This window comes from Prinia subflava, chromosome 9 (genome assembly GCF_021018805.1).
Source record: "Prinia subflava isolate CZ2003 ecotype Zambia chromosome 9, Cam_Psub_1.2, whole genome shotgun sequence".
NCBI classification, from domain to species: Eukaryota; Metazoa; Chordata; class Aves; order Passeriformes; family Cisticolidae; genus Prinia; species Prinia subflava.
Window position 1 is genome coordinate 24,662,220 of NC_086255.1, and position 1,153,433 is coordinate 25,815,652.

General features: G+C 39.1%; 10 protein-coding genes and 1 long non-coding RNA gene across 21 annotated transcripts; 7 read left to right on the forward strand and 4 right to left on the reverse strand.

Moving 5' to 3' along the window:
* The first annotated feature begins 6,684 nt into the window (after positions 1-6,684).
* LOC134555125 (pulmonary surfactant-associated protein A-like) lies at positions 6,685-10,558 on the forward strand. Its single transcript, XM_063406481.1, has 6 exons — positions 6,685-6,832; positions 7,344-7,420; positions 7,753-7,834; positions 8,424-8,618; positions 9,257-9,334; positions 10,019-10,558. Exons 4-6 carry the CDS (start codon positions 8,474-8,476, stop codon positions 10,393-10,395), a joined length of 600 nt encoding a protein of 199 aa, XP_063262551.1. The 5' UTR covers positions 6,685-6,832; positions 7,344-7,420; positions 7,753-7,834; positions 8,424-8,473; the 3' UTR covers positions 10,396-10,558.
* Positions 10,559-20,403: 9,845 nt separating this feature from the next.
* Positions 20,404-24,400, reverse strand: LOC134554888 (uncharacterized). The gene is made up of 6 exons (XM_063405978.1): positions 24,085-24,400; positions 23,690-23,769; positions 23,171-23,285; positions 22,447-22,553; positions 22,102-22,216; positions 20,404-21,253 (listed from the first exon to the last, which is right to left on the reverse strand). The coding sequence occupies exons 1-6, from the start codon at positions 24,146-24,148 to the stop codon at positions 21,066-21,068; spliced, it is 669 nt and encodes a 222-aa protein (XP_063262048.1). The 5' UTR covers positions 24,149-24,400; the 3' UTR covers positions 20,404-21,065.
* A 3,036-nt stretch (positions 24,401-27,436) lies between these two features.
* MAT1A (methionine adenosyltransferase 1A) lies at positions 27,437-52,222 on the reverse strand. 2 transcript variants are annotated; one of them, XM_063405980.1, is made up of 10 exons: positions 51,610-52,222; positions 44,190-44,299; positions 37,464-37,541; positions 36,875-36,997; positions 35,084-35,196; positions 33,396-33,539; positions 32,499-32,717; positions 29,316-29,498; positions 28,678-28,811; positions 27,437-28,225 (listed from the first exon to the last, which is right to left on the reverse strand). In XM_063405980.1, the coding sequence occupies exons 1-10, from the start codon at positions 51,633-51,635 to the stop codon at positions 28,123-28,125; spliced, it is 1,233 nt and encodes a 410-aa protein (XP_063262050.1). In that variant the 5' UTR covers positions 51,636-52,222; the 3' UTR covers positions 27,437-28,122. The 2 variants fall into 2 exon arrangements, with proteins under 2 accessions (XP_063262050.1, XP_063262049.1); XM_063405979.1 differs by lacking the exon at positions 51,610-52,222 and adding an exon at positions 48,940-49,178.
* A 4,798-nt stretch (positions 52,223-57,020) lies between these two features.
* On the reverse strand, positions 57,021-63,423 carry DYDC1 (DPY30 domain containing 1). Of its 5 annotated transcripts, none has more exons than XM_063405986.1 (6): positions 63,238-63,423; positions 62,128-62,283; positions 61,928-62,038; positions 60,484-60,564; positions 59,504-59,590; positions 57,021-58,492 (listed from the first exon to the last, which is right to left on the reverse strand). In XM_063405986.1, the coding sequence occupies exons 2-6, from the start codon at positions 62,272-62,274 to the stop codon at positions 58,463-58,465; spliced, it is 456 nt and encodes a 151-aa protein (XP_063262056.1). In that variant the 5' UTR covers positions 62,275-62,283; positions 63,238-63,423; the 3' UTR covers positions 57,021-58,462. The 5 variants fall into 5 exon arrangements, with proteins under 5 accessions (XP_063262056.1, XP_063262052.1, XP_063262053.1 ...); XM_063405982.1 differs by having other exon boundaries at positions 62,128-62,280; positions 63,199-63,423; XM_063405983.1 differs by having other exon boundaries at positions 63,199-63,423.
* A 1,246-nt stretch (positions 63,424-64,669) lies between these two features.
* EXOSC3 (exosome component 3) lies at positions 64,670-67,700 on the forward strand. Its single transcript, XM_063406482.1, has 4 exons — positions 64,670-65,008; positions 65,111-65,260; positions 65,829-65,980; positions 67,397-67,700. Exons 1-4 carry the CDS (start codon positions 64,742-64,744, stop codon positions 67,596-67,598), a joined length of 771 nt encoding a protein of 256 aa, XP_063262552.1. The 5' UTR covers positions 64,670-64,741; the 3' UTR covers positions 67,599-67,700.
* Positions 67,701-74,519: 6,819 nt separating this feature from the next.
* On the forward strand, positions 74,520-84,632 carry PRXL2A (peroxiredoxin like 2A). Of its 3 annotated transcripts, none has more exons than XM_063405987.1 (6): positions 74,520-74,716; positions 80,552-80,731; positions 81,102-81,193; positions 83,005-83,145; positions 83,856-84,020; positions 84,152-84,632. In XM_063405987.1, exons 2-6 carry the CDS (start codon positions 80,554-80,556, stop codon positions 84,248-84,250), a joined length of 675 nt encoding a protein of 224 aa, XP_063262057.1. In that variant the 5' UTR covers positions 74,520-74,716; positions 80,552-80,553; the 3' UTR covers positions 84,251-84,632. The 3 variants fall into 3 exon arrangements, with proteins under 3 accessions (XP_063262057.1, XP_063262059.1, XP_063262058.1); XM_063405989.1 differs by lacking the exon at positions 74,520-74,716 and adding an exon at positions 75,067-75,204; XM_063405988.1 differs by lacking the exon at positions 74,520-74,716 and adding an exon at positions 77,767-77,923.
* A 5,582-nt stretch (positions 84,633-90,214) lies between these two features.
* Positions 90,215-123,724, forward strand: TSPAN14 (tetraspanin 14). Its single transcript, XM_063405990.1, has 9 exons — positions 90,215-90,433; positions 103,880-103,977; positions 110,152-110,202; positions 114,696-114,842; positions 115,659-115,829; positions 116,401-116,526; positions 117,699-117,743; positions 118,226-118,345; positions 120,060-123,724. The coding sequence occupies exons 2-9, from the start codon at positions 103,897-103,899 to the stop codon at positions 120,129-120,131; spliced, it is 813 nt and encodes a 270-aa protein (XP_063262060.1). The 5' UTR covers positions 90,215-90,433; positions 103,880-103,896; the 3' UTR covers positions 120,132-123,724.
* A 1,322-nt stretch (positions 123,725-125,046) lies between these two features.
* On the reverse strand, positions 125,047-140,557 carry LOC134554893 (rap1 GTPase-GDP dissociation stimulator 1-like). The gene is made up of 10 exons (XM_063405991.1): positions 140,428-140,557; positions 138,794-138,918; positions 137,596-137,721; positions 136,731-136,874; positions 133,746-133,880; positions 132,019-132,144; positions 128,862-129,001; positions 127,890-128,016; positions 126,760-126,888; positions 125,047-125,549 (listed from the first exon to the last, which is right to left on the reverse strand). Exons 1-10 carry the CDS (start codon positions 140,550-140,552, stop codon positions 125,416-125,418), a joined length of 1,311 nt encoding a protein of 436 aa, XP_063262061.1. The 5' UTR covers positions 140,553-140,557; the 3' UTR covers positions 125,047-125,415.
* A 30,741-nt stretch (positions 140,558-171,298) lies between these two features.
* Positions 171,299-226,874, forward strand: SH2D4B (SH2 domain containing 4B). The gene is made up of 8 exons (XM_063405992.1): positions 171,299-172,472; positions 185,207-185,366; positions 186,427-186,574; positions 194,187-194,331; positions 202,096-202,303; positions 203,367-203,494; positions 223,195-223,415; positions 226,643-226,874. Exons 1-8 carry the CDS (start codon positions 172,289-172,291, stop codon positions 226,733-226,735), a joined length of 1,287 nt encoding a protein of 428 aa, XP_063262062.1. The 5' UTR covers positions 171,299-172,288; the 3' UTR covers positions 226,736-226,874.
* A 207,300-nt stretch (positions 226,875-434,174) lies between these two features.
* Positions 434,175-924,481, forward strand: NRG3 (neuregulin 3). Of its 4 annotated transcripts, XM_063405996.1 has the most exons (11): positions 434,175-434,247; positions 458,121-458,278; positions 537,444-537,566; positions 723,888-724,017; positions 824,276-824,349; positions 858,408-858,434; positions 896,936-897,038; positions 902,131-902,257; positions 909,414-909,541; positions 916,564-916,734; positions 920,820-924,481. In XM_063405996.1, exons 3-11 carry the CDS (start codon positions 537,458-537,460, stop codon positions 921,325-921,327), a joined length of 1,377 nt encoding a protein of 458 aa, XP_063262066.1. In that variant the 5' UTR covers positions 434,175-434,247; positions 458,121-458,278; positions 537,444-537,457; the 3' UTR covers positions 921,328-924,481. The 4 variants fall into 4 exon arrangements, 3 of the variants coding, with proteins under 3 accessions (XP_063262066.1, XP_063262064.1, XP_063262065.1); XR_010081338.1 differs by lacking the exons at positions 434,175-434,247; positions 458,121-458,278; positions 537,444-537,566 and adding exons at positions 584,647-585,372; positions 918,881-919,013 and having other exon boundaries at positions 920,820-920,945; XM_063405994.1 differs by lacking the exons at positions 434,175-434,247; positions 458,121-458,278; positions 537,444-537,566 and adding an exon at positions 584,647-585,372.
* On the forward strand, positions 864,539-866,351 carry LOC134554895 (uncharacterized). Its single transcript, XR_010081337.1, has 3 exons — positions 864,539-865,894; positions 866,019-866,066; positions 866,151-866,351. It is a non-coding gene; the product is annotated as an uncharacterized LOC134554895 (long non-coding RNA).
* Positions 924,482-1,153,433: the final 228,952 nt, after the last annotated feature.

A 1,153,433-nucleotide genomic window follows, 5' to 3' on the forward strand; every position in this document is an offset into this window, starting at 1 on the left:
TTCCCAAAACACTGAGCAAAGCAGGTATTTTGGGAAGGCATTTAAGAGTGGAAGTTCAGTCAGTTCCAACACAAACATCTCTGCTGATGTTATACCAAGCAACAACACAGAGAGACTTCAACTCAAATCTGCTAGGACCAAGAAGAAACTTTGCACAAAACATTTTCACTGCTACTCTGTTTGCTCAGCTGAGCAGAGTACCATGAGCAGCAAATTCTCCCATTCTTATCCTGCAGCGAGGAAGTCCTGGGCTCATCCATTGCCATTTACATTTTACCTGAGAGGGGGAAAAAAGGAAAGCACTAGCTTTAAAATTCACGCATTAAACACACTCTCCTCCCCCACATTTGGCCCTGTGCAGGAAGGCCCAGGGAAGCTGTACTTGACCTTGGGCAGTGATGTTCCCAAAGCCTCCCCTGAAGAAGAGAGATAGGATCTACTCCCATTCATTTCAAGCCCTGCCAAATTTTTGGCAAGGGCTGATTCATCTCCAAGTTGCATGCAGCACTCCAACAGATAAGAGAGCAGACCAGGATTCTGAAATGGAAAAAGTACTCACAGGACCAAGGTGGACAGATTTCAAAGAGTGAACCTGTTGTGCAGGTAGGTAAAAGAATTATAAAAAAAGGGCCTCATAAAATCAGGCCTGGTCTATCAAATTAATAGATAGCCTGTCATCTCTTTCAAGTGTAGTTAAGCAATTTGCAAGTTCCCGTGTGAAAACAATCTTGGTATGAAAGGTTCGTTAACACAAGCACCTGTTCTTGGGTTGAAAAACAAGTGCATCTGTGGAAACAATAAGATCTGTTTAATGAGGACCCATTAAGGAAAAATGGAAACAACCCGAATCTTAGCACATACACACAAATCACCTGCTGACCAAAAAGTGGAGTAGTAAGAAAACTACCAGCCAATAGGTGTTGCACACGAGGTCTGTGAAAACCGTATAGAATAAGTGATGTGAATAAAGAATTGGCTTTTCCCACATGCAGAAAACGAGTCTGGGCTGATCACAGACTCTGCTGAGCCGAGGCGATGGCGGAGACAAGAACCGAGCAGAGAGTGCACAGGAACGGAGACACACAGACACAAACAAACAAACACAGAAACAAACAAACGCAGTCACACAAAAAAAACCAAATAAACACAGACACAAACACAGGAACAAACACAAACAGAGCTCCCGGGAAGGCGCCGCCCGGGGGGTGAGCATGGACCGAAAATGCATCGCGGCGTAAAGTCCAGACTGCGGGCTCATAAAAAGAGGTAAAATACGGGAAATCCGGGATCACCATTTTCAGCTGACGAAAAAGCGATAATACGTGTGTGGGCACCTATATAGCGCAAACGGGATGAAACGGGGTAAAAGAAAATTGTGACCGTTATTACTGTGATGTAGAAAACAATGTGAGGGTAGATATAGAAAATGCCTTTTCTATCGAGTTGGGACAGTTTTTGTGGGCAGTAGCCATAGGGAAAGACACAGTAGCCACAAAAACGTTACTTAGATGGTATTTTATTAGAAATCCGTTAAAAAATGACAATCTGCTGAGGGAGCGCAGCTGCTGCGGCACCCGCCCCGCGGGCTCCAGGGACCTCTCGGTCGGTACCTCCTGTGTCTGCAGCTCCATTCTGTTCCCTGTACCCACGAACGATGGAAAGGCTACCTTTTAATTCCGCTTTTCATGTTGAAAAGACTATTAAAAATGTTCTAGCCTCTTTGAACCTGCCTCCAGTCTCTGCCGTGTGAACTCGCCGGCCGCACGGAAACCCGGCGGACGGAACCTGTGTGCGAGGCCTCTGTGCAAAGGCTCCGGCGGGGCACAGCCCCCGGGCCCGGGCGGCGCGGGGGGAACCGCTCCGCTCCCCGGGCAGCGCGGGGGAACCGCTCCGCTCCCCGGGCGGCCGCGGGGGAACCGCTCCGCTCCCCGGGCGGCCGCGGGGGGAACCGCTCCGCTCCCCGGGCGGCCGCGGGGGGAACCGCTCCGCTCCCCGGGCGGCCGCGGGGGGAACCGCTCCGCTCCCCGGGCGGCCGCGGGGGGAACCGCTCCGCTCCCCGGGCGGCCGCGGTGGCCCCGCTCGGGTGGGCTCTGCCCCGCAGAAAGCCCCGATCCCCGGCGGTTCGCAGCTCCCTGCGGAACGCGCGGGCCGTGCGGGCGGCAGGGCCGGAGCGCGTTCCCGCTGCCGGCTCCTCCCCAGCGCTGACGCTGCGGTGCCGCTCCCTCGGCCCCGCCCGGTCCCTGCGCGGGATTCCCGACACCCCCGGGCTCTGCCGCGGGCTGGAGGCCTTTGGAACCTGTTCTGTGCTTGTTTTCGGTGTTTTCCCCCTTTCGCGGCCGTTAGAGGTTTTCTCCTGTTGCTTTTCCCCCGCGGGTGTTGGGGGCAGGCGGGGATGCGGCAGCCCCGGGAGAGCCGCGCCGGGTCCGCCCGGCTCCGCCGCGGATGGACTGCTCCTGAGTCTCAACTATTTCGACTTTAAAACAATGGTCATTTATCTCAATTTCCCCTGGAGACATTGGACATCATTTTTCGCATGCTGTGAGACCCTGTGTCAGCGACATGATTGGATTGAATAAGTTTTGTTGATTGTAATCGGGTTTTTATGTATCTTGTCGCTTATTTAATAAATAACCGGTAATAGCCTTAATAAAATGCAAGTTTTTTAACATCAGAACATATGAGCTTTTTAAATTAATAAAAAAGGGGGAGGAGATGTGACAGGTAAAAGAATAATAAAGGCCTCATTAAACAGTCTTGGTATGAAAGGCTCATTAACACAACAATCTATTCTTGGGTTGAAAAACAAGTGCATCTCTGGAAACAATAAGATCTGTTCCATGATAACCCATAAAGGAAAAATGGAAACAACCTGAATCTTAGCAACTACACAGAAATCACCTGCTGACCAAAAAATGAACCGGTAAGAAAACTACCAGCCCATAGGCATTGCACATGAGGTCTACGAAAAACTGTATAGAATAAGTGGTGTGAATAAAGTATTGGCTTTTCACACATGAAGAAAACGGAGTCTTATTACAATATGAACCTGCTTTCCAAAACAGCTTGTTTTGAGACCTATGACCATGATACCATTTTAGTCAAAACTTTCAAATGGGAAGGGAACAGAGCCATGACAGCACTCTAACTCTATGGTTACACAGGGAAAAAAATACGGCTAAATTTATACCTTTTAATTTTGCTGGGTTTAGATCTGACAAGCCACACTAAATCTGCTAGAAAGTGTTGAAGGTTTCCTTAAAACTACCTCCTAAATATTAGTATTGTAGTAAGCAAACCTCATTAGCAATTTCTGAGTCTTAACCATGCAGTTTCTTTGTCAGAGCAAAGTGTTTCCCTGTTGCAAAATGTCACCAAAGCTTCCCCCAAAACATCCCTGCTAACATCATCCTTTAGTCTCTGAACTGGAAAAGCATATTCATTTACATGTATCTCCAACTAGTTTTGGGGTATCCTATTCCTTTAGTTAATGAAAATTTTATTTCTACCACAATGGTGTTTGCAAACTGATTGTAGAGATCTCTCGTTAAGACCTTAAGATCTCTTGTAAAATCTCTTACAAATGTTATAACATAATAGATATCAAACAGATTTAGACTTCAAGACGCCAGAGTGTTTTTCATCCAGTTAAGAAAACCAAGATTTTCATTTTCCTATCACAAGCTAGTTTTTATTACATCAATAAGCAAAGTATCTAGGCTAGGTCTAAAAGCCCAATTTCTTCTGCTTTAACTATTATTATTTTTAAAAAATAGAAAAAACCAAACACATACATGCTGCTGAAAATAAAAGCTCCTCAGATCCAGTCAGAGAACTGCTAGGCAGTACTTTCCCCTTTATGCTTCACACTTGATCTGTAATATTACTTGATTGTTCTTCACAGTTCCACAGAGAAAAAGTATCTAGAAACTTATTTTTTATTTTGGTATGTTCTTTTTTTGGTGTGTTGGTGTGTAACCCTATCAATTTATACCCTCAAATGCTGTTTGAAACACCAGCATTTCTGTCTATTTTTTGTGAAATATCTGAATTCTCCATTTATGCATTAATTTATTTTTAATTGCACAGAGAGGTATGGCACATGAAGAAACAAATTTTTTCTGTGTTTGCTATGGTAATATAAATAATTTTAATAAAATCTTTCCTTAAAAGTGCAATAATGAGCAACAACAATTCCTGATGGATAATGACCAGACCAGGAAAAATCCAGGCTAATCTTTTTTTTCTTCTATTTATGATAATTTGCTACAGAAGTGCAACATAAAGGTAAGATCTTTAAATAAGAAAATTAGTTACTCCTGAAATGCAATAGAAGCTGTTTCTTAAGAATTAAGATCCTAGAACAAGTTAAAAGATGGCAAAAATTCCAACCCTTTTGAGACAAGTGGATCCTGTCTCACATAAGAGAAATTGAATATAGTTATTACAGTATGTTTAACAATAAGACTTTGGCCATAAAAATTATGGATATTTATTTCAGAGAGAATTGTCTCTGGTCTCGAGTGATATCCTCTTTTATAATGGTGTAATTTAATCAGTTGTTTCAGCTTAGAAGTCCCTATTATCAATTTTGAGCACTCAAAATCCTCACACCAGCCCCCGCCAATCCCTACGACATGTGATGAGATTGACCATCAGTTCCAGTAAGCACAAATTTTTCTGTGGCTCCCTGATTTTTGTGGAAACTTGATTTAAAAACCCCATGGCCCATGGTTCTTGAGGAGACTGAGGTTCAAATTCAACCTTTTGTGAGCCTAACAGGCAGGATGTGACACAGGCTGGCAGGGCTGCCTTATCTTGTATAAACTGTGAGCTGTACCTCAGAGTATCAGGTTGCAAAAGTGATATCTCATTACTGGAAGTTGAGGCATACTGTTAATATCCTATTAGCCAACAGTTACACAAACAGAGCTGGTTTCAAAACACAATAGATACAGGATTCTTGGAAATTAGAGTAGCACCTGAAAAAATGGTAAGAGGACTTGGATTTTTTTAAAGTTCCTGTTAGGAAACCAGGGTTTGGCAGAATTTGCCTCAAGGGTTATAACCCAGGTGTGATGCCAAGTGAAACCTGGAATGAAGCTTTCACTCATCTCTGCCCTTGTGGCTCAGGAGCTGAACAACACTGCAGAGCAAGGGTCCCTTAACCCTTGAGGAAGCAGTGGCAATGGGAACTATTTAACTGGTAAAGAGATGGATATTTTCTTGTTTTCTATTTGCTATACAGCTTCTGTGGTTTTTCTCAGCTGAACTGCACCAAGCGACATATCAGAGACATCCAGAGACCTCCTCTTGGATCCTTTTCTTAAGTCCCTGGGCAAGATGGCAGTAGCATTCATGTGCACTGATCACAGGTGGAATGAAGACTTTCTGCTCTAAAATGCTGCTTATAATTTAATTTTAAAAAATGCCTGTTGAAGTCTGCTGTCCAAAGTGTCTACATCTTGCTGAATTGCTTTTAGTGCTCAGCAAAAAGAGCCTTAGCCCTCCTCTGAGAAATGAGACCTCATGTCTCCCCATGTTCTGGGCTCTTCCTGCTATTCCCAGGCTTGAGAGACTTGCTGGGGTCAGTCTCATAATTATTTGGAAGAGAAAAGGAAATGCAGAAAACATAGGACAAGGTGGAAACAAGGTAGGGTGGAAACAATAGCAGAACAGAACAAAATCAAACAGAAAATACTGGCGGGGTTGGGGACATTTAAATACAAACAGAAAATAAGAAAATAATTTCAGGAGACTAAGTATACCAAGGAAGGGCTAACAAATAGGCTTATGGAAGGAGCACACAGCCATTCAACTATTCAACTCTATATTGAATATATTTCTCAGAGCAGTTAAGAAAGCAGCAGTGTCTTCAGCAGATTTTGCCTTTGCCTACCTACACTGCACAACACAATCTACTCAGGGTATCCATCATTTGCTTCCCTGCCACTGAAACTATGAAAGCTCTTACTGATTGATGTGGCAACTGAAGAAAAGTTACCTCAATACTCAAAAATAATTTGTTCTTTATCAGATCTATGTCTTCGAGTATTGCTAGACCTCTGTGATATGCAGTTCAAGGAAAGATCAGAAAATAGTTTACAAGCTATGGTAGTTATAGAAAATATTCCATTACACAATCATAAACAACCATATTAGAAATGGAAGTGTATGTAAATATCTATTTAACTTGCACCATCTTGTTAATATGCTGATGAAAATCAAGACAAGAAAGGTTTATAGTTTATCAAATCTACATCAGTTTTTCCTCAGGAGTCTATCACAAGAAACCTTTTGTCCCCCCTCCTGGTTTCCCAGGCTCTGAGTGAGCATGAGAAAGTCACAACTGCAGGCCAAACCTCCTCCTCTTCTCGCACTTGCCTAACCTGTGGTTTCTTCCAGGTGCAGTTAAATGTTCAAGTTGTTCTCACCATGTGTGCAAAGGGCCAGGCTCTGCCAGTGACCTTTCCTAGGGCTCATCTAGAACCCAGGTACTGGCTTGTCTCATGCTGTCTGTTTGATTTTGGTGGGGATTTTTTCCCGAAAATAACAATTTAAAAAACCTCTGCCAGAAGAATGTTGAAAGCATTACGTCAAACACTCAGAAGCTAAGAAACTTGAAATTTGACAAGAAACTGGAAACAAAGGTTACTTATGCAAATTTAAAACAGCTCTCTTCTGTAAAGGTGCATACAACTGGGTACTGCCTATTTATTTTTCACAGGACTGGTGCTCTCAGGGGCACTCAATGAACAGTGCAGCAGGATTTAACCCAGCATCTGTGGGCGCACCACCAAGGACAAAGCTGTTGAGGCATACATCAGTGGTTGGGGTGAGTATGGAGTGCAGGGCACAGGTGCTCAGGGCCTGTGGAGGTGATCTAGCCTTGCTTTGACCCAGTGGCATGTTAGACTAACAGGGATGCTGCTGACCTTCCCCATCTAGCCTCAAAACACTTCATGCCTCAGCTGTCTTGGCTGTTGGCCTTGCTGCAACGTCAGGATGCTGGCCTGACACCACAAGCACGACGCAGCCACGCATCACTTGGTTGAACTGGAACACACTCAAACACCTTTCCTCCAAGTCTTCCCTGCCCAGAGCCAACTCTCAGCTGAGAACAGCTGTGAAATGCCTGGCAAGGCCATCTCCATGGCAGTGATACTCCTCCTCTTGGGCCTCTGTTCTTACAGGAACATAAAGCATAAAGCAGCTTTCTCCTTCACTGAGAGGTCATTGCTACGCTGGAGTAAACTGCTCTTTTTGACATATAAACTTTCCCTGGCGTATTCTGTAAGTTATTTCAGCATGTGTCTCTCTAGCTGTCTCTTCTACATGTGCTGCAGGTGCACCACTGTCATTTGGCTTTACTGCTACAATTGTGAGATCCTGTTTAGTCACAAGACTTTGGTCATTATCACCGGTAGGTCCTGAGTGTGTTACAAAAATGGTGTGGTGTTCCTGGTGCATATTTCAGGTGAACTTGTTATGGCTTATCTTCTGTGATATTTGCACAGCCACTCTGTGGAAACATTAGGTATTTCAAATATGAATTGAGAAATTTGTTCTGTTCCAGGGTGGGCATTTTAAAGTGTTTCTACAAGTTTAAAAAGTACCTTCAAATACTTTCCTCATGTTTTAAGTATGTTTACCTCTTGACGAAAACAATCCCCCTATCATTCAAGTTAAAGTTCATTAGGTTTCCATTTTTATGCAAATTCATATCATATGACATATTCTTTGTGCTTTCTGTAGGTAAGATGATGAATCTCAAGTTACATGCCCTATAAATTGGACCATTTAATGAGTCTTTCTTAATTCACACTGGAGCTGCTAGGTAAGTTGAACATCTTTAGATAGGTTGCTGCAAAACTATGTTAATCTATTAAACTGTATCACAAAACTATCCAACTTTGGTGTGTGTATCAACATTTTTATTCATAATTTCACCTCTTTTTATAGACCATGTCACCTGAGGTGAAGAGATGTTAAAAATGGATGCTGCAATAGAAGAATAAGTATTAGCAGTTGTTTTGCTCTTAAACTAGTTGACAAAGACAGCATGTCCCACTTTGTCTTACACATTCTCTTGCTAAAGCAGCCATGTGTCTATTGCTCTCCTGTAAAATGAAACTACAACTTTTTGCATGGGGAAAAATGGCATATAATGGTATCTTATGTACAGAAAAGAGCTTTGAAGGTATGCTTTGGGTTTTTGCTCTGTAGACTTAGCAGGCTGCCTTTTGGAAAAATATTTTAATTGTCTGAAATAAGATAACTTTGCAACTACATGAATGACATTCATGTCACTGCAGGCAAAGTGTAATTAATACATGTAAGACTTCACACACTGAAAAGTTCTAAAACATTCTTTTTTTTTTTTTTTTTTTTTTTTTTTTTTTTTTTTTTTTTTTTTTTTAATGCAGGACTCTACACTGGAGAGTAAACCAGTCTGGTTTACCTTTAGCTTTAAACGATGTTCTCTCCACAGCTGCACAAAATCTTAGTAGTATCTTTTTTCCTGCTCTCATTCTGTGCTCAAGGTAACCTTGCAGGATTTCTTCCAAAGTTCTCTTTCAAGCATTTTTTTGGAGTTAGTAACGATGGACGACAAACACCAGGTACGTGAAGTTATCTTCATTTTTATCTGTTTGTAAACTCAGTGCTGTCTACCATAATCTGATGTGTGATCTACTTGAAATAAAATAATCAGGATTTTACTAATTTCTTATATGCATAAGAACCATGCTTAAATCTCTGTTTAATGATGCAGTGATTCAATTATATTTTCTCTATGAGTACAGAGAAAAGTTTAGAATTTTTTTTTTTTTAGAATTTTCTGTAGCACAAGAAACTTTTTGCTGAGTCCTAGGTTGGAGATGTAAGCAAGTGCTTGAAAAGCTTAAGGATCCTGTCAAGGATTCAGTCCCTAGACACAGTTAAAAATCAACTAAACCTACTGCACTAATGTCAGTGTTTAGCCTGGACTGGCTCAATCAAAAGAAAACTAACTCAGTTTGCCAGTTCAGTTTTCCATAAACATCCCTGCTCTGCAGGTGACTTCCAGGAACTTATCCCCTCTCCTTACAAAGATTAATGTGTGAAGGTGTCACTTGTTTAAAACACAGCAGTAAACTAGAACTCTGTTTGACAAACATTTTAAAAGTTTGTATTAGTTTCATATGATAAGCTCTGCTTGATCTGAAGGCCAAGACTGAAACTGTGATGGAAAGTGCATAATAGCTGGTTTTGTTCACAGATCTCAAAAACCTGGCTCTTAGTGAAAATGGGGACGATATCCATCAGTTAGCATATCGGATTTCCAGACTGGAAGGAGGTATTTTATCTACCTTTACCTTCTGCTGCTAGTGGGTTAGTGGGGATAGACCAGGTGAGCAAAAATTTCTTAGGAAAAAGGCAGAATTTTCTGCAGTTTCATTGCATTCCTTTTATATCTTCTTCACTGGTATATAATTGAATGAAAACTTTCAAATGGGGAGGTGGGAATTAGAATTTCATAACTAGTGGGAGACACCTGGGTAACAGCTCTGAAGTATGAGTGCAAGCAAGGCAGGACTGTGCCAGATAAATTCCCTGCCTATGCAGAACTGCTCCGTGCACCTTGTGCCCCCAGCAGACAAACAAAACACTAAAAACATACTAAGACCAGTTCAAATCTAAGATTCCACTCACTCAAGAACGTTGGTGTACTGCAAACACCTGAGTCTTACACAGAGTCTCAAAGAAAATCATATACTTTTTAAAAATATAGATTTCCTCATTTCCTTTCTTCCTCCAATTTCTTATGTGATTCTCCTGTTTCATCATCTATGTATGTGTGTTTCTTCCCTTTCCCCCATCCTCATTTTCAAATTTCTTTGAAATCTTCGATTTCAAGTTCTCCTTTCCTTTGCTGAGTGTAATTTAAAGTTATGGAGCAAAATGGCAGGAGTTACAATTGACAGCAAAGGGAGCACAAAACAATGCACAGGTGTTTAACAGCTTTTTCCTCCTCTTGCAGTCCTTCTCTTGAACAAGATAATAACACAGTCTGGAGGAAAAATATTTGCTACCAATGCGAAAAGAGCTGATTTTGATGCTACAGTGGAAAAATGCAAAGAGGCTGGAGGCTCTATTGCCACTCCAAGGAGCCCTGGAGAGAATGATGCTATTCTGTACTTCGTGAAATATTTTAACACCTACGCCTACCTGGGGATAAAACAATCTCTTATTCCAGGCAAATTCCAGCTCCTGAACGGTGCTTGGCTGAACTACACTAACTGGTACCCAAAGGAACCTTCTGGCCGAGGGGAGGAGGAATGTGTGGAGATGTACACTGATGGCACTTGGAATGACAAAGCGTGCAACAGGAATCACCTTATTGTCTGTCAGTTTTAGTGCTTCCCTTCCCCTCTCTGGAATATGCTTCCCTATCACTTGTGTCTTCATTTGTAGCTAGTGAACTTAGATAATGCAGCATGAAAAAATAAAATTCACTCTTCCCAGTCTGATCTGCCTTTTAAACAAATGCCAACCATAAAGAGGAAACTGTATAATGAAAGCAGTGACCATTCTGTCTGTTTTGTTAATCACTGCCCACTGAGTGTCTTAATATTACTGCCTATGGGTTCCTACTGCTGTTAGCCTGCTGATTTATTACAAGACCAAAACTTAGAGTTCTTGGCCACATATCTCAAGTGACTTGCAGCCACAAGATCTTCCAGTGTTCCTTTATTCATGAACCCCTACACTGTGTGTGTTTTGATCCCTCTGTAGGTTTCCCTCCCCAAAACTCCCTGTGCAGACACTCTGCCGTTGCTCAGCCCCTGTTGCTTTGGCCCCCCTCACCCCCAACAGGTGCCCTGAAAGAAGACACGAGCAGTGCTGCTGGGGTGGCACAGAGCCATCCCCCTTACATTTCCCAGTGGAAAGCTTCAGAGTCAGCAGGTCTTCAGCCTTCATGCACCTCAAAAGGGGTGACTAGAAGCCACCTGTTTAGCAATTCCTAATCCCTTTCCCAACTCTAAGGTGCAGGAGCACAAGAAGACCAAGGTCCGCTGTCACATGGGATGCATGTGGAAGAAAACACACAGGAGCCAACAGGAGAATGATTGGGCCTATGTGGTTTAGAGAAAATCAGCAGAGCCACGACAAGGCAAATTTTTTAGGCTATGTAGTCATGAGATTCAGATATAACTAATTTTGGGCACCACAAAGGTGTTCGTCAGACCCTCATTGGAATTCCCAGGTTGGTGGGTCCCAAGTGACTCAGCACTCATTGCAGAAGCTGCTCAGGCTCCACTACCCAGCTTAAGCTAAAGGATTAAGAGAAACCTTTCTCAGCTTTCTTGCTTGAGTCTGTTCACCTCCTGGAGGTGAGAATTTGCCGGGTTTAGATTCACAGTTGTGCAGATGCACACTCAGAGATGTCCAATTTGGTTTTCTCCTTTCTCCAGGGCAGTTGACTTCAACATAGCTTAGGCAATGAAGGCTCTGCATCAGCTCCATGACGTGGTGCAAAGGCTGGCTGGGCATCTGGGGATGCCTCCATAAAGCCAAATGCCTGACTGTCAGTCACACTCATTCACATCGTGTTAGTCCCAGCTTGGCCAGGAAACCTGAGCAAGGACACGCCCAGCTCCAGAGCCAGATCAGCTCCCTTCAGCCTCTGCTGACAGGGAGACAACAGCCAAAGTATGGAAGGTAACAGGGCAGGGCAGGTGTGCTCACAGCTCCTGTGAACCTGGGGGCCAGCAAAAAGGCTGCTTGGAACCTGGCAGCTGTGCAAATCACTGTAATTCCAGAGCAGCAGCTTGCTATGCACAACATTCCTGCACTGGCAGAAATTCAATTACAGGATTATTTTGGGCACACGGTCTCACCACCTGCTCTGTGACAAGGAATGGGTGTTCCTGGCCTTCTTTCAGCCCTCTGCTTGATGTCAGCGCCCGTGAATCATTCTTGCTGTTATTCTCTGCAAACTAGGCTGCTTGTCTTTCAGGTATTAGGAAAATAAATGCAACGAGGTTGGTGTCAAACCAAGACACCTTTCTGCTTGAACAGCCTGGTGCCTGCGGGTGATCCACCTCCACAGGCAGACAATCAATCACTGCAGCAGTATTCAAATCCTCCCTCTCAATGCATACTAAGTAGGACCCTCTTTCCAAGAGCTGTAAAATTATCTCAACATATGCAAAGATAAAACTTGTGAGCAAAGTCTGTTTATCCATGCATCTGTTTGGCATGTAAGGAGATCTACAAACTGTTAATGAATGCCTTATTTCTGGACAGCACAGTCTAAATATAAATTACTGAATACCATATCACGTAAAGTCTAGATGCACCACTCTGTTAACCCATTGAAACAGGTATGTAGAGGGGAAATGAGGACTCAGGAATCCATAAAGCACTGTTTCACTTGCAAACTCTGTTCTTACAAATATTTTACAGCTCACAGAATCTGCCTGCACCCATCAGCTCACCTGCCCAGTCCTCAGCCTTGCGTGACCCCTGTTGTGAAATTAACTCTGCCACGAGCACAAGGAAACAGGATCACAAGCATCATCTCATACAGTAATTTTCCACTCTTCATATTCCAATAAATTTTAAGAAATAAACAGTGATTAACATCAGCCTGAGAATGAAATTGGACACACAGCCCACCAGCGCTCAACATTTAAAGCCATGGTAAGTTTTTTATTTTATCCTACTAATCTCCAGGGGTTCACAGAGCTGTATATCAAAATTGAAGCTATTTGCAGGTTTGTGAAAGAAAGCAGCTGCCTTCAGTGTTAGTCTAATGAATGTGTGTCACAGCAGAAAAATGTTCCACCACTGCCCCATGTTTGAGCTTTTCTCCTGTGGCTTCCCAGGGAAGAGAGTAAAGGACTTTGTTGCTCCAGAGCTGCAGGTGCCCTGTTGAGACACTGCAGCTACTCATGGTACTCGGATGGGGACACAAAACCTCAGAGCAAATGTTTGTCACTGTGCCTGAAGCTGCCACCTTCAACAACCCTGCTGACAGCAGGCAGGTCTGGAAACAGCAATCTTGGCCTCACAGGCAGATTGGTTCAGCATTTGGGCACCGAGTTCATTTCTTGAATCTGAATGAGAGGGCAGTACAGCATCCTCAGATTTGTAGAAAGACAGGATTTCCCAAGGCTAGCAAGCATGTACTCCCAAAAGCTGTTTTCTGAGACATTTGTGAACTTATTTTAAAAGTTTAATCCACTTATCCTAACTAGTTGTGCTTTTAAAAACTGCCACTTTTTAACGTGTATTTACTAGTACTTGTGGATATTCTGGACTACCCAGCATACTGACAAGACAAACTCTGATAGTCAATTTTCAGTCAATGGCGGCACTTCCCCACTTTCAGTTGTAGGATTTATAGTTCCAGCACTACGATTAAGTAAACTTATAATAATCTGAAAAGTTAGTAAAAGAACAGCATAAACAGGTTACTTGGAAAGTAACTTAGTGAGGAATTTGATTTTAACAAGATGAAATACTAGTGTCAAATATTAAGAGAGGTGGAATTCACTAGTCAAGTTCTGCAGGGGAAAGTGTTACTGCCTTGTATAGTGGAAAAATTATTACACCTCCCCAGCCTCCTGCCAAGAATTGTTCAGAAAATTGTTTTGAATCCTATAAAAATATCCATCATAAGAAAAAATATTCTTAACAGCTGTTATTTTCTGTGAAAATACCCTAGTTAATATTTTTTCTGCTTTGGAAGGAGCTGAAAAACCTGTGATGGTTGTGTGGCTTTGAGGTCTAAAGGGACATCCTTGCAATCTGAAGCTCTGTGCAGCCCTTTGGGTGTATCCATTGCAGCACAGAGGGTTCCACAGACCTCACTGTTCAGTTCTTAGGGCAGGTGCAGTTTGGCCTTCACACCTTCTCTTGCCAAGAGGCAAGAGCAGGATGCAGCAGTGTGTTCAGGCAGGAGGGCCACCTCTCAGGGGCTGTGTAGTGCCCCTTCTCAGCAGCAGGGAGAGGAGCCAGAGCGGGCTTAGCAAACCTCTGAAGAGGTTTTTACACGCGCTTTACAGAACAGATACTGCAGCAGCCTGAGCCTAGCTGAGATTTTCCAAATATTTAAATACAGCTAAGCTGTTAAGTAGCAAGTGGGTTGTTGAATAGACACAGGTGGAGGAGAGCTGGGTGTATGAATGCCTCGGATCTGCAATAAACTTCTGAAGGCTGCACATGCTGTTCATAATAATCAGCCAGAATGAGTTACTTAATCAGATGACTCGCTTGTGAGTAAATAAGATGATTTACAAGGAAAGCCCAAGTGGTTTTCTGGTGCAAAACGAGCCCTCATTTTTCTCTGCGGTGGCTGTCCCCCAGAGCAGGCTGTGCTCGTGTGAAGAGCCAGCCCTGCTCTGCTGCCCTGGCAAAGCGCGGCTCCCTCGGGCAGGCTTGTGCCGCTTTAAGAGCACCGAGGGGGAGGCGATAGAGGCACCGCCGTGCAAACAGTGCCGGAGCCCCGTGCTACGCTCACCTGAGCCTCGCACAGCCCTGCCCCTCCCGCCGCAGGTGGCCCTGTCGCTGTCCCTCCCGCCGCAGGTGGCCCTGTCGCTGTCCCTGTCCCGCGGGATGCGCGCCGGAGCCGCTGCGGCCCGCGGGCAGCACCGCACGGCCCCGAGCAGGTGAGTGCCCAGGAAAGATCCCAATGCTGGCAGGTGGGCTGAGAGAGATGGGAATATTCAACAAATTCAACTGCTTTCATGCCGTTCTGTAAAAATAAGGGGGATAACGAAATTGTTTCTAATTTGGGTAAAAGGTTGTCGGCAGGGAAGGTTTGAAAAAACGGAGTTGCTACTCATATAATTAATTTTAAGTGCAAAATAGTTGGCTAAATAGTTATAATGCTGTCTGTAAGTGGACTGCATAAGGCAATCTTTTATTCTCCTTTTACAGTTAGAACACCTCCAGCTTGTATAAGCTTATTCGAAAGTGTTTAAAATCTAAATATTTCAGAACAGGAAATGTTTGTGACTCAGACATAGGTATCTCCTCATTGCTACACATTCAAGAATCAGAAACCTAAGAGACGTATGCCACAATTTGTTCTCTATGAAAGAGAACTCTTTCACCGGTAAGAAGAGAGCATCTTTTTAGACAAATCTGAATTTATATGTCCAGAAAAGTGTGATTTAAGTAACAGCTGAGAAACTCTTCTTGAATTTTTAACTTTCATTGTAGTTACCTGATTACAATTACTTTTGGAAGTGAGGTGAAACTAAGGGCTTGATTGGCTTAATCACAGTTTCCTATGCTAGTTTTGTCTATGAAATAGTCTTCATCATAATTTTTGTTTTAAAAATCTTCCCCCATATTGCATACACTTAATTTCTGCACCCAAATTTAACATTAAGGTATTTTAAGCTATATTTGTATCCTGCAGTGACTTTACTCACTGAAAGATAAATACATAGAGATTTGACTTAAAAATAATCAAACCAAACTGCTTCATGCCTTATAAAGGCTGAAATCCTTTAAAAAATGAATACTGAAATATTTTAATTAATACTTCATTTGCTTGTTACTTGGAAATATAATATATAATATTAGAGAAGAAAATATTTATAATAAACAAATTCAGTGAAACTTCTGTTAATATTTTAATGATTCTGAGTGTTTTCATGCACTTTTGGTTTGAAAGGTTTGGACTTCTAGAGACCAAAGCAGCATTGTTACACCTTCCTAAGGTTCTACACTGTTGAAGTGCAGCCTTTTCTCTGAGGTACCAAACTCATTAATTTGATTTCTGGTTCTTACAGGAGTTTTAAGTGACTATTTTAATTTGCAGTGTAGTTATCTAGCAATCATCACCCTCTTTTCAAGTCCATCACTGTGCCAGACATCCAAGCCTGAGAACTTTTTCCTGTTCCTTCCATTTGCTACCTCTGTTTGTGACACGGTCAGGGAAGTGGCAGAGGAATGAGTTCACCCTCCTGCAGTTGCACAGGGTTACAAGGCACACTAAGGACGCTGCAGCAGCAGTGACCTCTTCAGAAAACCAGCCCTGGGTAATTATCTTGGCGTGTGAGCAGGAAGCTGGCAGCTAGGTTAGAGAACAAGTACTCAGTAGCACTTGTTTTCCCCACTTGAAGGGCAAATATTTATATCACTGACTGAGTGGAAAATGAAGCAGAACAAGTTCGTTGTTGCTGTTGTTGGTTAGCCCCTTTCAGCTTGTTCTTCCTTTAAAATGAGTGCCTGGGAGAAGAGTGGCCACGCTCCTGCAGCACGGGAAGGGTTTCACAGCTCCAGGTGTGCTGAAGCAGGTGGGAGCTCCTCTCTGTGTCTGACTGAGCAGCTCTCAGGTGTGGATCATAAAACCCCTCCCCACATAAACAGCTGTAAGCCCTGTTTGTAGAAGATATGGGAAATTCAATGTGGGTCATGTGGTTTTATATGATATACTTAAGAGCAGAATTTAATGGTATTGCTGACCTAATAAAATATCAGAAATTGTATAAAGATATCACTAATAATTAGTCTTTACTATTTCAGATATATTGGTTTGTATTTTATACAAATTTTGTATTGTTTTGTGCCCTTAATTGTGTTGTTTTATCCAATCTGACTGTATTCGTTTCCACCAAAGTAAGAGCTGAGCACTGTCACTTGATTTCACAAAGTCTTTGACATTAAGTGCTGTAGCTACTAATCAGAAAATCTTGCTAGGAAGAAAAGAAAATATAAATATTCACTGATCTAAAACAGCCTTTGAAGACATCAATGTCTTCTGCCATTTGACGGCTGCATTTACAAATTTACTGGGCTCCCAACTTGTTTTTCTGTTTCCAGAGTTTAGCCAGTAGTACTAGATCTGTGACTGTCCAAGCACAGAGTAAAAATTATTATATGATAGCAAATAATTCTGTGGTTTGGAGGCCAATAAATTATATTTTAAAATCCCTCTCCTACAGCCTCTCCAGCTTAAAAAGAGGCTCACACCTATCTTCACCCACCAGTCAGTGGGAAGAGGGGAATAACGCGGAAGGCTGCCACAGGAAAGGTCAGAACTCAGGCAGCCTGCTGGGCTCTGCAGCACAGCCCACAGCAGCAGAACTGCAGGTCAGAGCCCATGAACACGCACAAATCGAGGTGCTGCTTTGGCTGAAAACAGACCCAGAGCACAGCCACGGCAGGGATGAACCTGGTGGGCAGCATTCCAGCTCAGAGCACCCTCCTGCCACAGGTATGTGCTTCACTGGTGAGAGGAGAGCGGCTGAGAGAGCGCTCCAGGCCCTAGGGCAGCTCCAGCTGCATCCCTGTACTTTTGCTGTGAGTGTAAGATTTGAGATTAATCTAACTAGAAGGTGACACAGCAGCCAAGGAGAAGTCCACTAGGACTCTGCTAATGGACATCTAGGCTTCATTAAGGTCAGCGCAGCCTAAATCTTCCAGGGTTTGTTACCAGACATACAGAGGCTGTCCTCACAAACCACAGCAAAAATTAAACTGAGCTAATGGCAATTTTAACACAGTGATGTACACTGGAAATTATTCAAATTTTCCACTCTCCTCAGACAAACACATTCTATAAACCCTGTTTCCATCTTCACCTTTACATAAAGGTGAGGATTTAGTAACAAAAACCCATTAAAACACATGCTTGGGCAGACCTGAGACCTCCTCTGGTGAGTTGTAGCCCGAGTTCCCACAGCGTAGGCAGCACTGCACCCCTCAGGAAACCTCCTCACAACTGGTACTGGTAGAGGTTGTGGAGAAAAAAAAACCTTTTCAGTCCCTGGCACGTCCTTTTACTCCCCCACTGTTCAGCTCCCAGGTGTGTGGGGCCTGGAACAGGGCTTGCCACCGTGATGCATTTCAGGTGTGTGAGTCCTGTGGAAGGAATTGCATTGAACACTGCATTCCCTTTATAGGACACACCTATTAACACTTTACAAAATCAACGTGATTTAACTCACTCCTAAGCACCCTGCCCTGTCTAAAGTGTTATACATGAAAAAAGAGAAAATATGTATTTTGGTGGTAGTTCAATTTCCAGCTCTCCTTTCCATCATGTTCTTTTGTTTTCAGCCTTAGGTTTGATACATGTCAGTGTAGAAATAATTTTGTGTAATGATGCTCTAAGTGGGAGAGGATTGCCCTAAAAATCAAAACTTTAAAGAGAAAGGCCTACCCAAGGGTTAGGAGCAATTCTTCAGGGTGGACAGGGGGTCTTAACCAGAATCAGCAGCTGCACCTGAGCCCTGGGGGAAAGGCAGGCTGATGCTCTATGGAGCCTCCTCAGGTCACAGAGAGAGCAGGACCTTTTCTGGGGTCTGCAGCCTAGAAAATGGGTTTATTCTTCAGGCTGAGAAAGGAATAGACCAAAGAGGCTGACACACCCCTATGCTGGCTGAAACAAGCACATCTACTCAGATATAATTCCTATTTGCAAGTAAATAATGCAGCATGTTTTTCTGCTTTACAGCTTCAGACTCTTGGCATGGAGGAACTGACAGTGCAGACAGTGCTGGCCCCGTGGGAAATCCTGCTGGTCATTTTTGCTGCAGTGCTGGTGATGAGTGTGCTGATGCTGCTGCCACCTGCCGCGGTGGTGATCTGGAGGATGAGGCACAAGCCGCAGATCTCGCTGCACGGCTCGGTGTGAGTCAGCCCTGCACAGCACCCCTGCCCGGGAGCCTGGCTCCAGGACACCTCTCAGCATCACCCTCCCCACCCGTGACACACCCAAAAGCAGTGGGTCTGCCCCTCCTGCCACTGAGCTCCTGTGAAAAGAGGATGTGTGTGATTTTGTCGTCGTGAGCTGCAGTCCTCGGCACTTTGCCTTCCATTTTTTGGCTGGGTTGTAATTATTGCTGTTGGCTCAGTTCCTAGACTGAGTTCTTCTCTTGTGTTATAATGGACTGCAGGAGAAGCAAGGATAATGCAGCATTGTATTCCCTTAATTAATATCAGGAAAGCCTCCCTCTCTATAGTTATGCTGTAAATATTACTGAAGCCTTTAGCTGACTGACACTTATGCAGGTGGACTTATCAAAAGCATGCAGGATACTCTGGGGAGGCAGTGGCTTAGTCTGGTTGTATTGCAAAACCTAAAAAGATAATAAAATTTCAGAGAATGGTACAACAAATAAGCCTTCCCTGCTGCTGTTGGTCAATCTGAAGACTTGATGGTTTAAAATGTTCTCAAATTCTTTCATTTTTTATGGGATTTCCTCTCTCCTCAACCCCCTAGAGCCAGAACAAAGCCTAATCCATCCCAGGACTAGAGCAGGAGCACAAGGAACAGTCCAATGCTCAGACAGGCCAGGCCAGACACCTACAAGAAGTTAATGCAAACACACAGCAACCATTTACATTAATTAAATTATGCAAATGTACTCTGGGAAATAACACGATTAAATTTACTTTCGTTTTTAACTGTGTCATATGGGCTTATTGAGTCAACTCCCTGTCTCATATCTAAATAAGATCTCAGGTGGTGGGAATAGAACAAAACTTCTCGTCAAGTTTTTGAAAAACAACACAATCTCCAGCTTAATACTAGGTTCATAACAGATGATAATTAAAGCTTTCCAGCCTAATTCTCCCACACTGTGTGACACTCACTATGAGGATTTCTGACCCACAAATGAAACAGTTTCTGTTAGTTTACAGGCTTGATTTCCTCATGAAATAAAATATGAGTGACTCTTCTTTTTTGTTCATTGGTTTGGAAAGTCACTACAATAGATGAACAAAATTGACAGGAAAAATGGGGTTCAGGACCAGTAGAAAAATTATACTGCAAAGTACTCCAGATATTTTACCTGAGAATTGGTTGATAATGATTTGCCTGGAAAGATCTAAAAATATTACATTTTCATTTGAAAGAGATCATTTGTTTGCCAGAAATAAATAAATTAAAAAACAAACACACCACCCCCCTCAAAAAAAAAAACACCCCAGCAATTCAAAACTCATTGGGTTTTTTTAAGACTATAGAACTTTTGTCTCCAACACAATGACTTAATTTATTGCCACATGGTTTATAAGCAGCCAGAGCAGCCAACTTATCCCTTTTCTGGTATAATTGTCTGCTCCACTCATTGTCATATGACTGTCTGCTTCTGGGCCCTTAAGCAACAGGGGTCATTTATGGGTTTTTTTGCTCGTAATGACTAGATTCTGAGCCTGAAATATAATATGTAAATATAAATATTTGAATCATTTATCTGATTAATGAGGTAAAAGTCAATTTTACACCATGTACCACAAACTATGCGTCTGAAAGATCAACAGAAATAGGGAAAAGGTTAAAAAGATAAACACAAACAGATGAGCTGTCTGTCCTCAGATCTACAGCTTCACTGTTTGCTCAACAAAAGAGAATTAAAATATTACCCCAAGCACAGATTCCAGTGAAAACCAAGCGAGCAGTAACTAAAATTCTTGTTTATATTTCATAATAATTCACATGCACATTGTTTCGTAGCTGCAGCTCCACAAATAAGCTGGATCACCAGTGCTAAGTTGCCTTTGGTCTTCACTTTCACTTAGTGCCAGGTGGACAATGGACAGGTTTTCTGCTGCTGTTCTAAGCCCCAGCCAAGCAAGTGGATAAAGTATTATACTCCTACAGCCAGGAACTGTTGTCACTTACACAGCTTTAATGGTGACCAGAGCAGTAATAGTGACTAACAAAAGTGAGTAGAAGTAAGGCCCTTTCTCAGTGAAGGTGACCCCTGACACAGGACAATTGCTGATAACGATCAGGGTTATCACTATCTTCAGAGATCCTGAAGAAGTTAAGCCAATGGGAAGGCATCCATTAAAAAACTGTAGCTCTTATTTAATTCCAGCTAGACAAATTTGAGCCATAAAAGTGGCTTAAATTTGAAACTGTCTTTAAAAGTGACTTTCTTTTGAAACTCTTCTGCCGTGCACTGTGGGATTAGATTTAACCTGTATGTCCATACCCCAAAGCTGAGGTCGTGACTGTGATCTCCAGGGCTTTAACTAAATAAAAGCTGTGTGTTTGCACGTGTTAGCCATGATTTCAGTGCTCTGCTCTGCTGTGCCCGGGCTGTGTGGTGTTAGTACCCACAGATGACACAGTCGGCCCCCGCGTCCCGGCCGGAGCTGTCGATGCCGCGCTCTGCGAGCTCTCGCAGGAAGGTGTTCACCTGCCCTGCCTGCCCCTCAGGGGAGGCAAGGGTGTGCACACAGCTGCTGTTGCTGGGGAAATAGGCAGAGTTAGCTCCACTGATGGCCATCTCAGAGGCTGGAAAAGATCAAAGATGACAATGATTAAATAAATTAAATAAATTAAATAAATTAAATAAATTAAATAAGCAGCTGAATTACTTAGATTAGATTTTTCCTGATCTTTAAACCTGTGCCGGAATCCCCATTTTCTAGACTAAAGTTTCCAGCTTGGAATGAAAGTGCCTAAATGATTGCTTGCTCTTAGTAAGCCTTGGAAAACAGCTAGCAACTAGGCACTGTCAGCAGTGAAATATTTTCCCTTAAGCACGGAGGAGGTGGGGTGGCCTTTTGTGTGTCTGTATGCACATTTATTTTTAAATTAAGGCAATAACAACAGTCTCACAGCCTGCTTTGGGTCACAGATTGCTCAGTGGTTACAATGGGAGCATCTTACAGTCCTGGGGCTGCCATGAAGGTGGCAGCACTGCTGCTGGCTGGGGGCCAGCTGCTGGGCTTTATTGTGTGTGCATACTGGTGTTGGTCAATTTTGCTAAGACTCTTCAAGTATTGTTGAAAAATAAACAGTTTTATGTCTTATTGCTGTCTGTCCAGTAGGTCACAACCCTTGTGCAATGTGGGGTTTGTGTTAGAGTGATGCCAATTTATTGTTTTTTCACAAACCAGGTCCATCTTCCCACAAATATTAGCATAAATGTCATATTTGGTACCTCAAGATGAAACAGCAATGAGAGTATTAAAGCTGATGTGTTCTGTTGCTCATCAGCCTGCCAGCTTAGCACTGGCTCTCACAATGGCACAAATGGCAAGGTTGTCACAAAAAGAGAAACTTTTCTTTCCTTCATTTTTAACAAAAGAGAGGGAGCCTGGTGTCCTCATGCACAGATGTATCTGAGAAGCACTCACGGTTGCAGACAGCCAGTGCCTTTCCCCCGACAAGCTGCGTGGTCCAGGAAAAGCCAGTGGCATTGCCACACACTTCGTACAGCCTGCTGCTTCTGAGGAACTGGAAGTCAAAACCCTTGGGAAACAATGGTGGAGAGGAAAAAAAACAAACACTGTCTTAGGGCACGTCAGGGTAACTGCAAGGGGAGGAAACAGTCAGGGCAGCCAAACACGAACACTACAACCTCTCCCAGCCCTGAGGGATATGAAAAAAAGTATAGTGAGCAAAATTAGGCTTTACCAAAAGCAGCTGCAAATGAAGGAATAACTGCAGCAATGTAGCAGAGGTAAGGCAGGAATTTTTACCTCGTTGCACATGGGTTTGCAGTACTGAGCGTTGTCAATGGTCACACACACCAGCCCCCCGTTTTTGGGGGCCACTGGGCGTGGGCAGGAAAGTAGCTGCTTGCAAGCTTTTGGGTGGATAAAAAGAAAAAGAAAGACAGCAAGAAAACAATGTATCAGAGTGAAAGTGGGTATAAAAGCCTCTCCTTCCCAAGCAAATTCATTGATCTGTTTCCAATAGCTTTTTTTTTTTTTTTTCCCCACACCCACAGAATTTTCACCTCACTCGTCACTGTGACAACAGGGTCAGCCCTGGTTACACTTTAGAAACAGCTCACTGTGGCATTTGCATTCACAGCATTGATATTCAGTGCTATTGTGGCCAAAGCCAACCCAATATTTCTGAGAAAAATGTGGCTGATGCCACATTTCCACATTTCTGGGAAAAATGCCAGGCCCGAGACAGCCCAGGGGTGTTGGGCTGCCCTGCTGTGACCGTGCTGCTGCTCAGCACCAGTGCCTGGGCTGCAGGGACAGGAGGACCCCTGGTTGTGCCTCCCCAGTCAAAGTGCTCTCTATTACTGAGACCTCTTTTATACTTTGCCCTTCTTCCCCCAAAGAAATGCAGACACTTGGTTCGGTCTGTAGTAGAAAATATTCCCTTCATGCTCCTCCAGTGCCTCTTAGTTCAAGATCTTAGTTCAAGGCCCAGCAAAGGGGAGCCTTGGTTCAGGAGGGGCCTCACATTGCTCTTGAACGGGGCGCAGCAGATCAAGGGTTTCTTTCAGTGTCCACACCAGGGAATTGATTGAAGCTTTTTCACCATTGGCAATCATTCCAGGCAAGCATTCTGAATATTTCTGTGGAGTTAGAGGAGAAAAGGAAAGACTTTGGAGCCTTAGAATTAATCTGTCTGTGAACATACATCAATAAAGAAGCTCATGTATTTCTAGGTAGCTATCGTTACTTATCTTGCTATACTGCTTAAGTTCAAGCCCCTTCATATATCTGGAGCAGGGCAAAACTGGAAAATATATCAACAAGGACATTTTTGGACTAGCAGTAGCAGAACTAAAGCTATGGTAAGTCAGATGCCATGATGTTTATCTGCTCTTGTGTGTGGCTGCCCTCCCCAGCGTGTGCTTTGTACATTGCCAAAGCCATGCAGGAGCTGTGCTTGCCCAGCCATGCAGGCAGACACGGCAGGAGCCCACCCTCACAGGAGGTGGGCACAGAACAGACCCTGGCTCAGCCAACCTCTCACCTTGAGACTCTCATTCACATCATCTATGGTTGCACTTTTGCAGTCACTTAGACCAGCAAAAGGTCCGGCTTCAGTAAAATCTAAAAGACAAGCAGAAGCAGGTACTTAGCTAGTCACAGTCCCTCCTGACACACGAACAAACCCCAAATGCCACTTGCTCAGAGGAGCTGACCTTCTATCCTGCTTCTCCCCTATCCCACAGTCCCAGTACTAGCTTGTATCCCTGAGGTGATCAGGGCTCAAGTGGGAATAGCCTGTACAAATCCTGATCTGTTGGAAACAGCAATGTGAGCACCTGTTCGGGGCCCCTCAGGGCTGGGTTCCCAAGCAGGCCCTTCACTTCTCTTAGACAGCCCTTTTTAAATAACTGTTAGTCATATTCAAGAGTGTCTTACCTGCATGAAGCACTGCTAAACTCAGAACAAAGAGTGTTTTCAGAGGGAGGCAGGAGCTGAACATTTCTCTCCCAGGAGACCAGAAGTGGTTACTTGTTGCTTGCAGTGCTGAAGAGCCGAAGCAGCAGAGTCAGGCACAGAGCTGTGTGTCCCTGTGTCCCTGCTTGTTTACCCTGTGCCACTCCAGCAGTGCTGGCAGCAGGGATAAGGGGGGGGCACGCCTTGCCCCACTTGCTGGGAAGCCCAAGCAGAGCTGGCCAGAGCAGGCTGGGGGAGGGCAGGGGCACGCTCTCAGGGCACTGGGGCAGACTGGCGCTGCGGCTGCCAGCTCCACCAGGAAATTTTCAGATTAGCTGGTTTACTGTAAACATGTTTAGTGTATGCACATTCTTGTATGCTCTGGCTCTCTCACCACCTTGCCATCTGTCTGTGTTTGCCTCTCTCTCTCTCACACACACAAATATACTTTCATAAAGAAGACAAAATAATGCCTTAACTTGTATGTCATGCTCCAGGAGAAAGCTCAGAACATCAAATGATGACTGATTTGAACCAAGAGGGTGCTGTATGTGTCCTGTAGCATCCAGAGTTTTGCCAGTTTCTTCTCTCTCACCTTTTTTTTTTTTTTTTTCCCCCCCATGGACCCATGAACCTGGTGTAATTAAATCCATTTATGGGAAGAGCACAATAGGTAGCAAAATTGCCACAAAATGTCAACCTTTTCTACCCTACACATTCACTACCAGATGAATCCAATTTTCCTAGGGGTGTTCCTGACCCGTGTGTGTGTGTGAAATGCAGGGGTCAGGGTCACAGCCTGTCACCTGACAGCCTGTCACACATCTCCCCACACTGCCAGCCTGGGGCCAGCCTGGGGCCAGCCTGGGGCCAGCCTGGGGCCAGCCTGGGGCCAGCCTGGGGCCAGCCTGGGGCCAGCCTGGGGCCAGCCTGGGGCCAGCCTGGGGCCAGCCTGGGGCCAGCCTGGGGCCAGCCTGGGGCCAGCCTGGCCTGCCTGCCAGCCCCCTGGGCACACACACACACATCCCCTCCTCTCCAGCAAACCTTTAAGGGTTGTTATTGCCACCACCTGAGCAGAATTGTTCCTGTTGTCTGCAGGTGTTTCTTTTTGTTGAGACACAACTTTCTGCTTCCATGTTATGAAACACATTTATTTATTTCTTTATTCTTAATTATTTTTGTTTACTTTTTAATTTACTTTTTAATTAATTTGTTTTTATTAATTTGTCGTTCACTTGCTTCTGCTGGTTGTGGTGTGCTACATTATGACCTGGAGCTCCTGAAGAAGTTCAGCCAAAGGGAAGGCACCCAGGGCATTGACAAAGAAATGTCTTCTGGTGCTATCTCGGGGACATCTTGATAAACTGGGATGTGTAGGACTGTAACAGTTCTGTGACAGCATGAATGGTGACCTCCTTATTATTAGCAAAATGTCTTTGTATACATTACTGACAGGTAAAAGATCATTAGCAAAGCAATTCTTTAATAACAAAGGTCAAGGTTTTTGTTTCTAGGCAGACCAATAGCACCTGGCTCCAAACAGCTTACATTCCTCAGGCTGACATACACATATCCATATTCCTTGGAAGATAAGCAATGTGCAGCTAGGAAAACAGTCCCCAGGAAATCTTTGCCAACTCATTCTATAAGATGCAGGTGGTCTTTAAGATATTTTCCTGCCAAAATGTACCCAGGTGGGTACCCAAAGAGGCCCACTGATTAATGTGGTAAGTCCTTGGGAGATCAGAAGCTACACATAAACCTGTTTATCTCAACAGAACACAGAACACATTAGCATAATTAATAAAAGTGGAGAGACCTCTGGCTTGACTAGATAGAAATTGTGTTTACGACACACTTGAAAGGAATAAATGGCAGCTTTTTCTTCAATGTTCATGACAGGCACTTTCCACCACCACCTTTATTTGGGAGGCACAGTATGAAGACATTTATTCAGGAGATAAACACGGGGTGGCAGCACTTCTCCAGCGCAGATTTATCAGAATGCTGGCTAAAAGCATTGAGTCCCTCTTGGGGGCCATACCCAGGCGACCCTTGCGTTGGAGGATTAATTAAGCTGTTGCAAACAAACAAAACCGAGCACAGAAGATAAACGCGGTCTCACACCCTCCCAGTTTAAACAAACCTGTGCCTAAATCACATTTACAAGGAGTATTTTGGCACTGTCGAGGGCAATACAGCACACGGCACACAGTCCTTGTCCTCTGTCTTGGCCATGTCCCGCACACCCGCAGCAGCGACCCTGACCTGTGGGGAGGACAGGCGGGCGCTGGCTCCTGCAGGGACAACGGGACACCGGGGCCACCCTTGGCACACACCGGGGCTAACCCTGGCACACACCGGGACCATCCCCTGGCAGCCACCGGGGCCACCCTGGCAGCCACGGGGACCATCCCCTGGCACACACCGGGACCACCCCTGGCACACACCGGGACCATCCGCTGGCACACACGGGGATCATCCCCTGGCACACACCGGGGCCACCCTGGCACACACCGGGGCTAACCCTGGCACACATCGGGACCATCCCCTGGCAGCCACCGGGGCCACCCTGGCAGCCACGGGGACCATCCCCTGGCACACACCGGGACCATCCCCTGGCACACACGGAGACCATCCCCTGGCACACACCAGGACCATCCCCTGGCACACACCAGGACCATCCGCTGGCACACACGGGGACCATCCCCTGGCACGCACGGGGACCATCCCCTGGCAGCCACGGGGACCATCCCCTGGCACACACCGGAGCCACCCCTGGCACACACCGGGGCCACCCTGGCAGCCACCGGGACCATCCCCTGGCATACACCAGGACCATCCCCTGGCACACAGGGGGACCATCCCCTGGCACGCACCGGGACCATCCCCTGGCACACACCGGGGCCACCCTGGCAGCCGAGTGCCGGCACAGACCCGCTCCACAGCCAAGCACACGCCCAGAGCACTGGTCCTGGTGTAACCTCATGCTATGTGCATTTGGTGACATTTTGGAGTTATTTCTCTCAACTGTATTTTATTCCCAGCTTGTATCCAACATAGAAAGCCATGGGATAAACCTGGCGCTTGGGAGCAAAAATTGTGAAAAAATACCATGTAGCACAAACCTAAGAGTTACAAATAAAACTCTAATGCTTTATCACTGAATTTCCATTAATCATAACAACTGAAGAGTGATCATACACGTATCAGGGAAATTCATATAACAATTTCAAATCTAATCAAATTCAATTATGTTGGCAAACTAAATTCCTACAAGAGTAGAAGCAGCTGAATTGAGATGAATCATTTTACAGCAGCATTAAAAAAATACCCATAGAAAAAGATACACCTTTACATACATGGTAGGAAAAAGCTTTTTATTCTATGATTGTTGTTTCATAGGAGAGCACTTATGTTTCAAAAACGCAGGCAATTGAAACACGACAGTAACAGCACATATGCACTGAAGGTGATTTAAATATTACATACATGTTAACATCTTTTATAAAAGAGGCCAAGATACTGTTAGGTGATATTCAGCCTTCTCCCATCAAAGCAGCCCCCAGCCGTATGCATTGCTAACTCCAGTAAGGAAATTGGACCCCAGAATTTCCCATTGTCTAATTAGAAGCAACAGATCTGCTGATCCTTAGTCAGAGCTGGGAAAGTCGTCTTCACCTTTGCCCATCAAAGGTTTGAGGTTCAGCTTTTGGTTTGAGTACCTGAGTCACACTTTGTCTTTATCCAAAGAACCAACAGAGCAGCAGTTACAAGTAAACTGTATTTTGTTGTCTTATGCTGATTAAAAAAACAGACTCTGTCCATTATATCTTAGATAATGAAAGACACTGAAGGTTAAAAAAAAATCAATTTCCAAGAAAATAACCTTTCCTTTCTTTCCATTTAAAATCTAAAATTCCTTATGTTGAATATAAAGCTGTCAAATTTGATTTTCAGAAGCATCCTCATCATTCGTGGTCTTCCTTTCTGTTTTTAAAAGGTGACATGTCACTAATGTCAAAACACGAGTTTTTTAGGCACTTCCCATGAGAATTCCTGTCTTCCAAAGTGACCATAGCATGCAGTCTTCTGGTAAATGGGCTTTTTTAGATCCAGATCCCTGTGTGTATCATAAAAAGAAGGAAAAAAAAATCATATTAAGATACTGCACGATAACTGCTACTAAAATCCTGATGTTGATATCCATCCCTTAGACAAGCAGGCACATTCTGGGGATGCAAGCATACCACTGAACATGTTCAGTGAAGACAACTAAAATTACAACACTGCTTAAATGTCTTTAATGTACTTAGGGCCATAGGAAAAGGCCTTATTATTAAGAATTATTAATTGTAATGGAAAAGACAAAATAACCTTAAATTCCTTTGGTAAACCAAAAAATACCTTTTCATCAGAGCAAAGTAACTTAAAGTTCTTGGAATGCAAATGCTGTTTTATTTGACTTCCACATACTATAGAAGGCCAAACCTTCAGTAACAGCTGAAGATTTTTCAAGAAATCATTTTTTGGATGCGGCTACCGGGATCTTTTCTTTTCTGTGTGTTTCTTTACCTGACAATGACTCCAGGCCGAAGATCAAAGTTTTTGTGCACAATGTCTAGCAGCTCTTTCTCTGTTTTTTGGGAAGTTCCATAAGTGAACAGTGAAATAGACAGTGGATGAGCAACCCCAATGGCATAAGAAACCTGTGGGAAAAAAGGCATCTTAGCCAATAAACACAGCGCCTCGGGGCAACAGTGGGCAGCAGAAGAAAGCATTAATTCATGAATCATCTTATGAAAACTAAAGCCTCTCCTTCACTTCTTATATTTGCACAATCTGTATTTGTAGAAAAAAAGAAGAGAAAACTTTGAAAATGCTGAGGCCTCTGGATTACTTTCTCCCCCATTATCCAGGCACCCCATGCTCATTTCAATGACAGTGAGCTTCAGAGGGTTCAGGGCTCAACAAATATCCTGGAAAATGCCAATAAAATAGCCAAAAAGCTAATGAAGGGTTCCAGTTTCAGGAAGCCAACAGGCTATTAGTGACATTACAGTGGGTTTGAACCAAGCACATCGAGTCTTCTTCTCCTCACAAAACCATCACCGTGACCACTTCTACTACAGCGGCTCATACAGAGGGCGTTCATAGAAAATCTAAAAAGGGAAAATCATTCTGAGGAAAGCAAGATCCTTGGCAGAGCATACCTGCACCAGAACCCGGCGGCAGAGGCCGGCCTTCACCAGGGACTTGGCCACCCAGCGGGCTGCGTAGGCGGCCGACCTGTCCACCTTGGTGTAGTCCTTGCCAGAGAAGGCGCCGCCGCCGTGCGCTCCCCAGCCGCCGTAGGTGTCCACGATGATCTTCCTGCCGGTGACGCCAGCATCGCCCTGCGCCGGGGACAGACGTGGGCCATCAGGCACCCGTGCAGCCTCAGACACGGCTGTGCATGCCTTCAGCACACTGCAGCAGCGCCTAAGCTCATCACACAGCACTGCTGTGGGGTAGCTGAAGGAATGAGCTTGTCTCACCAGGGTACGACTGTGGCTGTCATTGCTCTTTAAAGCCAGATCCTCGAGACAAGCCATTCACAAATTTGTTTGGTTAATCAAGCAAACAGGTTCACACCCAGATAGTTACAGCATGCTCTGCCTGTTTTAATTGTAAATATGGAAACTTTGGTTTAGAAATGACCTACTAAGTATCCAAACCTATTACAGAATATTGCTATAACACTAGTTGCCATAAAGGCACTACTGAGAGATTTCACACTGTTTAAGATATGAAAAAAACCAATCCAGGCTTTTATATCTTTCAGTCAAAATCACAAATTGTGTGAATATTAAATAGATCCTTTTTTATTTACAGTCAAAGATATGTCAATGGTACCTTACAGATGGTTACATGGACGTTGGCACCCAGCACTTCCAGTGCAGTATCAGAGACTGTCATAAATGTACAAAAAACCACATTTCCAACCCCAAAATATTTATAGTCTAATTTCAACTATACACAACAGGTATGGAGTACAAGGCAGTTATAGGTAATTGAGAAAGGATTGCTTCTTTCTGAGAACAGATACCAATAGATGAATATTCTAAAATATTAAATAAGCAAGTACAGATAATATTTTAGTTGCCTACAGCTGTCCTGACCGCTTCTCATAAGTACTTCATATTTTCATTTGATCTGGATTAGCTGATCAGCACTGAACTAATTGTCTGACCCCTGCAATTTACTAAATCCTTAAGCTTTCTGGTGTGAAAGAAAAAGTTCAAATTTTAAATTCTGCTGCCACCTGTGCAGACAGATTTGAAATTCTTTGCCTCAGAACATCATGTCACTAAAATTCAGCTGCTGGAATGTTTGCATGGCAAACAAAAGTGGGGAGTCAAAGTTTTTCTTAGAAAAACTCTGCATATACACACAAGTAAACCTTTGGCACTGTTTGTTCCATTCTGCTAAGAAAGCACTGAGACATAAATCTGGATTTTAGATAGCTGAGCATGTATTAAAGGATCCTGTCCTGTGGTTTTTTGCTTGTCTCAAACTCTAATTTTTGATGGTGCAGACAGTTGCAATGAGAACACCTTGTGTGCCACCATGACTTGGTTGCCGAACTGAGTGAGAGGAAGAATAAATGGATACGTTAAAAACATGCAAAATAACCCACCCCTTGTTTCAAAGGTGCTGAATGAGTATAAATGCACTTGTAAAGTGTGTGGAAGTCATCGTTGCGATGAGCTGCAGTGTCTATCCTCATCGCACCAGCAGCTATTGCTGGTAGGAAAATGATGACAGCAGCAAACCAACTCATTTTGCCATGGCCAGAATTCAAGGTCCCACCACACTCAAAAACATAAGATGAAAATCCCAAGGGAAATATTTGTGTCTTCCTTAGATAAATTGAGCCGGAGGTAAGACAGCCTCCTGTAGCTAGCTTTGTTAAAAATAGAACTGAGTAACACTCTTCTGAAAAATAAGCAGAAAACTAAAGCTGTTAAAGTCAAGCGGAGAAATAGTTATTTTCTGGTTGCCACAAGGCCATTGTAAATTGCACAAGTGATGATAGCAGTGGTAAGGTCATGGACACCCAGGCAGATTGACCCATACTGAGCAAACTTAGCCCAGGTTTAAAAAGCTGTAAACACACGCTGTGACTCGCCTCGGTTTGTGTGTGCAAACATATGCAACAGAGCTCCAGCACGAGAGCAGCAAGGGTATTCCTGGCTGGTTCATCACTTGTCTCTATAGTACATTTTTAAATGGATGCAGTTCAGTACACATCTGAAAGATTTACGTTTTTAATGGGTGCAACTCACTGCACACATACAGATTTTCCTATGTGTAGCCTTCTTTCTGTACGTAGCTATGACTGCTGCCTTGGTTTATTGACTCTAAGGTACAGCTCAGGTTTGACTCTCCTTTTGTGCATAGTCTAGGATGTCAATGATACACAAAATTAAAGTGATATAACCCATTCAACTGCATAAAAATACATTTTTTTGTAGAATCAACAATTATAATGATAAATTACAACATCTTCCTACCTGTTACATAGCACTAATGTAAAAAAGACAGAGTGCCTTAGAAATAATTCTGGAAAATTCCTGTAAGTGAATGAATTTGTAAACCAAATGGAAAACACTGTCTACTTGGATCTGTTGTAGAATTGAACCTAATTTCAGGAAGGAGCTTTGAAATTTTGTTGTGATAGTTCTGAAGGCATCTGAAGACTAAAACATTCTGTAATGGTAGATTTGTTTTCAAGAAATAAATCTCAGAACTGATGAGTTCTGAGAGAGAGTGGGAGTTCTGCCTGACCTCTGTGAGTGCAAGATGAAATTATAAAGCCCAGCTCCTGAATTGCCAAAAAGTAAAAGGAACATTTATTTTCTCACCAGAAGAAGCCTTATTTGGGCTGATTTTCAGGACAGATGAGCACCTTCAGCTCTTACTGGTGTCAGGCAGAACAGTGAGAGCTATGCAGGTCTGAAAACTAGGTTCACTCCAAAAGAAGTAAGGCTTCTCTTGTCTACCTCTCTGTAAGAAGTGCTTTCCATGAGAAGGGACTGCAGGTCTCACTCAGTGCTGGTCCCCAGAGGGTTTGAGGAAGCCCAGGATTGGGCTCTGCACTCTACATGCAATGGAGTATTGGATGCAGACCTGCCTGCCTGGTCACAACACACGTAGAGTATCACCAGGCCCTCAAAGGTTACTTTGGGATAGGAAATGTGAAACCCTGGGCCCTTCTCCCACATCCAGCTGCGGGAAAAATCTTCCACTGGGCAGCTTGCTCCTTACCCTGAGACAGAGATGCCAAAATCTGAGCATGGAAGACACAGTGAAAGGCAAGCTCATAAAACCGCCAAAAATGATACAACACAAACCTGAGGCCCTCCAATAACAAATCGTCCGCTAGGCTGAAGGTGGTAAATAGTTTTGTCATCCAAGTATTTTGCAGGGACCACGACTTGGATGACGCGCTCCTTCAGGGTCCTGCGCATGTTCTCCAGAGAAATGGTCTCGTCGTGCTGCACAGAGATGACGATGGTGTGGACACGCACGGGGATCACCGCTCCGTTCTTCTGGGTGTACTGCACCGTCACCTGAGGGACACGGGGACAGCGGGGAGAGACAACAGCGCTGCTGAAACGTGCTGGTGCTGCTCATCAAACGCCACGTGTGCTACTCCAGAACCAAAACTGCAGCAAAGTGTCAGTGCCGACATTAGAGTAGTAATCGCTGCTCACAGTGATGCCAGGGTGGGAGAAATGAAGCCTATTTCCCCACTGCATATTTGCTATGCTAAAGAAAGAAAAACCAAGCAACCAAACAACCAACCAACCAAAAAACCCCCACCCCAACTCAATAAGGACAACTTCATTCTCTATGAATTCATCCAAAAGATGTCTTTCAGGTGGGATTTCCTTCAAAACTCTCAAGCCTGAGAAATTTATGTTCTTAGTGCATCTTGAAAACGTCAGCCTGAACCCCTAAATACAAATAAAGCCTTTGGATGTCACTTCTCCAACAAGTACAAGCCAGTTTAGTTCCGGAGGGTTTAATGTCCCCTCACTGGCAGGTGGTGAAGGGCTCTGAGACAAGGTAACCATTTTCCAACAGTCACGGACACAATGTCACAAACAGTGGAAAAGCTTTATCTGCTACTTTTGTTATCCTGACAGGCTGAAACACATCAACTGCTGTCTTCTAAAACATTGAGTATTTCTGGAGAGAAAAGGTGCTGATTTCCAACTTTCTGGAGAACCCCTTGCAGTATTTACCTGTGTCTTAGAGTCGGGCCTCAGCCAAGGGAGCTCTCCGCTGCGCCTCAGCTCTGCTAACCTGGCGTTCAGTTTATGAGCAAGAATAATTGTCAGAGGCATACATTCCTCTGTCTCGTCTGTTGCATAACCAAACATCAGACCCTACAGGAGGAGAGAGAACATGCTTCAATCACTGTTAAAGGCACCACAACCAAAGGCAATGAGATATCATCTGAAGCAGAGAGTCAGCAGCATCCTCAGGTTCACTTTCTACTATTTTACATCAAGCCAAAACTCAGATCAGGCTCCAACATGTTACAGTCTAATGAGAGGCAGACCATGTTCCTAGAATTTTTTCACTAGCCTGAAGGCTTATATGTTGAGCTAGAAACCTGGACAAAAATGAAGACAATTCTGTGGGGAAAAAAAAAAAAAAAAGGTTGTTTCACAGAAAAAAAAACCAATCTCCTGGAGAAAACATTTCAGGACTATTCCGTCATGGGAAAGATGTTTCCAGTACCCTGGAAATGTTCCAGAGGCTTTTATATATGAATACAGACACACACTTACTGCAGCTCACATCTGAAATTTCAGAGGAATGGGATGTGAGTACTCCATGGAGGACATACCCTTCAACAGTTTAAGGCACCTGCCTCAGATTTTTCAATGCCACATGCTTAGAGTCACAGCTTCTACTGTTATATATTACTTTTATAATTCTCTCATGTTTTTGGCATCAGATTGTCATTTTCTAAATCGAGTTAACAGCATTTCTTCCTCCTCATCCAGTGTATGTTGTGGGAGGGAAAAAAAGGGAAAAAAGACAGGAAGGCACTTCGATCAAATGGAAAGTGAGGCCATCAAAGTGTCAAAGAAAGTCAAATCTCTTTTCATCTTATGTAGTATTATGTCCCCATGACAGCAGAAACCATTTTAATTTAGTCCTCAAGAGATTTTTTTGGACAATATTAGCTTGGCTCCTGGACCCTGATAATTGCACTTAGAGTTCTCAACAGCACTGGTATAAACTAGATATTACCTGTAATGATAACTAGTGAATGTTAAATCAACTCATATAGCATCAGTCACATTATGCAGTGTTTTTGTTAGTATCTTTCTCTTGGGAACACACCATTAATGCCTACATGTGTTCTTTAGCTCAGAGAAATGCAGTTTGGACAGCCTTAATTACATGGAACACCTTTTACAAGAGCTGCCTCTGGGAATAAGTGAGAATTAAAAGTACTCTGGTATTTATTGTACTAATGCTGAAGACAGATGAAACATCACCTAATTTTTTGCTGCACAAAATCTCAACAGCTCTTTGTGCAAAGATCCCTTATTTACTCCATGTTACATGGCAAGTCTGGCTGCAAGATGAATGGTCTGATGAACCTAAAGCTACACAACAAAAACATGAAATACATAGCAAAAAACCTTTGCTGAGTTCTAAAGGGAACCTCCTCAGCCACTACAAACTGCCAGAGCTCTCCTGATTTGCCTGGAGTGCCAAAACAGCAGCAGACAAAAGTCTGCCCTCAAGGAATCTACAACTGTTTTAGTAAAATTATGGGCTTTATTCTGGGGTAAAGAGAAGTGTGGAAATACTTTGACATGGGTTTTGACATAAAAAATAGGGCCCTAAGATGGAGTAAACTTTTTCCATGAAAACAGCTTTGGTGGTTTAGATGTGATGCTATGCCTACCTGATCTCCAGCACCAACATCCTCTTCATTCCTGTGTAGATGAACACCTTGGGCAATATCGGGTGACTGCTGTTCCAGTGCCACTAAAACATTACAAGTCTTGTAGTCAAAGCCTATTTGGAATAAAGAATAGCAGTGAATTAGCTTTTTCTGTCACAATTAAGGAAAGTAATATGGAACCAGAGGACTACATTTTTATTCTGAAGGATACCACATTCAGAACTCAAAACCAAACTTCTGGGTTTTAGTAAAATTTTTGTGAACACCACACTTGAAACCTTTTTTAGGATGGGGTGGGATATATAGGGCTGCCGTTCTTGCTTGTTTCTGGTTATTTTTTCTTGCACTGACTCCCTGTGCCAAGTCAATTCAGATTATGAATTGTCAGCTGCAGAAAAGTAGTCAAAAAGGTAAATAATAAGCCTCTCCCAAATGAATACTAATAAAATCCTCTACATGAATTCCCAGAAGCTGAGTTTTTCAGTAACTGAAGACTCTGCTCTCTGCCATGTTATTCGTAATACATTCAAAGCTGTGTCCATACTTAAATCTCTCATGGGACTCTGCATGAACCACAAACAAACACAGATTCAGGTCTCACAAGAAATCTGGAAATGGGAATTTACATGACTTTCCAAGACCAAAAGTAAGGTTTTAAAGGGAAATTGAAAGACTTACCCAAGATTGTGGCAAAATTTCCCACCTGTTCCTAGGTATATTAATAGTAACTTACTTCTCTCCAAATCCAACCTTTCCTAGAACTGTAGCTACTGACAGCTGCTGACCAAACTCATGTTCAGTCAGTACAACATATATACACGTCCATATGCATATGATCCACTTGAATGCTCTTCACTCTCTTTTCAGTAGGCTACGTAGAGAAGAAAATCATATTTCTGTACATAATTGTTTGGTTTAGGGTTGTTGTTTTTTTTTTTACTTCTAGAAATTGTCTTTTACTGGGTCACTGAATCTCCCCTCATCCTTGTTGGCAGTTTGGATAAAAAGGAGATTTATGACCTCCCAGATTTGCTTGTGTTTTCTGTTGCACTGCTGTTGTGTGATGGTGGAGGCAATCTGCAGCTGAGCTGCTGTAATATGCTCCCACCACAAGCTCCTGCAAATTCGACTGCAATCAAAGTACTGCAGTAAACAACTTGTAAACCAAAAGCTCTTAAAAGACACACTTCACTGTAACAGAATACTTGGAATATTTCTACTGTACAAACAGACACATCCAAATCAGAAAGTGAAACATGTCTGGTGCACAGAGCATTTTGTCTTTTTTATCATTTGCACATCTCACAACCTAGGTCTGGACCACACACTGCTCCGTGTAAAAGGAGATATCCAGAGCTAACAAAGCACCCTGCAGTGACAACCACCTTTATACCTGGGAGATGTAAAAGCAGCACAAAAATACAAAGGTACAATGAAAGGAACCAGGTTTCTTCTCTCTCTTTTGCACCAAGATGCAACAATCAGTTTGCCAAATGAAAACCAGGAGTCAAGTTCTTGCAAGTTTGGAGGAGTGGCAGGTTCTATGGTTCAAGTTGCAGTTAACTTTTGTGGCCAAATACCACAGTTCAAAGTATAGTCTGCCTACTCCTAATTCAGTTTTAACTAATAAAATGTTTTTACTTACTGGGGTAAAGCCAAAAAGTGTATCATGTGGCACCATGTAAGCAGCTTCCACACAGCACATTCAGTTTGAATCAGGCTTGCTAAAGCCCCTGTTTTGCAGTTGCCTATTGCTTGCTCTTCCACAATTTCATGAGTTTTTCCACCAACCTTTAGCTGAATCATCATAGCCAATATGTCTGATTGCATCTCGGACAACTCGCTGATAATCCACAATGGCACGGGAAGTGATCTCCCCACAGAGCAACACCATTCCTGTCTTACATACTGTCTCTGAAAGGAGAGATGAAAACAGCATTACAGTAGCAGAATCAGCCAGCCACTCAGGCAAACAACTCTGTTTGTGAAGATGCCGATTTTGAGAGATCTACTGGATGTATACAGTATAAATCCTTTCTATCCATACTTTTAGCATTATAACTCCAACTATAAAAAATTATTTTTGTATTCATTATCTGTCTGAAAGCAAGAAAAAACTAGTATGTCCAATTTACGAATGGGAAAGTCAAAACACTGAGCATGATTCAGTGATATGCAAACCTGTTTCTTCCAGGACAATTCAGTCCACACAAAATCAATGGCTCTACTCTTCTACAGCCTGCTTTCTTCTCATCTCTCCTCTTGAAAACTGAAATTCTTACATCATTTTTTGAGAGTGAAATGAGCTAGGTCTTTGCAACCATCCTAAAAAAAGAATGTGACTGTGTGATGACTTAAAGCAAAGCAGCAAACAACTTACCACAAGCAACCTTGGCGTTCGGGTCCTGTTTGAGATGGGCGTCTAGTACTGCATCGCTGATTTGATCACAGATTTTATCTGCAAGACATCAAAGCTGTGATTCAAAACCACAGCACTCAATACAGAACATGGACTGCTTGCATCACTTTCAGTAGGATTCTTCAGAAAGGAATTCTTTTATTGCTTATTACTGGCATATTTAAGGTAACTAAACAGAAAGACTTAATAAACATCCTTCCAGCAAACTCAGCAGACACTGTGGGGAATCTACCTCCTGGTGCAAACTAACTAACTAGAACTTTGTCTGTAGTTTTCTGCAGTTAGATGTGAAACAAGTGTGTAATGCACAGAGCAACCTGAGAGGCTAAGAGCTTTCACTTGCAGCTTTCTCCTTCTCTAGCACCACCAGCTCTGCAAATTGTGGTGTTCTAAGGCAGCTGTGATGTTCCACCACCAACTCCCATTGCCCCAACAGAAAGTTTCAATGTACCTGACCAGCACTGGTGGTAAAGCCTGAGAAAGTGCTTAGATTAATAGAGATAATGCACAGCTCAGTTGGGTTTGGGTTGGATTTTGTTACTGCTTCCTACCACCTGACAATGTCACCTCCTAATAATCCCTGCAATCCCCCTAAGGCAGTGCAGGGAATACACACACAGAAACAAAGAAGGGGCTTCCAGCTGAATTTTGCCTGAGGTAAACCTCTAGTTACATGCCAAATACAAAGGTTTCAGCTCAACTTTGTCATCATAATATTTTTATCTTTTTTTTCTTTTCTAATCTTTGTAACACACATTGAATCTTAATCAAATAATCTAGCTAACCTAATGGACACAAAAGGGCAGCTCTCATAGCAATATCTTCCACATGAAAATGGTTAATTGTCTTATATAACTTATTTTATTGTTCTTTGAAAAAAGGTTGAGTACTGCTTTTAGATTTTGACATAACAAGCTGTGGGGCAAGATAAATTAATCTCCTGCCTTGCCATGTGCAACACAATCTGTTGGAAAGCAATGTTTTGTAATAGTCTGTCATTAGAGGCTTTTAATACACTTAAGCTCAAGTCAAAATAAATTCTCACTTATTTTCATTTAAAAGGTGTACATTTAGCTAAGAGAGACAAATCAGAATCAAATAATGTGATTCTGACACTCCTATCTCCCATATTCACTCCTGTCTCACCACTTCAACACAAAAAGGATGAACACAAAAGACAATTAGCAATTGTAGACTGCGTTGGAACTTTCAGCCTTGCAAGAACTGTACACGGATTACTAAATTTGGGACAATTATTACCAAACAGGAATCAGACACCAGTCTTGCAATTTTAATTAGATGTCCAACTGAACCTTGTTTAGCAAACCTGAGTACAAAGGTGGCAGGAGTGATTAAAATGTATCTTTGCTTGCTCTCTTCAAAGTTTTCAATTTTATAAGGAAATATATCCACATTTTCAAGCATAAAACCAAGAATATTGACAAAAATTGCAAATTATTACGTGGGTGAGACAACAGAGCAACTGAGGTTGGGATGGCTTTCTTAGTGCAGCAAACTCTAGTGACTGGGACTGCTTTGTAGGCTATTCTTCACCTCCCAGAGTTTCAAAGAACAACCTTTACTGCTCTCCTTGCTGCACACGAAGCATGAGATGCCACTGTCCCACATGTCTAAGTTCCCTGTATGGCACACATGGGGATAGTATTGGCACTCTTGCCAAAACCCTCAGGAGGGACGTTAAGAAGCTGTGGGAAGGCTGAGGACAGAATGAGAAGAATGCCCTAAACCAGAAAAGTCTACTTTAAAGGATGAAATCAATCAAACTCAATCTAGTTCTGAAAGGCTGAATGAAAGGCAGCCTACCAGAGAAACCATTATAGGCATTGAGATCCTGGTCCCTAAGAACCTGAAAATACTGTGCTGAGAGAAAAGGGTTTGGTTTTTTTTCTGATGGGAAATAATGTAACTACAGCTGATAAATGAAAGTTAAAAAGAGACAGATAAACATTCAAAAAGGAAAATCTGGGAAGAGCGAGAGCCATGGAAACCATCCATCTACAGGCATGCAGGATTCCTTGTCCTTCAAAGGTTTACATGAAAATTGGATATCTTTTTAAAAGGTATGAATGAAATTCAACTGCCATTTACTAGCTTGTTTGAAGAACTCTTGCATGAAGTATTATTATCTATGTATGAAGGTCAGATGAGATTATATTTTAGAGATCCCTTCTGATCTTTAACATCTATGTGAGACCCTAATAAATTAAAATAATAGATTAGAATAATTTCATCTACTATACTTGGAGCATACCTTTACATTAAAGTAGTCTGAGGTAAATCAGTTTGATAATACATGTTGTATCTGATTGTTGGTGCAACAATCAGCAGTTCTAGTGAAACTAGATCCAAATCCAGATACAGATATGTCTGTCAAGACTGGAAAGAGAAATCCAGCTGGATGATTGGCTGATTAATGCATTAAATTAAAGACATGTCTATTAATAAAGGTCTCTGGTGTAAAATAAAACCAGGCATTCTATTTTTAGCAAAGCTTAGCAGGCTTTGTGCACCCTTCATTATGTTATTTAAATTTCTCATCTCAACTGGCCCATTTCTCTTATTATCTGCCAAATGTGAGAAGTTAAGTTTGTCCATTTTTTTTCATTTTTTTTTCTTTTTTAGAAACAAAGAAAACATAACAGAACACCTCTGGTGAGACACTATAATCTTACAAAAGAATTTAATTAAAAATATAATAGAATTCAGTTCATGCATACCTTCATATCACAAATTTCTATGCAATAGAATGAATCCTGCAAAAGGGGTATCTAAAATGACTGAGCAGGAAAGTATTAGACAAGCATGACTCTCTTCATGAAATCCAGTCATCAGCCCTGTGGCAGAGATGCCATGAAACAGCTTTTACTAACCATAAAATGAGTCTAGGGAAGCTGATGCTAAACCCTACTCAAAATCCCAGTTATAATACTAGGAAGTAAAGGAGGTGTTCAACAACAAAGGTGATCTTTGATAATTAGAAGGAACTTCACATCTTTCCAGATGGTTAGACATAAGTTTGTTACATGAATTTAGAGTATGTAAGAGCCTAACAAGAGTTTGCAAAGCCTTCACAGGAATTCAGTTTCACAGAATCACCACACAGAGGAAAAAAACTATGAACAGAAGTAAAAACTGAAATTTTTATTCAAAAAAGCTCCACAAAGCACAACAAAGATGAACAGCCACACTTCTGGCTTTGATGGCATAGTAAATATATTAAGCATTGAACATTTGAAATGGCAAGGTTTGTTTTCTTCAAAACCTGTAATCATCAACATTAAATTCAGTATTTTTAATGATATGTTAGTTTTATCCACAGAAAAAAATTAAAGTAGAATGTGAATTTTTATATTCAAAATACAGCAAACTGAGTAATTCTCAGTTTTCTGGTAAAAAAAATAAACAGGGAAGACATGCAGATACTTATAATAAGCATTTCATCAAAAAATCAGCTTTCCAACAAAAGACTTTCACTAGAAAGGCTTCAAATACCTGCATTGTGCTGTACGTTTCCTATTTAAAAGAACCCTTGAGTGCTAGCTGATAACTACAATGGTGCTGCAATATTAGCAGTGTTCAAATGTCTTGTACATCTGTTCTCACTGTGCAATGCACAGTTTACTGAACTATCACGCATATCATTATGTATATATAATCTTAGATATGAGACATGCTGGACAGATCTGCATTTTCTGGGTTTTTTCCTTCCTATTTTTTTTTCCTGTGAATATCTACAAGATAAACATATGCTTTTAATATGGCTGAAAACCTGAGGGTGCTTTTAGAAGATGTTTTGTCTTATATTTTTAAAGAGATTGGTTGATACTTTCTGGAAAACTGAATGGCAGTCAGTTTGCAGCCAATTCCACCTGAAGCCACACCAGACAGGGGAAGGAATTAGTCCTTGGTGGTTTGACTTCTGTAGGACACTGTGGGGCACAGAAACACGTGAGGCTTTTCAAAGCACCCCAAAACCTGTGCAGCATGACAGACACTGCTGGACTACGGAAAATGGAGCAGTGACAAAATACAGCTACCAAAAAAAAGTTCTCTTTTTCATGCTTCTGTCTGTGTGCTTTTCTTATTATACTGAAAGGAAGAAGTCCTGTGTAAGTCTTCAGAGAGTTTGGAATTTACACCACTAAATGATGGCGTTAATGACTAGTAGTCATGACGGTAGTTTAAACTACTAAATGATTAAGGATCTGAAAGGAATTCCCAAATGCTCTGCCCAAGGGATTTTGAAGAATCTGGAGTGAGAAAATGGCATAAACAGTTTTCGATAATGTCTTTGGGGAGCACAGGTGATGCCTGCAGGTTAATTATTGACAGCTATTACTTGCTTCTATGGAATCTGGACTTCTCCATGACACCCAGCTCTAGGCATTGCACAGATGCAAGGCAGTGCTCTGTACACTCAAATAAATAAGCATGTAATTTCTCCTGCTTTGTGCATTAAGAAGGTCTCCATTAAACCATTTGATACTCAACTAATATAATCAAAACAATTCAAATTTCCACCAGACAAAGATCTGGTTCAGGATCTTTACTTCCCACAATGCCCTCTAGCAAAATTTTACTATCACATACGGAAGAGAAATAATCAAGAACACGCAAATTACCCATTTTGTATAAACAGAGGAAATCAAAACTCCCAATAAAATTCTATTGCTACAGATAACATCAGAAGCCCAACTACAGCCTCAGGCACTGGGCCTCATTTTAAGAAACAGCCAAGATTTTCCTGGGTGATAAAATCCTAACTGCATGTCTACACCTCTTGTGCAAAACCACAGAGGGGAAAAGAGGGGCTTGGCCGGGATGTAGAGGTGATCAATTTGCTGTCAGAAGCCAGAGCTATCACTGAGATGATGAAGATCCATTGCTGATGCTCAGGAAAAAGAATTTGGAGGACAACCCAGAGTTCCTTACTGCCAGCCTGTCCTCCTTTGATCTGGAGGATCAATCTCTATCCTCCCTTTGCCATTTGGGGTTTGCAGTACCCTGTGTGAAGATCTAGGCTAAGAAAGTATAAGCATCACAGCCTTGAAAACACCCAGGTAAAGTTCAGTTTTGCATTCTAAAATAAACCTTCCAGGTTGGTACTTTGTATCTCATAGTACCTAGAGACCCAGCCAGTTCTGCCAGGCAAGAGAAGCTGCCCAGATGTCAAAGTGGAAACTGTTTCTCGAGGACCTGCCTGGTGTTTCAGCACAGGAGAAAAATAATATTCATGGGGCTCAAAAGAAAGCTACTGAGGGCCAAGAGGGTTTGGAAATAAAGGAGGGAATGTGAATAAGAACAAAAAAATTGGCCAAATTCTAAAACAAGAAACAAGATAAAGAGAGGACTGGTGAAAGAAAACAAGAGGCAAAGCTATATTTGGGGACTCAGTTGAACCCTCTCTGCTCCGAAACTTCCCTATTATTGCCCCAAGATGATTAAAAAATAATGATTAGAGCAGCATAAATGATGACCAGTTTTGGATATCTTTGGAAATAACATCATCCATGTAAAAGTACCACACTGTATTATGTTATTTTTCCCATGAAACTACATAGCACTACAGACACTGGATGTAATTACATATAAATTCGACATGAGACATATGTTCCAAAGACAAAATGTGGCTGTCATTTTCTGACTGTGTTACATCAGAAAGAACTCCGACTGGTTTAACCTGATGTAGTTGCCCTCACTTTGATGGAGATGTACTCAATTGCATCAGCCATGGATTTGGTCTGCAGTAATAAGTTAACATAGAAGAGTATCAAAATATAGACAAAGTTCTCATTGCTGACTTTTTTATCCTCTGCTCTACAATCATTCCACCCATTTATGATTTACTGACATAGCATGAATACAGACCTGAAAAGCCTTATTACAGCAAAAAATACAGGCACCAAATTTGCTTCTAAAACAAATACACTTTTCAGGACATCAAACAGCCCATTGTCCCCTGGCCTCACTAGAGAGAACAGTTGCTGTTGACATAAGGTGTATGTTTATGGTGGATGAATATTTGTTTTCAATAAAATTGAACTAATCTCTGCTGACCATACATAAAGTTTAGCAAATAACTGTCCACTATTTGCTCAAGCAATTCCATATATTGCATCAGATGATGGAAAGGGGTGGGAGGCGGGGGACAAATTGGTGACTTTGCCATGTACAGCTGCTGGGGCCACTAAAAAAGGCTCCAGGATAGGCTACTTGGGGATATTCCTGTCGTGGGTGACAGTCTTAGAGCACTCCATATGTGCAGGACAGTTTCACAGGGCCCATAATGATGTGGAACTCGAGAAGCAAGCTATGCATTCTCATCCATATGTGAAACTTGAGCCTGTCAGAGATACAGGAGTGTCTCCACAGGAATACTGAAAGAAACTTAGATGAAAAGGAAGGAGCAGCAACCATAAACCTCACTGCCTTCCTCAGCTGAACACACTCTGCAAAATCACATAAACTCCTATTGGAAGCACTCCAGTTACAGCAGTTCTACAGTCTGTATGGACAAAGTCCGGTAGAAATAAAGTAGAAAAAGCACCCTGTTATGAATAAGTTCTCTAGTAAGGTTAACACCAGATGAACTCTTCTTTAGGCGTTTAAAACACCTCAAATGACAATATTACACTTCTTAGACTTTTAGCAGAGCTGGCTTCTTACCTGGATGTCCTTCTCCCACGGACTCCGATGTGAACATGAAAGCTCCTTCATCATCAAGCGTGTAATCACATAAACCATCCACTGGCCCATTCATGGCTGTGATGCTTCTCCTGATGGATTTTTATAAACAGTGGTTGAGAGCTCTACTGTCAGTGCCTCCTGTTTAAGGCTCTTTATCAGCAGGACTATTGCTGTCTTCACTTATTACCCTTGGGGCTAGCTTCAGGTTCAGTGTGTGAAAGCAGCATGTGCTTGCATCCGTGCCTGCATGCAAGGAGTGTGCATGTGCCTGAGCTCTGTATCCCTACCTAGCCTGATCTGTCAGTCCCGGAGCTGCTCCTATATATGGAAAAGTGTAAGTGCCCAGATAATCATGTGAGGAAAATGGAAGAGCCCATTTCTTGGCAGGGGAGTTAGTTAACTTTAGGATACTTCACTAATTAACTCAGTTCTTGGAAACACTCTGGATTCAACCTGTGCAGGACTGGTTATCTAAGCAGCTCCACTGAGCACGCAGTAATGCAGGAGTGCCAGTGACAGTTCAGGTCAGCTGCTGTTCTCTTTGGCTCTCCCCTCATTCTGGGATCTATGGTGTACTTCTAACTCTGTGTTGTGGTTTTGCAGGGATACATACAAATTGTGTAAACACATCTTTCCTAATGAAAGACTAGGAGAAGTTTGCTCTGCATCCTATAACTGTATTTTCCTTTTACTTTTTCATCTCTAGAAAACTAGAATTCCCTCGTGAATTGTTTTTTTCATTTTCATTCATATTTTGTGCACGTTTGAGAGACAAAACATCTGATAAGATCTAGCACCACGGCTGCTTCACAGTCTGCTACACAGAGCTCGCCCTTCAGCCTTTGCTTTTCTTTTCCTTTGTCCTTTCTTCTATTAATTCAGGTCCATTTTTATTACATTTTTGTATCATATTCCCATATTATATTCCATAATCCCTAGAAATACAATGACTACCACATCTCAGAACTCAGTGATCAGTTCTGCTGCAGAGAATTCTTCCAGTCAGGTGGCTCATGTCTGGAATATGCTGATGGTATGTCAGGTATGAAGGCAGAGGGCATTCAGTGGGTATTTGTGTCTTTAAGTAAGTATATAAAAACCAAGTAAACATACCCAGAGGACAGATTCACAAAATGCCCACCACTGCTGCACCATTATAAACAGGTGCAATTTTCCTTATTCCTTTACAGAAACCATTACAGTCTCAATCTGTGACCAAAGTACTAGTCTACAACAAGAATTCCTTATCACTTTTCAGTTTAAAAACTTTACTTCAAACCCTTAGCTCTTCTTCTTATTATTATTATTATTATCTTTATTATTATTATTATTCAAAAATCCCCAAGACAGTTCCTTGGATTCAAATTTCTGCACTGCTACATATTTATGTAAGAATTCATTAGATTTTTCACTTTCTGCCTACATTCCTGAAAACAATAACCAATGCCTGTGAATGTTCACCAGTAATCTGCTGCAGCACTGGCCTCTCTCTAATTATCATTGACATGGAATTGTTCATTTCAAATACTCCTTCTTGGTTTTCCATTGTACAGAATTCATGTCATGGAGTGAGGAGCACTGGGTGCACTTTAAAAATTCCACAAATTCACACATCAGATATACATTATGAGGCACAGATTTCTCTGGAGTAAACTGTGTTTACCCCACTGACATGAAGATAGTATCCCAGCATGAAGAAACTACACATTAACACCATCCAGAAAAATAGAATTTGTAAAAAACAAAAGAAAGACCAAAGAGTAACTAACCATATTAAGCCTAGTTAATCTGTAACATTCAAAAATTATATTAACTTTTAAAGTAAAATAACACGAGTGATAAGCGCTCATTCTTAAATGCAAATGTTTTCTTCTTCCTTATGGAGCCACCAAAAGACATGATGGGAATGGATGAAACAAAAACCACTTTCTGTACATATTAAGAGTTTTCTTTCTGATTCTACAAACAACTGTCCAACAGGACCTGATTATTTAACAAAATCAGACAAGACTGATTATCATCAGCCTGTGAGTTCCACTCTCTCTGGCTTCTGGCTTTGCTTTATCTTGGTTTTCAATGCCACTTAAGGAGAGAAGTTGTAGTTTGGGAATCAGCATTCATGGTTTTAAGGTAACACTTCAGGAGAATACAGACCTCTCATATAATCCTCTTATCATATATAACAATAAAAAACCACAAGCTCTCAAATGCTGAAGAGCACAAGTACATGACATACATGAGGAATGAGTCTACAGGCTCATTGTTTATTTTGCTTTCACAGTTCTTTTTGGACTTGCTTCTGTCTAGTTAAATGCCTTGGTCCCTGTGACCTTTGGAGGGCCACCCTTTATTAAAAAGCCTCTCTGGTACTCGTACTCCAGAAATGTTGCCCAGCTGCATTTCCCATTAACCTCCAACTGGAACTTCCAGCTGTGCTTTTACTATCAAGAGCAATCCATATGCTTTATGGCCATAAAGCACCTCAGCATGTTCTCTTCCAGGACATCTGTGACCAATGCTAAAGCATTGTAGGGTTATGTAATATTTAATTTGGCTTCTCTTCCCAGACAATTCGACTTTTTAAATATTTGTAAAAAGGTAAGATAGTGCTTTACCATCATGTCTTTTTGGCATAGCACTTCTGTTTATGAAAAAATAAAAGATGATACTAAGAGAATGATTGGTATCAGCATTTTTCCTTATTCCATTTTATTGATAAGGACTCATCGCTCTGTGTAACAGGATTCCAAATTTTCTGCTAACCTTATTGCCACATTCACTTGGACTTAGCCCTAATAAAGTTTCTCTTATATCTCATTATAATTCATGTATTGCCCATCATTGTATTATCTTTTGATCATATTCTATGATCTTTACTCAGAAGACACCTACTGACAAAATTCTCCAAATCAGTATGACTCTTTGATTTGAAATGAGGCTAAAGATAAGAAAAAACTTGATGTAAAAACAACACTGCCCCTCTGTATTTCTCTGTATTGTCAATAATGTCAACTGAAACCACTGTTTCAATTGGAATAGCAATGTGACTCTTTTGATTGATTATGTAAGAGTCTACATATTTGGCACTATCCTATAGTTTTGCTGCTTTTACTCACAGCAGTTCTGCAGGACCACCCCTCTTCTAGTTCATATAACAAAGCCTGACCAGAAGGCAGAAAAAGCCCAGGAAATCAGTGATAGAGACTTAACTGACAAAAACTTTTATGAATGATTGCTTTTGATGGTGCTGATTCTCTAGAAAGATGACGATAAATTGTCTTGACCCTAGACCTCTCATTCTCATCAGATTGTTTTACTTGCTCATTTTCTCAATTTCTATATTTATTTGCCTTTCTCCCCTTCCCTCATATAATTCCTTATATCCATTTAGTTAAAACACATTTCCCTTTCTTTTTTTTTTCCCTCCTTTTACTTTTGCATTGCCATCTCCCTTCACGTCACTGTTGATATCCCATTCAGGTTATAAACCACTGAACATGGAGCCTACATGGGTGAATGATATCTGTAAAAGTGAGAAAACAAGTCTGAGTGAATAAATTACAGACGAAACACTAGGACAGTAGAAGGGGAAAGAAGAAAGAGGGTGTCTCTAAGACTTGGGCATCCTCACTTCAGCTGCAGAAGAATCAGGTTTTCCTGGCAAGCAGTACAGGCTCCTTCACTTATAGGGTTTCACCACCAGGGTAACTTTTTGGTGACTTCTTTTGAGTGAGGTTTGTATCAAGAACTTGGAAAAACTTGTGCATTACTGGAATCAGTTACAGGAAGAACATTTCTTAAGCTGTGCAATTTCTCTCTCTTATCACAGCTTTCAAATGTTAAGGATAATGACTTGATATGTAGAGATCACTTTTACTACAGTAACCTAAAATTACAATTCCACTACATTAAAGAACCAAAACATGCTTAAGTGTGGCAATATACAGAAATACTTCATGGATACAAATAACATGTAGGAAAGTATTTTCCTGAATGTTTCTGTTTTGTTCTCTCACCTTTATCTTCAGATAAGATATGATTTTACCAAGTTAACTGTTTAACAGGCTAATAGTTTAAATTTCTTATTTGGCTATTTTATCCTCACTTCATGCAAGGAATTTACTTCTAATTAATGCCTCTGGAAACAATTTTTCAGGTGTTTACAAAAATAAATACTAGTTTCATTTTTGCTGTTTACTATTAGTAGTTTGTATGATACAAATAATGCGTTTTCAAGAACTTACTGCAGTCCATCTTTTTTTCCTGTTGGAAATGAGCAATAAATCATGTAAGCCTCATGGGAATATTCTCGAGGGCTTTTTGGTTTGTTGGTGAAAAGCCTTGACTTAGCCTGTACATTTTGGTTAGGGGGAGGTAGTTGTTTTGGTTTGTTTTTAGAGTTAACCTAAGGAAGATTTGTTAAGATGTGTTTATTTCCTTTGCATAAAGAATGACAAACCTGATTAAAGCAACAGAGTCTGAACATGGGGAATTCAAAACTTGCTTCCCACCTGCTTCAAAACTCTCACTTCTATCTAGTATTATCTGAAAACGAGAGCAGCTCAAGGCCTCTCAAATGTGCAGGTGTGGATTTCACTGGCCCATGAACACTTGGGGTAAAATATATACTGCAGAGCAGAAAGCAAAAGCTTGTGATTGTAGAAGGAAAGAGGGGAGTGTGTGCCCTGAGATGGGTGCTCATCACCCAGCATTTATTCTTTCACCTCACCTTTCACCTGCTCCGGACTGGACTCTGGGACCTGCTGCACATGACCATGAGCAATTCAGCTCGTTCATTCTGGAGGGCTTTTATGACTTTTTGAGTAAATACCAATTCCAGTCACAGCAATTTCTTGGTGTGCATTCTATGTAACTCATTCCACGGTAACTTCAGCTTCAGAGAGATCCTCTGCTGCATCTCCCATCTGCCATTTCCTATAAAGTTTCTCCAGGTTCTTCCATTACTAATATCAGAGAAAATAATTTTAATAAACTGTCCTTTTAGCATCTGTTTGACCTCAAATTCTCTATTCCAATGCCTCACTGAATCGCAGTGTTCGAACCTGGACAGTCTCTACTCAATTTTCTGCTCAAAGCAGGACCAACTTGAACAGGTTGTTCATGGCCATGTTATAAAGTAATACATGCCAGGCCTTTATACATGAAGTAGCAACATTCAGTTTCTTAGGAAAGAATTAAAGCTACACTGGGGCTAAATCGGGCTTCCATTATCTTGGTGTTAATTATTTCTTTAAAACTGGGAACATTAATTATTTAATGCTTTAATTCTGGGAGCATTATTTCTTTAAAACTAAGCAGAAATTAATATAAATTAATTTTCTATTTATTCACCTAATAAAAGTACTAGCAGTTCATGCCTCAACCCTGAGATAATGATAAGTTAAAAAGTCTTTTTTCTAATCATTCTTCATAAATAAGCCTTGCTGTACCACAAATGGTGCAAAAATAGCTAGATTAGTTACAGTTTAAAGTTTTCCATTTACTGATTGGTTACTATTGCTTCATTTAAACAGCATTAAGCCATACTGGTATATAATTAGTTCTGCCTTTAGTCTTTGGCAGTTTTCCTGTTTAAGTTATAAGCTCTGTAGAGCAACACACAAGCATTTGTCTATGTTGGATGTGAATGTGAAGGCCTATTACAACAGAATCAAAAGTTACAAAAGTTCTTTGTATCCTTCAGCAATGATGAGAGGGTAGAAGGGAAAGAATAGAGCCCTGTTCCATATTCACCTCACACAATTAAAAGTTTCAGTTTGCAAATGTAGCAGTGTACGACATACAGATTTAGCATTTTACTCATTTGCCCCTACAGTAAATTTAGTAAATTAACCCATTTATTGTTAAAATTATGCCTTAGACAGGTATGGAAAAGTCTTCAATTAGAAATGGTCTCCCTGTACCCTTACAAAAAGCCATCTATATATTTTACTGGATGTTTTTTCCAGCCGCTGTGGTCAGTTGTTTGGCTAGGGAAAGGTTGTCATCTGACATGTAACAAAGCACAACCCTTATCTTCGATTGCATGGGGTGTGACCACACTCAGGATCCACATGCAGCCACAGTTCCTTTCTCTGGGGGCACTTAGGGCTCTTTGCTGTGAATGACAGGTCTGATCACCTGCCCAGACTAAACCCCATTACAGACAGATCTGTATCTCAGTTTGGCTAGGGAACTTCAGCTGGCTTCCAGCAGCTTGGGCTCTGTATGATGATTTGCTTTCCCATGTCTTGTGACGTTATTATTATATATATGTAAACCATTAGGATTTCCTCAGTACCTTAGGAAAGAGACTGATGCATTTAAACAGCTATTACCCAAGAGTTTTTGCTGCAGTGTTTCATAGATGTTTACAGTACAGGTGGTCTTTGGACTTTGAAACAAATATTGACTTTAGTACATGAAGTCAGGTTTCAGAAACCTATCTGCAAGAACAGTTGTGGAATTTGTTAATTCTGGCTTCCTGACAAGGAACATTAGGTTAAATTCAGACGTATTTGACTTCTTCGAGATATAATGCCAGATGATACTTCTCCTTCATCTGGTATAAAACTGTAGTTACTTCTCTGGACCACAATCCTTTACAAGTCTTCGCTGTATGTGTAGTGTATGTGAAACAACAACCAATATTTGCAGATGTACCTCTTCTAGGCTTGCAGTGAAAATATTTACATACTTGAACTGCTTGATACAGGCAAACATCTACTCAAACACTCAGTACTAATCTAGTAAATAATGCATAGCATAATTTTACATGCATTTTGCACAACTGAAAATAACTACAAAATCCTGTGAACTCAAGAATTAGGCTTGTATGGCTATCAGGACAAAAAGACACTGCACACATCCAACATCCATTTTAGCCATGATTCCTATCAGTGGTTATTCACAGCCTTTTCAGATATTCTCCCACTGTCACTGATACAGGGCTCAAATGCTCTGCTGGTGCTGTGAAGTCTGCAGGAAACTCTTAGCTAAATCAACTGATTGGTGACATCTTTCAGAAATCCTCTAACCTGACCTTGTTACTACGGTTGATCCAGACTGGGAAGGTTGCCACTTAAGTAGCAATTTCACTTCGACTGGGCAAATATATCAGCATCCAGCAAAGATTATCATCTTTCATCCATGTCTGGAAGATTTTACTGCAGTTAGTCATTTAGCAGTTTCAGATAAGCAGGTCTGAACTAAAACACAGCCAAAAATATTCTTAGATATGTCTCTAAACAGGGGATATTAAGTGGATGAAGGGTATGTAGGATCAACTAATACAAGTATATAAACAGTACTCTACAAAAATTCATATAGTAATCACAACACATCAATATTTTCAGATTCCTGTTAACAGATAGAATATGGAATGGAAAATGGATCTCACCAAAAGATCTTTAGACTTATAGACATAGTAGCCTTCTCAAAGTTCCATTATGATTCTCTTCCTCTTTTTTCTACTTCCAAGTCCTTTACCCTGAAACAAACTAAAAAGCTCAAGACTTGTGATGTGTCACAATCTTGCTTTGACCCTTAGCAACAAAAACACTTTTAGCAATAAGAAACATCAGTACCTGGAATATTACATCTTACCTGTTGTACTAAACCATGAAAAATTATTCAAATTAACTAAAAAAGACCCCCACCCCAAACCTCCTGAATATGATCAGTGTTTGCAATGTGAATTAAGACTATAAACTTCAAAATTTTATTCTTTTTTTTGCAATGGGGAGTATTCAAGTTACGCACAAAGCTCAGTACTCCAGAAAATAAGCCAGCAACACTAGATCATCTCAAGGAAGACAGTTTCAGTCCATTCAGTGGAAACTGAAGCCTGCAGCTCCACTAGGCAGGAAAGAGAAGGACAAACCCATTCTCTTTACCATCTTAAGCCCTGTTCTACATAAGTAGTATATAGGCTCCCTACAGGTAACAGCTCATAGTTAAATATGTAGAAGAGTTGCTCTTAGGTATATCTATCTATATCTTTCTTCTCCTCCCATATTTTCTTACCCCTTGATTCCTCTTTTCCCACCCTCCCAGGTTCTCCTACTAATCAATTTAAGGAGCACCTAAATTTCCTACATTCATACCAATCACTGATTCAATTTCTATGCAGAGGATTCTTTCCTGGTTTTTGACAGGAGGTTGACAGCTCACAGGTTTACTGCTGCTGTTTCTTTTTTATGTCCACAATCTGTGTTGCTTGTAATTAAACACCAGTGTTGCCTTTGGCCTCAACAGTTTGATAAGTCAGTCAGAAAACAGAGCTCAGAGCAGACCTACCACAATCAAAACCTATCAACTACTCCTATTGACTCTGAGAAGAAAAAAACATTTGACTCACACATATTAGCAGGTTTAGCCAGTGAAGTGAAGCATCTCATTTTCTGCTTCTGAAAATTGACATTGAAATAAGCACCTAGCATAAGCCAACTCCTCTCAGGTATCCTCTTTTCTGTGTTTTTTGAAATCTTGGCTAATGAGAAAACTGTGGCAAGTTTATACTGCAGCTTATTGTTAAATTCTTCCCAATTGCTATCAAAGGCTTAGAATCCCAAGAGCAACAGTCACAGATTTTGGGTAATCAGTTCTAGTTGGTTCCTTCTCCACCTCTGTAGTACCATAAAACACGTCACTGGGATTCTGTAACTCTTTAGAGGCAAGGTCAGCAAGGTTATATCAATGTGTAATTATTTTAAAGACACATACAGATACTCCCACACAGTTGGCATGAGTGTTTTACTAGGACTCAAGTGGGATTCCTGCCAGCAAATTCAGTAAGCACAGACTTGATCTCCTTAGAAACCAAAATATGAAGTTCATTTCCAGATTTTGAGTTGACAAATATGTGAACCTATTGAAAGCTGTAGGCTTCATTTTTTATGGTGTTTATAACAATGAAATACTGTAAGCAATAAAATACTATTTTACTTAAAACTTGGAACTAGTTTTAAGTAAACTAGTATCCAAAACTATCCTACCAAACAAAGCAAAATGGAGAGAAGTCAATGGACCTTTTTCTAAACATTAGATGGTCCTTTTATTTAAAGAAGTATGGAGAAGAATACTGGTGTACTGCTGCCAGCTGCATGAGCTTAGGACACACAAAAGTGGTGACTTTCTTGTAGTCACATAATAATGAAAGAATTGTAGCTGCTGGAGAGACTTTTCAAGAAACTGCACCAAAATAAAGAAGTCTGCCTTTACTCTGTCAAGAGACAGGCCAAATGTATAGAAATAGAAATATATAGGTCTGGCTGTATTTCCTGATTTTTTGTGCCATGCAAACCTTGGACAAATTCACAGACAGGTTCACACACTGTAACTATGCTGAGTTTCTAAGTGATAGCTAAAAAGACAATCTAGAAAAGTCACATAAGGAGGGTAAGGAGAAAACATGTTACAGTTAACAGCAACCTACATGTGAGCAGTGGAAAACCATCTACTCTAAAGATACTAAGAGGCAGGTGCCTATAAACACAAACTTTTGAGATAAGAGCATAGTTAGTTTTAAAATACAAGCAAATACAATAACATTTAACCCAAGTTCAAGTGAGAAACAAAATACTGGTGCTTTTCTGTGATAGGCTCCACTTAGATACATGTGCCCACAGAAAAAATGTTGAAGAACAGCTGTCTCAGAACTGCATCACAGTCCCAGCCCCAGAAATTTTCAGCTGTCAGGGCCTAAGGGTAACTTTTCAGTGCAGCCTGGCTTACAATGAAACAAACAGAGCCTGTTTCCAGGGTTACAATTATCAGCTAAATAAATAGAATTTTTTAAACTTATCTACTAAACACATCAGTGGCAAAACCGCAATTGCTTAAGATAATGAACCAAATACAGGTGTGTCTGTGTGCAGCCAGTCATTTCTGCAAGAAAGTACATCCGAGAGGTGGAGCAGAAATTAAGCAGAATGATTGGAGAAGCCTAACACACTCCCAGGAATGTGACTTGAAACAGAGCAAAAGAGAGCTGCAGTGCCCCTCTGCTGAAACGGGAATGATTTATTATCTGAATGTTTCCCCTCCCCAACCCTCCCCACAATGAAGCTCTTTTTATTTCTGTGGTATCTGCCTTGCATACAGTTTGAAGCAATCAATTCTCTCCTGTTTGACTATTAAGTACATTAGAAGTTTAATAACTAGGAGATGGCTTCTCAGAGGTAGAACTCCACGTTAGTGGACAGCTCAATCCTCTCACAGTTTGAACCACAACTTCTTCAGCAACTTCACTGAGACCAAGACTGAGATCCTTGGAATGCATCTTCAGTGCACCAAAAAAGGGTTCGCCTCAACTTTTTTTTGAAACAAAACAACAACAATCATATCTATAATGGAGCTGAAAATATGACTCAGTTCATTAAGAAAAGCAGACTAACCAAAATACTGATCAAGTTCAAACATACATCATCCTCCTCCACTAGGAAAAGCCAATTTCTTTATCTGGCATCTGCTAGACAACATCTAAATTATGGAGGAACTACTGAATAAAATAATTTGCTGGAATCAAACACCAGTCTCTTCTTGCATCAAACTAAAGTCACATTTTTCACAAGTACTTTTCCAAGATTTTTGCAAGAAAAACCACAAATTTTTACGGCACCAACTTCTGTTGAGATCCATGAATGACTACATGAAGAAAATGGCAGAATTCTCTTGGGAATTAAATTCCTAAACCTTCTATATGCCCTTAGAGAAGCTAGGATTATTCAGATAACTTTAGTGTGATATGCCTAAATATAACTTTTTTTTTCTAAATCAAATTCATTGCAATTTTAAATTGTGACAGATGAAAGTAATGGGGGAAAATTTGGAATTTTTATTGAAGCATGTCTTTCTGTAGCAGTACAGAAACGTCAATACAGCCTTTGAAATAGATGACTCAAAAAAGATTAATCAACAAGAACCAAAAGGCAACCTTCTCTGCTCATTACATTACTTGACAGTATGAATGTGCATTTACTTTCAGGTAATAAAACAAACATGCCCAGTATTAATAATAAGATGGTTCGAATTTTTGGGCATTGATTTTGGATGACCTACAAGTAAAGAAAAAATGGAGCACTCAGTATCTCCAGACAGGCTCTAATGAATGTAATTTTTCATGATGTAGTATATTTTAGTTTCTTTAAAAATAAAGAAGTTAAATACTGATTTTGGTTAATGATAATGACTCTATGATGTACAAGTTAACAGGGAAGACCCACAGAATTGAAGTTGCATATACATCGGAGAACTTTCAAACTCTGGGAATGAATGAGTCTTCTGCTTAACTTCTTAAAAATCTACACTATGGCAGCTCAAAAAAAAAGGCTCCTTCCTCTACCCGTCCTTCCTTCCAATACTATTAGCCCAATACCTGTACAAATGCTTGTAATAGTGTAACTCCTTCCATTGTATGAATTATAACGCATACAAAAGTGTAAAACAAGATTGCATGAAGGTCTTATCAGCAAATAACAGGCTTAGACTCTCTTTTCTAGCTGTAGTCAATAGACAACACTGCTCTTATTAAATACAGGCAAATCTTCAAAGTAAAACAATTAATAGCTGACTTCAAATATGAGTAAGCTGTATTAACAAAGTTCAGAGGAATTCAATTTAACATTTAATCCAGACGAACTCATCTGGCTCCCATTAACATTAGCAAATTACTGTATAAAACTTTTGCTTACAAAATGTTAGTTCCTTTAGACTATGAAGGAAAGCTATTCATCATAAAGTGGACTGCAAACTTAATAAAACCTATTCTATTAAAAGCTAATTTGCTGCAACACATATTTCTCCATGCAAGAGAAAGTTCTCACAATGCAGAGCTGTGTTCACCTCTGTGAGCAGACTGATAGTTAATCTGAATCATTTTGTCCTATTCTGGGCTTCATATCTGTTTTCATCCTTGTGCTTCAGTATTGCTGGAATGAGAACAGCTGTGAATGGGCATGTTTCTATCAGCATGTTGTCTGAAGGATCTGGACATGGCCTGGTCACAGCCTAAACTAGGCTCCTCTCACTCTGAAGAAAGAAAAAGTGACAATTTCATAAATCCTCGGTGGTATTTAGCACATTATTTTCAGCTACAGTTTTCACCATCTGTCTATGAATTCAATCTTCTTCATTCCACAAAATTTATTCAAAGGGAGTGTAAGTTGCAGATGAAGTTACATTTTGTAGTTTCTTTTTTTCTGTCCAACATACAATTTTACATTTTATGCAGATGTTAAATTGTGTTAATGTTTCTGAAATCACATCATGTGCAGTAACTAAAATAGTCATCTCTCCTCCTCCAGGCTCTAGCTTGCTATACTCCAAAGAAGGTGAAAGAAAGAGAAGGCAAAAATTATTTTAAGCTCCCTTAATTTCCCTCCAGGTTTAGACACGCAAGGAGAAGTCATCTTTGTTGTGAACTACATTTTCAAGTAACCTACAGGCAGGTTTACACCTCAAGAAAGCACTGAGCCAAGAACTGTAAACCCTTGTTCCATCTTATCCAAGATAAGAACTCCTATAAAGCTGTAGTAGCGGAATAATGCACCAGGTCTGTACACATCAGATCCTGAAAAAAAAGGGAATTCCTATAAATAAGATTTTAACCACAAATGCTTTCTGTTCCTAACAATAAACAGGTAAATTGGAATCTACCACTTTATTTTGACCCTTGCTCAGTAATTTTCTGATAAAAGTTTCCACCCAAAACTTCCTACCTTGAAATAAAGTGAGGAGTATGGACTGCATCACAAAGAAAAGGTCATAGTTAAAAATACACTGAAACAAAATGACAAACAGAAGTTGCAGTTTTCATGTAGTTTTCATAGTTGTAGCTCATTGACAGAGCTCCCAGTGTGTTTATTTAGGATGCACTCTAGTGGACACACACAACAAAATCAAACAAAGATACAAGCAGTATGAACGGATAAGAAAATGAAAGCAACATGCCATTAGAATTAATTTTTAGCATGTTTTAAAATAGTGTCTTACCTTTTGAAGGCTGTATGATGGTTTACATTTTCATGGTCGACATGACTGGACATTAAGTGTAAATGGACATTTTGAGAGTGTTAATCTAAATATTAAGAATCAGTTATACATATTGGTTTAAAAGACAAATTCCAGCTGTTTATCCATTTACTCCATCCCTTAGAGATTTGCACAAAAAGCTGCTGTGCATGCAGTGTTAACAGGTGTATTTAGAACTGTGGTATCAAAGTGTGTCCTTAAATGATTCTATTGTAACAGCTACTAACAAATATAATGGTAAACTATGTCAAAATCTGTTCACTGGCACATCGGCCACAGGGGTGTATTCATGCCATAGGAAAGGTTTTGACTACCATAGAAATTGTAAACCAATCAGAATTATTGTAGATAACAAAACTTATTTTTATAGATAACTATGGATCAAGCTAAACATTCTAAATTTTTAGAAGTGAAGTTTTAAGAAATAATAACAGTATTTAGAAGACAACACAGATTTAATTTCATTTACAAATTCAAGAAAAATGCAGAAAAGTTTTAAAAACGTGACTAATCAAAACTAATATGCAGACACTTGCAGCTTACCGGGTAGCACACAATACCCAAAAAAGTTCAAATAATAAATCTAACAATAAATATATTTATCTAATAATAAAGCCTAGAGCAAACACCTCGTGCTACAAAGTCCACCTCACGACTTCTAGGAGACAAGATCTTCTGGCACATACTGAGTCTGAGCTAAATTTACCTCTTTCAAATATATTTGGGAAATCTGATTGGATTTTTGCACCAAGTTTAATGTCCAGGATACTCTCAGCATCTTTTAATCTGTAGAGCATTCCTGTTTTCTATCAGAAACCATTCAAATTCTCAGAAAATCATTTTCAAAAATATTTTATTCTTTTAATATTGATTCAAACTATCATATTGTAGCATCTATCCTCAAATTATATTGACACATTAGTTATATTTTGTATTTATTATGGTTACCTCAATATGCAAAAGTAAAAAATATATTTGCTCCTTTCATTTCAGCTGCAGTTTTCTTCCTGCAATTAAGCCATGTTAGCTACAATAGTTTAAAAACAAAAAGGAAGAATCAGTGTTGGAATTAACAGACTTCATACAAACACCTTAAAAACAGACACTGGAAAAACAGGTATGTAAATTTGTTCTATTTATAAAACACATAAATCAAGATACTACACTTCAGGGTCAGCAAGTAATGAGTAGAAAATCTATTTACTGCTCTCAGGTCAGCTCTAACTTTCTTCTTCTGATACTGTTTGACTCTGAAAAACAACAACAAAAAAATTCTATCACTTTACCAGCATTCACTGAATTTTGCAAAAATGAAAATAGTAAAAATCTGTCCATGACAGACAAGCTGGTACTTATCAGTATACTCATGTATTCTTCCATTCAATACCATGAATACAATGAATGTCATCACCAGACCTCTTTTATAAACTCCAGCAAATTTGGAAGAAGAATTGTGATTCTGAGGGCAGAATCAATAGTACAAGTCTACATCTCTTATTTTAGCAATCTGTTCTTAATTTGTAGTGAACATATCACCATAAAACCTAAAATAACATCCCTAAAAGCCAAACATAATCTAATGCCTTTAGGTATGAAAACTTGGCACATGAAGGAAGCAGCAAGTACTACTTACAACTCATTTTCACTTCTGCTTTTGCAATTTCCTTATTAAAGAACCCATAAAATTTGCCCAAAGCCTCAATAATATTTTTAAACATGTAATGATCAGAAAATCATAAAAATTTAAGCTATATGAGATCTTCCATAAACATCTGATTTATCTCAGTGGAAAAAACACCTTGAAAAGCTCACCCTAAAAACAATCATAAGTATTTTCATAAATCCATTGAGAGCACACTTCTGAAACATGCTGCTATTAAGGCAACCTTAAGTATAAATCATATTAATATAACAACATAAGTTCTGAGCTAGAATTACACTACTGATACTAGAAATGATTTAGTACACATTGTACATAAGTGTTAACACAGCACAGAAAGGCTGCCTCCTCTTTAAGTATATTCATCCTTCAGTCAGTAACATATCTGACTAAAAAGGGTGTTTTAAATCTTGAGGATTTAGTCAGCTAACACCACAGAGTCTTCCAGAATGGCTTCACTCCTGCCAGAATGCAGCTAGGGGCAGTTTGGAAGTTGTGGCCAAAATACCATCCCTTAAAAAGTTTTAACCTTTTGATAGGTCAACACAGAAAAGCAAATCTGTAAGAATCAATCATTTACAATCTCTTTCTAAATCCTTACCGGTTCACTCTCATTTGGCTCCTCAGCTTGGGATGAAGTAGGTGTTCCAGGTCTATCTGTATCTTCAGCTATTGTCTCTTCATTTTCCTGTGGTAATGAAAACCAGTTTTCTTTTAAAATGTCCCATGTCATGAAATCACATTTCAGGTGTGTTAAAATGACATTATGTATAAAGAGAATACTTTAGGTAAGTGCTATACAAACTTAGTAGTATGGGAGTATGGTCTTTGTATGCTTAACCCTACTTTCTATCTTTTTTTTCATTAACAGCAATTTGAAATTCTTATATATTCATTTTTTATCACTTTCATACTCTCATCTTCCCGCAGTTATGTTTTCTCAGCATTTTAACAGAGTTTTCCAAAAATGTAGGTATTTCTAAAATACTCTGTGCTCCAGAGTTTTAAAAGCTTTAGGGAGATACACACACCAATTATCCTTGTATGTTTTTACATGAAGCAGCATTAAAAGACCATAAACACACATATCTGTATACACAGATTCTGTTAGTACAAATTCCCATACACCACTAAGATATCAGAATCCAGACACATTGCAATTCCAAACCACACCTCTTTTTCCAGGTACAGTACATGGATTTTGTGCTAACACCCTGTAAAACATTACTGTCCTGATACTTAAATTAGACATGCTTATTTTATAAAACTTTAAAAATAGTTTTATAAACTTTATAAAACTTTATAAATACCATCAAGGAATGTGGAAGCATCAGCTAAGTTGACTTTATGCTGGATTTTTGCAATAAATTTATGTTTTCTTCTGACCAAAATTCAAGTATAAAACCCAAACTGCAGAAGCCACATGTTAGACATTTCCCCCATCTACACTCCAGTTTCTTTAGTTATGTGTTAGTTCAACACCCATGGGCTTCTGCCTTGTGTTTTGTAATTAATGTCTGCATCTGGAAAAAATGGCTGATAAATGGTATTTTCAAACCACCAACTAAGCATGGCTTAAACCTCTTGATCTTCCTGCTGCAACTGCATTTCAGCCTCTTTAATCTGTGCTTCCAACTCTGCACGTTCTTTCTCCAACTGAGCCTGCAATCAGTTTAAGAAAGAACAAATTAGAAAGAAAAAACCCCCACATTTATCTTTTTCACCATATTGTTTACAATGTATTTATTACTGAAATAATAAATAAAAAGTAAGCATAAAACATAACTGCTATGTTATGTTAATAACAAAGTCCTTTCAGCATCATGTGGTTTAACATTTTCAAAGGTTTGAGACTCCTATGGACAAAAAAAAAAGCTTTATTACCAGGAGGAAGAAAAACCAGTTAACTGAAGTTAGTGTACACCCTTCAGATAGTGTCACATTACACATGCTCTTTATCAGTATTTGTTACCTCCTATCCATTGGATTAAGCTCTTTGATACTCTGTGTAGTACCTAGCACTGATGGATGAATCAATATAGAATCAAATCTATAGAAAAATTTGGCAAGCATTGTCATTAACGTTAATCACGTCCATCAGCAACCTTTCATATTTACAACTGGAAATACCTAACAGCAAGTGTTTATTAACTGTGAACAAATGTCCTATTACATCAAAATTTCAGAAACTGCATAATTTAAGTATTGATATCCCACAACCCTAGAGAATGCTGTTTGCTCTTGCATTTTGTGAGCAGTTACAACTATGGTCATAGTTTTCTATTCTTTGGGTACATAAGAGCAAAACCTACCTCAGTATTTGACTACAGCCAAAACTGAGTTTGGTTAAAAAAAAATTCATCTAATGTGAGGATTGTTCAACATCTTTCCCAAAGCTTAAATGAAATGATTTATTTAATTCTCTGTGAATTATCTCTAGACACAATCTCTTTATTGTCATTTACTATTTTACATCACTCATTAAACCCTTCAGCACATTACTTTCGGTAAATTTCTAAACTCCAGTTTTAAAACTGGAAGTGAAATAAAATGAATGCCTCATACTAGAGCTGGGCTTAATATGATCAGCATAAATTTAAAATTAAGCTTTTGATTTTAACATTATGAAAGTCATCCACACCAAAAAATCCAGTCAGGTCACATCAACATCACCATGACAACACTGAGTTCACATGACTCCTTTATAAAGAATGACTAGAAACACAGATATTGTATTTATTTTTCATATTATAAGCCCAAAAGGTATTTTCAGTTACTACTCACGTAAGTCCTAAAGTGGCTGCTTTTTACCTTAACAGCCATCATTTTTAATTAACATTTTGGTAATAATAGGTAAGTTTTCCTACCCATGGGCTGACTAATAATCTCAGTTACTCAGAAAAGTGAGATTAAAGTACTTGCTTTATGTCACCTTCAAAATCATTATACAGCTCCTGGAAGTATACAAAGAGCTCCAAGATGCCACAGCACCACATGCTGCTTAGAATTATCTATTATTAATAACCTGACGTTGTTCCTCAAGTTTCCGCTGTTCTTCTTCCTGGATTTTTAATCTTTCAAGTTCTGCTCGGGCTGCCTCCCGTTCTTGTTCCAGCGCAGCTCTCTCCAGCACTCTCTATTTTGGAGGTAGCACAGAATCAATTAAAAAAGATATATTAAATAGCATCAACTATATTGCAGCAATCTTGCCTAAGTTGGATCTACCTTTTCTCCTTCATCTAAGCTTCTTCTGTAGTTGTAAATCCAGTGTGCAAGGTACTCTATTGGATCTGCTGGCCGACGCTCTACAACCTCTGCCAGCCCCTTCTTCAAGCAACTTCCCAGGCATTGCTTCAGATACTGAGACTCCATCCCAACCTACTGACAGTAAGCAGACAGATATTAGACATCAGTGTCAGAATTAAGTTCGGGGGCTTAAGGCCTCTTGCTTCAGGCACCCAACACCGACTATGACATTACTTTGTACTAAGCTTGCAATTTATACAGGAGAGTTACTTAATAGTCATTTAGTTCTTAAAAGCTCCAGTGACAGGTCAGTTGTATCAATCACAGCAGAAAAAAATGCTCAAACCCCACCTTACGGGTTGGACATGTGTAATTAACAAACTCCTTGGAAACATGCTGCTAATTCTAGGTCTGCATAATAACAAAAAAACCCAAACAACAACAACAACAACAACAACAACAAAAAAAAAAAAAAAAAAAAAAAAAGAAAAAAATCAAAAAAAACCACAAACAACTAACCAAACAACAACAACAACAAAACCCAAAGCAAAAAAAAACCAAAAAAACCAACCCAAAAACTTGAAAAGCACAACAGGACAATAGAAAACTTTTACACAGATACTCGAAGAACAGGTAAGTTATTCTGAGGACGATTGAGGGATAATATTGATTTGACCTGCCAAAGCTATCTTTAAGACACAAGGCGAGGGCCTGAAGCACTCACTCCGCAGTTACGAAAGGCACACATCTCTGTGCGCACACTTCACTAGCCCAGTTTCAGTAAACGCGAGCCTTCCTTTGCTGTCAAGGGGCTGAATCCGTGTGCGGCAGCCGTAGCCCAGCGGGGCACAGAGCCCGGGCACTTGGCACAGCAGTGAGTCCTGTCCCATCCTCCGCGTTCACAGCGGCTCCAGGTGACCTTAACAGTGCCCACCCTCTCAACCCGGAGCCGCCACCCACGGCCTCTTGCCCGGGCTCCATTTAAGCACGGGCTGTGCCTCTCCCCTTCCCCTGCGCTCCAGGCGGGGCGGGCCCGCTCCTCATCCTCACGCCTGGTGTTCGGAATCCTGGCACGGCCTGGCTCGTTACCCCGCCTCGGCCCAGGCTCCCGACAGTCACTGGCACCCGGCGCTGTCGCTGCCGTGCTCCTGGCGCCGCGGGGCTCCCCTCGGAGAGCAGCCCCGCTGCGGCTCCTCCCCGGCAGCAGCTCCCAGAGCCCCGGGCCGGCAGCGCCCGGCCCGCCCCGAACGCGCGGGGCTGCTCCGCAATAGCGCCGCGAGCGCAGCGGCTGGCGGAGGGCTGAGGGGCCTGCTGGAACCGCCACCCACGGCACAAGGAGCTCTGTGGCCCTTGAGAGAAACCTCGACAGGCTGGAGGGATGGGCGGAGAAGAGCCTGAAATTCAGCAATGGCCAATGGAGGGTCCTGCACCTAGGGAGAAGCTGGGCGCTCAGCTGCTGGAGAGCAGCTCTGTAGAGGAGCTGGGGGTCCTGATGGATCTAAGATCTCTGTGAGCCAGCAGTGCCCGTGTGGCTGAGGCCGCCGATGGCACCCTGGGGTGCACTGGGAGCAGCATTGCCAGCAGGTCACGGGAAGCGATCCTGCTCCTCTGCTCAGCCCTGCTGAGGCTCTGCCTGGGGTGCTGTGTCAGTGCTGGGCTCCCCAGAGAGAGACATGGAGATCCTGGAGCGGGTCCAGCAGAGGGCTATGAAGATGATTGAAGGACTAGGGCATCTCTCTTACAAGGAAAGGCTGAGAGGGCTGAGCCCTGAGGTGATTGATAGGGGACCTCATTAATATGTATAAATATCGATAGGGGCGGTGCCAACAACTAGGACACCAGGCAGTGGGCAGAAACTGATGCACAGGAAGTTCTGCCTAAACAGGAGGCAGAACTTGTTTACTTTGTGCAGGTAACCACACACTGGAACACATTGCTAAGGAAGATTGTGGAATCTCTCTATCTAGACACATTGAAAACTGTCTGGATGCAGTTCTGTGCAATGTGCTCTAGGAGGACCCTGCTTAAGCAGGGAGGATGGACCAGATGACCCACTGTGATCCTTTCTAGCTGTTTTAATGCCATCTCTCTGTGATCTGGCGTGATCTTTTCTCCTCCCTGCCAAACTCATGGGTTTACGTCCACCTCAGATCAGACCAGCTGTTTGTTTTACTGTCAACTTCTAATCGGGCACTAAAGAACCCTGCAAACAACTGCAGCTGGCAGAATTAACTCCGTGTGTTTATTAATTCCGACGCCTAAGTGCACTAACATTAATGCTTAGCCGCTCCCTGGCAGAAGCGGAAGCCGGGCTGCTGCCCTGAGGGGAAGGCGCCTGTGGGCGGGGGCTGTGGGCGGGGGCTGTGAGCGGTGCCTGTGGGCGGGGCCAGTGGGCGGGGGCTGTGGGCGGGGCCAGTGGGCGGGCCCGTGGGCGGGCCCAGTGGGCGGGGCCTGTGGGCCGGACCGTAGGCGGGCCTGTGGGCGGGCAGGCCCGTTGCGGCCGGGGGGCGGCGCTGGCGCCCCGCGGACGCTCGGCGCGGGCCGCAGGGCGCAGCCGCAGCCCCAGCCGGAGGGGCTCTGCGCCGGCGCGGTGATGGCGGCGGAGCACGGCACGGCGGCCGAGGCGCTGGTGGGGCAGGTGGTGCTGCCCGGGGACCTGCTGCTGCTCCCCGCGCACTACAACGAGGACGCGGAGGGCGAGCGGCTGCGGCTGAACGCGGGCGCGGCGCCGCAGGGGCGACTGCTGTGCGGGCCGGGGCTGAGGCGCAGCGGGGCCGGGCTGCTGGTGACCACGTGCGGGCTGCTGCGGCACCGGCCCGGCGGCGGCGGCGCCTACTGGGTGGACTCGCAGCAGAAGCGGGTACGGGCGCGGCGGGACGCGGGTGTCCGTGTGTACATGGGTGTGTGTTAGCCCCGTCCCGCCCGCGCTCCCCTGACCCTCTGTCCCCCTCCTCCGCTGCAGTACGTGCCGGTGAAGGGCGACCACGTCATAGGGATCGTGACGGCCAAAGCAGGGGACGTGTTCAGGCTGGACGTGGGCGGCAGCGAGCCCGCGTCCCTGTCGTACCTGGCCTTCGAAGGCGCCACGAAGAGGAACAGGCCAAACGTGCAGGTTAGCTGGCGGTAGCGCTTCGGCCGCATCCCACGGTGGCGCTCCTGTTGACGATTCAGTGGCTGTGCTTAGGGGAAGTGTTTCCATAAGCCCACATTAGAGGAGGTGTGCAGGTCTGCTTGTAGTGGTTTCGCCTTGCTCCTCCTCGGAGGGTTTTGCACTGTCAGGCCGCGGCCTTTCTGGGCTTTCTTAGCGGGACTGCAGCGTGGTTTGCTCTCGGCCGGCCGGCTGGGTGCTTCACTCGTGTTTTCGTTCGCTCATAGTGCTGCCAGGAGTACGTGCAGTTCATGGGTAAGGTGCATCCGAAAGGGCACTCCGATGTTGAGGGTTTAAAACATGCGATGCTGGTAGGAAATGTTAGTTGTGTGGGGGTTTTTAACAGCACTGTTATAAATAGTTGTGTTGCACATGCATGCCACAGTTCCTGCACTTGGATGAAATGCAATTGCCACAATGTAAAAGGAGGTGTAAAGAAAAACAAAATAGGCTGGTGTGATATTTTTTATTGTTGCCCCGCTAAATGATTATAAGAGATTATACTTCTGTTCTTTGACGCTGTTTTGTTTAGGTGGGAGATCTTATTTATGGTCAGTTCGTTGTAGCAAATAAAGACATGGAACCAGAGATGGTCTGTATAGACAGCAGTGGAAAATCGAGTGGAATGGGAATAATTGGACAAGACGGCTTCCTCTTTAAAGTTTCCTTAGGTCTAATAAGAAAGTAAGTACTAAAAAGTGTAAGTAGTCACTCTCACGTGTAAGAGTCCCACAGCTGTTTTGATGACCTCTGAGCAGTGCGGGCAGTTTGGTTAATCAGACTGCATAATTCTTGTAGTGCATTTGAACCAGATTTACTGAATAGAGAATGGATTGATCTCGAAGAAAAGTTTATTTTTCCTCTTAAGAGGCTTAGAAGCTGTTTTCTATGGTGTGCATGACCTGTTTTAAAAAAGTGATGTGGCTGCCAAGGCAGTGTGGAAAATAAAAGTTGTGACCTGGGGGAAGTCAAACATTCAGGATAGTGTTTCAGGTATCTACATATTACCTTGGAGTTTAGAACTTGGCAATGCTTATTGTCCTTTTTCTGTTTCATGGGGCAGTGGAGGGTGTATGTTTGGCTGACAGCTGTTAAAGGGATCTTTGCACATCAGTACACATTTTCTGACTTCCAGAAGAAAAATAAATAGTATTGAAACAGAAATACAGCTAAAAATGTAGGATTTTAGTTTAATACTGACACATTAATCAAAGAACTTTTTCATAAGCTTTTAAATGTATTGTGAACTTTAGAGTTGCTTATACTGATGTAAATACAGGATTTTTTTGTGACTGTCAAAGAATACCAGTTGACATGGATAAACAGTAGTCAAACTTTGTTGTTGCTTTTGAGGTGGAGTTTGTTGTTTGTTTTTATCATTCGTTGGATAAACAACTTGGCAGTGCAGAGCAGCTTTTTCATACCTGTAATTGTCTGATTTATATGTCCTATCAGAAATCTGTGAACTGATACAAAAACTTTTTACAGCCATTCTGTTTTCCAGATTTTGTCTGTATGCAAGTTAAAAAATGACATAGCATATTACAAGTGAACTGGTAAATCCTGATACGCTTTTAGTTTTTGTGAATACTTGTTCAAGCTTGTTTTAATCCTAGGCATGTTACAGTATTTGGTATGCTGTCATCTAATAAAAATGAAGTAGTCTGTTCATTGCTGTTAATACTGTTCCCTGAAGTACAAGGGAAGTGCTGTTTTGAAAGATGCCTCTGGGGTGTCAAATTTATAAATAGCTCTTCAAAAACGGCTTTTTGTCAGTGCACTTCTAGAATTTATTAGATCATAGTCTTGTAAAAGTATTAATCCACTTTAAACTTGTCAGGAATTGCTTCTGAATCTAGTGAAAAAAACCCAAAATTTAGAATGATTTTGTATTTTAGGTGCATGTATTTTATATGACAGAAGCCTTGAAAATCTGATACTGTATTGCTATTTTGGATGTATATGCAACTTAATCATCTTTCAGCGTTTCTTTAACAGCTCTCATAATAGCAATACTGCTGGAGTTGCTGGTCAATAATAATGTGGTGTCTGTAAGTGTGAGCACTTCTTCCTCTGACTTCTTTTTGGTCTTGTTCACAGGCTCTTGGCTCCCAAATGTGAAATAATTCAAGAGTTGTCACAATTGTACCCATTTGAGCTGGTGATAGGAATGAATGGAAGAATATGGGTAAAAGCAAAAACAGTTCAACAGACTTTAATTATAGTAAATATTTTGGAAGCCTGTGAGTATATGACTGCAGAACAGAGAAAACAGGCGCTTGCCAAACTGTCAGGGAACTGATAAGAGAAAACCTTGAAGACTTCACCTTGTTTGTGATGACTGTAGGGTGTTTTGGTTATTTTTGTATTCAGATTTATATTAAAAGCTTTTATTTAAATGAAATACTAGGCTTTGGTTTTTCTTCATTTCCCTTCTTTATCCCCTCAGCTTGTTTTTATGTTGTTTAAGGAGTTTGTTTTGACTCACCCTTGTGGTTATGAAGCCCTGTTTATGTTCATGAATTTTCTGACTAATGGGAAGATGCTCTGTAGAAGCTTTCATTAGCTCTGAATTTTGAAGCATAACTACTTAGGTCTTCTTTAAAAAACTGGTAATTTGTGAGCTGCATGTATTTGTTCTTATAGTTACTAAAATTTCAAACAACCCACATTTACTTGGGGTAGCAAATTGTATCCCATGGGTCATTAATTTTGGTCGGGTGCTGTATTTATACAGTGACATGAAGTAATTATTTAATATATTATGAAATTTGGGAATAGAAATGGAGGTAGAGACTACCAAAAAATAATTGCAGGGCGTAGCATAAAAGAATAACCACAGGGTGGTTAAGGCAAATGATCAGATAAGACCAAAAATACCTTCACAGGGACATCTAGCACTCTCCCCAAGAGATGACCTGCCTAGTAGTATTAAGGACAGTGATTAGGATGTCACAACAACAGCCAAACACAACAATGTGTTTCTTGATTCAAAACACTGAATTCCTTTAGTAATAGCATAAAGATGCCCTAGAGCTTTGCTGATATTTAACAAAATCAGCATTTCTGAACAGAGGTGATGGTGTCCTAGGAAGAGTAAGCTCTCAGTGAATTTTAGTATGTGAGTAATTTGCTACTGCTCTGAGAGAGAAGGAGAACCCTGGATTGATTGAAGAGTAGTTACTGGTGCCTTCTGTGGGATAAAAGCTTGATTGTAGGTACCTAATGAACTGCTTGGGGCTGTTAGGCAGTCATTTAGATCTGTGATGTTCTGTGGTTCTTAATAAGCTGGATGGTTTAATAGCAATAGTTAAAGGAAATTACTAAAAATGAACTAATTAGGGTAAGCCTAAATACCATTTTAATTAAAGTGGAAACATAATTTTTCCTGTTTATTCTGTATTTCATCCAAAGCTCAACCTATGGCATTTTGATGATAGGGTTGTCTTTGGCATCTCTGTGTAGAAATTGCTTCAGTTCAGAGCCAGCTCCTCTGAGTCATCTGTAATGTGCCTACCTTGGGCTTCCTCTGGTTCAACAGGAGCACAATTCTAATGGTTTCTGTGTGAGTCAAATGGCTACAATTCAGAATTCTTTGTGAATTTCACGGGTCTCCCTATTTAGCAACTAGGGCATTGCTCATCTGGCTTGGTAGGTCTTTAGTCATCTTTTTTCACCTGTCCTCCCCCAGGTGAAGTGACTTTCATTTATACCCCATCAACCTTTTGGGTCTGTAGTCTATCTCTTACTACACATGAGAAGCTGTAAACTAATCAGGTTTTCAATAACTGTTCTCTAGAGTTTTTTCAGTTTCAGCTAACCAGAGCCTCTGCAGGTTGTCTGTTATTGCAACAATAGCTGGCATAGGCAGAAAAGCATTTGCCAGATTATCTCAGGGTGCTAACTTTTTTTTTTTTTGTGGATTGTTCTTGGATCATAATAGTAAAACCACAGAAATGGGCAATGACATGGATCATTATCTGGATAGTTTTGGCTTGAAATTAGCCTTACCACTGCCCTTTACGTAAGCAAACTCCTTTCCCTTCCAAAAGCCTACATTCCAGGCTTAACCTGCAGGATACAAATGAGCAATCCCTGTTAAAATGCTGGCTTGGTAGTGCAGCACAGCAAATGGCAACCTTGAAAGTTCTCAATATAATCAGCACACTATTTCATACCACACATCATGCTGTCCCACTGTCACCCACTTTTCACTCAAATACAAATTTAGTTAAATCAAGAACAGGATACAAAATGCATTCCAATTACACTTGTTATTAATTTAGCAAAATTAAATAACCAAAAAGCTCTTGGGTTTACCCCCAAGCAATCATTTTAAGTATGTGCTAAGCTTAAGTTTGTTTGACAGTTTATACAGTGGAAAAAAATTACATGATGTGAACAAAATGGGTGTGGGGAAAAATGCTTGAAAGAAAGTACACTTAAACATATTACTAACACAAGACAATATTCACATTTTGTTGTGTTTTTTTAATTGGGCATAAAAAAGCTTATCATCTTTCTTCAAACCAATTACAGTTTGACAGACTTTATCTAACAAACCAAACATTCAGGCAAAATCTAAACAATATCTTTGCAAACTTTTAGTTCTATGTTGGTGACTAAGCCAGTCACAAGGAAGGGTTATGGAGCATAATTTGGTTCTAGGAAGAAAGGCTGATCATGATTTAGTTATGTATTCTGCTGGAAGTCTTCCACATTCCCATGAAAGGCACATAAGCCCATATATTTTTGGAAATAGGGCTTGCAGAAGGGATGGTGTGGACTTGAAATGTACCTTGCTAAGTAAGTAGAACATATTTTCTGTTGCATTTCTCCATGATGTTCACCCTTATCAGGTTGTCATTATTTAGAGTTGGTAATTTCAGATACTCTATGATCGTTCATTGGATACTTTGTTATATTGTTTTTCTTTCAAGCTGTTGTGATCAAGTTATGTAAATGTGGTGGATTAAAATTGTTCATATGTCCATGAGAGATGAGCATAACCTCTCAAAAAATAAAAAGTTCACCAAGAATTAAACAGAAACCATGCATTGAAATTATGAAATACATAGTTTGTGGCCCTTCCTAGGTTGGTATATAAAGACTAAGAACAAATAGTATTACAAAATACAGAAATGCAGTGATGAAATTCAGTTTGATAGTAACACCTCCGTGTTTTGCTCTAGCAGAAGAAAGTTACACAGACAAATAGCTCAGTGTAATAAGAGGATTAAGAGCTCAATTCTAAGGCTGTGGTTAGAGAGTGGCTGTAGCTCTGTTGGATTAGACATTTACTGTGTCTAGCTGCTCATTACAACCATGCCACCAGGAGTTGGAACTGAGGGTTGCTGCTATGGGTATTTGACTCCTAGCCAAGTTCTGTCAAAATGATCCACATTGGCATCAACACTTCTAATACCAGGGTTATTTTGGTTTTATCACATGGATGTTCTTTAGCAAAAGAGGTCATGGAACTTTTCTCCCAGATTTTAAATATTAAGAGCTGCTCATCTACTGGAGAAGATCAGATTTGTTGGAGAAAGCCCAGTTTTCTGCCTTAGGGCTTGGACAAATACTTGTGAGTAACATCCAAATCAACAGGTTCTTTTAAACCTTAAAAATTGATCACCTCCAATGCTTACATGAAAAGTACATCAGATTTTCTAGCTACATACAACCACCTTAGTGAGATAAAGTATTTGACTGAGTAGAGAAACTCCTCTTAAAGACAATGTAGGGCACTTCAGTTGTATTAATAACACAAGCAATCTTGTCCTTACTCATAACTTTTGTAGATTGTACAATGCATAGCTACATTTGAAGTCCATGAGAAAGTAAGAAACATGCTAGCTTTATCACAGCTTCTGAGAGAAATAGCCTAGAAATGTGTTGAGTGTCTGGATTTAAATAGGACTGATGCAGTTGTTGCAGGTGAATAACCAGGATCCCTGCAGAACGACTGTTTTCCTCTATGTCCTGATTTTACAAAAGTGTACTTACTGCCTTTTCAGTGCTTTGTGGGTAATTCAGGATTTTTAAGAGCCTGGTTTTGCTTGTAGAGCCTGAGGCTCGATCACTATTCTAGTGGCTTGAACAGTCATGAAAAATAACTTTTTTTTAACTAGTCTTCAGTGTCCTACCTAATATGAGAAGTAAAAAAAAAATCAGAGTAATTTTATTTGTAGCACTGCAGTAAACAGGAGACACAAATTATAGACTCCATATTCTGTTTTGCTTACACTTAGTAATTACAGTTACCTGGCACAGGAATATTTAAAGACTGAAGGACAGTGGGAGGACTAATGACCTCATCTGCACTTTCCAAGTGCCTTGGTTATCTTTTGTCCTGTAAATGGTAGGCTTTTCTGTGATTCAGTGTTTATTAGGCTATTGCAAAAGAGATTTGTTGTAAGAATCTGTATACCCGCTGAAAAGACTTACTAATTCTTTCTTCCTGTTCTTGTCCAGATGGAGGGTATTGCACCAATCTCTTGGTGTCCCACGGTGAACTGCTTATGTGAATGAACTCATTTCAAAAGACCTGTATTTCCTTTTGTTTCTTCTCTGACTACTGCACCCTGATCTTAGCTAAGATAAACCAAAGATGCTGTCTAGGCTTACTGGTGTGTTTATTTTCTGAGAATCAGGATGAGATGGATGACACCCCTACACGGGTACGTGTCACTGCACGGCCTCCAAACAATAGGCTTCTGCCTGGCCTGGTGGAGATCTGTGTCAGTCTGTGTCTGCGTGGCTTTGCTTGGAGTGGCATCTAGGTGAAAATTTCAAACTGTATTTTTTATAGATATATCTACATCTAATCTTGGCTTGGTATCGAAAGTCTCAATTATTCTGGAAGTCCTTTTAGAGACCTAGGCCCTAGATCCCACCACTGCCTTGTTGCCTTAGAGATCTCCTGTTTCCTCATGGAAAAGACAGTTTCTTTAATATAAGCCATTTGTCTAACAATGCCCTTGATTTAAGGCTGATCTATAGAAGCATGATCCAACAAGAAAAAGAAAAAAACTCCTGAAATAATGCACAGCTTTGTCATTCTGTACATTAATTGAAAGTTTCGTAATAGCAGATCATGTTTTAGCATAGCTACTGATACAGTGCATTCTGACTTACAGGCATGCCAAGGAAATTTAATTAACTGATGTACAAGCCATTTACTGACTGATTCTCCTCATTCACTGCTATAAAACTGAATTATGAAGGCAGGAAGAGAACGGCTGAATGTGTATTTTAAGAACGCTGTTCAAAACCTGGGAACTTGGAGATTAAATATAGATGTCTATTGCTTTGTGAAGTGTGTGTGTGTGTGTTAGAGAGTTTATTAGACTTTTTTTTAAGAGGGAAAATATATACCATATGAATAGGTGCATGAAAAAACTCAACTGTAATAGATCAATCTTAATATGATTTTATCACAAGGGAAAACCAGAAAACTAAAGAAGTCAAATTCCCATTTTCCTGCCAAAATTTCACTACTTTTCTCAAGCAATGAAGGCAAAGATATTCTAATAAAGACAAAGTAATTGTTGCTGCAATTCCACTTCATGCAATACAGTAGCTTTACAAGGAAAGCATACTTTTCTGGAGGTGTGGGTAGGGAAGGTTAGATTCCAGTATTTTCATGACGCTGTATTTCTTTGAATTCTGTGTCTTTACTTTGTAAAGTAGGAGGGTATTCCTGGATGGAATCCAGATGTGTGGGCTCAGATTTTGCTGCATTTTTTGCAACATTTTTACAATGGGGACAAATGAAATCAGAGTCACTTCTGAGATGAACTGCTTTTTAATCTCGCCTGGTGCCTTGTCATGGACTCCTGCCCAGGGCCAAGAATAGATACTTTCATTTTGTGATAGGTGGGGGTTTTTTCCTTCTCAGCAATATTGGCTACCTTGGAATTGTGACCAGCTGCCAGGCTGTTAGAGGCATAATGTGAAGAAGTATCATTAAGAAAAAAGTTCATTTTGTGTGCTTACCATGGAAACAAAAATAATGGAGCTGCCATTCTACCATTGCCAAATGTTGTCAAGTCAGTCCATGACCATGGTAAAATTCAGAAGAAAGGAATCTTGACAGCCGAGAGAAATTAGGGTTTTAATTATCCAGTGATGGCTGACAAAATTTGCCAATCAGGTTTTTTTCTCAAAATGTTTTTCTAAAGATTGCTGTGTCAGCATGGCAGATACATATATTCTAATGCTGACTGATTTTTTAAAGAATGACAAAATCACTTCAGCACGTTATGTTTAGTTTGACAGAGAATCGACCCACACTGATTAAGGAGAAAAAACAGAGGTATTGTTTCATGTACTTCCCAGGAAAAAAGCAGCCAAAAATTCTGAATCCTTCCAAATTTGCCATTTCTTTCAGATGGTCTGGTAATGCTGTTTCTGCCATGAGGTTTGCTTAGGTAATTTTTTTATTGCTGCTAAGACTTTAGTGCTTTTTAATAATCCATTTGATTTCTAAAAGAATGTGTGTAGATAAAAGTATAACTACCCCACTACCACAATTTTGGGCAAAATGACCCAAAATCTTTTCCTTGCAACTGCCTGAGCCCATGCCATTCTGATATGTGGATTGTAACGTGGTGCAATGGGCTCTGTGTTGCAGAACTGACTGTTCCATGTGACTGTGGCAGCACACGGCTGCTGCTGTGCTCTGCTGTGGGAGCAGTGATAACAAAAGGCCATTTTGTCTAGTTAAGTTTGGAACGTGGTGAAAAACAGTGGTTGATGGAACATAGACACGCCAGTACCATCTAAAGGGTTATTTGTGTTCATTCTCCTGAGCTGCTGTTGTGTTACAGACCAGACTGTTCTGTCATTGCTACTATTTTTTTTTTTCTCTTTTTGGGATTTTAGGTGCCAGGTTAACAGGAGACCTCAGGAAATAGTCCCAAGGCAGTGAAGACGAGTCCTCTGAGTTTGTGGTTGGAGTGGTGCCTAATGACCACAAGCATCTGAAGAGTGTGTTTGTTAAGCGATGTTGTGACATGTTATTGGCTGGCTTATCTGAGCAAGTATATTCTTGAATGCAATATATATGCAAACATTTTAAGTGCCCCATTAATCAGATTAGCTGAATGATAAGATCACTACATTCTTGGACTCAGGTCCTTATGGGTTGGGTGCTTTTTTTGCCTTGCATATTTAAGCACTGTATCCCATAATGTGTTTCTGTCTCTGCTTAGTCAGAAGCTGCAGTAGCAGACTATGGGTTCCGAGAGGGAGCAGGCGGCTTTCATCCGTTCCAGCCGCTAGCGGCGGGGCTGACCGCGCTGGCCGCACCGGCGCACAGCCGCGGGGCCGCAGCGCACCGAGCGCGGCCGCCCGCCGTGCCTGCGCCGAGAGCGCCGGGGGCGGTGCCGGCGGCGGCGGCCCGGGAGCGGCGGCGTCGTGAGTGCGGGGCTGCGGTGTGAGAGGGGCTGCGGGGCCGAGGGGCTGCGGTGCGAGTGTGGGGCACCGGTGCGAGTGCGGGGCCGAGGGGCCGCGGTGCGAGTGTGGGGCAGCGGTGCGAGTGCGGGCCGCGTGTGCGTGCGGCGCGTCGGGGGCGGGCGGGCCGGCGGCGCTGTGAGTGCGGGGCCGCGGCGGTGCGAGGGCCACGGGACCGCGCTGTGCCGCCCGGGCCGGGCTGTCCCTCCGTGGGCTGTCCCCCCGCCCCGCTGGTGCCGTCTCCCGCCCCGCTGGTCCTGTCGCAGCCGCAGCGGCGGCGGCGGCCATCGCCGGCTGCTGAGCGCCGAGGGGCGGCCGGGGATCCCCGCGGCTCTCGTCATCGGACCTCTGCTGCCCGTCCCGAGCTGCCGAGGTTTGAGATCCTGCTCATGCCTGCCCTCGTGGTTTAGCGTTTTGAGAGATCCCTTCTTCCAGGCAAACTTACCCCGTGTGTAAGTAGGCACAGCAGGATCCGTGAAGGACGAAGAGACTCCGTGCTTTGTTTCTCATTACGTTCGTGATGCGCTGGGTGCCATCGCTTAGCTCAGGAAATCCACCTTTGAGCTGCTCGAAGGAGCAGCTTGGAGCTCCCGCAGCCTTTTATAACCACAGGGGCAGTGTTCCGTCAGACCTGGTTCATAGCAGGCGATGAAAGGGGACACAAGGTTGTGGGGAGGTTCTCTGCACTGGGTGGGTGTATGGAGATGTGCTACAGGCTCCTTTATGCATAGAGCCCCTCTTTCCTGTGGGGTGGAGTTGAAATGTGTCCATTTTCTTCCGTCTTTGCTTTTATCAGCAATTTTGTTGTTATGAATTGTATAGTGTAAGAAATGAGAAAGTTAAAATATAAGCAAGGGCTAAGAACCCAAAAAGGTGGGAAAACATTAATATAAGCTTAAGTCTGGGACTTAGAATCCTTGGATCTGCTGGGTGGGAACAGGAGGGATCACTTGCTGCCTAGCACCTGCTGTGCTTTCAGTAAATGCTGGCTTGTATTATCAGTGGGTCTGTTGGTATTCCCTTTGCTCCGCACCTCAGCAGACTGACAGAGGATGCACCTTTCCTGCTCTGGACCACCAGCAGACCAAGCATTGAGTTCATCCTGTATTATCTTCAGATGGGTACTTTTTGCAGTTCTGTGCTCTATGAAATATCTCACACCTCCTTGGTATCCATTCACTGACTGATCAGAGATCTGAATTTTTCCATACACAGTGTCTAGCTGCCTGTTCCCTCTCAATATACCAAGAGAGCTGGAAGACCTCCAAAGTGGTGTGCCAGAGCTCTTTGCTCTCCCTTGCTCAAAAGAAAAGGCTTGTTGACATGTTGGATTTCTTTAGAACAGTCTGAGAATGGGGGTAACAGCTAACTTCCTTTCAAAGGAAGGAGTATGGTTTGTTTGCTTGACACAGCAACTTTTCCCACAGCTGCAGCCAAGAGCACAGAATTCAGTCGAGAACCATGCACGGATTGGGGAGAAACCTAAAAAGATGATTGTTATTCTTGACACAGTGTTTGGTTTGACAGGTCTTTACAATGGTGAAAAGAAAGGAATCTCTTGTGTTGTGAAAATTTATGCCACAAGAAATGCTAGGAGGCTTCTCTGTGCGTTGATTTTGGTGTTTACAGGCCAATTTAAGTTGGAAAAGTCCTCCTAGGTTTGTCCAGTCAGATCCTTGCTTAAAGCAGGGCTATGTTTGAAGGTCTGTCAAGATGCTGTATTTTGTAATCCTTAATGGTATTTAAACACTCATGAAATCGTGATGAGCGTGTTACCAGGTTATTGTGAATTGTAAATTTCCTTTATAGGACTTAGCTTACAAAAGTATTTGTAATCATGACTCATTTTTGGGGAGGGGGAATGTCTCATAAAACATCAGCTCAGCTTGTTTGGGATACGCAAGTTCTGACAAAGCTCTGAAACATTTTTAGTCTTGATATGGAATGTCTTGGGGAAGCTGGAGTGGGAGACAAAGGAAGAACAAGCAATGGTCAAAGCTTCTTCAGACTAGAGAATATTTGTTAGTGCAGTCCAACTTGCAAGACAGTTTTCTTTTTAGGAAAAGTATGTAAGGAAATCTGCTTGCTCCTCTGAGTCTTACTGGCATCTTGAAAACAGTGGCTTTCTTCTATTTTTTGGTTTCTTTTTTGGACATAGCTGCAATGGGTCCTGTTTACACTGATAAAATAAATGTTTAAGGATAGCTGTGCTCTGAATGACAATTTTTTTCTTTGGTTGTGGGTGGGAAGGAAATGAGACATCTAGAAAACAAAGTTTTAACTGGTCTCGACAAAAGCGAAGACCATCCACGGGCACTTAAAACAGGATTAAGATTAAGCTTGTTTAAATTCTGGTTAACTGAGTACTGACAGGCTATAAAATAATTCACTGATATTTTGTAGATCTCTTGTGGTCAGCACAAAAACATACACACACAAAAAGATGTTTTTCCTTTTTTTCTTTGGCCTGTACTGTTTAAAGAGGAGTTTTCATTCTTTTCGGGAAATTTTAACAGAGTTGAGAGATGGAAGATCTGATAGTCCCAGAGAAAATGATGCTTTATAGCAAATGAAAGTTGTCACTAAAGCAGGTAACTGATCATAGAAACACTGGGTTAATTCTCTAGTACAGCCTCTATACTAATATTTTTTTCCTAATATTGTGCATTTTTTAATTTTTCCAGGGCTGTTTGTATTGTTTTTGCATACGGTGTGCATGTGTGGATGTAGAATAGGCTGAAACGCAGCCTGAAAACGTTTCTTGTAAAGATGCCCAGTTCTGCAGAAGAGCATGGCTTAGCATGCAGATCTAAGAGTTTTGTGCTGTGTTCCCAGCTTCGGAAAAGCTTTCTGTAATTCCTGTTCCCTCTGCTCAACTCTCCCTCCCTCTCAGGGCTGGCGGAGCGCTGTCGGTGCGGGGCAGGGCAGCGCTGTCGGTGCGGGGCAGGGCTAGCGGGGCAGGGCAGGGCTGTCGGTGCGGGGCGGGGCAGAGCAGGGCTGGCGGTGCGGGGCAGGGCTGCCGGGTGGCTGGGGCAGGGCAGGCGGAGCTCTCTCGGTGCAGGGCACAGCCCCCGGGGCCGGTCTCCTCCTGGCCCTGCCCTCGCCCCGTGCAGCGCTGGGCTCCCGTGCGGAGCCGCTGCCGCCCCGCGCTCCGCAGCCCGCACGGCTCCGGTGAGTGCTGCTCCCCGCCAAAGCGATGCTCTCCTCTCTCTTCTCATGGCTTATGCTCTCTTGTGTCTTCTTATTGCTGCTCTGTGCTTGAAAACTTGATCGCAATGCAGTTGTGTTTGTGTTTTAAGGTGGGGGGGGGAGGGTTGTGAAGTCCTTTTGAGCTTTGGATTTCCTTAATAAACAGCAGCTAACCAGAAATGAAGCTGCTGGTTGCAAATGCTCAGCTGTTTTCCAGTCAGTCTCGCCACTGGGGGTTCAATGACAGGGCTCAGCCTGTCTCGTTAGCAAATGTTTTAATAATCCTGCCTGCTGCTTCCCATGCATATTTTTCAAAGTGGCTCATTATGGTGTTTGCTTAGCAGGGGAGGAATTTAAGTACCACGCTGCAGAGCTGCATTTTCCTTTTTCCTATTTATATGAATAGCTAAAAGTTCCCATATTTGAATAAGATTGGGATTTTTGTCACTGTGTGGAGACCAAAGAGTCCAAATAAACTGAAAGGGTGTGTTTACTACACTTAAGGATCTCCTGGATCAATAACTACTGATTGGAAGCTGACTTTTAGAGATGCTGTTTATGCTAATAAAAATGAAAAGCTATGTGAGAACTGCTCATTAATCACTTGCCACAAATTTTGTAACATTTTTGTACAGAAATGATGTGCACAAGGAATTAAGACTTGGGTCCCCCTCCAGTGCCCAGAACTATAAATTAATAAAACCCCAACCACTTCTTGACCTGATGGAATGAAATCCAAATAGTTGAGTAATCAGACTCTTGGAGGGAGCAGGGCTTTAGCCTTTGGGGTATGCCACTGAGATTTTAAGTCTTAACACAAGGATATTGCTGCATTACATACATTTGGAGTTACATTTGCACCATTCCAAAGGCTGGGGTCAGGATGGTCTCCGATAGGTGCCAGAGGCAGATATAAAAATTGTTATACAACATGACTTCATGTTTGAAAGAAGTATGTAAAGAAAGCAGATACGGTCAAGGAAGTTTTGCCTTGGTTAAGAGTAAGTGGTGAAATAGAGTAGGATCTGTTCTCTTATCTGCATGATGCTTGTGTAAACTGGCCTTGTTTCTTGCTCAGGACCATGGATTACTTACATTTTTAGATACCATGATACTGCCTCCCTTGAAACCAAGTATGCTGTTAAAAAGAACGTGCTTTTTTTGTTGTTTGTTCGTTTCCCAATGATGCATTTGTTTATCAGTAGTATTCTGGAGCAGGGTTTAAGGATAGAAAGAGGCTTTCTCACAGAAAATTCTGGGCACAAAAGTGAGAAGCTGCTCCTAATTGTTTGTGAATTCTGGCAATAGTTAGCTGTGGGGATAATGTGTATGTCTGGTTTATTGCCAGTCACAGTTCAAAAGAGTAATATTTTCTTATATTTATTGAGGTGGGAACCTCACCTATAAAAAAAGTATATACAGACAGCAATATTTACCAAAATATTCTATTAGGGAATAGGATTTTTGTGAAAAAAAAAAATACAGATTCTCCATAATATGTAATGCTACAGTTGTGTGAGTGCTCTTGTGATGTAAGTGTACAGTGACTTCTTACACTGCCAAAACTCCAGTGACTCTTGTGCCAGTTATTACTCAGAGCTGGATCTTGAACTTTGTCATGAGGCAGGGCTGTTGCGATTTCCAGCATACTCATGAACTGATACTGCCTCCCTGGAAGCTCTTTCCAGGCTTGTGAAACACTTGCAAGGGTCAGCATTTGGCTGTGGGGGTTTGTGGATGGAAGGTGGTTAAACAAAATTGCCTCCTGACTTGAGCCACCAGCTGAGCTGATGTAAAGTACGAGCAGGGTTTGTACTTTAACCCTGGGATATTTGTATGCAGTGGTTCCCATTGCAGTGCTGTCAGTCCCAGCTGGTGGGTGTGAGTTTAGGCTGTTTGTTCCTGCTGTCCTTTCTGCCCTTGCAAGAGTGGCAGTGAGTTAGTGTAGAGGAAGAAGGTGCTGTCCCGGGCATGTTTGTAATGTTGGATCGCTGGGTAATAAATAATAAAATGGTTGCAAGTCTACATTTTTCTGTCTGCAGGCACGAGCTCTAAGTTTGGCTTTGTGCCTGCTTTGGTTCTCAGTGGGGAACTGTGAGGAATGTGAAGGTTACCAGTTATGATGAACCAGATATAGAAGGTTTAGATTTTTTTTTCCAGTCTTCTATAGTATATTTCTAAAGTTCACTGTTCAATATAGATTAGTGTATGTAAAACATTTAATCTACAAATACTTATTTTTTTGAAAAACTGCTGTCTTACTGTAATAATTTAGGTTACAGGTCATATTGTTAGAGGTTCTTTATTACACACATATACTTTGATCATCTTTCTTCTCATTGCATCTGAGCACTTAATTATTAATGTTTTTGCTGGTGGCAGGGAAGAATAAGAACATCTTGTTAATATCTAGTTTTGATGTGGGTCAGACACAGAACTGGAATGTAATCTCTATCTTTTACAACCCATTTCAGTACATTAATAAATATGCAGATCATCTCCATGAAACCAAAAATACCTGCATGAGCTTTTAGTTGTTTTAATCCAATTCCCCCTCCTCTGCCATCACTGATATCCAGTGTCAGAGCTGTTCTTTCTTTCTCTTTCCAGAAATGTTCTTCCTGCCTGACTTGGGGACCTTCACCATGGGCATGTGGTCTGTTGGCCTTGGAGCCATTGGTGCGGCTGTGACAGGCATCGTCCTTGCTAACACTGACTTGTTTTTGTCCAAGCCAGAAAAGGCTACACTGGAGTTTTTAGAGGAGATAGAGCTAAAAACCTTGGGACCAGGTAAGATTCTGGATATTTCAGACCACATTCTTCAAGAATTGGACATTTATAAGAACCTTTCTAAGGCCAGGGTTGGAAGCAGTTTTCTTAGTCTTTCCTAATTATGACATGTAGTGGAGTGTCCTTGGTATCTACTACTTGTGGTGAAGGAAAAGCAACCAAAACTCTTATTTCTGGATGAAACAGGACACACTTCTAAAAATCAATAATGCAGTAATCTCCTCTTATAGAGACAGATTTTTTTTTTCTGTTAGAACTGTATTTGAATGTGGAATTCTCTGCAGTGCTTTGTGTTGGTCCATAAAGTATTAATCATCATAAACAAGAATGGCTGATATTATTGTTGATGTTGTTTCTCCTGTACAAACAGAACAAAGGACATTCAAAGCAGGTGAACTATGGAAGGAGAATGGTGCAGTGATCATGGCTGTACGAAGACCTGGATGATTTTTGTGCAGAGAGGTACTTGCTGGGCTTGGGGATTAATTAAGAAGGGTTGAGGTCTGCTTGCATAGATACTTTGTAAATAAAGGGAGGGAATGGATAGGACAGTCATCAAATACATCTGAAATATCTGAAAGGTTTTGTTTCATGGTTTAAACTGGTCACCAGCTACCAGCGTACTTATTTTCCTTTGCAGCTGGTTTGTATGGTCCAGGTCCTGAGCTTTTTCCTCCTGAAGGTGATGGTTACATGATTTTTACATCTGCCAGGAACCTAGCCCATGGTAATTAGAAAGGGAGATTTGCACAAGATTCAGTTGGTAATAAGTCTTATGAGCTATTTATATATTTTTAGTCCAAAATAAGTCTCTGTGAGCCACGTAGTCTCTGGTCAAATACAGCCCAAGAATGGATGGGCAAAAAGCCATCAGTTAAAGCTCATCTGCAAAAAAGGAATTGTGCATAGAGAGAGTACCTCTCTGTTCTGGGTGCTAAATGTGAGGCAGGAAGGTGCAGACTCTGAAGATAAGGAGTTTCTGTTCCATAACAAGCTGGGTTGGAAAACAAATTTTGATCCTTAGGCTGACATTAGGCTTCTTGGGTGGAGCTCCTAAAATACAATTTGAATGTACAGAGTGCCTGGGAACAGCCGTAGCTTGCACCCTGGACATTATGTTTCTCATATCTAAAGGGAAAAATAGTTATTATGTTGTTACTCACTCCTCTGTAACATGAAGTAATTGGTATTGTCACCTCTTCATTAAGGCATCTGCTCCCATCAGTAGTGACTGCTTAAATTTGTGTAGAATTTATGGAAGGTTAAAGTGCTTTGCTCTCTGAACAGGTGGAGCGTAGGCGGGAGGAGAATGCACTTACGTGCCTGACTGTGACTTTCATGCACAGTCAGGAATCCAAGAGTGCTTTCTTGGTAGTAGTAGTATTACTGAAAGTTTCAAATTTTCTTCTCTATTCATCCCTATCTGTTTGCTCCTTGGTACTCAGTGAATTCTAGATGTCCTGCAAGCCTTTCGTTTAGGTGACTGAGACTGATCATGTAACCCGTGTCCATGTTTTTAAAGTGTGGAATTGAGGGTTTTTGTGGGAATTCTGTCTGGTAAAAATGACCTTTCTGCAAGGGAGATGGGAAACATTTTCAGTGCACACTCTGATCTGTTCAAAACCTCAGGGATCTTTGTACAAGCTGTGGGAATAGGGATTCCTTTAGGAGAACAAAAAACCCAGCAGATAACTGGTGATACCTTGCACTCTTACACACCAGAAAAAGCTGTTTTGCTTCTGGGATACTGAAGGTCTATGAAGAAATTCCCTGATTTTTTTTTACTGGGGGATTTAGGAAGGAGAGGATATCTTAATTACTTACTTCAAACTTGTATAGCCTGCTCCTGCACAGAGCCCTTAAAATACATTGCAGAAGGACGGATAAGGATGGATGTCAGCTTGGAAAAACGGACTGAAAATTCTGAAAAAGTTAACTGATGTGCAGGCATTATATTTTTACCATTCTCAAATACTTCAAAAGATAATTGGAGCCCTATTACAGGCAAGGTATATCTACAGCTTTAAGTTAAAAGTATGTTTTATCCAGTAAATGCTCAGAAGACTCTGCTTCCTCCATGTTTAACAAAGAAAATGGTAGTAAATCTGATGAAGAGCTGCCTAGGAGTACAACAAGCTTAAGTGTTACAGGTCTGCTTCTGGTTTGTGCCTCAAGCTAGAATTTCTGTGTTTCTGATGGCCTTGAAATTCAAGGTGAAGCTTTCCAGCCTCGATTTATTGACTGAAATGTTTGGGTTTTCTTCCTTTGCTTAGGAGGCTTCTGAGCTCTCCTCTCTGAAACCCCAGCTGTCCAAGCTGGGTGTCCCTCTCTATGCAGTTGTGAAAGAGAAGATAGGGACTGAAGTGGAGGATTTTCAGCATTATTTCAAAGGAGAAATCTTTCTGGATGAAAAGGTATAGTGAAGTTGGTGTTCTCCTTTTGTTCAAAAACAAATCTATGAATGCTCTCTTTGAGGAGCTTGTATAAGTAGAATGTAGTGTGAATGAAAAGGGATTTAGTAGCACTGTAGTTTAAGAAGTTAATTGGCTTTGTTTTTCTATATTTATACATCCTGCTGAGCTTACAAATTGCAGCATAGCTACGCACGATAACGTGCTGTTGCAGGATTATTCCTCCCCTTTAACAGGTAAACAGTGTAGGCTGTTAATATTTATTCCTTTCTTTCACTGGCTGTGTGACTTGCTGATGTTTATGAAGTGTGAATCAAGGTTTGAAGGTGACACATATAATTAATTCATGATGTACAGGCCAGATTGCAGTGATACAGCTTGTCCCGGTACACTGGCACATGCTGGCTTTCTCCCTAAACCAGGAAACACACTGAAAAATCAGCTGGGTTCTGAAGAAAAAAGAATATGTAATACCCAAAATCTACTAGATGATCCTTTTATCTTCTCTCTCCCCCCTGCCTGTGTGAAAGAATCAGGCTGAATTTAAAAAAAACCCAACAACCAACCTACCAAAAATGTTTGTCACAAAGTACTGCTGTTGTCAGCAATAGGCATGTAGGTGTACATGGGGCTTAAATACTTGTGCATGAGCTTAAAATGAAGGAAAAGTCCTTTTCCCTTTGATTGCTGACATATTTTCTGTTCCCCTGCAGAAAGGCTTTTATGGTCCACGCAGACGAAAAATGATGTTGTCGGGCTTTTTCCGCTTGGGAGTTTGGCAAAATTTCTTCCGTGCATGGAGAAATGGATATAGTGGAAACCTGGAAGGAGAAGGATTCACGCTGGGAGGTGTATATGTGATTGGGGCAGGAAGACAGGTACTGCAGGCCATCTAGGAGGCTGTTATCTCTTTTATAAAATCAGAAGTTTGTTTCCTGGAATTGTTCAGTTGGCAGTGGATTTCTTGTAGGGAAAAGTGTCTGAATTTCTCTCTTGTGTCTTCAACTAGGGTGTTTTACTGGAGCATCGTGAGAAGGAATTTGGAGACAAAGTCAGCCTTCCATCTGTCCTTGAAGCTGCTGAGAAGATAAAACCACAAGCTTCATAAGTGGAAAAACAGTTGCACATGTTTCTGATTAGAGCTTGAAGTGTAGAATGTACCCATGTCTTGAATGTGTGGTGTAATTGCTTAACTGTTTAGGGACAATGCACAGAAAAAGTTCTCTAGTCAAACACAGAAACTGCTGAAAATCCTCTTGGATTGTTTTTGGTTCCTTTGCAGCCTTCCAGGTGGTCAGGGTTTCGACTGGTCCTTTGTATCTGACTGTATTAATGAAGGGCTGGGTCTAAAATCTGACCAAGCCTCGATGTTTTCAGTCAGAGACAGCTGTTTGAAAACCTGTCTACCTAGGGAAACAAAACTCTGCTAAGGCTGTGGTAATGGAGTACCAGCTGAGGGGAAAAGATAATAAAACTTTATGTGAATGAAATGGCTTTGGTTTTTGCTTTTTCATTAACATGTAAATACATCTGTGTTTCTAGAAGACTACACCCTGTCAGTCTAACTCTGAGATTTTGCATTCAAGACATGCCACTGTGTCTGCACAGTGAATTTCTTGTTAGTTCACTACTGGCTCTAGATCTTCTAAGTCCATGTGATTCCCTGCAAGGAAGATGATTGTGGCTCGAGAGCAGGTTCCTTTTTCTATTTAAGATTCTTAAAAAAAAAATTGCATCCTTATGGATAAAATGCTGACCTTTTTGTCTTAGTATTTATGTCCAGATAAAACTGATTTTAACAAAAAATATTTATATGCTCTTCAGAGTCTGTTCTTCACAGTTCCCAGAAACAACACTAGCAGGGAGGATTTAGAGTGATTCATATGTTTCATTTGGAAACTAAATAGAAATTGGACTCAAGTATGCTACTATCAGCTGAAATTTGTGTTTGACTGTTTTGGGGAATGGAGGAAGGAACAGGATTTGGAGAGTACAGAACAACTTGTCTCTGTGATACAGACTTCCTCTATAAAGGCTCTCCTCAGAGCCATGGACAGCTGCAGAGAACCATGAAATAAAGAATTGTGCCTGAGGGATTCTTTTCCTGGGTTTACCACTGAAAGGCAGTACTGGTATCGTGGGCTGACACAAGGCCCCTAAAAAGTTCAAAGCAGTGTGTAAGTGCCCACTTGTCTGCAGTCAGCATATGCATACTTGGGAGTGCAAGTGGCAGGAAAACCACAAGAGATGCTAAAAGCAATGGATGTGAGCTAGGTTTCCAACAGTTGCAAGAGGCTACGAATAACAAAGATCTTGCTGCAGGAGTATTCTGGATCATAACAAAGATCTTGCTGCTGGAGTATTCTGGATCATAACAAAGATCTTGCTGCAGTATTCTGGATCGTGGCTTCTGGAGCGTTCTGAGTTTTCTTTCTCATGGGGAATAGAAAGCTTTGCCATTTGCAGAGAACAGATCTTGCACAAAGACCAGCAAAGGAGGTACTGATCTTAGACCTTCATTTCAGCCTTGTCCCAAGGGCTTTGTGCATTTCACATAAACATGAAATGGGAAAGGCATAAACAGTCCTTGGAGAGTGGGATGGAAGCCAGATAAATTCCAAGAAATTGAAGGCAAAGTGGAGTGCCTGTAAAATCTGCTGGATCTGAAAAGCACCTCCTTACAATTTTCCCCCTGAATTCCACCCAGTGTCAGAGCTGGCTGCCCGCTCAGAGTGCAGGGAGCCTTGGGTGAGGGCAAGGGTGCTGTGGGGCTGCACCCTGCGCTCAGCCAACCCACAGGGAGTGGAAGCAGAAGCAGGAAGCGATGCTGTCCAGCATTTGGAATGTTCATGGGAAGTATAATGGCTGTCAAACATAAATCACTAACGCTGCAACATGCCGAAGTGTTCCTGTAGTGTTAAAACATTTTTAGAAAGACCCATGAAGTCAATTTTTAAGTTTACTGAAGTACTCATGGAAACTGAAAGTTCTCTGCTCTGGGAGGTTCCCCAGAGAAACCACATCAGACCAAGGTTTTTTCCTGCTCTAAGCATTATTTCCCATAAATAGTTAGTGCACTTCTTGATTTGAAGGTTATATAAGCTTACCTGCATTTCGAAGTTTTCTAACCCTGTCTTTCAGAAATAAAGTCAAAATTTGGAGCCCTAGAAAGTCAAAATGACATTTGAAATAGTTCTGAAAAATTGTTATAGAGAAATCTGATTATTATTTTTTCAAGCAAACCCTGGGATTATTTGGAGTTGACCCATCCTTTCTGATCCCCATACTGACAAAATAAAAATGGGAAGATGATAGGTGGTACATAGGAGCTAGGAATAGATAATTACCATTGGAAACAGGCTAACCTAAATAACTAAAATTAGAGCAAAATAGTAAAGTAGTAACAAATTAAATTCAAGTGAATTTCTAATACTGCAGGCTGAATTTAGAATGTTCACTGGAAAAAAAATATGAGTTGATTCTGTTGTGCTAACAGCTACCTCTGCTGGACCAGTTCCTTGTATGCATTTAATGTTTTGATTTTTTTTCTTTTAACACATGTACCCAAAAGCTAAATCACTTCTCAGCACATCAAATACCACATCCTACTTTAACACTCAGCTGGTTACTGGAGACTAATAATGAAAAGTTTGTTATTCTGAGATGTGCATTTTGTACCCATGCAGTGTGATATTCTATTTACTTTCACCTTTAAGGCTGAAGATGGATCAGGTCAGTAGGAAAGTGCACAAAGTGCAAGGGTTGGGCTTGAGAAACAAAACTCTGCTGTAGTAATTTCTTTTCAGTCAACTTTTCTTTGTTTGTCAGCCCATTTATCTTTTTTTCCAGCACGTAACCGGGGTTAATAAAAATATTTTAAGAATGAAAGTGCTGTGAAGTCATGACGTAGGTATAATATAGGAAAGTGTGTTTTATTTCAGCTTGAGGGATCACCCGTTGCCTTTTCTATTTGCAGTGTCCTTGTAGGGCCATTAGAAAGGCGGTCTGTCCCGGGGGGTGATTTTGGTTCTGCATTTTATTTTTCCCCATGCGGGTTATCTGTTCCCACGGCTGTCAAATTGTCTGTCTTTGGTGCCATTCGCGAACACCCACAACGAGGCGGGAATGCCAAGGGATCTCTGCCATTTTCTGATGCGTTTCCTGGGATGCACCGTGGTGGTAAAAAAAAAAAAAAAAAAAAAAAAAAAAAAAAAAAAAAAAAGCAAGTTTCTCTCCGCACCGCTGGATGTCACTGCTACCCAGCCAAAATGCACAAAGTGCAGGTGAGCGCTGAACCCGAGGGGTTTTCTGCAGTGGAAGATCTCAACAGGTTCCAGGAGCAGACCGCGACCGCTGTAGGGTCCGATTCGGCTGGAAGAAAGCTGCTGGAAAAGACATCCATTCCTGCGATCTTTTCACGTGTATAGACGTTTTCCTTTTACGAATGAGAAACCTGGAGGAAGGATATATACTGCATTGACTGACACAGTGTGTGGTACATAGATCTTTGTAAGTGGAGGGAACAAATTAACAGATTCACTGCAATACTTACAATATTTGACCTGTTCTGGCTGTCCCGGGCCGATGGAGGGGACAGCAGCAGAGCTGCGACAGCCGCTGGGAGCAGCAGGGGCAGGCAGGGGGACGCCCTGGGGCTGAGGATGAACTAAAACCACTGATTCAGCCTGACCCCCTCGAATGTGTTGGGAATCTGACCAGTTCCATACTGATTTACTATTCTTCTAATCGGTCTTGAACGTGTTATAAAGGCTTCCCCTAAAATATCTCTGCTTTCTCTTTTAAATCCAGCTACTGATTTCTTTGTATTTGACATTGCTGAAAGTCCCTCAGTAGCTTCTGTGGGCTTTGTTTCCTTGCACACCCCTCTCCCTTGCCCCATAATTATCAAAACCATATGACAATTCCAACTGTAACTCTGACTTCTGGATGCCTCTCTCCATAAATAGACTTTTTTTACACTGAAAAATGGTATTTGGTGATAATGTTGAACATATACAGTGGTGAACAGCTCTGGTCAGGCCATTTTCCAGCAGCTACTCCTCATGATGATTTCATTAATTTTACAAAATGGTTTGCAGTAGTCAGAGGAAAACAGCATTGACAATCCATACATGAAAATCAGCCAGTACAAGTTCACTTCAAAAAATCAGATTTCCTATTTTCATTCCTGCAGGATTATTACGCCTCTTACTGCTGAAGTGACTCTTTTAAAAGTGTTGCAATTTGCCCTAGCACTTAGTTAATGGTTTCTGTGATGGATGAGATTTTTACTCCAATTTTCTTGGCAACACAGTGAAGCACTGTGCAGAGATAATGTCAAAGGCAAATAAATGGGGCACAGAGAGGCTGTTGGAAGCAGCTCCATGCTAACAGTGAACACAGTCAATTCAACTATGCTGTGAACTGCTAACACTAACCATTTTACAAATGGTAAATTGCAAGAGAACCTTTTTTTATCGACAAATGCCCTCCCTAATTCCATAGTCCTTACATCCTAAAACTGCTGAATTTCTTTGAAATTTCCCATTTTCCCTGTTGAATCTTAGCAGTTACTATTGCACCATCTTCCTCTCTGTTACAGAATCAGCATACTAGAGCTTTCTGCCTTGGCCCTGGACTTTCTGAAGATGTGACTCAGTGCTCTGTGAGATTACTTCAGTACTTCTGAGATGGAGAAAGGATCTCTTCTAGTTCTTCTTACCATCTGATAATCCAGTGACCTTTCTGAGCTCCCCTTTCCCTCTTAGATTCCGCTCAAAATTCAGGTAGTTCTTCTAGCATCTTCTGTCAGCTTTAACACTCAGTTCAATTTTGGTTTCTAAGAAGTCTTGAACAAGCTTGGGGGAAGCGAGCAAATACTCCCCCTCCCTTTAAAAAAAATCAACAACACACAAAACCCCAACCCAAACCCAACTTCCCATTTATTTAAATAACTACATGTGGAAAATGAGAAGGAATCTTGATCGTGTGCCTGGCGAGTGGGTGACACACTGGTGTGTATCTGCTTTGTCAGACAGGAGGAGGGCATGGGTGAGGGGAACTGTGCATTTACTATTAATTCGAGCACTTTTGATTGTCAGCTTTGATGAGTGGAGAGTTAGCACACAGGAGAAGTGCTAAGATCACACCCTTTGATTGCCCAACAGCTCCTTTCACTTCAGTGCGATTTCTGCTGTCTTTGTGAGCGGGCTTGTTCCTGGATCCAGGGGGAATAAGGAATTCCTCAATGCCCAAGGGCTGCAGCAGGTGAAGGTGTAGACATGAACAGCCTGTAAGAACACGTGTGGAGCTGCACCACCTCCCTTGGCCTTGCCTTCCTGCACACAAATGTATTTTCATAGTTAGCGAGGCACCCAAGACATTAGTTTTGCTCTGTGTATGAGGAAGGGAGTGAAGGTGGCAGAAATGCTTCCCTGTGTCACGGGAGATCACAAGGTGTGGGAAGGGAACAGAGGGCTGGGGGCAGGCAGGGGAGCCTTTCCCACCTGCCTCAGGTGGGAGCTATCACTCGCTAACTACGCGGGTTTAAACACCTCAGCCCTCCCTTCGCCTCTCTTCTCAGGGTCTCTCTCGGGAGGTGTAAGAGCCCTGAACGCCTGAAGACTCAAAATACTCTTCGGGCTCGTTTTATTTTATGTCTTTCCTTCGCCTTCCGGCTCTCCAGGTAGGCTCTACCGCGCCTTCCCTGTCGCTCGGGATGTGCTGTCCCTGACATGCTGGTTCACGTTCCGAAGCCCTGCGGGGTAAGAGGCGCGGCTGAGGGCTGAGCCCCTTCCGCAGGGCCGGGGCCGCAGCTCCCCGGCCACGGCACGGGTCCAAGATAGCAAAGCCGCAGCCTCGGCGCGGGGCCGCGCTCCCAGCGCTGAGGGGAGGCACCGTGAGGGCGGGGGCCGCTGGCGCCGCAGCCTCCGCCCGGCCCGGCCCCGCTCGGGGAACGCCTCCCGGGGGTCACGGCGGGCGGGAGCCGCGGGGCCCCGAGGCAGGGCTGGGCTTCCTGCACGGCCCCTTTGTGCGAGCACGGCTGCGTGCGAGCGGGCGTGGCCGGGGCGCTCATTTCCGCGCTGCCTCGGCCCGGCGGGAGAGCGGCGGGCGGCCCCGCACTAGGGCACGCCTGGCGGGCACGCCTGCCGCACCGGCCCAGCAGACGCGGGGAGGAGGCTCCGGAGCGCCGCCGTGTCCATGGACTAGCCGAGGCAGCGGAGGGACCCCCGCCGACCGCCGCCTCGCCCTCCGCCAGCTCGGCGAAACTTAGCGAGCAGGCTGCTGCCCGGTGAGTCCCGGCCCGGGCGTCCGCCCGCCCTCTGCCCCGCGGGTCGCGCCGAGCAGGGTGCTCCTTTCTCTCCCCGTCTCGAAGCGCCGGCATTTCTGCCCCCTCTCCCCGGGGCAGTGTGCTCCCTGCAGCGTCCCCGGGGGTCTGGCGGCGAGCAGCCTTCCGCTGCCTGAGTTCGGCGAGAGCGCGGGGCCATGGCGAGCCCCTGCCATTGTCCTTGTCCATTAAAGGAAGCCGGAGAGGCCGGGTGAGGCTTCCTTTGGGAGTTCATGCTAGCGTGTCTCGTTGAGGTGCCACGAGGGAGGGAAAAAATGATAATATAAACAAATTTAAATAATAGAAAAAGGCCTTTCGGAGTGCTGCAGCCAGACTTTGCCCGCTCCGTTTTCCGCCGTCGCCCCGACTGCTGCCAGACACTGCCCTGAGCCCAGGCTGTTCAGAGGGCGCAGTGGGTGTAAGGATTGAGGCCCGTAACTTAATTTTTAAAATATTTTAGCTTTGATTACTTGTGGACTGTGGTAGTAAGCGACCTCTCTGACCCCCTTTCAGTGTCCTGCCGTAACAGGCCCGGCCGTGGAGTGCGGGGGTACCAGAGGTGATGCTCCGTGGTCACTTCTGTTTTGACTCATGCTTTACCTTCCGTACTCTGTGTTGACTTAGTGGTTTCATTTTGAGACATTCTGAATAAAAAAAGAAATAAATAAAACCCCACAAAGAAACCTAACCCATGCTGTAAAAGAAGCTACTTTTTTTGGGTGTTTTTTTCCTTTCTTTATGAGTCTTCCAAGGAGGTGGTGGTGCAGGCATGAAGGATATTTAAAAACAACTGGCAGGACAAAATTATTCCAGCACTGCCTTTTAGTTTGGTTTGGTGCTTGTTGGTTTGTTACAGTGGTGTAAGGCTTCTTGTGACCTAGAACTGTGGATAAAATGGAAGGCAAGCAGTTCCTAGAGAATGGAAGCGCAGGGTGTGTCTTGTTCGCAAGTGCTCTCTGGTGAGATGATCCATCTCTTTCCTGGCTGTCTCCAGCAGGGAGGAAGGCATCAGTGCTGAGACACTGTGTACTCACAATAAACGTCTGAAACTTGAAGTGCTTTGGTATGGAAGGTTGAGCTGCTAGCACTATCTGCTTGACAGAAGAATTGTGTGCAGAGGGTGGGTTTTTTAAGAGGAATTCACTTGTGTAGGTAGAATGGTGTTCTTTATCCTTTGGTTAATGACACTGGAAGAAAGTACTTTTAGGGTGTAATCTATATACTTTTAGCTATGTTCTTGGAGGATGGAATATAATGTTGTGTTCAAAAGCATAATGCCACTGAAACAGAACTTTTTAGAAATAGCTTTCCAAAAGTTTGGAAATGCATTAATACTGAAAAAAACCACTGCAAGTAAGTTACACAGCTGGCATTTTGTTTTGTGTTTGTTGATGTTGTTCTAGGTGGACTGCTGAAGGTGCAGTCGTGGTCTAAATCACAGTCATGGAAAGTGACTTTCTGGGTGGTGTGTGCTCTGTGTGATTTTTTTTTAAAGTGTAAGTTGATCCAGTTAGCTTCCTTTGTATTGTGGCATTATCTCCAGTCGCCAAATCAGGAGAAAACTGACTTAAGTCTTGTTTCTGGGCACAGTCTTTTCCTAACATTTAGTGTATTGTAGACAAACTAGTCTTACTGTTTCCTGTTTAAAGCCTCTTTCCTGTCCTTCCCGCCTCCTGTGGGGAGCGGGAGGTGGCAGAAAAGGGGGAAAAAGTGTGATCTTTTGCCAGGAGTAGTGTCCGTGCAGAACCTTCACATAGGTAACATACCTGACAGGACTGCAAGGGGGTGTGTTCTGGGCTGCCTTTTACTGCTGTTAGGCCTTGTAGTACTTAATGAAAGGACCATGAAAAGCCCTTGCTCTGAGCCCTAAGATGCTGTTTAATTGGGATGCTTTCCTTGCTATTGAAGGCATAACTTTTTGCTCTTGAGTGTAGCAAGAAAATTGTTGACATGGTGTCTTATGAATTTGGTTATAGCTGGATGATGAATGAGTTTATTGTATGCTTCTAATGAATAACTGAGGAATATTGGATTGCTTTGTTTTGAGGCTGACCTCTGATTTTCTTAGAGGATATTTTTATTTATTTTATGAAGCTTTAGTGGGTGGCTTCTAATGTGCCATTACCTGTAAATGGGTGTTTGGAAAAAAAGAGGAATTTTTCTGCTGACAAACTGCTACAATTGATTCTCATAGTCTATTAAAGTTTCTCATAGTGGGTTAGGTGTGGCACACTTTGAGCACGGGTAAGTGTGGATAAACTGAAGTCTTGTTTTGATTTCCCTGTGTTAGTTCAGAATTTTCATTGGCGTGTATGTGAGGGGAAGTAGAGGTCACAGAGCGATTGTCAAAACTATCCACAGATCCTCCCTTTATTTTTTTGCCTTTACTAAAAGTTTCACCTGGGTGGGGTATGGAAAAATCTGTGGATTTCAGACACTTTATTTGTGAGCTCTCTGTGCCATGTTGCTTTGCACTGTGGTTTCCTGTGCCCAAACTTCCTGTTTTTTGGTAGAGCAGACTTTCGTACTTGGCCACCTGTGGTGCGTTTCTAAGGCTAAGAGGGCTGCAGTTCACAAAATCCATGAACGTGCTGTGGTTCTTGTTTTGCTTCAAGCTGAAGCAGCTCAGATAAAGTAAATTAGACCCTCAAACAGTGAATGGTGAAGGCTGTTACTAGAGGGGTATTAATTAAGCAGAAGTTATTTCTAAATCCAAAGGATGGTTGTGTGTCTTCCTCTCTGGTATTGCCCAGTCCTAAAGTCTCAGGCTCTTCCAAAGCTCTGCTGCTGCTGGCTTGGGTGGAGCTACTGATGCTGCCTTCAGCCCCTGGCACAGTTTTGGCAGGAACAGGATCCTTCTCCTTGATCCTTTGGCTCATGCTCAGACAAAAGTATCTCGTAAAGGTTAAGAACTGTGTCAGAGATAGTCAGACTAAAGCTTAGCAAGGTTAGATATATGTAGGTTTTAAAAAGTAATAGTTTGGATCTTCCCAAGAATACAGGTGATGCCTTAAGGTTTAGCCTTCATGTTTTTCAGATTCTGTGCTGCCTAGGTGTCTATTTCTGAGCCTCATATTAAGTGCTAGTAAGCTCTCAGAGTAGGGAGACAAAACAAATCCTTTTCCTGCTGGAGACCAAGGACAGTGGTTGCAAGTTTTCAGGCCCAAAAGCACAAACAGTGATGGGCTGAAGAGAGAAAACAAGAAGGCTGGGACTTGATAATCTGAAGCTGTAATTAGACAATTATACACCAATAGGCAAATAGACCAGAACTTACAAAAGTGTAAGACCCTTGTGACTGTTCATCCATTTTGTGACCATTTTAAGTCCACCTTGGGTGTAGCCCTGGTCGGACTCTTGTCCTGCCCAAGGTGTACCCTTAAAGGCCTTCCAATAAATATCTGCTTTATTCTCCAGCTCTGTCCAGTCTCTGTTCCAGGTCAGCCTTCCCAAGGCATCACAGGAATCTGAATTTTGATTTAGCAATCTAAAAAGAAGAAGAGGGGCTGAAATGTCTAAGCTCTGATGACATAATTTTAAATGCACAATTTAACTACTTAACTATAGCTGAATGTCATGTTTGTGTAGTAAAACAGCTTTATTCTGCATAAAGCTTTATTCTACCTTCAGATGGTCAATCAGTTGAAAAATCATTGTTGGGCGAATTCTTCTGTTTTGGGAATGTCACAGGTGAGGATAATAGCAAAATGCAGGCATTGAGGATCACCTGCAAAAGTGATAATCATTAAAAATTGACTGTGTAAGATTGTGGTGTTAGCAGTTGAAACCACTGCCTTGAATGACCAGGCTTTTGCTAAACTTTTTGACTAATCTGACATAAGTCTTGAAATGAAGCCCTCAGAGAGAAGAACTGCTCTGCTTGATTATTCATATGTGAATTCTGTCATCACTTGTGCAGAAAACCTTTAACAAATGAAAATAAAATATGCTGGCCACAATAGGAACTATATCCAAACCCAAGGCTCTTAACTGGGTTTAAAAATAAGTTTATTTTCTTTTCTGATTCAAAGTGTGCCTCAGCCCATTTGGCGAGGGGGAAGGATCAGCACTTGTTTTGCTTCAGTGTTTCCTGTCTTTCTTCAACTCTTTGGGAGCTAAGCAACAGTGTTTTGTCCTTTTCATTGTAGCACAGCTTATGTATGATACATGTGAGTGGAAGGATTTCTGCTCTTATCTAGGCTTATCTGTGTTTTTTCTGAGAGCTCTTTCTGTGCCATTGTCTTTAGAAGCTGTGCAAAAACTGAAAATCTTAGGCCTGTCTTCATCCTTAATCTGAACCTGAGTGGGAAAGGCAAGGGTGTAATAAACACAGGACTCTGCTTCCCCTTGAACTTTGTAGTAAGCACTTAAATTTTTGTCTTGGTATTGTAAAAGCGCTTCTGTGGTATTCTCTCTGCTTTGTGCTCCTGAGCTAGAGACCAGGCATTTATACCCAGCTGATAGAGATCTTTCATGGGAAGACCTGTCCTGGAACTCCCTGGTGTAATTGAGGCTCTTTGGCTGCAGTTGGCTCAGGTACTGGATGAGCCTGTGTGTGCACACGTGAGCTTTTGGCTTTAGGGGTTGTTCTGTTTTGGCGTTCTTGTTTCAGGCAGGTTGCCAGTGTACAACCCCAAATAAGTTCATGTGGCCCAACATCTCTTTCTGAAATCTCTTTTCCTCTTTTAACAGTGCTTGTTTCCTTCTCAAAGACTAAATAATGGATAATTGAGTCTGTCTGGAAAGGAGCTTTCTCTAAATGATTGGTGGACTTGAAGGTAACAAAGTCAGGTGTTTTGAGTTCCTGCACTTGCAGCTAAAGGATGAAGCAGAGTGTTTGGAGGCAGCTGAATGCTGTGAAATTTAACATTTTAAAAAACCTAATTTGTTGAGCTTGGCAAGTTGTGTCCTTTTGCTTTAGGGTGTAAAATAGATGCTGAAATATATTCATTGACATCTAGAAACTTCTGGAATAGGAAACAAAGGGAATAGTCTCAAGTAACTTGGATCTGAAGGGAGACACCTGAGAGGTTGGACTTGATGTGACAGCAGCCTTCTGACTGCCAGGGTATGGAGCTGATTGTTTTGATGCATATTGCTTTTCCCTCAACATTTGGTAATTAGATAGTGCTCAGAGAAGCTTCATGGGGGGGAAATATGTCTGCAGTGGTGTAGCTGTATCTAATAAAGGGTAAAAGCAGCAAAGCTTTCTACCCTGCCCTGACTACTAAGTCACTTCAGTTCAGCTGCATGGCAAGCCTGTGGAGCGGAAGGTTCATTGAAAAAGTTGTCTGACTTGAAACTAATGGAAGGCAATTAGTGAGATGACTCTTGGAAAGCAATTGGTGAGATGACTCTTGGAAGACAACAAGGCAGCTTTCTTTGCTAAGTGTCCACTGTGCTGAGCTTGCAAAGGTTATTTTGACAGAGTGCTCATAGCAGTGGTCTGCTCCTGCAAAACAGGAGTGTTCAACTGAAAGAGCCTGTCCAGCTGGGAAGTGAGAGGGGAAGGTGCAGTTCAGCACTGTGTTGTTGTTTTATCTGACCTGTGCTGTCTGTGTAGCCAGTCACACTGTACTCTCAGCCCATTCAGATGGCAGTGTCTTGTGTTGTCACATTTTTTCCATCAGGAGGTATGTTCTCGTTTTACTGAAGGCACAGGTTAGGAAGTATTTGCGTCTAAGCACCTTCTAATTCTGCTGGCGTGTTTGTAATTAGAGACTGAGGTCTGTGTTGGAAGGAGCACTGACTGTGTCCCTTCACAGCCTTTGTTGATCTCTCAGTGGCACAGTGTTATTCTTGGCATCATCTTGAGAGGTGGAAAGCCTGTTTTTCCTCCTTCCCAGGGGTGGATACAGAGACTTTGGGCGAGACGGTCAAGGCTTTCTCACGACCTGCCAGGGCACTGGCTTTTGGGGGAAGGGCTGGAGCTGTTCAAGCATGGGCTTGTCCTGAAGCAGCATTGGTTTTTGTCTTTTTAATCTTTTCCCTGTGGTGTGGTGGCATGTGCAGGGTGCCCTGCCAGCCTACTTGCTATAACTCCTGAAGCATTAACTTGTTCCTGTGTATTTGGGCTGAGGCATTTATTCTGCTGAAGGGCTGGCTGTGGCTAAGATTGTGAGACATTGGTGAAGGCTGTTTTGTCACATCTTTTGTATTTTGCAGTGCTGCCTTAGAGGTTTATCATCTTGTTAGGGTTTTGCAAGTTTCAAGAGTGTGCTTCTTTACATAAAGAAATGAATTACATGGTGGCTGAGCTGTCTACGTGGCCAGAAAGAGCCATTTTCTCTTGTGGTTTGTGAGCTGGTGATTGTCGTCCTTGGCAAGTAAACTGAGGCTGTCCTGGTTGTGTTTACGAATGCAGTTGCTGGAGGTGGAGAGCAGAAAAAGAAAGCCTTGAGAGCATTGTCCCCACACCCTCCATGCCTTTCCCCAGAAAGTAGCATTCCTTGGTGCCTGGTTTAAAATGAGTGGTCCTCTGGTGTTGCAAGCCTAGGCCCTGGTGATTGGGGTGAGAGGGGAGAAAATAAAAAAAAAAAGGTTTTAGGGGTTGAACTTCACATCTTGTTTCCATGACATGGAGAAAAAGCAAACCACAAAACCCAAAGTAAATTACATTCTCATCGCTTCTTTGTTGTATACTGCTATGATCAGTGTCCTGTTTTTTTTTTTTTTTTTTTCCTTTTCCTTATGGAAAGAGAAAATGAAGGTATATTCTTTTAGACTGAAATACAGCTGGAGACAACAAGTGGCCTTCCTGGAAGTGGAGAAAAGTCACAATATGTACAAAAATTTAGGATGTTCTCCAGAGAAAGAGTGTATTTGCCAGCAAAGAAAGCTGGTGGCTTCCTGTGTTTTTTTAGGATATGAAGTGGTATAGCAAATGGAGGGGCCCATCCTGTGCTTGAGACCTTTTGGTCTGTGTGGAGGTATGGGAGGAAGCAGACAAAGTGTATAAAATAGGTTCTGTTGCTGTTGGATTACTAAAAAGAAGTAAAAATATTCCCCAAACTGGAAGTTCTGGCTCCTCAGATAAAATGTTTGCTTTGTAAGGTTTCCAAAACCCTCTCTTAGAAGAGGGGAAAAAATCAAATTACGTGCTTCTTTTAAATTAAGACTGAGTTTTGCCTTGCAACTGATGATGTTACAGAGAGTGAGTGTGTATCTGCTCTCATGAGAGGTAGTAAAAAGCAACTGAGAGGTTTGGGTCAGCTAAGATTATTCTGGTTACTTGTTCTGATGGGTTTTGCACCCTGGGGTGGATAAATTCCTGCTCAGAATGACTGACTGGCTTTGATGTGTTTCCCAAGACCTGAGCTTGCTGTGAAGTAAAAGGAAAGCAGGACTTGTTGAGTATAGTGAATAAATTGCAGCACAGGCAAGGTCCAATTCAGATGAAACTGGTCAATAGCTTCATTAAAGAGAGTTTTCATAGACACAAAATAGTTTTCTAAACTTTTCTAAGATGTTAATGAGGCATCTACTGAACTGTAGTGATAGTATCCAATGTTGTTTTCACTTACTTTGGTGTAATCCAACTGAACTTTAATTCCAGAGATTTATTCAATAGTGCTTTTGAGGATATGTTCAACGAAGGCCCTACATCCTGTGCTCTTACTCTTCCCTGTATTTCTTAAATATTAGTAAGGAGATGGATAATTTACAAAAGGATCGATCTCTCTTCTGCTGTGTTCTTGGAAGATTGCTGACTTTTAGATGAGGTTTACATGTAACATTTAATTTTCTCTGTTTCCTGTGCTGTGTCTTGCTTTAAGTCAGAATGTGGAGTATATGCTTCATTTGCAGTCAGCTACTTTGAGCAGATTTTCTTTGAACTAGATAAGAGATCCTTGCCTTTTAGTTGACACCTTTGTTGAGCACCTCTGTATATTGAAGCAAAATCTGTTGAGTTACTTCAATGAACCTGAGCTCAGTGGGACAGAACTAGCATAAATGTAACAAAATTGTGTGGATAATTGAATTGTGCCTCTCCTTAGTGTTAATAACTAAAAAATATTTGTAATTCGAATTTACTTTGTCAAGACTTCCATTGTACAGTGTCATTGACTGTATTGGCATTACTACCACTCAGAATACAATGTCACTGTAGTGACATTGGCATTCAGACTGGTTTGTATAAATGAAAATATGACATCTTTTGAATTTCTTTTGTTTTGCAGATTTTTTTTTTTAATATTAGTTGTTGGTTTGTTTTTTTTTTTGCTGAGTAGGAATAAATACTACTTCACATGGAAGCAAGGCCAGCCAACTGTATCTTTCATAGTTTCTGTATGAAGAACAGTGAAAAGTAATTGATAGAACTTCTGTTGTCCTCTGTTACAGCTTTTGAATTGCTGTGGGAGCAGTACTGAATTCTGCTTGCCTTTTTACAAGTCTTTAGTGTTGTGTTAGTTTAAGAAATCAGATGGGGCTGAAAATAGTCCATGAATCATAGCTTGAATTGCTCCTTGAATTACAGTTGTGCAGTGTAGAGCCTTTATGCCCAAGGATTGGTGATGTTAGTCAAGTGGGGAATTCAGAAGAGGGTCTTGGTGACCATGTAGCTTATTCCCAAAAATGTGGAGTGTCCACTTTGTGGATGTTACTCTGAGTTCTGAGCACTTGCTTTGGTGGTGCTTTGGGTGCAACTCATCCACAGAAGTAGCGGCTTGACCAAAGTGCAGCGTAATGAGTGTGAGGTATAGAGACCTGGAGTGGAGCTCTTTTAAGTTACTGCTGCCTTGTTTGGGGTTTGGGAACACTGGTGGATGTTGCTGAGAAGTTTTCCTAAGTTGTAGTTTGTGATGCAGTAATAGAATCAACCTTGGTCACTGAAACATGAAACCCTTCCCAATAGGCTGGGCATTTGTTCTTCTCTGAGGGATTGTTTTTTAGTGCTTACAGTGAAGCGACTTCTGCTTGAAATATTCTTTGAGTCTTCAGCACAGTACAAAATAAGAGTCCCAAAGATGATGTGTTAAGAATTCTGTGGCTTTGGGCATGTTTCCATTGAGTTCTGAGGTTTGTTACTTGACTTTATTTTTCTGATGAAAGAGGGATAACCTATTAAAAATATTTGTCTTTCATCATTAGTCTTTCAGATTAAAAAAATATCCTTTTATTGAGTAATCCTCAGGTTTCCTCTAAGAATGAGGAAACATTTCTCCACTCATCTGAACTGCAGCAGAACTAAATAAACTGTACTTGTATTCCTTAAGAGATTCCTGTTCTTTTTGAGGCCCTAGTCTGAGTTCTTTGGAGACAAAACTGCAAAATGACACATTTGCTTGGAGTTCCTGAGTCATCAGCAGGACTACTGTCTATTTCCAGGAGCAGATTAGCCTGTAAGAGCATCAGATAATCCTGTTCATCTTGCTTTTTTACTGTACCAGCTCAGCCCCTTCACGTGAAGCTTTGATGGCCGGCACCCAGATACTGTTCTGAACATTGGGACCCCTGTGGTGGTCAGCATCTCTCTAAGATGTGGAAAGAGCAGTCTGTATGTGCCTCTTAGGTGTTCCATTTTTAGAAGGTCCTAAGAATATCTCTGAATTTTACCTGGTCAGGGATTAGGCTGCCTTTTACATAGAAAACCCCCTAATGACTGAGCAACTTCAAAGAAGGACAGTTGTTTTGAATGGCACCGTGTCTTGAATGAACTGGTGCTTTTTGCTATAGATTTGATCTTGATGGAATGGAATCAAGTCATACCAAAACAGGTCATAGACCAAAGTACAGTATTTTAAAAATTGCTCCTCAGCATTTTCTTTGTCCATTTGCTTCACCAGCTTCATGTAGATCTAATATTTTGTACTGATGAGCAGTGGTGGAGAAGCCAGCAGCTTGGCAAATGACTTTTTTTTCCCTCTTGCCTCAGTTGTGCCCCTGTTCCCCCAGTCAGTGTATTGGCTTTGCGTGTGCTGCTGGTATAGGCTGGCACTAGAGGGGTGCTGTGTTTCCAGGGGCACACTCAAGCTACCACTGCTTTTACTGTCCTGTCCTTGTTCTCCTGCCACCTCCTGAGTGCCCCACACTGGTATTTGTTCATGCTCTGGAGAGGTAGATGGGAAGGCTTAAAACTGTTTACTTCTTGCTGTGTGGTACAAGATTACAGGATTGATCTGAAGATTTGCTGTGTGGCTGTTGGCTCCACTGAGTAGGTTGATTGATGGTTGTGGATTTTAGGAGGAGCAGGGAGGGGCTCAGGACTCTCTATATGGTGGCAGTATTGGCTGAACTTGGAACTTCAGTGTGACTTAAGTCTGCCTTGTAAAGTGAATGTCTCTGGAGGATTAAAAGGATTTTTGGATGTAAATCTGGAAACTTACTTTGTTTCAGTTGTTATAGACTTAACATCTCATTCGTGAGGATTTCTCTGCGTATCTACATTAGAATAGTTAATAGATCACATCATCTGTTTTATGAGAATTAGGAATATACATTAGGAATATCACTGCTGTAGCATTTTGAAGGTAAGAGTGGAATTGTGGATGTTGAAAAGCTTTGGAAATGGCAGTAGCCTCTGGATGAATGACTACATTTTCCCCTCTCACTAGAGCTGTAAACACAAAGACAAAATTATATTCTACCAAAGCAGCAGTGCTCTGTATTTAATTTTTAGAAATTCCTTTTGCTGTGAGTGGGTGATAACTGTCAGCTGACACAATGTGACTTGCTTTGTCTGAAACACAGTGGAGAACTTTATTAGTCTGTGCTGCCCACATACTGCTTTATTCTTCCAAGTGTTTTTAGCATTGCCCAACCATAGCTCTGCAGCCTGTGCTGTGAGCGAAGTGAATTACTGACATGGCAGATTTCTAGACTGGTAACAGATGCCTTCTGTGTTAGGAAACATGACTGCCTTTAGTATAAACACAGGGAAGCTGGCTATGTAGTCTTGAGTGCACTGCTTTGTTTGTTGTAGTGTTAGGGGGGAAAAAAATCACAAACCTGCACTTCATATTTGTTATGCTACTCCATACCAGCCATACAGTGTTCAGTGGTCTGTCAAGAGCCACCAGAATAATTCTGATGAAGGTAAACACATAACAAGTCAAATCAGCTCTTAAGATGGACAGGTGTTTTGGAAGGTAATGTCTGTCTGAGGAGCAGTGTGCTGTTACAGGACAGCTTCTTGCTAGTACTGGTAATACATCCCCCCATCACTTCTGTGCATGTTGGAAAAAGTATTTTGCTTTTTCATTCTGCTAAAGTACTGTGATTGGTATTGACAGGGGCATCTTAGCAGTTGTTTGAAGTGTGGAGAAATGTCTTGCAAGCTGATAGTCAAAACAGTGAGGCACGTGGGGGGTAGTGCTTATCAATAAGGATATTTTTAATGCTCTTATTCCTGTGAGTAGTTTCAGTGAAGATGGGGGTGAACAGCTGAATTTAAGTCCAATGCCGAGGAGGGTAACCTAACAAAAAGTAAGTCTTCATATGATGTTTGTACTTCAGGTCCTGGAATGATGTGCTTGCCTTTTTGCCTCAGGTTATATCTTAAGCCTGTTTGTCTAGCAGAACCTCATTTTTGTGAAATTTAGGGATGTGCTAGCTAAATGCAGCCTGCTGCTCTTTTGTAGATGTAGCAGCACCAGAAGCAGTGCTCCTTATGTGCATTTTGCAGTTGCTGCTCCTCTTTTTACCAGGTTCCTGATTTTCACAGGGAGGAGGCAGAACAGTGATGGAGGCCTCAGAACTGGAGAATATATTTGCACTGGCAGCCAGTGTATTACTGTAAAATGGGATTACACTCATACAGATGGAGTCTTGGACTCAGCTGAGATTAGTGGGATTCTGTTCTTGTACCCTCTCTTTCATCTCTTACCAGGCACATCAGACTAACTAACTTGGACAAGTGTATGCATGTTGATTGTTGAAATAATTTGCCATTTGGAGCTAGAAACCGAAATGAAGTTGGGAAAACCAAACTTTGTTCCTTCTCTTATATTCACTCAGTTGTGGATTTAGAGAAGCAAGAGAATGGTGCTTAAGCAAGAGTTCTTTGCTATGATTCATAGCAGTTGTAAAGGTTCCTAAATTTTGTCTGTAATATTTGATGGGTTGCAAAGGTAACTAAATTACAAAACTCACTTTATGTGGTACAACTGGGCCACATGTAGGAAGATCCTTTCCAGTCACTGGTTATACTGCATAAAGTACAATTCCCTTTGCTTTAACAAAAGTTAATTTTTATTGCTATAAATGGACTGTGCTCATTAGAATTTATAAGATGAAAGAAGAAAACTTATCTTCAGTGCTTGGTTAAAATTACATGAAAATCAACATCTGAACTCTAGAAATACCAAACTCAAGTATGAATTCACACTCTAGTCTGTATTGGATGAGATTCTCAAAGCTAAATTCTGTTTCTTCTGTAGGTGGAAGTGTTTTTCATACCAAGGTGCAGATTCTTTTCTGGGAAAAAAAAAACCAAAGACAAAAAACCCCAAAAAACCTAGTTTACCTTCTCATAGCTGTGGATATGGTGCATTTCACTTGTCCATTCCATGGTCTGGATTTCAGACTTAACAGGGTAGGCTTGATTTTTACGTGCTGTCTGTGAATAACCAGAGTGGCACAGTACATTTTCCTAGTTAGGAGGTGTTGGGAAATTCTGCATTCTTGTTTCCTTGCCTTTGCAAACTTTTCAGTGACATTTACCTCAAGGAAGTGGAGGACTGGAGTGCTGCTCATCTGTCTTAGGCAGGGCTGTGCAAGTGCTCACTGCTCTCTGAATTTACAGCTTGTTCTGGTTTTCCTCTGCATGGCATTTCTGCAGAAGTGGGAGTTATGGTTGAACCTTATCTGGCTGGTGTGTGTGTAATGAAGCAAACCAAACTCCACAGAGCAGATGGGCTTTAAATCGTGGGGCTTTGGTTCTTGACAATAAAACCTCTTACAGGAGATGATCTGGTAAAGGAGCATGCAAGTGTGGAAGAGCTGGATACAAGTACTTTCTGTATTTAGCAATCTATAGACACTGAGAGATTTCAGGTAACCACTCTGGATATCTTGCTAGCTGGATTGCTGGATGTGCAATCCACAGGGTTTGTGGATAAGTCCCAGAAGCCATCTGCAGAAGTAAAACAGTTTTGGAAGAGTGAGAAGGCAGATGAGTGTTAACTTGCTGATGTAGATCTTCCAAAGCTAACTGTATAATGATTTTCCTTTGTGGGTGTGCCAGCCCTGTTACAGCATTGGGGTGCTTAAAGGTAAGATTATAAAGCAACAGGTACTGAAGGAAGTGTAGGGTCAATGGAAGTTTGAGCTGACTTTGAAAATACCTCTGGATGGCATATGGTACAGATTACTGGACTCCCTTTCTCAACAGAGCAAGGGAGACTTGGGAAAAAACCTTTATTCATGAAATCTTTATCTAATTCTGTCATTTTTTTCTCTTCTGTGCAGACGCTGTGCTGTAGAAGATGCACTATTACCGATATTCTAATGCAGAAGTCAGCTGCTGGTACAAGTACTTGCTCTTCAGCTACAACATTGTCTTTTGGGTGAGTACAAAGTTTAGAGGCTGAAATAGTTTAGGCATAGCTAACTTTTATTGACTTCATTAATCTGTTCAAGAGAACAAGCTGAAATAGTTGCCTGAAGGCAGGAAACTGATGAATCATATGCTCCAGGTGTTTTGTAATTGAAGAAGCTTATCCCATAGGAGAAATTAATTATTATTGAAAATGTGAGGACTCAGTATCCATGTTATCCATATTACTGCTTCCTTGTTAAAAGAATCCTTCTATAATGCTTCCTTTCAGATCATCTTTGATCTTTGTTGGTGGCGTAGCTGTAAATACAGCAAAGAAGAAAGGAGCTTCTTCAGACATGTGTCAACAGCTGGCAGCACATGTCATGCTCTGTGGGCAGCTGAATTGTCTGATACAGTCTTGAAATACTTAGCTATGGACTAACCTGCCTATAATGTTTGTTTAGAATTGTGAGTGTGAGAAGGTACAATAATAGATGAGTGATTTTAGATTTGTATGATGGTTAATGAAGCACCTGCCTTGGAAAAGAAGGCCCTTTAAAGGTTAATGCATAGTGTTGCACTAGAAAGAATTAAGATGTCTGTGAGGGGAAGCAATTCAGATAAACTCAGTAATTCCTTTTGGAACTTTCGGGTCAAATGTTCAGTTTTTGTTCCTGAAGTCCTAGGAACTGCAGTCATGGGAGGGCATGAGTAGTCCTGGAAAAGTGCAGATACAGTGACTTGTCCAGTGCTAGCAGTAAAGTTGCTGAAAACCACAGAACTTTTTGCTGCTGTCACCACCTTTTGTTTACTAGTGCAATGCCCTAACATGATACTGTAGCATAAAGCCACAGGGGAGTTATCCTTGTGTGGTTATCAGGGCAGAACAGATGTGTAGAAACTTTTGTTCCTTCCATTAAGGGTTAATGTGCTACAATCCTGCGTAGTGCAAGTGTTCATTAGGGATGTTGTTTTCTGTGTTGCAACTGAAGATGCCTTCAACAGGTCGAAAATGCTGCTTACAAGCCATGAGCTCTGCAGTTCCTTTTCTTCTGCATTGTACAATTCCCACGTAGTGGAGTGTGGCAGTGTGAGAAGTGATACTTGCCAGACTGTTCTGGATTTCAGAGAAATCACTTCATAACTGTGTGGGTGCTTTTCAGCAGCTCATGGTGGGATAGGTGAGAAATCGACACTCTTGTTCATGAACGTATTAGGATTCATCTAGCCCTCTGCTTTTTTTCTAGTGTCTCATGAAGTGGGGTCTATGACTGACTGTTTCTGACAATCTTTTAAAAACTGAACTTTTTGTCTTCACCGTGAAGAGACTATGAAGAATTTGCTCATTTTTGTCACAGGAATCAATTTTGTATCTTTTTTCTTCTCTGCATTCATTACATTTTTTTCTACTTGTTTTTAAAAACTATATTCTCTTGAGATGAATGATGATCTAAAGATTTTACTGTTCTTTAAAGAAACTTCTAAAGAGATGCCAAAACATGGATGAGAATTCATAATATATGTGTATTTCAGCTGATCTGGGGGCTGGAGGAATTAGCTTTCTGAAGAGGTACTTGTAGTCTTGGAAGCTCCCTCAACAAAAGGGTCTGATGCTTCTGTTGATGTTATCAGGCCGACCTAGTAAATGATGTGCAGCTACAGCTCTTTTGATAAGATTTTTGGCACCTTTAGTTGTAGAACAAGCTATGTAAATGTTGAAGGTCTAGACACCCTTATAGGCAATCCATGAATCATTTAGCTGACAAAGAATTCGGGATCCTGTGAAATCCTGCTGGCTGGGACGACTGCAAATTCATCATTTGTTAAAGAGTAAATTTTCTGTGTGCCTTAAAAGAACTGAAGGACTACAGAACCAGAAGGGGAAATGTAATCATAACTCACAAGCAGCATTTGAGGAGGGAGTGTTAGTTTTGATTTACTTTCCTTGGTGTTTCTGGGAACTTGTTTGTGAGCGTTTGTTAGGTGGATGAGGGATGGATTTAGTTAGATGTCAGAGGACTTTTTGCCTGTATAAGCTGTTAGAGCTCTCCTGTGTTTCAGCCCAGGACAGTTTATTCACAAACCAGGTAATATGCATGTAAATAGTTGTGTTTGTTCTCCTGTCATACTTATTAAAGGTAAATGTTGACTTTCCCAGTGTAGCTCTAAAGGTATCATTGACTATATAAACTTTAAAGCATGTGGCGATGCAGTAATTCCCAGAATTTTTAAACTTTTCACTGAGTGGTTACTGCAGTTTGTGTCATGCTTCAAATACAGTTCACATAGATTGGGATGAAACAAAATATTAAACTCAAAGAGGGCAAATATGACTAATAATGGCAAGTTCAGTGTAATCACCCTTTAGAAATCTGTAAACTTCTATTCATTGGAAGTCTTTTTTTTCCAGGTGAATGACTTGAGAATAGAAAGTTCTGACCTGTAGTTGTGCACTGCTGGCTTGTACTATCACTTCCTGATTCTTTCAAGAAAGGGAATGGAGGCCACAGGAAGGCTCTACCTGGGCATGACTTTGTGTGATTGCTTTGTTTCCATCTTGCTTTTTAAGCATGCTCACAGGATTCAGCTCGTCCGAGTACACTGGTGTTAATGAGTGGTGATAAGGCAGTACAGCCATTAAGATAGCCCTGCAGAGAGCAAGATAAGGCTGGACCTTTTTGTGCTTGAAAGCTTTTGTGGTGCAGTTTAAAGACTGCAACAATGCCAAGTGAAGAGCTTGGTTTTGGCACCTGTCTGTTCTGAGTCATCCTGCATTTGAGCTCATCTGTGAAAGCTCTGGTGCTTGCTTGCTTTGCCTACAGTTGAAAGGGTTTTTTTTGGAGTAGACTGAGAATTGTACCTCAGCTGGGCCATGGCTGTTTCAGTGAAGGATGGCATGTGTGTTCTACCAAAGCCCTTTAGGTTGCCTATGAACTCTCTCACATGAATTGAGAGGGTAAAACAGCTCTTAGCCACTGTCACCTGGATTTATCTTCTAAAGATCTGTAGCTGTGTGTGACTATTAATAGTTACTGGAACAAAACCACAACTTGTCATTCATCTGATAGGAGATGTGGCTTTTTGCTCTGAACATGGTGATGAAGGGCAAAAATTCTCTTCACTTCTGGAAAAGAATTCTGAGTTCCTCTCTTTGAAAATAACAGAAAACCCAGGTTTAGCATAAGATATTCTTGGTTTTGCTACATATGTTGTTTTCCAGGAACTCCTGGAACAGTAGTGCTGTGCCAGGAAAAGGAGAGAATGCACCAGCAGGTGGTTTCCTGAGCCTGAGAGGAAGAGTCTCTGCAGAGACAAGGATGGGAAGGAAGGGCTGCAGGTGGCTGATTGCTCTAGCATGGGTGGAGCTGCAGTGTAAAATGGGATTATCCAGGAAGTGGGAAGTGTGTTCTCTGTAAGAGTATACAAAAACTGCTTGCAATTCCTATTACTGCTGATCAGACCTGGGGACACAATGACCCGCAGTCAGTTTGTGTGCAAGAGTTGTCTTGCAAGAGTCACTTAGCTGCTGCCTACATTTGCAAAACAAATTAGCCCTGTTTTTGCAGTCAATAGTGTGATTCTGATAGCACAGTCACAGGAATCATAAGAATTCAAAGTGTGATTGGGAATGGATAAATGGGTAATGCATAAAAGTGGTAATTTAGTCACAGTGTCAGTGAGTTGGCATCAGTATTGAACATCTGAGCAGAGCTCAGAGTTTGGTGAAATATATTAAAGTTGATTTATCGGTTCTAAAGCAGGAAATAAGCAAATGCTGGTAAATAGTGTTTCAGCTTCCTGTTTGAAGAGTCACAATTGAGCTGCTTGGAATATGTTTCCATCTAACCTTTCATGCAGTATACGGCTTAAAGGACTGTCCAGCACAGCAGTGAATTGGGAAGTCCAGTCTGTTCTTGTTGATGTGTCATTCAGATTCTGATGAAAGGCAAATTTCAAAATGCTGGGCTTTTTTGAAATAGCTGACTAGCATTCTCACCCTGGGAACACTTCTGGTTGTCCTTGCTTCTCCTTAGCTGCCTGTTGTCCCATTCACTCAGCCACTTAGTTCAGTGAGCTGAAGAAGGTTAAAACTTGCCCTTTCGTTTAGGCAGGATCAGTTCCTGGTCTGCCTCCTAGCCATCACTTGGGTGCCTCTGTGCAAGTGTGTGTGAGAGAGGGAATTTTCCTGGGCTAATTCTCTGTAGAGCTCTGGGCATGCTCAGTCACACCAACTTCTGAGCTGGTTTGATCACCACTGTGTGTTTTACAATAACTATTTTACTTTGTTGCAAATTGGTTGTTTTGGTTATTGTACCTGTCAGTGTAGTGGCTGATGACTTTACTGGATTTTTGTTAAAGAAACTTAATGTATCTGGTTTGGTTGCTTCTAGTGAAAATTATGAATTGCTTGTCTTAGCTGAATTAAGTTCTAGATTTATCCACATTAGTTTAATAAGAAGTTTTTTTTTCTTCTGATAAACTATTTTACTTGTAGATAGTTTGTATAGATGCTTACAGAAATAACTTTGCAAAAATAGTATAGTTTCTTGAAACTGAACATTTTATAAAACATGAGAGCAGAGTTCGTGTTCAAAGGTGAGAAAAATGCATGCTAGTGAAAAATCTACTTCAAAAATCCATTACAATTTAATTAAGAAAGTAATTATAATGAAAGGCAGAGAGTCTGATGAGGTCACCCTATTTACAAATTCAATAGCGCAATATTAGTATTCTAATACCCTTAATTTGAATACAGAGAATGGAATATGTCTTCCCAATTATTTTTTCCACCTTGTTTTCTGTAGAAAGTTTCCAAAGATTCAGCTGTCTGTAATTTACCTTGATTTACTGCAAATTATACCAACTGTCTTCATCTGTCTCCCAGCATTCCTGGAGCATTTCAAGTGAAAAGGATGAAGGATGCATCAATTACTTGTGTTTTTTTGATCTGAAAGTCATAGGGTTAATATCTGGGTCAATATCCTGTTTGTACTGATGTGGTTTTTAACAGTATTTTTCAAGTTATGTTTTGAAACTGATAATGATTTTAGATGTTCTTAGCTGATTCAGAATCTGAGGTGAGTAGTCATTGTGCTTATTAAGCACCATCTGGGAATTTATTTAGCACTGCTTTGTCCATGTATCAGTGGTGGTTTTGGTTGCTTAAAGACCGAGAATATGGCATATAATAATTCCTGCCTCAACAGAAGTGTAACAATCTGACTCATCTTTACAGAATAACATGGATGTTGCTTGCAGCCCTTTTTGGCTTTGCTTTCCCCCACTCTGCTCAGCAGGAAAACCCAGAACAACTTCACTTGGCCTGAGTGATCTTAGGGCAAGCAGCCATGAGCCCAGCAGTATTTTACACTCACACATCTGTTTTCCTGTGTGACTCAGAGAGGGTTCCAGTCTTGCTTCTTGCCCATGCTGTACAAAATTGCCTGCAATGCCCATTCAGTTCATGGGAGGTGCTGCATTTCCTAGAGAAAAGGATTCCTTTTTCAAAGTGTTTTTTCAGGTGTTGGGATTTACTCTTCAGTGTGTGTAAGGCTTGGCACTGGGAAGGCAAAGTCAGGCCTTTCTACAGGATTATCGAATCATTTAGGCTGGAAAAGATTTCTTAAGATTGAATTCAGCCATTGACAAAACTGCCAAGTAGTCCATGTATTTAAGTGCCATGTCTGTGCATCCTTTCAATATGTCTAGGAATGGTGATTAAGCCACTTGCTCCAGTGCTTGATAACCTATTCAGGAAATAAGTATTTCCTAATATGCAATTTAAACTTCTCCTAGTGCAAGTTGAGGCCATTTCCTCTTGTGCTATTACTTGTTATATGTGGGAGAAAAGCCTGATCTCCACCTCACTACAGCCTCCTTTCAGGTAGTTGTAGAGAGCCAAAAGGCCCCTTACAGGGTTGAATGCTTTTTAAGTAGTGAGGAAGAGCTGCCCTTGAGTAGTCATGGAGAGTCAAATTAAAATACTTTTTAAAATTGTAATTTATGAAATGGATAGGTGTTGTGGAAGAAATGCCCTTCAAATAATTTTTGTAAGAGGTGGACTTATGTGGAGGAAGGTCCCATTACTGTAGTCTCAAATTACAGGCAATATTTGTTGTATTTGAGCAATAGTGATACTAGCTAAGTTTTTTGAGAATGTGGTTGATTAGTACATCTAATTAATTTTTTTTTTAAATTTTAGCTAGCTGGAGTGGCCTTCCTTGCAGCTGGTCTGTGGGCATGGAGTGAAAAGGTAAGGATAGAAATGACTGGTCTTACTTCAAGTGGCTGCCCCCTCCTGCTCCAGCAAAACAACTTCCTCAGAAAGAAGCAAAAGTTAAATGCAGCATCTGAGCTCAGGAACATGTTCAGATAATCTAACCTGAGTTTAGTGGGAATTATCTTCTTGTCCCTGATCAGGAGCTAAGCTGTGACCCTGGATATTCAGAGCTTTTTTATGAACTTGTAAGAACACAGAGAATTTAGCCTTTATGAACAGGTTCTCTTTTAAAAGCATGTTTTCTAAAACCTCTATTTCTCTACCCACCTCCTTTTATTACAAGCAAATACTTGTGAGTCGTATGAGCTGCCTTTATATTTAAAAAAGCACCAGTAAATCTAAATGTGCATTTTTGGAGTACTTCAGAAAGATGCTCTTGATCTGTTGGCCTTCTGTTGTCCACTTCATTCCCCACGGAGGGCTTAAGTGGTTGTTTCCATGTAGAGGAACAAAACTGGAGAACATGATGTAGCTGAATAACTCTTATTTTTAGCAAAGGTTTCTTGTAGCTAAAAAACTTCCTCTGCTGAAGATATGTATGCACATGTACTCAGAGTTCTCCTGTTAAAGAGAACAGAATAATACAGGTATGGAAATGAACAGTTCCCCCATTGAATGGCTGCAAAGGTTTAATGAATTCAAGCAGTAGGATGAAGTGACCATGACAGATTGACTGATCTGCATCTCAATCAGGAGTGGGGGGCAGGTGCCCTTGCTGTTCAGTTTTGCCACTAAGTAGTAAGACTTCAATTACCATCATATGTTCGCTTTTCCTTAATTGAAATGGTTACACACAGCAGCTGTCCACATTCAGAGAGGTTCTGAGATTCCTCTGCTTTTTGGAAGTGAGTTTTATGGTGATTTTAATTCTGAGGTATTTATCTCCTCCTCCTTGCTCCGTGTGTGTTTGTGCACATTCTCATAACTGGATTAGTGCTGTCATGGCTATACAGTAAGCAACCTATTTTGACACACAAATGCATTTGCCTCCTATTTTGGTGTTACAAAAGAATTTTCTTTCCAACCCTTTAAGGAGGAATTCAACTTGCCTTGAATTCATGTTCTCTGATGTAGACAAGCACAAGAGCATCTGTGTGGTTGGAGCCATTTGCCATTGGCTTTATGGTACACTGAAGTTATTAAAAGGCAAAGGCAGCCTCTTTCTTTTTTTTCCCAGCTTTGACTGAACTCTTTCTGGTCTCTGTGCTATTTTGCTTCAAAGCCTTTCCTGTGGTTTTGAGCTTCTGAATAGCTCGTGGAACCCGTTCATTATTTTTTATGTCAGTTGTTCTGTGCTGTTTCATTCTTCCAGAGTAGTGCCAGTCTTCAGCCAATGGTGCCTGTATTGTACAGATAAACATCTTGGTGAACAATAGATGGGAAGTGAGAGAAAAACATTGCAGGAACTGTGCTGCAGTGGTAAACCCAGAGATAAAAAGGTGGTGGTGGAAGAGTTGTGAACATCCTGTCTCTTACCAGAACATGAAGTACATTAGCTCTATTTCATCTCTCTGATTTTGTCTCTGTGCATTAGGACTACACTTCAGACTAATTCCTCAGCAGTCCTTTTCTCTGGCTAGAAATCCTGCACTTCTCTTTTGGCTGGTAATATATTGAAAGGAGACTGCTGGTTTGTGAGAAGTCCTGAAAATACTACATGGAAAAATGGTACCATCCTGACTCCTGTTATTTGATTAACATCCAATCTCTCTAACTGGTGTATCTAATTGGCCTATCCTTATGATTTTGTAACTGGCTTTAGTTATTCTGAACAGTCATGTAAAAGTGAACTTGCATAAAACTTTAGGAGTCAATATTTGTCAAACAAAAGATACTGCAGAAGTCACCAAGAGTGAATTATTGTAAAGGGTTGTTAGAACCAAGGTGAATAACACTGAGCCCTCTTATCAGGAAAACAGATTTTGTTGTTTGAAAGGTTTCAAGGAGGACACAAAGGAAGATCTGGGAAACTAGAGGCTAGTCAGCCTGATTTCATTCCAGCAAGTTGATGGCTAGTAACAAATGGAGAGGGAACAGTCAGTTTTCAAATCAAGACTGTTGCTTAGAGGGACTTCAGGAGCATGGAGAAATAAGTCACTGTTCTGTGTGACTGAAAGAAAGACTTAGTGTGAGTTTTGTTACAGAATGTCTGACACTGACTGCAGGTATCAGGCTGCACTCCTATGCACCTGAGGAAATGTGTTGTGAAGGGCAGCCTGTTTGTACCAGGTGCAGATGGCACAGGCAGGAGTGTCTTTAGCAAAATGGGTGGGATGAGAGTTCTCTGAATTAATTCCCTTTGTTTCCTCCCTTCAGGATTTTTGATTTAACATCTTTTCTTAGGCAAAATCCCCTAACCTTCTTTTTAAAAGAGCACGTTGTAAGCATCAAGCGTGAACGTGAATAAAGTGTTGTGAACCAGTGACATCTGAGGTTGAATAATAAAGCCCAGTTCCTGCCAACTTCTATTTGTAACATGCTTTGATCAGAGGAAATTGTCTTCCAAAAAATGTTGCTTGTGCAAGTGAGATTGTCTGAAAACAAAAAGCTTGACTTTGGGTGTGGGAAGGAGAGGGCTGGCAATACTTCTGGATGTTTCAGCATCCTGGTCACACAGTGTTTGGTTTCACAGCATGTTGATTGTACAAGGATGCTGCATTGGCCCATCTGATCAAGATGTGTTTCTTGATTTTGGGGTCTGAGCCAAAGTTTGATTAGGTGAGACTCTCACAATTAAACAGGTAGACCAAGTTTGTTAGCTGTGAGGTGTAACAGTTTTTAAGAATGCAAATGTGTGACTAGTAACACATTATCAACAAACTAGGACCATTATCTAATAGCTTCTTTCAGCTGTTAGCTACCAGCTGTTGCAAGGCAATTCTGAGTTCTACAGTTCAATTATTTTTTTTCTTTTCATCCTGTCAACCAGTTTTGATAAAAACAGCTCTTTCTTGCTGTTGCCAAATTAACAGCTCTGACACAATCTGTTATGGAACATGCTATGAAGGAAGATGGAGTCCTGTGGATCACTGTAGTACTGTTAATGTCTTCAGCTGGTGGAGTTTCTCCAAGGGCATGTTTTCTTCTAATGCTGTATTTTGAAGATTTTATTTTTGTTAATTAAGCAGTTGAATAAGAAGTGATAGGGATTTTCCAAGCTCTTGTCCTTTGCACTTAACTGTAGAAACAGGTACCTGGGTAGACAGATGGGAATTTGCATTTTATTGAAAGAATTAGGCAGCTTATTACAAGTCTCTCTAATATTGTTCTTTTACACTGAACATGGTTAGCTTGAGAATATACTTTATAAGGAAAAAAGTAGTGAACATGTGATGATGGGATATTGTGCTATGTTGATTTTTGTAATTTCTTTGTTTCAAAAGTGAAAATATTTCCTTATTAAAATGTGCTGTGTATTGTTGATGGTTGTATGATGAACATTCAGACTACCGCAGGGCTGCCTGGGTGTCCCTAGAAGTCATTCTCGTGAAGTTTCCATTGTTTGTCCCTTGTGTCTTCTGCATGTTCCATCTTGTTCTTGCACATCGCATGAGAATCCTGTTATGTGTATTTGAGGGAATTGTAATGGTAGCTGGTGTAATCACTTTTTAAAACCCAATCTAGAAAGTGTAAGGGAGGTTTTCACTGTTAGCATTGCATTTACATAGATTTGGCAATCTAGGCAGACAGGCTTCATAGCAAAGATTATTGTCAAGGTTAGTGGTTTCCAGATAGTTAACAAGAAAATATTACTTCTGTGTTGGGCAAATTGCAAATATGGAGAATAGGTAACTCCTTTTGGTGTAAGAATTATCAGGTGTGAAAGGGGAGTGTTTAGACTACACTTTTATATTTCTGGAAGAGTTTGGAGGAGCACTACTAAGACTCTTTGGCACTAGAAGGGTTGTAACTAAATGAAAGGAAAAATCTGCTCCCTTGAAAACCAAACCAAAGTTGTTGCCCTCTTTAAAATGTCATCCATAAGGTGCTTTGTCCTTAGAATGTCTTTCCCTTTCCCTCACTTAAACATTAGGATTGGAAAAATTTTCTTAATTGTTTTTTAGACCATGATATTGGGGTGCCCTTCTGAGTGATGCATTTCAAGTTAATATAAAACATTGATTCTTTTGCCTTGAAACTAAATGAACATTCAGTGATAGAATTGAGCTTTTGGCACCATCTTGTGGAATTCTGTTTGGCAAATAGACCTAGGAGGATGTCATCTGAGAAACGGACTTATTAAAAGAATTGCTAGCTATAACTTCAATACTTCCTCTGCGGGGGTGAAGAAAACTGGTATTGTCATTGACCATTTTACAGCAGGACTTTTTTTGTTGGTGTCACTGTTGGCAAGTTCAAGGGTTTGCAATCAGTTCATTTGGAATCATGTGGAAATCATCCCGAAGGAATGCTGAATGAATAACATGCTTACAGTGGTCACATTCTGTTCTGGATTTGTCTTTCAGGGTGTATTGTCTGATCTGACAAAGGTGACTGGTCTTCACGGGCTGGACCCAGTGGTGCTTGTCTTAGTGGTGGGAATAGTGATGTTCACTTTGGGATTTGCTGGTTGTGTGGGAGCACTGAGAGAAAACATCTGCCTGCTCAAGTTCGTAAGTAACATCATTATATGAAGGAATTATTACATGTGTGAGAGCTGCAAATGATGAGGAACTGGGAGCAAACCCAGATAATTAATGATTGAATTTGGTTTGTGACAAATTATATGGTAAACTTGCTGCCTTGAGTAATGGTATTGAAAGCAGGGGTGCTTCCAGCTTATCTATTTTCCTCTTTGTGGAACACGTTCTTCCCTGCCTTTTTAAATTTGTTCTTCTCTGCAATGGTGTTAGAGTAGGTACATAGTAGAATCTAACATTGTGATGTTATGGAACATGCTTAGTCAGCCCAGAATTATTGAGAGAATATAGTAGAGTGGAACAAAATCACTTAAAAACTTAAAAGTTTCTTGTAGATGTTTGCAAAACTGTAGGACTTCAATGGCTGATGTAAAATTTCTTAAATGGTTGTTTTTATACTAAGGCTTCTTCTTTGCTTTGGATCTGAAAACAGCTAAGCTGGACAAAAAATTTTTAAAAAGTAATTATAAAATTAGAAGCAATCCAAGAGGATTGCTAAATATACAAGAGGATGTTGCTATCAAGACTTCTTTATCTCTGTGTTTTACAAATTCTCATTTACTGTTTTCACTGCTGTGCTTGATGACTGTGTCTGATGCTCTTTTTACTGTCAAGTTCAGGTGACAAAAACAAAAGGATAATTCTGTTCCTTTACCTTATATTTTCATTGTGCGCAGTGTCTGTACTGAACCAAAATTTGAACCCAGTTCTGTATCTGTTGCTGGTGGTATAGGGATGCATTCAAAATGAATTCATATTTTTTAATGTAAGACTTTTGTTTTTTTACAGTTCTGTGGAACAATTGTGTTTATATTCCTGTTGGAGCTGGCAGTAGCAGTTATGGCTTTCCTGTTCCAAGACTGGGTGAGGGACAGGGTGAAGGAATTCTTTGAGAATAACATTAAATCCTACCGAGATGACATTGACCTCCAGAACATCATTGATTCACTACAGAGAATTGTAAGTTTGTATCCTGTCACTTCTTTGATGGCTTCTAGAATATAGATTTAAAAGTTTTCATTTTTTTATAGAATTAAAATATTTTGTAGCTAATACTACTGTGTTACAGATGGGCTGGTTTTCTTCCTTCTGTTATTGAAAGCAGCAGGGAGGGAAGGTATCCTGAGAGCCAGACTTGTTCTGATGTCCATTGTGGAAGCTCTCTCTGGTATACATCTGCCTTTGACCTTTCTCATTTGCTCCCCTTTCCCTTACTCCCTAAGAAAAAGCTTTCTCTTAAAAAAAGTTTGCAATGGAACTGCTTGTATCTGCCAATTACATCTAAAGTGGTAATGTTTATGATTTTTCTTGACATGCTGACACCTGTTTCCAGGAGCAATATTCCAGATGTATTGCTTTGATTTCACAGAGCCCTCTTAGTGTCTACTCATTTTTTTGCTCTTTTGTTATCATTGATTCTGCACTGACTTAGGGATGGTGAAGAGTTATAAGCAAACACTTACTGTTTGGTGGTATTTTAGAGATAGTTTATCCACTGAACAAACTTCTGGAATGAATTTATCTGTTGCAGAACCATTGCTGTGGTGCCCAAGGTCCAGAAGACTGGGACTTTAACATATACTTTGACTGCAAGAGTGAAAGCAAAAGTCGTGAGAAGTGTGGGGTTCCTTTTTCCTGTTGTATACCTGATCCTGCTGTAAGTTGTTTCCTGGCTTTGTTTTTTGCTCTCAGGTTGGCAGGAAGTACTTCCTGAATAAGGTGTTGAAGGGCTCTGAGGTGTCCTAAATGACCAAAAATTACTCTTGTGCAGACAAGCTTTTTTCTGTGTTTGTTACATTCTTTTGGAGTCTAAAATGTGGCAGCCTGTCAGCTGAAAATGTATTGTCACCAGGAATTGGAGCTATTTTAGTATGGTTTGGATCTGAGGCACTGGTGGCTGGCATTTTTTTATTCCCTGTATGTTGTTTCCTTGGGTCTCTGGCCTTTGTTCCTGGCTGGTAAGGAGCAGAGAGCTTTGTCTAAGCAGTGTTTACCTCAGCTGGAATTAATGTTTCACCACCCCTCTGCCAGACGGGCAGGGGTAACTCCATTTGCTGCTTGTTTGTCAGTAAAGTACTCAGGTATGAAGTTTAAAGCTTCTGAGTCAGTCCTTGGTTTTGGCAAGGTTTAGGTGCTTATTGGTTAATTTGTTTGACTAAACTTTATGGAACACTGAGCCTTACAGCAGATGCCAAAATGTGGGGGTAGGAGCTAACATATAGTGCTTTATGGCATTAGTGGGAGTACTTACAGCTCAAAATTCATCCAGCAATCTTTGTGCTGAGAGAGAGCCGTTGGTAAGTTATATTTAATACCTGGTAGGCTTCTGATTGTATCAGAAATCAGCCAAGGAAAGCCTTTGTCAGGGACATATTCCATGTTCAAATTCCCCAGTAATTCCCCAGTTACTGTTTAACTGCACATTTTTCTGGTGCTGTATTCAAGGAGGCAGAAGGATGCGTAAATCTGTTTAATGAGAGATTGTGTTATTAATATTTCAGGTTAACTTACTATGCATTTTGTAAATGCAGATGTCTTCCTTGTGTGCTGCCAGTGCAGTTTTCATGTTAAAAAGTTGAATTCCAGGTGACAGAAGCAGCTGAGATTTCTGGTGCAGGATATCATCTTGCTAGTAGACGCTTTCCTTTTGTCATGAATTTTCTTGTATTCTGCTAGGACTTTGCTTGGTTTTGCTAAAAATGCTTTTTAGAATGGTTGGCTCTGACAATTCTGATATGTTTATGATATGAAAGATAGAAAAACTTGCTGTGAACAGAAGTGAGCAGAAGTCAATTGATTTGTTTATTTAAAATCTCTTTTGCTTTGCAGCAAAAAGTTGTGAATACACAGTGTGGCTATGATATCAGGAAGAAGGTAAGGTGCTGTCTGTCACGTTCTGTGCCTGCATAGACAAAACTGTAGAAGTGGTGGATTGCTGTGAGATGTCAGCTCAAATTCTAGGAACTAATGACTGTGCTACAGCACAGTACAGATAGAGCAAGGTAGACATTGTCCTTTGTTTGAAGTAAGCTTCTACTGTGGGAGGGTAGAGAAAACAGGTGGGAACAGGCGAGGGGAAAGGGGTGTTTCAAAAAGGGGTAGGACTTGCATTTCAAGTGTGCATTTCAGTTACCCATTGTAATAGTCTAACTCTGATCTATTATCTAATAACAGGATAACAGGAAGATCCAAATATCAATGTCTGATATTCCCCAATTCAGATGTGTATTTTTGAAGTGTGGTTGAAAACTTTACTGCAAAAGTGACAAAACATTAGCTTAGCTAGATCATGTGATTGATCTTATAATAAACTTAAGCAGAAAAGTAATATTCTTATTCTTCCTTTCTACATTCAGAGCAAAAGTCAATGGGATGATCAGATTTTTGTCAAAGGATGTATTCATGCACTTGAAGCTTGGTTACCCCGAAATATCTACATTGTTGCAGGTGTCTTCATAGCTATATCACTGCTCCAGGTTAGTTTTTATTGTTATGATTCTTTGAAAAAAATTTCATGTTTGCAGATAAAAAACCTGCTGATTGTAAAAGTAGTTATGGACAGAGGTAAAATAAAAATTTTGAATTTTTTTAGGTATGATAAGCGGATGGCAGAAACAGCAATTATGGTAAAGATGAGTTATGAAAATACCTGTTGCACAAAGCACTGAAAGTCATTCTAAAAATACAGTGCAGTAATAAGTGTGTCAAAATTGGGATATATATTGTAACATTAATTTAGTCATATATAATATATGATTGTTATATAAAATATTCCTTGTTTCAATGTCATTAAGGACAATCTGCTATCTGCTCCAGCAGATCTGAGCTCCAGCCTTGTATCACAAACCTGAAATGACTAAGATACAACCTTGTCCTTCATGCTAAGGTTACCTCAGCCAACTCTAAGTGGGTGTACCATGCTGCTCAAAAAGCTTGGGAATGTAAGAGCAGGGAAATAGGTGAACAGGCTGCAAATATGATGTTAGCAGAAGCAGATGAGAGTTGCTGTGATTTCTTTTACCTCATCAGTGCTTGGACCATCAAAGAGAGCTGAAATTCTCAACGATTGCTGCTTTCAGGGTGGATCCTGCTTTCATTGTGGCAGTTGTTTGCATTGTGTTGAATTCTATGCTATGAAATTCCTTTACTTCAGTGTGAAATAGTAAACTTGTAAATCTGCTACAGAAAGTATTTCCCATGTAATTGACAATAGTTGAGTATTGAGTGCTAGCAGAAGACCTTCTCCAGCCCTGGTAATGCTGCCCTTTATAGCTTAGGGTTTGATGTATTTTTATCACCATCTGGCTGATAGTATCAGAGGGAATAGTTTGATAAACTTCCATGGGTTTGAGAAACAGCACCTCTTGCTAGGAAGATGTACAACAAAGTTTCATCTTTTGGCAGTGTGTTGATTGACAGTAACTTGACAATGTTATTCTTTATTCATGTCCCAAGGCTCTGTGAAATCACTTCCAGTTATTTGTGTTTGCCAGTTGGATCTTTCTTGTGCATTAAGCTGTTTGACAGTGAGACTGAGAGTTAGACATAACCTGACTACATTTAAATGAAATCTTTTAGCTTTCCAAAACTTCACCCTAGTTCTATATTATTTCTAAGAACGTTGCAGGAAATTTGCTATATTACCAATTTATCCTCAATCTGTAAAGGAAGATTTCCCTGACAACTGTCGTGAATGTTAAAATTTCAAGTTTGAAATGTCTCTGAGTAATCTGGGACTACTCTTAACTACTCTGTTGTCTATGACAAGAATTTCATTTTAGTACAGGTAATTGTACATTCTGTCAGTGTTTAAAAAAATTGATCTGAAAACTGGGTTGTTATTCAAAGTTGTGGAATGAATGGAAGTGTCTGGTTTGCAGCTTTAGCAGTAGGTAAACATGAGTGTTTGACACTCAAACTTGGCTAAGTGGATTTCCTCTGACTCTTAAGGCATCTGGAAGCTTATTATTTTGAATGCTGCTGAAGTTTTACATGAAAGCATCTTTCTCGTGGATTTTATTACCTGCAGGATTCTGTTGTCTTTATTAGATTTTAGTAAAAGCTGTGCTTTGATGGATGATCTTGGCTCTGAAATGATATCTGAACCTGAATTATTTGCCAACAAACATCTTGCAGACTGGTACATTACAAGTGTTTTATCTCACAAATGGTCTTTTTTTATCTCTTTAGATTTTTGGGATTTTCCTAGCCAGGACATTGATTTCTGATATTGAAGCTGTAAAGGCAAGCAATGCCTTCTGAATATGAAAGCAGACACATGTTGCAAGACAATATATGTTGAAATTATTGATTGGACACCAAGGTGGGAGAAGTGCATGGACTGTGAAATACTCCCGTTGTTAAAAGCCTTATGTGGATTTTTTTTGCCCTGCTCATGCTTTTTCGTAGAAGCTGTTACAAAACAAAATCACGGAACACATGCTGTCTACCTTTTTTCTAACAAGACAACTCAGTGCACCAGCGTCGATCTCTGAGGAAGAAATGGGATTTCCCAAGACATCAGCAGAACATTTTTTAAAGACTGTAGCAGGGAGACATGAAACTGCTGTAAACCCTTTCCTTGAAGGATTGCTATGAAGATTGTTCTGTCTTCACTCCCGTCATCTCTTAAAATGCAATCTTTTCGAATGTCGCACGCTGATTTCTTCAGAACCTTGCAATCATATTAATCTCTACAGTAGACATATCCAGTCATTTTTGGCAACATATCCAGCAACCATAATTGGAAATTCAAAAGTAAAAATCGCAGACTGTATGGATCTTGAATTGATTTTGTTATGCAAAAAAACCAGGTTTTGCAAACCCCACGCTGTTTTGAAAAATGCAAGCCAGTTCCTAGAATGGGAAAAACCTGACTATCTGTAGCATTAAGTCTTACAAATCTCTATTTCAGGCAAGAGGGTGTAAAGCCCTGATGCTGTTTCCTGTCTGGGGAAAATGTAAATATTCTTTATTTATAGAAGAAAAACCTCTTTAAAAATGCTTATCCTTTCAATGATCAATAATATCTTTAAAAAGTACTGTCTGCATACACTTCAGAATTGAGCTTGTTTCAGTAGGTAGCAAGCATGCTGTGCTAGCTGTTGATGGCTTTTGTTATTCCTCTAGTTTCTCTCAACTGCTATGTTGATCTTCACAAGTCTTAGCAGCCACTACCAGGACTGATGAAAGGCTTACAAATTCAGTGTTAATATTTACTGAAGCGGGAAACATGTTTTTAAATAAGGAAGTACAGACTTAGCAAAAGATTGAACTTGCTGAATTTTTAAGTCTTGTATAAAGCTATTGAGCCATCAGTTCTACCTGGTTCATGGTTCAAATATGAATCAAAACACCGTGAATTATTTCTTCAGTCATTTTCTACATGAAGCTGAACTAGTCCTTCTTCTGTCAGAGTTATTTTAATCAAGAGAAAAGTAAACTCTTCTTCCAATCATCCCTTTGGGAGGATTAGTAGATGGATCTGTAGTTTGGTAGGAGTTCCAGTCTCTTCTGTAAGACTTTGGTGTTGTATCCTTCGCTTTAGGGTAAAAGTATGTGGCTGAAAAGTTCTTGGAAGTAGCTGTAGCTGTCAGTTTTACTGTGGGCCATATAACTAACATCCTTTACTGCTTCCAGTGACACCAGGTTTTTCAGGGAGAGCAGGTTCATTTACAGTGCCTAACACAGTGTAAATTTTAGAGAAGTATCTATTTTTATAATGATATTTTACTATATGTAGTGTGCCTGAAGAATTTAATACTTGTATTTCTAAAGTATACGGCTTTCTTTGGAAGCCAAACTTTTAAATATATTATGTCATTTTTTTCTATTATGCATGTATCAACAAACATTTCACTGGAAAAAGTTGATCAACAGTAAGAATCTTTGTGTCTGGTTGATTGCCAGACATCCTTCTAGCTTGTGCTTGTCACTTCAGACAGTGCTGATGTGTACTTCAGCTTTCACAGTTCTTTTTCTGGCCAGTGATTGAGACACAACAGGAAAAGGAAGCTTGTCTAAGGATGGCTGATTTCCTTACAGCAGCAGAGAATAGTCTGCTATTAACTCATCTGAAAACCTGAAAGGAAAATGGCTAGAGGTACACTGTGACTTTTTAAACTTTGGAATACAACAAGAAAACAATAGAGGTAGATCACTGAGGGGAGAGCAAGAGGCATTTCTTCTGTAAACCTGTGAATTTGAGGTCTGTATTACTTATTTCTTGAATCTGAACCACGAGAAGCAGCCAGAAATGTGTGATTGTACTACGACTTGGCAAGCAGCAGAGCAGTGGCCAACAAACTTTGCTTTAAATTCTGGTGCTTGAAACTTTGCAACACCTCATCAACCAACTTAGTTGGTTAGGTTGGTTAGGTTAAGGTTGTGTGAGATAATCTGATAGATGTAAAATTAGAGAAGGATGTTTCCTATTTGGAACTACTTAGTTGTAAAACATTGCATTGAAGGTACCAGCTAGGGGGAGTGTATTTCCTTTTGCCAGTTTTTGACATAGCTGGCTCCTAATGCTAGGAAGGAATTCCAGCAGTTTGGTAAAAATCATTCTGGTGACAAAGAGGGCTGTGGAATTCATGCACTGAAATTAACTGCTGACAAGAAGCCAGCATTACACAGCAGGATTCCAGGGTCTGCAAATCTTGCCAAGTTACCTGGAGATAAATGAATACTTTGTGGTTTTTTTTGAAGTACTGTTTGTACAAACCAGAATTCAACTGAAGTATTATCTTTCCACAGTTTGTTCTTAATGGCTTTGGCCATATTAACACCAGCCTTTGTATCAGTGTTTCAGTTATTTGGAACTGAATTTGAGAGAAGTTCAACTTATTTGAGGACCTTTAAATTCATGGAGTGATTTTTCTTTTTTTTTTTTCTGCTGTGGATAAACTTCTATACTAAACTGCCTATTCAGTATAGTTTTTAAAATCCTGGGGCTCTAGGTTGTTTTGCCCCTGTATGTTCTGAAGTATGCCCATACCTGGCTAGTGTAATTCCAGATTTTTAATGGGAATACTTTCTGCTTAGTTTTATTTAGCACCTTCTCTGTGGACCTGCAGTGATTTCATGGCTAAAGATTTAGGTTATGTTCTAAAAAAAGTCTTGTCAGCCAAAGCAGCTGGGTGTGAGCCTGCCTCTGAAGCCTCGAAGGAGAAGTAATTCAGTGGTCTCATGGAGAGGTTTGATACATTGTTGATGTCGAGATTTCAGCGATTGCATTTGGAACAACTTCGCAAACAGTGCAGTGGAACCAGGGTTTTTCATGAAGATGTCAAATGAGGTCAGACTTAAAGAACTGGACTGAGAGAAGCAAACTTCAATGTGATCTTTTATTTCTCACAAATGAGCACAATTTATTTCCGTTTAGCAATGTATGTATCAGTCTGTTTGACAGTGCAACTGCCTCTGTTTTTATTGCTGTAACTGCATTTGGACACAGTTTCCCTGTACACGAAGAGGAGAATGAGTATAAGCACAGAAAAAGTGCAGTGACCAAAGGACCTTGGGCTGCCTCGTGAAAACCTGAATGTTTCTTCCCAAGAGGTCTTTGGCTTTGGTGACCTCATGCAGTGCCATGTGGACAGACTTGTGCTTCCAGTCCATGGAGCTTGATGTGGCCATTGATTTATGTGTAGAACTGCCTTGGATTTTGTCTCCCCATTCCATCCTTCCCTCTTTCTTTCCCTGACTGCCTGTGTATTGTCATGCAGCTTGAACGTTGTTCAGCCACTGGAAGGGCAGCTCCTGTCCTCCTCTTCTGAGATGGCTTTTCTGAGTGACTTCCAGTATATTTTTTTCTCAAGCCTTAAATTTGATTAAATAAAATTTAATATTTTCTACTCCTGGAGTTTGATTCCTGAGATTTGTTGCTTCCAGTCACTAATATTTCAGTCTTGAAGGTTTAGACTGGCTATTGAGACTGCAGTTTGTGGATAACTTAGAAATGGTCAAGGTCCAGGGGTGCTTGTTTTTGTATTTTGCTGAAACTAATTCTTGATATTTTTTTCTTTTCAGTTTGGGCTTTTGAATAATAGGTAAGACTGATGCTTTTCTCTTTTTGTTAATGGAAAGCCATGAACAAGTAAAGAGCTGCAGAATGGTGAAACATCAAAAAAAGTTGAAGTGGTGGTTTTTTTCTCCTGTTATGTGGTCAAAACTTGTTGGTGTGGTACTCAACAAGTGACACTTCTCTGGTGTGGTTTTATAAAATTCTCATTCTCAAGACTACTCCTGAGAGTGATATTTGATGATGAGTGTTGTGGGCTAAGTAGTATTAATAGGTTTTGCAAGTGGGAAAGCTTTAGCAGAAAAAAGTTGTCGCGTTTGTTTGTTGGCAGACAAGCCAGTTGTTCTCAAAGGGAGAACATGAGGCCTTGTTGACTACTAAATGCAGTCTGCTTTAAAATAGGCTTCTGAAGATCAGATTTTTTTTTTCTCAATAGTTTTTCTGCTGGCTAAAAAAAAAGGTAATTGTTCCCAAGCTTTTCCATCTCCACCACTTCATGGTTTTGAATTTGATCTCCTAGGTCCGCACAACATGACGCTGCAAGTGCCTTCAACTGCTTCAAAAAGTTCCCATAAGAACAAGTTGTGGAATAGAATCTGTTACCTTCTCATCTTTTTCAATACAAAAGGATTCCACAGAAATGTTCAGAGACGTTTGTTTTACTACCTTTTTTTTTTCCATTATCTAAGTTAAACCTGGGTTCTCTTATGGGGTGGTAATGGAATGCTGGCTGCCTCCCCATCCTCACCCCTGCCCACTTGTAATTTCTGACTGGCTTTATTTCTGTGTCTTGTCCAAGCAGTGTGTGTTCACTGACTGCACTTTCTTGTAAACTTAAATTCTGCAGAGTAGGTTCTAGTAGGTGCAACTCTGAAATCAGGACAAGACTGTAGCCTCAAATATTTAGGAATATAACGTGACAGAAGAAGTTGTTTCAGAGACAAGCTTTAAAGATGGACATTGAAGGGGGAGTAAAGATAGTTTTGATTTTAACGTGTTCATCTAACAGTTGGGGTCACGGTGTGATTCACAATGTGCAGATGTTGAATTGGTGACAGCCCTTTGCATTGTTTAAGCTACAGCTTTAATCTAACTCATGTTTCAGGTTGCATGATAAAAGCTTAAGACTTTTATATAATTATATAAAAGAAGACTTTTATATAATTATATAAAAGTCACATCAATACAAGAAAAATTGCAAGTGTGTATCCTAATCTCACAAAACCAAGCAGCTGAAAAATGTACAATGAATGCCATCAGGTAGTTGCCTGATGTTTCTCATCACCACTTGCTTGACAGGATTCTTGCCTGCTGCTGTGTGTTAGTGGCTCAGTGAAGAGCAGCAGAGGTGCAGGTATCAGGGCAGAGATGTGCTAATGAGGCATTTTTATACACAGCTTGCAGGGCAGCACCTGCACCTGGACTTCAGCAGTGCTGGTTGTGCAGCAGCATGACAAATGCAGGGATGCAAAGCTGGTGTGTGCCTCAGCAGCAGGGCTGCCTTGCCCTGTGGGAGAAGGGAGGTTAGAGGGGCGTCTCTCCTCTCAAAACTTGTAATGTTGTCATGGCTTCCTTGACCACATTTGCATTGCTGTGACTGCAGAGTCGCTCAAGGGTGTCTTTGATCTTGTCCTCTTCTATTTCTTGTCTCAAGTCACCTGAATGGGAGATGAAATGATGACTTGTAGTTATCTGCCGTTGCGTAGTAGCTCCCAACAATTATTGTAAGATAAAAGTTTGGAGTACTTGCTATTTGTAATAAGCTACTTCAATGAAAACGTTTTTTTTTCAATAGATAACCTTTCAGCCATTGGACATATTGAACAGATTTTTTTTCCTTCTGCCTGACTTCCAAGAACTTAATGACAGAAAAAAAGCAAATTTTGAAATTCTAATACAGGACAATTTCTAGCACTTTTTTGCCTGTATTCTTTTTGCTACCGTTCCATATTAGTAAGACTCAACTCTTAGCCTTACAGCTAGTCTATAAAATGCTAAGCATCTACATCTCTGGAAAAAAAGTCTTACAGGTTATATCTGTTATGTCAATGCTTCATAGTAGCACTGAAAGCTGCAAGGTTTTTCTCCCTATTCAAATATCTGTGTGGCTACAGGGATAGAGTATACTGCAAAATCCAGCTTGACTATCAGTACAGGGTGGCTCCAGGATTTGAAAGGCAGCTCACCTTGTGATCTATCCTTGCCTAAATACAATCATTGTTTTCAATTTATGTAACTTTTGTGTTAAGATGCGACAAACTGCCACGAGATCTTTGGGCTCCTGGTTTCAAGGTTCTCCTTTTCATTTAATGCTGCACATCCAGGATAGTCCCATCCTGCTTTGAGGCATTTTAAGTCTTCCCTGACCATGGAGGAAACTGAAATTGTGCCCTTCACATGATTTACTGAAAGTCACTGTGTGAAGGCAGCATTGCTAAAATGGCTGCTCTGTCTCAGCTTCTGCTCTGCTCACAGCACAGGCAGAACAGATCTGTGCCTGCCTGTGAGCATGGTACAGATTGTTTGTTTGAGCACAGAAATGCTCTGCGACTGCCAGGTGTTTGTGCATGGTGAAGTTGGACAAAGATGCCCTTACTCCAAGACTCTTAATTTTGCTATTTTGGGACTTGGTTATGCCACTGACTCACTGGAATAAAGCCTTCCTCTCTATTTTATTTAATTGATGGTTTAGTCAGCTTTGCATAGAGAAGGAAACTACTTGACTGTGATTTTTGGTGATCAATACAGAATGAACCTCTAATATCCTTTACTCATTCACTGGAGCATTGCAGGCAGCATATTTTGGTAACAGAAACCACTTGTCTTCATCACAAATATTCATCTTCCTTCACAGACAACTTAAGTTACCTGAATTAAGAAGTCTGCACAAAAGGTCCATTGAATTGTATTTCACCTCAGGACTTGTATTATCATCTCGTAGAAGTTTGTGTAAGCTTTGAACTAGCTGTGATTCTTTAAAAGATTCTTCAAGAGTTTCTGAAAAATAAGCAAACAAGTAATCCTGAGCTCTTATCTAAAAAGAAATTACAAAGTGAATATGCTTGCTTTTAAAAACATAATTTTGGACTGGCTTCACTTCAAACTGGCTATACAGAGATGTCTTGAGCATCTCTCTTCTGCACCAAAGAATTTCTGTGCTCTTTTCTGTACAGAATTTCTTTACTGGCCTTATTCTTGAAGACAGGACCAGTCTACTGTTGACTTTATATAGTTAACCTCAGTAAATTAAAACCGTCAACATTCAGTGCTTGAAATGTTGATTCCTGTTAGTTGCCCAAATGAGTTTGGGAGTTTTAATGGTAGACAAGCAGAAAATGGACACTTCAGTCTTACCTGATGGTATGGGAAATTACAAATTTCAAGTTTATTTGTCTTTTCAATCTATGTTTTGATGTGTGCAAATTTCTGTGGTGTCTCTTTACATAATAAATTGAGATTTATTTTCACGCTATACAGGAAAGATCTGAAAAAATTGTACGTAACTGCAAATTAGCTCAGGAAAAGTAGTTTGAATCTTTAGCTTTCTCACTTGTTTTGTTTGCAGCTTCTATAATGCTTTTTTATTTGTGCTTCTGCTTTCTTTCCTCATATCTGTCAGCAGATTATTTCTGCTGCTTGTAGTCCTCAATGACCATTTGAGTATATAATTTGTCCTTCATTTAGCCTTCATCTTTATCTCTATCACCTTTACTTTCCCTCTTTTTTTGTGTAGGTTTCTAGCATCATATTATGCTACTCAAATAGTGCCTGTCCACACAGCATGATCTGACTCTATCCTAAATAAAAAAAATGTCAGGCCATTCCCAAAGCCTATTGATTTTATGATCTGAGTGGTGATGGCCTTTTATTCATGCTAAAGAGCTAAATCTAGACAAGAGACGTGCTTTTTTGTACATGTTACCTAGAATTAACAGCATGACAATGTTTCTTAGTCATTGAGGATCTGGTGCAGATAAATGCTTTTAGGAGGAAAATACCTAAATCAATGGCAGATGCTATTGCCAAGGCCTTCAGAGCCTCATTCTGCATGGCAGCATGGCCACTTGTTGTCATGGAAACCAGATGCTTCACTCCTTGTGCTGCCTGGATGGCTTTGACCACTTCCTGTGAAAGCAAAGGTAAAACAGATGGAGCTCTGATGCAGGAATACAGCAGAATGAAGAGGGAAATGAGATTGCACTCTGCAGCTTCTGAATGGAGGGAAATGATTTGTCTGCTGCAGTGCAGACCAACAATATTCAAAGATAAGAGATAACATGTTTTTTGGCACTGATCATACATGTCTGCTTGGGTCTGTCTAATATACCTGGAATATCAATACTTAGAATTAACATAGATGCATTATCTGTAAGGTAAATATACATTTCGTCTGGTTTCAATTTGTTATTATTCCGCTCTTTCATTTTAAGCCATCAAATTAGCGAGGATTAGTTTGGCTTTATCAAAGCCTGTACAGAGAGTATCACTTTAGTCACTACCTCACAGTAAAGCTTGGCTGGGATGACTGTATGTAATAGCATAATTAACACAAAACAGAAGCCTGTTCCAAAAATGCCAGCACTTAAAGATCATGCCAGATTCATCCATCATGGGTTAGTGGGCTCTTTGGAGCTTCCACAGGACTGGCATTTAGCACAGTTCTGGGTTATTTTTACCACTTTAATTTGAAATTTGAAGCATATTTATTGCCATAGAAAAGCTTTACCTGCTTACCATTTGTCAAGCCTTACTCAAGCAGGGTCAGTGTTGACAAGTGATAGTAAGTGACCATGGTGCTGGTTTCTGTGGGGTGTTTGTGCTTATGGAATGGACACGTTTCCCCTTACAGGTATTGAGAGAGGTTTCATTATAAAACTGTATGTACTGTTTAATGCCTAGCTCTGTCTACAGGCTTTAAAGATATTTGACAAGGGTGAAGTGGGAATGTCTCAGAGCAGCAGCAGTCGTACCTGGGATCTGTTGTGGTGCAGGATGGATGCCAGCAGCCGGTTTGCCTCTCCGCAGATGCCGCTGGGCTCGCTCACGCGGCACCACTGCACCAGCCTGTTGAGCAGCAGGGGGTCTTGGCCCAGGATTTCAGCTGCATCAGCTGAAGAGAAAAGCATCACCAGGAGGCACTCAAAATCAGACCCCTCAGTCTGTCTGCCACAGGGATGTGAAGTAACTGGAGCCATGGACCTGCGCTCAGCAACCTTCAAGAACTCAAATTGAAGCACTGAGCTTCTTTTAAAAGATCTTGGACATATTTACCAAAAGAAACTTTACCAAAGGACTAATGCAGGGGTGGGACAAAATAAGCTGCTTCAGTAGACCTAGTCTTTCTTTTAAAGGGGTTGCTGAAGTAGGCCTTAAATTAAGCAGCTTTCTGTCTTGGAAAACAAATACTCTGTTGCAATACTCCAGGAGGCCAGTCCCTTTCCCACTTTCCCATCTGCACTTTGAGCCCTGCACAAATGTGATTCTGGGCTCTTGGGAGCCTGTTTGTGCTCTTTCAGTGATAATTCATTACTGTTGGTGATGTGGGCAGCCAAGTCTTAGTACAGAGTGGTAGCATGTCAGTAATTGGGTGACCTGATTTTTAAGAATGTGTGTTGAACCATGGATAAGGCATTATCAGAAATTCCCCTTAGTGTGGAGGTGCCTTTTAATTTGCATTCCCCTGTGTTTCAGGAACCCTATCTTAAGACTTGCTAAAACTATTAGTGTCTACGGTTGCCATTTGAATAAATCTCACTAGATAACTTTTCCTAGGAAGTGATTGTGTGAACATCTCTAACAGAAAGGATAGGTTTGATAGAGGCATCACCCATCCTTTACCTGTCCCTTCTTCTGTGTATTGCATTTCTTTTGAGATGAGCTGGAAGAATCAGATGGAGCATACACCAGAAGATGGGTGCCAATAAACCACATGACCGCTCGGGATATTTTCCAGAAGCTGTAAGTCAGCTTATACTCTGTCTGTTTTGGGGGAGGGGGATGGGGAAGTACACACACTTGCTTTTTAATTTGTCCAGTATGCTAAGGAAAAATCCACAAGTGGAAATCCTGCAAGGAATCTGGGAGCTTATGGCCCAGCTGACATTCTCTGTTTTGAGATAAGAGTTAGTGGGCATTGCACAACTACCTGTGTGTTATCTCCTATTACACAAGAGTCTTGTTTCTAGATATTCCTCGTTAGCCTGCCGACATCACAGTAATCCAGTTTAATACAGAAAGTTGAACTAAGAGGCTGGAGGATGGAACCGTTTAAGAGATTTGTGGCAAAGGCAGGTTCTTTACTCAGTTTGACAGGCAGTAGAGCTCTTTCAGATAAAACCTAGTTAGTTCTTCTTGACAGGAAGACCTTTTAACTTACTATTATTCAAATCTCTAATTTTATAAGATTGAACTTTCAGTTGTACAGGAAGTCCTTTGGCTGCTGAAGTGCACAAATTATTCTGCTTTGAAACCAAATGGTGGAAGAACCAGGAGTTAACATCTCTTTAGAGTAATGAAGCTGACAGATCTGCCTGCAGTTTTCTGTGCTTAGGAAGAAACTTCTAGTCTGTAAGCCTCAGCTTGACTGCTGATAGTCAAAGTAATGAATTCATACTAGATAAGGCAATTAACTAATTTAGTGTGGACTTCTTAGTAGATGTGTGTTCATAAGAGTTTCAGGCTGAGTTAATGAAGGGCAATGTTAGCTCGTGGGTAAACAGAATAGAAAGTAATTAAAAGTGGGAGAATTTTTTGTTCATAGGTGGGAATGGATAAATGTGGAGTCTTCTACACATTTTATTCTACTTTGCATTTTGATAATTATGTTGCTTCAGATTCAGAAGTTGTACCTTGTGCCAAATTCCACCTTTTATTAGGGCTGGTAAATAGAAAAAGATAATTTAGTGTTTGATAACTTAGATCTATGTTACTGTGATGTCTCAATTTTAAATATTAAATGCCCTGTCACAATTGAGATACAACTTTGGAGAAATGACCTTACAATAACCTCTTCAAAGCCTCAGAACAAGAAGATGCTAGGTTTCTATGTATCTTGCAATGTTTATTTCCTATCACAGTGAAATGTAAGTGAAAGCAGTTTTTCACTGGACTGGAAGTAGTGTAAATTAATATAAGGACTAAATCTAAATTATCTACCATGCATGTTAATTTTATAAAATATGCAAATAGTTCTCATATTAAGTGATGTCTGCAATAGTGCAATGGAGTGCAGCAGGAAATGTAGCAGAGTGAGGTTTTATCCTCTTCCATATAACTAATGAAGTGATGTCTGTAATTGTCCTATGTCAGTTATCACTTCCCATCACAAAATGGTCACAACTATTCTGGTTTTAACTTAAGTTACTCCTGCATAACAAGGAATCACTGCTGATTAGTTCTCTGGAGCCGCTGCTCTGCAATGTGAAAGACAGTACCAAACCACACAAGGCTTGTTTTTGTGTCACGTTCTGGTAAGAGCTAAGTAAGCCCAAGGACAAATTAAGACATTGAGGTATATCTTAATATAATTCCAACATTGTGCATGTTTCTCAAAATGCAGTGATGTGCACAGAAAGATTATTGTTGCTTTTGTGTACCTCCCTCTGTGTTAAACTGAATGAAGTGCAAGTAGATAATCCAATACATTAACATGCAAAGTAAATTCAACATTTGAGCCACATGAACAAGATAAATATGGTGACATGTAAAGAAAGACAAGTAGAAATGAATTCTTCCTGCCTTACTCCACCCTAGCTCCCTTTATTCCTTTTCTGTTCTCTAGTTCTTTATTGATTTGCTGTCCTGTGATTTGATACTAAAACCTGTCTCTTTTTAATCATCCTCATGCCTTGCTGCTGTATCTCTGGTCAAAAACATTGTCTTTTTAGGCCTTTGCCCACTCTCACAGACTGCTGCAGATTTGTTCTGTGTGGTTTGTTTCTCAGCTACGTCTGAGGCTGAGTGGGGCAGGCTGCAAAGCGTGCAGCCTCTGGCAGTAATCTCTGCTGGAAGCTGTCCAGCAGAGTGGAATTGGGTTAGCAGGACAGGCAGCCCTGGCTCTTGCCTGGCGTGGTTTTGCAGGGGGAGGGGAGCGCGCGGCCGGTCTCGGTGGCGCTGGCAGGAGCCTACCTTGGCCATCTGCTAAGGTCCGTAGTGTCCCGAGGAGTTTGGACTGCACAGGAGGGCTCTGTGACCTCAGGAGCGCCTCGATGCGCTCTGCCACTCCTCCCTCCAGCAGAGGAACCTTGCTGACAACTAGGAAGGGGAAAAGAGATCCTCATGTGAGCCTCAGTAATGGCACAAGCATCTGAAAACGTACCTATGACCTAACTGTGTTAAGCTTCCGGTGAAAACTCCAACCTGTTAAAGAGCTCAGAAATTAAGTCAGGACTACCTGATTGTTTAGACTTTTTGGCTAAAACTTTCATAGGAACTGCTCTTGGGTAATTTTGGTTACTTCTGATCTCAGCCATGCCCAGAACAAAGTTAATGGAACACAGCATTGTTAATTCTCTTCCTTTTCTAGTTGTAATAGATTATCCGTCCACTTGCCCAGTCACTTGAGGAGGCCTGTTCTGTGCTAGCTCATCTTAACTGAACTAGGGAACAGAAGTGATTTACTCAGCCATATTTCTTGAAAATGGATTTTCTTTTTGTATTTGAGCTCACTGATCCCCTGTTGTTCATGCCTTTGTTTCTGTGCTTTCGTCTCCTCATTTTTGTGTCTGCTCCAGTGGTTGGTGCTGTAAATCCCTTGTAATAATCAGTAGCTTGTCTGGAAGGGCTCTTAATTCTGCTTAACTGTGCTATCAAAAGCTGCTTCCTCCAGAGCAATTTTTTTTTTCTTGTCTTCTGCATATATTTTTGGGGGAGTGGTGAGGAAGACTGGAGAATGAAATGAGGGCGACAATTTACACCCCTTCATCCTTTTATTGGGCAAATTGAGAAGCATACGCCCTTAAGTAACTTGCTCTTAATGTCCTTGTTTTTCAGTGGCACAGACTGACTTCTTTTACTAGATTAGAATGACTTTTTCAATTTTTTTCTAAGCATCTGTTCTCTTTTAAGATCAGTTCTTGAATGGAAGAGTTCTTCTGCGTCTCTTTCCAAGTTTTGACCCATATTTAGTTCATGGTTATGGATTTCCACTCAGTGTCTTTTATTTTTTTTTTCAGGTAGCAGATTATACTTTGTTGAAAGTGATAGAATTTGTGTTTCTAGAAGTGTTGTATTTCTATTAGAGAATAGCTAACAGATATTACAGATAAATTGCAGATATTTTTATGAATTGATGAGGAAAAGGATATTTAGGAATAGGGTTTTAAGTGCCCACACATTTGGAAATATCTAAAACGGTTTGTAATGGATTTGAACAGAACAGATAATGATAGTGCTCTCTATTGATATTTTATAATTGAGTTGAGCTTTTTAAAATGCAGCTTTAAATAACATTAAGATTTACTGGTTCTGTGTAATATGAATGAAATATAAGCTTTATGGAAGAGAAAGTTTGACATCCCTACCTGGTGTCTCCATCCCATACTCTGTATTTTAAGCTATGAACCCTGTTACGATTCTTTTGTCTTGAGCTGCTGTGTGCTATTAATATGAAACTTTCAGCAGCTGGTAATGAGATTACACTTTATTATATTTAAGCTCTTTATGTAGATGAGGAAGTCATGATGAATTATTCAAATATATGCTCCTGCAGGGGAGAGGCAAATGTCAAATGCCCCTCAAAACACAAGGGGCTGGTACTGGTGACTTGGATGGGGCTGCAGGGATGGCCCGTCTGGACAGAGGTGTACAGAGATGTACAGAACTCAGTGCACAGCTGTTCTGTGCTCAGCCTGTACCTGGGACAGCGAGGCTCTGCAGTGCACTGAGAGCAGCCTGCTGCACTGAGGTGTCCCCACTCCGCACGTGCTTCTCCAGGAGATCCAGGAGCTGGTGGACCACTCCCAGCTGGAACATGCGCAGGCAGTTGCCATCTGAAAGGAGAGGCAGAACAAGCAGGTGGGAGAGGTGAGAAATACAATGATGGAAATGAGTGATACACATTCAGAATTCAGGGGCTCTTTCTTTGACTATTTTCATGTCTTGCTAAGATGGAGACTATAGATTTTGCATTGTTTTTTGCAGCCTTCAGCTCTTTAGAGAGAAGTGAGCATCAGCTACCTGTAAACTGATGCTGAGACAGACTCCAATGCAGCTTAGCTCGAGAGAGCTTTCAAGGGACAATCACTGTCAAATTCAAAACCATAGGTTCTCCAGTTCCTTTTTTCCCCCCTCACTGCTGCTGTTTTTCCACTATACATGTAGTAGAATACTAGTGCCATTTTTCATTTCTCACCAGGATAGCTTTAAAACTCCTTTAATTTTGTTATTCTACTGATTAAAGACACTATTGGGAAACCAGAGATACTACCCACCAGTGGTAAAATCTGGTTACTAGTTCTACTGCAGTTATTCTTTGTTTTCTGTGACATAAATTGTCATTAACTACTCCCTGAAAGAATCAGAGCTAGGGTTTCCTTACCTCTTTTGAGAAATCTACTTTCTGAAATGAGAAGTCTATTTGTGTTGCACTCACAAAAATATGGGTTGACCTGGAGAGATCTGGTTTATTAAATTGCAGTGAAAGAGCAGATTTATACATTCTAAAAAACTACCACTTTGCCTAGCAATGATCTGCAGTATTGTATCAGTGCATGTCTGGATCTCTCCTCCTGTCTTTGAGAATTTGCTCTGTACCGGTGGCAGCTTTGTTTTCAGAAGCTGCTTAGCTCACCTTGTTAGGAAATGAGAAAGTTCTGCTAAAGAGCAAAAGGAAACCCTCTATACTATAGATGGCATCCTTTCTGAAGGAACTGTTTTGAAGATGCTATTTGGAAAAAAAAAATCTGTATTTTGTTTTATGCAGTTTATTATACCTCAAGAGAAGGATATGCCTTACACACATGAACATCTCCTTATTTCTGTGCTCTTACTTGTGAAAGCTGTTTGCTAAAAGTGGCAGAAGAGTGTGAACACTAAATAGAAAGACATATTCACCTGGAAGAAAGAGTTATCCATGGAACTATACACACCTAATGCAAATACATGGCCAAAAGTAACTTTAGTACTTCTCATGGTTCTAACAGAATTTACAGACTGAGGTGTACAGACTTCTAATTTTTGTATGTATAGCATGTGAAAAGGGCCTTTGAAATTTTAACCTTTCCTAGTTTGGATGTTATTTCCACCTCAAAGTCATAGACACTCCTGTTGTCTTTTGAACGTGTTGTCTGAACAAGTGCCTATTATTCTTTTCATCACTTAACATTTCACGTAGTATTCTGTTTTTCCCTTGTAGTATTACATATGTTAGATAAGAATTTGTCAAATACTTGTAAAATGTAATTGGATATTTTCATGAGAGAGCTGTCAGTCTGTGAAGTAGTTGGAATTCTACTTCACAAAAATCTTGTGATACCATAAAAAGGTACCATATACTTTTATGCATACATTCTCTAAAGCTGATGGCTTTGCTTGTCATTCTTCAAGTGTTCTCTTGCCAAGTCTGAATCTCTGGAGATCAGAGTCTATGAGGAAAATGTCCCAGTCCTCCTTAGGAACAGGTTCCATAGAAATAGGTCACCTCTTTTGTTCTAATAAAATTCTACAGGGAAAACATTTTGATCTTCATATAGACCAACCTTAATTGAACTTAATTTCTCTCCTCCCCCCACCTCTCAAACTGAAGTATGTCAGCATTTTTTTCCTCATGTAGTAAAGTGCAAATTGGCAGAGCCCATTAGTGGTTGCCTTGCTTTGATTGCCACAGAGCTCAAAACTGCTTTTCTTTCCTATGGAGTTTTTGCTTGGATAGCAGCAGAACATTCCATTTAATGGCTCATAGTTGAAGTCTGATAGGAACAGCCACTTTTCATAGCTACAAAAGCTGTCTGTCATCTTTTCACTGCCTAGAAGTCATTTGATGCTGAGAACAAATTTCCATAGGATTTTTTTTCTCTCAGATTAGAAGCTGTGCCTACATCAGGGGCACATACTGAGGCATGAGAGGGATTAGTCACTTCTTGCACATGAAACATCCAGTGCTGTTGTGGGGAAGATGTGGGGAGACCAGTGAGTGACAGAGCAAGCCATTCAGCTGAGTAAGTTGAAATAGCCAGTTAAAGGCGCCGGGGGCACTTCTGTGCCCTTTGTAGAGCCGTGATGACAATGGCTGACTCAGAACAAGGTGTAAGGCAAGGAAGGGAGTCGAGAAAGGTTGTGAGGTGGAGGTGAAGAGATGTGTGGGTGATAGCTTGCTTTAAAAAAAATACCAACCTAACATTCAGACAGATGAAGGAATATTTTCTAATAATTAAGCATCTATTAATGCAGAAAGTTGAGCAGTTTTGTTAATTGAGTTTGAAGCCAGCTCAGTAGCTATCAGTGAGAAAGGACAGGCAGTGTGGCAGGGATCTTTTGCTGACTGATTGAGTGCAGCATGCTTTCCAGGAGTCTGCTCATAAGAGTATAAAGGCTCATTGCTTTCTATAATAGGAATTGAAATATAAAATGGTTTATCTTGAGATTTCTTCCCCTCCCACCCCTATGTCTGAGTTACCCTCCCTTCCTAAAAGTGATTAAAAAACCTAAACCAGCACTAACTCTGTGGGATTTTTTGTTTGTGTTTTGTTTGTTTGGGGGGTTTTCTGTCTGTTTTTTGGGTTTTTTTGTTTGATGATAAAAGTTTGTGGATGAGTCCCTGTTAAGTAAAAGAAACAAACAGAGATGGCAACTTCTGGGTGTTCATTCTTTATATTCCTGGCCTGTAATATTCCCTTTTTTACCTCCAAGAAGCAGAGAGACGATGAGATCCGATGCAGCCTTCACAATGCACGCATCTTCAGCTTGTGAGCTGCCGTGGAGCCTCAGCAGGATCTCAGACAGCACCTCTGGCACACCTGCATCCACCAACTGCACTTTCAGAGCATCTGTAGCAATCACAGCAAAAGCACATTAAAAGCTTCCAGGCTCTTTGCAAAAGCGTTTCAAACTAGAAAGCTAAGTCCTTGAACTTCAGCCAGTCATTTTTCAGGTGCAGTCACTGTTTTGGTTTTGTTTGTAACAGCTTTCTGGAGCTACAATGACACCAAGGCAGAATGAGCAAAGCTTTCTGCACTGGTCTTTGACATTTCTTGTGTTGCCAGTCCTGAGCTTTCATGTCTTTAAAAGCTGTGTCAGATATCTAGATATTTTTAGTGGAGTAGTGTCAGTGCTTGTTGCACTGCTGCTTAGAGTATGCATCTTCACAGATTCACAGAATATTCTGAGCTGGAAGGGTTCCACAAGGAGCAATGAGTCCAATTCTTAAGTAAATGGCCCAAACAGGGATTGAACTGGTACCCTGTTTAATTTAAATCAAAAAAAAAAAAAAAATCTGTGTTGCTGCTTTCCTCTTACCCACCATGAATTTGAATCTGCTGTCTTTTGGATCTGACATGCAGTGGAATAGTACTCTCTCCGTCCTTTCTTTGTTGTCTCACCTGTTCAAGTGTTGTTTGGGCCAGGATCTTGCATGTTCTTGGGACTTATTTCTCCTGAAAGGGTTGCTGGTTCTGTCAGCAGGATCCCATGGCAGACTTAGAACCCAGAGCTTAAACCAGTTCAGTACCCAGTCTCCCCTTGTTCCACCCAGACCAAAAGGAGCCTTACCATTTTCTGCAAGTGCCTGCAGGACCTCAAAGACAATTTCTAACCTCTCATGGCTCTCTGCTCTCCTCAGTTGTTTCACCAGCTGTTCAGCAACTTTTGTCATGCTTAGAGCTTCCTTGGCTGAATCTGTGTATGTGATAAAGTCAGGATTTTCAATTTTTAAATTTTGATTAAATGTTTAAAGATACCTCCCTATGCTCTGAGGTGATCAGACACTGTTTTTGAAAGCTTTCCCTACAAGAACAAAGTCCTTGTAGACTGTTTCTTTGGGCAGCACTGAGACAGCAGTACTCTATCCCTTCTCCCACCAAGTTCTTTAACTGTTTGTCTATAATTTCTGTCCATCTGTAGTATGATTATTTAATATAACAATTGGGATGTGCCAATTTGCTGCAGGTAGTGTATTTTTTTGCCTTGATTAGGTACTTTGAGTCTTGCTGGGATCTTAAACATCTGCAAGATGTATGTTGGCAAATCTTGCCACTGTTGGACATAGAATACATTTCAATTGAAATAGCATTTAATAATATAAGAGATAAGGACAGACCTCTTAGAGAATAATGTGGCAGTGTGATATCATGTCCCCTTCCCTGCATCTCCCCCTAAATGCAGGAAGCAGTAGATCAAATTTTAGCCAGACCATATACAGAGAGTAGTAATAATTTTGTACTTGGTCTTTTTCTTCCATTACTACTCACAGCTTGTGTGAAGTATGGCAAATTTATTTTAAATTAGTGGAGATGCTTCTGCTTTGACAATTGTGCAAATGAAAATGGAAGCTGTTTTGGTAAGGTATAGAAACTTAATTATTAAATAGAAATTAATTTTTAATAAGCAAGCTTAAAATGTACCAAAAATGGAGTAGTTGAAACTGTCAATTTATCATGTGAAGTTATGCCATCTCTTCATTTGGAGTCAAAAGCTGACTGTTAAAACTTATTTGTTTTAATGTAGTGTAAATAATTGCTGGTACTCCATAAAAGACTATTTCTCCAATCCACATACTGTGACCAGTTCCTAAATAAGTATCAGTAGTGTTTGAAAAACAAAGCCCAAACACCACCCCGCCCCAAAAACAAAGGAGAAGACAAGCAAAGCCCACAAACCTATGGGAATGGAAATGCAGTGACAGTGTGGAGATGACATTTTGCTCTAAAATGCAAAAACCTTGAAAAATATGAAAAAAGACCTTACTTACCCAGGTCTGCCAGGTTGTACAAGGCCAATAGAGCGACGTGCACAAGTGGTTCACTCTCTGCATAGTCAGTTAATATTCGGACCAGTGATGGGATGACTCCGACCTTCACCAGCTCTTCCTGAAGGCTGCCTGGTCAGTAGAGCAGAGTTGTTAAAGGTGACTGGATCAGGAACTGATGACATCAATGGAAAGGGTCCAGCTTGCCCAGCAGCAAGGCAGTCTGGTTCTTTCTCACCGCTGGAATTTGTAAAGCTTTTGTGTGGTGGCTTTAGGCTAATACATGTGTAGAGGAAATGCAGGTTTGGAACAGATTTTTGCTAAACCAACTCGTTTGACTTTGACCTAAGGTATTAAGCCACTGTCTCCATCCAGGCGTGCTTGCTGAGGAAAACCCTGATAACTGTTTCCTTCCTTTTTGTAGTTTATTTTGTAATGAATGAAAGCTTATGGAATGATTTTGAGGATGCCAAGAACTATAAGATACAAAGCTGGACAGTGATGGCTGCTTAAGTGGCACTGCTTTTGCAGCAGTGTCTTGCTGAGAGCTGGGCTGCTGCTTGGGTGACAGTGCATGGAAGGCTCTGGTGCTATTGTAGCATAGGCAATTGGAATTCAGACAGGGAATTGGGGAAGTTAATTCTTCTCTTTGATGCATTTATTGCTGTGTTAGTGATATGATTTATTAAGGCATGTCACAGTCATCTCAGCAGATCTGTGCTGGGCCTGTGCTCTGCCATGAGGGAAGCAGATGTGCAGGATGGCCGTATGCAGCAGCAATGCTGTGTACAGGAATTGCATGGGTCAGGAATGCAATTGCAGGGAAAAGCTTTTTTAAACCATTGTGTCAGTCCCTGGTGAACACACAAAACTTCCAGGGAGCTAAGTGGAATCTATAGCAGGTATCTGTTGTGCTGGGATTTCGTAAGAACAGTGAAGGAGGCAAACCCACAACTTGGTAAGTAAAGTTGTGCAGAGCCACACTAGAAGGATTAGACAAGGTAGGTTGAAGGCTGAGGGTAATGGATAGGAGATACCTGGTGAAAATTTCCATACTACTTTCAGTATACAGTAAATATTTTGGTTAGTCTGGGAGTTAAAGATAAAAAAAACCCTTAAACTGTTTTGGGCAAGTAAATGAAAATTGTTTAAGTTGGGAGACCAGCAAGCAAGGTGGTGTCCAGGCAATTTGGAGCTCACAAATCTCCTGCATGCAAGCAGTGGTCCTCAGAGAAGACTGTTCCTTGCATAGATAAAAATCTCTTTTTTTTTAATATATTTTTTCTAACACACACTTTAAACAAGTGCATTGCTTTATAGATGTTCTTATTACTTTGGAAGAAGTCCAAGCCATTCAGGATTTGTCTGCAGGCAAGTCTGCAGAATTGGTTAAGATACGTGTGAGGCTCTGCTCTTGTAATTTCCAAGCAGTTCTGACAGAGATGTGCCACTCTGAAGTCACAAATGTAGGGAGGAGCCCAGAGTTCAGGCAGTGCTTGGGGTGCATTCAGCCAGCTCTGAGCTCTGTGAATTGCATACCTAACTGGTCTCATAAAGTTGTGATGAGGTACAGGTTACAATGCCTTTTAAAGTAATGCCTTAGGGCCAGGGAAAAGCAGGTTCTCTTCAGTGGATACTTACGATTATCGTAACAGATACGGCCAATGGCCCTCCCAGCATGAAGCAGCATTTCTTGGTCTGTGCTCTCCAGCAAGGGTATCAGTGTTGGAACTAAATCTGCTTCAATACACGGTTTCTTCATTTCCTCTGTGTGGATAAGAGAGAGGGAATGCTAGGAATAAAACAATTGCAATAGCAATAGCTGCTAGCTGTGAAACAAAATTCAAGAGTGAAAACATGAAGCTAATGTGTTGTAAAATGCCTTGTAGTAATATTTGAGCACAACTTACCACTTTTGGCTATCTCTGAAAGCACGTGGGCTGCTTTCACTGCACATCGTGGATTGCCCCTGAGGATTTTTGCCAAAGTTGGGAAGATCCCACTCGCTCTGAGCAGGCGGAAGGATCTCTGCTCTGCAATGATAAGAGTGTTAGCAATACCTGCAGTGGGTTTGCAGCTCTTTTATTCACAGGCTCCTTTGTTTCCTAGAGTTCTGAGTGGGCATCTGTGGGATCCAAGCTTCTGATAGAACAAGGTTCTTAAATGCTGTCAGTGTGAATATATGGGCACAATCATCTGCTTGAATTGCAGCAAGTGTGGTTCCAGCTGATTGCTCTGCTTTGTGCTGAATTGAAGCAGGGGAGGCAAAGCAAAGAGGAAAACAGTTCCATCTTCTCTGACTATAAAAGGATGCCTGCGTAAGGCATGGGAAGTCAGGGATTAAGATGCTATTCCTGAGGTATGGCCTGGCAATTAATTCTGTAGGTAGGGGCAGCATCTTTTATTAGACTAGCAATTAGAGCAGACAATTCCCTTTGCCTTTTTTTATCAAAAATATGGCCAGCTGTCCTGAAGGTAGTAAATCACCATCTGCCAGGAGACTCAAATAAATGCAGGTTTATGTGATTTTAGGAGAATGTGCAAAGGCTTTAGGGACTTCTGTATAAGTAGACTAGAAACTACTTATAAAATGCCTGACCTGCTAGGGTCACCCTAAATTAATCCTAGCATTTTGTAGTAAATAGAATATTGAACTTGGAATTTCTCTGGAGCTTTTGGTATTTTAGTGACCAGTTACTTTATCTGGTCACAGGTAATTTTGTGAGTTTTTTACAGAGAGAAAAGAAAGCAACACAGCCTGAGGACAGCTATAGTTCCAGCAGCAATCACTTCTTGAAATACAGATTATCACAGTAAACAAAACCTGCCATGAATTGTTTTGAATTGTGCAGATGGTTAATTGGTGATCCAGAGTGATACTTAACTATCTTCAGTAATTGCCAGGAGAATCCCATTCAAACTTTCAAGGATCTGCTCTTCAGCTTCTGTGTCATCTCCACAAAGCCCAAGGTATTCCAGGTGCTTACTCAGGGATTCTAAACAAAATGGGATAGAAAACTTTGGTGAGCTAGCATGGAAAATATTGAGTTCCTTGTGAGTTCTTTTCAGTGCTAATGTCTCTATTTTATAATAATTTCCTGAAGGGGCAAGATCTAAACATACTCATTTATTCCAAGAGCACAAGATCAAAGGCTTGATCACTTCTCAGACAGCACATAGCTCTTGTGCAGGTATAAACATGCAGGGATAAATTCTATCTGGAAACAGAAATTAACATATAATAACTGTGGCAGGGTTTGAGGTGGGGAGGAGAGAGGAATAATTACAGGACAGAGCAAGCCTGTCATTTCTAAATAGGTTTATCATAAAGAGAGTCCTTGCAGCTCAACTGGGTATCTAATGTGGCAGTGGCCAGTAGCAGGCCCTGAAAAATGTAAGAAACAGATGAGATAAAATACTTCTCCCTCTGTTTCTGGCAACTTTGCCCTTTAGAAACATACCTAGTATTACATCAGTATATATCTGTGTTGATCAACTTTTATTTGATTTTTTTTTTAACCTGTATAAGTTAATTCAAAATTTTTATCTCCACATCACACTGTGACATTAAGTTCCACATTTTTACTATTGTAAGAGGAAGATACTTCCCTTTGTTTTAAAGTATTTACCAAAAAGGTCAAAGTTGATGGCCTTTGACTTGCTGTAGGAAGAGAAAGGAATTATCCTTCATTATTTGCTCTTACATGTCTGTCATAATCAGATGGATTTTATTCTAGTCCTTCTTTGTAATTCATCTGCCAAATTGCTTAATATACAGAATAATTTTCCAGCTCACTTTTATTCTTTGTGAGGATCTAGAATTTGAAAATGTTCTCAAGATTCAGGTGGACTGGGACTCAGATTGTCATGTTTTGTATATTGTGCTCTGTAAATTGTTTGTCTATTTGGGAATGGCTTTTGTGCAGTTAATCAAAATGATCTCTTATCTTCCAGGCAGTGGGAGTTAACTCCCACCACCATTTATAATTTGGCCATCTTTTCCCTATGTAGGTTGTTTTGCATTTGCAGACACTGAGCTTGATGTGCCTCTTTATCCCAGTCACACAGAGTGATACAATTTTCCTGCAATTCTCTACAGTCAATTTTGGATACTCCAAATAATAAAGAACCTCCTTACCATTCTGCTATTTCTAGGTCATTTATGAATATATTGAATTACACAGGTTCCAGCAAAGGTAACCTCTAATAATTTCAGCTTTCTATTGTAAAAGCAGTCTTTATTTAGCTCTTCAGGCTTCATCAGATAATGATCTCTCATCTCCCCAGATAACTTAGATAAAGGTTATTGAAAGGTTTGTAGAAATTGGAATGCATTAACAGTATCTCCTTCATTGACCTTCTTACCAGCTCCTTAAAAATATGTTTAGAGACAGGTTGAGCATGACTTACCTACACAAAAGTCATTTTTCACCATACCTGTGTTTAGTATTTCTGTGCTTTACTATAATCCTGGCTTACCTGTACAGAGATCAGACTTCTGCACTTTAATTTCCCACATCCCTTGCAGCTGTTTTTGTAAACTCATTCCACTCTTACTGCTTCCAACTTCATTAATGCTGTTGTTGATCTCAGTGATGTTCTGGATGTCACAGTTAGTTTTGAATTAAATAATATTTTGAAATAAAAGAATCGTCTTTTAATCTCTTATAAACTCTTTAGTATAGCATCCAGTTCTGACAGTTGATTACCACTTATTTTATTGATTTGTTCAACATCTTCTGTCCTTTCAACGTGATGATTCCTCCATCTACTTTCTGAAAACAGAAAGACCTAAGATGGCTGCAATGAATGTAAGAAATACTGCTGGAAAACTGTCTGAAGTAGCTAATGTTTAGTAGGATATAGTGTAGGATGTTACCAAAACTTCAGTAAAATAGCATTTCTGCTTTATAAATGGTTTCATTGAAAATGCTGGTTCATGAGTTGTGCCTCAGAAATTATTTGATGAGGATTAATAAATGACCACTTATTTTTGTTTGGTGAACTGACTATATTCTCTGTCCCTAATGTATCAATTAATTAATATGAGGGGGTTTTTTTATGAAAACACATGAATTTAGTGCATAAAGGAATTTATCTCTGAGGAACAGAAGTGTCCTGAGCTGTTTTGAAAAGAGGATGAAGTAAAGGGAGTTGAAGTAGAACATAATTAAAAGCTGTTACTGCCTATTCAGAAGAAAAATCATTTGGCTTAAAAAATTTAAAGCAGTTATTTAAAAGCAGTTTTGCTTTTGTGCTTTAAAGAAGCTGCTGTCTCTAGAAAAATGGCTGGATTCGTCAGGTCCAGTTGTCCTGTCAAAATTTGCTGAATAAATCATTTTGTGTAAGTGAAGCACAGTAGAATGCTGCTTTTTTACACAGAAACCAGAAAATAAACAAACCACCTGAGCAACCTGACAGCTGAATCAGGTTTGATCTTAAACAAAGATCTAGTGGGAGTGGGCAGAAGGCTACACCTGCTGATTGAGCAACATGAAATAAATTAGGAGCCTGTGAGATAGAATTATCTGCTGAACTCTGCTTTCATCTTATCAAGACCCAAAATGTGTTGGCATTTGACTTCTAGTGCTGTGTTCTCTAATTAGAGCAATAGTGATGTTTGCAAATACATTTCTAATATATTTCTAATTAGGATCTATAAAGCTGAAAGACAGCTGCATTTCTTAAGCTGGAGGAGGTGGTTTTACAAATAACAGGGGACAGTCTGTGCTGGTCACTCGTTGGGTCAGTGCAGTGGTAACTAGAAATCCAGATGCTTTGGCATTTCTCCAGGGAGTAGATCAGTGGAATAATACCAGATGCATGATGACAAAGTCCTTGTAAAACACCTCTCTGGTTTCAGTCTGTAGTATTTTGAAATGAGTAGCACGAGCAGTAGCTGACTAAAGAGTTACTTATAAAAGCCTCACAGAAAGCAGCATTTAACTAATAACAGTGTTCAAATATGAACCCTTTTCTCAGGGACTCATAATTTTATCATGCTTGTTACTTTTAAAAACTTGATTAACTTAACCGGTTTGGGACTGATTCCTCAATACTCCTCGTGTTTAAGTCCATGCTTCTGCAGGACAGTGAAGCAGACACTGGTAAGACAGTTATTTATATGAAAAAGCAGTAGAACGTATACAGATTGTGACTAAAACTGAGCAGAAAAGGGCATTTATAAAGGGCTTTTATTTCACTTTTGTGGAAAAGCCTGGGGTGTTGTTTCATCCCGTGCTGGAGTAGATTGTTGACACTGGGGCACCAGAGGTAGAGCAGAACGATTTGTTCCAGGCTTTGTGCAGAGGTGGTTCTTTGCCAGCCAGGGGCTGCGGGAGCCGGGCTGGAAAGGGCCCAGCCGGGCCAGCCAGCTGCTCAGACAGCAGGGAGTGCCTGCCTGCCCTCTGAGGAGGCTTTTAGCAGAATAAACATGTTCCAAAGGAATACTGCTTGTTCTCTTGAATCAGCACTTCTGCTAGACTGTTGCTCATCAGCTTTAGTATTCACTGTAGAAGAGAGGGAAACGGGCACTCACTGCCTCTGCAGGGCCTGAGTTTAGAAATCTCTTGAGACTGGGGTACAAAAGGTTTTTTCCTGAGCTGAAGGCATAGATTATTAATTCACACATAAATCTGTACATAAAATACTGATTAAGAGGCAGAAGGACCAGACTTGGGAGTGGGAGTTGGTTTTTGATCATCCTAATGAGAGCAGAGACAATAGGGCAGAAAAAGTGCTGTGGCACAGCAATTTCATCTGGCTTCTGTGCTGGGGAACGAGCCATGAGGAGTGAGCTCTTTGGATCCCTTGAACACAGCTGTGTCAATTCTCAGTGCTAGTTTTGACCTATAAAGTCCTCAGGGAGTGAGAGAATCCCATATATTTCCCTCTTTCAGGAACTGATTTTGCCCCTTTGCAAACAGCAATGGCTTCTGATTTTTTTTCCCTTTTTATAACTGCTCATATGAGTAGAAATTTTCTCTTTTTTTCTAGAGGAAGTATAGACTGTATCCTTCAATATAAATGCAACTCTTGGCATTGCTTATTGTTGTTTGGGTCCTGAGCAGTATGAGGTCTGTATGAACCAATTTGAGGGCTTGAAATAACTTAATCCAGTCAAATGCCTTGTGTTTTGCTGCCTCTTCATTCAATAATTTCACACACTGAACTTATTCTTCTGTCACTTAACTTGAATATGCTTTAGAAGGTTCTTTCATGGGTTATTATCATCATCATTATTCAAAGCAGAAAAACAAGGTAATGTGTTTTACCAGAGTATAAAAATGTGGTAGTTATTCACAATAGAGGTCTGCTTAGCTTTGTCTAATGTCTCTGGTAATAGATGATTAAAGAACAATAAAAGAAGACACTGTATATCCTTTCCCAGGTATGCTTTCTTAACTCCTAGCAATCAACTGCACATGGATTTTCTTTGTTGGAACTTTCATCTTGTTTAATTGCACTTAAATTCATTCAAGTATTTATGTTGAATTTGTTTGTAATTTAGCTTGCAGAATGTGGACTAGAGATAAATGCCACAAAGTAACTTTGGATTGAGAGAGAAAACTCATTCTTGGTTTTTTTCTTGTTGAAGTTGTCATCTGGCCTTCTCTTGACTGTAGTTTTCTCTAAAAGTATTGTATCACCAGGGCAGGAAACACAAGTCTCTATTTTGATATATCCTGTGTAACAGCTGAGGGATGAGGGTTAGGGTTGAGAAACTCCTAGAGTTCTGCAGGACAGGAGTAGCTGAAAAGCATAAGATGTAGCCTGAAGAAACTAACATTTCAACTCATAATACTGCAAAATAGCTGCTGGGTCTGTCTAGCAATGTAACCAAAAACAAGGCAAAAAGAAAAGGTGACCTGCATTCATGTAAGTGTGTCAGCCTGCAAAATCATGTAGCTGTAAGTCTCCATGTTATCACAGTATTCTTTTAATGCTCTTCCCTAAAAGAGATAAAGTAATTCCTGTTTCGTTGGGGCATGTCCTAAATAAACCTATGGTAATAAATGTACCTGTATGCTGAGTTGATTACTGCATGGTAGTTGAAATAAAGCTCCAGGTCTTGTTGTCTGAGAACGCGATATTAAACTTGTTTCATATGAAACATAAAGGTGTAAATTGGAGATGGAGAAGTCCAGGAGGGCTGGCAAGTGTGTGTATGTTAAGAGCAAATAAAGCCTGTAAGGTCAAACACATTCCTGCTGGCTGTGAGTGGTGCAGCTACACAATTATAGCATTCTGCTGTAACCAAGGGTAGCAAAAGCTGCTGCTTTTGATTCTGTTACCAGGGAAGGGAGGAGAAAGGCGCTGTTCAGTTCAAGGAAAGGTTTTTTTTTTTAAAATTTCTCCAGTGGTGAATTATTGTATTTCATCTCTAGAAAGTCGTGCAACTGTTTTGGGACTGGGCTGACATATTCTTTCCAATAGAACTATCTTATCTTGGTGCATGAAGTAAAGTATTGGAGGAACAGATCCTCCATCTCTTCAGACTTTCAAACCCAGAGCAAGAAAATTGTCCCGTAAATCAGATAAGCTATTATCTGTGTCTCCATGGAAAGCCACTTAGGGCCATGTTAAAAGATACATTTTGTGTCTTTTTCACTGCACTCAAGGGTGATGAGATGTAGGAGAAAAATAATGAGATTAAAAAGGACCCAGGGAGAGAATTTAAAACTAATATCCTGAGGATGAAAGGGATCTAATTATGAACAACTCCTGCCCTGTCTAGTTTTTAACTCTTGTTCCTCTGCATTCTTCAGCAACTCTCTTCAAGGAGGAAAGGAGAAGGAATGTATGAGCACAGTTTTTCCTAGAAGGTTGGAGCCCTGTCATTATCTGGGAATTGAAATATCTCCTTCCACTCACTTTCAGAATCTGAAAAGGGCCATATTTTCTCCCATATTCTTTTTTCCTGGTCTACACTATGAGTAATTATTCTCAATGTTAATGACCAAATACATAAGTGTGCTCCAAAAATACCTCTTGCCTAGAACTGGAACACAGGAAAGCCCACTGTGTTGTCCCCACAATCTAGCCTTTGCTCATTGCTTTTGCAGACTTTTTGGGCTGTATTGGCCCATCCTGGCTCCTTAAAGTATTCAAAGCCTATGGTCCTGTGGGCTGGACCTTTGGACATTTTACTGTTCAAAGAACATGAGAAAGCAGCAGGTTTTAAAGAAGATTTTCACTGTTTAGCCTGAGCCACAGGTGGAAGGGCTGATGAAGACTGGGATTTAAGCCTGCCTGGCTGATACTGACATTGGTGTTATCTATTAATCACAAGGATTTAAAAAAACTTTCTATAATCCATATCTAAAATTCTCTTAATTGTCACAGATAGGACAGCTACAAATACTCTCTTTGATTTGCTGTCATGCATGGCATTATTTTTTTTGGGTTTTTTTTTTGAAAATGAGGTAAAGAAATCACTTAGTAGTAAAGTAGAAAAAGAAACTGAGATTGACAGAAATTTTCAGAAACGTATTAGAGAAATGTAGGCTCAGAAGAGGCCCTGGTGAAAGGAGGTACTGATATTCTTGTGGTGACCCAAATTGAAGCATTGTTATGGTGAGAAAAAAATGGCAATTTATAGTGAAATGGAAATTGTTTGGGAGGGGAAAAGCAGCTCTATGTTTTTATAACTTTTGGCTCTATTCTTGGGTAATTGAATCCACCAAGGAGAGAGTACAGGAAGAAGTGTGAGTGAGAAAGCAGATCTTGTTGGCTTGTGCCTGATCTTATGTCCTGTGGAGTCAATGAGAAAAATGGCTGCAGAACCCTGACTGAAAACAGATAAGAGGAAAAATATGATAACCTAAAACAGGTCAGTGAGATAAGTCAAAATAAAGCCAGCCAAGTGCCATCAGGGAGAACATATGTGCTGGAGAGCATGAAAAGCTGCTTAATTGTGTTCTGTTAAACTTACTCCTTTTTTTCAGGGATAGGGAATAGGGATAAAATTCACTTTAGTGTAAAGGTATTAAAATGTTGTAAATTTGTGTACCAGAAAGTGCCTTTTTACATGCCTGATAGTTTAACTGCCTTAGTGCTTAGGGAATGGGTCTGTTGGACATACACCAGCTTCAAAGGCTAATGCTGAACCTGAGCTCCCAGATACTCCAATTCATTATGCAAGGTCATGGAATTCTGGATCCAAAGGCTGGAAGTCAAGCTTGCAGAAATAGCCACAAATGTGCTGTGCTCAAAAGCAATGAGTAAAGCACCATCAGCACAATTTGTGTTTGGGTAGTATTTCCAGGTAGGTTTTTCTTTATAAACAAGGGGTCAGGAAACTTGATGGTTTAGATCAAAGTTCAACTTCTTTCACAGTTGTCTGGTTCCAGGAGGTGTTGATTTCATCATGCATTGTGAAAGAGGAGTTAATTTTCAGTGCAGCAAAGCTATATGTGAGCAGATAAACAATCAGACAAATTGTGGCAGCTGGGGATAAATTTGCTTTATTTATGGAAATGAATGAAATTTCTCACTCACTGGAGATCTAGTTTTCTGCATTTGTTCAGTGATATTGGTCTCTAAAGATACCTTTGATCATGCAGTTAATATACATCTTAAGTTCTGCAGCATAAAATGAATTAAAGGAAACCTTCCCTATGATTGTCTTGGGTGTATGGGAGGTAGGCCATAGTCTCAGCCAAATAGCATTCAGCCTAATTTTCCTGGCTCCCTAAATTTAGCTTGAAGAGCTGTCAGTGGAGAGAAAAACCACTTAGGCTCCATAGCAGAGAAAACACTGATTTCTTTGGCTGACAGCTCCTACAAGGGGTTTTTAGCCAAGCCCAAGAAGGGCTGTGAGAAGAAGCAGCCTGAACAATCTGTTGGGAGCGTGGGTGGATGCTGGGCACGGCTGGCACAGCGAGGAGGCCCCACCACGGAGCCCAGGGCCAGGAGAGCCACATGGAGAGATGACAAATAACAGAGCAAATGCAGTTATTGCCCTTGTGTGCCTTGACTCCACCTAAACAGGCACAGCACAAAGATCTCACTGTCCAGATTAAAATTCCTGAACTTCTAGTTTAATTAATGGTTGCTTCTATGCAAGTAAACTCAGAGGCCTGTGCATTTGTCTGTTCTGCTTGTGTGTGACAAATGTCTGAGGGCTATAGTACAAAGATACATTGTCAGCCTTGAAAGGGCTTTCATTTCTCTTTTGCTTCTCTGACACAATGCCAAAAAAGTATAGTTTTTGTATATATACAAGCATATATATATTTGTCCTCCACCTGTACTTGTCCTTCCTAATTGCTGGTCTGACTCCACTCAAGATCTGGAAAAAGCCATGGAGAGAGGATTTTGTTCCTGCACTGTTGAAGGTAAGGGTGCTGCATGACCTCTGCAGTGAGGTTGATGCTGTAAAGTTTAGCTTTCATGTTTTTTAGATTCTGCCTAGGTGTCTATTTCTGAGCCTCATATTAAGTGCTAGCAAGCTCTCAGAGCAGGGAGACAAAACAAATCTTTTTCCTGCTGAAGACCAAGGACAGTGGTTGCAAGTTTTCAGGCCCAAAAGCACAAACAAGAAGGTTGGGACTTGATAATCTGAAGCTGCAATTAGACAATTATACCCTGATAGGCAAATAGACCAGAACTTACAAAAGTGTGAGACCTTGTGACTGTTCATCCATTTTGTGACAATTTTAAGTCCACCTTGGGTGTAGCCCTGGTCGGACTCTTGTCCTGCCCAAGGTGTACCCTTAAAGGCCTTTTAATAAACATCCGCTTTATTCTCTAGCTCTGTCCAGTCTCTGTTCCAGGTCAGCCTTCCCAAGCCACCAAGGTACCTTATTAATTTCAGAGATCTCCAGAATAAAGTGGACAGTAGTGGGAATTTGCCTAAATCCTGTTAAATGTAAATTTTTCTGTGCCACTGTCAGAAATCTTGTAATGCTGAGTATTATGGTTTTGATCGTGACATGTGTGTTTGCCTGTTTTATAATGAGAGAGATGTGAAGAAGATCCTTGGAAGACAGTTTTGAAGTTGGTTGCATAATGGACATGCCAGAAATATTTTTTCTTGCTTAGTGGCTGTGTGTGTTTGGCTGTTTTTATGCAATATAAGAGACTTTGTACTGTAAAAATTCTCAATTCTAATACACATTTTAAAAGCTGTGGCCATATAAGCTCTGTCAATGCTTAATGCAAGTAACACGCTGCTCTGAGGTGTGACCTACAATTCACAGCTCTGCTCCAAACCTGAGTTGCTCAGCAGAATCTGCTCACTGGTGCAGCACTTTATCAATGTCCATGAAGTGTTACTTTTATGCTTGTTCCCAGCAGAACAAGAAGGATCACATTTTAAATGTATGCAGATGGACACAGGTGTCTGAACAATTTTGAAAATACAATAATTTTTTGCTGGGTAATTTCTTGTTTTAACTTAATTATGTTGGCCTGGTTACCTGTGCTGTGTGAACAGGTTTGAGCTCTGCTGCATGAGAGTGGATTGGTGTTGCCTGTGTACTGAAGGTTGCAATTAGATTTTCCTGGACAAATTTGTGTTTACATAATGCTTTGCAAGCTTTTTTGACATCACCTAGAACTATCAGGTTCAAAAATCCTGGCTGGTTTCTCTCACTTTTATTTGTCTGGAAGAAATGCTTGCAATTGTTAGAAATTATCTTAATTTTATTAATATCAAAATTATCGAAGTGTGTATGAAGAATTTTCAGAAAAAGAAACATTTAACAAAAGGAGGAAGGGACTGTCTCTGAGCAAGTCATAAGATTCTTTTGCTGTGCTGAGCTTGTCTTGGCTGAATTACTTTTTGACTAGATTTCTTCCCATTCTACTTTTTTGCACAAATAAGTTAAAGAATGATAAAATTGTTTGGATAAAATAGTTTTGGAATGCTAGATATTTCAACATCTGCATTGAACAGTTCTGATTCCAAATACTTCTGATATTTCTTATGGTCTGAAAATTTCTCTAATTTTAACATGGGCTAATTTCTTTTAAATGGGTATTTGTTTTTCCTGTCTGGGATTGGTGTTTTTGAGGGAGTTTCTACTGATCCTTCAGTAAAGCTAAGCTGTTTTTATTCCCAAATGTTTTTAGACTGGACAGGACATAGTTTTGTACTCTTAACTACAAAGGACCATAGCAAAGTCCCCATTCCTGTTGATAAATAACAATATACTATCACTGTCCGTCCCTGGACTGGGCCCTGGATGAAGTACTTTTTCTGTGTAGATTTAATTTAAATTGTGTCTCCATTAGAAAATGACTCCCCCTGGAAACTGGATTTTGATATTAGGATAGTGAAAAGATAATTTAGGTCTTTCCCAGCAGCACTGTATTTTATTAATTTAGATGTTTTAATGCATGTGGAGGGATCTCAAAGCACAAGAATTATAGATTTAGGCAAGTGGATATTAAAAGTTACTTGGATTGCAACAGAGCAAGAAGAGGGGGATTGTTTTATCCTTTTGGTTTCTTTTTCAGATTGTTGGTGACCCCATGATACAAACAAACAAGTCCTTAGAAACAAAGATGGAAACATGTACAGGGTATGAGCCTTCAGACACAAACTCATCCTTTCTCAACTGCAAGAGCTTTGTTTCACAAAGCACCTCAGAAATGAGGCTGAGAGCCTTTGAGGAGCTGGTTCAAAGTTGCTTTTGGGACCCTGCCTCCCCTCCTGCGCCTGTGCAGGTCAGGATGGATTTATTGACCTTGGTGCAGTCTATTTCTAGTTCTCCAGAATAAGAGTGGCTGAATTTTCATTAGGTTCTAGACAGCAATAAGCTTTGTTGACTCTGATTTATTTAAGTGCATCTGATACAGTGCTTTAAAATCTAGAAGGAAAAGCAACTTGAATTAAAAGCAGCAGCTGTGGGATTTCCCTATGGTGTTGATGGGTTTATAATGCTGTTGAAGCAAATGGCAAGGTGCTGGGGAATGCTGAAAACTGCACACACAGGGAATTTGTAATACTGTTCAGACTGGCTGTTGTATTTTTAGTTGTAAGGAAGGTAACTCAACCTACATCTAAATGTTGCCTGAATTGTTATATGATTTTACATGGATGAATGGTTTTGTTTTGTTGGGTTTTTTTTAAGAAAAGTTTGACAAGCCTGTAATTAGAAGTGTGTGGGTTTCTGTTTTCTGTTTCTTATTATCCTGCCCAGAGCTTTGTACTTGGGCAGCAGAAACAGTGCTGTGTGAGCAAATGCAGGCTGGAAAGAGCAGGAACAAAAGTGGGAATAAAAACTTTGAGCCACGGCCAGCAAATATATCAAAAGGATAAGCTTTGTGAGCAGAACATTCAGAAAGTAGGACAGGTACCCATAAATGATGCAGGAGTAGAAGAAACAATCCACCAAGTTCAGCTGCCTCCACCTGAATTGCAATAGAAAGTCAGTTCTAGAGAAATGACCTGTATAAATAGAGGTAGTTTAGCCAGAAGCAATACCTGTCTAATACTGGTTTAGTCCACTTATGTTTTGTGCCCATTTCTGACTGTTTAAAGTGCTTTTAAATTAAATTTTGACCTGCTTTTTTGTCAGTGTCCCCAAACTACTGAGATGTTTAACCTCACTTGAATAATCATTTAATTGACTAGGAAGGTAATTACTCTAAATGGCAGCTCAGTTGTCATACTGCTCTTAAAGGGAGATTATTTCACCCTTAAACATGTTGAGTATTGCTAAGATTAGTTCTGCTTATGTCACGAGGTCCAGCTGTGACGTGAGTCGCCATCATGTGAGTGAAGGTGGAAGGCTGAGCCCTTTGATCCAGTTAACCAAAACCTTGGAATGATCTGGAGACTAATGGAAATTAAAGTCTCAAAGGTGTATTTTAAATCCAGTGTGAAAGGCACTCCTTTCACCTGGAAAGGTCATAGCTAAGGGCTTGTACCCAGCCCTGCCTGTGCTGAGGGCTGGCATGTGGAAAGGCTGCACCACCTGAATGCAGCTGCAGCCCTCGCAGCAGTGCTGGGCAAAGTGCAGTGTGTGTGCAGAGGCACATGTGAGCATATCTGCTTTGATGGATGTTGGACTGTCAATAGAGAGGAACGAATTTCAGTTCTCTTCAAATACTTAAAATTCATAAGAACTCATCATTTTCCGGTGTTTTCAGTTCCCTTTCCACTGCCATTCTCATAATTTGCTAGTTTTCTTCAAACCAGCCTTAATTTTCATGTGACTGTAAGTGTTAAGTATTGTTTGAAATAGAAGACACAAGAATTTTAGGTCACCTACAGTATTGCATTTATCATAGAACTACACTTGCATATTTAAATGATCCTAAATTAGTTTTCCATTTCTGTCACATACATCTGCAAATTCTAGATGAGAGGAAATTAATCACAGACTAGAGATTGTATCTATCTATAGTTAACAAGAGTTTTACTTACCCATAAAAGCTGTAGCTCTCCAGAATGGGGACAATAAAGAACAGCTGATCTGTGCTGTGAGTCTGTGTCCTTTACAGCTACCACGCTGTGAATAAGGGGGAATATTTTATAGCTTTCAAGCTGATGAGCAGCCCACAGCATGCTCACTCTTTCCTCCTCCTGCCTTTTTCTGTGACCCTGCTCTTCAAATGCATCTAATACTCCATAATTACTTAATCCTCCACCACTACTTTTGTTTCCAGTTCTTAGATGTCATTAACAGAAATGGAAACATAGTAATTGTCACACTGGGAGAGAGCCTTTCAGATCTTCAAAACAGTTTTTAGTAAATTTCCCTCTGCTGTCATTCAGAGGAGTGATTATTGAATCTAATAAGGGACAGAGTTCCAAGAGTGACTAGATTACAATCGACATCTACTTACAGACAGATTTAAGAGTGCTCCTAGAAGCTGATTCTAAAGTTTAGCCAAATTTTATCCCTACCTGGACCTCACCTGGCAGGTGCTAAGTTCTTGAGGAATGGTCCAAGCCCTTCAAATTCATCTTTCAAGTCTGTGCCTAAAATATAGAAGAGGATAATTTTTCTTTCTGTAAAGGAAACTTTAGAGCCTGAAAGTGCCATCTCTGTCTTACTGTCTTTGATCAAGTAGAATGTTTTCTGAAATATTCTCAATTATTATTTTGTAATGGTTATAAAAAAGAGCATGAGTTTAAAAAAATGGCTATCAAAAATTTCTGGTTTTGAGGCAATAGGTTGAAAATAATGTACAGGGTTTTGTGTGGGTGTGGTTTTTTTTTTTTTCCTGTTGCCTTTCTAAGCCCACTTTATGTGAGAGTTGAATCTCTGATAAATAAGAGCCAGTTATAGGACAGCTTACGAAGCATGTGCTGTGTTCTATTCAGGATGCATTACAACCCCCTGGTGCTGCTGCAGCCTGAGCTAGAGGAAATGCTGTCTGCCAGTTAATACTATTTAAAGATTGTTCCAGTAAGCAGATTGAGCTTCCCAGTGTGGTGCTGCTTGGTGGGGGCTGTGTGTTGCAGTCTGTGGTTGTAACAGTGGCTCCAAGTCCGCAGCATCCTGAAACTTCACTGCACCATGGAATTATAATCACTGTGGTGATTATAACGCTGGAGGGAGTTTAATTTGCTGACTCTTAAAAAGCAATCTGATAATGAGTTTGGAGCCTGAGGATCCTGTAAAGGAGGTGGAGATGTTTTACTGACTCTCTTGCTCGATAATTAAAAAGCTGATCCCTTTGGCTGGGCTTATGGAGAGGGAGGATGAGCTGAATTCTTTCTGGCATTATTTGTTTTTTCCAGTAAATATGACATGTCCTGCAAAATTGCATATGAATTGGAAAATAGAAGTCCTAAGGTAAAGATTGCTACCTTACATCCTGTAATGGGGAATTCTTGTGTGTGCTGGATTATGTTTGCATTGTCACATCCAGAAAAAAAAACACTTTTTACAGATGATGGAGAAGTAGAGCACGTATGCTTGATTGCTCGAAAGAGACCAAGATCAGTCATGGATTAAGCTGTGTGTCACAAAATGATGAGACCTTCCTGCTGGTTCAGAGGCTGACAAGATGAGCTGGTTCTTTTGGCTTTTGGGTATCAAAGGTAGGGCTGTTTATTGAGGTCAGAGAGCAGACTGAGGCTTAGGCAGGATTGCCACACGCTCTCAGCGTGGCCAGAGGTTGGGATATTTCTGAAATGCAAGTGAGGGGGTAAATTGTATTGGCAGAGCTGGTAGAGTGTGAAGCCCCAAAAGAGACAAGAACCTGAGAGGACGAGTAGCTGGTGGTACTGCAGCATTGGGCATGCCAGGCACATCCACCCTCCACAGGGCCAGTTCCAGTGTGCTCTGAAGTCAACAGGAATTTCTTCAAAGAAGCTGGATCAGGCTCATGGATATGTAGGAAATGGTAATCATGAAAAGAAAATTAACAGTTTTCCTTGGTAAATGACTGAAGATAACAAAGGAAACAAAAAGTGGTGTATAGTAAATGGGTGAAGACAAGTAAGAAATCACATCAGATAAACACATCTTCAGTGCCATTCATCATCTTGCTGCAGTGAATACTAATGAGGGAACAGAGGTTCATAACACTGCACAAAGCACTGACAAGCAGCCAGGTATTGAAATCCTGTGCCAAATGAACTGTGGTTTTATATGCAAACTAATCCGTTTCAAAGATTATGACAAAATAAGATGGTTTGGGAATCCAAATTTATCGACAGCAGCACTGGCAAGCTAAAATGCTCATTCTGTTTGCACATGATCCTGCAAATCTGTTACAATAGACACTGCACAGGGTTCTCACCAGCATCAGGTGCTGATTCTGCTGGGTGCTGTATAAATGCACAGGGAGCAATTTTTGCACTGGACAAGTTTACACCAAACTGGAAAATCAAAAGATATCTCATGAGTAACCTGGTAGAGGGTCAGTGCAGAGGCAGTGAGAGGAGCCAGCAGCGTCCCTGCCCCTCGGGTGAGGAACAAGCTCAGCTCTGGTGCAGCATGAACTGGCCAGCACTGCTGAGAGGGACAATGTGCTGGGGTCTCAGGCAGGCCCTGTGCCTCTGCAGCTTCTGGGGTACAGCTGGGCCTCCACCTGGGAGACCTGAGCTGTGTTTATGCCCCCTCCTCTGGGCACATCCCAGGATGGCAGGGAGAAAGTATTTGCTCTGCAGATACCAATGAAAAAACTTCCCTCCAGCAAAAGAAATTATCTAGAATAAATGGATGAGTCTTTCTTCCTTTCGTAGTTGATGGATTGCTTTAAGTTAAGTTAATCTAATATTCTGCACTATGATGTATCTCTCATCTGAGGGTTAATTTGCTGCTTTAATTTTTTACAAGGTGGAAATGTGATTCATTTGATTGTGACTTCAAGTAAACTGTCTTCTTCCCAGGAGAAAAAAAAAGTAGACAGTATGTGTCTGTGTTGATCTGAGCAGTAAAATACCAGAAAAAGATTAATTAGAAAGGACTTTCTGCACTGGGGAACACACTCTGATTTCATATATAGCACTGTTTATCTCCTCTGCCTTTGAATACTAGTGAAAAAGGGTATTTTGGTCTGGTTCACAGGTCTGGTAGATGCAGTTATTTTGGGAAACATCAAAAGATTTTTAGAAAAGGAACTATCATTTCACTTGCTCAGCATGAAACTTGTGTAACTGTGATGAAAATAAACCTAACAGAACAGAAGGGAGCGTGGAGGAGTTGGAGCAGAGGGTGAGCATATCTGAGAGGAGAAGCAAGCTGGAGCCTGTGGTCGTGCTTCAGCAAACTGCTTTGGGGAGAGAATTGGGAATGGGCTGATCTACAGCAGCACGTTAGGATGCTGATGGCACAGGGAGTGCCATCCTTTTCCTGGGGACACACACAGGGAGCAGTGCCCAACACCACAGTGCTCTGAGAGACGTGGCTGCGCCTCCCTGCTGCAGGGCTGCTCCAGCTGTGTGCAGGGCATCAGAGGTTTATTCTCTCTGCAGTTCAGATTATTATTCTGGTACTTCGGTGGGGAATCCATTTTAGCAAATAGCATTACTGAGTTTAGAGGGACACTTCTGGTTTATTATGAAAATTGTTATATATTCTTATAGATAAAAACATATAATTACAGCTATCAGAGTTCTGCCCAAGATTTCCTGAAGAGGGGCACACACATCTATTGTGCTCTGGATTTTACTCTAAATGTTCTTGTGCGTGTTGGGTGTGATCTGAGCATGCTGTTAGTCCTGTATTTCTTGGTGTTTTATAATGTTCTTGTAACTCCAAGCTTGAGCAGGCTGCAGATATCACCCAATCCAGGACAAATGGCCCCTATGGATGTGGAGCACTCTGGTCCCTGTGTACTCGCTAGAGACAGAATTGGTGCATATCCAGGGACTATGTTTGGAGCTCTGGCAGTCTGGTCAGGATTTTTGTAATGGGATATACCTAATGGTCATATTCCCAAACTGAACTTTTCCTGATGGTGAAAAAGACTTGTTCCATAAGTGTAGGAGTTGCTACTGTCACCCTTCTTTCACTTTCAGACTGGCTTAGTTGGTGTTCCTGATTGATTAATAGCAGCAACACCTACAGTGACAGTCAGTAGTACTTCAGGTGTCCTATACCATACATCCATAAATAGTCTAGATCCTGCAAATCTATGTATTTTTCAATAGTTATGTCTGTCTCTGCTCTCCCCTACTACCATTTTTATGCTCCACTCCTTGCTTTCTGTTTTGTGTAATGCTATATACAGATATACACCCACAGATTTTTATGCTTTTTAGTACAGAATAAAAATACTAAATGGAAAGCATCAGATGCCTGTCAGCCTGAGGATCTTCAGCTGAGGAAAAAAACACCACCATATTCTGCCTTTCCTGTGGCTCACATTCCAAAGCAGCTTATCTGGAGATCCCTGTGATGGACAGAGACTTGGGGGAATTGAAGTCTGTGATTTTAGGAACCAGAAAGAAACTACCCTTTCTCAGAAAAGGTAAAGGTGCAAAATATTCAGTCATTTCAGTTCTTATTACTAAGAGATGCTTCTAGAAAGAAAAGAAATGACTGACAGGAATAGATGTGATAGTTTATGATCCTGGCAGAATTTAACTTCAGTCTGGAAGCTTGCATGTGAAGATGCAAGTTGTTGGTAGCACTGCAATGCTCTGGTTTCTACTTTGTGTGAGTCACTTTGATGAGTCTCACATGCTAATGTTTCTCAGGGTTTTCAAAACACTATTCTTACTCTTGTTTGGTGCTGGAACAGTGTCATGGAAGAAGTTCAGGTTGGCCCCAAGGCATAAACAGCGTTAATCTCAGGAGGATGACCAAACCACTTCATGCTGAGGAGCAAGAGCTCTGTGCACAATGCGTTTGGATTTACTGTCCTTCACTTCTGCAGCATCTTAAGGGGTGCTCTTGGGACAAATGGTTTCTGGGAGCTCAGCCCAGAAGGTCACTCACACTCTGGAGCTCACCTTCTACTTTGCCAGCCTTGCACTTCGGTCCTGGTGGCCAACACCCCCCTTTGTGGTGCAGGCTGCAGGTGCTCTGTGTCTGTGGCAGTCTGGCAGGTCTGTTCAGGTGCTGCTGCCCATGGCAGTCCTCAGGCTGCTCCCAAGGCCGTGGCACAGACTTGCACAGATGCAGCTGTGTCTGAACTGCTGTGTGGGAAGATTTATTTCTTTGCAGGTTTTCATCAAAGGGGTTAAAGCAGGGTTAATGCATCTCTTTCTCCCTGGAGTTCTGGGGCCTTAGTAATTAGGGAGTGAGTCCTTGGAGTGAATTAGAAATGTGTGAATGCATTAAGGCAGTAAAGCCTAAACAATCTCAGTGCATGTTCCTGAGCACTGCTCTGTGGGGCAGGAGCTGGGGATCTGTGTGACCAGAGGACAGTGTTCATTACAACCCAGTGCAACCCTCTTTTGCCTGGGAACCCTTTACTATCATGAATACAGGCCAGATTTCCATTCCTTGTTTCTCTTGCTGTAATATTTAGCATAATGGAAATGCTAGGCTGTCAGAGGTTAACTCTAAGTGTTTATTCATGTGAAAAAAGAAAGGGGAAACAAAGGAGAAGGGATAGTAACTTTTCTATGGGTTCTCTAGTTTTGTTGAGGCTGGGAGAGGTCATGTCCTTTCATGTAACTTACTTTCAAATCCTTTTTTTTCCCCTCAGGACCTCGGTAAGAAACTTTCTGAATGAAATTTAATGAACTTCTTTAGAGACTAAGCAATGGTTAAGGGAATATCAATGATGATCTGGAGGGCAACTGAGCAAATCCTCTATTTAGGAGAAGTGTTCTGCCACTATGCATTTGGAAAATATTTTAGATATTGTGTGTAGCAGGCAGATTTTAAATTAGCTATAGATTTTTCATTCTTCCTGTCTGGTTCAGTAAAAAGATAATTTGCTTCATAATGTGTCACAATAGAGGCTGGCTACACAACAGAAGTTTGGTTTCAGAAAAGTTTTTTGAGGTTTTGACGTTTCATTTTCTTCTACATTGGAAGATTTCAACTTCATTTTTATGCTTCCACAACCAGAGCTGTACTGGGGTGCCATCTCTGGAATTGAAACCTTGTTATTTCAATCGAAGGCTGCAGAGATACCTAGCTAGGCTCAAAAAGCTGGTTTGGGAATGGGCTACAATGCACAACACCTCTGTTCTGCCTACTGTTTGCTGAGAGCAGGTTTAGATGGGAATTCATTCAGGTACGTCCAAGATTTTAGGATTAGGGCCAGAGCAATGGGACTGTCTCAGTGGCATAGATAGACCTAGCCCCAGTCAGCCTTTTGTAATGAAATGTTTATTGATATGTCTCCAAAATACTCAGGCTTTCACTGAACTTTTTTGAGCCAAGCCCCTTCTGATAAATGCCAATTATTTCCATCTGTGTGTGACAACATGAAGAGTACAAAAGGAAAGCTAGCTCCTGCTTTCTGCAATTAGTACATTTATTGCTCAGGGAAAAGGCTTAGAAGCAGGTATTAGATTCGCTTATTTGTGCTTTATCTCTGTCAGGCTCAGAGAACTCATGTATTCGACTGCAGAATTCAAACAACATTGTAAGAACTAACATTAGTGAAAAATTTAGTATCTTCCATGCCACTTTTTTAATTGCCTATTGTTATATAAAACCTGCTGCTCTTTTTCAGTTTATAATGGAGATCAGAGGAACTTCTTCACTGCTGAGGATAATTCTTGGTGTCAATTTTTTCTAAGGCCCTCTGAGTGTTTGAGGGTTTGCTTCCAATAGTTTTCATTAATAGCTGGAGGGTTTTTTTGGGCTGGTTCTCCTGTAGTTGCACATGCTGAGGCTCAAGAGACAGATTCAAAGCCCAGTGAACGAATTCTGACTTGCAGTGCCCTATTTCCAGTGCTCTCCTGAGGCAGTGAAAATTGCAATATCAGGAGAGGAGCAGGTGGGTCCTACAGCTCAGCTGTATAAAAAATGAACCGGGGTCCTCGGTTAGGGGTATTAGAAGATCATTCCAGCTGACCTTTGAGGGGATTCTAGAAGAGACAGGGAACCCAACCATGCTTGCTCCTTGTGACAGATTCCTGAAATGAAATACTCTCCTCCATCACTTGAATGGAGAATTGCCTGTTCTGAAGAGCAGCAAAGCAATCCAGCACCTTCTTTGTTCAGAGAAAAGGGCTTGTGCATTTTTGCTTATGGGGTTATAAAATTGCTTGGAAGGTAAAAAAAATTGCCTTTTATTTATTTTTTTTTGTTTCCAAGAAAAACAGAAACTATTGAAACTACCTGAACTTCTGACTTTATAGGACATAGAATAGCCTGTAAAATCCACAAAAAAGACTTGTAGCTGATACACATGAACTTGAAAAAAGTAATGGCAAGGGAAGGATATGTGCAAGTATTTATGATGCTCAGAACTGAGTGTGTTGTTCTGAGGTTGTTGTGGATTTTCTTCATCTCATTTCACTTTGGTGATGACAGTACATAATTAGATATAAAAAATTACGAAATTAGGGTTGTTCTTTTGAGTGGAGTTGCATATATGATTTTTTACAATCCTTATGTGATAAAGGAGTGTATAAATACAGAAACATATCCTTGCATATGATTTTTTTGTTGTTGACTATTTAGAAAAAAATCATAAAATAACTTTGCTCACTAGATCATCACATATCATTAATGGTACAAACGATTCTGTTGATACATAAGAGCTGCAAGATACAGTAATATACCAGTAGCAGAGAACCACCTTTGTGTTCAGCCTACTGCTGAATTTAAAAAAAGGTATTTGTTCATAATGAAAAATAGATCATAGTAAGTCCAGAAGCTCATGAATTTCTGGGAGGCAAAGATCATGGAAATCTGGACTTGGTTGAAATTCCATAATTTCCACATGTCCAACATAGTTTCTGATTGAAGATCTAGCTTACAATGAAATATTAGTGGTAAAAATATGGGCTCTTGCTTTATTGAAACAGTATAGTCTGTTTATTTTTAGTTCATAACAGTTTTCCTTTCTCCTTTTTTCAAATTCAGCTCTGACCTTAAATTCAGCTGTGACCTTAAACTGACTTCCTGTATCAATCATCTGCATCCTCCTGCAGCTTGTTCTTTTTTTCTAGGCATTTATTCCCTGTCCTACATACTGAATGCCTGCAGTATCCCTCCTAAAGAATGCAAATATTGACCATCTTTCTCTACAATGGCTTTTATTTGACTAAAATATAAATAAGTTTTAATGCAGCATTTTTGTAATGGGACAACAACAACTAAAGAAATATGGTATTTCTGTAGAATCAGAGGAGGAGAGGCTAAATAGAAAGGGAGGAAATGCAGTAAAATACAAACTCCAGGACCAGAGTTCTGTTTAGCTCAGCCAAACTCATTGCCCAGCTTTGGGGTCTGTGGGAAGGGCCTGGAGTGGAGTTGGGGCAGTTCCAGCTCCTGTGCAGCCTTGAGAAGGCTCCAGGTTGTCACAGTGCTCTCCCTGCCTTTTCTTGGCCCAAAGGGACCTGCCTGGGTTCACATTTCTCCAAACAATCCCCCTGCTCTAGAGGGTCTTTGCAGATTTTTGGGCTTTCAGCTGAATGTTTGCTTGCTTTTGTGAGCTTTCCTGTGGCTTCCAAAGGGTTATTTCTGGCATAAGAATTCAGCCTGTATTACCCTGTTCCCACACATATCACATAATAGTCCCTGGTAGTTACTGTGCTTTTTCAGGGAAAATGCATTGCCTGATCCCATTTCTTCAGTGACCTACAAAGCTCTTTAATATTGCCCAGTCTAGCTAATCCCATTGATTTTACTGAAGTTGACTGTACAGCATAAAGTGAAATGCTTGCTTCAGTCTATATTTTCTTTAATAGCTGGGCCAACAAAGTAGGGTCTCTGCTGGTGATATATCTACAGACAATTCCAATAAAATTTAGAGAGGGATAGAAAACTGGCTTGTTTTCTTTTCCATAATAATTATGCTTCTAAGGATTATGACTTTAAAAGAATGAATTAAAGACTAAAAATAAAATTTTAGGTACAAGTCCAGCATGGCTCCAGTGCATTCTGGCATTTATACTTTTGAAGCACTGACTTCTTTGATCTGCTTGATGACAGCTCCATTAGGAGCAGTCTGTCTCACTCTTGTGTGAGTTTATAGATTCACAGTAAATAAGCCAGCAGGGACTATTGGATCATTCTGATCATCACAAGCCATTATCCCTTCACCCAGTTATCCCTGCAGCATTTGTTCTAAAGGCTGAACATAACAGATCTGTGACCTTTCTGGATTTCATGGGAGAAAATGGGGTGGCTTCATGGGGTTCACTGGAGCTCTCTAGGGCTCGGAATTGGTGGTTAATTTAGTTTGCAAAGAACTGTTTGTGGGGCCTGTAGTTAAAATTAAGAAGTTCTCACTGACTTGTTTCATGTCAGTGTATGATTCATCTCATTGGGAGACTGAGGATTATCAATATAATTTAGTCAAAGGAGCTGCTTGTATCCATAAGATGCAACCTACTGATTAGTGAGTGGAAACTCCGGAGAGTATTAATGTAAAAACTCCCACCTCTACTAAATAAATCACATTTTACCAATCAAATCAGAGGGACCAAGGGACCATTGCTCACACTTGGAATCACAGTCTATGGTGACTGAGACGAATTCCCTGAGCCTCACTTTTCCTTTCAGAAGCTGACCAGCTTGCTTGCTCTCATGAGGGATAAATGACCTTTTCCACCTGCAGGCGTAGCAGGGAGGTAGCAGCACACTCCGGGGCACCCTCAGCCCAGCTCCTCTGGAAGATCTGTGACCAGCACAGAGAGCTGGGCTGCACAGACAGGGGCCGTGGGATCGTGTGCCAGCCTGGCCTGGGCTTTGGGGGTGTGAGGAGGGGACTGAGGATGGAGAACACTGAGCTGCTCAGGAGTTTGGAGCAGAGCAGGACTGAAGGCTCCTGCAGTGTGTGCTGGTGTGAGTGGAGCAGAGCTCAGAGCTCAGAGCTGCCGGGTTGTGCAGCCAGGGTAAGTGCTCTGTGGAAGAGGAGACAGGGCCTGTCAGCAAGGCAGCTGCTGGTGTGAACTCTGCTAAGTAAATCCTGGTGTGAGGCATCAGAACTCTGAAAATACGACAGGAGCTGAATCAGTGAGGTGCTAACAAACCTCAGGGTTATTCCAGCTGTGATAGAAAGGGACCTATGGGCAGCTGCAGCCACTTGTGAGTGGCTTTTAGCTGGAGACTCTGACCATTACAGGTACACCTGTGCCTGTGGCCGGCCATGCTTTGGGGGCTGAATCTGAACCCTGCTCCAGATTCCTGAGGGCAGCTGACAGCAGTTTCTGCCTTCCAATGCTTTGCAGGGAATGGAGGAGATCCCCACTGTTTACAATCCCTGTGGTTGGCAGTGAGAGAGTAGAAAAACACAGAACAGTGGTGGCATCACCTGCCCCCAGGGCACCTCACTCATTCCACTGTGGTAAAATAAGGAGTGCTTGTATGAACACATGAAAATGGTGCTTGTTTGGCAATTAGAAATAATATTTTTTGAACTGAGGGCATGGAGGTGGCTTCAGATGACTTACTAAAAGGATAGAAGGACCTGGAGCAGGGGCCATAACCTGCTCCAAGTTGTCATTCAGGAGTGGCTGGAATGTTTGCCGAATTCATATCATGTCTCTGTATGAACCAGCCTGCATCCAGTGTCAGCTGCACCAAAACAAGAGTTTCTGTATGAAGAAATTCCTCAATCAGCTCTGAGTATTTAGTCATTTTGTGGTCATACTGTATAATATACTTAATATAATAGAGACTATTGCTTCTGCATATTTGGGTCGTGGGGATTGTAGAGTGGCTCACCTTCCTCTTGAGATGCCACAAAAACACTGCAGTCCTCTGTTGCAGTGAGAGGAGCAGGGATGAAATTGCTTGAGCAGGTCATCCTCAGGCAGGAGCTGCTGACAGTGGGCAGAGGCTTAGTGAGGGAAGCAACAGCAGAAATGTAAAAAGAGGAAACTTAGGAGAAAATCCAAGCCTGGAGAAGTGCAGTGTGTGGCACTGTTGGAAAAGAATGAGGAAGGGACTCTCATGACTGAGGATATGACAAGGGCAGAGAGAATGAAATAGAGCTGCTCTTACTTCATAAGTCTGCTGTGAGGGATTGATAGGGACACATCCTATTGTGAAACTTGGATCTGTCATAATTTTGCCAATAGCTTTGAAGAGGGTATTTTCTGTCAGGTGAATGGAGCACAGACACGAATGCCAAAGCTACTCAGGCTTGGATTGTGAAAATGAGCCAGTGGGCTTAATCCAGGTTTTGTGGTTTGAAACTGTGAAGATGATTAGAGTAGAAAAAACCAAAAAACACAAAAACAAGTAAGTTTCAGGAATGTCTTGAGCTGCTCTTTGTTCCATGGTATGTGACAGCAGTGGAAAAGGTCTTAATAACACTTCGAGTAAAAGAGAAGGATTTTCAAAATCCTTTAAGTTTTGCTTTTTAGAATTTGAGCAACACCTCAGTGTCAAGACATGGAAACCACTGAATATGATCTGCAGCAGCAAGTTAGGCTTTTTTTTGCACAGAGGTTTTGCTACCTTAGGAGGTAGGCAGCAAGTGAAGCTGAAAATGAAAGAACAATATGATACCAAAAGTTTGTGGATTTTTTCTGTCTGACCCTGAAAACAAAGAAAAGGCTGGCTTCTTATGGTGAGTGAAATATTAAAATTAAAAAAAAAAGGGAAAAACAGAACGAAAATAGACACACAAAAACTCCCACTAGAAACAAAACTGCTTTTGTCTAGCTGGATTCTGATTAGGCCTTGCAAACAGGGGTTTGATAGTCAAAAGAAATCCTTTATAGTCAATATTCAGTTTATGATCTGCCTTTTGGAAATCTGTAGGATTTTGCTGACAGCAAAGATAACAAGAATAAGAAGTGACTTAAGTGGGCAAAAATGCTATGGCCTGAAAGTAAGTCACTTGCATGGTGCCACTAAAGCAAGACATTTTGTACATAAAGCTGATGAGTCACTTAAATGATTAAAACTTTTCCTATCAGTGCCCTTCAATTACACAAGTAATCAATTCAGCTGCCATAATGCAGTGTCTGATATGATGTGAAGTTGATATGCTATGACTGCTGCATTATGAATGGTACCAGGGAGTATATTAAAGAAAATTAGCTCTTACATGATATGTTCTGATGCACTTATAGTGAGATGGAAAAAAGTGAACTTACTGAGCATTTTAATAAGTTAATCTATATCTGAGAGAAGAAATTTGTGCAATGTAGAGCATGAGATCTCTTGGGCAGCTTATTGTAATGAACTTTGCTGAAAACATACCAAATGCTGGAATAATTTCATGTAGCAATTAGGTCACAGAATTCATAGGTCTCTTTGGGCTTTGCTGATACACAAAGCAAGTAATTCATGTGAAGGAGAATACAGAATTCTTGCTTTGAGATAAGTGTCCTGTTGTTATGCAGACAGCTGGGTCTGGGAAGGTGTGTGCTGAGGGGCAGGGAAAGAGGAGCAGACCACAGCAATATTCTCCAGGCAGCTGTCTGCACTTGGAGCTTCCTCCTTTGCTAACAGATCATTATAAAGATCAGATAGAGGTAAATCAATAAAAAGAAAAGGTGTATAGACCCTTAAGAAAAGCCTATCTCTTCAGAGTTGAAAGGCAACCATTTCTGCTTTGAAGGGTCATGGATGGCCTCCTTCAGTCTCCACTGGACATTTCTGCTGAGGAACAGATGGGCTGATGCATTTTGTACTTACCCAGCACAAAGCTGGCCTGCAGTGCAAGCACAGGCTGTGTTCTGTACAGTGCAATGGGAGATCCTGATGGGAGCAGGGAAGTGTAAATAGGCGAGCAGGAGGCAGAGTATTCCGTGTGTCTTTTTGAACGAAGAAAGGCTTTGGAGGCTGTTACCAGTGTGCCTTTTAATCTGATAATGTTAGAGCCCTACAGACATTTAGTGAGCTGTAATTGCTTTCTCAGTAGAGCCTGCTGCCTGCCACCCCAGTACATCCCATTTATAGCTGAGGGCTCAGCCTGAAGTGCTTGATTATTGTTTTGCAAATGAGATATACACCAAGTGAATTAGCACCATGCCAGTGAGAGGCTGCTGAAGCACCAAGAACTCTGTTCTAGTTACCTGCGGTGTAGGGGAGTGTTCTGTCATCATCTTTTGCCCTTCCTCTGCAAAGTCTCTCTCTTCAGTGCCTGGCTTAGGGAACACCAGTTGTAGCCTTTTAACCATATTTTCTCAGATGAAGTCTGTCAAGGAACTTGGGCCTTTTTTTCTGTTTGGTTCACTTTACTCGCTTTCACTCTGAATTATTTTAAGAGTGGATTCTTTATTTGAAAAATTATCATGGGACTTGCCAGCTCTTTGTTGTGTCTTGCTATTTTTAGTGTGTTAGTAACAGTAAACATCAAGTATATCTTGTTCTACATACAGACCTTTGTAATGCAGAATTTGGAATGTGTATTATCAACCTGAAGAAAAATCTAAGGGCTGCCCTCTCCACTTAGCTCCCCAAATCTCTAATAAATTGTGCTGGGCCTTGAAGGCATCACAGGCTCCAGTGTAATTGTGTGTATGACAGCAGTGGCACGGAGCACAAAGGGAGAGCCCTGAAGTAATCTTGCTGGGTAGGATTGCCACAGTGCCAGGCAAAAATAATCACTGATGGGACTTCTTCTGAAGGGCAGGTGGTGTTGCAGAGTACAGAACTAACCTTGGGAGACTGGAGAAATGACAGATGGCTCTACTCTCTGCAGCCCTGGACTGCAAACACTGCTGGCTCTGGGTTAGTGCCCATCCCTTTGCTTTCCCTACTGTCAGGGCTCTCTGTATTTGTGATTGTCTGATTTCTGTGTGGGACTGAGGAATAAAAGATTTGAATTAAAATAAAACCAAGCAAAACCCATCTATCTGATGAGACTCCTGCCACTGTAAATCTTCATTGCGCCATTAAAATCCCCAGTTAGCCTCATTTCACTTGCATCTGTAAGACTGATGGTATAAGACATATTTTCTCATGGATTGGTTTGTAGCTCTCCTGCTGCATTTCATTTCATTAAGAGGAGGTTTTAATCTATCTATTTAATTCTTATTTTACTATACATATCTCCAATTTTTAAATTTTCCTTTTCATTATAGTTAACACAGTGCCTGGTAGAAATAGCAATCTTGAACGAGTGCAGAGAAGATGATGAGCATGCAAAGCCTGCCCGTGTTCCAAAACGTGCTGCAGTCTGATTTACTGATGCTAGAGCTCTATGGAACAGGAAGGTCTGGGAAAACACACCTTCATTTTTGCTTTATGTGGTGCTTTGTAATGGAATAGCAGCTTCAGGGAAACAATCACTCTGACCCAGCTGCAGATTGTGCTGCTGAGAAATCCATTTCAGCCCTTAGAGGGAGCCACAGGCTTGGCCATGGAAATGGAGTAAAACCAGGCAGGTTTTGTTGAACCGTGAAAGAGGAGGTGGGGAAGGGATGGCTCTCAATTGGTTTTGATTTTTTTCTAGCTTTTAATTAACAGTAACTTGCAAATCAGACATAAGGCTAGTTCATGGGGAGTGCCAAAGCACATTTGCTTTTGTAGTGACAGATTTGCAGGGTTTCAGAGACCTCAACCAAATGTTAATTTTACCTTTCCCTTTTTACGTGGTCAGCTCCCTCCTGCACCATTCAGTTCCAGGTTCTGCTGTTCTCCATTTGATGCTGACACAGCAGGACTTGAAAAATTAAGATACTGCATGCTGCTTTCTCTTAAAAAATGAAAAATATAGACACAAACTACAAGAAATTGATTAGGTCCGTGGAGTTCACTGTCTGGAAAACATGATTGCCACATTTTTTTACTGTGTTTTTTTCTTAATCCCTTTCTTGAAGGAGAGAGATGCATTACAGCCCTCTCTTCCCCTGTAATGTGTAGGTTATAGCACAAGATTTTTATGTAAATTGCATGGCTAAAGTAGATTTTATGGCTGTGTCATAAAATGCAAATGCTGTTCTCCTGGCTCAGCAATAATCAGCATTGCCAGTGAGATGTTCAGTTCAGGGAATGGAAGACGCACATGCTCAGAGGAAAATGGATGAAGAGATTTGCAGCCCTCAGCCAATAAAGGACTTCCCCTTTCTTAAAAAAATGGAAATTGTTTTTCTGTACCTGTTCTTCTCCTTCCTCCCCTTCCCCAGCAGATGGATTCCAGTGGCAGCGTTGAGGGTGCTTAGGCAGAAAGATGCTACACCAGAGGTGGGACAGGGTGTGTCCAGCCCCAGAGGATGCCATTTAAGATTAAAGGAAACACCAAGCTTAAATTTTAAACAACTCTGGGCTTCTTGCAGAGACTGCTACTAATCTGAGCATCAAGTTGTGTGGCAATTATTGTAAGGTAATGACTGCCAACAAAGAACTCCCTCTCTTCTCTGACTCTGTTGGTTGGAGCTGCAAAGCTCATCACTTTACAAAATACAAGCTGCTCCCAGAAATAGCAAGAGTTGTTAGAGTAGGTTTGGTGTTTCTTCAAGGTTGTTTTGGAACTCATAGATTTGCTTAATTTTCTGAGCAATCAGGAAAGATCATGATAATTCCTTTGTGATAATTCCATCTATGTATTTGGAATATTTGTGAAACATGAACTGCAATGACAATCCTTGTCTAATAGGTTAAAAATTAATGGCAAAATTTATGCTATTTGTTTCTACTTCTGTTGGATATTGGCTTACATGAGATGGGATGTTTGTTTATCTTCCTTACTTCTCTATTGCATTTCCAGTTTTTTTTTATTTTGGGATTGCTGCAACCCCAAAAAAGTCTATGACAAGGAAGTTGATCAGATTTTCTGCTGTGATTAGATGATAACACTTCCACATGTGAATTTTTATCTTGTTAAAGAAAAAGATATTTCTGACACAGATTCATTCCATTTAGTTACCGTCCTCAAATATTTTTGGTGAATAATCTTCAGGCAATGGGCTGTTTGTGAAGTGTCATTTCATCTTTTTGCTCTTGCTGCTTTTCTTGTGTGGTTGCTCATTGAACATCACAGCATTTTCCTGAATATTTGTTTGTGTTCTGTCTGGTGTCTTGTATCTCCATCCCGAGCTACTTCTGCAGCTGAATGCTGTTCAGAAATGGTGCTACTCATCATGCTCAAATCCACATCATCCATGATGAAGGGTTTGTTCTTTGCACTGTGGTAGCTTCTGATCAGGATTTAATTTCTGGTCTGTGAAGTCAGGCAAAATAACGTAAGAATGATGACATATGAGTAAAACAGTGAAACTGCCTGCCCCGAAGCCTTTGCAAAGGTGAGTCTTTTTCAATTAGTGCCAAAATGTGGAGCCACAGCTCTAATATAATTTAATAGAAGTGGAGAAACAAAAGCCAACCCCCTCAGGGTCTCCCCTTTCTACACCTGATTAAGTAAAATAGAGAAACATAACAAAATCTTACTTACTCTAGGTTTTTTCTTGCCAAATTCTATTTCTTCAAAACTAACAGTAATAATAAAGGCATTTTGTTTTAGGAGACAAAATCTGTACATGAGTGATCCTGAATTGCTGAGTAGCATATGGACTACACTCATAACAGATGATGGGTTCTGAAATCCTATTTCAGCTGAAGGCATCCTTCCAGCATCTTTGGCATCAGGTTTCCACGTGAGAATGTTTTCACTGGAATTTTGGTTTATATCAGTTTGATTTTCCACCTAAATTAGGGCAATAGCATTTTGTGTTCCTCAAAAGAAGGACATATGAATATGTGCATTAGCAGGATGTATTTCAATATGAGGCCATGGAAGTCATATAAGACTTTGATAGCTCCTTATCTATAAAGCAGGTTTCTCATGAGGAAACATAGGCCTGCTCTTTGTCTTCCTTCTTGTGTAAAAATCAAGCAGTGGGACGTGGCTCAGCCTGCAGATGTGATCTGTGTTTTGTTGTGCCTCTGAGTGGCCACACTTGGCTTTGTCTCACAAAGTGGCCCCGTCCCACAGTGTGCCCTCCTCAGAGGAGCTGAGCCCCTGCCCAGTGAAAACAGGGTCCCAAACCCAGAGGGTTTGCTTTTTGGTGTGTTGGGCTTTGGTTTGGGTTGGAATGTTACATAATTCAGTGGCTTTTGGCCCTAGTGCTGAAATATTATTTTTGCTGATTTTGATAAAACTGTTACATAGTAAAGAGCTACAATCTCCTGGAAGAGCAGCATTGTCACTTTCTCCAGTCATCAAATGGAAAATGAATTAACATCAGGGCTTGCATAGTCTGCATGAATTGCAGAGAACTTAGTCTTGTTTAATTCATATTAATTTAGTTATAAAGTGATAACAAGCTTCTTGTGGCTTTTGTAATATCCGCTTCTAATTTTAGAAGCATTTTAGTCAATTTGCTGCATGATAGTATTTGTCAACACCAGGTAACTATGACCCCTGACATGCCTTACTCTGTTGAGACTGGTTAGCAGGCTAGACTGAGAAATAATATGCAAACTCCTCTCTTATCAGGAGAGATCAGTTCCCAAAGTGACATGGATATTGTTGGTGTAGGTGATACCTTTAACCATGACATCACTTTAAACCCCTGGGCAACGCTCACGCCCTTGGGAGTGGATTGCTGCTGAAAGGAGCTGCTTGACCTGAAACTCTGAGCCTCTCTATGTTGAATTTGCTTCTGCTCAAGGGAGCAAAGCTGCTGGGTTCAGTCAAGAATCCCTTATTTTTACTGCCTTGCAGTCAGGAGCACTCAAGTGACTCTTACTTTTTTTCTCCCAGCCTTTTCATTTTATGGGGTTTTTTTTGTTTTGTGGTTTTTTTTCCCTAGCCTGTTCTGTTCATTTTTCTTACATTCACTTGACACCTGTCCCTACCTTTGCAGGATGAGATAAGCAAAGAACTCTGTCCCTGTCAAGACAAGGAGCAGAATATGCCTGCACAAAAAGGACCAGAGCAGGAATCAAACCTCTCCTGGGCAGGCAGGCGTGGGAGAGCTCCTTTGCTGCAGTTTGCTTTCTGAAGTGCCATCAGTGGGGTTTTGTCACTGTAGTGGGTATAACTGGAAGCAGGTTTCTCTCTCTCTCTTTTGTTTTTCCTTATTTTTATTTTTTTGGAGTCATCATGCTGCAGCAAATTTTGCGTGACATGTATATTGACCCTGAGCTCCTGGCAGAGCTGAACGAAGAGCAAAAGCAGATCCTGTTCTACAAGATGAGAGAAGAGCAGCTGAGGCGCTGGAGGGAGAGGGAAGAAAGGGCCCGGATGGAGGAGGCTGTGCTGAGAAGGACAGCAAGGCGCAACCAGAGTAAGATGTGTGACCTCCTTCTGTACTTCAGAGCTGGGATGGGGGCTGGCAACCGGCTGGGGTACAGCAGGCATCTGGAAGAGATTGCAGGGATGAGTGCCAGCTGTCCCCATGGGCAAAATGACCTCCTGGGACAACAAAAGCACCATGTCCCTGCTCCTTGTGTCTCCAGGCTGGTCCTTTCCTTTGGGAGTGTGTCAGTGGTGGAGTAGGGAATTGTTTTGAGGTGCCTGTTTCAGTCAGGAGTCACTGCTGATGTTTTCTCAGTGGTAACTGACCCATCATGACCAAGTTTCTCCTCTACCCCTAAGGCTTTTTTTTTTTCACCTGCCATCCTCATCCCTCAGTGTAGGACTGTAGGTCAGGCAAAAGCCTGTGCTGCTGCAGTTTCTTGACTTAGCAGTAATATTTCCATCTGGCTGGAGGAGGAAATATTTTGTGAATTTGAGCTTGTTATGAAAGGCTCTTTGTGAATAAATGTAATACCAAAACAGCCGTACCATACAAGACTAAATTTCCAACTGTGTTAGAAATAGTCTCCAAGAGATTATGTTTAGGCAATAGGATAATAGTGTGGCAAGCCAACAACCAAACCAAAGAGAAGAAACCAGAAATGTGTTTGCATGCAGTGTGTAGTTAAAATATGGAGCTCCTCCCAGAGGCTGCCATGAATGCTGAGTGTGTGTTGACTTGAAAAGTGAATAGGAGACTGATGGAAGAAACATCAGAAAATAACTTCTCCAAATGTCTTTTCCAAATGACTGGCCTTGGGTCCAAGTGGTTTCCAATAAACAGGAATACTTTATTCCTTGCTCTTTTCTCTGAGTAAGTGGCTTTCCAGCTCTTCCCCCCATTCATAGGCTGAAGCTGTAAGGCTGGTGTAAGATAGAAAACATTTTCATCTTGAAAAGTTTAACTACAGTGATTCCTCACTCAACAAGGAGATGTCACAGAGATGTGTCTAACACTCATTTCCCTGCCAAAGATCTTATCCTATCTTCAAATCTATTAAAGCTTGACTATTCAAAATCTCTAAAAACTTGGTAGCTGACTTTGAGAAAGCTCTTTAATGGTTTTGGGACTGCAATCAGCATTTCAAGTGTTGCTTATTTGAACCTATGGTAGGTACACCTCAATACAGGGACATTGTTGGATTCAGTTGTCAGAATTGAAATATCTAGAGCTTCTGAACCTTACAAAGTGCCCTTTAGACAGTTATCAATTCAAAGACTATTATTAGAAATGTGCTTCAAAGCAAAACTATTTTCCAAGACTCACTTCAAGCACAGACCTATATGAAGTGATTGGACTAAGTTACAATGGTAGCCTTAAAAGGAGGGGGGAATGTCCAGAACACCCTAGTCAGCCATAGCAGGAGTTTAAAATGTCCCCTCACAGATGGCAAAGTGGATGTTGGAAAACCTCATCCTGTTTATTTTTTTTTTATGTTAGTGCTCTCACTGTGAATGGCCCTCTGAGAGGGATGGCATCAGAACAGCTTCTCTCATACAGCACAAAAGCCTTGTTCATTTTGATTGATTTGTAGCTGAGAAAAAAATTAAAAATGCAGTTCAGCTCCACATACCAAAACATCATCATATCATTGAGATAAACTGTATCATGCTCATTCTTTGAGGAAGACAGATACAGAAAACTCTAACTGCAAAAATATTTATCTGATGAATTGTCACAGTGTTGACACCTGCATTTCCATATATAAATTATACATTAAACCTGTTCAGCTCCCTACTACAGGAGATCATTTTCTGGGTAATTAATTTTGATTTATAAGGAATAGGAGAAAGGAGAGCAGCAGAGTACCCTATAGATTATATTCACTCTGACAAAGGTAGTCACAAACACACATCGAGTTAAATTTCACAAAAAACCATTCCCATTTTGCCTTCTTAAATTGCCAATTAAAGGCATTGCTTAGGTTTGACTTTTGCCCACTGTTAAGAGATTTCTACTTTCTTCAGAACTGTAGTTAAGAACTATTGGAAACAGATTTGCAAGTCAGGTGTCTGGTTCTGCTGGAAATACTTTTTTACTTTCATGAACTGGTGTGCACCAGTTACAAAATATAACAGAAAATACAACTTCTTTCAGGTGTGCTGGTCATTAACTGTACAGACACTTGTAACTGATTTCTATTGCACAGTTCTACAATGTGATGATAAATGGTCTCAGTGAAGATGGTTTCTTGTTTAAAACAGAAAAGATAAAAGAGCCAACTGCAAATTGTGGGTATAAAATAGTAATTACTGTGCAATAGTCTTGCCTATAGACTCAAGGGGTCAGAGTAGACAACAATAATATTTTTCTATCTTAAAATATTTTTTTCCTAGAAGACAATTGACATCATCATTTTTTGTGATGCTTGATTTTGAAGCTGCTTAATTTTTAGTTGTCCTCTATATAAAAGTGAACTTCCAGATTTTCCTCCCCTGCTACACAATGTAGAAAAGAGAGTGGTTTTATTTCTGTTTTAAATTAGTGGCTACCAAGAAATGCAAAGCTACCACAATTACACATTCTTTATTCCCTTGAAACTGGGGGATTTGAGGTTTTTCATCTGTGGGTTTTGTTTTTGACTCTGCTGCATGACACTTTTTATGTTCATGCTGTTTTCTTTAGGCCAGGAGTTACTCTAAGTTTATGGAGATCTTTATAGCCTGAAAGAGTAGAATAGATGTGAGAGTTCAATATCTCTAATGCTGAGTTTCTGAAAGTTTGTAGTTGACAGGCAAACGTGGATGTTGTTTGTGAATGCAACATAGTGTTTTTATAAAATAATTTTATACTGCTTTAACTGGAATTATCTTTATAGCACTGTCTTTCCAGTTCTTCTCTTTTCCTCAAAGTTTGAGTAGCCACATATGAAACCTTTCTCCCCACCTCTTTGGTATGGGATACAGTGAGACCGAACAAAAGCTGTTAATGTCAATGGACACGTCTCTAAATAAAAGTGCTCTGAAAATGCCTCCTGCCTGCTCTGGAGTTCTGTGCCCCAGCTGCTGCAACTCCCCATGGATTCAAGAGCTTAGCTACGGTGAGGTGTGTGCACCCAGCAGCACAGCAAAAGGCTTGGAGGTTTCAAAACAAAGCAGGGATTGTGAGTGTTGGTTTCCTATGGTGACCTGAAGATGAAGTGTTCTTGTGTTTTAAGTGTGCTGTCCTATGGAAACCACAAGTGCAGAGCTGGGGGCAAAAAGATTGGCAGATGCAGGTCAGAAAGGCTTTGTGCCACAGTTAAAATTGTCAACAAGCTTAGGGAATGCTCATTAACATGATCATTGCTTAATTGTTTAGAAACTAACTACCAAAGGCCCCAAATCTGCACTGATTTTTAAAGCAGTGCCACTGAGTGCAGGTTGTCCATAAATGTCCTGTTCAGTACTACGAAATTTGCTGTTCAGAAAACAAACAAGTCCAAACCATGAAATAAGATATAAGTTGTTGAGAGTTTTCAGCAAGCCTAAGAGTGTACCCATCTGTCTAGTCTTCTTAATTTCTAAAGAAAATAATATTAGTCACCTGCAGGAAATGCTAAATGGTGCCTGCTTCTGTATTTGGATTGTTTGGTTCCATGTGTCTTGAGAAAAGGTTAAAATTGAAATTAGTATCAGAATGAGTCAATATTGAAGGAATTCTTTCACTTTGAGGGTGAATGAAATGTGTTCAGATTATTCAACAGTTTTAATTTCTTTGCCATTTAAAAACACAGATTGATGTCTAAAGGGAAGCAATGTATAATATCACTTCAGAATGAAGTATTTCTTTTAGGAGATACTGAATAAATTGACCTCAATTTTTTTGCTATTTGTACCTTGCCTAAAATTATTAGTAGAATTTGAACATCATGTGGGTCCTCCCAAAAAGACAGTGTTTAGGGAGCTTATTCAAGGTAAAGGAAATCTTTTGTAACTTTAATTAAATAACGACTGCTGGCCAGTGCTGGAATAGCATCACAGGTGAGCTGATTTCTTGGAGGTCTATCTTCAGTTCACTGACAAATTGCTCCTAGGCAGATGTTTCTGGAACATACCATCTTCATTGTAATAAAACAGTTTGTTTGTTCTTACTGTGCTAAAATCACTGAGAGAAGTATCCTCAAAATTTCAAGGTCCTTGTGGGATTTTCTGAGAATTGACTGACAGGCAGCTTTTCAATTTGCAAAGAAACATATTTGTGTGATTAGGCAGGAGCCCTTTAGCCACTGCAGCTGAGCTGGGAGGAAGCAGAAGACCCTGCCAATTTGGGTTTCGACACTGATGCAGTATCCAGAACTGTCAGCATTCCCAAAATGAGATCTCAAAAACTATTGAGCATTAGGTAGCTGAAGGACAGTCATGTGGGAGGGGAGATAATGCTGCTCTGCTGCTGTTACTTCAATAGCATTTCTGCTGTTATTTATATTTATTCATTGTGAACTGCAGCTCTCGGTGCTTAGACAGGAGCTATTTGTAAACTCTCTTATTTACCTGTCCTTAACAAGAGTAGCTGGGAGAAAATTGGGTAAGCTAATCACAGCATGGCTAGGAAATAATTTATCTATCTAAATGACATTTGTGTTAGAAAATCATTAGAGAATAGATGATGCTGTTTGGAAGCAAGTATTTCAAATATCCCAAGTGGATGGCTGGAGAATACATCAATGTCAGAGGAAGGCCAGTGAGTGGGCAGGTGTTCCAGTGGGTGGACATGCAGTGACATTTTTTCTGACTTTGAACTTGGAAATGTATTCCTTATTTATGCTCAGGCCTCTGCAGGCCCTGGTAATACTTAGCTAAGATTTTATCTCCTGTGGAGACAAGCTCCTGTCACTGTTCAGTGTCTCTTTGTCTGTATCACTGGATATGGGTCTAAGCAGAGACATCAGACCTCAGTATTCCTGAAATTTCTGGCATTACGTGGCGTTGAATCCTGTAGAGTCCTGTCCTTTGTTTCCAGTTCAGATACGGATGGAAAAGTGACAAGAGAGCATGAGCCAGAACATTAAAACAAGCTTTGTTAGGGGCCTGAGCCACCTAATTTGAAGTCATTGGCTAAGTTTTAATGTAACACACACCATGTGGAGAAGCTGGAGACATGCTGCAGCTTTGTTAGAGCTCTGTACCTTGGGCCAGAGCTGAGCTGCTCAGGGCCCGTGCCTGGAGTGTCTGAGTGCTGAGGCAGGGTCAGAGAGCAGCTTCTGAACTCAGTTCTCTGCACTTGGGGCTAAGAGACCTCCAGCTGCTGGGTGACCTAGGTATGCACCAGAGGGAACAAATCCAGAGGGGCTCCTCTCACTCCTGTGATCAGCCATAAGTCTGCTTTTTGATTTTACCTCTTGTCCTGCAGCTGACTCCTCTGCTTTGCAGAAAAGTGACAGCAGGACATTGCTGCCTACCTGGGCCCCTCTCCTGCACATGTGCAGCCCTCAGTGCTCCTGTCCCTGGTTCACCTGGCATCAGGCACTCTTTGAGAGGCTGCTGGGCCAGTGGAGCTGGGCACGGAGGGCACTGCTGTGCTCCTCTGCCTGTCTGCACACAGCAGTGCTGTGCCCTGGTGGTGGTGTGAGGCTGTGACTGTCTGCAGGCTCATGAATACTTGAGATGGAAAGAGGGCAGGACTGTGGCCAAGGAGAGAATGGATTTGCCCAAGCTAATCCAATATTTTCTTGCTGATTTTGCCATTTTTTAACATAAATGATTAAACCATTCAAGGACAAAGGAAGCAGGTTTTGAGAGCAGGATTTGGAAGGTACAGGAAAACTCAGTATGTTCAAGTCAGCGGTGGATTTAACCAGACTCTGATGGCAATTCAATAACCTTTAGTCCACTCCTTTGCTGTGGTGCTAAAAAGCCTCACTACAAGGTGTAATTCTCCCTGCTTGTGTGTGTGCCTGACAAAAGGAGTCAGTGCAAACCTGCCACACTGCATTAATCAGGAGAGCCTGGTGCACAAAATGAGCCACATTTCCCTGTTCATTCTGTCACCCAGAACCCTCAGCCTCCTGCTTTGGGTTTCCAGCAGACCCTGAAGCAGCCATGCAGACTTCGTTTTATTTTATTCTATTCTCAAAGGGAAAACCTGGAAGCTTTGTGGTAGGCCTGTGTGAGAAACCAAGCCCTATATATAGCTTTTTACACTTTGCAAGATTCAGTTTGGATAAGAATCAGAAAAGATGGTGCTATGTTCTTGATGTTTTTTAATGAAGAAAATATCTCAAATGAGTGATACTGATGGGAATGATTTTAAAACCTTCCATTTCCTCTGATGTTTACCTATGTTTTTATGCTGTTTACAGTGAAAGGGTCAGCCATTAAAGTGGACAGAGAAGAGGCTGCCTCTAGATTATACAAAGAGTTAGAATAATGTCTTTATGAATGAGTTTTGAAATGTTATCACCTGGTTGAAATTGGGCCAAATACTAAATTGTTACATGTAGCAGTGTGCCTTGGCCAGGGAGCCACAAAATTATTTGGCACATACTGGATAGATGCCACTTAAATAGCCATTTTATTTCTGTGTTTCTTTTTTCTTCTTCTTTTTGCTTTCTAACATGCAAACCTCTGTGTATACGTTGCATACATACATACCATGTCCTAATGCAAACCCACTTACCTTTGAGTGTTGTGTGCAGTTATCCCTGCTACATTTGTTAATTACCAGAGTCTTATCTGAGTAACTGCTTCCTCCCTTAATATTTGCTCTCTTCAGTCACTCTTCCTTTATTTGATCCTGCAGGGGTTTATTGCAGCATAATTATTTCCATGGAAACAGGCTGTAATTCCATAAACAGAAGATTGAGTTTGTTATATGATCAGGAAGCAGCTGGAGAGCCATAAAAGGCTGATTTTTCAGCAATGCTGAAATCCTGCAACCCTTATTGATATATTAATGCAATCAGCTGAATTTCTTTCTCCCTTTGCAAATCCTCCCCTAAACAGAAAGGCACATAACATAGTGTTGAAATTCTAAGGTGTGTAAATTGAAATGTTAGGGGCAGAATTTTTCCCATTCTTCTTAAGAATTGAAATGAAAGGGGTTTTTGAATGTGTTTTGGGAAAAAAGGGAATCTATGCTCTCATGACTATTAGCAGGGCAGAGTACAAATTAATTGCAGATCTTCAGTTTATTGTGGGATGATGTTATTTTCATTACTTTCCTCATTACCATCTAGTTATTCTCTGTGTATCTTAATGGATTTACAGCAGTTAATGTTTTGAGAAGTGCATTCTGTCCTTTCAATAGTCTCTCCAAAACATTTACAGTAATTTCCTAGGTTTTCTCCTTAGAAAGAAGTGAAAATCTGTGTGTTTGTAAAAAAAAAAAAAAAGATAATTCAATGCTTATATTGGCTAAGCTCAAGGAATTGAGAACAGCCTCAAGCTCACATCCTCATTTTCATCCTAATCAATGCGCTTCTAACACATGTCCTCTAGCTAATGAAACTCTGAATGGAACCTCATCTACCCTGCAGACTAACAAAGTTCAAGCCTCTACTTTAAAGAAGCCATAAAAATAATTTGCTTGGAAAGTCAAGAAATCTCAAGTAAAGGGCACTGTGTTTGGACCAGAGTACACCAGATACTTGAATTGCAGAAGAACAGAAAACCACAGTCCTACAAACACAGCAAACTCCACGAGCTATGGTTCAGTTCTCCATGGCAAAAGTAGATCAGGCTGATCGGCTTTTAATGCACATGCAGCCTACTTCAAATGCAGAATAAATTTCATGAGGATTTTTTTTTTCTAGCCCAGAGAGAGAAAAGAATAGAGATGTTTTCTGTAGAGAATCAAAAGATACTTGTGTGACTACACAGCTTCCCAGCGGGTGATGGAGGACAGTCAATTGCTGTTGTAGAGATCTGTGGCTTCCATGCAGGGGAATTATGGTGGGAAGCCCAGAGAAACAAGGCTGTTCATGGAAATAGCAGATTCTTTAGTACAACATTCAGCAGAATTTGAATGCTGTCCCGTGGTTCTGAGATTATAAATCAGAGATCATATAATTTTCTGAGTTTACAGCCTGTGGAATTCCCTACGATGGAAAGGCAGGAGCGTGCTTGGTGCTCTCTGTTATTTTGCTGGACTAAGGCAGACTGGGTGCTGGCACAGCTGGGAATCCTGACACCATCCCAGGCCTCTAGCTCCTTGGAATAGCTCCATGTAAACACTGGGGATGGATCACAAATGGGAATTGCTGGGGATGCTCTGCCTGTTGAAGCAATGGTGGCCAAGCTTTGAGAAAGGAAGCTGACTCAGCAGTATTCTGTTTGCTCTAATGCCCATTATTTCCAAAGCACTTTCATTTGTAGATGTAAAAAAGGAGCCCAAGAGCCCTAAACCCAGCGAGTGGCTCAGCCCCTGTGTTCCAGCTGGCAGAGGCAGTGTGAGGCCCAGCTCTCCTTGCCATGGCTGTGTTTGTTCCAAGCCTCAGACACAACGTGGAGGGCTGAGCTGATGGGGCTGGAAGGCAGTGCAGCCCGAGCTCTGCACACAGCTGGGTTCCTCCTGTCCCCAGCAGCTGTGGGGCTTCTCTCTGTCCCCAGGTATGCAGGCAGGGCTGGTGGCAGTGCTTGGCCATGGCAGGGATGAGGTGACAATGCCCTGGTGGCCCTGGGGCAGCACAGAGAGCAGCCTGTGGTGCCCCATGGCTCAGCTCCTGGTGGCACTGCAGCACTCTGTGATGGGATCACGAGTGCTGCTGGCACAGCCTCGTAATAATCCTTGTAGTGAGAGCTTGAGTCTCCTATTGCTCTCTAGGGCCTTGTTTTACACTTTTGTTGCTGTTATAGAATTGACTGTGCAAACAACAGACAAAAAGAAAACATGATTTGGTCTTATTTTTGATTGTGTGTGTTTATATGTATAAACTTGAGTTGCTGTTGGTTCTGGCTTTAGGTCTCCAAGAAAGTTTTCACTGTGATCCCTTTGTGCTGCGAATTTTAGAGACCTGATTTTGCATTTTGTGACCTGGCTTTTGTCTGCAGTAAGGAGCCAGAAGCCACTTTTCTGGTCTCCAAGCAGTATGGGTGTAGGTTGAGCTCCAGGTGAGATACTGATTCATGCACGACCTTCAGGTAAAAAGAACTTCAAAAGTTTGTTGTCTTCTTCTGGTGCTGCAAAGTTATTTTAGGTGAAAAATGGCAGAATATTAAAGCTGATATATCATTGATCTGAAGGGCAGGGATGGGGAAGACCTAGTAAATTATTCAGTAAGTTTTCCTGATAAAGCAGTGCTTGTTCCTAAAATATTTCCATTTCTACTCTCCAGTCCAGACTAACTCTGATGTCCACTGCTTCCTAAGGGTTATAATTTGCAGCCTGCCACAGTCTCTCCAAGAAGAAAAAAATACTTTTTTGTGGTCAAGGCACAAGACCAGGGCTCAAGGGATTTAATTTTTGTTTCCTGGCTCTGCATTAGGCTTTGTGACTGGGCTCAGAAGTCTGCTGCTGAGCAGGAAACATGAGGTTCTCTTGCCTCCCTCTCATCTATATTTCAAATTTGTTTAGTCAGGACCTGTCTTTTCCTTTTACAGTTAGTTGAATTTTTCTTTTTTTGTGTATTTCTCTTTCATTTGGAAATAAAGTGTATTAAAAAAACCTTATTTTGAAAGACTTATAATTTAAAAATTATAAATTATAAAAAAATGTAATACTTGAGAGGCACTTTAAAGCAGGAATTATTTTGTTATAATCACCCCTCAGTAGTGGTAATTCTCTGCTTGCAAAGCAGACAACACTAGTTTCCTACAAGTGTTAGGGAAAACAATTTTCTGGGCTTTTTTGATCTTGCCATAGGTTCTGTAGTTTAAAATATCGTTAGCCTAGAAGAACTGACCCTCTCACTGTGAATGTGGTTCTGAAGGCTGCAGATGCGTTTTGTATGGCAGAAATTGTTTTCACAGTGCCAGATTTTCTTCCTGAGGTGCTTTTTTTTTTCTGCACACTCCTTTTTGGTGTTATTTTGTGCTGAGAAACTACTGAGTTTTATGATCAGATTGTGAAGCCCAGCTGCAGCTTTGTGGGAGCAGAGGTTTAAGGGAAGGTTTGCATCGGAGTGATTTCTTGAAGTAAATTCAATGGTTTGATGTGAAAAAGCCTTCTTTTCTTGTAGAGAAAACAATCTGAATTAAGGCAGGTGTTCAAGTTGAATTGTTTTAAAATTGTTTATATGGGTGTCTATTTCTTTAATGCTGAAGGTTAAAATTGCCAGATTTTTTTAATACACAAATCTTTCAGCCTGAATTTTATTTGAATATATACTTTATGCATACACAGTAGAGTTCTGTACTGTGTGTAGTGCTGAACCAACAATATATTATACTGATGATTTCAAAGGAGTTTATACATCTACTGCCTAGAGCTTTATTAAAAAGATCCATTGTTTTAAAAGAAGAGAACAATTTCTCAAGACAGGTCTACAAGTCAGCTATTTGTTTTATCAGGCTGGGTTGCAATGGTAAGTTGTGCCTTTGAGAAACATATTAATAAACTTTTAGCACAGAAAACCTTGAGAAAAGCAAAGATAAAATTTGTCTGCTTACTTGAAAAGTTTTTTTTTTTTCCTGGTTCCCTCTGATAAGCTCATAAATGAACAGAAATAGGAAATTGTCTCAGAACTGGAGTAGTATTTTTTATCCACCAGTTCTGGTACAGGTCAATTAATACAAGGTGTGTTGTTTGCAATGTTTTCTTTGAAGTACTAAATAAAGGAGAGCAACTAGAATATTCAAATTCCTCACAAGAAAGAAGAACATGCTGTGCTTTTAAAACAAAAACTGCCTTTGGTCCTCCTGGGAAATTCCATACTTCTCAAGATACTTTACCATGAAATGCAGTAGGTGAAAACCTTGCAGGCAAGTAGTGAGATGGCCAGTTAGGTCTCAGCAGATGGGGATTCTAATGCTGCATCCAAAATACACAACATAAATGTTGTGTTGACAGGAACACAGAAATGTACAGAATAAGAACCACAATGAAACACATTCACATTTATAACCTGAGACATAATCTGATAGACTGTGAAAGAGCAAATGCTTTTGAGAGTTATTGAAGGAAAACACTATTAGCTTAAATTTCCACCTCTCTTTGATGTTAGTACCGTTAAGGCCAATGCTGGGGATTCGTATAAATTACATTTTCCAATTTGACACAGAATATTAGCTTTCATGGCGAGATCCGATCCCCTCGCTGCCTTCAGTCTGGATTGTCAACACTTGTGAGTGTGGGCTGGCACTGACACTGCTGCTGTCAACAGCCCCACTCCACTTCCTCCTGCAGATTTCTGCCTTCAGCCTGGCATGTCAGAAACACTTTATTGATTGTGCATTGGGAAACTTAATCCGGTTAAATGGATATGTCCTCACACAGAACAAGTGGTGGCTGAAGGTGAGAGTAGCTAAGCTGATGCTTGTAGAGAGAGATGGAGGAAAAGTGGAGGCAAAGCCTGCCTGTTCAAATAGGACAGGTTTATCTTAAATCTTATGGGAACACTGGAGAAAAACTACTTAGGAAAATGGGGCCCTGTCCATTTCTTTCTGTTTTCAAATGAGACAAGGATCTTTTTAGAAGATATGTTGTGATGCAGAATTTTCTCATATCAATGTTTGGGTGAGAGGATGCAATCTAGGGGACTGAAATATACAGGGGATGATGCAAACTGCTGACTCTTTCTGGTCTTGTAGTCAGAACTCTTTAAAATAGATCCACTGTCCATCTTGGCAGTCATCTTTGTGGCAGAATCTCCTTTTGTGGAGGACAGTTTCACCAAATTTGCAAGAAATAAAACATAAAAATTGATGCATAAGAGGTGTTTCTACAAATTCCTTATTATTATTCCTTATTATTCTAAACTGCTTACAGTATTTGACAGTTGTATCTATAAATGCAGAAGGAAGAGACCAAACCACACTAAGTCAGGTGGTGTAAATAACTATTAAAATGTGTTCAGGTAGGATCTAATCTAGTGCCCTTTGTAGTCCTGTAGCTGGTTCTTGTACTTGATGGTTCACCAAATGCAGTCTGTTTTGTCAAGAGCTCTCAGGCATTCTTTGGTGTTGTTAAAATCACTCTGTCAACACAGTAACCATAGATTTTTGTGTGGTTTGTGTCACGGAAACTGAACCAGAAATTTAATCCCTTTCAATTGCCTATGTGAACAGAATAGGCTCTGCAGCACTGAGTGGTGTGCTCTGAGTATGCAAAGTCCCTGAAACTCCTGCCTCACCAGTGGGAGCAGGAAATTCCTGGATTCTTTGAAGGTGTTCCCATGAAGTCTCTCTACCTGTTCAACACTCAACGTTCTCTGTGCACAGAGCATTTTTAGTCACGTAATGTACCAATGTGACACAATGTTAGTGGTTTTGCCCCATCTCTTCTTTCACTCTCTTCATTCATTCCTTGCTGAGTGAAGCAAGGAAATATAGCCATTAAAAAGGGATTATAATACTGGAATTCTGGGAAATGCATGCCTGAATTAATAGTTTTTATTTTTGTGGGACAGTGAGTCTTTAAAGATTGGGTAATCCGCAGGATAAAAACCTTTTTATTTTTTTTGCCCCAGCATTTGACCAGATTTGGTCAAATCTGAAGATTTCATCGGACCTCCCAGCAACGTTTTCTTCCGAGCAGTAAATTGCAAGCCTAACGTTTTCTAAGTTGAAGGTTTCCCATCCTTTCTCGTTGGTTTGTGCGGGGCTGGAGGCAGTGCTGAGGTTTTGGTCTGCTCTTGGCTGTTGCAGGTAACGGCAAGCGCGTGCAGTGGCTGCGGGGCCAGGACGGCGAGGTGTGGGTCTGGGTGATGGGAGAAGCCCCGGGGGACAAACCCTACGAGCAGATCTCAGAGGAGCTGATAGCAGAGCGGGCCAGGCTGCAGGCACAGAAGGAGGCAGAAGAGCTATGGTGAGGATTTAAGAGTTCAGGGTCCACTTGGCATAACGGCAGGCATGACCTTGTATAGGGGAGGCAGGTAATGGTGGGTAAAACTGGTGAGTATGCTCTGTGAACCTTTGCTTTCGCTTGTTTTGTCAGGTTCTCAGCGTGTTAAAAATGTAGTTTTGTTTTTATTGGATATTGAAAGCCAAAAACCCTTGTTTGCAAAAAAAGCGATGCCAACTTTTCTCTCTTGGGAATTTAGCTAAGCCGTTTACCGGCCTGTAAATAAAGAAAAATGAAGCAGTCTGGTTTTGAGATGATTAAATTAGATATGTTCGTTATATCGCAGTTCTGAGCCCACAATGGGGGTTTGGTATACAAAATGCTTTTTGAAATTGGTTTTATTTGCATTTTGCTTGTATTAATTCTTGTTCCAGCAGTTCAAAAACTCATTATACAAAGTGCCATGCAGGGTCCTTCCAGCTTTGGGGGAGATAGAAAAGTGTTTTGATGCTTGATACTGTTAGGAATTAGGTCACCTGCCTCACACACTTCCCTTTCTAGTGCAGCACTGAAAAGTGACTGCTTAAATATCAGGTTATTCTATGTTATCGTTTTCTATATGAGATTATTCTTGCTTTGAATGCTTGCATATTTAAGCAGAGATTGAAACCTTCAACCTGTGCTCTGAATTCCTTTTACATTGTCAGTGCTAATAAACACTCTAGCATAAGAATTTGAGATACATTTGTACTAGTATTTGAAAGGCAATAAATTCCCAACCATGCTTCTATAGACTAATAGAAAAATATAAGGTATGACTTAAAGACATCCAAGAAGTCCTTGTCTAACTTAGAAGTGCTATTTAAATTAGTAATTTCTCAAAATTTTTAAATTGTCTGCTTTCTGGATGGTTTCTTCAAATATGGTTTGTGGTAGGTCTCTTGTTAAATACATTTTAATTCTTTACTTGCATCTTTCCATGAAGTTTTATGCTAATTATTTATTGCAACCAGTGAGTAAGTATTGATCATCGATTGAATAAAATTAGTGCATTAAATTTTTATTCTCACATCCTTTTCTGAAGGAGACAAAAGGAAGCTGAAATAACAAAGAAATTCCGTGATGCTATGGCTCAAGAAAAAGCCAGAATAGTGGCAGAAAAATGGAAAATAGAAATGGAGGATCGGAAAGCAGCCAAACTGGAGGAAGAAAAAATTCAGGAGGAGCTGAAGGTTTGCATAGAGCAATTTAGGTTTTCTTAATTGTGTTTTGGTATTGATTCACAGTTCTTGTCACCTTCAGTGCATGCTTATTAATAAGCTTTAAAATCCAGAGTTGTAATTTTTCCTTCTGGAATATACAGATAGCTCCATGGTGTTCAGCAGAACAGCTGGGTGAGCGATGAGAAAAAATTACAGGTCTCATTCAGAAGTGCCAGAACAATCAAACTGGTTATTCAGCTCACACATTAACAGAATTGTTCAGTCAGCTGTGCTGGGTGAATCATCCTGGGGAAAATAATGTACAATTGGGGAAGATCTCATTTTAAGTTAGTTTGCTTGAATGTATTCTGTGTATTTTGGATGAGTTTGTTCACATAATGAACTTCAAAATTGTGTCACTACTTCCTTCAAAATAATAAGGGGTGGATCCTTCCCCTACTCAACATACGGAAAAAGTCCAGTTGGCTTTGCTGGGAGTTCATTTGCCTGATTTTTATTGACTTCATGATGAACTTTCTATGAGCTCAGTTGCAGTATTTTAATGCTTGTTGGAAATAATTTTTTTTCACATTTTCTAGTTGATAATAGCAATTTCAAAACTAAATAGGAAATGGCTCTGTTCACCCCTTTATATTACTTGATAAAAATAAAAACTTGTTTAAAAATGAGAAAGTAAAATACAATGGGTTCAGCGTACAGAGAAGTCATGAGAGCCCCCTGAGGCTGGGAGTGCACACGATTGCTGAGACTGAGTTTCCATGGAGAAAGCCTGTGGAAAATCTGACTCCGAGGATGCAGTCACTTCCATCCACACTCCTCTCCCCTGCTGACAGCTGGCTCTGTCCCTCCTTTTTTCCTGGTACTTAAGGTGATTTCCTGGTGATTTAAGGTGTGGAAAGCTGAGATAGACTTTTCCCATGTCCCTCTGTGATGGGAGGAATGCTGAAAACTCAGTGTTAAGTGTCTGTGGTTTGATTGCAAACAGCAAATTTCTTGTCACTCTGCAGACTGTGGGCCTGGGATTTGAGGTGGTTGGGGAGCACAAAGCCAGGGTGGTTCCTGCAGAGGAGGCTGCACAGAGTTGCTGATTTACCTCTGCACAATTAATTTGAATTCACAGGAGAAAATGGGGCCTTTGAAATTTGATGTCAATGAGTAATGAAAGTATACCTTTCAAGTGCTTTATTAATGTATGAATAATGAGCAGAGCAACTAATTAAACACTTTCCTCTGCTCTCTGGGAAGTAAAGCCCTCTTGAACAAAGGCTGACAGAGTGTTCACTTATACCTCTGTGGCTGATTTACAGGACACTTGATGGGAAAATGTCCACAAGCTCACTGTTACTGTTCTGTTTCAAAGAGAATTTTCAAAGTGCAGAGTGAGCAACTTCTGAGACTTTCCATGGCCAGTATTCATAGCTTTAAGGAAAGCTAGTTGTTCATACAATTAAAAGGAATGGCACCAGATTCTGCTCATTTCCAAGCTGATGGAAAGGTAATGTCACAGTGATCTCTGTTTCCAGTGTTTCCCAGGACAAGAGCAGGTGTCCTCCATCCAGCTGTGTGCCTGGTAGGAGCAAGGAACATTGCTGGAAGTGGGATGAGATTATGGTTCAGTTTCTGCTTTGAGTTTCAAATACTTAACTTCGGCCAGGATTTCTTTATCTCTCTTCCTAAAGTTGCCAACATATTTATTCTATGAAGCAAGTGGCAATCCTTTCTTTCTCCATGGTTTCTCTTAAATCAAGCATCTGAAGACAGAATTTGCAAAAATTTAGATAAATGGACCAAAGTTTTCAAAAGAAGGCCCAGCAGAAAAGAAATCTTTGATTCAAAGAATTAGTTTGGGAACATGATATGATGCAAGTGATTGTTTTTTAAAATGCCCTTTATCGAGTTCTCCCAACATTTCCTGTATTAATCCAACAACAGAGTCTAATTCCACTTCCAGCATTGGCTCTTCAATTAGGTCTATAATTTGAGATCTGTCTGGAGAGACTTGTACTGACAGGGTTCCACCAGCAGAGATCCAAATGCAGGATTCATTCCTGGTACTTGCACACCACTCCTTTGCTACTCAGAAAAGCAGCTTGTCTGTTACTTGCTCTTGAAAGATCAGATCTTGTACCTTGTGCATGGTATCTAGACAGGAAAAGAAAATTGTTTCTGGCATCCACATCCAATTGCAAGAAGGGAATACAGCTAAGGTACAGGGAAAAAGATGAATGAATGAATCTACTGATGTATCACAGGAGTAATAAAATGAAGAGTGTGGAATTTTGTGCAGATGTGTTCTAGGCAAGCTCACTTCAACAACTTTAAAATATTTAATGCACTGCTAATCGTCCTTCTGTGATGATGACCAGACCATGTTTAAAGAGGTCTCCAGACTGAGGTAGGGAAAGTTCAGGCTCTGCTGATGCTTCATCCTCTTGAAGCAGTTTGTCTTGGGAAATTGAAACTGTCTCCTTTCTGCTGGCATGTTTAATTTCTAACCATACGTGTCACTAACACTCCTTTTTAAGATGCTTTTATTCCTCTTGACCTATCACAGGACATTAGGGCTGTCTGCACTAGATAAATGATATCTTACATATCAAAGTGAGTGATGATCCCTATTTCCTTTTCCAACACTATTTGAAAAGTATTGCTTTCCTTGGTGTTTCTTAAGCAGAATTGTCTTTAATTTATGATGCTAGAATATAAATGTTGACTACTCTATTTTTGCAGTTTAAGGACAGCTATTCTTTTATGCACCTATTGCAAAGGACAAATAAGAAAGCTAATTACTATCATTAATCTTTTTGCTAATTCACAAAGGTTATGAGATCATAGGCATAATTTTCTATGGTTATCAGTAGCTGTCATTAAGATTCTGAGCAATGTGCAGAGCTAAGGCAAATTAAAGATACGAGTGTCATCCAGCCAGGGGTGGGTATCCTTCAACTACATTTAGAAATAAAAGAGATCTTCTCTCAATTCAGTCTTCATGTGGTCTACATAATGCAAGAGAATATTAATAGTAAAGTACTGTCCTTATGACAACATCAGATACCTGCCAAATTTAATAATATAAGCACAGTTGACAGCAGAGCTAAATTGCTTCTTAAAAATTCCCTGGGAGATGAAATGTGTCTCATCAAAGAAGACGGGTTGAGAATCAACCTTCAGAGAACAGAACAATTAGTGCTTCTGTTCAGGAAATATCTAATTAACCTTATGCTCAATAGAAAGAATACATTTTCTATTGAGCTTGGATGAGTTTTCAACACATGTCTGAATGCTTTACTGTGCCCCCAAGTGCTGTGGACCTGCTTCTTCAGAAAATTGCTGCCAGATGTAGAGTTTAGGAATACAGTGAACTGTCACCATTGCCATTTGGAGTACTGTGGGCTTCTTATGATAGAGCAGTGAGCATTCTGTCTAGATCTGAAAAAAATCTCTTGTCTCCAAGTAAACGTCAAGCACTTGAGTGGGACTGTTATCTCCAAGTGCAAATAAGCTGTAAGTTCAGCTCTGTGCTTTGCTGTGCCAAGAAAACATTGAACCCTTTCCCAAGGACAGCATATTTACAATCCAGGAATATGACAACGGCTTCTTGCTGGGGTTCAGCACCCAATTCATTCTGAAAGTGCCTTAGTTGGGTTATTTCAATAATTCAATAATACTTCATTTTGTTTCCTTTTGGGTGACCACAGATCAGTAATTCTTTTTTTTCCTATGCTGTTGTCTCTTGAACAATGTTGGAAATGAGGCAGCTGTTAGTTCTGGTTGAGACCTGGGTCTTCAGGTTTTCTCTATCCTACTTGTAACTGATATTAATTTGAATGAGAAATCTCTTCCTCAGTGACATCAGTAATGATTATGCTTCCAAAGCCACTGTCTTCAATCTGGATTGCTGGTAAAAACTAGCAAAGCTCAGGTGTTTTCCATGGGTAAATGGGAAAACCTGAGCTACTAATGAGGGTAGCTTACACCTTAGGAATTCAAGCTGTGAAGAATCTCTAAGGTCCAGAGACAAACTTTAAGTAGATGGTCACTGGATCTATGGCAAATGACTCGAGCAGAGCCTGTTCCAGCAGGTGCAGTAAAAGTCAGATCTCTCCCAGCCAGGAAGGGTCCTTGGCTTTGTTTTCCAGCTCATGGAACGCAGGGTTTTTGTGAATTGAAGTTGGTACCTCCTTGAATGAGATGTGTGAATAGCACGTCCTGGGACACATCCACGGCAGAAATCTTGTAGCTTCTGCATAAAGCATGAGTGTGTTTCTTACATTTGTCTCTGTGCAAATACATGCACAGTGAAGTGCTGCAAAGTCTGTGTTCCTTTGGAGACAGTGGAAGTAGAGAAGAAAATAATGCTTCTGCAAACACTTGCTTTTCTGATGCAAGTGAGAGAATTTTCTCAGAAAAAGGCTGAGGAGGAGTTGGACATATTTCTGCTGTTATTCAGAGCTCTGCTGGCACCTGTCAGGTGGGTCTGGAGAGAAGCCTGATCTCTGAACTGGGCTGGCTGTGTCAGCCTTGCTGAGAGCAGCCTGCCCTGCAGCCGGGGGCCCTGGGCTTTCCAGATTTCCCTCCTCAGAGCAGGGAGTCCCCGAGGGCTCAGCTGTGTTCTGGGTGCCCTGAGGGTCTGCCCTGGCCCAGGAGTTCACTGCAGCTGCAGTGCAGCTGGCTGGCTGCAGCTTTCAGGCTGCCAAGGACACCTCCTGCCAGCCTGAAGCACTGAGAGAATCCCGGCAGTATTTGCTTCAGAGAGGGCTGTTGGAACAAGTACACCTTGTGGGTTTTGTCCTGAGCAGGTGGTGGTCATTCAGCTGCCCTGCATCCCATAAGGCTCCCCAGAAAAGAACCCAAGAGCTGTGGCAGTCAGAAGGCCAGTTTTCCTCTGTAAAAAAACCTCACTGCTCTATTTTGCCTTTTCCTCGGTGTATTTTTTAACTCTTTCTACAGCAAAAACTAAATGATGACCTCATCTCCTTTTGTCTGCCTTGGACTGAAACATTAGAACTTAACTATGGCTAATATTAAATATTATTTAGAGCTAGTAAAGCTATCAAACACAATGAGACACATATAGACAGAAACAAGCTTGTGGTAAATTCGCAACTGCCAGAGGATAGATAATATCATTTATCAGGTTCAAATTCTCCAGAGGGGTAAAGGCTGGAGAGGATTACTGCTGCCTGTTGAATTACCAGTGAGATTTGTTTCAGCAGCTTGGTATTTCTCAAAAATTTGTCACTCTGTACTGAATTGTCACTTTGCTAATTATTTTGGCAGAGCTGAAAGGGTCAGGCACAGAGTACAATCTCTGTCAGCTGTCAGGCAGAAGATGGTGTTTGCAGGTATTACAGCTCTTCACTCCCAGCTCTGATGTGCAGGATTGGATTCCTGGGGAGAAGCAGAAATATTGTTTGCTGTATTCTTCCAGTGGAGTAAATGTAGAAAGTTCCATTGTTCATTTTAAATACAAACAAACACTGTTTAGCCATACTTGACAAAAGGATGACTGTTCTTTCCTGTGTCATACCAGCAAGGATTGTTTCTTCTCACACACACCTCAAAAGAGTTGGGCTACATACCTGCACATCTATGCACTAATTTAATAAATAGAAGTTAAATCTCCTCTTTCTGTAAAAAGGAAAATTATATGAAATTTTGGTGAATTCAGAATCATGTGCTTTGTTAAGTTTTTGTTGTTGTCTCTTAAATCTCCTTCTCAGTTTAAAAGGTGGGATTTTCTTAGTTGGCATTGTTGCCTTCCATTAAGAACTCAAACTCTACCTGAATTCTAGGGGTTTTTTTGGGGGGGGTGGGCTTCTTGTTTGTTTTTCTTAGACTCTTTCATCTTTTTACTAGAAATGTTTCAACAACAGTTACATTTAAAAACAAGCCCAAACTTAGATCAAAAGTCTTGTGTGATTCAGAAAACAGCAGGGAGATTGATTTTTTTTTTTATCCCCTTCTCTATTTTAGGTTTACCTTGTGGTTTAAGATGTTGAAGAGAAAAATATTCTGATAACCCAGGATTGCTTCTATGTCTGTCCATCTTCCTGAAGGATAGACTGGATGTATTGAATTTTTTTAGGTAGTGAAGCTAAGTGAATAAATATTCTCCTCTTAAGAATAAAGAACAGTTGATCTCATATTTTTTCAAGAAGAGAATAGAGCCATTTACTCACAGCTAAAATATGCAATCCCTAATTCTACAAAGATATTAAAAAAGACAATTTTTTTCCTGAGGAAGCTGCTTGGCTTTGAAATGAGCATTGTCTAAAAGAATTGACTTTTCAAAAATCATGAACTGTCCACCCAGCTCATGTTTTTAGGAGCCAGGAAATAACAGTGGTAGGAGATGTTAGAAATAATCCAAGAGAGCAGCATTAGAATTGACTGAAGAACACACTAGGCTTTTCTTTCTCAGAAATAATGAGAGCAGCCTAATGTATTGTTCATATATCATATAACATAGATATATAGATAGAATATCTATAACATATGTATCTATATATTATATGTATCATATAACATATAGATATAGATAGACTCATATAACATTAAGGACTGGACCCTTAACCTTCACCCTAGAAATTTGATAAGATTAACATTTTCCAACAACCTACTTTGGGTTTCCCTTATAGTTTATGTCAGGTAACTAAGACAGTAATTCAGAGTGATTCTACTCAGGGATTTACAAATAAATCTTGCCTGTAAGTTTGTTACCCATACGGGTATGGGTTTGGTTCCATTATAAAATTAAATAAAAACTGTTTTTATTTGTGATTCAAGTTATTTCAATAATATCAATAACACTTAATGAAGTTCACTTTTGAGGTTTTTGTGGGCTTCAATTAAATTATATGATTTAAATCTGCTTCTTTACCACCTAAGGGATTTGGGAAAATTGATTGGAAAACAGATGCAGATTCCTAGTTCTGCATTAATTGGGCTCCTGTGTTATCGGTAATATTTTTTCTGCCACGTGCAGAAGAAATCTTTCTCAGATTTCCATCTCTTTTAAGACTTTCTTGGAATGGAACTTTTTTGGCATGTTGCTCTTAGCTATATTTTGCAAAGTGACTGTTGTGTGCTGAAGGATCTGCCTTTTCCTCCAGAATGCAGTGATCTTAATTTTTGGAAAATATTATTCCCTGTGTTGGCTATGATGACACATTGGGACAGTTACTAAAGCAAGCACAGCAGTAAATCAGTTTCTGACTCCTAAGGCTCTGAGGATGATGTGTGTAGTGCTCGAAGGCAGCAGTATCTTCAATGGGGGTACATGGATTTAAAGCAAGCTTTGCTTATGGGCTGGAGGATGGCACAGGCTTTGATGCCCCCTGATGAAATGGTTTCTGTATAGTTTTCAGATCCTAGAGGCTTACATATTGCTCACTCCTGTGGTACCTGTGGTCCCAAAATGTACCCTCCTCAGGAATTCCTAGAGGTGGGAAAATTCAGTGATGCCTGTTGTGAGAGGTGAGAGGCCCAAAGTTAGGAGAGACTGTGATTTGTCCAAGGTAATGCAGCTTCCCTGTGATAGGAAGCCACCAAAGCAGTGTCTCAACTTTTGGCACACTATTCCTCTTTAGTCACTTCTGGCTCACTTCATTCTCTCTAGAAAAGAGAAGAAGAGGAAAGGCAGAAAGGTGAGGAGCTGATCAGGCAGCAGGAGGAGATCCGGGCCAAGGAGCTGTACCTGAGCCTGAAGCAAGCTCAGCAGCACAGTCAGCACAGCGACGACGACCAGGAGTGGGAGGAACAGTGTGAGTAAAGCACCTTCACTCAGTGCACTCGTGTGTTTCTGGAAGCAGATAAAGGGACACTTGCAGAATGGAGAAGGTGTGGCCAAAAAAATCTCTTCTACCTAGAGCAGTACAAGGGGCTGTATTATTTTGGTGGAAATTGCCAGTTTAAAATTACAAACAGAAGTTTCAGATTTCTTTCTGAATCTGTGTCAATGGCTTATATAAAATTTTTTTGTGTACAATGACTGAGATCATTAAATTCTGTCTAATGTACTTAATTAACAATTTTGGCTTAGTAATAGTAACTCAGGGCACAGTTATTTTGACAGCTTGTCCTCAGCTATCTCTGAAGAGAGAAAATCTGTCTTCATCAGTATTTTAATTGCTTCCATATGGTAGTGGGGTGAAGCTATGATACCAATGCTGAAACTCACTTCATTCCAAAAGATTACAGTAAATCATCCTTAGATTGTTGTTCTAAAAAAAAAAACACCTGATGATGATCTCACTCTGTGGAAGTACTGCTCCTTTTTAGATAGCCTGAAGTTCTTTATGAATATCATAATTGTGATTAATATATTTTTTTTTTTGTGATTTTTAAAAGCTTATAAGGAACAAAACAACTATATTATTGTATAGATGTATACATTAATACTGTAGATAAGTAAAGGTCCACATTATGAGTATATCACAAAATATACAATTAGTTTATTTTATGGCTTTAGTCATCGCTTCATTAATTCCTGAGGACTAATTACTGCATTGCTATTACCTGGAATTGATCTGATAATGAATGATTCTGTACAAGATGAATTAAATCTATATGATGCACTGGTGCCATTTTCCAAGCTCATAACAGGGTATGTTAGTTTTGATCAATAAAACCTCGGTATATGACATTGTCAATAAAGTATTTTCTGGAGAATTATCTAAATCCAGGTGTACATGCTTATATGGAAAGAAAAACTAAGTTTCTGTATTTTGGGTCTGTGAGGTTAAAGCGAATTGGGGAAAAGTAGCCCTTCAGTTCTGCAGAAAAGCAGCATCAGCTGGCAGCCCAGCATAGAGCATAATGTTATGTACTTTAGGATTTCTTTGACACTACATAGGGAAAGAAAACATATTTCAACCATGTTGGTAAAAGAACACAATGAACCCAAGTTACCTTTACACTGAAATAAAATAAAATACTACAAACACTACTAAAGCCGGATATCGTTTTTGTACTACTGCATTAATGAGGTAATGACTGCATTAATGATATTTTAAACTGTTGCCTCTGCTTACTTGAGGAATGCTGTTTATGCAGGGAAAGACATCAAAAATGCAATAGAAGGGAGGGAGAACAGAAATAAGCTATGAAAGGTATTGACCATGAGTTCTGCAGTGTCATTTTTGGTCTGTTAAAGCACTTGTGACTGCATCACATGCTGGTGGGGATAGTCTGCCACCAGCACTTTTTCTTGTGGAAGCTTTGGGGTATTCTGTATGCCCTGGAGGAATTCTGTCACCTCCAGTCTGTGTGCTCAGTACCTGCAGGCCTGTCCCCTCACCCAGAGGTGGCCTGGGGCTGCTGAGCAGCAGCAGCACTGCCGGGGCAGAGCAAAAGCTCAGCACCTCCTCTCTCGCTGCTGGGTTTGCAGCCTGCTGTAAATTCCATGCTGCCAGAGTTATGCTGTTAGCAGTAATTGATTTAGCATTAAGCTAACTGCAGACTAATGACTAGAGTGTACCATAGCCTTGTTTATCCTCTTACGCTTATCTCAGCGTGTCGATTCATCCCCGTTGCTTTGAGGGCTCAGAACCGTGCTCCATTAGCAAATGGGTGTGACAGCTGAAGATAGGGAGATGCAGTGTTTAGTGCCTTATCTGAGACCAGTGGCTGGCTGCTTTAGACTATGCTATCAAACTTTGCACTGCATTTCCTCAGGCATATTAACATTTTCCATTTCCTCAACTTTACTGCAGGAGGCAAAATGTGCAGCAGATAGTCAGTAACAAATATTTGGAAGTGGGAACATCTGAAATTGCTATGAAATTAATTAGTACCTCAGGTTCACCAAATTTTTCATTTTTTATTTCTGTTCCAGATATTTTTTTCTTTTTATGGTAATCCTTCCATTTTGTCTGCAAGTGTTTCTGTGGGGCACTGAGAGGAAATTTAGTGAAGTTAGGCAGAGCTGTCCACGAGTCAGCTTTTCTAGGTAATAAATAAATGCATGAGTGCATAAGAGCATTACAAGCAGATGTAATATTTACATTTGTGCCACTACAACCTGCAGTGGAGACCATACTGCCTATTAAGAAGGAGGGCAGGCTCCTTTGGGTGTTACCTCCTTGAAGTGAGCCCTGCCCTGTTCCACAGAGCTGGGGCTCAGTGCTGCAGGGGAACTGCAGTGCTGGAGCAGGAACTGGGGACAGAAATGCAGCAACGATAATGATGGCACTATTAATTTGTTTAGTAGATGGAATTCAGAATGTGATGGGATTCATCTCTCCTCATCACATTATCCCTCAGCTGTTTATTGCCAAGGCAATAAGCAAAGTGGTGCTAATATTAGTTTCTGTTGTTCAGTTCAGTTTGCTTCTGCTGTTTGCCAAAGAACAATAATGGCCCATAGAACTACAGTGTTAATTGAAATACATGATTTTAGGGCTTTTTAGTATACTAAATCACAAATGTAGAATAGCTTGAGAAATCGGTGCTAAAAAGGAAAAATGATGTTGTAAGAGCAATTACACACTTGGATTTCAAATAAAAGATATATACTGGGGTATTTTAGAGGGCAGTGTAAGTTAATAAGCTGAGCAGGGATGGTGGTTAGCAAGGGAAAAGATGAATGGTGGAAGACTTATTCAGAGAGTCTACTGTTCAAAACTCTTATTTTTGAAACTGAGAAGCTAAACTAAGCTTGCATAGCAGAGAGTACATATTCTCATTAGTTTTGGACATTTCTGTGTGCTGTCCCCATTATTTGGTTTCTAGTTTATTTAAGTGTGATCTCTCTTTGTGAAGGCAAAAAAAGAATCTGTGAAACATGATAGGAAAAGCTGTAGCATGAATATTTATCTGATTGAATATTGTAAAAAGCATTCTGTTAATAAACTTACAAAGCCCTGCAAACTGCATCAGACAGGAAAGTGCTCAGATACTCTCTGATCAGCTTTATTCATCTCCAGAAAAAAGTTGTTCCAGTAGAAAATGTAGACAGAGATGAGTGAGTCAATCTATTCTTTTGCCTTTCCCCAAGCACTTACTTTTGGTCTCTCTTGGAAGAAGGATACCAGGCTGACTCATTATAGCTTCTTTTATATTGTTATATATTTTTATGTTCTTCTACACATATGTCTATGAATTTATTTTTGCCTGAATTTTAAAGGAATTCATTGGGAATTTATATTCCCCAAAAACTCAAGTGAGTTTACTGGCAGAAGCATCGATAAAATGCAGAATTTTAAAGTGAGTAGTCTCCAGTTTAGCTGTGCATTAACTAAGCAAGTGCTCAACCTTACATATATGTGCCCTCTGACCTCCAGCAGTCTCACAGTGCATTGCTGAATAGGAATGGGATTATTCATGTGCCCTCAGATAACATTGCTGAACTGAAGCCATACTGCAGAGTATTTGGGGAACTTATATTTTCCACTTAGGAAAGGGAAAAGCACTGTGTGATTTGTATGTGCAGTCAGAAAATCTGAAGATTGAATTTTATCTATTAGTTAGTCATTTTGAATAGCTCATAAACAAGCTTCCAATTTTTAACGAGGGGAAAGCTAAAACAAAATATTTTTTAAATTCCAATGCATATTCAAAGCATATGTTTGGGTTTTTTCAGCTTTCACATATCTGACTGTAAATCAAAGCTCTTCAAAAGCACAAAATAGATTGTAGAAAATGGGGAGGTCTTAGTCTTGCACAAATTATTTGATCAATTTCAGCTGCAGCGCAGTGTGAATTAATCCTCATCTATATCAGAATATTTGGTATTAGAGCTTTGCCAGGACTGCTAATAGGGATTTCCCACTCCTAAGAAAATATAGAAGGCAAAAGGCACCTTAGGTTAGCATAGAGAAAGGATAGATTCTCATAAAGTGTTCATGGAAAACAAGTGAACCCCAGCCAACCCCTGTAGGAGCCAAGGAGCCCCTGCACACCCACATTTGTGGTTTGTGCTTTGTAGTTAAGAGGATGTTCACACTGCGTGTCACAGAGACACGTCTGAGCTGGCTTTAAACTGTTCACTTCTAGCAATGACAATCAGATATTGATGGCAGTACGGATGCCATCCATGCACATCCTGTCTTGGATGTATTTACCAGTTTTCCAGGAGGGTTTGCTCGCCCATTTTTGGCCTGCTGTGCTGAGGCTGCAGTCACAGTGGTACACACTTCTCTGAGCAGCCCACGCATTCCTACACAAGCTCCAGTTCCATGAGGGCAAAAATGTCTTCATTTTATGAGCACTGGAAGATGTACCTGTTGTTGGTATCACCACCACCAGAAGAGAAAACCAGTGTTGGAGCTGGTTTTATGGGCCCTGGCTGAGCTGTAGATCTCCCATGGGCTTGACAAATTCCTTATTTCTCCATCTTGTCAGTCCTTACACTATTCCATGAAATTAAAGAAAGATGTAAGAGTATGTAAATTATTATTTGTAGTAATTCTTTATGCTAGACATATGGATCTGTTATGGTGATTCAGAGCTTTTTAGGTTTTTTTTCCAGATATCTAATCTCCCCACTGAGAATATTGACTGACTACACTACTAGTGTTTTTCACAGGGGTCATGCCAGAAGTAAATTTACTGTAAAAGGACAGCCAACTAAGAAAAATAATCTGTTTCTACTGAAGTCAATACTAGAAGTCCTGACTACTTTTGCTTTCTTGTTACTGGAAAGGTTACGATGTGTCTTGAAATACAAGTAATGTAGAAATTTGGCTTCTTCTATCTTAAAATATTTGTGCTAGACTTGATCCAGACATAAAGTTCTCCCTCCTAGTGAGATGGTTCAAAGCCGTAGAGAGAAATATGAATAGTCATGAAAGTCTATTGTAAGAAAAACCTTCTACAAAAATACATCCAGATTTACCTTCAGACTCTGAGTGACTTTCTCAAGACAGACAAATTGTGGGAAGTGTCAGTATGGGAGGATGGTTCATGTGGTATATGTCATTTTGTCTGGGGTATAGTCAAAAACCTTTCTGTAGCCTCCTGACTGCAATGGCTTTATCCCCAGTACTATTTCCAGTCACCAAACATGGTTATTGATACCAGTGACTTTGATTATTTGCTCAAAAAACTATTTGACCAATCAGAGATTAAAAGAAACTTAGGATAACCTAGGAACCCAGGTCCACAGTTGAAGCTGTACTAGACAACTTCTAAAGGCAGAAGAAAGAGAAGGATGTTTTTGAGAGTAACTACAAGGAAAGGGATAGAGAGAAAATCACGAGTGCAATAATGAGAAAAAAATGGGTTAAGAGACCCTATGCATCCCTGTGGTCAATAATACAATCCAGATACCTCCACTGGAAAATTTCAGTAAAAATTCTTCATAATGTCAAAGAGCTGATTCTGTATATGAAATCTCACTATCTCTATGCAGCCTTCCCTGTCCTTATGTGTACACAGACACATATAGACACGTATGGGTGTGTACATAAATGTAAACACACATACATGTATGTGTATCTATACATACATACACGTCTATGTATGCACAGGGAGGGCTGAATGTCATACTTTCAAAAGGTTTTCTAAATATTGATATTTAACAGTTACAATCTGTGCTACCTCACCTCATAGTTTCGTGATAAGAAGTACTGAAGTTTGATAGCTTGGGACAATGTATTGTGGGTCACTGATTTCTGATGGTACAGATTTGTTGGAAAATAAAATAGGAAAATCTATTGAAAAGACATTCATATTATTGAGGAAAGTGGGGCATGAAGAAACCTTGCCATTCTCATTGCCAGGAAGCCTGTACATCAGTAGAAAAGAGTCCCAGAAAGCCCCAGGCAGTCTGCCCTCAATCTGAATATTGTGATGGTGACAAACAGTTGAGGCTTTCTAGACATCTCAAAATTGCATCACATTCATCTTCCTTGCAGTCTCTCCTTGTGCTGCAAGCACAAAGTTCATGTTTAAAGTGACCATTACTGAGTGGCTTTGTAAGGGATAAATCACAGAAATACTGGAGCCACTGAAGCAGTATATGTAAATGATATCTACTTTTAAAAACAACAATCTGTAAGATAAATGGTGAAGTCTGTTACTTGTGTTTCCTGTGCTGTGCATTTTTTGTTTCTGTGTTTAGCCAAAACTGCCGGGTATGTAGTGAAGTGAAGCTGAAATCCTGCCAGTTGCATACATATGAGGCATCTATGACTCGTTTATTATGCTATCTTGATGAGCTTTTAGTCCTGCATATCTTTCTGCTTATGATAATATTATATAAGTCTAAGCTGAAATTCCCTCATTTGCCCACAAGGTTTTATTTCGTTTCATTTGGCTTTGAGTGCTTTTATTTCTTGATTCCATTAAATCTTCCTGGAATTTGGAAGTTAAATCGAGTTACACTTTTGCTTGCTGTAAATGGGGAGTGTAAACCAGAGGGATGCAAGCAGGCCAGTGAAATGCAGCAGTCTGGTATTATATCATGCATTCCTAGTCACAGGTACAGCCACAGGGGAGTAGGAAATGGAGAGTTCACTTTATGAACTGGATATGATCTAAGCCAGGATAGTCATGGCAGGATTGATAATTGCTACTGGAGGCCATAGCTAGCTTCTTTAATGTTTGCTTCACTGCATGTTAAAGGTTTGTTTTGCACTGGAATAATTTTCCTGCCTGCAGTTATTTGTGACTGAAAAACATCATCCAAATGGGGCTTGAGGCACCAGAAAAGAGCCAATAGATGACGAATATTTGCAGTAGAATTCTCGGTGCATTTAAGTTAGACCATGTCAAAGACAGGATTGTTGGAACATTAATTTTAAAATGAAGAAGCTTTAGTGAAAGATGCCTGAGCTGCAGTAGCCAGAGCAGCAGTCTCATTTCAGGTTACAGAAATGGGTAACTCCCTGGTCAGTGCCATTGTTAGCTGTGTATTAAATCATCCAGTACAAATTCTGGTTCTCTGTATCCAATTTCAGAGACTGAAGTGTGAATCCCATCCATAGCATCAACATGCCCTTTCCAGTGGCTATTAATGTATCCATTGTCACTGAAACCATTTTCAGACTGCGAATTTCAGGTTGATGATGTCTGTGTCTCTAAGTACCACGACAAAGATAGTATATGCCTTTCAGAAAGCAAATGGCACTGACAAAGTGCAACCTACATGTCAGTTTTTATAATGATAAAATTTTGGGAGTTGACCCTTCAATTCTAGTTATGTTCATAGTGGCAAAGAACACTTTTAGACACAGACTTAATTTTTAGCAGTAATTAACATCCTTTCTTGAAACAGAGAACTTGGTGCACTTCCAGGGGAAAAGATGTCCGCAAGCAGAATTTCTTGTATTACAGCCAAAAGAAGTGTCAGATTTAATCCCAATATGTAGAGGCTCAGTTATTGCCAGTAGTGGTCAGATCATTGATAATTTGAGGCTTCTAGAGGTGGGCATCTTTCCTTTGATAATCCTCCTTCGGTAACGTGTTGCAATTTATACATTCTCAGAACCAGCTCCTGTAGGAGTAAAGGCACTAAGCTGCTCTGTGAGCAGGGGGGTCACGGCTGTTTGTGTTTCTGAACCTCTCGTCCCGTTCGTTCCGCCCAGTGCGCCGCTCCAAGGCCGCTGACGAGGAGAGGAGCCACAAGGCGCGGCGGGCGCGGGACGAGTACCGACGGCAGTCCCTGCGTGCCATCCAGAAGGGAAGAGTGGCCGGCCTCAGCCACTTGTTCCAGGGGACAAACCTCAGCAATGACCAGGAGACCAAACTGAACAACAACACTGCGAGCCCTTTGCTGTCTCCCGCAGCGTCCAGGTTGGTTTGTGCTGAGTGGTTTTGAAGCAGTTTTCTCTTGGCTTGCTCCAATTGCCACCATTTCAACACGCTAGTCTTGAGGTTTTGGGAGTCCTCAGTCTTGCTGCTTCCTGATGGTCAGAAAAACAATGTTTAAAGGAAAAGAAAAACAGATTTAATGCGAACTAAATGTCATTTACCTTCAGGCAGATTTCTTAGAACTCACGCAGAGATGACTCCTTGAAAAGACAGTATGAGATCAGTGTGAGAGACTGTAATATAGGGAAGTCAAATGGACAAATTCTTAGGCAAGTCTTGGGCCTCAAGCTGAAAACTGCCTGCTGCTTAACTTAGCTTTTGTTGGTTTGGTTGGTTGGTTGGTTTTTTTTGTTTTTGTTTTTCAGAGAGCAGTCCTAAGTTTCAGAGGCTTTTAGTTTTTTGTGGCTTTTTTTCAGGCAAAACCAAGTGTCTTTGGTATTTATTTATCTTTCATTTGACTATTTAGGGAGCACAGTTAATTTTAGTGGAGGAGAAGAATCCAAACTGGAGGATGATTCCTAATAGCTAAAACACATAGAAAGTAGCAGAAAGGGTAAGGCAGGCTGTCAAGTGGAGAATGCAAAGGAAACATAAAAGTTTAAACAGAACATTCCCTCTATTGTGCTTAGTGGTTTCTGTTTGGAGACACAGTGTATTATACCTGATACTGATTTAGAGGTTTTTGCCAGTAAAAAGGAATAGACTCAAAAAGAAAAAATTGCTTGTCAATATTTACATTGGAATAAAAATGAGGTGGAAAAGGAAAGCTGACTGAAATGTCCATTGTGGTAAATTGTTTTTTCAATTTAAGTTCTGTAAGAAAATGTTTAAGGTGCCATCGCAAATGTAAAAATCACACCACTGTGGTTTCCATAAATACACAAAGTAATTTTAGCAAATTTTGAAAAGTTGGATGTTCAGCGAGTTGTACTGAACAGAAGTTAAGCTGACCGTTTTGCAGCTGTATGTTTTACAAACAAAAGAAAATGAACGTTTGTGTTGTCCCTTGTTTTGCACGCTGCTGATGCTCCGTCTCCCTGCGCAGTAACCCCTGGGAGCGCCCCTCTCGGCCCTTCTCCCGAGACGTCATCATCCGCTGGTTCAAGGAGGAGCAGATCCCTCGGCGGGCTGGCTTTGAGAGGAGCACCAACAGGATTGCCCAGTGGTTCCATGGTAATTCCCTGATCCCTCATTTCTCTATAACAGAGCTCGGGAAATGACTCTTGCCAGCCTCCATCCCAAAGAACCAAACCCTACTGACATGGTGAATCCGAGCACCTGTTAAAACCTGACTTTTGCATCTTCCCTTCTATTAGCATGTGATTTTCCCATTTTATTTTTAGCAATTATTCAGACTAATTTGGGACTCGTCTCACAAAAGTTTTTTCAGGAATATTTTGTCCCAAATTTACTTGCTGTGCAATAGCAAGCCAAGCAAGAGTATGAGACCGAGATAGGGTGAGAAGTACTCCAAAAACTGGAAAATCCTACAATGACGTGGTATGTGGATGACTGATGTACAAGTTTTTGATTTACCTGACTTGCAAGAATGACTTGAACTCACATATTTTTAATCCTTGTTATACTTTATAAACTGGGGTAGCATTTTTTATTTCTTGCTTTCTTTTTCAAACAAGAACTATTAATTTTTTTTCCTCAAAAAAAATTGAGAGTGTATATTTTAGGCAGTTTTCCTGAAATGGGAAGTGTGTAGATCCAAAACTTGCTGTCTGATCTGCTGGAGTTGCTAGAATCTCTGAGACTTTTGCTTTGCAATGCAAACTGAATCTTTGATATCAAATTCACAGGTAAGACATCTTATTTTTGTAAGTATTAGCAATGATCTTTATATTCAGTGTTCTTAGACATAAAAAAAAAAAAGAGGAGAGTTCTGGCTTAAAAGCTGACATAATTGAGGGACTATAAAGGCTTTAAAGTTAAATTTCAATTTTTTTCCATTGCTGCTTTTGATGAGTCTATTGCTTTGTTCCAAGCACTAAGCTGACCCTCATCTGATTCATGAGTCTCTGAGCCTAAAATGAAGATGTGTGGGCGTTCTGAAGTGAACCAGTGATTCTGAATAAGTTTAATGTTTCATATATTTCAGATTTCTGTTTATGATACACAAATTCTTATGAGTTAAAAGACATCAACAAGCTGCTATTTTCATTGGCTTAATTAGTCAAAGACACTGAAGTCAGTCATGTATAGCTTGTAAATGCTAAATACTTTCATTTCTTATGAACAATGATGCAGACAGTGTTGTTTGTTTTCTTAGAGAAGACATTTGGTGTGGTTGCTTTCTGAGAGACAAACTGATTAAAACTTCATTTGTGGACATTTGCCAAAAGTGCTTCCAACCAGGAGATTTCTGTATGATCCAATGATAAATGTTTGCCCTGCATGTGGGAAGGTCACATCCATATAAATTGCTGTGAGGAGTTATGAACATAATTTATGCTTAAAGTTAAGGAGGTATCTAGGCTTGAGCCAATGCTTGTGCAATCGTTCTACTAATTTTGGTGGCTTTTGGATTAATCTGTTAATCACAGCAAGAATTGAGACATATATGATAATTCTCTAATTTCTCAGGTTCTCCTCTTCATAGCTTGAGAAGCTGAATGCAAAGACTTATAAAAGTGAGCAAAGTACCCAATTTTTCTTTCTCTCACTCAAAGAGCCTGACAAAGATAATCAAGATACACTCCCAGCCTAAAGCTCAGTGGTTTTCTTTGCAGGGACCTATGTGAGTGCTGCTTTGGTACCTCTTTCCTGCACGAGTTGTTTGGCTTCTGCAGCTTTGGTCAGATTAATTGTTACAAATGTAAATTGTGAACACTGCCTTGTACCTATTCTGCAGTGGTGGAATCTAAAGAGGTTATTATAGAGTTTGGTAGGGTTGTGTGGTGTCTCTGTTGCTGTTTGTGATGGACACAAACTGAGGAAAATCAAACAAACAAAATCACAGAGTATGAGGATTTCGAAGGGACCCACAGGGATTATCGAGTCCAACTCCTGGCCCTCCTGTTATTTTGTATTGCATTCAGGGATCCAGGACATTATGTATGATTTTTAATTATTTTTGTCTGCGAATAAGAATACAGCAGAATATATTTGATTTGTATAAGAAATTTGCAGTAAAATGAAAGTACATTCTGCAAAGCCCAGAACTGCAGCTGACAGCTTGAGCCACTGGGGCACCTCAAGCATCTTTCTCAGCAGGTATAATCAGGTCCTTCACATCCGTGAGCAACTTCTGTATTTTCTTATATCTCAGTTTTGGACACAAAATGGGAATTTAATATTCTGCCTCATGCCAAGGGCTTTTTGAATGCAAAGCACTAAGAGAGCTATTTCAGCACCACTGAAAAAGTAGATACCAGTTTATTACAGAATTACATGTTTATTCCAGGGCTAGTAGAGCTTGGCTTGCCTGCTTTGACTGTCAGGCTGTTCAGGTTTTTAACTGAAGTTCAGCATTAGCTGATTCACTGTCCTCAAATTGTACTGTGGGTACATAACTAATTCTAGTTAAACAGAAATGAAGCCTTGAAACAGATGTGTGTAGCTAAGTAGCAAAGTACAAATAATAATGCAAATGTCTTTATCATCATATATTTGGCTTATTTTCCACTTTAAGTCATCAAACCAATCTGGATCCCCTTTAAAAATACACATTGTCTGGGGCATTTTCATGGTACATGAAACAGGGTAACATATGGCATGCTTAATGTACCTGAAGTTTTCCTTTTGTCTTCATTTGAAGAATCACTCCAAAATGTTTCCTTTGAAGCAAGGCAGTAAAATCTGTAGTAACAAAAAGTCTTTCAAATCAGATCATTTCTTTCTTTATTCACAAAAAGTTATTTCTTAATTGAATATCATCTTCAACTTCATCCATCTCTGTTTGTCTCTTGAAATTATCATCAGTTACCTAAATTCAAGCAGATGTTTTTAGCTCATTTGAAATAGGCTTTATTGTTTTCTTAATTTAAAAAATGACATATTAAAGACACAAACCGTAATGTACAACCGAATTTTTGGTGTAAAAATAATTACTTTTTTGGTCTGCCAAAACCCAGTTCATTTGCCCTTCCACTCTAGAAAGATATTTAAGCTTAAGCAAAGGGAAAAAGATCTATTTTCACATGCTTTTTATGAATTAAACCTAACTTTAATCCTGTCCTAAATAAAATTATGATATGGTCTTTACTTCATTTGGGTTGTGCAGCAATGAACCTTTTTTTAAAGTAGCTTATGCCCACTTTGTAGCCACAGTGCAATTATGTTCCATTCTCAAACTGTTAAAGCAAAGAGGAATCAGAGCCAGTGATTAGGATGTCACCAGGACTATCTTGGAATTTAATGTAATCAGTGTCTATTTCTTTTGTATTGTCTACTAGTAGCCTTAGGTTTGAGTGAAAAGAAATATTGTTTAATGTTTTTGATGATGAAAACTAAGAAATTGGTCTAAATGTATTTAAAGGTAAATTCTGTACAGTGTAATAACCAGCAAGTTGATAATTGTATTGTGATTTCCTACCTGCTAAGTGATGAGTGCAAGCATATGAATCAAACTTATGTGGGCATCCTGATGCTGTGTCATGTATGGAAGGTTTTTGTTAATTTGAATTAAGAGCATTCTTTGCCAAGATCCCAGCTGCTGACATGCTTTGAAAGCAGGGAAGTAGATTGGTGTTTAGGATGGAAGAGCTGTCTCTCAAACAGGCTGGGAAGGGGGACACATTCCTTGTTTGCATAGCAAGTTTAATTTTGAGCTGGATTTCTCTCTTCAAACCCCTGTGGGACCCATGCTGAGTAAAGGGAAAGTTATCAGTCTTCCCCATAGGTTGAAGAGTTTTGTCCAACTATCTCAGACATTCGCAAACTGTAGTTTTCAGTTTATTGCAGGCATAAGACACTTGTGTAGAATTCCATATGGCAGCAAAACTAAAGACCTTTCCTCCCCTAAGTATTTAACAAAATGTTGCTGGTGGCTGAAATGTGTATTATTTCCACGTTTGCTCTGTCATTTGTCCTTTAACCTTTCTCTTGTGCTTGCAATCTGTTTCAGCACTTCTTTTTTCATTCTAATTTCTTTGTCAGCTGTTACTTTCGATGGTTTTGATATTTTTAACTTCAGTTGTTAGACTGTTCACCCTCACATACTTTGTTCTGCATTTGGTTATTTTCCATTCAGAATAGAGGAGAGCTCCTCCTTTGCAGAGGATGTTGATCTCGAAATATTTCCCCAGCTTTAGCTGAGAGCAATGCTTTCTGATTGCTGCTGTTTACACACACTAAAACAGGATCTCTCAGGTGTGTAGTGAGCACAATACAGAATTCATTCATTGCCTGTCTGTGGGTGGCTGTGTGCTTGTTTGCCAAGCAGCTGCTGCAGCACTATCAGATCTCCACTTGCCTCGGGTTGAAAGGAAAGTTCAGAGGCTGGTATCACAGGTCTGGAAACATGAGGTAGCTGCCCTAAAGGCTTTACCTTTACCATGTAATTGCAGCAGCGTGGTGCTATTGTGGAGACCCATTGCACCGGGGGAGTCAGAGTGGGGTGCAGTTAAGGGAGTGGGGAGCTGGGGATGGACTGAAAGAATGCTGACAGATGAATAATCACAAATAATACTCAGGAGCTGAATAATCTCTGAGGTCAGGGGAGCCAGAGAAGAAAACTTTCAATTTAACAGCAATGTGTTGCAAATGCTTACAGATCGAGGTTTAACCTCAGATGGCTAATGCTGCTTTCAGGAAGAAACTTGTTTTCAAGAGGAAAATCTGGCACACTGAAAGTGATAATGGTTCTGCAAATAAGATGTTCTCAGTAAAGGAGATATTTCTGAAAGTCTATTAATTATGAGTCCTTGAGCAGCAACAAGGGCACTGGGCATATTCATATAGCTGAACTGTGGGAAATATAACATATAGCTTGTATTGTAATATTTTTTAAAGGATACAGAAGTGGCAGTGGTCTGTTGGAAGAACATCTAACAGGGAATAAAGTTTGCTGCTTTGAGCACACAAACATGCTTTTTCTTCTGCTCTTGAAAAGGAACTTTCCAGTTTTTCAATAAATTCTTGTTAGGAAGATGTAAAGCAAGTGTTGTAAACCCAACTGAAGTACAGCCTTCTTGATATTAATGATCTATTTTCTAATTCACTGCTTTATCATTATCTAAGTTTTACATCTATTTGAGAAAGTGTACATGTAGATTATCTGCTTAAGTAAACTGAGCCCTAACGGTCTGGGTTTTGTTTTCTTCTAGAATTGTAGCTGATGATAAAAAGATACAAGGCTTGTTAAAAATTCTCCTGAATTCACTGAGAGCTTTTCACTGTCTTCAACAGGACATACAGGATGCAAAAAATAACTATGTGCAAGGCTTGGTATCTATAATGTTCTGTGGCTCTACTTCTGACTCAAATTAGAATTGTGAATATCAATGTACCTGCTGCACACCTTGTACCTGTTTGCAGGACAGGTCCAGCTCTCTAATTTATGCAAGTAATGAAGAAGGGGAAGTGAGAATAAAAAAAAGGGTTACAGAATATCAAAATTTATTTTGAATTGTTGTCTGGGAAAGATTAATAAAAGGATACTTTCAAGATGATAGATTTTGAAGAGATTATGTCTAACTTCCTTTATTTAAAAGGTAGAGTTCCCTGTTCTTTGCCAGTCAGTTCTCAGAGAGGATGGACACAGTTGCGATCAGCAGTTCAAACATCTGCAGCCTCTGTGGCTTGTGGCTGCTGCAGGGATACACCCGGGTCCACACAGGCTGCCAGGTATTGCCACCTGCTTGATTTTGTGCAAAACAATTAATGCCACAGCCAATTAGTATCAGCCACCACCCCCAGTCTGTGTGGTTTTCTCAGAAACTTTGGTAGGAATGGGCATTAGCTTTGTTGGGAATCTTGGCAGGAAGAGCAGCTATGAGGTAAATTTGCACACCATATTACACTCAGCACAAAAGCCTGCATTACAAAAACGGTGGGGAAGCACAGTCAGGCCTGAGTGGGAGGCAGCTGTCCCCATCCTGTGGTTACACAGCGCACAAGAGGTTCTGTTTAGTGCTGTGCTTTCCCTCACTGCTGAATTGAGGCACAGAATGCTGATATTCCTGTCCCTGTGGTGCTGCAGGAGGACTGAGATCCCTCTGGTGTGGTACACAGAGGGGTTGCTAAACCCTCCCTGAGGCTGCAGAGTCTGTCTTGCATTTGAATGGCTGAGGATAGGCTCACACTGGGTTTGTACCATTGCCTTTAAATAGTAACACCATTGTAATTTTACTTTAAAATTATTACAAAGCAGTAATTTTTATAACCTGCACATAGAGGTTTTAATGCAGCACCAAACATGAACCAGCTTGTCCTTGCAGTTTTATACATGTTCTTTATATGGGTGGACATGAGAATGAGAGCTCTTATTAGAGTCATGATAAGCTCTTCACTTCCTGGGAGATGGAACATTATTTTTCTGTATTTCCTGAATATATTCTTATCAAACATTTACTGGATGTTCTGATAGTATTTCTCGAAGATCACACAGTATTTGGAGTTAAGTATTGAGGTCCTGTGGTGGAATCTGGTAATTGATTATTTTTGTCTGAAGCCAGACCCTTAACATAACAGAACCCAAATGATTCCTCAGCTTCAATTCAGCTCTCAGCTTCTTTTTTAAGAAATGAGAGGTGTTTTGCTGTTTTCTGAGAAATAAGATGGTCCTTCACACACTAATTCATTCCACTTAGGTCATAATGATTGTTTCAGTCTGTCAGTTCTTTTGAAGGCTTTGGAATTGTTTTTCTTATGCCATTAGGGTTCCAAAGTGTCTACGCAGACAGGTTATTAGCAAACAAAATAAATGTTTTAGACTCACGGCTCCTCTTGGAAGGGAGCAAAGTATCAAAGTGAGGTAATGTGAGCTGTAACACGCTACAAGGTGAAAGGAAGCACAAAAGAACAGCAGGGAAATTGTAGAATGAGGCAGTTGAATAATTAATGTAAATAGGCTAATTGCTAATGTGAAATGAGCTTTCTTATTCTTTTACAATACATTGTCCTTCTTGACTGCTTTTTAACTGGAAGCTATATTCTAAAGATTTGGCACGTTCTGAAGATAGAAGGCAGCAATTTTTCTTAGCAGGTGTGGTAGAGATACCAAAATGAGAGATAATAAAGGATAGGTGAGCACAAAGGGGAAATAAGGGTGGTGTGTAAAGGATTTCATGGGCACAAACAGGTCAGGTACAGAGCCCAGACAGTGCATGGTTCGTTAAAAATAGTAATTTTTTTAAAAGAGGCTTTTCAAGTTTGTGTCAGACAGTTCTTTCCATGAGTGAAGACTATTCAGCAACTTTTTCAGAGAGTTTACTCCCAGGTGAATTTACTGAAAAAATATTGAAAATTCCTTTACTTTTTGAAGACCTCTTCCCCTTTCAGTTAAAACACTTTTAAGAGTTCCTTCTCCATCTGCTACTCTTAGAGCATGCCATTGTGAGCAATTATGATTTTGCTTAGTAAGCCATCATGGTAGCTTACACTATTTACCTGTAATTTTTCACTACAGTCCTGAATCCATTTTGAACTGCTTTGTGAGTACATTTCTCTGTTTCTGCAACTCCTTCAGGCTTTGTCACATTGCATAAGACAAAAAGGAGAGGTGTGACTGGACAGGAAGCTCTGCTGCTAGTGCTTACATATGAGGAATCATTTATAAAAAACATGTGATATAAGAGCAAGAATTATTTGGAAGAAATCATATGTACAAACATAAAAGTCACATTTTACACAAAATAAGGAGTGTTACACACATGTAAAAAGCTCAGACACCTACAAATGTTGCTTACAGTGAAACTGTAAGAAGTTATGGTGATCTGATGGTGACAAAAGCAAATGCAGAAGGCCTTATTCATCTGTCCAGCAGCCTGAATCTGAGCAGTGGCACCCTTTGACATGTACTGCAGTCTGGTCCTTACCTGCTGGACCATGCTTTCTCCTCCCACTGGCATTGTGGAAGTGTCAGCTGGAGTTTATCCATGCACAAGGCACTTTTAGGTATCAGCCACTACCACCATGAGACATTCAGCTCATACTGTGCACCTTTAAATGCTGTGTCTGTCTGTTTGCTGATCACTCCCTCAGGCAAACCACAGGTATCCTGTGCAGAACCTTGTTAGTCCTGGATGAATTGCTCATATCCTGCTTATTGTTGGTCTATATCTAAGTGTTTATCAGCCATGCCTGCAGCTCTTGTTCCTTTGCCTGCACACTTACAAGAATGTGCTTTCTCTTTCACAGGCTTCTGTATATATTTTCACCAGCTTACAATAGACTGAGTTATATTTATTATTTTATCTATTTAAAGCCCAGCAAACAGTTGCAGACCCAAGGTCAGTAAATTTCCCTGATCTCCCAGCAGCTGGACACCTTATTGGTCCTTCTTCTTGCTCTGCTAAGTATTGAATCTGCAGTCTTATTGATCCAGCCTCAAGGGAAAAGCTTACAAGTTATTAGTTTGACAGCTCCTCTGAAGTAATACTATTTTCCTGCTAAGCAAAGACAACTCTCTCAGACAGGGTACCAGCATGTATTGTGTGTAGTCATGCAGGGGGGTAAAGCGTGGGGCTGGGTGAAAATATGTTGCTGGTTTAGCTTAATTCCAGTTCACCCAGTTAGAATCAGATCATGACACTTCAACTGCTTTCCCCACAGGAGGTAAACAGTAGGAGATGGTAGAGAATCAAAGAGAAGAGATTTCTGTGACTGCAGGCAGCTAACCTGTGTGTGTCACTGCACCCTGTGCTGCTGGCATGGGGGCAGAATGGGGTGGAGTGAGGGAGACAGAAATTTGCCTTTCCCTTGCAAACATTAGGGGAATGACAGCTTCCTTCCCTTTCCAATTTCAGAAAGGTCAGTTCTTGTTTCTTCTCCTGGCCTTTCAGTGAATGGAATTGTCAAATCACAAACTCCTGACCCTTTTGAAGAGGTAAAGCTCTATGCAGGTTGGCACATTGATTGGCATTGGCTCTGAATGCTTCAAACCCTGAGTCTCTATCTGAGATTAACATCCATAATAAAATACACAAGAGTTCTTAATCCACAGGGGAGAGGACTGAGATCTAAATTATATGTAATTCCATGGACCATTCAGCCACTGCTGTTACCACAGCTTCTCACAATCAAACACAGCATGGACCTTCCATGAGTGCATGTGGCTATCGTAAATTCCTTCCAATATGCTTTATAAAAGAAATATTTTTGATCTGAAGTGTGCTAAAAACATTTATAGATATTCAATCCAAAGTGCAAGAAAGCAGCAGTTCATTAGTCATGGGACACAGCTCCCTCTTCTATTTTCTCTCTTATCCACACTACTCTTTACAGGGTGGGGACAGAAGCTTTAAGAACTAAGATGATGGTAGGAACAAATAATTCTGCATTATTGCTGTATGTGTTCAGTTCCTTGTATCATGTTTCATTCATGAAATTTAGCATAAATGAAAGACTCTTAATTCCAGACTTTGTTTTCAAAAATTAAGTAAAAATTTGTGCCTGCTTCTGTTTATAACTTTTTTGGAACTCGTGAGATGAAGTTGATTGGAGTAATTTCTGTTTCTGAGTAGTGGCTTCATTCAGATTACCCTGCTGTGAGTTGAGCCTAGCTGCCAGCTCACTCACCTTGGTTCCCCTGCTGGTAGGAAATGAGGCAATTTAGTGCCTGGTTTTGGGTGCCTTAACTGAGAACTGTGTCAGACCCCAGGGGATGCCCAGAACTGGGTCACTGGCAGAGCTGCACATGGTTCCTACACTGCCACTCGTGAGGTGTGAAGCTTTTACTACCCCAGTGTTGTTCTCATTTGACTTTGAACAGTGTCTGGTTCACTTTATGGAGTGATTAAAGGTAACTTTTTCCCCTGAGGAGCAGTACACGAAATCAATGTGCAAGAATGCTGCAAGCAGCTAGAACACACTGTAATTAACAAAGCTGGCCTGACGTTCCCAAATCTAGCCAAGTGTGTGAGAAGAAAAATTAGTTATCAATAGTATCCCTAGATTTACTTTTCTTTGCACTAGATAAAGAAGTACAGTTTCTTAATTAGATACGGAAAGTGCTTTGTAGAAATCTATCTGGAACTGCTGTTATAATTTGAATATGGGAAATCACTCCAGATAGATCATGATTTAAATGTTTACCCCTTTTAGCAATAAAAATTCTAATAATTAATCTATTAAAAATATAGAAAGAATTTCATATGAGCTCAGTGATGTCATCTGGAAGCTTCTCACAAATAAAAATAGATTTCAGATTGCTAAAGTGCCTAAAAAATAAATGCATTCTTAAACTTTACACAAAGGGAATGTATTCAAAGAAAACACATTTTCCTTCACCTGAGAGCAAAGCATGAAAAGCAAAGAACACAGTATATTTTTTGCCTAGTTATCTGTTGAAACATTCAGCTGTAAAATTTGAATTTTCCAGGGCTCCATATCAACTGTGGCTTTTGTTTTTCTCCTCCTTTTGAGTGAGCTCTGCTGACACTGTGATTTACTAGGACAGTTGTCATTTAGGTTTATGGAAAATGTGTTTTGACAGCTTCTTCAACACCCATGAGATCACAATGTTCTAGGTGAGCTGTAAGAAATATGTGCTTCTAATGACCATTGTGAGCATGTGTTTATACAGTCAGGTTTTTGTACTTTTTGGATCTGTTCATTAATTATGGAAAGGAGAAAGGTTCATCAGTAATTTTTGACTGTGGGCTGTATTTTTTGTTAAAAACTGAGGGTTTCCTTATTAGGTAAAAGCAAACTGAGAATGCATTCCACTGCTTTTCTTCTAATTCATGGCCAATAAGTCCATCAGTAAAGCCTCCTGGGGAGCTTCCTTGCCTTGTCCTCACACACTGCTGTGGTGATTGCAGAGCCAGCTGCACCCTGAGACTGCCTTTATCAGCTGGTATCTACTCAGGGTATTCATGAGAGGCTATAAACTGTGGGCCAAATCTGTGCCACTAGTCCAGGTTCTCCCTGAAATTAAGAGTTTCACTGGTGAGGATGCAGCAACCCTCAGCAGTGTCATAAAGCACATGGAAGCACAACTGGTGGGGAAAGGGCCCCAGGATCTAAAAGCCAAACCTTGCTGCTGGAAGTGCAACTGGAGGTTTAAAGAATCTTCTTGGATGCAATGAAGAATCAAAACCTAACTCCCATGTAGTGAGATAAAAAGCAAGATACAGCAGTGCAAATCAGTATCAATATGTAAAGGCCAGTGGAAAACATTAGCAACTCTAGCAAATTTGTAGCTTGTCAGAGGCTCTAGTGTAATATTCTGTTTACTACCATGTAACTCAATTATCTTCTAGACATTTCAGTGTCTGTTCATTGACAAATGCTTTTACAGTGAGACCACTAAATTAATGAAGTTTTATTCGTAATGCATTCCCCGTGTGCTGAATAACAAATCAATATTAGCATAAATAAAGCCATTTAAACTAGCAATGTAGCAGGAAGGATCTCAAAGAGGGCTCTGAACATTCATAACGCTCAAAACATGATCAGCCAGGCCATCACTTCTCTGTTGGTAACCAGCAGAACAAAAAAGCCTTTCTTACCCACATGTGTATTTTGTGTTACACTATTCAAGACATTTGTTCACAGCAATTTGACATTTGAATAAACCTTACTAAGCATGGGTGTCTGTGGAGAGCTCTGAGTTTCAGTTGACACACAAGCAGATTTTGAATATCTAAGAGTCATCACTCATGTCAACATTTTACTTCGTTTTTTCATTGAAATCATTGTGAAGCTTGTTTGTTTTAGGTATAACTGCAGATTAATTGCCTTTATGGAAAGTAATTTAAGTATTCATTCAGAGATGCATCATACAGAAAATTATTTGAATCCATCTGCTAGTCTAAAGCCAAGGCAGTTGTCTTCCTTTTTATAAACACTAACATGATGATTGTTTTTCGATGTTCTAAAATGTGCTTTTATTCAGTACATCTCATTTTTTTAAAAGATTTTTCTTAAATAGGACTAGGATATATTTCCTGTTTGCCAGAAGCTATAGTTTATATTTTGGTTATGTTATATCCAAGTAAAACATGTGAAACCTCTAATAAAGGCAGCGAGATCAGTTTCTAAGTCCAAATTTGAAGTGTTGGGATTTATCTTAATTCAACAAAATCATGAAAAACTGGAATATGTACTGAAAATATTCTTAAACAGTCTTTCTTTTATAATGAAAACATTCTGTTGCTTTTATACAAGACATATTGAAAAGCTTTATAACAATGTGAAGAAGGAAAGAATGCCTCAGAATCACCTTTTTCTAAATTTTTCTAGAGGTGATCATGAGAAAGTAGCACTCTTGTTTTTCTCTGAGTTTTAACCACTAAGAATTCCAGTTTTTTAAAAATTCGACTCATGAACTCATGATTGAATGCACTGTTTTTCCCTCCAGATTTTAGTTGTTTTTTCCTTTTGTGTATGTTTGGGTGGCTGGGTTTTTGTTTTATTTTGGTGGGTTTTTTTAATGTTTTGTGGAGATGATCTGATAAAGGCAAGGATACCCATAAAATATAGTGTTATAGACACATCTGCTTTGCTTTTGTTTGCCTTTTTATAGTTTGTGCCATGCAGCCACCATGGTTTCAGAATATTCTTGTCCGTTTTGCTGCTTTTCACTTGGCTTGATTAAATTTGCCATTCTTATTACCTAAGCAATTAATTCCTTTTCTGCATTCAGTAAATACAGTTACTCTCTTTTCCAGCCATTTACAGTTTATGGCAGTAGTGGCACAGGGAATTGCACTAGGGCTTAATGTTGCTGTCTTACTAATTTTGATAGAAAATCAGAGCATGTTACAATTCTAAATAATTTACTGCCGTTACTATTAGAAAGCTTTTTGGCAGCTGATTGTCTCAGTCCAGTCTGTGTGGACATGGGCCTGATTTTTTAATTCCTCTGTATTTTCTGTACTTAATTACATGATGGAAAAATGGGTATAATGGGTAAAAAACTGCCTCAGAATAAATGGCTGTGCAATATACAAGGCAAAATTTAATCATGCCCTGTTTTGCCAGAGTTTATGCTGATTTATTATATAATTTATTCAGTATAATATCAATCACATTGTAGGTATTATGAAATCCATGGGCACTGAATTAAATCCTGTTTTCCTCTACAAGTGGTACATTCATGATAGAGCATGCAAATGGTGGAGTGATGTCCTGATTTTTGCTGGGATGGAGTTCATTCTTTCTTAGCCCACAGCAGGTTTTTTAAATGAATGTTCATTATTTACTGTCTTCTCTATACATCCGTAAATGTCGCCATATTTTTAGAACAGGTTACACAAAAGGGCCAGTCTGCGTTGCAAACTTAAATATTTGTGTGCCTAAGCAGCCAGGTATTCACAAATCAGAAGCATCATAACTAATTTATGGATCAATGTTGAAAGACTGTGAGTGAAAATATATATACTTGGGTTTATATATCATATTCTTCTTATGTCAAAATTATTTGAAGACAAAAAGAAGCAACTTACTTATTAGGAAACATCAATACATTAAATGTGTAGTGCAGAAGCAGAACCTAGGGTTACAATAAGTAAATATATATGTATATATGTATATTACCATTTAATTTTTTAAATAGTGATTATGGATTTACATGTCCTGTAAAGTATTCCACACTTCAGTCTTTTAAAACAGCTACATATTTTACTGTCTCTGAATTAATGCTTATTTCAGAGAGAGTAAAATATGTAGCTGTTTAAAAGCCTGCACAGTTGAAGTTTTGTGCTCGACTTCAGATTAAACACCTATAGATTTGCAGGCACAAGAATTTCTTCTGACACTGTTTTTAAAAGAAAATCCTGGTGGTTAAATGTGCATTCTTCCTTCTCTCGAGAGAAGGAAGAAGCTGCATGTAAATAAAAATCTAAGGAGACTTGTTTTTTTCCAAAACAATCCTTGAGACTGACAGTAGCTTTAACACTTGCAGTTTTTCACCCTTGTCTTCCACTTGCAGGAAGTGGGAAATGGTAACATTTCCACTCACTGAGTGAGCAGTGAGTTCCAAACGCAGCTTGCACAGCAAGTCAGGGAACTGGCACTCAGTTCTGATTCTGATGCCTTCAGCGAGTGAAGTGTTCAGGGACTGCTGATTTTGAATTGGAAATAATTTCTGCTTTTATATATTTCTTTGAATTCTGTTTTAAAGGAGCCTTTGATTCCGGAAAGAATTAGCCCCAGCTTCACAAACTTTCCCCAATTTCTGTGTGTTCAGAGCACCCCTCCAGCAAGTGCCCATCAGCCAGTGATGGGCTCTGTGAGATCTCTGCAGGAAGGTCATCCCAGCCCAGGCTAATTAGCAGCAGAGCTATTCCATGCACTGTTCCTGCCTTTGGTCCATGTGCTCCCCCTGGAGTGTCACCTGGCACTGTTGCCTTGGAATGAGTTGTGCAAAGCCAGGGAGGTTCCACTAAGAGACTGCTTTTATTCTTCTACTTTGCCTTTTTGCAGACATCCAAAGTAAACAAGCATCTCACTGTGGGCTTTGTTTTCTTTTGTGCAATTGGTTTGATAAAAGCTCAGTCTTCCATGTTCATGCCTGTGTTTCCCTCAGAAGTATTTAGGAGAAGCAAGAGCCTAATGATGGCTGGAGTTATGAAAACATAAATAGATCCCAGGAGGGTTTTTCCTCTCTCCTCTTCTCCTTGCACATATCAGCTTTCTCATCTTTTTCCTTGATTTAGATCTAATTTGCATACTAGAAGGTTTTTCTCTCTCATTTTCAAATTCACTAAAATTTAAGAATTTAGATGAGTGGTAACAAGGTGAGTAAAGTAAACAAGTGAAATGCTTACCAAAGGTGCCCACAAACTAGAATTCGCCATTTCTTGCTTGCAAGACTAAGACTTAATGAGTGCAAACATTTTGTCTGTCTGGAGAAAGGGTGATGAATACTGCCCACTAACCTTTTAAAAAACCTGTCACACTTTTCAATTTGCACACAAAGCACAGTATCAGTGACTATTGTACCGGGACAGAGGGGTTTCAGTTTGCTGAGCCAGGATCAGAGCATACATCTGTTTCTTTGCTCTGTGTTTATTACTCCAGTGTACAATTTCTAGCCCTGTCAGGCTTTAGTGAGATATTTCTGTGTGCTTTACTGATTAAGCAAATTTTCATATTTCAGTAGGTACAACAAGGTCTTAATATCTGCTGCATGTGTCACATCACACACCCATCACAGAAGTTTATTGATGGCCTGTATAGCTTGATATCTTTTTCATACATAATAGAAATAAAAATTCAATCTCATCTGTATTGTAAGGAGGTGAATGCATCTGACAGGAAAAATATTTGTAACAAAATTCCCTACTTCTATTAGTGTACTGATATTTTCTCAAGTTTGAAGATATCCTCATGCATTTGTTTATTTTCCATGCTACTTGCAGGAAATGTCAGGTATCTATAACAGAGTCTAGGACGTTTCTATAGGCCTGGAAGTATTTACTGATTTAAAAATCCAACCAAATAAAAGTAAAACCAAAATTCCAAGCTTCCTGTTGTTGATCTTCCATTGAGTTCACTAGAACCATGTAGGCTTTTGACTTTGAAATACAACAGTGTACCAACAGTGAAAACAGTACAAAATTAAATATTCTTGACCCATAATTTCTGACAATTTACAGATCATAAATACTAAACTACACACAAGAATTTAGTTTGAGAAGCCACTGAAAATGGAATGGTTAACTGTTCCATCTTTTAGCATAAGCTTTTTTCAGAAGCTATTTAGACAAGAAGAGAAAACTCACAAAAAATTAGAGGGTAGTAGCAGAGATTTAATGCAGGGATTTTAGGTCAGAATAGCCTCTATTGAAAGAAAAAAATAATATATATATGAGATAAAAGGTTACAGATATTTTGTGCTATATTTTTCTTCTGATACATGACAATAATGTACAAAGAGAAGAGAGAGGTTAAATTGTTTTCATCCCATTCTATAGGCTGTTCTGAAAAGAAGGAAGAAAAGAAACCAACACTAGGCTTTGAGGAGACATTAACAGAAAAATTTACAGCTGTATTATACAGTGGTATATTCAGACAAGTAATGCCAACACCTATCTTTTATGTGCTGCACTGCTTGCTGGTGAATAAGGTGTAAATGTTTTGACAGTGGGTATAAAGTGTTTTTACAGTATTTGATAGTTGGATGTAGAATGAACTCTGAAGGAGACAATTAAGAGGTATATTTTCTGCAGAGTGCATAGGGAATTAACTGAGCTGCTCTGGCAACAATGGATGTAACACACCTGATTTTCTATAAATCTGAAGAAAAATAGCTGCTATTACTGCATTATTCATTTAGATGGGATTTTTTAAGATTCCCTCGGGAGTAAGGCACCCATTCCTTTCAGAATTCCAGTAGGTTTTTAATTGCTTTAGAGAATCTTATTCTTAGGGAATTAAGAAGTCTTCTGAGGACTGAGTTTTCTTTATTCTAAGAACTGTTGTACCCTGACAAAACAGAGAGCTGAATCCACATTAGGAAAAAAATCTTAAACCAAAACCAACCAATCGAACAAAAACCCTACAAAAAACCCCTTCAAAACCCCACCCAAACAAAGCGAGGCCTATATAGTTTATAGTTTTACCTGTGATAATTTTCCTTGAATTTTTCTTGTGTAGAGAGACTCAAGATAGTCCTATGCACCAAGTAAGTCTTCAAGGAGAGCTCATTTAGGGCATGGTGGATTATCAGTGTGCCTCATCCTTGCCAGAAGGGATCTCTTGCCATCAGAAGCACATTATTCCTCTGGGCCTTGCTTTCCTACGTGTGTCTGTGCATGGCCCAGGGCAGAGTTCTACCCTGAGCAAGACACACTGGGGAGGTGGTGAGGCTCACTGAGGTGTTGCTTCCCAGCTCTGCGTATGCCTGAAATGTGCCAGGATGGTTACAAGAGAGAGGAATGGTGAGGAATGGCTAATGGGCTGCTGCTCACCTTTCCCAGCACGGATTTATCTCCATCTGGGCTATGTTACTGCTCAAGTCCTGAAATTGTGCAGGAGGAGAGGTGAGCGTGGAGCATAGAAAACGTTCTCCAGAGGCTTCCTGAGCAGTCTCACTTTGCTTTGCCAGTGTAGCTCAGAGAAGGCTGGGCCCATACTGGCCCCTGAGTACTGACATAACTCATCTGTGAGTGTATTTCAAATGTGTGCTTTACCTGTTGATTTCTAAATACAACCCAGCTTTGCCTCCCAGTGCAGTTCTATGGAGGCAGGAAGGTTTTATTTACACATAGTTTAGGTTTTGCTTTATGTGACCTATTGCATATATTTTCTTTATTATCAGTATCCAAAAATATTACTAGTTACTAGGACTTAGATTACCAACCTGCAGCACAGCATGAAATACCTGCATTCTTACTACCTGTAAATAGCAAAAGCATTGCATAGGAATTCAGGACCCCTTGGCCCTTGGGCTCTTGCCATGACACTTCTGACCAGAGTTCGGAAAACAAACAAAACAACAAAAAAACACAACTCCCCCCAAACCCCACCAAACTTACCAGTCATTGTGCTGGTTTTTTGTTTGGGTTTTATTGAATTTTTGTTGTTTTGTTATTTGTTGTGGTTTTTCTCTAAGCCTGGCCATTTATTTCAATGTCTAAATGGAAACAGAACTCTTTTGAAGATCTAGTCCCACGTGAGTTTGTTCTGCCTTAACAGCAGATGGTGAATAGCTTTAACAGCTTTGTTTCTATTACCAGATGTCTTTGATTTACTCCCTTGCTTTGCTTTTTAGCCTTTATTGCTTCTATTCTGAAATAGCAGAGGCAGAGCTATTGTTACCTCTCAGCTGTAACTTTTCTCACACAATATATTGATCTCTTCTTTGTTTTGTGGCATTATTCAAAAAGGTATTGTGACTAAAAGGAAGGAGCGGGTGAAACCTCTTTAATAGCAGTGCACTACAAGATCCTGCAAATATTTGCATGTGTATTTAATTGTGCCTGCTATTCCTGCTGGAAACACCAGAGAAATGACAATGTATGACTTTCATTTATATATATTTATAATTAAGGGTTAAATTATCTTTTTATATAGACATGACTATTATTTGTGGTACTTTAGACCCTTGGTTATTTTTTGCCTATTTCAGTGGCAGCACAGTCCATAAACCACCATACTGATAACAGCGTTCTTTAAATTCTGTGTGACACTGGCAGTCTCAAGGATGACATAAAGTATTCAGTCTTGACATCACCCTGCTGTAGATTAATTATGTCCTTCCCAATGAACAACCAGAACTATATTCAGTCAGTTTGTGTCCACATATAGGCTTGCACCTGTGGGAGAAAACTGGAAAAGCTGACCTGAGAAAATTTGCTTTGAGTGATGCTTTTCCTTGAGAGTATAAACCATAGCTGCTCTGGTTGTTCCACTGCAGGGAAGCCATTACTTCATCTTCCCTGCTTTTATGCTTTTGGTCTTTCTGAGAGGAGCTGGGTTTCTCACCTTCTCCCAGGCCAGAGATGGTTGCTAGTGTTATGAATTTGAGTGTTTGTTTCAAGCCTTTACTATCCCACCTTACTGTGGGATCTCAAAAAAGTTAGATCTATTGTAAATTTTAGTTCCCCAGCTTCAGTTTTCATCTTAGCTTGTACTGGCTCCTCATAAGCATCTTCATCTTCTGTGGGCTCTGTCCCCCTCCATGAGGTTAATAGATATAAACTGATAATCCCTGAACTATGTTTATTATTACACTAAAACAGTGTGGCTTTTCATTACTTGGACTCCATGGAGCTCTCACTAGGACATGTGTAGGATTCTACGATGACAAGCCGTTCCATTAAATATTACATGTATTGTTTGGAGAAAGTTATTCCCACAGAGAGTAACTTTGGAACATGTACATACATTATTTACTGACGTATGTGCCATGTTCACATTCAGAATGTCCTAGTTCAACATCTGCTCCTGATGAGAGTGAGCATCTGGTGTTTCACAGATAATTGAGACATGAGCTGACTGTCCTCTAGGCCAACCAGACAGACTGGAGCCAGGCTCTCAGGGTGCACGGTAAGACCTGGGTCAGTGCCAGGTGCAATTCTGATCACACCTTTGTTGTGGGTTGGGATCAGAACAGGTTTTATCTGTTATAACCTCTATGCAAGCAGAACTACCAGCACCTTCAGTGTTGTGCCCCAGAATCAGAAGGAACAAGACATGAAGATTGTTCCAACACATAAAAAAAATAAAATGGGAAAGTTCTTGAAACTCTACTCCTGTTAAACCTTTTCCTCCAATTTACCTATATGCATCTGTGGATGTGTATGTGTTTGGGTGTACAAAAGCAGAGAAATGTTTTTTCTCCTGGAACTTAGTTTACTTTCCTTCTGTATGACTTATAAAGCAGTTATAAGGCCACAGAGTATAAGGCCACAGAGTCTGCAGAACTGCAATACAATTGCAAATATCAGCAAATTCAAACTGCAGTGCCAAGCCATGCTAGTCTGCTTAAATGGTGACTTGTCCAGAATTCGCTGGTTTGATTGGCCAGTTGCATTTATGCGCTTCCATTGAAAAAGAAGTAAGGGTGGGAAAAGGCAAGTCTTAATCATCAAATTAAAAAGTGTATCCCACCAGACTCCATCAAAGCTCTTACAGCTGTCCTTCAGAAGCAAACAGCATAAACATTATGTCCATCTCCTCCTGGTCTCCTCGAAACATTCCAGTCTTCAAAAATTATCCCACTGTGATTTCATTTCTGTTCAGTATTTGCTGCATTTGATTGCCTCTGACAGACCTGCTACCTGCATAACCACGGGGTTTTTTCTTGGCAGGCATCATCAGCCGCCAGGAAGCAGAGGAGCTGCTGATGAATAAATCCGAAGGCGCGTTCCTGGTGCGGGTCAGTGAGAAGATCTGGGGCTACGCGTTGTCCTATCGCCAGCAAAACGGCTTCAAGCACTTCCTGGTTGATGCCTCGGGGGATTTCTACAGCTTCCTGGGGGTAGATCCAAACCGACACCCAACGCTCACAGATCTGATTGATTTTCACAAGGTAACACTTGCTAGGGGGAGATCAATAGCTGAGTGGAATGGATTAATAATTTAATGAGGAGCCATGTAGTTTGAAACCGCACTGGAAAACAGGAATGATCATGGTGTGAAAGAATATTGCACGCTAAGCCCAGCTGTAACACTCATACTTGTGTTGTAGTGAATCAGAAGGCTTTTCCCCTTCTTTCAAATGCTCCAGTATGTGCTTGGGTCCCCTTATGCAGTGTGTACTCTCCTTGCTACAAATGGCCTAATAAGGGCTGACAGATGTAACGCTTTCTGCGCCTTTTTGCTGTGGAAATTGGATTGGAACTACCATAGAAAGGTCTTTCAATGAGATTTCAGCATTTTTCTACCTTTGATGTGAGGGCTGTTATGTTCAAAAGCAAGAGAATGTGGCCCTGCACTAAAGAAGGGAAAATGGAGGGGTTCTCTTTTAGGGATGTATGAAGGGTCATTCCTTATTACCCAAAACAATCTTGCAAGAGGACTTTACTATTCGACTTCAGATGGATTTGAATTACTTCACCTCTAGTTCTGTTTCTTGTCAGACTGTAACTAAACAGTAACACTGTTTCTGAAAGCATAAATTGTTTTTGTCTTGCATCTCTCCCTACCTTTATCAGTTTTATTTCTGCTTTTTTCTTAGCCACCCTTAGAATTCCTCTTCATCCTCTCTTTTCTAGTTCCCTTTCCTATTCTATCCTTTTCTCACTCTTGTCTCAGAGTAATTCTATAAATTTTTTGCTCTTCCTTTTCTTCACAGCCTTTAATTTTTTAAGTATTCAGTTTCAGGTTATTTTTCTTCTAAATTCTCTATCTTTTAAATCTTGCTTTTTCTTACTGTTTTCCAGCATCTGTTTAGTGTTGCCTTAGTGTCCTCTCAGAGATCATTATGACATTAAATGTCCACAAATTGTATTTCCACATGGGGAGATGGCAGGTGTCACATTTGACTAAAATATATGTTCTCCCCTAATTTAAATAAATCCTTTCTCAATGACCAGCCAGGAAGCTCAAATCCCTGACACCCTTCTTGTACAGAATGTCTTTTTGGCCAGTTTGGGTTAACCAACAGAGCTGTGTCCCCTCCTAGTTCCCCCTTATTCCCAGGCTACTCTGCCAGCAGGGCCTGAGTGGGAAAAGGAGAAAGCCTTCGTGCTGTGCAAGCACTGATCAGCAATAGCCAAAACAGTAGTGAGCTATCAGCACTGTTTTAGCCACAAATTCAAAACACAACATCACAGTGGAGCAAAGGCAGCTGTGAAGCTCCATCCCAGCAGCCCCAGTGTGCCTGGAGAGTCTAACCAGAGCCTTGTCAGGGAAAGAAAAGCAGACCTGGAACACCTCAAATACAGATTATCAGATGTTGGACGTAGAACCTCTGACTAATGTAGTTTCCCCTCTGCTCCTGGTGATGGTGACAACCAATTCCAGCCATCTCTGTTCCAGCAATGTTCCTGTGTTTTCATCACAGTTCATGTTGGGCAATCACTGTATTAGGAGCACATCTATTTATAGACAGCAGTGGAGCCCCTGTCAGAAAATAAGGAAAAAAGCTTGCTTGGGTGTCCCTTGATAAGAGTTAATAACTGCCCTTGTAGTAGGCCTGTCAGGGAAACTGGTTCAGCTTTAAAGCCAGCACACCATTCTATTTTCCCCATCTAGCTTATGGCTGTATTAAAACTGGTACCTTTGGCAATCATTTCAAGAGGCATTTTACCCTGTCTGCCACATGGTTTCCTTAGAGGCTGTTCTGCCTGCCCTCTCTCATGAAGTACACTGTCAATTGTCCCAAAGCCTGCTGGTAACCCCAAGCAATCTGTATGTGACTGGTTGCGCTGTGGGCACACCTTCCCTTGCAGCTATTGCTGTGTTTTTTGGACAAGGTGCTGATTTCCTCATGACTATTTTTGGCAAGAGTATACTTCCCCAACCCAAAGGTTGCATAGATTTTTTTTTTTTGAGGGCCTGAGGAGGCCTGGCATAACTAATTTTTTACTTGCTTATACCTATTGACTTCATTTTGTTTCATTTTGATTAAAAAACTGAGAGGTCACTCAAGCAACTCAGCTTGCAGACACAAGAGGGTGGTAACTAATGAAGAACAAACCTTACAGAATATGGTGTGAATGTGCATCTTCTTTTTTCGTTATCTGCATTTACTGTGTGGAAAGCATAAACGACATATCTGAGATCATTGCTAAATATTTGCATTTACTTCCTTACAACCCTCTTGCCTAATTGACAAGGTGGTGATTGGCCAAAGGTTGAACTCAATGATCTTAGACATCTCTTCCAACCTAAATGATTCTGTGATTCTTTGATTCTGAAAATCTTTTCTTTTGGGTAGGAACTTTCTGAAATGATTCTCAGTCTGGTGTAGTGATTGGGAAGTAACAACAACTAGGAGCCTGCATGTTCTGAGGAAATCAAGCACCCAATTTGCATTGAATTTCAATAGAAACTGGATAGGTTTTGAAAATATTAGGTCCATATATAGATCCGTATCTTGGATCTAAACTTTCAGATGAAAGATTGCTATTTTAGTCAACATAATTGTGGATTCCAGCTCATTTTGGTGCATCTATCAGCCTTAAACTTCTACAAAAACAAAAAAGAACTATCATTACTGTAGGAATAAGTCCAAAGACCAAGTTCTCCACTTTTCCAATCGATCTTTTGGTAGTCAGTCACTGGAAGGACATGCTTGGCACACCAATATTTAATTAATGAGAATAAGTGCTGTGGGTACAGACTGCCTTTACCTAGCATGAGCAATGTCTGTCACCTTCCTGTCACCAGTCAGAAAGCTGTTACTGGTGTGTTTGAGCACTCAACAATGAGCTCTTGCTCAGTTTGCCTGGGGTAGCAGCATGGTAAGACTGGCATCTCTTCAATTCACCCATTGGAACACCCTTTATAAGCATCTGTAGCTGCCTTCCTAAGTAGTGCAGCAACTCACAAGTAGTACAAATCAGAGACTGTTGTGTGCACTGATTTCACTCTTTGATAGTAGCACAGGTTGCTACCAGCATAAATAAGAGATAAACAACACGTGAAAAAAATGATTAATCAGTAAGATCCTTTTGCTAGTCCATAATTATTTTATCAAGAGTTTATTCATATTTGCTTGCCGGGTACAGTGGAGTGGTGGCCTTTATTGCTATTCTTAGAAGGTAGGTGTGGCTTAGATTTTTAATATTTTAATTGGTTTTATCATTCCAGGAAGAAATCATCACATCCTCAGGTGGGGAGCTACTCCTGGAGCCATGTGGACAGCAGAAGAATCCACCAGACTACAGCCCTTTATTTGAATAACCGATCCAGGACCAACAGGAATGCATTCTGGATAGCTGTAGTAATAGATAGTTACAAAAATAAACAATGGAAGTAGTTAACTCACTTTTAAAGCCACTGGTCTTGTGGCCAAAACGTATCCTCATTAGGAGGCCTAAAATATTTCTGGTTTGCATCTGAATTATCATCATCCTTATTGATATTGCTAGCACTTGAAAGGTGAATTGAAAATTCAGCAAATGGCAAAAGGAGACTACTTCCAAAATTTTTTCAAGGGGTTGTAGCCAATTGCACTGAGTGCTGAGTTTCTGTCTTAATTTTTTCATGTTTTATACTGCAAGAAGCATGGGCAGGGGCTATTCATAGAGTACTGTATGAAGAATCAGTGTTGGTGAACAGATTCTGTGTTCCAAAGCAAGGTTTGACAGTTTCTGTTGACAACTTCATTGCCCAGTGGTGCACTTTGATAACCAGAGAAGCAGTCTTCAAACATCCCTGAGAGGTTTGTGATGGCGTATATAATTAGGTGTAGCTTGAAACTTGCCACTTTTGAATTCAGGCCTACAAAGTTTTCTACAGCAGAGATAGAATAAGGTCATGCACATTTTATTTACATTTTCATCAAGCCCAACAGCCTTGGAAGGAACTTTACTCCTGTATAGTAAGTGGTGAGTTTATTCTAAAGAAAATTGTTTGATTTGCTGCAATTCTCTCACTGGCCTTGTCATGCTTTCCACTTTTAGATGTGCAAGAGACACAATGGATGTTGCTAGCTTTACTTTTCATAGGACTGGTTTATTTATGCATAGAAAAGATACAGCTAATTACATTATCATCATTCTGTTTTGTGTGCAAAAACAAGATGCACACAATGTGTTCCTGATCCATTTGCTATAAATTTTAACCCCATGAAAATAGACCAGAAGCCTAGATTTGTGGAGCAGTTGCTTAGTGTTTGGACTAGAAAAATAATAAAATCTCATCACAGTACTCATAGGAAAGGCACACTGAGCATATTCTATAAACTACTGCTTTGGGCAGGCTTTGAGCCCTGTGGGGTTCTCTTCCAAATCCTGGTGTAGACCCCTCCTGAACCTCCTGTAAATCCGTTTCTCCTCACACAGTCATTTGACTTTTGACTCACTGGTACCTTCTGTATTCTGACTGATCTAGTTGGCAAAATCAACCAGGAAAAGAGACTTGTCTTGTCCAAGCCAATAAAGCACACTGAACATTGAAGGTGCTACAATAATAAATACTTGTGGTAGTAATAACAACATTTTTTATAATTAATTTTATGGCTAGCTCATATTAAAGTACAGATTTTTACAGACTAGCTTTATTCTTGGTCAGGAACTTTTTCTTCTGTGAACATTGGGTTCTGTGTGATTTAATCCATCAATGTTTGTGACCCATGAAAAGCAAATTCTATTGAACTTCCCGCAGAGACAGCTGGGCAGTTTCTGTACTAATCACTTGGCACACTGGCTCAGGAGGTTTTAAATAGTTACTGGAAGCACCTGGGAAGAAAGCAAGTCAGGACACAGCAAATAAGCAAAAAGCAAGAAAGATCTGCTTTTTCTGGGAAACCAGCTCTGCACTTTCTGCCTCCTTCAGAGGCATCTCAAGAACCTCCTCAGCCTCAGGTTATTCACAGCTGCACAGTTTTTTCATTAAACAACTGGACCTCTACTTAAAGGAGAATGGAAAGGGACCTTTAAAATTATAAAAAAATGTAAGTATCCACAGATTTATCTTGAGGTCAGAAAGTGGTAGGTGACTGAATAGGATTAGACACCTAGGCATCTTTACAGGCCAGTTTTTGCCTTTATGCACTTAAGAAAACCCCCCAAAAAACCAAGAACAACAACAAAAGCCCCATGAAATGCTACCTTTTTTCTGGAAGAGGTGCTAGGCATGCTGGAAGACATGCAAACTCCAGTTTTTGGAAGATTACTCAACACAGTGCTGTGAATGTTTATAGACAGAATATTGAAGAACTTATTCCACATGCAATTCACATGCATGTGCTGATAAAAATACAGCTATTTATTTTTAGTGACATAGTTCCCAGCAACTGCTTGTTGTTTTGTTTAGCCATTAAGAAGGCGTGGAAATACTAGCTCTTTAGTTTATGTTGTCTCTTGTGATGTCATTAACATTACTTTCACTTCAGAGCACATTGCCTAATTCTAATTTTCTAATTTTTTGTCTGAATTCCATCCATTTCTAACTCTAAGTTTTACCTAGCTTTAAAATAAAACACTAGTTTCTCTGCAAATGATATTACTTTGAAAACTACAATTTCTGCTGGGAGTTTTACTATCCTAATTAATGCCAGAATTCTCAAGTAAAGGAATTGCTTGTTTTTTCTCCCCATGGCCCCACAGAAATAATGAAAAATAGCCAGCCAATTCACAGATTACCAAAAAAGAAATCCAAACAATATATAACCAGAAGCAGCAGCAATGAAATACAGTCTACTTGGCTGAAGATAAGTTCTAAAGGAAAGAAAAGGAGATCATAGCTAGCACAGACTAAAAACAGAAGCTTTCCTTGGTAGGGATGTGCAGCTGTTGCCAATACAGTTGAGTGAAGTACAAGCCTGGAGATATTTTCTAATTTAACAGGTGCTTCTTGTTGCCTAGGGGGAAACAAGACAGTAAGGGGACTATGAAAAGGTAGCCCAGTTAGAAGGAAGAATAGAAGATAAAGCTGTGAAGGAGTAAATATGGAAAATTAAGAAAATAAGAAAGGGTAAAATGTGTTCATCCTGTTGTCTTGAAAGGATTTTTGCTGCTTTGGGGGAAGACCTCTTTTCCTCTCTAGAAGATTTCAGCTTTGAGCTAAATCTACCTTGGAGGTAGATGTAAAATTCTTGAATCTGTTAAGAGCTGGGCTGTGCTGCAGCCTTGAATGCTTCCCTCCGTCTGCCTCTCCAAGCAGTGCTGGTCGTGGTGCTGCCATTTCCTTGGCTGCCAGGGTGGCTTTAGCTCATCCCCCTGGGACCTTCCAGTCCTGCTTCCTGACCTGTTTTTCTATGGGTAACTATTGGTGACGGGCGTGTTATGGAATTTCCTTATAAGATTCCCTGTCAATATTATTTGCTGATGAGACCACCAGGAATTCACTGAGAGGCCTGCTATGGTAACTGTGTTTCATGAAGAAAAATGCCACAACAGTAAGGTAAACTTTCAAACTTTAAAATTAATGGAACTTTTCTCATATGTTTCACACCTATAAAATATGGCACACAAGGTCTCCAGCTTGTTTGTAGGTATCTTTGAAAAAAGCATCTCGAGGATTTATTCTTGCTTTCTTTTCTGTGTTATTGTGGCTTTGCTTTAAGATTCCTTTTCCTCTTCCCAAGAGGATGGGGTAAGTGACCTCTGTGAAGTGTGTCCCTGGCCAGGCTATCAATTGCAGAATGAGGTGTTTGCACTTGACCAGATGCTTGCTTTGTGTTTCCTGAGATGAATCTCCTGGACACATGCTGTCAGATGATAATGATGCATAATTGATTTTTATAGCTAATTTCTTGCCAGGCAAGTGCTGTATGAAAGCTTCTCTTCAAATATTTGTTTACTGCTAGTGATTAAACCTATAACTTGTATATTTACATGATGGCCTGTAGCTAATGCAAATTTTCTACTAGGCTGGAGCCTTCAATGGGTTTGGTTTCTTCTCTATTGGAATTTCTTCCAGTAGTTTTAAATGAAGGTAACATTTTAGGGTATCTTTATACCCTAATAATTTATCTTTAGACTGGATGTTTAGTTTGGTCCTATTTGTGTCCTCATTAAGTATGTACAAGGAAAACACTTGGCATATTAATTTCTCCTTTAAAGTTCAGCTGCCATTTCTCCTCCATTCTCACTTTTAATGAGAACTTGGGTGGGAGGTCATAAGCTCACAAGCCATGGAGAGAAAAGAGAGGAGGCAGGACTGGTTTATTCCAGATAAATTTCCATATAACAGCAGTCAAAGCATGGATTAAGTACTTTTTGAGATGCATTGGTTTTTCTGCTTAGCATTCAAAGTAGTGTGGTCACTACTTTTCCCTCACACGACAGCAACAGGAAGAAATTCCTACTGGGTGAGAAAAAACCCAAAAGTTGTTCAGTAAGTAAAATTACAGTGCCTCAGGAATGATAGAGGAGTGTGGATCATGAATATAGTAAAGACATATTTTGCCTTTTGTGTGTGGGTGTGTAGACTGGGGTGATTGCAAATTCTTGTTTGGTAGGAGTTAATTTGTTTAATTGCATGATTGTTGTCATTAATGGTCAATGCATGTGAAGACTTGGCCAACTGTAATGCCTCTTCTATTCCACAAACTGGTAGGGCATGGATTGCCTGAAAGGAAAATCAGACATAGTTGTCTCAGACAAAAGTTACTAAGTATTCTTGTAGGTTATTTGGGGCAGAAAATTGTAAAATGTGAATGCATATCAGGATTTACAAATGTAGAAATTATGCACTGCTTATCACATAAAGTATGGTGAGTTTGTCCATGTAATTTCTACAGCACTTAAAAACTCAGTGAAGAATAAAGGTATCCCTGGTTATTCTGCTCTCCTATAGGAAATGTCAGCATTGTAAACAAGAAAATATCTTCTCATCCAGGAGCTTCATCTTAATAATGGACTACAGCAAGTCGTTTTTGAGAGCTGTACAGTGAACACTGCACTGCAATAATTAAAAGAGCCAGCCTGTTGCACTTATGTCTGTTCTTGATTCTCAAAGTTTTTTGCTAGTGATAGCCCGATGCTAATGTGAAATACATTTTTAGGAAGTCATTCAAATCCAGTGTAATGAAGAAGTGTTAAGGTATATGCTTCATTATCGTTTTTACTGTAGACATTTTCTCTCAAGGAATCCCAGAAAAAAATAAAATTCTAACAGCAATGCATAAGTTCTGGTCTGCCTTCTAGACAATATTTTGTTACATATCATGCTACTTCATTTATTTTGAATTTCAGTGGTCTATATGCTATATGGGAATCTGATTTTTTGAATAAGAAAAGAGCAGAGACAGACATGCAAGCTAACTGTTCTGTGGGACAAAAAATGTGCACTGAATTCAAGTGCTGAGCTCCCACATTTGCTGGAGCTCATGTGGCAGTCTTTAGTTGATAAATATGGAAATTTTTTATTAGGGCTGCTTGTTAAAATCACTTTTCACTTTCCCCAGAGCTACTCCAAAATCTTTCATTGACACTATTTAATGGAGAATGTTCTGTTTTCAAAATGCCAAGCTTCATGAAATTGTTTCAATTCCTTAGAGTAAAAAATAAGAAAGAATAAAATTATCTACAGACATTTTTAATTGCAGAAAATATAAAAGATGTGCTCAAATCTAACACATAAAAATATTTTTATTAATCGCTAAAAGAAAATGTGCTACATTATGCTCCAAATTCAATGCAGATATTCAATGTTTCTGACATTTCATTAGGTATCCATTCTCTCCCTTAATGCTAGTTTCCTTTTAAGGGAGAATGAAAATACCCAGGGAGCAGTTACTCAAAATGTCAAGTCCATTAAATATCTGATTTGATGACTGAAATAAATTTGTGAAGGTTTAAATAAGACCCTAGATAATTTTCTCCAGGAAAAGATCAAGCTAGGAAAGTGAGTTCAGAAAAAAAAAAGGGATACATCTTGTCCACAATTTTGAATATATTGTGTTACATGCTTGAAACCTTAGAGTATGACTTACATTTACACACTACAAGAAAGTCTAAGGATTAGAAAGTAATAGATTTAAATGGAATAATAAATAACATAAAGGAAATTGGACCTACTGTTCCATTTTCTCTGAAAAAGGCTAATTCTATAAATGGCTATGTAAAAGACCAAGCCTGTTCATGAACTGTGGTAGAAAAAAAAGGATCTAATTTTCCAAGTTGTCATTGTGATCAATCACAATAGAAATCACTTCCTGGATGAAGGTTTGTGATTAAGAAACACAGAGTTCAGACTACACATTCAAATACCAAATGGAAACATTTGCACTGTACCAGCTCCTTGCAAAGGTGAAACATGCCACAGAACAGCTGTTGTAGTGTGGCAAAAATGAGTAGCTTGGATTCCAGGTGTTCTCCTTGGGCTGGACTAGAAACAGGCACTTCAGAGTTCCAGGTCAGTGTTGTATCAGTTCCTCTGCCAAAGACCACTGATTATTTGAGGAGGCAGGATCAGCAGAGAGTGGGAAAACTTGTGAAACTTTGAAATATTACTACGAAAGGAAAAAAAACAACCCGCGTCCCCTTCCCCACCCTAGATAAGAATAGGTTTGTAATGGGGAAACAAGGAGGCATTGTGAAACTGGCAGACATTGTTTTCCTGTTGGTGAGGAGACACGAACACAATTTGTTGAAGTCAATGAGATGGAAATGGGGAATAAGGATTTCACAGCCGGATCATTTCTTATTCATTCTGCTCTACAGTGGTGCACATACAGTCATGAAGTGCTTGGAGTGCTAACCCATCTGTTCTCGGAGCAGCTCACATCCAGTGGGCTAAAAATACTTGGTCTGCCAAGGAGACACGCAAGGTACTTTGAAAAGGCTTGGATGCTTTTACTTTGGGCCACAGATAAAGGTGATAAATTAAGAGGCATTGGGGCTCTTTTTTTTTTTAATCTCTCTTCCTCCCCCAGACGTATTAATAATGAAGCAAACTCAAAACAACGAAGGAGAAAACTGCCTGCTGGCTAATGCTCTGTAATCTTGGGTCTGCACCTGCCCACAGTGCTAAAGTTCAATTCAAGTTACACTTCAGTAATTGATGATCACTTGCCATATGACTTTATAAAGCTTTTTAATCAATGTCTCTTGTGCTTCATTTTCTATCAGCAGCAAATCAATGAAATTTTAATGGAATAGAGCACCTACTTGAGGCTGAATTATGCTGCTTTACCTCTTTCAATATCAAGTAAAGTTCTCAAAGGCTTGACAGATAATAGTTTTTCAGATTTTTTTCTTTGATAACTTTGTTTCTGCAGAATGGTGACATCTTTTTAATCAGCTGCAATAAAGATTGAAGGCATTAATGAACTTGGTTTTACTGTGCTGTTAGAGACAATGGGAAAACGTGGGGTTTGAAGCTGATAGCTGGATCCTTATAAACACTGCAGCGGTGTAGTAGGGAATGCATTAACTCCTGGATCTGGTGTTTGAGGGAGAATCTAAAAGGATTTAAAAGTCTCCAGGGTAATGCAGTAATTAACTAGGCACAGGGAAGTACAAGGTCACGGACTGAGTTCCCTTTGAAGCTGGCAGTGGGAGCTGTATTGTTGCCGGAGCAGTGCCACCCATCACCTAAGGGCAGGGCTCCCCCAGCCGCGGCTGTGGGCAGGGATGGGCAGCGCCGGGGCCGCCCCTCAGAGAACAGTCAAGTCTCAGTCCCACGGCACATCTCGCTTTTCCTGGGGTACAATACACTGAAGGGATTTGAACCCGCTCGAACTGAGCCGGTTTCGTTGCCTGGCTTTGCTTTATGTCCCCGGCGAGCCTTGTGCCCGCTCTTGCCGGGCGCTGTGGGCACCCGCAGGGAGGAGCCGTGAGGGGCTGCGGAGCGTCCCTCAGGCGGGACGGTCTGGAACCTTCTGGATGCCCTCGTGCGCACCGCGCCCCTTCCCGCCCTGCCCGCGCGGGCTCTGAGGGCTCGGCTCTGTGGCCGTGCCGCAGTGCCTGTGCCGCGGGCAAGGAGGGTGCGGGACGGGCGGTCCCTCTGAGGGCTCCGCTCTGTGGCCGTGCCGCAGTGCCCGTGCCGCGGGCAAGGAGGGTGCGGGACGGGCGGTCCCACACAGCTCGCACTGCCGTGAGGGCTCGGTCCCGCAGTCTCGCACTTTTGCTAGAGAAAGCTTTCCGAGCAGTTTTCCTCAGCCCAAAGCCTCCTGTTTACCCAGCCGTACCCAAACCGGCTCCCGAAATACAGCCCTGATAAAATCGTGCCCCGTGGGTCGATTCAGGTTGAACAGAGCAGGTAATTTACAAAGGGACAGGATGAAACTGGCAGGACATGCCAAACTGTCCTGGTTTTTGTCCTGATTTAAAGACTCTTCACCTGCTGAAAAGGACTTAGTGCTCCTTGTGGCTGGACAACAGAAGAGGGAAGGCTTCAGGGAAGGAAGCTGTGCTTTTGTTCCCAAAGACAAGAGAAGGAACCCTCTTCTGCAGTAAAATTTACACAATGGAGGCAGACCAGTAAGCAAGATGCATTTTTTTTGTTCTATTTTGGCACAGCTTCACTGGATTGCCGGTGTACCAGCGGTGGAATGAAGGAAAGGTACGAGCTGATTGTTGAAACGGGGGAATCACCCACAGCAATTGCTAAGGGGGTCACATTCACTGCCCTGATTTGTTAACCAAGTCCAGTTTGAGTCTGATGTAGAATGAATCTAAAGGAAAAAATTTCCAATACGTTTGTATCTCCATGAGCTGCTGACCACAAATCACATATTAGTTAAGTATCAAGGATGTTTACAAAAATGTGAATGTTTTCCAGTTATTCCAATTGGTCTTGGGTCAAGCCTTGAATGCAAAGAAAATAAATCTGCCTTCTCCCCTTCACAGGCACAGCTGGGGCACACATTATCAGGGTAGTTTGTGTTTCCCTTAATGGAAAAGTTTCTATGTGATGAGGTAAAGCGTATCAGTGCCTGAAACTGTAAATTTAAATATTACCGCTACCACCTTGCTGCAGACAGCACTAAACACAATTTCAGATACAGAAGAGAGGAAAATGTCAAAAGGCTTAGAAATATCAAAACAAGAAATGCACAAAAGAGGATTGTGCTAGAGAGTAGAGTGACAAACAGCTATGTTCTGGTTGATTTGATGTGGTTTGATACAGTCTATAAACTTTCAAAAACTATTCAACACATACTGAAATACTGCTCAGAAATGTAATGCAATAAAAAGGAGTGTTTTGCATAAAAAGGAGTGCAAATGGCTATCAAGAATGCAGTTGTTGCCTGGTTTTCACAATGAAATTATTCTGTTTTGATTTCTTTGTCTAAAGTAATCTCTATGAATCCTTTTACTACAGAACAAGCTAGAGAACATCTACCCAATGTTAATGCTTTCTCAAATAGTTCAACTGAAATGTTTGTGCTTATTTAATACTTTGTGAGTATTTTTCGTGCTAGTTTAATTTTTAACAAGCCAAGGAGTCCAACAGAGAAAATAAAATGTGGACTTACGGCACAGTAATTGTGGTTGATGAGAAGCAGCAAATAAAAGGTGAAGACTCTCCTGTCCCCTTTCTACACAGCACAAAATTCAGGTAAAGAACTGCTTTGTGATGTGAATGAAAAGAAGATGCTATTGACTCAGCGTGGATGAATTCTAGAATCTTAGAATAATTTGGGGCTTTAAGGGGCCTTTGGAAGTCAAGTTTAAAATGTACTAAAAATTTTAAGATGGTGTCTCCTAGATCTGTGTGGAATTTACTCAATTTTCTTTAATCTTTCAGCATCCAAAATTTAATTTTTTTCCTTGTCACTGCACCCTCTGGAGGACCATAGCTGACCAATTTATTGGTCCAACTATCAGATCTGCCCTTTTATTTTTATGAATGTTTTTCAGGCTGTCATTTCTGGAGCTCATTGTTCAGTAGAGCTTTTATTGTACTTTTTTTGTTTTGTTTTGTTTTTTTTTAACTTCTACTTTTAAACTACAGTTTAGATGCCGGACTTTTTTGTGTGTGAATATGGGCAAAAGTTCTACTGAAAAGGCTGAAAAATATTTTACATAAACCAACTGGAAATTCTCGCCCCTGTTTTATTTTTTGCACTATCAAAATTCTTTATGTGTAGTCATAGAACACTAGGGGAGTTGTTGGTTTTGTTGTTTTGTAGAGTTTGTTATCATTGTTTTTGCTTTTGTTTTGTTTAAAAAACTATGTGATGAGACATGAGAGGATTTGTTGAAGGCTTCATGAAGTTTCTTCTTTAAGCTTGATATTTTAGATTGATTGTTGTTGCTGCATGTCTAATAAAATGCTGTTGCTCTGAGTTCTGTGACAGCTATGGGTATGACTGAGGTGTTGGGAGGTATATAAGAAAAAGAAAAAGCAGCCCATTTCTAACTAAAGAATGCAAGGAAACAATTTGTCACTACTGACAGCAGGAAAATGAATAAATATTGCAATAGATACATGTATAGTCAATGATTTTGTACCAGCATCTGAACAATGTCCTGTCAGGAAGGCAGGCAGACCAGGGTTATTAACTTCCTTTATGGAGAGCTCTCCTTCCAGGCAGGGAATTTGTGGTGGGAATCAACAACTTGGTTATTGGTTTTCCTGTATTCTTTCTCTTTCGAAAGTACTATGCACATTATTACACAATATTATGTTTAAGAAAAAACCCAAAACTCAAAACCAAAGGGCTTGGTTGCCTGTCCAGAGCTAGGCTCCAAAATTCACATTTTGGCACCACAATAGAAATGGACAAACTGAGAAGTCTCAAATATTCTACATAACTTTATATGTACGATGGATGTTTAACGTATTGGAAAAATTGAGATTCAATATAGATGTAAAAAAAAAATTTGAATCTGTGTTGAGGCACAGAAAGTTCTGTCAGCTCCTGTCAATGTATTTAGACACAGGTTATGAGTTCCTTATCAATATTAATCATAAGGCTGTAAGAGGTCATGTTTTCCAGGACAATAAACAGCTGACAATTGTAGCACAGCTCAGCCTGGGAGCTCCCTCACTATTTCTTCATTATTTTTACTTCATTTTTTCTTGTTGATCAGTTTTACAAGTCCAGGATCTTCTGCCACTGTGCTTGTTTCACATATTGACATCTTTCTCTTCTTGATTCCCACCTCCTGCCTTTTTTTTGCTCCTATTTTTTGTTTGTTTGTTTGTTACAATCTAGTGTTTGCCAGTAAGCTGTCACTTCAGTGCACCATTAAACTGTGCTTAACAGGTTCCTTTGGCACAGGTGCCAGAACAGAAACTTTTATTGTAGAAAAGTTATTGTGCAAATAGAAGAGAAGAAAACCTTGGATAAACAATTTAGTTAAAGAAAACAAAACTATTTCAGGCAAACAGAATTCATTCTGGTTTCATGGGTAACCATAACAGAACTCTCTTAAGTTTAAGAATAGTTCAGTGCCTCCACTTCCAGTGTCCCTTTAGGGCCTCATAGAATAGGTTCTTACCAGTTTTGATCTGAGTGCTAAAATGATGCTCTGTGAGTGCCTGCCTGATGGAAAAGTCCTAAAACTCCATGCAAGTTTGCCTTTATCTTCCTTTTACAACTCATTAAACGTCTGTTAGAAGAAGCTATATAAAGAATGGGAAGTCTCAAAAGACCACCTTGGTGGTCATTCCACGGAACACTTTCAGATGAGTGTCTGAGCTCCTGTGCTTCTTATTCAAACATCTGAACCTTTTGAGAAGGCTAATCTCTAATGATAAAAATGTCTTTCTGTATTTTTTAATCTATCCTGCTGTTTTGGATGGTAAATCCTTCAAAAACTCTTCAGAATACATCAAAATGTCACATTGTGCCGAACATCTACTTTTTTCCCTCTGGATCTTAGCTTAAAAATGAATGCTGTAGAATATGAGATCATTTTGGATTACAGAACAGCTTCTCAAAATGTCACTTGTAAATAGTCAGCAAATCCCTCATTATCAATAAAATGGCACTGATATGCAGTTAAAAAGTAATTTGTAATACTTCAAATCCATATCCTCACAAGCCTTTTCTCCTGTGGCAGTCCCACCAGCACCAAGCAAAATACAGTTTAATGCAAGAGGTATCTTTGGGGGTTTTGCATGCCTAATGAACTAGAAGAAAGTTTTAGAAACTCCTGCTGGACAAAGGACTTTGATTTTAATAGTGTTTTAAATGAAACCACTTAAAGTTGCTTTTAAGTCATCATCTTTCATCACTGTAATAGATATAAAATCCTCTAGTATGTGTTCAGATACCATTCATTTTCTGGATAAGAGTCACTATTGCATTGTTCACAGTACAAGCTTGGATATTCATCAATCTTTTTGAGGTTTTTAATCTCTGACTTGTGTTTAGTTACATTATCTATTCACTCATATTCCTTAAAAACTCTTCATCATGTGTGAAGTGAAAAAAAGCACCTCTCTAGGTGATGCTTGTGTGGAAATTGTAACTCAATAGGCCCAAAGCCAGTATTTCTTCAATGTAGGTCAACTGTAAAAATCCCATTGACTTAACTGGCAGAACACTTAGACCTGTATAAGAAGCAGAGAAAAAAAACAAGTCAATGGAAAAATAGTACGAAAATTTTATACCATCAGAGAAAATGTGGTGATGTTGAAGGCAAAGAGTGTGAACACAGTGGTAGATATTGGTGTTGGACTGCAGAGTGCAGGCTCATTTATCCACAGTGCTGGGCATTCAGCACCATGTTACTGCAAATTTGTCTTGTTTCTGTAGATTTTATGGCTGGAATTTTACTCTGTAGTTTTGACTTACCCGCTGAGGTTTTCTGACTGCTAATTAGGTGGCTGTTTACCCATTAATGTAACACAGCTCATCTTACATTAACATCGGTAAGTGAGCAGCCTGAACTGAGTTGTCCTTGAATAAATGACTCCCAAGGACAGTCCAGGTATCTGGTTGCAAGCTGCTGGCCAGTCAAACACGTGTGAAGTATTTAGGAAGCTTGTAAAATATAACTCATTAAGAAAAAAAATGTTTTCCAGTAGATAAATGGATCCCTAAAATTTTTGCTAAAAGAATAGCAGGGAAAATAATCTTGTAAAATGCATCTGTTACATGTGGTCGCTTACCAACAAATATGCTTTCAGTGATATGCAGTACAAGGTCTCCAAATATAGATATTTTTGAAAGGAAAAAAAAATCTTAACTATTTGAATAAAAACTGGCTAGATTTGACTTCCTGAAATAATCCAGTCTGAGTAAAGTAGTGCTACAAATGTGTGTGAGAAAAAGTTTTAATCATAATACCAAACCAATTTAGAATCAAATTCATGAAAGCTAAGTTTCAAACACATACATTTATTTTTAAAGCATATTACTCACATGCTCATTAGAAAAGTTTGTAGATCTCAGGTTGACTTCACTAAAGCCGAAACTGCCTGCACAGCTTTTCTTGTGGTTCCTGAAAGTATTTTATGATTTTTTCTCCAGTTTTTTTCTTCTCGTCTCTCAATGATGGTTCACAATTGAGCAGTCAGCAGTGCTGACTATGGATTGTACACCTTAATCTCAAAATGCTTTCTGCCAGGAGTCCAGACTAGATTATTGCAGTGGTGTCCCTCATCTAACACTTGAGCTGGAAACAACCAGGGCTGAACTTACTTGATTATCTCCATCCAAAAGGATGGAGCATGCAGACTCCAGAGGATAATCTAGACACTCTTCAAGATGCAGAAGGTAGAGATTTTAGATGTAAAAAGGGACTTTAAGGCTTAGTGATCATCAAAACAGGTCCTCTGAGGTAAAAGTATGTAAATGCAAGCCTCTTCCATAGTCTAGTCTATACCTTGGGTGTTTTGATTCTAAAGAATATAATCCTCAGCTTCAATTCATTCCCCACATGGGGTTTTAGGTGATTTAGGTTTTTCTCCCCATCACATTGTCTAGTCCTCTTGTCCTACCAGAGTAAATCCAGTCCCATTCAGAACACCAGCACACAGCCAGTGCACATCTGAAGTGCTGTTTTGAAGCTTCCACTCTGCTGTGTAGGGCTACTTGGTATCCAGGGAAAACTGTAGTGGTGTCTTGCCATGACACAGTGTTTCCACAACCTGTGCAGGGTGGTTGGATGTGGGCTGGAGACGTAATTGGAAAGATTGCTTGCTACATGATGGGCTGAATTCCAGTGACAGACCACCATAGCAATAAGGTAATGATGCAAGAACTTCAAGTCAAACACTAAGTATTTTAATGCAAAATGTTAGGTACCAAATGTTTGCTTGCTGGGAGGGTATATTTAATGCTACACAAACAGTTTGTGAAAAGGTATGTGCTGCCTAAGGAAGAAAAGTGCAATTAAAACCTCATTAAAACTGTTCTAAAGGGAAGAGCTTTGAAAAGCTGACTCTCTCAGAGGTTCAGAATAACGAATTTCTTTCCTTTTGAATCTAGAGTACAGAATCTGAGAACGAGAATATTGTCTAAATACTGTTATTCACACAGATGTGAGTGAAATCTTTTGCTTTGCATATGCCTGCTGCAAGCAGGCGTGGAAGTGTTCCTCTTGTGCTTGGAGATCTGAAGTCAGTGAGCACAGTGTTGAGGCAAGCTGCAAACCCTGAAGCAAGTGAGTGTATATTAACTCAGCTCTGACAGTTGTTAAGCCCAGCTCATAAGTTTGGGTGCTCCACTGGATGATCATCTGTAACTCCCAGTGCTGGAGTCAGGAAACTCCTGATGGGCCAAAGTTAAAGGAGGAAAGACAGATCAATTTCTTTCCTATTTATTATCTCTATCTCTATCTCTATCTCTATCTCTATCTCTATCTCTATCTCTATCTCTATCTCTATCTCTATCTCTATCTCTATCTCTATCTCTATCTCTATCTCTATCTCTATCTCTATCTCTATCTCTATCTCTATATCTCATCTCTATCTCTATCTCTATCTCTATCTCTATCTCTATCTCTATCTCTGTCTATGTCTATATCTATATCTATATCTATATCTATATCTATATCTATATCTATATCTATATCTATATCTATATCTATATCTATATCTATATCTATATCTATATCTATATCTATATCTATCTATATATCTATATCTATATATCTATATCTATATATCTATATCTATATCTATATCTATATCTATATCTATATCTATATCTATATCTATATCTATATCTATATCTATATCTATATCTATATCTATATCTATATCTATATCTATATCTATATGTATCCTAGGCTAGAACCTTTCTTCATATAAGATAGGGAACCTCCTGCTGCAATATTCTGCCAGGAACTGACAAGGGTTTGTAACTCATCTCATATGTATAATGAGGGTGGTTTTGACAGGCATGGAGTCAAGTAAGTTGCATTCCAGTTTTGTCTGGACATTCACCATTAAACCTTTCTCAGGGTTTGGCAGACACAGCCAATTTAAAACATTTCAGATCACAGTAAAATTGGAACAGACATAAATTCCTCCTTAACTAGTGTGTCCCTGTCACTGCAAAGGCCTGAGTTCTGAAACGTCAGTGAATTCACTTTCTCATCACTCTTCTGCTTAGGAGACAAGCAGACAGCACCTTCTGTAAAAATAAATATTTTAATAGCATTTGGTTCTTTGGCTTGCATGTGGAGCTATGGTTTGAAAATTAAAGCCAGAGAGCAAGACAAAAATTGACTTGTTTTGTAGAAACAGTAGCCATTTAAGGACCAGGATCACTGTCTGCTCTTCCAAGAAATACAGCAGGCAGGGTTGAGCATTTTGGCAGCACTCTGCAGTTCATATATTTGTATCTCAGTTTCAAGCACAATCTTGATTGGGAATATACTACAGCCCAACTTTTCAAACATGATGAATAATTTTGCATTGTCTTCTTGTGTTAGAGACATTTTATAAGGTTTTATATTTGTTAGTGCTCTGCAGAACAATTCCTTCCGAATGAACTTGGGCAAAAAATTGAGGCATCCAAAATCAGTCATTTTTGAACAATCTTTCTTTCAATGTTCTTTGATAAAATTCTTCTCAACAGTTCTTGATTAGAAAGAAAATTTCCTTCTAAGAAAATTAAGGCTCTGTAATATGGTTATCAACAAGAATGCTCAATTGGTGAATATTTTTTATGTGTTACATATAGTACACAGATCCAATGCTGTAACCCAGCCTAATTAAGAGAGTGTTTAATTCCTATCTGTCCCACCATCATCTTTTTGAGAAGATAAACACAAAATGCTGCTCCTGATCCAGGGATGTGTAGAGGAGTTTGTTTGGCAGGAGCAGAAATGCCTTTGATACTAAGAAATAGTTCAGCCCTTTTGGCTCAGTCTCAGGTGGATGTGGAGCAGCTGGAGGCCAGCAGCTGCCCTGGCACTCAGGTGAGAGTGGTGAGGAGTGAGGGCTCTTTCGCCCAACCAGTCCATTGGGATCTTTATTTTGGAGTCCACAAAACCTTAGGTCATCTCCTCATTCTCTTTTCACTTTTATGGGAATGCACGGGAAATCAGTGCAAGGTAAAAATCCCTCACAGACTGAAATGAAATGAAAGGAAAATCCATCCCTGCTAGCAAGTACCTGGACAGTAGTTCATCCAGGAGTCGGGCTGTCCCTTCCTCATGATTTGTTGCTGGTGCTTCTTCTCTTCTACATTATCATGTTCCAACTGTGTGAGCTCTCAAGATCTCCAGGTAAGTGCTATTAGGAAACTTACTGTGGTTTTTTTTAATGAATAACATGATGGACTAAAGCTGTGATTTTTGATATCTCAAATTAAATTTGGTATGTTAAAATTTTACTGAAAGTGTGAAAGAAGTTTACCCAGAGTTTCACAGCTGTGATGACTATTATCAATATTTAAATCCATGGACACCACTGAGAGCCAGTTTAAAACAAGAACTTGAATGTCAGTCTCTTGTCTCTGTTTCTCCCTTCCTTTTCTTTACTTTTGTACTCAGAGAAACTGAATTCATGTAACCAACTTATCTTCTTACTGTACCTTGCAGCCTCCTGGCTGTGCCACCAACACTGGATGAAGACATCAGGAATAGATTTGTTGTTTGAAGGGGAGGAGAGAATGTGTGTGGGGGGAAGTTTCTCAGGTCTTGGTGTGTTCTCCTGAGTTTTTTTCTCCCACAACTTGAGAAGAGGTTCCTAACTGAGACAAACTTTAGGTCATGAGGTTGATCCTGGTAGTAAGTGGAGGATAATGGGCAATGGAGGGTGATGGAAGTGACTCAGCAAGAAGTCAGGAGAAGGCAGGTGTATATGGCTGTGTATATGGCTGCCTATATGGCTGCCCGCTTCTTTGCACGGCCTAAGCAAATACTTGCAGAGACAGCAAGATTGTTAAGGAGTCCTAAATTTTGGGAATATGCTCGTAATGCACCACAGCACTGCCAAGGCTAAATTACAGACATAATGGCTTGAACACAGCATTATTAGTCGCATTTACTAATTAAAAAAATTATACTGTTCCCCCCAAATATCATTAGAGAGAAATTATACAGTATTGACATTTCCCTGAGAAATTAGTATTAAAAACAACGTTGTTGTCCTCATAATGCAAATAATTAAATAAGGGAAAAACCAGCACCAGCACATATTCCATGGGCTTCAGTCATGATAGCAATGGATGTTGTGAACTGAAATTTAAAAAAGAATGTGTCTACTCTGAATACTTCATGCCTCTTTTGCACAATTTATCTACAAAACACTAGGCAGGTTTAAAATATTTGCTTTGAATAGCTGAAAATAACTTGGCTGTTACTCAAACTCTTTCAATGACTTAAAATAAGCTTAAAAACTGAAGCTACTAATGGTAAAATTTTCTATTCAGGGATTGCATACACATAAACCTGGGAAAAGTTACTATTACCTATCATTCTTGCCGTAAAGCTGCATGAATGTGTACAGTGCTCACAGCTTGAATGTGCAAAAGAATGTACTATGCAGAAGAGGTGATGATCAATGCAATTTAAGCACTTCAGGGACCATCTGGGCTTTCAGTTATTTTAAGATGGAGAAAAAACAGCTTGACATGTTGACTGTGAAACTGCAAATACCAGCCATGTACAATATTTTTCAGTATTTTGTTTTGTGTCTTTTAGCAAAAGAATGCTTACAAATGTTAGAAGTATAGCACTAGAAAGGGACCTTTTTTTGCAGCTTGTCTCCTTTCAGTGAGATAGCATTAATGACAGATGTTTTGTCCCTTACTGTCTAAGCAGTGACACAACTTCCCTGGCCATTAATGATAGACAGAAACACTGTGAATTAGGAATTTATTTTCCAGACTCCATCTAAAATCTCTTCAGTAGCCAAAGTTTGTTTCTCTTTTTCCTCCTTCCCATGAGACTGGAGAACAATTTATTGTTATAGCGCTTTTACCATCTTTCATATAGAACTGTTGTCATGTTACCTGTAAGATCCCTCTTCTCTAGACTAACCCTGCTGAATTTGAGCAGCCTTTCCTTTTAGTTCATATTTTTAAACCTTTGACTCTTAATGTTCTCTTCAAGATTTGATAATTTGCTTTTGTCTGCCTTAGGCAGACAGGCCAAACTACAGTCAGGATTTTAGCTGGGCTCTCACCAGGATGGTGAAAAGCAGAGCAGTTTTCCCCAATTCAGATTTACAGTATTCCTGTTAATACAGTTCAGAATAAGCTGACGCTTTTTCAGGTCTTATTCAACCAGAATTTTCCCTGGTATAATCCGATGGTTTGTTTCCCTTCTTTGTATTTACACTCTTTATTTCTCTTTACTATGGGCAGTGCTTTGCTCTGGTCGTAATTGAATTTATCTTACTGTTTTTAAACCATTTTTTTGGCTTACCAGGGTTATTCTAAATCTTAGTGTTTTCCTTCCATATGCTTTTAAATTATCCCAGTACAATATGATGTGTGAATTTCCTGTATTATTTAATTACTCAAGTAATTTATGGGTATTATGGCTTGAATAGTTAAAAAGCCCCATAATCACAGGGCAAGCTTCTGAAAGATCTCACAGTGTCCTAGTCTGATAAGTCATAAGCTGCTAATTTTTGAGATTATTTCATTGGCCATCCCCAATTATTTCCAGTTTATTGTGATTTCGGTGTCAAATGCCTCACTAAATCTGAGGGTGGCCCATCTATTGCTTAACCTTCTTCACTAAGCCAGCTAGAAGGAAATTCACTTGCTCTAGTGAGATCTTTTATTTACATCATGGAGCAGATTATTTTATTTACTTATCACTATACTCAGAATGCTGCAAGTCTTTCAGAATCTTCCCAAATATCTCAGCTGGGTGATCTGTAATTCTCAGGTAGTTCTTACACTTTTAAAAATAGGTTTGCTTTTCTCCCTCTGCTTTTGCAATCTCAGTCATACTTTTCCTATCAGGACCAGTTTCTGGTCTCAAAGCACAAATATAGGTACTGTGTTTCTGGGGGAGCTCCTTCCAGCTGTGATTAGATTCATCTTGCAGGCTCACTGCATTTCATTGCTGTCACTCTCTGCATGCGTGCATGTATGCAGGCACTCCCAGAAATCTTTGTACGAAGTTCAGAAAAAGCAGGCTAGAGCCCACAGAACAATAGAGTTTTTTCAAAACCTATCTCACAATATCACTATTAGGATTAAAATATACATAAAGGAATGTTTGCGAAGATGGAAATTAACATGTACACTGTAACATGGGTGTGGTACTTGCCAAGGTTCAACATTGTACATAGATGTACTGAACATTGGGTAATTATTTTCTTTATTTCCACATCCTAAACTTATGAAGGAAATTAACAGAATTTTCTCAGAAGAATTTGAGTTATGGCTGTGAATACCAGATACGCAGTGTTCCTTCTCTGGAAAAAAATATTGAAAGCTGTTAGTGCAGGAAAACCATAGTCCCAGCCTGAATTATAGGGTTTTTTTACTATTAAGCAAAACTAAGCCAGTTTGTATAAATGAATTTGGAATGGCAAACATACCCCACAATACCCACAACAATTAAATAATTATCCAATTCCATAATGGAGGGGTAGGGAGAGGGCAAGGGCACAGGCGGGCCTGTATTTTTAGTAGTTATCCCACATTGTACATGCATGTACTTTGTTTGTAAGTTACAAGGCAGTGGGTAAATTAAGATATTTTTAGTGAAATATATGTTATGGGAAATCTCCAGTTGAATGAGATGGTGGAAAATGGTACAAAATAATAAAGTATGGATTATACAAGTTGCAAAAACTATCTTTGCTCCATAATTTTCAGTTTAACAATGGATCAACACTGTTTCATGGGTGGTTATTTACTTGAATTTATTTAAGATTTGAAACAATAGTGCCTGCACTGTTAGAGCCTGGATATTGTCACTGGATATGTGGAAGCAAATAAAGTGGAAGCAAAGGCATTAGAAAACCAATCAGTATATGATCACCTGCTGCAATTGTCTGGAGAACTTGATTAGAGCATAAGAAGTCCTCAGGGTTTGTCAGGGCAAAGCTGATAAGTGCATGGCACTGGTACATAAAGCACATCCTGAATTCCATGTAAGGACACTTCAGAATAGAGGTCCTGTGTAGGAACTCAGGGAAGCACTGCACTGGATGGAGATGGCAACCCTGGCTGAATAGTGGCCAAATGCTGTTCCTGAGGTTACATTAGAATGGTGAGAATGTGTACCCTTGATGAGCTCTGGTGATAACCCTGTGGCTTAAATTTTGCAGGTGAAACATGTTGGTTTATAAGGGAATGGAGCAGACCTTTGTCCATGTGGGGTTTTTTCTGAGGTACTTCTGGGAATTGCCTCATTTTCAGTGAGAATTGTTGTTTGAGGCTGAGACTGTTACGAGGTTAGGGAAAATACTGTTCAAGGAAGATTTATTTTGAGGTAAATCTAAATGACTAATTAGTCAGCGATTAACAGCTTAGAGGAAGGCAGCTAGAAGTAGTCGATACTCTCCTCTGAACTGGACTCTGTATCTCACAACAGAGCGGAGTTTTGCCAGTTCTCATAATCACATATCAAACCCTCAGTGCAGGTTGCCCAGCTTCCATAGGATCAGCTGAAGTGTAGCCATGTACACCAGCTGAGATTTTCACCCCTGGAGCTGTAACAATGGAAGCATCAAGATAAAATTGGCACGCCAGGTTTCCTTTTGGGAGCTACAGTTTATCTGGGAATTAAGTTCTTGCATTGTAGGGGAGAAAAAGACTTTCAAACATGAAAATAATTAATGAACATTAAGCAGCAGCTAAAGCAAACTTAAAAGTGGATAATCATGCCTTTCACTCGCAGTTCAGATACACTGTGTTGTTATTTTTCTTTCAGAACAAAGTCAAAAGGATTGAATTAGGGAAAGTAAGATAATTATTTTAATTGTAAATACTGATTTCTGCATCAAAGACTCCATTTCTGCTTTTAGTAGTGAGTTGAGAATGTTTTGGGGATTTATTATCTTTTTCCTAGGCCTGTTTTTTTTTCAACTCTAGCACCAAAACTGATTCCACTCGCTCAATATGTGGTCTTTCATCACATTATTAACTTTGAGAAAAGTCTTTCCAACATTTCAGAAATTCTTTAATAGAATAAATGCCTACAGTTGCAATAACTGTTTCTTCTGACCCATGGGGGTTTGTGTGTCTGATAGCTGAGGAGCAAACATCTTTTTATGAGTTGAAAGGGAAGTATCACACATTCCAGCTGTGATACATTTTATTGCCTGAGACTTCACCATGTGCATTAGGCCTTGAAATTAAAGTTTCTTGTTAACTGAATGTGCTCCTATTAAGATTTGCCTCAATAAAAGCAAGAGTTGTAGTGAAGACAAAAAGCCTTTGTTTGTTTGCTTTTTTGTAGTAACATTGAGAGTTACAAGTCACATATGTTTACTTTTTCAGTTAAGTCAAAAGCTGCTGTTTAATAAAACATTGACATGGCTTTAGTTATAGTAGATCAACATGATAATTAATTTCCCCATGTTCTCTAAAGAGCCTCCTTCACGTTGGAGATGTGGGATGGAAAACCTTGTATATACATCCTTTATGGCTTTTGCTGGCTTCTAAATTCCTGCTGGAACTTCGTGACTTGAACTTTACAGCAGGACTTGTTTCTTCCTTGTAAGAAGATGGAGAGTGAGAGACAAAAAGTTCTGGTGCTGGTGTTTTACAATATGTGTGTCTGAATCAGCCAAATTCTCAAGAGTCCTTTCATTAATTTCAATGACACCCTATCAGTGTGTCTTAAGGCCTGATTTGATGGCCTGGGACTACAAAAGGGCTTCAAAAATTCTTAATGATATCATTGTAAGTGCTGTTATTTTTATGAACATTTGAGTTATTCATTCATTTTTCGCGACTATGAATATATCTATACCTAAATGAGTATTAGTGCCACGTGTTCTCAGAGGTATTTGATGCATTCAACAAAAGCCTTGTGAGGTATACTTTTTTTAAATTAAAAATTGCTTTTGATTTTTATAAGTACCTGAGATGAAGAAGATAAAAAAGGAGAGAGAAATTTTAAAAAAGTGATATAAAATTTTCCATGTTGTAGCAAATTGTCTACAAATTTTCCACTAAAGCAAAGTAATTTTTTCCTCTTGCTGTAGTTTTGAGTTGCTTTAAACTGCAAGTAGTAGCTTAAAAAGGAATAACATTATGGCAGAGAGGATCATATTGAATACATTTAGCTAAATAAATAAACTATCCCTAGTGATTTGATGGAACACCAAGATTTCCTGTTACCACTCTTTCTTTTTTTATTGTTTCTAGACTTATGCACCCAGATGCTTGCACAACATGTAAGTAATATATATATATAATCATCAGTGACAACTGTGGCATGTGTTTGAGACACACATGTGGATTATTAATCATGTTTATTCTCAATCTGAAGTCTCTAATATTCTATAAGAGGAAAGTACATTATTTAAGTCTCAAAGGGAAACTAGTGTCTCTTAATCAAAAAATCAAATAGGGGTGAATGTCCAAAAAAGATGTTGGTAGCTAATACAGGAAGGAAATTGTTTATGTGCAACAGTCCTCATAGTAATAAAATAGAAGTTCCCTGCTTTAAATTAGTCTAACAAGACTGGATCATTTCCTTACTTAGACCTTGGTAAACATCTGTTCAGAATGAGACAAACAAGTAATCATTCAGAATGATACCTATAGACTAATAACATTCAAGAACTCTTGTTAATTTTTTGGTTGACAAATTGGGAAGTTGTAGAGATGTACCACAAAACTACTGAAAATAAATAAATTACACTGACTCAGTTGACATTAAAACCTGGAATGAAACTGTGCATGACTTAGAAAGATACCTTAAGGAATCACCCTATTTATTGTTAGATACTAAAGTCATTATGAGTTGTATCTTCCCAGGAAGTTCCTAGTGCCGTGCCACTGTTGATATCTGAAACAGTTGTTGTGAAACCTGGGTGTTTCCATTTCCCTGCTTTTGGAGCACAGGCTTACAAGTGACTATTACAAAGTTCATAGTACAGTGTCAAAATTGTCATGTAGAAGAGCTTCATGCTGCTTCTCCTGTGACTAGAGCTTGAGTGGAGCAATAAAGCTGTTTTTCTCTGTTTCATCTGGCTCTGATACCCTATGGTTAAGGGTCAAGACCCTTAATCAATTCTCTTTGAGTCCTGTGTATCTGATTTCACACTGCCCTGAGCCCTTCCACAGAGGATTCTTGCAATCTCTTGCCTACTTCTATTACCATCACAAATTTCTGTTGGCACCCTGCAAAACGAGGTCAGGAGAACTGAAAGCAAATCGGGTAAATTTTGGTGCATTTTAGGTAATCAGTGATGTTCTTCAGTAGACATTTTGTAGGCGCACAGAAAATCCAGTCTGAAGAGCAGTACGACAATGATGTTTATTTTAGCAACTCAACAGGAACAAAATTACCATCTTTAAAAAAGATATGGCAAAAATTAAAATATACCTATTACCCATACATGGGGGAAAAGCCTAAACCTTCATGATAGTTTGACTCCAAATTTAGAAAAAAAAATCTCTTCAAAGAAGTTTGGAAGACTGATGATTACACAGGTGGAATTCGTAGGAGTAGTGTTGATGGGGAATCAGATTATAGCAGAAGTGTTTGACTGGGAAGTGCTGTGGGGAATATTGTGTATCGAATGCATGTGAAATTCCTAGTGGGTGCATACTCCTGGTCAGGTTCTTTTAAGATCTTGGTCTAGAAAGACATGAACTTTATTACTGTTTGTCCCCTTGTGTAAATGCAGAACTGAAAGCACTGAGTCATTCTGGCTACATCATGGTGCTCTTATCCTGGCTCACTCATTCTCCACGTCTTTACTACCATTCATGCCAATTTCCTACACACAGTGTATAGGGTCCTATCCTTAATGTGCTCTTCTGAGAGCATTCTGGCTTTTTCCAATCAAATATTAATTACATTTATCCAACATGGTTTTAAAAGTTATTTTCTAGTCTAATATTATTCAGGAAATTTTCCTGTGACACAGTCTTACAACACTGATTGTGATGTAACAAACACAGCAGTAAGGCTAGTGCCTGAGGTCTTAGAGAAAAATTATTAAGGTTCATATAGAATTTTACAACAAGAATAAATGTTTCAGATAAAATCCCAAGGACAAGGCAAAGGGCATTTTAATAGAAAAACTAGTTTCTATTTAAGTTCTACAGGGAAACTTCACATTTGAAAGTTCTTATTACCAAACAAAATGGGTATTCTTACTATGCAGTCATATGTTACAGGTCTGCCTTTCTTTGCACAGGCATTGTGTGAGAACCGAAGTGATGAAATCTATCTGGAATCTAATTTAGCAAGGTCAGCCTTATCAAAGGTTGGGTACCTCTGTCAGATTACCTGGCTCCTGTGGCTTGGCTCTGTTTGTAGAGTGGGAATAACGCTAGCAGGTGGCAGCACTGAAAGGCTGAGGGAGCTGATTCAGAGTGTGCTGTGGATGCCCTCCCCTGCACACTCCTCCTGGCTGCTGCCGTGGCTGGGAGTGCTGTTCTGCATTAGAACATTATCAGCTTTTCATTGTAGCCTTGTTCTGTGAATAGCCCTGGCATCCCTTGACTGCTCACATGCCTCACCAAGACAGAGCACTGAAATTCCATAGAGAGAAGCTTTTCATTCCCTCTGCCAGCACCATCCAGAGGCAGAAAAAGTTATCTTGAAAAATGAGTGAGGCTTTTCTTTGCAAAATTTTGCATAAATTCCCCTCAGCAGAAACATCTTTCCAAAATCAAGAGATTTAAAACATTCACTCTGATATTGTTTTGGCAGTTAATGAGATCTGAAGTTTTAATGAATTTGAACTCAAACAAATTGATATTGTTCTCTTTAGAAGTATAAAGAAAAACAAGGTCATGAATAAAAGAGAATTATTAAGGAATTATTTTATATGATTATCTGTTTAAGGTTGTTCTGACTATCTTCATTGTTTTGGATATGAGTCCCTTTTCCCTCTCCTTCATTTCTGGCTAAATAATACTATGCAAGTCTGAAGGTATTATAAAGCGAATAAAAAGCCAAATTTAGCTAAATTGATGATGCCACAGTTCCACTGTCTCAGGTATACAGCTGCCTTACAGCCTGAAGAAAAAGAACACTGACTTGAAGTATAGGCTAGAATTTGAGGGGTTTTGTTTGTTTGTTTGGTGGTTTTGGTTTTTTTTAGGTAGGATGTGTGTCAGGAAACTTTAACACATTCCAGCCTGCTTATATGTATTAAATACCAAGGAAATGACTTCTACCTTTACCTTCCCACCACACAATTTATGCAGGATAGAATTCACTAGTTTGTTCTAGTTGCCTCTATGTGAAACTGAATAGATATATCAATTTATTATTTAAGATAACATCTTATAAAAATTCTCCACTGACACTAGTGGTTACCTGCCCAGCTGGTCACTTCAATACATATATTCCATATGTACTTGTACATTCACTTTTACACAAGCAAAATAAAGTCAGCTAACACTGTCATCCTGCTTATAACTATAAAAAATTTCCTCATCATTTGAAACTAAAGGGAAAATTATATTTTGACAGAATAATCATCAGGGTAGAATTAATGCAGATTGAAACACCTCTAGGAAAGTTAAGTAAATCCACCTGACAAATACATTCATCTTTCTCCAAAACAACATTGCATTTGTTAGTGTGTGGTGAAATAAATCAGGAAACCCATGGTAAAGCAGGACTTTTTTATCCTTTGGAAGAATTTGCTTGTAGAACAGGATGTCTTGTATGGCCTTCTAGAGACAATAAAATTCAAAATACTTATGAAAATAGTTCTGCATGTCTCATGTGCAAGCTTTCACATACCATGTGCTCCTGTGTGTACCCTGAAAGTTCATGTCACAGTTACACAAAGGAATAAAAATGGAAGGAAGACTGGGATAATACTGTGATGCTCAATGGTAGTTGGCCTGTGAGTTGGTATAAATAGTTTTCACACTGTTGTTATTTGCTATTCAGACTGTAATTCATTCTTCATCATAGCAAAAAAAGAGAACTCCTTCTCTTCCCCCCTTGGAATATTTTAAGAAATTAGGAGATGGCAAATTTTAGAGCATCCTCCAATGGCTAAGTCATGCAGGAACTTGTAATCCCATGAATCACCAATGGATATCACTGCCACTACAGAAATGAATATTTAAGTGAAAGAACTACTTTGAATGGGGGAATAAGCTGTGTCCATTTAAAAGTGCCATGGTGGGCAAGGGGACCAAGCACTTTTGGTGATATAATTTCTTGGAACACAGCATTTGAAAGAAAAAAAACACCATACCTACACAGAAATGCCTTTATGAGAAAGCTTGTTGGAGTGCTCAGTTTTCATTTACTCATAGATCATGAGGATTAGAAGAGAAAATTCAGATAAAATACAGTGGATCAAAACACTTAATTTTGTAGTTTTATGATTATTTAAAATTATTACAGATTTCTTTCATGGGATCCAATTAATACCCATTGTAATGAAATATGAGTGACAAGTCTGAATCATCAGAATTTTCTCTCTCTCTTCCTGCCCTTCATTTTTTTTTTCCCTCAAGTGCCTACAAAGACCTCAAGGAGAATTCTTAGATCTGATATACTGGCTTCAGTGCAGAGGAAACCAGGCGCTTTCTGTGGGTCTGGTTACAAGATAGATCTTGGCAGTTGACTGAGTTTACCAGTTTCACTTTAAAATGTGTGGGTCAAGATATCCTTCCTTGCTGTACCTCTGGAGGCTGTGCACTACAAACTCAGAGCTGCACTTGATTTTTCTCTTCAGAACACTCCCTGAATTAGACTTGCTAACAGGTTATTCATGTAGGCTTCATTTCAGCACTAGGGAACACAGTTTACAAACCATAGAACAGATCACTCTGCAGCCTTTTCCTTCTTGATGCTTCCAATGCTTTGGAAGATGATATGTGGTTTGTGGTTTTTCCCCGCATTTTACTCTGCCATGAGATGTTGCAGGGAAGAAAAAGCAAACTCACGTACTTCAGTTTCCTGAATTTTCCCCCTGTTTCAGGACTTGTACGTGAATGCATAGAGGGATAGCAGGCTATGCCTTACCATAGTCCAAGCCTCAGTTTCTGATGTGCAGTTTCTGTTGCTTGGACTCCTTTCAGGTGCTTGAGGCCATCCCATGCCCCCTCTCCTCCCCTGTTTCTGAGTGCCTATGCCACTATGGCGAAATAAATCCAGTCCCGAAGAGGATTTAGATCTTCATCTCAATATTTGCTCTTTGTCAGTACTTGACCCTGTTTGTAGGAGTTTTGTTTTGAGGTGTAATAGGAAGGTTGTGTTACCTGATGTAGAAGCTGAGCAGTGTTGATAAAGACTGAGATTTCTTGATGTGAAAATACAAGTGTTCACTTACAGAAGACCTGTAGTTTCTTCAGTTTTATGGGCTTTACAGTAGAAGCTATGTCTTGTCTTCTTCCTTTCCTTCCTTCATACACACTGTGGTGTTATCTCTGAAATAGCTTCTCTCAGCTGTAACAAAGGAGAAGAGCTCCCATTGCATAAACTACTAGCATTTATTAATACAGGATGGCAAAAGTCTGATTAAGCTAAGGAAAAAGACCATATTATGAATAAATATGGAAAGATTTAAAGGTGCACCCTTTAAAAACCCACTGTTGTAGTGTGAGGAAGAGACAGATGGGTACTATTCACCTAAATCCACAGTTCATTTGCACTTGGGCGGAGTCTGGTTTCTAGACAGCTGCCAGCCAGATGCCGTCCCTGGCTGTGTTTGTCCATCTGTAAAGGAGAATGAAACGCGGCCAGGGGAAGGGAGCCTTGCTGGGGAGTGTGGGACGAGCAGGCCCGTGGAAGGTTCCACCCTGAGCAGGTAAAGGAGCTGTTCTGTGCCAGAGAGCCACCGGCCGGACCTGGTTCTCAGCAGGTGGCACTCTTGAGCTGATCAGCTTGGCACAGCTGCTTCCGCACGGCATTTCTCCCTCCCCCTCGTTTTTTAATGAATTATATTCTTTTAATATCATGGTGATGTCTTCCGCATGTGTCTCAAACTGCAAGTCATGATAGGGTGGTGTTGTACCACTTTAAATGCAGAGAGCAGCAAAAACCGTGCTCAGGAAGAAGGTTTTGCACTTTGTTCCTGCTGAAAGTCCATTTGTTTCTGCAAACACGATAAAACCTGCTCTGATTATGAGTAGTGTCTACTTGTACCACGTTTTAAAAGACTAATTTTTTTCTTTAGTTGCAAGAAATTTCATGCATATTGACAAGATATATAATAGCACATCAAACAGCTATGGACAGAACTTAGGATGGTTCAGTCATCCCCGCATCCTGGCCTGTGCACCAGATGCAGGAAAATTAATCCTGTGGGGGAACCTTTATGAAAGCTGGCCCCAGCCTTGTAGGGAATTGCCTACCAAGTATCCTATTGCTAATACTGCCAGTGTCATCCTGCAGAAATATTAATGTGCGAAATACTTTTAAGAATAGGAATATTGTGGTTACTGTAGTTGTATTTTTTAACTTCCCTGCACCTGTCAAACCAGTTTCCAATGGCTGAATGCTCACATTTCACCCCTGCTGCTTCCCAAGGTATGAGATCTTAGGATTGTCATTGATATAAAACTGAACATTATGAAGGTCTAATCTGCTGAAGTTGATTTGTATTGCAGCAAGGTTTGGGTTTAAAGGAGATAACAATTCCTGCTTCATTCTTGTATAGCTGCTGTCTGAATTACATTCTTCCATTTAAATGTATGCTAATTCAGAGCTGTGTACTTTTTTTTTTTTTATTTCAAAAGAGCAGCTCCAATGACACAAGATGAATAAGAACAATCAGGAATAACAGCTAAGAATAAATACCCCTGCAAACCCTTCCTCTGTGTAGTTTGTAGGAGATATTCTACATTGACTCAAGAGGAAAAAGAAAGAAGACAGACTGTGACTTAAAAATGCTTACAATTGGAATGTTAGTATTTTTAGCAGGTAAATAATAGCATCCTTCTTACTTCCTCATTTATGTCACAGCTGACAAGTAAAAAATAGATTCAACAACACAACTAAATGTGTCTGTGTAACACACCAAGGGGTTATTTCAACTCTTTTTCTTCTGTTGATCACATCCAGTCTGGGATAAACTCTCCCATAACACAACACAGATGTGTTCAAGTTATTCCTGTGTATAATGCGTTCTTTGCCTCAGTCTTCAAGAGCACCAGCATTTTTTCTTTGGATACCCTGCCCCCTGAGCTGGAGGGCAGGAGTGGAGAGCAGGGTGAAGCCCATGATGCATGGGAAATAGTCGGTGTCCTGCTGAACCACTTTGACACACAACAAGTCTATGGGAGCAGGTGAGATCTATCCGAGAGTACCAAGAGAGCTGCTGGAAGTGCTCAATGAGACATTTTCTGCCTTTTAACAGCAGTCCTGGCTAACCAGGGGAGCCCCAATTGGCTGGAAGTCAGGAAATGTGATGCTCATCTACAAAAAGGGTTGGAAGGAGAATTGAGAGAATTACAGACCTGATCTCATCCTGACCACAGCCTGACCTCAGTGCCAAGAAATATGGTGGAGTAGATTCACTTGAGTGCCATCATGTGGCATGTGCAGGACACGCAGGGGACCACACCCAGCTAACTTGGTTTTAAGAAAGGCAGGTCCTGATTGACCAACCTTATCTGTGACAAGGTGACATGTTTAGTGAATGAGAGAATGGCTGTGGATGTTGTCTGCCTGGGCTTCAGTAAGGTTTTTGACACTGTTTCCCACAGCATTTTCCTGGACAAACTGGCTACTTGTGGCTTGGATGTATTCTAATAACCAATCTAAACCGTCTGTTGTGCAACTTGAGGTAATTTCCTCTCATCCTGTCACTTAGATTGTGCCAAAAGAGTGACCAAGTACTAGAACTGGCTGCCCAAGGAGTGATTGTGTCACCAACCCTTGAGGTATTTAAAAGTCATGTCGATGCAGTACTTAAGGACACGGTTTAGTGCCGGTGCTGCGTTAATGGTTGGACTCAGGAGCTTCAAGGTCTTTTTCAATGTAAACAATTCCATGGTTCTCTATATTGGGATGTCTTAGTCATTATTTTTAATACCTTAAAAAAAATCAGCTGTATTCCTATACACAATTATATAGAACAAGAATATATTGTATGCTATGTGTTCAGTTTTCTCAACTTTATAGAGGCAAGTAAGAAGTGAAAAGTGACTGAAGCATGATCCATATAATTCTGACTGTTGTCTGTCCTTAGCTGCTCAAAAACTTGGGTGTGGCCAAGTTAAAAATGTGTTATGGACAGCTAGACTAACTGGCTGCTTTCAGCAAGGATCTTGATATTTTCTTCAAAAACCATCTAGAAAGCGGTTTCTGTCCAGGTTTTACACTTCATGAAAAAGAGTGTGTTTCTTTACTCATCACTTCTGAAACCTAGCAGCTTTCCAGGCAGGTATTCCATCTAACTGGAGAGTTAAAAGGCATTTTAGAGCAGATGTTTCTGCAGCATCTGATATGACTCATCATGGGTGAGATGCTACTAGAGCACCAGAATTTATCCTCTCTTAAGACCAATAAGAAATAATCAAACTGCAGAGACAGTGCCCAGAGGTACGAAACATGAGATATTTCAGGGATGTGTCTCCAAACCTTTGTTGCTCAAAGGACATATGATGCCTCTAGACAAAATTGTTTCCCAGCACAGCATAGAACAACATCAGCACTCTCATAATGCACAGCTGTGTATCTTGTACCCTGTGGAGCTTAGTCTCTGCTCTGGAGAATTGCTTACATGACATTGCCATCTGGATGCATGCAAATTATTTTGTTCTTAGTTTTATAAAAACATTAGCCCTGCTGCTGAGGGGAGGTCATTCAGGGTGTCTTTATCTACGTGTACGTAAACACATCTTCCCTGCCCAGACAAGCTTACTGTGTATAGTTGCAAAGACACAAGAATTTTGTGCTGCTATAGGCATGCAAAGAAAATAGTGGTTTGCTTACTTCATTCTACTAGGGGAGATTATCATTACAGCAAGCCTCTTCTAGTTGTCTTTCATTTGTTGCAAACTACATCTGATCTGTGGCAAGCCCAGCTTGCTGGATGTGGGATGAAAATATCTCAAACTGTATATTTTGATCATCCTGTGCTCTTACTTGCCTCCTGCTGACCTTGCAATTGCTGGACATCCTCCTTGCAAGCATAGTGCTTGATTAATCTCAGTTCCCCTTCAGCCAGGCTTCCAGCAGAGTAGCTGCCCTGCTTACACTTCTTCAGGGCTCGAGGCTGTATTTGCTCTCTGGTTTTGAGGAGTCCTGAGCAGATAACATTGCTCAGGTCTCCTCAAAATTTTATTTTGGCTGCATGTGAATTAGCAAACGCACTGTAAAAAGTATAAATAAAGTGCAATTCAAACTAAATGGTATCAGTTTGTTTTGTTAGCTGCTTTCTTTTTTGAGAAAGGGTGACTTATTTAATCTTCTTTTAAAAAATGTCTTTAATAAAATAATATGCTAAGACACGTTTGTATGTGCGACGCTTCAGGAATTTGGCAGGTTGTGTGTGCATGCTGAGATGTTTGCCAGCCTCAGAAAAGGAATTGTGTTTTCTTAGAGCTGTTCCTAGAGTAAGTGCTCTTAGAAAAAGAGAGGATGAGGAAGAATATTTCTCAGGTTGCTGTCACGCTTCAGTCATTTTAACCTCTATATTTCACACATTGTGCATAAAGTCTATTCCCCTGCTGGTTCATGTAACCTAGCTAGTGAGTTCTGCTTAAACATGAAGTGATTTCACCCTGGACTCAAATTAAGGTTTAAATTCTTGAAACTCTGACACTAACATGTGACACGTTATGAAATGGAGTCAAGCTATCCTTCTTTATTTAAAAGACATTAAGTAAGAGAGGTGCTGGATGTTGGGCACCCATGTGACCTTTCAGAGGCTGGAACACTGAAACTTTCTTACTATTTTAGTTTTTAAAATACAGAACAAAAGAAATATGTACAAAAAGATAGCTATGTTGCTTTTTCATCTTGCATAATTTTCTGGATTATTTCAATAGACCAAGAAATGATGGTGTTAATATATGATAATTTTTCTCCTTATTCTGCAGGAAATAAATAAGCCATCCAAGTGGTTTGCTTCACCCATGTGAGTTCTCTTTAGTAGTACAACATTTCTTCTCAATACAACCCCGTTCTTACTTCTTTTTGTTGAAACCTACTAAGTTCTGTTTTGGCCAGAAACTATGACAAAGGAGATCACATAAGCAGAGGTTTAAGTAGGAAAGATTTCTTTGGCAGCCTAATGACAAAGCATTTCCTTCATTTCTCCCTGTCCCTGACATATTAACATGTTGACTTTTGTAAAACATGACTGCCAAGAGTATTTTATGATGCTGAGGAGAAATTATTGGAGATTATTTAGAGCTTTCAACTTCTGCCCTTTCTATCAGTAATCACCTAAATTACTGTCTCTGACCAGAACAATTATTTTTATCAGTTTATTAGGTGTGGATGGTTAGTATTAAAACTCCATGAGAGTCTTTGTATTTTCTCTAAAGTGGTGTGTTGTACAAGAAACACAGATGTCAGGGTGGATAAACAAAAATGAGCTTTCAAGAAAAAGCTGTGGGAAGAAGTTTAAGGGAGTCCTTGGCTGTTTACAGTTGGAGATGGGTGAGAAGGGAAGGACTTTCATCTCTCTTCACCACACGTAAGAGTGATACTGAAATTCTGTGTGAAGTTGCAGTACTCATGCTCTTCAAAAGAAGGTTGAAAATCTGACAGTACAAAAAAGAAAAAAATCACTGTGTAGATGAATTGGAGTCTATTATTTCTAGAGAGACAAAAGAGGTCAACCTGATTAGTTGACCACCAGGCAAGATGTTTCTATCAGTTAACTCTTTTTTTGTATAATTGAGAAAATTATATATTTCCATCTGACCCTAATGATCAGTGACTTTATATAGCCTACACTCATTTCAGCCTGCACTGTAATTCAGTCAAGTTAAAATATCAATGGGTTGAGATTTGGAGGGAATGATTGCTGCCTTCCTGGTTTGTTTGTGCATGGAAACTGAAGCAAGGTTTCTGTGTCTCAGTCAGAGGACAGCGACAGACACTGTTTATTAGTCTGAAGAAAATACAGGGTCATCAGACTCTGCCATGCCAGCAGATATGAAAATATGAAAAACAAGAATGCACACTTATTTAGCATTTTAACATGATTAAATATTTCTTTTTACATGACTGTCTTCTCCAGTGACTACCAACACTGAATAATAAATCACCTCAATTATATCTAGGGAGCCACGCTGTTCTATAACTGCTACAATAAAGGTGTTTTGTATGCTCTGATTGCTTTCCTCTATGCTCCTATCACTTGGAAGACACCAAACCTCTTCCACAAATTTCTATCTTGAAACCGTGTTTCATAGCCTGCAAAGTAGATAATACCTTTAAATGAGTGGGGTCAAAAGAGGGAAACTGAGTGAAAAAGTCAATATGGAGAAGCATCTAAATATTTTGTCTTACCAAGAGTAAAGCAGTTACAGTCTGAACAACAGCTGGGGCTTCTTATGATGATTTCTTTCCTTCCTTTCTTTGAATTCTAGACCAGCATGCAAGGTGAAAGCTTAACTACAGTGCTTTACTTCAGAGATGCTCATAGGCAGTGGAGCGTGCCAGACTTTGCTGGAATTTGAAACTGCAGTCAATGGCATTTTCTGCTGTTCTGATGCTCGTCCTATTCAAACAGTAAATTTACTGTCTAATCACAAGTTGCATTGTCAGTCTAAGCAGAGTAATGCAAGGCTTCGAGGCATAAGGTAATCCAACAAGAATGACAGCCAGTGGAATTACTCTTGTGTTTGCTTTTTCATTATGGAGGAAGCCTTTGAACTTTCAAAATTAGTGGCATTATAGTCTTTGGGGCTTCCCAGGTGTGTGAGTCCAGGTCACACAGGGTAATCGGACAGCTGCTCAATTACTGCTTTCTAAACCTAAATACTGCAATTGGATACTGATGGAAACAAAATGAAATATTGTGAGCACCCTGTAATTGCTTCATCAGAGGCAATAGAGCTTTCACTTTGGACACTTGCACGCAAAGACTCTGTAATTCACCCAGGAAAAGAGTTCATGATCCATGACCCAGAGAGTATTCCTTACTCGCTGATGCCCATTGTAACATTTTGTATCCTCTTGGCTCAAATTAAGGCTAGCATAGAAACTTAACAGCCCTGGAGAATCAGGCCGATGGTTGCTGGGAAATCATTACTGACCTTTCAATTTTGTGCATTATGCACCCTCAGGGACACCCTCAGGTTAATGGCATTTTAGAATAACATCAATATTTTGACATGACAGCCTTGCAAGGACTATCATACAGACCTGAGTCAGGTTTTACAAACAATTCATGTACAGCCAGATGCAGAAGGGGTATACTTAGTCTTGGAGCCCACATACCATTATGCATATTATTCCTTTTGCATCATTGGTCTCAAATTTAATGTTACTGAAGTAACTTATGAAGTGCAATTCTAATGATTCCTGCAAATATTTAGAGGGAACAGTAAACATGATAGGTAAGACCCAATTTTACTGGAAAATGTAACTTTGTACTTATCCATTCCTCCCTCATACCTGTGATCAGATATAATCTGATACTGTACTTCTTACCCTTTCCTCAGGGTAAGAAGTGCTTATCTAGATGTTGAGTAAGGTGATCTAACATACTAGACACCTGAAATTATAGTAATCTAGAAGTTTATTCACTTAACTGGAGTTAGGAATTTGACATTGTTTTCCTATTTCTGACACAGCCTTACCTGGTAACTTCACTTAAATCACTTAATCTTGTATGGTATCTTTGTATTAGAGATATAGTAATTTCAGCAGGAAGAAATGGACTAGAAATTATTTTTTTTCACGTCTTGATGGGGGTTTTTTATGTATACCCCAAAAATGCACGTTTTAGAGGATCAGTGGTCTCCCTTCCTGAGGGGACAGGTTTCCCTAGTAGAATGCCATGCAGAAGTAACTGTCTGAACCACTGCAAAAACAACCATGTCTGAGTATCCAACATTGTGCAAGAACAAGACACAATTGGTCCACTAATTAGACTTACAGGACTAAGCTTCTGCGTGGTTCCATTTCAAGCCCAACACATTCAGGGAGATTAGATTTCCACTGTTTATGTTGCACCTGCCCTGAAATGTCTGAAGAATTCTGCTTCTAGAGCAGTTCATCTGGCAGTTCTCACCCAGAAACAGAGTCCTGGAAACCAAAACCAGTGGTCCCACCATAAGGTTTGCCTGCCTCCAGTCCCCTGAGAAGTGGGCCTTGCTTCTGCTGCTGTTAAGCTGAACTAAATGAAGTTTTAGACTGATTACAACTGCTGCATGCTGCAGTCACCAGCAAGCTGGGCTCTTGAGAGGTTTTTCTGCTGCCACCTAGAGCTCAGAGAAACCCAGCCTTTTTTCTCCATTTCTTAGTCCCTCATCCATGGGGTAGCTTCATTCTGTGTCACCTTCAAGTTTCCTTGCAACCTTTTTTTTCTTAATCTGAACTCTTTGAAACAATGCAGAAAAAACTATAAATTATTGGAGAATATAATTATATCTACTTAAGTTGTTAATGCAATACAGACCTAGGGTTGTTTGGGCTCTTGCTGCCCTGAATTTTAGAAAATTTCATAGAAATCTAAAGCGATTTTTTAAAGAGTACATCAGCTTTTAATACAATGACAGGTTTATTTCTCTTATGTGAAATAAATCAAGGTTTTAACAAAGGCTGACACATCCTACAAGACTCATATTTGCATGACAAGGATCAGGAACAATGACAAAAATAAACATCACTGGAAAACTGATTTATGAGGCTTGTTTTTAATCTACCCAAACTGTAATAGTCGACCTTTTACTTAAAAGCTATTATCTCAGTGTTAGCCTAAAGAAAACTGGAGAGAAGGACAAATATTTTAGTACCAGGCTATAACCATTTATATTGATGTGCTTAAGTACAGGAACAAAGTTTTGATTTATTTGATAGAGAAATAAACTCTTTATCTAGAAAGAGGGGTCTAGTGGTTAAAACCAAAGATGTGTTTTTATCCTCTTCGTAATTAGTTAGGTGGCACTTCAAAGAAATAACCCATCCAGTAAATGATATGAAAGATCTAAATTTGAAGAAAAAACCCAAGCAATCTACATATTTGTCATGTAGAAGAATAACATCTAACAGTATAAATCACTTCATACTTTTTTTTTCTGAATTTCTCTTAATTTGAAAAATTAAATGAAATTTGAAATTATTGTCCTTTGTGCCATAAATGCTTAAATCCCCAAAATTTCAAGAAAAATAGGACTACGATTTATCTAGTTTACTGTTACAATGTTTTGAAAAACTTTTATTCAAGATTCTTGAAGAGTTTGTGCTGACAAAACCAATTTGTTTTCTATCCCTTGGGAGCAAAGTTCATCTAGATAATTTTTTTAAGTGAATTTTATTGATGATTAAAACTACAAAATGTAAGCTATTATGTAAATTATATAAATATATATAAAACTTTTAACCTTTTTTTCCACTGAAAATGTGAAAAAAATTGTTTTTAACATATTTTTTACAAGATGGTATAAAGTTTATTGTATGCAATATTATTGCATTGTAAGAACTGTATTTGGGAGAACAGACACCTTCCTAGAGTCTGCTGTTCTCCATGGCCCGTGTCTCTGGTAATCAACCTCAGCTTCTCCTTAGACTAAAGAGAAGGATATTTCACAAAAATCATAGATTCGTCTCAAGTTTGTGATTTCTTGACTTAACTTTTACATGTGACAAAATAGTAGCTTTATTTAAGCATCAATTGAAGTGGCGTTTTAAATGATTACCCAAAGATGCCCTAGTGCTAGTCATCTATCAGTACAGGTGTGAAAGGCAGAATTTGTTTTCATATCAGATAATGCTGAGTGACAGCTGAACTAACTTATGAGCTCCCTCATTAGAGCACTGTGACAGGAGCCAGACAGTAACTTTCCTTTTTGTTGTTGTTATTGCTGTTGTTGTGGTTTGTATTCATCTAATAATACCATCAATTACATGGGTAAAAAACTGCCTTGAGTGTGTGTGGGAAAAAAGTTGTCTCCTCAAAAGTTGCTGCTTTGGTGTCACTGATTCAGTTTTATGGGATGTCTGATACAGGAGAAGCAAAGAAAGCAGGCAGTTTTTCCTAGCCTAGAACAAGTGATGTTCAAGGCTGGCTTCTGCCTGTTAGGCACTGCTCAGGTTTGCTGTCACTGGGTCAGATTCCTACAGATTGATACAGCGAGATTCTCTTCCTATACTCCAGCGGCTTAAGGGTCAAAATAACTCCTTTGACTGGTCACAGAATATTCAACTTTCTCACTGTACTATCCTGCCCTAGGCCATTTAAGCAACCAAACCTCTAATGTGTGACAAACTGACCACCTGCCAGATTCTCTTTGCTCTGTAGTGGAGCACATAATGTTTAATATTGTCAGGTTTTAATGCCTCTCTCCAAATGCTTTTGCCCTTTTTACAGTACCAAGAAGGGACAGCTTTGAACGCTTATCCTTCTCTCAGTGTATTCTGTAGGAATGGAAGTTTAGCAATGCAGGCCTCTAAATAGGGTGATGACTCATGTTAATTATTTCTAGATTAATTGCATGGAAAAGAAGATGATATCACTGGTAAAAAGCTGTATTTCACAACCTCACATCCTATTCAGACTAAGTGGCAGTGACATCTGCAAAGTAGAGTCATTGGACTATATGGTATAACAGGTCTCTCTTCATAATTAGTACCTTTTACTTTTAGTCAAGGATGGAGAAAACTAAAGGAGTGACAGCTAGACTGCAATCAAAAGCTCAAGAAATGTAAGAATATGACAGCTGGGAAAATTTCAAGATTTAGGAATATGTTTTCACCTGTCCAGGTGCTCTCTGCTTCTCCTTCTCCTTACTGATGCAAATCAGCTTGAGATACTTAAGTAATAGAAGACCAGACCAAATGTTTTCTATGGAATCACTGTGATAATTTCAACACTGTCAAACTCTTCAGATATTCAAGTAAACACAATGCAGAATTCCACTGCAATTATGTGATAATCTATCAGAAATCATAGATGTCCACCTTTATATCATTCAAAAGTGTTATAAAGGGATTTTTTTATCTTCAAGTGTCACAAGATTCTTGCAGGACAGTAGCTCTAGAAGACTATTAACATTAGTATTTAACTTGTGTGGGATAAATTGAAGAAAATATTTATTTATTTATACTGCATAGCTACAAAATCATTTGAATATTTGCTGCTAACACCTGAACAATTATTGCTATCCTGTAGCATTAGTGAAAGCAATGTTTCTCAATAAGAAAAGAAAAACAGCCATGGAGGAACCTCTCACAGCTTTGTATTTTTCGGTTGCAAGACAAAAATGTACTATATTGACTTCCATGAAGCCATAGTGTGTAGTCTGTGTCATGTGTCTTTTTTAAGGGATTGAGGAGCAGTCACTCACCTCCTTATTTCTGTGTGATGGCTGGCAATATTTATGGTACATCTGCAGAGCTGCTGCTGTTCCCCTAGATAAATCATAGTAGGCACAAACACTTGAAATATTTTTAAACAAAAAAATAAATCCACATTTCTATTAATTTTGTTCATATTTTAAAATCCTTTAGTATTTTAGAGAGTTCTCCATCACCCTGCAACCTAATTTTATCTTTTTTAATTGACATTATCACATGCTTCAAAGATCAAGTACTTTCAAGGCAAACAAACCATTTCAGGGTCTAGATTAGAGTTTGACACAAAGCCACACAGGAATGCAGGAGGGACTGGACAAAACCAGGCACTCCTCTCTGACATCGAGCAAAGCAGGCACTAGGGAAAGTCATGTTGCATTAGGTGTGTACAGTATCACCCTTCAAGGGCAAGGAGGCAGGCCCTGACTGTCACTGCTCATTTCTCAGTTTCTTCTCAAAATGCTGAGTCCACGCAGAGGGTGTGCAGAAAATGAAGCAGCAGCTCAGTCTGTTCCATCATAACTTCAGAGAGTTATGAAAATAATCTTACCTGAAAAGTAACCATTTTGTCGAGGAAGGAGAGAAAGAGGTGGCACACTTGCTTGTGTGAGAAAAAACTACATTTTGGAGGACTCTCTTAAATTTCTCATTGAAGACTGAAAGATTTCCAGTGCTCTGTGGCACTGCTGTGCATGTTTGTCAGACAAGAAATGTCAGAAACTTACAGAACTGGCACAGATTTGATTATTTGCCTTTTTAATGTATGGGTGTTTATATGAGCACTTCTTTTGTTGGGAAGGAACTGCGGAAACTGCATGTTTCCTTTAACCTGTCAGTACTTGTTTTGAGAAAGGTGTTCTGAGCAACTATTTTTTCTCCCCAGGACTGACATGAAGCGGGTTTCTAGGGCTCAGATTCTGCTGGTTTTTTTCTGTCGCTGTTTCTTTGGAGATATGCTAATTTCTCTAGGCCAGGATATTTCCATGGGAAACCCTAGATTCAGGTTTTTCAAATTATCCAGGACTTAATTTTCTTTATATTATAGATAAAAAAAATATTATTGATCTGTTTTTTTTTTTTTCCCCAGTATTCTTTTTCCAGGTATTCAGATTTTAAGCTCACTGTCAGCCTCCTGAGAATAACTTTCTGAATTAATTCAGCGGAAAAAAAAAAAACCCAAACCAAATCACTTTTGCTTCTGTGGAGTGGCTTGCAGCAAGCTATGACATATTAATTTCAGGTTACTTGCCAGGATAGTCTTACTTGTGAGTGGATTCAATCTCCCGATAATTGTCTCCTCTGTGTACGTCTCCCAGAAGTTGGTTCTCTGAGTTGTTTATTTCTTCTGTTACTTCCCGCTGCATGTGAAGCATCTCAGTCTGGATCAGGCTTTCTCCCGGGGGTGTTTGGGCTGCCCTTCTGCAGAGCCCTGCAGAGGCCTTGGTTTGCCATGGAGGGGGCTGAAGTGGGTGAGAGTGCCCAGGACCCCTGAGAGCTGTGGATGTGGAGGTGGGAAGAATGCAGTCAGGGCCTTTGAATTGCTTTGAACCCCTTGCCTAACAACCTGCTCAATTTATGAGGTTGATAAGTGTGCTCCTACCTTCCATCAGACTCTTAGGAGTGAATAGAAACCATTTCAGTCCTGTGAGGGAGAGAGGTTTATATTGTCCTCAGTATATTTGGAGACCTTGTGCTGCTAACTTACGTTTATAGTGTAAATTTAAACACATACATTTATGAACTTATATAGTTGGATGTATAGAACTTCAATGTTTGCCCATAATAAATTAAATCCTTTTCTAAGAATACTGTGAAATATGGAGTCACATTAAAGGACTTCCTGCTTCTGAAGATGAAGCTACTGACAATATTCTAAACTAAATTCTCTAATTTCCCAAAGCATTCTAAATTACATTTTCTTAGCTCCCTTTCAGTTGGCACAGTTTTTCCCATGCTTAAAGGTAAGTACCTTAATGTTAGGACAGAAGGCTCATGCAGTATAGAATAATTGACCATGAGATAAAAATGAATCTTTTTTACATGAGATGAATAAATTTCCCAAGTCTGATTTGAGCTTTAGCATTGCTGACACACCTGCTGTTAAGCCCATGTCATAAAGCTCCATGTGTGGCTGTAACTTTAACTTACAAAACCACTGTGGAATGAGCATCTAACATATAATTAGACACTTTGTCTGCTAGTAATAGCAGCATAGAGAGGAGCAGGACATAAGAAGCATATATTGTAACAAAGGACTAAAGGTAACAAGTATAGCTTTCCTGTGATTTAAAGTACTGAGCACTTTGGAAATGAGTTTGTGAAATGTTCAAAGGGTGGACTTGACATACATAAACATGGAGAGACAAAGGAATTCCCATTGTGCCCTCAGCCTCAGCAGTTTCATCTCACACTTCAATCTTTCTTTCATAAATGAAAATTAAAAATTACTTTTATTTAACCAGACAAAATCTTGGACTAACATGATTTAACATATTTTTACTTGGAAAGGTGAAATCAATGATTGTGTCACATGCTGGGAGACTAGTGAGTAGTCTGCATTCTTCTGTGCCACAGTTTGCTTGGAGATACCTTTCCTATTTTGAAACCATTATTGTCACCGTAGAGAAATCAGATAATACCTTGTGGTGTCTTATCTCACCCCTCACTAGTGGGAAAATGCAGAGCAATACAAAAGTATTAGTATTCCTTTTTGTATTAATTTTTAAACATGAAGGCATGAGAGGAGGAAGAAGTGCTTCAAATCCTTAACTAGAATCAAGTCTTTCTTCACTTAGTTATGGATGATTAAGAGGGCCAAGATTTAATTTGTAATGATGATGTATTTACACTACTTTAGATAAAATCTTACTGCATTCAGGGAAATGTTTGATTGTTTGATGTCTCCTGAGAGTTGGTTGAAAGAGATATTAGTGGATTAGCTAAGAATTTATTTGCCTTCAACTCAATACTACCATTACTACAATGAGTTTAGTACATTTATGAAGTCCTGACTCAATGCTTAGGAGTCAAACAGGATGGAATGAATTTTAGAATTTTTCAGAAAATTCAATGAAGGAAACAGTGCACTTAATTATGCCTGCTTTTACACCCATGGGCCATTTATATTATCAACACTATATTCATCCATAGCTCAGAGTAGACAGAAAGATCTCTGCATAGACAAGCAAGAGGATATGAGAGAGGTCTATGAAGTCTCAATGGCTTCCTACTTTCAGAGAGTATCACCAGCAAGAGGACTGTCATGGGCAAAAGGACTGTAAACAAGAGGTTACTGTAGAAAAGGATTATCATCATTCAGAAGTAGCACAGAATTAACATTATTACTGTTTCATGGTAATAGTATTGCATCGTCAGTCATTGTTTTTTGTCATTGTCTGTTCTTATTGTACAACTAAGTTCATGTCTCACTTCTCATCTACTTTCAGGTACTTGGACACAGAGGAATGCCAATCAAAATTTTCCATGTGTTTGGGCCATAAAAGATACCACAAAACTTGAAATTTTATTACATTCTGTAATTTCATTACTTGTTCTTTTCTTACTGTACAAAATTCTAACATAACACTTGTGAAAAATTCGTAGAGGAGGCATTCGGTAAAATGATGTATTTGTTTTAAAAGAAAAATTCTTGTTTCTGACTTAATTCTTTGATATAGAAATTGGATTTCAGAGAATGAAAAACTGGTAAAAGCAGCTAATAACACACTCTACATATCTATGGGAAAAGCTACTCTTTTTTAACTCCATTTTTACATTAGATTCCATATTTTGCTCCCACCACTTCCTCATGTCAGGATCTTTTTATCCTTTCTTACATCTCAATTTTGAGGTTTTGGAAACATCAGAGAACCCAGAGCATTAAAAGATCCAAGATGCAGTCTGAAATGGGCTTCAGAAACACTGCATTGTGTTTGCATGTCTTCTACTTCACTCTTTTTTGCATCACTCAACCTCTGCTTATTTCCAAGCATCTTTCCCACTTTGAGTGTCCTAGCCTGTGCTGTAATCTATTTCACTCTTTGACGGTTGCCACACACTTTCATTTCACGTGGTACAAATGACTTTCCCTCAGATCCACAAAAATATGTTGAACTTCTTTTAGGTGGTGACATCATTGAATTTAACTCAAGGCTCAAGAGGGTAAAAGGTTTCCTAATTATTTACTGTGCCTCTTGCTGAAACACTGACTAGAAAATGTCTGCTTATCAATCTGTTAAATGCTGGGGAAATTGCATTTTTATGTGCTGTTAGTATGTAACCTTTTCACTGCTTGCCTGTGCCTTACATTCCTGATGACTATTTCAGATGTCTTTCTGAAAATGTCATAGATCAAACCTTTGAGTAAAGATGTAATACAGAACAAACCTGACTTGTTATGACCTTAAGACTTGATTTAGTTTGGCTGCATTATTTGTGTTTACAGAATATGGCTTCCTAATCGGCATATGGCAATATTTTTTGTTTTAGTTTTGTTTTTATTTTGCTTCCATGTGTTTGAACTTAGTATAAAAATGCTTCTGCCCAGTAGAAAGAGCACTTCTTGCATAAAAATCAGCATTCTTAAATAAGGAATGAATGGCAAGTATGGGCTCACCTTACGCTTTCAGGGAAATACATTCCTCTACTCCCTCTAGTTACATTTGCACTAAGAAAGCTTTACTAAGAAAGGAAGGAAAGAAGTTTGTAATTGTTTTGTGTTTTCATATTTAACCAACTACTCTGGCAGGCCACTGAAAATGCTTCCTCTTAGAATCCTGTTTTCAAATCAGCCAAATTGAATTTCAAACAAGCTCCCTTACCAACTGCATCAATAACAGATTGAGGAGAGCAGATTTTAGCAAACAGGATAGTTCCTGTCAGTGGTATGAACAGCACCGCTGTCACTTGTTTTGGATTGATACTCAAATACCACAGCCTTGACTGTAGATTCTAGGAGGAAAGCTTGGATACAGAGGGAAAGCTATGTTTGGACTGGGGCACTGCAGTTAATGTAGTTTAATTGGTTTCATTGATTTTTTCCTCTTTTTTACCATTGTAGCACAATAATTGCAAAGCACATTCTAGATATTGTCCTCAGTTGTCATAACTGTCACTTACCCAGAGAGAAGTGCCATTGTAAACATAAACATCCACATTGCAGAATGAAAAAATAAATACTGTGTGTTATACTGTGCAGTATGTGTGAGAGGCAATAATTGTTTTTACATTATTCATTTATTTAGAAAATGCAGCTGGCCTGCTTCTACTTCTAAATCCTCTAACGTGCCTTAAGAATGTCAGACTTATATTCCATTGTAAGAACCGTTATTGCAAAATTAATTCTTAATGCTTACCTATGCAGACACTTGCAAAGAAGGTGACAAAAATGTCTCTTACCAAGCACAAATTACAAGGGGAGACTTTGGAGTCCTTTTCCAGAACCCGTCTACCTAAAGTTTTTGTAATACTCTCTGGTGAGTAGAGGATGTATTTTGTAGAAGGAAGTAAAAGAAATTGTTTAATCACAAGGTTTTGCTTTGGAAAACTTGAAAGTACCATGGTGATTGTCTTCCAGCTGGAAGCCAGAGTGTACACCTTAATCTTCCTCCTGGTCATGGTTTCAGGAAAGGACTTGGTTTTGCTGATGGAAGTTTCTGACAATTAAAATGCCCCCTGTGAATTTGTGGTAGCCACTAATCCAGACTAATTCTTTCCTTAGAAACCAGGAAGATCTTTGCAACATGTGATATATGTGCAGAAGCAAAAGCAACCCATGGCTGCTCTCCAGCTCCCCTGTGACATTATCAGTTCAGGAGGGTGTTGTGGCACAATCTTGGGAGCGATCCCTGCCTCAGGAGAAAAGGAATTGGAGTCCCTAATGCTTCTCTCTGGCTGAAGCTGTGCCCTCAGGGCTTTCCCTGCCATCTGACCTTTATGTAGTTAGAGACAGGTGCCCACTGGACATTCATGGATCACATGCTACAGAGGTTTACTTTGAAATGTCCCTTAGCTCATGGTCTAGAGATTGCCAAATTTCCAGATTCACCTATCATATATAATTCAAAATTCTGATTAAGCCATGAAGAAATCTGTTTGTTCAATTCTTTGCATTGCAGTCTGCTTTTAAAAATCCCTTTCTCTGGGAGGGGTTATGCATTTTCTGTTTGAGACAGCTGAGGGAATATAAAGCATTTTTTTTTCCCTCAAGCAAATTCTACTCTACTAGTATTTGGGTGGAAGTAATTAATTTGGATTTAATCACAGTAAATTTTGCCTATACAGCTATAAGCATTGTGGCAGTCAATTACAAAATCACTCAAGTAGTTGTTACTGAAGGAACTTAGGATGGGGGAAAAGTATTAATCTAGTAACCCAAAATTAAATTAGCCAGCAAGAAGAAAAATAACCCAAAAACCCTCCTGAAAAAAAACTCTTTCATTTTTTCAAGAATTTATTCTTTTCACTCTTCCCCAAGTACCATCAAAAAGTTTTCTAGACAACTCTTTTTCTCCAGAAATGTAATTGAAAAGGGCATCTCATTTGCAGATGAGCTATGTCTCTGAATACATTAGTGAAAATATACAGCAGCCAAGTCACCAAAGGAGCATGTATAATGAAGAGATTGTCATCAGGTTCTAGAGTGATATCTGTTTGTAAATTCATGTGTTGCAAGCTTTCAACAATGAAAAAACCTCCATGTCAGTCAAGCCCGTGGTACCTGTTTGATTTCAGATGTATATTTGAGGTCCACTGAGACCATAAAAGAACTTCCCACGTTGGAATTAATTTCCCAGCCAGGTCAAAAAAGGCAGAGTTCACCAGGGTGACAAGGGATTGAATGTGTTGACATAACTTTTCATTCTACAAAATTTATAAATCAAAGGCCTTTACTTTTTTCAATAAATACCAATACCAGCCTTCATTTTATTCTTATCTGATCAGTGAAACTTGTAAGCAATAATAGAGTTTAGTTTTTATACTATTCTATGACACATCCACTTTTACATGGATACTGAAAATAGGAATTGATGTGTTTTAAGATGACAGATTGAGCTGTGTGTAACGATCAAGCTTAATGCAATTTTTGCCTATACAAATCTAGCAGTTTTGTGATTTATTTTTATTTTAGCAATTCTACAACTTTGTCATTTACATGGAGTAAAAACAACTCTTAAAAGGTTTCGTAGCTAAACATATTTCTGCTTTTTAGCAGAAAACAGTAAAAAGTATGCAACAAAAATAGAATATTCTTTCTTCTGGCTTTCCCATCCAAGTGGGGTTTTTTGACAGTGCACATGAGATATACCTCTTAGTTTTCCATGATCTGAGGATACAATTTAATTTCACTGCTGATTAGCAAAAATGCTTAATTAGAATAACAATGGACCTCCAACTTACTGCCTTTCTTGTCTGATACTAACCCTATTAAAAACACATCAGATGTCCTGTACTGCAGGGCCACAGCTTGCCCAGTTTGCAAGCTGAGGTACGACACAGACAGATTTTTGTCATACTTCTATACACCTCTTTTGAAATTCTCTTTCACAGGGCTGTTGTGAGAGAGGTGGGTGTCGGACTCTGCTGCTATATGTAGCCTTTCACTTAGCTATTTGTGATTTAGACTAGGTGGAATTCTGTAAGAACAAGCCCAAATGTTTTTAGTCCTTGTAATACTCTCTGGTGAGTAGAGGATGTATTGTGTAGAAGGAAGTAAAAGAAATTGTTTAATCACCTGTTGAAGCATTAATTCAATTGAGCTCTTGGGGAAGAGTTATATCAGATAAATGATAGCTCTTTGGCTTGAATCTGCCTAGAAATGTGGGCCTAGAATTACATTTATCCTTTTCCCTGCTTGTTGGTGTACATGTGAAATTCAGTCACATTACAAATTAAAGGTCTCAACCGCAGGATCCAAGAAGAAATGGAACTCCAGATGAGACAACACCTGGCATCAGAAAAGGGATTCCAGGAGAGCAGAAGGGACCTATGAAATGGCATGTTCTCCAAGTGAGTTTGTAAGAGGATTGGTTCTCCTGTGTAGCTGTTTCACTTTCAGGTGACAGCCCCGGGCCTCAGGGTGCTGGTGACAATTCAGCACCATCAGCAAAAGGCAATTCTATTAGCTGTATGCAACATATTGGTTTTCCTTCCTCAAGGGAATGTTTCCAACAGATCCTAAAACATGAGGGCAGACTTTATGGCATCTCTAAATTTTTAAGAATACCCACTGTACTTATTAGTGTCATCTTGGTTCAAATACAAAGCTAATTGAAATCGAGAACCACTTTGTTATTTGCCATTGATGGCCATGTTCAGTAGAAGCAGCTTGAGCCATGACTTAATTTGAGTATTTCATTAAAATAACTGCATTAATTGCACTGCTTTATTGAAATAACTGTATGAAATATTTTTAACTGGCCAGCATACTTCAATGATTCCTTGGAATGATCTGAGTTCTTTCTTCTATGAACATTTTGATTCAAATCTCTACTTGTTTTATGATGTGTTATGTCTGTCTTGGGTTACATTATGAGCAGATGGAAGTGTTTCTTTTAACAACATATTAAAATAATTTTTCAGAATCATATCTTATCAAAATGCACTCTTTCCTCTGGGTTTACATGTTAAAATATGTTATGTACATTATTTCATAGTCAAGGGGTCATTTGTCTCATCAGTGAGTCAATGACTCAAAAGACTCAATGCTCTTTTAAGAAGACTGGGAAGAGGCAGGAGAGGTTGTTTCTGTACCAACTTCTGAGCCTGCTCAGGGGAGAGGAGGACCAGACCTACATGTGAGAATGTGGAGTTACAGCAGGGAGCGGAAAGCCTGCAGCTCCAGCAGAGAGCGCCAGACTTAGTGAGAAGGAGAGGTGAGACAACCTGGCCCAGCTGGCAACAGAAGGTGCAGGGGACTTGGAAAGGGGAGATGGTGAGTTCACTATTTATTTCAGTAAGACTGCAACTTCATATCATGTTTTGTTCCCTCAGAGCATCCTAAAGTGTGGATGTGTGACTATACCAACCTTTCCTGGTCCTTCTAACTCTGATCTCTCAGATGCTTTTTTTTTGTCCAAAAGGAAATGGAAAATTGCACACTCAGAACTGCATGAAGAAACAGGGCATAGACACCAGTGAAAGGGTGAAATTAAGTTCATTTCCTTTTAAATAATCAGATTTCATTGCTGAGAAGGAGGAAAATAAACGTTGCTGGGATAAGTGTTAACTAAGAGAAGGTGGCAAGCGGCATAAACGGAAATGGTATTTTTCTTTGTGTCCATTTAAAAAGAAGCCACTGATTCTAATTTATCACACTGTTTAAGAAGGGACATTCATTAGTTCAAAGTTTGTAATTTTTTTATCCTAGAAAGGCAACGTGTGCCTACTTGTGGGGAAATAACTTCTGCTCCCTTCTCAAAGTTCAAGTGCTGACACAGGGCTCACTGCCACAGCTGCCCTGCCAAACTCCTTTGTGTCTGCAGCAGCAGCCAAGGCCAAGCACAGACAAAGCTCTGGTGCCTTCAGGTCAGTGTGGCTACACATTGTCACAGGCTACTGGGTACTCTCCTCTAACATGTTTCTGTCCAATCTGGAGATTAATAAAGAGCTTTGATCTTTGGGTTGGGAAGCCTCAAATGACAACAGTCAAGTTTCAGAGTGTGTGACACATCCTAAACTGTGCTTTGTGTACAAAATTCAAGGTTGAATAAGAATTTAGGTCTATCAGTGTATGTGTGGTCTAATAAGGAGGTGATTGCTTCCTTGTGTCAACTTAGTGCTTGCTTACCACATCTACAATGTGTGGTTTTCAGTGGTAAAGGTGTTGATATGAAAAGCCTTCTGTTTCAAATTAACTATGAATGATACATAGAAAAAAGGCAAAAGTGTCACACTTCTTAATACTGTACGAAGATTTAAGAAGTTTATTGTTTATTTTCCTAGACTAAACCAGATTATTTCTCAAATCAGATATTTATATATGCAACACAATTTGTGAGAAGGAAACATTTATGTAGAAGAGGAAAGCCATTAAAATAATTCCTGGCAGAATATTTGTAGCTGCAGCCAGACTGATGTACAGTGGAAATTCTCAGGGAGGTGTGATTTTGATTTACAGACCACAATGAACTTCTGGCGAGGTTTTAAAAAGTCTGTGGTGTTTGGCAATCCTTTCAGTGGTAATCCTATGGAAAAAATGTGGAAGCAAATACAGGGGTTTTACAAATGGAATTTATGTTCACAGAATCAATGTATTACCTATGTGTGAAAAAATCTTATTCCTTCCTTTCCTTTTACCTTGATGTGTATTGATAGAGCCCCAAGGCAGCAGAAGTATATTTCAAATTTGGGTAGCTGTGGCAGATAATGCAGTGAGCTGGTGCAAGGTGTCAGGATGATGAAGCAGCAATTCACAGTGCTTCATTTGCAGAGTAGGAAGAGAGGAGGAATGCTGGAATGAGCTATAAGTGGAGGCAAAGGTTCCCTGTAGTCATAGATCATCAGCAGAGTGCAATGTCATGGGATGAATACCACCCTCAGTCCTCAGCAGTATCACTTATGTGCTTATATCCATCCTTTGTGACCTGTGGGAACATTCCACTACCTTCAGTAACCTTGCAAAAATCCCATTTAAACAGAAATTTCAGAAGGGACCACCAGGACACTAAGTTAATATATATCTGAAAATCCATATGTTATAGTATCTATGATGCTATTGTCAGGTGGCAATCTTTGTATGGTTTAGGATGCTCCTTGAGAACATAATGCCTTCCACTGCCATAATTATTACATACAAAACAGGAAGGAAGAAAGGTTTAATTTTTATTTGCTTTCTCTGCCCATAAGGACAAGTACAGGTCTTAACAGATTAGGTGTAAATCAGTTATTGTCCATTTTCTGGTGAAGACACTGAGTGAGTCAGTAGTTGATAATTTGAAGTGATCAAGTAGCAACTATTTCTTCTCTGAGATATTGCTGAAGAGCTGAACACTGAATTGCAAATAGACTTACCTCTGTCTCTGTTGTTTTTGTTCTTTTTCAAAATCTGTTTTTATTGAGCAGCTTTGATATTATCTTTAGGAAAGAAATATGACGAGATATTAATTTCCTTCCTTCCAATTTTCCATTGCAGATTATTTTGCTTTGCAAAGCTAATCACACTCAGTACACTGTAAGAGCTTTTTAATTCAAACTTATTTTTTACATTACTTTATAATATTTTAACATAGTACATTTTTGTGCCTGGATCATGCTTTTCTTCGGTAAAGATGATAGGTTTTGAAAAAAGGTTGATTTTTCCAATGTGTAATGTGCATTGCTTTCACTTTTGATTTGAATGGTGAAGCAGCATCTGTAGATGAAACTTCTGGGATACATCACAAACTGCAAAACATAGAATGGATTACAACTAAGAGCAATGGTGTTTCAAATTTGGTGTGCCTACTTTTAACTATCATATAATTTAGACCTAAAATAATGCTCTGCCTGAATACTAAATACTCAGAGCAGTGGGATCTACAAAGTGTGGCTAAAATCCTCTAAAAAGTTTCAGTTGCTTCCTCTGCCAAAAAAAAAACCACAACAAAACAAACAAACCAAAAAACAAACCCACAAAAAAAACAACAAAAAAAGCCCAGAAACAAATAAACAACTCACTCAAACAATAAAAAACCAAACCAACCAAACAAACAAACCCAAACCCAACAAAAAACACTCCCCCTCCACCCCTCCCCACTCCTCCCCATTACTTTGAACTCTGCATTTTTTTCCAGAAGTGAGTAGTGTAAAATTCAGTTCCTAACAATACTATGCTTGCTCTCTCTACTGTAGTGTTGGTCAACTCAGTTTTAGGTCACAGAATTTAGACTGAAAATTGTATTGAAGATCACACTAGAATGTGGTAGATTCAAGAAAAAAAATTCTAGTCTTTATTTTCAAAACTTGTTTGGGTGAGTTTGACTGTGAATACTTCACGCTGTTTAAGCCTGTTGATACACATTAATGGTGCTCCCAGACTAAGGGAATCACCAGGCTTCCTTCCCACAGCACTGCATTGCAGAGCTGTGAGAGTAAATACTTGTGGATGGTGATTTGCAGGTGCTATTAAATAGATCTATTCTACACTACAGCTGCCATGCACTTCTAAACTACCTTGGATTCACAATACCTGTTCTATTAATTTTATATTCATCTTGGAAACACTGTCTTCTGGAAGCTCTCCTGTAAGGACGGGACCAGCATAGACAGGACTGTACTGATAGCTGAGACTGAGCAATTGCACACAGAGGCCCCTCCCTCTGCTATGTCTAAGGAAGATACATGGGAGACATCTGTGTGATCTGTCTTGGCCTTCACCCCTGACAATTGTGTGAAAATTTTGTCAGTGTGAGAGATAATTCATGAAGAGCACACTGGATTTATCAAACCTGGTATAATTAAGCTTGTCCTGTCTTCAGTGATGATTAAATGTGATATTTTGTGTTCTAATTGTCGGATTAAGAAGTAAGCAACTAAATATGTGGGAAAATTCTAGTAGTAAATCCCATTTTGATTTCATGAGAATTATGTGAAAAGATGTAGTGTGATTGTAACTGATAATTCCCCATAGATAGAACAATTTTCAGCTTTGAAAATGCACTTGTTTTAGTGGTTGTATTTATTAGTAGTCTATAACTGCAATTAAAATAATCATCTGACTTGGGAAATGCAAGATATGTAGTATAAAAACCAAAGGATCAGCATATGACAAATCTGGGGAGTGGTGAAAAAATAACCTGAAGTAAAGTAAAAATAAATTCTATTAATTTGAAATTAATTAATTAGTTTAAAAAAGTAGCTTAGTTATTTATTAATAACTAATAAAATAATTAGTTAAAATAATAATAATTAATTATTAATTAATTAATTAGTTAAAATATATTTGAATTTTTTATGTGCTTAAGTTGTTATTGCAATAACAGTTGCAAAAAGTGCGAGTCACATAATAGAAGATCGATGTAGCAGCTCCTACCCCTCTGTGGCAGAAGCAGAAGGCACTGAGCTGTTTGGGTATTTCTACAACAAGCAAAAGTTGAAATATCACAGTCTTAGAGCCCAGGGTATTGAGGTAAACCGAGACTACCCTCTGGGTTTCTGTAATACATCAGGCTGTAATTTGTGGTTATTCAGCAGCTGCCACAAAAATGGTTTCACTTTCCCTATAGTCAGCTGGAGCAGGACTGCAGGATTGCCACCTCAGTGCAAACTGTCCTTAGTCATGAATCAGAGCCCTGGATATTTCAAAAGCTGGGATTTAGCCAATTATCCCCATTCCTTTTCTCTCTTGACTAGTTTTAACAAGTTCTGTGAACTGAGTAATCTACTCAGTCATTAAATGAGGGAACCAGCAGACTCATGGTCTGTCCTGGATTGAAGAAGACAGCTGAAGGGTACTACCTTTGGAGCTGAAGGTAAACAAGTGTTATTCCATTTTCCTCAGTGTGGGAAAACTGAAATCATGGCAGTTAAAATAGTTCACAGAAGTCCCTAAAATTGAACTGGAATGGACTTTTCTTAGAAACATTACATAATGTACCTCCAGAACTAGTTCCCATTCAAGAACCTGGAATGTTCTTCACCTAAATGCTCTGAGTTGTCCATTGCAAATAGAGTTTCTGCCTTGAGGAATACATTAGGGGCAGGCAACTCAGGGTGCAGCTGCAATGGGAGCTACAGGTTGAGCTCTGGGTGGTGGGAGCCCGAGACAGGAGTCCATGAACTGCTGGTCCTTTGCATGACAAAGGATTGGGGACCTGGTGAGGGACATGGCAGGAGCTGAGGACCCCAGACTTTCGCACACTTAGGCTGTGGATAAAAGCTTAGGGGTTCCTTTTCCGGGGTCCCTCCTTGGAGACATCAGCTCGGGCTGTTGTTTTGTTATTTAGTTATTGAACCAAGTTTAAACCGTTTGAAAGTATCTGGATGTCTCAGACTCTGCTATGGGAAACCTGGAGTAAGGAAACCTGGTCTGACTGTGTGACCATGGAGGTGCAGCTGCACAGGAGCTTTGGTCCCAGCTCAGGTTGTGGGAGTGGGACTGCAAGAGTAGCTCCTGGATGGGAGAGGGAGAGTTTCCTTAACACTATTGATATTTAACTTTCCCTGGAAATGTTTTGAGCAATAGCTAAATATCTTTTATGGAATTTTAAAAAGTTGTAAAGTTAGTTATACGATTGTTAACACTTAAAAAATGCTAACAAATGCCCACAAATTTTGAAACACCCGTTGTAACTAATCCTACCCTCAGTTACGGGCTCAGACCCCCTTCCCCCACGAGCTTCCCACCCTCCCTGAATGATGTGTAGCCCCTCCAGGTTTGGCTGCCTGCTTGGTGCACCCCAAGGTCTCACTCTCCTGGTTGGACTGTGACTGTACACCAAGTCTGATGACAAAGATGCCCTCTGAGGCCTCGGCAGAGGCTGTGCTGCTGGTGAGACAACTTACAGCACCATCAAAACATGTTTTGGCCACCTCTGTGTCAACCTCCAGGTCTCTGCTCTCTTACAAATGTTCATGCTTCAATAGTTCTTTTCAGGCTGGCTTCTTTGTTTCAGAAGTCTCTGTAATTTCTCAGTTATTTAATCCAGCTGATGGTTCTCTTTCACTTTAACATAAACTATGTGGGGCAAATGTCCTGCCAGATAGCTTTGTGTTGAAATATGAGTCACTCATGTTGTTTACTCTTGCACTTCTGTCATTGCAAGTGTTATTCAGGACATTTGTCAAAGGTGGACCGTGGGAGCACTCACATATTATGCAGTTGAAAAGAGATATTTACAGTAAGTGTTTTGAGAGCTTTGGTTAGTTTTCAGCTGTGAGTGGATGGAAATACTGGTGTTGAAAATATCTATTCAGATGTTAAAAGACAAATATGAATGCTTTGGAAATTTCCACCCTGTCATAGTTTTCCATACACTTGCCCATGCTTGTCTGTCTGTTGGCACAGTTCATCTTTTTGCCCTTAATAGAACAGAACAATATTGAAAAACCAAGGATAGATCTAAGTGGTTTTGTGTGTCCTTAATAATAAATACATGTATATGACTCCCCTCATAATTATTGTGCTAACGCTTATGTAACATATATTAATTTATATTTTACAGTGTGTTAGGGCACTTCAAGCCTTGCATTATGCTCACATAGTAAGGTGTTGATAAAGGGAATTATGCTGCATTCTTTAGCTTATATGGATTAATGAACATTGTGTTTTCTGTTGGAAAGGACATTTGCTCTCTGTTCTATCTTTGCTGGGTCTGCTTTGTAGTGATATTATGTAAAAGCTTTAAAACTGAACCTTACCCAAGTGTTCAGACATATGTGTTATGGTGATGTCAAAGGGGTTTTTTTGTTTTACCTCTAAGCGGAATTCCTCTTTTATCACCTTTGGTTTAGCAAAAGCAGACAAGGGTATTTAAACGCTTGGTCAAGTTAACTTTCCACTTTTGTTTTACAAGTTTGTTTATATGTGAAAGTCACATGGTAAATAGGAAAGAGCAAGTAGAAATAATGAGAACATTGCTTTCTTCCTAGCTTACCTGCAGTGAACATTTTAAAGGATATATACAGATGAACAGAGATTCCATTTCTGTGGTTTTTTATCTCCAAGCCTTTACTGCACTACCTAGAGTAGAATTTAGGTGTTATTGGCAGTGTCAGTAGTCTGTAGGAGTGAACAAACTTCTCATGTTTAGCACAGGGCTAAGTACATTCAACACTCATGACAATGTTATAGCTGAAAGTATTACAGGACTTGATGAAAGTAATTTGCAGTGTTTTGGTTGAAGACTGAAAAATTGTACCTGCAAAGACATAGGCTCCAAATCTTGTGGAGAACAAACCATAGTAATTGCCTCTACAATCCAGGACAGCAATCCTTTCTTTTCTCTGCAGTCAAAGAAGCAGAAAATAAGAGGAATGTATTTGTGCTGCAAGAGTAATTGAAGTACCTTGGTATTAAAGAAAACTGCTCTCTCCAGTCCTGTCAGAAGAGGGAATAATGAACCTTGCTACAACAAGGTAAGTACTTTTCCCTTTTCCTTCATGGCTGACATTTTGCAGCAGTGTGTATATCCTTGACAGAGACTTGATTACGGTACCAAAGAAGATTCACACATTCTAGCAGGAATGATATCTTTCTGGCTTCTGGAGGCCAGTCACTATTACTGCTGTGTATTTCTTGTTTTACTTTAGTTAAAGCCACTGATATCTTTCTACCTTTTCTTACTCTGTAAAATGGATTTTACACTATGTCCTTTGTCTTTTTCTGTTATAAACTGGTACACATGTATATGTTGAGTGTTGGGTTTGGCTTCTGATCTTTATTTTAGTATAAATTACATTAAAAATCCAGGGAAAAGAACAATCTTTATTACTTTGATTTAGATTTTTTTTATGCAGCAAATCTGTGGGAACCAAAGGCTGTCTTCATCTACTTCCAGAAAATTTAGTGCAGTGGGTCTCTAGGCATCACTGCCCAGCACTGGGCTCATTATAAAGCCTTTTTTATACAAAGTAGCTTATCTTTAACAAGTAAATCCACTAGATTTCACAAAGTATATACATGATTGCAGCTGGAGTTACAGTAGGCATTAAAAAGCCGAGGTAGATAATACATCCAAACATGGGAATGCAAGAGACATAGCTCAAAACGCTATTGAAACCTTCATACTGCAATTGCAGTTAATATAGGAAAAACTTGCCCTTTGTCACAACAACAAATCCCAGAAAAGATATGATTGCCAAGTTTTTTTCTTTTATAAAAATGTGATCAATGACAGCTAACTATCACAGCTGCAAAAGTTTCCATGAGCTACATATCCTTGGATATTATGGAGAAGAGTAAATATAGCAAATAGTAGGACATAGATAACTGAGAAAAGCATCTTTGGAGAGTTGTGTGGGCCAAGGAGATGTTACTTAGTTTTCACTATTGTATGTACATCTGCAATCAAGTACTGCATTCTGTATATCCATAATCCTCGTTCAGAATCTCCATAATCATGGATTAATAGAATAGTTTGGGTTGGAAGGGACCTTTTGGGTTGGAAGGGACCTTTTGGGGTGATTAGCTTCTACCACACATATGGTAATTGATTGACTTACAGGTGTTCCATTTGCTAAAAGCCATGAAAAGAGAATAGCATGTGACAAAATAATTTCATTTAGTTTTAGAATAACACTTCTAGCCCTGCAGCCGAACTATGAGGTGAGTCTTGGTGAGTATTCCATCACCAATCCAAAAAAGACCTGAACTGAAACCCAAAGATGATTTTATTAAACTTCTGCTTGGGATGAATGCTTGAATGTTCAATCATCAAAATTCTCTATTTTAATGTTTTTAAATCTATTTTTATGTTCTTTATTTTTGGTATTAGATATTAACAATCCCTGTAAACATAGGGGTTTTTTATTGCTTCAAGAATTCTGAAGACTTCAGTCTTCACTTACAGTTTAAATGAATATGTATTTTCAAACCTCACTTTTTAAATGAAACTGCCATTTTCCCTCTGTACATTTCTAGTTATGCTCCTCTGGAGGCTATAAAGTGCAGAGTGATTCTTGATTATACTGTTTGAAACAGTGCTTAATTTGCATACAGAGATTTGTAAATGTAGCAGTTTCAGCCCCAGTAACTATATGGAACAACTCCTTTCTTCTTGTTAGTGAACCTCCTTTTCTTTGATCATTACTTTTTTCCATGACCATGTGTTAGTTTTCTCTGATCCATTTTTTGCTCCATGCTTTTTCTGTACTTCCTGATTGTACTATAACCATGGCATTTTAATACAGAGTAAACAGAACATGTACAAGCAATTTGTATTTTGTAGGCACTGAAATTCAAGGCCAGTCCAAAGACAATGTTAGATGTGAGCAATGTATTCAAGACAAAACCATGAATCATTGCAGCTGGAGGAATGGCCCATTTTCAGAGCTCACCACTCTTTTCTTCCCTGCTCTTATTGCTCTGGAGATGTGGGACATATTTTGGATGATGGTGTTTATTCAGAAGCCTCATCTCCCTGTTCAGGATGGAGTCTGAATTTTAATTCTGATACACTGCTGACACTAGAAACAGATGGCTGTGAAGCCACTGGAGCAAAATAGCTGCTGAGAGAGGTTAGCTGAGTTTGTGTCTTGTGTTTTGAAAACAGAAATGTCAAGAGCCAAGGAGATTTATATCTGTTTCCCAAAGTGAAAGGATCTGGTATCTTGCATTGCTTATTTTGATCACAATCTACATTTTAAACTCGTTTAGACAATTCCTTCTAGTGGTATTTCTCTAAGTAATAGTCTGGAAGAGGTGAAAAACTGATGCCTTGTGTCTTATGACAACAGATATATCCTCAGGCTTTTCAGAATGGTTTGAAGCTAGAAGCTCTGACTTAGATCTAATTTGTATCAGAAAAAGGAATGTGGTGTCATTACAATATAGATAGTGATAAACATTGGGAATTCAGCAATATAAATAATACAGCAACTAAACCAGAGATCAGGGACTCAAAAACCTTAATTTATATCATAAATCTTTGTAAACTCTTGCTGGGAAATTTTTCTGTCCTCAGTATTTATTTATTTAATCATTTGTTGTTAAAGGGAACAAGGATGCATTTGAAACACAGATTGCAAACTCATTTCCTGGGACTGAATGGTACTGGGAATTTATACCAGGGCAATAATTATTTTTCGGAACTATCTGTAGGTCTCACTATAAGGATCCCAGAACCTATGGAAAAAATATAATAAGAAGGAGCCTCTCCCTCAAGAAATGCATGTCCAACAGAAACACAGAGACCAGTTAGGATACTCCAATCTCAGCCTTGGTCTCCCACGGAATCAAAGCAGTTAACATCCCATAGGAGACCTTGCTAGATCAGAAGTTTGCAGCTAATGGTCTTGCCAGTCCGCACAATTTAATTAACAGAGTGGATTACCTAAAGAGAGAGGATTCTTTGTAAATGGATATGCTGTCTGGAGGTTTTCAATTACTCATGTTAATTATCATATTCAGCTTATCTGGCTGAATTTTGGTGAAGGAGTTAAATAATCTAGAGATATATAAATTCTGAAATTGCCCCATTTTGGCAGAGTTCTGTCACTCTGTTGTTGCCCAGTGTTTTCTCCTATAGCTATAGTTATAAGCTGCTTGTTTTCTGACCTGATCTTAATTGTAGCTCTGGTTATTTTTTCATGACACCACTATCAATAAAAAAGTTACACTGTACCTCAGTGGAAATTCGTTGAGGTTCTTCCTGTTTTGTTATTTGTCTCTGTTGAAATGATTATGAAAACTGGACTTAAATGAAGTTCCAAAAATGTCTTGGATGTGCTCCCAAGTACCTGCAGATCTCCATTGTTCACTGGTGTCCATTGGCCACAAAGCCCCAGTGAGCCCTTACAGCCAGAGTTCAAATAATACACCTTGGTTATTTCCTTCTTGCTGGCTTATTGAACTTATGTTGCCATATATTAAATAAAGCCCTCCAAAACAGTGAAATGGAAATAAAAATGGTTAAAACCAAAATGAACCATGGTTAAGTATAAAAGAATTCAGCAGCCACTGTATTAATTCCCAAGAAACATACTGGTTTTTACATGTCATAATTACAGTCAAATAGCGGTAAATGCATAACCTTGTTTTATACAGTCATGCTTTTAACAAGGTTATTCCTCTCCTTTATCTTTATTTAACAGAGCCTATTGTGTTCTCATGTATGGTTTGATGCAAAGCCAATGTACTCTTTAATAGTTTTTGAAAGAAATTTCTTTAACAGGTATCCACAGAAACACCTGTGGAATCAACATATTTGGATTTCAGTACAACTCTGTTTAAGTGGCTCAAAATGAGGTTCACTGTCCTACAACTTGTACCTCTGTAGAAAAGCTATTTTTAATTACTTCCTTGGGCAATTCTTTCTACTTTGCAGTGCATGAATGCTCCTACACTCTGACCCATGGTTGTGTATACATTATATTATTGATTTTATGAGGTAAGTGGACATTAGTGAGCAGCAGAGGATGACAAAAACAGTAGTGTATGGCTCTGAAAAGATTTTATTCTTTTTAAAGACAGTTTTGATTCAGAAAAGCTTAAAAGCTGTAATTTTCATAAAGGCATTAGAATGCTTTATTATTTCTTCTCACACATGTGCACACCACACACACATTGCACAGAGTAATATCAGTAGCAGCAGCTGCCTCACATCACTAGTACCTGCTTTAGTGTTGGCAGAAGGAGAAAAAACTGTGGGGCTTGTGGGAGAAAGGAATGATGATACCAGAATATCTTGTCAGCCTTAGGCAACTGCTTATTTCTCTTAGAATTAGACACAGCAAAAACCAGAAAATGCTGCAATGCTGCTTAATGGATATTTACCTCCTCCGATAATTTTTTAGATGGTAACATAACTTTGTCTACATTTGCTTTATTAGATAGGCAGGCAGTCTTCCCACCAGTGTTGAGTGGTTTGGGTTTTTGCTGAAGTTTTTTGGGAGAGTGTTTTTGGTTGTTGTTGTTGTTTGCTTGTTTTTTCAATCTATGTCTACTGTTGAGTTTAAAAATTCAGAAAATATTCCCTTTCCCTTCCAGATTTTTTTTAGTTGTGAAAGCACTACAAGTCTAGTATAAGAAATCATTGAAACATTGCTTTACTTTAGTCACACATGGGAACAACAATGGGGATTTGAAACCCTAATGGTAGAAACAATGAAATAATTCTTGCAGAAGTATAAATTACTCAAGATAGCTTTGTACTACATTTAGAAGCACTCCAACCTCTTAGGCCTTGTAGTAATGGAACATTTGATTCAAAGTTACTGAACTTCAACTTTTGTTTTATGGAAAGCTTATAGTCTAGGCATGGCTTAAATGATGAAAGGTAGATAAAGAGACACCTTTGTTCATGTGCTTACATAAAAAATACACCTAAAAAGGAATGTGAGCTGACAAATCAAAGCTAAAGAAAAAAATTAGCATCAGATTGGCATTGAATGGAAAGAAAAACACAAGCTATAAATTTAATGGGGTAGAGATACGTATGTGTTTGAGACTTGAACAACTGGTTGTAGCAGATTAAAGAAAAAGATCAAAAGGAATTAAGAGAAAAAGTAGGCAACTTGAACAGAATGTTGAGTGCTTCATCTATTTATAGTTTGCAGTGCTGTAGAGATCATTGCAATTGCCCAGTCTAACTACCTGTGTAACTTCTAGTTTGAAACCTTGTAAGAAGGAATGTTCCAGACCTGGCTAACTGTAAATTGCCCCTTCCTGGGACTCGCAGTGCTCTCATTCGCTTGCTGTTCCAGTGAACACCTCAGGGTGTACGGGGTGTACCCTCTCCATTCCAGTACATCAGCATTGCCCATATTCCCTGTTGTGACAGGCAGCTGAGTTCATGTTTGCTGGTTTCACGAACATTATTTAATCAAAAAAACTTTTACCAGATTTAAAAAGAGCTGTCCAGAGATACCAGAAACATTTGAAAGAGTTTCTTTTTGTTTATAACAGTCTTTGATTTACAGGCAAATATAAGTGTATGCATACACATGGACACAAATGAGAAGAATTAACTCAGCTGGTCAGAGCAGGGTACTAATAAAACCAATAATACTCTAAATAACTTTACTTTTGATCTCAGCCTGAAATTGTATGAATGCATGGTTTAACCCACTTCAAGTTTTATGGAATTTTAAAGGAAAAAACTTTTCCTTGGATATTTAAAAACAGTTTTCTCTTTTTAGCTCCTTCCTTACTATTTAATTTGCATAGCATCTAGGCATCCAAATGTACACCATTCCCCCTTTTCTTTCCTTGAGCTTCACACTTCTGATGATGTAGTCCAGATTTTCTAGCAGTTCTTACCCTGGGAAATCACATTATTTTATAGTCCCTTTGTTGATCATTCCTCTGTCTTGCTCTGAGCATACCTTTTCTCTCATTCTTACCACTAAAGGAGCGGACAAAGCAGAGCTTCACCCCGAGCTCCTAGCACATAAGAGATCAAATATCAGAATCACAGAAGAGAACAGTACCTGTTTTCTGTGGCAAAGGGTTTTCAGGCCAAAGTCCATGTGTTGTCCTTTTTTAATTTCAGAGTGTTTAGAAAGAATATCCAGCAGTTTGTGCCCGCAGGCCCTGCCCTTGTAGTTGGCCCTGCTACAAATAGCAAATGAGGGAGAGAAGTGTCTGTGGTCATCCTCTCTGAGCCTTGTTCTGCTTCACAGTTCATCCAGCACTGGGCAGCCTGTTTGGCTGGCTCTGGTGCAGGTATCATAACCTGGCACTCTTCAAAGGAGCAAGACCTTGCCATGCTGTGAAGGCAAGGAATTTTCTTCTCATGCCTCATTTATGCACCGCGTAACCGAGCCTATGGAGCAGAAGCCGATACTTAGAAAACGAAACAAAGTTAATGAGCAGAAGAACATTTATCTATTTATTTTGGATTCTCAGTACAAGGAAATACACAAGGAATTATGTTCACTTTTGCATAGTTTTTGAGCCTGTTCCTGAAGAGAACAGAAGCATAAAGGTCACAGGCTGTAATCTATGATGATGATGACTGAATTTCTCAAAATATGAAAAATCAAATTTTTCAAATCAGTGTATGATCAATGTGCACTTTAGGACTTGTCTAATGAAGTGTAGCTTGTATCACTGGGTTTCTTACTATATTCTTAGCTGAGCTGAAGATTGGCACTGCTACCATCACTGGGAATTCTGCTGATGGCCTTACTGGGAATAAGACTTTTCTTTCCCTCCTTGCATCTTGTGATGTGATGCAGACAGATCACATCCTGTGTGCAGACAGCAGGACATTTTTCCTGACTGCAGAGATTGCCTCTATTCTGCTCCAGGGCTACAACAATTTGCAAATTAAAATGCCCAAAATTGCACTTGTATCTTATCTAGTGATAGGAAGATTAGCATACCCAACCTAAAACCAGTAAAATTTTTGTGCTCTTTGGTGAATTATTGTGATATGTGGCACAACACAGACCAGAAGGTTTGTGATGTCCTACAGCCTCTAATTATGGCCCTATTTAAATGGCCACTTTCAGAAAACAATTGACTCAAGGTTTCCCTCCTAGAAAGTGCTCCCTAACCCCTACCCTGGCTTCATTAACTCTCCTGGTCTCCTTCATGCAGGCCTCATATTCTGTCTAGTAGAGAGAGAAATTTACTTTCAGAATAGGGTTCTACACTCTGATTCTGTGTTGGAAGAAGTGTCTTTCAGCCCCGATTTAGGCTTTATCTATGGCTTCACTGGAGAATTTGCAGCAAGTAAGAAAAAGGTCAAACTGGTTTATGATCATTATGTGTATAGATCTTTACCTTTCTGAGGCAAAGACCCATTCAGTTGTTCCTTTTTAAAACACGAGGCTGTGGTATGCTTTCCATGGAAGTGCAGTGTGCTTTGGTGATAATGCAGGAAGAAATCCCTTCTGAAATATCATACCTCTACCCATAATAAACTGCAAGTCTGCTGTTCAGTTTTAGCTGAGTAAACCAGTAGAAAAATTTACATATAGGAGGCAAGAGAAGGCAAGAAAAAACTGTTTAACTTTAAAAGTTTCCCCTTTAAATTAAGGTCTAGTTTTCTAAAAAAAAAAATAAAAATAAAAATACTGCACCGGGGATGTATTTTTAAAAGTCTTCTATCTGCAGTTATTGTAATCTGTATTTTCCTTCAGTAGTGTGTGTATGAGGGAAAATACAACTGAGTATCTTTCAGATACCCATTAGAAGCAGCAATCACTTTTTTAACCTTTGACAGTTAAAGCTCTGGGATTTCATCTCAGATGTAGGCTTTAGAACAATAAAAGTTAATAAAACCTTATTGTCAAGGCTGTATTATTTTCTGTGGTGAAATCATTGGAACTTGAAAATTGAGTTCTACAACAGAAAGAAAGTAAGGGAGGGAGAAAAACATTACATCCAGATGAAACAAAATTCAAAGGCAAGAGAAATTTATAAAGTCATACCCAGTTGAGCTGTCCTAGTCTATTTATTGATTAATTAAGCTGAATAGTTAACTGGGAAATGGTTATGGAAGATGTAATTTTTACAGATATTCTCAGTCATGGAAAAGAAATTTGCTATATTCATCTCTCAAAAGCCAAATCTGTAATACAGTACAAAGATTTTGAGGAAGAGGAATGTATTAGTATTTAATATATTTAGCACAGAGTTCAGAGCTTTTATACTTTGTGTGTGTATATGTAAATATACAAACCGATATTAACACTTTGTAATTTATACATGTAATTTATACAATTTATGTCTTGTGTAATACAAAACTTGTTTGGTCACAAAGTCACTAATTTTGGGTAAAGCTGAAAACCTAAGAGGTGAATGAGATGATATGAATGAGACACTTGTAATAGCTCAACCAATTGCTATGAGAAAGATGGCTCCACCCTTAAATCTGCAGTAAGATAACACAGTGTTCCTTGTGTATTAAGGTCAGAGCTGTGCTGTGACACTGATTCCTGTAAAACTCTACAGAGGCTAAGCAAACATGAAAGTCTGAACCATCAGATTAGACACGTGTCTATTTCCACAGAGAAATGAAATACATATATTTACACAAACTAGAGCTCTTGGGATGGTCTGTTACAAAATCATAATTCACTGCATGTATTTATGCTCTGTTCCATGTATCTGTATATGTCTTTTTGGTGATAGCCTGAGACTGCAATGCCAGGGGTTTGACTAATGAGATAACCTTTGCTGTCAGTAGCAGCAGTGATATCTTTTTACATAAATGCAGGATGGTATTTTTATAAATATATTTCCAAATACAGAACAAATGTATGCAGTTGTGGTCAAGGCCTTTGTGCAAGGAGTACTGCAATTTTACCTACCCTGTTTTCTTAACCATTCTTTGGAAGATTTTCTGTTTGCTTCTTTTACTCCCTGCATTCATTCAAGGACTGTTTTAATGTTTTGACCTTATTTCATGCCTGCTAATCATGAAGAATATTTAAATGAGACACAATTAATATTCAGGCACACTCTCTGAGCTAAATTAACCTATTTTGTTTGGAAGATGAAATTGATTATCTTTTAGCAATGGTTAAAATCAAGGTTAGGTAATTAAGAATTTCCTGTAGGCTCAGGAAATGATTTTAGCAAAACCCTCCTGGAAAAGTCCCCTGAGTGAAGAAAGCTGGATTTAAAAACAGAGACAACCTGAAGATGATTACTGCATTACTAATACTGCAGCTTGTTTTTCAAGTCTTCATTAAAATATTTACTGTGAGGGTTCAACTACACACCACAGTCAGCCATGCACTACAGCTGATATTTATTTCCTCATTTTAAGTCCATTTTAAAAGGTGGAAAGAGCTATACCTTGGTTAAAACAAACAATTGACAGTTGTAGCAAATCTGGTCTTTTTGACACTGTATAGCAATAATGAATAAAATGAGGTTACTGCTGATAGCTCATAATTGGAAATTGTTTCCTGCAAGAAGAGAATAATTGGCCTTCTATTTTTTCTTCCCTAAGAAAACCACTCTTTTTTAAAAAAGTAGTTTTGTCCCCTGCCTCATCCCCCTTTTCATAATTTTCTATTTTTCTTTATAGTTTTTTTTTTTTCTGAAAAACATGATCTATTTTCAGTATAGGGTTTATATCCCTTTTTATGGTGATAATCACAATTTTAACAAACATGTGATTCGTGTTTCTGAAATCAAGTGTCTTTGAAAGCATGAGAAAAGTCTTCATTCTCAGAAGCCTTCAGAAGATCCTAGTGCAGCTAGTTGGTGCACTTGAAAAATGGAAATTCCTTTCTAATAATGAAAGGCAATCCACCAGTTTTCCCAGAGTAAGATACTCAATTTTGGTTTTGTTAAAATGAAGGGTAAAAGAAGCATTCCATGACAATTTTTTGTATGTGTGATAGAGATTATACACTGTTTCTTTCTTAAAATAAATATCATGTCTTAAGATGGCAAAAATGTGGGCAGCTGCTGCAGGTAATACAGGTGAAAATAATGTTAAATTCTATACCTCCCAAGAGTGCTCAAGTGCCATGGGATCATTTAATATCACTTCCTATGAGTTAATTAGACCTCCAGTTAGAGAAATATTCTGCAGTTCTGTGTTCATTAGCCTGACAGTTGCAAATGAAGTGCTTACAGTTTATGCACTGTTTAATCCCAGAGCTATAGAAATGTAGGAGAAAATGGAGGATGGCCCTCCTGCCTTTATGTGTTTAGAACTTCGATAGAAAAGCAGTGTTGAAGGAATATTGATACAGCAGTAACAAAAGTTGCCAAATCTTCTTTTTCCTGCAGTGAATGAGGTTACTTGCTTTATGGACACTTAATGGAAATTTTATTTATTTAGTACAAGATAAATCTATACCAGGAAGATTGTGAATTCTCTCACTTCCAAACTATTTTCCTGATAAATGATGTAGCTTTTTTCCTTTCAGGAATGAACCTACAGTTTGGATCCTAACAGAGCAAAAATGTAAGTTTTGAAAAATTGGTCTGGGGAAGCGTCTTGGGATTTGAAGTGTCCAAATGCCCCTTCTGAATTCAGTCACACCTGATCACACATTGTAATCTTGGGAAAAGACATTTCAGTGTCCTGCAGTTGAAAATGTAGGAATATTTTAGTTTCAATACTTAGATGAGTCAAGCCATTATTTTTTCAGCTGAATTTCTCACTGACTAAATAAGGAATGCAATAGTTCCTGTCTCATGTACAGGGTGGTCAGTTCTGTAATGGTTATTGGATTCTATTAAGTCATCTTGTCCAAGATAAACTAAAGTTAGTTTGTACTGGAGCTGTGAAAAAAAGAGATATTGTTCAAGGGCATTGACACAATGAAGGTCAGCACATTGCAGGCTGTCAGACACACCAAGTGTAATATTTTGACAGAGCAGTTGACATTGACAGCATCTCTGAATGGGTTTTTGCCTGGGAGTTCATAAAAGATAATGGTGGTGAGCAGATGTCAGAAGCATATAGGCTTTTCTGAGAAAGGGAGAAGAAACACTAGGAGAAATGAGGAATACATGAGAACAGGTGATCACAAAATTAGAATGTCTGCAGGCTGACTGCCACAGGAACAGATGGGAACCTTGTTCAGACTGAAGCTGAAAGGAAATACAGAAAAAGCACAGATTGCCTTAGAGTATAGTGCACATATGATCTGCTGTACTATACATGTGTAGGTGTGAATGCAAAAATAAAAGGCAAACCCATGCCCTGTACATGCGAATAAACCTCTGAATTTAAATGTTGCACAGCTGTACAATGCTAAAGTAAATCGGCCCAATACATACCTGTTTCTCACTTTTCAAAGTGGAGCTAAAACATTACTATACTACTTCTGTCCATAAAAAAAAAAATACTTCTGAAAGGGCAAACAATAGAATAAAACATTAAATAGAATAAAACAATTAAAAATTCAACAAAATGTCAACATGAGTGAGATTTGCATAATTAGAATTTTGTTCAGTATCTAGCTCTATGAGGAAAGTTCTCCCAAGCTGAAGTTACATTTCAGGGATTTTAAATGATGTGACTAAGAAGAATAAGGAAGGGAGAGGTTCACCATCCACCTTATAGGAATGGTCCTGTGGCTGTGAAACACTGATGGAGCTGCTGTGTTAGTGGGACTCGGCTGTGGAAGAGAGCTGAAGGATGCAGGCTACTAGAAATGTTTCCCTGCCACAACATTGTGATTCTCCACAAGAAAGCCTCCCAGCCCATCTAACTTTGTGATATCAGTGAGCCAGGTGCTCAGCTGCCTCTGGATCAGCAGGATGAGAACAGCAGGCTCTTCTGGTATGGCAAAGGCACAGGGGGGTTATGCTCATTACAGCCTGCAAGGTGTGGGGGTAGTGGGAGATGGGAGTGCTTTTCTTACAAAAGCTGTTACCACCTGGAAGTTAAGAGAGAAAATCATGATTGTCTGATTTCTCAAGGCCTATTTGGGTGAGTTTCCAGTTAAAATACAAGTGCATACTATTGAAAACACCTTGTAATAATTAGTGAGAGGCCTCCCTGAAGACTCAAGAGAAAGGTAAGGATTCCTGGTTTTCACTTTAAAAAAGTCTATTTTTTTCCTCTGCTAGAATTTTTCTAACATAGAATCCTGTGAGCAAATTTACTTTCATTAATCCAATATGAAAATGTCTCTGTGTTAGCTGATTTTTTGTGTGTCTCCAAAACTGTCCCTCTCCATCATTCCCCTCTCCCCCTGAATCTTTGAGTCTCTGTTAGCACAATAGGAGTAATCCTATGTAGGTCAACGATGTTTCAGCCAGTTGTTCTCAGCACAAGCACATGGATATTTTATATTGTTACAGAAAATGGGCTTTGCTATCCCCTTCAACACAGGCACAGGAAAATGGGGAGGACACATCTTTGGATATGTCTGCAATATTCAGGTTAATAAGCTATTAATAAAAGCCATTCAGGCTGGTGTGGTGCCTCTGAGACAGCAGAGTGTGATATGCAATAGCAGTTACTCTTAGTGACAGATCTGATCAAATTGCAGGATGTTCTTTTGTTAGTGACTGCCTCCTTCACACAGCCCCTTTCCTGATCTACTGCATCTGCTCACTAAAAGCAGCTATTTACAACTTTGCATTTCAAGGTTAAAACAATTCACAAAGGTCCATGTATTTTCCACATAAAGCAAGACTGAAGACAGGTACATCATGAATATCCTTTTTTTCTTGTACTTAATATTACAGTGTAGTGTGACAAGTACACTATTGTGGCAAGAATGTTATGTGGATAGAGCTAACTACAAACATGGAGAATGAGAGAGGTTTTAAGTACCTTGGAAGGTAGCTATCTTTTGTGTTTTGTGATTTGTGTTTGTGAAGCAGTATTTCATTATATTGTTGTTACAAGGATCACCTGAAAGTTCAGGGAAACTTCTATGGTAACAGATATATCATGCTTATTTGAAATTACAGTTAAATGTATCCATTATTATTTTGTTGTCAGTTGAAAATGGAGGAGCGTTTTTTTACAATTATTCAGCACTTTCCTACCTAAAGAGCAGCAGTACCAGCTGCTTCTGTGAATGAAATGAGGGTTCACATCGTATCAGTTATAGCAAATACTTACAAAGAGAGGGAGTCAATAACTCTTTTTGTCTCTAATAAACTACATTGAATACATCATGTGAATTCATCAACTTCCTGCAGTTCCATGCTTTAGTGTGAGTGTGGTAAGAGGTAGAAGTTGCAGAGCCAGGCTGTTCAACATTGTAGTCCAAGATTACATTAAATACAGAGAGATATAATATATATCTAATGCCTTCCAGGATAACCTTGGCAAATGTAATTTTCACACCTAGGGAATGGTGAGTTCAGAAAACAACTTTTAAGGTATATAACAGAACATATATATTTTTGCTACTTGACAGTAGCACTGTTTTGCTGTATGAGTTCTCTTATATCATGAGTCCGTTGCAGTATTTTTCATTATTTCAGAATCTTATCAGATGAGGAAAGAGACACCTTATTTTAGCATGTGTCTTTTGGGGACAAGGGTAGTGACAGAACTAACTTCCTGCGCAGGGAGTAGAATAGCCTTCCTTGGCCTTCTTGGCCTTTCTCAGAATTTACAGTCCATTTTCTAAAGGTATCTTTAAAGTAGCTAGAGAATAAAAAGAAGGGTTTTTCAGGGACACTTTGAAGGGTGTACATGCTTATATTCTGTATTGTATAGTTCAGTGCTACTGCTCCAATTTCTAGTATCTGCAACTGAATTGACTTCTACCCAAACTCCTTTTCAACAAAAAGAATGCTTACAGTCATACCCACCAATATAAAATGCTGCTTGCTAATGGCCCAACCCACTAAAAACCCTTCTCCACCTGGTTGCTGATCATCCAGATCAGAAAAGCTCTACCTTCAGCTTTTCACAAGCTATGGTGTCAGCCTACTGTCCCTACCCCTACCTTTGTGTTTTCTCCCTGTATTTTTCTGATTGCTCTCCACCCTAGTTCTGTAAAATTGGTTGGTAAAAAAAGCTCTTAGATGCTAACTTTCCTTTTACTTGTTAAGTACAATCTCTATTAGACTATGGAATTGTATTAGGGAGAAATCAGGTGAGCAGAGGTGTGTGGGCAGCAGCCTTCAGGAGATGCAAAGGCTCCTACGATGAAGACATTGGTAACCAGATTAATCACACGTGAAATGAATTTCTTGGCTGTGTCATATCTGTTTGTAAGATTTAGCTACCCTCTGCAGTTTGTAGTGATTCCAGGCCCCCTCTGGCTGTTCTTGTGGCACATGCAGCTCTGCTGTCTGGATAGACAAGTAGCAGATGATGATTTGAATGGAAGGGAAAGGTAAAAAAAAGTGAGGGAATGAGCAGGAGGAGAGAGAATATTGGGAAAGGGAAGGTGTCCCAGTGGTTCAAGTGAAGATGCAGTGAGGGCTGATGAAAGAGGAGGAAACAGCAGGGAGAAAATCTTCCCAGAATGAGTCAGCCACTCCACACCATGGCAATTCCTGGAATGTCACTGCATTGCTGCGCCGGTCAGACACTCCTCTCCGGTACTCCGAGGGGATTGGGTGGGTGGGGCAGCCACGGCCCACAGTGATCCAAGAGTCAGGAGATTCCATGCAACTACATCTGTGTCATCTTACCTTAGACTAAATGCCTCTGAAGCTACTGGGGAAAACCACTGAAAGAAGTTACAATCAGTTTTGTTTTTTTTTTTTTTTTTAAAGACTAGAACAGGAATACATTTTAAAAACTAACTGTACCTGAGGAATAAACGTTTTAGCTGCCTAGCATGCTGTCATTTTATATGTTATTTTATATGCTGTCATACAGGCAGTTTAATTAGGCCTATATAATATGGTTTGGGGTTCCTGGCTGGGTAATAGGTACTGCATGAAAAATCACTGTTCTTTACATCCTGTTTAGGTGTCCCAACTCCAATTGCCATTGGAGTTCTTTATAAAAATAATGCAAATTAACCAGAAATAAAAAAGAAAATGTAATCTATGAAGGAATGGTTAACAATTGAAAGAAATAACCATTGGAAAATTTTTTCAGTATTCATTTGCTTATTTAGATTATCCAATTTCTTGAAAGTATTTTCCAAGATATTTTTCATAAAATAAGAGGGAAATGAGCAGATTAAAAGAATCCCTGCATATCAGTGAAGAGATGTGTAATATACCCTATGTAATGGCCATAATTGTCATGAACACAATAGCCTATGTAATAGGTATAGTTATATATAATAATATGTATATATAAATGCCATTCAATTTAAAATATTGAACAGCTGTTTTTGAGTCTGGGTGATGCAGGGAGGAAGTTTAGAGAGTTGTCCCAAGAAGGAAATGTGCCTCTTTTATGTGTTGAGATGGTTTAAAGGATGTGGTTTTTTACTAAAGCGACGTTGTCTACAGTGCTGTAGTACTCCTGAAAGTGCACAGACCTCTCCACACCAAAATTAATTCTACAGTTATAACAAAAAATGGGGTAGTAGCAAAGTTGCCAAATAATATTGAATTAGTCTGATAAAACATGGATATAGATTTTCAGGGACTAAAAAGTACCACTTTTAATAGAGTTGTATGTGTGGTTTCTGTTTTTTGTTTGTTTTGGTTTTTCCTCCTAATTGGTACTAGTAAAAGATCCACAGTATTGTTAAGAGGCAAGGCATGGATGATATGCTGAATTACCCTTGGTAAAGATCATGTAAAATGTATCTAATTTTTAATCAGCTTTATTCAGGGAAAGAGCTGTGCTAGCCTACAGAAATGACATAGAACATTGTCTAGATACTGATATCCTGTTTTCCAGTATCTCTGCACTCATTAAGAGCTAAAATGCAATAAAACCCCATATACAACCACCTTCACTGTAAATTCATAAAAAAAACTTTCAAGAAAACCTTTCCACTGCTGACAGTCTCACCCTGCAGCTTTTCCTGGAAAAAAAAAACCCTTAATTTTGAAGTGGTCTCATTCTTTCTGTGATACTTCTGGAATTTGTGTGGAATATGGTCCAGAAGATGGCTGGATAAATGATAGCAGTTGTGGTCTTTTGCTGATAATTGGTTGTCCACTGTTTTTCCTCAGTGGAAAATTGGGAAAAAATGGGAAAAGAAGGATCATTTCTATAACAAATACTACAAAATAATCAGTAATTTATCTTTTTTGGCCTGATTTTTGGAAAAAGACATTTTTGATGACTGGAAATAATAGAAGACTCACCCAAAACTTCCATGGGAATTTGAATACATTATAAGATCAAGTTCTCATCCCACATTTTCCTACGGATTTTCAAAGAAATGAAACTAATCTATATTCTGACAGTTACTTTAGAGATAAGCTAATTCTCTCAGGTTAGGAGCATTTGGGTTGTCTTTTCTTGTATTTACTGGGCCTGCCATGCAACTCACCTAATGTTTCAATCCACATTGAATACATATTTTGTTTGTCACTTACAAAATGCATTCTGTTGCCTAGTGAGAACTGAGTTAATACTGTTCTACAGTCCATAACCACTTTTTGAGAATAAAATATCTTGACTAGGTATAAACAAGGGTTATAGCCTGTTGGAGTGTTCTCAGTCACATTGTGAGTAAAATACTGGAATGCAATTCCTGTCTGTTCTAGGGATCGCTTTCACAAGGCAGTCTTGGCTTGTGTGGGAATGTGCATAGTTAAACAGTAGGGCAAAACACTAAAAAGTGGGTTTGTGGTCTTTAAGGTTTTTGGATTACCATCTCTCTCTGTTCTGAAATTTAAGGACACATTTCTGCAGCTGTTTAGTTTTGAAGGATGCAAATCCATCTCTTGTTGCATTCTCCAGAGCTTATTTGCATCTAACTGTGTTTGACTTCTCACTGAGCACTGAGGATGTTTTTGTTCTACTTACCAGTTCTGAAAACTATCAAGCATGCAGAGTTTAGATTAAATAGCCTGAATATTTTTCAGGGAGAGATATTAATTGAAATTTAGAGAAAATAATTAATGAAAAAATGAGCGCCTGTGCTGGAAAATATATGCAATATGAATTTCAGGGGTGTGAAGCATACACAGATTTGTTTGGTATCAGTGGTAGCTAAGGTTCCTAAGCATCTCTAAAAATGAAGCAAAAGAACAGTTACCATGGAAATGTTATTTTTGTAAGTGCTAACATAGGTGGAAGACAGGTCAAGATAAAATGTTTTGGGGAAAAAAAAAGCAAGGTAAGTTTTGCTTTATAGAATATTTTAAAGTCAATTTTGGCTCTAAATTAAACCCTTTGTGTGATTTGAGTTGAAAAAAACCCACTTTTGCATTAATCACAATAATTCTATGTGTTGTTCAAGTAGTTTTCGGACTGATCTGGAGGTACACCTATTTTAAAAGGAAATGGTACATAGTAGTTTCTTAATTAAAGAGAAGATATTACAAAATGAACTAGAAATGAAAAATGGAAGTAATTTTAATTTCAAATATATCTACCATAAAGGGTGACCTTGAGCTGTGTTTCTAATTATTTGTTTTTTATATATGCACATAGCAGATGTTAATATAAATCATGTAAAGCATTCTATTTACATGAACTTTAGTGAATGCTTTTTACAGATGTGTAAATTGCTTAAAGTGTAAATGGAGGAAAAACCCCCAGTAATTAATTAACAAAGAATACTTCTGTGACTCTTATTTTGTTGATTTGTATATATTTACACATTCTGTATTCTTTAGGGGGAAAAAAGTCAGAGTAACAATATAAAAGAATTATTTGGTAGGTACCTCCCTAAGGAATTGTCTTTATCAGCAAATAAAAACAGACTACAGAATTTAGGGAGAAATGCATAGGAGGCCCCTGGAATCTCATTTGCTTCCTTTAACTGGCTTGAGTGGGGAGCATCACATGAGCATTTCAGATTAATTTATTGCCAGCCAGTGTTAAATTACAGCCTGTGACAAGACTGGAGCTGCTTTGTCAGAGAGGCCTTGTAAATTACAAAGCTGCTGTCACTAACAGTGGGAACATTTCTAGGATGGCAAACCTAGTATAAAGTCCCATTTCTCTTTGTATATTTAGAAGTTCAGTTACCATTTTCATTTTTTGGGGAAACTGGAAAGCTTTATTTTGAGTAAGTTTATTATAGCATCACAAAGGATGTGCCTAGAGTTTCTCCAGTAACTGGCTTTGAGTTTAGAGGGCAAATACCTCAAGCTGGCTGAGTTGATGCTCTTGCTTGAGTGTGGCTTATGGCAGAGTTTGTGAGTGAGCCACACCTTCACTGCTGATGAATTTTAGTGAGAGTCAAACTGGGCAGCAGGAACCATTAGAGGTTTGGGGTTGAACAGAAAGCAACTCTCATGGTGAACATGAAACCATGAAGGTACCAACGTCACATCTGTCCTGCAGGAAGGGAGAACAGGCTGCAGTTTACCTTCTCCCCCATTTTGTGATCGATTTTTCTTCCTAAGGTTACTTGCTAGTTTGTGACAGCTTGCAAGGGAACCAGCACACTATGGATGGCAGGAGTGTGGAAAGTGATAGGAACTACAAAACTGTCAATAGAGATTAATATGCAAAACAACAGCGGGACCCAGGAGAATTGCGCAGTACAGAAGATTCATCACTTTCATGAATTCAGTTCTTTGCTCTTTGAGCAACCTGCTTCTGCTACCAGACAAGTTTCTAGAGCTTGGCAGCTCAGAGTGCATCAGACAGGCACTGGCTTCTCTCAGTACTTACTTATGCCAGGAGATAAATCCCACATGTTGCAAGGAGGAGGAAGACAAAGAAGCATCTTGTTCTATAGGCATTGTGGGGTGTTCTTCATCCACAATGAAGAGCTAAAATGTTATCCTCTATTTGCTTACACTATCGACTTGGCAATGCATGCACAGGTATAATCAGATGAAGAAAGAGTATGATTGCAACAAGAGAGCCTATCTGGGCAGACAGTCAGGAAACCACTGGAAACTTGTAGTCCCGTTAATGAAGTTCCCTTCCTCAAACATTCCTCCTGCAGACTTACACTTGTAAAAGGAATCCACACCTCCTCTCCAGCTGACCTACAAATCTGCTACTTCTTTTTTTTTCCTCTTCTCTTCTCTTTTCATTAGGCTTTTTTTTTTGTTTTTGTTTCACTGTTGCTTTGTCACACATAGAAAAAGACATTTGAATGATATTTTACAGTGCATCTATCCATCAACTCCCCTTTTGCTCATAAAGGGAAGTAAATATGACACAAAAGGGATTCTGGTTGCATTTTAAAGAGCTAAGGCTTTGTGGGATTCTGCTACTCAGATGCAGCCTACATAACGTGTTGGGGAGGTTGCAGAAATAAATGTTCTCTCTCATTAAACATGTAACTTGTTGGGGAGATTCTTTTCTTTTCCTAAGCAAAAGCCTCATATCCAAGAAATATATATAGAGAGAACTTTTCTGAAATCTTTTAACCTGGCAAATCAAATGAATTAGCTGTCATTATATAGCAACAAAAGAGGTTTCCCTGTAATAAAGACCATTTGCATGACAGGAAATATTTAAGAGATGCTTCAGTAAAGTAGGTGAGGATATCGTTCCAGACCTGAGTATTTTACTTGCTTTGAAAGACAGAGGAAATAAACTGGTAGAAAGCCCAGGGGTAGCAGCAGTTAGAAGGCAGGAGTGTGTGCTCCTGGCTAGTCCTGACACCCTGCTCTGGGGAGCAGTAATTCCTGGGCAGGCAGGTGCACACTTGCTCTGTGCTGCTGGAACTCAGGATCTGCTGCTGCTGTTCTGGCCACTCCACCCTTCCTAGATTCTTCCGTATAGATTTTAAATAAGGGTTTGGTGGAGAGCATAGTTAGAACAAGGCACTGCCTGGGATACAGGGGACAGCCTTATAGGAGCAGTCCATTTCAGGAGGAGTAGGAGAAGAGCTGATGAACCTGTTTAAGAAAAACAGGACTTTTATTTTGAGATGTAAATGTCTTAAATATAGATTTAGAAGGAAAGGATTCGTTTGGAGGAATGAATTATAAGATTTGGACAGCCTGAAGCAGAGGCAAAGGGGAGTTTAGAGAAATCAGTCTGTTGAAAAATAATTACATGCAAACTCACCAGGAAAATATTTTTTCTTTATCACATTTATCGTTTTCTATTTCAACTATACCTGTAAGATACATGCTATTTAAGGCTCCAAAGGTGCATGTATTCTCCCAAAACTGAAGCAGGAAGCTGCCTCTGGAATGTGACTGGTTCCTTGAAACAATGCTTCCTTTTCCACTGTTAGTCATTCTGTCATGTCTAAAATTAGTTCTGGCAGAGTCTCAGTTTGTATTCTGTTATGGAGATGAGGGCATGGTAAGCTCAGTCTCATGTACTGTTGAATAAATAAGAATACATCGAATGATAAACAACACAAAACAAGAATTCTAATATTATTTTACAGAGTATTCTGTTTAATTACAGCTGCAGGGAAAGACTGTTTCGCAGCCATAAATTTTAGGGGTCCCCGGGTTGTCCTGGTACTCCAAGATGTTAAAAAAATGTTCTTTTGGCTGTAAAAATATTGCCAGAGTATTTATGTGGGACTTCATACTGTAAATAGGGGTATTTAAAATCTAAACAGAGCAAAAAAAGAAATCAAAATTCATTTTAAAACGGCTTAAGTCGGGCTGCAGTTAGTTTTGCCATTTTTATTTCTAGTTAATTACAATATATATAGACTTCTGCAAATCACTGTGTAACACCTTCTCTTGAAATGTTTCCCTTTTTCAGGAAACTTAGCAGCTCCTGCCCTGAGTCTGTAAGTTTCCACCATTCTTGCATGTCATGGCCACTAAAAGCAAAGATTGTCAATTAATAGAGAATCCTTATTTAAATTATTTACTTTTTGTACAATACACTGAAACTTCCATGTAAATAATTTTAGAGGAGTTTTACCTACCTAATTCTTTAATATGTTAAATTATTTATTCAGTGATCATCTAAATAAAAACTATCACAACAAACCAAACCACGAACTTAAACACAAACTCAGCCACGTAGAAACAATGGAAGCAATATCTGCAAAAGCCTGGCACCACTCTGAAGGGTGTAATTTTTAGAAATCCCTACTGATTTCAGAAGCACAAATTTCCATGGAAGACTGAAGCAAATGCAAGGGTAATAGCTTTAAAATTAAAGTCTTTAAAAATAAAATTCAGTCTTACTGAAATATAACAAAAAGAACACTTTTGATATGAGACCTGTTGCATTCATGAGACTTTACATAATCTTTTGGAAACTTGACTTTCACTGTTTCTGTGTGATTTTCATGTAGGTCTGGAGTCAACAAGTTGTGAGAGGAAAATTAGATTCAGGGCACTATATCCTTCTTTCCTGTGTATCTCCTACAACCTCTTACATAAGTGCAAAGTATTCATAAAGTAAATCAGGATGGGAATGAGAAAACAATTTTATGCAGAGTCATTTACAATATTTCTGAGAAGACACCAACATCTAATACATAAAATAATATTTAATGTTGACTCAAGAGATAGACTCTAAGGTAGAAATTTACTCCACGTTCAGACTCTGGGATTCAAATTACATGAAAAATCAAATTTTGTAGATGGGGGAATCACCAGTAAGTCCAATAAAATAAAGGGTTTTCCTCTATGATTTCCAGTGTATTACTACAGTGTTTCAATATTTTTTATTACTTCATTATTTTTCAGAGGATTCCAAAAAGCTGCACTGCATTTTCCTTTGGAGTATTATGATGCAGCACTTCTGAAATAGCTAGAGATAGATTAAGCTTGGGATATTTAAGAAGGAAATTCTGTGACATTAGAAGAAATTACACAACTGTTTTTTCTCTGGCATCTAATTTTCCCAGTGTGTGGTACTTACTTGGCCTAGGAAATAGTAGGAACCATATAATTTAGGATATTCCTTCCAGTATATCAGTCACGGGCATATCAGGACCTTGAATGAGGAGGACCAAAAGCAATTTTCAAATGACTGCAGGATAAAATGCTGATACAGAGCAGCTACACCAGACATCCTGTTGCCTCAAGTGGAGATTTTTCTCATTGTGTTTTATTCCTGCAAGATCTGTAAAAATGGTGCTGGCAAATCTGCAAACAAAGAATTACTGTAATCCAATCTGAACACAACAAAAAGCCCCAATCTGACTGTAAGAAAGCATTTCCTAAATCCTCTGGGGTTGAGCAAGATGTAATCCTTGTTATTTTTGTCAGATGACAAGCTGTTTTAAAATGCAATTGCAATGAGATAGCGCTGGCAAGGTTGGAATGGGAATTTGTTTTTGAATCTTTGCATAACAGAGCAAGGCACTGCTTTTAGTCAATGATAACTACAAGCACTGAGAATCTTCAGGTTTCTCTGGATTGGCGTTTCCTTCCATGTCTTTTCCAGCAAAAGAGTACATGTATGCCTTGATTTGTGTGAAGTGCTTTTTTTCCGTGGAACTCCTCTCCTTTTACCAGCCCAAAATATAAAATAGAATTACCTGATATAAAAGCAAAACCACAATGTCTGGCTGTCATTGGCATCTGCAAAGATGGAGAAATTTATATATGAGTTATTATGAATGGGTTCAAGGGAAAGCATGTACATGTATAGAGAGGGGCATAAGCAATGAGGTTGGAGCCTTGTGGCATATTCTTGATTTGCAAAGGTGCTTTTAGCAAAGGTCATCAAAATTAAAATGATTCCATTCATACTCAGACTACAACAGCAAGTTCAGGTCCTTCAATATTCAGTAAGCAACCATTGCAAGGCAGTCTATTGTTATTACTTTCAGAGCTGGGATGATTAACACCCTTATCTAAAGTGACCAGGAAGGCACTTTCTGCAATAGGCTTGGTACCTGGTCTTGAATAGAGTACAAAGAGGAGACTGAACCTCATCTATTCATTTCTATATGAAAAATTCAAGCCCAGAACATTTGTGGAGGAAGTGCATAGCCTTAGTTTTCACATAATCACAATTTTTTTATGACTGTGAGTTTTTGTGTTTGGTTTTGATGTTGTTGGTTGGGGTATGGTTTTTTTGGTTGTTGAGTTTTGATATGGGTTTTTGGGAATTGGTTTTTGTTTGGGTCTTTGTTTGGTGGAGGGGAGTTTTGTGGATTTTTGTGGGTTTTTTGTTTATTAGCTGTTTTTTTATTGTTTGGAGTTTTAATTTAGAGAAGCAGTCTTGGAGGACTTTTTGCAAGTTTGTCTTTTCACAATTAGATTGTTTACAATGCCTTTTTGCTCTTCCACTCCAATCCCCTCATCTTCTGCCCTTCTCTTAAAATCTAAAAAGAATTTTAATTCCCATTTTAATTTTATAGATTTGTAATTCTCTACCCCTGCCACCATCCTTTTTTAATTTTTTCTCTTAGGGATAAAAAAAAATAAATCAAGACATATTGTTTGGAATGGGTACTGAGTGTAGTAGTTCTGAAGTTGTGACTGAAATACAGACAAGAAGTTATGTAGTGTGTTATCAGCAGCTTTGTCATCACTGCCTTATGGGTATTACAGCAAGCTAAGAAAGCCATTTATAGCTTCATGGAAGGAGACTGCAACACATTTGGTGTAAATGTGTATGGGTTAATGAAAGCTGAATTATAGTAAACGGAGAGAACATTTGCAGCCTTTGCTTGAGGAAATGAATTAGAAATGACCAGCTCAAGGAGGCTATAAAGAAAAGAATCAATAGTATTAAAGTGGAGAAAATGGCTAATTCTGATTCTTAAAAGAGCAAAAAAGGAAAAAGAGTTATGTTAGTGTTGGAAATTACATACTAGTCAGGTGATAAATTCTATTTTCAAATTTTGTAATGGACAGCAAGATCGAAGAGTCCTCATTTAGTTTCCAATCTTTGACCTAAAGGTTTCAGTTTAGCAGATGTACCAGTGACCCATAGTGATCTAATTTAAGTGTTATTAGAATTACAATACTGTAACGTGGGGTTATAAATAATACAAGAAAAAGAACAATTACAGTGACTAACCATGGCATGCACCACAAAGAAAAAAAAAAAAAAAACAAAAACAGCCTGCAGCAACTTAGAATTCTTTAAAGTAGCAGAGAAATTACTGAGTTCTCAAAACCTGGTAGTGTACTCCTACAGAGGAGAAGAAACCCTGATAGATTTCAATGAAAGAGATCAAAAAGAATCTTTTGTGACCAAAGAGAAAGAGGCATAAAAGAATTAAAGGAAGGCATTGGGCAAGAATAAAGTTAAAATGTGTGGAAAATATAAAAATATTATCTTAGACTCAAGTAATAACATGCAGATTCTGAATTGGAGATCTCTTGATGCAAAGATAAGACTGCATAAGCTAAATGTAATGCAAGATTGTGAATGAGTCTGACATTTCTGGTGACTTATGTTGCAGTGAAAGTAAATACAGTCTGAAAAGAACTCAACCCTATGAGAATAATAATTATACATGAAGGTAGAGAAGCTCCAGCCAAAGTTAGAAATCTCACAGACAACCTGCAGATTGGATTTGGTTTTGTTTCTTGCAAACTCTGTCACAAGAGTTTGTGTCTAGTAAACACCAGAAAGTTTACCACTTTCTAGTAAAGCAGATCTTAAGAACGGTCAGACTGATACCTGCTAATGATGAGGAAAGCTAAACAGAAAATAAAATTTCCTGCATCACTTTGTCTAGAGGCAAACCAGAATTAATTCAAGGGGTACAACCTCCTTCTTTTCTACGGAATCAGGAAACTTCCATATGGATGCCAGATATGATGACCATAAGGGTGTTTCAAAAGGTCTGTCAGGGAGCTCCTCAGTGGATGGTTCTTGTACCTGTTTTAATCAGGTCTTAATAACAGAATGATTAAAAAATTGCTTGTATGCTAGTTGAGGCTGTGTTGCACTTTTCCTCCTGCCCTTTTGATGCCACGCTACAATTTCACTGAGCCAGCATGGGAGAAGTAAGGTTTAGGGAACAGATCAGTGATAGGAGGCTGTGGAAATGAAAGTGTGCTCCAAAGTCATGTCAGGCATTCCAAACACAATGACTGGTCTGGGACCAGGGCAAGGACAAAATAAAAATTAATATGGTAATAAGTGGTTCCAGTGAATTCGCTATGTGTGCTGAATGCAGCTGGTTAATACCCTGTGGAAACACATTAAGTGGTACTTTAGACAGAAAGGAAACCACGATGCAGAATTTATATTATATAAGGAGGGTAGAGATGTACAGACAGATGCTCTCCTGTGTTAGGGATAAGTGGTGGTAAAGACAGGGAACCAGACCTGTGTGTGGCAGGAAGGGCAACGCAGGGAATACTCATTTGACAAGGCTGATGTGTTTTCATTGCTGTTATTCCATTCTTGTAATGCCAGTGCCCAAGGCTAACACACAATTTTTATACTCCCTGCGTGCAAAGTGGGATCTAATCCTTCCACAGGTGTCTGTTTCTCCAGGCCCTTCATTTCCTTACCATCCAAAAAATAAAAGACACACTTGGAGAAGTTTGTAAGTTTTAATGAAAGCAAGCGAGCTAGGCTTTAGTACATAGGAATATCTAAAAAATACAGAGCTGCTACCCAGAAACATTATTTCAGTGGAGTTACTGGAGTGTGCTAGAAGACCTATTTTTATTTAAGTGCTGTTATAGGTTGAGGTGTAAAACCAATAAGCTTTAATGCCTCTTCAAACAATGCTATTAAGGTCAGACTGCTCTAACTTACATAAGATTCTTTCCCTGATGGTTTTTGCTCTTGTTTCCTCTATTACATTTTTAGCATCTCATCTCCCTCTGGGCCTTTTCTTAATTTTTCCCTTACCGAGATCATTTGGGTTGACAGTTCTTTTATTATAAAACTCACAGTTATGGGCTGTTTTTCTTAACTCTTCAGGTCTCAGAGAAATGGGATGACTTGAAAACCTTACTTTCTCTTAAAAAAACACAAACAATTGAAATTTTAGCCTTGATGGTTTCAAAGTGAGGTTTTAAATTGTAAGGTAGAGACTCAATAACTGTACAAATAAATAAACCCACTTTAAAAGGTGTTAAAATTTTTATGCGACTAGTGTGATAATTTTGGGGTTTATGCATGTCAAGATAAGCAATGTTATTTTCTTTAAATGCTTTACATAGGGACGGCCCTCATGGAAAAAATCTGTTCATTTCCTTTGCAACAGGTGTTTGAGCAGGTATGGTCTGCATGGATCCTGTCTAATGTTTTGTGGATGCATCATATACTTGAATCTCTAAGAAATTGTAGATGCAGATTTGATTTTCAAGGGCAGGAGTATGCAAAGAGAAATGGTGCTGTTATTCATATTTGCTTTTATGAGAAGTTGTGTTCCAAATTTTGAATTTCTTTCAGGGTTGAAGTAGTAAAGAACATCTCTTGGCATCTGTTCCTTGCCAAGGAGCACTATTTCACATTTGTGGTACTAATTTTTGTTACAACCTTGTGTAGCGATACCATTCATTCAACACTGGCCTCTAGGTCCTGAAAGGAAAGACTCCTTCTGTCCATGTTGGTCAGAAAAATGTCAGTAACATGCTTATTGAGGGAGTGCATGCTCACATCAGACTTCATTGGATTTACTGACATTGTAGAGAGGTAAATCCCAGTTTGTTAGTGTCACACAAACTTGCCTTGCTGAATAATCAGACACAGTAACTCAGAAATAAAATGTTTCAGGGCTAAGGCTCATCTTGGCAGAAGCTCCAAAAGTGGCTCCCAACTCGTGTAGTTTCCTCTTGCTTGAAATCTGTAAGTCAGTAAAGTGGCATAATTTGGAAACTTTCAAATGATGTAGCAAACACAATTTCCACATTGTTTTCAGTAGCTGGTGTATCAAACTCGAAAAAGCATGTAATTTTTAGGTTACCATTCATAATGCAAATACCGTTGTTTATGATGACTCTGTAAAGTTCTTTTGCAGTTAAATTTAATTTCCCTGTCCTGGTTTGTGCTTTAGTTAATAACTAGTGAATGCTGCTAATAGCTCTGTTTGATCACACTGGGCTTGAAAACTTAAGGATCATTTCATCTTTGACTTTAATGAAATTTCCAATCAGCATCTCTTATGGTGTTTTATACAACACTGCTAAAGTTTTATATGAAATTTTACTCAGCATAACAGCCAATCTCTCTGAAGCTCACCTTTCAAAGTTTGTTGCAGCTTTTAAAGAGATTAGATGTTTTTTGAAGGAGCTCAGCCCAAATATTTGCCTGGTTTTAACTGTATTGATACTTCAACTGTGTGATACTTACATGACCTATTGATGCTCATAGATCACATGCTGTTAAAATAGACAAGGAGAGAAATCTCCTGTATGTCCCTGGGCTGCCTGAGAACACTGAAATAATAATAGGTACAGAACTGTCAACACAAAGTTCTGTGTATGTCAGTATAAATTCCTCTGGAGATGAAATAGTCTTGCTAAGTGCAATTCCACTCGAAAAGGATACCTTCTTTTAATTCCTGAAAAATACATACTGGCAGCTTGTATGCAGTGAACACAATGAGAAAAAATGCCATTCTAAAGAAAAGTTTTGAATTGTAACAAATTCTAAAAATCCTTGCATCTACCTCTTTTTAACGGTTGTTGAGTGATACTTTGTATTGTGATGCTGTTGAGGGTTTGTAGCCACCTGTTTGATTGTAAATTATATTCTCAAATATTCTTTAAAAATTTTAAATTGTTAGATGATTTACTGTTCTATGAAGTTTGTTGTAGCAGTTACAATAGATTTTATATTACTCAGGAGATTTCCTTTAGAGGGAAGATCATATTTCTTTGCTTTCCATTGGCACATATAAAAAATACAACAGAGGAAACTGCCTAGTCATAAAACACCAACTGTTCAAGACTGGCTCAGGGAAGAATCATAATAAATGTTAATTGATAGGGAAAAACCAGAGGAATTAGCAATCTGCAATATTGTCCTAGAGTACAATAAAAAACCAGCCTGTATAACTCAAACTTTGAATATCAGATACCTTAATCTATTAGGAAATGATAGACCACGAATTTATAATCTCTATTATTGCAGAAATTGTTCTGCAAATAACAGGTACTCTCAGAAAGACAAAATTCTGAACTCACAGGAAGAAGTGATTCAAAGGTGGAGGAGACATAGGATTGTCCATTCTAGCAGCCAGCGCTTTGCCTGGAATCGTGTGCCCCCTTTAGCCTGGTTCTGAGCTCACTTATGTCTCTTCTAATCTTGGTTTCGTGAGTTGCAGTTGGCTCCAAGCAGATCAACCTGTCCTGCACCCATGTGTGGAAATTCATATCAACTTTACCTGAGCTGGGCCTTCTCTTAAGAAGAGAACAAAGTATCAGTGGTGTTACAAAAAGCAATGTGTGCATCTGTGTAAATATTTTAAAATAAGCAAAAGGATAAGCATAAATATTTTATACATGGATGAACAGAAAATGCAGAATTTGATTCTGGAATGGGAAAACAAATTTTGGTAATTTAGGGACTAACGAGAGTCTTGAGAATGGTTGAGGCTAAATTATGATGGAACAACAATCTAATAGTTTTAATTTTGTGCCAGGTAGAATGAAAACTGTAAGACATTTTCTCTCTTGTGCTTTATCACTGAAGTGAATCACTAACACAAACTGGCATCACTTAAAGGAGAATGGTATGTGTGCTGCCAGGTGCTGCGAGGGGCTAAAGAGCTCAACAGCCTTGGTTTTGGCAGCAGGGTAAGGTGCTGTTTATTGACTCTTCAAGAATTATAAAGATAGGAGGGAACACTCATGAGATGCAGATTCAAACTGTGTTATGAGTACTCTCTATCCGTAATGCTTATTCCACTGGAGGACTAAATTAATTTTTCTGATGCTCTGTGGATTGCCAGTACCATATTCATACTTCAGTATGTTTCATGTTTTAGATACATTTCCTCATTGTTTCATTGTTTGGTCATGATATTGTTGCTTGTGGAGGTGATAACTGATCACAACAAAAGTAGAGTCTGCTGTATCTTCTTGTGACTGATGGTGTACAAGGAAAAGCAGACAGCACTGTCACTAATTGCAAAAGTAGGAATATAATTCCAAACAATTAACTGGCAACACACAGATAGAAAGCACCTAAGAGAATTGGGGAGTTGTGAAAGAAGGGTGGGTTTTTTTCCCCTCACCAGCAATGTGTGAAAAATACTGTTGTAGAGGTTTCTTTTCCCCAATCAGGAAAACTACTACTGACTTTTAAAATCTGTAGAATGAGCAATGCTAACTTCAGTTTAGTTCTAACTACATTCAAAGGCAATTTATTACAATTTCTAAAACTTTATCATCTTTATGCTTTCAAAGAGCACTTGATTAGATAACTCAAAGCCCCTGAATTACTGAATCAATGAATAATATGCTATTCCACTTAAAAGGGGAATGAAACACTAATTCAGTTCACTATAGGTAAAACAGAAACAGTGCTACAGTAATCTTCATAGCAATAAAGAGCACTTTAGCTGTTAAATTCTGATGGAATAATTATTAGATTTGGATGAATAATGGATTCCACAGCTTATTGGGTGAATTGGATGAAAATGAAGGCAAATCTTGAGTGAACTAGAATACTTTCTCCTTTTTTTAGTTCAGGTCAGTTTTAAAATGGAGCTTATTGTTTCAAATAGCAAAGTCCAAAGGTTTAATTTAAAAAGTGTCAAAATCAAATGTGTCAGTGTTGTACCAAAGAAAGTTTAATCAATCCTGGCTCAGCACTTATTTTTTAAGTCCATGAAAATTATTGGTTATTCACCCAAATTATTTTTCATGCAAACTTAGATTTTCTTACAAATTAAAAAAATCATTATCTCTTGGCTGTTCACTGTCTTTCAACTTCAGTTTCCACTACAATCACATGACACTGTGCAATGCTGCAGTGTGTGCACTTAAATTTGGACTCTGTAAGAACCTTATGTATAGGCTAATCTTTTACTTCTCTGCTGTTTAATTTTTTTCTACCACATTGCAGAAATAATCAAGAATGAACATAATTTTCCTCGCACTTTTCCTTTCTTTCTCAGCACACTCTGGAGCCCCATTTGTTGAAATACAATTAGCAGCTAGCTAATTTTGGCAGATGTTTTTCATTTTGAATTGTAAATGATGGAAACCCAGGATTCAGGGAGATGTTTTGCTTGCAAAACCCCTTAGCACAGGAGATTGTAGAGCAGAATTTTACTGGTGGTTTTTTTTAAGAATAAGGCCAACGGAATATCAAGTGTGTTGAAAGTAGGACTGCCTGAGAATTTTGAGTGCTAAGGATTTATGAATTTTTAACCAAGGGACTGCACGCAGAACAAGATATTCAGGAAATAAAAAGAAAAATTTTGTCCTTTCTCCTGTTCAAAGTTTTCTGTTGCAAGAGTACAACACAATATTCTCTGAGGGCATACTCTGAAGACATAACAAAGGAAGTGTCCCTTTAGGCTTCATTATACTGATACCCTCGTTATAGCTGGCTTCTCAGTTGTCTTCCAAAGTTCTGGTTGCTTCATGTAACAATTCCAGTACCGTATTCTAGGCAGGACTGCGTGCCCAGGGCAGAAGGCAGAGGGGAGATGACTGTCACCTTCCACCAGCTCCCCTGGTGCTTCTGCTGTGGCACCTTTGTGTCTGCCCTGCTACGACTGCAGGAGTGCAGAGGCTGCACTGAATGGTCACCAAACTGCCGAGTACTGCTTCTTTCACAGATCCTGCCACACCCATACAGGGCTCGTTCTGTATTCACAGCTCCATTTTGTCAACTTAACGCTTCATCTTTATACCACTGCAGTTACCTTTAATGTCTTGTATGTATTTGGTTTGATATTTTCTTCAGACTGGATGAATTTTTGAAGATTTTTCTTCAGTTATGCTTAGACTCAGATTGAAATTGGGAAGATTACAGAGTGACCAGAGTTTTAGGAATAGGTATCTACCTGACCTGGCTGTGCTGTGAGGTGCTAGTGAATAATAACAGTTTAATAGGTTTTTTATATTCTTTATGAAGTAATCAGCATGTGCACCCTTCTCTAGCTTTCTTGGTATTTATTGAAATATAATATTACGCTAAACTTTGGGTACAACATTCTCAAGGTACAACCCCATCAACATCCCACTCGTTTGACACTTTGACTGCTATGATGTGATGGAATTACATTTGAGCTCACCAGTGGAGAAAGGATTGCTGATGCTCCTTTGCAAGAGGTTGGTGAGCTGGAAAACAACCCTTAAGAGAAGTGGTTGCCCTTTGCCAGGAAACTGAACCAGTGATGTAAATAAGCTGGTAAAATCTGTGTATCATGTCTGCAAAATCTGGTATTATAAGAACTGCCCATTATGGCAACAAATGATTGCCATATAATAATAATATTCTTGTATGTACGGTAATGCTGTAAAACGTGCTCTGATATTGTTGTGTACTTAGTGTTTCATTACCACAGTAGTGTGGGAAAGCACTAGCAAGTGCAAAGTTAACACGGGCTTAATCTCTTCCATAAATTGCCATGGAGAAGAGACATCTTTTAGTGTAACTCTGAAAAATGTCCCTCTCTAGTGTGAAATGACATGTTTCAAGTGAAATATGGCATTCCAAAGTTCTGACATTCAGATGGCATTAAAAAAGCAGGATTTTGTGATTTGAAAGTAATCCTAGCCAATTCTAGTATGTGAATTCTAACTTGGAAGTTATTTGCATTAGCCATTGTTAGGAACAGTTCTGTATTTCTGGCCTGTCATATTTCTAGATTTGTAATTCTGTTTTGGGGTTTAGGTTGCTGTAGCTGCCGTAGATTTTGTGACAAAAAACATAAGCTATTTCACAGATGAGTAGAAAGAAATTTAATTGTGTGTAGCAGGAGTGTTTACTTATTTAAACAAACAATTGTCCAGGAAAAATAGATGCAAAGAACATTTTATTCACTTAAATGAAGTGCTACAGAAAGGAAGGAGAAAATGTAATTATCAAGATTATTTCCAAATCTCAAATATTTGTTCTTACTGACTGTTATGGTGTTCACCTGTGGCTCCTTTCTGTAGGAGGCATCTGTGCTGTACTAAAAATACAGTGTCAAAAGTATTGCCTACAGGGCAAAATACAGATTATGGACAACAGTATTAGTAAAATGGAAGGGAACAACTCTTGCAGTCACTTCTGGAAATACAGGCTATCCTTTTCCAATTAAATAATTCCCTTTGCTTTTAGTTTTCATTAGGTGTAGATTTTGGGAATGTGATCTAGAATCTTGCTGTACAACACCACAAGGGAACTTCCATCATTATTGATGCTCCCTATCTCTTCCGTGCCCTGTGCCAAATCAGACCTGTCTGGAAAGTGAAGCAAAGAGCAAAGCTGTGGAGAGCTGGGGCGTACCCCGTATTTTATACATAAGGGCTTAGCTGCAGCCTGCTCTGGGACTTCAGCTGTGACATGACCTGATACCCAGCATGGGACAGGAGTGCCTACAGAGGATCTGGTGGGGTAGCTTTCATCAGATTTCAACTGAATACTTTCCTTTACTTTCTATTCCTTTTTGGACCCATGAATTATTACACTAAAGATCTCCCCTTCTCTAGGACATCACTCAATGTTTCCATTCCCCTTTTTCTGTAGGTGAATGGTGGTAGTGCCCAGCTCTAGAAATGTAGACTTCTGCAGAATTTTCCTGCTTTCCACCTGCCATCTTTTCCAAGGAAAAGAGAAAGTGCTCTGAGAAACTGCAGATGCAGGCCTTATATGTCCCAAAGATTGGATTCACATGATGCAGCCCTGAAAACAGACATGAAAGATTGGTGATGTTGAGTACACATGCAAATAAATTCCAGCCCAGTTTTCTTTGTAACTTGGGAAATCTCAAAGAAATTATTACAGATAAGGCAATAAAATATGTGGCCACATAACTCAGACTGAACAGGTTTTATGACTGAAAGCGTCTGCCTCATTTTACCCTTGAGTTAGTCCTGGACTGTGTTGGCCATTGTATTGAGTTTGAACATGGCTGAGAGCTGCTGGGTTAGGTGCAATATTGCTCCACAAGTTAGCACAAAGATTCCTTAACATGTTGAAGCTTTTCTCCAATGTGGTGCTGAACACAGAAAATGAACCTTTATATAACTACAGCTGTAGTACAGCTGTATATGTGTACAGCTTGCTGTTGAGCTCTATGCCAATTCCCAAAAAACCCAGCGTGCAGATATAGCAACAATAGGGACCAGGCCTTCTGCAAATTAAATACTTCTTACCTTTGGGAGATGTTGTAAAATTTAATCATTTGACAATTATGAAGTGCTTTATGTTCTTCAGATGAAATGTGCTATGTAAGTGTGAATTAGTATTATTGATGAGCTTAAGCCACAAGATTGAATGCAAATGAGAACTTCTCAAGATAATAAATACCCATTATTCATCATGAAGGATGATGAAAAAATTAAATACCTTTCACAGGAGATAGCAAAAGTATGAAGTCTAGCTGTGAGCTAAATCAAGCACAGTGGTTGACTAAGCCAAAGATTATTGACACCAGGACATGGGTGTGGACCAAAAACCATAGAAAAATCTCCTGCACACTGAGAGAGAGAGCAGCATAGAAGCCCATGTCAAGGAGCATTCGTGCCTGTGTTGCTCTTTTGTTAGTGGTGGTCTCAGAGTCGAGCAGGAGTGTTGATGGAGAGATGTTAAAGTGGCAGCTTGTAGCAGTGGAACCCACTGCCTTAAGTGGAGGTGGGATTCATCTGAATAAGTATGAATGTATATCCCAAATATGATGTGTGCACATCTAAGAAAGTCACCCCAGGCAGCCCGTGTCATCAGTGGTGCAGTTCAGATGATCAGAAGTTAATGTCTGTTTTAAAATGAGTTAGAATTTAACCCTTGATACCTTTTTGTTGTTTAGATCCCAATCAGTAAAAAGGAGCCTAGGATGACCAGCTTAGATACAGATGTCCACAAAGCAGGCTCAGAAAATGAAATCCATGCACATGATCTGCTAGGAGCCTGCCTTTGGCTGCTCTTTATGAGAAGGCTGGTAGCTGTCTAAGATAATGTGACACAAAAGAACTATTCCCTTCCTCTACTGTCTCAGCATCTCCTCCTCACAACCAAGATAATTGAATATGCAGCAAATCATGGAGTACAATTCCAACTTTTTCTGCAGGAGCCTTATGCCTTTGTGCTGTGACGTTCTCTGGACTCTGGTCTAAGTCAGTGGGGAAATGAAACAAATGCATTATTTTAAATGTGTTAGCAGTAAGGCTACAGTCAGTCTAGTGCTGCTAAATTTGTGCAGTTTTAAACTAGAGCTCAGCATCTTTCTGGAGAGAGGGATAGATGCACTCCAGGCAGCTACTCTATACCTGATCCAAGTGTAGTACAGGAATGATGACCCACTTGCTCATTAATAATCTAACATAATAATCTATGTTTCTAAACATTTATCAGGAGCACTAAATCCCTATTTAAAGGAATAAAACTACTGCAAAAACATCAATATTCGCAAGCCTTGACATAGAAAGTCTGGCAGAATTCTTTCCTCTCATTTATTTAAAAAATAAAAGCCGCCCAATTCAAATACTGTACCTTGTTTTTACTAGAAAATTTCTGTAGTGTGGGTTCGTTGTGTCATGTAGTTACAGTGTTTACAGGAATTCATCTTCTGGCATGAGGCCTACGTTTTGACAGCCTCAGGAGTATTACAAGCAAAACTAAAATGAACCAGGGCTCCTAGAACACCATTTTAAACAGAAAGAAGTCCCTTTAATCTTATAAAATTCTATACAAGTAAGAAACATTTAAAATGGGACTACACTCTTGCTACTGAGTTGGACTCTGTATCGAGGGTTCCAAATAGCAAAAAGTAGTTTGGTGGTATTGCACATAAAAGAATAGAATCATTCTGAACTGAGAAATTTTCTCCCTCAAAGGAAAATAACAAATGCCAAATAAAAACCTCCTTATGAATGGGAACATTATGCTGCTATTCTTTAATAATTGTGTCTGTTAATGCAGGACTGTTTGAAGTGCATGAATCATACTCAAATCAGCTATGGCATCCAGGATGCTTTCCTGTTTGAACCATCTTCTTGAAACTGTGTTGTCTTTCAGCATGGAAATTTTATTCTTTTTCCAAATACTTCCACCCTAAACAAGCAGCTGTTCTAAGCAAATGGCTTTGTGAATTCAGATGGGTGTCTGTTTATGCAGCCCCAATACACAAGACAGATTTTGGCTCTCTATGAGAATGTTTCTAATCACCGGATTTGAGTGAATATACGAGATAATACTGTGGCTCTCAGTCCCAGGTGTTGAACCTGGGAAAAACCAGCACTTTCCTGAACAACCCTGATTTCTCACACTAGCAGTTAACATGTAGTCAATCCTAAACCAAGATGAAAGAAGGAGGACTCACAACATATTCACATATCTCAGTGAGAGGTTACAGTCAGGAACTTCCCATGTGCATTTAGGGGGTGTTTAAGTTACTTGCATGGTATGAAAGGATTTTACCTTTTGAAAAAAATGGCAATCTGTTCTGCTTCCTGCAACATAACAGGACATCTCTTGGCCTTGCTGGAGAAAAACAATCCCTTTTAATGCTTGCAAATCTTAAAAAAGTCTCCACTGAGAGAAAGTAAATGTTTTATCAATTTGTGCTGAAATTGCTCACTTATGTACACAAATTTAGTTGTGGTGAAAGTGAGGAGGGGGAAAAATATATGTTCACACCTAAAACCTTGTAGATTTATAAATTTTCCCAAGGTTTTTATATCTTATATTAATGGCCGTATAAATCACTTTGTGTAAAATCAAAAAGGGTAAGAAGTAAAGAAGTTAAGTAAGTTAAGAAGTAAGTAGTTAAGAAGCTAGCATTGAGAAGGTAGCATGTGAGGGTGATTGTTTTTATGGTTTTGAACTGATCACATGACAGAATTCATGTCATACTCTCCCCTTTGACCAGTAATAACTTTTTTTTCACATCTGAATGTTTATATTTGCTTCAGAAAACTGATCATTTGGAGTATTTTAGGATTATTTTTCATTATAACATTCTTGTTGATGACATTCATATGTCTTATTGCAAAAAGAAAAAGACAGGGATGGGAGAGGTCCACTCATTCTCTTGCTCATGTAGATTTTATTTTGAGGTTAGAACAGTATGGAAATGGTATAATGTGCAAAAAGATAATGTAAATTCTTTCTTTGCTGTTACAGAACTAGAGTTAATCTCTCGTACTTTCCCCATCTGTTTCACTGTTTCAGGCCACCAAATTTCCAAAACCAGGATTCCTCTGGCATAGAGGAGAGATGTTGAGTTTAATATCTTCTTTCATTGTTTAAGCAGCAGATTCTTCCCCAGTACACAGATTTTGAGGTCATGTGCATTTCTCTGTTCCAAGATAAGAAATTCTGTTTCGTACAATAATGATTGAAATGAGTTACTGTTACAACTTTTATAGGGATGTGTATCATACATGCATTTGTATGTGGAATCACAATAATGGGGATAGTTTTACCTGAAATTAATTTTAATTGTGTATATGCTGCAACGATCAGTTTGCTCCTGCATCCCAGATATTTTTTATTTTGTTTCTAACTTCACAGAATGGTGTTCTAATCTAGTTGATATTAATGGGACTCAAACATACTAAAACTTCAGATGAGGGATAAGACATAATCAGTCTCTCACAAAAACAATTTCACCTTATTGGAGTAAATTCTGAGTATTTTCCATATGAGGACTCTTAGCTAATGGTATTGCTAAGAATTTTCATTCCAGAATTTTTCTTTATTTGTCATCAGAAAATTCAACCATCGCTAGGTATATAGACTTCATCTGCTCCTTTCTTACTCTTACATACTACCTACTTTTTCCTTTCAAACAAGTTGGCATTCATCTGAAAAAAGCAATGCATGATGTTCTCCTGTACCCACAACCTTCTCCACTCTCTTTCACTGCTAAATTCATATTCAAGGTCAATTACCTTTAACTACTCTAGGCTTCTGGCTTTGTCCTTCACTCCTCTCTTTGGTCTCTGCAAATTGCAAATGCTTTCAGATACATTAGTGCTTAGTTGGGAAGAACAACTCTTTGTTGCTGCTGTTCTGTTTTTCCCCTTCGGCCTCCATATTACCTTTCATTTTTCCTCACAACCATTTTGTAAGCAGTGTAAATGTTAACAACAGTATTGGAGATGACCTAGCTATGACCCATTTTAGACCGGGGGAAACTGTATGTGTGGGAAATGGATGTGACCCAGCTGCCAAACCACGATGGAGGGATGCTGTGAGGGGGTGCTATCAGATAATAAGCAGCAAAGAGCTTAAGGTGTAATGCCAGAGCTGACAGAGTTGCTGCTTCATGAAAAACACTTCTGAAAGACTGAAGTGTGTTTCTAACATTTGCCCTTTGCCAAAAGGTAGTCCAGCTCTCTCTTAATTATTAAGCAAATGGCTTTATTTGGAAAAGTGCAAAATATTATTTTTTTGATAGACCCTTTACAGACCAGAATAACATCCCTAGATGAATTATGTCAGAACCTCAGTGCAGTAAGTTTGGCTTTTTTTGTCTGTGGTGTGTGACATTCTTGCCTCTTGTCTCTCTCCTAGTTCTTTGTTCCCCTCCTATTTTCTACGTCCATTTCACAAATAAAAGATGGAAAATGTGGTAAAGATTGAGATTTGATTGGAGCCTAATATGTGGCCAGCAGTTTCATTTGCAGGCCACTCAATTATAAATTCAGCAGGTATTCACCATTGCGGGACAAGTGCTAATGAGCTCATTTGGTATTCATGAGAATGTCAATATCTATCTATTGGTACAAGTTTCATTGAAATTCAGATGCATGCCTAAGAACATTCAAGAATTATATTAAATACTGCAAGCAGCCAACTCTTCATAAGTTAATTAATAGTATACTTTTTAAAGACAGGTTCTCATCTGTTGTAAATCATTAAAAGTCAATGAAGTTATATTGAGGAGCTGCCCTATTACTTGTGTTAAGGTCTTGGCACATGTTAGAAAAAAGAGCTTCCAGTACATATAGAATTAATTAGTACTAAAAGGGAAAAAGAACATAAGGTGAAAGGGGAATTGGTGTGGCTGTGGCTTCTGGAGGTTGAAGTTCATTAAGAAACTGAAGCAGAGCTTGAATTACCATTCCATGTCTTTTATTTGTGAGGACAAAGTCCATGGAAGCAGTAACAATGAGAACTTATTTGGTTCTTAGCTTTGCCGTTGCAACACATCATTGTGAGTACTCGAGGCACTGAAAGCAGCTCAGTACAGGCTGGAACTTTGGTTACATACATAAGACTCAATGAACTTTGTGTGAACTAGCAGGAATTTCTTAACATTAAAAATTTTGGGCTGCTGCATAACTTGTGGAAATTAAATTGACAAAGCGGCTTGGAATATTTTCTCAATTGCTTAAGTTATTTGTGTTTATTTTCTAATCATAGTACTCTTGCTTTCAGTTTCTACCTAGAAGTGGGATATTTGATATTATATTTTCACTCACTGTTGTGCTCTGGTTATGTTGTGCTCTGGCTCTCTCCAGCTATAGCCACAGCTATGACCATGTGTTGCCATACCTTCTCTCAGCTGGGTTTTCCAGAATAGTTTTAGCTTAAGAGACAGTACTGATTATCTTAAACGAGCTTTAAAAACAAGCATAGACACTGCTCTAGTTCATGGCAATAGTTTAATGAAAGATCAAAAAACTGTAATCTTTACTGTGATGTACTGACCTTGTGGCTGAACCAAGCCCAATGTCAATTTGGTTAAGCCATTTAAGCATTTTAATTATTCTTCACTTTTATTTACACTGACTTGGTGAGGGTAGATGTGAATTTTTCTGCAATTCTGGAAAGGTAAATTCCTCATAAAATCTTACCCTTTGCACATGGATATATGCCAGGCAAAAACTTAATGCATTTTCTAAACTCAGAAACTTGACAGTGCAGGCAAATATCTGCATAGTTGTCTGTCAGAATAATTCAGATTAAGCAGTGATTGTTGTTAGAATAAACTTGGTCTCTTGGGTCCTGTAGCTCCACTTCATGGATTCCTTCCCTTTAACAGCAGCAGGGTATGGTTTTTCCAAGAGAGAGATTTACTTTGTGATCCAATGTGGATTGTAATCTAGTTTGTCACAGTGTAACGTGGTACTCAGGCTTACATAAACTATGAGTGTGCAAATCTTCATGCAGATGCATTCAGGAACTCTTTCTAAAAGGTACAGAACAATTCCAGATAGAAGGGTCCTCAGAATGTCTCCAGTCTAAATTCTGTCTCCAAGAAAGGCTAGCTGTCAAACCAGACTAGATTGCTCTGGTAATTCAGGTTATTCTGGTCTTGAAATATGCAAATAAAAATAATTTTAACTTTAACTTTCTAAAACCTCATACCATATGTTTTTAGGCCAAGATTTTCAAAACTACTCAAGGAATTTGGATGTCTCAGTGTCCATCTGTGGATTCTCTAATTTTTTTTTATTGCACAATATCCAATTATTGAGTCCTAAGGTTTCTATAGCAACTAAATTAAAGGTGAATCAATCCTTAAAGTGAAAATTATTGGAGTGTTTTACAAATGTCTAGTTTTAAGATGAATGAAATTAGTAATTTATAAACATATATTTTGATTTCTTTTTTATTTTGAATTTTTTTTCAGTTTAAGAATGCAGTCTGGATTAATAAGCCAATAAGCATTCCTGAATGACCCTTTTGTGCATCTTAAAATAGTGTACAGTATGAAAATGTATTAAAAGGTGTAGCAGAAAAAGGACAGTAGGACAAAATGGGAACTGCAGATGCTGCTGGCTTTTTTAAAAGTTTTTGAATGTAACATTTCTAGAATTCTGTTTCCTATATCATATTGAATGCTAATGCATTGTTTAGACCATGAACCAGTTTTACTGTATGAGCTTAGAGATTTTGTACTCTTGAAACCATAACAGGAACACAATCTGTCTGTAAAGGGTACATGTGGAGCTGTGGACATCTGTACAGTGCTGATGAGGAGATGTCAGTTGGATGAACCCATTCTAAATTCATTTTATGGCTGGCTTTGCATCTTCACTTTGGTATATGTGTCACCTTTCTATGTGAGCTGTAAAAGTGAAAAGCCACTGGAGTCTTGGATTCAGCTGGTTGTGCTTTCAGCTCCTTGGAATTCTTCAAACCTGACTTTTCATGTGATCAAAACAGAAGCTTTGAAAGTGAACATAAAATATTGAAGTGTTGTAGATTTCACTATAAATCCTGCAAGTATGAAAATGTTTTCTTCTGGAGTGATGTTTCATTACTGGGGAATGTTGGTTCCCTTATGATGTGATATTTTTGTTACTGTTCCACTAGGAAAGCTGTTCTAAAAAAAAGCTTCAAATAACAAGATAGATAATTTGAAAGAAAAAAAAATAGCTTTTCTGAATTTTCTATATTTTCCACTAAACAAGGATAACACTGTCACACAGCGTTTTGTTAAGAGAATTGGTGAGGAGAAGATGACATTTGTTTAAAAGACACTTACAAAAGACATTCTTCTATATTGAATTCTGTCAAGTTTTGTTTGCTTTTGTTTGGGATATCCTACTTTTTTTCTTGTAATACACAATATAGTTAATGCTCTCAAAGTTTCCCTATATGGTTGAAATTGCTCCAGTTTAGATCTGCAGAGCAAGTAGCTTCCTGTTCTGCAAATGCTTCCAGCACACACATTCACTGCAGAATCCATTGCAGAGTTCAAATCTGCTGAAAGGAAAATCACTGGTGATGTATGGCCAAGTTTAATTTCATTTTCAGCCTTCTGCCCTACTGTAGTTTAATAGTTTACAGTCAGTGAGAGTTGCTGTATAATACCTTACCAGCTCTCATTCCATCAAGCGCACAGTAACTTTTCAGGGTGTTTTTTTCTTTGCATCAGTTGATAGTGCTAACCTGAGTCCATAAACCACTCACCTTTCCTTCCACTGTTTCCTTAATGAGTTGGAAAACCACACTTTGAGGGGGAACTACTGAAGCATGAAATTTAGCTTTTCAGAACTGACTTGCATGGCACTGATGCAATAAAACAAGCACGTATTTGCTTGGCAATTAATTTTCTATATGTAGCAAAGAATGGAGAATTATCCTCTTATCTGCTCTGTTTGAATAGGTCTATATACAGAGCTAGTGTATGCATTTATACAGATAAATTTTTAAATTAATTGTTCCAGACAGTACTTCTGAAGTACAGACAAAATATAACATAAACATTTTAGGGATCAGCGGTTTGCTTGAGAAATTGTCGGTGCTCCTATAAGGTTAATTTTTTAAAAAAATTTCAGATTTCTGAAGCATTTGAGAAATAGGTAGTTTGTGGCTTCTTGGAAATGACAATGGAATAGTCACTGTGACCTTGGGTACATCACCTTTTGCTGCTTTCTGAGAAAAGACCATGGCTCATGAACATGTTCTGCTGGCAAATAGCATTTTTTGCATGAAAGTTATGATTTTACCAAGAGAACATTTGCTTGATTTTGAATCTCACTTCATCTATATTGTAAAGTAAAACAGCAGCCTAAAATACAATTCCTAACATTCATATTTCCTGCAAATAGGTAGAATAAGGATTAGTACTGAAAAATGGGTGTATTCTTTTGACTTAAGAAGGAGGGAGATGAGGAGAGTTTGTCACTGACAAGTAGATTTTTTTATCTCCACAAACTCCTGTGTCTGAACCATGGCTCTGCCTGACCCCAATCTGTCTTTGTAAGAGAGATGCACTTTCCATCAGAGTCCAGGCATTTAAAACTTTGATTTTATGGTGCTAATGGGATAACAGACTATGCATATGCACACTGTCAGGGCAAAGCCTACAGTGAACCAGAAGGGACACAATTGACTGTGTTTAAGATGCAAAGAAGTCTTCTCCACAAATAAGTAGTTAGTCATAGTTATTATAATCACTGCCAGAGTCATTTGATTACACCATGTAATAATCAGAATAAATCCTCTTAAGCAGTTTTATCAACAAAATGTGATGTGTCATAGATTTGCAATTATTATTTCTTCAAAGAAGGACATGTAACCATGTCTGATCGTGGTGGTTAAGGAAAGCTAGCTAGCCTGATACTTTATTGCCTATAAGAACAGGTAATTTCAACACAACTGTTGAATCACTGTGATGTGTCATAAATAGACAAGATATGAAGAAGAATTTTGTTTCAGAGGAGAAAGAATTCTGTGTTTCAATTTCAAAATTTATTATTAAATTAATAATAAAGATATTATTATATCATAGTAATGCTTCACAGATCTTACAGTACCCTCACCAGAAATTTCAGTGTTCATATTATAAAAGTTATTTAAAATAGGTCTGAAACGTGATTGGTAAGTTAAACAGATTTAAACTTCACAATGGCTTCTAACCTTAGAACATTCTTTTTAGTACAGAGGATATGAAGGTGGAATTAAGTTTAATTTAGAGTGCTATTAAAAAGTCCATGATTCTAAGCCAGAGGTATTTCATAAGGAATGGAACACAGCCAGTAAAGTAAGATCAGGCAGATCTAAACAACCTGCAGAATATTTTTCTTATATTTTCAGCATTAAATCTTATATTGGTTCTTGGGTTTCATTGTCTGAATAAAAGATTAGATTTCACACATTCATTTGCCATGACAGATTTAAACCCGTTGCTCTTATACTCTATGAAGTGAGGTACCAATGGACTGCAGAGCTCTTCAGCATATAAAATAAATAAATAATTAAGCACCAGCCTTCAGATACTTACATAGTTAGAAATTGCCAGTGTCTATTCATTTAAATTCAAGTTTTGTTAACCTTTATGGGGCTTTTCTTTATCTTTTAGCTCTGCAAAAAGAGCTAGAGACATGCAGGGTATCATTTAAATTTAGCAGAGATGAATATTTACCAGAATGTTCAATGGGGGTATTTCACATGTATCCAGCTGAAATACTGAAAGAGTTTATTCCTAATGAGTTGACATCTCTTCGAGGGGTTCTGCCTGGGAAACATATACCTAATGACTTAATTGTTAGAAAAATCTGGAAAGCTCATGACATAAAGGAAAATGCCAAATATTTCTCTAGATGTAGGAACTTGCCCCAAAAGAAAATCAAGGCGTGCCATGTAGCTGCAGAGCTTAATGAGCATAGCCCAAATTTCAAATAGCAACTAACTGTCATGAATGAGAAACATAATCATGAATAATGCTGCTGAACAGTTTTGATTAATGTATATATAATAAAATTTGCTCTATTTAAGAATAGATCCTGAACATTAGGGAGGTAAAATTCTGTAATTTGTGATGTACATAGGCATTAATGATAATATAGAACAGTACAATATGTAGCATTAAGTAATTTTGTATTTTATTAAAAGAAGTGCAAATCAGCCAGAGAGTATTAATTTATGATGCAATGAGGCATCTGAAAATTTGTGATTATTATTCTAACTAGGAATGCCAAACTATTTTTGTTAACTATTTCACTGGCTGTATCTGTCTACGATCTCCTTTCCATGTCTTTTCATCTCAGTTGCAAATGTCTGATCTTTCATTGAAGTCCTCGCTAGGGAACGGAGCTGCAATGTGAGTGGAATATGAACCTTAACCAAAGAAAAAACAACCCCAAAACCCCCACCCCCCCAAACCCCCAAAATAAACAAATTATAATTTAAACTCTTTATAAATTGTGACCTTAAGGCCTGGCTGAAAAATTGGTTAACTCTTAAGATGCTAGCCATGAAAACCTTGTTCTCCAAATTATATCAGTAGATATAAGCAACTGCTTCTTCTTTGCTCTTTTCAGACCAACTTTTCCCTAAATCCATGAAGCATTTTAATTTACTGCAGTTGCCTTAGATACTGTAACTGATGTCAGTTCCTATCAGTTCCTACTGTTGTGCCTACAAGTTTGCTGTATTTTTTTTTTAATTCACAGGAGATTTTTTTTTCATTTTGAAGGTTTCATACCTATTGCGTTCAAGTGAAACTGTATCTTTAGGAGGCCAAACTCATGTATGACTCCCAGTTTTAACTACACCAGGGGTTAATGCTGATGCAGGTGGGGACCTCTGTTTCAAGTCAGGCTCTACCATTATGCCTGCCATGGTGTGTACCACAGAAAAACAGCAGCAATTCCTTATGGTAGCTAATTATCTTGGTTAAATTTTGTAACAGCTGGAGATTAGCTACCAGGAGATGTCAATATTTTTATATTCTGTTTTACTTGGATTTTTTAAAATATAACTATTACACATTTCATGTTTGGGTTTCTTTTTTTAATTTTTTTTTTTGTAATTTCATATAAATAACAAAATGTAAATTAAATTTCTCTAATAGTTTCCTGGTGTATGAAAATAGGGAAGAATATGCCTGTATATAATAGCACTTCCTCTCCATTTCCACTGTATGATCAAAAAGATTGTAATTCCACTTTGATTTCAACTAGTATCATGCAGGTTTGGGATTTTCTGTCACAGTTTTCCTTTTTCTGGTGAAAAGACATATGCCCAGGAGACTTGAACAGAGCAGTTTTTCTCGGTTAGAGAATATCACAGCAGAGAATTCTCACGGGATATACATCTGGGGCCTTGAAACTTGGGTTGTCTTGGGAGAGTGCTTGCATTGAAAGTCAAAATAATTTCAAAGTATCTATGGCATGACAAGCTGCAGAAGATAATTTCTGTGATTTTCTTTTGAGTGTCAGAGTGGTGGCTGGGTGCAGGAATACAAAATCTTTCTGAATTAGAATAGCTGAAAGCCTCTGTATCAAGAATACTTTTATCCATACAGAGCCAGGCTGAAGAAAACCAGGCTGAAAGGATCTGGGGCTTCATTGGTAACTAAGTGGTTTTGCAAATACCAATGTGTCTACATGTTTTTTAGACTTTATATGCTATGACAGATAAGTTGTGTGTGTATATAATGCATATTTTATTTACACATTTATTTATTTCATGTCTGTTTTAATAAGCATTCAGATGAATTGCATTTGTAAAGCACAGCATCTTTTTTTTGAGTCTCTTATCTGAGTATCCATCCTGTCTGGCTTCAAGGCAAACCTTACACATATGTGACATCTTTATCTGCAACTCTTTAAGTGTCTTGAAGCCTTTTATAGGACAGAAATCTCTTTAACAGTAATTGAGAAGTGGCAAGTCTGGGACTTTAATCTCTATCAAGGAAAATCTAAGGGAGTCTGAATAGGGGTGATAGACCAAAGAGTAGAGTAAATTCTCAATTTAGAAAGATCATGTAAATAAGAAAGGACCTGTATAATGAATATAAGCTTAACTGAATATTCAGTGGAACTAATATGCATAACTCTCCTCAGTCCTGCTGATTATTCAAGATGAAGAATTGAAATTATCAATTAATTCCATTAATTCTTGCTCTGTCATGCTAGCCTGGAAGAACAGCCACCTGAAGAGAAACAGAAATGATAAAAGACTTGGACTCTAAATTTAAAATAAAAATATTTCCTCTCACGGTTAACAGTGCTGTACAGAAACCACCAAACATAGCGAAGAAAGGATACTGAAACTGATCTGAGAACATTATCTGGGAGGATCATTTTGCAAATGCTGAGTCTTAGGGGAGTTGGTTTTAATTCCTCCAACTATTTTTCTTCTGTCACCTTAATTCTTCCTTTCTGCCACTTGCCTTTTATCAACTTACTTTCCTTCCCTCTGGCTCTTCTTTGCACTACTTTGTCCTTTTCCTTGTATCTCTGTTTTTTATCATCCTTGCCAGTTTCTTTCTCAAACCTGCTCTTCAATCTCCTCTTTATTTCTTTTATTTTTGTTCAGAAACTCTTTCTAACCATTATGTCTTAGTTTTACTTTAGTAATAACAACAGTATTCATTCCTAAATAAAGAGAAAAAGGGGGAAGTTTCAAAAGTAAAAAAAAAAAATAGATATATAATAGCATAAATAAAGATGGAAGCCAAGCAACTATTGTTTGGAAGGAGAGAAAAGTACCTAGTGCTTTTAGTATCTTTACATCCTGTTGCTCCAGAGGATTTGGATAGCTGCATATTCATGAGAATTGCAGCTGTCTGGGAACTAGGTGATCTGTGTGAGGAATCCACGTTCAGAGCTGCAAAGCTTTGTGTTGAGAGTGCACTTACCCCTGCTTGCTGCTCAGAATTCTGTAGCTGAAGAGAGCAGGAAACAGGCACAGCACCACACACGTGGGCCCCGAGACCCAGTGCTGCTCTGTGTGCTTTCAGGTGTTAAAATAGGCCAGGTATGACCCAGATAGCTGCAGGCACACGATGTGTTTTCTGTGGGAGCACCCCAGGACACTGTCAGAGAGCTCAGGCTGCCTGTGCTTTTACTGAGGGAAGACCAACTAACCCACATAGCATGAGAGTGCTGTTGACTAACAGAACTGGGCCTGACTCACCCACTGAGTGTCACAGTAGGCACAAAAATCTCTACAAGCTCTCAAAAATATGCCCTCAAAAGAATAGGGCTTTACAGCAGATGGGCACTTACTATTCTGTGACTGTATCATTCTCATTTTGGTGCTAGGATTCTGCAAGTCACTCTTGCTCTATTGTCAAACCATAGCTCAGATAAATCCCCAGCCAATAGAAGCAGTGATATATCATAAATGAGTCACTCATCAAAGAAATGCTAAAGCTATAACAGATTATGGGCAAATAAATGATTTCACTATGTTTACAGGTTAGTTGTCATGGTTGTCATTCTGCTCCCCCTTGTTTTGACATTCTGCCCACTTTGCTTTTATTCCCTGCAATTTTAGAATTTTGTTTGGAAGAACAACAACCAACCAAACACCATGATTACTTCAACCCCAAAAAGTTTTTTCTGAAAAAGTAAGTATAGCTAGGTAGGAACTGAAATCATCACTAAATGGCAGCTTCTGTTCCCCTGGGAATCTTAGAGCATTGCTTGTAAGAGAGCAGAGGAACTGGGATAATGAGATGAGACTTCTGTCTCTCCGACAGTAAGCATAGTGTCAAAAAGTTCTTCCAGAGCTGATCACTTTCCCTGCTGTTTGTCAATGCAGAAAAAAATCCATTTTGTAGGGTCTGCAAGAAATGCATTTGTCCTGTCATTAAACTGGCATTGAGAATTCCAGCTAAGACTAAATCTGAATATATCTGTGCCCCCATCTATACAAATATGGTCAGTAACCATCTAGGTTTTTCATCCAAGTAAAAATACCTATGCACACAGAGTATATTGGTGCTTTCTAGAATCAGTGATCCCTATGAGCATTGTTGGTTGGTATTTACAAAGTATTCCCAAGTATTCTTCACTAGAAGAGACTGGTAAGGCTTCCAGCCTCTTGCCAACATGGCTTTCCTAAAAATATTTTTTGGAGATAGTGGAATAGGTTTAATTATTTACAGTCATAAAATCCAAGATTTTAAGGCAACATCTCTTCACATAGAATGTACTATATTTTTGTTAGTTTGGAAATGTTGCACACTTACAATGAGGATTAATTGAATTTACTTGATTATCTCTTTTGTTGAAAAGAGGAAGAAAAGGAAAAATGTTCCATGAAAATCCTGCAGTTTCTGGGCTTGAAGAGAGTTATTCTGAAATTTTTTGGGTAATTAGTAAGCCTGATGGAGCAGTTGGCTGGGAATTAGTGAATTTTTGAATTAGGGGATTAGTTCAGGCTTTGCTGGCAACCGTGATCAAGGGTCTCAGGAAGGTTTAGTGTCAGCTCTGAATCAATTCCATGAATGTCTTCTTCAGAGGTGCTTCACTCCTGCTTTGAGCACCTGAGCATCTCAATGCAATGGGATGATCTGTGTTTGCCTAAAACCATCAGCATGATTCCTTAGAAGTGAGACAATTTCCTGATACTCAAACTACACAAAAGAAGCCTGAATATGTCTAAAAATGTATTTGTGTGTCATTTAATGTGAGGAAAACAGTAAAGATCACTTAATTCTACTGAAAATCAGATTCTGATGTCAGTCATATAGCCAGTGGATCATGGAACTTTCAACTTGTTCTTAACATTGTCTTCTGAATGCTGCTAAATTCCTTATTGAATTACTTATTTTTAGTGACTATGTGTCTAAAATGTTGTTAAAATGAGAATAATATTTTTAGTTCAGATCAGTAGAGAACAATTGTTGTTTTACAGCAAAACAATTGAAAGCATAATTCATATTTTCAGATCTCCCACTCAAGACAGAGGAGAAATCTAACATTAAATAAACTATTAATGCAATACAATGTAAATTAAGATCATGTTGAGAGAAAAATGTGAATAATATGCTAACTCCAAACTCCCTTCCATCCCTTTTTATTTAACAACCAGTTTCAAGTGCTGTAACTCAGAATATGCAATTTAGTTGTTCTTGACCAACAAAGAAATAGAAGAAGAAATTACTTTAACAATGAAGTCTTCAATTAATGTTCAAGTCCATTGAGACTCCTCATGAAAATTCTTAGTATGTGCATATTGCATCAATCAACCACCTCGTTGGTTTTGGGGCCCTTTTATACAATAACAAAGCTCTCCAGTCACAAAACTATTTTGCAGTCACAAAAACCACAACAGACATATCAATGAATGAGAAGGGAAGGTATTAAAAAAATCTTATAGCTAGCTGAAATGTTTTGTCACTATTCAGCACTTGGAAAAGAGCAAGAGACTCATACTGATGCTTCAGATAGGATGAGTGCAGGAAAAAAGTGGGATAAGTCAGTAAAATGCAATGTAGGAAATAGGTATTTCTAGAAATTGCTCCCAAAACCTCAGGAAAATGATGGTAAAATTTGGCAAAATATAGGATTCTATGAATAATAAATGGCCTTTTAAAAACACTTCTTAGAAATGTCTAATTGAGGAATTTAAAAAATAATTTTGGCAAAAAACCTGCATATATTTCAGACCCAAATTTACTTGAAAAGTACTGTCTACTGAAGTATTCTTCAACTAAGCAAGAATAGAAATTGCTGTTATGAAGCACCTGGTTGTATGGAAGGAAAAACTCAAAGAAGACACAGCCACAGTAGAGCACTTGTGACTTACTCACAAACTGGTACTCTGAGAGAATAATATCCCTCATTTCTTGTAATTTGTTTCCTTGGTTGAGATCCCAAAAAAATATCCATTAGAAGAGCTGTAGTATGCTTCAGTGTTAGTTTTTTAATGCCCTCTGTTCTAGTTACATACCTCACCAGATGGAAAATTCAAGAACCATTATGAGATTTACAAAATGCATCACTGTGACTCATTTCTGTTCCTTCAAACAGAGCCCTGTATATCAGATTAATGACATTTCTTGAAGGATGCTGAACACAGATTTTTCATTAACAAACTGGTTTAAGAAGAATATAGCCCACTGAACCCTGAAGACATGAAACTACTTTTCTCTCAAACAGTAAAGGTTTACTCTGGTTTTAAACCTTAAAGTACATTTGCCTTTTTGTGCTCTGATCACTTGTCAGTATAAGTCAGTGGAAAAAACACCTCTATTTCTTTCCTCTTTTACAGGAGCACGTCTTTAGCGTGAACAGCTGTTCATTATCTTATGGAAGTCTTTACTTTTGTCACGTCTTGAGACCATCATAGTTCCCAGTGGATTATGTAATCCTCTGCATTTTTTTCTGTCAATGAAAATCCAAATCAAACCATCTGTGATTTTTTTAAAGAAATTTGACAGAATCCATTTGAAAAGCACTTACAGGTGTTTTCCATCAATAAAGCAGTATAGGTTTTTAATTGGTATCAATATATATGAATGTGTGATCATGACACAGAAGCTTAAAGTTTTCAGGTTATAAATGACAGCACAAGATTAATTGGTTTGGAAAGCAACCTTTCACCTGAGTCCCAAATACAAAATAGGACCATTGATGTATAATAAAACAACCCTGACAATTAAGTGAATTTCTATAATACTAACATAATGTTTTATAATTTTGCCATTTTTCTAAAATTGCATAAATGACTTGCTCTAAACCATCTATCAGGTGATATTTGAAATTAAGCAGCTACTTCCTTCCGAGCTGTAATCTGTGAATGTCAGACTCAAGTTGGTGATGTACAGACAAAAACTAAATAATCATCTCTGCCCCAGAGAGTAAAAAAAAAAAAAAAAAAGAGATCAGAAGGACATATTCATGTTCAGGAAACATAGGAAAGTGCATGTAGTGATGTCATGAAGATCCGCTGATTTATTTCTCAAGCAGCCCATTTGTTGTCAACACTTGCAGAAGTATTGTAGAAAGAGAATTCTGAAGTTCAGTTTGAGTGAAAGCCATGAGCTAACTGTGTAATTAGTTATAAAGAGCTTTTTCCTAGCCAGAGGTGCAGCCTGGAAGTAACAGGAATACATTTATTTGAAAACTGAATGAACAGGTGGCGGGTACTGCCCTTACCAGGTTGTTGTGATAAGAGCTGAATCTCCTGACACAGAACTAGAATAGGATGAGGAATGAAGTTCTGAACGCAACGACATATAACTAAAAGCTCTGTATGATGGCAAAAACAATCTGGTAGAAGACTGCTAGCAGTTGTAATCAATTTACTAAGAAAAGGATATTTGCACCAAGATTCAAAATGTCAGCTGATCAAATAAAATAGACTGAGATGAAAGGCAGATACCTTGTAGGCAAAATTCCCACAAATCAACAGGGAGGATTCAAGAAAGCACATAAAAAATTCTTAGAAAGCAATAGGAAAAGACCTGGAAAGCTTTGGGAGAGATTCCTGGATGAAAGTACTGAGAAAATAATTTTAGAAAGTAGTGGGCATAAGAAAGCAATTGAAAAGTTCTTAAAAGGTACAGGAGGTATTTCTGAAAGCCTGTAGTAAAAAAATCCCAAAAAGCAGCAGCAGCATTGCTAGTAATCATTTGAAAAGTTCCTAGGAAGGAACAACATAATTTTCTGGAAAGCAGAGAGAGAATTGTTAGAAAACATAAGCATAAATGAAACTCTTTGAAGGATGTTTCAAAACATTTTTATTCAATATTAAGGCTAAAACCAACCTTTGGGGATGCCAGCTAAGGAAACAGGCACTGGCACTGTGTTTGGTGCTGCTGCAGCTTGTACGATGCCTTGAGTGTGCAAATTCCTACACTGAATGTTTTAAAAGAGGTGTTTGGTTTTCTTGATGTCTGAGTAGTTACTGTTGGCTGTTCCAGGAAAAAGAGATCGATGTTAGTGGGGAGTTCCTTTCAGGATTCAGGTCCAAGCTAATATAATATTTCTCCTCTAGCTGTAGAACATGCTGAGAAGAAAGAATTGCCTTACCTGAGAGTTTGAAGACTCCCTGGTGGTATCACATTAACTCTCAAATTATTGCTGCTTTTCATGAAGTTCAAAAACTGCAGTTCCCAGCAGATTGCCTTGACAGAGATCATTTTCTTTCACTATATCTCGAAGACATGCTCAAACTCCATGTGGGCATTAGTTCTCTGTTAGCAGCACTCACAAAAGCAGTAAACCTTAGTATGTGTGAGATACTGGAAGCGGATACAGTTTATCTGCAATTCTCGCACCAGACTCCTCAGAATAATGTCTAGGATTGGGTTCTGCTTTATGTATGACTTAGAAAGGGTTAAGACAAAAATATTTTTCAGTGGTCTGGAGTAACTTTGCATTGTTAAAATGTGATCTATAAAGGAAGCCTACAACCTCAGAAAATGAGTTCACGTGTGAGTGGTAAGAAATGGATGTTGAGAAAGTATAATAAAGGCTTTGTGCCCCTCTCACCTTAGATTATTCTTAGCTCATTCTAAAACCTCTTCCCGTGTTCTTTTGTACTCTGGTATTGTTAGGGCACTTTGTGTCTCTCATTGCCACAGATGGAGTTTCCACACCTTTTTTGGAGTGATCCTTTTGTCCCTCGTTCCCTGTGCGATTTTCAATGCCTCATTCATCATGAATCCACTGTTTGCCTCTCTTTGCCTGAGCTCACTCTGGCATGGCACATCCCTTCAGGTTTCCCATATGCTTTCTCTCTTTGTGGAGATCAGTGTCTTGCTCTGCCTCTGACTGAACTGAGCTGAAGCTGGAGATGTTGACCATGCCCATGTTTTAACAGGAAAACAAACTTCTATGGACTCATTAATGGTGTAATTTTGTGGATTGTTGCATGCCGTCTCTTACAAACATCCAGTGAAGGAGGGCCATAGGAGTGTACCCTGCTGGCCATTCAGAAATGGCCAAACTCCCAGCAGTGCAGAAACCATTTCAACTTAAACAAAATAAATAATAAAGAAAAGCAGAATGCTGTATTCACACAGAATCCTCACCAGGTTTTATCAGTATATGGAAACTATAGCTGCAAACTGTCAAACCAAATTGGACAAGATAATTGCAGGCAGAAAGATTAAAATGGTCATTCATTTGCTCTAGCATTGCACCTCTGCTGATGAATAGCAGCAGCTCCTTCAGAGATTGAAATTATGTGCTTATCTCTGTCCTCCAATGAGAAATATTTTTTTTTATATCTACCAGGTAGATAACCTTAATGCCTACCTCAATGTTAACAGGTTATATTTTTCAAAGCCTTCTAAAAATACTTCTGTATTTTCTGTATTGTATATTTGAAGAAGTGAAAAATATATGTCTGTAAATAGTCATGGTAATTCTGACTATTAATAACTCTTGTTATTTTTTATGCCTATACGAATATGTTCACTCTTTGACAAGTATAGAATTTCTCATTGGCTTTTTCCACCAAAGGCTTGGTTTTTCAATTTAAATACAAATGACATTGAGTGTAAGAAAACATAAACTGAAAAACTTTCCAAATATCTTTCAGAGAGAGCTGAGGTTTCTCTTTTCTTAACTACTTCTTGAGCTCTTATAAAACTTTGCTTTTGGGATTGTCCAGTGCCTGCATTTTTCTTCTGGATTCCTACTAGCATTGGTATAAATGTGTGGTCTATCAAAGTGGTGATGGCTAGGAAAGAAAATCAATGCAAGAAATAGAAGGATAATGCTGCATTTTTTCCTTCTTCTCCTTTATTGTGGGAGTTTCTGTTTACTTTAACAGTGAAGGTGTAATGGGAGATCTGAGTGGAATCCATTAATGTAATTCAGTCCAAATCAAAAGAATAACAGGATAGATCATGCAGGTATTTCTTAAAAAAATAATATCAGGGATCAGAAAATCCTAAGAAAAGCAGAATTTTCCTTGCACTTACATAGGCCAACAAAGGACCTGTAAAAGAAAAAGATGAAACAGAACTAATTAAGTATAAATAGTGTATTGCATCCAGTTTTCAAAATGCAGTAGCTTCCCATATAACATAACATTTTTTAAAGGATATGGTTCTGCTTTTGAAGGAGAGAGATTTGAGCTCCAGGGAATGGGCTTTTTTCACCCTTTCTTATTGCAGCCCGCCTTTCACTGTGTGTGTTGTTTGTAACCTTAGCTCTGAACTGAATCTCATTTAGTAACACTGGAACACAGGACAAATACAAATGATGGAAAGTTAGCTATATGAAAGTGCATTCCTAAAAGCATTAAAGAAAAAAATTGCATCAGAAAAATAACCTTGAAGCTAGACCAGTAGTTAAAGAACTCATTTCTTAAGCTAGATGTCAGTGCTCCCAGCATGAGTTGGTCTCCAAATTGTAGTGCTTAAATTGCCAAAACTCCTGCTGAAGTCATTCCTAAAACGGTGTGTGCATGAGCAAAAAAAAGTTGTCAGTATTGCGGTCTGTGGTGCTGTGATTGACAAAACCACAAAATGATGGATATAAATTATTCACAGAAAAGCGGCATATCCCTGATGAAAACACGATCTCAGTCTCATGCAGTTTTATTTCCAATGGAAGCAATGATGAAAATTAAAGAGATCAACATAACAAACTGTCAGGTGCCAGTAATTTTTGGTACTGAGTGGTTGAAGTGGAATAGTCTACCCATAAAATGGGTTTTAAACTGACCAACATCAGTTTCCTGCTTAGGCATGCAAAGAATTTCCCAGTTCATGACCCGTAACTAATGTATGGTTATCAATGGTTTTTGTAGTCTGTTTTAAGGGCCTTTTGGAAACACTTTCAAACACTGGAAAAGTTTGTTACATTTCCCTGATTAACTATCAAATGGGCAATTTAACGGTGGTTTTATCTTGTTTGGGTTGTTTGTTTTTAATTGCAAGGTGTCTTGAATCACAGGAAAGAATGAGATCTGAAAATTTGTTCTCTTTCCTTGGGTGTTCTAGCATCTGTTTCAACCTATCCCATTACCTGTTTGAATTTGGATAATTTGCTCTGCATTTCTGCATTTTGTGTTTTTCTCTCCTTTGTGGGCCATGTTCAGACCAGTGAGTTCATGGAAGCTGAGGCTGGCTCTGCAGCTTGGCTTTCTGGGCCAGAAAATTGACACTGCTGAAACATCAGAAAGCAGGCTGGGGGACAGGTCTGTTTTCCATAAAATTATTGGCAGAATTGATCGGATCTAATCAGGAAAGAAGGTCCCTGATACTACAAAAAGAATGCATGTGTACAAGGAAGTGGTATTATATTCCATCATGCTTTTGTAAAGGGTTTTCTTGTTGCTTGTCCACAGTGTTGTAAGGGCTTTTCAGTTGGTTGGTTTTTTTTTTTTTAAATCTTAAATATTTTTAATGAGTCTTTATCAAATATAACTTAGTTTAGACTACCTTTCAAACTATACAGTTTCACTGAAATCATGGATTCACGAGCTCTGGCTGGAGCTCTGGCTCTGTCTGTCAGTTCAGCATCTTTAGTGCTGCAAGAAGATTTCTAAAATATCATCCTTACCTGGGTTTTTTTTCTGGTTTTTTGGTGGGGTTTTTTTGGGGGGTTTTTTGTGGTTTGTTTTTTTGGTTTTGGTTTTTTTTTCTGGCACAGATATATACTGAACGAAAAAGAGCTCATAATCCCTAATGCTTCTATATCTGTTTCCAGAAGTCATCCATTACAGAGCTGACTGCTTCTGAATAGAATCTGAGGGTGTTAATTAATTAGTCTGCACACTGAGAGCCGTCTGTAATTGCAGTTTTCAGGAGCAAGGGTAAACATCAAGGTGGAAACACAGTCCAACTATGAAAAGAAATAGTGAAGAGAGTTTGTATCAATGTTGATCCAAATAAACCAGGATAGTTTAATATGATTTTTCTAAATAAAACCAAAAAAGCCAACAAAAATCCAACCGCAAAACACAAAATTTTGGAATGAAATAACGCTTCACTACTATGCTTTTCCAGGAGAATATTTTGTTGTCATTACCAAAGATGTGAATTAGTTTCAGTGTTGTGTTGCCATGCCAACAGAACACTCGTCAGCCTGTTTGCTCCTGCTGTCAGAATAATACATTTCTGAGTTTAGTCCTCCCAGTAAGCCAGCTGTAGCCTGAGTGAAACACTACAGGCTTCCTTAAGAATTAAAAACACTATCTTCAAACACATGCATGTGGAGTGATCAGAACATAAAGATTAGCACATAAGTAGAATAGGTAATGTTTTGGTTTTATTTAAGAAGTGTCTTCTTAATTATTAACAAAATATATGAATAATCAAATAACTTAAGGAAAATTTTGTTTTTGTTTAATTTGTTATCATAGTCATGGATATTAGTGGACAGATAGATTGGGAATTCTCTGAAGGCTTGGCAACTGGCACTAGACCAAGATGTGATTAATTACTTAATAAAAGTGTTAATAAAGCCAAAATCTGTAGAGTTTCAGAGGATATACAGCAGTTATCTGAGTAGACTGAATGCAGCATCCTTGGCACAGCCTAGCAGGTAATACCCAATGTAAGTTAGCCCATCCAGTGATACTCCCTGCTTCCCTGGTACAAAATTGTACAAGATAGAGACATTAATATTAATGTGGCTCTCGACATTGATATAATACCCCTGGAATCTAGACATCAGCTCTTTTCCAACATTTCTGATGGTAGCCACCAAGGTCTTTTTCTCATTTTTCTCACCATGAAAGACTGATTTTACTGAGTTTTCAGATGGCTCCATTCCACAATTTAGCTTACTCTCTTTACCTGATTAGGCTTTTACTCCTGCTTCCATCAGGGACATTTGAGATGCTGGTTTTGATTGAAAACCATCATATTTCAGTAACCCGTTTACCTAGACAAAAATGTTAGTATGTTTTGTAGCTGCATCCTGCGTATAAATGAAAATGGGATCAAAGGGTAGCTGATGCTGCCACACAAGGAAGGTGAAGGTGTAACAGTCCCTGGATTTTCAGAGGTATCTCTGTTGCAACAGGACAAGGAACAGAATCAGGTCTTGAGGCAACATGGTGAGGATGGTGTGATAAATACATGGCCCTTGCTCACATAAGAGGTAGCTGAAGTCCTTGGTGAATACTGAACCAGAACATTGCTGTGTTACTGCTACCTAGGGATGTAACTGAAGCTTAACCCAACAAGTGTCTACATTGTGAATTAAAGATGGCTAAATTAGGGTAATTACATCTAAATTGGTAATAATGAAAGCATTGCTTTGCTCTAGGTGTGTGTTCTTGCTCTCTCCCAGCCTTTTATGTGGCAAGTCTTGAGAGCACACCAGCTCTTTGCCCTGCATACGCATGATTTTGATTTTAGAGGAAGAAAACCTAGAGCAAGGATCTGAAAAGGAACTGTGGTGGGGCAGCAGAAGACTGGCAGCTTGATGTGCCTTGTGGCACAGACTGGCAGCTCACTGTGAAAGGAATTTGGAAGCCTTCATTGACTTTTGGACCCTAAAGGTCCAAAGGTTCAAAAAGGTCTGTGTTTCTGTGACTGCAGGGAACATTTAGAGTTTTCACAGAAGTGACAATATATCTTAGCGTTGGGCTAAAGCCGGTGTCTTTAGAGATCAGAGTAAATTCTATGTTTACATATTGTGGAGTTTTTTTAAGACTTAGTCCCTTGGTAATTTGCATCTATAGTTACTATGTGATACTACCATTTTCAGAGATGGAATAACATATCCTGATCCAATATGACAATGCCTATATTTCTGTTTAGTATTTGAATTGAGTAGGGATGCTATGATAAGAGCATCCAGAATTAGGCTCCTAATAAATATAAATGATGTATTTTATTTGTTGTATAATTTATTGTTCATTTTTGCGTTCCTCTTTGTATGAGTTAGCCTTTCATGCTAATTTCTCTGACAGCTGGATTCATCAAAAGGATAACCAGGAGATATTTTTCATTTTAACAAATATAAATGGCAACCTGGTTCTTCCTTATCTGTTTTATGAAGCACACAGAATATCTTTTGGAGTAATTAGTTGGTGTTAGTTTAAAAAAGAACAGAGGGGGGTTAAAAAAGAGAAAAGCAGCAATTTCAAAAATACTAGGTCAGAAAATTCAAATTTAGAGAAAGCTTATTAATTAATTGAATATATCTCCTGCACAAAATGGATTTTGAACAAATTGGGGTCCTGTTAAGTACAAAGTGATTATGTATCTGAAATTAGTTTGATAGTATTCAGTTTGAATACAGTATATGCTTAATTTTGCTCAGTAAAGTCACCTATAAAATTTTACGTGGTTGAATCCAAACTATTGCAAATCAAAATGTTAATGTGGTTTCTGTGTGTCATTAGCATTTTGAGGTGGGGGGAGGGTTGGTGTGTGTTAGCCCCTGGATATTGCATGGTAAAGATCAGAACTTACTAGCTTTTACGGTAAAACTGGTAATGGGAAAACTGATGTGTTCTGTTGCTTTTGTAATCAAGAAAGAATATCAATTTTAGCTGAGGTGGGAGAGGAAACTCATGCTAAAACTTCAGGGGAAACAATGCCCTATCTCTCTGAAAGAGAAGCAAGACATTCCCACATGTCTAAGTCCTTGAGAGAAATGGGAGTAAATCAGATGACAGAAAAATCTGACAAAAAAACCCCAACCATAGGGTTTTCCTCAGAAGAGTACATCAGGTTAAATAATCATAATGGTTTAATAATCATACCAGGACTTTATTTTGCATAGATTTTATTTGTCTACAGAAATTTTATCCAGCTCTTAGAAAAGTTCTGTTCTTTGTGATTCTTTGGCACTTCATGGCACATTTACATTTTTACGAGGGGCAAACGTTAGAGGGCCTGGCTCTAAGGCAGTAAACAGAGTTTATTGTTTGGTCAGTCAGCTGGACCTGAAGAAGCAAAAGCAGAGATGCAAAGTCTTCAGGTTCTAGTTATCCCTCCCAGCCATTCACTCAAGCCTTGGATCCAGGTGCTCCCCACTGTGCTTCAGCTACAGTGGCTTAAGGCAGACTTTCAGACTTTCCTTGTGTGCCAGCTGCAAGTGCAGTTTGAGGCTGGTGGAAGGGAAAATCCTGAGTAACACCCAGCCAAGTCCTCACTGGGGGCATGATGGGGCTCCTGTGCCGTGCCCAGCCAGCACCCACGTATTCAGGTACTGCAGAGCCAGGCTATGAGGTACAACACCAGCTCCAGAGGGCTCACACCATGTCTCTCACTGGCCACGTGTTGTTAGATTGCACTTCTCTGCCCCAAGGGTGAGAGCTCAGTGCCAAGAGCCCTCTGCACCAGGTCATGCAGACACGTCTGCCTAGGCTGTGCTTAGCTCAGGTGCCTGCCTGCATTTCTCAGTCCCAGCATCCAAGACTGCAGGGCTGATGGTCTAAGAAGGAAATTCCAGAGGCACAGCAGGTAAAGCTCCCTCCCATGCCCTCTCTGCATCCAAACTCAGTGAATGCCTGATAGGAATAAATATATCATTCACACAGAGAGAAACCACACATGAGAATTGTCCAGGGAATTCTGGGTTTAGCCTCAAAGATGAAGAAAGCTATTTTTAATAGGAGGGATGTATTTTTTGTTAGTAATTCTTTTCCAGTTTTATGCAACTGCTCATCTATATATATTGAACAAAATTTAATTCTATGCACTGAGTAAATTTTTTCTAGGAGTAGAGGAAACTACATGTATCTTTTAAGCTGTATTTAAGTTTGGTCTTGGAAGATCTTGTGCTGCATTTATGCTTTGACCTGTCTCTAGAATTTATGACTTTTATTCATGGAAGGAAAAAATCTACAGTTGGATGAAGAAACAAAAAAATCAAGGCACAAGCAAAGAGGTTAATTTCTGAATAAGTAAATAAATAGACAGGATGACTGTGCTATGTCTTAGTAGTATGAATATGCTAATTTCTTCAAGTTCCGGGGTACCTAGCTGAGCAAAAGTTAAGTACGATTATTTTAAAATTAATGCAATAAATGAATGGGTTGAAACCTTTAAGGAGATTGTATTTCCTGCTCTACATGTTTTAGTTTTAATTTGTTTCCTATTTAAAAATTAAACCCAAGGATTTAATGAATAAAATTGGTATTTGTTAATCAGGCTTAAATTCGGTATCTTAATTATTTCTGCAAGGAATTTAATGTATCAGGTTATTAGAAAACTGACAAAGCAAGCAAAAAATGAATTTTCACTTTTAACTTACTGTTTTAGTTTTCACAGTTGGAGCTTGTTAAAACTGATTATATTGTAAGAAAAAGAGTAGATTTCAAATGTTAAAAGTAGTGCAACTTCGACACCTGTTTCCTGTTTTGAAAGCTTCCCTCCTACATAATTCGTGCATCTCCACTCTACTCAGAATCTCTGATGGAGTGTAGGGGATATACGCACCATATGTGGGATAAGTGACAGGACTGTGCCTCGCAGAGTGTGCTGGCACAGCCAGAATCCTCCACTGCCTCAAGGGGCACAGCACGGGATCATTGGTGCCCAGGCATTCTGCTGGGCAGAGACACACCCTGCTGCAACTCCTCCTCTGAGTTCAGGGTGCCCGGGGAGGGCACTTCTGGAAATGGCCAAGAGTGGCAGTTTGCACCTCTGTCACTTTGGAAATTCATCTCTACGCTTTCGGAAATTTGACCTTTCTTAGACAACAGTCTAAGTGAACACTTTAAAATCCTACAGCGCATAACAAAGATTCAGCTTGTCTGGCCATGAAAAAAACTGATGTGAGTTTGAGAGTGAGGGGGAAGCAGTCAAAGACCTTCTGGGTGTTTTTATAAATACTGAATAAAACTTGTATGAAATCTCCTTATCTAGATACATTTTTGTATATGTGACTTGGAGGTTTCCCATGAATGCCTCACAACTTCAGGAATGAGAGTGTTAAAACCTCTAATCTGTCCCCAAAAACTCAGCCAGACTGAAACCATGAAGTGCCATCAACGGTTCATTATTGGTTTTTTAAATGTTATGCCAAGGTCACTGCTTTTCAGACAGGAGGAGGAAGCTATACATCTCTAAATACAGGTAGCTCTTTCATATGGGTTTCACTGTAACAATCAATCATATGCTTGGAAATTCAGGCTCATGGAATCCTTTCTTTCAAGAGACTGGCCTAAAGCTTTTAGTGCCAAAAAAGCAGCTGTTGAAGGCAGCTTTTTTCCTGAAAGCCTGTTTTGATTTTAGGATGACATATGGGAGAAATGGGAGCGAGATGGTGATCTTGTTTCCCAAGGAAGCAGCTGTGTGCACACTGCTGTACTGGAGGTGCCACTGTGATATATTTCCCCTCCATCAGAGGCTTTACTGGACAAATTGCGAGGGGTGTTGGAAGTGATAAAAGGAATGCATCACTGCGTATTTGCTTTACAAGCAAGATACATAAACAGAACTTTCTCAGCCACTATGCAGAAGTATCCCCAGTGCCTTTATAAAAATTGATCTGCCCTTTGAAGCCCTTTGCAGTCTGAAATGATGGGATTTCAGTCTCCAGAAAGGGGATTAAGGACCTGGCCTCCTGATAATGCAGACAGCCCTCTAACACCATTTTACTTGACTGTCAAAACAAGTACCAAGGCTTTAATGCTGTTGCTAAACAGAGATGTAATAGATTAAATTATCAACAAAGACACAGATTTAAAATGATTTAAAATGTGGATCTGTGTAGGTGTTTTAGAGCTGTATAATTCATAATTAGGTTTAATTTTCTATAGAGTGATAGAGAAAAATTAAGTCCATGGTGACTGATCACCTATTGCACCAGGAGGAAGGAACAAATCCTTTAATGAAGAGTGCCTTAGAGACACTGAACTAACACTGAAGTAGTACAAAGTCTCTGAAAAACTGAGTTACTTACCTAAAACTACACTGTAACTCTATACAGAGCACAGGTTTGCTCTCAGCACTGTCCTATAATCCTGCCCTTTCAAAAAGCTGTAGTCTGGAGCTGTAAATTGTGGGTGTGTTCAGTAGGATAAGACACCAAGCACTGAAAAACCACAATAATAATAAATGCTGGAATCTTTATTTTCTAGCCACTTCTCGTAGCTTCCAGCTTTCACTTAGAGGGTTTTTTTATCTGCTGGAATGAACCAAAAAAAGAGATACATTCATCAAAGATTCTTAGGCAATTTTCATGAAACAGAGTCCAAATATTCTTCCTGTTATTTTGGCAGATATTATTTTAACTTTGGTTAAAGGAAAAAGTAAATCCTACTTCAAAAACCTGCTGGATAAGGATACCTACAGTAAAAAAAGTGCAAATATGAAATATAAATTTCATTAAAATGTGTATTTAAGAAATATTTAAAAATATTCTTCTGAGTATCTTAGATTTAGTTTTTTAATTTGGAAGGAGTATTAGATAGTATTTTGTTACAATAACATCAAATACTGTTTAGTAAGCCTTTACTAAAAATGTGAGAAAAATATAAATACAACAACATTTTAGTAACAGATGGAAAGAACATGAAATAATATGTCAAGCAAACTTCCTGTGCTTTTCTTAAACTAGAATCTTTCAAACATTTAAAGATGCTACATTCCTAAACCCAAAAATTTTCCTCGAGTTAAGTCTAGTTTACTACATTTTGAAAAATCAAGTCCTCCTTTTCTTTGTCCACATCCTTTTTCTACTGTCTACAAAACATGGTGGAAAAATAATTACAGTAGAGATTTGACATATTCAGGTAACATGATTAAAATCTTAAGTAAAACTTGCTTGTTCTTTAGGAACAGAAAAATCAGTAGTAGGTAGATGTACATTTATACATGTGTTTCTTTTCAGAAGCATATTGAGTTCAGAAGAGAAGACATTTTCTTGCTCATAAGTACTGGAGTATTATTAATAAACATTCTGCTGAATAAGCCACAGGAGAAAAGATAGAGATTTTGTAGTTCTCAAATTTAAAAGCTGATCTTAATCAGAAATGTTCCCTGAACGATATTTTATCTCTGAAACTGCTTTATCACATTGGAGAGCAATGGCTCTCTTAGAATTTCTCAAGCAACTTTTTGAAGAGATCTGCAATCTCACTATTTTTCAGTGACAGAAAAAGTGTTAGTTGGAAAAGATAAAGACAAAAAATTGTCCAATTGGCTTTGCAGATGTCAAGTTCAGCATTAAGAAATACCAGGCAGCCCAGCCTACTGTTCTTGAAGAAAGATGGTCCTATTTTCAAGGGTCATCTGCTTTCCATTCTTTGAATAACTAGGTCATTGTGACTTTCTTTAGGAAGTTATCTCACAGTCACAGCAGATCCCATTATCAGCAAGTTTACTGGGTTATTTAACTTATTTCTTCAGCCTTATTTCATTTTTCCTAGTTTCTGTTATCTGTGACAGGATATGTAGGGCTTGCAGCAGACAACAATGCATTGAGAGATAAAATGATCTAAAGTATTGTGACTTTACCTTGTCAGCAAAGCTGCTGCTGTACTTCCTTTAGATTTTTTTTCTTGACAGTGAATGTAGTTTTATGTTTCTTCAGGATCCTGTAGTTTAAGTCCTGATGATGATGCTCAGGATATTAGCAGACTTAGTTCTTAGGATTTTAGCAGAGCTTCCTCCTTCACCTGCCCTTCAGAGTATAATCAGAAATATCAAACTTGTTCTATACTTCTATACTGACAGACATCAGTAAGTGATTAAAAGCACTTTTTTTCTACACACTCTTCTTCTGGATCTTCAGAGAGAAACACACAGAGAGACGGCCTTACAGTTTTGCTGCTTGGAATTCCCTCATTTGTTCACAGCTTTTGGCACAACATATTTTATTTACTGCAATGTATACAAGGTTGGGATCTGCAGGTAACCCCCAAACAGCTTTGCAGCTGACTTGTCAAAGTAAACCAATTGCAGTAATGTTGCAGTGAACGTGTAATCCAGAGTATCAAGCCAAATTAGAACCTAATTGATGACCTAATGACAAAAATACCACTTCTCATTGACTGTTCCCCAAGGCTGGTTGTGTTAGGTGACTGAATTTCCACTGCTGCTTCTGTAAAGGACAAAGAAAAGAGCAACCATTGCATCATAAGCTGAAACAATTGTATAATAAATTCCTACATTTACATTACTTTAGATTTATAAAGATAAGAATTTTGAAGTGAAAGTGAGATGTACTTGATAAGGTAAGTACAGGGGGAAATCTTATCTAGCCCTATGTATGTCACTAGGGAATAGGGGGCACGGAGAAATGGCAACTCTCAAGCTCAGTTCTTTTTTAATCTCTACTCAACCATAATGCTCACAGAAGTCAAGTCAAACCTATGCAAACACACCTATCTTGCGTTTATGTGACTTCGATAAAGAAAATGTATGTGGCGTTTTCCCTTGCTGTATTATAAAATATATGCAAAAATAGGAAGCTGAATATTAACTTTTTCCTATTATCCAGCTGTTTCTTATGGAAATTTACATCACACAAAAAAGAATTAAGTGAAATTTATGAGGAAGCCTTACCCACAAGGCCATCAACATTTTCTTATTTTTTGCCTGTAAAAATGAACACTTTCATTTCAAAAATGAACAATTATGACACACATGCCTGTTTTGACTGTAAGTACGGCCTTCATATCATTTAGTGTTTACTTGTGTTCTCTGTGGAGTCAAAACTTGGGGAAGATTTGGAACTCCTTCAGCACCCAGCTAAAGCAGATCTGTGGAATAGTAGCACAGAATGCTATCATATAGTGTTGAACTACAAATGTTTGTATCAGTTCTGTGAAACTCTGGCCATTAATTCCTTTAGTGACTCTGTTTTACACAACATGGTTTTCATGATTTTGCCAGTCTTATTGCACTTAAAATAATGCTACATGCATAATTACAGTAAATAGTTCATTATTTCAATCAAAAGGCTATTAAATTAGCCCTAAAGATAGATTACACATGTAGATCACACACGAGGATCTGTGCAGATCTTTTGAAGAATGTAAATTTATTCCCCTTTGAAAATGTGAGTAGCCTTCAAAGCTGCTAAGGAATTATGTGACATGGGAAGTTGCTTTGATTGTTTCCCACAGGAGAAGTGGGTGAGTCATTGAATTCAGTGAGGTTACTTGATATTATGCTTAATTTGATTAAGCATGACAGAGTCTCTAAACAAATTAGTTTTCAGCATGACAAAATTGGTGTTCTAGCTGAGACATGCACTAAGATGTCCAGATTATTGTGATAAATCGCTGAAATAGTATTGTGCATATATTTACAATTCTGGAAAAGATCCTAGTTGATAGAGCTGGAATCCTGGAGCAAAATGTTTGACATCAGTGCACATGCACTAAATTGCACTTGGTTCTCTGTGTGTAGGACTCCCACATGAATGTCCCAGAATTTCAGTGATGGTGAGTGGCTGTTTGCTTTGGGAAAGAGAACACTTTAATGAAAAGCACTAGAACAGTGAAAAGGAGCTCCTGGTAAAGATAAAGCTATCAGGAGAGTTATCCAATTGATTCAAGATGGAGCATAAGTTTAAAAATGGTTGGAATAGGGCAACTTGTGGTTTGCATTGAGATTTTATTACAGGTATGGGCACATGTCTCTCTTTAATACTGGTAAGATTTCTGAGGAAGTCAAAAAACTCTGAAATTACTTTGAGAACCCAAGCAGTGTTTAATGGTAAAGGAGGAAAAAAAATCTTCCCTAGAAATCATTTAAAATTCAAAACTATTTTGGTTTAGATGAAATGTGAAATGTATAGAAAGAACTCTCAAACCAAAATTACCACAGAGATTTTCAACCACCTGAAAACAATCATTTTATTCCTAAAATTGTACCTTTTATGAAATTTGGAGCAGGCATCTAGAAAAGAAAAATTGCGTTTAGTGTATAGACTATTTATCTAATAATATTTAATTAAGAAACTAATGAGCCTTACATTGTTTCATTGTAATTTACCTACAAAACTAGCAAGTGGTTCCACTCCTTGGAAGACCTCCATCCATCTATTTCTCATAAATTATTAGACAGATGACCCCATTTGATCCTGATGCAATGCCAGGTGGAGCAGCAGGAGAGCTCCCAGCTGTTCCAGGGTGACTCACATGGTGGGAGCTGGCAAGGAGCAGCATGAGGATTGATTTGCACGTTAAAGTGCGAGAGAAAGTGAATAAGTTATCTTCTGGCTGTGACAGGGTAATCCCTTTCTTTTATTCTTTGTTTCTGCTTGCTTTTGCAAAAGAAGAAAAACACCAATTTCTCACAGCACGTTGAGTTAAATGTATGCTGTGTGAACTTCCAGTGCTCTCTCCCCAGAGTCTGGACACTGTTACTACAGTGCAGGGTAAAAAGAAAGTTGACATTCAGTGATGCTGTGTGCTGTTTTCATTTTAGGATTACATTTTAATGTAAACTGGAGATTTGACAGCACAATGAAATTTTTTTTGCAATCCAGATTTTTGCAATTCATTTTATGTGAATATCTCATCATTTTATCATCTAACTGGTATTCATATGCTAATTTTTTATCAGGACACCGGTACGCTCTCTTAACATATAAGTTAGGGAATTTGTGCCATCTCTGACAGGTCTTTAAAGAGACACAGAGCTGAGTTTGTATGACAAAGCCAAATGCTACTCACACGTATTTGCATTAATATTAGAGAAACTCCTGCTTCTCTGAATTTTTTCCAGTAGGCAATACGAGGGAATAATGAAGAATATTGTCTGTATCCTCACATTTGGCAGCCACACCAAATTCATGCCCTGTGGGACTGGGTAGAACCTCCATGGGTTATACTGGAAGGGACAAGACTGGTGAATAACTAAGACACTCCTCGCCTCTATAAACAAGACCAAGAAAGGGAAGAGAAGAATGAAATTAGTTTAGTGGTATCTCATTGCAAAGGACTCTTCAGCATCCAGGGAAGGGAACTCCAGTGCAACTCTATCTCTCAGAAGTACCCTGAGGTTCCACACTCATATTGTTTTCAGAAAGAACTGGACTGAATGAGGAACAAATATCTTGATTTTTGGAATGCTAATTTGTTTTGTATGTAAGTAAATATGGAACATTGTGCATAACAAGAGCAAGATTCTTTTTTCCTTTTTTCCCCTTTCCATCCTCCAGCTTTGTAGCTGTTTTATTTAAACTTACTTTACCTGTAGGATTCCAGAGTTTGTGCTGGAGGAAGGAAATGGTTGCAGATAGATAACTTTCCAATGTTAGGTTTTTACAGAACTTGAGAGACCTTATTTGATGTTATGACTTTTCTATTTGTTAATACTCTGTCCTGAAAAACGTTTATGGACTGCTTTGTGCTCTGATGGTTTCACTATTGCCATACTTAGACTCTTGCTTTTCCTGTAGGAATTGGAGTGAATGTGTAAGACAGGATGGTGGGAGGTGAGAATTTCACACACATCCCACCCAATCCTCAGCCATGCCTGGGAACTGTGCCATCGCACAGCTCCGAACACCGCGTGTGTCATTCCCTCTTGGATGTGCATCGCATGATTCAGAAATATGTATTTATAGCCAGCTGCAGCCACTTCTAATTTTTGTCTCCAAATATTTACTATGTCCAACACCATTACACAACAGAGCTTCATAAAAGTTGTACATATATGGAAGCATTTCTGCCGTGGCACAATGCGTGAGTGATGTATCTGCTGGGGTGGCTCTGCAGGTCAGGCTTCACACAATTGGCTTTAATCAAAAGCTGTCTTATTCTCCACATGCATCAGAGAAGCAGTCAGAAAAATGAAAATCTGTGCAACCTCTGAAAACAGGAAAAAATGTACGAGAGATTCTGGTGGATCCAACTAGGAAAGGGGAAGCACACTGAATTGTAGGACTAAGAAGAAAGCACTTCTGTAAATTTTCAATGGCATCATAGTTTAGACTTGTGATCAGTGGTTAGTAGGATAAAATGTATATTTCTCTGTTGAGAAGGAGAGGAGAAAAGATATTTTAAACTGTTTATTCTGTTACAATATTTGCAATGATTTTTGAAGTCTTTATCTGCATTTGTTCTGTGGGCTTGCAAAGACAGTTATCATTCTCGAGTCTGGGACCAAGGACTAGTTGTGAGGGGTGATTTTCTTTCCCATGTGACTCTGCTCCAATTTAGAATGCTGGTGAGCTCACTCATTCAATATTACTGATGAGCTAAAGCAATTTATTTACGAAATTATTTTTTAAAAATAATTTTTCCGGCTTTTGTAGCCAGAGAATTGAATTTTAGTCAGTTTTCAGCTGGTAAATCCTTCCTATCAATTCTCAGCCATGCAGACTTGCCTAACCCATTTCTTGGTTATTAAGAGATTTATAGAATCATAACGCTGAGTACACATCTAGCTCAAAGACACACTTTTATGGTCTCTTGCAGATTAGGGAATTCCTTCAGATGATGTCTCACAGCACAGAGATACTGGAGTCCAATAAGGAGTGTGAACACTTGATGGTTTGGGGGAAGTTTTGAAATTATCTCAGGCATGTAGAATAGCAACACAGGACTCAAAGGCAGGAATATTCCTCCAAAAAATTACTGAGACTGTATTGTAGACCTAACCTCTAAATCACAGACTCTTGCTTCACGTAGAGAGACTGAAGTGGTGGAAAAATACTTAAAAAGGCAGGAGTGTGCTTTCATACACAAAGCAATTGCTGTATGGGCATGTATAATAAGCAAGGAAAATGTGGAAAAATACCTGAAAACATCCAAACTTCTTGTAGTATAAATCATAGAGTGCAGTGTTGATTTGCAGCCTTCTCATTCGTTACGGAGGAATATACATTTTAGAGATGTCAGAGTACACCAACGTTATTGCTTTTTAATGTAACAAATTCAAATCTAACTAAATTAACAGAAATTTTCATTAGTGATGGCTATTCCCCAGTGTATATAAAATAAGCCATTTGAGGCCAGTTGTCCACACAATGGTGTTGTCATTTTGCCATAATGCCACCAACTGGCAGCACTGCTGGCAATCACATTAATTAGAGAGGCATGGCAAGTGTACATCTTCTACTACCCGTGCTGTCTCTGTAGTTGTACTGAGTCACATCTGTGTGGGTGGTGTGGGGAATCTTACATTCATCTCTGGCAACGATAAAACTACTCTGTTATGTAAAATAATGGAGACTTCACATAGTAGTGTATGTTTATAAATGTAAAAATGCATTGCAAATAATGCATTTTTAACACCTTTTTTTAGGAAATGTTGAAATGACATTTAATAAGGATATTTACAAAATGTATTTTTGTTCTTCCTGAATACAACAAATTTCTGTAAAACATTCAAGAAAATAGGGAAGAGGGCAATGCAAAGAGTGTGTCAACAACTCAAAATCAGTAGATCCAGTTACTCAAGTATCTGTAAAACAAATCCAAAATTTTTATCAAAAGAAATAATCTAGGAAATCTAGGCAAACCTACAACACAATTTCATCTTGTTAGAAAAATTTACAGGTTAAGAATAGAGCTGGTCAGAAAAAAGGTTTCCCAGAAGATTTCAATATTTCATAAGATTCTGATAAGTCAGGTAAGACATGGAATGTATTTATCCTGTCTTTTGGAAGGATGATGACAAGGTCCTCCTTTAAAAAAATTGTTCATCTGTCCACTTATTTGACTTACAGTACGGTTCATCCATTATCTCTAAATTTATATTACCCTGGGTTTGCATCAGCTAATGTGAAATTGTCAGGAATTTTAAAATGGTCTACAAAATTTTCTTCTATTAAGGGATGTAAATTGGAAGGGAGATAGTAAATCCTTCTATGGGAGTCAGATGTATTTTATTATATTAATTATTTAGTTTATTGGAATGACATGGATTATATGAAATCCCCCTCTGTATTTTTCCTTATCTCATTTTTAGAGATAGTAGTCCATCATGAGGAATCGTGAGTTACTCTCAAGAATTAACTTAATTCTGTTTCCATTGTAACTAAGAAAATGTTAAAGGCCGAAGAATTGGCTGAGATAAAATTAATTCTTGAGAAAATTTTACAGTCAGAAATACTTTATTGCAAATTAGCATGGATTGCTTAGCACGAACCACCGCTAAGCAATTAACCTAATATGGTTTGTGAAATGTGTCCTAGCAGACACATCGAGTTGCTCCTTCCCGTGTTTAGAATGTTGGTGATAGTCTTGTGTTTGGGTTTTCTTTCTGTTGTCTTCCAATGGTGCGTTGTAGCTTGCCTTCCTTGGGGGCAATAATTGCCATAGTATGTTGTTTTATGACCTGTGGGGCCTGAATATACAGAGTGTAAATGTACTGTGAACTCTGCAGGAGCAGAGAGTGTGAATGTTTCATGATTGCTGGGACCTGATCCAGCTGTCAAAGCACTGCTCTCACTGAGCCATGTGTCCCCACAGCCCCTCCAGAGCTGTGCTATTCTGTACCCAGGACCACGTGGAGTGACTGAGCTGTGCACTAAATGCACAGGAAGAGGTGCTGGGCCATTAGGAGCTGCAGGCTTTAGGAAGTCTTTCTGCTACAAAAATGTTCCTTTTCTAACAGCATGGTCAGACTTACTCCCCTCTGCCTTCTGTTTGAGAAATGTTTCCATTTGACTGTTTCTTACTGATGCAATTCTTCCTTGCCCTGCTTTGTAAGGAAGGAGTCTTTTAGTCAGCAGTGTATTTGAATGCTGTATTGTTGGTAACAATTGCTTTTAAGCTCATGAGAGATTGCAGAGGCAATAAAGGTATGAGCCTGCTGTGCCAGAGGTTTCTAGCAGATCTATTAAAGAGAAATACAGCTAATCAGCAGTACTGAGGCAGTCCTTATAAGTAAAAATTTGTGTATTCACAAATGCATAGTTTTAATCCATACACTGAGATTTACTTTAATTTATAGATTTGTATTAATATATAAATAATTTATATTGATATATAAAATATATTTACTAAAAAAAGGTTTACAATTAGTTACTTCTTCCTTTTTTGGTTTATCCTTCCTGTATAGCTCTTAGTGTCTGATGAAATAAAAGGTTTACATTCTGGGAGTCACAGATTGCCATTAACAGTTTGATCCATCCTTTTCTACTTCATCTTATTACTTTACAGAGTAATGGAGAACTGGACTTTCAGAGGTATTTCAGAGGACTGCTGTGGTGGGTGGTCAGGACAGGTATTTCAGAGGATTGCTGTGGTGGGTGGTCAGTATGGTTATCTTAAGGGTGTTCTGAGATGGAAGCTCAAAAACCTGGGCCTGCTTACAGTGAAAGAGTTTATGGCTGGCTTGCTGTGTATTTCCTTTCATTAAATTCCTATTTAAGTACAACAGCTACTGGAAGCATGACAGGAGAAATAAAGGAACATTGGAGATTTAATTTATAATAAAGTACTCCAGGTGAAAATTTGAATAAAAAGACATGTATCAGTAAAACCCATCTGTATGGGTGGAATAGGGATTTAGACCTCTGTGCAGGTAGAACTCGTCAGCTATACTGTGCTGTGCGTTTCCACTAGAGTAATTTCAACATGTGACAACTTGGAAGAAGGACACAAGGCAAAAAAAGGGGTTAAAAAGTTTGGAATTCCATCACTGTTTGGAAGTACCATCTCTGTGAATATCCCTTCATCCTTTTTCTTGATTAAGCCTTACATGCTGTGCATAGCACCATATGATATGGAATATCTCTGAGTCAGCTGCTCCAGCTGTGTCCTCTCCCAATTCCTTGTGTCCCCTCAGCCTCCTCACTGGTGGGGTGAGAAGCAGAAAAGACATTGGCTCTGTGCAAGCCCTGCAATAACAGAAACATCTCTGTATCATCACCACTGTGTTCAGCACAGGTCCAAAGCACAGCCTATAGCTGTTACTGTTAGGAAAATGAACTCTACCCTAGACAAAATCAGCACACTCCAAATGGTGGAAAATACAGTGTAACTGCTTCTCAGCTCTGCATTGTGTTCTGATCAAGTATTCATTCTAAGAAGGAGTTCTAAAAAAATTACCCTGGAGTGCAACTGCAACTCATAGAAATCCCAATCCTTGTTGATTTGGGCATTGCCTGCAAATATTTACCAAAACAGACTACTATGGAAGCTCCATCTATAGTAATGCTTGGCTAATGGCTCCTGATGGAGAGCTGTCAAAGCCAGACAGCTGCGAAGATGCATCAAGAAGGCTTTTTTTGGAAATTTTAGGAGAAAAGAAGAGAAGCATTTTCTGAATTGAAACTAGGTGGGTCCTTTCAGAAGCACATGGGCAAAATTTAGATGCCTAAGGCTCACTTTGAAAGCCTAATTTATTTACTGGATTTAGGGGATGAAATCTCACCTTAAAACTGATAGAAATGGATAACTCTTTCAACTTTTCAGACAATGAGAATAAATTTCCAAATGTTTAGTAACTGAAAGACCTAAAGTTCTTTCTTCTCCCTCAGCAGAAAATGGGGTAATTTTTCTTTTTCACCAGTAAAGTGCAGCAGAGGCAGTTCAGTAACATTATATCCCATTGGGATATTAATGCAGGGAACCCAGCCATTAGGGAAATATAAAAGTGCTTGGCTTTTATACTGAACTACTGCACCCCACAGGATATAAAAAGAAGAAATGAACTGGGAGAGAAATAAAGTTGTCTAGGCTGTCTAAGGAATCAGTGATTCTTTAGGAAGTAGAGGTGTCTTTAGTGGAAATAGGTTCTTTTTATGATGTTTTAGCTTTTGTGGCACAGGTGCGTTATATGAAAGATACCTCTCATTCTCATCAAATTGCCTTGATCTTTGAAGACAGCCTTTATTTCATTTAATTTGAGGCTTTGAGATTCTCCTTTGCTTATTATCTATTAACTCGCTCAAAATCTAGTGCTAAGTTAAATGCCTATTAAAAATTAGGCATGTAACTCATATAGCAGTGTTAAATTCTGATAGCTCTTGTTGAACACAGATTAATTTAAAGTTAAAGGAGCTTGATTATATTTTAAATTAGGAAAAAAAAAGTCTCTCTCCTTATACCTGCAAACATTTAGTGGCATTTTGCTGTGCATTAAAAAATGGATAGTTTTCTTTTGTACAAGATACAGAAATCGTGTAGATAATGATTTTTTAATTGTTTTTAATTTCATTCTGGGAATTTAGCAGTGGTTGAAGATTAGACAGTACTGCAGCAGATGAAATATATTCGTTGAAGTCTCACAGCTCACACTGTGATGCTTTCCCATGTGTTTTTTCTACTCAAAGAATTATCAAATGCAAGGAGTCTTGATGTGCAAGAGGCACAGTTAAAGTGCAGGGCAGAGAGAGGAGACCCTGTGCTCTCATGAGATTGTGTCTTTCCACCAATGTTGGAAGAGATTCTTCAAAAACAGGTTCTTATTATTATTTTCTCCTTCACTCTATAAGAAAGAGTCAGCACCCATGATTTCCCCCTGTCAGGAGTTGTGTTTCTTTTAGAAACACAGCAAAATGCTTCCTCCAGCCCTCTTCCAGTGGGATGGATCAGAATGTCCAATCCCATCTTCTTATGCCTTTCATTAATACTTATGACAAACCTGGCACTGGTTATTCACGATCATTTCTAGTACTGTTTCTGGTATCCCTAACAAAGCATTATAATTTTCATGTAGAGATTAAGTAGCAAGAGCAAACACATTTTTAACTTCTTTTCTTTCACAATGATTTCCAGAAGAAGAGGAAAAAAAGGAGAATGAGCCCAAACCCACGATACCTCTGTTGAAAAAAAGGATATATCAATAGAATTATTTCTAGATGTATTTTCACGAATTTTCAAATGGTTTTTTAATCCCTAGAACTGTTTTCCGAATCAGTGGAACAAACAGGGAAGAAATTAATATTAACCATGAAGAAGTTCAAGTAATATCAGTTTTAAAGACTGGTCTGTACAGGAGTAGCAAATATGACATAAAAATGGAAAGAAACATCCATGACAAAAATGTTTATATTTTTCCCTTCACCAAATCTCTTCCTCCTCCTCAAATCCTTGCTTTTTGCAGCTATTATTTACTTAATGAAAAATGTCTCTCATTTGCATAAAATAAAAGAAACAACATGAATTTAAGGAAGAGATTGTTAAGGTACATAGTCTGAAGAGAGAAATTAATTAGGCCATTATAAAAAAGAGTGAGGTAGTCTAACTAAAGTCTAAATTTATGATGTAGTATTCAGCTCATTTGGAGGATGAAAACTGCAGACAAAGAGGAGGATTTTTTTTGCATAAATAAATATATATATATACACATATATATATATATATATATATATATACACAGCTATAGTTTCTATTTATTTACTAAAGAAGGGACTCTGACTTACAAAAATATTTAAGGCATGGGGATTTTAAAAATTTTCTGCTAGGAAATATTTATCACTGATGTAAATCTGAAGCTTTCAAAGGAGTTAAAGACATTTTGGTGAATTAGATCAAACATTATGAAGAAGCTTTGCAATTTAGAGAGGATAATACATGAATATCTAGCAAAATGGAAGGAAGAACGTATCTATATCTATACATAGTTATAGTAATTGATAATCAGCTGCAATTAAATTAGGTAATTAATTACATTTTAAAAAACATCTGGGATTAGGAATTAGGTTAAGGACCAATAAAAATTTTAAATTATGCCATCAATAGAGAAGTGAATTTTATAAGGAAGCACTGTGGGTAGTTGGTGGCATTGGGGGAAAGGCATGGTCCTCTAAACATCTTTTGTTTCAGCTAAAATGTAAAGCTTTCCTTGAAGCCAATGGCCACAATAACTGACTTTAGAAACCAGGTCTATTGCTGACCACTTTTAAGTTCCTCAGATAATTTTGTTCTGCATATGGAAGAGTAATCCCCACCGCAGCTTTAGGGACAGGCAGGAAGCTTCTAGTGCCTGCTAAGTGAATAACTTAGAGCTGTTTCTTGAAACCTCACGAGTGAGAAGGGTGAAGTTTGAGGTTTGCCCTCACTGTCTGTAAAGTCTTCCACTTCAGTAGGATAGGTACAAAGGTGGGTAAACTGTAGAAAAATTCTCAGTAAAAGCTAACTAAATATTGAAAATTAAAGTTTAATTCCCCATCTAAAAATTGCCATCAGCACGTCCGCTGTATTCATGAGTTTTAAATGAAAGTGGAAAAAAAAAGGCTGAACCCTTTTTGGGGACGGTGGAGTTGGATAAACAAACTTCTATATTACATGTACTTATGGTACATTATTATAATTTGCAATCTACCTGCAGGAAGTTCACTGTTATTGATTTAAACCCTATTCTGGGACTGCCAGTTTGAATTACTCTTAAGCTTTATGTATTGTTTTCCTCCTGAAGATAAAGTTTTATATTTAAAATAAGTGATCAACCCTGTTGCTTAGATTTACTCTCTTATTGATTAGTTATTGGTGTTTTTTAGTTAATTTAGCAAAAATGCCCCTAGCAGTGTATGCTGGATCTCACACCTGTTTTTGAGAAATGTAGCTCTGCTATGTTAAGGTAGAAAAATGCAAAAAGTTTTCATTATAAAAATAGAGCTATTTTTTAATTGTTTGTACATCTTGTGCTGATTTGTAAACATTTATATTAGACTAAGGTGCCAGAATTTGAAATCACTGAATATAAAAGCTCAGCTTTCAGAGGAAAAAGAATAAATATCTGATTATAACTCATAGAAAATTGTACAGTGTTTTACTGTCATAGTTTTTCCATTATCTTCTCTTATTTATTTTTGCTTTTACAATACAGTACTTATAATATTGATATTATGGTATACCAATACTATAATACCAATATTTTAGTGTTAATAGAATAATAACTAACACAAACAAAGGGGGTTTAATGCTCAGTACCTGCTGCAAATTGATGAACAGGCTTTCAGCAAAAGCTTTTGAAGTATTTGTGTGCATGAGTTTTTGCACCTGCTAAACTAAAAGCAGTAACTGAAGTTCATAGCTGTGTGGTAAAAGATACGTATTTTGTACTGAAGGTGCATATTTTTATATTTTTTATACTTTTGTACTTTATGCATATTTTAGTCTCATTCCTACTATAGAAACAAAATCTACAGATAATTTAATCAGATTATTCAAAAGCTAACATTATAATCAGAGTTTCATACTGGGAGATCGTAAAAGGGTGCATGACTCCACTCTGGCCAGTATGAGAGGGATGTGCAGATAGCAATGGGCTGGGCCCTCTTTGGCCCAGCCTTTGTTCCTGACAGATAATTTTTCAACCTTGTTCTCCCACTGGAGTTTTCAAGACCTGCAAATGAAACAAGCCTTCATTGTTAAAAACTTTCTTGCTTACCATCTATTTTGGATCTTCCTTCATGTGTTTTAAACCTAAAGCTTCTTGTCTAATCCTAAATGTAGAACAGGTACTTCCATTCCTCTCTGCATCCCTTTTAGGTTGTGTTTGGTTTTTTTGTTTTTTTTGTTTTGTGTTTTTTTTTTTTTTTTTTTTGTTTTGTTTTGTTTTGTTTTGTTTTGGTTTTGTTTTTGTTTTTGTTTTGTTTGTTTGTTTGTTTTTGGGGTTTTTTTTTGTTTTTGTTTTTGTTTTGTTTTGTTTTTTGTTTTTTTTTTTGGTGTGTGTGTGTGGGTTTTTTTTTTCTTTTTTTTTGGGGGGGGGTTGGTTTTTTTGGTTTTTTTGGTGGGTTTTTTTTGTCAGATATTTTGTCTCCTTTCTTTAGATAGATCAGCATTAATATGTTTGGTCATTCATCATTATCATGGCTTCCCAAGCTGGATGTGTCATTCCAGCTGAGATCTTACCAAAGCTAAATAAATTATGCTCTCACTGAATTGAAATGCAGAACATATTTCTGAATATGTTTCTTTCCTACCAACCATTTGCCCACACTCACTAGGAAGGCAACAGCCTTCGATGTGAGTAGAAATATGAAAGTTGATTTTCAGTGCAAAAAGAGTCTTAAAGCCTGTACTCCTAAAATAAAGAGCTGAGTGGTGCTTCTGTATCAGAACATACTCTGGTACCATGAAAAGGTTGTCTCCTTGGAAATCACAGACACTGAGCTCCGAGTTTAGTAAGCCTTGGGACACCAAACCTTTTATCATGATGTGGTAGGGACTTTTTTAAACTTGATACCCTGTGGTACACTCAGAGCAATTTCTCCCAGACAAAATTGGGATAAATGCAGCAGCAAAATCCATTTTGTAGAAATGTTTATGTTGTAAGAGAAGGAACCCAACAGAATGTATTCAAGCAAAAACTCCAAACTTCCTGCAGTTGAGTTTTTGCCTACCTTTGAAAAAATTCTCCTTTTCTTTCAGAAACCTACCCTGTATGTTGAACTCACACAATGCACCTATATTTAATATTGAGCTTAAAAGTAAAAATATATATATATAAAAACTGCTGAAATAAAATCTGGAAAGTGCTTGGCTTTTAAGATTGAAATAGAATAGGGATCTGGTTTTTAGTGCATAGAAGCTAATGAGGAGACAGGAAACAGAAGCGTGTAATCAGAAGCAGAATCTCAGGACCATTTTTCTATGAAGCAGTCCTTTGGCTGAGGCCCAAATAAGCAAACTTATAGTGGTCTGAGCGTCCCATTAGGGATGGATGAAAAATCTTTCACTACAAATATTTCCCTTGTCTCAAGTGGGATAATTTGTATGTGTTATAATGTTCATTTCCTCTGAATTGCATTTCAAGAAACAAAGCCAAGCAGGATATCTTCCTGGCAAGAAGGTCATCTGTGCCATAACCAAAATTAAGCCCAGGTGTCCTGATACACAGTCCCAAAATCTGTCCTCTAAACTATTCTTCCCACAGAAGGCCCTTGTTACAGACTGCACACATATTTCTTTCCACCCCTCAGCTTCGTCTGCTTTTCAGAAACATTGACTCCACTGAATTCTCACAGAACTGTCTGTCTTCTCCTAGGAAAAGCTGACATCTGTCTTACACTCTCTTGAGTTTTGGAGATCAGTTCCAGAATTAGCTGCATTTTACTTTGTAAAAAGCCTGAAGTATACTAAGTTGCCATGTTCTCAGCTCCATCAACAGCATCGCAGCTTTTTATAAAAAATTCTGTCATCTTAGGTGAATTCTGCAATCAGCTTGCCCAGGATGACATGAAGAAAAGATTTTGGAAAGGAGGATGTTCCCAGCACCCTCCAGCTGGCCCAAGGACTGCTCAATTTGTTACTGGACCATAGTTAAATTACATCTTTCCTCCTACTTCTCCCTGGTCTAATAGAAGCTGTTGCCTTCTTTAATTTTTTCATAGCCATTTGCCTCTAGCAGAAATTTCTATGTTGCCTTTCTGGTATTTGACGCAATGTGATCTAACTTCACAAAATAATTTTCTTTGGAAAACTGTGACCTATTGGTACAATGGATCCTGAATTGGAGAGTAAATTAAACATTATCATCAGTATCTCTGGCCTGCCTGAAGTTCTTGGTGGTACCCCTTTGCTTTCCTGTCTCTTGGTTCAAGCCTGCAGTGTACTGCCTGTTTTACAGCTTGCATTTTAGTTTTTTTGTCCAGAAATTCTGTTCTTAGATCTCTTAATTTACTAAAACATGAAGCCAATTTTATTGAAGCAGAATGTCCAGGATGTCATAGGGCTGTCACAGGGACTGGAGATTTGGAAAAATGTGATTTTAACACTTCAGTGCTTACACGTTTGCATTTTTAAGGTATAAAAACACCATAAAAATGCCAGTCAAAGCTGGTGTTATTTTTCCCTGACTCAATAGTTTATTTTTCAGGATATTGCAATGTTTTTCTTGTTCTGGAGAGGTTGTAACCTTTCATAATTCCATACTGTAACATCTGATTTAGGAGGGGCTGCTCTGTTCTGGCCTCAGTAGTGTGCCATAAGGTGGAATTAACCACGTACCTTACACATGTACAAGTATGAAAATCAGTATCTGCTTAGCTCAAGACATCAGCGTCTGTTAGCAAAATAGCAAAATGTCGTTCCCACCCCTCTCAGCCATGGGCACGTTTACTGAGGCACCATTCAGTGTTTCTCCCTGTGCAGCCCTGTCCCCTGTCTGTGGTTCCACCCAGCGCCCTCCTCTCCCTTCTGCCGCGCCCTTCGTGCCAGGCTCTGCCCGCGGTGCTCGGACCCGGCAGAGTTTGGATGGCGCTTTCCCAGCAGCCGTGGATGGGTCCTGGGCTCACACAGCCCCGACCCCGGGCCAGCAATAAAACTCTTTCATTTCATACGCTGTTATAGCCAGTGCATACGGTAGAGATGAAAAACTGTTACCAGCTGTTGTTGCAATTAGATCCAATACCTAAAGCAAGACTGAAGCTCAGAATTCCAATCTGGTAGAGAAAATGTGTAGTGAACGAGACAAAATGTTACAGTGTTTATTGTTTGCCCACTCGCTGCTTCTTTTCTGAATTCTCTCCTCACTTTCTGTCTTTCTCTAAACCATAAATTGTAATAGTTTAAAGAACTGGAAATCAGATCCTACTTTGTTCTAAATCATATGGGAAAACTACTGCTTTGTGTTTCTGTAGGATACATACTTCAATGGATTGAATGCTGTCACTCATAGTTAAGTTTTTGAGCTTAAAAGCTCTGGATGCACTCATTTTGCCAGAGTTGATCAGGAAAGTGAGTTTACTACGTAATATGCAGATGTGTATTCAGACAGCTTTCATAACTTTAACAAAATTTTGGCTCCCCCTAAATCCCAGATTATTCTGGGAACCTTTAAGAACATTTAGAAGGAGAACAGTGAGTGCCTTTGTTACTGTATGAACTAGTCCCAGTGACAGGTTGTGACCAAATGTAGCAATTTTCAGAAAAAAGATAATCAAAAATGTTAGATGGTGTCTTACATTTTGTGTCATAACAAATGGGCCAGTAATATTTCTGAAAAACAACCAACAGTCATTGTTTTGATGATGGGAAGTGGTGCCTTAGGAAATCTCAGGTTGTTGAAGCTGAAAGTTGGCTTCCTTTATACTTTTTGTAGTATATAGACTGTCAGTTCTATACAGTGGGGAGAGTGGGGAGCTTTGAAAGAGGTTGTTGGTTTTTTGTTGGTTTTTTTTTTTTTTTTTTTTTTTTTTTTTTTTTTTTTTTTTTTTAACAAGTTCCTTCACTATTTTCTTTTTAATGGGAGAGCTTTTGGAAAAGTTTATAAAAAAGATAAAACAACATTTGACCTTGATAACTACCTTAGAAAGTTGGATACTGTTTTTTTCTGATTATTTGGAGGACTAGAGGAGTTAGGTGTTAGAAAAAAAAACCCAACTAAATCAACTTTGTTTTTATCTCCCTGTAGAACATGAAGATACTTTATTATTTCCAAAATGGAAGCAGTATCATGTTCAGGTCAGATTGTTGCAATAGTTTTCAGTGAGCATTTAAACACCCACTCAGATATTTATGGCTCTTATCCATCCATGATTTATTTATGTATTCATCTTGCATTTCTATGACTAACACTATTACTTTGCATGATTTTATGTTCAAAAAATATTGTTATTGATACAGGCAAGGCCTGTCCTTGTGTAGATTTAGCTGTTCATAGCTAAAATTGGCTGCTCTTCCCTGATTCATGACATGGCATCTTCCTGGCTAGATGTGATTAAGTCTGTAGCAAAGATATTCTATGTACAGAGCTTGGTCTTCTTTCATTTGGGGTTCTGGTTTTGGGGTTTTTTTAATGTGGAAAAGTTAGAATATAGGTTTATCTAGAGAAGGTTTCTCCTTGTTAGGTTTTTGTTTGTTTGTTTGTTTGTTTGTTTATTCTCAAAGCTCAGTATCAGTCATATTTTGACTTTTCCAAAATTGCCAAAGCATGACACTTTACAGGCCTTATCAGAGTTTCAGAAAATCCACGTCCACATTTAGAGAAAAGAGAGTTTAGGCCAATGTTCTGACACAGTTTAAAATAGATAATGTGTATAGCTTGGGAATGTCACCCTTACTTTTGGAGTTTTCCAGTAAAGATGACAATATTTGAAAGTCACAAGAGATGATAGATATCTATGTTACAAACTTTCTATACCAAACAGAAGACATTTTCTCTCTTTTTTTCCCCATATTAATCTAAATACTTTATTCTACAAGGAATTTCTTAAACTTAAGAAGATCATAAACAGCATGAGCTTCAAAAAACCCCATTCTTACTAGCTAGATGGAGAATTTTGCTTTGTTTTCAACAGGGAAGCCAACTATGTGACTAAATGTCTCTGTCACATAATGAGACATAGAAAAACCTTAAACTGATTTTCTTCTTACTTGTAACCATGTTAATTTGTGAGTAACTGCACTGACTTCATGTTAATGTGGTTGGATGCAAGAGAGGAGTCAGGGATAGAGAGGGAATATCTCTGCTGGAATGGTTTTAGAATGCACCTGTTAACAAATATTCGTAGTTTTATCCTGAGAATATCCCAAATTGCCTAGTGCCCTTGCAATGAAGCAAAACTTCCTGCTTATCACCTGCTGCTACCAAAAGTCTTAATGCCTGAACATTTCTTCATAGAGATACAGCTGTCAAAAAGCTGATTGAAGGTATTCCTGTTGAGGAGCCCACATTTACAGACAGCTGTGTGTAACCACAGGGACATACATGCTTACGTAAATATTGGTTTCTCCAGTGCACATCATGTTTTATCCTCAGCAGTGCAAGCACAAAAAGACATACCCAAGAATCAGAGTCCTCCTGAGAGGGGAACTGGCGGCACTGAAGACATTTGTCACTTCTTTCTAGGTGGTTGGTGTATTCTGTAACAGCTGTACCTTCCTTGTACTGGGTATGCAACACACAAAGCAACAAGAAAAATGTCTTATGGGCCAGTATGTAGAACTGATAAGCTAAAATACGTAATCCAATTATGGGAAATTAGCTGTTTGTAAACACAGCCTCTAATGTAGCTGTCTTTTTCTCTAGAATTCCTTTTTAATATTTTTCTTTATTGTATGGGATAAGCACCAGTGCTGAACCCTGGGGTGTTCTGGGTTTCTTTTGACAAAAGTTTTTTCTTTCTATTTTAGTCTTTAAGTGACACCACAGCTTTTGGGGGCAATTAACCAAATGGAATAGACAGAACAATTTGGTCTAGTTTTGTGTATCATTGTTTTTTTCTCGCGCTTTAGGAAGGTTTATCAAACTGAGATATTCCAGTTAGAAAGAAGAAATCAATACATGGACACCTTGACTGGAAAATTTCCTGCTGGCAGTATTTCATAAGGTTATTAGTTTGTTATCATGGATTGCCAAACTGCTTCTCATATTCATAACTGAGCCATTTAATTCCAGCTGTAAAACAGTAGCCAGAAATTAAGAAGACTAAATGTTTTGCATGAATCCCGGAGTACATTTACTGCCTATCCTAGTCTTGTTTTCTGTAGGTGACATTTCTGTTCCTGCTGTCCTGGGAGACAACATTAGACCTGTGATAACCTTCAGTGTGGCTGGGAAGGAAAGCAAAATGAGGTTACTTGCCAGCTTTGGTGTTTTTCATTAGCCACTATCTGTGTTCCCCAACAAATCCTCTGTGTCATGAAGATATTTGTCCAGGATATGATTTTCTAAAAGAGTAACTAAGTCTTTGCTCTCTTCAGTAGCTTGTAATTTATCATTGTCAAAAATATGCAAGCGTTTCTTTTTGTTAGATGGATGAGAACAGAATATAAATGCAAGTGTGTGAGTGACACTTTGAGCACTGATGCCTGTGGTGGCAATCAATCACAAAGGGTTCAGCAAAGCAAGGTTACTGAAGTGGTGTTCTGCAAAACAAGCAATATTGCAGTATGTCTGGGTAGCTGGGGCTTGTATTGGTGGTATTGCTGGGATGCTCAATGTATTCCCTGCCTTACAAGCTCCATGATTGGAATGATTCTGGGAATCTGCCTTGTTTTTCACAGGCACATGTACAACACAGGAGCTGAAAGAGATTTATGCACTGATAGTACAAGTTCTGAAATTGATGGAAGTTAAGTAAAAGGAACTGGAAAACATTCCTTGACTGCTTTCAAGGATGACTTTAAGGGAATCACTTTTCCACTAGCCATAAAATGGGAAAAGACTAAGGAAGGATTTTTTTTCCCCTGAAGTATTTTAATTTTTCTTGTTCTGAATGTTTATATGTAAAGGCAAACACTCATCTTCTAAATACTACTGTGTCACTGCAGCTTCATGAAGGAATGTAATTGCAAGAGACAAAAGAGGTATATTTTTTAAGTTGGTCACAGCCTGTCACCTTTCGGTCCAAAATTGTCCTCTGTGTTTCATAACTAGGAGGGAGGTGAGCTGTGTTTTGATTGCAGGGTGGCTGCATTGCTCTAAAGGAATGGAGAGAACCAGCACATGCTTGTAGGAATGTCACTGGAACTAAACCAGTAAATTTCTGTGCAAACAGGAGGGGTTTATCTTTCTATTTATGGATGGTAGGAGATGTGCTGAGGAGTTCAGAGGAGCACAAACCAGGAACCTGAGTGCATAAGAGTCATGCTCTAAAAGGAGCAAAGGATTTGCACACCTTAAGCAGAAGGCTTGTGATGTACACAAAGGTGATAGGGTTGCCGTGCAGACTCTGAGGTGATTACCTACAGATCCCTGGTGTTTAGAGGTAGGTTTACTCTGCTGAAGTGGAAAACATCCTTAAACCTTCATACAAAAAAAGGTGAGGCTAAGTATATCCATACTACTTGTTTTGTGTTCTGAAAAGAATACATGATACGTGTTACACATCAACTAAAAACCCCTCAGAACTTAAAAAGAATGTATCAGCAAGTAAAATAACCTTCATTCCCATATAATGCTCCTAAACTGGAGCACTGCTGCAAGAAATGGCCCTAGTTGACAAGCAAACTGCAGGAAGCAAGAATTATGGTCTAGGAATATGATCTTTTCCAAACAACAGGAGATCTGAGTGTTTTTCACAATATTATGCAAAGGAAACTGAACTAACAGAGACCCCAACACCAACGTCCAGACTGTCCGCTTTAGTTCATAATTAGTTTTTTGCAGCATGCTATGAAATGCTGTTTCTCATTGCTTTTGAGACTGACAAATTCTGTGCATCATGTGATTTTGTTGTTTGATAGTCGCCCTGAGTTTCTTTTCAGCACGTTCTGTTTTCCAGTGAATCAGTTCCTCACTGCTTTTGCCCATGCTCTTCTGTACAGCACCATGGAACCAGAAGCCACACAAGGGTGGTTACCATGACACAGAGGGAGCTCAGACTTGATGCTTTTTCCACACATTCATGAGCTCTCTGGGCTTCTTACTTTTTCTTTACCCACTTCATGATTCAAGGATGAATATTTCTCCTTCAGTAGATGAAGCTCTTTGTATTATCTGCCTTTCTCTCCAGTTCAGGGAGGATAATATCAGGAGGAAAGGCTGCCTCTGAACAGTTCATTTTGTCCTTAATTCTGAAAATGGCTTTGGAATCCTTGCAGTGGTACATATTTGTTTAATATAAGATTATTATTATCATTGAATATGTTTTCAGCAAAGCTTATTCTCCACTTACAACAAAAAAATACCATTTGAGTTTCCAATACAGAGAACAGTTCATTAGACTTCTTATACTAGCCTAGTCTTTTCCTCTGACTATTTTTTTTACTGAATACTTTATTTTGAAAGAATTTTCACCTTCTCATCTGTAAAAGAAATATATCTTGAAACAGGCAGTGTAGAACATAGATGGGCTCATGGTATAGCATGAAACCAGAGCAAGAATGGCAAGGAACAGTAGTAATGTAGATAAATATGTATGTTTAATTGTCATTTGCTATTCACAAAATTTGCAATGCTATTTAATTTGCATGAGAGCTATGAATATCTAGAATTAGTGCATTTGAAATATTTCACTTTATAATGGCTGTCACTGTGATGAGCACTTAGCTTTCAAAGCTAATCTTTGCTTTTGCATAGAGGGCAAAAATATTGTTTATTTCTGTGAAGGACAGAGCAGGTCACTGCAATGAAAGAAGGCTCTGATGAGATCCTGCCTGCCATTCATGCCAAAAATACAGTAGACATAATTGTATTTCTCTGCATAGTAAATTGCAGATGTTATTGGAGGAAGAGGATAGCAGCATTTTTATCTAATGGATAATACAGTGGTCACCGTACATGCATTAAAATTCATGTACATGTGACTTTTCATAATTTTTTGAGAAATAAATGTGAAAATACATGTCTAAATATATATATATGATATAAATAATGTTGGAGTACAGATAAGTGTCAAGGATATAGGTTTTGTTTTCAGTCAAGTGGTATAAACCAAAGTCAGTGGTGAGTAAGGAAACACCTGAACTGTATTTATTTTCATCTTTACTAATTACTTGTAAACATGTTTTGAAAAAACCAATTCATTCACTCTTTTCAAAATATAATACTATAACATTACATTTTCCCTGAGGAGCACTCACCTGTGATTTACATTCACTATTGATGCAGTTCTCTATAAAGACTGTATTATGTTTATTCTGTCCTCTAATAAATAGCAAGTAGAAAAATGAAGGCTAATATTATGGGGGAACACCCACACTACAGCATTAGGAAAATTAACAGGGAGTTTCCCCAGAGCACACAAGTCAGCCATGTGGCAGCAGTGAAAGTAAAACAACAAGCAATGTATTATCTGGGAAAATCCACATTAGCCCATACATTTAATCAACCTTAGGATGGAATTAATGAAGGCGTGAAGCATAATAAAGTACAGAAACTGCCCATGTATCCTGAGCCAGTCTTTCTGTATTTGAGACTCTCCTCTCCAAATGCTGCCAGATGTAATGGAGTATAAATAATTGGTTTAGAGTGCTTGGCCAGGGAAGATGAAGACTGAGACAGCAGCATGTTTGTTAATAAATTTCATCCCTGCCACAGGCATCATGGAGTCTTTCTTGATTATGTTCCAGATATAGACACAGATCTGTGCTTCTTAAATTGTCTGTCCTGGCCAAGGCCTAACTCCTGACTCCTGCTCCGCTCAGTGGTGTGTGAGCACAGATAAAGGGGACAGAGAAGCAAATCAGCAGAAAAGGGAACCATCAAGGACCTGGTGTGTCAGGAGTTCTGGGGGAAGTGTACATTAATCTTTTGTAATTGGGCTGATGGATAGCTGAATTATTGCATTATGAAACTAGTAACAAAAATAATAAATGAGAGGAAATCCACCAGTAGCAACAGCAGCTTTTGGATTCTCTGGAATAGCTGCACCTCCCAGATGAACAGTCTCAGGCTTAGTTCCTGGGGGCAGTTCACAAAATCCCCACACTGATTATCCCTAACACTGGTATAAAACATTCTCTAGTCAGCCTAGGCTTAAGACAAACTCCTCATCTCTAGGAAGTATGATTCCATCTAGTCCTCAATTTTTGTGTAACATTATTGTCATTACCAAAATTAAAGGATACTTCTTTTACACTCTGGATGCTTTCGGATAGCGTATATTTTCTATTAGAGTGAATATCTATTAGCAAAAAACAAAATCAAAATATCAGTGAAAACACTGATATGTGTGTGTACTGTGTCATAGCACAAACATTTCTCACTCTATCCTCTTGTCTGAGTATAAACTGAGTATAGAGCCTGACACCTTATTTCTGCTTTATTTTATTTTCAATATATATTAACTTCTGAAGTTTTCAGAGAAAACCAAAACTGAAAAACACCAGCCCCATGCCTCAAAAAAGATGAAATTATATAAATTACTGATTCTCCAAGTAATGAGGATTTTGTGGCCATTTCTTTGAAGGAGCTGAGGACATGGGTGACTGTCAGTGATGGAAGAGCTCACAGAAACAAACCTTGGTCTCAGTTGAGTGCAATGGGTATAATGCTCCTCAGAATTTCAGCCATCGAACCTTGATAGTATAAAAGATTAGGTACTTACAAAAAAGAGACTACAAAAGGAAAAAAATACACAACAAATGCTAACGCAAAACCTGTTTCTGAATTTTGAGTCTGATCTAGAAAAGGGATTTTTTCCCCACCTGGGCAAGAATTACATCAGGTAAACTAAGGTTGGCTTGTATGATCCAGAATCCAGTGCTGAAATGGAAAATCCAGAGCTAGGGAGGATTTCTGCTCAGTTCACCAGACTCAAAGCAGTCTGAAGGTGAGTTAATTCTTGACCTGAGAGTACATAAGAAAAGAAATTAGCTCTATTAGTCAAAGCTTGCTCTCTAGATAAAAATTCAAATCAAATACAATGACTCAGTAAATGTTTCTGTGGAGTTAGACACTCAATTTACAAAACCTGCATTTTTACCTTAATGTGCAGTATTTTCATCTTTCCCTTTGTAACTCTCCTTTATGACTTATCTGTCTTTCTGGGGGTTTAGAGTTTTGTCTTTCTATTCAGCTTGTAGGTATTTTGCTGTTAAGAAAACTTGAATAGGTTGATTTTGTTCCTGCTTCTAGAGGACCTGTGAGAATATTGCAGTTGGTGATGTGAGGCAGATTTTTTTTTCTTTTTTTTTTTCCCTTTTTTTTTTTTTTACCTCAGAAAGGATTGTCTTCTTTCCAGCCACATTGCAAACACAGAGCTCAGTTCAATCATTCTTGGCAGAGCAGGTTGATCAGTCTGAGAACATTGCACCCTGCTAGATAAATCTCATGCAGAGTATTAATGTTCCCCTTGCTTGATACATCACACCTCTTCAATCTGCCATCTTCTGTTGGATATGGTGAAGAGGTAGAAACTGAAATTCTCAGAATTAGTTCCATTTGGGTTGCTCTGAGAGAGTTATCAGAATTCCCTGTGGGAAAGCTAAGTTCTGTCATCTTGAGAGCTAAAAACATTAGTAAACTCTCTGTCTCCTGAAAACAAGTAAAAAACGTGAGAGTATGGTTCCAAGTGCAAACCCACATGATTACCTAAATACAACAGTGATGTCTATCATGCTGTGCAAAGAAACTCCAGCAGTCCTGGACTTTGGATGTGTGTTCAGCAAATGTTAAGACTCAAAGCTCAGTGAAATATAAAACAAATAACAAATTTTCATAAAATACTCTCTAAGTAAAAATGTAAGGAAATGTTTAACTATCCCTTCTCACTTCAGAAGGCTTGCTGGCTTGTAGAGCAGTGGGAGATTGGCAGCAGTGGTCACATTTTTATAGGAATAATAGGAAGTCAAGGAGCAGTTGTAACCTGCAATCCAAATACCCTTGATGTGTGTGCACCTGTCGTACAGAGTGGAGATGTAGAAAAATGTTACTTAAATCAGTAGTGCCATGTAAGTCATGGAACACTGGGGCTGGATACTGCTGCTACCATCTTCTGACAAGAACAAAAATTAGATCAGTAAGTTGTGCCTTTTCTTATCTAAAGAACTTTATGTAAGTTTAGCCAAGCCATCATACCACAAGTTTAAATAATTAAAAAAAAAAAAAGAAAAAGAAAAAGAAAAAACAGTCTTGAAGTTCTTTTGCAGAAGTGAATTTCAGGATTGTTAAAAGGGTTTTGCTTAGGATTCTTCTAAAACCTAAGTCACTTAATTGAAGTCTCAGAAACTACTTTGTCAATATAGTGTGAATTGGGTAGTTTTGAGTAATTGGACAGACTTTCACTGTGAAAAACTATAAACCCTGATTTAAATTAATCACATATTGAAGTATGAGTCAATGGTGTTATTCTATGCTGTATGGCAATGATTCTGTGACTTGGTTCTGTGTCTGTTCTTATCTCAGTTGAATGAATGATATGCTCTACTTCATGGTGAATTTTGATTCTTTGTGGTATAAAAACAACACAAAAAACCAAAAATTGAGCACATAAAAGAGGTGTTTTACTTCAATCTTTGCTTAAGGAGGGGAAAAGAACAACCACCACCATATGATTGCTTAGATATAATAAGATTTCCCAACAAGGGAAGGGAAACAGTAGGGATACAAATTATAAGATTTTCCCAGTAGATGAACCAGTCAATCAAACCATGATTAGAACACAAAAGAGTCAACTCCTGATATATAAACCACAAAAATAAGGTGAGTTCTCTTCAGGGGGAAGCCTTTTTGGTGGGGGAGATGGAGTATTCATACTGAAGGATGCCAATTTAAGCCACAGGTACTGTTTGAAAAAGAGGATCATATATCACCTCTTCCAGTTTCAACTTCACAAGAAGCCAGTTTTATTTAATTACTGTGGTAATTAGGAGCTAAATTGGCAGGAACTCCAACCCATTCTGCCTCATATGTGGGCACGGCATGGGGGGCTGAGCTCAGGCAAATCTTCAGATTCCTTATGCTTCAGTTTTTCCTCCACAATATAAGTAAAGTGCAGTTTTCCATTTTGAGGAGGGGAGATAAAGCTATTAATCAGATCACTTACTGAGAGTAGATTGAAAATATTTCTTAGTCTGGATTAGACTGTGATGGGAATATTCTTGCCCAGGAGCCAGGCACAGTCACACTGCATATTCAGTAATCTCTGTGGAGAGTTGCTAATGAATTCTTACATGAAATGAAACAAACCAACCAGAATTCTACATGACTTTTATCAGTAGACAATGACTTTCTCTAATAAAAATTATAGGATATCAAATCAATGATATGATATCAATACAATGATATGTATCCTTGTACTTGAACTTGCCTCTATGTGGACACATACACGCGTGCCTATGTTTACACGTATATGTATACTCTGCTACAAAGAGGTATCAAGGTGAATATTTTCCCTCTGATTGTAAGAAATACTTAGGATCCTAATAAATATATAGGTAAGGATATTCTAGCTAATGTCAAAACAGCCTGAAACACCAGACAATACAACGAGTTCACGTGTGTAATTAATGTTGCACTTCAAATTGAATCAAAGTGATAATTTTCATTGGTATTTTGAAGAGCTACAGAACTTTACATTGTGGGAATCATACTCTGGATATCCCAGTAATAAAAATTTTGGCATAAATAAGAGAAAGAAATACCTGTCAACAATCTCCCTTGTCTCATGAGAAATACAGGAAGTTGCTTGTATTTGGAATGGTGATATTAAGAACAGATATTAATCTGTCCCCTGGCATCCTTCCAGGCAATTATCAGCAGAGTCAATGATGGAGAGATACATTAGGCTATGACTGACTGGGCTAAAATATGATAACAGTTTATAGCACTATACCAGGCAAGAAAAACGATGTGAAGCACGATACTCTCAAGTCTGCAGGGCACTGTGCAAGTAGTATGTTTGGATAGCTTGAGAATTTGTATCATTTTTAAAAAGCAGCTTTGTTGAAAGGCTCTAGTCTAGGCATTTCCATATTTGATTGACAGAACATACAGGACCATGTAAGAAATCTCTTTGATTTTTCACTCTGATTGTCACTCTCTCAATCCTGACCATGCAGTTGTGGTGTTTAGATTCCTGTGCCTGTGAGAGCCACAAGCCTGGGATGACAGGTTTTGTAAAGACCTAGAGCCTCATGTGTCATAAATCAGTGTTACCAAAGTGGGTGGGACACTGTGTTCACCTCTGCTGGTGACCTGAATTCCTGCATTCTGCTACAGAGACCTTTTATGTGGAGACTCACTTCATGTCTGCTTTTACCTTGTAGTAGGAAAGGCTGGATAGTGATAGGAGAGTCATTTGTGAGAGGTGTGGGGTGAAAATTTTCATAAATTAAGTGCCAGTCTCCACCAGTCCTGTACAGGCAAAGCCATTTTCTAACTTCCATTTTTCACTTGATGTCAATAAACTGATTTTAGGCTGCAGTATGAATAAGTGAATTTCTAAAGACTCTTTGTTTCAGCCATATGCCAACAGTGGCATAAAGCAATATTAAATGCTTCAAGTACAACAGAGCCTAGCAGACTGCAACCACCTTTGCTTCAGGTTAAAACACTGATGCAGTGGCTAACTCACAGACATCAAATAGATTTATTATGGTGGGCACTCAGAAGAGTAATCTTACAGCTTGAACTGCTAAATAGATGTCCATGCAATGTTGGTTGTCAGCCATGAGGAGCAGTGGCTCTATGTAGTAACTTGCATGACAGATTTTTATGCTTTTATGGAGTTAGTGTCAGAACTCCAGCCTCTTGCCTTCAAGAACAGCAGTTTCTATGTAAAATATTTTTTGTAAAGATAATTCAAACACAATAAGGAGGTACTGCTGCAGCTGCAGCATTTAAATGTAAGGCACAGAATATAGCACCAGAGAATGTCCAACCATTGTGCAAATACAAAGGAGAAGAGGGAGTCAGGGTTGCACAGCATCTTAGCACTGCCTTATGGCCACTTTGATTCTGAAAAATCCAGTTTGCTGGTACCTGCACTTCTCTGACTCCTTTTCCTCTGTACTAAAAGTGACATACTAAAAATTCATAATGTAATCAGCCACTATATAGCAGTATTCCCGTGAATGTCTTGGAGCACTTTACAGTCATTAAAATCAAATTAAAATACTATCACAATAAATGGAAGAATGTGCATAGTAATTCTCATCTGAATATTAACCCACTCTAAGTACTGGTTTCTTTCTGGAAAATTCCAATAAAGAAAACAACTGCTTACCAAAATACTTTCTGAACTATTCTGAATGAGCAGCATTCTCAGACTAGACTCTGCCCTCATAACTGCATAGGATTTTTGCAGTCCATAGAAATACTCATGTACTTTAAGTTATGTTTAAACTTAACCAGTGTCTCAGGTGGATTTTGCTGTTGCTAAGATGCTCTTGAAATAATGTGAGCAAAATCAAAATCACAGCTTTATTAATGGTTGCTTACTCTACATGCATATGCTGAGAAACCATCTCCATACATTCTTTTTCTTCTCTCAGTCCTAAGGCATTTGGTGTATTTGCTGCCTGGCAATATCTAATCACATCACAGCCATGAATCCCCTTACTTCCCTTGCTCTGATTTTCCCCCGTCACACAGAATGTGCAGTAGTACTCACTCTGGGGAACTCAGATGAATCCATCTGGTCTGGCTGGTTGTGGTCTGTGTGGTCATCTCTTTTTTTAGAGCAATATCTCATTCACTGGTATTTTTAACTATTGTTGGCTGTCAGTCTGCTTCTTATTTGTTGGTGACTGCATGTGGAAGCTAGAAAGCAACAGCTAATGGTTTCCAATTTTCATCAGTATAAACAGCAATCATTTTGCAAAATACTTTCTTCCATAGTTGCTCAGCTGTTGTGCAAGAAAGCAGGTGACATTTGACTGCACTTGGCTGCAAGTAGGAAGCCTTCATGTTCTCTGAGCTGTGCCTCTTTATTTACTATTTGCATTATGTATTAAATTATTGGCATGCAGTCATCCATGACCTCTGCTAGACTGACTGAGCTTTTTTCCCCTCCGTTTCTCTGCAACTTTATATTAAAACAGTTTTTGAGCAGAAATCAATCAAATGAGGAATGTGTTTTTTCAGTGGGTCTCTCTTGATACCTGTGAGTGAAAAAACTTGCCAAGAAGTGATTATGTCTGCTCACTTAAATTTTATTTTTTTAAATTCATTCACTAAAGAGAAGATTCACACCACCATTTTTTAAAAATATTTGGGGCTTTTGAGATTTACTATTTTTCGTAGGTTTTCCTTTAAACTCCAGACTCAGCTCCTTTTTTGCAATCTGCCCCCTAGTCACAGTTTTTCATTAAACAAAACGAAAACCAGCAGCTATGAATTAGTTAAAAAAAAAAAAAGAAGAAGAAAAAAAAGAAAGATATTAGAAAAAGCCAAAGTACCATCGGCTGAAATTAAAAAAAGCATTATGAATCCATTCAGCAAAGGAATGAAATTACAGATTCAGCATGAATCAATCATTTGAGTAGAAGCTGATAGCAACCTGAGGATAAATAACATGGCTCTATGGTTGATTGCTGTGTGTTTATTTTCTCTGCAAAACTTCTTGAGGTCTCCTTACAGAAACACCATCTGTGGTTTAACTGGGATTCTTTTCAGCCAGAAAGCAGCATTGGATGAGGTGAGATTCTGCAGCTTTACAATGTTTTGGCTTGGAAATTCCAAGCAGTGGAGGAGCAAAGAATGAACCATTCCTTTAGGGCCTATTAGCAGTGTACAACAATATTCTCACACTACAGGAGATTAGGGCTAATACTTCATAATTAATGAGACGTAATGTGGTTCTCTGGGGTCCTCCTAGCTGTAATTGATACATGGTGCCTGGACTGAGTTTTGTCCCTGTATACCATATTCAGGTTCCAGAAACACATTTGGTATTGAGATATAATCTCCTGTGTAATTCCCTCAGAGTCAACAGCCTGCATGTGCAGAAAAACATGCTCTGCTCCTAACAGACCAATTTTCACGAGTTTTGAATTTTTGTTTTTCTTTTGATTGTACCAGGGAATATTCTAAACTTAGAAAGAAGTGATATTTGGCAGCTTTCAGAACAATTTTTAGAATGCCTGCAATATTTTCAGGGCTCTAAATCAAAGCAGAACTTGAGTGTAAAGAAATTGCTAGTGACAATAGGTAACAATTTGTAATGATGATGAGGAAAGGGGAAATAATCATCTTGCGTCATTCCAGCTGTCTGCATCCGAGGTCAAGAACATACTGACCATCTTCTGAATGTAAATGAAGCCTGGGACTTTTGGTTATTCACACGAGCAAGAAGTGAATCCACCTCCTCTGAATTCTGCCTTAAGATTACAGATTAATGAAAGAGTCCTACCAGGAAATGCTTTATCCATTTTCTGGTAGAGGATCAAGAACTTTTAACACTTCTTGCTGTTGTGAGACAGTGAAAAACTTGTGACAATAATGTTTAAATCCAGAAGGAGTTTTACTTGCTGTAAATGAAATATCGCCATATGTATGTACAGAACTTGTGCAGATGACTCTGCACAAGCACAAACCAACGAAAATATAGGAATAATTTTGAAAACAATGTGTAGATTTTCAAGGAGACAGATGTTTAATAATAATTAAAACTGATTGTATTCCACTATAGAGAGAATCCTTAAATTTTTGGGGGGGATTGATATGAGAACCCTAATCTAGACTGCACATACGCTTAGCTTCAGAAGCAATGATTAATTAATGTGAAGGGAGCTATTTAGATGCTTTCACATACTGATGGATCCAGATTTGCTTTCTATTTCCATACAATATGAAAGAAAGCATGAGAATGAACATGTTCAAAAGAGCACAATGAATTTCTAGTTCACATGCTTAGAACATCAATTTCACTTGCTTTCACAGGGGCTGCAGCCCCCAAGTCACTTTCTAACACCATTAAGTAGAGCAAAACTTATCAAATTTTGTGTGTGTCAAATTCTCTGTATATTAGTATAGTTGAAAATTTCAGTTGATGGATAATTCACTTGAAAATGTTAAAATCAGTCTCTGAGATGTTTTTAAAATCCCATCTATGTCCTTTAAAGACAATGTTTGGTTATTTGAATCTTGATTTTATTTGGAGGTCTGTGGGTACTTGTGATATGATCTGTGACATTTCTCTGATCTTTGCTATGTGCTCTGTAAGCTTGCATCAAGACTGTATTAAAAATAAAATAAGCCTGAGTATTCTTCAGATATATAACAAAGATCCATAGTGAAAATGTTCCGACCAAAGTATCTGTTCTAAACTCCTAGAGAGCCAGAAGGCAAGAGATGTTAAACAATTTGTTAGATCTTATCCATGTGTAGGTAACTTTTTCTCCTAAGTTTATAGAGGCTTATGGTACTAATAATCCTAAATTTTTGTACCATAATTTTCTCAGTGTTGGAACACTTAGAAAACAGAATTAAGGGATACTGAAGGCTCCAATCCACATGCAAGATATTATATCCCAAGTTACTTCCATTTAAAACTTCTGGTATTCAAAAAGCAGGCAGTCCAACATGGAGTTTAACAATTACGCAAAATTTTGCATAGCAGTATCTTTTTTTAATAGATAAATATTCAACCCACTTTAAAAATTAATTCCTTTCTGCAGTGTGACACTAGTGTAAGATGTCTGTAGATCTGTCCTGGGGTTATACAGGTGGTTAGAATATGAAATACCTTGTGTTTACTTACTCTCTTTCTCCTTTCTGACCTAAATCTTATTTTCATAAAGAAGTTAGATTATTAAATGAAAAGTGCATGTTTCCACAGTAATTTATTTTAATATACTCAATAAGAAAACACCTTTCATATAGAGATGTAATAGAGGGTTATTTTGCAGGTGTTATCCAAACTGTTATTTGCCATTTCAGTGTGACAGTGTGAACAACTGAGCTGAAAGCCTGCACATCTTTAAGCCTCACTCATATTCCTTCTCAAGGCTTTATGTATTATAAATACTCTCTGTATTTTAGTAGTTAGATATCTGAGAGGTTTTTGAGCTTGTATTTGAAGTATTTGCTTTAACTGGCACAATTTTGATCTCCTATTTACAATATTGCAGAACTGTGCTATTTTTTAATGCAAACACCCACTGGGACAAAGAGAATGAGTCCTCTACTGTTTTATGTCTACTCACAATGGGTTTTGTTATGCCTGAGTGGCCTCACCTTGCTTAGAACACAGGAAAATCTTATCTGAATAAATTTAAAATTCCTTCCTGACATGATGCATGCCAAGTATAGCTGAGCTAACCAGTTTTTTAGAGTAGGATGCAGCCTTGTATATGAACTAAGTACAGATACTCAATAGAAATATATGCTGGAAAGTGTATCAGTTTATTTTTGCCCAGTTTCATGATGTTTGTGTTTTTTCCTCTTTTGCATTGCTTTCCTCCTGCCTCTGTTTTAGATTTTATTCTTCAGATATTAAAATAATTGAATTGCCAGCTCCTTTCTACCCAAATCAGCATCTTCTGACTGCTTGTTTCATCAGTTGAACTAAGAACGTCCACAACTGTTGGATTTTCTCTATTCCACTTGTCTTGAGACCAGCCCTTGAGACCAACCCTGGCTGCTTCTCAATAGAATGCTTCTTTCTGCTCTTATATCACAGCTTTTAAAATTCTGTTTCAAAGGAGACATCAGCCTTAGAATTCATAGTATCCCTTCCTCCTAAAATAAGCCATTGAGAAAATCAAAGGAGGACATTCATAATCCAGTGAAAAGATCAGAAGGAGAAAAAATGTTTTAACATTTTTTAACCATCTAATTCATTACTTTCTGCAGAGAGAGAGGTATGAAAAATCCCTCATGTTTCTGGCCTAAGTTAGTCTGTCTGCTTGATTCTTTCATGTTTTGGGTCACACTATCAATTAACATGCTGTAGAAGTGACACTAAAAAAAGTTTAAAAAGGAAAATATTCCTACTACCTTTTGAATCCTTTCTTTTAGGCTGGCCTACCAGGCCTTAGGACAAGACATTCGGAGTGCTGTCCCATTAATAGTGACCTGAAAGAAACCTGCAGCAATCCCCACTAGGGGGAAGGAACTGAACAGGACTGAAGGGCATCATTCTGCCCCCATGGACCTTTGAGGTAGTTTGCAATGCTGACACGAGGCTTTGAGAGTTGAACCACAGATCTAGGATAGGAGGGAAATGGTTGAAAGTGGCCTAGAATGATTTATTCCTTATCTCACATCTGTGAATATTAATGTTTTGCTTTTCACCTGTAGGCAATGAGAAGGGGACAATACACCTCTTGTCTCATGATTGCTGTTTCCCCTTTTTTCTTATAAACTTTAAAAGAAGTTGAGTCTCTATTAATGTTTAGAAAAGGAATAAACAAAATATCAATTGATAGTAGTAAAGATGCTTTCAAATCCTAGTTTTATATTTTTAAAAGATGTTGTAGACATTGCAGCTCCCTGCAGATATGCTGGAATAAAGCTGGTATATTTCCATATAATCAAAACCCTTAAGAGATCTAGAGGTAGCTCAAGTAACACAGATTTTAACAAGATTAATTATAGAAAAGCAATTTGGAAACTTTGGCTAATTTTACTTGTTCTTTAAATTTGTACCTCTTAAGGGAATATTAGAGGACAATATTCAGTGTTCTACTGCCATTTCCAAACACTCTCTATCAATGCACTCACTACTCTGAGCACAAGGCAGGTGTCTTGCAGGGAGGACAATAAAAACAATTATTTTTAAAAGAACAGAAACTGTTTGATACAGTTGGTTACTCATTTAGGGAACAGGGCAGGCAGGGGATAGCCATTCTTGAAAAGCACTGTGCATTTTATAAACTTGTGGTTATTACCTTGTGGCATCCATTGTAACTTGTCAGATGTCTCCTTAGATCACATCATTTTACAGTCCAAGGAGCTAGGACAGATGTTACCTGCTATGGCACTTAAAGGCAATGCCAAGCAAATGCATCTGCCCCAGGGTTGGACTTTTACAGTTTCTAGAAAAAAAAAACAACAAAGGAACTTAGAGGAATTCAAGACTTTGGAAAATGAAGTAGAAGCTGAGACTAAAAGAATAAAGAAAAAAACCCCACAAGGTGCTGCTGATTAGAATACAATATACACACTGAAAGATGAAAAGAGGGATAAGATTAGTCAGCAAGGTGCCAAGCATGTTCAGGAGCTCTAAATGAATGCCTGTAGTGCATGATCTCCCCATAACAGAGGAAATGGCAGAATAGCAGATCTTATTACTGTTGTGTCATGCTATAGACACAATTGGATTAGATGAGAGCAATTGTCAATGCAGTCAGGCATCCTGGGTTCCGGCAGTGGGAAATGCATCCCCCAGCAAAAAAAAAAAAAAAAAGAAAAAAAGAAAAGTGAAGCCTTTAGAAAGTCTTAAAGGTCTTGAAGGGGTTATTATATGATATTATATGAGATGAGTAACACTTCCTGACCTGAGGCAGAAGTCATGTCATGACCTAACCCCAGCAGTAAAGGGTTTAATAGTTCTGTGTTCTCTAGGAAATGCTTGACTGCAGAGTCTCAGCTTTCCTTTGACCTCTCCTAAATCATTTGTCTCAATGATATCTTGTGATAACAAGTTTCATAGCACTATTTTATTTTCTCCACCTTTAGTGTGTTTCCTGATCTGTCTACAATGTGTCACACTTGTTTGAAGTATTTTTATAATTACATTTATCATGTAATAGTCAGATTTTGCCTTTCACACCTTCTCCTCAAATTAGGCAATACTGCTCAGTGCAGTCACCACTGACTTTTTTTTTTTATTTATGATGTAGTTTCTCCTTTAGCTGTGCAGAAAACCACTTTTTAAATAATACTGTGGATTGGCTCTGTCCATTACAGATTAAAGTTTAGGACAAAGGCATTAGAGCCACCACTGTAGTTGCAGGCTCCCAGGAAAAATTTCCTTGCCCTGTTTTGGAGACACTTGGTCAAATGTGAGATTTTGAAATTCTCTATAAAATTTTCACAGAGAAAATATAAAAATCATTTAAATATTTGCCAAACTAGACAAAATAAATTATAGCACACCTTTTTCATAAGCAAACTAAGATGGATTAAAAATTGTCTTCAAATCCTTTGATTGTCAAATTGTCCATATACACTACTAGTATATATTTTTATAAATGTCAATGAGAGTTGTATCTCAATAATTTTAAGGTTATGCAGTGATGTTAATTTAAACATAATGACAAAGGAGATAAGAATCTTGTTGTTTACTTTGATTTTTTAGAAGTATTTGGCTTGTCCAGCAATCAGGACTTTTCCTATATAGAGGAGTGAGATGATGCTTTTTGTGGGTTATTAATCCCAGCTATTTTAAATGCCTTCCATAACAGGTGTGAAATCACACCCTGTAAGTACATAATTTATTTCTACAGAAGAAAAAAAGCATTGATTAGTTTTGCCAGATTCTGAAATTTTAGAAGCCAGTGATGAGGGGTGACTTGCACACTTCAATAACAGGAGTTTTGTTACAGACATGATTGTACATCTCTGTACATTTCCCTTTTTAAATAACCCAGACAGACTTTTCTAACAGGTAAAAAGAGCCAAAGTTCTGATGAAATGTTAAATTAATTCTATTGTGATTTGTTTGTCTTGTGACTAATTAGTTTATTGTCCAGAAGATACCTGACTAAATTTCCCCAATTAGGAGCAAGGTAGGCACATCAGGCGTTAAAAGTGAAATGGAAAATCATCCAAGCTACATTAGCACAGCATAATTGTGATAATAAATTTATACTAACCAATACATTCTGGAGATTGAAGAGCTGTTCTTTAAGGGTAATAAGATCAAAAATCTCTAAATAAAGCTTATGAAAGGTCACACATCATAGAACCTCTTATGACTGCAAGAATGCTTGTGCTGTGCAGCATTAAAGGGAAGACCCAGCAGACTGTAAAGTCGTGGTATTACAAATTTTTGGTGATAGCAAAAAACAAACAAACAAAAACAAACCACAAAAACCCACAAACCACCCCATAAAAAGAAGTGTTTTTGCCTTCAATCCATTCTCTCTCCCACACTTACACGACTCTCACCCATAGCCTTATGGCAGTGCAGGCAGTGCAGCTGATCTCCCTACACTCAGAAGGATTAGGTTGTTGCAGTGAGTAAAGATGCAAATTGTAAATTGAGGTTGAGGATTACAACTTTTTTTCCTATCTGTTGGGAAAAGGTGTAAATTCTTACTATTTACATATACATATATATTTATATGGATATATGAGAAATAGATATGTATGTGTAAGGAGAGAGGGAAGGAAAAATGAATCAAAAATTCTTATTCTTGTTATATTTCCAAGACTATATCCTCATGGTCATTTAAGGATTCAGGGCTCACATTTAAGCTGCTCCATACCCCTACCACGTGGTACAAGAAGTGGGTACTCTGCATTTTTAACGTCATTTTTAGATTTAATGGCTAAATTCTTTTCCACAAGTGCTTAATGTATTTCCCCTCCAATGAATGATTGCTAAATGGAATTTTAGAAAAAGTATCTGCCAATTTAGTGAAGTTACGCAAATATTAGGTTCATTCTAAGCACTTGCCATTATTTTTCTTTGACAAGGATTAGGGAAACAGTTTATATTTTCTGTGTTCAAAAGGGCTTTATTGTCAGCACATTTATGCTCTTCTGGATTTTGCAGTAAGATTAAGCTGTTTTCTTAGCTCATCTTGTGATGCTGTAGTAAGAATATGATTATAAAGCTAAAAGAAAGCTGCCTGTCCATAGTCAATAGTGTTAGCCTAAATTTGCCAAGTGCCATTTTGAGTCAGGTTTTTTTGTTTTACTTCAAAATTTAAGGAGCTCTAAGTTATTGTGATCTCATCTTGAATTAATAAAGAATTTAAAGTCAATAAACTTAAACTTTTAAAGGAAAAACACAGCAGAGTATTTTAAGTGTGTGTACTTGTGCACATATATATACACAGATTTTTTTTTTTTTTTTAACCTTCTCTCTCCCCTTACACCTCCCAACAGTTATTTTGGATGTAACCAGATACTTATTAAATTAGTTAACTCTGTTTCAACCAGTGTAAAACTGCAAGTATAGATAAAGAGCAGTATTACATAAAACTGGTTGATATTGTATCACCTGAGGCTGAGACATGAGAATATAGTGCTGTTACATGTGTCTTGATCTTGCCCACCTCTTTAACCATCTTTTTATTTAGAAAGCAGGCTTCAAATAACCCTAGATAAGAAATGTTAAATAGCTGATAATAAAGTACAGTTGGATTTTAAGGCTGCAACATGAGATAGCAAGGAATTATATAATATACACAGAAAGCAATGCTCGATCCTTGGAATCCCCTGAGCAGCATTCAAATGAGAGTTCTTAGTAACATTAACATTGCTGGTACTGCTGTAAAGACTCCCTACTTAGTTGAATCATATATATAACCAGATAAACTGAGAAATTTACATTTTGTTATGCATATAAAATAGCATTAACCTCTCATCTTCCTGAAAAAAATACATCTGTCTTGCCAGCATAGCCAGGCTACATTGAACGTGGTTCACCTACAAAAAAACCTGAAACTAATAACAGGATAAGTTGCCTCTGGAAATGCCCAATACCAGTTTATGCAACAAGATTTAGAGTAGGAACATATTTTGTCTACAGGGCCTTCTAAAAAGAATAGAGAAGTTCAGAACAGACTTTGGAGATGAGGAGATGGTGGTGCTCTTGCATTTTCCTTCAAAAGTTTTGAGAATCCCTTAGCACAAGCCAATTTAATCCTGAAGCAATTAATTTCCATCAGTTCAAATCTCAGTTAACAGTCACTAATGACCTGCATGCATTAATCCATTGACTGAGTCTCTTTGAAGCATTTTTAATCAATTTATGAGCAGATGTACAATATGAGATTCTTTAACTAGAGATGCTTTACACTGAAATGCACGAACTGAGTCACCATGTGGGGGAAGTTTAACCACACTGAGTCAAGTTAGTGGGCTAGTCAGCTACTGGAGGTGGCACCTGATCTGCAAAAATGGCATTTGTGTCTTCAGAGAGGGGAGACACCCTATAATTTAGTGGGAGAAATGTCAAAACTAACTCCTAAATAGCATAGGGTTAGACAAACTTCAGAAGAAGTTGAGTTTGAATGGATACCACGAATCACGCCTAGAAGTGAAATGTACTTCAGCAGGAAAGGCTTGTCTCTGATAAAGCAGCTACTGCTGATGTGTGTATATCTAGACAAAAGAGGATTTTCCTCAAAAAATGATAATACATCAATTAATGCGGTTAAAGCAGCTAACTGAGGAACCAAATAGCACTTTTAAATCCATCAGAAGTCTGAAGAATTTGAAGCCAGATCAGGCTCCATGTTTCTAAGGTAAATCAGCACTTAGAACTGCTAGAATTATTTATACCAAGCAGACCTGTATTGGGTAACAAGCACATTTTCTGCTCACATATATGGCTACAGAGTAGGCTAATTGCCGATATTCTGCACAGCTTTGGCAATATCACCTATGGTGACAAGTGCTATAAATTCTTATCCTCAGAATAAATCTCTTTAAGATTTGACAGAGTTTAACACAGCCATCATGTTCTGTGAGAAGGCTTTGTGTGCAATGCATCACAAGTTCAGAAGTCCTATCCTGCTGCCTCTAGATTTGTGAGCAAGGATGTTGGCTACCCATGAGCTTGACAGTCTTTTTTTCAGTTTCAGTGAATACAAGTTGGCTGGGAATAACTTGCAGCTGGTACAGCTCTATTTTTAAGTAAGAAATTAAAATTAGCCTTTCTGCTTCCCCTCAAAATTCCATCTGCTACAATTAATATTAACACGATTTCTAACTTGTCCTTTTAGCTAATTATATTTTTAGAAAGATTCCATAAAAGGTTAGTGTGAAGAACACACATTCTGCATTTTTTTGACAATCTGCTTGCAGAAAATGTGATCCTCCATAATAACATGTAGGTCAAAAGGAATTTTATTTAAAACTTTCCAGCTAATACACAGTACAGGAAGCACCCTCACGCATGTAGTTGTTTTTGAGATCTTTTTCAAGTCTTCATCCCCATCACACAGTGGATTCCATACTGGTGCTGTTAAGGAGGCTGAAATTCAAAAATAGCTGAAAACCTGAGCTCAGAAAAAATTGCCCACACTTCATCAATAATACATATCTTCATCATCTAGAAATATAAAACAATAATTGGAAGTACAGAGAAGCCTTTCAAAGATATTGTTGCTTTCTGTTCCTGATGCTCTAGTGGGTATTAAAGGTCCTTCCTAAATTAGGTCATGGCCTTTGGTAAATTTTCTTATTTGGAAAATGTTGGCCTTAATTCCATAAGGGATTTAATCTAGAGATTTCTAGTGAGTTGTAGTCGTATATTTGTAGATGAAATTGGCAACATTTTCACCCAGAAGTGATCCCAGGGAGCAGCTGACCATGGAATCGGCTGTATTTGGTCTGTTTTATGACAACTTTGTACAAATAGCTTATAAAATGCTCTTTAATGCAAAAATTACTTTGTATATACAATACTAATTTTAAGGACATGTATATGACTGTAGGATTTCAGTTACAGTGGATGCTGAATAAGCCAGGTTTTTGAAAAAATACCCCTCTATTTGAACAAACAACAAACTCTATTTGGAAACAGAATTCTTCAGATGAAAAATGTAGTGAAAATTGAGCTTAATCATGTAGTCCCACTTAAGTCTCATGGACACCAATTTTGCTGCTCATTTTTAGGAGAGGACTCCTAGGACAAATGCTATGGTTTTTATTCACCCTGTTGCTTAACACACAGATCTCAGTGCTACTGCAACACTAAAAACTCCACTGTGTGTTTTGTGCAGGTGCCTCTGCAGGGACACACATAGAGCAATATCCGTGTACACCCAGTCGCACAATTCTACACTTTGTGGGCCAGTTTCATAAAGACCACTGCTGGTGCTCAGTACACTATCAGCAGTAATATATCCACAATACCTAAAAAAGTGTTGAGTGTTACCTTTTCCATCTTTTTTATTTGAAAAATCTCCCCAAGACTATCACGACTGAGTCAGCAATCTTTTCCTTCTGTTGAATGATGACCTTATTGGTTAGTACCTGACCTCAAGAATGATAATAGAGGCTGGAGGAATTAGTACTCAAGCTGTGTGGATAGCTGGGTATTGCCACTGCTGCTTGGGCAGTAGACAAAGAACACAAACCCGGGTGAGAAGTGTTCACTGTCACAGAATGGCTGAGGACAGAGGTCCTGAGCAGTGTTGTATTTGCATCTGTAAACCAGAATAAATTGAAGAACCCACTGTTCATCTTTGAATTGTTTGGATGTAGTTAGCAAATTAAATTTGTAGGCTCTCCACTGTCCTCTTTGCTGCCATTCAACCCCATTCTGCTGTGTATTGAAGTAATTCCAGTAAGTATCTTAGCTATTGCTGAGTAAATAAGTGAGTAAACACAATTACTGCTATAATGAGTTGAGATCACAGTTTCTAGTTTGACAATATTTTAATAAAGGAGAAATTCATTAGCACTCACTTAATGACTGTTTTCCTTTGTCTATGTTGAAATTACCATTCTTTTTAGTTGATGGGAATTTCCTAAACAAAGGCACCAGTAAAGTTAACCTGCATAATATTATTTTGATGACATCTATTTAATGGTATTTTAAAATAACTTTTTTATTTAAATCATTAAAATTACCTTCTTTTTTGATTATTTATTGGTTTGTATATTTTATATGATTTGACTGGCACAAATGTTGGTCCCAGCTCTGGAATTTATTCATCTACTGCTTAACTTTAAATATACACTTAACTGAAAATTAAATCAATGTTAATTAACAGTAATGTGGGAATCTGAATTAAGTTGTTTTCCAAATAGAAGAATGTGCGGTGGAAAAGACAACTTGGAGGGTTAAAAAAAGAGTGCTGTCTACACTGAAATGAAGTCCAACAGTCTTTTCCAAACAGTGTGTGAATTGAGTTGACCCAGAGTGGTTCTGTCTCTGTTTTATATCAACAAGAGCTGCCAGTTTCCGTTAGAGAAGTAAATATAACCTATCTTTATGCAGGCGTGCAAGCCTTAATAAAGTTTAAAGTAAAAGCTGTCAAGGGCATAGTCTTGTTCTAGCATCACCAGATGACAGCAGAAGCACAAAGCAGTTACTGGGCTCAGAACATGAAGGGAATCCACTACTTGTGTACTGGGAAAATTTTACCAGATTCTAGTTTAATACAAGAGTCTTGGGTGCTGCCAAAGGACTGACTTAGATTTCTGTAAATTCCTGCAGCAACACAGACTTCATATCTCTCTAGAAAGCCCTGGGAATAAAGAAATTAGAGATGTCAGAGACTTTTGGGCAATGGTGATGGCCATCTTCCGTTTTGTCTGAGAGACAGCTTCTTTTAAAGTGGTTTTAGCATTTCAAAAAGTTTCCTTACTAATTAAAAAGAAACACTCTGCAAACCCCTCATTACTCTATCCCTCCTACACTTCTACACTCTGGAGATTTATATGTCTGATTCTTCCACAGTCCCTATTTATAAATCCACATTTCATGGAGCTAGAGTGACATTCTCTAATTTCTTTCTGATGGCCACCACTTTCCTGTGGATTTTTAAAAGAATAATTAAATTTGGTTACAGCAAAAAGTCCAATTATTCTTTATAGATTTGGGCAAGGCCAGTAGTGGTTTCTCCGGAGGTTTGATGACAAGTGCTCTCTGAAGAGGCCTGACAAAATAAATGTTTTAGAGTCCATTGTCTCTGCCTCATGGCACAATAGTAAAGGAAGCCTGGCTGCAGCCTTGCCTCTGTCATACCCAAATGCAGTTATATGGCATTCTTTTTATTATATATATATCCCAGAACACCAAAACTTAGCATAACACAGTACTTATAAAATTTCTAGAATCCCAACACTCTGGTGTCATGATAATCTCAGGAAGAAATAAACTCCTTTAAGGACATTGTTAAATGCCTTTATTTCTGTCAGGTGCTGAGTCCTTACAGCCAATAAATGCCATTGATGTAAACTTGCTTCCTGTAGCCAAGTAGTGTTCAAATATATTTTCATTCAGTGAAATCATACTTTATTGTACTTTGAAATTGTGTGAGAATTTGTTTAATCTAGGGTTTGTTTTCAGCTTTTTACTATGCCTATTATCTCCATTAAGAACTCCTTACTTATTAAGTACTCCTTACTTACTTATTATGTATCATTTGCTCATTTTGGTAATGTAGGATGTTCTGTAAGTCACTTTGAAGTCGGATGTGCAAATGGCATCCTGAAGCGCCCATTTCAGTCTCTCTGAATATCATCGTCCCTCTCGAGCATGCCTTATTTTTAATGTTGTCATTTGTGTAAGTCTTCAAAGTGCCACTGCTGTGTATGAGCATTAGTGTGATCAGTGTATTTCCCCTGGAGAAAAGATGGGGATAAGCACAGAAGGAATTCAAGGTCTCGGGAGGAAATGCTTTTCCCTTGAGCACACCGTGTCGGGGGAGGCAAAGGCACAGCTACAGCACAGTCAGGCCAAGGCACACGGAGCTCCACAGAACTCTCGTGCAGGGGGAGTGAGATGCTTTGCATTACCATAAGAAGGGGAAATAATTGATGTTCATAACTTTGCCTCTTACTGTATATTGTCAAATGTGGGCAAATGGCTGCGTATTGAGAGCTAGACAGTGTTCCTGTGTCTCATACCCACTATCCCAGGCTTCTGATTCCTGGTGACATAAATTTTCCCTATGTGTTTGAGAAACACAAGTATCAAGTTCACATTCATTTTGAAGCCATATTGAGGTTATTTACAAACAATCAAAACCATTAAATGTTATTTTAATGCAGAAGTAAATCACTCCAGGGATAAATTCTCTCCCCGTGAATAAATTAGTATCTGTAGAGCCAGCCCTGAGAGGCAGAACTCGTGCTACATCAGAAGTGTTCTGCCAGGCAGCAAAGCAGAGATGCCTGAAAATACAGATCATTGTGGACAAAAAAGGTCTTACTTCTTATTAAAAACAGCAAACCTCTCTTTGCTGTGTGAAAAGTCTGCTGGAGTTTGAAGTCATATTTCTGAATTTTGTGCTCTTTTGTTTAATCCCAAACTGCTGTTAGGGTAGCACCTTTCAGAGCTCAGTGGTACTGAATCCTGCTCTCTCATCCTGTTGAGAGACTTAACCTTACTCTTTTAATTTACATTATATTTTTACCAGGTTTTTTTTACAATCTTTATATTATTTTTACTCAGGTTATTGCTTGTTACAACAGATTTCTCATGAGCAGCTATGCAGGTGTCTCAGGAAATTACATAAGACTGTGATAGCCGGAAACTTAACTCACCCCAGCAATTTATAAAGCAGTTCTGGAGTTGATGGGAATTAGAAGTGATTTACAGAACACACTGTGCTATGTCATCCCTCTGTCTGCTGCAAGGAAGTCTGTAGTTACTTTGGTAACACATCCGAAGACAAAACAACCTCTTCAGTAAATATTATTTATATTCACAAGTGTGTTTGTTCACGTATCTCTCTTCAGCACAAAAACAAATACCTTTGTAAGAAACAGTCACTGGCATGCAAAACACACTGAGTTTTCTACTGTTTCACTAACCTTGAGAGAGTGAACTGTACACAGCAGCAGTTGGATTTTGGATGTCTAAACCATTTACATGTATCTTCTTGGCTTTACATGAATCACAAGGCTTTGGTCTCCATACAACCCATAATGAATAAATAATATTGATGAACTTAGTTAAAGTAATAGTACAAAGATGCTGAAGAACTGACTTGGAACTGCCTGGGTGTTATGTGTGTGGAAAATTGTTAAATTGCATACCAGCTTAAGGGAAAAATCTGATTCTCCCAAAACTGGAAGGAAAAACTTCCTGTAACGCCAGGGGAAGCAGGTTCATGTCCAAAATTAAAGAGGCCCATGCAAGCACATTATCAATTATGAGAGTGCTGCTGCTTGGGGAAGCCACACAGTGTATCTCACACCCCAGTACTCAGCCTGTACCACACTTTCCCTGAGTGCTCAGTCCCAAACCTCAGGGTCAGCAAGACAGAGCACCCATGTGCTCCTTTTGCAGAGTTCAGATTGTCTTTATCTGCTTCAGAGCTGGTCATGGGTCATTTCCTAAGATTGTCTTTGTGCTATCAATAAATCTCTTGTGTGCTGGTGTGTTAATTGTTCTTGTGTGCAAATACAACCTTATAACAAGCTGTAAAGCCTTGAACAAATGCTTGCACATCATCGGTTTTCATTGTTCACTGAATAAATAAAAGATCATTAAAACATGTTAATAATGTGTAGCAAATAATAATGTTTACTGAGGCAATCTAAAATAAATAATATTAATGAGCATTCTCATACTATGATAGTAGTACAAATATGATCATTAACTTACCCTTTCTATACTTTTTATCGTGTTGTTGTTAACCATCCAATAATGTGTTTTTAATGAACTCTTATTTACTGAGCAATGAAATAGCTTTGTTAATAAATTTAATTAGCCATACCAAAATGTAAATTAGAAAAAAAAAGCCCCACACAAAGAAAGATGACACCTGCCTGGAATAGTGCTGCTGCTGCAGCTCGCAGTCAGAGAGGTTGGCAGGAGCTGCCCATCTGCAGGGGTCACAGACACTCAGGGCAGTGCTGGAGCCCCTCTCTAGGCAGGGATTGGGAACGGGGCAGGGGCCAGAGCCCGAGGCCCAGCCTGGCCCTGAGGCTGCAGCGATTGCTGCTCCCCGCAGTCCTTGGGACAGCTCCACAAGCTGGATCAGACCAGCGCCTCACACACCGCTGCCGGCTTTGTCTTTGATGGAAAAATTCTCAAAGGCTGACCTCGACATCACCTATTTCCAAATTGGCATTGTTTCTGAAGACAATATTTTTTAAAAGTCTGTGAGATTTATTCCGCTGGATTGTCCAAACCTTTTGTGTAAATTACTAGAAGATAGAATTTCTAATGTATCTAAATTATTAGAAGACACAGTTTCTAATGGCATTCACTAGAAAACATAAATTATTCTTCTTTTAAATTAGGATAATTGGATCAGGCAGCTGGATGTGCGAGTGCAATACTAACCATATGTTAATGCATTTTTTCTGAGGCATTTTCTGACTAAAACACTCAATCATTGGATTTAGGAAGGAAAATCCAGTGCTATAGATGGTGGGAAACATTTCTTCTTGTTTGACAAATGCCAGTAGACTCCATGCAAATTTTTCTGCATTATCTGCATGCAGGTAAATGTGATTTGTTTGTTTGTTTGTTTGTTTGCTTGTGTTTGTTTTTTTGTCCTCAGAAATGGAAAATTGGAAAGAGTGATTCCTCCATGAGGAAATCACATAATGAAGTTTCTACTGGATGGATTGAAAGTTTATTAATATTAATTGAAAGATTTCAGGAGTTTAGGTCAGAATAAAGATAAGTCGGTCTGGTGAAATTCCAAAATAAAAAAAAGAAAGATCAATCAAATTATTTAAATAAATACATATCTTGATTATACTAAATTGTACACTCTGTGCAACAGTTTAGTAAATTTTGCAATGTGGAATCCACTTTTTTCACATGGATGAGATCCATGTTCTCATGTTCTTTCACCTCAGGTTATATTTACAATTTTGTCATGGTTTTTCCAGTCTCCACATAAGATATAAACATCTTAATTCAATTCATTGACTTCCAGATGGCAGCAGTGACTCACTTTTTAGAATGGTCCAGCTCAGAATAATCGTACTAGTGCTCAAAGAAATTTAATGTCATTCATATTTGTTACACAATACCTGAGAAATGGAATGTTGTAGTCTAAAAATTCCTATGAGAAAGTGAGTTTCTGTAAATTTTCTTTAGGTGGCTTCTTTGAAAAGCTTTCCTTCCAATTACAGTATCAAGAAGCAACGTGATGGGTTTTGGCTTTTTTAAAAGTGCTTTGATTTCTTATTTGAATTAAGTATGTCAAGTACAATATTTGATCCTGATTTTGCTTTTAATCCTGATTTCACTTTAAGGTTTTTTTGTTGGTGGTTTTTTGGGGGTTGTTGTTATTGGTGTTTTTTGAGGGTTTTTTGTTAAGTTGATCAGGGATGAATTTTTAGAGTTCTCTGCACATTTAATTTCTAAATGCTGATGTGTAGTATACTCCTGCATTTAACGTAATAGCTTGGCTACTAATGTTAATCACCAGCACACTTAGAAATGAGGATAATGTAAATGTACATACAAGTAAATTCACATTATGTGAGACTTGCATAACATTTGTAATTAGGATTCATTTTAAAAGTGCATGAAAACACCAGAAGGAAATTTAAAGTGACATGTATAACTATTATGCAAATCCAGCACTTACTAAACTCTTTATTCTCAGACTAAATTCTGCTATCTAAATAATTGCTTCCCAACTGGAAATTATCACCAGCAGCCAAATTCTCTCCTCCTTTCCAACCCTTCCCTTGATGGTGTTTGTGCAGTAACACAACATTTTTCAGCGGTGTTGATAAAGGCGCTTAGTGTTCATTTGGTTAAGCTCAGTAACACGAGCCTCTGGAATTAGCAATCAGTGGTTACAAGGATACAACACACACTGTAGGATGTTCAGCTGCTCTACCAGAACCTCAGCTGAAAGGGCATGGAGCATTTCAAAGCTCAGCTGACATTTGTTACTTTTTTTCTTGGCAATGTCTGTAGCTTTTGCATCTGCTCATAAATCATGTTTAGCCTAATGTGGTGTTGAGCCTTCTTGTTTTGCAATAATAGCCAGGGTGCTGCCCAGCAGAGGCACCACAAACAGATACCCAGAGCTAATTATTGGGACAGGTAATGGCAACTTCACTTCCTCAGCAAGGGAAACAAAGTCATCCAGATCTGATAATGGAAAAAGATTCATTTAAGAGGCAATTATAGATGGGGAAAGATAAGTAGAGAATAAACTTCCAAGACAAAGTTCAAAAATCTCAGACAAACTTCGAATAAGTAGGCCAAGCAAACTGTGCCTCACTGTAGCCAAAATCAGAGTGCTCCTGTTCTACCTATAGGAAGATTGATCCACTGGGTTATGTACACAACACATACCAGGGGCAGCTGCTGCACTGTGAAACCTCCTGTGGCAGTCACTGGAACTGAGCTACTGTGGCACTCCTGTGCCAGTGCCTGTGGGGTCTGTAGCTGTGAGGACAGAAATCCCATTAGAATATGACTGTGTTGGGGTGAAAAATTTGCATTGTTGCTGTAACTCTGGGGTTTGATATGAAATATGAGGAAAAAAAAAATGAAGAGCTGCTTTAATAGAAAGCACTATTGCTCAGAAAAGTAATATTGAAGACTTTAAGATATGCAATTTTTAATATTTATTTTTTTAACTTCCTTATACATGGGTCTATTAGAGGTTTCTGTAATGATGTCTTGAAGTTTACCATTTAATATTTTCTTCAAAAGTAATCAAGAGCTGAATTCATTTGATATGGAGTTTGGGTTCAATTTGCTTGACTCTCTTGCTGGCATTTTCACAGTTTTCATCTGAATGCATGCAAGATTGAACATTAACGAGATATTTTTATGAAGTACCAGTGGGCATTTCATTGGAACAAGTATTTGTGGCAAAGTAATTAAAGAGCAGATTTTACCACATGAACCCTCCCAACAGCTGCAGGTAAATATTCCCAAAAATGAACTCCCTGTATTATCTTAGCCAGATGAAGTGTCAACAGCAAGACTGATTTTGAGACATATTTACAAAACAAGGGATCATATTTCCAGATGGCTGGGCTGGTACTGATCCCACTGGTACCAATGTTGCTCTTGCCTCTCTGCTGTTCTGCCTCACACGTCTCCTGCTGTTTTGAGTTCACCACATCCACTTTTGTACCTGTATCACCAAAACCGAGAATGTTCTGATGGAACTATGGTTACATATGTGAAAAGGTGTAATTAATTGGGGGAAGCATGCCATCAAGCACAGGAGACTGGGATCCAACCTCAGCTACTGGTTTGGAAAATTTTCTTTCTAATAAAAGACAGAAATTTTTCTATCATTTAAACATTAAAAAAAAGAAGAAAGAAAACATGAATTATATTAAATAATTTAGCAGAGTTATTTAGTTTAATGCTATCACAGAGACAAACACTTTTTATTTAGATATAGTCTATACTCATAATTTCTGGTTATAGGTCTGATGCTGCAGTTGCTGTATCTGTGGAAGTTTAGCACATCTGCTGTATGAATCTGGAATGAAAAAATGTAGCTTTGCAATTCCCAGAAAATACCAGCACTTCTACCACCTCAGTGTGGAAAAATGCCATAGACCTGGATTAAACTCACTTAATGCCAGCTAAATGTAAGAAGACTGTGAAACCAGTCTGCATCAGACATTTATGTTTTGTCTATAGCTGTGGAGATAGGGAGAGAACTCATCCTATTACATCTTGGTGCTCAAGATTTTTTGGCTGCATTACCTGCCTAGGTACTCTTTTCCTTTTAATTGAAGTGGAACTCCAGCTCTCAGATGATGCACTTAAAATGCTGATGGCTACAGCTGGAGGGCCTGACCAAAGAGTGCCATGGATTTCACTTAGCTTTGGAAAGAGGAAGATGTCAATCCCTCTGTGTAAAATACGGCCCAACTTGTGTTTTAAACAGCAGACATGTTAGAGGGAAGATACTTTTCTTGCAGCAGTTTTGTCAAGCTTATTTTTAGATGGATAGCATGCAGCATACTTTGGTTACTAAATTCTTCCCCCTGGAAGCAGAAGACAATTTCATAATTGCTTAAAAAATTAAAAAACCTTTTTGCTGTTTGCTTATTATCTTGTTGAATGTTAGAACTCTACTGGGAGAAGGAACCTAAAGGAAGAGCCACAGCCTTCGTCACCCCTCCTGCTAAGGGTAGCAATAAATGCAAAGTGAAAAACATGACAAAAAGCATGGTCAAAGCTGTATGTTCAGTTCTGAAGAAAAGTACATGCCAATCAAAAGAAAAAAATTAACAAGCTGCAGCTCAGCATTTCTTCTGTTGCAACAAAATTTATCCTCCTTTCCAAACAGTATAAATAGTAAGGATTCACTGACAGAAGGGAATTTCAGAAGCTAACAACTTCAAGACAGTTGATTCCTTAATGGCACCAAATGGAGCTTCAGTACAAGTTGGTCTGCCAGTTCAGAAATGTCACATGATGCAAACCTCTCATTTTCTCACAAGAAATAAAGGATGAATCACTGACTTCTGTTAGGAATCAGATTTGAAAATATCAACACTGCATGTAACCTCTGTAGAAATTCAAATGCTTTTCTACATTTTGGCATTTAATTTCACTCTGCATGATTTACAATCAAATGTTTGTGCTGATGTAATTTAACTTTTAACCCAACTTCTTCCATAATTGCTTGTACTCTCTGTGTGTGTATGTGTGTGTATCCTCCTGTCATTCTTTTTTCCAATCATTTTTAAAGCTGCTATCCAATTGTAGCTCAATTAGACAGGAAGATACAAGTCTGAGATATATTTAGCTCCCACAAGGTATAGAGGAATATCTAGCTGGAAGAAAGTGGAGGCGAAAGGAGAAGAACAGGTCTTTGGGGACATTCACCAGGAGAACACAAAGCAGATGGGGTTTCTGCAGAACTGTGTGTAATCCTGAGCTGGTCAGAGTGGCAATAATAATATTTAACCAGAAAGTAAGACATACTAATAATTAATTATGAACCGGGTCCTTGGAAATGAGAAACAGGGCCTCTTTGTGTTGTAAGAGCATGAATACAATTCTGATTCATATTGGTGGATGTAAGACTCCCTTAAAATTTCCATGGTAAATAAACACAGCAGTCTATGGCATATTGTCATGGGTTAGCACTGGCCAGATGTTAGTGCACCCATGAATATATGTTTTTTTCCTCTAACAACTCCTGTGGGATGAGATCAGGAACAGAGCAGAGCACTAGAGGAATTCACCTCCCCCCCCCAACCACGACACATATGTAACATTTCTTATTTAAAAAGGAAATTGCCAGAAAGAAAATAAGCTCAGAAAATCATAATTGGGACTCTATATTAAAAATTATATTCTCGGTGTATTACTATTAATAGAACATTAATGTTGGAAAAGTTGGAAAGTTGTCTGGTTAGTTGAAGGAGAAAAAGAGTCATAAATATGGTATAGTGGCCTTTTTGAGCTGGAGATTAATTTTAAAGAAAGGACCTCATTGTTACCATCTTACAGAAGTCTGTCAGCAATTTGGCACTTGCAAATTAGAGGCACCCAAGACCCACATGACAGTTCTTAATGTGATGAACATAGGAGGCAGGTGCTTATAGAGATGTGTGCAGAAGGCAGAAGCCTTGCATTTCTAAAGGCATGAAGATTAAAGGTAGACTATTAGCAAGAAAATGGAGCAAATAAAGCTGTGAGGGACTATTCTTTAGCAGATAAATGAGTGTTTAGAAATATGGTAATAAGGTTTGAAAGAGAGTGGCAGTGTTTTGTAGCTGATAAGTGCACAGCATAACAGATCATTATTTCACAACTCAGTGCAATCCTAAGCATGATACTTGTCTAATGAATGTAAAATTATTTTTACTTAATTTTATACCAAATACAACTTGCCTAAACTATGTTATGTTTGCTAGGGGTTTATGCTACCCCAATTATTATGGTAAACTACTTCTTGTCTTTTAATGTATAAACAAATTATTCATATTATGAATCAATTTCAAAAAGTGTACAAAGTTACATAATTTGTATTTTCTTTCTTCACTGAAAACAACCATCAAAGACTATGAAAAATATCAGTTTTATGAACAAATTTATGAGTTCAGGACACAAAAGGAGTCAAATGTAGCTAGGACAATAACATTTCCTAATAGTTAATATATTAATGATTTTCACTTCACACTCAGAAAACCTTAAGGTCCACAGAATAATGACAGCTTATAAAATAGCGAGAAGGGAAGCAGTAGTTCGAGTGAGAGCTCTAATTATTCCCTGTAGCAAGTGGGTTCCCTTAGTTTTGTGAAAAGCTGATGAAGCTACAGTAGGACCTCTGTTTTATTTGAACTCAACAATGCTGAGTCTCTTTCAGACATTTCAGGAGTGAACATGGAAAAGAGGCCAAATCTGCAGTTCTAAACACGGCTGCTGATCTTGGCCAATGCAGTCACCCTACCTGAGGCATCCAAAGGCAGCTCTAAGGAGCTCCGAAGCATCTCTCAGCAATGTTGACAGCTAAAATTCAAGAAACGTAGAAAATTTGAATTGTGTGTTGGAAAATTGCCATGAACTTTAAATGATGCTTGTTTCTGAGCATCCTGCCTAGTCCTCGGGCAGTCTGGGAAAACAACGATCACAGGATCACAGAATCACTGGGTTGGAAGAGACCTTCAATATCATCAAGTCCAACCCAGCCCTAACACCTCAACTAAACCATGGCACTGAGTGCTATATCCAGTCTTTGTTTAAACACATCCAGGGATGGTGACGCCACCACCTCCCTGGGCAGAGCATTCCAGTACTTTATCACTCTTTCAGGAAAAAACTTTTTCCTAATAGCCAGCCTACATTTCTCTTGGCGCACCTTGACACTGTGTCCTGTCGTTCTGTCAGCTGCTGCCTGAAGAAAGAAATCAGCCCTCACCTGACCACAGCCACCTTTCAGGAAGTTGTAGAGGGTGATAAGGTCACCCCTGAGCCTTCTTTTCTCCAGGCTAAACATCCCCAGCTCCCTCAGCCGTTCCTCACAGGGTTTGTGTTCCCCTCTCCAGCCTTGCTGCATCCTCTGGACGTGCTCAAGCCTCTCAAAGTCCTTCTTAAACTGAGGGCCGAGAGCTGGACACAGCCCTCAATGTCCTTCCTAAACTGAGGGGACAGAGCTGGACACAGCACTCAATGTCCTTCCTAAACTGAGGGCCCAGAGCTGGACACAGCACTCAATGTCCTTCCTAAACTGAGGGGACAGAGCTGGACACAGCACTCAATGTCCTTCCTAAACTGAGGGGACACAGCTGGACACAGCACTCAATGTCCTTCCTAAACTGAAGGGACAGAGCTGAACACAGCACTCAATGTCCTTCCTAAACTGAAGGGACAGAGCTGGACACAGCCCTCAATGTCCTTCCTAAACTGAGGGGCCAGAGCTGAACACAGCACTCAAGGTATTTTTCAAGCACCCAAGTAATAAGTTTAGTAGAGTTTCAAATATGAGTTAACATCTTTATCAAATAAACAATTATTCCTGTGAGCTGGTGCTTCTATATCAGTTAAAAGTCTTCATAAATAGAATTTAAAATCAACAAAAATATTGAGAAATTATTGCAGACCGTGTTACTGCCTAAAGATGCAGTTTTATAAGTAGTTAGGAAGACATTTTATTTCTCAGAATCAAAAAGACATGTTTAATATAAATATATTCTTAAAATATATATAAAATTTTATTAACTTGTTGATCTGGAAAGGAATTGTCAAGAAATTATCCTTTACTGTCCCTGCAGCCATGTAAGAGTATAATGGCATAAGAGCTGGCTAAATTTGAGTTTGGTTGTATAACAACATCTCAGGGAAAAAAGATCTAATGGAATGATATTAGTGTATCTGTACATATATTGTGACAACTGTAGCCTCAAGGATGCATTTCTGCCACATTAACTCATTTCAGATTTCATTCACAATGTGGAGAGCCTGCAACTTGTGCTCTGAAAGGAATGTCCTAAAGCTAGAACCTATCAGTCTGGATAGCTCACCTTTTTCTTCTTGAGTTAAACAAGGATAAACAATGAAAATAAAGTGTCTGAAATATGGAAGGAACCTGTAAAACAAACCTGGTTTCTCTCTCTCTCTCTCTCTCTCTCTGGATCTCTTTCTCTCTCTCCCCTATTATTTTGCCTTAGAAAATTACAGAAGCATCATTTAACAATAATAAGTCTATTTAAATAATTGGATGTCAAATACTCGCCTGAAAAGATTCTTCTTCTAAGAAACTTTATATTATGTGCCAGGAAAGCAAAATCTCTATCCTCTAGCACTGTGTGATTACTGTTGTTACAGTTCTGCTGTTAAATTTGTGGTGTAATAGTATCTGGTTCAGAAAAATTAACAGAAAAAAGAAAAACAAGGAGCTGAATCCTGAGCAGTATGATTCAATGGCATCTGATGAAAACAGATTTAACATCATACATGATGTGACCCATAAAATATTTGGAAATCATTTATCCATCTTTGCTTTGGAAAGAAGCAGTATTACTGAGAATTGGCAATGAGGCCTTCTGACAAATATTGACATTTTCTAATAGTAATTACTGTAAACTCTGAAAGCATCTGCAACAAGGATCCAAACATGAAATGCTGCCAGGAGTTGATAATAAAGCTTGTCTTCAGTAGCTGAAAGTTACTGTGGCTGGTGTGGATCTGCATTAGTGGCTCTTGAGTTTAGAATGAGAGGCTGTGCAAAGAGCAGAGCAAAATAGCAAACTTTGAACACCGTAGAGTACCCAGACTGTGGTTTATTCCCACTGAAAAACAATTTCCTGTGACTAAAATTTGCAAATCCTGGCTTCTGTTTGTGCAAATATTTATAGTGACTAAAGAATTTATTTCATTTCCAATGAAGCACCAGGGGAGGTTTAGATCAGACTTTAGGAAAATGTTTTTCACTGAAAGTGGGATCAGGCGTTGGATCTGGCTACTCAGGGAAGGGGTGAGATCATCATCCCTGGATGTGTTGTAAGTTGTGTGAATGTGACTCTTGGGGATGTGGTTTAGTCCACAGTAGTGTGTGCTAACAGCTGGATTCATGATCTTAGATGGCTTTTCCAATGTTAATGACTATGAAGTACTGCAGAATGGCTTTACAGCTGGAAAAAAATCCCTAACAAAGATGCAGCTAACAAAGTGTAATTGATACCGCCAACTGTCTTTTATATGTGTACACAGAAATCACTTAAAATGTTGCTTAAAGCCCAAAACTGACTGAACAGTGGGCCTGGACTGCCCTGTTTCCTTCATAGAGTTGCAGTATCTTATCTGTATAAGCATTTTTCATGGAGCTGCTTCATTTGCAGTTTTTCATGTCTAGCTTCTGCAGCTAAATGCATCTGTGACGTGTGGCAACATACGCAGGTTTGGTACTTGAAAAACTACAAATACATCACAGCAAAAGAATGAGTAACCACTTGAGTACCTCTTTGGGTTTCTATAGCAGTTCAGGGGAAGGAGAGATATCCATATGGCAGTTCTGGTAGGGTTTGTAACAACTTATGTCATAAACTCGATCTTCTGGGGCTGACCAATAACCCCTAAAACTAGAGCAGGCTCAGGGCAGATGGGGCGGGGGCTTGTGCCTGATGCTCAGGGACCCCTGCAGGGGTGTGAGCAGCACTCGGGCTGCCTTTGTTTGAGGTGATGGGTACCAATGGCATCGATCCCTGCTGTCAGTGTCCCTCCTGGAGCCCGGCAAAAGAGTGGATGTGTCCCTGGGGCAGCCAGGCCAGGCGGGCAGCGCTGAGCAGCTGCCTGAGCCCAGTATAAACCCTAAACAACTGCCAAAAGCTTTTTGGAGAGAGCAAGGGCTTGAGCTGACTGTAACCTCCCTGCTCCTTCCCAGTGTAGTGACAGCATAACCCAGGGACTGGCACTGGAAACCGCCTTGGTATTGGTATGAACTATTTATTCCAAATTTTTTGCTAAATGGTGACATACCCTATAGTATATATAGTGACCTGCCAAGTCAGAAATCCTTTGTAATATAGGTTGTTTTTAAATAATTAGATTTTATATTAAATCTAAACCCCTCCAAGCATGGAATAGCCAAAATATTCTGGTCAGAGAGTATTGAACTCTGACACTTTCACATTAAAAAAAAATCAGTTTAGTAATAGCTGGCAGGGCTGGGGAACTGTGTGAATTGATTTGTACAGGATGTCAGTGAGGATAAAAGGTTCAATAGCATCTTTGTATTTCACTGTGCTTTTGAAGTAGCACAATTTTTCACAAAGTTTTAAGATAATATTCTTCTGAGTCACTGACCAAAAGTTCCATTATCTAAATGAGCTAATAAAACAAACCTGGCATCAAAGGTTGCAATTACTGTTTTGGCGAATGAAGAGGAAAGTGAAGTAGATTTAACATTTTAAAATGTACTTTATGGTTAAACACTACACTTTCCAAGTGTGAAATGGAGTAAATTCAGTATTAGGGCTCAAAAAAAATTATCAAATTATTCCTTCCATCTAAAGAGTCAAGTAAATCCAATTTTATTTTATTTCTGAACTATTTTAAGCTTTATATGGTTTTGGATGCATTGGGGTATTAGTTAGAAGGATGGCGCTATCATTCTGTTTCTTATGTAAATGATGACATTTTTATGGTGACCACTGTTGCAATAACATGGCTATTCTGAATTTATATTGAAATTCCTATATATGGACTCTGTGCAAAGACTATTAACTCCGAGTAAAGAAAGAGAAAGCTTTTGAGACAAATATTTTTAAGCTAGCATATTCAAAACCATTATTATGATAAAATTAGCTAGAAAATACAGGATACACTCATATCTAACTATTGAATACATAATGTAAATCACTGTTTACAACATAGTGTGGCAGTATTTTCTTAAGAGATGTAAACATTATGTGTTGCTGTTATTACTGCTTTTGTTTGTTTGAGCTGTTTTATTTTAACTGAAACTAATCACAGTATAACACTAAAATGTTGCCATTGTTGTTTTTTTCAAAGTCAAAAAATTACATGTCATTAGTACCAGGACAGTAGCTTAAAGCCTTCTTGCCAGTCCCTTGAGTTTTGCAGAATTGGCATCACTCTAAAAAGTCAGGTTTGATGACTTTGTGCAATAAGTTGCAGTCTAGAGCTGTGTGCATCTTAGGCTCCCCAAGGCTCAGAACTGTGTGCGCTTACTTCTAGACTCTGTCATCCAAATTTGTATTAATACAAAATCAGGAATTACATATATGTGCCACCATTTATTCACTGTGTTCTGTATTGGAGCTTTGCTTGTAAATACAAATGCACATACAGCACAGCTTACAATTCTGCTGCCCCAAAACAGCTGTACAATTCCTGGCCATTACTGGTGCCAGACTGTAAATACATCAACAGTGTCATTCTCAAATGTCCTGTCTCATGTCCTGGGAAATGGGACACTGCTGGTGTAAAAGCTTAACTGTTTACACTGCTCATATCTGAGTTATCTTTCTTCTGTACGTGGCTGTGTGCCTCTTAAAATGGACTTTACTTTTTTGAGACAAGTACTGTGTGCAAGGCAATGAGGTACCTGTGTCCCCTTACAGGCACTGCCTGTTTCTGCAGGGATAGGATGAATATTAGAACAGAGATTTAAATATTTGGCCATATGTTAATGTCTTTAGATCCTTTTTCAGTTAGGCGAGACTGCCCACAATAAAAAAACACTTTTAGTATATTTGGTCAAATGTTTTACAACAAACAATGTATATAGAATTATGTTTATTTATTTAGCAATATATTTAGCAATAACAATTTTTTTTGGCCTATACTTATCCTGGAGTGTTGATTTTTTTGATCACTCTTCATAAAAGGGCCAGGTTTTAATAAGTCTGTGACTAGGTGTAATTTTGAAACTTTCTTAAGAGTATTATTTCTCTAGTCTGAACTTGAACTGTGTGGTTGGTCCAAATCTGTTGATTTTCTCTGACTGCAAGACAAAGTCATGTTATGGAAGTTGGTATTTCCTGTGCCAGAATTATGTTCAGTTTTGTACTGTTTTTTATTTAATCTCTCTACCTGGCTAGAATTTGAGTCTCACAGGATGGGAGAGCATTGGAAGGGTTATTCACTGCTGGTTTTGGAGAAGCTTTCACAAAACACAATAGGCACGAGTCAGCTCTTACCAGTGTGCATGTGTTATTTAATTTCCTAACTCAACCTGTGCATAAATGTATAAATAAATGTATAGTTATACACTAAATAATCAGAAGTGATCTATTGTATAACTTAGACTTTGAGTATCTACTTTATAGTAGATTGGTGGTCCATCTTCTGGATGTCAGGCAGTTTGTATATTTAAAACCAGAAGCAGTGATCATAGAGGACACTTCCATCCCTTATTTTGTCTTTCTCTAAGTAGAATTGAAGGTCAAAGGGCATCCTGTCAAAAGAATGTCTCTATCTCTAAATGATTCTCTAAATAAATGTACAAAAAGACAGGAATAGGAAATAATTTACAACTTAAAACAAGTAGGAAAATAGCCATGCTCGGTGTTAAAACTTTAATATTTGTAATAGAATATGAACTTTGTACTTAAATTTAGCATTTTAGCATCTCTGCAACTTATAAATAATTTTTCAATGCAATATATTTCCTGCAGACCACTACAGTTAGTCTTTGCTTGATATTACCTTTTAAATTATTGAGGCAGTTTCATACAATGCATCACCTTTATTCATTATTAAGAAGGCAAGCCACAGAACTCCCATATTTTTGCTTGGGTGCTATTAATAACAAAAAGGGAGCTAACCAAGGCAGGACAGGAATAAGGATTGTATAGAGAGAAAACGTTTCAGCTGAATTTTCTTCTTCACTGGAGAAAAAAGGAAAAAATTTAAGTCAACATAACAAAAATACTGGAATGAATTATAATTTCAAATATACATAGGTTTTCTATATTCATTGTATTGTACACAATGTTTGTATAACTTTTATTTATTTATTCAAGATTTTTAATTTATATTATATTCCAAGGTAAATGACAGGAATACACAGAAGATAAATGTTTGCTTATCACCTTACCTTTTTATATACTTTAGCTCTTTTTTTGTGAGGCATTCAGAGTTCTCCAGTGACATTAAAAGTTTAAAACCTGTTTGCAAGGGTTGTTTTGGATTTTCCTAGAAATCTTTCTTTTTTTTTTTTTTCATCTTGTCTACATCCTCAATATTTTTTTACTTGCTTCATCATGAACATTCATGCAGTATTTAATTAATGCAACAGTAATCTTTCATGTGGACAAGAACAATTCCCATGTAGATAGTAGGATTCATTATTCACTTAAGGAGTGTTGCCTCCCTTTGAGTAAACATCACTTTACTCAACCAAGCAGCAGAAGTGCAGTGGAATTCAGATGTTTGAACACGAGAAAATGGAGCAATAAGTTGCTCAAAACATAATGAAAGCCAAATCTTGAAAAAAGCTAAGGCTGAACTATAGCTTAATATTTCATTTGTCATAATGAAGAAATTTATAAAAGTATAAATCTGAATGGGTAATGACTTCAGAGACAAAAGGGGAAATATTAATTAGATCATCTTTCCTATCAATCTCTGCTGAGAAAAACCAGAGAGTGATGGATTTATTTTCAAAATCATCTTATTTCCTACTTCAGGTATGGTGAAAACCAGTAATAATATGTAATATTTTATTAACCAATTCAGATGGTGCATTTTCTGTAAAAAGTCTTTAGGGGAGCTAATACAGGACTTGTTACTTGAGTGAAACTAGAGCATGACTTTGGCTGAAAGGTAAATTGAGCTTGTTGCATGATGGGGAGTCAGCATGAGCTGCCTAGTCTCAGATAAGCTTTCTCATGATTGCTTATGTAACGTGTTGACCTTGGAATAATTTCCTGCCAGCCACAGTGAGATTGTTGATTTGACAGTTTCTACACAGTAAAGTTTTGCATGAAATTATTGAGGTGCATCTGGACTCAGTTTCTTTAATTTTATATTGCTGATAAAATAATGAGCATTGTAGACAATTAATGTCTTTAGTAACTACATGTCTTCTTGGGAGAATTTGATATTAAGAAACTCTGCTTTTCAGCTTTCAGCTAAACTGAAACTGCCAACTCTGTAACTAAAGTGTATTGAAGTTATCAAGGTACAACAGAGACATTTCCTACACATTTTGCTTATGTTGCAAGGATTGGTACAAGAGATAAGAGCAAAATTATGGGATCCTTCTGTCCTGTGTGTCCTTCATGAGTTTTCCAAGTTACTAAGCATTTCTGTGCACATTTTTTGGAACAGAAGAGAAAGAAAGGGAAATCTTTCTTTGCTCCCTCCTCCATTAACTTTTAGATAGATCCTTTGAGAACAATATTTCAATCACTTTCATTTTTTTTCTTCAACTACCATTAAAATTTTACGGTGTTATTTAGTTATCATTTTGTATGTGCGTGTTTGGGTTTGTTGAAGTTTTTTTTTTATTACCCATTAATACATTTAATTGGGTCAGAATTTACATCACCCTCATTTGATTGGGTTTTAGGACTTGGTGCTAAACTGGAAAATCCCAAGATTAGAAGATTAAATACTTGGGAAAAACGAGTCTGCAAATCCTAGATGGATCTATTTGCAAACCGTCAGACAGAATTATTCTGAATTGCTTTGTCAGTTTTACTGACACTTTAGTGAAGGTTGTTTTTCCTGGTAAAGCCCTCAGTCAGATCAGGTGGGGTGAATGTAGAGCAGCAGCAGGATATCCATTTGTCAGGAGACTTGTGGTCACATGTTCCTGGGAATAAGTACAGACGGATTAGCAAGAAGAAAACTGAGTGCATTGCCAAATGATCCCCTGACACTGCTGCTGGGTCTGCTGGGGACTATCACTGCTGATCAGCACAGCAGGCCTCTAATATCTTATTTTCAAATAAAAAGCTGGATAAAATGGTGTTCGATACTAAAGCTGACTACAAAGCCAATGACAGCACAATACTGGAAAAATGTGAATTATCAAATAAGAACACAGCAATGATGATAAAGACTAAAGTACTCTTAGAATTGTTGTGTGTATTCTTTCATAAATGGAGGGAGTTCTGCTAAGTGTTTAAAACTCTTGGCTTCCTCCTCTCCATTAAAACATATAAGTAATAATTAAATAATCTGCACTTTATAATACCACAGAAGTACAGAACAAAAGCTGCTGAGTGAAATAAGAAAAATTTCTGGTGAGCATCAAAACTGAAAGAATATGGAATATGCAGAGACTATAGAGACTTATCATGTTCAATAATGCATGTCAGGAATCGATCAGTGTTTCCACCTAGATCCTTCCATCCTATTCACCATGTCCAAAGGTAAAAAATCTTCTGTTTTGGAGGGTGTTAGAAGATGGATAAATTGGCTGTTGGTGTTTTCACTCAGACTTCACTGCACTCTGGGTGTGGAAAGGATTGAATTGCCTGAGAAAACTTGTGACCTGGAGCAGTTCTTCTGGGGGAAACAATGGTAAATCATTTATTTTTGGGGAAACAAGCAAATAAAAAAACCCCCAAGCACAATACTTCATTTCTACAGAATGTGGTCTTATCTCTGGACTGATGTTTTGGGATCCAATGGATCTCTGATAGGGATGTAACTACGTATGGGTAATGGTGATACAACATCTATGTGTTCTGCTTGGATTATGTCTGCTGAGAAACTTGATTTTAACTATGATGGCCACTTTTATTTTTCTTCTTGATCTAAGACTCTTGAAAGGACAAGGAGAAAAGCAAGTTTTTAGACTTTAGATATCAACCACAGTTCTTAAACTGCAAGTTTAACTGAAGTTTAAGTTGTAACTGAAGGCCATCTGTGGAACATGGGTGGTGCTTTTGGGTTGGTTTGTGCTGTGTGTAGTGGTTTGCACAGATGGCAGTAACAAGAACCAACCTTCTGCTGCCTGTCTGGGAATTGTTTCCCTCTCTCTCTCTCAGCAGCAATGCCGTGCACCACAAAAGGGCTGAGAACAGGGATGCTCAGAAGGTCAGGCCTGCATCTGCACATCAGTATTTACATGGAGTTTCCAAGGGGGTACCAAAAGGGCAGCAAAGTCTGCATCTCTCCATGAGCTGTGCTGGACAGGAGTCCTTAAAAGCAAAATATAGTTTAATCTTAGTTGGTCATGAGACCAACATAACATAAAAATGAAAACCTGCCCTTTGCTTCCTCCTTCCTGGCATGGGGATCACCAGTTTTTTAAACACAGAATAAATGCTATTAAAAAACCAAACAAAATAAATAAGAAAAACTTAGGGTGGGGGGTGGTTGGGGAGGGTTCATCTTCAAGACAGTACATGTAACACAGAATAAGAGTTGTTTGCAGATCTGTTGAGGCAGAAAATGTCATTTACGTAGCCTTTATCAAAGTAAAACCATGGTGTCAGGAGTAGTAGAATTTAAAATTTCAAGTCCATGATTCATCCAGTCATTCTATTTTTCCAATCTGTTCTATGCTCTGCAAGCCTCTATTTCCTATGAAAAGTCCTTCACTTACACACCCATTTGGAACTGTTATTTTTTATTTGCCTGTCTTCCTTCATTGGCATTGAAGCACTTCATCCCCTGAGATCCCACTCAGGATGTGCTGTTAACACCCATTCCTTTAACCACCCGCTAGCACAGCACCCTCCACCTGCATTTCCCCTTCTTATAAGCAAATCTTCCTCTTATTCTTTCTTAGCTATTGTCTGCAACTTCCCTAACGTACCCATCCTCTATTCCCTTTTTCCTCCCACCCTTGGCAGTACCTTAGAACACTTTGTTACCCCGTGTTATACAGCAGTACTCGGTCTGTCTGGGGACCCTTTCACTTCCCAGTTTCAGTGTCAGTCCCTGGAGTGGGCACAGAGTTTGTGGTGGTTGGGGACGGGGCTGCAGCTGTGTGGGGCAGCCTGAGGTGATGGAAGGCGGGTGCTGGGCTGTGCTGCCCAACCACGGAGGGCGGGCAGGGCACACAGGTGTGGCAAATGTGAGGGCAAGGGTATAAAAGGTTGCACTGAGGAACAGTAAAATGCTTGGAGTGTCTCTGCTGTTGGTTGTGCCTCCTCTGTCAACCTGATTCAAATCTGGCCCATCCAAAGATAAGGGAAAACCTCCACCACCTTTCTTTTGTTTTGTTGTTAGCATCAGCCAACAGAGGCTGCTACAGGGCAGGGTATCTATTGAGGAGCCTTAGCTCTGTCTGGTGTGGAGCCTTCTTAGCATTTCATTTTGATTAGCAAGTTAAATCCAGGATGGCTTTTTTCCAACTGTGAGATGTGTAATTTGCTGCTGTAAAAAAAGAATTCCAGTGTGTGAAAATAGAACATAAAAGGGTTTTTTTTTACTGTTTCATTCAGTCAAAAACGTGATTGCCTGCTTAATAAGCTAGCACAGGTTTGAACCTGTTTGTTTTTCCCTTAGTTGAAGTAGATTTTGGAATGTGGCATTGAAAACTCTTAGTGACTTTTGTTATAACAGTCCAGTATATCCAAACCAGAGAACTCAGTATTGTAAAGAGTCAGGACTGAAACAAACCACAAATGCTATTAATAGAGACCTGCTGCCACTGAGAATACAGACTGAGATGCCTGTGGGAAACCCAGGCCTTAATCTAAGGAAACACTTTCTAGGGAGGCAGCCTGTCAAAACAACCTGGACTGCTGGAACACCACCCCGAGAAGATTAATGCCCAAGCACTCTGTTTAATTTAAGCTGAGCTTTCCAGACAAGCTCAAAGGACTCTGAAACATAGCGCCCAGTGAAAGTGAATCCCTGACTTCCCTAAGCCTTATGGAAAATCCTAGCATGAGGTCATTTAAAGCCTGGCTTCTGTCTGTCCTCAGTGTTTGTGCAGATGTTACATGTTCCTCCTCATTGCCTCCACACTGGGCTATGCACGAGAGGTGGCAATGACCAAACTCTGGTCATAGCTACCTTGGGGAAGAACACCTTAAATAAAGTTATAGTTTAATGGCAGTCTAAGGTCTGATTTTAAATTATTCATTTTGGAGAGGGATTTGGATACCACTGCACATGCATTTGCTTTATCTCAGTGGATTATTGTCATGAAGACTGTCGCACTGACTACTTTTGGATGTTTGTGTCCATCCCACGCTGCAGGGATGCCTTTTAAAGAAGAGCAGCTGTCAGAAACATTGTCAATAAGTGCCTATTGAGGGGATGGGGTTTGGTTATGACACCTGTTTAGGAGAAATTTCCTGAAGGGAATTCCCTTTAACAGCTGAAAGGTTGGACTGGTCCTTTCATGTTCTACAGGAGCCTGATTCAAGTCAATGGGGACCAGGGGAGGCCCCAGTGTGCTAATAGGCAATAGGCCTCTGTAATTGAACTGCGTTTTAGTCTTTTTTGGATTAAGCTCTGTTTTTATATTTTGTGCTAACACATACTGGTTCTGGTCTTAGAGCAGAATAAACCAGAAGTCCTTTAAGGCCTTGTGCTTTTATTATTATTAAGTCTGAGGACAGATGCATTATTTATATATGTTTCTAAGGGTCACAATGTTTGATATGTGTCTTTTTAGAGAGAGGTTACATAGCAGTTATTTTAGGGTCAGATAGCTTCCAAATTGAGGACTGATTATTCAAAGATCAGGACTTGTTGCTATAATAACTACAAAAATAGATGGGACTCCTTGTTTTAATGAGGCCAGAAATAACAAATGCACAACTAAGTCTTTTACAGAATGTTGTAGGAACATGTCTTTCTTCACACTATCTGAACAAAAAAAAAAAGAGAACTTTTTAAGAGTGCTTGACAGGCCTCTGATGGATGCCAGATTAGTTTAATGAAGCACAGTGCCACTAATACTAATCCCTTCTCTAAACTCCCATTCAGTCCCTTAAAGCCTCCACCTTTCCCAGTGTAAGAGTAAGAGTAAAAGAGTAAGAGATAAGGAAAAGGAGACAGTGAGGCACTCAAAAAGCTGCAGGAAGCTACTCAGTGCTCAGCTTTCAGGGGTCCAGAGTGCAGGCTTGCCATGGCTGCTCAGTGTCCTTACATGCACTGCGTGTATTTACAGCGTTCCAACTTGTAACTTGAGGAGAGTCTGTGCACTTTTGAAAAGTTTAGAGGTGCAAGTGGAGCTTCTGTCATAATTACACTACGATTCATGAGATGAAAAATTACTTCCTCAGAATTTTTGTATTATCTGGGGTTTTATAGTAATATGACAACTCCATAAATCTTCTCCCAGTTTGCACTCATTCTCTTATTGTTTGAAATCAAGAAAGCAATGAAGATACCGGAATGTTTAAAGCTGTCTGTGTCAAATCATCTCCAGGAAGCTCTGTGTCTTGCAGAATTTAACGCTCTTGTAGCACAAATCTCCTCTCTATAACTGTAGAGAAGTGCCCTGAGCTAATGGTCCATTTTTCATCCATATGTGTGTTCTGTCATGTGTATCTGCATGTTTGTTGTGTGAATTGATTTTTCTCTTTGTGAATATTCATGTTGATGATCTGGAGAAAAAATATAATATATTTTTTCCAAGTGCAGTTGAAAAGACGTTTGTTCAAATTCTGTGGTACTGAGTAAAATCAGTTTTATTCATTGAATGCTCCTGTACACGTTTACACCAAACGAAGATCTGAGAGTGTTAGATTTGAAGATTAAAGAAACAAGTGTATATAAGTTATTTAAAGAAGTGTCTAGCATGCAATGCATGTATATTAGTGTCTTTTTCTCAGTTAAGCTTGTATTGAAAAGGAACTTTATATGACAATGTAGTACACATTGTATGATTATTGACATAGTAATTAGTAGAGGTATTATAGGTGTTTATGCTATAGAGATATGTTCTCTTTTGGAAATGCATGATGAGAAAATGTAAGTTCAAGAGTTCAATGAACTGCATTGTGGGTGTGCTGGTTAGAAACCACTAAATGGTAAAGGCTTTGGTGACGTGTGCTGCTCATAAAGTGAAAAAAATAAGATATGGTATTTTTAGTGAGGTTAAGCGTGCAGCCTATGACTATTTTGGATGAGCAGTCAAGAACGTTACTGCAGTACCTACCGTAGTAAATATATCTAGTAAAATAATAACATTTTAATGAGCTGTGTTGTAAGTGAAATGAAAGTAATTAAAGTAGCTAATAAGAGTAACTCTGGAGTGTTAATCAAAACAGTTAAATTATACACTAGAAAATGTATATATAAAAAGAAAGTATTTGGACACTCTGTGATCTGTTTAATAATGAATACAACATTACTGAGGAGCCCTAGTTAGTACTTTGGCTGTATTTAACCATGCAGTCTACATATAGAATCACACTCCCTGGTGAGTATCATCCAGTTGAACACAAATGATGAGTACTTCACTTCTGTGCCAAGTTAAGTAGACACAATCTCGGTTTTTCACAGTGCTGTGATTTCTCTGAGGGTCTGTGCAGATGGCAGGGGAGATGCCTGGTGGGTCTGCAGCACAGGAGCCTGTCTGCAGCGTGCTGTGCCTCCCCTGCAGCCCTCAAGCCCAGAATAAACAAGGGGCTGATTTCAGGGAGTTTCCACTGTGGTTCCTGCAGTTCAGACACAGTTTAAATGTCTTCATTTGTTCCACTTTGGAAGCCTTTGCATTAGTGTAATCTTGCTTGCAGCTTTGTTCTTTCCCCTCAGCTCACAAGAGAGGAGTGTGTGAAGTGCTGTGGGGCACAAGAGCGTTGAAGCAAATCTAAGAGTAACCTGAAGCCAACACAGCAGGAGCACCTTAATGTCATTCATCTACTTACTACAATTTCCTGTTGAAAGCTTCCAACCAGGATCAAATGCATCTCAGCACATGCTCTTGCTGTCAGCACAGGGAATAGAGAGTTTTGTTTTGTTAGACTTGTTCATTATGATTCAGGCACTAAATTTTCTCAGGAAAAATGCATAAAATGTGTATTAACAATGTAAGGGCCTCTTTCTAGCCTACTGCCACTCATGTATTTTCAAGGCTAACGTGACACAGGCCATCAGCAGATCTCAATAATGTCTCTGTTCTTTAGATATCTAAAAGGTTAAATGAAGGGCAAGGTTTCCCATCCTCACCTCTCGTGTGAGCTGCCTTGTTCATACAGTTACCCACGCACCACTTCAGTGTTGGACTGAGTTCAGTCAGGTGAAGGATAGGCTTGCATTGCTCCTGCTTGAGAGGGTTTATTTATTTGTACTGAGAATTATAGCAGCTTTAATGAGGGAATGGTACGTGTCTGCTGCAGGAGCAGCTCCTTGTTGCTGCTGTTGTAGCAAGCAATTGCTGCAAGTCCAAAACATTCCCAGTCACGCAGTAGGGTATGCTGAACAGCATGGGAAATGAAAAGATACTGATCTAGCAAATGTTATGTGGTAGCAATCTATAAGTCATGGGAAGGAGGTCGATGCTACCTACTTATACATTATATATTTGCAGAGCCTGCCTTTTACTTAATTAAGTCCATATTACTTAATTAGTATTGAGACATGAAGGAGGAATAGATATGTATCTCCTCTGAGATCCAATTTTGCTAAAACAAAAGGAGCCAGAGGAAGTTGACAGTAATAGAAATTTATTAACAATTTTCCCGTTTGGCATCTACTAAGTAGGCAAAAAATTCTATTCACTGGAGTAAAAGCATCGGCCAAGGGCTCAGAACATACTTCATGGTGACAGGTATTTAAAATTTGGCAAGCAAGGCAGGCTTGGACTGAGCAGAGGGACTAGAAATATAAGGAGAAAGAGTTTCAATTTATTTACACTACATAAAAAGCTGTGATTTAGTACTTGCTTTTACAAAACCTGTTAGAAGCATAAAATCATGTATGTGGTCACTGTCCTCAAAATATCACTCTTCAGTTCCAGAGCCACTCAAGATGGATCTCTTATTTGTGGAAAGCAGAATTGTACTTTTCTTCCTTATTGAAAGAATCCCGTTATCTTTTTGGGTAAGAAGGCTTTACCACACAGATCAGAGCTTGTAACAGAAAAAAAAAGATAAACCAACTTATTTCTATTGTTCCTTTATACTTCCATGAATGTTAAAAAAGACCTGAGTCATTATGTGCTTGAAAGACACTTTTGCTAGGTGAGGCACAAGATCTTGCAGGCATGCTGAGAAGAAAATCTTTCAAAAGAGAAACCGTTTTGATATTGCAAGAAATTGAAGGGGTTTTAAAATAAAAACTGCAGTTCAGAATAGCTGCCTCTCTTCAGGCATTGTTTCTGACCTTGCTGCTGAGTCTCTGCACCCTGGTCAGTGTTTCCATCCCTCTGATTGGCTGTAGGTAAGCAGAACTAAATACTTTAGTGTGGTGCTTAGTCTGTTTCCAATTAGTATTCTGGTTTCACTCTTCTCAACATGTAGAACACTGTACTGATGCCTCCTGCATTGGCTATTTCCTGATCATCTTTACTGGTGTAAAGGGAAATGAGATGATGTTGCAATTCCCTGTCCTTTGCTCATGTAGCAGGCACACGCACTCAGACACCCACACATTTACACCAAGCTAAATTCCTTAGTTTTGTACTCAAATCTATTTAAACTGTTCCCAATGTGCAACAGGAGCTTCATGGTTGGGGGGGGAGAAAGAAGCATAAACCGAATGCGCACTTAATTAAATTTAGAGTAGCAGATTGGAACTCTTCTTTGAACAACTATTTGTAGCTAAATTTCAAGTAATTTTTACACTGATTATTTCTGGAAGTAGACAGCAGAGGCTGCATAATGACACCCTCATGATTAGCAAGTGAAGAGACTGCAAACTATATTTTACTGTTATAGGGTAAATGATTAGAAATTAACCAACATGCTGATGTGGGTTTCATTTCAGTAAGTAGTATTTCATCAAGCCACAGTAAGATTTTAATTAGAACTCATTGAGGGTACTGTTGCATTTGGAATACAAAAATGAAAATGTTAAACCATTCATCAAATAGTTTAATTCAGCCTTCTATCTCACAAATAATGTTTTTGTATTAGGCAAAGCTGTTTGGTTACTATCCTGACAGTGAAATTTAGGTGGTGACTTATTTTGGATTAAAAAATCACAAACCCAAACTCTAAACCAAAATTTATGTCCCCCACAGATAAGCTACTCTGTGTTTTTTCCTATTTAAAACTGTAATGACCCAATGAAGCTATTAAGTTTATCAAAATTTGTCCAAATACAGACAAAGCCAGTGATTTCCCAGCATTTTTTGTGCTTTCATTTCATACCAATCTGTTTGTAAAAGGGAAATACATGGTATCATTAAAAAAGAAATCTGTGATTTTCCAAAAAAAAAAAAAAAAAAAACCAGAATCAGAATTTCTTCTACTTGTACAAAAGGCAGAATAATATGAATAAAATAAACATAGTTATTGGTCATTTTACTGAAAAATACCTATGTAGATAATTCCCTCTTAAAGGAGTAATTTTTAAAACTCAAAGTTAATGCCTTATTTAATCATTAACTGTTGCTATCGGATATAAAACATGTAAGCATCTCATAATCTATAGGAATGTCTGCTCAAGGGGCTGTATCTCCAATGTCTGCATTGGGAACTCGGCTGCATCCTGCAGCCACCATTCCAAACACAAATAAAGGGACTATGAAGTGGGAAATTGTGGGGTTTGAGCTGTGAAACATCACACACCTTCCTCTCTGACTGATGTCTGTTCCACTCTCTGCCCCTTCCTGGGGCAGGCATGTAAGATGCTGGGTCTCTTTTTTACCTAACAACACTTTTCCAAAATCCTGAATGAAATTACAAAATGAGGGAACGACTGGGTGAGTGGTTTCTGAATGAAATAATGCTTTATTTAGGAAGGAGTGGTTCAGGGTCACAGGCAAGTCAAGGTGGTAATATCAATACCTACCATTAGTCATCGAAAAAACAGAGACAACCTTCTGTTTGCTCTAGTCCTTGTTGAAATCTAAAATAATTAGTGGCTTTACAGCTGAATAAGAACTGAGGATCTACTGATCTGTTTAACCTGGGAATTATTCCATAAATTATATGGAAGTCACAAAAATACCTCATCTCCTTCCCCCAGTTGATTTAATTGTTCAGCTCTGACTACAACAGAAAGCGTTAGCTGTGTCTGAGTTTAAAATAACTGTATGGGAATAAGTCTATAAATATGTAAATCATATTCTGTGCAAGGACATCCAATTTTTAAGCAGCCACAGTTCAAAGTACTTCAAGTGCCTTTGCCTTGTTAAGGAAACATCTTAGAAGTTGATCATGAGGCCAAGAAAAGAATGAAGGGAAGAGGCAGTAAAATTATAATATGCATAATAGAGGCTTAATTCTTTTCACAACACACAAATGTAATGTCCTCCCATTGTTACTAGAGAGAATCTTGTTCCATGGGTAGGTCTTCAAAAGTATTTTGATTTTCTTTCATCCTCTCTAAGAAAAAACTAGGATTAGCTTCCCCATCCCCTGCTGTGTCTCCTTCTGGAGTTGAGGACAGCATGGAGTTTCTGTAGCCCTGGCCCAGCAGCTCTGGGAGCCCTCTCCATGTGCAAAGCTGCAGACCTGCTGGTTTGGTGCCTTGCAGGAGCCTTCAGGTGTCACCCACACACTCCAAAGGGTTCATCAACTGCCTCAGCTGAGCATGCACTTTCCACAGTTCCTTGTTGTGGTTTTTCTTTTTTCCCAACCTTTGTTCATATGATTATATTTTCTCATGTTTAGTTCTGATTTTCCTTTCCTGACCATAGGTGTAAATCCTAGTGCTCTTCCCCTGCCTCTGTTATGATTTACGTTATGATGTCTTCCTTTAATCTTTTTGGGGTGACCTCTGGTTCATCCAAGAGCTCACCGTTTACCAGGTCCTTTGGGGTGTATGCTCTTTCCTGTTATTTTTGAGGTTTTTTCCTCAACACAACTTGGGGTTTTTTTGCATGTCCTTTTAGCATAAAACTCCAGTGAAAAAATATGAAAATAATCTTTCCAGTTCATCTCTTATGCAATATTGTATTTTAAGAAAATTTCATTGGAGATGTTGTAGATTGGTTGATTGTAATATTTCAATCAGAGATCACAGGCCACATTTTGAGGAGGGTAAAGTAAAATGGATATAAAACAAAACTTACTGGTGTGAAGGACAGTGTTTCCTTTGATTCAGGTAGGTAGATAACTGATAAATAATACCATTGAAGACATGGCTATTACAGGAACATTTTTTCATGCTTGCTTCTCCTGTTCTGAAAATAGAAGAGCCAATATCTTGTTTATGTTATTTATTTCTTATAAACTATGTATGTCTACCAGTTTCTGCTTAGAAAGGAGATGCTAACACCTATGTAGTCATTCAAGATATGCGTCCTGGAGAACTGTATGCTGTGTTGTCAGCATCTCTGAATTTATTAATGTGCAAGATTATTTTCTGTTATGCAGTGTCAGTTTGTAAAAAAGGCAGATTGTTGGGTTGGAGAAAATTGGTCTTTGATTTCTTAATTAATTTCTGCTTAATAGTTTTTCATAGTGATTTATGTTAAGTTCTTCTGGTTTGAGGGTAGACATACTTTCATATAGCACAACTCAAAGTGAGGAAGCTGAAGGAATAATGCTGACTGGGAATTACAGTGCAGGTTGATTTAAGAGTGAGGAAACTGGATCATGCATTAATATGTGATCCTATGAAATCACAGGTAATGGGGCCTGAGCTGAAGTCACTGCAATCAGCTGAAAAAAAAGTACAATAAACTTTAATGACCTACAGATCAAACACAGTAAATGAAAAGTTCAATGCTGAATAAAGCATACAGCTTCCCATAAATCCCTCTTTACGTCAGCACTGAAAACCTCTCTCTTTAAGGAACCAAATATGAGCACACTTAATTTCAAAATAGCTGAGATTAAGATAGAAATTTTGAAGGAACTTGTTTGGAGCAGATCTGAAGCCCTTTACTAGTAAGGGTTGACATTTGGATATGTGAACTCTCTCTAAAGCAAGGTACATGATATAAAAGCTGTTCAATAATAAAACTAAGTATTAGAGGAACCAATCAGTGTTTACCAAATATTTCTGTTGCTTTAGTACTTCTGAAAACATGCTCTTTTAAACTGTAGGTTTTCTTTAGTTTTTCTTACTTCAGGAGTATCCAATAACTTAAAGTTAATGTACACCTAGAGATTAGAAAATAACTGATTTAAGTCAAAGAAGCCTGGTAGAGAAGATCAGTTATTCCAGGAGAAACACACAGAATAGTAGATCAATCCAACACTAACTTGTATTTCTCTTTCCAATTTTCTTGTCAGTGATTTATCACCTTATGCTGCAATTTTACACTTTTTCTCCTGTCAATCACACTCACTGGTGTGAATCCAAACTAAGTCTACAGGCTTCAATGGCATCACTCTCTATTTGCCAGAGTATATCTGAGATCAAAATCCTGCACTATTTTCACATGCCTTCCTCCCAGTGAAGCCTTTCTTTTCTACCAATGAAGTTCCCAGAGTGCACTTTCTCCAGACTGATGCTTATGGTGTATAAATAATTTGGCAGGTGCATTGTATTAATATAAATGATCTGTCACAGCTCTGATTTCCTTGCAGCCCAAGTGAAGTGTGCAGGAACAGACAAAATGGGAAATGTGCCTGTTTAACTCTTCCTGCTAGAGCTGTTTTAAGTGGGACTAACCTTATTTGCAGCCTGTGGGTATTCTGATACTTTTCCCATGATTTTTGGATGCTTTTTTTTCCCTCTTATAAAATCAGTGACCCTTTTTACATACAGGCTCCTCAAGGATTTCAATCTTGTCTCACTTTGCTTGAAGAAACTTCACAGTTACAACAGATTAAAATAAAGGCTGAAATGCAAGAGGTTGCAACACTGATCATGCCCATTGGATCATGGTTCAGTGCTATCCTGCTTATCCAGACCTGAACAACAACTCCGTGGTGCAAGTCTCTCTCCAAACAGCTCTGTGCAGGTTTCTTAGGTGCCCCTGTTGCTGGAACTTTACTTGTATGAATCAGAAAATCTTCATCCTCACAGTTCTGTCAGTTCCTTCATTGCTGAATTTGGGAAGCAGGGCAAAAGCACAAAAAAAAAAAATATGTACAGCTTGCTCAAGGTCATAGAGAAACCTGTGGCAGAAAATAGAATTTAAATACTCTTCCAATTATGGTTGCTTAGATATAAGTAATTCAATTCTAGAGTATGTAAGAGTAAATATTGGAACTGGATAAATTATTCAGAGCAAGTGTGCTATTCTGAATGCTTAACTCCCATGCAGGTGATTTCCAGATTGTTATAAACATGTTTATTTTTCCAAAATGCTCAAGCAACAGTCTCATACATAATATTTGCTGAGATTACTTTCTGTATTCACCATTCAGCTGCTGTCTGCAACCTGAATTTTCCTGATGCTGTCACTGAATTGAGGTTTTTGAATCCTCTCAGTATTTCCAGTACTACTGTGGTATCTTTTTTTATTTAAGCACAAACATGACCACTTAAGTGGTACACAAGTACATAACCATGTACTTCATGACCATGTACTTCTGAGAATTGAGAACTTTTTATCATTTCATTGACCTTATTGAAAAAAGACACTTGAATATACTGTAATGAAAAAGGAAGATGCTCAATGGCATCATAACCAAATCATGAATTTTACTCAGTCACAACTGTTAAAATTTGCTGTCTGATATCCAGAATGCATCTATATTCTAATATTTTGCAACTCCCTGTGACAGAAATACAGTTAATTAGGTGTGCTGAAAGGAGAACTTTAGCTACTTCAATATGCATTGCTCCTGTCAGAGAATATTCAAACAGTGGTGGTGAATCAATTTGAAAACTTCAAGTAAGCTGGTTGATATAAATTAAATTAAAAGCTCAAGGCTGCTTGATATGCACTTTTTCAGGCATTGGCTGAAATCCTGCTTAAAAATACCCTGCCAGAGTCAGTCACGTTTGAAGAAACTATCATATCTCAACCTTCCTGAACATTTCTGTATTTGCTTTCCCATCACTGCTGATTGCTGAGATATGCATGTACAAACAGAAGCTCCCCCTTCTATTAGCATGCCCCTGACACTGACAAAACATTCTTGTGGTATAAGATCGTATTAGCTTTTGCAAGAATGGTAGAAACAAGAGAATAGTGAAACAAAATTCTCCAGTGTTGCTTCTGTTGGCTGGAATCCATCCTCTTATCCTGCTGTGCAGGGAGCAGGAGCTTTGGCCCTGGGTTTTGGCTGCCTGATGAGGGGGAAGTACAATGGCAACTTCTTTGCTACCTTTGAACTCTACTTCTGTAGGATCCCCTCAACAGAGAAGAGTTTCAAAATCAGAGGAGAGCATAATCAGGCAATTAAACCTTTCTGTAGAGCAGATGTTTGAAAAGTTTATGCATTTTTAAATGTGTTTTAAAAATATCCATATTTTGCCTGATCCTGGTGTCTTCACATGTAGGTTTAAATCTATTTCTGAAAGTCATAATTCAACTGCACCTCATTTCATGTGTCATCACAGCATGTGTATAATTTTCAGAACATCATTCAGCCTCTTATGAAAAAATAGACTGAGAGAACCTTAAGAGGTCCCTTTTACTCAGAATGGGCTTTAGAAGAACCTCAGGCATCCTTGACAGGAATGCATCAAATATTTTTTGTGTGTGGAGACTACAAATTTTACTAGAACCAGATCTTTGTCCTTACTAAGAATGATTTTGGATATCTCACCTGAACTTTTCCTTTTGCAGTTGTCCCATCCGCATGGATGTAGAAGACACATGTGTTCTTGTGCTCCTTTCCAAAGTGTCTCTTGCACACTTGGTGCATCCCAGTGCTGTAATCTATAATCCAAGTTTATCCATCTCTATCATGAGGATGACCTCTGGGACACACCAGATAAAAGTCACAAGGTCTGAATCATCTTCTCCATTCACAAAGTCTCTAGGCCAGTGAAGTTTTAAAGGAAATCAGGCTGGTCTGACAACTTATTCCTGACAGCTCCATTTTTGCTACTACTCATTGCCTTGCTATCCCCAGATGTGAAACCAACTGAGTGATAAGTTATCCAGTGTTCTGTTACTTGACATGTCTGTTGTGCACTATTATTTAAGAAAACTAATTATAAACTGAACTGGCCAAGGTTTTTTGGGTTTTTCAGATAATAAATACTTAAGAATTTTTAGTTGTGAAAAATGTTTCACTTTATTTTGAAGATTTGTAGCAAAACACAATTTTTACTTAAACTATTTACATTTCTTGGCTCATTCTCTATTTCCTCCCTTCCCTATCAGATAAAGAGGTAAGAAAAAAGAGAACCAAAATTATAAATATTAGAAAAACATGAAAACTAATCAAGTTTTGTATGTAATTTTGGGGAACTGTGCATATATTGGGGGTTGTAGGGCTGCTTTTTGCAGTAATATTGGAATAAACTATCCTCTGCCTAGCCCCAGCCCCAGCTCATGCTCTAACAACCTCTTTGACTCATTTATAAGAACAGTTAGAACATCTGCAGTAATTCTCTCACCTATATACTTAAGAAAATAATTTTATTATAGAAATGGTCCTCCCTTGTAATAGTAAACCATGCATAACAATTCACAGTGATGGATACACATCACAACAGAATTGTGACAATTATTCTCTACAATGCTCTTTGTTTCACTTTTCCATTATAAGAGTAATATTGTTTGTGTGAATAAACATTAAAACATTAGACTGTATCAGTGCAATCCTAATTGGACCCTTGTGAGTATGTTTTTCATTCTGTCTCAATCATATGATTGCATTTTTTTCTCCCTTGAAAACCCTGTCTCATTCTGTGCAGAATGAATTGTGTTCTTACATTTTCACAACCTGCTATTACTTGGATTGTTCCCCATCCAGTTCTTGAGTTGTCTTAACCCTCTTTTAAAAAACTCACCCTTGACCAAATGCCTTCCTGTGAACACGTGTTCTATCCATGAACCAAAGGACTTCTATGTCTCTTGCCCTTCTCCATTTGTTTGCAAAGTACTGCAGTTTAAATTTATATTTGTTTTATAATTAGATGGGGCAGGAGGGAAACTGCTTCTCTTGGTTGGGGTGGAAGAAAGGACTGAAAACTGCACATGGCTGAGTTTTCATGTTACCAGGCTGAGGCTGAGGCAGGCCTGAGCACCTGAGACTGCTGCACCTGGCTGTGGGCTGCAGGGACCTGGCAGAGTTGGGAGCAGGGCTGGTACAGCAGGGCTGGTACAGGTGATGTTGAACACAGTGCCCAGATGAGCTGGTTCTCCTTCTGGTTTTGTCATTCTGTCTGAGGAGTCAAGGTCTGGCCGTTCTGTTGAGGCTTTCAAAATTTCCCATGTTTGTATCAATGCCACTTCTGGTTCTGAAATGATTGTATGACTTTGGGAACTAGATAGTCAAGCATAAGTTGGCCTTTACCCAGATCTATTTGCATGTCTAAATAGTATTATTGTCTTGTATTTCTACAGTGCATATAGTCCCTCTCTCTATAGGATTGAAAATACTTTGTTTTCTAGTGTTACGTTGATGCATTTGAATTAACATATTTTCCACTGGTGATTTGAAACTTGTTGAAATACATGTCTGTAATGTATTTGCAGATAGATTAAAAAAAATCAGAAATTACTCTTTATTTCCCCTCTTTGTTGTTAAATAAAATGCTCCTCTATGTAGCCTCAAAGCACTGCCTTTTTTTGTATGAAGCTGCCTGTAAATGCTTATTTATAAGGGGAAGAAGTTCAACTTTTTGTGGATGGAAGGTGTATTTTTTCCCAATCATTCCAATGCAATCTTAAGCATATTAAAGTCAACCTATGCACCCTAATACTTGTTGCCATTCCTTGTGAAAACAGTTTTTAAAAACAGTAACGTAACAACTTAAACTCTTTTGCCAGAAAATATTAACTGATTCAAATCCCCATTTAGAAGCTTGAAAAAACTCTGTACTGGCAAAAAGGTGTCCAAACATGCAAATACTCTTTACTGTTCTGGAGGGAGCTCTTTAACTCTTTTTGTCAGTACTGACATCAACTTAATTTATTAGGCTCTAAAGGAGTCTTATTTATTGTGACAAATCAAAGTGCTGCCAGGGTGCTCATCTGCCAGGGAACTAATTTCTCATGTCATCTGTTGTAAGAACAGGAAATGGAAAAATCTTTATGAAGTTACAGATCTGATTTGTGTGTGGAAGAAACAGTATGGGCTGAGTTCTACAGGAAAAAATCACTTGCAGAGAGGTATAAAATTGTGCATATGCAAATATTTGTGACTGTTGAGTTTTCCACAGTTTATGCCAGAGCACTGGAGGCTGGCAGTGGAGGAGTTTCAAAGCTCTTCAAAGTCAGGTTTTATTATACAGATATACATATATACATATGTATTATATACACATATATATAATATATATAATATATGTTACATATGTATAATATATATTTTATATGTATACACACATATATATGTATATATCTGTATAGAGATATGTATAGAGATATATACATATCTTTCAGGGAAACCCCCCAAACAAATAGATTGGTCTTTAATTACATGTAAAGTAACATGCTTATGGTCTCTTTTCCTATTGGATGGAGTGACCTGTAAATTTTATTTTTTCTATGCAGAGAAGGCCTGGATTGAACCTGTTATGGTCTCTTTAGATATAATAAGATCTATACATTTATTTATCTGGTACTCTGACCAAGTTTAGTTATCTCAGAACATCAGAGTCTTCCTTTAGTTTCTCTATAGCTTCAGAATCTGCAAATTATTTTGGTCATTTCCCTCAATGGATGCTGAATTTTTTGGAGTATTCAAGTTTTGAATAACCCCTTTGATGTAGTGTCACTCACTGAGGTCCTCTTGAGGCTTCAGTTCTCCATTTGTTTGCAGAGCTCCCTGTGGCCCCCAGAGGCAGAATGCCACATCCCTGAAGGGGACATGGCACACGTCTCCTCACTGTGCAGGACAGAGCCAGCTCTGACACTCTGGAACAGAGCACACAACTGTGCCAGGACTGAACCTGCGTGGCAGGAAGGTGTGGAATGTAACATGAGGTATTGCAGTAGTGGACACGAACCTGGGGTAAGACACACTCTACTAAAGGTATTGCTCTTTGTGCTTTGTTATCCTACTTTTTCTTTAAAAAGAAAACTTCCAGGGGAGACTGAAATGTGGGAGACTGACCTCAAATTCTTCATTTCAGTCTTGCCATCACAGAAATTTGGGAAAAATCAGTATTGTCTTCAAGTTACCATTTCTTGCCCCCTGGAAATATAATTGAGGGATGTTCACCCTCATCCAGACATTTGTTCCGAAATGGAAAGATTGCACTTAAACCCTCAAGTTTGAAAAACTTTGGTAGTGAGCTTAGGAATCAAAAGAAGGATTAAGAAAAATATTGTCTAAAGAACTAAAGAACATGTAATGTTTGATAAGATGTCTTCTTTGGCATATCTTAGACTGAAACTGTTCTGTTTTGTACCCTTGAGGGACCGATCAAATTACAAAATTTGCTTTGTTGCTTTGTTTTTGGTGGTGGTGGCTGGTGTTTGAAGTATTTAATTTATGTAATGTACTACAGGAAATCTTTATTTGCCCCATGGATTTCTAGCTTTTATACAAGACAAATCATCATCTAGCATGTTCAGGTTTATTCCTTATTTTTCCTTTAGGAGGACACTATTGCAGTATAAAAGACACTTTGTTTCTATTGCTGTTTTTTGGGTTTGGTTGGGTTTTTTAGGTTTTTTTCGAGGAGCAGACCTAAGTGAATGTGTGGGGCAATAGCTCGGTTGCTCAGTGACAGGAGACAATATCTGCTATTAAATTTGAGCACATATTGGCCAACCTTTATGGGGCCTTAGGGAGGAATTTCAGCTGAGTGCTGAAATTTCAGCTGGTTTATAAGTCTAGTAAAGTCACAGAAGAGTCAGAAATGTGTAAAGGTTGAGACTTCTCTGGATGGTTCCTTCCCTACACTTTTCCCTCTCCTGGCTCAGTCCCTCTTGCTATAACAAATTCATTTACCCTAAAGGTGATGCACTGTTTTGGGCATTTTAAGAAGCACGTTGTTTAAGCAAAGTGCTTCTCTACTCAAAGATGCCCCAGTAGTTAATGATGATCATCTATGTGCACTCCTAAAGGGAAATTATAAATACTGAAAGAATGCTGTCCAAGAAAAGCATACGATGGATCTGTTGATTCAGTCACAACATATTGTAGTTCAGATAAAAAACACATAATAAAAGACAATATTAATAACGTAATCATAAAAATCCCTCAAATAAATAACAAAAAAAGAGATAAATATCATATTTCCACATGAGAAACTGTTCTTTTGTGTAAGTCAAACGTGAGACAAATCTGGGTACATATCTTTCAGCTTATACTTTATGATAATGCAGTGAGCTCAGTCTCAAATTTAAACACTATCATATCCATCAAATAAAATGCATTTGCTGATAATCTTCATGTTATGTATTAATGTCTATCAACTTTTCCTACTTTCTTTTTTCTTCTCTTTGCAGTCACGTTTTGTGGCAGGTATATAAATACTTTGATATCTGTGACTGAGAATTTAAGTGCTGTGTAAGCACCACCTCTCCCTGTTTTACAGCCTGCCAAAGACTGCAAAGGAGTAAATGTACTGTCACCAGAGTGGGGAAGGGACAGCATCTTGCAGAACTCTGTGGGCCCCTTTGTTCTCAAATTGTTGGGGTTAAGGTCATAATTCGAATGTAGGATTAAACATTGTCTCAAAGATTATACAGTTGTGCTCTCTAAACTGCTGTAGCACAATGTTAAACCTTTGCCCATGTGAATTTTTGAAGTTTAGAGTGAGTGGTCCCACCACACTGACAGAGGTGTTTCAGGATTGAAGCCATGTGTATTGAGTATAAAAGCATCACTTGCATTCACTGCTGCATTACAATCAGGCAAACCTGTTCTTTTACAGAAGCAAGACAGCAAATAATAATCAATGTAACTTCCAAATTAGACAATTAAAAAATTAACAGGTGCTCTGTGGGAGAGAAATGCCAAATTTACAGAAGTACTATAAAACCCCTATTATGTTCCTTAACAGTATAAATAAGTGCATCTGCTATCATGAATATAATAAACTTCTCACTATGTTTCTGTAGTTTACCTTATCAAGTGGCCTATAAAGGCTTTGGAACATTAATTTTCATGGAACCTAGGAGCAGTATTCCCTCACAGGAGCAGTCTTCCAGATGCATGATCAGTAAACTGTCTGCAGTGCTTTCAGGAGTGCTAGCAGCACATCTGAATATTTTGGATTTTCCCTTCACGTGGCTATTGGCTGTTGATCACAGGCTTTGCCATAAGAATGTCACTGCTTTTCCAAGATGAAATTAGTCTAAAAGGATCACCTTCAAAGTGATTCTAAAGTAGACAGAGATAGTTTAAATCTGCTGCAATGTCAGATTATTATTATTATTGATATATTGTGTCAGAAAAATCTTCTTACCATACTGAATACCTCAAACTAACAATCTTATGTTTGGAAGAAGGGTTTACTATGGAGATAATGAAGATCTGAAAGTAGGGAAAAAATAAAGTAGGCAAAGTTTAATTTCAGTTTTGAATCAAATATGTATTTCCTTTCTCCAGAGTTATGGAATCTGTAATATTAGTGTTAAAAGGTGTATGATATCAGAGCAGTGAGATGATACTTGTAATACAAGAAGATCAAGAAAAAAAATGCACCAATAATTTTCTTTGGTCCATGAGCTGTATTTTCATCTTGCATTTTTCAGTCTTTCTGTCCTTTTTTACATCAGTTCTCATAGATATTCCCATATTCTGCATGGATAGCAGACTCCTGAAGCAATGTGACCCTGGGGTCAAATAGAAACAATCTCTTTAAATATGAATTGAAGTCAATGAATAATTGTGTTGGTAAAGAATTCTGTTCCCAGAACTTGTGCAGAGGCTGCTGTGCTGTTCCCTGCTGTCATGCACTCCAAAATAAAATAGTCTGTGTTTTTTGTGCTCTGGTGTACAAGAAATCCCCTGTGCTAGCTGGGCCTGGTGTTGCTCTGACGTTTACAGATATATTAATGTGTCAGGCACAGGCAATTCAAGCACTGCTGATGGAAATAAGATCTGGTTGACCAGTACTAAGGAAAAAAAAAGATTTCCTTCAATTGTGAGAGATCATTTGAGTTGATGACACACAGAAGAGAGGCCTTGTTTGTCCAGAGCTGTGTCTGCTTTTTTCCATGCTGCCAGTTCCTGTAAGAAATGCCACCTGCAGCTCTGTCCTGTATTCTCCAATCCAGTGCTCCAGGCTTACAACTGTGCAGTGCACCAGCACAAGGGTACTTTAGAGCACACATGTCTATTTTAGAATTGGGCTCAAGGCCTGGGCTACTTTGCTTGTTCTAATGTTTAATTAATCCATGATAAATTTCAAGCCTCAGTGAAATAGGTAGGAGGCAAAATTGGAGCTCTCTGGAGCTTTCTCACCTCTGTTGTCTGAGTGCAATTTGCAACGGAAGGCGTGGAAATTATCTTTTTGTTAACAGGTTATTTTTTTTTTTTTTGCTTGAAGGAAGTGGTGATTTGTTATTGTTTAATGTTCTGAATTGCTTTCAGTATCCTAAGCATGGCATGCTGATGTTTTAAAGTGTTGAACAAGTAAATATTATGACAGTAGGTTGTTGAGTGGTTGTTTATTTTGGGAATACCACGAGTTCAACTCTCTTTGAGGAGAACCCTGCATTTAGTGACTAGGGTACCCTTTTGTGGATAACTGTGTGACATTTGAAGGTTGGATTTCATGTTTATAGATGGTGCTACAAATAATCATGAAAAGAGCAGTGTGGGTGAAATGTAGATGCACAACCACTCTAGAAATGGAGCTTGGCAGCAAGCAGGTAGAAAATAAACATTGATGCTGACAGCTGGAGGACAGTAAATAGCTGTAAATGAAATGAGGTGGCACATAACAAATCTGGCATCATACTGCAGATAATTGAAAGAAATTGGACACTCCTGTAGAACTTTGTTTCAGCCCAATATCAAGGTGCATTAAAAAGAACTAGAAACATTGGGCAGAATGCTGAGCAAATGGAAAATTAATGATAGTGGACTTGGAAATTCCACATTATAAATAAGCAAAATAATTTTTAAGACAAAAACATGGATATTGTTAGCTGTTGTCCTGCTGAAAATAATGCATTCTCCACCAGCATTTCTACTCTTCAGTTAAAACTTACATGTCAACGTCTGACATGGATGCTTCATGTTTCAGCAGCTGTAAAGAGTGCCCCCATCCTATCCCTCACACTCAGCAGTACATTAAATACACCATGTAATTATGGAAAAACAGTCTTCTGGGATATACTGCAGCATGAGAAGTCTGCAGAAATGTTCACTACTTGTTTCTGAAGACAACTGAGCATCAGAAGCTCTCTAAACACTTTTCTACTCTTTTCAGTCACTTTTTCTGTTCTCAGTAGAATGCTGCAGAGGAAGGGTTTCTATAGTTCCTTTCTTTGCATCCCTCCAGCTACTGGCAGTACAAACCAGATATCTGCAGATATCTTTGCCCAATATCACTGGTTCTACAGACTGGTTAAATGCTCCACAGAAAATCCCCCTTTGCTCTAAGTTCATTCTCCAATGATTTTTGAGGCATGGGCTTTCAGGACACTGAGTGATGTTGGATGCATTTCCAGCATTCATATGCAGCTCTCTGGTCAGCTATTGAATTTTTAATTTTAAAGTGTTATATCAATGTGTGCATTGAAGATGGAGATTCTGGCAAAAGAATCTTAATATCAGCCTAGTGTTCGTTTTCCTCCATACCAGGATGAACTGTGCAACTGCATGAGACCTGCTGAGTTGGACATACACCATCCAGTGAAGAAGCAGTAGCAAATGTAAAATTATTCCTAATTACCAGTAATGTGAAATTGTAATACACAATCATGTCATTTTGATCAGTCACGAGCTGTTCAATGTTTTTTACTGGATGTATGGAACACAACATGTCTGTATGTCACCCCCCAGCAGAGCACCTGAGCAACTTTCAGGGTATGTTATGTGTTATTTTATGGTTGTCATAACACTTCGATCCTTTCCTCTAAGAGGAAGCAGCAAATCAAGTGGAGTATCTTTGTTTTGAAGTTATGTCTTCTAGTAATTGATTTTTGTTCCTAAGACCTTTACTTTGACATATCTGCTGGGGAAATTGTGGTCAATGAATTTGCATTGCACCCAGGGCAGGTGATTCTTCATTTCCCAAGCAGGTCATTTCCCATACTTGGACTGGCCTCATGAGAAACTTTGTCCTTCCTTACAAAGTATTAAATTTTTAGAGGGTGAGGGACAACTTCTACTGGGCATTAGAGTAAAACTTGGTTCTATTTAAGAGCTCATAAAATTTCAAATACTTCCTTGGCTGAGTGCACATTGTAACAGCATTTGAATTAATTAAACATCCTTTATTTGTCCATTAAGACTTCATCATTCTCCCATGTCAGTTTCATGTAAAATCCATTATTTTTCTGGCTTGATTTTTGGATCTATAAATCTCTATGAAATGTCTGTTTTGTTTTTTTATACGTGTGATACTGAAATTTGGAATTACTGTGGATTTTAATTACCATATGTCTAAGGTGACTTGGCACAGCCCACTCCCATGATAGTCCTGGGTTTGCAGACTGATAACAATTTCCCATAAAGTTTTTTCCTGTGCTACTGAATGTGTGCTCCATTTTTGAGGTATTAATTGTATGGTTAGTCCATCAGAGTAGATAAAGGGCTCTGGATTTTATTCCTTCATTGTTTGTTTCCTGTACTCCAAATTAGGATGATTCTTTTTGTACATTTTCTCACATTTATAGATGCCAAATGAGGTAGGTGGTGCTGTACCAGGAATGATCTCAAACGTGAAATACTCAAAATATCAGGGGACAGTTGGTTTCTCCAGATTTAGTTTTTTCCTGATAAAGCCTGTAAACAAATGGCATCCATTCAACAGATCTTTCCTTCAGGGAAATTTCTCTCTTACAGAAATAAAGTCAGAATTTAGGTTCTACATGGATTTCATTTGGGGTGAAAGATGAAAAATGTCCTCCATATGTCTTCTGAGGAAAGGTGAAGTTCACATTTCACCTGCACGTGTTGAATTCAGTGTTGAATTTCCAACAGTTTCAGTCTTCCAGATGTGCTTAAAATTTCCATTACCAGTAAGATGAGCATATTTTATGTCAGGAGTAATGCAGAAGGAAGAGACCAGAACAGAAGACAACCTTAAATAAAATATGGCATGATGTTTGCCAGACAAATAGGTATTTTTATTCTTTTCACAGACTACTATGTTAGTTATAAGTTACTATTCATCTTTAAGATAAAATATTATTTTTCCATTCTTCTAAGTCTGTGCAAATGACATAGCATTTAAACAAACTGGACCTTTTTAGATGACTTCTTGTTAGGTATTTCTTTGTTCAAGAATGAATTGATCCTCCATGTGTATAGGCTTTGAAAAGAGATTTATTAGAGAAAGTGAAAGTATAGTATTGGATCTGTTAAAAAAATTTCAAAGGAATTCCATACTTGAAAAGCCATAAGATCTCTCAGCTTTGCTATAGCACTTGAGCATACTTAAAACTGTGGCTTGGCTGGAAAACAGAGATGCAAACCAAGATTTCCTTTTTTTTACAAGTTTTGGTGAAAAAAATATTGCTGAAGTGTTAACAACAAAGAAAGCTCATTTCTGACACATAAAACCATTGCTGGGATATTTAACTTATTTCACTATTGTTCAGTGAGTTATTGCTTGCCTTCCCACCGTGTTCAATCTGTAATGCAAATAGATTCAGTTCCAATTCATTTCATCTCCATGTTTTGCTTCTTTGTATCCCACAGAGCCATTCTTTTGAAGCCAGGTATCTGCTCATTCTTTTTGTTTTGTTTATTCATTGCCCTGCTGTACAACCTAGCAACACATTTTATCTGACACGAAGGTGCATTTGAATACATGGCTGTTTCTGCAGAACAATAATGGTCAGCTGCTAGTAAAACTTGTAACAGGATGGTCTATGTCGTGTAATCTGCATGATTTTATTGTAAGACACTCATTATTTCTGACCGTTTTATGTGGCTTTGCAAACCAGACACTCTTAAATTTTAAAAATGCCTATTTAAAAATCCCTTCAAGTTATCTACATTTATGCTGCAGATGGGTGTGTAGTATATATGTTTTTCACCATTTGTCATATAAAGGAAGCTTTTTTTTAGGAATTTCTTTCAAAGCTGTGAATGTAGACACAGACTAGGATTGCTTTCAGAATTAGCTAAAATGAGTGCCATTGTACTGAGTTATATGTAGTATTGATGAATTCTTTAACTGGCAAACAAGTAGGATCTGTTACAAGTGTCTGCAGAAATGTTCACTACTCATTTCTGAAGACAACTGAGCATCAGAAGCTCTCTAAACACTTTTCTACTCTTTTCAGTCACTTTTTCTGTTCTCAGTAGAATGCTGCAGAGGAAGGGTTTCTATAGTTCCTTTCTTTGCATCCCTCCAGCTACTGGCAGTACAAACCAGATATCTGCAGATATCTTTGCCCAATATCACTGGTGCTACAGACCTGTTAAATGCTCCACAGAAAATCCCCCTTTGCTCTAAGTTCATTCTCCAATGATTTTTGAGGCATGGGCTTTCAGGACACTGAGTGATGTTGGATGCATTTCCAGCATTCATATGCAGCTCTCTGGTCAGCTATTGAATTTTTAATTTTAAAGTGTTATATCAATGTGTGCATTGAAGATGGAGATTCTGGCAAAAGTGTCTTAATATCAGCCTAGTGTTCGTTTTCCTCCATACCAGGATTTTCCCTCAGACTTTAGCTCTCTATTGATCAGTATCTTCACTGAAGCCTCTTTATCTTACAGAGTATAGGATGTAGTTAAGTCTTTGTGGAATAGTATCTTGAATAAGAAATTACAAAGACTGTTTATTAGGGAAGTTTAGAATTCAACCCCAAGAAAAGAGGGACCATCTTATTCCGTGATATCAGTACTCACAAATTGAGTGATGATCGAATGAAAACCCCCAAACCCTTTTATTCTTCCTTTCAATGTTTATTTTCCAGGAACAAAAATATGTAGATGAATACTACTTTAAATTCGTAATTTACAAACTGGGGCTTTTAAGTTGCTTAGGAAAGGCTTTCTAAAACCTCTCTACAGGACCCAGTGCACGGGCAGCTGCATCAGCCAGCTCACAGCTGGAGCAAGCTCCTTGCAACCAAACCCAGACAAGTGGAAGTAATTATTTAGTCTGATGCTGATAAGAGAAAATTAAATGTAAACGTTGTACCTCTCTAGTGAGTGGTGCAGCAGCCTGAACCTCTAATCATGAGGTCTCAGAAAGAACTGTAGCCGTAGAGGAAAAAAAGAGGAAAAGCAGGAAGTTTAAATTTGTTCTGAGGTTTCTAAACCTTTCTCTTTTATCTGTCACTTGCTTCTTTTGTCCATGACCACCTGAAATATTGGAAACCTCAGTCGTTCCTCTAGATTTTTCTTCTGTTTCTAAGAATCACATCCAATTAGTATCTCCAGCTTAAAGGAGGAGCAGAAGTGAAATATCAAAATCAAAACGTACTGTGCACACTTGTTTCATGAATTAAAGATTAAAAAATGTTTCAACTTAAAAAACCAAATCAAATAAAATCTAATCTGCTTTTAGGCATGGTCACTGAGAAATGTGCTTTCCTTTGAAATTTCCTTTGGATATTAATATCTTATATTTAATAGATATATTTTTAATACTTCTATTCAATACATATATTTATTTTCATTATATAAATCTCTGGTTAGAGACATGGAAAATTGATGGGTCCTATTATTTTTTTTAACAGTGTGAAAAAAGTTGGATTTTTAGCAATACCTTGCAAAACCCAACCTTTACCTGGCAGAGATAAAGAATTTATTTCCCCATCAAAGTAATCAGCCTCTAAAATTTTTCCCTGAAATATTTGAAAAAGCCAATGATTTTCAAGGCAGTTCTTTAATAATGCACCGATAATATATTGAGGGTAGTGATTTATATGGGAATGGCTGGAGACACTGTTAAATGTCAGAACATTTTCTCTTGCACTGTGTTTGCTTCGAGCCATCTTTGTCTTTTTCTTAGTGTTTTCATGGAAATCAGTAAATGTGAGAGCAGATCCACAGAAGAGATCTCTGGTAATAGGAGGGAGCCTCTCCTGCCTCTTTGAATTCTGAAATACAGGACATACTGACCATTGGGAAGTGTCAGATAAATTAGAACAGCACAGCGTAACAGCAATCTGCAAAGCCATCCAAATTAACTAATTAATTTGTTAAAATTAAACTTGTCAGTTTATACAAGTCCCTGCATGAGGCCTGAAAGTCTCTGAAATAGATAAACTCATTCCTAGTGAGTCTCTCACTTCTCTGGCAGGATTAGACCCTGTAGAAGTTCAGCAATTATGCAATTAATATGTTAATCTGAAGGTTTAAGAAACAAACAAGAAGTTTATCTAGCTAAGAGGAATAAATTATTCTTGAAGCAGGAAGCAGATGGGCACTTGATTAGCCTTAACAAAATGTCTTATTTTCATGGGTTTCACAAACTGCAGCAAATTAGGCTTTGAGTAAATGAGGTGTCCAAAAGCCAGTAGAGAGAGTGTTATTGTTCATTCCTATTTTTAGAGGATGACATGGGAAAATGTCAGTAAAACAATAAAATATATAAAGCAATAAAAACTGTTTTTCTAACTGTGTGGAAAAAAACAAAAGCAGGCAGATGGGAGAGGAGAAGTACACCAATTAAAAAACAAAGCTCATATCCATGAATAATAATGCATTTACATGATGCTTGCATTAGCCATTGTCCATCTATAAAGCAGTAAATGCTCACTGCTAGAAGATACCCAGATATTAAGTGTTTTAGGAGAGAACTAAAACATTATGGGCTTAATTGATGGAAAATTCCAGGGAATAAATATTCAATGAACTAGCTGATTTTGTTAAAATGATACTTGGGCTTGTACAGTCAAATTTGAAATAAACATGCTTCTTTTTGTATTCATAATTGTAATAATTGAACTAAAGTTGATAAAGGCATGATTTAGTCTGAGAATTGGAAAGTGACTAGAAATTAAAAGATGGTGCAAAGATTTTAAAGGCAGTGCATGATTCTCAGTGTTCCTAATCATGCTTAACTTTCTATACATTGGAAAAAAATATTGATAGGATTAGCAATAAAAACAATGTTTCATCAGGTATTTGAAGGAATTTATAATAGCAATTAGAAGTTGCCTTTCAATTGCTGGCTGGCCAGGGATAGGTTTTCACTCCACGTGGCTCAAATATTATGAAGCAAATGGAGACTGACTGTAGTTTTCTTCTGAATCCTCCTGACACAATTTGCCCTTCAGGGACTGTGGGGAGAATGCAGCTTTGCTTTCCAAAAGTGCTCATTTATGCACACGCTTCTGACTCTGTAACCAAACAGCAAAAGACAGCCTGAATATGTAAAGTGACAATAAGAGCTGAATGATAGCTTCACCTTCTGGGTTGTGTCTCCAGCCATTGTAGATGGAAAGCAATCTTTTATTGAGAAGCTTCTACGGAGTCTAATAAAACCTGCATAAAATTTTAAGCTGTAACAATTCCAATTTCCTTTCTCTGGCAGATTGATGAAGATAATTTTTCATTCTTTTGTAGGTATCTTACTTCAATTCTTCCTGACTACCTGTCAAGATGCTCTAAAAAAAAAAATCAAACACTGTTATTTGCATAGACAAACTAGTAGAAAATACAGGTAAAACTGATTTCTCATGCACAATATCAAGTATTTAATTATTTAGTTAGTCAAGTCTAAGTGCTACCAAGTACTGGAGGTGAGAAGAGTGTTTGGCCAGAAATTTCAGTGAAATCTGAAAAACTGAGGTTTCAAGGATAAAAATGTAGTGCCTTGAAAATTTATTTTGAAGTTCTCAGATTTATCTTACTCTTCACCTCTTCTTCACCTTTCCCTGTCCCTCAAGAAAGTGCTTAAACTTCCCTTCCCACTTTCAGATATGAATTTTTTTCCCATCTGACTGAATGTGCTCATGAATAAGTACCTTAAATAGAGTGAATTGTATATTTTGTCTGTGTATAATATGGCTGTATGGAACCAGAGCTAAAATAGGAACTGGGGAGTAGGTCCTTTCATATGTTCTGTCTTTAGTGAGAGTTAGTATGGGGGTTTGAATGTGACAGTGACTTTTCCCAAAATTTGCAGTAAGAAATCTCAGGAAACAAGCCTTATTATTATTATTATTATTATTATTATTATTATTTCTAGAATTATTTGATTGTTATTTGATTTTTCTTTGATTTTTTCAGTGGTTTATTGCTGAAGGTTAGGAATAAAACACACCTCTCAAAATGGAAATGACGAGGTTTCTATTTAAGTGTTTTTAGACCACATTCCTAATATTCATCTTTATTATCACAATTCTTCCAGACATATAATGGACATTTGAATTTTCTATTAACATATAATTTGTAGCATTATTGAAAGATCTCTTAGAAGATCAATAGTAGGAAATTAATCTTGCTTGTATCATGCAGTGAAGTTCAAAAATTTCTTGCCTTTAGAGGATTCATAAAATTATTCTTTTGATTAAATCCTATTTTGAGAGTGAACTTGAAGAAATTGAAATGGGAGAACGCGTTTGCTGTAGGATTGATTTGTGATAAATATTTGTAGAAAGCAGAGCTGGTTAGGCTGGAGAGGACAATAAAGGCCTGGTGCCTGCTAGAGCAGTTCCTCCAGGCTGCTGACTGGGATGCTGGGGTTCATTCCAAACCCCCTCATGCAAGTGAGGCAGTGGTGGATGTAGGCTGTGAGCAGTAACCCCAGAGCCTGGGTTTGACTCACCGAGCCCTGCCAGGGCCAGGGCAGATCTCCCCAAAGAGCAAAGAGCTCTTGCTCCATTCCAGCGGGAGCTGCAGGAAGGGGGATCAGTGCTGAGCACCCCAGGCTCTGCAGCAAGCAGGGCTTTGGTGATCCAGTGCCAGCACTGCAAACTCAGGGTTGAAACCTGTTGCACAGCAAACAATCTTTGAAACTTTCTCTGATACCCTGTGGCCAGTGCTTCACTGTTCTGTCACTTTTCAAAATGCTCTTTAGTTTTCACAACTAAGAGTAAATGCCTTCTCTTCATATGGCTGTTAGTCTTTGTTATTTTTAAATTACTATATAATTTCTCCTCCAAACACAGTGCAAGCTGGATGGAAATTTCCATTTCTTTCAATGTTAAGAAACTATTTGCAAGATACAAATTGTTTTGTATTCCTTTCTCAGCTTTTATGGATTGAATTTATTCAACGTAAGTAGCAAAGTTCCAAGTGAAAGGAACTCAGGAAATTTTGCAATGTGGTAACACCTTCATTCCTCATGCAACCCTTCATGAACCTCTGAGAGCAGTGAATGAATCACCTCTAAATCAATGATCAGTAATTCACAGATTTTAAGATGTCATTAGGTGTTTTTTTAGCAAACCTTTTCTGATGACGAGTAGAAGAAAAGCTTGACAAAACAGAATTAATCCCTGGTCCTCACTTGCATTAGTCCAAAGTGGACTGGTTTACTTTCAATCAGTGCTAAAAGAAATCATTCCATCTTCCAAAGAAGTTATTCAGAGATTCATCATGCACTGAACACCCTAGACAGCTTCAGCAGAATAATGGCTTTTGGTTTGTGTCCCTATGGAAATAGGAGATGACTGATTTGTACAAGAGGGGTCCTCTGTGTTTCCTGTGCTGCTTTTCAGCACTCAAATGCATGTTGTAAAAGGTGATGTGTCTGGCACGAACTTAGTTTTCAAGATGAGCTTTAATCTCCCAGGGAAAGGAAGCATTTGAGACTTCCAAAGGCAATTGTTTCCATTAAAGTGAGATCTGGGAATGGCTCGGGGCTGTGAACTGTGTGTGGATCTCGAGGTCTTGTTTTCATTATAATACTGTATTGTGTTCTTTTGATTCTTAAATAAGCTATTGTCCTGCATTTTAAGACACGTTTGTCATAAACTAAAATGAACTTTTTGGGATAATCCTAACAATATATTTGGGTAAACCAAAATGAAGAGGTAGAAATGAAACCAGAGAAACCTTAGGCAGAGAGAGGAGGGAGAAGATGCAGGGATCCCATGGACATCAGACATGTCTGGTCCCTCTGAAATGGCTCTTTTCCCGATGATGATTGTGACAGATTTCCATGGTGCAAGGGAGCAGCTGGAAGCCATCAGTAATCTATAGGCAGCATTGACACAGGTAGTGTGGAGGAAGCTTTTTGTCACTGCTTAGGAGTGTTGATTTATGGGACAGGTTATGGTTTGTGGTATGGTGCTAGGACTGCCTTTCTCTGATTCCTGACCTGCAAATTGGGATGAAAACTGAAAGGGGAAAAAATTGTGTTTGCCATTGTGTGGATATTTTATGCTTGGATTAGTGTTAATTTTCACATTTCTGCTACGGATGCACTATTTGCTTTTTCTTGCCTGGTCTTTTTCTTCCTGAATAAAGGCTCCTCTAATGAGCTAGGTTTTGCAGTGTGTAAGGGCAGCGAGATAACATTCTTTACTAAATTAATGGACCTCTGGTTCAGGATTGGTGAAATTGCCAAGCTTTGCAGGCAGTTAATTCAAAGTTTTGAGATCTTTGATTAGAACAGAAAACTCTGAGCTTTCAGTTGTGGAAATTGAAATAATCTGACTCCAAAATGCATGTGTTTTGCAGGTGAAATGAGGAGCCAGACCACCTCACTGCTTATGCCACTTGCATTATCTAAAGGTCTTACCCATTTTCAGTGTAAGTAGGGTCCTTCATAATTTGAACAACAGCTTAATTTACTAGTGGATTTACAAAAATACATTTTTGAACAATTTAGCAAGGAATGATTTATAGAAGAGTTAACATTCTGTGAATCAGTTCAAAGGACAGAACTAAAAAAAAATTAGTGATGCAATTTTTTATATTTTATGCTTTGCATCTAGTTCTGGCTTACTGCTTCCTCAGAAAAGGTAGAGAAATATGTCCTTAAATTCTTATTAATTGTCTATTTCTTGAGAATTCTATATTTTTCTCTTTAATCCTTTAGCAATTAGCCTGCCCTACTGAATAAACTTCCATATAGTGAAGTAAGAGTTTTCAGCTACCTGAAAAAAAGAATCGTCCTGGGTTTATTTTGACCTTTCTCAAGTCTTACCTGCATGCATTTATTCCAGACTTCCACAACTGTATCTTTCAACTGTATCCACCACCTTGGAAAGATTTGATCCCTGGGTTTAATTCCAACAGATCTTAGTGTTTTCATGTAACTTTCCTTTGGAGATAAACATTTTTTGAAGTTTATTTTGGGAGATTGTTGCACCCACAAAGAAGCTACAGTGGAGGATGCTTAATTACTGCAGCACTAAACCTTTTCTCCACACCACTTTGAGCTAAGTCTGGAGCCTTATCAGAAACTGTTCTTCCTGTGACTCTATTTGGCTCTTCCTTGAACACATATAAAATGCAAGTCTAAAATTTCAATATCAGCATCTTCCTCTAATTCATTTAACCTAATTACCTGAATAATGGGATAACTGATATTTCATTATAAATATTTTCAGTCTCGGCAGGCTTTTTATTTCTCCTACTATGTTGTATTTGCTGGGGAAAGGTGCTATATGCTTCCAGACATATATTCTTTTCTCAAACTGGAACTTTAATCCATCAAAATTTGTGGTTATATATAGACATTTAGTTAATTTAATCTGAAGCATTCATATAATACTTTTCACCAGCAGGTCATCACCCTCTCTGTTCTATGCTGCTGTAGTCGTATGTGTTTGTTTCTCATGAGGTTTATTTCTAAAGGCGCCATCAAAATGAAATCTGCTTAGAAAACCAAACACACACAAACAAACAAAACAGGAAAAAAACACCTTGAATTACTGTTTTGGAAGGCATCTTCAAGATTTTTTTAGCTTTGATTAATTGATGTATCAGTGCTGTGGATTTAACTGAAGTGTTTATTAACCAGTTTGCAAACTGAGCATAATTTTACTCGCCCTTCTACAACCTGAGTCTAATCTGAATGTATCCCCTGGTTTCATCTGTGGGAATTAACACATGGGCAACTACAACTCTCATGGCTTTTCCCTTAAAAGTTTATTGGACTTGACACATCAAATAATCACAATTCTAAAGAAGAGAATTGTTTATATGATCGGGCTAGAAAAACAACAAAATATAACATTTTGGTTGTGGCAAGCTTGTGGAATCTGTTACCTGCTGTTGTAATTTATATGCAGCTATATTTGCAATTCTCTCTCTCTAACAGAAAGAGCAATCTCACAATGTTAATATGTATCTAGGAAACTAAGAATTTGTTCAAAATGAAGGTGCAAGAACTTGAGAAACTTACCTGCCAAGGAAAGCATCTTTGCTTTTAGAAACAAAACCATACCCCCATGTTCTGAGCTCAAATTGCTGGAAAGAACTGAAGCTAACAGAGAAAGCTGAGAGAAAAAGAAATGACATTTTAAATTTCACTTAAAAGATTTTTTTTCCCTTGACTAGTCCTAGTCTCAGATAAAAAAAATTACTTCTACTGGCAAATCCGTAGATAATAGCAGTGCTGAGACTTCTTTTCCAGCAAAAACAAGCTGTTAGTTTGTGTGTGCACTTGGCTGGAGGGAAGTTTCCCATTCAAGGTGGGCTCTCCAGAGTGCAGCTTGCTACTGTGTGGTTTCAAACTTATCAGGTCATTAATGTATTAAAACTGAGCTGAAAAATGAGCTTACAGCTTCTTTCTGCTCCCTGGGAGTGCACAAGAGCAGCTCTTGTTAGCCATGAGCTGCTGAGCCCAGTCAGGGGTAAACCAGGATGTGGGGACTGCTCCCAGGGACCTGTCCAGGAACAGACACGGCTCTGCAGCAGCCCTGCAGCAGCATTTGGAGCTGCCCTGAGCTCACCTGAGGGCCAGGAATGACAAATCTGTTGGAGGAATTTGAGCTGAGATTGGCACTGGGATATCTCACTTCAGGTGAGTTCATTTCAGAGCTGTGAGAGCTCCTCACCTGGAATGACAGCCAGGATGTTTTTAGCTCCACCTGTGTCCTTTAATTGTGCTGACACAAGTCTTCCAAAGTTTGGCAGTACTGTGGAAGTCAACAGACAGAAAGCTGTAAATGTTCCCTTATGTTTTCAAACAGTCTGAGATTCAACACAAAAATTATTTAATCCCATATTATTTATGAGAGAAGTGCTCTGAGGTGTAGTGAGATCTCTTGTTAGGTCAGAAATAATTTATAGTCTCTGGAAGGGGTCTTTTTTTCCAGTAAAAAGGCAAGAGGATTGGGTGGCTGAATGAATTTTTAGACAAAAGTGTTTTGGGGACCTAACCCTCTGTTAAGAAAGAATCAAAGGAGACAAGGGAACTAAACTAGTCACAGTTCATATGAATTTTTCATAACTAGATAATATTAAAGGTCAGCTTTCATTTGGAGTAAAATTGTTTAATTTAGGTTTTACATATTTGTTTTTCCCGGGATCTCTTTGGGATGTCTGCATCAATTCCTTCCTGTGCCTGTGCTTGGTCAGAGCTAGTTTAGGCAATCAGAGCAGGTAATCCAGCCCAACAGAAACTGAGGTCAGTGATAAAACTGCAGCAGTGATAAAAGCAGTTTTCATGTCCTTGATGTATTGGACTGTAAATTGCATCATAACCAGCAAAACCATCCTTTTAGGAGGGACTCAATAACTGTGTCAAGGTATCTCATTCCCTTTAATTAGTCAGACCAGCCAGTTTCTCAAGAGACCAAATGAAAAACAAAAAATAATTTTAGATTTGAAGAACTCAGGATGAGGATTGTATTTTGTTTATAGCCTTCCTTTAGTCTCTCGCTGGGCTTCATCTGAAATTTGTGACATAAACAAAAATTAAGTTTTAAGCCACTATAAAAATAGATACTAATGATCCTTGAACTGAAAGCTCATAACGTGTTCTGTATTTCTGTCATTATTATCAGGCTTCTTATTTAAAAAGGAGAGAAATAATTTTCTTTCTCGCTGCCTAAATATTTACTGTATTAACCAAGGAAACAGTCAGCACACATCTATGCAACACAAATTTTCTTTCCACAAAATCAGATGTTTCTATGTGTACCTGAGCACAGTATTTCTTTAAAATGTGTATTGTACACTTATGAAAATATTTGTTTTGATTCCTTTTTCATTTACAACTGAAAGCAAAGTAAACTGCAACATCAAATTTAGCTTGTTTCAGGAATGATAGTGTTCCTTTATTTTAAAAGTCATCCTGCAGTCTGGCCATGTTACTGATACTTAATTATATCTTTAAGTATTGAGTATTTTGAGTAATATTGTAAATTAAGATACAATTCACAATCTATTTCTCAGATCTCTATTGTGTGTGCTTACTGTAAACAGTTAAATCATGGTTACATGCCCTTATAAGAAACTGAGTCATACCAGGATATTTTCGATTTACTGAGAGCAATTTCTGCTGTTTTGCCTCTATAAATTACAGTATTTAGAGTGGATACAATTAATATTTCCAGAGTCTGGGACAAGATAGACCTGAAACACGCAACTAGTATAACCAAGGTGCAGATATGTATTTTATATTTGGTCTTATTTTCTTAAAGGAAACAAATTGGCACAAGACTAGTCCTGCTGTGTATAAATGGACTCTGTATTTCTTTAGGTATGTACAGCCATCTTTACAACTTCTAAATCTTTATAGTGGTATTCTAGAGATTTCCATAGCTTCTTTAGCATCCTGTTCTTTTCACACCTCAAGTACAAGGACACTTAACAATGTTCTAAGCTTTGTTGCTGGTGGATAATGGTACATCAGGCTAAGGCCATTGTTCAAAATGCTACAGACACTACAGCAAACAACTGGTGCTTAAAAGCAGAGATTTTCTTGGCTTTGACTTCATTTTTTTTAACAACAAAGACATCCATGTTATCAATTCAAAGTCCATTCACCATGGGAAATACCAGATACAGCCATATATGTAGTTTGTCTTCAGAAATAATTCACTATTGATCTCTTCTGTATCATCACGTATGGTATATTCAGTGGGATTTTTCAAAAGAAAACAAAAAAATTAGAAAATATTTATACAGATGCAGAAAAAATGTTCAAACTCTTAATTTAGAGTATGTACATAGCCTTGCTTTTTTCTTTGTCTTTTCTGTGGATTAAAAATTTTTCACTATTAGACCATTTTCAAATAAGTCTAAAGTAGAGACTTTTTGTTCCGCTTTATTAAAGTTCTCTACCACTTTTTATTCTCCTGATGGTGGTACTGTCCTGCTGGAGACATTTTGACCATATAGTGAAATTTTTTTCTCAAGACTTTACTGGAATTGATTCTTATAGTGAGCTTACAAAGCCTGGCTACACCATGGTACCCATGGACAAGATAACGACAAAGGGCCTTTTTGAGTTCAGCTGGGCAGAATTGTTTCTATGATGACACAAAAGATCATACACTAACATCTTTTGCTTTTAGCTGAAGCAGTTGGGATTTCCAGGTAGAACAATAAAATATTAAATGAAAAGTAGGCTGTAAGTGACAGGCTAGATGTACGGTGTATTGATTCAAGAAACTGCATAGCTATAAAACCAAAATCCTAGAGACTGCTATATTAAACCTGAAGAATAGTAAGGTCCAGCATTTTGATGTGAGCTGGTTTGGACAGCTATTCATTATTCATTGTTACCTACACTCCTAACTACAACTTGTGCCTCTAACTATAAGTATGGAGAAACTTCACGTAAACAAATAATTTTTAAAATTTTTTGTTCACAGCTCAAGTGAACTTGCACAATGCAAGTTCCACAGGCAGGGATGGAGAGTGGAGAGCTCAGCGAGCTGTCAGCCATCCTCATTCTCAATTCTGTGAAAGGAAGCAGCAGGGTGGAAAGGTCCAAGGTTAAGTGTGTGGTGGGCTAAATGATGAAAGAAAACAATGTTATGTTCTTTCTCTGGGATTTCTTAATTACATATCCTGTTCCTGCAATATTCATTTCAGTTGTATGTTCTTGAGCAAGTTCTGAATTCCTTGGGCTTTTTCTAAATCATGAATGATGTTTCCTTCCTGCTTCAAAATCGTACACAGACTATTTTGCAATATTTACTCAGTTGATTGTTCAACAGAGAAAGTATTCTTTTAGCAGAGAACAGTGCCATGCCATTTTCTAATTCTGTCATATCACTAAGTGCCATTTGCAAAGCTGATGGTGTCAAAATGCCCTGGTGTTGTTAACTGGATGTAACAAATGGGAATTGTTTCAGAGTGTTTTTCTCAAGCTGGGGAAGAAGGTATGAATTAGATATGTGGCAAAGTGACAGAATTCACAGTTAGTGCATCCTGAGACACTTTATGCCACTTGTATCTCTTCAATATTCAAAATGCTCTTCTCCATATGGGTTTCTATGACTTGCTGTCAGCATCTTTGTCTCTGTGATGTCCAGAAAGCTGTAGGGTTTTACACTTTCACCTGCTTTTCAACAGAAAGTGTAGGGGCTCTCAAACTTTAAGGCATTAGAGAGCAGCTGTTCCAATGGTATTGCATTTTATTACTTAGCACTCTCTTCAGGTGAGAAAATAAAAATAGGGACAGTGTTTGAGGTACGAAAGTATAAAAGATGCAGGGCGCTGAGGTCCTGGAGAAATTTCTAGAAGGGAATACAGGTGACCTTACCCTGATTAGTACCAGCTGTGTTAATTACCCAATGCAGCCTGGCCCTGATGAGCCACAGCTGTAGCCAATAAAGATAAGTGTGACAAAAGGGAGTGGGGGAGCTCCTGAGGGGAGAATCGTGGAGGAGAAAGAACCGTGAGGAAGAGGGAATGTGAGGATGATGAAGAAGGAGGATCCTGGGGAGAGAGGATCACTGCTGTGAGGTCAGTCTGGGTGTGCAGTCAGAGCTTGTTGTTGGAACCTGCGGTCACAGCCTGCACACTGATCCCTGCACACTGATCCCTGCAGTCACTGCACACTGATCCCTGCAGTCACAGCCTGCACACTGATCCCTGCAGTCAGAGGCTGCAAGGGAAACCTGCAGCAGGAGCTTGCTGCAGCCAGAGTCAGGGAATGGTTGGAGTCAGGATGGCTGAGCTGTAAAGAGGAATAAACGAGGGCCTTCTTCATGCTGTGATAAAGAAGAAGTCTGTCTTGGCTCATTCCTACCCTCTAATGAAAGCACTGATGCAACAGAAATTTACTCCATAGTCCAGGCTCTGTTGCTGAAGAAGCAAAGGCCTTCCTCCTGGGGTTTTGATGAATCTTTGGCATGTCCTGAGACAGAACACAGAGAACCTCATAAAGGAAAAAGTGAGCGTTTAACTGTAAATCAAGAGCTGAAAAAATAGGGAAAAAAGTTCTGTCTTTAATCTTGCATGTTACTTAGGAAATTAGCAAAAGTAATATAGTTTTTCATAACTTGGAACCTCCTTAATGCAAGTAATGCAAGTGCTTTTTTTATTGTTAGATTCTCCAAGGGTGATAAAGGTTTTGATTTTGGCTTATGGTCTGTCAGCCAGAAAGGGAAGGGAAAAAAGCATCATACTCAGGGCCAGTAGTGAGTGATTCAGGGGAAGAAATGAGCATAGATGTTTTCAGAAAATACTTCATTTGCACTTTGCAAAAGTAGTCATGTATTGAGTCTAAGGGAGTGAAGTTATTTCAGTGGCAAACTAAAGCAAAGAATATTTTAATTAAATACCCTGGAAGTGTATAAGAGCTTTGTTTTCATATTAGTTGCCTTTCCCAGTGCCCACATATATGTTAACATAATAGTGATATCATGTCTTTCTGCACACACAAGAATAATTCCTCTACTATTAATTATTTTACATCAGTCTCTTCATTCAGCTTAAAACAATGATGCATTTTATAGCAATCTAAAAAAGTCATATACACACATATATATGTAATCTTTCTTTTTAGGTGGCTCAACTCATAAGATTCAACCCAAAGCCTAATACTGTAAACGTGCCAGGGCTTAGACTCAGTAACAGCTTTACTGATTATGTCATCTCATCTTAATACACTTATCCCAAGGCTTGGAAGTTAAGTAGCTGTTCAGTGTTATGCTTCATCAATATTTTGTGTGTTGTATGAATTATCTCAGTGATTATGCAGCCTCAGAGATTAGGGTCATGCAGTCTTAATGAATAAATTATAAACTTATGTGAAAATGGCCACAGTTTACTATTGCTCAGTACCAGCAGAACATGAAAGGAATGTATTTCTTGTTTAAGGGCAATTGTCAACAGGTTGTGTGCATCATTAGACCAAGTTCCACACTCTCCCTGACTGAGTTGTCTGTTTTGGCAGAAAGCAGAAAAGTGTGAACCTGGCTTGGTTTTTGCACATTTCTGTCGTTTTTAATTAAATGGCTTAAAGCCCCTTGTGATGACAAGTGCTAACTTCCTTCAGATTTACACTGTGTTGTCATCTAGAGAAAACTGGAAACAATTTTGTCCAAGGGAAAACCACTGAGAAGTGACAAGTTGTACTGGCCTGCAGGAACTGATCATGTTAACTCCCTGGAGGGGAAACTAATGCGTGTCATTGTGTTACATGTAGTGAGTTCAGCCTAGAGGGAACAGGGCTTGTTTAATGTGTTTTAATTTGCCAAAACATAATTGCAGCATTCAATTTTGTCTATGACTGGTAAAGACCTTAAATTTATAAGTGACTGTTTTTTCAATTTGCAGTTTTAAACAAATTCAGTGCGAAGAAAGATCAAAGGATAAATCAGTAATATTTACTATAAACAAACAACAAAATAATGGAATCCATGCAACAGGGTACTGAAAAAATGCAAGGAATTAGCTGTTTTCATGTCCAATTTCATATGAAGGTTTGTGACCTAACATGTACTTTCTATATATCAAACAAGGTACTTCACGGTATTTAATGAAGTTATTAGCTGGAAACATTGCTTCTAAATAGAGATAGATCTGTAAAACCTTCTCCTTTGCAGAGCAGAGATAGTCCTGAGTGGATGAGATACTTAGATGAAACCAGAAAAGTTTCCTTTTCTGCCTCAATTTCTATGTTGCCCAACAATATCCAAAGATCCCAATTGGTGTAACTGTAAAATGGAAGCTTCTGTTCATATTTTCTTTGCCTTGCCTGCTTGGATTTTAGTAAACTTCATCATAATAGAAGCCCATCCTTCATCAGTGAGACCTACAAGTAATTGTGAACTCAGTTACTCAAAATATTTCTGCTGTGTAATAATCATAACCCAAGGTAATATCAGTATTTAAAATCTCTTCAGTGTCTGCTCCTTAACAGAGGACTCATGAGGTAGAAGTGCTTCACTGCCACACTTTTCTTTGTTCTTATAAGGAATTTTCTTGTCAGGATTTACTGAACATTCAGTGACACTCTCAGTGCTAATGTCTGTCTGTAAAAGATGGTACCACTCAAGCTTCCAAGGCATCACTGTGATTTTAACTAGTATGTAAATAATTCCAGATTGATTTAAGAACAGGGAAGTAAAAAATTATGAAATACACAGTTAGAATTGAGTGCATAGTTCTTAGATTAGAAAAGAATTTATGAAATTAATCTGGAAGGACAATTCTGACCCCCTTGGCCATTACCCTTCAGGTCACAGAGGAACTCCCCTCACCCATACGTGTTCTGTTTTGATGCACCACACAAAATGTAACTGAATACTCCCCTAGAAAGGCAAAAAGTTTACACATAAGCATCTTGCTGACCCTTGTGGGGACAAGTTCCTCAGTGTCTCCCAGGAAAGGAAATCAGATCTAGAAATATTGAAAAACTGAAAAAGCTACCCTGTAAATATTCAAGATTTCTTTATTTTAAACTTTTTGTGTTGGTAGTTTCTTACCACTGAGGGCACTTCTAAGGAATTTAACCTTAAGGATTTCAGTCCAGTAGATTTTGTTTTTTATTTCCTAAAGTTTCTAAAGTTTTCTAAAGTTCCTAAGTATCCAATTAAACACTATTTTTAATATATCAACTGGTAAGAACCAATGACATCAATGAGACTTGCATTTTTATGCATTTCATAGTAGCTCTATCATTCAAATGGATGGCTTTAATGCTGTATTTCCACACAGATTTCCTGATTTACATGTGGACTAGAAGTACTGTGATAATTTTTAAAAGACTTTCCGTGGAAAAATTTGTCTAATTTACAGCGTCAAAGGGAAGTACCAAATCCTTTAACTGTGTTTGATCACAAAGAAATAAGCTGCATCTGCAAAAAGAATGCTTTCAACATTTCTAATTAAGTAGCTTAGGAGAAAATATGCAGCCATTTTGTAAGTACCACACTTCTTACATAAATGGCACTTGAGATCAGCTGCACGCTTAGTCACACGAGTCTGTGAATAATTCATCAGAAGAGAGCGTCACCCTCCTCAGAAAGAAAAGTCTTGCAGTGTAAGTAATGTTATCAGTGGTTGTTTTCTTTCCAGAGCCTCAGGGAAGAGGTGAGCCACTGAAAAACTCCCATGTGCCACAAGGAAGGTTCTGGAATTTGCATGACAGAACATGGATTTGGTGTGCAAACAAGACAGTTATTGTCAATTGAGCATTTGTACCCCTGGAGATATCATGTCACTTATTTGCTTAATCAGGAGCTTTTGAAGATCTGTGTCTATTTTTTTCCAAACATTTATAACATATCTTTATCAACTATTTCCTCTGTATAAGGTCTGTATAATATCACAGGGAAATGCTGTTTGGCTCACAGTTTGTCAAATTGGCACTGAAGCTGTCTATTAATTCTGTTTTAATTGATATATCATTGGGAGTTTTTGAACTATACCTTCAAGATCTGTATTGATAATACAATAGATTAAAAAAATGTCTGGAAAAAAGTATATTGCATTTTGAGATGTGCCAGCAGTAATAACTGAGAAAAACTGTTGTGCTGATTGGGAGAAATTAAAATTACAGTGATCTTAAACAAGCATGAAAACTTGGCATCTATGCACTGTGCTCCAATACCACTCTAATTTCTTGATGGAATTTCTTGATGCTTTGAATATCACAGTCAAAAAGCCATACAAATTTTAAAAAATATTTAGACACGTTCTGAGATGAAAATGGAGTGTGACAGAAATGGCCTTGTGGTGTGCCTGTTCCTTACAGGTACTGTTGCTAAAATATTTGGTGTACTGGAGGACTAACAGGGCTAGTGCAGTCTGTATTTGCATGATTGCTGCCAAGAAAATATTTTGAAGGAGTGGGACAAATTTATCAAACTACAGAAGTGTGATAATAGTAAGAACAATCTCAATTTTTGAAGACAAGCATTACCTAGCATGTATGAAATGGCCAGGAGCAAACAAATGAAAACAAGCAGTTCCTGGCAGTGAGTATCCAGAGGCACAGCCTGGAGGGCAGCTGGGTGTGCCCTCTGGCAGGACATGGTGCACCAGGGAGGTATCTGAGTATTCCAGAGGGTACTGCAGACACACAGCGCTGGGCAGTGTGTGCAGAAGGCAATTCCGTGGAGCTCCTTTTGCCATCACTGGGCAGTGTGTGCAGAAGGGAATTCCATGGAGTTCCTTTTGCCATCACTGGGCAGTGTGTGCAGAAGTGAATTCCATGGAGTTCCTTTTGCCATCACTGGGCAGTGTGTGCAGAAGTGAATTCCATGGAGTTCCTTTTGCCATCACTGGGCAGTGTGTGCAGAAGGGAATTCCATGGAGTTCCTTTTGCCATCACTGGGCAGTGTGTGCAGAAGGGAATTCCATGGAGTTCCTTTTGCTGTCACTGGGCAGTGTGTGCAGAAGGGAATTCCATGGAGTTCCTTTTGCCATCACTGGGCAGTGTGTGCAGAAGGGAATTCCATGGAGTTCCTTTTGCCATCACTGGGCAGTGTGTGCAGAAGGGAATTCCATGGAGTTCCTTTTGCCATCATGGGGCAGTGTGTGCAGAAGGGAATTCCATGGAGCTCCTTTTGCCATCACGGGGCAGTGTGTGTCCGCAGGGCTTGGCAGATGTGTAATGGCAGAATGCAGTGTCCCAGTGCTGCACAGCCCTAACTGGGCAGTTGATCAAAAGTACTGCAAGTGTGGCAGAATTTTCTGTCTGGGGTTACTGCAAGGAAATGAGAATTTCTATCACTCCAGAAATGATCAATCGCTGTAGTTGCACAGTGAATTTGTGTACACCACCAGAAAAACCACTTGGTTCTTCATGCCTTCACAACAAGCTTTGCCTGCGTCCATCCCTGTGCATGAAAGGTGTTGTATATTTTTGCAGAAAACTCTTTTTTCTGACTATCTGGTGAAGTACCTTGCTCTTAGAATAAGAGCTCCTCCACAAAATTTGACCCATTTTTAACTTACAAACTTTTTTAATGTCACTTTACTTTTGGGCCTTTTATAATTAGGCGCTTATATGTCCTCTTAAATATTATTTACAAGTTATAGTGAGGTGGGATGACTTCCCATTGTATTTCTTATCTCTCTCCAGGTCACCATAAGAAATTGTTTGTAGGATTTATTGAAGCTTTAAGCTTTCAGTTCAACCTTTTAAAATTTGTATCAAGTCAACATTACTTTTTTCTTCTGTGGGCAGGGATCGGTCTCACAAAAAATATTGCCATTCAGGGAAGAATAGTTTGGCCTATAGAAACCTTCATCAGAGTGCTCTAGAAGGATCTATAGACCCTAAATTAGTTGGCTCTTATAGCACCTCATGTGGCAAGTAGCACTCTTTACCTTCAATAAGTAGATTTTTTTTCCAAATCATTCCCCAACTGGCTCAGATGAAACTGTAATTTCCAGTGCTTTATGTGTGTGGGCAGAGCTAAGCTGCACCTGGGTTGAGAGAAGCATAAAGAAAATCTAGATGACAAAATGCAAATTGCATTTGTGCTGTTTTCTAGTCTGCTTCCTCAGTCATCTGAGGTCTACAGATAAAACTGCATTTTAGTACATAAGATTTTTTTTGCTTAGCTCACATAGTTTGTAGTCTTTCATTTCAAGAGAAGTGAATGTAACTCTTCAAAGGCTCTTTAGGGACTCTTTGATGTGTGTCATTTATATCCATTTTGGGCTGAGATTTTACAGGAACTCAACCCAGAGTTTGGAAGCAGCCATTGAGGAAAATTTCACAGGATCATCCAAGTGATAGTGGCCGGTTCTAAGTACTTTTATTTGAGTTTCTAGTAGGTTTCTCTGCTCAGGTGACTTGAGATGATTGTATAAAATCATATAGACCAGACACATGAAAATGTTTAAATTTTAGTCATCGCACTTCAGAATCATCTGGATAGCCAATGGGAAGCAAATAATGAGGGAAGTTTCCCCAGATTTCCCTCTAATGCATGAAGAGTGAAAAGAGAAATAAGGGACAGCAGAAAGTGAATAATACATAAAACACTTGCACATGGATCAAAGAGAGAAAAGAGAAAGTGGTGAAAAACAGGGAGAAGGGTTTTACCCTTTGCTGCTTATCTCTGTAGAGGTGTTCAAGGTTTCCATAGAAACATGAACATAGACTGAATTTGGGGGGAAATAGAATTTCTTCCATTTCTCTTTAACTGCTATAAACGCCATACAAAAATTGATGTGAAATTTGTTTTGCGTAACTAGAACAGGTACTTGCATGAAAAACAAGTACTGAAGCAAATTAATCTATTGAGCCTCATGGTAAAACTATGGATATAGGTTATTTTTACATGCCACTGGAACAATTTTGGTCATAAAGAGAAGCTGAGTGGCACCAGGAGTTAAAATGGAGTTCCTTCAGCAGGTGATGAAGTTACATTCTATCAGTTAAAGAGATTTCTTGAAATAATATATCTACAATTTCTACTCTGTGCAAAATAATGATACTTTAAAGGAACACTCCTCTCTTTTTTTGTCCTTCTGCAATGTGTAATATTAGCTTTTGTTAAAAGAGACTGTGCATATATTATGGTACTTTGCCATCTAATGATTAATACCTAGAAATGGATTAAAATTAATTAAAAATAGGCAGCTATGTAAAATTACATACAAAGCAAATGTTGTTTATAGCTGGTGTCTAGTTTTGGGGGTTTTTTTAGGGTTGTTCCATGTATCTATAATTAGTTCAGATGCTCATAACCTGAAGAAGCTGACAGTTATTTAGGCAATATCACCTCTCAGTACTGTCAGTGTAGGGAAGGGTTTTTTTAAATTAAATTCATGAGTAAGGGCTGACTTTAAAAGCAGGCCCGACTTCCATAAGAATGTTAGTTAGCAATTAAAAGTGTTCATTATGGATGGACACTTTGCTCAGCTGTGATCTACAGGACAGCTCCTGTGGAATGTGCCCGGTTAAAGAGCACCTTCCCAGTCTGATTTTAGAGAGGGAGTCTGTGTGTGCCTACAGTAAAATATGGAACTGAGTGTGTCTCCAGGGAAAGGCAGACACTCTTCATGTCAGAGAGCAGGCAGGTACTGCTCTAGAGAGGAATGTGGACACTGCAGGGCTGAGAGGGTGGGGATGACATTCCCAGTCCTTGTTCAAAGGATTTTTTTCAGTCATTGGACATAGAAATTGGTGATTAAAAAAAAAAAAAGGCTAGGAGCAGATTATGGGATTCCCTCTTCTGAAATGAGAGACAGGAAATGAGGGGCATCACTGGTACAGACACACATATCTGGAGTGTGGGGCAGAGGGATGAGCAGATGAGCAGGGCTGCTGCCAGGGCTCTCCTAAAGCCCGTTCTCAGGCTTTAATTCAAGCCCAGCCCAAGGTGCTGCTCAGCCTTTGTTCACTATCAGCTGTTGGAGGCTGTCCACCAATGGCATCACCTATTCAGTGAAGCATGGCTTCATCGAATTTTGACATTGACACGTGTGAAACACAGCTCTGTTAGTGGTTGAAAATAATAGTCTGGATGATTTTGGGTCCAGAGTTTTAGAAGTGCAAATTTTGGTAATTCAGTTCTCTGTAATCATGGCAGCTTGAAAATTTCAGTGATGTTTCTCTTGTTGATTTTCCCCTTTATTTTTATTTCACTTAAAAAGAAACAAGCCTCCAGTCTACACTAATAATTAAATAGATGCAGTTATTTCTATACATATAATATTTTTCATAAGGAAAAATTTGTACTTAGAAGTACATGCTTTGAAAAAAGTATCTGTTGAAAACTAACATATTAATGAAAAAATATTGAATAAGAAGAGATTTCTTGAGATTATGCCTAAAAATATCAACAATTATTAACATTTAATATTCAGGAATTATATCTAATAATTTACTTTTATTGTGATGATTAACTACAAAAATTTCCTTTACCCTTTTAGGATGTCTAGTATTCTTCTCTTGTAAGCATTTTTTGTGCTTCTTTTATTTTTCTTCTTTAAGAATATTTTAAAAACAAAATAAGTAGCTCACAGTGTGCATATTTTGGTAACATTAATACTGTAGCTGATACAAATATTCTGATTTAAATTCTTTTCTGTGTCAGTGGAATTATTGCAATCATAGTTTAATCTGTGCTGTTGGTCAGGCATCTACAAAGTCTGTAAAAAGGATCTCTGATTTCCATGCAATGTGAACCAAGGTTAGTACCTCATAGTCACACCAGAAGAATTAATGTACAATATTTCATACTGTGCTGTTTCCTGAGTAATATTGGCAGAAAACCTCTGGCTCCAGCAGGCTGGAAGCTTGAGTGCTAAACTGGGACACTGTTCTCATTAAAATTATTTTAATTATACCTTTCATTAGCAATATAATGAATAAATATAAATTAAAACCATGAAATAGTGTTTAGTGTTGCTCTAAACAAGAAGGGAGCTGCCAGTTTCTAGTGAATACAGCTTGTTGAATTACTGGAAAATACAAAATACTGTGGGGATGACGGCTGCCCCTTGCCTGCCCTCAAATAGGGTATCTCAGAGCACCCACAAAATTATCTTAATGCAAAAGGCCTGCCTGACTCAGCACACCTGACACTCTCCAATGTGATAATACTATTTGCTTAAGTTCTTCATAGCAGAAACCTTTTATATATAAGTGGAAAACAAATAATAAAGCATAAATTATGATTGAGTTTTTGCAAATGTCAACAAATAAAGAAATATTAGGAACAGTTAATAAGGAATACCTTAACTTAAAAAACATCTGGTGTTGAAACTATTGTTTAAATGTCTGTACCTGTGGTGGTTATTGCACACTTAAGCTGTCAATATCTTGAAGATCTGAAATGCATGGTTAAAATATTCTCTTCATATGCATGGATTTTGAATATAAGAGCATAGATGCACACAAGAAGAATTTCTTGGAGCTGTTTCATGTTTTATTAAAACACACTTCAGTATGCTTCCTATTACCCAAGAACTTGACTCCTGTTCGCTCTACATATTTCTAAAAGAAATTTATTTTATTTTAATGTTCACTTCTTTAACTCATCCCCAGCCATATTCTCCAGTTTTACATGCCCCTGTACATAGTGAAAGAGCTGTAATCTGAGATTATATCACATGTTAAAATCCATAGACAGGAAATCCTTCCTTGGTAGTGAATAAGATTAACAAACACAATAACCTGGGTATGATGTGGGATTAGCAGGGCAATCTATTTTTAAGCATTAGAGCTCTGCTATCATTCCATTCCTTGAAAACACAGAAGAAATTGCTTCTTATTTTGGAACAGTCTAAGCCTTGAGAAATTAAAATTTAAAAAAATAAAAAGAGAGAGGGGAGAAAGAAATCCTTTTTCTTTGGGCTGCAGCTAATTTGAACTCTTGAAGTTTCCATAAATACTGTTTCCTTAATAAAGAACTGATTGATTGGTTCTAACATCCTTCAGAGACTTAAGACCTTGTTTTATAGACCTTTGCTAGGGAATTTATTCCCTGGTTTAAATCTAAAAAGTCCAGCTGTTTCCAGTGTGGAATTCTTAACGACTGAAATATTGGATTTATTTGGTAATGATAAATAGGACAGCATTTGTAGCATTAGGGGAAAATTAATTTACCAATCTGCAGTCATAGGCCTCAATCCCACATTTCAAATTCATGGAGACCATTTATGTGAAAGTCAATGCCGGCATTTTACATCATTAAAATGAACAATATGATCCATGGGATGCCAATATAACAGCTCTCCAGGACCTAAAAAATTTACTAAGAGACTTACCATCTACTCTGTTGTTGAAAATCCTTGGAAAACACTTTCATGAAGCTCCTACATATTTTTGTTTTAAAGTAGGGGCACAGGTGTGTGGGTTCACAGTTGAGTGTTACTGTTATGTTGCTTAGTAGTAAATAAACTACATTTTTTACTAATAACTTAATCTAGGCCAAGGTTTTTAATTTATTATGACATTAGTAACAGATGTCACTTGATATCCTGCTTATTATCAAAAATGTGTTAGGAAATAAATAATACACTGCACATTTTTCATCATAATAAGGTTGTTGTGTATATCTAAAAAAAATGTATTTTTGTATGAATTTATTACAGTTACAGGATGCTCTGGAGGATGATATTAGACAAACTGGTTTTCCAAACAGAAATTACTTAAGTGAAGTCCTTGAAGGCAGTGACACAATTTCATTAATTTTATAAGCATTGGTTTCAGTGAGCATTCATTTTTCACCAATTTATAGATCTTTTGAGAGAGGTTTTTTCCTTGGAACTGTGATCAGGGGAATGTGAGCAGCATAATCTCCTGCCACATGTGACTGTGATCATGGGAACAGGGTTTGAAGACTTAAGGCAAGAATACATCCACGCACATTTCAGGTATAAATACATCCATCCTGCTACAAAAACAGGGTCTTTCCTAGAAGAGGTCTGAATCTCTCCATTTGTTATCACTGTTACTCTTATACATGGAAAATTACCTTTTAGTTGGTGCCACTTTTGAATTGGAGCAACATCTCTGGGCAAATATGTGGCATTCATCACATGCAGGCAGCTACACTGAAACATGGTCATGCACACCTCTCAGTCCAAGAGCTCCTAAGGGTGTGTTAGTTACAGCTGCACAGAACTGAAAAGTCATAGAGTTATAAGATCAGATATTTATTAGCTAATTTTTTTCTTGATTTCTTCTTCCACTGATGAATATCCCACACTTTATATTGAGAATTTTGTTTTCACTTTCTAACCCCTCTTCTTCCCCCTAAACCACAAATCAGTGAAGCATGCTACAATAAAATTGTCAAAGCGTCTGTTGTATGCATTTCTGATTTAAAATAAAAAACAAGTATATATAATCCAAGTCAAACAAAATCTTTATGTAATATATGTAATTTTGCAAGTAATTAATTAATGTATCTTTTCCCTTGGAGAAGCAAAAGTATGTCTCAATTATGTATCAAAGGACTATGTTTATCAAAAAATACTTTCCTAAATCTAGTATATGGGCTTTATGACTAAGGTGCTTTATAGCTAAGTAGGTAATGACTAAGCCTGGCAAGGTTATAGGTATAATGTTATCCACATAAAACTGGAATTCATCAGGCTGAAGCTTTAAAATTTTTACGTAGCTTCAGGAACAAGAAAGTCTATTTTTCTCAAATAAACTATTGATTTACCTTATGGTTGCTGATTGTATTATAAATTATTAGGATCCTCTTTCAGTGCTTATACTCGAAGAGTTAGTTGTGTTAGCAAGAGCCTTATGGAGATTCGGTATGAAATAACAAAGGAAACTAAAGTTGCAGCAAATAGATCTGTAAGCTCTAGGTGCTCAGAAGCTTAAATTCTTGCTGTCAGAACTCTATGGACCAAAAATATGAAACTGATGTTGAGGTTTGTGCTGTTGATCACAAATCTTGGTGTGTATATATTGGACTTTGGGCAAACGTAGAGTTTCTCCTTGAGCTCCCCAATTTCTGACTAATGATTTTTTTAACTGATGATTTGACAAAATTGATGAGAAGACAAATTCGAAAGTAAATAAGGTTGTTGCAAAATGTCTGTCTTTATTGGAAGACTATAAGCCAGTCTTCTCCCTGTCAGAGGTTTAGGAAAGAAACCCACAACTAACAAACCCAAGCCCATTGGGTTTAATATTGCCATTAATATTAAACTTGGCAAGCATTATAGATAGATAGAAGTTTAGCTGCAAAGCATAAGTTGGTTATTTCTGACCTATGCTAGTCAATGTGAAATAGACACTACAGAAGCTGCATTCAAGCCAGGAATCAATCAGAATTTTAATTAGTGCCGCTAACTCTATTTTATATGAGCAGTTTCCATAACTTGCTCTCAGAAGGACAATTCCTGCACTGGCTTTTCAACTCCGTTTGTAGTCCTGTCATCCAATCCAGATGGCTTATTTAAGCTTCCATGTTGCATTTTCTGGGCCTGAAGGTTCACATAACTTGCTTTTTATGAAGACTACAGGCATTTCACCATTTAGAAAAAGAGAAACTTAGACTGAAGTAACCCATGTTGAATATTTTGTAGACTGAAGGGCAGTGGAAAATTAAAGACTCAGCAATTACTTAGGAAAATCCATCAGCGTCATGGAACTTGTTGATACTTGTCCCAGATTAATTTCACAAATTGTAATGAAAACAACACCGCTAATAAGCAAACTGCAGTGGGATTCAATGCTGAGACAATATGGCTGATGGTCAGAAGTGCTGTGTCCTTGCTTCTCCCAGTATTTACTGTATGAATTTGGTAAAGTCACTTGGCATTTCTGCATTGCTGCTTCCTTATGAGGCAGGTGGTGCTGGTTTATCTTGTAAAATTCAATGAAGCCTATTGACAAAACAGCCCAAGCTTTGTGCTAAATAATGCTTACTGTTCAGCTCTTCTGTGGTGCTTCACAAGTGTGAGAGGGAGAGCTGGAAAACTGAGCTGGCATGAAAGTGTGTGTGGCTGTAAAAGGTACAGCATCAGGTGGGCTTCCCTTTGAAGGAGGAAGTGAGGACTTGAAATATTCAGGAAGAAAACTGAGATTCAAGGTAGAAACTCAGGTTCTTTGTAAGCATGAACAAAAACATGGTAGAGAACACAAATAAGTAGTACTGCAGGTGATTTCTTTTTTATGGAGGATGTTTCTGATATTCTTATTGTGGATGTGCCCCTGTTGTAAAGTAGAGGATACTAGAGGAATTTATTCTATATCTACCACACTAAATCTGATTGTTCTTCTGTGCTTCTATCTAAAATAACAAGTATTTTCATACTAAAACTGCTGCAGTCAAGCATCCCAACTATTAGAATTTTATTGGGTTGAGTTTGCAGTTATTAAGTCAAGTGTAATCAAATTATCACACTTTTAAAGATTTTTGACTTGGGAATGCCTGAGTCTGCATTGGTGTTTCTATCAATACTGACACATGCTTGTTTTAAATGCATGAACCTCTTTAAGTTTAGGGACCTTTTCTGTCTCGAAGAGATCATCTGTGATATTATTTTTACTGATTTTCTGACTTCTCATGACCAGGAATCCATTTTAATGACAATTATGAATCTGGGAAGACAGATTAGCATTAATAAGGAAATAGGTTAAATATTCAGTATGTTGTATCTGTCACTAAATAATGGCATATTAACATTTTTAGCGAGTCTTATAAAGCAGATTTATTGTTTTATCTGTGTCTTAATTTAAGGTGTTTTTTGTTGTCATTATAAGGTAGATACATATAATCATTTTATCTCTGCACTGATATATAAGGAGATAGTGTAAAACTTTTATAGTGACCGTGTTTCACATTTTTACCCTATAAATTGCAGAGCTGGACAGACTGTGGGTGATCTTGAGGGAAGAATATTCATAAGCCTGAAGCTTTGAAATTCTTAAAATCCCATCTAAACTTTTCCCAGTTTTATCTTTAACAAAGAACTTAATGGAAAAGCTATGCAGGAATAGCAATAAAGAATACATTGCAGTGCATGACATTCCATTTCCTTGGAGCTGGGGAGATTAATGAACTTGCCTGTAGGTTGGTGCTACCTCTGGTGTTACAGAAATAAAGTGCCCATAACTATAATGCAGACTCTGCCTTGGTCAAAGGCAGCCTTCCTTTCAGATAGGTTCTTTTGGATCATTTTTCTTTCTGGTTTTCACTGTATTAGCATGCCAGCATTTTAAGGATGTTAAAGAGTAATTGATTCTAGCCACAAAATGTGGATTTAATTTCATTCATGTGAAGATTAATCCCTGAATATTCAAAATCGGGTATCTAAGGTTAGGTACTTAAAATTTAGATACATAAATGTGTGATCTGATTTTGAAAGTAACTCTTGAAAAGAAATTAACATTTAAAATTAACTACCTCTGAAATGGCACATTATAGCTATGGTATGAAACTCTAAGGACTACAGGAAGGGAACATGTTGCTTCCAAAGGCTTAGAAATTAATCAAAATAAGCTAGTGAGGATGAGGTTCAAGGAAGTATTTCCAACATTAAGTTATAATTAGACATCACATTTCCACAATTCTCATGTGGGATTTTTATTTTAATTTTTTATTTTAATGTTTTGTCCCAATTTTCCAATTTATTTATTTATTATTTTTAAATTCAGTGAACTTACTTCCTTTTACAATCTGTAGTATATGAACAAGATTTCCAGGCAGGCTTCTCATGTTGCTCTTGAGCAATGTTCATTGCACAGCTTTTTGTAAACTCTGTGTTGACTTCACCTGCAGGCCATTAGGGGAACCTCTTTCCCTCAATGAAATTAAGAACATTTTAAATGTCATTTTTAGTATGCAATTGGGAAAATAGTATTCAAATATGTACAAATAAGTTTAAAAACTTACCTTCTAGGCATGTAACTTTTTCTTAATTCAGTTCAAAACAAAGTTCAGAGTGTCCCAGATGGTAAGTAAGGTGTGTTGTCAGCTGCTCTCTGGATGTTTAAAGAGAAAGAGGGTTTTTTTATATTTTTATGATCTATTGGGTATTTTCCTAAGAGATGGGAATTTACTTTTCACCAAACAAACCTTTACTTGACTAAAACTCAGCACAACTGCAACAGTTGGGAACGTGATTTCCCCATCTAGGCTTTTTTGAAATAAACCAGCAAATCATTTAGATTTTTTCAGTTTCTCGGTTGTAGTGGCTATTTTTTTTTCATTTTCACCATGGCTCTGCACATATCAGGATCCTCCAGACATAGAAATGTTCATTTTTCCACATTTGAAATTAAGAAGGAAGAAGTGAGAGGAAAAAAATTATGATGATTTGTGTGAGAAGTCAGTGAGTTTCTTTGAAATATTAATAGCAAAATTTTAGAAATTTTGAGTGGATTAGATGGACTATGTTAAATATCTCTGTTCATATCTTGTACTCAGTGAAGACTCAAAAGTGAAAATAGTAAATATCATGTTTTTCATTTCAAGAATACTATTTTAGGAAAGAAAACTACATACAGCTGAAACTATTGCATGTTGTTTTATCTCCTTAAAAAAGCAAAGCCTTAGCAAAGCCTTATCCCAATGTATCTCACCAGTAGGAGAGGGGATATATAAAGGAAGAAAGTGCACAAAAACAGACACAGGGCTCAGATTATTCGAGGATGCCTGGGAAGAGTTAAATATTGCTGTAATACTCTCGGAAGACAATAAATACAAAGAAAATGCATAGAATAGTATTGCAGGCAACAAAGTTTTCCCTTTATTTTACTTAATAGCAGTGGGCATCCCTGCACTGGAGCAACCAAAGAGCAGAACAAACATTAGAAGGCCTTTCACAGCTTTGTCTGGGACCTTCCTTTCTTATGACACTCTCCTGAAATAGTAAGAGCTGCAATGAGCATGCAAATTATCAATGCTGAATTAGTCACACATATAAAATAACCCTTAATGTACTTCTAGCTAAGGATTTTATTGACTTTTCAGCTACAAAATAGTCTGCAATGAATTTATTCTTAGCATACAAATGCTTTTTGCCTTGAAGTATTCTTATCACAAAGCTTCAGATTTATCATTTTTCCACCTTATTGCACATTATAGGAACCAGGTATGCCTAAAAAAAGTTCAGCTTTCATCCTTCAATGAGTTAATTAGGCTAAAGTAAAAGAGAAGCATTATCGAGGTGTGGAAATGAATTTGTTGTCTTTTTTCCATGAAATCAGGCACATCATTACAGAGCTGAGTGCCAAGATGTTAATTTCCTTGCTCCACGAGGATTTACAGGCACTGCCAAACTGTCTGTTCTTATCAAACTTTACTTGGTTGCAAATGAACAAAAGATTTTAGATCAAATTTCACTGTTTAAAGCAATTTGATTAATTAGTAGACATGGATTAGATAATGGAATATAACTCACACTCTAAAGCATGGAATAATAGCTTGTAAAATTACTGAGGAACACGAGAAAAAAATTCTTAAAATTTTGTACCTCTCAGAATTTCTACTGCTTACTAATACTGTGAGGTACAAAATGGAAATATATAATTAACTTTTCTCAGGTTTCCAAGAGGCATCATTATTTCTGCCTATGAAAAAAAAAAAAAAATAACAGCCCTCTGGCTCTGTATTTCTTGGCACAGCATCCTGCCAGGGGATGTGCCAAGTAAGCCTGGACAAGGTTAGATTTGCACAGCGAGAAGTCCCCAGTCAGTCCCAGCACTAAACACCATGAGATATTGAAGAGACAGAGCCTGAGGACAGCCTGAGTCACAGAGGGCTGTGCCTGGCACCAGCTTTTGTCCTCTCACTGGGATGGGCAGTGTCCCCCTGTGGGGTGAGGGCACAGCACCCTCTGTCCCCCCTGTCCCCAATGCATTTCTGCTTCAAGCCAGAATGTTCTTAGCCCCAGGAAGGGGCATCACACCTCAGGGTTGCCCACAGCCTTTCATAAATGGCCTATGAAAGATAGCAAGACGGCATGATTGGAGGTGTCTGAAAAGCAAAAGGTTTTAATAAAGCTGGAAATAACAAACTGTACAAAACAAAAGTGTAAAAGCTCTGCACAGTGCAGGGAAGACCCACACACCTGCTATCACACCCCAAAAATGCTCTGAGAGTCTCTGTGCTCTCCTTTAAGTATTTAACCATTTAGGAGGGGTTCTTGGTATTTGCCCAACAGAAATAGCTACAGGGCTTGAGTTACGTGTCAAGGATCCAGCAGGTGCCTTGGTCCTGGCACAAGGCAAATTACCTTGAGAAGAGCATCCAAGTTTCTGGTTCTTTGCCTTAGAAGTGAAACAAGGAATGAAACCCAAATCCTTTCCTAATGTGGGAACACCTGCCAGGGTGTGGGGGTGCATTGCTACAGGTCCTTTCTGTCCCCCTGGCTCTCTGGAATGCTGGGTTTGGACAAAAGCCTTATCTCACCCTGTGCCAGCCCTGGGAGGTGCCTGCTGGCCACTGGCTCCACGGGCTTCCCACGCAGACTTCACACACAAACTTCTGCATGGAACAAAGTTTTGCCTTTGAGTCTCCCAGGGGAAGAATTTTGAAGAGTGAGGTATTTACAGTTTGGTACAAAAAGGCATGGCCTGGTAGTTTGATGCTAAAAGGCACTCATAGCAACTTTGGGGAGAGTAGGGTAGTGTGGGGTCTGGGCTGTGGGATGGAAATATTAAACCAACTGGTCCCAGCTTGCTACATCAGAAGATTTGGGAAAATCCCAAAGTCAAGATTCTTAAAATTTCATTAGGGCAGAGAGATTAAGCACTACCTGTAAATTTCTTGGAGCATATGAAATCCCTTGAAAGGATGATGATGATGCCTGTTTGTCTTTTTTCCCCCCAGAGTAATCTCTGAAGGATCTCAGCCAACACAACTGCAAACCCTCCAGCTGAATTGAAGTGTTGGGACTTGAAGTATCCTGCACCTAAAGGGAGAGGAGCATCAAAGGTCGTGTCTCTGTGGTTTTGAGAGTGTGTCTATGCCAGGAGGCCTACGGAAAGGTAGGTTGTAATGCATGAGTGCTGTTTATTTTCCTTTTGTCATCCTTGATATGGCAATTTATATTTTTACATAACTTTGGCAGATATTTCTCTTCCAGAACTGTGGCTCTACACATAGTAGGTCGGTAAATCTCCCTCTTATGGTTAGGCCAAGAAATTTGGTTTTAAAACTCTAAGCAAAGCATATCCTGGGGGGAAAAAAAAGCCTTTTCTGCATGATTGTTTGTAAATAGCCAGATTAAAAAAATTGCTCTAGATTTCCTGTGTGGTAATTGAAACACTGTATACTGTCTGAAGGAATATGCTCCAATGAGAAGGAATTTCTTGTTTCCACCAGGCAAAATCTTGGGTTTAAAGAAGCAGTGTCTTTTGGTTGGCAGAAAGAAGCCTTTCACTACTGCTGGTATGAATGATGTAAATGGAAAACAGACGAGTCTGACATCAGTAACTGGTTGCCATAGGCAGGACTTCTCTCCAGAATCTCCATGATAAGGCTTCCTACTGCTTCTAATTCCTCCGTTCTATTTTGTGTCTTTTGTTGAAAAAGCCCTCATACACTTTTCCTGACAGTTTGGCGCAATCCTGTGCTGCACATCTAAATGATGAGACCAATTTATTTTCTAAGGCAGGCAAATAATTGACTGAAAATATTTGCTAGATTATCCCATAATTTTGATAAAGGGAGTGAGAAGTCTTTGAGCAATTTTTGTAGCAGCTTCTCCTGCTGAAGGAAATAATGTGGAAATGTACCTCTTTGGGGATGTGAAAAGGAGAAGGAAGTACCAAGATTTTCTCTTGTGATGTTGATGATTTGTACAACTTATTTCATGTGCTGCAAGATGCTGATCAGGGAAAGTCCACGTTTCCCTGGAAATTTGATGTTTTTCAGAGCTGATGTAGAGTGAGGAGGTTTGACCTCTTTTCCTTCTATGTCTATTCTGACTGAATGTGCTCTGTCTAAAAATCGTAAAATCTAAATCACTAAAAGAACTTTAGTGATTTTTTTTTCATTTGACTTGCTAATTAGGGAGTTTGAAAACACTTTTAATTATCCCTTTTTGTTTGGGATAGTGTTCACCACTGCCTGTGATTTGAAGCCAGTGGAATAAAAGCAGCAGAGGATTTGTCTGGTTATGGTTTGGAAGCAAGAATAGACTTAGCGTGAAAGCTCTTCCCTTTGATTTGGAGTTAAAGACATCCAGTGGTTTTCATGCTAGTCTGAGAAATAATGTGAAGTCATGCTGTTCCCGCTTAAAAGAATATGGAATATTCTTTCCTTTTTATATTTGAGAATTTTTATATTGTAGTAAATATTTTTTCCAGGTAGTGCCTTAAGAATAACCTTCCTTTGAAATTCAATGGTTTATAAATAAGCAGTTAGACTGCAATGATGAAAAACCAAAATATGTGACCTTTTCTGAGTGGATACTAATATTTATTCAGGGTTATTTCCTAGCCAAGAGTTTCCTACCTAATGAGTTAAGTTAAAAAATTAGTGTCTTACCAGTCAACCAGCAGTTTCAGGACAGAGGTAAGCAGTCAATTACTGTTGTAATGCTTCTGTTGTATATTGGGTCAAAGCAATTTGTAATTATAACTTCTCTTTCAGTTTATGGTATGAATGTCTATGCCATGTAAAACAATTCTGCATGGGTTTATCAAAAATAAAAACATGTCTGGAAAGGCAGCAAACATATTGTAGAAGAGCTTCAGGTTTTCCTGAATTTATTTATGCTGTACAGGAACAACATAAGGTTATTATATCCAGTGGTGCACAAAGAATTCAGGGATCTGGACTCAAGCTCTTTCAATTAGGAACTACTCCACAAAAAGTGCATTGCTAAGAGTTGTACTGGAATATAACAGGATTCAAGTTAGATCAGGTGATTTCAATTGGGAAAAGAGGTTAGAAGAAAAAACATGATTGTATTGCTAGAAGAATTAACCTGATACATGGATGATACAGGTATTTTTTGTAGGGCCTTCATTTGGTGTGAATTTGTAGAAATCTTTACAAAATGCTATTGTTTAAAACATTCATATTTCTTGTACTTCTGTAAATTTTCATTCTGCATCTGGAACTTGAGGTCAGAGCGGCTCAACTGACAATTTGAAGTAATTCCTGATAGACTGCTTGCATTCTGGAAAGTTTGGTGATGGAACTGGCTGTGACAGAGAATTGCTGTTACCCCATTTTTTGACTTCTTTCCTGATGTTTTTGTCTGTCATTTCCATAACTTTCAGATCTGGTTTAAACGCAGGAGAGGTGATGCTTCACCAAAGCAGTGTCTTTTCCTTTCTTTAATTTTTTTTTTCCATATTAAGTTGAGTAACTGTGTGGCTGCCCTAAATTGTGCATTAGCCAGGCTGCTGCTGGCAATGCTTCGTTTCGCTCCTACCTGTATCTGAAGGAGAGTGACATTCACAGCAGAGGCAAAGAGTTTTTCAGCTTTCCACAGAATAGGCCCTGTCTGTAAGGCTTAGACCAACAGCAGCATCAGCCTGTTAGGAGCTGGGATCTACTGCACAGCCATGTAAAGTGATCATGGTGTCTGCACCTCCAGCAGGAACCTAAAGAAAATCATAACCCCACTCATCAGGTCTGATTATTATAACTTTATTGTCTGGACTTGTTCTTAAATCTTTGAAGTGCTTTGGCTCTTTTTCTCCCTCTTCATTTTCAATGGTAGTATACCAGGCTGGAGAAGGCCTCAAGGATCAGCTGCTCCAGAGTTTTCCTGGCAAAATTGGAGTCTAGACAAGATGGCCCTGCACCCTGTCTAGCCAAATCCCAAGTGCCCAAGGTCACTGTCCTGAGGAGGTGATTCCAAAGGGCAATATTTCTCATTGTGAGAATTCCCTGTCAGAGAGCATCTTGAAAATGCACAACTCACCTTCTTTATGTGGGAATGAAAAGTGTTTTGTGCCATGGTCAGAACAAAATGTTCCTTAAGGCACATTGCCTAATGCTGCAAAATGGTAAGGAAATGGTAAGGAAACCACCTGTAAGTGAGAGGATATACACACTGTCCTTCTAGGATCTAAGGGAAGAGAAGGAAAGCAGTGAAATTACAATGACAATTGTTTTAAATGTAAGTTGTTGTTATTTTCATCATGGCCATCAATATATTAGTTTAAATAATAAATGTGTATTTTGGACAATGTGCCAAGTGTGAAAGAAAAAGCTGTTCTAATAGCACATTTTATTGCTGAAATAACTAGTAGAGCTAAGGAAGAAAACTTGTTATTAGAAGAAAAGTTTCAAACAGATCATGCCATGCTGCATTTACAGCAGCTTGGCTTTTGTCAGTAATCAGTTTTTTAAGAGGGTAGATGATTGTGTTTGCAGAAGGCCAAGGAAGCCTACTTACTCAGTCCTGTTCAGTTATCAGCAATGACATGAGGGGTTGTACTATGTACCTGAACTCTCACAAAACTTAGTCTGAGGTTCTGAAATTCAAGGAACCGTCTTCAGGCAAGGAGATTAATGAATATTTCACTGAGACTGTTCTAATGAATACTATAGTCAAAATCCTTTGTTTCAGTTTACCAGATTCATTTCTCAGGCTACTTTGTCTAAATTATGTCTGATTCTAACAAAAGGGGCATTTTCTGTCCTATGGTTGGGCTCTCAGGGCAAACTTAAGGAAAACGTGATTCTCCTACAATTAACATAGGAAAATGAGTAAAGGTTCCTTTCACAGAGCTGCCTGAGAGGAGAAAGGGCCTGTCGGTTAAAGAACTGCCACAATTAAAATGTGTGGTGTTTTCACTTACATTTATAGGTTAAATGCTCCTATATCTTACTCGATATTTCTGTGTAATGTTTAGCAATACAGCGAATGAGTCAAACTACTCTTCAGAAATGGATTATAAAATAGTGCAAACCAGAGACTTCAGTGAGATTCTGAAGACCAAGGCATGGGTTTATGGGCTTATTTTGCTTATTGCTACTTAGGAAAAAAGCCTTTTTTCTTAATTTCTCTCAATATTTCTTTGATGTATTACATTACGTATTCTGATTAATTAAATACATGAGCAAAAATATAAATTTTACTCTGAAAACAACTTGTGTATAGAATAGATTATACTTATTTAATGCATTCTTTTACCAAGATAGGAAAAAAAATTAAAAATCCAGTACTGCAAATCCTTTAATGAGAATTTAGAGTGTATTTTATATTCTAAAGATACTATATCATAGACATTGTTCAAAAATATGTTACCTGTACTTTTTCCTGTTACAGAACAAATATGGGATGGAAATGAAACAAGTTGCAGAGTCACCAGATTGGCAGAGGAAGGCCAGCACAGGCTCATAGCCATGCTGGGTACGCTTGCCTGGTATCTGCTCAGCTGAGTCATTGACCTGGAGCCCTGGCAGTGCAGCACTGCCAGGCCCAGTGGGAACGCTGGCACAATCATATAACCAGGTTTAGGAACTGAGAATTTCAAGTCTGGGTCATGTCAAGTCTGTCCATATCTGTGTGTCCATCCCTCTCCCTCCTCACCAAAAATCATTTTAAGGAAAATGATTAACATGCACACCACCTACACAGATTTCCTCTCATGCTGTAGAAAAATGAAATGAAAAGTGAAATGAAAATTTCAGTTGTCTTAGTTAATTAGCTTATCCTTCTTTTTTCTTCCTAAAGAACTTATTGACCATCTGATTTTGAAGGTGAGTTCTGTGTGTAGAAAATTAGTGGAAGTTTAGCAAGACACCAAGCATTGTTTAAAGGACTTGGGAAAGTCTCTTGTACAAAGGGATCTCTGAAATATATTATTGTTATTATTAGCTTTAAAATATCATTATTTTTAGACTACCTTTCTGGAATCCTTTGAACTCAATCCTAAACAATATATTTAATTACTGCAACAACTGTGCATGCAGTTTAGATGTGTCAGGTGAACTTAGCTTAGTTTTGTAAATTAATTTTTCCTGAATCTTGTTGCTCTCTAAAATCACAGCGGAGTAAACAGAACACATACAGAACAAAAATGCCCAGCCAAGTACTACTTCTGAATAAAATAATCCTAGGAATGTGGGAACTGCTTCAAGCTTCAGGTCTTTTCACCTAGAAATACTAGGAAATATTTTAGCCATTTTTGTGACCACGTGATATTTCTCTTCACAGTTTCAGTAGTGTGAAGTTCAAAAGAATAATAAATAGAGATGGTATCTATTCATAGTAGAATAGTATTCTAGTATCTTCTAGTTTGAAGAAAATAGTCTTTACTGATATCATCAGTTGCGGTTAAAGCAAAACTTATACTCAGATCATTAATGATGCTCATAGTGACAGACAAAGCTCACGGAATAAATAGACAGGAGACATGAAAGGAGACACTGGAAAGGGAGATGGAGATATTGGGTTGTAGCAGAACCAGAAATAGGTTTTGATTTTTACATTCCTCTGACAATATTCTACTATATCACTTTTATATTCATGTGAGTGCTCTGAGGTTTCAGCTGGATTTCTGGGATGCTTATTTTAATACATGGGATAATAAAGTGGGAGATTACCTTAGTGTGGAAAATTACCCAAATAGATAAAACCTCAGCCACGTAATGCCACAGAATCAATTTAAAATCAATAGTAATCTTATTAATTTTACATGATTACTAAAAATACGTGAAAAGGTACTGAACATAATTTTTTCCTCTGCATTATAATGAATGCAGAGAAAAAACAGGGTGTTTTCAAATCAGAACATGAGTAAAGTGTATTTTTACACCTGTGAAGAAAAAAATGGAAGCATTTGTTAATAAAATCTAGGACAGTTCACCATGGAAAACAAGATGCAGATGTTCTCAGATGTAAAGGTGTTGCAATGTGCTCTGCTTGTTGTGTGTGCTCTGGGTTGCTGATTTGCACAACTGAACTCTATCAGAATGAAATAAATGAAGATAGAGGAGTGCTCCCTCAGACAACCAGAACAGCCACTCACTTGTTTTTGCAGGCAATATTAGATATGTGGGCAACTGGATTTTGAAAACCAGTTGAGACTGGAGATATTTGCAGATTTCTGTTGTGTAAAAGAAAAGGAATAAATTCTTTGTTAAGCCACTTGATAAACATGGAAATTATTCTATGGACTCAGGGCCTGTCAGTCACTCGAGTGGTGCAGGTTCTACAGATACATAAAAGCAGATACAGAAATCATTGCAGTGAAAAGTTGTGAAGTGATTTTTGGTTCAACTCTTCCGTTAGTTTGTGCTAGTACACATGTGTTGTAAAGTAGCTTTGTTACAGGAGGTATATTGAAGAACATGTTAAAAATGTTTGTTTCATTTGCTTCATGATTTAGGGATTGTCCTGATTGTTTTAATGCTCCCTTCAAAGGCATCATACACACTGCATAGTTCAATGTTGCAACCTCAAATTCTTGAACAAATAAAAATATGAAAGCCCTAAATATTAAAGAATCTGTTGATTAAGCCAGAGCTTCCAGTGCTTAGAGCTGTGCATATGCACATTATTCTCTGAAAGCAAAACCCTACCCAGATTGTGGAGTACTAAATTTTGGTTGTGTACAAGGGCTGAGAAGGTAGTTCATCATGTTGCTGATGTAAAAATAAAATTTTACAAACAAATGTCCAGTTTATTCTTTATTATCAAGGAAATTCTACAGCAACCAAAAGTAAACCTTTAACCTGATTACAGCCGAATGAATTATCTCTATTTGGAGTACTAAAAGCCAAGGTCTTCATTATTATGGGAAAGAATCTACTCATAAAAGAGATTTAATATCATTTCCTAACTAATTGATGACAGAAAACTTGGTAGAGAAAATTTGTGAAGTCACTTTCTATTTCTTACCTTTGTCAATGTCTCCTTGGGATAGAACAAAAACTGACTTTATCATGTTCTAATCCCTAGAACATTCAGCTTTCTGTTAGAAACAACTTCTGCATGTTTTGACCTTGTTTTTGAGGAATTCTGGATTATATTGGATGTAAAAGTCATCTTTCTATGTAAGAATGGGAAGGAAAGAGAACAAAATAGTCTCTGAAAAATTTTAAATATCTAGATATAGGGGAAAAAGGTTAATTTTTTAAAAAATAACATTAAAAATTATTCTTTTTAAACAACAACAAAATCATTGCAATAGACTAAACAAGCCTGTTTTGACTGAAAATATATTGTTTATTCGTGCTGATGAAGTGTTCTTCATAATGAGGTTAGAGAGGCAGTTAGCCCTTAGTCTCTTATCTCTGTCTGGCTTAGGAGTGGAAATCTCAGTTATTGTGTTTTTCAAATTGAAGTATTTTTTCCATTTCCGAAACAATGATGTTGATCAAGCTGTGAGGTTAGTTGATGACAGTGTACTGTACTGCAATCCCTTCGCAATATTCTTTTTATGATTAGAGAAAACAAACACGGGTGACTTCATGAATCAATAAAGCGTTTTCAGTGTGCCAGTAGCAGTGCTCTGGTCATTCAAGTAGATAAACTCAGACTGGAATATTCTCTGGAAAATATTGTTAAGTGCCACATCAGGTTCCTAACCACCGTGACAAATGCTAAAAAGTCTGGAGAAAGTGTCTTAGCCTACCCTTTGGAATGTGTGTATTGCTTTTACATTTTCATCCTTTATGCACATTTGACATATGCAGCCAGTGGTGTTTTACTCCCTTCTCCTACAAATTAAATAATCAATGGCAATTAGTGATCTTGGTCTTTCTCCCTTTCAGCATGTCAGTCCAGCTACTGAAAAAACTATAGAACTCAACTTTATTAATTTTTGTATCTCTTAAAAAAAAGTATTATTTTCAGTATAGCAACAGAAGTAAAAAAAATGCCAGTTTTGAATTATATGTAATTTTCATTTGTAGCTGCCAGGCACTCCACCTGAGTTTTCTTTGTTTTTAAAGCACTTCAAGTGGTTTTTGTTTCTTTCTTTACAGAAGATTTTCTGAACTCTGAAGAACAAACAGCAACAACAAACCCTAAACAGTGTTTTAAATTGACATTTAGTAAATCACAATTGCTGCATTTCATCATGAACTCTAAAAACAAACTACAAAAAACTTTAATCTTAATACGGAAGATAATATAAGTACAATGCTTTTTCACTGCTTTTTACTTATGCAAGTGTTGATTGTATATTTAAAGGTCTGTTAGTTATTTTATGTTTCTTGATAGTAAAGGCAGATTTGAGTTGTGCTTATATTAATTACAAAAAATCATTATAAAACTCAGGATCATATCCAGCCACAACACTTTTTTAATTAATAGCCTATGTTTTATAAAACATTTTTTAGCTTTTTAATTAATAGCCTAAGATTTATAAAGCTTATGTCTAAACTTTATAAAACATAGAGTATTAATTAAGTTTTTTGGCTATTAATCACAAAAATTGGGCCATCAATTAAAAAAAATTCTTCTTTTGTTCTTTTCTTGAGACTGATGCAGCAATTTATGAACATTTTTGGCAGAGAACCCTGAAAATTTGTTTCATTAATACAGATGCACTTAATATGGGGTTTTCCACTATCTTCTCTATGCTGTGGTGGGTGTTGCTCTATTGGCTGGTTCATTTGTCAGCCGAAGTGCCACACAGAAGGAGAAGTGGCAGCCTTGGAAGGACTTTAGTGGCCCATTAGCACGTGTGTTGTCCTCACAGTGCAAGGAGAGGCTGCACCTGCCCTGGGAAGGACAGGAGTGCTGCTTCTGACACCCCCTGCTCCACTGCATTCTGGTAGCTCTAATGCTTAGTTACTGAAGGAGAAAGGGATCAGAGACCTGAAGGAAATGAGAGGATTCATTTGTTAAATTTGATAACATTGCAGGGGGCAATCCCAGTGACTGCAGTGAAGTTGCTAGAATACAAAAAATCACTCTACTGAAACTTTTACTGTCAAGGGCTCTCTCTGTGGTCGGTCTTCAGCACCTCCTTGTCACTGAGGTTTCCCTGAGCTTTCCTTGAATGCATAAAATAAATGGCATTGTAGGAGAAAGAGAAAACAGGTGATGCTAGATAAGTTTCTCTGTCATCTATTGCAGAGATGTCTAAGCTTTTCCACATGGATTATGTGTGTATAAAATAGATTAAGCCACGCAGAATGCTAAATACTCTGAAACAGGTAGCACATGAAGCTTTGGACTTGGTTCAGTCTAGAAAATGATGTATGTTGGCCTATGCAAGCATACTTATACATGATGATATTATATATGTATGTACCATTGCCATATGTATTTAGAGATATATATGTGGTTGAATTCGTGTGCACGTGGGTAAACTTATTTTGTTGAAGTCTGGAGATTGAGTCAAGCCATTGGTATAATACCCTGTTTTTGTGAGAATAACATGAGAAAGTGGAGGCCTCATATATACATGTGTGGCAACATCTGCTTTTGCCACCCCCTTGAGAAATTAAAATATAACAGGAGGGAAGGAACATCTGTCCTCTGTACATCATCCGTGCAAGCAGCATGTCCTGAGCGGCCCAGAGCGCAGCAGCCTGGCACACTGTGCAGCTCCTGGGGAAACACTGCACAGCAAAGCAGGAAATGTGCTCCTTGCCAAGGGAGCTCCAGAGCTGTGTGAGCCTTCCTTGGTGCTCATGGCCACAGCTCATCCCTGGAACACTCAAAATGCTGGGGCTGGTTAAGGCCGCTGGACCTTGCTGCTGTAGGGTTGTAACTCAAGGAATGCAAAATGAGAAAAGGGAGTTAAATTCCATGGAACAGTCAGATTGTCCTTTCAGGCACTGCTGCTTTGAAGTTCATTTCATCAATAGTAAGACCTGTGTCTTGCTAGAACCAACCTCTTGCATTTGTTGTCCTTTACTGATACAAAAACTAGCACAAAGCCTTCTTTTGTCATTTTCTGTCAAACTTAATCTAAAAAAAACAATTTTTTGTACAACTTTAGTGATTTTGAACATATTCTTATGTTACGTATTCATGTAAGGAGGGATAAAGAAGGAGCAGTGTGAGACAAGTGGCATCAGTGGCCCGTGCACTGTATTGTTACATTAACAGGGTGTGCACATCAGTATCCAAAGGCTGATTCCCAAGAGGAGGCCTTGTCAGTGAAATCTGTGCTCCTGCAGAACATGAGTGATGCCTACTGGTGTTGAACAAGTGGTTGAGGCTATAGTTCCTACAGTATGGGAGGAGATGGAGAGTATGAAAAATGTTCTCCTGGTCCCCTGTGTTGACAATTCTGTGATGTACGTTTGCAGGTCAAATTCCTTCTGGTGAAATAAATTCTTATTTTTTAAATTTTTGTTTAAGAGATCTCCTCAACATCTTCTACTGAACCTGGAAGACAGGAAATTTTTCTTGTGCTCTATTTAAAAACAGAAGTAGATAGATAGACAGATATATATCCTCTTCTCTGCTGTAATTATAACTTCAGATTGGGAATTGCCGTTCTGAATATTACCTTTATATTATTGCAGGGAATAATACTTCATGGTTCTTATAAATTTGGTCATGTTTTTTTGGTAAGTAAATGTGATCACCATTGTGATTTCACAGTTGAAATACAGCTGAAAATTACTTCATAACTATTCTCTAAATCTCAATAGGCCTTTGCATATTTCTGCTGTGCAGGATGTGAAAAGGGACTGTGGAAAACCAAGTATTTTTTGGACTCAGTGACATAGGTTACTGTTCTTGAAGCTGACTGTTAACTTACCAACCTGTTGTCTAAAAAGTGTTGTTTGATTTGCTATCCTTGTCACTGTCATGGAGTTTGCTTTTGGAGTATCTTAAAAAAATTATTTCCAGTGACATTTCTGCATCCTTCTGTAGCCATTCAAAGTTAGATTTGTTCTGAGGCCCTTTGTAGAACAGCGCTGACTGAAGGTCTGTCCCAGGGTGTCTATTTGGTAATTAATAAATCTGACCACAACTCTGAGAGCAGGCACTGGAGGTGTCTTCAGATCCTTGTGTTGAGGTGGCATCAACTTTCCTGAGACATCTTACAGAGGACCTTGTAGGTTCTGGGGTCCTTTTTAATTGCAGTAGGACAGGCAGCTCCAATTCCCTGGCTGAGTAAGTACTCGGTGCATGTTCTGTGCCTGTGTCCTTGCTGGCACAGGACCTTTCACTTTTGGTGACTACAGCCTGATTTCAGGACACATGGGATGAGTCAGGAGCAGTAATGGGACTGGCTGTGAAGTTTTTGGCAAATTTTCTGGCTCAGTCTCTTCCACAGGGAAATATTATTTGCCCATAAAATATAAGATAGACCTCTAGAGTTAGACCTCAGAGAATTTGCTTCTGATGCTTAAATCACAACAGCCCTTTGCTAACATGCAAGTCTCACTCATCTAGTTCTTTTTAGGTTATGTCCAAATGAAATCGTTGAAGACCTCTAAATTTGGCAGACAATTTATTAAAGGAAGCCCTTTCCCTGCTTATATTTTCTTTTTTTTTCCACACTAGAAGATAAACAGGTAGACTCTACCATTTCAAACTCATTACTACATCTTGGTGCTGAAAGCCGAGGCAAGATTTTTTTCACTAATTGTGACAAATAGATATTGGCAGAAGAGACAGGCTTGTCTTGATTCTACAAAATCCAACATTTTTTAATGATCTGTGCGATGTCTGAATATTGAATTTTTAGACAGTAGGTCTTAGCAGCTGAAAGCTGCTTTTAAAAACCACAAAAATGGGTAAAATGTGAATTTCTCAGTAGTATTTATTTTTTCTTTATGTTCTAGCAATTCAACTTCTGCAGGATAAGTACACAGCATTTACAGTGCAACTGATAAGTTTTACTTTCTGAACAAGCTGATGTGTCAAGTATCTAACGGATTAAGAATTTCTTCATAATTTTACAGTAAACTGGCCACACATTTTGGTGAGCACATGAATAGGCAAATATAATTGTATGCCAGAATGGAGGGGTTTATTTAATTTTATTTCTGCCATCACCAAGTAAGGTCTCTGTTGTGATAGGCCCCTGATTGCTCCATTGAGTCCCTGCCATTCTGTCTTCAGCTGGCCACTTAAGCAAAGGGTTAATTCAGTTTTGGTTCCTTATTCTGTCATTGCTGCTTCTTTCCTTTTCTCTGTGATTTAAACAGAATACTTCAGCCTCACAGCTGTCAATCTGTCAGTTTTCATGAGTGCTAAATACACTGGGGAAAAAAGGCAATTTATTACATTTTCACAACTGAGGAAGAATGGATGGCTCAGGAGATTGGTAATGAGCCTGGATGTGGAAGTTACAGATCCAGCATAGAGCTACACATGCTGCTATCAAATTCAAAGATATATCTGCAGAGACATTGCATAGATTGCACCAAAGAAGCTAAAGTTGGAATGCTCTTGATGGGACTTGATTTTCTTGCACATGATTGCAGTAAATTTAAACTGAAACCCCTTGAAGTCCAAGCTTAACAAACAAAATTTTTGTCGTAGGTGCCTTTCCAAGCTGTTCATTCAGCAACCTACTGCAGATGGATCTAGTGCAGAGTCACTTCTCTTGGCTTCAGTTTTTCTTAACAGTCAGCTCGCATACGTGTGATATAAAGTTGATTATTTAGAACATTTTGGTGTATTGTATGATGGCATAGTGCCAGTCCAAAGAAAAGATGTGAGACCAGACTGCCATTCATAAATAACAAAAATTATATTTTCAAGGAAATGTTTAAATTTTTTTTCCCCTGTGGAAAGTTGAGTTTACAATATTTTCAAGACTTTTTTGATCATATTATTAGGGATTTTTTAATGCCTAAATACTGTCTAACAGAAAAAACGAAATTTGTTCATAACCAGAGTTTGTAGTGGGAAGCTGTTCAAACAAAAAAAACCCCAATAGTCGTCTCTTGCATGTCGAGAGTCTTCAGCAAATGTGTTGAATTGCACTGCTTGTTTCACTCAGATTTAATGATGTCCAGGCTCCAGTTATTTCAGTCCAATGAAGTGTTTGTTTATCTTTCACTGATTTATGTAGAGCCTTGTGAAATTAAAAATAGGTTGAAAATTAATAGATGGTAACTTTTTTCATTAGAAGTGTATGACACTCTCCTAACAGGACCTTTCAAGTGTTTTAGCAGTGTCTTGACTTACAACTAATTAAACAATATGGATTTTTCCTAGATAATAGATTTGGAGTGCATGAAAGCTAAATAATGCTCATATGCTGCTATTTTCTATCACCTGAAGGAATTCTCTACCAAAAACCAAAACAGAAAAAAAATCCCACAACCCTCCCAAACAACAAAAAACAAACCAAAATAATGATTAAAAACCCCAAATAACTTACTGTAAAAAAAGAAAAGCTTCACCCCCTAACCCTTCAGCAAAACCATCTTTACTCTTGTAGGATACATCTATTGACTTGTGAAATATTTGATAGGACAAGATGTTCGATTTACAGCATTTAAACCTGAATCCTGATAAATATTAAAGAAAGTGCTTTAACACTGATTCCCCAGTTTATGGCTGAAGAGTTTTTGCACTTATTAGCAATAATAGATGGAGTTTGCTCATAATTTTTATATGTACACAGGCACAAGGACTGCAGTACTCCTTGTACTACAAGTAGTTTATAAGGAGGAAAATAATCTGTAAAAATATGCCCAGGTCAAATAATTGGTTTCAAATGCGATTATCTGCAACTTGAAGCATCCTCTAAAAGAACTGTAAGCAAAAAAAAGGAAGAACTTTCTGGAATCTAAAATGTATTGAGATTTGACATTTCCATTCAGCCTATTGGAATACATGGTTCAGTTCTGTTCACGTACAAATGTAATGAAGGTGATTATTTAAAGATGAGGTCTTAGTTGATAAATAAGTTCTCTGTTTCTGAAATTCCTCTGCATTATTTCCCTGTATTGTGGATACTATTTGCATCTCCATAAATCATCCTTAACTGGTGGTTTAAAAACTTTCAAGAATATTTTTTATTATTGATTAAAGTGACATTTACATTTTCAAGCCTATGCTCAGTCCCTAATATTGAAAAGCTAATTTGAGAACATATTATTTTCTATATTTTTTGAAAGTTAATAATAAGTTTAGAATTATCAACAAAATGACATACCAAGTGAATAGCATATCAGATTTTAGAGTTCTGTGATGATGTCTTTGCGTACATATTTTTGAATGAGTCACTTGTTTATCTATGTTTGTTCAGCCAAGCATTTGCATATCTATATGTATTTGACTATATCTAGACACACATATGCATATACATTAAAGTGCAGATCTGTTCCTCATGCTTGTCTGTCATATGGAGGGGGAGCTGGTGTAATAATTGGACCCTGGTTTTCCTCCATGTAGAGCTTTTTGACAGAAAGAAACTGTAAAAATTTTCATTTATGACCATCACTTACAGTCCTGAGGTTACCTGGTATAAATTACATTATAATGTAAAAAGCTATTGCTTGTAACTGGCACAATGCTGTATTTGTAGAAACAGACATGAGTGAATTTCAAAACTGTCACTGACTTAATGATTACAGACTGAAGCTGCCTTTATTTCCCCATCTTTGCCAGATCCACTCTTTTTATCCAAGGGTTTGAAAAGAATGATGTTGCCATAATTATACAGTACCTGACAGATGGCACAATGGCAGTGACGTATCCTGCTTTACTAATGTGTTTCTTTATCAGATGTTCACACCAGAAGTATTTACCTTTATGTAACACTGACATCCATTGTGAAGGCTGAAAACAGATTTATTCCTCTGAAAAAGTGTTTCTAATAAAATGAATACAGTGACATTTGGAACTGCAAGCCTCGAGGCATGTATTCTGTACCAAAAACCTTAATTAATTCATAGCTTAGTTTGATTTGGTGTGATTTTTTCAGCACGATTGCTAACAAAAATAATCAAACATATTACCAATTGCAGAAAAATAAGTACTATTAAATTCAGCTCCTGTGCTTTGTCATGGTAAAATCAAAACCTTGGCGTGGCCATTACTGAGAAACCTCATAGGATGGGAACCATGGGATTTCCTCTGATCAGTCTTCAGATAATCAATATCAGATTAATTAATCTTTGGTTAGCTAAACATCAGAATAGAACTAATTCTGAACATCTTCCCTTACCCTTCTGGTGAGGATAACGTTGTAGATATTCAATGGATGAATAGATAAATTTCATCAGAAAAATCTTGGCTATGTGTCCCTCAGACCCGGTACCATTTTTTTCCTTATTTGGACTTTTTTGCTTGCATCTCAGCAGATGATTGACCTTTAAAGTGCTGTTCTATTTTGAACAGCTAATTAATGTTAACTAAAAAAAAACACCCTTTTGTGGAGATAATGTTTATCGCCTTCATAATTTTCTGAATTTAGGAGAACAATATTTTGGAGGTTTCTTCCTGACTGTGAGCACTCTTCATTAGTTTTGAAAAGACACAGTGTGTTCATTTCATATGATGGATTTTACTTACCATTGCATTCCTTTTCTTTACTCTTAGCACAGAAACAATGCTGCTCCCACCAGAAGCTCTTTGAAGTAGAGGCAGATGTTTTAACTGTTGTCAGAAAGAAAACCTAATGTGTACATCTATATGTACAAGCATATATAAAATTGATTACAAAACTCAGCTGTTATTCCTTTATTCTTGACCTATGAGAACTTTTGTATACTACTGCATAACTACTGTTTGGTTTGGTATTTAATAACTATTTATTTTGCCTTTAGCTGTTTGAGCTAAGCTGTTTATTTACAGGGCTACATGTTTTGGAATATCCATAATTATGTTTCTAAGTTATCCTCTGTTAAGTTACATGTTCAACATCCAATTGCAATGTAACTTATAGAATATGAGAAATAAATGTGTCTTTTCAGGTAAGACTTTTTTAAATACACAATTGCATTATTAAAAGCTTGGAATGTTTAGGCTTTATCTGTGTAGTTTGGGAAAATCTAAGTCATCCAACTCAGTCTATGCTCAGGGATCAGAGTGTGAAAGCATTAACAGCTCAGGTTCTGTACACAGGGAAGGCTATGGTTTTCTATTACTATTTTATTTATTGAGTTTCATTTTCCTTATAAAAGTGCTAATTATGTCTGTGAGTGTTCAGACACCAGGAGTGCATTAAAAATCAATAATTAATTAAAATCCACTTGTAAGAAAATGTTGAACAGGTAAGAATTGTTAGATGGAATTCCTAATGGGGCAAATTTTCATTAGGTATCTGAAGGACTTGAGCGTGAACCTCTGTTCTGTTTTGGCCCTGAGCCACAAAGCAGGTTAATACCCTTAAGATCACTGATGTGTCTCCACCTGCAGATTCCTTAGTAGCTGCAGCTTTTTACATGTGAAGGATAAATAACTCATCAGCAAACGGGGACCATATCAAAGATGGTTTTTTGGCACTTGTACCAATCTGAAGAATGCATTGTAGTCAAAGCAGAACATGGTGAGCTTTAAAAATTTCTCTTGTCCTCCAGAAGAGTGCAATGATTTCTAACACAGCATGAATGCTGGCTAAGACACAAGGTGACTCACAAGAGACTACTTCAAGTCCTTGTATAAAAGTTGTTATTCTTGAAAATGGAACTGGGAAGAGAAGCTTACCAAAACTAAAACAAACAAAAATCCACTTATGGCTTTTACATCTACATAACATTTTTCCCAAGGTGCCTGGTGAAATTTGGTTCTACAAATACAGTGGGGTTTGTTTCAAAACACTTTATTTACCAATTAAAAATATTTTACTCCATGCAGTCTTATTCTATTAGAATAATTTTAGCCTTTTAAATCTCAACTCTAAATTTTAACTAAGTAAACCAACAGTAATTGGTAGATTATTTTTTATAAATTCTGTAATTATAACTCCTTGATTTAAAGACTATCACAAGGGAGGCAGAACAAGGTATTTGTTAAATAACTGATATGTAAATGAGTTGTTTCCCTGCAGATTGTTCAGCTGCTACATTTACAAAAGTCAAATATGATAGATTTGGGTTGTTTTAATTGTGTTGTTGGTATTTATATTTGTTGTAAGTGTTTAAATTTAGCTTGTCATCCGAGATAACCAAAGCATAGTCGTCAGCTCTTCAATTTTTCTTGGAACTCTCTGTGGCTTCATTTGTTTGCAGTTTTTTTAATGGGACACGAGTTACATACTTTGTATCTCTTTCACACAGTGCAAGATCTAATTAGCTCATTCCTAATAGCAAATAATTAGTTATGCTTTTAATAGATACATAAATATATGGAAGGGAAATTCTGAAAGAATAGGAGCTTTTTATATTATGTTTTGACATGAAAGCAAACCTGGTTCCTTTTAGTAATGGGAGTGTACGAGTAATTTCATAAACTCCTATAACAAAATTTAACCTGTGGTTAGATCTGTAATGGAGCTGGTTTATTTTCTTTCTTCTCCTCAGTATATAGAATTTTGTTTCTTTGGTTTCCCTTGTGATTTTATTTAATGTGGTCATTGTGCTCTAGATGATAAGTGCACCCTTGGGCTTTTAACAAAACTAAGGTTCTACAGTGACTTGTACTTTAAAAGTAGTGGTGAACATTTGTGCAGAGGGAAAAAGCTGTCCGTTTTTGGGAACACCATGAATGGTCCTGTGACAAGGACATTAGGAGCCCACACTGAAATCTGGCATAAAATGTTCTTCCCCCATTTTATCTCCAAGCAGGGTGACACAGGTCTGGAAAATCCCCTTGGTCAGTCTGGGTCCCCTGTCCAGGCTGTGTCTCCTCCCAGACCCCTCACCAGTGTGGCAGTGCAAAAAGCAGAAAAAGCCTCAACTCTGTGCAAGAGTCTGAGCAACAACAAAGACATTCTGTGTAATCAACTCTCTGTTCAGCACAAATCTAAAACTCAGCTCCACGCCTGCCACTGTGAATTAAATAACCCTGCCCCAGCCAAAACCAGCTCAGGGCCTTTTACGTTTCAGTTTGTACCATGGAGCGAACGGACTTAGGAACATCGGCTCCTGAGGCTCCCGGGCTTTGTGCCAGAGTTTCTGAGTACCAGTTTTGCTGGAATTGGAGAGCGAGGTCTGCCCTGTGAGTGAGAGGTGCCACCATCAGGACAGCTGCTGGTGCTCCAGCTTTCCTGCTGCTGCATGAGTTATGCACATCAAGCAAAGCTGGGTGGTGGGTCTTTGCCTCTTGCTGCACTGATGTGCCTTTGAATACCCAAAAATTTACAGTGAGGCCCAAAGGAGAGCAGCAGATACTCCTGCAGGGCCTCGGGGTGGGGAGGCAGGCACAGACCCTCCCTGTGCTGTGCTGGCTGTGGCACAGTGACTTTCACAGGGCAGGGGACACCACCCGTGAGCCAGGATTTCTTTAAATTCAGGTTTTTTCCTGAAGAATGGTCACACGTGATTATTATTATAACTTTAATAGATAACCACAAAGTGTGACTAGCTACACCATTGCAATGGAGTATATTTCACACGTTCTGTACTAGGCAGGCAGGTGTGACAGATACAATACCACAGTGAACAATTTGTCTATAACCAAATAACATAGAAAGGTTTTTCCACTAACTAATTTAATGTTGTGATTCAGAGCACAGAATGGAATGTTTAACCATGTATTTTTTTTTTTTTTTTTAAATTTTTATAGCTGCCAGAAATGATCCCAACTTTCTCTTTATGACTACGCATTTAACTTTTGAATGACTGTACCTTTCCCTCTTGGGGAAAGGAAGTGTGGTGCTTATTTATGGCAGGAATCTATTATGGATCCTTTTGTTCTCCATGTGCGTTTCACACTGAATTCTGAAGAAACCCTAAAAACTAAAGCATGCTGTACTTAAGTCTTAGGTTCATATTTAGAAGTCCCATGCTGTCAGACAATTATTTATCTTTAAATAAATATTATTTTATTTATATATTCTTTTATTTATTATTGTTTAAATAATATATTTTATTTTCTGTATTTTTAATATTTTACTATCATCTGTTCCTTGTTCTGTGTATGAGACTAGGGATGTTTTTTTAAACGATAGGGGGGAAAAAAAGACAACAAAACCCTTAAAATTATCTGCAAAGGTCAGATTATAAATGTTCATTAAGTCATTAATTTCATTTTTTTTGTGATAAAGAAGCACAATAAATCACTCTACAATATGGAGCATAGTCCTTGCAGCATCAGCTTAGCATTCCTCAGTGAAATGTCCCATTTTCTCTCTTTCTTTTGTAGGTCACCAGTGGGACTTCTAGCTTAAAATTAGTTATTATAGAAGCAGAGCTATTGGGAAATCACAGATCTGATGCAATTATAAATTTCATAATGCTGCACTGCCACATGCTGTTCTGATATGTGGAAGCGTATTGATTTAGATATGCTTTATGGCTGGTGTTACGTGTCCCTAACCACCAAAAGCAATCCTATATAATTTTAAACATTTTTTGAATTCCAATCTAGCAATTTTGGTAAATGTGTATGTTTCATTAGGGTAGACAATGAGGTAAATGTGACGGAAAGAGTGAAAAATGTAGGTAGGACTGGAGAAAAACTGACAGTTGTTGAAAAGGAATAGAAAAAAAGAGCAATATAAATAAGAAAAAGACCACAAATACACTAAATACACAAAATTAATTTTAAAATTTTCTTTCAAATGTTGCAATTTCAAGTCAGTAAATATTCCCTTCTTAGGGGAAGGGTGTAGCTAAGTGACTGTCCAAGCACTCTTACAGGCCTTTATGATATCTTGACATTCCATTCTATTTATCACTCAATTAACATGTTGGTAACATGAAATCAAAGGCTCTAATGTTTCAGTATATAATTTAATTTGTTTTCTTCAGGGGAAATACATAACAGAATAAAAGGCTTCATTGAATAAAATTGAAAAGGAAAAGAGGAGTTCTGCAAATAGTGCAGAATCTTGGTCCACATGTGGTCCAAGCCTGTGGAATTGAAAATAGGGAATCTCTTGGCCATTGTGCTGTGCTGTCTTCAGAATGTGTTCCCAACATGCTACAGTGTTTCAAACAGGGTTTGGTGGGGGGGTTTTCCTGTTCTTGAGTGTTGGTTTTCCTGGGATTAGATTCTGCGGTATCTAAAGTGAAGATGATTTCTGCAAAATCAAAACTATAGATAATGGACTTAAGGCACCTTTTCTCCCCCCTCTGTTAAAATGTTTTTTTTCTGGTTTCCATTTGAAAAGTGCTTAGATGATACCCCTTGAATATTGAAGGGAAGCAGGGGACTGCTCGAGTGGGACAAAAGGAATCAGATGATGCAATAATGGAGGCAATGATCCTCCAAGCAGCTACAGGGGCAGCCAGAAACTGAGAAGAGGAGGGTGATTTTTTGACCTGTGCCGTGGATTTCCCTACCTCTGATGCTAAAACTTTCAATGTTATTTTCACAGCTTTGGTATAAATTGAAACTCCATCTCTTCTCTTGCTTTGGCAGGAGATTACTGAGTTTTTAAACACCAAATTTGAGAAGTACTGAGCTGTCTCTCATGGCCAGGACAAATTGTCAGGGTACACTTTCATCTGTCAGCCTGGCAACCTCACTACAGCTCTCCATACTCGAGTTTATTGCAGACTTTTGAACAGAAATTTGATCTTCACTAAAAATGGCTTTTTGAGTTTTTTCACCAGCTGGAGTTTTCAAAAGTTCTGGTTTAAAATTTTTATTACCCAATTGAAAAAATGTCATGTTGTCAGGACTTATGGGAAAGACTTTCCACCTTCTTTCCATCTTTTGGGGGTAAGAGAGAAAAAGGCAGGTAAGGGAAGCAGAGTTAGATCATATAAATTCATATAAACTGTAGGGCTTGTTTGACTTTTTTTTCCTTTTCTAATGCCTGCCTTGCACATGTTTGTGAAGATTTACTCTGTGTGAAAGAGATGAGCAGGAGAAGATCTGTGCATAGGGAAGGTCTGAGCATCAAGTCTGATTTCAGGGCTTAGGCAGGATATAGAAAAATATCTCTATCTTGGGCTCTGGCTTCAAGAGAAAACTTCATCCAACACTTAAAAGATTTTTCTTTATTTTTCATTATTCACAGTATGCTAGGACACTGAAAGAAGAGTCATCTACTGCAAGTTTGTTTTTATGTGAAACCATATCTATACTGTTTAAAGTACCCGAATTTGGAAAAGCAACACAATAATAATTGGCTGTAATTTGTAACTTTTCCAGAATTCTAGCAGTAGGAAAAGCCCAGAGAAATCATTCTACTATGAACTCAACTACTGTGCTGGAATCTGATGATCTGTAAGACTTCTTTCAACTCCAGCCATTCTGTGCTTTAGATATTTCAGAATTTGACAGGGTATTCACCCATTTTATTAAGTTTGGCAGATATTGTGTCTGTGTTGCATAACAATGTCTTCTAGGAGCTGACAATGATTAACATTGTGTATTGCCTTCTTGAAAGCAGTGTAAGATTATTCCTTTAATTCTGATACCATGCCAGAAAAGTCTTTGCTGGCTGCTAAACTGTACAAAAAAATGTGTCAGTGTTGTGATCCTTCTCTCCTCAGGGAGGATGGCATTCTCTGTTCCCTTCTATTCAGAGTACTGAGGGAAGCCAGTGATTCAGCACCATTTGATTGAAACTGAGAAGAATCTCTTTCTGAAATATTTAGTTCCCCAGTGCAGAGGTAACCCAGAAGTCTATGAAGATTCTGAGTAGAGTAAGGATTTGTATGATACAGGGACCTGTTTCTTTGCAGTTTGGTGAACAACAGGTGTTTAAGTGTGGGGATGAACAAGGTGACATACCACAGCTGTTGAGTGTCATGTGTCAAAAAATGCTTGAAAATTCAGTCCTCAGCAAACTTAAACATTCTCCAGACCTGAGCACTCTGAAACCAACTTGTAAGCCTATTTTCCTCTCTGTTTATAATAGAAAACAATGTACATGTGACTTTGATAGCCTTTGTCTTTGTCCTTCAGTCTTTATTTCTGTTTCAGGATACTTGAGATTTTAGTTCTAGTTTCTAGATATTTAATATGGTATATAAATATCTTGCTAGAGTAACTGGAAAAGGGTGATAATGGCTCTTAAAAATAGAATATACAACAAAACCAGATAGTCTGTATACATATAGCCTTGGAATGAATAGAGCTTTGAGTGCATTTTTAATATTTAACAAGCCATTTTGATGTATCTTATTAGGCTGACCTAGAACAGCTTATTCATACAGATTCATCCTTAATAATTAATTCATCCTGGGAAGAAATAAAAAACCCCCAAACACCTAAATGCATAAAGAGTTTAGAACCCTGATTCTGCCGATAATCTTATAGGAAAAGGTCTGACTTTTCATATCACCATTGTGTTTTCCTGTCAGAAATTCCATTAACTTTAACTGATAATCTTGTGGTGCAAACTATTGGTGCTTGTAAGCAGACCTGTACTGGGCTTAAAAGTCATTCTGATGGCTGCACCTTCATATAAGTGCCTAAAGGCCCTCAGTTTAGAAGTAAACGTGAGTAGGTTCACCAAACTTATTGTTTGTTATGTTTGTCTTTATATCTCACATTGCAGAAGTGCATAAAATCTTCATCTAAACCTGTGTATCAGGTACAGGAAGAAACAATATCCACTTAAAGGAATTTCTAATCTGTATAAAGTCAAAGAGGTAAAAAGATGCAGCAGTATAATGAATTCACTTCTTGCTCATATACAGCAGATCAGTGTTAGAGCTGGAAGAGCAGCTTCATTTTTTCATAGGTTTTTTTTTTATATTAGGCTATGCACCATTGAGTGATATGACCTTGTACAAAGACTTCTTTGGATCTTTTGGTGTTGTTTTCCATGTAAGAATAAAGTTGCTTCTAGTATATTCTGTGATGGAAAAAGTAAGCAATCTTTAATCTATCACTCATCACAAAGCATTCAAACAAACCATGGTTACTTGAAGGAATCACATATTGGATGGGATTTTCAAATGGCATTAGTTTTATTAAGTATGTGTAGATTTTATCCTTGCTCTTCTTGAGGTAATTTTCTCTTAATTAGCACATTCCCAACTCTTCCAACTGGTGAAAGTTCCTAAAGCAGGCAGAAAGTTCAACACCAGTTTAGAAACAAACAAACAAAAAAGACAAAGGAAAAAAGTACAGATGGACAAACACTAGTAATTTACCCAAGTAAGTCACAAATTGCTCCACTGAAGGCATTCTTGAAATGGACTCTACAAATAGTGGGAGCACTCAGCCCTTGACATTTGAGTGGGTTTTGAATATTTGTAAGAATGGCTAGAGATTTCCTGGTAAATATGAAGAGGGAAGGTTTTACACCACATCTCTAAAGACAAATACAAAGAAATCAAGGCTTACATTCTCTGGGCTGTTTGCACTTTTTTGTTCAGAATTTTTTGTGTACTCATAGATTCATATTTCATGTATATTTTATAATGCATATATGTTATATATTATATAGCTGTCTGAACATCTACAAAAAGATAAATATTCAGCAAGCTTTTTCATATATAATTTTTACAAAACTACATCAAGCAGTCTGCTTGCACAAAAAGTGTTCAAGGGCGCTTTATTTCTTCTGTGGTTTCTGGTGATGAACATAAATTGGTCATACTCTTTTTTGTGCATGTTCAGATGTCACTGGAAATACATTAGAGCTTAGCTGCAATTTCTTTCTTCCCCTCTCAGGAAGCTTTTCAGTAATGTTAGCATAATCTTTTTTATCGGATTCTCATGTGCCCAGTTAACACTAATCAGGGGTCACATATCTGTTTTCTGACTCCTTAGGTTTCTGTCATCCGACTTCAGGTTGTCTTCTAGTGCTAGAGGATGTAACAAAAAAATTCAGAATTACTGTGAGGCATGTCTGTAACTTGAGTCTGGTCACTTCTGGAGTATTGTTGATGTAATGTTGTTTGTAACTCCAGTTGTACAGCTGCCAGTCCTGCTGTGGAAATGAGAAACCTCATCCCCAGAGGTGGCCCAGGAATTATCAGTAAACACACAGAAGAACCTGCAGTAGAGACTGACACATAAGTGAGGATACGTTGTCTTTGATCATCTCAGTTTACCTAGTCCTCTCAGCACATACAATTCCACATTTCAGGATACTTATAGCATGAAATAATATAACTACATAAATTCTAATCCATAAACATAGGATGGATTAAAAACAAGAAATTTTTAGAATCTGCTAAAATATTGGAGCAGCACAATTGCATTTCCCTGTATCTGTAAAAGAAAATAGAAGTTGCATGAATGACTGAATACAATATCTTAAATGTTTAGTGCTGGAGAAGGACTTGGATCATAGTCCAGATTTGTTCTGGATTATTAATTCCTTAGTCCTCATTCTATTGCTGTCATCTTTCTACAGGAAATGGAAATGTTTGCTTAATTTTCCATCAAAAGTTAAACTGCACTTTTTCTGGTATGAAAAGTCATCATTCTTTGTTTCTGAAATTACTGTGTTCTGTTTCTTGAATTCATCATTAAAACCCTCTCCCAACTTCAGCAAATATTCTTTTCTCCTTAGTGCGAGGAAGAAAAGGAGGCACCATCACCACGAAAGTCTTTTCATTTAGCAAATGTAACTGAACAGCTTCCATTGTACATGTGCAGGACTTTCTGAAGGCAGAAAGCTATTTTCTCTCCTACTTAGAAATGAAAACTAGAGGTGCAGGTATTCCCCAAAAAAGAGGAAATGTAGAAGTTAAAACTTGGTGCTTTTTATAATTTTCAGATATATTCTCTTGACTGTTGAACCTCGCTGATCATTACTGCAATAAGTGTGTGCTGATGTGTGGGAAGGAGTTTGTTACTGCAGAAGTGACATTTAGCCAGTCTGTCCCTGTGCCCACTGTCTCTTTAGTAAATGGGCACTCAGTGGTGTATCTGGGCTGAGAAAAACTGAGAGCAAATGAAAAGGGGAGAAGTTATTCCATTTTTGTTAGGATGAGGCATCCCTAATAACAAAGACCTTTGTAACATTGATGGCTTGTGTTTGTACTTTCCTATATTTCTTCACAGTATTGGACTAAATCCTTTAGTTCAAGGACTACACTCTTACCTAAATATCAGGTTGATGATGGTAGTGCCCAACTTGACATTCTTTTCCCCTTTTTCTGGACTACAATATGTACCAGATAATCTCTGCAGGACAGCAAAATTAATCAATGCCCTTCTCTGGGAGAATTTCTCAGCAGGCTGGCGGCAGGACAGATCTAATAGTTCAATAAATTCAGTCCCCAAAGGACTGGGAGCATGGACAGAGTTGTTGGAGAGCTGTGACTGCACAGAGAAATACAAACATCTGAAAGGTTTCTCAGCTTCCTTTCTTTTGCTTTTGCTTTGCTTCCCTTTCCAAAAGGAATATTTTGCAAATGATGCTTTATTGGCTTTAAAGTTTACTAGCCACCAGATATATCAACTGGAAGAACAAATATCCTTGTCTTTGTACTTTAATTATGTTGGAGAGCACTATTTAAAATGTTTTTGGACAAGGCATTTATAGAAACAAGATCTTTCTGTATTTCTGAAGTCTGACTCACATGTGCTAAGTGACAATCACTCAGGAGTAATTACTTACTTTTAATGACTGTATTTATAGATGGTTTAATGGAAATGTTATATGTCTGAAGTCCTGCAGTTACCACATCTAGTCATTATCAGCTAATTATTTTCAGTACTTTGACAACAGGCAGAAGAGATGCATTTTTCAAAAGCTGCCAAGGCACAAGTGTATATAAATGTGACAACTGGTCTTTCATACAACTTTCAAAATGTTACTGCATTATTTGCAATGTGAATACTGCAGGAAAATTAAAATAATGTAATGATTGGAATATGCGTGATTCCCATTTTGTTATTTAATTTTCATCAAAAGTTTAGCTTGTGCTTTTACATCTGGACTAGAAGAGCATTTGCATCATGTGACAATCTTTTATAGAGGGCAGAGCTCATAGCTGATGGGGTGCAGATCTACCAAGTGAAAAATTGACATTGCTCTGTCTCAATCTGCCCAACTGGAAAGTGAAAATATTCTACATTAACAGTCTTTTCAATTACTGACGTGCTGGCTTTGGTGTTTTGTGGTTACACAATGATCCTTTGGTTGGTTAGACCTAAGGAAAAGTGGTATGGCACGTCACGGTCTTGGGTATGAGCAATAATTGTCTCTAGTTGATATAACAAAAAATCTGTGTTCTGCCAAGATTTCTGTAAGTGTTACGTTTGTTGTCAGAAGAGACAGTTATTTTGAAATGGCACTAATAGCAATTTAAAAGGAAAGGCCTTATAATGTGTGAAATCAAGGTCTCTTGAAGATTTCTGAATCTGAGATTGATCTATGGTGCAGTAAGGAAATCACAAAGAAAGAAATACAAGTTTTGGCTCAGGTAAAGAATCTTCTGCATGTACCTGTCAGGCAGGTATCAGAGTTGGAATGGTGATTAATCTCACAATCAGCCAGCATGAGAGTTTCTGGCTGGTGAAACTATGCAAGGGAGCAGATAGAAGGTGCACATCAATTGAAATTTTAGGTGAGGGGGAAGAACACTTTTTTTCTGCTTTGAAAATCAAGGCAGAAATGAGACTTTAGTCTCTGAATCTCGAAGTAGTGTCATATGTGCACTCTATTTCCACTGCAATGTGTGTCTGGTGTCCCTGAGAGCAGAGCAAAAGTGCAGCCATATTTCAGGGGAATTCACATGGCAGATAAAGAGAGAGCAGAGGGGAGGCTCAGAATTGACATGTGCCTCCTAGAGAAAAACTCTTCCCAGAGAGATGGGCATCTTGATGGTGTGACGTGGTGCTCCTGACCTTCCTGCCTGCTCTTCAAATGACTGGTGGGCCTTTAATAAGGAATGTGCCTAGTGGAAAGGTTTTGCCAATATGAGGAGAAATGCTTTTGCTGTACTTCATAATGTTGTATTTAGAAGAACTTGCATTATTCTAGGAGTATGAAAACAAAACAATTGAAAATTATTAGACTGATACTGAGAAAGTATACTTAAAATCGTGTTAGTTGTCTTATGCTACAGGCAAAAAAAATTTGTATATTTTTCATGCAAATAATGCATACCTATTTTAGGCTCTTATTAGAATATTAGCATTTATCCCAGTTTTACTACCCAAGACCAAATCGTAACATCAATTTGAGAGATTAGAGAGGAACAGATTGTTCTGCTCCTATAGGTGGGACTTTGTGTTAGTTGTTTTCTTCTTGGTTTTTTATCTCCCAAATTCTGACTAGGGAGATAAAAACATGTGACAATAAAATGGGATAGAATTTCTAACAGAAAGCCCAGGCTCAAGGCAGAAACATTGGTTAAAGTAGGGAGGATGATTGGGTTAGTATATAACAAGGAACAGAGGAGCTGTAAGACTTTTATTGCAAAAATAACTTTAGGAAAAGATAATGGGAAGAGAAACAAGGGAAAATAGAAATAAAAGGAATATCCATGTAGCTGAGAGATCCCCTGAATATTCTCGCTAATCAGGCTATATTCAAAATTTAACAAACCAAGTTTTCAAGCAAACATTTAATCAAAATCTTGGCAAAAGTGACACAAGTTTTTGCCAACACTCATTTTTTGACTGGTTCTTATTTTTAGTATTGTTTTTGGAGCTGTACTTCCTGCCATTCTGTCTCACTACAAGAAGATATAGTTCCATTAATGGGCTGTTAGCTGCCTTTCAGAATGTGCACACTGCTCCTTGTTCCCAGGGTAAACAAAGTGAGGTTTATCCCAGTTGAAGTGGATATGCAGCAAAGGTCTTAGAAAACAAACTAACATCTGTACTGGCAAAATAACAGATGGCTCTTATCTGCTTTCTTCGTGTTTGTAGAGAGGCTCTGGTGGGAAAGACCATTCCTGTTGGCAGTCTTTGATCTTAATACCTCGTGTAAACCAGTACAACAGGGAACATCTGTCCACAGTGACTCTGATGAGTGGATGTGTGTGAAACCTGCTTAACATCAAAACTCTGAGTAAAAATGGTGCAGAGAGAGCAGGATTCTGCAGTCTAATTTGTATTTTGCTGCCTTTTTTGGTTTTCAGCACTGAGTGTATATTTATTTGTATTTGAGAAATGCTTCCCTTATCCATCTCTGCACAGTAGATTTTCGATATCTTGCAAGAATTTGTGTACACATTAATTATTAAGGTATAAAATTCTAAGTGCTGCTATCTTTACAGTAAAAGTGAGGCTGCAAAGCTATGCAGAGTAACATGCACATTAAGGTAAACACCACTCACAGCTTTGTGTACCTTGTTATTTCTATTCAAAACTTTTTTTTTCTGTTTCTACTGTGACAGCTCTCTTGATCATTCTCAGAAAATAGTCTCCCATCTGTGCCATTGCTGACAAATCCAGTTTAAAACTGGGACAGAATTGCCCCTCAGAATACTGTTCAAGTTTTCCTGTAATAAAGGCACATAACCAGGGAAACTAACCAGGTAATAAGAATCTCTATAAAAGTCATTAAAATATTATCAAACCAGCTTGTATCTGATTTGAATCTATGTCTTAACTAAAAAGGACATTTTGGCTTCTACACATACTATTCTGCATTGTGGGCACTTTGGGCACTTTAGGATCCTTTGGTGTGCACACTGTATATCTGTTTTCTTCACTGCAAATAAGCTAGGAAAGAATATATGTGATTCCAGTTTAGTGCAATTCTAGAAATACTTAACAGTCTTTGGGACATTACACTTCTTTTCTCTCACGTTTCTTTTCATCATTCTGCTAAAAATTGTTTTAAAAACTAAAATAATTCATACGTGTGGGAGATGTCAGGAAAGTAAAATGAATGTGTAGAAATTCAGAGTTCCAAAAGATGATAGTATTTTCATTACTTTTCTGAGCTGGAGGAGGTTAAATGTAGTTTGTGGAGATGGTAAATAATAATGGCCATGTCAGGATGCATTGAAGTGAGGAGCAGAGGAGCTTCTATTAAACATGCAAATATGCTCAATCTGCTCATGCACTACAATCTTCTATGAAGAAGAAGAAAGTGTAATATGTCTTAGTTTTGCAATTACTCATTGCACAATATTTGTATCTAAAAAATCCACATCTTGATGGGGGCTTTAACTTGTCACAATAATCTTTGTCTTTACTTTAATCAAGATTTTAAGACTATCTCTAAAATGGATTTAGAAAGGTAATTTTTCAGACCATTCAGTTTTGGGAACCTTTCTCAAGATAATTAAATCTTTCACTACAGAATAATTCCTCTAACTCTGCTACTATATAAATATTTCAATCACTTTAGGGTCCAGTGCAATTGGAAATTATTTATTGTACTGTAGCAGAATATTTACAGGGCAAGAATTAAACATGTAAGCAATGTTATATTTTAGAAATCCCAGATATGCAGTCAATCATTAGTGTTGTTCTTTACCTTCAATATATTGAAAACTTTTTCTCAGCTTAAGGGCAGTGGCTTGGTTCTAAACAGGGCGTGTCTGTGGCTCTCAGGACTGCTCAAAGGCACTCAGATACTTGCCCACTTGGGAATATATGAATATGCACTTGTGGCTGAGTGAGAAAACTAATCTTTAGTTCAAGATTTCATGCTGTGTCTTTGGGATACCACATAGCAAAGGTCTCACTGGAATAAAGAAAAGAGGAGGTCTCTGTGGGGGACTAATGGCTTCTATAACCTTGATCTGCTTTGTGCTTACCATAAGGCAAGTCCCAATTTGTCCCTGCAAATTTAATTTAATTTCAGATTCATGGAGAGCTGTATTTTTAATTTTATTTCCCCATATTCCTCTCACTTCTTTGTTCACTGTGTTTTGTTTTAATGTATTTCTAGATGAAGGGAAATTGAATTTATCTTACTAGAATTTGAGCCTGTCTATATCAACAGAATTTATGGGTGCACTGCAGTTAAGAAACTTGAACCAAAGGGAAGAAGCTAATCAGGCTTGATTGAATGCACTCATATATTGAAGATAGGATAGCTGGGGCATCAAGCAGAGAGACACATGCACATTTGGTGAACTGACCTTCATGAAATGATACCTAAAGTATTTGTCATGGACTGGCTACTAAATCTGGGTTATATGACAAACTTTTATAATTTGCTTTCAAAAAAACTTGTATAAAGAGCCAAAACTACAGAAAAATATGGTAACTAATGACCCATAAGAGGTACAACTTAATTTGAAAAAAGTTTCTAAAACTCCCAATTTTTTCATTTTCCTCAGGAGTAAACCAGATTAGTATTAATCACCTTACTACCATGTCTCTCATCCCTATATAGAGTTACTGGAAAAGTAGGTAGTCTGCCCTGCTATCTAGAAGCTACAGGAAAAGCATGCTTGCAGAAAAGATGAATACATCTCAAGAGGCACAGAGACACTGATAAAATTATTTGAAATAGCTACTGCAGTGAATTTTCAGAGAAGTTATTTTAAATGTTGAAAGATCGGTGACGGGATAAATTCCCCAGGAAAAGCTAAAAAGGTGCACAAATGAGTACTGTTTGCTGGTGGGGTTTGAGTTTAAGGATTATATCAACCTAAGGGAGCTCAGTGGTAAAACTACGGAGGACCATGAAGTGCTTGAATGCAGAAATTCCAGGGCCACCTGTCCTTTCTTTCCTTAGAGATGTGGTTAGCACGAGCTGCAAACAAACACCAAGGAGAGACTGTACCCAGCAAATAAAGTACACACACACACTGCACTTTGTTCTGTGCATTCCCTGTATGTCTGGCACGAGCAGGGTTAGAGGCTGTCAGACACCTGGAAACACATTCTGCAAAACAGCACTGTTATCTCAGGGTTAGATATTGTTCTCTGTCTGTCTTTGATCCAGTATTCTTCCAGCTGTGTCAGGCTGCTGAAAAATCACCTGTGACTGCCTCAGATCTGTCATAAGAACTTGTGTTTTCCATCAGTTTGTAGGTTTCAGACTCTGTTCCCAGAGCTAATTTTCCAAGCTATAAGACTAAAATGGGCAATATTTTCTGTAATATTTAATTCAGCACAAAACCAAAAGGTAGGATAAAATCTTTAATATCTGAAGGAATGTAATATATATATATTGTGCAAGTAAAAACAGACGTCTACAAGAGTCTTTGCTTTTAAATCTAAGGTAGGAGGAATGATGAAGGATGTAATATTTGTACACCTGTGTGTCTCACAGATAGATGGTAAGACCATGACATTTGTTCTTGGTTTTACTGGAGTCTTGCTGCATCACCTTGTGAAAACTGCTTCACAGTTCTGTCTCAGCTTTCCCATCTGTCCAGTGATGCTTATAAAACACTTGGAGATGTTGTGGTGAATAATGTCACTGGAATTAATAATTCTCAATTCATAGAAAGTAAGAGGCATGTAAACTTTGGGAGTAAATGCTGTGCTGAAATTGTGAAATTGTGTGGCCTACAACAGGCCTACACAGTAGGACAGATAATGTGTTCATTGTATCATTACACATATATCTAGCTAGATAAATGAGAGTTGAGGTCTATCTTGTAATTTCTACTGCACTTCAACTGCACATTTTAAGATGACTTGAAACTTTCTAGTATTAAGGGTGTACTCACAGAATGGTTTGTTTGCTAAAACATTTGAATTTCTGTTCACGTTTTTCCAGAGTTGTGATAATGTACTTTCCTCTCTGTGGTCTCTTGGTAAAAAAAAAAAAAAAAAAAAAAAAAAAAAAAAAAAAAAAATTAAATGGCATACCTCTTTGGATGCAGCCCAGGACACAATTGGCTTTATGGGCTGCAAGCCCATGGGCTGCCATGTTGAACTTTTTGTCCACCAGCAGTTTCGAGTCATTCTCCCCAGGGCTGCTCTCAGTCCCTTCTCCCTTTTGCAATCCATCCCAGCCTGTCTTTGTGCTTAGGATTGCCCTGACTCAGGTGCAGGACCTTTCTGGGCCTTGTTGAACTTGATGAGGTTTGTGTGGGCCCACCTCTCAAGCTTTCCAAGGTCCCTGTGGATGGCATCTCTTCTCTCCAGTGCATCAGCTGCACCACAGAGCTTGGTGTCATTGAAAAACTTGCTAAAATGTGTTAAATCAATTGCAACGCCCTGGATGTTTTTGTTCTTCATGTGTAGTTATAGAAACAACTGCATGTGTTGGCAATGACGTAAATGTTCCATACTTAAACTCCTAAATTCTAGTTCTAAGAAAGACATTAAAACTCACTTTAAAATAATGTAGCATGAGTTTACATTTCCCTTGAGAAAATTTTATGTAACATTGTCAGTAATTCCCTGCTGAAATAATTGCTGCCAACACTTTGCTTCTGGACTTGTGGATTCTGTTAGCTTTCGACAAAAAAAAATTCTCTTTTGCTAACTAAAAGTTGCTGATATGAAAATGACTATTGAAATCTTCATGAATTGCCTTCTTTTTCTTAATTAAAGGTTTTTAAGTAACCTCTTTCTGGGTCTGCAATGTGAGATGATAACTGGCTATACTTTGCTGTGATAATTCCCTTTCTTACAAAAATAGTAACAAGAGAAGGTTTTTCTAAATATCAATAGATTAGAGTCATGCACACTGTCAGATAAAAGGTAGTCCCCATATATTCAACCTCGTTCAATTAAATACTCTTCTTTAAAAGTAAGTCCAGGTCATATCCTACAGTGTTTTGTTTCTACTAATTTGCTGCAGTCAGAGTAGCTCAAACAGATTTACTGGTTATTAGCTTTTTGAAGTAATTTAGATGTTAATTTTTCTTCCTTGTGAGAGAAAAATAATTGCTGTATACATGAGCATAAAATTATTTAGAACAGGTAGAAGTAAAAGAACACGAAAAAGAAAAGAAACAATTAATAATTGTGAACCCGTAGTGTTTCTCAGTACTCAGATGGCCAAGCCACCAGCTTAAAAAAAAGTGCTACTGGGATTCTTCAGTCAGGAGGAGGATGCTATCATCCTTCTCTCCTGGTTGGCATGTTGCAGTTGGGATGGGTGGACAAGCTGATGAATAAGGGAAGAGTTTGTGTGCTCCAAGCCAGAGCAGGGGGCTGTGCTCTGCCTGGGTGCAGTAAGACAAGCAGCAGCTCAGGGGATGGGGCTGTGCTCTGCCTGGGTGCAGTAAGACAAGCAGCAGCTCAGGGGATGGGGCTGTGCTCTGCCTGGGTGCAGTAAGACAAGCAGCAGCTCAGGGTCAGTCCTGTGCCCCAGTCTGTGCAAGTTTTCCTGCAGAGCTGTGGGTGAGGCTCAGCAGTGGTGCAGGTGTCACACCTGGGGGGAGCAGCCCCTCTGCTCCAGAGCAGGGCTGCTCCTCACACCCACAGGTGGAGGGATGGTGTGATGGGAGCCACTGGAGCTGAGCAGGGACAGGGCAAAGGCCTGGACCAGGAAGGAGGAGCCCTGGGGAAAGGGCCAGAGAGTCCTGCTGGGCAGCAGGGGGAGGTGGGCAAGGAAAGTGCCCTGGCAGTGATGCCTTGGGAAGGCTGACCTGGAACAGAGATCGGACAGAGCTGGAGAATAAAGCAGATATTTATTGGAAGGCCTTTAAGGCTACACCTTGGGCAGCACAAGAGCCTGATCAGGGCTAGACCCAAAGTGGACTTAAAATGGTCACAAAGTGGACAACCTTCACGAGATCTTAGACTTTTATTAGTTTTGGTCCATTTGCACATTGGGATTTAATTGTCCAATTATGGCTTCAGATTATGACGCTCCATCCTTGTTATCTCTCTTCAGCCCATCATTGCTGATGCTTTTGGGCCTGAAAACTTGCAACCACTGTCCTTGGTCTTCAGCAGGAAAAGGATTTGTTTTGTCTACTTACTCTGTGAAAAGAGCTTGCTAGCACTTTACATCAGGCTCAGGACTATGAGCCCAGGCAGCGCAGAATCTGAAAAACATGAAAGGTAAACATTAAGGCATCAGCAGGAAGTTGGGCAGTGACCACTTGGGCTGTGTGAACAGGAGCATGACCAGTAGAGCAAGGAGAGGGAATAATCCCCTCCAGTTAGCACCCTTTAGAGGACATCTGTGTGGACAGAAGTCTGGAAAGCAACTTTTGTCATTGTCAAAAGGAGTAGGACACATCTGGTGATATGGAGGAATAAGAAACAGTTTTAAAAAATTGAAATGTTAGGCTTTGTGTTTTAAATGGTCAAAGCATACACAGGTGTTTCTATTTCCCTAAAGAGCCATACTTAATTATTTTTCCACCACAACCAAAGAGTGAAAGAAAACCTCATTTGAATCCTCAAATCATTTCCTCCTATGCTTTCACAATCTTCTGTAGCTGTTACTACGTCTTAATTGGATACATGAATGCCTTATGAAGTGCAAATAGAAGATTTTTTGCTCAGTCTGAAAATTCAAAAGTTCAAGAATTAATATAAGTACCCTCTGAAATATCCTATGATTTAAGAAAACCCTTATGCTTCCTAAATTCATTTTCACTTTAATTTCTCAGTATATTAGTGAAAAATATTAACTTGTGGACTTTGTGATTGCTGTATTGTTCAAAAAGGGAGGAGTAATATTTTAAGTCTCTTTGAAGAACAATGAAAGCAAATGAAAGATGAAGGAATTCGATAACATCAAAAAGAATTATAATTTGATTATGACCTTTCTGTTTTCTACTGGTCCATTTCCTGTTCATGTCTGTGTGTCCTCAAACATACTTTGAATGGATGGATCCAAACTATAGCCATGGATGCACAATGAGAGCAAGCAAGTTCAAAACCAAATTTCTTGGCAAATTTTAAAGTGTTTCCCTGATGAACAAAACAAATTCAAAATTAATGCCATGATGCCTCTAATTGTTAGCCTTCTGCTGCATTTCTGGAATTTATTGGATAGCTGTAATGTAAAACATCATCATGAGTTTCTGGTTTGGATTGCAGTATAATTATTTGCAGTGTATAATTTTTGAAAATTTCAAATCTGCCCATTTATAGCAGATAAATATTTAATTTGGTCTTTTAATAAAAAAATCATCCTTCTTGGATTGCTCATCTCTGGTAGACTCTTTTTGAATTGGCAAAGACAGGAGACTGTAATTAGCTCTGTCATGGTACCGCTGTTGGTTAGAAGATTTTCCTGAGCGCAGGGATTGTCACAGCAAGCCCAGCCCAGAACCATGGTGCACTCCCAGCCAAGCAGAGGTATTGGACAGGCTGCTCCTTTTGGGTTTGGCTTTTTTGATTGCTCTGCTACTCACAGGGACCAGAAATGTGACACTCTACAAATGTAGAGTTGCTTAGCAACAATGAGTAAAGTACTGTGAGTCCTTTTAATTCTATTGTATTTGTCATCATAGAACTTTTGTGATGTTTACATGTGAAAAACAGTATTGGGTGGTTTTAGTATCCATAAAAGCAGAAGAATCCAGAGCAGTTTATACCAGAGCTATCCATGACACAGGTGCATCAATGCATTTTGCTGCTGAATGCATTGTTTGAACTGTTTCTGGGGTTTTTTTGTTTTGCGTTGGGGTTTCTTTTGTGGTTTTGTTTTTAGGGCCTTTTTAACAAAGTAGTAGGCTATTTACTCTCTTGCTTCTCCCAGTTTTCTTGGAAAATAACAGCATGTAAAACTGCTTTCTTCTCCTGCATTCTGAAATGACCTTGTGGTACTGATATGCTAATATATTCAAATGAGACATTATGTTTCAAAACCTACTAGCAGAGATTAAAAAATGCCAATGTACTAAAAATAGAAATATTTTTGAGATGTGGGAATATACATTTAACTATGTTAACTAACCTAGCAGGTTCTGAAAATAGTTGTTTTGTCAGGACAATCTGGGGAGGTTGGAGCCACCAATGTTTCCACAGTAGCTGCTCTGGTTTCTTGTGAGAGGTGAATTGCATTAGTTCTGTTGTAGAGTAAAAGCTGAGAGCCTGGGTCATGTTCTACCACCAAAATCATCATTTTCTCTATGGAAATGGAATTCAGTAGAGATGGGCAGAGGCACTGAGATAGCTCTGCCTCCGAAGGCACAGCCACCCACCCCCGTGTCTCTGTCCACATCATGCTCTCTGTGCATTGCAGGCTCCTTTGCTCTCCTTCCATGGCACATGGAACTGCAAACTACCACAAAAAAAACCTGAGAGCTGCAGCCCAGCTCTGTCCAACCTGAGAGCAGCAGCCCAGCTCTGTCCAACCTGAGAGCTGCAGCCCAGCTCTGTCCAACCTGAGAGCAGCAGCCCAGCTCTCTGTAACTCCGAGAGCAGCAGCCCAGCTCTGTCCAACCTGAGAGCTGCAGCCCAGCTCTCTGTAACCCCGAGAGCAGCAGCCCAGCTCTCTGTAACTCCGAGAGCAGCAGCACAGCATCCAAGAACACCTGCCCAGGTTGGGTGTGCCCTGGTGAGGTCTGAAGCAGTTGCAGGTTCTCCTCAAAGGCTTAGCATGCCAGTCAAAGAAGAAGTAGTAGTGAATTTGTCTCAGAATAATTATTTTTTAGTCCCACAACTGAGTGTCCTAAGAAATATCTGTTTGTTAAATATTATAGTCAGATCCCATTTCTCTTGAGGCTGAAGGCTGGACAACTTTCATAGATCAGGATAAGCTTATCACCAGTAGGTAGCAGGAAGAATGTTGTGATCTTGTAACAAACATTTTGTAGTTCTGAAATATTTCCTGATTTACCCCTTGGCAGGAAAGACCAGAGGAGCTCTGGTTTGGGGTGAGAAAGAAAAAACAAATGAAAGCATAACGACTTCTGTTTTCTATCGCTGATCTTTAACATAATTTAAGATTTTCTTCAGATCAGACAGTTCTTGTTTGGTTGTTACAGGTTAAGAAATTGAATCAAACTTGTAGTTTGCTTACATATTGCCCGTCAATAAAACACCACCAATGGCTAAATGCAAGTAGCAGTAGGCCAGCATCAGTTCTTGAAAGGCAAATATATTAGCATCTAAATATTGTTTATATTTTAAAATTATGTCAGTCTCTAAATCAATCCTTTCATGAGAGAGTGTAGAGGTCAAAAATTTTGGTTGAAAGGATCTGAATTTTTCTGTTTCCCTTATAGGTTACTACAGATGTTGAGGTTTTTGACTGTTTTTTGATACATGGTCTTAATGATTTAAATCATATATGTAAGATGAAATATAGCTGTAGTTTGGATAAACATCAATAGCATTTAAAATTTAATTTAAAAATACAGTTTGAAAATACAATAATTTGGAGGAGCTTGTTTACATCTTCCCTCAGAATCTGAATTTAATGCAGCTTAATAGCATTAATTACCTTTGTTCATCCTTTAGTTATTTTAATTTATTATGGATAAACTATATGCAAATACCTTTACCCATCACTGAAATGTTGGGATTATGTGCATGGCTTACCTAAAAACATTTTTTGATCTCTTCATAACTAGTGGTTAGCTGGTGCCCCAGCTTCCATCAAACCAGTATCATATAGCAGAACAGCAGAATAATCTCTTGAGGAAAAATTTACTCTATAGATATAAGTGTTGATTGCCTTAAAAATGCTGCACCTTCCCCTGGTGTCAGCATGATTTTTGTGCTTTGTCATCTGCCAGAAACTTATTGGATTGGTGTTATCAATATATGCCTATAACTAAAACATTTGGGTATAGCTGAGAGTGTGATGATTTGGATTTGGGTTTTATCAGACTGTTTTTTCTAGTTCTTGTTACATAAACACCAGATAAATCAATTCAGAGGCAACTAGAGTATTTGAAATATTATGAACATGCTTTTTAATTGTCTCCTTGTTTTGACAAGAAAATAAGAAAAGAAACTGTTTATTAAGTTTTCTTGTCTGTTGAAATCTCTATTGCCTGAGTACTTTATTTGTGATAAAAAGCAGTAAAACTTCATGGTGTATGTAATAGGAAACTATGATTTATACTTAGATGGCATTGTTGTGACTTTTCTGGGCTCTACTTTCAATAACCTGAAAATAAATTTAACCAGCATTCGAAACATTATTTGTGCATAAACCCTCTTCTCATATCCCCTCGAAGACAGAAATGTTCCATATGGTTTTTCTATACAAGAGTTTGAGGCTGGGCAGCTTTGTGGGAGGATTAATATTTACTAGATATCTTGGAAGAGTGATAGGTAAGTTGTACATGCAGGATTCACTAATTAATAGTACTTAATTAAATTTTAGGGTTTTCTCTTGCTTGATACATCTGGAGACACTGGAGAGTCTTTGGTGGCTGTTTAATGATATCCCTTTCCTAAACACCAAACTGAACATTGTGATGCATTTACCACACTGTTTGCTTCTGCTTTAGGTTGGCAATAACCAATAAATGGTGCTTTCCCCAGATCTGCCCCCCAGAGTTTGCCCATCTGATTTATTCAAAGGCAGAAACTTCATCTCCTCTGACGTTTTATATTTACTGTACAAAGTAGGTTAAGCTCTTCTGTTCTCTGATAAATTCTTGTCTCAAGCAGACACTTCATGCAATATCACAGGTGCACTTTGATGCTGTAGATTTTCTCAGCTTCTTGATGTCTTCTTCTTTCAAACTTGTATTTGACTCTTTATCAATTAGCACATGTGAACTTTACCTCCCCCATCATCCCCAAATGATGAGCTTTCCACTTAATAACAGAAATTAGTCCCTTCATATTAATTCCATTTCTGTTTCTTTTCTTCCAAAAGCCAACCAGACTATCTTTGTAAAATTGTAATCCACATTCATTTTTAAAAAGCCACATTTTATATCAATAATGGCTGTCATTAATGCATTCCTACTTCATGTTAGTTAATGTAACATGTCAATATGTAAAAAAAACAATCTTCATATCAGTCCTTCAAGAACTAGTAACCTCCTTGCAGTCTGATTTTTTTAACCCTACTTTTTATAATATTTTCATTAAATAACATTATCCATAGCTCTTTGAAGCTATTCCTCCTTCCCCGTGACTAATATAGGTGTGCAATAATATAAAAATCATTACTAAAATTCAGACTCATAACATCTGCCTTGTAATCAGCTACCTTTTCAAAGAGAGAATATTAAGTCAATATTATGTCTATTTGTTATACCTTGCACAGCATTTGTAGCATTTTTCCCCCATATTGTTCATGGGAAAAATAGTTTTCATCTGTAATGCCTGTATCTGTTTCTTACTGTTCTTAAACACAGCTATTCCAACAGAATATGAAATAAACGTGCTTTTTCTTCATGAGATAAAAACCTTTATGGTGGGTGAGAAGTCAGTGGATTTACATGCATACCTCCTTTGGGGTGGGGGGGATGGAGTGGGGGGTGGTGGTTGTTCCCATCTGCCTGGAAGAAGCTGAATGTGACCCCACTGAAGCAGATAGAACTAAACAGGCTTTAAACAAAGCTCTGTACAGATAATTGTGGCATCAGAAATGAGCTTACTAAACTTTTTTGCCTTCAGGCTGTGAAGGGTTTCACAGCTTTGATTTCAAACACCTGCATTGTTTAATTCAGGAACTAAAGCAAGTTAGAGATCATTCAGCTCTGTTTATATAATACTTAGCCATGTCTCTGCTTTGCAGTGTTACATCTGCCTTAAAGATGATTTGATGGCAGGCTGAGAAACACTAAAGTAACGTTGAAATTCTGATCAAAGTGTGTGTACACTTGGTATTGGCACTTGCCGCTTTCAAATAAACTTTAAATTCCTGTGCTGTAGCAGAAGTAGCACACAAAATGTGGTGTCTGTCTGTCCTGTCACCCTCTGGCTCTGCCCTGCATTGGCAGAAATGTTTGCTGTCACCCAGAACCACGCTGGAGTGGGAACTGCTCTGACTTTTACCATATGAACTGGCAACAGTTGTCTTCTCCACTCTGTAAACTCAGATCCTTGTCCTCCAGCCAATACAAAGTCTGGGTCCTTTTCTTCTTTTCTCAGTGTCAGATGTGAATAGCAAAGGAGGAACTTTTTTAGCCCTCATAGCTAGATTTTGTACAGGGAGTGCTAAAGCTGCACATGGCACAAATACTGGAATTATGTGTGTGGGCATGTAACAGGCAAAGGAGCACCAGCAAGCCAGCTCCACATGGGGAACAAAAAGAGACAGGCAAAGCTGGGAGGAAATGGGGCCAAACTGTATTAGTTCAGTTGTTCTGTTCTAAAAACCTCATTACTTGAACTGACTCTGACCCTAGAATCAGGCTCAGTTTCTTCACCTCAGGACCCTGGGCAAGCAGATGGAAACCACCTTCCATTCCACCACCCATTTCAGGATTTGACCTTAAATCAACTCTTGGCTGTAAAACAGTTTAGTAAAGTTTATAACTGAAATTACTTAGCTGAAAGTATGTCAGATAGCTATAGGTAGTATGGCTGGTATTAAACCAGTTGTTTAATACCAGACTGCTATTAGACACAGTATTCCTAAGAAAGAGGAATCCTCTTTCTGTGGAAAGTTACCCTTGGTGAGGCTGTAATTATAAAGTTGATTTTTCCTGTCATATTTTAAAAAGAAATTTTACTGCCTTAAAATCCCTTGACATCTACTGAAAAAGGGTAATTTTATAAATTAGGCTAAAGAGCAGAGACCCTGCTGACCAAGAAATGATAATTTTGCTCTAACCCACCTGGAAGGACCGGGTGACACACCTTTTAAGATTTTAGGCTCTTATGATTTATTAATAGAAAAAAAATTATAAAATTTTTACTACAGAATCCTGTAATACTTGTGACATTTTTTCAGCTAATTTCTTCCACAGTGACATGAGGAATGAGGCACAGTAGCATGCTACTCTTTCCAGGAGCATATGTACTACGAAGTGGGTGACAGTGGTATTTGGCATTTTAGTGTATTGTGCAAATATATAACATATAACTGCTGTAATTTAATAAAGGTCAAATTCTTTATGTTAGTACCTTGTTTTGGCAGAGTTAGAATTAGATTAAAACCTGCTTTTTCACCTTTTCCAGTTCTCACACAAGTAATGTTGAAACAGCACAGAACTTACTAACAAGAATAACCCTGCTTCTCTTCAGCTGAACAAGCACATCCAACAAGCAGTGACGAGGAGGAGCACACAATGACAATTTTTAAACACTACCTAGGCACTGGTAGCCTTGTATGTCTTCTGTTTATTTTTGTGCACTTCTCTAATATTGGTGTTCTACCCTAAGAATTGAAGAAAATAGTTTTTTTTTTTTTTTCTGCAAATATCCACAGGAGTGAAATCTCTGAAAGAGATGTGTTGCCACCAATAGGTTATAATCCTTTGAAAGTGAAATAATTTATATGTGTGGTATAAACTGGATTATGAGTTCCAGTGTGGATCTTGTGGGAAAAGCAGTGGGAAAGGCTGTGGCTTTTCTCTTAGCACCTCTGTGTTGTGCATATATGTGCAGTGATGTGATATCTTGGTGATCTGCAGTATTCATGTTGAGATGAGCATCTCCTCGAAAACAGAGCTATTTATTGGTAGGAATTGCACTGGAAAACATTGGACTGATCAGAGAGGATGAATATACTGGCATTTTTTACCTTTTGATTTAAGTGAGAACGAGTGAATGAGCCCAACTTTCGAGAGACATAAATTTATATTTATTATTTTCTGCATTTAGATGGAGTAATTTTCCACATTGGTTACAAATAATGATGGTAGTATTAGAAGAAAGCATTTGTGCATTTGTGATGACAGAAGCTATTTTGGGATGCAGGTGGGATTGCACCCTGCTCAAGTGAGTTTGCATGGCCAGCTTACATTAGCCAAAGAGCAATTGCATGCACGCAGCTCACAAAATGAGCTCCAAACCCCCAGTGAGTTCCCCTAGGAGAAGAGGCCTCTTAATTCAAGCAGTTTGATGACCTGCCAGGAACTCTGGAGTCAAATCCTGTCTCTGTGAAAATCCAGTGGGAATCTTGCTATTAACTTCAACAGCTGCAGGATCAGGCAAAATATTCCTCAGTACCTTCAGTGCTACATTTGCCTCCTATAGGCAGCAGTATTGTCGAACTAGGGATATTTATTTTACCCATTTACTAAAAATATACCAGAATTAGGATTAAATAAATGCTTTAAATAAGAATGATCACTGATTAATCAAGGAGAATATTAAAAATAAGTAAAAAATATCATTGAATCTGGTCTAGTGCTGGGAGTACATAAGTAATAACTTTTTCTTCTGTCTGCTGCTAAATTTTATGGATCTATGGTAAAAGGTTTTGTTTTACCATCCGTATTGCAAAGGTCTAGGTAGTGTTTAGTTTTCTACTTTACATAATAAGTAGAAAATGATACTCTATCTGTTACAGTTCCTCTGGAAAGTAAAGAAGGACTAAGAAGCTCCACATTTCCATGTTTGCTTTGCAAAGCTTTATTTGAATGCAACTAATTAAATAATGTCTGCTTCATTTTCTCTGCAGCCTCTGACATATTCAAAGTTGTACAGTGTGCCAAAGAAATGCATTTTTATACAATATAATTATATGCAAATATCATTGACACTGTCAAACCTATGAAATATTTATTCAGCATGTAAAATACTGAGTGTTAAAAATCTATCTTTTTAAGAGAAAAATCTTTAATCTGACAAGCAGTTTTGAAAAGAATTTAATATGTGATTGGGAAGAGTACAGTGGGAATGAACTTTTTGAAACATTGCATTCTATGTAGCAGTTTGGCTTTTTATTTAGATTAAGCTTATTTTACTAAAAAAGCATTTTTGAGTGGCATGAATAGAATGTACATTTCAAAGAATTCACAGGTGATTTTTACTGAGCCAGGCAGAGTTCATGTGGGGATTTTTTAGACACTGGGCAGTTTACCTCTTCTCCCTCAAGTCTGTACTTATAAATAGATATATAGAACCTCATAGGTGTATCGTTTACTGAACCAAAGCTGAAATCATGATGTAATAGTCCAGGGCTTTTCTCCACTAAGTGCTTTCCAAACTGTGGCTTTGCCATTTGCTGAACCTGTTCTGCAGGCTCAAAAGAGTATCCAGAATTTATAAAGGAATCTTTACCAGCTCCTGTGCAACGTCCTTAAAGCCTTCACTCTTTCCAGGCTTGTTCATTAATTTCCTTATCTGTAACTAGAAAGAGAACTAAAAGAGAACTTTGGACCAGATGCACAAAAGGTGCAATTTCCAATTTTCATAGCGAAGTGCTTCAGAGTTCCAGAGAAAGGCTGGCAGCCTTCATATTTCACTTTTGCTCACTTTGGGGATGGCTTTTCTGTTGTTTTTTGTGGAGGGGGTTAAGTTCTCTTTTACTCATCAATGTAAATTCAAAAGACAGCTGAAATCCATTGATATTTCTGTCCATCTACGAGAAGAAGGAGAAGGGGAAAATTATGAGTTTGTATTCAGCTCAGCCAAGGGCAAAGTAAGAAAGGAGAAGGGTCATGCTACAAAGCGAGGCAATCCATGGCCAGGTATAACCCTGGAAACAGATTAGAATACCTCAGGAGTTTCTCTGTCATTCTTTAATCATGGACCTTTGCACAGCTAAAAATGTGATGAAGAGGCACATGAACTTTAAAGTCTGATAGCATTTTTTAGCGCAAGCTGAAGAGAGGAGACTATACAATTGCCATGAGATTTCAGGTTTTTTTGCAGGGGAGTCTGCCCAACTAATCCTGAGAGAAATGCCTGTAGCTCTTAAAGTTGAGCAGTTACAGTGTGAACTTAGTTGAAGTAATTTAATTAGTGAAGTAATTTAATTCATTAGGGAAACAAAGATCCCCTACAGATCACTATATTATTTGACACTGGATGAATGGTAGCTATTGACATTAAATTGTAGGAATTCAATTGATTTCAATCAAATGATCTTCTAATGTTTTCCTGTGAGTTTTGTGTGGTTGAGTCAAATTTATCTGCCAATTGTAAATGAACCCAACTTTTGGAAAAAAAGTTTAAAAATTTTGAGAGAGATGTTAAATATTGTTGGCAGACTTTGTTGTTCCCCGGATACAGAATCCTTCATATTAACTCATTCCAGCCATACTGTCTTGTTCAGCAGTTGTCAAACACTTCTTTAGAAAATACTGCATCCCTTTCTCTTTTGAAATTTTCTGCCTGATTCAGGGATTACCTGCCAAGGGTTTATACAGAGAATAAAAACATGCTAGGTGAAAACTTCTCTGTTGTTCTTGTTTGATGTCATCACCCACATCACCTGGGCTACAGAGTAGGAAAATGCGTCCCTCTAAAAAGGGGAGCTGTAAATAAATCCACTGAGAACCTCCTGTGAGAACAGAGCTACTTGGCTGAAAGGCTGATACTTCCTGGGCAAAGAAATTAATTATATGCCATTCTTCAAAATGGAGCTTTGTATCAGTTATACCTCAGTTGTCAGCTTTGTGCCCAAACAGATATAGAGCAAAATAATTTTACATACTTACTGTGTTTCTGCTCAGGTTTCTGAAGTAATCTCCACTGTCTTCCCAAGAGGGAGTTTTGGTTCTGTATTTAGCAAGAAATGTGATTTTTTTTTAAGGAGATGAGCATTCAGAGGCCTCTTAGCATGGTTCTGTGCAGAAGGAATTGTAGGTGAGGCTCTCTGTGTGTGTGTCCTGTTGCCTTCAGCATTCCTTGTGTGCCTCTGGCCTTCTGACCAAATAATCCCCCCAAAGTTCTCCCTGTGCACCAAGCTGCCTCTGCTGCTTCCTAGAAGCCCTTTGTCCTTACCCATCCCCACGGTGAAGCTCCAGGGGTTGCAGAGCTGTAAGCAGCCACTTCTGCAGTTTGCCACAAGTGGAGCCAAAATACATCACCACAAACAGGGCTCTGTGTGTCTGTGCAAAAAAGAATGAGTAGCTGTGTGTTTCACAATAGCAGGAATGACACATTTCTCCTTTCTTTTGTTACTGAATCATTTGCTTTAATTTATTTCAAGAGACTAGAGAACAGGCAGTTGTTTGCATCTTGCAATCATCCAGTCTAGGAATTTTGTGATGAAAAGGCTAGAACTAAAAAAAAAAACCCTATGCTGTGATCCCCAGACTTCCAAAGTAATGTCAGTATTTCTGAATTTATATGTAAAGCATGTGTTAAAAGCAAATTGTGCTATGTTTTATTAAAATTTTAGAAATCGCCTTTTTAGTGAAATTTTAAATTCAAATGGCTTCATGTGTAGAAATAATTTTTCAATGTAGATGTTGAATGAAGGCTCATGGTACTGTGCTGTTGTTATTCTTTCCTTGAGTGTCTCATTTTAGATTCAAATCAGAGGGGGATTTGCAGAACGGGACCTAAATCAGATAAGACAGGTAGATGGATTGTCAGGAGAAAGGAGGGACGAGGAACAGCACGTTCCACATTTCATTGTACATTGAAACACAGTATTTAGGTCTTCTGAAATGCCAGAGTACTCTTTGACCCCATTGACAGAGCGTAGCTCACTATCAAAATTAGAAATGCAATCAAAGCAAGTTGTAGGGCTGTAGTCATTGACAGTTTATTTTAGCTGATTTTTATTTTTGCCTTGATTTTGGGGGTTTAACATATCTTAATGCCTTGTTCCATGAGCTAGTCCTCTTAAGAGAAAAGAAAATTCTGAAAAAGAAAGATAGTTCTTGTAGATTACTTCTTAAATGGAGTTTTTAAAATGTCTTTGGAGTTTTCCTTGAATTTTTATTTTCAATGGGAAGAGAGCAAAGGCCTCTTGTTATTTCCATGTCTATTTAAATTGTCTCTCAAAATTTTTTTGCTCTTAAATTCTAGCTCCCTTAGTATGTGATGATTCCATTGAAAAATTATTTTTAAATGTACAAAAAAAAAAAAAGGAAAATATATTTATGCTTGAGGGAATAAATAATTTCCTTGATATCACAGAGTAAATATTTTCTTCTGTGGTCACTGCTGTGGTTTGGATATCAGACTTAATAACTTAGTTCTTTTATTCATTATACTAAATCCTATAAATCCCCAGAGTGATGAAGAGAAGTCTATCAAATAAAAAGGCTGACAAGAATTAATGTAAAAATGTCCTTTGTTCTCACAACACTGGACACAATTCCCCATTAAACGTATTGGTGAAGAAATAGCAACAGAACTCATCTGCATACCCAGATAGTTTAATTTTATTCCGTGGATTTAATTGTTGTACCTGCAGACAGAAGATAATCTGCTGCATGCCATATAAACTTTGCAAAGTGGGAAATTCACTTTAAATTGCTTTGCTATTGAATCCAATTTTCATCCTCACTGAGGGAGAAAATATTTTTTGTTATGAATGGGTGGTTATATATTTTAACTACTTCACCTTCACCTCTAAGAATAGCCCTAACATGGACTTCCTTATTTTCCACATAGTGGAAATATTTCTAACGTGCCTGTGTGTACCAGGGATTGTTCTGAATAAGTGAGAATTGCTGTCACTCTGGGAATGGGGCTCAAGCAGGGCAGCCCTTTTTATTTTCAGTCGTGATCAGCCAGCAATGGCCCACATCTCATTCTAGAACTCAGTAAAGTTCCACGAGGACTGGATTAAGGTGGGAGCTGGATTTCTTTGAATGCCTGTGTACAATCAGCAGCTTTTTCTCTGTTTCAAAGATAGGCTGGTGCACAAGGGCTGATTTGCTAATGCTGCAGAAATGGTATTTGACAAGAAGTGGAGTGGAGGAATGCGTGGCTTCTTTGCCTCTTCTGAAAACATAAATCTCTCATTATGAGGCAAATTGGCAATTAGCTCTTTCATACCTACAGCCCCAAGGAAAAAACATTGTCTTTCCCAGAAATTGCAAGAGCCTGTTGGAATCTCCCACACTTAACAGAGTAAGGTACAGCAGGGGACTGGAGAACAAGCACCAGTAGGGTCTGTCCTTTGCTCAGTGAGGTTACTGTGGGTGTTTTGTCAACTGTGAACAGATGAAAGCCCTAAGGTACAGGAAATTGATCCACACTATCATGGGATGAATAATTATTAAAAAGGGAAGCTTGTAGTAGTGGGGGTGGATGGGGTGAAGTTGTTTCCCCTTTAAGATGTTTGATTTAGTCATGGGTGGACCTAATGTGAAAAAAAAAAAAACCGAAAAAACCCCACAAACCAAAACTCTGGAGATTTTTTTTTTAAATTGAGGGAAGAAAAAAAACACATGAATTATTTTTCTTGTTTGTTTTTTTAAGTAGTCAAATAGGATTGTATGTGTGGCACCCATGTTTGTACAGTGCAAACTAGGAAGTGATTTGTGGAGGGATTTTTTAGAGTTTTGGGCAAAATAGAGCTGGAATCTCTTTTACTATGTTCTGAATCAGTTTTAGAGGTGTATAGATCTGCCTCAGCCATGCCCCATTATGCCCAAATCACGATATTCCTGTGTCTGTAACATTTTTAGAGGTTGTGTTCTTTCTGTAGCTGTAGCTAATTACATTTTGTTGCAGTATAATTCCAGTTATTGTTTTAAATTGCTGTTTCATCTCTAAAAGAAATGTTGGCAAACAGCATTGCTGTGTATTATCATTTCTTGGATGCTTGTACAGTTTCTTAGACTGGAGAGTAAAAAAGGAAGGGGCAAAGGAGGAAGGTTGCACAAGACCAAAGCACTCAGCCAAGAGGGTTTGGAATCAGCAGGTCTGATTAAACCTGATATTCCACCATTGGACCTTCCTCTAAGTGTAATGTATTATATAAGGAATCAAAGAAAATAAAGGGGCTCTGTCAAAGACTTGTAGGGAAAATGAATGTGCAGGTTCTCAAACAATCCAGTATATTAACTTGCATGCAGGTAATCTAGAGGATTTGTCAAGCTTCACACAAAGAAATGCACATCATGTACATCATAACCAGAACCTCATAGCACAACAGTAATAAACTCAAAAGATCATTTCCACCATGAAAACCATCAGTTAGATTTTTTTTTAAGGGATTTTTGGGCCCAAAGTGTGGTTAAAGTTTTCATGTTTAGAATTTCTTCCTGTTGTTTTGATAAGACCTGGATACATAAAATTAAACCTCTCTTTTCTGCATTAAAGTTTCAGGCTTTTCCCAGTCTGAAACATAATTTAGTGTGTTTTGATTTGAGAGTTGTGGAAACAATTGCTCTACTCCCACGCTGTCATTAGCAGTACTTTCCCCCCCCCAGTTCCCTTATGATACCCAGAGAATTGAAATTGTGTTGTTCTCTTTAGGTCTCCTGAGCTGAATCCATTTCATGCTAAAATCAGTGGAATTTGGAACAGCTCTTTGTGCTCCTGATATATTCAGGGGGGAATTTTCTTCGCATGAGAATTTCTCCTGTGCTGGAGGAGAGCTGCTGCTGTGTATCTTGGGCTGTAACTATCCCCTAGATATGACTGCAACCATCTGGGAAAGAATTATTTAATTAAAGAGTTAACTGTACCTTAGCACAGAGAAATCTAAGTGCATACATCTAAGAGAGAAATGTAGGCCACAGTTTCACGAGGAATGCAATTTGGGGAAAAGCAGCTGAAAAAAAATTCCTTTGGGCAAATGAATGCCTAATATTTTAGGATTGAGAGAAGAGGTAAAAAGGAGACTTAGATGTGGAAAGAATGGACTATTTAACATCAACTATACTCTGTATAGACCAAAGATGAGTTGGTTACTGGAATATATTTTATAGTTCTCTTCCTAGATAACATGGCAAATTTTAGGAAAAGGTCCTTAATGAAGACATATAAATATCTTTTACAGTGAGACTCCAGGAATCAGTAGGACAGGCATGTATTTTGCTCTTGGTCTAGAAATGCACATTTATGGATGAAAACAAATTTCATTTTAAATTACTTATAAACATAGAAGGCAAATGTACAACAGCATCTTGTAGCATCAAATTTAAAATAGAAAAGAGGAAATCCTCTGTTTCTCTGTCATGGCAAATCTTTATCCACTAGATTTTTTCAAAGTTGTTGTGGGTTTTATGTTTGGTTGGTTTTTGTTTGTTTAAATTACTGCAGTTATACATAAGAGAAAAGAATATACAGAGAAGTATAAGAATTTCTTGGTAAGTATGAGCATAAATGGAAAGGATCTAGAGTTATGTTACTTTTGCATTTCTAGCTGAAATAATCTATAGTCTGCAGTCTGCAAAAAATATACTGTGACTTTCTTTGATATCCTTCTGGTATAAAAATCTTCAGTACTAGATATCAACATGACCTTTAGACTTATGCAAGTCAAGTAGCATCCCTTGTAACATCTGCACATTATGAAGGTTCTCATTGCTAATATTATTTTGTTTGTGTCTTTGTATTGTTGAATTCTCTCCAAAATGAAGGGTATTGAAACCTAATGTATCTTTTCAATTTAGGAAGATATTCAATGCTATGGAGGGGTTGAGTCACGCTTTATTTATCTTGTCATTCATGAGGCTTCATGCTTATCCAGAGGCTTTGGATGGAGTGATCTGCTGGGACTCCTTTGCCTTTCTTCTCCCTGCCCCCCTCCCATCATTCATTCAAGTGGTTTTTTCCACTGTCTCTGAGGAGGTCTTGTTTTAAAATCTCTGTTCCTACAATTTTTAGTATAGCATTAAAAAAGAAGAGCCTTAAGACTAAAATATCATCTTTTTCATGTTTGGTGGTTTGTTTTTATATTTTTTACAGAGTAAACTATTGTTCTGTTTTATGGCTTTAAAATTTTTATTTGTTAGTGCATAATGAAGCAGTGGCATGGTAGTAAGTTAATTTATGCTGTTGGATTTTGTCCATGTCCTACTGCGATGTGAGCATGTATTATGGATTTGGATTTTATTCTGCCTATGGTTATTGCTGTGTGCATGTCACAATAGGAAAGGATTAGTACATTTTCTTTCTTGAGTCTTTATTTCCCAGAGATGTAGACATGAAAAAGAGGGTCATGTAAGTGCATTTGTTTTAAGATTATTTACTGCAGCGCCAGCAATGTAGAGAACATGTGCAAATAAACATTGATTTAGCTTATAACTTCTGGGAGATTTGCAGTTACAAAAACTGTAACTGCAAACAGGTGCAGTATTTACAGGCATTTCTCAGATCCTTCATAAAGCTTTTCTTCATATGGAAAACTCATTTATTCCTAACTGTTTCTTTTCTAAACTATAACCTTGCCATTGCACTATGGCTTTGTAGAACTTTGTGAAAAACAAATTCCTTCACTCAGAACCCCCAAACCCTAATATCACAGACTGAATGCCAATCACATAGTAAGTTAATTCTTCAATACTTATTTAAGGACTGTGAAATATACATTCACAGTAATTAATTCACTTCAGTGAATGAAGATAAAACTTTATTGCTTCATTGTTAAATCTATAATCAAATAGAATTTTATTTTATTTATTAAATGAGTGCATTATTTTATAAATAGTGTACAAATGTTAATATTGCCGTGAGGAGGAGGATGGTGATTATTATTATTATATAAACCTATAAGAATATATGACCTATACCAGAGAAAGAACAGCCTCAGCTTATTTTAAATGTGACAATAACTTCCTGACATCTTTTTCATACCACCAGTCCGATGGACTTCAGTTTCTATGAGATTTTTACCAGGCATTTCCACTGAATCTCCTATGTCATTGTTAGAAATAAAATTCAAATTCTGGCTCATAACATTTCTAGGAAGGACTAGAACTTATGGAGAGTTGGATTTCAAGTAAAGCAGGAGCAGTGCCGACGTTGTTGGTGTATTCACAAAGCCATTCCTAAGAAGACTGGGCTGGCTGTTGTTTGAATAATGGATGGCTCAACCCATTTCTCTCTGGGCTCTGTATTCAAAATATTTTGTTCTCATTAGCACAACACATAAGGTCTTTCTATTTCTTTCCACACTGTGCTGCACTTCTATTATATTTTTGTTGGCTACTGAGATGTACACCCATCAGTGCATGGTCAGGTGTCAGTCATGCTCTGTCACAGCCGATTTGTTTTGCTCTCTCTTTGGAACTTTCTCTCTTAATTTCACAGGTGAATTTGACATTCAGGGTCTCTTCCTGTGATGATTATCCAGAGATAATGAATGCTGCTTGTATATGCATGTATTTTCACCCTAATATAAAAAAAGTTTTGACATTCAAAAAATAACACATCAGTCATAGACTTCTAAATATAAATAGATTAATCAAAGAGACCTTGATTTCTCAGGGCTTCATTCAAATTATGTTTATTTCTAAGGAAAGTATAATTACCTATTTGATGTTACACCTTTATGGATTTTCACTATAACTTCGGTATCATTGCGGTTTTATAGGGAGCTAAGAGAATAAATAAGACAAGATATTTCAGCTGAAAGAAAAAATTGGTGTGAGAAAAGGTTGCTAATAGCTGTGAATAATTTCTCTTTTTGGCAATCAGTTGGATATTGCCATATGGAGCTTGAGGGGAAAGAATAATTTTACCATTGATTTCAGTGGGGCCTCTTGCCAATTCCTAGGGCAGAGCCAGGGCACAGGACCTGCAGCAGCATTCTCTGAAATCCCTGGTGGAATAAGGCCACAAGAGGATAGGGGAAGAGCATGCCTGAGGTGTTGATTCACAGTATGATAGGAGTGGCTAGGAGTAAACCTTCACTGTTTATGTCTTTACCAAGATGAAAGCTAGAAAAAAAGCCATGGGAAAAGTCCAGGTTCCACCCTGGTGTGGCACAAAAGCTGACAGAGTGCCTCAGAAACTGTCACTTCCCACGTCATGGAAGTGCCCTTCTTAACCATGTAGCAAACCTCGTGGGTGAGGTTAAACATAGTCAATAGCTCTGTCTTGTTATGTTGTTGTCTAATTTAAAGCTAATTTTGATACTGATATTTCTTAGTATTCATAAGTTTTTCATGAATAAATGAAGCAGCAGCTCATAGGAAATACTCAAAGGTTTTGAGTGGGGAAATCCACAGGGCAATCTTTAACTCTCTAAGGGAATTAGAGAATCTCTGTGAGTGGCATTTCCCCTGAAATGCACCCTGATATCAAAATGAGTTATCTTATGTAAAAATTACATCCATTCAGACTTTCCACTAAGGTGTAAGAACAGATGTTTTCTTGGTTCCATATATACAATGTGGTGAGCTGAGGGGAGGTAAACCACTTAAGTTCTAAGAACATGGTTCATCAAGGCTCCACGAATCCCAGCTCAGAATGGAGTAAGATACAATATTCTCAGTCTGGACAATCATGCAGTGCTTTTGTATTGCTTTAAGTAGATGACTGTAATATTTTTAACTTCTGCACCATTAAAGAACTGGAAATTGGAAATTGGTGTGGTGCTGTTACCTTCAGTGGCACTAACTCACGCCAGCCAAGAGCTGACTCCAAAGGGGAAAATGATCCATGCATGTCAGGCACATGCTATGTATCAGCGTAATGTAACTTAATATGACTCCAATTAAGAGTTGGCTTTAGGGCAAATAATGGAAACTTGCTGAAGTCCTTTCACATTATGAATTAGATTTTCTTAAAAGCACAGTTAGTGAAAAACAAGAAAAACAAAACTAGAACAGTAACAAAGGTAATAATCAAAGGCACATGTGAAAATATCAAATACTCTGAATTTTGCAGGCAGCAGCTACCATCAGTACCTGAAAACCATGACTAAGCTGGGAAATCCTTTAAATATTCAGACTGGAAGCAGCTGGGTGCATGAAAGATTTTCCAAGTGCTCTATGTACAACAGCATAATGTTATTAGATTGCCTAAAATTATGAAGAGTTTTTAGGATTTGTTTCCTAACTGCACAGAAATCCAGTACTGACTGCTCAGTAAAGGGAGCAGCTGGCAAAAGGTAAAATGCTGGAGCTGGAAGCTCAAGTGATAGCTGAGACAAGAGGGCTCTTGGTGGTCATTACAAACTGAGATATCTTTTAAGCCTCCTTTCACAAAATTTCTTCTCTTTCCTCTCCTTGGCTATTAACTGCCAAGAACTGAACTAATCCTGGACATTCAGATGTAAGAGAAGAGTAGGAGAATTTCTCCTGCTATTAGAAGTCACAAGTTCCAGCTTCCATGTCTTGTGAGCTGTCTCCCCTATTTATTCAACTGCAGTTTCCAGCTGCTTTTCTCTCCTTGCATCATTGGTTCCTTGCAAGGTCTAAACCCACGTTGCTTTTTCTCATCTCTCATCCCTCCTGGGGCTATAATCAGCTCGCTTTCTGCCAAAGCTCTTTTGCCTTAAGTGTTCAAAAAACATGCAGGTGTTCAGAACCAGCAGTGCTGGGTTAGCACTTGGACTCAAATATCTTCTCCAGCTTGAGAAGTCTGTGATTCTGTCTGTAACTCTACTGCAGCCCCCTCCCCAAAGTGAGGCCCCTGTCACCCCCAGCCCAGGGCAGGAGGCAGCACATCCACCCTGGCCCTGGGCCACAGCCTGCCCCAGTTTTCAGCCCTCCTTCTCCAGGGCTGGGCTGGGCAGCAGGGCTGAGCTGCAGGCAGAGCCCAGCCCGGCTCAGAGGTGCACTGCAGGGTGTGCCACTCTCTCTTGAACCCTCATTAGGGATAAGGGTTGGTCAATCAAATTTAAGTGCTCAACACAAAGGGTAAGGTATAGAACATTCTAAAGCATTCTGTGTATGTTAGTTCTTCATTATTTTCAATCAAGGCTGCAAATGAGCTGTGTAAGGAGAGTACATCAGTGGAGATTGCTGTGTGGTTGAAGTGCATGTGAGTACAATTACATACATGCCACTTTCTGTCTGCTGAGTTGTATTTTCCACTTAGGGAGAGGGAAAGCTGGTGGAACACAGATTGACAATTTGTTCTTGAATTTTCTGGAAGGTAACCATTGTGACTGCTCAGCCAAAATCAGTATGCAAGTTTCAAAGCATGTACAATTTCCAGCTCTCTTTCCAAGTGTGATTTGCTGTGGTAGTGAACTGTGCATCAAATTCCTGTCAAAGCATTCTAAATGGCCTTTCTAAAATACTTCTAGAAATGTAATTGGAATGTTAATTGTAATAAGCTGAGCTCTGTGACACTCTCATAAATCTGGGTAAAGTGCAACAGCTCCACATTTATACCACTCTAATGAAAAACACCAGCACAGGGTCTAATGAAAAACATCAAGCCAGGGTCTTAAAACATAAATGGTGTCCAATTTCTTTGCAAACTAGATTTGTATCTGAAGTTTCATTGATTTGAGTTGAAATGTAAAACTAGCTTCACATTGCTCTGTAATCCACACAGTTAAATTCTTGGAGGGATAAGGGTATAGTAGATCACATGGATAGTGATCTCAAACAAAATTTCACCCATATAAAAGGCCAAATTCTCTTGTTGCAACTAGGTTAAATTCCAAATGAAGTCATATATCTCAGAATCACTACTAGTTTAGGTATAAAATTGTTTGCACAATTGTTTGTATGTTCTAAATTAAAGAGTAGTTGGTAAGAAAATTGTTTTTTTGACTAAACCCTAGAAGTGTATAGGAGCACATAATTACTTTGGGCTAGATCATTCTCTCCTGAAGAAAGCCTCAAATAACAGTGTCGTCTCAACAGGTGCTTTCAGGGAGGAGTGCCAGAATTTGTCTGCTGTCAAATGGGTCAATAGAGCCAATCCTCTGAACACCCCCAATTTTTTCCACCGGGTTCTGTTAGCTTGGGGAACGATCCCAGGGTCTCACATCTCCTTTTAACATGGCTTTCTGTATTTGGAAGTGACTTCACGTACAAGTGTCAAACTTGCAATTTCCTTGCCATCTTCCCAGATGCAGGAATTAAAGGTGTGTTTGCAGTGCTCCCCTGGCACAGCACCCCAGAGGCAGCTGTGCAGCTCCTCTGGCCAGAAGGGCGTGTTGGGTTTGCATCTGGAGGGGCACAGCTGTCCCCACCCTCAGCTCTCCACATCAGCACACTCCAAAAAGCTCTGCTTACCTCTGGGACACAACAGCAGTCACTGTGGGAACTTTAGAGACTTAATAATTTTGATCCTTAAAAAGGAAAAATTTGATTTGCCTCCTGAAACTTTTGACAGGTTCATAATGGCAGCAAGATAATGGATATAATTAATTCTCTGAAATGAAGTAGTAGAAACAGTAACACTAGTGTAATGAATTGCTCTGGTTTATTTGATGTTAATTATATCAATGAATTATTATGAGGTTAAAATATTTAAATAGAGCAGCTTGCGCTTTTTCTGATTGCTGCATTTGTGCATGATGTAACCTGATAAATATTTGTACAAACAGACTTTGTCTTTTCCAGGAATTATAAAGATATTGCAAGAATGTATGTATGAATTGTATGCTGGAAGAGAGACTGTCTGACACCCAAACAGTTTGAGTTTCAAGCATTTAATTAAGGATCTCCTACCCTATATTCAGAAAGATGCAAAAACAATAAAAAATTGTGTTCAATTCAACATTTAGCCTGAAATTTGGAAAATACGAATTGTTACCTTTCCTCTTCAATGGATTTTACTAGGCTGTAGTCATATTTCTTAATTTTGGTTCCCCAGTCTAATATCTGCAAAATGAAAATAATGTTTCTGGGAGAGATAATTGTGGAATTCCCATTAATTAATCTGAAATGTTTAGAATTAAAGCAATAAGGTGTTATAGAAACACCTGTGAATTCTGACTTGAACACAAATTGATTAAACAGATGTCAAAGAGATCCCATTTGAAATATTAGTAAAACTATGTTTAATTTATTGATGGTATTTCATTTGTATTAGGTACTGCATTAACACCTTGGATAATAGAGTCCCTAGAGGATGTAAGATTTGCACAAATACAGTTTTGAAGAGAATTATTTGTTTATTCAGAAAAAGATAGCCATTGAAACAGCAGGACATGGTATAAATCTCATTAAAAGTTAAAAAATTCTCTGAGTATATTCCATCTATATCTGTGCAACTGTCCAGGGAGCAAGCTGGAGATTCTGGCAGTGTTCACAGTGTTCCCTCCCATCACAGTGCCTTCTGGCAAACTGAGGGCAGAAATGTCTTCTGTTTTCCATCCAGAAATGATCTGCTGCTTTCCCTGGAGTTGGTCACTCGGTGCCAGTGGACATCTGGCCTACTCTGCTCTGTACATAGATGACAGAAGTGCATAGTGCTCTATTTCTAGAATTTTCCTTGTTGTTGACACTTAGTTTGCAGTAATATAATTTAATATTAAGTACTGTAGAGAAGGATGCCTCTATGACTGTGTGCAACCAAATGCACAGCTTGTTTTCAAACTGCTTTCCTTTTTCTACTCGAAACATGTCAGGATGCAGTGAATATCTTCTGCGAGCCTGGCCATATGTTTCCCCTCTGCACCCATGTCAGGATCCATATGCTTGCCTGCATTTGTTTTCTCTGCATGCTCTAGCATTTTTCTGTGGCCTTGTCTCTTTATTTGTCTGAAAATATCTTCGCTTCCATTTTGAGTTGAAATTTGTGTAAGGAAACAATTATTTTCTAATTAAAAATCCATTAAAGCTGATGGAAAATTATCAAGCTTTTTTAAAGAGCTGGGATAGCATTTTAGTTCAGCAAATTCTGCATTGCTTCAAAGAAACCAAATGAGTTCTTCCCTCACTAAGTATTTTAAGGTTTGGGAAGATATGTGTTGCAGTGATGCTTTAGTGCTTAACAGCTTGTGTACTGATGAAGAACCTCTAGCAGGCACCCATTGACAGTTAAAAAGATACACTGCTGATTAGAATCCTAAATGACACAAAACTGAATTTAGTCAGAAGTTGAAGCAGGTAGCTAAAATGTTGGACATCCAGGTATTTCAAAAGTGTAATCAAACCAGCTGGGAACTGGATCTATTAGAGATGGGTTCTGCTGTAACTGCTCTTGCACTGTGTCTTATTTGCAGATTTATGAAGGTGTGAAACTGAAATGAGGCAAAATATCTACTATAGGAGTAGTATCACAGCTTCTCTAACTACTGCAGGTAAATTCTCAGAAACCTGTGTAAGTAAATGGGGCTGTAGTGGAAAGGAAAGTCTGGAATCCAGTCTCTCATGGACTGACCAAACCAGCCTGAGAACTGTCACTCGAGTTAGTAAATACAGCAGTGTGGGCAAGAGTGTAAGTTTATCTACTTTGATGTGGAGCTATACCAAGTTTATCCACTTCCGCATACCTCTAGGGCACAAAATAAGTCAGTTTATCTGCCTGCAAAACTAAAAAACGCATTACAGAATGAAACCATGCAAGTGAAGGAGCATATGCTGTGTGACCTTAGTTGAGAAATGAACTGTGGGAAGAAAATTCCCAAGTTTCCCATTCCTGATGCATTGGGTTTTTTTTCTATTTTTGTGTAATATCTCCAGGTATTGGAGATGGAACCTTTTATTGGATTAATTGCCTTAAAACCCTACCCTTCCCAAACAGACTATTTGCTTAGTCTTAGACTAGTGATGCCTAGTGGATTGTTGTCATTAGAGTTACATCAGTCACTGCTGGTACGTCCATCTTACACACTCTGCCTTCTTCTTGTTATCCCAAAAGGGAAAAATGGTTTATCCTGACATACCACTGCAGCAGGGGAATGAGTAAAGCCAACCTTAATGTCCTTTCCTCTTTCTTTATGATATCTCTTGGAACAATAAATTTCCACCTAATGGTTGAAAACGCGGATCATTTATTGTCATTATTCAGATGGTAATTCTGATTTTCCTAATATATTACAGACAGTCTTTTAAGAAAAGGATAAAAGCTTTCTTCTCATTTGTCCTGGGTGTTTCTCAAGTTTCTGGTATGGAAATGGCATTTATTTACAAAAAAAATCAAACTCGTGATCTCAAGGAAAAAATGATTTAAGGAAAATAGCAAAGAAAAAGAATTTATGTGCCTGTGAACCAATGAAATGCTGAACAGATTAAGGATATGAAAAAAATCAATCCTATTAATCTTGTTAAAGGAGTTCGTAAAGTTAAAATATTTTTAAATACTAGGTGTCATAGAATCGGTGCAAAATTAGCATTGACTGTTTATAATCCTCCCGAGGACTCAATGTTATTCTTGTTATTGGACTTTTATTCGCCTCAAAATATGTTCATTAAGACTTAACATGTTAATCAACATAGTTTGATTTCAGCAACTAAACTACAAAATACAGCAACAAGACTATTTTTCCTCCATTGTTCTTCCTTTCATTTTCTTTGGCTCTTTAAAATTGCATCTTTCAAAGGTGCTATTATCTCAAGTCTGAGGCTCACAGTAAACTGCATAAACTCAGAGGTAAAAGAAGGTTTGTGTGTAAAGGTAGGAAACACTGAGAGATCTTCCTGGCAAAAAAAAAAAATGCTTAAACACCTCTGAAGCCGCAGTGAAATTGCCTTTTTGCAGCTATGGGGTATTTTTGCACACTTTGGTGTAACTGTTCTGCAGCCATCATGTGTGTTTCAGCAGATGGCCTTCTCTGCATTGTTAGCATTTACACAGCTTATTTCTGGGACAACAAATGCAAACCCACTCCAGGCTGGTGACAAACCTGCAAGTAAGGCTATGCACATCACTGACAATCATTTGGGCACACTAATAATACCTATAATCATATAAATATCATTTCCAATTAGGGAAAAGAGCTCATGTACTTGATGCCAAGACAGTAATTTGGGAGATGAATTGATCATTTTGCTTTAAAAGAAAAACAAAACAAAACCACAAACAACAGGGAATATTTTGTCTTCTACTCAAAAGCAAAGGAAAATAAACGTTACTCAAAAACCTGCTGGAAGAGAATGACTAGGAGTAGTGTTCACATTTTACATACTCAAAGTAATGCCGTTTACACATACAAAACACAGCACTCTGGTTCAGTTCTCACTTCTCCAAAGAATATCTTGTTCACTGCTAATGTTCCAATGCTCTTGGTCAGTCCTCTGTGGATTCTCTGCCTGCTTTTGGAAGTAATAACCATGTCTCAGAAGATCTGGAAGTTGTGTATCCTGTGTTGCAAGTGAATGTCTTAGGGAATAAAGCTCCCTCCTTGCTCAGTTTCAGACTGGAGAGTGTCAGAGAGAGAAAGGCTCAGAATGCCTCAGGGGAAGGGAGGCCTTGGTGTCAAACTTGCTTTGCCCAGGAATTTCTTTTGGACTGACAGTTAAAGGGAGATTTCAAAAAATGCTTTATCATTCCTCCTTCAGATTCTCCCCTTTTGATAAAAAAGTAGTCAGACTTAACTAAAATTCTTAATTTTACCCAGAAGTTCATTCAAGTTTGTCTATTTTTTAAATCTCTGATTTATCATACAATTTAATTTAAATTATATTTAATTTAATTTGAAGTTTTCTGTGCAATGAATATTTCCAAGTAATAGCATTGGTAGAGTTATTTTGCTATTTTTAATAAACCATTAGCCAAGCAATAAAACAATTTAAGCAGCTATAGAGTAGGAAACCTTCCATCACAAGGCCATTTTTATCATATCCAGCCTAAAGTAATTATGACAGTTGGATATTGTCTCATGACTAGAGAGAACATGCTCTGTTGAGCATGTTCTCTCTAGTCATGAGCAGAGAGAACATGTTCTCTCTGTTGAGAACAGCAATAAAAAATAAAATACCCCTCTCCCTTCAAACTTGTCATCTCCATTGCTTTCTATTTGTACAAAATATATGCTGCTATTTGGCGTATTTGTAGTTTTCAGCTGAAAAGATTTTGTGGCTTTCAGCATGACATCAGACAATTTTTAATGTTGATCACCTCTATTATGGGCAAAATATTTACCAGGTAGTTTTTCACAGATCAAAATGCAGAGCAGTATGAGAAGAAATTGGCTATTGTTTAAAGTGAACAGAAATTAATTTCATAACTTATTATTCTGAGCAATAGTGAGGCAATAATGAAGTCCAGTTAAGTATCATAATACTCCAAAGAATGAGTCTTAAGGTACAAGGAGACACTTGTCAGATTTTGTCATTTCTTTTTCATCTAAGTACCTAGAACAGGTAGCTAGTACTCTGCAGTGAAAATGAACAGCAGAAGAAGACCAAATTTTACCACATAAAATATTTCAAGGAGTACTAGCTCCTCATGCTGCTAAGAGCTTCCTCGGGTGGCTCCTCAAGTACCACAGTTGATGTGGGTGCTTTGAACTAATTTCCAGTGTGGCTTGTGAAAAGGAGCAGGATTTGGCTTGGGGTGGCTGGGTAGGTAGGGATATCAGAAAGATGAGGTTTTTAGACAGCCCTAAGGAGGTAAAAATGATGGCAGGACTTTCCCTTTTGTTTGTGGACCTTGATGAATGTGAAGCAGCCATGCCATCATGTCTTCAAGGCACCACCAGCAAACCTAGAGTAAATCCATGAAGATTAGTGGGATCACCTGGAATGGATTCAATAATCAAACTGAGGAAATCTGGACCTTTGTTTCAGGAGATGGGCTTCCCAGTCAACCTCTCCTGGGATTTCTGAGGGTAGAGAGACTTCGAAAGTAACTTCCAGTTTTTTGCTTTTTCTTTTTCTCAATGATACTTAACAGCTGTTTTATGCAAGTAATGGCTAGGGTATCCAGCCAAGTCCTGCTCAAGTGCTGATTAGTGACTATTTTAATGAATCCTATGTTAACTAAAATGAATGTTACAGGCAGGGAGGCAAACTAGAGGAGGCACAGATGTCTATCAGCACTAACAGTTAAAAATAAGGGACCTACTGCCAAAAACCCTGAGCTGAACCTTGTCACGGTCTGTTGAGCTCAAGGCAGCAAATATAAAACATGAATAGTACAGGTCTCCAAGATAAAATCCTCAGTAGTGCAGATGGTGGTTACTCCAAAGGAAAAGGTTTCCCTTTTAAATTCTGTTTCCATCAGAGAACCTAGCATTGCAGGAAGAGCTGTCATCAGCTCTGCCCTAAGGGCTGGGGGAGGTCCAGGCGACCTTCAGCACAAACACAATGGTACAAAGCTGGGCTGCTGCACTGATGGATAAAGTGGCTTGGATAAAAGCTGCAGTCGTGGCCTAAGGGTTTTTCATGCCCTTGTCATTATTCTCCAGAAATACACACAGTGTGTGACTAAGGGCAGATCAGATCTTGTGACTATACTCTATGTTAATTGCATTTTTAAAAATTTCGTTGTCGTGATTCTTCTTCAAACATATGCTTACTTCCTGTATTTACATTTGAAAATTTATGCAGCTCACAATATTTTTAAATTCTACTTACCTTTTTTCCCTAGGACATTTAGGATTTCTTGGTCACATATTTTGTCTCTGAAAATTCTAATTGAAAGGAACAACCTTTCAAAAGGTGTTCAGGTTACTCTAATTTGGCTTGTTTGCCTCTTCCCTTATTTTTTCTACAGAAATTCTGATGCTAAGCTGTCCTTGGTCTTGTTGACCTTTCCTATTTTTTCAGTCTGTATTGAAGCCAAATGCTGGATGTGTTTACCATATTAGTAGGTATACACGCAAAATCAATCCTGCAAAAAAGCTTTATGGGGCTTTTGTGGCCTTTGCTTACCTAAGTTGGTGTCATACGTTGTTCTGTGTAAAGTTCCTCTACATTTATATAAATGTGCTCAAAAGGAGTGGGCTTTTTTTTTGTTTTTTACTTTCCTGAGTAACAAGAGGATCACATGCTGTGTCGGGGAGAATGTGTCAGGGAGAATTCATGAGTGAATTCCACTTGGGATTGATGAAATTTCTCATGAATCTTTGGCTATGGTATCTCCCTTACAAAAGCAAAGGAATTATAGATTTAAAAATATGGCTTCAGTGATATTCATTTCATAGAGCAACTGCAATTCTTTCCCCATTCAGACCTTCCTAGTTCTTACATGTCACATTTCTAGTTATTTAGGAGGAAATATAATTTATGATAACTACATGTCACCTGTTATGTCACCCTTCTTAGCATCACGTGCATTCCAGTGATAGGAAAAAAGGTGGTAAAAATAAAGGATTGTTGAAAAATTAATTTTACTTTTACTGCAATGACCATGACACTAATTTCTGTGGTTACAGCAGATTAACTGTATAATGGAAGTGCACAAAAAACAGCTCCTAAATGAACTATAAATGGATAGAATAGCCTCAAATGTTAAGTTTCAGCAGTGGATATTTATTAAATATGCATTTTAAATTATTTCACATTTTTATATATTTATATGGTTTACGCTATAGAAGGAGTCAGCTTTGGAAAATTGGAGAGAGGCTTTATTTGAAATTAATCAAAAAATAGTAGGAAGCAATATTTGTGTGTTTTTTCTCCCCACACTTTCCTCTGGCTGCCTCCCTCCTCAGCTTGAGTTTAAGAACTTAAGCCCTAAAGTGCTACTCTGATATGAAAAGATTAGAATGTCTAAATCATATTTGTCTACCTTTAGCCAAAAATGTCTATAAACGAATGCCCTAGAAATGTTCCTGGTGCTGTGGGGACAGGAGGAATGTTGTTGGAGGAGTTTTCCAAGGATTAGTGTGTTGATTGCAGGTGAATTTTCTTGGGACAGTACAGACAGTGGTCTGTTGCAAACAGCATCCTGTAGCACGAGCAGGAGCCCCTAACCAGAGCTGGCTACTGCAGGCAGTAGTTAAAAAACACTGACAGGGAAGGACTGAGCTTTGGAAAGAGACTGGAACTGCCTCACCTCTGTTCCTGATGAACTAATTTTAAATTAAAACATAGAAATTGCTGGTTTGAAATTACGGCACTTGGTCCTGGCAGGAGTTTCATATTAGCACTGTGAAGAAGAAAACTCTCCAGAGAACCATTGTTGCCACAGTGGTCTCAGCTGGATGACACTAAGTGGTGCCTTTCTGTTTTTGAGCACACTTCCCCTTCTTGGCTAAGTGGAAGGTTTCTGTGTGTGCTGGAGACTTCCCTCTCAGCCTTTCCAAAGCCTCTACATGAGAAATGGAAATGAGCAACAGTGATGTGACCCACCCCAGAGCCCAGCCTCAGGTGCACAATGATGGTTTGGTGCATGAGTCGCCAGCTCACTGCCATGGCCTTACTCTAATGCCAGTGCTAAAGATAGTGCTTAAGTGCTTTTATGATTAAAGACTTAATACCCTGAGTTCCCTCTCTGTAATGGGGACCAAATCCCAGAGTGCTGATTTGTGTGAGTCAATGAATCAGCGTGAGGTTAAAGATTATTAATGTTTATTTTCATTTTATGCCACTTTCCACTCTGTTTGTCTCTATTACTCATAGCTTCATTTCTCTAGAGAGGGACTGTAACTGGCAGCCAGGGATGTATATGGAGCATCCCTGGAAAAAACAATGCTTACAGAAATGCACACCTAATTTAGCAAATATCATATGAATAATGGTAGCAATTTTATCTAAGGGATGCAACCATACTGCAACACACAGATATAAGTCTCTGCAAGAAACTTCCTAGATTTTCTGCTAAGATAGTTCAGTGGGTTTTAGTGAGAATCCTAAAATACTTCTGAAGTGTTAGTATGTCTGCTCCTTCCCATCCTTCACACTGGTGCAGCTCAAACCCGAGGTACATGGATGGTACAATTTTGGAAATTGTTTTTATCCTTGGAATTATAGAGAAGCTTAAGTGGAACATCACAGGTTAAGGTCTAACACTCACAAATACGTATTGCTGTAGCTTTAAATAATTCTAGATCACCTTGGGAAATATCATTTTCTGGTAGGCAACATTAAGTAGTGTAAAATTTAAAAGATAACTATTGTATTGAATGCAATGCTGTTTAATTGTTACTAGCCCCAGGCTCAGAATCTTTTAGGATCCTAAGATATTTGTATAAATTTTGCCTCCCCTCAGTTTAGCCTTATTCTAACTTGGCTGGGCTTTTTTTTTTTTCTCCCACTAAATTCTATCTGTTTCTTCAAGTCCCAAGTCAGTGAATCTTTCTAATTCTGTTTTGCACAGGCCAAAATGTGCAGTTAGGGATTAGTGGTTGTTATCTGGTGACTTGTGATTTGTTTGGCCAGCTGATCTTTAATGCATCTGTATATTACATAGTGTATATCACAGCTATTATTGTGAGCAAGCATTTACATAAGCTGTAAACTTAGAAGGCTTTTAGGTGGGTAAAACATGTTCTCTGCCTCAAGACAATTGGGATCTGTATTAGGCCAGACAAAGGCTGAGGCCCAGGAGAAGGATTTGGAAAACTCTAAATGTGTTAGAGTAATTTAAGAGGCACTGAAGGGAAGAAGAATCCTGGCTCTGATGGCTTGGTACAGGGAGAGAATCCTTGGCAGGTGAAGACAATGAAGGCATTCCAAGTGTGGGCAGCTAATCTGACAAAACTTAGGCAAAATATTTGAAGATAATAAAAAATTCTCAGGAAAATGGAAGAAATATAAGAATTAGCGTGGGAGAAAAACTGTGCAGAAAGCTCAGGTAGACTGAAATCAAAAGGATTTGTGTGATAGAAAAGGCTCATGTACAAAGCTTCATAAAAAAGCAAGTTGGGACCTTGACTTCTTTCTGGTTTCCAAGCCATGTGAGGTAGGTTTTGGCTGGAGCCTCTGGTGCATAAGTAGAGAAATGAAGTGTAGGTTCAGTTCTCACTTCTCTTTCAGCAATAACCAATTAACTTTCCTTCATTGGGGATTTTTCTTTAGGCAAAATGTGTAGACTCAAAAATCATAGAGGTTTTTTCCAGAATTAACTGTCCTGTGAGCCTGTGATTCTCTGAAGTACAACTGCTAATATTGCTTCATGGATCCTTGTTATTCACCAATTCTACAGTGTTTACTGAAAATAAAATCAGGGTTTTTAGGGAGAAGCAATAGAATTTTCTTATAAGCGCCACAAACACTGCACAATGGCCAGTGTTAGGGTCATACTACTATGATGAAATTTACCTTTACATCCTCAATTTCCAAACTAATCACCTAAGATGCCACAAATTCCCACTTTTACTACTTTATATCTGTGTTATAGATGTCTGTAAATGATAACATTAAATGAAGGCATCTTGCTAGCAAATCTATGCAAAAGGAGCCACCTCCACCCACCTTTAAAATATTTACAGAATTTTCTTTCTGTTGCCTTTTTTGCAAAGCTACAGTGTAAAAGCCTCAGCTGAACCCAGCTGCAGTCATGGAGCCACATAGGTCCTGGACAAGACAGCCTTCCAAGAAGGTATAATTTGTGCCAGATTAAGCAGACTGAATAGAAAATATAAGCAACAAGGTGAAAGAAGAAATGTTATCTTGCTTTGTGAGTGGGAGGAGAAACCTGAACAGATCTGAGATACTGGTGTAGACAGAACTTCACCTTAGCTCTGAGAGCAGCTTGGAGGGCTTTAAACAGCCTCTGACTGAGTCCTGTGACACTGACAGGGCTTAGCTCATTAATTCTGCCCAGAGAGAGGCTGTAAAACAGATTTGCTGTGTTGGACACAGGAACCAGAATTTACTGCACACTTGATGTGGACATTCTAGTTTAAGACTCTGCACTGCTCTGTGATGAGCTGCTTAGACGTGCTCAGAATTGTATAAATAAGTCTGTGACGAAGCTATGACTCCTCAGATTCCTCAATGTCTTCTTTGTGGCCAGACACATCTGTTTGATACTCTCACTGCTGAGTTTCCATTTTGGATTTTTCTGCTGATAATACTTTCTGCCATCTCCCAAACACATGCAGAAAGGGGTAACAGAATAACAAAAGGACATGGAGTTATTGAACTGGAAATGGAAAATAGAAGATAAGGCGAGATAAAAAAGCCTAAATTCAAAATCAGAAATACATGTTTGCCTTATCCATCTGTGCTCTGTCTCTCTCTACAAGCTGAATAATCATTCTTTTTTATTTGCATATCTGTTAGCAAAAGCCAGATCATCGGCTTGGATTTTTCTTACTAGGCTAGTCTTTGAGTACTCACTGCTCTTTTTCCCTCTGTTTTTACATGCTTGCTCGCCTGCCTGCTTCTTTTTCCGAACAGTGTTGTTTCCATTTATCACGGCAATTTATCCGCATCCTGAGAGGCCCGCTTTGCTCCTTTAAAGGCTTTTTTATGCGGTGGAGCTGCGATCCGCTCTCTGTAGGTGGCACCAGCAGACACCGCAAACGCCTCCGAGCCCGGGGCCGGGCACGGCCCGAGCGCGCCGCAGCAGCGGGGCCGGTCCTGGCAGGGCAGCACCGACCGTGTCCCTCAGCACGGTCCTCGACACCTGCACAACACCGGTTAGAAATGTTCTGGAACCCGGGAGAAGTGCTTCATGCTTATTTTTACCTTAAACAGTATTTTTTTTACCTTTACAGTAAAAATAAGAGTGCAGCCGCTGTGTGAAGCACTTATCCCAACTTCCAGAACATGTAAGGTAGCTAATTTTTTTTTCTGTTTGTATAAACCCCCTATTTGATCATTAAATTTGACTCGTATTATACTCACACATAATGCCTTAATGCATTTTAACACTGCATCATCTCTTCTGAACTTCCTTCTTGAGAATATCAGATTCCATGCAGGGGAAGGGAAAAGAAATTATCTCCAGGATAACAATGAGGGTAAGCTAGGAAGGGATATCAGCTCAAAACCCAATCTAGCGTATATTTCCTTTTCATATTCTGCAATATTCCTTGACTTAAAATTACAGAATGAATTGTGCTCCAAGAACAATACTACCTATTGCAAGAATTTTGTCATTTGGGATGGGTTTTGGTGTTTGGAGTTTTTTTAATGTACATTTTAAGACATTTCTGCAATGTTACCTAACCAACTGAAATACTGAACAACTATTTTAAAGGATCATATTTTATTTTTCTCCCAATTCTGTTTGCTGCTTCTATAAGGCAGCAGGTTTAGTCTCCCTTTCACCTCAGTGAAACCAGCTAACACAGAGGTTTCCAAGGCTGGTGTGTGATCTGTTCCTGCGCCACGGAGAGGGGAAGCATGTCAAGTGTTCAGTGCAGATGCTGGGCAGGGTGGTGATGACTGGGGCAGGCACTGTGAAAACATGACCACGGCTCACTAGCTGATCAGTTGCCCATGCAGCTACTGAGGGGATGTTAAGAGAATTCCCTTAACAATCTTGTTAAACACACTCTGATTGTGAAGGATGACTGCTGCGCTTTACCTCCCTGAGGCCTTAATATGCTAAAGCAGGAAAGCTGTGCACTTTTACAGGATGATATAGATTCATAAAAATAAATTAATCATTTATGATTTTTCATGCTGACAGATGCTAAGTTCTGATGAACAGTTTTGTGCATGATGTTCTGGATTTTCCAACCTAATTTGGCCATATTTTTTAACTTCTCCTCTCAATATGCAAAATGATGTACAAAAATACAATCTGTCCTTAAAGGCAGAATAGTTTCTGCTAGTCATACACTTAGGAAGAAGTATTATTCATATTATGATGCTAAGACTGGAGGAAAGTTTAGTTAATGTTATGCTTTCACTGTATCCTCAGATAGGGTCAGGTTTTAAAAGGCTTGAAGATCTCTTGATGGAATTTTCAAAATCACCCTCCATTTCTATCGAAAACCTATTTTTATGAATCTGTATGTTTAGGTTTCTAATTGCATTTGAAAACTTACATTTGTCTTTTCTTTGATGTATTTCTTCTGCACCTTGCCCCTTCAGGAAGTGAAAGATTTATGTTCAGAGAATCTAGAAATGGATGAGATCGAGGTGGAGCACGGTCTGTTGCTGTATTTGGACCATGGCTCCTAAAGGCTTTTCAGCCATCAGTATTAGACACCTACTATGCACTACATTTTTTATCTTGGGCCACTATAGCCAGCCCAAGAGCCCTTGTGGATGGCTGACACCATAAAAGTCAACAGAAAGTCTCCCAATTCTGAGATTATTCAGCTGGCATTTGCTTTATACAATGCACATGGGGGAAAATTAACACAAAATTTGCATATAAAAGTATAGGTTCTGAGGGGACAATTAAAATTAGATATGAAAGCCTAAGTGTTTCACAGACAGCTCAGGTCTTAGTAGTGGTAAAGTCTTGGAAATTTCCAGTATCTCTTCAATTTCCTATATGGAATAAAATAGTTCTTGCTGTTGTTTTACTTAGTAAATTCATGGTGTGATCACATTTTGTATGCTTTATGGAGTTACTGTTCTCAACTCAAATATATGTATAAAAACTTGGAGAGAGGAGTAAACAAGGATGACAAGGGCTGTCAAGTCTGTGGAATGGCACCTGTGTGATAGAAAATGAAGTAAAACTTCCCAAGCCAAAAAAGCCACGTTTCAATTGAAACACATAAATACATCAGTTAGGGATATAGGGTGCATTGCTATGATGAGAACGTTTGAAAGACTGACTACTCAGCATTGCTATCATTCCCTTTCTATCAGACTTCAAAAGCAAACTGAGAAATTTCAGCTGAGATTTGACTAGGATCCAAAATATTCTCTAATCATACAGAAGGGAAGGACTTTTAAAACTACAAATAATGCCCATGGCTCAATAAAGTAAGGAAATGTGGGGTTATTTTCGTTGTTTTTATTTTTTTTTTAATTTAGGCAATTTTGTGATTGATGAATATGAAGTTACAGACAGCAATAACCAACTGCACAAATGTAAAATCGGGTATAACTTCCTGGGTAATTTTTTGAAACACAAAGGTCTGATTAGGTCCATGAGGAAAAGATGACTAAAATCATTCTGAGATGCATAAACAAAATTATAATTGGTAAAATGTTAAATAATAAGACTGTTTAACCCTTGTAAATTCTCAGTTGGAAATTTGTCCAGAGTCTACATTTATCACAAAGTAAAGTAGTTGTAGAAGTAGTGGGCAAAAAATTGAAAGCAACTGTGGCTAAAAGATACAAGATGGTAAGAAAAGGTTGCAGAAATTGCTGTGAAGGTGACTGGGGGAAGAAGAAGAGGAAGAAAAATTTAGTAAATAAACTCAACAGCCCCTTTTGGTGAGGGGAAAAATGAGTTTTTCCAGTGTCAGCAGTGCTCAGCCCAGCTTTGGGAAAGACCTTTCATTCATGGTCCCATTATTCACACCAATAGCAGTTACTAGCTCATGTTTGCTTGCACAGGATGATGCTGAGATGCCAGAGGCTGTTTTCCAGGCTGGCAGTTTTTTGGATCTTCTGTGGTCTGGTTTACTGTTAGTCCATAGCACAGAGACTGTCGTGCCAAGAGTGATCAATGATCTCCTGGGCGTTATCAATCGTGGTCACTCTTCTGTCTTTATCGTAGTTGATTTTCATTGTTTTGGAATTACACAGCCCACAAGTCTGCTGTCATAGCAGATTTTCAGTAATTCCACAGAGCAGGTACCAGTGCCCTGTTAGCTCTATCCCACATTGTTAGGACAGGGATGTGTTGGCTGCCATGCTCTAAATCTCTTCATAGTTCCTACTTCTGACATCTTCTTATTTGCATGTTAGGATTGCATGTGCCTTGGAGAATGCTGAAATACTAAAGAGAATGTAGAATAATTTTCACTAATTCCAAGTCTAGATTTTCTGCTTCTGCCAAGATAACACTAATAATTTGCTGTGTCCACTCTCCTATTGTTCATACTAGAGTTTTAGATGACTGTTGTAATACTGGTTTCTTTTACTGGCGGTGTTTTCTCTGTTACGTGGATCATTGTTCTGCCACTTCTTCCCTACCAGAACTTTATTTCTGTTTGTTTCAGCAAACTTGACCTTTTCAGAGTTAATCCTATCTGTGATGTCATGCCTACAAAATCTATCAGGTGATAAATAACTTTGGGTGACGAGGATACTCAAGTTATAACTGTGATATGCTAACTGGACTGGACACTCTCTCAGAAGCTAGACGTAGTTTCCAGGTGACCTGCAGAGTCATCTCAATAAGGTTTTTATAAGAAAGTGCACTCTGAATTGTACCAAAAGCAGGAGTGGAAAAATGAAACGGTGCAGCCAAGCTATTTCCATTCTTTACATCCTTTTGTGTTCTCATGTCTTGTAGACAGGATTGCAGTCACAATAATGGCAGCAGCCTGCTATTGGAAAGCAGAAGAATGTTCCTTTTCATGTGAGGTACAGGGCACTCTGAAGCTCATTGCACTGGAATAAAGACACAATTCCATACCTGGAGTATGGCTGTTATCTTCAAGTAGGTGGTAGATAGCATCCTATTTCTGAGCCTATAGACTTCAGCATTTTGGAAGACTGTCCAAGTATTTTCGTCATTTATTTCCCCTTGAAACTGCTAGCACTCCATTCAGAATTCTGCATGCAGCAATCCTCAGGAATGAACTGACCCAGTGGCAGAGTGTCTGTGCACAGGATCATGTTGTGCCCAAACAAAGGGCAGGAAAATGAGCTGCAGCCCCATCTTACCTGCCAGGAGCATTTCAGCTGCAATGAGCAGCGTTATTTGAGGCAGCGTGGGGAATTGAATCGCTCCTCTTGCTGGGCTGCTTGTGTAGATGATTAGGACATGGCTTGGCTAAGAGAACTTGTTTGTGGAGCAGAATTTGGTATTGAATAGGAAAGTACCTGTGCCTCATCTGCCTTCAGCAATCTGCAACAAAAACATTTAGGTGGCTGCTCTCAGGAGCTCCTCAATGGCCACAGTGTTACCTCTGCTGTGTCTCTTACTGAATGGGACATTCATTTTACACTATGACTGTATCCTTTAAGCTTTTTCAAATTTTTAGGATTACACCTGATTTCCGGATAATTTGTGTGTTTATTCCTCAAAATGTAATGTTAAAGGAACTGTTAGAAAACACACCTTAGGGGCTGTGCAAACCCCTAGCAGGCTTGTCTGAGTGGAACAAGAGCATCCCTTCCTGCACACCCACTCTCCTGTGATGTGCCCCGTGGTGGGTGTGATGCAAGACAAAACAGAGATGGATGTATCATGGTACTAAACTTTCTTGGCATATAGTGCCAGAAGTAAAAAAAAAAAAAAAAAAAAAAAAAAAAGCTGAGTCCTGGTTTACTTTTGGCTAAACTTATTTCCACGGCATAATAATAAAAAAAATAAAGTATTATATAAGTTTGATACCAATTGGAGCAACAGGATTGCTGCTTGCTGTGCATTGTTTTTCCAGAAAATCAATCCTGGCTGTGGTGGAAAGTTAGGTCACCTTAAGGTAAGGCTGGGAGGACTGGGACTTGTGGCTGTAGAATGATTTAGCTGAATTGCACTGAAAACTCACCACATTTACTTTGCACTTGCATGTAGTTGGAAAGTTACGTGGGCAGGCAGAGCTGTAGACATCTCATCTGTGACCACAGACATCTCAGTTACCATGAGAGCTGAGGTTACCAAATAACGAGTTACAATGCTGTTGGAGGAAGCTCTCACACAGTGCTCAGTGAACCAGTTTTGAATATTAATAATCCTGCTTGCAGCTCTTATGAAAAAAACATGTTGTAAAAGAGGGAGATGAAAGGAGGAAAACAGATTTTTTTTCAGTATATGTAGTACTGAACACTGTGGAAAGGCACACTATTAAAAAATTACCAAAGTTGGCCTCTATCTTGGTTTCAGGATGTCAGACTCTTAAATCTATATTTAGGCATCCTCCAAATTGTTGCTTTTCCTCCTGTAGTGCCGAATATCCAACACTTTCCATTAATTTCCCCTAAAGCTGTGCAAAGTCACCAGGGTCCCATCAGCCCCTCACATAATGCCAACTCAGGTGTCTCATCAGCAATCAAATTTTGTGTGGAACTGGAATTTTTCAGTCAAGGCAGAATAGGGCAACACCAATAACCCTCACTGTTTTATTCATCTGTACTTTCTTGCATACATTTCATTTCCACTTTCCTCCCTTAACGTGTTGGACTGGTGCAACTGAGTCTTACTCAAAAAATATCCCAAAACACACCAGAGGAAAAGCAAGCAAGACATGTAAATATGTTACAAAAAATGAGTAAGGAAAACTGAGAGGAAAATAAATCTTATTTCAATGAAATCAGAGTATGAAAGGATTTTTCACTGAGAGTCTAAAGGAGATAGCTGAGATAGCCAGCTGAGTATGTGGGCAAGATAGTGCTTATTGTGATAAATGTTGTTTATGTGCACTCCAGCAGGAAGTAAACTGAGATTGCTTTTTCTTCACTTAAGTCCTAGGAGTGAAGCACTTGAACAATGCTGATCTTAAAGTACTGAGATTAATAGGGTTAATTTTCCCCTCTTACAAAAAGACAAACTCCCCTTCACCCCAATATTCATGAAGCCACTAGGGAAAGAGTAGAGATCCAGAACCCATCTAAGGATTTAAATAATGAGCTCTTTGGCAGTAACTTAAAGTGAACTATTTTACCTTATATTACACAAATAGCAGATTTTATATGATTCTGAAATAATGCATATATATCAAAAATTATATACACAAGTAATCATAAGTTTATTGACAGTTTAACCAGATAGCTTAAAATCAACACGTATTTGGTTTTTTCTGTATACATTAGAAGACTGAGATTTCAAAGTTGTTTTCTTCAAGTGCTAATCTCTAGTTTTCCAATGAAACATACTAAAAGTGGCATTAAATTTCAGTTCTTAATAAGAAAGGCTACAAAATGCTTAATCTGATGCTAACATAATCTTAACCCAGACCTTCTTACAGAGTCTGCCTTTTTTTTTTGTTATTGATTCCTTTCTGTTTCTTTCCTGGCTCTACTGTGGGTTGAGGAAGTCGTTCTGACTAAATGGCTGTAATATCTCATATTTGCACTTCCGAGGGGCTGTTTGGGCTTAGCTGTGTAGTGCCAGATGTATCTCCATTTAAAACAAACTGCAACTGGCTGCATGACTGCTCTACATAAATCTGAGTGCATTTAGATTTCTGATAAAAATGTCCCATAAACTTTTGGCTCTATCATAAAAATGAGCTGGGGTGCCTTTCTATTGGGGCAAATATAGGAAAAATAATTTTTCAGGGCTTATATTAACAACTGAAATTCATTTTTGCATGTCTCTGTAGATACCTGGGCCTTTCTGTCCCTGATTGGATGTAACATTGCTGTTAGATAACAGCAAGATGTTTTATGTAAAGAACATGACTGAAGTTTATTTCCAGTGGTTACAGAGAACAGTTTAGCACTTGCTGGTGCACAGCCTATGCTGTTGTTTGCTGTGCAGCTGTTTTAATAGATGTTTGTCTTTATATTTCTCACCTGAAGGCAAAAGGGTAGTTGAGAAAAAAAATATAATCAGAAATCAAATTAAACCAAGTATATCTTTCAATATCAAAAAGCAAAAGTATAGAGCCTCTTTGAAAAGAATGTGTTTTAGATGTTTCCTGGGCCAAAGTAGAATCTAAGCAGATGTGTAGGCCATTGTCACAGAAATGCTGTTCAGCAGGAGGATTATGACTATCACTTGATTCCTTGGTTTAGGTTTACATTGCTTTTGCTTTAGCCTGAGATAATACTGAGTTTTAAGGGCTTTTTACCTTCTTCATGTGCTGAATTATCTGTACAAATAATACTTCTGCTGCCAGTACTGTGATACTGGGAACTCAGCTCCTGGTAAAATGTGCAATAAAGCTGCCTTCCAGTGTGCTCTGGAAAACTGTCATAGAAGACAAAGAAACACTCTTCAGTGCCTTGCAACACCCAAGCATCCAGTCTGTCCTAGAAAATACAGGAAATGTTCAAAGTGCTCTGTGTATTCTCTAGAATGGCTTTTTACAGGTTGCTAGTAGAAATCAAAGTCTATTTTGTTTTCTGGGTTTAAAAAAAAACCCCAAAAAAGGCAAGGATGGACTGGAATTGAATCTGAATTTATTATGTAAGTGAAGGTTTCTCCAACTGGGTTTACTATCCTGCTGCTTCTTGTTTTCTTTCTTTTTGGTCAGGCTGGTATTATATTTATTATTATGTTACCCTGAGGTTTCTGTTTGTTTTTTTCCTCCTTTTTTCCAAAGCCTTCTACAAGAAACTGGTATACATATTGCTTTATTTACATAGGTTAAGCCTGCTTGGACCTCTTGAATTTCCTCTTGAAGAGCATGATTTACTTATAGTAATTTTTAAATTATAATTGTTAAAATGGTTTCAAATTTGAATCTCTAAAATGTTCGTGGATGATGTCCATATGGCATTAGGAAGGCTAATTAATTAGTTATTCTAATAACCTGAAGGTGGTTCAGTAAATTTCTTGCTAATGCATTTTCTAAATGCTACCATGTTTATACGTTTCACTGAGTTGTTATAAAATGACTTGTTCCCCTGACATACCCTTGTGAGGAGTGGTGGCTGACTGATCTTCTCAAGAGGGAAAGGTTGAATTAATGACTGATTCAGTCAGTCTTTCACCCTTCATTAGCACTGAATTAATTTATTAAAGAGATTAAAGATCATCTTGAGTGGTTTAATGTGTAAATTTCATTTTAAACATGCATAGGGCCTCATCTATTTACAGAATAATGATTAATGGTGAAGTTTAAGAAATATGTACCCTTCACAAATGGCTGATCATGCTAAATTGCAAGACCTTCCCTCTAACCCTGCTCTGTGGTAAAAGCTAAAAACACACACAGGTTGGCAAACTTGGTTTTTACCAAGGAGGAACTCCATTTAGGGTAAACACTTGCTGTGTTAGTAACATGTAAATAGGCTCTGGTAATTATACTGAAACCAGAGCACTTCAGTGTTTCAGAAGGTGGCAGTGATAAGCCTAGAAATTACTATGGTTTTACTGCAAAGACTGGAGAATAAAGAGTTCTCAGCTGCTTCCATAATAAATGTGGAAAAAGTTCTTTCCAGACAGAATATTTTTTAAAATATACTCATGTATTTGAATAAATATATGCAGTCTTGGACTGTGGTCATATAAATGGGATGAGATCAAACAGTAGGGCAAGAGGTCTTGAAGGTATTTCTTAGGTTTCCTTAAATGACACTGGTGACTCACTAGGTCATCCTTCTTTTGAATCAGTTTTGAACCAATGTTTCATAAAGTGCTAGTGGGAAGCGAGTGTGGGAAGTGCTCTTTCAGATGAGACCATATGTGCCCATGAAAGTTTCCCCCGTTCTCTCTTCAAGAGTAAGATTTGGAGGTTTGGATTTTTGTTTTGCCTTGGTTCACTTCACTCCGCCTACTGCATCTAAAAATGAATCCCGTAATTTTAATTATGGTAGCCATTCCTTTTTTTTGGAAAAATGAGCAAGCCCAAAGTCTTGATTAGTATGGTTTTTTTCATGTGATGTCTATTGAATTGTATCCTTAATAGATTTGCAGTGCTATAAAATGAAACTGGAATCCATAATTCAGTCAACAAAATGTTTTATTTATTTAAGAACTGCAAGTGTTGATGCCTTTTATTCTTATTATTCTTAAATATATGTAGGCATTACAATAGGGTTTATTATGCTGGGCTATGTAAAGGTACTTTTGTCAGAGTATTTTTCAGTAGGGTTTTTTTTCTTTTATTGGATGGGGATTTTTTCACAGAAAGATGTTTCTACATGTATAATTTATAATTTAGTGTCTGAAAGACAACACAAAGAACACGCTGATTATTCAATTTTTTTTAAATTGGCTTAAATATGCATATATCATTCCCCTATGCCATCTGAATACACAAACCCCCTGTGTGTAATGGGAGACTTACCTGGTAAAAATTCAGCAGCTCTGCATAGCAGCTTGCTCTGCTCAACACCATCTGGCAGCTGCAAGCTGGTTACATCTCCAGATAACCCCCCTGTTCCTTCACTAACACCATCCAGTGTCTCACGGCTGAAATACTTTTTGTGGTCAATTTATTGACAGCACAGAGAATGCATGTGATTTCATTAGGAATGCTCCTGCTAAAATTATTCCGAGGTACTTAATAGCACAATCATGGAAGTGACCAAATATGTCAGCCTTTTTACTGAAATAATTCATATTGTTGGGATTAAATAAAAGGTGCTAAGAAGATGAGTAATTGGTATGATTTCTACAGTCTGAATATGATTATATTCAAGCAGCGAGATTTTGGAAAAAGGCTTGGAAGGAGCAGTGAAACATTCAGAAAACCTGAAAGTTTTTAGGTATATTTTAGAATCAGATGTTGGTTTTGTGTTGCTCCATCTGTTTTCATATTAGAGAAGGAAATGAAATGAGACAGGGAGGAAAAAAATTCTTTAAACATTTATTGATATTCTCAATTAGTATGCTAAAATATATTTATATACTATTTTCTGTGACCATTTGTGTACAAAAAAAAAACCCCAAAACTATTTTCTTTATAGAGGGGCGGAATCTTATCAAGATCTTCACTTCAGATTCAATGCACAGATCTGTTCACTTAATCCAACAGGGGAGATGGTACTTGGAGGAAATCGGGAATACTGTGACTGGGAGTGAAGGGGATGTGAGGTATTTGGCATATAGTGGGGGAGAAATGAAACTCTCACAGAAAATCAGGTTTGTACATGACCTACAGCAGCCACAGACCCCAAGACCTTTGTCTGCTGGTCCCAGTCTGGTGTGCAGGCTCAGTTCTCCAGCTCTGAGCAGCCCCTGGCCGGGTTTTCCACCTGGGTGTGGCAGCACAAGCACAGAGTCGTACACAAAGAAAGGTGGTCAGTACTTATATGCTGAGACTATTCAAAAGGTTTTTCTTTTTTTGCAGAAGGTTTTTCCCCTGTTAATGTGTCTGTGTGTCAGCATGGCAGGTGATTTCAGCAGCAGAGAGGCCAAGCTGACAGACACCCCGGTGAACCAGCTTTGGACTTGCTGCTATCAGATCACTGAAACATTTGTGTAGTTCCCCAGCCACTGTTATGTATTAATAGTCCTGTGATGCTGAAAAGAATTTGCAAAGTTTCTCACAATTGTTCAGCAAGGAATAAAAGAAGTAAATAGAAGCAGTGAGTGTGGACATGTTACATCTTTGAATTGTATACCTTTCTTTGCCTAATATGCATGTTTTATGTGACTTTAATTGCAATGAAATGTTCATAACAAATATTTAATCAGGATGCAATGATTAAATAGGCAAATTTAATTTTGCTCTAGTTATTTTTTCCTAGGTAATCAATGCAGATGTGATTTAATGACAAAGTCTAATTGAGTACTTTCATTTTGTGAAAAGAAAATTAAAAGGAGAAAATACACTTTTTAAATTAGAAGTAATGACGGAGTCACAGGACAATTCCTGGGGATTAATGACTATCTGAGAAAGCTGAAGGCTCAAGGCTTAGCTGTGGGCTGTTAACCTCAGGTGGCCATTAATTCTTCAAGTAAATGCTCCATGCCCTGATCATTATTACAACTGAGCAGGGATGGAGTACCAAGTTTCAGCAATTAAACCATCAGCAATATACTTAAATGCATATTTTTCTCTCCCACCTGGACATTCTGACACAAAACACAGAATGAATCAAACTGTGGATGGTATCCAGTCAAACCCTGGGTGTTTTTCTTAATTTGCCTGATCTGTCATTGAGGACATGCCTCATTGTGTGCCTGCATTTGTTGAGCCACACACTCTGTCCCGGTAGCTGTGCTGAACACACATTAAATATACAGGTGGATGTACCTGCCCCCAGGGAGCCTCAAAGCTTACATGGATTCTTGTTCTCTCTCTCTCTTTCTTCTCAACAGTGATGCAGATGTCATCAGCTTGACTGGCATCAAAATCATAGTGTGGGTAGCACCCTCTTGTCTTCAGCACTCTACATGCTAATTTCCCCATCTTTCTGCAATAAAGTTGTAGCCAAACCTAATTTTCCTCATTTCCTTGAGGCTGTTGTATAGCCCCACTAGTCAAAGGATGAGCAAGGCAGAATCCCCTACAAGCCAGAAATTGCTGCTGGAAACAGTGTAAGAGCTTGTACCAACATATCACTGACCTGGTGTGGGATTTTTTTATGCAGGGAATTCTGACATCTGCAGCCAGAGCTTTTCTCAGTTCTGTAAAGAGTCAAAAGATCTCATGCTATTGCTTTCAATTGGAATCTGCATAATTACCTGAGAATGCCACTTTAGGCTGAATTTGCCTCCATCTAAGCATTGCATTTATACTTATTATGTACTATACATACAGAGAGTCTACAAACACCCCCAGGCTTCTGCCAAGCATGCAGGTTTTTCCAAAGGCACTCACCAAGTGCTTCAGAAACAACTGTTGAAATGCTCCAGAATTCCACTGCTAAAGCATTTCAGTCTATGAGTCAAGGGCAGATTAACAGACAAAAGCAGCTAATCCAAAAATCAGCAGTTTATGCCTGAGTGCAGCAAACCTGCTAATGAAGCCCACAGAGCTGGATGGGTCACAAAGACACGTTAATAACACGTCTGCAGGGAGGGGGGGAGCCACTCACACCAAGCCACCTTCCAGGGTGACTTCAGGTGAGAGAAGCACCAAAGATTACTACAGGCAGTCCCTAATTAGCAAAGTCATTATCACAGGGTCATCGTGGGAGGATAGCCCATGCAGCATAGGGAGCAAGCCCAGGCATTTTGGTGTCACCTGCTGTGACACCAGCCTGTGTGAGAATGCATGGCCTGCAGAGCAGGCACGCAAGTGTTAAAGTGTGTTGTGTTTCTTGTTTCACATAACTTTGGGATTTAACTTATTACTTCCATTTACATTGATGCAAATGTGAGTAAAATCATAAATTATTCTCAAATTAATGTAAAACAATAAAAATCTAGGCCAGTGTTGATTGTTTAAGTTGATTATCACAGTTAAAGCTTGACAGGATAATGCATTCACCAATTATTCCACCAAATAATACATCTTTTATTGCAGTTCTCTACTTGTCAAGATAAATCTCTCTATTTTGAAACTGTCTCTACTGAAACTTCCATTTGTGGTTGTGTTCCCCCATAGCTGCTGCACGAGGGAATAAATCCTGTGCTTGCACATTATGCCAGTCCATCAGCATGTTGGTAAACCACTTCATACACAACATAAACATTAATGGCAGCAAAGTTAGAGTTATGGCTGCTACTCTCCCCTCTGCCTGCATCATCCATCTCTGCTCTCTGTCAGTCATAACAGTTGGGAGGTAGACTTTCTATTTTTAAATTTCCTCCTGAAACGGTGTTTTAGGGAGTTTTTCTCCTTCTGATCTAGTCCAGCAAAGCCATTAGTGGGAAAAATAACAGCTGCACTTTAATGATTCCTGTAGAGATCCCAGCTTAGTGGGCTTGGGGAGAAGGGGAAGAATTCCGTGTCTGAATCTGTGACAAAAGAAGCGTGGTTAAAAGTGAAAAATAAGCCTAAACCTACTTCTGATTCATCTATTTCACAGCTATTTTCACAGATTTTTCTCTCATACCCTCATTTGATCCCGTTCATATGGGCAGCACAGCACAGTATGAGCAGCAGGTCTGAGAATAAATGACAGGATATCCAATACCTCACTGCTGCATAGGAGTTCAAGTATTGCTCTTACATATCTGTTGCCTAAAAATGCATGCAAAAATTCCAAAAATTAGTTTACTCAAGGCAAGCAATAGACCCTACAAAGACTTGATTAAGTAATATCCTACAAATGAGGGAAGTAACTTAAATAAGGGGTAGTGAGTAACACTGAGTGGTCCTCATGCCTAATACACCAACAAGTCACTTGTATTTTCTATACATTAGTTCTGTTTCTAGAATAATTGGTCTTGACTACCTTAAATTAATTAAGTTGAGCAGAGATCACTTTCTAATAAGTGATGCAAATTCCTTACTTTTCATTTCTTTTATCACTCTCTTACAGAGTAAGGATCAGACATGGAAAGGAGAAGGCACAGGGATCCAAGTGCTCCAAGCTCCTCGCAGTGTTTCCAGATGCAGCTGGGAGAGATGCATTCACTCCAACTTGTTTGGACTCAACAAAAAAGTGAGTTGCATAGCCAATGAATATACTTGTGCCCTGGAATCATCTGTTAACACTTGTGAGTGCCACCCTGTAAGATTAGAATCTGACTTTAGGCCATTGTTCATTATTGAGACTGAGGAGATGCGTTTTCCTGCTCAGATAATGGGACAAGCAGGAATGATCACCACGTCCTGTGGGTGACATTATCTGAGCTCGGTTTACACCCTGGTGGAGATAGGTGGAGTGCAAGGCTACAGCCCCACGGCTCCTTATCTCTTACAGGGCTTCGAGGGACAGCACACGAGCTTGGCTCTCTCTCTTTCACCTACTGGAAATGGAAGAACTGACATTATGTTTGGATTTTCTAAATGCAGAAAGTAGTTCCCAGCAGTAATTTTTCCTTCTCAGAGGCATTTCTGCCTCCTCTGTCCCCTTCCATAACCTGTATTAGGATACTTCTGTGCCCTATACAAAAGGATTCCTTCAGATTTGAGAGTTAAAAGTAAAACTGAATTCTGTATCATGACATAAGGCTATAGTTAATGGTTTTGCTCATATTTGGTTACATTTGTGTTTCATCATTGTGGAGCTTATAAATGAACAGAAATCTTCACTAGAAAATCAAAGTGACCTATAGGATACTTTTTAATTATTAATTTTTAGCACTTGAAAGATGATGATATAGAGCAGATTACTTTAGGGAATTTGTTATGTAGTGAAATTCTGGACTGTGACCATTCAGGTTAGCTAATGTCCTTCCAGTAGGAGACTATCTCAAACCATAGGGAAAGATAAAGAGCACATTCCTCCTCTTCCTTTATCACCTTTATCTTCATTAAAATATGGATTAAAATTCTTATCCTCATTTTTTATCTCCATTAGACTGCTGTCACTTGAAGAAAATATTTTTCCCCTTGCTGGTTTCTAGGGGTGTTATAGTGCTTTTCTGGAGTATAGGAGTATACAAAGCTTTCAGCTTTTCATCCAGATAGTTGTTTGAAAACCACTGTGATACTTTATTCAGAGAAACAGGATTCTTTTCTTTTTTGCTTCTTTTACTTATACAGTATAGCAGTATTTTTTTTCTCAGACCACTGCTCTCTTATTAAGAAATTACAGTTATATAAAATATTATGTCATCCAGTAGGGCTTTTTTTTTTTTTTAGATTTGTGATTTGTTAGCAAACAAGCCTTTTATTTCTGACACCTTGTGTGGAATCTGCTTTATATTGTGTTTCAACCAGCAGTTTAAACATGCCTCTTGACTGCTAAAACATGAATGGCAATCTCACTAGCCCATCTGTTTAAAGTATTTTTGAAGTGCTACAGCACAAGCCATAATATTTATGAAATTTCATATTCGTTTGGATAGTGACAACATTTTTAACTTTAACTCTTATTTTTTTTTCTCGTATTATTGCCATAAAGAAAAAATTACTTCAGAAAGGAAAACATATGGGAGCCTAACTCTGCAGACAAGGGCAGAGCTTTACATCGAATAAGCAAACATTTGTGGTTTTCCTCCTTTTATGTCTTCCTGCAGAAAATAACATATGCCCCAAAATGTTTGGGAGCAATTTTCACACCTTGGAAAGCACAAAGCCTCAGTCTGCCTGGCTGTGTTGTCAGAGCTGAGAGTAAACCCAAGCAAACCAGTGTAGCTCCAGCAGCATGCACAGAACAGAGCCAGTGTGAGAGAGCCTGAAGTGGCCATTCCCTTCAAATTCATCTCTTGGCTGTGCCAGATAAGATTGTTAAAAATCAAACAAACCAGCATGATGAAAATTTTACTGAGCCAAATATTTATAATGTAAAACCAGGTTATTCTAGCTCTCACACCATGAATCTAAGCATCATGCAACTGAACCTGTCCTTAAATAAATTCAGCTGAATTTGGTTAAAAGTGCAGTAATCAGTAGGTTATTTAGCTGTCAGTAATTTTCCTTTTTCTATCATCGTATTCTCTCTAATATGCCTTTGGATTCTTCTCAACAAAACGTATTTTTAATTTCTAAGCATGTTTTCTTCAGCCTGCATCACTCACACAGTTTATGCATACAGGAATGCAGCCATTAATGTGAGCTGTTTGTACATTTATCAGGTTATATCTTCCCCATTAGTCTCCCCAATGGCTGAGCAGTGGTTCCTTCTCTGTCTGCTGTGCTGACCTCTCTTGTCAGTGGGCCCACGGTGGGAAATATTCTCCTGTTCTCAACATTGCAATTTACAGCCTCCAAGTCAACATGATGGTATTATTCATGAGAGTCAGGTTATTCATGTTCAGATGTAATTTGGCCTGTAACATCCCTGGAGGAGTTTAAAAGAGTTTTAGGTGTGTCGCTTAGGGGCACGGTTTAGTGGCGCTTGTGGAAGTTTTGGACTCGACGATCTTAGAAGCCTTTTCCAACTTAAATGATTCTGTGATTCTAAGGGGCAATCTTAGATCTAACAATCCGTGTTGTCCAACAGCAGGATGAGTGTGCAAGTACAACCAAAATTGTCAGTTTTGAACATTTGTAATTGGGAATTAGTGCCTAATTCATTCAAGCTTCAGTTGTGTTTCGGATCTGGAAGATAAATTAAAGACAAGATAGGAACAAAGTTCTGAAACCAAAAGTGTTTTCGGAATTTTTAAATTCATCATGCTAAAATGAAAATTATTCTACTTTAAATCAATATGAAGCTATCTGAAGATGTTCTGGGAAGCATAAAATTTATATATAAGGATGAGTTCCAATTTGGCTTAAGTCCAATCAAATGAATACTCAGCACAAAGCATTATTGCGAAGAGTAGTATGGTCACTTTCTGTCATTACTGTGCATCTTTTTCCTTTGTAGCTTGTTAATTCTTAGCATGATGGAATGATTTTCCCTGCAGTTTAAACAGACTGAATAATTTTTAGATACATTTCAGCTGCTTGTATGTCAAATTAGAAGCATGACTGTGAAACAAATGCAGTAAGTTCTGGGATTCTCTTCTGTCTTAGGAACTATGAGGTAAAAGACACTCAGTGGACAAATAGCAGTTTTTCTGTGCAGTGATTAGATAGCGATTTTTGCAATTGTAATACTGATTTTTTTTTTCTAGTTTACTGTTATCATTTAGCTGTGTGCTGTGTTTCACTTGCCTGTTTTAATTCTCTGTGCATTAGTCCCGAAGATCAAATGATTGGTACATGGCACACTTTGCTAAGTTATTATAATATATGAAATTTGTTTAATTTGCATAAAGTCTGGGAATTTGTTTGTTCATATGGGTGGTTTTTTTTCCTTAAGCTAATATTCAAATCTCTCTATAAATTCAAATCTCTACTCTTATATAATGGGTACACGATTATCACACCAGTCTTTAGAGGTAACCATGTCACCCATGTATTAAATAAGTGTCAACTGATTCTGATTCTTCTTCTACATCTCTCTTTAACTCCTTTTAAACTGGATTATAAACAGAATCTGGACATTCCTTTATCCTCTGTGTGTGTCTTATTACTGTAATGTCTTGTGGTCCTGTGGCGCCTGCAGGCAGTAATGCATGTAAATAAAATTCAGAGCTGCTCTGCACAGGAGTTGCAATGAGAGACCCTGTTTGGTGTTTTACAAAGGAAGAGATTCTTTGTGTATGGGGCATCTTTTTCCAGAGAGGAAAACAAGTGCTCCAAAGCAAATCACAGGAAGAACAGGACATGGGACACCACCACAGGACAGTGACAGTGACAGTGACAAACGCCCTCCCCGGGCAGCGGCCTCAGTTTAGGTCAGACCCATTCCAGCCCTCATTCCACTCCTACCATGCTCCTTTAAGGAACCTCCAAAGCCAGATTTAGCTGATTAATGTCAACATAACTGGCTAAAGCTTCCCATAGCTCAAATCCTGTCAGTGCTGTGGATGTCATGCATCATCTTTTAGGTATGAATAGTGGTGAATTAAAAGGTGAGAGCTGTGCCTGCTCTCCAACACCAACTGCTTAGCCAGCAGAAACAATTCCTGAACTGTGCTGAACTGTACTGAAATGAGAAGCTGTTTTATTACAAAAATGGCATGCAACATTCTTGTGATTTGGAATTCACAATGTTATTTTTTTTACTTTGAGTAAAAACAATATGATAATCATTTTCAGCCAATGTAGAAAGAGGATGAGAGCTCTTAACCTTCAAACTATTTTTTTTCCTGAGTGAAAGCCACCATTTTTCAGCACCTTATGCTATCAAATTAAAACAGTGCTTCACAGCTGTTATCAGTCAGTAACTTTCAATATAGAATGATCTTCCAAAGTATGTCAGGTTTGACTTGGTCACTTTGACAAAGTAGCACAGTTGGTAAATATTTTAAAAATTCTTGTTTTAGTTTATTTCAAGTAGTTAATTGGAACTATTTCAGATTTAGGTTACCAGCCTGATATAGGAAAGTTAAGCATGAGATATGTTCCATGTTTGGTATCTTAAACAAGAGTCTCTGCAGATGGTGCTGGTCTTTCCTGGGGAGGCTAAAATATAATTTTGCTTATTGCAACAGATAATTGGTCCTTGGAGGTCAGACTTAGCTAATCTTCCCCGTCTGCTTAAGCTGTAGTGAGGTATTGTCCTAGGGTGACCACACCAGGACAGGTATATAAAGCTACATTACAATTTTACAGATAATTTTAAACATGATAAGTATGGTTGCCTTTCTGACCACTGAGCTACATAGAAAGCATGCTTCTTACCTCCATTCAAACTGGGTTGAAAAAGAAAAAATGCTATCAAATGAAAGATGATTCCATGTGGAAAACACAGCTCCAACACCTACTAGCAATAAAAAACTGTCTTAGGAGTGTTTTAGGAATTTCAGAGATATTAGCTGCTGAAGGAGTCTGTAAAAGGACATGGGAGTGTAGATAGAGCAATCATTCATCATTTATCATCTGAATCATTTCTTGCTGACTAAACAGAAATACATACCAGAGAAGTCAAATAATCCTTTCCCATTATTGTATATGATTCATGAATCCCAGATATTATACAAATACACCATTAATCTAAAAGGAAGCAGTGTTTCTCAAAATAGCACTTATTGGTTTGTAAAAATATTTAAATTTATTTTGCAGTAATTATGCTTTTTTTTTCAATATGTTTACAGTATCCACACTCAGAACTACCCTTCTGGAAAATATCAGGATTTGTTTGTAATGTAACAAGCACATGAATAGTTGGAACCTTGTCTGTACTTCACTGTCTATTTGCATTTCTGCTGCAGAATAAAAACCCCATACAATCTGCTGTCACAGTTGAACATTACACAGGTATTACATTAGAAGTCAGAAGAAACTAAGATTAATTTCCTTTTGTTGCGTCCGTACTTACCCTAAGTTTACTCAAAGTTTGGACTGAAACACAGGATGTGTGTTTGCAGCTGTTTGCAAAAAGGTGTGGTGCTGATGATGGGAAAGGAATCAAGTTCACCTATGAGGTTTCCACCTGTTTAGTCTGCTCATGGTAACTGTGAGGGCTTTGGCACCTCCCAGCTGACCTTGCTGTCAGCAGGAATCTGCTCCAGGACCCACTGAGGTCACATCCCACCTTCTCTTCTCTTTGGAACCCAGCTAGCAGCACAGTGAAGAGGTTCTGGGGTGGAAATATAGTGAGATTTGTAACCTAAATGTCCTAAGAGGGTTTTTTGGTGTTCCTTACAAATTTCAAGATCACTCAGATAACCAGCTTTGGCGTGTAGAAAGTAATTTATGCAGCTATTCAGGAGATGGGTTTGACCTCGTGGTTTGTTCACATTGTGCAAAAGAGCAGAAGCAGTAATTATCAAGCCAGTGGCATAAAGCCATTTGAAGAAAAAGTGACTGAAGTGTTTATGAGGATTTATGAAGAAGCATTATGTAATCTAATCATAAGAAACTTTTATTTTCTAGCTAGAGGAACATATTTGGAGCACATGCATCCTGACTTGGCCTTAGTCCCTGCTTTCCCTGCTTTTGGACAAGGCGTGTGCTGCAAAGAAAGACAGTAGTGGTGGGATTTGCATAATATTACATGTGCTTTTCTGGTAGAGAAACTTTGGCCTTTTTTTGGGATTATTTTGATAGCCATGTGTAATTATTTCAAAGCATACCACCACAATTTTTGGGATTTGTTACTGTCACTAGATCTGAATATAATAAAGAGCATCTCTGATGTGATGTGCCACATCACACCTTTGGGTATAAAAATATCAGCAAAACTTCCAGCTTTGCACCCCCTGCATGAGTACATTTGTGTTCACATACATGGACCTGAAAATTTCTTTCCTTTTTCAGTTGGAAAGAATTAGGATGCTGCTGTGAAGGCACCAGAGTAGGAGTCAGGATGTGATGCACCTGCTTGCACCACAGATTTTCTCTGCAGTCTTGGACAATTCATTTGATTCCCACCACTGCAGTTTTCCATCTGAAATTGAAAATGTTGCTTTGCTGTTTCAAATAGTAGTTTTACAAAATATGTATTAATATTGTTTGAGGTATTGACCTGTAACATTGATAGGTGATTATATAGTACATGAACACATTCTTATTAAAATTTGAGTTTTATACGTAAATTACTTAACTTAGTGATTACTTTAAGGAGTTTTTATTAAAAAAAACCAAACAAAACACAAAACTTCCTCATCTTAAGCCAAAAAGTATTCATGATTTGGTCCCAGAAAACAATGTCAGGAAAACAACTAGCCCTAAATCAGTTAATTTCATGTTATTTCTAAAAGCAGATTAATGTCAGCAAATAAATCTTGATACTTCTGGTTTAGAATTAAAGAATCAGCAAAAAGCAGCTGTTGTCATCTTAATACTGAACTGAGGATTCTTAGTGCTTGCATTGTAAATTAAAGAGACAATACCTAGCCTGTTACCTGCCGTATTAATACAAATAACATTTATGGTATTGCTTGCATCATTAATATTGTATTACAAGCAGCAGAACTTCCAGCTCTCTTAGTGACTCAGACTGGAGAGAGCTCTTTAAAGAAGCCCCCAAATTAGTGGTGCCAATAAACTTGCAGTCTTAGAGCCTGACTTAGAGGTTTATGAACTTACCTAAGTTCTGGTGGCTTTTAAGGATTCTTCTCCAGTATTGCTCTATTTGTTGGTCTAGCAGAAGTTTGTAAGTGAGACTTGTAGGCACTGAAATGTTGCTTAGCAATTTGCTTAAGCCATGGTTTTTCTATTGTTCTCCTGCTGTGCTTGAAATTCACCCATTTATGTTTAAGTGTGACAGTATGAAATAAGCAGAAATAACTGCTGTTTGTTTTATCATGTCCCTGGGACAGATTTGTCAGCCTTTCATCAAGCCAGGCTTGCATTGTCCTCAGCAAGATTTCTGGGTGATGAAGGACTGCTGCATTTAGTGCTTTGACTTTTTAAATATTGCATTCTTTGTGCCTGGGTATTGACAAATGCACTACTCTAATACCATATTTATTCTCTATTCAAAGCAGAAGCTTTCTTTGCCTCCCTCTTCTTGATTCTTGTTGATGTCAGACAAATTTACATGGATGATTGCTCCCTTAGAATGCTTATCTATCATCATAACTGTGAGATATCACTACCAGTGCAAACCAGAACAGAAGGGATCACCCAAATTCTGCTATTTATTTAAAGGGCACACTAACCTTTACAATCTGATTTATTGTTTATTTTCACATCCATGTTCTCCACCATATTTCTAATATTTTTATATAAACTGTTCCCATGAAGCAGGTAGCTTTAGACTAGTTGTAGTGCCCCGTTTTTCTGAGTATCTGAGTCTTGCTGCTGCTATACCAAGCCTGCTGAATTTCTGCAACCACATTTTGTATGCAACCAAAGCATAAAGGGCTCTATGCTCAATTATGTTAACTGTTTGCAACATTTTTTATGAATGAATCTCATGGGAGACTGGGAACCATTTATGTGACATATTTCTTCCCCTATTTTCTTAATTTCTTGGGGGGTTTTTGGTTTGCATTGTTCCTCCTTGCACACACAAAGTATCACTCAAACTGCAGCATCCAGCTGGAGGTGTCTGCTGTCATACAGGTTCTGTCCTGTGCAGTGTTGTCAGCACCCATTTAAAATTTCCATGTTGAATAAGTTTCTTCGTGCTCTTAATTTCTTCTTCCCTCTCTTCATATGGTAAGCAAAAGCAGAGTCAGTAGAACACCCTTGGGAATTTTTTTCAAATATATAAAATTCCCAGAAGGCTTGCTGGTGAGAGTTTGAAAGGAATTTTAGCTCCAATTCCCATTTGAGACTTTGAAAAGTATTCCTTCTATATTTAACAATTGTAATAATTCCTAAATCACATGCTTCTCCCACACTTCCTGAAAGCAGTCAGCACACAACAAACAGATGGAAATATGATACAACTTCACGTATAATGATATTGTCATTAAAAGCTGACCCAGCTGTTTTGGCATTCTCCTCAAAAGTAATCTTGAAAATTACAGCACTGCATTGATTAGTAACTGAAGAGGATAGTCCAGAAAGAATTTTTTTTTCTGGCAGCATTAAGCTTTCTGAATCTTTTTCGTTGCATGACAAAGCGAAAACAAAACATTCTAAATGTTTCTATGTACCTGAAATTTATTTGCTTGAAAAATATTTTCAGCTTAGGTCTCCTCTGTGTATCAACTGAAAAGAGAGTGAACTTTGGACCTGTTAAGTGGATATTGCTTAATGGTTGTCATTTGTCTGGCTTAAAAAGCATTATTCACTTGAAAAAATCTTTAATTAAACCACTTTGGCCAACTCTCAAAGGCACTCATTTTAGCATCTATTTTCATAAGTAATTTTTATTAGCATTTGTACAACATGTGAAGAAAAGGGTTGTCCTCTGAAAGAAGAGCCCAGACTAACAATAATGGTAGACAGGATTCCAAATGGAGACTTGTAGGGCCAGAGCTGTCCCTGATAAAGTTATGTGTTCTGGGTTTTTAAAAATACACAGGGAAATGTTAGACCCTTATGAACACAAGCCAGTGCACAACTCAGAAGTTTAGTATTGTGCTCTTTTTCCCAAAGAATTCATGAGCTCATATGACTTGACTCAAAGCCCTGAACCCTCTTATAGAACAGAATATTCAGGGGAAGAAAGTCTTTCCTTCCAAAAAAAGAACCATATATTTTAGGATGAAGTTTAGATATGTTAGTGATTGGAATATTTTCATCTGCTATGAGGCCAAACTCTTTCATTTGCTTCATGAGGTTTTCTGGTTCTCTCACATTTTAAAATAGTGTCCAAATTTCCATAATCTACAGTAATCCAGGCAAGATATCTCCAAGATTTCCCAGTGATGCAGTTGGCTGTGTATGAACTGGCTCCACCTGCAACCCAGAGGTTTGCACAGAGTACAGGGCCATAAAATACTCTGGTGCTAATTGTCACCTTCTCAGTCTTTCAATATATGCAACTTTTGGAGCAGAGAGAGAGAAAAGGTGTAACTGCCTCGAGTTTACTGTGTTTTGAGTGGTGTGAAAGAGAGAGATCCGATTTTGAAATCATCATCTTTCTAAATATATTTTCTGTATTTGGATTTGATCATCTAGACTAGCTACTGAATAATTAGGGTGCAGAGTGTTGTTCTAGGAAAGCTTTCAGAATATGATTTTAATGTCTACACGTAGGTTAAAGGTAAAATTCACTCTTTAACATTTGTCAGCAAACTCTTCAGTGTCATTAGCATAGTTGAAAATACTAAAGATCACTGTTAGGCTTTTTCTCCAGAAAATGGGGTGTAGCCCAGCTGGTGTTCTAATTTCTATTACTTCTGTTTCCTTGAATATTCCTACTCTTTTAAGAGAGTTTTTCTTAAAAGAAAACTTAAAATGGTTGTTTTTATTGAAGGTAGAGTTTTCCAAAACATACAGGTCAATGTATAAACATGAGTGAAACTAATTCATAAATCCTGTTTTGGAGTAACACCTTTATGTTTCTGCTATTACTGTGCTGAAAAACAGTTACGGCATATCATGCCTTACTTTCCTCTGTCGAGTGTTTTTTTAGCTTAACATATAGAAAGTTCTTTGTAGTTATTTTGGGTTGGGTTTTGTAGGAGTGTGCTTCCGTAGCCTAAAGTAGAATCTCTTAATTGCAGGGAGGGCAGAATGCGTAGTGCATTTACACATTGAATCTTAATTATTTCATCCATATGTATAGTCCCATCTGCTTAAGCGTGCTGCACTCAAAGAACAGGGTGGCCCTCTCCTTATTCCCCCACCTTGAAGAGGATTTCAACAAAGCAGCATAATCTGTTCCAAACAAATAATGACTCCTTTCTTGTGCCAGATCAGTGGTGAGCTGTAGTTTCAAGTGCTGCTCAGTGTGGCACACTTCAGTTCTGCTGCTGGCAGTGACATGGATCCAGCTGGAGGTTTGCAGTCCCACTGGCTGCAGCCCCACGGGGAACTTCAGAGTACCTGAAACCTGCTGCCCCAAACAACTTTGGAGACCAAAGTCTAAAGCCACACTGGGAATATAAATGGGAGATTATTTTTTCAGGAGAATGTTGAGTAATGAGCTTCCTTGGTGTCTGTTATACCCGCATTATTCAAATGTGTTAATTTGGCTTCGTAGAACATGCAGAGTGGGGTCATTCACTTTTTAAGCTCTTCTGTTGAGATAATTATCCATGAGTTTTGCATAGGAGTGTGTCAAGATGGAAGTGATATAAGACTGTATTTATGGGAATTTAGTGCATTTAGATCTGTTCAAATTTTCTGTGCTCATGTGCATGGAATTTCTGATAGGGATTTTGAATAAATTAATAAATATTGTGAAAAACACCAGATGAATGTGTTTTGCCATGGAAACTTGAGAATTCGCTTGAAATTCATGTGAATAATATAAAATGTTTTACCAGTTTTATCTTGTGGTGATGCTGTTGGTTAGATGAGATATTTATGGTGTAATAGTTAGAAGGTATGAGAGAAACAGAAAGAGCTTTTTGCATTCTTAAAGGTTGAATGGGCTGCTCAACAAATTTGCTGCATTAAAGTTCAGCTGCAGAACTTAAGCTATGACTGTAGTTACTGTATAAAAGTACTGAGCTACAGGCACAGGTTTGATTCTTTGGGGTGGAGGAGAAGTGTTGGGAATATGATGTAAGAAATTGTTTCTTAGAAGAAAATACTTTTCTAACCTGAGTTCTGAATATTCACTAATCAGGTTAAAACCCTGAACAATTGACTTTAAACACCAGCAGTGAATTACATACTCCAGAACTTTCAACATTTGATGCAAGAGTGTTTATGTAAATTCTCTGTTTTCCTAAGCAACAGTGTTATAAGAAGATGGCTACTGCCATCTTCTTATAATCCCCTGTTGGTGAAAAGCAAGTTACCAATCTCTTAAGTTCATTGTAGAAATAAATAACACAGAAATTTCCTGTTCCACCCTTAAAGAGGAGAGGGATCCTGGGAGGGGGTGGAGAACCAAAGTTTGCCCATATTTAGTCTCAGAAGGAAGTGCTGGTTTTGTAACCAGACCACAGGAATTGTCAGGTCAGTTGTGGTCACCTAGAATTTCTCATTCTTTTCACATCTTTCACATCTCAATTCAAATAATAAGGCACTAACTTTTGAGATTCCTGTGTGATTCCCTGCTTAGCTCACATAGTCCTGGTCTTAAAACTATCTACAGAGAGAAATTATCCAATAGTGGTCTCCAGGTGTTGAATACCTGTGATCCAGTCCAAATAAGTGAGTTCTTTCAGCAAGATCTTCTCAAACTATTAGTTTTGAGTTCTTCTCCTCTGCCAACCACCTCAGTATTTCTATTCCCAACCTTCAAAAGGAGCTTCCAGTATCTGGTAAAAGAGCTTCTGTCAGATTTGAGATCTGTGCCACAGATGCAGTGCAATGGAAGTCTGTTCCATCAGGTTTTTCTGCTCATTGGTCTCTAACCATGGGAAAAAAAATGTTTATTTTGTTACCAGCTGCTGCCCTGTAAATCTTGTAGGTTGCAAGTAGTTCCTTTAAGCAGCTGCTCTAGAGTCATCTCTTCTTCCTTCTGACCTGGCTTGGAGTAAAAGAGCAAAAGAAGACAGTTGCAATAATGTGTGGAAGAGAAATCATAGCAAGAAATTAAAATCGTTTGCACCAGCAAATTACAGGAATCAAATAAGCAGGAATCTATGTACACACTGTTATCATTTTGACACACAAGAGGACAGGGATGTTCTATCTTGTCTTACAAGAAGCTTTCAATAATTAGTCTGGTAAAAGTAAAATAGCACCCTGTAAGATAAAAATTACCAACAGCTATGCAAAGGAAGCAAAAATGGCATTTTCATTTAATAGAAAATAAATCCATGTTATTGTGTAAAGCCTTCCTGTTCCCTGAATCTTCAAAGAAAACCTTGTACACTACTAAATGGAATAATTTAATTATATACACTTTTCTATTAAAATTTTAGTTGACTGTGTAGGAAAATATACCCAGATGTTTGAGCATAAGTGTGTTTTATTGTTTCCCTTTGCACAGTCATGGCTCCCTGAGCTATAAATTCCTGGGACTTAGTGATGGTTCTGTACTGCTGCTTTACAGTAGCTCATGTCTGCACAACTCCAGTTCACCCACTGCTCTAATAACCTCACCAAAGTCCTTTGGAGATAAAAGCATGAGACAAAACATTATGGAGAACTTAAAAGTGTGAAAATAGAAAGTTACAATAGTGAGGACTAGCCAGGAGCTTTTAATTTAAAAGTAACTGGGCAACTTTGAATATTAAAGCTTTATGATGCAGACATTATTTCTTTCAGCTCTAAACATAATATATTGTGTTTCTCCAACATTGTGCTCTAATCATAGCTTCAAAACTTCAGAAACTGTACATTTCTACATTCAAATCCCAACATCCAGCAAGGAATCTTTCAACTTTCTCAGCTATCCATTTACAGAACATTGTATTTCCTTGGAGCATGCCCACCTGCCTTAACACACAAAATGATATTCAGATACGATATGAATCAGATAAGCCTGATTCATGAGCTGTTTGCTATTGATTTTCAGTTTGGGAACTTGTGAAGCATATAAAGGAGGATTCATTAACACACCCCCTTGTCCTGTTCCCTGCAGTACTGGCCTAATGCTGCAGTTTGGTGGTGCCAGCAGGGTCACACATCCCACAGTATGCTCTGTTAGTTGATACCAGTGACAGAATCATTCACCAATTAAGTTTTCAAACTGGCACTCAGGAATCTGCAAAATGCATCTAGTTGCTCTGTATTCAGCTGTAAAATAACCAGCCTCTGTAACACCCTTTCACAACTGTTTTCCATCTCCTCTGCTCATGTTCCTCAAGCAGGATGATGTTTATTTCTTTGTGATTTTGTGAGCTCTAAATCAGCAGAGATCTGACTCTATTGAAGGTCCTTAGAAGTTAACTGTATTCTGTACTGTGGGAATATACAGATGTGTGATTTTCAGGGAAAAGCAGGAGACCCTTAATTCCCAATGCCAAAATGCAAACTCCTTTTAAAAGTTATTCTTAGGCTTGAAATCTTGCCTGTGTCCAGACTTGATACATTTTGCTCATGAGCACTTTAAGTTTCATAGGAATACCTGACCCATGGATTCTTCAGGAAATTATGGAAGCTTGGACAAAAAGTAATAAAGGTTCAAAAGATATTTAATTGAATGTAATGATGTAAGAAATGTAATATTGATTCAGCTCAAATGTGTTGACAAGTTGTTGACACCATAAATAAATTTAACATTGCAATATTAAGTAGCTTAAATACTATAGATTCCTAATTATTGCATTTATATTTCCCCTCTCTGATGCAAACCTGCACAAGTGTGCAGTGCTCCTGGCCAGCACAAGCAGAATTTGCCTTTTTGTGTGCCATGTCATTCACAGGCAGCATGGTCACTAGACAAGGTCAAAGGAGAAAGGATGGTCCTCTTGCAATAATAGAGTTATAAAAATAGAGAACAACACATATGACAACATAGTTAATATTATCTATAGGAATGCCATACCACAGGTAGATCCTCTTCCATTTCTTACAGTAAGTCAAAATCTCTCTTTCTGTCAGATTTTTCTCCAGTGTCTTTCATGACCCATGGGTAGGATGTTACTGGCTCTTCTTGTTCCTGCCTCTGAACCACTTCTCTTGCTGTTACAGAGAAGACAGGATCACAGGCATCATATTGCATCTCTGCCCTTTCCTCTGTGCATTCTACTCCAACTTCCTTGTTCTAGCTTCTTGTGACACAGAACTTTTGGACTACACTGTGGTGCATTGCTTTTTCTGTATGTTCCTTTTACATATTCAAATGGTTTTCCTGATTTCAGATTGCCAACATGCCTGCTAACTTGTGGAAACTTGGACTGTTGAAAACTCTGGGTGAAATGCTGTGCATATTATGATTAGTAGATGCAGGATGTGCCTCACACAATGACTTCAGGGGATATCCTGGGTGCTGACATGTGGGGATAGCTGCCTGCAAGGGGTTTGCCCTCTCTTTGCTTAGCTCTGAGACACAGAATCTCCTCCAGGAACAGTGGCGCAATTACAAGTATTTTCAAGATCTGCTACAGTTGGAGGTAACTTGCTAGTAAAAGCAGTACTAACATAGCACCAACAATTCTGTTTATTCTGCCCAAGAAGAGATTGAAATTAGAGATTGGTGATTGCTTACAACACTGATAATGAATAAGAAGCTGACCTCAGCTGCAAACAGGGGCAGAGAAGATGGCAGAGGGCACATGTTATGCCCTCTTATGTGTGGGAAACACAATAGCTGTCTCTCTCCCTTCTAACACCTCTTACTTAGCAATAACCTTGACCATTTTCAATAATGGTTCATTCTGCCCAGGAAAAGAATTCACTCTGCTCTGTGCTACTGCCATCTTCCCTCCCACTGATGAATGCATTTACTACCCCATTTCATTGACTTCAGAGCAGCCTTTAGCATCATTCCACTCTCTAAGATGCACAGAGATTTCTGTCTTCAGAGTTTAGTTTCATTTTTGTCCCCTTTCCTGTTCTGCTGTGCTTTTGTGTGCATGTCTATGGCTGTGCGTGTTGGTGTCCCTGTTCCAAGACCTTCCCTGCTGAAGTTTACAAAAGCTCATTTTGGCAGTCTCCATTAACCTTCCTCATCAGTTTATTGTGCCCTGAAAATCCAGATACACAGCGATGCCACAATGCACTTCACACATTGAAATGTCAATGTGCTTTTAAAAGATCTGAGCTCTCCTAAAATGCAGCATGAATAGAAACGTTAGTGAAAGGCAATGTGCCTATGTTTAGTGTAGTTTCTTTACTCTGCATGTCAAAATAGAGCACAACTATTTTTGGGAACACCTGTCACCACTCCTAACTCCATTTTGCCTGCTTATTTCCTACTCACATTCACTTATTTTCCTATTTACCACCTTACAGTTGCAGATGTGAGAATCCTTGGTATTTGGGATAACTTTGTGACACCTCTCTGCCTTTAGAAGTTCTTTAAAAATGTATGTTCCTTCCCCGTTCCTAAGAATTGTCCTTTCTTTTTACTTTCAGGTTTTTATCACCACTATTGCATCATTTAAATTTAGAGCACTCTGGGACGTAGTTTGTACAGTAGGCAAATTGTGATATTTTGCTTTATTAGGGAGCCATAGGTCCCCAGATATAATCGTTACGAAGGAAATCCCAAGTTTTAGATGTGGTATTCAGGCAGCCATTATTTCAGTATCTGACAGAGAGAAAAGCTGATAAATATTAGAATTAATACTGCAGAGACTTTGACTAAACCTTTTTGCTGGATGCTGCAGCTCTCTTCAACCACCTTTCATTATTTTCCTTTTCTTTCTTATGAGACATATAAAGAAAAGGCTACTGCAACCTGTAATAAAAATGATATTATGTTGAATGATGCATAGCACCATTTAAACACAATAATTTTATGAATGAAACGTGCTTTAAAGACAAGTTGAGGAAATTGTTTGGAGGTAGTCAGCCATTTACAGGAATAAAAGAGAGCAAACATAATTGTATAAAACAATACAACATTTGGATAAATGCTTACATAACAATTGAGAGATAACTATTTTGGATCAATTTCTGAACCTTTTCCTTGATATCCAAAATACATGTCTGATGAGAAAGATTTACACATTAAAATTTTGAATGTTGTGTCATGAAGAAATTGGCTGGCTTACACAGGAAGAAACTCAAAGAGAAAAAATATGGATTAATTTGGTATGGTGCAGTTTAGAAACACAGACTGTCCAGGATATCTGATCTCAGAGCTCTTAAGATGAAAACCTGAATTTGTGATATAAAGATGATATCCAGGTAAGAGGGTGATATCTAATGAGGAAAAAAACCCCAGATCCATTTAGAAAGAGTGTTTTAGGTCTTTTTTTAGCTAAAAGTTTGTAGCATCTGTGGCTATGCAGCTTTTTTGTGATATGTGTTCAAATAAACTTTAGTCACTATAATAATCAGAAAAATGTGCTAGAGGGAGTTTCAGTTCTGATGCAGAAGGAAGATGATATCAACACCGTGTGAGCATCTCACACACACCATGATGGTTCTCTGTGTTGCTGGCTGTTGCAGGCTGCTGCTCTGCTGATTTAAGGAGTAGCATAAAGCCAGCACAGGTCTTTTTTCCTGCTCTTTCCAAGAACTATGGAAAACCCCATAAAACTGGTTATATTTATTTGAGGTTTTAGAGCATTTTCAAACCTGACACTAATATTTGTTTATAGAATCCATGTATAATGGCATTTAGGAGAAGCTGTGTAATCCTGTCTGTTCAGACAGAAAAAATTTGCAGGAAGGTTCTGAGGAATTGTATGCAACTCTAGACTGAAATAAATTCTCCCAGTGAAAAACATACAGTGTTCTAGTCTGAACATGTTTGTTTATTTCCACTCTACTGAGTGCCTTTGATGTGTTCTGTGTTGTGCCTTTTGGTGTGCTAGAGCTTCACAAATATAAATATTGCTGATAGCCATGTAATTATGGACAGATGGACAAGTAAAATCTGACTGAGAGACGCTCGCTTGTCTTCAGAAATGGAACGAAGTTTGTTTGTTTGTTTCTGTATCAAAGATGCAAACAAGCAGAATTAATGTCTGCAGTGGCTGGAACAAGGCAGAAGGAAGCATTACATAAGTCCTCCACTTCTCAATCCCATTCCCTCCACAGCAGTTTTCCTGACAGTGTTTGAAATCAAATCCTGTACCTCAAATCTGTTATTTCTATATCGAGCTCAGACTGGAACATGAGCCCTGCAGTTTGGAGGGGAAGGAACAGCATAACAAAATCCTTTGTAATCCTCTCTTGCTCCCAACAAAGCGGTTCAGTCTGTTGTGCTTCTCTTATCAAAACTGAGTTTTTGTTCAGCTTCAGCATTGTCACCTGTGGATCAATGTCCAGAAAAGTTAAAAAGGATTAGGGAAGAAATAGGAAAATGTGAAGGCACAAAAAGCCTCACTGAACTTTGATCAGTCATGTGGGCATCTGCCCCAGGTTCATTCATTCAGAAAAGCTGCAGCCTATCCATGCATTTCCTAGAATTCTCCTGAAAGCTTTATGTCTTTAATTTCTGTCCCTGTAACTGATGGACATCTATTAGGCTCAGAAATGCTACAAGGTTCCATTGCATCATTTCTAATGGTGGGGTTTTTAATATTTTAAGCAATTTATGAGACTGGGGTTTAGTTCAAAAGACAAAGGAGACAATGAGTTAGCAGTTCTTGAAATATTAAGCATTTGGAGATAGCTGCTCAGTGAAATGCCCAGTTCAGAACAGATTAACACCTGTGAGTACAAATGGCACGCAAAGGGTGTGGACATCCCTGAGATACACTGACCCCAAAATGTGCTATGACTGTAGACTGCTATATCAGGGAATAGATTTGGGGCTTCGGTTCTTGCTGTTACCTTTGAGGGTTTTTTAAGTGTTTCAGGAGAATGCTTTAATCGTTAATGTTAAATAAAAATGGTTGGAAAGTGAGCCCTGGCTCCAAGGCAGACGGTGCAAACGGACTGGCTCCCAAACCACGAGAGCAGACTGCAACCACAGATGCAGGCCCAGCACCAGGATGACTTCATACAGGAAGCAGAAATAATACTGAATATTAATACTCAGGTATCCATCCAAGCTCGCCCAGGATATTGTCTTGAGGAGAGTTTTAGCTGTCCCAAAAAGGCTAAAAAGTACTAAAGCAACAGCTAAGCAGTCCAAATGACAAGAGATCCTATACTTGCCTTTTTTTCTGGATCTTTATCAGAATTGCTGGAGCCAGAGTATCTGGACTACAAGGAACTACACAGCCCACGTTCTGCAGTGAGTGAGCCACGTTTTTATGAGATTTTCAAGGAAGCAACCTCACTGATTCATTTACCTCATTGAATAGACAGGTTCTTTTCATCCAGAATCTAGTCCTTAACAAGGTTTCCATCAGCACAGTCCTAAAGTACATGGATGTGGAGGTAGCACGTGACAAAGAATCAGAAAGAAGGGTACAAAATACTGACTGTTTGTTCACCAAATTAGCTAAAGAGGATATAAATAAAATACAGATATTACTATTTTGTAATTAAATATAGTACAGAGTGTGTGGGGTTTGGCTTTCCCAGCAACAAAAGAATATCACAATGCTGATACTGCATGTCCTCCTTCCTGCTAGTGCCTAATTATTACAGGAAATAAGTACTCATCCAAAACACCTGAAGTTATTCACCAGATACAACAATTTTAATAAACATTTCCTGGATTTGGGGTTTTTTTCTGCTTTCCATTGTATCTTTTCAAGAGAGGTAAAAAATCTCTTTTCATCTAAGTAAGAGCACTATATTTAAACCCTGAATAAATATTTATTAAGGATAAGCTATATGTATTTTAGGAGCTAAATGGAATTTTCCATCAGGATTTTAAAGATCCACATAATTAACCACACATTGTGGAGGGTATGGTGTGTTTCTTTGTTTGTTTGTTCTGCAATGAACCTTTGTTTTCTAAGAAGCATTTGCAGTTGTTTACATATTCTTTGTTTATCTATTGTTGACTCAACTGATCATTTTGAGCCCCTGTTGCCACTTCTGTGCAGTCAATCAGCCTATTTCCTTTGTTCCACCGCAAAAGACATCTTTGTATTATTTGAGGTATTAAAGTCTCTCTGATTTTTGGGTGGGGGGGAAATTGTTACATAAATGGAGGAGCTGATTTCATGGGGTGTCTCTGTGTGAGCTGTATCAGCTGGTGTGTGACTACCAGAGCCTTTTCACGTCTGTATAAAGGCTAATCGAGTTCTCTGGGTGTCTGTGGAGACGTGCATGGATTGTTCTGTGGCGTACGAGACCAACATTTCTTGGCAGGTATAAAAGACAGACATAATCTCCTTAGCTGCCTTGTAAACAGAGATTTATCAGTGGGCTTGGATCCAGAATATTCAGATCTGCTGAGACTGAAGGTTTTTTCCTAGGATGAATCTCAGCACATACCAGAAGGGACCACAAGTCCATCAGCCCCAAAGAGATTTTCTCTTTATAGTACATTAGTTCATCATGCTTGAAAAAGCTGCAGTGAAGCAAGGCTACCTTTCAAGAAATTGCCCCAACTTTTAATATATGGCAGCAAGAGTGGAAGGATGTTGATTCAAAGGCCTGTCATATTTTCTTTAATTTTGCATTTCTCCCCTCAAGCTTAGCATTTTTCTTGTCATAAGGATTTGTCCTACTTTTCCACTCTCATCTAACGTATCAAGAGTGCAGAAAATCAGAATTAATTTGCAAGTAAAAGTAAATAAACCACGTAAACTCTCAGGCAATCTCCTTTAACTGCCATGTTGTGGTATTGAAAAGCACTGTGCATCCACAACATTTTAAATGATGGTATAAAATTTTATAAATCCAGGCTCAATACATGCTTATAGAAAGGTGGGTACTTATGAATATATAGGACACAAGGAATTCCTGGGGCAGACACTCCCCTCTACTGAGAATCATAATTATATAAGAAGGCCTCCATGGTTTTGATGTCATTTCCTGAAATGGCACCATGTGTGTCAGAGGTGTAATTTTGGGGACAGAGTGACAAATAAGCAGTTGGCTGATTACTAATATGGTAATTTTAGATTCTCTAATTGTGATGAGTAACAGTCACCCAACTTCACCTCTTGCCAAAAGTCTGTCGCTGGCAGTTAATTTAATTCCATTGATACCTGGGGTTTTTTGGTCACTGATCTAAGTAACCCCACCAGGAAGCTTCTGATACAAGGTAGGATGTGGTGTGACAAGGAGTACAGGCAAAGGACAATTTGGTGGTGATGAGGAAAGTCAACGCACTGAGAATCTCTGTCACATTCAGGAAGGTCAATCTCTCAGCTACTTCTCCCTTTTCTTCTCCTACACTCTTTGATAGCTGCAGGATCTCTGGATTTGGAGGGATTGCTGGTTTCTCTCTCTCTTTTATTCCTGTACCTTTGAACAAAATGAATTTCACAAACTGAGGAAACGAGCAAGTAAGAGGTGCTGCTGTTAAGGAAGAAGCACACGTTGGTGGCACCAAGTGGAAGGGAAGGACAGGTGGGATGGGACCCTGAGGTTCATGGAGAACTAGAGAGGATTCACAAAACAATTAATATAGCTGTGAACAGCACAAAGACAGGCTGATGTCAGTGTCTCTTATATCACTTGTCATGAAGAATGGGATTACTGTCCTAACCTTGAACATGGTGGCTTCCCTGAAAGGGTATTTTACTTTGTTATATCACAAAGGATATTGCATTCCAGATGAGATTTAAAAATCAGCATTCAAGGCAGCATTTTTAAAATTTTCTATAGAAGAGTGTGCAAATAAATTTAGCAGGTGTTATTAGAGCTGGTAGGGGGTGAAAGGCAAATAAAAAATGCTGATAGGGATTTTCTCTGTGTGCCACTACTGGGATCCTGCAGAGACTAGACAGTCTTAGGTAAAGCTGCAGTATGTTGCTCTTCATGGGAAATCTCTCTCTTTTCATATTATTTCACCTGTGAAATCTATTTATAGAAGGGGAATTTTCCATTCCCCTTTCCTAAACCCATTTTATATTGTTGCTCAGAGTGGAAGGGCAATCTGCAGCAATGTGTGGTAAACCAGTGTGATTCGTTATCAGGAATATAAATGAAACATTTTCCTACGAGCTCACCCTTTTCTTTTCTGTGTGGGCATACAAAGTTCAGTGGCTGGACTATTCACACACTACAAGATATTACACTCTGCTGCTTTTACCTCCCTTTCATGTTCTTTTCTCTTTTCTTAACACACGTTTGCCTAAAAGTAGGCCAGCATGATGGATTGATTGTGGACTAAAATACTCCCATATCCCATGTTCTGGATTTTCCAGCTTTAAAAGCACTCTGCAAGAAAAAAATGTCCTTACAAGAAAACTGATGTATTCAATTTATTATTTTCTATTGTCTTCAGTAGAGTTTATTTTGAAAAAAAAAAAATAGTTCTGGAAACGGGGTGAAAAAAGAGGCTGATTTGCATTTAAATTTTTTTGCAAATTCATTATTTTGGGGGAAGAAAAGAAGGATATTCATTCTCAGAAAATACACAAATCTTGATGGTATTGTTATAAAGAAGCAGGTAACCACTGCAGAATGAAGTTGACACTGGTGAAATGGCATATTATCCTGACAGAGGTATTTTTTTATTAAGATTTCTTTCTTTTCTGATGATTGAATTCCCACTCTGCTCTGCTGCAAACAAAAATATGAGCTCTTCTCCCCTGTCCCTGTATTCTTTCCTTGCTTCATATTTTCCCATCTATTTGCTGCCTTTTGTTGCTGAAACTTGTTGCCACCTTTCTGGAGCATATCCATCTCCTACTGTCTGTGGCTTAATCAAGCTCCCTCTCTTAGAACAGACACTTGACCAGGATTTTTGGGAAGATAATGAATTGTTTTCCACAAGTAGCATTTTGAATGCAGAGCTTGTCAGTACAGACACCTTGGTTATTCTCCTAGCAGGACAAAAGAATACAGGCAGAGAGAATTTTCTTGCTCTTAATTCACTTTGTGCCTTTGTGAAAGGATGAGCTTTTAGTATTTTGACTGAAAAGGGGATTAAACTTGTAAACCTCTGCATACTCCCTGTTTTCTCCTTTGCACGCTGCAACCACTCTGATGCTGCTGGCAGAAGCCTCTGGAAGGTGTGGGGTAAACACCAGGAGCTTTGCCTTAGTGCCAGGCTGTGTCACAAAGCGCCAGGGCAGGGCCAGTGGGGTCTGTGCTTGCAGCGGGGGAAAGGACACATTGAAGGAACACATTGAAGGAACACATTGAAGGAACACATTGAAGGAACACATTGAAGGAACACATTGAAGGAACACATTGCTGTGTGCTCAGGGATTAAACAGCCAGCAGTGGCTGGATCCGACAGGCAGAAGTTGCTGTGCACTCCTCAGCTTTGTGTTCCTCTGTTGGCTGGGGTTTTTGTTTGCCCGGCAGTAAATGCAAATTCTGTTACCCACAGGCTCTTTGGTCAACACCAGTGGGATCACGTTTTCTGTAGAGTTTAGGCAGGTTTTTTATCAGGTCTTACATTCCCTTCCTTTCAGTTGTTTTCTTGTCTTTCCTTGTAATGGAAGAACCACTATGAGCCATACCCCTGCCTTTCACATTCGCAGCATTCATATCACATCTTCTAAATAGCTGTATGAGCAAATAGGGAGGGGTTTTGCACCTCCTAACCCTTCCCTTACAGAGGAAACCCCTTCTATGAAATGTGAATGGATTCATCCCCTGATATCACTCTGCTTAAGTAACACTGAGAGAGCTGGTAAAGTATAGAAATCAGTTGATTAGTCTTCATCCTTAAAATTCACATTTACTTGGATAGATTTTGACTATTTTTTTCTAATTTGAGCTTTTTTCCAGTAGTATTAAGTTACGTCATGCTATGCAGAATTACAGCACTGATTTAATCTTATTTCAAACTTGTTTTTTCTTAAAACTAAACAAAAAATTAGAAGGCAATATCGAAGTAGGAAAAAAGACAATACATTTAATTGAATTCAGTGAGATTTTATGCTCACTAGACAGTGCTATGCATTTTTCTAATAAAAAAGAAGGTAAGAGAAGTATTACTGTTGCCCATTATTTTTGACACCTTGGGCCTTTCCACATGTCTTTTATTCCTTACAGAGCTGCAACATCACAAAGATAAATGTTCCTACACCCTTCTGTCAAAATTGCTCTGAACATTTTCAAATGCAAAAATCCATTTCCTTTATCATGGAAGAACTTATACTAAATAAGAGTATTTCTAAAACAGCATTTCAGCATATTTATTGACACTTGCAATGACTAGACACATTTTTTGTCCAAAACAATCATATTTCTCTCTTGGAAGATTAAATTTGTGCTATTTTCATATTTTGGGAATGGAAGCCAAATGGATGTCTCCTTGCACAGAAGTCTGGTATTTGCATTTATGCACAGAATTATTTTCTGAGATGTATTGAAAGGATTTAATTTCGTGATTAGAACTTTATTGATGGTTTGAAGGGTTCTATATTTCTTGGGTTTTTGGGTTTTTGTAGTGTTTTGTAGTGTTGCAAAGACTTGTTTTTAAGTGACTGCTGAGAAATCGTTGTGAAAAATTGTGTTGAGGAAAATAACCAAAGAAAATTTATGTGTTTTCAGCAGAAAAAGTAGAAGACTAAATTTTACTTTTCCAACATGAAGTAAGAAAATCCAAATCCTTATATTATTCCATTTTTCCCCTTTTATATTGGATTTTTTAAAAACATAATTGTGCTACAGGTAGGAATGTGTGCCTACTGTATTAGTAGCCTCAAGGAGAATATAAAATAATAAAGTTCTAATCACGAAGAGAGGAAAGGCAATGTCAAAGCTGGGAAGCTGCAAAAGATAGACCACAAAAAAAAGAATATGGAAATACATAATTTTCAAAAATAACACCAGTGATATAAGAGTTGTAATGCTTTGAAAGAATACTGTCTACTAAATGGAGAAGGATTGCCTTGATTTAATGATGATCCTGAGCTTATAATAGCATTTGCATATCAAATTTAGCAATCTGAACACTTTTTTATATATACAAGGTTAAGACACAAGGTTTATCCAGTTCTTTCGTAGGAGTTCAACTAATTAAAACATGATAGTTCCACAGAGAATGTGAAACTGAACTCTGGTAAACCATATATAATTTGTTAAATTATAGACAAGAACATCAAGGTTAATATGTCTGTTGCTATTTAAAAAGGTTGGTTTCATTAAAAGATAGTTTTAAGATTCATGTTTTCAGATACTTGCAAATCTGCAAATGTGTAGCAGTCCTGGCTGAAAGTGTGCAGCAGCTGAAGGCTCCATGGAAGTCAGTTTTATTTCAAACATTTATTTCTCAGGCACATGATGGTCAAGTCTGTGCTAGCAAAGAGAAACCGTAGACATAATTATGCCCATAATAATTATATTTTCTGAAGAGGGGGAAGAAATTCTAATTAAGTGGTGACAACAGTCAATATAAAGCCTTCCCCATTTCTTTCTCTTTTTGGCACACAACAACCCTGCTGACAGAGGTGACATGAGGCAATTTTTTCTCCAGTTTTTCTGGAGGTTTTAGTTGCTCTCACTCCTCTCGAGGAGTTTGCAGCCTTCCTTACTGGACTTGGAAACTATGTAGGCTGGTGAAGTCAATCTGAAATCTCTTGTGCTGGTGCCACTGATATACTGGGAAAGTAAAGATGCAGACAAAACTGCAACCACAAATCTGTCCCCACAGTCTGCAGCACTGAGCAGTGCCGACATGCTCTGTGCTTCATTTGAAAATCATACATCATTAAAGCTCCCTTTCTCTTAGGACTCAATTCTGCTTTAAGGTGGCAGCAAAATCTTATCTGTGAGAGAAACAATTGGACCTGACTGAAACACATATCTAGCTTTAATTTTCTAAAGAAATTTCATCCTAAATAAACTGTAAATATATATGTGTCTCCAACCTGTGCGCCTTTCATCTGTAGTCTCCAATTTCTCTTCACACTTTGCTGTGATAAATTGACTGCTCTGAATGTGTGATAGTCAAAACTACTTTTCTGTGTCTGAAGTCCAGTCCAGATAATAATGTACTATTGGGAAGCTTCCTTCCTCTTGATATCCATAAGGTAGTATCAGGATTGGGATATGAGTTTCAGTAATTCAGATATTCCTAAATTCTTTTCTCCTTCTATCTGTTATATGAGAGAAAAAGTACACATAACATTAACATACTTTTAGGTCTGCAACACACTTTCAAAGCTGCTATTAGAAGATACAACTAGAATGCTTGAAATACTTCAAACAGATTAATTTATACCTTAGGCCAGACTCTCAAGTGGTGTAAAGCTGCCAGATTCTGAAAAGTCGACAGTTATTCCAAATGTCTGGCCCTTCAAATTTAATCCCAGTCATTTGATCTGTATAGAGAAAATTTCATTCTTCACACTTCCATGTGATATGAAAATTGATATTCACACAAGGTCCTAACAGGCAGTGAGGATCACGTGGACTGTACACTTAGCAATGCAGAAGTTTAAAACTACTCCTGCTTCAGCTGACTTTGATATCTGCTTGGTGTGCACTTAATCTGTGAGGACAGAATGGTGAGCACTGTGCAAAACTCGTAGCAGGTGTACTCACACTTCTTCATTTCATGTTTACTTAGTCAGAAAGTGCCTGTGACATGCCTGTCTCCTGCTCACCCTACTCCAAAGGATGCTTTATTTCCTGCTCTCTAGACATAATCCCTCTCAGGAAGCCCTGTCCTTATAGAGAACAAGACAGAGTCGGAACCCAGATGAGATGGTAAAATTTACAGCCTTAATGTTCACAGGAGGGGCTGTGTTTTAAAAGCAATCTAGAAAGCAGAGACAGGTTTTAATACTGAGTTATTCAGCAGCCTAAATTTTCAACTATTTAGCAAATTAGTGCATTAAATATCACACTTATAATTAGCATTTTAAAAGTTATTTTAGCAATTTAATAGTAAGAAATATGTGTCATAAATTCTTTCAGCCAGTGCTGCAGAAACTTCATAGACTATATGGTCTGGCTTCTTGTTGTTATGGACAGCAATAAACTGAATTGATATTAACTTGCCAAAATTGTTTGTAGCTATTTTAGGTTCCTGTCCCTTTGGCCATTGGATTTTGGCGCTTGTACTTAGCAAAATCTTTTTTGCTGCCACATCTTTGCAGCCTCACCATTGTCCCTGAGAGAGAAAAGAGATTGTTTAATGCACTCTTGTCCTAGTACCAAGCAAACTTTAAATACATGGTGTGGATGGTTTAAATGCATCTTTAAAAAATGTATTTCTACAGAAGAACTTAGAAATGCTAGACTTCTAGTCTGTGCATAATGTCATGCTGTTCAAGGATGTGCTCCAAATATTCCAGAAACAACTTGTCTCTTCTTCAATATGTTTTTAGTTTGAAAAAATTTATATATTTTGAGGTTAGAGTGCTCTGTAGTACAAAGAACAAGATGTCCTCACTCATTTGTGAGTTATCAATGTTTATTTTACCCACTATATTTTATAAACATTCATATTTAGAAGTGTTTAAATATATTGTATAAGATGATTAATATTATATTAATAATTGCAGTGTCTTGTAATAAAAAATTTTGTGTAACTTAAACAAGAAGCAATCAATACTTTGACTACACCCTTTACTTGGCCAGTTTCAAATGCTTTAGCACTTTTGAGGGGGGCAAGTAAAACTATGTCAGCTACTGCCAGCAAATATTATAGCTTAAAAAATAAGGGGTGAAATCTGAGGTTAGAGAAATTTGTATACTCAAAAAATAAATACTAATTTCTATTTAGTTTCATGAAGACACTGACAACCGTCTTTTGGAGAGCTTTGTTTAAAATTATTATCAAAAACACTCTCATGAAATTGTGGAGAAAAGTGCTGTGTAGTATGGAGGGTTTCCTTCCACCTTTTTGGCTTATCACCTATTGAGCTGACAGAACAGAACAATTGCTGCCAGCTAACAACAGGGTTTGAAGCTTGTTGCCAATCTCAATGTGATAAATGAATCAGTCCTTTTCTGCAGCTGTCACATTTCATTACTTATTTCAATTCACTTTGCTTGCATGAGGTTTTTTACCTTGTAGTTTTGACACAATTCTGCTATTTTAGAATCACACCAGTCTGTAAACTTGTAGTAACTGGTAACATTTGAAAAACAAGATGTTATCTGCAAAATGTGATGCCAATTCATGACTGCTAGAGCTTACAAGAGAATGGATTTCAGTGTTTTCAAAATATGCCTCCCACTCTGGACATGGGATATCAGAAAAGTTCTTTTAAGGATTCCCTTAGCAATGGGAATTTCAGTTCACATGAAACTAAAGTAAAAGCACAGCAGTGACAAGAGACAGGTGAACAGGCCCTTTCCAAAGCCTTGTGTATGCTGGGGTTCAGCTTCTGTGCTGCATTATTTATGAGCAGGGAATGTGCTGGAGACGTGGTGGTCTGGACAAGACATTTAATGTCTGGATGTACTGCCCTCACTCCCAGTGCCCTGTGTTTGATTGCCTTAAAATGAGGATAATGCAACCCTTATCTTCCATGCACGTTGCATTTAGATTTTCTATTTGAATAACAAAACTTGTGCCACTTCAAGGGATGTTCACATTGCTGGGATGCTTTCTTTCCTTTACACATGAGCAGAGAGAGTCTGGGTAGAAAATATGCCAGATAATCTGGTAAGGATGGTAATGGGTGAGAGAACCTCAGTGATCCCCAATACCAGTGTTATTAATGAAATGAGCATTCATTCTGTCAACTGCTGACCAAAAGATTTCCCAAGCTTTTCGAAAAATTTTAATCTTTCCCTGGGGAGCTTCTGGCATGTGTGTATGCTCATATGAAGCAGGGCAGCCTGAATTACAAGAGGGAGGGGAAGAAACCCACCTGTATTTCTAGATTTTAACTGCAAAATCCACAGTTGTGTGTGTATGCCAAGCATACCCACGGTGGGATCATAATCCATATTTAGGGCTCCCTTAACAGAAATGCCCATGCATCCCCTAATGAACTGCACTTGCACCAAGTGTGTGTGTGTATCTAGAAATGTATGCAGTAAAACAACAGTAGGTGGGGCTCTCTCATTTATTCAATAATTAACTTTTTCTCTTTTCTGAGATGAATTAGATGCTTTTTCTGGGGAGGAACTCAAGATGTAGTCATGGGTACATATCACAGCCAATTAAACGGCTGAGTAATCTAACACTCTGTACCCTGACCATCCACCCACACTCTCCAGGTCTCGTGTGGCTGCTATCTGCTCATTTTTTTTTCCCACTGGGGAGGAAGGCAAGAAAAACAGCCTTCAAAAAAAGCTGTTTCTGCCTTTCTTTGCTTTGACGTTTATAAAATACTATTGGAGACTCCTTACTGTGAAGTATGAAACTTGGCAGAGAAAAGAAATTGATGTTTTCCTCCCTAAAGGTGAAGTGCCCCAGAAAACACTAACTTGTGATACCTGCTTATTGTCCTTAAGGTTAAAAGCAGCAGTGCTTTGGCCATTCCTTGGCATTTTTTCTTTCCTTACTGCTGCACCAGGCTTTCTAGGAAGCTGTTCCTTCCTGTGCTCCCTCCTTGGCTTATTCTCTCCTTGTCCTTTTTACTAGGAATAGTGCTCCCTAGCCTATTGCCAAGATCTGAGTCCTGTTTTTGAGAAAAGCATTACAAAATTCGGTATTTTTCAAGAGGAGGTCTCCAAAATTTAAAAGATTTTTTAGATTTTCCTTCTCTCTTCAAAGAGCTGTAACAGTAATATTCTTTAACGGGGAAGGACTTGCTAAAGAGATGCTTCCAACAGCTTCTTAATCTTTTAAAACCAGTGACAACTATTTTGACAAGGGGCTGCTGCTGCCCTTATATATATTTGCAAGCAATAGCAAACTGCTAAAAAACCCATCACTTGATCAAATTGCTGGAGGGATATATATTTATCCTTCCAGAAAGTTTTGTCCAGCATCTCACTGATGTGTCTGTACGGGACATCACAGTTCAGGAACGGAGAACTAAGAATATCAGAGAACTGCACTAAACCTTCTGCCTTTCTTAGCTCTTTTAAATTCCAAATGCTTCCAGTGCTTTCAAATTCCTATTTTAATAAGCTTTTTTTCTGATTTTTAAGATCAGATATGCAATATGCCAGAAATAATAAAACCTCTCATACCTGAGAAATATCACAGCAATATACTTTGTGATAAAGGTAAATGGTTCTGATTGCAGCTCAGATCCTTCATGAAATGAGGGGATTTTGCTGTTGGAAATGATCATGTTACCATGAAGACATTGTGCATTCCCTCTGACAGTTGCAAATGTATGGAAATTCACACCTGTGCTCTGGAGGTGGAATTTCATAATTCATACAATGAATATCTGCTCTCTCTGAGAGAAAGGACCAAGGGTTTCACCCTGGGGCAGTTACACAAGTGCCCAAGGAAAAATCAGGTACTCACAGAGGGAAAACTGCAGGAATAGCTTGAGTGTCAGCCAAATGAAGCTCAAGTATGAGGCCACATATGGGAATAGAATGCTCCATTCTTCCCTGTTCAAGGAGAAAGGAATATTCTGAATTATTGCCCTCCTGCAGGAGAGGGTACACAGGGTGCTGTGTATCAGCCATTCACTAAAAGTGATAAATGTGTATTACTGCAAGCACCTCTCTATATGTCTCTAACTGCATCAGATGACATTGCTTCAACTGTGCTTTGGCTAAAAATATGGCTTTACATCTAAAGTTCCATCTGTGTTGTTGTAACGTAATTCAGCTGCAGAATGTGAACTCCCTGTATCTTTGTACAGAGAAATATCAAGGAGAGTGAAGCAAAGAGCAATTTTATCAAGATATGTAATTTACTTATGTAATGTCCAAATCTGGAAAACATTTTTGTTGAAAAAGGGAAAAACCCCCTAATGAATAAAAAATGGTGCTCAGGAAGGCCTGAACTCAATATTTCTCTTTTACATATCATTCAGCTTTTCAGTCTGGGTAGGAAAAAAATAAAAGCTATTCCATTTTAAGGAAGCTTTCAAAAATTTGGTTTCCTTCCAATTTGAAACAAATGCTGCAATCTTTACATTTTCTTCCAGGTCCAATTAGAATTGTAGGGCGAGCTTGTCTGGGAGGTTGTACTTGAACACAGAAACTAAAAGGCTGGAAATTCCAGACTCCAAAAATATCCACATGGCTGCGAGTGAGGTAGCTCAGAGCAGCTGGCTCTAAGAATGGGAACAAGCAGAATCCTGCTGGTGTGCCTGGTCTGAGCTCTGCTCAGCTCCAGCTGAGCCTGTCACTGTTTGTTGTTGACTCTGATGGACACAGGACAATCTTAGCTGTACAAACTGCTCTAAACCTGTTCTTGATCTTTTCAGATTTCCAGGTGAATATGTGTGTGTTCTGATTTGGTGTGCCCTGATTTTCTGTCAGTTCATTTCAGACACCAGATAAATAAATGCATGTGGTTGCTGCAGTCTTCTAAGATTTTAGAAACATTTTACCTATCTGGAATGCTGTCTGATCATAATTAGTAACATGGTTGCATTACATTTTGGAAGCACTGGCTATAAAACATATGAAAGGCTTGCAAAAAATTTAGAATAGTAAAGGACTTTCAGTGAAAAAATTGATCCAGAATGTTTTGGGGTCTTAAATGGATTCAGAAAGCAATATCCTCTCGTTTCCGTGCAAATGTCCTGGTAGGTGCTGTCACTGCAGGTGTGCTTTAGATGAGATTAACAGCCATGACTTCTACAGGAAGGTGCCATGTGTGATATGGCAATTGGTATTTGTGGAAAACTATCTGACTGCTTGAAAGTCTGCACACAGATGTGTGATCATGCTCCTTACATAGCCTTAAATGCAATAATTTGTTCTTATTCCCTGTTTCTTACTGGTTATTCCTTGGAAGAATCACAAGTGTTTGTCATTCACAATTTACATTTCCCTTTGAGAACTTTTTGCATAGCTCTAGGATACTAAACCATTATTAAGCTGTATCACTTTTCAAACTCTTTTTTTTTTCCTTCTTGGATGATATGCCAATACCTAATTACCATTGCTACTCTGATGTGCTTCAAGCTGTGGGCTTTTTTTCCTTACATGTAGCAGGTGAAAACACCCACGTTGTATAAAAATTGTGTTGCTTTCTCCTACATTTAGGTAATAATCATGTCATCAAAGCAGAAATTAGTGACTAGAACATTTAAGGCTGAATCCTGTCCCGCTGAAATGATACTGAAATTATGTTCACTCTCATATCTCATTTTTCTGAAAAAGACAATTACACATGGATTTAGACTATTTCTGTCCTTTCTATGACCAAGCAAGAATAGTATTTAAGAGGTTCCCAAGCTCCAAGACCTATTATAATCCTGAAAAGAAGTATGGCAAGTGTAAAAAAAAAGAAAGCCCACTGAATGAGTCCTAAATTTCTATAAAACTGAGGGGAAAGGGGTCTGTGAGTTTTATGAAATTCAGTAATATATTTCATTAGCTGCAGTAATGTTATTCTGATTCACATCGGAATGGAGAATATGGAGAGCAGTGTCCTACAAAAGGTTCCAATATTGTCCTAGTAAATAAACTCTCAATAATTATTCTTGTCAAAGAAAAGCCTGAAAGCCTAGGCAGCTAGACAACTGACTGTGCAGAAGAAATTTGTGTGGAATTCAGTGTCACCTTGAGGCCTGCTTGGCCTTGCACACAAAATGGAAAGTCAAAGGAACAGAAGATCCTTGATCCAACCATTAACCTTACACTGCTGAGTGCACCACTAAACCATATCCCAGAGTACCACATCTACTGTCCTTTAAATACCTCCAGGGCTGGTGACCACCAATTCCCTGAGCAGCCTGTTCCAATGCCTGACCACTCCTTCAGTGAAGATTTTTTCTAATACCTAACCTAAATGTCCCCTGGCATTACTTAAGACCATTTTGCTTTGTTCTGTTGCTTGCTGTCTGTGAGAAGAGCCCAGTCCCCACCTGGCTGCAATCTCCTTTCAGGGAGTGGAACAGAGTGCCAAGGGAGCCCCGAGCCTCCTTTTCTCCAGGCTGAACACCCCTGGCTCCCCCAGCCATTCCACAAAAGAACTCTGCTCCAGACCCTCCTCAGCTTCACCACCCCCTCTGCAGTGAGGGGCCCAGAGCTGAGGAGAGGATTTGAGCTGTGGGCACCACCCCTGTCCTGAACACTCAGCTCTGGAGGCTGTCAGAGAACTGACCTGTGAACTGAATTCTATTTTATTATTGACAGTATTTCTGCCATTTCTGGGTTAAGCTCTGTGGAGGACACCAGGCCTAGGGTTGGCTTGTGTGACAGTCCTGGCCATGTTAATGAAGTTGCCTGGAGACAGAAAATCTCAAAGGAAAAGCTGGGAAGGGACTGTTGCAAAGCCACTGCAGGGAGACTGTTAGCAGTCCTGGAAGTAAAAGGTCCTACCAAAGAATGAAATTGTATTAGAACTAATTCCTCCTTCCGAAAGAAATTCACTCCCCAATTTTAATTCAAAGACGATGAAACTTTCATTGTCTTCAGGACAAATAATGATTATTCCAGGTTATCCTGTTTGTTTATTCATTGACTCAATTCATTGCCATTCACGTCTTCATTTGAGACTTTCTGTTAAAAGCCTGTTTTAGGAGTAGTAGTGACATTGGAGAGGAGGAAGAGGGTTAATTCTGAGTGGAATGTCTTAGGGATGTGGGATTGCAGACACACAATGATCAGGCCAAAGCTTCTCGATAAAATAGCAACAGATTTTTACATTTGTACCATCTACTGCAAAATGGTTAAACAAACCCTATGAATGATTCTTGGTTGGACTGTATCCCCCAAGTGTGGATAGAAAGTAATTATTCTGTTCTGTAGCACATGCTGCAGGCCAGACACTCAAAAAAAAAAACCAGCCAACCAACCAAAAATATGGAAAGGAAAAGGGGGAAAGAGACGGAGAGGAAGGAAAACAGTAAATGCATTCTTAAGAGTGAATTTCTGCCAAACAAATTCCTTCAGTGTTAGATGCAACCTGGATATGAGATGTAGTTTGATGAATTTTAGTGTTTCTCTGTCAGACACGTCTTCTTAGTGTGTTAAAACACTGCTAGCACAAGTGATTTAAGAATAAATGGGCAGCACTGGCTAAAATCTAGTCAGCTTGGATAGAGCTGCTCAGGAAGATATGGATCTATGTGTTTGTGGCTGCATAATGGATGTGTAAATTACACAGTGTCCCGCAGTGGCAGACTGTACATCAATACTTTTACATTTATTTGCTGATATAAAGCTATAGTTTACAGCCTGTCAGGATGATATGCTAACAATTTAAGTACAGAGGCCTCATACAGCAAGGCAATTAGGTAAATTAAGTACATAAGCTTGAGTTTTATTCTAAGCCTGGGACCAATTACAATGAAATCAAGAAAACTGTTTGCATGTTACATTCTAGTCACTGCCCAGCCCTGGAATTTTTCTACAAACAGCACTGCAGTAATATTCTGCATGTCTGTGACAGAATTATTGATGTGAACCCCACCACAGCTCATCAAGTAATATGTACTGGGACAGACCTTTCTGTGTTCTGGCACTTACCAGACTGACTTTTGCATGTTACTAGGAAAGGCACCTCATCTGGATTTTTCCAAACCCATGTAAAGAGCTTCTGCAGCCCTGTTCAAAAAAAAAAAAAAAAAAAAAGTGTTATTAATCAGAAATTTAGCCACACAGTGTCAAAAGCAAACTATAAAAGAATAGGAAACTCAAAATCTGTCACCAACTTCTTGTTTTACCTGTGTCTTTTTATTTTAGAGCATCAGTCTACTGTGCAAGCCAAGAGATCAATTGGGTAGCGCTGGCTACTGTATTTCAGAGTATTCTTCCATCATTAGGCTGCTTTAGTTTAATTTTTGTTTCCTACTGATTGCTCGCCCTCTTAAATAGCTAAAACCTCCCTCTGCTCACAGGGGGTCCTGGTCTGCTGTGTCTGTCTCTGAGCTGTGAGGACACATTCACCTCATATTTTGTGGACAAGTTAACAGCCCACCTGTGAGCTTTGATGAGGAGGATTCCCATGTCATTGGTACAGGGTATCACTGACATCCTGACTAATCCACAAATATGCTTTTCCAGAAAAGAATCAGCTGACCTGTATTCATAAGTAATATTATAAAAAATATTCATTATAAAATTTATTCTTGTCCTCAATATGTCATAGTTTAATTTATCTTTTGTTTCAATTGCATTCCTCAGAGCACACAATAGGGTTAGCATGTAATACAACCAATGCAGAAAGACTGATTTAATTCAGCTGAGGGCTGAGTTGACTAGATATTACAGTTCCAATACTGTCATTTTTACAGGAAAGAACTACCATTTTAAACCTGATGGTGAGAGAATTATGCAGTTTGGTTGGTTTGTTGTTATTTGAGGTTTTTTTGATTTACCAGTGCCAAAATGCACTAGTTCCATACACTTATTTCCAATTTTCCTTAAACCACAGTGTGCCTTCTACAATGCTATTGGAAACCTGAGCTTTCCATGTGTTGTACAGATACCAAATGTTAAATATGCAGGCTTCCTTGCCTTGAGCTAGATGTGCAGTATGAGTGGCATAAGAGCATCCAGGCAGTGTAGTGGAACAGAGCTTGGCAGGAAAGGTGGGACTATTGGGAAGCATTTAAGGTGATTTGCAGCTGCATCTTGCTTCAAGCTTTTCATGTTAACTTCCTGGAGTCTTTGATTACTGTCAGGAATTATTAGCAAGTGAAGATAACAGTATATGAAGAAAGCATATAATGATTGTACTGTACAAACTAAGGAATATTTCAGATTAGGCTTTGATCCTGCTTTGCAGGGTACAAGAAATGTAAAAGTGGTGGAAGAGATTACCTGTCTCATTGCCTCACCCACTCCTCCATACACTGACTGTGCCTGACCTAATCCATTATCCTGTCATCACTGGCATACAACAACAGAAGTGTTGGGGTTTGTTTTTGTTTTAATATAAACCAGAAATTTAAACTTCAGAGGAAAAAACCAAACAAATACGCCCATTAAAATTTGTGCCAGTAGCTAGATTTGTGATATGCACTTTAGGAAACATACACTGTAATTTAGTTTATAAAAATGGTGCTTGGATTTAAATAATGGGCCAGAACTCAGGTAATTTCTGCTGTAATACTTATAATCTGTAAAATCCACTATAAATCCACTGTAAGTAGAATCTAAGTAACAGTAAGAAATGATAATTTCTAGTACATGAAGTGCCCAGCTTTGTTTTCTTACAGGCAATTATAATGTGGTCATAAGTGGTAGGTTGAGATACTCATTCTGAATATACAGCCCGAGAGAGCTGTGCTGTCCTCCTGATATTTGCATTCTCTATGAGTATTCATTAGAATGAAAATAAATATCTAGAAATGTAGAAATACCTCTGCATGCAATTCGCTATCTCAGTGCTTTCATGTGTACCTTTTCAGTCACTCAGCATCCCTTTGATGAATTCCATAAAACTAACCAAGTTAAAAAACTATATTAATATATTGAAGAAAGGCTTTTGGTCTCTACATATTCATTTCTTGGGATCTAATTAAAATTTTGCAGCTATTGGGTTTTAATGACATCCTATATTGTGGCAGCTTTTCCCAATGATTATTTCAAAGTTCAGAATCAGGGATCATGTAATGTGCCTGGCAGGTTGACACCCATAATTTTTGGGTCATAAATATTTAGATTTTCTGAGAGAGCTTAACTTGCTTTATCTACATTTTAAAAATTGGTACGGTGTAGGCTTCACTCAGTTTGATCTAATAAGTTGTGCAGTGTCGTGTCCTAACAATCCACTAAGCTATAATCACTATTTGTATGCAAAGCATTGCAATTAGAGCAATTTTCTTTGCTGGTAATTCTGAACCTGAAGGAAAACAAATTAGAATTAAAATGTAAGGTCTTTATACCTGAGTGTATTGTACAGTATTTTAGTAGAAAAACTGACCTGCATAGCTTCGGGGGGAAAAAAAGATCGCAATTTCTCTTGCTCTCAGTTTTAATCTGTTCTTAAAAAAGAAAAAAAAATCTCTGTCTTTGTGGTTTGTTTTGGTTTTCAGCTACCTTGGCCATAGATTTATCTTCTGAATGTGTCTCAGGATTCTCAGAGAGATGACGACTTTACTTTTAAAACTGAGTAATCTAAGTCTCTTGTTATTTTATAAAAATAGCCACTTGTGAGCTAATTGGTAATTCAGATTGTATAGGCATGTCAATATTTAGGTCTTAGAGTAGATCTGACTTTTATCTGATTTATTTGACCAAATTGCAAACTTCATAGTAGCTTGATAATAAGAATATAGAATATTCTATATTAATCAGAAAGATCTCTTCAATTCAACAGACACAGTAAGTGAGGCTAAATTACTGCATTGCCATGGTCATATGGTGGAGCAATGATATCTAAAATATGTTCTTCAGAATTTTCCTGTTTATAATTAGTTGAAAACTTTTGTTGTTGTTTTTGTTTGATTATGTAGGTTTTTAAAAATAAAGTAGACACAGTAACTGCCGAACTAAAAATCTCTTTGGAATAAGAAAGATGATAGGACAAGGGGAATGTATTTCATCAAATGGCGACTCCCCTTATCTTACTGGCTTTTCATGAAGACAGTAATTTCTAATTAAAACCCTTTTTGATTCAGTAAGTAAAGGCCTGGAATGTCAGAGGGAAGGAACCCTCTGTGCCATAACTCAGGGAAGTACTCTGCTTAGGCAGGAATATTTCTGCTGGCTTTGGGGGATGTCCTCCAGCACAGGCTCTGAGCACCTCCTGAAGAGTTTCCGCACTATTTACACAACTTATTCTTCACATGTTTGAAATGGGCAGGGAATGGCCTCAGAGATGAACCTCTTGGTTTATCTTGGCCAGAGAGGAACCTCCTGGCCACGGCTGCAGCACCAGGCTCTCATGCCAAGGCACACGGCCTGTGTGCTGCAGGACCGCGGGGACCGCCAGCACGCACCAACAGTGACACTGTGCTGAGCAGGGCAAGTCTGCCTCACTGGCACTGTTTGGGTCAGCACACTTTGCTTCAGAACTTCTGAGCTGGTGGTGTGCAGAGAAATCTGCTGCCTGCTCCTACAGACAAGTGATGTCTACGGCTTCATGTCTCAACTTGAGCCAGCTCTCAGTAGCTCTGTGCAGACTGTGAGTAAAATCCTGTTCCTGTTGAAATACAGAGCAGCTCTACGATTGACCACAGCTGGGACTGTGCTAAGATGCTGTCAAGTTTCTGACATTTAAGCCCCATCCTCACTTCTTGAATCTTATGACTGCAACTAAAACATAGCAAAGTCTCAAAGGAAGGAATGTGTTTTTCTATTTGCATAACTTTAATGATCAAACTGATTGAGCTTAAAATTTCTTTCAAAGTTCCCACTTCAGCTGGCATTGCTAGTGTTGAAATCACATCTATCTCAAAAGTAACATATTTTTGGAAAGTTCTGTGTGATAGGAAATGGGGTCTCAAGACTTAAAGTGCTTTTCATCTTGGAAGTAATTTTTTATCTCACTTGTGTGTAAGCAATGAGCTGTGGAGGGAGTCAGACTGAGTGCAGGTATGTGTACATGTTTGACTGCCTGGTTTTTTCTCTCTCAATCAAAAGAAGGTTTAGGATGAACAAGTAGGAGATAAGGTAAAGACCAGAGGCCAGACACCCTTTTGTATGTTACCTCCTAAGAATTACTGGTGGAACCATGGTGGGGAAGTAATTAAAATTGTATCACTGCTTAACCAAAAGGAATCTTAATCATTAAAAGCTTCCTCATTATAGAATAGAAAGACAGCTCAGTATTTAAGGACAGTTTGTACAAAATCAGTGAATGAAAGCAGTGACTCTGAAAGATAAATTTACAAAAACTAGGATATCCCTGTGTTTGTGAGATGCAGTAGGTTTTCTGAGACCAAAGGTTAGAGATTTTCTGCTCTTTGTATTCATGCCCACATATACTTTTGAATCTATAGATGCAGCACATTTATTTTTAGAGGCAATTTTCTATTAGAAAGCTGTTTGTCACCAGCTGCTTGGGAAAATTTCTTGTAGATGTCAGTGCAGCTTGGCTTGCACAGCAGGGCTGAGGAGTGGAGGCTGAATTTGAGGGCTCTGTGTAGAACATCTGATTCTAGGGCATATCCTCAAGGGAGCAGAAGTAATGAAATCCACAAGCTGATCTGTCCTTGCCTTCAGAGGAAGGGTAGAAACTACACCTAGACTTTTACAATTATAGAAATTAAACTGAACCTTTCTTTGAGGCACCTCAATTTGTGCAAGTTAGGTTCACACAGGATTCATGCAACTGATTGGTGATTGTAATGGAAACATGCGCTGCAGCACTTTTGACACAGATGCTTTATATAAGATGTCCAGATAAACAATGAAAATGAAGATTAAAGCACTCTGGTTTGCACAATATTTTGCTGCATTGTGGATGTTGTTATGCTATGCGATATTCTAGGGTAGAGATACAGGAAGTGAAGAAATAGCAGTAGAGAGCAGCGTGTGAGAGACCTTGGGGACAGTCATAATTCCCTGACCACAGGTTTGGATGATGAGGGAGCTCTAAAGTTTGAAATCTTAATTCTCTGATTATAGAGAGACTGACTGACCAGAGAGGTTTCTCCTTTAAGAGGTTCAATTTCCCAAAAGAGATGAAGGGAAATGTGAATGGCTGTATTGAACAAATGAGTAGCTGAGCAGTCTATGAAGTTTAGCCACTTAGCCTTTGATGACAGCTGTTTTAAATAAAAATATTCCCTTTGCACAGAAAAGACACACAAAAATTCTAGTCTGAATTTGAGATTGGGAGCTAACATGATTTTGTTCTCAAAAAATCCATTTTATAGCTGTCTTGTTTAGGGTTCCTCCATGCATCCCAGCTGAGGGTGAGATACGTGCTTCAATTTCTGACTACCAGAATCTCCTGCTGGGCCATGGATGTTTCACCTTAAAATACGATTCAATAAAGTGGTTCTGCATTATGTTTCTTCTAGACCCAGGAATATTTGCATATGTATATTTGTATGCAAAACTGAGCTGTTGAATCCCTCAGTAGCTGATTGGTGTCTGCTTTGGTACCAAATGGGACAAAGTCAGAGCTTTGTTCCACAGCCAAGGGACATATTCACATATTCTGTTTACTCCACAGCTTCAGCATCTTCCTTCTCAAATGGATCTACACTTACACACTGATACATTTATATACATACATACACATTTCTATCAGCTTTGCTGCTCTCCCTTTAGATCTGTTAGTGACATTAGAAATGTAATTTTGTGGAGAAAAAAAGTGTTTAAGATAAAGCCTTGTGTGACTGAAAGTTTGTTCCCTTCAGCCAACTAGCTCAGCTGGTCTGGTAGGAAAAGGAAAAAGGCAACAAGAAAACCACAAAGGAAAACAAACTCTTTCAATAAACCTTATATCTCTTTGTGTATCATGCTTGCCATTATTAAAACATCAGCGTATGCAAGGTATATTGTTACTGGTATGATATTGCTTATTAAATATTAAATCCCTGGTTATTGAGCTGTAGAAAGTAACTACCATGACAAAGGCTGTGCGTCAATGTAGTCACAGTGCACACAGAGAAACAGAGTGCTATGATTTAGAATTGGGATTTTAGGTTACCTAATGCATCTCTAGTTTCCCACTGGACAGATGTTAACACCTACAGTTTCCACAAGTGGAAGGGTAGACTTTTACATTGGCAGTTAATTAGTTTAAGGTTGACTCCTAGTTCTTTTTTTTAAAAAATCTCCTTTTCAATCTGGTGGGTTTCAAGTTTGGCTGTTGATAACATCATAGGTTTCAAAATCGTAAAATTTCCAGAGTACATCCTTAATTTTTTCCCCTTTTTTTAAAACACAGCTTTAAATATAGATATTTATCAATTAATTTTCCATCAGTTGTTCTCTTTGAAATATTTATTCAGCAGCTGATTTGCTCTGGGCATTGTTTTACTTCTTATTGTCCTGCCCCTGGTGTCTGTCCACGTGAAGTTAAATTAAAATCACAGAATCATGGAATGGTTTGTGTTGGAAGGGTCATTTAAAGGTCATTTGTTCCAACTCCCCTGCAGTGAGCAGGGACATCTTCACCTAGACCAGGTTTCTCAGAGCCCCATCCAGCTTCAGCTGTTCCAGGGATGGGGCATCCCATACCTCTCTGGGCAACCTGTTCCAGGGCCTCACCATCCCCAGTGTAAGAAATTTCTTCCTTAGGTCCAGTCTAAAGCGACTCTCTTTTGGTTTAAAACCATTCCCCCATGTCCTGTCACAGCAGGCCCTGCTGCAAAGTCTCTTCCCATCTTTTGGATAAGCTCATTTTAAGTGCTGAGAGGCTGCAGTGAGGTCTCCCTGAAGCCTTCTCCAGAGTGAAGCAGTCTCAGCCTTTCCTCACAGGAGACATGGTCCATCCCTCCTCCTCAGGGCAGACGTGCTCTTGGTGAAGCTGTCCTGCACCCCTTCCCTCCCATGTGCCTTAGCACAACTTCTAGGAGGATCTGTCTCATAATTCTCTCAGGCACAGAGATGAGGCTGGCAGGGCAGTAGTTCCCAGAGCCCTTCTTTTTATCCATTAAAAAAAAATAGGTGCAATGTTTCCAGTTTTCCACAAAGGAGCTTTACCTGACTGCTGTGATTTTTTTAATATCATCAGGAGTGGTTTGGCAACTACGTCAGCCAATTTCCTCAGGACTCTGGGGCATCTTATCAGGTCCATGGACTTACACATGCATGCATAAGTCAGACAGAAATACATTCATAAATGCACAGCAGAGATAAACCCTGGATTCTCATCTGATTTACTTTCCATAACTCTGTATGCTGGTGCAGCTAGTTACAGAAAAGTTCCTCAGAATTATGCAGGGGCACTAAGAAAAAAGTTTATTCTGACTCCTCTGTTGAAGGAAAAAACTCCATGTTTTTCCTTCATAGTTGAAATCCACGAAGAGCTGAAGTGCTTGGAAAATTTGACTGATTTCATGGATGTCTCAAAGCTTTAAAGATGAAAGATCCACCTTTTCTTCCTGATTAAGCTATGAGAATTACGAGTTCCTGTGGGCTTTTTCTACTTCAAAGGGTCATTCAAATATAACTGTAAGGATGGATGCCACAACATTATTTCCATGGACAGAATGAACCCCCTTTGTTTTATGTGGAAGGATAAGGAGATTGCTCCCCTTGGCTTTTTCTACCTGCTGCTTTTCTGGACATTCAGGGCAGCTTTGAAGAGGTTCCTGCAAAACTGTTGAACCTCCTAAAGCTGTTGGAATCTGATATCCAAAATATCCAGCAAATAACACGTAGCAGCAGTGTTCTCTGCACTGGGTAGAAGTTACATGGGACAGCAAACAATATTGAACTGAAAAAGGAAAGATAACAAAGTCTGAAATATGGCATAGATTCACTTCTTTTTGTAAGTAGGTTCAGATGTCTTTACTGGGATGGAAATAGTGTAGAGTTTCAGGAAATGTTTGGAAATAAGTCATAACAGTAAATAATTTTAACTTTCTTGTCTATTAATGACTGCTTCATAGGCTTTCCAACTCGCTGTTGTCACCATTTGGTCATAGATCTTGGAAAGATATGAATTTTGATTTAGGGCTTGGTCCAAGATAGAGTGCAGTAGACTGAGAGATTTCTCCTGACTCCATCATGCTTTTGATGGCATTTTCATGTTTGCTTTCAATTATTTCTTTCTCTCGCATCCTAAATTGATGTTCCTGATAAAAATCTCGGGGGTTACAAAGGCTTGAAGAGTAACATATTCATTTCTCTTATGCTGCAGTGGCTTCAGTATGTCACAGGGGCATTGTTAAGACTAGTCACTATATTTCTCAGTCTGAAATCATTATTAAGTGTCTTCTTAGGGGACTGATGTAATACGACTAAAATCAGAATGAAAAAGTACTTGCCAAATAGAATTTATCCCACAGAAATCCTTAGAATTTACAGTCAGTTAAAAGTAGAGAATATTGAAAATTTGGTTTGATAAAAAGTGAGTCAGGCATTTAGGATCTCAGTTATATAGCAATAAATTCCTCCAAGGAAAGTATTCAGTTTACTAATATTTCCTGACTGAAACATGTTTTGTAGGATTTGGGGTGTGGGATTTTTCGTTAATATCATGTCACATTTTATTTCATCATTACAAACCACACCAAGATAAATATTTGAATTGTATATATTCGTTGGTGCACACTCAAGTGTAATTCTAAATATTTAGTGGCAGCCTTGGCACTTACAAATGGGCTACACATGACTTGAGTAACCTAGAGCTGACGGCTGTTGAGGAGGAACCAGCACACTTGCACTGTGCAACAGGAAAGGTCTATTTTATCCAATTAATGTAGCCATGGGGTTGTTATTGAGAGTTTCTATTGCAGTGAGGAGAGCAGAGTCCTTAGCAGGAAGCTGTGTCACTCACCTCACACCTGTCTGAGGCTGACACCATGCAAACGAGCAGCCTGCTCCCCTCTCCCACGGCTGCTGCGCCGGGGAACCCTGCACTCCTCACTTGCTGCGCCTGGGTGCCAGCAGAACCCCACTGGAAGAATTCTAGGGAATACTTTAGGTCCCACATTCCAAACAGGTCCTAGCCCAGGTGCCCTGATGAGGTGATAGCTGAGTAAAGCTTGGTGTGTCTCTGTAGTGGCTGTTTTAGGGTCAGCGAGGGGAGCAGTGCCTGGCCCTGACACTGGCTAATGGCATCCCTGGAACGCTGGCTGTGCACTCCACCTGGAAGAGGGGACACAGGGACAGGCTGAGCTCAGACAACAGCAAGGCTTTCCCCGCCTGTGAGCTGACCACCAGAGATCTGTATGATGTAACTGAGCCAGGGATGAAAGCTAGGAGGAAGAATTAAGTAAAGAATATTCAAATGCCCTAGTTTGGGAAGCAGCGTAACACCTATTTATATAAGCAGCCCCAATTCAGGCCTCCTTAGGGAAATTCAGTTTTGTTTGCCACAGCCTCCTGCTGAAGTACCAGAACACAGCAGGTGAGGTGGGTGCTGGAACAGCTCACAAACTCAAGACCGGTTATGCTCTCAGGGGCTGATTACACCATAAAGCAAAATAACTGTGCAGGTTTCATTGCTCAAAACTTCAGATGATACTTACATCAGATAACAAGGAATGTCTTCAGTGTTTGGTAAAGCTGGGGAGGAAAGAAAGGTTTTTCACTGTGTGTATATGCAGGACTGGAATACAGGCATCCCACGTGAATATTGTTTACATGCTGAAATGGATGGAGATCCATTTCACGGCTCTGATTTCCCAAATTTGAATTTCTGCTTCTTTTGTTGGCTCTTCCGATGATAGTTATCCTGAGGTTTCTAGATCCGATTCCATGATAACAGTTAAACAATAACCTAACTCCCTTAGCTCACCCATTACATTTCATTATTTGAAATAATGGCTGTAGGCTCGTGTGAAGCCAAGCAGGAACAGCACCCTTGTAGCACCCATTAGCTGGGCCACACCTCCTGAGAGCCAGAGTGGAACCCCCTGTGACAAACAAAGTGACACATGCATAAACGGCACACCTGTCACACGCTGTGTCACACCAGTCCTTAAGGAAATACCACCTCTGACTCCATCATAGATAAGTAATTTTAATCCATTCCAGTCACAGATGTCCTCAAGGAGATACTAGAGATTTCTTTGCATATTATCAAGAAAAGTCAAGAAAAATAAATCACATATTGTTTTCTGATCACGATAAACATATTTCCAGAAAAAGTAAAGGAGTTGGGCTATGATAAAAAATGAGTAGGAAGAAATGCAAGTGAGAGCTACCAAATACCTACGTAAATTAGAATTAATGCTTGGAACAGATTCAGTTTAACAAGAGTGGGCTGATTTGAGAAACTGATTATGATTTGAATATTAATTTTTAAGGACAGAGAAATAACCTAAAAGCATTCAGAGACTGTGGTTTTGTATGCATCACAACATTTTAACTCATGACTAAGTTATTACAGGAAGACATTTCCATGTATTGCCTTCATTAAGGTGTTTGTCTAGATGAATGACTTTTTTTATTAACTGTAGGATAACCTATTTGAAATACATTTGCACTTACTGTAAGGTTAAGGGAAGCTTCTTGTATGAAGATCCATTTCATATTTTTTAGACCAAAGAATTTTCTTCAAGAGACAACAGTCATTGGTAAGATCTTAATTAACATATCAGGGTAATGCCTGTTTTTAAGTAATTCACTTAAGTAAGGCACATTGAAAGGATTCCATATTCAATTTCAAGAAGAGTTCATCAACCATCAATAAGAATGGGAAATTGTAAGAAAAGAAGCCTGAAAGACTTTACAAATAATACAGGAAGTCTTCCAATATTAAACAATAAAATGGCTACACTTGAGTGATTTTAATGGTATCACATCCTGATGTCTTTCCATTAGAACCACTGCAAAATTTAGGAGCTGATAGCTTGAAAATCTTAGTGGGGGGAAGAAGTGCAGTTGAGACGTATGAAAAGCTCTGAAAGAGTTCAGGACATAGTTGTGAGAAAAATAAAAGCTCTCTGTCTTGTAAGTGTTGTAAAACATTTTTGTTCTTCCAAGAAGCACGTACAGATTGTTTGAGGATGAAGACAGAGTGATTCATCTTGGGCTTAGTGAACTGCAACATGCTTATGGAAGAGGCAGGAGCTAAAGGACATTTGTACAGGCAACACAAAGCACCCAGCAGGACAAAGGTATTCCAAGCTTACAAGGAAGGCGAGAACTTGGTAGGACAGGCACTCACAACTGAAAGCACCTGGTTCCAGATTTCCACAAAATCAGTGAAAAAGATTCCCCGGATTTGCTAGACTTTCCTATCTTTCTCATTTGTTTGCCTTATTTGGCATCCATTTGTGGTTCTAAGTGCTTTCTCCTAATCCATTTTCCTCTTCACTAAAGGAGTAGAAACCCCTAAATTCATGTTTTCCAATGCCAAAGTGAGGCGATTTTTTGAAGTGTTAAAAAAGTACACTCACCTGATAAGCCACTTCCACAGATCTTCCTGATGGCTGTTAGCACAGAACTATCTTAGACGAGCTGCCAAACTCCAGAGGGAGTTCTTGAAGTGACAATAATCTAGATAGCTACTTAATATAATACTGATAATTTAAATGGTATTAACATTCATTTTGGAAAAAAAATCAAGCAAGTATGTTTCAGTTGCAATATTTTATTTTCTCTCTTTGTCTCTTTATAGGCAAAACAAATGCATTTCACAGATTGTTTCCAACTTTTCTGCTCACTTATCCTGTAGAAATATCAGTACCCTTAAATACATGACTAAGGAAATGATACCTATGCATCAATACCAGAAAAGGGCATCAATAAGGTAACAGGTCAGAAGAAAGGGTTAAAAACATGCATAATTCTATAGAGCATTTTCTAAAAAAATTTAAATGGAGATTAAACCACATTTGGCAAAACTGCTGTTAACCCTTCAGTGACCACCCTAGCTGGTGAAATGTTTGTCCAATAAGTCAAAGGAAAGCATCCATTATTGTCTACATTGAACTTGGGAATTCAGTTTTGGTGTAGACCAAATCCGCCGGAGTAGTTAAGGTATCAAAACTTTTCTGGCAATCTCGGTATGCGGCTGTGCCATCAGTTTCTCCCCAGCCGCTGAAGGAATTGTGCTTCTGTTGCAGGTGCGTGGTGGGTTGTGTTTGGGGGGTTTGTTTGTTTGTTGGGTTTTGTTTGTTTTCTTTAGCGAATCCCATAAGAGCAGCACAGTGCTGCCAGTTGATACCTGCCGGACAGCCCGAGGGTGGGAGCAGCCCTGCCCTGAGCCCTGGTCCCCGGGATGTCCCCACCCGCCGCACCCGCACACGGGGACACGCAGCCCCAGCCCATTGGATCGCTTCCCCAGGATGGGCTCGGGAGCTTCGCCCCCACCCCGCACCTCCGCCTCTCTCTCTTTTCTTTTTCTTTTCTTTCATTTTTCCATCCTTTCCTTCCTCTCCTAGGCTCCGTTTGCCGTAGCATACCCCCTCCCGAGGGGTTTGCCTGGATCATTTATTTATCTTGTGCGCATTAAGAAACCACCATTAGGCTTTGGTGGGAGGCGCCTTGCTCGGTGCGCGCTCGCCTGCCTCCGCGGCGCTGCCAGAGGAATACACAATCGAGCCCAAGCTGCAAGCTTGGCAGGAGCTGCCTTTGCCTGCACATTTACTTGCCGGATCCGTATATTTTTTTGCCGACTGGGTCATTGCCGTTCCCTCCAGGGCTTCACCTTAATTTTTATTTTTTGCGTGTGTGTGGATTATTTAAATTTTTTCCTTTTTTATTTTTTATTTTTTTTCGGGAATCCTCGCCGGAGTTTTGATGCCGGGCCGGACTTAGCGCGGGCGCGGAAGAGCCGTGCCGAGCCGTGCCGAGCCGTGCCTCCTGCCCCGGGCCCCGCCCGCGGATCGGCCTCCCTGGCCCGGCGCCGGCCGCGGGTTGGCCGCGGGGCCGCGGAGTGGCGGGTGCGCCGCGCCGCCGCCTCCCCGCGGAGCCGCCGAGGGATGCTGCTGCGCCGCGGCCGGGCATAGGCAGGAGCCGAGCGGGCGGGGGAGGGAAGGAAAGACGGAAAGAAAGGATCCCCCGAGCCCCGAGGGGAGAGGAAAGGCGAGAAGGTGCGTGAATGTGAAGGAATGTACCTGTACCTGCCCGTCGCCGGAGCCGCACGCTTGGGATAAAAAATAAATAAACCGAGGAGGCTGATCCCTGCGACTTATTACCCGGAAAAAAAAAAAAAAAAAAAAAGGGAAAAGAAAAGGAAAACCTTATAGCGGAGGGACAAGAAGAAGAGCGACGAGGCTGCAGCAGGCAGCGCCAGAGCTGGGCGCCCGGCGGATGGCGCGGCCGTCCCGCTGACTCCGCGGCCGCGGGAGGCTGCGCGGGGCGGCGCGGCGCGGCGCGGGGCATGCCGTGCCGGCGGCGTGACTGAGCGGGGCGCTCCCGCCGCCCGCCCGCACCGCGCCGCGCTCCCTCCGCTCTCCTCCGCCGCATGCCGCCGGCAGCCGCGGCGCGCTGATGCCCCGGGGCCGCGGCGGCGCTGCGGACGGCCCCTAGGATGAGCGAGGGGGCTGCCGGCGCCGCGGCGCCCGGGGCGGCGGAGGCGGCGGCTGCGGCGGGGGGCCCGGGCGGGGATGGGGCCGGGGGGCCGCCGCGGGAGCTGCGCTGCAGCGACTGCATCGTCTGGAACCGGCAGCAGACGTGGCTGTGCGTGGTACCCCTCTTCATCGGCTTCATCGGGCTGGGGCTCAGCCTCATGCTGCTCAAGTGGATCGTGGTGGGCTCCGTCAAGGAGTACGTCCCCACCGAGCTGATGGACGCCAAGGGCGTGGGGCAGGACCCCTTCTTCCTCTCCAAGCCCACCGCCCCCCCGCGCGGCGCGGAGACCACCGCCGCCGCCACGCCGCGGCCGCCCAGCCGTGTCAGCCCCCGCCTCACCACCATGAGCCGGGCTCCCCCGCGGCCCCCCGGCACCCGCGGCCCCGCGCGGGGCGCCCCGCGGCCCACCGCGCCCCGGCACCCCGTGCCGCCGCACACGGCGCCGCCCGCCAGCGGCCCCCCCGGCACCGCCGGCCGCGGCGCCCGGCCGCCGCCCGCCGCCCCCAGCACCCCGCCGCTGCCCGCCTGGCCCACTGCGGCACACGCTACCTCCTCCTACAAGATCTACGTCCACGACTCGGCGCCGTCCTGGACCTTGTCTCCCTTCCAGGAGTCGACCACCACCACGCCGGAGGCCAGCACGACCCCCAAAACCCGTAAGTGTCGCCGGCCGCCCCGCGCCCTCGGGCCGCCCGGTGCGCGCCTCGCTCCGTCCGGACCCGGCGCCGGCCGAGCGCCGGCGGGGTCGGGGCGATGCGTCGGGCGGAGGTCGCCGCCGTGTCGTTCCCGTGCGGTCGCTGCCGTGCGGGAGGCCGGAGAGCTCCGAAGTTTGCGCTTCTTTCTCCCTTCCCTGCTTGCGCCCCCTTTTTACCCCTGGCAAGTTCCCTGCTTGTGCGATGGATGCTGAGGCAGGAGCAGCCATTTGAGGAGACTGCTTTTCATTGTGGTTTTAGGAAGGCTGCAGACCCCCTCCCCCTTTCCCCTTCCAGGCTGGTCTGCGAAAGGTACTTTGGAGATGCTGGGAGGTGTCTGAGCGAGAGGAACAAGGGATGACCCCCCCAGAAGGGGCAGTGTGGAGAGAGTGGTCTTCAGCAGGTGCGGGCTGCATTGTGCATGTGCTTCTCTGCTGGTGCCAGGCTGGCTTCCCGCACACTCGTCTCCCGTGAATCGAGGGCGGGCTCCGCAGGGATGCTCGCTCCGTCCCAGTGCCCGGCTCCTGGAGGAGCTGCTGCCAGCTCCGCCGAGAAGGAGCCCGGGGCACCCCGCGGATATCCAGACCCGTCCCAGCGCTTTGCCGGTTCTCCTGTGCAGCCACAGCACCGTGCTGCTGTAACTGACTATTTTTTTTTTAAGCAGAGGAGGGGGCTAGTTCTCCGATTGATGCTTGGTGCCTGGTTCTTCCCACCCTCCCAAGCACAAACCTAAGGATTCGGGCTAAAGCTGAAAATTCATTTGGTCTGTGTGCATCAACTTTCAGCTTCTCATAAAGGTTACTTAGGACAAATGCAATCCTTGGCAGGAGAACTTCTGTGCGATGCTATTTAGTGAAATGCTCAGTTATACTGTATTATAGTGTTCTTCTGCGCTTTCTTGGATGCGGTAGAGGAAGTGAAAAGCCGGGTGTCCTCCATTAACTCTTAGTTGCTGCTGCTGGGAATGTCAGTTCAATTGAATCCCCCAGGGCTCCCCTTTTGTGTGTTAATGTAGGGATATTCTGCTGGAGGATTTTGTTGGAAAGCAATGTGAACTTTATTTTGTCTGTTGAATCTATTTGTTGATAAGCACCGGGGCAGAGAGGATAGGCAGTGCAAGCTGATCTTGTGAATTGACAAAATTGGGAGAAGAGCGGCAAATTGGATGCGTGTGGGTGGGTGGGTGTGCAGGTGGCGGATGGCTGGGAATGATTACGAATGAAACTATCACTGAATCAGAAGAGCTAACGAGGCAATAACTCATTTCGCCTGTGTGTGCCACAGTAACTGAGGGAGAAGCAGCCCTCACAGGTGTGTCCAAGCCTGTACGTTCTGTAGGTGCAACCTAAGGTAGTCGGAAGTTACCAGAAGGAAAATCTTCGGTGGAGCTCAATGCATCCTGTTTCACTCAGGTGTAGGGAGCTGTACAGGGCACTTCTTAGAAACAAAACAGCAAATGAAGCCAGGCTTTCAGCCCATGTGTCTGTTTGCAGTCCTTACATGGTTCTTCAGACTGCTGTGATCTGTGTGCGTGTATCCGCCTGGGCTTGCCAGGTGGGATCTGTCAGGGTCTAAAAGCTCCCTTGCAATCTCTTCCTTTCTCCCCTTTCTGTCTCGTTGGGTATGTAAGAGAAATCCACAGCAATTTCCGCCCCTCTAGGCTGTCTCCTTACAAGGTATAGAAGGCAGGAATATACTGATTAATAAATAATGTTCAGCTGGCAGGACTCTCCTCCATGCGAGACATACAAAGGAAGAAGAAAAACCACAATCTTGAAACGTTCCTGGCAGTTGCAGAGCTCCCTAACTATTTTTTGTTTTAGGGAGGCTGCTAATACCTTTTAGAGCAGGGTGTTTCCCTTCATTAAATGCAGCTCAGTTATAGGATGGAAATGCAAGAAGTGCAAATCCAGCAGAAATTGACCCTGTTTGGGCACACTGATAGCAGAGATTATCATTAATGGAAGATTAAATAGATTACATAAAAAAGGATTTGAATTTGTAGGGCATATGAACATTTTTTTAAAGCCTACAGCTCTCCTCTTCTGATACATACAAGCATCTCTAAGGATACATGTAAATTTCTTTGAGGCTGCAGCATCCACTGAGGGGAGAGAAAGGAGAAACGCAGTCTTTGTGCTGTGAACTGCTGACACGGTGTGACCCCAAAGCAAGGATCTGTGTCTGCCACTAACAGCTCTCAGTGAGAAAGGGAATTTTTTAAAAAAACAAATTCATCCCTAATTTCCCAGGTTGAGCTGCATGTTCCTTCTGTGGCCGTTGCTCCAGCTGCTGTTGAAATGAAAGTCATGGATCCTGTTGCACCTTGTGAATACAAATCTGACACAAATGAAGCTCATGCCCCAGCCTTCAAAATAGTGCACGCGCTTGTGTCATCCTCTGGCTTGGCAAGGCACACATGTGGGTGGGAGTCATAGGTTATTTAGCATTTCACAGCTTTTAAGAAAAGGAGCAGCTGTCTTTATTTATGTGCATTTGTGTTGTAGTTTATTTAATTGTTTTTACATGTTAAAATGGGCTCAAAACAGGACTGAGGAAAATGGAAGGCAAATCAGGAGTTATTCCTCCAGAAAGGCAGATGATTGCCCACCTGAATAAGTGTTGGGAAAGCCTTTTCTGTGTGTGTGTATTCATCTGAGGAGATGTTGTGAAATCTCTCTTTTTTGTGGGTGTGCATAATGACAATAATTCTTGGTTGTGTTTCACTCAAAGTCAAGCTATCTGTTAGCTGTTTTGAAAGTTCTTGATGAAGATCCTTCAGGTTCTGACTAAGCAAAAGCCACTTACTCATCAAATCTCTCTCTGTATCTTGTGCCTTTGTGTGTCTTCCATGATCACATATAGACTATGATGCCTTTTCAGCCTAAGCCTCTTCATCCAGTGCTCAGTGTAAAAGTCAATCACTGCTTTAGAAGGATAGTCCAGCCTGTAGATCAAAAAAAGTCTACCAAGAGACTGGAACATGCTAGGGAGGTTTTATCTTTATCAAGCCATTGGTTTCATTTCTAAAGAGTCATGCCCTGATTTTTCCAATATGCATTTTTCATGGTATTCTGGGTTCTTCAGTAATGTTATTATCCTTGAATTGAGATACTGTACTTGAAAGAATCCCTGTGTGAATTGAGCTATGAAATAGCACTGTGGTTTCTCTTGTGCTCATATGACTAAAGGCTAATGCAGGGAACTGAGGTCAGGCAGGTGGGGCTCAACTAATGCATAGTAACCAAGAAAAGAGATGTTACAGAACACTTAATCAATACATCTCGTGAAGTCCAATTGCAGCATTTTTTTTCTGAGTCTGAGTATACTTTGATTTCCTGCTAAAGATTTTCTGGTCCGGTCATTTATCCTCGTCACATTTCTGACTGTTGGTAATGCTCAGCATGGGTGCAAGTAACAAGCATCTGGCAGATGCACTGCTACCAGCACTGACATTTTGGTAAGAGCTCTTTGTTTCGTTTTGCACTGACTCAAATATCTTCTTCACATTAAGGATGACACTTAGATGGAACTGCGGGGTTTTCACCAACTGGAGGGTGTTGTGGGAGGTGCCAAGCTGTAGTAAAACCAGACCTACTCTTCCCAGGGCTCTGAAGGATTCTGCCAGCAAATGACATGGATTGCGAGCACTCGCATGAGCGTGAGCTGTCATTGACTTGGGGAGCACACGCGACTGCAGAGCACGTGTCTTTATCATTAACTGAGACTGGCATGCCAGTTATCTACCAATTTTAAATGCTTCAAAAGCTGTTGAATGGAAAAAAATACTGAGTCAGACAATTGGGAGTTTTAAGAGCATTTGCTTCTTCGTTCTCACTTATTTTCTATTCACGTACCTCCAGTCAGTACCACAGAAATGATTAGATTTGTGTTTCCCATCTTAGATACTTGTTGACAGGAAGGTGACCATCAAGGTAAAAATAACAAACACAGATGTGCAGCCACATCACTGGAGTAAAAGTTATTGTAATTTATTTTACTTTTCATATTTTATAGCTGTAACTTTCTTCATCTGTTTCAATTAAGTTGGAGGACACTGGACTTAATTCTGTTTTCCATTTTTAATCTTCTTTGTAGTTAGGGATTAGAGCAGCTATCACTGAATTCATAAAGAAGTGGAATATTCAAATAAGACCCACTCAGATATGTGCATTGATTCTATTCAGATATATTTCTTCTCTCTTCCCTTCATTAAAGTGATTGTTGGAATCCTGTGACTTAGAAGAGCTTGCACAGTGCTGGCATGATGAGTGGAGGGTTATGGTTGAAATTACTCCATGCTGATTTTTAACCCTGAAGGAAACTCTTCTGGGGGCTGTAGAGTTTGTCATTACATTGATTTAACCTGTGATCACTGAGGAAAGCAAAGCCTTGCATTTTATCCAGCATTTTTTTTTTTTTTTGCATCTATACAAGGACATTATGTGATACATTATATGTTGACAACAGAATACCATTATTAAATTAGAGTATTGATTCATTGCAAAGGATTATGCTAAAGCAATGTTGATGGTTTATCTAAAGCCACAGAAAATGGAAATTAAAAATTAAAGCAAAAGACCTGTCTCTACAGTATTGTGTCTAGTGTTGCACAGTGCATTTATCATATGACTCATTGCTTTGAATGCAAACCCAGTAAACACATGGATTGCCGTGGATTTGGCCTTGACTTTCAGTTTCATAGCCCATATGGTTTTCTGGAGGTACCTGAAACTACCAGTGTTTGGTTTTGTTGATTTCTCCTGTGATCGTTTTGGAAACAAGCTGCACAAGGAAAAGTGCCTAGTAAAATCATGTGGGATGACTTGGTCACAAGCATATGTAAATAAATTCATTAAAAGCAGAGGCTTATTTCTCTCTGAGCCTGGTGGTTTCTTTTTCAGCTGCTTAGTGTTTGAACAGCTTTGCAATGCCATGCACACGTCTGTGCACACACAGAATACAAGCATGGATTTGTGCATTTGCACAGTGCCAGTTTCTGAGGGGGATCAGGAGCTCAAAGCCTGTAGTAACCCCAGGAGCAGTCTTTGGCTGCTTTCATTCTGGTGCTTGGCCAGTCAGTGTGGTTCAGAAAAGAAACCCAGAGGTTTCACTGGAGCTGGCTGGACTGAGTGCCAGGCTGAAGTGCATCTGCCTTAATTTGGAAGTGTCTTTCAGGTTCTGCTGGGGGGAAGGGGTTTGTAGTCACTGTTACTATTAAGCACAAGTACTTCTTTATTATTATTTTGCATTACAAGAGTAGACAAAACACAGGAGAAACAATGAAATACTTTATGTTAAGGAGCTGTTTTCCTTCTCCAAGGGACTCAGTTCTTGGCTCAATATGGTGAGGGTTGGAAGTGTCATTTCATGAGACAGCTATGCTTCAGCTCAAAACTGGGGCTGTGTTTTCTCATGGCTCAACTGAGTTTCCAAGGTGGACAGCTCATAGATCTGCTTTCTTACTTTGACCTTCCCCCCACGGCTAATCTCAAGGCACTGCACTGAGTAAATGCATCTTCCTTGGAGGAAAGGAGTTCCCTGGGAGGGTGGAGAGAGGGCATTTCAGACCTGGACAAGACAGAGGTGAACCTTCAGGTGACTTCCAAGTAGCACAGAGTGGGCAAGTGCTTTTTGGATGGGTTTCTACTTTCTGTCACACGGGTTTCTGAGGCCCCTTGGTAGAATGCCTTCAAGAGGAAAAAAATTGAATAAAGCAGCCACGAGGAAAATTAAAATAGCAACTGCACTTCTAAATTCTCATGTCCTTTTCACGGAAGAAATGCCTAATTGGATCACCTCTTCCTGGTGAAATTTGGAGGTAGCAGAGAAAAATATATTAACTAAATGCCTATTACTAACCATTTAAATGGTTGTTTCTGTTTTTCAATATACTCAATATTACTCTAGTAATGTTTAAAAATGTAGATAAAATCTTCCAGTATTATACCTCCTCTAAGACAGGTATTTTGGATTTCCAAAGCTGTGTTTCTCATTTAGTATTTAAGTAGAATTCCATGACTTTCAGGTCTTTTTTATAACATGTTACCCGATTCCTTTCTTTTTTTTCTTTTTTTTTTTTTTTTTTTGGTGTGGATATATTGGCTGCTGACCGTAGGAGATAAACTATTCAGCTTCAAAGATAATTCACTTCATATCGTGTTGAGCAACCAGTTTTTAAGTCCAAATTGATTTACGTTTTTTCCTCAGAGTGATTTTAGTTTTTTACTTTTGCAGGAGTTAAACTTCTGGGGAAAACTCAGGTAGAATGGAAAATGCTCACTGTCCTATAAAAACATAACTAGGTGAAAAGATAAACTGAGACTTTGGTTTGGAATACCTGAATTCTGCTTTGGCCCATGTAAAATCAACCCAGAAACCTGCAAAATTTCCTCTTTTTATTTTAACATCTTTTTGTTTGTTGTTTTTTGGGTTTATGGCATTTCTTTTTCTTTTAAAATTTGAATTAATCTCTTGGCAAGTCTGAGGGCCCCACAGTTGTGTCCCATCCCCACCTGCCACTTGTATTTTCCTCTCATAGGAAAGATGCACATTAGCAGTGCAACGTTGTAGGCGCTCTTTGTAGAAAAATTAATTAGTATTTTAGCTTGTATGAAAATTGAGAACTTTCATAGAGGTATTTTGTAACTGTTAGAGTAATGCACTGAGGAAAAAATATCCTGGTAGTATTCCATGTAGATTTGTGTTCAATGAAGTAGTTTATAGTCTTTAACTTTTTTCATGAGATTGCTGTATGGCCAAGTTTTGCAAACATTATAGGCCCAGTTTAGGGTGTGCTAGTGATGCATTTTTTGTTTTGTAGAGTTACAGATCTGCAGAATCAGGGCCAATTTATGTGAACATCTGTGTGATTAAATGTGTTAGTCTGTCGTAGATTGCACTGTGAGTGCTTACAAAACATGCCTGTGTACGTAAATGTACATCAGCTTTTTAAAAGCTGCCAACAATATTTAAATGGGCTTATTAGAACTGAGTTTCCATTAGAGCATTTTCTTTTTGTGTGTGTGTGTATTCGTAGCACTGCCTTGAAAAATATACCATTATCCTGTTTACCCTTTGCTGAAATGAGTTCTGCAGTAAAATCTTTTTGTTCTGGAGGACTGTAGTTGCTGAGCTGTAGGCTGTGACAAGACACGTGGGTCATTAATATTTTTACACATCACTTTTAAACTATTTCTTTTCTTGATTTTTGTTTTTCATTTTTCTTGAGAATACCCCTGGTTTTGTAGTTTTTCTCTGTATTATGTTCTCAGCTAGATATATGCCAAGTTGACTATTTCATGAAGCTTATAGATAGAAAATACATTCTGAAACATTAGGGATGGCAAGATGTGTTTTAAGATCTTGTTATTTTCTGAAACCAAAACTATGAAATAAACTTCACATTGTTCTTTTCACAGCATCATTCCTGTAAAAGTTCAAGATTCTAGTCCAGCAAGAACTGAGCCTTGGTTGCTGGCTGTTACCAGACAGAGGGGCTATAGCACTGTGCAATAGCAAACCATTAAATTAGTATTAATAGCAAATAGCCTCTTTTCCAGAGCTGAATATTCTCCCTGATGTCAGAACTTGTAAGGCAGGGGCTGAGATAAGGTGTGTTATTCCCCTGGAAGGGTGCTGGTGGTCTACTTTCACTGCAGTGACAAGTGGTTGACAAGGAAGGTTGAAAATGTTCAGCCCAAATTTGTTGTGCTGCTTCTGAATGTAATCAAGACTTTAACAAACCCAAGAAAGGTGCACTGAAAAGTTGCTAACCTGGAAAAGTGCTGTGTTGTGCAAGGCTGATGGTTACTTCTGTCTCCCATAGTGCACAGGAAAATGGCATTTCCAGTGGTGTGCTCAGGGTGCCTCAGAGCTGCAGATAGCTGCTCTTCTCAGTGGCTGAGTAATACCATTAGATATTAAAAAAGAGTGTGGGGAGTCTTTGTTTCCTCTCCCCTGGTGAATTACAGTACAAGTGGTGAGTGGGTTATCATTAGAGTAATACTGAGCTATCCCAAAAGCTTTGACTAGGAATTGATTGTATAATACTCGCTAAAAACAATCCAGTAATTGTCTTCCAGAGGGGTTGCTTTGTTAGGGTTTTTTTTAAGAGTAGTGTTGTGTGGAGAGAAAATTAATTTTCCTGTTCAATCTGTGAGTGAATTCACAAAAGAGAAGCAGGGGTTTTGTTGGAAACTCAGAGATAAGCTGCACTGAACTGCTACAGTGATTTTCCTGCCAGGCTTTGCTCTGCCAGGGTTCAGTGGGCAGTGGGTTCAGGAACTTAACTGAGGAGATTATTCTGATGAGTGTCAGTGCTCCTGATTTTGAAGGGTAGAGGTACTTTTATAATTATTTCATAAGTAGCTAAACCACATTAGTCTTTAGCCTGAATTTTGGCCCAGATACATAATGGTCATAGTGGTAAAAGTTCAATCCCCTTGGGAGTTTTTGTATTTTTTTTTGTAATAACTAAAAAGCTTAAATGTAATGCATAAATACATACAGCAACGTATGCAGCAAAACCAGCTTTTCCCTTAAGCAGATTGTGTTTCTTTTGCTTTTAGATTTCAATCTTTATTTTATAACTTGTTATAATAGAGCATACCACACATTTCACAGGGTCGGCAGCTTATTTATAAGCTGTATCTCAGTGTAATAAAGTTGGGTGTAATTAGTTTTCATCTTAGAAAAAAAGTTAGAATAATACAGGTTGGAAATCAGAACAATTTATAAATTATACTCTTTTACAGGCTGGCCTGCTCTGAGGGGACAGAACCTCTGTCTTGTCTCTGTCAGCATCAGCTACCCTGCCTTGTTCCCTACAACCACACAGAGGGAAAGAAGGGCTCCTAATACCTTTTCATGTCTGGAGCACATTCTTTACAGAGGCTTACTTAGTTGTAAATGAAAAGCATGAACAGTAACTTAATATTTTAAATTGGTTTTAGAAGGATCTGCCTGCAATAAGGAATTCTTTCAGGTTTTAGTTCTTGGATGGCTGGGTTTAATCTGGATATGTGAAGCTGAAATGCTCTGTGTGATATGTTTAAGGGGAGAAGAGTTTGATGCTGTAATTGTTATTTTATAGGTGGCTGAAAAGATCACTTTCACTACTGGATTTCAGTATTTGGGTACATTGCAAGGCTTAATTGCACCTTGTGCTTGCATACATTTGGAAAGCTGTCCTCTGTCACCTTGGCAGATGTAGGGGATGTGTAGCCAGCCAGAGGTTTGCTGCTGTAAGGTGGATCTATAAATATGAACTAAACACACAGAGATTGAGGAGCTACTGAGCTCCTCGTCCCTAGTTTGTTTACAGTGCTTGATTTGGAACCATGAACACATATTTATTTCAATTTTACAGTAATTAAAATACATTTAGCCCTGATATTAACTGAACACTTGACTGGTCAGTGATGTACCTATAGAAAATAAAGTGTATTGGACAGGCATTGTTATAAAATTCCTTACTGAAGAGATAATGGTGGGTAGAGTCCTACAGCGAGGATGAGATATATTAGGTGATCAAAAGATTACTACTCTTGTGAGATGTTTTATTTGCACACTCTGAGAATTTTGGCTGCTTAAAAGCAATGTAGGTTTATTAGGCAGCTTTTTTTTTTTTAAATGCTTTTAAGGAGATACTGTAAGATTATATCTAATTAATTAGACACATTACATTTGAATTGTTTAATTAGAGATTATTTTTCAACCCCCCCTTAAAATCGTAACACTCTCTTAATTTTTTTTTCGCGTTTTTAATCCTGTTTATGAATGCAGTCTATATGACAGCATAGACTCTTGGACTTTTTTCCTAACAAATACTACTGAACAACAAATTTCCTTTATTTCTGTGTTGTTGAGTAGAGTTAGAATCTGAGGAACTCATGTGTAACTGAGTATTCAGTGGGAGCTATAGGCTGGTCAGCAGTTCTGTAAGAATCACAGCAGGAAGCAGGGTAGACCACAGACAGGCACTAGATTGCATGAGAACTCTTCATTGAGAGGAATTTAGAGCCCAAACATAATGAATTTCTTCTGAAGTTCAGTTCAACTCTGCCTAAATAGAGGTTGGGGTAATCAAAACATAAATAAAGGAAATCAGGATGTTAAATTAAATATACGTGATATGCAATTTCAGCAGTTGTTATGGAAAGTAAGCTGAGGTCAAAAAACCGCAGCAAACCCCAAATCCCAAACGTAACAGCAGAGATCCGCCAGCATTTCCCCTTTTTGTTGGTCACTTGGTGTAAGGACTCCGTGCATTCCATAACCCAGGAATTCTTCCCCTGCCTGCCCCGGAGCGCTGCCCTGCTCTGCTGAGCTCATCAAAGTCACCCCCACTCTCCCCTTCCACCAGAAACAAAAATGGCTTTAGCTCTGCAGAGCTGTTCCCATAGTCAGCTGCTGCAGAATGGCTTCTTCCTCTCTAGGTTAGCTTGCTTACTGCTCTGCTGTTCATCCCAAGGAGTTGTTAAACCCCAGTGACAGTAAAAGGTCTGAGACTGTTGTTACTGGAAGTCAGGAGACCAGGAGTGGTCCCTGCCTTCTCCTCAAGCTCAGGTCTTTGTAATTGTGAGATGAAGACTTGGTGCAGAGGTACAGATGAGAAGTTTGTATTAATGAATATTCAATAAATAAGAGGGAAACATACTTAACAAGTCCTGTTTTAAATTTCTGAAAGTACCTGAGATCCTTGGTTGTTCTGTTGCTTGAGCGGCTTCTATCCCTTCTATCTGAGGGACAGAAGCTTCTATTTTTTTGGGGTGATTTAAAAATATATCTCCAAATATAGCCAAGGTCTGTCCTCAGATGACAGGGCTGTATCTGACAGGAGGGCAGGGCTGTCTGTGAGACTCCCTAGCAAGCCACTTACTCTAGTTAGTAATTCTTTATTTTTGTGCTGCAGTGAGTGGAATCAGGCTTGAATTTGGGACACTCATTAGGCCAAAGCCTGCCATTATGACAACCCCATTTAAATCTTGTTAGCTTGACTTTATAATCACTTGTCACTGGGAATTTTAGTAACTACTATGTTTTATATTACTGTCTCGTTATATTTTAGAACCAAAGTGTTATTGTTGCCATATCTCACATCAAAAGGAAGAAACACTTTCAGTATGGTGTAGTCTTCTATAGATAGAGTCAAAATGCTCTCTGAGTAGGTGGGATCCTAATCCAAATCCAAATCCAAACCCAATGAGATAAGTGAGAATAAGTGGGCTCTAGCTAACATTTAAAATAAACAGTTACAAAGGAGTGACTTGCTTAGCCTAGTCTGTTGTTCTGCATTTGCTCATAGTTGACTTTAATGAAGTGCAACTATACTGATCCCTAAAAAAAAAATCTAACAATAAAAATGCATTTATTACAGGGAATCTCAGATGGAGAATGAGACAAGTTTTATGGGAGAGATACTGTACTAAATCAACCAACTCCACTGGAGAAAAATTGGGAAATGTTTTTTTACTGTGTCTCTTTCGACCTCCTTCCAGTAGCAAGATTCCAGTGTCAACAAAGTTTGAGCTGTTTGTTGTTTTTTAAATTAGCTGAAATGTTTTTTGTAACTGGAACTGATACGCTTAGGTTTCAAGTGTAAATACATAAGCTTGCTAAGTGCTTTATTTGTTTATTTATTCTTCTGTGAGGCTTGGGGATTAAAAACAATGTCTGTAGCAGAGAAACTTACCAGTGATGGGCAAGAAACTGTTTAACATCTGAAAGTGTTCTTGTACTCAGTATTTTAGAGCAAGGTTTCGTATCACTAGTTATTACTGAGGATAAGAATTGTATTAACACCTAAATGTATGACCCCAACACGCACGTTCTCACTGAAGGCTCTCTTGTTATGAATTTCCAAGCCTCTATGAAATGATTTACACCAGTGCTTGAAAACCATGTTTTGATAATAGCCTTTTTAATGCCTTGAGGGCATTTAATTGCCATTAAGTGGCACAATCTGCTGTTTGGAATGGAGAGCTGGGAATATTTCAGTTGCAAATAGGATAATGAAATGGATTGGAAACAAGGAGGTGTAACAGCTGAATAGATCTGTGACGTTAACTGTGAGGTTGGCATCCTTTTTTTGGCCAGGGTGTACGGTGTGTGCCCCACAAGGTGGGGTGTCTGTTCCCAGGGTTTCCCACAGGTAGCTGACTGCTGAAACCTGATGTGGGGCACACTGAAACTCCACAGTCTGCAACCGTGTGCTGACCCCTTTTGCTGAATGGTGGGCTGGTATTTGTGCAGAAGGGTTTTGTCAGTGTTTTTATATTTTATAGTTTGCATCACTCTCAGTGGTTCTGTCAGTCTTGACTTGCAAAAAATATATTTACAGTTCTCCAAAGTCCCAGGTAGTCTTTCTGTAAATCATGGGCGACTTGACCAGATACGTGACTCCTCATAGAGCTAAGCAGTTGATTGTGTGGTTAGTGTGGATATATTCACTGGGGAGGGCATCACAGAAAGGGTGATTCCTAAGATAGTTTAAGATTCCTTTAGATAGTTTCATAAAAAAACCAACACATATGTGGAGCTTTTACATGGAACCAGGATGTGATCAAAGGAGGATTTTGTACTGCACATCTTAACTGTAGGGTTGGGCTTCAACTTGCAATAGACATGAAATCTAAAATATTGTGCTATATTTGCTTTTCAAATCTTAGCTTCCCAAAGCATAGGCCTTTGTAACTATGTAGAAGTTTCAATGATGGGTTCTGTAGAACCTTTTAAATAGGGACACGTAACAGCTCTTCTCAAGTGATGTATTATTTGGAGGGTATGTACATGATAAACCTAACAGGAGCTGTCTCTCCTCATTTCCTTTTGTTCATGTGTGCTGTGCTGCTGTGCTTTGCTGATGCAGTGAAATTGTGGATGCTGTTTCCAGTGTTCTGTGCTGATTCTTCCATTGCTGCTGTTCAGTTAAGCTCTTCCAGAAATACTCAGAGAGCAGGACAGTAGAGGTAGGAGCAGAGGTCTTAGGCTGAGAGGAAATGAGAGAGACAGATTTAGAAGCTCAGGAGATTGGAAAAGCCCGTGGAACTGTTTGTATTGTGAATATTTAGTGTGCTTTCTCTTAGACCTAATTTATTATGATAAGGCTCCTGCCAGCAAGTGAATTATTGAAGAGCTAAGAAGGAAATTGCCCCACAGTGATGTGCTGTGCCCACAGTCTGGGAACAATTCCTGTTGTGCTCTACAGCACAGGATCCTGTGGTGTTTCTCTCAGGGATTCTCCTGGAATGGATGGTACTGCCAAAGAGAAAGAATTAACATGGACTAGAGAAAGAATTCCCCCTCTGGTGGGATATTTCGGCGCATCTTTTCCATTTCCCAAACAGAAAGATCTCCTAGCCAGTTGAGCCTGTTGTTTTGTCCATGCTGCCTCTGCAGTCTGTGCTGAATGAAAGTTTTATTGTCATCATCCTCATCACCTGAGTGTGCTGTGTCCCTCTGCTGTGGAACCCTGTTGAAAAGCTGTCCTGTGTCTCAGTGAACAGGAATTGTCCCCCAAAAGGTTGTGTGCACCTTAACGGTGCTCACATCATTCTTACATCCTTTTGATACTGTTTAATCCAAAATGCTGTTTTTCAAAAAAAAACCAAAAAACAAAAGGGCAGCCCTGTCTTTTAAAATTCTATATAATAAGAAAAGAATTCTGAATTCAGAATGTCTTGAAGTTATCATGGAAGTCCAGTGATGACATTTTGTTTTGTTTGTTTCTTGACAAGTTCCAAGTGTCTCTCCTCAGTTTCCATTTCTCTGCCACTCACTGATTAGGATGAAAAAAATTATGTAGGCAACTGCAAAACATAAATTTGAGACTTGTTTTCTGTTAAGCAGATAATAACTTGATTGTATTCAAAACTTGCTTAATTCTTACAGATCTTTTCTAGTGTAAGAAAATCCTATGGAAGTCTTTGGAGAGAGAAATATTTGGGGTATCTTGGCCTGCCTTTGTGAGAGCCAGAGGCACAGGGTCACATCTGTTTCTGATTATTTGTCTGTTATGGTTTGGGGGTTTTTATCAGATTATATTTTATTTTTTGGCAAATGCCCTGGAATATGCAAGGAGTTTTAGAAAGTAATCTTCTAGAATCCTTCCACGATGCTTCTTATAGATAAGTGCTTCATTTTCTCTGTAAGTGGTTCCTGCTGGAAATACGAAGTTTGTAGTAGATGTTTTTCCGTCGTATTCTGCAGTAAAGATCAATGCACAGAAGTAATTTATCTGCAGTATCCATAATTGATGCCTGATCTTTTAGCAGAACATTCTGATTCTTTTATAACCTTCCTGTTACTGATACACGTAAATACTTTATTTATTGCCTTTACCTAATAGCTTTTAAAAATCTCTTGATTTTCTGAATCATTTGCTCAGGATAGATTTTATTTTAGAAAGGATGTATTGTCATTTCACTTGCTATCTTCCCCTGTTGTGTTCTCTTGCTTTCAAAGAGAAGAAATATACCCTCTATACCCTTCTGGATTATATTACAATGTTATTTGAAGTGCTTGTGTTGTATATTTGTAGGCTTTCCCTCTTCTATTTAATTTCCTTCCTTTTTCTTTTTTTTTCTAATTTCCCAAATCTTTTGAAAAGCTTTACTTGTTGTTTGAAATGGCTGTGGCTTTTCCTGTCATCCCCCTTTTCTGTCATAACTGAGCTGCATCATACTCTCATGTTTTGAATTAGCTTCTGTTTTTCTGTGAGAACTGAGTCAAAACTGATTGCCTGATATCCTTTTCTTGCTGTTCCAAGAAGCAGCTGTTGCTGCTAGAAACAACAAAATAATAGACAACAAGAATACAATCACATTTTTCCATTTACTGTGTTCTGTGATCTTTTAAGTGGTGACAGTGGAGTAGAATTTTCTGTATTCGCTTGCATCAATCAGGTAGAAAGTTGTCAAGTTATCCACTCTCTTCTGAGTCATTCCTGATTTTGTGAGGAAGAGTTTGAAGACTTATTTCACCTTTAGCAATGTTCAGGTTCCTGTCAGAGTTTTCCCATGATCATTGCATTTAAGTGACTGAATTTTAAATAACCTCACACAATAAGAGGGTATTTTCTGTTAGACATGGGGATAAAATATTTGAAAATCATCCCTAGAAATTTGTATTTTCTTGTAGTGATACAGATCTATCTTGCTAATTCCATGTTGCAATTCTCTGATTTACATTCTTGGTGTGGCCATTCTGCCTAAAACGTGGCATTTTCCTAAGCACTGCATGGTGCTCAAGGAGATGAATTTGTGTTGTTGTTCCTTCCAATAAACCTGTCCTCCTCCTTCATGGTTCTTGCCATTCCTTGTGCCTGACCATGACCACAGGAGAGCTGTGTCTCCAAATAAACAACCAATTTGTTGTCTGAGGAGCAGTCACAACAGTCTGATGAGGAATCAGTTTCCTGGTGGTTTTTCCCTTCAAGATCTTCATTTGGAGAGGACGCCAAGGATGCTCTGATGTGGTTTCCCGTGTTTTGCCGCTTTTGTGCTTCCTTTCCTTTGCACTACATTGGATTTACAGATGCTGCATTTGTCTCATGTGGGCCCCAGACATGACACAGACAGGAGGCTGAACCACCCTGTCCTCTCCCCAGTGTGGGGCTCCTTAATTCACTCTAATTCACCTGCTCCTTGGTTATCTGTCACTTCCTTAGGATACACGTACTGCTGCACGCTCACTTTGGAAATTTGTGTTGGTGGGTATAGGTCTCCTATTTCAACCAAAAAAAAGGTTGTATTTTTTAACAGTTATACAGCTGGGTTTTTTTAATTGCTTCTCTTCACTTTAGATCATTATCTGGTACTTTGAAATTCTAATAGAATAATAAATTTGGGTGGAGGGAATATGTATGCTGAATGACAGATGTCTATGTATGCTGAATGACAGATGTCTTCACTGTTCCATGATTTTAAGAGAGGTCCATTTTTCAGCTAAAAATATTGTCTGGGCCTTATGAGTCTCTTCTGCTTCCTCAAGGATAATTTAAACTTCCTGGAGTATTTCTTTTTATGATTTAGCACCTTTTTGACACTTTCTACCTCTGAATTTGATGTTCTTGCAAATTTCCAGAAATTATTATTATTCAAATAAATATTTAAATGCACTGTGAAAGAACCTGAGGAAATACAGGAGGTTGCCTTTGTTCCCTAGATAACTAAGCTTTATTTTGATCAGTTAATTTGCAGTGGCTTTATTCCCCCGAGCAGGTAATTAAATGAAGAATAAAACCGTTTGAAAGAAAAAGCCTTTTGCATTTTCTTAATATTTCTCAACATTTAGGAGAAGATAGAACAATATTGTATTTAAAAGGACAATACAGCTATTTCTGTTTGAAAAACAGAACATCTTACTGTATATTAAGTAGCACCATATTCTGTTCATGATGATACTAAGATCCTTTTTAATAATTCCTTTATGGATGAGTGCATTTGTTTTTGCAGAGGTCTCATGCAGTAAAACTCCTGCTGTACATCAATGAGAGAATTCAGTGGTTCCTCTTGCATCTATCCCAGAGCCCTGTTCAGTTCCAAAAATGTTATCTGGATTTCATTCCTTTCCTTTATTAGAAACACTTGCCCATCTTTGCTTCTTGAAGGACTTCACCAAATAGTAGACAGAAATAAAAGTTTTCAGGATTGTGAAGAATTCTGTGACATTTTAACCTTCAGCACACTCCTTTCAAAGATGCTTTAACAAAGGAATCACATTTCAAAACTTCCTTAATTTGCCCAAAATGGTTTCTGAAAATGCAGAATGCTGGTAAAATGTTCATTTAATTTGATAAGCTTGGGTCTATAATGTTGTGTGTTGAAAAACTACTTTTGCCAGCCAGTCTGTATGGCCACTTACATATTTTTTACTGTGTAACTTTCATCCTCAATTGCATTTTATAGACAAAAAATGTTATTTTCAGAGCTGGTCTGACTTAAGATTGCACTTCACACAGAAGTTTGTGGCTTCCAACTTCCCTTTGCTTCCACGAAGACCATTCTATTCTAGTGTTTTGCAGTCCTCACCTATTGAAAGTTTGGGAATTGTCCTAAGGTCTAATATGACTTTCCTTTTGTTGTTCTTTGTAAGGTGCACAGATAGACAAACCCTTTGCATTAGGTTTGTTTTTTTTCTTTGTTTGGTTGGGGGTTTTTTGTTTTTAATTTTATTTTGGACTGTTTTTTAATTTATTTTGGGGCTGTTTTTGTGTCTGCCAACCATTTGTTTTCTGTTGCTGTTATCATTTCTGCTTCTACATCAGATTTTGTGCCTGTCCCAACTGAAGAACTGGAAGTTTCTTGTATTACTTCTGCAGTCAGTAATTCTTATCTCTCTGCTCTCTCCAGAACCCTAATCCACAGTCGTTGAGTGAACCACTTCTGTGGCACTGGGAAGCAAAATTATTTGCTTCCTTTAACCTACATATGAGAGAGATTTTAATAATTTTGCAGTTATTTCATGAAATCAATATCCTATTTTCCAAGCTTGATCACTGTTTTCTCCTTTCCTAAAATAATGTTAGTCTTAGAACCTGTTAATTTCTATCACCTTCATACTGGTGTAGCTGTACCCATTTTAGTGGCTGCATCATGTAATTCTAGATGAGACAACCAAAATGAGAAAAAGAATGTGTTTTTATTTACTGTTTATTTGGAATGATATGAGCACTGAATTTTTCATCTATCTCCACCACTTAGTAACTGTTTTATATCCTTTTATAATAGGAGATGATATTGTGAAGCAGATTTGAAACAAAAGTAGTGTCTTAATTTGTATGAATGCTAGGATTTTTCTTTTTTTTTTATTATTATAATGGTGTATCTTCCTGTTTTGTTTTTGTTTCACAGCACACAAAACTGCAGGAGGGTGTAGACGTGCAGTTGACAACATCCATCTGATTTATTTCTTCTATCTGCTTTTGAATATTTTAGTACTTTGTATGATCTCTAAAGGGTTGCATGTTGAGTAAGCCTTAAGAAGCATTAAAAACCTGGTTTGATGACCAGTTTAATGCTTCTTCCAAGAACAATTTGTAGAGATTAGGATTTAGTGAGATATCACTGGAGGATTAGCCATTGCTTCTTAAGGCATTCCGAGTTGACAGCTAATGGATAACTTTCCCTGATAGCTCTTTTATAGTCTGCTGCAGCTGGATGAAAATCAATGTGCAAGTGAACTTAACTTTGTGTATCCATTAATTTTGGTTTTAACAGATGAGTACGGCTGCCACAGTGACTTGCTTAGTATGTCCTTCCCATCTGTCATTATCTAGATAACCTCAATTAACACTCTGATTAATCCTCAAATTCTTCTTCAGTAGTTCCTTTCTGGACTGCACAATGTGAAGGAAAATGTTCCCAGCGTGTCTGAGCAGAGAACACACACTAATCAATACCCAGATAAATAGAGCCTGAAGAAAGGAGCCTTCTTTTCCTCATGTTTCCTGCCCTCCCTAGCTACTAAATAAAACACTGCTTATAATTTTTTTTTTCCTTAATCTGTTCTACATTTTGCTATTATTTGAACTGAAAGCTAATAGTTGCCTCGAATTTTACTGTTAGCTGAGAATTAACATTTCCATTGTCATTTCCAAAGGAACAGCAGTCATGGTATAAAATGGCTTTAGTTTTACAGATTGATAAACAGAGTTGAAGGAACTGTGTCGCTGTCAGTTATGCAGGACTGTTTGTGAGGGAGCCTCAGCCCTCATTTTGAATCTATGGGTGTTCCCATAGTTATAATCTAATTTAAGTGCTTTGTTTCGTGGCTGTAGCTGTTGTATCTGTTGAGTATTGACTGGGGGACAGTTCTTCGCTTCAAAAGTCAATGACATGAAATAAGTATAATCCAATATTTCAGTTCCAATATTTTCACCACCTCTGTAGGAACAGATATGTATTTATTTATTTACTTGCTTATTTATTTTAGGCCATGCTTTTTAAAGGTGAAAAACATGCAAAACATGTGAAGAGTACAACAAAAATGTCTTTTATTTTCCATCCCCCCTTTAGCAAGAACTAGCTGTGGAAGCTGTTTCTCTGCTCTAGGAAGGATTAAGCAAAAAAGGTTTTAGTATGAAACTTATTAAGAAACTAAACGTGTGTGTTGAGTGAGTAATATTTAAAAGAAAGCTGCTGGAAAAATTACCTAGATACCATTTTTATAGATTCGAGAAATTAATGCATGGGCGAGCTATTACAGGAAACTACCAAGTAAGCCATTTTAAACTGCAAAAATAATCCATTATACACTTCCAAAGTTTTTATCTAAGTAATAACGATCAAGGGCTTTACTTTATAACCAAACAAAAGCTCTAGACTGCTGCTGAAAGAAACATTTGCTGTGCTGCCATGCCTTTAGGAGGATGCAGCAGTGTTAGCAGTGCTGAAATTGTTGTATAAATACAGTTGGAATTTGCAATGATTTTTGTAGGTTTTACGATGTCATTTCATTTGCACTTTCATTTGTTTCCTGATACTGATGGTGGATCCTCTTTGAAATACAGCATGAACTCCATAGTAAACATAAATTCCTAAGATCTTGATGAATGTTGCAATGTGTATCTTGTATAGAAACAAGTCTCCAGTTCTCCCTGGTGAACCTAGTTTAGTTTATAGGTTTATGTTCTTATGCATGCTTGACATTTTAAAACAAATTGCAATACATAATCTTCTTAAGCAAACTGGTTATACCCAAGTGGTAGCTCTAAGTGTCTTTAACCTTTGTTTTCCACAAAAGCAAGTATTAATCCTTACTACTGAGGCAGAAAGCAACTCTAAACATTGGTTGTGCCTGTCTTTGGTGGTATTTGTGTCAGTAGTTTCTTCCCTGTGTTTATTCCTATGACTTCTTACAGTCCCAGATTTCAAAAGCTCCTCCTCAGTCTCTGAGGCAGAAAGGCTGTCAGCCGTCCCTGCCTCCTGACCCCACAGCCCAGGGATGCTCCAGGTGCTTCCCCTGCCTGTGGACGTGCCCTTCCTGCAGCACCAGCCTGCAAAAGCACAGGCTGAAATCTTCTGTGTCATCTGCACATCCCTCTGCTCTTGCCAGTTCAGCTGTGGCTGATGGCACACACCTTTTATAGCACTTTAATGCTAGAAATAGTTCCTTATTTCTAAAGCAATTCAATGATTAATCTGGTGTTAGTCCTAGTACAAGTATATTTGGCCTTAAGCACAAACTAGGCATCGTTGCTGTCTCAGTTAAAATGAAATAAGAGTTTGGGAAGTGTTACTTTATCCCTAGGAACAGAGAAACACGTCTGCAGCTACTTTACAGAAGTGGTCTTTAAATTTAGCGCACTCTGAGCATCTCAGAGCGCTGCTGCTGAGGAGCATGTGATTTAAATAGGACACGGGAGTCCAGCACTAGCAGGGAGAGAGAGGGTGGTGCGTCAGTGATACCACAGCTCAAGGGCTGTGACATCTTTTTGCCTTCTGGATTATTGACACTGAATTCAGGCTGTGTCTAACTTCCCTTGCTTCCCTTTCCTATAGATTTTCTATAACACATCAGTTGAGAATATTTGTTAGTCTCGATCTTCTGCACTGGAAATACTTTTCAATAAGCACACCCCTGTTTCCATCGAGCCGCAGTTATTCAATTATCTTCATGCTGACCTAGCAATATGGAAAGAAAACCTGTTAAATTTGGTAAGTTCACCACATCTCCGAGGAATACCAGGGGTCTGAGTTTTGTTATTTTTCTTACTTCCCTACTAAATGTTAGTAATATCACAATGTAATCTCTTTCTTTTAGCACTTGTCAGCCCCACACTGATCATTTTTCAGATTATCTAATTGTATATGCAAAACATCCCACTTATTACAGGGCTTAATTTCATTATATCCACATGCAGGTCCATCATGACTACTACCATTATAACACTTTAATTTGAATTTTTAATAAGGGCTTTGATCCTGAAAATAATTACAAGCGTTCAGTTATAATTGTGTATTATCGATGTATATTATGTATGTATCTCATTATGCAGAGAGCTTACTCACGTGCAAGTTCCTGATGTACAAGGACCTGCAGAATTAAATACATATTTTATCAACTTTTAGGAAAACTATTATTACTGTATAAACAAGAACAGTTTTCAAGGGTACCCAGATTTCTTTCCAGCAGTGATTTGAACACTTAAAAGCCTTATTCATAGAAGGGGGAATAAGTGTGTGTAAATTATTTTGGAGTTACAGCATTAATAATCCCTTTCAACATAACGTTTGTAGCACTGAGTCATTGACTGCTGGTGCACATCCCTGCACACACATTTTACTTTCCTCATCTCTGAGGTGCAGCCTCTGCTCACAGAACATACACTTAGAATTTCAATATATGCAAAGCAAGATGTAGCAGCTGAGGAATACAGAACTGAAGATAAATCTTCAGGAAATTGAGTTCAGTAATAATGTGCTTTTCCTGAGTGCAAATTAAAACAGATCCCTTGCAGTGACCCAGGATTGGCCCAGCTGGTCAGAGCACGATGCCAGTGACACCAAGGTTGTGGGTTCATCCCTGTGTGGGCCATTCACCTAAGAGCTGGACTTGATGATCCTTCTGGGTCCCTTCCACCTCAGACAATCCCGTGAAATATATTGGCACACCTGTGCCTCTCTGGAAACATGATGAACAATTACTTCAGTAAAACTTTCCTGACTAGTTGCTTTTGTTTATTTTTTTCCTGTCTTTTTCAATGTTTTTTTCAAAATTGAAAACAAAAGTAAGGCTGAGAGAATTCTTTGCCAAGAATCCAAACTTTGCACCAAAAGCATACATTGGGGCAGTTTCCATGAAACATATTTATATTGTTTTATCTCAGCTGTCAAACACCAGAAGCTGTTTCTAGTGCAGCTCAGCAGTTTTTTCCTGGGGAGCCTTTCTCCTCAGCCCACCTTTCAAGTTGGGTGTTATTTTCCATGGACCACGATTTTCTTCTCCCCCATATCCTGCCTTGGAAGATGAGCAGAATAAATGTAGCACACTTCTGACATCCTGATTCCTCTCTTTTTATCCCTCTTGGGAATGAGGAAAGAACTGATGATGTCACAGGTATTAGGATTGTGTGAAGTTTTGAGTTGATGTTTTATGAAAAACAGCTTCCTTAGCTTACACAGACCCTCATTTTGCTGTGCCACTGTTACTTTAAGTCACTGATCACTGAACTAAAAGTCATTCTGATGGTTTTGTTTGATATGCAAAGCCACAGTGTAGTCAGTGTCACAGAATAAACATGGCATATTTCTCAGTTTAATATATAAATACATGTATGGGAATTTGAAAGCCGTTAGGAGAGAATGGAGTGGGAGGAAAGGCTGAAACAAGAATACCAATGATAATTGGAGCTGTGCAAGTCTGATTCATTAGATGCCAAAGAATACAACTCATTCATCGTGAAAGAGAACTACTTTGGATAAAAAAATATGATTTAAAAGGGAAGTTAATCAGCAAGGGAGTAATGAGGATGAACATAAATAGATTAAAATGCAAAAGTTGAGAGCACTGCATGTTAGGCAGTGGACAAGTGCTAGATGATATCAGAGTGTAACTAAAAAGGAACAAATAGGAATTGCTGAAGTTTTTGTTACAAACTGTTTGGCAGCAGTGAAATTCTAAAAATGGCATAGGTCTAATCATAGCTAAATTTGGCAGAGAATGCTGGAAGGAAGGTTAAAAATTGTAGTTGTTTTATAAATTGAGAAAAAAAGAGAACCTGTACTACAGAAAAAAAAATCCTGATTTGGACAAATAAGTAACTAATGTGTTGAATAATTTGGTATAAGGAGCTTTCTGAATCAGTAATGTGGATTTTTAATCAAATAACGTATTGTACATGAGTTCAAAAGTCTTCTGCATGACTGCTAGAATTAAAACTCCATAAATGTGGTGATCAGGCTAAGGACAGGTGAGGTGGAGTGATAGCTGTTCTGGATGAAATCATGGTGAAGCTGATGTGGGAAACAGATGTTTGTTAACTCGCAGTAATCTGCTGTAGTAGTGGACAGGAGGTCTTGTCTGATCTGTAATATTCTGAGGGAATCTCCAGTCCAGCTTATTTACAGCTTTGCCTTTGAATTATTCACTTAATTTCATCACACAGCATTGCAGAAGAAGGGACAGTACTTTAGAGTGAGCAAACGGTGTACAAAGTCAGTGTATGTATGTATCATGTAAAATCATGTTTAATAGACCAGAAAATAAAAACCAGAACAATTGATTTCCAGAAGTCTGGGGGGAACAGTCTCAGCATGGTGTTTGCTCTGGTGGATGAGAGAAAGTGCAGGTTCCTGTATCTAATGAGAGGATTAGAGATGTGCAGTTGAATGTTCTATTTGCCTGCTTGCATTCTTCTCACGTACAAATATCCTCCAGGTTTGAATCTTGACTCTTTGCACATTTTCAGTCCTGATCCCACACAGACCTAGTCAGCTAATGAGGTTTAAGATCATTGCCTGAGGTGGAAAGACTATAGCACATCAGAATTCACAGTAATCTTGTTTTACACTCCAGTGGAAGTAGCAGTGAAGGAGTTGCCAAATATGCTGTGCTTTGCAATTAATATTTTAAATGTGTACTGAAGGTGGACATGTTTCTTACTGTTCTTCACTATCACTTTATGATGTATCAAAAAAAAGGTTGTTTTTTTTTCAGACATAATTAAAAATCTGTTATTCTGCATGTTGCAATTCGCTATTTTGCATATAAATGTAACAGCTAAAGATTGTTAGCTGTGCTTGAATTTAACTTGAATTTTTAAATGAGAGCCCTACTCAATGTTTTTATGCTATTTTTCCCTTGTCTTGAGGCACTGCATGTGACAAATTATATTGAAAGAATCTAAAGGATAACATCTAGAGTAAATGCTGTATTGGTATCTGGTACAGTTAGTTTGAATTTTGTTGGTACTTTCAGTAATTGTATTAAATAATGCTCATTAGGAAGGAGTTGGCTCTTCACATACACTCTATTGTATGTACTTTTGCTAGTTTTCATCATTGGAACATGCATCTCACTAGTGATGTTGCTGGCTGTATTAAATTTTGATTTTTGTCAGTGAATGACATGAACCAAATCAAATCTATGCCCTTTACAGTGGCAGGAAATCCATATGTGCAATCCCTCCATCCATCCCTTGGTTCTTTATTATCTCTCAAAGAGGTTAAAGAAGTGTTGTGTCACCCCCTGCTCTGAGCAGAACTTTGTTTCCTTGTGTAGATAATTTTAAGGGTGATGAATTGGTACCTGCAGCAGGAGCGTGGTGCTTCAGCTGGCAGTGAGAAGTCAGTTCCCTTCAGCTGTACTCAGGCAGGAACACGGGACAGAGGCAGCTTCTCCTTTACTGAACAGAGCTCCCTGCAAACCCCTGCTGCAGCCAGGAGCTCGCTTCTCCTCCTGGCACTATTCAGGGTAGCTGAAACGTAAGGACCTGTAATTCTAAATTGCATTATGTGTGCCCAACACAGCATGACATAAATCAGAAATAATTTAAACAGCACTGCAGTCGCTGTAGAATGTTCGAGAGGAAATACAGACAGCTGAACTTCCTCGTTGTGTGACTTAATTACAGTGTTGGGTGTGCATCTGGAGTTGCCACTTGCCACGGTGGTTGAATTTTACGGGCCTTGTGCGTTGGTGTTAATGCTGAGCTTGCCAAGTTGGAATGAACAACTGAGATGTTTTAGCTAACCAGAATGATTCATTTATTAGATAGCACCTGAAAATTACAAGTCTCAGGGGAAGTGTTAAAGAATAATTAATAATGTTCATGTAATTAACAGAAAATGCTACAAAGGCGGTCACTTTGTGGTTGCCGAGGCGAGTCAAGCGGGGTGTGTTGCTGTGGAACACTGCAGCTGGGAGGGGTTCGTGGTAGATTACTGATTTAAACTTGGTTTCTAAGTGCTCTTTCAGACAGGATTCACCCACTGCAACCTGTGCTTCAAGGAGCAGTGCTGGTGCTCAGGGTGCAGCCCCTGTCCTGCTGTGTCCAGAGCAGTTCAGTGGGAGCTTCCCCTGTTTCAGCCTCTCTGACTGGAGTGGGTGGTGCTGCACAAGAGCGCTGAGCTGGGGACACACACTGGTGACTTTGTCCCATGCTTTAGTTTGGCTTTCCCCCAGTCATTCTGAACTCTTGGAGCTGGGTTCCTACCATAGTAGGGTGCTTTGGCATGGGAATTGTTTAAGATATTTCTTTATTACATCATTAATTTCTCTGAAAACTCAACCTAAGAACAGCTTTCAAATAAAATGCACAATGAAGTCACTGCCAAGTGCTGTGTTTGTTACCTGGATTTGGAAGTCAGGAAGTGCTGGGAACACTGAAAAAATAACAGGTTTGCTAGGGAATTTCTTTAAACTGAGCAAGGAAGGTCAGCAAGCTCTAATGGGGGTCTTGTCTTCTGTCTGGAGAAAAAAAAGCTGTGTAAAAAATTTCAGTTATTCAAACAGTGATTTTAGGCTAGGCAGAGAAATTCTTCTATAAAAACCGGCAAAATTCTTGTCAAAACATCTGTGGGAGTTACTCCATAATAATATTGCAGACTTTTGTATCTAATAATTTAAGGTCCAGCTTTTGAAATTGGGTAATAATTTAGTGAAACCAAAACCACTGTATTTCAGTGGGAATTTCTAAATGAGTAATAACTTTGAAGCCCAAAACAATTTAAAATCATAGCAATAAAAAGTTCTGATGTTTGAGTATTTGCTGTTGTAAGAGCTCCCTGGAGTTTGTTTTTCCATGTGGTTATGCTTTCTTACCATTGGTAGCCAGCATTAATATAAAAAGGAAAAAAATAAAAGGACAACAGCACTTCAAATGTAGTTTATAACATTTTATATTACCAACATCTAGGATGATTTTAGCACCATTTATTGAAGTTTTTTGGAAAAGAACACTATGCACAGTTGGGTTACAGCGTAATTTCTGCAGGTGTAAATGAACCTGTAGGTCTCTTGCTCAAAGAATAACTTGGGCATTGCTGCAGCCGTGCTCTCTGTGTGAGTTGTTGTTCTGTCTGCCACAGAGATGTAAACAGGAATAGGAAATGAGGAATAGGAAATGCTGCAAGGAGCTCTGAGGAGAGGTGACAGTTGTCAATGCAGTGCCAGGATAAGCACCTCATTTTTCACTCAGTGACAAAAAGTGTAATAATAATTGTTCAAGACAATCATTGTACAGTCCGTGTTCTGAAACAACCAAGTTTGGGGCTTTTTTGTTAAAGAGCTAATACACAGCTCATTTTTCATAGAGACCCATTTAAAGTATAAAGAACTTCCCTGTGCAGAATTTATATAAAAGTAGTATTTTTTTCCTTATAACATTTAATTCCCTGAATATTATAACAGAATTATCAGCAAATGTAACTAAAGTTAGAATGTACAATTGACATTTTCTTTGTTATTGAAGTTATTCTAATTTTATCTGTTGAAGAAAAATGCAGGTAATTAATAATGAAGGTAATTAATACAAAGTTGGCTCACTGGGCATTATAATAAAGTTGGCATCAACCATATCCAAGGTCATTACTGTACAAGTTTGGTGAGTATTATGGTTATTTTCTGAAACAGAAAACATCTTCAAGATGTTCGAGGAAAACATTTCTTTGTTAATTTTTAAATTTTTTTGGCATCTAGTAGCATGTATATTTATTTTGAGTCTGCCTTAGCAGTAATCTCATCTCTGTGAGTGATTGCAAGTGTAAAAGTACACAGCTTGCTGAAGTAATTAACAGTGTGAAGTGGTTTGTAATTTCAAATAAGTATAATATTTATTTTCAATTACTTTTTTAACACATCATACATTTCTGGTGAGTTTTAATGAATCTGGGATACCAGTTTTTGAACACCAGAGGGGAAAAACTGTTTTCACTGGCATTCATTGTACAGTGTGTTTCATTTTGACCTGGAACTGAAATAAAGAAAGGATGGATGGATGAATGAATAGGTATAGATAGATAGATATGAGACAAGAAAAATAATTGCTTTCAAGTAATATTTTAACTAGGAAAGAAGAACAATAATATCATCATTTCAATAGGTATTTGTTTGCCTGTATTTATCCCCCGATCCTCAAAACAAAACCCTTGATAATGCACTTCTGTTTCTTGACAGTTCCTGTGTTGTCATGCAGAGTTGTTCTAAATTCTGGACTGTTTTCTGAACTTGGGAGTGTAAAACTGAAAGGGGAGGGTTCTTTCCATCTAAGCTGATCTCCTTTGCTCAGAAGTCCATACATAGCAAAGTTCAGCCAAGTACGTCCCTATGCGTCCAATGCAGTTTGTGTTTTATCTTGCTTCAACATGAATTTGGGTGCTTCAACATGAATTTGAGCACTTCTCTGTCAAAGGGGTACAGGGTTCAACCAGTTCACTCAACTGTCCTTGTTGTTCCATGACCCTTTTAAAAAGAGAAAATTTCCTTCAGTCCCACGTCCTCTGTCTGGGTTGGCACCATCTTCCCCTTGCCAGATATATTTCTATTTAAACCACCGAGCCACGTTCTAGTATTTTACAATAAAATACATATGAATTCACCATTCTCACATTCACCATAGGTGAGTTATTTTTGTTTTGTCTGAAGCCTATTTTCTTTTATTCATACATTAATATTTCATAAACTTACAGGATTGTTACTTAATTTTGTTAATAGACTTCTGTCATCAGCCAGAAATACGATGTGGAAGTCTTTGTGCAAAAAGCCACTTATTCAGTGTTCACCATTCATCTTGCATTAATTTTTCATGTATATGAAATGTATCGATGTGATTTCATCCTTAATGTGCGTGCTTGCCTCTTGTTCCTTGCTGAGACCCTTTTTGTTGTTTCAAACAGCACTTTAAAACATTACAAAGATAATTTTAAAATGTTGTGGCATTTCAGGTAACTGTGCAAGTCAGAGGGAATAAAACAGTTTGAAACTGCTGTTAAGATTATAAAGGAGTCTTTGGAAAGCAGGATTCTAATTGTTTCCTAAACATTTAAAATACATATAAAATGTTACTTAGTTTTTAAAATTATGTTTTGTCTAAGATACCAAGACATGAAAAATCTTTTCATATGAAAGTTAGCTGTGCAAATCTGAAATACCAAAGGTGACTGGGTTTAGAGGTGTGGATACAGGTGAAGGAAAGCAAGCTTTGCAATAAAGATTTGTTTCTGTCCTCCAGTAGGTGAAATGCAAATAGGTGGATGGATATCACAGTAAACTAGTAGAAAGGAGTAATTATCAACAAGGCAGCAACAGAGGACACTGGAGGACAGAGACTAAACCACCCTGCCCAGCAATTCCCTTTTTTTTTTTCCAGTTCAGAAAGAAAAGAGATGTTGAGGAGGTCTCGTGTTGCTCCTTTGTGCTCTGTGGAGAGCCCTGTGTTTGCTGCTGGCTGTACAGTATGTTGCCTGAGCAGTAATATTAAGATACTTACTGTGTGATAAGGAGTTTGCTGACCTTAGGGTGTGATGTGTGTGTGTTCGTTTGCTGAAAGCTTAGACCATAAATATACAGACTTGTAATCTATTTGTTATAAAATTACAGACTTTTCTGTTTAAGCCATTAAAAAAGGGAATTAGGAGCCCTGGAATATTAATTTTCCCAGACTCTATAAGTGACTTCAATTCAGGGAACCTTTATCAAAGGTCTCCCTCATTTTGTGGCAGGGCAAAGGGCAGAGCTGAGATGACTGCTGGGAGAGACAGGGTCCAGCCACTGCATCCCAGCAGGGTCTGGTGGGAATTACGTGGGCAGCGTCTCCTGCCATGAAGGGAGTGGGTGGCAGTCCTTAGCTGCCATCAGCAGGGCCACCCTGGCAGTGTCACCACACTGCCAAAGGCCAGCCTGGCTGGTGGCAGAGGGGACAGACTGCTCCCTCTGCCATGCTGGGCACCTTCCCACTGCAGCTGGCTCATCCCCTGGCTTTCTCCTTGAGACCTTGAGACAACCGAGAGAAATTGCAAATTTAAAAATTCATTTCAGCCCTGCACCGAGCAAGGGGTATTAGCAATTAATTGTGTGTCTACTTCATAAAGTGGAAGAGTTTAACTTTTGGGAGACTTGCTGAACATCTGGCAAAGTTTTCCCCTGAAGCTCTTTCACCTCATAATAGAGCTGCTCTCAGAATGATTGCTGTTGCTTGGGTGTGTGCATAATGGTTTCTCAAAATGCATAATAAGGTAAAGCTCTCTACTATACTGGAGAGGTAAAATGAATCCATAAAGTTGAGTCTTATAAATATTCACTATTTTGACTGGCTAGATATTTCACCTGTTTCCTGCAGGTTGTAAACAGGAGAGAATAGGAATTGCCAACAAATCAAATTACAGAACATTGAAAGTGTCAGAGTGGTAGTGTTCATTATGTTCATTCACAGACTATATGAGTCATTAAAATTCTGATATTGCCTCAGAAAGATAGAGTTTGTAATGAGACTAAAAAAACCCCTTTACGTGCATTTCTCTTTCTGGAAATGATTGCTGGGAAAATTAAGGATAATACCAAAATGATTACCTGTGTCTCTTGCAGTCTTAAGTTTTCAACCCTAAATGCCTTGTCTGACTGAAGTGCTAGGAACAGCACACTGAGGAAGTGCAGTAAGAAAGTTCTAATTTATTTTGAATTACAAGTAGAAGGCTTTCACATTTTCTTATTAACTTTCTCATGGCTTCAAGATTCTTTTTTCTTTTTTTAAAAAAATAATACTTTGAAAGCTCTGAAATGTTTTCCATGTAGAATAGACTGGTTTTTTAAATTTGAGATTATACAAGCATAGGTTTTGCTCCGTGCTCTTATTTATTCCAAACACACTGAAGCTACTTTATCCAAAGTCATAAAGTCAGATGGATTTAATCTGGTCCTTTTTTTATTTACAAGTCAGAAGGGGCCGATGACACAAGTAGTTAACTCAGAGTGAAGCCTTGCCCAGCCGTGTGTCAGTGCTACTCTGAGTGCAGGCTCTCTCCTGATTCCCTTGGCACGGCAGAAAGGAAGGCTCTTCCCAGGGCTGCCAGTGGAGCTGCATCTCCCCCTGCCTCTCTTGAGGGCACGAGTTTGTGCAGAGCAGATGAAGTGGCTGCTCCTGCCCTGTCTGTGCTGTCACTGAGCTGTTCCACGCCTCACACACGTTATGCAACTCCGCAGCATCAGCTGGTCTCGGCGAGAGGTGAATCAGAGCCAGCACGTTTGTGCAACTTCTGAGCCTACAATGCTCAACTCTTCAGCACTTCTCAGTGGTCTGTTCACCAGCACCCACTTGATCCTGGTGCATTAAGTTTTAGCTTTCATATAATCCAGATTTGGTACTGCACTGGTATGTAACTCTGAATTTCATATCAAGTGTTAGCAAGTTCTCCTCACAGTTTAGTCAGACAAACGAATCCTTTCCCAGCCTGGGAATCAAGGACACTGTTACAGCTTCAGGCCCAAACAACAGTGAATTGAGGAAAGCAGACTGGGAGGATGGCACTTCATAACTTGTAGCTGTAATTGGCCAATTAACCCCAACATGTAAATAGACCAAAACTTCTAAAAGTGTGAAAATATGTGACCCATCGTCCATCTTGGGTGCAGCCTCAGCCAGGCTCTTGCACTGCCCAAGGTGTATCCTTTGAAGGCCTTTTAATAAATACCTACTTTCGTCCTTTAACGCTGTCTAGCCTCCCTTCTGGGTAGCCTCTCAAGGCACCAATCCATCCCAGGTTCTGATGTACCAGGGCAGCTCTCCAGCAACCAAGTACTTCATACCCATTTTATAAACCTGCCTGTGTTAGTCTAAAGTCCTGGAGCTGGAGCTCTGGGAATATTTCCTAAGTCTCAGTGGGGAAGAAATACAACAACAATATTTTTATTGTTTTCTGGAGTGCTTTAGTAATTTTCAAAGACTGTCAGCATATTATACAAATAATTGGACTGTTGTGTTTCTGTTGTGCAGAAAAATCTCTGCTTGGAGCCATCAAACCTTTGTGACCTTACTGCACACATCCCCCAGGTTGTCCTGTGGGCAGTATGCTTAATTTAGTGTTTGAAAACATGTAATTCTTGTATTCTGGTGTTATGTTCAGAATTCAGCTGTAGATTGTGACAACGATGCTGAAGCATATAAAGTCATGTAGTGGGTATTTAGAGGGCCAGGAGAGCCACTTAGAAATACTAAAGGAATGGTGGTCACTCTGCAGTGAACATCTACGAGTATTAAAAAACACCTCTCCACATAAAGTCAGTGCTACAGGTAGTGAAATGCAAACTAATTGCCACCACAATTTTGTTTGTGATTAATTTTAATATAAGTGTATAGAACAGAAATCAATTCCATTTAAAGAAAAATGCAATGCAAGATATTTTTTTCTTATTTAGTAGGTTTCCAGTCAAGATAATTTGGTGCATCAAATATCCGACTCTAATACGGTTTTTATTGAGAATTGCAGGAAATGTTTGTATCCAGCTTTCTCAAATAGCCTTTTATTCGAGCAAATCAAAGCATAAACATTAGAGATAATCTCTGGGCATTTTTAAAGCGAGAGAATAAAATGTGACTGCTTACACTAAATTGTGTTTGTAGATGGGATGAACACAGCTCTTAAAATGGAATATATTCACTAGAGGCAAAGGCATGTTTGTGTTTACTGATCTGAAGTTAACTGACCTATCACAGAGGTTACATTTCAGTGATCTTCAGCAATTTTGTTAAAGGAAGACTTTTTTTAATGCTAAGGTGTTCAAGGACTCAGGTTATTACTGTACTGTGTCCAAAAAATGCAGGTTTGTTTTTAAAATGTGCTTGTGTAGATGAATACGAAGAAAAAAAAGCAGTTTTGTACAGTGCATTCCCAAATATTATAGGATACAATCAGTCTAAATCCAGTGTGACTTCAAAGCAGTTACATTCAATCACTGTCAAGCTTGCTGTTCACTCTCTCTGCATGTCAGATTTCTACAGCTTAGTCAGAATAAATATGTTGTGTGGTGTGACCTTCACGATCCAAGACTCCAGAAGAAATTGGACTATGCAGGCAAAGTGGGGATGGCAGCAGAGACACATGGGAATGGTTTGGCTCCGTGGCCAGTGACCGTGGCCACTGCCACACACTGAGGTGCATGAGCCACCTCTGCTTTGGCAGAGAGATTTAGTAGCCACCACAGCTAATTGCAGCTTTATATTTTAATGAAAGGTAGAATTAGGACTTACTTTCATGATTCCTAGAGGAGGGAACTCAGATATTAGTCTGGAGAAGCTACATTTCAAATTTTTCTTTGGACCTTAATGATTTATATTACGGAAAAACAGATTTAGATGTGGGATAACATCTCCTACTGCATGTCTGTTGTGACAAAGTTCCTGTAAACACGTGACTGTTCAGACAGTCATGAGAGCATGATTAAACATGAGAAGTTCAGGGTGAGACTACATCCAGCTCTGGGGAAGGGGGACAAAGAAGGAAAACGGACTAAGAGAGGTGACAAGTATGATGAATGTGTGATGACTGTAATTGTCATGTGCTTCATTTTCTGTCACCTCTGTCTAAAACTTCTAATCTCAGCTCTGTCTAAAAGTTTAGGTGAATTATCGTATACTCTCCCCTAGGTCTCTTCACTGACAAAAAGGAAAGTCTAGTAGACTAGTTGAGATGTTGATGTGTACACAGTAGGTGTTGGTTAGGGGAATGTCATGCCTTTTTTCTCTTAAAAATGTTTATTCCAACACAGAAGCAAGTCCTCGGTGTGTGAGGCAAATACATGAAGTGGTAGGTAACTAGAAGGTGAGGGGTGAGACAGAGGAATGTTTTAAATCATTTGGGGTGTTCTCAAACTGTCCTGGCAGTTGATATGATTTTAAATTATTTTAATTTTTTTTAATTATTTATTTTTTTAATTTTCAAAGGTATATTCAGGCCATCTGGAGTAATGTACATCATATCCTTGACTGGAATCTTTCCACATACAAACAGCCCATTTCAGAGTTAGTTTCAGAGGTGAGAGATAATCCTTTTGCTTATTCTCCCTTTGTCATCCTAGAATCCTTGAGTTTATATGTCCACCCAGCTTTAATTCTAGATTCTGAAACGGGGTGTTTGACCTTTTTAGTTTTGTCTTGTTACCTTCAAACAGAAGGGAAAATGTTTTAGATTACAAAACTTTCTTTTTGTTTGTTTGCTTGCTTATTTGTATGCCTTCCAAGGGAACTTATGTTTACAAAAGTCCTTTATGCTTTTGGAACGCACACACATGAAGGCAGTGGTTGCTGTTTCTTTACAAAAGACAAGTGGTCAGCTGGAGTCAGAGAAGGAAATAAGTACAACCCTGCCATGTTTACTCTCACATTACTTTTTAAATCTCTGTGAATTAGTTTATAATATATGCAAAAATAAGCTAGAGTGCATTCACAGATTTGCAGGAAACTGACATTCATGGCATTTTAGTGTTCAGTCTTTATTCTTTCTCTTCTAATTTTGGTGAAGATCATACAAAATCTGTGCTCCAGATAGTTTTTGATCGTCACAGAGGTATTTCTTTTCTGAAAAGCCACATTTGGCCATAATGGCTGACATATGGCAAACACAGAACTCATCCCTTCTAGAGACAGCCCTTGCAGTGCTGCTGCAGTCAGTGTCAGCTGAAATTCCCAGCCACAGATGTGTGAATTGTGCCAGCTCGAGCTGCCCGTGGCAGCCCACGGGGAGCTTTGATGCAAATTTGAGATAGCACACCTTAGGGCAGATCTTTCTTTCTTCATGTCACTTCTGGAAATGATTTTTGAGTTCATAATTTCTTCTAAATGTGCTCCAGTAGGAAGTTTTCTGGCTGCCTTTTTTTCTCTTAAGGTAAAGGTGTGGATAAATCTCAATGACCCTTTAAGATTTTTTGCATCAATAAGTCTGTTTATGGGGGAGTTATGTTTACACATGAAGATTTGTAATGCACAGCATTACACTGGTACTGGGTTTTTCCTCATCACCTACAAAAGAAAAGAATTCGTGAAGCCTGCCCTTTTAGGCTTAGCCAACCAAAAATTGTTCTGGTGAACTTGACTGCTCTAAAGTCTGTGTGTGTGTTTGTCTCTGTTTGAATGAGGGATTAAGGAAAAAGGAAAATCCTTGAAATGGATTTCAAAAATGGAAAACATTCTATGTAGCAAATCATCAAACTCTTCCCCGGTAAAAACCAGACACTTTGGATAGTTTCTGTCAATGTTCTTTGGGTGAAGGTGTTTTTCAGAGGTGAGTTCTAGGGGCATAAAGCAGCATTTGCCTTTTGGACAACCGTCTTTAGTAACAGTAACAGTCTATCCAGCTGTCAGTACATATTCAGAGATGTCTCCTCTGCTTATGCACAAAGAGAAAAAGACCAGAATTCATTCTAACTTCAACTACTTAAGTCCTCAGAGTCCCATATCTAATAAAAGTACAAGAAAGAGTCACAACTAAAGAAAAAAATTTCCCTGGCCTTTGCTGTCAAACTTTTGTTTGTTAGTTTTTTATTCCTGGAAGTCAAACATATGTGTACTTTCAAAAGTATTTAATTTCTTTTGTCATTCTTGATCTGTTAGATCTATTATTAGTATGATCTGTAAAATGCCAATTTTTCTGACATATGCCTTCATTTTCATCAGTCAGAATGATTGTATTTTGTCACTGTGTGCTTCCTTTTAGATTAATGTTTGAGTACAGGATGCAGAGCATGAGCTCTAGAGACTAAATTTTTGTTCACACTCTTACCCAGTCCTCTGGGGAGCATTCTGCCCTTTCTGCTTTCCTGTTTCTGTCCCATTTTATGGTGACAAAATGTAACCCTTGAAAACTAATTAAGAGCTCTATGCTATTTTATTGCCTGAAGCTTTTTGTACTTTTACAATACAAGCATGTGAATTTTGGGTTCTTGTTACATAACTTAAAAAAAATCTCTCTTTACTGTGTTTTACCATAGGGTTGGGAAGAAGTAGTCCCATGGCAATACATTTAGGTGTCATTGTAAGGCAACCCTTAATGCAATGCAAGCACTTTTCCCAGGCTTGGTGTCACTCACACAACATCTATTTTATTTTCTGCTCAGGGAAAGACTTGTGTTCCAAACTGCCATGTTAGTGGAAAGCTGGAGATGGAAGAAAACAGATTACTCATAGCTGGTGCAAGGCCACATGATGGGTGACTTTATTTTTAGAGTAGGCTAGCGCAGTCTAATCCTGGGATGCTGCTTGGAAGAAGGAGGCTTTGCATGAAGCAGTTACTATGTAGGTTACATTCCTACATTATTAATAGTGTAACTGGAATGAAAATCTCACAAGTTTAATATTTATAAAACCCTCTGTGTGGAGGTACCTTGCCACCCAAAGGAGCTGCTCTGTTGGTGATTTCCATGCACAGTTGGAGTTTCAGGCTGTGGTCCCATCCAAGCACAAGAGTCTGTGCTGTCTGATATTAAATGTCCTGAGAGAGGGTCATGGTGAGAACCACTCACAAAGACTGGGATCTCAGGAAAAAACTTCAGTAACAAACTTTCCCTTGAAAATCCTTGCTATGCATAGGAGATTAATCACCATTATTTGTCCATTATATCAACCACTATATCAGCTACTTCATTTCCTTACAATTTACCTCAGTATTTCTCAAACTGATGGTCAGCAGCTTCTCAGTTAGTCGTTACGTATCACCATTTTCAGCCTTTTATCTTCCCTTGTATTTTTTTATAATACAGGGATGGATCATGAGGAATAATTTCAAAAAGCATCTGAGGTGATAGTGTGTTACTGACCTTGAGAAACTGTTAAGCACATTAAGTATATGTATTGAAAATTAAAAAGTCAGACAAAACGTTTTAGGTCATGTGAAAGAAAGTAAACTCTAGTGTACGATAATGCTATAGAAATATGTGCTCAAGAACTGATTGGAAAATGGGAATTTCTGTTGAAATAAGAATACATTACTTTGAAATTCAGTATTTTTTCAGATTTTGATAATTGAAAGAAAGTGAGCCACCTTTATTTTGTTGAATGAAACATTTGGCTGTATTATGTCTATGCTTAAGCAGTACAACTTTATAGACTAAATCTTAGAGGTTACACTGCCATTAAAAAGCAAAAGAAAGAACTGAAAAAACTTTATTTTTCATGGGAACAGAATTTTTATTTTCAGTTCAACATGATGCTGGAGAGCCTGAAAAGAAAAAATTTCTCCAAAGCTCATGGGTTTTCATCAGTTTTCTCTTAATACTTTTTGTGCTGTCAAAATTAAATTCACAAAAACCTCATCCAGTTCTCTAAATTATTCTATTATTCGGCTGATTCAAAGCTGAAATCATGTCTAAATGTATGTGTTTGTGATGGAATCTCTTTCCACCTATATTAACGAATCCCACCTACTGTACGAATAGGAATGTGAATTTCCTGTGTTTCATTAAAAGTTTTAAAGATACACAGTTACTCAACAGTTAACAAAGTTGGAAATATACTGAACATGATTGTTAAAATGTATGGGGTTTTTTGTTAAAAAAGCACTTTTGAGTTTTTCCTCTGTCAACTGGAAGATATCTCCTGTGCTTTAGTGGTCTATGAGGTCAGTGCATACGGTTCCCTAGCTGGAAATGCTGTCAGCCAGTGTGAGAACAAACAAAAACCACCTGGAGTCTCCAGAAGGAGCACCAGAGTGGATGGCAGTGCTTTCCTGGCATGCAGTGAGCTGCAGGGAGGAGGGAAGTGCTGCTGGGGCTCCTCTCTTGTTGAGCTGGAGATCACTCCCTGAAAAAGTCACGTCCCACTGAGCTGGAAGTCGCTGTGTTTTTCTCTCAGATTGCTGGATGTTCACAGACATGATACACATCATGTTCTGCACTAAATAAAGAAATGTGTTGAATTTTTTTTTCCCCCAGATTTTATGCTTTTGGACTACTAAATAGCTGTTGCAATGTTCCATGGATTTTTTGAATGGCTTGTAAATTTACTGACTTACAGGCTTAAAAGTAATTTTTGCATAATTCTCTATCAGACACAGTCCCAGCAATGTATGCCCAGTTATTAAGTGACTGTGAATAAATTTAAAGGCTTACATGTTCTCCTTCTTTCCCTTGTTCCCTTTTCTGTAAATCTTTAGTATCTTAGATGACATCTCTTTGCTTTTTTTTTTGTTTTCTGTTTTTACTCTTGCATCCTCAATTGATACTAGCTTGCTATGTGGTGAAATTTCTCCTTGATGCATTGGTTCTATGTGCCAAGAAAAATCTATCTGAATGAAAAATAATTAAAATAGCATAGTGAGTTAGCCTGTTAGGCTGCAAAAATTGGCTTTCATTTCCTAAAGCATTTTGAGTGACAGTAAGTGTTTCACTTGAATTTCAGGGCTCTGATGAGTCACCTTTTATGTAGGCATTATGAAGGCACTGTTGATGCCTCACTATGACAGTCTTAATATAGCTGTAATTATGCTGAAACTACTCAATAAATGAAATCATTGTATTAATCTGTATGTTTTCTTTGCAGGCTCCCACAGAAACATTCCACTGTGTTCTTTCTCACCTTCACTTTATTCTTACACCCCACTTTTGTAGGGAGAGGAGAATGGAAATATCAGATGGAGTCAATTCAGAAATCCTGATTCATACTCAGTAGCCGCTCCTCTCCTTCATGCTTTTCATTTTCCTTAAAAGAATTTCAGTAATTCAGGTCCAGCAGCCACTGCATGGCCACTGAACTCATAGCTGTACCTGTCTGTCAGAGGTAACAGGTCAGCTGCAACAGCACTGCTAACTTCAGTAACAAATTCTCCTGTAGGTCTGTCTGTGGAACAGTTACATTGCCTTCCTCACACTCCAGTCCAATTCACAATGCTGCTGCACATGGGTAGGATACAGCTGAAACACATGGCTTTGAAACTTCAGGACCAGTATCTTATATTTTGATAATATTCAGTGACCTGGATTTCATAATTATCCATTTAACCATTTGAATGGTTTACTTTTTTGGTAAAAGTATGTAATAAAATGTGGAAGAGTTGACTGCCCTTTCCTTAATTGTTGAAAGCGTGAACTGTCTTAGTAGAAATGTCTTTAATTATCGTGTAGGTCACTTGCTTAAGTAATAGACTTCAAAGTTGTCAGGGTCTCTCTGAATACATATGTAAATTTACAAAATGGACTTTGAATGCCATTGGCACCATGGCTAAAAATCACTAAGCAGAGGTCTTCCCAGATACATTATATCAGTAAATTTTAAAATAAATATTATTCATTCTTACATTTTAGATGGCTGTCTAAATGGCTGTGCTTAGAACTTATACTTCAGCCAAAGTATTCTGTTGAAAACTTTCCCTATACATTGTGATAATTTTAATTTGAACATTTATATTTACATTTCAGCCTAAGAAGTTGTGTGATGACAGTTCTTTATGATTTCTCCATGGTTAATATATTTCTTTCATTTCTTGTCACTGTTGTTGGATGTAAGATCGACTTGCCTTTTCTACAAGCTTAAAATACCTATTTTATATGAAAACTCCAGTTAGGAAGAAGTCCCGTCACTGCTATTTGTGCTGAAAATTTTTACTGTTATTGAAGTGGTAATTCTGGGTCTTTCTGTTTTCCTAACACAAGAATAATTCACATTTGGAATCAGGGTTCTCTATGGCTTTATCATTATCATTATTGTACTAAATATCTCCATCCCAAGGCTCATGGTTTGTGTAATGTACTGACTTGCAGAGCCACAGAGTGTCTGAGACAGGAGCCAGTTTCTCCACCAGTTTCTCTCTGTGCTCCATTGCAGACCGCAGAGTTTTAAGCTGCTCAACTTCAGTTTTAAGACAATAATTTTCAATCCTAAATTGATCAGCTTGAATTCCCAATTTTTCTCCTGTTTCCCCATCAAAGGCTAATGATGACTTGAACACCTCAATTTCTGATTTCACAGTGGTACATTCCAGTTCAGAAATCCTTTTGGAAGCAAAGGAGTTCTTGGTTTCACAGGAGGAAAGGAGTTTTAGGCTCCTAAAACTACAGAAATGCTCCCTTTGCCTTTTCCCTCTGTGGATGAAGCAGGTTCATGTGAGGGGAGCGGCTGTGCCCAGCTGCTGGCTCAGCAGGCAGGTGTTGGCTCAGGTCCCCAGCTCCTCTCTCGTGGCTGCCCAGGTGCTCTCTGGTCCCGCAGCTGCAGGGCACCCTCCAGTTCCTCCCTGTGAGGATTTCCAGCCTCCCTTCCAGCCCCCAGCAGGTGCTGTGCTCGCAGCCTGTGTCCCTGGGGAATCACTGGGAACAGGTTTGGAGCTGCCAGCTCCACTCCATCCACCAGCTGTGTTCTACCCAATAATTTCCGTGTCATTGTAGCCTCTGTTAGGATGTCAATATAACTTCTCTGTTTCCCTAAATTTTACCCCCAGCCATGTTTCCATACACAGATTTGATGTAATTTACAAATTATTCCGAGTTACATGTTTATTGGTAAGTATTAAATGGTTTAGAAAAATCTGGATACCAAATACCTATTTAGAATTATTATCAAAATGAATAATGGATAAAATAAATAAAATGAATAAGTGATAAAAATCAACGTAAGTTGAATTCATGGCTGGTTTTGTGCTGTGAACGAACTGAAGCACCTGTGTTTTTACTGAGTGAAGTATAGTTTGATTTTCATAAAAATGAACTTGGTAATGATAGTTTATTGATTTGATTCAAAATATAGAACTTAAAGAGAAAATTATTTCAAAAATTAATGTGGCTTCTGCCAAAAGTATTGGTTTAAAAATAATGCCAGCAGAATTTATATTGTATCTCTCTGAATCCTTCTCCTTGCAGTCAATTAATGTGTTTATACAGTTCTGTTCAGAGTAAATACATTGGCCAAACTCCTGGCTGCCCTGAAATCAATGTCAGTTCCATTCATTTCATTAGTGTTTATTGACATAAGTAGATTTATTCATCTGTGCAAGGTAGACATAACATTTATTTCTCTTGCTGAATGAACACTAATTTTGAAGGTTTTTCCTGCATGAGCCTTGGTTTGTAAACAGCCTCTTCATTTATCTGCATGAAAAAGTTCAAATATGGAGATCTTAATCTGTATATGTTAAGTTACAAAGATGATTTCAATTCTTCTTCATTTCAGGCATCATTGAATGGGAGCTGGAGGAGTTCAGTGCTTTTCAGAAGTTTTCAGTATGAAATCTAATTTGAAAAGCAGTGAATAAATTAGCTGGTTTTGTTCTGTACAATATGACTTCTAAACACCGAATGAGATGTACAATGTGCAGATGTGCTCTGAATGTGGGTTAGTCCTAAAACACAAATTACACTGAGCTGCTACCATACTTTTTCCTAATTTGTGAGAATCATTACTTAGAGAGTTACTGAAGAAGTCTTGAGGGTGGCTTCTGGGAGTCCAGGGTTGCTGCTGCAAAGCAATTATACTTTCAAAGGGTTCAATTGATGCTACAAACCCAGAAATTTGTTCTTGCTTGTGCTTTTCCCTGTCTTCAACGTTACCTCATCCTGTGTGTTTATACTTCCAGCACTGCCACATCGTGTTTGTCCTGCTCGCAGTCCTTGCCCCAGCACAGTGTAGCTGTGTGTTCTCAACAAGCTTTTAAAGGAAATTATGTTGCAATTCAATTCCGGCCCCCCACTTCTGTTTACCCGCTTAAGGATGAATCATTGGAGCTGTCCTTCATCAGTGCAGGAAAAGGAGCAAACATCATTTCCCTGGTGCGGGCAAAGTGGGAAGGTTTTTGGGTGTGTGTCAGTGTGGTCAGGCCAGCGCAGCCCTCAGTCCAAGGTGGTGTTTGCCAGGCAGCATGGACTGTGTCAGGGAAATGCTGAGGGACAGCTCCTGTCTCCTGTGGTGCCCAAAGCAGCGTGGGGAGGGTTACTTTTATTTCTTTCATTTACTTAAAGTTATTTAGTTTTTTGTTTCTCATTCGCTAGCTTAGTGTGAAATTGAAAATTAGCATTTCTAGGCCTAAGGTTACACCTGAACCTTTTACCCTCACACCTTTTTTTTAAAGGTGTTATTAGTTATATGAATTGTGGGATGAAAAGTCTAGGTGCAAATTTTTATTGATAAGATCTCAATAGGACACAAATTGGTATTTTTTTTTTCCATTTGGTTTTAACACATTTAAATTAGAACATAGGCTGGAAGTTGTGGCATAGCAGTAATTTGACAGAACTGGAGTTGATGTAGAATGTGTCGCATATGTTCTTCTATGTAGCTGAAGGGAATATATTTATTTTATAGCTTCTTGTTGGTCTGGAATATTCCTTTGAGACTATGTTTTCTCAGAGTTAACTCTCTGGGATCCTGCTATAATTCCAGTTAACAAATATCATTTTAATCCCCTTATTGGACTAAACAAAAGGAAATAAAAATACTTGCTTTATCTTTTTTTTGTGGAACAGATTTTTTTCATACTAATCCATTTGTTTAGGCTTTCAGAACACTAAAAGCTCAAGTGATTTTGCTGAATCCAGTTAATACACACATAGTGTGATTAGAAATATCACAACAAATGATAACAATCAAGAAGTTTCACTTCATATTGGGCACTTTTAACCCTGTAGTATTTATAGGGTTTGAAAGCTTTATCAGTATGTAGCTTGAAGTTTCATTTTGCAGTTTAAGGAAGACAAAATGCATTTTGTTGGAAAAAGAAACAGAGACCCTAGAGATCCTTATATTCTGAACATCTGGTCTTGATAACATAGCAGGATTTAATGACACTACCAGCACTTGAAGCTATCTTGCCTCTATTTGAGTATATGAGCAGGAAAGTTTATATTGCTTCTGTTTGACAGGTAAAATGAATCTATATCACACATGCAGATAAGATACAAAAAACAGTATGTAACTTGAAAATAGATACAAGTTGTCATATTACACTAGAAATGTGAATATTAAAACCTGTAGAACAGATAAGGCTAGCTCAGCGATTCCTACCTATATAGGAAATACAGCATAAATGTAGATACTTGCAGAAATTACAAGCAATAAGAATAAATGGAAATGGTGGTGTAAAAATAATAATTTTCCCCATTGTTCGTGAGTTACAAGCAGGCTTTTGTATTTTTATAAATTCACAAATGTCTAATGAAAAGTCCACAGTATAACACAAATAAATTGCCATGTTGGTGGGACAATGGGTGAAGTGGTTTTATTGGTTCTGCCTCAAAAAACTGTTATTCTTTTTGCTGCTATATATTTTATAGTTATATTAATGCCTAAGCTGTAATTGAAATTAGGCTAATAGTTGACATAAAAGAATAAATAGAACTGCTTATCAGGACTAAATTTTCATTTTGTGTGGATACATTGTGTAGATACACACTCATATCTGTAATACAGCATAAATTTCTGAATATTTTGGACTGTTTTGCAGACTGAATATCTATAGATATGTATAAATACAAGTATATATATTTATACTATATATATACTTTTATATATTCTTTCTATCTATCTAGATACTATTTCAGCAAAACTAACAGAATTCTTTTCCTTCTAGAAATACTTTAATTCCCTTCTAATCAGTTTTATATATATATATATAACCTGTGTCCAGAATGAGGCTTTATATTCACTACTTCTTTACCAACTAGTAGTGTTTCCCAATAAAATTAGGAAATAAGTGGTGGGTCTAAGGTATCTTGCATACAATGTTGACTTTTACCACAATAAATAAACTTCATTTCTGCTGTATTCCTTTGAAGCTCCTGCTCTCTCAAAAGCTTTCCTTGTGTGTGTAATCCATACTTCAATATTTCTTGTATGTGTTTGCTGGGAAATACAGCAATAATTCTTCATTTGTGTGCATTTATTATCTGATAGAGATCCTGTGTAAATATTCCTTGAGCTTGAATAGTGACAGCAGAAGGACCCTGCCTGACTTGGTTTCAGTCACTAATTACTCTGCTCTGTCAGCACTATGGTTTTCTCTTCAAATTTTCTCATGCAGTTCTCCTTGACTGGCAGTAAAGTTAGTGGAAATCAACTAGAACAAGTGCTGCAGCTTCTAGAAGTGACCAAATCAGAAATCACTTTTCTACAAGGTATTTTTTCTTAAATGTGTTTTCAAGTATCTTGATTGTACAATGAAAATTTCTCAGAAATGCTTTAAAAACATTGTATATCTGTTTAGTTCATGAAACATTGTTCCTTAATGAAAGCACCTGAAATCTGAGAATCTCCCTTCTAATTTTATAGGTACTTTCTTGCTTCAATGTAATACATTTTCATTTTGTTCTGTGAGTTACGGTATTTCTTGCAAGCGACATGGAGGATTTATCATCAGGGATTTTCACATTTTCTGTTGCAGTGTTATTTTTCAAATGTATACAGATAGGAATTTCCACTTCAGCAGGGTAATAATGTCTTGAGGGAATGACATGTATAGATTGAAATTACAGGCAATTACAATTGCATATGTATAAATCGAAATGACAGGAGAAGGGGGGCACTGAGCCGTTCTAACCATCCCTGGTAAATGTGAGGTTGGATATGGCCTGATTGCTGCCCATATGTTTGAACAGCTCTGGGAAGCGAGATCAGCACAAGGAGATCAGGGAGGATTTAGAGGGATGATTTCCACAGCTTTGTTTGAGGAGGCAGAGATGAGTGAGAGATCTGACCGTGCCTTTTTCAAACAGCGGCGCTGGCTCTGCGTGCCGTAAGATGACGGGACACTGCAGTGGAGGAGGAAGGCTGGCTGCAGTTACAGCATGCAGATGATGAAAGGAGTGGGGTGATAAGATCCCTGTAGTGATTCGAGATTGTATACACTGTATGGCATCCAAGATTACTTCTCTGCCATCAAATAGAAGATCTTGTCTAAGCTGCTTTAGTTAGCTTCGTGTTCACTGAGGATAGACTACAAATCCTCACACATGTCCAGCCCTTGTGGCAGAGTCAGGGTAATCACGATTTGCAAGCTTTTGGAACAAATAAATCCCTCGTATTTATACAGACAGATAGAGATCTCAATGTTATAGCTTGCAGAAATTTATATATATATAGCCAGCAATTTGTTTTTTCTCCTGACTAATCTGAATAACTCTCTTTGCATTGTGTAAACAACTGAAATGTCGGTAAGGTGTAGAAAGGCTTGGGTGCAGCTTTTCTCAGTGCTGGGATGGGAATGTACAGACATGGATGCCTTCAGTGCAGGTGAATTCCAAACAGTTAACAGGACTAGAAGGCTAATAAAGGAAAGGGTTTGGATGAAAGTATTGAAAAAGCCTCATACTGAAATCAGTCTGGAATGCAGTTTTCTTTTGGAAGAATGGTTGAAATAACCTAGGAATTGTTATACTAGATTGTTAATAGTCCATTTCTCAATGCAGAGAGTTTAAGACTTAATTTCAAAGAATTGAGAAATGACAAGACTCTGATGTTAGCAGCCATACAGTCTGGGAAGTTTTCCTTGAGGCAGAGGTCAGGTCAGAGAGAGAATGGAGCTGACTGCTCCATGTGCTCTGGAGCAGCCAGAGCTCCCAGGTCACCATGAAGGACTGCTGTCCCTGAGAGCAGCATGTGCTGATGCTGAGGGAGGTCTGCTCTGCAGACCCAAGAAAGAAGGAATGCTCTCATGTTAATGGTGACACGACCAAAACTGATAGATGCAAATTTTTTTTTTTTTTAAAGCTACATGAAGTTGTGGTATTCCAACTGTAAGTAATTATATGCACAAGGTATTATTTCCAAAGGCAGCATTTGAAAAATTCCCTGTGATCTTAAGACTTCTTTTATATCCTGTAATTCCCTTCAAACTGTTACTATTAGCTTTAGGGAGAAAGTTTTGTACCACGTAAAAATGTGCTAAGCCTTTATAAATGAATTTTCTTTTTCAGGTCGTACATGTTAGACAATTTCTTCTTTGCAATTGCTGTGAGTGCTGATAAACCCACTTATATCTGTGCAGCTTGATGCAATTTTTCTTTTTCTGCAAAATGGTTTTATCTGTGGCCTGCGTGAATTTAGTAAATATCCATTTTTGACTTGACATTGATCTCAAAAACTCCTGGCCAAAAAAAAAAAATTAGAAGGTATTATTTCAAACAAAGTATAAATTAAGATATTGGTTCAACAGGCATTGCTATGGCATATATTCTTTATTGTGTACAGTATAAGCTTTCAATATCAAACATTTTGACAATGATGAATATTTTGGTGTAAAATTAGTCTGCGAAGTCTTATTCATCAAAAACACCATAAAAGGTCTATGGAATATGTGTAGGTAGAGTCTAAATGTAATAATAAGGACTGACAATTTTATTTCTTCTTGTAAGAAATGGCAGAAGTGAAGTTGACTCAGGAAAGTTGCATTTAATGCAGATACAGTTGTTAAGGATCAGTCATACTTCAGCAATTAAGCACTGCAGATAAGGATTAGTCCTAAAAAACTGTTATTGATACTGAAATCCTAAGTTATTACTTACTGTTGTAAGTATGACTTAGATTCCTGTCATCTAGTAAGACCAAAGAAGAAATGATTTAAAACTTATTTTGCTTGTGTTATGGAAAGCACACAAGAAACAACTGTACTGATATGAACTGTGCTTTACAAAATGCCCTGGAGATTCCAACTCAACTTTTAAACACACAAACAAAATCAACCTAAAATCCCACACACTATTTTCTTTTATCCAGTGTTTTCTCTACTGTTTAAAGAAAATGTTCAGGAAGGAAAAAAGAAAAAAAAAATCAGTTAATCAGAAATGTTCTCCTCAATTTATAAAGAAGATACTTGCTTTTTGTCATATTTGAGTTTTTCAGAAGGATCATTTCATTGGGAGACAAGGAAAGGAGCTGTGTGCAGATATCATTAAAGCTTTAGCCACATACAGAGGTGCAGGCAAGGCCTGCACCGTAAAGAGCACGGAGCTCTCAAGTGTTCAAATAGTTGCTTTATTTTGCAGTAACATTGCAACTGCAGAAAATGAGTAATTTCAGTGAAGTGAGAAAAAATCAATGGTGCTATTGATGTGCCTGCCCCAGCTGAGGTGTAGGTGGCATTTAAAAGATGAAGCTGTCAATCTCACCATAAAGATGGCCCGATTTTGCCTAGTTAAAACCCATTAGTTGGCTGAACTCTTGCACACTGGTTATGTTTCAGGAGGTTATTTTTGAATGTCAAGCACTTGCTTGGGCAGGCAAATTTCTCTTCTTAATTCCCCAAGGTTCGTGAGGTCATCCTGTGTTTCTTGTGAGTGCTTTGCCAATTCTCATGCAGTGCGGAGTCAGAGAGAAGTATCAGAGTCAGGTGCCATTTTAAAATACTTTTTTTTTCATAATAGTATTCTTGAATATATTACTGTGGCTATTTTTGTTTAGACTGGTTATTGATTTGCTCATTTAGTAAACTGGTCTAAAATGGTTTTTTGCAACATGATTGCCAGTTAAAGAAAGTATTACTGAAGACATTACTAGATCATTTCCAGGAGTCCCACTGATCTAGGAGACATGAGAGGGGTTTTAAAGTGCATGGCGTGATGGTAGAACAGGAATTGCTTCATCTAATTCATCTTCAGAAGATGAACCGTCTCATTTCATTTACAAGAGAAATAGAGGAGAATATTAATCAAGAGAGAGATAATTTTCAGGGCTTATTTTATTATTGAGATATGAAACAAAGTAATTCAATACACAGCTCTGAGGAGAGCGTTCCTTTTGTCTTCCTTCCCTGTACTCCGGGGTTTGGCTGGGATCTGGCTTCCTCTGAAGGACTGAACTTTGTGCTGGTGTTTGCAGCAGGCTCCCTGCTCTCCTGTGGGAGCCTCTGCTCAGCACGGAGCTGCTGCCGGGCCCTTCCCAAAGGCGAGGTGACACACGGCACGACAGCTGCACAGCAGCTCACCGCCTTCCAGTGGTGAACATTTCAACATTTCAGTAACAAGAGAGATCCTGTCCCTCCCATCACAAGTTTCCTTTCTTCATGGCAGATAGGAAATAGTGCCTAGATGTGCACCAACTCCTTGTATTCCTAAATTGCTTTTTAAAGGATTGCTGTTGTGATAACCAACAATAAGGATAAACCTCCACCTTTGGGTCATACATTTTCAGTTAATATGCTTTATGGAATTCTGCAAACTTCTTCTGCAGACAGCAGGGTAACACCAATACTGTCATGCTCCCATTAGTGTGTTTCAGGCTTATTATATTGGATTTGCATGTTGTAGCAGGTGACACATTTATGTAAGGTAAATCTTGAAAGCCAAAGCTGATTCGGTATACAATACCGAAATAATGGATAGATTTAAATCAGAATCTCTGGCAACTTGGAAGGCATTTAAAGGATTTGTTTCTCTTTTTTTTGCTGACCTTTGATTCCTGAAAGAACTCACCATGGTGTTTTCACAGGAAAACAGGCTGTGTTAGTGAGTTGAATATTGGAAGTGGTGGCTTTTGTATTTTGGTGGGTTTGTTTCTTTGTTGTTTGTTTTTCATAGCAAGGTGAGTAAAGTGATGCCTGTTGCATTCTTTTGCATTCTTTTTTCTTTGAACTGTTCAAAGAAAAGTACAGGCAGAAATACAAGCTAACAGTGTTAAATGTAGGGCAGTGTAATTTCAAATTAATAGAGTTATAAACCAGGACAAGTACTGCTTTTCAGAGGCACTGAAGAAGATAAGTATTTAAAAGTTTATAGCTGTCACCAGCCACATAAAAGTTAACATTCACATGTTGCTGGCAATCATGATTGTATTTCGATATTAACTTCTATTTATTTGAATTGAGAAGGATTGGCATTCTCACTTCATGTGAATTTACAGTATTTCAGGAAAGTGTATTCTCATGAAGGGTCAGTCTTGAAAAATTTATATTCCTGAACATTATAAAGAAAAAATAATGGTTTTAAAAATGCAGTTGGTGTGTTTGCTTCTGTGATTATATATTTCATATTTCTTATTTAAATTTAAATTATTCTTCTTCTTTCCTTAAAATGTGAAAGGCTTTGAAGTTTGAATTAAGTTCAGAATTCATGTGGTCTAGCTTTACTTTGAAAACGTAGAAGCAAGCTATTTACCAAATCAACCTTATACCATAAAGGAGTTCATTTAATTAAATTAATTTTTCCTAGTGAAAAATATTTGTTAAGAAATACATGAAAAAATTTATACCCCAGGCTCTGTAGGCTGAGAAGGAAAACTGACATCTGAAACAGTTGGAAGTATTTGGATTTTGCAGTCAGTGTTGTTTAATTGTGATGTTTGGAATTGCCCCGTGCTCATTTGCAAGTCAGAAAATGCAGCTGAAAAGAGGATAAGATAATCTTCATGTCAAGAAAGACAGGTGTGATAAGGAAAATCATCTCTCCCATAACACAGCGGTCATGTTCACTTCAAGGTCATCAGGTGTCCAGCAAAGCAAGAGATGCCCCAGTTTCAGCTTCAGGTTCAGAAACTTCTTGAGGGTTCCCTCTGAAATCTGGGTGATGACCTGCAGGAAGAGCTAAAGGATGCTTCACATTGTGGCACCTGTAAACTCTGTGGATGTGGAGGCACTCTGCGGTGTCTCAGCTCAGGATGCACTGCTGCGAGTTTCATTAGAGGGCTGCCAGCTGCTTCTAGGGGAGTTTTCATTACTGGATTCCAAATCTGCCACAACAGCTTTGTCCAGCCCTTGTTCTTGTTGCAGCTGATCATAGATTCTTAAGCACTTGGGCCTCGATGGGAAGATATCTCCCTCCACACAGGGATTATTGATCCCTGCCACACAATAACAGGACTGACATTTGAGGAGGATGTGTCAGAGAGAATCTTTTGCAATAAACCATATGGTGCTCAGGTCTGCTCTGCACCAAGTGTTTTTAACAAAATATCTGCTGGTTTTCTACAGACTGCAAGAAGCAGTCTTCTGACAAATCAGGAGGAAATCCCTTTCTTCTTGTCATTCTTGAGAAAGAAATAACGATGGGATGAAATGTGGCAAAAATTATAGTTTTATCTGTTGCTATTCCTGAGGAGCACCAGATTTCTTGCAACTTCTGCGTTACTGATAGGGAAAATGAGATGTGTTTTGAAGCCCAGAATATTACTTGTTCCAAGCCTTTACTTAGGTTTTTGAAATGGGTAAATTTTGAGGAGAGAAAAGAAGCAAAAATAGACTAGGTATCTCTGCAATTGCTTTCACACCTATCTGCAGATACCCTGAGTGCAAGTAATTTGGCAGAGCTGCCAGGGTAGGTGAAGAAACAATAAACAGCTTTTCTTGCACTAGGCCAGACTCTTCCAGCTAGTAAGAACATTTACAGCTAGAGCTAACAGCCTGTGTTTGTACAGAGTTATATCAACCTAGTATTAGTAAGGGAGATCCAGGTGCACATCCTGTTCAGGAAAATGAGAATATGCTCTTTCATGTGTTCTGCATCTAGAGGTGTACTTATCCCATTGCCAGTGAAGTTTAGTGGAGGAAGATGGGGTGGATAGGATGAGTCTGTCCCATGCTTTGCAGACTTTACTTTTTGTGTCCATGTGCTCATTAGACACCTGACGGGAAAACACACTGGAACTTCTTTGTTGAAAGCACAAGAACATTTTTGTAGGCAGGAAGAACAGTTGCTGCAGGATATACTCTTAAGTAATTTTTTGGCAGGTGGAAAGAGGACTTGAGCTTTTGAGGAGGGAATTTGCTAATAATTAGGACTTTATGATTTTTGTTCTTGTATGTACAAATTGAATTAATGATGGCAGCTCAGTAATTCATATACAGTAAGTGGGCAGAAAAGAGGTACAGAAAAGTCATCTCATCTGTTATATCTGACTCAGATATTTCAGACCTTTTTTATTATCTAAAGGCCACTTCTTGTCAGCTTTTTTGAAATTTTAGTCACATCTGTTGTCACTAATTGGTAGTGTGTGGTTTTACACTCCACTCTTTACTAAAGAAGTGGAAGTTGGAGTTAAATCCAATGACTGTGTGCTCACTTCAGTAGGCTGTTCAGGACAATGATTTGAAATGTTCCAGAAGTCACGCAGAGCGCAGAGCAGTGGGCAGATGCCACATGGGCTTTGTACAGTCTCCTGTGAAAAACACAAATGTGTTTCTTAACTCTTAAATGACCATGTTTCTTCTCATGGTGAAGGATGTAATCATATTAATGTGAATTTTGCAGTCTTAACGTAGGCTTCTTCTCTAATCCATTCTCATGTGTAGTAAGTGGAACAAAAACTTTTTTCTCTCTGATAAGCAGTCTGCTTTCATTGAAACTCAATGTAGTTGCTTTTCCTCAGTGTCATTATTTACAAAGAGATTCAAAGCTGTGCCACTGGAGTTTTGCATGTGTTGCTGACAAACAAGATGTTACAGGAAAATAGCCCCAAGACTTAACGAAATATGTTGAATTGCATTTGCTGTAGCAAATATATTCATTTCCTCTTGGAAAAGATTTAGGATAGTTCTGTGCTCACTCTTACAAGGCAATCGTAGAATCTAGTCTAAGCAAATAACATTTGCAAATGCTGTATCTGTGCTAATTTTCCGATTGCTGCAAACAAACAAAAGAAAAGGAACTGAAAACAGAATGAAGCAAAAAAAGTTCAAACCAAACTAAATCATCAAGCTTCCAAAGCTTACCTATAGTGGTCTTGGTTCCTTCACATGCTATTTCAGTGAATTGGATTCTACTGAATTCTTTCAGAAATTCAAGGGAGAAAAGCAGTATAAAGGCAGTAAAATTGTTTGGATAGAAAATTACTTTCCATGTATGTTGAAAGGTCTCCAATAACAAGTATTGGATAAGAATGTGAATAGCATGAAAATTATTGAGGTCAATTAGGTATGTGAACTTAGTCTTCAGTAAGAAACTGCTAACAGGATCTTATGAAACATGTCATTGTATTTAATAGCTTAAAAATGAGTGGGACCAGTTTGTGGACAAGTCCACAAGTTTCTGGGATCATACCAGTGGTATCCCAGCATGATGATAGTACAGAGAATAAGAAGTGAAAATGTGGTCCCATTATTGCTGCAAGTAAATGTACAGTGCTCTGAGGCGTGGCACTGGGAAACACCACCATTCTTGCACTGCCTGTTGAGTGTTACTACCTCATAATCACATCTGGTTTCATTTGCTCACTGAGTCACCTAATGTATCGTAGCTGGAGGCTATAAATTATGCCAACTTCAAATTTGACGTCACCTAAATCAGTAATCTAATTATTGAGGCTGCTTCCCTGGATGCACCAGCATGCCAGTTTACAGACAGTTCTAAATCTATGCCTGGTGAAGATTTTATGGTTTTCCACTATGATTTTTTGTGGGGTTTTCGTGCATGTGCTTGCCACTTTTGTTGAGGGATACATTTAGTGCAGGTGGCTCTGTTGGCAAGCTGCAGGTGGAGGTCTGGGTGGTGGCAGCCCAAGGCAGGAGTCCCTGAGCTGCCAGCCCAGCCCCTTGCCTGACAAAAGGCACAGGGACCTGTGGCACCGCCAGGTGACTGACACAGGACTGGGGAAGAAGAGCAAGACTGTGGCCAGCTTGGACTGTGAGGGGATAAAAGCTCTGGGGTTCCTCTGTCGGGGTTCCTCCTCGGAGGCACCAGCTCGAGCAGTTTCTGTGTTTTTCCTGCACCATGAATAATTTGCTTTATTGAAGAAGGGTATCTTAGACCCTGCTGTGGGAAGCCTGGTGTGTCTGTGCGTGGGGGGACCCCCGTGGGGACCTCCAGGGTCACCGGAGCCGCTGCTGGGAATGGCCTTGGGTCCCGGCTGTGAAAGTCTCTGGAGCTGGGAATGTGACTGCCACAGAGACTCGGGAATGGCCAAGTCTCTTTAACACTTTGGGACCCAAAGGAGGGAAGAGTGTCCTCAGCCCTAAACATGCTGCTTTCACGGACATTAAACCTCGGGCAGGTGTGGCAGTGCTCACAGGCCGGCTGTACACCTGCCCGGCACCACAGCTTGCCCTCAGTACGGCTGGGTTTCCCAGCGCGGGGATGCCCGAGGGTGCCAGCGCTGGGGCACCCTCGGGTGCTGATGCTCGTGCCGGGGCCCCGCAGGGTGCTCCCTAAGGCCGTGCCCTTCCTCCTGGTCCCCCCGGGCAGCGGTGCCCCGCAGGCTGTCCGGCGCTGCGGAGGCCGGGGCGGCGCGGGGCCTGCGCTGTCACCGTGCGCGGCCCTGCAGCTCCGCCCGCCCGCCGCGGGCCCGGCCCGGCGCCGCTGAGGCGGGGACAGGGAGCCCGGCGGCCGCAGCCTCCAGCCGGGCTGCCCTAGCCCCGGCCGGCAGCGTGTGCCCGGTCTGTGGGAGCATACGCAATGCAGTGCTGGAGAGGAGTGTATGAGTGGGGGAGCTGGCATGAGGCAGGCAGCCTAATGTCGCAGTCGTTCTTCAGTCTCCCCCAGACAGCAGCCGCTCCTCTTGCCTGCACCAGCCACTTACTCATTCACGGCGCAAATGTTCCTGTTTGTGTGACAATGCTAATTGAAAGAGCTGTTCCAACTTCAGTAGCTATTTGTTTGGTTATATCACAGACAGTAACTTCTAACTTAATAAACCAAACAGACAAATGTTCAGGAGTTACGACAGCAATGTTAAAGTGTTTGGTGTTTTTTTTTTTTTTTCCTAGTGTGACAGCGTGAATGAAAAACAGTCCTCATCTGCAGCTGGCATGTAAATGTTTAGAAAGAACATTCTAATAATTCTCATCTCTGATCTTCTAATTTAAATGACAGATAGCCTAGTTTAGATTAGAAAATTGTAATTCCCAAATTCTGTGATGAGTTATTGTAGTCTCATTTGTTTTCTTTTTTTTTTTTACTTGTTCCATATATAAATACAAAATACACAAAAAATTGAATTCTTATTACCCATCAATTACTTGTATTAATAAGCCACCTTGATGCACTATTTGATTCCATTTAATAGTCATGATAAATATGTACAGATTTTTGAATATTAAAGTGGGCTGGCTACTCCACACTAGAGAGAGTATCTGGCAGTGGATGCAGGAGAGCCACCAGCAAGAACGTGTGGATGCAGGGTTAGATTTATGAGGATTATGTGGCAAGTAGAGGAGAGTTTTGTGCTTTTTTCATCCTGCACATCCTTCTTCAAATCCCAGTGACTCTTAGTGCTGCACCTTTTCTCATGTGAACTTCAGACATTGATCACCTGTTATTTTACAGTATGAAACCCTCAATTCCAGGTGCAGATTTAATCTCCTTTAGAAAAGGAATTGTGACGTGACCATGTTCACTTCTAACTTCACATTTATGTTCAGTTTCAGTTTATTTCAGTTTGAAAGAGAGCAGGTGAGGAGCTTGGATCTATATATGAATTATGACTACTTCACAGTATTGTTGGCCACTGTGAGCATGTTTTGACCTTAAACCAGGTTAGAGATAAATCTTATTAACAGTACAGATTTGCAAACAGGTATATCCTCTGACAACAGGAATGAAAGCCAGAAAACTGATTTTACCACTGTTACAGAACAGAAATTCCTACTTTATTGTTCTCCAGCATATTATTTTGAATATACCTTTCTCATGCTAGTGCACACATTAGTATTAAACCATACCATTGGGAAAGCACCTTTGTTCTCTGCTCCATGTTAGCTGGACAGGAAATCTAAAAGTCTGCATGGTTTCACAGGGGCTGCTTTCTGGGAACCAGTGCCAGGGTTCATACTGTACAACCTGGCCTAGTAGCTGTCATTTCTCAATGACTCAAATAATATATAGCATTTGAAATTTCTCAGTTGCTGCTATTAGGCAAAAACATGCTAAAAATGGGGATTTTAATTTTTTTAAAGACCAATGACACTAACTTGCTGTCTCTGGGAATTGTTTTTGTGGTTAAACCAAAGATTTTTATGCCATCTTCAGTTTTAGTGTTTAGTGTTGTCATAAGATAAAGTAAGCATAGATGTTTCAGAGAAATACAAATATTTAATTAAAAACTGTCATTCTGAGTAATTTTCTGTAGGATTTGTGTAAATGCAAACATTTTCTGTTAGTCGTGCATTTGTTTGAAACCTATTGGAAGAATCTGGCAGCAGGAGCTGCCTAATAAATGAAGCCTACCTGCCAGACAGCACCAGATGTTTGGAAAAGAGAAGTCTTTTAAGGGAATGTCCCTTATGGTTTCTTAAAATCGCAGAACTAAGTTTTGCAGGTTAACGCTTTCGTAAATTTTCTAAGATTCTTACATGCACAACAGAATTCCAGTGCAAACGCAGTTGATTTAAGAGAATAAATTACTGTGCCAAGGATGTGATGACAACTGAGACAATGTGCAATGAAATGTTCCAACTTCCATCAGAAATAATGACATTCCTAGCTGAGTGGAGGTGTTTTAACTAAATACCGACAATTCCTCGTAATCAGTGAACCTATTAGCTGTGAAATTTGATTCTCTCATCATGGACTGTTCACTTACATATTTCAGATAAAAATAAATCTGCATATCATTCCAAGCCTAACATTGTGTACCTTTCTAAACGCTCTTGCAGCATTTCTGTGGTCTAGTAAATGAAGCCTCAGACACTTTTTCAGGACGAATTGTCTCATGATTGACAAGAATCAGTGGTTAACAGTGCTGTTCTTCATGTCAGCAGTCTGATGCTTCAGTGGAAATTTGACTGCCTCCAATTTGTTGTCTGATCAGCAAGAGAGAAGCAATTGCTTCTTCCTTGACTGGTTCCATCTTTTACAAGTGACTTTTGCCATCAGGGGAACTAAATGGGAAAATACTCTTAATGGAGTAAAAATATTTTCAGAAATAAAAATTATTTGCATGAATAATACTCCAGTCTTGTTAACAGCATTTTGGAAACCACTAATAATGGACTTTCTTCTCCATTGCCAACAGTGAAGCAAGTGATAGGGCTTTGCAGAGACATACCTATAGTGTAAAAAAAAAGATTTTTTACTTCTATTTTGCATAAAAAATTATTTAATTGCTAGAAGCCTAGATCTGTTTTATGTGGGGAGATACACCCTTTGGCTGCCTGCAGAATCATTGCAAGATTTAGCTGCTATGTGACCTCTTCTGTGGAAAAGTTAAAATAATGAAAGCAGCAAGCTTTCTCTTGCAGGTCTTAAGTTGTTGCTGTGTGCAGGATTCATATGATCTGAAATTGCTTCAGGCACAAATGGGGCACTTGCACACTGGCAGGTCATCACAAATGGTTAGTGGAAAAATGAAGCATGAGGAACATATATAATTGAGTGGCTTTGGGTCTAATTCTATTCCCGTTGAAAGGGAAAAGAAAACAATTACAGTTTGCTTACACAAATAAGAATCACGTTTGGGAACTACAACATGACACAAGAGCGGTGCAAAGGGAGTTGAGTGCATTTTCTGCTTCTGTGGCTTTGTCTTTTGTGGCAGGAGAGTAACTGAACTGAGGAGGTATTCAGTAATTTAAAGTTCTCTACTAAAAGCTTAAAACCCTAGAATTTTTAGTTGAAGTTAACTAGCAGAGTGTTTCCTCCTTTTGTCTTGATGAATGACTTGAGTTTTTACTGGTTATATACTGGAGCAGCTGCAGCTCTACAACCCTTGGATGAGAAGATTTTTCCCTTGCCATGATCAATTTGTATTTCTTTCACCAGCTACCAAGATATTGTATTTACCCTCGTGAGGTACAACACAATGTCCTTTAAAAACAGTGATGGTCTTTCCCTTGGCTGCTGAATCTCATCACCTCCAGTTACCTATGAAGGTATCCAGCTTCTGAAGCTGCAGTAGTATCATTAGAGCTGATTGCATCAGGAACACAGCAAATAATATGTTGGAAATTTGCTGAGAGTTTTCAGATCAGCAGCCACAGCATTGACTAGACAGCCATTTCCTCCAAAACTTAATTCCTATGTAGTGTTATCACCTTTCAGATTAAAATCTCCAGACTTCTTAAAAGACAAGAGATGTTTTCTCTTCTTAAAAGCAAACGTGGGAGGGAATTGCTTTTTTTCTACTTTGTTCATGTTTTTTATTATCTTTTGAATCTACTACTAGTCAGACACTAGATGTGTTTGGTTTTCGCACCCAGTTTGTTGAAATTGTGTCTAGAAAGCTGGAGTTTTAGACAGTGTTGAGCAGCTGGAATAGTGGGCTAAAAGGAAATCATTTTAGAACCGTTGCTGCAGTTGTTAATTTCTCCTGCAGACCGTCCTGTTCAATGTAAGTGAAGATGGAGTCCAGAGAAAATTCCTGGTGATATGATCAGATCATAATGATAAATCTTTCTTAATGAAATCTCCCTAAATTGCCAGTGCAATTGCAGCTGATTTAAGTGCATTTGGGGAAGGCACTAGCTCTTCCATTGAGTTTCATTCCATTTTATCTGTGGATAAGCCACGTATTTTTGTACTTAAATCTGTCTTTTCCAATGATAATGCATTAATGAACTAACACATGGTAAACTGTGACAAGGCTTTAAGCCCAAGGAAAAAACCCAGAGCTGTATCTCCTACAAGTCCTTAAATTAACCCATGACATTTTCTGGAATACCACCACTGTTTGAAGGTGATGGATATTTTTTCTGTGTGTAAGAATGTTATTTTTTCAAATTGCTACCTGTCATCTAGAAAAACAACTGAATTTTTAAAAGACAACCCCAGTCAATGTGGCTGACTAGAATTCAGGTGAATTCCTTGTCTGTCCTGTGTAACAGATGCTATTTTGAACATCACTGTATTGATTTTTTGTCTGTGCAATTGTTGCTCTGAGATTTGCATTTATACTTAATGTAAATGCATTAGTAACTTAACATTGAAATAAATTGTGTGATATTTGAAAGCTGTCTGCCCTGCCTCTGCCACTAAAGCACTCAATGCTTTGAAGAGGAAAAAGGAGAAAGCCAACTTTTAGGAAAGCATACTGAAAAAAAAGTTGTAATTTGTTATTTTAAAAACCTTCACAGAAAATTACAACAAAGTGGGCCATCATTTAGCATTGTGTTTTGAAACATTTAAAACGTTTGTATGAAGAAGGGACAGCTTGGCATAATACCACTTCAGCCCTTGATTTTAAAAAGTAGGATTTTTCATAAAAATACTTTAAAACCAATTTGTCAAATTCAGATTTTCTTTACAACCAAAATATGTGGGGTTTTTTTCATGCTAGTGTGGTTTTTTTCATAGTTACCCAAACATGAAAAACATGTCCATTTTGTACAAACTATAAAGGAGACAAAGTGCAGGCAAGGAAATCATCATAAAACTCATGAACTAGAAAAATGTAAATACATTGCATCTTTAATGTATAAATAAGCTGTTTTGTGCTCCTAAGGCCATTAGCTCTTAAGGCCTAATGATTTAGCTTCCTGCACAGAATCATCAGACTTTAATATTCGTATTCCCTTTCAACTCCAGAAGATTCTCTCTCTAATTTCCATATTAGCATTTGTAACTCAGCATTTGTAGCATATTAGCATAGTAACTACAGAATTTATCATTCAGTATACTGCAAAGATAAGAAAGGGCTGGACACAGCTCGGAGGAAACCAGAATAATCGCTTTGTACGGCCACAGACATATCATTAGAATGAAATTGAAACTGAGAGATACTTGACTGTAATTTATCATTGGGAAAAAAGTGAGGCTTGTACTATTAACATATAACAAATTGAGAGATTTGTATTCAAAAATATAAATTAATATATCACTGGAAAAATTATATTTATCTCCATGGCCTGGACTCGGTCACAAGTTTGCAGTGCCCACGCTCCGTTTTGCTGTCTGGCTGCTCTGAAGATGGTACCTTGCAGGCACAGGAATCTTCCAGCTGCTTCTAGAAACCTGCAGACCTTGATAACTGCTCTGTCATATCTGTCACCCCACATCGGCAATTTGAAAGGAATTCAGGCACATGTAGAGGGAAATAACTGTTAGGGGGCAATAGGGCATTTTAACTTAGTGTGACTCACCAAACCTAGGTATTCATTATGTCCATGTCATAAGCAATAACATTGTCATTTATTTTTCTGTAAATCTTTTAGAAAATACTACTGATCCATACCAGACATCTCTTAAATTCTGCCTTGCTGTAAAGAACAGTAGTATCAGTAATAGTGATATCTAGGAGTTAGGCAGTGTGGCTGGTTGACCTGGGCGGGATGCCAGGTGCCCACCAAGCCTTCACAGCTGGGCAGGGGAGAGGAAATAAGATGGAAGACAGCCCAAAGGTCGAGATAAAGGAGTTTGCAAAAGAAAAAGTGGAAATTTGTGTGTGCACAAGCAAAGAGTGAAAAAAAAAAGTTAATTTCTACTTCCCATCAGCCATATTGGTAAGTAATTCGCAAGTGAAGCTATGTCATTTGGTGATAGCAGTAAATATTGACACCCACCAAAAAAAAAAAAAAAAAAAATTGGGACTCCCTGTGTATTCTCTTACGGGTACAAATGTCTGTTAGCATGCAGAGGATGAGGAGAGAGCAGACAGACAAACGTGAAGTTGAAAGAAACATTTTTTGCCTGTTCCTGCAGATTTGTCCTGTTTCTGGGCTTCCATGAAAAAGAGAGAATGAAGACACAAAGCAGAATAGTTTAATGTACATGTTATCCTTTCTTATATACAATTTTAAGGTAAACAAAGGGCAGTCAAGAAGTCTGTCTTGAATGTTATAATATGGCTTCTAATTCAGATGTTGAGAAGAACAATTTCCTTGGCTTAATGTACTGGTAAATTTTTTCTGTATTCTTACTTCAGACATCATGCTGAAAAGTAAGTAGTTAAAAGAAGTTGTTCCAAATTTTGGAATCCTAAAGGATTTTGTGAACTTTTGTTTCTGTCATATCAGTGAGGATGTTCCTAAAGAGAACATGTATTTGATCAATAAAACATTTACAGAATATGGTTTAAACTGAAGCTCAACTGTTACTGGAAAAGGAACACATTTGGAGCCAAATTAATTATTAATATTAGCTCAAATTAATAAATATTTTAGCAGAGAGAATGCAGAGGCCTGTATAGGAAAATGGGAATTTCCTATTTTAAAGTCTGCCTACAGTCAGTCAGTTGTGATTGCTTGACTTTCAGTTGTGAATCTGATTTGCCATATGGCATGGGAATAAGGGACCTAGGCTTACCACAGGAAGATAGTATTGATATGCAGACTGAAATGGAAAATTAGATTTCCTTCCTAGAGCACAATAAAGACTGTGTTCTGGGTTGACTTAAGACTCTGTTGTGGCAAGCAAGTGTACAAATTCTGTTTAATGTGAGTTTCATGCTTTCAAACTGTGACTTGAAACTTGCTGACACTGTTAGAAAGAGCATTAATGCTTTTAGTTAGTTGTTGTTGGGTGCTTCCTGTTTTTTCTCAGCTATGTCTTCTCAAAGTGACACACAGAGTCCAAGTGATGCTGCTTATCCCTGCCTGTGTAATTAGCCTTCACTGGTCCACTATGGAAATCATCTTTTCAGGGTTTTTAAACCCCTTTTTTCTCCACCTTTTTCTCAATAACTAAAGGTGGAGTGCATAACAGAAACAAAAGGACAAATTTTAACCTGGTGGAACAAATACATTGGTACCTATCCATCCTATGAAGTCATGCCTTTTCAAACCAGACTAGGTACTGAGCTTGGCTCTGTTTAATTAATCACACTGCAGAGAGAATCCTAGATTTGAAAAACAACCCCCAGAACATTATGTACGGATAATATGCATCAAAGTAGCTTCACTGATAATCCACTCTATTCCTGTCCTTTGAGTATATGATGATTCTGAGCTCTGTAGAGAAGAAAATCACTTTAAAAGCTCTGAGAAGCTATTACAAACGAACGGATGTGTCTGGACATGGCAAATCCTTTGTCTTGGCAGCCTGGTAATTTTTATGATGAGCCTTATGTTTTTCAGCTTTTCAGTGTCCCACCGTGAGCTGTGTCAGACAAACCTAATGAGATGGATGAGTTCAGTTTTGCCTGGATCAGACCCTCTGTCAGAGAAGGTCCACCTGGAGTATTCGGCTAATAATTAATTTCCAATCCTGCATTTGAGACTTTCAGGATGGAAGCTGGCTGTGGTGTAAGCCAGCAGTGAGCAGAAGGCCTCCTGGCTGGCAGGTCACTGCGTGGAGTTTCTTGCTTGCTCTGATGCACTTCTCTGCTGTAAGAATTGTGTAACTCTTTGTGTATTCCCAAGCTCTACATGTTGAAATTAGGTCTGTAGACAATCGTTCTGTCATTGTGTTCCAATGACAACAGAATGAAAACCACTTCTTTCTAATGTTCTCAGACTTGCAAATCCTCCAGCACAGAGGGAGAAGTTCTAAACCAAAATATATTAGATCTACTCTCTTTGAAATTGGGAATTCTGTTCAAGTATTTATTATACATGTATAGGACTTAATAAATTTATAAAAAGAGCTGAAACTGCTTTTAGATTTATAAATACATCAATGTTTTAAAAATATGCTAGTAGTTCAAAGTTTCTGTATTACCAAAGAACTACATTTGATTAAGTAACCATCTGGTAAAATGTTTGCTACCAGTGAAAACACTGAATTTTGGATTTTGTATGTGCCAAGTTAAAATGTGGGCATAAGAGTTACAGCTGCATGAATTGAGTAGGCAGTAATTGGACCATATACCTTTCAAGCCTACTGCTATCAATCTAAATAAATATTGCTATTCTCAAAGCCATTTTGCTTAGCTGATCCATCTACAGTCAATTGTTTCATCACATTTTACAATTTTCTGAAAAGATTTAGTGACTTTGAGTAGTAGCATCTGTACAAGGCTCGGGTGACCTGAGTTTTGGTAGATCTAACACCGAAACAATTAGGCCCCATGTTCCATGCATACACCATCCTTTGAGTCAGCCTCCCTCCTCAGTGTCACAGCATTTGGAAAGATCCTCTGTGGTTAAATCACTTGTAGATAAAGAGCAGGTGCAGTTTGGCCTTCCTAGAGCTCCCCTAGTGCTAGTGTTTTGGGGCATGCTGATAATAGCAAGGGATTTCCTTGGAAGAGTTGCTGTAGCTGCAGTTCATTGAGAATTTTTTTGACCATTCACGCATCAGTGGCTTTGTAGAATGCAGTTGTCTTTTTTATTCATAGCCTGTGGAGCATCTGTAACCTTTCCAAAAAACCTTCAGCGTTCATTCAAAATACATCAGAAGGTCAGAAAGGTAAAATACTTAAAATAGGAAATGCTACAATGTGTTGATTTTGTATTTCTAGAAATTTAACCTGGAACTCACCCTTGTCCATCTTCTGTTGTGTTATTTATTACCTTGTTAAGCAATATGATAAGGTTTTTGAGGCCTATTATTTTATTCCTATAAAATGAAAATATTAGAAAGGTTTAGTATTTGTTCTGCATTGTTACCTGTGGGACATTGGGAAGACAAGACACCACTGCTATACACACTTTTATCTTTGATCCCAGCCAGTTTTGAAGTGTGCTTGCCAGAGGTGAAAACAAACTTTTTTTTACAGCAAAAACCATTCTAATGCAGGGGATGCAATAGAGTTGTTCTGTTCATAATTTAGCATGTACATTGCTATGTCTTCATTTCAAATACTCATGGAATGAGTAATGAAGTGGTGGTTATTTTATAACTCCATCTCTTTCTCCCTGACATTAAATATTGACGCTACAAGCCCTTTCTGAGAATAACGAGATGAGGAGCTTAGGAGAGTAGTTTCTTTGACAAACAAAGCCCTGCACTGAATGCCAATTAATTGGAATTCTGTTGATTACATATACAGATTAGAGGAAAATTGTAGGATAGGTATTTTGTGAATGCTGTACTTTATGAACATCCTGCAACAATTTTAAAAATTGTTCTGAAATGGCTGGGGATAGTTGCCTGTGGGTTGCTGATCTTAGCTCTTACTTAAAGTGAAAGATGCTGTGAGCAAGTAAGAAGAAAGCTGAAACTATTACATAGTTTCTTTTAAAATGTAAAAGGAGTGGTGAATAGACAGATGTTATTTCTCACTGCTAAAAGTGCAATTTTTGCTTTCCTGTTATGAGTGTTAGACATCTGTAATTTCTGTTATTTTTCTTTAAGTGGAGAATGGTGATGCAATATCTTTTGCTGGTATTTCTGGTGTAATTTTATTGCAAATATTCAAAATTGGATCTTTGGGTTTATTTCATCCAAGCTGCACTGACTTATGTGAAATCTGTCTTTGATGTTCTTTGTCCAGGGTTGACTCTAGGGGTGAAGCTACATGAAAATGTTTAGAACACAAAGCAGCATTGTCTGTGTTGTTGGGTGTGCTGCTCGCTGGGAACCGGAGCGGGTTTGTGCACTCGGTGCATTATTACCCCGTGATGTGTGGGGACTCACACACTGCACATCAGCCAGGGGCCACTGCACTTGGCAGCTGTGCTCTCAAAATGCTTTTGACCTGCTCACTACTTGCTTTTAAATGAAGTGGGCAAGGAAATAACTCCAGAGAGGGTGAAGAACTATTTCATTGTACTGTGATGCTTCAAAACACAAATGCATTTAATGTATGACTTGATCACCAATTGCAGAACACCTACATTAACTCAAGTCTCTATTATAAATCACAAACTAACCCACAATTAAGTGAGGTTATCAGATCTTGAGGTTTATATTGTGTTATGTTGTTTCTTGGGTCTTGTGTTGCTCCTTTTCTTCAGATTAGGACCATCTCTTTTTTAATCTCCTCTCTCCTTTGATTCCATAGACCTTTGAAGCCCCTGCATTGAACTAATTATTGTCCTGTCCAGTCAGTGTCTCGCACAGCCTGCTGACTCAGCTCACATTTTTCTCCATTTATTGTAGTCTTCTGACTGCCTGAATATAGTTCATGTTATCACTGAATTTGGTGAAATGAAAGAACTCATCCTTTGTTACAAGGTCTGCTTTGCTTATTCTTTCTGCTTGGCAAGCATATGACCAGGTTATTCTGGGAGCTGCAATGTGACTAAATAACAATATCTTCCATTGCAGTGCAGGATGACAAAACTCGTGACATTCTGCCAACACTCTTGAGAAATCCTTAACACCAATATTGGTGTTTTGGTTTGTTTTGGTTTTTTTTCAGTTGTATGCAACATTTGTAAAAAAGGCAGCACATCAGATTCGTGTGCGTTGAAAGCTGCATTTTGCTTTTGGACTGGATAGTTCAAATTGTGTGGTAGATCACACCTCCAAGGTGCAGTAAAGCACATTAGATCAAATTACATATATTTTGCTATAATTTCAAATTAGAATTATAGCATACTTTCTAATGTATTTTTTATTTTATGATTCCATGGTATATGTATATAAATCATGTAGATACTTTAAAAGATCATGAAGTAGAATTTCCAGAAATAGAGGGTTTCATGGGCAACTGCTGTTCACGTCTTTGGACATAGTGGCGTATAGAGGAGTCCTTGCAGAAAACAATGCTAATTAAGATCCTCCAGTTAACTTGCTCGTTTTTCCAGTAGTGTTCACAAAATAGATACTCTGCAGGGGGACTGTGTTGTAATATAAGGTAAATATTAATTAAAATAATCTGCTTGTGGAAGGGTGAATGGAGGGGAGGATTTGGGATGTGTGTGTGGGAAATCCCCAAAAAAGAAAACTTCTGAGTTGGGAATGTGGTGGGGAGAAAAATGAAGGACCTTGGAACTTTTCTGTGGAGGGAAACAAAAAATTCCAGCCCAAAGGAATAAGACGTTGTAGCTAACTGAAATGTGATATCCTGTGGCAGTCAGTTATTCAGTAATTAGGAAGAAGCATGGATGGGCAGAGCCTCCGTTCTGCCCTCAGGATGCCCAGAGGGTTTGTGCTGTGCTGTGTGTGAGCTCAGCAGGCCCAGGCCATTTGTGTTGGTGTGTTCCATTCACAGCCCAGCCTGGAGTGTGGCATCTGCCATCTCCTCAGCCACTTCAGCCTTGTTGCCATATGCTGATTGTTCTTTACTGTTCCAGCTTTCTTGTAGATGTAATATTCTACTGTGTGGCTAGAACAGAGTTGAGTCAAATTAAGAACTTCTCACTGAAATGGAGACATTTAAAAGCTGAAGAGTATTTTTCTCCTCCTGTTAGTGTTTTTCCTTGCCATGCCAAAAATTCTCCTTAGTGTTTCCTAGCCAGATGATCAGGGCTGCATAATTCAGGCAGAGCATTGCTTTTTGAAAGCCGGGTACATTACCAGTAGTTTCACTGTTTACCTGTTTCCACTGGAAAGCTCCCAGCTTTCTCTCTCCTGCTTCAGCAATGCTGCAGAGAGATCTGCTGGAAGCAGCACCACAAACAGCAGGCTTTGTGACAGGAGGGACTCCCTAAGTCACCTGGAAGCTGGTTCCTCAGAAGTCGCAGCCTTCCAGCTGGCTGGCAGAAGGCAGGGATGGGCTGGAAGGCTGTGCTGGCAGCAGGCACAGTCACACCCTGAGGGAGGGAGGTGGCTCTGTTCACACACCCTGTGCTGTGCTCACATCACTCACACCGGGTGATCTGTGTTCTGTGAATGCTATTTCAGTTTGGGCTTGGCTTGCAAATAGGGTTGACTTGAATGTCTGTAAAGCAGAAAGGTATTGATTGCTGGTGCTTTCAGTAAACAGAGATGGTATGGAAATGGTTTTGCATTTTATGTGCTCATAGTAATAAAAAGACATTAAAGTAACAAAAGCGATGAGGTCTGAGATTTTCAGGTATCTCTAAAAATTAGTATTGTCTAGTACTTAGAAAAAATTAGCTCTGAGTGGAGACATGCTAATTTTTTTTCATAAATGATAGATTTATAGGTGTTTTTTTGGGCCTTTTCTAAACTTATTTTAAAAGTCAAATATGTCTTGTCTACCTTGATACTAATCCTGTGCAGCTACAGAAAAATGAATTGATTTTCTGTATTGATGTGGCTATTTCTGCCCAGGCTGTAGAGGCAGGGCATGTTTTTTTATTGATTTGGTCCTGAACTTCCCTGACTCTCGATGAGCACAAATGAAAGAACCACTCTGGAGTTAATTCTGAATCAGGAAGGGAACAAGTACCACTGCCTTGGCCAGACTAATTTCTTCACTGTGTGAATTATGCATTAGGTTACCATCACAGTAATTAGAACAGGATCTAGATATTAATGTGTGACCTATAGTAAGAGGGTTGTTCCTTGAGTGCTTGATCTCTGTATAATGATACAAGAAGAGATTTACAGTGTAATTGCAGAGGAAGATTGACAGGGCTGAATCCTTTAACACTCCTGGAAGTGCCTGTGTGCCCAGAGGATGCTGTGTCTCTTTCTGTCAGAGGAAGAAATGAAAAAGGATTCAAGAGGAAGATGCATGAGGAGCTATTAGCCGGTGTTTAAAGCAGATTTGTGCAGTATTTTCCAGCACAATGATGGAAAGCAGCTGTGGCACTCGAGGGCTTTAAATTCTGGATATTTCACTTGTAGGCTTTTTGGGAAACTTGACCGTTGTGGTACTGAGGGGTGGTTTGGAATTTATCTTCCAGGAGATACAGATATACTAACAAAGATGCAGGTCATTTACAGGACACTTTGCAGGACCAGGCATTTTTTCTGTAGAAAAATACTGTATTGCATGAGGCAGGATTCTGTTCTCTTGTCACTGTGGTCAAAAGGTTTGAGTGCTGTTCTTCCTGATACCTCACACGGTGTTGGTGTAACAGACAAAGTTAGTGCTTCACAGGTAACTTCTGCTTTTTGTTTCATATGTTCTTGAGACACACAGGCACATGTTTAATGGAGAAGATTGACTTTTTTTTGAAGTATTGATGACAGAACAAAGAGTATGTCTTTAGGAAAGAATAAAGTCTTACGTAAGATGCTGCATCATTTTGCAGAATCAGATCCTTCCAGTAATGTGGTTTCTCTCCCTCTTTATGCTAGTAGATAAGATGAACTTATTATTTCAATTTTGTCATAAACTGGATTTACTCTCTGTTTTTAAGCACAGCTAAATCACACTGTCAGCACACTGCTTTGTACTATCATTCTTAAAGAAAAAATCTTGATACTTTTGCTGTATCCAGCCAAAGGCAGAGATAAGGCTGAGCCATTTCTTGTATGTATGCAATTTAAAAATCAGCAGAGCATATTTCTTTCAAAGGAATCAATAAAGTATGAATATAAAATTGTCAGATGATAGCAACTGTGTGATGCAGAGATTAGTGACTTGTCCTTTTATTATCAGAGACTGTGCTCAAGCTTAGATACAACAAATCAGAAATAATATCATGCTGCATGGGCTTTAGTAGTATTGAACAACAAGGGCTAATGTGTCTAATACCCCAGTCCAGCTGGGAGATATTGAGCACCACTCTAATCTCTTGCTCTCTGCTTAGATCAGCTGTGGATTCTCAATCTAGTACTTGGCTGTTGATCATTCTTTACTGTCAGGATAAACCTCCACAACAAAAACCCCACCTAACCGTAGTGAATTCATATTTGTACGTGCTCATGAGGTAGCACTCCTTGCTTCAGGTGCAGTTCAGGCAGGCTCTCAGCAGAGCATCAGTGGGGAAGCCAACAGGGCTGAGCAGTCTCCTGCTGGCAACAGGACTGGGCTGATCCCAGTTTATTAGGGAGGGAGCCCAACCAACACCTTTCTCCTCGATCTTTGACAGTGGTGGTTCCTATGGAAACCTTCCTAGGAATGACCTTCCTTACTGCTAAGTAAATAAGATGAAAATTTTTGTTCTTCTAACAGTATCTGATTTTTTTGGGGATAAGCAAACTATGAATGGATTCAAGAGGCTGTAGATCCAGCCTTTGAAAATAGGTTCCATAGATTGTGTGTTGCTGCATTTCAGTGGGCCTGTTTGCTTGCCTAGAAAGCACAGGGACAAGGGCAGGGCATGGCCTTGGTGTTCTTACCCAGCTCTGAGCTCGTTTTAATTACACCTCTGAAAGATCTATGAGTTACCTCGTGAAACATCAGTTAATACTTCAAATAATTAGCTTTGATAAATTGAGTGAGTTGGGCACTCCTAAGTAATTGCTTTGTTTCACCTGAGAGACTTCTGCATTTCAGCGGTGGGTTAGCAATTCCCGTGCATGCTTCTGCATCCGCCGGTAACACTGGGAATGAATTCAATCAGGAGCAGCTCAGGAGGAGCACTTGCATTGCAAGGGTTGCCCAGTGAACTAGGGGAGAGAAAAGGGCTGTGTTAACACAGGAGAGACTCCATGAGCAGTGGCAGTATTTAAACAAGTAGGTGTTTAAGCAAACTGTGATTTATCAACAGAACATGAAGGATCTCCAGAGTCTGACAAATCCATTTGAGGTAGTTCCAGCTCAGTTCCACAGAACATTAGTGTCACACCTGTCTTGTGTACAGGTAGGCCTTGAAGAGATGAGCTAAAAATTCCTTCAGCTCTAGAAGGGGATCACCAATTTCAAAAATTCATGAAGACAGCAATGGGACTGTCTGCTTGCATGAGGAGGGATATTTCTGTGTGCCAGCCAAGGTTCTTATTGCCAGGCCAGATTTGATGACAAGCACAGACATTTATAATCGAGCTACAGAATCAGACTGGTGACTGGTGGCTTCAAGAAAAATACCTGTTCACTGAAGGTGCTGCATTTTATGCAAAGGTTTGTCTGCTGTGTTACCCTCTGCAGTGTCTAACATAGGACAGTGCTGGTGAAGTTGCATGGATTTTAAAGCACTCTGAGATTTTACTCTGAACTGTTAAAGCAGTACCTGCCACCTTCCAAGTCTTGACAAAACATGCCAAGTCAAGATAAACACAATTAATATGTGCTGGAGACTTTTTCAAGCAATGTGATAGCTTCTGGTTCATTATTCTGAAGATTTGCATACAAAAGAAATAAGCAAGCAGTAAAACTGCGATAGTGCTGACACCAGCGTTAAAGATGAATACTTAGAACAGCAAAGTGACAGAGAGCACATATTTGTGTTCCCAATCATCTGAGCTGAAAGACGTTTTTAAGTGAAAAATTTGTTCAGAGACCTGAATTTTGACTGCACATCCAGTGTCATGTACTGTACAAGGCAGCACGGAAGATGCAATTTATGCCACAACAAACTAATTCTAAATCAGGTTATCGTGCCAAGTATAATTTACCATTTTAAAAGAAAAGAGCAAAAACTTCTCAAAGGAGGTGATGTGACAGAGACTTACATAGCCTTCTTTCCCTTTATTTGAATAATTTCTCAGAGATTTGCAAACCTGTTAAGAACTATTTTCATGTTCAAAAGCTCTTTCAACTGGAATAATAGAATTATCAAGTAAATTGTGCTTTTCCTGAGATTTATGTTTCTGTCATGCCAAATTAATCTGCCTTTTTTCTGCACCTGAAAGTTAAACATAACTCTTTGTTTTGGTGTTGTGATTTTGTTTTCTGGTAATTATTTAACCAAAGAAAATGACTTATAGTGATCTCTCAGCTCTGGAGGAAATAGCTCTTTTAGCAGTTTCACAGTCTTACTAGTTTCTAAAAATAATTTCATTATTCAGGTTAGCTAATAACCTTTTACAGACTGAATTAAAAGTAGACTCTCACCAGTTGTTTCACATGTTTCCATTACTTTGTGTAAACAATGAGACATCAGGCTCTTCCTCACGGGAATTCCATGAATTACCATTCTGAGGGACTTTCCCTTCTAACCTGTTCTCCCCAGTGGGAAACACTTGAAACACTAAGAAAGGGAAGGATTGCACAGCAACCAGAGTCGTGTGTTTCTCCATCCAGTACAGACTCTTTCTAATTCCCTGTGTTGAGAGGAAATGGGTTTTCAGTCCCTGTGACACCAGTTTTACTCTCTGAGTTTGCTTTGGTAATTGCTGGCGCATCTGCCGCTGCGGCACCCGCAGCTCCCGCGTGCAGTTCAGGGTTCTGCCACAGCCGGTGCCACAGTGTCACCCCACCTGTCCCACAGCTTCCTTCCCTCAGACACAAAACTTCAGAAGCCTGGGAATGTTTTTGATCTTAGAAAAGATATAAAAATATAAATGGAATTCTTTTTTCTTTTTTGATGCCCAGATAAATATAAAAATTCAAGATTTATTCCGTGCGGGTAATCAATCTTCTATCTTTCTCTGCTTTTAAGATTTTGACAGGCTTGTTATTTTTTCTTTAGGTGTTTGCATTTTGTATAAACTATTTCAGCCAGCATAAACTTATATAATATTTTAAATCCTTCCTTTGTACTTGAAGATAATGGAATTCAAAAGTAAAGGAAAAAAGTTATCATTTGCTTTTCGGTAGGCTTTGCTTTATGTTGGCTGTCAAATTATCCAACAGGAATTGTTTAGACATAAACATAAGGTATTTCAGGGGAAATTGTTTGTGTCCTTTTTATCAGTTGTAATTTGCTGATTCTGCCCATGAAGGCTTTTATTTAGAGAAACAAAAGAACTTGGTAGTGCCTGCTTCTCAGTAATTGCTGTCCATGCAAGCATGGTCCCATGCTTGTGACTACTAGCTGGAGATCAAAGCCTCCTGGTTTTATTCTTACCAGGTACAAAAATCTTCATTTTTTAGACTGCTTGTATCTCATACAAAAGCATGAGTTGAGTAAAGCAGCTAATTAGTAAGAATGTAGTATCTAATTTGAAAACAAACCACATCTTTTGAAAGAGCTTGTGAAATGAGAGAGATTAAGGTTTCAGCATCTTGGTGCTTAAATTGTTGTTGAAAAACTATGTTAGAATATAAGGGCATAGGCTGCAAAGGAGATTATAGTCATTGTGTGTCCTTATTTTTTTATTCACAAGTATTGATGCTTGAGAGGAAAATAAAGTTTGTAGCACTCCCTTCACTGGCAATGTCCCTCCCTGCCCCCAGCATTCAGAGGTTTGGAGTATCACTGAAGAAGGAATAAAACACATAATAGAGCCTGCAGTGGATCTCTGAATGACCCTATTTATCAAGTACATAGAATTAAAAGTTGAACTAAAACAACATAGTGCATTCTGTGTAGAAGTTTGAATTTCACTGCTCATCCAAATCAGCCAGACTTGAATAATTCTGGTGAATACTTCACGTTGTGTCTTTCTGGATTACTTGATAAGAAAGGCCAAAAGACTGGAGCAAGGGTTTTATCTTACATGCCAAAAGAGTTTGTTTGTTTGACTGAGGGATCGTGGCAATAGAGTTATTATGTAGATGTACTACAAAAGCATCTTACCTGCTTCACCTGGAGCTGCAGTCCATTTGGGATTGTCAGCATGAAGAGACACACACTTGGTTGTCCTGTGGTGTTTGAAAAGATGCCTGAAACGCGGCAGTGCTGTTTCATCACTTGCAGTTTTAAACAGCAGGAAAAAGAAAACACGACAAAAGCATTTGGAAATAGCAATATTGTGAACGGTGGTACGAGGCAGATGCACTGTGACTGACAAACAGATAGCTGTTCTGTCTCGTAAAAACAGATGTGTGCAGCAAATGCCATCAGTATTCCGTGAGGATCTGTGTGCTTTGTTAAAAAATGCAGGAGATGACATGAAGCAATCAGCCTACTAAAGCTCAAGCTGTAATGCAGCAGAAATCAGCCAGCACCATGCACTGGGGATAGTCCTCCTGGGGATGGGGGCTGTGGGCTGCTCTGTAAAGGTGAGGGTTAGATTATTAGATTTTAATGAAAAATAGTATGAGTATTGTCTTTTTCCAGCATACACCTTTTATCAAAGGGCTTGCTTTTGTGTTGGGTGTTTCCCTTTCTTCTGTCCAAACTTCCAGTAGTTTCCAGTTAGTTCCCTACCTCCATCAGAGTCACTTTTTCTTGCTGTTCAGTTGCAGTTTTTATTAAAATTGTTTCTTTTAGTCCCCTGAAGCATTCATTTTTTTAAAACATGTTAAACACAACTAGTGTTTCGTCCTTAATCTTTTTGTGGGGAATGGAAGTTCAAAACAACACGATACATTCCCTTTGCCACCTGATTCAGAACTGAGTTAATGCTATGAGGCCACAATCATAGATTTGTTAAGATTGGAAAAGTCCTCCAAGATCCTCGAGTCCAGCCTTTGACAGGGACAACCAGGACTCCCCTTTCCACTAACAATCCTGTTTTCTGGATTTCTAGTCCTATAAGCCAGCCTTTACAATCTCTTCCCTAGATCTTAGTAGCTTTTAGAAGTAAGTTTGGACAGATCTGGAGGAACCTGTGTATTTTCAAATGAAAATATTGGCTGTTTGTATGGCAACTAATATAGCAAATTTATTTAGAAAAACAGAAATCAGTGGAAGTATTTTATAGGAGTTGTAATGCTAGTCAAAGTAATCTGTGTTTAATTTTCATGATGATCAATCTGTGCCTCATTTTAAGGCTTTAAAATCTCCTAAGTGAGCCTGGAGTCACAGAGCTGTTATTGTATGCCAGTGAATCTATCTGCTCCTCTTATTTTTGTCCCAAATGTTAACAAATATTTTTGTTTCATGAACTGAAAGGAAAAAAACCATATCTTCTGTTCCTGACAAGTTTAACACATTTGGTAATGACACATTACATTAGATTCATTCTAGATCTTAAAATTTAGAATCAGTAATTCACCTCCTTGTCAGTAGATCTGGGCCATTTCAGATTCTTTCAGAAAAATAATTAATTTCTTTGCTAATTTGTTGAAATACCTATATTTATTGCAAATAATGACACTGTTTCAATATAAAGTCATTTTAGGATTTTTAGGGAGGTTAAGGCATCTGCACATCTATGAAGCAAGAATTATGTCTACCAAAAAATTCGGAAGAAGGAATTTTGGATAGTGTACTTTTTGCTTATCTTGAAGAGTACTGTTGGGAAGCAGTGATCTCACAAATGAATTTGAAAGCAATAGTTAGGGTCATGGATGTTTTGAATCTCTTTTTAGGAGCATAAACAGAATCAACCTCGTTATTGTTTTGTATTGATCACCACACACACAAGACTTCTCTCGGTAGCAGTTGCCCCCCTGGCAAGAGTCTGCCTCTGCATTTAAATTGTACTCCCTCCTTTTTGTGACCTATAACCATTCAAAGAGATAACATTCCCCCTTACCTCAGTTACATCCTTCCTTAATTTTTAGAACCTAACACATCTTGCTCTCTCCTGAGATCCCATTTACAAACAACTGCTGTGCTAAATACAATAAAGCTAAAGGCAATTCAGGTTTTCCCTTTCCATCACACTAATGCTCCTAAAAAGTCTGAGATGTGAAAGATCCAAAAGGATGCTGCAGTTCTGTGTGTGTTTGTCCATTGTTCAGCGTCCCTGCTGGAATTGCCAAAGTGGCTGGGGCACCAGGGCAGCTCCTGAAACTGGAAAGTAAGAACATTTATTCCTGTGACGTGTGAACCTATTCAGTTATTCTTAAAACAAGTTTAGATATAGACAATATACTGCCCAGGGTAGAGATGAAATCGTTTTTCTCAGCTTTAGGACTTCAAAAGTTATTGTATCACTGCCCCAAATTTGGGGGTGGGAGACCTCGAGGTCTGTGTTTTGATTTGTTCCCCACCCCACTTTACTGGTTCGTATTATCCCCTGATTTTACTTGAATGTTTGCATCCTCACACCTTATGGGCCAAAGAATCTAAAAATATTTAAATAATATCTCTTATTGATTTTAGTGTTACCAAAATACTTTATTGTATCACAGGGTTTATCTGGAAAAACATAAATGTGTAATCATGCAGATGCCTGAGTTTTTTTCTCCAAGTCTGGCTGGAATTCAGATGACTAAAGAATTGTGCAGATAAAACCTGGCAATTTGGTTTTGTACACTTCTTAAAAGCTGAGAAACAGCCAAATGACACATCTAATTCTGGATTGCTACCTTGTTTTAACTTGAATATCCTTTTTCAAGTTAGTTTGCTCTGTAAAAAATAATTGATTTTGGGAATGATGTTAACCACAGGAACAAAACCACTCATGTCAATGTAGATGCTAAAAAATATTTTCAGTTTAGGACAAGTAAATCAGCTACTTGAGATGCACTATTTTTAAGGCACATACTTAAATTCTTGTTTTGTGCTTTGAGACTGCAAAATGAGAGGTGCTTTAATTGCAGAAGTATTATGAGGTGGGTAGAGGATTTTTTAGGAGCTGTGACAGAAGAATGGCAGGCAGTAGGTGAAGTCTTTTCCAAGTGATGGACACAGTCCAGAGTTATTGTTCCTTGGGACAGGTGATGCTCATTTTCATACCAAGCATTTATCAGAGGCAGTTTCCTTGCCCAGATGTGAAAAGAGCCCTGTCCTGACAGTCAGTGTGGCGTGGTAACCCAGCCCAGCAATCCAGTTAGGAGCAGTGCTGCAGTTCAGCACAGGAACAGCTGTGACAAGTGGCTTACATGCTGAATGCACTGCTCTGTGAGTGGCTGCAAACCAGACAGCTGGGTTACAGTGGTGATCTCTATTAGGTTCACAGATCCTATTTCCTTAAAGTGCTCATATGCTTGTTTGTCTGTTTTGGTGCTGGCTACCAGCTTTTTACTGGATTAAACAATGTGACATGACTACCTTTGAAATTGTGGGCGATTTGGAAGGAATTTGGGCCCTTTGTAGCACAGTTTTTATTCCAAGAAGAAAGGCTTGATATTTTATATGTGTTCTGAACTGAATTTAATTCCCTGGAAATGGATTTCAGCTTGCTGCTGTGAGCTCTGTCTGGTTTACTTTTATCTCCCAATTTCTAGGAAGGCAGTTAGACACTGCAGTCATAAGGGCCATAAATATGGTATGTTAAGAGAGGGAGAGCTGACACAGAATGCATCTCCAGTGCCATAGCTTGAGGCTCTGTGCAAAAACAAGCTCGATATTTTACAGAAGATGGTCTTTGTATGTACCAAAAGTGTGGTTCTGCAGCCTTCACCACTGCTGGTTGAGGCTTGTTAATGGCTAGGCTTTGATCTCGGCACCTAACAAGTGGGCTTGGCAATAACCATTAACTTTATCAGTGGTTTTACTGAAAAAAGAACTAATTTCAGTGCTGGAAAGTTTCTCGGCTGTGGTTTTTCACAGGAGTTTTGTCCAGCTCTCTCTGGAGAAGAGGTGCAGAGAGGGTGTGACAGGAGGCACAGCCCAGCCTGCCAAGAGCCCACTGCAGCACAGAAACACCAAATTAACCCGAGGAGTGTCAGCAATCCATCCCTTTCCAGTGAGGCATTTGAGCACGTGTTCATGGTTAATGATTGTATCCAGATGAAAGCAGTAAGATGATCTGTGATTAAAGTTAAACTCATGTTTGCACGCTTTCTTGAAGAGGAATAAAATTAACAAATGCTTTAGTGCTATGGGTCACCTCACAGTACTGTATTTTCCAGAATTAGCTATCAGAGTCTCAAAAAAAAAGTTTAACATCAATTTCAAAATGTTGTATGTGTGTGAGGTTCGCATACATTATTCTCAATTCTCTTACCTAGTTGTTTTGGTCTGGGTTTTGATAAGAGTATTTGTACTCTGCCTGTAGGAACCCAAAGTGGTGATGAGGTGAAATTTGGCTTGTTGACATCCAGATCCTAGACTCAGAACCCAACTCTGTAAGAGTGTAACTAACTAAAATATTTCCCACCAACTTGTTTTTCCCAGTAAGAAATGTCTGAAAATATGATTGGTGCTTCCTTTTGGTTGGAAGAAAGCACACACTTTTTTTTTTTAATAGGAAAGAGGGAAGAATTCTGGAAAGGTACTGCTTAAAATCACTTTGAGCTTTGAGTTATAATCTTTTTTATGTTTAGAAAACAAGGAATTAATTGATGTCTTATATGAAATTTTCAACATATTTCATTAAATAATTCAGCATTTTTTCTTCACATGACAGGATTATTATTATTAGCTTATTAAGAATAATTTATTTGCTTCTTTGAAGATTTAAATGAAATATGGTCAATCTTACACCTGATCTTCAAAAATGTATCCATTTGCTTTATTGAAATATACTACCTCTTTTGTAATATCTATTACATGGAGCATTTTTTGTCCATGTATAGTGAGGAAAGAAATAGAATTAGAACTATAATTTTTGTTTGTTTTTATTCTTGACATCTAGTTTAATCTGTAAAACACAGGTTATAAACTATGGGGATTAATGAGAGACCTAAACCCAAACTAGGAATTTCTGGAATCCATGTGTGAATTTTCTTCAAAGCCTGGATCTTAACGTCAACCCCACAAGGTTATGATAATCTTGAGTTTTGCATTTTTACTTCTCTTCCTTTATGAACAACTGTTTATGAACTGTTCTGCTCTCAATCCTAAAACAAAACTCTCTTTTTTGACTCTAAATGCAGAACAGATCCCCAAAGAGGTTTTTGCTGAGATATTTTGCTGAGAACAAGGGACTAGGGCTCCCTGACTGAGCATTGGGAATTCCCACTGGCCAAGCACCAACAGTAGAGTCTGTTGTATTTCACCAGCTTGAAATCCTTCCCCAGGTCTGGCTTCCTTCAGAGGTCATTCTCTGGCTTCTGCCTAGTCAGGGGAGAAGGTGGAAGTCAGGGAAGCAGAACCTGCAAATTTTGAATGCATCTGATCATCTTTATAAGAATTCCAAAAAAATCAGGGGACAAAACAATATTTCAGTATTTTTAACTCCTTGTGCTGGAGTATGGATAGGCAAAAATCCATAATGGCTTTGTGGGCTCTTTCACAGGATCCCAGCTGCCTCTGCTGCCTTGGTGTGCTGTAGAAAACAGGCTGCATTAAACAGGTTTAATGGAAAATGTGTTTTCATTGTGCATCAGTTTAGGATATTAATTCTTACTAAATCACATTGTGTTTTCTGGTTGCATTTACTAAATGCCACTTCCATGTTGTAACAGTATTATGGACTTTTATCTAATGTTACGGACTTTTTTCCTAGGTAAAACTGCTTACATATTATTTGAGATATTTATTTGGAGACAGATGATGGGAAAACAATATTAGATAAAACTCAATTATGTTGCCAAGCTGTAGATTCTAAGTTTTTATAAGTTGAGACAGTAGAAAGCAATTTAAAAGCAAAATTCATGCTTTTTACAGGGTTCAGTTTCCATTGTGTTTTCGCTCTCAAAATTAGGTTTCATATTCCAACACTTAAAAATTTATTCATATTCTCTCTCAAATATACTTACTTTTTAGGTTTCTTGTTTATTTTTGTGCAGATTCTTGTGTCCTGTTCCTTTGTGGGGCAGTGTAAATGTGGTGTCCTCTTGGGGTCGTTACAGGTACAGCTTTCAGTTCAGTGTTTCTTGTTCAAAACCAGGAGCCATTGGGCTCATTTGTCCTGCTGTATCTTGGAGGCACACAACCCTTCAGCCCATTTCAGAGGGGAGAATTAAGGCATGCTGAGGTTTGGGATTGATAGCTCAGCTCCTCCAGGGCAGAGGGTGCAGAAGTTACTGGAAACAGGTATTTACCTAAAAGAGGGAACTGTGAGTCCTGGGACACTTAGGAGTTCATGCAGCTCCTGGAACCAGCTGCACTGCTCACCCACAGGTTTGTTTGCACTCCTGGCCCCCGGAGACCTGGATGCTGCTGTCCTACCCCAGGAGCGTCTGTGTGTCTGTCTGACCTGGGCACAGGCTGCTCCACAGAATTGAAGCTGCTCCACCACTGTACAAAGTTGATCTCGGTGTGATCGAGTGGGAAATCAATTAACCTGGCAGATTACAGAACAGGGATCTGTGATGTGGGGTTCTTGTCACCCTGGTTAGTCACAGGATTCACTCTGTGATGTCTTTCCTGTCTGTACAGAAGTGTTACTGAGACATTCAGCAGAAGAGGGGTTGGTGTGGAATTACTCTGTGAGTGCTCAGAGTGATTTTGAGCGAGCGGGTGGAGCCTGTGCTGGATCAGCATTTCTATCCTGTATGAGTGTATTGATTTTGATCCAGCACTGTCAAATTTAAAGCCAGATTTACTGTACTGTCAGGCCACAAACTTCAAAATCTATCTTTAATTGAAGTGTAATGTGATATATGAAGAAAAATGTCATGAATTAACATTGTCTTACATTTCACCTATGAATGCGAAAATGCTGAAATAGAGGCTCCTCGGGCTTGGACTTCATTTATTTGCATCCATTTTAGTGCAATCTCCCTCATATCCACTACAGGAAAGCCCTGCCAGGATTCCCTCTATGATTTGTTTAAAACTGTAAAACCTGCTGCAGAAGCATGTAACCTGTAAAGCCAAACACCACTATTTAATTTAAGGAAGGCTTTCCTTAAATCAAATTAAATTAAATCGAGTTAGAGAAGAGGAAGATGGGGCTGAGAAAGAGCAAGGGCTGGAAGATAACCTTGAGAAACAGATTTTGATATCAGGAAGATTGCATGACAGAAACAAAGAGAAGTGATGAAGAAGAAAATCTCATTCTTGCAGCCCCATCTTGTCTTTCTTTTTTCTGTCTGCCTGTTTCGTGATTAACATAAATTAAAAGATAGTATTTCTGGGGAAATAAAAAAAGCCCCTGTTGTGTCCTGTATGTTCCCATTCCTACTTTTGTTTTCTATTTTACTATTAATCTTCTAATGCTATAATTGGTAGGAATCTAATTACATTGTATGAAGCTGTGTCTTTTTGAAGGAGTCATTTACATTTAGACTCTTTTGGAGTGTATGTGTTTTGTCTTCGATGTCCTTGATTAGTAATTGCCGCTCTTGTTATCAAATGTTGTATTTAAAAGCAAAGCAGTTTTATATTTCTCTGCTTACACTTTCTTGGCAAGTCTTCTGTGTGGTAAAACATTCCACAGCTTGTCCTATTAAGGTAACCTAAAGTGTTTTTTTGAATATTCTCCTTTTTTAGCTGTGTAACTTTCATGTACCCATGGGTATTCCACATGGATATTGCAAGAGTGCAGTTCTTATTCCTCTTTCTAACTGGGGGACAGAGTGGTCTCTGGAAGCACAAAAGCTTTGAAAACTTTACCTTGCTTGTTATAACTGCTGAGTTTATTTGCTTAACACATCCTAAACCTCCCTGCATCTTTCTGCTTTAGCTCCTTCTTTTAAACTCCCATTTCATTACAAAAATACTTACCTGCATAAGCCTTTATTCCCCAATTATATTTCTGTTTCTGCAGATTATGTTTCTGTGGCTGTCACAGCTCAGTGTTTCCAAATTGTAGATATAGTTAGTATATGAAGCAAATGTGCTTTACAACTATTATTTTGTTAAATAGTTCATATTTTTATAAAGAAACACATAACTTGTTTAATATTCTCACCTTCTGACATGAATGGGTTTCTGTCATGTGTTCTGAAAAAGTGTGGAAAAAAATGGTATTGATAACATCGGTCATTTCAGTGCTCACCTGACATTTCCCTGCTTTTTATCAGGAGTCCGTGTAAACACCAAATGCTGAAGGCAAAGCTACAATTGCTGATTCTGTCAGGGATGACAAAAAAAATCCTGCCAGAACTTTTGCAAAACAGCAATTTCACAATTTGATTCCTTGGAGAAAGCCCCACCCATTTAATACATTGCTGCATTTTCAGCAGGACTTTGTGCTTCCAGATTATTTTAGATTTAATTGCCCTGAAAGCATTAATTTACTGAGCTAACATGGGAAGTACAGACCAAAGAGCTATTTAGCTTACAAATGATAACATCTGGTTTGAATGCAGGAATGCTTAATGGGTTTAAAATCTATAAAGACTAAATGTCCTACAGATTTTGTAACCAGTCATGTTATTAATGTTTAGTTGTGCTACTCGAAACATTAACTGTTACATATATGATAAACATGAGTCAGCCAAATAATGAATGAAATCAGCCCAGTTGAAAACTGCTGTGCCAGACTTTATCAACTGTTATTAAAAGACCAAATATTAGAATACTTCTGAAGAATAAATTCATTCCAGTACTTGTATAAATATAGAAATCTGGAAATATGAAAATTAATTGGGAACTTTTATTAATTTTTGAAGATTGAATAATGGCTACAGCCAAGGTTTTTATGTGCATTTCTAAAGTTTAATTTTCTAGAGCTCTGATAGAACTCAGTTTAACATGAGTACATAAATAATCCCAACTGGTGATAACAATTTGATTATATGTTGATATCTTTGCTCATTGTTTTCTGTACTTCCTTCTCCCATCCCTGTTGAGCACTTTTAGGGTATGACATATTTGCTTATCTTTGATCATTGTAACATTTTTGATGGGCAGCACACAAATAGTCATTAATTGTTGGATTTTTTTATCATTGAGGTAAAGAGCAGTAGAATAAACTTTAAATCCTTTACTCCAGCAAACTCATGGGCAGAATTTCATGTTAGAAACTTACAACCTTACAGAGCCTAGCAGACTATTTACGAGGGCAGGATCTTAGAGTCCTCATACCTTTATTTTTTATACTTTTTTTTTTCTGTCCTATGAAGAGTGATCTGGTGATTTTTAAGGAGAAAGGAAGCAAATTCTCATGCAGACTGTTCCAAGGATGTCCCTTTCTGGAACTTTAAAAAGGGTTTAAAACTTCCTATTTTTGAAGGGATTGAAGGTTGTAAGATTATTAAAGTCCCCAGATATTGTACTGTGTAAAGGACATGATATGCAGTGAGAAAACAAAAACAAACTAGTCCTAAACATACTTGAAGATAGAATGGTTTCTGAGACCAGACAGGTCAGAGCAGTAACTTGAAGGCTCAGGAGTGGTTTTCCCTCTCATTTGAAAATCTCCCAAAACATTATTGTACATTTACAGCTTTGGTATTCTGGAAACTTGGAAAACAATCATATTGGCTGTTAAAACCATCAGTAATTTTTTATAGAATATCCTGAGTCTTAAGAGAAGTTTAAATCTATTTTCTATAAAGAAATATTGGTATAAATTTAAGTCCTCCCAATATTTAGAAAAATAACATGATCTTTTGAATTTCATGTTAGACTGCAGTAAAAATCTTTTAATCCTGCTTGTTTCTGATGAGCAAGAATATCTTAACTATTTAATTTAAATTTTTGGCTATAAATATGGAGGCAAGGAATATGGTAAATTCGTTAACTGATTAATTAGAAAGAGAAAATCAAATGCTGCCTACAGATACATATATTCCCTTTGAAACTTGTCTCCAGCTTCATGGATGTGGTGGACTCATATGATTTAAAATGAAAGCTTATATTCAAATTGTTCATTTATATGAAAACATTTAGGTATTTGTAAAATTGTTTGCTAAATAATCCACTATTGGGTCTGAACGCGTTACTTTTAATTTTTACAGTTTTACAGTTTTTTAGTTTATTGGATTCAGTTGCTGTGAGTCCCGTGAGGCTGTGGGTCTGTCCCTGGGAGTGCAGTACGTGGTGAGTGCTCAGAGCCGCTTTGTTCTCCCGGCACAGTGCGGATGTTGCTGGGTGAGGATAACCTGCCCTGCAGTCCCCCCAGAGCACACTCCCAGCGCTCCTCACAGGTAATTAATTAATCCCTGCAGGCAGCACACGGGCTCTTGCTGCTGCTGCTGCTTTCCTGTACTTTTCTTCTGAGCAGGTCTTTTCTTCAGGGAGTTGTTACCACATTCAAAATGTGCTGAAAACGTGAGCAGTCAGTGACACTTATAAAAGCTTTTTTTATAGGTTCTTCTCCAGGATGTCTAATGAGATGAACATTTTAATAATAATAATATCCATTTCATTTTTTTTTGGTGCAAGAAGGCTGAGCATGGAGCACCTTTTCCTCGCTGACACAGATTTCCTGCCTGCCTGGGTGTGTAAGAACACACTAAGCCTCTGGGAAGGAAGGCTTTGATGTGTTTTAGCTAAGTATCATTAATAAAACAATATAGGCAGATACATTATATTTCAGTCCCGTTTGCTCTCTGACTGTTGGGTGTAACCTTGAAGGGTAAATCACCTATTCCAAATTAAGATCCCAGTCTTGGTGCTCAAAGTGGTTTCTCCTGTAACCTAACCCTGCAGCCCAGGTGTGCTGGGGGTGTTTAAATGTGTGAACGTTTGGAGAGGCTCTGACACAGCCCAGCTGAAGCTGTTAATGATTTTAATTAACTTTGTTCCCTGGCCCTGGGGGCAGCCTGGGGGCGGTGCTGGGACATTGAGAACACCTGAGGGCAGGGCAGGTGATGGGGAGTTGCTGCCTCTCCTCTGAAGGAGAAGCAGGGAGTTTTGGCTTCTCTTCATTAAAAGTTAAAAGTTGGATGACTACTGGTGAGTCCAAGTCCTGACCCTAGGGAGAGGCTGAGGGTGGGCAGTGTGATCTGGGTACTTTCACCTCAGAGAGATGAAGTTGGAGTTTAAAGGTGCCTGTGAGGTTACTGATGGTGCTGGAGCTGCCGTGGCAGCCCTGGCTCTGTTGCAATTTGAGTGGGAAAGAGGAGCAGCGTGTGGATCATGTTGTAAGTAAGTGCTATTTGTGGTTTTGGGATTTATTCTTTTCTTGTATCCGTGCTCATGCAGTGACCCACAGACTATGTTCTATGCTGCTTTTTTTGTCCTTCAGTTTTCTTTCCTTGTGGATCTTTTATGCTGAAATGAGGTCTGAATAAATTGTTGTAATGGGAATATATGTTGATTCATTTTGGTGGATGTGAATATGGTCCTGAGCTGGGAGGGGTTACAGTGCATGAGAGATAACAGCAAGAAAATCAAGTACTTGGTGCAAGCCACCAAATCCAGAGCTGTAGATTGTTCCAGAAGCAATTAGTATTCCCTGGCAGTAGCAGTGAGGAGAAATGTCGGTGTGGGAATGTGTGTGTGGTGCCTGGGCAGAGGAAGCTGCTGCCTCTGGCTTTGCTGCCAAGGTTTCAGGTGTAGCAAAGACTGATGGCTGTGTTCTGCCTTCTTACCAGTCCCTATGCTCTGGCTTTATGTGCCAGGAGCAGAGAAGCTGTAAAAATGCCAAACATGACTGAGGGGATATTGCAGAGCTACTGCAGGCTTGCTTTTGATAGCAGGCTAGGAAAATAGGAGTGTGTCCTGCTGGGTGGTGGTCCACAGGGCTCGTTGTGACTTGTGTAATATCAGCTAAATGCAGCTCATGAGATCACTGAGGCTGAATTATTCTTACAATGATGGGTAAATATTGGTGTTCGTAAAATATAGAAACTTGTGGGTGTTGGTATTTATAAAACTTAGTAAACTGCTAGGAAAATATTTTAATCTCTTTATTGTGTTGGATTCTTCATAAATATTAAAATATTACCATGATACTCCTTTTCAAAGTATTTAAAACAGAGAAGAAATTTTCTGTACATCCCTGTGTGGTGTTGGTAAAGCTGTGCAGCTCCTTTAGCTTCCATGAACCAGAGTCTCCCCTCTCCAGGACTTTCCTGTGGCTTCTGCCCAGCGTGCTTCAGTTTAGGTGTGATCAGTGACCGTGCAGGTGTGTGACACTGCTGCCACACCTGACCAGCGTTTGTGCCACCCTCTGTGGCTGTGGGTAAAGCTGTTCCCTTCCTGCTTCAGCACAGCTGTGTAACGTGTTTGTACTGTAGCTTTACAGAATTCCCAGCAGGAGAAAACTCTTGAATGTGGATCAGGGGTCCACTTTTGTGCATGGACACTTGGAAGTTGGGGAAAGGTAAATGGAACAGTATGGACCAAGCTTGCAAACTAAGGGCTGGCTTTTAAGCTAATATGCACCCCTCAGCTAAGGTACTTGGAATGGAGTGATCCTGGGAAATAGATGTGTTTTATTTTTGAGCTGCAGCCTATTCTCTGCAGATTTTTCTGAATTTGAAGAATGTCCATTTCCACACAAAACAGATAAAATCATATCTTCAGTGGAACTGAATGCTAAAGAAAAGCTATCCTTTGTTCAAACAAAGTAAGGTTCCAATGTTTTTTGTGTTCAGAGAGAAAAGAGAATGTTTTTACATTTTCCTATAAGAAGTTCGTGCCCTTCTATTTTTCTTCTCAAGGTGGCTTCTTCAGATGTGAAAATTTTTCAGGTGTGCATTTAATCCTGAGCAGAACAAATTGCCTGTGCTTGTAGAGAAAAATAGGAGGCTCAGCAAGTTATTTGGTCATATTCATTTTTCTTTATCATCAGAATGTGATTTAAAATTTATTTTGCTTAACTCTGGAATTAAAATCATGAAAAATGTTTGAAGTACAAATTTCACTCTATGTGATTCAAGATTTCCTTTGAATAGTCTACCATAAAAAATATGTGTGCTTTGAGGGATGAAGCAGAAAGATTGATCAATAGTTTTATAAATATTCTTTTTTAGTTATTTTTGAAAACATGTTTACATTAAAGCCTCTAATGAGAAGCTGAAAATATATCTGATACAGTGCTGTATTAATATTCTCACTTTGTGAAAGAAGGTTTGACAAACTGAATTTCTCTGTCCTCCCTTTTTTCTTTCCTGCTCTGTTCAGCCCTCTTTATTCCTCTGTGATAGCTGAGAAGTGAGGGGAAATGAGTAACGGGAGAGGCTTTAGAGGCTCAAACTAGCAAACTAAGAGCTGGTTTTGATGTAAGTTACAAGTTCAGCAAGGGTGGTTAAAGCAGAGTAATCCTGGGAAACTCTCAGAGAAAAACATTTCAGAATTGCAGTTCCTTCTGTGCTTGTTTGTTTGAGGTTGGCTAGATTAAAATACTGTTGGGAATAAATTATGGAGCCTCTCCCACCAGCAAAAGCCTTTGTAAGATCTGCTTTTATTATCCACAGTGGGAGAAACCGACTGGTGTTTGTCTCCTTTTCCTAGGATTCAGAGGTTACATAGGAAATTCAGTTGTTTAATGATTTATCCTTCTCCACCCTCCCTTATTTGAACTGCTGGTTTGAACACTGGCTGTGTTCAGGGAGATTTTTGGGGATCAAGCAAGGACAGAGAGCATCAATAAAAAACACAGGTTTCATCCAGAGTTTGGAGTTTTTCAAACAGTAAAGCTTATGAAACTCAAACACAGATAAAACTTAATCTTCCCTGTGTTTATGAGTATTTAAAATTGGTTAACTCCACAGCATATACTTAAGTAGTATGAAAATATAAAATCCCTCCTAGAGAGCAAACATAACATCCTAATGAATGTCTAATATCCTGGGTAGTGTTCAGCATATCACCATAATTATTAAACAGACAGAAATGGATGCCTTAAGAACCCACCGTGTGTGCCCCATGCTTCACCAGATCTCACAGGCCTGTCTTGTAAGTGCTAATTAAAATGATACTGCAATAAAGAGAAACAGAGCAATAAAGAGAGGTGATTCAGTGCTAGCAAGTCCCTGTTAGTGTTACTTGTTTATGATGGAGAGATTTTATCATGATCTAAGGCAGTGTCTGTGCTATCCAGCAGGGCCTGGAGGAGCTGTGCAGGTCTTTGGGCACCAGGAGGAGCAGCCCCCTTGACACTCACATGTGCTTGTCCTGAAAAGGGTGTGATTTACCCTCAGTCCAGAGATGTTTTCTGACCCAGCTGGTGCAGGTCAGTGCTGACAGAGATTGAAATCTGAGGTGCTGCCTGCATGAAATGAATGGTGCTCTCCAGCCCTCAGCCTGTGCTAGGGGGTGGTTCAGATCAGCGTGTCTTGGACATGGTTTTCTCTGGTAAGCAGGGAATGAGTGAGATGCTTATGTGTTAGCCTAGGCACAAGTGAAAAACCTCATCCAACTTTCCTGCCTTAATTAAAGAAAAAAACAAACCTGCACTGGTAAATGTAACTGAAAAGAAGAATCACTTTTGTGGAGCTGTCAATGCCAAATAAATAGAACAGATCAGGTTCTTTGTTTAAAATCAAATTTTCACCAAATTAGTTTGGAAGTTGGCCCATGCTGCTGAAGCTTATATACATACTCTCTGTACCTTCATCTAGAGTTCAGCTGGTATTGCCATGTCTTTCTGAGCTTTGTAGATGTGCCTATGACTTCCTCATTAAAATAATCCTTCCTCTGTTTATTTATAGGCATAAAAGTACCCCAGAGTTCTTATGAGAATATGTAATATATGTGGATATAAGTGGCCTGTTACAAGGGACTGTAGAAGATGGAAGAGTGTTTTATGCCTGATCCTAACGTAGGAAGGCATACAGAGCTGGATGAAATAAGGGGATGGTCTCTACATTTTCACATTTTCTATATACACAGTTAAGATTATGACAATAACAGAACTTACGAAAGTTAATATTCCCAGTTCAAAGCACTTTTCTTCAATAACAGTCGTGTTTTGCTAATAAACATGTGGACTGGCTGTTCCATTAGTTACCAGGGTGCATACCTAGGAAAACCTATGGAAACATCAGTAAGGTAGAAGAATTTTCCCAATTTTGCTCACCACTAGCTGGGTGATGTTAAGTGATCACACAAAATAGGTTAAATATCAGCCACAGTGATAGTAAATTTAAATGTCTGCCATCAACAGGGATTCTGTGCCGCAAATAGTGATGCTAAAAATATGGTCACAAAAACATCAAAATGCAAGAAAATGCATCTCGAATCAAGGAAATAATCAAGCAGTGGCACCAAATGCGTGCTTTGGGATTTGGTTTGATTTTAGTTCTGCCTTTCTACTTCTGAAATGAAAGTTCTTGTGCAATCTCTCCAATAATTCCAGCTGTTCAGTTATTTCTGCTACTGACAATTTTTTTCCCCAGGTATTATTCCCATTAACAAATCTGTCCCAAGAGAACAGGTAAGGTACTGGCTCATGGAAGTATACCAGTCATTTTCAGGGGATAAGGGCCAGCTAAGACAAATAAGAATTTTTATTTGGTATATTCAGAAATTACCTTAGTAAATACGCTGGATCTTCTTGTAGTACCCACTGTCATTGATTTAATAAACCAAAGACCAATCTCTTTTCCAGTAGTAAGTGAGGAGGTAACATTTCTGCTTGTAGATTCTTTGTCTGTGAGCAGTAATGATTGTATATTTAACAAGATGGTGGGTTTTGTTTTTCTTTTAAACGGTTTAGTGGTTTAATGTATAGCTTTTCTTTACATTGCTACATCTTACTTCTTAACTGAAAAACTGTGCTTTTAAGAAATATGGATGCCTGGATCCTTGATTTAGTTTCATAGCTCTGTCCTCATTTCAAATATCACAGCTATTTATTACCTTCCATATTTTTCCACAAATACTCATTTTTAAAGACCAGTTCTATATTTAAAACATTTATATAAAAATACAGCAGTGTTTTACATGTAAACAGGACAAACAAATTGTTAGTAAATGCAAGTGAAACCTGGAATGTTGGATTCTTCAGCTGTGAAATGGGTTTGCATGCCAAGGTTTTGGTAGTGGGTGGACATTAGAGGTGGCATTCCTCTTCATTATCAGGGGAGAAGGTAGAGGATCAGAAATGAAGTCAAGCCTGGGAAGAAGAGGGATGGGGTAAAGGTGCATTTCAGTTTTGGTTTTAATCCTCATTATCCTACTCTGACTTCATTGGTTACAAATTAAACCCACCCAAGCTGCCAGTACTAGTTAACAAAAGCACAGCACTGCAGTCTTGGTTCTTGACAAACCTGACAGTTGTCTTTTCCAAGATTGTATCATTCAGTGTGCACAGAAAGGGAACACCTTACTCATTTTTAGCCACAAATTTTTAATAGCTTTTTAGCTAACTGGGGGAGAGAGGGGGAGAAGGCAAGTTAATGAAGTGAGGTTGTGAATGAAGTGTGGCAGGACTTTGTGGTATAAATTCTGCCTGCCTTGTACTATAGAGGGTGGACTGAAATCAAACACAAAAGGATTGAGTATCTCTGGGCAATGTCTCATTTGTAGTTTGCTCTCCATAGGAGACTTCAGGAGCCAAGGAAGCTGGGAGCGTTATTTACAGTGTGGAGTGGAAGTGCTGGTATTTTTAGGCAAAATGCCAATAAAGTATTTTTCCACCTAAAATGTATGACTTATGTAGCAAACTGCTGCTACAGCTGCTCCCATGCTTTATCTGTTGCCCATTTTTACACATCCTTTTGTGGGGCGGGGGTTCTGCAAAATAAATGAACTACTGACAATCAAAACTTTATTGAGACGTGCTTAAACTTTTAGGCTGCCATGCAGAGAAAGTAGCCAGTATAAATTCTCTCTAGTTACTTGCTTTTTCTTTGCTCTACTGCTTCCAGTACTGTGTTCTCTGCTGTGGAGGATGGCATTCACCTCTTTCCAGAATAATGGCTGAGTAGGTGTAGAATGTGCAGCAGCGGCAGATTCAAAGAGCATTTTCTGTAAAGCAGTGTAATAAAATATTTACAAGATTTGATGTAAGGAGCTGGGCAATTATGTGTGAATTGTACTGTCTTCAGTTGGTTAAAATAGGCAGCCTTGCATTTACAGAGTCTCCTTCAGCACAGTTTGCAAACCATGTTTTATAGAGCAAGAATATTGTTCCTTTCTCTGTGAGGTTTCATTCCATCACATCACAATGAAACACAGAAATATTTACAGTTGAACTTTGGAAAGAAGGAGGTTAAGAATTCTATTAAGACATATAAATGAGCTCATATTAGGATGTGTGCATTTTGAACCTGCCAGAGATGCAAACCCAAGCTTTTTGTATTGCAAGGTTTGGGCAATTTTGTGTTATTCAGGTATCTTTCACCTTTCTTTCAATGTTTTTGATGTGAAACTGCAGGAACTCTCACCTTCCCTGCTTAGCTGACCATCTTCTGGAGAGCCTGTTATTTAAAGCCTTTTTTCCAGCTTCAGTGCTTGTATTATAAATGTGTGCAAGTACCAGCAAGTGCAGTGTTTACTGTCCAATGAACTGGCCAGTTTTCTGAGGTTGGGATAAAGGTTTCTATTCACAGATGCGACAAACCTGTTTCTAGTCTAGCAAATTACTCCATTTATTAGGGAAAGGGGTGCAAAACTGGACCAAGAGGTGATAATCTACTTCTTGTTTTGTATGGGAAAAGGAGAGAGAAGTTGGTTCCACCCTGTATGTCCTGAGAGAGTGGTCTAACAGTGAAAAAAACAATTAACTAGTTCTGCTACAAATTTATTTTTGGCTATGCAATAATACTACATCCATTCATTTAGAAGTATTTTTCTGAACCAAGGGAAGGAAGGACCATAAATGTTACAACTGAGACTGCTGGTTCTGATATGAAGTTCTATTGTAAAATTGTCCAAATACTTTAATATCCAAACTGCCCAGTTCCAAAAGAAAATGGATTCATCTTTCATCAGTCTTTGTCTGTATTGCTTAAAAGCAAGACTAAAGTCTAACAGTGTAATCTTCTCAATGCAGACAGTAAAATGCTTTGATCTTCCTGTTAGCCACTTGGCATTGTTTCCTGAAGTTACAGTCAGCTGTCTTGTTTGAAGAAATTATTGGAGCCACTGAATTGCTTTGTGCAGAGGAATTTTACCCAAATGACTAGTCTGTATTCTCTCTCTGACAGTTTTGGATTGTATGGAAGGGATGCATATGCAAGTGTGTTTATTAAGAATATCGTGTCTAGCCTTATTTATAAATGAAAAAGGAAAAGGCCTATCTACAGCTCCTATCAATCCACTAACCTGAGATATGCGGTCCTATTTTTCACTGTTCTAGAATCATCAATTACTGTGCAATTAGTATTAATGTTAACTTGAGTTTGACCCCTTTGACTGTCAGACTTACCTCTGCATAGTGATTCCTTTCTCCTCTGTGGCCTCACTCAATGGGAGTGAAGCTGTGAAGCTCTAATCTGTGGGAATGTGTGTTAGGGAAGCACTGGCCTTAATTTATGCTCTTCAAATGCTTATTTGTAGTGCAGTCTGATTAGCTCAAAACTTGAGTGTCTTTGATTTGCAATGTATGCACTTACAATTAAAAAGTGGGGAAGCAAGGGCTGATGACAGACTGCTGTTGCATAGTCATTTACCTGGAAAAAAGAAGGTAAATTTGTCTGTGAAACCATAGAAATTGGATCTGCTGATATATCCTACTGGCCAATTTGAAATCCCCAGTATGCTTGAAAGAGTTGGTGAATGCTCCAAAAATAATGAGAAGTGTTTATAGAAATTTACTCCAGCTTTGATCCATGCTCTGGAAGAACTGTGCACACCTTCAAGAAAATGTATTCGTTTCTTTTGAAGTCTCATTGATTTTTAAATGAGAACCTGGAAAGTGGTGGAGAAGCAAAACTTACTCTTCATAAAAGCAGCGTTACTAACTTTAGACAATGAGGAGGTACAGGCTGAAGGGAATTTGAATTTTACTGCCTGTGGTTTTTTTTTTGTCTCACTCAATCTCATGTCTGTAGCGTATGCAAAGCATTAGCAGTGATAAGCAGGTTTGTAAACCCCAGAGAGGGGCCAGAAATTGTAAGTGTAATGACAAGATTTGCAGAATAGTGAAGTGATTTATGGACCCTGCTGATTTCCAAGGCCTTTTGTAGTAAAGCAGAAAATAGGCAATAGCCTTTAGGCATCATTAACTTTGACTTGTTTCCATATATACTGCAAACAGATAAACTGATTTTTTTTTTTTTCATTTTACAGTAGGAGCCCTGGCACATCTATTTCTCCCTAAACTCAATAGAAATGTGAATATAATTAAAATAACTGTTTAAAAAGTTACTGTACTGCAATGGAGAATTCACTATGTGCTGTGAATTGCTGAGTCTAATGGAATCCCTTCAATATTTTATTTTGTTTTAAAATAATTACAGCGTTTCTATGTACAAACAATGTTTAAAAAGCCATCCAAATCTGGTTTATCCCTCTGTAGGTTAATAGTTTAGCTGTTGATACAAAGCATCCATGAAAATCAAGGTTGTTTATCATGTTGGTATAGGCTAAATATTCCTCTTAAACGCTGTCTTAAGAAGTATATGTGAAAGCAGTGGCACCTGCTTTTGGCCACTGGCAAAAATGCTGTGTTTTTCTGCCACGTGGTGTGTTTGCAGGAGGCAACAAGCAGTGTAGTCAGTCACTGGATTACAGACCATTCACCAAGCAAATTCATTCATCATCTTGTCACTAGTCCACTGAACGAAACTTACCTGAAGTTTCACTCCTTTTAGTTGTTATTTTTTTTCTACATAATAAAGTGTTCCATTCAAATAGTGTCAGAAAGAAATCCAGTAGACACAGCAGTACCTGAGGACTGATACATGTTGCATGAGAGCTGCACGAGTGCTGATGCAAAGTTTGTGATGACCAATATTGCTATAGCCATACTTCTTTTTTAATAGTTGTCATTGAAAGCATTAATTGAACTACAACCTGAGAATGCTTGTGACATTTGGCTGCTTATTTGTCAGTCTGCTTGCAGTAGGCAGGGTGTGGTTTGCTAGATATGTTGTAAGAAGCTTTTGCAGGTCTTTGTGCACAGCTGCACTGTGGGCCTGTCTGATGTTTGATGTGTTCTAAGTGTTTTCTTCTGGTCTGGTACAGAGGGGCAGCACGTCTGCCAGCTCTCCCACGTGTCCCAAGCAGTGAGACATCCACCCCACTCAGCTCTAAGCACACCTGTCCTGACTCGAGTGCGTTCAGGACGTTTCCTTGGGCTGGATGTGTTCTTCAGAATGCACTGACATCACACTGAAAGTGGTGTTCTCATACAATTAACAGTGCTAATAGCAGTGGCTTCAGACAAGCACAAACTCAACAGTTTCTCATCATTATGTTCTGAGATAATTTGTGTCAGTATCAAGCTTTTTCCTTGGACTTTACTATAATGTTGTCCGTGTTTTCTACAGATTTCTTTTCTATTTGCAAAATGCAACCAAATGTTACCTTATTTGAAATCATGCAATTCCCCACTGTGATCGACTTCCCCATAATTTTTGATCTTCATTTATGAGAAAAGGTACATGAAATGAATTCTGTCGTTTTTTCCTATTAGACTGTGCCATCTTAGATCACATAAAGCTCTTTCTTGGGCAGAGAGGGAAACCAAGCTCTCTGAAATGATCTCAAAAGAGAAAATTGAATGCTTTTCTGGGTTAGTGTCTTTGAAGTCTGACTTACAGAATAGGTATGGGGGTGTGGGGTTGTGGAGATTTGTTTTGTTTGGTGGGGGGAATCTGTTTTGTGTGTTGAGATGCAGTGGCTAATGAGATCCTGAGGTCTGCCTGTGCTGCTGACAAGTGTGAGTGTAAACACAACCTGGCTCAGGTTTTGAGTACAATTTGGCAAGGCAGTGTCAGGCTCTTGGTTGGTGCAAATTCCCACTCGAGTCAGGAACTGGAGATCTGCAAAAGTGACCTGGGCAAGATCTTGCCACCCTTTCTGGGTTCTGCTGAAACTTGGGTGGAGTTAATGCCTTTTTGGATGCAATTTTTGTTTCACCTGATAAATCAGGTGACTTAGAACCACAGCATATTATCCTCAAGGAATTTTAATCAAATAAGAAAAAGAAATTGCCAATACGAATGAGTAATAAGAGAATGCTTGCAAAGAATAAAAATGTCTGTCTGGGCAAAAGCTAAGAAAGCATATTTAAAAAATCTCCAGGTTTGTGAGTCTGAAGGTTGTGGGGAAGGACAGGGTTGTTTGTAGGCATGGCAACATGACACATGAATGTGTCCCAACAGTTCAACTTTAAGGATTTGGTGCCGTGAGGATGTAGGTGCACATCAGAAGGATTCTGTTTCCAGGGGGTTTTATCTACTCTTTCAAAACCCATGCATTTATTAGCATACTTTGTTAGAACAAATAAGCAAACATTACTTTAGCAGTGAGCAGAACCTGCCATGCAAAATAAGTGTGACTACTTCCCTGCTGGAAAGATAATTCTCCAATTAGCCTCCAACCATTCAGTGATTGAAAATTTGTGGATGCAAATAATTTTCAGATTATTTAAGTCACTTAAAAATAAAATAAAGGATTCCCGTGGAGCTGGCAGAACTCATTTATAGCTGGGGTGTTTCTGACTCCAGATCACATCTGGCAGGAGGAAAATGTATTCATTCTCCTTATCTTACAGTGTGTGCCAGGCTGATGAAAGAAACACATGCAGGGGTAATTCTTTCCAGTATTGAAATGTGCATGTTTTAGTGGAAGAAGAGAGTGCTAGAGAGAGGCAGGGATCAGGCAAATAATTTATACAATGGTCTCTTACATTTTCCATTCCTCTTTTCCTCAAAGCCCCTACAGATAGTGGCAGTGTCTGTTATTTGGGTCTCTCTTGCACAGTGACCACGCCTTTTAGATCAGGAGTTGTGCTCCTTTGTCTCCCTCTGATGAGAGAGGCCACCTGTCGTATCCCACAGCCTGCTCAAACCATGGGAGCTTCTTCACTTCTTCAGCTTCAAAGGATTAGTTTTTGCAGAGTCTGCTCTGACCTGACTCGAGTTAGTGTTTAGTGGCTTTTAGAGCAATGAAACTTTCTTCCTGTCACTTATTGTCACTTTACAACACAAAGTGTTGAGGTTCTTGGCAGCCTAGGCTTTAGGTGGCTGTTAAATCCAGTGCAGCTTGAATTTCAGTTGCTGGTCATCAACAAGTCCCAGTCCAGTTGGACTTGCCAGTGGGGTCGTGTTGCCTGCTGTGCTTTGGCAGTCCCGTTTCAGGTTAGAACCAGCTCGTGTGTCAGTCCTGAGCCCAGGGTATCAGCCTGCCAAACCCTGATTGCCTCGGGTAAGAACAGCCCCCGCTAATACAGCTGGTGTAGGGTGTTGGGTGTGTCCTGGCTGTGGTTTACTCCGTGCTGGATTAGATGGGGCACTGCATTGCATGGCTGAGGAAGAGGGTTAAAGCAGAGAGAGTGCTCAACTTCAGTGTGTACCCATCTGTTAAGGTCTGTCACACTGGGATGGAGTTCTCAGCCAGAGCTTGTTGTTAGGTTGGATATTAGGAAAAAGTTTTTCATGGAAAGAATAATAAAATATTGGAGTGGTCTGCCAGGAAAGGTGATAGAATCACCATCCCTGGGTGTGTTTAAAGAATGACTGGATGTGGCACTCAGTGCCATGGTTTAGTTTAGGTGTTAGGGCTGGGTTGGACTCGATCTTGGAGGTCTCTTCCAACCCAGTGATTCTGTTTGCCTAGAGAGGGGGTGTGTGCAGACAAAAATCACCTCAGCTACAGGAGTGGAGCAGCAGAACTCACAACAGGATGTGTCTGAAAGTGAGATCCTGTTAAATGGCCTTTGGCACCCTCACTCGCAGTCCAAAGGGAAATGTCAGAGGGCAAAGCTTGAGCAATGGCCGTGGTCATCCCAGGAGATCTGTCTGTGGGCACAGGCACTTCTGCATTCGTGTGCACTGGATTTCCTTGGGTGTTTTCCCACCATAACACCCTATTGGACCACGTATTTTAGTGCTTGGTACTGTTGAAGCCTGCAATTATACACAGCTTAGTTAGGAAGAACACTCCAGCCTATCCCTTTGCATTCCTCTTCAGTGTCCCTGTCATCCCTCACCTCTCTGTCAGACTCGATGAGTAGAGCTGTTCTCCTGGTATTTTTATGGTGAAGGATGTCTTACCCTACAGCTTTGCTGGTAACTTACTTGAGGGCTTGTAATGTAGGTACTCAATTTTCAAAATACTCCATGATCATTGTCTCTCTGCTGTTATTATCAAGCAAAAGTGATTATGCCTATCCTAAAAGTTGGCAAAGGCAGGTGTTGCTCAATATAAGAATTATGAGTGGTATTACTGTAAGAAGGCTTCTCACCAAATACATCTTTCCTGATTAAAAAATTTACCCCTACTGTATTGCTTGTAGATTCCTAATTGCTTTTATGTAATAAAACATTAAAAGAAATTTGATGTAGTAAAACCAGATATAGCCTTATTAAATTAGAAGACTTGAACATTCATTATAATTACATTTAAATTGTTTTTATGATTCTAAAACAGCCGTGTGTGTGATTGAGAGATGGATGTTTGCAATATTAGATAATGGCAATATTAGATCAAAGCTGTTTGTATCTTTCAATTACCCTGAGCAGTATTGATGAATTTTCAATTACCTTAGTAGCAGGATAGTAGAGCTGGGTGTGCTGCCCCCTCAGTGCACCACCTGCTCCTGTAGTTTCATGTCATCTGCAGAGCTCAGTTGCTCAGAAGGAGTAGAACTGACATTTTTCTAAATGAGGAAGAATCAATTTCCAGTTGCATTGTAGCTATCAGGAAAGGCAGCTTGTAAAACCATCAATCCTGTTTCCTGGCAGGTTCAGATACAGTTATTTGCTCCCACTTAGTTATGAAGAAGTGTACAAAACTCTTTCTCATAGTGTCACACTCTGATTTTGCTTCTTTAATTTCCAGGATTTGGTTTATCTTCTCAAGTTAGAGAAGGAACAAGCCCACCTTGGATTTCTTGTACAACAAGGAATATTTTTCTGGTGCAAAGTTAATACCTTAAAATTACTTCATTATGTTGTGCTTAAGTAAAGATTTCTTGTTTCTCTGTGTGCTGTCCTCAGCTAATAGAGTGAAAAGTCTCCATTTTCTCCAGCTCTTTTTTTATAAGCTTTCTGCCAGAAATGTCAATATGTTCTAGCTTTCATTCACTATAATGAATGATATAATAAATACGGCTGCAAGCAAAAGCAATCCATTTTCATCCAGACCACCTTTCTTTTAATCTGACCACAATGTGTAGCCTTAAAGACTATAGCTGGATGAAAGTTTCATGTTACATGCTTCATAGAAGCAGCTTTAAAGAAGTACTTTAAGGCTCTAAATTCTGCAGTAAATATGAGGCAAAGGGTTTTCTCTGGCCTTCTGTATGTTCTCTCTGAGAAACCTCTAAGCTGCTTCTAGGTAATGTGTGACTTCTTTTCAGATATGCTTGTTTTGAGTCTCTTTTGAAATCTGTTAAGAGCTGGAGGAAATTTTCAGAGGTGGTTTTCTCTGTGTAATGTCCCCATGAGAACTCATTTCAGCAGTGATCTTATTTTATTTAATGATAATCAAATATAACCTTTATTTCCAAAATTATAAAAGTCATAATCTGTAAAGCTTCAAATCTTTGTACAGAGGTGCCCTCAAGACTACGTGACCTCTCCATTCTGTCTTGCAGTGGGAGTAGTTTCTATCCTTGATGTCATCACACAAGTGAGACTTCCAGAATCAACTTCCACTGGAGAGGGCTTGTAATTTTAAAAGGCTCTATGTTTTTATGCCTTTTTTGTCCCTTAAAGTATGTTGGTTGTGGGTTCATTACTCCAAATATGTCACCTAAACATTTTAATGTGGTCACTGTACAATAAATCAAGGCACTCTTGAATTTGTTGTGTTTAGGTATTACAGGCAAGGGTTGCAAATTTTAAATCTTGGAGTGTATGAAGTAAGTCATGAGGAAGAGTATTTCCCAGAAGTTTTTTCACACAAAATAAAAGTATGCCTAGAGAATTTCGGTCATTTCGTCCTTCTTTGGAATCAGTGGCTACAGTCATTAGGAAAACAATGCTGAAATTCTATTTGCACATACTTGTGAAATAGAGCAAAAAGATTAGAATTCAGTTTCTTCTGAAATGAAGAATGCAGCACTAACTTATATGCTGAACAAAAATTTTAGTAAATCAAGCAGGAAATAATGAGGTTTGAGTTTAGGCTCAAACTAGAGCTGGTTAAAAATAAACCAATCCATTTGGCATGATCCATGAATTCCTTGCTTCTTTGGTGAATCAACAAAATTTCACACTCCAAATATAGTAAGAAACAGTAAGAAACACTGTTAAGATGACACCTTTCTGCTAACACAAGTGATTTGATATCTGTACATGCGTGCCCCCACAGGTACACACACATAAATAAATCTCTGTTTACCTGCCAGGGCAGAAATGCAGCCCAGCTCTGGGGTTGGAGTGTTGCCTCACCCTTCCTTCGAGGACACTTGGTACACTTCAGAGATGCCAGGATTAGTGCTGAGGTGACTCATCTCCCTTTATCAGCTTGGGGAGATCCAGAACACAGCAGTGTAGCTTCCCGAAGCTCCCGTGGGAGCTGTTTATGTTCCACTGAGTCTGGGAATTAAAAGGTTCAGCAAAGCTTGCAGGGCAGTCCTTACAAAAGCCCTGATCTGAGATGTGGTGCAAGCTGCTGTTGCTGGTCTGAAAGGGGGAAATTACCCTGTTGTGACAGCAAACCATGGCTGCAGTGCCAGTGGTTTAAAAACACAATTGGTGAATGTGCACATTTTATCAATGTGCCTATTTCACAAAATTCATGTGACTCCTAACTTGTTAAACTCTCTTGAAAAGTAATTTGAAATTTTGATTTTTCTGTACGTTCATTTAGAAGACATTTATTATTACTATTATGCATAGTGTTATAAAATATTAATTGGTGTTGGCATTTCTGCGTAGGCTTTCAAAGAGACAAATGTTAAGAAAAAATGCATTTTACTATAGAAGTACTTGCTGTAAATCACATGTGATATAGAGTATAATATAGTTTTAGGGGATCATGGATCATCTATATCCCAGTTAACGCATTCTTATGAGATTCTTTGTGGTTATTACCTTGTAAATATTACACTATTTTTTATTTTGCTCAGATGAGGATATGCAGCAAAGGCAAGTTAACTTCCTTTGAAATGTATCAGGGTTGGTATTGAAAGTAATCTAGATCACATGATAGATGTTGAAGGTAATCTAGAAGGTGTTTTGAGTATCATCATATTTCTCTTGAGGGAATTCAGTGATGCAGAAGGTTTACAGATCTTTAACAAGTCCTAAACAGGTCACATAATTTTTAGAATTTAATTCTGGGGAGGTGTCTGCCAGGAAATCCTTCGTAGGTGTGGAATGATTTGTAGATACAGTTTTGAACTTCTCACCAACTTCTGGAACTTATATTTACACCATATTTGATGAGAGTTCCATGTATAAGATCCATAGAGAACTTATTATTCTATCAGCAAAAGTGGGACTGTAAGTTTCATATTGCTTCACAAAGCAAATAATTACTTCAGAGTTCCATGTTTTATTTTTTCACCATAAATTTAGTGTCTCAGAAACTCAGTGATACCATATTGGAAAGATATGGATTACAAAGGTTTGTGATAAACATTCAAGATGAAACAGTGGAGCTGACAAGATAATGTAACAGGGAGGTTCCATATGGCACTAATATAAGTTCTGGTCTTTTAGAATTTATCTTTTTGGCTACTTGTGATGTTGCCTACATAGACTAAACAGGCATGAATAAGCTCAGCCAGATTTTCTAGAAATTTTGGGGGCGTTTTGGGTACTTTTTTGCATGTATGGAAGTCGTTTTAAAGGAACAAACAAAATAAGGTGTAGGAGATGGACAGGGAAGAGGTGTATTCTGTTCAACCAGGAGAAACACAAAACACACCAAAAATCTATGCTTTGACCAGACTTGTTCCTTAATTTTCCAATTAAGGAGAATTTGGAAAAGAAAAAGAAAAGGCAGTCACATGAGCCAAACGCAATCATTTGAACTCACTAGGTTTGTCTGAAGCTATTGTGAATTGTCTCATTCCTATGCTTCCTTTAAGGATGTTCAAGTGAATTGTTTTGGCCTTTGAGAGAAAATTAGTTTTGGTTTTGACTGTAAATCATAAGATCTTTGCCTCCTCATGATTAATGAGATAAGCTGCTTGAATGACTGCTTAATTTAGTGATCTGAGATTTCGAGAACTGCTTTGAGAGTATTGGTAAGTAAATTGGTTCACAGTGTGAGAGGTATTTAAAATAACAGCAGTAGCTTGAGGAGGACTGCTCTCCACTTAAAGGATGTAACATTGCTAATAAAAGTCAGTGTATGTGGAGAAACCAGAGCTGTACTGTGTCACTCTGCTTAATTTAAAACAGCCAGTTATAACTCAGGTTGATTGCATTAAAAGCCAATTTTGCCATTGCAGTCTGTGTTGATTGTCATATTCTATTGATTATGCGGTCTCTGAAGGCAACAGGAAGGGAAGTCAGAAAGTCCTGCCATGCCAGGTACAGGTCTTTGGATGGACTGAGTGGACTCTGATTTGCACACATTTGGTTCTCTTGCCAGTTTGTGGCTTCACTCAGTAACAAGGCTGAGCAAATCTCCAGAGGTGCAGATGGGGAACAGCTCCACTGCTGCTTTATCATCTTGGCCCTCTTCTGCTTCTTGAGTTCTGTACAGCTGGGTGGGTTCATTTATTACTCTCCCATCTTTTTCTTTGGCTGAATTGCCCTTAGTAAAATATCCTTATAGTCCACACATCCTTGAAAGTTGTGTGTTCATTTGAGTTTGAAGGTGGTCGAACAGACCAGTTGTTCACTGAGATTTGTGTTGCTGTCCAGTCTCAGCAGAAATGTACAGAAATATGCAGGATTGTAGGTCTGAGGAGCTGCAGTGTGTTTCTGTCATGGTCAACTTTCACCACTTCTGGCATGTTCTGGGAGCTTGTCCAGGGATGTTGGTTGCCATGGCTCTGGACTTCTGCACTTGGTTTCTCACAGTCTTGTGCATTGTCTGATCAATCTGGCAGGGATAAAGAAACAGATTTAATGACTGTGCTTGTTTGAATTGCCACAAATTTTGTCTCTGTTCCAGAAGTTATATCAGTTGTGTGTTGGTCAATGCTCAGCATCAATAGATTTATACTGGGTTTAATAAGACATTTCAGGAAAAATGCTGCAAATCCTTTGTTTCTTTTCTTTGGACAAACTGTAAATAAGCAGCTTGCAGCTTCATGTTGTTTAGTGAATTCTGTTCAAGCAGATTTTCTGCCTGTCATGTTGACCCAACGGATGATTGATAGCATACAGTGTTTGTTATTATTTGGTTGGTTTATTCCTGATTTATTACCTATGCAATAGTTGATAAATGCCCTCATAATATGCAGAGTTGAAATAAAAATAGCAAACTCAAAATAGTGGTTTCACTTGGGTTGCCTCATTTTGGTAGTGTCGCATTTGACTCTGTCATAGCGTTGCCAAAAAATTCTGGCAAGAAACGGGAAAGCGATGAGTCTTTGAATATAACAGTCAAAAACCTGCAGTCCTGAGAAATTCCACACATCTTACTGGTGTTTGCCTCTTCTGTGTGTTCCCTCATAAGTGGCTGCATCATCAGTTTTGTTTACATCTTAAAAATAAGTGAAATGCAGTTGTCTCGCTTTTCCTAATGCCTCCTTTGAATGTGAATGTTGTCTAATGATGTGTTTCTACTCTTCTAAGAGCTAGGTGAGTTAATTTGAAAAATTCACCAGCAGCCCAGAGCAGCGAGTGCTTGTAATTGCCCACCTGGCGTGCAAGATAGGCCTTTATTTAATAGACAGCTTCAAAAGCTCAGTGAGTTTAATTAAAGTGTATGCAAGAATAAAAGTCAGATTGAAAAGGCAGAAGTGGAGGGGGAAAAAACCAGAAGAAATACAAGGGACTGCTAAAACTGTGTTACAGTCTTTCAGGAAAGCATTTTCAGGTGAGTTCTTGAGCATCAGCACAGGACACAGGTTAGCTGCAGAGCAGGACTACAAACAGCTGTGTCCAGGGTCAAACACTCAGAATCTGAAACAGGTTATCAGGCTGGAAGCATTTGGAACTGAACCCTGAAGATACTGGTTAGAGCTCAGACACAGAAGAGGAATGTTCATTTGTACTGCAGCTCTAAATCTTTGCAGTGGGCAGACCCTTCTTTGGGAAAATAGCAACACCTTTGTTTTGTGAGCTCTGGGGTCACTCTTCTGTGGTCATTTTATTTCTGTATGTGTGTTCTAAAGAAAATTCTTAAATGATATTACATGTAATCCAGTGATGACTTGCTGATATAGACAAAAAAGGCTAATGTAAATTTTATTAAGTACAAAGAATTAATAATTGAAAGTTGTCATTCAGTATCTCAGTTTTCACTGTGATATGGAGCTGAAGTTGTAGCAGTAAGAACTGCCAAGCCATCCGATTTGTCTGTGAAATATTAATCTGAATGATGTGGAAATTTTCTGAGGTTTTAGTATAAATACTGAGATGTCAATTTGGCTCAAGTCCAAAATCCTATGATGTCTTATTCAGCTTGTGTTTGAGCAGGAAAGCAGAAAGGAGCAAAGAAAAAGTAATGAAGTAACAGGATTTAAAATAGATAAACACCAAACTGAAGGGGGGAAAAGGTTATGAATTAGTAATATTTTGATGGTTTTTGAAGATAACGAACAGTAGGGTCAGGAGAAAACTACCACTTCAAAACACTAATTTCAAACATATGTATGTGGCTAAGTCTGTATTTAGACAATTAAATGAATAATTTGTGTACTTCATCTATGAAAATCTGAGTATAGCTCCCACTGAAATCATTAGTGAGGTGTGGCATGGGCTGCAGCTTGAGGGGTGCTATGGGCATGGATTCTGCATCTGCTTCAGTGTCATTCATTGCTCTTTGCTGTGAAGGATGGAGTCAGATAAAATTGTTGAACAATTTATAAGGTTATAAGTAATTATGCTTTCATTTCTTTGTACTTTTTTTTTTTTTTTTGAGCTTGTTTGTGTATTTTAAACTGTGATAATAACTGGTAGAATCTGGCCCAGGATACTGTTTCCTGTTAGATGGAATGCCATAGGAATTGATATAATGGGATATTTTAAATTCGTGTTCAGATCTTTATTATTTTTGTCTCTAAACAATTTGTACAGAGTTCTTTGTTGTTTGTTGTGATAGCAGTGATGATTTATCATGGTCTTTCACTTTTTCTCCAGGGCTGTGTAGTCATCAATTGATGTGAAAGGATTTTATGTCATGATAGTGAATTTCCTCAATTGCTCTAAGACATGGAGCTGAATAATATGTGCTGAAATAACTTAATTTACTGACAACTTATATTTGAGACTTGTGGGGAAAATTGACTGTCCCCTTGCTATGGATACGTAATATTTGAAGGAGAATATTCTTTAGTGAAAAGATTAGGAATTAGGCCAAAGAAGTCCATATTGCTTCACAATTCTTTCTTAAACCACACAAACGCAATTTATGTCTTTCTAAATGTAAATATATCAATTATTGGACCCCTTTACCAGAACACTGCAGAAATGGTTGATGTCAGTATTTGCTTGGGCCAGATTTATTTCTGTTCCTAGCTCTTGGTTCTGTTTCTGCTAATCCTCTGCTGAAAAACTCATAAATGCCATCATAGGTAAAGCACTTTACCATTTCTTTCCAGTTAGAGTTAAACCTTGACCTGAAGACAGCTGAGTAACAACTGAAAGAGCTGGTTTATTAAAACAAAACGAGATTAGCTTCTCAAAGTCTTTGTTTCCTCAGTTTTCCATATATTTGTTAGCAATGCCACAGCACCAAGAACAGAGAGGTTATTGTCTACCTCCGAAGGGAAAAGCTGCCTTTGGGTACAGCTCAGGTGTGGTTTAGCCTTGTCTGAGGTGATTACTGACATGGTCATAGACATCTTTTCTTTGTCTCCAGCTGCTAACGTGTGCTTTTTGTCATGTCCTTCAGTTTTGTAATTTTGTCCATTTTCTCTGAGTTCAGGCTTTTTTTGGCAGGAGGATTTAATTTTGTTCTCCTCAATCTTTGTAGTACATTATTTGTTGGCATTGGTGAGACTCCTACTTTTTTATCACTTGTGAAATTGGTATTTGGTTTGGTTTACTTGATGAGATGCTTGAAATAATGAAGTTAGGGCTAAGTTAATCTACAGTTCTCACCTAACCCTTCACATTTTTGTTCAACAGTATAATAGACTTTTTGTCTGACGGCTTCCCTGCAGTGGTGAGGAAATTTATAGATAGTGAGAAAAGAGGAAGTCTGTTCCTTTCCATGGGTCTGAATGGTTTGAAGTAATAAATCCCATAGCCTGAAAGATTTAATGTTTGATACTCAACGTGCCTGTGATAGGGAACTCAAATATTCCTCCCAGATCCCTCACCAGGACTGATGCTGTTCTATATTAGTCTGTAATTTTGCTGTTCTGTAAAGACCTGTCTGATTTCATCTTCTTTCTCTGTTCTGACACAAAGAGAGATTTGAGTGCTGCTCAGACAGTTTGAGGTGAAGCACTCTCAGTATTGGACATCATGGCTCACCACGTGCTGGAGGTTACACTAATTTCCTGACTTTCCAAGGGGTTTGCACCTTCATAAAATGCAAGTTGTACAGTGAATTTTAGATGCTAATTTACTTGCCTTAATTGAGCACTAGGCTTTCTGCTGCAAATGTTTATTTAAAGATAATGTATTTATGTCAACTGTGTGGCAAATGCTGGATACATATTCTTGAACTTGCAAGCAGAACCATTAATTATCAGCTATCACTGAGCCGAGTCCTGAGCTCGTGTTGTCTGTTGGTGTCAATTCAGGTGAGTAAATTCATGTGATAAATAGTAATAAGTATAATAAAACAGGAGCAGTGCTAACCTAACAACACACTTGATGTGTCAAATAGAGCATTTTTATGGCCAAACAAGCATTTAATTTTTGTAATAACAGATGATTTGTGGAGCTGGTGCTTCTTTGAAAGGAAGAGAGATGAGTAAATTTTTGACAAGCTGTACTTGCTGTCTGGTTTACAAAAGCCATGTTTTGCTTTGTTGCTATTACCGTGCCAACAGGAGGGAAGAGATTACTGTCTTTTGTTTGAGCTGTTTGCAAATTGTACTCCTGTTATGCTCAGAAAAAGCCATTCCTCTAGAGCCTTAATGTTTTATTAAATTATACTGGGTTTTGATGGGGAGGAAGGACAATGGAGAACACTTTTTAAAAAGCTTTAAAAGGTTGTGTTTCAACATGTATGAGAAGAGGTTTGGGTGTTCTGTGTTTAAAAAGGCAAAAAGTTGCAATTGCCTTGTGGTTTTGGGGGATTTTTTTTGTTTTGTTTTGGGTGTTTTTAAAATTTTGTTTGGTTTGGGGTTTTTTTCTGCTTGAATATCAGTTTTTCTCGTTATCTTTAAGGAAGAGTTTTGACACTTCTCAAAGGGGACAGGGTGGAAAAAAAGCTGACTTGCAAAGAGATCTGCAGAGTAATTTCTGTTAATGCATTTTATGCAATATAATGTTAAGATGATAAGGTTGCAGATAAGGTGGTCACATTCTCATTTGGTGCAAACAATAATGCATAATGCATTCTCCAAGTTACAGATTCATTCCAAGCCTGAAGCTTAGAGAATTGGATAAGTTTCCTGGTTTTTAAATTCTTTTTGATCTTGACCGTGGGCATATTTCAGCAGCAAGAAATGATTATTCAGTTTGATTTTGTTAACTTGTATGTTGGGGTATTTTAGTTCTTGCTTCTGAGCCACTGGGTTTCAATTTTACTTCCTCTGTTAACCCTTCTGGAGGGGTGACACAGTTTTAAAATATAGCTCAAAGCCAAATGGAATATTTGTGGCAAAATGTCTCTGATCTTCTGATGTCATTTGTAGGTATAAAGAAGTTCTATCATTAGAAGACAAATCTGCTATTCCTGTATAGAGGTGCTGCCTTCTGGATGGTAAATGAGATTATGTAGCAAAGAGTCTCTTTATTTTTGTATTTATATATTAAAAGAAAATATGAACAGAGCAAACACTAGAAAAATAAGATCTATATACTGCAAGTTAAAATACTTGCATGCATTTAATTTTTAATGTGTTTTTTTTTTTCATGTGGGCATATTTTCCCTGGATTTTCAGTTGGTGCAGAGACAAATGGAGTATCTGCACAGCTCAGAACACCATTGCAAAGAAATACAGTAGAAATAGCTGATAAAATGGGCTTATATGGAAAAGAGCATAGCACTGTTGGAGGGAAGAAAAAGGTTATTCTTTTCCAGGGTAAGCACATTGCTTTACTTTGCTTTACTTTGCTTTTGCTTTATCAGAGGAACATGTGGGGTGACAGACTAATGAGATGAGAATGAACGTGGTACCTGTGTTATTTGAGACATCTGTGTAGGCACAGCAGCAAAGGCCTTTTGATAGGGAAAAAGCACATTTCCTGTCAGAGGTTTCCAGCTGGTCTCTGAAATTCCCACTCCACTGGAGGAGAAGGTGCAGGATTGAAGATGAGACTTGGAGGGTCAGGGAAACCAGAAGGTCCTGGAATATGTTGAGTATTTAACAGCACAATACTATTTGTAGCTCGTTTGGCACATGGAGCTGTGTAAAGCCCTTCCTTTGGTTCAGGAAAGCAGGAACATCCTCCAGGCCCTTGAATTACTCACAGCATCATTCCACTGCAGTTTCTGCTGGTGCCTGGAGCAAGAGCAGGTGTTTGCAGTGTTCCTCCAGCTTTACCCTGCTCAGTTAGGGGTGGACACTCTTGCAGAACTGGAAGCTCCACCTCTGTCACAAGCACTTACAGGAGAATTTCATACTTTGAAAATAAAGCAGTAGAAAAAGTGTAAAATACAAAACATCTACGCAGATACAGATGGTAAAAGTCAAAGATACATTAAAATCTGACCTCACTATTCTTGTCACTCTTTGTATGTGCTCACTTTCAGTATAGGAAAGAAGATTGTTCTAGAAAAAGACTTATTTTTTAACTACTGTATTTTAAACTCAAGACTGAGGTTACTGTTTTTATGACATAGAAAACAAATACATACAAACCAAAGTGCTAGGATAAGTAGTCCAAGGAGCATTAATCACCTGACATTTGTTGTCCTGATTTCCCTTAACACAGCAATTTTTTCTGAAGAGATCCACCTGATGATACTGCATCAAAGTAATGAATTATTTTTCCTATTTTTACCTCCTACTTCTATTTGAAGAGGGTGTTCTAGTCCTAGGAACCAAAGTAGTCAGTGTGGTATAAGTGAAATGACTTGCAGGTAGGTATGGAACTGATTGGAATAATACTGTAGCACAGTTCTTAATTTGTTACCAAAATTAAAGTTGCACTGAAATTAGAGATCTAACCAGGCTCCAGTATTATTTTTTACATCCAGGAGCAGGGCTGGCTGGTGTGCTGTAGAAGACAGGACTGCCATTCAAAAGGGTACAGACACCTTAGAGAAATGGCTGGAGAGAAATGAGGTGCAGTTGAGCCAGGGACAGATGTAAAGTTGTGTGTCTGTCTTCAGACAGAGATTGGAGAGAAACAAGCTGGGTAGCAGCTCTGTGGGAGCCTAGAACTTGAGAGTGGTGACAACATTAAAGTAATGTCTGTCTGGAAAAAAAAATCTGACAAAGATTTACCAAAAATAATGTGAGTATTGTTGAATTTCTTGGGGGTAAAAGGCATTTATTGTCCTCTGGTGCTTTTTTCCAAACCTTATTCTTATGAATGTCTGACTGAAATCCTTTCAGCTCACAGTTATCTGTGAATACGCTACAGCACTGTGGGCAAGCCCACGGAAGAGAAGGAAATATATATTCCTAATTGTGTTTCAACACCTGTTATATTTCTGGTACAATGTCTGGGGAGATTTGCAATTTAGTAATATTAGTAGATTGCTGGGGGTTTTTGTTGTTGTTAGCATGTACTTGAAAATAGAAAAGTAATCACTTGAACAGGATGAAGGTATATACTTCCTACTTTTACTGAGATTTTTCTAATCAAATTTTTGAACCTTGCACTCAGATCCAGGTTTGTGAATTTCAACTCTTTTTGGCATTTTCCCTTAGCTATTCACGTATGAAAGCTTTTATTTTAACATAGTGCAGCACTTTTTGACCCAGATTTTTTTTAAAATTTGTATTTAAACATGTTAGTGGAATGACAAGATTAAAAGCACTTTGAATTGCTTTTAGTGCAGTGCAGTAAAAGCACCAATGTCCTAGGAGTTGCTTCAGAGATTAGAATAACATTGTTAGCTTGTAAAAATTCTTCATTTTTCCAAGTGATTTTGAATCTGTCTGCTTTTGATAAAGGCACCCCTCAGTGGCCCCTGTCAGATTGTCAGTGCTGATAGTGTGGAGCCAGATATCTCCCTGTATTGTGCTGCCCCTGTATCTCCATCCTCATCAGTATTGACCTTTTTCTGGAGGAGCCATATCTCACAGACAACACCACTCCTGCTGTGTTTTGTGTTTTTAACAGATATGTCTTGGGTTACTCTGGCAGCACAGACTCCTCTCATTTGTCACCTGCACTCTGCTGGGTCACAACAGGCAGAATGTGACTGTGTTTAAGTCCCTGTGCTGCTGCCTCTCTTCTGAGCACATTTGCCTTTTCTGCTGCTCCAGCTCTGCTGCCACAACTTCAGAGGCAGCGGGGTGAGAGCTCTGGGTGCCTGCAGCAACCACAGCCAAAGTAAACAGGAGGCACAGCCCAGCAGGGACCCCACACCTTTTCATGGCCTCCCTCAAATTTACAGTAATGGTAGGTATGTGGGTTCAAGGAATAAGCAGAGCTGCACAACAGTACTGGAAACAAAGAATATAGCATCCACAGAGTAGTAAATAATTAGCAGCTTAAATAACTTGCATTGTTAGACTTCTAATTGAACAGCAGCAGCAAAACCCACATAGATTCCCCTGTACTGCCAGAGGAGGGGGGAAATCTGCATGAAGAAGGAAGGGATTCCTGATTGTGCTTACTGTGCTTTAATTTACTGAAGCTGTGTTTGTAGCCATTAATTTTCCCTTTACATAAATTTGTTTAAAAAAAAAAAAAAAGGACTTTTCCAGTCTTAGGAAAGAGATGGTCTTGTAGTGGTGCACAGTGTAAAAGTGGCAGTGTCTATGCTGGAAAGGCAGATAGCACTGCAATGCTTCAGGAGAATATAAGCATTGCATCTGTGCAGGGTAGTAAGGCTGGAGGGGCTTTTTTGGAGGGAGATTTCCATTATGAAACCTTGTGGATGCTATGTTGATGTTTGACTGAGGAGAATACTTCCATTTGAGGTGTTTCATTTTTGTGTTGCAGCCTTTCCAGCATGGTATTTATCTCAGGTGTTGCTGGATGGATTGAATATCACATGTTGTGCTAGCTAACCAATGGGATCCCAAATGCTATTTTTGGAGATTTGCCAAAGAAATCCCTGTACCTGCAGAGAGCTGCAATTCAGATATGCATGATATCTGCCCATTACCTCTCCATTACTATTTAAGCCAGTCTTTCTACTTGCCTGTTTATTCATATTTTTCAGAACAGTCTGCGTTCAAATTCTTTACTTTATCATTGACATCTTTGACACTGGTTACTCTGCAAATATTTTCACTGCTCTTTGCACTGTGTTAATATTACACCTCCATAAGAGCTGTGATGGCAGATTCAGTAGTGATAGTAGAAACATGCAGGTTTGTGGTCTCTTCCTATGGTGTTCCACACAAAGAGCAGTGCAGTCTTTGGCTCAAGTTGTTTTGTAGTTGATCATCATCTTGTTTTTATTTTCCACTTTGAAAAATGTGCAGATTACATTATGTAACTGTAACATAGCAGTTCAAATTCAGATTCTCTACTGCTTCAGAATAGTTTTGGTGTGGCTGTTGATAGAGGCAATTCCAAAGACTATCCTGTAGAAATCATGTATGACTTCTGTCAACATACAGGAATTAACTAGAATAAGCCTTTGTTTTTTAATAACACTGTAACAAATACACTTACTGGTTTCTTCCCTCTAAATGTATTCTATAATGTGCACTAGATTTGAAGAAGGCTTGGATTTTGCTGGTTTTCCCCTTAAAAACATGTTTAATCATTTGCTGTCTCAGTAGCCTCAGATGTTGGGATATTGCTGGACTATCTGCTAAATTTCAAACATAAATGTAGTGTTGGATCTCAAACTGCCTTGGTTTGTAGGATGTGCACAACCTGCTGCCTTTTGTTTGCTTTATACACCAAAGGAATCTTAAGTCCAAATACAAGTTTTTGTGGGATTGTAAGCACTTCATTTTGTAGCTAGAGAACTGAAACTCACCCAATGGGATCACAAGGGTAACATCTCAAAATGGACTGAAATCTTCTCAGTATTTTTAAAAGTGCTTTACCTTTTAATACTATTACATTATTTTCCCTATACACTGACTCCTCTACTGTCCTGTCACTTACCCAGCTTCGTATCTTACGTTCTCTTTCTTTTTGTGTATGCTGAAACTCAACTGCAATTTGAAAGCTCTTACACTCCACAGAAATAAGATGAAATCATTCTTTACATGCACAAATACGTTCAGGGAAAATTTAAAGGATTTATTTTGTTTTTAAAGGCTATACTTGTAATAACAGACTTAGATGTATATTCATTTTTCTGGCATGTTTATGCAAACTTTTAGAGAAAAGCTTAACTGCATCTTTTGTTGCCACGTAGTTTCAGCATGTAAATTGGTGTTTACAGGAAAACCCACGGTGAGGAGATCAGAACACTGCTTTATTTGCACAGACTGGTATTTCAAATACTAATGTAGTTTCACACATCAGTCTGACAGCTGATAAATGACATTTTAATGGCAACATTTTTTGGTTTTGTTTTCATTTGGGCTGAAATAGTTTGCTTATGTGCATCTTATTTGTTGCAAGTAGAAATTACAATCACTGAGGCCCCAGCTAAACAGATTGCTGTACAGTTCTAAGGAATAAAAAGAAAAATACACATTTTGTGACACATTGGCAAATGCACAAACATTTTAAACTGTGATGATCTATAGTAATGGCGAATGCTACCCTAGGATGTAAGGGGCTGCATAAATTGTGGGAAATTTACTGCAATTTTTTTTCAATTTGCCCAAGTTCTGGAAGTGTTGCTTAAGATAAACACTGGACTGTTTTAACTCTCCAAAATATGAGCTTTTCTGTCCCTGTTGGAATAACTTTACAGTAAACAAAGAACACAACTGCATCAAAAACATCCCAGCTTCAAAAGAGTGTCTTAATGGTTCCAGTGCTGTCTTATTTTCTCTAATTACTGTCATTTCGATATTGATCAGAGAGGATTAATTATTCACTACTGCAGAAATGTACTTTTTAAGTAAGTCTTCAGATTAAGTATTTATATGGATTCTGACATGCATTCTGTTGCTTAATATCATATATTTAATGTTAATTAACCCCTTGCATCTTGTGCACTTGAGATGTGTAGAAAGACTGCCATGTGGGGATCTCATCAAGTGGGTGGTAAAGGTCAGTGGTGGGCACTTACCAAGTGTGTGTGGGGAATGTGTGTTCACCAGTCCTTCCTTTGCCAAGGGCAGAGCAGTTTGAGGAGAAAACTTTTTAGATCTTTTGATAACACACTTCCAGCATCTTGAAACATGGATGCCCGTCCCAGAACTGCAGTTGTAATGAATTAGTAATGTGGTAATTTATATTGATTACAAACCAGTGGAAGCGTCTGAAGCTAACCAAGGCAGATCTTGTCTTCCTTGAAAAAGGAGAGAAGCAATATGCAATGTATTTCTAGATATTTTAGGAAGTAAAATTAAATTTGGTGCCTTCAGGCTCTGCCTCAAACACCAGTATGTGAGGAAGAAGTTGGAAGAAGATGATCATGGATGATTGAAGCGTTAAATAATGCTGGTCTGGATGTCAGTCCCTGGGCGCTCTGATTGGAGAAGGAGCAATTTCCCACCACACTCTGGCATGTTTGGTCAGTTCCCCACCCACCACAAGGACCACTTGTGGTTGTCCAGACCACAACACCTCAGTGTCTGAAGCACTTGTCCAGCCCATAACACCTCAGTTTCTCTAGGATGAGGGTTTGGAAAGCCATGGAGATATTCAGGTAGACAAGGACCATTAATTCTTCCCAGCGCATTTGAAAATGTGCACATTTATACATCCCCTGCCCTGCACAATGGATGTATGTGAGAGAACGTGAGAATGGAACAAAAAGGGTTACAATTCTATGAAGGAAACATAAAATACGTACACAGGATGTATTTTTTCTGAAAACTGTGGCACTGAGAAGTTGTGACACTTAGAGTCACTGAAGGGGTGGGACAGTGATTTTACCAATTAAGTTTACCTATCCTATATTCTACCTGCAATACTTGCAGGGATGGAAGTAAACACTAGGTACAAGGCAAACAGTTCAGCTGCTGTGCTGTGTTAGTGTTCAGTGACCTGTGTGCCATCTGTTCTCTCAGAACGTTATCCTCACTGCTTATATTGTGTGTATAAATGCCTTCTTTAAGCAGAGGTACTATCGTGAGTGCCAGCTATAGTTCTTGTGGTGTAGATTTCAGTGGGCAAACAGAGAACTCTTCAGCCCTTTTAGGCATATCAGCTTTTAAAAGCACTGACATTTTCAGAAAGAAGTGTAATCTTGTTGTCTGTAGTATATCAACATAGATTTATTTTTTTTCTCATTGCATCAATAACAATAGATTGAAGATTTGTCACGTATTTTGTTCTGTGTTTCATTGTGGAAGTCTGATTTTTGTGTCTGATGTAAGATAATAATCTACAGGAGAAACGCTTCATGTACATCACCTGTTTTTCTAAACATGGTACTCGTGTCTGCAACCAACAGTAGCTTCAGGTGCAGCTCTGGCTGTATTTATGAAGATTAGAAAGATGCCAGCAGAGTATCACAGGAGACTTACGAATGTTCTCATTATGAAAGAAGGAAGGCTGATACATATTTCTTAATAGCTCCTATAGTGGTAGCGACCACCATATTGCAATATGATCATCTCCACAGTGGTCCAGATGGGGTTTACAGGAGGCAATGACTTTGCTAAGCAGATGTTTTAGAGCTATATATATATTTTTTTTCCCCCCGTCTGAGTGTTACTAAATGAAATACATCAGTGTACTGCTTGACATGTTCTTAAATTGTATGATTGCATTTTTCCTGTCCTAACATTAAGTTTTGGTGTCTGCCATAGCCTGTTTTGAGTCTTAATTAATATATGTAGTGATTGCCTTATAAGGATGAAATGTACAGAAATGAAAGGAAAAAAAGGCATTTGGACAGAGCCACAAAGGTCTCTTCAGAATCTGCCTTTGAGACCTCGGGCAAGACACAAAGATGCCCTTCCTTTTTTATTAAGTGAAGGAGGGTGTGAATAAAGGAACTACTTTATTCATAGACATACTGAAACAATAAAATGAAAGCAGTGGAACTGCTGTAGTGGGACTAAAACAAAGGTTAGAATGCATTATTCTGATATTTTTAGAATTTAGGGTTGTCAGTGTGTGGTTCTGATTCGTTTTATTTCTTTGTTGTGTGGTTTGGGATTTTCACATTGGGTGCTCACGGTCATTGGCAGAAATCTGAATGCTCAGTGATGAGGGGAGCCCTGTGAGCTTCAGCTTCCATTGCTGGGGCTGGCTGGAGGACAAGCAGAACCATGGGGGATTATTTAAGAAGGTGGCATAACTTCAGAAGGCTCAGCAACAGATATTTTAGCTGCTGTCGTGATTTCAGAACAGTAATTCAGTATCTTCTTGGTTGACAGTGGGGGCAGCTGTCTGTGCTTCCCACTTCTTGTTGAAGAAAAAGTTCTCAGTGTACATGTGTGTAGACGGCAGGGACTGCACTTTTTAAAAGGTTGCTTTATTGTCCTAGAGGTTATTCTTGGACTCTAGCTCAGTTATAGTAGAGATCAGTAGAAAACGAAACATAGTACAAGCCTGTAAATCTCATCCAGCAATAAATGACTGTGTCTAATAATAAAGATCAGCTACTGAGGGATAGGAGCATCTCTTCCTTTTTAACTACAGACTGCCTTTGTTCATTTTTCCTTCAAGACATCCAGATAGCAGCGTGGCTATCTGCCATCTCTCTCTGAGATTTTTCTCTGATGTTCTCCAGAGTGCTTTGTTCTTATTGTATCATTCCTTTTACTGAAAGTTCAGTGTGTGTGAAGGGAGAAAGGGAAACCCATTCCGGGGAGCTCAGTGGGTCCTCCCAGCAGGACTCAGCAAGCCACTGGCATCATGCAGCCTCTGCTATTGCAGAGCTACAAGAGCACTCACAGCAAATGCATGATGATAAATATCCTCTGAAATATCCCCACTTACACTGCTGAGTAATTAATCATTGTTCCTTTAAGTTGACCATATGTAGGTTTTTTTATAAAATAGATTTTCTTACTGCTTGGGAATTTATGCTATTATTAAATGTTCAGAGGAGGTATACCTATGCATTATAAAACTGGAATAAATAAATATAGGGAATTACATTAGAAAAAGCTAAATGGAGTAAGTACTGTTAAATAGAGAGAAACATTACAAGTCTAATGTTTTCTGAATGTATTAAAAACAAATATAGTGTTGCAGTTGAGAACAAAATTACATATGAGCTGTTAATTTTGTAATGAAGAACCCCAAATTTTGTGTATAAAATTTCCATTGACTTGAAGCTGATTTTAATTTTTTTTTAATATCCCTGTGTATATAGACTGGTATGGGAAGAGACCAAAAATATGAAGAAATAATACTTTTAGCTGTTACTCAGACACATTTATGAGTATCTATCTCTAGAGATGGGGTGTCCACAGGTCCTGGCTGCAGCTGAGCAGAGCCAGCAGGTTCCTCCTGCCAGCCCAGTTCTCCCAAGTGTGGGAGGTCACCAGGTTTGCTGGTCACTGTGCCATGGGTGGCACCTTAGCCAAACCTGCTCCTCGAGCCACAGGTGATCTTTCTGGTATTCAAGAACAAATAAACTCATCCTCCTGAATGCAAAATTCATTTGGTAAGAACAGCATAGTGTGGCATATTTTTGGTACATCTGAGGGCAGCGTTAGTTTCCTATGAAAATGAAAAGTTTTCCTCCTACTTGTAATGCTCATGTCAGTAGCTTGGATGAAAAGCAAATGAAATGCTACTTTTTGGCCTCTCTGCAACTTTAAAGGCAAAGATTTTTCTTGGTTTGGATGACTTCTTTCTTGGTAAGCACAACAGCTCAAAGAATACCTGCAGGTTCTTGAAAAGATCAGTCAGACTGCAGCTTTTCCCAGCTGACTGCTCATCACACTCTACTCACTGCTCATCTCTAGCCTTGGTTTTTTTACCCCACTTCCTTGCAGTTTCATTTGTATACTCCATAAATAGTATAAAAGAAATATCATGCAGTCCCTACATAAGATAAAAGTGGAAACATAGGCAAACATTTATACTTGTTAGCATCTGAAAAAAATGCTTTGAGGAGTATTTAAAAATGTATTTGGACTTGAATTTATTTCACTTAGGAGTTTGAAGACGTAGTTTGCTAATGGATTTTCTAATTGCTAAAAATAATTAATAAAGACTTCAGCTGAAGAGAATAGATTGGAAAATAAGTGAAATAGAGTATCCCATTAATTGTCAAAATGGATCTATTAAAAGTGTTTGTAAGTTTTCATTGTGTATTTTCTGGAAAGTAAATTAAAGAGGCCTAAATTTTGAAAGCAGTTTGTTCATGGGGGTTTTTTTTTGTTTGTTTGGTTTTTTTTAGATTCAGTTAAGTAGCAGCAGCATTATTGTAAGGTAGCTGTGCCACACACATACATGCTTATTTTAGATGCTCTATCCAGAGATTATTGCTGTGATGAGATAAGGGGAAAAAAACTTACTGCAAACTATTGGGAAGGGTGAAAAAATTCCCAACAAAGCTACCCCAAACCCCAGAGTATTCAGAAGTTGTATAAGTTCTTCTCTCTATCCTATTTATCCTACCATCTGTGTCCTTTGGAATTACCTTAGCCAGTGTCCTTCACTGGGACCTAGTCTGGCTGAAGGAATGGCCAACAGAAATCTGACCAAAATCCGTGAGGACAGGTGAGTTGTGTGTGTGATGGACTAACCTCTGGCAGACGTGCACAGGAGAGCAAGATGTGCTGGTCAGAGGTGTTAGCAGGGAGGCTGTGATGGAATATGAGGAAAATACCTTTACTCTGAAGGTAACTAAGCATTGGAACCGGTTGTCAAGGGGGTTGTGGATTCTCACTCACTGAAAGTTTGAGATGTGCTCAAGAAAATTCTGGAGCAACCTATTAAGTTCAAAGCTGTCCCTGTTTAAGCAGGAGTTTGGACTTCCCAACATTAATGCTACAGTCTCAAAATTCTGAGTCACAACTGCATTTTTATGGCATTAGCTGCAGCTCTGTTTTGCCCAGGAAGCTATTGGTGTATTTTCACAGATTACATACATGCTCAGTGTGACTCTAACTAGTTTTATAAACCATCAGATTCCTTTCCTGTCCATAGGTTATGTGGAGAAGCTAAGTCAAAGGAATTAATTTGACCTTTTTTTTTTTTCCACCCCTGTCATCATGATGATGTTATTACCTGTTGAGGATTTGCATGTGATCTTTATCATGAGGCTCCTGCTATTCCATCCTTGTCCATTGTTCTGGGAGTGCTGGGAAATGAGCACAGGAGCTGGAGAGGCAATGGCTCTGCTCACTCAGGGAACTTTTCTGCAGAGTTTAGAAAGTCCTGTGAAAGAAAGGGGCAAGCCCTGCATCAGTACTTGAGAGGAGATGAGTGTGCAGGAGAGCTGCACTGGTGCTGGAACAGCCTGTGCTGCTGAGCAATGAACAGCTGCTGTTGGTCTGTGGGTTTTTCTTTCTGCCTCCTCAGCTGCTTGGCTGTGTTCCCAAGCAAGCAGAGCCGAGCAGTGGTGTCAGTGTGTGTGGATCACTGAGGCCAGGCTGTTGTAACAAAGACAAGAAATGGTCTGTTTTACCTAGCTCTCAGCAGGAAAGGGCAGTGCCTGCGAGTTTATCTCCGTGAAAGCTTCGAGGGAAAGGAAGGGACACTGAGCTGCACAGCAGATGGGAGATTGTGGGGAGTGAGTGCTTCTGATCAGGGAGATGCTGAAGGGAGAGGTGCAGGTCCTGTGGAGGGGAAGGAGGCTGGAAAACATGCAGATGAGTATTTTGCAAACAGGCAAATTTTACAGTGACCAAATATATTTTGACTAGCCCAGTGAAGTAGTGGAATCTGGGGACCGGCTGGCTTAAAACCAAGTAGTGAATAGTAGTAAATCAAAATAGTATTTGGTTTTACAAGTGGGAAAGAATAATCATTCCTTTGAGAATAGGTTTGTAATTTCTTTAACCAGCCTTCTATCTTGTCTTCTTCCTGAGGTACTAGTTCAGTATTGCCAAATATATGTCCAGCCACTAAACTTTTTTTGAGTGAATAGCACAGTCTGAATTTTTTTTTTTACACATAACTCTTCAGCAATTTCTTGGTTTATGTATTTCTTGGTTTTGATAGTACACATCAGGAAGCCATGACTCTTCTTTTATAAACTTGCTTTTTGTATAAAAAGTTTTTAAGATGAAAGAGATGTCAGCTTTTTCTTGATGATATTTTCCTAACTGATTTATGTGTAGCTTCGAGTTAAGGGATGTGAACAGTGAATCTTAGATCCTAATGAAGTTACTTGACTAACGCAATGCCTATCTTAGTTATGCTTTCTGCTGAATTTATTTATGGATTTATACATTTATTTGGATCTCATTCATGCAAAGAAGCCTTCAGATGAGGGTTCCGAATTAAGTCAGTGAGTTCTCATGTGCATATACATATATTTTAAGAGATATAGAATTATCATAGTGCCTGTTCTGTGTTCCTAAAGGGGCATGTAAGGCTACAGATAATGTCTGGGTTTCATGGGATTTCTCACGTCCAGGTTCCCGGTTTAATCTGTATCATGATGCTTTGATTTGCAAAGGGTACCGCGCTGCTGTGCAGTCAAACCTGCTGTCTGTACACTCAGAGCAGTGTTGGACGTGCCCAGGATGGGCCCTGCAGGGTGACAGAGCAGCACATGCTCTGTGGCCGTGGGTGTGCAGGAGATGTCCTGGTGCAGAGCCACCTGAGGCTGCCTGGGAGCAGTGACAGTGGCTCTCGGGTCCCTGTGCAGTGACACGGGACTGGCTGCGGCTCCTGACCGCTGTTAGGGGTGCCTGCAATGAGTGATGGGGTCAGGAGTACACACCTGCAAGCCTGGCTGGCTGAAATTGAATCTCACACGTAAAATGGGTCTAAAACAGTCTAAATAAGCTCAAAAGAAGCTTGGAAGACTTTCAGCTCAACACACTGGTGTTTGGGAAACCTTCCCTCCAGTGTGAAGGGGCTACTTGGATGTTTGCTCTTTCTGAGTAGGTGGTACAGAATTCTGCTTTGTTTGCAGTCATGTATGCAGCACCTAGGAAAGGATCATTATTAAGTGCTTAACCATTAAAAATATATGCTTGAATCCTTTTTTTGACCAAGTTTTGGATCCTAAAAATATTTGAAAGTTCAATCGTGTGTAGTGAGAGAAATTCACTTCTAAATTCAGTTTCCTTGTAATAAAGACTTGGTCCAGGTTTTTCAAAAGGAAAAAAAAAAAAGAAAAGAAAAGTCTTGAACTGTTGACATTATTGTCAACTGTTGACATAAATGTCAATTGACATTGTAGATTTCTAAAAACTTTATCTGGGTTTTGCTGCCTAGGGCTCATGGCATAGGTTGTTTTTGCATTTTTTTGATGTTCCTTTCATAGGAACTCTGATAGTTTATCTGAATTGCTCAAATATAAAACCAAGTACAAAAATTGTTCTAAAATATCAACTTTGCAAAAAATCCAAATGAGAGAAATCAGTGATTTTGCCACACAGCATTTTGTTAGGATATTATGCTAAACCAGCAAGTTTGAACTGAGTATCACTTGTCTGCAGACATGGACTTCTATTATGGTCTGGTACAATTGTCTGATGTTTCACTGAATGTTGGTTGGTGTCAGTTTGTTGCTTTTATTTCATGAGGAGTAATTTAATTTCTGGGAAAGTGAGTTTTGAAAATATTTTGCATAAAAATTGTGTTATTACTGGAAAAAGCCATAGTTGTTGAGAAATGTGAAGTTGAAAGATCCCCATTATGTAATTGTTCCATTAAAATAAGAGCAGGCCCTACTATTTACTTGCTATTTAAACCCTGGTTAGAATAAAATGTATTGTCAAGTCATTCAGATGCCTTGACAGTAATTTACCATTAAGGCAAACAACTCCTTTGCATCATGAGTGCAGTCTTGTGGAATATATATCCTTGAAAACTGGGACAGGCTGGGCTTTGAAGTGTATTTCTGTGGCAAATTTTATTTTTTTTTTTCCCCCAGTGTTGTGGGTTTTTTCCTCTCGTTGTTTCTAACCAAACATAACGAACATAATTCATGAATGGATCTCGTGCTGAAATGTGGGATCTTAACTCCACTAATTCAGTGGCTGGGTGTTAGATTAAATGACTGCACTTCTCACTGTGATTTGCTCTACAGCCTTGAATAAATCACAAACCTTGCACTCTTTTAAATCTTTTTTTATATTAAAACTCTTGATGAGGAAGGAAAGAGGGCTGTATGCTGAAGTGCTGGGTCGTCATTAGAAATTGTAGGTATGTCAAGTAAACAGCCTGCACCTAAAAATGCTGATTGAAATCAGTCCTGCCATCTTCTCCCGGCAGATGAGAACAGGAATGGATTGAACCAGTTTGCATTTACGGCTCGCTCTTAACCCCAGCAGCTCATCGGGGCTGCAGTAACCTGAGAACTGGGAACAGCTTCGCTCTTAGCTGACCAGGGCGTGGTGCTTCTGAGAGCAGAAGGTGCCAGCAGATCATGTACTAATTATTCAGCACTCACTGCAGTGGGAGCAGGCAGAGGCTTCGTCTGGAGGCTGGACCCAGCCCTGGAACAGTTTAATCTGTTCCCGTCTTCCCCCGAGTCTTCAAACCTGTGAATGGGCTGGGTGGGGATGCTGCAGACCTGCAAACCTTGAATGCCTAAATCCACACGCAGCAAACTGATGAAGAGGTGACAGGATCAAAGCAGTAAATGTAAACTAAATATAAATATTAATATAATTTAGTTATATTTTTGTTGTTCAAAAACTTCCCTGAACATTGGTCACGCAGAGGCAGAACCAGCATGCATGCTGGATCAGGAACTAGCTAGCTATTTTAAGGAACACTGATACAGATTTTTCTTCATCCCTTTCCTAGAAAGTCAATATTAACACACTGTTTCCCAAATCTGGAGACCTTTCAGGGTTAAGATTTCAATGTTGGTGGTGGACCAATGAAAGTTAGGTCATGGCCTAACACAAATGATATTTTCAGGAGCTCTACCTTTGAAAAGAAAAAATTTCAACTCATCCTCATGTAACTGCCATGAAATAATTCAGTAAAACAATTTAAGATGTACTTGTACTTGGAGCAGCTCAGTAAATCAGACTTCACAAGAGCAAACTGATTAGATGAATCACTGGCTCTACAGATGCATTGGAATAGAATGTCATGTGATTTTATTTTTAAAATGAGAACATTTAAATGAACATTTGCAGGCCTAAGTTCCTAAATAATACCCTGTGTTTCAGAGATGCAGTTCAGCAGCTTTCCATGTGAATTGTGCCCTTAGTTTGAGGGGACACTCGGGGGGCTCATGCTGCACATTTTGGAGAGGCTGAGAGCCTCTGTAAGCCACACCAGCAGAGGATGCAGAAACATTTGCCTGCTCCTGCTGAAGCCCAGGTTTTAGGTGGGTGAAATCAGCAGCCCTGTTCATGCAGGTCACCTCTCTGTAATGCTTTATTAAAGGTTGAACTGTAAGCTTTCCCAGCCTGAATAATCGCTCTATGGAACAAATGTCATTTCTAGACACCTGGAGGTAAGCACATACTGATGAATCAGCAGTTAAAATCAGGACTAGACTGATGAACAGCAGTCTTGGAAAGCTCAACAGTGAGGACAATCTCCAGGAGAGATTCTGATCTCTGTGATATGCAGGATGTGAAGATAGATAACTGAGAGATACAAAAAAGGAAACCAGGGCTTCTGCATTGTCTGGAGAAGATAGCAAGCCAGCTGCTTAAAAGGAGAAGCAAGAAAATGTTCCTTTTTTGGTTTGCTGAAAATGATTTAAGAATCTGAGGTGTTTTTTGTGGTGGTGTGGGGGTTGGTTGGTTGGTTGGTTTTTTTGTTGGTTGGTTTGGGTTTTTTTCCTATCCATCTCTTTATTATCATATTACCTTGTTGCATATCTTCTGATTAAATTTATTGCTTTTTTCTTGAGCTAGAGGGTGAGGTTTGTGGGCAAGTGGCTGCACTGGTTGCATTGCTTTGCTTTTCTTCTGCCTGAATTACAAAGCATTTCTTTCCCAGGGGTTTGGCAGAGCTATTTTGCAGCTCTGTAAACTGGGGCCTCAACAGAGGCCATCGCTAGCCAGCACAGCTTCCAGTGTATGTCCAGAGGAAATCAGGGATAGATCTCATTTCAGGTGCCTAAAGGCTGCACTGACAGGAGCCAAAAAAAGCAAGATGATGTTCCTGCCGAAGATGGTAACTAAAAAGGCTGCCTGATGTGCAGCAAAATTCTGGGTTCTGTGCTTGAACCCCATGGGTCACTGTGGAAGTGTCTGTTCTGCTTTGTTAGCTTGGTTTGTTGACGATTTTTCGAGTAAATATTTGGCAGAGTACCTGTAGTAATTAACAGTGGACTGTTCTCGGAATTCATCTTTCATTGTGTAAAAAAAAAAATTATTTACTGCTTCATCAACACAATTTTATTCCACACAGCTGAAAATGCATGAACAACAACCCACTTCACAAATCCAAACCAGATGTGTTTAAGACATTCTGCTTTTCAATGTATGGTAATTCAAATGTAGTGCCTGGAAAAATTACTTTATTGAAACCAATCAGAAGACAAAAATAATGTTTACACAGGCAACATCATGTGCTCTTTAAAAGTCATAAATGACAATGATTGCTAGAGAGTGTTGTGAGAAATAAATGTGTCATTTGTTTTAAGATTTACAGTTCTCCACCATCAGAGTGAGTAATTTCAAGACTGTACTTCTTGGAAAATAAGTTTCTTAAAATACTTATTTATTTATTTATTTATTTTAATAGAAGGGAAGAAGGAATATGGATGCAGGTCTTGTAGTAGAAAAACTTTGCCTCACAAAATACAACAGAGTACATCATCTTGAATATACTAAATGAGCATAGGTAGGCTTAAGGTATTTTGAGTTAAATAAACTTTTTTCATAGTAATTTCCTTACAGTACTCTGCACCCTGGTTATTATTTTGGCCAGTTGCTTTTCCAGATGCTTCCAAACAGTGGTTGGAAAACCTTATGTTGTATGAGTATCCTGGAGTGGTTTTGGCACATAATGGGACAAGAGGTACTCACGTGCACACTTGCACACAGCATCTGTCTCTGTCAAAGAGCACATTGGTTTGAACCTTTTTGTTGGAGGATGTGTGGTTGTTTTTTGTATTTTAAACAGTTTGTCATTACATTAAATTTGAGTTTTAAAAAAAGTCAGACCTGAACACAGGTTGGATTCATTATTTGAAGTTCTGTGTTGCCTTTTTGGCTTCTGCTTGCCCTCACTTGCTGCACACCTAAGCCAGGTCAAGTATTTTAAAGAGGTAATATGAAATAGCATTATTTATGATCAGAATTATTGTGGTTGCTTTCTTCAAAAGGTGAGTGATAGGGTATCTCTTCAGGATATTTTCTTCTTGACATATTTCATTTAAATTTCATATTGGAGATAGAGGTCCTTGGAGGTTTTTTAGGCTTCTCAACACAAAGCCTTGAGCAATTCAATCTAAATTCAGTGTTTGACTCAGCTTTGAGAAGGATGCTGGACTAGCTAACCTCCCCAGGTCCTTTCCAACTTGGATTTTGTGATTTAGAATGAGAAATAGCTGATTCATTACATTGGCACTTCATAAGCTGCTAACTATGTCTAAGTCTGGTGTTTTGGGTGCACATCCTTATTTGTGAAAACTTTGATCAAAATGAAAATTAAATTTGAGACAGTGGAGGTAGAACGGTTCAAGCATTCAGGTTTATTTCCCGACTGCTGTAAACCATCCAGTGGATCACTTTGTTTCTCTGTGGCTTGCTTGTGTTTCTGTTAAAGGTTAATAATGATCCTTTTCTCCTATTTAATTTGTTTTAGATTACTTTTTTCCAGGACCAGGTTTGTCTCTGTGTACTTTCTTGAAGAAAGGGAAAAAAAGCCCCAGACAACTACTTTTGTTGTGATTTTATATTTCTTCTGCTGGGGGTTGCCAGAAGCCACTGTCAGTGCTGTGCCTGTTCAAAAGTGATCCTGTTTGAGCAAAGAGGGTGCTTTTGGAAAACTGCTCTTCAGAAATAGGCTGCACTTTCTTCTCCCTCACCCCTGCTTTGTGGTTTTTTTTCTATGCCTTTGGGATGGCAGAAGTTTAGTTTGGAGAGATAGAAGGCTCTGTAAGAGACGTGTTCAAAGATCATATTCTATCTTTACCATTTTGAGGGCTTTCCATAGAACCCAGGCAAAGTGAAGATGGAGAAGGCAGAGAAATGATGTTATTTATATTCATACTTTTCTAAATGGACTTGAGCTGAATAGAGGGATTTTTCTGTTTGTGTTTTCCATTCCTTTCATAGTCCTGTAGTGTATCAGTCAATAAGGCCAAAGAGCTGTCGTGATACAGAGATTTATTCAAGATGCTTTTCCCCACTGAATATCTAATGAAACTTGCATCTAGTGGAATGAAACTTTCTGTAGTGCTAACCTAGGGGAGGTTTGCATCCTCTGCTTAAACTGGAACGAGTCGAGAATCTTAACTGCTATCTACAGTGTTTTATAAACTTTGCTTGAATATGATACTTTAGATCATAGTAAATAAACACAGAGAATATTCTATCTGTGAAAAACAGTGGATCTTAAAATGTTTCATATCATTAAAAAGATTTGAGATCAGTAACTAATGTGCTGAAGCCTTTAACATCCCATGTTTATTGCTGGGTTTGAAAATAACGAAGTAGCTCTACTGTTTGTTCTAGTACCTCTGTCAAAGTGAACTCCTAGTTGTTGAAATACCAATGTCACCAGAGGTACCCAAAGCTCCAGGGGGAGGGAGCTGCTGTATATTAGAGTTTTAAGATACTTGCTGAAGCACGGAATAATTTCTTAGTCTTTTTCATGTTATAGCTTCTCCCCAGATACAACTGAAATGAGATGCCAAAGTTGTTTACCAGTAATCCACCCCATAAATCTTCCACCAAACAACTGATACATTTATAAACAAGCAAGCCAGAGTGCATCTATGTAGCCATATATGAGCTCATAAGTGTACAGGACTGCATTTTGATTTAAAATCAGGTGAATGATGAGATTACCAGATTAATGACAATGTTTTACCAAGCCCAAATCCTGCACACAGTTGTCAAAAGTTATCCCTGGTGGCACCTGCCTGGTTCCATAAACAGACACACACAGGAGCACTCACCAGTCTTCATTTTCTCCCTGCTGCCAGCAGCCCATGCGTGTTATTAGCTCTGGCCTCTGTCCTGGTGAAACTAAACAGTGTTTGAGTATGCCAGGTCCTGTATGCCATAATTATGTGAGGAGGAGACTGAGTAATGAACGTAAATCAGTGAAGTGTATCTGCAAAATTAGACATTGGGAAGTGCATGTCTGTCAACAAGCCCAGATCAAAGCAGAGTGGAAATCATGGAATTAAAAGCTGAGGAGGGGGAGAAATTTGTAAATCCTTTTGTGGGTCTGCAGGAAAAAATAAAGGGGTGTAGGGGGACATTTTTGTTTGTTTTGGTGTTATTTTTCTCAAAATCATTGCTATGTCATAATTATCAACATTGCACTAAAAGCCTAGATGTTTGCAATGGCTACATATCTTAATTCTTCAGCCATAAAGCCTTTACTGAAAACCACCTGCAAGGAAACTTGAATAACCATCAGAGGGGAAGGTTACCTTAGTAGTTCTGTAGTTTGTGATCCTTTACATGGTGTGTTTTTCCTTAAAACTCGTGAGACAAATTTCCTAGGAGTAAACATCCATTTCCTGCATTTTGTGAAGTACTCTGCATAGCTCTGATGCTAGACAAATAATATCAAATATAGCTCACAGCAATATGGAGAATATTAACATCCACGAAGTGCAGCTTCTCACTGTTCTTTGTTTTAGGGCAGATTCTGTCCTGGTTTTTGCTGTACTCTGATTTTTAGGATAGCTCAGAACACTAAACCCTCAGCCCTTGAAAGTTCTCTCTATGTAAAATGTGTCCCAGATATAAAAACTGAAAAAATTGCAGATCCTCAGACTTCTTCTGGCATTTCAAGGAATGTTCAAAGTGCACAGCTTTTGAAATAATGCCATAATCTGAATTGCTTCCTGATGTGCTCCCAGTGTATTCATCTGTCTAATTCTGTGAAGAGATGGGAGGGTCCCACTCTCTGTACATTCTGCCTCCAGTGCTGAAGTGGGAGGGAAGGGAATAGAGGAGATGGTTGCTGGAGTTACAAGCTCTGTGGGGGTGGACAGAGGGTGGGGCTTCAGTTCTTAATTACACTTCATTAAAAATTAAGCTTTACCCTGAGAGAGAGAGTGAGATGTGATGTGTTGAATCCTTCCTGAATCCTAAAATAGGGCAGCAAAAACTTGCACGCAGAAGCAAAATCTTCATAGGAGTGAAGTTCAGTTTTTTCAAAATGTCATGAGCATGGCTGCAGCTGTTGGAAGGCTGAATTTCAGCCAGTTTTATAAATGTACAAGCTCTCAGCTGTTTGCCTGGTTGTTGTCCTCAGGAGTCTCTGGTAATGCAGTGATGAAATGAGAGCCTGGGAAAATCACGAGGAGTGGTTACCCTGCCCTGCTGCCTGTGGAGGGGCACTGCAGTCACTGATTGTGTGCAGTGAGGGTTTCCGACCCACGGCCTCGTGATGCATCTGCAGTTGTGCTGGCATGGAAAACTGCAGCATCAGTGATCCATTTATCTTCTAAAACAGTCATTAACAGCACCAATTGGCTGTGTTATGATAATTATGGATATAATATATGGAGTTGGGGACCTGAATTTGTTTCTTGGAGCATCCCAAATACTAGCACTCTTAGATATTGATCTGAGTAGCCGTGGTGTATGGAACAGGTCTGTGGGCTTGTCTGATACCCTGGGACTTTATCCAGCCATAGTGGATGACTGAAAGTCCTGATTTGCTTCCACACTGGCTTTTGGTGATTCTGTAAGTTTTTCATTTCTAATAGTCAGTTCAGGTGTGGTATAGATCTCAGTCCTCAAAAGCCACTTCCTTCTGATTTGAACTTTGATGTACCACGGAAACATGCCGAGGTGTTCAGCAGTATCCAGATCTCGTGTGTGCTCAGAGATAAGCCTGCCAGCCTGATGATTAAATGTGTGGCAGGGTGTGCTGCTGCCTTTGTTTGATGCTGAACTCCAGCAGCTCCTCTGCACAGAGCTGATGTGCTCTGTGTGTTGCTTTGCTATCGAGTTGCCACCTCAAACCAACTCTGCGTGCAGCGTGTGCACAAGTGGGAAGCTGGAAGATAAAGACTCGAGATGTTCGTTCTGTCTTTGAAGTCCTTGTCATCTAGTGGGAAGAGAATTAGCTAGCAGAAAGTATCATCTTGCATGTTTGACATTACTAAGGCAGTAGCATAAGAAAATACATAAATCTTCTGAATAACCATGAAGCATACTCAACTGGAAAAAATAGAGTAGCTGGCAAATGGAGAGATACAAGCTGCCAAAAGGGATGTGAAGCATTAATTCTACCATCCCTGGACTGGGGTGGTTTTTTTTTTGAATTATATTTATTTTTAGAGCCACCAGATGCCAACCTTATTGCTTATGCAAACTAGATAGTCTGAAAATTGTTCTAGCTTGTTCTAGCTCACTCCAACCTCCAGTGCCCCACAGAGGCTGTTGCAGCAAAAATGAGATCAGCTTCAGGGAAAGAAATTCTGACTCTCTCCTTCTCCTAGATGTGGGTGTATGTCTTTATATGTGCCAGTGCCTATTCAAGGGGGCTGGCATGAGATCTGTCTAAATAACCTTTTCATTTATGAAGCTTTTCCTGGTGCAAAAATTGGCTAATTCAGCCTAACCATGACTGAAGCCAAAGATTTCCACTTCCTCTGCGTGGTAGAGAACTTCTGATTGTTTGCTGTCGCCAGGTTTTCCATACTTTTGCTCAGGTTTTTAATTAGGTCCAAACCATCACACATTCTCCACTGCTTTTTAGAGCAGTCAGTCTAAATTTACTGCTGGCAAAAACAAATTGAAAGATGAAGCAATGTAAAAATAACTATCTAAAGAAAAAAAATAAATCCCAGATTCAAAATGAACTATCTTGTAATTTCAGTCTGAATGAGTACTTCCAAACCAGGCTTAGATGTCTGGTTAGATGTTGGGGACTTTCCCCTTTCTAAGAAATGATGTCAATAACCTTGGTTTAATATTGGTCTAATTGGAGAAGAAGCAGTGGTATGGTTATACTCCTCTTTAAAGCAGATTAAGTAAAAGTTTTAACTGATCTGTGAAATGAATAGATAAAATGTGTAAATAAATACTGGATTATTAACTACATACCTGCTATTTATGAACTTAAAGTACCCCACTGTTTAATGAGTGATACTTCTTCAGCCTTGTGTTCATCCAAGTTACATTTCAGCTATGTAAAATGTAGTTTTACATAGAGATAGATTTTAGGTGGGGGTTTTTGTCATTCTCGGTGTTTTTCCTGAAGGAACCTGTTAGCTGTTTGTGTGAGCAGGTTTTTGTCATGCTTTCTTGATATCCTGAATTTCCAGCATTTTTGTTTGTTAATTGTCTTTTTCACTTTCCTTCTCCTGCCTCAGGAGAAGGGTATTTTTTGAAAAAGGGTATTTTTTGACCCTTTTTCAACCTGCTAGCCTGTGTCATTTATATTTGGAGGAAATATGTTTTAGCACCTGATTGATTGATTTATTCTTCCTTTGTGTTTTTCACTCTCATTCCTTTCCTGGCATCCTTGGTCAGAAGTTGCACCAATAAAGCAATCGTTGCTCTGGGAAGATTTACTTAGGAGAACAGTAGGGTAGATTGTAAAGGAAATGATCTTTGTTTTCTCAGGAATGGCTAAGAAGCAAATATATCTCAATTTGAGCAGACAGTTGTGTCTTGGCTGTCCCAGTTAAGCTCTGAATTTGAACCTGGATAACCTGGGTGAACTATTTGTGTCAAGAACCACTGTTTGAATCCACTTTACCCATTATTTAAAGCCTCACATATTTAAATATATATGTACATATTGCTCTGACCTAGGCAGTGTTACATGAGAATAGTTTAAAAAGCAACATGACTGGAGAAACAAAGTCAATAGTTAACCATTCAGTGGAAGAGGAGGGAGCAAAATACTGTAAAGAGCATTTCTACCTGGACTTCTTCCCACAAACCTGAAATGGGATGCTGGTAGAAGAATTGATTAGTGATAGGCTTCATCTCCTGTGAACTTCTCACAATGATTACTGAAGCATTTTGAAACTGATTTATCAGCTGATTTTTTTCTTGGTCTTTCCTACCCTTCCAAGAGTAGCAGTTGTGCTTTCCAGAGGATATTACTAGGATTTTTGCTGCTGCTGCCAAAGATCTTCTGGCGCGAAATCGCTGTCTGAGTCAGCTTTGTAACATGACAAATTCAGAGGCAGCTGCAGTAGTGATAAGTTTGCTGCCTAGTGGGCAGCTTCTGAGTAGACAATAAATCTCCTACTAGTTATAAAATGTCATTAAAAATGGCCTAACACAATAATGATTGCAAAATACTGTGCTTACTATTCTGGTTAGCAGGTTGAAAGATGTATCAGTGGCTCAAGAGAAGTTATTCAGTTGTTGTGTATAGCAGCTTTAAAAATTAGAAGGCATTGAAAGAGGATGATGTAGTCTTCCTGTTATCTTTTCTCAACTAATTGTTAATTGCTCATATTGCATTCTCATATTTCAGTGTTCACATCTGTTGCTTGTATATATGTTTTTCTCCAGTGTGGTGGCACTAGAGCAGTGTATATAATGCATTTTCCAGTGGAGAGGTTTTACAATGGAATTAGGCTGTCATTGGAGGTGCTCAGTGTTGCATTGCCAGAACTGGACTTCTGTGGTTGTTGTTCTGTAGTTCTGTTAGGATTATCAATGCTGCAGTTTGTGAGTTAAACCACTGGTTTAATTGGCTTTTTCTTTACTGTACTTTAGTGTCTTCAGTCAACCAGAGCCTGCAGTCCTACTTTTTATGTCTAATTATGTTCCATTTCTGTGCCCCAGCCTACATTTAATTTGCACAGAAGTGGAAATGAAGTTGTCAGTGACATCTCGCAGTGACTCTCCTCCCCCTTACTTGAGCTATATCAGATGCCAACACTGCTGATTTGTTGAACCTCAAGCTGTTTTGTTTAGCAGAGCAAAGCTGACTGCTTTGCCACCATCAAACCGGTACAGTGAGACACAAAGTGCTTGTGATATTGCCCAAATTTCTCATGGGTAAAGGTAGGAGATATTTCAGTTTCAATTATATACTGGCTTAATCTGAGTAATGGAACAAGGATGCAACTTCAGCATGTGAAATTTCATGTTCTTTGCTAGCTAACACTGGTAGAGAACCCAGGTTAATAACGTGGATTTGATTCAGGAGTGTCGGAAAGCTAAGGAATACTTCTGTTTTCGATTTCAAGGCTAGTTTTGTTGCAAGATGAATGCTGCAATTGTGCTTAGTCTGTGTTATCTAGATAAATTAGTTGTGGAGTGGAGAGGACTGAAGGGTGAGAATGCATTTTAATGCTTCTCAGAGCAAGAAGAAAAGCTGCTACAGATGTTTCATTCTTCTTCTTTCCTAATGCAAAATAGGGGAAATTGCGAATATCATGAAATGTTGCTACAGTGCAAATTTGTTGATGCTATTTTCACATTGCCTTTATCCTTTTTGACATGCAAGTAGTGGTGGCTTTGTGCTGTCATGCTGTGTTTGTTGTAACTCGAAGTGTGAAGGAAGATTGAGGTTTGTGTAGCGCTGAATTTACACTGCTGGAAGCCCACCCTGCAGACCTTGTGTTTTGCGACTTTGTGCAGCATTGGAGGGGAAAACTGACCATTATTTGTCCTTCAATTACACTGCTTTCTCTGGTGCACAAAGTTAGAGGGTTGGTAGGTTTTTCTGCATTGCTTTAAGTTGGTTTGTTTTTTTTGTAAGCTCTAATTTAAAAGAATATATGGTAGTTTTCTCAAAAAAAGTTGAAAGGTGGGAAGACAGAGCATAAGACCTACAGAGTCTGTTTAGTCATTAATGAATAGAAAATTAACCTGAGTGTTTTGGAGAACTTTAAAATTCTAGTTAGTCCTAGTTCTCAGGGATGTATTTTTCTTCATGATTTTCAGTGGTGTTAAGTAATTACTGAGATGTTTTTAATCACAGCTTTCACAACTGTTTTGTTGGAGGATGCGCTGTACAGGTTGATTCAGTTATGTAAAACCAAGAAAGCATAACTCACACCAAAACAAGGGGACTGTGCTGAGAAAAGCAGAGTGTGTTTAGTGCCCAGCACTCAGCCTGCCTGCAGTAATGCTCCAGTCGCTCAGAAGGGATTAAGGATGAACACTCCCATGGCCAGAAGTGCCAGTAACCCCAAAAAGCTCTGGCAGCTGGAAATGCTGGGGGGATGCACCTCAGTGTCAGCCCACAGGTGCCTGGAGTGCAAGATGAGTCCTGTGGCTGATGGAAACCACAACTCGGCCACAGTCAGTGCTGATTTTGCCTTGATGCGTGTATGCAATGCTCTGTGTATGCTACAAGGAGGGAATCCTTACAGAAGTAGATGGTGCTAAATTTTTTTATAAGTCATTGAGTAAATGCAGATGCTAAGGCTGGAGTGCTTTGTGTACTTCTGGTGCTCAGGTCTCAGAAGGAGTTGGAAGAACTTGAAAGACATAGAGAAGAAGGACAATAATTCACTCATTTAATATCTTGCTGTCACTGTTAAAAGAGTGAATTATATGTACTCTCTTGATCGTTGTGGAAGGATATAACTGCTGTAGGGATTATTAAATGTGAAAGGCTAAGAGGTTATGTTTCCTTCTGGTGGCTAGCTTTGGTGTTAATTAAGTTTCCGATGTTTCATAATCTTCTTGGTAGCATTATATAAAAGAGCTGTGTGCATGTTTCCCTTACCTGCCAGTGAGCCATGCTCTAAACCACCTCCACTGTAGGAAAAAAAATACATATTAACTTTTAATTTAACACTAAAATGAATTAAACACAGTGAAACAGGAAATGCAGATTTTAACTAGTAATTACATCTCCTGAAGCTCAATAATCAATCACTTAATTGATAACATATAAGAGCCTGTGATACTTTGTTCAGGGTGAGTATGGTGACAGGCTATAAAATTAGAACTGTAGAGCACAGTGGATGTAGGAGCATTTATGTGCTTCCAAATGCAGCTTTACACTGTTGTGGCTTATGAGGACTGAGGTGAAATACAGGAGCCTCAGCAGAATATTGCTTGTAGTGGCAATGGTCCCAAGAGAAATTTCAGAGTGCATTATACTCTGTCTTCATGAAAGCCTTTTCCTTACAGTCACAAACTCCGTGTCTTCTCTTCCCTTTGCTCCTTGCTTTACCATTAACAAGAATATGTGTACTGGTTTATTGCACTAAGGCTGTGTATTCCTTAATAATAAACATCCAGCCAAGAAGTTTCAGTTTTTAAACTTTTGTACCAACATAATAGTCTCAGTTGCAGGGATTCAGCAGAAAAAAACTGTTTCACTTAATAGGCGGTGACTTTGATTTGTATCATGGGTGTTGAACTCATAATTTTGTGTTAAATTGAAGATCAGAGGGGGGGTGCAACTAAATGTGATCTGAATGCGAGTCAAAGGCCAAGGATTAATGAAATAGAAAAAATCATGTTTATATTATTCTGTGAAATATTGCAGAATATTTGTACAGATGTTAAGATATTAGACATAACTTTGACATCTCTGGTCAAACTCAGCCCATCTTGGGTTTTGTTGACTCCAGTCTGATTTCTGAAGCTGTAGTAGCCCACTGAGAACCTCCTTATCTGGCCCTTCCTTACCACAGTTGACTGACTTTGGCTGTGCTGAGGCAGTGTTGTGTAAATTCAAAAGCTGTATGTGATTTACCTAATTACTGGCAGTGGAAAATGCTGGCCAATAAAGCTGAGCAGTTTGTTTTGGGGATTTGCAGTGTGTGAACTTCTGACAGTGTCACATCAAAAACAGATGGAAAATTGTTTTCCTTACTGAGAAAAAGAGAAGCCCTGTGAGGTCATCCATACACAAGGACAGAGCAGTGCAGAATAAAGGGAATGTTGCAAAGACATTTTACCTTCTCATGCCCCATCCCCTTTCTGTTCTATAACACTGAATTAAAAGAAATAAAGGAAGGAAATGAGATTTCAAAAATAAAGCATAATTTAGAATATATTGGTTTCTTTGTGAAAGGAAATGTGGAGAGTAATGTTAAATGTTTCATATCCTGACTTTGCATGTCCACACAACAAGGATATCGGAATTATAAATGAGGTAATGAATAAATTTTAGATTGCATGCCTTGGAAACACGCAGAAGCTTAGAGTTAAAATAGCTTTCTTATTTCCCTTGTTTCTAGTCAATGTATTGTTTGACCTATTTCAATTCCTTGGAGAAAGAGCATCACTGCCAGTCAAACAACCTACTCATATCTTCTTGATAATTAGTATTTTTACATTAAAACGTTAAGTATTTCCTCCTGTAACGAGAAGAATTCTTTTATTCCATTAGGTATCTCCCTTTAAGCCTACAGTACCTTGACAGTGATTACAAGAAGTCATTTATTAAATGTGGAAAACACGGTGCTGGGTAATTCCTGTACAACTTTAAGGAAATGGTAAATGATCCAGAAAAACGACAAACCTTAGGACATAGATCAGGCCCAGGCAGCCCAGCCTTGTCAGCCCTGTTTCTGTTTTCCCTTTGCTACTGCCTGCTATAAAATGTATAAAATCACACAATACTCTGTTTCCAGAAGAACTTTCCAATACCATGGTATTGTAAAGATGTGCAAATACAAATTATTACAGATCTGTGACTGACAAAGTGCTGCTGCTCAGTGAGGACACTTGCCAGCGACCATTAGTGATGAGACATTCTCTGTCAATTCTAGCATTTCTTTCTTTAACAAGAGCTGGGCAAGCTCAAGTCTCTGTATGTTCTAAACAGAAATATTTGCCTTCAAGATTTAAGGTTTCTGTCATTCCCTTACTCTCCTCCGGTCCTTGCATCTGAACTCCCACCCCCACACAGGCAGAGGACAAAGAAGGCAGCTCTGATCTAAGAAGGAAAAAGATTTGGAGGACTGTTAATTGGGTTTTTTACTACATGTAACAATAATTGTAACACCACTTTTAAACTCATGTTGTAGCAGCACTGAATTATTTAGGTTCTTTAGTTTTTTTGTAGTTCCTTGTTCTTGATTTGATTCACTAAGTTTCGTGTGAGGTGGTTTGGTTTTCTGGTTTTTTGTTTGTCTGTTTTTGTGCTTTTGTGTTTTGTTTGTTTGTTGTTGTTGTTTTGGTGGGGTTTTTTTATTTTCTTTTTTTTCTTTTTTCTTTTATTTTCTTTTTTTTTTTCTTTTTTTTTTTTTTTTCAGAGTGCTGGTGACTGCAGATTTCACAGATGTGTGCTAGATTTCTTCCAACATCTTTTAACCTACACAGAACTTTCTGGTTTTTGGTGTGCCTCCTAAGTTTTGCTTGCACCTCTTCAAGTCTATATTTTATTTTCAAAATAAATTTACTATTTTGCTTTTATGCTCCAAAGTCACTTAATTGAGCAGTATTTCAGTTTCTCCATCAGTTGGAGAGGATTTCCTAGAGCTGTTTTCACACCCCCAGGAGGGTGCCCCTTTTGGTGCAGTGGTGTAGTCCCAAGGGCTTTTGGTGTCTCCAGAGATGTCGATGTGCTGGGACGGGTCTGCAGGGGTCACAGAGCAGAGAAACCCTGCTGTGGGCAATGGACCCACTCTGGCACAATCTCTTTATGCTCCTTTTTCACTGATTTCCTCTGTTAGCCCCTTTTAGATCAATTAATAAGTCCTGCTGAAGGATAACTGGATGTGTTTGATTGACAACAGCACTCTGCACCTAGAGAGCCCATCAGAACTACCATAACTCAATTTCAGAGTAATTCTCCACTTTGAACACTAAAGCCTTTTAGAGTCTTAGTCACTGCTGTTTCTTTGGCTCCTAGATTCAGAACTTCTGGCCCTTTGTGTCTCACAGGGCTCTCTCCTGAGTCATTTCCCATTTGTTCAGCTTTCTCTGGTTTCAGTTTGAGCAGCACAGGAGAATGCAGGCTCTGATGTGCAAATTGCCCATACAGAGATGAATTTCAGTGGTGTTTAGGGTTCAGTATTTAAGTTCTGACAGTTCTGATCAGATACATTTCAAAGTGATACTGGCATTATTTCCTTTTCTGCTTTTGAGTTTGCTGTGACAAAGCATTAGGCGGGCATATTTTTGTACATCCTTTTTAGAACTAAATCTTGGATAGTTTCATTTTTTTAAGTCACAAAAATAAGGGGATAATTTTATATTACAGGGTTCTTTGCATCAAGTAAATAACACTGTATTTGCTAATAGCGCACTAGTAACTTCAAAATGTTTCCATATGTTTTTCAAGATATGTATTAGTACTTGTGTATAGTGATTTCAAACTGCAAAAACATCTAGCAAATATGAACAACAAGGTCACACTTAAAGAATTAATTTAGGAGCTGCTGACAAGGGAGCATGTGTGGTTTTTGGAGAGATGACTGTCGGTAGTTTCTCCTTCTGGAAGTGTTCTGTGTTTTCTCTGCAGTTGTGCATGTGATGCTCTGGTGAGATGGAGAAAAGCAGAATGTTTGAGGGTGTGCTGGTTTGTACCGACTGAGGAATGTCTGAGAGGAGTGTGCTGGTTGAGTTAATGTCACATGAGCTTTCTTATGTAATCCTCAGAGTGAAATGGAAAGGGCAGACACCGGGGCTGTCTCTGAGAACAATTCCAGCTCCCCCCCAGTCTGACTGGGAAGCCAACACCTGTAGATGACATTGTTTTGCTGCATTTTTTTAGAGTTAATAAAACCTGGGCATTCAAAAAATTGAATAATACGGCTTCTTCATTTATTTTCAGTCTTTTGAAGGTGGTAACTGTCCCAAATATTTATAAGTAACAAAGGGGAATTGCTGTTAGCTTTCAGATATCCCTGAATTCAGTGTGTGTTCCTTAAGGTATTTTTTTCATTTTTTAATTGCCATGTGCCCAGGTGTTTCATGCAGGAGCAGCAGGGGATATTGATTTCAGTTTGTTGCTGAATTATACCGATCTATTCATTTGAATCTGAAGGATAATAAAAAAGCTTCAAGGAGTCCCTTATCTGTAGCACAACTTTCCTTTGTATCATGATGCAATCAAAGCTTCTCAACTGTTATTGGATTAAATAGAATTTTCTCTGGCACAAAACTGGCTCGGGGGTAGCTTCTTGAATAATCGGCATCCAGAACTCTATTGCTTGTTTATACAAACCTGCCTCTCTAAATGCAAAAAAAACCCCTTTTCCTATTCTTAATTAAGCTTTTGGTTTTAATAATATATAAATATATGCAAGAGTTCAAGTAAGTTCAGAACAAGTGGCCTGTTATTATTTTAAACACCTGAAGTTTTCTTTTTTTTCCTTTTTTTCTTAAAATTCTCATCATTTCTTACTAGAATTTTTAAATACAATTATTCCAGCAGGTCCATGGCTAATGCCAGCTGTTCATGTAGCACTGAAAAATCAAGATCTCTGCTTTGCATTAAAAATGGCTATGTCTAGAACATGTTTCTGTGCAAATACCAAGAACTTAAGAAAGAGCTACCATCAGCTAAGGCTGAATAAAACTAAACACTAAATATCTGTTTTCCCTTCCTTCTACCTTAATGAGTCCCCTCCTAGGGCTGGTTATCTTCTTTCCCTGCCCACCTCCTGTTTGCCGGGGTGGGAAGGGGACTCTCACATCTGGGAATGAAGGAGTTTTTCCAGTGGGAATGATGGTGTGCAGAGGGTCTGACCTTCTTGTTTGTCATTGTCCCGTGCTTGGGGAACATTTCACATGTAAGTCGCCCCTTTTTTGAACCTTTTGTTATCAGTGTTGTTGCTCTTACTGTTGCCTTTCTTTTCCTCTTGCTGTTTTTAGTAAATCGCTCTTATCTCGACCTGTGATCTTTGCTTTTTGTGTTTGACTGGAGAGGGAGCAGGGGAAGTGCTTCCCTAAGCTGGGAAATACCCTTCCTAAACCGTGACACTTCTAAAAGCACAGGAATAAAAATTTTAGGTTCTATATTTTCTAAGGTTCAGTAAGTGAATAAACAAAATCACATATAAACTATTCTGTGTGTAAGACTGTGCAAGACACTTTCTAGTTTGGGCTGCCACACATAATTCTGACACATCAGGAGAGAAGCACTAGGTGACCCTGTAGTAACTTCAGAGGGCTCTGGTTATACTGAATCACTGTAAATATTTTGCCATTGACTTCACTGAACACAAAATTTAACTCTCTATATGCTGTTAACTGACTTTATACACTGCCTTCCTCGTAGAATGCAGTAGTGATACAAGAATATATTATAAAAAATGTTTGGGTTACTTGAGAAGGTATTTTTTTGATACCTAGAGTTGTTTTCAGAGGAAATTCAATTCCTTGTATCTGGCTTATTTTTTGCAGTCCATTTAGAAATGGGATCAGGGATTTAAAATAAGCATCTTGCTTGTTTGGTGCCTCGGTGAGTAATGGTTCTCTGGGAAATGATCAGTTATAAATGGATAAAAAGATAAAGGAAAAGCCACTTTGCATGTTGATAGTGAATCTGTAAAGCTGGTAATACCCAGTGTAGTCAGAATATGCAGCATTTTAAAAAGTCTTTTAGTGTATGAGCTCTGGCGCTAAAATGAACCATGTGTTAATATCCCTTGGTGGAAATGCACGGAGAATTTTCCTTACCTGTGTCAGTGGCTGCAGTCTGTGCCTGTCTCCAGTCACAGTAGCTACACCAGGCCTTCCCATCTCCTGCTCTCCTGGGTCACTTTTGTCCCTGCAGCAGCTGATGTTGTCTGCCTGGGGAAAATGTTTACAGCGAGAGGGCCATGGGGTGTGGGTATCATTTAAAGGTGGCACAGCAGCCTTGCTTGGTTCGAGGTGCAACCAGCAAAATCTGTTTCTGAAGCTGGAATGCTGCAGGACAGATGTGATGGATGGGAGTGGCTGCTGCTGCAATCTGTGCAGAGGCTGCTGCCCTGAATGCTGCTGTTTCCCAGGATAATTTAAATCGTGCGTTCTTTCTTTTCCTGCGTTTTTCCCTGGCAGTTACAGGTTTGTCAATATGAGGACATAGTGTTGGAAACACTGAAAATGGTGGCCTAAAAGGAGCAAATAGCAGTTCTGCTAACCATATCATGCCTTGAAGATCACTCCAAAAATCAGCTATAAGGAGCCATCCTGTACTGGTATAAATATGATGACATATATTAATGACACAAGAATACAATTTTACTAACACTTTTTTAGACTGTTTTGGACCTAAACAAAATAAAATAATATTTTTAGACTTCCTACTGATTTTCTTTAACTGTACCAAAGACTGAGATATTTTTAGAAACCAACTCTATGCTTATAAATAAGAGAACTTGAAGCCTTCCTTTGAAATGTGAACAGAATTCTGATTAGACAGTGGTAACTGAGGGTTGGCAATGATATATCCATTTTTGGAGTATGGGAATCATGCGTGAATCTTTGCTGATATAGTAAGGTAAGAAAAATATGAACAAGAGTGCCTAGATTTTTTTTCTTCTAGCTTAGTTGGAAAGATCCAGCAGAAATCAATATCCCCTGCTTCTTTTGCATGAAACACCTGGACACGTGGCAGTTAAAAAAATACCTTAAGGAATGTGCTCTGAATTTAGGGACATCTGAATGCTTAACCGAAATTCCCCTTTGTTACATGTAAACATTTGGGACTGTTACCACATTCAAAGACTAAATGTAAATGAAGGAGCTGTATTATTCATTTTTTTGAATTCCTAGGTTTTATTAATTAAAAAAAAAAAACAAAACAAAAACATAAAAAAGACAAATATCACAATACAATGGTGTTTATATACCAGGCCTCTGAAGCTATGAAGGACAATACCAGCACAGAATGTCAATTTAGTATTTGGTTAGGAGTAAAATAAAACAAGAGACAATAGGATTTATTATTTATTAGACAAGACTCCAGAAAACTGTACAGTCTCTACAGTGTTTTCTGTTTTGTACTTTCTGCAGTTATGTTTAGAACCAGTTTTTAGATTTTGTTTTTATCAATATTTAATGAAGCTGTAGCAGAGTTTGTGAATGCAGCATAAAATAACAGCAGGATTGTAACTTTTATGAAACTCTTGTATGGGATATATCGAGTTATCTCCAGCAGAAAGTACCCACAGCTCCAGGGACATCTCGGATATCAATTAGTGACACGGCTTTGGAATGCTGGACCTTTGAACTCCTGATCTGTGCACAGCTCAGCTGTACCAAGTGTCCGTGTGCACAAACATTCCAAACCAGAAGACTCTAATTGAAGTGGGACTCTTAATGACATTATTTATTAAAAAAACCCCAAAAAACAAAACAAACAAAAAAAACCCCAAAAAACAAACAAAACAAAAACAAAAAACAAACAAAAACAAAAAAACCCCAAAAAACCAAAACCAAAACAAAAAATACAAACAAACAAACAAAAAAACCAAAAACAAACAAACAAACCCCAAAACAAAACAAACCAAAAAAACCCCCACCAAAACCAATTCTTGAGTACTTTTCAACATTAGGTATGCAGTTCAAGGCTACCAGAGGAGCTGCCAGCATCTTTACCTACAACTGTTCTACTTAGTTTGGAATATGAGCGACAAAACACAAAAGAAAAGCTTGAGATTGTGTCCAAGAGGAGAAAATTAAGTATTGCAACTTATGCCCATTTATAAATAAAACACAAGGGTTTATTAATATTAAACAGAGGAATAATTAAAGTAAAGCAGAACAAAACTTCTGAAGAATACATTTAATCTAAAACTTTAAAATGCTGACCTTGACAAGGTGTTCTTGATTTAATTATGGTAGGAGAGGAGTCTCCTGCACTTCAAAAGCCAAGCTCTGAGAATTGATTTGGTCACTGCCTCAGCCAGGCTTTGTGATGGTGCCTCCTCCTTTGGGAACACCTCAGGTTCCTTTGGTCTGTGTATTGCAGCTGCCTTCATAAAGGTAAATGCACAGATTGTTTCTTCAGAGCGGGCTGGCAAACACAAATGTTCTGTTCTCTGAAGATGGGTCAAGCTGAGTTTCTGCCCATCAAACAGTTTTACTTACCTTTTAATTATCACGAGTGCTTTCAAATGATGTTACTTCCAGTTTTCCATATTTAAAGGGGACAGAAATATAACAGGCTACTCAGGTTTATAGTTTTTTGCCTAATCAAGTTTTAAGTGGTCATTTTAGTGCTCTTGAGTAAAACTGACCTTAAAAAGTAACTGAGCCACCTCTTTTCTATGTGAGGATTTTTTTTTTTTTACATTAAAGCTGATTATTCTTGAAATGTCAACAGTGAGATGCTAATCACTGTTTGCATCTTAAACATCTTGTATTGTCTCCAAAATTCAACTTGATACATTTCAGTTCAGGGTTTGCTTGCAATCATTAAAAACATAGTTTCTATTTAGCCTACATCTTTTTTGTAAGTGCTGCTGCTAGGAAGAATCGCATGGCCTTTTGTTCTCAATCTGTAAAAACATTTGAGGAAATGCTGTTCGGGTTTATTCCCAGGATTTTTTTCTCTCCTCTGAAAACACTAAACTACAATATTTTCTCTCTGGAGAGGAAAAAAAAACGAGTGTTGCATACAGAAAATAGGGTGTGAATTTTCTTACTATTTTCAAATGTGTTTTATTAATCTTCTGTCATTTAATCTGTATATAACGAAAACTTGTAGAGGTGTTTTATTAAAAATACACTGAGAACAAAACAAGTTACTTGGACAGTTTTTTTTTGGTTATCTGAATTTTCTTTCAGAACTGTAGTTACAGTTGTCTTGTGGTTCAGTATTTTGGTTTTCAGCTTTGGAGTTAGTTTGGTAGATATTTACCTTGTATTGAGTTAGGAGCAAAAAAAAGCAAGTTTAAGTGTTTGTATAACTTTGAGTTTGGAAGGTTCTATGACTATTAAACCCTGCTTCATTTATTTGATAGCAGGCAACTTAGTATTTTGTGATAGGCTGTATGGTATACAATGAAATGTTCTCTTACTATTTCAGTTTATATTAAGTCCTGCAAAGTGATTAGGAAATTTAAACTTTCTGAATTAAGATTGAATATGATGATTAAACCATGGCTCTGTGGAAATCATAATCTACTTTGAAAATCACACTTGGTTAGTCAAAACCTTGTCATAATAAAGAAAATTAAAATATGTGTCAGTCAGGCATCTTCCTCTGAAAATTTCACTTTATTGTTGGTTAATCCAACTGGATTGGAAAGGTTAAAGAGATTTATTAGAAGACAGGAATGATAGTTCACCCGGACGTGCTGTCAGTCTATTCCAAATGTAATTATCTAACTAAATATTCCAAAGGTGCAGCCAACAGTCCTACCTGTAATGAAGCCTTTAACTGTTTTTTGGGGGTGGACTTGTATACACCTACAGATGATCTATATGAAATGACACAATCGCTGGTACATTGCTTGTGTCTGAGTTTTAGGCTGTTTTTTATGACTAGTGTTGGGTATTTGGTGCTTTTTTTTTCTCTTTCATTGTATTTTTTTTTTATTTACATTCTATGAACTACTTTTGCTTGGTTTTTATGAAAAAAACCCCCGTATCTTATCTCAAACCATATTCTGGTGTAGTAATATGAAAATATTGTTGTGATTAAAGGACACAAAGTAGGTGTCTTTGTTTCAGCAGGGAAACCTTGGAAATTGGAAGTGGTTAAGATTACACTTCAGCTTTGCAGTGGTCTGGTTTGTTTTTCTGCAGGCATTTCTTGTGAATCCTTTTATAAACCTGACTGCAAATAATGCTGTGGTCAAATGGAGGCATGCCCTGTGCCTTCCATTTCTTTTACTCTGTGTTTGATGTTACCGAGACCAGCGTGATAAATTTATTTAGCATGTACCTTAGGAATATCCAATATTCATCCTTACAGCATTTCTGTCCTTTGCTTGCTCTCTCCCCAGACACGACGACGTACTCCACGGAGCGCTCTGAGCACTTTAAGCCATGCAAAGACAAGGACCTCGCGTACTGTCTCAACGAGGGGGAATGCTTTGTGATCGAGACCTTGACGGGGTCCCACAAGCACTGCCGGTAAGCCACGCGCCAGCACGCGCCACTAAACCCTGCTGGCGGAGGGAGGAAGCGTTAGGAAAAAAATTACAAACCTTCAGGTGTAGAGTGGTGGAAAGCAATGGGATTTTTTTCTCCAGGCCGACTGCATCCCTCACAGCTGGTGGGTTTTTTACTAGTCTGTGATAATCATATGTAGAAATATGTTGATACAAGAAGCAACCTTTTGATCTTTTCATAGCTAAGGAAAATCTTTAATATTCTGTTTTCTAATCATACAAACATGTAAGGATTAATGTTTCATTTTGGTGGGTTTTTTACGTATCAAATTCCTATATTCCCCTACATACCAGAAGCATTCCTTTATTTTGGGTACTCCAGCTAGAGTATTTGACAATAGCTGTATGTACTGTCAATTGAGAGAGAGGAAGGGCTAGTTGTTTTAAGAATCAGGGTTTCTCAAGTTTAATTACTGAAAGATAAAATGGGCTATGGTAGCCATCTGAACCTGCTCTGTAGATGTTGTGCACTTTTATACTCCTCAACTTCTGCTATTATGCAAGGCCATCGTGAATGTATTAAAAAGAATATCAGAAAAGAAAGCCAGATCACTTATTGTTATTAGCTAGCCATAGAGGCCAGTGAAAAGGAGTGATATGCAGAAGGAATACTGCAATATCTTCCTAAAGATGAGGATTTTAACACACATACCCATCAGATCCCCAATTATTTAAGCAATCTTTTAGACAGAAAAACAGGTTTTCACTTTGGACTACCTGTGATCTAATTTACTCCTAAGATACTGTGCATGGCATACAAAAGGTGTGTCTGAGACACTCATATGCCCAAGTTCTATTCGGAACATCTCAATGTATGGAGAACTCTAACATAAACAATAAAAAGTGTCAAGGACCCAAGATTTCCTGAAGGGTTTGGGACTAGTTAAGTCCCAATACAAGTAGAATAAAAACATCACAGAGCCACATGTGCCTGGCTTCAAAATGAGAATTAATAAGAATTTATGAATTTAAAGATTGATGAAATTCTACTTATCATCAGAAGAATATTTCTGAGATTTTCACTTTTTTATACAGTACAGGTGATTTTTCCCATTCAGCTGTGTATGGTTCAGTGATCATTCATTTCCCATCTTTGTTTTTGTATGGCATACTTAAATATTATGATTCATTTATTGTGGAAAATTGATGTCTTTTTCTGCTTCCATCATAATGGTGCACAGGTACATACTACACAGGATTTTGGTTTGATTTTTTTTTTCTCAAAGTAGATAAGATTTTTTGGACTTCCTTAGAAATGTCATGAGCTGTTAAGGGAATTATGTCACTCAATTATTTACATGTTTTTTCATTGTCAAAATATTCAAACTGAACAAAAATGCAATAAAATAGCAGAGAAAAATGGATGTAGATGAGAATTTTTAAATTGGCTGATAAATTTAGTAGCTAATCACTTAAACAGGCTGGTTTTGCAAACTGTGGATTACATTTTAAAAAAAAATTCAGGAGATATCTCTTGAGAGCTGTATTCTTTTTTGTTGTTTTTGGTTTGTTTGTGTGACTTTCAGAATCTTTCCTATTGTCTTTGCCAAATTTTCATTTGTTTCCTATGATTCTGATAGTGCAGCCTGCCTAAAGGTTAGAGTTTTTCCACCCAAGCTTTCCCCTGTGTTGACTTTTCATTCTTTCCAGCAAAGTGAAATTTTTTTCATCACCTTTCTTGTGTTATCCTTCCATAGGGAAGCACCAATATCTCTTGGAGTCTCTTGGTTCCTGTGTGTTTGACGTTTTTGTTGCTTGTACAGGTTCCAGGCACTGGCACTTTCTCTGGGAGTTAAACATCTTTTTTTATAGTGGGTACTTTGAATGGTGCCTGTATGAGGCAACAATTTTCATATAGCAAAAGAAGCATTTTAGAATTTAAAGCGTGATTAGTTGTAATACTTTGTTTAGTTTTATAAGGACCTTTGACACTGTAAGCAGCAGCTTGTTCAGAATCACTTTTATACTGATAGGTTTGTCATTAATAGAAACTTTTAGATTTGCTCCTAAATGCTGTATCTCTGCCTTGGTAGACTGAAGGTGTCTTTGTCAGGGTCAGTGCTGTAATGAGTGGGATGCAGGTTTTTTTCTGTGTGTAGCCTGTAACAGTGCTCAGAAATAACAGCCAGAATGTACACTTGTAGAAAAATACAATACTGATATACCATAATTGTCCTCTAACTAGTCAAAAGCGATTTTTTTACTAGGGTTATGGAATTCCCATAGCGATCAAAAAGAATCATTTGAGTACAGAATTATGAAGACTTAAAATGGTCCTTCATTCTTAGAATCAGGCTGCATTGTATATTCTCACTGTGAGAGTAATTTCGCATCTGTTCTGGGAGCAGAGCACCAATTTACTGAAATGAGAATTTGCCATGTGGAACAGCTGCAGACAGAGGACCTTGAATGAGCAAAAAGTTTTGTCCCACTTGGTCAGGTTTGAAGGGTATTAGTAGATGATATTCTTCGGGAGGAGTTGTGTAGTTGTTCTTGTGTGTGCATGTCTAAGGGTAAATCTGCTAATTATAAAGGGACAGAGGTAGCAATGAATAAACATCTGAGTTATACCTTGGACCTCTTGTGAACCTCATGACCCATCCTGGCGATGCCAACAGGCCCAGCTGGCAGCTCAGGCACCTTTTGGAGTCACAGACTCCGTGGTGCTGTTGTTGGAACGTTGGCCGTGTCCATCTTCTGCCTCCAGTCACTGGTGGCACTGGCACTGGGATGTTGTGGAGCACCAGCTCCAGCTCATTCCTGTTTTATGGGATTCCTGCCCTGCCTGCTTTGACCCCAAAACTGTGGGGAGTGGGACGAAGGTGCACCCTTGGCCAAGGGCAGGCTGTGTTGCAGGAGACCACTGGGAGCACAGGAAGTCAAGAGGTCAGAAGGAGCCCTGATCATGGATCATCCGTTCCTGTTCACCTCCAGAGGAGTGTCCTGAAGTCACAGGATTTTTTTTTTCTTTTTTTTAATTACATTATTTTTGTTCTAAATTTAATTCAAATTTTATAACTCAATTTTTTTGTTTAAACTTCTACATTTTACTCGGCGTCTCTTGGTGAAAAATTGCCTGGGATGTAAACTGGCAAGAGTTCTCCTGCGTGGTTAGGTAACAAACAAGATCCACTGGATGTTTTGTGCTATTTTAAAGCTGTGACTTCAGTGTTTATTTTTGTGAATGGTTTAACATGAGCTTGTTTTAAGGATAGGGTAGGTCATTGATAGGGAAACTTCATTTTTAGCTTCTCCATATGCTTAAATTTTTTCAGTGTTGCTGCCTTGGGAATTTAAGCTGAATGGTGAGGGTGCCTTAATTTGTAATTTACACAAAACAAATCAAGTACACAGTCAACTCTGACACATCAGTGTTTAATGGGGTGTTACATAATCCAGGCTTTAAAAAGACCTGTTCAGGTTTTCTTTGTACAATTTTATTTAAAAGACCCCATCTCACGTCATTCTGGGTTGTGGTTTTTGGGGTTTTTTTTGAGTTTGTGGGGTTGTGGGTTTTGGGCTTTTTGGGTGACTTTCTACATTATTTTTTCCCTTTTAATCCGTGTATTTTATTTAGATAACCCATTTAAGACTGGAACACACTTACTGGTTCAGGAAGTGGCTAAAACTTTTGAGGGGAGAAGAGGATTGTATTTTAAATTTCTCCTCTGAGAAAAGCCATTAAGACTATTGTGTATACACAGGAGGTCTCGGCATTGGCAGTGAACGCCGATGTACTCTTTAGAGATTTGAGTATGTGGGGTGAGATATTCCTTTCATCCTGTCTTGCTGTTCTTCATCTCTCCTTCAAGCAGTAGAAGGCCTGAATGAGTTTTCTAACTGTGGAGAACGACAGAATAGACTCAAATGTACAGTATACAAGACATCATCTCCAGTTGACCAAATTGCAGCAGGTTGTACATCAGCATCTGAAGTGTTGCTACTGTGGTTCCAATCCCAGGGTTTTCAGGTTTCATTGGACAGTCTGTTTTTGATGCATACATGCTGTTCTGGTGAATTGAGCTTGGTGATCTTGCTCATATTTGTGCATAAATTTTCCATTTTTGTGTTTAGTTGATTAAAAAGCTGTACCAGCATTTCTCGGCTTTGTTTAAAATCTGTCATGAGAGCAGAAGGATTGAATCCCCATTTATTGAAAATCCAGTTTGGATGAATGTTTATATGCTGTCAGGTTTTATTGTGAGTCTTCTGTATAATAGTAACTGTAATCCAGGCATAGCCCTTGCTGTCAGTGAGAGCCGGAGAAAGGGATCAAACAGATGGGACTTTAGAACAGTTCTGAGCATGGCATATGATACATGCACTTAACCATAAGTTAAAAATCTAGAAAGCTAAGAATGTAATTTCCCCAATTTAGTTACATGGCTTGTTTTCTTGGCTTTGGCAGTCTGACCTAGGTGTTTTAAAATACCAGCTACTCCATTTTGTGTGTTCCCCCATCTTGTATTATGCTGACACTTCTCCAGAATGCAAGCCCAGGAAATTATTTGCTATTGAATACATTAAAAAATCTCACTCATGTCATAATATTCCAAGCACATGTTCATCAAAGTAATCCACTGTATTGAGATGACAATGTAACATACAGCTGCAAACTTTTAAAGGAGGAAGAAGGCTGTGCTTGGAATTCAGGGTATTTTCCATGTCAAGGGCAATCAACAGAGCTCCTGTTGTGAAAATTATTGTCTTATGAACATTGCTGTAGCACGTATCGAGATTACATTTGTGCAGTTGCATGCACCATTTTCTGGAATGCCTCTGCCTTTACTTGCATGTTTACTTTGGAGAGCCTGAAGCGCAGTTGAAATCCAGAGTTGGGTATCTATAAGCTGTTGTTAAGCAGCTCCTTGGTAACTTTAACACAGATTCCCATTGTGTTGCTGCTCCATCACCTGTGTATGCAGCAGTGCTCTCACAGGCTGCGCTTGCTTGCAGTGCTGTGATTGCTCCTTTACCTGAGATGGAATGGCTGGTGTGCCTGAAGTGTTGTGCCTGGCTCATCCTTTTCAAAACCCAGCCTGTCAGAAGTCAGGAAGCTGGAATTCTGGCTAAGTCTGTTACAGGGAGTACACATGTTCGTTTACTCCAGGTAGCACTTGTAATAAAGAAATTAAAACCTTTACTGCCTTAAGTAATACTGATATTGTCCACAATGTGACTACTTCTGTCTTTTTTTATTGGAAGCCATCATGCATTTCTTGTATATTTTTAGGTATTTCTTCTCCTTCACAAAACAAGCAAATAAAAACTCCCCAAAGACCAAACAGAAAACACTTCCCAAACCCAAAGCATTTCTGTGCATTCTCTTTCAAGCTCCTGCCCCTTGAAATAACAGGAAGAGGTTGCATGGCTTTGCTGCCACATACCAGGTCTCTTGTTTTAAACCTTTTAAGATATGAACTGTGAAGAAAAATAGTTTATAAACCTCAACGTGAAATGGTATAAAGTCCAAGATATCTGTAGGACTCTTACTTGTTACCTAGGTATCCTAACTCTTTTCATATCCAGTCTTACACAATTTTTATCATTTGCTCTGAATTTTTGTGCAGTCAACATATATGCCTTGAGTTCTTTTAATTGGATTCAGTTAATTAGAATAAAAACTAAATTAACTGGTCCAAATACCAAATTTCACCTATATAAAATCAGTACTTTTTCAGTTAGCCCAATTCTTTTTCTAACAGTCCTCTGAAATTAAGCCCCTTCAAGTCTGATATTATGGTATAAGAATTCAATAAATAACAAACAGGTTTTTAAATGTAAATTGAGTCTTTTAACATCCTCCCCAGATGCAGTAGTGCAGGAACACATAATATGATATTCACATGAAACACAAGAACATCTGATTCATGCTTTCATAATTTTACATTCAGAAGATAGAGGCTCTTGAGAAATCTTCTGTCAAAGTACTTTAATTATTGATTAATTTTGACAGTATCAACACTCCGTTTTACAGTGCTTTTTATTTACAGATTTTTTTCTCCTGGATTGTTGCATGCAACTTCTGCTGTGACTTCTGTGGTAAAAAATACTTTCAGCTTGCAGGATACATATGCCAATTTAAAAGCCTTGTGAAATTCTGTTAATTTCAAATATCTGCAAAACTGAGGGGTAATAGTTTTCATACCGAATGTCCTGACAGATACTTCCCTTGATGTGCTCACAGAAGTTCACCCTTCACAGATTCAAGTTTCTGGGGTGAACCAGCGTTTGTTTATTGTGGTTGTTGCTGTTCACACAGGAAGGAGTGAAGGTCTCATTCCTTCAAGCAGCTCTGCACACCAGAGGTCCCTGGCAAAGCATCTGTTATCCATTTATCCCTCTCAAACATCTTCTGAAAACAGTTCGTGTTACTTTTGTTGTTTGGGGGAGGATAAATTAATTTATCAGGAAAAAGAAACACAGAATGAAAGAAAGCTTTGTATTTTAATGATAGTTTGAGGTTTCTATCGCCTGTATTCGTAGTATTTCAGGTTTTATTTGCTTTCTGCTGAGCACCTTAGGCTATATATTCTAATGCTTTTCCTTTGAAAAAAAAATGGATTACTAATCAGTGGGGTTTCCTGGCTCCATTTCTGTCTTTTGAAGTCATGAAATTCATGCACCTGCTTAAGGTTGTGGTGGAGATGCATTTTTCCAGTGGGAACAGTAAGCTAGAAGTCATAATACTGTACAGATAAAATGCATGCCCAGATAATTGAATTACACTCAAATTTAACAATTCACCTGCGATTCATTCTATTTAAGCAACATAAAAATCTTAGTTCCATTTTGTCTTGTTTGAAATGCTTATTCAAGTTGATATTTTTGTAAGAGCTTGAGGAAATAAAGTAGAAATTGTGTAGATGTGCATCCAAAGTTAATGTTGACACTTAAGAAAATGAGTGTTTTAAACCTGTGTCAGCCTGCAGTACTGAAAAAACATAAGATTATTTTCTGTTTCTCAGAATACTAAAGATTAATGTAAATCCATTTTCAGTTAGTGTAAAGTATGGGAAAACATAGTTACAGGCTTAGCACATTCCCCCTGGTTAATTTTTTTTTAAAGCCACACATCTGTAGTTCAGAGATAATAGCATCAAATTAAGCAGTGGTAATTCTTTCATTTCTGTATGTACAGAGTAACTTCCCAGACATAAGAGATATATATCCTTTTTTAGAACAACCAGGAATGTGAGTGAAACAAAAATATTTCTGGAGGCTTGAAGTAAACTGTCATCTCTTCCTGGAGTTCTGGAAGAGAAAGAGGCCAAATTCAGCTCCCTTTGGATTTGGCAAGATCCCTTCAGCTGGTTGAATCAAGAGATGGGCTATAACCTGGAATTTCAGTAGGGAGAAGTGAGAAATGGAGTTGCCAGCTCAGCAGCTGAGATGGCTTTTTCTTGAGGCCGCTAATAGTGCTTGGATTTCTTCATTTGGCACTGAAGTTCAGGGAGTTCAGGAACCAGTGATGGGCTAATGTCTATTCCCATGTCTCAATATCGAGAATACTTTAATCTGGTGGAACCTTTTTGTTTTATCACCATCTTTTCTTATGCCCACTCATGTTTCTGAAGCTCTATTCTTGCCATGATAGTTTAGCCAGGCATTCTGGTTGTGTAGCACTATTAAGAACGTTGATCTGTTAATAGGATAAATTGCCTGTAAAATGCCTCCTGGTTCCTACTTCTGAAGGAAAAGCTGTGACACAGAGAGGAAGCTATTAGCCAGTCCATACTGTCTGAAACTAAATACAAGATGAAGAGATACATCCTGAAAATTGGAAAACCACAAGTTGGTTAAGTCCTTCCCCTTCTAAGGAATGTTCTGTCAAATTATAAGAATTTGGGGTTTTCCCCCCCTTATTTTCCAAGGCCCCAGTGCAAAAAGGTTGATGTGGGTTTTATAGTACACACAAAGAATTTGTAGGAAAAAACCCACCATACCTTAAAATGTATGGGTGCAAATATTGATGGCATATATAGCATCTGTCTCGAAGCTAGCATATGCAAATATTCTGCCATCAAACTGCTTTTAAATTAACTTGGAAATGAGTTAGGTTTGTTGTTGTTCTTACCTCCCTTAGGCAAGAAGGAATTTGTGAAGTGCATAATGCAGACATCTGAAATCTCTCATTTAAATTCTCATCCCTGCCAGTGTCTTAAGCACACTGAAAGCAATAGCATTTCCAATCTAATCCTATCTGCAGATATTCTCCCAGAAGATCCGGAAAAAAAAAACCAAAACAAAACCTCCCTGGAAGAAGAAATAAGCTCTGGACAATTGAGTCCTCTAAATAGAAATATATGCCAACTATATCAAAATGCTAAATACCAGAACTTTAATCCACCAGCACTCTAGATCCATCTAAATGAGAAGAACAAACAAAACCAACCACCTGTTTCCTCTGTCCTTTACTGCTAAGAAAACCCTTCCTGCTGTCTCAAATAGGAAGAGGGGAAGTGAGGCAAAAATGTGTGGATCCTGTAATGGTGTGTAAAGTGGGGCATCTGAGATTAGAGAGGCAGGTAAACTGCTTTATGTGAGTTGTGTTGAATAGATAAATATTCTGGTCCTTATCCTGTACCCATTAATGTAGTGTTTGAATTTTAAATGTACTCCTTGAAGTTATTCCAGTGCAGAGGAGTGACCTCTTTGGGCAATTGCCAACAGTGTATAATAAAAAGCAGGTTTGGATAAAGTCTCTTCAGAGATAATGCCAGGAGCTTGTAGTGAAACACCTGTTGGGCTGTGTTTGTGCCTCATCAGCTGTTTTGTTGGGTTGAAAACCGCAGCTTTCACAAGAATTGTGCTGTGGAAGAAGCCACTGTGAGAAGCTTAGGGTAATATCTGCACTCTCACTTGGATCAGCACACAAATCTGAGGTCCAACTCCAGTCACTTAGGATACTTATGTATCCCAGTGATGCCTTGTTAATTAATTAAATGCAAAGGATATTTGACAGGGGAATGCAAAGTCAAAAGTAACCTGTGGAACTGCTTCTGGAAGGGAAGAATCTTCTAGAAAGCTGTATAAGTTTATAAACTTTGCATCAGGTGCTGCATATTTCTTAGCAGCACTTGGTCTGTTGGTGAATGTACACAATCTCTGCAGCAAGCATTTTGTCTGAACCTTTCCTATTTTATGATAGGAAAGGTTCAGACAAGGTTCCTTTATCCTGACTTCGTGAGACAAATTCATTTTATTTTTAAAAGCATCTTACAGAAAACCATCTGGAAACTAATACTTTTTTGTTTGCTAGTTTTTATTAAAGGTTTTTTGAGGACAGAGAAAAAAAATGTTTAGAAATGAAACAAAGCCTCAATTTGATCTTACTGGACTCAGGAAGATCCTGACAGACAGGCCACATTGCTTTGGCCTCATTTCACACAAAAATACATGGGGTTTTTCTTCCCCCACTTTGCTTTGTTTTTTGGGTTTTTGGTTTTTTTTTGGCTATTTTGAAAAGTGAAAACTAGAATAATAAATACAGTATCTAAAGTGACAGGGCCTGAAGTTGTTGGGATCACTCTGGCAGACTTTTTGAGGCTGCAGAATGGAAATTTGTATGGGAGCTGCATTTGAGTCAGGCTGCCCTTTAATTCTGCCCTCCTCTTTGTGTCCATTTCATTTCTCTTCTGTCTTTAGGTCCCCTCTGACGCTGTGCAGGTAACAGTGAGGTTCTGACTTTGGGGTCCAATCCCATCAGAAGTGGGACGGAGGGCAGTGAAGTCCCCCTGTGTTGGCTGTCCTGGATGGGGCATTTCTGGTGGAATGCCTTCTGGAGGAGTTTTCAGCTTTCTGCTTAAATTTCTCACTGTGACTGGAGCTCCCAGGAGAGCTTGTGAGGATGACCAAATCCTAAAAATTGAGGGGTTTGCTAATCTTCTTAGGGAAATACTAGCAAAAGCCTGAAACAGGCTTTCAGCCCCCACATCCTTCAATAGGAAAAGTTTATTTTAAACATCATCTTAATAAATTCATAAGGTAACCTGCCAATATAAGGCTGTGGTTTCTAGCTGAGGTTAGGGCAGCATGGGGACCGTGTGCTGAATGTCTTTGAGGACTCTGGAGGAAAAAGTGGAGAATGAGAATTCTGATGAGTTTGTATAGACAGAACATGGGAAAATAAAATCATAATTTGATGGATTAATAAATCAGCAACAATTAAATAAGATCAACTGCTTAAATATAGAGGTTTTTCTATTCAAGAACAATCAAAGTCTTTGTGGACTGGGGAAAATTACATGGAAAGGAATGCTGTTGATAAATCTGTGGTGCTGCTTCCATGCTGAATTGCTGCTGTGACTTGCTAACTCAAAACCAGTGCAGAAATTATTGGGACTTCGTGTTGCCGCATTGTCCAGGATCTGCATCATTTTGTCTTATTTAGAGTAAAGGTCCTTTTGTTTTGTGGAGACTCCAGCATGTTACAAAAGCGGCCAGCTCTGTGCACTAAATCAGCTCCTGTTAGGGAGCAGCAGCAGAGGCTGCTCTGGCAGTGCCAGTGGGAGATGCTGCTCGTGTGTGATGCAGAAGGGCTTTGCCAAAATGGACTCAAAAAGCAGAGCATGGTTTCCATGTTGCAGTATTGGCTCACATCATACAAGATGTTGGCAAAAAGGACTGTAGTAGTTTTGCTTTTCTCTGTAACTTTGACCATTTTGATCATTCCGTTTGGGAAAGAGATGTTTTTCTCTTGGGTATCTATAGGGATGATAAGTTAATACTACTGGGTTTATTATTTGTTTTTAGGAGTGGGGCTAAGGGTTTGCCTCTGTACATTGGAACTTTAAAATTGTCCTGGAACCAGGAGTTTCTAACTTAGAAAAACAAATTTCTGTCAAAACCCATGAATTTCCTGAAATTCAGAAAGGAAATAGCAGCAACACCTAAATCTTAGTGTGGCTTGTTTTTTGGTTTTTTTTTAATACAGCTAAAGTAAAAACATCCCAAAGCAAGAAACGAAGATGCTCCCTTTTGGAAAGAGCTAGCAAGTTCTCATAGCAGTGGTTTTAAAATTCTCACTCTTGTAAATCTCTGGGCACTCTGTGTTTGAATAATAATGATTTACAGCAATGGAAGTGTTTGGTACACTGCACTAAAGATTTTTACATCTGTTTCATTTTAAGTAGTGTACAGTAGAATATTTCCTAATAGAAGAAAATGGACGAGATAGTGGCAATATATGCAACATGTTAGCAAAAAATAGACTGTATGAATTTTAAATAAAGTACAAAGTTAATTCATTATGCATGATGGATAACTATAATATTTGCTGGGATGAAATTTCCAGTAAATGTTACTATTTGCTGAATCAAGATGATTGTGCTCTTGTCCAGAGTGGCTTGCTTTCTTTGTGCAGTTTGATTTGCTCATGCTGTAAACATAAATCAGAAAATCAGATGCTGCATATTGGCAGAACTGGATTAATATTTTATTTTTAAAAAAATATTGGTACAGAATTATCCCAAGTGTTTGTTGGGTTAAGATAGAAGGAAGACATTGCTGTGTCTGTAGCTGCATCTGGTAGTTTTTTCATGGTTTTCAAAGATAAATTTCTCCGTTCTGGATTTTGCCTTCTTACAGTTATTTTCAATAATCTACCACACATTTATGAAACTACACAGATCACAGATCTTTCTCAGCCATCCCAATTGCATTCACTCTGTTTAAATGGTCATTTTGGCTTGCTTGTCTGGCATTTTGTCATAGATGTCTAGCAGTAATCTTAGGCTCACCACAGCATAAACAGAGTTCCTCTTAATCTTTTAATTTTTTCTGTTAAATCCCTTTCTGAGCTACATCCTGGCAGTGTATCCTGAGAGCCTCAGTGTCCCCAGGGTCTTGTTGGGAAAATGGTCACTGTAACCCAGTTTCATCCCAAATATTCCCGTGCTGAGTTCATGCTGCATAGCAGGGAACAGTGTTCTGCTCCTCTCTTGGCGAAAGTCCTTGTTGGGCAAAAGTGTTTTCTCCAGCAGAGAAAACTGATCAAGACTGCCACCCTTGCCCCTCTGCCAAACAAAGTGGTTTTAGTGAGCTCAAAGCTCTGAGGGGCTCAAGAGCTGTGTTCCCCCAGTTATGTCCTGATCATTTCCTGCCAGGCTAACAGGCTGCCCAAGCACGAGAAAGCTGACATTAAAATTATCACAACCTGACGAAATTCTTAGGTAGGGGTTCTAATTTTTAATCATTTGCTGAGCTCCATAATTATGGAATTATGCTGGGGATTAGCTTCTAATCATTGTCCTGCATATGCAAGTTGTTTAGGCTCTCTGAAAATATAATTGCAAAGCCAATAAGTGAGAAAAAGTAATATGGTAAGTGAAGACAGTGTAGCTCTGAGGAATAAAACAATGTGGATATTTGTTTAAAATAGCAAAGTTGGATATAGGTGTATATATAGATATACACATATATGCAATTATATCTGTGTATGAAAAGGATCAGTCTCATCTATTCCATGATAAGTAGCAAATGTCAGGCTTTTTCAGAAGTAACAAAGTAGAAAAATCATCGTTACTTAACAAGGAGGTAAATTATGTACAGGATCTAAATTTTAAATCCACACCCAGATCTCCTAAGATTGTCAGATTCTTATACAGAAAGGATTTTATTGTGGTGGTATAACGAGAAAACATTGCATTTTCTTCTGGAAACTTTGAGGGATTGTTTCTTTAGCTTAATTTTGGTTTTTGTGTTTTTTTTTTTTTTTTTTTTTTTTTTGTTTGTTTGTTTGTTTGTTTTTTGTTTGTTGTTGTTGTTGTTTTTTTTTTGTGTGTGTGTGTGTGAACAATTTTTGTCCCCTTGCTGTAGAAATGCCTTGTAAAATTGTTGCTCTGTGTATAGTTACTGAAAGGCCCCAATAGTTCAAAAGCATTATGGGGGAAAGCAGGAATGGATAAAATCAACTGTGATGATAAAATCGACTGTGATTAAACAGGTTATTAAGAGTCTTCTCTTAAATTGTACCTTGTTATTGCTATAATTTGTTTTTGCTTAGGGATTAGGTGATGTAACCTGGACAGAATTATCATGGTAATTCTGGGACTCAGTTTTTAGATGTAGAGAGAACTGCAGCATTACATGACAGAATGAGTTTACATCATGTGGAAGAAAACATGGATTCATGCCTGATGAATCATTGTTCACCAAAGGATCAGAGTTACATAATTAAGTAGTAGAAAAGAAAAACTACAATCTCAGCCTTTTACTACTTGAAAATGTTTGCAGAGTAGCCAGGAAGAAGGCTTAGTGTCTGTAAGTGGGCAAAATTCCAGGTAAGCTTTTCCAATATCGCTTGCTTTGAAATGCAGCTACTCCCTGCAGTAAAAACCAGCAAGATGTAGTACCCATCAGTTGCTTTCACCAACTTAATCTGTTAACATTTCTGAAAACAGGCAAGTAATATGTGAAAAATAAATGTAAACTTCTCTCCCCTTTGTAAATCAAAGGTAAAATGTGGCCTTTATAGACAAAGCGTTGTACAAGCTAGAGCTATTAATAAAAACTGACTTGGGTGGGTTCTCAGTCAGTTAGAAGCTTGCATTATAATTTGCCATAGTAGTTTTCATAATAATTACAGACACATGTAAGCTTTTGCAAGTCTTTTTAATGCTTTATTTGTGTTTTGTGGGGAATAAGGAGATTGACATATTTTTCCTTAGCATCATCCTTAGAGCATAGATGTTAGTTTTTGTTACATTTCTGTTACACGAAAGTGTCAATAAATATCTTTATTATCATCCAAAAAGCCTGGATACACAAGTGCTATTCTCCTTTCAATGTATGCTCTGCTGGAATAACAGGGAGGTCTAATAGTTGTATGAAAAATTTACAATTATGAGTCCTAAAATGATCAGGCACTTTGTATGCAGCTAATAGGAACTCTCATGCTTTATAATAATTAGGTATTTGATTATCTTTCTTTTAAAAGTAGTACAAGTGTAAAAATGAAAGTATATCCCTTTTCTTAGTGGGAGTTTCTGGAGTTGACATTGTGCTGTGTTTCATTGTGCTGGAGAATTCTTGATTTTTTGTCCAAATGCAGAGGTTCATTCCCAGGATATCTGTTAGAAGAATCTGTGATATGTATTAAATCTCCCTGTTTTGCTTCCATCTTCTTAGCAGTGACTTAATCCTGAACTTTTCAGAAATAGTCATCTGCTCCTAAAATAGGCAACAGCTTTTAACCTGTAATGATTATTGGCCAGATGACATTTACACTTCCTGTCTGTCCTCTTTGAGTGCAGAGTCAAAGCTCATTTGGAACAGTTGTTTTGCCTTTTCGCCTGTCTTGGTATTTAGACTGCAGCAAATCTGAGCCTTTGAACCCCTTCAGGTAGAAGTTTGCACTTGCTGTGGGGACATCTTGGTCTCAGGGAATTTGCAGATCAAGAAAGCACTGTCACAGTCAGAGATTTCCCTGCACTTCAACCTATCCTTGACTTCTCTGTGTGCCTAGAATATCTTTGTGCCATAACAACTTCCTTATAAAATGGAATATTTTTTATTATTACCTCTCAAACACTCAACTCCAGTGACTTTGTAAAGTGGGCTTATTAATCAAGACAACAGTGTTGAAAATGGATGATTGAAACACATTTCAGTTTTGTCTGATGGACAAAATGATGGAGGAGTCATCCGATATATTTTTTGACAGCCAAGTTTATTATCTGTAGTTTGACCTGATAAATGATTATGGGTAGGTCTTTGTGTTGCTGTGGGTGTTGATGACTGAGGCCTGATGGCTGTGCAGCTCTGCTGGGGGAGCTCTCTGTCTCCTGTCACACGGGGTGGGTTGCTCGTGCTGCACTGCAGGTTGCTGCAATGATTGCAGCTTCCTCTGATGTTACATTAATCCGAGCCTGATCAGTGTCTTAAATGCTGTCTAATCACAGCAATAGCTAAATAAATAATGAGAAGTGGTTTTTAATGGAATACATTCTATATGTATCACTCACTGAAATTTTGCCTACAGTCTTATCTTGGACACTAATATTTTGGGAGTCGGTCTTGTAGCTCATTTCCATTTATCTGTTGGTTTCTTTTTCCTGGTCTTACAAACCAGTCTCTCAAACCAACAAGGTCAGATGTAAATCTTTGTGACTGGAAGACTGCATTGTCTCTTGATTTCAGATTTTATAGATAGTTCTGTTTACAGATATTATCTTCTTTTGCCTCCTGCTGGAACTGAATCCTTTGTGATTGCCATTTCGTTGTCTTAGATACGATCAAGCCAAAAAAAGCATCCTTTATGCATATAAACAAACACCAAATCAATTTTCTGCTTTTGCATTTGTCTCTTTCAGGATCTGGTCTTAAGAACAAACAAATGAAAACAGGGAAGTGTCTTACTTATGGCCTCTTCTAAGCCTGATGGGGTTTTGCCAGGTTTTTTTGTTAGGATTGAGCTCAGTCCATGTGAAATGGTTTTGCTGATCAGGGAATGTTCTGCACGCCAGTGCAGGTTAGTCCTGGGTCAGAGGTGCTGAGAACGTCCTCAAACCTGTATTCCCTCTAACCCCGCTACCATGTGCTGTATCAGGACCACGAGTGCTTTGCTCAGCTGCAGCACCAGGATTCCACATTGCCAAGTCCTCTGCATGGGAATGTTGAACTTGGCGTGTGGTGGTGTGATGGGGTGGAATTCCATGGGGCTGGAATTCTGCAGCCAAGAGCAGATCTAGCAGCAGCTGCTGAGTGTCAGTGCCCAGTGTAAAACCAGGCACATAAACCAGGACAACCCAGGACCTATGAAATACTTGCTTTCTGCTGATGTCAACACCTACTTATTACTATTGTAACAATTCATTACTTGCAAATGGGCTTTTTGGGTTTTATTTTAATTAATCCAAGATAATAACTCTTTATATTCCCTGTGACAAATTGTGATGAATTAGTGAACTTACCTCCTCGCCTATTTCTCTTCCCTTTTTATTTTAAAATATTGCTTATCATTCTGTGTTTTAACCTAGATTTGTATCTGCAAAGGTATTTTAAAGGACTGCCCTTGATTTTTACACAAATGCACAATTCTACATCAGTGTGCAAAGTTTTTAGTTTAGATGTAATTTCAGCAACAGAACAATATTTGAAATAACTATTAGAACTATGACCCATAAATCCTGGCTAAAGACAGTGACTGAAAGCATGAAGTGAAGAATAGATAAAGAACAGAAAACTGTAAATGCTGTTACGTAAACAAATTAAATATATTAATTATTTAAAATATAGTTAAATATATGAATATATAGTCTCAAAATTAACTATGATTCTGATTTTCTTGGAAGTCCATGGGCAGAGCAGCTGACTGACATATTTTGTAGAAAACTCCAATCCAGCTCATGTGCAAGAGCAATTGTTAATGTAAAAGCAAATAGCATTTTTATTTTCAGTCATTTGACTAGAGAGAAGTTTGCTGTGTACAGGACAGAGACTCCTGCAGAGCTGCAAAGGGCCGTCCAATAGAAAATGCATTTTCAGGCTGTTTTTTGGACTCTGGTGTTTTTAGACTCTCATCAATGAAGTCTGGAGATATCATCTCTTTGTGAAAGATTGCTGGCAGAGTGCAATGTCTGTGAGCATTTATGTGTCCCATGGCTGCTTTCTGAGCACAGGGGCTCCTCTGGACGTGTTGGGTTTTGGGTGACCCTTCTGCAGACCATTCCGTGTGCTCACTCCACACATGCTATTTATTATTTACACTCATGCTTTCCTTTTCCTAGGTGGTTTTTGTCCAAGCCATTTGCAGAGGATGGGCCCTGCAAGCACCCTCTGTGCTATTGAAAAGATAATTGTTTAATCTTGGGCCTGTGAGTCCAAAATCAGTGCATGTTCAGAAGAATCAAATCCTTCTCAGTTATCAGGCTATCACAGTGTACTTTTGGAAGATTTTTCATGGCAGGTACAATATTTCAGGGTTGGTATTTTTGGGGTTTTTTTTATGTGTGGTTTTGGTTTTTTGTGTTTTTTGGGGTGGGTGGTTGTTTTGGTATTTTTTTTTAACAGGGTTAGCAGCTCAGGTAATTAAGCTTACATTAGATCAAATAAATGAGCTCTGAGAGTGAAGTTAAAAGCTGAAAGTTTGTCAGGCTAATTGTAACAAATTGTTGCTCTGACATACAAGGTTAACAGCAGCTAAAAGCTTAGAAGGGAAAAAATATCACTCAATCAATGGGGAAATCCTTTAAAGAACAGCTTTGCTGGGCTCGGGTGCACGAGGGAAGCAGAGCACACACCAGAGGACAAAGAGAAATTTTGACTTGATATTTAAGAACCTTTAAAGATTGTAAAACCCCCAAATGTATAAAATTTAATTAGAAGCTAATGATTTGGTATTGTGGGGAGCTGAAGGGAGCAGAATTGGGAATGGCTTGTTTGGAATGACCTTGCTGTCAGGGTTTCACATAAGCTGTTAAAAGCATGCAAAGAACTGCCACAAAATCAATGAAATAAAACATTGCAGTGGTCCAGTATGGAAGCATAAATTACCATTTTAATTTTCAATCAATAAGAAAACAGATATCCCTGAAGCAGTAAAACATGACCTGCACACAGATCTTCATTGCAGGACAAAAGAGAACACAGCAGATATCCATAAAACTCTGAGATGTTTTCAAGAGCAGTACTGGCTGTATAAAACAGAACAGTGCTGGTTTTGTGCAATAAACTGATTGGGAATATCTGCTCACAGAATAAAGCAACTTTCTTCATAGTTTTGCAAAGCTTTTTGACAGCTGGATGTAGAATTTGCCTTGGATGTCCTTGTTTTACTTTGAAGTTTATGGGTCTGGGCAGTGTTTGAGAAAAGTGTCTGGTCCAGCCCTGAAAAGGTGTCAGGATGGTGCTGCCCGAAAGGCACTGAAGAGGGAAATGGAGTAGCACAGAGAACTCTATTTACAACTGTTCAGCCTTGATTGTTGCCATTATTATTAGTACATGATACTGTTTCATGCCTTGTTTGAATGAGTTAAGTAGACTGTTTCTGTTGAGAAGGTCAATTTGCAGTAAAATCTGCTTTTCAGTTTGGGTGTAGAAGTAAGGGAGCTTGAAAATCCAACCCATTGATACCTTGAGTGAACTTCAAACCCTATTTTTAGGAAAGCATTGAATAAATTTGAAATGCTTTTTGCCTGTGTTTCCAGATGGTCAGCACACAGTTTGAAATGCTTCAGTCACTTGGCTTGTATTGAAAGGGTTCTCTGAGTACCCAGTGTTTGGTTTTGACTGGAAGTAATTTAATGTCTGAATCACAGCTACAGAGAACTGAAACGGAGCAAGATTTCTGCATGTGCTGTAAATTGTAATGCCATTGTAGACTGTTTGCTCATGCCATAAGTTCTGTTCTCGAGATACCCACAGAGGCATAAAACAATTAAGTAAGACTAAAGTTTGCAAATGTGCCAGCAATCCTGATTAGCTGGGGAGGTCCCAGCTGACTGGAAGGTTAAGTGGGAAACACTTGTGGTCCTTGTGGCTGGCTGGAAGGACTTGGGGTCCCTGTCCAGCTTGTAACTGAGTTCAGAGGGGAAACAGCTGATCTGTGCAGGAGCAGTGTCACCATCAGGGCTGTCACACCCCTGCACTGCTGCAGCTTCCAGGGAATGCACCTCTGGCACAGTTCAGTGGCAGCAGCTCAATGGAAGGGATGGAACCAATGGATTTTTGCTCATCTTAAACCAGGGAGAAAACATTTGTAACAGGGGTGCAGAAACTCCAAAGGAGCTGGACAGGGGGGTCTTGGTGAAATCATTTATGTAAACAGGACTTCGTGGGTTAAGAATAGGGCTCTTAGTTTTGTACCATGTGATTATTTATGTATTATAAAGCACCTCATCCACATGAATTCCTTTTCACAGAATATCAGATTTGAATGAAGATAAATGCAAGTTATTTCCATTTATCTGATTTTTGCAGCAATTCTCTCCAGCCAAGGAGTTAGCATAATTTCTTTGCTGAGACACAGATCTGTCCAGATGAAACAAATCAGTCATAAACTCACTGGAGGGTTCAGTGTGTCTCTTCCTGACTTTGTAGCAGAGCTCAAAACAGAGTGACAAAGATTCATGTGACTTCATACCCTGGAATTCTACCTGTAAAGGGATTGAGTGGTTGTACCTATAATGGGATTGTGTGGCCTCGTGCCTCTGTCAGTGAAAAAGTCCTTTAAAAAACTTCTTGTATGCATTTTTGAAAATTGTGTCTTTCCATAGCAGAATAAATCTTCTGTGATTTGATTGTGAGCTGATTTTGCCAAATTAATACTATGTGATAATCCTAGAATGCAGTTTGTGCTGCTAAATTCTTCCCATCTTCCTTGCTAGGACCAAACAAGGCACCTCTTTCCCACCAAGCATGTTATTTTATGGGAGAAAAGAAAAAAAAAAGAACAGATAGATAACTGGTGAAACAAAATAGAAATTTTAGGGAGGAATTTGCAAATCCTGAAGTGAGTTTTCTTTTTATATTACTGATTTTATGATCATTTTTCCAGTATCTTTTATCAATTTACTATCAATATCCACATAAATGTATTTATTCTTGTTTATTTAAAATTTAGCTTGGGTTTAGTTAAAATCTGTATTTAAAAAGAATATAATACTAATTATAGCAAAAGAGACTTATAAAAATGAAGTTGCATTAACAAAAATTATATCCTTTCCTGTTACATTTGGTGTCTTGTTAGTTTTGTATCTTTATAACTTTTAATATTTATACTTAGTAAAAGACCAGCAATGTACCTTAAAAACTATTGTACACAAAGTTAGTGTTTACATTTTGCTGAATTTCTATGTGTGAAGGTAGCCTTCAGGTTTCTGATGTGAGTTTTTTCCCACAGTTTTTCATATCTGTTGAGAAATATTCCATCTTCTCTCTGGAATGGTATTAAAGAATGTGGTTTGGAAGCTAATTTTGTACGTTTTACCAGAAAATGTGTGATTTTGCTCCCCTTCCCAGGCAGCCCTCTGGTGTCCTAAGCACGGTAACTTTTATTATCTCCCCTTGTCAAATAATGTCTAAGGCTCCATGTGCCAGTGATACACAGCCATATATGTCTGATGCCAAGAATTTCTAACCCCCTTTTTTCATTAATCTTCATATCTGCAGTGATTTTCTACAATTAATAGAGTGACTGAGAGACAAAAAATCCAATCACCAGCTGGAGAACAGTTCAGTAAGTGAAATGTAGGCAGTTTGTTGAGTAAGTATTTAAACAGCTGCTAATAAAATCTCAGGTCCATTGGGAATTACCTGTGTTAACATATGGATAATACTGAACTTTAGAAAAGGATGAAGTGCATGCTTTTCTTTAAAAAGCGAAAAGAAACAGAGGTGGAAATTGCATATCAATTTAGCTAGGCTGGGCTATTATCAATAGGCTGGGCATGAATATATTTTATAGATAGGTTTTTGATATATTTTATAGATAGGTTTTTTGAGTTTTACCTCTCAGATTTTCTCTTAAAAATTGACAGAGCTAGCAAGTGCTCATACAAAATGTGGATACTAGTGAAAATACACTTGCAAAACCTCTCTTCAGAGTGTAGCATTACTTGGTCTTCATTAATACGAAAATAATAAAAATGGAGGGTTGAGCAGTAGGGATGATATGGCTGAGATTCACACTACAGCAGAGAACAGGTTTGTGCATTTGTCTAAATTCCATTAGGTTGAAGCTTCTACATGGGAATAAATGAACTTTTTAAGTAGTTTAAAAAAAAAGCTCATTGTCTTGATGGAGAAATGACATTTTGAACTAACACCAGCTGGTTTTCAGGCCAAGAACAAGCTTAATCTCCCTCTCATAAGCAGTGTTGGTCTCTCTGCACACATGTGCTCGCAGGTTCTCAGTTCTTGTGGTCTCAGCACTCATGGCCAGTGCAGGCTGTGGCATTCCCTACAAACACTGAAGGGTTTCACTGTCCGTAAAAGCGTAGCAGAACTGTTTCTGCCTTCTGGGAATGCAGAGGAATCACACATCAGGTTTCTAGTTTGGGAGAGAAAGATTGCCATACAGGTCTGCTTGACCCTGTCTTTATTCAGTAGCATGTCTCCTGAGACTGGGAAAATCATTTGGTGTAAAAAGTGGAGGTATGAGGGAAGTGTTATGAAGCGTCAAAAACAGTTTGCAGCTTTTCCTTGGCAGCAGAGTTTTTCTGGGGAACTTGCACAGTCTGTTCTTTCCTTTCTTCTGCAGTCAAGTAAGTTCTCCCTTTGCCTAAGGAGACTTTCTACTATTTTTGTTATGTTTGTAAAATTAAATAATTCATCTGTATAAGCTGCTATTATTTAGTTTCAATTACTGATTCCAAAATCATACTGCTTTAATGCTTCCCAACTCTGTTTCCTTACCAGCCCCACCTGACTCTCCCAGGGAAACATGAATAAACCTTGTAATAGACAGATTGGTATCAGTGTTGTTCCTTTAGATACACATCAGGTAAGCTGGCTTTAAAGCCAAATGCTGTGAGAGGATAACAAGGGATTTGACCATGGCATTCTCAGTCTCTAATCCAGGTCTTTGCCAATTAGCAAGGTGGATGCAGTGCATCTAAACTGATTTTACCTATTAGTTGTTTAATCTATGACTTCTAGGTCAAAAGAAGCCTAGACATGCTTTAGGTCATGAAAAACTATTGCAAATAACAAGAGAGGGTGACACAATTTTTAATATTTGCATGATTTCAAACCTAATGCTTAAAACAGGAGCAGGGGGAGACTCCCACTGAGCAGCTTTCCATGTAAAGTGCTGAGGTTATTTTGAGGTTCTTATGGACAAATTAGAGATGATAATTTTTCTTCAGGAAAACAAGCAAGTGAGCACAAAGAATGAGATGCCTTTGTGAGAATTAGGACTCTTCCTGTGCTCCTGGTGGGAGTAGTATTGTAAAATACAGCAGTATTTTTAAATGGAACAAATTCCCCTTTGAACCTAGAAACTGGAAAGCCTCTCTTGGTGTGGTATTTTTATGTTCAGTAATTAGCTGATACAAGATAAAAAGTTATTTGCATGCTATAGCTCTCTAAGTGTGTTTACTGGGTATGGTATGAAGTGAAAGAACTGAGATCAAACATTTGGCATTATATTCAGCTGTTATTTCTCATATAGACTTGTGTCTATGTAGGAAACACTTGTGGAGAGAAGGAGTGCAGTGAGAGAGTGTCATCCAGGGGAAGTACTGTTTAGTTTGTTGAAAAGAAACTTCATTATTTTTTCTATTTCCTGTCTTGGAAAAAAAGTATGTGTATCTAATTTGAGGCAAAGTAATTTACATTTACTTTGATTTTTTCCCTTGTTATTCTTTGAGCAGTCAGACACATTGACTACTAATGAGCACTTAGGACTCCTGGGCTTTATTTCCTGCTCTGGCTCCTAAAGAAATCTAGCCTTTATTGCTAATTTAACCTCTTACTATTACTCATTCTTTGTGAAATACTACTGGGGTTTCAAAAAAAAAAAGAAACAGAAAGAAATCCTAGTAAATTTGAGAGCAGCATTTATTTGAAATCGAGTTCTAACTCCTCTAAGATGAATTTTAGAAATTCTATTTTTATAGTGCAGAAATTATTAAGCTATCTAAGATGTCTCAGTATGATAGATGAGATAATCTGATGTTTAAAGGGCAAGTATTGGAGAGAAATGGAAAATGCAAATCATTTGATTATTTGTGTAAGTTCCCACAGGTGACTTGTCTTGTATCACTGAAAATACCATGTGTTTAAAGGTAGGTGGGCACTTCTGTACTTGACTAGATCCAACACCTTCCCAGAGTAATTTTATTTTGGAGCATTGGAAAGGTTTCTCATAAAGGCAGAGCCCAGCCCCCTGATGCTGTTTACATGGAAAGGAGGAGGTTTTTAGAGCCCTTCACAGCTTCCTACCTATGCTGAGTTTGCAACAAAAATGTTATTTTGCAGAAGAGTATTTACTCATCGTGTCTGCACAGGGTATTTTAGGAAACCATAGGTTTCTTTATTACTTGGTAGGATTAGATTTCATTAATTTCCTTTGCATGAGTGATGGAAGAAATATCAGAGGAAGAGTCAAGGTTTGAAGAGGGATGCAGTTCTGTAACCTCTTGCAACTTTAGCTTGGGGGAGGGAGGGTTTCCTTTGTTCTTTTTGTGGAAAGAAATGGGTAGGATTATAAATCTACTTTGATCACAAATGGCAAAAGTTTGGTGTCCTCTGAGTCAACAGATGCAAATATATATTGAGACTCTTATGCAGAGAGTGTCCAGAGCAGCTGAATATTTCTATAAAAATCAATATTATGCATAATATTCACTGAAAAGATGAAAGGATAGGAATTACTGTCTAAGAGATAGCGATTCCCACATCTTAGCCAGTCTTTTTAGAAAGAACAAAGAGAGCATTAATACAAAATTTCTGCCTTGCTGCTCAGTTCCATCAGACATGATTTGAGTGTATTTGATCAGGTGAATCTCCCAGAGGACACTCACGAAGGAGCAGCAGTTCTCTGCAAAGTTAATATGACTTCTGATGTTTTGGTGTTCACTGTCTTGCTCTGGCAATGCCAGCACAGCTGTGTGTGGCCAGGCCTGTGGCAGCCACCTTTGAACAGACCACGTTCATTTCAGGAAAATACATCTCTTGTTCTAGTAGCACCTTTCACTGAAAAGAAGCCACTTACTTGTCCATTATTCAGTTGAAATTTAAAATAATTATAATTGTTTTCTTTTTGAAGTGAATTATACCAGTGACAATGGTGGCTGGAGTTACACATTTAATTAGATTTACTGTGAAAATTACATAGAGACTTCATAAACTGGATTTATATTTCAATTTGTTCCTAATTTTGATATTTTTAAAAATAACAGTATTTTTGCATTTCTGTCAGTGTCATCAACACATGGTGACATTTAGTCAGCATTTAATTTGAAATTAAGTGTACTAACAAAATTAGTTCTAGCTTGTCTCAAAAAAAAAAAAGTAGGATTTAACTTATGTGAGTATATTCGTGTGCTCCAGGGACAGCAGGTGACAGTGTAAATCCACGAATCCTCCCCAGTTTAATTGTGGGGTTTGTATTTGTAGTAGCTGTATGTATGTTGCTGTTTTCATGTCCCTTCCTTTTGGCTAAAGATCAGATCTGGGGAGTGCCTCATGTGCAGTGTATTGTGCACCCTTTTCACACTCTTGTTTGAAATCTCACTCTGGCAATTGTAATGATCTTAATCTCACCACTGTCTTCTTTCTAGGCTGTGTTTAGCAAGAGTCTTTGAAAATCTTTGTCAGAAGTTCTATTTACAACAGTTTTTTCTTTTCTTTCTTTCTTCTCCACAGAATTGACTTTTGTAAATTCAATTACACATTGCACTATATGAGATAATCAAGGGGTGAGGCCTTTTAATGTGGAAAATACTCCCATGTTTTTTAAAATTCTTTTTTCCTCTCCCAATTTGTTGTGCAGTTCCATGGTGGGGGTTTCTCCTCTTTTTTGAAAAGGCACTATTTTGTTGAGCATGCTCTATGTGATAACCAGGTATGTTGCTGCTGCATGTACTACTGAGGATTTTGGCAGGAAAGATTTCTTGACATAGTTGTCTTTTTAATTCATGTAAAATGTACATTGAAAATGGATTTCAGGTTTCAGTTATGAACCTGTGCCTGGATTTTGAACGTAGCTGTTACTGCACAAACAGATCCTGCTTGGATGTGTTACTGAAAGAAGTCAATTGTGTGAAGTACTGAGAGAGGACATCCTCTGGGTTATTTCCTGTTCTAGAGTTTAAGTCAGCCTAATTTACTTCTGGAATTTTTTACATACAACACAACAAATATATATATATATATATATAAATATATATATATATATAAAAATATTGTATGTGAGCCTATGCCTATTTTATGTTTATTCTTTCTTAACTTTCTGGAAAAAAGCCCTCAGCCTTAGAGTCAAATGTCCATATTTCTGGATAATCAGGCTGGGACTGTCCTGTTAGGTCAGCAGTAGAAATGTCTGCACCAAACAAACAAACAAAAGAGGAGAGAGAGAAATCATGTTTTTCAATGGTGTGTATCACACATGTGAGTTTTGTTTGTGTTTCTTCCATTAAGGAAAAAATAACCATTTCCCAATGCATCTGAAGCTGCAGGCAGTGACACACATGGAAAATTCCATTCTGGAGAGCTTTCCTCGTGTACTAAGCAGCACGTGAATCACACACGTTGCTCTTTTTACTGTTTCTTATGTACACAACACTTTATCAGAACACTTCTCGGTGTTCTCTCAACAACAGAACTAGTAAATTGTCACCCACGGTGGCCGAGAGCTTTGTCTGAAGATCAGAGGCTTTCTTAATCCCTGGAATCCCTCAGTGCCAGCTCCCAGCCCGTGTGGTGCATACTGTGTGAGAGAATCAAATGATGCAGTTTACGAGGGCTGAGCTTGAACCTGCTGTTTGGAGAAGCAGGAGAGTTTAAGAATACACATTCATTATTTTGTAGGCAAGTTTTAATAAACTGTTAGAAATGTGTAATTTGTAACCTATAAGCCAGCCTCCTCTTCCCAAGAGATGTTCAAGGCTAGAGAACAGTTAGTTTCCTGTTGCTGTTGTTTGGTGCAAAACCCTGATGGTCTTTGGAGGCTTTTAGACCCAAAACTATTATTTTCTCTGTGGGGTTCTGGGCTGTGTGCCAGTTTGTTGTGTGTCTTTGCAGTATTGTATCTATTGCTGCCTGGTAATTTGCCTCTGCTGGGTAAGTGCCTGCCTCTCTTTGAGAGCACATAAAGAATTCTGGAGATGAAATAATAGGTTAGATGCCTTGTATTTTCAGCCATGTACATACAAGTGATGTGAAGGGTCAAGAGAATATCTTGTGCAAGAATCCACCCTTTCATCAGAGGCTGAGGTGTCAGACTTGATGCATTTCAGTCCTGCTGGCCCATGGTGCTTTATTCAGTAGAAGGCATGTTAGGGCTTTTATCCTCTGGCATTGATCTCAATTACCGCAAGTAGGAGGAGGAATCAATTCTCTTTGGTACTTGATTTTAGCTGTCTGAACTATAGAATCATTTTAATTTAGACTTACTTCACACGGTAAAAGATAAGGGCTCCTTCCAGACATACTATTAGGTCTCAACCTTGAAGGTTTCTGTTATAATTTCAACAGTTATCCACTTAGTTCATGAATAAAAGGTTTCTGTTTTAATTCTAGTAATCCCCCATGTGAAAGCCCCTAGCACAAGCAGATTCATTGCTGAGAGCACAGAAACAGCTACAGAATTCAGTAATATTGATTTCTCCTGCTTACTTAAGGGAGGGATCAACACCCAGCTTCATTAACAGCCCCGAGCCTGCACTCGCCTCTCCTGCTGCAGATGTGCACGACTTTCAGCGGCTGGCATCTCCTGCCTGTGCTTTGATTTACTGATCTCAGGCAATCAAAAGTGCTGGATTCAGCAGTGACACCGAGGCTGACGTCTTCTGCGTGCCTTGCAGAGCTTCAGCACAGCAGGACTGCTTTTTCTCTGAGGTTTTGTTGCTGTGATTTGGCTGCAATGTTTCCTATGCTGATGTATTTCAAACAATCAAGTTTTTTCAGGGCTTGTGTTTTATTCAGGTCAAAGGGAGCCAACCTTCCCTTCTGTATTTGGTGTTTCAGTGTGACTGTCAGAGGACTTAGCATCACCTCAGGTTATGAGCTCATGGGGTCTGAACTGCTGAGTTGGAGTTGTTGCCCAGATTATGCTTCAGTGAATATCTGAATGTTTGCTTTTATTCTTTCTTAGTTTCTCAGGGCTTGATCATGAAGATTTTTTGAAAACATCTGAGGTGAAAAATCTCCTTGTTTGGAGGTGGTGGCTATTAAGATGATGTAGAGCACTGTGTGAAAAGTCCTATCTGTTCAAAATCAGCCAAGCTGGCTTGAAATTGCTGAGGGTGAATTTAGCAAAGGTAGATGATGACTTAACAGACAAGTAGATGAAAAGAATTTCACATTTACATTAGCAGCTTGGGCTGTGACATCGTGTGGCCTGGGGTTGTTTCTGAGGGACAGTGGCTCATGTGGTCACATTCCTACTCAAATCCAAACACAGTAATTAGAGAGGACTGTCTGATTGAGGTTCCTAGTCAAAAGTACCCTGTTGAAATTCTGCTGAACACGCACTAACTCGAAACTAAAGCACTTCTGCTTGAAGAAGAGAGTATGTTAAGCAATAAATATCAGTAAATTGTAACTTTTACTTTGCACTTTGCATTTTATTACCAAAGTTGACTCAATTTATTCCTCTGGTGAACCATGTGGCAAGGACACTGCTACTCTTGCACAGCAGCCTTGCGATTTTTAATGGATTAAAATCGAGCTCTGTGTGCTGATTATGGTTAAATTCAGAGTGTCTCAGAGGCTGCTGCCCAGCCATGGGTGTGAGCACGCTCATCTGCTGAGAGCAGCAATTCTGATGGACTGTTGCCTTCCTTTTAGACACTATTAGCTTGTTCTGTGCTGGTAAAAAATGAGCTGTGACTTTCTTGCCTGGAGGCATTTGTTTCTTGTAGCTTTAGCATTGCTAGTCATTGTGGAGATTTTTATTTTATTTTACGCTGTGAATAGCAAGAAGTTCGATTTGCTGTAGGGCTCCATGTAACTTGGTTACAGGGAGCAAAAAATTATGCCACAGGGAAGCAGGATGTGACAGACAGCACATCCAACTTTTCCAAAGTGTAGGATCGTTCCAGAAACTCAAGAATTCTGTAGTGTTTAACAGCCACTATCTTCTCCAGTCTGCATGTCTTCTCCACAGGCTCTTCAGAATTAATTTAGTGTTTCAGTCACAAATTAAATTTTTGACAGCTCTACAGCCTGAAAGCTATCCTTATGCCACATGAAGAAAAGCAAGAGCATGTAGGTAATGTTTTTGCATACAGATAATTTTCTGGTTTTGGAGGTGATAGAGTTTGGGGATAGGTTTTATTGGCAGTTCCTGCTTCTTGAGCGGAGTTTCTAATTATATTTATTAGTATGCTGCAAGAACCATGTTCACTTACATAATTTATATGCATCAGCAGGATTAAATTGACTTCTGATTTAAAATAAAAATGTGATTTGCAAAAATTTTGCATTATCGGCCACATTTTTAATTGTTGTAAAAACCTATAGTATCTCTAAATGGATTTTTACCAAAGTTTTATGCTGTAGAAAGCACTACCTCTTGCTGTGGACACAGAATCTCAAAATTAATGTGTGTATCTTTTATAAGTGTTAAGAAAACAGTGTGCTTTTGGTTTGCTTGTACTTTCTATCCTATTCCCTGTATTCTGCATCTAGTTTTTAATCAACTTGACAGTGTATTGTGCAGACATGACACATAAAGGTCATCTTACATTCTTACATTTAAAGGTATGTGTTGTAATGTTCTAGTTTTAGACATTATCTTTCATCCAAACCAAAGTTATCAAGAAATAGAGCCCATCTGCTGCCACAAACACAAAATATTTTAAGCTCTAGGCTACATAAGGATTCTACGAATGCACCAGGAATAATTAGATTAGGATATATTTGCACTTGGAAGCTTAGTGAATTTTATTCTTTATATCTTTGAGGGTTAAAGATTATCTAGGGCCACCAAAGCCTCTAACCAGTGAGCTCTAAAGACACTTAACTGATCTTGGAAGTAATTTTTTTCTCACTTTTCCTCCCTGCTTTTACATTTAATGCCTTTCCTCTATTATTTCAAGCTTTTTTTCAGATCTGCATTCTAGGAAAAGATTTACACTTCTTATATGTGCAGGTCTCAGCAGATGTTCCATAGCATAAATATCACCAAAAAAAAAAATCCTATTGAGTCTTCTTTCAAGTTATCTGACCTCTGTACATGTTTCTGTGCTATCTTGCATTGCTTAATGTATAAGGTTTGCTGCAATCAGTCAGTTGGCAGTGTGTAAATTAGATCTAAAACAATACATGAATCTTAAATTAGAAAACTTGGCTAATATTATGTGTGTTCTGATGCCACTTATAGCAGTAATGTTCTGGGAGATTCTTTTGGAGCTGTAGTGTTCACAATTGGATGTGTTGTCCCTATTTCGGGGATAATTCCTACTTACAGTGGCATTGGGACAGTTTTTAGTATTTGAAGTGGTTTAAAATACAGAGGTGATAACAGATACAGGTGATACAGAGGCCTCCACAGATACCTTCATTTGGGAAGGAAAGGGGAGGCCATTTCAATTCTGAGCCCATTTGGGAAGTACCACATTTTGAGCTGGAGTTAAGACAGAAGGTGCAGATTCCGTGCACACAGGGCTCTTGTACAGAAGCAGGTTCTGTGGATATTGATCCCTCTGAAGCCTGATCAGCTGAGTGTGCTGCTGGCTAAGCCAGGCCTTCCACACGTGCAGTTCTGTCCTCTCTGAGCTCGTGACCTGGGCTCTGCTGCTTCCTCTGAGCAGGGAGCACAAAGCCTGGAAATACCAACTCGAGTGCAGCTCGTGGTGCTTGACTCTGAGGCTTCTGCTCTGAAGTTGTGTGTGATCCTTTGTCAGAAATGATTTTGTGGTTGTCATCCTTCCCTGTGTGTCTGATCTAGGATCACAGCTGGGTTCAGCACGGTGCCCCTGGGCAGGGTTCTCTGTGGGAACTTGAGTACCGTGCATTTATTTACCTTTTGGAAGGGGTGGCACTAATGTTCACGGGGTTTTTTTGTTTTCATATTTGAAGAAAGACAAATTACCCCTGAAGTTCATTGTGTAGCAATGTAACTCTGCACTGAACAAAGCAAATAGCTGGGAACTCTTCCTTTCCTGCAAGGTAATAATAGAAATTTCAATTAGCTACCTGCAACTTTGTTTTCTTCCATGCACTGTGACACTTAGCACTGCAGTGTTTATAATTTTCTTTGATTTTTATAAAGACTATTTTGTTCAATTATTCAGCTATTTCAAGCCAATTTTGATAGAAACTTAAAAATTATATCATAACCACCACCAAAATATTTTTTTTAAGTTAATCTGAGCAGAACTCTGCTTACTTGTGCCTGTCAGGGTTGCGGTTTACAGATTTCAAGATAACTGTAGGGCTGGGATTATGTACTGCCTTAGTGAAATGGAATGAATTATACAGGAGTTCCTCATACAGGGCTAAAATAGCAATAATAAAATAATGAAAAAAATCCTTTTAAAGTGATCTGGTTTTGAGTAGGTGGTCTCTGATAAAACAGCAAAAATGAGTGTGGGCCTGTGGCTGTTGTTTGAAAATCCTGGTGAATGGCAGTAGCTTTAACCCTGGCAGCTCTATGTTCTGACCATGCAGCATTCAATTCCTGAACAGTCTGAATATGTGAGCTGGCCTTTTTGATCCTTGCAGTGAAATGCCACTTTGCTTTCTAGTTGCTTTCTAATTAGAATTTCTAATGCTGCTTTGCTAATGGAGGGCTGCAGAAATAAGCAGTGTTGCATTTTTTAATGGGGAGCATCTTGCCTCTAATAGTTGGTGCTGCTTTGCAAAGCCCTGTCAGGCAACCCTCACCACGATGAAAGAATGTAAGCAAGGCTACAGAGTGACCAGAAGAATTAATGTTCTGCAGTGCCAGCGTGAGGGAGAAGAGGGCTCTGAGTCTGTTGGCTAACCAGCTCTTGGCAAGCTTCTTTTGCTTTTGAAAAATGCAAAATTATACTGTAATACTTATTCTGTCTGTGAATAGGAATTCTCTACTTATTAAATATTCATTCAAATTTCATATTAGGAAAGCTAAATGCCAAAGGCATAGAATTATTTGATTCTGAAAGACATGTAAGCTATCTATTAGCATATCCTTTTAATTTTAATTTTTTTTCCTAATGCATTACCGTGGTCGTTGACAGGTCAACAGATTAGTTTGCTTTTAGAAGACAGATCTAGTGAAAAGAAATGCTTATATTTTCGAAGTATCAAAGTAGAATTAACAGAACTTTGTACTTCTGAAGCACTATTGAAAAAGTAGAATTGGAGACCCTTGGAACATGTAGTACACTAGAAAATTAAGAAGAAAAAATCAAGCAGATTTAATCAGAGGTTTGTTTCCCTTCTTTAGTTTCCCTTCTTTAGGAGGGGACTTGATTCGATTTTTTTTAAAGCATCTATCTGACTTTGGGAAGGAATTTGACTTTTTTTTCAAAAAAATAACACGTTGATTACTTTGGGAGATTGCAGAGTATCAAACATTCAGTTTTGTGGTCAGTTTGGAACACAGAGTTCTGCTTTTTCTATCAGTATGGTTCCAAGTGGATGCTTTGTGTACAATAGCTATTACATTGTCTGTTTAATTACAGCCAGCTCTGGGAGAGTGGCAGGGCTGGCGTTGAGAAGATTTGTGGCTGAAAAGCATTTTAAGAGAGCACTGGGCACATCACTTCATTCCAAATAGAAAGTGCTTTAGTGTATGATCTGTAGTTTAAAATAAAGCTCTGGAAAATACTGATATTTACTGGAATTGTAATCAAAATCTTCAGTTGTTTGTACTTGAAACAGAGCTCGATATAAATGCTTTGGGTAATTACTTTCTCACTGGGAAGATCTAAGGAAAGCTTCCCTGGCATTCTCATGTCAGAGACACCTTGTTCAATGTCCTCTTCAAAGCAGGCATAACGTAAGGCTAAAATCAGGGTTCTCATGACCCTTTTGGTGGGATCTTGGTGACTGAGGACACACCCTGTCATGGTGCTCAGTCACTTGGTAAAACCTTTTTTGTCTTGCCGTAATGAAGAGAGGTTTCTACCCTGCATTCTCAGGTGTGCATTTTCAAAAGGAGGTGTGTATCCCACGTGTTGGAAAACGAATTCTGAGTGTAGTCAAAACGTGCTGAATTTTGTAGTTAGAAACAATGCAGCTCTCACTGAAGAAACTCCTTGGCTGTTAAGTGCAGCTGCTCAGCTCTGGAATGTGTCCTCTTGTAAAGCTGCTTTCATTAAATTGGTGTGCACACATACAGGGGATCTAGATGGGCTTGAAAGCAGTGTAGAGGCAGGTCCTTAAATCTGGGAGAGAATCTTGGAGTGCAGGGCAAGCCTCAGAGGAGCTGGTGCTTGAGATGGCAAACAGAAACAATTGTTGGCTTGCTTGTTGGTGTTAGAGGTTTTCCTTTAGAGGAGCTTGTGTCAGCAGTGTTAACTCCAGAAGCCCTTCAGGAAACACAGAATGAGTATCTGAGACAAATATCCAGAATTTAGGCATCTGAGAGGTTGCCCTGAGGTAAGTTGGCTCTTGATAAGAAAATTCTCCTCACACAAAAGGGAAACAGAGCAAAGATCTATTTTTCTGCATTTTTTCCCCATGGAAAAGAGGGGAACAAAGTACTGTGTCCAAATAGGCATGTGGACTAAGTTACTTTGAGAAATTATGGCAAGATATATAATTATTGAAAGAGCCGTCTTTTTTTGGGGAGTGGATGGGGGGAGGAATTGCTACTGCATCACTTTCATTGTTACATTGTGTGTGACTTCATGTAAGCAGTGGAGGACTGTCTTAAAATCTTGTTAAGAAGGTCACAAATGATTTGTCCTGTTCAAACATTTTCCTATGCATAAATTAATTAAGATGAGTAGAGGCATGGCGTTGGGAAAAGCATAGATTTCATAGTTTAGAATTAAATACTCTACAAGTTATTTTCCTTTGTTTCCCCTTGATCACAGATAATGTGGGATTTTTAATTGATGATGATGTCTTTTTTGTATGGCTTGTAATGAAATTTAAAAATCCTGCTTGGTGCTTATCCTTACATAAACTTAAAGAATTCCTGCCATTATTACCATTATTGCTCTGCTTACTCTGTTGTGAAGCTAGTCAGAAATCTGTGGCAAATAAACCAAGAATGGATCAATATAACCCATAAAATTAAAACATTCCAAAAGCAATACTGGCGCCTTTGGTTGTTATGTACTCCAGCTTGCTGAGTAGCTTAAGGCACAAGATGTTGACTCCAGGCAGAAGTTTACTTGAGGTGGGTTAGGAATAAGATTCTGAATCTTCCAGGACAACATCTAGAATTTCTCATGGTTGAAGAATCACTTTCTGACTATTACTCTGACCTGTAAATATAAGAATATTTGAAAAACCTAAGCAGAAGTAATTAGCTGTGCTTATGTTTACTAATCAAGCTTGCTTTTTATCCAGTTTCATTTTCATTATTGCAATATCAATGTATTCAAAGAATCCCACCTTGATTCACCTCTTGCTCACCAAAAGAAATCATTTCCAGAAAGGGGAGAGGAGGAAAAGCTGGTCAGGGTGTTCTTTCTAAGTCCCCTCTCTTATTTCTACTGTCTGCCACATAACTTGGCATTCAGGGGGTTTTGAGATGTTATTGCAACAACAGACTATATTTGCAAGCTTGATATTTTCCCAGCAGGGCCTTGAATTTCACGTTGTAATAATTTGCATTTTAATAATGCCTGTAAAGTGTTGAGGTACATCTGAGGGGAGTGTCACGTGAGTCGCTTTTAATCCCTTGCGCAGAGTCTGCCAAACTTGTTTGTCAGCTCTGGTGTTTTAATTCACATATCTCCAGCTTTGTGGGGAAATGCAGAAAGAAAAAAGATTTCATTAGCTCTGCACTCAAACCTCCTCCTGTTCTGTAGAGCTGTATTTGTATGTAAATCTTCCCATACTGAGAAATAGCTGAATAATGTGACAAGCCATGGCATGGAGGTTTATTTTTGTCAGTAACACACATGAGAAGAATCTGACTGATTTTTTTTTCTTAAAGTTTTTAACCTTCCGAGTGTTGTGAAGTGTTTTGCCGATACCATTAGATCATTTTTTGTCTTCAGCAGAATAATTTGGCAATAATTGTAGGCTTAATTGAGTGGAATCACATTGTGTGGTCCCATTTTAAATTCTTCAGTGTCTTCTTTTCATCTTAGATGAGTCTATCAGTCTATCAAAGATGGGATGATTTTGTTAATTTCTTTTTTGAGGTCTTCATACAATTATTTTCTTTTTGTGAATGTCATCTACTCCAATTAGTCTGTGCCATTTTTTTTTTCTTTTAATGTGTTGAATCTTTTTAAAAGAGTTATTGCCTGGTTTTGACAATGAGATATATATAATTGCTTTTTAGAAATGTATTTATCGTGTCTAATACCAGTCTTCAAATGTATATTTGGCACAAAGGCAGTAAGATATAAGGATCAGTATGCAGGAAATTAGTGTTTCAAGTATGTTGAATTGCAATAATAAAGTTATAATTATAAAAAAACAATCTTCCAGTAATGACTGCTGAGTGCAAAATGTGATCAAGGCAGTTCATGATATTCAGCCAGCCAAAAAAAAATTGCATTTTAGTAACTATATTTTCCTTGTTTAATTTTTATCCTATATTGAGTGGATAGTCCCATCACTGGAAAAGTCCTTTTTTACTAATGGATTGAATGTGGTTTTCCACAAGGAAAAGGATTTCTCAGCTTTGACAGTACTCAGTATCTGCTTGGTCCTGTGCACTCGAAGGAACTTCACATGCATCAGTGGGTGGGGGCTGCACAATTGACCACTAGGGAATTAACCTGCCTGCCTTTCTTTTATTTACTTCTTGAAATGCAAGATTCATACCAACTCCAGGAACTTTAAATATAGATCATCTTCGTTGTATTTCTTGAAAGAGCTTTACTTTCATGCTTAGAAATAGCTTGAAACCTATTATATATAATAAAAACATGAACAGTAAACCCAGAGTAATTTAGACTTTTTTGATATATTTAGCTTTTCAAAAATACCACAAATGACACATTAATAATACAGTGATTGATTTGGCAGTTGGGATGGTTTAGAAAATGGCACTGAATGCATAACAATAATAGTTTCATGCCATTACATTTACATTTAGACAAGCATGCAAAACTAGCGGTTGCTGTTTTATATTCCTCATAATAGCTAAAGCATACTTTTGAATTTTTTACATATCCAGTAAGACAGAAAGAAAAGTAACCTCTCTAAAGCATTTCTGTACCTATGGCTGTGAACGTGCTGTGATCACTGTTTAATATTAGTCTTGCTTTGAAATTCTTGTTTCTTTCCTCAGTGGGGTTTCTTGGAGTTGCGTTTTGGTTTGGGGTTTGTTTTGTTTGGGTTTTTTCTCTTTTTGTTGGTTATTTTTGGGGAGTTTTGTTTCTTTAATGTAGATGTGCAAATCTGTGTATAGTAAAGGAGAGGAGGTTAATATTGGCCTTTTTGGGAGATTACTAAGAGAGGATTTCATTCTAGGTAACTGGGGTTTTTTTCATGCTAAGCAAGCATAATTCTTTGGAAAGTGATAGAAGTATGTAACTTCGTATTTAACTCATTCACTTGAGTATTTCAGAGTTTTTTGGTAAAATATTTTATGTAATTTGGGTATTTTTGAAAATGCATATGGCAGATTTTCCTTTGCCTAAAAAAAGTAATGTTTTCTCTCTCTTTTTCATATTTTAATGAGAAAGTAGGAAAAAAGTATGACAAATTTAAGAAGCATTAAAGTCTGAGTTTGTATTTTATTGGACTCGGTGCTGAAAGTTGTTTATAATACAATATTCTTGCTTAAACACAAGCTGCTGTAACTGTCTCCTGCTGCTTTATTAGTGCCCATATGGAATTCTGCTTGCTGGTTGGGGGCTGTTTGGTTTTTTTTTCCTCTGAGGAATCCTGTTGAAATGGGTGATGTACTGTAAACTGCTGGTCTATATGTCTGAGGTTTCCGTGAGAGAGTTTGTTTGTGTGCTGGATTCCCACTCGTTCTGATAGACAGCATTTCCTCCAATCCACCCAACACCAAATTTAGTGGAGCAGGGGATAGGTGTGGTTCTGTGGCTCACTGGCTTTCCAGATTAGATTTCCATGATTCTAAGCTGGGACAGAGCAAACAAACAAAGTGGGAGCAGAAACTCAAGCCTGGCTAAACATGATGGTTTGCAAGATGGTTGCAGAGACTCAGGAATCAGTTTGTGCATCACATCTCCCCTTCTGAATGGCAGAAAGAAACTTTTGTTTTCTATTAGGCATGTCTCTGAGAAAGCTGACTGTAGTTTCCTAGGAAAGTGTAGGAGGACAGATGTGTTCGTGCTTCTATGATTTATTGACTGGTTGTGTTACTTGGTCACTGCTTGTCCAGTGTTATTAGTAACCTCAATTGTGTTATCAGCAACCTTTGTTTGCTTTCTAACACGTACCTGAACAGCTGGAGGTTTGCAGCCATGCACTGGAATTAGATTCCAGTGTGTTGTTACTAATGAGCACTTGCTAAAGTGCTGGGGTTAAGCATTTCAGTCTTTGGGAATAAGTCAGTTTTTTAGGTGGGTTTGTTTTTCTTTAGAATATGCGGAGTTGCAAGCAACCCATCAGAATCATCAAGAACTCTCCGACAATCATACTCCATGCCCAAGTGTGGTCCACACACTTCTTGAACACAGATGGGCTTCGTTTGGTTTGTTTTTTTAACACTTAAGATCTATAAGGATTGTGACCAGCTGACTGTTGAATATCTGTAGAAATGAAAACTCCTTGGTGCCTCTGGGCAAGTTGTTCCAGTGAGTTAGCAGCCTCAAGGGGAACAGAATTCCCATGCATCTGTCTGGAATCGCCCACGTTCCAGCTTGTATCCCTTGTCTCTCATGCTGTCACCATGGAGGACAGTCATACCTATAACCTCCCACTGTGGAGCTGGAAGACAGAAATAAGGCTTTCCTTGAAATGTGGGCTTTTAGCTCTCTCAGCCTGAGAGATGATGTGCTGTAGCAATATGACGTTTTGGTGGTTTTCAGCCAAACTAATGTCATTATGTTGGGGTCTAAAGTAAGAAATTGCAATTAAAAGGACAAAGACAAGTTAGTTGTCTTGGGGTAATGTTTTCTGAGTTCTCCTTGCTTTGTTTTAATTGCTTGGATTTCATCATTTTTAAGCAGTAGCTTATAACTAGTTCTGACAAACTCACTTTGCATGTCTGCCATGCTGTCCAAGTCAGCCTTGTCTCATAGGCCTGGTATATTTATATATCTATATATTTTATTAGCATTCACATCTTGCCATTTCTTTATTACTCATCTGTTACTCTTTCCTTTTTTCCTCCTGAAAGTAAACTGTACATTTCTCATGTTGAATAACAAACCCAGAAAACTCCATTTTAGGACAAAATTCAATTTGTTTTTCATCATGTAAAAAAAACCCAAAAAAAACCGTGGAGCAGGTACAATTTAGGAGACCTTCAGAAGAAAGTAGAAGAAAGTCCTTTGTTTAGGAGATTTTTTAGAGTTTGCAAGTTAAGACAATTTCCAAAGCTTGGAAATCAAGAGATTTTCTGGGGTTTCATTTTCTATGTTGTTACTAGTTTATAGCAGGTCATAGGGAAAACCCTTTTACCTGTCTACTTAGTGCTTTATAGTTTCAACATTGAAAAGCTTATCTCCAGTAAGTATCTCCAGAGTGGATTAAATAAAACATCTTTCTGTGGTGCTTTACTTTGAATTTTTTGGCTATTTGTGATAAGGTTATAATAAGGTATCTTAAACTGAAATACAGAAGTTTTTCATAAACATGTATTATTTGTCATCATGTTATCTAGGCTATTTATAAACAACTCAAATGCCTCAGGAAGATGAATCCTATTAGAATACATTAAGCAGCATAATTGTAACAAATGATCCATAGGCAAATGCTGCACTAAACGAATTTCAAATTTCCAGCTAACAGAAGCCAAGCTCTTCATTTATCTGAGATGCACAGATCAAATCTCTCTGAGAGTGTGAAAAGCTTTGAATTTTTCCACTTCTGAGAGTGCTTTATGTAGGCAGACAGATCTTCTTTAACATAGGGAGTAACCTTACAGCCTTCTGAAGAGTTCTTTAATCTTGATCATCAGCTGGTTTCCTAAAAGCATTGTTGCATCCTTCCATTTTTTTTCTGCTGAGAGAAGAGAATTAAAATTGATACATAAAGCACATTCAGTTTATCAGAATCTTCCCAATCTAAGCCAAACATTCCTTCCAGTGGGCTGTAACAATTTGGGCATTCAGGCTGTGAAGGCATTTGCAGCAGGAGCTGAGTTCCTGCCCTGGGTGTGCTCAGAGATGGAGCAGGGAGCAGCATTTCACCAGCTCTGCAGGCATTTCACAACCACAAACAGGGACACTTCCTACCCTGGCCTGAGCACAGGCTTCTCCAGACAGAGATTTGTGCTTCCCAAGGTCTCGAGAAGATCTCGAGATCCAGCCAGCATCCTGCTCATCCCTCCTCAGCTCCACAGGCCTGTGTCTGCCTTGGGCTCAGCTGCTCACAAAACACAATAAAATTTCAGGTGCGTATCTCAGTTTTATCACTGCCGTAGGATCTGAAGTGTAATGCGAAGAAAATGTTCTCAGTTGTAAACTTTGCCATAAAAATATTTCTTTTGTTTGTCTGGCTCTGAGGTAGCTTTGCTGACGTGATTATTTCTATCAGTCTGTTATGGTTCTGCAGTAAGCTTATTTACCATCTGCTTTCAAGATGCGCGTTCCTGGCTAAAACATGATGTTTCCAGCTGTCATATGCCCGAGAGTGTTAGGTAGAGAAAATAGCAACAAAAAATGAGGAAAAAAAAACCATTAAAAATTGGTTCATCTTCTGTAGAATATTTTTCAGAATTCAGTCTTGCAGTTTTTAAAAAGTGACATTCTTGAGGTATGGACAGGCAGATGGGCTATTATCCTTTGCATCTTAGGGTTTCCTGCCAGAAGACATGGGACTGGGGGAGATACTTCTCTGTATTCCTTCATTCCTCCACCCAAAACACAATGGATTAAAAAAACAAACAGAAAACAAACCTCAAACAAAACCAAACAAAAAACCTGCAGAAAAACCCCCAACCCATTGTTTTGAGATTTAAATATCAAATTCCATCTATCTTGATTTCTTTCTTTAAAAATTAAGTTTTACCTTTATCAGTAATTTATAAAGACTACTCATTTTGGCTGTGACATTTAGAAGTATGTATAGTACATTGTCATAGAAAATTCACTGGAAAATGTTATTTTTTTGTTGCACCTTCCCTGTCCACCCCATCATCCCAACATCTACCTGTAGCTTCTTATCTGGGTAGACTGCAGGATCTGAATGTAGACTGTACATTTAACCACAGAGAAAACAATATCTAACAGGAGCTTATACAGTCTGTTGTATTTTATGTGGAGAACTGAAATAAACATCCACAAGAACACAGAGTACAGGAGTGTGATGAGACAATGGCCAGATGTTGCTTACAAAAAGTTAGGAGCAAATCTGTAGTTTTTTCCTAAGTACTTCAGCTATGTAGTAATGGCCTTAAAATTCTACGTTTAGAATGGCTGGGGAGTAGTAGAGCAATACAAAATTCTTAAATACATGGCAAAGAGTTAACATTTCCAAATACTTTTGCAGCTGGAGCATTATCAAGCTGTTTGGTTTACCGTTCTGTTCTACATTAAATGTGGCAGGTTTTTGGTTTGCTTAATTTCCTTTAATAGTACAGAAGGATGTTACAGCTTTACTGTAACACTACAGTTTTATGTCCAACATAGCATCAGGGTGAGCAGCAGGTCAGTGTGGAGGTCCACTTTAAACCTTTATTCAGTGTACAAGGACGGCTGTGGAAAGTGGCTGAAGTATCTATTTTACCTTTTCAGCCGCTCTGTACATGAAGCGCTGCAGGGCTGGATGTAGTTTCTGTGTACTTATTAATCTTTAATAACCTCCTTCCTCTCAAATGTGTTCAGTCTCCCTTAAATCCAGACACAACCTTTGCCTCTCTGAGCATCCATTAGCAAGGAGGTTCACAGACCAGCCCTGTGCTGGGTGATGAGTCACGTCATCTGGGTTTGAAGCTGTTTCCTGTTCGTTTCAGTTGATGCCTCCTGCTCCTTATTTTGGAAGACAGAGTGAAGAATCAATTTTTATCACCTTGACCTTGAGGACTGTGTTTTTATTGGCGTTTGTTATTTCTCCCCTGAGCTATGTCTTTCTGGAAAGAGACTGAAGTGGCTTTTTTTCCCTTTATGTAGGGATTTTTTTGTATAGAAGTTCTTTTAACTTTGTCCACTTTAAGTTTCCCTTCTACAAATCATTTCTAGTTCTACTGTATCCTGTTTTGAGATGGGGGACCAAGATGATACACAGCATTTACATGGACAGATCATGGATTTAGACAATAGCAAAATGACTTCTGTGCTGTTTTCCTGAAAGTTCCAAACTTCTAGCTTACATTTCTGAACAACTACTGTTACATTTAAAAATTTTCCCCACTTGTATTTTTCTCTTCCTCTATATTTATCTTATCTGTAGTTTATTGGCTACTGATGTTTATTGCCCACTCAGTGTCCTGTGCTGCCTCTTTTTTTCGTAGATCTAGGAGAAGCTTGGCATCTCATGAGATCTTCATGATAATGCTGTGGTGTAAAATGTGACTGTTTCATTTGTTGTTTGAATTGTTCTAGGGGAACAGCGCGGCTAAGTTTAACTAAGTTGGTGAATGTAGAGTTCAGAAACTACCTCTAGTACTTGAGATCTGATTTTTATTCAAGTGTATTAATGTATAGGTCCCATCTGGAAGGAAGGGCCCTAGAATGGTATTCATGAGCTGAGGGAAGTCAGCAGGTATGTATTTTCTTGGTGACATGAAAATGTTTTAAGGCCGGGTTGGATGGAGCTCTGAGCAGCCTGGTGTAGGGAAAGGTGTTGGTGTCCATGGCAGGGGTTGGGATGAGGTGATTTTCCATTCCAGCCCAGGCAGTTACAGGATTTATGGTACCATGGAGTTATCCTCAAGCTCACTTGATCATCTTTACACTTCATCAGTATATGTTGTCTCCAGCAGGACACACATATTTTTCAGTTCTTGTAATTAGAGCTGGTGTGAGTATGCCCAAATTATCTCGCTACATCTGCTCATGCATTCTTAACTGTAGCTACAAAAAATGACCAGATAGAAACTCCCTAATGCTTGTGCTCTTTGTACCAGCCGAGGGAAACCAACGCCAGATATAGCTGGCCTTGAGGTGCAAATGTCAATTTGGCTTGCCTGGGAAGACCAAATCAAGTTTACTGTTCCTGACCTCCCAGTAATCTCATTTGTGTTTTGAGGATCTTACTGAAAACTGAAATTACTTCTTTGGGGTTTTTTTCCACAATCCTCCTAGATACTTAATTAAAGGTCAGAAGGACCTCCTAATTTCTCAACACACCAAACCTTTGTTCTTGTTACATTCAGTACATTTACTTGGTCTCTCTGGATTCACAGGTCAGAAGAGGTATAAAAGAAACTAAGTCAGAGCATCTATCAAGAAATGCAGTCCATGTAACTGAAATGGATGAGACTGTTTTCTTCTCCCTTAGTGAACAAGAAGTAATGGCTGCATAGTTGTTGTTCACTTCCATTGAACATCAGGTGGAATATAGATGACAAATGGCCAGCTGCTGCTGGACACCAGAAAATATGGTGGAATAACTAGACCACCTTGCATTTATTGCACTTAACTTCCAAAGTGATTGGCTTGATTGTGCTATTTGAAATTCTAACTTTTAAGAACAGTCTTAAAGTGGTAAAACTGATCTTGGGACTGAAAACTGCAGAAAGATGACACTAAAATAAAGTCATGTAGCATTTCTGGCTCCTGATTGCTCAGAGTGCTCTGTGAGCTTGTAGATATTGCACGTACCTCACCTTTGCCAGTTACTGAGACCAAAGAAATTCTTCCACTGAGCCAAAGATGGGGACAGAATCTGTGCACATGTCTGAGGCTGAAATTGGAACAGGTGGTTTGTATGGCCCTTGGCCACATTTTTAAATCACCAATTCCACTTTAGTCACCTGCAGAATAACCAAAGTCCACCCGCTGTCAAAATGGGCAGGTCTCCCCCATCCACGTAAATGGGCTAACACACGTTTTTCAGAAAGCATGCAACTTTAATTCCAAGTTTTCACTGAAAGGAAAATGCAGTGCTTTTGTCTTAGTTTAAAAAGTGTACCTTATTTCCACTTTGCATCAGCATTGCCCTGCAGTTGAGTCTGGGACTGTCCTTAGGTTTAGGGTTTGTTTGGTTTTGGTTTTCTTTTTCTATTAAACCAAAGAACAAAATTTCCTCTTTCTATTAAAACAGGTCAGTGCTATGACATCTTTTTGGAACAGAGGATTAGGGGAATGATGAAATAAACTCCTCAAAATACTATCATGTGTGAACATTAGTTCTGGTTGTTCTGCTCCTTCTAACAGAAACAAGGATGCTAGAAATAGACCAGATATGAAATGTGTAGTTACAGTAATACATATTTTAAAATTGTGGGGGATTTTTTTTGTATTTCAGTTCCAGTCATACTCTTAGCATGGGATCCATACAGCTGTGCCCAAAAGTATCCATGTGGATCTTAATGCCCATGGAAAGCTGGTTTGTAGGATTGGCACCCTGATTAGCATGTGAAAACCCAGTGATTACTGCCAGAATGCTGCAATCAGAGATGCAAGCTGCAAGTTCCACCATGTCCTATATAATTTCAACTTAGAAAATTAAGGTGCTACGTATATGTACTTCTCATGCAAAAATTATAAATAGGTATTGAAACTATTCGTTAAAACTGTTAGACAAAAAATTACTGAACAGACCTACAGGTTCTGAGGAAGAAATCTGCCTGATGAACTCAATTTAGGATTATTTCATGGGTTTAGTGATATATAAGTTTTATTAACTGTGTGTTGGGATGTTAAATGGCACTGTGTAGATTGAAGAAGTAGATGAGGGGGTGGGTTCCAGTAATGTAGAAAAAAAATCTAAGGTTTAGGATGACAGGTGAGTTAAAGCAGCACTATTCTGGTAATATTATATATAGATAGCCTCTTTTGAATTGGTTATTTTACTTATCTGCAATACTTCCATTTGATAAATGCTGTCTGCATTATAGATATTTTTCCAGGAAAAAGAGACTTGTAGAAGACTTTAATTACCTATAAATTCATAGTAGTGTTTTCCTCACTCAGTTTCAATGGTTCTTCCTCCCACTTGCACCCACAGTGTATCAGCCTTTAATCTGATTTATTTTGCTACCTTAGGAACAAAAAATGCTTTCATTGATGCTCTGCGTTTATGTATTAGAAGCATTTCTTTAATTTCAGATCTCCTTCATGCAAAGACTCCTTAGAGGTCAGCTTGGCTGTGTGCACAGGCTTTCTTAAATCTGAGGTGAAATACAGATGTGTGTGTGTATACATATTTTCCAAATCTCAGTTTGCTTGTAGGCAAAGTAAACTTGTGTCCAGCATTCTTTTAACTTGTAACTTCTTCACTACAACTATGAAATTTTAATCCTCTGGTTAGCCCTTGCTCTAATTACTTTGTTAACAGTTCAGATCAGACCTCAGTGCTTCACTGCAGCACTTTCAATTATCATTGCTTCTGTTTTCAGTTACAGAGTTTGCACCTGGATTGCATTTAATTGCTTTAGCTCAGACTTAAGGCTGAGGCTTAGAAACCTAAAAACACAGAAAGAAATGCTCAGATGAAAAGACAGCTGAATACTTACTTCTGAAATGTCTGAGACTTTTTTTTTTTGTACATTATTTTTTAAATGCATTCCCACAGCATAACTTTTTACTTCGGGGCATGTTGCAGTATGTATTTATAATGAGACTGACTGTGTTCTTTCTTGCTCTAGTGCACATGACTCCAGTGAAGTCAGTGGGCTTATGTGAGACTTGCTAAGATAATATTCAGACTATTAATCTTTACATTAGTCTCATGTGGAAGAGCAGCTAATATTTAAGACTGAATTTAAGGTTGTTGCTGTAGGTTCCAAAGTTATTTTATTCTCTTGTTTCATATTTTTCTATTTCCCCCTCTTGCTTATTTTATTCCTTTAGAAAACTATTGTCTCTGAATATTGAAGACAATCAGGAGTAGAATTTATTTTTTTTCCTGGGTATATTAATATACAACATGAATTGTTATGCATGCTGTGTGCTAAGTCAAAACTCTGGAGAATTTTTCAAACGGATTATGTGGAGTTAGATTGGAAGAGTAAGGAGAATATTTCAAGACAATCTTCCTGCAGGGTAAAAGACTCAATAAGAGATTAGATATATATTATTTGTGTTGTTGCTTGCTCAGGAAGGGAAGTAAAAGAATCTAATGCAGAGTTCAGAAAAGGAAAGGAAACCAAAAAGTGAGTAAACACAAGTTGTTTTTCAAAAGGTTTCCCTCTTAGTTGTCTCTCTGTGCAGAGTATCAACTGGATATAAGAGAATTTAGCACCAGCTCCAGTTAAGGATTAATTAAATAATCCCTTAGTTAATGATGCTTGTCTGTTATGCATTGGACGAGAGGGGTCATTGCTGATGGCACATTTTAGGTAATAATTTATGGTGAATTTCTTTTAGCTAAAGCTGCATGATCAAACTCCAGAGATGGCTGAGTCATTGTTCAGAGAAACCCTCAGGAACACTGGACTTTTGGAAGAGGAGAGATTAAAGGAGGGAGATGGTTCAATATTAAATCATGTTTGCTGTTGACTTATATTGTAGGGAAGAAGACACAAGGAGGGAATTAAGGCAATATTGTGTGGATGCTTAAAAAACCCAAAAAGTCAGAACAAGAGAAATTCTTCTGAGGAGGTCAGGAGAGAAGGAAACCAGTAACAATAACAAAAACTTAAATACTCAAACTTTGTTACCAGTAAATTGATAGAATGCTGTCTTTGGAATTGGAAAGGGCCTTCCCTGCTGCTATTATGGATCCCTTCTTATGTACAACTCCTGTTTGCAAATATTCTGATTTTGAATAATCGTTTAAGAACATGCATGTCATTTGGTTCATTAGTATGAAACCATTAGTTTTTTTCATTTTGGATAACATTCAGAATTATTTTGCAAGCCAAAGGAGTCACATATTATCAGCGTACAATGCTTTTGTACAGGTGCCAGAGAAGTCCCAATTGGACCTGCCACCTGTATCATGCAGTGTTCAGTAAGGAAAATATTGCAATCCTGCTGTCTTTATGGCTGGCTGCTCTACAGATTGTGCAGAATTTGGAAGAATGCTACATTAATTCCAGACTGATTGGCCAAATGAATAATAATCTGTTCATTTGTGGAAATGATTTTTAAGTCTTTACATTCAGTGGACATTGATAATGTTCACCTTGAGTAGAAGTGTGAGACACTCTTTAGCTGCTGTTCAGAGCAAGTACCTTGGGAAACAGCCACAGCTTTCTTGTTTAATGAATGAGACTGAAAGTTTTGAGAAGTATTGAACTACAACAAATCTTGTAGACACCTTTGTAGAAAGTGAATGGGAAGGAAACGTCATTTTAAGTTAAAAGCCCAAAACCATTCCCCCTGCTACATTTGTCAACTATAAACCAATTCCTAAAAGGTCTTTTTAGAAACCTGTACAAGAACAGACAGATGATATACCCACTCGTTTCACATCATTCAAATAGAATAAAAATAGGAAACTACAATCCCTTCCCAGTGCTGGCTTCACTTCCGTTTTTGTTCTGGTTCTCAATCAACAATGTAATGTCTTAATACACTTTAAAGAAAGTTTTCTTAAACTGGTGTGCAGGAAAAAAGTGTACAACAGACGCCACTTCTGTTGGGATGTGTTGGGGTTGGATCTGCTTCTGCAGTGTTATTAGGGGACATGCTTTCACTATGTCCAAAATAACAAAACAGTAGTTGTTCAAAAAGTTTCTTTCCTTGTATAAAATAATTTCTATAGAGGGAAGTGCAAGTCCACAGTCAGATATCTAGATAAATTATTTTACCCTTTATGCAAGGAACTATTTACTTTAATTCTTGACCTGTTGTTATGGATGAATGTTGTGAGTACTCAGTTATGAATCCTCCTTCCCTTCTCTGATTAAATCTTGTCATTTCTCTTTTTTTAATCCCAAAATGTTTGTCGTGTCCTTTTCAGCAAATATAGTAAACAGTCAAGTTTTAGCCTTCAACAAAATGTTTTCCATTCATGGAAACCCTTATGGGAAGCTTAAATTAGCCACCCTTACATTACACACTGTTGAGATGCTCTGAGCCACCATTGCATAATATGTTTTCCAGTATCTGGAAAACTCAATTATTATTATCACTTCAGTATCAAACAAAACTCAATGCCTGTGAGCTCAGAATGAGTAATAGCTAAATTTTGTGGTTTATTTTAGAGTAGCACAGGTTCCAGATGGAATAGCCCTTTTTATCTCACCAGCTCCTTTTTTTCTTGAATATAAAACATTTTATTCTCCATTATTTTTACATTATAACTTCTCTGTGATATTTTCATTAAAATGAAGCAGTTGGTGAATGGACTTTTTGTCAGCTCATTCTTTATCTATTTTTTTTTTAACAGAGATGGCCATAAATCACACTTATATCAAATGCAGTGCTGCTGCCAGTTTCACCCTCTCTTTCCTGTGTTTCCAATTAGCAGGGTTTTTCTTCATTATTGTGATGAAACTGGAACAGTGCATCATTGCATTTCCCCAAAGAAGTAGGTGTCTGCCATCAGCTTTACAGCATTCAGCTGAAGTGTTGGGGCACGGAAGAGAGGAGGAAAGATGGAAAAGAAAGTTGATGATGACTTGTTTTTGATGGTTTTGTCTTAAGGTATCACCAGCAATCTCTTGCTTTTGAGAGCAATTTTGTTTAAAGCTCTGCTCAATTTCTGTGAATATTCTAGCACATGGAAAAAGTTCTTTTGGTTGTGTTTTGTTGTGGGGTTTTTTTGTGGTTTTTGTGGGGTTTTTTGTTTGTTTGTTTTGTTGTTTTGTTTTTTGGTTTTTTTGGTTTTTTTAATACAATTTTTAATGCTTTTTCTGTTGTAAAAATGTACTCTAGTGGCATGCATCAATTATATAGGCTTCTGAGATGGGAAGGGGGAAGGAAAATAAGATGAGTCTGAGACCTTTAAATAACCTACTCAAAATAACTTTTTCCCTGAATAATGTTTCATTATTTTGTTCTGACCTATATAGGTTAGAAGCAAGAGCCACGTCCTAATGGAAAAAAAAAAGCGTTCTTATTTTTCTAATAATATGGAAGTCTGGGATTTTACAGGCTATTTAAAACTGCCTGAAAGGTTTGGGTGAGTGAAACCCTTTCCCTGAGGCAGGAGGGCACAGGTCCCACTCTGGGCATGCTTTGGAATTGGATTGCACTGCCTCAGGATGAGCATGACTTGTTAATGCTGCAGCACAGCCATGGCTAACATCAACTAATAAATGTTGTATCACTGGGCAGGATGTTTAGCTTTTGTATTGTTAATTGAGGAGAGAAGCTGCAATAAGCTACATGAGGAATGATGGTCTTGTATTAGAATATGGATTCAGAATGTTCCAGGTCATAATCTTCACTTGGTCTGTATTATCTTTTTTCCCCTCATTTTGCAATCTGGTAAGAGATAGGAGCTTTACTACCCACCCTGATGCAGTTTTTAGTGCATTTTGTTTTCAGCTGTGAAATGATACAAGGCTGCTGAGAAAGTGGACTTCATCAATTTAAAGCAATTTTTCAATAACCTTTTGGATAGGCCGTGAAGTTTAGTCATTGTAGAAAATCGATTCAAAAGATTCCTGTGAGATGGCTGTCCATTAGAATTTTTCCTTTTCTGTAATTTTCCTTTCTTTTTGATCTAGGTACCCTAATTTCTGCTGCATTCTTTTCCAAAATTTTAGGAGTGCTTTGCAATTACTTTTGGATCCTGAATTCTGAATATTTTTCTGAAATAGTGCATCTTCTGAAATACTTGTATCTTTACCCACTTCTCTTGGGGAGTTTAGTTTTTTGGAGATTTTTTGCAATACTCAGACTTTAAAAATGTGTAGCATTTATGCTTTTTCATTATATATATTCAGGCATTGAGAGTTGGATGCCCAGTCTCTTACTGTACTACCTTCACGTATGAGCAATTTTTGAATGATTTGTAAGATAATTTTGTTGTTTTGCTGTTTCCATGCTGAATTCTGAATCTTATGTCATGTTTGTCACTAAAAATAATTTTTATTTTCCTTGAAGACTACAAATGAAATGGTGTGAATCACTGAAACTAAATCACTGAAAGTAATGATTCACAGTATCTGTCTGGGAAAAATAAAACACTGACTTGTTCATCACATTCTGTTTCATATGATTTATCTAAGGTTTCTTCTCCTACATTTTATATGTTATTATATAATTAATTATCTTATGGAGAATCCAGATATGGAATGCACAAAAGTTATGGAAGAACACCCAAAAAAACTCTTAGAAGAAAAGGTCAGGTTAGTTAAATAATAGCACAGATTTTTCTTTTTTTTAATCATCACAGATGTGAGAGAATGAAAGTGAAAAAGAACATTTCAGGATGAATCACTCAACAGATACGATGCTATGGTACATTCTCACCCAAGTTTTCTGATTTTTTTTCATTAACTGGAATTCGAGACCTTGCAGACATGGAGTTTTTGCAGTCAGCTTGTTGGGAATAGAAACAAAGAATTACCAGAAGCACCAGTCGTCTTTTACACTGAAAGACAACTCTTTTGGATGAAGGCAGTTCCTTTGTATGAAGGGAATGAAATTTGGAGCTGAGGTGTTACTGCTGGTGAGAGGAGGTGGAGGGGCATCTTCACTCCTGAGGGCACGACCCACATGACTGGCCCATGTTACCTGTAAGGGACTGAGGTACTTGGCAGCTTAAAACGTTTATTCTATTTACAATGTTGCTCTAGAAAATAAGCGGGATTTGCAATTGTCCATATTAAAGGCTGAGCAAATGCACTGCAGGTCCACCACAGCGACAGTGTCTGCATTCTGGAGTGCTGGAAAAACCAACCAACCCCTCCTGCTGATAAAGGCTTAGGCCAAAAGGGATTCATACAGAGTTTCTCTAGTCTTTCTGGCTATTCTTCAGTACTTAAAGAAAAAAACTTAGTGGGCAAGGGTTTTAATCCACGTCCTTAGTCCTTTAAAGTTGCCATGAATTTTTAGTCACATGAAGTTTCCAGTCCCTGAAAGGTACTGAATGGTGACTTTTTTCCTTTTGAACTTCTATTTGAAAATGATTACTCAGTTATGTTTATTTTTAGTTTTCTGGTATTTAAGTGTCTCATTTGGAAAATGAATGTTCAGGCCCCTTTGTCTTCCCCCAGCCTGAACCAGTGTACAGTGGAAATGAGATTCGATTACTGCATTTTGAAAGTGAGCAGATTTCTGAAACATCTGTGGAAGAATTTTGTCACTAAAATACATTTCTTAATGGTTCAAAGATCTTGTTAGAAGTGAAATAGATGAAACAAGTAACTTCCTTAGAAATATTAGGTTCATAGTAAATTTGAATATTGTTGAGTTGTTGAATTTCCATGTTCTGCTCCAGCGTTCTCTTTGATTCCTTTATAAAGAAGTGGCATTAAAATTGTTACAGTGAGTTACAATACAAAAATATCAGATAACAGCATATGTAGCAGTAACATTTCTGTGTTGGACATATATGGATATTTTCCATTTAATTTTGATTAATCAAGTGGCAAAATTACAATAAGTAACAGTAACAATTGGTGTGTATATATACACATGTTTATATATGTGCATATAAATACACATTCATGAACAGAATCATATATTAGAATACATCAGGAAAGAATGAAACCTGCTAAACATATGCAAAGAGTGAGATGCTTCCAATTTTTCCTCTTGTGAAACCTGGGATATAAATCTCCACTTTATTCAAGTGCTACAGTTTACTTGAGGAAGTAGAATTGTGCCTAGGAATAAAGTGCCTTGGGAAAAAAAAGAAAACAAAACAAAAAACCCCCAACAAAACCCACAAGCTTTTTAATCTTCCTCACAGTTGTTAATCAAAATAGAGAAATTAACAGTACTTGTTATAACAGTTCTTGAAATAAGTATGGCATATACTCACGAATTTTAAAAGTGCATGAAACTTTCCAAATAATTTAGGATTATGTGTTATAATTAATTATATAGAGGAATACAATCTCGTTTTGTTTCAGAATCCTGGTGTTGGTAGCTATTCTGGGAAATAATTTTTCTCTAATGAGAAAAAGCGTTTGCTTTGTTTTTAAGTAACAAAATGTTGCTATTTATCAGATGAGCAGCTGCCTGTGAAAATGCCACTTTTACATGCAGATAGGCTCTCTCAAATAGATAATTTGACATTTCCTCAGGTTTTTACACCTGAAATCATCACTTGGTTCCTTCCAAGTAGCCTAAGTCCTGCAAACAGAATGAAGGAGACACAAGAAAAAATTGTCTGAAACACAGGTAGAAGTGCAGGTGGTTTGTGGTTTGCTGGGTAAAGGGAGCAACTATTCAGCCAAAGCAGTCTTGTTTGCTGGCACTGCCTTGGGTCTGGCTGAGCTGGAGCTCATTTTCCTCACGGCAGCCCTCCCTGGGCTGTGCTGTGTTGGTTTGTAGAAAGGTGCTGCTCACTCCCCATTGTTGTGGGCTGAGGGTGGCCAAGATCCTGGCAGGGGCCACAGCCAGGACAGCAGGTCCAGCTGACCAAAGGGACAGTCCATAAACCCTGATTATCAGCAATGGCTGGACATCCCTTGTTGAAGGGAAGTAGAAAATAAATTGATTTTTTTCTGTCTTGTTTTCTTCTTCCCCTTCACCTCCTGCTGAGGAGGGGAATGATACAGCAACTTGATGAGCACCAGCCAAGGTCAGCCCACTACAAGCATAAATCTCAGGCTTTTTGCCTTGAGATGTTGCTGGTTCATCTGCAATGGCTTATTGGTTACCTTTCTGTGCACAAGGCTGCTGTTTTCATAGCTGTTATTAGCCAAGCACATTCAGCTTGCACTCTCAGAATACATTCAGATGTAGAAATCCAGTTGAATTCAATGTTACCTCCTCAACTCATTCACTTATTTGCGGGTTTATGGAAGACCTACTTATGCTCTGTTAAGTGGCAAACACATTATGTCTTCCTGTATGAAATGAAAGCAGGTTTTTTTCTTCTTTCTGAAAAAGCTGTCTCCAACTAAAACTTTCTAGAAACTTCTGTTTTTCTGGCATAACAAACTCTTTGTATTTAATCCATGCTGTCCTGCAGTGTTTCCTTCAAAATCACAGGACTGGTAACAACACTGAAAATTATTTTCTGCTTTATTGTACTTGTGACTGCCACACTGTTCCGACTGAAATGTTCCTCCCATGTAATCACTTGCCTGATCACGTAGCAACACGCACAGTTAACATTCATCCTTCCTTATGAGGACTGTAATAAATGTGCTGTGTCCCTTCCCAAGGTTAGAGCCAGCTTGAGCTTTTTTTCAGTTAATAGACCTATATGTGTCAGAATAACTGATTTTTCAAACTCACTGGCAGTGGCCTGCGTATTCCTGGATCAGCTTTTCATTCAGCAGAGGAAAGCATTTTCTTTGGCCTCGGGAGAGAGAGATGCTATCCATCAAAACAGTGATTTTTTTCCTCTTCTCAAGTGAAAAGTACCTGTCAATGTAGAACTACCTCTCCTAACTTCAGAGTAGGAAAGTACCTCTCATGAATCCAGACAGGAGTCTTTACTTCACTGCATATTCATGGATAACAGTGATGGCATAAAGAGCAGGACAGAGAGAGAGAACACGTGCTGGGAGGGGCAGTGCTAAGGCAGTTTTTAAAATTTCTCTCGGTGCTACTCACTTTGTTGATGGTAGCAAGGGATGGACGACAAATACTTGCTATCTATTCTCAGTATTATGTATTTAGGACTTGGTTATGAATGGGTAAAGAAACAATAGAAATTATTGTTTTCCAATTACCATTAATACTTTTTGGCTTAGAATTCATTTCAGCTCTCACATTCTTGCTAGAAATGTTAGTCATTGATCACACAGCTGTTAGTCCTTCTGCAGTGACTAAAATGCTCATAAAAGCCATTGGTTTGTGAGACTATTTCTGAGGCAGTGTACATTGTCAGAAAAGGTTTGAAGATCTGATCCAAACCCAAAATTTTATCTCAAAACTGCTTATGTCATTCTTCTGAGAGAAGACAGAAATGCTGTGCAAAGAGCTGTCTCCTCAAAGCTGCTTAGAGATCCAAATTATTGGAGTCTTGCAAAACTGACAGACAATTTTGTATCAACTTTGTCATCATTGCAAGGCAGGTTGTTCATTAGCTGCAGGTACATGCTCTGTTCCTACATGCAATTTCCTTTTGATTTATACAGCAGAGAAAGACACATTACTTCTTTAATTGTTGATTCAAATTTTTGTAAATCTCTGAACTTAGTAATTATAAAGCAGTGCGGTAATTTGCTCTTATGCAATGTGTAGTTTATAAACTTCTACTTATGATCAGGGCACCAAACAGCTTTTGACATTTGTAAATCCCAACCTGATCTCCAGTCATTGAGGATATTATTTGGATTTGCAGTGATATGGGAACACAGAAAATTCTAAATGCTGTTGACAGGTTTTGACAGCCATAATCCTGATCTCATCCTGTATGTTTCATGCTGCTGATGAGGGAACTATTCTTTTTCTTTCTGTTCATTTGGAGTGTTCTGAGCTATTTGTCTTGTTATAAATTCCCATTTTAAATATTCACAAAGATTAGCTTGGTCTCACCATTTTGTAGTTTTGCACTTCAGGGAGAAGAATGGCAGAGAGTTTATTTGAATTACAATACTGTTTACTTAAAAGAAAATGTAGTTAAAAGGGGGCATCTCTGCCCCGTTTCTCTGCCAGGTCAGTGTGAGGGTCTCTCCTCTGGCTGTTCCTGTCCTGTAAAAGCCCACCCCAGTTGTTCTGGGCAGCTGGGGAGATGTGCACAGTGCTCTGTCCCTCTGCACCCCAGAGCTCCAGGGTGGGGTGTTGGGAGGACTCATTCCTGTGCCCTCTAAATGCTTATTTGGACCTGCAGATCCAAGACATGGATTTGATTCCTTAGAATGAGGGAGACATCTCAACTTTCTTCACATAATTTTGCAGAGACTCATTGAACTCTTCGTGTCAGTGCATGTGGGAGTCATTTTGGAAACGCCTGTGCCTTTCATGTTCTGGACGTGTTACCAGGAGAAACATCTCATACTGTGCTGTGGACCTGATCTGCTGCAGGGATCCTGAAGCAGAGTGTTTTGCTGTATAAACATACTCCTAATCTGCTATTTTTATCTTTAGGATTCTGCACAAAAATTATCCTTCTTTGTGAGAAGATTTTCAGATTTTTTGGTAGGCTGCCCGTCTCTCATTGAAGTGGAAGAAGTGTTGCATGCACGCTTTTTTTAGCCACATGGTACTTTTCATCCACCTAGCATATGCTTAGGAGATCAGGATATCAAGTGCTTTTCCTTTGGAACAAACACTCTTGGTGAGAGTAAATATGGCTTGGTGGAGAAAATTGAATAGAAGAGTAGCATCTGAGTGGCTTATGAAATTTTGTATAAATATATTCTAGCAAATTTTACTGTGAAATACATCATACTTTATCATTAGGGAAATTCTGATTTAATTTTTCCACCGGAAATCATAAGTTCTTCTTATCCAGCAAGTAAGGACAGATTTGGTCTGTTAGCTGGAGGAATTCCTCCACAGACAACAGAGGAAGATCACCGAGCTTACAGCCTGTAAAGGCCTGGATCTGGGCGAGTTAGGAGCAACTTTTCCTTGAAATTTAGACATTTCTTCTTCCTTTGGCTAAACCACGGGGGACTTTGAATTCATTTCTTGGAAATTCTTTGTATCCTGTTAACTCTAGAGTTGCTGTTCAGGCTGGAAGCAGTTGTGTGGAGCAGGATGGGGATTCTGCAGCCGTGAGGGCTGAGCACTCGTTTGGTCCAAGACCACACAAAGTTCTTCCCCAAAAGGTGTTTTGAGATCCTTTACCTTTTCTCATGTGAAATGGTGCAACTTTTACTCTTCTTCACATGCCAGGCTATGTGCATGAGTGCATAGTAAGGAATAAATTCATAAAGAAGGCACAGGGTCATGTCAGACAAGCAACTAATGATGGCATTAGCATAATATAACACTGTGCAAAACAAGCTCAGTCTAGTGGAGTTGGCATTCTTTATTTAATATTTCCATTCTCAGGTAACCCCTGTACCTAAATTCATGCAGTGGGAGTACACATTTAGCTGGAGCTTTATCCATCACATTTATTTAGTCCTTGGAAGCTGAAAATATATCTGAAAAACCTGTTATTATACTTGATTCAAGTCACTGTTGCATTTTGTGTTGCAGTCTCCTTGTAGAGAAAGCAGAAGATAGCTCAAGACTAGTAGATCACAGCTAGAACTGAACAGTAACCTTCCCAAATATCCCAGTAGCATTTTAAATGGTCTTCAGCATGTCATCCTTTAACTTTTGTGTTGTCTGATGAAAAGTCAGTGGAGTCACAAGAAAGGGTTTCTGAGGTTTCACCCTTCCTAGCTCATCTTTGTGTTTATTCTTACACTGTGTGACATCCATGCAGCCATCCGGAGTCAGATTTGGTTGTCTGCCTGTGCAATGTGAAGTAATCCAAGGCAAAAGGACACCCCTAAGTTCTCTTTTGGTTGGTGTATTTTATTAGAAGCAGTAAGTGAAAACCTGGCTTGTTAAGACATGCTGGGATTATTCCTTTAAAAGAACAAACTTGGACTGAGGTGCCTGTTAGTGGAGGGGGAAGTTATTTTAATGGGATCATGAAGCATGCCAAATGCAGTTTATTTCCATTTTTATATTGCTGTACTACTGTATTCATCCCTGGCACCCACAGGAATCTTGTCCATTGTCATCTTTGTCATTTTAATTGGCAGAAATGTAACGTTTAGCCAAAGTAAATGAAGTATAACTTTCAGCTGATATAAAAGACTTCCCAGTTTATAGCTGGAGATGTATGTAATACTTACCTGTTCTTAAAATGCCTGTAAAATTCAGGTAATGGGCAATATTTGAGAAGTATTCTCTCATTTGTGCTTACTTTCTGTGCTAAAAGGACAGTAGCTCATATAGATGTAATGAATGCTGAAAACCAGCTTGCTTGTAGTGGATTTCTTTCTTAGCATTAAAAAAAATATTTGCTTTTATTGAATTGAACACCATAGTCCTTTTGGTGAGGCTTTGGTACAATTATTCTTCTGGGAGGGCTGATGAACTCTTTTTTCATTCTGGAATGTATGATTTAAAGAATAACTTGGTAGAACCTGTGTGTCAGTACCTGAGTCTTGATAGGGATGTGTGTGCTTTTCTTAAGCAAATTTCGGGTATGTTTCAAGATGAAACATGAAAAGGGAAATACATCTCTGGCTGGGAAAGGAATGTCAAGGAGTAATTGTCACCAGTTTTCTTTTGCACCCAGATTAGCATCCTGACCTACTTCTAGTGGTTTATTTTTATTTTAATGGCAATAGTGGAGCTTAGCATTTGTGAATGATACCAGTATGGAAGGAGTTGTAAACATTTTTGGGTATGGGGTTGTAATTTTATCAAAAATGAAAGGGCAGTCCCTGAAAATACGAAATACTGTAATTGTCAAGACCAACTCTAAAGTGTAAGTAGTGCTGAGTAGCAAAATGGTTCTTTGTGTTTTATGTCTGACTTCCCTAAATAAGTTAATAATCTTAATAAAGTTGGAAATTTAGGTAATTGGCTTTGTAAGGATATATCATCAAAAGTCTAGTTTGCATTCAGCTAGAAGGTTTTGTCCAGATTTTGAGCCATTTTTTTAAAAAACCCTGCTAGTTGAATAGATTCCATCGAAACACCAACAGTTAATTTAAATTAAGTAAGGAAATTTTAATGGGTTACATTTGTCTTGTATATAAAAGAAGACTTCATAGAATATGAACAGAACTTGAAAAATGCAGAATAGTCTTGTAAACTGATTGATTGTTCTCTGAGAAGGCTGTGTGTGGGATGGAAAGACATTGTCTGTTTGCACTAGTTTAGATATTTGGATATAAGACCCACTATGAAAAAAAAGGCAAAAATGAAAAATATGAAAATTTTGTGTTTGATGTTTCAAGGTAGTTACCCAAATATCAGGTATCACATTGATCACTCATGATGATCCTTTTCTGGTACTAACAGTGTACAAAGGAATGTATTTCTGGTGATAAGCCACAAATTCCTTTTCTACTTTTAATTTCTTCCATGATCCTATTTGCTCTTTTTCAGTGACAAAATGTTCATTAATTATGGTTGTCAGCATTACCCAATTCTAGTGTTATTTCATGTTAGCACTTACATTAGTCCATAACTCCCCAAAAAAGCAGTAGCAGTGGCATATGCTTTGGTTGATTTTGTTTTTCTTCTCATTTTGTGATAAGGTTTTATGCAGTGGTATTTTTTAATAGATGAACAAGTAATTGATAAATTCATTTATCATTTTCATATATATTATTGCTGTGGAATATGCTATTTTATGTATAATACAGTTTTTCTTAAGCAACTTATTAAAAATTTAATATATTTTAGCCTGGTCATTCTGCTGTTAAATCAGGCAGACCTCTAGAGGGAAGAGTCTGACAGCTTATGATCATCACATCTAAAATCAATTAGTGAAATTCAGTGGAGCAGTTCAAGGGACGCATTTTAACAGCTATCATATTGCAGGACACAGAGCTGGATCCACTACAGGTCACAAATAAATAGACAATCATACATCCTGCAAAAGCTAATGATAGTAATCATCTGAGAAGAGCAGCTAAGTAGCAAATGTTAGGGCTCAAGCAGAAAGTCCCAGGGCTGTGCTCCATGAGCACTTTCAATGATCCATGAAAATGGGAAGATCTCTCTGTGGCATCTGAAAACACAACAGGTACCTTCTGAAAACACCAGGCTCAAAGCTTCCTTTGAGGGGTGGCTCAGAGGGATCTCTCACCGTGGATGTCACCTGCACCTACCTGTGGACTTCCACACAGATAAATAAAATTAAACTGACTTTGACAGTCCTGTCACTTATAAAGCTGTATTATAAATTATCTTTGTGACTTCTGTGATTGTCTTGCTGAGTTGAGGAAGCAGTAAGTAAAAGGCCAGGCAGGCTATTTGGATGAAGCTGACAGATATTTATGTAGGAGACACTTACTGTGAGCATGTTTCTTTCAGGAACTTCTTTAGCTTCCAGGTGAGATTAAAATTGGGAGAAAGATGGATTTACCTCTAAAGTAATTTGGGGAGATGCAAAATCACCTCCTCATATTTTAGGAAGTCAAGTCTTGCTGGCTGGGCCCCGCTTGCCATTGTAATTTTGTTTCTGTTGTGAGGAGTGTGCTCAGGAGCAGGCTCAGGCTCTTGGGTGGCACGAGAAGCTGCAGCAGCAGGGCAGTGACCGTGGCACAAACCTTTGCTCCGTGGGATTTTCACTTGCTGCACTCTGGGCTTTTTTCCAAGAGTGGTGTGATTCTCTCCAGTCTCCTGGTTGGGTTGTGATTCCAGCTAGAGATGTGCATGAGAGCAGCCTCCTGGAATGAGAAGAGTTCCTGACTCCTCACAAGTGTCCTGTGGGCCATATTACCATCTGCATTTCGGTGCCTTTTCCAGTCTCACTGTATCAGTGGAGCCTTGTTTACTGTGAGATCTTTTCTGTGTTGGGTCAAGGGAAGCCTTTGTGAGACAGCTCAGGTCATAGGTGTGGCCATCCCAGCTCAGCAACCTGTAGCATAAAGCTGTGATTTTTTTAAGCAGCCCCCATACTGGCATTGCCTCAGGATTGCAGGTTTACACCCCTACGTACATCCCCTTCAAGATTTTCATGGGAAATATTTTTAATGAGTAGGATATGAATGTTAGTGTGCATTACCAAATAAAACATTTGTCTCCACCATCCTGCTAAGGACTTTGAGAATATAGCTGTTGTAGTAATTTAATCACTCTTTTAGTGAAACTGTTTCTGAGCTGTTACCTATTTTATAATTTTAAAATATCTTACATCTGACATACTTGACCTTTCTTATCCACTCATAGCTCAAAACCGAATCTATTCAGTAGAGCTCTTAAAATATCCAGATTGGAGACTCCAACAATCTTGCAGTGGAAAGAAACAGCCCTCTCTTTACAATTGGTATCTGAGGAAGAAACAGACCACTTGAGGGCTCATTTGACAGAAGAATCCCGATGAGTATTCTTAACTCTTCCAGTAAAGATGATGATAGGGATTAGGAATCCCCTAGTGCAGGACGGCTCTGTAAAACCTGAACAGCTCTGCAGGATACTTGGAAAAGACTTCATACAAAATCTTCTCTCTGTTTTTGTCAGAAGTCTCCTTTTGCATCTTAGCTCAAGTGTTATCCTTTGTTCCTTGCAGTTCTTTATCTTTCATGCTTCCCTTGGCTATTTAAAGCTCCACTGTTTGCTTTAATCTATTTCTGAGGTTTTATGATTGACGGAAATATAGTTAAGAGTATCATAGTCATATTAGAGCTCCAGAGACCAATGGCTAAAATTACCAGGTTTTTACACAAAATCAAATACATTTCATAAAAAATCATATGTTTCCGATGTTGTATAAGACATTATACAAGACAATCATTTATTTTTCTTCTGGAAGACATCATCTCTACTGCTGGGAGGATCTCAATACCATTTCTAAAGACTAAAATAAAACTGTTTCTAATACAAATCAATGACTATTACAAAAGCAAAAAAAAAACAAACAAAAAAAACCCAAAAAAACAACACTTAGACACAGTGGTTTTCAGAGTGGGGTTAGCAAATGTTGCTCCTGTGTGTGCAGTAAATATTCGTCATCATGCAGCCTAAAAAATTGTTCGGGGATTTTTTTTGTAGTACCATGTTTTGTGTTTTTTAATTTAGCCTTAAACCAAATTTTAGGGGATAGTTCCACTTGTATTTAGGCCAGTGTCCTGATCCAAGGGAAAATAGTTTGCTGTTTAAGTTGTTTGCAGTTGAGTTTAAGGCCTCTGAAGAGAGGCCTTATGAAGAACTTAGAAGTAGCAGAAAATTTTACTGTGTTTTTCTGGTTCTGCTTCCAGAATTCACAAGGCTGCCAAAGCAGATTTTGCAGATGGTCCCAAAATCTCATATCTGATGCTGTCTCATGTCCCTGGCTTGTGGGAGTGTTTATGAATGACCTCTCATCCTGGTGTAGAAAGCCTGAGAGAGGCTCTGTGCAGGGGTGAAGACATTAAACAATGGGCAGAGGAGGCCCACAAAGGCCCATGAGGCTGAAAATAAAACACCTGACACATGTTGTGTTTACACTGCCTTGAGTTTTTACAGAAAGAAAAAAAAGCTTTTCTCCACTTGAAACTGTTATCAACATAAATTTTGCTTATATCTTGACTTCCACATGGCCAGAAACTTAAAATTCCTGAAGTCCAGGATTTCCTAAAGGATTCAGGCAGCCACTGGTGTGGTGTCACCTCAGGTTTGCAGGGAGACCCCAGGCACCACAGGGTTGCACGTGCAGTGTCTGTCCAAGGACCATGTCGAGGATGTATCGAAGATGTTGTGCATTATTTGCATGACTTGTTTTGTGTCTTGAAAAGTTCTGCCCCAAAATCAGTCATCTGCCCAAAATCATCTTAAAATTTTAATACAGTTGAGATGTTTGGCTATTTTTAGGTGATAAATATATTTTTTTAGGTTACTACCTAAAATCTATTTTTGGAGTGTATCACTTCCCTAGCAATTTCTGACTAGGACTAAATTAATATTAATCTAGAACTAGCCTTAGATTTTAAAATGCTGGTGCCTTTTTTAGTATGTATAAGAGACATATACACTTCTATGAACTCACATTTAAAATAAACTCTGTATTCTCCAAATTATATTACACTGGGCTTAAATTACTATTCAAGCTACCATTTACTTTGACTAATAAGGCTAATGGATTTAAAAATCAGCTTCAAAGATGACAGGTAGGTGGAACAGAAACATCACACTGGTACTTAAATCCAAATAAAGAGAGTGAAAGAAAAAAGACCTGAATATGAGAGTCTGATTTTCTTCTGCGTTAATCTGACAGTTAAAGAGTGTTTCTGCCATGTATCTACTGTACGAGTTCTCTAAAATGTTAATCTTTCTGCATGTTTTACAGAAGGAACAGACAAAATTAAACATTGACATTACACATTTATATTTAATAATTCTAGCTATACATAATTGTAGCAGATGATTACTGCTTATTACTGGAGAAAGATTATTTGCAAAAACACTTAAAATTCCATTATATTTGTGTCCTGATGAGATTAATTTATTATCTATTTAGACAGAAGTATAGTGATTCCATGGAAAGGAAAACAAAAGTCTTCCATCTTGGGTAGTTAGCCCATTTGTGGTTCATGGTTAAAGACTCTTTAAAATTTGGTTCACCTGTAGTAGCTGTATCAGGATTTGTAGGTCTGTGACTCAGATATCAAGGATCCGAAGGCGATGCTAGATACTCCAGTCTCTTCTTAAAGGTCCTGATAATTACCTATCCTATAAAGGTTCTAATTGATTAATTTATTATCCATTAGTAGTGCTGGCAGAGCAGCCTTCCTCTGTGCTGAGTGCACTGGCAGTTTTAGGAGTGCATCTGGAAGATCCCTCTAGGACTAAAGCAGTGAACACATGATACAGCCATGCTGCTGAAATCAGCCCCTGCAGACGCAGAAGAGCTTTAGCTTGGTACTCTCCAATCTCCTAAATGTCAGGGTGGAACACTCAGCTTATGTCAGCACTTGAATATGCTTTTAGTGCCCCAGAAATGCTTCCTCGCTGCTTCAGAACAAAAAATGCGTGAGGAGCAGCTATGCCATCTGAAGTTCAGAAAGCAAAGGCACACAGAAACGCAAGCTCCAAGTTTTTCGTGTTCTTGTTTCCCCTGAATTTAGGCAGCAGTCCGAAACAGAATCAATCATGAGAAAAGCAGAAGTATAGTTACCTAGTCACCATAGTCTCACCATTGTGTTCATCAGTCTCTGCTGTGCTTATCCTCATGAAAACTCTGTGTGGCTGAGCCAGCAAAGTTTGCAAATCTTACCAGTGGAGACATCTTATGAAGAGATAACTCAGAGGCTGTGGAGAGTCTGTAGTCGTTGCAGGGGAGTGCCCATTTGCATTTTTGGGAGAGTCCTAGTGGTTCAGGCATTCAGACAGCAACTTTATAAAGTACATTGCCTCTGTCCCATGTTGTGAGTCTCTGTTTCCTCGCTGGGCTCAGTCCTGCAGGTGGGTGAGCTGCTGTCCCCCAGTGCCCCAGAATTCAGTGCCTGGTTGGATCTGGAGCTCTTGTTTGTTCTGAGGTGCCTGACTCATCTGCTGCCTTGTAATACAAACTGATTCAGAGATGTTCATGCTAGAGAGAGAAGAGAAACACTAAAGCAGAAACTCCTGGGAGGAATTGCTGAGAGTTTCAGTCATGCAGTTCTGTATGGTGTGTGGTACAGATGTGAACACAGATTTCTTATTTAACACTGAGATGGCCTCAGGGGGTCAAATCTTGAAACAAAGCTTCATTTTTAGGAGCAGTACAAATTCAGGAGGAGCTAAAAAGTTGAAGCTCCAGAGACACTGTAATAATCCTACTGTTGGATGCATGTGCACGCACACAAACAGCCTTCCTTTCTCCTTTGCATTTAAAAGAAGCTCCACCAGCAGTCTCAACTTATAAAAATATGCAAAAAATACACATTGGATGATAAGTAGCATAGGTATTCTGCACATGCCAGTGGTTATACTCTTCAATGTGAAAATCAAAGGAAGCAAGATATTTTAAGAGCTTTGAACATTTTGATGTACCAGGTCTAGCAGAGAAGCTCTTTCTGTGATGTTGAAATGTGTCACATGCTTTTAAACAAAGTACAGTCAAACTCATCCTTTAAATGGTAAGCTACGCTTGATTTATTTTTTTTCATCCTATTTGTTATTGGCTGGCTTAAAGCCATTGCAACAAGGTTTATGCTTCTCACCAAAACATAGTAGATGTGTCCACGACCTTACTTTTGAATTCTATGTCTATATGCTGTGTCAATGTGTTTCATTACTACTGGGTTGTTGTTTTCTTCAGTATTCTTTTTTGCCTGTGCTTTTTACATATTGCTTGTCAGTCTCTTTGGATTTTTTCCTTGGTGTTGCCTTTCACAAGACTAAAACCAGACGTATTCCTGAAATCATATTACTGTCAAATTCCATGGCTAAAAGAGATTTGAGCTACAGGAGATTAATTCTCTAAGGGTCATTCATTTTGCATTGAATATGAAAGGTAACCTGCTCATTCAAAATTAGAGAGGCTTTCATAAAATTGAGGCCCAAAATAGGGAAGAAAGAGTATGCATGAGTAATTTGCAATCTTATAATGAAATATTGCTATGGGAAACCAAGTAGAACAGCAGATGCTGAAAGCCTTGTTACAATTCTTGGCATGGGGTTTTTATTTCCACTTTCCTTCGAGCCTTCTGAGTCACGTTGACCTGAGAAATCTGGAGATCTCTGTGTATTACAATAAAATATTAACATTGCAGCAGATACTCAGCAGTAATAAGTTTAAATTAAAATGACATATGCTCCATGCATCAGAAACCTGAATTTCTGGTGGTAAGTGAATAAAAATAGTGGAATCACCTTTCTTGATAGTAGCACCGTGTTCTGTAGTACCAAATCCCAATGGTTTGACCCAATTTGATAGGACTTAGCTAATGTGCCTTGAGATAAGCAGAGGCTTAAAGGAGCTCTGGAAAAGCTCATGGTTTGAAAGCCCAGTTGTATGATTATGATGTATGATTAACTCCCATTTTTAAAAGGGGAAAGGAGGATAACTTGAGAAACTCCAGGCCAGTCGGCCTCGGCTCTGTGCCCAGCAAGGTCATGGAGCAGATTCTCCGGGAATCTGTGCATGTGGCACAGAGGGAAGGAATGCCATCTGCAGGGACCTGGACAGGGGGGCTGTGCAAACCTCAGGAATTCCAACAGGAGCAAGGTCCTACATGAGCACAGGGGAATCCCAACACAAACACAGGCTGGGCAGAGAATGGAACTAGTTGGTCTTTAAGGTCCCATTCAACCCAAACCATTCCATGATTCTGTGATTGCTGCTGTTTCCGAAAAGATAGGCAGCAGGAAAGGTGAGTGTACTTCGGCATATGGGAAAATAAGCAAACTGTGTGGAATTTCAGTTGTCATTTTGGAAAATTCACTTAAGGAATTGTTTTGAACACATACAGTGAGTTTATGAAAAGAAAAGTATTTATTTGCAATAAGCTTGGTATTGTGTCTGTGTGCTTTGTAAAATGTGCTGGATTTTTTTCCTAGTGAAGACTCAAAGAGCCAGAATGATATTTTTGCTGGAAGTATTTTAAGGCAATAAATACAGACTCAGTCAGTTAAAATCTTTTGTCTTTATCCCTTTTTGCCATCATGACTTTTCAGATTCTGGTCGGAACAATTGTGTTTGTTCATAGGAAAGATCTGAAATCTTCAGAGAGGTCATCTTTTCATAAAATGTCAGGGAAGCAGCATGGCTGCTGTCTTTATTCAGCAAATCCCTTTGAGCTCTTCTGAGGAGGTTTTTCTTAGTTATTTCATCTGGTTTGTGACTGCACAGAAGATTGTTCTACTCCTCTGTTCTCTTGACAGAGCTGTGCAAAGGCAGCCTGCATTAGAGCCAACTTCTCAGTTTCATTTTTATATTAATAGAACGTTTTTACCACTGACACAGGAAGAATAGGGGAGCACTGAGAGTGCTTGGCTGTCTAATGGTTGGCTAGATTTTAAAAAAAAATAAAATAGAGAAAGCTACTTTTAAAACTGAAGCTCATGAGAGTTCCCTCTTTACTGTGGTTTAACTTTCCTGTGTCTGGATCTTTATAGAGAAATGACATCTGAATTGTTAGAAAAAAAATTGTTTCTTTAGCTCCAGAAAGAGTGTTAGGGTTTTTTTTGTTCTGTTTGGGAAAAACTACTTGGTAAAGTTACTGTTGTCACTTTTGTAGTATGCTATAGCTTGTGTCTTAAGTGAGAATTTTTGGAATTCATTATGAAACTAAAGAAAAGGAAATCCAAGAAATATTTCAGAGTGACCTCCTGATTTATTTTTTTTTATCAGAGTTTTGTATCCAGAACTTCTAGAGTTCCACAGTTGCTTTACCAATACCCATCATACCCAATTCCATGTCATTTTTTTCTCAGTTGAATGTCTTTGTTTTGCTGTGGTGTAATGTTCAGAAATGTATTCATGTTGCAGTTCGAGTCATCCCGTGAAATTATATATTGCTGTGATTGAACGTGCTATGACTGGGGATGTTTTCAGGCAAACACAGGCTGTCTTCAAGATACTGAGCAATCTAGCTACCAGTTATACTTTTTTCAGCATAAAGCCCTGTTAAAGCCCATTGTTAATAACTAAATTAGTAAAAGAGTAGAAGTCAAGGCACTCTAGACTAAGAGAAAAGCGGGAAAGCAACAGAGACAAAAACTGTCTTGAAAGTCCAGTCAGAGACTCTGGGAATATGGGCTGCTGGAAGACAGCACAGCCTTCACTAAGTCCTGTGCAAAATTCTTCTCAGAGCAAGTTCTTGGGAATACAAGTTGCTTTTGGACAAAATATTTGGGAAAATATGTCAAATTCTGAGCATGGTGATTGCCCTGGTTACATAATTAGACTTCATATAATTGCTTGTGAATTAATTAGAATAGACCCCATCATAATAGCTCACACACATCGTGAAACCTCAAATATGTGCCATTCTTGAGGCAAAAGAGGTAACAGCAGCTCTGTCTAAGATACCAGAGAGTGGATGATCACAAGCTTTGAGGTTAATTAACCTGAAGCTTAGGAGTAGTCTGGTATGTCAAGATGAGACTTCATTTTCATTTTTCCTCTCTTGGCAAGCGTGGTGATTTCTGCTGGAAAAGCAGTGCTGGGCAGTGTTGTGCTGTGAGTGGGGTGTTCTGCTGCAAACCTGACCCCTTCTACCCTTTCTCAGTAACTGCTCCCCTGCCACCTCCAAACTGCATTTCTGTGTTAGGCAGCTGCATCTAAACGTGAAATAAGGAGGATGAATTTGACAGTGTATTTGAAACATGTTTGTTAGCAGTGACAGAGGACAGCAAATTGTGAAGTTCTCACTTAAACAGGCTTTTTCTTTCTAGGGCTTGTAGGAGAGGAGAAAGGCTCAGTCTTGCTCTCTCACCCCTGTCAATCTAACCTTCATCTATCAGACCAAATGTAACCTGGAAAGAACTTGCTGCTTTTCAATCACGTTTGTTGCAGCACAGGGTCAGTCATTTTTGTGCCCATTTGTATGGAACAGATGTGAGACCTATCTGAAAGCATTTATAAATATATAAATAAAGTAAACTCACATCGTGTTGGTGACAAGTACTGGCCCGGAGCAGTGTCCTGCTATTGAGACAAAGCTGACAAAAAAGCACAGATTTAGTTAAATAAATTTACACAGAGCACAGGTCTGTTAGAGAGTCTCAGTACAAGGAGTGCCTGAAAGAGGTATTATACCAGATTTAGCTCAAAACCTCACATTTGTGTGTAATGTAAAATCATGGGCTTCCAATTAATGGGAGGAAAACTGAGGAAAATTGCTGTTGTGATTTGTTAATTAAAGCAGGAAGCAAGAAACTGCTAGGAAGATACCTGAGGAACCTTACAATGAGAGAGAGTCTAAAACCAGACAAAGGGTAGGAAAAGGATGCACTGATAAATAAAAAGGCAAAAAGGAATGAGTTTATCCTTAGCAGCTAAGTGTAGAACCCAGAAAAGAGGCAATGCTTCATTAGAAATCACGTGAGGAGGAAGAGGACCTACTCAGAGAGTAGTTCATATATTATTGCATTTTCTTATGCAGTTGCTCCGCATGGTTTGCTCAGTATTGCAAAATAAAAAGACTGTTTTAGACTGGGGAGGCAAACAGACAAGTGCCAGTATAATTTGCTTTGGGAACAAAATTATATTGTTCATTATTTCAGTTCATTTGTAGGCAGTTAACTTTGCTGTACCATTATTGAAATGAAAGTGTAGAACTACTGCAACAGAGTATTAAGGAAGAATAATATCTATTGAAAATGAACTCCCTTTGACACTATAATAGCATTTAATTGACATTAAATAACTCTTTGGAGCCATTAAGAATATGATATGAATGCAAATGTATGAAACATTTCCATCATATTGAATCAACATCTTCAACAGACAAAGTTACATCATGGGAGCCTTAAAGACTTTCCCTTTTGCAAGTGAATTTAGTACTCATGAAAGTTCCATGCTGGCATTTCTGAAGAGTGAGGTCTTGCTGTGTGAAGGTGGTTTGTCATGGCAGTTGTGCTAACAGGGCACGGCAAGGAGGAGCTGATCAGAGCTCTGTGCAACCTCTTCAGCTTTTCCTTCACGCTGCTGGCACTGTCCTCAGCCATCCAGTGATGGACACAGTGCAGGCAGAAACTGGAGCTGGGAAAGCAGAGGAGCAGATCCACATGGTTGTCACAGCACTGTGTGCTCTCCCTGTGCTTTGTTCAGTTGCAAGACAGTTCTAACAGTCATGACAAAAACAAATACTGTGATGCTTTTGATTCATCTTTTCCAGGGGATAGACAAGCCTCAGTGAGAGCATCATGAGTTTGTAGAGGTTTGGTGTTGCTTTCTTCTCACCCCACTAATATTTCCACCTGTCTCCTCACCTGCTGGAGTTGAACCTGGTGCAAGCTGTGCCTGAGAAGAAACGGGCTGGATCACATCCTCCAGAGCTCAAGCCCTTCTGAGACACAATAAAACCAGCATGGAAACACAATGAGGCCTTAGCTGAGCAAACTGTTGGTGTGAGGTCTCTGTGGGTCACAGTTAAGTGCAGCTACTGGAAGGCTTGGCTTTGCTAAGCACATAATACATAGTGTGCGAGTTGCTGCCTGGATTTGCCCATTATTTGCCCACTAATAGGCATGGGCAAAGGTTCAACAGGTTAGGTGTTAGATCTGTGACTCTGGGCAAGATATTTCTCTTCTAACAAGCAGGTTATGCCATAGCTCTCTACTGATTGGCACAACAGAAAACAGCTCTTTTATTTGTACTTTCTAACTTCTTGGACACCTATTGAATTTTGCATTTGGTTCTTAACTGGAAAGGAGAGTACTTCAATAGAAGGCATTTTCCACTTCCAACTGGATAACTTTGGGAATCCTATCAATGCACACTAGACTTTTTTAGGTATTTTAAGTACTTACTTGAGATACTAAAGCAGGCTTTTGTGCAGTGATCTAGCAATGAATCATTATTTAGGCCTGGTTTTCTGTGGATATGTAAGGTATTTTAGGGAGAGAAGTCATTCCTACAGTGACAGATGGAGGGTTTCTTTATATATGCTTTGGTGCAAAGCAAGAGCTAAATTAAATTTGATGATTTGAATGAGATTGTGATGTCAACACTTATTATTTATGAAAAGCATGGGTCCGTATGCATCTTTACAAATGCAATTGTATTTATGGGATCCTGCTAGTTTAGGAGTTGGCTTTTCAGAAAAACCCACAGTCTCTCTGTGGGAGCTGTGTGCTAAGTTCCATTGGGTTGGGTTAGCCTAGTGCACAAGCCCAATTCAGAGAGGTGTTTGTGAAGTGCTGTTTTCATGCCTTTCAAAAGGCAGTAGTGATGCATCTTGTTCAAGGAAAAATATCTAGTGATAATAATGATAAATATTTTTTGTTATAATCATAGCAAAGAACTGCTATCAATATTTGGAATGATTATTCCAAATGCATAGGATTTTCCAAAACTATTGCATTTGGAAAACAGCTGCTGCATAACTTTAGGTCAGGAAGGAACTACATCACTGAATTTCAGTTACACTTCAGAGCTACTATGGACAGTAAAGAAACACTGAGGATGACTTTTTTTCTCTAATTTTCCAAACCTTTGGCAAAGTGAATCCCACTGTGCCACCTCATCCAGCCAAAGCCTGTCAGCCCCATGAAAACCCAGGGCAGAGGTTGCTGTTTTGTGCTGCACCTCAGGGGCTTTCAGCATTCCAGTAAGGAGCCTTGGGCTGCTGAAGTGATCTGAAGTGCAGGGACTGTTTGATTCAGCAGAGCCATATGTGGAAAACGTCTCAGAAAATTAATGGGTTTTCCTTTTTAACATGAACGTGAGTTTATACTTTCCAGTTTAGATCCCAGCTTCTGGAAGGGTGGCAAAAGAAGCCTATTGCAAAAGAAGTCTGACAAAACCCTTTGGAACACGATGCTTTCAGAGAGGAAGAGAGGCTTACTTCTTCACTAGGAAGAGGTGGACTGCTGGAAATAGAGGATGGAGAAGAATCCCAGCTTCACCTTTCCTGATATTGAAATAATTACCAAGATTTCACTGCAAATAGGTGGGATTTGAAGTAGGAAGGGACTACAAAACCAGTGTCAATCTGGAGATGAATTTTTCTGTCCTGAGAAGATCTTCTCACATCATAGGTAAGAGCTATGCCACCATTGTGTGCTAGGACTTGGGTTAAATGAGGCATTTAAGCTCATAACTCCTATTTAAGATTCTCAGTTGAAAATGGAATATTTTTTGCTTGGGGCTTGGAATAATTCCTTTTGTTCTTCTGTGGTATTTAACATCTAAATTCAAGGACTTCTCAGAATAATACAATTTTTGCATTAGATGAGTACTGATTTGGCAGGCAGAAATGTTGGCCAATAACATAAACAAACTTACACCAGAAAGCCAGTAATTTTAGGTCCCAGCTCCCCAGGTTCTACATCATCTTTGGTTTCTGGTGTTTTGGTTCTTTTGACTATTTTTATTTGGTAAGGAGTGTTCCACCCAGTGCAGAAGTTCTGATTGAAATTAGTATATGCTTGATGGGGTTACAAAGTATTTAGAAGCATCTTTTCTCAGGCAAATATTTTTAAAACGGATAGGTATTTGCCCAATATTTTACCATATGCCCAAAACATTTGGTAGTTACATAAACCACACTTGCTCCGCGTTTCCTTAGATTGCTGTCCTATATATGGCTGTGTATTTTTAATAATATGATAAGTTGTTATCGCGTCCTTATGTATACTTGGAATAGAGTGGGATGTTCTCAGAACTCTTACCTGCTGCACCTTGCTCACTGGTCAGGTTTGTGGGGAGTGCTGGAGCAGGTGGTGTAGCAGAGAAGTTGAATATTTATACTGAAGATAAATTACTAATTCTGTGCTTTTAGATAGTGTGGTGCTTCCCTCTTTCAAGACCTGCAGTGATACTGAGAAAGCTCGGTGAAGAAATGGCTCTGTCACCAAGGCACTATTTCCTTTCAGTCAGTGTCCATGGAAACCTTGGTCAATTTTTATTTTCTTGTGTGGTTATCAGTGAAGTGCAGCTTCCAGGGGGAAAGGCTTTGGCCACTGACCTCCTGAAGAACAGGCAGGTGAATTGTCTACTTGTTGCAAGCAGGCCATTTCTGTTGCTCAGAGGACTGTACTGCCCTGCACAGCTAAAAATGTAGGCAGCTTCTTATGCTCTGTAAAATTTAGATAAGAGAGAGTTCTCTCTCACACCTCTCCCCCCTGCCAGTTTATGCTCCTCAGCAGCTTTCCAGAGCCCTTCCCAGTGTCCTGTTACAATATTGATGGGGATGATGAGACATTTTACTGTGTCTTCCTCTAAATGCAAGAGTTTTTTGAAAACAACAGCAGGATATTTCAAGGAATCAGATAGAGGGAAGAGAAGCAAAAGCACGCCTGGCATCTTCATATGGAAATAATAAATGCAAATTTGTACTGTAAATTCAGAGCTGGGGTTGTCAGAAGAGATTTTCCTTGATGCGTGCGCTGTTGTCATCTGACATGTTGGGTTCTGAGCTTAAAGCTTGATCTCAAGGATGATGGTAAATTTTTAAACCCTAGAACAAATACATATCTAAATGCAACTTAATAGGCTCATACTGGTGATGTGTACATCACCTTTGTGCAGGTTTATGTATTTTGTCATATTTTAGGTCCCATACATGTAAACTCCTAAGGACACGAATTCAGCTTTGGGTTCTAGGAAAGATCTGGCACATTATTTAATAGAAAAAGAGTTTAGCAGCTCTCTCTATTCTATTTTTTTCTTTAATCTAATAAATCAATCTCTGTATTACCTAGCTTTTATGTTATTATTTGATTTTAAAAATGCAGAATGCTAGTACTCTGGTGTTTTGACTAAAGACGTTTAAACAATCTAAAACACCCTCAGACAGGGGGAAGGCTTAATGAGCATTTACTGTTGTACAGAGCAGAGAAGGGCTGTTAGAGTAATGCCCAGCTGATTAGAAGGATGTAGTATAAGATAAAATCTAAAAAAAAAAAACAAAAATAAGAAAAACCTAAACAAGCAAAGGAAGATAGAACATGAAGTAAATTGAAAACTGAAATGAGAAAATTAACTTCATAAAAGGGGGCAGAGATAGCAGAGCCTTTTTTAATGAGAATAATTTGTACGTGTATTTAAATAAAAAATGGCTTTTAAGTGCTTCACAGCCTCCCTGGTGTGTTGTAGGTTCTTGGATGTGATAAAGAGCAGCCGCTGGGTGCCACTGTTGAGTTTCAGAGCCCTGGGCGAGACAGGGTTTCTGTGGCAGCCAAAATTTGTAGCTGGAGAAGAGCGTGTGGGCAGTAGTTTTGCAACAGAAGCAAATTATTCCTGCAGTTTTAGGCTTTGTGCAATAGAACTGCAACCAACATTCCCTTCTTGCAGTTTCACCAGATGTTATCATGCCTGGCAGTAGGTCACAGTGGCAGGTCCAGCATGCCCCGTTCCTGCACCCCTGCCTGGCAGAGCAGAATGATGCTGATTGAGAGAGGTGCTAAGTAAGAGTGAATTAAAGACCTGCTTTATTGTTCTGAAGCGTTTTGTCTCTTTTACAGCCTTTTGGGCAAGCACATCTTTCTAAATAACACGTTTCCTTGTGTGGTACGGTGCTGAAGTTCAGGAGACTCCACTTTTTGTACGGCTTTCCATCAATGATGTTCTTGGTCAGCAGAGTGTAAATATGATTTGGATGTAGCTTGCCTGTGCCTAAGAAAGCAGGAGGAGTAATGGTGACACACAAACTCACTCATAAAATGAATGTGATTCTAAAGAGTTTTGGTTTGGGGAGTAGATAATTAGAGCTTGATGAATCAGAAACATATTTTTGAAAATGGATAATGTTATCTGAAACAAGGTTTCCAAGAGATACACACTTCATTCTGTCTTGCCCAGAATAACAATGTTGTGCAGCCTGTTCTTCTAGAATACTTTTGATCATTTGTTCTCAGCCAAAATGAAGAAGACTTAGAAAGGTTTGTGTGTGATATGCACAGCACACAGAATTAAAGGAAAGTCTACCATGAGCATATTTCAAAGCTGTGGACTGGGATTTGGATTTTAGGTCCTGATCTAAGGAAATCACTTAGAGAAAATAACTAGTTCTCTTGAATTCACAGGCCTAAAGTTAGCATGTTTTGCTGGGTTTTTTTGAAATGAAGCCACTCACATTGTAATACTTCTGACAAATATTTTGCTAAGGCTGTGATGAGAAATCTGTCAAGCATGAAGCTGGGTTTAACCTACCGCAGACTCCACCTTAGCAGCAAAACAAAACTCTTGATTTATACCTTGAGACAAAAGTATCTTTGTGGTGCAGACTTTAACCCATTACCTGGTCAACTGTGCAGCCACAAAAACCTTCCAGACAGTGATGTGTGGAGACAGAAGGTGAATTATAGATTCTAAAGGTTTATTTCAGGTTTGAATCCTTTCTGCTGATAGGGAAAACTTCTGCTATCTCCTTACAGTAATAACCAAGCATTATTTAAGAAGAAATGTTTTCATTTTTTAATTAGCATAAACTTGTCCATGTCTTCTTTTTCATAGCTCCTAATATATAATTTTAAAAAAATTGGAAATTCTTTTAGTTTTTGATGCTGAATTTGAGAATTAGCAAGCCTTATTTTTTCATGTTGAACCAGCAGGTGTTTGTGGCAGGGTTGCATATTAAATATTAACACTTGTGAGAATATTTGTGAAGTTAATTAGCAATTTTCATTTAATAGTGTCATAAATAAAATAATGGGATGTTTTCCAAGCCTCCTTGTACTCTGTGGTTGCAGCTGGGGTAGGTGTGCTTCTTGCACTTCAGCTTTCTGGACAGGTCAGTGCTTGGTGCAGTGAGTGTGGGTGTGAGGCCTCTGGCCATGGGTAATATTTGATTAATTACATGATTGCTGTTTATCCCTGAGTGAGTGCCAAATGCTTGGGCTGCCTTGTGGTGCAGCTCCTGTCCCAAATCCACCCGAGGTCGCTGCCTTTGAGCAGCTCTCCCCAGTCTGATCTGCTGTGGGGCAGCCACAGGCACAGCCAGGCCCTGCAAAGATTTAGAAAGGGTAAATAAGAGAACACTAAAGCAGAGCCCATAATCAGCTGCACAGTTCAAAGTACCCAGGAGTCGTTTTATTCAAGATATAGATTTTGCTGATTACTTTAGGACCATCATATAAAGAATGGAAATTACTTTCCACAGTGCTCTATTTTCCTTATTTTTCTCTTATTTTGTACTGTGGCTGAAATAAAGGATTACATTTAAAAAAAAAAAACCTCCTACTAAAGCCCTTCTATTTTATGTCCTCACCAATCTTCAGGCTCAATTACACCCAAATTACAATGTACAATTTTTATCATGACATTTGAATTTATTCCTTTTATATGTATTCCAGATTTGCATTCATATTTTGCTATATCCTGGCATAAAATACCTCACTGTGATGCTCTGATTACTTGATTAATTCACTCTATAAAGATCTTTGACATTCTTAGTGAAAGTTTCTACAAAATTTGTGAGTTTAATTTATCAATTCAGGGAAAATCATATAGGAAAAGAGCAGTAAAGGGACAGAGAACGATGATGTCATTTGCATGGCTGTTAATGTCAGTATTTTGAAGAATAATGATTGTGCAAATGCAGTGAAATATGTGTTGTACTGCAGTGAGAAAGCTCTGTATTCATTTACTTTTCAGTTAAGTACCCACTTAAACTCTAGCACCAATTTTCACTGTTTACTGATCTGAGGAGTTAAATGTTAATCATGCCACGTTACCGAAATATTTTTTTACTACTACAAATGAATTCATTTCATCATAGCTAAGGCAATAATTAGCAAAGAATAAGCCTTTTGTACAAGGATTTATAATAGAAATGAACTTCAGCATTCGAAGTTTTCTTTCTTTGTCTCTCTCATCTTCTATTGTGTGAAGATGAAGACGTTTCTGACTCCCTCTAAAACTTTCCAAGTGGAGCACAATTCAGTCAAAGAAAGTCTGGGATCTGAGCTTCAAAACCCCAATTTTTATCTTTGGAGCCTTAAATGGTCATTTACATCTAGCTTAGTTGTGCCAATAAATATGACCCACATTCCTGTCTGTATTTCAATAAGTTGGAGTTCCAATTTTTATTCACATATTTAACTCTGTTCTTCGGGTGTCAATTATAAATTGTCTTATCCCTGAAAAGAATTTGACAAAGTTCTCGGAGATGCTTTTCTTTCTCCTGAGTTACAAAAAAAGTAACCCAAACGCTGTCTTCTGAGAAATGAGGTTTGCTTTTTCAGATGTGTTTGGGTACACTAGGTCTCCAAATGTGAAGAAGAGTAAATGCTGAAGAAAAATCATAAAGTTATGGAAAGACGAAAGCACATTCAATTGGCATCACTTCTTACTAGAACAAAGGGTTCTTACTAGAACTTCTTACTAGAACCAAAGGGTCCCTACCCCTTCTGGAAGTGCTAAATACCCTCTGCGGTGGAGGCGGAGCAAATCAAACTTAAATATTTTGCTGTGTTATTTGCCCTCAATTCCCTCCCAACGTGAGGGTTGGGGACTTTGCTTCTCCTTCAGCAAACTGCACTTTGCTGCTCTCCAGTTTGTGAATTGTCATGGTGGAAGTAGGAAAAGTCAACTCTAGATGGAAGTGTGAATTCTAGAATGCTGTAATGCCGTGCTCTAAGTGAAGTGTAAATTCTAGAATGCTGTAATGCCGTGCTCTGAGGAAACTGGTCTCATCAGGGCTGGTCCCTGCACGATGTCACAGTCAGCAGGGCTGAGGGCTGGCTCACACACAGCCACGATCTCTGTTCTTTTAGGGTTGCTGCACTACAGGGCAGTATTACCTGCCATAATAAACCCTAGTGCTGTATAAGCTGGTGTAACCACTGGCTGTCCCAAATAGACTGTGTCCAGTCATTAAAACAATGCAAACTGCAGAAATAGTGGGGGTTTTTCTCCTTATTGTGGGCAGGTGTTACACAAATGATTACATAAGTATGGCTAAAAATAAATATTATCCATAGCTACCTCAGTCCTCAAAGACCAATGACTATAAAAAACCTGCTACATTTCATTGGCTCTGTAAAAACAGACCATTTCCTGCTGACCTTTAAAGAATTCTTTTTCATTATTACCTATTACAGGAGGATAAACCCTTTAGATTTTAACATAAGAAAGAAAGAAAAAAACCCCATAGCATCAAACTTTATAATTTTCTGAGGTGCTTGCTGAGCTTCACAAGAGTTATTTCTCAGATTACAGTCACTTAGCGGCTGTATGAAAGTTAAATACAGTGGAAGCAGCCCTTTTCAGTTGTTTACAAAGCCACTATGTTCCTTGGAATAGTATTAAGACAAAAAAACAATGCTCTCCGATGGTCTTTCACCAGTCCACAGGTCTCACAGTTTCTTTTTGTCAGGTGTTCACAGTCAGTGGCAGATTTGCTGTGTGAGAAGAGAGGCTTGGTGAGATTCAGGGTAAAGCACGAAGACGTGCACGGGGTGTCTCTGGCTGAGGGGCTGTAAATCCCTGTGATGTGATGGGGCCTTTGGTCAGTGCTGCTCCCTGGCCCAGTGCAAGGCTGAGCAAGTCAAGACAGATTTGAAAGGAGTGCAGTAACTGGCAGGAGCTAATGAAAAGAGACTTCAGCCAGGAGAGACAGAATTATTTGGGGAGCATCTCGGGTCTCCAGGGGCAGATGAGGTCCTGTGCTGTGCTCAGCCACAGTTATCTGAGTGTCCTGTCATGGTTAGATTTCTACATCTTCTAGATGTGCTGTGGCATTGCAGTGACATGGAGGAGATCAGAATTTATTATAGCTTGAGATTCATAGTAACCCTCACCACCGAGGTTGCTGCAGTACCTGTGTGTGCCTGACAAGGTGTGTGGTGATGGAGAGGGAGTTGGACATGGAGCTTGCTAACTGCTCAGTTACAGAACTGAAAACAGCCCAAGCTTCCACTCATTAATTGATGGCTTCAATGTCCTGAAGAGAAATGATTTCCAAAACAAGATGGAGATGGCTTGAAGTGGATACAATGGTTTCTAGATGTGATTTAGTCCACCCTCTCAATTACTTTTTAGTCTGTGTCCAAATTCCCAAGCACCCTACTAATTTGTAGTGGTGTTATTAGCAGGTGGCTGCCAGCAAGCAAATTCTAAGCCATAAAAAAAATGTTGCCCTTGACAGAAACAGCCCCACAGAGACATATTCATCTGGAACCTGAAGGCAGATTTAGACACTTGGAACATATGGCCTAGTGCTTTTGCCTGAACCAAGCAACAAAAGAGGACTCAGCTAATTAAAGATTTACTTTGTTTTTACTTCATTCACTTTGTCTTTCCATTTTAAAATGATCTGCCCTTTATTCATTCAACAACAGAGAGGTCAAGGCTGAAATCTTAATGAAATTGCTCACAGAGCAAAAAAATACCTGTTTTGCTGGTAAATGCTGGTAGTTCAGGCTCTTCGTCATAGAAGGTTGCACTGAAAGACATCAGTGTTAGATGGTTTTGTTCACAGTCTGGCCAAGTAAGACGTGCTTCTCTCTCAATCCTGTGGTTGCTTCAGGGTTTTGTTCCTTGAGTTGGCTGGAGTGGGCTCGGGCATGGATTTCTAGTGGTGTTTGTATATGATGTGTTTATATGATTGTTTATATATGATTGTTCTTGTTCAATTAACAGGTTGTTCCCTCTGGGTTGCAGAGGTATTTGGATCAGTTTAGCAGTAGACTCATTCTGCAGAGTAACTCCTCTACTTGGGATCAAGTAGGACTTCAATGATGAGTTTTTCTCAAAATTTTCTTCTTAGTACAGTTGTATTTGATCAACTGTATTTTCACCTGACTCCTATTTTCCTATTAGGGTGATACAGATGTGGAAACTTTATTAAAATTTGTTGAAATATTCCAGTCTGTGTCACCACATCTTCAGTTAAGAACCTTTTCTCTTTTTTTACCTGTGGAATTGAGCATAGCTATAAATGAGTCTTGGATATTGTCAACAGAAATGCAGTAAGAGGTTAATAATATCAGTGATGATGTCAGTTAATGCAAACTGCATAACTAAAAATTAGAGCTGGGGTGTTTTTTTTGTAGAAATTTTGAACTCTCCATTACTTGGAGCTAAAAAATAAGAAAAAAACAGCAGCAGGACTGGCAATATTGCTCTCTAAGGTATTGCATACTCAGACTATGAGATTGTAAATAAAAAGGATTTGGAGAATTACAAAGTACATTTTCCAGATCTTCTATAATTACTTTCTTGACCTTTCATGACAAAAATAAGATGTAAGATGGGTCCATTTGTATGGGACATATCTTGTTTTGCTATATCCTTTTAACGTGTTTAATCCAAACTAGTCATAGCCATGCAACACAATTAGAACGTTTAATCCAATACATGTCACTTTTTCATTTCATTGAATGTTAGTGAGAAAGGAAAATAAACCTTGACAAAACTTTCTGCATCTGTTGGGATTATTAAAGGGCACAGAAATTCCTCTGCAGCAAATTTAGCCAAGCAACAGCATGGGCTCTGTAGGAGCCAGGCTATTCTTATTTTTGTAGAAAAATCATGAGCCCTTTTGTGTGTAATGGGTAGGAAGGAAAAAGCTTTCTGCACCAGGTGGTCTCAAACTCTAGTTTTGAAAATGGATTTGGTACCCTCTGGAAATTCAGTTGCTTTGTGTACGAGTGGGGGGAACAAGGAGCGTGAATCCACGAAGATTCCTGAGCTCTGGATGAGCCTGTGGCCCTCCCAAGCTCACCCATTCTGGGAGACTCCTGAGGCTGAGCATTGATCTTGCAGCACTTTGTGTTCTGGTGAGGGTGAGATGCATCTACATTCAGAAAACTTGTGCTTTTATTGATTCCTAAATATAGCTACTTCTGAACACAAAACAGGCTGTTTCATGAAAGGTTTTTTCTGCTCAGGTTCTGCTGTCTCTGTTCAGAGGTCACAGCTGTGGAACTAATGTAGGACTTTACAATTCTTTTTGTTTTTAATGAGTTTGGACCTCGATACTTCTCAGTTAAAAGAAAGGATTCTGTCTGCAGTTCAAAATATTGGAAAATCGACTTCTCATTGATTCTCACTGCCTCTGTGTGTTGCAATGGATTCCTTTTTCTTCTTTTTTCATTAAAAGTTCAAGTTTTCTTTCCTCTTACCATCATTTCTCCTTCTTACATGTTTTCCACCACTTCATTTTCTTTCCCTAAGAAAGAGCTTCAAGCACAGTTTTCTTTCTTTTCATTACCAGTTTCTGTTATCTGCTAAGGTTCATGCCTCCTCATATGCCTGGCCTTCCCTCTCCCACTTTCACTGCTCTCACTGAAGCTGATTATTCAAACTTTTCCTTCTCTGGATGGCAAAATGTCACAGAATCATTCTTTTTGCCATTTGATGCAAAGCTGATTTAATCTGTCAGCTGACATGTGAGCATTAACCTTTTCCTTCTGTGTTTTAACAGGATTGAATTTACCAAAAACACAGAGAAAATATCAATGTGCTAGGGATCCTAAAGTAAATCATCTTAAATTAGACTTCTCTTTGAATTTATATTCACTCTGGAAAGCAATTTATTTTGAAGATATGGGATTATTTCACAGTGGTTAAGTATGTTTTCAGCTTTAATTGACATGACAGATCAGCAGTGATTGACTCTCATCAGTGGCTTTTCTTATTAACAGATTAGACCTTTTGAGTCTTTGCCTCCCTCTTGAAATTTCTCTGAATTAGATGACTTTCAGGCTAAGATTTACTTTATGGAATCAGCTGCTTTGGAAGTAGTTGGTGACATTTTTTGTCTCTGTAAAATTCTTGTCTAAGGGCACTGACAACTAAAACTTCAATTATAACCCTTAAGTGCCTATTTTCTGTAATGCCCTCAGAGTGTGATAATGAACAAATCATTTTTTAGCCATTTCCATAAGCCCTGTCTGAAGGACTAATTCTGACATGAGTTCTGGCAGCAGTTTTTCCTGCATGGAAGCTAAATGGGAGAAGAGTAATCTAGAACTGGAATGAGATGCATCAAGTAAATGTCTTTTAAATGTTTGTGTGACTGTAAACAGTGCTAGCTAAACTGCAGTGAGATCTGTTCCATTTTATATAGCAATAGATTATTTCCAATATTGCTATAAAACATAATTATTATTCTGTCTTGTAAACCTTGTACCAATTTTTTGAATTTGTGCAGTACAGAACTTAGAGAAGCTTACTGGAAAGAAGAGATTGAGTCCCCTTGTAGTTTTTGCCATTATTGTCTACATGATTTTATGCAAGTGATTTCTTTCTTATTTCACTATAGTAGTTCCAATGTAGAGAGCAGGCTTTTTAATGCTATTATTTTCTCCTTCAGATATATAAAAGGGTTCATTATTCAGAACTGAATGTTATTCAGAATTGGAATTTATTAAAATCTTATTATTCGGTTAGAATTGAAAACTTTTATAATTTCCTGTTAACCTAGCTACAGTTTCCTTCGAAGACACCTGCTTTAGTTCTGCCATGATTGTTTTCCATCATCAAAATTTTGAGTATTATTTTTATTTATTTTTAAGGTGCCTCAGTAGCTGTCTTTTTCTTTTTCCAAACAGTCTTAAAGAATAAGAGCCAGCCAGTCAGGCAGAAGATCTGAGTGATTTTACTTGCAAAAGTCTGAGGCACCTCTGAAGCAAGTTAATATAAGAGTAGTTACTTCCACGTAAGGAAAGTTTTAATGTCAGGTGCTATTACATAAAATGCTTTGTAGAAATCCAGATAAACAACAACTTTTTAAAATAGATCTGTAATATTGAAAGGTATTATTCTGCCAAGATGCAGGATCTTCCCTCCAAAGAATGCAGCTTCTGGATCTGTCAATAACATTGATGTAAAAAGAAGTCTGAATACTCATTTCATCTGAGAACATTTTTTTTCTTATCACGTGCATGGACAGCAGAGTGGGGTATTCATTCTCACTTCAGGATCTTGTTGCTCTGACTGTAGAATCTATTCTTTGCATGATTACAGCCCTTTCTGCCCATGGGGAATTACATTTTTCACTTTACCCCTTCTTTCCTCTTAATGCTGAACGAGGTGGGAGTTGTAGAGAAACACACTCTGGTGGGCCTGTGGTTCTCAGCTCACAAAGGGCAATAACCAGTTCCACGTGGGTGACTTTCCAGGCATTGCTGTCTTTTTCAATTAGCTCGTGTTGTATCCCTGCATGGGATACAATACATGGAATATTCCATGCACATGCAATAACATCTTGTGATAAACCCAGAAAAGTGTAGCAGCCACCATCAAATCAGCAGTGTGTTTTATTGATGAATCCAAGGGGTAATCAATAGAAACTGATAAAAGCAGAAACAGCAAAACAATCAAATATTTATAGCTTTTCTATCATTGCCAAATATTTATTTCAGATTGAAACTGAGGATGCTTTAGTTGTTCTGAGTTTCTGTGGGTCTGCTTGTTGTCAGTGAAGAAGGAAGTGTATTCATGCATTTCTTTGGATTAATTAACTATCCTGAAGTCATTGTTGCTTTTTAGCAGTGTCATGTTGCAGAGATGCCAAAATGAAATCAATCCATGTGTAGTGACACAGATTCAACATCATGAAATCCTTTATTTCTCTAACGTTTGTGGGAGCTGGTGGAAAATAATCTTTTGGAAAATTAAACAAGCAGTGAAACAGGCACCATGAGGTGAATCTCAGGGTGGGCTGACTGACATGAAACTCCCATTGCTCGCCAGGAAGTCTCTCCCTCTCTGCCTTTTCTCAAAAGGCTGTGAGCATGTTCAGTTCAACACTGCTTCTACCAAATGTAATTGTTTCATTTTCTCATAAGTAAACTATGATTAGCACTCTAGCACCAGCCTTAGAGAAATCAATTAAGCATAGTTTTATCCTGGTGGCTTCTTGTTTGAACCTATGGTTTATCTAACAAAAGGTAGTGAGGGGTGGTTGTTGACAATTTTGTTTTGCAGACTAAATTGTGAGCAATTTAAAAAGTGCTTTCTTCAAGAAGAAAGAATACAGGATGAAGTATTTTTATATTTTATTGAAGACAATGATAGGGTAGTATTTCTCAGTTCACTGGTTTTTGGGGTTTTTTATGGATGTTGTGTATTTAAACCTACACACCTGCTGCAAAATTGCAGAAGTCTTTAAATCATTTACAGCCATGTTGATGGCAAGCCAGAGACACGTTAGTCCTTTACACAAGGGATTGTTCTCCTTTTTCCAGTCTCTGAGATATATGCAAGAGTTATGTGCTTTCACATTGCAGAGTGTGTGTGTGTGTATATGAAGATATATGACAGCCAGTTTAAATTCCAGCTAGAACTGCTGGTGAAAATGGAGCTACTTTTGCCATGGGTAAAATGCCAAATTAATATTACCTGTGCAGCCTGTCTGTGTTTGGTGCAATTACCATGCTGCAATGCACAGGAGGCTCAGCTGCCTGGGGTCTGTGGTGAAATTCTAGAGAACCTTGGAACAGGGGATTCTCCTGATCGCTGGGTGTCAGTCTTCCATTATTGCCAGTTTGATTTGCATTTGGTTTGGGTTTAATTTGCCACCAGAAATACAGCACTGCAGCAGAGAAATCGTATTTTGCCCAAACGAGCTTCCTACTTTTGCTTTCCTTTCATTCAGACAAGTTTGGTTTTTTTATTTGAGTAAACAAATGAATAGGTGCTCAGAGACAAGTGCAACATTTTATTTTCTGTCTCTTATTAATGTCAGAATTTAGGGCTATCTACCGGATATTTTAAGGGAATGGAATTCAAGCTAGGCACACAGTTTCTTTCTTGGCCTGTATATCCATCTGGAAATTCCATTGATGTAATGGTTGTATCCTCTACATTGAGGTACCTGTGTCATTTAAATAACTGGGACAGTTACACTGTTGTACAGCTTAAAAGAAAAACCTGAGGCTGAATGAAAGCACTGATACTGGCAAAAATGGTGTTCAAGTAGTTTAATCAAGAAAATCAGTGCTGAAAAGGAGAGAAGATGATGCTCTGGTGACCACATCAGTCCTTCTGCCAGCAGCATTTGCCAGTGAGGTGATGCTTTTCTTTGTCTTCTTCTATCCAGATGGGTAACTCTAGACTTTAGGAATCCACAAATCAATCTCTTGGCTCTTGTCTTAGTTTGTGACTCTCTACAAGTTCTTATAGAGGGGGAATGTCAGTAATTTGTAATTGGCATGGGAGAAAAATTGGGAGGATGTTTTCCAGCCCAATATGTAGATGGAACTTCTGAGTTGGAGGCTTCTGATTGAAAAAGTTTTTAAGAAAACTGTGAAGCATGTAAAAGGATTTATTGTTGGGATTTTTTTTCCGTCAGAAAGTATTTAAAAATATTTTGTTATTCCTAAGAAAAAGAGTAAATGACCAAGTGTGTTTTATTCATGGACAAGTGATGATTTTAGAGTAGCAATGGAGAAATCACTCTGTGCTGCATTTTCCACTGTGATTCCAGGTTAGTGCCAGGACACAGAGCAGAGGGCATCATTCTGCCTGAGGTGGTGATGGTCTTTTGGGAGATAATGAACAAGGGGATTGCTGCTCTGAGAGTGGCTCCTAGCAGATGGTAGGATTAATTGGAGTCAGAGTGAGAAAAGAGCTTCATCATTAGTTATTCCTAGATTTATCTGGAAGAGGGACGTCTCCCACCATTCTTTTTTGCTTAGATCCTCTATGTGCTAAATTTGCACTTTTGTGTATCCATATTGCATTTGAAAAGGAATAAAGAAGAGCACATCTTTCAGTGATGTAGATTTGGGGTGGGGGGAGGGAAGAATCCAGCTGTCTGTGATATGATTTTTTTTTCATTTAAGATATGAATAAATATTTTAAAAAGCAACGAAAAATGTATGACTGCATGCTTGAATTCCTGGAAGTGTTTGGGTGGCTGGTTCCTATCCAGCTGTTCTTGCCACGTGTTCTCCTGGAACTGTTCTAGAAGGTTCCCAGCCCATGATAAGGATGTCACTGGGCATGCTGCAGCCACCTTGAGATTTTTTTTAATCAATGTTTTAGAAAAGCCAACTGTGCAACTTGTGGTCAATCACAGCTGAAAATGATAGTCCAGTGTTTGATTGTGCTTTCCACCTTCATTCTAGATGTTTATATTTTAATATTCTTACTGTCTTTCTCTGTATGTCTAGTAAGTGATAGACTGTAGCTTGTTTCTGGATATCAGCCTTTATGAAGAAAATCTGTGGATACTTACTCTTGGGCCTCTGGTGTCCTAGAACCCACAGTGGCATGAACTTTATGACATGTGACATTTTAATTTAAATTATATACAGCAGGGCGAATCTCTCTGTTAACAAAAGATGGAAAAATGATGATGTTAGCATTCTCAAAAAAAAGTAGGTTTTGTAAATAAAAGGCTCTACAAAGTTGTAGCAATCTTGAGAATCTTTTCAATATTGTCTGGGCTTATTGTTATTTACTTTAAAGGTGTTCTGAGAAATTCTCTTAACAGCCCCAAAATAGTGTGCACTTCTGAGCTTGTCTACCAGTAGCTTTCTCCAGTAGAGGTTTGGGATAGAGTTCATAATTAGGAAATACCTTGTGATATAAGGGATGTTATTCATCCAGCATTTCCAAAAATCACTTAAATTTTGATGTGGGAGTTCTTCTATTGAAAGTTCACACTGAAAGTTAGATGTGGTTGAGTGCTTCTTTAGAGCAAGAACATAAGCTCAGAGTGAGACAAGATCATCCTCTGAGGCCAAGTGCCAGTTCCATTGACTCTTAGACCTTCACATATTAGAGCTCTGGAAATAAGGACTCATAATTCAGATGCAGAAAAAGGGTGTTGCTTTTGTGATTTAAATCAGTAATTTTGAAGCCATCATTTTGGGACCTTCAGTGATAATCTATATTTAAAAAGACATTTATGTAATTCCTACAGGCTCTGTCACTAAAGAAGAGTATTTTAGGGGCAATGAAAAATTCAGGTAGGCTATAGATAATATATATCCAATATATATTATTGTAAAAATTCAGGTTTTGGCTTTGGAACAGTTACAGGATTAAAAAAATACAGTTGGACTTTGTGGATGTCTTGGAAAAATCATCTCATCTTTCTCGTCTGAAGTTATTTGTTGTGTTGTGCAGTCGAACATCTGTTCAGAGTTCTAAAATAGTTAGAGATGACAGCAGTCCTCTTCTGCTGGAGCATCCACAAGAGTATTGAACTGCCCCAGGATCTGTGTTTACAGAACATAGGCTGCATAAAATGCAGAAGATTAGGAAGATGCAGAGGGAGTTGAAACTGTAGACAGCAACATATTTCATGTATGTTTTATTTATAGTTGTGAAACCTGTGTTTACTGAGAGCTCAAGTAGGTGCACAAACAGGCAAACAAAAGTAATAAAGTGCCCAACAACTAGTACGGTGCTAGCATTAAAAGAGAAGAAAAACAAAGATTATTTCTCTCTACAGCTGTAGTTTTCTTTTTTTAAACTTGTTCTTTGGCTTATGCAAAGGGCTCTGTCTCACACCAAGTAGGAAGGGAGCCTGATCTACCCTGCAGCACATAAGGAAATTATTTTAATTATTGAGAGTTCAGAGTGGTGTGAGTGCTCACCTTCACAGCACAGTGCATAGGCTGTAGGAGAAGAAATTAAAATCAGACTGTAGCTCTGGTGATGCTGTCTGCATCTTTACATTTGTATTGGATTCCCAAAACTTGATGTTCCCATGAGAGATGTGGGTCCACAGCATGCTTGAATTTTTAGGCTTCGTTCCACCTAAAGAGATTTGCCCCTGTGATCTGCAGGATTTCAGGTTAAATACACTGCCCTTGGGGTGCCAAAACATCGAGGTGGCCGTATCCTGAATTGTAGCCTGAATTGTATCTTGGCCTGAGCTGCTTCCTCTTAGGAAGGTCTTGCCAGGCTGCTCGTCAAGAAAGCTGAGAGTGAAGAACTGGTTTCACTCAGGAGGCATTGCACTGGTAAATACAGCTCAGCTGGGCACATTTCCTCTCTGCTGTAGCAAGGAAATTTTATCGTCTCAGCAGATGGGCAGAAATCCTGAAACACTGATTTAATTAACTGAAATCCCACCACCAGACAGCAGCTCTTGTGGCCGCATCTGGAAGTAGAGCAGAATGCTTAAGGGGTAATATTGTCCTTTTAAAACTGAATTAGGCAAACTTTGGGACATCTAGGGGTTACATAAACATTTGTGGTGAGTTGGGGAGGAAGGAGTAAGTGCTAAACAGATAAGGGGATTAGAGTGCAAAAAGTCTTCTGAGAGCACTGCTGCTAGTCCTCCTGAAGATAAGCAAGGTTGTGCTGAGTTGTTTGTAGTCTCAGTTGCAGTGGCTGGAAGTCAGCTTGAGTTTTAAAAGTTTTACAGTGCTTTTAGGGAGATGGGCATGAAAAAGACAGATTGTGGGCTTAAATGAGGCTTGCATTATGTTAGCATTTGATTGCTAGGCAAGCTTCAGTGTCCCAGAAAGGAGCAGTTTATCCTGGTAGCCTTTCAGTGCTGCTGTGGGTGGGTGAGCTGGGGCTGTATGAGCCCAGGTAAAACCCGGGTGTCATCACACACTGTCCACATGTATCCACAGACCCTCCTGACAATGGAACAGCAGAGAGCATTCCTTCCTGCAGGAATACAGGAGTAGGAGAAAGGTGTACAATGGATTTAATTCCCTGTTTCACTGAGATAATGGTTGGATACTGGCTGGACACTGGAGGTGGAAAAAGCTAAGGCTCTACATTAAAAGAGCAGTCCTGAGACTAGTTCTTAGTTTGATTTCCACTTGCTGTGAGAAACCTTTGTCCTGTGTGCATCCTGCTTCTTCCCAAGGAAGGCGTAAGGCTTGGATGAGCTTGGTTACACACACTGAACGTCAGGAGTGGTTTTGCTGTGCTTTTATTGTAATCTAACTAGTGCTGCTTCCCTTTCCTGAATCATCAAAGCCCTCCCTTTTCTGAAATCCTCAGCTCCGTGTACAGAGATAGCAGGAGCATGCAGAAAGGCTGTGGGTGATTGTTGAAATAAGAGTCTTGAGGAAGAATTCAGTAAGCCTCTGACAGAGGTGGTCAAAAAAACCACGTGTAATGTTTTTCAAATGCCTTTATTGTACTGATGGGTTTGGTAGCTGCTTTCCAGTAGTGAATTAGTACAGATCACATCAGCTAGACTCAAGAAAAATGGCTTTTTTTTTTTTACAACCATCTGCTTAGCTGTAAATTGCTTTCTCCAAGCTGTATGCAATCTTTTGCTTTGCCTCTGTCTCTGCTTTAGCTCATGATTCCTATTTTTTATCTCCTCAGGGTGCAATTTACTGTATCAATCAAAATAGGATAAAAAGGTCAAAAGTCCTCAAATGTTTTTATAAAAAAGGGAGGCAAATGGAACTAATATAATCAGCTCATACATGACATTTCATTTATGTCATGTATTTGTTGTATTATGGCTCTAAGTGAGGTGAGTTACTTTGAAAGCAAAGGTGATGAAACCAGACCTCCTCAAGCTCTTGGGCATGGAGGGGAGAAAAATATATATTTATATATACAGAGAGAGAGCCTAGATTTCTTTAGTAAGTAAAGGAACCTCTGTTATTGATTTCCATGATTCATGTGAACACTTTACTTACAAAACAGAGGATGTTTCCTTTCAGATTTGGAAATCTTTTTTCTTCTCATCTGTGTCTCATGATGCTGAATGATTGTTAACAATTACACTGAGATTGAGGAAATATGATGGGCTTCAGTAAAAGGTAGCTCCCCTGGAATTGATTTCATTTGTTGAGATTTCGTTCTGGGTTGGGTGAGAGAGGTTAGTGTGGGGGTTGGGTTTTTTTGTTTGTTCGTTTTTAAAGTGGGAACTCTTGTAATTGTCAGAGAAATTATCTTTTGATTGATCAGAGAATTGTTAAGGTAGGAAGACCTGCACAGATCATCTGGTCCAGCCCCCTCTCATGCAGATCAGTCACTTCAGGCTGTTCAGGACTTCCACCTGAGTTCTGAATATTTCAAACACTGGATAATCTGGGCAACCTGTTACAGTATTTTGCCACCCTCACAGTAAACCAGAGGTGTTTAAATGGAGTCTCTGTACTTCAGTGTGGTTTCATTGTCTTTTCACTGGGTAACACAGAGCAGAGTTTATTTCTGTGTTCTGTGGTGTCTCCCCTCCCTGCCTGGCGTTTCTGCACATCAATAAAATGCCTCCTGAGCCTTGTCTCAGCTCAGTCATCTCAGCCTCTGCTCATGCCAGACACTCCTGAGTCACCACAGCGCTGCCTCTGCCAGATTGATGCTGTGTGAGACTCCATGTGTGCTGTTCCTCCCCGAGCAGGCCTTGGGGAGCTGCACTTCTGGACCTGCCTGGCCACGCAGGTGACGGTGACACTCAGGTTTGTGCTCTCCCGAGGTGGGCTCAGCCTGTGGGGCAGAGCAGGGAAAGAACTCACCCAGCTTGCAAGTACAGCGTGGGGAAAGAGTTCCAAACCTGCTACCGGGGATTCTCCTTCTGTAAAATGTAAGAACTGATGGAAGCAAACTGCAGAAAGTGGAGGGAAAGGAGGAGAGAGAAAGACCTGGGGTCTCCCAAAGGTGAGCTCCAGGAGGGTGCTGAAGAAAGCAGTTCTTCCCTGACACACCCATCTGACTTATTTACTTCACTGGTTCCCTTCCACAGCACTCAGGTTATTAGCAGTGACAGATATGCAAAACTCTTCTAATTACTTGACACTTTTTTCCTTGACTTGAGTAGATTTTGAAGTTTCGAAGGAAAAAAAAATCAGGATTGATGGATTTAATTTTCTGTGATACAGCTCTAGAAACAGAAGCCTTTATATTAAATTGTAAATCTTTGCAGATTGAGTTTGTTTAAATAAGGCATAATTTTATATTTAGTATCTGGGAAGACCATTTTTTATGAAGCCAAGAAGGTATTTTTGTAGATGATGAAGATGAACAATTTTCTTGGGTTTATGATTACTATCAAAAAGCATTGTTTGGGATACAAATAATATTTTTACCTGTCTGACTGCTAAAATTAATGCAGATATACTATACTTATTTATATTATTTTTGTGTACACTACAAAGCTATATGCTTTGTAGTGCAAGAAATATATTCTAAAATCAGTGGAATAATGTCAATTTCCTAATTTAGAAGCCAAGATGGGTTTAAGTTTCTTGGTTGATTTGTTTTGTTCTGTTTTTTTTCTTTAACATTTAGCTTGTAATTAGGCTAAGTTAAATGATAAAGCTGGGAGCTGACATGTCAAAATAGCTAAGAACAAATCTAAGTAATTAATTTTGTTCTTTATATTAGATCTTGTTAACCTGAGACTTTAAAATACTGATTTCTAGCTCAGGTTTAACTGGACTTTTGCCCCGGAGATGTATGCTTTCATTCATTTTGCGTTTTTTTTTTTAACTCCAGAGGAGTAATAGAAACAAGTTAATGTGAACATGGATTTAAAATCCATGGATTTAAATCAATAGTGCAATCTTCAAGAAGTTCAATAAATGTATAAAAGAAAAGGACAGCAGTGTGTATCTTCCCTAATGTTATTTTTAAGACTTGAGATGTTTAGTCATTGTGCTAACTTCAAGTTGGTAACACAGCTGTATTCATCTCTATTGCATCAGGGTCCTTTTAAAAATTGTTATAGCAAATCAAATGAAGCCATTTCACTGTAAGTCCCATGTGAATGCTTATAGATTTAGCACAAAATAAATTGAAAGCAATACCAAGTTTAAGTGCAGTTGATGTTTCTTTCTTTATGAATCTTGAACTCAGACTTGTATGAAGGAAACGAAGAGTATTTTAAAATACAGGTATATGGATTCCCTCACTCTATGCCAGTTATCTTAACAGTTTCTTTAAAATATTAGCCAGATATTTTGAGAAGTTTTCTTCCCTGCTAAGCATTTGGTAGGAACATATTTGTGTTGGAGAACTATGGATTTCAGCTCTTCAAGTGGATGTAATGAGGCATTATTTTGTTACTGAATCTTACTTTTTCTCTGTAAAATGGATTGCATAGGTCAAAACCAGGTTTTATGCTTTTTCCATTTTTCAAAATGTTGCTATTGTTTTGTATGAAAAATATATTTTAAATCATCTTAGCAGGATAAAATCCAAATTTACAGTAGAGATCATTTAAGTATTGGAGGGGAGTAAAGGGGCAAAAACTTCTAAAAGGAAAAGCCAATACATTTCAGCAATAAGCAAAACATGATGAGGATATTTTTCAGAGCTGTTCTCTTCTGTTTAGAAACACACTGAGTTGGTAAAATAAATAAAATTAATGAGTGTTTCATTTCTAATAAATGTGAAAGGCAGTAAAGACAACCAAGAAGGACGAGATTATTTGGTATTATTGGAAAAAGCAAGACTGGTCATTTTTTATTTCCTGATCTATGTACTGACATTTAAAGGAACTTAGTACATACAACTGGGGAGAAAACCTCATTAGAGGCATAGGTAAACGTATAATGATAATGAGTTTATAGAGTAATTACTCCAGTCATAGTATAAATATGTTCATATATCAATTCTGTGCACAAAAGTGAGATAAACTGTTTCACTGCAGGGCTGGTCTGACTTTTGAACAATCAATTTCTATATAAATGTTGTTATTTAGCTGTGCAGTTATGAGGAGAGAAATGCCAGTAAATAGCAAACGGTGTGAAAATATCAAGGGTGGCAGTATTTTATTTAGAATAGTCTGTAACAAAGGGAATGAAGAAATGTCCAAGATAACCTTAGATTAGCTGACTCAGTTAATAAATTAACTGAATGTGTGCATCATGGACCACACCTTGGGCTGCCAAATGTTACCAAAAAGTGCAGTAAATTTGTGAGTAGTAATGTCCTTTGAGCTGTCTGCCTCTGTGCCATGCTATAAACTGTATTTGAATAGGCTACCGTGGCATTATACTGAAACAACAAAAGCTTTTGTTTCTGAGATGTTTAGAGAATTGAACAAGGTATCAGGAGAGGTAGAGGGATGAGACTGAAGTGTGAAGTCAGTGAATTTTCTGGCAGTGAAATGTAACTAACCTGTAAGCCACAGACACCAGTGCTGTCTCTTTGACAAGCTGAAGGTGGGTCAAATGCAGAACTGTTGGTTTCAAAGTGCTTTTTGGGCACTCAGCTGCCAATTGTGCCTGCAGGAGCCCCTGCCCGCGCTGTTTGCAGCTCTGTTGTTGGGATGCTCTGTTCCAGAGGCAGCCCTGAAAGTTCTTCTGGTTTGCTGAGTACTTTCCTCCTTGTCTGCTGAGGGAGAAAATTACAGGGCAGTAGCAGGGAGCAGGTTTCTTCCCGCAGCCCCTGTTTCTCTGCAGATTTGCTCTGCACAAACTTGCAGTCTTTCCTCTGCATCTCTGTGGCACTGCTAGCATTAGGGCCCTAACTAAGGAGGAAAAAAAGTAAAACCTCTGAAGCTGAGCATGTCTGGATGGTGTACCCTGGCCTTGGCAGTCTGTGGTTTGGCTGATGGCCACCATCCAGCCTCAGAGGTCACTGACACAAGGCTTCCCTCCCCACTCGCTCGTCATGGGTTAACCCCAGAGCACTGCACCTTGCAGCTGCTCCTTCTCCCCCCGTGACGGGATGGGTGGAAAAAAAAGCCAGTTTAATAGGGAAAGCAAAAGCCCTGCATGTGAGCAAAGCAAAACAAGGAAGGAATTCACCACTCCCCATCCTCAGGCAGGTGTTCAGCCACCCCCAGCAGGAGATGGCTGGGGAGGACAGACATCATCACTCCAAATGTCACCCTCTTCACTCTTCTTCTCCCAGCTTTCTTACGTTGCTGGGCATGACACCATGGGGTGGTCTCTGAGGTCATCTGGAGACAGCTGTCCTGGCTGTGTCCTCTCCCAGCTCCTCGTGCAGCCCCAGCCTCACAAGAAGCAGAAAAGGCCTTGCTGCACTGTGCAAGCACTGCTCAGCAGTATGGAAAACATCCCTGTGTTGGCAGCTCTGCTGCCAGCACAAATCCAAAATGCAGCTCTGTAGCAGCTGCTATGAAGAAAACAAACTCTACTCCAGCAAGGCCAGCACGTTTCTATTCTGTGCTCCAAAACACAAGGAGCCTTTATATCCTGTTTCTAAAAAGGGGCTCTTACCCTGCATGACAGTGGATGGAAATGCCAAGATTTGCTTTGTTGCTACTTGGTATATTAATATTTCAGAAGCTCAGTCTAAAAAAAGAAAATTAGAATATCCTAATTTTCTTTGTAATCAGTGTTTAATGCATGTTTCATTAACATAGCTTCACTTTATAAAAATTCTCAATATTTTTTCCCTGAAGAAAAACGTAATGAATAAGTGAGCTTGACAATACACGATTTCTGCTTTCGACAGAAAATGACAAAGGTACATTTATTTTATTACCCGAATGGCTTTACTGTTTATACTGCCACCATTATTGCATGTCCCTTGATAATTTCACCTCACAAAATTCCAGCCACAGGGAAAGCTGTGCTGATCCTCTGACCCAGCCATTCCAGCAGCACTGGGAGGGGTGATGCTGCTGTTCAGTAACAGGCTGAAGGTCACACAGGAGCAGAGCTGCTGAGCACGCAACCTCTGCCTTTTTCCTTCTAAAGGTTTCAGTCTTTAGAAATTAGTTCCTTTGAAATAAGCATGAATACAATCAGAATGACCTGTTCTGCTCCTTTTGTGTGTGTGTGATGGGAAGGATTTGGTAGCACTGTCTGCAGGCAGTGTGAGCTCTGCTGCCTTTCTTTCACCTGAATTCAGAAGAGAATTAGCAGGAACACCTGGCTGAGTTCAGTTCAGTTGATTTATGATTAGGAATTCAAGAGAACCAAATGTATTCGTCAAAGTTCATAGGGACATCTTGTCAGAAACTAATTCTAATCCACAAAATGATCTTAAATGGAACATAATCACTTTCCTGATTGTTGCTTTCTGCTGCCATTATTCTGAGAATGGAATCAAGTGAGAGTCTTGTATGTATGACCAGTAGTTCTGGCAGCAAGCATGTCAGATCTGTGCTACCTATTTGGGTTACTATCATTTCACAATATTCCAATCCTCAAAGTTTTCTTTTTTGTTGGGCTTGGCAGGTGGTGGCAGAGCATGGGTGGCTTCTCATGCAACTGCCTACTTTTAGAAAGAGTATTGAGGAGAGATGGAAATTGTTCATTCAAATGTAGTAGGTTCTTTTGTGAACACTGTTCTTTTCTGTGCATAATTTTATCTTATATAGAAAATAACCACATTTCTACTTTTCCACTGGGAAAAAGTTTCCATTTTGCACAAATAAATAATAATGTCACTGATGGGTCACGTACTGTCTGTAGTCAAGGGATATTTCCTGCAGCTAATACTCACCCTGTTGTCTGAAACATGCTCATGCAAACCCTACTAAATTTCAAATACTTTGGCTGGTGGAACTTTATTAAATAAAGTTGTGTTAATGACTTGTGGACAAAACCACTTGTCTCCCTACTGTCAAGTAGTATTTCTTTATGTACTAGTACTTTTTCATGGTATAGGTTCTTTTAAGTCAAACAAGAAACTCATTCAGAAGGCTGGATCTACATAGTGATACATATGCCATCATGTCATTACAATACATAGAGTTTTCTCTTCAGAAAAGAAAATATTCTACACAAGACTAAAACTTTCTGTATAATAGGGCAACTTCAAAGATTTTTAGTTTTTCAGTCAGCAGTTTTATAGATCTCCAGAGAGTGGCCTGTTTGAATTTTAGAACTATTCTTCCTCTGGGTTCTAAATTATATTTAATATGCTAAGGAAGGGTTATTCTGCAAAATAGTCCTGTATTTGAACTTTGGTAGGCAATTACACTGCATGTCAAATTGTTCTTGTCTCTAAAATGTGACGTGTGCAGAGCACAGAAAATACAATAGCAGAGGAGTGTTTATCTCCTGCCATGAAGTCAGAGGGCATCGTTGGTGTTGACCATCTGGTAGTAGTTAAAGAGATATTAACTGACACCTCTGAAAGGCTTCAATTATTTTTTTCAAACCAAGTATAAAAACAGGTACAAAGCAAATAGCTCACTGAATTACTGAGGGGTTTTGAGTTCCTGGCAGAGGCACTCTGTCTCTGTAGGTAAGCACTGGCTTGATGTGACCTTGAGCTTTTTAGGGGAGGAGTATGTGACAAGCAGTATTCAATGTAGATATTATTACTGGACAAGTGTCTGAATTCCTGTGTGTATTTTAAATTTTGTCAAAAAGCTTAGAAAGTTTTGCTGCAATTTGAAAAATGGTCTTGATTTTGCAGGGCCAGGTTGGAAATCTTGCATGCCTTTGCCATGATAAGCAAAGGATCCATTGTACTTCTAGCTTGGGCTTGAAACAAAAAATATAAACTTCCTGAGTATTTTTTGCTCTTTTGAACTGGGAAATATCCAGTGTAATAAAGTGAAAAATGTATTTGACAGTTTTTGAAAGAAGTCCAGAGCTGTTGCTTTTATTAAGTAGCTGGAAGCAAAAGATTTTAATTTTGGGCTTGTAATATCTGGGGAGGAAAGTGGGAAGAGACACATGCAGCAAACCTGTTAAGCCACTTAGGAGTGAGTTTTCACCTCTCCTTACAATTACCTCATTTGCTGTTATAATTGCCATCTTTAACAAATGGCCCCTTGAAGGGCACCAAACACCATGATACCAAATATAACTCTTACATCTTTTAGTCCTTTTTAATTGATTTCTTAGATTTTTTTTTTCCCCTACCCAAGTCCACTCCCTGGCCAGTGTTTTCAAGAAGAGTTTTGAAGAGTTTCTATTTATAAAGATGCTAATCTTGGGCAGGCATAATATAAAGTAAGGGTCTCATTTTCTTTTTTTCTTTTTTTCAAGTATTGAATGTGGCTTTCATCTGTGCCATAGCTGTGTGAGGTTTTGAATATGGTATGAAATCACTTTCCATTTATTCAAAATCTTTCTCAGGGCTGATGAATGCCATACATAATGAAAGACTATATTCATTTATCATCCATAGTAAATCATTGATCACAGAGGTATCTTGTGGAAAAACCTAATCAAAGCTTTTCAGTTCTTTCTGGTTGGTTAAACTCAAAACAGCAGAGAAATTATTGCTCAGTTAGTTGGTTAAACATTTGGTTTATTAGATGATACTCACAGTTTCTCACGCTTTTTTTGGTTTACAGATGAAAATTTGTTTTTAAGGCGATTAAGGCGGATGGCAAAATTCTTATCCCTTGAAAAGCACAAAGCCCATGTACTGGTGTGAAATGTTTATCCACATGTAGATATGGCACAAATGAATTTGATACCAGGTAGCTATCAGTAATATATTTATATATCTTTGGATACAAAACTTAACCTGAATTTATTCTGCTTAGGCTATGTGCATTGATTAAGAATATGAAACTTACTTGTTATTTTTTTTCTTTTTTTTTTATTTTTAAGGGAACACCTTCAAATTAAAGGAAATTGATCTGTTGTTGAGGAAAGGGAAATTATCATTAGTTCAGGTGCTGTGATAAGTGGCTTTACTAACACACCTTGTTAATTTTTGTTCCTTTTTATGACTTGTGTTTTAGGAAAGACAAAGATGGCCAACCATCTATATCAGGAGAGGAATGATAATTCAGTAATTCCAGCATAATTATGGATGAGGCATTGAAGTCAAATCCACATAACTCCTTTTTAAATGTTAAAAGCCTCATTTAGTTCAGTGGTTCCTACAGAGGATTTACTGAAGTGTCCCCATTTAGTTTCTCCAGGGCTAAAGGATCTTGAAACACTGGAATCAACAAATGAGCTGAAAGTTTTATTATCTAAATCTAGGCAATGTCTCAGGGTTTTGTAGCTGTGGCCTCTAATCTTTGTGCCATCTACTCCAAGAGCATAGCAGTACTTCCCTGTCCTAGGGAGCTGCACTGACAATTTACATACTGAAAAATAGGGTGAGTGGTAGCAATCATAAATATCATTTTTAAAAGTCTGACTGTAATTTCTCTATGGCCTTAGAGTATTTCAGCTGGCCTGGTTCTACAGAAAATAATCCATCCCCCCCCATCATTTTTCTTACTGTTCTTTTTATGCCTTTTCAACATAATTTCCTTTGTGGTTATTTGCTCTACTTATTTTCAGTAGCTACAAAGCTTTTAAAGAAAACTGACAGACAAGTGGGATTTTTGGTTTTCCTTTTAAAGTTGATGCTGTCCATATTGTAAGAATTGTACTATTTCTTTAACTAAAGAAAAAGGAAAGGCAGCTACATACCTTAATTCAATCACATAATAGATTGCAAGGTCTTAACAAAATACAGTATGTTCAATCCCTGGTATGAAACCTTTATTATACAGTAGGTAGCCTCTCTGTTGTGGAGATTATCTAAAATTAACTTTTTGAAAGGAAAAAAAAAGGAAAATAGGAGGAGGATGAGTGTCCTGGATTATTGTTCAGGCCTTGCCATCTGAAGGGATTCATGAGTATGTTGAAGAAGCAGTATATCTTTAGCCAGTTCCTTATTGTATCCTCAGTTTGTTCTTTTTAGTGCCATGCATTCATTTTACTTTAATTTAGTGTATTTTTATGTGTTTATATTGAATTTAGTTTAATTTTAGCTAGTAGGTTATATGTTGTGCACAACATGGACCATAGGAGTAGAACTTCAGGAAAGGAGCAGTCGATCTCAGAATAGGTAACACTCAGATGATCAGGACATTTCTGCAATACAGAAAACCTGGCTCCAATCTCTAATGCTTCATTCTCACACCAGAAACTGAATGAGAATCTCACACCTCGGGTGCCTGACCAGCAAACTGCAAACTATTGATTTTTATGAAGGGTTCATTTTCTCCCTGGCTTTGAGCACAGTGTTCTCACTGGTGATTTGGTGGCCTGATCTGTGGAACCAGGGAAGCTTTGCTTCTACTTACACTGGCTGTATGTGTTAAATGATAAGATATCCTGTCTGACCCTCACTGTTCAGATTAATTTTTCTTCCCTTGCGAATAAAATCTTCACCTAATAACAATCCCAATAATAAATATAAATTTCTGTGTATTCCAGTTAAGGTCATTCTCGTTGCAGGCCACAGAAATCTATATTTAGCTTACCTGCAGAGCAAAGGAATTATTTTTCATTGTTTACAGCGTATTTTAGGCTAGACTGTGGGACAGCCCAATGGCCTATATAACCTCATAGCTTGCTATCATAGAGCTATTGTGTAACTGACTCTCTGACCCAGGATAAAGAGTAGTGCATTCTCTGTGTAAAAATAAATACTTGATCAAAATTTATAGACCATTAGAATATTTTTTTATCATGATCTTGGATTTCTCTCTTTGAGAATAAGTAAGAGCTGCAGTATGTTCTCATATTGGCATCTGAATGTTAGTACAGTGGATATAATGGTGTCAGGAGAAAATAATTTGCAACTGATCCACTGAGATGGATCATTCTAATTGATATCATCTTTGAGACTGTCAATTTGCAGTTTTACAAGGGGAAGGAAATGCATGTTGATTTGGATTCACTGCAAAAATTAAATTTCATTTTTCATAGGTACTATTAATTCCATCTTTCAAATTGGATCACTCCTGTTTATGGGACTAGAATCAGATTATAGGTTCATATAAGTTAATCTTTTGGGCACTGTGCTATTAAGATTTTTTTTTTAATGTCACAAATCACCTTTGGCCTAGAACGTGTTTGTTTTCCTGATGTTTTGTCCTACAGCTTTCTCTTCTGCTGTAGTCTGTCCTTAAGATGCCAACTGTAATTTGAGATGAACTCATATGTTTTTTGTTTGCCAGATTCTGGACTTCGTGCAGATAAACTATTTCCATACTTCTTCACATGGTCAGAGGCAATGTGATCACCACACTTGGGGAAGGAGAATTGCTTCCATTTCAGATGGATGGATATCACAGAGAAGGAGAAAAGGGATGGGGATTCACAGTGTTGCCATCATTTGTAGCCTCTGCAGTTTGCTGGTGCCACTCCCTGTTCCTTGCTGTCCCTTGACAAATAAATATTTAGGCTTAATAGGGATGTGGAGCTCTCTGTGCAAGTGTTTGGGGAAAATGTAAATCTTTATAATATTGGCTTCTTGGCCATAAGTTTTATGCCCTACCCTAAGTCTTCTAAGCAGGTTCTCTTCCCTTTCTGCTGTCTTAAATCTATTTTGTTCTTCATCTTTGTTTATTGTGCAACTTGCCTCACCCCCATTCACTTTACTTTTTCAAATACATCCAACCTGAAACCTAGGAAATTGGAGTGCTGTGTTAGTCTTATGAGTGGCACAGTCATCTATTTGAAATCTCCCTTGGCTCCCTAAGGTTGACAAGACAGTTCTGAAAAACGGCCACAGAAAGTGTCTGTGATCTCTTTGACTAGAATATACATGTATCAGTACTATTTAACAATTGCAAAAAGAATGAAAGCATGAATAAAGTCTCATACTTTACTTACTTTTTAATACTTAGGTGCAAATATGCTTAAGTAGAAAGGAAAAAAAGCCTTCTCACGAGGAATGAGAGATGTGTTTCTGAGGGTAGGTTTTCACACAGAGGTCATTGTGGCTGACTTCACAAAGTGCAATGCACAATGCAGTTTGTTACTGGTGACCTTAAAAAATCATCTGGGAAAGTACATTGCCAAAAAAAGATGTGAAGAAGACATGATGAAATAATCTTAGTTGAATTTAGCACTTAACAGTCAGGGATATGCTGTTTGCAAGCATTTTAGCAGCTGCAGATTAGTTTTACCTGTGCTTCTCTTTTCATATCATTTAATGAGAAGGATTTAAATAATTCCATTCACACAATACAATCCTGTTGATATTTTTGGTCTAGAATGTAAACAGACACCCTCATTTGGGTGAAAATCTGAATGCAAAATAGAGAATTCCCTTTTCATATAAATTTGGCAAAGAGGCTGCAATTAACACCATTTTTAGGCCCCTCTGCCACGGTGTGCACTGAAGCCCAAGCCTGCTGATACAGTGCAGTGCTTCAGCAGAGGGGCCATTCCTGGAGTGGATCTTAGGCTGTCCTTTCTGGACTTTGCTGCAGGGGTCCCACATGCAGATCAGAGCTTTTGCTTCACTACCAGCAGACTTATTCAGGTTTTAGGGTCTTTTTTCTATTTTTTTCTTCTTTTTTTTTTTTTTTAATGATATCTCTAAATGTTTATTTAGAGTTTGTTTAGAGTTTATTTAGAGTTTGTCTCAGACTCAAGTGCTCATTTCTGAAACCATGAGCTGCTCCTAAGCATTTCTCAAGGTTTCTCTGATAACTCATGGCTTTTTAAAAGGATCCATAAATATGTGTTTGCTCATTCACACTGCATGTTGATGCTGAGTGACCTCATTTGGACTTCCCTGAACTTCTGTGTGTGTCACCACGGTGCTGCCTTAGTGGGGTTGTTGTGCTTTCCTCCCTAGAGGTGTGGCACCAGTGAGCAGCATGTGTGCATATCACATCTGCCTATTCAGGACACATGGCAGATCCTTTAGATAGATTATGGGATGCCATGATCATCTTTTATCATTTTGTAGCATTATAACTGTCAAATGTATGTTCTGCAAGGCTTGGTGATGTAACAGGCAGAAGTTTGAACTCGGGTGTCATAGTGGCAGAGCAATTATTGCTATTATTTGCTTTCACGGATTTACAGAAGAATTTGTTAGCTGAACTAGAAGACCTAATTTTTATCTTTGCTGAAAAGCTTAGTGCAGTTTAAAAAAACCAAGCTATGTTTGGCCTTCAAGTCATAGAATCACTGAGGTTTAAAAAGCCCTCTAGGATCAGTAAGTCCAACTGTTAATCCAAACCCATGTCCAAACCATGTCCCTCAGCACCACATCTACACAGCTTTTAAAGACCTCTGGGGATGCTGACTCCACCTCTTCCCACAGAGCCTATTCCAACGCCTGGCCACCGTTTCAGGGAAGGATTTTTTCCTGCCACCCTATCTAACCCTTCCCTGGTGCAGCTTGAGGCTAGTCCCTCTCCTCCTGTCACTTCTTACCTGGGAGAAGGGACCAACCCTCCTTTCAGGGAGTTGTAGAGAGCTTAAGGTCCTTCCTGAGCCTCTTTTTCTCTGGGCTAAACCACCCCTGTTCCCTCAGGCACTCCTCATTTGTGCTCCTGTCCCTTGACCAGCTCTGTTGCCCTTCTCTGGACTTGCTCCAGCTCTCAGTGTCCCTCTGTATTGAGGGCCACAGACCTGGACACATTATTCAAGGTGCAGTCTCACCACAGTAGCTGTTATCTCAGTCTGAGGTGTTCCATTACAAGATTATTCTTTGCTATATCGTCCACCTCTGTACTAAATTTTGAAAGAAGCACATTCCCCCTGTGGCATGTTTGTCAGAGGTACAGGTGAATGAAAATGTCCACACACACTGATGAGCACTTGGCACAGCTCTTCCAGAGATACCACTCTGACTCTCTCCTCGCATGCTTTTATGACAGTTTAGGGTAGAGGGTTTTAAGTCTGTAATACGGTATTTGCAACCAAGGCAGGGGCATATGTGTGTCAAGAAGTTAATAGAAAATGCTCGTAGAAAGGCAAGAATCCCCACCAGTGCAGGTTGTACTGAAGCTTTGGTGTGAGGTCTGCCAGCTCCTCTCAAGACTATAAAGAAGAGTTTCTTTTTGATGGGAGGCAGCTCCTGATGTTTCATAATCAGAGGCAAAAGATGCATGTAGCAGTGTCTGAGTACATGTGGACTTCTTCAGTTTTTCTGACTAGGGGACAGTTTAGATTAATAGAATATTTTTTCCTTGACTGATAACTTATGACTGCTGTCATGGGATCTGAATGAAACAAAACCTGAACAGTTTGTTCAAGTCAGTTTTTTCATAGATAGGCAAGAACTGGGAGGAAGCTGATCTCCAACATAGTACCTCATATTCATCAAGGAGAAAGGCCAAAAGGGAGGGTTTGAAATATCATATATATGGGGGGCTTATGTCCTTTTCTTACTGTAGATTTTTTACTACATTTTTGGATCTAATGGGAACATAATTTACATATTTTCTCACAAATGTTCTTACTATCCCTGAGTCAGTGCTGGTGATCTGCACTTCTCATTGAACCATTAATTTATTAAACCAAAGGCATATTAAAAGGCAACATTTAGAGGAAGCCTGAGTGAAAACATTGTGAAGGAGCAGATAACTTCTTCTCCTGACATTATCCCATCATTCAAGCCACAGTTGTCAACCCTAATGAAAGGTGGTGATGCTGATTTGAGCATATTGCTTATGTGATGTGCAAGAGCTTTGGGAGATAAGGAATCCCTGTTGCTATCATTTATAATTAAAGTGTCCATCACTCCTCTCTGAAAAACTGCTTGACGAATAAATAATTAAAGATCTGATTCTGATACACTTAGTTGAAATGAGACTTCTGAGAACAGTTCAAAAGCAGTAAATGGAATAGCTTCAAAGTAAGGCTTCAAGATAAATAATAGTATTACAATCTCAGTCAAAGCCAGTTCTTGTTGGTTGAGGCAGGAGGGTATTCTGGTTTATGTGCTTTAAAATCTAATCTCACAGGCATCTTAAACTTCCTGCTTGCAAACAATGCCTGATGATGTCTATCATTTTATATTTTAAGCACAGTATAAACTGGTATTAAAATTAATGGCTAGCTAACTCTTCCCTGCTTTTTCAGACAGCCAAAGATAAGTTGTCTGTCTCATGATTTGTGCAGTATGGAATCTTTATAAAGTGCTGTGTTACCTAAAGAGTTTATTTTATTTGCAAATATGTGGATTTTATACAGGTCTTTTCTTTTGTTGTTTCAGAGTTGATATTTAAAAGAATGGTTATGCTAAAATGACATTTATTTTCATAGTTCCTAAAAAAAAATCGAACTGTTTGAGTGGAACTTCTTTTGAAATACAGATTATTTTCCCTGCTTCCATTGTGTTCCAGTAATAACCATGCTCCCATTATAGTCGAAGTGACTTGCATATGGTAGATATGCGAGTCACTCGCAGTGTTGGCAGGCTTGATTTGGTACCTTGGAATTAACCTTTTACTACCGCATGCGTATGTTTGTCATTTATCCCCTTTTTCTCAGGTGCAAAGAGGGCTACCAAGGAGTCCGCTGTGACCAATTTTTGCCGAAAACCGACTCAATCTTGTCAGATCCAAGTACGTCAAATGTTTTTCTTATATTTCAATCCATGCTGGAGGCTGCTCTTGCCGTGTGGGATGACCCTTTGCCTGTAGTCAGCCAGCCCGTGCTGTGGGCACTGCAGCTGTGTGTTAAGAACAGCCCTGCTCGTGTTGTCAGGACAAAACCACATCATCCAGTCTCTGTTCTTGTAAAACCTGTGCTGCTCCAGCAGGGCAGTCCATCAGGGGACGTGATTCCTTTTGGTTTGGAATAATACTGTCCCTGCTTACAGCCAAAACATTTGTGTTTCTCTACTTTTGACTCCACAACAAATGAAATTACATAATCTAAAAGGAAACCCAGTATAGCGTGCAAAGTGGTTCCTTCAAAAGGAAATGCACGCACATTGTGTGGCACTGAAGAGATTATAATCTCCTTGGAAATACTTGATATCAGTTTTTGTGATAGTTAATTATTTTTCACTTTGACAAGTGATTTGTTGGCTATTCCATAAATGATAAATGATAAAGGTGTACTTTCAGGTAGTAATGTGGAGACAAAGTAACCTCCTATTGCACTGGCCAGTCAGTATGTGTCAGAGTAATATCTGCATATATCTTCTCTTAATCCACTGTTTTCCTTTCTAAATCCTCTTGACTAATAAAACTATGTCAAAAATATTATCCAAGATGAATTTTTTGAAGGTGAATTTCCATTTAATTATGTTTATCTTACATTTTTCAATGACATGACGTACAACAAAGGGTCATATCCAATCTCTTGGTTTTGTTCATATACCTGGAAACTGTAACATATTAAGTCTTCTGGTTTTGGGTGATCCTTAAAATTAAATTTGAGTTGTTTTGTTTTTTGAAGAGCAATGGTTGTTTTTCTAGTCTTTGTGCTTTTTAATTTATTTTCTTTTGCTTTTCCATGTGAAAACTTGTTTCCAAAGGCACCTGTTGCTTTGCAGTTCTCTGTGTTGTGGAGCTCCCATTACAGTTTGCTTTGTGTTTAGTTTATTTTCTCCTTAGCTTGACCTTTAATGGTAAAGTGCAGAGCTTGTAGTGAACGGGCAGATTTCACCTCAGCCAAGTTTTATGTGCACGTGTCAGTATAGAAGCTGTGTATATGCAAAGAAAAAGGTAATTTGTATCCTAAAAGTGTGGGAAAGGACAGTCAATTAACAACAGGACAGGGTGGTACCTGTCTGGTCTGCTTTTCACAGGGGACTCTGGCTTTACTCTCCCAAGAGTAGAGTTAAATCCATGCAGATTAACAGCACAAAGCCCCAAAAAGTCTCCCAGATCCAACAAGACCAAAAGCCCCATAGTGTTTATCTGGTGCAGACAGTGCTGTTGTTTCTTTCTTTGTGTTGGTTGCTGCTTCTCTTTATTATTTGCTTGCTCCAGTTGGGTTCTGGATTTATTGTTTCCAGAACATTTTTCATCCGCATAATCCTGCTCAGTGAGCTCAGTTCTGCTGAAACATCCTTTCTCCACCTTATGCAAACAAAAGCTATTTTTCGATTTTGCTGAGGTTTTCTTTCAAAATTACATCATTTAGAGTATATAAGGAGAGGGGCCTTTGGCTTGACATTGTCATGGATCCACTGGACACACCCATGGCCCAGGAGGAGCCTCTCCTTTGGTATGAATGAAGAAGGTTAACATGAGTTAGGTATGTTTTTAGTCAGTTTTGAAATTTAACTTATATTTGAGCCTCATCTGTTTTCAGAAGAAGAAAAGACAGGTCCAGCTCAGGTCCATTTCTGTGTGTTGGCATAATGTGATGTATCTCTGTGCATGTGTGTGCACATGCACTTGATCTGAGGATGTCGAGCCTGGAAGGAAGATAATTGAACTTTCTGCTGCAGCTGGATGGTGACAACATTTTGTTCAGGTGTTAAATCAGTAATGTAGTTATCTTCCTTCTGGAGAGAGAAAAAAAGTTAATACCATGCTGATAAGTAGCACTCAGTGGCAGAAACGTTTGTTATTTGCATAACCTGAGGATTCTAAAAAGTATTTGACACAGCAGTCAAGCACAGTATTATCATCTTCAAAGGCTCTGGGTTTGCACTGCTCAAACTTATGTTTGTGGTTGAATGTGTTTGGATTAGAAGGAGAATGGCTGAAGGGTGAATTTGGAGGTGGCTTCAGAAAGAAGCAATTTTTAAAATGCAATGCAAGATTTCCAAAAGCTGAAAAATGAGATGAGGTCTCTTTTGTCTGGGCTGCAGGTAGCCAGCACTGGCTGGTGTCAATCAAGCTTTATGAGCAAGTCCAGCTCATTTGAGTTTTATGGGATTGCTTAGGGTGTTCCTGGCAGTGAATGTGCTGCTGATGACACATCCGCTGACATTTAGCTTATTTGAAGTTTGCAGGCATGGAATACTGAAGCAATGGTTTTGTCTTACCTTGCCCGTGATACCACAGGCTGTATTTTCAGAATATATCCTTGTTATGACTGGGAAATGAATCTGTGCCAGTCACTTGGTAAATAGTAACAATTTTGTTGTAAAATTGTACTTATGTACATGGGCCCAAAGCATCTTGATTTTTTTGATCCTTGTTTTCTTATGTTGTTTCTTTAATAGCCTGCTAAAACAAACCAAGCTTGTTCAGCGTAGCTATTATCTGCATATCATTTGCATAGTGAAAAATAGTGTGTTATGGCTCTGAAATATTTTTAACACCATTAAAAATACCTTATTCTAGATACATGTTAGGCAGGTCTTGACTTTACATCACAGATATTAATACAGATTATGTAGAACTTAATATGGATTAATGCATGCTAGATCATGTGCATGTAGTTTAATTCAACTAACTGGTTAAGGTATTTAAGATTCTGTTTTCAGGAAACCCTCTTGAAGCAACTTGATGGTGTTTCAGAGTTCCTGAATTGGCATCCATGGCTTCTTGCAGTCAGATCTGCCACCTGCTACCTTCCTTTAGCTCAAAGATAGGATTAAAATCCTAAGAAAAAAAAAAAAAAAGTACAACACACACAGACCAATGTCTACACACTCCAGGCACAGGCCCTTTGACTGGGTCTTTAAGCATCACAGGTGTAACAGCTTCCACTTCCCTTAATATCTCTACTCTTAACAAGGTTTTCTGGCTATAAGAGGAAGTTGTTAAAAAAGAATCCAAAACAGTCCAAACACAAGTGGCTTGAGAAGTTTGGTAATCTTGGAATGTGAGAGAAACTTGCCTAAACCATGGGAACCTCAGGCATGTGGGAACATAAAAAAAATTATCATGTCACCAATAGGGGAAAAGGCTTCATGGCCAAGCCACCCGGGCTCACAGACTCTGTCAAGATGAGGAAATTTGTCAGCCATGCCAACACTGTGCAGAAGTCCCTGAACACTCCCTCAGTCATTTTCTCCATTTTATGGATGAAATAATAGTGGGACAAAAAGAACAGAAAAAGTAGTCACACACTGGAAGGAAAGGACAGGAGTATATTTAGAATGGTATTTCAGGGTTTTTTTGTCTGGGCTAACTCTATAAATACAGCTAATAACAATGGTAGATATTTTCAGCATTTTAAGTACAACCTTAATACATCCTCATGCACAAGAAATTTTTCTGTACCCCTTTATGTATCTATAGGATTGGGAACTTATTTGCGACATAAATTGTAGAAATGTACTCCTTTACTATCCTCTGTAGTGTTCTGGAGTAGACCTGCCTGGCCCAATGAGTCCTGAAAGGTAAGTTCATGTGGGCTGCAGAGATTTCTTTTAATCTGCTTTTATACTGAGGCAAAGTAAAACCTTTAAAGCTTTGACTTGTAGGCATAATCCAAAGTGGAGAACGAGGCACTGAAATTGAGTTTATCACATTACCTCATTTTACCAAACTGCTCTGTTTCACATATAAGTGTATTGTTCTTGGCATTGAAAGCTACTTTTCTATGCAAAATGTGCATTTCAATTTTATAATATTCACTTTTAATTTTGTACTTATCAGGCTAACGTTCAAGTTGTCCCATTTGATTCAGAGGCTTGAGTAAAGAGGGATCCCCTGTCAAATATTGGGAATGTTATCCAGTCCTTTTGCAGAGTAAATGCATTATTTCCTAGAAGAGTAAAAGTGGGCTGGAAAGCTTGTAGGTCACCAGGCCATGCTCCTGCTGTTGAGGCCAACCCTATCATGTAATTTCTTCTGTACTCTGATCATACTTCACTCGTAAGCCACTTGTAATTGGTGTGAACCAGCCACTGGGAAAAGGGTTTGTTTAGCATCCCTGCTCTGAGGATTTCAAGCCTTTCCAGCCTCCAGACAAAACTTGCACCAAAATGTGTCAATTTTGTTCTTCGTTAAAATGCTTCATTTCAATTTGGATTTTTTTTCCTCTTGGTTTCCATGTTTTTATGCTTCAGGTTGGTTAAATCGGCTTTTTCAAATGTCAAAGCTCTTTTTCCCACTGGGTGAGCTATAGCCTGTGGTCTTATAACACTTTAACCTGTGACAACATGGTACACATGTTTCTCTTTTAATCTCATCAAAGAGAAACCTGCAAGTGTCATATCTGGAACCTGCAGTTGCTCATTCTTAGATTACCTCTTGCTGTAGCAAAGGATCAAACTCCCTCTTCTGGAAGACTGGGACTGTAGATAAGAAAAACAACTATAGCTAGGTTAAAAATGAAAAAACATCTTTCCAAAAAGGTATTCAAAGCCTGGAGACCCCTACAAACGTCCTCAAAAAAAAAAAAAAGCTCCCCAAGATAATTATAAAAAATCTTAGGCATTTAATTTTTTTTTTTTTCCCCATCTAGTTTTGTAGATACGAGATCATAGACTAGTTTATGTTGCAAGAGAAGTTGGGAGAACTCAGGGAGTTCAGCCTCCTGCTCTAAGCAGAGCTGGCTTTGAAGTCTGTGCTACTGCACCGGACACTACAAAGGTGTTTTGCAAAGAGACTCTTATTAAATAGAGGATAAAGAGCACCACCATTGAAATATCTCTAAAATATATTTTCAGATAATTTGAATATATGAAATGAAACTTGTGCCTCTTACTGAATGACTGGTTTTCTAGGGCCTGAATAATTTTTTTGTCAATTCGACTTAACCTTTCTGAATTTGTCGAAGTTCCTTCTGAAGTTGCTTTTTTTCTTCTTTTTTTGAGTTTTAAAAGGCATAGAAGAAAATAAGATTTTGCTGTTGAAAAGACTTCAAAGGTTGCATGGAAATAGGGGCAGTTTGGAATGGGAGACTACCCAGAGTTGGATATCTGAGTTTTGTGGAGGACAAGTCTCTCCTAAACAGATTTTACATGGGACTTATTTAATCCCAGAAAGAACTTCTGAAATCTAGATCTAAGTCTGAATTTTGTGGCTTAACTTAGTCTTAAAAAGAAAAGGTTTTAAGCCTCTCTGCATTAATTATTTCATCCATTCGAGACTTTTTTTTTATTCAGAAAAAGCATATGAAGGGAGAGGTTGTACACCAAGCTTCTTTTATAGTGGCTGTCATTTTACACCGTTTTATCAAACTAATGGCAGAGCGCCACACTACCTGTGTGTTCACAAAAAAATATTAATGTTGCTCTAGGGTGTTAAGCTTTTACAAAAATTAAATAATCAAAAGGTGGTATTTTATAGAGTTGTAGAATTTGGTTTTAAAAGCTGAAGATGTGGTGACTACACTCAAGGGAAGTCCCCAAAAATGACAAGTCAGTAGAAGATCTGTTAGCCTCCATCAAGTGGATCTGACTTTTTCTCAACTGCAGTCTCTTTATAAAGGTGTATAACCAGAGTTCCTCCAGCTCAAATGCATTACAAGTTAATCTAGATTAGCCTTGCTGCATTAATGGATTGAAAGGCAGGAATTGCCTTAATTGAAACAGCAATAAAGAAGAAAAGCAACACAATCTCCCCAGAAGTTTCAATGAGTTTAACTATAGGTGAGAAACAATGCCTCAAATGAGAGACAGGCTGAGGAGTATGAAACATCAACAAGGTAAAATTAGAAATAAAATATATCCCTGGGGCAATAAGGGACATGTTTTCCTTCCTCTTTGATCAGGTGTGCAAAGACCTTGGGATAGGATCAGTAAAAGATGATGTGTTTTCAAATCTAATTGTATGGAATCTGTAAAATTTGACTTTCTGTGAATAGTACGGAACTTCTTGATTTGTTTTGTTGCTGGTTTTCTTTTCCTTAAAATAAGAGCTTACGCTGTATTCTCCAGAAATGGAATGTAATGTTCCGAACCAGAAGTGTGACATTAACAAAGCCTCAGTAAAAGTGTTCTCTGGTGATAACTGGAAGCGTGAACGTGTTCATTATCAGAATGTCCTGAAACATTAAACTCAAAGAGAGATTAATTGAAGTCACAAATTGCCACTAATGCCATGGGCAAAGAAAATCACCGCCAGTTTTGATAATGTTATTTCTTACAGTCCGAAAAGCAAAATTGAAATTCATAGGAAACACCTAATAATAATTTGATTCTATGGATAAGCTAACAGTGACTTGTACAGAATGTGTGGTATAGATGTGTCTTGAGTAATTTTTTTTAAATTTCTTCTTTGTCAGTACTGCAAAACAGATTTTTGAAATCACAAGGATATTGAGGATCCTAATTTTTCTAATGGGGGGGAGTATTGTGATTTCATTTGTCTTCCAAATTTCTGTTGCTCTCCTCAAGTCAAAACAGAAAAAAAGTGCACTCATATGAGAGCTTATGCCAAATATTAAGCTGAATTGCTTTCATAACTTTTGTGTGCAATAACAGAGATGCTTTTTCTCTACTTTCTTTGAATTATCAGTCCTTTTAGGGAAAAAAAAAAAAAAAACAAACAGAAGTGGGTTTGCACAACTACGCCCCACAACTTCTGGTTTTCTTTCTGGAAATATTAGTAGGAAGGTTACAGTTTATTTCCATTAATTATTTCAGTTTTAAAATACATGTCAGCCTTTGCTAAATTCATAGATCTTTATTTAGGAATTAGCTAAAAAACATTGAAATAAAAAGTCATACAGGTTTATTTGGAAAAACAGGAAAAAATCTATTTGAATTTGACCAAAATCCTTTTATTCATTTTAAAGAAGTATTAGTTCCTTATTCTTCTCTGTTCATCTCTTCTCCTGCAAGACCAGAATGTGTTGGCATCTGGTTACTCAACATTGTTTTATTTTCAAAACTCTAAATTAGAAGTATTCAATTATGTTTGTTTTTGCCGTGGCTTTTAGGCCATAGATGGTCTTCTGGAATTCAGCTTGTGCAGGCTGCCTCTCTGTAGACATTCCTACAAAGAAGCTGGAATAGAGCAAATGCAGTATATTTGACAGCAGGGAGAAAAAACGCTAAACAAACCTCAAAACCACTTGTTTCCTTTTTCTTTAAAAATTGCATGTATGTGGAAGGATAATAGTTAAAATTAACAATTCCTTTTACATGGCATCAGTACAAATCCCAAGGAAGAAAGAAAACGGGATCTCTAGCAATACAAATCCCAGCCAACAAGAAGTTTTCGTCAGCCTGTCTTTCTGTAAGCCACAGTTGCTGTAATTCAGAAAGGAAATGGAAGCCACCTCATGCAGAGCAGTTTGAAGGACGCCTTTCCGAGCTACCATTCATCTCTGAAATGCGGGACTTGTGTCTGGCTGAAGAGTTTCCAGGTCTTTGTGTAGCGATTTTTGCACTTTATTTTAGGGAAGTTTACCATCCGATGGCAGTCGCTGGGCTGTGGCTCGTTGCCCCGGAGCCCAGCAGATGGCTGTGAATGGGGGTAACAGTGTTACACAAGGATCCTGGCTGGGAATCATCACTATTCCCGCTGTGCCGCCAGCCGGAGCGTCCCGGGCACGCCCCGTGAGAGGCAGTGCAGCTCTCCTGAAACAAGCACCTTCTGAAGTGATGAGCCTCTGCAGCAACTCCTCCTATCCCTCTTACAAACACGTTATGATTTCCTAAATCTGCTGTTGGCCATTTCATGTCTGGAAAGCTGCGAGTACGAGTGGAAGTCTATGTTCTGTGACATCCTGGGAGCCTCTCATTTCGCCTGTTACCCCAAGTAACTAACTTTTCTGGCTTGTGTGCTCTTCTGCTGACAGCGTGTTACTGTTGGTGTCAGTCTCCCACGGTCTTTCAGGAGGAATTTTTGATTTTTCCTGGATGGATAAGATGCCGTCAATCACTGACTTGTCAGATCACATTTTCAGACCTCCTAAGAGGAAAATTCAGCAGTGCAGTGACCATAGTTCTTCATGCTCAGGGAGAAAAGTGTAAGGGAAGATGGGCCATCATGAGATGACATACAGGAAAATTGCACAAAACATGACTGTGATTTAGCTGAAAAGCATTCATTTTGTCAAGTTCCTATCTTTGTAAATTAGCTACTCTGTTGTCCAAGAGGATCTTACTTTAGCAATGCTATTTCACTTTGTCACACTTCTGAAGTTAAATTCTTCATGTTTGGTTGAGATGGCACAGTATAGGTTTCTTTAAGATGCCATTGCCTATTGCAAGAGCTACTAAGGATACATGGAGAAAAGAGATGGATTTCTCTTATTTACAGTTAATCCTATGTCTTTGAATGTGTCTGTGTTAAATCTAACTCTGAACAGAATATTCTGCCGTCTCCTGTGAGTGGTTCTGCATTAAAAAGATTCTAGTAAAAACTGCAGTAGTGTGTGGGCAGGTGTATCCTGGAGCTGTGGGGTTCCTCATGGTGTGATCTGTCCTGCTCAGAGTACAGTTCTATGACTTCAAGTAGTGAACAGCAGAGAGGTGAATTCTGCACTGCACAAGCAGAAAGCTCAGGACCAGTCCAACACACACTCCCTGTCTTGAGAGTAAAACCATTAAGGCTCATCCATGAGAGCTAAAGTTTCTTCTAAGAGGATTTCTGCTGCGTGTGCTGATCATCTTCCCAAAATGAATACCTCAGAAGAGCCTCTGTGCTCTTAGCTGATCTCCACTCTTTGCATTCAATCCTTACTCCACTACAAGGATACTTATTAAGGCAATTTTTGTTGTTAGACATTTCACTTCACTTAGAGTTTGTATCAGTGTTGATTCAGCTAATTTGAACAATCTCTGCTCATGAAGGAAAACCAGGAATAAGGATCAATCAAAATTAAAGTACTGAGTGCTCTGTGTTGCTGTGAAGACCAGATTCTGTGAGGGCAATGTGTGTATGTACACAGCTGCCTACAAGAATGGCAAACTTACTGAAAACATTATGGGTCAGGATTACAATGAGTTTGATTACCACATCAAAGTTATAATCTTTTGCTGAAAATAAAAACAGTACTGAGGCTCCTGAAGGCATTTCCAGGCTCATTTCTTAGGCCTAACATAAAACATTTATATTTAGCAACAGGGAATAGCCACTTCTGGTTAAAACTTTACTGTGCAAACTCAGCAATTTATGTAACTATTTTTTCCTGGATCAGAAAGGTCAAATGATAGAATCTTGATCTCAGTGGGACTGGTAGACTTTAGTTAATGAATCCTTCAAGATTGCACTGTCCTCACATGACTTTTATGCCATGTATGAGTACTGTTTTCTAGTGGGTTTTCTACCGACCATTAGGGAGTCAAAAGTGCCAGCCATGGGCATATGTATTCATTTTCTTCAGTGATGAATTTACTCATGTCAGGAATTTCTTAAAGACAGACCAGATCAGTGTTGCCCCAAAGCAAACCAAAGAGCAGACTTGACGAGGCTGTTCTTGGTGAGACTGTGTTTGGAGGACCAGATTTACTTGCAGCCTCTTTAGAGAGCACCCTGCTCTCAGGGCTCCTGGCTCTTTCCTCTCACTGCAAGTACCTGATTGCTGTAGAGAAAAAGTACAATTGTTTGCTGCCATCACTAGTCACAAGTTACTAAGGAGCCTGGGGAACAGAAAGTTTCTCCTGTGACTTGTGCACACAGCCTGAGTAACAGGTTTGACAATCCGGCTCTGGATGGTCGTACAAAGAAAGCAGTACTGAAACGTGGAACAAGGAACAGCCAAAGTCCTGCCTGTCATTGCCCATTGCCTTTCTGCAAGTAATTCTGCTCTTTGACCTTGTCTTGCCAACCACTTCAACACCTCAGCTGATAGCAAGAGGAGCAGGTTTGAGTTTACGACACATGCTACTAAGATACCAGTTTGTTTGGGTTTTTAATCTTTCACTTTCTATCCCAACATATCTTTATGTCCCTCCCCATTTGTCGGGGGCTTTTTCCTTCAGCATCTGAATTGTATTTCTGTTAGTGAGTCTTCTCTCTCTGCTCATCTTTGCTGCCACCCAGTATCTGCCACGTGCTTTTGCAGTGATTCCTTCCACACTCACTCTGTGTGGCCTTTACTCCTCTCTGACACCAAGATTTGAGTCCTCTGTTCCCAGTCTTCCAGATGAATGTCTTAATCACAAATAGCTTTTCATGGGCTGTCTGGTCTCTCTCATTTAGGCTTCCCTTTCTTCCTTATCTAAAATGTTTACTTTTGCTCCGTAATGGAATAAAAAATATAATTTGCTGTTTAATTTAGTGTCCAAAACATTCTTTAAATGTTTACAATGAACAGATGTCCTCATTTCATTTTGTTTCCAAAGGAGTTGGCTGCAATTATCTTTGAAGATACAGGGAGAGGTTAATACCTGATGCTTAGCAGGAGAAAATATCCACTGTGTGGGCTGTTTGTGAAAAGCAGCATCAAAATTTAACTTGGATTCTTGTTTTCTTTGCTCTTAGTAAAAGTGATTTTTTTCTTGAAAAAAAGGTTGTATTTTCAGTACAGATTGTTTTTATGTGTCTCGCCAGTGCTTTTATTGTGAAAGGTTTTTCAGGTTCAGAAGGAACCTCATCTGGTACAGGAAAAAAATCCCAGAATTAGCAGAGAACAGAACAGCTATCCACGAGAGGTGAAACACAGGTTCAAGTCCTCGACCTGATTTTGCTCTCTTGCAGGTGAATGCCCAGATCACAGCACAGAAAAGGGACTGGGTCAGTCAGAGTCTTTTTTTGGATTTGTGGTTGTAGATTTTTTTTTTTTCCTAGGAGAGAAAGACTAAGATTTTTCTGCTATTTCCCAGCTAGCTCTAGTGGTGAGATAGTAAAGTTGAAATTTCTACTGTAGTGAAATGTGTATTTTTACAGTATAGCCCTACCCTAGACAGAGCACAACACAGAATTTTGCCTCGAGTTTATTTTGTCTAGAGTTTACAAAATGTAAGATACTTAGGTCTCAGTCCTGAAAAAAAACTACTGGTGGGTAACATTTCTCAAGATAAATACTCAGATAAAAAATACTGAGATTTGAAGCATCCAGCTGAATTATTTGCATTAATTTGCGGTTTACATCATAAATTTCCCCATTTCTTGATAATGAGATGACCTAGTGCATTTTAACTCTAGATTTAATGAGTCCTTCTGAAAAGTCTCTTTCTAGAATCTGAGCAGCTCTAAATGCAGGAGCCTGGCTCCTGCTGATGGAGGAGCTGACCCTGAATGGCTCCATCTGCATCTGGCAGAAAATGCAGTGCACTGATGGAGGAAGAGTGTCCTTTTGAAGGAGCTCGTTGGTTTGTGGAGATTAGCAGTTGTAAATATAAATATGTATGTATGTTAATTTATATAAAAGCCAAAGGTATTTTTGTTTCTGTGAAGACTTTGTGTTCCAGTCTGATCTAGCTGTCTTTGACAATTTGGTCTCCCATTAATGCACCATTAATTTGCTGTCTTTATCAGTCTCCACATTTTAAGTAACCCTTGTGATCAGGATTTGTTTAGCATTCAGTAAATATTCAAAGATTTAAATGCTTTTAAAGCTTTAAAATAAGATCTGTACACTTCTGGAGAAAAGATTACTTATTTCAGAAGAAACTGGGTTAAGCCATATGTGTAGATTTCTGGAGAACTCCAGGTAAAAATGCTACTTACCAATGCCATTCTCAGTCATTTATTACTCATTTTACAGGCATTGGGAACATGGGGACTAAAGCCTGGAGAAAAGGAAGCTCAGGGGAGACCTTACCACTCTCTACAACTCCCTGAAAGGAGGCTGTAGGCAGGTGGGGTTGGTCTCTTCTCCCAGGTAACAAGTGCCAGCACAAGGGGAGATTGGCCTCTGTTGCAACAGGGGAGGTTTAGGTTGGATATTAGGAGAAGTTTCTTTACCAGAAGGGTGGTCAGGCATTGGAGCAGGCTGTCCAGGGTGGAGTCACTATCCCTGGAGGTATCAAAAAGACATCTGGAGGTGGCACCTGGGGACGTGGTGTAGCAGTGGACTTTACAGTATTGGGTTAGTGGCCAGACTCAATCTTGAAGGTCTTTTACAAACTAAATTATTTTGTGACTGGATGGTTCTGAGGGGCAATGTTACTACACGAGCTTGCAAGTTGAAGATGACAAGTTGGGCCCAGCTGGGGTGATAAGGACACTTTCCTAAGATGTCAACAACTATAATAGTGGTTGCTAAAAATAGAGATGCATCTGCTTGGGGAGATCGCAACCCATTTCAGTTGGTTCCTGTTTTATGAGCTTTCTGGGCCTTTGAAGGTACATTCAGGGTAACCTATTTCTCCCTTCAGGATTTCTAGTTTCCTCAGTCCTGCATTAGGCAGAAAGCTCCTACCAGAAGCTGTTGTGAAAGCAGCAAAGGCTCCACCTGATTTTTCATGCCTGCATACGTATGAATAAAGATAACCTTAAGATTTCCTATGTAGTAGATGGGCAAGACATATTTTCCTGCTCCATGAGAGCCTCATTAGAATATAGCAAATTAAGCAAAAGCCAAATTTAGATGTTATAAGGTGATATGTAGAGAAGATTAAGTCTTCTAACTACTTAGGAAGCTCCAATAAGACAACCTAAGGAAGAGTCAAAGTCATGGCTGTTCAGTGTCTCTCTGCTCTTTAGTACAGGGAAACTCTTCAGTATCTGCTAGGGCAGATCGGCACTGGCAGCAGGGACATCAACCCTGCTGTGCTGGCAAAACATCACAAATCCTGAAATACTCAGCTGAACTCAGTGACTTGGAATCACCATGGAGCTGACCGCTGGAATTCAGCACATATGAAAATGAAATTATTTTTCTATTTCTTTTTCATTTTTAAGAGAAAAGTAAAAAAGACAAGGAAGATGGCAAGAAAACATATATATATATAATTATATATATATATAATTTTATATATATATATATGTATTTAGTCTTGGGCTACATTGAACTAGACCTTGCTTAGGTTTTGAATTTGGGACGCTTTAGGTATATCTCAAGTGAATGGAATAATGCAACATTAGCAAGCTGCCTCTTGGGCCAATAGTGCTCAGTATTTATAAAACCTTTCTAAAACTCAGCAGAATTTTAATATTTAACCTCTTCTTATATTGCACAAAATCCAGATCTCTCTATACTCCCCTGCTGCACAGCACCTTCAAGATGGACAAGGTGGATGAGATTCAAAAAAGTAAATAAAAAGTGCTTTTTGTGGGAGGTTTTTTTTTCATTGTTGCCATTGTTTTAAAGTTTTGCAATTAGTTTTTGCTCAAGTGAAGAGACTAGCTAAAATGGATTTTAGCCTTTGCTTGCCCAGAATGAAACCTGAAGTCTCCTGTATGTTTTAGCTTCCCAGCTGAGTTTGTCCTGAAAACAATAATTCCTGAAGTCAGAATGGGATTTACTAAGATGGGAATGAGACACTTAAACCTTAAAATAAAAATTACTCATAAGATATTAAAAGAGGCTTGATCTTCCCTGCCTTCCAGTCATGACCCTAAATCAAGTGGTTTGGAACAACCAGGCTGAGTTCTTCCCATTTTGATCTTTTATATATAAATGTTCCTGCTTATGTGCTGACATAAACCCAAATTTTTAGTAGTCACAGCATATCTTTACAATGTGCATTTCTTTCAGCAACCCTTCACTGGCTGACAAGTTGCCTGTCAGAACTTCAATCCTTAGAATTACGCCACTAAAATCACTCCAAAGATTCTCCAGTTTGATTAATCTGAGTATCATATACATTTTTCACTGAAAAAATTTGTCTGCTTTGCTTAATGAAAATTGGACAGTTTTAGGGAGAAAACCTAATGTGTATAACTTGGAATCCTTTGCCTAATGTCTACATGTGCTGAGAGCCATTTAATGTTGATTGCCAGGGGAGAATCTGAGTAAGTTTGTTTTAAGGGAGAGGAAATGCACATTGACAATTTATGACATGTACCTTCTGTCCTAGCTTTTGCTTTTTCTCTACAGTCAGTGTCTCATTGCAACATAGGACTGTCCTCAACCCAAAATACAGGAAGAACAATATGAGCGTAATTCACGCCTAGAATATCTTCAGTGCCTACAGAGATGGGAGCTGACAAATAGTTTGGAGAGCAGGATGGCAGATGGCCTATCTGAGCAGAAGAAAGAGCAGCAGCAAAGGAAATATTATTGCCAAGAGCGATAGTAAAGTTTAAAAAGTAGTAAATGGAGCTGTGTACTAGGCATTATTCTTCAGGAGAACGGAGCGTGGAAAAATATGTGATAAGAGAACGAATTAATATTACTGCCTAACCACCTCCTATTTTATTCTTTATGCAAAATCCCTTACCAGCAGATTATGCATGGTAGGAGTAGATAAATATTTCAGCAGTATGTGGCTGGCTCAAAAAAAACCCACAAAACCAAGTCAGGGAATATCTGAAGAACACTGTGTTTTATGAGGAGTTTTGTAGGGGTTTAATTGTCGAAGACAGTGGAGCAGCAGAGGGAGCAGAACAGGAGGAGCAGGTGGAAAGTCATCCTCAGTGGGATGGATGTGAACTTGGCGTTGAGGTCTGCAGAGCCCCCTCTGCTACTGCTGCCTTGGGCTCACGGTCAGGTCTGGCTCCAGGGTCAGGCACATTGCTGAACAGGGACTTTGGGATGCCCTGAGATTGCTGAGTGTCTCAAATTGCTGGCCATAAAAAGCGAAAAGTGGAAGAAAAGTTAGGATTGACCCAGCTGCTTGATCAGTGCACTGGAATGTGAATCCCTAGGTGATGACCACAGGTGCCCTCATTTGTTTCTGCTCCTCCCTAGTGCATGGTAAACTCAAAATGCCTTTCACTGCCAGGGTTGTTAATGAGAGCTGTGTTCAGACAAGGCTGGCTTTTGGTACAGATTTCCAGTCAAGAATTCAATTCAGAGCTCTCCTCTGTACCATTATTTTTATCTCCATGGGATTGATAAAGACTAAAAGCAACTGCATGAAATTGTCAGGTTTGAGTGGGGCTCTTTTGGTCCTTTGTTTTGGTCTCTTCTTCATGACAAAAAAGGCATACAGAGGGGTTTTCTCTTGGGGAGAGTGTGGTATTTACACTGTAAATCAGATGTCAGAACAAGTGAAGTGACTGGGAAGCAGCAGTGTGTGCATCCTGCAGCAGTGGCTGTGCATGAACTGAGGATGTTTTGTGTGCAGAGTGGGGTGTGCTGAGATCTGACATTGATACAAATCTGGTTTTTTATTGTTACACAACCTGACTGATACAGTTGTTACTTTTTTATGGATAGCAGTTCAGAAGAATGGCTATTCTTCTCTGCTTTGACACATGTTGGCTTAGAAAACAAATTCTGTGGCATGCTTTGGTCAAGGAGAAAAGTACTACACTATCCATGTCAGTACTGGGAAATGTGTAATGTATTTTTCTGAAGAAGTTAGTCTGACTGAGGAATTTTATTTTGTTTCACATTTATCTGTAGACTTGAATCTGTTGTCCAGCAGTTTGATTGACTGATGCAGCTTCTGTTTGCTATGCATCCAAATGTACTCTTTTATTTTGCACTTGTATTATTATCCATAAATCTCTCAAGCCTTAGGTAGTAGCAGCTGCACTGGTATTTGAATGTAAAATAATGTGTCTGCTCTATAAGAATGCAAAATCTCATATGCAAAAGGAAAAAGTAAAGAGAAAGTGCAAAATTATTAGAGGAGTATTGGCACCTGTTGATATTTACTATTTAGGCTTTTATGTGCTTTAAGTAATTTTTTTTAAATTCTAGTTGGACTGTATGAAAATTACCTTCTTAATGCCTTTGAAATGCACAGAACTAAATTAATAGCTGCTGTACCCTTTCATATATAGTTTTAGGGCTGGGAGGTCTTTCTCTCTGTTTTGAATCAGTGATATTTTTAGTGTTTGCCTTGGTTTGGGTATCTTGGTAGTGGATAGGATATCTGAAAACAAGCACAGGAAAGGGAAGCTGGTGATGGATGGATGAGATGCGACCCACTTGGTGAGGTAGCAGCTGTTTGTATCTGATTCCCTTTCCAGCTTCTGGTTGGCACAAGAAGAGGGATTGTTGCTGGAAGATTTCATAGAGCCACTCAGATATTCCTCAACAACATCTGACCCCCAAAACTACAGAGAATTTTCCTGGAATCTGTCCTTAATTGATATATGTGCATTGAGAATGTTTCTGAGTTCAAATCCTGCAAATGTGACTGAGACCAGAGCTTAACCAACCCTATGTTGAAATTCTGCTTTTGTGAGACTTCTTTCCTATCAAACCTATCATGGTAGCTGCTTTTTGGCCACATTCAGAGTAGGCAATCTCTAAAGTAAACTTGTATCTTTCATATGACAGGGTAACTTACAGGCTTTTCCTCATTTGAGTATACCAGGAAAATTAGGAGTCTGAGAAATGAGTACAGCAGAGAAAATGAGGGCTGTCAGTGTATAAATACAAGTGTTGCTGCAAAGCACTTGGCTATGGAGTATCCCATAACTTAGATGCTCATTGCTAATTGCCATTGACAGTACTTTTAAATGACTGTAGCAGTTTTCTGACTGTATTATGTAAGTTTTAATCCAGCAATTGCTGATTTGACTGACTAATTTTGTGCTGCAAAGATATTTTATGAAGTTTTAATTTGCTCAAAAGAAATTTATTTCATAAGGGCCTTTCCAAGATCATTTTCTTGTATGACTTTCCAAGACCATTTTTGCTGTTCACTGTGTGCTGTGCAGTTCTGTGGCTGAATGAGGAAATACCCAAGCAAATTCAAAATTATGTAGGTCAGGTTGTGGAAGCAGTTTAGCTGCAGCAGCACAGAGCTTGGCAAAAGCCAATTAATTTGCCTGCTTGTATAAATACTGGTATGTCTGCCCCTCTCCCTAAATAAGAAAAGCAATTTTGTCCATATTCCACACATTAACTCTCACAGGTCCCTTTTCAACGTAATTTACATTTATTATTCACAGCCCAGTTTCTCTACAGCCTGTCCTTATTGCATTATTCTGATCTGGTTTGAGTGTGTCAGAAATCTAATGACAAAAGCACAAAGTTCAAGGTCAAAGAGGGTGTTTTGGCCCACGAGAGTATATTCAAAAGTAAATAAAGAATAAATCTAGAGTACATTGAATCTGCAGAACTTTTATCACAATAAAGTCCCTTCAGGAAAAGAACTGGGTTGCTGTCTTCTATAAACTTCTCTGTGAGTGTGTTAAACTTACCTAATAAGCTTTTTTCATTATTGTCTAATTAAGTAAAGTGTTCTGCTCTCTTATTGCCCTTATGCTCTCAAAGCTCCTTTTTGTATCCGTGTTCAATATGACCTTTAGAAAATAAGTTTACTTGATTTTCTAGTCTTCCATGTAAGACTCCATTCTGCATCAGCTGTTAAAATAAAGGCTTTGTGTCTCTTGCATATAATAATAACATTAGCTTTGACCCAAGGGCTTAGCCAGAACTGAACATTCTCTGAAATTAGCAGTTAGGAAAACAAGCTGGCAATACATGGATATCTTTGATGCAGTTATGGTTACAAAAGAAGGAGCAAATTCTCTTGTCTGAACAGAAGGAAGTTGTTCACAACTCCAGCACTAAGGCTGACAGAGAGGTGCCTTTTGTCATCATTTTTTCCTAGACTCAGACTCTGTCACATTGATCTCACTCTCCCCTTAAGTGGAAAAAAAAAGAAAAAAAAAAAGAAAAAGAAAAAAAAAACAAAAACAAAAAAAAAAAAAAAAAAAAAAAAAAAAAAAAAAAAAAAAAAAAAAAACCAAAAAAAAAAACCACACCAGAAAGGCTTTCTAACCTGTTTGTCTGCCTTTTTTTAATGTTCCGTATGTCTGAGCTAAAATATAATGCTTTATTTAATCTGGCCATTTAAAAAAACTTATTAATGTCACCAAATCTTACAGTTGTGCTCTCAGATGGGCAAAATATCTCTCATTTCTAAATATCTGTGTCACTGCTGATTGATTTCCTTAATACACTTTGCACAGCTGTAGCAAATTACTATTTTTTCCCTAACTCACACTTTATGCTTGTAAATGCTCTGGAAAAATCACTGAGAGCTCTGTGGAAGCTGCTATTGTAATAATTGTAACCAGTTGTATAAAATTATGCTGTCATGCTGTCTTTTCCAATTAAACTTATAACATTTTTGTATGGGATTTAAAAATCTATATAGTAAATTGGAGAGACCAATTGGAGGGAATGGGTCCTTGACATTTCTGTTAAAAGGTAAATTATATTTCTTCATGGCATAACTTGAGAAAAAAATGTAAGCAGTCAACTTTTTTTTTCTAAGATGAAAATGTACTAAAATACACCATTTAATAGCAAACTGCAGTCCAGAACAACTGCAAGGATTGTACTTTTCCATCACAAATAGCATCTTCTCCAGCTGCATTAAGCCCTCCCTTCAAGGGAAGGACCAGCACACACAAATGTGATGTGCTTTATCTGCTGGTACCAGCACCTCCTGCTGCCCAGTGCTGAGTGTCTTCTAGTTTTGCTTTCTTAGCATTCCAAGTAAGAGTGGGACAGAGCCAGGCATGAGGTGTGGTATCCATCCTCGTGTTTAACATGTTTGCTGTTCCCCCCTGAAGCAGGAGTGAGGTCGTGGCAGAGCAGAGCTGACCTGGAATGTTTCTGACACGGAAACTTCTACTTAAAATGCCACTGCCACCTTTCTCCTGCTAGCATGTGTAAAAAAAATGGGAAACCACATTCCAATGTGTGGGATTTTATACAAAAATAAGCAGGAGCACAAAGAGAGAGCAGGCTGAGTTCAAAGGCTCTGGGCAGAGAATGCAGAAATTACCACAATCTAGGAAAAGCAGTGAATGGGACACAAAGCTGTAGCATCCTGTAACATTACCTTAGCTGAGATGGCTGCTGATTAATCTAATTCATCCTGCTCATCGTGGTGGAGTTTGATTTGCATTATTATTGTAATGACTAGTTTTCTCCTGTAGTCTACCTGTATTTTATTTAGTAGTGTCCAGTCAGATGTGATGTATTTTTGGTGAATGCATTTCATAGAAATAACCTGCTCTTCCCCATCCCAGTTCTGGGGATGTCCAAAGGCAGAAACTGGGAGTTTGCTCAAGAGAGAAACATTTATCTTCAAAATGGAAATTTCTTAAGAAAATGTTTATAAACAGTGTTTTTTGTTTTGGTTTACTTGGTTATTTTGCCCTGCAGTGTGTTTAATTTCTTTACAAGCAGCCTAATGGGCTGTGAGAAAATGGAGATGTGCATTTGCAGAGCAGCTAATCAGGCTCCATCACAGTGACACTGGCTTCAAGTCAGGCAGACTAGGGCTGTATTCCTTTTTTTATGGCATTTGTCACACCTGTCTGTCTTCACTTATTAGAGATTCGTAGATGACTCTACCACTGTCTGAGATTATCTTCTAGAAAGAAAGCTCATGTTGCAGGCCTCAACTCATATTAATTCTTCAGCAAGCACTTCTTCAGGTACTGTGATCATTGTTAGGCAAGTGTTTACCAACTCCCATGTAATTACTCTGCATGTATTTAAACTTGCTGCTGTATTTAAGATACTGCTGTATTTAAACTTCAGACTGAACAGGAAAAAGAAGGCAGCGAGACATCAAGATTTCTATTGTAAGTCATCTAAGCAATTTAAACAGCATCACAAAAAATAACAAAAAAAAAAAAAAAGAAATAAAAAAGTATTTGTGTTCTAATGTCTGTGCAGCAGCACCTACACAAAAGACAGAGAAAAGCACAGCATACGACTGCATTTCTTGTATCACTATGTGTGTACATAACCTGTAATTACCACAACGTGATTGTTTAAAAGTTGCTTTTAGAAGTGCAATCGTAAGACCTCTGTCTTGAATTTTATATTCCTTTCTAAAATCAATGTATTTTTATTCTAAAAATCATTCCTCAGTGCAGAACTTGGTTACAGAAAAGAGTTAGATTTTAAAGTGTTTTGATTTACTTTATCTGCAAGTTGTCACACAAATACGATGGGAACACATTTTCTCCATTACATTCTCTTTGGTTTATAATTCGAGATAAAATCTAGTTAGCGGGGCAGAAATTTCCTTCATAGGCCAAAGGGATTTAAGGAAAATCTCCAGTTTCATTGTGCCAGTTTGCTCCCAGCTGGACTGGCTGTGGGAGGAGCAGTGCTGGCTGTGCCTCTTTGGGTGAACTTGACTTTGAGGGCACATCTTGTGTCCTCCTGTCCCGTGAGGAGTCTGGCTCTGCTCACAGCTCACTGCCCCCTTGATGTTCCCTGATGGATGGAGGTTTTTGTTTTGTGTCTGGTGATTGTGCCAGCACCAATAGGTACATGATGTATTTTTTGCTCTTTTAAGATGCTATATTTTATAGGAATGTAGGAAGTGGTGGTGGAAGGAGTGATCAGTTTTTTTAAAAAGTATTTGAATGCCATTTTTTGAGAGAAATACTGCTGATCCAGTGCAGTAATTGATAGATGTGCCAACACCTGTCAGGAAATTGCAGCTGTATGGAATGATGGCCTGGGAAATATGTCAGAGATGTCATTGGGGCAATAAATACGCCAAGTGGCTAAATATAAAGGAAATATAAGAATGATTGAAGCTGAAAGATAGTGTTTGTGCAAGACTGAAGGGGTTTAAGTTGGTGCAGTGTGAATTTAGACTGAAAAGCAAAGGAAAATTCGTACAAATTAGAAAAAAAACAGGTTTTGCACATTGGAGCTTAAGATGGGTTTAAGACCTCAGCTGGGCAGCCTAACATGACAGTACAGGTGGCTCACACGAGCTGCCTTTTGCCTTCTGCAGTTGCTGGATGTCCAAAGAAATTTCCCCCATGAGAGTACAGACTCCAGCTGTTGGTGCCCTGTGACCTTTCTGCTAATGCAGCTCTCTGGCAAAAGTAGGGGTAGACATCTCAGCAAAAAGGATATTTTGGTGTCTGAAAGCTGACCTGAAGTTCCTGGCAGGAGCAGGAACAGCAATGTCAGGGAAGAACCAGCTGCAGGAGCATGAGGTGTTCCTAGACTGACGATTTATGCATGGCTGTTCTTCCATGCACCAATGCATGGTGTTCCTGCTTCAACCTGGCTGAACGAGTGAACGTGAGGCTTGGTGCAGGAATCACTTGTCCCCCCATTCTAGATGTTACCCCAAAGAAATAAAGTTTTCAGGAGCACTTAAGAGGTGTGAATCTAAGATGACTGCTTTCCAATTTGAAAGTGACTTCAACACTGTTTTACAAATGTAGAAGTATTGAGATCTTTTACAAAGGTATTTAGGTGCCTAACTGTTTATTTTTAATCATGTGTTAAGCTCTCTTATCTGTTTTATTTAGGGGAAGAAAATCTCTATTCCTCAATGGGAGGGGCATTTGGCAAATGAAAAATAGAGACAGCTGGTTTTTCACCTTAAAATATGCTTGAGAGTTAGATATATGCAGTGCACAGCTGCAGAATAAAGGAGAGGACAGCAGTTTGCAATGGACAACTGTTTCCCTTTGAGGGAACAGTGCTGCTGCTGCTGACAATTTTCTCTGAAACTAGAAGCTACTGAATTCTTCCCAAATGTGTCTAGAGAAAAAACTTTAAATTTACCTGCATACTAGGTAATGGTTTTGTAGCAAAGTAGGGAGTACTTTTTCATTGATGACAGGGTATTTACTGATCCTTTATAAAGCTACTCAGAAATGTAAATAACTGTTCCTGCTGCTGCTGTTGCCAGCTTAAGCAGCAGTAGAGTCCCTTGTTTCACACAGATTTCAGACCATATTTGAATTAATGGACTGAGGAAGCAGCAAGATGAGATTGTCATTCTGTACAGCATTCTAGGGAAAAAGGACTGCTCCTGGGTAATGTGATGAGTGGAGCAGCTGACTGAGAAGATCTGCAGCCAGAGCCCCACCAAATACAGATAATATTTTGCCAGAGCCTTGCAGCTCCTTGGAAAAGCTATATTTCTCTTTCATTAAATATTCTGGAGAAGGGAGGATTTGGATCAGTTGAAATTCTAGGGCGCTGTTTTCTGACCCAGCCATGTTCCAAAGCAGAAGTACCTTGGCAATCTGATTAATGAATTTGGTTAGAGGGGTGCAGGTGGAATCTGCTCACTGAACACCAGCCTTAGGCTGCCTGGCATCTCCACACCAGTGTAAGGGACCTGTCTTTCTTACTGATCATAACACCTTTGTACCCCCTTTGCAACCCTGCCACCAATGTAACAGTAAAATAGATGTGTAGCTAGAGAAAAAAGGAATGATAGCTGGACTTCCTGATTTTGAGACTATATACTGGCAAAATAAAATAAATTTATATTTTTAAAGAGTGATGATACTTAGTTTAGCACATTCAGCTTCCCAAAGTTTGCTGTGAAATCATAGTTTTCATCTCAGGTCAGCAGCAATTCTGCTTCAGTGGGGTTTAGAGCAGAGACTGGAAAATTGTGCTGCTAAACTTTGGCACCTTTTCACCATCTCTTAGGTTAAATTTTCCTACTGATGTTATTTGCTACCTGAAATTCCAACCCTTGAGTATAAATCACAGCAGAAGTTTGTCTTTGTCTCTTTTCCCTTCACTGTGTATTGAGGTTTGTGAGCATATTACAGCGTGTTTCACACCTTTATGACTATTTCCTCTGTAATAATACCATTGCAAAAAAATGGAATTTTTCATGGAGGATTCCAGCACAGCAGCCATGGTCTTGTCAGTTGTGAGGTCATTGGCCAGTTTTTGCCTCAATTTAGCAGGCTGTGTTGGCAGATAAAATGCAAGTCCATTTAACCCATCTTATTGTCAATGTAACTATATTCCTAAATGAATGAATTCACAGTGCAGTTTCATCTAACAAAAACAAAATTAAAATATTCATAGGTAGCAGTATTTCTTGTTTTTCTTCTGAGGTGCTTATGTATTATGTATTTCTCTTGTAATTTGAAAGCTTTTGGGTCCCATACACCTTTGGTTTTTTACTTGCTAAAAAGGTAAGACCTTTCAATACAGTATCCTGTGTTTCTGCTAGAAATAGCTTGTAGTTTTCTAGAGATTTGATTGGAATTTACATGTGAGATGCAATAATTGTTACTTCATGACCATATATATGTGTAATTTCTCAGAGTCAGACATTTTAAGGGGGGAAATCGTATTTCGTGTGGGTAGCACATTATCCGAAGACTTTTAAGTGGAAGCTGTTGTAGTGTTCGCTCATTTTCCTCTTGCACAGACCTTGGTTCATGATTCATTTACCTCTCATGTGAAAGTGATTTCCATACCCCTGGCTCTACTGATAGTAAGGAAAAGAAAAAAAACCATGGATGATTTCTATCTTGGTTTGTATTTACTTTTTAGCGATATAAATGCTTTGGACAGCACAGGGACAGAGAGCTGGTGTATCTCAGCCGTGCCTGGGTGTTTCTCTGCCCTCTGAGGTGTGTGTGCACCCGTGGTTGCCCTGCTCTGCAGTCGTGGCTGCACCGGGTCAGTTCTCAGAGCGCACACGGTGCCTGCCCTGCTGCCTCACCCCTTTGCAGAGTTTAACACTTGCTCAGAGTGTGCAGGAAGGTGCAGAGGTGGAGCCAAACGTGTAAAAGGGGAGCTGTTCTTTCCACATCGATGGTTTATGAAAGCTGAATAGCCCAAAGAGGAGGTAAATTTGTGACTTCAGCTCACAGCTTTGCTCTGAGCAAAGTTCTTCTGATTTGAAACAAACCATACAAAAAAAAAAATCTACAAATCTGAGCAGACTAAAATGTTATTTTGTTTTATTTCCATTTTCTAGGCTATCCTACAAAACTAATTTGCTTGCTGACGCATCTAGTTTGTTGTAGTGGAAAAGAATACAGACCTTCCTTTTGCCCTGTTTCTGTTTGTCAAAATAATTTATGCCCTAATAGTAAGGTCTTATAAGGGAAGCGTATTCCTCAATACTGTTAAGGTCTAATTCAGAGTAAGATAAAGTGTCTCAAACCTGGAAGGAAAAAAATCTTTGATGGGAGAATGCTCTCTGAGATTTATTGGGTACTATTAAATTCTTTGAGGCACCTTAAAGTTTGTGGAATGGAGATGAAACAAGAAGAAAGAAAACAAGTGCACTTTGATCATCTGAAGCACAGGTTTTACTGAGGTATCTCACGGGAGACAGCCCAGAGCAGCTCGTTCAGTCTTCTGTGAAGTCTTAAGTTGCACGTTCCTGTAAAGCACTTTGCCTAGATTTAGGTAATGGTTTGTGTTTATTCAGGTTGTAGGATGACCTTTTCCCCTTTTTGCTCCTTTTTTGTCCCATGCTGTTCCGTGTGCGGCAGTAGCGGTGAGCTGGCCCGAGGGCAGGTGTCGCTGCCAGGGCTGCAGGCATCAGCACGAGGCACCATCCTGGTGGATCTGGTTTGCATCTGGTCTGTGCACACAGGCAATTCATTTGTTTGAATGGCTCTGAGAGAGCAGTTGCACTCCGTGAGTTTAATATTTCTATATATGGGGCCCTTTGGCACCATTATCACATGATATTCCTGACAATTAATTGCAGTGCATCCCATATACAAACGAGGGCAAACAGCAGCTTTCATTTTGCTGCTCTGGCTGTGGGTGATTCTGGGTTGTGTGCACATCACACGCTTGTGTTCCAATATGCTGTTCTTTATTGCTGGTGATAGTTGCTAATGATTCTTTTTATCACAGCCCTGTCTGCTTTAAATCTCACGGATGAGTCATATTGTTCATTCCCAACATTAACGACTTCAGACCACCTTTGTTATGGGTATTTATAGTAGTTAATGTTCTAATGTATTCATGGTAGTAAAGGATTTGAACCCTTAAGAGTGTTCAAACAGATAAGCAGTTAAGTAATTTTCCCACTTCCTACATATCTGAAGTCATAAATTCATGGCTTGCATCTAAAATGACACAAGATGCTCAGACTCTGAGGAAAATCATTTCTTGCCATTCATTTTTGCTGATAGTGGGTTGTTTACATTATTAGCTAATGATTTCTAAGCAGAATGTATTTCCATAAGCAAGGCAGGATAGGCATGGCAAAAAGCCACGACTGCATTTGCATGTCTGCATGGTGTGGGACATTGTTTGTTACATTTTCTGTGGGGTCATAGCCACACATTGGTCTGATGCTGTCAGGACGTTGTGCCAACGCCCACGCTCCAGGTTACAGCTCCAGGTAAGAGAGACATTTCCTTAGTGCCTTGATACCTCAGCTCTGTAGCTTTCACATCTCAACAAATAACTCATCTCAATACCTCACTTGGAAAGTCTGGCATTTCTGGCTCTGTGCGCCGCAGAGCTTTGTCCAAGTCACAGCACTTCCCCTTCAGACCTGCCTTGGTATTGCTTAGCTTGAACAAATCATCCAAGATGTCAAGAACGCATTTTAGCTTAGAAGAAAACAGATCTCTTCTGCTCCCATCTTCTGATTGGGGTTTGATGTCATAAATAAGCCGACAATTGCCAGTATATTTCCATCAGGACGGCTCAGGGTGCACCAACCTCCAAGTACTGAGTTGGGCAAAGGTATCTTAAAAGGTAACTTGAGAGAGCACTCCAATTTCAGTACTGAAGTGGTCTGTCCTTCAAGGAGCCTTTTTATGAATCTGAAAACACTATATGGCAAAATATTCACCTCAGGTGTCTGTTTTTACTCAGCTTTAAATAAAATGTTTCCATGGAATCGCAAAATGTCTCCATAGAAATTTTCCAGTTAACAAAAAGAAACGAAAAGAAGTGGTAGTTTCTCTGGCACTTATACATACCTGAACTTTTGTCCCTGTACTGTTTAACACCACATAGAGCATAAATGCAGATCAAGCTGTGCTGTGGATGTGCATGGCTTGCACACTTTGATGGCGAGCAAGTGTGCAGCAGCTTTTCAAAAGAAACCACAACGCTGTAGTTGGGTTATAAAATTATTAGAGGAGCTTAGCATTGGAAAAAGGAGAGATGTGCCTAGGTCAGTTCCCTGCTATACATTTTGCAGGCATGGTAGAGTGGCACAGTAATGGGAGTGTTTTTGTGAGCTGTCATTCTGTATTTCCTCCCTTGAATCCTGAGGTGTTGAACAAAGGCTGTGTTTTCTGGTAAAGCTCACTGCAATAGCCTTCAAGGCATTCAAGTATGTATCCCTGTGAAATAGAAAGGAATAACATAAAAGAGTGATGTTGCTCTTCTTCCTCACCACATAGGGCTGATCTACACAGCTGAGAACAACCTCTTTTAAATCAAACCTTTTAAGCACCCCACATCTGAGGATTGCTTATCTGCAGCTGGATCTGAGGCATAAAGGCTCTTCCATGCCTGGTTTCCTACAGAAAGAACTCAGCAAAATCTGGAAGAGCATTGGAGGTGTTGGTGTTAATCTTGTGATGGTTCAGGAAGGTGGGTTGAGAGACTCCTGACATACAGAAGAACTTCCCTCTAAGACAGTAAATTTGATAAGAAATTGATAAAATTATGATGAAAACTTTATGTTCTTGTATTCTTCTGAGCCGGTTACACGGAACTGCTGGAAATGAGGCTCAGTAATGCAGCCACTGACACCATGTGTGAAAAACCTGCATAGAGTAACTAAGTTCAAGTAATTCTCTTTTTACATCCTAAGTTGTTTAAAATGAAGCAACATAAGAAAGTGTACAGCAAATATAGTTGTTGTTGTCAAAATTGAATTCCTAAAGAAAAGCACTTTCCCAAATCAACAGATAGAAACCAGCATCTTTCTAAAAGGTCTGAGTCCTACATCTCTGAGTCTCTTGAGTTCTTTGCTGCAAAACTCAGTCCACCTATCTAGGCAACAAAGTATGGATATCAATAACTACGACAACTTTCTTGTCATTGGGTATGTACAGCTTTTAAAACCTTCAGTTAATGTTGTAAAATCTTGGTGTAAATACCTGCAGTCTGCTTCTGCCTGTTTGTTTTTTGACTGCAGTAGAACTAAATTACTTGGAACATCAGGGAATAAAGCTGTGGGGGTTTTTTTCACAAAATTATGTACGTTCCTTATCCTGAAGTTGAAGAAAGTAATTAGTTTTAAGAAATTGACAAAAACCTACAAAATTTTCTATGCCTTTAGAGAGCAGTAAACAGGATTGCATCTGAAACATTTTCTTGTAGTAGACAAGTGAAGGACAGCTTAATGATCTGTGGAAGGAATAAAGTAACATTTAGTGTGAAAAATGTTTATTAAATGTCATACGTTCATAAGATGAGGGAGCTATTAGCAATTCATGTAATGTTTCTGTGAGGCTGGTTATATTTTACAGACCCATATTACCAAACACCCATTTGGAAATAATAGTGTGAAAATCCCTATAGTAATTTCTAAGAAACTCATAGGCTTATCCAACCTTAACAGACATTTTGTGTCACTTATTTAACCAGAACAGGATTGTTTCACCACAGAATACTGCAGTCAAGTGAAATCTTTTACACCTTTGACAAGATAAATAATCTAAGTCATGCACATGGTTCCAAAAACTTTACAGATCACATTTTAGAAGTAATGAATGTGCTTTTGGCTTTTGCCAGTAAATATGATCCCACTTCCCTCTCCTATTTAGCTTTACGAGACCTTGTCACAACATACCTGGGAAAGGACCAGTTTTGCCAATGTAGAGGTTGGCATTTCCAAAGGACTCTCATCACTAATCATGCCAATTGCTATTGAAATTCAGTGGAAGTGCTTAATGACTGAGAACACCTAAGCTCAACATAGATAAATGCATTTAAGCCCATTTGCCAGCATTCCTGCAGATACAGGCAGGTCCATCTGCAGAGGCAGCGTGGTGCCACTGTGCAGACCTGGAGCAGGCTTGAGGGGCTGGGGCAGGATTTCAAGCAGGACAAGTCTGGGCTCTGCAGGAACCATTGTGCTAATGAAATGACACAGATGGATAGCAGAATATCTCTCCAAAGCCCAATTCCCTCAGTGGTTCCTCAGTTGTGACAGGGCTGCAATCACCTGCCGTGCATTTGAGAACCGTGGGACAAGTGCAGTGATTGTCGTGTCTGCTGTGGAAGCCCAGGAAAAGAATTCAGCATTGTAGAAGTGGGTCACACAGCTCCATCAGTGGTTTGTTTTTGTGTCCTGAGCAGTCAGAAAACCTGGTATGTGGGGTTGGTCTCTTGGATAGGAATATAAAGTGGGTGTGGTGTGTGGAGCCAGGAAAGGCAGGGGTGGGAAGGAAACTTTACAGGAGATATGGGGCTTTGACATAAAAGAAAAATCACAGTTTTTGCAATTACAGTGCTAACACGGGTTTACTGATCTGTCAAAACTGAGTAATATCAGAGAAACCTTGATTTTTCTGGGAATGTTTATTAGACTCATTGGTTGTAGTAGCTCATGCTGATGTCAATAATCAAGTAACCAGACTGTAATGTGCAATGTCTACTGCAGGCTCGTTGTGCCAGGGGAGGTTGATCTGACAGTGATCACACAAGTTTATAATTTCCAACGTACATTTAGAGCAAACCTCATAAATAACCTTGTCACCATCAGCTATGGGGTCTATCAGGCAGCTTCATTTACATTTGGTGTAGTTACTGCTTTTCATAGAAACAGGATGACATTTTTAGCAAATAAAGTAAGAAGACATCTCCCAGTTGTATGAGTGGAGGCAAAGTGTTTTCTGTGGACATCCTGTTCACTTGCTGGTAAACAGGATGAATTAAAGTCCTTGTATGTGCTGAACACTTGCACTGATTTATGAATGCTAAGAAAATCAGTAAGTCTCCATATAACAGCAGCATTTAATATCTACCTGCTCTCTCATCTCATTGCTGAAAATGATGGTTTATTCAGAGAAAAATAAAATTGCTGCATTTGTCTGACACCTGATGATAAACATTTTGGCCTGAATCTGATAAAACTCTTAAATATATTCTGCAGGTGTTTAATAAGCTTAAAAATATAATATCAGTAGGCTACTCACTGATTTGAAATCAGACATGTTTATTTCTTCTGCTGAATTTATAGCTATAGTAGTAAAAATTAATCAGTACTGATTTACAGTATTGTGACTATCAGTAAAGATTGCTTATGTTGCTTGGTGAGACTAAGTTCTTTCCAATTAATATCCAACATAGTGCCTCAGAGAGAAGTAGCTAAGTTTATTAGCTGCAGAGATAATTTAAGATCTTAAAAATGAATAGAAAAGAGACAAGCCTAATCCTCTGAGTCTGAATGCTGCAGGGAAGGAAAGGAGTTGAAATTTCCAAGTTGTCTTGAACCTGAACATGGGAGCACTGCTATTATTTATTTGCAGAAGCTAGAAACAATCTTTCCACTTTTGCAATGAAAATCACAGCCACAGGCTTTAGTCATTCAGAGGGAAAGAAAATCAATAGTTTATTCCATTATTCAGCACTGTGTGCAATTTATGTAACAAGAGGTTTTGATGGATGTTTTTCAAGTTTTCCTTTGTTATGGAATTGATAGTGGGTGAGGGGATCCTGTCCTTAGGCTGTGTTATAATCTTTCCACAGACACACAAATACTCACAGCAAGCCTAGGGGTTTTTCCCTCCTTTGTATCTTTTTTTCTTTACAAATAAATGGATAAAGCAAATAACATTTACACTTTGTCTTCAATATTTACTTTTGTGCATTGAGAACTTCAGTTTGGTTTAAAGTAAAATTAACTGCATCTATGCAAATTGGGAGTGTAAATGTTGTTTCATTGTTTACACTGAGAATATAGCAGATTGTGATTTTTTTAATAGATTTATGGTCTTCTTTCTTTCTAAGTTGTTACCATTTTTTTAACTGTGATTTATAATTTCATCGAAAACAGACCAAGTATCTTGTAAGAGATGTGTGGATGTATGGTTTTCATTATTATGTCTAGACACAGATGGGGCAAATTACCAAAATATTCTGTGTACTTATTATTACACCAGTTAATGGGTAGTGACCAGCCTATGTGTTGCCAGAGAAATTTTTAATCTGGAAAAATTTTAGTAGTCTTCTTTATCAGAGAGGGTAAAAGGAAAGTCCAGGTATTAGATGATTCAAGATCATTCTCAGAATTTAGTTTAATCCATTTTTAAATGTCTCAGAGAGGGAAGTTTCTGTTTTCAGTGAAGATATTTTGAAAAATCAGTAGTTGAACTATTTTGATTTTATGGCTCTGATTGCCCTGAACAGTCTCAATTAGTTTTCCAACCCTGCCAAACATTTTGAAGAGTACTTCTGTATAAATTAATTACAGAAACAAATTACTAGAATTTTTCTAAAGCAAACAGCAAAATCAAATTTTGTACTATATAATAAGTGAGATTTTTAAAATACATTATTGCTGTTGCTTTTTCTTTTTGATATTAAAAGAAACAACAACGAAACAACCAAACTGTGAGAGCATTGGTCAGGTTGCCCATGAGGAGAGAATTTGGAAGCAGTGAACCCTTCCTACTGAACAGATAAATCCCTTGTCCTATTACTCTGTGTGCTCACGTGCAAAATGAAGCACCAAAAATAATACGCTTCAAAGAAACCCTGTAGTTTCATATATATATTTTTAGATGTATATATTTGTGACTGATTGTGGTTTTCACTTCATTAGATACACAAATAGGCTGATAACCATGTGCTGCCCAACATCATAAAGCACAATGGATACGAGAGCTGCACTTTGTATCTTTAAGTACTGATCTAGCTACTTTATGAATGGAAGGATTTTTATTTCAGACCAAGTTTTATTGGTCTAATACTTAAAAGTTAAACATAGTCCTGTTCCTTCCAGACAGATAATCTGTTCAGAATACTTGAGCTGTCCCAAGGTAGCTCCCAGCATATTATCATGTTGCATTTTTTGTTCAAGACAATAATCTACCAAGGACAATCTAACAACTCTTATGAGTTTATTGGAAGCGATAAATTTCATTTGCAGAGGAAAATACTTTGCTGTTGCTCTGATTTCCTAAAGCTGTCTTCATGCCAAAGTCAGCTTGTCCTTAGAAAAGATTAAAATGTCTGTAGAGGTTTACAATGGGTATTTCATGTCCAAGATTTTTCAGTTAGATTTACATGTTGAGTTTTTATGTCTGTTCATAGTGTTAATATGACTAAGAAAAAAGCTGCAGCAAACCACAATCCAGACAAAAGGCAGTGTGTTGTTTTGAGGAGCACTAATAAATTAATCCATTAGTGACTGCAAATTTATTTTCTCTTGTCCTCATTATCAAGTATTCACAGGTGTGTATGTATTTAGACAGTATAAATTCAAAAGGCTTTAATACTAGCAGCACATTACCACAGTGCAGGGACCATAAGGCACAGTATTTTTCCCACATCGACAAGAAAAGGGAGAAATACTGATAAAATAAAAAAATAAAAGTGAATAATCTTCCTATCTGAGAAATAGATCAGTTTCTAAGAACATAGCAATACCAGCAAGAAAGAAGAAACCACAATAACAAAAGTAAAATACAGTCGCATTATTTGGTTCATGACCCCATCTTGTGGAGCAGCGCCCACGCTTCAGCACATTTATAGCTCTCATATGCATTTTTTTTAACTGAGTCCATTTCCTGATGGTGAATTACTTGGCACTGCACTTGCTGTGCCCAGGGAAGTGCTCTGCAGGCAGTCCATCATTCCTGCACCATGGCTGTACCGCAGTAGAACAGTCCTTTGTCACACCATGGATTGCCAGGGTCAATACTTCACATTTTAGTGTTTGGTTCAGTCTCAGGTCACCACCACAGCTCACACCCCCACCACCCCTGCTGGTTATTTCCTGCGGCCGTGTGTCTCTCAGGTGGTCCTGCTGGAAGAGTTTCTTGCTGTTGTTAAGAGGGGACAAACCCATCTCCAAAGCTGGAGCTTGCAGAGTTCGCTGGGCTGATGCCTGGCCACCAAGGGGTGGCCCAGTGATGGCCACAACCAGTGCCAGCGGGGCTACATCTGCCAGAGCTACCATGTCCTTGTTTTCTGTTCCCATAGCTGCTCACAGAGCTTGTTGAACTACACTTAATGATTGGCAGCTTGGATATTTTATTGTAAAGGTTTATCCCGCTGGACATCGTTTTATCGTAACCTGGGGAAATCAGCTTTGTCAGCAATATGTATTATGCTGGTTGCTGAAGTTGTTTTCCAGGCACCTGAGATATTTAAAATAAATCACCTGACGTGTTTCCACCCTCTCCAGCTGAACATGTTTCCCAGGAAGGCTCCATACATCCTTGATTCTCACTTATGTGTATGCCACTCAAACATGAACTGAAATGCTTTTCATCTTTTTAAAAGAAAGGTGTAATTTGTGTCCACTTTGAGGAAGTGGTTTTTAACCACGTTGGTGAAGTCAAAGGGAGATTTGCAGGCTGCAAGTGGAAAACATGTAGAGAAGGTATATAGCCAAGTTAGGAAAGATTGGTTTTTTCAGCTGTTCTACATAGACTTGAACAGGTTTTACTATATGATCTTCCTCCATGTGTCAATACCCTTAGTTCCTTGGAGACCAGATTATGGAGCTTTGATCTCTGCTATCGTTTTTTAAAGTAAAGAATTTTCAACTGCATTTTGATCTGATTTACAGAAGGATGCAAAGGTGTGAATTGCATGTAGATAACATCTGCAGATTTCATAGGTACAGAAAATTAGGGGGAAAAGCTACAAATCTCTGTAAATATAGTAGGTTTGATGCACTTTTGATATATAGGATCTAATGCTTTTACAAAAATTACATTCTTATAAAAATTTACATTCCTGTCAAATGTACTAGGGATGTTTGTGTATGATATTTGTTCGTGAATGCAAGAATACAGATTAGAAGATGGTTATGTGGAATGCATAATGTATGATTTTGAGTAATGTATTTTCAAAAGGAAAGATTCATTTGTCACTCAACTTGCATAATGTGCCTTCCCTAACACCGTGTTAATAAGGTATTTATACCATATACCATCATCTTGTGTTCTTTGCTTTTGAAGTGCATCTTGTACCTTCTGCATGAAAATAAAATACAAAGTTTAGCAGCTGTTCCATAGGTTTGTATGCTAGGTAAACTGAGCAAGCTGATGCTCAATGCCTTCTCCTGAGTGGATTGAAAGGATGCAAAACATGAAGCATTCCCAGCATTTTCAACAGAAACCCAAATGTTCCATGATCTTGTCACAAGTACCAGAGTTGGCAATAAAACGAAGTGTTTAAATTGACTGTTTGGTTATGTTGGAAAATCTTATCGCTTTTCTGTGTAGCTCTTAGAAGACTAATTTGTCATGTAAAAAAAGGGCCCTGAAATGTTTAGAAGTCCATGTGGTAATTCAGTCAAAGTTCTAAAAGCATTAAATTTTTGCTTCACTTTGACATCTCTTGAAATTACTGCATCCCGTCTGTCTGATGGCCAAGCTGGGAGCTTGGCCTCTCTTTCCTGCCAGCAGGATTTCTGTTGTGCAGCAGAGACAGACAGGAGTCACGTTGGGTGCAAGAGTGGCTGCTGTGCTGTGGTGAGAGCTGCCAAACTCAGTGGAAGCCTTCCATTCATCTCTTCGGGTTTTGGTCCCTGCCAGAGAAGAAGAGAGAAGGAGCCTTGTCTAACTCAGGACGGTGGTTAGCATGTTGAGAGATGAGTTTCAGATGAGTTAGCAGATAAGGATGGGAAAATGAAATGCCTTTAGGTAGCTCGTTTGAACATAAAGTCAAATGTGAAGGCATTCATGTCCTTCCCTGATCCACATCCCTTCGTGTGGCAGCTGGGTGCCCTGAATTCCCACCTGAGGGTGCCTTTGAGGGGCAGGGTTGTGCCTTTGTTTTGGACCTGTACCCACACAGTGGGGCCTGACCCACTGTTCTGCAGAACTGCCATATCAAGGTTAATTTATGTTTTACTCTGTTTCTAACATCTCTGTCTCTTCTCTCTTTCTTCTTTTACATGCTTTCATGAGTATAGCAGACCACTTAGGAATTGAATTCATGGGTAAGTTTTAACTTCTCTTCCTTCCAATTGCTCATATTTATCTTGGTTCCTTAGTCCAAAGAACATGGAGGTTAATGGGAAGACTCCCATGACCTCCACCATTGGGTTTTGGATTGGGTTCCTTTTATACTTACCAATTACATTTGAAATATATGAAGGTTTAATTTTTCTCTTGTCCATTGCTATGGAGCTTAAAACCTACATAATGATATTTTAGTATTTCATTGGCATTTAATGAAACATAACATAAAGGTTATGTGACCATATCATTTCTTGAGGAATAGTATTTTACATGTGATTTTAGGGTAGAGTTACTAACTTCTTTCATGTAAAGGAATGTGAACTCTAAATCAGATTTTTTTCTTTTGTGAAGAATTTGTTGGTAATTACAATATTAAATTTAACTAGGCTTAATAAGAAACATCTTATTCAAGATAATTCAAATCAGAGAAATACTTTTAAAAAAAGAGTCAAAGATCCATCATTCTTTGAAAAAAAGTTAAATTGGTTAGGAAAAATCTAAAAAAGGAGTGAATAATTGCTTCTCACAATTTTGGAAAGGAAAAGATGATGTTCTGTTGGCTCAGCTTCAGCTGTGTGATGTGTCCATAGCCTCAGGCTTAACAGATCATCTCTCAGCTGGTGATCTTCAGACTTGAGGAAGCTGAGATCCATCCTTAACAGAGTCAGTGGTTCTTTGTGTAAGAACAGCTTGAATAAACCTTTAAATATGACTGAAAACACTAGAATAAAAAGCATGCAAATTCCTATTGAAGTCACAGAACAGTTACTTTTAATGTGATCTTTCCCTATGTTAAGTTTTACTTGATTTTTTTAGATCTTAAATGTGAGAGTCGTATAACCTATCAATTTTAAATGCCAATGTGGGGATTCTGTTGACCAGTTAAGTATAAATTGTCAAGAAACCAATATGGTGATGCATATTAACTGCGTGGCAGGCTGCAGTAACAGGAGGATAGCCAGCAGGTTCAGGGATTTTCTCCTACTGACTTTGGATTTGTGCCATACCTAAAGCACTGTTCTCTCTAGAGAACTGGTTCTTGAGGTTCAGAAGTTTTGTGTTTCACTTCACTTTATGTGAGGCTTGAAAAGTGCCAGTGGAATCGATGTCAGTGTCTTCACAGCTGGGAAATGGTTACTGGAAAGGCTCTGCATATATCCTCCTTTTCCTGCTTGACTTAAATTGTGAGCACAGTCTTGAGGCATACAAGTTGAAGGACAAGCATATAGGTAAAAGAGGATAAGGAGTATAAATACATGGGATGCTTTGAGTGAACCTTTCTGTAAGAAGCAGGAAAGCTGAATTATTTTAATTTTATTTTGAGACTTCCAGTTTCTTCTCTTTTTTAAAGACATCCCTTTAAGGCAAGAACTAAAGCCAATCCCTGAAATCTTGGCTCAAAGTAGTCATCTCATATGAGTAGCTCTCAGATTTTTTTTTTAATATTGGAACAGATCCTGATGGCATAAAAATTAATGAAATCTTGTGTCTCAAGCCTGAAAATATTATGACAGCAGCCTAAAATGAGGCTTGAAGTTGTTTCCTGTGGGCTAGAAAAAAGCAAGTTCTGAAATTGTATGCAAAAGTGAAATGCTTGTGCTTCTTAAATCCTCCTCTAGTCTTCATGAAGATTTACTTAGGAAATGTAAGCATGCATGGAATCATTGCTGTACATGTAGCAAAGCAGAAATCCCCACCCCGTGCACAGAGAGTTCAGGTGACAATACGCTCATCAAATTAAGGACACTTCTGTAAAGCCTCTACAATGAGTTTACTTCCGTACTATAGAAAATAATAGCAATCATTGCAAGGAATGTTTTCTAGCTTGAAAAAACAGTGTAGAGACAGTGCTGAACTTAGCTTTGTTTGTACATAATCCAGAGCATGCTCTTTCTGATGTTTTCATTGCGTTTGTGGGCTCAGTTGCCTTAGAAATTCCATTTTCATCATCATCTTCCAGAAATTTTGTTTGAAAACTGTGTAAGCCATGTAACTTGGATTGCCAGGGCCAGCCAAATTCCTTCCACGGTAGACAAAGCTGAAACCTCATGTCAGAGGGATCATCTGTCTGTCAGACGGATGAAATGGGACTGAAATTACACCTGCTTGTGTGTGCATTTGCCAAGGAGGGTAGATAAGTTTAGTCATTGCCTTTTTTTTTTTTTTTTTTTTTTTTGCTAGACTCGCAGGGATCAGTGACATGTATATACATAGCCAGTCCTTTTATTGCCCTGTTAGGGAGCTGTGGTCCATAAATTTGTGTTTCCTGTTGTGAACCAGTTGGTTCTGTTCTCTCCCAAAGCTCCTGTGGCAGCTCATTGCAGGGCTCAGTAGAGGCAGTGTCTGTTGCTTTTCCATTTCCCTGCTGGACCCTTCTCTCACAAGCTTTAGTTTGGGAACAAGAATTAAGCATTCAGTTTATGTACCACTCTGAATTTTGTGTTAACCTCACTCATGGTCTCACACCCCCTTTCCTATCTGGATGTTGTCAGGTTTGTGTTCCGTACAATATTCAATATTGTGCATTCCCAAACTTGAACACCTGCTTCTTCAGTAATGCTGCTGATATTGATTTGCACTGTCTGTTTCTTTGTATGGATAGCAGAGACAAAGGCAGGCATATAGATGTGGCACATCTGTTTTAAAATGTTTCAAATGTAGCAATTAATGCATGGTTCTGATGTATTTATGTGCAGCACCTCTCGAATTAAATGAAAGCCAAGTACGTGGTCAAGGGATACTGTGTCCTTAAAATCATGGATTGAAGCATTGTCATCAGTGGTCCAGCTTTATGAACCTTCTGGTGATAAGGAGATGGTTTATACTTTCTAGTACATCAAGTAACAAAAAAGAAAAATCATGTGTCTGATTGTCACTTGATTCAATATCCATCCCTGATGCAATCTCCTGGACAGGCTTTGGGCAAGGTCTTTTAATCTGTCTGTGCTTCAGATTCTTATTTGCAGAATTTTTTTTTCAGGCTTTCTGAATTTAGATTCCTCAGCTCTCTGGGGGATATCTTTCAGTACCACAGAAATGATTTCTTCCTTGCAAAGGAGGTGCAGACTTGGCTGTGTCCTCTCCTCTGCTCTCCTCATACAGGAGCAGAGCGGTGTGAGGAGAGCACTGCAGCTCACCTGGTCTGCTTTGGTGCTCAATGTTTCAGCGATGAGAATACATGCAATTTTATTCACATTCCCAGCACAAAAGCGAGGAAATGTTGTCACCATGTTCCTACAAACTGGAAACACACGAGATCTATTAACATCTTAATTTGGTGTCAGAAGGGAGCAGGCTGGTGGTTGGTAATGCATATGCGAGCAAGAGAGATTGTTAAAAAACCCAAACCATCAAAAGAAGCAGCTTTTATACAATGAAACAACTAAGTGATGTATCATTAGCATTATAGAGCATGGGCATACAAGTGTCTCCAGCTTATAATCATTTTTTTACCCAAGTGGTTAACTGCACTTCAGGGCTGCATGGTTTACTTTTCTGGTGGAAATTTTGTTGATGAGGGCAAATATCTGTGACAGCAAACATGGAGCACTTTGGAGCAACAGGTAGCAGCTGAAAGCTGTTGTGGAGACTGGCCTGGTGCATGTTCTCCCAGCTGCAGGGTGAAATCATTACCTGAGAGTCATCTGTGGATGTTCTGAGCTGCAGACCAGTGCCCGAGACAAGGAGTTGCCTTTTTAACTCATTTCTTACACTGAGGATGAGTAGAGTTAAGGTGTGCATGAAACACAAAGGTGAGTATTGGAATAACCTGCTAGAACACATGAACAAACACAACTGTTTCAGCAACTCGCCTGCACCACCCACTCTTATGATCCAGAATGATGATCTTTTATGCTCTAACAGTAATTTATGGTGGTTACAGTGGAAAATAAAATGCTCCAATAAAGTGCAACAGCCAAGTCACTGTACTTTTGATGGAGATACAGACCTAACATGAAGCAGTCTTCATCCTTGGGCTGCTCACCAGGTAAACCAGTATCAATGGTAAAGAATGTTGATGTGATAATCTCAATCTCCCTATGCATGAATTACAGAAAACCAATGTAGTGGTTGTTACGTGTAGTCACTGCTTTTAATTTCTTTATTCTTAAAGCTTAAACAGAAAATTAGTATTTTTCTTAGAACTACTCATCTTTTCTGGAAAAATCAGGAGCTTCACTGAAGTCAATGGAGCATGAATGGTATATAATACCTTGTAAGGGCTGAATCATTAAATAGCATTTAATTGAGCAGAGCAATAAAGTAACTCAAGAATGGGTTCCTATTAAACATTATATATCTCCTTGCAATGACTACAATGAGAAATGTATTCAGTTTCTGTAGTCTGAGCAGCTGTTAATGCTGGAGAAGATGTTGCATGCTCTATTTTCATTGTGTCTATTCTCACTGTCCCCTCATTGTGCTAAGGTGATGTATGCCTAAGATGTCAGGAATACCTGGTCCAGTTAACCAGATTGACTCTGTGACCTTATGTCATGCACTGTGACTGATGCATTTTGATTTTTACAAACTGCAGAAGTTGTTTTTGCTGATGGGCAGGATAAGTAATAGTGCGACAACTTAGTATTTCTCCCGTATGCCAGAAATAAAAAGGCAAAGTTCATTAGTCCTTGCACAGCTCAAGGAAACCTGGGAACCTGGACTCTTTCCTCTGAAACTCAATGTTTTACAGCAGCAACCAGAAAATGATAATAAATAACCAGTGTGTGCATGGATGGTTCTTGCCTTAGTTACCATTTAGAAGCTCTTATCTGTCATAAAACTCTGTAATGCTCCAGTCCTTGCTGGAAGAGAGGATGAATGTTCAATTACATGAGCAAAACCATATGTGTTCTAAAGGGTATATGTTTAAAAAATAAAATGAAATTCAGTTTTTCCTGTATTGCTTTTTAATATAAAGCAGGTAGATCTTTTTCTGATAATATGGCACACTGTCTTTATGCTCCTGTTTGCACAAAATCTCATTGGAGATTCTGATCACAATCATTCCCCACAACTATGAAACCATGTCTTTCTAATAATTATGTTGTTATTAATCAATAAGCATTTCAAATATTTCCTCTGTACTCTGTTGGTAACTTTCTGAAGAACTAAGAAGGGCTGTTCTGGTCAACATTGATACTTTGAATGTTTACTACTGTCGTCATCGCTCCTTGAATCCCTTTGTTCCTCATCCTGCCGCAAATTTTCATCACCTCCTTCTGTTTTTTATCTTTTCAAACTCAGTAAAGACTTTGCTCTTGGGTCCTCTTCCAAATTCACTAAAGGCTTGGCCCTTGGGACCTCATCTTTCAGTTTGCCTTATGAAATGCCTGTCCTCTCTAAGTGTGCTGCAAAATAACAATAGCATCCTGAGGCAAGAAGTGGATTTAGATCCTCAGCACTTTCCATGGGATTCACTTAGCTGGGAAGAAGAGTCATTTATCATCTCTAGAGAAAAGAGACATGAGCAGCAGAGGAGGGAGTTTTACAGAAGCAGCTGATGCCTGAGTGCTGTGAGAGCAGCGGACGGAGCAGCGGCTCCTCGGGGGCTGTGGGAAGCTCTGCCTGTGGTTGTATCTGTTTAGGAAAACAAATCTCCCACATGGAAGGCAGCATGCATCTGGTGCATCAGTTGCAGGCTGCCTCACATCTTGGCCCAGTTTAGGGCATATGGTTCTAGATTAGTTGAGAGGGAAAGATTTTTACCTAGATGTTTTGTAACCTATCTACATCTTGGTTCAGTGCTACCATCGTTGCTTTTCTTGGTATGTCCTTTTTCCAATTTATCTGCACTTTCTGTATTGGCAGTGAACTGGGTCGGATTAACTTGCATTATTTTTAAGAGGTTTACTGTGTGGTTAACTTATGTGTGTCCTTAATTGCCTTATTGTGCTTTATCAAAATATTAAATGCTTTGAAATATATAAAAATTTAAATATATATATTTTAAAAATATAAGTTCTTTATCAAAATCGTAATTCCATGAACTGGGTGGCTAAAATAATTTTAATATATATAACTCACTCTGGTGACTTTCCCCAGTATTTGGTTTCTGCTGTTCTCTCTAACTGAAGTCCCAATCATTTGTGATGAAACTTAGGGAAATTTCAAAGACAAAAACTGATAGTGAGCTGTAGTGACAAGTTCAGAAAGTCAGAGTTGGTCTGGGTTTCTCTGTTTGCTGGGGTCTGGGTTGGGAGGAGGAGAAAGTTGCATTAGGTGGGGTCTGTATCAGTGTGTGAGAGGGGTTGTGCATCATCCCTAGTGACACATGAGGGCTGTTGTTCTGTCACTCCCAAGGTGAATGTGGGCTGAGTTCCACGGTGTGCTGATGGGGGCACTAATAAGGTCCAAGTGTTATCTGTGGGTCAGAAAAGAATTTGTGAAACCTCAAAAATGGGTGTTGTGCTTGAGCCTCCAGGTAAGTTTCTGTGTACCTCCTAGTGCCAGGTACGAGCTTCTTCATCGTGCCAGCTTCAAAAACATTGGAACCTCAGGGAGAAAGGGGCATGTGCTTCCAGGCTGGATTTCAGCTGGGACACAGCGTCTCATCTGCTCACAGAGTGGCTCTGCTGTGTCCTGTGGGGACACAGCATCTCATCTGCTCACAGAGGGGCTCTGCTGTGACCTGTGGGGACACAGCTTCTCATCTGCTCACAGAGGGGCTCTGCTGTGTCCTGTCTCTGCGTACACACGTGGTGTGTACATTCTGGTTTGGGATTAGGTGTGTGCCCTCAGTTCCTGTACAGCTGGTGTGCCTCAGAGTTAAACACTTTTTATCATGAAATACAGGTAATTGGATGGCTTCAACACTGAGCAGACAGCTGTGTATTTAAATGTGACCTTATACCCAGTCAGTCTCATAACCTGCATTTTGAATATGGTATTTAGGTAAATGCTGCGCTGAGCCTGAGGAATTGTTAAAACTGACACCACAAGGGCATGCTAATGCAATTAGATGACTTGCAGTGTTGAGACTTGGCCTTTGTTTGGGCTCAGTTGCAGTTTAACCAGATGCAAAAATATGTAGACAGTAACTTGTACACTGCTGAAACAAGGCTAGCAGGGCAAAGGTGAGATCCACGTGTCAGAGGTGGTGCTACAGACAGCTGCCACAGGATCTGCCAGTGACACCTCATATTTCCAGCTGAGAGAGGACTGGGAGGAGGCTTCAAAGCAGTGAGTACCGTCTGGACATGTCTGTGAGAACTTGCGATCTGTTGTTTGGGGTGGGGGGGATGTTATTACTGGAAGGTTGTTCACTGTCTGTGTGTTGAGGTTATCTTGACCCAGGAGGAGAGGCTCCAAACGCCTGATCTGTACCATGCTCATGCTGCCACGGCGAATCTGCTGCTTTGCCCTTTTGCTGCTTGGAGGTGCTACGTAGATGTCAAGTCTCATTCAGCAAATGATGCAAGGATTTGGAAAGCAGAATGTAAGTATCTCACTAAATGTTCCATGGCAGAGGTGCGCTTGTAATGTATACTGGGGTTGTATAGAAAAATCAATGGTTTTGACAGTGAACTAAATCTTTCTCTCTCCTTCTGTGTCCTGCCTAGAATGAGTAGAGACGGTGTCCTGCCAGTAATTGCTGGAAGCAGAGAAGGGTAAGCAGTGTGGAAAAATTGGCAGTGTGCTGTGTAGAGCACTAAGTTATTGTTTCATGCACTGCTTTTTCTCTTCTTTTGCAGGAGCTGTAGGATATTGGCGTGTGGAGAAGCACAGAGATATTCCCACTCTGGCTGACAGTTTCTAATAAAGATATTTTTATTGTAATTGAAAATTATCTCATGATTCCATTTCCTGTTCCAATCAGCATTGTTTTAGCCTCATTTCAAGCGTGATTCTGCTGAAAAACACTCTGTCCAATGGCCAGGGGTATCTATTGGTATTGCTTCAGACTTGGCAGCCAACAATTATCTGGGACACAAGCGTGAGCAGCACAAAAGAGGGAAAATCAAATCCTGTGTATGAGTGTGCTGGTGGTGTTCTTTGTATGCTCAGTTCTTAACAACAATGGAAATGATCTGAGAGTGGATTGTAAACCGTCACATTCTGACAACAAATGAACTTTTTTGTTTACCACCGCTGACTTTTCTTATTTGAATGGTTGAATAAATCATCATGAGGTATTTCCATTCTGTATGGATCCAGATCCTTTAGGATCATGTTCATGTAATTTACTCACTGCATTGATATCTATTGCATCAGTCGTCCTGTAATTATCATATGAATTAATATGATCTCTTTATTATTTTTGTGCTAAGTTAATTATGTACTACTCCATGCCTACTTTAGCAAGTGAACTCTGTTGTAATATAGTATTACTCTATGGTTATTTTTTTTTACATCTCTTGCTAAGTTTGCATTTCACATTCAAATAGAAAGTAAAAAAGGAAATATAAAAAATAACCTGGTACTGAAGGAGCATAAAATGGGAGAGTATATTAGTTCCAGCAGAATTAACTAAAACAATTTTGGGTCTTCACTGTTTGATAGTGAAATACAAAGTAACAGAGAAGAGCCAGACAAAATTAATTAGAGCAAACAGTTTATAGAGGAGATGAAAGTTAGAGAAAAAGCAGTTTATTTGCCATTAAAAGCACTAATACTTTTTTTAGTAGCTTCCCATACCTTGCTGGTAATTGCTAAGTGTGCAGGTTGTTTCCTCATTGAAATGATGACCTTATTCATCCAAAGTTCAAGGTTTTTAGTAGGGCAAGGAGCCCGGAGTGAAGGCAGCTGCCTCATTTCCATAGGGCAGTGCTGGTGGCTGCCTAAGCCTGGCCTCCCTCGAGCACTCCCAGCTCTTGCCAGTCCTCTGTGCCACGAGAGAAACTTCTTCAGTGCTGTAAAGACTTGGGTGTGTCAGTGCAAGCCAAGAGTATTTAAAACTGATGCCTACAAAGCCATTGGGTGTTTTCAGAGTGTTGGCTGACTGTGTATGTTGAGACTTGCAGTGTTGGACTTAACAAGAGTTTCTTTTGTGTTGCACATGGAAGTCAGTGGATATTTTGGTATCATGTCTACTATTTCTAATATAATGTACAGAACCTGAAATCAGGATCCAGTGTGTGACTTGACTGACATAAGAAATGAGTCTGTTCTTTACCCAATTGGTTCCAAATTACCTAAATCTAAAAAGCTAGATCTATCTCTCAACAGTAGTAACACAATTGAGTTTGTACAAGTAATTTGGTGCAGTTATGCAAAGTTACGAGTATCTTTGTTTCCTCTCATGACTTCCATTCTTTTTCTCCCTGCCTTTTCTCTTTTGTACCTTCCTGAGTGTTTTTTTTTTTAATGTACCCCTGTGGACTTCCTTTTTGTGTTAGTTTCATAAATCTACTGATCAATGAACTTATTCTGTTTAAGTGTGTTGCTGTTTACAGCACTGACTACAAATCAGTTGCATCACAAACTGCTCTATTTAGCTTTAATGGAGAGTACAGCAGGCACACACTGGAGTTTTACTTGTTTATTATCATTATGCCCTCTCCTGTACCCAGAAGTAATGCAGCATTTGAGAAATGGAAATCACAATATACACCAACTTTACCAGCTCATAAAATATGAATGCTCAGAAAATGAATACAGCAGTGTTAAATACAGTTAATCAGCTTTAGAAAAACAAAAATATGTATTTATCATTATAATAGGTACATGCATGGCATATTAATGAAAAATACCAGATACTTCATTTTCTGCGTCTATTCTACACTGTGCTCATTACTCTCATTCAAATAATTTAAATTGTCTTTCAAGATAAGGACAATTTGCTGCTGATGGGAAAAGTTTGGATGTCTTCTGTGCCATATTTTTCTTTGAGGCCGTGAAGTAGGGTCTGTGCTCTGAATACAAAGCCAGCTGGGCTGCAGATTTTGTACATTACAGTGGACTGAAAGAGCAGACCTTTAAAATTGTTGAGCTGTAAATAGGTTCACATAGTGCATTGTTGGGAAATGTATCATAAAAATATGACTTTATTAAACTCAAATTAACAACCCACCTCAGTGAAAGTGACTTCTGCTGAATTTTGCTACATGAAGGTGTTTTTGTGCTTCTGTACTTTAGGTAATGTGCTTAAGTCAAAACCAAAAAAGTGGCCTCAGTTGAGTGTTTGTTTAATGAATGATGAAGAGAAAATTACAAAAATAAATGACTGATATATTTCAGTCAGTTTTTCTTGTGAATCTGTCTAGTATGTTTTAAAAATGTCTTTTTCCTGGTGGAGTCTCTTTTCAAGGTAAGGTGGTACCAGAGCATCTCTTCCTTTCATTAGTAGTGAATCCTGTATTGAAATAAGATGGCTGACCATTGGTGGGAAAAGGTGAGTGAATCCTATAGAAATCCTATAGAACAAGTCAAGTCACAAAATTTATTCCCCAGAGTTACTTCAGTGAACTGGAGAAAAAAAGTAGATGTAATTGTCCTAAATTATACTGGTTTTTTGAAGGTAAATAGCTATTTATGCGTTCTTTGCAAAAAATCACTTAATTTTAGCACATGTTCTAGTCAAGCTTTTGTTCCAAAAAAACTATGAAAAATATTCATTTAAACATCAGGGAAAATGTGGAAATTCTATTATTTATTTTTTGCTGAATACAAGTGGTGATTTGTGAGAACCACGCTGGATGGCCAATATCTTACTTGTGACTATGGGATCCAAGGTTCTTACTTGACTCTGATGCAGTTGATGTGGATAGAGGACAGCTGAAAGACAATTCACATGTATGTCTTGGCACTGATGCTGCTTTATCCAGCTTTTATGTCAGGAGGTGTTTTGTTCAAAGAGTGAGTTATGTAATGACATTGGCTTGTTTTTTCAAGTGATTTGTAATTTTTTTCTATACCTCTTAAGACGTGTTAGTATCCATGTTTCAGCTATTTTGGTGGTTTCATTGCCTCAACATCTTTGTGGATTTGGTTTAGCATCTGTAGGCCATGGTTCAGGTTGGTAATCACCCCATTCAGGCTGCTCAGCCATGTCCAGTCAAGCAGTCCTTGTGCAAAGAAAATTCAGAATTGCCTGTAAGTTTGCAGGTATAACTCTTACTGTGGCAAATGCCTTGTGAATTCAGAATTGAAATGTGTTCCAGACACCTTACTGGATGTCCCTGGTTCTGGTGGTGCTAGTTTAGCAAAAATGGCACATAGTCAGTTCCCCTTTGGGAATGGTGATGAACATGGGGGGAAAACTGTTCACTTTTTAAGAAGCCCAATCTCTGCCTCCCCAATCCCCAAAATATGCTCCATTTCCCTAAATCTTCCTCCAATTTAAATTTGTAGAGTTTCTTCTCTTAATAAAGTATGCTAATAAAAATTCATGATAATAGCAGTATATGTTTCACTTGTCAGGGAATTACCTTCCCATAATATCCCCCATGATGTGACATTACTTTTTCTCCCATTCTATACTCCTCATTTTATGGTGCCAAGGTGTGTACCATAATTCATTTTATTTACACTTTTGTCATCTTTATTGCTTACTCAATCACTTTGACACCTTCATCTTACCCTTTTTTTTTTGCTCTCGGTGTTCTAAAATCTGTGGATGCTCGTGTTGGTGGCACAGCTGTGTGGATAAACCTGCTTGCAAAGTCTTCTGCTTCAGAGGAGTCTGTCTCCCTCTGGCATTACTCATGCCACTGTTCTTGAGAGCAGCTTTGGAGCTCTTTACTTCCTCTGGGTGTTCTCCTTTCCTCTTCCATCCTTGGTCACAGCTCTGCAGCCATCTCTCACTCCCTGCTTATTCTGGTATCTTCTGGTAACTTCTGGTTTCAATGTTACCTTTTTTCCCTTAAAAAAGTCTGTAATGTTAAATTTTCTGAGTTATTCATAAGGCCATATATGAACACCTGCATCTATTATTCAGAACTCCTTACTTCTTTTATGCTAGAGCCTAGAACCTCTTTTATAATTCAGTAATAAATTGGAACCTTCAGTTTGTTCAGAGGGGGGTTTTTGCCTACTCACATTTCTCTCCCAACTGTCTTATACTTAATTGTGCAGAGCCCTGCAGTGCAAGGAGCTACAGACTTGTTGGAATAAATTACAGTATCCCTTTCCCTCTTTGCTATCTCTGTCTTCATGCACTGGCCTCCCTGTGCAATATATTTGAAGTGGTTCTTTGTGTAGAATAGATTCTTTGCTAGCATACAAATCTTTTTACTCCAATCCTTTTCGCCAATCCTTTATCTGAGAGTATTACTGGATAGTTATTGCCTTTTTACCTTTAAGGAGGTGCTAATTCAATTTTTAAAAGTTTTATTTTGATTTATGCCACTTATTATGCTCCCACATGTACTTTTTTATGTATGTTCCCTGTTGTCTGAAACTTCTGTCCTCTAGAGCAGTAGTTGGTGTGCCTGTGAGTTTCCTACTCACTAAAAAGTATTTGTAAAATGGATGTTCCAGAACCCCTGCACGATTCAGGGTGGAGCCTGAAGGTCTCTAGCCTGAGGCTCAAAGCAGGGTCCACTGAGGTGCCACCAGGCTGCTCAGGACTTTATCCAGATTGATCTTAAAAACCTGGGACAGCACAGCTCCCCCAGGCAACCTGTTCCAATGCTTGACTGTTGTAGTGGTAAAAGATTTTCCTTCTATCTAGATAAAATGGCTCAATTGGTTATTTTTTTCTAGAAATGCTCTGGAATAATGTATTTTCTGCTGCTTGATATTTTGTGATTCAGACAAATAATTGCTTATTGATACTCAATTCTCTGCTTATTTACAATGCTGTGCTCTAGGTAGGTAAAAAAAGAATTTAGTCTTAGTTTTGACAGTCCTATTTTTCTTGTCTTGTTGAAGCTATACTAGTCTTCATTTATTTATGTTATTTGACTGCTATAAAAAGTGTGTGATGTAACTCTAAGTAAACCTTCCTCTGCAGCTTTGTAATTATCCAGGCCTACAGTACAATATTTTATCAGCTTTATGCAACAGCAAGTTCTAAAAGTAATCAGTTGCAGTCCATTGTTTTAGACTAGATCATCACAACTGAAATGCCAGGAAGTTATTCTGTTCTGGACACCTTTGCTTATTTGCTGTATGTTTTTGATATCAAGAATTTGTCACCTAGTACCTGGTTTCCCATTAAATTCTGTATTTAGGCAAAAACATAAAGGAACAGCTGGAAGTGATGGGATTCCTAATGGCCACAAAGATATGCAAAGCACTTCAAAAGTCTTGACAGTTTACAGAAATATGGTGTTTAACCTGCTGTGGTGTCTCATGTCAGAGCACAGGCGTGCCAGAAACAGTAGGATTCACCAGCAGTTTATCCAACTCTTTAAAATCTTTTGGGTCTAGCATGAGAGAATTGGAAATGGTTTGATACAGCTCCCATAATGCAGTCTCCTTTTCAAAGAGCTTTAGTAAAAGAGTTACAGTCTTCAGAGAATGCCATCAAAATAAGGCCTGGCTTTAACTAAACAACTTCAACACACTTTGTTCCATAAGTGCTCTAATTAAGCTTACTTTTGCAACAACCTGAGTGAGGAACATGAACATGAAAAGCGGATTGACAGTCAGGATTGACTCCCACCTCAGTTTTGAAAATCTATTAAAAGGGGGGTTTGATTGCTCTTATGCTCTTTTCCTTTCTAACATTTAAATTGCTTTAGTTGCATTATATGTTCCAAATACATGAACTCTGTGAAACTTTTAATGACTTTAAAATAATTAAACTGTTTCTTTAGATACTGTTTTTACTTTCCTCTCTTGCTTATCTTTGTGTTTTAGTGAATATTGACCCTTTTCTGTCATCTAACTAGAATCTAAAATGACATAATAATTTTCATTAACTCCATTTTTCATTTTCTTCAGCAAATGATTATGCATTAAGTTCTTTTGTTAACTAAGAAGCCTGAATGCTACCGTGTGAGATTTTTTAGTTAGATGAACAGCAAAAAAATAATCACAGAAGATCTTTCCATTTTGGAAACCAAAGGTAACCTTTTTTGCTTTTAACATTGTTGGTTAGGTTTGTTGCTTGTGGGATTTTTAATTTTTTTTCCTGCAATTTGTTAGAAATATCTGGTAAAATAACTCTGCCATCTTTGATCATGCCTAACCCATTTAGTTGGGAACAGCCCAGAGGGACCTGTCAGAGGCCAGAGTTGCCCTCCAGAGCCGTGACTCCACCTGGTTTCATGGAAAGGTGAGCTGGTGCTGGAGCACAGGTGAGAACAGAAGCAGGGTTGCAGGAGAGCATTAATTCACTGAAGGAGTGATGGCAAGAAACAGAGAGTTTGGACCATAATTTTGCTTTCTTGACCAGGAAAAATTTTGCAGAATTTGATTGTGCTGTGCTCCTGGATATTAACATGAAAATTCTCTTGTGCAGTGTGATAAAATTTGTGATTGCAAACTGATTTGAAACTGTTTGTATGGTTAGTGATCAAAAGTAATTTCAAATAACATAATAATTCTCATTAACGAGTTGACTGAATTGTATCTGAAATGAATATAAGTGATTAACAAATATGAAAACCACATTTTTGTATCCCAGGTGCCGCAATAGATGCTGACTTACAGTTCTAATAATAATTCCCAAGAAATAATGTAATTGTGATTTCTTTGTGTAATCTGGTATTCACATCTTTCCATCATTGCATCTGTCAAAGATTTGTTTTACACTGTAGGGGATTGAAAGATAGATGCCGACAAATGCCCTTGTATCTTATGAGAAATTGTTAAGTGGCTAAATGTATAAATGCATTACTGTATAAGATAAAATAAATCTTAATTCATGGCAGAAAATCTCAGAGGAATCAGTTCTAAAATCCAAAGTTCCATGAACAAAAATACAACTCGAGAGTTGTAAATGGAAAATTAACTGATGTTGGAAATTCCTTTTGTCTGTACGACTATCTAAACATGCTGTCCAGTGTATAGTTTCCTCCTTTATTTCTGTAATCCTTTCTGGTTTTCTATTTTCACTAAAGCATCTGCACACACATTTAATTAAAGTAACTTTTTTTTCCATTTATGTTATGCACCAGCACTCAACTTCTAATTTGTTACAATCTAACTTACTGATCTAATGATAGGTTGTGTAATGATCCATACCATTTTGTCCGGGGACATTTATAGCAATGTATGAAATTAATGTTCCTTTCCTTAAGACTGCTGTTTATATGGACCATCATGTTGTGGGTGCTCTGCTGCTTGGGTTTGTTGTTTTTTTTTGTGGAACAGAAAGCAGAAAGGAACAACTTCAGGTCGTCTACCACTAGGAAGTATTACAGAGGGAAATGGTTTCTTACTGTAAATTTAATCATTCTTGGTTAATAAGTTTGTTACTACTCTAAAAATCCAAAGTACTACACAGGTAAGGAGTAATGCAGTTCAGTGTCACTGAATGAGAGGACCTCGGCTCCTGAGATGAACCAGCCAAACTCTGCATTACTAGAGAGAGCAAAGTGTGTGTGAGAAGTGCCTTGGCAGCCGTGCTCGTGTTCCTCCATCTGCCTGAAGAGGCACGAGTGCTGTGCTCAGGAGCTGAGCTGAGCTCACCCACTGGCCACACACATCAGGGTCTGTTCTGCCTAGTTTGCCTTAGACAGGGATAAATAAACAACTGAAGCTGTGTCCAAACCACGGGGGTACCTTTATGAAATAATCAAATGCCATTTATGTTTAGCTGTTAGTGTTGCACTTGGTGTTTTCAAGAGCATTTACTGTGAATACAGTGAAGAACTAATGTTCTATTGTCCAAAATACCGTGTATGAAGTGTCTGAGCCCTTCTCTTTGCTGCTGTGCCTTTCTGCACCTACTGCTAAATTGCAGCTTTTTAGGGAGGAGACAAGTAGTGTCTGAAAAACACTCATGTCTGCTGGATTGCTTCCCAGTGCTGTTTGCTCAGCATGGAGCGCCGTGGATCGGGGCTGTAAAATGCTGTCAGCCCTCCTGTTGACCCATGTTTTTGTGCCAAATTGTTTAAGACAGAAGCTGATGTAGGCAGGAAAGGTGAAATTAAAAACAGGGGAAAGTCCAGCGCCTCTTGAAGAAAACAAGGTGAAACCCCTGCAATTGTTGGTCAGCGTGATCAGCTGGAAAAGGCAGCAGTGATCCTGTGAAACACTGTGATTCTGTTCTGTAGAGGAAAAGGGGTTGTGTCCTGTTGTTACCCTGAAAGCCAAGTCTTGGAATGATGGTTCTCATGGAAAAAAGTGAAGCCAGGAGTTTTGCTGAGGAGACAAATCACTGAGTGCTGCAGCTGAGTCAGAAAATGAGTGTTGGTCTGGGGAGAAACATCAATAAAATGTGCCCTGTGGATCAGGAGAGGGGTGAAGGTTGTTCCAGTGTGGCTGAGACCTAGGATGCCATGAACTGCTGCTGCTTTTGCAGACGTGAGAAGTGTTTTTTTCTGGCTGTTTGTGCGTGACACGGGATGCCTGACTCACAGTTCATGGCTCTGTACACTGCCTAGTAAATGTACCATGGCAAAGTTTCCCACTGGGCTTTAATTAATTTTGCTTCTCATGCGATCAAGTGTTCCTTGTCCGTATTTTTATTGACATTTCTGGTTTTGAAAATGAACTCATCTTTGTTCCTTATTTAATTTCTGTGACATTATGCCTTTTTTTGATTTAGTTTAGTTAATCCAGTTTGCCGTGGTAAAACTCCTGTATACCCTCATGTACTAATGATTGAACACAATCTAAGTGTATCCTTATTTTTGGGTGTTTTAAGGGATAATTGTGCTGAAAGTCTACTAGAAGAATGTATGGAATTTTAACAGACATGATTATTGTGTCATATAATTCAAAGTGATAAGAGCAGTCCAATTTTAAGGGTCAATGTAAAATTAATCTTCTCCATGTCTTGCACAGAAAATAGCTGATGTTTTTTATGTTTTGGTACATCACACATTGCCTGTTTCAACAACAGCAGATGATAATGCACTGACCCCAAGCCCTTACCAAAGTAAAATTTCCAAGCTGAAGTTGAATCAGAGTTGGTTTACATATGGAAAAAATACAGTATATAAACGATACAGCACTGCAGAAGAAGTTATCATAGAGTAGATATTAGGAAACCATTTATCCGCTTATCCATCACTGGTGACTTGTAGGGTGAAAGCAGAGCTGTGGCACATAGAGCCATTACTTGCAGCACGAAGGAATGGAGCAACATCCAAAGATTACAGAAGAGAAATGTGCATTTATTGTCTTGATGAAGTGAATGAATCCTGCTTATAAGTGCCATGAACTTTCTCTGTACAGAGATGTGGATCTCCACAGAAAGCACAGTGTGGATTTAATAGGAAGTTTTTGCTGTTGACTTTGAGAGAAGGCTTGGAAAATACTCAGTTCAACAGAGCTATGCTTGCTTACTCCCTTTGAGGACCTGTCCCTATTATTTTAATTAAAAAGCAGCAGACAAAATCTGATCATACAGAGCCTTCTCCATACCAAACCCAAAGTTAAAATGAATTCTTTGTGCTCAGTGTAAAACTGAATTTAGCAAGCATGTCGTGTAACCAGACCTTCTGCAGCATGCTCTGAAAGGCTGTGTCATGGGAAAAGCAAAGGAAGCAATTGCAAAATTCACTTTTCCTTTTTATTGCCAGAACCATGCCAGAAATGTTGTTAGGGAGCAACATTTAATTAAACTGTTATCAACTTAACTTTGGGGTATTTCATAATCTCACCCTTGGCACTCTCTTTTTATTAGGAAAAGGCTTAAGTGACTATGAAATATAATGAAAGGCCGTGGGGAGGGCTCGCACACCACAAAGCTGCTAATCCATTGGAGACTTTTGTGGGAAGTGAGCATTTTCCAACAGCAATGCAGAGCTTTGAAGGTTATCAGGACCTTTTATCTTCTAGTCAGCTTTCTCTGAACTTGAAACTCTATCTATGTGAAGTACATCCCAGCAAATACCCGCTGAGCTTGAGGTGGAAAGACTAATGCATTGCTGCTTTTCCTCAAATGTTTTAGATCCTTCTGGCTGTTTATTTGCTTTATGTGGCACGTGGGAGCCTGAATGAGAGTCCAGGACATCAAGCACAACACGTGTTCAATGCTCCAGAGGGCTGACTGTGCGAAGTGTTAGGTGGTGTTCAGACGATGTGGGTTTGACACTGCAAATATAGAGATATACCTGTCTTGACCTCAGACTAAAATAAAAGATCCAGACAGATGCAGTAATAGCAGGAGTGCAATATTTTCCTCTCAGGTTTGTTGTTTTTGAGTAAGAATCTGATCAACTGGGAGCAAGAACGGTGCCTGCAGTTCATTTTCATATTTTATTTCCTATCATTTACTCTTTTTATTCAGCATGGAAGAGTCTTAGCTGTAACTCGAAACAGGGTGTCTGAGAAAATACTGGCTGACTTTGGCATTTGTACTCAGTCTCTTTTGTTAAGCCTTGCACACAGTAAAGAGAACAGTTTGCTTTGTGAAGGAACAAATAAGCCCCAAGAGCATCTGAGATGATATAATTATTTGAAAGGAAGTCAATAGGTATTTTTTCAAAAAGCCTGTTGGCAGAATTTGGAGTTTCCACTGCTGAATAGAGCTCCTTTGGTTTGAGTCTTGCCATTCCTAACCACACACTCCCAGTGATCACTCTGGGAGCTGCCATCTCTCAGTGTTTAGTTAAACATGCCCATGTCAGGCACTTTAATTCAGATTTAAGTGACAGCAGTATTGGGCTGTCCCCAGCCTCATTCACTGGTGAATAATCATGTCATGCAAAGTCCATTACTGCCGTTCTGCATCCGTGCTGCTGGGCTTGCCCATCACTAGCAGCTAACAAAGAAGCACAACATAAATTAGCCACTTAATTTAAACCAAAATGCAGCTGGAGCATTCATTAAGCTCCTTGAAAAATCTCATCTTAAACTGTCAAAGCTAAATACATTTCACCAGTTTGCCTGTTTGCTTGTTTGTTTTTTTCCTTAACAGTGAAAAGTATTCTGGAGCTTTGACTGAAGTTTTGCATCTTAATTTTTTTGGGATTTGGGGAATTTAATTTATTTAGATTTTTGGGAATCTAAATTTTTTAGGCTTGTTTGCTTTACAGTTTTTTACTGAAGATGTAGTGTCCCAGTGTGGTACAATAATTTACATAAATATCAGTTCTGACTTTTTAACTGTTGTCACTGTGCCTTCCACAGAGCTTTAAATATTGTGATCTTTCTCAAATGCATTATTCATAGGATTAATATAGATACCACTTGCCCAGGCTAACTGAAGAGTTCCATAAGCCAGAGAGTGCACATCTTTCACTTGTTTCTTGTCTTGAGCCATTTCCCCCCATCAGAGGTACTAAAATCTGCCATTCAGTGGAGTTACCAGAGAACAGGTAACCCTGTGTGTGATCTGGACACTCACTGTGCCCAGACTGCTCCTACCACTATCAGCAGTTGAGTAGACATTTCAGAGAACATAATTACCTTTTATTTGTGTGTGTGTGTTTTCTAATTATCATCTCAAATCCTGGCTTCCTCTGTTGCATTCTGTTACGCCCAGTTAGCTGTTAGAAAAAACAACCTGTGATTTGTGGTTAAAATACCAGAGCTGGGCCAGTCAGATGCCACTGCTCATGCCACCAGAATGACATCTTAAATGAAGCTAACTGGATAATGTCGTAAGCAGTGCTTAACCAAAGCCCTCAGTATAGAGCAGCGCTCCTTAAATCATGAACTGAATTTTGTCTGCTCTTTAGCTGAGTTCCTCCTAACTGTGTCCAGGTGGAGTAGCAGCAGGACGATGGGAATCCCTGGGCTTGGTGCATTGATCCCTGGGATGCTCTGTAGAGGAATTAATCATGTGCCATTAACATATCCACCTGCATGGGGAGTAAACCAAGCCTTGGACTTGGCAGATACAAAATCTGTTGCAGGGGCAGATTTTGAGACAGGCTGAGTTTTATACTTCTGTTGATACAACTGAAGTTAATTCACTCCTTTCTTCAGTCAAATATTTTGACACTCTCTGAGTTAATCAACCTGCTCTTCAAAAAATACTGAAAAGGTCATACAAATTAATATCCAATTTGGAAAAGGGATTTGCATTTAAAAAGAAAAAGAAACAGGAAGGAGATGCATATCTTACCTGAGTGCAGTTACTGTTAAGTTAAAAATAATTAGGGTATGAGACAGCAAGTATCTTTAAATATATGTAAAGAGCAATTTTCAGTAAAATATATGAACTCAGGTTTTTCCCTCTCTTCAGTTAATATAGAGATTGGAATTGGGAGCTCACTTTTTTTTTTTCCAATTAACAGAGAGAAAAGTGACTTGACACAACCCAAATGGTTTACCATGCATTGCAGGTAAACCTGGTAAATTGATTATCTGCATCTCCCAAATAATTTCACTTGCTTATTAGTGAAAAAAAAAAACTTGTAATCAATGTGTTAACGTCACAGAAATAGCAACAAAATGCCAAATGTCCCCAGTGCAGCATTTGTCTAAAGCTCTCCTCCCCTGGCATTTCACTTCAGCTCTGTGTTTTATTGCATGGTAAGACTGTCTACAATCTAGGCTAAAAAACCATTTTTTTCATAGTATCAAAATGGCTGTAATTTTCTAAAATCTTTCTTTCAGTTCTGTGTTTTTCTCAGGAGAGGAAGTTTTTTTTGAAGCATGTGAGAGTATTTGGTGGTCCAGAGAGCAGCACTTCGGCATTATTTTACATATATAAAAATATAGATGGCTGAGGAAGAAAAAATTCTTGGGATTGGATTTTTTTAGACATTTTTCCCTCTTTCACTACAGCTTCTATGAGCTGCTGAATAACAGAGCTATTGTTGATATTTGGCTATTTGATTAACATAAAAAGGCTTTTGCCTCATTTCATGTCTGAATATTTTTGAATATTTAATACCCCTTGTATTTCATGCTGTCTTAACAAAAAAAAAAAAAGTTTGCATTTGATTGCATTGCTAAATCCCTAGTTTTAGGGTATGAAAAGAGTAGTTTGTGCATGTTAGGGAGGAGCAGATGGTTTTGGTTCCTATCTTGAAGGGATCTTAGAAGATTGCAGAGTTTTTCAGCCAGTAGAGTTTTTCACTGGAATTATACTATCAGCTGGGTTAGGGACAATACTGTGATACTGAATAAATCTCTATAATAACTAAAAGTTAACATTGATAGGAAATAAAGCACATTCCAACCTCAGAAAAAGCGTCAGGACTATGTTGACTTTGTGGGTCTTTAAAGGTCCTCGTGTCCTGAGATGACTTCTATATCAAAATGTTCCAACTTTGTTGCAAATCAAGCAAAAAGATTTAAATGAATTCATAAATGCAAGGCTGAATAGATTATATTTTCTATAAGCTTCAGAATTAACCTTTATATTAGAAGTTATTGCAGTTGCTTATTAATTCCTTTCTTAAAAGACTGTAGGTTAATACACAGAAACCAGAGGTTTAAATGAAAGATGTATGGCTTCAAAACTCTAAGGGGTTTTTAATGTTTCCTTAAGAGCAGCATCTCTGTGGTTTAATTGGTAGGATTCTTGTAAAAGATCTTTATAATTAAATAATTATAATTAGTTGTTGTAAGATATAAACGTGCTATTTTTCTGTACAAATAAAAGGCAGATAAGGTTATTAGAAATCTGGTTAGACATTGGTAATTTCAACACTAGGCAAAGCTCTCATTTGGAAAGGTTGAAATAAAGTTCACTTAATACTTCAAAATAAATCATTGCATTATTCCAGAGACCTGCATTCCCATGTGGAGAGCAGCAGTCAATAACAAAAGCAAGTTGTCTTTTGTTTTGTAAGCTGGTAGATAGGACATATTGATGTAAGGCAATTTAGAAGCCATTAAAAAATTAGATTATATTCTCCTGGATACCCACAAAAGTTAATTTCATTGATGCTTTGCCTTTAAAGGTATTTATAATTTAAGAGAGAAACAAGAGTAATGTTAGAGAAGCAGGTAAGGTACAGTAGGGTGTCATGTTGGACCAGTGCATGCCTTGAACACTCACGTGTGCATGAGCTGCTTGATCCATGTTTGGGAGCTGGCTTAGAAAAAGAATGAGCTCCGTGTTTTGTTTTAAGAGAGATATTTGGCATCATGGTTTATTTTGTTTCTGCTAAACTTGAGAAGCTTTACAGGTACTAAAATATTTTGTTCCCCTGGAAAAACCCAGTGGCTTTTTGGACCACTGAGTTTTCTGAGGAAATGCACTGCTTGTCTTGATTGTACTATGGATGAGCTTTCTTCCTGAGCACTTGTTTCATCACCTAAACTTGCTCTAATTATTAGTCATGGAATATTGCCAGGGGAGATTTATCTCACAGGAACGGGAGTACTTGAGAAAGGCTGACTCACAGAGAGGCACATGTGTCTGCATAAAAACCTGGTAACGCCTGCTGCAAAAATCCTGGAGTTTAGCCCACGGTGGGTAGCTCCAGTCAGTCTTTAAGACAAGGTAATGTTTGTCCATGCTGTGTGCATGTCATTCAGCATCTCTCCTTTGATAGCACACTGCAGTTTACTCAAGGGGCAGACATGCAAGCAGAAGTGTGTTGCATGTCAGCAGTGTAAGAATGGCCAGCATGTACATGGGAAGCTCTCAGAAATCAAGTCTTCCCCATTTCTTCAAATCCTTCCTTCTTACCTTTACTCATTTCATCCCTCTCTCTAGCTAATTCCCTAAAATAGAGGAATACTTCCATGTGTCTCTCAATTGTTATCTAAAAATAGGCTCTGGAAGTGTACTGTTAAAAAAAAAAGGCAGCAAACCCAAATGCCTCTAGACAGATATTTGAACTTTGAGACTTTCTTTATCTCAGCTGTTTCTGCTCCATTATTCATAGGAGAGGGCTTTATATCACTTGTACCTAGCCAGCCACAACCTTGTTCTGTCAGTTTCGGCCCATTTCATATTAAAGATTAATTAACAAGATCTGACTTTTCCTTAACCACTGTGGAAGCTTTGGGAAAAATCCTACCATGTGTTTGCAATTACAACACGTAGACCACACAAACTTAAACAAGATAGTTGAGATAGCAATAGGATTCAGAAGAATTTACACAGACTTTAAAAACACCCTGATGGGAGGATGATTTCACCCTTCTATTTCCTTTCCCAGACACTCCGGAAGAGCTATCTGGTAGTGATCCCAACACCAAGCTAGAAAGCATAAAAGGGTGAAGTTTGATCCTGGACAGTGTTTCACATGTCATTGTGCTGTTGGAAGTTCATTGTAAAGTTTTGGAAATGAATTTTTCAGAGATTCTTTCCAAAGCATTTCCAAAGTTTCTTTAATGCTTCTGGGTTGTGGCTGTTCTCTGCCTGGTGGGGAAATGATGACAGCCTTCACTGCAGTTTGTTTACCTTTCATCTGCAGAATAAAACTTAAGGACTCTTGAAAAATCTCTGTATCTTTCTCAACTATTTGAAGCTTTTCTTTTTCTGTGAGAAGAATCTGCCAATAACTCATTTCTGTCCTGGTCACAGAACTTTTGGAGCAAACTGTTCTCAGTTTCATAAAACTATTCTACTAAAAATAATTTGAATTATTTTCAATGATTTGGCCTTGGTAACCATAACTAGGTATTGGATATATTTTTTTTTTATGTTCATACTGGTCTTTATTAAAAAAATGTGATAAATCTGATAGTAAGCTACAAATGTACTGCAGGAGTTACCCCTAAATTATTTCCTAGTGACTGGCTTATGCTTTTGAGTCCACTGAAGCAAAAATGTACACTTTAACACAGTCACTTACTGAAGTTCAACATCCCATAAATTGCCTCAATGACTGAAAGTACTTGGAGACATTCACAGCATTTGGTGGAGATGTCAGTCATGGTTCTCTCTGTAAATTCAACGAATACAGATCAGAAATCATTGCAGGACGTAGTTTGGCTCATAAAGGTGTGGAAATTTAGGCTGATTTCAGAATACCTGGAGTATTATGTTGTTTTTGTCAAAAGGTTAAAAATAAACAAAAAGTTTAGGGGAGGAGTGACTTAGTACATAATCCCATTATGAGACAGAAAACAATAAAACATGGAGCAGGAAACAGGTGAGCATAAAACCACCGTGCATTCAGAGAGCATCCTGGCCAGCATTTCTGATTCCTTGCAAAATGTGTGGTTAGAGGATTCCAAGCCTCTGCCTGGGAAAACATCTCCTTTAGGCAAATATTGCAACTTGCTCTTAGTGAGCTGAAATCTTTGTTTCCCAATAGGCATGATCAATGACAGCTTTGCCTAATTGGAACACGTAGGTGGGAGTTGATTCTCTTGTCTGTATTTTCTAAGATCTAATTCTGCATTATTGGAACATTTGATGTTTCTTGTGCTAGTCAAGAATACCTGGAAATTGATTTTTGGTTCAATAAGGGCCATTTGAGACAAAATATGAGAGGACACCTCACACCTGAATGACAGCTCTTGTGTTTCTACTCTGTTATGACTTTAATTTTCTTGCATATTGCAAAGTAGACCAGAATCAGTCCCACTATTTCTAGCAATTCTTGATTTACTCTGTGCAAGACTCCTCACAGGTGGATTTCACAGATTAATCCATAAAAAAATAATTCTTAAATGTTTCCAATTCAAAAATTAGTCTAAACAAGAGAGAAATACTCAGTAAGATTTAATAAAAGCTGCAAGAAGGATTGGGAGTTAAGGCATGTCAGTCTGGAAGGTTCTTGAATAGGGCTCCCATACTATTACCATAGTATAAACACATATTTATACATATTTCTTATGTGTATCACATATATAAACAAAACCAGTTCAGAGGAAAAGATAGCTGAGATTTGATGTCTCATTGTTGCCAGCAACTGAGGAATCTGTAAATCCTTAACTTCTTAGGAACATTTTATTAAGTTCATTTATCTTAGTTCATAGCTACCCCTTTTGCATATCACCTCTGCATTCTCTGACAATATTGTTAAAAGTGAAATTGATGGTAGCAATATGTAGGCAGCTTGAAGAATCATGTTGTTTTCTGATTGTTTCTTAGAGTGGGTATAAGATGTATACCCCTAAGATGGTGAGTAGAAAGGGGTCATCCCAAGGAATCTCCTCTCAGAGAGGCAAAACAAATAGGAGCTGTCAAAGAGGATTTATGAAGAGCAATGTGGAATTGCAGTATGTTTTCTTTGGCTTTTGCAACACCTGACAGCAAAGGAAAACTTCAAAGACAGTTAAGATGTGCAGAGACTTTACCTAAATGCCTTCTTGATAATTTTGCAAACTGGATTTTTCCTGAATTGATGACATGATTCTCTAAAGCTGCTGGAAAATATGAGAGTAACTCATTTTAAAATGAGTAACTTCAGACGTAGGGGAGAGAACAACGACTTAGAGCCAGAGGCAGCAGGTTGGCCAGCCTTTTTGTGTGGAATTTCAGTGGCAACCATGAAGAGATCCCCGTGAGTTCTCACACTTTGTCCTCAGCCTTGGGACGGTCCACGGCCTTGGGACGGTCCTCGGCCTTGGGATTGTCCTCGGCCTTGGGACTGTCCACGGCCGTGGGATTGTCTATGACCTTGGGATTGTCTATGACCTTGGGATTGTCCTCAGCCTTGGGATTGTCCTCGGCCTTGGGAATGTCCACGGCCTTGGGAATGTCCACGGCCTTGGGAATGTCCACGGCCTTGGACTGGAAGCAGCACAGTCTTGTGCAGTGTGCTGTTTGGTGTTCTTTCACCTCTTGCTTTCGTGCCAGGGCAGTGCAGCAGCTGTTGCCTCCTGCCTCACCGTTAACCCGCCCTCGGTCTCTCAGTGCCACCCAAGCTCTTCTAAATGTGTCTCACCCAGGCAGGAAGGAAAACTGGGTCACAGGCAAGCCCAAGTAGGCCAAGCTATTGCTATTCAGCTGCTTTTGTTTGAGTTGTTCTCTTCAGCCTCTTCAAGTCTTTTCAAGCTTATTCTTCTCATTAAGCTGTACTCAGAGCTGTGGTGTTTCAGCAGTGTTTGTTCAAGGCTCAGGACCCACAGCTATGAGCTGTCCATCATGCCTGCCACAGAAAGTAGTGTGAATATCTCTAAAAGACGTGAGGCTGAGGGATGCAGAAAGGCTGAGGGATGCAGATGTCGTGTAAAGCGCGAGTCAGAAAAACACTTGGCCATTACTGCTTGGCAAAGTGAGTTTTGTGCTAAAATATTGTGATAAACCAGAGGCAGTGCTTGTTTCTGGCACAGTATTTCCATTTGCAGTTTTTTAGATAAAAATCAGGACCAGAAATGTTACAAAGCCCATCAGAAGCTGCCCTGTGCTGTCGGAATCACTATTGAGTATGACAGCTTCTGGCTTGTAAGACCCACCCAGGCAGTCTGTGTAGAAATGTTTATTACTGGTGCCACCAGACAGGCTTTTGTTGAGAACGTTTGACATTTGTGTAATCTGTCCTTCAGTTTACCATAGAGTGACTGTGTAAAGCTGCTGCCTTTCATGCAGTCACAAAATAATTCAGGAGCTCCACAGTCAACTGGTTGAGTGCCAGAAACCTCCAGTGATTGTCCTGCTCTGCTTTGTGCTGGTGTGATGTGTGCGGATTTGGGCACCACAGTATAAAAGAGACATAAAACTATTGGAGTGTCCAGAGGAGGGCAGGGGGATGTGAAGGGCTTGAGGGGAGGCCGTGTGAGGAGAGGCTGAGGGCTCTTGTTCTGTTCAGCCTGGACAGGAGGAGCTGAGGGGAGACCTCAGTGCAGTCACAGCTTCCTCTGAGGGAAGAGCAGGGGCAGGCTCTGATCTCTGCTCTGTGGGGAAGTGACAGGAGCTGAGGGAATGGCCTGAAGCTGTGCCAGGGGAGGCTGAGGTTGGATGGCAGGAAAAGGTTCTTCCCCAGAGGGTGGCTGGGCACTGGAACAGGCTCCCCAGGGCAGTGTGACAGCAGCAAGGCTGGCTGAGCTCAAGAAGCATTTGGACAATGTCCTTGGGCACATGGTGTGACTCTTGGGGCTGTTCTGTGCAGGGCCAGGGGTTGGACTTGCTGATCCTTGTGGATCCTTTGCAGCTCAGGATGTTCTGTGATTCCACGAGTGGACACTGCAAGGGCCCACTGGGCAGCCTGCCCCACCACCCAGCTGTGCTCATGGGAAGAGGTTCTTCTCACACCCAATGGGAAACTTGTTTCAATTATTGTTTGTTTTGTCCTTCTGCCCTGCACTGCTGCCTCCATCTTCTCAATTACCACCTCAGGGTCAGAGACAATTTGGTATTTATTTTATTTTTTGAGTCACTTTTAGCTTTAAAGTAATTTTGAGTATCTTTCTGAAAAATGGTTTTCCTATTGCTGCATTTAATTTTTTATTATTCCGTAGATTATAAGAAATTACGTTACACTGTACGGTTTGATATAACTATGCATCATTTGAAAGTGGCAAGTTTATGGATTTTTCTGACAATTACTGTGCTTCCCTCTTGAAAAGAGAATCAGCCCATGTAAGGGATTTTGAAATTTAAAATACTGTTGATTAAAAAATATATGTTTTTAGTAAAGGAAAGAGTGGCCAAACTTTATCTTCTCCTGAAGGACAGTACAGTGTTTACATAGCTTGTACGTGTTTGCCTTTAAACATGTGTTTGTATCCCTTTGAGCTGCAATTTGCACGTGTTTAAAATCCACCTAAATATATTAATACAGAGAGAATGCACTATATTTTGGCCTTCATTTATATCAGCTGGGAGGCAAGGATGAGGAGTACAAGAACAATTTTGTGTTCTCAAGCACTGTAAGAACTCCCTTTTACCTAGGAACACCATTGGGGTGTATTATTGATGTCATGCAGTAGGTCTAAAGTTGCTGAAGACTGAAGTGCCCTGGTTGAGTCCTGCTGAAGCCCAGGGCTGTGGTGAGGCTCACAGCAGCAGTGCCAGCAGTCACACACCCAGACAAGCTGGCATTTGAGCAGCTGAGCTTTGGCAGCTGCTCCCAGGCTGCAGCCACTGCCAAGCTCCTGCAGCAGATCCCTCTCGTGGGTGAGTGCTGGGAGCACACTGCTAGACACTCTGTGGGCTGAGGGCTGCACTGTGCCTTAGCACTGCTGCTCTTCAGGAGACTCTGAGCACCTGCCAGTGCCAGGATGAACAACTGCATGTCATCCCTCCCGCTGGCAAAAGGACTGGAGGATTAAAGCAAGAGTGGGGCTGCTTACAGTCACCATATTTACTTTTCTCTCTCTGCCAGCACAGTCTGGTTTCCTCTCTGATCATTTGTCCAGCCTAGACCTGAGTGTTGCAGTCACATGATGAAAAAACATGCACTTCCTGTGCTGGGGACCTGAGTGAAGGGGATTTTTTGTGACAAGGTGAGGGGAATGCCAGTGTGCCTGTAGAGGTGAGGGACAGAGCACACCAAGCCAGATCTCTGTCTCTAAGGTCCACTGGCTCATGGAGTAGGCAGGGAAGATCAGCAGAACAAGAAATGTGCACAGAAGTATGCAGTCCTTCAATCCTGCACACAGCTGGGAGCTGTGAGTGGAGAGGCTCTGAGGGGAGCACAGACTGACCCAGCTCTGTGTGAAGGACACACTGTCAGTCTCTCCTTTTGTCACATCCATCCCTGAACGCTGCCTTGTGGGAAGGTGAAGCTTGGAACAAAAGAAGGCAGTGCATAAATACGTAGTCCTGTGCCTGCAGAGTCTTGTTCAGTAGTCTTTCAGTGGGAACACAATGTCCCTTGTCACATCTTTCTGCATCTGACTAAGCCCTTGTCCTTACCCTCTGAGTCCTCACCCTCCAGAGCCCTCCAGGCAGAACATCACATTGCTGTTTAAGTGTATGAAAAGCAAAAGATGCTTCAAGTTATTAACCATCATTTTCTGTGGTTTTGCTGTCACTGCTTTCACCACATTTTTGTAAAAAAAAAAAAAAAAATCTATAAATGCACCCTGGTTAAAACAGTAGCAGTCAAAAGAAATGGCACTTAATTATGATACTGCTTGACTTGCTGCGAGCTCCTGACAATGTAGCCATCAACAATAACTGTCAAATGCACTTTGGCAGCTCTGAGGTTAGCTTGAGATTTGAGTGGAATGTTCAATACCAGCAATTGAGCAAGATATTGGGAGAAATTCCTGTGACAGGGCTTTGTTGATAGGAGCGGTGCAAGCTCTGAGATCAAATAAAACATCAGCTGGGAAATTAAGATGTTATTATATTATGTGTTAGTGATGCTTAGGATCTTAGGAATAGCAACCCTCATCAGCTAAGGAATTACTACAGCAGAATTAAAGAAAGCTATTCCTTTATAAAGCCATAACATTTTTATATAATAAACTTCTCAGAAACTACCTTTATGGAGTTACATATGAAATAATTATTACCACTTACCCAAAGCCTATTGCACTTCATGGTCTTTAGATTTATCCCTCTATATATATGTATACATCCTAAAAGAACCTTGATAAACTCCACAGTAACTCATGCAGGATGTTTGTATCTAAATATCCTTCCCTCTGGTTCCTCCAGTTGCCAGCACAAAGTATGGCTGGACAAGGGCCTCAGGAGAGCTGGAAAGCTCAGCTTGGCATGGATTTTGCAGAAACAGAAGATCATAGTGTAAGAAGAATAAAGGCAGAATAAAAGTTCCATTTCAAAAGATTTTTTCATACTGATGGTGGGAGAAATATATGATAGGAAAGACATTTTAAAAGTGCAGAACTGTGTGTGGTTGTAAGATTTAGAATAAAAAATAAGGACAAGGAGGGAAGGTGACAGAATCAGAGAAGATGTAGAGAAGCACCAAAAAGCAGCCAAAAATTAAGATAGGAAAAAGGAGTGAGTCATCATTCTGGAGCAGGATACTACTCCATTTCCCACACACACAGACTTCAGGCTCTCGTACAGAATTGTGGAGCTCACACGTTCTGTCAGAGAGGGAGCAAGAGAATCAGCTGGAGGCAATCCACGATGATTCTGCTTCAGCAGGAAGGTTGGACCAGGTGACCCCACTAGTGATCCCTTCCAGCCTTACCAGTTCATGAATAATACTCTCTGTGGGAAATCTGTGGTTTCAAAGGTCTCTAGGACCTGGCAAATAATTGATATCCTGCAAGAATGTATGTGGAAACGCAAGCACTGGGAAAAAAACATCAACAAAACAAAATTGTTCTGGAAAAAAATGTTATTTAGTTAAAAAAAACAAATCACCATATGATTGTAATATTTTTCAGTCTTGAAGCTTTTGTTATTTATGCTTTGAAGCTTTTTGCATCCCTAAGACCTGTGGTAGAAATTGGAGATGCTTGGAGCAGTGATTTTCAGTCAGCAAAAGCAACATAAAGAGTAAGACAGTAGATCAAGTAGGTGAAGTTTCAGATATTAACTTGGAGGCACCTAGCAGGCAAGTGGGTTTGACTGAAAGTTCAGTAGTGTTGTGCATTACCTAGCACCAACTGCAACATGAGGGTGTTAGCAACATAATTCTCATACTGAATCCAAAATACAGCACTGTGCCAGCTACTAGGCAGAAAACTAAGTCTGTCCCAGGCAAGACCAGCAGCTCTTAGTTTTAGCTGTTGGTTCAGCACTGAGGCACTAGCAGGCCAAGGGTGCTGTAAAGAGGCTTTGCAACCCCTAAATGTGCAGGGCACTGAAGAGGTTTAAAAACCCTCCCACTGTTCCACTGGAGTTTTCTTTCAGTGTGCTTTTGCAGTTGGTTTCTTTGTTATTACTCCATTGCCATTCATTTCCTGGTGGCTGCATGAGTCACTGCTGCTGTGCTGTCCCATCCATGGTGGATTCTCCCTGCTCCCCTCCTTCACCGTGCCAGGAAAAGCACGCACACAGCACAGGGTTCTCTCCTGCACACTGAGAGGGGATGTTGGGCTCTAAAGGTTCTTCCCAGTGGAAGAATAAGGTGGTAAATTGTGCTGCCTCGTTGTGTTGTAAAGGTTTGGCTGTTTGTACTCACTGGTGTCTAATCTCTCTTGCTGTCCTCAGTCTCTATTTGATCTTCATTTTTGGTAGCAAGGGCAGAGCTTCGTGTGTTCAGAAAGCAGTACCTGCTTGGCTGCTTATGGAGCTAAATGCTGATGGCTCATGGAGTTATAGCTGAGCTGGGTATGTTTGGCTTAGGGACAAATGTCATTTTTGGCCTGTGCCCTTCTGTACTGAGCAATTGATGACAAAAAACCAAAGGTGCTCTGTGGGGTGCAAGCCCCTCCATTTTAGACATCGTGTGGTGTTTTGGGGGGAAGGAAGGGGAAGTTTCTTTGCAAATGCCTGCTGCTTCCCTGTTTTTCTGCCAAAGCTGCTCATTGCTTTTCTCTACTACAACTCAGTTGCTGTTGTACCACAGCATCCAGGGCTGTGTGCAGTCCTTATTGCCCAGGAGGATCTTGCACAAATCTTTAGCTTTATATCTCAAACCTGCAAGCTTTCACGTGTGATTTGGGCAAGAGTGCATCTTGTTTGGGTCTAGCTGTTTGGCCCAGCATTTCACATCCTATTGCTATGATACTGTTTCTTGAGTGCCCTGATGCATTTTAGTAGACATGTCCTCAACAGTGACCTAATGTAAAATAGAAATGAAATGTTTCAGATCCTTTAGTGCTTTTTTTCTCTCCACCAGCTATCAAGTTTCTCTCCTGTGGGACTCCTGCTCCTTAGGGGGCTGTTTCTTAGCTCCTTATTCCTTTCACACATCAGCAAAAGTGCAGGCAGCCATCAGGCAGGAAGATTACTGCCAGAGGATCACAGTCTTAGACAGCTTTACCCTTTTATCATAAGTTTCTTTCAGTGGGCTCATTGTCTAAAATATCACCATAGATTTTTAGCTGTCAGCGTCTATTACCCAGATAAATTTTTCCCTTATGTCCACACCGAAAATTAAGTTTGGAGAGGGAGGAAGAATGGCCTTCATATTTATCTTTCTCATATACTTAGAAAACTCAAGTTTAAACACGTATGTTCAAGTTGTATCAAAAATTAATGAGATAAAAAGAAAGGTTCATATGTAATTTTAATTCTTTTTAGTATATAATAGAAATCTTACAGGCTGGTGTACTGGGTGTATTTTTGCAACAGTAGGAAATCTTGGAGAAACTTAGAATTGCTGTAATAAATTCTAAAACGGAATCGTTCGGCAAGGAAAATCAGCGCTCACACACAGAGAACTGATGAGATTTAGGTACCAAATTTGGTTAGTGACTGACCTTATCCACCTTGGAAATAAAATGAAAATAGATAAAGTTTGTGTATGGATTGGTTTCTCTTACTTGTAAATTGTCAATACAAAAGAACTTGGAACTATAATTTTTCTTAAAATGAAAAAGTTACCTCTCATCCCTTAGGTTCCTATGGGGGTGTTGCAAGCCTAAAATTTAATGAATATGTTGCAGTGAATGTACTTAGGTATAGCTTTGAGAGTTTGTTGAATTTGAGTTCTGGAATTAGCTTGCACAAATCCCAAATTACCTGCAGATAAACAGAAAAGATAGTTTCTTAGGATACCCAAGTTAAAATTAATTTACCTTCAGAATTAAGATCTTGCTGTTTAAAACTGCTAATCAGATTTTCACTTTATAACAAGTAGTACTTACTAAGAATATTGGCACCCTCTCTCCTGCTGTAACCATAGACAACACAAGACCTGTGTAAGGTTATAGCTTTTTCTTTTTTTCAGATAACTCTTCAGCATTTGGCTCATTTTATTTCAGGATATTTTTTTTGCTATACTTTTTGATTGAGATTTCACCTTTTACTCGCCAAGCTAAAATGGAGAACTCAGCCTCAGAGTTCCAGCACATACCGTTACTTCCCTTTCCATGATGAGTCTGTAAGGTTACACCTAATTTATTGCCTCATTTTTAATCTCACCCCAAACCAGTGCCAACATAGCATTAATGCTGTAGAATCAAGTACTCAAAATAGGTCAGTCAGGCATGTTGAACAGTCTTTCTTTCCTTTTCTGTCTTCTGTGTATGCAGGAAATGATCTCCCCACTGTTAAATGCCCATAGTCAAACAATGTAAATATCATGCAGTTGTAATATATAATGGGCTGCATCTATTTCACTTTGCTTTCATTAAGATCCTTGTGCTGCGGACGTTCCACTAGTAAAAGAAAATTATTTTGTTCATCTTTGTTACAATCAGAATTATCGAACCGTTCTTCCCAAGAGAGAATCACTGTGAAAAGTATGAAATGTTTTATGAACTTTTGCCAGCAGAAGTCAGCTTGCTTTGTTTCTAGTCTGAGATGGGAATCTGTGCAATTAACCTTGACTCTGTCCTCTCTGTAAACGATAGCAGATAAAAACTTCTGCGTCTGGTTTGGGGACCTAAGTGTCTCGAATCCCTTTTAAAAGGGAAATTCTACCCAGACAGATGAAGGTCTTAAGGAGGAAAACTCAGTGTCTTTTAAAAGTAGCTGAGACTTAGGAAAAAACACGATATTTTATGTGAAGTAATCCATATGCTCTTAAAGATGTTGGAACAGAATTGTCTGGGGTGAGTTTATCTATTTAATGTATTTGCAAAGATTTAATTCCTTTAGAGGTTAATATGTTTATATTAATTTTTGTCATGTTAATCTCTGCAATGGAAGAGGTAATATCCTTGTGGTTACAGAAAGAACAAGGGTCTTGATTTACCCAAGGTCAAAGAAGAAATTTGTGAACTGTGCCTTGTAGCATCTCAGCCATTTCACTCTGCCTTAGCACAAGCCACAGCATATGGCACAGAATCTGTACAGTAGGTTTTTGCAAGTGCAAGAACAGAGAAAACTCTTGGGAGAGTGGAATGTCTGATGCTGAGGCAATCACGGATTTTGTGGAACATGCAGGCTTTTTTTATTCTCTTCATGAATTAAATTTAGACTGCTGTATATAGTTCAGTACTTCTCACACATAAATCTAAGTATATTGAGAAACATGCTTTAGCTACTCTCGTTTAACTTATGGGAATCCATATTTTATTGAAAATCTTGATACTGTGGGTGAGGTTTCCATGTAGTCCTCCTCCATTGTTGCCTGTGGGACTTTGAGGCTGCTGGACACCAAAGACAGTTTGAGGTTTACCTCAGAACTGAGGTTCTGCCTCTGCAGGATATTCTGATGCAATGTGGAACTGCAGGAAAGGATGGGCAGGGCATGAAGGGAAATGAAAGGAGCATGGCAGTGAGGTCACAGCAAAGATCACAGTGCCCAATTGGTGCCTCTGCATGGCTCAGTGTTTGCATGGGGACAAAAAAACCCCAAAGCCCTGCCTGCATGATGCCTTGTAATCTACTGAGGAAAAGCTGGCTCTGTGCACATGGAAAGCTGCTGTGTTTCTCATGTACCAATGACAAGATAAAGGGTTTCCCACATTTATTTACAGCATGTTGTTACTTGCAGTAATGCAGAGTGGGTCCTTTCAGGAGAAGGGAGTGAGGAAGGTAAAGGGAATGCTGGGTGCTGTTAGGGTTTGTGCTTTTGGGGCTGGGAGTAAAAATTTCAGCATTAAACTAATCTGCACGTTTATTGGTTTTCATGGGGGGGAGTTCTTCATAGAGCAAAGGTTAAGTAATGCATTTGTATGGTAAATGTCGTAATTTCTCAGTTGGCTCAGTTTGAATAGTCAATAATTATTCTCTGTGATGCTTGTGACCATATTGAGATTTTATTCAAAAGCCATTGAAATAAGCACAAGGGGAAAGTTACTATTTTTGTTTGTTATTGTTTTGTATAGGTCACATGCACAATGCTGTTCTTCATATTTGAAATCCCTTTTAAAGATATTTCAACTCAAAACACACAATAGAACCAGAGGATTCAGTGATTATGGCTGGTAATGATATTGTGTATTTAGGTTCTGACAAAGCCTAATATAATCTGTTTTAATTAACTAATTTTTTTTTCCTCAGTAATATGGTTAGAATCATACTCAAGGACCACGTTGTACCAGCATTCTTCCTTTTGTGATAAAGTCACAAAGAAGAGACAAGTTTCAGCTTATGTACAATAAAAAAACCTACCATATCCTTTAGAAATAACAGTCATGAGGAAAATGTATCAACCCTACACTTTTTAATCCTCTAAAGATGTCTATATATATGCTTCAGTGGGTTTTTCCACATGCATAAAGAAAACAGGGTACAACTTGTAAGAGTGAATTTAAAAGAGCAAGAGAATTAAAAAACCCAAATCCTCATTACCCGGAATATAACGTGTACTTTTTTTTCATAATGAACATGAATTTTAACTGTGCTGTGAGCAATGGGTCACCAGTAGTCATTTTGTGTTTTATAATAGCAGCAAACGAGTGAGATAAGCTGAGAAAATTTTGTAGCAGGTTGGAAAACAATAAATAATCAATAGCAGAATTGAGAATGGGCTCCACATGTAACAGGGCACACAGTGAATGGGGACTTTGCAGCCTTGCAACAGGCACCATGTTCTGTGTGAGTTTGTCTTGTCTTTGTGTTCTGAGTAGAAGTTTCTTTGCATAATTTTTATTAAAAAAAAAAAAAGTCTGCATCTAAACAGTTGACTGTGTTACTTTTCAGCACTGTGGTTGCATTTCTCTCAGTGGAGGTTGTGTATTTTTTGTAATTTGAATGCTTGGTGCAATTCACGTTCTGTAGTCTTAATCCTCAAAAGGATTATCCAGGAATATCCATGGCAGTTTATATTTTGTTTTTTAGCAGAAATATTTTCTTAGCTGCTCATTAAATGAGGAATCCTCTCCCGAGAGTATTTATTTCAACAGACTGTAATTGAGGTGATGTGCTTCACAAGGAATATATGAATATATGTGAATAAAGAGAGACTTATCATTTCAGTCACACTTTATTTTACCTTGGGAAGTTAGTTTCAGGATGTAAATACATGTATGCACCAGCTGATGCAAATCCTTGAGCGAAGGAGAAGGAATTTGCAGTTCTTCTCTTTTCTTCACTTTGAATTTCTGCAGGTTTCTGTTATGTGAGAGCCCAAGGGCTTTGCAGTGCTTGGCTACAGCCATCTCCAGATTCAGGCCTTTTCTGATGCTCCTTGTCTGGAGAGGAGCTCAGCTGTGCTGCCTGTGCTTGGCACAATAGGAAACCATGAGGGGACCCTGGAAGTTTGCAGAGAAAGACAGATTACGTTGCTGCTAGTAAGAAGGTGAATTTTAAATAAAACCAATGCAGAAGATTAGAGAATGGAAAAATGCCGAACTGGTTGTATTTAAAGATGTTGGTGACAAAAAATGGTGGAATCCAATAGATAAATGCAATATTTAATAGATGTAAAAAATGAACAAAGGTGTCGAGAGAGATGGAGTACAGGTAATCAATAAATATTTCTTTAAATATGCACTGTACAAAGTAAACAAAAAGGAAAGAAAATATTGATCAGCATGTGTTGGAGGCTGGTGACAGGGATTAATCTGACTACACAAAAGACTTAAATCTTCACATAGTTGTTTCAGCAAGATAATATTGTCTGGTCTCTGAATTGCTTTTATCTTGGGAAGGCTTATTCTAAAGCATCTTTAACAAGGCAGTGATCGCCATTCAGGACTGACATAAAAGCATAGCTGCATTAAACTCGCAATTTCTCAAAGGAAATAGCAAGAGAAAAAATAAAGTATTTAATGAGGACTTCTGTTGAAAGAAAATCAAAATTAAGCCTATTTGCATACATTACTTAAATCAGTTTATTTTCATAAACAGATTTTTTTAATTGTTATTTATATGGAATGTTTGGTGAAACTGCAGTTCATAACTATGTGTGGTTTGGTTGTGGCTTAGGCAGTAGGTGGTGGTTCCAGTATTCAGTCAGAACAGGTTAACAATTCCTGAAATGAGGAGTTTTTGAATGAGTTTCAGTGTGATTAAGTCAACTTAAGAATTCAAATTTGTCAGATTTGTGTATTACTGTGGAAATGAAGGGTAAGTGTGTTTGCACAATTGCTTTTAATAGGAAAAAAAAAAAAAAAAAAAAAAAAAAAAAAAAAAAAGAAGCATTAAACCCCAAACATTTAGTTCAGCACCAGCAGGGATTTACTGTCTAGATCCAGATTTTGTACCTCCCAGAGAGGAATAGGCCTAAAAGCTGTACTGGAATCACTTCTAGTGCAATGCCACAATGCCAACAGGATTCCCTCTTGAATTACAGCCTTTCCAGGTAAAAAGTCTATTTGCTTCTTTTTATGGTAGTGTTTTAGAAGTACAACTTTTAGAATTTCAAATTTAAATGATGAGGCAATGTCAGCAGAAGCTGAGGACATTTTGTGTCTTAGGAATGGCTTCGGGAGCAAGTAGACAAGTAATTAAAAAACCAAGATTTGATACTGTAATTTTATTTTTAATATCTTGCAGAAAAAGAACAGGGACTTACAAGAGACAAATGCTTGTGCTTAAGATTCCAAATGTTTAGTAACAGCACTGTGATATTCATTCTTGAAAAATTAATAATTAGTGCTGATTAGGATACTGTACATAGCCTTTAGTAGTTTGCCTAGATTTACCTTGGTGTTTTTATACAAATATTTGTTATGAACCTGAGAGTTACAAACTTGGAGCTACTGCCACCTACTTGACATGTGTGCCTGGTGTTCACATGGATGGGGGTGTGTGCCCTGAGGAGCTCCAGCCCAGGAGGGAAATGCAGGTTTGCAGCACACAGTGCTTGTACCGTGCTTTGAAAATCCTACATGTCAGCTTTCCACCTGGAATGTGTAGAAGAAAATACTGGTTTGTATGTTTGGGGAAACTGATCTTAAAAAATAGCAATCTGTTTGGCATGTTAGCACTTAGAACTAGAAAACCACTAGAAAAGTGGTTGAAATAATAAACATAAAATATAACACTTAAGAAGCTGTTGAATTAAATTTGTGAATCTCCAGTTGCTTATCAGCACCTGTCTGCTGTCATGAATATTTTCTCTTATTTCATTAGCTTTTTTCTTTCTTTTTTACTTTCATTCTGTTTCTGTTTAAAAGTTACTTAGAATATTATGAGATTTATAAAGAAAATTTGTTTTTTAAAAAAACACATATCAAAGTAATTCAGAGCAAAATAGTCATTGGATTCCGTGTGAGTTCATTGAGATAATTTTTTACTCTGGCATGTTTTGCATAAGCTTCAGGACATGGGACTAAGGCATTGTAGTCACCACTCAAATAAAAAAAAAAAACCCTTACATTTTTGGGGTAGGTGAAGAAGAACTCTGACTCTTGTGGAACACTGCAGGAGTCCTGATGGTTCTTTCCTTAACCCAGAACTCTGTGGTTGCAGGGCTCTTTATGCTGTTGTTGGTAAAATCTTTGTTAAGAAAAGCTGAAAACTGCATGTAAGGCAGAGAAAAGATTAAACTGTCCTGATTGTCATTATTATGTATCTCTCAGAGTTTATTGGGGCCATTTCCTAAAACTTTCAAGGAGGCCACAACTGTCTGAACCTTTCCTAGAGGAGAGGTTCAGAGCAGCGCCCATTCTGTGGAGGGATCAGCTGGCCCAGACCTCCGAGTCCCTCGTGTCTGTCCATCCCTAGGGAGCCCAGGAGGTGCTGAAATGCCCTTTTTTATTTCCTGTGCTTTCCTGACTGTGCCTTTGCTGTCCACAGAGAGCGAGGAGGTGTACCAGCGCCAGGTGCTGTCCATCGCCTGCATCGTCTTCGGCATCGTCGTGGTGGGCATGCTTTGTGCAGCTTTCTACTTCAAAACAAAGTAAGAGCCTTCCTCTGCCCTCGTGGGGTTTGAGCTGCTTTTACCCTTATCCTTTTTACAGTTCTTCAGCTTCTCCCCTCCTTCTGAAGTTGCTGTTATCTCTCGTCCGGCTTCAGCAGTTCCCCATGGCTACACTAAGTCCTCCCCAAAATGTAAACAGGAGCAATATGTGTTCTTTCTATTTTCTGATGTCAAGAAAGAATAGATGGTGTCATTTCCAGGTTTTTTTTTGTTGTTGTTTATTTTGTTGTTTTGTTTGTGGTTTTTTGACAGTAATAATTTTGTGTCTTTTATTATCAGTGCAATAATCACCTTGCTCTTCTGGAAACGACAGTTCAAATATACCATCTCCTTTTTGCATTTCACTTCACATCCCTGAATGTCCATTTCTGTATGCTGAGGGCAAAAGTAAAGTTAGAAATGCAGAAACAATTCCTCTGCAGATATCTGTAACCTGTAGCTAGTACAGCAGCCTGTTGATGAAGATGCATTATGAGTGTCTGTAACACAGAAGCACTTTTACCTATCCAAATAAAGTGAAATCATGTGGACTAAACTATTTTCAACCTAAATACTGTCCACACTATCCTTTTATCTTCCCAACGGAATATTGTTTTATAATATTTATTGTTATGTGTGTAATCTGAGTCACAAAAACCTCGTAGCAGTTACATGGCATGCTTCTCAGTGCCCCTGTATCAATAAATTTGCTCTCTCTGGTGGTCATCCATTCCTGTTCCAGCTGGAGTTAAAGAGAGAACACAAATCAATATAAAAAGGTATCTGCATGAAGCTAGTCGGTGACTTAGCATCAAAAATGTGAAGGTTGACACTGTTTAAAAGTTCGGATGTTTATCTGAATTCCCCTTTCTAGAATTTATTTTAATGTCTAGGAAATCTAATGAGGATTGGGTTTTATTTTAAAAAAACTAAATTTTTTTATATGGAGAAAAAGAAAAAAGAGGGTCCTCAGGTCTTTTTTACCCCTTTTTTTTCCCCTCAGACTTCAGGGGTAGGTCATGAAGATTTGAGTTGGTTCACGTTTTTTCTAAACTATTGTAATGTCTTGAGGGATTCTGTTTAATTGTTCTCTGGACAGCCAGTGTGACAGTGATGCTAGCTGGGAAGGACAGACTGGCAGGGAAGTTCCTCCCTGCAAACTCCTTCCCTGTGGTGTAAATTGTGAGCAGAGACAGCCACTTTGGCACTGCCATTAGAAATGTCATTGTGCATTTTGGATCTGCAGATCTTAGAAGAAAGAGTGAGAGAGAATCTTCCTGGAAAGGCTTGAGGGTGTTGTTGATGAAGAGAGTTTCAGAAAAGGCAGGATTGGTTTGTCAGCGGGAAGAACATGCAGTCTGAGCATGCTGTGAATAAAAAGCCCCTCTGTTATTCACAGTGCCCCTCTTGGTCCTGCTCTGCTTCAGGGAGTGGTGAGAGCTGGGTTGGAACAGCCTGCAAAACATCCTGCCTTTGATGAGGTGGTGAGGAGAGCTAAGGCTGAAAATAATGAGTGGAAATAACACTTGAAAGAGGAACTTAGAAGATAATAGTGCGTCATGACTCAGGAGAGGTGGGGGTGTTGGGTTTGGGGCTCTGTCTGCATTGTAAATGTGAGAGTTTCTGAGAAGAGCTGAAGTGTGCTGGTGCCAGACTCTGGGAACTGAACTTTGGAGAGTTGTGAGAAAATCAGCACCTCTGGCTGAGTCAGGAGGCCTCAGACAATGTACAGGTCGAGTGGTGGAAGGAGGTGGTGGGTCCCTAACAGCCTGGCTGTGGCTCCATCTGGTGCTGTCCAAAAAGGAAATAAAAGTGTCTAGACTGGGTCTCATGCAGGCCAGGTAAAATTGTAAATGTAACATTGGCCGGCGTCTTAAGGGTGTAAAACCCAACAAATTTGAAGTGCCTCAACACTTATCATATGTTAGCTTTTAGTCAGCAGGGTTTGGGAACTTCTTTTTAAGGCATATGTACCCTGGTTAAGAATTATCAAAGCATTCCTCCTGCATGGGGGTTATCTTGGGGTTTCATTTGACGTACAAAAAATTTAGAATATTGCTAACAGATACAGAGACTCTGAACAGTGCATCCATTAAGAGGAAAGTTTCCATGAAGATCCTGACCCTCACTTACTTAGTCTGACAATTCCATAATACCAGCTGCTAGAAATAGGCTCTTCCCTATATGCCATTGAATTAAAAGCCCTTTTTTAAAATAGATTCAATCTGAGAAAATTTAGGACTATAATTAAATTCTGTGCCCTTCCAATTATTCCTTTTAAGTTAATCAAGAAAGTGCTGGAAGTGTTAGCAACAGATGAAGCCACAGCTTCTGAAGTACAGTAATGGGCTGCCCTTTACAGCTTAGACTTTTACAAATGACTAGGGACTTTATTTCTTGCTGAGGTAAGAACACTTCATTGCCAAATAACTCTAAAGTAGAACACATAAGGCCCATTTGTTTTGAAAATAAAAATTATAAAATAAATTTATTAATCAGCAAGTAACTTTGAATTATTAATCGTTTCTAGTTTTATAGCTGTGCATCCTATAGTTTGGCAAAATGAATATGCATAAACCTGATATTAATGGTAGGTTGCATGAACATAAAAGGAAATTATGATTGTCTTGTTTTTCTCAGCAAATTATCTTCAGGAATTTCAGTTGTAATGTTAAAGACTGCAGTGGTGAAGCTGAATTCTTGCAGTTTACTTACACGTGTTTATAAATATAGAAATAACTCTATTTCTAAAGAAATCCAAAAATTGGTTTGTTATTTTCCTGATTAAATTGTCATTTTGTATGTGTATGAGAGGTTCCCAAAGTCTGATGCTGTGATCATATTTCACTATCATTGTTCTTAATTTACATGAAGTCATGCAAAAAATTCCTGAATATTCCATGACCATTCTGGAGACTGACATGGAAGAGGCTGGTTTTCCAGCAGGACATAGGAATAGATGAGCTAATTTCCTCAGTTTATGTAATTTAGCTGGTCAGAAAATAGTTGTTCAAAAAACCCTGAAGTTTCTTTTGTGAACCTCCCCTGGAATTTGATGAGAAGCTGAAGAGCTCTTTTAGACATTTTAAAAATTAAATTGTTCAATTTCATTAGATTCAAAAATTAGTGGATATTAAAGACATTTTTAAGCGAGATGTTTCAGACTCAACTAATTTAATTTGACACTATATTCCATCAGATTATATATCTTTTCAGATTATTCCAATATTAACTCTACAAGTTTTAGCTAAAGAAAATTTTGAAAGTTTTTTGTGCTCGAGAAATTATTTCCTCACCTATCTCTATTCATAAATTTTACAAATTATGAACTCCTAGCAGTGCTCAAAACATGTCACTCACGTTTGCAACACGCTTACAGTATAAATTCATTCTTTAACATGCCTACAACATAAATTCATTCTTTAACATTCCTACAATATAAATTCATTCTTCTCCATTTGCTTCAATATAGTGTGCAAGGTATAACAGGTACTTTGATCCTGGATTTGTTATGGCTTGTGACCTGTGCTCAGGAAACGAGCTGTGACAAATACCTCTAAGCAGGTACTTACAATTTGTTGAATTTAAGCTTGCATTGTGTCATACTGTACCAAAACTAAGGGACTCAAAAACTATTAAAAACTGTGTTCTTAAAATTGAATATCTGAACTGTGATACTTCTCACCACTTACTGTCATACTGAGGGAACTTGTTGTCTCTCACAGGCCCCTCCACTGAATACATAAGAAGTCATTTTCCTCTGCTTTCTTACACCTTCCAGCAGTAGACACAGATTCCACTGTGAATAAGAAATTTAAATTAATTTTAATCTTTATTCAGTGTCAAATTCACTGCCTGGCTCAAGATCCTATCAAGCTTAATGATGTCATAAGGCTTTCCACGATCAAATCACCAGAAATGTTTCAAAATGCTGCTGAAACTGCTTTGCTAAAATTTAAATTTCAGTATAGAAAGGCCATATTTTCTTTATGTCTTTTCAATACTTGCCAGAAATCACTTCCTTCAGAAATTTGGCATGGCACCAGTTGCTGTCCAAAACCTGCTGGTGGCATAATGAAATGCTGCTGCTGTTGAGTGCTTGACATTACTGGGTTGTTTCCAAGGCCACTGTAGGTTCACTGCTGGAGATGCATCTTCTGGGGAGAGAAAGGAAGCAGGGAAGGAAGGAAAGAATTAAAATTGTATAGTGAAGCTTTTGCTCATAATTGTTTAAAACTGATAGTCCCAGACAATGTAGCTTATTACAAAAAAAAAAAAAAAAGGAAACTCGTAAAAGACCTTAAATGTTTTTTGCTAACAGTTTTTGCCCAGCTGAGATAACTATTTGCAAAAGATAAAAGTGATATTTAAAGTTTGCTGCCTCATATCATCTATCATGCACAGAACTTAAAAACTGTTTGTCACTCCCACTCAATATAGGGTGGCAGAAACAGAAAGTCTTTGTTAACAGTACAGTTATCTCCTGAATAATGCAGGGGATTCATCTAGTGGTATTCCTAGCTCTGACAGGGTGGATCACAGTATAATAAGTCAAAAACACAGCCTCAGAGGCCATACTGATGTTTGTTCCAGGTTTAAGCATATAAGCAGAAGCTGCTTTATACAAGATATGTTATAGGTCAAGTCTAATCAGCAAGCAGAAATCTTTGATTCTTGATCAATTTTTTATAGCCAGCAAGGGCCAATGCCTGTTTTATTTGCCAGAACCTTTTTTCCAAATCAGAGCAAAACCGCCTTTTTGTTATTCAGACTGACTTGCCAGCTATTGTTAAATGTGCAATAGATGATCTTACAAAACTGCACTGGCACAAGGAGCACGCTATTATATATATTATAGTAATCTGAGAATAGAAGGTATTTTAAAACAGAGGAGAGGGTTTTTTTCCCCTTTGTTAAGCCTTGCCAGGAAACAGCCGCTGCACTGGAATATCAGACATCAGTGAATTAGCTCAGCTGGCTCATCTGATATGGGGAAGTTCTGAACAAAGGGAGCCGTGGCTATAAAAGTATCGTGGCTATAGCAGAAGATCAAGCGAGCTCTTCCTTACATGCATTTTATTTCTCTCTGCAGGAAGCAAACAAAGCAAATTCACGAACAGCTGAAAGAAACGCAGAATAGGAAAACCTACAGCCTGAATGCTTCCAGCATGATGGCAAAGTCGGAGTGTATGGCACAGAGCCAAGTCCAGCTGCAAAATGTAAGTAATCCTGCCAGCTACAGCACTTAATAGCCTGGCTGAGTTCCTGCTGCTGATGGCAGCACATCGTCATGCTGCTATTAACATCTGAGCAATGGGAACCACAATTCTCACCTCTTTCATAAAATGTTTTCTGTCAGGCCTCTTAATGGAAAGCAGGGATGTTATTTTCTGAAGTTGTTTCAATGGATCCTGGTACATTTTGTTCATGTAACAGACTTTGCCTAGCCCCCCAGCTCTGCAAGTGGAAATTACTGTTATGGTTTCCAGCAATACCTGAGGTCAGACATGTCTGTATGTGTGGTGGGGGTCCTTGAACTTGAGTGGTGTCATGCCTTTCAATATTTTATGAACCTGCATGAAAAAACGTAGAGATTTGTCACAGTTAATTCAGAGTTAATTCAAAATCTAGAACTAAATTTACGCATGTAAACAAATGCCCAAGGGAACACCATGCAGATGGTCTCATTTTTCTGGGTCTTTAGTTAAAGGTACTTTAGTTTACAGAAAGAAATTAGTCTGTTCAAACTAAATTCAAAATATATTTAATCATTTTCTGAATATAATTATATGTAAGTCATGACAATCTCACAATCATGAAATATGTAAAGCGTGTTTGAAATAAGGAACTTGAAGACAACCAATTTATTTAGCCCTGGCATCTTTTTATGAAGGTATTTTGCAGTATATGACATTCTCTTTCCCCTGGTCACACACAGTCAGTGCTGTCTAACTTGGAACAAAGCCTTTGGAAGAAGGATCCTGGCAGCAATATAATAGGAAAATATAAAAGATGCATTAAAACCTTTCTAAATTATTAACTCCTTTTTTTTTTAAAAAAAAAAAAGTATCTTAGTGTTGCTTAAAGGAGTGACTACCTTATTTGCCAGATTCCATCAAAATTGTTGGAATTTAGCAAAGGTGAGCACTCATGCCCACTTAACCAAAGATTTCTCAACTCCTAGTTTACATCCAATTAATTTAGAGATAACTGTAAGCCCTTTTAACCAATTTAGAGCAAGCGGAGCTTCCCTCCTAAGACACAGAGGCTGCCAGAGCATTGCTTGTATTTACTAAAAACTCTGTTTTCTAGGAACACCATTGTGGTGCTCTTATATGTGCTCATGATACGCTTTGTAATTCAGGAAAAATGTACTCTTTCAAGAAGGAAGGTAGCTCCACTAAATGGACATAATCACAGTTTGGGGAACCTTCTGCAATTTTTTCCTCCATTCAGCCTTATATTATTTCTAGTCCCTAAAAGAAAAGCTGTTGGGATTGTTGTTGGTTGTAATGATGGCAACAAAAGGTAAAGTTCGTGATCCTTTTGTTCTGTACTTTGATAAAAGCCTTGGTTAACACTAAGAATATGCTCTTTGCCATTTTCTCACTGTAATTCTGTGCTATACTTTGTCATATTCTTTTGCCATAACCATAGCAATAATGGCTGAAATAGCAGTTCATAGATTCTGGACATGGAGATTGAACACCGTGATTATATTTACTATTTAAATCCAAATTTGCTTTTCAGTTTTTAGTGCTGTTCAGCTTGATATTGCTGAATACACTCACAGCACTGTGAGTGCTGGTAATTAACACACCATGTTCTTGTGGCTGTTTGCAGGCAACTATTTTGTCCTTGCCTTTAATGCTTTCACCCTTTGGGAAGATGGGAAGGAGGAAAAACAGAATGACCTTGTGCAGGATGTAGTGTAACTGTGTAATAACAGTTTCTATTGTTAGGAAGAGTTTAGTGCAGGAATGCATGCAGGCAGCTCATGAAATATTTACAAAACTTGCCAGATTGGAGGGGGGAAAAGGGCAGGGATTTGTCAAGGCAGCAGAAAAGGGACTTTGGAAAGGTATTTTGTAGGAATGGGTGAGTGACTCCCCCTCAGAGACAAGATATCTGCCTGGGGCATATCTGCCGGGTGGAAAGGGGATCAGGCAGCCTGGATGTGATCCCTCTGCCATTCCCATCTGCAGCTGCCACCACATGGGCCTGGGGAGAAATCCTAGTTCTCCTCATTTCCAGGAGCTAATAAATAAACCTAAACAAATGAGGGCAGTTATCTTCTGGAGACCACTCCTCCAGTCTGGCGCTTTGGTTTAGGTAATCTTGGAGTTGTTTCTTTTCTCACTCCACATGCTCCCTCTACAAGCAAGAGAGTTTTGAGAGTTTTCCCATTTGTGTCCCCTTTCTGTCTTTCCCTAGAAGATTCTCCCAGATTTTTCTCTTGTCTCTTTTGAATAGACCTGGTGATGCTTTCAGGCTTTTCACACAGCTCTTTCTTCTTCCATGGAGGGGAATGCTTTTGTGGGGACCTGAGAAAAGTTGCAAAAGGTTCCTTATTCTTGATGACAAATCTGAAAGAACCATCACTTTTTGACTGAGAGGTTTCTGTATTTAGTAAAAGGTTCATCTATCTTTCCAAATGTGTTACTTTACAAGGAGGTTTAGCTTATTTCCCAAGGCCCAGGGTATAGCAGACAGGGTTTCAAATGGTTTGTGGCTGCAAAGACCTTGACCAATCTCAGTGAAGTAATTTTTCCTCCCACACTCAAATGTATTACATCTCCTCCACTCCATTGTGATTCTGGAAAGTGGAATAAAGGGTTGGGTTTTGTCAGGACAGCTGTGTTCTCTCTGAAGTCCTGCTGCTCATCACTGCTCACCTGTAACAAGTCTTATCCTTGGTAGCAATTTCATTATTTTCTTAGAGGTACAAATTAGATGAAAAATACTGTGTCCTGTAAGAAGGATTCATAAATACCTATTAGAACACAGCTCCTAGGATTTACTGAATCTCCTCCAAGTCACTGCTTTTCCCAAACTCTCTGGCAGCAACATATTTAAATTCTTGGTGTTTCTTGCCAGGGTTTCTAGCTCCTCAGATTTAAAGACTAATGTACTGGTAATCTTGATATAATCCTTCAGCCAATTCTTCTATCTTTATTCAGATAGATGTGCCAGCTTCTAATTCAGGATCTTTGAGATACACAGGAGATTCAGACTGATTTCACCTAATGCATAAAACTTAGGCTTTCCCAGGTATTGTGTATCCCTTCCCAAAGAGATCATCCTCCTTTCAAGAGATATTTACAGGGCTGCAGCAAACAGTTAGGTCTCCACATAGTCAAAAGGAAGGAAATTATCCCTCTCCCCATCTAGAAAGACAAGTGCTTGGTGCACCCTCAAGCACCATGCAGGTGGCAGGAGGTGGGCTGGCTCCTGATTCCTACCTGCCTTTTCCACATACAGTAGACGGTTTCTTTTTAAATTCTCACAACTTGGTAAATGTCATGGAAAAAAAAATTAAAAAGAGTCAGCTGAGACCCTGACATTCCTTTAGTGATTCTGAGAATTGTCATGGCTTTTTAAAGTGGCCTTTTTCATCCCTGTGGTTTTTAATACCTTCTCCCATGGTGCCAAGGGGATCTATTAATTTCCCATCACTTTCCCTCTGAGATAGTTAATATGCTTTTCATGCTGTACTGTGTGGTTTCAATTTTCACTACACTTGTTTCTAGTAGCTTGCAACCACGAGCTCCAGGTTTCTGAAATTCTTATAACAAGGGACAAAAAAAATGCTCCTTTTGCATCTTGTTGCCTTTTGTTCATAGTAGTAGGAAATAAAATCTTTTCAGTCACTGTGATGGAAATGCAATTAATATATGTCAAGCAAGGAATACTTTAAATCTTTTAAAAGATTACTCTGTGGTTTTATCTCAGTTACCATTTGATTTATCAGCTAAAATCAAGACCAAATTTCCCTTTCCAATATATCATGAGTTCTTAGGAAGAACTGCCAGAATAGACAAACCTGAAATTGCTGTCCTCTGCCTAGAGCCAGTGTTGGCAACAAAGCACAGGGGAACAGAGAGGATGTGAAATGCACCACCTGATGAGCTTCAGTGCAAGTTCAGCCCTCCCAGAAAAGTCACTGGCTCTTTTCCTCCTTGAGGCAACCTCTCTGAATGGCATTTAAAGCTGACCCCTCTGCCTTCTCAGTTCTTTTTGAAATGGGATCCCCGCATCACCTCTCTTCCAATGCCACATGAGTGTCTGGACCTTTTGCTATTTTGGGAGACTTGCTGAGGGGGAAGAAGAGCTAAGTAAAGCCCGGGGGAGGATGGGTGTTTTTGTTTACATAACACCAGGACAGCAGTGTCAAGCTTCTCTGCAGCATTCGAGTGGCATTTGTTATCCCTGAGCCCTGCATTTCAGAGCAGGGCTTTCAAGGCGTGGAGCAGGGGAGTTCTGTGCTCACAGTAATGCAGCAGGTCAGTGACAAAGGCTGATTTCTTGTCTCCTGGCTCAGGCTGCCTTCGCAGATTCACTTAGCATTGCCTAGCAGGGGGTGGAATTGTTATTGTCAGAGAGTTGAGTAATTGCACATAATAGATTATTTTCTCCATGAAACAATGAAAAATTGAAAATTTGCAGAATATTTTTTAAGCTATCATTATTCTTTAATTTATTTAGCTATTTGCCTCAGTGTTTTCAGTAATTGCTCAAACAAGAACAGGTAATTAACCAAGAAGGCAATAAAACCTTTAAAAAACCCGAATACAGATAAGCTTTCAGTGATGCTTTCAACCCACTGGAACAGGCCTTTGAAAGGGTTTCACAGCTTATTCTCCATCACGAGGAATATTCAGCAGCTCACAACAGTCAGAGCTTCCATGGAGCTCAGCCCAGGTGAGAACTGAGCTGTCAGAGAGCAGGAGGAGCCCTGCTGGGACATGGCTGGGGAGTGATCCCAGATTGTGCTTCTGGGGGCACCAGCTGATGCTGCTGTGAGCTCTTCACAATAGTTGGGAGGTATTTTTCTCCAGAGGTGATCTTAGAAAAGGGACCTGGCACTTGGAATTAAGCTAAGGAGAATAAACCCAACTGTGTTCAAATACACTGAAATGTATGAATACCATGGTACATCCAGGTATGTTCAATTACATTGTTAGAATTCCCTGTATATTCACACCTCTATTTAAATTGTAATTCACATTTTTATAGTAACGAATGTTGTGACTGTTACAGGAATTGTGTATTAAGTGGCATATCTGAAAAGGGGAAAATGTTCAATTGGGGAAAAAACCCACCTTTGTAGGCTGTGCCGGAGAGGTGCTGGGTGCTGGACATTCATTAAAGTTTGCTGATAAGTATCAGAGCAGCTTCTGGGGTCCTGGTGTTCCTCAGCTGTGATGAGGAAAGGCTCTGTGTTACCCCACATCCACCTGAAACAGAGGTGCAGCAAAAGGCACAGCTTATCTCTGCTCTTCATGATCTACTTCATACCCATGGCCATTCAGGCCTTCAATTTTGTATCATGAACAAACTCAAAAAAGGGCAGAAATAGCTCCTTGGCACTAGCAAGCCATTCTTTACATAGCTCAAATTGATTTATTCAGGTCAGAAATCAAAGCCGGTTTCATTTCTGCAGCTGGCAGGATAACTATTAAAGTTTAAAACCTTCAGCAACATGAGTACCTTAAAAATCATATTTCTGTCTGAATATTTTATCTACAACATTTGCAAGTGACATCTAAGATCATGGTCACTGAAAGAAATGGGAATGGAACATGTTTCTTCTTATTATTTCGGTTGTGTTTACTTCATGCATGCAGCACCTTTTTGCATATTGCCACTCACAGCTTTGCCTTCAGAAGCACGAAAGCAATGATTTTGACTCTGTTTAACGTGGGTATTTCACTCAACAGAAAGAGGGAGAAGAGTAGTGGAGAAAAATCTGAAGAGCTGTTATTTTATCTATAGAAATTGGTCATAAAGAGTCTGGCTGGACTAAAAGTACATGTAACCTATTTATTTAAAAAGAATATTCTTGTATGACTTTCCTTTATGATCTTGCTGAAGTCTACAGAAATGTAGATAAGAGTAAGTGAGAGTCAGAAAATAATAGTCTGTTGTTTTAGGGAGTTATTGGTCTTTTGTTAGATAAAACTAATAATTATGAAGAACTGTCTTTTGAATGAATGCTTACTATCTTCTCCATGAATTTTTATGCTATTGTATCATAACAAGACATTTTCACCACTGTGATTTTTTTCCAATATTTTAATTTGTATTTTCTTTCTAAAACATGTAATCATGTAATTGCTGCCACAATACCAATGTATTTTAAAGATGGCCATTTTTATCCATTTTTTAGATATCTGGGTGCTAAAATACAAAAAAAAAACGGAAAACAAACCTATTCGTTTTAGTGCAGGTCCTTGTAGTGCAAAGTAAAAACTCTGGAAACTGCTTTCTTTTTAACACCTGAGTGGAAATGTGAGTTAACTTCTCGTATCCCGGAGATATTGCCCAGCTGACCACTAACAACATGGAATCTTCTTACAAGCCCAAGTGCAGCTTTTTCTATGCTTCAACTTTATGGCTCCATTCAGGTTGAGAGATTTTCTGGGGTTTTTTTTTTTTCATCTTTTTTCCATTTTTTTTTTTAATTGTAGTTGAATCACAAAGCAAGAAGAACAGATCTGTTCTTCTTCATGTCTAGTGTCTACTTCGCAGACCTTTGTGTCTCAATCTGTGCTCAGAGACTGCCCTGTGCCTTCACCTGCCACAAGAAGAATTATGTTTACACTGCTCTTACTGGCACAGATATTCCCAGGTCAAAAATTTCAGACTGGTTCAGAAAGATATCTGGCTCTGTGGATAGGATTCAAATATTTTTCTTACTTATCTGATGACACAGGTGCTGTTTCAGTTTGGTTTTCATAGTTGTACATGCTGATGATGAACGCAGTATTTGACTGAAATCACCGAAGGGCCCAAGAAGTTGCTGCCTGTCCTCTGAGATGTGTTTTGTGATCTGTCTCTGCATGGACAGCCACAAAAACAGACTTCTAGTCAAAGGGATTGCTTTTCCCATCATTGTGGGCAGACCAATCTGTAATTTTGCTGCTAATGCTGCTACGAGTGCTTTGATGTGCAGAATGTAATGGGAATAGTGGTTACTAGCCCCTTCTGCTGTGTAAACAATACTGAATGAATGTGTTACTTGCAATGCCTAATTTTGATTTTAAAATGCACTGGAGCCCTTCTTACCCCGCTCTGATATGAATTCAGAGTGAATAGCATCAACAGCGCACTTTGTCTTGTGAGTATTAATTAATTTTACTCTCTCTGCCGCAGTATTCCAAACCAGACAGGCATCCGGGGCCTATTCTGCACAAGGTGATGGAGTCCAGCTTTTCAGGCCCTCAGTGTTTCCCCGAGGCCTTGTCTCCTGACAGAGGAGCCCAGCCCATCAAGCACCACAGGTGAGCAGGGTCCGTCTGCGCGGGGCCGCGTGTCCGCGGGCGGGGTCGCGGTGCGCTGGGCTGGCTGAGGGCTGCGTGCCGCGCTGCCAGCAGAGCCTCGCCAGCTCACTGAGCACATGTCCAGGCCTTTCCTTAGCTGCAGACATGAAAGGGAACAGCGCTGCTCCTGCCTTCCTCTGCGGGCCGTGCCAGCCCTGCAGGACGCGTTTACAGCCACCGTCCAAGCTGCAGGCACAGCCCAGCCAGCGCAGCAGCTGGAGGAGGATGAACCATTCAAAACAAAACTTTCCTTAGCGATGCTCATGAAGTTAATGGCTCATGTGCTGCAGCAGGACTTGGTTGTAAACTTGCAGCCTTTTTCACCGTTTCCTTAAACAAAAGATACATGGAATGAATAATGGCTTATTTATGAAAACTTGGTGGCCTTTGAAAATGAGGCTTAAAAAAGTTTGGGTGGTTGTTTCCAAGAGAAAAAAGAAAAGAGGAATGTCACCCATCACTGGGTGAGACTCAAATTAGAACTCTGCTTCTAACTTTTTTTGGATGAGAAAGATTGCAGGTGCTTCATTACAGGACTAGAAACAAAACTGGAGTCTGGTGCAAGCACTAGTGTTGGTGGAATGACAGTGGTAACATCTGGTCCAGTCACAGAGAGAGAGAAAAAAGGCTAAGAAAAAATGAGTTTGGAATTTTTTCAGCTAGATAATCTGGAATGGAAGACTTGTTTATTAAAAGGATTTCTTCTAAATACTGAAAAAAAAGTCTGGGATTCCATGAGGTTATGATCTGGCTTCAGTAGTATTTGGTGCATTTTCAGTGCAGTCTCTCAGCCAGCTGTGTTTTTTCTCATTTGAATAAGTGATTTCCTTAACCTGCAAGGTGCTGCATGTAAGCCAGAAAGGGATATTTGGGTCCTATCTGCTTTTACCTTTCTTAAGCCTTTAGTTTGGCATGAAAAAAATATAGCCAGTTGTCATGTCAGATCCATTTCTTAGGCCTTTTTTCTTCTTACACAGAAATTTTCAAAATCCTGCTTAATAATTTTATTAAGCATAGATGAGCTGAGACTGCTGCCTAGAATGCATTCTACAGAAGGTCTAGGAAGAATTTTGTCACCATTTGGTCACAACATGAAGTTCAGAAAAAACTCAGTGACGTTCCCTTACCTTTTAATGTGTGATTGCAATATCCAAGAAATGTCTTTACTTCAGAACTAATGTAAGAAGTGGGATGACTAGTTAATTTATAAAGAATTCTTTTGTAGTTTTAAAGAGAAGATTTATTATACAAGGCCTTCGTTTTATAAAACATGCAACAGACTCGAACATTTAAGACTGTCTTTAATTTATGCACCATGTGAGAGCTTCCTAATTTATTTTCTAAATAGTATTCACTGTGGACAAATGGTCAAATGTGGTCAAATGAGGATTTTATACTAAATATCCTTTCATTTAATTTCATTCCAAACCTGCCTGAGCTGAGAAAAACTATATCAGCTCTGCAGGTTCTTTCTTTTATGCTGTTCTAAATTCTATTGTTTTATTTCTGATTGCAACTTTGCTCTACATCCAGACCTGTTTTCTCTGCTGGTGTTTTCAAGGACACTAATGATGGGTGATTATTTCTTAAAATCAGGAGCTGGCTGTTTCCAGGTCCTGAAACTAATAAATTTTGACCTGAGAGTAAGACTGTCAATGCAGGGAATCATTTGGAGTTGCTGAAATGTGACTGACAGAGACCAGCTAATTATTTCACTCAGATAAGGGATAATAGCAATTTTCTGTCTCAACAAACCTCAGCTACACAAAAAGAATTAATGCAGAGATTAAGTTGAAAATTGAAATTTCATCTCAAAAAATATTTAGCCTGCGTTATTATTAATCTCCTAAAATGTTGTGCCTGCATTGTGCACTGCTGTTACCGTAGAATAATGTTACATCTTCTGCTTGCATATGTAAAATAACTCTTAAAACTGTCAGAATTCAAAATTAACAAATGTGTTTAATCAGTAAACTTCCTGCAATGTATACAATGTGCTCAGAAATTTGTCTTGGATTATCTGTTGATCTCGGTAAGAAGGAAACTCATACTGCCTCATTTTCTAATAGATGGAAGTAAATTAGAGTTTTGATAATTATGGGTTGAGTTGTTATCCCACTGAATAGCAGTTTTCTTGGTAATTAGTCATCCTGACTTTCATTCATGGATTCAGTCATCCTTGATTTTAGAGAGATTCATTTCAGAGAATGCCATGATGAAAGCCAAATGCAGAGGCTTTCAGCCTGGAGCAGTTGTATTGTCTTACAAAAATGCCAAAATAGGATAAACTTACCCTAAAATTAATAATAATTTCTGTTTTCATTTTAATGAACTTTTCACACCACAAAAAAAAAAAAAAAAAAAGTGGTAAAGATTTTTTTTTCATTTGGTAAGCATTTTACTCTTTTTGCTGCTAATGTAAGTGATTCACTTTAGAGTAGAGGAAAGAGTAAACTAAAGTTATTCTGTAAATAAAGTTATGGGATTTCGAAGAGCACATTTAGTAAACTAAAGCAACTAAGAATGTAAAGGCAGAGGAAGCCTCAAAGGAAGAAGGTGTAAGGAATCTGCCATTTTCCAAAAGAAAAAGCAAAACTGATGGTGGGACAGAGATAATAATTGAAGCAGTTAGGGCAATCCTGAATTAATAGATTTCATTTTTTAATGAAAAGTTGGGAGGACAAAGGTAGAATATGAACAGAATCAAATGTATAAAAATTGACATTCCTACAGTCAAAGTGGAAGTGAAATGTGGAAATCAAAGCTTTCAAAAGGGTTTCATTAATCTTGATCCAAAAAAAAAATTAGAAGAACCAGTTCATGAAATTTCATGTCTGGTAGCAAAACCTATAAAATGGGAACTGTAACATGAGGTGATGGATTAGCAAGTGTCAAATATTTAGGAAGATGAAGAATTTATCAAAGTAACTAGGAACCAATTATACTGAATTTGAATAGTCGAGACTTTAGGACAAATGTGGGGGGAGAAGATTGTTGCAGTAGATATAAAAAAGGCAAAAAATTGCTTACTGTCTTACCAGCAGCAGGTAGTGGATGATGCACTGAGCTGGATCTCTACACAAGCTCAGTCTCTGTTGTCATACATGTCTAATGCCTTTAAGGGGAGAAAGTAGGGAGAGGCAGAAAAACTCTAACATGGATGCACAGAGGTGGTTAAAAGGGAGATATCGAGAGCTCATGTGGGGAAGGGAGGACATTCACCAGTGCAGCACTCACAGAATTACTCAACACTGGGGACAGATGTTTTTTGTGCCGAGGTCACTGAACAAAGCTGGAACACAGCATAGCGTGACCATGCACCGTGCAGGTAAAATGGGCTCCCAGCTCCCATGGACTCAAACTGCATTCCCAAGCTAAGATGAGGAATTCATGATTCATGGTCCATGGGAAGTGTTAGGAGTCTGTCTTATGTCAGTCTTCAGTTCAGGAAGGGTGTATGACTGCTCCTTGTGAGTACATGAGAGCAAACACAACGAGAAGTGAAAGACCTATTTAAAATGAAGGAGTGTGGTGGCAGATATATCAGCTGAATATTCATCAGAAATAATTTTAAACCCAAAAGAATCTCAAAGTTTTAAATATAGAACAACTTTCTGTAATAGTAGCCTGGATGTCATCATCAATTTAGGATGGAGGTTGATCAGTGCCCTACAAGAAGTATATTATGAGTTATGGCAGATGATTAAACTCAGTGCAACTGATGTACCTCAAACACTCTGTTCCCTTTTCCTGTTGTTCTGTCACCAGGATGGTGACCAGATGACACACTGAAGGATTTTGATAGAGTTCCAAAGTCCCTGAGTTGCCTCAAAACAAACTATTCCCAAATAAAAGAATATTCTGAAGGAATCAATAATGCTCACATTTCAGAAATCAAGAGTAGATTTGTAGCTGCAGGCTGTATTTACTAATACTGAAATCGGTTGAAGGTTCGGTAGTTGATCCATACAAATGTTAGCAGTAGATTGTCTAAGAGCCTAAAAAGGTGGCTCTGAGGGGATATCAGAGGACACTGCCTGGCAGCTGGCTCTGTCACTGGGGTATGTGTTTACTGGGTGGGTGGTAATCAACTCAAGGGTAGTACAGAAGGATTCTAGAATTACTGTAAAAACGCTGCTGGTCTTTTCATGAACATGGGTAACTGCACGTGGGTGTTTTGTATGTGCCCCAAGAAAAGAACACTCCACCTGTAGGATCAGACTTTGTTTTCACTGAGTTGCCCAACCCAAAGAAAACTCCCTCAGAAAACAACTGGCAAGAATGAATCCCAAGTTCTTAATTAATTTTAGGATGGTTGAACTGCTTTTTTCAAAACATTAATTCAGCAGAACTGTATTTCTCCCTAGTTTATGCATCACTTGTGAACCACTTCATGCATATTCTGATTTTTTTATTCTGGAGTAATTGATTGATAGATTTTAAGGACATATCTGCTACAGCTTTATGTATTGGTCTGTTTTATTGAATGGCTCGCTTATGTGGGCTGGTTTCTTTTACCCAATTAGACTAGAGTGCAGGGAGGAGGAAATGTTGGCTAAAAAACCATAATGTTGGCTAAAGGAAAACAAATTCCCTGAAGAAATCCAAAAACCATTGTTTGCCTGAGAGGGAGGAATTTTTCACATGAGCAACAGAGAAGTCTGAGAGGGACATTACATTTACATTGCTGATATTCATATCAGCTTTGTGTAAAATGAAAAGCTTTGTGGTGGAGATCCTTTCCTATAGAGTTTCTAACAGAAATTCTTAGAGAGTTTTTTTGTGCCTGGAGAAACAACTGTGAAGCTTGCAGGTGCACTGTTTGTAGGTATTTCCTGATCTATAGTGAATTTGTCTTGTCCATGACCTCATGATTTTTGCTCATTCTTCCCTCAGTTTTGGTTTGGTTTTTTTCTGACAGAAATGTTGAAAGCATAAGAACCTCACATTAGCAACAAATTGCTTAGACTATGTAAGTGCTGGCAGTTCTGTGGTTGCAGGAGTGTGGCAGATCCCTTTGGTCTCAGCATTTCTGCAGTTTATCCCCATTACCTTTGGTATAGCTGTATGTGTTGAAATTATGTCTGTTACAAATAGAGCTTTTGTGAATTTGCATATGGAGATCATGTGCTCTCATCCAACAAGGAAGATGCTCAAAGGCATCAAACCAACCACAAATTAAACAATAAAAATCTCTAACTTCAAAGATTTGTAATCAATCTGAAGTTTGTTGTTTACATTTGGATTCCACTGATGACTGTGCTCAAGTCAATAAAAATCCCAAAAATTCATTTTCCGTCACAAATTATTCATTCACCTGCATCTTTTAAGATCCCCTGCGGTATTAATCTCAGGCTCTCCTGAGCAGAAATTGTCAATTATTTTGTGATGTGGTGGTGTTATTTTGACAGAATATGAACTGTAGCTTGCAACTCGAACTCAGCCTTCAGAACTAAGAGGCCAGTATTTCAGATTTTTAAAAAGGTTTTTTCACACCCTCCTTAGTAGCAAAGGAAAAATCTTTTTAAGGAAGCATCAAAAATCCTGGAGGGAATGCTATTGCTATGGGTTGTTGGTCTTTTCAATTAAATAGCACTAGAAAAGTAAAGGTGTGGAAGAAAACAGAGGTTAGACTGCAATGGAACACTGCTAGCCTGAGAAGTAGGATAGAGAGTGTTGAATTCATTTTTTATTTTAACTTTGGGCGGAAAAGGTTGATTTTAATGGAAATGTACACTCAAAGAGAATTTTTCCAAGGTACTTGTCCCAAGCAAGAATTGCTTTGGGAGTAGATGTGGCCCTAACTATAATTAAAGTTCCCACAAGGTAAAAAATGCAGATTACTTTTGAGTCACATTATAATAGGAAAAAAGAAGCAAACTTACCAAAAGTCTTTTGCATTGCTGAATTCTGTCATAAGTTGGAATTATTCACACAGCCAAAAATAATGACTCGTAAAAGGCATCTCCAAAACCTGTGTTAAGTTATCATTAAAGATGTAAGAGAATATGAGGTAACACATGCATTTCTGAGACCTAGAAGATGCCAAGAGAAATACGAGTAGCTGAAAAATGAATATTCAGTCACGCCATGCAGTGCTGAGACCTGTTAGCAGTAAAAATGGGTTATGCCTTGCCTTACTTCTGTTGCCCCATATTTTTGCATTAGAAAATTTATGGTTTATATACCAAAACTGTGGACTCTAGATGCTTTTTCATTCCTGCATGAAATGAAAACAAAAAATCCATTCTCCTTCCAAAACCCCAGACAAACATTTACAAAACCAATTTTCTAAAAGAAGTAGAAAATTATGATTTGTTTTTATCAAGTTTCTGTTATATCATATAAAGAAAAAGCAAAAAGCACACTATTTGTCAGTGTACATAAACAACAAAGCAATCTGTAGATAAAACAGGACTAAAATAATTTAGAAACTCTGTTCAAGGTGGAGAAAACTTGTCTTAGATGGTTTCTTCAGTCTGCAGTTCATAAGCTTCACTTATGTTCTTCACTTACACTTCTTCTCAGTTTAATGGTTTTGTATCAGGAAGCAGCACCTCGCAGGCTGATAGATAATATACGGGGCTTTCAGTTTAGGATCTGATTTTGAATTCAGCTGTGCCTATGAGAGAGCTGTACTGTTTGTTTATTCTGTCTGAGGACTCAACTCTCTATAGGAGGATTATGATATGCAGCATGGAAAAGAGAAGCATCCTTCATCAAATGCAAGAAAACATTTCATATAGTGGGCAATTTTTTTCATTGCTAGAAGAGAGGTGATGTATTAAATAATGGCATAAACAGCAGCTAATGGTGAATTGTACTATTAAATTTTCACAGAGAATTTCTACTGACATCATAGACTGCCACAGCAGGGTTTATGAGATCAGTAATCCACACATTATTAATCCTGAACCTTCACTTTGCAGAATTTTATGCTTTTGCTGTGATAATTTGTACTGTACTCTCGGTGTTGTTCCTAGAAGTCTCTCTTCATGCTGCAGCCCAGGACAAAAAAGCGGGATGCTCCATAGAAATGCCTTTCGGAGGACTCCTCCCTTGCCTCGGGGTAGGTTCAATGGAATTACAGGACCAGCATATCAACAGCTCGAAGAGTCCAGGCTCACAGACCAGGACACGATACCTTGTCACGGGTGAGTAACGCTGAACTGAAGTGAGCCAGCTGGCAGCTTGTAAAATAGTGGGGTTTCAAATAACATAATGCACATTGACAAGCGGGTTTCTGTAGATGGCTTCTTACAGGTTTGTCCTCAAAAATGCACAAAAAATATGCTATTTTTTCTTTCCTTTTTCAGTTCAGTTTATTAGAACATTGACTGTGAGCACCAGCTGTACATAAGGTCTGGGTTTCAGAGGTTCTCCTGAGGACCTACAGCTGCCTTTGAAGTCATTTGCAATTGCTGACACATTTTGCATAATATTTACATATCCCTATAGTTTTCCAAAGACTTTCCAGAATATTACAAGCATATTTTATATAAAACAGGAGTAGCATCTGGAATGGAATATAAACCCCACCCAGTTGCACCTGTGAGTCACAGTGAAACTCTTCACTCTGACTTGCAGGTGGGATTGGGTGTGTGGTGCCTTATTTAAATAAGTTTGACTCCCACTTGTGTCATTGTTACTATTTGCTTCTTCTGAGGAAAAAAATTCGTTTATTGCCTTTTGCAATAAATATATTGTTGTTCGTTTGTGTGATATGTGAAAATTTCCTACTGGGATTGCCACCCTTGCAGGAGGGAGCAGGCTGGCAGCCTTCCCTCTCCAGCAGCAGTGTTGTATGATGCAGGCTCTGGGAAATGGCATAGCCTCCTCCCAGGCTGAGGAGCGAGGCACAGAACAGCAAAGCCGTGGGTAATTGCATGTACTCTTGTCCAGGAAATCAGTGTGCAACCTGACAAGTATCAGCTTGTACTGGCCTGTATTTTAAATTTGCAGTTCTGCAAAATTTGATATTGGGACCAGCCTGTGAGCCCTTCTGGCCTCAATCCACTCAAGCAGTTCATTCATATTTTGTGCACTTAAGATGTTTACCCTCTAAATATCTGATGGTTTCACAGTGTTGGTGTTCTCATCAGATTTCCAGACCAAATGAAAAGTTCCCTTGTCCCCTGCAGAAGTTACACTACTTCCTTCCTTCTCCTTTTTCACCTCCATCTTTCCTTATCGGGATGCACAAATCGAAGTGGTTTGTGTGAGCATTCTGTGCTTCACCCAGTAGCAGCCTGGCTGAGGCATAGTCAGGGCTACAGGTAGAATATTGGGGGTTGTGTATATCAGTGTGTATCAGTGTAAGTGCCAACAAGGCTGGCCCAGAGCCTGGCAGAGCCACTGGAATGATTCCCATCCATCTTCATGGTCCTTGCTGTCAGGATGGTACACTGCACACCTTTAGCCACAGGGCTTACAGCAAAGCTGCTGGGATAGGGATTGTAAACCTATGCTGAGTAAAATCCATTTTATATTTAAAGTTTCAGTCCCTTCTGTCTCTCTCTGATATCTGTTCTGAAAGCGGGCAGTAAAATTATTGTGCTTCTTTCAGTTTCGTTCTTTAATTCAGACTCTTACACACTGTATAACATAATTACTGTTGAATATTTATAAATGTTTGCTTTTGTTGCTTGGTTTCAGGAAGAGAGTGGAGAGAGAGCTGCACTTTGAAACACATGCACATGAATTAATTTATTCAGACAAAATAATTTTTCAGATAAAAACCCAGATATATTTCTTTAGAGGAACTGTGTTTCTGGGAAAGTTAATTATAGGAAAATGTAATTAAGGTTCTGCAATTATAGTTGTAAGCCTCAGTCTATTGAAAACAGCAGCAGTCTGGTGTCACACACTAAAGCATGGATCAGTTTGTAATTAACTAAAAGCCAAGTCTCACATGGTTTAGATGTAATATCCCTTCTAGTCTAATACCTCACCTGTTGCACACAGTGTATGCACTTTAATTCAACCTCAGTTCTCCTTTGAAAGCCCTGTGAGCATGGGGCAGAAACATGTAATTCTGGCGTAAAATTGGTACGTCTATCTGTATTTCCAAAAATATTATGGCAACACGCCAGGCATTTCGAGACGTGTCACTGCTGCTGCCAGTTAGTTTTCAAAGTACCAAGAATAATGGAATTTCTGTTGTGGAACTGGCAAATGTTACTGTTTTCTCATCAGACCCGTTTTAATTCAGTCTTTTCTTGGTTTTGCTTATATATCATCCATATAATACCTACATTGCATGTGAAATTCATTAAAAACATTCACTCCCTTTGTTTTCAGGGTGCAGCCCAGAATATATTTAGGGCCTGAATTACCAAAAAAGGGACTAATGCAACTGATGCGATCTCTCCAGCTATAGTCGTTTGAACAATTATATATAAGCAAAGGAAACAAGAATGGGCACAACCCAAAGGTCTGCACTGTTTTGTTTTCATTTATTTTTTTTTAATTGTCCTCTCTCAGGAATAATACCCCTAATCAGTATTTCATTCATCCTGACTCTTGAGAGCTGGTGTACATAGCCCCTCCATGGATGGCTACAGGTGTGTCTAAGCTCAGTGCCCCTGTAGTTAACCAAGGCTGAGTCTCAGATGTAGCTGCAGCTGTGGAGCACAGACAAGAAGTTCTAGCCCACATCCCAGAAAGCTGCTGGCTCTGTTATTCCCTTGGACGTCACTTCCCAGAGCAGTATCTCTTTCCTCACCTGGCAGCAAAGTTCCCAGCGCTTCCTCCTTATCACAGAGCTCCCAGGTGCACCTCCTGGGGTGCCAGGAGAGTTCTGCTGCAGGGCTGTGCGGGGCTCTGCATGGGCAGGGGATGTGTGCAGGAGCTGTACAAACCTAGTGCCACCACACACGAGTTAATTACAGGTGAGTGGCACTCTGCTGGAAATGAGCCTGCCGTGGTCTCCTGCTCCCTCCTGTCTGGCACCCCTCCAGGAGCGTGGGGCCAGGGGAAACCTTTCCAGTCAGTGACTGTTTGTGCCAATACTGGGCTCTGGCAGTTTCATACGATTCAGTTTCTCTTCCTTCACCCTTTTTCTGCTCATACCAAAAAGCAGGAGGCACGTGTGAGTAGAAGGATACCCCTAGTGAGGTCCAGCAGGCTTAAGGAGCTTTTGGAATAATACCCTTCAAGTCAGACCACCTGCTTCCACTCCAGATCTAAATGTTGCTCTCTTCATCCATGGATAAAACATATTAGATTCACCATTACCTTGCCTTATTAAATAGTGATAAGCTGATTATAAATAAATCATGTTCTGGTACTGAGGTGATGTCTATGGTCCTTAGCAATCATGACTGGTAATATAGTAAATCCTAGAGCACCATATTTCTAGAAGTACTAATTTCAGATAGGAAACATCTTTTCTTTTTTTCATTGTTTATTTTATATTTATTATACTTTCCATTTTGGGGTTTTTTTAAGTATTTCTTGTAAACAAAACAGAGTTTGGCTTTGAAGCAAAGTGTAAATGTTGATAAAAATTCACTAAGTTGACTCCCAATGAATAAAATCTTGTTATAATATGTGTTAGTGGAGGAGAAAGGCTTTTTTTTAACAGTTTAGAGTATCAAGAGAACACAGACATTTGCTCAAGTCCTATATATTAGCTCTGTTTCCAGATGAAATCTAATAAAACAAATCAGGCCAACATTATGAGTACGGGCTATTGAAAAACAATTTTTTTTTCAGAGGTACACTGCACTTAGATGCTTTGCTTGTTTGAAGGGGAGTACAGACAATCATTCCTATGTAAATAAAGAATATACAGCCATGAGTGGTTAATGCTCTTTTTATCTGCACTTTTTTTAAAGTGTTTTCCAAAAACAACTGTCTGACATTGAAGAAAGTATCAATCCTTTTCCCTGATCAGAAATGTAGGACTAGAATTCCAAATTTATTTTCAAAGAAAATGAATACTACATTATAACTTCTGAAATTTCTTTTTTAAATTACCATTATTCTCATCTACTGGTGGGTGAAATGAGACTGAGAGAAAAGCAGTGCTTTGCCACTGGCAGATTTGAGAATCAAAAGCAGTCTCCAGAGCCTGTTGTTTTCCCCAGGGCCCCACCACGGCCAAGTGCTCCTCTATTTCAGGAGAAAATGGTGTGTGTCTCTTCAGCACAGTTCACTGAATCTCACTCAGTGTCCCTGCTGCTGGTTGCATCTGACCACTTGATGTACAACGAGAATTCTTTTTTTTTCTTTCCAGGTATTCGTCCAGTGGTTTAAAAACTCCTCAGAATACTTCAATAAATATGCAACTGCCTTCAAGAGAGACAACCCCATATTTTAATAACGTGGATCAGAAGGACTTGGTCGGCTATTCCTCTTCAAGGGCCAGCTCCGTTCCCATCATCCCGTCTGTGGGCTTGGACGAAGCCTGCATGCAAATGCAAAACGTTCCTGAAGTAACAGGCATCAAATGGTGCAAAAACTCCTATTCTGCTGAACTTGTCAACGTGAGTTCCCCAGTCAGTAATTGTCTAATAGCAGAACAGCACGAGGTGAAAATACTGCTGGAAACTGTGCAGGAGCAGATCCGGATCCTGAGGGACGCGCGGCGGTCGGAGGACTCGGAGCTGGCGAGCGTGGAGGCGGGGAGCGGCGCGAGCGAGAACACGGCCTTCCTGCCCATGAGCCCCACGGCCAAGGCAGAGAGGGAGGCACAGTGTGTCTTGAAGAGTGACACGCAGAGAGACTCGGGATCGGCCAAGTGACTCCGTCTGGGGCCTGCGGGAGGGGGAACGAGAGGTCCGCGCGTTCGGCGCTTTGCTAAACAGGAAGGGAGGAGGTTAAATACAAATTATTTATATGCATTAATTTAAGAGCATCTACTTAGAAGAAACCAAATAGTCAATCGCCCTCATATCATAGTGTTTTTTAACAAAATATTTTTTTAAGGGAAAAGTTCCAGGAGGGATGAAGCGTGCTTTCAGATGCTTTCTAGGCAGGATTACACAGTTTCAGTTACAGAGGGTTGTACCGTGGTCCTCTTCGGCTGTCCGAAGGCTTTGGCTATGCATCCCTTTTTCAGTAAAGGCCAAGTACCATTCTGAGATGCATTTCTGGTTTCAGAGCAGCAATGCAGTGAGCTGCTGGGCAGGGATTCAGACCCCGGGGGACACGCCCTGTGAGCCCAACACAGATCCAGTCCCCTCTCCCCCTCTGCTCTTGATTCCGGGTCCATGCCCTGAAAACAGGCACACAGACACCTACTTCTGAGTTCTGGTACTGCTGTGGAATGATGACAGCGTCCCTGAATTGAGCAGATGCTTAACTCAACCTTAATTCAATGTGTCAGTCACCCCAAGAAAGTCAGTGGAATAATTTATGAGCTTTGGGCTTGGCCAGGAGTGGGAGCAGGATTGGGGTCTATAGAGATTCAGGGGTCAGGAGCCCAGAGCTGTTCCATCTTCTGAGCTTTGCCTATCAGAGCTGCCTTGGTGGAGAGTGAGGAAGAACGAGAGAAAATGTAGAAATGTGTATTACAACAGGTTTGGTTTTGGTGTCTGGTTTGGGTTTTTTTAAGTGGAAACATAAACTCTGTTGTTCGTTAGCACCCCTCAACATTTCTAAACTTTTACACTTCAAAGGCATTTGTAAGCTCTCCAGGAGCACTTCTCAGTGTGTGTGTATTTTTTTTAAACTTATTTTTTATTATGGCTTGTTCAGAGAAGAGTCAGGGAGATCCAGTATGATCAAAATCCAGCCAATAAGTGTCCATGCTGCCTAATTTGTTCCTGCATTCAATTCTCCAGTCACTTTAATTAATTATGGCTTAGGCTTGTGAACTTTAAAGCTTCAACCCTGCAGCTTGTTCCGTGTGGGCACACCCACAGGCATGCAGAGATCTGACTCTAATGGAGCTTTCTACGAGCAGATGGTTTTCACCAAGTCACTGCCTGCAGGGGATCAAGGCCTTAGAGAGGATGTATCATTCCCTGGTTGCCATATCCTAATCACAGTACAAGCCCTTTTTGCATTAGCTTTCTATTGAGTCCTTCTTCCCCCCGTAAATTGTAACAAAATGTGCAAATTTTGCTATGAGTTGGGTTCAGTGACACACCTTAACTGGGTTTATTACTGTTAAAATACCTGCTTATTCTCGGGGGGAAAAATCAACTATAATAAATAAGTGCTAAATAGCCTTCCCTGGTTAATGCCAGGAGATTGATTTAAAAAATTTATAGTACATAAAGAATGTATTAAAATATTCTTTTGAAGCAAAACAATTGTTAGATTTATTAATGTGCCCCAGACTTTCTAGTTCACAAGTCTCAAGACTTCCCAAAATAGCACAATCAATCACACAGTGCTGTTGTATGTTGAGTCAGAATAAAGCAATATCTTAACCTCTGTCAAGTAAATTTGGAAAAGAAATGCTGAAGGTGTATGTCATTATTTTTTTTTGTTAAGGCAGTAAAAACATTATTATTGATTCTTCATTCAGCAAGTCTTATTTTGGGTTGCTTTTATGGTTTGGGGGGTTCTTTTAAAGATAAAGTTGATGAAATTGTCCTGTTTACAGAATTTTCTGTGGCTGCAATCTTTGCTGTGTGTTCTCAACAGAAATGTATTTGAGGGGAAACTACTGTTTTATGCCCCAGGATGGAGTGTGAGTTGTTCAGACTCCCTTCTGCAAAGACAGAGAGCTTTTGTTGTAGCAGTGAAGTGGGATCCCCGTGGGGTTTGGCCTCACTCTGGCGTTTTGCTGCCATATGTGGTGGCTGGGCACAATCCCACAGTGCGTGAGCCGAGCAGACTGGGGTGGGTATGGCCCCGAGCCCACACCACACACACCCTCTGACAGGCAGGGTGCATTAGGTGAGCCTCAGCTGTGCACCCCTACAATCATTTGACTTTTCTGCCATTTGCATCCCCCCGTCTCAGGACATGAGCAAGGGGAGCTTGCCTCTGCCCATAAGTCCTGTGAACAGAACTGAATTTTCATATTATATGAAAACTGGGTACTGTATAAAGCTCTGGTTCAACAATTTTCAAATGGTGACCACAATTAATGAATTGTTCACCATAAATTTGATCGAGAGGGTCTCTGCAATACAGTGCAGAATCCTGTCCAAACTGATGCTTAAGCATTAAATCTTTTCAATTTAGATTTAAGATATTCCCTCCCCCAAGCTTTGCAAATTCACCTCTGGGAACATTAGGGGAACACACAGCAAGATTTCAGTTGAAGAAAGAATCATGTCATAAGCAATGCCTTTAGGGAGAGAATGTGTTCATGCAGCACCCCCAAAAGACCCAGAAAGAGGAGACAAGCGATGTATTTAAGAGAATGAAATGTTTTACTGAATGATAGCTGAAGATCTGAAATGGTGAGGATATCTTTGGTTCATGTTAGAGATACGATCTTGTACTCAGCAAAGGATGTGTGACTGTTATATGTTAACTGTTCTATTCAGTTCTCAGCATGTTTGAATAGAGAGATGTTAATATTAACCCATGACAGACTAGTGTATTATTTGTTCAGAGCATCGCTTCAGATCTTATTGAAACTGTCATTGTTTGCAGAGGAAAACAAAAAGGGTTGAAAACATCCAACTAGGTAGCCTTAATGTTGTTTGTGTGGTTTTCTAATGCAGCTGTTTTCCTCTGTAGACCTTCCTGTTTTACAGTGAATGGGGCAACATTTTCTCTGAGCTCTGGCAGTTGATTGTGTAAAGCATCCACATGAAAGCCGCACTGAACAGCCGACATGGTAGGCCAAATTTTGCTTTACTTCTGCTCCCACTGAACTCTTGGATTCAAAGGGATGCAAGTCACTGAGAAATGCAATTCATTCCTAAAAGTGCATCTGTTCCCAGCCTTGGAGACAGTCTGTAATCCCCCTAGAGGAGGCTCTGCACTCAGTCGTTTACGTGGATCCTAATTAAAAATTTTATCTGACCTGTGAAGTTCCAGGTGTAGTCTGGTGTGAAAATTGATACATGTAGCATGGCACTCAAGCAAACTGGGAGAGCAGCTGACTAAATAAATTGAACTTTCTCAGAACTGAGCAGAGAGAAAGCCTGTGTCTCCAGCACAGCACCATGGAGAATTGTGAAAGGTATATATCCTGATCTTTTTTTTTTAATTTATTTCTGTTTAAAATTTCTTCATAAACAATCCAAAATAACCCTAAATATATATATATATATATATATATATATATATATATATATAAAAACCAGTAGAAAATCCCAGCATTTGAAATAGGAAATGTAGGTAAGTATGGGCACATTCCATAGTGTTTACCATTGAAAACTCTTCAGCACCCCGAGGCCCACAGCTGGAATGTTGTGATTTTTTCAGGCGCGTGTTTAGCTCAACAGGTGGTTCTGTGGAACAAGAGCTCCTCGGAACGGCTTTGGTGCCCAGCCACGCTCTCAGCTGCTGCAGTCAGTGCAGTCTGGCAGTGGAGGATCCCATCCCCAGTCCGTGCTGCTCGGGTTGATTTTGCCTTTCAGCGTCGCGGCGGAGCGCGAGCGCTCCCGGCACAGCTCGGCGCGAGGCTCCCTGGCAGAGTTTGTGTCTCAGTCCATCTTGCACAGGGCTGTGTCCCTGGCCAGGCTCTTGCAGCTGTGACCTTGCCACCGTGTGGCTGATCCCAGAGCCACTCAGCAGTATCCTTCACCTTCAAACTCAGAAAAACCCAGCAAGCTGATGGCATGTGCCTATGACCAAGCATGTGCTCGATAGGCCCCAAATTGAAATGTTAGCAGTTCATTCACATCTACTTCTCCTGTAAGCAGGGAGAAAATCTGGATTCCTTTGCCCAGTTTATCCCTAGGTTCCTGTAAGTCTCCTTTTGGACATTACTTGAACATTTCTTACTCTTATAAGAAATTCTGCAAATGAATACCAAAGAAGAACTCTGAAAGAGTGCTACCTGCAGTAAATAAATTTAAAGCTTGAAGGAGCAGACCTGGGATAAAAACTGGGTTTGAAAGTGTTATTAATATCAATTGCCTTTCAATAAAATGAAATTTCCCTGTAAACTCTTTACACTTTAGGAAAACAATGAGCTTATGAAGTGATTTATTAGCTTGCCATGAATTAAAAATGTTTTTCTTCAAGGTGATTGGGGAAAAGCAAATATTTAGTATAGATTTTTCAGCTTTTGTGAAATATTTTTTTTTAAATTTTATTTCAACAGCTAACAGGTCGATGAACCCATTATCTATATTGTCTGACACATAATCATAAGGTCTCCTCTTTTGGTCCAAAAGCTGCAATGTTAGATTTCCTTAAAGAGGTCAAGATTTTATCTAAATTTTATTTTTAAATTATCCATAGAATAATATAGTTATTTATCTTGCTGAAAATATAAAGTGAGCAATCTTTTTTTGGTTTTGTACTGCATTGTTGTTGAATTCACAGCAAGGTTGTGATTCTTTTATTTTGATGTCTGCTTACAGGAAAACAACTGACACTCAGTTTTCAGGTTTAAACTTTGCACTTCCAAATCATGGTATCAGGCAAGATTTCTGTATTTTCCATAGTCAATTTCAAACATGATATAGAAATGAAAAAGCTACAACAGCAGTAAAATTACTAATAAAGTAAGCTTTATTAGTAATAAATAAATAGTGTTTGGGTTGGGGTTTGTTTTTTTTCCATTTTTATTCCACAGCAATCAGAGGATTGTGCCATGGGAATTGGTAGTCTCTTGCAAGAAATACAGAATGTATTAGAGACAGTAGAAAGTCACCATTGTAGCCCATAACTAGAAAAGCCAGAGTGGAGGAGGAAAGTCATCTATTGTCTGCTGCAGGGGGTAAGAGTGCTTTCATCTTAATAGTAAAACCCAGTTTACCTGTTGAAAGGTTTACCTGCTAGCAAAGGTAAATTAACTGAATTTGTTAATAACCACAGTGGTAGTGTTTGATTAAAGGAAAAGGGGCAGAAATTTTCAGTTTTTTCCTGCTTGTCCTGTACCTTAGAACAAATATAATTATGTTTTGTTTCTGTATTATTAAAGCACTGCTTCCAGTGCTTCAGAGACAGAGTGCTCACACCTCACTGACAGCCTGCACTGACTCTTCCTTGCTTGAAAGTATTTCACAGTTTCCGCTTTGATCAACACTCCTGTAAACAAGGAGTGATATTCTAATAGCCCACAAGGCTGTTCTTGTGCAAGTTTTCCTGGATAAATAATAAAAAATACCGCAAGACCGCCTATAATTCTATTTTTTAATAGAATTAAAAAAATTCTGTTTAATATAAGAAACTATATATAAAATTTTATAGCTATAATGGAGAAGGGTTCTTGATGACTTAAGTATGTAAATAAACTATAGGATATAATGTACGTCAGCAGCATGGAAATCCTGTATTTGTACCATAGCTTTTAATAATGCATTCTCTTTGCACCATCAGGAGGCCTACATGCAATTTATAATTTCTGCTTTCCTTAAGGGGGACCAGGGTCTGTTCCCCATCACTGCAGTGGCTGGGCTCTGATGTACCCCTGCCCTTATTTCTTGCATTGCAAGAGCCACTTCTGTGCTGCCCATGCCTGCTTTGGTCTGACTGAATTCACTGAATTTGTAATGATTCTGCTTCTTTATTCACGTTCAGTTTTACCTTGCCCTCAGAATCAAGAGTATCAGCCTGACATTTGGGACCCTGAATAAATTTAAGGCCTTAAACAATTTAATGCACTTAACGTTTGTCTCCTTTGGTTTGACCTGAAGGGAAATCTCTCCCTTGAAGGATTTATGCAGCCTGTGCTGCAAGGCACTTTCCTGCCATTCCTTCATTTGTGCCACAAGCAACATGCCCAGTCTCTGAGTCAGCCACTCTCTTTGGGTTCTCCTGCCCAGCACTGGGGAGTCTGTGACATTACAGACCAGAGCCTCAGACTTCTTTAGTGTACCAAAGGCCACAAGTCATCTGCAATGTCAGAGGAGCCTTTCTGCCTCTTACTACCAAAATGTCTCCAAAGGTTAAGCTCTCTAATGTGCATCACATTAAATGATGTAATGTAAGCAATGCCAAAGTTCAGAAAATTAAGAGTTGCGTGGCAAATACTATTGTATGTCTTGCTTTGAAGGAATATGGAACAAGAGCTCCCAGATGTGTAAATATTTGGAAAAAAAATACAAATAATAATAGAGGAATGTAAAAGAATGCTACTAATAATTAATATTCTAAAATAAAAAATAGTCCCTTGCCTTCTCCGAAATACACAGTAGTAGTTGAAGGTTATCAAGATGTATCAGGGACATAAAGCAGACTCAGTGAGGCTGGTTTCTAAGTCATATGTCCTTCCTCAGGAAATCCAGGCTTGGAGTTTCCCTTGCTTACATTAAAATGATTCTTCCATAACATGAAATTCACTCCTATACATTGCACACCTCAGCATAAGCAGCACAGAAACACAGTACAGGCTTCACTTTGGCTTTCTGACTGAAGTTAAACTCTCTTGCTTTAGATCATCTCTGATCTCTTCCAGGAAAGAGTAAATGAATATCCAAAAAGAGAAAAAGAGACTTGAATACTTGATGTAATTTTTTAAATGAAAAATTTAACCAATTGCCATTAAGGCTGGAGCCATCTGCTGGAGTTCAGTGTTCTAGAAATAGCTTAGACTCTCATGGCTCTTGAGGGGGCAAACAGAAGGTGGTACAAGTATCACCACCCTCACCACTCCAGCAAGACACTGGGAACAACTGGAGAAGGGCTAGGGATCCTCTCCTGACTGTGGCACAGTTTTTTCCGTGGGTGAGGAGGGATGGAGTTTGTGTCAGGCCAGAACATCTGAGAAACTTGCCTTTTGTTTCTTTCTCAGATCTTTCTCATTTCAGTGAAGTTGTGATCATCATTACTAGTTTGTTTTTTAGGGATTGCCAAATTCTGCAATCCTTTGAAGTGTTGGATTTAGGAAGCAGAGCCTTCCAAAGAAATGGTAAAATTTCTTCTGCAATTTTTTAAACCATTGAAATACATTTATTACGTTAACTATTTTTTTTAAAATAGGAAACCTAAATTATGAATATTTATATTTACATCACGATAACAGGGGATGGCTAAGATCTGTGTTTTGTGTTTCTCTCCTGATCTTGTTGAAGATGTCCCAGCTTTTGCAGGGGTGTCGGACTAGATGACCTTCCAACCTGAGTTATGCTAACCATGTTCAACTTAGTTCTTTCAGATTGCCCACAAAAAGCTGGATATTTCTGTGTGTATCAATGATAACTTTGGGTTGTAAAGGTAAATAAGATACTGGGACTTCATGAAACTTCCAGGTCAGACTCTGGTGTTGCAGAAGGGGCAGCTGTTTCACTGCAAGCACAGTTAATGTGAAGGCTCCCAAAGGAGCGTGTTTGTGATGGCTCAGCCACTGAGCTGTCTGAAATAAACCCCAGCTCTCTACCTGTGCAGTGCTAACCTCTGCTGCTTCCCAAAGGTGACCCACGGGGTGCCTGAGCTCCTCCACCAGTGACTGCCAAAAGGCAGGTGTCAGCACTCACTTCTGTGAAGGCTCCTCTCATTAAATCAAAATGAAATAATATGAGCTAAAAATTGATGGGCTGGATTCTCCCAGGTATTGCCAGGTTATATGGAGTGCCAGCAGCAGTGCTGATTTACAATTTCTGAGGCTGTGGCCCACGATTTGACCTAATTCATTAGTTCCCACCACCTGAGCTGGGGCAATTTCAGCAGAAATGTCTCTTCTCATCAGGGTAATTTCAGAGCATTGTTAAAGCAGTTTGATTCCAACTAACCTCTTTTTTTTTTTTTTTTTTTTTTTTTTACTTCATTGTATATTCTTCTTGATTATTGCAGAAGTGAAGCTGCTTCCAAAGTGTTAAAATTGTCATTGCTAATCTGTCTTTGCTAGAGTTGTGGTCACTCAGCTGCAGTTCTGACTCCAATTCTACAGACCAGAGCTGGCTCTTACAGTCCAAAATCATGTATGTACCATAGAATAGTTTGGTTTGGAAGAGACCTTAAAAGATATCTATTTCCATCCCCCTTGCCATGGGCGGGGACACTTTACAATAGATCAGGTTATTCCAACCCCATCCAACCTGAACTTGAAAACTTCCAGGGGTGGGGCAGCCTCAGCTTCCCTGGGCAGCCGGTGGCAGTGCCTCCCCATCCTCACAGGGAACAAACAGTACCAGCAAAACTCTCCATGCTTCTTCTGCAGCAATTGTATGCGTTCAGATCTTAGCGTGATCAGGCTGATCATTCACATTATCAATTTTATTTAACAAAGCTGTCTCTTATATGTAATTTCCATGCTGCTTCTCTGGATGTTATATAGAGAACCATGAAGGCAAATTCAGCTTGTCTGCATTTTCACTCCAGATAACAATGGTATGTTTTTTTCCAAAGCAGGTCAGGACACCAGCTCTAAATTTCTGAGCTGCCTATTCGGAACAGGGTGTGTCCATGTGTTTTCTTACCCAATCTGTCCTTATTCCCAAGAAACCCTCTTTTTTCCAACAGCCCTTATTCCTGAAAACATCTAAAACATTAGACAAAGCTAAGGCAAGATATTTGTTCTGTCTTCTGCGCAGAAGGGACAGGGGCATAAGTGAGGGCTGATGACCAAAACCCTTTTCAGATTCCATTAGTATTTGCACACACAGGTGATGCTAAAATGACTCCCTATAGTTTGGTCACACTTATTTGCAGGCTGTGAACTCTTTTAAATTGTCTGTGGTTTGCAGTATCTTGGGCAGACTTTCAGACTGCTCAGGATGGCATTTGCCACTCTCCTTAACTTCCATCTCAGTTTCTCTTGCCTGGTGGGTGTTTCTGTGACACTGCAGCAGTGACACCCCCTTGCCAGAGGCACGGGGCTGCACCAAGTCCCACATCACCTTCTGGCAAGCAGGACAAACCAGGCTTCCTGAAGCCTTGCAGGCAGTGCCTGGGTGGTGAGGAAGCATCCCACAAGCTCAGATCCTTCTTAGGGCAGGGAATAGGATTTACAGTAGGGGAGACCTCTGATGCTAAAAATGAAAAACTCTCCCAAGGTTTTGAGCAACTTGGAAAAACACCCTGGAAATCATGGTCCTTTTAAATAAGGCTCCTGTCAAACTTCACACAGATTGGCAACAAAGTTGTGATTTTCATTTCAATTTCCCTGGTAAGTAGTGGAGTAGCTTTGCATTTCCATTAAATTAAAGCTGTCTCTAGATGGCTTCAGAGAGCAAAGAGAACTCATCACTGTGGGAATTGCTGTGCTCTAGGAAGGTGCTGTAGCTCATGGGCAACTTTCCATCCTTGTGGGTAGGATCTGGGCACCAGCACATTGCCTGTCTTCCTTAATTAGCTGAGAGAAGACCAGGCAGAGCCCTGTGCTCCTCGCTCACTGCCTGCTGATGAGGCCTGGAGCAAATCCCTATACTAAAAGCACTTAAAAATGGAACAGAGGTGATGGAAATGTGGTTTGTTCACTGTGAATATCCAGCTGGGATAGTTGGAATAACTGCAAGGGAAGAGTTGCCTTTGCAAATCATGTGCCTGATTTACTGGTTAAATAGTTTTTCAGTCCTCCCTATTTAGTCAACAGGGACATTCAGATGTCCAGAAATAGAAGTGGAATGATTGGTTCCCAGTGCTAACACAAATCCAGTATTTCAGATTTTTTGCTCAGCACTTAGCAAGTTGAGACAACCAGGCTTCATTTAAATAGATGAACTCCTATGGTAGAATTATACCTGATTTCATGCTCTCCTTTACTGGTCACTAAATCTTTTCTATATCACATAGAATTATGTTTACCTTAAAACTGATCTGTAGATATGCCTGAAACAGCACCTAATGTGCATAAAGTCAGTGTTCTCAATGCATAGGAGAAGTCTTGTAAAAACTTTTTTGCAGCCGAAAGTCTTGAACCATTCACTGAAATAAGACAACTATTTGATTTCAACAAAATGGATTTTGTTGTCAATAAAATCACTGATAAACACTTGAGTTGGATTTGGGACTTCTGAGTCTATATATATATATGTAAAGCTACATACACAAACTTTCTTTTAGATCACGGAAATGAATGCTCCAACTTAAAGTTTATTCATCCAAATAGCTGGAGAAAATATCCACTTAATCACATAGTCTAAACACATTGAAGTAGGGGGAAAAAGGTGTTCATTTTCACCTGTGTTTATTTTTTCACCAGTAAAAACAAATAAAAAGAGAAGAAAAATAATCATAGTGCCTATGACAAAGATTGTGTTTCAAGGAGTGTGCAATGTGTACCACAATTACTTTAACTGCAAATGGAAGCCGCTTTTAGACTGAGTGTGGTTGAAAGGGAATATCCTTAGAAAAACTGTCACGCAGAATCCCAGGAAATGTTTTGGTTCAATATGTTTGGCCTCCATTTTTGTGGAGCTGTACATTCCTGTCCATGGTTCTAAAGGATAAAAAAAGAACTTATTTCAGAATCAATCTGTATTTTGACTCGTTTTTCTACTCCCTGCACCCAGGCTGGTTTACCAGATGTGTGAGTGAAGCTGAGCAGTGTCATTTTCCTGTTTAGTGCCACAAACGAGTTTTACGGTGTTCCCGAATTCAGTCCTTTTGCACTGCTCAAGTGGTGTGTTCCTGCTGTCTCCAGCCCCCTCTCAAAGCAGAGGTTTCATTTGTTCTCAAAGCCACAAAGAGAGCTGAGACTGACCCATCTGCAGACAGGGGCTCTCTTCATTCAGCCTCACTGGTGGGAGGATCGGCAGGGTTGGCGTTGGAGACAAGGGACAGGCATCTCTGACATCTCAGCACACAGAGAGGCACCCACCTGGGAAACACAAGCCTGCTGCTGCTGCTGGCACTCCTTCCAGTCCTGCCTGCAACCCCGTCAGCTTTGGGCTAAATGAACCAGGTAGAAAGGCTGAACCAGCCAAAACAACACATTCACCAGGAGGGTCAGCCAAGAAGAGAGGCAGAGATGGCAACATCTTTCACTCTGGAGCACCCCCCAAAAGAAAGAAAGCACACGGTCTTTGCTTCTTACCTGAACACAGTGAAGGTGTCACAGCAGCAGTCCAGGGGACGGGACAGAATTTCAGTGTCACACACCCACAACCAGCCAGGATCCAGTGCCCACCCCTCCTCACTGCCTCACGAGCTACTTTGCACAGATGTCCCTCCCTTCCCCTTGTGCCATGGGTCATGTTGTTGAGCACGCCCCCAGAAATTTGTGCTGAACCACTCCATGATGAGCTTATTCATCATACAAACCCCATCCAAAGGAGGCTTTCTGCTCAAGTGCTTCCAAAATGTGTCCCTGGTCATGCCAGGGACCCCTCAGCAATGTCCTGAGTCTCTGTGGGTCCCTGACACCATCAGCTCTGCTCACGGTGTGCTGAGCACCCTGAATCCAGGCAAGGGAAGGAGGGTGCAGGGCTGTGGGGGCTCCCCAGCTCTGCTCCTGCTCAGTTCGGCTCCCCCATCACTCCTGGATGCTGTCTTGCAGATCCCCACGTTCCTGCTGCACTTGGGCTTTTTTCTGTTGGCTTTCCCTTTTATATTTCTGTGTGGTTCAGAATAGCTCTCTGGATCTGATACTTGGCTCCTGCTTATGCATGATTTTTGCTTGCAATCTGCCTTACTTGAGCGGTGTTATTCCAAGTGCTTTTGAACACACTGATGTTACAAAACAGCAATAAAAGGATTTTACTTTCAAAGCTGCTCTTCCAGGTACCTCATACCCTTGGGGCACAGGCACTTGGGTGAGTTTGATGCTGAAGTCCCCTGGGTTAAGGTTTTCCCTTTTGCTTGGGGCTCTGGGCAGTTTTTGGTGGTTGTATAATGCTGCCCCAGATAGGGCTCCCACCCACGGGCAGCCCACACCTGTGTTGGGTTGAGCTGTTCACCTGGTTTGCAGTCACAGCTGTAACCACTGAGGACACCCTTTGTCTCCCCACCTTTCAGGTGTCTTCTCCTGGTGTGCCTGCACCAGAAGGGTCCTGTCTTGCTGGGAGGAGGCAGCTCTGGAGGTATGGTTGTGGTAGGAGGCTTTTCCCTAAATAAGATTTTTAAAGGTGTTTGGGTTTGATCATTTTTCTCCCTTTGGTTTGTGCTGAATATTTCCTGGGGTATGAATTTTATTTATTCTATGGTGTAGTAACTTCGTTTATCAGACTGAGCAAGGATTAAGGTATTTACACCATTTAGAGCTATGGTTGATTGTTTTGAAAATCCTCATGCTTGGTAAGAGAAAATCTCCTTAGATTTCTCTTAAGCAGAAGGGTAAGATTTTTGTTTGCACCTTTCCAGAACGCTGAAATCTGAAGCTTGTTTAAAGTATGGTTTATGGCATGATGGTTGGTCTACTGTCCAACCATCTTTGTATGTACAACCAACCACTGTATGTGCGAAGGACCTCTGTGGACTTTCAAGAGTTCAACCTCAAATATAACAAATAAGAGTGATGAGAGAAGCTCATAAAATTCCTGGAGTCATGTTTAATACTTACTTAAAATTTCATGTTCTTGTGGCATGCCCTTTTCCAAAGACACATTAATTATGAGTGCTTTCTGAAGTAAGGCTGCAGCAGGTATTACGGAGCATCAGGAATGCCTTCTGATGATCTGTATCCTAATACCTGAAACCACTTTGCTTAGGCAGTCATCTGCAGAGCAAAAGCTTTCCTCAAATCTGTTAAATATTTTTAATTCATACCCTTCACAGACCCACAGCAAGCTGTTAAAAATGTTTACAGGTACATCTCAAGCTATAGTTAAAGTTATGCCTGTTGCTAATGGGAAGCTCTGCAGTTACTTACTGGCTAAATGCTTATAGGAATGTCACTGGTACTATGCAAAATAAGTCTTTCTGTAAGTATCTTTTTTGCCAGGACTTGTACAAGCAGGTCACAGTGAAGTGCTTGCTTAGTTGCAATATGTCTCTGCTCCAGCACAGCTGAAGCAAAGATGATGGTGAAAACTAATTTTTTTCAGGTGCTCCCTTGCCCCAAAAATGTTTACTACCAATTTAATACTGCTTAAAATAGTGCAGTTATGTCTGTGGGTCCTGGATGTTTTTTAACCTTGAATTAAAGAGGTTGTTTCTCTTTACTTTTTCTCCTTCAGTACACAGTGAGAGATGAACTTAGAGTTGGGCAGGCAGCAAAAGAGCAACCACTCACAAACCCACTCACTGGGTTTGCCCTCTTTGAGGTTGTATCCTTGTTATTTATAAGCATTGTTACTGTAAGACTTACTGAGATGCAAAGAAGAGGCTGGCATTTTGGGAGGCTCTGGCAGTGGCCAGTAGAGGAATCTGAAGGAAGGCAAGGCCTGGGGAAAGGGTGGGTCTCACTAAAGATGAAGACATTTTTTGGGATATCTGTGTGCCAAGGACTTGGAGAACAAAACCTGCTCCATATTCAGATGAGTATAAACCAGATGGACAGTTCCAGGTCAGTAAAGGGGAGCTGGCTGTAGCACCAGGTGGGAGAATCTACTCTAAGAATAAGACTTGATAATTATCTACCAGAAAAAGAGGTGGCTCCAAATATGAATTTTTACTCAGCATAATCACCTGAGAGCAAAACCAGAGAGAGATTATAAAAAAGACTGTTTCATTTGAGAGACTAGTTATTTTACTTGGTTTTTTTTCTCCTGAAGTCAGGCCAGAGAAGGCTAAAGGGACTGAATTTTAGGAACTAACTTTAAACTAGTTCCTGCAGCCTGGGGTGGTGCTGATTCTCCCATCAGGCTGGGCACTGCAGGCACACACATGCCTGTCATGCTGCACTCTGCATCTCTCTCAGGACAGTCTCTTCCCATTACTTCTCTTATTTCAGAATACATTCCAATGCACTGGGCTGATGGGAATAGAGAAAATATGGCTTAGCCCCAACAGATAATACAAATCCCTACAGCTGCAGTGTGTCCCCTGCTTTCTCTTTGGTGTCCTACATGAAGCTGCCAGTTGTCCTTCTCAGGGCTTCTCCGATGGCATCTCATGCTCTGGTTATTTTTCTATGTCATGCTAGATAGGTTGCTGCTGTTTTTCTAAAAATAGAGCTGCTATTCTGGGTTGGGATTTATACCAGGAATAACAGCTATGACAGCTGTTCAGGATTTTCTTTCTTTAAAATTGAAGGATAGTTGAGGGTTTGGCCAAGACTTCAGGAAACCTGGTGCTTTTTGATTGCTTCTCTTAACAGCCTGTATTTACCATTGGCTGTAACAGCTTCTTGACCCAAACTCTGTAGGGTATGCCTTACTCTGGAGGATTTCTTAGTTTGAATTGAACAGCATTTATAAATTTATGGGTGATAATTTTTACTGTAAATGTAGACCAGCAAGGTATGGATACATAACTTCTGGTTTCACATCAAATTAACTTTTTATTCCTATCCAGTTAATTAAGCCAATGTAGTTTCAATTCTCTAGCATAGGTCTTTTTCTCTCCACGAATTAAATGGATTAACCTTTCTTAGAAAGCTATCACTAATTATATTACTGTACTGGGCTATTAACTCCTTTCCTCAATAAGTTACTATTTTTATATGGCCACAGTGACCTGAAGTAATTACAACCCCAATTTTACTTGAAACCTTTCAGTTTAGTGCTCTTCTGATGAAATATTCTGCTTCCCAAATACTGGGAAGGAATAACAGTGCATAGAGAGAATTTCAGTCAGCACTCTCAGAGCAAAAGCTGTAGACACTCTAATAAACAGTACTCCTTTTTTCCCCTAGATTATCACTGAGGTAATCACATGCATGTTTGAGAACAGGAAGCAAGTGTTCCCCATTAGCATGTGTTAGATTTCTTTTGTGTGCTAGAAATACTTCATTTTATCTAGTTGAAGGTGATGGGAAAATAAGGTTGATTCACTGTGTGTTTGAAGTCTGAGACTGCCTAGGGTCTAAAATTCACAATGCCAAAGGCTGAATGTCTCTTTCTTATGTTTAGAAGCGTAAAATGTTGGGCTGCTGTTGTGTGCAAGAAGAGGTGTTAGCTGAATACCTGCTGGTTGTCACACACCTGATTTCTTAGGTGGGCAAAGCCTCCTTCAGTCTGTTTCAGTGAAATTAAATGGGGAGAACTCAAAGGGGTTTGGCACCAGAGAGGAAAACTTCTCACCTGAGTTTCATGAAAGATGCATCATGAAGTGATGCAGGAGTGAAATTCATGATTTATGGATTAAATATCACCTTAATCAAGAAGACATTTTAAGTAGCCAGCTTAATCATTGTCATCAACTTCATCAGGGTGATTGAAACCATCATTACTTTAGCAACTGATTAGCAAGAGCTGGATGTGGTCTTTCTACTAATGCTGGAGCTGCTCATTAGAAAGGTGTCAGAGGTCCCTGACACCACCTCTGCATGATCTGCCCTGGTGCTTTTGCTGTATTTTGCTGGAGAGTATGTGGATTTTTCCTTAGATTAAGCTTTCTGTGTAATTCAGAATAATTACTATTTTGTATTACAAATACATAAGTGTTTGCATGAAACTTTTTGATAAAAGCAGAAAGTGCAGAAGTCTGATAGTTGGTGATTAGTTTATTCATGGTTATAAAACCTAAAAAACAATTTAAATACAGTTTTAAAAATAAAATCTAAAAGAAAGGGTTGGAGGTGTCTGAAGGAAAATAAAAATGCATTTAGACAATGCAGAATCCCAAAGCAATGCATGGTGGAGTGGACAGGTGCTTGATTTGTGCTCTGAAAAAAAAAGCAATATTGGGCAAAATTACCAAAATGAGAGTCAGTTTGGAAGCTAATGTGTAAACATCTCTGTCTAGAAGAAGATAATAAGAAACATGATTCATGTGTAGCATACCCCTGAGGTATTTGGGGTAGATAAACAGGGAAAAAATGGAATTTTTCAGTTAAGTTCTCTAGAATAGGCCATTTAAGATACATGCAATGAGGTCCTTAAGAAGGCTTCAGGAGCATATAAATGAGTCTGAAAAGCAAATAAAATAACCAGAAATTTTATAGGAAGTTACCTGTAGAGGAGATGAATCCAGTCAGCCAGAGACTTTGGATGGAGGTGCTTTCTGTCAAACTGAAGATAAATAATGCCTGGTTAGGAAAGCAGCCCTCTTGTTCTAGTTTTTAGATTATTTTCTTCTTCCTCCACCCCCGCCAAAAAAAGTCTCATTTTTAACTTCACAATGCTAACAAAGAATTTGGAATTTAATCAAAGACACAGGTACCAGCAGTTTTATCAGTCTTGATGGAATTTATATCTAATTACTCAAATAATTCAGGTTTTGCCTTGCATTCTTGATGGGGGTTAGCAGTTGGCCTGACATTATTATAGAAAAACCTCAACAAACATTTTCCCAAAATAGTTCCCTGTACATGGGGGGAAATTGAGCAGCTCTCAGGTGAATGTGACTGAGACTTGAAGACTTGTAATCCAAATGTGGTGGTTTTTGACAAAGACTATTGATATACCTCATCTGTATTCAAGTGGAGAATGGGGAAAGGAAGACAAGGATATTTTTTGTCATTTTGCAATAACCACCATGGGAAAGGCAGTCATTCCCAGCCCCAGCAGTCCCAAAGAAGCAGCAATCACAAGTAAACAGGAGGGCCCTCAGCAATACACAAAACAATGTTCAGGGACACAGAATTTCAATGTAGTTTCAGAATGTATAGAACAACATTACTTTGAAACCAAAGAAAACCTTTTATTTATCTTTGTCTTACAAACTGAGCTTAATGACAGTACGGACTGAAAGTGATGTGGAAATGAGAGTTTAGTGGATGTGGAAATGAGAGTTTAGTGAATGTGAAAACAGCAAAGATAAAGGGTTAGAAGGGTTCTTGGACAGGAGGACAAGAAATGGCTCTCCAGCTTTATTCTTATGTTGAAAATCATGTGCTTGTCATCTTGAAAGATGTGGGAGACCACCTGAGACCAAGACTTGCACTGATTTAACAGACATGATCTCTTTCCTTTGTGAGGCAGGAACATTTGTGTCAATCCTGATCATCTTTCTGTGAAAGGCACTTCCCCAGCTGTGATGGCATCTCTCCAGTACCATATCTTCCAGGGCTTTTCTGGCTCTTTGGTGCCATATTTATTGGTTGCTGAGGTCTTGAATACTTGTTTTCATTATTAGTGGGACGTTTCCCAGAGTATTGGGTTCTTCAGGTCCCCACAAGTGGCTTGCCAGCTGTTAAAACATATTGTGGCACTGAGAAGAGCTCCTCCAAATCAAAGCAGTGTTCTCTGCCATCACAGGGAACACACAGATGATATTTTGGAGCCTGAAGCTAGCAGAGAGGATTTCATCAGGCTTCCTGCTCTACCTCAGGCGTTCTCTTTGGTGCAGAGGGTTGTGCTGTGTCCCCACCTCTCTGACCTCCTGAGTGAGCAGGGCTGGTGAAAGCTTCCCACCCTCTGGGGCCGGGCAGTGTCCCCGTGTCCCCGGCTCTGGGGCCGGGCAGTGTCCCCGTGTCCCCGGCTCTGGGGCCGGGCAGTGTCCTCGTGTCCCCGGCTCTGGGGCCGGGCAGTGTCCCCGTGTCCCCGGCTCTGGGGCCGGGCAGTGTCCCCGTGTCCCCGGCTCTGGGGCCGGGCAGTGTCCCCGTGTCCCTGGCTCTGGGGCTGTGCAGTGTCCCTTGTCCCTGGCTCTGGGGCTGTGCAGTGTCCCCGTGTCCCCGGCTCTGGGGCCGGGCAGTGTCCCCGTGTCCCTGGCTCTGGGGCTGTGCAGTGTCCCGTGTCCCCGGCTCTGGGGCTGTGCAGTGTCCCCGTGTCCCTGGCTCTGGGGCTGTGCAGTGTCCCCGTGTCCCCGGCTCTGGGGCCGGGCAGTGTCCCCGTGTCCCCGGCTCTGGGGCTGTGCAGTGTCCCCGTGTCCCCGGCTCTGGGGCTGTGCAGTGTCCCTGTGTCCCCGGCTCTGGGGCTGTGCAGTGTCCCTGTGTCCCCGGCTCTGGGGCTGTGCAGTGTCCCTGTGTCCCCGGCTCTGGGGCTGTGCAGTGTCCCTGTGTCCCTGGCTCTGGGGCTGTGCAGTGTCCCTGTGTCCCCAGCTCCTCTCCTGGCCCTGCTGTCACAGCAGCTGCTGCAGCACAGCTCCCTCTGAATCAGCCTTCTTATTGCTTACACGTGTAGGAGAGACTGAATCAAGTTTGTGTTTTATTCTTTGGGCTGATAATCAAAGGATTGTCCCTGCTGTGGCTGCTGTTTCAAAACGCGCCCTGGAATTTCATTTGTAATTCTCCTTATCACTGACACTCTGCCTCTCTGGTTTACCTTTGTTGCAGACCCTGCAGGGGGCTTTGAGCGAGGCCCTCCTTCCACTACAGAGCTGCTATCCGTGTGGCTTGGGAGGAGCATTTGGTACCATTTATAGGCTTTTTGTGGTGGCACCATTGTTTTGAGAGAGTTTGGGGTGTCAGTGTGCTTGGCAGTCGCTGGAGCAGCAGCACCTGTGCCTTTCTGGAGAGCAGAGAGGAGCTGCGGAGGATGGGCTGAGGGGACGGCAGCAGGCCTGGCACACCTGGGGCCGTGCCGGGGCCCGGGCAGCCTCTGGGCCTGGAATGAGCGCTCCGGGCTGCTCTTCCCACCCAGGACAAGCAGCAGCGGAGCACATCTGCAGGGTCCTGGTGCTCTGGCAGCATAAATAACCCTGTGTGTGCCTCAGGAGCTGCTCCCAGCACTGGCGATGAGCTCTGCCGGGAGCTCTGCTCGGGGCTGCCCTGGACCTTGTGCCTGGGAACCTGTATCTGCTAAAGGAGGGATGTGGAGGGAGCTTCCCACAGAGCAAGGCAGCTCCTAATCCTGTTCCAATTATTTCTGCACTGTCCAGTCACTAAATTAGTGGCAGTGGGCAGGATTGAGGACAAGTACAGGGCAGGTCAGCCAGATTTCTGAGGTACAGCTTTTTGAGCAAAGGGAAGTGTGGTTAAGCTGTTGTGTCTGTACCTAAAGAAAAAAAAAAGTCACTTGTTGCTATAATGAGAATTGAACTTGTCTGTTTCTGCTTTAATCATGTTGTCCTAACACGCTTCCTTCTAGATTTCTTTATTTCTACTGGTTTAGGTGATCTATTTTGTGGTCAAAATGAGCAGATGGAGAGGGATGTGCTATTCCCTAGCATGTTCTACACAACATCAGCCAGTGAGTTTAAGCACTGGTGCAAACAGCTGAGGCAAGAATCATGAACAATTGTTGTATCGGGCACAAATGATGAGTCTCAGTCTGTTAATAGAGTAACCATGCATTAACTTCCCACAGACGTGGCAGAATTTCACAAAGTTCATGCATGTGCTCTCTTGTCAACCTGCTTAAAGAGTACGAGTGTTTACTTCTATAGGTTGCTGTGGAAAGAGACACTGCCTTTTTTCAGGGGTATTTTCGTAGATGCTAAAATCACAAACCTTTGAAAGCAAACGTGCTGTTGACTGTAATAAAAATCAATTGTGTGTGTGTGTGAAATAGGAGTCCCAAAGACATATAAGCATCACTCTGCCAAATTAAAATTGTTTAGTTAAGGACTGCCAAGATGCTAGAAGTGATCTGGTTTTGGTCACTTTTAGCATCGCTCATATTAAGTACCTACATCCTGTTAAATAAGTCACTCTTTCAGAGGTTAAGGAAAGACGTCTATGCTGCAGCTTCAGGAAATAGGGCTGAAAAGGGGCAATAGGAAACCAAAGTAAAATCAGGACTTTGGATGGATGCTTGTCAAACTTGTGCAATTTCCCTGGACAACCCCTTCTATGCACTTCATATTCTAACCTTTAATGCTTTTGCTGCAAGACTTAATTCGGTTCCTTCATTGATGTGCAGAGAAGTTTTCCATTTTCCGCTTTGTGTGTATGTCTGTGAGTATTTGAGGACTGTTACAAATCTCTGGTTTTTTCTGGAGCCACTTTGCCCTCACCACTCCCTTCAATCAAGGAAGACTTCAGCCAGTGTCAATGAGAACTTGATAATTGCCAAGTACTGTTTTACCATTCAGTTATTTCACTATTCATTTTGCAGTGGTTTCATCTAGCCCATGGTTTTAGTGTTTTATCAGACAGAGTATCAAAAATCTTTATTATAATCAAAGTAGATACTCTGCTGGGACTTTCCTGCCTAGAAGGCCTCTTCTCCTGTTCAGGGTGGAAATTGGACTGCTACGAGTTAGTGTTTGACAAACCCATGTTTGTTGTTAGTACCTGCAGACACTTGTAAAACTTAGCCCAAATGAATTGGAGAGCAGAAATACCTTGATTTCTTTCTGTGTTCCCATGAATAGTCTCTGCCTTCTGATACCCTTTAAGAAAAGAGGCTTATTGGTTAGCCCAGACCTCTTCCTTCTGCCCACCATCACTTATTTCTCAGGGACTCTCTGAGGTTTTCAGTGATTGTAGCTCACATGTGAGCTCTTAAAGGTGATGTGTAACTGTTTGAAGAGAAACTGGCTGGAACACAGTCCTCTAAGGCAAATTCCACAAAGCTCAAGGGAAGCATTTGTAAAGGCAGGGATACAGAAGCCAGTGTGCCCAAACGTAAATTTTGAGGCTCCTGACAGGCAGAGACTCAAGCAGAAATTTTTCAGATCAAATGGGGGCTGCTTGCCTTGAGAAAGTGTATGCTAATAAACCACGTATCTCTATTTTATTTACAGAGCCAAGGAAATAAAGCAGTTCTCTTGCATGCTGACAGGTGCGAGGGGTCTGCTCTGGGTCAGCACTGACAGTGCTCCCCCTGCCCAGGCAGACACTCGTGGTGCCCCAGGCTTGGCAGTTTGTGTCATCTGCTGAAACAGCACACAAACCCCAGGCAGTGTTGTGGCAACACAGCATTGGGTTTGGAACAGAATCATTTACAGCATGAGGGTTTTGGACTGCAAAGAACAGATGCACTAAACCACAATGATACTACATGTGTATTTTAAAAGCATATTTCCATGGATATCCAACAAAAATTATCCTGAATTAATGTTCTTGTAATTCATATTTAGAATGTCCTCTGTGGGAGTTCCAGTTAGGAAAATAAACCTTTTAAATTAAATTTTCATGTGGCTACTGCTCTTCAGCAGCTCAAGGTGATTGATTTATTAGACATTTTAAGTGTTCAAATATAATTATTGACTGAACAGAAGCCTGAGCAGCCTCTTCCACAGATTTTCATAATTAACAGTATGGAAAAATGAAGGTCCAAGGAACAAATTTTTGTGTCGTGAGATACCTAACATATAGCACACTTTAAAAAAATACATAGTGGTATTAAGGTTCTTTTCACTACAGTAGCTTTAGGGAAAACTGGAAATAACAATAAAAAAGACTCAAATTGTGTGTTTTTGTAGCATTCTCAAGGCTCACCAGTGATGCTACACACTGGAGATATTCCTATATGGGTACTATATATACTTCCCTATGGAGAAGGCAAGCCTACTCTTCCTATCAGGACCATAACTACAATGGATATGAATGCTCTTCTGCTTCATTCAGTAGGAAATCACTGAATCCAACTGCTGAAGGATATTCTTGCCTTTACAGTTAGTAATCAAAGAAAAGCCTGAATGCTTCTGAAAACCAGGATGGACTTTAGGCTACTTGTCTGAATGGTTTTCTGTTCAAAGTTTATCTTTCAGTAGTTCATAGAAAATTTGCCGTGGTGCTAATGAATTGTTTAATCAGACTTTGACCACTCACCACACAGAAAATAGGACCCCTGCACCCAGGGAAGAGAGCCTCAAAGACCTGATTGAATTTTTCAAAGCATGTGCATGATGGAAGGCCCAAGGATGGGGTTTTGGCCAGGTGTGCTTTTAGCATCCTGTTAGTCCACACTGGGGTTGTATATACACACACTGATTCCCTCTAAACGTTTGGAGCAGCCAAAGCCCAATAAAAATGTTACTTTTCCCAAGAAGTGATAGCTTTCCAGAAACTTAGATTGGGGTTTTTTTCATAGGACTGTAAGGAGAATGTAAGTGAAGTACTGCAGCTCAGGAGTGTGTACAGGTTACATCTCAGGCTGCAAAGAAAGACTGCTGGGATTGCTGAAACTCCTGGAGATCTACAGCTTCAATTTTCACAGCAGAAGTTCCTCCTGCCCCCACTACTCCCTCTGGAAAGCTCTCCAGCCCCAGGATTGTACTTAGTGCCTGCTGGGGAAAATTGCACGAGAGAATCTTAGAGAGCAGGGAAAGCAAAATCAGGATATAGAGGCGAGGAACAGGAGAAAAACAAAGTAAAGAATATGCACAGAAAAGTTAAAACACAGTAAAATTTGCCTCTATATGTCTCCTCAATATTGGATTTATTCAGCAGTTGGATTATTTCAGCAGTTTGGCAGTTGAGTTGTTTTTCTACAGAAAGTGGTAGCAAAGAGTCGTATTAAAAGTGGTGGCAATGCTTTAATTTGCTCTTAATTAAATCTTACTGCATTCTATTTCACTTTCAAATTTTCATGTTTATGGGTGATTTGCAATTCATACTTACAATTCATGCTTAAATTGCTGTTCATGCATGTACTTTCAATGGCTGCTAACAAAAATTTAACTCTGATTTGGTAGCATTACTTTTCAGAGAGGCCCAGGAAAAGTGTGTAGTATGTTTTTGTTTTGTGGTTTATCTGCAAATAAGGGAAAGCATCAAATGGGGGAAAACCCCATTTGATGACACATTTTGAAGATCAGTGTTGTCATTTAAACACGATGGTGACAAAAAATGCAGGGTGGGTTTGTTTGGTTGTTTTTTGTTGTTGTTGTTGCTTTGATTTGGATTTTTGGCTTGGTTTCTTGTTTGGGGTTTTTTTGGTGTGTGTTTGTGTGCATTTGCAGTGTTGTTTGGTATATAGCAACTAAATGGAGAGGAAAAGTCACCTGGGGAAACCTTGGCAGATTCTGGCTGGAGGCTGATTTCAAACATTTTATGACTGCAAATTTGTTGCAGAGAATCAAAGAAATGGTAGGCAGAGCATCCAGAAGCAGAATAAACTAACCTCTCAAATTCCATCAGGGCAGCCAGTACAGCTAGGGAAAAGAAAAGCCAGGGAAGTTTTCCTTCCCTTTGAAGCTTTTCTAGAATGAATCTTTAATGATGGGTGTCTGCAACCTCTTCCAGACAATAATGAATGTACGACCCCCAGGTTTTACAGGCAGAGAAGATGGAGCCTAAACAAGAATAAGCTCAGGGTGCCACTTGCACTGAGTTATCTGTAAGGATTCCCCTGGGACGTGAGCTCCAGTTTGTGTGGATAATGCTAAAGGTAGCATTTCAAACTTCAGGTGTGTGTAGTGTTTTTTCTCAGAGCACTGAAATCTGGAGTGACTCCAGCACTGGAAATGCAGAATCCTCCCTTCTGCAGCAGGCAGGGACCAAATGACACAACACAGAACAGGCTATGAATACTTGTGCAAATGTAGAGAGAGAGGCACTTCAGTGAAAATATGCAGAAAAAAATAATAGTTTAGGAAAAGCTGATTTTTTTTTTTGTCTCCCTTGTAGAAAAATGTGCTTAGTAATAGGTTCATTTTGACTTCTGAAAGAATTTCTGTCAAATACAATTATCGGAGAAACTACAACTGCAAAGGTATCAAAGCTATGTTTGCAGAATTCAGGCTTCAGAGCACTTGGAGATGGAAGATATTTGTCGAATTTCTTTACATGTCATCTCATGTTTCTTTTATTTTATTTATGAATTTTCCAACTGTGGTATATGCTGTCTAAAGATGAGAATGTTCCAGCAGTTTTATTCTTTAAAAGAGTCTTTGGCAGATGCATTATATTTATTTATTTTTTTTCTTTTCTCTTCCTCACTTGAAAAGAAAGGCAGAAAAGTGAAACAAAGCGCAGAAATAAAGCAGTCTGTCACACTGAAAACCTCTGAAACATAAATAATAAACTTTATTTACTAGGTAATTCTCCTTGATACTCTTGTTTATCATATTTTCAACAGCTCTCACTTAAGACAGTGTTGCGTAAGTACAAGGAAAGTGTCTTGATATTGTTAAACTGAAAGAAACATCACTTTTGTATTAACAGACATTCCGGTTTAAAAGCATGTCAAAAATATTTTGAATGCATTTGGAAAAGCAAATGCATTTCTTCCAAGTATCTGAAGACTAATTTCATTTTATATTCTGGGTAAGGCCAGGGTGCTATCAAGAAATGCCTATTATGTGCTACTTGTATTTTTTTCAAGGCATGTATATTCCATGTTGAAGGTATCCTTTGTGTTCATTTGGAGTCACAAATCAAATTTAGGTAGCCAGTGCATACGTGAATCTATTCTTATCTCTGTTTAACTCACCACAACACTGACTCCTGGCTGATGAACTGTTATTTTAAATGTATTTAAGGGAGGGAAAGAAAAGATTAAATTGATTTCTTTCCCATTTTTGACTACTCTGTGCCCACAATTCAAACATGCACCGCATAATCTCGTGAAAATTAAATGTCATCATTTGACTGTAAGAGGAATGACCCACTGAATTCAAATTACAAAGAACTCTGAATTGCTTTCAGCTGTTCTCTCAGTGGGTCTCTGTTTCTAATGATGAGCCAATTCTTCAGGTATGTTGGCAGGGAGGGAGCAGAGGAGGTGGGTTGTGTTTGCAGGAGAGCAGACATTAATGGGGATGCATGGTGTCATACAGCTGCACTCAGAATGTCTTCATCACCGCTGTGCCAGGGAAATGCTGTTCAGATTATTTCAGGGGAGCCATGTCACGTTTCCTGCAGGAGCTCTGAGCTGTTCCCATCATGCAGCGTTTTCCCAGTGGAAACAGCGAGTCACGGTGCTGCTGTCCCCTTTCCCAGCTCTCCTGTGCTCCCCGGCGCCATCAGTGTAGAACCCAGGGGGATCTGGCAGGGCTGAGAATCTGCAGAGGAGGAGGATGAATCCCCCCAGTGCAGGATGCTCCCTCCATAACCAGAGCAGAGGATTTCTCCAGCCATGACTTAATACTGAATTATTCTTGAACAGAGCAGCTGTAAACCTGATGCTGTATTCAGTGGTTTATGAGGTATGTTCTTTTTCATTCGGGGGGAAAGTCTCTAAATGTGCATAAGCCTCATCTTGCACAGGCTTCAAATTCTTTTCTCCTCTAAAATTCAAGTGTGATTTGCTGAGGCTCAAAGCTGCAGTGGGATGGCTTCTCCTTCCACCAGGCAAAACTTCCACCATGTGTTTGTAGTGCCAGTTCAGTGATATAAGTGAAGAGGATACATGACAGAGTATGAGGCAGAATCTATTGCTCATACTTCAGGGTGTAAATCAGTCAAAGATAGCTCCAGGTGAGAAAGAAATCTCTTCTCTATATTTAATGCCTGCCTATAAATTTGAGGACTCTGACTCCCTCTCATGCAGAAATATTGGCTAATGTGTTTTTCGTATATACAAGTGTGCATTTGTCAGTTTGTTCTGCCCACAGTACAGACATTCACAATTTTGATCACAGATGAGGACTCTCCTCTCCTGAGATTTTTTTTGCTAGCGTAGATTTGCTTTAAAAGTCTGCAGAGGATGCTGTGCCTGTATTAGCAACCAGGTGCCCATGGAGCAGCATTCTTCACAATCCAAGATTTATAAAGATTATTTCATAAGAAAAACAAATTCATAGTGTGCAGTTTTCTGCCTCCTCACAGGCCAGTAACACCATAAATATGATGAGGACTGTTAATAGCTAAAGTTGAGTTCAGGTCCCTTAATATATTTCCTAGGTAGTGCTGCCACGTGCTTAAAACCACCTTTCCTGATTATTGTTCAGGCTTTGAAAGAGCAGTACTCTGGAGCTCATGTGAGCTTTACGCAGAAGTATGTGTGCCTCCTGAAAGGAACTGCTCTTTCAAGAGGGTGAGAAGCACTAGAAGCCTCTAATTACAGCAGTGCAAACTGACAGGTCTTGTAGAGTAGGCTACATTAAAATATAGTTTCTGTTGATTCACTTTCAAGCCAAGCTAACAACCTCACAGGAAACCAGGTTTTTACATCAGCTAATTAAAAATTGATATGGCTCCAACGCAACCTAGATAAGGAGGGCACTCACCCCTCGTACTGCCAGGCACTCAAAACCTGCCCTGGAAAGCCAAGCAAAGGCCAAGTATCAGTCGTTGCTAATTCCCTGCTGATTCTCCTGCAGGTAACTTGTACAGAAGATCCAAAGGCTATTTAATTTCACTGTCCCATAACAGCTTTATAATCAGGTATGTGCCTCTGTAAAAATTTACTGGTTTAATTATATTATGTTGTTCAGGTAAAGAAAAAGATAATAAAAACTCTTACAGGCATATTTCCCTTTAGTGCTCAGCCTTTTTAGGGCTGAGGGAACAGGACAGGAGGGACACACAGAAAACTCCCCTGAATTTCACTGGCTTGAACCAGAGCTGTGGGATGGGTGAACCCAGGCAATCATTAAACACTTTGACACCACACTAAAAATTTTGGCACTAAAAGTAACTTCCCTCACGTGTGAAATTCCTACATTATGAAGCAAAACAGTGGATTGGAGAATAGATAGAATGCTGTGGGAAGAACCTCTGGGGTTCCATAGCTGTAGCCTGGCAAGCTGCACCTCTGTCCTTCAGGTTCCCGTGTCAGTGATGGGAGTGTCACAGCTCCACACCAGGCACTGACTCTGGGCTGGTTTTCACAGGAAGATCTCCTGCCCTCTCACCCCCCTGGTTCAGCAGTGGGTAGAGCTAAAAAGTGGGTACAGCCTCAGGTGATGTGACTGCTGCTGAAAGTCCCAAGCCCTTCTGGGATGGGACAGCATTTCAGGGGCTGCTGTAGCTGTCCTGCTGTATATGGACACCCCATAAACTGCAGCTGCATTCATGGTGTTGTGTAGCTGCAAGGAGAAGGTTAACAATGGCAGAAATCACTACTTAGTTCATAAATACTGTAAATGTTATTAAAAAAAATAATTAAAACCCAGTTGGCACAGGCTGCAGGATTTACTAATCAACATGTCAGTTCATTTCCAAGTGCATCATACACCTCGAGTTATTTTAGTCCAGCTGCTTCCTGCAGATGCAATTTGAACAGTCAGAAATAAAAGCAAATTTCAGTGCACCAGCAGTGTGCTGCTGGCACTCTCCTCTGACTTAGGCAGGTACACAGGCCTGGGGGAGAGGGAACAGCCAATGTAGATACAGGGAGATATTCAGTTACTTTTTGCTAAAGTTGAGAAAAACCTTGCCTGTGGGCCACACACAGCATTGTTTCCTTTATAAACTGATTTAGGAAAAAATTCTAAGGTTTGTGCTGAAGATCCTTTATTTGTGACTGTGCAGTGAGGGCTCCATAATCTATATTCAGGTATGGTATTCAAAAACACCTTAACTCCACAGTTGATAGGACTTCTGCATATGAAAAGTTAATCATATTCCCACATGGTAGAACAGCTTCTCTGCTTTGGAGACTCTCCTCTAAGTGCATTTGAGCTCAGGAATTGTTCCCTGTGTGTGCGTGCCTCAGAGAGAGCATCCCCATGAGATGGGCCTGGGTTCTGTTTCATGGCTGGATTAGGAAAAGGTGTGGGTTAACAAATCATAGCAGTGATCAGGATCACAATAAGAAGCTTAAATAATCAGGCATTAAAAAGATAATGAGACTTTTAAGTCTCATTAAGACTCAGTAAAGATACTACCTGTGTTGCTCTAGAGGGAGGCTAAAGCAGCACATTTTTCAGGCAATTTGGGTTCAATAGCTCCTTGTGCTCTCCTCTTGGCTTATGTTGGCTCTGCCTGTGCCAGCTGAGCTGGGGAAGGGCTGGGCTCCCTGTCCTCCTCCTCACTCCCGTTGTGCTTGCCAGCATGTTCTCAGCCCTCCTAGCAACTGCACTCTCCAGGGCACCACACACTGACGAATTCCAAGCGAGAATTCAGGCAAATCACTCCAGAGGTACCTGCTGGCAGCAGGAAGCTCCTGATTGCACTGTTCCTGAGCTCACTGCTCAGCTTTCTGTCTGCTTTGCCCGTGGTTTTCTCTATGCTAATGCCCATTCACCGTGGGTATTATCAGGAGCTGCGGCACAAATGTGGGAGTCTTTAGTAAACCTGAGTTTTCAGAATATGTTTTTACTAGAGAGGGAACAACAAACGCTCATTTTCTTTTGAAGGAGCTCATCTGAGCTTTAAGCCATCAGAGGGAGGTTTCCCTTGGCAGGCACAACAAGGACTCTGGCTTTGAATCCCGGGAGGAAGGTGCCTGTGCAAAGGAGGCTGTTATCACCTGAGCCTTTGGCTGCTTGCCCTCAGACCTGTTCGCTGAGTAGGGGGAATACTGGAATGCCAGGGGAATTCTGGAATGCCGCTGTGCTGCTGGCTCCCCTGGCAGGGCTCCTTGACACCCAGGGTATTATTCCCAGAGTACTTCCTGTCCCTCTCTCATGCACGGGTACCTCAGCCACCTTCTCCCTGATGGAAATCTGCTCTTGGTGAGTTTCTGGAGCTTTCTTTTACCAGTTGTGACCCCAGTGGAGACATTTAAGAGTTTTCTGCCTCGAGAGCAGACTTCCATCGCTGCAGGCTTATCTGGGACAAAGCTCGTAACAGCAGAAAGCCAAGGGTCAGTATATTAAAGCAGAATGCAATAACCCGTTCAGTTGGAGGCTGTCTTGATTTCCATATAAATGCAGAAGTTTATATTTGAATGTGCACCTCTCAGGCATATGAAATGCTAATGGTGAAGTAATTTTTATGTCACTTTGTTTTGATTCAGTTGTTTGATAAATGGAATTCTTTCTGGCATTCTTGCCATCCTGTCTTGCTACACCAAATGTTTGGGCAGGGTTAATTTTAATTTGAATTAATGAATACCAATGGCACTTATGCAAGTCATTGGCTAAATCTTAGAAACTTAAATTCCTAGAATAGTCAGAGATGCTTAAAAAGGGCCTGTACTGCAAAGTAATAATGACCTACAGTTTGGTCTGTGGTTCTGAGCTAAAAAGGGTGTGTAACTCTTCTTCCATACATCCTTAACCTGACCCACAGTTGTACCACTAAACCTACTTTTAACAAGAGACTTTGTTGTTAATAACATGCAGTGAGAGCTAAATTTTTTTTTTGTTTCAGCTATTTTACAACCCAAATTTGTCCTAAATTCCTTTGCTACTTACAGGTTTCTGACCATTACAGGCACCAAACATCCTGACCTTTTTTCTAGCAAGTTTTATGATAAAGGTTATGCTAAATTTCTGGTCTTCCTTTAAATAATTCTAACATGTCATGTACTATTAATAAGTATGGAGTGACACCCTAGAACACAGTATATTTACCATCTTTCCATATTTTTATTCCTTATAAATAAAAAAGGAGCACAGATGACAGGTTACCATGCAGGGATAAATGACCTGCAGCTCAGAAGGAGAAGTGATGAATTGTAGCATTATCTAGAATGTAAAGCAGAATCACCTCTCCCCAGCAGCCACGTTGGCAGGACAGGGCTGCCAGGGCAGCTCTCAGCCTCAACAAATGACTTCCCCCTAACAGTCCTTATCTTATATTAGTGGCTTTTTGTTATCCTGTAAAAGTTTCTCCTCGGTAAGAGAAGCAAGCTGACTTTCCACAGATAATGCCAGCGTGGGTAAAGCATCTGTGGGTGGGAGGGGCCCATCTCTGCATAGGGAAGATGCTGCTTTAGTGGGATGTTGCCCTCTGTGTTTGTCACTGTGCAGAGCTGCAGGCCAAAACCAAGATTTCTCACTAGTGGGGAGTGCTCAGAGAACATGCAGACTTCACCCTGCCCCCAGTTTATCAATTCTCCCAGCAGATCTTTTCTTTGGGAGCCCCAACAAAAACTTTCAGCACTGTACTATGCTCCTAAGGCTTTTGAGGCACTCCTCTGCTACTCCTTTTCAGACTTGTTGCAAATTTCATTGTTCCTAGCTCAGTTTCTAGTATTTCATGCAAAAGTCACATCATTGGTATAATAAATCTTCTCTTATCTCTAAAATTCTTTTCCTATTGCCTTGTTCCCAGAAGATACTGCTACTGTTGTGACAACTAAATAGATACAACAGCCTCAGAGTTCAAATATGACTCATGGTATGTTAACTTACTGATACAGTAAACCAGAAAGGAAAGGAAAGAAAAAAGATAGTTTGCCTTTTCAATATATTTTTTTTGTTTTAAAGCTAAATAATGTAAATGACACATTAAAAATGTGGGGAGTTTTTAATCAGAAACCTACTTGTGTAGAGAGAACCTAAATTTTTCTTTTTAACTAATTTTTTTGTTGTTGACAGAGTCTAGCTATCACCTGTTCTGTGTCCCTCTCTCCTAGTACTAAGTACAGATTTTTATACAGTTGGGAAATCCATAAGTATATAATAATTTTGATAGTTTCTAATTTACACAGAAATTCAGCCTGTGTTATGGGTCAACACTTTCCTTTTGTCAGATTAAAATTATTATTGTTTTTTGTAAAAGAGAACATGGAGAATATGAAGGCATTTCATTTTCTTGTGAAGAATACAAAGGGAGATACAGAATGTCAGAAGGGACACACTGAATTTACAGTGCCCACTGGTAGTGTTGGTGCTTCCCTTTATCACTGCATCATCCCCTGCAGACAGTGTAATCCAGACTCGTTTATGAATTGCTGTTACACATAATAAGAAATCATAGAGCGTGTATTGTCCTCTGCTCATTACTTGCACTTGGTATTTGTCTCTGCTGCATTTCCTTTTTCCTAGACATGTTTTCTTTTTGCCATGTATCCCAGGACAGAGCCAACATTCAGCGCCTTCTCTTTCAACATCTCTAATTCCAGAAGACCCACTACAAACATATGTGAAAATCATCAGAAATATCTCCAAGGTCTATTCAGAGACAAGAATGAATCACACAAGGTCTCTTCCAAGTTTTCAACTCTTCTGTCAAGCATCAGCATCCCTCCTTTACTTCTCTTGTTAAGAGAGACAGGCAGACCCAGCGTGCTTGGCTCTGCTCTGCTTCTCTGGCTCATCTTTCCTGATATTTTCTTGAACCATGAACTGAATTGCAAATAATAGGATTGCTTATATGAAAGGCTGCCTCTTTACACGAGTAGAAGCCGTGCATTTGGGCTCTTTGAAAACGGCTCTGCAGCATTTCATACACTTTGTTCTCTGGTCAGAAGTTCAGGATGTTCCATTTCTAAATCTGATTCCCAGCTAAAATATAAATGCGTTGCATCGACTGATCATCCTTGGAAGTTTATATGCTTTTAGAGTTAAAGATGTGAATGATTAATGCTTCTGCTGTGCTTGGCTATGAATCATTATATGATGCCCTGATTTTTCTTTCTAAATCTCTGTAGCTCTAGCAAATAAGGTGTTTAAGGGAGAGAGGGGAGGAAAAAGGGTAGAATATGACCTTCCTGTTAGTCACACTTCAGATAAAATAATATTCTTGCAAGGACACGGTTCTCTTTGAGTTTCTGCCTACCCTGTGAACTGTGACAAAGTGCTGGGTATCACCTGCAGGCTTTTGGAAGTAAATTCAAACATAAAAGTCTTGACAGTTGAAGCAACAGACGGAACTGTCAGGATTTAAGTTTTAATACAATCCTAATTAACTCCAGTATTACTTCCTCTCAAGGCCAGTTAGACATTTTCAGGGTATTTGAATGAAGTATTCCTCTGGGAAACATATTTTTCCCCATCTAGTGAGCAATATTCTTTAAAGAACTTCTGAACCCTTCTTGTCTGCCTTGACTGTGGTGCAGGGAGCCCATGTTGTTTATCCTGCATGCAAGCAACTCTTTCAAATTACTGATTTGAAAACAACAGGGCACGACTCATCTAAGTACAGGCACCTACACTTTACACAAAATGCCTTCTCCCAAACAGCATTTCACTTCATCATCCCAGCACTGGAAAGCACGACCTTTCTGTGCCCTCTGAGCCCTTAGCTCAGGTTTCTGGTGGCTGGGATACAGTCTGGGAGGGGCAAGGTCCCAGGGGGAGATGCTTCTGCTGCCACTTTAAATTAGAACAAACAGGAGACTAGAAAATGATTTGAGAAGGGATTAGGGGTTCAAAGAGCTGTGCTGGGCCTGCTCTCAGGGGGCAGATGCCATGTATTTGACTGGCAGTCATTACGCTGAACACTCTGTGTCATCCTAAAAGGCAAGAGCTAGTGGCTCTCATGACACTCCTAAATTCCCCTTGCCATATTTCTTCAGTGGGGCAAGAAAGATTTACTATTTGTTGACTTCACCTCTTAGGGAAAAAATGCTTCATCTTATGCTTGTTTTGTCATAAATACTGAGGCAGAGCAGGAGAGCACATTTTAATTTTAAAACTCAAACAAAATTTTAGGCAGTCTTTTCCAAGATGAACCCTTTCTTTGCCGAGATGGTTGGGATGGAGCATTCACATGGAAAAATACAGAAAATAGTCTGTGAACCAATGGCTGCCCACTGAAGAGGAGATGGCAGCAGTATTTAGGGGCATGATACTGTTCTGTTCTGATTTGATAATGTCTGACTGTATAGCAGTGTCTGTGCTCTTATCAATGGCTGCCATAGCAAAAGCACTTGCTTCACCTCATGGCAAATGTCTGCTTCTCCTGGGAGACACAGAGGACTCAAAAGAAAACAGGAAAATAACTTCAAATTCCTTGCTTTCTCTTTTACCTGCAGTCCTTTTCCTTCCCTTTGCAAAGTGATTGCTTCTTGTAGCCAACCTCTTTTAGAGAGAACAGTTTTCTCCCAGGCACTCATAATGTTTCCACAGCTCAGATCACCAGGGAATGCAGTCTCAAGCTACTTGGGGACTAATTGCACAGAATAATTACTGAGTCCTCATCCCTCACCACGATTGTTTTATAAATAATTCCTGCTTTAAATGTTGATTACACATATGCTTCCCGAAAGGATTGTGCAGAGGAAATAATTCTCTGAAGCTGTCACTGCTCCTGTCGTGTGGCACAGGAAGAAAAGGCTGCAGGGTAGGAGTGACAGGAGGCAGCAGGAGAGGTGGGCAGGGTCCCTGTCCCATCCCCTGGGACTGGATCTGAACATGGGTTGTTTTGGCAGAGTTGATGAGCCAAACATTCAGTTTTAAAGCAGGAACGGCAGAGCTCTGTTGCTTAGCAAAACGTGTGTCTAAAGGCTGCTGGAGACGGAGGGGTGAAGCTGGGTTTCCAATAAAAGGGAAAGGAGTTTATAGGGGGGTGTGTGGCTCCACTAAAATCCTTGCCTCAGGCTTTTTCCGCCTGCTTCAGAAATTCAAATGGATTTGGCAATCTGTGTGCTGTGAGGGGGACCGTGGAGGTAACCGTATAAATGTGATGGAATGAGAATTTAAAATAGTGAATGTGTAGTGGTTGTGTAAATGACAGACTACAGATGGGCTTTTGCTAAATGTATTAGCATGATTGGTGAAGCAGGCTGGCAGTATTGTTAAAAGCAACACTGGAGCATTTGTACAGAGCAATCAATATCCCTTCTGGCCGCAGTTCCCTATGTCAGGTGAAGAAAATGTTTTAATAGAAATTCAGTTTATATGTCTGAAGTAGAGGAGGGGGTTTTTGTATTTCTTACGGTAACAAATGTGCTTTTCTCTTTCAAAGTATGTGTCAGGTGATTTTTTTTCTTTTTTGTAGAAACTGGAAAGCCTATTGTATTAACCAAAAAACCCACAAGTGGCAGTAGGGCACTGGCAAGTGAATCAAACATCAGCCCCAGCTGATACACCAAGGCAGGGGCTGTCTCTGGATGACTGCTTACAGGCTAAAAATTAACACGTGTGTAGCGTGCCTCCTGAAATAGAAGTGAGTTGTACTGAATAGTAAAACACAATATTTATAACCCTACCCTAGCAATTTATAACATACCCACTTCCTGCTACAGAGGGCAGAACTATAATTAAAAGTACTTCTAAAAGCTCAGAAATATTGTTTGCAGATGCATGTTCTAGTAAACACTTTTTAACTGCTTTACAGGATCTATGTCATCTGCAGAAAACCAGTTTTCAATATCGAGCTGGACTTTTTAGAGTTTTTTACTGCTTTAACTACTGGTACGTGTGTGAATTCCGTGGCAGATCTACAGGTGTAAAGAGGGCACAGCTCGGTTTCTGCTTTGGGTTTGCATTTTAATGGTGGAGGGTAGACAATTCTTTCCCATAGCGCTCAGGAGGGTAACTCCTATTACTGTGATACTGGAACGTGCTGACAGCTTGCCATTGGCATAAATAACCTTTATCTGGGGGCTGTCACCAGTGAGGTGTTTGATAGCTTGAGTTCAGACTCTCATCACTCAGCCACTTGTGAAGGCTGTTGTGGTCATTTCATGGTATTTGCATGAGTTGTTTTTTGAGTGATATAGCTCCCTGAATCTACTGTGGCACTGCTGATGCATGAAGGCCTTCCCAATAATTTTTCTTCCTGTTAGACATGACATGGGAGAAGTGTTAATGGGTTTCCTTTAGATTTTGATAGTGATCAGCAGTTACTGTTTACTTTGGTTCAAGTTTAACAGCGATGATGGTCTAACCACAAAGGACAAAGAATCTTTTCCCAAACCCAAAAACTAACAGTTTGTTGTTTGTTTTTTTTTTTTTTTTTAAGACTCTTCTGTGATTGCTTTGCCTTCACCTAAAAAATCCTTCCAAAAGTAATCTAAAAGGCCAGCTGAACTAGAGAATTTTTAAATGTGCTTCCATTGTCTGTGGCTGTGAAGGAACAGCATGGCCCTGCTTGCAGGCTGGGCTCTGTCCCACAGCTGGAGAGCGAGCACTGCCCTGGCCAGACCCTGCACTGGCACAGCCCAGCCTCCAGAGACCTCTCCAGGAAAAGGGCCAGAGTCACGGCTCTCGCTTGAAGTTGCATTGATCCAGCCCCTGCAGGAACATGAGAAATGATGGCAAATTCCTTCCCCAGACAGAACAATGCCATTTTCTACAAGATGTGATCTTTAGAAATCAATCCATTTTGTACTTTTCAGTAAATTCAGGAGGCTCCAAATTAAATTGGAAAAACTGTTTGCATGGAAGTAATTCTTTTAAGTAAATTTCTGCCTATACCCCAGCAATAATATCAATGTGGATTTCATTTATATATTTCATTAAAAGGATTTCCATTAGGAATTAATTTCAAAATTGCCTAATATGTCAGACTCTGAGGACACCAATAATTACATCTATAGCCTTTCTAGATCTATAGTATTTTCCCTCCTCTCTTTCTCTGCCTGTGCTAATAAGCATTTCTAAACTGCCTGTTAGAATAAGAGTCTGGACAGTTTTACAAATTACAAACAGTTTTATTATCTTTACATTTGTTCAGATCCCTAATCTTCTCATTCATTACTCTTAAAGGTATTATCCTTCTGCTTTTTTAATGAGGAAGCAGTGAAGATGGAAGTCTAATTACAGGCAGTATCAAATCTAGATATTGGACTTTGGCCATGCCACCCCTTATGGTTTTTAAGCACATCTTCAGACAAAATCCTGTGCTCCCAGGAGTGAACATGCCCAGAGCCTCACACTGAAAGGACTCCCCAGTTTGTGAAAAGGCAGCTTTCAGCAAGAGATCAGGGACATTTAATGTGGTTGGTGGACAACCTTCTCTGTTTAAGAGAAGGATCCCTTTATCTAAGGCTGTCTCACCACAAGTGAAGGATCTCAGTGGTGGTGGGTGGCTGCCAGACACATCACAGTCCAGTGTGCAAGAAATCGTGGCCTCACACTGCCTTGAGTCTCTGCTGGAGCCCTGCTGCACATTGCGTGCTTCTGTTTATCAGCCTAAGAGTTGCTTTTACAATATTATCACAAGGTTAAAGCTCATAGAAAAGTAATTTACAAATAAGAACTAAAGTCTACAAGGAACAAGTGAGAAATATTACTTTTGCTTAGTTTTGGTTCTTTAAAAAGGAGCTCTGTTTCACTTCTCATGTGTTAAGCTTTTCTTTGGGTAAGATTTAGCAACAATAATGAATTTCAGTGCTACAATAGGTTGAAATCAAATGTTTACCTACACTTTAATTACACAAAACCGTTGTAATTAAATGTATTTTCAACAGCATGCACACGATGAGATAAATTCCTCCATATAGTAACATTTAATAAATAGACAATATTGCTTTCTTTTCTCAAGACCAGATAACCATGGGCCAATTATTCTTTACTGTTTTTCAAGAGGGCTTCCTGTTGTACAGAGAGGTTTAACATCTGGATCAATGCTTGCATGATTCTTAATGAAGTCCTTTAGCTCTTAGAAATCATTGAAAAAACATCTCCTGTGGAAAACTAAGATTAGTTTAGCTGGATGCCATGCTGAGCAACGAATGTTTTTCTTGGCTAGCACACCACAAAACTGCTTCTATTATCTGCACCCAGGAAAGATCTCCAGGCTTTGGTCCAGTAAACAAACATTTCCTTGTCATTCACTGCACTCTGAAGCTTCTTGGTTTTCTTTAAGGGTGAATTAACTGGGCCAAACTCTGGCTGTTGCCATTGCATCTTTGCCTTGCACTGTACCCATAAAGGAGACTCAAAGGGACCCCTGGAATAATCTATATATATGACATAGCCTAACTGAGAAATCCGACGTGTCTGCCCTGTAAATGCACACGTTAAGGTTTGCCAGGATGGGGATTAAGCTGTGTGAGAGGGCTGTTGGCACAGTGCAGGAGGTACGTGCCAAAGTGCGAGGTACGGCAGCCAGGGACTGTGCTGAGGTACAGCCTCTTCAGCGCCTTTACAAACCACTGCCAGGGACACGCCTAAAGGAAAGCCAGGTTAAAAGGTTAGCGATGTTTTGGAGTGGTTTCTGCCAGTCCCCCTTTAGATGAGGGGCAGTGTCTGTGAGGAGCAGCAGAGCTTGCCCTGACGGCCCAGAGTGACAATCAGACCCTGGCAGGGCACGATCCTGTGGCTGCTCTTACACAAAAGGCACGGGCAAACAGCCCTGTCACATCAGTGCATGCATACACCTGGAAAAGCAGATTTTTTTTTTCCTCATGTGAGTGGTCTGATAAGAGTGTGAGCTGATCCCTGCCTTGAATCCCAGGCTTTATTCTTAAATCACTTCAGCGGTTTTCTCCAACTGCTTGGCACGCCATTCCAGTTCTCTGGGTTTCCATCTAACACAGTGGCCTCTAACTACTGAAGGGTTCTCTGTAATTCTGCTAGTGCTGGCTCCAGCAGAGGTGAGGCTCAATAAATCTCAGCTGGTGAATAACTCTGATTTTCAGTTGAAGAGATAAATGATGTGAGAGAAGCAATCAGGGCAAAGAATTGTTCTGGTAAAGCGAATCAATGCATGCTCAAAAATGTCCCATTCTGGGACCTGTGTTTCATGGGATGACCAGAGGATGCTGCAAGAGCTGAGCAATGAAATCTTTGCTTTGCCTCTGAATATGAGGAAGAGTTCTACATCGAAATGATTAGTTTAATACTTTCCTTTTAAATTGAAACATGCAAGGAGAGAGACACTGGAAAGGGGCTTTGGCCAGAGGCTTCACAGCGGTTATACCCACACTGATGAACAGCAAGGCTCTGTGCTCTCCAGCGGAGGGACTGGAGGAGTGAAATTACATCTGACAGGTTTATTTCTACATTACCTCAATTTTGGCTAAAGGCAAAATTGATTAAAAAGAGAAAATACTTAGGATGCTAGGATTTGTGGCTGTGCCTCTGCGCTGAAGGCCCAGCATTAATCTAGACTTGGCTGCATTGGTTACAGGAAGAGAAGAGGTGATTCTGTACCAATTTCAATCCCTGTTTATAAATAAAGTACTGATGTAATAATAGAACTTTTTAAATGCATGAGGTTTAGGAGTTCATATGTCAAGAGAAGCACAGCTGAGAAGTGATGAAAAAATGGATTTAGTAAGAAGTACATGAGAATGGTGTGCTTAGGAGGGTAAGTAATTGGAATAAACAGATCTGTTCTGGAGAAAAATTATTGTACTAGTAAAATGTTAAAGTGTGATTATTATCTATAGAAATAGAAACACTTTTTCTAGATCAGTATGTATAGGGACAGATGTGTAAACAAGGACAAAAGCAGTCACCTTGTACAAAGGAGCAAATTCAGAATTCCTGGGGAAAAAAACACAGAAGTGGTAAGTGACAGATTCTGCCTTACCTTTTGTGTCAGTCCTGTTCATCTCGTTTTTTTCCCTACTTCACAAAAATAGTGCCGAGGTTATGATATGGTTTTGGTTTTTATTAGTCATCTAGATTCACAAAGGATATTGACCAGTCAAGGCACCAGCAAGGACTTGTGTGAATTTAGTTTGCATTACTTACAGTGTGACACTAAAAGGGAGGAGATTGTCTGTTCATGTTCAGGGTGGGAATAAACTCAATACAAACCTCTCCTGATAAGTAATTCTAAGAACAAGTTAAAGGATTCTATAAAGAAATAAATTATTAGCATTTTGAAAAAAGATGAAGCAGAAACAACAAGATGAAAAATCTGTCAGAACTAATAATCCAGATGTTTATGTCTCTCACCCTGTGAGGCCAGTCAATCTTTGAAATTACCTTTTTTATTATTTTCTGAAGTTTACGTCCTATAGCAAGTACCCAAATGAAACTTTTTAATATTTCATGGATTGCACATCTTCTAATCTGTTCTTTATTTAATTTTTATGAAAATTACTCTTCAAATTCATTTTATTCATTTCTGAAAGACCCATATCTTATGCATTATAATTTTTTAATTATCTTGATTTGTGTACAGCTATGACTAGAGAAAATTACAGCTTGAATTTCCAAAATAACTGGTGTGACATACGTGGCATCTAAATGATGCTCCATATCCCTCACCAAAGAGTATTTTGGATGGTCTTTTGAAATGTTTTCCCTGAGCAAATTAAAGATTGTAATTTCAGTTTTGTGTTTCATTCCCCAAATTAGCTTAACCCTGTAGTAATACTGATAGGAAACAATTCAAATATTAATTGCCATGGCTTCCTCAGCCCTCAGCTTTTCCTAACATCTTCCTTATGAGATGACATTCTCAGGAAACCAAGTGAAAAGGTTTCCTTTCACAGGGAAACTGTGAGAAATGAATACCCGGCTCTGATGTGTGGTGGGAAGTGACAGAGACTGATGCTCTGACTAAATATGTTTAATTAGTTGTTATTGCTGCAAGTTTTATCCTTGACACCCACTGACATGCCTGGGCCAGGAGAGCCAGCTCAAGGCAGCCCAGAGCTGCCAGCATTTCTTACCACTCATGTTAACTCTGTTTTTTCAGTGATCAGGGTCAGAAGGAAATAAAGCTTCTCTGGTGTTTTACTGTCACAGCTGCTGTGATAAGGGAACTGGGGGATAGCCATGGCAGCTGAGAAGCTCTGCTGGACTGAGAAACCAGGCAAACCTCCAGACTCCAGGCAGTCACTTGTTTGTTGAGTAGTTCATGACAATCTAAATGATAACAACTGAAAAAGCAAGCACTTATCAAAGAGATTACTCAAGTGAAAGTATCAAGATTCTGTGCTTCAGAATCAAGATATCAAGATAATATCAATATCAATATTGATTATCAATATCAAGATAATGCTGTGCTTCAGTCTCCAATGTCTTTGGTCTTTGATGTTTCTTAATCTCCAAGGTCAAAACTGCTGGGCTCAAGACTTCTTTGATGAGAAAGGCAAGAAGCAAGGGGGTCTTTGCTCCTCCCCAAGCTGGTGAGTATACATCTTTTTTTGTTAGAGAAAACCAGTCTGGTCAAAGGGCTCTCAACCTCTTTGCACAGGCCCTGGCTGTTTTGGGCTGTCCAGACAGGTGGTGCACACTGGTGTGACCTGGATGACCATCAGATGCTGGTCATGCAATTCCTTCCAATAGCTACCAATCTGAATAGCCAGCAGGAATAAATAACCTCATTACTTTAATGCAGCCGTGCCAAATGAGTGCACGTTGTGCAAGGTTTCACTTTCTGCTTTGAACTGAGCAGCTGTGTGGTATGTCTGGTGTGCAAGGCAAGCAGGGCGCTTTCCACAGGGAGCTACAGGGCTAATCCAGCCACTCTCCTGGCTGGAAAGCTCAAAGGAGCCTCCTGTTTCTAGTCCTGATTAAGTCTATCAAACAAAAAATTACTGTGGGCAGTTTTCAAACTCCATTATCCAGAGTGCAAGTGTGAGCCCTGGCACAGACCTGAGGCCATCTAAGGTGACAGTCAGGGTCTGGCCCCCAAAGGAGGAGAAGCAAAAGCACAAGCCAGCACAGGGAAGAGCAGTGGGCACAGGCTGGCACACACTCACTGGCTGGAGCTGCTTTCAGCAGCTTTGGTCATGTTTCACACTATGTCTTTGATCCAAACGTATTTTACTTTGGCAGAAAGCTGTTTATACCTCTCCTAGCATACATGCAGTATTATTCTTTTCTCCGGATGATTTAGACAATGCTTTCCCCAGCTGCTCTCGCTGCTGCTGCTTCACGTAGATGCTTCATCTCCCACACACACTCTCTAAATTATTTGTACTTTTTGAGTGTGCCCTGGAAAACTTGCTAAATCTGTCTTTCAGATCAGGCATTCAGTTCCACCCAGAAGCTGAATATATTTGACAACTTTCAGTGTTTTTTCCTTCTCTCTGGAACTTAAAAATACAGAACCCTGTGAAAATGAATGAGAAGCCTTGCTTATGTAAAGCTGGTAGAGATTTGCTGCACATTCAGATTGTATTTGAGGCAAAGCTTAACATGCAGATGAGGTTTTATAATTCTTCATCCCTCCTGCTCTTCTTTGTTTTCCTATAATGGATTTTGATTTATTTGATGATGGGATCAGACTTCTCTCCTCTGTATCATCAGGAACCTTCACAAGTTTTCTGCTAAGGGAAGGGATAGTAAGATTTGCATTATGGTTTTTTGTTATTTTCCTTCCACTGCAACTGAGATTTGCGAAACTCTGGTAAGGCAAAATCATTTCTTTCTAGATACAGATCTATAAAACAATAAAAATATAAATATGTATATGTGTACTGATAAGAATTATATCATACATTATATTAGTAGTTGGAGGTAAAGAAAATTATTTTCTACCTAAGGCTATAAATGTGTTCAGCATATTTTCTCATCTTAGAAAGTTTCTTCCATGTATTTTTATTGTTGGGCATTCTTATCAGAGAAAAACTGCCAAAAATTTTAATGTACCCTGGATTCGTTAGCAGTTGGTAATGAATCTGTGATTCGACAAAATGCCTGTGAAACAAACACAATCTCTTCATAGGTTTTTCTGGGTTAATAGTCTTCCTACAGCTATCCTAGGTCACAGACGTATTCATCAAACATCTGTCTTCACTCGCTGGCAAACTGAGCTAATAATGTGTGCGATAATCTGAGCTGTACCAAAGTTGAGATGTGTGCAAGCTTGTACTTGTGTTTTCCAGCTAAAAGGAAACACAGTTAAGTTTACAATGGGTGCCTTCTATTTAGCTTACTCATTTCTATTCTGCATGTATTTCATTATTATTAGTAACAACTTTTTATCAATGTTACCATAGAAATGGAGAATGCTAATTCCTATAATCATGCCAAAACTCATTTTCCATCCTGTTTACTTAGTTGCTCTATTGCAAACAATGCTTGCTAGATAGCTGTGAATAATTCAGAGCAGCTACATTATTTGGCCAGTTTATTTTTGTGTGCAATATCCTTCCGTTTCAGCAATACATTTCACATGATGTTGTTCTGGAAATGAGTCTTGTGAAACTATGCTGAATTTTAAAGGCAAAACCATCCATGAATTTCTGGAGGGAGGAGGGGGAAACCCTAATAAGAATCCATAAGCTTAAAGAAGAGGAAGGACAGGGCTGTAACTTATGTACTGAGTAGCTCTTTTCTCTTTGAAAACCATTTTGTACTAATTCATAAGATGTGTTTCTTCAAACCAGTACCTATATGTTTTAATGGAATTCAATGATCATTAGGCATAAACCATTTACTGAGCTGCTCTTTAATGTTTCTCCTGAGAGCTCAGACTGTCAGTAGAACTTAAGGCACTGCAGCTGTATCACCTACAGCCATCTAGAACCTGAGTCTTTTAACCATAGCATCACAATTTATTTAATTTTGAAATCCTAATTAGTTGCTGGGGGAGGGGGCAAGAGATTCTAGAACTATCTAGTAACCACACTTGTAATGCAGTGATTAGTTAGAAAATTAGCTCTCTTAAAATAACATCTTGGTATTCCATAATTAATATAGTTAGGGCACTCCACTATGAATCCTAAGAGTTTGGAAATCATAATTTCAAGATATTCCTACTGTAACAACAGAATCCTGTTTAAAAATCAACATATTCTTTCTGCTTCATGCATCATCATCAGCTACTGCAAACTGCAAATGTCCTAGAATCAAAACTTAGCAAGCAATTTTGTTAATGTAGCAGAAGGTGGAAAAGAATACCATTTAGTCTTTCCCAGCAAGATTGACTCTGTTGCGCTGACAACCTTGCTCATGCTTCCTGGTGCTGCATAATTGGAAAGAGACAAATTAGAGATTTTCAGCACCTTTTACACAGAACTGTATTTTTACATAGCCACCCTCTTGATTAGTCTCCCCCCAACACGTACATTACGGCCATGAATAAAAAGAAAGAGGAAGAAAGGGAGACATTGTTACCTAAGTGTAGGCTCCTGAATCTGTCCTCTGGCATTGAGAATGACAGCATTGATTTTGTAATGGTCATAGCACTTGGTGATTCCTCTGGTCTGTGTTTACAGATTTGCTTGCCTATTTTCTGTCATTCTCCTGTTTCCTTACAGCCTGTGCAACTCAGAAGTGAATCTCCTTTTGGTATTGGATATTCCTTTTGTTTCCTTGTATGCTGTAAACAGCAGCAGCACCTCGGAGCTGAACGTCAGCACATCACAGGTAGTGAATAACTGATTCAGCTCTTAAAAAGAACTTCACAACTGACAAGTTCCTGCACAAACCCCTGCATTTCCACACAGTGTATGGCTGCATTTGTAACAGCCTGGTCTGGAGGCACAGCAGTGTCACAGGCACTAAATCTGCACCCACACGGTGTGTTTGTGCTGTGTGATCCAGCTAAGGGGCTGCAGCAGTGAGCCAGGCTTGTGTCCAGAAATCTGCACCGAGACCGAGTGCAACACTACCCCTAATGTCATTAATCACCTCTGCCTCAGATCTGCAGTTGCATCTCTCAGTGCCTTTCTTTAAAGCTATCCAGCTGGGAAGGTCACTGCACTTCCAGCCCATCTTTAGACATTATGGCTCGGAGTTTCCACATCCTTTCAGCCCAGTTTTGCATTGCAGCACATGAGTGTCTGTCTGTGTAAGCAAAGTAGCAATGATCACTTCCATCAGCGCTGGTACCAGCACTGCCAGCCCTTTTCCCACTGCACACAGGAGCACATCCCATAAATATGGAGTGACTGCAGCCAGCCATCTGCAAGGGAACCAACATTCAGTTGCGACAAGCAGGTAATGCTTCTGTAGTCAGGATTTTTCAACTGTGGTTTATCTCTTCACTTGAAAAGGTTTTGATCAAGAATGCCAGTTAAAAAAAAATCCTACTGTTCAGTCCGTGTACGGTTATTAAAGCTTCATCTTTTCTCTGCTGTCTCTTCATATGTCCTTCTTTAAATTAAAAAATGGGCAACTCAACCTGAAGTTTCAGATCAAAGCAAAATTATAGTTGCTTGTAAAACTGCAGAAAGGTTATTTTAATGTATATTGCTAATATTTTTGATGTCCTAGCTCTGATTACACCATTCACAAAATGTTTAGAAAAATGCATATAAATAAGGATGGATTGAATTTGAGTGCCTTTATAGTGCTGCTGATAAAATTCTCACTTGCCAGAACAGAGTGTGCTGTAGTAAGAGCACTGTTCAGCGAGAGCATATTTGCACATGGTGCAGCTCAAAGCAGAAATCTGCTTTCCCCTGGCAGGCTCTGTAACATCTGTGAGAGATAATGGCAAAAAGGTGGAAGATTTAGCACCCTTTGCCATGTTTGTCCATGCTGTGATAGCTGATGTCTGATGCTTGTCTTTGAACTTTGTTTGTAAGAAGAATGGGGTGGGCTAAAGATCTCTGTATCTCTGGCTCCTTTTGATTAATCTCGTTTCACTGTGCCCATCTCTCTGTCAATGTCAGATAGCCACTGCCTGCTGCAGGCAGCCCCACCTCCGGGTTCCTCACTCCTGTGCAATTTGCAGCAAGTCACCCTGCTTCTCCTGCCTCACTCTGTGTCCCTTTGGTGTTGTTCTCCTCTCCTGCAGAGCAGCACACTCCCTTGCCCAGCTGTGCTCCTGCCAGGCTCTACGGAGCGCCCGGTCTGACTGGTGAACAAACCTCGGCACGGGTCCTGCTGGGACAGCCCACCCACCTCCTCCAGGAAACCACAGCAATGCGGGAGAAATGTGAGGTGGGGATGCTCAACTCTAGTGTACCTCTGTCTTGGTTTGGAAAGAAAGGTATCTGTCAGGGAAAACTGGAGTTTTCCTTGGAATGGAGAATGTAAAAAAACCCTCCCTCCAAATTATTACAGTTTTGCACTTAGGAGCTTTCTTTCAGGCAAAAATATGGGAATAGGAATAACAGTTGTTTACTGGGAATATTAAAAAAATACAAATGCAGTAGTCAAAAAAAAAAAACAAAAACAAACAAACCAACAAAAAAACCCCAAGCAAACAAACAAAAGTCCTAGAAAACCCTGACAGAGTTAGAGATATGACGTGACACCCTGTTGTCAGGGTGTTGGAAGCAGTTCAAATAAATCTTCCTGGAGTAACAGATTCTGTGGAGTAGAGATGATCCTGTAGAATAAAGGGTCCAGTGCTGGTGAGATGGGCCCAGTCTTCCTCAGAGAATTCAGTGGAAAACCAGCTGAATTAGTGTTTGAGATTGCAGGTTTTATCCCGGTGGAAAGGCTTTGGCTCCTCGCACTGGGTGGAGCATCTCCCAATGGGATGAGGTGATGTTATCAGTCATGTGAGAGGCCTTCAATGGCCCATTCACAGGGGATGTCCCTCAGAGGAGGATGGGTGGAGGAAGAGATAAGGAGGCCCTGCCTTATCTGGTGTTATCAGCTGTCCCATTAACAGAAGGCATCCGCCCTCTTCCCCCCTAGAGTTACAAGAGATAAGGAACAATATCTCCCAACTGGTTTCAACAGATGAAAATAAAATACACATTTTTGGTTACATTTTTCAACCCAAGACAAAGTCACAAGGGGAAAGAGCTGATGGCTTCACCTTCAGAAACGCACCACAGGGACTAGGACACCCCAGAATTTTGGGGGTTTTTCCGCATTGCTGACAACTTTAAAACTGCCTGTGAAGTGCTGTTCTCTTGAAATAGTGTGCACTTAAGGGAGTAAATCACACTTTCTCTTCCCCTCTGTCAGCTATTAATAGTGGTAAATTTTAATTGCATATATAAATAAAAACACTGTGTACTCATTAGTTTAAATATGTTTTTCATTAGGCAAATGAAATGCTTATTGTATATGATGCAAAGCTAAAAGGAGAATGTTAACAGCGTTGAGTTTGGGAAGTATAGTGACTTGAATTTTTAAAGTTCTCTCTTAGGATAGAAAATAAACCATGTTTTAAGGGATTATTATGGCCAAAAGTTTGCAGTAGAGGCATCTTGTTTCTGGAAATGGAAAAAACAAAGTTAAATGACAGGAGTATGGGTGTGGTGTCAAGGCCAATGCATTAAAACCTACTAAAAGGGAGAGACAGCACCTAAACTTGTATTGCTATTTATAGCGTTGGTTATTTTAGAGATGGTAGCTGCAAGGCAGGCAGCATTTCTCAGTTTCTATTTAGAAAAATCCTGACATGTCTCACATTTTGATATCTTGAAACATATTGGCCCCAAATTACATCACTTGTTCGTCGTTAATTTTCAAACTCTTAGAACGCCACACTCCAAATACACTTTTTGCTATTTTTAGGGGCTATGAAATTATAGTCAAGAAGATACAATTTTTCAGTTCACTAATCCGTACTTTCAAGCTTGGAGTATATTTATCTACCTGTGAGGTCATAATTTGTTTCCTTTCTATCAACAAAAATACAAAGAATTTCATAAATAATTTACTTCTAAACCTTCTTTTCTATCTCATTCCACTGTTCTCACTGTGAAATGAGAGTCTCTTATTGCAGAGAAATTTAGGTAAATTAGAATCATTTTATACAAAAGCCTGCCCTCTAAACACTTCAGTCTTAGTGGAAAGATGCTCTGAAGGTATGACTTTGTAAAGTTAAGGCTCAGAACAGTTTAACAATCTCCCTTAATATCCAAATATGTGTTTCGTGATTAATATGAGAATATAAAACCTCATTCCCTGCAAAACTCAGAGCACCAAATACGCTTTCTTCCCAATTGCTTGACTAAGAGAGCCAAGATAAAAACCATTTTTCTTTTATAAAGATAAGCTTGAATATCCTTGTCTCATCCATGCTTCCCTAGCTCAAATTCTATCAAACTTTTATACTGGAGCAGAGTAAAATATTTATATGCAAGATGTAGTGAACAAAATGCAAGGGCTGGCTAGAGGGCAGTCTCTCAGAATTAACACAGAGCAGTTCAAAAAGGACTAATGTGTCAGTCTTCTAGATTCTTCATTTGCCAAACTAAATTGCAGCTAACAGTACCCATTGCCAAGAAAATAAAGGCAACAGAGATTTCATTTTGTACAAAGAGTTTTGTACTTGACATGGTTGAAAACATAATAGTTTCAAAGATCAAAACAGGACTATATGACATCAAACTGGACTTAGTGAGCGAGGCCAGAGGGTTTCCCCTGTCAGTGCCCTGAACAAGTTTATGAATTGAAGCTGAGTTGGAGCAAAGTTTTGAGGATAATATTCAGCTTGGTCATGGCTGAAAAACCAAGAACCAAATAATCTCTTTTGCATCTTCTTGCAGAAAATGTTTTAAAGCTCTCATAATTTCAAAAACAGTGATCTGTATTTGATTTTTTCACTTGTCTGGATCAATCTTCTAGTCATTGCATCATATTTTATTTCACCCTACCACTGGGCCATCTGACGAGAATGAGGATAATAAAGTTGAGGGGAAAAATACAGAGGTTTTATCAAACAAGAGTTTGTTTTGTTTTAAGTGATTTAAGGAGGCTGTGATTTAATTCATGATATCCCATAATATTTAACAGGTCCTGATCTCACATTTGCCCTTGATACCCTGAACATTTTTTTTTCTAGTCTGCTGTATTTAAACCAGTAGGCAGTGTAATGTACAAGTAACATTATCTGGATATTCATGCTTTCATACACTAAGGACAAAAATCCTACTTCAGTTAGGATCCGTGCCCCAACATTTCCAAAGAATTTGAGCATCAGAGCCCACCAGGCCCATTGTTTACAGGCTGAGGTGAATTACAAAGCAATCACACCCTGACCTTCATTGTCCTTACTGTTCAGAACACAAGTTCTCTTATTGATCTGTAATGCATGTAGTGTTTCTCCAAAGTTATAAGTATTCACAGAAAGTGATTATCTTTTACAAATGATTGCACTGATCTTCAGATGATTCCTTTGATTCTCATCCAGCATCAGAGCCTCTGAATGATTTCTCATGAGTTGCCCCTCCCTCTCACCACTGAATTTCTCTAGGTAGGAGAAGCTGATCTTCAGAGATGTATTTAATATTGTACATAGATGTCTTCACACACTGACACAACTCACTGTAGCTTTTAACAGCTCCTTCTTCAGGTTCCTCAAGAAGCTTATGGTAGAGGTGAGAAATCTGAGGCTATGTAACACTTCAATCTGCAGAAAGCTCTCAAATATTTAAATTATAGATACATCTAGAGGGTTTTAATGGTAAAGCGTAATGATATGTAGGTAGATGAGGAAATGTAATTTCTGTATAACTCATCCAAAACTAGCTTATCACATTTTATCCACATGCAAATATCTTATCTGAAACTTGGCTCAGCAGGAAATGGTAACATGTCAAGGATCCAATTAACATTATCTCACTCCCCTGTTTTTTTCTTCAATTTCTCTGCCTTTTGGGAGCTGCTTCCAGTTCTGTTGTTACTCACATTGAAATTGATTGACTTTTGGCGTAGTGCTGATTTGCTGATACCTCAAATACTACTGGAACCTCTGAATTTGTATGAAATATGAACCTCCCCACAGGGGAATATCCACTCATGAGTGTGCCATCAGCATTCTGGATGGTTACTCCTTTGTTCTGTCCGGATTACTTTGAGCAAACTGTGAAACCTTCTAAACTCAAACGTTATTGAATGGTCCATTTTGTAGAGTGTACAACATCAAAAGGAACACGAGTCTGAAGTACAGTTAGCTTGCCAAAACCAAATTTAAAAAGAGGAAACTGGAGTGCTCTACAACAGGGAGAGTTAAAACATAATTGTAAGCTGTATTTGACACTAAGGAGTATGAATGGGGGAGTGAGAGAGGTCCATGATGAATGTATTTGCATACTAAGATAATTATTGTTTATAAATAAAGGAGCAATTATCAACTGCAATGCACTGAACAGCAGAATTTTGCCTGACTTCTTCAAATAGCACCACAATATCCTTGCAAGGCAACACCATAAAGGAGTGTCTGTAAAGGGGTTCTTAGCTAAGCAATGCTAAATGCAAACACCACATGATTTTTTTTAAAATTAATTGCCTTTCAGCAGAAACCGCAGCAAGGCTCTGCTTTGGATTTTGTTTTATCTTTTCCACGATTCCCAGTTACAATATAAGGATCTCATGAGTGTGCTGAGCTGGAAATCTTTTTACCTTTGTTGTTCTAGAAAATTTGCCAGCCTCCGTTTCCTCTTCAAGTGATTATCTGCCACACAGCTGTTAGTGTAAATTCCAAGTTATGAAGGGTCATAGAGAACTGTGGGAGGTAGAACAGGAAAAGAGAGAAACTTTCTGTCTCCAAACTGTTCCCTTGATGCAGTCCAAGACAGCTAAAGACACAATGTTATTTAGGATGTGGTTTGATATGTAGTTAAAAACAGTATCTTGCCACTATATTTTTTCTGCTGACTTATATCAGTTTTTACTTACTGTTTATCTATATTTGGCAACAGGTGTTGTTTAAGTCCCAATGTACTCAATTGATTCACTGGGAAGCATTTACTTACCATCTATGTGTAACTAAGCAAATGAAAATTAGAATACTGAATTAAATTGAAGTTGGTAGCATCCACTGTGGAGGTAAGCCATTAAAAAAAAGAAAATAATCCCTCAAGTCCATCATGGATCAGTGTTTACTCTCTTCCTTGAGATTCCTTCCTGCTTGTAACAGACAGCGGGGTTTACCATGCAAACCAGTATGGAAAACAGCATTCCCCAGGGAGAGGTGCAGCATCTTTTTTGAGAATAATATCTGTGGTGTCTTGGGAACTACTGTTGCCTTGGAGGAAGGCTGTCCATACCAACATAAATCATGTCCTCCCAGGTGAGTCTGATAATCTATCTAGCCCGATATATACACAGTCACTAGGGATGTGAATAGAAATCTGTATATGTGAAAATATGAACAAGAAATTACTAAGCTATTTGTGCAGTGTGCACAGGGATACAATGTCAGCATCTCAAGATTATTTACCCCTGATCTGGGATGAGCTCAGATGTGTGCAAGCCTTGATTCAAAGCACATGGAAAATGGCTTGCAGATCCTTATAATGAATTTTTGAAGAAATGCTCCGGGCTGTGCCTAAGTGGGAGTGACTCCTTCAAATCTAGCTCTGATCATTAACTCATGAGCACAGCATGATAATGTGCTTCAGCTGGGGATGCCTTTGGAAGTGCAGGTAAGTGATGGAGGTGTACATGTGAGCAGCACGTTGTCTCCATGTCAGCGCACTGAGCTGCGAGCTCTGAGACAGAGCAAGGGGCTGCAGTTTGCAGAGTGGCTGTTCAAATACTGCAATTCCTGGGTGTTAAAAGCAGATTAAGTACCTTCTTAAAGTATGCAGTTTTAAGTACCAAGTCAAATACTTACTGATTCAGCCTGGGAGCTCTATTTAAAAAGTCCATTTCCAAGCAAATTGCTATGAAAACAAACCTCCTCTGCCCTGTTAGCAACACAATTCCTCACAGTCATACTTGGACACAGCAAAGCTCTTAAGCACCTATTAATGCCTGTATCCTGTCAGCAATTTTTAATATTTGAGATGCCTTTCATTCCTGTGAGACCTGTCATTAATGTTAAAAATGTTATTCAACACTTGGTTACTAAAGTTCTAGTTTTGGTTCCAAAAGCCATGGATCTTACTGGGACACCCTGTACATTGTCTTGAGGGATGTGAAACTACAAATACCACAAAAAGTGACAGCCAGGCATTTTTATTTTGAGAATCCTCAGCATGATACTTCCAAAGAGTGCCTTCTTAGGAAAGTGTTTTGGCAGGTTTTTAATTCCTTTTGAATTTTATGATCTTGAAGCTTATGTCTGAACAGATACATTTTGAACAGAGAGGGGCATATAGCCCAAATCTAAGAAGTGCCCTACTGAATCTGTGCCAAAGTTTTCATGAATCATGAATATGTCTATTCCTACTGTAATACTTCATTTTTTATACAGGTTGCAAAATCGCATTGAAGAGAAACTTGCTCGCTAGTCTCACATATATTGGCCATTCATAATTGAACTTACAGAGCAAATATAACTTTGCAGTGTAGATACCAGGCACCTGTTTATGGCATTATCCCATTATTTTGGGATTTGAGAACTACAGAAGTAATGGCAGCAAGGAATAAGGAAAAAAGAGAAAGAAAGTCCATACTTCAGTAATCCTAACCATCACTTTTGATTTTTTGACAACCAGTCATGCATTTACTGCATATCTCATGTCTAGTAAGTGGAAATACTTTCCTTGGTAATATGCAAATGAACTTTCACAAATAGCAAAGGACAGTACCTGTGCATTTGTCTAAAATGGACTATTTTCAAACTAGGTTCTTACTGAGCATTTTGCCTTTCAGTACCAGGCTCCAGCTGGAATCTAACAGTTGCTTTTGTAACTGAGGCCAGTTACTTTTGAAAGCACACTGCTTATTGCTCACTGTAGAAAAACCTCAGCACATTTCTGCAAGAAATCAAAGGTATAGCTTTTTCTTCTCAGGTTCAGAGTGTAATTCATAGTTTTAAGGTGTCTCCTCTCCAGACAGAAGCAATGAATGCATGAAATTGTTTCATTTCCAGACATACACCTCAGGTTTACAATCCTTCTCTCTCTTTCTCCTCTATTTCTTCTACCACTCACATCACCCAAGAAACGAAGACGTAGGCCAGGCAGACATAACTATCTTCACTAACATCTGTTACAGGCAAATTTCAATGCTATTGCTACTTCTCCTCTCCAGCATGAGCTGGTATTAATATCTCCAGGGAAAGTAAATGCATGAATCAGTGTGTCTGAATCAAACAGGCTGAACGAATGAAGCATATGGATTAAAAAAGGCATGTGTTCTGTTTGTACATTCATGTTCTGTGTTGAGCATCACATGTGGCGAGGGGCACGTTGTGGAGGCCACATGCAGCTTGTCCAGGAAAGGCAGAGCAGACAGAGGAAGAGTCAGGGAGAGACAGACCTTTCATGCGAGTTGTCACAGCCTTCCTTGAAAAAAAAAAGGTGTGGGCAGTCTGTGGGGCTGTAATGCTTGTCTGTTCTGCTGCCACACAGGTCTCAGAGGAAAGGACTGGCCAACAGCTCTCCCATTGAGTCAGAAGGGCAGAGGAGAAGGAGGACAGAGCATCTGAGGGCATCAGGAACCAGGGCCAGAAGATCTACAGATATGGTGGCTTCTCGTGAGGTCAGTGGCCATAGTAAGAAGTTCTTCCAAAGTGAGATACCTTCAGAAAATACAGCCACTCCATCCAGGGAAGAAAAACAGGGAGAAGTAGAGATACTATCAGGAACTCTTTCTGCAAATTGCTGCTGCATAGGCGTAGTGTGTATTACAGGTGCCCTTCAGCTGGTCCCTTTGGGTTTTCCCTTCCAGAGGCTGCCTGTGGAAGCGATGTTTGTCCCAGTGCTGCTGAGAGTGGGCAGGCACTCACTCATCTGCTGGCTGACGTGGGCTCAGCTTGTTCAGAGCCACTTCCAGCCCCACATTTCCTCGAGCAGCCGCTGGGGAGACAGCACTTGTGCTCTCTGGCCTTGCCAGCCCAGCCCCTGTCAACAGGGCAGCCAGCTGCTGCTCAGTGAGTGATGGCCACAGCCAGTGCCACCCTGACACTGCCCCTGGCCCCAGTGGCTCTCCCTCTTCCACCCATCCATGGTACCTGTAGTTCAGCTCAGTGTCACAGTCAGCCACCTCCAGCCACCCTGTCCTAGCAGGCTGTTAGAACAATTTCAGCAAAACAATAAGAGGAAATAGAAACCGGTAGCTGACTAATGAGGGAGCAGGGTGATTTGGCTGGCATGTGTGAGGGATAGATAGCTTTTTGTAGTGTTCAGATTTGCACCTTGCAAGACACAGTGTAGCTGTACCTGAAAACTCCCCTCATTCAGCCTGTGACTGTCCTGTCCTATGCTGAGTGAGAACAATGCATGGCCTAGGAACTGGACCTACTCATGCTATATAATGCTCTGAAGACTGGTGTCACTGGTATTTTGCTTTATGTGATAGCAATAGGCATTTTTGCAGGAGAAAAATATGTACAGGAAGCTCTCCAAGGTCAATATAACAGTCTAAACAGCCAGATGCCATTTCCCTGTGAATTACAAGGTTGAGCAGCCAAACATCTCTTAGTCATGTAAATTATGAAAATTCTGAGAGCTGCAGTGCAGACAAAAAATCCATGGCTGCTGAATCATTTTCTCTGGTTCAGAAATGACCATATCTTACCCTTTTGTTCCAGATTTTATTTGCATTGCATGATTGTGTTTCTTCCTGTCAGATATAGGAATGAAGCTAACATATTTGCTTTAGGTTATTGTTCTTTTATTATCAAAAAGGCGTTCAGCAGATTTGCAGAGATTCTTTTCAGACATGGAGAAAATAATACGAAAGCAACATTGAGCTATTCCTTTTAAGCTATCTGCAGTTAAACTGATTATTAAACCCCAGGACAGGTTTCAGGGTAATCCAGATTAATATTGTTTTCATCAAAGCAATAATAAAGTCATCTGCTTTTTCCTTGCTGCCTTAGGACTGACATTAGTAAAGGCATACCAAGTGAGATTGGGAATTATTTTCCTCTACTTCCTTCAAAGTTCAATTTTTATCAGTTACTGCTTGTGGTTATCTGATGTAAGAAAGACTACTTCCTTTTTGATAATGCCATGGATAAGTGTTGGTTTCCCACTTTCACTTGGGAAACATAAGATCAATGCCTATATCCTGTACATCCTACATATACCATCCCTTTATGGTAAAAAAAATCCCCCAAGATGAAAATGAGCTCCTTTTCTGGAACAATAAATAAATAAATAAGGGCTATGCAGAAAATAAGGAGGAGTGATTTGAAATATGTGAATGCAGAACACACATGAGAATAGCAGTGTGTGTTAATGCTACAGACTTGAGTCTCATCTAAGAAATAGGGGGTAAATGCTTGTCTTTTGTGGATAAATTCAAGTGAGAACAGACAAATTAATAAAGGAAAATACCGGGCACAGCATTTCACAAAACAGTTTATGATATCAGGATTGCCAATGTCAAGACAAAGTGAGTGGAAAATGCACCTAAATTAGAATAATTAGGGTTAATAGGCCCTTTGCATTGTAATGAATAATTATTTAATTCACAGGTCAAAATCAGTCTCTTTGGGTTCCTCTGATATTTTTTTATTTAATAGAGTGTAAGAGGATAATAACTGAAACAAACAGCACTGCATCTGGAGGAGGCTTGCTGTCCATATAAACTCAATCATTAAAGTTAATTCTACTTCAGTCACTGTTTCCCCAGTTTGATCATCTCAGCTGCTTCCCTAGAGACACAACATTCTTTTTTTTTTCTATTTTTTTCTGTTAATCTTCCTTAGTCTTACATGGCTTCTTGCAGTGGTGCTGTCAGCAAGATGATGTCTAGTCCCAATTAGGAATTCAATCAATATTCACATAATGAGGGTTCTAGCAAAACCATGTCATTTAGTTCAAAGACATGGATATATTACTGTAGCAATTCAGGATTCAAGTAATTTAGGGCACCTCAGTGAAAAAAGATAAAATAAAGCTGAAGGGCTTAGAGGTAGTTAATTGTTACTATGGCAACTTCCTAAATAAGCTTTAGATTCTAGTCATTTTTCAGTTTATTTGGAGGCAGAACAGAATCATTAAAAATGAAACTTATTTAAAGCTCAGAACAGTTATGGGATCTTATAGTTTCCTACTGTTCCTTATAGAGTTACTTAAAGTTTGTCCATCTCAACTTTGAACTGTGTAAAAGAGCAAGATGCAGCCTGCATAGATTAAAAAAATGTCAGCATATTATGTAACAATGATGTAATTTAGTAACTTTGGCAATTGTATTTTTACATTTTTATGTGCCAGTAGAATTCTTTTAAAAGTATTGTGTAGGAAAGAAATGGTCCTCAGCAAAGAATGCTTTTACCTGTCCATAAAATGAAGTTATGTATTATCTGATTTTCAACAATGGGCACTGAGGGTGAGGGTGTCCACCCTTCCTTCCACAAACCCCCGTGTGTGGCATTGCGGGGCTCCATTTCAGCCTGGTCCTTAGCCAGGGCTGGAACAAATCTGATGATAAGGACCCAGGAGAGAGGCTGCCATATCAAAACCTTGCCATGCTGATTGTGCCCATTTGTGTTCTCAAGGTGAATGGATATATTTGGCCTCTGTGGGGCTGCACCACTGGGCAGATCCAGAGTCTTCTACAGGCAGCACTGGAGACAGCAAAGAGGAGAGACGACAGAGTTAAGAAAACTCTCAATCCTTGCACGTTAATTAGGTGAACATCCATATCAGCCTAAACTTTTGGCATTACCTCAGCAGCTGTAACTCCCTTAACCACTCCACGGTGCGTGACAAACCAGCAGAGGCCATGAAACAAAATCATGTCTCAGCAGGAGACCCTGGCTTCTCACTGAAGTAAATTCATGCCTCAGACCGGTTTGCACTCTTCTGTAGGCTGGAAATGTCTGAAGTCACTGAGTCATAGCTGCAAAGTTGTCAGAGAATGATGCCTTGGGTGTGAAGATACTTAGAAGACACCCCTAGAGGTGAAGGTATAAGCAGTGTAGACTAAAGTAATGTGTTCTTCTTAAACAAAAATGCAGGACAGGTTACCTGGCTGTGAGCTGTGCTCCCAGTGTCTTTGTAGGCATCTTTAAACAAACCTCAAGGAGACTAACTGGGCAGGATGGGGAAACTGAGGCGTGCAGGTTTCACTCAAAAGGATGTAAATGAGGGATAGAGGAGTGACAGACTGTTCTGTACGCAGCTGAGTCAATATGACAATAAGGTAATTCCCTTTCTCACCACCTGCAAACCTGTCTGTCTTTCTGCCACCAGTAATAGTCCTGGATATGGAGAGTCACCCAGCCCAGGAAACACCTGCCTGTGTTTGACAGGCTCAGGGTGACTCCAGACTTTCTCCATAATCAGTGTGGGGGCAACAGGCTTTGCCAGGCCATGGCCCACTCCATCCTAGGGATCAAAGTGCAAAAGAAATCAGGGAAAATTAGCCTGTTTCTCTCCTTATATCTTGAATTATGAAACAGAGAAGTGTTGAAAAAATGTCTCTTCATTCATTTTCCAAATTAAATTGTTCTGTTCACCTAAAAGATAAAAAAGCCTTTGTTTTGAAATATAAGTTGAGCATCAAAGTTTCATCACAGAAATTCTGTTGGTCTTGCTCCCTTCTTTTGTCCTCAGATAACTTCTCCAGACTGTTTTCTAATTTGGAACAATAAGAACGCTCTTTCAAATTTCACATGATTAAAAAGAAATGTGCATCCAGCTGCAAGAGCAACTGCTTTTCTCTCCCATCTGAAAAGGCTGTACCACAGGCAGGAATTCTGCACTGCCTATTACTTGCACCACTCCTTTTCTATGGAAATCTGGTCTCCAGAGTTATAATTCAGGGAACTATAGTCAGAAGTAACTTGGCTTAATTTATAAGAAGAGTAAAAAAAATACCTGCTAAGGAAAAAAACAAAGGAGAATATGGTCTGATCCCAAACAGCCTGAGCATTATTTACTGTATTTTCTTTTCTCTGCTGTTATATAACCACAACACCGGCTGTTTGCTGTGTTGCAAGGGAAGTATTTTCAAGGTTAGCACAGAAGTAATCAACCACTCAATGGTGGCATGAATATTCATATCAAGACACATTATGAGAAAGTAGATAGAGGTAAATATGCAATTTAAATATAGACTATAGCAGGAAATGGGACATGAAACAGTAATTAAATAGTGAAAATTACATGTTGTTTACATAGGTAAATACACTGCAGGGGTTATGCATGTGAACTTTTCGATTAGCATTTGTTCATTTGTGATTTAACCCTGATTTAAAAAGGGAGGTTTTTAAAGTATGCAAATGGGAAGAAAGGAACACTTACTCTGAACTAGAAAATCCGCATTGCTTGAAGGATTACCAGTTTGGGCTGTCAGCCAGGTTTCAGGGCTAACGTGGATCAGAATAGGCCTGTACTGCAGAAGGCACTGGTGGCAGTTCTGTAAAGAACAGACTTTCTCCACAACCCTGCTTATGCAGTTCCTTCCTGTTTGGACCACTGGAACCATGTAGGTGATGGGAACAAATACCTGAGCTCCTACTGCCCGGGTTCAATGGAAATCACGGCTCTACTGAATATCTGGGGGGAAGAACATCTAGAAGGGGACAAAAGCATTTGCTTTCCTTCTCCAGGGAACATTTAGTTTTAGATTGTTTCCTGCTTTTCCTTTCAGAAACAGAAATATAGCTCCAGTCTATTTGGATCAGCACATGCACACTCTGAGCCTCCACAACCATCATACCAAAGGCAGTACTACTAATTTTTACTTCTACTCAGAACCACCTCATCTTGCTGGATTCCTTACCTATGCCTGTTCTTTTTTCCTGCTCCGTTAGCCAAGGGGAAGGTGAGAGAAGAGGCCTGATGAATGTATCTCCTTTCTTCTCTTCAGCTGCCATGAACACAGAGTGTGTCGATAGTTTGGGATTCCCACAGAAAATGGCTAATAGGGAATTAATGAGAGGAAGAGGGATGAAAATAATTTCCCTCTTGCAAAGGCTCATTTCTTCCTTAGCCTTTCACCTCTGGGTTGCTTTTGATAGGGTGTCTCCTGAGTCAGCAAGCAAGGAAAACAACTTCAGAGTCCACAACATTTATTTATTGGTGAATACATGCAGTGGGTAGCTGGCACTACTATGCAACACGGTCACACAAATATTTGTTTGATTCTGGGTGAGTCTCTGATGAACAGGCAGTCATAAGTCAAGTGAGGGAAGGGTCTGCCTCTTCTCCTTGGTGTAGGCTGGTCTTTGACATTGCAGATTTGCTGTCTTCCTATTCTTTGCTTTTCTTTCTCTAGGATTTTACAGCTTTTCATGTCAGTGCTTTCCTCTTGAATCCCTGAGCTTTAAGTAACCCCATCTCAGCAAATACTCTTGAGCCTGTTGTTTTGCTTTTCTTAGCCTGTGTGGCTTTAGCTCATAGGTTTTCTCACAACTTAACAGCATTTTTCTCTAAAACTCAACAGCATTTTTCTCTAAAACTCTGCCATGGTGGCAATCGTGTTGTGTAAAACCAGAGTGGGTGCATGGACAGCCAGAGTAGTCCTCAGCCACAGGGCACAAAGGATTGTGTCTTCAACTCAAGTCAGCTCAACTCACCTCACATCAGCTGCCCCAATGACATAAGGAGCTGCAGAATAAAGCTCAAAGGAAAATTTGTAAGACAAGTACGTGGTGCTACAGGTCAGTAACATTTTCAGGAAATTCCCATGTGTAGGCTACTGAGCTGACACCTAGCAAATGCCCAGAATCTGATCTGAGAGGGCACTGCCCTCCTGCAGCTCCTGTGCTTCTTAATATCGACAAATGCAGATATTTGACAGGGACAGAGTGGTTTCTCAATGGGCAAGTGTTTCAAAATTGGTGTTGTGGGCAAATTCCAAGCTGGTCAGTCCCACTCTATTTTTGAAGTTCACCCAAAATATGGGTTACTGTATTTTTTAAATCTAATTAAGACCTCAATTTAGAAATCATGATAATGCAACCTTTGTTCTTGGTTATCTTTCATTTCCAGTTTTCTTTTCATCAGCAGACAAGTGCTTGTGAATATGAGGAAAAACCCTGAAAACTCTTCCTATCTTTTATGCATGCTTCAATGCACAAGTGCTCTGCGTGAGAGTCTGTATCTGTCCTCTATAGAGTGCCTGTGCATATTTGATTTGCCACTTCCCCTTGTGGAGGTGGCAGCACATTGGTCCTTATTCTTTATAGGAAGTTTATTACTTTTTGTGAAGTGTCTCGAGACTTTGTAGACTAAAAGAGTGTGTTGAGATAAAGATTATTTATTATTCATCACTCCAAATACATTTGTTCATACATTCTGAAGCTGGGAACAGTGTGTGATAAGAGACAGCTGCATAGCTAGGACTCTTCCTGAAAGCATGCAAATTATTTTTCAGATCTGAAAAGAGGTGATGGGCCCAAGCAAACACTTTTCTTTTTCCCAGCTGTGTCAGATGGGTCAGTGAAAGCTATTACTTTTCCCCATAAAACAGAGCACAGAGAGATCCCCAATCTGTTGATAAAATCACATTGTAGCTAACAGAACAAGCACACAAAAAAGGATGTAAAAATATCATAAAAATCACCTAGTCTCAGATTTGAATCTTTTGTATGAAGAAGGTATCCTGCAAAGTGAGGTGTCCCTTATCCCTGTGTGCCCAGCTTCTCCAAGTGAAATTGTTTAAGGCAGCAAGAGGCAATTCAGCTCAAGAAATAAAAGCAAAACCAGTCTTCCTGCAGAAGCTACACATTTTGTGAAACCAGATGGGGCAGGGTGAAGAGTGGATGTCTGTGACTGAAACGACCATGACAAGACAATCTCTCTGTATGTCAGATGGATAAAATAACAACTGACTCCACTGTGGAAATTCAATTGAAACTCACTCATATAGTCCTGTGGGTTTTCTCAGAGAACGGAAATTAAGATTGCAGTAACCCTTCTCCACCTGTTCAAATGCATCCCAGTTCTCCATTTTCCCTCATTAAGGAGACAGGGAGGATTAAACAACTCCTGTTGCTTTTGGATTCATTTTGAAATTGTAAGGAAGCAATTTTTAGGAGGTTAATGCCTCTAACTTGGGCTGAAATCATCTGAGCACCTGTGACATTTCAGACTGAAAGAAGGACAGAGTTCCACAGACCACATTTATTGCAGTCACTGCATTCACTTCTAGAGACTTTGGCACAAAAATATTTTATTCCACCTTATTTTTGGGCACTTAAGAGGAGTCTCCATGGAAGGGGAAAGCTAATTTTTCTTTTTTCTGATAACAGTTTAGTAGTCAGTTCCATTTAGGATGAATTCCAAAGGATTGTTTCCCCCCATTAATACTATTCAGGATAGAGAAGTGTTACAATGGTCATCTGAAAGGGCTTATATTAGGGATAACCACAAATTTCAACAGTGGTTTGTCTGTGAAACCTGCAGGTGACTTTCCAAATTACAGACATAGGACAAAAGAGATCCTGTTCTGTACCTTGCTGTGCTCAGTAGTGCACAGTACTTTGGTGGAGTCCCTTTTCAATGAACAACTCGGGGAGAAACAAAACCTGAAATGTTCACATGAAGAAGACACTGCTAAATTTCAGGTTCTGCTAAACTGAAGAGAAGCTGCTGTCATAGGTGTGGAATCCATATGGAATATTCCTCAAATAACATCACTAAAACCTTTTCAGAGTGAGCCAGCATCAAGTCAAAGGTCCAGAGTCAAGTAACAGAGTCAGTGGGGTCCAATCCACTAAAAATTTGCAATTTGTAAACACCAGGCCACCTACCAGCTTCACCTTCAAGCATCCACATACCTTTCAAAAAATATCCTCTTTACTCCTTCTCTGATTCAAATCTCCAATCTCTTTCCCTCTGTGTTAAACCTAAGAGATTTGTACAGAACAGATTAAGGCAGAGGATCTAATCTGAGGTGAGGAATTTAAGTAGCATTGTACTTAATTATTTCTGGTGTCACTTTCTTTCACTTAAGAGATTCCTCTTTTTTTCTTTTCTGTTTTAATCTCTCAAGAGTGATGAGCTATTTTTTAAGGCATTAACTAGCTTATTTCCAGTTTAGAGTCATTATGTGCATAGGATTCTGCTCTGCAAGACATTCTCACACAGTTAGACATTCTGGCATAAAATCCTTGGTTCAGGGAACAGATTTTGCCATTTCTCTACCTGCTGCCCAAGATAAGAGCAGTGACTGTCTATGGCTCCTGAATGGTGTTTCTAATGATTAATTCATGCCTTACACTCAAGAACATACAAAATATCATGATGAACTTTTGCAAACAGGAAAACAATATCTCCAGGTATTTGTGTTCAAGATTTGATTTATATAAATGACATTTTGCATGTAAATATGCAGCCATTCATTTCACTGCCTGCCAAGAGGCATTTCAGTTAAACCCAATGATGCTCCCCCTAATCCAAAATGTCATGTTCTCATATGCACCTACTGCAAAGGTTATCACACACATCTGAAAGTAAACAAATTATCTGGCAAACAATTAAGCCTCACCAAATTTTTGTCTTTTCTTCCTGGTTAAAATAACTTTTATCAAGGAATATGAGTCCCCAGATGAACATGCATCAAATCTGAGCACCTGACTTAAGATGATATGAAAATACTAATTGCCTTCCATTCATCCCAAACAGAGCTGAGTCCCAGCTGAGGGGGATTGAACAGATGTGCTCAGAGAATACCAAGCCCTGGGACAAACTCCTGCAGGCAGTCCTGTCTGTAAAGCTTCCTTGGAGTTTTATGAATGACCAAAGCCTCACTTTTTGTCTTTCCCAAATCTGAATTTGCACTCAGCCCTGCATGATAATTTATAACATGAGATTGCACTGGCTCAGTGTGTGTTGAGATCAGTGTTTCTTCAGAAAAGCAGGAGTGGCAAACATCACAGAGCATCTCTTATTTTCTCCTTTTGGAGTTCAAAAGGCTTTCAGGCTTCTGATCTACAACTGGAAGATCTGATCTGCTACGTCAATACATATTTACTGAATATCTCTGATGTGTCTTTTGTCTGCTCTACAGCTCAGCATGGCTTTTCCAGGCCTCAGGATGCTTCCTCAGAACTGTGGCTGCAGCAGAGGTACCTCAGGCATTCCTGGTGATGCTGCCTGTATCTACCTATTTGGCATGTTATAGATAGTTCTGGGGAGAATATGAAACCCAGGCTCTGAAAGAGAAATTTGGGTCATGATGCTTACAGGAGCCTCACCCTCATGCTGCAGGATGCCATAGTCACTGCCTCTGTTGCTGGGCAAAATTCATTCCTGCCCTGCCATAGGACAACTCTCCAAATTTCAGTTAGTGTTTTCACCTTTTATTTTTTCGCCCTCTATATTCTTTCCCCTCCTATATTATTTTTAAGTAATCAAAGTCTGAAATATTGATCCCTTCTCTAGCAAAACAACCCTGTGCTCTGCATTTTGTCACACGTGCAGTGAAGCTGCTGCCATGGAACCGCTCTCCTACAGGGTGACATTGCCTGCAGCTCAGAAGTCACCTTTGTTTCCTCTCCTAGACTCTTGGATGGGAAGCCCCAGTGAGGCCTGCCTCATTTTAGTTTCTCTCATGTCAGATGCAATATGTTTACATCTTGTTTTGTGATGTTGAAATTTAAAAAAACCCCATAGCTTTCCAATTATATGCCAAAATTTTCACTTTAGATGTCTCAGACAGGATTTCTTTTTCCTTTAAACAAACACATACTATACACAATGAGGCAAAGAAAAAAGGACTGCAGTCTGAGGAAATTTAATTTTTTTTTCACTTTTAAACAGAGCAGGAAAAAAGGACTAAAATTCAGGTCTTGTTTCTTTTCTTTTCATGCATGTTGAACCTTTTATTAAAAAACAATAACAACAAAGAAGATCAAAATGAAACATAAAGAGGAAATGTTCTTTCATTTTCAATCACAACAAAATTGATGGTATTTTTCACTGCAAGAGCTACATTCCTCCTACTTCAGACTGAAGGAATTTTTTTCCAAACTCAAATGGCACATATATGTGTATCTCCCAGAAATTAGGGGAGCCTGTAGAGGTTGCTATTGTTCAAATGGTGTTACTTTATTTTTCCAGTGAGATGGGTATGCCCTGGTCTCCTGCTGTCCTTCAGCCCTGTGTGTGAGCTGAATACCAAGTTTATTTTCCCTCAGATGTTTCTCACCAGGGCAAGCTCCCAGAGCTAGGAGAGGCAGCCTGTTTGAGTAACAACTAAAGGAAAACAGCCTCCAGGTTTTAGCATACAGGAACATAAGCTGTAGTCTAATTGCTTCAAAGGCTGAAGCTTTGCTCTTGAGCGTGGATTCAAACCTCACACAAACACAATCCCAGCAGGGTCTGTGATGGTCTGCAATGGAGGATGAGTCAAATGTCAATGTAGCAGAAGAATCAGTCACTCACCTAAATTATAGCTCATCCTTTAACCAAAGTTTTGTTTTAAATTGGAATTTTCTTTTCTTCCAGTCCTTACTTCCTATTCCTTCCATTCCACCTGAGTTGTAAAGCTCAGTTTTATCTACAGAAATGCGAAGTCTGTAATCATCTCAGTTCTGTGCCCATACCTGGAGGTTAGTCAGTCTCCAGGCCTGAAAGAGAGGTACAGTTCTAAACACGTCTCTGTCCTCTAGTTGTAAGATAAGGCTGCCCTTTTCATGGGATGCCAAATTATTACTCCTTGAGCAAGAGCCAACATCCCAGGAAGAGCTCAGCCTGAGCCAATTCACCACTTGTGCTTGTTACTTACTCTTGGTGATAACCTCTGGCTTAAAACCACATTTGTGGCACTCAACTGTAGAAGAGATGATGGGCTAAATTGCTTCCTGAGTGGCACTCACAAATAAATATTTGAACTGATAAAACAAAAAACATTACTCTGAAGCAACAGCAAAACCAGCAATTAGTTTAAATTTGTCATTGAAAACGTAAATTTTTTTTGAGGCTGAAAATAGTTCAGCTACAACATTTTGCTAAAAGCCAAAAGATACCATATGAGCTGTTTTCCAGGATTCAGCAAAGGGAAAGAAGATAAAACAGAGGAGACCACAGGACCATCCATTGGAGCCCTGAGTCTGTGGTGTTGCTTTGGTTCCAGATGCCATCAGGACAGTGAGAGCACTTCAGCCTCCTGACAGCCTGGTGTGAAAGAGCTGGTGAGGGGCTGTGGTGCTGTACAGACACCCAAATCCCACCTGGAGGGAACCCCTCATGAGTTTCAGCTTCATGCTATGGGTACCCACCCTACCTTAAGAACGGGGAACAGGGAGCAAGACTGAACTTGCAGGACATTTTGATCACCACCACTAACAGAGCAGGGATGTCTTTTTCTGTAGAAAGAGCTGTGTTAAAAGAAACAGAGATCTGGACAAACAAAAACCCCACAAAATGCTCTCTGCTGTAAACAGACATCCTCTCTGGAGGTGATTTTATGCTCTGAGCCCACTCATCTTTTAAGCTCCCAGCTGCAATGAGAATTAGAATGAGTGTGTTGGAGATGTTTTTACAATCATTCATGTGAAACTGCCATTCTGGTGCTAAAATCCACATGTTTTGTGTTATGCAATTTCAGGTGGGTCATGTGCTTACGAGGCTGGGCCCCAGACTGGATTTTAAGTGCAGGTCCTTTAAATCACTACTTTGTGGCAGGTCTTCCAAGCAAGTATTTTCCAGTTCTTTTTGTGGATTTATAACTTTCCCAAAAATCTCCAGGGGAGATTCAGATTGCCTGTTATGAGGCTGCCTTCTCTTTAAGGATCTTTGCATGGCTGTCCACATCCCCTAAAGAGAATATAAATGCAAACCCACTGCCTGCCAATGCCTTCCAACACCCAAGACCTTGGAATTAAACTTTTGCAATATTCAAGCATATTGCATCAAGTAATATGTACAGAAAACCTTTTCACAGGTGAAGCATTCTCAGAATCATTTAGTAACTCAAGCTATCTTTTATTTTAACAGCATAGTTAGTGTTTTTTACATAAGGTTTAGATGTGAAATCATTAGCATGAATAATTCAGCTATGCTTTTTTATCTTTTTTTTTCTTATTCACACTCTCTATTAACAAAGAAAACCTGGTGAGCAGAGTGCTGCAAGAAGAGTAAATTCATGTGTTGAAGAAATAAAATATATATGCTAGAGCATTTCTAAGAGTTATTTATTATTCCCGAAGTACAATATAACTACAGCATTTGTTGATTCTATTTTATTATACTTTCTTTGACCTATTTGTTAAAAATTGCCTGCCTACAATGTGTTTCTTGTACAAAGCAAATCTATGGAACAGAAAATAACATTGCTCACATTATTATGATAGTGCAAAGAAAATAATGTAAAGTGAATTTACTAAGAGTTTAGGGAATATCAAAATTATCACTGCATGCGTTTAACTCACCATTGAAATCAATTTGCTTTATTCTTCTACCAGATTCCTGCATCCTTCCCTGCTCTTGACCTTTCTTCTCATGCCCTACACTCACTCTGTAACTAGCTATTTAATATAATTTTACATCTTTCTCAGTCATTGTGTGACCTCAGTGCCTTCTTTGCTCCACCACTCTGACTCTCTGTGGATGAAAAATTTACTAAATGCCCTCAGAGTCGTTTATTGTTGGTGGCTGGTTTTTTTGTTTGCCATTTTTCTTCTTTTAGGTCACAATATTTTAAGTTCACTTGCCAAACCACAGGCATATTAAATTTCCCAATTAAGCAGGTTTAAATTACTTGTGTTACAGATTAACCTATGAGCTCTCTCCCCAGAATCTTCCTGATAACTGACAGCAGGGTTTTTCTTGGTAAATGTGAAGCTTATGCAAAATATGATGCTAAAATATGGCAAAGCCATAAGCTACTGATAATAGGTTCCCATAACTGACAGTTAAGAAACTAGCACTGCTGGGTTTGGTTAAATCAATAATCTCCAGTTAGGAAAAACTGGCCTTGGCATTTATGGTGTCCTATATTTTTTGTAGTATTGACTATGCCATCCATCTTTGAAATATATTTCAAAAAAATGACACAATTTGAAAGACAGCTGATTTGATCAAATGGCCCAATCCCTATATTCCTATGAGTAACTCTGCAAGGAAAGTGATCTTTTCTCAATGTATTTTTGTCTTTAGGAAACATTAACATTTAACTATATTTATGTAAACATGGAAATGAAACCTTTCTCATAATTTCATGTTGATTTTTAGAAAAGCTACAGCTGGGATTTTCCTTTCATAACTGATTGTCAGCAGTTTTTTCGCTCAAAAGTCAGAAAAAAAAATCACCATTATTTATCTAGCTGATTTGAGTTGCACTGAACATGCTTTTGAAAAGAGAATTGTGAAGCCAATATTACAGTAATGTTAGTTGGTGGAAACTAATTAATTCTAATTTTTGGGTTAATTAATGGGAGTAACTTTATTAGAGGAAAGGGACATTCAGGTGTAGATTAAAGAAAAAAAATTAAAACCCTGATAAAATCAAATGAGATTAAAATCAAATGAGCCATAGGATGGGTAAACATTTGGGGGCATGGCATCAGCTGTGTTCAGAGCAACTATTTTCTTCTTTTAAACAGGAAAAGAAGGAACATTAGCAAGTCAACCTTGGTTATAATTTTGTAGGGTTTATGGTAACTGTTGTCCTCAAAATGTTCAAGGCTTAGGGTCCATGCAGAGCCACCACTTATCCCGCTGGCAGGGAGGGCAGGTTGATTAACTTACTTTGTGTTTCACAGAGGCTTTGCTGGGCACAGCCCAAATGTACTGGATTCTATTCACCCACGTGAAGAACAAACAAAGGGCTTTAACCGTTGGTTTATGATTGTGCTGGGAAGGAATATGTCTGGTCTATTTTTAACAGCTTTGTGTCAGAGAAAGAGATGTCTTCTTTTCAAGGCTTTTCAAAATAGAGAGACCTTAAAAATGTACTTCACTTTATCAGCTCACAGTGCTCCTGCAAACAGAAATGAGACAGGGAAGAACAGGAAGGTCAAACTTGCATAAACACACTGTTGCATATGTTGACTGCCAGGAGAAAGAGCAGCTGAACTGAATGCATTATGCAGAGAAGCAGAATGCTACTCTGGCAAAGTCAAATTTCCCTTTCATGTAAGTTCTCATGGGATAACGCTTAGAACTACTATTTCCTTTTGGTAATGTAGGAAGCATTAACTAAAATGGATTTTTATGAATCTGGCATGATGTTTTTAATGACAAAGGCAAAAGGAGCTTTTGAATGTCTTTGTTTTAAAACATATCCTATATATTTTTCTGTTTCCATCCACAAACAGCTAAATTTCCTAGCACCATCCTTCTAATAAAGCTCTGTTTCTTTTCAGGAACCCCGCTTGCTGCTGGAGAGAAGCATACACCAGAAGCTGACCTCCTTATCTTGAATTTCATATGTAATGAGTAGCTAAATGTGACGGAAAATGATTTTAGGAAGACAATTCAAAGTCAAGCCATTTCCTTTTGAAGAGTCATTTGAAACCTTTGGGGAAGGTTTCTGAGAACATAATTTAAAACTCATTTCCCCACACAAGTGATTGGGATTAATTTCAATAAATCCAGTGTTTACTATGCACAGAATGTTTCCTCCTCTCTCACCACAAGCCCTGGACACTTCGGACTACTCTTTCATTTGTTGCTTCCTACAAAAGTGCTCCCTCATTCTGCTTGTGTAATTCAGATTGGTTTTTATCTGCAGGAAAATGCCTCTTCAGCTGTTGAGACCACTCCTGCTGTGCTGTGGGAGAAGTGCCTGGCCTTGGCTGTGCTGCAGTGACAGCTCTGCAGTCCCTCCTCGAGCCGTGCCCGGGACGTGCGGCCCCGGCTCTGCTCGTGGGCACCTCCACTGAGGACACTCAAGGACTAGGGGAGAAGTTGTGCTGTCTGGCACTATCTCTGTTGGGAAGCACTGTTTGCATTTGTAATGCAAAGCAGACATGATTTCAGAACCTGATCTCTTTGACAACAAAGGCTGTAGAAGATTAGAAATGCTTAGATTTGCAGTTCATTAAAAAATGTATTTCACTCTGTAAAAGGAATTGGTTTTCTTAACTCATTTGCCTTTCTTCTCTCTTGAGTGTGCATTTCCATTTGTGCCTTTAGTGTATTCTGGTAGTTCTATGAACTGTGGAGGGTATTATTTTTCCACCAATTTGTTCCTCTGGGACTATTTTATTAAAGTCTTTTTGGCATTTAAAATATGTAGATGATATCATTAATCCGATTACAGTGTAGGTAAAGTTGATAATAAAAAATGTGAAAAAAGCAGTGCAAGGTACAATTACTAACATAATTATTTTCATTATGAATACAATTATATTTTCCAGTTGTTGCTTGCTTAACCTTTTTACTTTTTCTACATATCTTTCTTTAACTCTAATCTGCCACTGTGAGAGGCAGTTCTGTGCTCTTCAACCAGTATGAAGTGGACAGAACTTTAAGCAGAGGAATAAAGAAATAAAGAATTAAAAGAAAAGCCTTTTAGTCTCTCTGTCTGGCTGAGCTCCAGAGAAGTCAAGTCAGCCAGCAGAACTGTTCATTTTTCTAGGGGGATGAGCAATTGGGGTCTCAGTTTATTTTCCAGTCCCAAATGGTTTTACTGAAAAATCGTGACAATCTATAGGCTTCTAGGTAATATCAGGAAAAGGAGCCATAAAATAGCACTTAATCCCTGGAAGTGTCCCAGGAATTATTTTAAGGGCCCACTCTATTCTGTTTCTCTGGCAGGCTACCACCAGTGGCATTTCATCAGTACAATAGTGCAGTTCTTGCACCTGGGCAGGATGGGCAGCAAAATACATCAATGCCATAAGAACTGCAAAGTGAGAGTGGTGAAAATAATGACAAGGAAGTGATTTAAGACAGGAATTCAGAGTGAAGAGGTAGGTTTAATTTTAATGGGAAAGAGAGGAAACTCATGGGTGGTTTACATAGGCTAATTCTCATGTGATACAGTTCTCTGAGGGAACTAATTTGTTTTGACTGGAAATTGGGCTGTGTCTGATGGCACTTCCCTTTTTGTCCATTCTAAGGGAGTGATCATGGAGAGACTGTGAGCTGGTGAAGTCTGAATTGAAGTAAAATGCTCGCTTTGAAGCCCACAAGTGCACATGAGTTCCCACATCTACACTACAGTTGGGACTAATCAGTGGATGATGTTTTTTCCTCTGGGATTGTCATGTTGCTTTCCAGGCAGCACTCACTTGAACTAATGCAAGCAGATACTTCCAAACTTAAATCTATATCCCTAAGGGAAGCAATTCAAAGTTGGACTTATTGATGTAAATTAAGGAAGACTTAATTCAAAAGGCTTGTATATGTAAAACGATTCATCCATATCTAACCCTGGGACTTCTTGATTTCTCAATTAAAGGTTAAGAAACCAGAATTCTGTTTTTACTAAGACTGTGTCAGTACAATGTGTTTTGTGGCATCATTTTCATCCTGTGTATTTGGTTTGATCACCTATCAAATGAGTCTGTAGTAATAAATTAATTTTTTTGGTTTTGTTAGGTTCTACAACATCCTTTAAAGTTTCCCCATATTTATGTTTGCGTGTGCATGGTTCTTTGTCTCACTTTGGTAAAGTGTCTTCTGTCTACATGAGGCTGCAGTTGGTGAAATGCCCGGGGAGGCGGCTGTGTCAGTTGAAATTAGGGTGAATTGTGCATGGAGCACGTATTTTCCTCATAGACATGATCTCAGCATCAATGAATAAAAAATGTTTGTGCAGGCTCTCCCAATGGGAAGCAAGTGAACGAAAAATGAGAACCACTCTTAATCTGTGTGATACGTTCAAAAAGCACACAGGAACCGATTCGGTCTTTCAGACACAATTAAGGGTTGCAGAGCTACCCTGGAAGAAAACCCAGTGTGCAGCTGCCATTCAAAAACTCAGGCCCAGGCTAGCTGAATGAAAGGCTGAGGTATACCACAGCGTTAGAGAAGCAATGGAGAAGAAGACAGCAATCAGAAAGGTTTATTCTCTAAATGAGCAGCAAAACCCCATTAAGTATTACAAACTATGACCAGACAGAAGAGCAGATTAATGTACAGTTCTGAAACATGAGTCCTGATCCAGATTCAGTGCTTAGCTTGTGTGCTGGATAAAACCCCAGAGCCTTATTTTTTGCATAGATTATTGAAGATTGTATTAATTCCTCTAATGCCTAGGAAGCAACTGTGACCGAGTTCTCTGACTTATCCTAAAACAGTTGGCAGGATCTAAAGCTGAATCCTGACAAGACTAGAGTAAGAGCACCTTTGGGAGGTTTTCTGAATCCCTTTTCTGGCACACAGGACAGTTCCTGGCCTCTTCATGGGCTGCTTTGCATGCTGCCAGTGTTGTACTCCTTGATTCTGCCTTTCTGAGCAAAAGCAGCATTGTCCAAGATTCACACATACTTTCTGAGCCTGGGAGCACCTTCACCCTGTCCCAGGTACTCTACAAAATGTATGGAATGGCCATGGATATAACACATCCAGAGTGAATTATGAGATGTTGTTAAACAACACTTTAGTTCTGTAACTTGGGAGGTGAAAGATGTCTAATTAGTAAGAAAAAGAACAGAAGGAAGAATGAAGAGATAACAATAACAAGGCAAGGGAGAGAAAAGGTGTTTAGTGATGCCCATGATGAATACAAACATATGAAAGCAACTCAGGAATAAGCAACCTCTTATTCAGCTCTTTTTCAGTGTCACAATGTTATTGTACACAGCTGAAGAAAAAGCTTTTTGAAAGAAACAAGAGAAAAGGAAACAATATTCATGAAGCATTTCATGATCATTAGGCTTCCTAATGCAATCCCTCATCCCAAATATTAGAAATGCTTTGAAGTGTGACGGTTGCTCTCTCTCTTCTTTCTCTCCAAAAATGTGGTCTTCTAAAGATAGCATGTTATCCAAAAGAAGCATACTTCAAAAATTTTAAATGTTGCCATAGAGAGTTTCTTTCAAGTTATGTCAATTGGTTTGCTTTTGTAATTCTATTAAAAGAAGACTACATGTCCAAAGTCAGCAATTACCAGATTTTGTTGTGGTACACCACATGCAGTCCCTCAAACATGAGAGAGTGAGGAAAACACAAGTTTGAGAAGCCACATTAGTCATCCTCTAGGAATACCAGGGAATTACAAGAAAGTAATGTCTGACTAATGTTTGTGCCAGTAAAACAAGCTCATGTAATACACTGATGCATTCAGATGTTAGCCCAGTGGTCAATCCTTATCAGTAAATCTGTAGCAACTGCATGTCTTTTCTCTGAATATGGTGACCAAACCTAAGCTCAGTACACTGTAGTTTGAACACAAAGCTGCTGGAAGAAGATACTATTTCTGCACAAAGATTTAAGAACTCTCAGCAAAAATACCAGTAAACCACCTATAAACTGCTTAGGAGTAGTTTTAAACAAACAAACAAACAACAAAAAAACAAACAAAAAAACCCCTCTAGGAACAGCAGCACTTTTTCTAGCTGAGAAATGTATGCCAAATGTTAGGTCTGCTGTGGAAAATGTTGTCAACCCAGGCATTCAAATGAAATTCCCTTGGTGCTTTCCTAAACTGTGGTTGAACAAACCAGTAGAAGAGCAAAGGTTTTGGTTAGAAGCACTCAATGTCCAGAAGTTCCTAAGACTGATGCTCCTGTAAGGATCCAGGTGCTGGGACGTGGGACCGGGACATCAACTGATCTGCAGAGTGCTGGCTCATCCATCACCTGCTCCCTGCATGTGTGTTCTGTGAGGTGAAGAACTGGTGCCAAATTCAAGTATAGATGACTACCTGCTTATCCACCCTTTCGTTGTAAGAGGATAGGAGCAGACTGGAGGGCCACTCTTCACCCCGAGGGGACAGGTCTGGCTGACTGTGCTGCTAGGCAGGCTGGAGCATCCCCAAAACTTCTGGAGAAAGTGTTGTCACAAAGATGGGATGTTTTGTGTTTAAAGAGATGGACTATGGATAAATAATGGCATTCAAATCCAGAGGAGGCATATAATTAAAGCAACTTAATTTAAAATATAAAGGTGTGGAAAGGAAGTAGAGGAGAAGTGGGCTATTAGCTTTTTTTTAATAAACAATGCCCTCTTTAAGAAAATCTTTGTTCCCTTAGTCTGTCCTATTAATGTTTAGTTTCCTGGTGTACTTGGATATCTGCAGAACTATAGCAGAAAGCTCAAAATCACATGGTTTATTTGCACTGTGTTAAACAATGTTAATCTCAAGCCTCCACATTTCTTCTAAGGTACCCATGGGAGATCAGGAAGACTTTTTGATTTATTTATTTTGATATTCTGTTTGGCTTTGGAACAGTATTTCTACTAACCTTTGCAGCACTGTAGTTTGGCTTTAGTTTCAGGTAGGATTTTGGCAAGGTACACACAGTAATCTGCACTTGATGTATTATGTTTTTCACACAAGAGGAAAATCTGAATTCTGTGGAGAACGTGTGTTAGTAAGCTGACAGGAAAACCAAAGAGCATGAAATTCAGATGTGTTTGGTTGGTGTTTTGCTAATCCACTTAGCATAAAGCCAAACACAGATATGGAGCCAAATGGGAATTGTCTCTGCATCAGATCATGAGCAGGTATTAAGGTTTCTTTTCTACCTTTTTCTACAGACTGAGTCATGATATCACACCAGGCTCATCTGGGAGCTTTATTTAGGAAAACCACTGCTTTTATAGGGATGTTATTAGCCCCAGGACTCTATGATTAGTACTTCATTTGTGTGAAAATACAGCATGCTCGGGCACCAGGCAGTGTGTCTCCCCCACTGAGTGATGGTGCTTGGACTTGTCTACAGGAGACATTTCTGGCATTTTTAACAAAAAGCTGTGGAGCCAGGGCCCTGCGGGTCAGGAAGCTCCTTTTGGCTCTGTGCTCCTGAGCCACTGCAGTCTGCATTACACAGAATCTGCCCAGCAGATGGAATGGCAGCAAAAGCCTCTGTGAGCACTGGCAGGCTCTGGGTATAACCCAGACACGAGGCAGATCTGTGCTGCCACAAATGGGTTGCTGAGTTTGTGCAGTGCAGCCAAACTCAAGAGCCTGTGCAATTCTGTGTATGGAAACTGAAGTATTGACAAGGTTGGATAAAAGAGTTTGTGACTGAAGTGACACCTTAATATTGGGAATAGGCCATAAAAGGGAAGTCCTCTTGTACATGGCCCTAAATCTTGTTCCTTTAATACCTAAAAAATGCGACACACCTTCATGGTAAGGGACTTCAAGGGACATGGTGACAGAAGATCAAAAAAGCCAGTGCCAAGGGAACACCACCTTCAGCTCCGAGCGCAGCTGGTGAAGCCAGAGCAGTCCTGCTGGCAGCTTGCTGGGGGTTGTGGAAAAATTGAGTTCTGTACTTTGTTATTTCCTATTTTACAGGGACATTTAATGGGTGAATGCTATCAGCTTCAATGGTTAGACGGGTATTCACAACTTAAGCTGTTTTCAAGCTCTCCTTAAATCTCTGGGTGAGGCTTGGCAGTGAGACCCTCTTTGCCTTCAGACAAAGAAGTGGGTCTGGTTCTTGTCTTTTACATGGAGTAGTGAGACACTAATTTCAAAGATTTTAGAAAAGCTGATGTTATAATTAACAATAGATGTTGCTGATTTAGTTGAAATGAATTGATAAGCTTTGCTGAAATCAGTGAAAAGTTAGAGGATGGTTAAAAGAAACTGGATTTAATATAAGCTACCCCAGATTTTAGCAATTTTAGCACCTGGGTGGTGTCCCTTCTGTTATAAATACATATTATATGATTGGCTTTTTGTAAATATTAAAATGAATACTATATGTGTTATGTTGGAAAGTTATGCTGTATTAATGTAGTCTACTTTAGCAGTGTGATAAATATAGTTTTTAGACTAATAGCATAATATTAGAGTAGAAACTATGTAAACTATGTAATGTAAAATGCTTTTTGTGACTAGATCAAGAAATAAAGAGAGACAATTAAGAAATTCCTCACATCATCCTATCTGGATAAAGATAACAGCAAGCACACCGAAGGCTCCAAAAGGAAGAATTTATTGCCCCGTTATCAAGGGATCTGAGATTTTGTGGAGCCACAAGAAGATTTATTTGCAAGATAGAATGGTGGGAGAGAACAATTGAAATTAAACAGAAACACCTAAGGTTGAAAGGAATGTTTAAATCATGTATGAAATTTATGAATATGCAATAACCTATTGTTTTTAAGAGGAAGACCATTTGTTAGCAAGATGTGCCTTGGGGTGGAAATGCCAAGCACCCAGATGTCTGTCATTTTGACTTTTTTTTAATGTCTCTTATTGTCTTATTTTTATTATTAAGCTTCTAAAATTTTTAAAAGGTGAACTGTGTTTTTCACACTTCTAATCTTTCCTTGCTTCAGTTCTCTCTGCAGTACCAACAGCAGTTTCTGGTACTCAGGCTAGCCAGTCCTCCGTACCACATAATTTCATTGCAAGTGTTGCCCAGCATGAATTCCAAATGGGAGCTTTTTTTTGTTTGTCAGGTGGTGGAGGGGACTTTTTTTTTGTGTTTCTTGGTTTGTTTTGTGAACTTCTATCCTAATGCGTGGCTACTTCAAACAAAGTCTCCAAATTTTGAATATGAAAGTAACATCTGCTTTGCACTCAATAGTGTTATGAGCAGCAAATGCAAATAGAGTTTTGTATTTTAACAAAGCACTCTTGGATTGTCATTCTAATGAAAGTTTCCTACGTCCCAATTATCCTAATGTCAGGCAGGGATTTGCTAGCTCTTGCTTCAGCTGAAAAAGAAACAAACTTGCTAAACATTTCAGTGCAAAACTATCCCTTAGGATGACTGTCCATTTTAATAGCATTAACTAATCTGCAAGTTGCAGTTTCTTCTACTTACCGGATTTTAAAGTCTCTAGGCAATACATAAAATCTCTTTTTAGGTCTTCTACAATCTGTTGTGCAGATTGTATCAAGCATGGACTACTACTAAGCTGACACCCAGCTCCTCACACATATCTGAGACAGCAGCAAGGTGAAGTGGCATGGAAAGGACATGCTGACCTCGAAGTGTTAGGAGTGTCTCCAGGGTTTTATTGGGGTGTGCATTTGACTTTGGAGAGGGCTCTTTTGAGGCTCACCTAGCGAATAATTGTACCAACATTTCCTGTTGGCTTTGCTTCTGGGATTTAATTTGTATTCCTCTGGTGGTTTGAGTTGGTGCTACAAGTTGTTGAGTTTCAAGAAATGCTTGTTGAGTTTCTTGTACCTTTCTGGTTTTTGTTGTATTGTTTGCCTGATGACTCAAATAATGAAGTCTTTTTCCAGCTGTTGTGTATCACTGTGATGAATCTGGTTCAATGTAAGAAAGAAAATTATGTACAAAGTGTTATGGAAGCTTCTTTTTATCTTGGATAACTATTTTATCACAGTGTCTAAAACTGTTGTGCAGATTACCTGACAGGGAAACAAACAAACCTACACCCAAGAAATTCCTTCCTTGTAAAGTTTCCATCTGTGTGTAAATGAAATGTTTCCTTCTTCTATCCAAAAGAAAAAGGATTTGATTGTTCTTCACATAACCAATTTCCCCCTTTCTCCTCTGTCTTCAATCATTTGCATTTTGAATGCTCTGGAGAAGGATGGTAAAATAAGAGATGGGAAAGGTGATGGTATTGCCACAAATTAGACTTACTGAGCAAGTGGTTTTCTGGTGTTTTGTGGCACTGCAGTATTGCTTTAGAAGACTCAGAGAAGGAAATGTGATGACAGCAAGTGTTGGAGAACTCAGGGATGTTATAGATGTGGCTCCATCAGCTTACTGTTTCTCTTTAATGGTCACCTACCTGGCATTGTCTTCTTTATCATTTCATGGGGTGGGCATCTTTGCATTTCTATAGCCACATTTATATTTATAAATTAAGATTTATATTAAAAACATGCCTTTTCAAGTGAATTGTGATTTTTCTCTTCCTTGTACTTCATTAACCTGATCATTAGTAGTGCACTTGCCCCACCCTTGCAGTGCTTGGCTAGAGAACACAGGACTGCAGTGTTGTTAGAGCACAATTCACTGTAGTCAAGAGGACACAACTGCAAAGTCATAGTGCAAAAGGCCTCCCAAAGGCTCGAGCATTGTTAGCCTCTCCTGCAGGAGATGAGCTATTTCAGCCAGAGACTCCAAGCAAGGAATACAACAGCTGTAGCCATAACCTTATGCCTAAGCTCAACAAGCCTTTGGAGAGAGTTACCTGTCTTCAGTACAATTCCCATCCTGTAGCCACCCTGCTCCACACAGCTGGGTTAGAAGAGTGTAACATACAGACAAGAGCAGTTAAAAGCCATTACAGCAGTGTTTGTAACTGCATGAAGAGCAGGGCTTATACCATGCTTTGATAATTTAGCTGGCACTGTTGCTTTTTAATGATCTGCCAGGTAAAGTAGTAAAAGGTAAATTGATCTGAAAGGTACAGAGCTTGTGGCTGCTTTCTTCTCTTAAAGCCAACCAAACACCACAGCTTATTTGTTTCAAGAGGAATTATGTAGAGAAGTGCTTGGCATTGCTTACAGGTGTTTGAAAAAAAAAGTTCTGTTCAGTTTCCTGCTCCTTTTTCTTTATATTTTCCCTAGTGAGTAGGACTTGCCAAAAGCATTTTTCTTAATATTTTAAGGTTATAGGAATACTACAGAGGAAAACAAAGCAGTTATGGTCACAGCTGGTAATGAAGATTGCTGGAGTTAGTGGTTATGGAAGCCTGAATATGTGACAGGAGATTCAAACTCAGAGTCACCAGACTCCTTTGTGGTGACTTGAGATGCATGAATAGCAGAGCTCAACTTCAAAGTATGTTGTATAATATTGGAATCAGAGTGGGGAGGAAAAAAGGTAACAAACAAAACCAAATTGTAAACCCTTGTCTTGGTTTGCCTGACTGTGGGATCCTCTGTAAATGCAGGAGGTGGGAAACCAGCAATCCTGAACCAAGAAACTCCAGCAAGTCCATTACGTGTGCATGGTACAGACTTGACAAATAGCGCTCATCCCAGCTGCTTGCCTCCTGTACACAGAGGGAAAAGATGAGATTAAACCGGGCCATCCACATTCTTGTGTGGAAATACTGAAGCATCTGTCAAATATCTGACACTTATGAAACCAAAATTTGTTCAGTCTGGCACTGCTGGAGGAGCATCTGGTAAAAAAGAGGAGAACCTGGAACAACTTCAAACAAAGTCTTATTCCTGGAAGGTTATTGCTATGGTAACTAAGTTATCTTAGCCTCACTCTTCCCTTTAAACTAGCCAAAAAGCATCAAAGTGTCCCACAGGTAATACAGATTCACAGAACAAGTTTATAATTTCTGGTAGTGAAGATATTTTGGTGTTCTTTTTCAGATATCTTAAAAATCCTAATATGCCTAGAAATTACACATTCTAATACTAGAATGACTGAGGACTGAAAAATGAAAACTAAATTCATTGTGGTGGTTTCCATGGAAGTTGTCACTTTGGGAGTGAATATTGTAATAAATACTTGGAAAATCACGGTGGTGGTTTGTTTCTGCTGTGTAAAAGGCTGAAACATAGCCCAAGGTTTCCATCATGATTTGAAAGTATAATATACTGAACTACATTATATGTTAATTTTCTGTTTTATTTTTCTTGCAAATTATACCGCTTTTAGCACAGTTATATTATAAATCTTACCTTGAAAGCTGTGGTGTTTTGGCAGAAGATGAAAGCTTGAGTATACTGTCATATTCATGGTCTAATCTTACTTCTAAATGATGTTTCATGGGAGTATCATTTAGCTACAGCTCTCCTGTCTTTTAAATGGAGATAGAATTTGCTTGTCACATAAAGTTGTTCTGAAAATTAATTGCTTAATGTGGTATGTATGCACTGCTTTGAAAATTAGGGCATATAGGTGATGAACATCATTACCAGGTAATTATTATTAATATACTGACTTCTAATTAAAGCAGCTATTGGTAGATGAAGAAGGTAGTGTCTGATTGCCCATTTTGATGTCAATAATGCTACAGTCATAAACCTGATATAATGGGGTGAAGAAGCAGCTGTGGGAATTGCTGCTACTTTTAAGGAATCCCTTTCATCACTGTAACTTAATGGTAAAATGAATACACATTTTAGCATTTACCCTGTTAAGAGAGTGATAACTGTAACTACTGCCAGACAGGCAGATTTAGCATAAACAGAAATGAAATAGGGTCCTGCACATCTCTAGACAGGAGCTTGTTGATCACTGGCAGCATCCTGAGTTTTCTTTTGTGAGCCCATAGGTAAATGGTGCTGTGTAGTGTTTTTGCTGCAAGCAAATGCTCAGTGTATGTGTTTCAAATTAGAGGGATTATTAAAAAGAAGTATCTTGGCAACTGTATGTATGAGTGTAACCAGGTCATTGTGTTAGAATAGGAAAAGCTCTGCTGATCAAATTGTTAGGAGTTTAGTATCCAGGCTGGGGATGAAATTATGAACGTGGATACTGTGAGACCTAATTTTTCAGATAGATCTAAGGAGTTCCCTGCACTCGCTGTCTCAATATTGCAGTATTGGAACTGCACAGGTAAAATTATCTGCTCTAGGCTGGGTGATTATTTAGGAATGTAAAGCTGTGCAATTTCATCTGAGACTATGAACTAACAGTTCCTTCAGTTTCAGTAGTGCTGCAGTTAAGAAATAAGCATAGCCAGCAAATAAAGCACCAGAGTATTTTCCCTGGTAAGGTAAGATATATGGACCTCCCAACACAACAGCTTCTAAAGAGAATGTGTTAAGTTCATATCTGTGGGGTTTTTTGGGAGAGGAGTAATAAAATCCTAACTCCACAGGATGGAGAATCTGGGAAGCTGATTTATTAAGCCTTGTTGTTTACATCCAAAGACACCTTATAATTCTGATAATTGTCAGGATACTGAGAGGGAAGTGACTAACTGTTTCTCCCCACTGCGTTGTAGAGGAACCTGCCACAAAAGGTTCCTATTAAGAAGCAATCTTAGAAGAGCTGAATGTGTGATGTTGTGTGGCTTCAGAAAAGGATGGTAAAATACTGTCCCATGTTTCAGAGCATCTCTAATTCATCAATGATCACACATAATGATTTTCATGGTAAATTTCATAGAATCACAGAATATCGCAAGTTGGAAGGGACACACTGTCCTGGGTTACAATGTAAGATGTCCCCAGAGCATGTATTCTATCCCCATCTTCAGGAGCTCTTGGAACCAGGTGGGGCAGGGTTTCTCTTGCCCCTCCCTCTGGACTATCTCCTGTTCATGGGCCATCAATTGCCCATGACTCACAGGCAACTCCCTCTGGGAGCTCTCTCTGTTCAATGGGCAATCAAGGACACACTGCAGGACTCATGGAATGAGATCAGCTCACTGTGAGAGGCTCTGCCCAGGGGGAGGAGCCAGGCATTCCCACCTGGATTTAATCTGGGATTTGGGACAGCACAGCAGGCCTTCCCCACTGGATTCCCAGAGGACAAGAGCTACCAGACCTTTCTACAGGATCACTGCTTCAACAAGAGCGCTTCATCTGGACTGCTACCACCACCCTAACTAACAGGGTGTCAGGTTCTATTCACAAAAGTGATCTTTTGTGCTATTGCTTTTCTTTTATTTTACTTTTTCTATTTTTTTTTTCCTCTCCCCTCTCCCTCCTAATTAATTGTATTTCTGACTTGGAGTCTCTCACTGGTTTTGCTTTCAAACCACCACACACACAAGGATCACAATTTTTTTAGATTTGAATTCCTACATCTGAACTTTTTGTGGGCTCAGTGAAGTAATAAATATTGTTTAACAATCGTTTACTACACTAATTCTTGATTGATCCCTTAAGTGATCACACTAACCTAATAAAGTAATTAGGTCTTTTTGTAGGTCTTTATATAAGCAAATTTATTTTGATTCACGAAGTTTAATGAAGAAGCTCATTTAATGTGAACATTATTATATTTAATCACTTGATACCTGCTAGTTTTTCTTCAATAGTAATTCTATCCATTCATCTTGCTTAGATAGCTTAGGGGGCAGAGAAAGGCAATGAAGCTGGTGTAGGGTCTGAAGAGGAGGAGATGAGGGAACTGGGGTTGTTTAGGAGAAAAGGAGGCTCAGGAGGGACTTTACAATTCCCTAAAACTCCCTGAAAGGAGGCTGTAGGCAGGTGGGCATGGGTCTCTTCTCCCAGGTAACAATGGCAGGACAAGAGGAAATGGCCCCAAACTGGAACAGGGGAGGTTTAGATTGGATATTAGGAAAAAAATTCTTCATGGAGAGAGTTGTCAGTCCTTGGAACAGACTGCCCAAGAAAGTGGTTGGACCCCAAAGCCTTGAGGTATTTAAAAGGTGTGTAGATGTGGCACTTAGGGACATGGTTTAGTGGTGGACTCACAGTGTCAGGTGAACAGTTGGACTTGGTAAGGTTGCAGACCAATTCCAACATAAATGATTAAAGGTAACATTTACATGAATTTGATTAATGTGTATTCAAGCTATTTTGGTTGGTTTTCATCTAGATCATTATAAAACAAGCCACTTTTCTGTGCTCATTTGCAAATTTCTTTTTTAATGGAAGCAATTAAAATCAGCTTTTTTTTTTTTTTAATTTGACATGCTCTGCAATATTTAGCTTCAGACATGGGGTTTGATTTAGTTTTTCTGTCTTCTGGTGTCAAGTATTGATGGAATTATGGTGTCAAGCTTTATGGAATGGGCTTCATTTCTAGACTCAACTTGTATAGTATCACTCTAAAGCAATCCTTGGTTTTAGTGAGATCTCATGGGCTTGCTTTCCCTCTATCTGACAATAACATTTGGAGTATAGGTATAGCTCAAAGGACAGTGATTTAAAAATTCCTTCCTCATATAGCACAAATATTGATGGGGATGGGTATTTTCCATTGTTTAATGCTAACTGTGGAGGGTGCTTGTAATTTATCTTGTTACAGTGTACTGTAAAGCCAGTAGAGTTGAGACTCAGTTTATATCGCAGTTAAATTGTTTGTAATCATTGCGTATGAAGGAGGCAGATGCTGAAAAATCTGCAAAACCCCCCAACTTCTAAACTTCTGGTTCTGCTTTGCTAAGCTGCATCAGGCCTAAAGCAGGTTTTGAAATAAAATTAATGGGCTAAGACAATAGTTCTTCCTTTGGTTTTTTGACCTTATTTTCTAGGAATCCAGCATTGTAATGGATTTCAATTAAAAAAAAAAAAAAAAAAAGCCCACAGGGAGACAAAAGTGTGTTATCCAGCTTTGGCATTTCTCAGCATTTTCATTGTTTACTGCTTACTATATTTGGTAATAAGTTTTGGAAGGATTTTTTTTTTGGAATTTTACTGATGTTTGAAGTCTTATTTCATACTGGCATTCTTGGCAAAGACCTCTACTCTTTTACTCTCTCTGCACGTTTCCTTTCTACAGTTGTTTGTATCTTTATTCATTGCTACATGCTAGCTTCAAAGAAAAAAATAATCTTTTATCTTTTGATTCTACAGCAAGTTGTTTAGGAAAGAATGAAAAATGCTTTGTTACTGGAATAAAAGTTTTAAATTTTCTTAAATAGCTTATAGAAGTCCCAAACAAGAAATGGCATTTTACTGTGGCAAGTTTTATGTAAATAAATAGAATCTGGTGCCTTATGCTTTACTAATGTAAGCAAAATTCTTCCTTCATGCTAGTTTATGCTGAAAAGAGTTCAGAATGATGAGGGCACTGTGAAAGATTTTGTTAGAAAAGGAACATGAAATTCTAAGTTGAGCTTTTATGGTTTCTCGTATTTTTGATGCAAGTCAAGCAATCAGAACTTAATTATTGTTTAAATGCTTTTCTTGTTGTCTATCAATGGATCCTGTGTCGAAAACAGACAGAAAAAAAAGCCAGTTTGTCTTCAGTTGTGCCAGTCATGTACAAAGTTGACACCTGCAGCAGTGTTAGAGGAGCTGGCATGATGAGAGGACAGATTTAGCATAAATATCATGCAGATTGTGAGACATAAATTGTACTGATTCACTGGTTTTGTTTTTAGTGGCAAACTGCCCAAAGCCCAAAATGTACGAATAGAAAGTTTCTCTCTAATTCACTGAAAAATCAGCAGCCTGAGGACATGCTGCTTTGTCGTGTATGCTTCTGCTCCTGGTTAGTTCCAGCTGCCAACACCATCTCCTATCTCTGGAATGCTACTTTTTCAGAACATGTGCACCTTGCTGGACTTTAAAGCAGATCTACATTTTGTAAAACTGTACTGAAGATCAATTCAATCAAACAGATTATAAAATTCTTTTAGCTTCTAGCATATGTTCAAGCATAAAATTCTTTTAGCTATTAGCTAAAACTATAAAGTTTTAGAGACCACCCAGAGGGCTATTTTAATCTTAATTATGTAGCTGCTGATGGAAGCTGTTAATAATTTGTAGATTCATGTTCTTGAACATCTTGTTGTCATCCTGGGTAGTTATGGCAATACCAGGCTGTTGTGCTACCTGAAACTGTCAGAACAGTGTTGGTATCGTTCATGGTTCTGCCATCCAAAAGGGCTTTATTGCATGGTGTGTGCAAATCCGGAGTGAATCACTCACATAAACACAAACAGGCTGTTTGTTGGTGCCTTTTCTCACTTTCTACCCCTTCTGCAGCTTTTCTTGAACTCTGGTCTTAGTCACTGATTAATGTAATAATGTATAGTTACTTCAGCTGACTCTTAACAGTTTCAAATTTCCAAGGCTCAGGCTTGTTCATTCTTTTAGAATTCTTTTTCCACAGTTCCTCATTTAAATGATGTGTTCGTTGTTAATTATCTGGGTTTCTCAGGTAGTAGTAGATGTAAATTTTACTGCTCTAATAAGTGATTATCAGTTAGCAACGATGAAAATTCAAAAGCTAGTTAAAGCCTTGCATGGAATTAGTTTGGTACTCATTTTAATCTGGCAAATCTCTTTCTGAATGGAAAAAAATGAAGATTTTTTTTTTTTTCCACAGTTCTTTCTAGCATAGTTCCTTTGGATTTTTTCCTGGTTTAATTAGTATTATGCTTGGTATTTCCCTACAGATTTAATTGACAAGATCTAGAGTATTAGGTTTTTGAATGATAAGGATCTGAGTGCATTGTTCAGAACTTCATTTGAGAGGGTGTCATGAGTCTCCAAAGGGCTAATTGGGAGCTTTGCTCTTTAAGTAGCCAGGCTCTGTCATGGAGAGGAATCAGCCAGAGAGGCTGGTGAAATTTCCCTCTGTGGCTCCATCAGGTTTGCACCTGAGTTCCGCCGACCTTTGGTAGAGGTCCCACCTGATTCTTGCCTGTGCCACTGTGTACAGCTGTGTCCATTTGCACCTGTGAGGTACTGCACAGTGCTGAGAGCTTATTTTAGAGAGGGAGTGCTCTGCACTGGTATAAAATTGTACAAAATGGGGAATTGCTTGTCCTCACGTGTTTCACATTGCCTTGTTTTTCAACCTCAGTTGCCAAAAAGTGCAACTACTTCAGCCTGACATGAAGGTTTAGATAAGGGAGGTTCTAAACAGACAGGGTTACCCTCCTCCCCAAAATATTTCCTGAAGGACTCTCTCTCCATATGCCTCTTGAATTAATAAGGAAGTGGGTTTTGGATGCAGCTAGAGGTGGAAGAATCTGCCTGAATCTGCCAGTGGGTTTTGGACATTGGCCAAAGATGTTTAAAGGAAAGGCAGCTGTTTCTTTTTTTCTTTTTTCTTCTGCAGTCAGGAGATGTCATGATTTTCATTTTGAGGAAAGGTGAGGCTAAATGGAATGTGTCAACAGACAGTAACTGCATCTCTTTTATTACTTGATAACTATTTAGTGTTATGGAAATAAGAATGACACGAGAACCTTTGTAAGGGAAAAGATGTTTTAACTGTGATGAGAGAGGAGCAGAGATATCCTTCTTCCTTGTCACAAGGTTTGTTTTCAATAGAGTGGAATGTAAACTGTGTAAAGATAAAATGCAGGCACGTTATTCTTGTGTAGCTGGGGCCATACCTTTTGAGATGCTAGATTTGGGAAAGGAAAACATTACCTCTGTTTACTGACAAAACTTATAAATGGTGATGCTGCACTGACTGAATGTGACTCAGCAGAAGGATCATTGTAAGGAGTCCAGGGTTCCTCACAGCCTGGTTCAGGTCTCGCATAGTGCAAGATTATGGGGTATGGGTCACTTTTCACAGCTGGCAATACAGCTATTAGTATAACTAAACACTGGAAAAATATTTTGGAAGTCTTAAATTCTTCAGAAAACTCAAAAGCTAGATGTTGTAGAAAACATGAGTTTTCTGCAGTGGGTTGTGAATATATAATAACTGGGTTTGACCCTTCTAGGTCTAGTGTTGAACAGTTGCAGAACTGCTGTGCAGAACCAGCATAGAATGTATTTCTCCTCTGAGGTCTTTTTGTACCTTCACATTACTGGTTTAGAACAAGAGTGTCAAACTCTTGCTGTATGCACTTTTAGTTTGCCTGTAAGGCTGTGTGTGTTCATCAGATCTATGTATTTCATAGAGTTCTTATGAAGTAAAGTGAATAACAGAGTTGTTGTTTTGCAAGGTTTGTTTGTTGGGCTTATTATTTAAACTCTCTGTTGGTGAAGGGGAGAGTTGCTGAAATGTCAGCTGCTCAGCATGAGCTCCTGGGAGATAGGATTTACAGTCCTGACCTGAATCCATACAGCCTCTGTGAATGCTGGATTGCTGAAGTGCTGTGTGAAATAGCACTGTGCTATCAGTATGCCAGCAGCAATAAAGATGTACTGCAGCTGTCTCATGAATGCTAAATTCCCATGCAAAGTTCAGGTAGCAAGTTCCACGTGCATCAGTCATGTTTGCTCTTTTTGTAGCTGTCTCCAGGTTCCATATGTAAACATTTAAAAATAAACTTTCAATGGTTAAACTGTATAAAAGAAATTAACACTGTAGATAAAGCTCTTGGAGAAGTAAATGTGATCAGTGCAAACTCCCTCATTGATTGATCACAAACGACATTGCTTGAGGAGTCAATAATTAAAGACCCACTTAGCTATTTTATTCTAAATTACTCCAGTATTTCTCACTCTCCTGCCCCTGAGTAAACTCCACAGTCATTTAAAATGGCAGGATTGCTAGTGAATACTAGTGGCCTTACTGGTTACAGCTCTACAGTTAAATCAGATGTGCTTTGGACCGTTTTCAGACAGTGAGGGCAGCTGGCAAGGAAAAAAACATGTCTGCATTATGGAAGAGTTTTACCCTCCAGCATAAGGAACAGGTGGGCAAAATTCACACTGACATGTTTTTTCTGGGAATGATCCTTGTTATCTGCTGTCTCCAGAGAATTGTTTAGTGGGGTGTGATTTGGTACATGCAAAAACCATTTGAGACTTTAAAATATAATGGCCAGAAACAAGTTTCAGTGCCCCTTAACACTGGTGGTCTCTTTTCTGGCACTGCTTACATTTGCTAGCGTAAGTATACCTTTAGACAGGGTTCACTTTAAATCTAGGAATCTAGTCTAAGGTGTTGAGCAACAGCTGACAGAGAAATGACAAAATAATTCTTCCTATCCTAACTTCTCTGCTTGAATTTCCCACTGAATATATAAGCAGTGCATGAGGCAGAACTGTGCCCAAGTAAATGACATTAATCCTCTGAAAGTACCTGTGCTACCTGGGAGGAGATGTCTCTACAGGAAGGTTAAATATTAGTTTGAAGAAGAAAGAAATAGATAATAGGACTGTGAAATGCAGGTTTTGAAATAGTTGTGAAAATTGTACGTGTGTAAGTTAGAGAAAAGCACAAAGATAAAGTAGGGAGCACAGCTGTGGAGTGTTGGAGAAGGAGCCTCTAGTGAAACAAAGGAAAAGTGAAGCTCTGGCAGACTGTGGGGGAGAATCAGCAATAGAAAAACAAAATAGGGTATTATAGTGGTGTTAAAGGAAGGCCAAAGTAAATAGAAATTTGAGACCAGACTTTTAAACAAACAGAAAATCTTGAGTAGTCTGAGGACTGGTTTAATAAAATTTAGGCATTTAAGAGAGTGAATCCCTCCAATTTATAAAGAATTCATTTAGAGGACTTTGAAGAAAAATCTCACCTGAATCTCTACTCTGTAGCAAGTACTTTGTAATTAAATTCTAGTCTGTTGGATTCATATCCTCAAAGATGTAAGATTCCTTGCCTCATTGCATAGACAGTAAAATAGAAATGTTCCATTCTAATAGATATATAAAGCAGTAAGGATATTTTAAAATTCCTGTCAAATCACTCCATGTAAATTAGCTAATCAGATACCATAGCTACATAATGTAATGTTAAAACCAGCAGAATTACACCATCACAGGAATCAGCTATCCCTGTCTCAGATTACAGGGTTTTATAATTGCAATGTTTCTTCATCAGCCCACCCTACTTCATGCTGTCACATATCTTTGGAATTGCTATGAGCATTTATCTCTATATACGTTTTCATCCTCTTAAAAATTTATGTTTTTCAGGGTTTTTTTAATCCTTTTTTGGGGAATGCTGATGCTGGCATTTTGGTTATATGCTAGTTAGTGTAATGGAGAAACAGAGGCTCTGTTTATTCAGGAAACCATAAATTTGATCAAATAGCTAGCTGAGAGATTTAACATGCTTAGTGCCAGCTCAGAAGTATAGAATAACTTTTGACACCTTTACAGCCTCTTTGTAAAATAAATTGTGTTTTAGTTCATAAACTTCACATCCTTTTTTCTCAAATACAAGGCTTTGTGCTATTTACAAGACACAGAAATCAACTAAACTTCTCCTTGCTCTATGACAGTCTCACTTAATTTCATTGAATTTCTTCTTTCTGATTGTGAGAAGAGCAGGCACGTATCTCAGGACAGGCTGTTAACAACCAGTGCCCCTAAAAGCAAAGGTTGCACCCAGCCCTCCTTGTGCTGAGGTAGCTGCAGCTTGCTCTGATAACTGCTGCTCGTTTTTGCAATATTCCCTGAGCTCACTGGCTTTGTCCATCTCCTCTGAGCTCCCTTCCTTCGTGGGGCTGCAGTTGCATTCCGTGGCTCAGACCAGCTTGGAATGATAATTAATAATGATTACTGGTGGAGCTCAGTGCATCCTTCATAGCAGTGACCAGACCTCTCACAGACCCAAATCCTGCAGCCTCAGGCATTTCAGAGTTAATTGGGTAGCCTTCAGAGCCTCTGCTATGGAAAATAGCACGGAGGAAAAGGAGGTTTGGCTTAGACAGGAGCCAAACAAATTTGTTCACACAATGCAGGGCAGGTTTCCACATCTGAAGATGACCTGGGGAAGATTTGTCTGACTTCAACTGAGTAAGGCTGGCCAGGAAACTCTCATGAATACTTTCTTCACAGGAACAGAGAAAAGGACAACTTCAGTCATAGTCTATTCTTTCCAAGTGACCAATCTCTGTGCAGTAGAATTTGCTGGCTTGCTGAAGACCTGCACAGACATTTTGATTTCAGCAGAGCTGAGGTATGGCTCTGACAGATCCCTGCTGGGTTTGCAGTGGGCTCTCCTGCCTCAGCCTTTGGCAAGCTGCCTGGCAGGTTGACAAGCAACAGAACATGACAAACTAGGTGGTTCTGGCACTTGTTCTCATCGCTCCTTGAAAGGTGAAACTTGCAGGCTTTTTAAAATTCCTGATTCCAAGGCAACTTGGTAGGTGGACTGCTCCAGACTGAGGACTTGCTTTTCTTTTTAAACTGTGGCATAAGAATATAGCTAGCATCAATGCTGATCACAGATGACAGTTCTTTAAATAGCTTTGCAGAATGATAGGCAAGAAAAAATTAAGTCAAATCTTTTGCTAACATGTGAAGGGAAAACCTTTCTTGATTTGACAAGAAAGTAAACGTATGCTATTTTTATTAATTTAAAATATTTATTTGACACTGTTGCTTCTCAACAGCAAAGTCCAAACTTAAAATTGCAATATATTACCACAAAAAGACTGTGTAAATGGGCTGTTGTATGTTTTTGTCAGTAACTAAATATCAGATATTCTAAATCTTGTTACCACATATGAACTGGAAAATTTATATGTGGAGTAGATCAAATGACTTGGAGAAGCTTTGTTCTCTGTTGCTTGCCCTGTCTGATAGTTCTTATTACCAGGCTGTCCAATTTTGGCTGAATGTGTTGAAGAGAGGTGAAAAGTAACAAATGAAGGCCTGACAAACTACTCAGTAATGAAATTTTAGCCCAACTTCTGAAATAAAATTGAGGCATCCTCAAATAACTTGTCAGGTTATAGATCAATCTGGAAGTGGTAAAGTATTAATTGGGCCCTGCTAATAGGGGTTGTATTGCCTAGGCTGAGGGCTGACCTTGGTAACAGAGTGAGTTCAGAATCGGGTTTGATCCTTCTGAGAAAAAATGCATCTCATGCTTGAAAAGACAACCCCTACCACACCACTGTGCTCTCCTGATCCTACACAACAGCGTTGTTATTCTGTGGTCTCCACTGTCTTTGCCATTGGTGCTTCCAGTGTCTGAGGTCCCATCTCCCAATAGTGACGGAACATACAGAACATGGATTTTCTTTTTCGCAGAGCTAGAAACTCCTTGCAACTCTCCTTTCCTTTCCTGAGGTTGCCCTCAGCTTTCTCTATTCTGTTTCGCTCCTGAGTGCTGATTCAATTGAAGTGTAAATGTATTCTGAGCATTTTTTTCAAAAAGGGATTTGATTCAGGCAGATCTCCCAATTTTATATATGCCTGAAATATTTGCTTTAAATAATAAATATTAAATAAATATTAAATAAATATTAAATAAATATTAAATAAATATTAAATAAATATTAAATAAATATTAAATAAATATTAAATAAATATTAAATAAATATTAAATAAATATGCAGTGCCGTCTTGTAAGTATGTCTTCAAACTCTGTTAGCTTTCATCACATTTTGATCAGCTACCTGCTCTTTTGCTAAGCATGGGATTTCTGCTTATTTTTTAATATCAAGTAGGAAGTAGCTACGAGCATGTTCTCAGAATCACAGGAAAGATGTTTTCTTTCAATATCATTCTGCAATCTTTATCCTCTCTGGGATATACATCATCCGACTCTTCTTGATCACTGTTCTAACTTCTCTTTCCTTGCCCCTACTTGAAATTGCCATTTCTGGCTTCTTATCTTGCCCTGGAGCTCTACTGCAATTTCCTATAATATCCCAACCATGTATCTTTCAGTTCAGTACAAATTGGCAGTGCTCCTGCAGTCAGCATGCATATCTTTCCTTTCTTCTGCCATGTGCTGCTCCTCCTTCTGCAATCTATCTCTGCACCCTTTTCTGTCCATAGGAATCCATCCTTTGTGGACTTTATTCTGGATGTTAAGCAGTTCTGTCAGTTCCTGATTAGACCACATCTCACAGGCTGAAATTTACTTCATGTTTCTTCTTAGATTCACATACTTGATTTCTTCTTTTCTTGTTTATTGTCTCTTTCTCTTTCTCAGAGAAAGAGTAGAAGGATCTGGATGCAATGTGTCACTGTCTTTTAAATGCTTATCCTTAAACCCCCATCTTTTTCACTTGCTAGCCATGGCCTCATTATTTCTTTCTGGTTCAATAACAGTTATCCATCAGTGGCTCTTCCCTGAGTAATGTATGTTTCCTTTTTATCCTTTTACACCCCTTTTATTTTATTTCAGTTAGAATGCATATGGTATCTACAGTGAAGAGCTAATGCATGTCCTCTTCCACTATTGGAATAAGTCAGTATTTCCATATAGAAAGTTGAAAATAAAGACAAACAAATAAAATACCAAAAAGGTGTTTAAGTTACATTTCCCTTAACCTGCATTTGAAATTTTGTTCTCCTTATTCTTTTAGCCATCTTTCCATCTAACAAAATGGCAGTTTCATAAAAATCTATTTAAGTGCCAATTTGTGCCTCCCAGGATATTAGTAGCACTTACACAGTGTAGCTACAGAAAACAATTTAATTTCTGTGTGACTATAAAAAAAATAAATTACTGGAGCTTGTGCTATAGGCTTATTGAAATGGATCATTAAAATGAGGCAAGGGTCAAAAGTGAACTTAGGTTTAGCTTGATCAAAAGCAGAAGCAAAGCAGTAAAATCAGCATATGTGGTCTGGAACAACAGCTAATGTGTGGTTTATGCTAATTTCAGAGATCCCATGGGAATATTGCATTTTACAATAACCACAGAAAAAATTTGGAAGGTGTATCTCCAGGAACATGGTGGGAGATGTTAGTCAGGCATGAAGGGCCCTGATTCAAGTAAGAAGGTAAAAGCTTAATATGGTTTAAGTCAATGTACATTTACTCAATGTAATTTAAGTTTGCGTCTCTTACCTGACCTGCCAATCCATGAATGTGCTGCCTCTCCAGCTCTGACCCACCAGGGGTTTCAGCCTTTTCCACCACAGCCAGGACATTGGCCTGAGGATTAGAATCTAATCCTGTCCTCTGTAGTTCTTTGATTTGTTACTGCCCAGTGATATTCATAATTATGTCCATCCCTGGGGGAACTATTTTTATTTGTTATAACCATTATTCATTTGTTATAATTCCCTTCGAGGCCATGGAACCAACAGAACCATTGTCTGGTTCCACTATTTATTTCATTGGTTATTTCTGGGCATCTTCCATCTTCATTTGCCATCTTCCTCTTCATTTAGTCTCCTTTTTCCAGCTCTGTCCTTCTTGCACAAAGGCCACACCTCAGCATATCCAACAGTCAATTCTTCTGGTTCCTAACATGTATGTGGAGGCTTCCATGAGGGCTGAAATCACAGTTTGTGATGGTAGAGCTAGCTCAACAAACACTTTTCCTGTTTTCTTTGTGTTACTCTACTGTATTGAGAATGTGTGCTCTTTCTCCTATGCCATATTTTGGAGCTCCTGCTCCCCACCCTGTCCAGAGATGGGGAGAACTCTTGCAACAAAAATAATTGCAAATGTACCCTCCCTGTGCAGCTAAGATCAGTGAGCCTGTGAAGTTCTATTTGACACACAGCAGTAAGACATGTGCTCTCACATCTGTAAAAGTCAATCTGAGACAGTTATTTTTTTAGTCAGTGGAAGTCTGTGTGTGTTTCATAAACTGTGTTTTAAATTATAATCTGAGTGGTATTGTGATTCGTGGCAATTGCAACTGGAATCTCTATTGCTTTCTGCTGAAATGTTAGGTAGAAGCATAATTGCATAATCCATATAATTTGCATGTTGGCCTCTCATATGCATTCAGATCTGATTAAAATAATCTCTCCTGCCATCCTGTTTGTATATTTGTAAAGGTCAAATGTGTGCTTAGGCTTGACTAATGTTCAGCTGCAGGATACAGTGGGCTTTTTACAGCACTGGTAAGTGATATGCACAGAAGCCTTTCTGCTTGTAAAATGACACCTATTGGTCTTGAGGGTCACAGGCACATTTTTTAAGGGCAAGTGGTGGTACCAGATCTAGTTGAGCCAAAGGGTGAAGTGTGAACCCGACTGGAAGGCTGTGGTGCTGCCCTGGCAATGCTCAATATTGAAATGCTGTTAGTCTTGAGTCAATTGGTTTTTTTTCAACTTTACACTCATGTTGCACTCAGAACACTTAGCGCAGTAGTTATTCATGGGGAAGTAAATACAACTCCCATTATCTGTCCCCTCTTTGAACAAGGGGAGCATCACTCTCAGTATGTCTAGTGCAGTATCTTTGAATGCTGGAGCTGTTTTCTCTGGGCCTGTGGCCCAGCTAAAACTGCCAGGATAACACTTGGATGTGTAAACCTGCCAGTAGTCACCAGACCTTGTGTGTGTGTTGCATTTTAAGTAATTTTGCCAAATACCTTTTAAGTTCCGGAGAAGCCAGAAGGACAGAGTTTGTCTTTGGGAAGTGCAGTGACATAAACATGTTCTGTGTATTTCATGGTGATGTATCCATCTGGATATAAAGGAACTATAAGGACAATGGCCTTTGATAGAACGTGAGGCAACCCAAAAAAGCTACATCCCTGTTTTAACATGGAAACTGGAGGCACTGGAAATGTGCAGTCCTGAAAGAGACCAAACATGGGAAGCAACAGGGGTTTAGATTCAGGGCCTGGGGAGGTCTGAATTTAATTTCCAGATCTATGATAGATTCGTTGTTATTCTGAAAGACTTGAGTCATTCAATGCCAGAGTGCTTTCTTCTTGTGAAGAGGCAAAACTTTTGCAATTTTGTTCACTCTCCTCTGGCATCTCCTCTTGCTTTACTATGAACCAGAAGTCCCTGTGGCACTACTGCTCAGTATCTTTTTGTACCTTCTGACAGGTCTGGTCAGAAGCTTCCCAAATTAGTTTGATTGTTACTTTAAAAGGATAGGAAACACTTGACTGATTTTTTTTTTTTCTTTTTTTTTTTTTTCTACCAAAGGTGAACTTCTCAGGGACTCATCAGTAATGCAAATCCAAGGGGGGCTTTAGATTTGTCCTCAGTAACTCCTGCATAACCAGAATCTATTGGCAGCTACCAGTACATGGATAATGTGTATGAAATGAGTTTGTGTTTACATCCTGTTTCCTCATCTTGGAGTTACCTTATCCTTTTAATCAATAATGTTGTGGTTATTCACAGTCTCTGAAGAGGCCAAGAATACAATAATATTGAAAGAATGAGAGTGAAATGATAAAGGCTGAACAATAGATTATATGGGCATTTCTAGTCAGGCTTTGGTTGGTTTGTACCTTCAAACACTGTCTATCTTGGTTATTCTGTTAATAAATATACACATCTACTTTTTAATTTTCTTAATTTCTAAAATTTTTTTTTTAACAAAAACTCCCTCAGAATTCTGTTCCAGGTTCAAAGTAAAACAGAATAGTTACACAAAATGAGTATAATACTAGACAGATGAGACCCCTTCCATTTCCTAATAGTCTTTCCCCTTGTAGTCACAATCCTGTGGCTCTCTGGGGAAAAGAGTTCAGACAGTGTGAAATAAATTCCATCTGGCAGCCACTTCTCCCATCTCCACATTCAGAACTCATTAGAACTTAACAGAATTCTTCAAAATGAAATGAACTTTCCTACTTAGACAGTGACTTGGATCCATTTGGTCCTCTTTATGCAGGACCTTTTACATCCTTCAGATGTAACTTCTCAGTTCTTAAAAATGCATGAAATGGGAAAATTGGGCATTTCTGTTTTCCACCTCTGTTAGCAGACTCTTTTGCTTGGCTGCACGTCTGACAAACCACAAGCTGCTCCTTCACAAGCCACAGTCCCACCTGAAGATATTTGCTATCTGAACCTAGTTTTACCTCACATTAATTTAAAGCCACTTTGGTGATGCCAGTATATGAAACAGCTGAGTAAACACCTGTGTCATATATACACAATATACTGCTCTTTAATGAAGCTAAAGCATGCCCTTCCATGGCTCCTACTGCTATTACAGGTGTTAGCTACCTACACCTGTGCTAATTACAGGTGTTAACTACCTATAGACATATTTAGAGAGACTCTTGGATGGGTTATCCTGTGTAGGAGTGTTGTGACTAAAGAAAAGTAGTTAAAATTTTCGTTATCCCTGCCTCTCCTGATTGTCTCCTCCCATTTTAACTGAATTTGCAAGTGTTTTCTTTATATGGGAGATTGTGCACAGCTGGGTCTGCTTTGGCAGGGCAATTGCAGGTGGTCAGAGCACTGGTACCATGCAGGTGGAGGGGATCTGTTCAGTCTCACTGAATTAGTCATTGTGGCATGAAATGGGCAGACAAAGCAGGATTCTGATGGGACACACGGGCTCTGTGCAGGGTTAATGAGTACTTCCAGAAGGATCTCAGGGTCAATGCAGTGGCTCTGTCTCTTGAAAGAAGAGAGAGCGTGGTTTTGTTTGCTGGTCTGGTCAATCATATATACAGTCCCTCTGATTGTGAAGAATATTGTAAGGTAAGTCTGCAAAGAATTTAACCTCTTCCCTTCTAAGAGAAAATTCTTAGAACCTTTCAGTCCACCAATTACATAAACCTTCTCATAGTGTAAAAAGAATATTCTGGCGTGACAACTGCTCCCATGCTTTTCCATTGCTCAGAACAGAGGGTGTCTAAGCCCTCAATCATTGACCATCAGTTTTATGGGATTATAGTAAGCCATGTAACACATTAAATCATTAGCTTTTGATTTGTGAAAGTGCATAGGTTGGTTCTATTGCTTGTGGGTTTTGTGGTCCTTTGACTTGAAACTTCTTCTGTTTTGTGTTTTGCTTCAGTTCATTTTGGTTTTATTTGCATTTTGGGGTGGTGTTTTTTTTTTTTTTTTTTTTTTTTTTTTTTTTTTTTTTTTTTTTTTTTTTTTTATTGGATTATGGAAAGAGTAGTGGAGATATCCTAAAGAACTGATGTTTCCCTGTGCTGCTGTGTTACATGAAATCGGTTAATCTGTGCTGACTTTGGTCCCAGTTGTGAATACTTATACAGATCAGAGGCAAGTCTTTCCTATCTCTAATCTCATCACTCTTCAGGGTGTTACTTCACCCTGCCTAACTTTTCCATTATCCTTTTATTGTCTCTGCTTCAGTACATTTTCCTCTTAGTACTTAGCTTTCTTTAGCAAATAAAATGTTTTCCTCTGCTTTTTTAAAGAAACTTATCTGTTTAATGTTCTAGTTTTTTAACTCTTATATAAGTCAGTGTTGTAAACAATTTACTGTCAAAAGCTTTTGTTTATTTTCCTGAAACCCTAAGGCTGAAAGCAAATAGTTCTTAAATGTAAAATTCAACCCTGCTATGGATAAAACTAACAGTCTGTCCATAGAATATGTTGTTTTGGTTTTGAATAATTCCATTAAAAGTTGATTAGTTTATGAGGAGATCTCAGAAGAAGGTATTTATATGTATGTATATATGTAGTAGGTATTTTTATATAAAAGGAAAGTATTAAACGGAGTACTTTCTGGACTCTACATTTTTCTCTGGGTTGGCATTATATATTAAGAGAAAAAGGTAGAACAGAACAAATTCTAGGAATAAATCATAGGAAATCATAGGAAATCATAGGAATAAATCTAGGAATAAATCATGCCTCCATTTATGATGCAGCAGTTTAGACCTGGAAATGTTTCTGCAATCAGTTTGAAGCAGTGGTTTTCCTTCAGCTAGGAAAATAAAAAGTCACTGATTTGAAAACATAAATTTGATGCAATACCTAGATTGATTCTGCTCTCATTAGCACAGCTCTTTAGCCCCCAGTTTAATTGGTGTCAGTTACTGTTACACAATGTCAGACTGGTGGCAGTTTAAGCCTGAGCAGGATAAATTATTGGAGGATGGATTTGCAGACTTAATTTTTTTTTTTTTTTGCAAAATCCTTAAAATACATGGAGGAGACGGCTTTTAAAAAAAATCCAACTCTGTATATCCCAAATGTTGAACTGCTGCTAATTGAAAGGACAGAACTGGCTCAGAGATGTTCATAGGAACAAAAGGTGACTGTTCGAATGGCGAGGTTATGACAAAAGCCTCTTTTACCATTTTCTTACCGAGCTCTCCTCAGACGGGAAATACCCGATGTTTAGCAGCTGATCAGAGCGGGTGTGCAGTCTCTGAGCAAGAGCCTGCAGCTGCAGAAACTGCTTCAGGAAAAGCAGGAGCTCTTCCAAGGGAAGGTAACCCTCTGCCATGAGAGGCGGGATGTGCCTTCTCCTGAAAGGCAGCAGGAGCCTCTCAGCCGGCAGAAACATCGCCCTCTTCTGGGAACAGAAGCCCAAAGCTGTTGAGAATGTTTTTCAAAAATGCAAATGAGCTGTTTTCAACTCCTTTATATTTATGACTGTATTACTGTGAGGCTGTTAAGAGTTTTAATTTTGTAGTTACCCCACCTGCTGTTTCATTATTAAAACCTTGGGTCTGATTAATCAAAAATGTGTTCTGCAGTCAGATCACAGCAGTTCTATAAAATTTGTAAGCTTGACTACACTGTGAAAGCTGTTCATGACTGAAATAACTTTTTCAGTTTCTGACATGTTTAAAAGTGTCTTATGAGGAAGCACCATGGCAAAACGGGTGTTACACTTAGAGTCAAAACAAAACCATGATGCTGCTCTGAGGGGTTTTCTTTCCTTTCATATAAACCCCCCTCAGCCACTTACATGCAAAGGGGGGAGTTCATGTGACAGGTTATTTTCATGAGCAGTTAAGGATGTAGATATCAAAAGGATATGGCTGAAAACATGGCAAAAATCATGGAAAACCTTGGCAAATTCAATCCCCCTGTACATGTAGTTTTAGTGCAATTCTGTGTCTCTAAGGGAAACTGTCACTGAGCCATTGGGTTTAAAACACAAATATGGTATGAGGAGGGTATTAATGAATCTTCACACTTCAGTTAGATCAATAAATCTCTTTACATCAGTCTTCAGCTTTCACTGGCTCCCAACTTTGCTGAACATTTTTCTTACAACAGAAAGTGTAATGAGAACTTGCAGTTCACATTTTCATGCAAGTTTTTATTTGATATCTGAATAGCCTTCACTGTCATGTAGCCTGGGGATAAGTTAATTCTTCAGTTGAATTCTTCAGTTGCTGTGGAATTTATGCTTCCCCTGCTTATGTTTGTACAGAAGCTAACACCAGAATGTTGCTTTGTATCTGGACTTTTTTTTTTTTTTTTTTTTTTTTTTTTTTTTTTTTTTTACTGCTATTGTCAGTAGCTTGTGTGGGAATTCCTGATAGGTTTTTTTATACTGGTGTTGCCATATTCAGCAAGTTTGAGGTAAAAAATGAAAGCAGCTCTGAAAAGCAAGTTTCAGACAGTGGTGTCCAGAGTTGAGAGGGACAGAAGGTAACAGGAAAGGCTCACACTAAGGATAGAATTCATTTGTTATTTTTGCAGCTCAAAAAAAAAAAATTAGAATAAATAACATAGATGGATAAATTCTTCAGACTAATGGTTTCAGTGCAGCTGAACACTGTAAATTTCAGCTTTCCCTAGTCTATTAGAGCAGAATGAAAACAGCTTGCCTGATGTCTGGAGCAGCTCAGAGAAACAGTTAATATTAATTCATGAGGAATATGTTATAAGTCTGTTAAGTTTAAATTTACAAAGGAAAATTTCCATCATATGAATTACATTTTAAAGAAATAAAATGATCTTGCTTTTGGGAGCCCAGTCCTTAGTTGACCTTTTTGGTTGCAAAGCAATTAGTTCTGTGTACAGTGCTTTGGCAGTATAGAGGGCACTGGGGAGTGGCAAAATGTTCTGTGGAACTTACTGAAAGTGAATGGAGACTTAAAAAGAAGAAAAAACCTTCTAAAACCAGAAGTGCATCTGACAATCTCTTTTTCTAGTCTCACTCATATATGTGCTCTTTAGCTCAAGGAAGGAGTGTCATTTTCTGAACATGTTTGATGTACCTGGTTAAAGACTAACACCAAGCTGCTGGAACAAGTCACCTTGCTCCTGAAAACTCCCCACGTGTTCTCACTGTCGTGCCATCAGAGGGACAGGCAGGGTGATAACATGGCTTGCTTTTGTCTACTTTTCATATCCCAGTGCTGTCTTTGGCAGAAAATGTGGCCGGCTGGAACTTCACTTTGGTTATCAGAAACCCAGTGCTGAAAATCAGCAACATCATTTAGCATTTTCAGGGAGAACTAAAATGGACATTAAGCTTCTTGAATTTTCTTGGATAATAATTCATTATATGCAGTCTTGCATTGCCTGCCTTTCTCTTCTTTGCCCTCACAAAGCAACCAGTTACTCTAGAGAATTCTTACCAAAAGAAAATTGGATATAGACTGTTTTAGCCCTTGAAACTAAATTCTCAGCCTCTTTTCTTATATCCGATGAATATAGTGATACAAAAAAAGATTGAATCTGAAACTTAACAAATAATAGCAATAAGTTATTGAATAAAGTCCTTGGGAGGGATTTGATCTTTTAAACAGCATTAGAAAAAAAGATTTTAAGTAAAGCTATATCAGATTGTTTTCAGGGGAGCATGTTGTGATACATGTATCAGCCTGTGCAGAAAAAGGGGGTGTTGCATTTCAGCATGGAAACACAAGAAATCTAAGAAAGTATGGTTCAAGCTGCCACTGGTCATTTATGTCATCTGCAAAGATCAGCTGTGAAACCAAAAATGAGACATTTGTAAGATGTCTGTTCTGTTACTTCATGTGATGTTTAAGGTTCTGAGCTTTGCCTGAGTAACTGTGTGCATCAGAACAGGAAAAAGACTTCAAAGTCTTTTCAGGGACATCCCAGGAAAACTTTGCTATTCATGATGCTCAGGGGTGGGTGGGGTTTTTTTTGGTTGTTTTTGTTGTTTGTTTGTTTTGTTTTGTTTTGTGTTTTCTTTTTTTTTTGGTTGCAAGGGCAGTAGACATCAGTAAGAATGAGGAATATACAGCTATCTATCTTCCTTTTAAAGATCTCAAAAATAAGCAGGGTTATCTGAGCATTTAGTTGACTTGAGGCATACAAAGTTATTTTTACTCATATCTTTCTAAAAAGAGTTTAATATAAAAATATTAGAAAATTAATCTAGAGGATATTATGCTCATTTTGTATTTATCCCCACCATAAGCATTAGAGCTTTCAGTCCAAGAATCCCAGCTAAGCTGGGGCTGCCTTTGGGGTAGTGCCATTTCATTCTCCTGGCTAAACATAACCTCTTGTATTTGAACTCCCAAGAACCACAATTTACACGAAAGAGAAGAAAAAGTTGTTCTGGGAAATACATTTCAAAGGGGTCTGGTTTCTGAGGCTCCTGCAGAGAAGGGGATAGTTCTTCCTGTTGCTTTTTCTGACCCTGGCTTACTTGTTGATGCCTTGCATCATTCATGTAGAATATTTTGGTTTTGGAAGCTCCATCAATTCTTTTAGCAACTTGAGTATTTAAGTCTGATGCCTAAAGTTAGCAAAATTGTCCTTTTCAGGAATATGGACACACATCTTTAAAAATCTCAGCTTTAATAGACAACATCAAAGAAATGTGGCAGGGTGATCAAACCCACAGCAGTGCTGGGCAGGGGATAAACAGGCATGATAACGAGTAGAAAATCATTTTCCAAGAACTGAGAAAATTGCCTGGACTACAGAAACACAAGGTGGGGAATATTGCTTTCTTTTTGTTTATCTGTCTCTTCAGTATAAAATCTGCAATCTAACAATTTCAATGAAATATAGTGACCTGGTGAAAAATATCAATATTTATTTAAAAGCAGTGAATTAGACTTGTGGAGCAGTTAACATTGCAAGGGGGTTTCTGGAGGTGATGTATTCCACCTTTACTGCTGGAAAAAAAAAGGTTTAAATTAATATCAACAGTGAATTTGAAGTGAAAAAATAACTCATTATTTTCTATCTGATGCATTTACTTCTGGCTGAAAATCTAGAAACAAAAAATACAAACTCAACACAGTTTTCTCTGTCTTACCAAGTATTGTCTGCTTCTTATCTCTTAAAAGGCTACACTACCTTTAGTTCAAAGAAGCTTTGCAAAGTCAAAGGGAGCCCAAATATGCACATCTTTACAGTATCAAAGCCAGTTGTGTGGTGGTTGGTAATTTTTCTTGTAAGTTATTAAGAAAAAACCATGATAAACCTGGTTTTGCCTCATATCCTCACCCCTGCACTGGAGTGGTAAGGAAATGGGTGATTATTCAGCTGTTTTACCCATGTTCACTTCCCAAAACAGTCTTCTGCCACTTTGAATATTGTGTGTAACAGTGCAGGAAATTTATCAGATCTCTCCTGTAATGGTGCAAAACAATGTGAGGGGACGGGGCTGTGGCCTTAGTCAAAGTCAATATCATTATTTCTAATTGTCCTTTACAGCAAAGGGAGAGATGCTGTTGTACTGAGTCTCACTCCTAGCACCTGTACCATGCACCAGCTTCCTGCAAATAAAATTCTTTGCTTTCCTCAAAGTTGAACATGCATTTAAGATAAAATCTTACAACTGAGTTGTTATTTAGAATGTAGCTTAATGTATTATCTGAGGTAGTTTGGAAATATTAATAACACCTTCTAACTGGAAATCAGACTTTTCTGGCCTCAGTTCTATTATCTGGAGTAGATCACTTGAATAAAATACATGTATTGAATTTTTAGAGAATATTTTGGCCAGAAGTTGAATATGGAGGGCATTATGCATATGTATTAAAATTCTTTGTATGCAAAACTCTGAGAAATAGGAATAGCAAGTCCTCTTATGTGTGAACATTGCAGCATCCATTTCATTAAAATAAGCCCGTTTCATCAGCTCCATGCTGGCAAAATATTAGCATGTAAAATTTATTGATACTGTTTGACCTAGGATTAGATATCATTTTGTAGGGAGTTGGACTGGATTCAGATTCTGCAGTGCTTGGTGGGTTACAGTGGATTCTGCTTTGGGTCTGCTGCTGCACCTGCCAGTCAGTGCATCTTAATGTGAAAGGTGTTCAGCCTTGGAGTGCTGCTTTATCTGGTGCCTCAGAGCCACCTCTTGTAGCTCGGGGAAGCAGAACTGGGAACATTTTTGTTGTGAGCCTCTAGGAAACCACTTCAGGCTTTATCTTAGCACTAGGATGTTCTGAACTTTCTAGTTCCTGAAAAGTAGTGACAGTTTTTTGAGTTTCCTTAGGGGAACCTGCATCATTTTAAAGGAACCTTGAAGTTTACAATTTTCCTGTTGATACTGGTGAATAATCAAGTCCCAGCCAGACAGGCACTGCACAGGTTTTTCTGTATATGAAGTCATATTTGCAAAAGCAGAATAAAGTATGCAAAACGTCCTGTCTTAACTGGTGCCCAGGGCATGTGTTGGTCAGGCTAAAAGCTTGTCAAAAAGCTTTAGTGGGTTTAAAATTCATCAGAACTTCAAGGAATTCTAGGTCCTTGTCGTACCAGGAGGGAGGGGAGTGAGTGGGACCCAGTATGTGTAGCATGTTCAGGTCATTCTGTGATTACATTTTTTTAATCCCCCCTGGATTTGTAAAAAGTCCAGGGGAATAGTTTGTAGCTGAACATCTAATGAAATATAGAATACAGCATACAGTGGACTTTGATAGGTGTAAGGGATCACTGCAGGAGTTCTCACTGCTGCTTTCAGTCACAGGCTATGAATGTGCCAGATACAGCTTGAGATTGGATTTGATTCACTTCCCAGCCCTCTGACTGCACCCTGATGCAGAACAGGCCAAAGTGGTATTTCCTGACCGAAAGGCCAGCTGGAAGTTCTAGGAGGCAAGCAGGTAGAGCAGCTACAGTCACAGACTCAGAGAATGTTTGGGTTAAGAGGGACCTTAAAGATGGTCTGGTGCTGCCCCTCCCTTTCCCTGCCGTGGGCAGGGACACCTCCCACCCCACCAGGTTCCTCCAAGCCCTGTCCAACCTGGCCTTGGAGCACTCCCAGGGATGAGACATCCACAAGATCTCAAGGAAGCCTGCTCCAGGGCTTTACCACCCACACAGTAAAGGATTTCTGCCCAGTGCAGTAAGAAAGGCTTGAGTCTGCTGCTCCTTTTTAACAGTTTGCTCGTTCTGTCAGCATTGCAAGCCTGACCCAAATATCTCTGTTGGAAGTCCCCATTCAATATTGTTAGAATATTTATTTGTTAGAGGCCTATTTATTTGTCTGAGGACTCTACAATTTGTTAGAGTCCTCAGAACAGGAAGGAAGGCAAAAACCTTTTCAGGTCAGTTTGCCAATAACATGAAGTCAGGAAAAATGTCATGTTTGCTTTACCCGGTGAGTCTTTCGTGTGTGCTCAGTCCAGGTGAGAAGTTAAAGTGCTAGGAGGGAATCCAGTGATATGACAGCAGAATGTCCTGGCTGTGATTAGTAACAAATCTTGGAATAAATAGGAACAACAGAAAGCTGCTGGTGATGAGCCTGGCATAAAATGAAGAGAGCAGAGAGCTTCAGTTCCACACTGTAGGCTGTGGTACATTCAGGAAACTGGTGAAAACCAGATAAGGAAGGGAAAGAAGGGAGAGATGACACCAGTGGAACTCCAGACAGTGTGTGTTTCCACAGGTGGAGCACACCAAAGCTCTATGAATATCAAATAGAACAAAAATAGAACCAATTGACATTCCAGATGGCAGGAAAACAACACACCCACACACTCCCATCATCCCCTCCCACCCCCCCTGCCCAAACCAAGCAAAAAAGCCCTCTCTATGCATCATGTGCTTAATGACTACCTTACAACACAGATATTTGTAAATGGTAAATCACCATTCTCCATTCCAGTGGAGAATTGGAAAAGAGAATGGTGATTTACCTTCTTGAGAAATTTGGTTTTGTATCAGTGCATTGCTCTCTGTAACACAGAAAACACCAAAGTCCCACCAAAACAATGTTGCCTTTTGTTTTCAAGAATATTGAAAGGAACAAGAACAATGCTCAGAACTGGTCTAGAAAAAGAAACCCACTGGTTTGTTAATGCTAAGAGTTCGTCATAGAGGAAGGAGTTTTCTTGAAGACCAATCATTTATAGTCTCTAGGATTAGGATGAGGTACAGCCTCAGAATATGTGTATCTCAGAACATGAGTCAGCTATGTTACGATTTCCCTGAACATATTTTAAAAGATTATATGAGATTCCATTCATAAAAAATGGGAAAGAGCTAAAAGAAGATACGAGATACAGTTTTATAGTGCTAATCTTTCAAGTGGTTCTTTTTTTTTTTTCTTTTTTTTTTCTTTTTTTTTTTTTCTTTTTTTTTTTTTGTTAGACTCTGCCCTTTGATATTGGTATGAATAATGCAAAAAGGAAATGCCCTAACTGTTATTTTAGATTCTGCTTTTTACATTGCTTTGGAGTTGCTGATTATATTGCGATACCATGGAGAACTGATGCAGAGCACCTTTAATTCCAACAATTGTTGCTGTTGACCAGCAAGTTTCACTGTAAAAAATTTATACCTCAAGATTTTATTAGTGGAAAATTGTGCAGGTTCATTTATTTCAGTGGCATTAAGCAAATTTATGCCATCTAAGGATTTTACAGATTATTGCATCTAAAGCTGTATGTTAAAAGCCTTAAATATTTCATTAATGGAAGATGGTAATTGCTATCAGAATAAATTATTACATTTCTTTAAAAAACTCTCTCAATTCTTTAAATGCTTCAGCTTATTTGCAAGTACTGATGAATTTGCACAGTTGGGGAAAAAAATCTTTTGAAGAGATATTTTTTGCTAAAACAAGAAAAAAAATCTTTCCAAAAAGAAAGATTAAAATGCAAAATAAAGTACTACAAAGTCAGTAGAGCTGTGTTTTTAAGATTTCTTTGTCTCTAAGGGAAGAAAATTCTGAAGCAGAATAAAAATTCATACAATCAGAAGCTACTTGGGGAAAAAGGTGAATCCATAAATTTTATTTGAGAGGAAAATTATTATGATTGAGGAAATAAGAAGACAGAAATTGTTAGTGAGGATGATAAAGATAGGATGCTCCAAAGTATATTTGGAGGAATTATTGGCTGACTTACACGGTGCCTTTCAGCACAGTTTGATCTCCATAAAAGTTCAGCAGGGAACACCCAGTTAGTTTTGACTCATTGCCAGAAGGAAGTGGTCTGCTGGTTTGGTGGTATTTTTACCCAGGTTGTCAGTATGGCTTGTTGCTGCTTCCTTGTTACTGTAGCTGACACTCTCCATCATTATCCTTTACTACCACTGTGTCAAAAAGCCCTTTTGTGCCTAGCATGGGGCAGAGAAGATACTGTCTGTCCCGGGAAGTTTGCAATTTGTGTCCTGAGAGGACAGAAATGGGTGATTTTAGGGTATATAACTTAACCATCCTCAAGTCCTTGCTGAATCACCAATAGAAGGCTGTTCCTCCTCATTAAGCACAGAGGGATTCTGCAGGGATGAGCTCTGCCATGGAACCTTCACAGCAGGGAGTTAGGGGAGGTGATGTCCCCCAGGATGTCACAGTGGTGAGCCCTGACACGGTGTCACCCCACACTGCTGCTTGCAGCCCTCACAACCTTACATGGAAGTGATGTTCACACGTGTTTGGGAGAAGGCAGCTGCAGACAACAGGTCAGAGCATGGCTGTAGGGAGAGCAGAGATGTATAAAGTACTGTTGTGAAAATGGGAGGGTGTCACTGTCCAGGCTTTCCCTGAGTAATTCTGAGTGCTGACATGAGCACTAAGCGGGTTCTATTGGACTTCCTGGCACCAACATTTGATCTCTGTTGTGCTGTAGAATACATTTATAACCACTGCAGTTTATACAGCATACATTTTATATGCTGGAAGCTATTTCTGTGGTGGATTTTTTGGTTGGTTTGGTTTTCTGGTTGTCCAGTGTATTTTGGGTTTTGGTTTGTTTGTTTTGTTGGTTTTTGTTTTTTTTTTTTTTTTTGGGGGGGGGGGCTTTCTTATTGGTTTGGTGTTGTTTGTTTGTGGGGACTTCCTTGGCTTTTTCCTTTGAAGGAAAGATCTGAGCATAAAAGGTTCTGTGATACAATTAAAAAACCAAAACAAAACACAGTAAAAGTGAAGGGTTATGTGTCTCATAGGGCCCTTACGGGATTGGTGACAGCTTCCTTTCAGTCAGGAGAGGAAGCCTGGCCTATTTTAGCAAGTACAGGCTCATGCATGGCCTGTCCTTTACCTGGCATGGTAGGTAGACAGAGAGGATCTCTGCCATCTCCAGCTGTTGCAAGCTGGGGGAGAACTTTTGGTGGTGATCCAAAGTCAACCCTGCAGCCTCTGCCCGAGTTTCAGACTTCAACAGCAATTCCTCTGTGCTGCCAGGACTGTGAGAAGGAGCAGAAAGGTACAGACACAGGCAAGAAGCACATTTCCCACATCCTTATCTGTCTTTAACACGTTTCAGAGTGGACTTCTGCTGAATGAGTTGTTGCTGTAGCAGTACTGATGTGCAGAATGAGGAAGAGCCTTTTAGGGAAGCAGCTGGCAGCAGCCTGGATTACACCTTCCACATGGAGGATAAGTGGGCTGATTGAAGCTGTCTGTCAAAGCCTGGCTAGAGCAGTTTGTTTCACCTGGCTTGTTCTGCTATAAGTCAGTGTCATATTTTAATGTGAATTAGTTTTTTAAAGCTGAAGGCTGGAAAGAATTTGTTTCTTTTATGTTTTCTGTACTGTATGTAGAGATAAAGAGAAGGCAATATTAGGCACTGGTAGAATATGAAGGCTGGTGAGCCATGTAGCAGTGTCTGACATGTTTACAGCAGCTTTTAAACAAGAAGATTCTAGAACGTACTCTATACCTTGAATATAGAAATGTGTTATGGGTTATGATGGTTCTTGGTAGAGACACGTAAGTTTGTATTAACTTCTATAACAGAATGAACCAATATATGCAACAGGTTTATTACTCCTTAAGCTCAAATACTTCAAGAATCCTTGGTTTGGAATACCACTGTTTATAGTAAGGATTGTGCAGTAGGCTGGTTATGGCTGTACCCAGAGCTGTCTGAAGGATGAAAGGGAAAATGGGGGTGATTCAGTTAATTTGGGGTCACAAAACACCCCCTGGTCCTGAGAGTGATAGCTGTAATGAGTAGTTCTTGTTTTGTCTGTTAACTGTGGCATAAGCCTATCAGTGCAACAAGATTTTCAAGCTCTTTACCAGATTAATACTAGTGGTAGGTAATTTGATGAGCTACAGCCCATATTTGGGGGTTTGATAATCTGCTAGTTGAAGAAAGTTCTTGACTTTAGAGAGATTAGAAATCTGTTCTCTAAGATTAATTGTTTTGGAGCACTTGAGAAATGCTGGCCAAGGAACATTTATACCACTGTTGCATTGTGTAATCTTGCTTGTGCAGCCTAGTCACCCTACTGTATATTTATTTCACTTTACTCATGATTCAAAGAATAGACAGAAATGGATTGGAGTTCTATTGTTATTTGTGTTTCTTAAATAGCCACTCAGTGGAAGGGTGAAAATTGCTTGCATGCTGGATGCCAACTGAGATTTTTGCTAAAACAGATACACAGTGAGCTGGTATTATACTAAGAGGGTCATGGTGGTTCAATCTGGAAGTAGGCTTGGGTAATTTGTCTAAATCTAGACTCATATAAGTTTTGCTAAGCTCTCCTGATCTACTGCTTTACTTAAGAGTGGCTGTGGGTTGTATTTTTAGTAAGGGAAATAAAATAAAAGAATGGCATGTGGAGAAACAGAAAAAAAAAAGATTATTTTCTTAATAAAGTTTTTGCATTTTGTCACACTTTCACTAGAACATTATAGAAAAACCTCTCCATAAAAGATGAAAAGGATCATGTGGCTCAGAAGAGCATAGTGAAAAAGTAAATCATTGCTATTGCCATGAAAGTTTCTAAAATCTTGTTTAGTTTTAGATTGTCACAATGATGCTTCATGTGAAATGCACTTAAGGGTATGAAGGAAAGCCTTTTTTATGTGTGTGAAGCCAAACCTTGGTCTGATGCCCAGAATCATTAGGAGAAATGAAAATTATAGTAGTTGAGTCCTCAGTCTTTCTTTGAACCAATAACAGAGCTTTAGTGTATTTCATTGTTTTAACCAGACACAAAAATATAAATATGAAAGACTCTTACCTATGGAATCTACATATTATGGAACAAGATGTGTCTTGTTTCACTCTTTCTTTTTTTTTCCCTTAAGGATTTTGTTGTTAGGCAATATTGATGAAATCAGACGCATAATTTCAAAGTTGGAGTTCTCATATTTCTCTCCCCTGGCTGTTCTGGTATTATATAACTCAGCCATATGTGACAAGTACCAGCACTGAGTTGCTCCATCCTCTCTACTCTGCACTGGAGGTGCCTCACCTACAGTGCTGTGCCCATTTCTGGACTAGCACAGAGCTGTGGACACACTGGAGAGAGCACACAGAGGGCCACGAGGTCATTGAGGGACTGCAGCATCTGAGACATCTGGGATCCTTGAGCCTGGAGCAGATGAGGCTCAGGCAGGTCTCAGTGCACATAAATCCCTGAAGGGAAGGTGCCAAGAGGAGTGGGAGTTTCTGGGTGCCCAGTGGCAGCACCAGAGCGCAGACTGGAGCAGGAGGTTTTTGTCTCAACATCAGGAAACCCTTTGCTGTGCGGGTGACTGAGCACTGGCCCAGGCTGGCCAGAGACGGTGTGGAGGTTTCATGCCTGGCAATACTCAGAAACATTCTGGACATGGTCCTGCACAGCCAGCTCTAGCTGGCCCTGCTTGAGTGGAGTGCTGGAAGGCATGACCCTCAGAGGCCCTGGCAGCCTCAGCCAGCCTGTGATTTACACTGTTTGCATAAGCCTCTCTGGAAAGCTCTAACAGATGACATTTGGTAAATAAGAGACAGATACAGCAGTGGGTTTCCTGCACAAGTTTCAAGACTAGAATTAGTTCTTATACAGCTTTTGATTTTCACATGTGTGGTGTAATCATTCTTAATTTTTGATCACTACAGTTGGATAAAAGATACAGGAAATGCACAAAACGCTGTGATTTTCCAGACCAATAAGGATAAGCCAACCAACCAAATAAAAATACTTGTACTATCTGTCCCAAAAGGCAGAACAATACAGAAGAAGTTTATGTAAATGAAATTTCAGGATAGGCATAAGAATTATTCAGACACCAAAGGACTTGATAATAGACCAACATAAACAGAAGCATCTGTCTTTCTGAAGTGCTGGCTGATTAAGAAAATTACTGCATGTGTTTAACTAAGCTTTTCCACTAACCTTAGCTTAGTGGCAAGGATTAGAGGCTTTGTATTTTTTGATGGAGAATTTTTAATTCCATCTTTGTGAAAAGGCACCTAAACAACCTTTTCATTTACCATGTTGGGCTTGAATATTATTTGTAAATCTGGAAGCTGAAATGTCAGTAGCTGTAAGTAATGGAGAGAAGGGATAGAACAAAAACGGTAGGAGGGCTTCTTTGCCTCCTGCTGATCCACCTGCATAGAAAAGATTCTCTAAGCACCTAAATCATTGGAGTTTAGTGTTAATTGGCATTACTGAAGCAGCTATTGCATTGTGCAGAGGGGAACTTTTTTTTCAGAAGACAAACTCCTTTTCTGCAGCTCCCACTGTTTTCCAGAGGAAATACAGGTATTTGGCAACTTCTGAATGAAGTCACTGGATTCTTGCAAGCTTTACACAAACACAAAAAGGCATAGTCTTGTCAACATTTTTAGAAGAAAGTGTGTGCTGGGTTTGGCTAGGATAGAGTTCATTTCTTCACAGTAGCTGGTCTGGAGCTCAGTTTGGGGTTTGGTGTTGATGATACAGAGATGTTTTTGCTACTGCTGAACAGAGCCAAGGCCTGTTCTGCTCCTCACCCCACCAGTGAGGAGGCTGGGGGTGCACAGGAGGTTGGGAGGGACAGAGCCAGGACAGCTGAGCCCAGCTGACCAGAGGGATATTCCATAACACGTGGAGTCATGCTGAGCATACACCCCTGGGGAAGAGGAGTGAAGGAAGGAAGTTGCTGCTCTTGGTGATGGTGTTTGTCTTCCCAAGCACCCAGGTGATGGAGCTCTGCTCTCCCGGGGCTGGCAGGACACCTGCCTGCCCATGGGAAGGGGTGAATGAATTCCTTGTTTTGCTTTGTTTGGGTGCACAGCTTTTGCTTTCGCTATTAAACTGTCTTTATCTCCACCCACAGGTTTTCTCTGTTATTCTTCCAATTCCCACCCCATCCCTGCGGGGGGAGTGAGGGAGCAGCTCTGTGGGGCTGAGTGGCCAACAGGGTTTAAAGCAAAACAAAGAGCATCAACAGAAGTTGTGGGGAGTAGACTGCTCTAATATTATGTGCACTTTAAAAATCCCTTTCATGACTGAACTGAGCCAAGTGTTATGAGAGTATAAGAAATAGTTCGGTCCCAAAATCCACTTGCTGAGACTGTGTTGTAATCTGTGCCTGCAAAGAAGTTATGCAGCCTGTGCTGTTATCTTTGAGAAACCCACGGTTTGCCAGGGCAGCACTGAGCATTTACTCCCTGGGAAATAGGTTTGCTTCAAGTGTGCTGCAGCCTGGCACATAGGTGGGAATAGCACAGGAGAGCCCAGCAGGCTGCTGCTATGGAGCAAACTGAAGGAATGTCACATTTCTCTTTCGTTGTTGCTGTAGTCCAACAGCAGAACAGAACAGAAAAGAGCTGGTTGAGTGAATTCCAAATTTTAGCAAGCTGTTCCCTTGCTGTGGAGTTTTCTGATGGTGGGTAGAAGGAAGAAAACAAACCTGCAGAGAAATGGCTATTAATGATTTCAAAAAATAATAATATGGAAGTTTTATAAACTTTTCCATGGGAAAAGACCCTTTGAGTAATGTGATGCCTCTCACCAATACTATTCCAACTAGGAAATGGTAGAGAATATAGCATATCTATGGAGTTGGAATACTGCTACATAATCAGATACTTGCATTTCACGAGTACCATCAGAACTGATCCTGCCTGGATGCTTCCCACAAAACAATATAAATAGAAAGCTTAGTCCTCGGAGGCTTAATGGAGCAAACTCACTTGAGAAATTCCTTCACACTAGTTTAAAAAAGTTTAAGAACTATGCTTTTTCCCTTCTCTACCTTCTTTTGAAAAGAAAATATCCATTAGAGCAAATCAATCTGTAAATTTCAGTGTCTTCAGTGCTTAATGTTTTTTTCTTCTGTCAGGGTTGTATTTACAAGCAAAGCAATTGAAATACAATATCAAGCCCGGGTGGAGATCCTCCCTGGGACAGTTTTCAGGAGAAAAAGAGATTTATTTGCATTTCTGGAAGGTGGTTCGAAGTCTTAAAATATTTTCTTGTTTATTGTTCTTTATAACGATTGCTACTTTGCTTTGGCAAGAGAATTTTCAATTTAACAGGCACACAAACGTGATTTGGAAGCTCCAACTCAGTAATGTCACCTCCTTAGCTGTTTAATGAACCAGCACTTCCCTCCTCTAACTTTAATGGATTACTCTAGAACAGAAAGAAACTCATCCACAAAGAGCAGCAGAGAGAGCAATTACTGAAAATTTCATCAAAGAAAGTTTTCAAAGCTCTTTTTGTCAATTTATCGAGTTTTCTGTGAAGTTGAGGCACGTTTAATTTTACAGCTTTGTTTAAAAGGCTTTGCTTTATGTATCTACCTTCATATGCATGGGATGTGTTGAAGAGCACTGTGTTCATTTCAGGGCAAGGTTTACTCTGTAGCCCTGTATTAAGAGGGGAAAAATAGCCAATCTTACCATTTACAAAGGAGCAGCAGGATGCAAAATGTCTTTATTTCAACCAAATTACCTGTTCCTTTAAGAGATCAGGAATTTACTGAAACCTTGAATGACCTGCTGCTTTTTTTGTTCGGGGAAAACCCAGAAAAGAAGGAATTACTTTTTTCCCAGCCTTATTAGTTGTGCAAAAACACCAGAGTTCCTGGGCTCTGCATCTGCAGTGCAGCCAGGGACTGATTTTGCCAGCCTATGCAATGGATTTTTCATGTCTTCATGGTTCCTTGAGGCCAGAATGCATTCTTTCCTAAAATTTCTATGGTCTACAATTCCATTTTTCACCTGAGCAAACAGTCATTTGGATTATAGGTGAATAGCTGTTGTTAATAACTCTTCAAAGTGAGAAAGTCAGCAAAGTACAGAAGCAGAAATAATGTTCCAGGAATGACTTATGTGAGAAAAAGAAAAGGATCAAATTCTGTCAGGAGCAATTAGTTCAAACACATCAATGAATATTGCAGTACCTTTTTAAAGGCAACACTCAAACTGAAAAAAAATCAGTGGAAAGAGACCTTTCCTGCATCTTCCCAATTCCCTTTTTCAATAGTGTGTGTATGTGCTCTGCCTTTGTATATATCTGTATGTGTTTGAATATTAGCATGTTTATATACATATATCTGTATCCACTATTCTCTTTCAAGTTATGAAAGTGTTTGCTGTGAAAACCCATAAAACTGAAGCCATGAACTGACTTTATAGGGGAAACATTCCACTAAAGGGTCATAATTTATAGGGAGCTGCCAATACTTAAACAGTTGCAGTGATATTTTCAGGTGGAATGTGTGCAGTTGTATCACATCAGTGATGCCAATAAATAAATGCAAATAAAACTTATTAGGAACCCTACACTATTAGGTCAGACTTTTAATGTAGAGGTTTTGCAGTAGTTGAAGAATTAGCTTCTTTTTCACAAAGCAGAAGTTACAGGTTTTCATCAAACCATTCTTATGCAGCAAAATTAACTTGTGAGTTTAAAGATGGATCTTCCCTAAGCGCGAGCATAAATATTGTCATAGCAACATTTGTACTTCATTACTTCCTGTAGCAACAATCATTTAATTAGGAATGAAAATTAATTTTAAGTAGTTTTGTTTAAAGCAGCACTAACAACTCTCACAACCAACCAAAAGGTTTTCTAATAGCCTAAGATCTGGTTGTGGTTTTCATTCTGTCTGTCTAGAACTCTGAAAGCACAGTAGTACCTACTGCCCAAACAATGTATGACACTGAATAGTCTTACTCCCTAAAATAAAAGTATAGAATAGAACATAGAATCTCAGTTAACAGTTAAGAAATGAAGAAGCAAAATTTAAAAAAAAAAAAGCTACATTTTTAATATATTGAGAAAAAGTTTTTGCCACTAAGCTAGTTGCCTTATTTTATATGAATATTGATTCTTGTTCTGCACCATGTTCTACATGTGGTAAAACCCTTTTTTAATTGTAAATTAACAATTGGGTGGGCAATGAGTCAAGAACTCGTTTTCTATTACTGAATGCCTTGGTAATTGATCAAGGTGGTGTTGTTTGAGATATTGTATATTTAATCTCCATTTGTGTTCTCTGGCTTGAGTTCAGAGCTTGGCATAATAGTTACAGTGTGAGAATATAATTTTACTATTTTCACTGTGTTGTAATGCAGAGTTGGCTGTACTGGTGTCATGGCCATTACAGCCATGTGGGGCCTGAATCAAGTAAACTAAGTTTAGTTTACTATGCACATGTATATAAGTGTTCATATATACCTAATATATAAAGTACATCTAAATATGTATATTTTCGTTATGTAAAAATATAATCATAACATTGTTATCTTTTATGTTTTCCCATCTTGATTTTACGTTCTTGAATTAGGCCTCTTGTCTTCAGCTGTTTTTTTGTGTCTTCTCATGTAAAATGTAGTATTTTTAAGGATCAAAAGGTATTGCTTCCTTTCTGGAGCTCTACTTGGCTGAATTCCTCAGATATCACTACTCAAAAGGAGTTACACTGTGAGCACTGTACAGTGTGAGCAATTATGAAGATTGCTTAGACAGCAAAGCTATGGAGTGTATTCTCTTTCACTTTCTAATGAATTCCTAATGACTATCCACAGTCATTCAAAGAGATAATTTCCTTACTAAGATAATCTTCTTTTATGTACCCACATTTTTTGTTACAGGAGCCATTATTGTGCTTTTCACGTCTCAACCTGCTTCCACCTTTTTGAAAGGCTCTTTGATTTTGCTGCTCCCTTTTCTTAATTTCATGTGACATTCTGTACCTGAGTGCTTTTGGCAATTCTTGAGCAAGCTTTCCCTGTCTGCAGAGAATCTGTTCTGGCTCATCTTGCTTCCACAGTGCAGCTGGGCATGCTAGATTGAATTTTTCTGCTTCATACGTGCCAGCTGCCAGACCTTAATCTCTTTCTAAAACCAAGAATTATCAAACTCCTCAACTTTTTCTCTCATTATAGTAGCTTGAGGCCCATATGGCAGATTTACATAGGAAGACAAAACAAAGCAATTCTGCAATTATCCTCTGAGCAAAGGCTTCTGTGTTGAATCAGTCCCACTGCACAGATTTTGTCTCATGTGTCTCTCTGACAAAGCGATAGATTAAACTGGGCACTGAGAGCACTGCATTTGAATCTGCATTTCAGCACTGGCTGCCTGTGTGTCCTGTGGCTGGTGATTTCATCATTTGCATTTTAGATTGTAAGGCCTCCAGAATGAGGACCCTTTCCCTGTCCTGCTAAATTTGCACAGTGCTGCTACAGTAGGCTGCAAACCTTCAGCATTTCTGCATTAGAAGTTTCCTTCAGTCACTGACATCATATTTGTGATCTGAAACAGTCTCAGCTGCTTCCATGTATTAGAGGACCTTGCAGACATTTATAGCTCAGCTCTTGAGTTGTCATGTACAGTGTTTTACAGTGAAAGGATTAGGGATGAGGAAACTGAAGTTATATAATGACTGTACTCTCTCCCCTAGAAGGACTTTGTATCCTTGATTTGAGGTGAGGCTGCAGCAAACCAAGAAGTTCTTCTGCTTCTGAGAGATGGAAGTTGACAGATAACACTTTAAATGCATATGTTATTACGCCAGACTGAGTTAAGGTAGCAAAGGTGGCGGGAGTATAGAACCACTGAATTCTAGTCTGCATTGCTGGGGAAACATATTAATTGTAAAACTGCATTGCTTTTTTTTTCTTCATCAACAGTACACGGGTTACAGATTTAGTTTTGAGGATGGCTCCTGCAATAGTAGGAAGTCAGAAATATGAAGATGTGACTGGTTCAGTGCTGTTAACACCAATCTAATGGCAAAAGTGCATTTCTCACCACAGTCTCCCTGAAGTGCCTTGGAAATATTGTATTGGTGCTTTGACCTGATTAATTAATACGATGGGTCAGATTTTTCCCTGGGTCCTCCTCAGTATTACTGAAAATCTGAACTTGACATGACTCATAGATAGAACTGACGAAAAAGCCAGCAGAAAAGGGTTATCTTAGTGAAGCACATATTTTGCCATGTGTATCAAACATTTGTCAGTGGAGAGAAGAGAAGGAATAAAAGAGTGAACTGAAATTGAAATATATGTACAACACGCTACTTTTCTTCAAATGCTTTGTTTTCCCCCTTATTTTATTATAGCATATGTCTTTATTCTTTTGATTACTGAATTGTGTCCAAATATTTTTCATTCAGAATCGGGAATACTGGCCATTAAACATGACTGTTTCCTAGTCTTCTGATTGCATATTTTTTTGTTAAAGCAGCCCCTATTATCAAGGTATTGATCCTGGTGAAATCATAGGGGTAGGAGGGAGAAGTTAATAGTGATTGTTGCTGTCTTCTTTTTGTTGTTTCTGCTGTGTAATTCCCTGTTAGAAGTCACTCAGCAGGCCCATCCCGAGAGCTCAGTTCCTAATATAAGGTAGATAACAGGAAGCAGTGGAACTAAATGACCAAATACTACCTGGTGAAATTGTGAAGATATACATGTGATGGTTTCCATCTTAGCAGCTGCCATTGTTTCAGCAGTCAGTTGCATCCCCAAAATTGCACTGTTTTATAGCCACAATTCCATGTGTAATGCTGGTGTAGGGTGACTATCCAACAGGTCCTTCCACTCACACAGTTCATTCAGTAATGTAGCTACAGATATGAGGAACAGACCATTAACAGCATTGGGCTCAAGGACAAAGGGGGGAAATACAGTGTAAGTGAGACTTGTTGGGAAATGTAATTAAAAAGCAGATTTTTCAGAATATGGTGATAAACCCTCTTTGCCAGCAATTGTCATCCTTTTATCTCAATAAGAGTACAAAAGTAAATAACTTGTTGCGTGTTTCATGTGCACAATCAGGGTCAGAGGCATTTCTGCCAGCACGAAATCTACTGAAATGGAGAACAACCTTCTATGATTGTGCAACACCAGTAACTTAATTAGAAACTTAACGTTTGGATTTCTTTACTATGTAAACATACCAATTATTGTTTATTATATTTATTTATTGCAGAAGGAAAAAAATTCATAATTAATGAGAGTGTTTTTAAAGTGCCATTTTCTCTTTTTGGCTAGACTCTGGTCACACTCACTCTTTTCTCTCTGGTTCCATTTTTCCTATTTTCCAGTAAAATGTGATATGCTTTCTAAAGTTTCAGCACTCCTAAGCTAACTGTTTTTAGAAAATACAGGTTATCATGATGTACTGTATAAAAACATTCATACTTGCAGAGCCATAACCATGATTTTGGTGCTTTTGAGGGTCTTTTTGCATATATACTTAAGAATAAAATGTAGAAAAAAACCCAAACCTCTTTATTAGCACTGTTGCATTGCTTCACCTCAGTCCCAATTAACCTTCAGTTTATGTGAAGCAGCAGGGACTGTCCTTGTTTGTGGGTTCTACAAGTTTTAAGTGAGCTGTTCCATGACCTTAGTACCTAGTAAAAATAAGTATTTAAAAATAGACAGAAAAGTCAGAAAGGAGAAGGAACTTCAGAGTGGCAGTACTACTTGACACCACATGTCCTTATCTCCCCTAGTTCTCCTTGTTCCTTACCTATCTAGTTGATAAATAATCTCTGTGTTGCTTGTCTCTTCTATGAAAAGGCTCATTTGTACCTGCAGCTAAGGAATGGTTTTATTTTTTGTATGATCCTGTGTCAGGAGTCCTTGAGATGCTTCTATTTCAATTATTTTTTGACATGCTGGGTATGCTCATCTTGTCTAGGACGTCAGGAGGAAAGGGAGCTCTTTTGATGAGTGGGAAGCAGCAGTCAGTGTAGCAAACTGCTCCCACTGCCTGGATGCTGTGCAGCAAGGAAAAAATGGTTAAAATGGGTGGGCCTCTTTCCTTCCAGTGGCCTTGGGAACCACCTGGTGGATGCAGTCCTACAGGGAACGTGTGTGTCACATTCCCTGTTTTTTAAGCATATGTAAAATAGATTTTTACTAGGAACTTCTACTGGGAATAGCTTTTATAGGGAACTTGAATGGTGAAGAGGAAACAAGAAGCAAGTTTTGCACCTCTGGAAAATTAGAGAATAGGACAGATATCATTTCAATTACAATTTTGCAGCTAATAATGTGTTCTGTCAAAACTCCTTGTGGCTGTTGCTGTTGAAGAATGTACTGTGGAATTTCACCTCTAAAGCAGCAAACATTCTTGAATAAAACTCAAAGGAATCCCAGGGATCTGGTCCTGCACTGGTGCAGGAATTAAAAGCTGCCTCTACAGGGTTTGGTGGGGAACAGCTGTTCTGAGTGACCAGTGCCTGTTGCTGGGATTGTATCTAACTCTCAGCCACTTGTCTGGCTGAGTTACACCAATAAGAAGCAGTAGGATGCTTCCTTAATTTAAGGGCCTTGAAACAGTCTGTAACAAAGGGCTTGGCATAAAAATACGACTGCAGCAGCCTGGATAAGGTTCAGTACAGTGCCTAAAAGCATGTATTCTGTAGCTTGTAAATCCTCTCTCAGGTATGCCATTTGATCCATTATGGAAGCTGGACCTTGGTGGATACGTTGGCTCACTTTATGATTAATTGCCAGTGTCCATACAGGGTGATAAACCAGTCTGCTCCTTCACCACTCAAAAACCTGCTGACAGATAACAGCAAAATGGCATCAGATGCCAGGCAAGAACTGATATCACTTGGATAAGCTAAGGGAGAGATCATGATTCACATCCAAGGTCTTGTTGTGTCTTGCTTTCTTCTCTAACAAGGTGCAGGAGTGTGGCTGCTGAGCTCAAATATCAAGTCCAGCAGAGCAACACGGAACTCTTCTCATTTGCTTGGTGGGCAAAAGACCTGCTCCTCTCAGATGCACCCAGGGCAACATGGAGCTACCCATGGACCCAATGCTGTGCCTCTGCAGACATCCCTGTTTGTCAGGAAAGAAACACCACCTTAGAACAGATAGCTGTACCCAAAATCAAATTCCAGCCTAAATTGCTTTATATTGAATTGTGTGGCAGCAGGCTCTCAGAGATATCTTGATATAAGTAGAAAAACTCAAACAGAAAAAAACTCAGGTACAAACATCCCAACAATAATATATCCAACCCAAAACAAATCCAAAACCCCTGAAAAAACGAAAACCAACCAATCAAAACCCCAACAAAAGCAGGAGTCCACACTGACTATATGCGAAAGAATGTGTAGAACTAACCCAAGCCTGATTTCCCCATTGAAAGATCTAGACGTTGACTTGAAAATTCTGCAGATTTGGTGTCTTATAGTCAAGATTCATTTGGTGTCTGCAATAGTCCTTCCGTAGGAAAGCAGTTATTGGGATAATATTTGGGCTCACAGCATAAAAAGAACTAACAGAAGGGCACAGCAGAAGATGTTAATTGAAAAATTCCCACTTGTTAGTCTGCAATAATGAAGATTTATTTAATTTTTATATTCTGCAGACTAATTACATGTAGTACAAGTTGTATTAAGGGCAAAGGTTTTTGTTTAATTTGTTTTACAATAAAGGAAGATAAAGTATCTTAACTGCAGCTGTTCAGGTAACTGAATATGGGAGCAGATACCCAGATATAAGTGACTACATTGTAGAGCAGCCAGTATGCTAAAAGGTATATAAATAAATGAAATATAAAACCAGAAAAATAAATATATGACAGTATCTAAAATTGCTTATGTATTTTTCATATTTCAAGGCAATTTTTTCCTGTCTATGTTGACAGTGATTCATGCTCTTGAATCTGGATTTATTTTTATACTTATTCATATATGGTGTAACTACTGTTTTACCTGAACTGATTTTTTATTCTTGCTGCATTGCAAGTATACATGGAACTATAAATGCCATGTGCATGTATGTTTATTGGATTTTCATCCAATTTGGAGTGGAAGATACCTTGGTTTTCTTATAAACTCAGTTTCCATTAAGAATGAAATCAGTATTGTACCTGGTGTACAGATTCTGTTTTCTTGGTAGCTGTTTGTTCACAAGAGTTTTGTTTTGCCCCTTTCTTTTTCCTTCCAATTGACAAATCTTCATTCACACATCATGCATCAGTTTTCTGAAAAGCCTCCAAGCCTTGCTTTAATACCTCCTGAGAAGACATTTTATTCTCCTTTAGCCTGTTTTAACTTGCCCCACTGTTTTTCTGGTTATCTTTTCTTGTCTTATAGGCTCATAGCATAGGGCCTTTCTATTTCTATTTTACTGTCTCCTATCACAGGAGTGCCATCTCATAACCTCCTCGGAGATGCCACCTTTCCTCCAGTGCCAGTATCATTGCCCACCCAAGCTGAGAAAGCTCTCAAGACTCCTGGGCAGCAGGTGGGTGGGTACCAAGCCACGACATCCATGAACCTGCCTGTGACAGTGACAGCCTTGCCAAAGAAACTGCCAACAAATGATTTTGCCACAGAAGTATCTTTCTAGACAGACCATATTAAGGTCTCATAAGGTTCATTAGTCTGTCCAGTGACTCCTGACATAAAATTTATTCTGAGATGCAATTAAGGCCTTCATTTAAGGACTTTGTCTGTTGTAAGACCTCAGTTGTTTCTGTCCTTCATTCACAGGGGAGCATACAAGAGTCTCATCAAAGGACAGGGTGTGAGATTGCATTGCTGTGCCAATCTACCTTATGAGAGACTACAGCAGCTCAAGGTCGCTATGGTGTTTAAACTGTTTTTATTTCACTCGCAGGCTATATCTTTAAGCAAATATTTTTTACTGTGCTGAAATTTGCCACAGCAGGTGTCAGAATGTAGTGCCGGGATTTCCCCTTCCATTGTGTGCTAGGTGGCATTTTGGGTTATACTTCTCCTCCTTGCACTCTGCTTTCTAGTGGCATTTTGATGTCTTCCACCTGGCTTCCTTTTTGTTTCTCATCCTCTTTCACTGTCATCTTTTTTTCCAAAGACACTTGACCTTTTGCTTGGCTCAGCCAATCTGGTTTTACAATTAATTGCCCTGGAAGGAAGTATCAAACTGAATCCTGCTCATTGTCTACCTCTAAAGAGGGAGGTGTGATGTTTCTGTAAATTCCCTCTACTTTTTATTTCTCCTCTGCGTTGAGTATGATTTATTGACTGGTCAAGATGCTATTTTAAGCATGCAGAATAGACATAATAGATGTTTGCAGCAGAGGTTATTCTCGCTGCTGTTGGGGTCACAGGCACAACAACAGGAAAAAGCAGAGCATGGCTGTGACTCTGGGGGCTTTGTACATTTGGCTCAGTGCAAGGGCTATAATGACCCAAAGAAGGTGAACAAAGTTAAACCAAGGTCTCCCAACCAGCAGAATATCCATGTGCAGCTGGAGGCTGTGCACCGACACAATTGTTTCCCATTTCCTGTTAAATGTCATTAGAACAAAAATAGAGGATTAAGAGCAGTAATAATGATGTCTGCATGTCTGTCTGTACTCAGTGTGTCTTATTTTCCCACCTGTAGTGCCCAGAACCTGTACTGTGAACTAAAGAACAAAACACGGAGAAATAAGATTTCCACAGAGGTCTCATATAAAAATGTACTAATTAAAATGAGAAGTGGCTGAAGATACAAGGTCAGCATTGTTTCCTTGGTCTCAAAAGCGGGGAGAATGGCTTGCAGCAGGCACCCTGAATTGGAATTGAACTCTGGAGAAAGTCCTGTGAACTGGGAAGTTACCAGCACAATCCAGCTATACAGGGAGGGTCTTAGCTAGGGCATGAACACATTACCTACAAATGGAATGGAGAATTCTTCTTTGGTCACTATTTTTTCAATCAAATTTTTTCCCAGTTATGCCATGTCATGAGCTGGCAGGGCAGGGACTGTATCTGTTACTGAGAGACAGGCTTATCAGAACCACACTGTCTCAAACTGAAATAATTAGAGAATTTAGTACATCCTAAAAAAACCCAAACCTACAAAGCAATATTCAAATCTTTTCTGGACTTCGGTGGCTGGTAAAAAAAGTGGTATTTTGAGTTTCATGGTTAAGTAAATAATAATTGAATATGACTTTTTAAACCATTCTCATTTTTCTTTTTTGTCAGCTAGCAAGAAATAATCTAAATGACATTTAGATGTTGTAAGACAAAAGCTGTTTTTTTAAATCAATGGATTTGGTTTTGATATTTTTTTTAAATTGACATAATTTTTAGGTATTCATGACACTTTTCTTATGGGAGAAGGCTTGCTACATATTAAACTTTTTTTTTTGAGTAGTGGGTAAAATGGATTATAGGCTTGGCAAGCGTTTCTTCAAGCTGGCATATGTTGAACAGAGGATGCCAAGGTACAAGTAGCCAAATTAATTATTATTGCTTCCTGGACACTATTGGAAACATTTTTGAGCCATCCTTCTATGCTGACTTTTCCATAACCATTCCCCCATTCCTGTCACAGGAAGACACTTGAACTTTTTCTTGCAAAGCAAAGAAGGTTGCATAAAGAGAAAAGTAAAGCAAGATTTTGTGCCCAGAATTTTACATTTAGCATCAGCTTTTGACATCTTCTGGAGTGTATGGAGCCAATGAATCACAATATAGTCAGTCAAGCAGTCAAAACAGGGCTTTGAACTTTTTCTGAGATGGAATCAGTGGCAAAAGCTCACAGTAAAAGTGCTGGAAAAATTGATTTCAATAGCTACAATTTTTTTTGTCTCCTGAAACTCAGTGCTGAATTAGCATCTGTGTTATTATTGGAATTTAATTGTACTGGTTGTTTTCCATAACAGGCACGTTTGAATTCATAATCATTCAATTAAGTGAGTTAAATAATCCAGTCCAGGATGAGATTTTCAATGATGACAAGACAATCATCAGTAAAGTAGGCTCTGCTCTGAGTTTTCTGCACCCTTTACAGCACAGGTCTCTGCAGAGGATACAGTCTAATTGCCCATTACCCGCTACAGTACTGGAAGGCAAACAGAATTTCTGCCTTCTCTGACTTCCCCTCAATGAAAATAAAAACAAACAAACAAAAATCCACAAACAAACTCCAAACAAAAATGCAACAAAACCCCCGAAGCCTACCCAATTGATTTGAAAAACAAGTAATTCAACAACTAGAAATGCTGGAACTGCAAAGTAACCTCTTTTCTTGGTCTCATTTTTATCACTTGCAGCAGATTTTAGCCTTTTTTTTTTTTTCTGAAGATGATTCAGAAATATTCAATGATATTTCAGCAACTCAAGTTTAAATGCTTTTTTAAATATGCTATTAATTTAGTATTTAATTACTTTAAAGGGAATGCTTGGGTTCAATGATCCTGAGATCAAAATAAATTCCGAAAGAAGTTCTTCTAAATGCTTTTCCAATTTATTTCTGCTCAGACTTTGGGCATGAACCATTTTAAGATGCTGGTTTGATCCTCTCTGTGATCTGATGCTTTCTCTAGTAATATCAAGACTAAGATTTTTCTCTTCTTTACTAAGGCTTGTTGTCACCTAATGAGTTTTGGTCACAGCTATTTGGAGATTAAAGACTTCTCATGCAGTTTCTCAGTACTGAGTGAATCAGTTTGCTGCTAGGTTTTTTCTTTTTCTTTCTAAACTTTAACTGGTACCCTATCTAAAGGGGGGCAGTGACTGCATTTCCTAGAGTGCCACTTCCACCTTACTCCCAAGGTTGTATGTAGTTATGTTTTAAAGATTTGATGTGTCTGTAAGTTTACACTGCTTTGTTTCATCCTCTTCTCTGTGCCACAATCAAAATTAGGCTCCTTCATTTGAGATAAAATGAAAAGTAAATATCTCCCTCTCTACATTTTTCAAATTTGAGTTGCCAAAACCTCTCTTCAGCCCTTTATTAGATTTGGCTGTGTGCATTTGAGAGGTGTTAAACTTGGATTTAAATGGATTCACTTAGGTGATGTGTTTAGACAAATGTTATATCTTAATGTACTTTCAAATTAGCAGCTTGCTTGTGTGATGGGTTGTGGAGGAAATACACAACAGTTGAGGAATGCTTCTGCCTTGGGCACAGGGCAGTCCTACAGTTTCTGTGACTTAATGGCCAAGCCACACCTCCCACTATGAAATCCACCCTGACTTCTGAAGAAATTAAATACTGGATTCTGATCTGGGTCATTGTGCTGGTTTCTGACATTTATACTTGTGGAGGATTGCCTTATCTGATTTTGTTGAGCTTTTGGGGGTTTTGTGGGTTTGGAATTCTGCTTCTTTGCTTCCCCATGACAATCTTTCTCCATTTTCTGTGGCCAATCTAGAAAGAGAAGAAAGACTGTTGCAGTAGCTTGTGTTTCACAACTTGCCTTCCCCTGCATCTCTAATATTTTTCTAAGATTTCTCTTCTAGTTTCTGTTAAGTGGATATGATCTCAAAATAAATTTAGAAAGTGTTGAATCTTAGGAATTAGGTTTATGTGGCTAATTCAGGATTTAGTTCCCTCACACATAGATTCTGGTCAGTCATAATTTCCTTTCTCTCTAAGTTTTTTCCCAGCTGATTCTGTGATTTAAAATAATAATCTTGTGGTAAGAGGCCCACAAGTGCCTAATTAGTCTGTAAGTGAGAAGAGCATTCCATTGATAACTAAATATGTCAGCTTAAAGCAGTAGGTGTGACTTAAACATATAAAGCCCTGAGAAGTTGTTTGAGCTGCCTACTGCACATGAAAGGAGTGCACAGAAATCATTCCTTCAGACCATTCCAGTCCTCTTCTGTCAAACATATTCCTGCTTGCTACATCAGCAGTTCCTGATGTCAGCAACATGTCAATTTGTTCTAGTAGTCAGTTTAAGGTCTCCTGATGATCTGTTTCTGTAAATTTATTCTCCTTATATAACAGAGGACACAAATATCTGAGTATGATGAATTTTCTACAAACATGGTACTGCCCTGGAGATGTGATCACATGCAACTTTCTGGCATTCTCTCTAGGAAAAAAAAAAAAAAAAGTGAAGCAAATACCTAATGTATAATAAAGTTGCCTTGGTCTGATATAGTCCCAAAGTGAATTAATGTGGTTTACTTAAGGTAGGGAAATACCAACATAAATCAATAAGAGAAGCATATGCCATCCTTTCTAAAACACTTTTATAATTGCTGCAGTGATGTAGCACTGTGGGAATGAGTTTCAGCTCTGTTTCTTTTGTTTTGGTCCTGCATCTCAGCGTGCAAATAGGGTTTGTGCTCAGTGAGACACCAACACACAGAAATTCATAAAATTGCAAAAGCTTGGCTCTTAGGAGAGAAGCCCAGAGAGCTGCAACCCAACCTCCTGCTCAGCATATGTCCAGTTTCTGGTAGCTCAGGTCTTTCCCTAAGGATGTTTTGACTACCTCCGGGGATTTTTGGGTAGGTTGTTCAGCATTGTTGCGTTTTTGGGAGAGAATTTCTCTGCAAAATTAAACCTTCAGTGTGAGAGCTCCATAATCATTCACTGTACCAAGTCTCCTCCAGAGTAAACCATAAGGAAAATAATTTTTCCTTGGAAATTAGGCTGGTGTTATTACAGTGTTGTTACACTTCTGGGCACGCAGGGTTCAGCAATGGAGAGGTTATTACACCTGGATTCCTTTGTGGGCTCAGAGAAAAAGAGTGACCGTTTGCTAAGGTGCCCTGAGAAGCACTGTCACCACCGTGCCGAGTGGCCACAGCAGGAGTGACCAGAGCCCGAGGCTCGGTGCTCCGTGGGGCCACATCCACCTGGGAATTCCTGCAGCAAAATCGCCCTCCTGGCTGCCACGTGTGTGCCCAAATGTTTCACATTCGGCATTACCAAGCTTACATCTTGCACTATGGTCACACCACGGATTGCACAGTTTAGCTGACAAAAAGCAGTCCTATATCACAGTAAACTTAATAATATAGCAAGTGTTGATTTAAACTGACAAAATTTGTTATTTTTTCTCTGATTTTGCTGGTGAGCAATTCTAGCTTTTAAAAAAGTTTATCTCAATATGCCTCTGATTTTCACCTGTTGAACCCGCATGGCTTTCTATTTGTGACATGAAAATTAGTTGCCATGGAAATGATTGCAGCAGGAACAGATGTCTTAAACAGGAGACATAAAAAGAGATTGCATATAGGAGTAGATGGGTTTAGCAGTGAGCAAGGAAGAAATATCATCTAAAATCTGAGGTGTAAGGGGCAGGATTTTTTTTTAATCTGTCTAGATTTTCTTTTGTCTCACAGCATCATCTTAAACTGTTGCTGATATCCTAGAGCACTGCTTGCTGTGGGTGTTTACCTGACATTCTGATTTACATGAAAGCATATCCTAATAGCTGTGCTGACTGAGTACCAACTTTAGAGAGACACAAGGCAGAATGAGTTGCAGCAGGTGAGCAAACACTCCTCTGTAGGGGGGCAGGTGTAAAACAAAGGTTCAGAGGGTTCCTTTTCTGGTGCACAAAATGATGCAGCCTACATTCCCCAAATTCTGCACAGCAAGAGCACCTGCCTGATGAGCACAGTGACAGCAGCCTGGAGGGCTGGTTCTGCTTAGCTGTATTTGCAATGTTTTCTTGTCTTAATAAGGATCTGACTTGAGATATTTCTTGGCTAATTCTTTTGATTGGGATAAGAATGAAGTATAATTCCTGATGAGACTGTCAGGCTTTCACTGGGATAGCTTTCATTCACAGCATTGGCACAAAGATTCTCCTAGATCCATTGAAAAATCAAATGCCAATTTCCTTATGGAGGATTATAGACTTTCTATCCACGTATCAGTTTCTGTAGTGATGGGAAGCTGACCATCTCTTCACACATGATATTAGGGAGAATGCTCAGTAAATTCATCTGTGATTGGTGATAAGGAAAATTTCAGGGAGAAGTCAACTAAGTTTCATGTGATGTAGGGGCCAAATTTAGGTCTGTAATTTTTTTGCCTAGGTATAGTGCTAGTCTGGACATTTTAAAAGGGTGTTTGCTGATGCTCATTTTGTTTGTCACTGTAGAGACAAAAGGACAATTAGATCTGCTTGTTTGCACAGTGAGAATGTTTAAAGGTGCAATCACCCCTTGCTAGCACTGAGAACCTCAGTCCTCTGCAAGGTGACTGCAGGGATCACATGCAGCCTGGCTTGAGCTCTTATTAGAAACAATCCCTGTTTCACCATCTCTTCTGAATAGGGGTTTGGTCCTTTCTTGTGCAGTTATCACCTATAGAGATCACAGCAAAACTTCCTAGAGTGTCCCAGGTAGAAGAATTTGGCTCCACCCATAACCTGTGAGGATGGGTTTTAGTGTATTTACTGCACTATCCTGACAGAGCTGCTGTCCTGTCATGATAGGGCATTGGCTTTTGCTGGTAAAGTATAAACATAATACCTCAGAAAGCTTCACTTGCAGACACTGGGATAAAAGAGCATTAAAGCAAAAAGCTCAGCATTTAGTTCAGACCATTCTTTTGTTTGGATTCTATGAATATTTCAGTCTCTAAAAATTATCTGTACAGAGCATTAGATTTATGTACATGAAGAATATTTTCCAGAATCACATTATGAATTTATACAGATGTCTTTAATCAGAGGACATAAATTTAAATGATTATGCTTATAAATATATTAAAAAATACAACATACAATCCAAGTTAAATGGCAATGCTTGATTTTTCCTTTATATACTCAAGATGAAAGGCTCATCAATAACCTCATCATGGAAGATTATTTGTAGCAATGGGTCTTCAAATAAGTAAATTATGATGTATAAGAATAATTTAAACTGCTTAAGGCCAACTACGAATAGAAAAATAATTTGATGTAAATTACTTGTTCTAGCTGGGGACTTCCACAGCAATGGTCAATCTCACCAGAGTTAAAGGACATCTCATTCTTAGCAGCCATTTTTCTAAATCTGCAGTGAACTTGAGCCCATTTGCCACATCTCCATCTCTATTTCCTGGAAGCATTGTTAGTCTCATGAGGAGAAATTTTTTGAAATTCTTTTTAAAAATATTTTTGACTAATGTTTTAATTGTTTTCTTTCTTGATAAGCATCTGTGTAATATATGGAAATAATTTCTTTCACTGCATAGGTAAATATTTTCTATTGCTTATATTCTAATCATCATCAATTTTTCATTATTATCCAAACATATACTATCATGAATCTAGGGTGTTTAAATATCTTGCATTCAAAGCCTCATGTTTTCTATGTGTTTTGTTTGGTTTTTTTTTTGTAACTACATACATGTGGTTTTCAAAAGTATAAAGGTGTGAAGTTTGTCTTGTTATCTTTTAACCTACAGCTGATACTTTTGTGCAGTTAAAAACTGCTTAAATAGAAAGATTCCTCAGGCATCTGTATTTAATTATGCAAATAGAATATCACAGAAATCACAATATTTATGGTGACTTCCTTGTTTCTATCTCATTTATGTACCTTTTAACTCTCTGTGAACTGCAAAAGAGGCTTCCTTCCAGTGCCTGCATCTAGCAGCCACATCTCCAGTGATGGATTTGTGGGCATCTGAATCCCTGAGCTATGGGCTTCTATTTTAGCATGGAAAAACTGAAGGATTGGATTCAACAATCCCATAGGTCTTGTCCAGCCTAAACAATCAGCATCTTCTTGGAGTGTGACTGAGGTTTGTGCTGCTGCTCCATGGTTACATTCCTCCCTGGACTGGTGACTTGCACGATGCTCCTAGATGAGGATGCACAGCTCTTGCTGGCATCACCTGATGCAAACACAGATTTCAGTACTTTTTGTCTGTGGGACAATATTGAGATGAATGTACAGTACCCTGCAGGACAGAGTATTAAATGCTTCTCACCTCTCAGCTGTGACTAGAGTTTCTAATTTAGTGGAGGGGAATTCAGTACCTTTCCGCTTTGGAATAGGAAAGAAAGATTTCTAGGCCTAATTAAAGGAGATTTTTGGGTCTAAAAAAGGTAGAATAAAATCTCAACCACAAAAAGGATCTCACTTTTGTAGTTGGAGGTTTTTTATTAAAAAAATACAACCACAATCACAGACAATGTGGTTAACACAACCACAGTGAATATTCTTCTCTCTTCTCTTGCATGGCAGTAACACAGTATCTTAAGCAAGAGAACGTTATGAGACAGCATTTCATAGGAGAAAGCTTTTTGCAAGCTAAGATGGACATTTCTGATTGAGATGAGAATGTTTTGTGTTACTTTACCTCATGCAGCATCTAGTCTTCATGCTTCCCTTTTGACAGCAAGGGTGTTCCCATCCCTCTACATTAGAGAGCACCTAACAGCATGAGCCTTCTGTGTCCTCCCTTGCTTCAATGGTCAGCTGGCACCTCCACAGCAAAACCCAGCTGGAGGAGGTTTTTTAACTTGACCTTTTTAATTGATGTCTGAACTCCCTGGTAATGAGATCCCTGAGCACTGTGAATTTTCACCTTCTGGTTTTATCCTTAAGAACATTTGACTTGAATTTGCTTAGACTGCAAACCATTATATCTTCCATTTGGATGTCCTCCTGTTTCCAGGATTTCTTCAGGCTGAAATAGGCATCATTTTCTTCTGGGGATTGGCTACAGCTAACTGTGCCTGGCAGTACTTTCAGCCCTAACAGGTTGCATAAATCTCGCCTTGGACAGTCCACTCAAAGCACCTGGCTGTGAGTCCTGTAGATTTATTTGGAGATTCAGGTACCAATGAAAGAGAAACTTTTTCTTCTGAAGCATTTTCAAGGGTTATAAAACTTCCGCCTATGCAGAAGAAGAATGGAAACATTTTCTGTGGTTTTCTCTAAGGGCAGGCAACTAAGATGCAATAATAATCAGTTAGGAATTTATTCAGACCTCTTGCTGGGAGGTGATTCCTATCCTCTTACTCAAGGTCTGTGATTGATGTGCTGTTCTCAGCATTACTGGTTGTACTTTGGAATGCCACGAGGAAATGAATTGCTATTTTGCACCATTTGCAAGAGAGGGGTCTGCCCAGCCTGACTCCAAAGTGAAAGTAGAAAGAAGGTCAGCAGTTATCCTAGTTATCCAAGCTGCAGCCTGGTGGAGAGGAGGGCAGGCTGCCATTTCAATGTCTCTTCTGTGATACACCACCCAGCGTTTGTTGCCAGTGCAGCCAAACACTTCCCATCAGCAGCCTGCCTCTGTATTCCTGTGTTAGCCTCCTGGTTTGGGGAGCTTCATTCTTTTCCATCTCGCAGCAAAGCTCTTGCTTTGGTTTTCAGCATCCTTCATACAAACTTTCCCAGCTTTTCCACCACTTGGTTTGGCTGCCACTGTTTGTCTTTGCCCTGGCATACCCAAGAAGCACTTGCTATCACAGCAGCTGAAAGGCATTTTGAGTTGTTCCCTGCTGTTTTCTGCTGTGTCTCTGTTTCTGAGCTGAACACACGCCTGATTATACAGTAACTTGAACCTAATCTCAGACAGTAATGATGTTTCCTGGGCTCATGGATTGGCTTTGGGCATGAAACATGTATTAGGATCATGGCCTGAATGAGAAGCAACAACATTACCAAACTAAAAAAAAAGTCAGTCCCTTGCAAACGTTATATAAACCTTACAGACAGCATGAAAACCAAAGTTAGTACATGAAATTTTTTTTAATGGCATATTTATCGTAGTAGGTTTGCATAAAACTTCAGTCTATTTCTCAAAATAGCAAAGGAAATTATATTGTATTTAATTTCTTTAAGTAGTTACCTTTGATAGTATCGAGCAAGTATTTTATAAAATGCTTTCACATCCAAGTTTTAAAAATTTAAAGAGGACACATCTAAAGATCATGGTGGTATTAGAGGTATTTTCCAATGTAATTGATTCTGTGATTCTGTTAATCTCAACCACTGGCAGCATAAGACTCTAAACCAGTAAACCCTGTCTCTGTTATCACACAGCAAATACATAAAGCAGAACAGCACTAAAAGATGTTTCAGAGCCTACAAGGGTGTGTTATAACTGTGATAGTGTGTGCTTCAAAGATAAGTGAAAATGTAGACTAAAATCCCAAGAATTTAAATTCAGAATCTGGAAATGAGTAGGAGCTTACTATTAATGATCTTGGAAAGTGTAACAGGAGTGTGTTAATTTAAAATGGTTTTGCCAATTAAGAGACTATATATAGCTGCTTTATCTAGGATCTAATATTTTAGTTTGATCTGTAAATTGTTAATATTTCATGAGCCTCCATGAGTTTCAGTGAGATTTAGAAACTGGGCTACTAGATCACAGAAGAGTTGTGAAAGTGGGGTTATAAAAAAAAAAGAATTCCTATGCTGTCCTGTGCTTGGACTGGTTAAAACCTCCTGTGTCATGAGTGTTTCAGTCCTACAAACTGAGTAACACTGTCTCCTTGCTTTGTGGAATATGGGGATGCCTTTCCTGCTTTTAAATACAGTGGGATCGGGATGTGAGTCTGTGATGTTCTGGACCAATACTTGCTGCTTGATTTATAAAAAAATGGGATCATTTAATAACGAATAATAGAAGTTTTAAGGCTAACAAAATATTCCATCCTTAGGATTTTACAATGTATGAAAATATAGGAAATGAAATTGCAAATTTGCTGCCATGTAACCCAGCTGGGGAGGAGGGTAGAAGGAAGGGAGGGCAGGCAGCTCAGTGACCAGAGAGCTGACAGCGAGCATGGATGCTCATGGAGAAGGGTTTTTGTTTTGTTTTTGTCATGAGGCAGAGGGTGCTACCACAGTTGTGTGAGGTAATGACTTCTACTGGATTTCTTGAGGAAACTCTATTAAAATGCAACAACTGACACAGAAAGTGGTGTGTAGCTCTACCACGCTGCTCCCCATATCTCACCCAGCAGAAATATACTCTGGCCCATGTGTATCAAGATACAGGCAAGCCAGGAAGATGACATTTCTTTTGGCTTCTAGTTGTTTGGGGTTGGTTTGTTTGTTCTGAGGTGGGGTTATTTGATTTAGTGGTTTTTTGGTTGTGTTTTTTTTGTTTTGGTTGGGTTGCTTTTTGGGTGTTGTTTTTTGTGAGTTTTTTGTGGGGTTTTTTGAGGTTTTTTTCTGGGGAGAGAAAAAGCATTCTGTTGCTTTACTCTGTTCCCATGTTGTGTATCCCTGCCATCTGAGCTGTGCTGGTGACTCTGACCCTCAAACCACTCACAGAAGAAATGCTTTTCTAGGCCAGTCTCCCCTCACCCTGCCACAATCTGTCTGCAGGGGTGAGAAAGCAATTCATTCTCTGTTCCTGTTCTGACTGGTCAGAGCTCTTGACAAGATGTCAATGCCTACTGTGATAGCTGTTCTTAGCCTTTTTTTGTGATTTGAATACCTTACTTGGAAAAGAGCCCTGAGCTTGTTGAAATAACTCCATAGAGACTCTGAGAGAGCTTTGAGATTTTAAGACCAATCAGTAAACTGCACTGGCTTTGAAATGCAGCCTTTTATTCAGTTACCTCTAGTCAAGTCAAGCTGTGGTGTCCTTGCATCTCTGCCACTGTTCAGCTGTTTGTTTCAAGGCTTCCATAGGGCAGATATATCCTTAGCTCTTTCTGTGATTGTCAACAATAAATGCGCATGGAGTTCAATAGCATGATATAAAAAGAATGGTCTATCTACTGCTTCTTTTGAATTCTTATAAAAACAAACAAACAAAAAGTACTGGGAGAAGCTCTTTGCTGAGCAAGGTGTTGAGAAGTTGGAGAGGACAGCAATGCTGTGTTAAGTGAAGAAGCAGTTATCAGCCCTGACACCTGTAGTCTGTACATTCATTATTATGCTTTCATCTTTTTCATCTTTTTCCACCTTACCAAAATCTGATAATGATACCTAGAAGGTTGAAGTTTAACCAAATTTCAGTGACTCTAGTGGAGTTTCCTCCTTTCTGCATCACTGGATGACAAAGGAATGAGAAATCTTTGGCCAAATTCCCACTCCTCCTGTCTAGGATGGCAACTGTGAGTGTTTTCCTCAGCAGTCTCTCATCCCCATTACGTATTTCCTTGCATTATGAAGGATTATTCTATGAGCAGAGGGGCTACAGAGCACAAAATGAATACAGGTAATTATAGTTTGAACTCTTCAACCATTCTAGGGAAGTCTGGGAAGGGAATACAGTTGGGAAAAATTGCTGCAAATTTGTAAGCCTGGTTAAAAGGATGACAGTGATTTCATGGGCCACTTACTGTACCAGATGCATCTCTTTACACAAGGTAAGGAGGAACTACTCAAAATATCTGAAACTGAATGAACTATGATGTAGAGCCTCTAATTTTTTATGCTTTATGAACATAATGTGTGCTTTGGGATATCCAGTAAATAACATGCTTCCTATATTCTTAAAATGTAGTGATGGAGGCCCTATGGAGGCTATTCCAACAGCCTCAGCTCCTGTTATTTCTCTTCTAAGTCTCACAGTGCTGCTTGGCTAAACTGCAACGTGAGTAGATGAATTATAGAAATAGAATTTTTTTTTTATTTTCTTCTCCTATTAATAAGACCACATGAAAATCTCTGTCAGGAAATAAAAAAGAAGAAAATATTTTTTTCCCCAATAATCTTTCCTGAACATAACTTTATGAAGGTGACTCATTTTAAATTCTCCATCACTTAGGGACCCGTGGTATCTGTACCGCCTGTTGGCAATGTCCATTAAGCAGCAGCAAAAATGCATTTTCTTCCTTGGTTAGACACTCCAATGAGTTCAATTCTGCAGGAAGAAATGTCTTTTACTCTAAATATTTTTTCTTGTTCCCAGTCTAAATGCATTATGCAAATAATTCACTTCATAAAAAGATAACAAATGTTTGTGTTTTGGTTTGGATTTTTTTCCAAACAGCTCAGAACATGATAGTTCAGGAAGCCAGTGTAATTTTAAGAGCTTAAGAAGAAGCAGCTACAGTATAATAGGATCTGGGTTTTATGCAAATAAAACCATTATGCCCATTACTGGAGCATAACAAAGTAGAGAGACCTCTGCACTTATGGGCAATATGACAAGTGCTTTATTTATGATAACTCTTAGAATTTTCTCCTGGTATTTTCTTGCAGTTCCACGTGGTGTCCAAAAGGCAGAGTTTTATGTTGCTGAAAAGAACTCTCAATACACTAACAAATTACTTTGTGCAAAACAAATGTTCTTCTCAGATTTTGTTTTGTTGCCTTTTAGCCCTCCAGCAGTTCAATGTAGTCTTGACACTATGAAGAATTGTACTTCAGTGTATACAGTTAATCCAACATAAACATGGAAGGTGGAAAAGGTCTCCAGCTGTATGATTAAACAGCTGCTAAGTGTTACAGGTTCAGTGTGTAGAAGTCAACAAAAACCACCTTGCCACAGGTCCGACTGCAGAGTGCCACATTTACTCTCCTACTGCACCAGACAGAGGAGTATGTGAGCTTCCTAAAGGTCTACTCAGATGCCCCAAAGATCTTCAGATATCATCTTGATATTCATCTCAATTTGTCATTTTATCACTCAGGTTTTTGCATTCTACAGACAGTGTCCTAAGGCATAGAAAAGCTGAGTGATTTCCTAAATATGCAAAAGGGCAGATGTGACCCTTGGCTCTGGAAAGTCAAAGGAATATTTTGATCATCCTTAATTTATAGAAAGTCTGGCTTGTAAGTCTGTGTGCTCTGTGAACACCATGTTTTTGATAATTCAGTTCCTTCCAATTACACTAAGGAAAATGCCAAACAGCTTTGGGCTAAGTGTGCCTGAAGGTTATTCTTAAACATGTGGTATCTAATGAGATGGTGCCTTCAATGGGTACCTTAATAACAACTAAATCTCTGAACAATATCCTTACCTGCCTCTAAACATGAGAGGTTCTAGGTTCACTTCCATGGGCAAATTGTTACAGCCACTAGAGTACATTAATATTTGTTCTTTAAACTTGATTATGTATGATTCAATCTCTCTCCCATATTACAACTTTACTCTTCTGTCTCAACAGACACTGAGTTTCAGTGCATGGGCATGGCAGTGACCGGCAAAGGGACTCTCTGTGCCACTGCAGCTCTTAAAGCTTTGCCATAAAAATTATTATTAATTTTTTTTAAAAGAAAAATGCCCGTCCATCTCAGTTACTGGAAATTTACAGCTCACAGTGAGGAACCAGTGGCTAAAGATACCTTGTTTCTGTGGTGGCACTTTTGTTGCTGTATCAAAGGTCATAAATAATAAACCGCCTGGATTAGGGAAAGCTCACCCTAAAAAGTTCACACTTTTGCTGGCAATATTGTTCTCTCTATTAGAAAACAAAAAGTAGGCAAACCTACTTTCTCTTTTGTTTCCCAGTCTTCCCAGGTAAGTCCCATTCGCCACAGCCAGCAGCAGTAGAAGAGAGATCAAATTGTGTTGTGGTGTAGCAGAATGGAACAGATAATATGTAATGTTCCCACATGTAGCCAGGCTATTGTGCTGTAGCCTAGGAAAAACGGAAAGTCCAGCTCTGCTTCTGTCAGCCATAGAGGGATATATCAGTTTGCATATTTTTGAACTAATCACAATTAATTTCTAATGTAAGTCTAATTAACCTTGGCTTAGCTCTGTAAGTCAAAATTTATTCTCTACTCCTCTGCTCAGTGCTGGGGTTGCTGTGCTGGCCATCCATGCCTGAGTGGGGCTGTTGGCAAGGGAAGGAAAACACACTTTTCAGAAATTGAAGGACTATTGGGCTGGTGATGTTTTAGCACTGAGCTCCTGTTGGGTGCAACTTCCCCATCTGGAATACCCTCAGCTGACATGAGCCAATAATCCAGACTGTAATGCCTTTTGCTTCAGGTTTTATGGGCAATACATAAAAATGTGAAAAACAGCTTCTTGAAGGCATTGTGCATCTGACATTTCTCCTCCTTATTCACCAGAGGGAGGGATTTGACAGCAATAGCTTTATAAACTGCTTTAAAAATAAAAATCTCCCATGATTTTATTTATTTCTGCTGACTTAAGTACAGGGCAACTGTAGAAATTTATGGGAAAAGCACTTCAAGGGACCAAGCTGGCAAACTACCAGCCTTTATGAGTGTGGTAGGACACCCACTAAGCAATGGCCTCATCAAGTAGCCTTCGTAGAAATATGTGAATGCCACTAAATGGCCCTTGTGAGCCAAATATAGTTTCCCTCAGTGAAAAATGCTGTAAGCAGAACTACTTAGAGATACCCTTACTACTGCAGTAAGCAGAAATCCAGATATTGTGTGTAATTAAAGATAGCAAGGTTAGTGGAATGTGCAGATTATGCAGGCAAATGTTAGGATATAGAAGGTGCATTCTGCTATTCCATATGACCTGGTAGGGCAAGACAAACATGTTTAGCTTCATAGACCAACTTATGAAAAAGAAAAAAAACCAAAATTATTTGTAATCAAATGTATACAAATTTATTTATGGAATTATCAGCTTTTGATACAAACTCAAAACCAGTCAAGGCATTTGTACTTAGAAAATAAATCCCAGATACCCAAAGTCTGCTTAATATTTGTACAAAGGTTTTTTTCACATGTTTCAGTAACTTAGTTTAATACTTCATTGACTTGCATCTCAAAAGATTTGTGTCCAAACCTTGGCACTGGAATACCTTTACTGCACAATGAACCAAGAGACAGGAAACTTGTCTTCAAAGTCACCTGTTCATGTAGGAGGTGGCATGTGATTGCCACCCAGAGGCTGGTTTACTTTTGTTAACTAAATAGTGATTCCCTAGGTTAGAAAACTGTGCCATCAATAGCAGTGTCAGCCAAAAGCTACACATGCTGTAGAGGAAGGGTCCCTCCTATTCTCTGAGTCACTCCTGAGGAGAAGTTAAGTCCTGCTGCTGGCCAGCTGCAGTCTGGGCTGTATCTAAAAAAGTTTTTCACTGTTGCTGCATTTCTGGTCTTAGCACTAGAGCTCAAAGGAATGATCTTGGCACCTTTAAGGGGATAAACCCAAAGAATGGTGAAAAGAGTCTTAAAGAATCAGCTGATGAAGTCAGCATCTGGTCCACTTTGATTCCATAAGTTTGTTTCTACACACTCATGAGTGGTACTTGTCCTGTAAATTATGAACATTAGTAGCTTTTTTGGAGGTCATGTTGCTTTGGTTTCTTTAAAACATCACCGAGTACAATGAACATAGATTCTGGGGAGAGCAAAATTGCCATGGTGTAACTACAGGAATTATTATTTCCTTAGAAACGCTGTAACCAAGAACTCCATAATGTATGAGCAAAATGGTTTTGGTTTTTGGGAGATGAATTTAAGTCAGGACAGGAAAAGGTTGGCAGACAGATGCCTGATAGTAAACAGAGTTTGAGGGAATGGAATTACAGAGCTAGTTGACTCATTTTCCTGGTACAGCATTGTAGGCTTTAAGACTCTGTGGATTCAGTTATGTAAATTAACATATGCAGACCCAGAATAGACTAATCAGCTCTGGCAGGTGTCCCATGAAGTCATACAACCTGCCATTTGCAATTCCAGGGATTCCACCTGGATCTCTGTGGGAATTCACTGTGTCCAATGCCCTGGTGGGGTGGGAATGACCTGACAACAGCAATCCCTGTTCCTGAGGCCACTGGGGAGGAAGGGCCCGGCTCCTTGCAGAGTCCACTCTGCCTCTTACTAACACAGCTGGGCCACTTGTATGTGGGAGCACTGCAAAGGAGGGAAGAGGTTAAAGGTTCAAAAGTTTTAAATGTGGGAGGGAAAAGTAATTAAATACTGTAATCTGGTCAGTTATATAGCTCAAAATTTCAGAAATTGAACAGTAAAGGGAAGGTTTATTTCTCTTTATTTTTGAAATTTGTCTCATATGCACCAATAGCTGCAAACATACAAAGAAAACCTCTGTTCCTACATGTTTTGAAAACACAGTACTTGAGCTGCAGCAATTTTTTCCTCTAGGAAAAATCTAATTCAACCCACATCATTATACCTATTCATAAAGAAAAATACTTTATATATACATATATATGTATGTGTATATAGTAAAGGGAGTCATCACAAAACTAGATCTATATTAATGGAACTTTTCTAAACAGTAACAAAACAATAAATTAGATTTAACATAGCCTCTTGACATTATTTGCTGTAGAGATTATACACTTAATTCAGAGCTGGGACACTGCACCTTGGTATCTTATTTGCTGAATTTGCTAGATCTGTTCTCTAAGACCAAAGGATCCACTTTGACAAAATATGAATTCTTTCTGTAACTTTGAATATAAATATATATATATATATATAGGTGGTTGTGAGTGACTGACATTCCTACCCAGCTTTCTAACACAAAATCTGGTAGAAATTCTGGGTACTTGCAGCTCCCAAGTAATTCCTCATATGGGATGATGGGTTTAGTTGCATTGTAGACTTTGTGTGTACAGGTTGACCATTCCTGTTAGGCACATTCCTCATCTTAAATTTCCAGCTTAATGTAAATAAACATGATTCAGCTGTATTGCTTAAATAAGATAGGGTGAAATATGTTGTTGTGCTGCATAGTTTCTTACAACAGTTTAATTGACAATCCCCACTGTTTTGAAACAGAGACTAAAAATTTGGCAGGAGGCTAATTTACTATCACGGCTGCGCTTGCACCTGGCCTGATGCCAAGGATGGAAAACATCATCTTCCACACATTCAGCAGAAGCTTGTCAGAATTTGCCCAAGCCCCTGAGGCTGTGTCCTTTCATGAGGGGCTGCTGGGGTTCTCTGAGTGTCCCTGTGAGTGCTGGTCCTGCCAGGAGCTGAGGGGCAGCTGAGGGCAGTGATGGTATTGTGCCTTCTGCAGCTGCGTGGCAGGCAGGGTGTGTGGGATGAGAGCCCAGCTGGGCACAGGAGGAGCACAAACCTCACATTTACTCTGGGAATGGGCAGCAGCAGGGAGAAGCCAGGAGAGCTTCAAGTTTAAAGGAAAACAACACTTCCTCTCTGTCTTCATCTATGGTTTTTTTCACATGAAGAAAATACTCATCTCCCTGCTATAATTTGCCTTCATGTGCTCTTGATGTAAAAATATCCTCTAGGAGCTGACCCGTGTGTGTCTCATAGTCTCATCTTATCAAACTAGTCTTTTTCCACTTAAATAACCAAAAAACCCTAAGTAATTTAAACACTTTTGGTTTTATGTGAGGCCATTTTTACTTTTATGATTGTCTAGTAAGCTTTTCATGGCAATGTGGTGGTTTCATTGCAACTGCATCATTTTGCTCTGAGCTGATATTGTACTCATAAAATCATACTTCTATGAACTGACAATGGAAGGAGGTTTTTGGTTTTATTTTGGTATACATGAAAGGGGGAAGGTGGAAAAGTTGAAATAAAATAGCCAGTAGTTTTATATTGTTTGCCTACAGCAGTACCACAACAATACAAACCTGATGACAAGGAAATAGGTTGTCTCCCTCCTTTGAAAGATATAAAGTTACACCTAGAATGAGAAGTTTCTTGAAGTGGCAGTGTGTGTTTATAATAAAAAGGCATTAAACCTGCAGAATCATTTTTTGGGGTGTTCATTATTCCAACTATTCCTGGGAGAAATTGGAAGTTTAACTGGTTTTCTATAGTCATAATTGTGAGGGTGTCTTGTGAGAAATGCCCATTCACCCTGCTTTGCTTCATTTACTTTTCTCAGTTTCTCCTAGAGAGCTATGCATACATGTTTCTAAGTTCATGGATGATTTGAAAAAATTGTTGCCTTCCAATTCAGATATGAAATTGGAAGGCAACAACTCTCTGTTGGCTTATACTGATCACCACAAAACTTGAGTGCTGCGTAATGATACAACTTGAGAAAAAATAATCACAAAAATAATTCCTGTCATCAAAAATAGCAGTGTTTTAAAAATAAAACCTGCAGAGAACCATTTTGTCAAAATAGCAGTTTCATTGATGTTACATCTTTTACAGTCTTAATTTAAGTTTGGGATTTTTGAAAAGCATGGCAGATTAAGGGCTTTTGGGCAAAGAAACATGCTTGATTGACACTAATACATGTGATCCAGTCTGATTACAGATGTGAAATATACTTTCAAGCCTACCCCACAATATATTAAAAGGATGTTTTTATAGTGTGCTGCTCAGTACCAGTAAACAAAACACTTTTTAAAGTGTCTTCAGTAGAGTTTTTAGAATTTTCCATGTCCACCACCATAATAATTTAAATAATGCTAGGAATATTCTCTGTGAGGTCTATGCATTAGCACTGAACTCATACAAAGCAGCAGCCAAAAGTGTACACTCTCTGCTGACAAAATTATTTTTAAGGACAGATCCTGTTAACCCTACAGGGAAGCTCATTGACCTTGAAAAAATTATGAGAAGGTACAGCAAATTATATGCTCTGAATTAATTTCAAAGTCAGATTCTGTCAAAATCTCGCTTGGTTATTTCTCCACAGCTCTGAGGTTTCTGTGTAAAAATATAAATGTTCAGGTTATGATGCTTCAAGGTTGGACTATGATTTGACACACAGCTACTCTGAAATAGAGCAAACGTGTGGGAGATCAATGCTGATGGCAGAATGAAATTCTGATCCTTTGTAAGCTTCCATGTGCAAGTTTCATATAATCCTTGCATTCCCCTAAACCAGTTTTACTTCTGAAACTGCTTGTTTTATGTGGTGTGAAATTTGTGTTGCTGAAATCAAATGACTTGGCTCCTGATAAATAAATGGAATGGCTTAGGAGACAGTACGCACCACTGATGCCACCTATGTTTCCAGATAAGCTTTTCAAGCTCTGAGTACAACCTCTTTTAGGAGACTGATTTCAATTAAAAATATCCCTACTTTTGGTACGATTGGAGTATCTGTGAGACTTGCATGACTGTAGAGGCTTGATAAGCAAAACACGATTTAAAGTGCTGTGGCTTGTTTTATTTAGATTCTGCTTTTGCTTGGGGATAAAAATAGCCCACAAACATGGTGAAGAGTGAAAGGGTTAACCTGAGATTTATGGAAAATCAAGTAGATAGCTGGGAGTAGCTTGGTGGCATCTACACCTGAAGGAGGAAAATTAAGGTTCCAGCTGACTGGTCAAGTTACCTATAGCTAAATAATGTTCAACCACTGCGCCAAAATCTTCACATATTGAAATTCTTTCTTTACTGTCACTGAAGTAGTAGAGAAATTGCATCTGTGAAAAAGTGAAGATGGCACTAATTTGTAATTATTAAAAAGTGTGAAGAATTTCCAATTACTGCTTGGATGGTATTTTATTTAGTGAACAGACCAGGTGTTTTCATCCTTTATTGAAAGGATTTCTCCATCAGAACTCTCTAAGGTGCAGCAAACAGGGAATGCTTTGGGAAGACAAATTTTGATTACAAAAGGTATTTCTGATAGGAAGGACCTCAGTGGCTTGAAGTCACATTACAGAATTTTCAGATCAAATACTTATATTGACAATGAAGAGGACTACTGTTCTACTTAAGTTCTGTTTAGAGAAATACCTCTAGGAAGTGCATCTTCTTGGAAAATCCCATGCATGTTGATGGCTTTATTCTAAATGGAGATCCTAGTACTATTATGGAATTCAGGACTGACTGTAAAGTGCAGACAAGTGGGAGGAATGCAATTCCTGACATTTGTTAATGCCGAGGAGCTTTGGCCTTGCACTGTAGCATTCTCTTATTTCTTTCTATATCACAATGATACACTTTTGGTCGTACCAGAAGGGTGTTTGGGAAGCAGTGTTTTCAGACAATCTTCTGCTGGCAGAGGTTTTACACTGTGGGGCAATGACCAGTGTGGAGTTCAGTCACAGGCTGTTCCCAAAATTCACCAAGAGGTAACGTATGAAGCTGAACATTGGCAAAGCTTTCCAAATCAAGGGGAAGTGTCCTTTCTGTGGATCTTAAAATGTAGGAATGATACTTTGCTCCATAAACACTAATTCTTTTGAGCTTTTAATCTTTGATATCATATAAGAAGCTTCATGAGGAAAGGTGTTGCAGCCTATTTTGGATAATATAAATGTTTTGTGCAAACAAATACTGGTAATTGTAGGAAGCATTTTCACTTCAACCGCTAATACAAATGTGTTTGTATTCTGCTGCCTACCGTTAGTGCTGAGTTCTCCTTCCTTCAGTGCTTTTAATATTGTTTGATTAAGTTTGAACTTAATTGGTTTAATTTTTCCACCCGTGGGATCCTGAGAGTTAATTTGGTATGAACTCTATCCAAAGCATGCATTTGTGAAGGGAGATTGTCAATAGCAGAGTTTCATTGCTAGAGAAGTTCTCTGGCTACACCCAGAAGTGTCTTGTGTTTGTGAACTCTGTTCTTCCTGAAGGAACATTCATTAGTTTAACTGAGTTCTTTAAAATCTCACTGAATGTGCAGATTTCTACGTTACGTCTGTACCTGCACCGTTTATATTTCTGTAATGTTTTTTGCATTCAAAGCTGTTTCATGCAGTTCTGCAGAGCAGTCTGTGGGTTGACTGGGAATTCAGCAATGGCATCTCCATGCTGGTGTTGTTATAGAAATCTGTGGTTGCTCTATTCCAACATCTGCTGATGGTGTTAAGCCTCGTTAAGCTTAAACTAAGCTGAGAGTTATTTCACTGAGAGAGTGGGTTCATGTTAACTTGTATCCTTTTCCAGTGCTATGTAGTGTTGGGCATTCTCTGGGTGTGGTACAGAGGGCGAGATTTGTACCAAAAATGGAGAGCTCCTTGCTGAAAACAGACTGGGTTTTCTCCCTACAGCACTGTCAAGGTGTATCAAATCTATTCTGGAATGACACTTTCTGAAGAAACATTTCATCTGTAGTTTTAGTGATCTGTAATTGCTAGAGTCCTGATGCCTTATCCTTATTTGTTGTACTTGCATGCTGGCATTTCATTCTCTCTGTTTCTCAAATTCAGACCTTGGAAAATTTTCTCCAGCTATTTCTTAGCTTAAATGCACTGTTATTACTGTATTTCCTATCCCCTCCCCTGCCACTGATATTTCTCTACATCATCTTTGTTTCATCTGTCTTTGCTTTCTGCCTGTGTTTACACAACACCATTCTCCATGCATGACTTTCCACTTAATGCAAACCACAATGTTCTTTAAACAATGTATAAAACCTTTCTTAATCCATTAAACACTCAGTCCACAATGACAATATCCCACACCACATTTTTTGGTTTTTTATGCTTGTACTTAAGATGTGCAGTGATCCAGCAGGTGCTTTTCTTTCAGTACCTTTTACTTATAGGAAAAACATTGTGAGTGCTTTCAATGCTATGGCAAATAATTTGGGTTCCTTTGCTTTGAAATTGTCAAAAATGTAGATCTGCTGTTTTAACGTCAGTATTTTTCCACTAGAAATTGAATTTAGATAGTCCATACAGCTGTTTCTTTATTTTATCTAAGCTATAAGGGGCACAAAGACTCTTACAATCTCTTGGATACATATTTTAGTACCATGAAATTCTTTAGTGGAGGTGACCTCCTGGGAGGAAAGCAACAGACAATTAATTCGTAACCCTAAGTGGTAGTGTGTCTGGGAGAACTAAAGACTAATTGAGCTAAGCCTTCACTTGACTGTTTATTTTCATAACCTAATTGTTCATTTCACAATGACTGTAGGCAATGTGATTAATATAAGCTGTGAGAGCAATCAAGCTCAAAGAAGATGGTAATGGATGACATGAGGGTATTCTTGTTCTCAGTCATTTTGCTGCAGTTTTGTGAAGCTCTTCAGCTAAGCTATGGAATGCACTGAAATTGCTTTGGTAGCCAGCAGGTAAATCAGGCTCAATCTACTGACAGGCATAGTGCCATTGCTGGTAGTGTTTAGAGCAATAAAATTCTAAACAGATTCTTCTATTTTGTTTGTCCTTTGGTTCTTTCTTCTGTATCATCCTTTATCATCTTCAGACACAAGCAAGGTATAAACGTTCACTCGTCATTTGCAGCTCAGGCCTCATTCTTTGGGGCAGAGAGACTCCCTCCCAGGAGACTCTTTTTCTCTTGCTTATTGCTCCATTTTGCCCTTTCAGGAGGAATAAAAGCCCAAGCCCTTTGTCGTTTGGCCTTATTTCCCCTATCGCTTTAAAGAAATGTGATGCTTTTCTGTACATGAACAAGGTGAGGCTGATTGAATGAGAAGTTCTTTCATGTAGTTGCCTGCATTAGACTTTTAAATTGTAAGGCAGAATTAAACTAGATATGCAGTGATGCTTTTATAAGATATTTAAAAGTCCAGTTCTGCTGGCAGCTGGCCTAGATAGTCACAGTATTAGATTTCTTCAGCAAACTGGAAAAGCATGACCTTGACATCTTTGCTTCTCTTAGTTTGAAATAAAGGTGGTACCAGTCACTTGCAAGTGGAAAAAATACATTATAAAGCCACAAGAGATTAACACAGAGTGATTTTTGGAGCCTACATGTGCTTGTTTTGAAGCAGGTAGACTTAAAAATCTCAAGAATAAAAAGCATTTTCTTTGATTCAGTTTCTTATTTATGAACGTCGTATGCTGAGGAATTCTTCTTACAATCAGGTGAAAGATGCCATACTTTTATTTTTGAATTATTTTCTCCCTAAAAATCAACCATAGGCTGCATAAACACACTTCATATGTGCTGCTCAAAATCAAAATGCCTGCAAAGCAATAAAGCCAGGCTCACTCCCATTAAGATAAATAGCCCACCTCCAGAAGAAGGAAACTGTATCATCATCATCATTTCATTTATGCTTAGATAGGAACTGCAGAGTCTCACTGTTAAATCAACAAGCCAATACGTAGATATGCTGTGGTCAAGATAAATAAATCCATGTCCCTAAAGCCATTCCTTCTTTATGAAGCCTTTTTACATACAGCTGAAAGAATAGATTCCTCCTGGCATAATGGACAAATATGACCCCACGCTTGGTCTTCATGTTCTAAAAGCCTGAAGTAGAACCCCAAATGATGTGTATTGCTTTTGTACTGTATTTAATTATTTTCCCAAGTGTACTGCTTTTGTGACATTGATGCATGACACCCAAAAGTACTGTCCGAGGATAAGTTTTCATAATTTTATGTTTTAGGTGAAAACTTTGCTTCAGTTGGGCCTTCAAGGCTTATTAATTTCATACAGCATCAGGAAAGGAATGCCAAAGAAGACTCGGTTAATTTTAGAGCTGCCAATAAATTAGTTTCTACTGTTTTCTTCTCAAAGGCAGTTTATATGAGAGTGGTCTGAGTTCTTCACCCATTGCTCATGAAACCATAACAAAGTCCAATGTTGCAAAATATCCTGTCATGACCCAGAGGCAGAAGATGTTGGTTAAGACTGGTGAGACTGAAAGGTGTCAGTATTGGTGCCTCAAGCACAATTCTTCCAGTGGGATTGGAAATGAGAGTGCCTTCTCAAAGGGAAGTCCCAGTGAAGAATGTGAAATCCCAGTGATCTGAACCCATCAGTGAGGGGAACAGAGCAAAAGCAATTCATCCTATTCCATGAAGCAAAGGCTCACACTTTTCCTACATTTTTGAATATTTTCAGTGAAGTTGACATAGGCATGACCTAGCCAAAGAAAATAATGGCTGTGGGAAGACAGAGAATTCTGTTGAGCTACAAAAAGAAATTAACGTATTTACTATGAGCAGCAAGAAAAATACTGTTCATCAACATAGGAAAGGTGATTGGATTTTGAATGTAAAGGAGTATTGTGCCTGCCCAAAGAGCAAAAAACAAAGCAAGAAAAATGAGTTTTCCAGTTTCTTTTCTTTCTTCTTTTTATTCAATCTTAAAAAAAATGTTTCCTTCTTGGTAAGAACGTAATGAGAATGTGCTAGACATGAGGAAACAAACCAAATTTGAATTTTTCTGCCTTACATTGTTTTGGTAGCTTCCTCTACAGAATCTCCATCATATCTTAAAACGCAGTCTAGTTCCTTCCCTAAGTCTGCGTGTGGGAAGTGGATTAAATGTTTCACAGCTGAATGGAGGAAGTCATTAGGTCCATGCTGTGTTTCTGTTACTCTGCATGTGCCACCAGGTTCCCTGTAATTGGTGACCCTGGTACTGCAATTATCACTAAGGAGCTGCGCACGTGCTCACCCCTGCCATGAACTACACAGGAGTTTGTGTGCGTTTTGTCAGACAGGAGAGTCCAACCTGCTCCTACAGCACTCTCAAACAGCTCATCTCTGTTACCTCTGGCTTCTGCACAGACTGTGCCTTTAGTTCTGTGTGTTACACAGACAGGCAGCAGCAATAGGCTCTTTTACACAAAGTGCTACCCCTGAAACACTACACTGTCCTAGGGGAACACTGAGTAAGTGGGGGCTGTCCCTATGTGCCCTAACTGTGATTTCTCTTGCCTGAGTAGCAGATTGCTGGTTAAGAGAGGAAGAACTATCTGTTTAATCAGGGAATGTAGTTGACAGCACCCATTAGAAAGAGAGCATTTCATTTCAGTACTCAGTGTCTATTCATAACACGATTTTTAGGCAGCTTTTGAAATTTATAGGGGGATAGTGGTAATCTTTGTTCCTACTGTTGGTTTTTATGCTTATAGGAAGCAATCCTGATAATAATGTTAGACAAAGTAATTTCAAGATAAAGAAAAATCCCGTGTTATTTACTTCCTTTGTGATATTTATGCCACTTGCTCTACAGATAAGTCCTTTGCATTCATATCTGATGAAGTAAAGTACTGTTTATCTGCTTCTCCTGACAAAAGAATATCTGGTTCTTTCACCTCTTCCCTCACCTTTCAGATTTCCTCTGGCTAAGAGTCTGTAGAGGCAACAGGATCATTACCTTCATTGAAAATGTGTTATTTTCTACCATTTCCGTATGAAATTGTTTCATATGAGACCAGGAAAGAACTTATACAACATAGATTTTATCACCTGGAAGCCCCTGGGAGCAACACCAGTGTTGTTTTATTAAGTTTAAACTTTTTGACAGAAGGATAAATCCAAGGCCCTTTGGTGTCACCAAAAAGATCCTCAGCAGTTATGGCAGACTTTTATTTATATCCTAACAAAATAAGGCCCTTGAATGCAGGATAAAACAAATACTGTTTATACATTATGATATAACTGATGACTTGATCATCAGTATCTGAAGGAAGAATTTCATGTTTTCCTTACACATGAGAGCTGTTTTGTGACACCCACAGGCACCACAAAATCTCTTTAGTAAGTCCGAATCACAAGTAGAAATATATATTTCCTCTTTTCTCAGAGATATTTGAGTCTGTTCATAAATTAATGTATTGAAAATATGCAAAATTAGATCAGACACAATGCATAACCTCCTTAGGCTGGTACGTAGGTGCATCGGTGCTTTTTGCAGCTGCACAGTTATTCTATTCTTACTGGCAGTTAACCCTCACCTCCTTTGAAATGTGGAATCTTTGACTAAAGAGTTACAAATAGCCAGGAATATCTGAAACAGCAGCCACAGGCTGAAGGGCCTCAGTGTGACAGTGTGACCTGCCTGCAGTTCACAATGGAATGCTGTGATGGACACATGCAGCTTTCTTGCTGAGCCCAATACATATTTACAGCTGTCTCCCAGAGAACTGTAGCTTTGTGAAAATGGTACTAAATTTTGTCTGTCCCTTGGAGGATTTGCTTACTGTGAGCCTAAGCTGAACCCCCTTGCGCTCACTGCTTTTTAAGGCAAGAAACAACTCAGGCTGAACAGGGATCTCTTCCTCCCTGCTCAAGCAATGAGTGTGCCAGCCATGTGTCTTCAGGTGTCTGTCATGATGGCCAGCGTGTGCTTTTCTGACACGTCTTTAAATTAAAGGTAACCTTTGGATTGTGGCTGGCCAAATTATCACTGTGCGTTTTGATTTTCAAGGCTTTCTTTACATTTCAGCTGAGAAAATAAATAGTAAAAAATTACAACAAAAAAGGTTGTCAGAATGCCACACACCTGCTGTGATATTTTGGTGCATTTTATTTATTAAAATGTAGTGGATACAGATGAATTTTTTGCTCAATATTTATCACTTCATCTGTCAGGAAACAGGAATTTTTGCATGCGCTGATAAATGGGTAGTGCAAGTGCCTGGCATGATTTCTCTGCTGATTGTTAAATACAAATGTGCTTTGTTGAAATGCTTCATTCTAACTTGCACTGATATACTCCAGAGAATTAAAATGCCCTACATCATGTTGAGAAGCAGCACTTTTGAGATGAGTATCTGTCCTTATTCCTCAAAAATGAAAGAACATCACCAGCACAAAAAAGTATAACAAAGTTTTGGTGCTTGGTACTACTGAGAAATGCTGTGTTTGGTAAATTCTGTCTGCAATTTATTCATTTAGATGTTAGACAACTATTCAGGGAAGAGAATTTCTCTGGCTGTTATCCTGTCCTAAACATAAGGTCAGGCTCCAGGGGGAGTCAAAAATGCCATGATAACATTGTGATGTATTACAAATAGAGCAATCAAAGTTTCAGGGCTTAGTGCAGCCCATGAAATGCAATAGCTGGAGGCCATGTCAAATAAACTCCCAGCAGTGAGTCTCTTCTGCTTTGTGTGATATTATTGATCCAGGAACTCCTCCAAAAGCACAGGAGAACCACAAGTGATCTTTTGTACTTGCAATGAGTTGGGGCAATAGTTTTGTTCTTCAATGACTATAATGATTTTATAATAATTTGGAGATTTCCATTGCTATTGGAAGTCTTGGGATCAGAATAAACCAGGATTTATTCTAGCGAAATTCTTACTTAGCTTTAAGCTAACATATTTCAAGTTGTTGTGAGGCTTATCCAATGTATTACTAAATCCAGACAGCAGAAACATATAACACCATCTTTTTGGAAAAGAAGAAAAAAAATCTTATCCAGACAACATGTGGTTGACTACTGAACATGAAAACAATTCAGAGGTCAACTGATTTGACTAAGAGATGTGAGGAAATTAATTTAGAGTGCCTGTAGCTCTTTTCAGTTAGGAAAAGCATGATTACTTGCATGGAAACTGTTTTCCCATCACCTTGTGCTGAACTTAATTATGCTACTAAAACCCTCAGGACAGAAATGAACCCAAAATACCAATTATATATTCACCAGTTGGTGCAGATATCACAGTTTATGGTGTCTGGCATTGGGAAGGGGTGTGTTGGAAGACTGAACGTGGAAGCAGAACAGCTGACAGGCACTGGTGTCAAGAGCAGCAGGAAGAAAGGTCACTACGGTTTCATTCTAATTCCAGAAAGCCATTGTGAAAACATCTGGAGAAAAGCAAGTGAACTGAGCAGCAGCTGTGCCTGGATGTGAGGTCTGGAAGCCAGCCATTAGTTGTGTGAGAAGTGATTAAGCTCGAGTGCCATGTCCTTTGTTTGGCCAGCTCCCAGCAGGTAGTCAGGATCCCATTAGCTGCTCTTAGTGCTTACAAGCTCCCCTCCTGCTAACGTGCATTACCCAGCGATTGCCAGTGCATGAGCACAGCCAGCTGCTCTGGGGGTTTTGCTTTATTGCTCCTTAGGGGCCAAGGAGCTGCAGCTGAGCTGCAGTCACCTCTCGGCTTTCCTGTGCTGTGGAGCCCTAAGCTTGACTCCTCTTCCATGCTGTTTAGCTGGGATCTGGTGGGAAGGAAATTGCTGCTTTGGGGAAGTTTGTTCTGTACTCAGCAATTCTTTTGTCTTGTCCTTTCTCTTCTACTCTCCCCCAAAGTGCAGGTAAAGGCTGGTTGCTCTGGCTCTGCCTGTGGCTTGCTACCTTAGGCAGTTGTACTTTCTGTTCAGGCTGATGTGTTGCCTTGGGCTAAGCAGCCGTGAGGGGAGTGGAATTGCACAGATGTCTGGGTAGGTAAAGGGTGTAAAGCTTATTCAAAAGACAGAAGAAAAATGTTTAAAAAATGTATTTTGACCACAAGTAGCAACCAACCAAAGGAAAAAACAGTCCATGAAGGCTTTAGGAAAGAAGCTGAAAGCCAGACCTTTGGCCAGTATGAAATGTTTTGCTGCATTGAAGTCTGATCAGCCCCAGCTGAGAGAGAAGCCTACAAAAAAAGTCAGAGGAAATGAGAGAAGGTGATGTCTCATACACACAATGCTATTGTGCCATGTCATTCTTAGAGGAATGGAAAGAATGTTGTAAAATCAAACTGCAGTCCACCTTCCTTTTTCCTCTCTATTGATTTGGAAATTGCTGGCCAATTTTACATGTTTCAAGTAGCAATCCTAGAGGTAAAGGTAAGGTGCAAAGCATAAAGGATATGTGGATGTATATACTCAGTATTAGAGTCCCAATGCATCAAAACAGAGGTCCTAAAAAATGCTTTGTTCGACGTGAGATACAGTTATTTCAACTGTAACTTAAGTAGCATATAACAACTTCCTTTAAGGCCAGGCAGTGCTGCTAATACTGAGAGCCAGCTTCTATCAAATCATTAACACATCTACTCCTAGTCAATACAGTACTTTTAAATTAAGGAATTATCACATGCATGCAACTTCCAGAATACTGCCCTATTTAAGTGTTTGAAAACTACAATTTAGATTTTAAAATTGGATGAGAGGAGCCCTGAACTAAATCCATTATTCACTTCTAGAGATGTTTGAATTTGGCAGTTCTGTCACAAGCCTTGCTGTTGAGCTTGCTGATCTTGTGACATAGCCTTTAATGTTTTCCCTTACTTGTAGGCTGGACAGGAGATGTTTAGAAAGAACACTTAAGGTAAGGGCAAGTGTTGCAATTTTTGAAAATTAACTGCTACCCTGGTCCACTTAATCTTGTGACATCTGCCAAGAACTGAATATACAGGAAGGTGTGTTTTAATTTTTCATTAGAATCTGACATTTTAAAATGCTTCTGCTACTCAGTGAAGACTGAAGTCTAAGTTACATGCTCAAACTGTATTTGAAAGAGCCTGTTTACTATCCAAAATTTTCTAAAAAGTGTGAAGTTGCCATTCCTAACTGTCTCTAAAGCTATGGACTGTAATAGTTCTAAGCATCTTTGAATTTCAGCAGCTACTTAAATATTTATGTAACAGTATTGCAAAATGTATGTATACCCAGCAGCCTATTAGCTTGGGGATGTAATTAAAGGGGCAGATGAGTACATGAATTCTTCAAGCACTCATTTATAAGTTTTTAGAGGACCCACTCCTCTAAGTAATAAAACAGCACTAATATTGAAATATAGTATATATTATAGTATAAATACTATAGTATGAAAGAAAGGTATGAAAATGCAGTGATGTTGTGCATGATGTGAAGACATTTTTCACTCAAGACTTGCAAAAGCACTGAGGAACACTGAAAGTACTGTGGAAGGGGGAACTTCTCTGTGTGCCAAGGTTAATCAAGGAGTGGGCTGGGTGTTTGAGTTGTGGCTGTGTACAAGGCAGCACCAATGGTTCAAAACCGAGCCAGAGTTAGGCTGATGCTTTCTGCACCCATGCAGCATTAGGATAATAAATGGTAGTGGGGGGTTGCATCTGTAAGAGAAGCTTGTACTTTCTTGTTTTCCTGGTCATTTAATGAAGCATTTGAAGGTCTTGAAAGTTTTGGTGTTATGGCATCTATTTAGTACTATCTATCAACACCAAAGAGCACTGAACCTATATAGAGATTGTCATTCAAATTGCTTCCATGTGAAAATTAATAACAACATTTTAGCTTCCTTTCAGACTGCTTGACTTTGAGGCCAGATTGTTTAATGATGTCAATCATCTTCATTTCAAAAAATATGTTGAGCAAAACTGATAGGGTGTACACAAGCTTCTAATTGTTATCAAGTCTGAAAGTGAGACCTCATATAAAAGAATTAGTGTCATTTAGTATTTGTTTGCTCCCTGTAATGAAAGTCAGGATTGAGCTGCTGCTATGGATGTTTTATATAATGAGGACTTTGGATTTTAGTCTGTGAATGTGGTGGTTTTAATATGTGCTGAACAGAAGCAAAATTCAAATTGAGCAATGTAAATATTCATTAGCTATGATGAAGTTAAAGCTGTGTTTTAAAAACATAGTTTGTTTCATTCCTGAAGGAACAAATGGGCTGGGAGCTCTGCTGGCAGCTCTTGGTGTCATTTGTGTGCCATCTCCCATTGTGACACTGTGTGCAGAGGGGCTGCACAAGGACAGTAGCTCTGCCTTCACTGAAGTCACCCAAGAAATTTTAGCAGAGGGATAAAATTATGCATTTCAGCCTTCATCTCTATTGACAGTATAAGTACAGTTCAGGCAGATCACCTTAACAATTTAATAATTTCAGCTTGAAATTTCATAGCTGCCTTTTCCAGATAACTTAAGTCTCTGATGACCTGTTGTGAACCCTGCAATTGAAAGCTGGGTTTTTTCATCTAGTTACACATTAAGCCCACTGGACACACCAAAGGGTTTTAGAGAAATGTAAATTCTTAGTTTAAAAGACTGCAACCCATTGGTGAGTAATTACAGTTGATAATACCATTACCTCCTGGGCAAAAAAAAATCCTTAATATAGCTGACTGTTTCTAACACTACTTTCCAGCCATTACATCTTGTTATCCTTCTCTCTTTGATACCTCCAGGAGTCAGATACCTTCTTCACACAAAAACTAACTAGAAAATGTGGAAATTCATCATCCTGTACCTCTTGATAAGGCAAAAAGACAAAACTCTCATGAAAAACATTTTGAAGCTATGATCTATTTTGAGAGGTTCAATTTTTTGATTACTTTGCAGAGGTGTAAATACAGAAAACTAGGTGTGATCATTCAGTACTGATAATATATCATTTTTAAGTGTATTCTGTATTGCAAGTTGTACTGGTGAAATAATGAACTATGTAGGCCTTGCTGCAGTCCTGGCAGTCTGGTGAATCCTCTGTGCTGGAGGCTGCTGAGTGCAAAGGAGGATATAGGGGGCAAAAAAAACTTGTTTGCAGGTTTGTCAGCCAGCAGATCCATGTGTTTGCTACTTAAACGTTTGTTGTGATCCTGTTGAACATATGTATTTGAAAATTTTGCTTCATGAGCCATTTCTTATCAGTTTGGTGTTTCAGGCAGGAGCCCCTTGGTGCTCAGGGCTGCCTCAGAGTGAAGTTTGCAATACCCACGAAGGAGGGTACAACACACTGTGCATGGAATTACTCATCTCTTGGACTTCCATGTGCAATACATTCTAACAAGCTCTGAATCATGCCACTGGGTACTGTGCAGTAGCCCTCCTTGTTTTGCCTATTGACAATAAACCATAGCAAGGACAAAGGATGCAGATGCCTTATTCAGAGTAGATAGACTCACTGGAGAAGTTCCTGGAGGATCTTCTCACACGGTTCATGGGTGAGTTATAAATAACATGGTAGATCTCCCTAAGCACAAAAGACATTTTCATGTCTCTCTGAGCATGTAGACCTGTAAAACAGCTATAGATCTCTTCCAACAATGGAACAAAATGCATTTGTCAACCCTGAGAAACACGGTTTTTTGTGCCACTCTCTCAAATGTATATGTAGGAAATGCTCTGTATCCTGAAGCTCAAATAATGAGAAAAGTGACTATCAGGTGAATCCTTGAAATCCTGGCAGATGGCTGTATCTAGCTTGATATAATTTCATCTTATCAGTGATTTTTGAATTGTCTCAAATGTCATCATCTATGGTAAATTACATATTGCATCTGTTCTGCAGGAACAAGTGAGATCAGGACTGAAATGCTATTGAGCACACTCCCATCTGCCTGAACCAGGGGGTGCATTTAATGAGGTCTCTTTTCTTCTGCACTACCGTTGTGCCAAATGGAACTAAGCATGTCATGAGGGGTTTTTTTCCAGGAGGTGATGCAAATTTTAAACAGTTGGGCAATAATTAAGATGGCTTTTTTTTTTTTACCAGTGCCTTGTAAAATAGCAACAACAACAATAACCCAGACATTATGAAACTTACTTTCACAGAAGTTTTTTGGAGTTTCTTTCGTTTTATTTTGTTTCACATCAATTTGCAATGTAGAATACATTTATATGATGATATCAAGGAAGTTTTGATACTTGCAGAACTGTTTTGGGTGCTGTTTGAAAGGTCATGCATATAAGTAATTCTACAGCATACGTATTATATAATTTGGGAGTAGGAAGATCCAAAGATTGTTTTGTAGTTAGGCTTTGTTTGGTTTTTTGACTACGTTTTTTTTTAAAGTACTGAGGATTTTGTCCTCCCTTCTTTTTTCTTTTCCTTTTCAATTTATGCTCTGTGAAAAGGATTGTGCTCTTCTTTCTACTTTATCCTGATAAGAATAGAAGTGCAGGCTGAAATCCTGAATCTTAACCTGAGAAGATTTGGAGAGCTTTTAGAGTGCATAAGACAGCCTATCCCTTATGCATGCTAAGCCAGAAGAGTGCATCGAGGACCTTTAATCTGGATGAAAATAGGATGTGGAATTTTAATGCAGTAGTATTTTTCTTTTTTCTTTTTCTTTTTTTTTTTTTTTTTTTTTTTTAGAAATCTAGACTAATATGAACATGTACTGGAAGGCTATTTTTCATTTAATTATTACAGGTGAAGGCAAACTACAAACTACATTGTGAATTTCACTGTAGTCTGAAACACCTTATTCCCTAAAGCTGCACTTGCATCATTTCCTGCTGCAGATGTGGTGTCTGCTGGATCTTGGAAACACAAGATAGTTCATTTTTTTCATATTCCTTAAAGGCACACATTTTTTTCCCCAATGCTGTCAGATACTCTCAGTAGATCTCCCCTATCTAATTAAGTGGCCATTTAATCAATCTTCAGGCAGTAGTTTTTCATTTTAAAGGACAGTCTCAGGGAAGGGAAAAGTGCTCCTTGAAGGCTCTGAGGTGGTTTTCCTCAGTGCTGTTCAAAGTCTTTTCATAGCAAACTGTTGCAGCCAAATTCCCAAACCTCCTGATAAAAATCAAACACTTCACAGTATGCGTTAAATATTCTCCTTCAGGAATAATTTTTGTCTGAAAGTGAAGGAATTGCTCTGAACTGTTAACTTGGCCTAGTTTGGGACCAGCAAATTGAATGACTGATACTTTCTCGTCACAACTGAATTACTTCAAATTTTTCTTTGAACTAAAGTCTGGGGATTTTTTTCCCAGCAACTTGCATGGTTTATCTTTATATCTGCTCTGGTGAATTAGCGGCTTCTGAAAGCAGATTTTTTTTCTGTTTAGTACCAAAGTGGAGGCTCTGATGTGGCTCCTCATGGCTGTGTGAGGTTTGTCTGTGACTCTCTGGCGCTGCAGCAGCCTGTGTAAGAGTGACTCGATGTCCTGTGGCTGTGGCCATGGCGGTGCCCTGGGCTGGCTGTGTGGCTCCACAGATACTGCACCTCTTCTTTCTCCATAGCTTTTAGCAATTGATTACCTAAAAATGGCACCAATAGGCTCCCAAGTGATCTTATATTGCTTGCTAGTTTTTAGTGTGGTCTTTTTGTGCTTTTTCCTGCTTTCAGTTGATTTTATCTTTTGTCTGAACCTATTCTTTTTGCTGTTAGAGCTTCCTGGCTGGGACTAATGATGGCATTTTAGGCTATAGCAATTGCTGCTGTCTATTTTGGTTCTGCATTTACGCTCCCTTGTCATGTGCATTCATCTCTGCTGGTTCCCGTGGTGCAGCTCTTCGCCGGCTGAGCTGCGCAGCCTGTCCAGGCCCTCCCACGGCGGGCTGAGCCTGGCTCTTGGGCTGAGCCTGGCTCTTGGGCTGAGCCTGGCTCTTGGGCTGAGCCTGGCTCCCTGGCTGAGCCTGGCTCCCTGGCTGAGCCTGGCTCCCTGGCTGAGCCTGGCTCCCGGGCCGAGCCTGGCTCCCAGGCAGAGCCTGGCTCCCGGGCTGAGCCCGGCTCCCGGGCCGAGCCCGGCTCCTGGGCCAAGCCTTCAGGGCCCCCAGCTGGGCTGTCACACAACCACATTACCAAAAAAATCAATCTCCACAGCCCAGGCCAGCCCAGTGTGCTGCCAAAACCCGGGCCCTGAGGGGCAGAGTGCGCTACGCCCCGCCTGCCTGGCGGTCACCAGTGGCAGGCTCAGGGCTGAGGGCTCTCTGCATGTACCGGAGGAGAGAGGGAGGTGACAGTTTAAAAGATTCTGTCATGGTTACCCCAGTCACCAAGTGACAGCATTCATCCAGCCCGTGCAAAAATTGCTGGCACGAGAATGCAGCCCCCAGTGTTCCTGGGACCTTTGTAAAGTAGACCTGGTGTGCAAATGTGTGACAGCCAGGCTGGTTTGTCACACAGGTCTCATGGCCCCCAGAATGAGCCAGAGGCTTTTAAGTGTTGCTCCCAGTACAACATGGGTTTCTAAAGGCAATAGTAATTTTCTGAAATATGCAGACCTGTCACTACATGCCCTTTAGAAAAAAGTCTCTCTCCATCTTTCTTGTAGGCTCCTTTCAGGTACCAGAAGGTATCAGTTAGGTCTCTCCAAAGCCTTCTTTTTTCTAGAGTAAACAATCAACTTTTTTTAACCTTTCCTCACAGGAGATGTGCTCCGTCCATTGGTGCATCCACCACTCCTCTTGGTGGCCTCCCCTGAACTCCCTCCAAGAAGCCAATGTTCTTGCTGTGCTGGGACCCCAGAGCTGGATGCAGCCCTGCAGGTGGGGTCAGGAGAGCAGAGCAGAGGGGCAGAATCCCCCACCTGCCCTGCTTTGAAGGACAAGGCTGGCTTTCTGCCAGTGCACATGGCTGGGTCGTGTCCAGCCTCTCATCCACCAGCACCATCAAGTCCTTCTCAGCAGGGCTGCTCTCCATATGTTCATTCCTCACTTGGTATTGATAGGTGAGACTTGCTGAGTTTTATTTTCCCAGTTTAATGTTACTCAGGCATTTCCTTTGATATACTCAGTGGAGCGTGTCAGAAGTGTGTAGTGGCTTTTAGAAAAGGTTTAAAGCAGAATGGATCCATCTTGAATTCAGGTGCCAATACTTGGTATGCACTGACTTTTTCCAGTCAGGAGAGAGACCTGTGCCAGCTACTTAAAATTTCCAGGTGTCTGGCCTAGCTCTGGTGTTGTGCTAGACTCATGAGCTCAGAGTCAAAGCTAATGCCTTGTGCACAGTCAGAACTTCCTCACAAAAGGGTAATTGCATATACAAAATTATTACCTCTCAGAATGTGCTCCTTGGGGAAGTGATCATGGCACCAGTCCCATCCCAGTTCTAGGAGTGTCTGGACTATGCTCTTTAATCATATGGGTTAGTTTTAGGTAGTCCTGTGAGGATCACAAAATTGAACTTGATCCTATAGGTCCCTTCCAGCTTGAGATATTTTTTGATTCTATGATTCTATGATATTTCTTCACAGACGAAAAATAAAGGTCGTCTGTTATGAAGCATTAACCTTGTATCTCCTGCAAACAATGCAATGCCTTTCTTAATGCCACCAGAAAATGAATTACAGCACTGTCTATAATTCCATTCTATTCCATATGAATCATAAATTTTGCAAACCATGTAGGTAAAAAAGTATTTCAAAAGTGTTAAATATCCAGGAAGGATGTTAATCCCTGTTCTGTTTGATGAGCCTCTGCTCTAATAGTCTAACACTCCTAAATGTCCTTATAGACTGAGGTTGAATTAGTTAAGCTGTGTATACTGAATTCTCATATATTCACAGTAGATAAGCAAAAGATTATGTTAAGGAGAAAGAAAAGTCATTTCTATCCTCAATTGCCTAGCAAATGATAAGAATTTTGAGACTTAACTTCTCTCTTGTTTTATTTTTTCCCCTTTATTTAATTACAAAAGATTTGCTGCCTGCAAAAAGTGCCTGCCTTGAAAATTAAATTGATGCACATACATGCACTGATCTTGTGTCATGAGGACAGACAGTGGAAGCTTCCTTATTTTTTATTCCCTGTGCCTTCCCTCCTCAAAGGAATGGTATAGTTTGTTCTCCCTGTTCCCCATTTCCCCAAAACAAGTCTATTTAGAGACAAATTCTGTGCCCTGACCTCTCAATTGTTCATCTTTTCAAAAGAGTGCAGATGTATTCTGGGTGATTGTGCTGGTAACATCAGGCTCTAGCATTTGTCAATCAGAACAAGAACATCAGGCATTTTTGATAAGTGGTTAGGGAGCACTTTCTGAATCATCTTAAGGGAAAGGTCTGGCACCCTAAATTCCATATTTTCATATATAAAAAGCTCCTCTCTGTGGAGTTAATAGTAATGCAGATGTTGGATTGCATGCTGTGTAATTGAGGCAAGATTAATAATTGTTTAAAAGCAACAATCTTGTCTCTGGAAGACTGACTCATTTGTGCTTTTTAGCAGCTGTTGTGGGGGGTTGCCTTTAGAAAGCTTAAATTAACTTTACATTATCCTGTGTTTTCACTGTTTTCTAACTATATGGCATGTTTTAGCTTACAGCATCAACATATACAGGTAGGAAGAGAAATGTTTCGTATTTCCTTCAGCACCCTGAGTCTGGTACTATTTTGCAGTAGTTTGTGTTAATATCACAGATGATGAAATAAAGAGTGCACTTAATACATCTGCAAATGGTAATAAGCTCTCGGGAAAGGCCTTGAGCACCCTGAAGTAATACAAGATAATCTCGGCCATTTGGTGGAATCACCTGAAATAAAAAGGATTGAAAAAGGCTGAATGCAAACTGCAATACTTTAATAAGAGGCTCTGTCTTCCAAACACAGGACAGGAAATGGGCCAGGCAGAAACTCTGTGGATAAGGAGCCAGTCATTGTCCTTGTGTGTTACCAAAGGCATTGAACCCAAATATCATGGTGGGATATAAAATGGGTGCCCTATTAAAAATAAGTCTGGATATGCAAAGAAATCTTTTGCATGTCACTCATAATAACACCCCTAATAATAATAATACTACCCCTAATAATACCCCTACTCATGTACTGTGGCTGGTTTTGAGCGCCATACTTAGAAAATCCTGGACGCAGTAGAGCACGACCAGAGGAGAGCAGTAAGAATAGTCCAAGGTATGTGAGTGCTGAGAAGATCTTTTAGAGAAGATCTAATCTTTATTAGAAGATATAATTATACCTTCGGATATAATTAACCAGCTTAAGACTAAGGAGTGCCACAATATGTCTTCAAAGGCTTAGCCTTTTGAAGGTCTTCAAAATGCCAGCATAGCACTTCTGGAAGCAAAAATAGGTATTGCAATTTAGAGTGGTGACTTCCTAGATTTGATATGGCCAAAGGTCATTAATACTGTAATTTTATGTACAAATTGCAAATACTAATACTTCGGTATATTAATATTACAGTACTTAAATAATAATTTGCCTTTTTAAATGTATTTGTAAGCATTTACATATTTGGGCACATATCATGAGACTTGTGGTTTGGTTTTTGTGGCATTATCTCATGCTCCTCAACGAGTTTTAAGGGAAGGTTGTTTGAATTATTCTGTGCATGGTGTGGGAGAAACAACAAAATTCTCAGGTGGTTTAATAACAAACTCTTTTTTGCAAACTTTAGATCATTAAGGTAGAGCAAGGTACTTGGCAGATTTTAAGACATGCAAAGTAAGGCACTTGGCAAACTTGACCTAGCAAACTAAGTTGGGAATTTATGTCCTCCCTGTAGTGCCCTGCTGCCTTGGGTGGCCTGCTTCTCCCTTTGATCCAGAGCAACATCTGCTCTCTGTATCTTGAGGTGCATGTCTGGATCTTCCTTTTTTGCAGATCTTGTTCCAGAAAATCAGCAGTTTATATTCGCAAAAAATTCTTTTTGCATAGAGTTTAAGTATAATTTTCTTAAGTTTCAGAACTGCAAAAGGCTTGTTGCACTGATAGATTATATTTTTTAGATCAAAAGGAAAATGTTAGATGACTTAGTTTGACCTCTGTCCTTACAATATTGCCCAGCTGATCTTATAAAGAGCTGAGTCAGTTTTCTTGAAGATTACTGTTCACCACTTCAGGTGTCAATACATGGACAATTCACCACTTTTTCTTTTGATTTACATTAGCTTTAGTTCTGTAGGCTTTATAGGACTTTACACAGGAGGAAATGAGACAAATCTCACTTGGGTCTCCCTGTGGAAATGACCTTCCAGAGAACCCCAGAGAATTTTGCTATTAGCTTACTTAGTGTTTTTTCAATTAAATCTGCAAGAATTGTTGCGTTTTCCCTTCAATTTAATACGATTGTGTGTTATTTCTGTAAACTGTGTCTATGTGACCATTTCAAAGAGAATTTCTCAGTACCAAATTGATGATATATTATTATGATATATTATTATGACATAATATTGCAATTAAGGCCACATGCTTGCAAATTAGCACATGTGGGAGGGCAGGGTTTATATGAGAGTGAAATAAATGTAAGCTATTCCTCCTCTCTCAATCCTTCTTCAAAATGCAATAACTTTTGGTTTTGAGGTTCTTATTTTTATTACTTATATTACTTAGAAACTTCACATCTTCCAAGCTACAGGGTTAAAACAAAAGTGAAGTCACTGCCTGGTTCCTTTTCACATCAGACTTTATAAGGCTTGTTTTTCAATACCTGGCATATAAGGAGGGGCTGAGTATTTATATTAAAGGAAAAGAGATAACACAAATGTTATTACCTTATTGCTCAGTAATTTTGCATAGTAAAACTTCATTACAAAGTGAGTTCCTGCTCACCTTGAGCAGAGCAGTCAGTAATTGTGATTTACAAAGCCATCTAAACTATGGAAATGCTTACTTTAATCAGAAATGTAATTATGAGGAAATTTGCTGCAGGAAAATTTACTGACAGAATAAAGATTAGAAAGATCTGATGTTGTCTGTCATAGTGCAGCAATTAAATTTTCAAGCCCAAGAGATCCTAGTGGAATGAAAAAATAAAGTAAATCCTATCCTTTGATTACCGTGGAGAAAGCAAACTGCAACTGCTATTGTAACTTTTTCAGATAATAGTAGCAAATGTCTAAAAATGGACACAGACACGTTCAATGAATGGATTTAATTCCCTCTCTGAGGCTGGAATTGCCGATCAATGGAGCTGCTTGTAATTAACTCCCTCTTATTAAATAATTCTCTTGTCTAGAACGTAACTAAGCCACTAATCTGAAGAACCATTTTCCTTATTCCCAGGGCTGTTGGAGCCCCTGCAGCTGCCATGTGGATGCTTGTAATATTTAATGCATTTGTCTCTCCAATAATTTCTATGGTGTTGTACCTTCCTTTCAGGAAATAAAGGTGGTCATCCCTCTTGTGAGCAACCTGACAGAGCTTGGCTACTGTAAAGAAAGGGGCAGTATGTATTAAGTGAAATACAGGACATAAAATCTGTTGAGAAAACTGAGGCTTCTTTTAAAAAATTATCTTAAATGGAGAGATTTATTTTTCAGATAGTGATTTCCCACCAGTAAGAAGAATAATCTTACAAGGGAAAAATCATCAAATTTGGAGCCTTATGAAGTTGCATTCCCACACTTGCTGATGCAGCTGAATCACAAGGGCGTGTGGAAATGGCACAGAGCAGAACAGCTCCCGTGTTAGCTTGGGGCCCAGTCTGATCTAATTAACCCTGCTCAGAGGCAAGGTTAATGAGCCTGGGTCCGGTCTGGCACAGGAGCTTTTGTTTCCAACTTGCTTGGAGCTGCCCCAGGGCTGTATTGTGGGAGTGCAGCAGAGATGTGCAAGTTATTACAATCCAAACCTGTCCCGAGTCTCCGAGGCGCTGGCGTGGTTTAACGCGGGCAGATCTCGCATCGATGGCGCTCACTCTCCTGGGCTGAGGAGCCCTCTTAGAGCCCTGCCTGCAGTCCTTTACTTCCCTCCCACTTTCCCCACTGTCCAGCAAGTCAAAAACAGATATATGAATATAGTGTCTTGCTGCTTTTATTTCTAACTTCAAATACTTAATGAAAAAATCGGTTTAAAAAAGCTTTACATTTTTTTCCCCATAAAGGTGCATTTAGTAAAAATCACAATAGCGATGCAGACAACACAAAATTTATAAACTAAATAATAACAATTCTACTATTAGTAGAATAAACTGGATATTCTTTCTTCTAAAATTATTTGTTACTGTCATCTTGGATGGTTTATGCAAAAGAAATTAAATTTATTTCACATTAATTAGGATATACGCAAGGTGGGAAATTATTTGCTTTTCCTACAATATCAAGCCATGGTCTTTCAGGCCAGTAGAAGAACCATCTTGTAAAATAATTTAGCAATAACCTTCCAGTGAATAATTTATATTTTTAATTTCTGTCCCTTTTGTGTGTCACTGGGTTTCCCATGTGTGGATTTTCCATGATCAGTTTTCTCTATTACTGCATTTACATTGAAATGATAAATAATTAATGTCCTCCTTTCTTTCCCAAACCAATGCCCTAATATTGACCATTTTTCTTCTGGAATTACTTACCTACATCTTGTGGTCCCAGGTTTCTTAGCTCTGGGTGTTTTATATCAGTTTTCTAAAATGGGATTTTTTCCCCCCAATCTATTATATGGTTTGATACTTTAAATGAATTGCTGCATGTATGAATTTCAAATTCATACATATTTGAACTAGTAAAATGCATTTATTGAAAAGTTTGCAGAGTAAATATAAAAATGGATACTGATTAGTCCAAATATAATTTCTAGTCTGTATATTTGCTATCAATTTGTTCCACCACATGCTTTCATCTATGTCATGTACTTAAATGTTTTAGCAGAATTTGTTATAAAATGAGTTTGCTACTGAAATGTCAGCTCTATCTCACTTTTGGCTTCGCTATATTGAAAATTGAGAGTAGTGGTAATAATACTTAATGAAAGTCATCTGAATAGCTAAGTGATGTAGGGGTGCTTGGAAAAGAGAATAGATATAACTCTTACTTGCAGATGGGGAAAACTGAGGCCTAAAAATAAATGAAAACTTGCCCAAAGTCACTCAGGAGTCTGGAAGAAAAGTCAGAATTACAATAAAGGTGCTTCAAGTTCCATTTCACAGCTTGCTGTTATAGGATCACTAAGCAGAGCCTGTGACAAACGTGTCATGGATCTGATGTAACTCTTTAATAAAAAGAAACTTAAGTGTTAATAGTAAAGTAATATTTTCCACGAGTAAAAACTTCCTTCTAAGTTTTCCTAAGACTTTCCTCCTTTCAGCTAATTTCTTTCACAAAAGTTGGACATAACCACTAAATACTGTTTAGTGAATAAATGAAAATGAAGACATCAAAACCCACGTTCCAGGCTTTTTTACCAATGCATGGGAAATCAGAAAATTTTGTCATAATTTATCCTCCTTAGATATGTTCCTGTATTTTGTAAATCAGACCAGCTGAAAAGCACAAGGTTCTCCTAGCTCACAAAAGGCAAGACTGTCCTCATGATGTTTTTCCCTTCTTGGTTATTTTCCTGGAATACCAGTGCATACAAAATGCTTCACACCAAATTTGCCTTTTTATTTATGTATTGTGAGCACTTCTTGATGCTGGCCCTTAGTTCATGACTTCAGAATTCAGGAAGGCATCAATATCATATACTAAATTTGTATTTGTCTCAGATTTCTGATAGATATATAGTATTTATATGTGGGTTTTCTCTTTTGTGTCCTCCAGGCAGAGCAGTGTGCTGTTCTTTGCCATCAATCTGTGTAAATTCCAGGAGGGAAGCTGTACATGTTTGTGTGGTAGCCCATGTGAGCTGCCAGGGTCAGACCAATTTTCAAGCTCTATATTATTTTGAGGTTTCATTCTCATTATCACACCCTTTTGGTAATTCAGGAGTAACTTCAGTATTACCTGAATTGTCTGTCAGCAGGACAGAAAAATATCCTACGTCATTGGGAGGTTTTTGCTAGAGAAAGAGCACTCATAATCGTTGTGATCATACAAGCACAGCCACATTTGGTGTTCTGACAGCAACCTGCCCCCCAGGACAATCCTGGCTGTCTGCACAAGAGCTTCCTCAGCATGGAAACAGAGTGCAGTCCTCTGGGGGACTGGCCCATTTATTCTGTTAGATGCCTCCTTTTGATTTTCTCTTACGTATTTTTTTCATGTCTGAAATAAGAAGTACAAAGCATTGTTTTCTCTGTTGTTTCTAACTTTTTTTCTTCTTGGTCCTAGTCTTTTCTCAAACCAGTTTAAATTCCTTCATCCCAAGAGTCTGAGAGGAAATCCTTCAGGCATAGATTGGTTTTTACTTAAATGGTGAAAGGATTCACAAGGGGGCAAAAGACAAGTAGATTTGTTGCAATAGTCTTTTCCCTCATTCTTTTAAATAGATCTGTATTGTTTATTCTTTAAAGCCACAGTAGAAGCTTTAGATGAAAGAGTTACATGCATAAATCCAAAGCCTCTCCTGGTTAATCAGCATTCCCACAAGAAACATGGGTGAGAAAAGGTGGATGAGCAGAGCCTAGCTGGACTCATCAGCTTGGCTAAAAGGAAATAACAGGGAGGGGGAAGTTCTCTTTTGTTTGTTTACCAGCTTTCATTTTTATTTCCCTCTAGGCACAAAACAAGCAAACAGAGCTCTATTTAAAAACAGAGCATGCCCTTGCTCCCACACACCATCTTTTCATAATCAGTATCTTGATAATCTTGTGTTAGACTTTCTCTATGAGCATTTTCAAGGATAAAAAAAATCTAAAAGAGCACCTGGGGGGAAACTGCAGTCTCAGGAAAGATAATTTTCTACCTGATTGCATAAATAAGAGAAAAAATTGGTATGTTGAACTTCTTGTATCTGTTAGTATTAAGGCTATGATTCAGATAATTGTTTTTCCATAGGGTCAGGCTTCTGTCTGAGCTCTTCAAAGAACTTCATCCCTGCATGTACATTCATTATATCATCACAAAATGATATCCAAAAGGAATTGCGATGAACTGCAGTGGATTTCCCCAGAGACTTCAGGATTTTACAACATGATCTACGTTATATCCTTTGCAGCTTTCTTCAGCCAGTGGGTTTGCTTAATGAAGCTGTGGAAATTTGAAAAGCAGATGTATTTGCCTTGTGCCTTGGGGAACCAGGCAATCTTTAGTTGAGATGTTGGGGAGAAACTGCCGAATCTGCAATTGCCTGCCTCAGATTTTCAAGACCTGACAGTTCTGATAGCAGCCTGTTGGAGACACAGTAGTGGAGTAACTGGGTTGATTGCCAGCTTTTAAGTAGTTCTGAATGTTCTGATAATCCTTATTTCTTTATTTTCATAAAGAAATGTAAGTTAGAGCTGCTTCAGCTCTAGGTGATTTGGAGCAGACTTTGTGATCATGACAATGCATAGCTTAGAAAAGGAACTCCATCAGAAAATGGTTCAGTGCTTTTGAGCTTTGCTGTACAATGGGCTTTTTTCATTGCTTGTTTGTAGAGGTAAAATGTAATTCCCTCAAATATACTTTCCATCTACTTGCAGTACAATACAGAATATGGTGTCGTACTAGTTCTGTCATTTGCCGCTATAAAATCAGAGGTTTGTTAACAGCCCTGAGAATTGATTATTGAGAGTGATGAAGAGATTTTAAAAAAATATCCATTTGTAATTGAATAATTGTCAGATCTACAGGCAGGTTTTCAACCCAATTTGGTCTTAATATTTATTGAACTTCACAGAATGAGGATAAGAATGAAGACATCTCCTTTTTTCAGCAGCATAGTAGGTTACATAAAATACACTTAATGAAATTTTCCCATTGCTAGTTGATAATGTTTGCACCTCTCATGCTTAGTAGGAATCATTGTATCATTTTTGGAAGGATGAAAAATTGCTGATGGACTTTGCCAAACCGTGCAGCACAGATGGAATTGTGTGATGGCTAACGCACCTTGTACTTGTGTGTCTATCAAAAGCAGTAGCAAACTGCTGGATTTATTTACTCTCCCAGTGACCAGATACTGGTGGGTTCAAAAAAGATATTCAGACCAGTTCTTTGGCAGAAAGTCTGGTCCTGTGCTGGCTTCTTTTGTTAGGAACCAAATTCCTGTAATCACTGCTAAGAATCCCCACTGACAGCATCTGCTTATTGGCTCAAAACTTGAGTCCAGAGGGATTTTAGTTCAGAAATACACAGTTTGCTAGTTACATAGTTAGAACTCGCTCACAGATCCCCTCAGAGCTTTTGAAGGGTTTGTCTCTCACGGTGTCTTCATTATGGGAACTCATCCTGGATGTATAAAAATTGAGATAACTGCTACAATTTGAGTGACACACCATGCTACTGAAAACAAAATTCTTAAGGAATATGGAAGGGATGGTGGTGAAAGGGAGAGGGAGGCTTGTGATTATGCAGAAAGGTCATCATAGAGCTCATGGCACAGACCTGTGTCCAAATGGAATTGTTAGAGTCTGCGTCCACAGATGAGAGATGGACTGATCCTTCTGTGAGCACAGCCAGCACCAAGGAACCCCTTTCACTCCACTTTCATGGTTCCTACAGGCTACCTACAATCTTCCAGACTTTAACCTTCCTCTTGAGAATTACAGACTTCATTCAATGTCTTTTCAGTTATCTCAGGAATAATGTAGTGGGGTCTATAAGAAACGATGCCAATTTCCCCTTTCATCACCCTCACCCCCAAATACAGGATAGGATACACCCTTTAAAGTCTGGAATTTGTATGGAAGAGTTGGCCTTTGAGACATAAAATCAGAGAACGATTTGTCATGTTATCCCACTGACTTGTTCCAAACCAGGTTAGGGAGGGTCATCACTGTTAGAGGAGAGGATTGAGCCATCACATGATCTTCCCACAGGGTTTTCTGCAGGGCTGGAATCAAAGTGGTGATCCAAAGAAAAATTGCTTTCCACCTTACTGCAACTTCCTAAATAATCAGATTTGCTCTCCTGGTTGTTTGCTGTCTTACATGACCTGTCTTTTCATTTTGTACAGTAAACTTTCACTGTTAGATACTGCTTCTGCTGCCTTTTGGAAGCTGTTCTCCAGACAGACTTTGTATCTGGTGCAGGTACACGCATCTGCTTTGTGTTCATAGATGCCTAAGGCTTAAACAGAGTGTCTTTGTCACAACCAGGCTAAAGCTGGCATAAAACTGCTGTAGGGGAGCTGTCAAACCACAGTGTATCTGACTCTTGCTGTTCAGATAAAGTTCCAAAACCAACACTGCTTCTGTGAACAAAGTCCAGTCCATAATTGCACCACAGAAAACAGCCAGATACAAGAGCTTCTGCTCTCTGCCCATACAAATGCAGTTGTATACACCTAAAACACTGTCTGATACTAACTGCTTCTATTATGGGGAGGTAAAGGAATGTTTTTAAATTTGACCTTTTTAAAAAAAATTAATTTTAATTGTAAGGCTAAGAATCTCTTAAGCCAGAGAGGATGTGAATAAGCATAACTGAAAAGCTGAGGCAAAGTGGTAGCTTTGATTTTAAAGGACTTATTTAAGTGAGGGGACAGAGCTGTCAAAAACTTGGGCTTATGTTATGTCTTCAGTTTTTAAGCAGAATTGTCCTTTGAAATCAAGGACCTGGGTTTTGATCAATGCATAACAAGTTACTGCATTTAAAAGTAAATTCACATCAGTAACTAATCTGACATCCTGTCCAGAAGGAACAATTATTTTAGAATTTGTATTCCTTGATCTTTGTCAGGTTGGACTAGAGTGTCTGTGAGACACAGTTTGCTGAGGTGCTGGGGACAGGGCAGTAATTCAGGCATTGAAAAAGGCAGTGCTGAAAATGCTGCTGCTGAAACCTCGTGTAAGAGACACAGATCTGATTGTCGTGCTGGTCTGACATGTGCAGATTTACAGCCATTACTGTCAAAACAAAAGTCAATGTCTTACAGGGAGGAAACAAAACCAAACAGCTTCCACAAACATAAATGTCAAATATTTCACTTTATTAGTTCTCATAAGGATTAGAGAGGCAGTCATGTCAATGGGACTGAATAATTATGGCATAGTTAATCTTTTTGACAATATGTGTTTCTCTGTTGGGCAAGAACCACTGAGAAGAAGCAGGCTCAGCTTGTAAGTCCAGCCTCCTATTTTTTTATTTCTGTGGGTGTGTTTTCAAACATTGATTGTGGAGTGAACCTGAAAATTGGTGGAATGTTTGTAAATTGCAGGATTAAAGTGGTTGAAGTCTTTAAGAGGGAATAGTTTAATCCTGTACTGTACAAAAGCAAAACAAAATCCTTCCTTTCAGTGTGTGTGCTCCACTTCTCACTAACCTTTTTTATTGCAGAAGTGACCATAGTGGTAACAGGTCTCAAATAGTAATAAATCAGTGTTGCATTTAGTCCACAGAATTTGCACACACATCTCTCCAGGTCTGTAGCATCCCTATATTTCTTACACTAAGCTTATAGCAGATTGTTGTGCCAGTCTGGATAGGATTCTGTATGGCAAATGCCAGTGGCAATTTGAGTTTAGCCAAAAGAGGGAACTGAACTAACCCTTCCAGAGTTTAACCTGATGTACCTGTAAGCTCTCCGGATATTTGTGTGGCTTACAAATGCCATGCTTGTGAGCACAGGAGGACATTTACTGAGTTAGGTTTGTGTTTGCTCCTGTGGAGTGAGCAGAAAACAGCAATGTCATTTCGCTCAAGTGTTTTAGCAGTCAGGGTTGCAGCCTTGCTCCAATGGGAGACACATTTGTCAAAGCAGAAATGGCTTCTCACCATGTGCAGCATCCATGACTCTGCTGCTTTTTAGTAGTTTCTGTGACTAGCTTCTATATTTTATTGACAAAATAAGTTTTACTGGAAATCTTTACTTTCTGATATCCTTGCATTTTTGGGGGGTAGAAGAACATTTGAGTGTTCTGTAAGATGAGGACATTTGCATTCTGGATTGGTTTTGTGTGAATATGGTCCCTGGTAGTGCAGCTCCCTAAGCTCCTGCTTACCTGGTGCTGTGACACTGTTAACAGCAGCTGAGGTTTCTGTTTGCATGTTCCTAAGGAAACAGCACTTCCTAATGCATTTTGTAATGCAAGTTCTACTTTGCAATGGCTTTTTCCAGACTGGTAAAACCTCTGAGGCAAAGGACTCTTTTCTGTACTATTTGTTTGCACAGTGAATTATTCTGAAAACAGAAATTAAAACTAGCCAATGGCAATGTGATGTTCTTCTGAAATAAATTATATACTCAATATGTATTTGGAATAGAAAGTTATTTGCATGGGTTTAATATCCCAGTGGAGTCTCATGATATTTTGGGACTCCCATGTTCTTAATTGTGCCTATAGAAGTTCCTCAAGTGGAAGATAGATGAGGCACTGGCTGAACCTGCATTTTAGCCCCATGAAGTTAGCTGTGTAATGAGATTGTAGAGCTGTGGACATTTCCAACTACAGCCATAATGCTAGTAGCAATTTCTAGAGCATAGCATGTCTGAAACTGGAACAAAGAAATTGAAAGCCAGGAAATAAATCTAGGACAAAAGTCCCTGATATTTTAAAAAAAATTTTTTTTTTTTTAAATCTAGGCACTTAGTAGACCCTGAGGTCTTTTGGGAGCTGTGATGAGGATGTTTGTAAAAACGTAGATTGTACCTAAGGCAGATGAAAGTATTTAATGTATAATCACTAATAAATACATTTGTTTTCTTCATGCATGAAATATTTTGTTTCAAAAACTAGTTAAGCACAGGATTAATCTGGCTTCTTTGTGCACAGAGGTGGCAGAAAGTCTTGCTCCTGTTACAACTGCTTGGGTATAAACCCAGTTAATGTAGAGAAACAGTGAAAAAGAATGTTACGTAGATAAATTATTGGTGTTTGCTTATTTCTTCTTTGAGACAGTCGAAACATGAAGCAGAACTTCCCAAATCATACAAGATTTTTGAACTTATGTGCCACCATTATTGCCTGGACTCAAAGAAGTTCTTCTTTGGGGAGTTATTTGTGTGAATGAAAGACTTGCCAGCTTCAGGAAGAGTAATGTGAAGTCAATTGTTTGTGGTAATGGAGGAGGTCAGACTTCTGACTCACTGGTGGTTAGAAGGGAAAAAGTACTGAAAAACATGATAAAAGAAAAATTCTTTTTGAGTGGGGGGAGGAGGACAATATGTTATCTATAAAGGATCTCACTGGAAATCCTGTCTTTTTAAATGTATTGATGAAGCAAAAAAGACAGTTAAAATCCATACACATGAATGATGACCCTGGCCTAAACACAGAGTTACATTTTTCAGATGTAATATAGTTTTGCTTTTAATTTTCAATAATCAGAAGTTGCTGTTTAAAATTTGAGATACTTTGAACTCATGTTTGTCAGGGCCTCATTTTCAATGTTGACAGTTTTTTCTCTAAGATAAAACCAGCCACAATCCAGGAAAATTCTAGGCTTGCCAAAATTCACAGACACACCTTATTAGTATGAGTATGTGTTCCATAGCCCCAGTGTATTGTACTTTCACATTTTTCTATCTTTGCAAGTATTTCCTCATGGAATTGTTAAATTGCTGGGTGGCTGGATTAAGTGTATCAAGGTCCATAAATTGTTTGCTGCAGTGATCAGCAGGACAATATATAGACTGAGCTTAACCATTGGGTTTCTGGATAAAATTGGTGTCTTTAAAAAGACTTTCAGTGGTTTATGCCTTTCCTCTCACAGAAAATTGTCTTTTAACACACAGGATAAATTATTTCCACTGTGTATGGAGTAGGGGTTTTTGGAAGAAAAATTTGTATTACCTTTTGTATGGAAAATTATGTAGAACTTTGGGGCAGCTGCAGGGTCACAGTCCATGAACTGCTGAGAGGCAGCTGTGCAGAGCATGAGGGTTTATTTCTGCTTTATGCTAAAAAATAAAGTCATGTTTGGGAGGCTTTGTACATTCAGCAATGTGTTCAGCTGTATTAAAAGGGCTTCCTCTAGAGGCTGGTACCCCTTTTCAGAGAGGGAAATCAGTAATTTCTGTAAGCAGCCAATCTTAATATAAACACTGGTAGTTTTCACTAATTTTTTAGGACTAATTGATTTATTAAGCTTGTTTTGCTGAACCATATGCAACAGATTAAGGTCAGCAATCATTTTTTTAAACACAAAGGACAAAAAGCAAATTATATGCAAGGATAGTTCTAGTGTGTAACTGGAGTTGATAATAAGTTTCACAATATCTTGCCACTATGACAGCAACACCATTTAGAGACCATAACAAGTAATTTGTAACAGAAATCACTACCAACGAGAAGGGCAATCTCAGCTTGGTGAATTATCTGTTCAGGGGCTACTACCACATTTTCTGCTGTGGTCTGTGAATGAGCAGACTTGGGATGAAGATGTTGCTTGAGGGAATTATGCACATCTGCTCCTGTCACTTTTGTAGTGCTTCCCAATATCCCTCTGTTGTGTGGTATCTACGTGGTATTTTTGACTAAGATGATGGCATCATGTGGTTTTAAGTCAGAATGGAAAGGTTTTCTATAGCTTTGCTCCAGATCTACTTGTACTACTGCAAATTTATATAGTTTACTGCTGGAGTTTCATCACTGAGAAAACACTTTACCAACTGATGTAAGCCCCTGAAGGCTGGGGAGCTGGAAAGAAAGAAGAGTGCTGATGTGTTGATTTTTGAATGCTTGCTGTTAATAAAGCCAGCTGCATTGCTCCAGCAGCCATGTGGCTAACTCAAAGTTTGCCTGGCATCCCTTGGTGAAAGTGCTTTTCATGATAAATGTGCTCTGCTAACCTCAGCACTTTTTAGTCTGAGGTACACTTCCATCTCTGACCAAATTGAAATTCAGTGCCATTGGAGTTCTTCTATGCCTGGAGAAGAGTGACTGAAAGAAATGAACTTATGGTTTCCTAGCTGTGTTAAGAAAGAAAATTATCACACTATGAAACAGCAGCAGTAAACTTCCTGTGTTCCCAAAATAGTTAATCAATGGATATCTAACACTTTCAACCAGAAATATGGCAGCAGAGCATGAAAATCTTTGAGATAAAGCACGCTGGCCTAAAGCAGTCCCTTGTGGAACACTATGTGATCACATGATAGAGTCAGGCAATGTTTAAATATCAGGAAAGCAAAGGGCAGGGTCTCCTACAGCAAGAGTAGTGGAGCCAGTGTACATCAGGGACACTAAGATTTGCTCCAAAGTAAGGTACAAATATCTGTCCACCCAAACAGCAGCTGTGCACCTGATACTTTCAAAATGTGAATGCTAAAGTAGGTGGTATCCACTGGGTGCCCCAAATTACTTCACATTCATTAATCTGCTTTGAATAATGGCATTTATCTATTTAGTCCTTAATGAGTCTTTTTTTTTTTCCTTATTTTTTCACATGACTATCTTTAAATGTTTGTTTGAAATAACTATCGGTTTGTATTCAGGTGTGCTGGATTTGGCTGGGGTAGAGTTGATTTTCTTTGTGGTGGCTGGTACAGGGCTGTGTTTTGGATTTGTGCTGAACACGGGGTAATAGTAAAAAGATGTTTTTGCTATTGCTGAGTAGGGCTTGCACAGAGCCAAGGCCTGCTCTGCTGTTCCTATGAGCTCTCATGCAGGTCCCATCCCCATGTGTGAGGAGAGCAGAGCAGAATAGAAATAAGGGCATAGCTTCATACAGAAGTATTTGCAGAGGGAATTTCCTTGACTAAGGAGAATACCTGTTGACCACATTAAGGCAAAATTTTATGACTCCTTTTATGCCACTTAGTTTCTAAATAAATATGTTACAGGGCAGTGTTGTCTGGAAGAGCAATAGAGATTATTAAAGCCAAAAGATGAAGAATAAGCCAAGTTGTTGAGCTCTGTACATTTTACTTTGTCTGCATGTAAGTGAGTTACATTTGCAAGGGGGATACATACAGAGCATATCACTGATGTGCAAGCCTAATTAATTAAATTCAACCAGATAAACAGGACAAAGCATGAGACTTTGTTATATCCACCACATTTCCTGTTTGTCAAAACTTCACACAAATAAATACTGTCTGGAATTGTGCCAACAAATCTGAAGTGTCCTGGACTACATAATTTATCGGGGGTAACCAGTTACCTTAATCTTCTGTGATTTGACTTCCTAGTATGAATAACAAACTTTTATGTCTCTGTTTATCCTAAAATGCAACTGAATATCATTGCTTTAAAGTACAAGAGCCTGGAATCTCCTCTCCTTCGGGGGCAAACTACTGGCTTCTGTCAACTGTTGTTTCTGATAACTCCTCTTTGCAAAGACCTCCTTTTCCCAGAAAGTGCTTTATTATACATATGCTTGGAAATAGATATTTTGAACTCAATTATGTAAGCAATCTGTAACTATGAAGTCTCTGGGAATTAGCTGTTTTACAAAAAAAAAAAAAAAAAATAAGACAGTGAAGCAGCTGAAGGCTGTTTGCTTTCTAGGATATAGAGAACTCTATTTTCTCTAGCTTTTAATTAGCAGTATGGCTAAGTGTCAGTTTGGGTGTGAAGGAGTTACTTGACTCAGATGTCTGTGGTTGTTCACTGTATGCTTTTATTACATTCTACATGGAAAAATGTTTCATGAACCCTTTCAACTGTGTATCTGTCAGTTTAGAGAATGTTTCTTGTAGCTTCCTAAGCAGCATTGTGGGATGGCACCCATCATTTAACCGTGTGAATTTACTGTGTGGTGTTCTTCAGCTGCTTTGCACAGTGGGCAACAAACCCGAAGTGTCCAGCAGTGAGGGTGAAAGGTGCCAAACACGGTTCCTGCCCAGTGGGGAGCTCCAGGAGCTGTTCCCCAGCTCGGAGGGGTTGTGGTTTCTGCAGTGTGTGAGCAGTGTTAGCCTTGCTATTGATGGCAGGGTGGAGGGGGAAGATGGAGCAACACATGACTGTAGCTTGCCTCTTGCTCTTAGCCTGTGGCACTCCAGCACAAAGTGGTTGCAAAGAATAAAGCTTGTGATGCAGATGGAAAAGTGGTCTTGGCTCTGGCCTTGAGCAGGCTTTGGTTTGGGCATGGGCTCCTGTGTAACCTGGGCAATGCTGTGCCTGTGTTTTACGAGACTTGAGGGAGCTAACCTCAAAGAAAGCCTACGACTTTGTCCTTGCCGTTTCTAAAATGAAATTACTTTTTTATTTTATTTCTCTTGTCACTTATAAATGTACCTCCAGTCTCTTATTCTTTCCATCCTCTATCTAATTATATTTTTAAAAAAGGTACCATTTTCTGCAGATTTTGAGAGGCATAGGCAGCTGCCTTTCTTTTGGCATCCTAAATAAGATGAACATTCACTGATAACGGTATAGCAGTGGGAGGTTAACAATCACCCGCTTTAATCAAAAAACTTTACATTTCAAATGTAATCTAGATCTAGGCTGGGGAGAGATTTCAAAAAGCTGCAGCTTAGATATTATAATTGGCTATTTTGGGTTAGATCATAACTCATTTCTTTTCTATGGATGCTTTTGATCAAATGGGAACAAAATATATTTAAAACAACTGCTGTAATTAAGTTTAAATGCCATGTTTTTATTGTATTTTTAGCTTCTAATAAGCTATTACGTTTTTGGAGTCACTTTCTGTCTTACTGTAATACCTCCATTTGTGACCACATCTATTCATAAAATATACTGGTAACATTTTTTAGGATAGAGCCCATTTTTTTCTGTTGCTTCAGATTGCCTTTTGAACACCTTGGATTTATAATGGTCCTGTGAGCTGTAAACTGAGGACAAATGGAAGGCTAAAAAAACCCTAATGGAAAAATTTGGTAAAAGTTTATGCATGGCTTACACTTCACTATCTTCTGTGGCTTGAGGACCAATGCCTCTGACCACTGAAGCAGGCATGAGTTTTGCTACTGACTTTGGGAGGGGTAGGTAGAGTCCTCATAGCTCTGCTCAGACCCTAGTACTTTCAAATTACATTACTCAGTTCCTCACAAGAGATTCTTGGTTTCCTTCACAATCTGGCTTTCCAGCAGGTGATTTGGTCACTGTCTACTAACAAAAAAATGCTTCTCACTTTGAAAATTAGGAATTAGTCTCAGCAGGTAAGTGCTGGCTTCATGCCAGGAATGGATTTAGAAGGATTTAGCAAATTCATCCATGCAATTCAGTTTTAATTGCTCCTGCATTGCTGGCAGTAATATTTTACTGACAAATATTCAAGTGCCACAATTTAATCTTTATGACTTCTCTTGCTAGAATGATATGTGTGCAAATCATGTTCTCTGCCTGAAAAAGCAAAGATCACTCTATAAGCCTTCCTTGTCCTTCTCTTCTCTTCAGAATGTTTTAGAACAACCAAAAAAAATATATATTCCATAATGGGAGCAGCTTCCATGCTGCACTCTTCTGTTACTCTCATCCTATTCTTATTTGTCCTGAGGCTTGGAGGAGTCAGTGAGCATTCTTGGGGATGAAGAACAAAGTAACAAGAGTTTGTCTGCTATTCCTCATTGCCACAAGGACTCTGCTCCTTTTGTGCCATTGAGAAAGGCAGCTACGGAGGGAATGTGTCTCCCATCCCTCTTGTGGCACTGGGATAGTTGCATCAGTGTCATGGTTTAATATTAATAGCTATTAGTGGTTGTCTCTGGCTGAGAGAGATGTGGTTCAAAACAAAAATGTATTAAACTAGGTTAATTTTGGTTTTGATTATATGCTTAAGGTAAAAAGGTTCCTGTACTCTGGAGAATTTTGCCATTGATGAATCAGCTTTGTGATTACTCTGATGGCTCTTACTTTGTGTGGTTTGATTATATTTTCCTATAGGTTTGATTTGCCTACTAACACTAATATTAGATTGTTTGGGTTTGGGGGTTTTTTTTCAGTTAATGTAAAGTATTCCCTTTTTTTCTCCCTTTATTCCTAAAGCAGCCTTTAGGAAGGATACCAGATACCTCACTTCTCTTATTAATTCCCTTTCAGAAATCCATGCTGACTGCTCCAAATCCCTTTCTTGGTTTTATAAGTCTAAAAGTAGTTTCCAGGATTATTCACTCCATCAGGGATTGGGGTGTGGTTGACCACCCTACACTTCCCCAGATCCTTCTCCCTGCCTTTCTTAAGACAGGAATGACATTTGATTTCTTCCTGTCCTGGGGAGCTTCCTTTGATCACCCTGACCTTTCAAAGATAATGGAAAGTGCCTTTGTAATGACACCAGCCAGCACCTTCAGCACTTGGGGATGCATCTCATCCTAAATACCTCCTCACTTTTTCTCATTTTTATCTACAACTTGCAAGTAACACAAGTAATTAAATGTATAACTATATCCAAATGGCAACTATTTCACAACCATCTTTTTCCCCTTAAAGACTTAGTTACCACTCTGCTTATCTACTGAGCTCTTGACCAATGGTACTTTATCAGGTGCAGAATTTAAAGTCTTTGACAAACATAACAGAGAAAGTCAACTATTTCTCTTACAGCAAGGAGGGAGGGAAGTTTGCATTTCTAATTTTATGGTGATAATTATCCTACTGTCATTATTCTGTCTCATGCTTCAGCACAGATTTATAAAGCTGATATCATATGCCTCCTAGGCTGGCTCTCTGAGAAGCAGATAAAATTGTGTCTTTTTACAAGCCTGCAGGGAAGAGCTAATTCAACCAGGTTAGTCATGATTTATGAGCATTTATCCTAATCAGCTTTTCTGACAAGTCTCCCATTGGGATCCCACTAGGTTTGAAGCAGATACAAAAATCTAGTTTCATTTCTCATTCTGAGATGTGCAGAACTTTTCAATTCAGAGACTTGCATCTGGAAGCTTGGTAAAAGTGACTTGAACTGTAACTGCTTTGGAAAGTTTCTATTTCTAACCTGTTTCCAGCAGCTTCCTGGGGCCACTGAATATAGTGCATAGCTCATCTGTGCTTAGTGTTAGGGGTGCTGCTGAGCATTCAGGTGGTGCTTCACACTTTCAATGGATACCAATCTTGATGTTCATTTTCAAATGAATATCAAGATGTTCATTTTCAAATGAAGGTTCCAAAATCACCCATTTGGAGTGATTAACTTTTTGAAATGTAAAGAAACAGAAGCAAGAAAATTAAATATTCTCTCAAACAAGCAATTAAAAAACCAGAATTTCAGGCTATCTAATTTTTTTGTTTTCCCTATTTTCCTTCAATCAATGTATTTTTGCAAATAATGTTAAAAAATATATCCATCATTGCACACTGAACAGTTGCTGACTTTGGGGAACACTTGGCAACAGTTTCACAGATGAGAAATATGTGAAGGGCTTCTGTGATGTTCTGAAAAATGATTTTCCACCTGGACCTAGTGATGGTTTTACTGTCTCATGTCCATGAGGGATGTTATCTTCAGTGACATTTTTTCGGGTTATTCCCTTCAAGAGTGACATTTAGAAGGAAGTAAATGTTCATTAGATGGAAGATGTAATTCTGATGTGCTTAAGTGCCTACAAGTCTCCTGAGAGCACTGGACTTTGTTTTTCAGGGAGGCTGATGAGGTACTGAGCAAATTCAGTGAACAGTCTCACCACTGTCTCTTAATGCTTCAATAATCATTTCCTTTCATATGCTTTTCCTTTAGCGTTTGGCTTTTAATACTCACTGTGGCAAGCAGCACTTTTAAAAAACCTGGAGGTGATTACAAAATTCACATGTAAATTGGGAGGGCATGAGGAAGCATTTGTTACTTTGAATTAACAGAGCTAGTGTGGTTAAGGGTTTTGGGAATATGGTTTATGTTATCATTCCAACCACAGTTTTCCACAGATGGAATCTAACCTGGGGAAGACAAGCTCAATTTGAAGGATAATTAATTTGTAATTTTACTTTAGCTCTAAATCTCTCAAGTGCAAACCACGACCTTTAGGGGAAGACGAAACCATGTTTCATGTCAGGTGCACGGAGCATTGTGACTATCCTGGAAAATGGTGGAGATTCTTCGGTGTCAGAGTTATGTGAGCATTACAAAGGAGGCACAATTCCAGCAGGCTTCACTGTGTCCTGTGGTGGACAGGCTGGGGTCTTCCTCTCCAAGGAATCCCGAGGTTTTTAGCTCTTCACAGCTCCTTCTGTGTCTGCAATTTCAGTACTAGGCAGGGTAGCTGGAATTCAGCTTTCTGGAAAGAGGTCAACCAAAGTTTCTAAGCAGCAAAAGCGAAGCAAAAGCATTTAAACTTCTCCAGCTGATGCTTACAGCCTTAGCTCTACACTCTCCTTTAACCTGCACCTCAGAGCTTAGTTGCTTAATAAAAAAAGAGATCTTAATTAATTCGAGGAAAAAGCTCATACTAGCCAGAACAGCTTTTAAAACAGCAATAATAACAGCACTTATCCTCCAGGAAAACTAGAGGTGGAAAAGTTCCTACAGCCAAATGAATTAAAAGTAAAAAGAATAATGAAATATCTCTAGCCACATTTGCAGAAAGTGTATAGAGCATAGGTTCACTGAAAGCCATGTCCTTATCTAGATTTATACTGCCAGATTTGCTAGTATTATCAAAACCTCCACAAATACCTCTTTTTCCCCTCTTCATTTGCAGTTCTTATCCATTGATGGTATTTTTATTTTCAAAAAAAAAAAGCATCACTGCTTTTTAGTGGGAGAGTATAAACCTTAAAAAATGTTTCAGAGAAACTCATGATTCCCACTCACCACTCAGGCAAGGTTGAAATATTTGAATTGCTATCTACTTTTTGAGTAAAATATGTATTTCTTTGATTTCCTGGGCACAGCGATAAAAGCATTCCAAGTTTTTTATAGCTCATGTAGACAGAGAGTTTTCCTTCTGAAAACCACATTTAGCTGAAAAAAGGGAGAGAGAATTAGTCCACAATCAAAGTCCACTTTCAGAGTGTGGGCTTATTTCAATAATGTTTTTTTAGATGCTGTTTTGATTTACATTTAGAACTAGCTTCTGCCCACCCCTACTTATTGTCATACAAATAATTGGTGACTTGGGAAAAATGAAGTATTTTACCCTGCAAGCCTTACAAGCAAATACTTTTCACTGGAAGAAGCACACCTTTGTCCCTGATGGAAAACCTTTTCCTCCACTGTTCTCTGTATCCAGGAGCATTCCTTTTAACAGGTAACAAAGCATCATGCCACAGTCCAAAGGCTGCCTGGGGGTAATCGAAATATTCCTGTATAGGAAGAAAGAAAGAAAAGCAGTCATTGGCAGGTATTCAGAATACATCTAATGCCCCAAAGCATAAATCTGCCACTCAGGAAAAATTAGTGTCCTCTATTATAAAAACATTGATGTGAATTTTTAATATCCTAAAGTTCAGGGATGTTTAATTCCAGAATTGTGGCTCAGCCCATCAAAAGCAATGAATCATCTAGAAATTGTGGTGACAGATTCATGCTCAGAATATTTATACCATGGTTGTGATTGATACATGAATTTAGACAGTTGAGTTTGTAGATTTGCCAGGGCTATTTCTCTGTCATCGGCTTGGTGTTTGTGTTCATTATGACAGAGCATGAGGTGTACTCCTGAGCACACAGTGACCTCCTGTTAGCAGTTGTATCTGAGAAGTTGGCTATGGATTATTAGCTCTCTTTTCCACACCTTTTGTTCTCAGTTGGGGCAGTTCTTTAAAGACATTGTGTGGGAAGCCCACCCCAGCTAACAGTAAACAAATTACTTTCAGGGCACATAGCTGGTGTGTGTTAAAAAATCCCAACAAAATTTGCACGTGTTTAGTGAAGTAGCCAGCTCAGGTCATTCCAGGCAGCAGAGCAGTTCCACCTGGCGTGCTGCCACAGCTCCAAACTTTCTCAGTCAAAAGCTGCCATGAGTGTACACACTGATAGACGTGGAATTACGTGCTTTGGATGCAATCCTGCTTCTGCTGAAGTCAGTGGCAAATTTCCCATTGATTTTTTGGGAAAGCAGTAACCTTGTTTCATACCAGCCTGTTTTATGTGTGAATCTCCCAAATTACATTATGTTAATGTTTTATCTTGCACACACTAAAAATGGCACCCTGTATTTGTAGTCTCTCAATAAACAGCAAGTTAGGTCAGCTTGTACATTACAGGTCCTGCAAATTCAGCAGGGAATTTGCCAGGTCAACAGATTCGTACTTACTTGGGCAGTAACACCTATAATAATTTTGGGGTCTGTCTGTGCCTATATCCTACTTCCATTGATGTTCAAACTAGAACAACTCAAAGTTTGTTCACCATCACTACCAGGACCACTTAGAGACATTCACATCACCCCACAAAAATAGATTCAAAGCTTGTCTAAGTTGAAAAGGAATTGAATTGTAGCTGCATACTTCCATGCTGATATTGGAGATTTAGTGTCTCAGCAAAGGGGTGAAGGTCAGTGAGTTTGCCAACACTTTAGCTTTCCAGGGGCCATTGTTACCCATGTTGATTTATATCAGTCAAGCCTTGATCTAAATTACTCCTCCATCCTTTAGAAAAAGGCTTCTGTCCTAGAAGTAGATCCACCTGCACAGACAATAGTCCCAATGTAATTTTGTGGTCTTCTCTGGATTTATATCCTGGGTGAGCCCACAGGAATGAGTTCCTTAGGTGTGATAGGCACAACAGGCAATAAAAAGTGTATACAGGGAGACACACAAAAAATCTACAGCTTTATGAGACAGCTTCAAGAGTAGTGTTTGTCTAACCCAGAGAAATGAATTGAAGGCTGCCAGGAGTGCAGAAGGACGTTTGCAGTGGCAGCAAAACAGAAAGACAAACAGTCCAACTAAGGCTTTTGATTTATCAAAAGAAGAAAAGTCTCATGAAAAGCAGATAAGCAAAACATATTTTGTGCTTCCTTTCCTTCCTGAAAACCATGGAAGATTTATGGATGCTTGACAGACATTTTCTTTATGATGAAATGCTCCAAGAAATAATTTTCATACTGGTTTAATGAAAACACTACTGGTTTTCTGTATTTTACAATTTGGACTGTGTTTGTCTTTTATTCAACTTTTCTGCATAACTTTTTGTTTAGTGGCGATGGGTTTTGTGGTTTGTTCCCCACCCTGAGAAGTTAGATCTATGTGAATTGAGCTGTACATTAATTGTAACAATCAAAAATCAATAGTTAAACCAAAAAGGGATATCAGTGTATAATGGTATTCAGTAAATACACTAAAAAGGGAAGCTGTCCTATTTTGGGGTGCCAGTTGTCTGGTAACTATAAATGAGCATTTCTTACCAGGTGCTAGAGATAAAGGAAGAAGTATAACTGACTTGGCTCTTAAGTTCTGATGTGATATCAGTGGTGATCTGTGAACAACATTTTATTCAAAATGAACATTGGCTAAAAATAAAATGCAATCCATAATGTAAAAATATTAATGCTTAAGCTGGTAGAAAGTCTGGAATTATTGCCACTTTGGTTCATCATAGTGCTGATCATGTTTACTTCAGAGAGGTTATTTTGTTTCTATCCTTCTTTTAAAGCTCTGGCCTACGCCAGATTAAAAAAAAAAAAAAAAAAAAAAAAAAAAAAAAAAAAAAAAAAAAAAAGACCCAACCAAAAACACCTCAGAACAAATGGTTTTTAATAGGAGCTTCTCCAAAACGGGAACTGCTATAACAAATGAAATACACCAAAGTGACTCATACATTGTAGTTTAAATTACTGGGGACTTATTTAACGGAAACATAATTAAAAGATAAATTTCCTGAACACACCACCTCATTGCTTCAATTAAAAATGATTACTCACCTTCATCTAAATCATCTTTATTTCATTTATAAATAATCAAGGTTATGATGTGCTGGAAAGAACAAGAAAAACGTCAAGTTTGGCATCCTAATTAATTTAATTTATTCAAATGAAGAACTACAAAGACCTCTTTTCAGCTGTAGAAGACAAATACTGTAAAGATAAAAGCAGAAATAACAATCCTGAAGCATTGCTAGGTAAATGAGGCTAGATTGAGCAATGGTCTTTGTCTACTCAGTTTGTCACAAACTCTTAGTATTGTTTAAACAGGGGGAATATTGAGCATTGTCTTCTCACTTCTTCAGAGATGTACATGGAAATGTATCCTGGGAAAGGGCTTGACCAGTGCAATCCCAAGTGCATTCCCAGTTACTGGGGTGTGGAAGAAAATATTTTATGTATCATTAGTAAAGTATTTTTTAAATTGTGCTTATTTCACCTTTGTCCCATTCACTTTTCATTTCCTTTTTTATGTATGTTTTTGTAATGTAAATAATATGTTCATAAAGTACCACAGGTACATTATTTACAAATATAAATATATGGGTTGCATATTCAAAAAAGCTTACTGATAGCATGTGAGATCAAAAACTATTGATCTGGAGAGCAATTATCCACATGACAGGTCCACACTAGATACAATTTGTGATCATACGATTGTCTGGTGGTATTGATCATGCATGGTTGCATGCAGAACGGGTGCAAATGGAATTAAATCAGAATCAGTGCTTGAAGAGTTCACAGAAAGGCTCCTGATCGTTTTTAGAAGATAAGGCCAAAGATGTTAGAAAGGTGATAGGAAGGTTAGAATGCAAGAAAGTTATTTAAAACTCAGAAAAATGAAACAAAACAGCTTTAGGAAAAATAATCCAAATAATCAGCAGAAATCTGTAAACTAGTTGTGCAGATAGGGAGTTATGGGATAAGGGAGGAGGGATAGAAATTTGAAAAAAAGCAGCACAAATGGTCAGAAGGATTTTGAGTAGTACTGTGGATGCATACGTTATGGAATAGAAATTAATCATTTATGTTGACTTGGCTCTTTCTGGAAAATTGCATTTTCCCAAGGTATTGCTGTATCAGAAACCTGTGAACACCAAAATAGAAGGAGTTTAGGACCAGTAAACTACTATGGGAAAGGTCACAGTTATGAGATTATATATTGAAATTAAAAGATTTCTTAAAACACACCTGTCTTGCAAAAGAAAGGAGGAGAAGCAGACAAAGGAGAATAGGGTGAGGTGATATGGCTTAAAACAATCTGAGTGGCTCACTAAAGAGGAAAAGAAATGAGAGATGTGTTAAGCAAAGAAAAATAATGATGGCTTCTATATAAAATTCTTAAAGACAGCAGAATGATAATCAATTACTTAAATTTTCACAACATTCCTGGTACTACGTGTCTTCCAAGAACATAAAAAGATGTTTCAGAGTTTAATGTTTCAAAGATGGACAATAGCTGAAATAGCACAGGTGTCTGAGATCAGTGGGGAGTCTGTCTAGATTATTTTATATCTTTGGCTGTGGCGTTCTGGGAGGAGATATGTGAGACATATACACTGAAGTTATTTAGGTGATGGCTCCCTGTCACACGAGGATGACAGAAGCATTCAGCCCATGCTTATGGGTGTGCAGGCACACTGGGATGTGGGCTATGGCAATCTGTGGGGACTGGGACAGCCTGGAAATGCCCCTGTGTGGTGAGGAAAGAGGTCATTATCTAAGGATTTGCTATAAGTAAGGTGAAGCACCTGTGTAATTATTCTGTAGGATTAGCACAATTATTTCTTCATAGGGAATTGTTTTCCAGATCAGATTCAAGGTTGCTTTTTATTAAAGTCAATGATTTGTCTTTCCTTGCCCTCAAGAAATTCACTTTTTAAAAAGAGTACTTGAGTCCTGATGTACTTTTTAGCATGAAGTGCAATTGATTTAAAATATAGGATGGACAACCCTAAGTGAAGCATCTTTCTGAAATGATGTAACCCTCTTCTAGTGCATTTAAGTCGTGCTATTTCTGTTACTGCACAACTTCCACAGAGCTGCCCGAGAGCAATTATAATATGGTTTGGAGGTCTTGTGGCTTTTGTAATGTACTAGACAAATGTAGACATGAATCAAACCTAATTTGCTTCTGCCAGCAACTTCTTCTTATCCCTCTAAATAAAAACTGCCACAAACACACCACGAAACAAATCAGCTTACCTTCTGCAGTGCTTGTGTCAGCCCACTAAAATCCTTCACCACAGTCTAACAGAACTGTTACTCTAATGCTGATCCCAAGCTGCTGGTTGTCTTCTATCATTATGTTGCACATGTTGTCTGTGTCTTAATGGGCTTAAAAGTCTTTTTACAACTTCCAGTGACAAGGCTCACACTGGCACAGTTCTGAATTCAGAATGCACATAGCTAACCGTGGAAAATTGGAAAATTAAAAAAACTTTCTGCTGTAGGCATGATCAGACACTGGAACAGGTTGCCCAGGAAGGTTGTAGAGTCTCCCTCAGAATTACTCAGAACCTGAGTGGACTCAGTCCTGAGCAACCCGCAGTAGAAAACATTGCTTTGAGTGAGGGAGGTTGGCCTGGGTGATTTCCACATTTCCCTGCCAATCTCAGACCTTCCGTGATTCTGTGAAGAAGCCAAGTATTTCCAGCAAGCAAATATTCTGTTCCACCAGCTGTGGTGTTTCTAGTTTCTGTGTGATCTCTGCTCTTGTGCCTCTCTCTCACTTAAATCATGTGCTTAGTGCTATCTGAAAACCTGGCTTTGTGTTGAAAATGGTGGATTTCTGCACTCACTTTAGATTACTAGCAGTAGCTAAGCAATGGTTAGAAGATGATCATGCTGTATACACATGACTTCTTACTATTGACGGTGTAGCAGATAAACATTAGTAAAGAACTTCCTTAAGGGATATTTTGGTTGAAAGAGCAATGCAAAGACAAAGTGATACAATAAAGTGCTGACCTTTATTTCACTGTTAGAGGCGTTTGTCTCAGAATCTCAGAAAGAGTAAGAACATGAGAGCTGACAGTTGTATTTAAATAACTGAAGTAATAATGCATGTGTTTTATGGAATGCAATTAAAAAAACAGCTTCAGAATTTTTTTTTCTTGAAGTGGATTGAAAAGGCTGTAATACTAGGAATCATTTGCCTAGGAGCACATGTTTAAACTGAATTTCCAGTGTAATCCCAAAAGCTTCCTTTCCCAGTGCTCTTCAGGCAATTTCCCAACCCACAAGCCATTCCAAAAGAAGTTTGGTATGGACCACATGCCCTCAGTCTGGATTTGTAAAGGAGGTTCCCAGAATTTCAACATGACATGCCAAAATCTGCACTGTCACAATTAAACCGGCTGGAATTATGTTTTCTTAGAAGAGAATAAAAGGTCTTGTGAATTTTAAAGTTTTGTAAGTTCATGAGATCCTTAGATTCCTTGCAGATTTTAGATATGTCCTCCATTATGGCCATGAAAGAACCAGAATTATGAAATGTATGAGTGAATGAGACCCCTCAGACTCAGTCCACAAGGGAAATACTCTACCTGACTGAGAAGGGTTTTTCTTTCACTGTAATCTCAGGCCAGAATGATTAGGACATATCTCAATACCTGAGAGGGATCATGCTCTACCATTTCAAAGCATGCACCTCATGAGTAGTGCATACTTCTCTTTCATTTTCCATTTGTATCTCTATACTCTTGCCTGTTTGTAACTAACCTTCCTACTGTGCAGATCCAGCAGGTATCATATTTATCCTTTTCCTTATTTACAGGACAATATTTTGAGGGAATATTAGCTTCAAAGGGTAATGAATGTGTCAGAGTGTGAATCTTGTATTTTAATTTTAAAAAAGTGAAAGCTGGATAGAGCGGGAAACCATAAATCATTGTTTACTAAGGGTCAAGTTGGCAGAATTGAATTTTTGTACATATGGCTGGAAGCAGCTGGTGCACCAGTCAGGAAGGAGGCATTGGCTGGCCAACTGTTATTTGAATTAGGTATTACACACCCCAGTTTTGTCCGGCACAGATGTCATGGAGACACACAAAAAAAGATTAATATCCTGTAACAAGGGAGAGGGGAAATGTATACACCCAGAAGCTTCATTTGTCCTGCTGCATACAGAATGAATTGCCTAATGTATCTCTTTTCATTCTGAAAAGTAAGGACAATACTCCCATTTTGCAGGCTAGAAGTTTAGGCACAGCTGCATGAGGTCATCTCATCAGATTTCACTGGTTATGTGCTCCAAAGCAGGAGAGTAAACACCAGTCTCCAGTCCCAGATTACTGCTGGAACCACTTAATGAACCACAGGCTGGTGTCTCAGTTGCATGGAAATTCCATCCAATTCTACTCAAGTCCCATGCTTGGGGTGGTTTTCCACATAACTGTAATGATTTTTCAGTGGTATTGTTCAGATTTGAGCTGATAGATACCTCAAGAACATTGTTGAAAATTGTCTTTCTGAAAAACAGTTGTATTTATAAATGGGGACTATTAATTCTTTCTAAAGGATGAGTTAATTCTTTCTAAAGGATGAGTTTGTCCACTTAACCTATTGCTAGTGCACTTTGAATATCCCAGTGTCTGCTGTAGATATGCCAGTTACTTAATGGGAAAGGTCAGTCAGCACTTATTTCCATTAAAAACTCATTTAGATCTGCTGATCCCCTTGATGGTGCTTGGGTTCTCATGGCACACTGGGTTTTATACTCTTTTTCAGTGTTTGGAACCAGGGGTGTTTCACTGCTCCTTTTGAAAACTAGTAACAGCACTCCAAGGATGAGTTATGTGTCATGGTGCACGTAGATCATTGCTGCTACATCTGAACTGCTCTTGAACCTCACTCCATACTCCTCGTACTCTTTTAACTCTTACCAAGTCTCTGGAAAGGTAGGAGAGCTGCAAAATGGAAGGGTTTTGGTGTGGCTGCCACACAGCTTTCTTGGCTCCTTGCCCAGCTTCCAAACTAACCCTCAGATACCCTGCACATCATTCCTGGTGGTCAACTAACAAGGCAGCCAAGGTCTCTGAAAAGGAATCTGGTCTGTGTTGTGCTGTCAGCTGACAGTAGGGGTACAGGCTATAGAAAGGTATAGCCACAGTATTTCCTGTTTGTTTGGGTTTGTGGGTTTTTTCTTTGGTATATTTTTCTGAAAAGCCATTTGCTAAGAGAGAGATATAATAATGGGACATATTTATGAATTCTGGGTTAATCAAGTGTGCAAGTTAAAATGAGGGCAATATGGGCCCTGTTCCAAATTCATACATATTCAGGTGATCTCTATGGCTTGAAGAAATGTTTGAAAATGTGTTTTTAATAATGCAAATATGGTTCTGTAGTGACCATATTCATCCACAGTTTCTGTGAACCTGAAAAGTTATGCTTTCCATCTGGTTACCAGAAATTTCCTTGTGTATTCCCAAGAGAAAGGCACAGTTAATATAGAATATCTGTTTGCTGCTGAGCTGACCTTACTTGGCATTACAAATCAATAAATCACAGACAGACATTTCTGTGTCACCTTTCTCAGGATGTGAATTCTCCTACTTGCGTGAGCATTTCTATTTTAGAGCAGTGTAACCTACACAGGCATGTAAATACTGCAGTCAACACCACAGTACCTCTTGCTGGAGAACACCTGGTACAGGCACTAATAGCTGCTGTTTCTGGTTTGTTCACTTGTCTCTTCTGCATTCAGGTAGATAAGATCTGCTTCATTTTACCACATTCTATCAGAAAAGTAACATTAGAACTTCACACCGTGTGAAATATTTAGGCTTCTGCCTGATGTTGTGTATTAATAACAGCATACTGATATAATTAGCTGTAGGAGTATAGGTGTGTGTCTTTTTTTGCTTTTTGACAGTGTCAGATGTGATTATTAATGAGAACAATAATAAAAATCTGTATTCAATTTCCAGCAGAAAGGAAACTTCCTGGTTTTGCTATTTTCATCTGCCATGTGAAAGACAAATAAAAAGATCTGGAATCTAAAGCTAAATTAGTCTATTAGAGAGAAGCCCAGTAATGTGACTACCTTACATGCATTTTTAAGTGTGTATTTTTAAATCTTTTTTTCTTTTCTTTTTTTCCCCTCACTTCTCTGAATGTCCAAATCAGCGTTTGGATTCTGTGGCAGCACCTGCAAATTGTACAAAATCAAACTCAAATTATAGCTGCCATATCATTCTCATTAGTCTGTGTCCCAAAACAATTCGATGTACTAATAGAAATGTAGACAGCTGAAATTGATAAAGGTTTAATCTGGATGATTTTTGAATTGCATTCCTGGCAAACAAGACTGAAATAAGCCAAGACTCCTTTCTTCCATATGAATGAGTATGATACTCCCTGCAGGATGGCTTTGATTTTTGAGCAGTTCTATTCCTAATTTATATGTCATTCTCCAGAAACAAAGGATGGGCCAAAATTGGCAATTGCCTTGTTTTAAACTGTCATGTTTCTAGCAAGCAGCCAGCCTTGCTCAGCTGACAGCAGCAGCTGTCTTGCCAGCATCTCAAGGTTTAATAATCAGAGGACTCACTGAAGATTGCTGGTCCAGAGAAAGGTGTCCCTGCCAATGGTGGGGTGTTGGAATAAGATGATTTTTAAGGTCCCTTCTAATCCAAACTTTTCTGTGATTCCTGCATGTATTCTAAAGGAGCATTTGCTGAGTGCTCCCTAAATACGTATCTTCATCTGCTTAGCTTTGCTTCTATTTTTAATTCCTAAGGAAGTGAATATCAGCTTTTCAGAAATATCTGACCTTAAGCTAGGTTGATGTGGCTGATGTGCCACTGAGATGCACAGATGGGTATCTGTCATAGAATTACAGCTCTCAAATGCAAGGACAAGATCTGCTTTCAGAATCAATTGATCACTGAGCTTTGTACTCCTTTGGGGTTTCTCTGGAAGGTTATATCAGTATCACAAAAAAGCAGAATGCCTTTGGTGCAAATGCCAGTTCAAACTGCTGAAATATATGAGCAGAAAGTTTCATGGCTTATTCTACACAACCACTGGATTCCGCTCAGTGAATTATACAGAAGAATTGCTAATTTGAATAGATTCTTTAAAAAGTAAATTTAAATATCCTCATACCATTTTTTGTGTCCCAAAAAGCAGCTTTGTTGATTCTGAATCACCTTTAACTCCTCTAAATCTAACCTGCCCTTCATATTGGCAAAAGGGGTCAATTTGAAAATCTCTGCTTTTATCAGTCCAGCTGTAGAAAATTGAATTAGCAACACAAGCCTAACAGAGCTTCTTGAACTGCAAAAACTAAGCCAAACACCAGTTTTATCAATTTGCTTTGGAAAATGGAAACGCTAATTATTTATGGAGCAGTGCAGTATTTCATGACATGCAATTTCATTTCTGACAGTTCATATAATTATATTATAGGGGATGGGATTTGCAAATGCAGGGTGCTGATCTAAGCCCCCTCACACCAAAAAGCTTGGATGGTTGATAAGAATCAACTTCATTTTTTTTTTCATTCTGATCCCTTTTCTCATAAGTTTTTATGAATTATAGATGTGTTCATGTCTGTGCACTAGTGTAAAAGAGTGCAGATTTCCTTCAGGCTTTTTCATTATGACTTACATTGCAATGACCTCTATGATATAGTCTTGAAGGGAGTAAAATAGAACAAACTTTCTGTACATTTATTGGAAAAATGAGGTCTTTGATGTCTTTACAGCTCCAGTGGTGTCTCTTTTGTCCAGATAAAAAGCTTCAAACAACATGGAAAAAAAATAACTTGTTCTGAAATTTATTCTTTTGATTTTTTATACATTTTTTTCATCTCAGATATTCTGATCACCATTAAACCTTGTTCCTAAGCACCATGTGTACACATCTTTTAAATAGCTCTCAACCCCTTCCCTGGGCAGTCTGTTTCAATGCTTGATAACCCATTTGGTGAAGAGATTTTTTTCCTAATATCCCACCTAACCTTCCTCTAGTACAACCTGAGACCATTTCCTCTCACCCCATCACTTGCAGCAGGTCTGTGACCGTTTCCTCTTGGGTTATGGGGCCTCATTCTCTCCTCATCTTTGTCTTCCAGTTTAGGGAGCTGAGAACCTGGACAACATCTGCTTTTACTGTTAAGGACTGAGGCAAAAAAGACATTAAGTACCTCAGCTTTGTCACTGTGTTTCTCTGTGAATGCAGTCTAGGATGAAGGTTCTCCTTAGCCCCCCCTTTTGTTGCTAATATAGTTATAGAGGCATTTTAATTGTTTCTTATGGCAGTAGCTGAATTAAGTTCTAGTTGGCCTAGAGATTTCCAGTGTTCTGCTGAATCTTATAGGAGCAATTCCACATAACTATGTTTTTCTTAGGTAAAGCTATAGGTGGCATATTTTAAATTACTATCTCCTGTCTTCCATTTGTATTAAGTGTGACCTACCTTAACTTATGCAGTATCTTGTCCCAAGGTAAAAACAAACAAAATAAAAAGAGCGAGAATGTTATCTTTCTAAAGGTCATGTCTCTTATGATTAATGTGCTGTTTCAAACACAAATATCACTTAGCAATTATAATGTGAATGCAACTACCAATTTTTTAAGAGTAAACCAGCACACTTGTGTATTTATTTAGAGTTATACTAGCCAAAGCCATTTGGAGAATGAATGTTTCCCATAGGTATTCACACTTGATTCACAAACAAAGCAAAAAAAAAATTGTAAAGACTGTGAGTTTTTTTCTATTTTCACATTCCAACCTCTAATTTCAACCTGACATTTCCCATCTGCATTAGATGAGTGGCTTCTGTGCTAGCTCTTATTCCTTTGTTAAAAACATGGTTAATAATATGGAAGGTGAAGGGGGAATGCTCATAGAATAAGGATGAAGGCAGAAGGAGCTTTGTGTCTTTGGTGATTGTAATTACTTTCCTTTTTTTACTTTTTTTCCCCTCTTGTACAGCCTGAAAGAGCTGCATGGACTGTCCTGAAATGCCAACTGCCTGTCAGTGTCACCCATCGAGGGGTGAGCAAGGACTGGCTGTGACAGACACCTCTTCCCTGGGGGTAATTACACAAACCTCGTGACACTGCATCAAGCATTGGTTAGAAAGCAAGACGCTGAAGGCCAGCATGGAATGTAAGGTTTTGCTTCATATTTATCTTGCAGCTGCTTTATTTACACTTTGCTGATGACATCAATGGATCTGCCTGAACTGCCTGTACTGATCCTGGGGTGGTGTTACTTGGCCAGCCCAGTGCTCCTGATATCAGCAGTCAAAGGAGCACAGGTCTGGAGCTCAGGCAGCGTGGCTCTGTCCCTGCCTCTGGGTGTCCTTAGGGAAGTTCTTTGTTGGCTCTCTGCTTTAGAGTCCTCTCCCCTACCTAGACAAGAATTCCAGAGTACCCCCAGCTGGATAGCTGCAACAGAGATACAGTGCACCACCTGGGGCCTGTGATTTAAAACTAGGTTTTCTTGTTCTTTACTAATTTCACCGACCATCACAAATCTCTATTTTTTCAGTTGTTTAAAAATCAGAATAAGCAGACTGGGGCTGGAAGGATTAATATGTTTCCTTTGATACAAGAATTGTAGTATTTTAGACTGGGCACTGCATTTCTTTTCTCAAAGACTGCACATAAAATGCTATTTGCTGACTTCTCATCTATGTAATTAAAGCATGCACAATTATCAGAAGGATTCTTATGAGGCTTAGCTGCTCTCCTACATATTCACTGTTTTACAACCATTAAAAATCATCTCCTATCTTTCCCTTCTAAAGTAAATATGTAGAAAAGTTAGAGAAATTATCCTATTGTCAATTTACAGAAAGAAAAACAGGGGAAAATAAGGTAAATTAGATTTTTTTTTCAAATTCAGTAGTTATCTAAAGAGCTATAGATTTTCTAACTTGTTTGATCTGTGAGTGCAACCAAACATTTCTAATCTCTATCAGATGTTGTGAAGCTATGCCTTTTTCCTCTACACGGTTTTGAACACATCATGGTAACAATCTCCTTCCTCAGACCCTCAGCAAAGAAATGTAAAGGCCCTGGCCACGTACATCCAACTGCAGATTTAATTTTGAGATTGCTTTCTTATCTTAGTGAGGAATTGCATCCTCTGTGTGTAGTGGGCATTAAATATTGCACAGCTCTCTGTGAGCCAGCATGCAGCCCATATTCCTCAGGATGCAGCATATTGCTAAATCAAGTGCCTCTGCACGCCTTCAGTGTCAGGGGCACAGCTCTGCCTCTGTGTGCCCCTGCCTTTCTGAGGCACAGGTACTATAGGAAACACTGGACTTGCCCTAACCCTTCCAACTTGTATGAAGTAAACAACCAAAAACTGGTAATGCAGTCTGCTTTCGTATTAAAATGGGATGAAGGAGGTTTCTCCTCTATTGAAAACTGATCTTCCACAATAACCTGTTTATTTGCAAATGTGCAGTATTGTCATGTTGCTTTCTCAACGGGGAATGCTCAGGATGAATTTTAAAGCAATCAGGAATAAAGGAGGACTTGAATAGCACCAGGTGTGCTGGATAACCTGGAGCTTATCTCAGCAAAGGGCAGAGAAGGTGGTGACACTCTCTTGTGCACTGAGCAGGGAAAGACTGAGGTGGACCCAGTGACTGCTGAGATTGTCAGCCCAGCAGCTCTGGTGCCTTGGACAGTATTTTCCATATGGTAAGAAGAAACTCTCCAAACAGAAAGATTTGCTACCATGTGAATGTGGAACTTTGGGTTGATTAGAAGAAATGAGGAATAACTTTTCCTGATGCTACTTCACAATTTGTTTCAGAGGTAGTTGAAGCTGCCTGTAGCCTTTCTGAACTCTGACTGTGCCACTTTGCTGAAGGGTAGCTGCTTTGTTTGCTTGATAAGACTCCTGGAAGGGCCAAATTAGAGAAAGGTTTCAGATGTGAGCAAAATTCAATTTCTCTAGGAAAGTAACTTGACTCTTCTTCAACTCTGCTTTAACTTCCTCAGACTGAAATTCCAGGTGGTGGTAGAAATGCAACTTCATATTCTCTGTCTTGTCCTCTTACCAGCTTTGTCTGATACTATACTGGCCTTTGAGGAAAAATGGAAGGAACTGGATTTTAGCCTAAAAATACAAGAGATATGGCAGGCTTTAAATATTTTAAAAGTTTCTGCAAGGAGGAAGAGGAACAAACTGTTCTCTTCAAGTTGTGAGGCAAAAAGTAATATGCTTAAACTGGAACAAAAGCAGATTTAGGAGGAGCTTTGTAGAAAGAATGCTCCAGTGACAAAGATAATTAAGGACTAGAATAGACTACATAGAGGCTGGGGAAGCTGGAGGATTTTAGTGTGGTTACAGAACCATCTGTCAGAAATGCTTTAGTTGATTTGGGGCGGGTGGATGCACCAGATGATCCATTTGAGTCTTTCCTCCTCCTTTCTGGGATTTAGCAGTAAGAGCCTAAAGAAAGGGGAAAGACTACACCAAGCATCCACAGCAGGGTGACTTTCATATTCCAGTGTTGAAAATACAGCTGTAATAACAAATTTTGTCACAGGCTATGCAGATCTAGTCAAGCAGGTCAGGTGTTCTCTGCCACCTTCCCCTCAGGCACTTGCTGATTGCTGGATCATTTGCTTTAAATTAATGAAGGTTTTTTTGAGTATTTGTTGGAGAGATGTGTGTGGGTTTGATTAAAATGAAGTATTGTCAGTTTGAAAAGGATTGCCATTATGCACATTTGTTTTATGTTGAGGAATGGGATAGAAATTCTCATCTCAGATCATGTGGTTCCCTTTGCTTTATATTTTGTGACTTTTGAGTAATAAAATCACCTGATGGCATAGAGGGTTAGTCTAGTTTGTTGTTCCTATAATCAGCAAACTATTTTTAACTGGAGGTGAATGGGTTAGTTAGTCTGTAATATGTGCAGAAGTCACACAATGTTAATTTTAAAAGTTAATTTATTTAATTTCACTAGCAAATATTCTGCCTCCAGGAATTATCCTTTCTGTGAAAACTGTTCTGACTGTTTTCTATTGTCTATTAACATGATGCTTTGAGGATATTTTCTATGGGAATGCTCAGACTTAGAGCTGTGCCCACCTGCAAATTGCATTATCCTCTCTGTAAGCATTTTAGTTCTTTATTGTTCTAACCTGAGTTCTTGTAAATCAGCCAGAGCAATCAGTTTTAATGACTCCTTTAAGAGAAAAACAAACAACAGTGGAAAAGCTCTGCTTTTTAAGTTTAATCCAGAAAAAAAAAAAAAAAACCACCAAACAGAAGCACTGCATTTCCCCTCATCATAACCCCTGATAAATAACCAGTTCTCATTTCCTGCTCTGTGCTGGAGGTTGTGAGATTCCTGAGCATATGACCAGTAAAGCTGTGAAGCTGTTTTTCAGTGTTTGCTGTGAACAGCAGTAATTCAGCAATCTGCTCAAAGGGCTGCACCAACAGTAGGGAACAACATGGCCGTGGTCCAAAATAATCTGATTCTGGTCATTACATATTTAGTGATCCCCAAATAAGTTTGCATCAATTAAGGGCTCAGTTTGTTTTCTCTGAAACCCAGTGCATGACTTCTCAGCTTAATTCAGCATCCCTTCTGCCAACCACCCATACAAAAATTTCTCTGAGATGCTTTGGTTTTTTAAAGGAGAGAAAATTTGTAAAAGCTTTAAAGATTGAGTATAAACCCAAGATGACTAACTGATTCTTCTGATTGCCAGGCATCTGCTCCTTCCAGTTGTGGGGAATTCCCTCAACAGTAGTGTTGAGAGCCCTAAAAGGAATGGCAAAGCCAATTAATTGTTTAGATCTGCTAGCATTCTCTCTTTTCTCAGCAGATAGAATGTCTTGATTCGTGAATTTTTAAGATTATACATTATAACCATAGAATCATAAAATAGATGTGATTGGAAGGGATAACTGGAGGTAATAATCCAAGTCTTATAGATGTTCTAAAAGTAACGGGTTATAGTAACTGCATTCTAAATCTGGTAGCTTATTTAATTGTTAGATGACTATAAGACAATATTTTAGAGATTTAAGGCCAGAAGCCTTTTTTAGGTAGAGGAAGGAAAAGTACATCAAAATTACAACCTAAAAGCTGGAAATAAGAAGAGAAGAAGTAGAGAATGAGAAAGGACATAATTCTACCTGAGAAGTAACAAGGTACAGGGAAAATGGACTTATTCTTTCCAACTGTATCAGTTGCTCTAATAATATAGTACCTCCTCCTGTGAGCAGTGGTGTTACAACTGCCTGAATGACAGGGATTTTCACCTTCCACTCTGACAGTGATTTCCATGTTGAGCAGCTTTACTCAGTAACAGCAGTGTGTGCTGTTGTTACACAGCAGCAGAAACAAGCTTGAAGCCCATTTCCTTTCAGGCTTCATCTCCCTGCTTCCTAAGCCTTCTCTCCTGTCACAATACTCCAAGCAAGTTCCCATCTCTAGAGGCAGCATTTCTGCAGGTGGCTCTAAGGTGTGCCTGTGTTAATTGTTAAGCTGTCATCTGCCAAATAAAGCCTGATGACCAAAGCCTGCCTGCCTTGCTGTCAGTGGTGGCTCTGCCTTGAATCTGTTCAGGTATGGATCTTCACAAAAACTGGAGCAACAGCAGTGGCTGGGCAGAGGTGATAAGAAGGTGAATGAAAGGGCTTTCTTTCCACTAAACATTTTTTAAGAAAACCATTTCCTCTTAAACATTTAGTGTCTGCACTCAATCACAGCTGCTATGTGAAATCTGTATTCTCTACCAATAAAATATTTTATATAATTGTGGAACAATTCCACTGGTGGTGGACCAAAGCAAATTTCAATACTATAAACCATAATCAGACAGGTTATAGAGGATAATAAATATTTTTTTCTCCTAAATGATTGTTTAATTAAGATATAACGATGCCAAATCAGGTCTCTGTGGCAATATAAGAAAATTTTGAGTACTAATAATTAGCTATTTGGATAAGTTTCCTTCCCATCATGCATCTCTGCATGAGCCTGTCATTAGCAAGGAATAAAGTACCAATACTCTAAAAAATGGTGGGTTCTTCAGTATCTGTACTTTATTTGTAATGATTACTGATATATATATACATGTATATGGAGTTTTATTGTTTTAATTAAAATCTTCACAAATTAAATTATTTAGAAATTTAAAGAACCTCTGAGATAAAAGGAAATGTGGAAAATACAGAGAAAAATGTACTTGCATTGAAGAGTTCTTTTCCATATCATGGTGCTCAATAGGTATTTTATTTATTTATATGTTTTGTTCCTCAGAAAGGAAATGTCTGTGAGGTGAGAGGCTGCTTGGAAAGGAAGGGACACTCTTCTGCCCTTTGAGCTGTTGAAAATGCAGTTGGGAGAGCACAGGGGCACACAGGGAGAGGAGCCCAGCAGCAGGAGCATCGTGGCACAGTGCAGAGTGCTGGAAGGAACAGGGACAGACAACCTGACAAAAGTGCAGTGTGTCAGAGGCACCTCCCCTGGTGCATGGAGGGGACTGTAGAATCTGCTGAAACCCAGAAAGTGACTGACTCAGAATTAAACCAAGCCTAGGAGGGTTTATTCACCAAAACCGCAGTAAGATCTTCATTCCTAAGTGCTCCTATGCTTATTGTTTGTTTTTCATTTTTAAAGTTTGCCTTCAGTTGGTATTTAGAAAAAAGCTTGTGTTTGCTCTTGAGAGCCTTCTGCATATTTCTGGTGGATTCAGGATGATTTAGTGATTAGGTTTGGACTTTCACTGGGTCTTGTTGAGCACTGCTTTGTGGAAGTACTTTGTCAGTTCTTCCAATAACTCTTTCACCCTCCATGGAACAAGAAGCAGACTTGGCATCTGCTGTGTGCACAGCAGCATCTCCTGCTGAAGTGGTAAGTACAGTTCCAGTGAAATCATGCAAGGAGTCCTGGTGAATTAATATCTTAATTTTCTGTTTTCTCCACTGATTGGTAGTCAGATTTTGCTCTCCTTATGTAATGCTTGGAGTTACCATCTTTTCTTGAAAATATTGCCATATTTCTGTGTCACAGTAAGAGAATCAGACATTTTCTTCTTTCTTTTTTCTTTCTTTTTTTCTTTACAACTTTTAAAATCACATCTATGATTTAATTGTAGATGAGCTGCTTTTCACACCATTCAAGGTAGAACCAGTATACTATTTTATACTGGGTTAAAAGCCTGGGTTTTCTATAAACAGTTCCATGAATTATCCAGGTTTTGATATCTTTATATTCTTAAATGGGCACCTGGGAAATTTGCTATGCCTTAGAATAGCCAGTGCAACCTCAGAAAGTTCATGTAAAAGAAGCAGTTGTCTCAGATGAGCAATAAATTCTAACCTACCTCAGTAAAAGCCACTGGCCAAATACCATAATTACAGCAAAGGTGAGTAACTGATTGTTAGTCATCTCCAATTTCTATTCTGTTTCATCTTTAGAAGATAGGAACCTGCTCTGTTTAACTGCCTCATTTTAAGAGTGCTTGATCAGCAAAATTGCATAGTAAAATGCAAGTACAAAGTATCTAGGGGGTTGAAAAGAAAACTTGATTTTAAGAAATGCTTTTGTTTTTACTGTGCTGGAGCCTGTTTAGATTCAATTTAAACTCTGCTTCCTTCAGATTTTATGGAGCTTTTACTTTTGTGCTTACAAACAGCACCTGTGTCAAAATCCACAGCACAGAATGAGGCCTGTGGAGACACTGCCTGACACATTCCCCTGGACATATGTAAAAAGAGGAGAGTCTCCACAGCATAACTGAGATCAGCTAGACAGCTTCCCACCATTAAAGCTGTCAGGCTGGTCTCCATAAAGGGATCCAGTGTTTCCCTCACCCCTCTTGTCTTTTTGAAGACTTCCCTGATTGTTCAGTTGGATGTTCCCTGTTTGAATGGCCTCAGGATAAAAGAGGCTTCCAGATGACACTGTCAGCTTCTGTTGTTCTACATGTAAACACATCAAAAAATCCTAGCTCTAACCTATCCATCCTATAGATCTATCATCTATAGGTCTAGCATCCTAGATCTATCTATCCATAATGTCTTTTTATAGGCAGACTACTTATAATTGAGAAGATCCTTGGTCTCTTGCAGTGAGATCAGCATTATGTGATTTCACTAGATTTCTTACCTGGCCTGTAAAATGTATGTAATTTAACATAAAATATGGGATATAGCAGAACACACAAAAATGTTTTAATGGAAACAAAACCTTGTCACCATCAAGCCTGGCAAATAGAATTGATTATTCAGTGTGGTGTGTTCTATTTGGACTGACTGTTGTTCATGAACATCTAATTGGACAGACAGTTTAGGCTTTGATGTTTTGCAAATGCACAGCTCCAAACTAACAGGAAAGCACACCCAGAGTGGCCTCACTGGTGTGAATACACCCCACAGAAACAACGTGCTTATTGTCTCTGTTCTCTCATACAGTAGCTACTGGTTGAGATTTGAAAGGTTGATACATTTAAATGGAAACTCTTTCTTGTGTGAACTGTCTAACCTGGTCCTCAGGAGGACGAGCAAAGACTAGAAGGCTACTCAGCATGGGCTTGAAGTTGATTATGACAGATATTGGCATTCTGTCTAAAAGCGTGTTTGAAGTGAAACATTTCTACTGCAATAGACTGAAATCTGTCATTGTTACCTGAGCATGTCTCTAGGCAGTCTTTAGACTAAAATGGTTTAGTTGCAGAAGGCATGGTTTCCTGAAAGCCAGGTTTTTTACTGGAAAAGACTGGACAATCCAAACAGTAGTGGAAGGTACAATCCAGCCTCTCTTGAACTGCTAAATAGCAGTTTACATTTAAGAAACAGTTCATGAATGGGAAATTATTTACCGGTCTTCTTGTTCATTCAGTCAGAATCAGCTGTTGGACAGTCAGAAGTAGGGATGGATGGTAGCCACAACTGGGATGCCCTGGAAAAAGTACTTTTCTCCTTTGAGATAGACTTGCTGTAGCCATGGTGCTTACTTATGGTGTTCTCTGCACTAGGGATTTGAGGGCTTGGATATGAGGGACAGGAGAACCATCAGACCCAGGGAATGTTTAGAGAATCTGCCATGTTAAACCCTGAAGGAAACATGGATGTGGAGCTCTGTTCCATGGGCATGACTAAACTTCTCATGCATAAAACAAATAGTGTATCTTGGCATCAAGATGGCATCCTTGTCACCAAGGAGGGAGCATCTCACAGAGCATGTGTGTGGCTTTTTCTCACTGCCTGAGCAGATGGGAGCTTTGGTTGCAGGTAATATGGATGGATTTGTTAGGCTGGGTCAATATATAATTGGTAGTATTTCAAGCAAGATCACTTGCTTAATAGACCACATCTCTTCCCCAGACTGTGCAACCAGAGAAGAATTATGGCTTTCCATTAGTAGGGATGAATGTAAATATTTTCCACATAGGTCTATGATTTTTTAGGAGAAAAGGAATCAAAAAACTTGCGATAAGAATTTTTTTCACTTTCTGTTAATATGACAAAACCATGATCTATTGTTATTTATATTTTATCCTGCTATTTATAAGGTTACTATTTTTTCATATCTTTATGCCTTGTGACAAATCACCTACAGCAGTTGTTAATTGTGAAGCAACTGAGAATGTTAATTAGAGCAGAGAGAAAGAGAGAGGTAAATTCACAAGTCCTATTGCCAGCTCAAAACAGCAAATGCTTTAAATATGTCTTGGGTTTACTTTTATTCAGGAATGATAGATTATGGGAAAACACAAGCCCAAAGAGAGGTACCTCAGGAATATGCTACTCTATGGAGCAGATATGCTACATCAGATGTGTCAGACTTCCTATGACCTCATGTGATTTTTGTTTGCATGGCTGGTTTTTAATTTTACTGTTGTAAAAGAGGGAGGTGCAGCTAATCAGAGGTGTTCAAAACCTACTTTACCTCAACAAAGAATAAGTTTCTAACCCTACACAAAAAAATAACTGGCTTCCCTTAACATCAGCTTTCTGTAGCTTCCTCTTTTTCTTCTTTTTTTCAACTCTGTCAAATAGAGGGACTAATGTATGGAGCTCAGTGCTCATTCCAGTCATGTGGAGGGTAGGACCTGTCTCTGAGTGAGTGAATTGGCAGGGAAAACTGACAATTGTGGAAAAGGCAGGGAAGAGGAGTCTGTTGGGCTGTGTCAGGAGCTGGGTATCTATATCCCTGTGATCAAAGAGCCTACCAAGAACTCATTGCAGTCTGATGATTGTAACAATCAACCACTCTTCTTCCTGAGGTATTTCTGTGGCAGTGTGGCCCTGCTATTTGAGAGCAGAATTCCTCTAAATCTAAAGTACATTCGCATTTTTCAAGATTGCCCTCCTTTACATTTCTCCCCCCTCAGCCAGAAATTCAGTACAGCTGTGACTTCACAGCCTGGCAGCAGCACATTCCTGTCTGGTACAACCACCACGTGTCTGTCCTGTCCTTTTGACACGATCAAGAAATCCTTTCAAGAGCTCAGCCCTGTATTTATGTGTGTGACCATACTCCAGACTAGGGCCCAGCCTCCTGCCCCACTGCCCTCTGGTATCTGTTCCACCTTTGCTGAAGGGTCACATCTGTTCAGCCCAACTCGGGTCTCTGGTGCCACATTTCTGGCCTTCCCCATCTCCCAGAACTGGAGCATTAGCACAGAAAAGAGTGGAGAGAAGGGAAAATTTCCCATGGGATCCTGGGTCTGGTGCTGCTGGTCTTCAGTGTCTCATGGGCAGCAGGATGACAGCCAGGGCCCTGCTGAGTTCACAGCTTCTTCTGGATCCATTCATCAGACATCCCTCATGCTTCCATCCTTCTTATTTCTTTTCTGATGAGAAAAAAAAGAAAATGCAGAGACAAAAAGGAGGTCACAAATCAGGAATGCAACTGAATGAAGATGAGATTAAGGTAAAGAAGGAAAAAAGAAGAAACAAGAGTTCTTAATATTTCCTTCATGCTATAGGGCAAGGCATGGATCAGTCCTTGTGTTATCCTCACTAATTTGTCTTCCTTTAAAATACAGCCCTTTTATAGAGATAAGCTTGCTTAATCAGAGTGTTCTTTGATGAAAATATATCTAGCTAAAGTGCTAATTCAGTGAGCATTTTCTTGACAGTGCTATTGTTTGAAAAAAATCTGTATTGGTCTGTAGTACAGAAAAGGTGGGGTGCCCTGTGGAGATTTTCCCTATTAATATGCCAGGCATTTGCTTATTTCTCCATTCAGTAATCCCTGAGCTGAACCCCTAGATTTACCGTAGACAAATAGAAACATCCACGATACATGTAAATAAGCTTTTGGTTGTGAATAGGATTTGTTTGCTAGCTCTTGATCACTCTCTTTCTTTACTGTTCTTTATGCTATTGTTTTCAAAATTGGTGCCATATAAAGTTAAAAAATTGTATTTTGAATGGATTCTTCACAATATGACACCACTTAAAGGCTGGATGTTGTCAGAGGCAGATACTTAATCAGAGCTTAATCAACAATCTGGAAGAATCAAAATTAGTTGATGATCAAAACAAAATATAAATGTATTCTCTAATTGATTAGAGTGGCTTGGGAGGTTCTGCAAATGAAAAGATTTTGCTCAGCTGGAATGAAAATCAACCTTCCTTCCTATTTTCCACCCAGAAATAATATTTAATAGTAGTTCAACAATCTCTGCTCCAGAGGAAAAGTAGGAAGAAGATAAAAGGAGTAAAAATGGCTCATAGAAAATACCTGATAATATAAAGAGTGCTACTTTGTACGTGTGAATTTAATCAGGACTGGGGTGGAGGCAGGACGATGGGGAAATTCTTGCAGTGAAACATTACTTTGCCTTGTATTTTCTAGACTGTCACAGAAAAAATAATCTGTTAACACTTTATGTGTATTTTTTAAAGGGGCCATAGTAGGAAGGAGGTGGGGAGAGCAGCTGTCTGTGTCCAGAGGTCACTTAATCTCGTGAGAAAGGATTTCCCGTGTGCGTGGGAAGTGAGTGACACGAGGAGGGACGCTGGCCATCCTGGTGGATAGAATGTCTCTGGCAGGCGTGCAGTGCCTCAGGTGCAACTTTTCCAAAACAAAATATTTTGATTCTGAGCCAAAACATTTCAGATTTCAATCTAATTTTTTTTTCATATGTCTAAACCTGTCCAGAAAATGAAGTTTTTTGATAGACTGGTTTTAGGCCTAGAAGGGCTAAAAGTATGAAGTGTACAGCAGATACCTATGTCAGGCTGGTGATGCAGAGGGAATGTAACATCAGATCAACAGATCAACACCTCCCAAGCCTTTCTGAATTTCTGTTCCAGCTTTGTTCATCTGTTTGTCAGCACCTATGGGAAGAGAGGTGTACATATAAAATCTGCCCCCAGTGAATTGGCATTGGCCTTATTACAAGTTAAACAATCCTTTAATTATTTTTAAAGTATTTTTAAGCAACTTTTTCTGTTTCCCAGTTACTGCTGCCACCGTAGGAAGCATGAGGAGCCCTCCAGAATGTGGATACCTCAAAACAATCCCAGCTCAGACAATTGAAAGGCCATTTAAAATGACAAGGTTAAAATAACACTGGCTGGTGCTATCCAAAAAGACCTGCACCTTTCTTATTGAAGTGCAGAGATCCAGCCACAGAATTTATGGTCAGATAAAAGTCACAGGGAAAGGCCTCAGGGAATATTTTGTCATTAGAGAATTAAAGAATAATAATTTCTATGGGAAAAGTAATTGTAGACATATTTACAAATAACTTATTTCCATATTTAGTCGGGTGGAGAGTATTGTGGGAGACCTTACCCCTTCCAATTACATTTGACATAAAATAATTATTTTTCTTTTAAGAACACCTCCAGTGAAATGAATTTGAAAAAGCTGTCAGGTATGCAATTGTAATGGTATAGAACAAAAAGCTGGGAAGTGAAAAGATGGTGTATTGAGAGAGACATCTAATTTCTGAGTCCTGAAATTTAACTTGGCTGCAGATTGCACTCATAAAAGTTATAGAAGAAAGGGAGGAAGAAAATAAATCCTATAGAATTTGTCCAACAAAAGTTAGTGCATCTCAGAAACAAGAAGCAAAGACTTACAGCATGCATCCAGGGAACATGGCTTTTCTCCTCTAAGGGTAGAGCAGCTTCTCACTTAAATGCTCAGACTAATTCTCTGTTTCCCATGTCTCGGGGCTGTATGATGACAGATACACCTGCAATTCAGCAGCCCAGAAAAGGAGTGAGGTTTGGAACTGTGCAGTTTTTCAAGGTGCAAGCAATGGATTCAGTACAGCATCAGCTGCTGGGTGCACTGCCCAATGTGGCACCAGGCAAAGTAAATCAGCTAGCCTGTTACTTGAAAAAACTTGCCAGGAACATTGCTAGATAGAAAAGTAAAAAGTAGAATAAATTGTTTGCAAAAACATGACATGATAAAATAAGAATGATCTATTAAATGGGAATAAAAAAATCTACTGATGTCACATCAGAATACCCAGCAACTTTGGAATATTATTATTCTTGTCAGTTCAGCTGCCTCCAATTAAGTATGTGCCATATGTGATAATATAATAATTCTCAAAAATTCACTAGGCATAATTATTTTTTGGGAGAAAAGCAGAGTCTTAAGTATATTTTAGATTTTCTCTTTTCTCCTTGCATCCCACTCTCTTTGCTCTAAATGTTGTTTTGTTTTTGGTTTTTTTTTCTAAATGCCTAAATCTGGATTTCCTTGCCACATAGAAGTTTTATAAATTAGCTGCCTCTGCCTAGCAACTGTAGCAACATTTCAGGGACAGTTAATGATTTACAACAATTTGAAGTAATGGAAAGAAAATCTCACATGCCAGACTGGCTCTTACACTATCCTTGACAGGACTCATTTGCAGGGAAAGCTGCAACAGTGAGAATTTTTCTAGAACTCAGATCACTCTTTCTGTTGACAGCTCAATGTTCTAGTGTGAAAAAAGGGCAGCACTTGACACCCCATCAGCCCTTTATTGAAGTTGCAGCTTTGAGGTCTACTGCTACAATATTTGCAGATCAGTCACACAAAGAAAATGTTTTTTTAAAAAATAAATTTATATACAAAGTTGCATAGCCACCTTAACTCAATCAAGTATATTTAGTTTTATTAATTTTAAATGCCTTAGTAACCATCATGGATTTAGGGTTTTCCAAATGTAAGGAAGTGGAGCAGATCTATTCTTCTACCACTTTGTCTCCTCAGTTTGGCAACTGATAGCAATGGGGAGGTGTGAATGTATAAGCAAATGGGACAAGGCAGTGCCAGTAGTGGGGGCTCTAATGCACTTGGAGGCTGCATGTTTGATGCTTCTTTCCCCTCTTTACTTTGCCACTGCCAGTGGAATGCTTTCTGATAGTTACTGATTGTCATCTGATCGTTTACTATCAGATTGTTTTCATTGTTTACTGATAGTTACTGATTGTCATCCAGGGCAAGCCTCTGTTTGAGGCTTAAGGACATGGGGGGTTCATATCTACTGTGACCCTACCACAGAACATCAGTCAGGGACTAGAACACACCTGGGACAGGAGCTGAGTAAATGCAGAAAACAAGAACAAGAAACCCTAAGCCCAAAATAATTATGTGACTTCAAGCAGCAAGTTCTCAAAGTTAACATAGAGCAGTTGTACAACAACACCCAAAGATAATCAGGAGGATGACAAAGTCCTTCAGTATGATTGTGTCAAGAGCTTTGGAAAAGTAAGCCATGGGATTCTCAATAGGCAGCAGAAATCAAGAATTGTGGTGAGCAAGTCAGATAAGGCTGAGTGTAACAGGACCATAGGACCATATCTTACATAGATATATCCCACACGCTTTGGCTATGGCCCTTTTCATTACCAATGCTTTTTTAGTAACACTAAATTCAGCCACAGATGTTTAAAAACTGTGATTAGAGATTCTGTGCTAGGCACAGAAAAAGGAAAAAAAAGGAACTGTATCAGCCTTGTCTTGCTCTTTTAGCTTTCATGCAGCATTCATAGGGGAGCCTCTTGAAAAAGAATCAGAGTTCAGTGAAAATGCACAGTAAAAAGACCTTTGAATCCTGGAGCTACCCTGTTGCTTTACTCCAGCTGAAAAAAATACATATTATTAAAGGAAAGTAATCATGCTTGTATTCTGATGGCATCTGCTTTCGAAAAGATATCATGTCTGTGTCCTGTCTAGGAAACAGCTGCCCCCTCAAGCCTGCCAGCAGGTAAATAACTTGTCTGGGTTGTGCAGCAAAACTCTGAGACAGAGGAATTTTCTTGTGGCGCTGTGCTTCAGAAGCACTGAGAATAAAGGGCAAGAGTTTCATGACATTCCATTTGATGGTGCTTGGAAAATAGTCAGTGTATATGTGTTGAGTCATTAGGTGAAGCCAATTGCAGACTTACAGAGGCTGCAGGCTGGTATTTCTGCCACAGTTTTTTCTCATGGTGTGAGTTAAGGTAAATCCAGTGATGTTACTTGAGCTGACAAACTGGAAGCCTAGGCAAAAGTTGCAAAATGGTTTAGAAAATAAAGTATCCAGATGTTTAAAACTGCAAATAACATCTAATTTTAAATTTTATCGCTGTGATTGAATTTGGTTCAACCATGACATGCTGCAGATGCTAGAGAAATGAGAAAGCTCAAGGCTCCTGCTTTGCATTGCCTCTTGTGATATGTCAAAGCTTCTGGAAATCATAATTCAAGTAGTTACTGCATGTCATTTTTCCTTATCTTGGGTAAAATTCATCCTTGTGCAAAAGGCATTTGCATCACTTCTGGATTGCTAAATTTTCAGTGCTGTAGAGAGCAATGGTACTAAAGAACACACTAGAAAGAGATGGCTGAGTACTCTGCATGAGACATAATGGAGTTTGTCTAGTGCATGTAACCAGCAAACCTTGAGCAATTATACTGTTTAGCATGGTGTTTTCACATCCTTGATAAATTTTGTTGCAAGTTGCAAAATAATTAACAGATTTGTCTCCTCCAGTCCAGCTGCTAGTTTGGAATTTCAGCTTGCTTTTTTTTTCTGATGTTTTTGCAAGGTTTTAATGACAGGGTGACAATGAAAGTCTTAAAAATAATATTTACAAAGGCTCCAAATAAAATAAAATAGGAGAAAAAGAGTCAAATACCCAGATCATTAGCTTTTGTGAAAATGAGAAAGCTCAGTACATTATATATTTTTGTTTACTTTTAATAATATATTCCCATAGATGTTTGAGAACTATATATGAAGGCTATTTCTTCTTCCTTACATCCTAAGTGCATGACCAGGTGCACTGATCTGAAGTGCAGTGAAACTTTTCACTAGTGTAAGAATTGCACTGTGTATTGTGATGGGAAGAAGCACTGGAGTGTGGTGACCACTATCCTTTAAGCGTTTGAAACCCCTAGTCTAATCTGGGCTGAATTTTAAATGAAAATAAGTAAATGATTCATCTTTAAGTATTAAAGATTAAGTTTTTACCAATGCCCTTGATGAAAGTATCCATCGCAGTAGTTGATGTAAGTGTGTGGCTCTTCCTCTGCTGAGGACTTTAGAACCCATGGTGGGGTTGTTGATGGTTAAAGAAGAAATGTATATGTCATACTCAGTGTATAAAACCTTCCACAACAGCAGATTTGTTCAGTTTGGGAGCTGGGCACATTTTCAGAGCAGTTAGGAAAAATGAGCCCATCGAGTCCCTGAAATGAGCTGCTGGAATCATTGTCACAGTTCCAGGTTCAGTTTGGCACCCACCGTGGCTGCACCTGCTGATGCCATTATGCTGACAGGTACAAATCACCAGTCATGAAGGAGAAAACCATGACACAGGCGACAACTGGTGCTGACTGCATAAAGTAATTTCCAATCCCAGAGCCTGAGGCAGCAGGACCTAAAAGGAAGCAGGTGGACCACCAGGGACTGTGTGTTTTCTCCCCACCCCTCGAGCACAACAGCCGCCAAACTTGCAGAGACATTTTGCAAAGTGCTTCCTAAAGAGAGGCTCACAAGGATGTGACAAACCTTCCTCTTTGTACACACATCTTTCAAATACCTACATGCCTTACAGAGATTTTCCACTTGTGTTTTGAAATTGAATGTATTCTGCATCTTTTATGAATGTGCTGAGTGTAAGCAGAGGAGGATAGAGATTTTGTGTGGTGTTGAGCAGTGTGAGCTTTACTTTCACCATGTGTCTAATTAGGTGGCTTTTTTAGTGTGTGCTCTGTATGGGCTAATTAGAGGAGTCTGGCCTACAGCCAGGCTATTTCTTCCTTAAAGATTTGGTTGCTCTGCAGCATTGTTGGAACAGATTTGTCTTTGTGCTTCAGACCGGGAATGAATAAATACCACAGGTGGCAGAATATGAGCACAGAACATTACCTGCCTTGTTGATAGAGACAGACTGTAAGTCCTAAATGGATGATATTGGCACTTGTGAAAAGTCAGCTCTGTTCCTCACTGATTATCAGAGACATTTCAGCAAAATGTCCAGCAAAGCTGCAATCACAGTAATTGCATAACAATTGCAATCACAGGCCTGTTTGGCCTTTCTGGAGGCAGAACAGCTATTTGTTGTACAGTGGGTAGGTTTTCAAATACCCTGGCAGTGTCAGGTTTGTTGGTGAACTGTGTGCCTTGCTGAAAAACTGCCTGGGGATCAGGAGTAAGGCATAGACAGAAATGGATGGGATCTATTTTAGCTGAGCTTGGCACAACACAGAGGGGTACCCAAACAAATCCCAGCATCTGAGAGGCAGAGAGAGAGAGAGTAAGCAAGCTTTCAAAACTGATGTCTTTGGAGCTATGTTTTCCCTCCTCTTGCTTTTCCTGGTTTCTGCTTTTACTCCCCATATGTATATCATATTTATTAGCTCCCTTCTACTCACTTCACTGTAATACTTGATAAGAAATGTTATGTTTTATTGTCATAGATAGTGGCTATTGTCACATACACACCTCAGAGCACTGTAAAATAATGGCTGAACTTGAGAAAACTCAGCAAAAAAAATTGTTCCTTGAAAAGCAAGATTTTCACCAACTATGCAAAATGCAAAGTCACCAGAGCAGAAGCATAATGTCTTGCAACTATTCCTCTATTAGCAGGCACATTCTGCCCTTCTTTCTTACCCTTGATCATTGTACAGCACCCTTTCTTAGTATTTCTTGTAACTGGTGACAGATTTCTTTATGCTACATGTAGTCCCAGATGCTGACTGTATGAACTCTAATCCTCCGATTAGAACAGGGAATTGGTTTGCTGGAATATTTACACATAAAAAGGCAAAATCTTTAGTTCCAATTATGCAGCTGAATGGAGCTCATCAACAGTGGAGAGCTGTAAGACCTGACCCTGCATCAAGTCAATAGATTGTGGCCTAGAGGTGGTGAGGCTAAGCAGACACTGGGCGAGGAAGGATGTTTGCTGATATTACCAGCCAGCAGTAACAAAGAGCTCTGCACTCACATGATAATTGGAAGAGAACTACAGAGGAAGAAAGTAATTTGGGCAGAGGAGTTTCTCAGCCAGCCCCTGGTCATGTATTTCAGCTGTCCTCTTCCATTTGTGGGAACTGGCAGTGCTGCTGCTCCCCAGCTGGTAGGTGCCATCCCTCCCTTGCCTGTTGGCACTCTGGTCAGGTGTCCTGGCTCCTACCTCCATCCTCTCCATTTCTATCTGTCCTGGTTTAACTCTGCTTCTCATGTTTTATGCTTGTTCTCATTTGCACTCTCAGCTGTTTCCTGGCTCTGTTTCTTTTTTCGCCATTAACCATGTTCCTCTTGAGGTGTTTAATGTAAATCGAGTGGTCTAAGTCAAATATGGGCTTGGCACTTCCCTGAGGCTGGGAGCAGAGCAGCCATCTGGGCTGCAAGCCCTGCTCTGAGGCTGCAGGGCTGTGTGTGGTTTTGGGGAGAGATGCTGTTAGAAGATGAGTGGGCAGAAGGCATCAGCTGCTGCTTTTAATTACAGTCAGGGGTGCACATCATGGAGGTCCAGAGTAAAGTTGATTTCTTTGCTATTTTTTCTCTGCATTTTTACCTCAGTGAATGATATTAGAGTCATTTCTTGCAAATCTATGAGGTGCCCTGAGAAAACCTGTCCCAAACCTTGAGGGTCCTTCTCAACCCCCAATCAGGTGTTTCAGTCAGGTGGCCTAAGAAAGAGTTGGGGTCATTGTCCTCCTTTCCCTTGTCTGTGAAGGAAGCCTGTGAAGGCCTTTCCCTTGTCTGGAGAAGGAACATGTGTGGTTGTGGCAGGGGGAAAGGAAGGTTGGCTCAGTGAGCTTCCAGCTCTTCCCTCTGCACCCACGTGCTGGCTTCTAAAGGGACAGAGCCGCAGGAATGTTCCCCTCTCTTTGCACACAGAGTCAGCAGGGACATGGGGCTGTGTAAGGGACACAAGGTGACCAGAGGCAGCATTTCTGTCACTGCATAAGGGGAGAGATGGGACACCCACGTAATTGTCACATGGGAACTTTTGATATAGAGGGAATTCTCTTCCTCGGAATGTGGCAGAATGTGGGATACAGTGAAGAACCAAGAGGGAAAGTCTATGCATTCTCAATAAAGCAGGCCCTCAAGTGTTAAGCTCATGACTTTCACAGACTTGTGGTGTCTTGCCCAGAAAGCTGCATGTTTTCCCAGGTGGAAGTAACTCTTCAGGTTTCCCACACAGCACATTGAGGAGACAGGAAAGATGCAGAAAAGAACAAGGAAAAGTTCTTGTAGGAGTCTGAAGACCAGTCTCAAACAAAGCCAGAGTCACTGTAAGACACAAAATGGGATAATTCTTGCTTCAGAGCCAAAGGACAGCATCATTCAACATCAACCTCCTAACTTCTAGAAAAGGGAGTAGGAAAATCCAGTAGTGGGTGAGAAAGCTGAGTCTGTGGTGTCAGAGTGCAGGAGGCTGCAGTTAGAGCAAGAGAGGAGATGGAAACAGCCAATAGGGACAAGAAGAGATTGTACCAGCAGTAGGAGATGAAACCTAACTTTGAGCAAGCCTGCAACGTGTAGCAACACCAGCAACTTCAGCAAGAGCTAGTGCCCAAGAGAAAAATTAAATGCATGCTGGTTGTCTTTGTGTTATCATGAGGGACTCTTGACACAGAGATGTTCCTTATGTTATTTACTACTCCAGGTCAAGGCTCTGACACTCTTGGATATAACAGTTAACTGATAGTGGTTTCTCAAGTCACTTTCTGGTTCCAGAAGAACTAAGAAGGTGATCTATTGTAGGTAGGGAAAAACACATGGTCCTCAGCCTCACTATTTAGCATTTTGTGAGGGACACAATGCCCTATGGTCCTAGTCCCAGGGAACTTCAGACACAGTTCTGCAGCTCATTGTAGTTCTCACATTATCACAAATTAAGGTATTTTTCAGTGGCTGTTGCTTGGCTCTTTTCTCATCTTATTTTATGAAGGAAGCTGAATGGATTTAAATCTCTGAATAGGTAAAATAAGTTGTATTTCATTTCTTGCTGTTGAACTTATAAAGTCTGCAATGAGTTTGGGGGTTCAAACCTTCATCCTCAACCCTAAGGAATGAAAAGCCCTTAAACCTCTAGGTCAGAGTAAAAGCAAGGATATGTGGAATTAAAAAAACAAGCCTCAGAGGATAAAGCGCACAGTGAATTATGATTCATGCTGCAACACGGATTGGAGCTTGTCTCACACAAGGAATCATCAGGAAGCAACAAGCAGTTAAGGATGAACCAAGAACATGCCTGTAATTTTAATGACAGGAGCCAATCCTCAACAGGCACGTTTGTTTGTTATGGTGAGCCTGAGGAGCTCATTTGGGATGCTGCCACCCCAAGAGCATCATTCTCTTCCTCTGTGACTCAAGCACAAGCACGTAGGACAGTGATCTTGCACGAGGCTGAATGTTTCAGGCAATGTGTATCCTGTTTGGAGTAACATCAACAGAGCATTTTGGCACATGCAGGCACACTAACAGATTGCAAAGCCCACTGAACTCCAAGGAAAAGAAGCTGTTCCCTCAGATGGCTCTCCATCCACTGATGTAAGCCAGCCAGCTCTTCCCCCTTGCATTCAGTCCCAGGATTTGTCTGGGTTTTTTTATCTACCTCCTACTTACAGGCAAGGTGATGGAATGCTCCTGGGTATGGGGATGGTTCCAGAATCAAATCCAGCTGCTCTTTAATTTTAAGGGCTTCATTATCAATTCACAGCTGTACAGCTTAGCCAGGGGAAGAGAAGGCAAGCATAACTTCTTCTCTCCTGCTGGTTCCAGGTAGTTAATTTGTGCACATTATTCCTGTACCCTCTTTTGCTGAGACTTAGAGCAAATAATGGTCCAACACATGGAAACACTAATGTGCCTCTGTTCCTGCCATCAGCCCTGCAAAGCCCTGTCACCCTTGCTGTGATCATGCTGGACGACAAGTTCCAACAATGCACAACCTGATTTGCTGCAGGAGGTGTGAGTGTCCCAGAGCTGTGTTCTTGCACTGATCAGGAGAGGTCACATCTTTCCTCATTGTCTCTGATGCAAATCCATGGCAGATTGACTGACATTAATGATCTAGGAGAGAAGGTTTTTCCACATTCCTTTTCATTAATGGAGAAGGTCCTGCTCTTTGTACAAAAATTGCATTAGAGTGGTTTTGGAAATTCTGTAGTTTAATGAGGTGAATGTTCTGCTCAAGAATGACAGGTTTGCTACTGGTGCTGTTTATTTTTATGATGTTTTATGTCCTTGAGATTTCATAGGTTGGAATAAACTAGGCAAAGTAGAAAGCCAAATAGCAAGTAATGTTTAACATCTGTCAGGTATTCAGCTGACACAATGAAAAGGGAATGTGGACTTATAGGTACTTTTTTAAAAAATTGCAGGTTTACAAATTGAAATAGCCCAAGTGAAAAATCTCAAAATGAGATGAAAACTAGCTTCAGTACTTAATGGGGCGGGGGGGGGCAGGGGGCAGGGTTGTGATTCCTTCCTTCTAAAAACACTCTAGGGACACTTAAGCTTTCTAGTGATGATAAGCAGCTAAAGTTTTCTGTGCCTTTAGGACTTGCTAAAAAATATAGGGCCCAAATCTCTAATTCTGTGGTAACATAAGGCCAGGGGAGCCTCCTTGCCATGGTAAACATGGGAGGGGAACAGTGTGAGGTGCATGGCACTGCCCCTGCCATGGCAGGTGTGGGAGGTGCCCCCTTGGGACAGGGGAAAGCCCAGGGCTCAGTGATTTATCTATTTTTTCCTTTGGTCTCTCTCACTACAAGCACTGGGTTGTACCAGGACAATGTGCACCATAACAAAAAAAGCAAGAGCCTAAAGCCTTCTTCATCCTCCCAGAAAGTGTCTGACTGCAAGGTGGCAGCCAAAACTTCTGTAATGTCCATGGGGACATGAGCATTAAGGACGGCCTGAGTCAGTAATATTTACCTTTCTCTTACGAGCAGCTTTTTGTTGGCTAGAATAACAAAATAGGAGGCTGTGCTAGTGGATGGTGACAGAGACTGCAGCTGAAGTAGTGGGTCTCTGCCTGGCACCTGTGCAAAGCCTAGGAAGTGTTAAACACTGGTGTAAGGGTGTTTAAAAAAAAAAAAAAAAAAAGAGAGAGAGAGAGGAAGAACTATCCTCAGCAGCATTTCCACTGGAACTCACAAGATCCCAGGCAGCTTCTACCCCTGAGCTCCCTCCAGAGGTGCCTGTCCTCCTCCCACCCTTGCTGTCCCTCAAACTGTGTGTGTTGAGGAGCAACCAGAGCAGGTCTGCTGAGAGCCTCTGGGCTCGCCCAGCTGGGGAGGTGAGAGGCTCTCACCCCTGCTTCACCCTGGGGTTGTGATTTGGCTCCCACCACACCCGTGGCCAAGGTCATTGAGACCTTGAGCACCCTCTTCACTGCTGGTTTTCAGTGAGGAACCAAACAAGGACTTCAGGGAAATTAAACCCATTCCTGCTGTGTTTGTTCCTGCCTGCAGGTGGGTCAGTGTTCATTGGGGTGTTCTCAGCAGGGCACAGCAGTTCCACAGCTCCTGCACAGGACAGGCCCAGTTGTGCTGGGATGCCCAGTACTGCAGGGGAGTTCTGCGGGTCCCAGGCTCATATCCATGTGCTGGCCACCAGAGGGATAAATCTGCCTTGGCACCAGCTCCACGGCACCAGCCGTGCTGGCCAGGGCTGGCAGCTATCACTGTGACAGATATGATAGCCTACAAGAGTATGAGGGAGCAGCGTTGAAAAAGCAGCATTATTTCAGAAAAAGATCCATATCAAGTATTTTGGCAATGCGGACTGCTTTCTCCAGGCAGAAATTTCCAGTAACTGGGAGAATTTGGTTTTGCTCAGTGACTTTTTTTTTCTCTCTGTCTTTGTATTAGAGCTCATTTGTTTCTTACTGATTAAAAGGAAAAAAATCTTTGGAACCAGCAGAAATGATTTACAGTTTAGTTCTTTAGAATAGGAAAATCAATCAAAATATTTTAAAAATAGAAGATAATAACTGGAGCCGCTCATCAAGATTTAGGACTAACTGCAGGCTTGATTGAGGACTCTAAAATTAGCTTTTATTTTATTTTTCATGTAAGCATGTGCAAAGCACAACTCAGTAATTATAAAACAGAAATGTCACTGAAAAATGGTTTAACTGGATCTTTGTATTAGATTAAAACAGAATGGCTTTTCCTGCTGTAAATCTCTTCAGCAAGTGCTCTCTATCTCAGAACATGTAGCTCCTTGTTTGAGACTGATTCCACATCAGATATTTTGCAAAGAGTAAGTTGTGTATGTACTCTACTTCAGTAGGAATACTCAGATTTACGCTAGATGATGGAGTTGGTTCTGCATTTATTCTTTGTTAGTCTGTTTACATTTCTCTCTCCACGGATTTAAAGTCTGGTAAAAATTGGTATCATCAAATAGCAGGTGCTGTCCTGAGCTGCCCCTTCTCAGCATCTTCCTTGAATCTTCATTGCTTGTGAGCAGGGGGTGGAGCCAACTGAGACACGGAATTTAAAATGTATTTGCCTGCCCTAAATTTTTGTGCCACTTATTCCTGTAGGTCTCAATCATTCCAAGGTTAGAAAGTCATCAAAAAAAAATCACTGTGTGGAGTATGGTTTGCCCTCTGTACCCATCCCTGAAAATTGAAGTAATTTAATGAAATAAAGCACAAAGAAGCTGTTACTGTAAGCAAACATGCAGTTTTAGTTTTGATTGTAAAACACTCTGCATTGCTCCCAAATTGCAATAAAAAATGAAATCTTTATTCATCCTGATAAATAAAAACAGGTGATTTTTTAGGTAAGGAAGTTTTGCACAACACCTTATAGGCTCCAAAGGGGACTCTGGAGACGTGGTCCCTATTCCAGTTACTCATAATGCTGGGCTGTAATGAAGTCACTTAGCTCTTAGCTGCTGTATTGCAAACCTGAAAATACTTTAATAGATCATCTAAATGGGGTATCAGGGCATCTGTTCCAAATGCTGGTCTCCTTCCTTCCCTCCTACAAAATAATGATACTTCTTTATTCAAATTACCTTACTTCGTACAGGGCAATGGTGTTGTCATGAGAAGACAGCAAAAATTAATTGCTGAAAATAAAAGTAGAAGAGTGTTTCCAGTATGGGAATGATAGGGAATTGTGTAAGAGCCAAATTTGCTCTCTCTTGCTGTCTTTAAATTAATATTAAATAATATACGTACGTATGAACATTTCAGAATGAGATAAGCATTTTCTTCAAATTAAATCATTGCCAAATTTGGGCTAAAATTTCTATTACCTTCAAAGCACGAAATGCTTTAAGATAGAAAAAAGAATTAATTTTGGAGGCATCAAACCAAATGTCTTCATTTCAAAGTGGTGTGGGTTTTTTTCCCAGCAGAGTTTCTTCCAGAAGCCATCTGATTAAACATTAGCAAGGCTGTTCAGTTAGTCCAAATACTTGGACACTCTTTTTCTTCATGGAAAAAAAAAATCTGAAAATGTTTTCCCAGCTCTCATACTTGCAGCAGGCAGAACTTTGTTATCCTCCTATGACCTCCAAGTCCTGGATGGCTCCTTCACTTTAGTCTGAGCTTCTAAATAGAAACTACTGAATCCAGGGCTGTTTCATGAACCATAAAATACATTAGCCATCCAAAGAAATGGAAACTTTCCTCCAGTTGCTGAAGAATTAATAAGCAAAGTGCAATGATGGTTACAATTTAAGAGGCAGGAGCACAGCCCTGGTTGCCTGGAAACAGGAGGATGCCTTTGAAAAGTCACACCAGGCTTGCTCAGGAGAGCAGTTCCAACACAAACTGATGCCCATCTTGTCCTTTTTAAAAACATTACTTTTCTCATTGCTTTTTATAAAGACTTTATTGAGATCCAAAATTAATTTAGTGTTTACCATGTATTTCAGTGCAAGGATATATCAAGCAGCATTCAGGAATAAGAGATGGATCTGACTAAGGGTCCCACATCCAAACTTTGAAGAAATTATTCGCTTTTCAAAGCTTCTCTTTTTCTTTTACTGGTGACTAAACTGCTCAGGAGTGTTCAGACCTGAGTCAACCTATATAACTAGAGCAAGCAGAAGTTTGAGGGTTTTGCTAGGAGCCATACATGAAGTTTGGCTCAGTTTAAAGCCTGTCTTTCATCTTAACCAAGCTGATTTAAAGCAGTGTGCATCAAGCTATATGTCTGCAGGAAAACCAATATCAAATCCTGACCAGTTATGGGAAAACCAAAAGTAATATTTGTATTAACATTTCCAATGCATTCAATTTTCAGGCATGCTTTCCATGCAACAAGTAAAACCATATAAATAATATCCCCTGTGCTAAAAAGACCTTCAGAATCCAGCGTAGATTATGGCTTATGAATATGACTTTATAATTAAACCAAAGCTGACCTACATTGTTCTGCCAGTTCTCACCCGTGACCTTTCCTAGGCATGCTGAGCTCTGGGGACACAAACCACCTCCAACAGTCAAAGGAAAAATAGAATTTCTTTGGAATTACACTCCTGGTCTCAGCTTCACAACAGGGCCCCACATTTGGGCTGTGAGGACCATGTGAGAAGGAAATGCAGGTATCCCAGGTTGTGGCATCACAGCTCTTTGAATGTGATGACTAATTTGATGAAAGCATCCAGAATTTTACTAAAATTTTTGAGTAAAAATAATTCAAATCCAACACTCTGTCTAAAATAGGTCTCCCTTCAACCATTATTTGTGCCCACTGCAAGTGAGCATAGGAAATATCTTGCCTTTCATGTTGTGTTTTGCAGAACATTTGATGCTCCCAGCTTCTGAGTAGCAAAAGTAGACAGACTAAGAGCAGACTTTTTCATAGTCCCCAGGCATGGAAGGAGTTACTTTGTTCAAAAACGAGTTAAAAAAGAAAAAAAAATATATACTTTAGAGGGCAGAAAAGGATAGATTCAGGATACCAGCTTTATGCCTTCCACCCTCACTCTTTGATAGCTTGAACCTTTTATTACCAGCTTCTCCCTGTGTTAACTTGGAGATAATGCATTTTTTCCTAGGACTATTGTGACAGCTAGTGCTTTGCCAATTGCTTTGATGTCTTTGAAGGAAAAAATACTCTATCTGCTTAAATTTAGACTGACAGAACATTGTGAATCAGGTGCAGGTGGCTTTGACCAGATTCCTGTAGAGCCCTTTATTGCATGAGGTATGGTGGTTTTATCAAATACAGCTTTCCTTTTTTCATTGCTTCCCAAACGATCGTGATGTCCCCCACAATGTGACACTTTTGCCGAGAACTGTTTGTTCTTGCATAATTCCTGTGTGTGCTGAGAAATAGGAATATTTCATGAGAGCCTTTGTGCCTAGCAATTTTATCAGTTCTTATCAGGTTACAGAGAAAGAAGTGGCAGTAAATTGGATGTCTTACCTTGAAAAGCTTTCAAAAAGAAAACGTGACATGGTGAATGGATGCCTGGAGGGTAAGGGTTTTTTTCTTCTTGGGTTACAGGAACACAGACAGGTCAATATGACAGAGCTATGTTAGTATTCATGAGGTGACTTTCCCTTTGCCTTGAGAGCTCACTGTAATGGCTTGAGAAACATGCTCCACTGTGGTGGCTAAATGGCAGATTGTATCCAGCATTAGAGGCTGGGGGAATGGTGACAGGTCCTGAATACCAATAAAGTAGGAGCTGATGATTGCTGCAATTTGCCAGTGGCTGTGAAGTGCCTGAGACAGACAGCAAAACCTTCCCTTTTACTTCTCTTGTGGGTGTTTGTCAGAGTTCACAGAGAATAGTGCTCGGCAGCTCAGACAACTAAAGAATTTTCTCATTTCATTGAGTCACAAGGCACCAGGTCTAGTGGCAAGCACAGGAACTCCTTATCCTGTGACCCCAGCATCCTGCAACCTTAAAATGGTTGAACCTTGAAACTTAAAATGGAAGAACCTTAAAATGGTTCTTCCCAAAGAAATAAATTAAACCTTGTGTTATCAAACAAAAGGAGGAAGGGAAATCAGGGCAAGAGGGAGTCCCCCGAGTACAGCTGGTTCTCAGCAATGGTCTATTATTATAAAATCTGAATGTTAAATTTGGGTGAACATCTAGGTGTGGTTAGGTTGAATTCTTTACCTTATTTGAAAAAAATACTAGGTTAAGCATCTCCATTTCTTTATTTTACCTAACACTCTTCAGTAACATGGGCCAAAACTTCAGCTGGCATAAATCGCCATCATTAGGCACATGAGTATAACAGCAGCTGAGGCTCAAGAGCTTCTATGGAGGGGTTGATCTGCATTTAGCCTTACATTCTTGATTCCTTTTCCTGTATTGTTTTTGTTGTTGTTCCCAGTTTGTTTCTCTGTTTATGAGATTCCTTCCTCACCACTAAAGAAATAAGCATGTCACATCTATTGTTAACAGCCTGCTTACCATTTCTTCAGATCCCTGTACTTGGGGCACTCACAGGAAATTGGGGGCAGCCAGAACTTGGCACATTTTGGTTCCTGTGCCATTGCTTGTGCTTGCTGAGGCAGCATCCCATCAGAGCTGGCAGTGAGAGGCAGCATCCATCTCAGCCTGTTTCTGCGCTGTCTGTGCCCAAACCCAGCCTTCCAGCCTGCAGGGAGGCAGGGCTTGCTGTTCCTAAATTGACATGGCAGGGAACAGAGGCCAGGAAGAGCCATCCAGCCTGCCTGGTCCTGATGTTTGCAGCTGACCATGGATATATGCCCAGCTTCATGAGCTCTATTTGCTGCTGCTTTGCTGATGAAATACACTTAGTGAGCAGCCAGAAAGGAGGCAGCTATTCCAAACATGAAGCAGGCTGGAGTACCTGTACAAATAATGGGCTCAGAAACTGCTCTTTTTCTGATTTAGATGGAATACACTTGGAGATAATGAGAGAATTGAAAGGATTCAGGATTTTGTAGTTTGTCTGCTGCTGGGTGAGGCACAGAGGGCGTGCATGGAAGGGATCCCTGGACCAGAGCAGCCAGGTCCTTTCCAAGCAGCTTTCCTCACCAGACAGAGTAGGAATTGTGTCCTAGCTGACATGTGGGGTGCCCTACTGGACATAAGCATTCCCCAGGCACTGTCATTCCAGTTAAATGTGTTATCATGGCACATATTTTGCACGCAGACTATTTAAGCTTTTTTGTTAATTAATTATTACTAGGCTGTACTTCTGCTGTAGAGAAAGCAGTGTGAAGAGCCCTTGTTGCTCCAAGCCTGGAGGTAATTACTGAGAGTAGACTTTATAGGTGAAAACCACTGTGCTCCCAGCTCCTCTGCAGTGCCTTCACCCGTGTTACAGCTGGGTGACTGGCAAGAAAATGCCACCAGTCACCAGGGGCTGCCTGTCTGCCAGGGAGCCTCTGCCAGTCCTGTGTCACAGGGACACCTGCTGGAGCAAAGCCTCGCCACAGCTGGAGACAGAGCCCGGCGCCCTGCACCGCGGCTGTGCCTTCAAATACAACCGAACTCTCATTTAAATGCAGCCAAGCTCCCTTGCCATTTTCTTTCCTCAGCTAATTGTACTGCTCTGTGTCTTTGTTAAATTTCCCAGGCATCAGCACATATGAGCGGATGATTAAAAATTCTCTTTGATTTACATGATAACACAGATGACTGACCTAGTGCCATGCTACAGCAGTTGTCAAAATGCTGCTTCTGTGAGTTTCTTGCTCCTGCTGTTTCTGTGAAGAGTACTGGCTTAGTCCTCAGGGAGGTGTGGGGCTGCACTGTCCCTTCTGACCAAAATGTCATCTGGAGCTGACACTGCACAACCTTGAGAGAAGAGGCTGTGTTTTGTTCTGCCCCATAAGGAGAGCAGCATAATACTCCTTGCACACTGTTATGTGTTGCCATCCCACACACCCCCTTCTCTGCTCCTCAGGGGCAACAAGTACCCTTAGAAGCAAATGGAAGGAGCACACCTTATTCCTCAGGATCACTCTGAAAAAAGCTTGATGCCTGCCATGCAGAGCAGGGGACACTCTTTTGGGAGGTGGCTGTTTCTATCCCTGTGCCGTGGAGCTGTAGAGATAATAGCTGTTAGTACTGGCTTTAAGAGATTTACTGCTTAAGCATTTAGGAATAGTAAGTCAATCACTTCATATCTCTAACAAGGAAATTCCATTCTGAATCATGAAGTGTTTTAGTAATACCCTTAGGAGCAGTATCACTTGGGACTGCTAAGGGCATAAAGTACAGTTCTTATCTTATCCACTAAGCAAGCACCTTTGATTCACTGTGCTGCAGCTGGGGTATTGATAATTGTGCAGCTGATGATACCTGCTCATCATCTCTCTGTGCCTCCAGTGAGCTGTAGGACCAGCCAGGGAAGTTGTCATGTTTTCAGTTCCTTCCATTCCCCAAGAACCCGAGTCCCTTCTGACTGATGAATCACTAGTGATCTCTGTGATATTTGAATTTGAGGTCACTTTCTACATGGCTGCTCTCCAGCCACTCCTCCCATTTTATACTTAGATCCATCCTAGATGCAGAATCTGGCATTTTGACTTGTCCAGTTGTCATTGGTCAGTGAATGTCTTTATTTATATCACTCTGCAAGGCATCTTGAAACTAAAAACTAATGCAACATTTTCAAAAACAAGCATAAGATTCTATTCTGCAAACTACTAATGCCTAATACTGTGGTGCAGGAGTTAAAAATGTGGGGTTGTGCTGATGTGAGTTCTTCAAGGAGAACAGCATTGTCAAGGTCAGGGTTCAGTCTCAGCCAATAGTCAATGAGCCCAGGGAAAAAAACGAAGTAATTTCTTGTTTGCTGAAGAGGAATATGGTAAAACTCAGCTTCTGCTCTTCAATTCCTGTATTATACTTACAAGGCTGATAGCTGATAATCATTGCCATCATTCCATGGCAAGAACTAAGTGTAAATACACACCTGTTAATGCACATATATAAGAGAGGGGTAAAATCTAGCATGAGTTAACTATTGTGAGGCCTCTCTTCTCCTGTTGTATGTAACCTTCACCATATTGGAGATCAGGGGTGGAGTGGCCCTTTATACCACTGAGTTCTGCAAACACAGCTCCTCAGTGCTCCCATGATGGCTATCAATCATTATGATGGTTATCAATCATTAACTTAGATTAGCTCTCAAGTCCATGCAAAGAAAAATCTCTCCACTCTTCTCACCACTATTGATGAGCATCAGTTGGAAGTTTCACTTCCTTTGATAATGTCATTTTAGATGTTTGTTTCAAGCTTTTATGATGCAGGATCCCTCATGGAAAATGACAGGTGATAGAGTTCTATAGTACAGATGCTGAACTGGAAAAAAATGTTTTGCACAGTACTTTTGTCAGGACTCCCAGAACCTATCTAGGCAAAACTGGAGCATGTGATGTACTAATATTTGAGTCTGAAGTAATATATCTGCTTACTATTTATGTATTCAATACAGGAAACTGTCTGCCTTTAGTAGTGCTGATACAGCAGCATGTTCAACAACTGCAGAATCCAAAGTCCTATTTGCCAGCAGGTAACCAAGCAGAGGAGCTCAGTGCCACAGCCAGCAGACCAGGCATCACCTTGGATCCCTAACTGGCAGAATTCCAGTATTTTTGTAAATAAGCAGCTTAGGGCAGTATAGAGACTGCAGAGCTCATGAGTTTCATCAATTCACCGGCTCGTGTCTCTCCCAGTACTGCAGCAACATGAACAATACATGCAGCTGTGTGAGCAGTGAATCCAGGGAAACTTCCACTGGTGCTCATAACAGGCACCCCTGGCACAAGTAATATCACATCCCTGTTGTTCATTTGGAGCACTAGCACATACTCTCAGAAATTTCATGTAATGTTTGTACCAGATGTCTCTTGCAGGACATCCATTTCCAATATATTTGTGTGTTTATACTGTACATACATTGTGCGTATACATATATATATATATACAACTAGACAGAGCTATCCTCTCTAGAGTCAGTCTGATTCAAGCAGTAAACCCTCTCTAATGTGAGGGGTAATTGTTTTTCTCTGTGAGGTGACCTCAGGTAATTTTGTCTGCCTTGTTTCCAGACATGTGAAAATCAGCTCTCATGAAACTACAGTGTCGTGCTCTGCATGTTTTCAACAGTCCCTCTCCAAACTGGCAAAGTTGATATTGTTAATCTACAGCGCTTGTTTCAAGTACAAACAAACCTAATTCCAAGAGTACAATATCATTATCATCAGCTTGGAAAGGGAATCTAGTATGCACTTGCCTCTGGCTTTCCTGAAGAACTCTTGCACTAATTCTGAACACAGTATCCAGACACGCTTGGTCAAGCAATGGGAAGGTTACTGGTCTCATTCACATTTTTCAGGAGTGCAGTGCATTTGCTAGGGACTGTAGCAAAATACAGGTGGGAAGTAAAGACTTCTAGAAATGTACTTCAACAAGTGAAGCAACAGAAGTAAGCTAGCCATACCTGTAGTTTGTGGTAATGTATACAAATGCATCTGGAGAAATTAGTCCATGAGGAAGGCAAGGTCACTGATGCTTTGGGGATTTTTATCTCAGAAGAGCTGAGCAGAGAGAATGCTACACTTCACTGATCTGTTGGTAGAAAATGTTGCTGTTAGTACAGAGAAGCTGTCTTTAAGAGAGAGGAGGAGGACATTCCATTCCTTTGAACCTGGTGTGGGCTGGCTTGTGGTGGCTTTGGGCAGAGAAAGAGCGTGGCTGAGAGCAGCAGCAACTCAGTGTCACCCTTCTCCCAACTGCAGGGAGTAAAATCCATTTCTGTGGGATGAGGTAGCTCTCACTTGCTGAGTGAGGCTAGCCCTGCCAAGAGTGAGCCCCTGAGCTCTCCATCTGCAGAGAAGTGCTTTTACTGATGATACTAAAAAGATGTCCAGATGCTCTTCCTGCTTTGCATTTTCAGGCTGCTGCCAAACCAACTGGGAAGCCATATTGTACAGATGAGGCAAGTCATCTCCTGTATAAATTTGTGTGCAATTCATAGCCCATGCCTTTATTTTCCAGCAAACTTTCTTTTAAAGGTCAAACCAGAAATTTGGGAAAGTGTTTTGTCTCTCTCAGGGACAGAATGCAGCCTCATTTCAGTTATAGTACCTGGTTACCTACATGGCCTGTTAAACTGGATCCTACTGGAGAAGAAATGTTCAGCAGGAGAGAGTTTAAAAGTAATTAGTAACAGGGGAAGTCCAAAAGGTAGCTTTAGTACAAGTCGAAAGTAGTGCATAATAATGATTAATTGGAGAGATAATATGTAAGTAGAGAAAAGAACAGTTAATTTATCAAGATAAACAATGAGATAGATAAAATTAAGGGGAATAGGGGAAGAGATAATTAAAATCCAGTATTGTTAAATACAAAACCACACTTTGGAGGAGCTAGGTATTTATTTTTTAATAGAGCCCAACCGAGCAATTGAGGCAATGCCAGGTATTGGTAAAGAGCTCCTAAAAGAACAGTGAAGCATCAGTGTAAAGGTATCCTTTAGGAGACATTTAATCTGCGTATAAACAAAATTGTTTTGCTTTTGTTTTGCCATCAGCGTAGAAAATTGCAGTATGTCTCTATTTGTCTACATCTTTGTGACCTCTAACAGGAGGCAAATGGAGACTAAGAATGTCATGCTGAGATAAGTCAGAAGTAAGGAATTTTTAGTGCATTCAGTCTTATATGTGTGAAACTCATACCAGAGTGATAGATAAAAGTTACATAAAATGCCCCATAGAAAAGCAACAAATTCTACTGTTGCAAGAAGGCAAGCAAAGGAGCTGGGAAATAAAGGGAATGTGAAATATGGAACCAGTTCCTCTGTCCTGCATCAGAGTTTTGCCTTTTTTTTTTTGTTCATTTGGGTTATTTTATTTGGGTTTTAGCACTTTACTATTAAATAGAACTGGATTGCTAATAAATAGCATAGTCCAGAATTTTGGTGATGGGGAAGCAAGCAAATTTGGGCCTCTTTATAGACATACCCTTTCTACCCTGATCCTTAGCAGAAGTCTATTTGCGAGTATAAATATCTTTGTTTCTAATGCTCTCAAAATGGTCTGGAAAATACAGGAATTATTAGTCCCACTTCATGGCCTAAGAAAGATGACTTTAATGAAATTAGATTGTTTATCTGGGATTACTCTGCCAGCCAATGGCACGATGAAGAATGATAATTTCATTTTCTGCCCTACCATTGATGTTGTGCCATGGTGACAGGCAATGGGATTTCAGATATTCATTGTATCTCAGAGATGCCACCTCGTCTCTCCTGAGAATGTCTGGTTGGGGTTGCAGATTTGCCACAAAAAAATAGGATCTTGCCAATTGCAAGGGACTGAGCTGGGTGGGGAAGCTGGGTGAAGAGAACCCATGGCCTTCACAGGAAACTTCCAGCAAAGCAACCAGCAGCTATGCAAATACCTGATTTTCTATAGGGGGCTCTGCTGTCGGGTGTTTTAAATGATAAAGACATTTACAAGGGGGAAATACAAACCACAAATGGGACCATGGGTCAGGGGTGTCTTGGAGGTGTATCTGTCATAACTATGTACATGGCTAGCCAGAGAAGGAGAGAGAAGATGATTTAGAACAAAAAAGAAAACTCCCCAGGGTCTGCTTCTTTGTGTATTTAAGTACCATCAGCCACACATGGTTTGACTGCAACCACTTTGTAAAGGCAAAAGACATAAAAAAATGTGTCTTTCCTGAGTGTGTTTCTACTCCCTTTCATCTGGCAGCCTGCCCTAGTAATGTTTCCAAGGCAGAACTTCAATGGGAAGCTGAAAACTATCCAGAATTTGGGGTTTATACAATTCTAACATCTAGCATTCGATAAGATATATCAGAGGGCATATGCTACCATATTTTTTTAATGCTGTGGATCCCACTGAAAAGAAAATAATTTTTCCCTGGGTAACAAATCCTCTTTCACTGCAGCAAGAATTTTTATAATGGACTGAAACTGATTAAGATCTATAGCAGGTGACAGATTTGAGAAGAAATGGTGTTTTCATAATTTAAAAATAATAATGGAGGTCTTTCTGCTTTAGATGCTAATATGTGTCAGCAGCAAGGTAAAAGATGTCTTAGAAAGAAATGCTCTTTCTGTAGATAAAATGTAAGAAAAAATCCTTCCCCATGTTGCAAGAGAAAGTGAAAAATGGGCACTGAAATACCATTTACATTTATACATCACCTTTCATTCTGAAAGAGGAACAGCTGATCAGAGATTACCCTGGTTAGAGAAGTCCCTTCACCCACCCCAGAAATGCAGTCACCCTCAAGAGAGGGATGCAGCAGGTGTTTAACAGCGTATGGCACAATAATGTGAACAAAATCGTTCTGCCAGGTTAAACATACTGGGGAATCATATTCAGGCAAGGCTGCTCTGTGCAGGCTAAAACTAAGCCTGGGGTTTGAATTAAAGAAAAATTGGATCCAGGTTATACTCACGTTTTCAGCCTGTGACTAATCATGGTAATGCTTAAATGCAGAATCTTTGATCTTATTTTTTTTTTACTCACATGTTTTTCTGTGTAGCATCTAGATTCTCCTCTCAAACAAGAGAAGCTGCCAGGCTTTGCCAATGAGAGCAGCACTGAACCAGATCCTAAAAGTGGAGCAGTAGAATTCAAGAAGTGATCACGGGGCCATGTCGCTGAAAGGGTCATCCACTTGCTCCTCTGTGTTTCCTTTCATATCCTTTTCCCTCTCTTTCACATCTCATTATATCCCCTTCTGGAATGGGTTCTTACTCCACTTCATGCAAGGATGGCAGAGATTCTTTTTATTGTGTGGAGTCACCTAAATGGGATATCTTGGTACCTTGCTCATGTTGGGTACACCCAGACAGATGAGACATGATGAAAAAGATCTGGTGCCTGATGAGCAGAAACATCGCAACAGATGTTTTGGCATTCATTGTGCTGGGTTGCTTAGGACACAATCTTGCAGATGGGTCTGTTGCTAAGGCCACCAATATGAAGTTTTGCTGCTTCTTCTGTAGAGGTAAGGCACAAGATATTTGGAGCAGGATGTGAATTTCAGCTGGAAATAACAGATATTTCATGCAATAACAGGCATCTGGGATGTTTTAGAACTATTTATGCACATGATCCTGCTTGGTATATTCCAAGCAATCCAATAAGAGTCCTGCAATGTTAAAATGCTTGGATAATTGCAAAGACATTTTTATTCTCAGGCAGCCTTTGGCTGCCTGGGACTGGTCAGGGCTGACCTGTCAGGTCAGAGCTGCCGGTGGGCAGCAGGTTTTAGCCACAGACTTCTTTGTTCCAACCACTGAGGCCTGCAGGAACCTGGCACAGTAAGTTGCTGCTCCTACTCTTTATTCACAGAGAAGATATTACTATTCTTCCACACATTAGAACACAAAGACAGCAAACAAGTTGCTTCTTTGAGAAGGTCTGTTCTGAAAAGGATTGCATTCTAATGGCAGTGATGTGCTAAACTTGACATTTTTTTCCTCTTATGTAATCAAGTTTCATGTCTCCTAAGTTAGTTACCAGCTTCAGTAATGGAAACCTAATTTGCTGATGTCCCAGCTTTGTGGCTCTTCATGTGTGCACACAGAAATTCTCAGCAAACACCAATGTTGGAAATGACTTTTAAAAAGTCATATGGTCAAGGGAATCAATGGTGCAATCAGGAACAGACAGAAATCCTGACTTATTTGTTATTTTCCTGGTGTGCTCTTAACTGATGAATACCTGCAACCTCAATTAACTCATTCCCTATCCTAACAGTTTTGTGCTTTCTTCAGGGAGGTGTATATTTAGTCTTTCTTAACTCTGCTTTAGTACACATCAAATGTAATCCAATTCAAACTACTATCTATCAGGAAAGAATGAAATGAAAATTACAGCTAGAACTCAATTTACAATAATTTGTGATGTTAACAGCTTTTCTGCTTTTCTTACTATGTTCCAAGATGTGGCTCTTGCTCCAAGAAATTGAAACTTTTTTTTTTCTTTTCTTTTTTTTTTTTTTCTTTTTTTTTTTTTTTTTTTCTTTTTTTTTTTTTTTCCATTTTAGCACTAGTAGGAATAAATTTATCACCTGGAGGTAAGGAGTTTTCAGATAGTTCAAGAATATTTATGTTTTTTAAATCCAGTTCTGGAAAGGTAGAATGCATGCAGCAAATAGGTGAAAGAAGGGTTAGAGCATCTTCCCAAAGTTCTTACCTTTCTTTAACTGCAGATGGATGTTTCCTTGCTTTGGCATAACTATGACAAATGACCCATAAAATGTCTGTCCATTCACCTTATTCACATCACGACCTGCTCTGAAAATTATCTCTGGGGAGGGAGAAAGAGGAGGGAAAGGAGTCATAGCTCTTTTCAGCAGCAGACACAGCACTGGTGGTGGTGTGGCTGTCACCATCACAAGTGACTGATCTGGAGCTAATAAAAGGGCAAAATTCCTTCCCCCTCCTTCCCAGGAATTCTGGGCCCAATCACAATGATAAAATATCCACTCTGCAAAGGAAAGCTTTGATATTTTTCATGACAACTTGTGCCAAAATATGGTTGGAAGCTCAATGCCTTCCCCAGTGGTAATGTCTGGGAGAAATTTCTGTGCCTTCAGTGATGAACTGAGCTAATGAAACTCTTGCCATGCAGTAGCTCTAAACTGATTTGGGGGTGGTAGGTAAATTGCTCTCTTTCTTGAATGCTACCTGCTATTTTCTGTTCAGCTAATGGTCAGGAATGCTGGGACTATTATAGAAATGCCCTTATTTTTAATTCTTCCCATATAGAACTACAGAAACTCTGTCAGGTTGCATTTCTCATCTGTTCAAATGAGTGGATTTGGGGTTGTTTTGTTTTCTCCACAGCAGTGTTTCTGCATCTTACAGACTACAGTGAATTTTTACCCCATCAGCATCAAGGAGGCAATTTTGGATTTAATTCAAAATATGAAATATGAGTTTGTGGGAACAGAATGAGGATAGGGGCTTGAATGCTTTCTTGAGTCTCTCCAGCTCAAATAACCATTAAAAAAACCACTTGGCACGGAGGTAAATTACCAAATCTACACAATCTAGTCTGAAACAAATATTTATTGTTACAGGTTATTATTAGTTATGTGATATTAATTCTTAAAAAATATACTCTGCAATTTATATGTCTCTTACTTATTAACACAATGATTAATGCTTTTCCAGTACTACCAAATCAAATCCATTTGGCCAAAATTTCCAGTGATGAATACAGGACTGAGACCAGGAAAATAATTCCGTGAAAAACACAGAATTCATCTTAATATTGATGGTGATTGTTTATCATTGTTGGTATTATTATTATTATTGTTATTATCATCATCATCATTATTATTATTATTATTATCTTGTGACATCCTGTCACTATAAATTTGCATGTGTCCTTGCTGTATTAAGGGAGATTCAGGATTTACATGTGGAGTGTTTGGCCAGTATAAAAGCAGATTAATCAATTTCTGGTTACTTGTTTTTTTAAAAGAAGTGCTCAAGCTAATGTGAGGAGAATTTATTTCTTTTACTGGTGAGAAGCATCAAGCAATAACAGTTGGTTTATCACTCCCATTGTAAGAGTGATAAACCAACTGTTTATCCTTTACAAGTACCATTTAACTGTAAATTGTACCTTTTTTTCTGTGCTATACTTTTAAAGATGTAGGTAAATGTTTAAGGGTTATTCAAATGGACTGTTGGGTAGGAGCTTTCATTGCAGGCTGCAAAACCATATGGCCAGAACACTTCTAGAACAGTCTCATTAAATTTTGAACAAACCCATCTGGCATGTGAGAGGGTGCTCTCTGGGTTTGGGTGCTAGCACCTGTAGCACGTGTAGTTTAGTGTTAGTTTAGAGTGGTGGGAGTCCTGAAAATCTTGATAAACCTTCTCTTTATAAGAAAAAAAAAACCTATCAGGTGTTACTAGATTTTTTTTTTTTTTTTTTTTTTTTTTTTTTTTTTTTTTTTTTAGGACTATCTGTATGGCTTTGAAAGTTCTCTGTTGGCAAGGTGGCAGTTCTTCTTTTCTAAACCTCTAAGAAAACACTGATGGTTTTCTGGAAATCTTTGCTCTGTGTTAACAGAGTACTTAACATGTTTCAGTAGTTGCCTCAGTGCCCATGCACAGGAGATGTCAGTGGGAGCCAGAGACGCAGAATTCTTGCAAAATGAAAGATACCAACAGTGAGATGCTCACGTTACAGAGGAAGAAAAAAATCCATTCTTTTCATTAGGTGAGAAGTTATTTTCCTTTCCCAGATTAGCAGTCTGCCATTTCCATAGGGAACAGCAGTCAGACCAAGGGTCCAGTGTGTCATCTTGGAATATCAGTCTGCTCTAAAGCAACTCACGGGTGGAGGGAAGATCCTTTGTGACCTCCCTAAGAAGTTAATGATAATTGCTATGGGTACACTGAAGAACATGCAAATAATTCTCCACAATCAGCAAAGAGTGACTGAGATGCACCTGAAAATAGAGTAACTCTCTGATGATGACCTGCAGAAAGCATTGCTGCTGCCTGGGTCCTCCTTTAACTGAGCTGAATTTTACCACCAGCTGAAAGATCTGGCTTTTTATTGCAACTGTTATATGCAAGTAGCCAGCAGAGGATCCTGAAACTTTCCATGACTCCACAAAGCAGAACTACCACTGACTTCCAGAATATGTGCTTTCTTCTTTTCTGGACCAAATAAAATCATTTTTATGCTTGTATAGCTCTTACCAGGTATCAGCCTCAAGCTGAAGGAGCCTTACCAAGCTCACACCCAGCAAGGATGCCTCAAAATGGTAGGAAGAGCATGTGGATGGCCTGAGTGCCACCAGCTGTCACATCAGAACTGTCCTTTCATCTTTGGTTTTCTGAAGGTGGGAATTGTTGTCAGCAAACGTGAACCTTTGGTTCATAAACCTTGAGTTTAGTTTAGAGTGTAGCACACTGAGAGATTTTTTATTTGGGAAGAAGAGAATGAGAGAAGAATCCTGGTCTTCTCTTTTTCTCAGTGCATGGATAGTATTGCACTGCTGAAGCTCCAGGGAAGTATGGGAGGGCTCACTGTGGGCAGCATCTGCCAGGAAACTCTGGCCTGGGATCACTGCACATTTGTAACCTGTAATCACATCCTCAGCAGGGTATTAGACACGTTTGCTTTCATGATGCACTGCCTTTCTGAGGCAATATACCATTCCTCAGCCGTGTGACTTTGTCTCCAAGGCAGCTAAAACTGGAGGTTTACACAGTGATTCTGCAGGGGGGAGTAAATCAAAGAGGAAGAAGAAAACCTCAGGATTTCTCTGGCAGCTTGATGAAAAGCATGGTAAGACTAAAACTAAACTTAAGAATACCTCACTGCCTGGCTTGTTTTACAGGCTCTGGCAAAATAAACCTCTTTCCCATTTTGCTTAGTTTAGCTTTTCCTGGCAATTTCCTCATTGACCAAAATGTTGCTTCTGTTTGTTTTGTATCACAGAAGCAATTCTTCCATGTAGGCAGTAAAATAAAGAGCAATTTTTGCATCTCACAGCATGGAATTCTTATTGAAACAATATTTTTACAGTTAAATTTCACTTGGGTTGACTCTACAAATAAATTAAGTCTCCAAAATCAGATGTCGCTCTTACCAGTATTACCAGTATTTTATGGAGAATCTTGAGGGATCCTGGTAGAGTTCAGGATGGAATTGGCCTCATTTTTTACCTAAGCAATTAATAATTCATTTGGTGGTACTTACCGTGTAGTCCTGCTGACCTCAAGATAGGAGTCAACATTTCTTTAAGGATTCAGGTTGGCTTTCAGAACACTGCAGTGATAATGGAGCCCTGTTATTTAGGTGCTGGCTCCAGCAGCACACAGGGGCTTTTTCTCACCGAGTGGGACATGAGATGAGCAATCCCCCACAGGTCAGTTCTGGAGCGAGCTGGGGGCTGGCTGCCCAGCAGGTGAGGGGTGGGCACGTGCAGAGCACTGCAAAACTGCTGGAATACAACCTTCCCCAAAGGCACAGGTAGATAGCTTGGGCACAGAATATTGCTAGTCTTTCTTTTTTGTAGAACATCTTTTATCTGTTTTCTGAGGGAAAAATAAGGCAAAATACACAGGGTTGGTGGGTATCCAGTCTATCTTTCCAACATAAACGAGAGATCACTATGTTTTGCTATTTCTTTTTTCCCAAGAAAAATATTTCAAAATAGTGGCTCTGACTTACAAAGTGGAAAAATTATAATTAAACATGCAAGAAACATCACAGGCAGTATCCAAGCTGCTGCCAGTTAAGAGGAATGTGTAGGTTTATCCTGCAGAGAGCTGTAGGAGCCCTTGGGAAGTGCAGAGATCACTCCCCAGCAAGTTTCTCACTGCCACCACCAGGAGCCAAGCTTGGGACACCAGGGTGGTGGCTGGGTGAGGGATTTCAGGCAGCCTGCACTGACTTAGATTTTATGGCATATGTTTTGTGGCTCAGCACAGATGAGCCTGAGGGTTGGTTGAGTGCAAAGCTGGCTGTAAGCATTGAGCTGCAGCTCAGGACACGCCTGCCTTGGGATCCTCCAGGAAGTGTAAATTTGTGGTACTTAAGAATTGGACTCCATGATCCTTGTGGTCTCTTCCAGCTGAGAACATTCTGTGATGCTGTTGGGCACAGCAGTAACGCGCAGTGAGACACACCCCTGGCTTTGATGATACCTCCCTTCTGAAAACATTGGTCTCAAACCATCTGCCAAAGCTTCCAGCTTGGAGGAGGTCTGGCAGGCAGGAAGGAGCAATCCCAAAGCACTGCAATCCCAAACCCGTCAGCAAGCAGTTAAGGTCCAAAGAGAGTACTTCAAAATCCAAGGTGAAAAAACATTGCAGGGCTGCATTACATGACTAATAAAGCAGACAAGCATCATCAAACACCCACAATACAGTTATAGGTTTAATTTTGAGTTTTGTAAAGTGGATTAGAGACATTTAATTCATTAAGGAGATAAAACCCCTTTTTCTGGAACTCAAGTGTTTTATTAAAAACGTTTGAGTTTTATAGGTGGTAAAAGAACCATAAATGGAGCAATGAAATGGTCAGAGAAAAAAAGTCAGTTGTGTAAACGGCTTTAAAAAGAGCAAGGGCATTTCTTTTGCTTAAATCCCTTTTTAATGGATTAATGCATTATTAAAAAAAAGACAGATTATGTACATGGATGGAAAAAACCCTGTGGGCCTTTGAGTTCTCTCTTGTCTGTCTCTCCTACTTACTGCAATTTCTCTCCCAGTAGTATTTAGAGGCCGTGAGACGGAGGCCTCTGTGAGAGCTGTAAAGAAACACTGCTGAACTGCAGAAGCATCTCTTGGATGAAAGACTTGATGGAAAAGTCAAAGTGAGGGTGGGGAAAAGGGAAATAGGGCCTTTTGTGTAAAATGGGCATGATGGTTACAGGAAAGGGTAATGTGAAGTCATAGAGCTTTAAGCAACCCCTTTTGTTTTGATGGCTAGTATGGGCAGGGCCACTGGGAATAACCTTGTTTGGTTTTTATTTACTCAATTTTCATGTCATGTTTTCTCTCTTCTCCAGTCTCCTCCACTATATCCCTGTCTTGCTGTGCAGGTTTCTTTCCCTGGTGTACGGTCTTTCCCTCCTCTCTCATTGGTTTCCTGTCTGTAACACTTCCTACACTTTCCTTTCAGAAGCTGTCAGCCTTTTTCTATTCTACTGTCTCCTCACCATCCACCCTTTCCATGGCATCTCTTTAGAATTATCTGCCAGTTTTGAAAAAAGGCTTATAAAAGAAATGACATTTATAACCTGAGCACACGAGTAATTTGCTAAAGGTCTTAATTACCTGCCAAAAAGAAAGCTAATCAGGAAGATTCACTAAGAATTAATTGTTTTGGGAAACCTGGGAAATTTTTTCCATTTTCTGGACCTGATTGGACCTTCCAAATTAACTCCTAGGTGCCTTTTCAGCAGGTACAGGAAATTGTAGTTTAAAAGAGATTTGTGTTAGAAGCAAGGCACCTTTTTTTTTTTTTTTTTTTTAATGACGGCAAAGCTGTGTGTGCCTACAGCCAAGTTACTGCTTTGAGAAGCATTTGTTTCAAAAGTTGCAGAGCTGTCTGCAATGTTTGGCAGCAGATTTTTGCCAGCACACCCATGGGTTATGCCATACCAAGACATCCTTCCCCATGAACAGGATCTCTGTGCAATCACCTTGCTTAGAAGCTACTTCTGGGGAGCAGAGCAGGTAAGAGGTACATCCAAAATTACATTCTAGGGCTTTGCTCAACCCATGAGCCCTGCAAGGTGGAGCTGACAATCCTAACAAAAGGTAGCTCTGTAATTACTTTCCACCAACCCTTCTTGGAAGGATTTCATCCTCATTCCAGTGCTGAAACTGTTTCTTTTCACATGCATGTTAAAAATAGATGGAAGCCAGGATATTGAGCAGGTGCCCTTGAAAAGCAATTTTTAAATTTTTAACAGGATAGTATTATTAATCATCAGGAAAGAGAGGATGAGAGTGAGAGTTCTGGAGTATTTTCCTGCTCTATGGCACAGGCTCTTTCTGAACAAATCACCAAATCTCCTAGTCCCTGTATGACCATCCTTCAAAATGGAAATGAAGCATTCCCTTTTCCATCTTGTGTGCCTTGTGTACTTAAATTGTAAACTTGAAAAATAGTCTGGCTATTGTCACTCCCTTGTTGTGTACATCACTTCTGTAGTGCAAAGGGGAAACTGTGTTAGCATAAGGAAAAGCAAACCATCTGAATATTATTCCTTTCTTGCTTCACTTTTAATCTTCATGTTAAAATGATCTCAAGCCTTCTTCCTGAAGTCTGTGAATCTAAAATAAGAGCACAGGCTCTCACAGCTCTCTCCAGTGAGGAGAAAAGACTCTGCTCCCTATGTAACCTGGAATTAAATCACAGATATGACTGTTGCTCATCCTGCTGCTTTTGCAAAGGAGGTTTATTTTTTGCTATTTTTAGTAATTATTTCCAGGGGTCTTCTACTGCAGGTCACAAACATATGCCAGCTCAATGGTCCTTCAGTTTATTTTTGTCTTCCTGCAAGGTAACCATTCATCCATGGAGTAATTTCTTTAAATGAGGCATTTTAATCCAAATTGCCAGTTAATACCTGCAGGGTCAGCTTCCCTCCCAAACGGCTCTGGAAATTAAGGGAAGCCTCAAAAGCTGCTGTAAAGTTTTGCTTGCAGAAATTATGATCTGAAACACAGAGCAAAATTAGTAGGAGAGGCTCTGAATCTTCAGACAAAATGCAAAACTGTAGGGGAAAGAAAAGACCAAGTGTCAAATTCACTCTTTGTCCAGTGGCTCAGGCTGTGTGGGTCTGCGTTGGGATCTGAAGGGCTCTGTAAGTAAAAATGAGGCTGGAGTCTCACTGCATGTGTTCATTGGTGTTGACTGAGCACTGTTAATGCTCTTCTGTTCTTCTTCCTCTTGGACTGATTCTCTCATTGTTACCTGTGGTACCATAAAACTGAATGACCATTCTACTTCTAATTTTTCTAAGAGCGAGTACTGTTGTCTCCAATTAAATTTGAAGAGCACAAGGCAAGGATCTGTCCAATTATCTCAGTGCAAAGGTTTGTTTTTGGTTTTTTTTAACACCTAAGCCAGACATTCAGACTACCACTCAAGAGCCTTCCATATCAAAGTACCTATGGAATTTGAGGGGGAACGAGAAGCCTGTGTATTTACATCTTTCTCTTACTAGTAAATACTAATGGATCCCAAGTGCACAAAAAAAATCCCAACAAGGAAAATCATGCAGGTCTTCTATTTCATCTTCCACTGGAGCAGCAACTGAATCAAGAGGTTCCTCTCTGAAAGTTAGAATATAGGTCATTAGAGCCGAGTGTGATAATTCTTCTAAATAGTGGTGGCTGTCCCTATGCAGTGTTGAAGGAGAAGGAAAGCATATGGACACAAGCCAAGTTCAAATCAACTAGCCAAATCCATGTCCTGTAGTTCAGTTGCATCTATTGGCTTCTGTAATCTGCAAATTGGAAAGAAAGCTTCTGAATTTTATTGGAGGTATTTTTAAGGTTTTAAGCTTGCAGTCCCATGGAAAACCTGTGTGTCCCTTCCCCCTGCCATTTCCCATTCTGTACCTCCTCTTTTGCCTGCCAGCAGATGCAGCTTAGCAGTCAGCTAAATTAAAGAACTAATGCAGAGAAGAATTAAACAAGAAAAACAACACCTTGTAATTAAAAAGACTGTAAGTTGCCAACCAGTGCTCTATAATTAAAAATGTCAATAATTGTAATTGTTCTCTAGTTATTCATTCATTCCTTGTTCCTTTTAGCTTTATTATAAAAGGAAAAATATAGCTACCTGTTGATAATCATGGCATAGCCTAAAGACTTCCTACACCATTAGATGGAGGGGATTTAAAGCTGCTCATAATTTCTTATAAATAGTACAAACCATGTCAGAACGCTGTTCCATTTATTGGACTCAACCTTTAAGCAATCTGTCCATAATTGCACTAGAAAATGTTCAAAGCAATTTGCCAGGCACCTATGTGGACAGTAAGTATCCTGAATAACATATGATTGTTGTACTCTGAGCACCAATAATAAGCAGAGCACTGAATGTTCCCGCTTTTAAAGCTAAATGTAATTGTTTCTGGAATACTTGCATTTGAAAAAACATCTGAGTGTTTTTACTGATTAAAAATTATTATTATGTTTTGACTTTGGAATAATGCAATTATATAATGCAACTATGAGGAAGAAATGAGTTAAAGGGAACTGAAATTACATGCAAAATTGAAAAAAACCCTCATAATATGTTTTCTGTCAGCCCAATTAATTTAGCTGCAGTTGTACAAATTCTCCTTTCTAAGATGGGATTTGGGCTTAGTGTGGCTGAGAGCTGATTGCAGTTGTGCTTAGGGTATTGCACGATATGGAAGTATTGCTTAACCCATCCAGACTTTCACAGAGTTTTCAGCAGGTTCTGGCTTTCCTTTCCTCTTTTTCTCCTCTACAAATATACCTTCAGTTACAGTATCTGTGCAGACGATTGAGACTGACCATTGTGATATATATGATTCAATCAGTCCAAGTCAAAATCTACCATCCCTTGTTGTGTGCCTCCTCCAGCAACTCTAGCTGATGATGGCTAACAGAGAATTTCCAATTGTCCTCTTTTAGGCCTTCCTTAGTACTCTTACTGTGAAAAATACCAGTCTCATGCCCTTTATTTAAACTTCAATTAGACATAATTTGATATTGGGTACTTCTAGAACCTGCAGATATTTATTCTGTAAGAATTTAAAGATACAGCCTACTGTGTGCATCCTAACAACAGACATGCTTTCCTCTGAGTTCTGCCCTTCTCTTTGTATTTTGGTTGCTACAACACTATTTTCTTTGTCCTCAACAAATATATTATTCCCCAAACTGCTGCTGCAAAGTTTTTTTGTCCAATCCATCAGCTGAGTATGTTCTATTCCCCTTTGCATCCTGATTCCATCTTCCCTAGGCTGTAATTCCTACGTGGCTTTCAGAGATCCTCTCTG

Excerpts from the sequence above, each read along its gene's own strand:
- LOC134555125 (XM_063406481.1), top strand. The coding sequence starts at position 8,474 with ATGTTCTCTCCACAGCTGCACAAAATCTTAGTAGTATCTTTTTTCCTG. Across the intron at positions 8,619-9,256 it reads CGATGGACGACAAACACCAG|ATCTCAAAAACCTGGCTCTT; the intron begins GTACGTGAAGTT and ends TTTTGTTCACAG. Across the intron at positions 9,335-10,018 it reads GATTTCCAGACTGGAAGGAG|TCCTTCTCTTGAACAAGATA; the intron begins GTATTTTATCTA and ends CTCCTCTTGCAG.
- LOC134554888 (XM_063405978.1), bottom strand. The coding sequence starts at position 24,148 with ATGTTCAGCTCCTGCCTCCCTCTGAAAACACTCTTTGTTCTGAGTTTA. Across the intron at positions 22,217-22,446 it reads GCAAACCCATGTGCAACGAG|GGTTTTGACTTCCAGTTCCT; the intron begins GTAAAAATTCCT and ends TTGTTTCCCAAG. Across the intron at positions 21,254-22,101 it reads GGCACTGGCTGTCTGCAACC|CCTCTGAGATGGCCATCAGT; the intron begins GTGAGTGCTTCT and ends GATCTTTTCCAG.
- MAT1A (XM_063405979.1), bottom strand. The coding sequence starts at position 49,007 with ATGAACGAGCTGAATTGCTCATGGTCATGTGCAGCAGGTCCCAGAGTC. Across the intron at positions 36,998-37,463 it reads GAACGCCAAGGTTGCTTGTG|AGACAGTATGTAAGACAGGA; the intron begins GTAAGTTGTTTG and ends CTCTCCTTTCAG. Across the intron at positions 28,812-29,315 it reads GCCGCCGGGTTCTGGTGCAG|GTTTCTTATGCCATTGGGGT; the intron begins GTATGCTCTGCC and ends TTTTTCCCACAG.
- DYDC1 (XM_063405981.1), bottom strand. The coding sequence starts at position 62,896 with ATGTGTGCCTTTCGTAACTGCGGA. Across the intron at positions 60,565-61,927 it reads AACTTGAGGAACAACGTCAG|GCTCAGTTGGAGAAAGAACG; the intron begins GTTATTAATAAT and ends AACTGATTGCAG. Across the intron at positions 58,493-59,503 it reads AGCCAAATGAGAGTGAACCG|AGTCAAACAGTATCAGAAGA; the intron begins GTAAGGATTTAG and ends GTTGTTTTTCAG.
- EXOSC3 (XM_063406482.1), top strand. The coding sequence starts at position 64,742 with ATGGCGGCGGAGCACGGCACGGCGGCCGAGGCGCTGGTGGGGCAGGTG. Across the intron at positions 65,261-65,828 it reads GGAACAGGCCAAACGTGCAG|GTGGGAGATCTTATTTATGG; the intron begins GTTAGCTGGCGG and ends TGTTTTGTTTAG. Across the intron at positions 65,981-67,396 it reads TCCTTAGGTCTAATAAGAAA|GCTCTTGGCTCCCAAATGTG; the intron begins GTAAGTACTAAA and ends TCTTGTTCACAG.
- TSPAN14 (XM_063405990.1), top strand. The coding sequence starts at position 103,897 with ATGCACTATTACCGATATTCTAATGCAGAAGTCAGCTGCTGGTACAAG. Across the intron at positions 114,843-115,658 it reads ACATCTGCCTGCTCAAGTTC|TTCTGTGGAACAATTGTGTT; the intron begins GTAAGTAACATC and ends GTTTTTTTACAG. Across the intron at positions 116,527-117,698 it reads GTTGTATACCTGATCCTGCT|CAAAAAGTTGTGAATACACA; the intron begins GTAAGTTGTTTC and ends TTTGCTTTGCAG.
- LOC134554893 (XM_063405991.1), bottom strand. The coding sequence starts at position 140,552 with ATGAAGAAACCGTGTATTGAAGCAGATTTAGTTCCAACACTGATACCC. Across the intron at positions 133,881-136,730 it reads CGTCTCTCTGCTTCTTGGAG|ATGGCAACTGCCTGCGCATG; the intron begins GTAAAAAAGGGA and ends CTCTCCTTTCAG. Across the intron at positions 128,017-128,861 it reads TGCACCACAACAGATCCCAG|GAAGTGGTCAAAGCCATCCA; the intron begins GTACGACTGCTG and ends TTGCTTTCACAG.
- SH2D4B (XM_063405992.1), top strand. The coding sequence starts at position 172,289 with ATGCTGCAGCAAATTTTGCGTGACATGTATATTGACCCTGAGCTCCTG. Across the intron at positions 172,473-185,206 it reads GACAGCAAGGCGCAACCAGA|GTAACGGCAAGCGCGTGCAG; the intron begins GTAAGATGTGTG and ends TGGCTGTTGCAG. Across the intron at positions 185,367-186,426 it reads AAGGAGGCAGAAGAGCTATG|GAGACAAAAGGAAGCTGAAA; the intron begins GTGAGGATTTAA and ends CCTTTTCTGAAG.
- NRG3 (XM_063405994.1), top strand. The coding sequence starts at position 584,676 with ATGAGCGAGGGGGCTGCCGGCGCCGCGGCGCCCGGGGCGGCGGAGGCG. Across the intron at positions 824,350-858,407 it reads CTCAATCTTGTCAGATCCAA|CAGACCACTTAGGAATTGAA; the intron begins GTACGTCAAATG and ends TCATGAGTATAG. Across the intron at positions 858,435-896,935 it reads CTTAGGAATTGAATTCATGG|AGAGCGAGGAGGTGTACCAG; the intron begins GTAAGTTTTAAC and ends TGCTGTCCACAG.